Source organism: Rhinatrema bivittatum, chromosome 3, assembly GCF_901001135.1.
Source record: "Rhinatrema bivittatum chromosome 3, aRhiBiv1.1, whole genome shotgun sequence".
Lineage (NCBI taxonomy): Eukaryota > Metazoa > Chordata > Amphibia > Gymnophiona > Rhinatrematidae > Rhinatrema > Rhinatrema bivittatum.
Window position 1 is genome coordinate 120,319,355 of NC_042617.1, and position 1,095,533 is coordinate 121,414,887.

The 1,095,533-nt window shown below is 44.1% G+C and overlaps 4 protein-coding genes across 11 annotated transcripts in view; 1 reads left to right on the plus strand and 3 right to left on the minus strand.

The window, feature by feature from the left end:
- Positions 1–128,328: 128,328 nt before the first annotated feature.
- MDH1 (malate dehydrogenase 1) lies at positions 128,329–169,979 on the minus strand. The gene is made up of 9 exons (XM_029593665.1): positions 169,823–169,979; positions 162,985–163,083; positions 156,389–156,485; positions 149,906–150,081; positions 141,474–141,596; positions 133,956–134,132; positions 132,015–132,128; positions 131,565–131,654; positions 128,329–128,663 (listed from the first exon to the last, which is right to left on the minus strand). The coding sequence occupies exons 1-9, from the start codon at positions 169,823–169,825 to the stop codon at positions 128,538–128,540; spliced, it is 1,005 nt and encodes a 334-aa protein (XP_029449525.1). The 5' UTR covers positions 169,826–169,979; the 3' UTR covers positions 128,329–128,537.
- A 565-nt stretch (positions 169,980–170,544) lies between these two features.
- Positions 170,545–885,358, plus strand: WDPCP (WD repeat containing planar cell polarity effector). 2 transcript variants are annotated; one of them, XM_029593664.1, is made up of 18 exons: positions 170,545–170,869; positions 270,785–270,869; positions 341,552–341,596; positions 342,608–342,658; positions 344,228–344,298; positions 344,556–344,615; positions 419,389–419,503; positions 471,334–471,464; positions 520,270–520,461; positions 542,661–543,270; positions 592,560–592,748; positions 632,156–632,279; positions 722,558–722,621; positions 746,633–746,735; positions 794,951–795,113; positions 812,117–812,217; positions 827,855–827,883; positions 882,041–885,358. In XM_029593664.1, the coding sequence occupies exons 2-15, from the start codon at positions 270,809–270,811 to the stop codon at positions 795,019–795,021; spliced, it is 1,887 nt and encodes a 628-aa protein (XP_029449524.1). In that variant the 5' UTR covers positions 170,545–170,869; positions 270,785–270,808; the 3' UTR covers positions 795,022–795,113; positions 812,117–812,217; positions 827,855–827,883; positions 882,041–885,358. The 2 variants fall into 2 exon arrangements, with proteins under 2 accessions (XP_029449524.1, XP_029449523.1); XM_029593663.1 differs by lacking the exons at positions 794,951–795,113; positions 812,117–812,217; positions 827,855–827,883; positions 882,041–885,358 and adding an exon at positions 786,048–786,302.
- Positions 885,359–962,306: 76,948 nt separating this feature from the next.
- OTX1 (orthodenticle homeobox 1) lies at positions 962,307–970,818 on the minus strand. Of its 3 annotated transcripts, none has more exons than XM_029593669.1 (5): positions 970,752–970,818; positions 968,529–968,608; positions 967,816–968,043; positions 966,609–966,760; positions 962,307–964,048 (listed from the first exon to the last, which is right to left on the minus strand). In XM_029593669.1, the coding sequence occupies exons 3-5, from the start codon at positions 967,910–967,912 to the stop codon at positions 963,281–963,283; spliced, it is 1,017 nt and encodes a 338-aa protein (XP_029449529.1). In that variant the 5' UTR covers positions 967,913–968,043; positions 968,529–968,608; positions 970,752–970,818; the 3' UTR covers positions 962,307–963,280. The 3 variants fall into 3 exon arrangements, with proteins under 3 accessions (XP_029449529.1, XP_029449526.1, XP_029449527.1); XM_029593666.1 differs by having other exon boundaries at positions 967,816–968,048; XM_029593667.1 differs by lacking the exon at positions 970,752–970,818 and adding an exon at positions 969,352–969,829 and having other exon boundaries at positions 967,816–968,048.
- Positions 970,819–976,788: 5,970 nt separating this feature from the next.
- The window catches only part of EHBP1 (EH domain binding protein 1), an 807,334-nt gene continuing 688,589 nt past the window's right edge, over positions 976,789–1,095,533 (minus strand). For all 5 annotated transcript variants that reach the window (XM_029593675.1, XM_029593673.1, XM_029593671.1 and 2 more), the window contains 4 exons: positions 1,021,381–1,021,480; positions 1,020,012–1,020,085; positions 978,261–978,375; positions 976,789–977,876 (listed from right to left, as the gene is read on the minus strand). In XM_029593675.1, coding sequence (XP_029449535.1) covers positions 977,786–977,876; positions 978,261–978,375; positions 1,020,012–1,020,085; positions 1,021,381–1,021,480 — 380 coding nt within the window. In that variant the 3' untranslated portion in view covers positions 976,789–977,785. The remainder of the gene's footprint in view (positions 977,877–978,260; positions 978,376–1,020,011; positions 1,020,086–1,021,380; positions 1,021,481–1,095,533) is intronic.

Sequence of the window (1,095,533 nt, forward strand, 5' to 3'; positions counted from 1 at the left end):
AAAGTATAGATTTTTTTTAAAAGCAAGTAACATAAATATTTAAAATACAAATAAAAGCCAGGTACATCCATTACATTAATCTAAAACTACCAGATTTTAGTTCTGCCGAATGTTTTTAGTTTTATAACTGCTGTACTGTTCTTGCAAAATTGAATGTTGTAACGCACTTGGCAAAATATGGAAGAGCGTTATCCAGGGCTTAGTGTTCAACATTTTTAAAATTGTATTTACCGAGTAAAGCAAAAAAGAGTGTAACAATCGTAACAAATATGACAACAATCAAAATAAGATATCTTTAGATAAAATGTAACAGCATTAGTTAGATGACCTACTCCTAGTTGCAATGCTGGGTCTCACTCTTCCAAGAAAAATGATACAATATGACATTATCTAAGTCAGAAAAAGGTTTCCTATATATGTTATACTTAAAGTCAACCCAATAATTAACAGAAATGTTTTTTCTTAAGGAAAAAAATACTGAGAAGTCTGAGTTAAATTAAAGAAAATACATGGACTTGTATAAAATAGTGACACATTTCTTTAGGAATAACTAGGATACTAAACTTTTTTGTTTTGTTATTTTTTGTAACCTGGCAGTTTCCTCTTCCTTTTGAGCTTCCAGCTCTATCAGAACCAGCCTCTACTGGGCTATGACACCATTAGCTTTCACAAAAAGAAAAGGGTGTGTGCAAACACTCAAGTTCATCTACAGACAAAATGTGTCTTAAATGCATAAAGTAAATTGTATTAATATGTAATTCAGAATAGTCAGGCAGTCTTAACCATGAAGCTTATTATTCACAATTAAAGTAGTAGCACTGTCGGTCCCTCTTTATGACATGGGCCGTGTTTCGCAGTGGCTGCATCGGGAGAGACAGAAAATGAGATCAAAAAGTTCTTCAAAGCAACAATATACTGAATCTGAAAATAACCAGAACAAATGTGGATGAAATGTACATGGGAAAACCCCCATAAGAAAATTAACTATAAACTTAATTTAAATATTTAAATAGAAATACAACAAAATATAGGGAGAAAATATAAAATTAATATATAGAGAATATAAAATGAAATGTCAACCATCGGGCAGGAAACCCCATGAACAGCCTAAAGTAAATATTATTATGAAAAAAACGCAGCAAAGCAACAAACCTATGGGGAACAGAACATATGTATCTATATGTAACAAATAAACCCTAAAAAACATAAATGAAAAATATGATGCAGTGGTGAAAATTTAACACAGTAAGCACCCCTAAAATGCTATATATATATTGAACCCCATAAACAAATGGAGCACGAAAATTGGAAAAATAGTAGTGACAAATAGTGTGTGTGTGTGTATATGTGTATATATATATATATATATATATATATATATATGTAAATATGGGTGATAACCATAAAAACAATTTTTTATGTAGTCTAAAATTCTATAGAATCTTTAAGGAGTTCATCGTGAGTGCAAAAAAGTTAGTTTAAGAAAGAGTCAAATGCCATTAGCTTCCATTCATAACTACCTGGAGTTTATTTCTCCGACGCAACTTAGCTATCGCCGCTGTGGTCCTCAGCCAGAGGCCACAATCTGCAGATCTCTCTGGAATCCAGCTAACTAAGTCTGACCATTAAGTGTCATTGTTGACCAATGGCTGAGGGCCCTCCTCCCAGGGGCTGTGAATACTGTTTCTGCAGCATCCCTAGCCCCAGGAAGCAGAAGGTGGGCTCAGGAATTTAGCCCAGGTCCACTGCATAGCCATACCCAGCATTTGCCACTGGCCCAGGATACTAAACTTTTGAAGAAACTGTACACAGCTTAATTCAGTAAAGAACGCAATCTGAAAAACTTGGAGCTGCATAAACAGACAAACATCTTGAGACAATTGCCTGTCTTGTTTTTTCATATGCTGCATAAAGCATATTTGCCATTGCTTTCAGACTATTCATTGGCTCTCATATCAATGTATTTGACCTGCTTATTGGGAAAAGCCCCAAAAGACACTCCACATAAAACCCTAACTCTATCCTGATTATAACTAAAGGGTATATTAAGAACAGGCAGCAGATTTCTCAAGATTCTGCAGAAAGCATAGCAAATTCTGTTTCAGATTTTTCACAATTTTGCAGCAATTATATTGTCAATTTGCAGAATTTTGGACTAAGATTCACACCTCTGACTATGGGGAAAAAATCAATAATTTGTTTTTAAACAATATTTAAACTATATACAAATTTAAAAAAATGTACCAAATACAAAAATCAACAATTTATTTATTACTAGCAATGGTAACATGGAATAGACTTAGTTTTTGGGTACTTGCCAGGTTCTTATGCCCTGGATTGGCCACTGTTGGAAACAGGATGCTGGGCTTGATGGTCTGACCCAGTATGGCATATTCTTATGTTCTTAAGACATGTTACAAACTTTTAAGTATAAATGTCATTTTTGTTTTCAATTGAAATAGTGCCATCATCCTTTTTATATTTTCCTGATAAAAAGTACTTGTCATCTTTCTGAGTATATAAGCTTATGTATGCTAAAAATGCCTTCAGTGTCAGCAGTTTGTCATGCTGTTAATTAACAAAAATGTGCTTGCATATATTAGGCACATGGTAGCAGACACAAAAGGGGTTGACACTTTTGAAACTTGTCAGCAGTGGTGTCAGTCATCAGTGAGTGCATCTATAACTTGAAATTAATGCCCTCTCTGCTACCTCTGAAACACCAGCTGTGGCAGACTTCCAGAAGCACTTTTAGGTGTTTCTAAATAGTGTATGATTGGCCACATATGCAGGTGCAAGAACTTTTCTATTAAAATTAAATTCTTCTAAAAGAGTATCACTCCATCCAGGAATTGTGTCAACATTATTTTGCATTGATTTAAGAGATCTTTGAAGGATCAGACATTCTGACTACAGTATTTTGTTTGTCCTCTCCAACTTCTCCCCTCCCCTCTCTTCCCTTCAAGACAAAGGAAGGGGGAACAACAAAAGGAAAGAGGCTGGATTAGAGAGCAGCCAGCTTCATTTTTTCATCTGCTACAGTCTCAGCCTCAGGCACATTCCCCTACTGTTCCCTGCAGGCTGTTTGGCAGGGGAGGGGCTGGAGCAAGAGCAGAGAGAACTGATATGGAAGGCAGGTACCCTATAGCTTTCATCCAAAGATTCACAGTAATTAAGAGGTGGGAAATCTTCCAGTATTTTGATTCTGTAGTAGGTTGTCAATTATGTGGCAACAAGCTAATTATGAAGTTTCTCCCATGGCTGTACAATCATGGGAGGCTAGGGGCACTGGGTATATTCACGCAAATGCAATAATACACTACGACAAATAGTTAGTTAGTAAATAGGCCCTATGGATAAAAATGGAATCTGTGGATATACAATGTGTGTTGGCACATGTCACATTTTAGTAAATATGGCCCTAGAAATCTATTTTATAAAACTTTTGTGAGCTTCCTATGCGCTAAGGAAACACCTTCAACTTGACTAAATGAACTCAATCCACATGCAGGATACTGAACCGCTCCTTAGGGAAGTCCATTTTACACACACTCAAAATTATGCCTCTACATTGTTTTCACTCCTCTTCTCTTCCTCTGTTTCATTACTCTCCCTACCTTCTTTTTTTCTCTATTTTTCTCCACTTTTTTTTATCATACTCTCTCTAAGCTGCCTCATCTACAATTCCCCCTTCCATCACTTTATTCTCCTCCTGTTTCTTTTCCATTCCCTTCTTTTCAAATGTTCTCTCCCAAAACACACTCCCTGATGTTTCTCCCCCCCCCCCCCCCCCCCCCCACATATCTTCACCCACAGTTTTCCTTCATATATCCTCTTCTTCCACTGCTGACCCACAGTTCTCCTCCTATTTTCTCAGCCTCTTGAGTTGCCTCTCACCTTCGGCTGTTGGTGTGATACAAGTGTTCCTGGACTAATTTGTCTGTCTAGGGATCAAAATTAATCTTTTATTTATTTATTTATTTTTATTTGTTTAACCAGATAAAATAAGTAGGAACCAAAGCCCTGAATCCATATGCAAAGAATGGGCAGAATTCTGTTTTGAATACAATCCTGGGTCTTTTCCAAGTTGGCAGCATGTTCCCCTGTAAGGTATGTAACCATTCTCCAGCAAACTTCCTGAAAATCTCCACTTTCACTTTAACATTGCAGCCTGGCTGGTATTTTACTGATGGGGGATGTTGGCATATATTGTAGTTCATTTATATTTCCTAGCATGAACCTAATTTCATGATCATCTGTCATGCTTACCTCTGACAGGACCTATATGCTCACCTCTGAGGACCTATATATATGTAATTAATAAATGTAAAGTAGCCAAAAGGAATTTTGGGACTGATTTGCTAAGGCTTTTCTGCCATTCTATGTCTATGGGGAAAAAATGCTTAGTAAATGAGGCCCTTTGTGTGGTATGGGGGTAGAAATAAAAGCTGGAAAATCTGCTTCCTAAACTGCTGTCTTTGTTTGACCTCTTGCTGCTGTTCTCCGTGGCCTTCCCTGCTAAAATAAAAAAAAGAAAAAGAAAGAATGGAGAAAACCATTTTTCATTCTGAGTTGCAATTCTTTTACAGATCCCATTGTTTTTACAAACTGAGTAACACTTTATGGTAATGTTGTAACTTCTCAGGTTCTGCAGCAGCCATGGCTGTGGTTAGGGAACACGACACTTTGTTTCGAGGCCTCTGTTTAAAGCAGGCTAGCAGTACATTTTTAGGTTATATAAGGCTTGGGGATAACTGCACAGAGTAGCAGTTGCTACGCTTAAGAGAAACATGGAGGTAACCTGCCCAGCGCTGGGCAGACTGTATGGGCCATTTTGGTCCTTTGCTGCTGTCATTTCCATGTTACTATGTTAGGCCTCCAGCAATACCTACTCTGCTCATAAAATGAGATTGTTCTGCTGTGTTCATAATACTTTTTTTTTTTTACATATGGGTCACAGTTCAACTTACTGGTTAAAATCCAGTTTTCTACACCATCAGTTACCGCACATGTAAAAACAAGTTAGGATGATTGTCTGGAGAACCATCCTATACATACATGCCACACTAGTGCAATCATTTCTTTTCACCAAAGTGACACTTTCCCTCTCCTTGTCTTCTCCTATTGTTCCCCCTTTGGAATGTGACCTACACATAAACATTTCATACAGTTTAGAATAATGTCAGGGAATTTCTCAAAATGAATATTACATTCTTCTTTAACATTTCTATATATAAAAAAAGGCTTGTGTTTGGTTGGTTGGTCACATTATCGTATATGTGGCTAGCAAGTTGCACCTGGAACAGTGGAAGGTGCACTATGCAAAGACAACTATGATCAGACTGCAAAGCATTGTGGCACCTACGGTACATATGCAGGCAGACACATATGTACGCATAGGCATATACATGCCCTCCCTCCTCCCATATGCACAGGCACACACACACACACACACACACACACACACATGGGCTGTTATTGACCAGACAATTCAAGCAATACCAGTAAAACCCTGTCTCCCGCTTGTACACGCATTCAGGCAGGCATGGGAACACGTACATAAGCACACACAAGCTTGCACATAGACTCACACACAAATACACGCAGCCAGGCACAGCCCTCCCCCCCCCCCCCCCCACACACACAGGCACAAAGAGGCAGACAGAGACACAGGCAGGCACCCACCCACTTACACACATAGGCTCCCTCAAATGCACAGGCACCCAGACACATGCACATACATATACAGTTGCACATATGCAGGCTGTTATAGACCAGACTACCTGAGCAACGTCAGGAACTTTTCCCTAGTTGTTTATCTATTTCAGAACTCAGCACCTACAAACCATGCATAGAGGGCCACATGGGCTCCTCAAGAGATAAACCACATATCCTGTGTTACAGCCCCAAATTCTTCGTATTAGTATTTTCAACAGAGCACCTAACTGCAAAGTTACACACTTAAGCCCACATACCAACTCGATTTCCAATGACCAAGTATCCTGCTAGGCCTGAATTTGTGACTAACTGTATGTGCATACAATCAGAGAAAGCAAAATGGTTGGGGGAAGTTAAGTGTGTTAATGTCATGCCATCTACAAGTAGGCCTTTGCAAATTGTAAGATATGTGTGTGTATCTCTTCTAATACAAGGCTCCAAAATGCACCCCTCCCCTCCCCACCGAATGCCTCATTTCTTTTCTCTAGCCATTTCTGCACATTGTAAAAGTGTGCACCTATTATCAGGTTACTGAAAATTCACTTACCCACACATGGTTGACTTATGGGTGTTAATTCTATGTAGCAGATTTTTAAGAAAAGAGAGAAAAAAAATCTTGACATTTGTTGAATGAGTCTGTTGGAGTTTTTCTTGCTTAAATCTGAGTTAATTTCCTTTTAAGTTTGTTACAGAACTAATCTGTAGTCTGGCATCACTTTGTGAAGCTTGCTGGATTCTTCCACCAGGAGAATTGTAGGGGGAGTTGGGCTTAATGCAACTGTTGGTCGTCACAGAATCAAAAGTTCTGACTCTGCGAGCAGCTTGTCTGATGAGTAACTTCAGTGTTTGCACTTTCCTCCCTGGGGAAAAGGGTGGTGCCAATAAAGGGGCTAAGCTCCCATTCCTACTTTGCCCCACAGCACCAGCTCACCACCAAGTTTGTCCTTTTGGAACACCACTTTTTATCTTTCTTCTTTGAGAACACTGACCATTTAGATCGATCTTTTCTTATCTTTCAGACAGGACTTTCACTGTCCCTTGGCATCTTATGATCCCTTTCTTTAGGGCTGTCTTTAGGCAGATGTGCACAGTATAACCACACCAGACCTTACAGCTGGAAGGGGCCCCCATGGCTGTTACAATGGACAGGACAAGCCTAAATACATTATTGCAGCATGGGCCAGGTGCAGGAGGAGGGAGCTTGGGTCAGGTGTGTGTGTTGGTCCCACCTCCTCCCTACATCAACATTTTCCCTAAGCAGGGGAAGCTGTTGGGGACCATTCATGGACCCAAATCCTGTTGCAACCATCCCTTTCCGACGGCTTCACTCTGCCTTCCTCTCTCTTTGTTTGCTCCTCCTCATGCTGCCGATGGACGCCTGGCTACCGCGGCGTCTGCGTGCCGTCCTCTCCAGCATCCCCGGACCGGCTTGGGCGCTGCCTCCCACCATGCTCTGCTTGTACCATAGGGTGCGCTCGCCGCGCAGCTCTTCTTCTTATTTCCTACTTGGCGCGAACCTCCAGGGCGTCCCCCCATGATGACATCATGATGTCCAGATATTTAAGGCCTACAATGTTTGCTAGTGTTATTATTTGTGGGTGGATCCTTGGGCCAGTGGCAGATGACCACACCCATGGGGGAAGATCCCGAGAGGGGCCACCGGTCAGGCTCAGAGTTGGGAGACAGACACACACTAGTTCTTTTATTAAACTGTAAGTGAACCACCAGAGGTGGCAGTAGTGAGCTGGAAGCGCCTGGCTGGGCTGTAGTCCCTCAGGCACTGGAACAGTGATCGCAGGATGGCTGAGCTGTAGAGAAACTGAAATATAGTGAGTAGGCAGAGTATGCAGAGTTCAGGAACAGAACCTGGATGGTAACACTCACACAATAGTCTCTTGAGGCAGCCCAGAGGCTGGAATGAAGTAGGCCCTCGAGGAGCGAATACTTGGTTCCAGGGAAAGCTCTGAGAGAGAGATGGTGTTGTAGGCAGTGGTGACTTCCTGGCAGAAGTAGTATTCGGTAGCAGGTCCGGGAACGTGGGCCCTCAAGGAGCGAGTACTGGTTCCAGAGTGCGACCTGAAAGTAAGAGAGAGAGCGAGGCCCCCGAAGAGCGGGTACCCCTGGTAAAGTCCGAGGAGGTAGAGTAGCAAGGTATGCGGAGAGCGAATCCCATCTGCAGCAATACCTGATGGAGGAAGCTAGGTAAACCGTTGCTAACTTGAATAGCTAGCAAAAACGAAGACCTTAAGTATCCAGTGAGGATAACGTCATCTCAGGAGGAAGTCCCTGAGGTTCGCACCACAGCTGGTACTTGAGATGGGGCCGCGCCATGTTCTCCTGAGGCCTTAGGCCTCAGGAGAACATGGCGGAAGGCAGCGTCTACCTGGTCCGGGGACGCCGGAGGAGGTCGGCAAGATGACGCCGCGGCAGCCAAACTTCCATCAACCAAAGAGGGAGTTGCCAAAGAGGTAAGGAGGGCGGAGTGGAGACGTCGGGCAGCGATGGTCGCAACAGCTAGCCTTTGAGTTAGCAAGGGTAATCCTACGGGAATCCTATAGATGGGATTTGCTCTCCTTACCCAGCTACTCTGCCTCTCCAATCTCTATTGGACTCTCTAACGTTCACTGGGTACTCGCTCCTCGGGGGCTTCACTTGTTTTCCAGGTCGCTATCAGGAAACCGGTACTTGCTCCTTGTGGGCCCATGTTCCCTGACTCACAGCCTACTCCTACCTTCTCTTCTGCTTGGCAGGATTTGCTAATCTTCAACATCAGTGAGTACTTCCATCTTCACCTCAGAGCTGTTCCCTGGAACCAGGCACTCGCTCCTTGAGGGCCTGCCTCCGTTCCACCCCCAGTGCCATCTTCGTGGAACCGCTGCGTGAGTACATCATCTGCAAGTCTCCCAGCTCTCAGGATTCAGATTCTTGCTCCTTGAGGGTCTGCTCTCCCTACCCTGGGGATCTCCATACTGGGGTCTTGTATATTCTCCACTGTACTCATTCAGTTCTTTCCACTACAGCACTGCTACCGGAGGAGTCGCTGTTCCAGCGCCTGAGGGATACCAGCCCTGCCGGGCTATTCCAGCTGCTCACTACTGCCACCTCTAGTGGCTTCCTTACACAGTCTAATAAAAGATCAAACTCTGTGTTTGTGTGTCCTGAGCTAAGCCTGACCTGTGTCCCCTCACGGGACTTCCCCCTTGAGCATGGCCAGCTGCCACAGTGTCCAAGGGTCCACCCAAACCTCACAGTTTACAACAAATCCTAAGAGACAGGTGTCATGAGGTGCTTGGCTGGGGTTAGGATATACCCCCACAGGTGTGATACAGGACTGCAGGGCTGGACTTCTGCCTAGCCAACCCTCTATCCCATAGGTTGAGCCCTTGGGTGCTGGAGGCCAGCAGGGCTTGGCTTCGATAGCAAATATTATGGAAGATCAAAGATGGAAGCTAGGCTGGTCTTCTGCCTAGCCAGCCCTGTCACCTGCATGTTGGGTCCTTAGATTCTGGGGACTGGTAGGGCTTAGCTGGATAAGGCGGGATGGGCAGGTCAAGGTAGGGCAGGCAAAAGCTAGACCTGAGGTCTGGCAGTGGCTGGATGTTGTGGGCAGAGACCCACTGGAAGCAAAAGTCTGGGCATGGAACAGGCAGGGAGCTAAGGACTGGATATTAGAACAGGCTCGACAAGACTGGACAGGATACTAAGCAGGGGTGAGAACTGGATACAGACACAGGCTTGGACAGGACACTGAGCAGGGTCTGGGACTGGATCCAAGCTGGGGCAAGGCAAGAGCAAGGTAGAGAATAGATATTAGGAACTGGACTGGGCAGGGCAGGACAAGACCAGACAAGACAACAAAGAACACGGAGGCCCAAAGGCAGCAATACAGAAGGCCCATAGACTGCTAAATATAAGGCCCATAGGCCTCCAGGTGAGGTAAGGCCTGAGTAGACTGCAGAGCAAGGTACAAAGAGACTGGAGGCCCAGAGGTCACAAGGCAAAGTGAGGCTTATATAGGTCGCAAGACAAGGATCAAGATAAAAGAAGGCTCAGAGGTCAAAAGGCATGGAGCAAGGTAAGAGCAGTCAGGTCAGAGAGTCAAGAGTGACTCCATGAAGAGGAATCTCTGTTCTGGCAAGGCAGGGTTAAATGGGGGTGGAGCTTGGGTGTAGTGCGAGGCTCCGCTAAGTGGAGGGGAGGCTGTACAATAGGCTGAAACAAGGTACAGAGAGCCTGTGAAACAGGCAAAACCATAACAACAGGTTGTCAGTGAAAATGGTATCTAAAGAAAGTCCTGCATTTCATTACTGCACATCCTAAAAAAACCCCCAAAAAACAATCTTTCCTTGGTGAGAAATCTTTTCGTAAGCTATGCTTTTCTTTTGATTCATTAGTTTTTTTCCTACACCTTCATGTTACCAGCTCAGTCAGAAAGAGGGAAAGGATCTGATGCCGTAAGCCTTCATTCATAATGAACAAAGTTGGTTGATTTATTTATATTTTTACCCTGTATTTATAATCCCCTTCCTAACTCAACCAAGCTTTCACAGTCACAGTCTTTGGCTGTTAAATGATGGTGAAGACTCCCCCTCCCCAGATGAACTCTGTCTCCACAGCAGCCCCAGCGCTGGTCGGCCTGGAAAGCAGAAGCCTAGCTTTTCCACATGGCAGCTTGCCACTAAATCACCGGAAGGGGTTAGAAAAATAGGGGGGAACCTCCACAAGAAGTATTGAAGGCTCATAGCACCGTAGACCAATAAAAGCCATTTCTCATTATGCTGGAATGCCAAAGGAGCAAGAAAAAACTGCCAAGCCAAGAAAGTTGTATGTATTGTGGAATATCAACTCCCAAATAAACGAAGACGTAAAAATCCAAAGAACTAGGAAACATTAAATTTACTCCAGACCAGACTTATTCTTGTTACAAAAAAAAATGGCAGAAATATATCTTGACCTGAGTAGAAATTAGTCCATTTGAAATGTCAAATCATGCCTTAGTTCAGTGTTGTTCAATCAATGTACGGCCTGTGAGCCAGTGGCAGCTCCTGCGGACCCTTGGTGTGGCTCCCATGGCCATTGCTTTGACGGCTCCCAGATCACAATCTTCTTTTTTTATTTATTTATTTTTTTTTTTTGCAGCCTTAGCACAGAATCGCCAGCAAACTGTATGAACCAAAGAAGAGGAGGCTTCCGGTGCTGGCCAGTGATGTTAAAGAGGCATGTCAGGGAGGAGTGTCAGCTGGCACTGGTCAAAATGGAGGCATGTCCGCCAGCGCAGGCTGAAATGGTCCCACACTGACTGAAGAAGAGTAGCAGCAGGCCAGCAGGAGGGAGGGAAGGAAAGAATGAGGAGACTGCGATGTCATCTTGCACTGTGGAGGGGGAGATTGTATCCGTGGCTATTTGGGCCGCCATAGAACAGCTGTACTTTGTGGAGATCCAGCCTAAAGTAAGAAGCTGCTACTGTAGGGTTAGGGATGGGCAAGTTGAGAGGTTACTGCTGTGGGATGGGGGAGGGGGGGTGGGGGGTGAGAGGCTGCTGCTTTAAGGTGGAGTGGGGAACAGTTGAGAGGTTGCTGCTATGGGGTGGTGAAGTGGAGAGGCTGCTGCTGCCATAAGGTGGAGTGGGGAGAAGTTGATAGGCCGCTGCAGTGGTGTGGGATGTTGAGAAGCTGGCTATGGTGGAGTAGGTGGTTTGAGAGCGGTTACTGTTGTGAGTTGGAGGGTGGGACTGAAAGACTGTTGCTGTGAGTGGGGGGGGGGGGGGCGTTTAGGAAAAAGAGAGAGAGAGACAGAATAGGCTGCTGCTGCTGTGGACTGACTCACCCTGGCCCGCCACACTGCAGGTATAGTACAGGCAGCAGCAGTGCCAGTTACATAAACACATACACACACTATTCTACCACAGAACAGATATAACACAAGCAACTGCAATGCCAACTACATACACAAAATGGTGGCACAAGATAAGGGGTTGAATAGAGACTGCTGAGGACATATCATTGCACCAGTCAGCAGTGTTGACCTACAGTCCTGCATGAAACTATCTTTCAGGCCGATACAGTAAAAGTCGCGCGATTCAGTAAAATAAAATATTCAAATTAGGGCCCGCGGTAAAAAGAGGCGCTAGGGACACTAGCACGTCCCTAGCGCCTCTTTTTTGGCAGGAGCGGCGGCTGTGAGAGAGTTTGACAGCCAATGCTCAATTTTGCTGGCGTCGGTTCTCAAACCCACTGGCAGCCACGGGTTCGGAAACCGGACGCCGGTAAAATTGAGCGTCCGGTTTTCAACCCATGAGCCATGGGCTGATTTAAATTTTTTTTTTTTTATTTTTAGTTATTTTTTACTTTTGGGACCTCTGACTTAATATTGCCATGATATTAAGTTTGAGGGTGTACAGAAAAGCAGTTTTTACTGCTTTTCTGTACACTTCCTGGTGCCGGCAGAAATTAGCGCCTACCTTTGGGTAGACGCTAATTTCTGAAAGTAAAATGTGCGGCTTGGCTGCACATTTTACTTAGTGAATCGGGCGGGAATAACTAATAGGGCCATCAATGTGCATTTGCATGTTGCGGGTGCTATTAGTTTTGGGGGGGGGGGGTGGTTTGCAAAGCATTTTCAACGCGCTATTACCCTTACTGAATAAGTGGTAAGGCTAGCGCATCGAAAACGCACGGCCAAACGCGGTCCGATGGAGCGCACTCCACTGTATCGGCCTGTTTGTTGGTTCTCCACCAGCTTCTTTAGATCCAAAGTGACCCCTATTTAAAAATTATTGAAAACCACTGCTCCTAGTTAAAAGGTAGATGAATGTATCATTAACTCAGAAGCCAGACATTTTCCTTCAAATGATTGACACTTGGGAATAATTTATAACCATTAAGGGGTTAGAAGACATCTCCCCAGCAGTACTCTTGGAAATGATGAAAGTAGCTAAGAGATGCCATCTGATAGAGACAGCTGCCAGGAAAAGGAAAATTAATAAATCAGGAGCTAAGTAACCTTTATGGTGACCTTAAAAAATTGAAAAGCAAACATAAGCAAAATGGGGGAAAAATGTTTATGCTGACTGCCAAAAGCAGAACACATTTCCTATACGTAGGAAGAATTTAGCACAGAAAAAGTAATGTTCAAATAGACTTCTGTGAGTAAAGTAGAGCTTTACCTGCAGACATGGCCTTTGGAAAATTGTGCGACTGATACATGTGTAAAATTATGGGAGATACCCACACTGTGTCTGCATCTATAGACACATAGTGGAGAGGCATTCCAGGGATTGGAGTCTGGGTGGGATCAAGACTTACACACGTACTTTTTGATTTAAAAAAGCATGCATTTAAATTCCCTCAGCAAAACTACATGCCTCAAATAGCAGCTGCAATTGTGTGCCCATAGTTCTGCCGAGATAATTTTCAAAGTGGACTTATGTATTTAAGTCCACTTTGAAAATTGGTGTCTCTCCTGCCCATATTTACCAGATAACTTATGCACAATGTTGCATAATTATGCATCCCCAGGGCCTAATTTTACACATGTAAATGCATTTTACCCATGTAAGTGGGCTTTTGAAAATTGGTACAATTTATGCTATTGAATTGTCCATAGATTATGTAAAGTTTAAGTGCACTTTAAGGGGTAGATTTTAAAAGAAGTGCGCGCAGCCTATGTGCCGCACGCTACCCGGCGCACACACATGTACACCTGATTTTATAACATGCGCGTGCAGGTACGCGCATGTTATAAAATCAGGGGTCTGCACGCGCAAGGGGGTGCACAATTATGCACCTTGCGCGCGCCGAGCCACGCTGCCTTCCCCCTAACCTGACCTACCCCCCTCCCCAGCATTATTATCTGACCTTTTGTGCCTGCCGGCAGCTTGCCAGCACGCAATCCTCCGACACAGCGGTAATGTGCTCTGTTGGAGGCCTCTGGCCCCACCCGGCCCCTTTAGTAAAGCCCCGGGACTTATGCGTGAACCGGGGCTTTATGCGTGTCGCCGGGCCTTTAATAGGCCCGGCGCACGTAAGGCTGGTTATGCTCGTAAATTCTCTGGATATACACGTGTAACCCTTTTACAATCCGGCCCTAAGCGCATAAATGACTTTTAAAAATTGCTACGATAGCATGTTACATTTACACATGGAACTCATTTTAAAATTACTTCCTTAATGAGCATGATTAAAGAAATTACCTAGCATCATCTGCAGGTAAAGCAAGTAATCTATTGGAACGGCCAAGAGTTAGCAAATTTCCTGGCAGATATTTAAAAAACTCTTTAGTGAGTCTGCATTAATTTGCATAATTTTGCATAAAGTTTCACATCTCTATGCAAAACAAGTTCTTTTCTTTTTTTTACTGAAAACCTTTCACATTGTTTTTCAAAAATATTTAAGCTAGATACAAATACAAAATTTACCACGTATAAAAGTCAACTATTTATCAAGTAAAGACGATGAGAGGTCAATATTCAAAAGGGTTTGTCTGGGTAACTTTTGGAGTCACTTGGACAAAACCTGAGATATTAATATTTTACATACCACCCCCTCCCCCCACTCCCTTTTTACAATTTTCCTGGACAGTACAAAGAGGCATCGTTGTGGGTTTTTTTCAAGACACAGTTTTGATTTGTCTGGGCAGTGCTGGTATTCGGCACTTCTCGTCCAATGCTAGATAAATCTGATTGGACAAATGCCTGTCCTAAAGTTATCCAGATAAATGTAGCTAGGCATAGGTGGAACACTTATGCTGCTATCCAGTTCACTTTCTTGCATGTCACGTTGCATCATATGGGCCTCATAAATTATGATCTTTCAATTATGACATTTATTTATTTAGCCATTTTATATACCGTCATTTCAAATGAAGATCGCAACAGTTTACAACATGGCATACATATTGTAGATCAACATGTATATTGAATTAATGAGATCATATGTAATTTAAAGATTGACACATACATAGACTAATGTAAAAAGGGGTGAAATAGAACGGCGGGATTGAACGTGCACTTTAACCCCATGAACCAGAGGGATATAAGGTAGGTGGTATATAAAATAAGTTTCAATTTTATTTATTTGGACATGGTTGGGATGTGATAAGGTGTTTAGTTCAATAGTTAGGTTCTTAGTGTCCTTGTAGGTGCCTGCTCTGTGTTCAGATAATTTTAAGTTAGGTTATAGGCATTTTGAAATAAGCATGTTTTTAGGTCATGTTTGAATTTCTTGGTTTCTGGAGTCAGTCACAGAATCTCAGGTAGAGAGTTCTATCTTATTGGGCCTCCTATGGAGAAAACACGACCTCTTATTTTTGTTAGTTGAGTAGTCTGTAATGATGGCACAGCTAGTAATCCTTTGTTTTGAGATCTTAATGATCTATGGTGCTACACCTACCAGTCCAGAGTTGTTAGAATGGATGGTGGAATGCATTAATGTTAAGACTTTGTAGTTGATTCGGGATTGTACAGGCAGCCAATGAAGAGCTATCAGTGAGTATGAGATGTGATCGAATTTCCTTGATCCTGTTAAGAGTCTAGCTACGGCATTATGCATTAGTTGCACTTAGAGACTGCATTGTACAAATCAACTCCTCTTGGTGTACCTTTCAGAGATTCAAATGATAGAAATTCTTCAGTGATTGCAAATTTGCAGTTAATTCCTCTGACCGTGTGTAATATCACCCCCCAAACCCACCCTGAGTTGAATGTGCCCATCTACAATACTAGATATGTAGAGTCCTATTCTCCCTATTAACAGTTTTCTCTCTCTCTCTTCCCTCTCTCCCTTCCTCCAAATGTCACTTCAGAGAAAACAGTCATGACACCAAGTGTATTCCAAAGCAAGAATGAACTTTACCAATGTTAAATATAAAATGCAGAAATACAAGTTCTTATACAATCCATAACAAAGCACAGAAAGTAAAACAGTGACTGCTGCAGCGTCAAGATTGCTGGAGTTCATGCATATGCTAAGCTTACCAGTCAGATCACATAGTTTTGTGGAGGACTCGCAACTACGTGCAAGGTGCCTCAGGCCACAGACACATTCTCAGTCAAAATGTAATTCCTCATGCACTGCAAGCTGGTAAGTGGGTCCTTCCTTTACTCCTAAGGGTTCCTGCTCCCCAGATATCCTTTTAACAGTGGCTTGCAGTCGGGGCCTTCAAGGGATTCAGTTCACTGACTTACCTGCTCTTAATTACTTCTGGGGTTTTTCTGGTTTTGTTTTGTTTTTTTTGCATTTTTTTTGTCAGAAGGGGCCAATGAGTAGGGGGCCCATAGGCCTTTGGGGGCCTTCAAGCATGCTTTGGTGGGCCAGTCAGGCCAAACTCTTGCTTGTTGGTCGCAGTGACTCCATGTCTGCAGAGCCCACTGTGATCAACACCAGGCACCGCAGCAGCTCTTATCCTAAAAATGGATCCTCCCCCGAGGTTCTCCCCTCACTCTGCCTGTTCATTTTTCCCCACAATAGCGGCAGCAGTGGCAGATTCCTGGGCCTGCTCCCCTCAAATACCCCCCCCCCCCACACCACCATCACTGTGGTGGTGGGCAAACAGCTGCCTCCTCTCACACCTACCCTGCTTCTCCCAGCAGGAGACAGCCAGCAAACTTATCATCGCTGTCTCGGTGCTGGCTTGATGCCTCCCACTGTCTGATTTAATGCCTCCCACTACTCTGCTGTAGCCTCGGCCTCCTTATCCTTTGGATGTGGCAAAAAATAATTTAAAAAAAAAAAAAAAAAACAGAATTGTGGCCTTCCAGCCCACCCCTTCCCACATCAAAAGGGCACCTCCTCTCTCAACAGCCCACCCAGGCCCTGACTCCTGGGGTTCTGCCTAGGTCCCTCTGACCACCAATGTAAGTAAAAAAATATATATATATTTTAATTATTCACAGGTAGAGAAGAAGAACACTGTGTGTGTGTGTGTGTGTGTGTGTGTGAGAGCATGAAAGAGAATGTGTGAGCACATGTGGGAGCCTGAGAAAGAATGTATGAGTCAGTGAGTATGAGCGTGAGGGTCAATTTATTTATTTATTTATTATTTATTTATTTAGAGTCTCTTCTATACCAATAGCCGTTTGCACATCGTATCGGTTTTCATAAAACAAATAACTTTTGGGCATGGCCCTTACAAATAACAATCGAAAGACAAGTAACAAAAAAAAAAGGGAGATAAGTGTGTTAAGATATATATGTTTTAAGACCCAGAACTATATATGGGGGTATCATAGGCATTTACAGTAACAGGAACTATAAATAATGCTGAGGAGCATAACAATGTATACGACAACTATAATACAATACAATGTACCAGGAGACAGCGTTCTTAAGGCGTTCTTAATCAGTTTCCAAGGGCGGGGGTAAAAGCCGGGGGTGGGGGGCAAACTTAAGAGATGGTAGTATGTAGGGTCGAGGAGCACAAAGAAGGGGGAGCAAAGATAAAATGAAGGGAGGGCCTTCATTTTATTTTGGAAGTTACGCCTGCCTCTGGCAGGCGTAACTTCCAAAATAAAGGTACGGGGGGGTTCTTTAGGGCTGGAGGGGCAGGCAGGGAGGGGAAGGTGGGGGAGGGAACGGGAAAAGCCAGCAGGGCTCCCCGAGGGCTTGGCGTGTGCAATTTGCACTAGTGTGCACCCCCTTGCACGCACCGACCCCTGATTTTATAACATGCGCGCGACTGTGCACACATGTTATAAAATTGGGCGTACATTTGTGCGTGCCGGGTTGCACGCACATATGTACGCCTACACGTATGTTTTAAAATCTGCCCCTTAATATATATGAGAGAGAGAGACAGAAAAGAGAAAGTTTGTACACATCCTGAACCACTGACTAATCTATGACAGTCTCAGGGTGAGTGGAATCAAAACTTCCCAGAAATGGAGAGGGAGATCTCTTTTATTCTTATTAGTTTTAATTATAGGATAATGTATGATATATCAGCAGTTCTGAAATATTTTATTGGTGTTTGGGAATTTTTTTTTACAGTTTTTATATGCTTTAATTATTGGATGCTCTATTTGTCAGCTGTTTTGAAATACTCTTTTTATTAATATGTTTTTATCATTATGATTGATATTTCTATTTCTTGATTTTATTATTTAATGGGGAATGGTGATGTTTGTTTTTCCATTGTTGCTCTGCATACAAAGTCTGGCTTCTTGTAGTTTCCAGTTCAATTTTTTTCTGCATGTTTGTATTTATATTTTATGGTATCTTTATTCTGTATTTGATGAGGGGCTGTGTTTTGCATGTGTGACCGAGGTAAAGCATTCTGCGTGTAGTTTCTGTGTAAATATCAATATCAGCCTAGTTTGTTCTGGTTTCCTAATAGGAGGTATGTTGGTGTTTTAGGGCTTGGTGTTATATTTGCAATGTTGCCTTTTCTTAGGTAGGTGTTAGGGTTTGGACTTGTACCTCCGTTCTGCCGCCTGCTTCCTGGCGTGATGTGAATCATCTCCGTGGCTGTGCACTGCGGCATGGTGCGCAAGTTAGCGCGGCCACGCTCCTCCCCTCACATTGGCATTCCTCCCAGTAGTCCCCACGCTAGCGCAGGGAAATTGACTATTTAGTTTGGCAGCTTAGCACAAGCCCTTGCCTTGGCTACAAGCTTGCTTGTTGCTGGTGTTGCTTTCTGCAATTTCCCCTTACTTTGCCTTGGACTAAGATTGCCGCTGAACTCTGCCATGCCTGCTGCCTGCCTTGGACTCGGACTGCCCCTGGATTCTGCCTTGCCTGCTGCGTGCCTTTGGACTCAGACTGTCTCTGGATTCTGCCTTGCCTGCTGTCTGCCTTTGGACTCGGACTGTCTCTCTGGATTCTGCCTTGCCTGCTGTCTGCCACACACTCGGATTGGACTTTTGAGCTCAGGTAAGGCTGTTACACTGCCATTGGGTCCACAGCACCTAACAGCTAGCCGAGACCATGGATCCGGTAGATCTAACAGTCTTGCAGGCAATTCCAGGACTGTAGAGTATGGAGGCAAAGAACACACTTGAGGCAGCTCTCATGGCAGGCAGGTCAAAAGGACTTGAGCACAGTGTAGCACTCTCTTTTATTGTACATTCATACAAAGGCAGATGATGTGTCATTACATGATTGGCTACTTTCCCATAGCAACAGAAGAGTCATTACACCATTGGCTTTGGCTCAGGGGGTGTGCACGGATCATATCATTGGCTGCTGAAATCTATACCTCCTGACTTTGTCCTGCCTCTGACTAGGGAACACCCAGCCCCTCCCCCAGGAATTCAGGGCCAACAGGTATCCTTTCCCAGGCAGAGACTTAAGCACAAGTGATGCTTTTATTCAGGCAAATGTCAGGGAGAAGGGAAGTTAATGTTTAAACCCTGAAATGGCTTGCTGGCAAGCGCATATTTCCCACACAGGACTCGTCACATGAGTATAACAGGGCGTTCTGGACCAGGTAACAGGAGTACTGGAAAGATTGGCATCTCCTTTGGATGCCTTGGCGGTAACACCTCTTCCATTACCTCTGACGCCCCCTCTTCCCAGTGCTGATCTGCACCTGCTTCCTCCTCCCCTTTTCAATGGAGATCTGAAGCTCTGTCGTGATTTTATAAACCAATGCAAGATGCATTTTTCACTGCAAGCTCTGTTATTTCCTACCGATAAAACCAAGGTCACATTTATCCTTTCCCTCTTAGAAGGGTCGGCCTTGGCATGGGCTTCTCCACTTTGGGAACGTGATGATTTATTACTAAATAATCTGGATCAATTCCTTAAGGACTTCCAGATGGTTTTCGATGAACCAGGGAGATCTGTGTTGCGGTCCCGGGCTGTGCCCCGGTCCCTCCACCTACCTCGGGGGCGGCCCGGGCCGTTTTGCAGCTTCCCCGGGCCCGCAGGCCCTCCAGCATGTCTCTCCCTCCTCGGCAAGGCTAGTCCCGCCCCCTGACGCGTGTGCGCGCGGGGAGGAGTCGTCCTTAAAGGGGCCAGCGCGGGGAAATCATCGGTACAGCTGGGGATGACGTCAGACGCTGTCAGCTATAATTGTCTTGCTTCTAGGATCCTCCAGTGCCTTGCAACAAGGTTCCTGGAATTGGTGCGTTCGTGCTGTGGTCTTGGTTATCTTCGTCCTGCTTCTGCCTTCCCTCCACTGTGGATTTTTCTGGCTCTGACCCCTGGACTGGCTTTGGATCGCTCTCTGGCTCTGACCCCCGGACTGGCTTTGGATTGCTCTCTGGCTCTGACCCCTGGACTGGCTTTGGATCGCTCTCTGGCTCCGACCCTGGACTGGCTGCGGACCGCTCTCTGGATACCGACCCCTGGACTGGCTGCGGACCATCCTTGGACTCTGACTCCTGGACTGACTTCTGGATTTCCTACGACCTGCTGGAGGCGCCAGCCGTCCAGAACCATGACCTGCAGGAGGCGCCTGCATCCGGACCACCCACATCGTCAGGAAGTCGCCTAAGTCCCAGCGGCCGTGTCCCTACGGGCTCCTCCTGGGGAGACTTCGGCTTCCAGGGTGAATCTCCTAAAGTCCCAGCGGCTGGACTCCTAAGGGCTCCTCCCGGGGGAGTACCGGTCTCCAGGGCGAAGAGTCTTCTTCCTCTCCGGTCCAACACCGCCCATCCGTCCAGTGAGGGTCCTTTCCTTGGTCGTAAAAGACTTCACCGTAGACCAGAGCGTCAGCCAGCACCGAGCTTCCAAACCGCCTCCTGGTTGGGACATTCGCTGTGGACCTCCACAGCACTCCATCTTCTGTTCCAACCAGCCCAAGGGTCCACGAACATAACAATCTGTTTCTGCAGCTTCAGAATTGCTTCAGATTTGACAAGACTTGAGATCTTCGGGAGAATACGCAGTCTAATTTCGGACTCTTACCGCGGAACTTCATTAGAGAGAGGAGAGCCTTACCACTATCTTTTGTCAGGACCTCTTGGCCTCAATAAAGGATTAATTGGCTGGACGAGACCCACCAGAATCCCTTGAAGATTTGATCCGGTTAGCTATTCATCTGGATCTCCAATTTCAGGAATGTTCCCGAGAAAGGGCAGCTCTTCATCATCCGATGCGCTTTGCACCTTCATTTCAGCGACCGCTCATCTCTCCCAAGCCTCAGGAGGTACCTATCACCACCAAGGAACCCATGCAGATCGACCGATTCTGGAGTTCATCTGAGGAACAACAGTGGTGACAACAACAGAATCTGTGTCTCTACTGTGGTGGCACTGGCCATTATGTTAAAACTTGACCCCCTGAAGCTGGGAAACTCTTGGACCTAGGAAGTGTGGGAGAGGCCTCCCTGGGTCATGTGACTTCCTCTCCTCAGATTTTGATTCCTGTAGCACTCTTCATTGCCAAGAAACCTATTCATTTGCAGGCTTCTTGGATACTGGTGCAGCCGGGAATTTCTTTGAAGAAAATCTAGTTCAACACTATCACATTCCCATAGAACAATTAAAAGTGCCCCTCATCATTTCATCAGTCTCCAGACAACCCCTGGTGGACAGGATTTCATGCATCACTAGGCCCATCACCATGACTATTGGTGATCTGCATCAAGAGACTATCCGCCTTTGTTTTACCTTCCTCAGTAAATCAGATCATTCTGGGCCTGCCTTGGTTGAGACTGCATCAACCTAGAATAGACTGGGAGACACTACAATTGGCCAGTTGGAGTTCTAAATGTCACAACAACTGTCTGCTTCCTATAAAACCTCCTCCTTGTAATCTCTTCTGTGTAAAATCCACTCTTGGATTTCCTAACCAATACGCGGACTTCACTAATGTTTTCAACAAACAGAAAGCATAGAGACTGCCTCCTCACCTTGATTACGATTGTTGTATCGACTTGCTCCCCGGGAAAGTTCCTACCCGAGGAAGAGTCTATGCACTTTCAGGACCAGAGATGGAGGCCATGAGCCAATATATCCAAGAGAATCTGGCCCATGGATTTATCAGGCCATCTTCATCTCCGGCAGGGATCGGCTTCTTCTTTGTTAAGAAAAAGGACGGATCTCTATCACCATGCATTGACTATCGAGGGCCAAATGCCATCACTTGGAAAAATTGATATACAATTCCTCTCATTACAGAGTTATTTGATCGACTTAAAGGTGCACAAATTTTTATTAAGTTGGATCTTCGGGAAGCTTATAATCTTGTACAAATCCGAGAAAGTGATGAGTGAAAAATGGCCTTTAACACCCGTGATGGACATTATGAATACTTGGTAATGTCTTTTGGATTATGTAATGCACCACCAGTTTTTCAGCTGTGGTCAATAATATATTTCGGGATCTTCTGTACTCACACGTCTTTGTTTATTTGAATGACATTCTTATTTTTTCCAAGTCCATGGATCATCATCTTCTTCATGTTTGACAGGTTCTCCAATGCCTTTGTGAAAATAAACTATTCGCAAAAATAGAGAAGTGTATGTTTCACAAGGAAGAACTCCCCTTCTTAGGCTACATTATTTCTCAGGCCAATCTACAAATGGATCCAGAGAAGCTTAATGCAATCCTAGACTGGCCCCAACCAGTAGGATTAAAAGCCTTACAACGATTCCTGGGCTTCTCTAACTACTACCGACAATTCATTCCTGGTTACTCAACATTAGTGGCACCTCTCACGGTGATGACAAAAAAAGCAGCCGATGTCTATAATTGGGGTCCAGAGGCCATTCAAACCTTCCAACAATTAAAGGAAGAATTTATAAAGGACCCATGGCTGCAATGCCCAGATCCTACAAGACTATTCTTTATTGAAGTGGATGCCTCTGCCCTGGGCATCAGAGCCATCCTTTTATAACAATCAGAGGAAAGGAATTTTGTCACCTGTGCTTATTTTTCTAAAAAATTCTCTTCAGCAGAAAAGAACGATGCCATCAGGGATCGGGAACTCCTGGCTATTAAGTTAGCACTAGAGGAGTGGCGACACCTGTTGGAGGGCGCAAAATACACTATCACTATCTATATGGATCATAAAAATTTGGCATACCTTTCACATGTGCAACGCCTGAATCCACGACAGGCCCGATGGGCCCTGTTCTTTAATTATTTTAACTTTAGACTTCTCTTCCATCCACTGAAAAGAATCAGAGAGCGGATGCCCTGTCGAAGTTTTCTTCCTGATGACACTCCAGATCCACCTCAACATATAATTGACCCTGCCCAGATTATGATCACCGCTATATTTACTGTCCCAGTTGGGAAGATGGTGGTACCCAGGCACTTGAAGGAAAGAGTTTTATGTTGTGCCCATGAGTCTCGTGTGGCAGGTCACCCGGGACATCAACGAAACAGAGAACTCCTTGTCCATCACTACTGGTGGCCACAATGGAAACAAGATACTGAGAAATTCGTTAAGACCTGCCTTATTTGAGCTGCTCATAAAACTTCTCAGACTAGACCTTGGGGTTTATTCCCCACCATCAGGAGGCAAGGCCAAAAGGGAAGTGAAGGCCGACTGGAGCTTCGCCAATACCAGCCCTTGTTCCCTGCAGGTTGAGCCCTTGGGTACCGGGGCCAGCTGAAATTAGGTGGGCCTCCGCATGGTTGATTCCGGAGAGAATGTCCAAGGCAGGATACCAGGAAGTGGTGGAGATGCAGGGTTCAAAGGGAGAGGCTGGATCCAAAGTCCGGACCAACTAGAACAGAGGCAATAGGGATGAAGACAAGATCAAGTCCGGACTGCAAGTCAGGTAGAGCTGAAGACAAGGTCAGGTTCAAGCAGGAGTTGGGGCAGGCAGCTGGAGACAGGGTCAGGTTCAAAAAGAAGTTAGGACAGGTGGCTGAAGACAAGGACAGGATCAAGTAGAAGTCAGTACAGGTGGCTGAAGACAAGGTCAGGTCCGACAAGGGTCAAAGCCAAGGAGATCCGTTCAAAGGGTAGAAGGAACAGAAGTGGAACAGGAAATGGAACAAGAACAGGAAATGAACAAACAGCAATGAAGCGTGGAGACCTGTTGCCAATGCAAGCTCTGAACATCAGAGCTTGCCTTAAATAATTCCAGACCACTGACGCCATCGGAAGGGCCAGCAGCCCTTATCTGCTGCAGGACCTTTAAATCAGCTAGAAAGGCTCGTGCCTAAAGGACCACGGAGCGAGAAGCAGATGGTGGCAGCATCTCCGCCATGCCCCAAGGTACGCCAGACCATGAAGAGGGGAGCTGCACCGAAGACACCCCCTCCCCACTGCCAGAGAGCCGGGGCCCGCCCCCCACCACGGCGGCGAGGCACCAGGTGAGGAAGGCCGGTTGCGAACTCCATGGCCGGCCGACACAACACTTGCCAGGTATTGCAAGGAGAATTTTACACCCTTAGCAAGCAAGGCCGAACAATAAGGCATCATTTCCTGTCTGGGCCCAAAAAACAAAGAGGAAGGTGGTCTAAAAAAGCCATGAGGAATGAAATGAAGAATAGCCAAAAGTCCTTCAAAAATCCTTTATTAAATGCCCGACTCTAGGCCTGAGTTTCACCCACCAAAGGGCTGCTTCAGGGGCTTAATGGAATTTAAATTGGCATGTGCATAGGTGAGCTCGATCCGTTGGAATACATCACAAGCTCGCTTAAATCTCATCAATGGGCTTACAGGTTTACCCTATCCATTGATCCACACAGATGTTATATATTCATCCAACAATCAAGAATTTCTCGATTGTGTTTGCAGCAGCTTCAAAATTTGAATTGCGTTTAACGTCCACAGAAATTTCGTTGAATTTCTGTGGACGTTGAATTCAACGAAACCTGTAGGGCTTACGAATTTCGTTGAGAAAATTCGTAAGCCCTACAGTTAGTTAGTAGTAGTTAGAGAAGCCCAGGAATCGTTGAATTTCTGTGGACGTTGAATTTCTGTGGACGTTAAACGCAATTCAAATTTTGAAGCTGCTACAAACACAATCGAGAAATTCTTGATTGTTGGATGAATATATAACATCTGTGTGGATCAATGGATAGGGTAAACCTGTAAGCCCATTGATGAGATTTAAGCGAGCTTGTGATGTATTCCAATGGATCGAGCTCACCTATGCACATGCCAATTTAAATTCCATTAAGCCCCTGAAGCAGCCCTTTGGTGGGCGAAACTCAGGCCTAGAGTTGGGCATTTAATAAAGGATTTTTGAAGGACTTTCGGCTATTCTTCATTTCATTCATCATTTCCTGTCTGGCCACCAGAACTTTAGCAGAAAAATCAGGGGAAAGGAGAATTTTGTTATTTTCCATCAGAAGCTCCTATTTTTGTGGTAAGAATCCAATATTTTCATCTTATCTGTAAAAGTTTAAATATTTGGTGATCACTTGCCTGGCCTTTTGCGAGTCAGTCTTCACAGGTCCCAAACAATGAGCTCTTTCTACAAAATTCCAATGATCTGTGCCTGCCATGCCAGAGAGCCTCTGGTATCAGTGTTTCACACCTTTTAATAAGGGCCTCTCCCTGCAGCAATGTTGGCACTCCCAAGATGGGGACATTATCTCGACTGCTACGATTTTCTAAATCATCAATTTTAAGTTCCAGATCAAGACAAGTCTTTGTCAAGCGGTTCAGATCCCCCTCTGTAGGCTCAAGGCGATCTGCACGCTGAGAAATGGTAGCACTGAGGGAGGCAAGGGCCTTTTGATTAGTTTCAAGTTTTTCATGCAACTCATCCAGCGACGATTGCAGCTTCTGGAGCTGATCATTTAACACCGCTGACACCGCCTAGGTTAGCTCACGCAGGCGAGGCCGGCTCAGACGCCATTGTTTCCCTCCTGCAGGCCGAGTTTCTCCGACATCCCTCTCTTTTGTCTGCTCATATTCCACGGAATCACCAACTTCAAAAAGTCAATGTAAGTGTAAAAAGCCCTCTAGATCAAATTTTTTGCATTGGGTGTAAAAATTAGGTGATGGATGGATATAGATGCACAAAAAAACCCCATGAAGCTCAGAGCTGCGACGTCTGCTCAGCAGAGCTTCATCGTCGGAAGACCCATATGTGGTTCTGTTTTTCTTAATTAACTTCTTTCATTAAAATGTTGATTCTTTGTGTTTACTTGTATCTTCTAGGTTCCAAAAAATTCAGGATGTGAGCCTTCAAGGTAAATATTCTCTGAATTACTTTCACTGTTTACTGTTTGAAATCTTAGTGTGTGTTTTCTTTAAACTCTGTGTGTTCCAACTCTAAGAACCTTCCTGTTATTTCTGTAAATATTGAGGGTAATAGTCAGCCATTGGCTAGCTTGCAAAATTAGCCAGATATCCAGATAACTTTGACAGGATATTCAGTGGTGCAGCTGTATCGCTGAATATACTTGACTATCTTAAATTAGCCAATATGTTTATCCAGCTAACTAGGACTATTCTACGGCATGACCAGAGTTTAATAACTGTGTAACTGGCTAAATTGTAAATGGATAATAAGTTATCTTGCTAAACTTTAGCTGGGTAAGTGGGGGAAATATTCAAAAGTTGGTATTTGAAAGCATAATGCACCTGAATGGTGTTGTCTGACAGCCAGCAGTGGCTTGCTAAATCCCTCCTGAAACAGGGTACCTTGCCTGTTCTGGGATTGTCCCTGCTGTGGTTTAATTTCTGGGCATATGGCAGCTATATGGACACCGCATATGGTTGCCCACAGGGAGATTCAAGAGCCATCAAGCAGACTGAAGGTTTTAATTGAAAAAATGGCAACATATCTTTTGTAAGGTCACTTATTCAGCTACATTGAACTGCTTTATATTACTGTTTCTCTGTATAGTAGTCCTAGGGGAATTCTGCGCTACTGCGGAGTGCAGAATTTGCACAGAATTCCGCCCCTGCAAAGAACTGCCATTTTCTGCACAGAATTGCCAAATTCTGCACAGAAAATTGCAGAGGAGACTCCGGCGTGCTGCAAACAGAGCGCACGAAGATGAAGGCCCTGGTGCGCTGTTCGCGGCGAAGATGAAGGCCCCCGCATGCCACAAATGGAGTTTGCTCCGCTTGCGGCGAAGATGAAGGCCCCGGTGAGAGTGAATGTGTGTGAGAGGAGAGGGAAAGGGGTGTGAGAGAGGGGAAGGGGGGTGTGAGATAGGGGAGGGGGGGTGTGAGAGAGGGAAGAGGGGTGTGAGAGGGAGGGTGAGAGAGCAGGGAGAGAGGTTTGAGAGAGCAGGGGAGTGAGCAGGAGGATGTGAGAGAGAGCATGGGAGGTGAGAGAACGGGGGGAGGGGAAGATGCTTGAGTGTGGGTGCCAGAGAGAGGGAGCCTATATGAGGAGATTGTGTGAGAGCAGTGGCGTAGCTACGGGTGGGCCTGGGTGGGCAGTGGCCCACCCACTTTCCATTCAGGCCCACCCAAATTTCTTTGCAAGACACTGCAGCCAATAAAAGCAGGCAGCATCAGCAGGCACCCAAGGGAGAAAAAAAAATAAAATCAGCTGATGTGTTGCGGCTCCCGGTGTCCCACAGCCCCAGTAATACTTCCCTTTACATTCTTCCTGCCCCCGCGGGCCAATGGGAAACCTCCTATCTTCTTCCTGCCCCCGTGGGCCAATGGGAAACCTCCTCCATTCTTCCTGCCCCCGTGGGCCAATGGGAAACCTCCTCCCTTCTACCTGCCCCCGCGGGCCAATCGGAAGCCTTCTTCCTGCCAGTGGAAGGAGGAAGCCTCTGATTGGCTGGTGGGGCAGGAAGAAGGGGGTCATCAGGGTGGGAGGAGTGGCAGTGTTCAAGCCACGGGCTGGAAATGCAGGGCAGGGAGGTGACTGGGGTGTGTGAGAGACAGAGACTGGGCAGGGAGGGTGACTGGGGTGTGTGAGAGACAGAGACTGGGCAGGGAGGGTGACTGGGGTGTGTGAGAGACAGAGACTGGGCAGGGAGGGTGACTGGGGTGTGTGTGAGACAGAGCCTGGGCAGGGAGGTGACTGGGGTGTGTGTGGGGTGTGACTGGGGTGTGTGTGAGACAGAGACTGGGCAGGGAGGGTGACTGGGGTGTGTGTGAGACAGAGACTGGGCAGGGAGGGTGACTGGGGTGTGTGAGAGACAGAGACTGGGCAGGGAGGGTGACTGGGGTGTGTGAGAGACAGAGACTGGGCAGGGAGGGTGACTGGGGTGTGTGAGAGACAGAGACTGGGCAGGGAGGGTGACTGGGGTGTGTGTGAGACAGAGACTGGGCAGGGAGGGTGACTGGGGTGTGTGTGAGACAGAGACTGGGGCAGGGAGGTGACTGGGGTGTGTGTGAGACAGAGACTGGGCAGGGAGGGTGACTGGGGGTGTGTGTGAGACAGAGACTGGGCAGGGAGGGTGACTGGGGTGTGTGTGAGACAGAGACTGGGCAGGGAGGGTGACTGGGGTGTGTGAGAGACAGAGACTGGGCAGGGAGGGTGACTGGGGTGTGTGAGAGACAGAGACTGGGCAGGGGAGGGTGACTGGGGTGTGTGTGAGACAGAGACTGGGCAGGGAGGGTGACTGGGGTGTGTGTGAGACAGAGACTGGGCAGGGAGGTGACTGGGGTGTGTGTGAGACAGAGACTGGGCAGGGAGGTGACTGGGGTGTGTGTGAGACAGAGACTGGGCAGGGAGGGTGACTGGGGTGTGTGTGAGACAGAGACTGGGCAGGGAGGTGACTGGGGTGTGTGTGAGACAGAGACTGGGCAGGGAGGGTGACTGGGGTGTGTGTGGGGTGTGACTGGGGTGTGTGTGTGAGAGACAGAGCTGCTGCTCCTGGTATATGCTTTCAAGGGAAAGGAGTAGGAGAGTTGCTGGAGATGGTAAGTAAAAGTGGCATTTTAAGTTTATTTTTCTTGATTGACTGCCATTTTAATTATTGAGTATTATGTGATGTGTCTGCTGTTTTGAAATATTTTATTGATATTTGGACAATGTTTAATAATTTTTATGAGTTTTGTTGGATGTTATTCTGTTCATCAGCTGTTTTGAAACATTTATTAATATAGTTTTACAGTTATTTCTGTGTGGGGCTCTATAGCAGCTTGGCTTGTTCTGTTTTCCTAATAGGAGGTGTATTAGTGTTTAGGACCTGATTTAATATTTGTAGTGTTGCCTTTTCATAGATAGGGTTGTTATATGTTCCATAATGCAGGTGTAACTTTGTGCGGGTTAGTTTGTGTGCATTATTGCAGATCCTGGGACTGTTAGGTGCTATATTTCTCTTTCCATTTCTCCAGGTTTGCACTGCATGCAGAGTGGCTTTTTTTGGTTTTCCATTCCAGTTTCTATCTCCATATTTATAATGTGTGGTCTTTCTGTACTTTGGTGAAGGTCGGTTCTGTGTGTGTGCCCGAGGTGAGGTATTTTACTAGCATGGAGGCATTTGTATCAATCTTATTTGTGGATGCAGAGTGTATGTTTACATGATGATAGCTTAGTAAATGACGGGGCTGCATAGCCTTTTTCTCCTGTCTACCCAGTTATCCTCTCCACACTGCTAAGGATACATCCCAGCTGTCAGCCAAAGGGTGTGACCACCTTCAAGACATCTCTTTATCCAGAACAGTCTTTTTTTTTCTGTTCTTCCTTTGTAAAGAAATGGGGATGAATGTCAGGAGCCCCTGGACTCGATTCAGCAAATGTCAGCATCAGAGGAAGACTAAAACTAAATAGTTGAGCCATAGGAAAGGAAAATAAATCTTCAAAGATATTTATCTGTTTTATTGATACAGATTAATAAGGCATTTGCTCAATTATGGTAAATATTTTGGTACAAATTCAATGATGAAGGAACCCTCTTTCCTATTTTCTTAAACTTATCAAACGCAGTAATTCATGACCATCTTAATAGGCATCATTGTGTGGTAAAGTATACCTTTGTCACTCTGCCTTATGCTTAATCATAGGTCAGTCCATATTTTTAAGTGTTTTTGTTGCTTAATTCACCCCAGTGATATACTCCAAATTTCTAGCAATAATCTTGTGTTACATCAATTCAAGGTTACTTTTGTTGAAAATTATGAACCAAACTTATCTGGATAATACAATGTTATTACTTCTTCTTAACCACCATCGACTTTGAGCTTGATGCCCTCAAATTGTCAGCAATATGAGAATTCACTATATTGCTGTTCTATGCCCGACATTGCACAATGTTTCGGACTAGCATCGAGTCCTTCTTCAAGGGCGTAATATATTCCACAGCATGGCGTATCTTGGCGTGGCATCAAGCTCAAAGTCGATGGTGGTTAAGAAGAAGTAATGAACAATGAAACCCTAATGTCGTCCTCTAACTTTTAATTTGAGAAGGGAACCAGTGTAACTTATGTAAATAACTCTCAATCCCCACACCTCTTGATGTAAACAATTAACTGCGCATTCCTAATAGACCTTCATAATAGGCGTCATTGTGTGGCAATCCATGCCTATCAATCACTCTGCCTTATATTTAATCATAGGTCAGTCCATAGTACATTTTTTTTAAAGATTTTATAGTGCTGTAGTGCTCCGTGTGTTTAAAAGTACTAAAAATATCCACTGTGCTGTTAACACCTCTAACCAAGCTTTATATCTTCTTAGTACTTAATACTCAGTTCTTTGGTACTTAGCTTTTAGTTGCGAAATCACAACTCCTGCCCAATTTTTCCAATCGGATAATCCAGCAATGCGACCGATACCACATTGCTAAGTCTGTGCCCAACGCTGTACAGGTTTCGGACGATGTCGTCCTTCCTCAAGGGCAAAAATTCGTTACTGCATCATAATGGCCATTATGATGCAGTAACGAATTTTTGCCCTTGAGGAAGGACGACATCGTCTGAAACCTGTACAGCGTTGGGCACAGACTTAGCAATGTGGTATCGGTCGCATTGCTGGATTATCCGATTGGAAAAATTGGGCAGGAGTTGTGATTTCGCAACTAAAAGCTAAGTACCAAAGAACTGAGTATTAAGTACTAAGAAGATATAAAGCTTGGTTAGAGGTGTTAACAGCACAGTGGATATTTTTAGTATTTTAAACACACGGAGCACTACAGCACTATAAAATCCTTAAAAAAAATGTACTATGGACTGACCTATGATTAAATATAAGGCAGAGTGATTGATAGGCATGGATTGCCACACAATGACGCCTATTATGAAGGTCTATTAGGAATGCGCAGTTAATTGTTTACATCAAGAGGTGTGGGGATTGAGAGTTATTTACATAAGAAGAAGTAATAACATCGTATTATCCAGATAAGTTTGGTTAATAATTTTCAACATAAGTAACCTTGAATTGATGTAACAAGATTATTGCTAGAAATTTGGGGTGAATTAAGCAACAAAAACACTTAAAAATATGGACTGACCTATGATTAAGCATAAGGCAGAGTGACAAAGGTATACTTTACCACACAATGATGCCTATTATGATGGTCATGAATTACTGCGTTTGATAAGTTTAAGGAAAGAGGGTTCCTTCATCATTGAATTTGTAATTAGTTTGAACCTAGTTCCATCTTAAAAGTACATTGCCTTTCTGAGCTTTTTTCAAGTAGAAATATTTTGGTACAACATTCCAGAGGGTTTTAAAACATCTCACAGAATACTGTGATGCATGATGAGATATTTGTCTTTATAGTAGACTAGTATATGGTTCTTTGTAAGTTATGAGATACTGCCACTTGAGATCTCTTTAAGTATAATTGAAATGCTTTCATAACTATATATTAGGTTTAGCATTGGTAGCTGCTTGAAGTAATTGAGTTTAAAATATTAAAAGTATAACAGCTGTAGCAGATTATTTAGAAATCTATTGTCAGGTGTGTGTGTGTGTGAAAGTATTTATCAATAAGAATTTGAATTCCATGGCTCAGACCTTTAGTGCCCACCCATGTTAACCTTGGGCCCAGCCAAAAATTCATTTCTGGCTACGCCACTGTGTGAGAGATTGGGAGCTTGTGTATGTGAGGGTGCTAGCCTGTGTGAAGGGATTGTGAAAGTGTGAGACAGAGCCTGTGTGAAGGGGTGCATGAGAGAGAGACATAGGAGCCTGTGTGAGGATGTTTGTGTGAGAGAGAAGGGGAGCTTGGGTGGGTGTGTATGCAAGAGAGAAGAACCCTATATGAGGGGATGTGTGTGTGCGAGAGAGTGAGGGAGCCTGTATGAGGGTGTGTGTATGTGTATTAGAGAGAGGGAGCATGTGTGTGAGAGAGGGAGGGACCAGAGGGAGCCTGTGTGAGGGGCAGTACTGAGAACGGGGTCAAACTCTGAGACTGGCGATAGAATGGAAGGGGTTGAGCCTAGAGATGGAGGGGAGAGATACTGGTAGGTGGAGGAGTTGGGGCTTGAGAGGGCAACGTGGCCAGGGGAGTAGGGAGAGCAAGTGGAAGGGACACTCTTACAGTGAATTTCTAAGGAAATTCTGCTCAAAATATTTAAAATTCTGCAATCTCTAAGTAATAACTTTTTTCTGTATTAATTTAAAATGTAATTACTTAGACTGTCATGTAAATTGTGTTATTTTGACCAATATAAAGTTTGCAGAATTTTAAGTTTTTGTGCGCGGAATTTTACATATTTTTGCGCAGAATTCTCCCAGGAGTAGTATAGATTGAGGACCTCAAGAAGAAGGCTGGAAGCTGAGTTGAAAAGAAGGGGAGTGGCTGGACCAGCTGCGTGCCTGGTAGGAGGGACACTGAGGTAAGTTCATAAAATAGACCTTCAGGGAGATAACAAGGTTTGTCATTTTCCTGCTTACACCACTGGTCCCACTATTGCCTTACCATTCTACAAGATCTTTTCTTTGCTTACAGTTTCAAGAAACCCTCATTCACTGTTACTTCATCTTTGCCTATTCTCAGGGTCACAGGTAGCACTATCATGAAGCAGTACTGTTATGATAATGCTTAGGGTGGAGAAATATAATTAGATTTAGAGGTAGCTAGAGTAGATCCAGGATGATAGGATTCACTGCATGAGGTATTACGTACAAGGAGATGGTCTCCTCATGGGAAAACTCTGGTTCAGAAGGTGAGCGGTATGGTCCTTTTGGTGAGGCGGCCTGGGAGCGGGTCCCCATAGATCAAGGCAATAGTCACTGGCTATTCCAGAAGGGTGGTTGGGATTCCATACTCTTGGACCAGAACCTCATTGATTAAGTTCCCGCTCACCCCTGAATCGAGGAAGGCTTCTGTGGGAACCAGGCAATACTCCTGGGAAATGGAGACTGGAACGAGTGGTTGTGGAGAGGACAAAGTGCAACCCTAGGCATGAGAGTTTCCTGATTTCTCAGAGCACTGCGAAGCCCTGTGCCCTTACCTGGCATAGTAAAGGCATAGACCCTGTTGTTTCCAATGTAGTTTCTCCCCCGGGAAAGCCTGACCCAGCCCAGTTGCAAGGGCTTATCCATGATTTTCAGGTCAGGGGCAGGCAGTGGCACAGGAGGATTCTGGAAGCAGGATGCCAGCATAACCGGGTGCCAGACCACCTTGGTCTCTTAAACCTGTTCTGGAAACTGCCGGTCAGTTTGGTTGGCCAATGAGATAAGAGCATCCAGGGTAGTGGGAACCTCCTGGCCGGCCAGCTCATCCTTGATCCTGCTGGAAAGACTCTGCCAGAATGTGGCAGTAAGGTTGTCCTCACCCCATTGCAGTTCCGAAGCGAGGGTGTGAAATTGGATCGCATTCTCCCAACAGGTTGCAACACCTGACGAATTCTTAGAAGTTCTGTTGCCATGGAAGAGACCCGATTTGGTTCTTGAAACACAAGCTGGAAATTACAAAGGAAATCTGAGAGATTCTGGAGCAGAGGGTCATCCCGTACCCACAAGGATTAGGCCCAGGCGAGAGCTGTGCCACCAAGCAAGAAGAGCATATAGGTGACATTGGTCCAGTCTGTCAGCAGCTCAAAATGCATGTGGCACTGATTTATAAAGCTGCAACACTCCTTAAGATCCCCATGATAACGTGGGAGAGGTGGGAGCTGCAGACCTGGCCTGGGCAGAGAAGCTGATCTGGGAGAAGGTGGACCATCGCAGATGGGGCCTGTGCCGCCGCCAGAGGGTCTGTGCCGATGGCCAGTCTCTCAAGGAGCCCCGAAACCTGACTGAGGATTCCCTGCTGTTGTTGGATCCATTCAACCAAGCCAGGGATGGCTTGGAGAGAGCTGAGATCTGCCAGGTCCATGGCCTCAGCAATCTGTAAGGCTCATTGAGAAGTGGACTCTTAGTGCTGAGGTGGGGTTGGCACTGCCTAGTGAACAAGCCTACTAGGCCTACACCATCAGCTGACAGAGAAACCCTGTGGCAAGACTGCCTGGAGCTTCGCCTATACCAGCCGCCTCCCCCCCCCCCCGCTTGTTGAGCCTTTGTGTGTTGGCGGCTGGCAGGTCTTAGGTGGGTCCCGAGGGCTGTCTAGAGGCGAAGGTCCAAGATGAAGTGTAAGTCAGGGCAGGTGGCAGGCAATGGAAATGATAAACAAGCCAGGGGTCAAGGCAGGTAGCAGAAGGTAGTAACGGAGGGCAGGCAGAGCATTGTCAGGTCCAGGCAGCAGTCAAGGGAGATCCCATCCAAGCTAAGGTTAACACCAGGAAGTCAAGTCAAGGAAACAAGGAAAAGACAAATCAAACAAACAGGACAAGGCATGGAAAAGACAAAGGCAGGGTATGGACAAGGCAAGGACAAGATATGGAAAAAAGGAAGGAAGAAGGCAGGGTATGAGAGGAAAAAGCAAAACAAGGCAAAAGCAGGAACAAGGAATGCACAGGAAGCAATATGCACTGCGAACAAGTACAAGGGGACTTGTTGCTAAGGCAAGATGCTGAGGTCTGAAGAGTCTTTATAGGGCTAAGACCATTGACGTCATCCATGGGTGCCGCAGTCATTCCTGCCACAGGCCCTGTAAGAATGTAGATAGTGTATGCGCATGCTTAGAGAGGTTGGCCGAGAGTGACGGCCATGACTGTGTCCTGCCACGGGAAGAGACTGATTGCTTGCAGCGTTGGCTGCGAGAAGGAACCGGCTGCTGGCACTGCTGGGGTTTTCCCATGAGCCACCTATCAAATCAGTGGGGAAGCCAAGGCCAAGGCCTGTCCAGTGAGGAGTGATATAATATAAAGTACAAAGAAATATACAAGAGAAATGCAAAATACAATATAGCAAAAATGTACTACATTTCAAAAAACTTATTTAAAAGTAAGTGTTAACATATATCCAGTACATGGAGTTGAGGGTCCAAAAAGACTTTAACTTAGTTTGATCTCCAGACGCATACATACAGACATGAAATTAAAAGCTCAACAAGCACACTATTGCATGCATACCATTCACACAACTACTTCCATCCAAAAATCCACTAAAGCAATGCAGGAAGGAATATTTGTCCACTCGAAAACAATTGATAGTATAATATATCCAAAATGTTTTTGTTAATTTATACAAGTGATACCCCAATAGAGGCCACTCTTTTGCTGGAAAACAGCTTCTTCAGGTTGTTGTTTGTTTGTTTTTTATCATTAGCCTTCATGTATCAATTTCTCAAAGAGTGGTCAAAATTCACAGTCAACTGAGGTCAAGAATATTGGCTCCCAAAAACATGGAATCTCATCAGGTAGAGAAGATCTTCATGTGAATGCGGTCATGGGATGTACCCTTAAAGTTAAAAAAAAAAAAAGACTGAAACGAAAAAATGAATGAAAAATTACTAGAAAAGTATTGAAAACCAATAAGAACGGTCTTTCAAAATAAGCTACTTACAAAGAAGGAAAAGCAAGAAATAAAGGATTTTAAAACTTTCTACTGCCTCATTGCTAAACACACAAGGATTCTTGAGCTGGATTGTCCTTTACCATAGTATCTGAAAAAACAAATTAAACTGTGAGTCAAAAAAATGCTAACAGAAAGAATAAATAAAAACGTAAAACAGTGACATTTAAATAACTCACCCCATAATTTTCGAGCGATTTCAAATTTAACAGTTTTTAGACCAAATAACTGCATTTTTTTTTGGTGTGATATAATATAAGCCACTTTTGCCCGGTCTGAAAGGAAATTGGCAGCTTGTAATTCAGAAGCTATCTGGCACTGATTCAAAAACTCTTTGTAGGTCTTGGAACTCCCGTCTTAGCAGGGCAGAGGCGCAAAGCAAATAGCAAGTGCCCCAGAGGGAAGCTGTGGCACCAGAGAAGCCGGAACTGGAGGTTGAACAATGGAAGGGTGTTCATGCGCTGAGATAGGATATGCACGGAAGCAGTGAGCTATTGGTCTTGCCAAGCCAAACCTCGCAAAAACTGAAGTACCAGTGAGCCAGCGAAGCTCATGATCTTTGCAGTTTGTCATGCGAGGGGATAGCGAGCCCTTGTGCTGCTGTTAAGTTTGTACTGCCTATCTTGTGCAAGTCCTTTTTCTAAGGGAAAGAATCCACTTTCTCAGGACATAGAAGCTGTATTTGCTGGTGATAAGTTGGACTTACTGGGAAAGAGTGCTTAAATTTTGTAAAAAAAAAAAATAATAATAATAATGTGTTGAAGGGTTAAATTATTACTGTCTGTGTATATTAAGTGCTAGTTTATAGTTAGCATTTAATTGTAAGCTTATGCTTTTGTGTGTGTTTTCTGGGAAAATAGAGCTTGAATTAATTCCATGTGCCAGTTTAAAGTAAGTATTTAATTCTAAGTTTACAATTGGGTGTTTTGGGGAAATAACGCTGTCCCTGATTCAACTCTCTGGTCACCCAAATAAAAGGTTCAGACACACAAAACGTGCTCTCTGGAGGAAAGAAGGGAAAATGGGAATAAGATAGAAATTTTCAAATATTTGACAGATTTTAATAAATTACAGGAGGTTGAAATTTTCTATAGAAAAGGGATTTAAAGGACAAAGGGTCATGTTATGAAGTTATAATGAGGAAAATTCAGAGGAAACACAAACAAATTATTTTTTACTGAGAGGATGGTAGGTGCCTAAAATAACCTACCAGCAGAGGTGGTAAAAACCAGAACGGTGACATAATTCAATCATTGTTGGCAGAGATATAGAGGCCAGTGATAGTAACAGGTTTGGGAGATTTCAGTATTCACCCTCTATAGCACTGAGGCAAGGGGAAAGATGATAAGAAAACCAGGCACGAATTAAGGAATAGACAAACATAAGCAACTGTCTATGGTGCTAAATTTTGAAGGTGCCAAATATCCACTTGCTTTTAGAGCAGTGTGCAGGCACAGCTTCAAAGAGATACTACCCTGACACTCTGCCTATGGGCATCACATTTATGGAATAAATTACCTATTGAGGCGAGAGTGACTTTAGATTACTCACACTGTAGAAAGTTGGTAATGAGCCTATTTAGAGCTGTCTGCAGTGAGTTTAAAGCAGATATAATGTTCTTTAATCCAATGATTAGTATCAGGGCAATACTGCATACCAGCAGTGTTTTGTGAATGGGGAATTGAGTATTGGGGTAAGAATAGGTGACAGTGGTTTGAGAATTAATAACAGTAAAGCAAGTCCAGAAAAAGGAGATACCACCAAAAACAGACACTGTTCAAAGATCAATCCACAAGAATATATCACAAAACTCTTTTGTACATCACCACAGACCTCATACCCCGAAGCGAAAATCAGCACCTGTTCAATGACTTTTATTATTATTTATTTATTTATAAAACTTATTTATCGCTTTCCAGTTTTTACAATAAAATGTTTCAAAGCAATGTACATAATCATAAAATAAAATTAAAATCAACAATAAAATCCAAACATAACATAAAATGACAAAATATAAAAAATACAATATGGCCATCCCATCAGGGATGTTTTTACTTTTATGCCAAAATCACATTGAAACAGTTTCCTCTCTGATAAACAGAGGGAGATTGTTCCATAATTTAGATGCTGTCATTGAAAAAGATTGATTTTGCAATTTGACATGTCAAACATTTTTGACTGAAGGAAGTTGAAGTTGAAAGCCATATTGTGAATGTGTACTTCTTGTTGGAGATTTCCATGAAATCTTATCAATCATTTGAGATGGACCCAAACCCTGCAAAATCTTAAAAGTAAGCACTAAAACTTTGAATTTACATCGTAGCCTCACCTTGACAGATGGTGCCAATAATTTTCTTTATAATCATGAATCTAACTGTGATTTTTAAATATTAAGGGCCGGATTTTAAAAGGGTTACGCACGTAAATCCTATGGATTTACGCGTGCCAGGCCTATTTTAAAAAGGCCCAGTGATGCATGTAAGACCCAGGGCTTTACAAAAGGGGCGGGGTGGGGCGGGCGGGGGCGGGGCCAGAGGCCTCCAACACAATTGTGCACCCCTTGCGCGCACCGACCCCGGATTTTATAATATGCGAGCTTCTTTTAAAATCTACCCTTAAGTTTTCATTGTCCTCAAGTGATAGTCCCGATAGAATACAAAAAATGCCACAGTATAAATGACTTTGCAGCCAAAGTGATGGCTATCGATTTAACATATACCAGTTCCCTATACAAGTTTTGTTAACACATCTATTTAGATTGTAGAAGGTAAAAGATCAATATTTTCACAAGTTCTTTGAGTTGTGAGATTTATTGTTGGAACTTTGTTTTTTGCTTCTCGATGTGGAATCTGGATGTACCAAATGGCCCGCGGGATCCCAGATCCAACCCATGAAGGCACAGTCCAGATCAGGCATGGGATCAGAACCAAGATCAAGCTCAGCTGGCCCACAGTCAGGCATAGGATCAAGCACAGGATCAGGTGGTTGGGAGTTAGGCACAGGGCCTGTGGCTAACTGTCCCAGAGTCAGGGGCAAGATCAAGATTGGACCCAGCCTTGACTGGCCTGGAATTAAGGACATCTGAAATTAAAGTCTCTAGAACAACTGTCTTTAGAGTAAAGGTGCTTTGAGGGGTTTTCTATGGAGACAGTTGGTGGTGGTGCAGAAGAAAAAAGATAACAGCATAAGATTGAACTTATCAGACTTGTGGAACTAACCAAGGCTGTTGAAATGCTAAAAGTATGCCAGAGATTAACTAAAATTTAAAAGTATGTCTAAAGTCAGCATTAAGTTTCACTTCTGCCTTGTGGGCTCAACTTACAATAAATCATATGACTTACAAGAATGCAGTCTTTAGCATATATTAGATAAAATAATAATACCAACCAGTTGGAAAATGTTATGCAAACAAACTGACCCATTGGTGTATAGGTTTGGGGGAGGTGACATTTTTAACTATAATGGCTCAGGAACGCTGAGCTGAGTGTTTACTCTACATTTTTTGCTAAGCAGTGCTGCTCCTAAGATGGGGTGGGCAAACTTTTTTGTCCTGGTGCCACATGACAAGTTATTAAATGCAATGAGGGCTGGAGGATAGGGTGTGATGGAGTGGGGCATGGCACAGCATGTTCTCGACATAGTAATCAAATCTGCTCCACTTGCTGCAGGCATTTACGTATACAGCAGGCTTAAGCATCATCATTTTTAGCACCCAAGAAACCCTTTCAAATTCAATCATGGATCCCCAGCTGCTACCAAAATCATAAAAACTTTCAACCCAACAGGTATAAGTCATTTCCCAGCTAGGAGATCACCTCACCTCAATCACAAATGCAGGCCAAAAAGTATAAATTCCTAGCATGTAGACAGGTGGACTCAAAACCAGTGGGTTTATGCTCCTCTATCAGCAGATGAAGATGGAGTAAGCTGATATCACAGTATATATAACTGTTCAGTGACCCCAGCCTGCCAGTATTCTTTGTCTTCAGCAGATGGTGGACGTGTTTCTCCCTATAGGCATTTCTTTGAGCTTTTTGAAAGGAGAAAATTGAAATTCTAAAGTCAGGAGAAGAAAACCCCGCTCTTCTGTGGTGATTCCTAAAGGTCCCTTCCCCATTTGAGAATTCCTGAGGCGATTTCCGTGGTACCTGAGAGGTGTGCCTTGGCCTGATAGCTGGGCTTCCCGGTGTGGAGTTAGCTGCTAGTTCAGCTGAAAGGCAGTGGGTGCAGGAGGCCAAGCGCGGTGGTGACGGCAGATGCCCTCTCCTGCCACAGCTGGAGACCATCTCTGTACTCAGTCGGTAAGCACTGAGCTCAAGTAAGGTTTAAAAAAAAAAAGAGAAAATTTTACCTGAATCAGAGACAGAGGGATTTCAGGACTTCGTCTGGTCTCTGTGCTCAGCACGCTGTGCCGACGTTTGATCCTGCTCCCTTTGGGGTTGGGGAACTGGGCAGCCTGGTGGGTTGAGTGGCCCCGGTGGGCTAGGCCCCGCACTTAGGATTTTTCTTGCATGCCGCAGTGGCCATTTTCAAGTGCTTTTGTGTGTTTTCTGCTGCCCTCTATAGGCTGTCGGTGTGCACAGTGTGTCGGCTCTGTGCATGCATTGTATGCTTGGTTTTTGGGTGTGCTTTTTACGTGCACAAACTTTTTTATCCACTTAACTTGGCACACAGGTTGTGTGTGCACCTAGCCATGCTTTCTTCTACGTGCTTATTTTTGGGCGCATTTCATTTTTGAGCGCAAGCCGTTCCAAAGCACGTTTAATGCAGTGATGGTGCAGGTAAACAAGAAGCCTGTTGTGTTTGAGGCATTGTGGACCCTTGGTCACAATGGAGATGACTCTGCCCACGAGGAGGAACCACTGTGATAGGCTGACACAGTTAGCAGACACAGAATGGATAGAGTCTTTATTGTACTGCTGTAAATGGATGGTAAAGCAGGAAGGTAAGACACTGATCCACGAGGTGCCAATACGCTCAACAGGCTCAGAAGTATAGTCTCACCCAGATGTTCACGATAGGCAGGAGCCCGCAGTGCGGGTAACACCGCGGCTGGTGGGTGGAGTTGGAGCGCCGGTTCGTAGAGGTACTCACAGAGTGAAGGCGTCTTCCTGATGGTAGAATGGTGGGACCGGAGGCCCATGGTGCAGGATATGAAGTAGATAGACCCTCGAGGAGTGTGTATCCAATGGCCCAATATCCTGGAAATGAATAAGATAAAAGACCCCCGAGGAGCAGTTGTCTAGGTTAGTGAGGACCCCGAAGGGAAGTCTGAAGCGAGAGACCCCCGAGGAGCGGGTGTCTAGGTTAGTGAGGACCCCGAAGGGAAGTCTGAAGCGAGAGACCCCCGAGGAGCAGTTGTCTAGGTTAGTGAGGACCCCGAAGGGAAGTCTGAAGCGAGAGACCCCCGAGGAGCGGGTGTCTAGAGCTTCTGCTGGAGCGACGCCCTTAGCGTGAAAAGAGGCGTCTAAGCTACAGCTTAGAGCAAGCAGAGTAGCGAAATGAAGTCTTTGCTAACTCAAATTGGTAGCGGAAGCAGAGGCTAGTTATACCAGGAGGTACTGACGTCATGTGGTGGGGCCACACCCGAGGTTCCCGCCATGTTGTGTATTTGAGCATCAGAGGCCACGGGAGTGAGCATGGCGGATGGGGATGCCCATGCTGGTCTGGAAATGCCGAGGCCCTCTACACTCGGCACCAGAGACAGCCATCTTGCCAAAAGAGAGAGAAAGGGGAGAAAAAGAGGTAAGGCAGAGCAGTCGCAGCCGTCTGCGACCGACGGACGCAGCAAAGCCTAAGCATCTCCCTTTTTGTGTTGCCTGTCATATTAGAGCTTCTCAGCCTGACCTGGCTTCTAACTTGTGTCAGCGCTGCTCAGATGCTCAGGGAGAGTTGTCTTCCTCGGATTTTGTTAAGTCTGGCTCTTCCCATTCTGATGATGGGTTGGTCACAGCCTTGACTGGGGAGATGCCAGGTCTTGACTGGGGAGATGCCAGGTCTTGACTGGCTCCTCCACTGGCGAGGGAAGTTCTGTGGGACCAGCTCCAGTTCCTTCTGGGCTTGGTCTAGACCCAGCTGCTTTTCCTTGGGTGGAATTGTTTCAAGGCTTACAAGCCTTTCATCAGGCACAGTCCTCCGCTTTCCCCATTTCTGTCTGATCAGACCCTCAGCCGGTGGCTCCTCCCTCTTCCAGTCCTATGCTTAAGTGCCAGGGCTTGCCTCAGCTCCCTGCGGATGTTCCCGACAGGAAGCCAGATGGCACTGATGATTAGGTTCATCCTGATTCCCTGGAAGATGGGGAAATTCCTCCAGGGCTGGAATTGTATCGAACCATGTTGTGGTTCTTTCATAGAGATGAACTGCCTGCCCTGATTACCCAAACCTTGAAACAGCTGGGTGTTCCTGGTAGAGATGTGAATCGTGTCCTCGATCATCTTAACGATCGATTTCGGCTGGGAGGGGGAGGGAATCGTATCGTCGCCGTTTGGGTGTTTAGAGTATCGTGAAAATCGTTGAAATCGTGAACTGGCACACTAAACCCCCCTAAAACCCACCCCGACCCTTTAAATTAAATCCCCCACCCTCCCGAACCCCCCCCCCCCAAATGCCTTAAATTACCTGGGGGTCCAGCGGAGGTCCGTAGCTAAATCGGGGGAAGGGGGAGGGCAGGAAAACCGGCACACTAAAACACCCTAAAACCCACCCTGACCCTTTAAATTAAATCCCCCACCCTCCCGAACCCCCCCCAAATGCCTTAAATTACCTGGGGGTCCAGCGGCGGTCCGGAACGGCCTCCTGCAATTGAATTGTGTTGTCTTCAGCCGGCGCCATTTTGCAAAATGGCGGCGCAAAATGGCGGCGGCCATAGACCAACACGATTCGACTGCAGGAGGTCGTTCCGGACCCCCGCTGGACTTTTGGCAAGTCTTGTGGGGGTCAGGAGGCCCCCCCAAGCTGGCCAAAAGTCCCTGGGGGTCCAGCGGGGGTCCGGGAACGATCTCCTGCCACGAATCGTTTTCCGTACGGAAAATGGCGCCGGCAGGAGATCGACTGCAGGAGGTCGTTCAGCGGGGGTGCCGTACGGAAAACGATTCGTGGCAGGAGATCGTTCCCGGACCCCCGCTGGACCCCCAGGGACTTTTGGCCAGCTTGGGGGGGCCTCCTGACCCCCACAAGACTTGCCAAAAGTCCAGCGGGGGTCCGGAACGACCTCCTGCAGTCGAATCGTGTTGGTCTATGGCCGCTGCCATTTTGCGCCGCCATTTTGCAAAATGGCGGCGCAAAATGGCGCCGGCTGAAGACAACACGATTCAATTGCAGGAGGCCGTTCCGGACCGCCGCTGGACCCCCAGGTAATTTAAGGCATTTGGGGGGGGTTCGGGAGGGTGGGGGATTTAATTTAAAGGGTCGGGGGTGGGTTTTAGGGTGTTTTAGTGTGCCGGTTTTCCTGCCCTCCCCCTTCCCCCGATTTACGATTTTTTGACGATAAATCGGGGGAATTGGTATTGTATCATGGCCCTAATGATTTTTGACGATTTAAAATATATCGGACGATATTTTAAATCGTCAAAAAATGATTCACATCCCTAGTTCCTGGTTCAGATGCTGTGTCAGAACCGAGGAAGAATTCCATTTTGGTTTCCTTATGTAAAGGCTCTTGTTTTTTCCCAGTGATGGATGCTATCCAGGAATTGATTGATCTGGAATGGGATGCACCAGAGGCAAATTTTAAAGGGGGTCGGACATGGGAAGGCCTGTACCCCCTGGATCCAGCTGTGAGAGAGCATTTGTGTTTTTCCAACGTGGATGCTCTGATATGTGCCATGTCTAAGCAGATGACTATTCCCATAGAGGGAGGAGCGGCCTTGAGGGATATACATGATAGAAGGATTGAGGCTATTCTTAAGCAAGCCTTTGAGGCGGTGCCGATGAATATACAGATTGCCTCCTGTTGTGCCCTAGTGGTGAGATCTTGTCTGCTTCTCTCTCAGGAGGTTGATGAATCTGGAGGGAATTCCAGAGTGGTTATGGAGCCTGCTGTCATTTGGTTCAGACCTCAGCCAGAGGAGTGGCTTCCGTGATAGCAGCAGCCAGGCATAAACTCTGGTTGTGAAATTGGTCAGCTGACTCAGCTTCCAAGGCAGTCTTACCAAGATGTCCTTTAAAGGCTCACTTTTGTTTGGGAGCGAGTTGGAGAAACTGGCCAGTAAGTGGGGTGAGTCTCCGGTGCCTCAGTTGCTGGAGGATAAGAAACAATTACAGCGCCCTTTTGGTATGAGGGGTTGTTTCCGGGTTTCCAGGTGTTTTCATCCCTACAGAGGAACGAGCTTTCAGCGGACTCAGCATTTTTTTATGTTTCAGTCCTTTTGTTCCTGGCAGCCCAAGAGAGGAGTGGGCTTGGGTGGTGGACCTTCCTGAGCTTCCCAATGAAGGTTTGCCGATGCACCTTCCAGAACTAGGGGGGATGTCTCTCTCTCTCTTTTGTCGGAGGTGGGTCGAAATCACATCAGACCAGTGGGTCCTGGAGGTGGTTTGCAAAGGGTATGCACTGGAAATTCACAGTATTGCTTGGGATGTGTTCATGGTGTCCCCTTGCTTCTCCCCGCAGAAGAAGCAGGCAGTGGAGTTCATACTTCAAAGGCTCCTCAGACTGAGGGCTGTGGTTCCAGTGCCTTGTCTCAATATCATATGGTGCAATATTCCATTTATTTTGTTGTGCCCAAGAAGGGGGGGCTCCTTACGTCCCATCTTAGATCTCAAGAGGGTCAACTGTCACTTGAAGGTGACTCATTTTCGAATGGAAACCTTATGCTCTGTAATAATGGCAGTGTAGTTGGGGGAATTTCTGACCTCCTTGGATCTATCAGAGGCTTACCTTCATATTCCCATCCGATTGGAACACCAACGCTTTCTACCCTTTGCGATGTTGGGATGCCATTATCAATTTCTGGCATTGCCTTTTGGTATAGCCATCGCTCCCAGAACATTTTCCAAGATTATGGTGGTGGTAGCAGCAGCCTTGCGAAAAGAAGGAATCCTGGTGCACCAGTATTTGGACAACTGGCTGATTCGAGCCAAATCTGAGGAAGAGAGCCGCCTGGTGACACACAAAGTGAACTCCTTATTGCAGGAGCTCGGTTGGGTGGTGAACCTGACCAAGAGCAATCTTCAACCATCCCAGTCGTTGGAGTATCTGGGGGTCCAATTAGACACAGGACAGAGTTTTCCTACCAGAAGTTTGGATCCAGAGATTGATGTCTCAAGTGTGTCACTTGATGCACACCATATGCCTGATGGTGTGGTCTTACCTACAGGTACTCGGCTTGATGGCAACTAACCTGGAAGTGGTGAAGGGGGAAAGGCCGCATATGTGTCCTCTTCAGCGCTCTCTGCTATCTCGTTGGAACCCGCAGTCTCAGGATTATGTGGTTCGGCTCCACTTGCCAATGGAAATCTGCGTCCGCCTCCATTGGTGGTTGCAGGAGGATCATTTGAGAAAGGGAGTTCCCTTGTCCTCTCCGGCCTGGTTGGAACTCACAACAGATGTAAGTCTCCAAGGCTGGGGGCTCGTTGTCTGGAGTTAACGGCCTAAGGGTGCTGGATTGCCAAAGAATCTCACTGGAACATCAATCTCTGGAGGCCTGGGCAGTACGACTGGCATGTTTGCAGTTTAGCCACAGGCTGCGGAATCAAGTGGTTCGCGTGATGTCAGATAACGTGATGACGGTGGCCTATATGAATTGCCAGGGAGGAATCAAAAGCCAGCAATTGTTGCAGGTGAAATGGGTGGAAGGTTATCTGCAGATGATCTCGGCTTCTCACATTGCAGGAAAAGACAACCTAAGAGTGGACTTTCCCAGGAGAGTGGGTTATCCCACTGCAAGGGCCACTCATGATAGAAGGCTGCATATGAAGCCCATTTTGTCCTTGGTGGGATGCTCACGAAGGTACCTCAGGTACCAGTGGTAGCAACGACTAATGAAGCCTTGGACCTGCCCCTAAGTGCCATAAAACTTTTCAGTAAAAACAAGGAGGAGATCCCTGGATGTCAGCAGAGAGGTTGCAGGGTAGCACCTGATTACAGCATTGGGTTGCCCTCTGAACTTCCTGCAGGCTGTCTCTCAAATTTGGCCAGGGTCAGTGCATCCATAGCTGCAGGTTGAGAAACCTCTCAAGGCAGATGGAATCAGGATGTGCTCAGGTGTGGCACTAGAACATTGAATGTCTCTGACAACAATAGCCACAGTGGTTTCAAAAGTCTATGGTTGAACAGAGAGTTCAGGAGCAAACAGAAACACTGGGTGTGGCACACTGCTTGAGCAAGAATTGCTAGACAGTCCCTCTAGCTGGGAGTACCCTTATCTGAAGCAATTTCCCAGACACAGATTCACATTAACACATACTTTAAAAAATTAAAACAAAAGTTGATCTTTCCTCAAGCTCTGACTCAGCTTGAGTGTCCCTATTGAAACACCAGAGCAAGGATTTACAGGTTGATTTTAAAAGCACCAGTTCAAGATTGGCCTGTGCCTGACAAAGTGTTACTGTTATCCCTTGTATCGGGATTTCTTCCTACCTCTGCTCTTTCCCCCTGTCTGTTCAGGACATGTAATAACCTCTCCAAAAGGTCAGGGTCCTGAAATTCAGGCATGCTACTAATGAATACCTGCTTGCGTTTCCTGGAGCTTGCTTTGAGGTGAACAGATCTTCCCTATTCGAGGTCTTGTCCTACATGCTGCCTTCTTTCCTGCTTTCAGTGTTGTTTATGGGGCATCCTATCACACTGTTTTTCTTTCAGCCTTACCGCGACATGCTCCTGCTCTGACTCCGAAAGCAGTGGGAGGAGGAAGAGGCCTGCTGTAGGTGGAAAGAAGACGCACAAACTTCCCCAGCCCATCAGGTACCAGGATCCCACCACCTGTGGAAGGCGACGAGAAAAAAATTAAGAAAAAAAAAAAATACTGTTTATTTTAGTTACTATCTGTTGCTTGTATGTGTTAATGAATAAGGGTAGTGATGTTTGAGTATGAATGATAGGTCTGCGTGCTGGATTGTGAGTGTGAGTGTGTGTGTGTGTGCGCAGTGTAGGGCCCAGTATTTTAGGTGTGTGTGAGAGTGAATGCAAGGATGAGGCATAGATGCAAGGAATAGGAGAGGAGGTCATATGGGGGTTCAATAAATGTGTTGGGTTGCTTCCATGCTAGATAGGGGCTATCAAAGCTACTTGTCAAAAGACAAGTGCTGCAAAATAATACAAATAAAAAAAACAATGTATTGAAGTACTGTCTCTTTCAAAGCATCAAGAAACAGATCCAAAATGGGATATTTGATCAGCACTTTCCGGATCCTCTAATGGAATTGGATAAAGTAAAATGAAAGAGGTTGGTCTAGTCTGGCTGTCCTGATTCTCCCCTGGAGGAAAAATAAAGAAAAAATAACATTGTTTTCCCATAGAAAAACTTAGGAGCTACATAGGCAAAGGGAGGCTACTAGGATGCACTCCTGCGCTGGGCAGGAGTAAATATATTCAGGGTAGAGATCTTGGGGAGTAGACTAAAAGCTGCATATCCAGGTGGGTGAATAAACCACTGTGGGCAGGGCCAAAGGCACAGCAGAGTGCCCGATAATGGACCGTGTAGGTTGGCTTTACTTCCTGCATGCTCTGAATAGCAGCAGATAATGGAGCCTGTAGGTTGGCTTTACTTCCTGCATGCTATGAATAGCAGCAGATAATGGAGCCTGTAGGTTGGCTTTACTTCCTGCATGCTCTGAATAGCAGCAGATAATGGAGCCTGTAGGTTGGCTTTACTTCCTGCATGCTCTGAATAGCAGCAGATAATGGAGCCTGTAGGTTGGGCTTTACTTCCTGCATGCTCTGAATAGCAGCAGATAATGAAGCGTGTAGGTTGGCTTTACTTCCTGCATGCTCTGAATAGCAGCAGATAATGGAGCCGGTAGGTTGGCTTTACTTCCTGCATGCTCTGAATAGCAGCAGATAATGGAGCCTGTAGGTTGGCTTTACTTCCTGCATGCTCTGAATAGCAGCAGATAATGGAGCCTGTAGGTTGGCTTTACTTCCTGCATGCTCTGAATAGCAGCAGATAATGGAGCCTGTAGGTTGGCTTTACTTCCTGCATGCTCTGAATAGCAGCAGATAATGGAGCGTGTAGGTTGGCTTTACTTCCTGCATGCCCTGAATAGCAGCAGATAATGGAGCGTGTAGGTTGGCTTTACTTCCTGCATGCCCTGAATAGCAGCAGATAATGGAGCCTGTAGGTTGGCTTTACTTCCTGCATGCCCTGAATAGCAGCAGATAATGGAGCCTGTAGGTTGGCTTTACTTCCTGCATGCTCTGAATAGCAGCAGATAATGGAGCAGGTTGGCTTTACTTCCTGCATGCTCTGAATAGCAGCAGATAATGGAGTGTGTAGATTGGCTTTACTTCCTGCATGCTCTGAATAGCAGCAGACTTGCTGCTGCTGTTCCAGTGGCTTCTACTACATAACATGACCCCCACAGACTGCAGGACTTGAGGGGGGGGGTCATCTGTTGCCACCCCACCATCAGAGAAAGACACCAGCAATCTATAGCTCTCACCCAGCAGAGTTTATTGCAGGACCCTGGTCGTGCTCAGCATTTGCCAGCAGAAGGGAAGGAAAGCAATCATCCATGTACAGTAAACTCACAAAGCTAGCACTACAAGTAAAAATAATACAACCTGTAAGATGAATCACAAAAGAATTGCTCCGTCTGGCTAAAATTATGCATAGAGATTGATATTGGGCAAAGTTCTAGCCGGATTGAGGGAAGGCATTTCCTTGGGCATGTTTGGGGGTGGGGAAGGGGTTGGTAAATAAAGCGTGTAGATTGCATTTTCAAATCTTCAGGCATAGATTTTCCTTAGAATTGTTACCCATGGAAAAAGGTAGAAAGTCTGTGAGTCCTTCATGCCCATAGGCAATCTTTAAAGAGCTAGTACGCATGCATTCTCCCGTTGAAGATTAGGTGAAGGTCTGCAGGTATGAAGTGCCCATGGGCATTGCATCTAAGCGGACAGGTGGAAAGATTCATAGCTCCTGTTTCCCAAAAATGAATTCTCTGAGATCATGTTTCAGCAGTTTGCACTGGATTTGTACTTTGAATGCACAAATAATTGAAATCTCTAAAAATATATCTGTTTCAAATAGCCTTCAATATTTCATCAAATATACAGTAACAATTAACACCCAACTCCTCCCCAGTATACTTTTTCCTTCCCCCCTCTGCTTTTTAATTTTTTTCTCATTATACCAAATTATCAATTTATCCCTCTTACTTCCCTATTTTTAGGGTAATTGAATGGCACATGTCTTTTTTGTTTCCTTTCCCTTTCTCTTTTCAAGAGTAGTTTAATTTTGGTAAATTTGTTTACTTTGATTATTATACTGGTTTTGTGTAATTTTATTCTTTTTAATTTGATTTTATTTTTATATTATCCTTGTGAACCGTTTTGATAACATTTTTATTTGTAAAAACAGTATAGAAATGCTTTTAAATAAAATAAATAAATAAATGGCAGCTCTTGGGACCTTGGTCAGGGGCAATACGTTCAAACTTGGGCAAGAGTCAGTGTCACATACGGGGCTGCCCTATGAGCATCGAAATACCCAGTGTTTTCTAGCTGAAAAAAAATAAGGTGCTGGTACTCACATGCAAGATGCATTGTTTCTTTTGAGGGATCACAGGGCAAATGAAGTAGGTGAGAAAGAGAAGGTGCCGGTGCTCGGTATCCTCTGAAGTAAAGCCCTGAAAATAACTGACGATCGATCCAACAGCACGGAACAGAAATCTGACCATAGTGCCAACAGTAGGGAGAGCCAATTCCAAGAATGTCAGGTTCCTCACTCTCCACTTACCCATATTTAAAACCAAGTAATAAGAGCAGCAAGAAAAAAAGAACTACTTATCCTTCACCTAAACTATGGCCAATATCTTGCCTCCAATAAGTTAACTTTTAATACTGCATTCTTCTGAAACTTTTTTAAATGAAAATAAAATGTTATAGTAAAAGAGGGAGGCTGTATCACTGGCTTACTTATAGTATCCGGCTGAAGGGAAACCATGTGTTTACTTTTATAGAGGGTAATTTTGAAAGTCACTCTCCTGGGTAAACAGGTTGCCTGAAAATCGTTAATCTGAAAACTCATCATACCTGGCCCATACACGTTGCCCAAAGCGTTGTACAGTAAAATCACAAAGCTAGCACTACAAGTAAAAATAATACAACCTGTAAGATGAATCACAAAGGAATAGCTCCGTCTGGCTAAAATTATGCATAGAGATTGATACGGGGCAAAGTTCTAGCCGGATTGAGGGAAGGCATTTCCTTGGGCATGTTTGGGGGTGGGGGAGGGATTGGTAAATAAAGCGTGTAGATTGCATTTTCAAATCTTCAGGCATAAATTTTCCTTAGAATTGTTACCCATGGAAAAAGGTAGAAAGTCTGTGAGTCCTTCATGCCCATAGGCAATCTTTAAAGAGCTAGTACGCATGCATTCTCCCATTGAAGATTAGGTGTAGGTCTGCAGGTATGAAGTGCCCATGGGCATTGCATCTAAGCGGACAGGTGGAAAGATTCATAGCTCCTGTTTCCCAAAAATGAATTCTCTGAGATCATGTTTCAGCAGTTTGCACTGGATTTGTACTTTGAGTGCACAAATAATTGAAATGGAAATGGCTCTTTTGTGACTGATGGATGTGAATGTGGAAGAGGTTCAGTCATTCCATTTTCCAGACATAAGAACATAAGAAAATGCCATACTGGGTCAGACCAAGGGTCCATCAAGCCTAGCATCCTGTTTCCAACAGTGGCCAATCCAGGCCATAAGAACCTGGCAAGTACCCAAAACCTAAGTCTATTCCATGTTACCATTGCTAATGGCAGTGGCTATTCTCTAAGTGAACTTAATAGCAGGTAATGGACTTCTCCTCCAAGAACTTATACAATCCTTTTTTAAACATAGCTATACTAACTGCACTAACCACATTCTCTGGCAACAAATTCCAGAGTTTAATTGTGCGTTGAGTAAAAAAGAACTTTCTCCGATTAGTTTTAAATGTGCCCCATACTAACTTCATGGAGTGCCCCCTAGTCTTTCTACTATCCGAAAGAGTAAATAATTGATTCACATCTACCCGTTCTAAACCTCTCATGATTTTAAACATCTCTATCATATCCCCCCTCAGTCGTCTGTTCTCCAAGCTGAAAAGTCCTAACCTCTTTAGTCTTTCCTCATAGGGGAGTTGTTCCATTCCCCTTATCATTTTGGTAGCCCTTCTCTGTACCTTCTCCATCGCAATTATTGGGTTGTAGCACCTAATATGGAACCCATACAGTTCTCAGCAAGACCTGTGCAATATTACCCAAGGCAGTTCCTACCTGATTATACATATTGGAGATGTTAGCATTTGCCTAGGAGCAGAATAGGCTATAGCTGCTGACAGAAGGGGTTGCTAAATATTGCCTTCTGGGGGGGGGGGGGGGGAGAGGGAGAGGGAGAGAGAGAGAGAGAGAGAGAGAGAGAGAGAGAGAGAGAGAGAGAGAGAGAACCTGACCATAATGTCATCTCCCTAGATAGGTATTTGTATCCCTATGGTAGGCCCTCCTAGTAACTCGAGGTGAGATTTAGGTATTAGTGTAGGGGTTAGGGGCCACTTTGACATTCAAAGTGAGACGTACGAACAGAACAGTGGTCTCTTGTGAAGATTTGATGACCTTCGGAGTGAGGAAACTCACTCCAAGATTAGATCTGGGCAATGTTCTCTCCACCTAGCTTGATGGACTCTCTACCTGGGTAACATCAAGCTAGGTGGAGAGAACATTGTACAAATCTCATTTTTGGGTGAGTTTCCTCACTCCGAAGGACATCAAATCATTACAAGAGACCACTGTTCTATTCGTACGTCTCACTTTGAATGTCAAAGTGGCCTCTAACCCCCTACACTAATACCTAAACCTCACCTCGAGTTACTAGGTGGGCCTACCATAGGGATACAAATACCTATCTAGGGAGATGACATTATGGCCTGGTGTGCTCGCTCTCTCCCTTCCCCCCCCCCCCCTGTGGTTGTATGCAGGAAATACAACAGGTCTGGCACCTATTGCAAAGTCTGATAATATTATTGCAATTTGCATTAACTTAGCTCTTCACATAGGTAATTAGCACAAATTGTAATAAACTGACTATTTGCATAAACCACACCCCTTTTGCTATCACATGTAATACTTACCACATTTTGATAAATGGAGGCCTTAGTTTGTACCTGAGACAATGTAGGGTAAAGTGACTTGCCCAAGGTCACAAGGAACAACAGCAGGACTTGAACCCTGGTCTCCTAGTTTATAGCCCACTGCTCTAACCACTAGGCTACACATAGAAACAGCTCACCTGTGTCACAGAAACCCTCACCAAACACAGAATAAAGGCCCTCTCCAAATACAGAAAAGGAAATCCTACAGAAGACCTGCAATGTGATGCAGAACCGAAATTCATTTCCTTCCATACTTGTTAAAACCAAAGAGGTCAATAATCAAAGCACGTTCAGCGCTATTTAGCCAGATAAGTGGGACTTAGGAGGCTAAGTAGCAGCCACTGAATCATGCATGCATGATCGGTGGCTGCCGCTTAGCTGTATAATTCCCTTTTATGATTAAAACATTAGCTGCATAAAAAGTAGGCATGTAGTGGACAGATCAGGGCGGAGCAAGTTAAGCATACAACTTATGCGGCTAACTGCCGATATTCGGACTTAGCCACATAAGTTGTACAGCTAAGCTAGACATGCCATAGAGCAGATCTAACTTTAGCCAGTTAGACTTATCCGGCTAAGCGCTCAGTTATACACATATAGGGGTAGATTTTCAAAGGGTTACGCGCGTAACCCCTGAAAACCTACCCCTGCGCACGCCGAGCCTATTTTGCATAGGCTCGGTGGCGCACGCATGTCCCAGCGCTTTCAAAAATGGGCATCTGGGGGCGTGGTGGCAGTTCGGGGGCAGTCCCGAATCCTCCGGCACAGCGGCCTGTGCCGGGGATGGCGCACCAGCAGCTGGCCGGCGTACGCAAGTTACGCCTGCCTTGGGCAGGTGTAACTTCTGAAACAAAGGTAGGGAGAGATTTAGTTAGGGCTGGGGGTGGACTAGATAGGAGAATGGAGGGGAAGGTGGGGGGTTGAAAAAAAAGTTCCCTCCGATTTCGGAGCAGCCTTGGAGGGAACGGGGAAAGCCATTGGGGCTACCCTTGGGCTCGGCGCGCGCAAGGTGCACAAGTGGGCACCCCCTTGTGCGTGCCGACCCCGGATTTTCTAACATGCATGCGGCAGCGCACGCATGTTATAAACTCGGGTGTACATTTGTGCATGCCGGGTAGCGGGCACAAATGTACCCCGTGCGCGTAACATTTAAAATCGGCCCCATATTGAGTGGCATAGCCATGCCCCTGAACATACATTGTAACTTAGCCAGATAGGTTCTAAGTTACTTAACCGGCCAGTTTTGAATATTGACCCCAAAGATATCAGAGATGCCAATCCCAAAGTTGATATATTCCAATCATTAAACTGAAAACAAAATTCTTCTTTTTTTTTTTTACCATTGCTGTCTGAACATTTTATTTTTCTAATAAGCTTGGTTGCAATCTCTCTTTTCCTCTTCCTCTGTCTATCCTCTAACTGTTTTCCAAGATCTACTGTTCATTTTTCATTTGCTCTCTTCTTTGCTTCTTCCCCTACATCTGCATCCAACACTGATCTTTCCCTTTCAGTTTCTCATTTCCCTTTTTTGTCTCTCTGTCCGCTCATACAGGCCAATGCCATATTGAGTGCTGTGACCAGCGGCCCCTATTTGCGCATTGAACGCGAGTTTTGGATGCGCTAAACATGCACCCAATGCAGTACCATGATTAGCGCATCCATAACGAGTATGCAAACCAGCACGTAGCAAATAGCGCCCATCGCACTTAAATTGCATATAAATGAGCCAATTAACTATTATTCCCCATGTAGTAACGCGTGCCCAAAACAAGTGCATCCATAATGAATTTTTTACAAATAAAATTTAGCACCATTCCTAGTCCAGGCATTATAGTGGTGGTGCTATCTGTTGTAGATGTTTCTGAAAGTTTTTTTTGTGTGTGATTTCTAGCATTTAAACAATGAATTATATTCATTTTTTTGTCCTCATCACTTTTCTCTTACAAATGTAAGTGAGAATAAGGCAAAGGAGAGCGATTATTCAAGCAAACAATCCAGAGAACATAAGACACAGGATGGTGTGGTAGCACAGGTGCAGGTAAGCAAATAACTCCAGTAAACTTGGGATAGCTGTAGATTGATGAACGGTTACCCAAGTCCTGTATATCCAATGGAAGAATGGACCGTAAGAAGCATGTACTGGGGCGCCCAAGTCCTGAACGTCCAGGCCTGGAGCGGGACCCAGGCGACTGTTACATGCGTGTTCTCGGGCGCCCATGTCCTGGACATCCAAGCCAGGAGTGCCAGCGCCCATGGTTTGCACTTGGACACACATTAATGCACATCTTTCAATTCAATGTTGGTTTTCCTGTTTATACTATTTACATGTGCCTATTACTTTGTCCTTCCATTCCCTCCATGTGTTAAGGTTTGTAGGAGTCAGTTGAGGAAAGTTATATTTACATCAATTAGTGGACAGTTGCTATTCCTACCTGTTATCTTTAATTGTGAAGTAATGGTAACTTGGATTGACCACTGTTGAACACTGGATACTGGGCTTGATGGGCCCTTGGTCTGATCAAGTATGGCATGTCTTATGTTCTTATGTTCCTTTTTGTTTGTTTGTTCATAGGTACAGTTCAGAGCCATCTGTAGATCCTGCCGGCATCGTATCATTCAACCAGGATTTGCCAAGACAGATGTTGTGCGAAGATACCAGCTCAGCTCTCAGTCAATGTTAACCCTTTATGAAGACCTGCGCAATGACCTTGACCCCATCGCCAATCGCAACCATGCCGTGCCTAGGTTGGTAAAACTTCTGTCCGCTTTGCAGTTTTTTGGCACTGGAAGTTTACAAAATATTGTTGGTATCACTTCCAGGGTGGATCAGTCCTCTGTCTCTTGTCACTTAGGCCATGTCTTGAGGTCAATGATAAAGCAGATGAAACAGTTCATCTACTATCCTGAGGACCCAATCCAACTTCAGGAGATCTGATGTAGTTTCTTTAAAATAGCCAGGATGCCTAATGTGTTGGGTGCAATAGACTGCACTCATATCGTATTGACCCTGAAGTGGGAACAGGAGAATGCATTCTTTTTTTTTTTTTTCAATTCTTTATTTTACATTTCTTAATTATAACAGGCAAATGGATACAATACATAAAATATACTTATACATCTCCTGTGGGGACTAAATCTCAATCTTTACCCATATAATCAGATAACAGTAATATTTAAAGAAAAAGTGGACCGTTGGAAAATTAAACAGAGCGAAAAATATAAGGTAAATATGGTATCACCCATAATACTAGGCAACAAGAGATAACAACAATTTAAATAATTTTTTCGCTCTCAACCATTTTCTGCACTTTGGGGGTGTGAGTCCAGGAAAGCCTGTAATGCTGCGACTTCAAAATAAACATACTTTTGATCTTTAAACCAAATTTCGCACTTGCAAGGGTATCTTAGAAGGAATCTGGCACCCCTGGCCAGGGTGGCAGACTTCAATTTAAGAAACTCTTGCCTCCTTACCTGAGTTGGTCTAGATAGATCTGGATAAATCCAGATCTGTTGACCATGGAAATTTAATAATCTATTACGTAAAAATAAACGTAATATTGTATCTCTTTCTTGTGGAAATGTAAAGGAGACAAAAAGAGTTTCCCTAGAAGTTATAACTTCTAGGAGAATGCATTCTGCAACTACAAGCAATTCCATTCCATGAATGTGCAGGTTGTATGTGATGCACACCTTTGAATAATGAATGTAGTGTCAAGGTTTCCTGGGAGCTGCCAGGATTCCTTAATCCTTGCTCATTCATTGCTTGGAATCCATTTCCCACGGGGAAGATATGATGATGGCTGGCTGCTTGGTAAGTAACATTTGCTTTGGGCTGGAGTTATAGACAGTCAGATGGGATGGAATCATGCGGGGCCCAGGTACATTGTCCCATTCTGAAAAAAGATGTATGTTAAAACCTGGCTATTTAAAAAAGCCTACTATCAATGATCTGAATCCTCAACTACTCTTCCTAACTGCCACAATCTCTCATATATTGCTTATATTCTATTAATACAAAGTTATATACTGTATTGTTTTCGTTTAGTTACCTTGTTATATTGTAAAGCGCAATGCTGAATTACTGTTTGAATGTAAACCGAGGTGATGTTATTTACATACCTCGGTATAGAAAAATCTATAAATAAATAAATAAATAAATAATGTTGTTGTTATGATTCCTGCCCACGGAGCTTCTCTCCACGAGCAGGCCTTGCCACCTTACCTGGTCCCCTGACGCGGCTGGACACCACCAGCTCCGTTTGCCATGGCCCAGAGGCCGTGGCCGTAATCCTCCCTCCGCGGCAGGACGCCGTTGATGCAATCCTTTGTGGCCTGGAGGCCGCAGCAGCTTCTGCCCTGCTTGGCAGGGCAGCCCCCGCCGAGCAATCGTGGACGCCGACGCCCACGTCGGGTCCCGCGCAGCAGGGCCGCCGCCTGCAACATCTTCTCATGGCCTGACCCGCAGCCTGGAGGCCCTGCTTCCCTGCCTCCTCTTCGTGGCCTGGAGGCCACCCTGAAGCCTGCCTCCATGGCAGGGAGCCACCGCCGGCCTGTCTTCGTGGCTCGGGCCACTGACACGATCCTCGGGGTCCTTCCCAGATGGCAGGAGGCCGTCCTGTGACCTGCCTGCTCTTTCACTCTCCAGCACGGCCGGGTGCCACTGTCCATGGTCCTGCTTCTTCTCTTCAGCCTTCCTTAGGCGCCGGAGCGCGCCCCTTCACAGCTTTTAAAGGGCCAGCCACAGGAAGTGTTGCTGGCTCCACCTCATGATGACTTCCTGCTTCAGCCCTATAAAAGGGATTCTTCGTCAGTCTCTCAGGGCCTTCGGATCAGGTTCCACAGTTGCCTGTGTCTTCAGACCGGTCCAGGTCCTCCGTGGTCTTCTCTTGCTTTGATGGCTTCGTGTTCAGTGTCTTCGTGTTCCTTGTTCCCAGTCCTGGTGTTGCTCGAGTTCGGATGTCCGTGCCTTTAGCTGTTTCCATGTTCCAGATGTTCATCATCTTGGTCTTCAGCGTCTTCAGGTTCCTGACGTCTCCTGTCCTTGTCTTCAGATGTCTTCAAGTTCCCGGTACCTGATGTTCCATGTCTCCATGTTCCAGAGGTCCCTCGTCCAGGCTTCCTCACGTCTCAGCTTTCCTGGTGTTCCAGCCCTCCTTGGTGTTCGTTCTTGCTCCGGAGCCTTCTGTTCTGCCAGCCGTGGATCTCCGGGTGACGCAGCTTCGTCATGGAACATGCCGACAGTGGACTGGTGTCCTGTGCTCCTGTGCCGTCTTGTCTTGCCAGCCTTTGTGGTGCTTCGGATGACATCTGGCTCCGTCGTCAAAGTTCTGCCTCGGCTGGATTCTTCCATGCGCTTGTCCCACTCTCCGTGTGGCCCGTGACCAGCCTCCTCGGGCTGTGTAGGGTGCGCAGTGGGACAGGGTGGTCCACGACCAGCCCATTGGGTCCGCCCGTGAAGGTGGGTTGTGTAGGGCGCCCTGAGAGGCAGTGCCAATGTCTACCCTCCCAGCTTCTTGTCTTGTCAGTACTTCGTCAAGTTCCTCGTCTTGTCTTTGATGTCGTTGCATCGACCCTGGTCCGTGATGTCTTCGCATCGACCCTGGTGTCATGTCTTCAACAGCCTTGGTGTCATATCTTCAACAGCCCTGGTGTCATGTCAACAGCCTTGGTGTCATGTCTTTGTTTCAACCCTCGTATGTGATGCCGTCGCATCAACCTTGGTGTCATGTCTTCGTGTCAAGGACTCAGTCTGCCCTCATCCTCGTTCCGGCCTCCCGCCCATTGCCATACCCAGCGGCAGGTCCGAAAGCACTTGGAAAGGTTGGAGGACTGTTCATTAATCAACATTGCATTGTTGGTTGTCCGGGGTGTGCAGGTCCGGTTGAGGGTCAGACCTTGTATCCTAGTCCTTACATCTGCCATGTCTTGCCATGTACCCATGCTCGCACCAGCTCACCTCTCACAGTTTGGCTTGGGACTCCTCCCTGGGTCATGCCATGGCCCAAGGGCTCACAACTCTTTAGAGATGACCGCACCTCCGTGCCTTGGAGCATGACGGCCGACGGAGGTCGCGCTCGTAACAGTTGTATACTGTTTATTTAATGAAAGTATTTCTGGACCACTGAGTATATGTTATATGGATTCATGTCTATGTTTGTTCATGCAATATTTATTTCCCCTTTTATAGGTGATGGCGGCTATGGCTATAAACCATGGTTGCTAACTCTGCTCCTGTCCCTGCACACAGTAGGCAAAAGGCATTATAATGAGGCACATACTAGCACACAAAATGTTATCGAGCATACATTCAGCATGCTGAAAAGCTGATTCAGATGTTTGGACTGGACTGGTGGTGCCCTGCAATACAGTGCGAAAAAGGTTGCAAGCATTGTTATGGTCTGCCATATGCTCCATAAAATTGCTTTGCGCATTGGGATAGAAGTGGAGATTGCAGAACATTTGCCACCAGATCCACTTGTAGACCTGGCAGCTGAGGTGGACAACACCGTGGGAGCCTCCAAGGTTCACCGAAGGATCATCAATGATTATTTCTAATGTAAGTTGCTAGCTATGATACCAATATCCCCTTTCCACTTTTGAATATATTGATCCTGTAATAGCTGTCAAAAAATTGATTTAGTGAATTAATTGATCAGACAGTTGTAGCGGTTAATTATTTAAATATATTTAATGGAGTCAGTTGTGTGGATTTATGTTTCTGTGATGCCTTATGTCCTTAACATCCTTGCAAGCGTGGGCATCCCTCGCACATGCTAACAGCAACTCCCATCGCTGGCATATGTCCCTCCCCTCGCCCTATTGCTAACTCCCATTGCTGGCCAGCGAAAATCTAAATACTGTTTTGTGTTTTATTTCTGGAGCTGTAATTGGAGGCCAATGGATGGACCAGGAACCCAACATTTCATTGATGTGTCTGTTATGGTTTTGAGGTGTTTGAGTGGATTCTTGGGTACTGTGGAGGTGACCACGCCCATGGGGAGGAGCCCCGTGAGGAACCACAGTACTAGGCTAGACTCAGGACGCACAAACACAGAGATTTGTCTTTTATTATACAGCTGATGTATACCACCAGAGGTGGCAGTAGTGAGGTAATCCAGAGGTAGCAGTCCAGGGACCCTCGGCAGAGGGGACTCGTCGCACAGAGATTGTATAGGGATATCCAGATACAGGTTCCCAGCGCAGCAGAGCTGTAGATGAGACAGACTGAGAAAGTTAGATTACTCACTAAGTTGGTAGCTGTATAGGTGGTGATCCCAGCAGGCAGAAGTAGTTGCACACAGGCACCGAGCCCGGGAGAGCAGGCCCTCGAGGAGCGAGAACCTGATCCCAGAAAGGCACCTGAAAGAAAGCAAAGGGCCCCCGAGGAGCGGGTACCCAGGTTAGAGAAATACCCCGAAGGGCAGAGAGAGCTTCCAGCGGCAGCAAGGAAGCAGCAGAGTAGCTCAGACCAGAGTCTTTCCATCCATTCACGATCTTTGCTAACTCAATGAGCTAGCAAACAAGGGCAGGCTAAATACCCAGATGGCGTGACGTCACTCGAGAGGGACGCCCCCGAGGTTCCCGCCATGACGTGGACAAAGACGTGGGTGGCGTGCGCGTGCGCTCCCTAGGAGGCCCTTAGGAGAAACATGGCATGAGGCCTTGCCATAGCCGCTCCGGGGATGCTGGAGAGAGCGGCATATAGACGTGGTGGTAGCCATCTTCCCAAGGCTAGCGGGGAGAGCAGAGAGAAAGGTGAGGCACAAAGGTCGAAGCCATCTGAGACCGACGGACGCAACAGTGTCTTTGTCCATTTTTTTCTAATTGTACAAATAAATTCACTTGAATTTCTATAATGGTCTATGATCTCAGGATTAATGAACGTATGATCCATATGTCCATTCTCATACCCTCTCATAAGCCCCCAGCATTGGCATCCCTCTCCTTGCAGCCTCTCACCATGCATGAGAACCAGTAGTGTGGTGGGACACTTGATGAAACATGTCACCCAAGTTGTAGTACCAAATAACAAAAATAAATTTAAAATAATTAGCTTTGTTACCCAAAAAACAACTTGGGATATAAACAATGCAATGTTAATTAAAATTGATTGTATTATGTGAAGCTTTTTTTGATAGCTGGATATGTGATTTATGATTTTTGATGGTCTAAAGTAGTATTTATGTCTGTCAAAAGAACATAAGAACATGCCAAAATGGGTCAGACCAAGGGTCAATCAAGCCCAGCATCCTGTTTCCAACAGTGGCCAATCCAAGTCACAAGTACCTGGCAAGTACTCAAAAACTAAGTCTATCCCATGTTACTGTTGCTAGTAATAACAGTGGCTATTTTCTAAGTCAACTTAATTAATAGCAGGTAATGGACTTCTCCTCCAAGAACTTATCCAATCCTTTTTTAAACCCAGCTACACTAACTACACTAACCACATGCCCTGGCAACAAATTCCAGAGTTTAATTGTGCATTGAGTGAAAAAGAACTTTCTCCGATTAGTTTTAAATGTGCCACATGCTAACTTCAAGGAGTGCCCCCTAGTTTTTCTATTATCTGAAAGAGTAAATAACTGATTCACATTAACTCATTCTAGACCTCTCATGATCTTAAAGACCTCTATCATATCCCCCCTCAGCTGTCTCTTCTCCAAGCTGAAAAGTCCTAACCTCTTTAGTCTTTCCTCATAGGGGAGCAGTACCATTCCCTTTATCATTTTGTACCTTCTCCATCGCAACTATATCTTTTTTTTTAGATGCGGCGACCAGAATTGTACACAGTCTCACCATGGAGCGATACAGAGGCCTTATGACATTTTCCGTTTTATTCACCATTCCCTTTCTAATAATTCCCAACATTCTGTTTGCTTTGACTGCCGCAGCACACTGAATCGACGATTTCAATATGTTATCCACTATGACGCCTAGATCTTTCTTGGGTGGTAGCTCCTAATATGGAACCTAACATTGTGTAACTATAGCATAAGTTATTTTTCCCTATATGCATCACCTTGCACTTATCCACATTAAATTTCATCTGCCATTTGGATGCCCAATTTTCCAGTCTCGGAAGGTCTTCCTGCAATTTACCACAATTGGCTTGTGATTTAACTACTCTGAACAATTTTGTATCATCTGCAAATTTGATTACCTCACTCGTCGTATTCCTTTCCAGATCATTTATAAATGTATTGAAAAGCATGGGTCCCAATACAGATCCCTGAGGCACTCTACTGACCACTCCCCTCCACTGAGAAAATTGTCCATTTAATCCTACTGTTTCATGTCTGTTAGCCAGTTTGTAATCCACGAAAGGACATCGCCACCTATGCAATGACTTTTTACTTTTCCTAGAAGCCTCTCATGAGGAACTTTGTCAAATGCCTTCTGAAAATCCAAATACACTACATCTACCGGTTCACCTTTATCTACATGTTTATTAACTCCTTAAAAAAAGAGAAGCAGATTTGTGAGGCAAGACTTGCCTTGGGTAAAGCCATGCTGACTTTGTTCCATTAAACCATGTCTTTCTAATTGTTCTGTGATTTGGATATTTAGAACACTTTCCACTATTTTTCCTGGCACTGAAGTCAGGCTCACTGGTCTGTAGTTTCCCGGATCACCCCTGGAGTCTTTTTAAATATTGGGGTTACATTAGCCACCCTCCAGTCTTCAGGTAAAATGGATAATTTTAATGATAGTTTACAGATTTTTACTAATAGATCTGAAATTCATTTTTTAGTTCCTTCAGAACCCTGGAGTGTATAGCATTCGGTCTAGGTGATTTACTACTCTTCAATTTGTCAATCAGGCCTACCACCTCTTCTAGGTTCACCGTGATTTAGTTCAGTCCAACTGAATCATTACCCATGAAAACTTTCTCCGGAACGGGTATCTCCCCAAATTCCTCTTCAGTAAACACTGAAGCAAAGAAATCATTTAATCTTTCTGCGATGGCCTTATCTTCTCTAAGTGCCCCTTTAGCACCTCAATCATCTAACAGTCCAACTGACTCCTTCAAAGGCTTTCTGCTTCGGAAATATTTTTAAAAGTTTTTACTGTGAGTTTTTGCCTCTACGGCCAACTTCTTTTCAAATTCTGTCTCTTATCCTGTCTCATCAATGTCTTACATTTAACTTGCCAACGCTTATGCTTTATCCTATTTTCTTCTGCTGGATCCTTCTTCCAATTTTTGAATGAAGATCTTTTGGCTAAAATAGCCTCTTTCACCTCACCTTTTAACCATGCCGGTAATCGTTTTGCCTTCCTTCCACCTTTCTTAATGTGTGGAATATATGTGGACTGTGCTTCTAGGATGGTATCTTTTAACAATGTCCACGCCTCTTGCACACTTTTTACCTTTGTAGCTGCTCCTTTCAGTTTTTCTAACTATTTTTCTCATTTTATCAAAGTTTCCCTTTTGAAAGTTTAGCACAAGAGCCGTGGATTTGCTTACTGTCCCCCTTCCAGTCATTAATTCAAATTTGATCATATTATGATCACTATTGCCAAGTGGCCCCACCACCGTTACCTCTCTCACCAAATCCTGTGCTCCACTGAGAATTAGATCTAAAATTGCTCCCTTTCTCGTCAGTTCCTGAACCATTTATTCCATCCAGGAACTTTATCTCTCTAACATGTCCGATGATACATTTACTCAGTAAATATTGGGGAAATTGAAATCTCCCATTATTACTGCACTACCAACTGGGTTAGCTTCCTTAATTTCTCTTAGCATTTCACTATCTGTCACACCAGTCATTTCACTATCTGTCACCTTGGCCAGGTGGATGGTAGTATACTCCTATCACTATACTCTTCCCCAACACACAAGGGATTTCTACCCATAAAGATTTGATTGTGCATTTAGTCTCATGCAGGATGTTTATCCTGTTGGACTCTATGCCATCCTGGACATAAAGCACCACACCACCTCCCGGATGCTCCTCTCTATCATTGTGATATAATTTATACCCCAGTATAGCACTGATGCCAGTGGGGGGGGGGGGGGGTGAAGATGTCAAAGGGAAGAAGAGGATGATACCAGGGGAGAGACATGATTATGATGCTGGGTTTAGAGGTGAGGGAAACGATAATGATGCCACATGGTGATGGGGAGAGTGAAGACACGCGAAAGTGCTGATGGGGAAGTCGGTATTGTGCCATTATGTAGTGGGCCCTGTTGCAGTGGGCCCTGATGGGGAAGTCGGTATTGTGCCATTATGTAGTGGGCCCTGTTGCTTAGGTGAAGCATTGCTGTAGAGTATTTATTTTTGCTTTTGGTCAAGGCGATCCCCCGGACCCCACTTAACTGGTTCAATGTGTATGCCCCATTGAGGCTTTGATCCAAGTCTTAGCCGTAGAACTCCACCATGACCTCGCCCTCATACAGAGCAAGGCCAATGTCTGGGCTTTGTCCAAACCATAGCCCATAACAAAAATAAAAACTTTTATTAAGCAAACATAAGAAAAATCATTCTTTGAGAGACCGTACCACACTGGCAACATCCTTTACAGCGCTGATTAGTTCGTCCAGCAGGCAGGACACTTTTGCCTCTGCCTCAGCATTTTCAGTACAAATATTATCAAGTACCTTGTGCACAGACTCCCAACTCTGGGTGACAGACTTGTCATGATGCTTAACGCTTGACATCAGGCCGGTACAGAAATCAGTGCCCATCCCCTCCATAGAAAAAACTGCCTCTCCCAGGGCATCCGGAACCATTGTTGCCTCATCTCCTGGCTTTTCAGGGATAATCTGCGACAAATCAAGTATGATCGGTACTATGGGCTGGGTCTCCTCAACAAGCAGGCTTGGTTGGTGGGGAGACACTTCTGTTGAAGTAGGAAAGGTGAAGTCCGGTGTTGGGGAAGACTGTGTATCTCCTTCAACACCATCAGCCACACTGTGATTCCTTGATTTGTGGATAAAGACAGATTAAAACAAGTTGACGTTCTTTATATAATACTCAACTCTTAACCACACAAGTGCCCAAAAGAAAAACATCATATGAAAACATGGAAGCACACTCAAAAATCATACCTTCACTCGGCCAATGTTGCACACCTCCGGGTGAAGAGTGCTCAGGACTAGCTCCTCAATGGGGGTCAAAACGATATTGCATGGTTGCCTAACACCAGTCCTGCGTGCCGATGCCTTGATTTTGGCTGCATTTTCTTTCACGTCCCTTCATGTGTTGTGCCAGCGGTGCTGGATTTGTTTGACATCTCTGGTTTTTACTGACAAGGAGCTCAGATCCACAACTATCCTCTCCCAAATCCTTTTCTTGGTAGAAGAGGAAGCCTTCGATCAGAAGAGCACTTTATAATTATCACACACGGCTTGGCAAAGCAGTTCCTTCTTGGCGTCCGAGAAGCATGCATCATGTGATCGCTTCTTGGGTGCTTAGCAACCACTGGGGCCTGCCTGTTCTTCCTGACCTTCAGCATCCCTCTCCACCTGCACAAAGGGTAGCTTTTCAGCTGGACATCCATGTGAGCAGCAGGATCTGGACGCTCGTAAAGGGCCTGTACTGGGCACCCAAGTCTTGGAGATTCTCGCCTGTACGTCCAGGAATTGGGTGTCTATGCTGTTCGCCTAAGGAAAAAAGAAATGAATTACCTCTTGAAATTGAAGCTGAGTAGATCTGCCAGCAATAGCGAATCGAATATGAATCCCACGCACCAGTTCACAGTAGAGATCCGATCGAAGAACTGAGCAAAAAAGATTGTCCGACTCCTTGTAGCGATTTATATATCCCCCAAGAAGGATTTTGGCATGAAGCATGACTCACATCGTGACGTCACTTTGGGGGAAAAATGAAAAATTTTGAAATATAATAATAAAAATTTTCAATTAACATCTTTTTCATATTCCATAAACAGCATGCCCCTTTGACAGACTTTTGGCGCACAAGTGATACCATACGGACATCCTATGCTATAAAATAGGTAGTGCTATGAATGCTCTTTTTTGACCACTTGCGTGCATTTTGGGCACCCTTTTCATTTGTTTTTCATTTAAATACAGAATCGAGCACCCAGGAGAGGAGTCTGTGAGTATGTTGAAACTGTGGGTGCCAAGTTTGGACGCACTCTTTTAGTGCGTCTGTATTGCATCAGCCTGATAACTAGATGTCATCCTATCTTCTCCCCCTTCTCATTTGGCCTGTTTTCACATCTCACCTTCTTACCAGCTTTTCATCTCCCCACTCACTCCCTCCTTCCCAGCCCTCCTATTCCCCTTTTGCTCCTTTCCTTGTCTATTTCCCCCTTTGTCTTTCAACCACTCCCTAATACCCCATTTCCACACTCTGTCCTCGCTTCATCCCCAGCCCTCAACTACTTTCTTTGCCTCTCATCTGCCTGCCTCCAGCCCCTTTCTTCTGTCTCTTTACCCAGCCACCTCCTTCCCAGCACCATTCCCATTCCACTGCTTCCTACTCCTTCTCCAAGGTCTCTAGGTCCTTTACCTCCACCTATCCCCACAGATTAGCTTTTTTCTTCTAGCCCACATTTTACATCGACAGTCCCATCGCATACATCTCAGCCCATCCAAGTCATCCCCACTCTTTCCCTGCCACCCAGTTGCTGAGTCCCTGTTCTCCCCGTCCATCCATGAGGCACATAAACCATAAGAAATGCCATACTGGGTCAGATCAAAGATCCATCAAAACCAACATCCTGTCTCTGACAGGGCAATCCAAGTCGCAAGTACCTGCTCTCCCCAATTCCAAAATCTCCACTCTCCCCACCCATTTTCTGAGTATTCACTCTGCACAAATATCCCTGAGGCTCAACTCTCTCCTCATACACGATCTCCATTCCTCCTTCCCCCAATCGGGAAGTACCTACTACTTCCCCCCATCCCCACAATCTGGAAATTCCCACTCTCTTTTTCACTCTCCCCATCCAGCCACACAATCTAGGAGACCTCACCCGCCTTTACCCACCCCCTGAGTCTCCAAATTCCCCCCTCCACCCAGTTCTCCTTCTCTCCCCAAAACCCAGCTATCCCCCCAAATTCCCACTCTCCCTTCCACAAGGAGAGCTGGGCAAGGGGGAGAGAGTGGGAAGATGAAAAGCTGGTAAGTAGATGAGATGTGAAAACAGGCAAATTGAGAGAGGGGGGAAGATAGAAAGAAATTTAGCTATGAGCGGCTGGAGAGACTAAAAAAGGGAAATGAAAGACTGCAATCAACCTGAATAGAAAAATGAAATGCTCAGACAGCAATGGTTAAAAATATGCATTTTATTTTCATTTTAATGATTGGAATATGTCAGCTTTGGGATATGCATCTCTGATATCTTTGTGTTTTACCAAGTATGAGAGGAAATGCATTTAGCTCCTTGTTTATTTCTAATATGTGACACATGATATGTGGGCCCTTATTTTATGGTTGGCGAGGGTCTGTGTACATAGGTGTGTTGAGCCTGTGCAGGAATCTTTAGCAGAGCAATTTGTTTTGCTTTTCCAGTATGAGGTATATTGCTGTTCTAGGGCCTGCTGAAGGAGGTGCAGAGCTGCCTTTTCATGTTCTATGGTAGGGTAGATTTGCTCTATTGTTATTTTACAGGATTCTTTCTCTGAGTGGGGAGTGGGAGCTGCTGATTGTGATTGTTGATAACAATCTCAGAGGGAGGGGGAGGGCAGAGGTTTATGGGCCCATGCTCCAGAGCTTTTAAATGTCTATCAATGCCTCTGATCCCCTCCAGTTCTCCCTTGGAGCTTTAAACTTATTCTTTTGGCTGCTTTGCCCCGTCTCTCTCTCTCTCTCTCTCTCCCCACACGTCCCTTCTTCATACTGCATCTAGCACTTCTAACTTGCTCATGTGGCTCTTCCTTCTGCAGCACTAACATTTCATGCCTATACTCATGCTGTATGTACGGAGGCCTGTGTGGTTCAAAAAGCTGATAGATGAACCACACAGGTGTAGAAAGGAAATGTTGGCGCTGTTAAAGGAAGAAATCCTGGACTAGATAGCAAATGGCGGACATGGTATGAAGGAGGGACATGCTGGCTAAAAGAGGCAAGGGTAGAGCAGTCAAAAAATAAGTTTAAAGCTCCAACAAGGAGCCAGAGGGGATGCGGGGACCCGGGGCACCAAAGAAGAGACTCGGGGCGTGGGCTGCAAGTGCCCATGCCTAATGTCATTCCTGGTTGCTGCTGAAGTTGGGTGAAAGTTGTGGCTGGCCTGCTGGACAAACTGTAATGCTGCGTATGCTGCCTTGCAGGGCATTCAGGTTTGATTCCCAGACTTGGCTTCTGTGCCTCCCTCACGCTATTAGGGGCTGAGGAGGAGACTGCGAAGGCAACATTCACGGCCTTAGAAAATTATCATTCAACAGTGACACCTACATACTACCTCAAGGGCATTTATACTGGGGTCCGAAGGAAATGTGTCCCTCAGCCTTCTGCAGCCAGTGGGCTATACTGGGGGAGGATCATGATGGAGAAACCCTGGGAGCAAAAGAAAGTTTTTAAAAGAATGAAAGTTAAATTAATGTTAATGAAAAAAAACCACCGGTTTGTAATTCGTTTTCCGAATGAGGCACCAAGTGAATCATTCTTGGCACTTTGTCAATAGTGACTTCATGTTCAAGCTGTTTTTTGATGGGCGTATTCCACTAATATTTTGAAATTTTGATTTTGATGGTAAAAGTTCTGGGAAAGACATCCCATAGAGACAGCAGCTTTTTTTCTCAAAATCCAAAGGATGGTTGCTTAATTTCTAACTCTACTGAAACTATATATTTTTTTTGTTCCAGAACTTTCCTCCTACTTCTTTGGGTTTCCAGCTCAATTGAAACCAACTTGCCATGAACTTTCATTCACAACTATTCGGTGGGAAGGGGGCGAGTACCCTGTGTTTTTTATATCCGCTTCCAACTCAGTTCAGCCATCACAACAACAATCCTTAATTGGGGGCTACAAACCGCAACTCCTTCTGGGAATCAGCTGATATGGACCCTAGGTCTGGCCACTGCTATCACTGCTGACTGATGGCTAAGACTCCCTCCCTCCAGAAGATGTGACTACTTCCTCTGCAATATCCCCAGCCCTGACCAACCCAGGGAGCGGAGGCCCAGCCTAGGAATCAAACCCACTTGTTCCTCATGCATGTGCTACTGAGCCACCAGGTGAGCCTACTGAATTTATTTTAAACAAACAAACAAAAAAGGTCCATTTAACAGTAAAACAATGAGGCTATATCATTGGCATACCTGGGAACTTTTGACTTCCAGTCACCCTGAGATTACCATGGATTAGCGGGGAGGAGGGGGAACGGGGGAGGGAAACTGCACAGTGGGACCGGATGCTCACAAATTTGCTCTCATAAACACTCTTACATGTTCACACTTACTTTCACTGCTCATTCTCTCACATTCTCACATGTCCTTTTACACCTTTTCTCCTGCCATTCTCCCCCCATGACACACACACTCACTCACTCTTGTATCTCCCTCTTCCATACACACATGTCCACTCACTTTCACACCCATGCTCACTTGCATTCTGCTCTCTCCTACTCACCTACATACACTCTCAGATGTCTTCTTCCTACACAAATACACACTCACTCTCACAGACATGCTCATTCAGTCTCTCCTCCTTTCAAAACACACTAGCAACAGCAAACTCTAACTTGGGCTGCTGGAGCAGCAGCAGCCTCTTCCTTCTCCTCCTGTGCTGCAGAAGTAGACGCTGCCAGTTTCTTATTCCTCATTTGATGCACAGGCAGGAAATTGCAATGTTGATTGGCCAAGGCAAACAGGATGGGGCGGGCAAGAGCTGGATACAGGAAACAGGCTGTGCAGGAGCAGGTGGTGTCACAAGGAAGAGAAGTTAAGAGTTAAAAAGGTCCGAAGATGGTAGAAATCATTGTCGAGTTCCTCCTTTTTCAGCCGCACATGACCAATGATTTTCCTTTCTTCTTTCCGGGTCCAAGCAGATTGGTTTTGCTGCATCACCGGAGATTTCCAGTATTGGCCCGGAGACCCGGTAATTCTTTTAGAATTCCGGAGTCTCCGGGCCAAATCCAGAGAGTTCCCAGGTACGATCATTGGGTTACTTACTTGAAAGAAAGTCATGTGTTTAAATTTTAAATACTGTAGTTACGTTTTTTGGACAAAAATGCAGGTTACGTGTAATTACAATCAGCTTGCTTGTTTGTCTGAAACACTCTTTTGAACAAATAGTACTTAGAGCTTATATCCATGTGTTGGCATGACTGCAGAACAGATGTATTCTGTGCTGAGTCAAGCCCAAAGAGAACATTTCATTCAATGAAAGAGTTTTGCATTCCTTGTTACGTTACAGGATATTACACACTTCATTTCAGTTTAAAAGGTGTGGTTCAAAGGCAGTTTGGAGTATAGAAAGCTAAATTCAGTTTTTCAAAGTTTTCTTCCTTTGAATCAGAGTACATAAAATATACAGGAAACACTCTTAATAAGTCTTTGCTGAAGCACTAATACCATACAAAGCTACTTCTTCTCCTGTTTATGTAGGTAAACTCCTTTTTGCCGGTGGACAAACCAATCAAAGAAGCAAGCTGGCAGCCAGAGCAGTGGGGCTGGCTGGGTTCCCCAGGCTCACCAGCCTGGAGAACCCAGCCAGCCCCCCAAAGTAACCACAGACTTTGCCCAAAAGCAAACAGACTGAAAATTACCCCCAGAGTGTTTAGTATCCAGTGACTGGTCACTGCTCTAGATGTTTAGTGGCCCTACTAAAGCAAAGATATGCAAGCTGTTGAGATTAGTTGCTTTATGTCAGCCTGTGATAATTCAGTAATTGTCATTGAGTGCCAGGTCGATTATTGTTTCATGGGCAGAGTGTTCTCATACTGGAAAAGTGTGCTCAGCACTTGATGGTCGTGTGCTTGTGACCCTTCCATTGCCACTGTGACATACTGCACACTGCCCCCTCCAGCGCCTCTCCTCTGGCTCCTGACTGTGGTGTCTGCTATGCCAGCCTGATGGGGGGGGGGGGGGGGAGGGGAGTGAAGGGAAGAGTAGGGAGTGAATGCAAGGGGAAAGAGTGCGAGAGGTTGTTGGGGGTGCAGCCTTGGGGGAGTGGAGAGAGTGTCAGGGGAGTGAATTTGGAAGGAGGGGGAAGAGAGCATGGGAAAGTAGAGAGGGTGTGAAAGAGTGTATGGGGAGGGCGAGAAGGGAAAAGAATCTCAGGTCTGGAAGAGTATTCCCATTTTGCCATGTTGGCTTCTGACCTACCAGCTTGGGTAGAGAGGTGATTTAGGACCTTCCAAGTGGTCCATTCCTCTACATCCGCTCGGTATTCTTTGGTACCCATGCTAATCCTAGCATCAAGATCATCATGCCTTCTACATCCTTTCACAGGCAGTCATGGGTTTGGTGTTAACTACTTCTATTGCAGGGATTTGTTTCTGTAGTATTATTGTACAGATGGAGGACAACTTTCAAAGCCATTTATGTGGGTAAATAGTGATTTTCCAAGGTAAATTGGCTGTCTGAATAGTGCCAACATGTGTTGTTCCAGAATGTGTGCATTTTCAACCACATGAATGGGAGGTATTCCCAGTGGCATGTTCTTTACTGGACTGGAAAATAACATGCATTGATTGTATTTTCAAGTTTATGCACTTAATTTTCCTTGCAGAACTTACCTGCACAAAAAGCAGGTGCCAGAATCTGTGGGTACAAAATACCCAAGACAAGTTTCAAAGGGAAAATATGTGAGTACGTTCTCTTTGAAACTTGATGCAAAATCTGTGGGTTACAAAGTAACCACAGACTTTGCCCAAAAGCAAACAGACTGAAAATTACCCCCAGAGTGTTTAGTATCCAGTGACTGGTCACTGCTCTAGATGTTTAGTGGCCCTACTACAGCAAAGATATGCAAGCTGTTGAGATTAGTTGCTTTATGTCAGCCTGTGATAATTCAGTAATTGTCATTGAGTGCCAGGTCGATTATTGTTTTATGGGCAGAGTGTTCTCATACTGGAAAAGTGTGCTCAGCACTAGAATGACATAGGGCAAGCACAATGGTTCTGATTGTACCTGGATACATTCCCCATTTTGAGTTTGCAGGCTTACAGCTGATGTTGTTTCAGGCACTGACTATACTACTTGGTTTTTTTCTGTGTGGATCTTGAAGGAAAGTGTGCAATCCAGGATCTCTCTGAGGTATCTTAAATTTACACAGTGAATCAGATGTACCTCATTCCAGTTCATGTACACCAGTCGACGTTGCAGCCCTGTGAGATTTGTTTTGACTGTTAATCTTGCTCATTTCGTTCACCAAGTAAACTAATGTAGTGGACTCTATGGGTTCCTACTAAGAGAATTGTCCTATTGTAGGAAGGGGAATAAAAGTTAGTATTATGTTATTTTTAGCTCCCCCCATGTGGGAGACTGAAATGGTGGAGTCCTAGATATAAAATCCAGTGCCACCATTTCAGGGTGTAGACTCTTTGGTTATCGCTTGTAGGGGGCAGCATATCCTTACGCTGACTCCTATATTTATTTGTTTTTATGGGAAGAATCCGTGGACCCTAAGAATGAGGCTTGGGTACAGAAAAGTAGAAAAGGTGCCTTTGCCCATCTTATTTAGTAAGTAAGTAAATAAATAAATCTTTAGCAAATCTTTTTGGAACACTTTTGGTTTTAAAGAAGGAAGTTGCTCCACTCTTCCTCTCTCTATATTAGTTACATTTTTCAGGTTTAGTTTTACAGCATGCCTGAATATCCTAAGGCCCAGGGATTCAGTGTATCCTGTCTAAAAGGAGTGCTGGACTATTGGGAGTCCTGGGGAGAAGGAGATGGTGAGGAAGATCTGCGACGCCTAACTGATGATAACCATGTTCACATCATCAGGGTGTTGGAAAAAGGTGTATGGAGGTACCAACAGGTACCAACAGAGAAGTAAGGAGAAAGGAGAAGAAGTTAAAACTATGTTCTGAACAACTGGACTAAAGGTATGAGATTATGGGACTTTACTGTAGAGCATCTAAATTGGAAGTAATCATCCTAGCCATCAAACTCTGGGAGGAAGCTCCAAAACTACCCCATTAATTGGAAAAGATTAGAAATGAGATAAATTAATAGATTTCAGTCACAAGATAAATTGGAAGGTGTAAAGTCACAGATTTATTAGAAGATCTGAAGCTGTAAAATGGATTATAAATTCTAAGAGCTTGTAACTTAATTTCATCAAATTTCTATCTTTAATCAGTAAAAGTTAAGTTGGAAACCATCAGTTGCTTCCAGTGTGATTATTACTGTTGTACACAAGTGACCACTGCTTAGGGCCTAGGAGATAATCTTCCCCCTGTCATGGGCTTGGGATGTGGACCCTGAGGACACTTACTGACAGGCCAAGGAACCATGTAAATTTGTGAGGCAGAGATGTGGTTGGGCAGGTAAGGTTGAGACAGGTGGAGTCCGTGAAGAGGCAGAGGTCAGGCAAATCAGGGCAGGCAGCAAATAGGAGGAGTGTCGAGATCCAGCAAGACTCAGGACAGGCAGAAAGCAGAAGCAGAGCCGAGGTCAGGCAAAACCAGGAAACAGCAACTGGAAAACACTACTAGTGCAGGAACAAGGGCAGAGAACCTGTTGCTCATGCACCAGCCTAGCAGATTGAGCTTCCCTTTATGTAGCAGCTGTTATGTTTACTGCTTGCGGGATAGTTGTGTGAGCGGCTGCACTCACCCAAATGCCACCAGCCGAATACTACTGCTCCATGTGGCAGGGAAACAGCGCTACTCCTGCCCTGCTCCTAGGGGGCGTGCGCATGGCACACACCAAGCTATGAGGGCCCCGTGGAGGGAATCCACTAGGGATGTGCAGAGCAAAATTTTATGTTCATATTTTTTATGTCCGAAAGGGGGTCCCACTTGCGGCCAATATGGACATAAAAAAAATCCAATGAGTTGGGTATATGTACATATGTGCAAAAAAAAAAATTTAAACCCCCTCACCCTCCTTAATCCCCCCCCCAGACTTACCACAACTCCCTGGTGATCGAGCGAGGAGTGAGGACGTCATTTCTGCAATCCTTGGCGAGAAGCATGTGACGTCGGCGGCACGTCGAGTGACGCCGGCGTCACGTGATTCCCGGCTCGTTCGCGCCGGACGGCTCGTTCGGCCCAAAAAGAACTTTTGGCCAGCTTGGGGGGGCCTCCTGACCCCCCCAAGCTGGCCAAAAGTTCTTTTTGGGCCGAACGAGCCGTCCGGCGCGAACGAGCCGGGAATCACGTGACGCCGATGTCACGTGATTCCCGGCAAGTTCGCGCCGGACGGCTCGTTCGGCCCAAAAAGAACTTTTGGCCAGCTTGGGGGGGCCTCCTGACCCCCTCAAGCTGGCCAAAAGTTCTTTTTGGGCCGAACGAGCCGTCCGGCGCGAACGAGCCGGGAATCACGTGGCGCCGCGTCACTCAGACGCGACGTCACGTGATTCCCGGCAAGTTCGCGCCGGACGGCTCGTTCGGCCCAAAAAGAACTTTTGGCCAGCTTGAGGGGGTCAGGAGGCCCCCCCAAGCTGGCCAAAAGTTCTTTTTGGGCCGAACGAGCCGTCCGGCGCGAACTTGCCGGGAATCACGTGACATCGGCGTCACTCGACGTGCCGCCGACGTCACATGCTTCTCGCCAAGGATTGCAGAAATGGCGTCCTCACTCCTCGCTCCATCACCAGGGAGTTGTGGTAAGTCGGGGGGGGGGATTAAGGAGGGTGAGGGGGTTTATATTTTTATTTTGGCTCAACAATCGCGATTTCCCACATATCGAACATATCTATGTTCGATATGTGGGAAATCCGATCGTTTATGTCGAATCAATTTTTTAAGTAAAAAAAAAATATGAGTTGCGTTTTACTAATGCGGTCAATCCGAATGCACACCCCTAGAATCCACGTTCTTGATGCCTCCGATGACATCACACAACTGGGTATTTAAACCCCGGCCATGCAACTCAGATCTGATTTATCAAACAGGTCCTTTTTCTTGCCTTTGTCCAATCCTACCTTCATCCAAGCCTGTGTTGCCTTTGACCAAGCCTTCATCCAAGCCTGCCTTGCCTTTGTCTTCAGCTGCAGCCTTCAGCCTCAGTTTTGCTTATCTATAGCCACAGTCTCCAGCTTTAGCTTTAGTTTGGTCTTCAGCTGTAGCCTGCTTTGCGGATCTGACCGTATTTACAGACTCCTGGCGTTTACCCCAGTCTGTCCCTTACAAAGACTCATTCGCCTGCCAGTGGCACAAATCTTGGGGTTCTGCTCAGGAGGTTGCATCAATTGTGCCTCAGCAAAAGGGCCTCATGCTTATGCTGTTCTCAGCTGGTTGCTGAGGCCATGAGCTCGGTAAACCAGCTCATGGTTTGGATAAGTTCCTAGAGGTTAAATCCATAAACTGCTATTACGGTAATTAATAAGCAATAGTAGCTTGTGATCTATCTAATGTTTGGGTACTTGCCAGGTTCTTGTGACTTGGATTGGCCACTGTTGGAAACTGGATACTGGGCTTGATGGACCCTTGGTCTGACCTGGTATGGCATTTCTTATGTTCTTATGTAAACGTGTCTTCATGACTGGCCACTGCTGCTTTGGCCACCCAGATGCAGGAGCAAAAACTGAACTGAATGATCTTCTGCACAGGTTTATGCAGCAGGCCTAGCAGCAACTTGATCAAGTAAATGGTTTACTACAGACCTTGTCTCAGCGTTTAGATATGGTACAAACCCAATTTCTGGATCCAGTCCCAGTACAAGCTCTGGTGAACCCTGCACCAGCACCCATCCAGACCATGGAATCCATGATACCGCTCCCACCTTTTCTGAGGTATAGTGGTGACCCTAAAGGGTGCAGAGGATTCCTTAACGTTTGAAAAATGCACTTCGAGCTACAGCTGGCTCCAGTTTTTTTCTGATTGTGTCAAGATAATGTACATTCTTTCCCTGTTGGACGGTTCCACTTTCTCTTGGGCTTCTCCTCTGTGGGAACACGATGACTTGCTTCTCAGAAACCAGGATAACGTCACACAACAGTTTTGCCTGATTTTTGACCAATCCAGGTGGGCCTTGTCTGCCACCACCAAACTCCTTCACATTCATCAAGGCACTCGCACTGTTGGCGAGTGTGCAGTAGAATTCTATATCTTGGCTTCTGATAATCCTTGCCATTTTTTTGCAAGGATTATCTGTGAGAATAAAGGACAAATTGCCAGCCTGGGATCCTCCTCCATCCCTAGAAGCACTTATTGCCTTAGCAATTCATATTGACCTGCGATTCCAGGAATAACCTCGAGAGAGGAAGGCCTCTCATCAAACCATTCCAGTGTCTCCCAAGCTTTCGAACCCTCTGGAGTCCACCTCAGAGCCAATGAGAGTTGTCACCATCGAAGAACCCATGTAGTTGGGCAGCATACAATTCTTGATAGATGAGAAACAGAGATGAAGACTGCATAACCTCTGCCTCTACTGTGCAGCACAGGACATTTTGTTAGCTGCTGTCCTGAGAAACTGGAAACCCTTGAAAAAAGAAGCCTAGTTGGGAGGGCAGTTTTCCACCATCTTGTTTCATCTCCATAGCTAATGATATCAGTGTCCCTCACCTTTAGAAAACACTCAATTCAAACTGAAGCTTTGTTGATTCTGGAACCAGGGGCAACTTTATTCAGGAATCACTATTACACCAGTGTGTGTACCCTACTACCGGCTTGACCACTCCTTATGTTATTTCATCTGTTTACAGAGAATCCTTATCTGGTCATATGACTGCAGCCACACTGCCTTTCACTCTACAGATTGGATCTCATTGAGAAAATCTTCAGTTCTGTGCTCCCTAAGGCATCCAGCCCTCTTGTACTTGAACTACCTTGGCTTAGACTCCATCAACCATCCATTGACTAGAGCACTTTAAAGATTAACTAATGCTGAGGCTCATCCTGCCAGAAGCATTGTGTTGCCTCTTCCTTATCTCCGAGCACTTCGCTCTGGACCACATTGCCTGAAGTACTGCATCTTCCGCTCCAGTATACATCCTGTTCCAGCATATGCTAAGAGCCACGAGCAGGAGCCCCAGCATCTTGCTTATCAACTGACTGTTCTAAACCTTTGAAGTCCGTTGTTGTGGAGATAGAAGCCACTGCTAAGACAGCAGGGGTTGTCCTCATTCAACATAATGATCTCGGAACATATGTCTTGTCTTTTCCCAGCTAAAGGGTCCTTATTTGTATGACAGTACCAGTCAGCAGATGATTCTTCAGTTCAACCTCAAAGCCAAAGAATACCTGGGCATCATGTTAAAGACCATGAGTTCCCTGATGGTAAAGAGGAACCTTCGACATCTCCCCAGAAGCCGAATATACGAGGCCTGGAGAGGGAGAGGTACTGTTATGTTTACCATTCATGGGACAGTCCTCACCCTGCTCCTAGGCACATACATGCAGTGTGTGCCAAGCTATGAAGGCATCACAGTGGGAAACCACGCTCTTGGCACCTCCAGATGACATCACATGGCTGGGTATTTAAAACACAGCCATGCAACACAGAACTGCCTCAGCAAACAGGTCCTTTGCCTTGCCTTTGTCCAAGTCTGCCTTCATCCAAGTCTGGCTTGCCTTTGTCCAAGCCAGACTCCATCCTGTCCTGCCTTCTTCCTAGCCGGCCTTGCCTTTATCCAAGACTGCCTTGCCTTCATCTTCAGCTGCAGTCTTCTGCCTCAGCTTTGTTTGTTTACAGACACAGTCTCCAGCTTCAGCTTTAGTCTGGTCTTCAGCCTTAGCCTGCTCTTTAGATCTGACCATAGTTTCAGACTCCTGGACTTTATCCTAGCCTGGCCCATACAAAGACTCATTCACCTGCCAGCAGTCCAAACCTTGTGCCTCGGCAAGAAGGGCTCACTCTTACACCGTTCCCAACAGCAGCAGTGATGACACATCAGCCTGTGCCACCTGGAAGAGGGGTTGCTGGGTCTATAAAACTGGTGAGTTAGAGGTCTACTCGTCAGATATCATAGAGGGGTAAGACACCAGGAGCAATGTCGGGTGACCCCAGCAAATTGCAGGACATTGCACCAGGCCCAGGACCAAAAGGTAAAGGACACCGACTGCAGAGCAGCAGCCTTATGGTTGGCAGCATGTTACACCATCTGATAGGGAATCTTGGACTTCAAAGAGGCTTAACATCAGGAAAGGAAATATCTTAAGCCCATAAGTTGAGGTATGGTCTTTGGGATCTTATGTTGGGTGACTAGCCCAGGGGTTACTCTAACAACTAAAGATGCTTGAAAACTGATACAAATCATCACAGGGCCCAAAAGTGGATCCTCTTTAAGAGTGGCACAGACTGTTATATCTGCCAATATTGAGGGCCTCTCATCCATCTCATCCAGACGTGTGATCACTAACCACAGTGAGCTACACCATGTCACAAGTTTGGGCAACCTTTGGCACTCATGCCAACAGTAGCACATGAGGTGATTTTTAGTGGCATGATAACATCCACTCAGGACTGAATAGGATAAGGACTAGCAGATCCAATCCCACTATGGTTGATCAAGAGGAAACCCAACAGGGTTGCTGCAGATCTCTTCCCTTGGAGGATGATGATGAGGCCCAGCTGGGTCACTGAAGATCTCATTCTGTGATGGCTGAGAAGGTGGCTCAGCAGGGCTACCATGGAATCCATCTTGTGGCCATGGAGGAAACCCAGTAGGGCCACCATATATCCTATCCTGCGGTGGCTATAGAGGAAGCCCAGCAGGGCCGCAGCGGATCCTATCCTTTGATAGCTGTGGAGAAAGCTCAGCAGAGCAACCATGGATCCCATCCTACAGCAGCTGTGGAGGAAGCCTGGCAGGGCCACTGTGGATCCTATCCTATGGCAACCAAAGAAGAGGCTCAGAAGAAAGGGGAAGGCCCAGAATGAGAACTTGAGTGTGAGAAAGCTTGTGTGAGAGAGAGGGGGAGTGTGTTTGAGAACATATGTATATATGTGTGTGTGTGAGTGTGTAAAAGCATGTGTGTGTGTGTATATGAGAGAGAGAAGGTGAGAGTGTGTAACAGCATATGGGTATATGTGTGACCGTGTATGTATATGAGAGAGAAGGAAAGTGTGTAAAAGCATGTGTGTGAGAGGGGGTAGTGTGTGAGAACATGTGTGTGTGTGTATTTAAGAACATATGTGTGTGAGAGAGGGAAATAGAATTTGTGAGAGCATGTGTATATGTGTGTGAGAGAGTATGTATGACAGCAACTGTGTATGAGAGCATGTACGTGTGAGAAACAGAGAGTCTGTGTTAAGAGTGACTATATGTGAGAGAGCATTTCTGTGTATGTATGACAGAGAGTGGATAAAATCTATTGTCCCATTCCCCCTTACTAATCCATGACAATATTGCGGTGACTGGAAATCAAATGTTCCCAGGTATGGAGAGCAGGGGATTTAATTAATATTTATTAGTTATAATTATTGAGTGTTATTTGATGTGCCTGCTGTTTCGAAATATTTTATTGGTATTTGGTACATTTTTATATGAGTTTTTAATTTTTGGATGTTATTCTATTCATCAGCCATTTTGAAATATTCCTTTTATTAGTATGATTTTACTATTATGATTGATATTTTATATTTTTTTATTTTATTGTTTGATGTTTTATTACGAGTGGTGATGTTTCTGTTTTTCCATTGTTACATTACATGCAAAGTCTGGCTTGTTGCAGTTTCCAATTCAATTGTTGTTGTGTTCGTCGGTCACAGATGGCTGTGACCGCGCTGCCTTACCTCTTTTCTTCCTCCTTCTCTCTCCTTGGGTAAGATGGCTGCCTCTGGTGCCGAGTGTCTCGGCGTCTCCAATCTAGCATGGGCGTTCCAGTCCACCATGCTCACTCCCGTGGCCTCCTAGGGCGTGAGCGCGCACATCTCCTAAGCTCAAATACACATCATGGCGGGAACCTTGGGGGCGGCCCCACCGCATGACATCAATACCTCTGGGTATATCTAGCCTCCGTTTCGCTACCACCTTTGAGTTAGCAAGGACTTCGGTTTAGCTACTTTGACCGCTCTTAGCTGCACGCTTAGACGCTGCTTCACTCCAAGGGCCTCGCTCCTCTAGAAGATCTAGATACCCGCTCCTCGGGGGTCTCTCGCTTCCAACTCCCTTATGAAAGAATCCTTTTGTTTTTCTGTATAATTTGAAAGAAAAACAAAAGGATTCTTTCATAAAGGAATTTTTGTTGAACTGATGATCTATGGACCTATGATTAAAATAATGTGTGACTCTATACAATGTAAGTGTTTATACATAGTTATGAAGCCTTCATACTTATGTGCCCTGGATTGAAATTATTGTTTTTGCTTGACCACAGATATATCAAAAAATTTAGCACAAGTGTTTTAAAACATTTTTTGTTTATACAATCTCCAATGCCATCGATCTTCTGGGTGCTCAGCAGAACTAACACTTCAACTGCACAACCACTTGGTCTTATACAAGGCTCAACAGAAGTTTCCATGGGAAGTAATGCTCCATAAATTTTATTTCTTTTCAAGCCACTCGCTAACAACTCTCCACTCACAGCTCATTGCGCTCCACACTCCTCTGTGCAACAGGCAACGCCCTGATCCAGGTATATGTGATGATGTGACATTCATAAATTGGTGCTATACGATGATTCACATACATAGGGCACTGCAATTCTAGAAGGTTCCTTCTGCTCATGCAGGCTCTATTAGACATTCTTCTTCACTAATTTTAATGATAATAGACCTCTTGACCATCTTAGATTTTCTTGCGCCACACTTGCATCATTAGTCAGTAATGTACTAACAGTTCTGAATTCAATTTTGCATCCCAAAAGCCCTACATTGGGCACCATTTTGTTACCTGCCACTGCGTTATCTGTCCAAGTAATCAGGATTTTATCCAAGGAGGTAAGCTTTGGGTATACACTCTTTCCAGTCGCTCCACTCTCCATGCACTCGCGTGAATCCAAATAAAACTACGGAATCCACTCTGAGTCCAACTATTTCATTTATTTCCCAACACATTTAAGACACAGAAGATGTAGATTCCAAATATGAGGAAGTTTAGTACATGCAATAAAATCCAAAACTGCTAGAGCAACAGTAGATGACCTTACTGTCCAATGCAATTTATTTTCCTAGCTTCAGACAACACTGCTCATAACTTGAGAATTCACTGCTAGTAGAACTGTTGTAACCCCATGGTACTCACGCACAGAAGATATGCCCATGTCTCTGCAAGAGGAGTCCCAGAAAAATAGCTGTCATCCTCCCTGGAGCCTCCAAATTGCTCCATAGGACCTGTGTTTCCCTATGGTAGCATGCTGGAAGAGCTGATGTTGCTTGCTTTCATGCCTTCATGAAGTGACCTCACACCAAAATAGAGCATGCTTTTATACAGCAGCAAAAATGCTAAGATTTGCCATTAGGTGCAATTGGAATACCATGCCATGGGTTACAGATTGTAATATTAATGTAAGACTTAAATAATGCTTAGGGCCGAGAAGAAAATCTCCCTGACAGGGAATTCTGGACTTTTAGATTGGTTTAACATGAGAAGAAACAGCAGCTTAAACTGTTTTTGGAGGTGTGTTCTTTGGGGTCTTGTGATGAGACACAAGCCCAAGGTTTATATTGACATATAATGCCATACCTCCACCAATTTGATCTGCCCTGTTACATAATTTATACATTGGTATTTACAGTGTCCCATTAGTTATCCTCCTTCTGTCATGTTTCTGAAATCCTATGATATCTATATCCTAAAATAATGAACCCCTCACTACTGATAGAGAGGATCATCACAGGATTTCCAGAAACTCCCTGGAGTCCTGTAGTAGCCTGCTCTGAATCAAGAAGAGAAAGGAGAGAGAGAGTGGACCACTTAGATCAGTGGTTCTCAACGCAGTCCTCAAGATATACCCAACCAGTGGAGATTTCAGAATATCCACATTGAATAATGTAATCCCTCTTCCAAACCTTCATTGAACCACAGGCCACATCTGGGAGCTGCTGGGTCACCATGCAACCCATGGAGCATCTTGGGGTTCTTCTGGCAGGGAGGAAGTCGTGTTTTAATGCACATTCTTATGCTCTTGAATTAATGAGAACACACCAGATAGTGTTGCTCCAAAGTGAAAAGAGTTTACTGAGGTATAACTGGTATCATAGTAATTAGTTGATAAATAGTACATTTTCTTCTGGCGATATTCATAAAATAAGTTTAAACAAGGTGACTTTTGGCACCTCTTCAGACTTCCCCTTCGACTCCCCTTTGTACTTGATTTTCCTTGACTCCTCTCTGTGTGACTTGACTCCTCTCCTGACTTACTGAGGAAGAACAGGGTAGGACATCCTGGACAAGATGATTCCTTTATTATTTAGGCTCTCCTCTCTTTTTTGCTTCCAGTAATAAACACTACCACAGCTGCAGACCACTGGAACTTACACTGCCCCCTTATGTCTCTCCAACTTCTTCAAAATGCTGGCAAGGATAAATCCTTGCAGAGTGAGGAAACTCATATACTTTCTTTCCCAGGAATCCCTGCAGATTCCTTCCTGAAGTTCCTCATGAGCTGCTCCAGGCACGCTCTCCGTGAGAACTGTCGATCCACATCAGAGATCCTCCACAACGTTTTGGGCCCATGCTTTTATTACTCTTCCAAAACCTCAGGCAACACCCATTGGGATATGTCTGTAAAACACTTCACTCTTCCTCTAACCATAGTCATATGTGCCTCCAGTGGAGAAATATGTTAAACTGGTAAGCGACCTGTGGATATCCTTACAAATATGCATGAGACAGATTTGTGTGAACTGACTTCATTGTATGCGAATCTAGCTCAGCCATATTCATTGTGGATATCCTGAAAACCTGGCTGGCTGGTTGTATCCTGAGAACCCATGGAGCATCTTGGGGTTCTTCTGGCAGGGATGAAGAACCAGTGCCTTAGGTTATGCTTTCCTAGGATTCCCATCCTATGCCAAAAATGAACACGAAAGAAGAGCACTGCCTGTCGCTAGCATCATGAGAAACGTACTGGAACCAGGATCTCCAGATTTTAGGGTCTGGTAGGTGAAGAGTGGCAGATTATGTGCTTAAGAGATTAATCCATGCAGAGAGAATAGTTTTGGGGAGAGAATCACTAAGAGTTTCTCTAGTGGCTTCTACCCCTGGATTTAAAGAAGTCTAAAAGAAAAATTATCTTTTTGAGAGTCAAATCCTAATTAGAGTTTCTTAAGAGCTATAGGTTGTTGCTGCAGTGAATGCTTTAAATTTCAGGATTGAAAGGTACTGACTCATCGACTGCTAAATGCACTCTCTGTGAAATTGTCACCCTGAAAGAGGCAGAGTTGCATTAGTAGTACTGCAGCCGTGAGTTTGGTGGCAGAGTTCCGTAGGCAGGGGATTTTGGTTTGCAATTCCAGGTTAGGGTGCTGAAGGTTAATGCAAGGGACCACAACTTCAGCAGCGAGGCACTGAGCCAAGCCCAGCTGGCAGTGGTGATGGGCGTCGAGAGTCGGACAGACAGAAATAGGGGGGGGAGCTGCAATGGTGAGTGTTAGCAGCAGACGTTCTGTGGGCAGGAGCCATGTCAGGCTATGATGGTGCCAGTTCCAGGCTTTGTTGTCCACTGGAGGTAGGATGGGGGGGGGGGGGCCCTCCTGGGTCTTCTGATACAGCTCAGTTCAGCTGCAGTTTTCTTTCACTGGGATTCAGATTGATGAAAGTGACTAAACGGGAGGAACTTTCAAAATCTTTAAACCCTAAGCTCTTCACAAGTGAGACAAAACTGAGAATATAAAAGAGGGACATTAATGTTTTTTATTTGTCATAGTTGCTGTGGGATGGCCAAGTAACCTTCTTAGGCTTGGAAGCAGAAAGCTTGCTGACACTAGCCTCTTCTTAATAGACTAAAGCTTTATTTACACTTCTCAACATACAATCACAGCAGAGTGCTTACCTTCAGCAGTAATTACTCCTGGGGGAATTCTGTGCAAAAAAATGTAAAATACTACACACAAAAATTAAAATTCTGTGCACAAAAATGCAAACTTCTGCAAAATTCTGCATACTTTATATTGGCCAAAATAACACAATATACATGAAGTCTTTAAGTAATTAATTTAAAATATAATACAGAAAAAAGTTATTACTTATAGATGCAGAATTTTAAATATTTTGAGCAGAAATTCCCTAGAAGTTCACTATAAGAGTGTCCCTTCCACTCTCTCTCCCTAATCCCCTGGCCACTTTGTCCTCTCAGGGCCTCAACCTGCCAGTATGTCTCCCCTCCCCCTCTAGCTTCTACCCCCTTCCACTCCATCAATAGCGCTGTCCTGGCCCGCCCCTTCCAAGAATCCCGGCACTTGTGCATGTACTGGCCTTTACGCACGTGGCCGGGCCTCTTGGAAAATTCGTCCGGCACGCACAAGGCCCGGCCATGCGCATAAAGGCCAGATTTTATGCCTGCGGGCAGTTTAAAATCCACCCTATAGGCTCCCTCTCTCTGTCACCCATACTTATGCATCCTCACACATGCTCTCTCTCACCTCCCACCCCCAGGCTTGCAGTCTTACACACACACACACACACACACACACAGATCTCTATACACACTCACTCTCATCGGAGCCTTCATCTTCAACACAAGTGGGATGGACTCTGGTCGTGGCACGCCAGGGCCATCACCTTCGCCATGAGCAGGACGGGCTCTACTCGCAGCACACCGGGGTCTTCATCTTCGCCGTGAGTGGGCCGAACTCCACTCGCAGCATGCTGGGGCTTTCACCTTCGCCAAATTCTGCACAGAAAATAGAAATTCTGCACAGAGTGGCCTTTGCACAGTCTGCCTTCCTCCAGCAGTCTACTTCCAGCTTTGGTTAGGTCAGCAATATTTGCAGGAGCTGCCTTCTCCTGGAGACCTGGGCCAGGCCTCCTGATTCCAGCTGGGCTCTGCCTCTTAACATCCCCGGCTGGGTCCCGCCCACAGGACTCTTCCTGCCCAGCAGGAACCCGCCCATAGAGCTCTCTCCCTCGATGGGATTTAAGGTGGACCAGCCATCTGTTCTGGTCTCACACAGGCTAAGGGGGGAAATTAGGGTCACGCTCCTTCACAGCTGCTAATTATCCAAAAATGTGTTTGTGGGGTCAGCCCATTCACAATAGGCCCAGCAAAGAATGATTCTGATGAAATGAGCAGGAACAAATTGCTCAGCCCCCAAAAGATTTAGTTAATACTGTTATTTTTACATATGTGAAAAAAAAATACTAAAAAAACCCCAGAGAGAATGCTGCTGTAAACTAATATTTAGCCATACCCAGCATGCTTACTGAGGCATGGTGATTTTTCTGTAAATGGGAACATTCTTTAAAAGGCAAAACAGGGCTGTGAGCAGGATGTGGGAGCCACCATGAAGAGCTAATTTATCATAATATTACAGAACATTTCTTTTGTGCTGTGGAATTATTGATCGTCTGGGCAGCATTTACTCCCATTTACTCCTTAACATCACGGACGGTTGATGTGCTCATTGTAGGCAGCAGCTGTGGAGAGCATTGTTTATCACACATTGTTCTTACCCAGCAGACCTACTCGGGAATCTTTCCAAATGCTGAGTAAACTTTGACAATACAGGTGTACACACAGCACAGCTCAGGCAAAGGAGGTCGAGAGAGAGTTTGGGGAGGGGGGCGTCACCATCCGGGGCAGGATTTACAGCTTTCCCAGTTTTAGGCGGGGGAGAGGGTTCCCACTTCAGAAATCCCAAGAAAGTCCAAAGGAGCGAAGAAAGGAGGTGGAGAGAGTGGAAAATGCGGCTGCTGTGACATTGCCCCTAGGTACACATCTTCTGTGCCCAGTAGGAAATCTGGCCCTGGCTGTCCTCAAGGCTGAATGGCAGTAGTGTGCACTGGAAACCCGACTTCAGAGGGGTTGCTAGACATGGGCACACGGGGTCCGTGCTCTGATTATATTTGCCAGTGTCTAAAGTTAGCAAGCCTCGGAGTCAGACACAGGACTCCAAAAAATGCAATCAAAAGCCTGTAGAGAGTGACAGTGGGATGGTGCTGACAAGTGGGAGCTGTAGGGCTGTTGAAACAGCATTTGCACGCATGTGTACTGGCCCCGTAGCAGTCTTTCAGCCACATCTATAAGCAGCACCAGCTTCCAAAAGTCAGCACTAGTACTGCAAGTAGAGGAGGAGGAGGAAGAGACAGTGGCAGCAGCAAGACTGCCATGGAGAAAGGGAGTGCACACACATGCGTGACCCCCATGGCACAAGCTTTTGGCCACATCCCAGTGGATTAAGTGAGGAGCATTGGAGGAGGATGAGTGAAGCTTAGGGGATCTTTGAGGGTAGGAGATAAAGAGAAGACACTGAGAAGAACGTAGCCCCTACTTTCAAAGTGTCACCTTCTCAGGCTTGGAGGGCATGGAGTAACTCAGCCAAGGTGAGGGAACGGTCTCTTTTGGCTGGGGGCAGGCTTACCTGCAGGGCCAAACTAAGCCAAGGACACACTCTCACAATCAATCAAAAGAAATCCAATGTTCATTGCAAACAGTGGGCTCCAAACCAAATAAACCACAGTTTATTAAAAAAAAAAAAAAAAAAAAAAAAAAAATATATATATATATATATATATATATATATATATATCAGTTCCAGAACAAAATACAGCAGCAAAAAAAAAGAGAAAAATATCTCAAGTTCCAACATTGTCCATAATCAGGTCAGGAAAATCCAAATCATAGTTTACTTAGCATTTCCCTCTTCAGCCTGCACTAGGCCCCAAACTTCACTCTCGGCTCATAACACTTGTCTGGATAGCTGCAAGACAACTCACTCCCTCTTCTGTAGTTGGAAGGCAGTCCCCAGCCCTGTTCAGAAATCCCATATAGGCACAGGTGGCTTTCTGGACCTGCTGGCCCTTCTCATAGTTCCTTACACTTTATAAGCTCTACAAATAGGCTTTTCAGTTGTCACTTTACCTTCCTCAGGCTTCCTGAGATATTTTAGGAGCACCTCTGCCTAATTCCTTCTTCACCCCTGTAACCCCTGCTTGCTTGGTGGTTCTGGAGAAACCCCAGACCAAGTGTAGTCAGGGTTTTTTATAAACTTCCCCTAACCCATGCCCCATAGGGGCGTACCAGACTGCCTGTCCAAGAGTTATTTGTAACACCCTCTGATGAAAAGATGAACCTTGATTACTGGAACCTTCTAAATTCACATTAACACAACCCTTGTAGGATTTCCCTTAGGAGGAAACCACAACCTTAACACAACACACCCTCTGTATTTTACACCCTGCACACTCTGGGCCGGATTTTAAGAGGTACGTGCGGGCGTACATTTCTGCGCGCGCATGTTATAAAATCCGGGGTCGGCGCGCGCAAGGTCGTGCACACTTGTGCACCTTGCACGCGCCGAGCCCTAGGGGAGCCCCAATGGCTTTCCTTGTTCCCTCCGAGGCCGCTCCGAAATCGGAGCGGCCTCGGAGGGAACTTTCCTTCCTTCTGTCCCCCCCCCCCCAACCTTTATTCCATAAGTTGCGCCTGATTCCGGGCAGGTATAGGTTGCGCGCATTGGCCGAGTGCCAGCTTGCGATCCCCTGGCATGGCCGCTGTGCTGGAGGCCTCGGTCCCGCCCCCGATTCGGCCCGCCTTGCCCCTGTCACAAAGCCCCGGGGCATACGCGTGTCGCCGAGCCTATGCAAAATAGGCTCGGCGCTCGGAACCCCCTTACGCACATAAATCCAGATGGATTTATGCGTAGGGCTTTTAAAATTTGCCCTTCTCTGTGGAACACTGGTGCCACAAGTAAAAACAAAGAAAGATGGAGAGGGAATGGAAAGGGAAGATGGAGGGCTGTGGTTAACTAAGAAGAGGAGTGTGTATAGGGTTTAAGGAGTTAGTGAGAGCCAGAGAGAGGGAGTGGGGGAGAGAGGGGACAAAGGAAAGAAATTGAAGACAGGGAGATGGAGGTTAGTAATTGAGGGGGCAATTTGCAAAGTCTGTGGGTGTTTTAACCTCTTAACCTTGCATTAATGCTCAAAGGCAAAATATGAGTATACTTTCACTTTGAAAATTGCCTAGAGAAAAAGAATCACCAGAAACTTGTTTCTCATCTTTGTACTTTTTCTAAGCTAAAGGACGCACTTTCTCAGGACGCACATTTGCTGGTGTTAAGTTGGACTTGCTGGGAAAGAGTTCTTACATCTTGGAAAAAAATGTGTTGGACGGTTACTGTCTGTGTATATTATGTACTAGTTTATAGATAGCATTTAATTTTAAGTTTATACTTGTGTGTGTGTGTGTGTGTTTTCTGGGAAAATAGAGCTTCTATTAATTCCATGCGCTAGTTTAAGGTTAATATTTAATTTTACGTTTAATCTTTTGTACATCACCGGTAGCAAGAATCAGCACCTGTTCAATGACTTGACAGATGGTGCCAACATTTTCTTTATAATCATGAGTCTAAACATGGTTTTTAATTTTTAAATATTTGCGACCTCATCTTGAATATTGTATGAAATTCTATTCACCACATCTCAAACAAGATATAGCAGAATTAGAAAAGGTAGAAAAGAAGGGCGACCAAAATGAAAAAGGGGATGGAACAATTCTCCTATGAAGAAAGGCTAAAGAGGTTAGGACTCTTCAACTTGGAGAAAGGATGGCTTGAGAGTGTTGCGCTTCCCGGCCGCATCCGCTCCGCGGCCGGGCCTGCTCACCCTTCTCGTCCATCCATGAGCTCCGGGCTCTCCCACTCTGCAGCCGCAGCCAGTTCGCAGCATCCCTGTATACCAGCATCCCACAAGAAGAAGCACTTACTACCATCGCTGAAGCACTGGCGGCAGAACAAATCAGACATCGAATACCCAACGCCTTTGTTGTGGATATAGCAAGGGTAGCATTACAACAGAACTATTTCATGTTTCATGGACAGTACTTTTTACAAACCAAAGGTACAGCCATGGGAGCCACTATGGCCCCGGATTTGGCTAATTTATATGTAGCATCATTTGAAAAGAAATGGATTGAAAACAACCAATACAGTGACAACATAAAGTTATGGAAGAGGTACATTGACGATATTTTTATGATCTGGCAAGGGGAAGAACACCAACTACAAGAGTTCTTCCTATGGCTGAACACTCGCAACTCTCATTTGCAATTTACATATCATTTTCACAAACAGACGGTGGCCTACTTGGACATTCAAATTCAGATTGTAGAGGGTAAATTCCTTTTTTCTATTTTTCGCAAGCCTATGGACAGGAACATGTTGCTCCATTACACCTATACGCAAAGCTTGAAAAGTGCGAATTCCACAAGGAGTCTGTAGCCTTCCTGGGATACATTGTTTCTAAGAACAGGTTTTCAGATGGACCCCAGGAAATTAGAAAGTATCCAGGACTGGCCCCAACCTACAGGCCTGAAAGCACTGCGCCGCTTCTTGGGCTTCACCAATTACTATAGTTCCTTTATTAAAAACTACTCATCATTGACCATTCCTCTAACTGCTATGACCAAGAAGGGAGCCAATCCCGCCAATTGGGTTCCTGAAGCCATATCAGTGTTTCTGATGCTCAAAGAGGCTTTTCAAAAGAAGCTGTAGCTCCACTATCCTGACCCACATCATCCGTTCATCATTGAGGTCGACGCATCAAACGTTGGTATGGGAGCAGTTTTAAGCCAGTATAGCGAATCAATGTGCTCCATCCTTGCTCTTTCTTCTCAAGGCGGTTTTCTCCTGCCGAAAGAAATTATGGAATCAGAGACAAAGAGTTACTTGCAATCAAGCTGGCCTTTGAAGAGTGGCGTCCTTGGCTGGAAGGCACACAACACCAAATAGTAGTGTACACCGATCACAAAAATGTGGAGTACCTCAGACATGCTCAACAACTCAATCACCGTCAAGCAAGATGGTCCCTGTTCTTTAACAGATTTGACTTCCTTCTGAAGTATTGTCCGGGAGAGAAGAACACGCTGGTGTTTGCCTTGTCATGATCCTTCTCCCCACAGGATATGCCAGACGAACCCCGTCACTTCATTGACCCCAGAAGAGTGGTTCTTGCAGCCACTCATGCGGTACCCACTGGGAAGATGGTGGTGGCCAGAAATCTAAGGCAGAAGTTGTTGAAGTGGGCGCATGATTCCCATCTGGCCGGCTATCCGGGACTGAGTCACATCCTAGCTATGCTACAGCAGTACTACTGGTGGCCAACCATGAAAAAGGACGTACAAGCTTATGTGGGTTCCTGCGCTGTCTGTGCCAAGCAAAAACCACCAGCCGGACATCCTTGGGGTTTGTTACAAACTCTACCATCGCCGGATGAACCCTGGACACATATATCAACCGATTTCGTGGTAGACGTGCCATCATCCAATGGAAACAACACCATTTGGATCACAGTTGACCGCTTCTCCAAAATGGCACATTTTGTAGCGTTACCAGGATTACCCTCTGCTACGGAGTTAGCAAAACTCTTTATTAAACACATCTTCCATCTTCTTGGGATGCCTAAGCATATCCTATCCAACAGAGGAGAACAATTTACTGCGAAGTTTTGGAGAGCTTTATGTCAAAAATTTGACATCGCCTTGGACTTAACCTCCGCCTACCATCTTCAGTCTAACAGTCAGACTGAGAGAATGAATAGAACTCTGAAACAATTTCTGCGATCCTATGTCAATGCAAGGCAGAACAATTGGGCTGAATTACTGCCTTGGGCAGAATTTTCTATCAACTCGCATCCTGCTACTTCAACGGGGTCTTCTCCCTTCCAGCTCGTCTACGGACAACAACCGCTGCCTATCTGCCTAGTCCATTATCAGTGGCCTCTCCTGTCACACAGACTACTGCAGCAGAGCTATCTCAACTTTGGAAGCAAATGAAGGAGCTACTCCTCAAAGCAGGACCGAAAGCAAAAAGAACCTACAATGCTCATCATCGAAAGGCACCACAGTTTCAGCCTGGAGATAAAGTCTGGTTAAGTACCAAGTATCTTCACCTTAAACTTCCTTCAGCATGTTTTGCACCTCTCTATGGGGTCCCTTTGCTATCCTTCGGCAACTAGGAAATCTGACATACAGTTTGAAACTACCTCCATCAATGAAGATACACAATGCATTCCATGTCTCTCTGTTAAAACCCTTGATGCTCTCCGAATTCTCCAAAAAGACCCCAGAACCAACTATTCTGGACACTGAGGATGACATCGAATATGCCGTGGATGACATCTTGGATGTCCGTAAGAGAGGCAAAACATGGGAGTATCAAATCTCCTGGGAGAACAATGGATGGGAAGAGAACTCATGGGAACCGCTGGCCAACATCACAGATAAAGAGATGGTACGTCAATTCCACCTGGCACACCCATTAAACCCAGACCACCTGGAAGAGGTCTTGGAGGGGGCCCTTTGAAGGGGGGTACTGTTGCATCTGTCGGTCACAGACGGCTGCGACCGCTCTGCCTTACCTCTTTTCTACCCTTTTCCTCCTCCTTGGGCAAGATGGCTGCCTCTGGTGCCGAATGCCGAAACCCTTGGCGTCTCCAACTCAGCATGGGCATCCCAGTCTGCCATGCTCCTGCCCGAGGTCTCCTAGGGCATGCGAGCACACGTTGCCTACGCCTATGTACACATCATGGCGGGAACCTTGGGGATGTCCCCACCGCATGACGTCAATACCTCCGGGTATTTAAGCCTCCGCTACGCTACCTACTTTGAGTTAGCAAGGACTTCGATTTAGCTACTCTGACCGCTCTAAGCTGCTCGCTTAGACGCCTCGCTACCCTCCGGGGAATCTCGCTCCTCGGGGGCCTCTCACTTCCAACTACCCTTCGGGGTTTCTACTAACTTTACAACTGCTCCTTGGGGGTCTCTCTCTTTATTTCAGGATCTTATGTACTATCAGGCACTCACTCCTCAAGGGCCTACCAGTCCAGTGTATTCTGCACCACGGACCTTTGGTCCCACCATCTTCATTGCCAGGAAGATGCTTGCACTACGCTCCAGTAAGTACCTCTATGATTCGGTTCTCCAACTCCATCCACCAGGCTTGGCTTATCCCGCACCGTGGGTTCCTATCTACCTTGAACATCTGGGTGAGACTTCTACATCTGAGACTGTCAGAACGTATTGGCACCTTGCCGGACTCCAGTGCCTTTCCTTCCTGCCTCATACCATCTATCTACAGCAATACAATAAAGCTTTCCACCTACAAGTGTCCGCTTTCTGCATTTAGCCTATTGCTGTGGTTCCCCACAGGGCCCCTCCCCGTGGGAGGAGTCATCTCCACTGCGACTAAGGGTCCACATAATGCCACAAACACAACAACAAGAGATTGTGCAACTAAGAAGTTCATTATGCTTGCCTAACTTTATTTTACTGATGTTGACTGTTATATATAAATAATCAGAACTTCTCATTATCAGTAAACTGTTGGGTTATGGTGTGTTACCTGTTGATTTGTCGGATGGCTTTTTTAAGCACCTGAAAATAACTTGATGATTGCTTTTCAATTGGCCATATCCCTAATGAAGACTTGACCAGTTGTTATTGCATTGTCTTCTGGAATAAGTTATTTTAAAGCAGAAGATTGCAACCACCAGAGACTTTACCTTGAATTTGATACTACACTTCAAATTGGACAATCCATTGGATGATTGATGCAAACGTTGGAGACAGATATTACTGTGAATTTAATGGCTTGAGTAGAGAGAGGGAGACATAGAGAATTGGCCCATTCTAGCTTTTTCCATCAAGTATGGGTATTTTGTTCGTGGTTATATGGGTTAGGAAAGATGGGAATTTGGGGGAGGGGAAGAGAGGGGAGGTTCAGTAGAAAAGATGCATGTGGTCTGTGCAGGATGTGTTTAGTGTGACAGTTTGGTGTGTTTGTACTATATGGATGTTGCTTTATAACATATTATTGAATATGTTTCTAATCATTGCAAAGTTACAGTAGGATATTACCAAACAATTTATTGTGATATATACTGGTGCCTTGCCCAGGCTGGGGGATGTGGGCACATTGGACTCAGATTTTGAATTTATTATTGAATAATGCCTTCTAAAATAACTTTATATAGTGGAATATAAATGGAATACATTCCCCCATGAAGAGAAAGAAGATTCTATTATATTTAAGAAAACTGAACGCATATATAGCCTTCCTTCAGGAAACACATCTAGAAAATGTGGAGCATATTAAACATCAAACTGATTGGTGGAGATGTGTGAGTTTGCTTCCTGCTCTAGAAAAAAACAAGGAGTTGCCATGCTTCCTCTCAAATCTTTACTCTTTCATTGTGAAAGAGCAAAGGGAAGAAAATATTTATGGGGAAAATATATGGCCCAAATGAATATAAACATGATTTCTTCCATGATATATTGACACAAGCTATGTAATTTGAAGTTTAGTCTATTATTCTGGGAGGATATTTTAATATCCCACCCACATATTGCATGTTTCACCTCTGAACAAGAAGGTGGATCATAATTTTGGAAAAGGGGGTACTTATTTAATGCGTGAGTTGTATTTAGCAGATGTATGGTGACAACTGCATCCAGATGATATGGACTATATTTTTTTTTACATGTGTATAGCTCACATTCTAGGATTGATTATTTCTTGATCTCCTAAACATTGCATGCGGAAGGGCAAGCTGCAGAAATTGGAATTAAACTGACATCTGATCATTCCCCTATAGATGCTACTATACAAGTAACCGATTCTATTAGACAGCCCTTTTTGTGGAAATCTTATCTGGTGTGGTTCCAAGATCCTAAATTCAAAGAATATTCGAAAACTAGATGGTGCATCTATAAATCCCAATTATGGGATTTATAGATGCAAAAAATAGATGCAAAAAGTTCTATAAATCCCAATTATGGGATTTATAGAACTTTTTGGAAAATGGCCAAGGTAGTACTTAGGGGAGATATAATATTGTACATGGCTAGGAAGAAAAAGTTGTTTGAAAACTTAATGGCAAACTGTCAGCCGAGCCTTAATTGTGGTGGAGGCAAATCATGTTGGAACTAGAACTGCTAAGATGGGAAAAGCACTGTAAACATGCCAATTGAATATGAATCTTTTACCTCTCTCTTATATTAAAAAGTCACCGAGAGCACCATTTAGCCCCTGTTTGGTCACGCATTTTAGATGAACTATTATTATTACCCCTTTTACTGTAAGGGGTAGTAATAGCACATGGAAAACGCGCATCCAATCCCCCCCCTCCCCCGAAACGAATATCTCTCATCACATGCAAATGCATGTTGATGAGCCTATTAGTTATTCCCCTGGAATACTGAAAGTAAAATGTGCAGTCAAGGGCAGACATTAACTTGAAAGCACCGAGAAAAGTGTACAGAAAAGCAGAAAAAAATGCATCCATTTTCCAAACCCGTGACTGTCAGTGGGTTCGAAAACTGACGCCTGTAAAATTAAGCACCGGTTGTCGGACCCACTGACAGCCACTGCTTCCGCTAATAAGGAGGCGCTAGGGACTCGCTAGTGTCCCTAGTGCCTCCTTATTAGCGCACGGCCTAATTTGAATACAAAATTGCTCGCCCAGGAGAGGTACCTGGGCACACATCAGGAGAGCAGGCACTCAACTCGGAGCGCCGGCTCTCCCGCACCTCTTATTGCATCAGCCTGAATGTTAGAAAAGTTCTAGCAGCTGTGCATAATGAGATGTTCCAGTCAACAAGCTTACTTAGTCAGTATAGATGCTGAAAAAGTATTTGGCAAGGTTGGCTGGGATTATCTATTTGGGGTATTGTAAAGGTTTGGAATACTGGGCTCTTTTTTACATTATATTCATAGATTATATGAAAAGCCATTAGCAAGAATTCTGGTTACTGGAGAGCAACATCACATTTTGAATTACAACATGGTACCAGGCAGGGGTGTCCCTTATCCCCGCTCCTGTCCTGATACTTGAACCGCTGGCAATTAAGCTGAGACAATGTGCCCAATTTCAGGGTATTACAGTTGAAAACTCAGAATCTAAGTTACATTTATTTGCAGATGACATGTTAATAATATTAGTCAAAGAGCCTACAGAATCTATATCAGCAATCTTAAATATCTTTTAACAATTTGGGAAATGTGCTGGCGTGGCCATAAATTACCAGACGTCAGAAATACTGGTTGTGAATTCAAAGAGGCCTGCGTATATACCATGGGCTAATTTTAAATGGCTGGTGCACGTAAAAACAGGGAGATACGCGCATGGCAGGGCCAAAGACCGGCGTGCTGAAAAAGGGGCGGGCAGGGGTCAGTTTGGGGCGGAGTCTTGGAGGGGCGTGGGCAGGCCAGGACAGCGCCACTAGGCACTGTTCCGCTGAAGTGCGCGCCAGTAGCCGGCCAGTCTGCGCAACGTACTACTGCTCCAGAGAGCAGGTAAGTGTAAAAAAAAAAAAGAAAGAGAGAGGGTTTTAGGGATTGGGGAGGATAGGGGAAAAGGGAGGCAGATTAGCTAGGGGGTTAAGGAAGTTCCCTTCCAGTCTGCTCCTTTATTAGAGCAGACTGGGAGGGAACTAGGGAAAGGCCTAGTCTGTCGCCATGCGCATGTACTAAAATTCCCTCCCCTTTCGTATGTTGATATAAAATTGGGTGCACATGTGTGCGCAGGTAGCAGATTTTATAACATATGCGCGTCAATGCACGCATATTATAAAATCAGCACTTCCATGTGCACGAGCTGGGAACCGCGCACACATGGACACCAGTGCACGAGTTTAAAAATCCAACTTGTAGTGCTTGATGTTCCATTTATATGAGCAACTAGAGATATAAAATACTTGGAGATTTATATTTCAGTGGATGAAAACCATTTATATGAAAGAAATTTTAGCACTGTACTGGAGAAAATATATGTCCAAATGGATACTTGGCAACATCTTTGTTTAATGTTGATGGGCAGATGTACACTGTATAAAATGATAATGTTCCCAAAACATTTGTATGTTTTACAAATGCTGCCATGTTGGCTTTGAAGGAAGGATGTGCTTCTCTTAAATAAAAATCTTATGATTTTCCTTTGGAAGAAAAAGAAAACTAGAATACAACTGAATACATTATTTAGAGGGAAAGAATTGGGAGGTACAATGCCGCTTGTCAGTTATGAATAATGGGTGAATGGGTCTTGGGGTAGGAAAATATACAAATCTCAATTTAGAGTTGGCATTGATGGCTCCTTATTACCCTATGTTGAGGTTCAGGTTCAGGAGGAGTGTAGTGGACACCACATTCAGAGTGGCGTGGGACAGCATGATGACTGGAGGTGGCTTGGGCAGTCCAGTGAGGCTGGAGCAAGTGCAGGCAATGCTGGAACTCAGGAACAATATGCAGTCAAGGATGAAGCTCAGGAACAGAGTGTTGGTAAGAGTGGAACTGGAACACTGGAACAGACTGGAGCTGTGTGCAGGTAAGAATGGAACTCAGGAACAGATTGAAACACAGGACTAAGACTGGACAGGACAGAACTGGACAAGAACAACACAGAACATGAAACATAAAGCCCGAAGGCAACAATGAAGGAAGGCCCCAAGGGGCCAGACAGGGAGAGGCCACAGGATCAGGCAAGGTCTGGGTAGGCCAGAGGTCAGGGATGGCCTAGGTAGGCCGCAAGCAAGGAAGGATCAGGAGACCCAAAGGCCACAAGGTAAAGCTACAAGATGAAGGCTGGATAGCTACAAAGCAGACAGAAGCTGAAGGCCAGATGGCCACAAGACAAGGACAGATGTGGAAAGCCGGGTGGCCACAAGGTAAGAAAAGAAAGGGCTGAGGTCAAAGCTACAAGACAAGACAAGGCAAGGCTGAGGTCAGAAGGCCCAAAGGCCATGAGGCAAAACAGAGAAAGGCCTGAGATGGTCGCAAGGCAGAAGTGGTTAGAGCACGGAGCAAGTGCTGAAACACTGAGGCAAGGGACAGACAAGGTTAAGTAGTGCTGGAGTCTGGGTGTGGTGCAAGCAGCCAAGAATAGCTTGGCCAGCCAGGGGAGTGTGCTCATGGAGGTCCCCTGGTGGAGCAGAGGCTGCAAGACCAATTGAGGCATGAAACCAGGGCTGACTGGAGTTCTCTGGTAGAGGGGAGGCTGCACAGCAGCCAGAACCGTAATACCCTATTAATATTGCACAAATATCTGGAGATTTACTGCCATGGCATATAAAAAAACACCTACTGATTGACTCCAGTATATAAGGCATGGAATTATCATAGAAACAAATGGTCATTACCCACTAAATTTTCTTTATTAGTTACACTTAATCACAATCCTGCATTTCATGAGGAGGAGAAGGAATTTTTTGAAAGTGGTCAGTATTGATGATCTTATGACTGAAGATTTGATAGTTGAATCCTTTGATAATCTAAAAAGCCTCATGGTGTCGAGGAAGGCTAAAAAGATAACAAAAACCTCTCTTAGTCCCTGACGAAGATGGGATAGTCGAAACACTGCCAGTGTCGGGCTGACGGCTCCAGTTTCGCTAATATGAATGATCTACATAAGAGAAGACTGCTTCTAACTAAACAGAGCTAAGTACAAAACAATACTAAAAGTTGGCGAAACAAGGAGACCGTACAAGAGAGTGCTATTTGAAAGAGACCATTATTACTTTTTTAAAAAACCACCCTTCAGGTGGAGGGATATTATTGAAGGATAAAAGAATCATGTAGCTGTATGTGAAATAAAATACAAGAAAAACATAATAAAAACGGTATTTGTACCAATAAGGCTATCACCTATTTGTGGTGGAGCCTATTCAGTAATACCGGACATCCGTGTACATAAGAGAATACATTTTCCTCTGTTTGTTGGTATTTTATATATATTAAGAGTGGACTACTTTTGGGTTTTGTCAAGTTTTGATATTCTTATTCACAGCTGTATAAAGTTAGCATAGATGTACATCTCAGAGAAATGCAGTTTAAAATCTTACAATCTGCATTTATTGACAAGGTTAGACTTTTTCATAAAGGTTATAACAGTCTCGGATATTTGTGTTAAATATAAATTGGAGAAGGGTACATTTTTACATTATTTATACACTTACTGTTCTGAATGTTACGGTGGACCCTTGGGCCGGCCTGACGGAGAGAATGGAAGGGTGTCTCCGTGAGTGAGATACAGGCCGAGAGGCGGATAATGGGCGAAGCGAAGTGCAGGCTCTTCACCCTGGAAGCCCACACTCCCCCAGGAGAAGCCTGTAGGAGTCGGACCGCTGGGACTTAGGAATTTGGAGGAGACGACTTCACCCTGGAAGCCCGAGACTCCCCCGGGAGGAGCCCGGGCCGCTGGGACTTAGGCAAATGGCGATGCCAGTAGAGGTGATCCGGGGTTGAGGTAGGCGGCAAGCAAGAGACGTCAATAGCAGGCAAAGGTCAGGGCCGGAGAGGCAATACCTGGACAGGCAGGAAGGTTCTGAACTGGAACAAGGATGGAATCGGGCTACGGGGTTCAGGAACCTGGGCTGGAACTGAAGCAGGAGCTGAAGACAGGTATCCAAGAACCAGGACTGGAATTGAAGCAGGAACTGAAGACAGGAATCCAGGAACCAGGACTGAAACTGAAGCAGGAACTGAAGACAGTGACCAAGAGTCAAGCGGACACCAGGACACACAGCAACTAAGCACCCTGAGGTAACCTCGTTGCAAGGCATCTATCAGGGGCAGACGCAGGCCCTAAATATCTGCCGGCGTCTGACGTCAGGAAGAGGGCCGGGCCGCCGAAAGGCGACAAAGGCCCTTTAAATTCAGCCCCTTCGCGCGCGCGCCTAGGAGGGGAGGGGCTACTTCAGCGACCCGGCGGCGTCTCCCTCTTGGAGACGCCGCCGCCAAACAGGCCACGCCGGCCTGCCCGACCACCGCGACTGCCACCATAGACCCGGCTGAGGACCCGGCGGACCACCGCGGAGCTCCCGGCCCCGAACCCCAGAAGAACGAGGTAAGGTCCCAGTCGCGAGTGCCGCGATCGGGGCCGCAACACTTGCCCTAATAAATGCTTTCTGGATGGATGTCATACAGAAGATTAATCAAATCATTCAAGTCAATTTAGTGTGAAGTGACATGCTGGCAATTTTGGTATTAAGGAAATGGATGTTGAAATTCCTACTGTGCAATGTAATATGGTAGATTTGTCATTGTTAGTCACTAGGAAATGTATAATGTTATAGTGGATTAGTGAAGAGGAACAATTAATGAGAGAGCTCTTTCAAATGGAAAAACAAGCACTATAGAAAGTGACTCAGGTGGAATTTAAAAGGTTTAAGAATAAATGGAAAACATTTCTTCACATTGATCCACCTAAGATAAAGGAGATTCTGGAATGGCTTTGCAAGAAACATAGTTGGAAACATAATTAGGAAAGCTAGAAGGTATATATTTGATGTGTGTGTATGAGAGTGAGTGGAATGTGGAAAATACAAAAATGAAAACAATGGGAAGAGTACAACACCTAAAGGTTTTTAAACAAGTTCTGTATCCAGTGGTAATATTTGTGATGGCAAAACCGAACGACAGTATATAAAACCCACTCACTAAATAAATAAATAAATAAATAAATAAATGTGTTTGTTCTTTTCATTCTGATTTATTTTATATGTACGGGAAAACTGCTGAAATGGACATGTTATTTCTTTGTTATATGAATGTAATTTCTTCCATGTTAATAAACAGTTTGAAAAACAAACAAACTTGTGGCCCTGCTCAATGCAGCAAACTAGTGGCATGCAAATCAAACGGGCGCCAAAAATCCCCCATAATGTTGCGGTCCTGGCCGCGAGCACCGCGGCCAGGCCCTTCCCTCTTGATTCCCGGATCTGCTCCCGCCTCCGGAGTCCTGGCTTGCGGCCTGGTTGGCGGCGTCCCCGCTGGGGCAGCACCGCCGTGAAGCTGCCGGAGGACGCCCTGCTCCTAGGCGCGCGCGCCACTTGGGCGCCTTTGTAGCCTGTTTCCCGCCAGTGCCAACTCCGCCCAATACCTGACGTCAGATGCCACGGCCTTGATAAGCCGGCCGCGGCCATCCAGCCTTTGCCTTGCAATGGGTTAGCATTCTGGTTTCCTGTTGCGTTGCGCCCTGGAGTGACCCGCTTGGCTATATCACTCCGTTCCTGCTACAGTACCTGCTTGGTTCCTGCCTGTTACGGCTATGGCTGCTGTGCAACCGCCTCACCACCAGGGGTCCTTCTAGAGCTGGCTCTCCTGACGGGCCCAGTCCATCTCCCTTGTTCACTCTATGTTCTGGACTTCCCTTTATATCCCTGCCTGGCAGTTCCCTCGGTGCTTCGGCATCGAGCTCGCCTGGGCTCCCTGCTCTAGCCTTCCTTGCTTTGCTGTGCTTGTGGTCTTTGGGCCCTGCTTTGCCTTGCCTTGCGCTGTGTGTGGCCTTCGGGCCTTCTACCCTGCTTCTGCCCTGCCGTATGTGTGTGGCCTTTGGGCCCTCTGCCCTGCTGTGAGTGTGTGGCCTTCGGGCTCCCAGTCCTGCCGTATGTGTGTGGCCTTCGGGCCCTCTGCCCTGCCGTGTGTGTTGCCTTCGGGCTCTTTGCCTTACTACTAGGTACCTTGACCCAGCCTGGACTCTGACACTGTTGCCTGCCACCTGCCCTGACCCAGCCTGGACTCTGACACTGTTGCCTGCTGCCTGCCCTGACCCAGCTTGGACTCTGATACTGTTGCCTGCCACCTGCCCTGACCCAGCTTGGACTCTGACACTGTTGCCTGCTGCCTGCCCTGACCCAGCTTGGACTCTGATACTGTTGCCTGCCACCTGCCCTGACCCAGCCTGGACTCTGACACTGTTGCCTGCCACCTGCCCTGACCCAGCCTGGACTCTGACACTGTTGCCTGCTGCCTGCCCTGACCCAGCTTGGACTCTGATACTGTTGCCTGCCATCTGCCCTGACCCAGCCTGGACTCTGATACTGTTGCCTGCCGTCTGCCCTGACCCAGCCTGGAATTTGACACTGCTTCCAGCCTTACTCTGCTCCACTGTCACCATCATCAGAGACTTTCCAGCCATCCCTATCTCTCTCTACCTGGAGTCACTCCAGAAGGTGGTGTTCACAACACCAGAACACAGCCCGAGCGTAACACTGCCTGCTTGCTACAGTACCTGCTTGGTTCCTGCCTGGTTCCAGTACCTGAGTCTTGCTGCAGTTCCTGCCTGGTTCCAGAACCCGTACCCAGTTACAGTATCACTACTGTCCTAGTCTGGTTCCAGTTACCTGCCCTGATCCACAACCCGCCTAAGTCCCAGCGGCCGGGCCCCTACGGGCTCCTCCCGGGGGGGCTTCGGCTTCCAAGGGTGAAGCCACCTAAGTCCCAGCGGTTGGGCTCCTACGGGCTCCTCCCGGGGGAGCACCAGCTTCCAGGGTGAAGAGCATCTACGTCCTGCCTGAACATCTGCCTCCCGGCCTGCTGTTCATTAGAGACATTGACCACCTTTCCCAGTCTCCAGCAGGTCGGCCCAAGGGTCCACTAAACTGAGACTCCCACAACACATAATCCCAAAAAGTGCATCAAAACCGGCATTAAAGCTGACATGCTGAAAACTGATAAAAAGTGCAGTAAAAGTTGGAATTAGTTTGAAAAATGCTGCAGTGTTCCCTATTGGTTGAAAGAAAGTGACCTAGGCTGACCTGTGGTGTGACTGATGGTGCACAGATGTCCATCTGTTTCCTTGGACACTCCTCCTTGCATGAAAATAAAAGGCAGCTTCTCCCAGGGCCATTTTCTCAGTTGGAGTTGGAGTTGGTAGAAGGATGTGATAATTGTTCAATTATAATTACTGAGTGGTGTCTTTTGTACTGCTGGGTTTTCTCTTGTTGTTTCCCCATCCATTTGTCTTTTGTATATGTTGCCCCAGTACCACAAGAAGTGTATAGGAGTTAACAGTGCTAGCAAGATTTATGGTGAAGTAAAGGTTTCCCCTAAAAGGAAGTCCTGAATGATCTTAAACACTGTGTAACATCTGCTGGAAGTGCACAGGATGTTGAGAGGGCAAGAGGTTATCCTGGAGCCAATGTAGGAATATTCCAGAGCTATGGGGTCTTCTGTGTGTCTTGGTTACTGATGAGAAGTTATAAAAGCTCTGGCTCTACTGAGCTTGAGACTGCTCCAGATTGCAAGGGAAAGAGACTAGTTGGAGCTGTGATCCTCTCTCAGGCTTACAGAAGGGAGTAGCAGGAGTGGGGTAGGGATTTTCCTCTAAATATCCCCAGAGGCCAGAGGAGAAAAAGCAGAGGTTGCCATACAGCCTGGAAGTTAAAAAAAATGAAGCCTGTGCTTAACTGAGGAAAGAACATATCTGGACCAGGAAGCTAAACTGTGCCAGAGGGGCTTATTTTGGAGCTCTGAGGATCCTGATGTTGCATCATAAGGATTTTCCTTGAGCAGATCAGGACTTTCTTGTGAGTAAATATTTTTCTAACTAGAGAAATTAAAGAGAGGACCAGGCTAAGTTGTGCAAAAGATTAAGAAGAGAAAAGAAACAAAGTAACCAGAGATCCTGTGTTGCTGAAAGAAGAAACTGTTATTTAAGAAGTGGAGCTATAAGAAGAGCTAAAGGTTTTCTTGAACTGTAATTCTCTTTAATTTCTTCATCTACCTGAACTGTCATTATGTTTCATTCAGAACATTTTGCAGTAAACTATTTTTTTTTTTTTTAGCACAGCTTGAGTCTGGAGAGTGGTTTGTGTGTGTGGAGTATTCTCAGCCTGGTACTGGTCCTGCAGGTTATCCTGGCCATGGCTCACAGCCCTGGAGATTTAATTCCCCACCTTGGGATAGTGACTACAATGCTCCCCAAACCTGGGAAGATAACCCCAGGTGCACAAGGGGGTTACAAAATGATGCCCAGTGTGGGGCAAGAGTGGCTGGCTGAGGACACTTGGGTTCCAACAGAGTTGACACTTTTTGTCACAAACCACAGCAAAATTGATGCAGAAACAACTTTAAAAAGACCTTTTACAATTTTTCCGTGAAAATGCAAAATGGCCACACTGCCTGTCAGCGCACAGGAGAAAGCATGAGGGAGAAGAGCATGTGCAACCACACCAGGACTGGGAAGCATGAGAGAGAGATGATGTCACCAACTGGGTGACTCAAAGCAACCAATCCCAGCAGAGGTGGCCATGAGTTGCATGAGCAAGGAGTGATTCTGTGCATCCCGCTGGAGCCATTTCTACAAGATTGCCTCTGGGGATAGAGAAATACCTACAGTGCCTGAATGTAAACCGATATGATATCTCAGATCGAATGTCGGTATATAAAAATAATAAATAAAATAAATAAATGGCACGTGGCTGTTGAAAGATACAAAGTGGCTGCACGTTCTTGTCTGTGATTCAGCCAAAGGTTCCATGCAACACACTGCAACATGGCTTACTGACTAAGTGGCCAAATCTGCCTCAACATTGAGAAGGGGGATATGGTGGGACCTGTTAAGTGCCAAACCTGCCACCAATTTCAGGAAACACTCCTATTCAAGTTATGTGCACTTTCTGCCAGGATGCACTCTAAGAACAACAGCCCAGATTGGCTAGGACAGCTGGACTCCGGGTTGGCTGTGAAGCCGCTGCCCAGGATGAAACTGGAGTAGCCCGGGACAGTGAGGGAAGTGACGACCAGGCTAAATCTCCATCATTCTCTGATTGGAGCAGCAGTGTGACTTGATGCAACTCAGTATGGCTAGCCAGAACCAGCTCAAGTAGCACTGAGATCCTGGCACTAACTGTAAGTACCCAGGCTTTTATCCTACCTATCCTTGGAGCCTAAGGCAGAAAAACTGAGAGATGGGAGTGAACCAGAGGAGGAATAGGGAGAGATGGCAGAACAAGAGGTACTCCTGGAAGGGACAGAACTTATGCCAGAGAAGGGTGCATGGGGAGAAGAGGAAGCTGTGGTCACTGTACCTTTGCTGCTGATACCTGCACAAAGACAGAGCAGTGGTCAAATCCAACATCTTCACAATGAAGCTTTGGGACCTAAACCTGCACCTGTAGGGTAAATGCCAGTGACCAAAACATGATGTGCATCATGAACCTGAGGCCTACTGCTATGCACACAGCCTGAGAGGTGCAGACCTAAATCAATGCAGACAAGGAGTTTTCAGCCATGTGATGTTTTTGACAACTTTATATAAGACTGTTTTTACACAGAGGAGAAAAGACTGTGTTTCTGCATATCAGAGAGATGTCATTACCTCCCAAATGAAAGGAGGACCTTGGACCAGAATGGAGAACATGTCCTTGGACCAAAAGTGAGAACATGTCCTTGGCCTAACTTTGTATCCTGACTGATACTAGCTATGAAACGTGTATTGTTCTAATACTTGTTTTGCTGATGGACTCCAATGAGCGTAAAATAATATTCCTATGCATTGGGACCCAGATAACATCATGTGCATCCCACCAATCCTGGGTCTATAGAAGGTAGCAATATCCAATCTGGATCAATATTTGACCCTTATGGAACTAAATATTCAATGAGGTTTGACTGTTACCCAGGTGGCAGCTTTCCTTCACGAACTCCTGAAAGTTCAGTTTGAGAGCCATGCTGCTAGAACTGACTGTGCAGGTCACTATAACTATAACTTGTAAGCTAAAACTGAGTTTGACTCAGCATAGTTGCTCCATAACTTGAATGCAACTGTTGCCAATTATTCCCATTGAAGGACTTTTGGCCAATTAACCTTGTTTTATACAATGAAAAAATGTGCGGCAAACAATATATATTGAATTATTGATCAATATTTCTTAACAACAATTTTTAATATTACAGTCACCTAAAAGGTACATTTTTATAACTAGACAATCAAAAAGTCGGAAAATGAGGAAGATAAAAAGTGAAGCCTGTGTTTAGCTGAGGAAAGAACTTATCTGAACCAGGAAGCTAAACTGCCAAAGGGGCCTGTTTTGGGGCTTCTAGGATCCTGATGCTGCACCAGAAGGATTTTCCTTGAGCTGAGCAGGAAATTCTTGTAACTATTTTGCTAACTAGGGCAATTAAAGAGAGGACCAGGCTAAGTTGTGCAAAAGACAGAGGAGAGAAAAGAAACAAAGTAACCAGAGATCCTATGTTGCTGAAAAAAGAAACTGTTATTTAAGAAGAGGAGAAGAGTTAAAGATTTTCTTGAACTGCAATTCTGTTTAATTTCTGCATCTACCTGAACTGTCATTGTGTTTGATTCAGAAGATTCTGCAGTAAACTATCTAATTTTTGGAGCACAACTTGAGTCTGGAGAGTGGTTTGTGTATGTGGCGTGTTCTCAGCCTGGTAATGGTCCTGCAGTTTATCCTGCTCTCAGCTCATGGCTCTGGAGATTTAATTCTCTACCTCGGGATAGTGATTACAATCTCTCCAAGGCTGGGAAGGTGACCTCAGGTGAACAATGGGCTATATATAGTTCTTGAGTGAATCTTTAGAGTGCATTTGATTGCTGGTCTGTTATTAACAGTTTTCTTGTCCACTTTTGTGTTTAGGCTCCTGAAAGAGTAGAGTGGGTATTCATGCTGTGGAAAGAATGGAGTGTGACAGAGGAGGTGAAAGAGGGGGAGCTGATGAGTGTGACAGGCGGCCGAGTGGTGACAGAGAGAATTAAAGGAACGTAGCCAGGGATGGGATATGGGGCTGGAGGACAGTGGTGGTACATGAGGTAGAGGATGCAGCTAGAGGGGGAAGAAAAGAAGGCAGATAGAGGAGTCAGTGCAAGTGGAGGGAGAGAGGAGAGGGAAACAGGTAGTTGGAGTAGTGCTCAGGGCGGTAGGACCCACATCAGTCATCATTTGGGAACGATGAGCAGGCAGGAACTAGAAGCCAGCAATTGGAGGAGATGCAGCATTAATGTGATGTGTGCTTCACAAAAAAAAAAAAGGTCTGCAAGAAGCACAGTGCGCTATTCAGTCAGAAGACAATATCAAAGAACAAGAGGAAGATCTGGGAAAGCATCACCAAGGGTATCATCAGCCTGCCAGTGATGATCAGCTGAAGTATCCCTGGTGGGACATTGGGAAGTCTGTCAATGCCAAGCTGGCACTCACTGAGAGGTCCAAGCACAGACAAGAGGAGACCCACCATATGAAGTGCAGCTGACACTGGTGGAGAATCTGGTCAGGGATGCACATCAGCAGGACTATTTTACTGGTATCCAAACTGGTGGCACTGATATGGATGCTGCAGAAGGAGCAGGTGAGTATGGTGAGGAATGTAACTCCAGGGTGAAGAGGGCTGGCTGGGGGGGGGGGGGGGGGGGGGGGGTGTCAGAAGGATGCAATAGTACTTGCTCTGATATGTCTTATATTTTCCCAGGTGATCATCAGCTAATAGACACAAATGAGCCTGCCACAGAGGGTGAGCCAAAGACAACCAGCCAGCATCTCTGGATCCACCTCTGATTGGAACAGCAGAGAAACCCATTGACAGTCTGTAGCTGCCAAGTGAGACACTGGCATCTGATATACTAGAAGTCAGACAATTGAGCTCTACTTCATATGGTTAGACACATCCATGATAGACATCTAGGATGTACCACGTGATTCCAGTGTGGGTGGCATTTCTACAGATGCCACTGTGGTTGGGTGGTGTTACAGATCATGGCATTGTCCCAACAACAGGAACAGCACTCTCTGACATTGATGTGATGGCAAACCAGCTTGCAGCATAACTGACTGCGAAACAGGAACTCATCAAAACCTGTGTGACAGTGGGATGGATGGCTATACAAGCCGAGATTGAATGTATGAGGAAGAAAATGCATTGGCTGTGGAGAGAGTCCAAACTTTGAGGGAGAGCACCATTGCAATCAATGTGTTGGTGAATCAAGTTAATGTGTTGTCTGATGACATTGTCAGTGTCCGATAAAGCCTTGACTCATCTAAAGAGTAAATGAACAGGATCCTATCAGCTCATGTGCCCTCAGAAGGCAAGTTCATCATTTAACTTTGAAACCATGGAATGTAGTAGCCCCCCCCCCCCCCCCATGCAGAGCCAGAGTGGTCAAGGCAACAGAACCAGCTTTTCAAACACCAGTATATAAAAATAAATAAATAAATAAAAGGTGCTGCCATTTATACGGGAGAAATCCCGCCAACCTTCAAGATTGACAAGCGGATGTCATGCCTGTGGGCAGACCATATATCCAAAAAAGGTAATATACGTCATAGAGAAACCATCTTAGAATGTTTCAAAATTGACAGATGTAACTGACGTCTGTGCAGGAAGTGTCCAAAGAAGGTGTTATACGTCATCAGGGAGCCATTTTAGAATGCTGAGGATACATGTACGTACATCATATAGAGGCCATTTTGTTATCAAAACATCGCTATGTTATTAAACAAGGGAATACCATTCAACTTTTTCATTCAATCCACGCGGTTCAATGCACTGTAGGTGGTGGATCCATTGATTTTCCTTAAAATTAAGTATTGAGTGTCTGTTTCCACCATGCCATGAGGGGGGGGGGGGGGACATGTTTGATGATAAACCATTTGAAATCTTCAAAAGAATGATTCGCAGTGACGCAATGCTGCACAATGGGAGCTTTTAAATCTTTGTTTTTGACTCTACTTTTATGTTCAGTGAGACGTGTCTGTATCTTCCACTTAGTGTGGCCCACGTATGTCTTAAGACAGGGACATTGTAAACCGTAGATCACAAAATTGGTATTGCAGTCAATATCTTGTTTTCTATACACTTTAATCCCATTTTGGGAATCTACCCATTCTATATCGGTGCACGCTTGCGCACAAAAGGTGCATTTACCACATTGGGTTTGTCCAACCAAACTATCAGCTGATTTAGTCTGAAAGGCAGCTCTAACTACTTGTTGCTTAATGTTAGTGCCTCTTGAATACGCAAACATGGGGGGAGACTGAAAATGGAGTGTGGGCTTAACACATGCCACTTGCCTAATTTGTTGAGTTAATACAGTGTGTTGTAACACACATATAAGATATGGGGTTTGTGTCCTATGTCGATATTCTAACAGCTGCTCACGGTCAGAAAACATGGCTCTTTTGAAAGCACAGCTAATTGTGTAATTGTGTAATTAGGATATTCTCAGACTGAAGAATCATTGACTTATATAGTAGCCAATGATTATAAAAAAAAAGCCCTAGCGTTCTCTAGAGCTTTACTCAAAAAAAGCTTGTAGCCCTTAGAGGCACCATATGAGGTCACTATAAAGTTAAAAAATTTTCATTCACCCTTGTATAATTTTGTAGCTGGATTTAAGATATATTTGCTAGGGATGTGAATCGTTTTTGAACAATTAGAATTATCGTCAGATAATTTTAAAATCGTCCTAAATCGTTAGAGTGCATGATACAATACAAATGCCCCCGATTTATCGTCAGGGGCATTTGTATTGTATCTTTAAATAGGGCATGGGAATTATTTGGGGGAGGGCGGGAAAACCGGCACACCAAAACAACCCCTAAACCCACCCTGACCCTTTAAAACCAATTCCTTACCCTCCCCCACCCTCCCGAATCCCCCCAAAATGTTATATTACCTGGTAGTCCAGTGGGGGGGGGGGGGGTCCTGATGCGTTCTCCCGCTCTCAGGCCATCAGCGCCATTTTGGCTGCCACTAATTAAAATGGCGCTGATGGCCCGATAAAAAAAAAACCCCACCCACCCCTTTAAATCGACCCCCCTTAGCCTCCCCCACCCTCCCAACCCTTTTTTTTTAGGGAGGCCCACGCCGCTAAAAAAAACAACCCACCCGACCCTTTAAATCGACCCCACCCTCCCGACCCCCCCAAAACCTTTTTAAATTACCTGGTGGTCCAGGGGGGCCTCGGGGGGCCTCAGGGAGAGGAGAGATCCAGGGGGGCCTCGGGGACAGATTTCCCGTTCCCAGGCATCAGCTGTTCTAAAAAAAAATGGCGCCGATGCCCCTTTGCCCTTACCATGTGACAGGGTATCCGTGCCATTGGCCGGCCCCTGTCACATTGTAGGAGCACTGGATGGCCGGCGCCATCTTTAAAGATGGCGCCGGCCATCTTTACTCATCAGTCCCTATTATACTATAATACATCAGCCCCTATTATATTATACAGGGCCCCCAGCAAAAAAGAAAAAAACAGAATATAACTGATTGTGAGTGTGACTGACCAGCCTGTATTTAAATATCTAAAGAGGAGCAGGTAATGTGAACATGGGAAAGACTCATGTTGACAAAACAAAAGCCAAGGAAGCACTCAAAGTCCCACAATTCATTCTTCTTTCCAATCCCAGCAAATCTCGTCTCCTCCCTCCTGCTCCATTCCTCACCCCCTCACAACCCATTCCCATCACAGTCTCTACCCTCTTCTCTCTCCTGCCACCACCAAACTTTCTCAAGCTCCCTTTTCTCTCATTTTCCTAATCTCCTCTTTCCCCTCCCTTTCTTACTCCCACCACTCTCTTAATTCTTACCTCCCTGCATGAGCATACTCTGAATTTTATATTTGGGGGGAGAGGGCTTAAATCCCATCTTTTAGTTCCTTTCCCTACATCCCCTTAGAATGCTCTGCTCCCCATTTCCCCCTTCCATTTCTTCTTCCCACCCCTGGACTCCCCAGCAAGTTCCTCCTTAGTCATCTGTCCTCCTCTGCTGGCTTGCTTCACCCATCCCTTCACTGATTCCCACTTCGCACTAGCACGATAGACTTTCCTTCATTGGTAGGCTCCATTCACCTTTCAATTTGTGATTCCTCTCCTCTGCAAGCTTGGATCACTTCTCTGCTCTGCATTCCCTGAGCCCAAGCACTAATGTTTTCTGTAATTATCCCTGCCTCCTCCCGGTATTCATAGATTCCAGTCCAGAGCCAGTCCCATGCCTGCAGAATGCACATAAGATGCTCCACTACTTGCATATCCTAAGCAATAGCAGCTCAGCGGGCAGCACCACAGATACACGTTGTGCTTCCTGCCCTCGATTTGGAATCCCCAAAGATAACAGGGGAATAGCAAGGGGAGAAATCTCATCTCAATTCAAGCCCTGACCACAGCCCCTTTCAATAGTAGAGCTGCCAATTTTTAAGCGAGATTTTGAGCCTATGATATCACATATCTATAACCTCCTCCTCCTTCCCCATGCTTCCAGTCCTGGTGACTGCCCAGCTGGCACAGAAATCTTCACCAAACTTTGAATAAACAATTTCCAACCTTTGTCTGTAGTTTGAATCTATCCTCTGTCGCTGCTGGCTCTTGGCTTCTTCTCAGTTTCCTCTCTGTCTTAGACTTTCCTTTTCCTTTTAAAGTTTATTTTCTAGTCTTCCTCTCATTTCTTTATCATTTATTATTTTTACTCCATGTGTATATCTCTTTCTGTCTCTCCACAGCTGATTATCTTCTCTCATCCACTCCTGCCACTTCCATTTCTCTCCTCAATTCTTTCTTCTGCTCTGCACCATGATCCCTTCTCTTCTCACAACCCTTCTCTTGGTTTATCTCCCCTACCAGTCCCCCATCTCATCCAGTTAGCTCATTTTCCAGTCCTCTTCACCTCTCTCTTCCTTTTAAAGGTCCCTTCATCTAACCACTCTCCCCCACTCCTCTTCTTATCACAGCCCAAGTCCTCTCCCCAGCTTGATTCCCCTTTCCCTTTTTCTCAGCTACTGTCCCCGTCTCACAGCCTTTCTGTTCACATTCTGCTATTCTCCCAGCCCCTCTCATCCTCACAGCTTGTGTCTATTCCTCTCCCACAACTCTTCTCCCAGTCCCTCTTCCCCTCACAGGTCCTCCCATCCTCCTTTCCCAGCCAAACTTCCTTCTCTCAGCTCCTCTCCCAGCCAGTATCTCCTTTTACAATGAACTCCCTGTTCTCTCAGGCCCTCTCTCACCCCGCTTATAGCTCTTCAGGCCCTCTTTTCCCATCTAGCCTTTCTATTAGCAGCCCAAGCCCATCTCCACTGCTTCTCAGACAACCTGTCTGTCCTAGCCTGCTGCTCTCTGGTTGACCATTGGTCAGATATTCAAGCATCAGCCAATAGACTGCAGGGGAAGGTGGGAACTGTAGCTGGGAGACAGAAGTGCGGTGCCTGCCTCCCCCTCACAAAGCCCATTGATATGACATTCCACAGCCAATGGGCTGCTCTATTTCAAAACACGTGCTCCAGGGTGGGGCGGCCAAAGGCTCCCCTGCCCCTTTTAGTGTTTCAGCTTTCCTCTGATGCCCCCTAGGGAAGCACCGGAGACTGAGAGGGGGAGATGGGAGCAGTAGCGAGGAGACAGAAGCACTTCCTTACTGTCTTCCCCCACATCCTTGCAGCATGGAGCTCTCAGTTCCCGATCCACATGAGTACAGAAGACAACACTGGGAATGCTCAAGTATCCACAGAACTGGTGGGTCTGTGTATATTACCCAGTTAGCTTGAATCGTTTCATGATCTCTTGGACTTTTTTCAAACTTCTTTTCAAATTCTTTTCTCTTACAGTTCTTGTCTGGTATTTAGCATTTGATGGTTTATACAACCTATTTTTGCCTATATTTCCAAGCAAATCAGGTAAGAGAAGGCCTTTTTCCAGCGAGCCACAGGCCACTAAACACCATCCAAAGTTTGAGCTTCAGTCTAAAGGACTTAGGCACACAAGTTGCATTGAGGATGCAGTCTTCTGTATGACACATTTACTCTACCCTTCAGATAGCAGGAAAAGCAAAAGGAAAGTCAATCTCCAAACCTGACGCCCCAGTCACTTCCCCAAGTGATGCTATACAGAAACTACAAGACGTCCATTACAGACCTTCTGCAGAGATTTCCTTATGCCTTCTCCCTGACCATGGATAGCAAGTTCACCACCTTCCAGCTTCTAGATGGCTTGATTAATCATTTTCTTTATACATAAATGAGTCTGAGATCCTAATTATTCACCCTGACCACTACAGACTTTTTCCAGAGTTTTCTTTGGCTTCAGGTCAATGCTTGTGTTGATTTTCCCCTCATGATGATTTAGAGGTTCTAGGAAGGAAGCTGTAATGTCTCGACTGGCTGCTGGAAGGCTCACATCAAGCCACAACTACTCCAAGATGCCACAAGTTTTAACTGCGGCAAGGACACTGCAATGCCTTCCTCTCCTGCTTCCACACTTCCCCACAGGTGAGCACATACACAAGCATACTACTAAAGGCAGCCCTGCATCGGGAAAATCCTTCAGGGTGCTCCCTGATGACATCACTTACACCAGGGTATTTAAGGGACAGTCCAGGCCTGACTCCTCACCTCAGCAACAAATCCTCCTGCTTTGCAGTGCTTGTTGCTATTTCCTGTGCCTTGTCTTGCGTTTCCTGTGCTTGCCTCATTTTTCTGTCTGTCTTGCCCTATCTTGTTCCTTAATGTTTTGTTTCTGTCTGTCTTGGCCTGATTCTCTCGTTCTAACCTCTGCCTTGGATTCTGACTTTGCTCATTGTCTGCCCTGACCCTTGGCCTGGACCCAGATATCATCTGCTCACTGCCTGCCTTGACCACTGCCAGTCCCTGGACTGTCACTGACCACTCCTTAAGGGACACTTGCCAAAGCTTGCTGGCTCCTGGAACCCAAAAGCTTAACCTGTGGGGAATGGGGCTGGTACAGGTGAAGCTCCAGCTCCAGTCCCTGTAAGGGCATCTCCACAAGCTGTTTTTCATGGATCAGGTAGGTTCACCTAGTAGGCTGCATCACACATGCCACAGCCCAAAGGCTCACATCCATGACAGTAGCACAGCTATTCATATAACCTTGACAGAAGAAAGGTACTTAGAATAGAAAAATAGAAACATAATAGCAGAAAAAGACCAAAATAGCCCATCTAATCTGCCCATCCATCCAATTTATCTAGCCCTTACTGTTCCCATCACTCCTTCAGAGATCCTCTGTATTTATCCCATGCTTTCTTGAATTCAGTTATCATTTTTGTCTCCACCATCTTCACTGGAAAGGCTGTTCCATGCATCTACTACTCTCTTTTGTAAATATATATTTCCTAAGATTACTCCTGAGTCTACCCTCTTTCACCCTCATCCCATGACCCCTTGTTCTAAAAACTCCTTTGCCTTGAAAGAGGATAGTCTGCTGTGCATGGAGACCTTTGAGATATTTAAATGTCTCTATTATATCTTCCCTATCTCACCTTTCATCTAGGGTATATATGCTTAGATCTTTAATACTATCCCCATATGCTTTAGAATGAAGACCAATTATCACTTTAGTAGCCACCTTCTGGACCAACTCCAATTTATTTATAACCTTTTGAAAGTGCAGTCTCCAGAATTGTATACAGCATTCCAAATGAGGTCTCACCAAAGACCAATGCAGGGCCATGCTCTTTGAGCAAGTGCAAAGCTTCTGGAGGGATAAGCATGGAGCAGTAAGGGAGGAAGGAGACACCTACCCAACTAGATCACCTGAATCAATATTAGAGATCAATGAAGGGACAGGTGTCACAAACAGATTGCCCTCACATGTATGTCACACTGGCTTGGGGTCTTCATCCCACTGTTGTTGGTGCTCTTTGCCCCTCTTTTGGAGCCTAAGGATATTCTTGCCACTCCTGCTATTGCTTTGAAGTGTTTGATGGTGCCCTTTAATCCTTTCACTGTGCCTTGAAGTGTTGATGCCACTGTTTCCTGCCATAGTCTTGAGTATAGGACTTGGTGTTTGATGCTACTCTACTTGCTGCCATACTCTTCACTTTATCTCTTAGAGGTTTTGAAGCCACATTTTATACCATGGTATTTTGACCACTGTGTTTCCTGCCTTACCCCCCTTTCAATTCCTAGGGTTACTGGTGTCATTGTGTCCTTTTTCCTATTAAGAAAACTTGCTATCTGCTATATGTGTGTATATGAGTCTAGTTTATTTGAGGTATTGTAAGGTTAAAAACGCCTAACTTGCTGCTATACCCTTCACTGTAAGCCTTCGGGCATTGATGCCACTCTTCTTTCTATGTTGCTTAAACAATAGTAATCCTGCTGCTCTGAGACTTTATAATGTAATTGAACCAACTAGCAATGATTCCTTTCTTTGGGATCAGGAAGCGATTCTAGCTTTTCAGGACATTGTAGATGGTGCTTCAGCAAATTGTGCAGCCCCAAGGTGCACAGCGTTTGCTAAAACAGCTGTAAATATGCTTTGATAAATGTGATAAACCTGCTTATACCTTTGAAAGCATCTTCCTTACTTTGATCAAATAAAAAAAGGATTAATCAGAAATGTACAACTTGAAAAGCCTCATGTACCATTTCTACAACTTTCTTCATATTATTATTTCGTGCATGACATCAACTTTGGAAGTGAAGTAGAGATGTATGACATATGATAATCATACTGTATATTCATATTTTTTTGCCAACATGTAAATACTGTTTACACCAGCACTTAATCTCTACCCCTACCAGCCAGACCTTAGCACATTTCACTCAAGTCCAACCCCAGCATTCTCCTTTATAGAATCTGCTGGACTACTTAGTACTTGTATCTCAGACTGGCCATTGTCAGAGACATGATGCTAGCCTCAATGGACCTTGGCCTGACCCAGCATGGCATATTTCTTATCTTATCTTTTTATGATTGCTTATTTATATGTATTGGTTGTCTAATCAAAAAAAAAAAAAAAAAAAGGAACAAGCAAGATAATAAACATGCCATTGAAGTCCTGCATGAGTACAGGGACGGAGAAATAAACCTGAGCAAAATTCACTCTCACATTGAACATAACAAATCCCATGGGTTTGCAGGCACCAAGATAACTAGAATTGCCTGTCAAAAAAAAGGCAGGTAAAAAAAGTCCTCCCTCAGTCCAACCCCAGCACTCTCTTCATCCCACCATTGATGCCGTAGGAAATCTGTCGATGACAGTATCACAATGCACCTCCTCCATAATTTCCTCTGACTTCTGCTCACTGTTCAGGATGCTTTGGGGTCTTCATGCTATTGCTTGTGCTGTTTGACCCTCTATCACTGCCTTGTTATATTTCCTGCAATGGTTGGTACTTTGTTCTCCCAATCATGGTGCCTTCGGCTTTTCATGACATTGCTGGTGCTGCTTTGTTCCTCTCAGGGTGCCTTTGGGCATGGCTGCCTCTGTTTGTGTTACTTTGCCCTGGCATGATGCCTTAGGGTATTTATGCCAATTTGACAGTATCTTGGCATGATCTTCCTTTTTGATGATGATGTTGACCCAGAAATTGCATTAGAACAGATTAGAAAACCTCATTTTTGGAGCCCAAAATAAGGTGTATTACTTCCTCCATTGATCTGAGTAAGAAACAAATAACACTAATAAACATAAATGTTATTTTTATTTGAAACAAATTAAATTATGGAGACATACAAACTAAATTAACAAATTGAAACACAAATTTTTTTCTGCCCACATTCCTAATCTGTTGCTGTTTAAAGAACAAAGTCATGATGTTCTAGCTCCAGGCCTATTTGTTCATTTCTTGAAGACAGAATCTTTGCTATTAACTTGGTCTCACAATTTAGTAGAGAGCTGACTTATAACTTGCACATCTGTTTCACGGTTTATTACTTTTGTAGGTTACTGAGATTTTGGCTTTCAGTATTCAGCTATGTATCAGGCATTCATAAAGACATCAGAAGGTAGCATTTTCCATAGCATGATAAGCTCCAGGACAAGGGACGGTGAAGAGAGGAAGAATTAAAAAAGAATGCAAGAAAACACTTTTGAATTGAGAGGCTGCTGGCCACATAAACAGAAGCCTTCCAGTGGAGTTGGTAGACATCAAAAGAATAGACAGAACCATCTTTAGGTTGGAGTAGGACCCAATGCAGTAATGTAAGGTGGGATGATATCTCTCTCCCCCATTCACTCCTTTCTTTTATCCCAATTTCTCCGACCCATCTCCTCCTTGCTCTCCCTCACAGTAGCAGCTCTGCAGCAGCCACAGGAGCAATTGCTTCTGAGCACATTGCTCATTCTCATACCTCCCTACCCCATTGCTTCTTCAGAGTTAATTTAAAAAAAAAAAATCAGGAAAGAGCAACTGCCTCAAAGGTGTTGCCTTCTGGTTTCCAGCAATTGTAGTCCTGCAGTCTTCCCAGCACCAGCTTTTCTGAAACCCCAGGCCAATGGCAGGTGGGCTAAAATATATATTTACCCTGCCTGGAGCCAGCTCTGTCCCTCCTTCTGCTCCCACCAGTGGCTCCATCTTTAGGTCGGTGCAGATATGAATACTTTGGAGGCTCCTCCAGCCATGGAGTCTGGTGAGTTATCGTACAGTTTGCTTGGTATAAAGACAGCCATGGCAGAAGAATTCAAGCGTACATGGGACAGAAGGAAAGGGACTTTTGTAATTGCTAGGGACAGGAGGAGGGAAGAGAAGATGGCCAAAGATCCAATAAAACCACTGACAGAACCATAGTCTGCCCATTTGTGCCTGCCTAATTGAAGAAGGCAATGCTTATCTGACACCCTATTCTTCAATCACTAGTCTTAATCGCTCCAAGCAAAGCATTAGATCGAGTTACTGTGCCTTGGTTAGTGAATGAGCCATGTGAAAACACTCACCTCAGCATAGTTTCAACCTGCAAGGACATTTATGAACAAAAATATTACTCTGCACATTCTGCAACAGCAACCAGTGAATTAATATACGGTTTTTCATCAGAAAAGAGCTTTCTGCAATGGCAATTGCAAAGATGTGGAATGAGTTACTGCTGGTGATTAGGGAGGTAAATGATTTATTGAAATTTGGAAAGAAATTGAAGTCATGGCTTATGCTTAATGATGGAAATTGAGAGTCTCTGTAATAGGAGTTTTGAGCCACATTGTATTTTATTGTCTGTGCATTGAAGAGATTGGTTTTTCTTTGTTTTTATGATGTTATATTTTAGTGTTGTCCATCACCTTGGATGATTTATCTAAGGCAGTTTATACTGTAAATTTGTATTAAATAAATATTTAGACATTTTGTCTGAAAGGTTGAACTGTATCATCTTTGGATAAGTCTTATCTTGGTTTGATAGAAGGAATCAGCCAATAAAGAATTTAAAATTTGATAAATTTAAGAACAAGGTTCTTGCATCTTGAATCTGTTCTTAAATTCTTCTATGGGCTACTCATTTACATTGTGCAAGTGCTGTGTGTGTATACGCAAATGTATATATTCTGGTAACTGTATATTAAAATTTTAGACACAGCCTCTCCAGTTTTTTTCAAGGCAACAATTAAATTCTTCATTAAAGAATTATTACCTCACTACAAAATGAAACAAGTGTAGGCCCCAGCCAAAACGTCATTAATTCTGTTTCTTAGCCTTCCATGTGCTTTAAGAGTTTCAAGAGCTTCAATTCTAACTTTAAAATTGTAAAGCTTTTTTTTTAAAAAGAAATCTTTTTCTGGATTTCTTGGCATTCCTATTATCTTAATGGAACCATACATCTCGCCCTTGTAGTGCTTATTTGGCATTGTTTCTTATCAAGCAGTGTGAATCAAGTTCTAAGAGAGGAACAGAGAGATTAGTAAATAGAGGTTGGGATCTGAGCTCCCCCCAGTGACAGAAAGAGACAGTGCGTACTTGCACCTTTATATACCCCTGCCACCATCTTAGGGTGTGGATTCCCCCCCCCCGGGTTGTCCTGCTGAGGAACAGCCCTGTTTGTGTAGTCCTGCTTTGATTAATGTTTTGGGAATTTTGTTTCCACCCTTCCTTCCTCTTTTTGGTTACCCTGCTTGAATAAGTTTTTTTTTTCCCCTGATTTTTATTCTATTGGGACTGATTGTGCATTGGTACCAGGTGCTCAGTTTCCAAAACAGTGGAGGAGGAGGAGGTGTCTTTCTCCTGGAAAGAACCTGAGGAAAAGCTCTTTCTTCCAGAGGAATGGATTTCTATCTGTTACAAGAAAGAAGGTAATTTTTTTTCAAGAGATTTTTTACTGAGACATGTGCTACACTTGAGAGGAGAGGGCCCACTTGGTACTTCCAGAAGGAGATCTATGGGAATAGAGAAGACCTCGGAAGATGTATGAGAACTGAGACTTTGCATTTCATTAAATAATTGGTACTATTATTCTGATCATTCCACAGTGGGAAGAACCTGTTATAAATTTGGGAAAAAGTTTACACTTTCTTCGATTGGAGTTATTGGAAAGGAGAAGTTAAATTATCAAGGAACTGGCTATTACAAATTCTAAAGACTTTTATTGCAAGCATAAAGTCACAAATGTATTAATTTTAACTTGTACATCAATTTAATTTAACATCAGAGAGCTGTAAGTAACACTTTTTATCCATTTAATCAACTATCAGTAAAGGAAGTCGGAAATGACTCAGCTTCCTGTGTGTTTATTGCTATCATAGACTGACTGTAGAGATTATCAGTGCTGTGTGCCAAGGGACTTAAGAGACTGTGAACACGCAAAAGGACCTGGAAGCTGCACTTCCTCCCACAAGGAGCCCTACACATCTACAAGCAATCCTGGAGAATTGTTGAAAATAAGGTCAAATCTCCGCTTGTGTGACTTCAGGTCCAGCATCCAGGATTTATTCCATCCAGGGGTTACAGTAATAACGACTGTGGTTTGGTAATGAGTTAAAAGATAAGAAAATGAGGAGGGCTAAAGGATCAGTTTTCCAAATGGAGAAAGGTCAATAGTGGCCTGCCCCAGGACTGGTACTGTTTTTTGTTTTGGTTTTATTTTAACAATATTAATTAATGATGTGGAAAAAAGGCTGACAAGCGAGGTGATCAAACTTGCAGATGAGACAAAATAATTCAAAACTGTTAAATCAGCAGGACTTTGTGAGACTAGGAGACTGGGCAGTTGAAATTTAATGTAGATAAGTTTAAAGTGATGTATATAGGGAAAAATAATCCCAACTATAGATACACAATGCTGGGTGACATATTTGAAATCAGCACCTAGGAAAAAGACCTTAGAATCCTTATGGATGACATTTTGAAATTCTCAGCTCAGTATGGGGTGGTGGTCTAAAAAGCAGGTAGAATGTTAGGAATGATATGAAAAGGAATTGAGAATGAAACAGAAAATATCATAATGCCTCTGTATTGATCTAACACGTGACCACACCTTGACTACTGCATGCATTTCGGTTGCCATTTGTCAAAAAAAAACAAACTTAAATAGAAAAAGTACATAGACAAGCCACAAAAATGATAAAGAGGTTGGAACAGCCCCCTTATGAAGAAAGGTCAGGGCTCTTCAGATTGGAAAAGTAATGAGAGGGGATATGATAGAAGTTTATAAAATAATGAGTGGGATGGAACAATTAAATAGGGAACAGTTATTTACCCTTTCAAATTACACTAAAACAAGGGGCTATTAAATTAACAGAGCAAGTCTGCTTACCTGTAAACAGGGTTTTCCATAGACAGCAGGATGACAACATGTAATGGTGCCAACACAGACCCAGTGCTCAGAACTCAGTAAAAGTCTTACTGAGGATGTATGGATTTCCCATGCACGCATGCTGATTTGTGAGCCCCTCCATCTCATCCAAACCTTCAGCTTTAGCAAGGTAGTTGACTCCAGGGAGGTGGGAGGGTTTGTTTGGCAGATTCATCCTGCTGTCTACAGAGAACCCTGTATACAGTTAAGCAAACTTGCTTTCTCAGTCAACAAGCAGGCATGAATCAGCTAGAACATATGGGGAGTCCATCATTAAGGGTTGCATTGTAGAACTACTGTTCAGACAACTGGACCCCCACTGTGCACTACCAGGTGAACTGGCTGCATAGAACGGCCTATTCAAAGTGGCTGTCTCTTTAAGACATGTTTTCTAAATAATAGTGGGATATAAATTTGTAAATTGATGACTGTCAGCTTTGCATGGTCTTCAATGGAAGTGGCCCTGAGATGAGCCACTGAAGTCACTATGGCTCTCACTTGATGAGCTTTGATAGAGTCTGTAATCTTTAAAACAGCTAGCTCATTTAAAACAAATCGAAGAAAATTCTTTTTCACTCAGTACATAGTTAAGCTCTGGAATTCATTGCCAGAGGATGTGGTTAGAGCAATTAGTGTAACTGGGTTTAAAAAAGGTTCAGATAAGTTCCTAGAGGATAAATCCATAAACTGCTATGATGGTAATTAATAAGCAATAGTAGCTTGTGATCTATCTAATGTTTGAGTACTTGCCAGGTACTTGTGACTTGGATTGGCCACTGTTGGAAACAGGATGCTGGGCTTGATGGACCCTTGGTCTGACCCAGTATGTGCCCTTCCCAATTTATTGGGATTGAAGGACACAAACAGCTGGAAAGTTTGACAGAGAAGTTAAGTCCTCAAGTAATATGCTAGGACTCTCTTGCAGTCCAAAGAGTGTAAAGCCCATTCTCTTTTGCGCGCATGTTGTATCAGAAAAATAAGGAAGCACTCTCCAGCAGCAGCTGCCTGTTAGAGGTCGGCAGAGGGAAAGGCAAGATGTGCTCGATGAGATTGGAAAAAAGTGGAAAAGAAATCTTTGTAAAAACAGATGCTTCCAGAAAAAATTACTGTCAGGCCAGGGTAAGCTGGTCCCCTGCTGCTGCAGACAGTGTGCATTGTTGTTCCTTAAATCAGAGTAACTGTCTCCTGCACTTTATCCTTGAACAAGTTCTCTCCTATATAGGGCACATCCTCAAGATCCTCATGCACATTTTTATGAAAGCCACTGATTTGCAACCAAGCAAGCCTTCTGGCTCCTATAGAAGCAATCAAGATTCTGGCCACATAGTACTGAATTTGAAAGTTTCCTTACACAGCAGAAAAGATGCTTCTTACATTTCTCCACATATCCCATTGCTTGACAGGACTCTGCATACTCAGGGACTGACAGTTCTGTCAAAGACCTCAGCCTTTGCACACATTCATATTGAACTATGTACAAGTGCTGAACTGCACTCTGAGCACAAATCATGGATCCCTGAAGGCTTTCTTCCCAAACACATCTTACGCCTTTGGACCCTTCTCAGGAGTGATCCTGGATGCACTTTGCATACTTCAACGCTGCCTCTACCACCATGGAATGGTGTGTTGCTAGACTACTCCAAAGCCTGGGGAGGCCTGGACTTTATATTGCAGATCAAGCTTTCAGGCTACTGCAAGCCAGAGTGGAGCTTGCCACATCCTCAGTTCCATGTTCGGGATGAGACTATGACTGGAATAGATGTAGAGTCTGCTAGAGCCTGGAGAAATGACGAGCACCTGAAGACATCCATTCTCAGGTCCTGCTCTTTCCTAACACTGATGGACTAGCTTATCCCCAAAGAACAAGCAGCTGAGATTGATGCTGAGGTAAGGGAATCCGAAATCAAATCCTCCTCCCCTGAACTCAGGAGTATGCTGTGCCAGGAACCTGATGAGAATGAGGGAGCAGAAGACCACCAGAAGGCTCATCTGCATACATCACCCAGCAGCCCACAGGAGAGGTCTCCAGAGGTCAGTGTGAGCAAGCCAGACTGCAGGCTTTATAGGCCCAGTCCCGGAGCCAGGAGATGAAAAAGGCTCCAGCAAGGCTCCTATACTCAAAAAGTCCAAAAAATGTACGTGGAGGCATCACCACCCTTGCAGAAGAGGACCGGAAGCATGTGCCTAATGGTGCACCATACCTTGAAGGTCTTTACTATAAATTTAATACAGATTTTATACAGAATGAATTTACTTTAGAACAAGAGTCAATAAGGTGGTAACTAGGTAGGAGCTTAGTTTTTGACTTACAGGCCAGGCCAGCGTTAGCCATGCATGCCCTGTTTGGTGGTCCTGGCCAGGGTCAGCCATTACACAACCTGTCTGGTGAGTGATGCCTCAGAGTACATGTTTTGGACTTTTTGAGTATACGAGTCTTGCTGGAATCTGTTTCAGCTCCTGGCTCAGGGAATGGGGAACCCTAGGACCTGACAGGTTAGGGAAGACCTTCCCCCCCCCCCCCCCATGTTGCCTTGGTGAGGAGGGTGTGCCAGAGACCTGTTGTGAGTCACCCTGGGGCACTCTTCTGTTCTGTAAAGCCTTATTTCAAGATGCAAGTTCTGACTGCCCTTCCTTCCTGCTGGGAGCACTGAGAATCCTGCTTCACGGGATCCTTCCCATCAGGGATTCAAAAGAAAGAACAAGGTCTACACAAGAATAAAGAAGGTTTAAATCATCTAAAAGTGAGTAAAGGCAATGCCTACCATCCAAAAAACACCCATCTGTTGATTCTCCAAGAGTCTGGGGAGAGAACAAAAGTACACGTGTGTGCAGATTTATAAAATCTGCCCCATTATGAAGTAAAAAATTAAGGCCCAAAGAGTTGATCGAAGGCATAAACGAGTCCATCAACTTTTTGGGCCTTAAGGATCCTAAAAGGTCTTTACTTCCATTCAAGTTGCAAGAAATTTAAAGCTAAGAAAGAGAAAGATGTATAAACAAGGGGATAAGTATAAGAAAAATCTTGTGCTAATAAGTGTGGGCTATACTGTATCCTTTATATTGTGATGAGAAAATATTGTTGCGTGAGCTTCGATGACCATACCATGTCTTGTCCTGTATGCAGGAAAGTCTGCCCTAATTGGCACCAGCTAAACAGCTGCCTAGCAATGCCTCCCACAGTTTAGCCACAACACCCTTATTGGCCAAGAGGTTTCGCCAATAGCATCACCTCGACAGCAGTATCTTCCTACCAAGGATGTAGAGTGCATCACCACCCCATGAGTCATAACTGATAAGTTACTTAACTGCATTGAAGTCTATGCAAGAGAGGAATGCTCACTGCTGTAACAAGTTTAAATAAAAAAAAAAAAAAAAAAAAGACTAGCATGCATTTGTCCTTATCCAGTGCCATATACATACCTCATGATGTCTTAAGTCTACTAAAAATGAAACAACTTGCTTATAATTCCTACAGCCTTGTTAGAATTCTGATATTTCCCCTCATATGAGCTCTTAACCTGTGACCTTGTAAAATAGGATGGGATTATGACAACTTGTAAAAGAAAACTGTGCCATCTGGTGTTCATCTATGTGATTTCATTGGGAAAATTACATGGAAATAAAGTTGAAACAAAGAAAAAATAAAAAGTATTTGCTTTTTTTTTTTTTAATTCAATAAGAAAACTACATTTCTGGACTAGCTTTTGGGAGTTGACACTCCCTTCCTCAGATTCAAAACATGAGCAAAATATGATATAACCAAAATACACAAGTGAATCATAAAATACATTCCAATGTTAGTATGACGAAAAGGGGATGGGTTTCATGTGATAAGAAGTGACAGACACGGGAGTTTTGTGTGTCATAGTGAGTTAAGAAACCCAGGTCTCTGTCCTGTGTCAGTTCCAAAGCATCTAATCATTTTAATTTCAAACGGGTTATGTTCCTGGATTGTTTTGAAGGTTTGATTGCGACATCCTTGATGCAGTGGTCTGGTGCTGAAGAGGGCTCCTCCACAGAGGTCACCCTGATCTTCTGGTGTGAGACTCACCTTGTTTGTGGCACTGAATTTATCTAAACTTCTGGCATGTTTCACCACTGTAGTATCCTTGTACGACATTAGAAGAAAAGAATTGCAAAGAATGTACATGTGATCAGACTTGTGTTACCCTAATTCTGTAGGTACCATCGCCCCCACATGAAGCTGTGTAAGAGAGCAGGATAAGTGACCTGGGAACAAAGGCCCACCCAAGAGCATAATTACTGCCCTGGATGCGTGAAAATGCACCCTTAGTAAAACACTGGGTTGAGAGTAATCATACTGTGGCAGAAATTAGGTTTTTTGTGATTAAACAAGTTATGCTTCAACATGGGGGAGATTTGTCCCTAATGTTAAGAAAAATTGAACAGCAATTTATCTATAGTTGGCGCACGATTGCCCCGTCGGGGTTGAATGGACCAATAGAGTGGAGTGCATTTTATTAGCATATGAGTATAATAGCTTTTAGAATGACATTTCATTCAGGGTTGATTGAGTAAGGTCTGTGTTAAACTATAAGAATTAATTGAGTAAAGTATTCTTTGAAATACATTGGTATTGGAATGATGCTGGTTAGAGTATAATTGAATTGATTATTTAAACGCTTATTGTTTTGCTTATATAAGTTTTGTGGGGAGGTTAGCAGTTCACATTTCAGCGGGTGACGGCGTGTTACGTCACTTCCGATCAGACGTGAGTGTTGAAAGTTTTTGCATTTGTAAAACTAGGAGCTTGGGTGGGGGTAATGCCGTTTTATTCCCTATGATAATTCTTTGGTTATATTGTTGCAGAATATGTTTGGCTTGAGATCGCAGGTCGGCGTATTTCATCAATAAATATGTAAAAAAGGAAGGATGTATAGAAATTCATAAGGGCTAAAGGAAACGCCGCGGAACACAGATGGTCGAAAGACGTGACTAATGAATGAAAGGGAACGCTGTGTTGAAGGAACTTTGTAAGAAGTTAGAAGCGTTATAGGTTGAATAAATTGTTGTACTTCAGGTAGGTACGGCCATTATCAAACACATTTGGGGTTTGGTATAGGAAAAGAAGATAGATTTTTGTCGTGATTATAAGCGCATTAGATTTTAGGATCTAAATAAAAGAAAAACAAAGTGAGATAAAATATTTAGAAAAGCGTTGGGTTTTTATATGTGGTGGGTAATAGCCATGTGGTGATTAATGAAGGGGGTAGTGGAGGTGTGAATAGGTGTTTATTAGTTGTTATAGGTTTCAGCAAAATAGGGTTGATATACATCTTTGAAGTGTAATAGTTATAAGATAATGTATGTTTCTTTCAGTTGTGTGATTGTTTACATGTGCTTTTCAGTGTGGCAATACACTTGTAAGTGTACATTTACATCAGTCCCTGAGGAAGCCCCAAATGACAGGGGTGAAACGAAGAGATCTTGCATCTGCTTTTGTCGGACACAAATAGCACATAATTCCAATTTAAAGTTTGTAGTAATTTATTAATTCTCAATTGAAATTTTATAAGTATTTGTAAACTCAATTGGTAACATAAAAAGAGTTATATACTGTATCTCAATACAACATATTTTTTAACTTGTGGGTATGAATGTGTGTGTGTGCTAGCTTAGTTTTATTGTCTATATAGGTATATCTGTGTGATATCTTTAAATAAATTTGGTATATTTCATATATTATTGTTGGGCTCTCTATATTGTGTGTAATTCCCTGGATGGATTTAGGGCAGATAATATCCCTAGGCACTATTAATGCCAGTGCCATGCTACCACTGCCCTCCCTTCCCTGGCAAGCCTCTGTTCTGCTCCCCCACCCTGGACCTGTGCTCTAGTGATGAGATTCTGTGGTGAGTGTGGGGACCATGTCTGGAGGGGCAGGGGCTGGAGTACAGGCTTTGTCACTGCAACAGAGGGGGATGAGGCTATGGTGACTTTTGGACGTCTGGCTATCTTGCAGGGGAAGAAGTTTGCCACCCCGTCCCACCAAACGTTTGCTGCTTTAGGTACAGGTCTATTAGGCCTTATGTAAACCTAGGACTGATTACTGTATTATGATAAAAAGAAAGTTATATTCAGTCAATTTCTCCTTCCCAGAATAAAATGGCCATGGTCTAACAGAATTTATGGAAACACCACACAGCCTGAGTTTTGTATTCTAATTCCCACCGTACAGTAACACTGTTCAAAAACAACAAAAAAAAAAAAAAAGATTTTAGTAAGAAAAATGGATTATATGTGAATTGGAATTCATGGGCTTCTCACAGCTCAGTTTCACGTAATGGCTTATTGCTCAATAACACTTTAATTGTAATAGTGAAGGAAGCAACTAGGCACAAAAGGGGTATGAGAACAGCCTACACCATTCAGGTAGGGACGAGAGGGCACACCTTGCTGTGACATTCAGAGCATGTGCTGATTCATCCACACACCCCCTAATGTCTAATGGTAACTAACAAACATTTACAGTTTCAATAAATCATTCTGTAACAGAATTGCTGCCATGTAGATCAGTGTGGGAAAAGTGTGCTTTCCAAAAAATGCCACCACTTCACCTTACCTACCAGACATAGTCCCACATATCCAATGATGCTAGCTAAGCTATTTTGAAATGGTATACAAAGCATACATTGACTTTATGTATTGCTTGACTTGAACTCTAGAGATTCACAAATGTACAACTCAAAGCTTTAATAATGAATGTTTGTCAAATTCCCAAACCTTTTTCCCCCCACAGTCAGGCTGAAGGTAAAGATTCTCATCTAACAATGAAACTGACCAAAATCTTTGATGCATCAATGCTACATAAAATTGAAAAAGGGTCATTCAAACATAGGGGGATAGAAGTATATTTCACCATCCGCACATTGTAATCATTGGATCCCACTAGTTATTTTACACACACTTCATATGCAATTAGAACAGTCCAAAATTCAAACAAAGCAATACTTCCAAATGTACCTGATGTGGTCCATTTTCAAGGAGTCTCTGCATCGGGGTAAATGGTCAAGAATCTTACATCCTGAAATCCACATCCAAACTTGCAGGGTCATTTATCATTTCACATTAGGACCATAATGTGAGTGTTGTGCCCGCATTACTGACCGAAAATGGATTTATCGCAAATAGTTTGAGAGAGCGCGAGATCCGTCACTCTACTATTTATACCACTTAAGGGAGGGCCCTATTAACTCGGGGTGAGGTAGGTTTGGGGGTCAGTTTTAGATACACAGTCAGAGATATGAACAGCAAAGCTGACATTAGTGAAGATTGTGTGTCATCTGGAGTAATAAAAGGAGTTGATTTGTACAAGGTACTCTGCAGCTAGATAGAAAGTTTATCAAGCTAGGCAATCAAGCTAGATAGAGAGTACCTTGTACAAATCAACTCCTGCAGTGGGAAAAATTAAATCAGCAGAATCAACAGCATTCACTGGCAGAGCTTAAGCAGTGCCCTTTATATCCAAACAGCACACCTCAAAGTGTAAAAAGGTTCCATCAATTCACATCAAAACAAAACACATCCAAAAATGTATGTTTATCAGCCATCTGTAATCAAAGTTCAACTATACTAACTGACATACACAAAAGGCAACAAACATAAGTAAACAGAGGATTTCCTTAGACTGCTCAAAGTAGTCCAACACTATTGATATGTCCATACCTTAAAATCAAATTCATAAACACATCAATATTCATAGATAGTAGGGCAACTGACAAAATTAAAAATTCCAATGTTTTAGGTGGCCAAGACATTTTAATCACTAATGTGCAGTCAGTGGTAACCTGATCAATAACATAAGGTTTTAAAATTGAAGAATCATGTCAGCTGATATACAGTATTCTCCCATAGCAGCACCTAGCTGCTGCAACTGCAGGTAACTATGTTGAATTATAGTCTAGTCTGTCGCTCCTTTCATTCTCCTTACTCGTAGCAGGAAACAAGGGAATATCATCAGACAGATAATGTGAACCACAATCTGTGGTAGATTATGAAGTTTCAGAGACTGGATATGGGACATCAAAAACCAAGCAGCCACCAGAGAAAGTCCATGAGGCTTGCAGTCCAAACACCATCAGTTGATCAAACAACCCTTACCATGCAAGTAAGCCATATAGAGTTCTTATGAAACTGCCCTTTGGTGTTTAGTGATCTTACATACTTAACCTTACTCTGTATGACAACCAAGACCCAGAGAACAAAGCACTTTTAAAAAAGGTACAGTGAATACAGCTTTAGAAGCCTAAGGCTCATTAAATGTAACTTGAACCTTAACCTTATTTCCGTAAATAACCAGACAAATCTGACAGCAATGTTGACCCATGACATTCCATAGTGGGGCTGCAGCGGGGAAAAGAGTGTGTTAAATCTATACCAAACGTTTTGAAAGATTTACTTTTGGGAGGGGCAGCACTGTGTGTGTCAGCAAAACAGTGGGCCGATATGGCACTGCTGAATAAGCACCCATTACATACAGGATGGCATGTTGCTGTGATGGCAGATTATAACCACCAAAGATAAGTGGAGAATGGTGCTTTCCTTATACACTGGAATACCATCTTCAACATATGCTCCAGATCCAATAGCGCTGGTGACCTCAGTAACAATACATAACATACACTGCTTGAAGAGGCTAATTGCACGGTTGAAATAAAAATCTAACACAGTCCTCTAAATAAAGGAAAAGATGGACCAAGCTCTACCCATACAGAAGGAACTGGTGTGTTTACACAAATCTCTAGTATAGTCACTTGCTTACTAAATTAAAAGACTCTTGGCACAACTAGTTCAGTTTTACATTTTCTCTATTTTTTTTTTTTTTAATTCAGACACTTTAATAGAAAGGTGATCTGATTTAATATTAGCTGCGCTTTTTCTACCAGAGAAGCGGGTTTACATTTCTAGTCATGTATTCTCAAATGTTATTCAAAAAACAGATATCAACTATTTGTAGTCTCACAGCCCGCACATATTAGCTCATCAGGAACAGTCACGAAAAGATTTAATTGCAGAAGCATCTACCAGATGTTACCAGTGCTGGTAGCAGTTTTACTGGGTCAGGCACATTGCCATTTTCCTGTATTTTACATCTCTGTTATGAAGTGGCATCCTAGCCCAAATCAGCAAGACTACCAGGAGCATTTTCATCTATGGCATGGGGCCAGCCAGTATTGCAGATCTTAGACATTTCAGCTAAAGAATGACCTGCCGAGATGCTGTTTTCTTTGAAAGCTTCCCAAACCCAAGGATTTAAGTTTGGGCAGGGAAAAGCTAGCTCAGGGGAGTCCAACAGAAGCATGGAGTGGCACTGAACAATTTGTGGAGAACTTGTAACATCTGGGACAAGGCTCCTGCTGCCCTACTTTATTTATAAATAAAGTTATAAACCTGTTAGGTACAGGGAGTAGCAGTGAAATTTAGTTTGTCTCTTCTTCCACTCCCTTGCAAATGATGGTTGATTATTTTATTTGTCCTTCTTTATGGTTTATAAATGCTAGCATCTTATCTACTTTGAAAATATATAGCAGATAGAAATGCTCCCAGTAGGAGGGCAGGCTAGGAGACATTTATATGATTTTGAAAACTGCCCCTAAACAGCCTGCAGAGGTGCAAGTTTGGGCCCTTTGACAACATGTAATGAAGAGAAAACAACCTGTTGTATTTGAAAGTTAGCAAGTGCAAAGCATCTGCACACCTTGCATTTGATATCGTGCCAAGGGAGGGCAAAAGTAACAGATGTTTGAAAACCTGATGCTTGCATGCTGTTTCCCTCCCCCCACGGCTAGAAGTACAGACTGTGGAAGCTGTGAGGGTGGCACTTTCCAGCCAAGCCATTTTGCTGAGCTTAAAAAAAAAAATAAAAAAAAAAATCACTATTTGTCCACTGAATTGTTCCAGGCCAGTAATTAAAAAGAGCCTAGGTGGGATGAGCTGGTGGTGTAGCATCCATTTCAGCTTTTTCCATGGCCCATGGTGTTTTGAGAATGAACGGATGTGGGAAAATGATTTCTGAACTCTTCCAGAGGTGGTTCAAGACCACTAATGTACGGTAGTGAGGTAAGCGTACACCACTACTGTGCTACAGGTGCCTGCACTGTAGGAAATCAATGGAAAGTGAAGATCTGAACCTAACAGCTTTAAAAAAGTATAAAAACCAGCACTGCAAAACTGAAGAGATTTGAGAAATTAAACCTTTTAGCCTTGGACACTTCCAATTCTCTTTGCTCCATGAATGACCTGTTATTTGTGAGACTCCATGCTATCTGTACTGTCCAAATATTTATTTTGGTAAATAAAAAAAACAAAACAAAAAACCACAACAAAACACACTCCCAATTCATGTTTCAGTTTATTTTATTATTGTCTACAAGAACTAACAACATTGCATAACATTACAGCCACACACAATATGTGACCTTTACAAGGTGCATCTTTGCTGGATTTTCTCCTAGAGTGCGCTGCGTTTGGTACTAGACTTAAAGAGAACATTTAACCTTTTTGGGGTTTAAATGCATTTTTATATCTGGACATTCTTCTAGTCAAGCAGCAGAAAGAAACTCAAGTGCAGTCTCCTTTTCCTCTGACAGTTCCTTGGCTGTTAAATCCATCTTCTCACGAGAGAAGTTGTTAATTACGAGACCATCTACAATCTTCCAGGTTTTATTCTGTTTGAAAAAAAAAGGTCACACCCCCAAAAAAAAAAAAACAACACACATTAGTAATGCCTGTGGAATTGTAGGAAACCAAATTGCTAAAACTCATGATCAGGATCACCATTCATGTATGAAAGCAGGAGAAAACCCTTTCCACGTCTCTTATGAAGCGTAAAGAAAAACCTCAACAACCTGCAGGAGCATTAAACACGCAGCAGCGCACGCATGTTATAAAATCAGGCGTAGATTTGTTCATGCCGGGTTGCGCAAACAAATCTTCGCCCGCGCATATGTTTTAAAATCTGCCCCTTTGTGTTTTAATAAATTTACTATGTTATTTTTCAAGGATAAATCAAGTTGGTTTACAATTAAAGGCACTAATGAAAGATCAATAAATTAAACGACAGCATACTATCCATGAAGGGGGGGGCCTTGATCTCAGGACCCATCTCATTTATCCTGGGTAGACACTATACTCCTCCCAAGAACCCACTAGTGACCTACTCAGGGCACAGAGCTGAAGTGCATTAGGGAAAAAAAGTGGAAGAACTCAAGAGGAAAAGGTGGGAAAACGTCAGGAGGTATATAAATCAAACAGTGACTAAATATAATCTGTCAGAAACACAGATATATTATATAAAAAGGGCAGTTTATAGACCGAATAAAGACTAAAGTTAAATTAAGTCAAATGTATTCTCATGCCCTACCACAAAAGCACTCAAGGGATAGAACAAGGTATCAAATCATAACACAAGATAGTTTATCGCACTAACCACTCACAAGCGAATCACATTTTTTTTTTTTTAAAGTGTACTCTGGACAGGATAAAACTGAAGCCCCAGACTTGGCCATGCCTGCTTCAGGAGAGCATTAAATAAGTGTTCTAGTGAAGAATCGTCATATGATCTGGAGGACCACACTAAAGACAGCTGGTAAATGTCACACCTTAAAGGTTGGTGTTAAATTTTGTGTGTTCCAAACAAGCATTTGACCAGGTAAAAAAGGTTCACTCACAGTGACAGTTTCACATAGGAGGCTCAATGGCTGGGAAGGACAACATTCCTGCATCCCTTAGGCAGACTGAGAAATGATCTGCTGACCAACTTGCTGCCTCAGGGCCTTTTTTTTTTTTTTTTGGTGCTGCTCCCGTACCACATTCATGGCATTTAAAACCAGCAACCACGCCCACCACTCAAGAGGCTCTGCACCAAAAATAAACAGATTTGATATTTTCAGATGACTGCCGTACACCAATATCTTCAGCGCGGTCCATATGAACCACACAAAAGGATTCTTCACTATAAAAAATGATATTCACTGGAAGCGGGCAAGTCTTATCACCTCTACCGCTTGCATTCCACCACTTTTTCCATTATGTTTGCTTTTTTTGTGGTAGCGCTTCATTTTAGTACATGAATGTTTAAGCTGCCAGGCCTTCCTCGCCTCAGATGCAATAGGTGGAAGGGGAAGGTACAAATCACTTTAAGGGACTTGTTTGCACAAAATGTGCAAGCTACAAGGACTCCAGTCACCAAGTGACCTTTTCCAAGATAGGTATACTTTTTAAATTCCTCCCTAAGCTTTAGTAAGAAAAAAAATAAAAAAAAAAGAGATGTTCTGTATATTATAGCTTTGGACATGGTTCAAGATCTTGGAGGTGACAAGCTAAAAAAGTGCCAAAACTGGTCTGTTTCAAAAGCTATTGGGATTTCCCCCCATGGCTCCTCTCTCCTTTCTTGGAAACTGACATCCGACAGTGTTGGATTTAGTGCAACCTGGAATGTTGTACGGATGCAGTAAATAGAGATTTCCCCTTCGGCAGGCACCAGTATTCACGGCCGTCACATGGTGCAGCATTGGCAGTAATGGGCCTTTTCAGTTATTCCTGAAACTGAGAAAACTGACCAGATCACCCCGTTCTGTTTAAAATTTCACTGAATAGTGATTTTGTGGAAGATTCAATACAAAAATCTTGCTTGCTGTCAATGTATATATTGCACACATGCATATAGATTCAAATTAATGATTTTCCTCCAGAAGACTAAAACCATTCACAGCAATTACAGCTACTAGTGGACTTCTGCTGTTTTCTGAGATAAGTGTAAGAGACAATTTAATTATTTGAAGCATTGTTATATTTGCATATTTAAAAAAACAGGGATAACTGGTCACATGAGCCATTGTCCAGTTGAATGACCGATGATTACATTTGCCCATATCATTATTGGGCATTAGTCATTTAAACAACTCATGCAGTCCTTTGACATTATTATGATGGTCATTCAAGTCCAGATTAATGCTCTTTTGACGTAATCAATCGCATTGCAGAGTTTGGAGTGAAATTCCTTTTTTAAATATTGATACATGAAATTTTACTCTGGGTTCATTTTTGTTCTCTTCAGTCTTCCCAGGTCTCTTCTTGCCGTTTCTCCTTTGCCCGTCTGATATGGGCAGTTCTCAATGTATTTTTTTTTTCTTACCATCTACCATTAGTGTGGAATCATTTTCTGACAGAGACCATGTTAACGAAGGATATTAGTCAGTTTAAAAAACGTTGTCACGACTTGGGTTTTCAGACAAGCCTTTGGTATTTAGCATAATTCACAATAAACATTTTTCTTTCAGGAAGGAAGGGACTCTCTATGGTGACTAGCTTAGTTGATATTAGTCCTTGCTTTGAATTGCTGTAACACTCAAAGTGTCCTATATTAATTTTCAAGATATTGTACATGATGAAAGTTTGCTTTACTTCATTGACTTTGTACTATGCTTAGAGATTTATTTATAAAACATAACTCAAAATTCACACAACTGAATGTTTGTTGTGGCAGAATACTAGCGAGTAGTAATCGTTTGGGGGAACTGCTTTTGGAGCAAGGTGTAAGCGACAAATAAAAAAAACAAAACAGTTACCTTGATGCAGACAGGGAAGGAGTAAAGCAAGTCTTCAGCGATCTCATACGAATTGCCATTCGAGATCACACCCATGGATACAAACTCCCCCTGAAATGGAAGAAAAAAAAATTGCTTACTGAAGGAGTAGCTGCTCTGTGTACTACAGAAGACAAAGTCTTACCTGCACCGCCCATGTTATGTAAACAGAAAAAAACCAAAAAACCTCTTGTAGTGTCTTTTGGCAGATTTCTCCAAGTCCTTTGAAGTTTCTGACTCGGATGCCGCCAGGTGGAGCCCCATTCCCCCCACTGCAGTGACTTCTCTGGAATCGGGTACATGAGGGCTGCATAGTGCACGTGTACATGCACACATACTTTTAAACCAAGGCCTGCATCTATGAAGTCCCCTCTATTTAACGGACTTCACATTAAACAACTGAAAGTGGCAGAACCGAAACATTACACTTACCTCTGGCGTGCCAAACCAGATGTCTCTCACATGATCACAGATGGCTTTGGCAGCAGACATGGCACTAGACAGCTTCCTGGCCTTTATGACCGCAGCCCCGCGCTGCTGCACAGTCTGCAGGAAAAAAAAAAAAAAAAAAAGTTAAGAAATTGCTGATTGTCCATTCCAACTGCTTGGCGATGCTTCCAAAAATAGGCTCAAACGTACTGTAAAAAAAAAAAAAGATTACTACAAGAATGCAACACTCTTTGCTAAAACATGGGCATAAAACTAAGCTGAGTACAAATATAAACCAATCAGCATCTTTACATTAGTAGTACAGGGAGCTTTACTAAAAGCTTTAACACCTATTTTTGTTCGTGTTGAAATGAATAAACTCCCCACAATGAAGCAGCTAAAAAAATAAAATAAATAATTTAAACGTGTGGATGGGGGGTGGGAACATCTACAACCAGGAAAGAAAGAAAACTAGTAAGATCTCCCACCTTTCCTAATTTTTTAATGAGCCTTAAAGCAGAGAACGATAACTGTTCTAGTGTCCTGGGAAACAAACAAGATACAGATCTGCAGTCCTTACACATACACTGCTAGGCTACTGTGCTGCTGGAAACACAGTAGGCAAGCAGCAAACAGAACAGGTTGATAAAGTATGCCATTTTCTTAAGTATTAGTGAAACTACCCCATCTAACATTTTAACTTAATAGATCAGGTACTTCAACAGAAGCAAACAGAATTCCCATATCTTAGGCACCTTACAACAGAAGTCTCTAGTTTAGAAAGAGATAGTTTCCATTGTATACACTTGCCAAAGTAATCAAAACCAAGAGGAAATTGAAGGAACAGATGATAGCTAGCCCTTGAAGACTTATTTAGCAGCCACCAATATTTGTATACTTTATTCCCTTCCCTATAATGGGAAGAGAGATCCCCTAGCTGGTAGCCCTAGAAAGGCAAGAAAGAGGGTCTAGTGGCAGATGTATCCCAGTGAAATGGTAAATCTAAGAAAATTTCAGACCAGTATGCTTGTATCTTGCAACGTGCCCAACATCCCTATCCCACCCAACATCTTTCACGGCCAAGAAGATTCATCTTCTTTGGTAAGGTATAGATGAAAACAGTGGCACAACAACTTGCAACCATTTCCTTAGCTGGTAACAAACAGTTACCTTTGTTACTTTTATGGATAGTTTCCCCCCACCTCCCCCACACTGACTTATTTCCCACCTTTTGAACTCAAGATCAAAGGATCTTTTCTGCCTGAACTAGAACTGCCTAGCACCATTTTGAATGTCTAACATGCTAATACAGCCTTACTGTTAGGAAGAACTTTGTACAGTTTAGTCACGGCTCTTGATTTAATTCAAGTTTAGCCCTTATTGTACACCTCCTTCAGCTACTGATGCGAATCTACACTGCTATTCTAATGTTGTGCCCTGCCTTGGGTGAATTTCTTATGCAAAAGGCAGGTAATAAAGCCAAACAAAGCTCAAGTAGAAGTGCGTATTCTTTTATACCAGGGGCTGGTAACTTGCTCAGACTACATACAGTTGCTTTAACCTCTTACCCTTCTCCCTTTAAGGGGGGGGGGGGGGGGCGAGTCTTGGGCTGCAGATCACAGTTCCACGAGATTGCCTATAGTTCAACAGGGCAACATGGGGCTCTCATCTGTAAATCAAGTTACAGCTGCTAGCCTGTCTGCTAAAATATTATGACATCTGTTGCCAGTAAGAACCTCCGTCCACTAGGGCAGAGCATACAGCATGTATCCAATTACAAAAACATTTTTAGTCAAAGAAAAACTTAAAAAAAGGCTAATGGTGTAGACCCTCCCCCTCTACACCATATCCTATTTTTACATGGCTTGCTAGAGTTGCATTTATACTGCTTCATCAATTCACATCGTTACCAGTCACTCCTAAACACAGAGACTTGCTTCTTACTGTGATAAAATCGCCCTTAAGCCAGGTGTCGTTCTTCACCGCTTCATAAACTCCAATCTCTTTCCCGTGCAGCTTGACAGTGGCATGGTTTGCATCCGGATACTGGGTGGAGGAATGGTTTCCCCAGATGATGACATTCTTCACGTCATCAGAAGCCACATTAAGCCTGAGAGCAATCTGGATGGACGTTTAGATACAAGAAAAACCAGACCAAGAACAAACTGTTAGTGAAAATCTAATTTAAATCAAAACCAGCACACAAATTCAAATTTCTGATAGAGAGCAAAAACAGGCAGGCAGTCAAAAAAAAAAATTCTGTAACAAGTCATTTTTAGGCTGGGTGAGACCAAAGATCCACTGAACCCAGTATTCTGTTTCCAAAAGTAGCCAGTCTGGATCACTAGAAGCACCTGGCAAATACCAAAAAGTAGATCCATCTATTGTTGCTCAGTCCGAGTGATAAACAGAGAATCTCCAAGTCTACCTTACAATTGTTTATGACTCTTCCAACAGGAACATTTCCAAAGCCCCTTTAAAAACGGAGCTATGTTACATGCCTTGACCAAATCCTCCGGAACAAAAATTCCACAGCTTGATTTTGTCAATTGGGAAAAAAAAATCCTCTATTTAAATTTGCCACCTGCTAGTTTCATAGCATGCCCCCAGTCCTAGTACCGCCCGAAAGAATAAAATAACTGTTCCTCCCCGCTTTTATAAACCTCTATATTCCATCTGTCTTCAATATGAAGCATCCTACCGCTCAGTCCTTGCCTGCTGTCATGTTTCTATGTTTCATAAGGAAGGGGTTCCAGTCCCTTAATCTGTGTTGCCCTTCTCTGTATCTTTTCTAGATCTGCTGAACCCTTCTTCATATGGTGAGACCAGACCTGTACACAATACTCAAGATGCAGTTCTACTACAGGTCTATACAGAGGCATTATCATAATCTTGTTTTATTCTCTATTCCTTTTCAAATACTTCCCAACATCTAATTTTTTTTTCTCTTTCAGAACAATGATCTGAGGATTTCAACACTGTCCATAGTGACGCCCGTGATCCTCTCCCTGGGTGATTGATTACTAATATGGAATCCAGCATGCTGTGCCTATAGTTAGGATTATTCTGCTCCCCCAGTCCCATAAGTGCATCACTTTGCACTTATCCACATTGAAATTTTATCTACCATTTAGATATCCAGTTCCCTAGTCGCTTGTGTTTTAATTACATTGAATATTCGTGTCTCATTTGCAAATTTTCACTCATTGCTCCCTTTTCCAGATTATTAATGAAGTTAAACAGTGGTCTTGGTACAGATTCCTGGGACACTCCACTATTTACCTTTCTTTTTTGAAAAAGGAGACCATTTAGTCTGCTTTGTTTCCTTTTTTTTTTTAATTTATGGTAAGTTAACAAGTAAAACAGTATATTAAGTAAGGAAATATCACATCAAGGTACGAAACACGTCATATTCCAAGTAATACATAATGTTCAAAAACAAGGAAATGTTAGCTGGATGGACTGAGCTAAATACAAATTAGAATCTCAGATCAAAAAAAATTACATACACAGGCACTTACCCTAGAATCCTCAGGAAAAATCAATTATACAAACAATTACTAAAATCTTTAACTGATCTGTCTCAAAAGAAAAAAACCACATTCCCCTTATAAAAAAAATACATTTGCAAGGAAATTTTAAGGAATAAAGATGCTCCCATACCAAATACAAAAAAAACCCAACCCATTTTCTTGGAGGTAACTGAAAATTTTATTGATTCCAAAAGCAACATAAATAGAAACATAAAATATGTATACATTACAATAGTTAAGAAATCAATACAATTTTTCCTCCCCAGAAATTCCCCCAACCCCCTAGACACAACCATTTTACAGGACTGAAAAAAACAAAAAAAACCCAAAAAAACCCACACTAATTTCTTCTCTAGCAAGCAGATTAAGTATGTGCAGATTCATTTAACTGAAGCCACGTAACATAAGGATGTCAAATTTTGAAAACTTTGTCCAGAGTACCCGAACGAGCTGCAGTCAGTTTGTTAAGGTAATATATTGAAAATAACGTTCGCTCCACCATGGAAACAGATGGGCAATCCCTTGCTTCCAGGAAGCAGTGATAATATTACTTGCAAAAATACTTGCTTATATTTATCCAGTTCCGAAGGGGGAAAAGACAGCCAGCAATATCGCAAATCTTTAGGCACATGACATTGTAATATTACATATAATAAATGCAAAACTGTATCCCAAAAGATATTTTGTAAACCATTGTGATCTTATTCTGGAACGACTGTTTATAAAAAATCCTAAATAAATAAATAAATAAAACATTTTTGTGCAGCCCTACCAAATATGTAACATGGTGCTCTCCTGTCCACATTCCCTCCAACATTTACCCGATATATTTGGGAAAAATCTTATTTAGCCTTGTTGGTGACAGGTACTAGCAACAAAGCAATTTTCAACCAAAAGAGCTGAAATGGAGCTATAATGTCCCATTCCCCCTCTTCGAAAGACCTACCCAGATCAGCCTCCCATGCCTGAATATGTGTAGGTTTAGACTTCAAGTCTCCCAAGAATTGGAATATATTTTAGATATCAATTTAGTACCAGGTTGAGAAGAAAAACACAAACCTTCAAAGAAAGATTTCTGCCCTTTTAGATGCTGCTTAATAGGAGTTGAAGTCACATAATGGATTAATTGCAAGTATGCATAGTAATCCTTCCTAGTCAGGGAAAATGTTTCGCAAAGTTTATTGAAACTCACGATCCCACTTGCATCCCAAACTTGACCAATTGTCTGTAATCCTGGGCGCCTCCATCTTTGAAATATACTAGATGTTAAACCCGGTGGAAATTCACTATTAAACAGATCAGTGTTCCTGCAGAAAGGGCATGAGAGCCTATAAAAAGCCCTTTCCACCGATCCCATAGTTGTACAGTGTGCAAGGTGAAAGTTGAGCAGGCAATGTTCTGCTATGTCTAGGTAGCCAAAATTGGCCCCAGATAGGCACATTATAAGCCTGAGCTTGCTCAATAAGAGCCCACAGTTTATTATTGTCCAACCTGTGCCGATCCACAACCGCCCTTAATTGTGCTGCAATATAACATTTCTTAATGTTAGGGATTCCCAGACCACCCAGTCCCTTGGTTGATATAAAACCTGGCGCGCTACTCGAGGTGGTCTCCTTCTCCAGATAAAACTAAATATCTAGGACTGAACAGTTTTCAAAAAGGCCTCAGATATCGCTATGAGTAAGGTCTGAAATAGGTATAAAAACCTAGGCAAAACATTCATCTTTAGAGAAGCTATCCTCCTAAACCATGAAAGATTGTGTCTTTCCCCACATACTTAAATCACAAAATACCCTATCTGCCAGCAGCTTATAATTTAAAGAGAATAAATCTGTATGTTCACCACTCATTTTGACTCCCAGATATTTGATAGATGTGGGAGCCCATTTAAATGGAAAAGTAAGATGTAATTGTTGGACTTCTGGCAACAAATAAGACATAAGTTCCCATTTATCAACACTGATTTTAAATCCAGAGACCTGGCCATATTTTTTCAGTTCTAACAATAATGCTTGCAAAGAAGACATAGGGTTGCTTATGGTAAAAAGAACGTCATTAGTGAACATGGATATCTTATCGATGTGTCCTGTACCATGAAGCCTGTAATATTTGTGTGGCCCGAATCCTAGGCAAAGAGCAGTGGTGTTGGCTCCATCACCAAGGCAAAGAGCAGTGGTGACAGCGGACACACCTGTCTTGTGCTCCGCTGAACCAGAAAGGGTGAATAACCAATCTTAATACATGCTGCCAGATGCAAAAATAGTTTCTCAATCCACTGGATGAAATTAGCGCCCTAATCAAGTTTGGATAGTACTCTAAACAAAAATGCCTAATGGACCCTATCAAAAGCTCTCTCAGCATTGGCAGACATCAAAACTGAAGGAATTGACTGATGTGCCCACCAGATCAAACCCACTACCCTCCAGAGATTATCAGATGCCATGTGGCCTGGGATAAACCCTGATTGGTCCTTATGAACTATGGCAGGCAGCAGTTTCCACAACCGATTAGCGAGAGTTTTTGCTAATAATTTAAGGTCTATATTAATCAAAGAGATAGGATGAAATGAGCCATATAAGGTAGCATCCTTCCCTGGCTTAGGCAATACAGTAATAGCTCCTCATACAAATGCTGCAGGTAAGTGTGTGTCACCCAGTAGAGAATTAAAGGTCTTGGTTATTAGCGGTACCACTTGATCTGCAAAATCTTTATAGAATTTACCGTGTATCTGTCTAAACCAAGTGATTTTCCTAGTTTCAAATCTTTTATGGCCTGTAAAACTTCTATTTTAGCAATATTTCTATTCAGCAGGTCCCTTTGTTTCATGTCAATACAAGGAAGCTCCACTGAAGATAAAATATTCATCTACTGCTGCTAGATGAATCTTCTTTGTATAATTCTGCATAAAACTGGGAAAATCTATCCCTAATATGGGACATTTTAAAAAGATAATTACCCCCAATATCTTTGATTTTCAAAATTTGGTTCTCCATCCTTCGATTCTTTAGGGACTGAGCTAGAAGCTTCCTTGCTTTATTGCCACCCTCGAAGTAGCGTTGGTTGACATGGTCCAATTGATAAGTTATTTCTGATACATTCAATTCCTTCAACTCCCGTCATACTTTATACAGTTTTAGTAAGTCCTCAACTTTTTTTTATACTGTTTATGGTGGGACTCCAATAATTTTAATTTGTGCCTCCACTTTACATCTAATTCTATTATTTTCTTTGTTCTTATAGCTGGCTCTAGGAAATCTAATGGCCTCGCAATACTCCTTTGAGGCCTTCCCATAAAGACACTGCTGAAATAACCTCAGCATCATTAAGGGCTACATAATCCTGGATCAGCCCCTGCATGTGCGTACAAAAATCTGTATCCTGTAATAAAGTATCATTACATCGCCAAAAACATCTCCCTGAGTAATCTTCTCGAAAGAATATCGCACAGAATAGGGGCATGGTCTGACCAGGTTATTAATCCTATGGATGTACAGGCAACCCTTGACACCAATAATTTATCAACCAAAAACTAAACTATTGATCCTGGAATACAAATCATGTGGTTTAGAATAAAACGAATAGTCTCTCACATTAGTATTTAGAAATCTCCAAATATCTATTATCCCAAGTTTGTGCAAGAATGCTTTCAAACTGGCCCTCTGTTTGAAAGAGACAGCACTTTTCCCAGTCGATGCATCGAAATATGGATTTGAACAAAATTAACGAGTGTAAATATGCCACCAAATATTCATGTAGGTCTCCACAATGTTTATTTTTATTATAACTTCATTATTGATGATTATTTTTCAAAAAGAGGGAAAGACCTCAGCACTGGTAAAGAATATGATGTTTCAAATTCTGAGTGGCCAGTTGTTATAATCACAGGTCTAAAAACCTTTTCTTTTTTTTTTTTTTTTAATGCAAAAAAAATTTACAAAGCAAGTTTAAGATAAGTGCATAATTCATTGGTTTTAAGAAACATAATTGCAAGTCACACAAAGATGAGATTTCTGCAATGTTCTCTCGCCCTAGCTTGGACGACTCTCTACCAGGCTACTATCAAGCTAGGGTGAGAGAACACTGCAGAAATCTCATCTTTTTGTACCTTTCCTCACTCAAAGTCACATCAAATCTTCACTGATGTGTACTGTGCTGTTCGTACATCTCGCTGTGCATGTAAAATAGGCCCCAAAACCCTAGACCACCACCAAAACCTCACCTGGAGTTACTAGCTGGCCCTCTATGGTAGTATAAAGGAGTTGACTACTATGAGAGCTTTATAAAGAGTCTGTCTGTCTCTCTCGGCCAAAAGTGAGAAATGCCTGTCTGGGTACTTCGCAACTTGTGTGTTTCATATATTTTGGGGTGTGATTACTTTTACGTAATACACGATAAAGTACCTATGCGAAGCATTAATATAGCACACAGTGTGGTAACTCTTAAATCATCATAGCTACACCTCTTTTTCTCATCGCAGGCATTATTCATGCGAAAATTATCGCATTTTGATGAATCTAGGCCTTAGTGTGGTCAATATGGGAAACTTGAAATACCTGGCAGATCTCAGCGTAAAGATTCCCTCCCTACCATCTACTCCCAGATAGCTAATAACGTTAATGGATTTGCACTTCAGAAACTTGCTCAAACATTTTTTTAAAACCTTGACCACATCCTCTGGCAACAAATTCCATAGATTAATTGTGCATAGATTGGAAAAGAACCTTAGTTTTAAAATTTGCTACTAGTTTCATGAAGTGTCCCCTAGTCCTAGTACCTGAGAGTAAATAACTGTTCAATACCACTCATTTTACAAACCTCTCATATCCACTGTCTTCTTCAAGATGAAGAGCCCTAACCTATTTAGTTTCTTTTCATCTGGGGTCATTCCATCATCATCCATTTTTGTTGAACCTTTTCTGTACGTTTTCTAGTTTTGCTTGATCTTTGATATGGACAACCAGAACTGCAGATACCACCCCGAGGCATTATACGATCCACCGTCCTCTATTCCCTTTTGACTAATTCCTTATACCCTACTAGCTTGACTCCTGCTGCACACTCATGCATTGTTCATTGTCTCAAAATCCTTTTCCTTAGTGGTAACACCAGATATGGAACTTAACAGAAAAATATCTTCACTATATGTACGCAGTGCTATCTGCCTCACTTTGCACTTGCCCCAGATTAAGATTTATCTGCCATTTGATGCCTACTTCCCCAGTCTGGCAAGGTCCACTTGAGGCCCTAATCACACAAAGAATTTAAGCATTTCAAGGGCATTTTAACTGGGCCTGAAAACCCACATGATTTAAAATCTGCTTCCTGGGGTTTTTTTGTATGCGCAAGGTCAACTGACCACGACTTGGATTTATTGGCCAGATAGACACAAGGCCTAACCTGGTCATGAATGAAATGCTAGCATAAAATCAGAAGCTGTTGCCTTCTCTTGGACACAGGTAGAACTCAGCGTGATGGTCCGTTAAGGCTATCCAGATGCACCTGGGGCACCTCTAAGCAGCTGGCCTACTTCTGACATCTGAATAGAAAAACAAAACATGTCAAAAGAGGGACTTCAAGAATGGAATTCAAGCAAGCCACAAGTGTTGCACATGGTTTAGTAGAGCTAAAACTCCTCCCCCTGCTGTCTTAGCTTCATGAAAAAAAATTGCCAAAATACCTAGGGTACCAACCAGAAAGAAAAGCCCAGAAAGGCAAAAAAAGGAACCATAAAATAATAGTCAGCACAGCAATCTGGCAACTTTCCTCGGGCAAGCAGGTCCAACAGAGGCAGGAACCTGCCCATGCAAGCTCTGGAAGATTTTGCACAGTACACACTCAAGTGACCCAAAGTGTCATAGTTACTGCTCAAAGAAATATATATTTAAGAGAATACCATGAAAAGATACAAACCAGAATTCTCGCCTCTTACCTGGGCTTTAGCTCTGTTGTGATCCAAGCGAGTTAGACAGCTGAAGTTCTCCTTCGGTATAGATGGAGCAGACTTTAAAGCAGTTAGGCAATTAGTGTTTGCTGGATTTCCCACAACCACCACCTCAAAAAACAAACACAAAAAGCTTTAGTTTCTACAGTCAGAAAGAGCAAATATTCTCTTTGCTGGTTTAAACAGGGCTTTATTTATTTTGTTTTCTGGACCCCATACAGTCACCATGTCGATACCATTTATAAATCGAGTCAGAGAAAGATTTGGGGTTTTTTTTTTTTTAGAAAGGTGATGTGACTAAAAATCAACAAACTGGTACAGAGATGAGCCTCTTTGGCATACCCAAAGTTCAAAATGTGAGCAAAACGTGCACTTACTGCTCTGTTCATCACCCATGTCCACAGTTCCTGTACTCTGCTGGCAGACTTGTGCACACACTGCGATTTTCATGGTCTGCCAGCTTGGGTGCAGCTATCGACATGCACATACCAGATGAGCACATTGTTCCCTTAATGTGCTTTTTTTTTAAAATTGAAAATACAATTCACTACTTCTGAAGTATGACCTTGGAACGAAAGCCAATGCAATAGTGTGTCCATTTAAGATTTTAAATAATCTAGCCAGTGTTTAAACTTTATATTTCCAGAAAACAAGTATATGGCTGCATTCTGGAAGGTTTTCCCACATCTTAAAAAGCATGCTCCCCCACTGGCCGGGGAAGTCTTCCAAAATTCACCCTCACCACTTCCTTCATTGTGTTCCTTAACATTCCTGGCCCCAGACAAGAGACCAAGTGTTAGATTATTAATCTGTCCCTCACTACCCCCACCCTAGATGGAAAAAAAGTGTAAAATCCTTTAGTACACAGTGGGTTCCAAACTTGTCCTGAAGACCCCAGCCCATCAGGTTTTCAGGATACCTGCAACGAATATGCATGAGGGAAATTTGCATGCACTGCCTCCACTGCATGCAAATTTATTTCATGCATATTCATTGTGGATATCCTGAAAACCTGACTGGCTAGGGGTCCTCCATGACAGGTTTGAGAACCTCTGCTTTAGTACATCTGGCCACAAAATGTTAACACACATTCTGAAAAATGTACTATTAAAATTCTAAGGCAATAAATAATTTAAAAAAGATGGAAATATAGGTTGTGTCACCTTACAGGGCTAGCACCCATTTTCCTGATAATAAGAAACAGTTCTACTGTTGTTTTGCCCTGTCTACCCTTCATTGGCATCTCTAGCTCTCTGAACACTGCTTTTAATTGCTATGATCATTTTCAGTGGTATTCTTTTCCTTCATGTTAGAAAAAGCAGAGCTCTAGGAAATGAGCAGTAATGCACTGCAGCTACCAAGTAACTAATGATGCCTGGTAGTGCGCTGCAGCATGGGTCAGCCTGGTGATTCAGCAACCGTGCTATGCACTGCAATTCAGAGGCATAGCCTAGTGGTTACAGCAGGGCTGTGCCCCAGGCTTCAAATCCCAATGCCATTCCTTGTGACCTTGGGAAGTCACTTTGCCCTCCCCATTGCCTCTTGTACAAACTTAAAAATTGTAAGCCCTTTGGGGACAGGGAAAATGTACACAGTACCTGAAATGAACCTACTCTGCAGTACCTACAAGGCAGAATATACATTGAAAGACCTGGGTTTGATTCCTTGGCCAGGCATGCCAGAGGATTCAGGGGAGGGAGTCCTACTCATTGTACAACTGAGGTCCCTACTGGCTGAACTCAGGATACAGTCTGCACAGTTTCATAAGGCGCACTGGTGCACGGACCTCCCAGCTGAGAACTGCTACTGCAAAGGATTGGGCTAAGTGAGTCGGGAGCCCCTTCGTCTAGCTGGTTACTTCTGAAGGCTTGTGGTGCAATAGCTCCCCAAAAAAGGGAGGCTGGTTCCCCAAAGGCACAGGCAGTAACTGAGCCAAAAAACTGAAAAAGCAGAACTTGTAGGGACAGAGGTCTAAAGATGTTCATGTGATTTAAGAGGAAGGTAAAACTTACAAGATATCCTTTTATCACTCTAAAAGCCAAGGATACATGTTCCCATCAGGGAAAGCAGAGAAAATGTTATCATAAATACAGGACTGCTGACAGAACCTAATTCCTCTGCTTTGCATTGCACTGCAAGGCTATGCTTCATAGCCCACAACATATATCTATTTAAGCCTAGTTCTTGCACCAGTGACAGAAGTCTTTAACGTCAAGGTTGAAATTTCCACAACACGCCTCTAACTCAGTGTTCAAAGTAAGGCCTGGGGGCCCACCGTAGGCTCCTGAAGACACCTAGCGTGTCTATTGGTTCACATTTCTCCCCAGTTATCATGGAAAAACCAAAGACTTCTGGCACAGGCCAGTGGATGCAGAGGAGGCATCTCAGCGAGCCCGCAGAGGCTGAGGGGCAGACAAGGCAGTCATGGCCAATGAAGGACAAAGGAGCGATGGCGGCAAGGATTTAAAATTTTCTAGCCCACCAAGACAAGGAGGCCCTGACGATCCTGTGCCACGGTCAGCCTCTACACACTCTCCATGCAGACCACATTAAGAGAGGCCGCCACAAGGATGGTGGGGCATGGTTTGGAGGAGGATTCAGATGCGGCTGCTATATGGGAGGAGGCCGATAGGTTTCTGCTGTGGGGAGGTTAGGGGAGAATTGAGACAGCTCTGTACAGAGTGGGGAGCGAGAGCATTAATGTTATTGGTGCGCACTGGTCAGCAGCATTAGCCTACAGGCCTACATGGGAAAACTTGCCAGCCCTCCTCTAGCCTCAGTGGATTCAAAGTGGCCCCTGCTTCAAAAATAAAAAAAAAAAGGATTAGTGAAGGCCATGGCTCTAAGTCTTGGGGATTTTAAATCTCCCTTTTTGCTGAGAACAGCTTTAGTGAATTGAGACGGTCATTCTAAAACCCAATCAATACTCACTGCAGCGGCCAAATCCTGCAGGAAAAATAAACCTCTCCTGCATCTCTGCAGTTTGCTCTTCAGACCAGAAAAAAATAAAAGAGGAAAATATCCAGAGAACTGCAGACTCTGCAACTATTAGCCACAAGTTTCCAGGGGCCCATCCAGCTCAAGACATTAAAAGCTCCCACCCCTCTCCTATTTCTGAATATGGGGAAAGATGCTTAGGACATCTGCCCATACTCTGATTCCCAACTCTTCAGTTTCAGACCCTGCAGAACAGTTCACCCATGAATCACAGAGCAAATTACCTAATGCTAAAGGTGTCAAGAGGCAGAGCACTGCTTACCCAAGTCCTGGTACTGACCCTTTTATAAATCACTGGTACCATTTAAGAATAGTTACAAGGAGAACATGGTTTCTATTTTTGCTTAGTTCCCTGTCATTTTGTTAAAGAATACATTTTGTGACATCAACTCTTAAAGCATCAAAATTCACTTTATGAATAAGTATTTGCATAGGACAGGTCAGGAAAAGAACCAAAACAAAGACTGCAACATAACTGCCCTTACTGACAGACAGACAATCAGTACAGAGGTAAGTTAGAGAAGTGGTGAGAAAGAAAACCTCAATAGCGAAGTTGACAACTCAGCATCTCCTCCACAGATGTATTCAGTCACGCGGCCTGCCCGATGCCCTGTCTCTGCTGGGATATATATAGATATAGAGATATATAGATATATATAGATATCTATATCTATATAACACCCTTTGCAAAGTAGGTGCTAGAATGAGAAAGTGCCCGCCTCTTAGCCAGCAAGAAACCGTGCACACCAGATGCCGACACACATTCAGTACTATTACTTTGCTATGTTGCTGTAGTAACCTTTAACCAGAGTGATGTTTTGGGGCAAACAAAATCCAGATGACAATTCTACTTAAACTAACATTTTAATTTTTTTTTTTTTAGGTAGTCTGCATTTACCTGGCACATTAGAGCAGCTTATGTCAATGTACATAAAGCATATAATAAAATGGCAATGAAGCCATCAGTTAACAATATCACACAAAGCTTCCCATCAAGTCTAAGCATGCTTTCAAATGAAGCCTTTCAGGCCGCCATGTATTAGTTAGTAATATGAGGCACTTTCGTCAAGGTCATGAAGAGAATGGGACGTCACCATGCTTAGTAAAACCTCAATAAGCTGTTTGTCCTATTGAGTCCCTTTTTTTCAAAAGTGAAAATCAGGCTCTTAAAACTGCCTTGTAATATCCGACTGAATTTGAAGAGGAGGTAGCAGTAAAATTTTCAAATGTAATTGTTGTAGAAGATGTTTCAGATGTGCTAGCCCAGCCATTTGTAGCCAACTATGTTGGCCTTTGAGTTCTCAGATAATTAGGTTCCCAACCCATATTAAAAGGCATGTGCTGAATCTTATTTTTGGTGCTGCAAGAATTTTAGGGGGGGGAGTTAAAGGTGGAAGTAGAGAGATTACATGGTCAGATCACAGGTTGATTTTTTTTTTTTGTTTATTGCAGGGGAGAAAGATTGGAGGAGGGAATATTGACAGAGACATAAGGATAAAACTGAACAAGAGAAGCTTTTTTTTTTTTTTTTTAAATGGAGAGAGAGTTGCAATTTGATTCTGGGTTGAATGTTCTAGAGTTAAGTGGATTGTGGGATGATAATATCCAGCTAATTTTAAGATATAATTAGGGGTCCTTCGTTTTCAGTTTAAACTGATTTTCACCCAGAAATTCCCAGATTTTTCCAAAATGACAAATGGTTTTAACAAATATTCATCCTAACTTTAGGCCGATTGAAAAGCGGCTCCAGAGCTGCAGATGCAGTGTTTCAAGGCCTCTAGCCTCTGATGGAAGCCAGTGTGGGCCAAAGTGCATGCTGTGTTTCAAGTTCTGCACCCTACCAGTGAAAGTGCTCACCTTCCACCGCCGCCCATTTTGTGTTTCAAGTCACACGTCCTCATCCCCTAAGCAGCCAAAGTACCTGCTGTCCCTGGTTCAGCAGGCTCTGGCCACCAGAAGCCCTTCCCAGCAGGGTCCCTGGCCCTGCACATAAGCAGAATTGCAATGCTGCAGACGCGGGAGCATCAGTAAGCATCATGCCACATGAGAAAGGGGAAACCTAGAGCCACCAGTGGTTAGGATAAATTTAGCTGCAGTGTGGGGAGGTGAGAAATAGAGATGGAAATGCTGCTGAGTGGGTGGGTAGGTGAACCTGCTTAATAATGTTTTATTGTCCTAGCTTCTGACAACCAAAATAAACTCAGATATTTACCTGATTTTCTCCTTTTTTTTGTTCTTTCCATAATAAACCCTGATAAATTCCCAAGAAAATAAAGAACAATAAAAACTGATAATGAAAGTCCCTAGATATAGCTGCTACAATAAAGCTTGGGAACAGAGGAATAGTCCTACTGCACCTTGGTTTTCGGTGGAGCTGTGCGACCAGAGAAGGGAGGTGTGGAGGCTGGAGAAAAGATGGATGAAGTCTCGTAGTATGGCAGATAGCCCCCTTATGCTACAACATCCTAACAGATATTATGGGAGGGTGATGGGTGCAAAGAAGCTGTTTTTAGAAGAAAAAAAAATTTTAGCTGCTGAAAATAAACCCAAAGAGATTTTTAGGTTAGTATGCTCATCCTTGAGAGGGGACTGTACTCCCGAGCTGAAGTAAGCTGTGCACGCCAGGAGGCGTGCGCGGCTCCGGGTCAGTGAACAATGACGTTGCCCCAGCCTACCCCGCCCAAAACACACCCTCCGGCCCAACCCGTCCAAGAGGCCCGGCACTTGAGCATGTATCGGCCTTTATGAGCGTGACCAGGCCACTTGGAAGATTCGCCCGGTGCGCGTAAGGCCTGGCCACGCGCGTAAAGGCCGGAATTTATGCGTGCCGGGCATTTAAAATCTGCCCTTTAGTTTCTGGAGGAGATTGGTGGGTTAGATGTAGGCCAGCTGGGATTCAGGAGAGGTTACAGCTCAGAGACGATCTTGCTGGCAGTTGAAGAGAAGGTCTTACATTTTAGATATTGCACTGAATCAGTATTTTTATTTTTTTCATTTGTCCAGTGTTTTTGATTTGGTGAGTCATGAACGTTTGTTAAATAAGTGTGAGGAGTTAGGGATGAAAGGGCAGGTTTTGATGTTGTTAAAATCCTTTGAGGCTGGCAACAGTACAGGTGCGGGGCAGTCTCTTAAGCATTTTGGTTTTCCATGTGGGGGCTACCACAGGGCTCTCCACTTTACTCCTTTGCTATTTAATTTGTTTGGTTTCTTTTGTTAGAGCACTGGGGTTCCCAGGATTTCTTTATGCTGACAACATGCAATTAATTTTCCCAGCAGGATAAATTCCAGGATGATGCAATGGATAGGACCAATCAGAATTTGGGATTGCTTTCACAATTGTTTCCCAGAAATCAGTTAATTTTGAACATAGGGAAGGCAGAGTGTCACACATTGGGCAGATATTATGCGTAACTCTCTGAAGCTGGAGAGTGAAGGGATGGAACTGAGTACCAGTGTAAAAGTGCAGAGCCTAGGTGTGAATTGGGAAGATCGGTGGGGGCCCATCTCTCTATCAGGCCAATACAGAATGGTGCACCTGGCCAAGCGCACCGTTTAGCCGCAAATGCATGTCGATGTGCCTATTAGTTAGTCACCCGCAATACAAGCCACACATTTTACTCTCAGAAATTAACTCCTGCCAAAGGAGTTAATTTCAGATGGCACCATGCAAGTGTACAGAAAAGCAGAAAAAACTGCTTTTCTGTACACCCTCCGACTTAATATCATAGTGATATTAAGTCTGAGGCCCCAAAAGTAAAAAAAAAAAAAAAAAAGGAGTGCCCTGCGGCCCCGAAAAAATACGCTCAACTTTGGTGTCTGTTTACCGAACCCGTGGCTGTCAGCGGGTCTGACAACCGAAGCCGGTAAAATTAAGCATCAGCTGTCAAACCCGCTGATAGCCACCGCTTCCACCAATAAGGAGGCACTAGGGACGCGCTAGTATCCCTAGCACCTCCTTATTAGCGCGGGCCCGAGTTTAAATAATCGCGCACCCAGGAGCGGTGCCTGGGCGTGTGTAGGGAGAGCGGGCGCTCGCCTCGGAGCACTTGCTCTCCCGCGGACTTTATTGAATGGGCCTGTATGGTGGTACAGAAAGTTTTTTTCAAGTTGAGGTTGAAGAGATTAAAGAGGTTGCTTGTACAATCCTATGCTTTGCCTCAGATTGACTACTCTAACGGGCCGTTGGTAGGATTGACGGTTAAAGTATCTGTAGGTGATGCCAAGCATGGCAGCAAGGTTATTAAAACAATTGCACTGGCTTCCTGTTGAAGAATACAGTTTAAAATCACAAGTTTAATGTACAAAGTGTTACAAGAGCAGGGGACAAAATATTTGCAACAGCAAATATTTAATAAGCAGAGAAGAAATCTCCACTCAGTATCTGAGATTCAATTTGTTGATCCATCGGTTAAAAAAGTAGCCAAAAGTTCAATCAGGAAAAGGATCTTTTCAGTTATAGGCCCTGAACTTTGGAATTTGGCACCAAGGGAGTTGAGGGTGGAGCAGACTTACTTGACCTTTCAGAGAAAAGGTGAAATCCCAGTTATTTCCATTCTAAGGCTGAAGGCAGTGAGTAACGGCAGTCTTCATCTATCTCTGAGGTTTTATTTTTGTGATTTAATTTGCTGTTTTTTATTTATATATAATTTAAAACTGATTTAGTTGATTATTGCACTATGTATTATTTTAATTTTTGTGGACTGCACCAGCCAGGTTCTTTCCCGAGTTGTTAAGAATGAATAAATAAAACAAACATTTCATGCTATTAATTTATGAAAAACATGGCTCTCTCCCCCCCCCCCCCACCTCGAGTGGGAGAAAAAAAAAGCTGAGATTAGCAAGCTGCCAGCCTTCAACATTTACATAAATTACAGAGATCAGGTTTCATTTGATACACTGGAAGAATGCAAAGTAAATTAAGAAATTTTGTCACGCATCTAAAAAAAAAAAAAAAAACCCAACAAAAAAAAAACCATAAGTCTTTAGAAAGTGTTTGTTGGGGGCAGCCTTGTGGTTCACTGACCTGGATTTGATTCAAAGTCTAGGTCTCCAGTCCCCAAGAGCACCAGAAGAGTGTGTGTGTGTGTGTGTGTGTGTGTGTCTGTTGAATGAAGATTCCTTTGGCCATCAAAAAAGCAAAAACCTAGGGGTTGCAAGGCTCTTGAGAAGCCCTGCTGCACGACACTACAAGAACATGCCACTACAATGACTAGAGTAGGTAAGCCGATTCGTGTCAGAGGAGGGTTGGATGAACAAAGCAGGAAAGAAATTTCAGCAAAGCGAACGAAGGATCATGGCACCGTAGCCTAATGACAGCTGGTTCCAAATGAGCTAGAAACACAAAGCAGGCGGGGAGAGACACCTGGGCCAAAAACAAAATTGATGCTATTTTTAAAATGTTAGGAAATATTTGCGACAGTCACCTTAACGGACTTCTTGGAATACTTGTCCAAGGCGGCACCTTGTGACTTAAAAATTTTCACATTTGCCCTCAGCAAGTCCTTCCTCTCCATGCCTTCTCTCCTTGGCATGGAGCCAACCAGAATGGCCACATCCAGATCCTTGAAAGCAACGTCTTCTTTGTCCGTGGCAATGATCTCTGCAAACACAAAAAGGACAGTACAACAACTTCAAATCTGTTCAGAGGCAAGACTTTCTTGCCAGTAACATTCAAAGGCTGCTGCAGGATAGAGCAACAGCAAGCTATTAACATCCTTTACCAGATCTTTAAAATAAATGTTAAAATGCATCTTGACAGGTTACGTCAACAGGAGTTAAGTAGTCATGCGAATTTATCTGTCATTTGAGCGTAACTTGCCTGGGAGAAGCTATTCAACAATATGGGAGGTAGTTATCTCTATATCATTTTTAAATATCAGCAACCATCACACCAAACCTTGTGATGCCTCCAGCTGAATGCTCCTAGAGCTATTGAGCTGTAATGTTACTCTAGAACACTTATGAGTTAATCAGAAGATCTGTAAAAATCTGCTTTCTTCCCCTTGGAAAGACCATACATCTTCCCGAAAGGTCTAAAAACAGCAAACAGTCCTTTAAACTAATTACCACCTACTTCTCTGTGTCATTTACTTTCCAGTCTCACCATCTTACTTATTCCAGACCTATATATCTGCATTTCCCTTCTCGTCCCTGAACACATTAAGTTAAGAACATAAGAACATGCCATACTGGGTCAGACCAAGGGTCCATCAAGCCCAGCATCCTGTTTCCAACAGTGGCCAATCCAGGCCAGAAGAACCTGGCAAGTACCCAAAAACTAAGTCTATTCCATGTTACCGTTGCTAGTAATAGCAGTGGCTATTCTCTAAGTGAACTTAATAGCAGGTAATGGACTTCTCCTCCAAGAACTTGTCCAATCCTTTTTTAAACACAGCTATACTAACTGCACTAACCACATCCTCTGGCAACAAATTCCAGAGTTTAATTGTGCGTCAAGTAAAAAAGAACTTTCTCCGATTAGTTTTAAATGTGCCCCATGCTAACTTCATGGAGTGCCCCCTAGTCTACTATCCTGTAGTTCATACATCCTCAGGGGTTTGATACATCCTTATGAGGCTGCAGTGGTGCTTGGAAGATGGCAGGCAGACTCCTCCATTTCCCCAAATGCAGCCTGTGAGGCATGACTCCACTGACTTCCCCGGTATGCTTCATCCCCTTTCACTTAAGTTTGCTTGCATACACGAACCATTTCCCATCACCACATTCCTACCAATCTCAGTAATCAATCTGCTTACAGGTCTGAAGTTAGTCTACCTATACAAGCTTTACCTAAACGCCCTCACAATAATTCTTCCTAAACCTCAGATACTCTGATTTTCCAGTTAAAGAATCTTACTTAAACCTGAACCCCTACTCTCGTTTGCAATTATAAGTACAAATCAAATGTCACCATGTACTTAGCCAGGTTCGTAGTATGTAAACCCACTGTCACTATTCTCATCTTGTCTATTCCTTCTGCGCATATGAAAACATAGAAAGATGCAGTGACAGTACATGAAAGCATAATAAAATTGAATATTTTAAGTCAGTCCTACTCAGCAAATGAATTCTAAACTGTACACACCAAAACTGGGTACCTGGCTGCTGTCAGGCTGCATGCCCCAAGTGCCTCAGTAAGATTAATAGACTTAGAAAAATCTGACAAACAGAGCGAAAAAAATAGCATCCATTCTTTGCCCTCAGCAGTTCATGGCCAAGTTGATGGTTAACAAGTTCTCAGTGACTTCAATTTGGGTAGTCTTTGCTGTGCTCTCCCGAGATACTGAAGGTTGCTTAATCACTGACAGAGCAAGGAAGATATTGTTCAGAGCATAAAGAACCATCCATTCTCACTATGAACAAAAATGTGAGAAGTCTTACAATACCACAATATCTGGGTTTCAAGATTTCATTTTTCAGCAGGAACGCATGATCACTGCTTTCTCCATCACTTACTACAGCTAATCTCTTACCAATTCTCTTTGCATACCCAACATAACAGCACTTTTTACATGACCTGAACGTCTGAGGCTGCCCTGCTGACTCCATTTCATACCTTTGACTGTAGAAACTAAAATCTGTCAAAGTGTAATAAGCAAATAGTAAGGAAAGTTATGTTTATGCTTTTCAAGTCAAGATACTGTTTTGGACTGAAAGAAAATATTCAGAGAGGCCCACAACATTGTAGGCTAATTACAAAACAGAGTACTGACTATAACAAGACTTAATAGTGAACATAAAAAAAACCAAAACCAAAAACACTTTACTGACAAACAGTGACCTTGAAAAAATACCAGCATGTGAGGTATACAATGCACCTCACTGCATAAGTGGGATAAAATTGGTGCACCCACGATTTAAAGATCCCATGACCAAGCCATGCACTACGGAATAGATAAGATATTTGAAAGCCAATTAAAAAAAAAACAAAAAAACGAAACTGCACCTACTCCGGCCCTACATCTTTCCTAAAGCATCCCTCTTCTGTAATTTGTTGAATTTTGAAAAGCTTCTGTGTTCTTCTCCAGGTGAATTCCAGACATCTCATTACCTTACCTCCAAACACACACACAGGATATAAGCATACAAGCCGTTAAGCCCGTTAAAACGGGCTACATCCCTCTGTCTCTCACCTCCCCCCTCATTCTCTCTCCCCTCCACCCCCTACCTCCCTCCCTCTCACCTCCCACTCCTCCCTCTCCTCCCACTCACTCTCCCTCAGTCCCACTCCCTCCACCCCCTACCTCCCTCCCTCTCACCCACTCCTCCCACTCAGTCCCTCCCTCCCACTCAGTCTCCCTCCCTCCCCCCTCTCTCCCTCCCTCTCACTCTCCCTCAGTCCCACTCCCTCCCTCCCTCAGTCCCACTCACTCTCCCTCAGTCCCACTCCTTCAGTCCCACTCCCTCCCTCCCACTCCCTCTCTCCCTCTCACTCAGTCCCACTCCCTCTCTCTCCTCCCCTCTCACTCAGTCCCTCACTCTCTCTCCTCCCTCGCTGCCACCGCCGTTAAGCCATTAAAAAGGGCTACATCCCTCTGTCTCTCACCTCCCCCTCATTCTCTCTCCCCTCCACCCCCTACCTCCCACCCACTCCTCCCTCTCCTCTCACTCAGTCCCACTCCCTCCCCCCCTCTCTCTCACTCTCCCTCAGTCCCACTCCCTCCCCCCTCTCCCACTCCTACTCTCCCTCAGTCCCACTCCCTCCCCCTCTCCCACTCCCACTCTCCCTCAGTCCCACTCCCTCCCCCTCCCTCTATGTCCCACTCTTCCTCAGTCCCACTCCCTCTCTATCTCCCTCCCCCCTCACTCAGTCCCCCCCTCTCCCTCCGTCCCACTCACTCTCTCCCACTCACTCAGTCCCACTCCCTCTCTCTCCTCCCCTCTCACTCAGTCCCTCCCTCTCTGTCAGTCCCTCCTTCTCTCTCTCCTCCCTCGCTGCCGCCGCCGCCGCTGCCACCGGACGCCACCGCCACCCGCCGCCGCCGCCGCTGGACGCCGCCACCCGCCGCCGCCGCTACCACCCAACGCCGCCGCCGCTGGACGCCGCCGCCGCCACCACCCAACGCCGCCGCCGCTGGACGCCGCCGCCGCCACCACCCAACGCCGCCGCCGCTGGATGCCGCCATGCCGCTGCCACCCGCCGCCGGATGCCGCCATGCCGCTGCCACCCGCCGCCGCTGCCACCGGACGCCGCCACCCAACGCCGCCGCCGCTGCCACCGGACGCCGCCACCCAACGCCGCCGCCGCTGCCACCGGACGCCGCCACCCAACGCCGCTGCCACTGCCACTGGACGCCGCCATTGTTTTTTCTTTTTTTCTGACGCTGGCTCAGAGCGACGTGCTCGCCCGCACATGCGCGGTAGAGCTGGTCTCTACTGCGCATTTGCGGGCCGTCGGTCACAGGCCATTTATAAGGTAGATTCTCCATATGCATCAGTGTAGTGCTTTCATGGGTCCTGTGGATGATCAGCTCGGGGGAGCTCCACTTCAGATTTACAACTCTGGGTTAATCTAAGCAGGAGCAGCTTTCCAAGCCTAAAACCATTGTTGCCAGGAACTGGGGTTTTTTTGTTTTTGAGTAACATTACTGCTTTAAAGTAGAAATAGGTTTTGCCCATTGTATCATGACAACTTACACTCATAAAAGTATGAAGATGGCATGAGTACAGGAGTGGGCCCATAAAAAAAAAAAAAGGTTTAAATTGGAAGGAGGTGGATGGGCAGGGGAGAGAGAGAAGAGTATACAGATTTACTTGATATTAAAGACAAAAAAAAAAAAAAAATTACACACACCCAGGCCACAGAAGTAATTATCATTGCACTATTTAAATAGGAGATGGCAAAGGAAAAAAAAAATCTTTACGCCATTTTAACCCAAAATAAATGAAAATTGTTCATGTAGCCCACTATCATGAAATTGCTGTGCTGATCTTGACTAAACCACCAGATAAGAACCAATGTAATTTTTCCATCAGGAGTTTTATATTCAATTTTTGCTTGCAAATGACATACTATAAATAAAATATTCAACTATGGCCCATGCAAATAAAGAGTTCACCCTTGACTTGGACACACAATTGTGAATTGCTCTGTTGAAAAATGAAATAAAAGGTACTCTATTAGATCCAGGATGTAAATATATTAGACAACTGCAAAATACATGCTTTAGTACAAAAACATCAATGAAAAACAGTAAGATGCAAGAAGAGACCCCCCTGACAAAGTCTGGTCAAGAGGAAAATAAGATTTGCTGGAGGGCAAAGAATGTATGTGATGTTAACTGCCCCAAGTGTTATACAGAGGTTACATTTTTTTTTTAATTTAAATAATTTATATCATGCTGATCCACAAATCTCAGCAGATTACATAAAAACACTGAAATATCATCATCACAGCAATATAACTGATGCGAAATAAACAAGAACCCTGGGGTGAAAGTCAAAGTTTGAAAACCTGGATGAAACAGATGAAGGCTCGGCACAGAGAACTGGCACGCCCACAAATGCCAACTTTTATATCAAAAACAGCACTTGCTGAAAACCCAAGATTTTCTGCAATATACTTTTTACACTGCCTTACTATACAGAACTATTACAGGAGAGCTTTAAGGTTCTTTGGCATGCTGTAATTAAGTACTTTCATGAAATGTGTTGTGGATAAAGGAACTTTTCAGTCTCATGGCCTTTCCAGTTATTCCAATTCTTGCCATTCTAGTTTTTCCTGTAGCTTATGCTCAGTAAAGGTAGTCAGGATCAGAGGGGGAATTCAGTCATGTATTGTAGACATAAGGAGATCCATAGCTTTTTACCACAGACATGCCGAGAGAGAGGCAGACATGTTAAAATCCCTGTGTCTATCCCACCCTTAAGAGAGCATTCAAAGTTGATGCAGTAGTAGGAAAGCTACAGTCCCCCCTCAGACACTGCACTATAACAAAACACATGGGAGCAAATGTGAGCAACCACCGCTGAAGGCTTCTGGATGCTGTCTCCAGAGGTGACCCAAGGAATGCAAAACTCAAAAATCAGATCTTTGGCAAAACCAGCCATCAGATCATCTCATGTGTTGATTCTTCACTTCCTCCCTTTAATTCATGGTCACTTACCTATTCTGTAATATTGCCTGGAGTCTACAACATGAACCAATGCAAAATGCCACAATAATAGGAAAGAGCTTGAGCGTGGACTTGGGACTGGGATGGGTACAGCGGCTACAAGCAAAGGGAACTCAATTTTGTCCTCATCCTCAACGTGCGACACTGGCTGCAGCAATGTGGGGGAAGCCTGCCTGCCTGTGGCTGTTCCTTCATATAAACCCCTGTTGGAAAAGGATCAGAGGGAAGGAGTGCAACAGCCATAATGAACAGCAAGCACTCACTGAGGCCCTGTACTGCTGACCAGCAGCCACAGTGTGAAGGGAGGACACAGGGTAAAAGGCGTACGAAGAGAGACGTTGAGGGAAGAGAAGGGAAGTGAGCAAGGAACAATGTTAAGGTATTTGATGTAGATTTTATGACATGTATTTGATTGTGTATTTCTATGATGACCAGCTGTAATTTGCCTTGGGGACATCAGGCCAGAAGATGAAGAATCAAGTATGATAAACAGGAGAGGGCATTAAGAAACATGAAAGATGGATCAAGATACAGGTAATAGATTGGAAAAAAACAAAAACAGGAGGGAAATACTCCCATGTTGATCACTAAATAAAGACCTTTTATACCTTATGCAGTTTAGATATGGATGTGCATAGTTGGTGTTTAAATACAGATATATACACACATACCTGTACAGCTTGTTCAATTAGATTAGTTTTACAGAAAGATAAACAAGAAAGCAAAATTATATACACAATATGCCACCTCCCCCCCCAACTTTATAATCAAATTCTGTTCATGACAAATCACCTTTCAGCAGTGGAAGTGCACAGTCCTGAAGTTCCATCACTACCCCCTCCAACACAGTCATCATGGGAGTGATGTCCAGCAGCAGAAGAATGAGGCACTGTGGAGAGTAGATTTTAACTTAGTATGTTAATAAAACATATTCATAACCAGAACCTGAGGCTAAACACAGTCAGTCGCAAAGGTCAAACATCTGCTGTTCCTGTGGGAGGAGGTATAGCGAACATCAGCAAAAACTTCTTAAAAGCAGAAGTCCTAGCAAAATGACTTCTAATTAACTCAGCAGCACAAAGGGGGTGAAGACATATGCAATCAAGACTCCCATTACTTCTGGAAAATTTCTAGAATTTTTTTTCCCCATGACGAAAGCATAGAGCATGTTGTGTAGCTCAGTGGTTGGGATATATGAATGCTTCCTTGTTATGAGTAATAGTAGAGGGTGTGCTGTTTTTGAATCATTTCTTTAAAAAAAAAAAAAAAAAAATCTTAAGGAAAATGTCTTTGGGACCCATATAAACATTTATTTTTAAATGAAAGTAAAGACATAATACAGAGGAAGCCAGCAAGATGTCTTTACATTTGATTTAAGATGTTTGGATACAATTTTAGAGATAACCTGAACCGGTTAATGTTCAGATCAAGACTAAATGTAGTGCAAGAATGATGTTCCTTATCTCTTTATAAGTGCCATAGGAAATGTTTGTATTAGATGAATTAAATTGTGGTTTCTTCCTATGTTTTAATATCAGGAATGTCACTAGAGTTGGGTGTGTGTATGTGGGGAGGGGCTAGAATTAACTCTCTCCTCAGCCCTGCTCCTATTTTTCTCCCCCGATATTCAACTCTGCTAGTTTTTTGCTGGGGTAAGGAAGACCCATGATATGCTGAAGACGCAGTCTCCTCCACAATGAAATTCGGCTCTGAAATAATCTATATGCTGCTAACAATGCCCAAGATGCTTTGTGCTGCATGTTCTTTCCTACGAAACTGAAAGAGGGAATGCAGACTGTGAACAAGACATGGAAATATGGGCAAGACTTCCCATAAAAGCTACTCAGCACAGAGTTCATTCCCTTTAAGGATTTTGGACATTGCTTGTGCACTTTACAATTAGATCACAGGAAGAATGGCCTAACAGAGAGCAATGGTCAGAGAACCAGGGTTCAAATCCTGCTTCTCCCACGGACATTCCTTGTGACCTTGGGCAAGTCGTGATGACCAGCATGTCAGATAGCCACTTAAATTGCCTGGAGTTACTGTACCTGAATACTTGTCACCATTGTGCAGTGCTGTGCAAGTCTAGTAGTGCTATAAAAGTAAGTATTCTGAATCTAGAAGCATGCTAAAGGTAGGGATGGGGTGGGAAGTGGAAACTGAGGCCTTTCAGAACGTGATGCAAGTTGAGGCTAGAAAGTAGAAATCTAGTGTAAATTGCTTATAACTTTATTTTATTTAACAGTTTTATAAATCGACATTCATTAGGGATATCACATCGGTTTACAATAAACGAGAAACTATACTTAAATGGCGCTTGACAGTTAACATGAAAACAAATACATACAATGCCATGAACTATATATATATATATATATATATATATATATATATATATATATATATATATTTTGAAGGCAAGTAAAGTTATCTAAACCTACCAGAAACGAATACCTTGCTACCATACATACACCTTCCCCCAAAATCACCAACCTGGCATCCACAAGAGTACGTGCGCTCTCCATAGCTGTGTGTGTGTAAGCTCTACTTTGTACCATTCCACCCTCTTTTCTGTACCTCTTAACTTCAATACAGATCTTCTTCTGTAACTAATAGGTAACTTTCCCCTTAGTATTTTGTAAACAACCTTGTAAGTAATTTTAGTCCTGTGCATATAAGTCCCTGTATGTTTACTCTCCTCGTTTATATATCTAAATGTATATCTCTCTCTCTCTCTCCAGAGAGACATATATATATATAGATATATATAAATAAAACGAGGAGAGTAAATATACAGGGACCTATATACACAGGACTAAAATTACTTACAAGGTTGTTTACAAAATACTAAGGGGAAAGTTACCTATTAGTTACAGAAGAAGATCTGTATTGAAGTTAAGAGGTACAGAAAAGAGGGTGGAATGGTACAAAGTAGAGCTTAGAGATTAGGTAAGAGCAGTTAGGAAATAGAGATTATTGCACATGTATCAAGAGTATAGACAAATGTCTCAAAAATATAAACATCAAAATGAGGGTGGAACAGAGGAGGCGGCTGGGTGATTGGGATGGGTAGGATTAGGTGTAAGCTTGTGCGAACAGCCACGTGTCTAGTTTTTGCTTGAATGTTTTTTGGCAGTCCTCCTGACATTGTGTTCCATAAGGCGAGGCCGGCTATGGAGAGCGCACGTGCTCTTGTGGATGCCAGGTTGGTGATTTTGGGAGAAGGTGTATGTATGGTAGCAAGGTATTGGTTTCTGGTAGGTTTAGATGACTTTTAGATAACTTTACTTTCTCATGATACAGAAGGCACAGCGATTCAACACTATTGGTTGGGCCATGCTGTCGCAGCATCACTAGGCCTCTGGGAGCAGTGCAAGAAGTGCTCAGATGGCAAGTGGGTCGGGACACTGATGCATATCAGATGCATGATGGTGGGTGAACTGCAAAACCACCATGAAAACAGCAATAGGCCATCTAAGCTCAAGATCTATGCAACATGTTGGATATTAAGAGATGTGGTGATTTTTTTGGCTTGCATATTTCTCCTCTCTAAACAAAGGTCATGTTTTGCTTTCTATTAATCCTAGGAAACCAGATTTACCTTTTCATGTTCCACAAGTACTTCTAAATTACTTAGCAATTGTGCTGTGATATGTCTTCCAGTACATACTGCGCTATTTTCAGACACCCCCCTCATAGAAAAAAAAAGACTGGGAATATTAGAAGAAAAACAAAACACTTTCTGAAAGAGTTCACGGATCTTGAAGTACTCTGTACTGTTTGGCAGAGATGCTTTTATTCTGAGGAAATTAGTTTCTTTAAGAATGAAAAATGTCCTCTAATTCTTAAATGCAATAGGAGGGAGGGAATCCCAATTATTGGGCAAGGGTGACATCTACTGGCTGCAATTAGAAAGCACAAGTTTCAGGTTCTGGAGGGATCATGGTCTGTGGCTCCCAGTCAAGGATAGTCATTTCAATGGCAGGACTAGGGAAGCCCGATTAAAACCACTACTCATCCACCCACAGAAGGCACATGCTGCTGCTGCACAAGAAGCTGGAAGCCCAAAGGAGGAAACAGAAGAGTAAAAAATACAATTCAAAATTGGAAAAGGAGAATCCAAGTTAAACCACATGAGGTTTTTCAAAAAAGGCCACAGACATCTTTCACAATACCACTACTCACAGAGTGGTAGTGGATGGGGGACGTGCATGGCATCCCATCTACTACTACACAACAGCAACTCCTAGAAGTGGAATTCATAGTGCATGCATACTCGCTCCCTCAAAAAGGGGAGAGTTATGGAGGGAGAAGTGCACATTTTCTTCCATCATTTTCCACTTAAATTGCTGTAAAACTGGATGCCTTCAGGGAAGGGAGGACATGTATTTAACAAACGTAAACTTTCAAAGTCAGCTCTGCAGCTTGTCAGCATGTGTTGTGCCACAGAGGGACAAGCTTATACTCAGCAATGCACTGCAGGATACCTTCCAGCAACATAAAAGGGAGAGAATTACTGAAAGTCTTGTTTCGACTAGTTTACTCTCGTCACATGAATATGGATTTTCATTACGAAAAACGCTTCAAGTGCTGTTCTCTTTTCACTTTGTTTAAACAATGCTGACCCTGCAGGGATCTGACCACCGCTGGATTACATATGAAACAGGATGGGCTGCAACCATCATGGCTTACAGGACAGAAAGCATTAGAGAGATAATTTAATGGAACAGGTTAGGCTAACTTTCACAAAAAAAAAAAAAAAAAAAAAAAAAATTTCCAGGAGGAATCTGACGATAGAGACTAAAATAAAATGCAAGCTATGAATGCATTTACAAAGCTGATCACCGTAGCACTGAGCAGCTCCAGACTGCAGTTTCACAGGAGGGAACAGTGAATGACACGACGTGGAAGATAAACAGATTTCTAGGACTAGTAAAATGCAGCTCCTCAAAGAAAGGAAATATTTGGGTACAAACCTGCTGATTTTCTTTCCTTGAGTCCTGCCAGACTAGTCCAGACATATGGGTTTTACTCCCCTACAGAGAGAGACTGCTTAAGTCTCAATTTATACACCATCTGAATTCAAAACCCATGCGCCCTTTCATAAGCAGATTATGGGAACAGGAAAGGAAAAAAAAGGGGGAGGGGGCCAGGAAATAAAAGGAATAGAAATGGTGTAAGCAGCGGATATCTGGAATGGTCAATGTTTGTGATCCGCACCCTGCTCTCTGCTGCCAGCCTCTTGCTACTTGGGGAAATTCCGACAAGCTGAACTTCCACTTCGGAAGAGATACTACTGAATTTCGTTTCTGCCTTGCACTGCTAAGACAGCTGCTCTACACTTACACCACCTCCAGATCTCTTATTCTAGGAGAGCTAGAGACCAGGTTTTAAGAAACCACAGCGTCACTTCCTTTCAGACAGGCCGATACAGCCATTGGACGCGGGTTTTCCCTTACCCCTTATTCAGTAAGGGGCGGAAAACGCGCGTCCAACCCGCCGAACCTAATAGCGCCCGCAACATGCAAATGCATGTTGATGGTCCTATTATGTATTCCCGCGCGATTCAGTAAGTAAAATGTGCAGCCAAGCCGCACATTTTACTTTCATAAATTAGCGCCTACCCAAAGGTAGGCGCTAATTTCTTCCGGCACCTGGAAAGTGAACAGAAAAGCAGTAAAAACTGCTTTTCTGTGCACCCTCCGACTTAAAATCATGGCGATATTAAGTCGGAGGTCGCTAATAATAACATTAATAGCCACCTCTTACAATGTTATTTATACAATGCTATTTATACATATATATAATCATCTGATCTTCATTTTCCTTCTCACTCCAAGTTATTGATTTCCTTGTTATATGTAACTGCTTTTCTGCACTTTTGTTCAAATTGTAAAGTCTTATTATTATTGCACCCCTGTTTCTTGTGAACCAGCATGATGGGACTATCGTCCTGAATGTTGGTATATAAAAAAACTTAAATAAATAAATAAAGTTGGCCGGCGGCTCGATAACCGGACGCTCAATTTTGCCGGCGTCCGGTTTCCAAGCCCGTGGCTGTCAGCGGGCTCGAGAACAGACACCAGCAAAATTGAGCGTTGGCTGTCAAACCTGCTGACAGCCGCCGCTCCTGTCAAAAAGGAGGCGTTAGTGTCCCTAGCGCCTCCTTTTGCCCGTTTCTACCGCTGGACCTCAATTAAATACTGTATCACGTGCACAGGCGAGTGGCCTGTGCGCGTGCCGGGAGAGCGAGCGTTCGCCCGCTCTCCCGCGGACTTTACTGAATCGGCCTGTTAGTGAAAAAGCTGCGTTAGCTTTAGCCTTTTAATTTCTTGCACTGTTTGCTTTTCCATCCCATTCGTTTTCCCTCTTCTTTTGTGTGCTTGTTCTTAGAGGTACTAGCCCATTTGCACAGATCACAAAGATTGTGATTTTCATAGAATAAAAAAAAAGGGATGCCCTTTAGGTATAGGAGCCACACTTGCCCGGTCATTGCTCTTCCACGTCACCCCCTTCGCTGCTCCACAATGCTCCTCCTGTTTCAGGGTACTCCATGACAGGCCATTGCTACGTAGAGATCATTGTTCAAAATTTTACCTGCACCCTGGGATGATCATCTTCGTCACAGCAAATGGATGAGGATTTGGTTTAGGGAAATCCGAGATGCATTCCTTTTTGCAAAATTTTAACCCTGCTTCTTAATGAGCGCAATCTGTGCTACTTAATGTATCAGAAGCAACAAAAAAACAAACAAACAGATGCTGAAGCCACAGCATTCTATTTATTCAAGTCAAAATGTAGCAGTCCCTAAAATATTCTACTTGCTTAGAATACTTAAATGCAAAATGTCAATCGGTATTCACATTAAGCTGGAAAACTGCATAAAATAGATTTTCATTTGAGAAAAAAAACCCAACTGCACTTTAAAAGTAAAAGTAACTGACCCCTGCGTCATTGCAGCAGATCTTAACCCAAGTTAATATTATAATTGCCAGGGTGGAAAAAATCCTGGGTGCCAATAGTACCTGCTGCCACCCACGGAGGCCTGGGCTCAAGAGGAGTCCAAGTGAGGGAAGAGAGCCAGAAGAGGCTAGCAGGAATGCAAAACAGCAAACTGGGCGGCAGGGAAAGGGAATCCCCCCAACCAATTTCAAGCAAAAAATTAAAGAAAGAATTGTGACCTGACCCACAAAATGTCACTGGTGACTTAAGTTTTCAAAACCATTTCCACCTCTGATAATCATGAATTTCATTTACATTAAAAAAAAAAAGTACCATAAATATTGGTTCATTTCAACAAGGCAAGAAGTTGCAGCATGGTACAGATTTACCAGCCCGAGCTAGCACTGGATGTTTTACACAGCAAGTTCACACTCACACATTACCTGATCTTTTCCAAATACATCGCCCTTGGCAATGCTGTAGAGCAAAGAGTAAGCAATCTGACCGGCAGCTCCGGTTACCAGGACTCGGATTGGTTCAGCCTGTAAAACAAAAAGTCAGGCCATAACAAATCCACGAGTGCAGTACGTCACAGGGGAAGGTAATTCACTCTCTGCTGCACACTTTATGCACAACACCACTAATGATTATATTTTGCAGCCACAGAAAAATTAGTTGTTGGCATTTGTCTCCTAGCAAAACAGATACTAGCCTGGTGACCACAAACTTCTAACGTACCAAACGTTTGAGATCATAACAAATGGAACTTACAGAGATCATCACCAAGCAATATAGTAGTTGACATTCAGGTCAGAGAATTCCTCCTAGGTCCTTATCAATTACAACAAGAAATGACAAGTAGTCAATAGGTTTTTGGGCCCCAAAAGCAGGATTTTACACTATTTTTTTTGCAAGGACAACTTCAAAACCCAGGTCCTTCAAATCATTCATTTCTGCTGGTATATTTGTCCTGCAAGACCTGCCATATAGTCACAAAATATTAAAGGGTACTGGCTCTAGCACCAAGGGATGCCATTGCCCTGCATCAAAGTGGATGCTACCCCAGCTCCTTCCCCAGTCAATTGTTTTTCCTACTCCCGTTTAACAGTTTAACTGGAATTATGTCAAAAGAATTACTGAAGTCTAAATATGCAACATCCACAGTTTCTCCCTGATCCACTACTCTGGTCTCCTCAGATTGCCAAAATGAATCAAACTCTTCTTTCTCCCTGTGGAAGCATGCAGTTAATTCATTTGTTCTGCTACACTCTGCAGTTTTGTAAAGTTGGACATAACAATAAGTTAAAGCGACAGGCCTCTATTTTCTGCCTCCTCGCAGTCCTGCTCCACAAACGGGGAATATCTGCTCTCTTCCAGTCCCTTTTCAGTGTACCAATTTATCAGTCCAGATTCAAAAAAGGAGAGCAATTTACCCTGGGATAAAGAATTATTCAGTATACACCAAGCCTCCTACTATGGCTTCTTTAACCACTTTAGAAGAAATACAGAGTTCTCCACATAGTTCCCTCTACAGATGGGTACTTTTTGGAATGTCACCATCACAGCTTCCACCTCCCAGTTGATGTTCACGGTTCTGTTAACCCACCTTTTTGCCCTAGATCAGTGATAGCAAACTCCAGTCCTCGAGTGCCACAAACAGGCCAGATTTTCAGAATGTCCACAATGAACATGCTTGAGAGAGTTGCATACAATGGAGGCAGTGCATGCAAAATCCCTCGTGTATATTTATTGTGGGTATCCTGAAAACCTGGCCTGTTTGTGGCACTCGAGGACTGGAGTTCACCATCACTTCCCAAACCTGTCTTGGGAGGACCCAGCCAGTCAGGTTTTCAGGATACCCACAATGAATATGCACGAGGGAGATTTGCATGCGCCGCCTCCATTGCATGAAAACTTATCTCATGCATATTCATTGTGGGTATCCTGAAAACCTTTCTGGCTGGGGAGTCCCCCAGGACAGGTTTGGGAACCACTGCCCTAGATTATGCTTGTTTTGATTCCAAATGGTTCTCCCTACGCTACCAGCACAGCATTCATGACCTGGCTTGCTCCTGAAGCTCTGCACCCCTGCAGGTACAGTGCTCCACCACAAAAATGATTTATCTCCTGGTCCTTTTCCACTGCCACAGGCTCTTGTCATTAAGCCCATGAGCTAAAGGAGGACTCTGGTAGCAAACTCTTCATTAGAAGGCACTCCAGGGAGCGAGCACATCTTTCATCACCCGCACAAACAGGGATGACGACGCCATGTTTTAAAGTTTATGGGCAAGCGCTTCTTAAGAACATAAGAAAATGCCATACTGGGTCAGACCAAGGGTCCATCAAGCCCAGCATCCTGTTTCCAACAGTGGCCAATCCAGGCCATAAGAACCTGGCAAGTACACAAAAACTAAGTCTATTCCATGTTACCATTGCTAATGGCAGTGGCTATTCTCTAAGTGAACTTAATAATGTAATGTAATGTTAGTTAAACTCTGTCTGGAAAAGACAGATGACAAGGGCCCCACTATTCTTAATCACACGGAAGCTTCAACTTTATAGAAGCAACCTTATCAATTTTAAGAGCCACAAGATTGGGAATTATGAGTGTGTTTGGGGGGGGGGGGGGGGGGGTTAGGGGGGTTGGTGGTGTGTGAAAGAACAAAAAAAAAAAAAAAAGGAAGGTTGAAAGAAGATTTCAGTCAGTGCAATGCAGATATATGACACAGACAAGCCAGCCTGCAACAGAACTGCACCTTTTTCTGAGGGACCTTCAGGCAAATGAACGGTGTTGAAACAAACACTTAATTGAAGTTCTCCATAGAACACACGCAATGGAAAAGCTCCTACAATTCCCTAAAGTGCTCCGACAGCTCCTCTAGCATGAGAGAGTAGTTCTGGTTGCAGGTACATTCTATCCTTCGGTCTCCCTTGAGACGATCAACTATGATAGTGGATTTTACTGGCTTGATACTTGCACACTGAAAACAGAAAGAGAAGGGGGCCACCCACTCATTTTAGATATGAAACTGAAAAGGTTTTTGATAATGGTGAGAAATGACTACAATCACCTAAACTAGACAAGAAGATATGACCCAAAGATGGAGGTCTCCTCATCACCTTGCCAATCTGAGTCATTGGTCTCATTATTCATTAAACTTTTTAAAGATGAGAAAAGCCTTCCTAGAATTCAGAAACATGATCTTTATTGGATAATTAACAGCTTTATAAGGTATAGGCACCTAAAGTGTATTTATAAACATTTGATATTCTGCTTTTTCCAAGCTAACCTCAAGGCAGATTACAATCAAATTTATAGTAGAAATTGTTACATTTGTATCAGTTTACATTAGCATAGGGACAAACAAGAAGGCATAGTAACCGTCCTGGGTCTACTAGGCAGATTAGGGAACCAGGATAATGGAAGTGTATTGAAGGCAAGTATGTAATAGACATTAGGTGTGAAAGATATAAGAACACTGGGCCAATGAAGACCTCAGCCTCAACTTGGATCAAAACACAGCATTATTTGCCTGAATGGAGGAGACTGCAGAAAAATAAAGCACACACATTTCTAAAACTGCTGATACTTCACTCGGCACTGGAAAAGGTCAGGAGAGAGAACATAACGCCCTTTCCTTCATGAAGTTCCTGAACTTAAATGAGATACAACATAAGGGAAGCTATTTAGTTGCAATCTCATTTCCCTGGGAGAAAAGAAAAAAAAAAAAAAGAGCACGTTTGTTACCTTAGTCCACTTGAATGCACAGACATAAAGACAAATATATAAAGGGATACATTTTTATTGGACTAATTTAATACATTGCTTGACTAGCACTCAGGAGCTAGCAGTTCCTTCCTCGGGTCAGAGCAAAAGTGTGTGTGTGTGTCTGTGTGTGTTGATGGATGTATGGAAGGTGACCCCTAATAGAATTTCATGGCTCATGAGATAAGAACCCTGGGTGTTTGCCAAGTCCTTTGTCAGTTTCAAAGTTTGATCAACATCTTAACACATGAAAGCAAGTACAGTCATCTGAAGAACCGGATACCATCCCATCCTTCTGTTGGCACCTTCTACATGCTACCCAAAACCTGAGATCCCTGGCAGAACAATCATACCCATTTTTAACTCACTCACAGGCCTATCCTGTAAAGTGCGGCCGCGTTTACCCTGCTCCTAAGCCGCTTTTAACTCACGTTCCGGCCGCGTTAGCCCTTCCTGCGATCCCGAATCCCCTTTAACCTACTCCTACCGCGTCCTAAATTCCCCGGGTAACCCCTTCCGCCCGCGGCATGTATATTGCATGCAAACGAGCGAATTAGCTCGATATTGCATGCAAACGAGCCAATTAGCTATTCCCCTAGCATCCCGTAACCCGCGCCCCGACTAACGCTACCTTTCCCTGCCGTTTTGTCGCGCATTTAACCTGCAAACTTACCGCCTACCCTGACCCAGGCGGTAGAGGCATGGGTAAGGGTAGGTGGCAAGCTTTCCCCCAGCCCCCGCTCACCTGCCCCGGCCGCGATCATGGGTGCCGGTCTCCGTGGCAGCCCCAGTCCTCTCCCCTCCTCCCGAAGCCAAAAAAAAAAAAGCTTTTTTTTTTTTGGCTTTGGGAGGAGGGGAGAGGACTGGGGCTGCCACGGAGACCGCTTTCCCCCGTGCAAGTAAGTTATTTCGCCGCTTGTCTCTTCTCCCCCCTCCCGGAGCAGGGCGCGAAAAGCTGCCTTGCTCCGGGGGGAGAGATGACAGCGGCGAATCCAAAAAATAAGCGAAAAAAAAACTTAAAAGCTAAAAGTAAGTTGCTTCGCCACTGTCATCTCTTCTCCCCCCCTCCCGGAGCAGGGCGCGAAAAGCAGCCTTGCTCCGGGAGGGGGGGAGAGAGATGACAGCGGCGAAGCTTTCCCCCAGCCCGGACGCCGGCAAAAAACTTACTTTTTTGCAGCCAGCCATGAGCAGGAACACGATCTGGCCTGCCTTAGCTCCTCCCGACAAGATGGCCGCCTGCACGGGGAAAGCATGCAATTGGCCGCTCAAGACGTGATGTCGTGACGTCACGTCTTCAGCGGCCAACTGCACGCTTTCCCCGTGCAGGCGGCCATCTTGTCGGGAGGAGCTAAGGCAGGCCAGATCATGTTCCTGCTCATGGCTGGCTGCAAAAAAGTAGGTTTTTTGCCGGCGTCCGGGCTGGGGGAAAGCTTCACCGTTGCTAGTGTTCCCCCTCCTCCCGGAGCAAGGCGGCTTTTCCGCCCTGCTCCGAGAGGAGGGGGGACACTGAAAAGTCGTTTCGCCGCTGTCTTCGCCGTTGCTTCGCCGCTGTCAGTGTCCCTCCTCCTCCCGGAGCAAGGCGGCTTTTCGCGCCCTGCTCCGAGAGGAGGGGGGACACTGACAAGTCGTTTCGCCGTTGTTTCTGTGCTGTCGCCGCCGTTGCTTCCTGTTATCTGTCATTTCAAATGACATTTGAAATGACAGATACCAGCGTGGCGTGAAGCCTTAGGCCCGCGCACCCAGGATCCTGTATAGGCGCTCTATCCAGTATCCTGGGTTGCGCGGGCCTAAGGCTTTTCGGACGCGGCTTACATTTACATATAATTAGGCTTCAGGATCGAGCGGTAGGTGAGTTGCACTGTGCGGGCGGTAACCGCGGGTGCCGTAGGCACTAACGCAGCTCTTCCTAAGGCTCGGTACTGGATAGGCCTGTCGGAGAGGAAATTTCTGGACTTCTAGAGGGGATTCTCAATCCCTTAGTAAACAGCTTCGTACAAGTCACCACAGATAGTCTGAAAAAAAAGTTAAACTGAGGAGCTACTACTCAGCACTTGGTCACAATAGCACAGCAACACTCTCCATGCAGATAGAATAACTACGTGTGAAAAATTTCACAAGCCAGCCAACTTGAACTATCCATTCACACCGGACACTATTACAAAAATTTAAGAAGTTCATTCTGACATAACTATGTCACTTTCAACAATTACATTTGCGATCATGGGCAGCAGGATAGCACCCTGGTATGCAATCTTGTCATGGCAGAACAGGAAGAGATTTTTAAAAAGGCAGGCCAGATTCTTCAAATATCACTAGCATACTGATGATTTCTAAGGGATTGAAGAGACCTACACAAAAATATAATAATTTAATGTACCCCATTGGAAAGACCAATATTGATAGCTTTTAACCGGATTTTATCCTTCGTACCTACACCAGTGGCTTGGACAGAGCCAGGTACTGGGTGGAGTTCAGCAATTAATATACCAAGTAACCAGGGACAAATAAAAAAAAGTTGCTTTGTAAAAACTCCGTTTAATTAGCGGCAGAGAAAAAGATTTCACAAGTACTGTCTTATGCTACATGGAAAGTTTATTTTTGAACTGCACTGCATAATACTAAAACCTTAAAAAAAAACACTGACAATGCCCATTCTTTGTCGGCTCCCACAACACGAGGAAACAGGACTCAAAGGAGACGTCAGAATTTTCATCATTAGAACCAGTTTAATCTGGAGTGCCCTGGAGATGTTGGACTCCATCTTTCACAAGGGTAACCATTAAATTTCCCTTTGAAACCCTCACAACCCTATCAACATTTGCGTTTCTGCTACAGTAAGCACCCCAGCAACTACAAGAGCATTTTAGAAGGAATAGGACTAAACGCCACAAGAGGTATAAAAAAAAAAAAAAAGGGGAGTCTAAGTACTTTCACAAATGATTATCTACAGATACCTTCCAGCTGTATGGCAGAGCACCTAAAGCTCTCTCCCGTGTACCACGCCATTTATCTCCACCAATCATAGGAGTGCATGCATACCTCGCTAATAATGCACAGCTAATCAGAGGCTATACACCCGAAAGGCAACTTAGAAGAGAATCCATATAAAACAATCCGTTCCTAAATTAGAGCCCTAGCATGCTAAGACAAAGGGACAAGGTACATTCATCATTGTTCATTAGAACGAACCTATGATACCGGCATGACCCATAACTGGAAAAAAAAAAAAGCTCAGAAGGAACTCTGACACACTTGAATAAATTCATCCCAAAATTAAATGCATAGTTTCCACGATGCATTTAATTTTGATAAGTTGCATAAATGTATTAGTAATGGCGTCATTAGATTTAGCAAACGTATTCTAAAATGGAACAGGCAGCAAATATATTCCGGGATGAATTCAATAATTGCCTTCCAAACAGTGAAAGAAGAAAGAACCACATTCAAAATAAACGGAACTCGACCAATCCACGCATTCCTTTATTGTTCACGGCGCACACCCCAAAATTACTAACCATTCTGCAGCAAGCTCTTGCAATTCGTCTATGATAGCACCACCGCTCTCACACCGTACAGCAGGTCACCTCTACAAGGAGCACAAGAACCACGAACGCAGGCACATCCGCTCCTGTTTCCGCCGCGTCGAAAGGATCTTGTAGTTTCTCTTAACCCTGGAGCGAATGTAATTCAAGGGAAACCGAGATCATATTAAACTACAACTTCCGAGATGCAGCAGCTGTAGGATCGTTTCACTTCTCGGATCCCTGCGCTATCAGTTATAAAAAATAGTTCTCCGTGGTGCCTGGTCTAATGTACCAGAGTCCACTCTGACGTTCTTAGGTTTGTTTTTTTTTCCGCCACAGGCGGTCGTTCCCTTCCTCTGATTGTTTTTCAAATGTGGTCAATGGAGATATCTGCACTACGGGGCCAGTTATAGTTTAGCAAATGTTATATATTGTATAATAGAAAGGGTAAATCGACATTGCCCCGGGATAGACTCTGAACTCCAGTACTAAATATACCATAAAGTAGAGGATTCACAAAACTTCTTTCTCGGTATCATGACATGGCAATACACGAAGTGAGTAAAGCTCAGACGCCGAGAGGAATGAATGAGAGTTCAGCAGTGAATAGCCAGGCGTAACTGTCAAAGAAGGACGGGGCCAGATAAACTCGGAAGAGAATTCTTTGTCACGCCTACGTCAGGAGCGCCAGAAACTCCGGTGCGTGCGGAAGGAGTATGCGCAGTGGTCATGCAAGGGTGGTAGTAAGACGGAGCAAGCGCAATGGAGCCAGAGGTGTAGAAGCGCGAAGGAAAGGGGGAGGGGCAGGCGGCGGCTTCTCTGGTTGTCAAGTGACGTCGTGAAGTTCGCGGCCGCCCGCCCGCCCGTTGCTAGGCCTGAGGGAAGCGAGGGAGGAACCTTCAGCCTTGCCAGTGATTGAAAACTCCAGTGAAGAGAAAGAAATAGGGCGCCGGCGCCGGTTTCCGCTATCTTCTCTCTGGATCTAGCGATCGATTTGGAGGTGCTGGAGGAAAACCGAGAAGCGGCGGTGATCGGCAGGTAGCGCGGGGTGGCAATACGTCTTTTGGCGAGGGGAGGCGATAGCTGCAGGAAGGCAGTGCATTGACCGCCGGGAGCTGCTGCTTCTGTGCAGGCAGAAGGGTCGAGCCCGGTGCTGGCTGCCGTGTTCATAAGCAGACTTTTGCTCCGGTGGCGATTTTCTATTACGCGTCATAGTTGTCAACTTTTCAAAAAGATTGGTGGTGCTAAAGTTAACAAAAATTACCCCTCCCTGAACACAGTAAAGGAGTTTGCTCAATATTGGGGGGTGCTCAAGCACCCACTGGACCCTCAGAGCTGGTAGCTATGCTACACTTGATAGCCTCAGAAATAGTCCTGGAGGCTGTAATACTTATTTCCTGTAGAAAAGAGACGTTAGCACTTGCATGCCAGTTTTTGGCACAACACAATCACGAAGGTCCAGCTTCTCTGCTCCACTTTTCTTGCTTCTCGCCATCATCTGTTCGCTCATTTTTCTCTGTAATTTTTCCTCTCTCTCTCTCAGGTCTGTGTGCTCCTCTTTCTTCAAGCTCTGACTAGAGTCTCATGTTTCAGGCAGGAACAGATGAATTAATGCAGGGCTTTATCCGAATACTGCAGACATTATGATTCCTCATTAATTTCTCCAAATCCAACTTGAGTCTGACACTTCAACTGAAATTCATAGAACTCTGTTAAACACATCTCAGGCCCTGGTCTATCTCTTCAGTGTTAGGGCCAGTGATATTGTGGCCATGGTGCAAGAGATAATTCTGAGAAAGCAGAGAGCACTTGGTCCAATGCTTGCCTAATGGCAACTGTGGTTCATGTAATTCTCATGGTACTTCTCCATATGAGTTAAGCCCAAGAGACCCTAATGTTCCAGTGGAATCATATTACACAGGGATTTCAAGAGATCATCTGTATTGTGGAAGAGCTCAGCAGCTACTGTCTTGACAACTTTCCTGTTTCAGTTTAACCTGGGGTTTACCATTTCAGATTCCCTCTCACCAAATTATCCTTATTACAGATGCCTCTAGTCTGGGTCGGGGAGCTCACCAGAAAGGCCTTCATACTCATAGCTCTTGTACTCCTGAGGATTAGAGATTACACACCCTTCTGGAGTTAAGGGCAGTATTGGATGCCATAAAGGCTTTTTGGTTAATAAAACTGGCCTCCTATAACTGACAATAAGAAGTTCATGTTCTACCTGAACAGGGAAGAACTGTATCACACCTTCTGAATCCAGAGACTATGGAACTAAGTCATCTCTTGCAGCCTGACCCTAAGCCATGCACATGACAGGATAGGACAACAATCTTGGCAGACAGACTCAATTGTCATCAGAAACTTCACAAGTGGTCCCTGAGCCAGGATGTAACAAACAAGATTTTCCTTCATTTGGACTAGCCAAGGTAGATCTATTTGTAACAGCCCTCAACAGAAAGGCATTACTCTCCTCCTCTAGGTGGATATCAGAAGATAGGATAGTGGCAGACCCTTTTGCCCTTCGTTGGGCTTCTGTATGTGTATTCTCCAATACTTTTAGTGTCCAAACCCTTAAGAAGTCTCAGAAGGTTCCAGGGAACTGTGGTCCTGAATGCTTTCTTTTGGCCAAGACATAATTGGTTTATATTTCTTTGGGAATTATCATCCAGGAAATGAATCAAGTCGGAAGCACCCCCAGCTTTGAACATACAGAATTGGGGATCATTGATGAAAGAATATGTGACTCAATAAGCATAATCTAAGAATTATAAAATAAATAAACCCACAACATCCAGTCTCTGGCTCTCAGAACATGGATGTTGAGGGGTTATAATATGGTCTCTTTGGTTTCTTCAATGAAGTGTTTCAGAACTTTTGAGTTTCTAGAAGGAATCCACTAGTATATCTTATAGCTTTAAAAGGAGAAGGTTTGCTATGTGATACGAGGGCAAGGCATTCAGTTCCTTCTCTTGCCCCTCACAAATCCTGCTTTAATACCTTTTATGCCTTTCATAGTCTAGTCTGGCCTTAAAATCAGCTCTGTTAGGGTTCAACAAAATATAAAAGGGAACCACATTTCTTTATAGTTTCTCATTGTCAGATTTATGTGGGATTGACTCTTGTGAACCTGACCTGGAAAGTCTAGATTTTGGGGGTCTAACAGTTTCCTCATCTGGGCTTCCAACTCAGCTGGAACCAGAGCTGGAAACCTGGTGACATGAGTATTCATTTGCAACTATCTATGGATTTTTCCTCTATTTTATATCCTTTTCCAACTTTAGTCCAGTCATTGCAGCAGTAGTTCTTGACCAGGTACCATGTACCAAGCCTCTCTCTGGAAATCTGCAATCATAGGCCCCACATCCAGCCAATAGGTATTGCTGTTACACACTGCCCATGCCTCCCTCTCCTCCATATTCCCTGCCAGGCACTGTAAACACTGTCTCAGCAACATTCAAAGCCCTGCAATATGGAAGACCTGAGTTGGGAATCAAACTGATCCCTCCACCACAAAGCAACTGGAAGGTCACTTTTTTGGAGGCTGTCATTTCTGTCAGCAGTCAGTGAATTCCAATGACTTATCCAGAATAAACTAAATTCCATCAGAATAGGGTGATGCACTATACACACCCTAAGTTCCTGACTTTTACCTTAATCAGTCACTCATCTTGCCAACATATTTCCCTAGGCCACATGTCTATAAAGACCAAAGGGTTGGTTTATTTTATTTATTTATTTATTTTATTTATTTGTCGCCTGTTGATGAGCCCTAGGTGACTTATAGCAAGTGCATTCATAATTACAAAGTTTTTCAAACTTTGTATTGCAAGAGAGCTGTTGCCTTCTTTCTGGAGAGGACTCGAGCCCATAGAAAGTTTACCCAACTTTTTGTTTCCTTTGACCCCAGAATGCCTGGAAATGCTGTGACAAAGTGCATCCTTTATAATTGGGTAGAGGATTTCATTTCCTTCTGTTAGGGCCAGGCAGGTCTGATCTTAGAGGGGCATATCATGGCCTATAATGTTAGGGCCATGGCAATGGCTGTTGCCTACCTAAGGTCTACCTCACAGAGAAGATTTGCAAAGCTGAGACATGGAGTTCAGTCCACACATTCACATCTCATTACTGTCTAGACATGGGCTCCCAGCAGAATAGTAGGTTTGGACTTTCCATCCTCCATAGTCTCTTTGAGTAGAGTCCATCTCCAGCCCCTAAGGCTCATTTTTATAAGTTCGGGTTGTCTGCCTTGTTTAAAAAAAAAAAAAAAAAGACAACATAAAAAGGGTTTCCAACAAAAAGATTTGTTGTTCACTGGCAGCATAAGCTTTTCTTTCTCCTATTTTGTGAAGACAATTCTTAGCTAAGAAGTCCCCTGTGTGCGACTTTGAACTGCTTGTCTTTAGAGAAAGTGAAGTTGCTTACCTGTAACAGGTGTTCTCTAAAGCCAGCATTCACCTGTCACAGGAACACTATTTCCCCCCCCCCCCCCCACCATAGCAGTATTCTTTCTCCAGGCAAAGCCACATGAGTAAACTGAGAAGAGCTGTGGGGCTACTCCAAATCTGTGAGTACTACTGGACATCTTATTTATTACTTTCTAGCAACCAATTACTTCATTATCTGTTCTGTTTAATAAATACAATATCTGGACCTGCAAACCCAAATTGTCTTATACAGTGCATATACATGCCTCTTCTTTTATCTGTGCAGCATTCTGAATTGTGTCGCCCAGACTTTTTATTTTAAAAACTCTAAACTGTATAGTTGCACTGACTACATTTAACACCCTTCAGTTATCTAGCAACAATATTTAATGTATCTGTTTACCTTCTTACACAATTTCACTTTTTTCACAGTCATTTACTTTATCCCTGAATAATTAACTACTGGATCCCAGTTTGCTATCCCATAAGTACTGGCAGCAGCTTTCCTAGACCCAGTTTCTTACCTGTCCATAAGCATTAGACACAATAGAAAAGAGAGAAGGGTGACCAAAATGATAAAGGGGATGGAATAACTCCCCTGTGAGGAAAGTCTAAAGATGTTAGGTTTAGCTTGGAGAAGAGATGGCTGAAGGGGGATATGATGGAGGTCTATAAAATCATGAGAGGTCTAGAACGGGTTACTGTTAATCAGTTGTTTACTGTTTCAGATAACACAAGGCCTTGGAGGCACGCCGAGAAGTTAGCAAGTAGCACATTTAAAACATATCAAAGAAAATTATTTTTCACTCCGTGCATAATTAAGCTCTGGAATTCATTACCAGAGGATATGGTTAAGGCAATTAGCTTATCTGGGTTTAAAAAAGGTTTGGACAAGTACCTGGAGAAGTCCATAAACTGCTATTAGTTAAGTTGACTTAGTAAATAGCCACTTCTTATTACTGGCATTAGTACCATGGGATCTGTTTAATACTTGGGTACTTGCCCAGGAGACTGGGTTTGATGGACTCTTGATCTGACCCAGTATGGAAACTTCTTATGTTCTTATTTAACAGTAACGTCACAGTTCTTTGGCTCTACTACTGTATTGCAGCTTCAGCAAACAACTGAATTGAACTGCCTTGCTCAGGTGAACAAGCACTCCCCAGTATTCTCAGCGTTGCAGCTTAAATATCCATGTCTGAAGTGACAATGTCTATTATTGGCTAAAGCACATCATGATAATATACACAGAGGATAACTGTTAAATGTGTGCGGCAGAATATATGGCTGCGAGAAGATCTACGCTAGTATTTTCAAACCCAGTGGTGATTCTATCATGAGGTAGGGTAAGGTGGCTTCCTCGGGTGGCAAAACTTTGAGGCAGCAAAAAGTGCCCCCAAAATACTCCTGCTAAGGCTGCCTCACCCTGCATTCAGGCCAATGCCAGTGGTGTGGCTTCAGTGAGCTGCCCACGTGGTTCCTATCCCTCACAGGCAGAAGAAAGAATCCTCGCTGGAATGGTTGCAGTTTCTCTAAGGCACCCATGGGGTTCCTAATCCTGTGGACAGAAGAAAGATTCTGTAGCTGCGCAGCTTCAGGGCATCTTTAGTGACTCGAGCCCCTCATGGTGCATCTTCAGTGATGCGGCACATCTTCAGTAATGGGGCCCCCCATGGTACATCTTCAGTGCTGTGGACCTAGTAAAAGAAACTTGATGGGGCTGCTGCAGAAAAAGCCTGGCAGGCCTCCTGAAAAGGCCCATAAGAGAGCGGGATGCCTTGAGTGTACGTGTGTGAGATTGAGAATGCCTGTATATGTCAGGAAGAGAGAAAGAGAGAGACTGTGTGTGTTTGAGTGTGTAAGAAAGAGGCTGTTTTATGTAAGAGAGGGAGAGAGTTACTGAGTTTGAGAGAGTTCCTCAGTGTATATGTGTGTGAGGGATAGAAATCTATTGAATGTAAGAGAGTACCTGTATGTGTGAAGGACAGAGAGCAACTGAGTGTGAGGAAGTGCCTGTGTTTGTGGGAGAGAGTGCCACTGAACGTGAGAGAATGCCTCTGTGTGTGTGTGAGGGAGAGAGAGCCACTGAGTGTGAGAGAATGCCTCTGTGTGTGTGTGTGAGGGAGAGAGAGCCACTGAGTGTGAGAGAGTGCCTGTGTATGTGTGTTTGAGGGAGAGAGAACCACTGTGTATGTAAGCGAGAGGTTGTGTGTGTATGAGATGGAGAGAGATAGTGAATGAGCATGTGTGTGTGTGAGGGAATGTGCGTGAGAATGAATATTTGTGTTAGAGTATGTGTATGAGAAAGAGAGGATAACGTTTGTGCACCCTCCTTCTTCCCCTCCAGCTCTTCAACTTATCCCGGACAATCTCATGGGAGCTAGAAATCAAAGTTCCCAAGTATGGAGAATGGAATAGTTTGGGTTTTTTTAATCCCTTAGTTTTAAAAAATTGAATGTTATTTGATGTATCTGCTGTTTTAGAAATATTTTATCAGTGTTTGGTAAATTTTTTAAATTTTTTGTATGCATTTTTAATTATTTCGATATTCTATCTATCAGCTGATTTGACATAGTCTTACCTTGATACTCGACTGCTTTGAAACTCGTCGAATTTGGTACTCGACACATTTTGTTGTTGAGCAAAAAAAAAAGTATTAATAAGCAAATATGAGAGCAGTATTCGCATTACTGATCTTGCTAGAGAATATGGTATGCCTAGAACAACGGTCTCCACCATCATTAAGAATAAAGAAGCGATAAAAAAGGCTGATGTTGCAAAAAGATTTAAAGCAGTAACAAAGCAGCGTTCCCAAACACTCAAGGAAGTTAAAAAACTGTTACTAATTTGGGTAAATGAGAAGCAGGTAGCGGGTGACAGTGTATTGGAAGCCATGATATGTGAAAAAGCAAAAGTGTTGCATGCCGGTCTTTTGAAAGTGTTGAAGTTTTTAAGGCCAGCCACGGTTGGTTTGATAATTTTAAAAGAGGACCGGCATCCATAGTGTCATGAGGCATGGCAAGGCTGCTTCAGAAGGTCATACTGTTATTTGGGTAGTGGTCGATCGGTTCTCCAAAATGGCTCATTTTACACCCCTGCCCGCCCTCCCTTCTGCTCCCCGTTTGACTCAATTATTTATGTCACACGTGTTCCGGCTTCATGGTCTACCCCAACACATCATATCTGACCTAGGATCGCAATTCACAGCTCGATACTGGCGGAACCTCTGTGCCAAGTTTCACATTGCTTTAGACTTCACCACCACCTTTCACCCTCAAGCCAATGGGCAGGTAGAACGGACTAATCGTACTCTTAAACAGTTCCTGCGCTCCTATGTTAATGCTCGACAGGATGACTGGGCAGCCTTGTTGCCCTGGGCGGAATTCTCTCACAACTTCCACACCTGTACCTCGACTGGATCTTCTCCTTTTCAAACTGTCTTTGGTTGGCAACCTACACCACCGGTGCCTCTACCCCTATCTGTCCCCTCTCCTGCGGCTCAGCTTACTGCCACACAGTTAAAGCAACTTTGGATCCACACCCGACAAATGCTTCAAAGGGCCGCATATACTGCAAAACGATTCGCTGACCGACATCGGAGACCTGCACCACAATTCCGCCCAGGAGAGAAGGTGTGGCTTAGCACCAGAAATATCCATCTGAGGGTCCCATCAATGAGACTGGCTTCTCGCTATATTGGCCCTTTTCCTGTGACTAAACAAATAGGTCCTGTGACCTATCAATTACGTCTACCCGCCTCACTACGTATCCACAATGCCTTTCACGTATCTTTGTTGAAACCATTGCTCCTCAAGTGGCCCTCTCGGAAGGTTCCCGTTTCTCCTCAATTACAGCTGGAGGACGACACGACTAATCAAGTTCAGGAAGTTCTCGATGTCCGGAGACGAGGTCGTAGATGGGAGTATCTTCTTGCTTGGGAGGTCTTTGGGCCAGAAGAGAATTCCTGGGAACCTGCTACTAATATCCTTGATAAAGAACGTCTCAAGAATTTCCACGCTACTCATCCGGGGAAACCCAAGCTTTCTAGGGGGAGGCCTAAAGGAGGGGGTACTGTTATGGTCACCGGTGGCCGCGACCGGGGCCAAGCACTCACTGGCGCGGCAGACCGCTTCGCTCTTGGTGACTTCTTCAGCATCGATGGGCTCGTCCCGCGGCGGTTCCTGCTGCTCAACATGGCCGCGGCATCGGCCAGTCTCCTGCTCTCTATTGGCTCCGTCCCCGCCGAGCTTCCTAGGGCCGCACACGCGGCAGTAGCCGATTCTTAAAGGGGCCTTGACAGGAAATGGTTGAACACCTTCCTGTGGGCTCCAATGGGGGTTAGATTATTTAAGGCAAGGCCTGGAGCCTCAGACCTTGCCTTGGCTTCTTGGCTCTCGTGCTTGTTCCTGTTCGTGGTTCCTGTTTTGATTCTCCATGTTCGATCCCTGGACTGGCTGTGGTACTTTCTGGCTCTCGACCCCTGGACTGGCTGCGGAGTATTCTGGCTCTTGATCCCTGGATTGGCTGTGGTACTTTCTGGCTCTCGACCCCTGGACTGGCTGCGGAGTATTCTGGCTCTTGATCCCTGGACTGGCTGTGGTACTTTCTGGCTCTCGACCCCGGGACTGGCTGAGGAGTATTCTTCTGACTTTGATCACTGAACTGTGCTTATCTCTTACGACCTGCTGGAGGTGCCAGCTTCTGATCTCCCGACCTGCTGGAGGTGCCAGCTCCTGTTCTCACGACCTGCTGGAGGCACCAGCTTTTGTTCTTACGACCTGCTGGGGGCGCCAGCTATCTGATTACACGACCTGCAGGAGGCGCCTGCATCCAGAAAGGTGGAAAGAAGGCAAAACAATTATCGGCATGGTTAAAAGGTGAGGTGAAAGAGGCTATTTTAGCCAAAAAAACATCCTTCAAAAATTGGAAGGAAGGATCCATCTGAAGAAAATAGGATAAAGCATAAGCATTGTCAAATTAAGTGTAAGTACAAAATATAAAAAATGGTTTGCTGGTAACTCTTTATATCAATACAATTGGCCACATCAATATTAATTAAATGTAATACATTTTGTAGTTTTGTAGGACCAATACGCAAAGGGGCGGATTTTCAGAGCCCTGCTCGCGTAAATCCGCCCAAAACCGGGCGGATTTACGCGAGCAGGGCCCTGCGCGCCGGGAAGCCTATTTTACATAGGCCTCCCGGCGCGCGCAGAGCCCCGGGACTCGCGTAAGTCCCGGGGTTCTCGGAGGGGGGCGTGTCGGGGGCGTGTCGGGGGGCAGGCCCGGTCGTCGCGGCGTTCCGGGGGCGTGTCGGCAGTGTTTTGGGGGCGGGTACGGGGGCGTGGCTACGGCCCGGGGGCGTGGCCGCGCCCTCCGTACCCGCCCCCAGGTCGCGGCCCGGCGCGCAGCAGGCCCGCTGGCACGCGGGGATTTACGTCTCCCTCCGGGAGGCGTAAATCCCCCGACAAAGGTAAGGGGGGGGGTGTAGACAGGGCCGGGTGGGTGGGTTAGGTAGGGGAAGGGAGGGTAAGGTGAGGGGAGGGCAAAGGAAAGTTCCCTCCGAGGCCGCTCCGATTTCGGAGCGGCCTTGGAGGGAACGGGGGGGAGGCAGCGCGGCTCGGCGCGCGCAGGCTATACAAATCGATAGCCTTGCGCGCGCCGATCCAGGATTTTAGTGGATACGCGCGGCTCCGCGCGTATCTACTAAAATCCAGCGTACTTTTGCTTGAGTCTGATGCGCAAGCAAAAGTAGGCTGATCGCGCTTCTTTTAAAATCTACCCCAAAGAGTCTGTATGTCAATCAGACCCACCATGGAATGGTCACATTACTTTATTTTATATTTAAACTATTTGTAGAATTTTTTGTATATTATATCTTAAAATGTTCCATACTGCCACAGGAGACTCAGTGCAAAACAGACTAATAAGCCAGTTTGGTCAAATAATCCAGTAGTCAAAACAACCCTAATAAAAAATCCATTCAAAAGAACACAGTCACAGTACTTAACTCAAGGTAAGGTCCTGACGCGATCGCGTTTCGAACCAACGTTCTGCTTCAGGGGAAACCCCAAATGTACGTCTTCTTCAAAGAAATCATCACATCTTGCAGAAACAATCTTCTCTTAGTGGCATAGACAGTGGCTTTGGCTGCTTAAGTCCTTCCTCAGCGGTCTGCTTTCAGACCTGCAAACTTAGAAAACATGGCAAACTAACAGGGCTTTTATACCTCCTCCGGATGTGACATCAAGCTGACCGTCCAATTAGATCGTCTTATCTCCCAGCTCTTAGTAAGTTTTCAATCAGGTAGTCTTGAGTCTTATGCATGTGATGAGTTCTCAATGAGGTCATCTGTGCACCCATCAGATAATATGAGAGAAAGAGACCTACTAACACTTGTAGTCTTCAACCAGGTCCGTATAGAGGGCCCATTAGGTAGTCTCGTCTCCCAACTCTTAGTAAGTCTTCAATCAGATCGTCTAAAGTCCTATGCATATAGTAAGTGCTCAATCAGATCGTCTGAATGCCCATAAGATGATATATGCAATGAGAACCTTCTAACACTTATAGTCTTCAACCAGGTCCATATCGAGGGCTTCTGATAGTAAAGAGAAATTCAAAGAAAATAAACAAAAAAAAGAAAAGAACTCTTTTGTAAAAATAATCCAAAAAACAAAAATCAAATCAAAAGGAAAATCTCATGAACATTTTTTTTATCCAAAAATCAAAGATCAAATAAAAAGAACATCTCGTGAAAAAATTAATTAAAGAAACCAAAGGTTATCTGAATAACTGAAGAACAAAAATATTTTGAAAAACACAATATCAAAAAAATCAATCCATCTCAATTTGCAAACCAAAAATGAAAAATCAAATTAATGTGTACCAATTGATTTTCTCATTGAGACCTTGAGGACAAACTGACTGCAATGTGAAAATCCAATAATGTTCTTGAGGAACCTTCCATAACTATATCTTGAATAATATCAACCAGTTCCTCAGTTGGATCAATGGACAACTTGCAATAGTATTTAGGGTCCTCCAATTGTCTATATATCTCTGTTACATAATCCGTGGTGTTCTGTATGACAATCGCTCCACCTTTTTCCACAGGTTTGACCACCACCTCTCGATTTTCACTCAATTGTTTTAAAGCTTGATACTGACTATAAGTTGTTTGACGTCTGGATTATTTGACCAAAATGGCTTATTAGTCTGTTTTGCACTGAGTCTCCTGTAGCAGTATGGAACATTTTAAGACATAATATACAAAAAATTCTAAAAATTGTTTAAATATAAAATAAAGTAATGTGACCATTCCATGGTGGGTCTGATTGACATACAGACTCTTTGCGTATTGGTCCTACAAAACTACAAAATGTATTACATTTAATTAATATTGGTGTGGCCAATTGTATTGATATAAAGAGTTACCAGCAAACCATTTTTGATATTTTGTACTTGTACTTAAGGTTTCTGGCGTACACTGTGTGTTTGGGCCAATTTGTTGCAAGTTAAGTGTAAAACATTGATAAGACAGGTGAAGAGAGAATTTGAAATGAAGTTGGCAGTAGAGGCAAAAACTCATAATAAAACATTTTTAAATATATCCGAAGCAAGAAACCTGTGAGGGAGTCGGTTGGACCATTATATGACCGAGGGGTTAGGGAAGATAAGGCCATTGCAGAAAGACTAAATGAATTCTTTGCTTCTGTGTTTACTAATGAGGATGTTGGGAGATACCAGTTTCGGAGATGGTTTTCAAGGGTGATGAGTCAGACGAACTGAACCAAATTACTGTAAACCTGGAAGATGTAGTAGGCCAGATTGACAAACTAAAGAATAGTAAATCACCTGGACCGGATGGTATGCATGCTAGCGTACTGAACTAAAAAATGAAATTTCAGATCTATTAGTTAAAATTTGTAATCTATCATTAAAATCATCCATTGTACCTGAAGACTGGAGAGTGGCCAATGTAACCCCAATATTTAAAAACGGCTCCAGGAGCGATCTGGGAAACCATAGACCAGTGAGCCTGAATTCAGTGCTGGGAAAAATAGTGGAAACTATTTTAAAGATCAAAATCGTAGAGCATATAGAAAGACATGGTTTAATGGAACACAGTCAACATGGATTTACCCAAGGGAAGTCTTGCCTAACAAATCTGCTTCATTTTTTTGAAGGGGTTAATAAACATGTGGATGAAGGTGACCATATATCCATGTATATGCCGCTGCACACATTTGATAGTTTTTCTCCCTGTATGTATCTATATATGTGTGTGTAAGTAAGTATATATACACATATATATATATATACACTCAAACACACACATATATAAATACAAACTGATTTTAAAAAGCAGTTACATGCTTAAAATTGGGTTTTACCAATGCAAGTGGGCTTTTGAAAATTGCTACAATATATGCCATTAAATTGTCCATGGTATATTCATGTGTAAGTGCACTTTACACATGTAAATGACTCTTTAAAATTGCTACAATAGTGTGTTACATTTATATGTGTAACTCCTTTTAAAATTACCTCCTTTATGTATATATATGAGACGAATATTCAGTGCTACATAGCCAGATAAGTAGTAACTTCTCTGGCTAATTGATAACTGCTGAATATCCAGCTACGTTCAGCAGTTACCACTTAGCAGAATAAGTACTTATCCAGCTTACAGGCCGATACAGTAAAAATCGCTTTCCTGGCGCGCGCACAGGCCACTCTCCTGTGCCGAGAGAAATTAATGCGTTGAAAACGTGCATCCAAACACGGGTTAACAGTGCGCTCCGCCGGAGCGCACTGTACTGTATCAGCCTGTTAGTAAATAACTGGTCAATGGGTAGATCAGGGAGGAGCTACTTATCCATCTATCATAGCTGATAAGTGCCGATATTCAGACTTATCTGCCTACGGTAGGCAAACAAGTTAGACCTGCTCAATAACAAGCCTAAACTTAGCCCTAGCTGGGTATGAGTTATCCAGCTAAATGGAGATTTCTACAGGAAGTAGCCATGCTGCTGAATGTCCCATGTAAGTTAGGTAGAAAGTCTTATATAGCTAACTTACAAAGCCAGAAAAATCTGAATATGGGGGCCTATAAATTTATCTTTCTTTCTCTCTGTAATTATAGAGTACAATAATATGGATTTGAACCTTGTTAAAATGCATTAAGTCCATTGTTGGAGATTAGATCCCAACTGTAAGCGTAAAAGGATTTGCCACTGTCATTTATGGGGAGAAGCACCCTTTTTAGGTGGTAATCTTTCCAAAACTTTTATACAGAATGCAAATGGATGCATGATGACTACATAATAAAGATATAGCATCTCTTAAATCTATGTTGGTACAATTTATTTGGCAAAGAAAAAGAGCTCATATTAGCCTCGTAAAATTGATGAGGCCTCGATGTTTTGGAGGTCTTAATCTTCCTGATTTTTGTTTTTACATTATCTGTCAATTGCGATCTTTTTGGGAATGACATTCTTCTTATGCTTTTTGTACTCCTGATTTGATTGCTTATAGAATTTTTCCACTTTCTGACATTGGAGCACTTCATTCTATAGTTGTTAAGTTTTATAAAGCATTGTCAAAATGTTTGATTCGCCCATTGTTGTTGTCTTTAAATGGTGGAATTATACTAATTTGTCTACCTTTTTGCCTTTACATGGGAATTTGTTTTTTGCCCCAGGTATTTCAGGTGGAATATTTAAAAACTAGTACACTAAAGGTATCTTAGATATTTCATACGTTTTTTGTACAGAAATCACAACTGTATTTTCTTTTTAACAATTGCAGGAACAATATGATTTGTCAAAATCACATTTCTTCACTTATCTTCAAGCTAGACATTATATAGTAAGTTTATTAAAGGATATTGGTGATTTGTATCATTCTGAATTCCTTGATCCTATTCTTCTTTCTGTGGGTAGAAAGAAAAATAAATTATCATCCTGGTATAAACTATGTTCATTGAAATTCACCGAAGAGTGTCTTGTTGACCTGGCACATTATCGGACTTGTTCCTTAGGGACTGAAATTTCTACGATGACTATGTGACATTGTTTTGATTCAGTGCATAAATTATCTCTAGATGTTAAGTATCAAAGGAGATTTTAATTTAAATTTTACATCATAGCTATGATAATGTGAAAGCATTCAAATTTGGCTTGGTTGAGACTGAACTATGTAAATGTTGCTGTTGTGAGCGACTCCACTCACTACCCTCGACGCTGCGCTGTGGAGTCCCAATGTCGCTAGTGGGGCCGCAGCCCAGGTGGCGACATTTGCAGCTGCCATGCAGCAGGAGGCCGCTGCCTGTTTTCTGTGGCAGGACCACTGCTGTCACTGTCTGTTCTTTGTGGTAGGAGCACCGCCGATTCTGCTTCCAGTGGCAAGACTGTCACCAACGCTGCACATCTTCACGGCCGGGAGTGCCGCCGACTCTGCCATCCTCATGGCCTGGGAGCCACCGATGTCTTCCAGCTCCAGCTCTCCCCGGTATCCTCTAGGCATGCATGCTTCTGCTGTGAATTTAAAGTACCCACTGTGGGAAAATCCCTGTGACCCTTTCCAATGACATCATTGCCTCGTCAGTCCAGCAGCCCTATAAAAGGGCTTTCTGCCAGTTCATTGGGGCCTTCATAAGGGTCCTCATGTTCGTCCATGGTCTCTTTGTCCTGAAAGGTCTTCCGTGGTCATACTCCTGTCTTGATGGTCTCCTTGTTCTTTATGGGAGCTCCTCCATGTGCCACATTCCATGTTCTTGGTCTCTTGTCTGTTCTTTGTCCAAATCTGTCAAGTTCCAGATGTTCCAGTCTTTGTTCCCAAGTTCTGACCGTTAGCTCCTCTTGTAACCGTCTTAATTTAGTCAGGAAGAAGGTCCAGACAACTGATCCGTAAAGAATAGACTTTTATTGCCAGCAAGATGCAGCTAAGACAAAGGCGTAGAACTAAATTAAGACGGTTACACTCTCTCGTTATTCCTTCAGGCATGCCAATGTCGTGGTCTGTGATCAGCCCACGGCAGGTTGTGTAGAGCTCCTCCTGGCACAATCCTGTCTCCAAGTCCGTCTTCGCTGGGTCAAGTCCTCAGAGTCCATTCTTGTTTTAGAGTTCCAAGTCAAGTTCCAAGTTTCTAGTCATGTTCCTAGTTCTGGTCTAATGGAGCTTGCCCAGCCAGCAGAACTCTTTGTTTCTCATTCCAAGGGATGTCTTGTCTCCTGTCCTCGTCCGAGTCTCAGTCCAGAGCCTGTCTCACTCCCGGTGTGGTCTGCGACCAACCTGTGGCCGGTTGTGTAGGGCGCACAGTGGGACAGCATGGTCTGTGATCAACCCTAGGGCTGTGTAGGGCACGCTGTAGTGCAGTGCCCATTGAAGCTGAACTCTAACCTGAACCTTTGCCTTCGTCCATGTTCTTTGTCTCCAGAGCCTTCGTCCAAGTTCTAGGCCTTCAGCGTCTTCGTCTGCGTTCCTCATCATGCCTTGTCCTGTCCTTGGCCTTCGTCTGTCCTGACGCACTCGCCTTCCAAGCGGCAGGGTCGAAAGGGCTATTGAGTGGCCGGAGGTCTACCCCACAGATCAGCATTGCATTGTTGGATCTCACTCTGTGCGTGCAGGTTCAGCGGAGGCTTGAGAGCTATGTTCCAAGTCCAAGCTACGATCCAAGTCCATCCCCTGCCAGGATACGCTTACCTTCCACAGTGTGTACCTTGGATTTCCACCCTGAGATCTTACCGTGATCTAAGGGCTCATTTTCTCTTGAGCAAGCGACTGCACTCTCCTGCGCGCGCAACAGTTGCACAATGGAAAAAGGGTCCTTGCTTTATAAATTTCTTTTATGTCACTTTATATTCCCTTTTTGGGATGAAATGCTTTCTGTTATTGCAAAAATAACAAATTGGTACCCTTTTTCTTAACTCTTTTTTTTTAACCATTTTCAGGCATACATAGAGGTAAAAAAAAAATGCATATCACAGCAGGCTGACATTGCTTGGCTCTTTTCAATTTAATCCTCTCTCAGAGCTATAAAAAATTTGTGTATGTGGCGCCACTGATTCAAACTGGAAAACCAAGCAAACATTGCTTACAGACAGATCTGCGATCTTTCTCATATGGCAGAATATTATGGCAGAATGGATGCATATTGAAAGATTGGACACTAATTTTATGCAACGCCTGCTGCCTAAAGGCTTGGGTGAATTTTTATGATTCTTTTCTGATTTCTTTCCAAGAGCAATATAGAGTTCTATGTTTTTCTAATCAAAGGACTTCTCATTAGAGTTCCCAATTCTAATTTATTTTAATTTAATCTAGTTTTAATTGTTTTAATTTAGTTTCATTTTACTTATTTTGGAATTAATGTGGTGGTGTTTGTGGTTGTCCTGTATCTATGTTATGTGATGTATGTATCACTTTGTGTAGTTCTCGTTAAAATGGTGGTGAGATTGGTCTAGATTTTGTACAGTGTTATATGGTACAGTGTTTTCATTGAGGACAAGCAGGATGGTGGCCCTCGCACATGGGTGACATCATCAGATGGAGCCCCAATGCGGAAAACTTATGTCAAAGTTTCTAGAATTTTGACTAGGCATATACTGAGCATGCCCTATGCCACGTGTCCACGCGGGTCCCTCTCCAGTGTCTCTTTTTCTGCAGTGTGAGTGAGCTCACTTTGGCTGTTTTTTGGCCCTGTGTAAAACCTTTCATTCTCATGGTTTTTGTGGTTTTTTTCTGTGTTATTCTGTCACCAGGTTCTTCTCTGTGCCTTCCCGCAGGACTCCTAGTCAGGGTTTTAGGTGATTCTGGTAAATTTCCTTTCTCTGTTGATTCCCCGTGGCAGCGGGCATCGATGCCTGCTGGCCATCATTGCCCTGCTGCCATCATTTTCAGTTCATGCTCCTTTTGTTTCATTCAACATGGCCACGTCCGATTTTCGGCGAAGTGCCCGAGCACTATGTCCATTATTGATCCACATGAGATATGTGTCCTCTGCCTGAGGGCATCACATGACATTCAGGGTTACCGTTTATGCGCCCAGATGACCCCAAAAGAGACATCGGCTTTGACTTGACAAGGTGGAGTAGCTCTTTGGATCGAAGAAGTCCGAGGCATCGGCATGGAAGGACCAAAATGCTGCTCTGATGGACACGAGCCATTGACATTGGCAGAACCGCTGATGCCATTTGCGGAGAGGGGCGCCAGCGACCGACCACTGATCTCCAGGCCGAGGATGTCAAGTTCCTCGTCATTGGCCTCGGCACCAGGGAAGGACCCAGCCGAGTATTGAGGGAAACCAAAGAAGCATCGGCACCAGTCCCCATCGATGCATGGTGCCGGGCACAGGGATGCACCAACTCATGCTGCGATGCTCCTGAAGTGATTCTGTGGCGAGGAGTGCCAGTCCTCCATTGTTGCTGGGGGTCTGCGATGGTCTCCACTGATCCTGATACCAGTCACCGATCCACCTCGAGGGTCTGAAGAAGATATAGCCATCCCTCCTTCCTCCCAGTAGGTGTTGGCATTGGCAATGTTTGAGGAGGAGCTGGAGTGCCGAGTCCAGCTAGTGGTGGACTGGTGCTGCCCATCCTAGTTCTGCTTCTGGAGAAGCTCAACGTGCTCATTGGTGCGTTACCGACTCAGCTGGTGGAGGTCACAGGTCTGCAGCAGCTCAAAAAGAATAATTTTCAAAGTGATTTATGCAGATAAAAAAGGTGTTTTGCCCACATGAATTGGCTTTCTGAAAAATGCCTTCCATCAATGTGGCTAAAGGTCTGTACTCTAGCACAGATCTACATGCAGAAAAGGCAGGTGCAAGTGTCTCTGTGTACTTTGTACCTGCAGCAAGTTTCCAAGTAAAAGCCAGCGCATATTTTCCCTTTTTAAAAATTGGTGCAAAGACTGTGGGGAAAATGAATGCACAGACTTTGCACCAAAGCATGCAGTTTGCAAATTGCCCCCTGCAGGTACAGTGACTTTCAGTGCAGCTTTAATCTAAAGGAATTCCTTTCCTTCAGACTCCTTGGAGCAATGTAGAAGAAAATCACCTCTTCTTTATTTTTAAATTCCCCAACTTGCAAAGCGTGCCTGGGCAATGCCGACAGAAGAGACGCCTTCTCTATAATGACCCCTCTCAATGTCACTCTGCTATTAGAGATCAATCGTGTCGCCTCGGTGGTGTTCCCAACCCCAGCTGGCCCCGAAAGACCGAAGACTGAAATCTGAGTCTGTAAACAAACCTGCTACTGGGACTCGTAAGGTGCTATTCAATGAAGACAAAAATAGCCTCTGGGTGTTTAATATACTCACAACCTTGTCATATGCTAGCAGTATGTTTAGGTCTAGATTAAGTTTTGGACAAATGTAGGCCAAAAATTGTACAAAGAAAAGTTTCTGGAGTCTATTTTCTGGTACATGCGTAAATGTGCCCCCCCCCAAAAAAAAAATGATGCCCCTGTCAGGAATCTCTTGGATCCCTGACTTGTCCTGAAAATTTGATGAGGATAGGACACAGAACACTCAAGTTATTAGGGAGAGACATATACATTCACACAGATATATGGCGATCTCATAAATCTTCTTCCCTTAACATTGTGCAGATCACTTTGCTTACATAATTCAGAAGTACAAACTTCATGAAGGTAAAAACAGATGTATGAAAAAACATTGTGCAAGTAAAACCTTCTGCAAACAGTGCTGTGGGCTAAAATTTTAAGAACCAGAAAAAAAAGTAACACAAAGCTGTTTACAGAAGGTTTTACTTGCCAGACTATTTTTTTTTGTCAAATGTTTCCTTCTAGACATTGCAGGAGATTTAATCTTTGGGGAAAAGATATTTTATTTCAAAATTGTACAAGCAAATGAATGTTTTGCACTTTTTTTGCACTATTGTTACTTGAAACTTAGATATGGTCCATAAACTTTATAGGTCTAATTTACCAAGAGTTTTGTTTTTTTTTGTCCTATTCTGAGTCTATAGGAAAAGACCTTGATAAATTAGGCTCTCTGTATCCAAAGATTTGGACTGATTGATAAGTCAAAGTTGCAGAATATTTTAGACATTTATCAGTGATAATGCGCACTGCCCCTGAGCCATTAGGCTGGCCCTTAAAATAAAATGAATATACATAGTAAATGAAGGTAACAAAGAATATGTTCTCCCTCATGGTGAATCTGAGAAGAGCAGTCAGGAGGAATAAATAAAAGGTTCATTTAATAGTATTTTCTGAAAGGTGCTCAATAGGCAGAGGATTAACATGTCCTCCTAACACTAAGCCACAAGAGGCAGTGGGGATTGAACCCACAGCTCTGGGTGTTCAAGGCTAGGGGATCTTGCAGTGGAGTCATAGGAACCTCTGATTTGCCAAGAATCCTGCAGAAAATGCTAAGTGAAGCAAAGTTAGGGAGACCTGCCTCCAGAGGCATCCTATTGGATCAGCATTGGGTGTGTCCCAAATTGAGGGCTGTGTACAAGGAGTTCTAGCATGACACACCTTTGCTGGTCAAACAGCCCACACAGAGTTTGCTCTGTGATTTCCTGGTGAATGGTCATCTTCCTGCTCTAGTCCTTTTCCTCAGCTACTCTCCTGGTTGGAAACTCCTTGTACTCTGTATATTTTATCTACCTTGAAAATGCCATATTATAGTCTATGACCATGTAATACTATAAAAGACCTGGCTCATTGGTGCTGTATAGTATTCGGCAGTGCTCTGTGAACTGTAACACTCTCAAAGCAGTTAGTTCTGGCAGAGTGGTGATTTCTTTTCTTCAGCTAAGCCTGGGGTGGATCCCACGCCAATAAATTCTCCCTCTCTCCCCTTGCTTCCGGGGCAAAAGGCTGCCACTGTGGCTTGTGGTGTGCCTAGCCTCATCCAAAATAAATGAACACATGCAGTTCTGGGCCTGTGTGTGATTTCCAGCAGTCAAGTAAGGTCTCATACAAAACCTGTGCCTGTTTCAGTGCCCACGGTAACAACACAGTATTTAGGCTTACAAAAGAGTTCTTGTAGGCTGGCAGTGCCTTACTCATACCACTGCTAAACCTATTCCATCAAACGTTAAACCACAACCTCAGGGTCACTCACTTGCCCTAGGCTAAGTGATTGCTAGAATCCCAGGAAAAGAGAATCCTTCTTTAGGCTTACTTGGTGTCAAGGGAGACTCCTGCTCAGTTGCCCCCAGTGTTCATGTCCATGGCATCTTCAGCAGTGAAGGCTCAGTCCATTATTACCTTCCATGGCTTTCTCCTCTGGCATGAGTAGTACTGTTTTTCCCTTGGCTCTGGGATCTCTGCGCTAATCAGCACCCTGTCCCTGATGCTTGAACCTTTGTCAAAAGGCCTGTGGAGACTTCCGCCCTCCCATCTCTGAGGCCCCTCCCCCAGACTCCCATTGGTTTTGGCTACCCCCCCTCCCCCTGGCCAATAAGAATTGTAGTTCTCAACTCTTTTCCCTTATTCTGGGGGCTGTGTCTACTTTTATGCCCTGTACTTCTACTGCTCCAACCCAGGGGGTTCAAAGCCCTTGGCTGGGTAGTCCTATTACAAACATTAAATGATATAAAAGTGATAACTAGTACTTGGCACATTAGTGCTGACTGTACATTATTTTATACACACTGTTCATTGTTTTTAACTCAACGGATTATTTTTCTGTTGCTATGCTAAGGGACATACACAGGCCTAAGAAGACCATACATGTGCATTAGCTTTGATACTTTGAGACCAGGCAAAGCTTTCATGCTTTGAGAGGAGTTTTAAGCCTTGCAATTTTAGTATTCTTCCCTCTTGCTACCATCCACTTTCCATTACTGTACCAGAAAACGGTATAGTTCAGTGTTGTGCTATGTAACACAGAGGTCAACATTGATAGGGTTTGACCAGCCAAGTTTGGGACTTAGTTGGACAAACCCTGAGTTTTAGCCAGCAAGTCATTACCCAGCTAAAACTTATCTGGATAAAAAAAAAAGAGGCAGAGTAGAGGTGTTGCGAGAGTGGGGCTTAAACTTAACTAGGTAAGTCTGGTCATGATAGAGAGCAGGATTAAAGTTAAATCTATCTGAGTTTATTCATCAGGACCTAACTGATTACATTTCTCACTGAATGTCCTGGCCAAAGTTATCCAGAGTTATCTGCCTAACTTCCCATTGCCCACACCATGCAATATTGACATCATAGTAAGTGATGACAGATGAAGACGAATAATGCTCATCCAGTCTGCCCAGCAGTAAATTTGTCAATTTTAGGTAGATCCATGTACAGATTCCCATATGAAACCCAACATCTATGCCCCCTTTCTCCGTGATCCTCACCTAGCCTTTCAAATCACTGCCACTGCCTTATAGGGTTATAACTGACACTCTGTGCTGGTTACCCCAATACTTTCTCAAAGATTTGATGGAATCGTACTACTGCTGTTTTGTGCCGTAAGTGCTGCTTCTTGCATCGTACACTAGTGCTTCATTTCCATCCCCTTGCCTCTAAGGAAATCAAGCTACTAGTGATCTGTTTTTTAGAAATGCAATAAAAACTTAGCGCTTGATATTCAAAATAGTGCTTAGCCCGATAAGTGCTACTTATCTGGCTAAGTAGAGCTGCTGAATATCTAGTTAGGGATTGCCGCAGCCACTTGGCCGGATAAGTCAAAAGTATTTAGTCAGATACGTCATGGGTGGGGGAACAAGTGTTACAGGGAGGAGTTGAGTTAACTAGATAGGTTATCTGGCTAACTCTGATATTCGGAGTTAATCATATAACTTATCCAGCTAACTCTAGATAAGTGTATCTGGTTAATTTGTTAAACCACACAGTGGCTGAATCTGAACCCCCTTGTTATTTCACTCTGCCTTCCCCTAGGAATGTCATCTTATTTATGCTGCTCATACTTCTTTACTAGCGGTGGTCCTGCTCTAGATATTCCAACAATGTGAATCTGTCTTTGACAGTTTATTGCAGGGGTTCTCAACCCAGGCTCCGGACACATCTAGCCAGTTAGCTTTTCAGGAGATCCACAATGAATATGCATGAGATGGATTTGTATACAATGGATGAAATACATGCAAATCTACCTCATGCATATTCATTGTGGATCTCTTGAAAATCTGACTGGTTAGGTGCATCCTGAGGACTGGGTTGAGAACCACTGTTTTTTTGTATGGGAGGGGTTGAAGCTCCCAAAGGGATTTTTGTCCTGTGGGTCCTGGAGGATTTAGGGCGGATTGATGGATTCTTTGGGCCCTATTTACTAAGCAATATTCCCATAGAAAAAGAATGAGAGAAAACTTTTGATAAATAGGCTCCTTTGTTAGTTGGGCATTATTATAACGTGATTGATAGGATGCTTAGGATTGTACACATGTTTTGTGTAGATATGATTTGATATATTTTGTGCATTTTTTAAATTTGACTTGCTTCAATAAATATTTTTTGAATGACGTGAGACATAAAATTAAAAATATAAGTTAATAAATGTGGATCCTTTGTGTCTATCCCACTCTTTTTGGAAGTTTTACTGTTTTTGTCTTTACTACCTTCTCCAAGAGGTTATTCCAAGCATCCACAACCATTTTCTAAAAAAATAAAAAAAATTCTGATGACATTCGTAGAGCTTTATGTCGTGACCCCTAGTTCTAGAACTTTCTTTCCCTTGAAAAATATTTGCTTCTTGTCCAGTATTAATAGTTTTCAGATATTTAAATATCTCTATCATATCCCTCTTTCTCTCCTCTCCTCTAGGCTATATGTATTTAGGTCAGAACTCATATCATGTGACTTCTGATGCAGACCCACACCATTTTGATAGCCTTTCTCTGGACCACCTCTAATCTCTGTTTCTGAGGTATAGCTTCCAGGACTGAAGAGAGTACTTGTAAAGTGGAATTATCACCTCTGTTTTTCTACTGATTATGCCTCTTCATATGCATCCCAGCATCCGTCTGACTCAGTGTTTTATCACACTGTTTCGTTGCCTTGAGATAATCCATAACTGTTGCCTTAAGATTTTTCTACAAGTCCCTGTACATGCGCTCTAATGGATTTATGCACCCCAAGTGCATGACTATACATTTTTTGACATTGAATCTTCATTGCCAAGCAGTTGAGCACTCCTCAAGCTTTTTTAGATCATGTCTCATTCTGTCTGCTCCCTCAGGGGTGTCCACTTTGTTGCAGATTTTTGTGTCATCCACAAAAAGGCAAACTTTTCCTTCTAATTCCTTTGCTATATCATTCACAAAGATGTTGAACTGAATCAGCCCCAGAAGTGATGGCATTTATTGCTACCCTTTGCTGTCTAGCATTCAACCAGTTTTTAATCCATCCCACCATCTTGGAACCCATCCCCATATTTCTCAGTTTATTAGTGAGCTTCTTATGTGGAACAGTATCAAAAGCTATGCTGAAATCCAAGTAAACCACAATCCAACACATGTCCTTAATCTAATTTTCTGCTTACCCAATTGAAGAAATCAGTCAGATTCATTAGAAGTGATCTGCCTCGGGTAAAAACCATGCTGCCTTAGATCCTGCAGTCCACTGGATTGAAGATAATTCACTGTTCTTTCCTCCAATTTTCCCCATCATTGAGGTAATGCTAACTTACTTCTAGTTTCCCCTCTCACCTTTTACCACTTTTAGAAAGAGGAACCACATCTACCTTTCTCCAGTTCTGCTGAGGCAAAGATGTATTGAGCCAAACCATCAGTGAACCTGCTAGAACCCCTCTGATCTTCCTTAGTGTTATGTATCTCATTCGATCCCATGGCTTTGTCCACTTCCAGTTCTGCTGGTTGCAGATGAATGCTCGCTTCTATAAATTATGTCATATCTATCCCTCTCTGATGTGTACCCTTGGCAACCATCAGCGGTCCATCTCCACATCTTTAGTAGTCTGGTGCTCTAAAAAACCCTAACCATTTATGATAATTCATCCTCTGGGTAATGTGGGAGGTAAGTGAGAGCACTCCTTGCAGAGCATTTACATATTATTACTCTGTCAGCATGAATTTAAAACCACAGGATGCATGGCAGGAGCCTGAAATGCAAGAACATGTGAGAATACTTACTTTTCCATTGTTTCAGCTTTGTGATCAGTTATTGCAGATGGAACATAAGATATGCCATACCGGGTCAGACCAAAGGTCCATCAAGCCCAGCATCCTGTTTCCAGCAGTGGCCACTGTAAGTCACAAGTATTCGGGAAGTACCCAAACATTAAATAGATCCCATGCTACTAAATCCAGCAACAAGTAGTGGCTATTCCCTAGCAGTTTAGGAACTTCTCCTCCAAGAACTTTTTAAAATCCAGCTACACTAACTGCACTAATCACATCCTCTGGCAATGAATTCCAGAGCTTAATTGTGCATTGCGTGAAAAGGAATTTTCTCAGACATTTGCTAACCTCATGGAGTGCCCCCAGTTCTTGTATTATTCGAAAGAGTAACTACTGATTCACATTTACCCTTTCAAGCTTTTCATAATTTGGTAGACCTCTATCATATCCCCTCTCAGTCATCTCTTCTTCAAGCTGAACAGCCCTAACCTCTTTAGCCTTTCCTCATAGGGGAGCCATTCCATGCTCTTTCTCATTTTGCTTGCCCTGCTCTGTACTTTCTCCAGTACAACTATATCTTTTTTGAGATGCGGCGACCAGAATTGCACACAGTATTCAAGGCGCGGTCTGACCTTGGAGTGATACAGAGGTATTATGATATCCTCTGTTTTATTTGCCATTCCCTTTCTAATAATTCCTAACATTCTGTTTGCTCTTTTGACTGCCACAACTATGACACCTAGTTCTTTTTCCTGGGTGGTAACTCCTAATATGGAACCTAATATTGTGTAACTACAGCATGGGTTATTTTTCCCTATATGCATCACCTTGCACTTGTCACATTATATTTCATCTGCTATTTGGACACCCAATCTTCCAGTCTCCACTATCTGCTTGTGATTTAACTACTGTGAATAATTTTGTATCATCTGCAAATATGATCACCACACTTGTTGTTCCCCTTTCCAGATCATTTATAAATATGTTAAAAAGCACCAGTCCAAGTACAGATCCCTGAGGCACTCTACTGTTTGCTTTTTCCACTGAGAAAACAGACCATTTAATTCTACTCTTGTTTCCTGACTTTTTTTTTTTTTTTTGAAAATATGTTTATTAGCATTTTAAACACAACAAAACATTCATAGAACCATAATCATGTAACAACTTTCGCCCATGGAAGGTTTATAGTGTTCACTGTCCATACCTTCAAAAGAACCTTTGTTTCCTGACTTTTAACCAGAAATGCAAGAAGGACATCATTTCCTAGCCCATGACTTTTTAGTTATCTTAGAAGCCTCTCATGAGGGCATCTTATGAGGGACCTAGTCAAAACGCCTTCTGAAAATCCAAACATACCACATCTACCGGTTCATCTTTATCCACATGCTTATTCACCCCTTCAAAAAATGTAGCAGATTTGTGAGGCAAGACTTTTCTTGGGTAAATCCATGTTGGCTGTGTCCTATTAAACCATGTCTATCTGAATGTTCTATGATTTTATTCTTTATAATAGTTTCCATGATTTTTCCCAGCATTGAAGACAGGCTCACCAGTCTATAGTTTCCTGGATCACCTCTGGAGTCCTTTTTAAATATTGGGGTTATATTGGCCACTTTCTAGTCTTCAGATACAACGGAGACAGCTAAGTCTTTTCTTGATGGAGTTAAGGTAGGACTGAAGAGAAGAGCAAAGAGGACAAAATGAAAAAGGATAGAGAGAGTGAAACAGAGTTCCGAGGAGGGAATCTAGTGGGTCTAGAATGAGTAATAGAGGAGTTTTGCTGGAGCTGGATGTACTGAGTGGGGGTTTGAAGGCAGATAGTGAAAAGGGATGGAGAAACTTCTGAGAGAAGAGACATGCACTCCTATCCCCCGTTCCTTGTTCACTGACTAATCTCAGAGTGATCAAAATGCAAAAGCCAAAGAAAGAGGAGAGGTGGAGAGAGGTGCAACCCAGGCTAATGGCAGCAAGAAAGGAAATAAATGAAATTTAAAATAAAAATAATTCAAACCCTACTTATTCATCCTAGTTTTATTCTAGTTTCTGTCTGGGAATTGTCCTTTCTCCATCTTGTCATGTAGTAATTCTGTAAAAACTAGAGCTTTTGGGATGAGGCTTGAGGTTGGGGTTGGAAAACATAGAAGTAGCACTTTAGAAAACTGTGCGACTGATACGCTCATAAAATTACATGCATACACAATGTGAGGTAGATCTGAAATAAGTACGCGCAACTGGCGCGATCAAAAGTAAGCTGGATTTTATAAGATACGCGCGTAGCTTATAAAATCCAGGGTCGGCGCACGCAAGGCTGCGCAAAATCGGCAGCCTGTGCGCGCCGAGCCGCGCAGCCTGCCTCCGTTCCCTCCGAGGACGCTCCGAAATCGGAGCGTCCTCGGAGGGAACTTTCCTTCCGCGTCCCCCCACCTTCCCCTATCTACCCCACCCCCAGCCCTACCTAAATCCCCCCCTACCTTTGTTGTGCAAGTTACGCCTGCTTGAAGCAGGTGTAACTTGCGCGCGCCGCCTCGGCATCCCCCGGCACAGACCGCAGGGGGATGCCGGGGGACTCGGGACCGCCTTCCCGGCCCGCCCCTGAACCGTCGCCATGCCCCCGGTCCCACCCCAGACCGCCCCCTGACCCGCCCCCCAGACACGCCCCCTCCCACTCCTTTTACGAAGCCCCGGGACTTATGTGCGTCCCGGGGCTTTGCTCGTGTCGGCGGCCTATGCAAAATAGGCACGCCAGCGCGCGAGTGCCCTGCGCGCGTAAATCCGGGAGGATTTACGCGCGCAGGGCTTTTAAAATCTAGCCCTGTGTGTTCGTAATTTTTATGCATCTGGGCCGGAGTCTGGGCAGGGTTGAGACATATGTGCATAGTGTTTGATTTTAAAAAGTGTGTGCATAAATTCTCTTGGCAAAATTATGAACATCACATGGCAGGTGTAATTGCTCATAGATTTGCTGAGATAATTTTCCAAGAAAAATGGAATGTGTGAGTTCACTTTGAAAATTGGGGTAAAGTGTGCATATAACAGCCTGCAAATTTGTGCGGCCTATTATAAAATTACCCCTTAATTGTACCTGAGCCTTAAAGTGGTGTTAGAGCACTACTTTACCGACAGAATTATCTTTGAAAATTGACCTCCTATATGCTTTGAAATATATTTTTTTCTTATGCCCATTGTCTACAATGCACTTTGCATATCAAAAGAGTAGTAAAAGCCTTACCAATTGTAGTTTTTGAGCCAGGTGATCTAGTCATGCATTTTTTATTGGATAATTACAGGGTCATTACATCAGTTGGACAAAACCACTCCAGGTACTGTTACATCCCATAAAATTTAATGAATATCAAGCAGAGTAAAATTGACTTTTACCATTTTAGAATTAGAGCGAAGAATAATGTCACCAAATAATAAAGTGACAAAGCTGTTAATGCATTCTTGAGATCTTGTAATACATTTTCAGAATATATTCTTACTTGAATGTTTGAATGGGTATAGATTCATTAACATTTCATGATGAAAAGCTGCTTAGGAAACAGGTAGTGGCTGAGAGGATGAGAAAGGTACTTTAATGAGAAAACATTTCTATGGACAAATTTTTATCTGTCACAACTTTAAGTGCTTCTCAAAAAATAAATGTTCTTGCTTTAAAAAAATGCATGAAAGCTGCCACAGCATAATAATTTTTTTTTTACTTTTTATTTATGCAATTTTAAATTAACAAAGCAAAGCAACACTTTGTTTCGGCAAAATGAGGATAACAGAAACAAAAAAAAAATTATATCCAATAATATGCATAAGAATCGTTTCATAAAATGATTATCCCAGGTATTAAAGAAACACGAGATCACTCAAAGGGGAAGAGTATATAGGGAGAAATGAAATAAGTTAAAGGCCTATAGGAAGTAGGGACCCCCCATATATTAATACAGGTCTCAATATAACATTAAGAATCAGTCAGAACTGGAGAAGAAGTAATAACTCTTCTAGCATTGAGAGAGGATTGTAGCTGCTCAGGTGCAAAAAATATGAAGGTATCTGACGTAACTTTCCAAAACATTTAAAGGGGTAATGTAGAACAAAAGAGGCCCCCAAAGCAAGAGGATGTTTCCGAGAGCTAAAACGCCTTTTCTCCTTTGCTGGGTGAGCCTAGAAATATCAGAAAAAATCCTCAAATTTTGACCATAAAAAGGAGAATTTAAATTTCAGAAATACAGGGACATCACTATATATTTCAGAATCACCAACAAATGATACTAATAAGGTGGCCCTGTCTATGATTTCCAGACACAATGATTCTAGAAGTTCTGAAAGATTCAATGGAGGAAATTGATTTGCAGTGGAAACCCCTGCAGATGCTTGAGGAGATGATAGCAAAAAAGTTATCTTATTTATTGAAGGACATTCTTCGGGTGAAATACCCAAAACTTAAAGGACATTTTTTAAGGTAACCATTGGAAGTTCACCTAAAATCTTAGGAAAATTCAAAATCCTAAGATTGAGTTGAGAAAAATTCTCCAACAATTCAAGCCTGCAAGAAATAGTTCTAGTGTTGTGAATATCCATAGACTTGGACCCCTTGAATTTTAACAATGTCTTGGTTAACAGCTACCAGTTGCCTTGAATGCTCTTGAATGTAATTCTCATGTTGACAACCATAGGATCTAGTTTGGTGACAACAGAGTCCACTTTAAGTATGGAGAGAGAGAGATTCTCCATAGGTTCCCACAGTGATTTTAAATTATAGCTGCCGGCTTAGGAGGAATTTGAAAGGACTCCTGCAGCATTGGTACTGCCAAAGAGGGAGTCAGTGTGGAAAGAAAGTTAATCTGAGCTCCTACAATCCATCGGGAACCTGTGAAGTTGGAGTGAGTGGCGCAGTAATCTCCTCAACTCCCACATGCTCAGACACCGGCACCGGTTTGCCCTCCATCGTCTCAGCAGTGTCATCAGAGGAAGCATGTCCAGCCGGTAGGAAGACCTGTTAAGAACATAAGAACATGCCATACTGGGTCAGACCAAGGGTCCATCAAGCCCAGCATCCTGTTTCCATCAGTGGCCAATCCAGGCTACAAGTACCTGGCAAGTACCCAAAAACTAAGTATATCCCATGCTACTGATGCTAGTAATAGCAGTGGCTATTTTCTAAGTCAACTTGATTAAAAGCAGGTAATGGACTTCTTCTCCAAGAACTTATCCAAACCTTTTTTAAACTCAGCTACACTATCAGCACTAACCACATCCCCTGGCAACAAATTCCAGAGTTTAATTGTGCGTTGAGTGAAAAAGAATTTTCTCTGATTAGTTTTAAATGTGCTACATGCTAACTTCATGGAGTGCCCCCTAGTCCTTCTATTATCCGAAAGAGTAAATAACCGATTCATATTTACCCGTTCTAGACTGCTCATTATTTTAAACACCTCTATCATATCCCCCCTCAGCCGTCTCTACTCCAAGCTGAAAAGTCCTAACCTCTTTAGTCTTTCCTCATAGGGGAGCTGTTCCATCCCCTTTATCATTTTGGTAGCCCTTCTCTGTACCTTCTCCATCGCAACTATATCTTTTTTGAGATGCAGCGACCAGAATTGTACACAGTATTCAAGGTGCGGTCTCACCATGGAGCGATATAGAGGCATTATAACATTTTCCGTTCTATTAACCATTCCCTTCCTAATAATTCCTAACATTCTGTTTGCTTTTTTGACTGCCGCAGCACACTGTACCGACGATTTCAATGTGTTATCCACTATGACGCCTAGATCTTTTTCCTGGGTGGTAGCTCCTAATATGGAACCTAACATCATGTAACAACAGCATGGGTTATTTTTCCCTATATGCATCACCTTGCACTTATCCACATTAAATTTCATCTGCCATTTGGATGCCTAATTTTCCAGTCTCTTGAGGTCGTCCTGCAATTTATCACAATCTGCTTGTGATTTAACTACTCTGAATAATTTTGTATCTTCTACAAATTTTATTACCTCACTCGTATTCCTTTCCAGATCATTTATAAATATATTGAAAGGCATGGGTCCTAGTACAGATCCTTGAGGCACTCCACTGTTTTACACTTTTCCACTGAGAAAATTGTCCATTTAATCCTACTGTTTCCTGTCTTTTAACCAGTTTGTAATCCATGAAAGGAAATCACCATCTATCCCATGACTTTTTACGCTGGATTTTATAAGATACGCGCGTATCTTATAAAAGCCGAGCCCAGCGCGCGCTGCCTGGTCCCTCCGAGGCCACTCCGATTTCGGAGCGGCCTCGGAGGGAACTTTCCTTCGCCCTCCCCCCGGCCCTATCTAACCCCCCCTAACTTTGCGCGCGCCGGCCGGCAGCCCCGCTACGTGTTCCGGTCCCGGGGGATGGTCCGGAGGCCTCGATCACGCCCCCGGGCCGGCGCCACGCCCACCCCGGAAACGCCGCGTCGTTTCGGGAACGCCCCCGACACGCCCCCTCCCCACCACTTTTCCAAAGCCCCGGGACTTGCGCGCGCCGGTGGCCTATGCAAAATAAGTGCGCCGACGTGCAAGTGCCCTGCGCGCGTAAGTCCGGAAGGATTTACGCACGCAGGCCTTTTAAAATCCGCCCCATAGTGATTATTATCCCCAATAATAAAGAAACACGAGATCACTCAAAGGGGAAGAGTATACAGGGAGAAATAAAATAACCAGTTAAAGGCCTATAGCAATTAGGGACCTCCCATATATTAATACAGGTCTCAATATAACATCAAGAATCAGTCGTAACTGGAAAAGAAGTAATAACTCTCCTAGCAAATCACTTAGACCAGATGGCATACACTCCAGAGTTCTGAAAGAACTAAAAACTGGAATTACATACCTATTACTAGCAATCTATTATTAAAATAGTCTATTATACCTGAAAATTGGAAGGTGGCCAGTATAATACCAATCTTTGAAAAGGGCTCCGGGGGCAATCTAGGAATCTATAGACTGGTAAACCTAACATTAATGCCAGGAAAATATTTTTATCATTTAAACTATGAGCTAGCTTACACAAGAACATGAAAATAGATGAACTGGTACACACATTCAGGGTTAAATATCAGTTTTACTATTCTTGATACATGGTAAATAGCAAGCTACTTGGCTAAAGATTTTGTGTATTCATAAAAGGGACTGTTGCATAATAATCTGAAAATAAGTCAAAATGTGAACTCTTAGCACGATCCTTGGTTTCCTGTAATGCTGCAGCACCTGCCAAATGATCTTTCTCCTACTGTAGAATTTACTGGGCTGTGGAATCATGGGAAACCAGTGATATTGTTGCTACTTCTCACTAGCTCTGCTGCAACCAACTCTAACATCCCCCACACACCACTGGGCAGCTTCATTCTTTATCTCCTTGGTCACCCCACCATGCTGCTATCTTCCTTTCCTCTTACTCCCCACCAGAATGCCACAGTCTTAGCCCACCCTCCAGTCATCTGTTCCATCCCTTTACTGGCCTTGTAAGGCTGGGCCACTGAACTGTTCACCTTGAAATGCTGCCTCCTGCCCTTTTGCAGCCATGTGCTGCTGAAAGCATTGTGCCTTTCAGCATTTCAATGTTTAGAGTAATCTGATGACTCTGTGCAGGAGGCAGCATATGTGGAAAAGGGGAACAGGGAAAGAGGAATAAGGAGGGAGGGAAGGAGCACTGCAAAATGGATAAACGTGCTTGAAAGAGGAAATCTGGAAGGTGCTGTGAATCTCACCTTATAAAGTATATAGCTAAGCTACCTATCAGTTTCTGACTGAGGGCGTTTAATAGAATAGATATTTTTCTTACTGTTTCTTCCTGCTCTATTAACACCTACAGTAATCGGGACTGACACTCCCATGAATGTTTTGTTGGGACCCAGATCCATTTAAACCCCATTTTTTCCCCTCCTCCACAAATATTCAAATACACACTTGCTTTTAAAAGAGAAACACTCTTTACATTGGATGACATGGTTGCAGCACACATTAACAATTCAAACGAAATTACACATACATAAGAATTTTGTATAAAACAGTGGACAAACTGTTTTGGCTTAAAACGTTTCTATGGGAGCCCTTTCTCTAATCTGGGCATACGCTGACGCTTGTCAATTTCCAGCACTTCATCTCATAGGAAAATTGTAATGTTATATTGTAGGAAGTAGCCATAAAAGCCAACCTTTTCCATTGTTCCCAGAGGGGCCTGGCCATCCAAACCAAAGCCCCCAACCAATGTCCTGCAATGCCATCCTTTTGGCATTTTAAGAGGAGCACAGTTGTCCAAGCTGCGCTTCCACAAACAAAAAACGGAGATCAAGTTCTGCACTTTTTGAACCAACAATATATAGAATTAGTGCAGAATAAGGTAAGAGGCCACACAATAGTTTTGATATACACTTCTAAGAGTTTTCCTTGGTACGGCAACTCCGCTATTTCTGAAATACGCATCATAATGTTACAGCAGGTCCCCTGCCTGCGCTTTCGCCTTTGTTCTACAATGCAGCCTTCTTGTTCAGTCCCTTTTAGGTGCTGGTCACCATTTCTCTTCAGTGAGGCTCCATCCTGCCCTCACCTGTATATATTTTGGGGTTGTGTTGAACCATTCTGCCCATAAAAGCTAAAGAATAGCCAGCCCCTCCCACCATACTTACATACCTCAAATTGAATAAAAGAGGCAGGAAGACCTGTTGCCACCTCTACCAAAGTCTCCAGTAATCACACCTCATTTACTGGAGACTTTTCTACACCTCTGTGGCCATGTCTAATCATTAAACATTCAATTAACTTTTGAAGACAGGAAAAATGTTAAGGCCCATGTCAGACAGAAAATTCCTATCCTGCTTATTCATACTAGAGCAGCCATAAGATCATGTAAAATTACTAAACCATTGATAATGGATATGAACTTATGCATTCATTTGTTGAGGTTTTTTACCCTGCTTCATTCAGTTGCTGGATAGAAAACTGCCCTATGCCATACTCTTCTGGGGATGATGTAGTACCAGACAATACAAGTAGAAAGAAAAGCCTGGTGATTGTGATGTAATTGCTTTGCATCTTTTTGATGAGCTCCACATTGTGTGTCAGACACCAAATCATTGCCTTCCAAATGAAAGATCACTGCAGGGATATCTTTTTCTTCTGCAGAAGTAACATTAAATACATTAAAAAATAGATAAATTAGTCCTACCACATCAACCACTGACTCATCCAGACTAAAGAGATCCAACAGTTTGCCAGGTCAAGGTGCATACCTATGGGTTATCTAATGTTTTTTTTGTAGGCCCAAAAAACAAAGGAATTCCAACATATTGATAAATGGAAGAATATCTTTTAAAGTACCTGAAGCAGATAAAACTAACAATTTTATGAACTACCAAATGTATGTGTTTTGACACACTCAAGCCATATGTATAGGTGGTAGCACTGTGAGCATCATCTGCCTATGACCATGAACCTTTTTGCAGATAGGACTACAGATGTAGGTGTAGTTGCTGCACCTATACAAAAGGAATTCATGATATATAAACCTTCATCCAGACCTATGGCTGGCAGAAGGAAGGCCAAACGACTGCCGGCATGCTTAAAAGGTGAGATGAATGGTTATTATAGCCAAAAGAATGTCTATCAAAAAATGGAAAAAGGATCCAAATAAAGAAAATAGGTAAAAGCGTAAACACTGGCAAGTTAGATGCACAAACACTGATAAGGCAAACAAAAAAAAATTTGAGAAGTTGGCCGTAGAGGCAAAACCTCATATTAAAAACTTTTTCAAATACATCCGAAGCAGGAACTTGCAGGGGAGTTGGTTGGACTGTTAGATGATCGACGGGCTAAAGGGGCATTTCAAAAAGACAAGGACACAGCAAGAAGACTAAATACATTATTTTCTTTAGTGTTTATTTAGGAAAATGTTGGGGAGATACCCGTGCCAGAAAAAGTGTTTAATTGTGATGATTCCCAAATCAGAGTGAGCCTGGAAGATGGGCAAAAAGAAAAATTAAAGAGAAGCAAATCACTTGGAGCAGATGGGATACACCCCAGAGTTCTGAAAGAACTAAAAAATGGAATTGCATACCTATTACTAGTAACCTATTATTAAAATAGTCTATTATACCTGAAAATTGGAAGGTGGCCAGTATAATGCCAATCTTTGAAAAGGGCTCCAGGGGCAATCTAGGATTCTATTGACTGGTAAGCCTGACATTAGTGCCAAGAAAAATATGTATAAACTATTCTAAAGAACAAAATTGCATAACACATAAACAGACATGGTTTAATGGGACACAGCCAGCATGTATTTATCCAAGGGAAAAACCTCCTCAGTTTGCTACATTTTTTTGAAGGGGTTAATAAATATGTGGAAAATAGTGAGCCAATGGATATAATATATTTGGATTTTCAGAAGGCCTTTGATAAAGTCTTTCATGAGCGTCTCCTGAAAAAATTGAAATGTCATGGGATAGGAGGCAATGTCCTGTTTTGGACTGCAAACTGGTTAAAAGATGGGAAACAGAGTAGGACAAAGTGGTTGGTTTTCTCAATGGAGGAAACAGTGGAATGCTGCAGGGATCTGTACTGGGACTAGTGCTTTTAATCTACAATATAAATGGGCTCTGACCGATGGCCCACAAATGCGCAGTAGAGAGCAGCTCTACTGCGCATGCGCGGAACAGAGAGCTCTGAGCCACGTGCTGACGTTATGCGCAAGGAAGAGAGATCGGACCAGAGTGTCACAGAGGGGAGGAGGAAAGGACAGACGAGCCGCCACTCCGAGAAACAGCCTGAGCCCATCCCTCTGCTGCTGGGGAAGGGAGTAGGGACGGCTGGACAGTCACGCACAGGGACAGAAGGAGGAAAGGGCAGAAAAGTTGCCTAGCCCGTCCGTCCGCCGGCGAAGGGGGGAGGGAGTTGGGACGGCCGGAGCAGAGCTAAATCTCGCCCATTTTAACCGTCACGCAAAGGGACAACAGCCGGCCCTGTAGAAGAGAAAAAGAGAGAGTGGAGGAGGGCTGAGGGAGAGGGAAGGGGTTATGGATGAGGTGAGGGGAAGGAAAGGGAAGATGAGAGGGGATGAAAGGAAAAGGGAAGAGGATATGAGTGAGTAAGTGGGAAGGGTAAGAAGTTGTGCAGAAGAGATGGGAGTGGAGGAGGGGTGAGGGGAGGGAAGGGGTAACATCTGAACTCAAGTTCTGAAACAGGCTGGGGCTAGGCCTCTTGAGTTTACCCAGTAGTACAAGCCTGTTTTTGTCCTTTCCCAGTCCCAGAGGACTAGGTAGAACATGGAGGGAGACTTCTTTTAAGAGAAGAGATTTGTCTTGACCTGTGGAGTTCTCCTTGAGGTGAAATTCCTCCTTTCCCTCCCTCCTTGTCTTCTACTCAGAGGCTTATAATTCTAATCCGAAAAATTTAACATCCCCCCCCCCCCCAAAAAAAAAAACCAAAACCCAGACGTGAGCAGGAGAGGCCTGTTGGGATTTCTTTTTCTGGCCAGGGTATGCACAAGAGCTGCTTTTTGAGTTCAGATTGAGCAATGGGGAGACAGCACTTGTAGTTCCGCAGATTGTAAGTATAACTTGACAGAAAGGGATTATCTGGTGTGGCTCCCTCATGTTAGACCTGATGGACAAATCGGACTGCAACCACTGTTGCACTGCTTGTGGAGGCTGGTGTGTGGCTACGGCTAGTGGGCAGTTGTGCTTGGCCTGGGCACAAGCAGGTGAAATTGCCGGGGAATCATTATGGGCTGAGGTTGTAGGCACTGTGGGTCTTTTGTCAATGAGAGCTGGGGAGCAGTTGGCTGTAGGGGCTGAGACAGAGGTCCATGCAGGAGGGGAAGGTAGTTTGGACGTGCAGGCCTCGATGGGGAAACTCAGGTGCGGCGACCATTTTGTCATCACTTCCTGTGGGTGGTGACAATTTCCTGCTTGAGTCAGCACGCTTCTGGAATGTGTGTGTGTGTGTGTGTGTGTGTGTGGGGGGGGGTGTACCGAGATGGCTCTAGCCTGGAATCTGCCCATTCATTTCACTTCTGTCCCATCTGCAGCAGTCTCTTATTAAAGATGTGGGGGATTTTTCTCCTGAGCTTTTTCAGTTCCTCCACCAGGCTTTCTGTGCCATAAAGAAGCCTAAGGGTCTCTCAAACCCCCCTGCATTGGACAATCAGTTGACTCTTGCATCCCAGGTGCTGCCTAAGTGGTTTAGTGAAGCATTTTGTCCACCTGTCCTTGTTTAGGACAAGGAGAAAGAGGGGTTTGAGAAGCCCTTAGATTCCGCTTCTTCTCTGGAAGAAGGGGAGATACAGCCTGATAGGGAGGATGACTCTGTCATATGCCTTTTCCATAAACAAGAGGTGTCCGACTTGATTGACCAGGTGGTTTCTTGCCTTCAGCTAGAGCATTCTAAGATGGAGAAGTATCCTGTCTTGAATCGTGTTATCAGGGGGGTCTGTAAGACCACTGAGACCTTTCCCCTTCACTCCTGAAGGGGAAGAAATGGCCTTTATGAGTGTGAAGCTCCGGAGTCAGCTCCTAGGGGAGTGAAGAGCTTGCAGAGGCTAAACCCTTTTCCCCAGGTGGCGTTTCAGCATCTTTTCCAGATTCCTAGGGTGGACACCTTGGTCACAGCTGTTACTAGACATACCACAATACCAATGTACGAGAGAGTACATCTCTTAAAGACCCTCAGGATAGGAAGATCGAATTGCCCTTGAAACATTTGTTCACTTCTTTGACACTAGCGGTCCAAATGTCCATTTTTTGGCCTTGGCAGTTATGGCTCTTTTATGATGGATTCAACAGCTTCCAGAGAGTGACAAGGCAGCTTACGTGGCATTAGCTGTGGCGTTTTTGGCAGATGCTCTTTATGATGATCTCAGGAGTTCTGATTGATGGCCTTATGTGTCTGTCGGGCACCTGCTGTGGCTTTGTAACTGGGTGGCAGATTCATGGTCCAAGTAGCTATCTGGGTATAATTTAACCAGACAAAAAAAAGAGCATTTCAGCGGCGTTCCAGGGAGGGGCTGAGATATCTGGTTAACCTAACCGAATATCGGGTATATGCGGCTAAGGGCCAGATTCATTGAGGCTTTTCTCCCATTTTGTGTCTATGGGAAAACCCCTTAGTGAATCAGGTACTCAGCCAGATAACTTTAGACCTGTTTCTGAGCAGATCTAATGTTATCCAGCTTTGTGTGGCTGGATAATGTGCTACTTAACCGGATATCTTAAAAAAATATCCAGCTAAGTAGCGCTGTCATCATCAACCAAAATAAAGAAAAATTGGCCAGCTCCCTCCCTCTCCCCTCAAAGCTTAACACAAGACTGTGCCAGACTGGGTTTCCTAATCTCCCCCCAAACCTTTTTAAAAACCTAGTGAATCTGGGCCCCGTCCTGATTTTAAGTTAACAGGATTGGCCTGCTTTTTCCCCTCCCCCCACCTTTCCACAAGGCTTCATTAGTTTTTAAAAAGGTTTGGGGGAGGGATTAGGATACATGGCCTGACAGGGCCTTTGTGTTATTTTTGAGGGGATTGGCCTGCTTATCTTCTTTATTTTGGTTGATGATGACAGTGCTACTTAGTCGAATATCTTTTAAGGACATAAGAACATATCCGGTTAAGTAGCACGTTATCCTGCAATGTGTGGCTGGATAACTTAAAAAAACCAAAAAAACAACCTATCCAGGCATATTCAAACATAGCTGGTTAGGTTTTTAAGTTATCCAGCTAAATGTAGCTGGATAACTTGAATATATGGGACAAGTAACTTGTCCACTAACCGGTCTACTGAAATGAACCTCTGGAAGTTTTGGTGAAGGAGGAAAACAGCCTTCAGAGCGGCCCTTACTTCTTCCCTCCCAGTTTAGTAAAGCTTTAATATTTCACACCTGTATTGACTGGATTGGTGTAGCAGGATGAAGTTGAAGGAGAAATTTTCTTTCCATTAGTCCTGCTACACCAGTCCAGGACTCTTCCGGGAAGTAGGGCCTTCTTTACATCTGCTATACAGTTTGTTTTCTGTCGAGTTTTTTCAGTCTCATGGTTGTTGCCGGTTGTCATAAGAACATAAGAAATTGCCATGTTGGGTCAGACCAAGGGTCCATCAAGCCCAGCATCCTGTTTCCACTTATCCAAACCTTTTTTGAACCCAGCTACACTAACTGCACTAACCACATCCTCTGGCAACAAATTCCAGAGCTTTATTGTGCATTGAGTGAAAAAGAATTTTCTCCGATTAGTCTTAAATGTGCTACTTGCTAACTTCATGGAGTGCCCCCTAGTCCTTCTATTATCTGAAAGTGTAAATAACTGATTCACATCTACTCGTTCAAGACCTCTCATGATCTTAAAGACCTCTATCATATCCCCCCTCAGCCGTCTCTTCTCCAAGCTGAACAGCCCTAACCTCTTCAGTCTTTCCTCATAGGGGAGCTGTTCCATCCCCTTTATCATTTTGGATGCCATTCTCTGTACCTTCTCCATCGCAACTATATCTTTTTTGAGATGCGGCGACCAGAATTGTTCACAGTATTCAAGGTGCGGTCTCACCATGGAGCGATACAGAGGCATTATGACATTTTCCGTTCTATTAACCATTCCCTTACTAATAATTCCTAACATTCTATTTGCTTTTTTGACTGCTGCAGCACACTGAGCCGACGATTTTAAAATATTATCCACTATGATGCCTAGATCTTTTTCCTCGGTGGTAGCTCCTAATATGGAACCTAACATCGTGTATCTACAGCAAGGGTTTATTTTTCCCTATATGCAACACCTTGCACTTGTCTACATTAAATTTCATCTGCCATTTGGATGCCCAATCTTCGAGTCTTGCAAGGTCCTCCTGTAATGTATCACAGTCTGCTTGTGATTTAACTACTCTGAATAATTTTGTATCATCCGCAAATTTGATAACCTCACTCATCGTATTCCTTTCCATATCATTTATACATATATATTGAAAAGCACTGGTCCAAGTACAGATCCCTGAGGCACTCCACTGTTTACCCTTTTCCACTGAGAAAATTGACCATTTAATCCTAGTCTTTGTTTCCTGTCTTTTAACCAGTTTGTAATCCACGAAAGGACATCGCCTCCTATCCCATGATTTTTTAGTTTTCGTAGAAGCCTCTCATGAGGGACTTTGTCAAACGCCTTCTGAAAATCCAAATACATTACATCTACCGCTTCACCTTTATCCACATGTTTATTAACCCCTTCAAAAAATGAAGCAGATTTGTTAGGCATGACTTCCCTTGGATAAATCCATGTTGATTGTGTTCCATTAAATCATGTCTTTCTATATCTCTACGATTTTGATCTTGAGAATAGTTTCCACTATTTTTCCCGGTTCTTCTCTTGAGTGTTTATTTGTTCCTGTGTAGTTCCAGGGCAGGGGTTGGAGACTTATGAGGATTTTCTCCTCAGTTTGTTTTCTTAGTTGGTTTTTTTTTTTCCAAATTCTAGTTTGCATTATTCCTTTTCAAGGCTATTTCAGATGGATACTGGATTTCTACCAAGCTGCACCACCTTTATGTACTGGTGATGATGTCATGTTGGGGAAAAACAATGCTCTCTGCCTCACATCTGCCAGTAGGGGGGCATAACCCACCTATATTCACTGGACTGGTGTAGCAGGACTAATGGAAAGAAAATTAATAGGTAAGAATATTTCTCCTTCCCTTTTTACCTGTTCCATTCCACTCTTGATTTTATAACTCTCAATCGTATCCCCTTTCATTCATCTCTTCTCAAAGATAAAGATCCCTAATCTATTTAGCCTAATTGCATCAGTAGCATGAGATCTTCTTGGTGTTTGGGTAATTGCCAGGTTCTTGTGGCCTGGTTTGGCCTCTGTTGGAAACAGGATGCTGGGCTTGATGGACCCTTGTTCTGACCCAGCATGGCAATTTCTTGTGTTCTTATGTTTCCCCATCAGGAAATGTTTTCATCCCTTTTTATCATTTTTGTTGCCCTTCTTTGTACCTTTTCTATGTCTGTTATGTCTTTTTTGAGATGGGGTGACCAGAATTGCACACAGTACTCAAGGTGCGGTAAAACCATGGATCTATACAGAGGCATTATGATATTCTCAGTTTTGTTCTCTATTTCTTTCTAAATAATTCCTAGCATTCTATTTGCCTTTTAGAGTGCCGCTGCACATTGAGCTGAAAATTTCAAGATATTATCCGCAAAGACTCTGAGGCCCTTTTCCTGGGTGGTGAATCCTAGCACAGAACCAAGAATTGTGTACTCTAGTTGGGATTCTTTTTTCCTGTGTGCATTACTTTGCAATTGTCCACATTAAATTGCATCTACCATTTAGATACCCAGTCGTCTAGTCTTTCAGGGTCTTCTGCAGTTCCTCACTGTCTGCTCCTCTTTTAATGATGAGAAACAATTTTGTGTCCTCTGCAAATTTGGTTGCCTCACTCTTCCTTTCTTCAGATCATTTATGAAGATGCTAAATAGCACAGGTCTCAGTACAGACTCTGGAGCACTCGCCTATTGACCTTTCTCCATTTGATCATTTAATCCTACCCTCTGTTTCCCATTTTATATCCAGTTATTAATCCATGTTTCTGATCCTGTAACTTTCTAATTTCTCGAGGAGTCTCTTACGAGGGACTTTTTCAAATGCTTTTTTCTGGCCACGCGAGGCGATGGGACTCTTCCCCCTTCTTCCTTCCTTCCTGGCCGACGCTCCTTCTCCTTTCTGCCTGTGCAGGCCCAGATGATTTACTCTTCTGGGGCCCGGGCAAGCACGTCTTTGCTGTACCTGGAGATTTCCGGTGTTGGAATGGAAACCTGGCAGTTCCTTCAGAATTCCAGTCTCTGGGCCAAATCTGGAGAGTTCCCGGGTATGCGTATGGTGGGAATAAAGCTTGCACTTCTAGGTACCGGCACATAACGGCAAAAAAGCCCTGGTTTAAACAGTGCACATTGCTTCATAAATTTCTGTAAAAATAATCTTTTCACATTTTCATAATAAAGTTTAGAACTTATCATTGCTTGAATTCAAAAAGGGGTAATGCGGTATCTTTATTGTGTCATGAACGTTAATAGGAACACCATTTTGTTAAAGGGAGTACAGAGACTTTTTGATCACTAGATGGTGCTGTTGTGTTAAGATAGATTTTGGTAAAAATTTATAAATCTGTGCTTTGTATATGCGAGTAAGAATTGTAAGAAACTTGTATGTTCGAGAAATAGTACTGGATATTTGGCCTACTTAGCAAAACGATGAAAGTGTAAGAATTGTATTTTACTAATGTAAAGTGCGTTGTGCCTGTTGGTCTTGTAGTCAGTGAAAAGGTTGTGACATTTTCTGTAGTACGTGAGAATGTTGTAATTTCCCAAATTGTAAGATATGTTATGATTTTTTTTAGATCCTGAAAAGTCCTAATCCTTGTCATTTTCAAAATAGAAAAAGGCAAAGGAAAACTAAGTCTCATTCTCAGAACCTGGAGTTACAAGCTTTATGCATTGTGATTATGTACTGTAACGAAACAGGCTTCCCTTGTATTACTTCAAATACACCCTAAAATGCCGTAGGATTAAAGCAATTATCTGTAATACTATATTTCTTATGCTCAAGGTTCGTTGTTGATGAGGTCAAAACATGAATTGCAACTTTGTTTCTTGGCACAGACAATGTGTTTTCTTTTTTTCTTGTCTATTTTACCAAAATCTGCATTCCTTATCCTCAGGAGGTACTCATTGCTGCTGTAATGAAATTTAATTGTTTGGTATCCTAAGCAAGGGAATGGTCATGAATATCGGGATGTTTTATGATGAGGACATGGATATATTGTCTTGGCTAAAAAGTATATTTTTGTGTGTGTTCTGTTTTGAATAGGAAGCTTTCTTATATGTTAGAAACCATTTCTGAAAATAATCTGGGATATTTTTAGGGACCTTCGTTTTCAGTTTTTATTTTATTTTCTCTGGGAATTTATCAGCATTTATTATAACGAACAAAAAAAAGGAGAAAGATCAGTGAAAAGAGTAGTTTTTTTCCCCACTGATTTTTCTCCTGTTTTATTTCTTTATGATAAACACTGAAATTCGCAGGGGAAATAAAAACTGAAAACAAAGGTCCCTAGATATTTTTGAAAATGCCTTCCTGCCATGTGATGGGACCTGACTTTGATTTCTGGCTTGGGTCTTCTGCTCCCTGTACCTGCTGGGGTTGTGCATGCCCCCACAGCAATGTCGACAACTGCTTGGTGGTAGGGAATAATCGGTCATCGTGCTTTGGTGACACGTAGTAGCTGGATTTTGGGTCCATGATTGCAGGGTTCTGGAAGATGTCCTGATGCATGACCCCTGGCTTAGGATGGTCACTGCTATGACAGGACTAAAGTTAAGTTGGGAGTGGATATAAATTAATGGGAAAAAAAAACCCTGGGTAGTTGCGAATGAAGGCTCATTGTGCTAGATCTTGATTAAGATGAAAACCCAAAGTAGATAGAGGGAAGTTTCTGGGTAAAAAAAATGTCAATATTTCTTTTTTTTTTTTTTAGGGATGAAGTTTTGTCAGCCAAGTAGAGTACCACAGGTGGAGAAGTGCTAGGAATTGGAAGTGCTTTAATGATCAGATGTTGTGAGAGAAGAAGAAAACACTTGTGCATGACAGAGGATTGATGATGCCTTTTTTTGGCTACTAGAATGATGTCAGATGTCCTGGGGGAAAGGAGAGGAAAGTTAGAGGAGGAGAAAGAGTAGGTAAAAGATGAAAGAAAAGCAGGTCAGAGAGGAGACAGTGGCAGTTATCACAGTTAAGAGTAATTTTTCATTCAAAAACCTTCCCTGTAATTTGTGTAGAACTCTTCTTGACAGTCATTTCTTAAACTGAAATCTGTCCTTACAAATATAGGGTGCTGTTTTTAAAATAGCTTATAACCATTTAAAAAAATTTTGTGGAAGTCATTTCCCTTTCATTTGACATAACTTAATTTGCATATAATCAATACGGTGAGTTATTTGAGAAGGAATGGAATTTAGAATGAGAATGTGGTAACAAGTTGTAAGTAGTAGTTGGAGAATTAAGAAGGTGACTTGACGCACCAGGCAAGCCTTTGAAAGAGATTAAACCAAGTAACTAGCAATAAAGCATTAGATGAATACAAGGGAACTTTATTGACAAATTGCATCAAAAAAGTGAAAAAGCCCATAGACATAATGGCTTATATACACGTTAAAAAGGAATTATGCTTTTTTTTTCTTACAGTGACTCAAAAATAATTTTCAAGCAGTAGGTTTTTTATACTATTGTGGGGCAGGGGCACAATCTAGTGATAGCTTTCTTTCGCCTCACTTGTCCTAACTTTTGATATTTTAATAATCTTCCATTCTTGTAGACACTTCTATGGGTGTCAGAACAATAGTGTATCCTTTAGTAATATAATTCATTTTGCCTTTTAACACCTCTTCTCACTTCAGGCTTCTTTTCCCACTGTCCTTCCTGTTGTCCATCTGGAGTCCAAAATGGGGTTGTGGATGGGAGGAGAGGTTGAAAGATGGGCAAAATAGGGAGCAAGAGAAGAGACATTCTCAGGGAATAAGAAAGGGGAAAGAAAAGAAGGACAAGTTGAGATATAAAGAAATGAGGCTGAGGGGGCAGATGAAGTCAGAAATAGGAGAGAGAGGTTGCTGGATCTTTATTTATTTATTTTTTTACTTACATGGAAATAAGTGAGATGAAACCTTTCCAAAATGGAAAAGAATCGGAAGGTATGTGATGGAGCGGATGAGGGAGAAAGGAAATAATTTAAAGACAACTGAACAAAAAGAGAAATTAGCCACACATTGAAAACCAGCGCTGGAAAACATTTTTAAAAGAAAATATTTTGAAAAATTACGATTTTCAATAAAATGTATTCTTTGTATAACTGTGGGATTAAAACAATGTGCTGGAGTTGCCAGAGACTCAAAAAAAAAAAAAAAAACAACAACAAAAAAACAAAAAAAAATCTGTTACAGATGTTTCTAGCCCTCACCACAAAATCTACCCTCAAGCTACTACAAAAAAAACCTCTGGGCCCTTGAAAATATTGTTCCAAAAATCTTTTAAATGCAAAAAGTAAAATAACAAATTTATATAACAGTGTTCTTCTCTTTTCAGCTTTACAAATTCCTTTTTGTGTTTTGAACACATATTGTTTTCTCAGTATTAATTTGGCAGATTTTTCACTATGACAGTAACTTTGAAACAGTCGCATGGGCGCACATGTATGCGTGTATGCCGGCTCGTGCTAAAGTATGCGGTCATTTTGTAACATATGTGTGTATATGTGTGCATGGTATAAAATATGCAGTACGTGTGTATGTGTGAACACAATTTATATGGATGTGTGCATGTGTGTGCAAATGCTGCCCCTACTTGTATGTGGGGGGATTTTAGTAGACATGTGTGCCGACGCAAATACCAGTTTCCCTAGTTCGTTCCCTAGTTAGTTTGCCCAGGTAAAGGATAGGATTTCCTAACCTCCCCTAGCTAATTAGCCTCCCTTTTAACCTTTTAACCCCTACTCTTAAAACCCCATTGACTAGCTTAGTTTTATTTGTTTTAGGACTTACATGCTATCCATAACAGAAGTAAAGTTACCGGCGCGGGCTTGTGCGTGTAAGTATTTACGCACTGGTTTCATTCATAAATCCTGGAACACCCATGCCCCACTCCTGTTTGTGTGCGCTGCGTGAATTACGTGTGTATGCAGCCACCTTTTAAAATCCACACAGAGCGCACTGACCCAAATTATGCGCGTATCACCCTGCTTTTGGCACACGCCAGGCTTTTAAAATTCATCCCTTAGTATTATTGCAGCTAATGCATAGGAGAGAAAATAACACCTTAGTCCCTACTTTCTAATGTACTTTTCTACTGGCATTGGGAGGACAATGCTCAAAGCCATTTACCTGATTTTACCTGGGTAAATCAGTCTTTCTGAAAATTGCCCCCTGTGGCTGGCTAAGGGTAAGCATGTACTTTTATGGGGGTTAAAAAAGAGGTGTACCAGGGGTGTGTTTCGGTCGGGGGAGCAAGACAGAGCGTGCACGTTCACAATTCCCATGTCTGCTTGCTATGTTGTGTCAGGGCTATCAGGGTTCTGCAATCAGAGGCCATCTTGGAGGGAAGATGCATACCTAGAGAGGCAAGGCCAAAGCATGGAGGGGGCTGGACAGAAGCCAGGAAGTAGATAAAAGAGCAGGGGCACTGGAAACAAGATCAGGTTTAGAGGTCAGCCAGATAGCACTTCCACAGAGTGGATGCCGAGTAGGTTGATTGGACCAAGACTGCCTTGTATGTTGGTATTAATTTGGGCCACACCCCTGACTACTGTAGAGGCATCTAGCTCTCCATAATATAGAGCAGAGCTTTCCAAACATTTCATGTTGGTGACACATTTTCTAGACAGAAACAAATAGAACTGTATATTGCTTTGAGGGATTTTACTACAATGCACTTAAACAAATAACAGTATCACCTCTTAATAAAATAATTCTTTTTTTAAACATTTGAAAAAACTTTACCAAAAGAAATTTCAATCCCACCAGGGATAAATTCAATATTTATATGTTTCAAAAAGATTTTCCAACAAATCTTTTTCACAGAAGAAAACATTTTTTAAGGATGGCAGGAATATATTTAATTTCCTTGCTTTTCGCCCAAGTTATACAAACCCTATTCTCTATACTTGCTTCACCCATTTTATGTTTTCCAGGTTATTTCTTCCCTGTTCTTTGTTTTATCCAGGTTATTATTCCCTGTTCATTGTAAAACAAGACTTTGTCTATGTTATTTTGCTGGTTGTAATGTAAACCGAAGTGATAATTAATCTTGTTAATTGAACCTCGGTATATAAAAGTTATAAATAAATAAATAAAATAAATAACAATAAAATTAATCTTAGAATATTATATATTTTTAATATAAATGAAAGGTTTTCACAAGATAGGTTGTGTTGTGAAACATTTTATTTATGTATATATTTAAGGAAACATACATGCACTTCTCACACCAAAAAATATTGTGGATGGAAGGGGGGACGTTAATGATTACATACATTGAATAACACCTGGGTGGTATTGTATAATACAATATATGAAACGTTCCTGCCATCCTTAAAAAATGTTTTCTTCTGTGAAAAAAATTTATTGGAAAATCTTTTTGAAACATATAAATATTGAATTTATCCCTGGTGGGATTGAAATTTCTTTTGGTAAAGTTTATTCAAATATTTAAAAAAAGAATTATTTTATTAAGAGGTGATACACTTTTTAGACAAACATAATTTCGTGACACAGTAATTCAGTCTACTAGCAAACCAGAGGTTAAAGGTTAAATGAACGAAATGTATTTCGACAATTTAGGTATGTTTCCTTAAATCTTTCTATATAAATAAAAATGTAAATGTTCGTTTGTTCAAAATCTTATATCTCCGAAAGTTCTTCACCAATTGCTTTCAAATTTTGACACAACGTTGCATTCGATTTCGCGTGTGTTTTTATATACCTATATGATATAGATGTCACACCTGTGACAGGTAAAAACATGCTTTTTGGGAAAAACAGCGCTATCTGTTGGACGTAAAAGCAACACACGCTATCTCTGACCGACGGACCGCAAATGCACAGTAGAGAGTAGCTCTACCGCGCATATTCGGACCATAGAGCTCTGCGCTACGTGCTGGGTGTCACAGAGGGGAGGAGAAAAGGGCAGACGAGTCGCCGCTCCGAGAAACTGCTCAGCCCGTTCCCCCGCCACTGGGGAAGGTGGGAGGGAGTAGGGACTGCCGGACAGTTACACACAGGAGGAGGAAAGGGTAAAAGAGTCGCCGAGCCGGTCCGTCCACCGCCGGGGAAGGGGGGGGGGGGAGGGAGTTGGGACGGCCGGAGCAGAGCTAATGCGCATTGTGAAATTAAACCTGACTGAGCCACGGCAACGTGTGGCCGGGTACAGCTAGTATATACATAAATAAAATGTTTCACGACACAACCTATCTTGTGAAAACCTTTCATTTATATTAAAAATATATAATATTCCAAGATTAATGTTATTGTAATAATTTATGAGTAACAATAATAAAACAAAGTTATTGTGTTATTCAATTTACCCCTTTAATGAGATATATGAGCTTGATGGGATGAACACAGCTTTTAAATATTTGGTGTTAATAAAAAAGTCCAAAGGGTCTTCTGCGTAATTTAAAAAAGCTGGCCAGTTTCAAACTATAAAATTATTCGATAGCCTCATTGAACTAATTCTATATGGCTATGAAAATGAAGTCTGAAATATATAGGAAGTGACAGAATGTCAATATAAATCCTGCACCTCCAGTTCTCTAACTCTGTGCATCCACTGAAATTCCCCCAAACAATGGAGCTTGGATGTTTCCCTTACAGCTCATCATACTAAAAGATATTTTCAAATTCTGGTGTCACCTCACAGTAACAGCAGCACAAACACCTTCCACTGCCAGGCACATTGCGAACTAACACAAAACCTCGCAAAAAAGACACTCAAAATCTATACTGCAATCCCATTGTAACATAACAGTAATAACACCAAGGACTCAAACAACAATAACCCTACCTGTGAATAAGCAAGGGTAAATATTACACTGGGTCCTAGAATACCAATACACCACCTACTGAGGAAACAAAACAAACCAGATTGCTATAGATCCCTATGCTAGCAGAATCTCTCATCATGGTCACACACACAGAGCAGAGACAGACCCTCACCAAATACAGAATACAAAATAAAGGAGCACAAATTAGACAAAAACTGAAATGGAAACCCCAAGAAGCCAGACTCTGTGTATTAACAATGGAAAAACAGAACCACCATTCCTCATAAAACAATAAAATCAAGAAACATAAAGCATCAGTTATAATAGTAAAACCATACTAATAAAAGAATATTTTAAAACTACTGATAAATAGAATTTCTATTAATTAAAATCATATACATTTTTTACAATTTCCCAAACACCAATAAAATATTTCAAAACAGCACATATATCAAATAACACCCAATAATTAAAACTAATAAGGATTTAAAAAAGCCCCTGCTATCCATACGTGGGAGCTCTTGATTTCCAGTCACCCTGATATTGTCGAGGATTAGGAAGTTATCTCTCTCTCTCTTACACATACTCACATGTCCATTCTCTCTCACACATACACTGTCACATACATACACATTCATGCTCTTATACCCACCATAACCTCTCGCTCTCACAGACACTGACACACTCTCAGGCTCTAAGACACACTCTCCCCCTCCACACACACCCCCCCCCCACACACAAACTCTTACTCCCTTGGATTTTCTCATACACACTCATGCTCTCACTCTCTCTGGCTACCTCACATACACACAAACACACACACCCAGGCAAGCTCCCAGTCATTCTCACACCACTCCCTCACCATCCCCCAGGCATTCACACATTCATTCTAACACACACAGACCCCAGGCAGGGACCAATTCATTCTCACACACATATACACCACACACAGGCAGGCACCTATTCTCACACATTCATCCCCAGGAAGACACCCATTCATTCTCATACACAGACACACCCTCAGGCAGGCACCCATGCATTCACACACATACACCCCCAGGCAAACTCCGATTCAAACACATGCACACACTAAAGGCAGACCCCCTCTCTTTCTTTTGCCAGCAACCTCAGAGCCTCTCTCATTCCTCTGCTGCCACTGTTACTGCTACTGCATGGCTACTGGCACTGAAGCCCATTCTGCTGCCTCCTCTGTACAGGCCCCATGGGTTTCTACTTCCTTCATGCTGATCTCGTACATTGTGAGATCCACATAGAGAAAGTGCTACTGTTGCACATTACCAAAGATTACATGTACCAATCAGTAAAAAGTAATTTATTTTTTTTACCTTTGCTGTCTGATCTTAGTTTTCTAATCAGTTGGTCACAGGCTTTTTTGTTCCACCTTCCCTTTCTTATTTTTTTGCCAATTCCTTTTATATTGCCTTTTTTTCTATTTCTTTTCTCTCCATCTATCTTCTTCCCTCAAACACACAGTCAGGTTCTCATTCTCACATGCTTTCTCTCTCTCACACACACACACACACACACACACACACACACACACAGAGGCTCTCACTGTCACATGCTGTCTGACTCACACACACACAGGCTCTCTCTTACTCCCACATGCTGTCTTGCTCAAGCACAGGCTCTCACTGTCACATGCTGTCTGTCACACACACAGAGGCTCTGACATGCTGTCTCTGCAAACATTCAGGTCCTCACTCCCACACAGTCTCTCAACTCATCTCATACATACACACACACACTCTACAGGCCCTTAGCCTCTCTCTCACCTCTGGGCCTCCTCTTCAAGGGTCGCTGCAGGATGGGCTCTGCCTCGGCCCTGATCTTCTTAGGCCTCCTCCTCAGGCTGCTGCAACGAGATTCGCGGTGGCCCGTAAGCGCTGCTCCTCTGCACGTGGCTGATGCTCCTCCTCCTTCCTGCCCGCTCGGCTCCGGCAACGTTTTCTTCCGGGGCCATTCAGGCAGGAAGGAGGAGGAGGAGCACCTGCATTGGACGTGACCTTTTTCTTCGGGCTGCCGATCTTCCTGCTGTGCGTGTCCGGTACACAGCACAGCGGTAGCTCTCAGCCGCCAGTGGGATGAGGTCCACCAGCAGCCACATTGGCTCCCCCTGACCTCCCCTCTGTATACCATTTGCTCCGCCCCCTCATATGCACCGGGCTTGCACAACACACTGGCACACTGCAGGCGACACACTAAAGTGTGGCGACACATACTTTAGAAAGCTCTGATATAGAGAATAAGAATACTAGGACTTATGTAGTTCTGCAGCAGGTTCACTGCCTGAAACTCCCAGGGCTGTGGGTTCAAACCAGTCTCCATCAACCCTCCAAGCCTGACAGAATGCTCCCCCCTCCCATGGGTGGCCTCCGGCCATCCCAAAAGACCTTCGGAGTCTCAGACCCAACCCAGAGAGGTATAGTTTAGAGTAGAATGGGGCCAGATGTTTCCAGGCTGAAATCAGGACCTGGCCTGGGATCTGAAGCTGAAGCAAGGTCAGGACCAGTTGCAGTCTTAGTGGCAACTGGAGCATAATTAGGAGCAATTGCAGTCTTGTGGGCAACTGGAGTACAGTCAGGAGCAGTTGCAGCTCAGGTAACTGAAGTAAGGGCCAGAACTATATAGAGAGTTGATGCAGAATTTACTGGTACAGAAGCAGACACTGGAGCAGTACTGACAACTGGCGCTGGCCTTACCGGTTCAAGGACAAGAACTGGAACTAGAGCTGGATCTGGAGCTGAAGAGACAATCGGAATTGAATTTATGGACACTGGAGGTGGAGCTGAAGCTGTAGAGACAGCCAAAGCTGAATTTATAGACGCAGGAACCGGAGCTGAAGTTGTAGATACATCTGATACTGACTTCAGTAAAAGAGCTGGACTTGCTGGGATAGCTTTATGTGGAATCTTAGAATTTGCTGGCGCAGTCTGGAGTGGAATTGTCACAGGAGTGGCAGGCGTGGCCTAGGGCAGAGTCGTTCAAGGAACTGACTTGTCCTGGAGTGGAATTATTGAAGGAACTGGAGCAGCGGGAACCTATTTCACTTTTGCAAAAGTCGGAGCTATGAAGATGATTGGCATTGGATTAGCTGGTGCTAGAGTGACCTGGTCACCCAGTGCTGGCCTTAGCTGCAGGAACACTAAAACTAGATAGGGAGCCAGAGCTGCATAGACAGCAGGTGCTAGACATGCGGCAGTTGGAGCTGTATAGACAGCAGGAGCTGTATTTGCCAGAGCTGCACAGATAGCAGGCTCTGAACTTGAAGGAGATAGGGCTACATGTGCAGCAAGCACTGGATTTGCGGGAGCCGCAGCTGCACAGACAGGCTCTGGATTTGTAGGAGCCGTAGCTGCATGGACTGCAGGAGCTGTATTTTCTAGAGCTGCACAGATAGGCTCTGGACTTGAAGGAGATGGAGCTGCACAGACAGCAGGCTCTGTACTTGAAGGAGATGGAGCTGCACAGATAGCGGATGTTGGACTTGCAGGAGCTGCAGCTGCATGGATAGAGCTGTATTTTCTAGAGCTGCATAGGTAGGCTCTGGACTTAGGAGAGCTGGAGCTGCATAGACAGCAGGCATTGCAGGCAAGGCCTGGAGTATAGTCTTTGGCACACAGACTGAGGCTGCTGGGGCAGCTGGAATCTCCCGGTCATAGACTGAGACTGCAGCTACTGGGACAGCTGGAATCATTGGTGCACAGGCTGAGGCTATCTGAAATAGTCTTTATATTTGCTGGTTAAGCCTGGAGTAGAGCCACAGAAGTCTGTTGCTGTAGGCTGAGAGCCCACTTTGTAAAGCTGATTGCCAGATAGAGTTGTGCATGACCATGGTCATGTGTTCCCATCCCTCCATAGGCATGACAATCATAAGCTAAAAGCCTAGTCAAGCAGCCACTTCATTGCTTGGTTCCACACAGATCTTGCTGACGTATAGAGCCACAGACACCAAAAAGGAACCCACAATACTTTTTTCTCACAATTTATCTTTTCCAGAAATGGCATCTATGGTTCTAAAAAAAAAAAAAATTAACTGGGTGAGACCACCTTTCGTTGAAAAGTAGGGGACTGGACCAGAAATTCTTAAAATACTTTTTGTAAAGTCTCATGCATTTTTAGGACTGCTCCATCCAAATCTTGCCTCTAGTTTGGGCTGGTCCAAACTGTCAGCTCTATTAGGGGTTGGTAATCGGAGGCCACCATGGAGGGAAGGTGCGAACCTGGAGAGGCAAGGCCAAGGCACAATGGTGCAGCCCAGGGGCTGGACTGATGCCAAGAACACAGGAACTAGATAGAAGAGCGGGAATACTGGAAGCAAGGTCAGGATCAGAGGTCAGGCGGATAGCACAGGACAGATGCTGAGAGAATTAGCTAGACCTTCACTGTGTGTCTTATGAGCGTGCCTTATATGTTAGTGTCAGTTTGGGACACACCCAATGCTGGACCTTTGGAGAGGCATGTCTAGCTCTTCATGGAATAAAGACTAAAAATACTAGGACTCCCTTGAGAGCCAGCAGCCTCTGTAGCTCTGCGGCAGGCTCCTTGCTTGAAACTCCCAGGGCTGTAGGGGGTTCAAACCCCATTGACCCTGACATTCTGTCTCTGCTCAGCTGCTCACACAATTAGCAGGTGCAAAGTACGTCGGCATTTTTAATGGGTGGGTTCTCTCTGAAAACTGCCTGCAGTGTGCACATGCTAAAAGTGTCTGTGTGCATTACAAACAACCTGAGCTCTTGAAAATTGCCTCCAGTGTGGTTAGTAAACTGAGCTCCAGATGTGAAAAGTCAGATAACATGTTTTACAGCTACCTGTGAATGACAGAGGAAACCAGCATAGGGAGAGTGTTAGAGTCTTGAGAAAAAAAACAGATGATTGTTAACTTCAGTCTGTTGGCTGCAGAACTCTTTTTTGTAAATCTGTTTGTTGGACATGTCGTATCAAGATTCATATTTTTAGAGCCGAATTGAAGATGACTGACTATACTGAGCGAATAATATAGTTTACTATGCCATGTTTTATGGAACTTCTTCAAAAGTATAAATATTATATATATATATATATCATTGGCAGCTGCACTTTCCATCCCCTCTCCATGCCAAATTCTGAACACTGACAATGAACACTGCTGAGAGGGTTAGGTAGATCAAACTATGGCGGCAGCTTTTATTAACATAACAATTCCAAGCCTCATGGCAAATGACTGTAGCAACAGTGGATATCACTGTTATATTTTATATATAATAACTGACTGTATTAAAACAACTATGAGGACAATTGTCAAAGCCATTTATGCTCATAAATTGGCTGCCTGATAATTATCCTTCCTACATATAGCTGAATTTATATGCATTGTTCCACAACACTCACACTTTTAGCCACATTAAGGGGAGAGATGTTACTGGGGAGGAGGAGGGATTTGGATGGGATCAGAAAATAACGCACATAGACTGCATTTTCAAGTCTTCATGCATTAATTTCTATAGAAAATTTGCCTGCACAAAAAAGTGGGTACAAAGCAAAAGTACGCACAGTTTTTCTTTGAAAATTGTTGCCCAAAGTATCCACAGAATTTGTCACTATATGGGCATTTTGAAAGTTGCTGCCTATGAACAGAGAAAGCAGGTGAATGCTTTGTAAATTGACCATAAAAAGCTCCGTCTCTTTACATAAGATCATAAAACTAGCCATACTGGGTTAGACCGAGGGTCAACCAAGCCCAGATTCCTGTTTTCAACAGTGGTCAATCCAGGTCACAAGTACCTGGCAGGATCCCAAACAATAAATAGATTCCATGCTGCTATTGTGCAGTGATAGGTGGTGGTTATGTCCTTGCAAAGGAGTTATGCATGCAAATGTAACTTATATCGAAGCAATGTTCAAAAGTCATTTACCCATGCTAAGTGCACTTAATGCAGTTAAAATCTATTGACAATTCAATGGATTATATTGTAGCAATTTTTAAAAGTCCACTTACATGGGTAAAGTACATTTACACTTGCAAAACCCAGTTCTAAGTGTGTAAATCTTTTTGAAAATTTCCCCTATAATCTACTTGGTTAATAACAATTTATGGACTTCTCTAAGCTTTTTTTAAACCCAACTGCATTAGCTGCTGAATGTGCTACTTACTTAATGCAGTGTCCCCTAGTCTTTGTATTTTTTTAAAGAGTAAATAACCTATTTATATTTACCCATGCTATCATATTCCCCCCTCAGCCATCTCTTATCCAAGTTGAACAACCCTAACCTCTTTAGCTTTTCCTCATAGGGGAGCCATTCCATCCCCTTTATCTTTTGGTTTCCCTTCTCTGTACCTTTTCCAATGCAACTATATCCTTTTTGAGATGCGCTGATCAGAACTGCACACAGTACTCCAGGTATAGCTTTATCATGGAGTGATACAGAGGCATTATGATTTCTTCATTTTATTTTCCATTCCTTTCCTAATAATTCTTAACATTGTGTTTGCTTTTTTGACCGCCACTGAACTCTGAACTGATGTTGTGTGAAGGGGTATGCAGGAAAAAAAAACCGCAGAATACCTTAAAGAACCAGCTCCAGAGATCAGGCCCGGTCAACCTTAAGCCTGATTGTGGAGGGAATCCTGGTCCTGGGCAAAGGTCCGTGGGTAAGGAGTATAATTAGCCAGGCCCCAGGAGTGAGGAAAGGCCCAGATGAGAGAAGGAAGCCTAAAGAAAGAGAATACTGCTGAATTGTATTATTGCTTTTGTTTTGTTGAACTGTGAAGAATAGCGGAGCTGTTTTGTTTGTTCTGCTCACAAATAAAGGAGTTTATGAAAGATTTCAGAGTCCAGCCTGAAATCTGTTCTCTGGCTAATGTTGCTCATGGTGCCACACTTTTCACCCAGGCTTCCCTTGTCTAAGTTGAATGAGGGACTATTAAGTGATTTATTGTTTTATTATTGTATTTTAAGATTGGATTTTAGTTTGTTGAGTTATTATGTTTTATTTATTTGTGAAATATATTGTAAGTTGCCTTTGGGATGTAGATGGGAAAGCATCTAATATATAAAGATGATGCTGGTGTGATCCTGCCTATTGACAGTCAAGGTGCCACCTTTCATGTGGTTCTCCTAGCTCCCTAATTATTTGAATGCTTCTGGTTTCGCCATCACTGTTTGTTCCAGTATTCTCAACACTGTAATACTGATATTTACATATTTAGCATTGGAAGGTACCATTTTCTAGAGAATGAAAAGTTCAAGGGCAAGGGATTGTAGGGTACTTTGAAAATGTTTTCCTAAAGCTATCATTACTGCACTGTGAAATAGCACTAATCAGATGTGTAAAAAATATCCAAGGTTGCTGACATGCTAGAATATGTCAGCTTTTGATTGCTGAGGGCAGAAACTTAGGTTCATATTGCTCAAACTCACTGCTTTGTTTCTAATGACTGGCCTTGATTCTAATTTTGAGTATATTAATACTATAAACTGCCTATAACTCTTTATAGGCAGCATATACATTTCTGTAAATAAATAAAATAATGGTGAAATGCTAGAAAGTATGCTAAAAGTCAAAAAGTATGTTAGAGTTCAACATGAAATTTTGTGCCTACCTTCTGGGCTCAATTTACAAAAAATCACATGACTTACAAGAATTCAATCCTATTAACATATATGAGATAAAAATATAATACCAACCAATTAGGAAAATTTTATGCAAATAAATTAGCTCACTGGTGTGTAAATTGGAACTGTGATCTATTTGTTATTTTTATTAAAATTTATGAATCACTCAGTGCACAAGTCTCTGAGTGATTAACAAAGATACAGAAAGCAAAGCGGAAGCCGAGCCAGTTGACTGTGTAGCAGTGAAGAGAACAAGAGTCGGATGATGGAAAAAGCCCTTTATTGAAATTTTGCCTGAAACTAGACTAGAAACAAATATATAAAACGTTAAAAAATGAATGAACACACTTAAAATTTAAAATCAATCAACAACATATATAGGTGTACAACTCCAGAGATTGAATAAATCATAGCATATATGTGTATTTGACATCATAATGGTTTACAGAAATGATGCAGAAAAGGAACACAAGGCACAATATGTGTACAGATGTAAATAGATGAGACACTGATTGTAAACACAGACAAGATAGTACTGGAGAGGATAACTTTGTGTTAGAATGGACCGTGATGCAATGATCATGCTTAAAATGTGAATAGATGTCAGGGAGTCAGTGATCATGTGGAGGGGATTATAAAAATCAAAACAAAAACTAAAACTAAAAAAAATAAAAAATAAAAAGTGATGATGTGGAATAAAATGGTTACTCAATTTGGGCAGGACTTATTGTGTGCCTGCAGGGCCGATGCCACAGTGTCGTACATAAACTAGAAACTTATAACCTATATAAGATGAATGAAAATGAAAATTGAGAAACCTGTAAAAGATAATATAGGAATGGGTAAATTAAAAATGGGTAAATTAAAAATGAACTTTGCTGATAAAACAAGATAAAATAAATGATAAAAGATAAAATTAGGTATAAATAACAACAAATAAAAAGATAATAATATGAATAAAAATAAACATTAAATAACTTATAAGAACCCGAGTGAAAAAACAAGAAGAACAAGAAAAATTAAAAAACAAACTGTGCTGAAAAAAATAAAACTAATTAAAGAATGTAAAGTATGAATCTTACATACTTAAATCTGGAACACAGTGTGTAATACATCATTGGAGGTTAGGCTACCTACAAATCTGCCAGTTTACCTGTTGTGTCATGAATCTCTACTTTGATTGTGTGGTAATGCCATGTAGCACCATTAGTGAAGATGACTTCATTCAGTTTGCATCGTGAAACACAGTTAGAAATTGTGTGACTAAAATACACAAAACAAATGAATACCTCAATTATGACATGTTGCTGCAGACTGTGTTATTGAAAAGCTAATTACAAACGGCAATAAAAACTGACATGACGGTTTGTAGATGTGGATGAGAATTGACAAAATAGATAATCTTGACTGACATGCTGTATAACTATTAAAAGAGAAAGTACGAGAGTGCTATGTGTATATACCAAACTGGTCGCAGTAGTATGGCTGCGGGAATGTGATGACAACATACCGAATCCTGATGGTCAAATTATGCAAAACTTAATTCAAGATAAAATATAGGAAACTAAAAACTATCTGCCAAACACTGAAACCGGATGATAGTCGCATGCCTACGATGTTTAATATTCTAAATATGTGCATGTGACTTAGGGGGTCATTTTCCAAGGAGTTACCACGGGAGATTTTTAATTTTGTATTCAGGGGGCGGAGTTGGGGCGGAGCATATGTAAAGTAGGAAAGAGTTATCGTGTGCCGCGAAACAGCCGCAGTGTTAGCGCGGCTCCTAACGCGGCCAATAGCTACACCTCTATCATTTGCGGTACGTTGTGCGCTAGAGGCCGGTAAAGGTTTATCGCGGTTCACGATGTTTCCGGACAGCCTGTTGCAGTATGAGAGAGAGAGAGAGAGAGAGAGAGAGAGAGAGAGAGAGAGAGAGAGAGAGAGAGAGAGAGAGAGAGACTTGCTATAGTGTCTCTTCCCTAGACAGGTATTTGTATCCCTATGAGAGGCCCACCTAGTAACTCGAGGTGGGGATTAGGTATTAGTGTAGGGGGCCACTTTCACATTCAACATGAGACGTACGAACAGAACAGTGGTCTCTTGTGAAGATTTGATGGCCTTCGGAGTGAGGAAACTCACTCCAAGATGAGATGTGGACAATGTTCTCTCCACCTAGCTTGTTGTTGCCCAGGTAGAGTGTCCATCAAGCTAGGTGGAGAGAACATTGCCCAAATCTCATCTTGGAGTGAGTTTCCTCACTCCGAAGGCCATCAAATCTTCACAAGAGACCACTGTTCTGTTTGTACGTCTCATGTTGAATGTGAAAGTGGCCCCCAACCCCCTACACTAATACCTAATCCCCACCTCCATCATATCTCAAGGTTACAAACTCAATTTCCTATCAATTCCTACAGAACTTCAAGCACCTCAGATTTCTCTCAACAGAAATCACATTCCTCAACTTCAAATAGAATTATCCACCCTTCTGAAAGCCAGGGCCCTAGAACCAGTGCCCCAGTCTCAGCAGGGCAGAGGATTCTACTCCCGATATTTCCTCATTCCAAAGAAAACGGGAGGTCTACGTCCCATCCTAGATCTCAGAAATCTCAACAAATTTCTGAGGAAGGAAAAGTTCAGAATGGTCTCTCTAGGCACCATGCTTCCACTTCTTCAAAAAGGGGATTGGCTTTGTTCTCTGGATCTGCAAGACGCTTACGCTCACATTCCAATATACCCTCCTCATCGCAAATACCTGCACTTCATGGTAGGTCACCAACATTTCCAGTACAAGGTACTACCATTCGGACCTGCCTCTTCTCCCAGAGTTTTCACAAAATGTCTGGCAGTAATAGCAGCTAACTTACACAAGCAAGGTGTACATGTCTTCCCATATCTAGACGACTGGCTCATCAGGAGTCAATCTCAATAAGGAGCAATAACTTCTCTCAACCAAACTATTGCTCTACTGCACTCTACGGGTTTTCTCATCAACTATCAAAAATCCCATCTCATACCGTCTCACATGCTCCAATTCATAGGAGCAAGCCTAGACACCATCCTTGCAAAAGCCTTTCTGCCAGAGGATCGAGCAGAAACACTGTCCTTGGCAAAATCGATTCACTCAAGGGCACGAGCAACAGCTCATCAGTTTCTCATGTTACTAGGCCACATGGCTTCCACAGTTCATGTCACTCCTATGGCAAGGCTCGCCATGAGGATAACTCAATGGACTTTAAGATCTCAATGCATCCAAGCCATTCAGCCTCTACATGCTACAATTCAAGTAACCCACCAGCTACGTTCTTCTCTACTTTGGTGGGTGAACAAGGACAATTTGCACAAGGGCCTACCCTTCCAACAACCAGTCCCTCAGATAACATTAACTACAGATGCATCCACCTTGGGTTGGGGAGCTCACATAGACACTCTCCAAACTCAAGGGACTTGGACAGAACTCGAAGCAACATTTCAAATCAATTTTCTGGAGCTTCGAGCTATACGTTATGCGCTACATGTGTTCAAGGACTGCCTTTCACACAAGACTGTTCTCATCCAAACGGACAACACAGTAGCCATGTGGTACATCAACAAACAGGGAGGTACGGGCTCGTATCTCCTTTGTCAAGAAGCTGCACAGATTTGGGACTGGGCCCTAAACCACTCAATGTTCCTCCGGGCCACTTATCTGGCAGGCATACACAATGTAGTGGCAGATTGACTCAGTCGTCAGTTCCAACCACACGAGTGGTCCCTGGACCCCTCAGTAGCGACCAGGATATTTCAACGTTGGGGACAACCGACAATAGACCTCTTTGGTCACATCTCAATCACAAAGTGGACAAGCTCTGTTCTCTACACAAACAGAAGAATCAGCCAGCCAGGGACGCCTTTGCTCGCCCTTGGAACTCAGGCCTACTATATGCGTATCCTCCAATACCGCTCATAACCAAAACTCTAGTGAAACTACAACAGGACAAGGGGTCCATGATACTCATAGCCCCATATTGGCCTCGTCAAGTATGGTTTCCCACACTTCTAGATCTCTCGATCATGGATCCCATTCGCCTGGGAATAGCTCCCACTCTCATAACTCAGGATCAAGGTTGGCTGCGCCATACCAACCTTCAATCCCTATCCCTGACAGCATGGATGTTGAAAGCTTAATCTTGCAACCACTCAATCTTTCAACCCATATCTCCCAAGTGCTTATAGCTTCACGTAAACCTTCCACTCGAAAGAATTACGCTTCCAAATGGAAAAGATTCACCTTGTGGTGCAAGCAAAACAACATTGATCCCTTCACTTGCACTATTACTTCGCTACTAGGCTACTTATTTATTTACTTATTTATTTAGAATTTTTATATACCGACATTCTTGAAAAAAATATCAAATCATATCGGTTTCCATTGTAAAAGAACAATCGCGGCTAAGGCGTTACATAAAACAAGTCGTCAAATAATAAATAAAAGTAGAACAGCAAAACAGTGGTAATAGGTAGTAAGTCATCAAGTAACAAATATAAATAGAACAGCAAAACAGTGGTAATGGGCGAGACATAAAATAAGGCGTCTAAAAGGGTATCGCTATAAATCTGAGAAGTAGCAAAGGTGTAAGTGGGGCCCTAAAGGATAGCGGGTGGCAATGAGGAGAGGGAGGGGTAGGAGGAGCAGGCTGAAGGACGGAGGGAGGGAGGAGGAAGAAGAGAGGAGGGATGGGTGGCACTAGATCGTGCTAGGGGGGAACATGCTAAGGTGGTTGAGGATGGTCATGGGTCCCCATAATGTCCTGTTATGACCTTTGACCAGTGTCCGAGTGTTCTTGAGACTCTGGGAAGGCTTGTCTGAAGAGCCAAGTTTTGAGGTGTTTCTTAAATGTTTGAAGACAAGGTTCTTGGCGAAGCTCCGCAGGCAGCGAGTTCCAAAGGGTGGGCCCGGTTGTAGAAATTGCGCGTTTTCTTAAAGTGGTTTTGACCGGTGGTGCGTATAAAGATCTGGTCTTCAGACTTCATCTGTAAGAGTCCATCTAAATGCAATCTCTGCTTACCATAACAAAGTGGGAGATGCGCCAATTTCCACACAACCTCTCATCAGCAGATTTATGAGAGGCTTAACACATCTTAAACCACCAATTCGACCTCCAGTCACAGAATGGGACTTGAATCTGGTATTAACAAGACTTATGCGTTCTCCTTTTGAACCCATAAGATTCCTGTGATCTCAAATTTCTCACATGGAAGACTACCTTCCTCATAGCCATTACTTCAGCTAGAAGAGTTAGTGAATTACAAGCACTTGTCATGTACGCACCCTACACAAAGTTCCTACATGACAGAGTCGTCCTTCGTACGCATCCAAAATTCCTTCCCAAAGTAGTCACAGAATTCCACTTGAACCAATCCATAGTTTTACCCGCATTCTTTCCAAGACCTCACGCCCATCAAGGAGAATCAGCCTTACATACCTTGGACTGTAAACGTGCGCTATCCTTTTACTTAAACCGCACTGCAACACACAGAAAATCAAATCAGCTTTTTGTTTCTTATGATCCAAACAAACCGGTAAAGCAGTGGGTAAACATACACTATCCAATTGGCTAGCAGATTGCATACAGTTTTGCTATGAAAAAGCGGGCCTTCCTCTCCAAGGACGAATAAAGGCACACTCCGTAAGAGCAACGTCAACCTCAGTAGCGCACTTCCGTTCAGTGCCAATCCTTGACATATGTAAAGCAGCAACATGGACTTCTCTTCACACTTTTGCAGCTCATTACTGCTTGGATAAGCAGGGAAGACAAGATTCTGCCTACGGACAATCTGTCTTAAAGAACTTGTTTCCAGTATAATCCCAACTCCTTCTACAACCAATCTGCTGTGATCTTCGGCTGACTCATTTCCACAACAGCACATCACTGTTGCCTTCATATAAAATGACTCAGCCTCTAGCTTGCTAATCACCCATATGTGAGGACTAGCATCCTGCTTGTCCTGGGATAAAGCAAAAATTGCTTACCTTGTAATAGGTGTTATCCCAGGACAGCAGGATGTAGTCCTCACGAAACCCACCCGCCACCCCGCGGAGTTGGGCCTCTTATATTTTTCTAAATTTATTTTTGCTAACGCTTATTGCTACATACGAGACTGAAGTGAGACCCCTGTGGCAGAGAATATCATGGTATGCTGGGCATGCTCAGTAGCCTCAGGCTGCCAGTCAAAAGTTTTTAGAAACTTGGACAGAAGTTTTTCCCGCACTAGGGCTCCGTTACTGACGTCACCCATATGTGAGGACTACATCCTACTGTCCTGGGATAACACCTATTACAAGGTAAGCAATTTTGCTTTTTCCATCATCCGATTCTCGTTCTCTTCACTGCTTAACAAAGATACATACATATTTGCATAAAAATATATATTGCAAACAGAGACAAAGATAACAGGACAAATAACACCTGCCCTATTAAGAGTCCTTCTATAAAGTAAAAAAGCAGCATAATTATAAAAATGTTAGTCCATGTAAGTAAGTTTTTAGCTCAGCCTTGAATTCTTTGTGTCAGTCTCTAGCTGTAGATGGATGGAGAGGGAATGTGTCAATAGTGCACTCTGAGACTGCTTCTAAATTGCCTTGCTGGTAATCTCACGCTTTCCTGGATATCCCATACTTTATCTAAATAAAGATCTTTCTTTAAGCTTCCGGTATTAAGTGTTTATTTTACAGCCAACAACAGAGTTATCCTATGAGACTGACGGAATGAAACCACAATAGAAATATGAAAAATTTCATATTCCTTGAGAGTGTGGTGGACACTTGGAACATACTTCCAACAAAGTTTATAGGAGCCAAAACAGTGGCAGAATTCAAGCATGAATAGGATATACATGTAAAATTTTACTTTATTGTGACTGAGAATAAAAAACCCAGCAATTTACACTTAACTCAATTTGAAAGCCAAAGATTTCCGTATTACAATTCCTTAGGATAACTCTGATTGGTTATGTAAAATAGCACAAACCAGGATTCCCAAAAACTCCACAAATTGCTACAATAATAAAGCATATGGGATGAAAGTATGCACATCCTAGCTATGTTTTTAAGGAGTCATGAATATTTTTTAAATATTTTTGTTTCCATTGATTTTGGTATTGATTTTTTTAATAATGTGACTGCTTAGAACAAGGGCAGCTTTAAGGTAATGTGCTGCCTGAGGCGAGGGATGAGATGGAGCTCCTCCCACCCAAGGCAAGGCACAGGTCAAATCATTCAGAGGATCAAAGTGAGGAGAGGGGCTCCCTTTGAAATCTGGCTCTTTCAGTGATTTGAAATGCTGCAGAAGGGGGAAAGTAGACATTTCCAGAGGAGTGACAGAGTGTCAGTGATAATTTTCTAGGAAGCTGGCAACCTTAAGAACATAAGAACATGCCATGCTGGGTCAGACCAAGGGTCCATCAATCCCAGCATCCTGTTTCCAACAGTGGCCAATCCAGGCCATAAGAACCTGGCAAGTACCCAAAAACTAAGGGCCTCATTTTCCAATATCGCATTGGTAACGCAGTAGGGGGCGTTACCAATGCAAATGAGGCTTCTTTCGTGCAGTGGGGAAACATCGCCGCACGCGATGTTGTCGCCATTTGCGAAAACATTAGCGCAGAGAGAGAGAGAGAGAGAGAGAAAGAAAGAGAGCGCCTTACTATAGTGCCTATGCCCTAGACAGGTATTTTAACCCCTATGGGAGGGCCACCTACTAACTCGGGGTGGGGATTAGGTATGAGCGTCGGGGGTTGGGGGCCACTTTCGCATTCCACATGAGACCTACAGAAAGAACAGTGGTCTCTAGTGAAGATTTGCTGGCCGTCGGAGTGAGGAAACTCACACCAAGAAGAGATTTGGGCAATGCTGTCTGGAACTATCGTGGACCGCGATAACCCTTTACTTGCCGGTAGCGCAGTCCGTAACGCAAATTTGAGGGTTGTAGTTATTAGCCGCGCTAACACTGCGGCTGTTTCGTCGCACACGATAAACTGGTTCCCGCTTTACATATGCTCCGCCCCAACTCCGCCCCCTGAATACCAAATTACTAATTTGCATTCGCAAATCGCGTTAACAGCTGTTAACGCGATTTGCGAATTTATCGCACGCGGTAAACTGCTTGGAAAATGAGGCCCTAAGTCTATTCCATGTTACCGTTGCTAGCAATAGCGGTGGTTATTATCTAAGTCAACTTAGTTAATAGCAGGTAATGGACTTCTCCTCCAAGAACTTATCCAATCCTTTTTTGAACCCAGCTATACTAACTGCACTAACCACATCTTCTGGCAACAAATTCCAGAGTTTAATTGTGTGTTGAGTGAAAAAGAACTTTCTCCGATTAGTTTTAAATGTGCCACATGTTAACTTCATGGAGTGCCCCCTAGTCTTTCTATTATCCGAAAGAGTAAAAAACCGATTCACATCTACCTGTTCTAGACCTCTCATGATTTTAAACACCTATATCATATCCCCCCCTCAGCCGTCTCTTCTCCAAGCTGAAAAGTCCTAACCTCTTTAGTCTTTCCTCATAGGGGAGCTGTTCCATCCCCTTTATCATTTTGGCCACCCTTCTCTGTACCTTCTCCATCGCAATTATATCTTTTTTGAGATGCGGCGACCAGAATTGTACACAGTATTCAAGGTGCAGTCTCACCATGGAACGATACAGAGGCATTATGACATTTTCCGTTTTATTCACCATTCCCTTTCTAATAATTCCCAACATTCTGTTTGCTTTTTTGACTGCCGCAGCACACTGAACCAACGATTTCAATGTGTTATCCACTATGACGCCTAGATCTCTTTCTTGGGTAGTAGCACCTAATATGGAACCTAACATTGCGTAACTATAGCATGGGTTATTTTTCCCTATATGCATCACCTTGCACTTGTCCACATTAAATTTCATCTGCCATTTTGATGCCCAATTTTCCAGCCTCACAAGGTCTTCCTGCAATTTTTCACAATCTGCTTGTGATTTAACTACTCTGAACAATTTTGTATCATCTGCAAATTTGATTACCTCACTTGTCGTATTTCTTTCCAGATCATTTATAAATATTTTGAAAAGTAAGGGTCCCAATACAGATCCCTGAGGCACTCCACTGCCCACACCCTTCCACTGAGAAAATTGTCTATTTAATCCTACTCTTTGTTTCCTGTCTTTTAGCCAGTTTGTAATCCACGAAAGGACATCGCCGCCTACCCCATGACTTTTTATTTTTCCTAGAAGCCTCTCAAGAGGAACTTTGTCAAATGCCTTCTGAAAATCCAAGTACACTAAGAGGTAGATCTTAAATAAGTACGCACGCGCGTACTTTTGTTCGCACAACTGGCGCGAACAAAAGTACGCCGGATTTTATAAGATAAGCGCGTAGCCATGCGTATCTTATAAAATCCGGGGCCGGCGCTCGTAAGGCTGTGCAAAATCAGCAGCCTGCGCGCGCCGAGCCACGTAGCCTGCCTCCGTTCCCTTCCGCGTCCCCCCACCTTCCCCTCCCTTCCCCTATCTAACCCACCCCCCCAGCCCTACCTAAATCCCCCCACCCCAACTTTGTTGTGCAAGTTACACCTGCTTGAAGCAGGTGTAACTTGCGCGCGCCACCTCGGCCCTCCTGGACATGCCCCCTCCCGCCCCTTTTACAAAGCCCCGGGACTTACGCGCTTCCCGGGGCTTTGCATGTGCCGGCGGCCTATGTAAAACAGGTGCGCCGGCGTGCGAGTGCCCTGCGTGCGTAAATCCAGCAGGATTTACGCACGCAGGGCTTTTAAAATTTACCCCATATCTACAGGTTCACCTTTATCCACATGTTTATTAACTCCTTCAAGAAAGTGAAGCAAATTTGTGAGGCAAGACTTGCCTTGGGTAAAGCCATGCTGACTTTGTTCCATTAAACCATGTCTTTCTATATGTTCTGTGATTTTGATGTTTAGAATACTTTCCACTATTTTTCTTGGCAGTAAAGTCAGGCTAACCGGTCTGTAGTTTCCCGGATCGCCCCTGGAGCCGTTTTTAAATATGGGGGTTACATTAGCTATCCTCCAGTCTTCAGGTGCAATGGATGATTTTAATGACAGGTTACAAATTTTTCTAATAATTCTGAAATTTCATTTTTTAGTTCCTTCAGAATTCTGGGTTGTATACCATCTGGTCCAGGTGATTTACTACTCTTAAGTTTGTCAATCAGGTCTACCACATCTTCTAGGTTCACCGTGATTTGGTTCAGTCCATCTGAATCATTACCCATGAAAACCTTCTCCAATACGGGTACCTCCCCAACATCCTCTTCAGTAAACACTGAAGAAAAGAAATCATTTAATCAGTTGGACCGTTAGATGACCGAGGGGTTAAAGGGACTCTTAGGGAAGATAAGGCCATTGCAGAAAGAGTAAATTAATTCTTTGTTTCTGTGTTTACTAATGAGGATTTTATTTATTTATTTATTTGGTGCTTTTATATACCGTCATTCATGACAGTGTCATATCATGTCGGTTTACAGGAAACTGGGGTACAATAACCTTAAAAAAACATTATCTTAGTAGAGAAGTAAGAAAGTTACAATAAAACAAGGATGAAAAAACTGGGGGAGGAATAAGAGAGCATAGGTAACTCAAATAGAGTGCCAGTTATTTGAAGTGTGCTGAGAGTTCTAAAAAAATCAGTGAATTTATGTAAAGGCTTGTTTAAATAATAATAAGAATGTTGGGGAGATACCAGTTCTGGAGATGGTTTTCAAGGGTGATGAGTCAAATGAACTAAACCAAATCACTGAGAACCTGGAAGATGTAGTAGGCCAGATTGACAAACTAAAGAATAGTAAATCACCTTGCCAGATGTTAGGCATCCTAGGATTCTGAAGGAACTAAAAAATGAAATTTTTGATCTATTAGTTAAAATTTATAATCTATCATTAAAATCATCCGTTCTACCTAAAGACTGGAGGGTGGCCAATGTAACCCCAATATGTAAAAAGGGCTCCAGGGGAGATCCAGGAAACTATAGATCAGTGAGCCTGACTTCAGTGCTGGGAAAAATTGTGGAAATTATTCTAAAGATCAAAATCACAGAGTATATAGAAAGACATGGTTTAATGGAACACAGTCAACATGGATTTACCCAAGGGAAGCCTTCTTCACAAAGCTGCATCATTTTTTTGAAGGGGTTAATAAACGTGGATAAAGTTGAACCGGTAGATGTAGTGTATTTGGATTTTCAGATGGCATTTGACAAAGTCTAGCATGAGAGGCTTCTAAGAAAACTAAAAAGTCTTAGGATAGGACAGGAAACAGAGAGTAGGATTAAATGGTCAATTTTTTCAGTGGAAAAGGGTAAACAGTGGAGTACCTCAGGGATCTCTACTTGGACCAGTGCTTTTCAATTTATTTATAAATGATCTGGAAAGGAATATGACGAGTGAGGTTATCACATTTGCAAATGATACAAAATTATTCAGAGTAGTTAAATCCCAAGCGGATTGTGATACATTGCAGGAGGACCTTGTGAGACTGGAAGATTAGGCATCCAAATGGCAGGTGAAATATAATGTGGACAAGTGCAAGTTGTTGCATATAGGTAAAAATAACCCATGCAGTAGTTACACAATGTTAGATTCCATATTAGGAGCTACCACCCAGGAAAAAGATCTAGGCATCATAGTGGATAACACATTGAAATCGTCAGCTCAGAGAGCTGCAGCAGTCAAAAAAGCAAACAGAATGTTAGGAATTATTAGAAAGGGAATGGTGAATAAAACGGAAAATGTCATAGTGCCTCTGTATCACTCTATGGTGAGTCCGCATCTTGAGTACTGTGTACAGTTCTGGTCACAGCATCTCAAAAAAGATATAGTTGCACTGGAGAAGATACAGAGAAGGGCGACCAAAATGATAAAGGGGAAAGGCTAAAGAGGTTAGGGGCTGTTCAGCTTGGAGAAGAGACGGCTGATTGGGGATATGATAGAGGTCTTTAAAATCATGAGAGGTTTTGAACGAGTAGATGTGAATCGGTTATTTACACTTTCGGAAAATAGAAAGACTAGGGGGCACTCCATGATGTTAGCATGTGGCACATTTAAGACTAATTGGAGAAAATTCTTTTTCACTCAATGCACAATTAAGCTCTGGAATTTGTTGCCAGAGGATGTGGTTAGTGCATTTAGTGTAGCTGGGTTTAAAAAAGATTTGGATAATTTCTTGGAGGAGAAGACCATTAACTGCTATTAATCAAGTTGACTTAGGGAATGGCCTCTGGTATTACTGGCATCTGTAGCATGGGATCTTCTTAGTATTTGCTATTACTGGCATCAGTAGCAAGGGATCTTCTTACTGTTTGGCTACTTGCCAGGTTCTTGTAGCCTGGTTTGGCCTTTGTTGGAAACAGGATGCTGGGCTTGATAGACCCTTGGTCTGACCCAGCATGGCAATTTTTTATGTTCTTATAAAAACCCTGACTACACTTGGTCTGGGGTTTCTCCAGAACCACCAAGCAAGCAGGGGTTACAGGGGTGAAGAAGGAATTAGGCAGAGGTACTCCTAAAATATCTCAGGAAGCCTGAGGAAGGTAAAGTGACAACTGAAAAGCCTAATTGTAGAGCTTATAAAGTGTAAGGAACTATGAGAAGGGCCAGCAGGTCCAGAAAGCCACCTGTGCCTATATGGGATTTCTGAGCAGGGCTGGGAACTGCCTTCCAACTACAGAAGAGGGAGTGAGTTGTCTTGCAGCTATTCAGACAAGTGTTATGAGCCGAGAGTGAAGTTTGGGGCCTAGTACAGGCTGAAGAGGGAAATACTAAGTAAACTATGATTTGGATTTTCCTGAACTTCTGATATTTTTCTCTATTTTTGCTGTTGTCTTTTGTTCTGGAATCGATTGAAGAAGTTTTTTTTTTTTATAAACTGGACATTCATAGTCTTCGGATGTAAAAATATCCCAATATATATATATTATTTCTATATGCACTGCTGAGGTGCCAGGCACCCATTCTGCCACACACACACACAAAGCTGCAACTCACGCACCCAGGCACACATTCTACCACACACACACACAAGCTGCCACTCACATACATACACATACAAGTTTCCGCTCTCATGTGGAGCCTCTTCTCATTGTTCAACCCAATAAGCCTGGCCTCCGGCAGTGGCACACAACATCACTGCACTCTTTGGCTAGCCTGTCTTCTGGCAGCGGCATGCAGCATCCCTCCGCAACCAACTGAATCGGCCCACTGGGGGATGACTGATCCACAGATAGGCTAATCCACCCCTGGGGAGAAGGAAAGCACAACCGGGGCAGTGGAACACCGGGAGCCACGACACCTGCCGGTGCTTGGCAACACACTGGTGTGCCGCAACACACCGGTTGAGAATTGCTGTCCTAGAGAATAGCATGGGTAGGAGAAGAAAACTAAGAAATCAGAGGAGTGGAAATGTAGAAAAGGGGAAAATGGAAAATAAGGAAAAGACATAAAAATGAAAAAAAAAATCAAACTAAAAGAATAAAGTAAATACATGAGAGCAACTGAGGATCTGATTTATTTATTTGGAGATTTATATGCCACAAAATACACAACTCTTAAGTGGCTTACAGAGCAAACATACATAATTAAAACAAACAGATCAAACTTTCTTATAAAACAAAACACTCCTTCTGCTAACTCTGGAAACTACTAATAAAACTGCAAGGCACAACGAATCCCTTTTTAAAACTTGTTAAGCACTGCAAATCACAATAAAATCAGTCAATAAAAGCTTGCTGGAATAAAAAAGTATTTAAAAGCTTCTTAAATGTCTTTGAGAATTCCACAAGTCACAATTATACTGGCAGAGAATTCCAGAAAAGAGGGCCAACAACCGAAAAGGTCCTCTTGTACTTCCACCAAACAGACAGAGCGGATAGAGGATACATAAAGGAGACTTTTCTCTATTATGATCGCAGATCACGTGAGGGATTATAGATATGCAATATTCGGTTAATCCATGGGAGAGCGTCAATTCTTAACATCTTGTGTACTAGCAAAATGATTTTAAATTGTATTCTTTGCTCTATCGGAGGCCAGCGAAGCTCCTTTGGAACTGGGGAAATGTGCTGTATCCTTCTTAACCCAGATATTAAACAGGCAGCTGAATTCTCTAGGACTTGAAGGGCACACAAAGCATTTTTGGAAGCCCATTGTAAAAGCACATTACAATAATCAAGGGTTGATAATATTAAAGCCTTCACAACTGACCTAAATTCATAGGCATTCAAAAATGATTTGAAAGACTTCAACAAGTGTAATTTGTAATAATCAGCCTTAGGTTGGTTGTAATAACCAGCCTTAAGTTGAATCTGAAAATTCATAGCTAACATTATATCATTATTATTCGCTGTTTAAGTTGATAACTTCTTATTTATGCCTATTTGCTTTGCTTTTACGTATATTACTTCCTCAACTCCTAGTTTTTCTGCTCCTTGTTTATTGTAACTGCTTTCACCTCTCAGCCTCTCCCTTGTTTGATGTAAACCGGCATGATGTCCCTGACGAATGTCGGTAAAGAAAAGCCTTAAATAAATAAATAAATATATATCAAGGGTTTTTTGCACATGACACAATCGGGATTGCCTGGTTTTCAAAACAAACGATGAAGGAATACTTAATTTATCAGTCCTCTGTAAAATCATAATTTCAATTTTCTTTAGGTTTAGAGCCAACCTGTTATGTGTTAGCCATAGCTTCACTGTGGACAGGCAAATTGAAACTAGACCATACATCTCAGTTCATGTAGATGGCACTGGTAAAAAGAACTGGTCTGGATGTCATCAGCATAGAGATGATTTCCCGCACAAAGCCTGGCTAAAAGCTTACAAAGCAGGGCCATATAGATGTTAAACACAGAAGCAGATAACACTTAGTCCTGTGGGACACCAGTATCCAGAGGCAGCCAAGGCAAAAGACTAGTAGACAATGTTACTCGATGTAAACTGTCAGGTAAATAAGACAAGCCAATCCAATACTGTGCCAGCAATACCAGATTGCCTTAAGCAATGTAATAAAATGGCATCAAAAGCTGATGTAATGTCAAGAAAAACCATGACAAAGCCTTGACCATTGTCAAATCCACATCACAGCACATTTAGACATGACAGAAGCAACAGCTCAGTGTTTAGAGACTTTCTAAAACCAAATTGAAATTCATCTAAAACCTGGTGTTCCAAAATAAAGCCAAGAAGTTCTCACAAAACAGCGGACTCAATTTTAGGTAAAAAAGATAGTGATGAAATAGGCCTAAAATTCATCATTTCATTGGAATCCAACTTTGTCTTCTTTAACATTGGGCAAATGGTTGCATGCTTCAAAGAAGTGGGCAAGTGATCGTCTGTTAATGAAAGATTCACAATTTTTGTGATAACAGGTCCAATCATATCTTTCACACTCTTCAGTAAACTAGTGTGGCATGGGTTCAACGAATAATTAGATTTATAGAGCTAATAATATTTGCAACTTCTATCTTAGCCACTGGTTAAAAAGTTGCCATATTGTTTGTACAGATTCAGATGGGCTCTGGGATAAGACAGATCTAGATGGAAAAGAGACACAAATATCTGAAACCTTAGTCATGAAATGCTTCATAAAAAGCTCACAGCGTATTGAATGTGGCATATCACACTGGGTGTGGTCACCCACCTTGCAGGTTGCCACCAGAGAATGAATAATACAAAAAAGCTCATGTAGATTATGATTCGTAAGCTGCAGTTGTTTTGAAAATTTTATTTAGCATCATCATATGCGTTACAATATAGATCTAATTGGTTTTTATACTGTTATAATGCTTCTATGATTTGCACTTGATGCCAGCACCTTTCCAACTGGTGTAACTTATGGAGCTGGGAGATAAGTTGTGACAAATATCAACTTCCCCTTTTACTCCGCTTAACCAAGCAGGTGTTCTTGACTGTCTTGCAACTGCTTTGCTCCTCTGATGGTGCCTTGAAGAATTCCTGCCATTGCTGGAATTCCTTTCACTCCTTTACGGTTGTAAAGATCCATTGCCAAGTGCTCCTCTGGGTCTGCATGTGGTGCAGTGGGCTGCTTGGATTATCCAGTCTATCTTCCCAGCTCTGTACTCCTTGCTTCTTTCTGGCGGCCATCATGTTTCCTTTATAAGGCTTGTATTCATACTGAGGCATTTTCATTAGTCAGTTGCCAGAGCTTGATCCTACCTTATGGTCTTTGTACTCTGGCTTCGTTCCTGCATACAGAAGACTTCTTCGACTTCCGATTCTACATTCAGCACTCTTGTTCTCCTTCCTGGATTCATAGTTTGTTCCCGCTCTAAGTCTCTCGCTCCTTGTTCTTGGCGGGCAACTCCCTCTTCTCATGCCTCACCAGCCACCAATACCAGACAGCTCAACCAGAAGGGAAGGTGCCTGGCCTAGCAGAAGTCCCTCTACTGTCAGTGGTCTGTATTCAATGCTTCTGGCACTAGGCCACTCGTTTCTGGGGCAACTCACAGATGACAACTGTCACAACGGTGCCTTTGGCTATTAATACCACTTATGGTGCTCCTTTGCCCAAGGCTTGATGCCTTGGAGTTCTCTTCCCCCTTCTTATATTGTCTACCTACAAGTTTCATTATAATTGATTAGAAAACCCCAATTTTGAAGCTCAAAATATGCTGTATTGCTTCCCCATTGACCTTAATGGGAAGCAAATGAAACAAAATGTTTTTCCATTTGAAACTAAAATTAGTATTATTTATTAATTTCTTTGGTTTCTTTTTTTTTTTTCCTGAGAATATGGCCGCTACTAGTCAACAAAATCCAATTTCAGCTGTCACCTGTCATTGCCGATATGGATCTGACTGTCTGTTGCCTCAGAAGAGACTTTCCCATGCATGATCAGCTCTCTCATTAATGTTCCATTGCTTTGCTCTCGCTCTATTGTGTTCTCTGCTTCTCTTGTTATTCTTCTAATAAATGCTCAATCAGTTTCCAAAAAAGCTACTGTTATATTCGATTCCCTTTCTATAATTAAACCAGACTGCTTTGCCACGTCTTGAATGTGGCTTTTTATAAACTAAAAATGGTTAGACCGCTGAGGTTTGTATTATCTCTCAATCTTTTTGTTGCAGTTGGGTGCTGCAGGCAGGATAGTGGACCCTTGGGCCGGTCTACCCAGGGTGACAGGGTAGGCCGGGAGGCAGAGCCACAGGCTGGCGGTGTTTACCCGGGAACCAGTAGCCCCCCAGGAGGAGCCCGTAGGGTCCTGGAACCTTGGGACTTGGGATATCAGCTGAGAGTCAAATAGCAGATAAAGCCTGGGCAGGGAGAGTAGTAAGAAAAGTCCAAAGAGTGAAAGATAGTCCGTAGGCCGGCAGTGCAGGTCGAGGGCCAGCTGATGACAGGACAGTGGGCGACAGCGATACCTGTAGCAAGCCGGACCGTGAGGCAGGGTTTGTAGAATACTGGACCGGGAACAGGCTGAAGGCTGAGGTAGAATCGATAGCAGACTGTGGACTGGAACAGGCTGTAGACTGGAAGGGAGTCTGCAGCTGGCTGTGAACTGGAGCAGGCTGTAGCCTGGAATGGAGTCTGTAGCTGGCTGTTGAACCGGAGCAGGCTGTAGACTGGAACGGAGTCTGTAGCTGGCTGTGAACTGAAGCAGGCTGTAGCGGAGTCGGGAACGGACCAAGGTCAGAGGCAGGCGGCAGGCTGAAGCGAAGTCAGGAACGGACCAAGGTCGGAGGCAGGCTGAAGCGAAGTCAGGAACGGACCAAGGTCGGAGGCAGGCGGCAGGCTGAAGCGAAGTCAGGAACGGACCAAGGTCGGAGGCAGGCGGCAGGCTGAAGCGAAGTCAGGAACGGACCAAGGTCGGAGGCAGGCGGCAGGCTGAAGCGAAGTCAAAGGCAATCCAAAGGTCAAGTCAGGAATGAGGAGCAGACGAAGCGCAACTCAGAACTACTAGGCAGTAGTGAACCTCGTTGCAAGGCAAAGAGAAGGCGTCCGGACGCCAGTTATATCAGGCTTAGGGCGTGGCGTCATTAGCACAGGCGGGGCCAGACTTCCGGGAACTGTGCGCACATAGTGTGCGTCTCACGCGCGCGCGAGGCAGCGGGGAGACGGGCAAGCAATGGCGGCCGCCACGTGGAACCGGCAGAGCCGCAGGAGTCCCGGGCATGCGGAACGCGGCGTTTTCAGCAGCGGAGGTGAGCACTGTTCAGAGCTAAAGAAGGGGAAGCGGTGGAGACCGCAACACTTTTTCATTCAGTGATACAGGCCCCAGTTGTCTGTTATCTAGATTATTGTGGTGTTCTGTATATCGGCCTTCCCGAGATCTTAACACATATCCTACAACTGGTCCAGAATGCTGCTGCTCAAGTTTTGCCTGGTCTGTCGAGGAGGGATCATATCACCCCAATTCTGCGGAACCTCCACTGGATTCTGGTTAAGTGGAGGATAAGATTCAGGTTGTTGAACATATTGTTTAAACTGTTGTTAAACTCTCACTCATGTGCCTTAAGAAATTTCATTGATTGGTATACTCCAAAACGGTTCTTAAGATCAGAAAGTATCCACTTGCTGGCTATCCCTCCTGCCAACAAGTATAAATTGGTTCAGAAAAGAGCACAAGTTTTTTTTTCTTCTGTTGCTGTTGCTGAGTGGAATAGGTTGCCAGTAGAGCTCTGTGAGCAGCAGGAAATAAACTGCTGGCTTTTGCTACTATGAATTTTGGATGACTTAGCTAGAAAATCTCTATCTAAAATTTTATAGTAGGAAGAATATCTTAATATTTTGGGGCTTAAATCACGAAACATTTTTCCCATAGACACAGAATGGGAGAAAAGCCATTGTAAATCAGGACTTTGATTTGTAATTTTATGTTTGGCCATGGGTTCCATTGAGTTGGGAGGCTTTATTATGACTTTTTTTCTTGAATTAATTGTTTTAGTCTTTATGTCTAGTTTATGAATTATATATGGATTCTGGCAATTTTATATAAGGAAGGAAATTTTAATATTATGAGTTTGTCTTGTGATTTATTTTGATTTATTTATATTGAAATAATTTTTAGTGTGTATGTCTATTTTATTAATTTATGTCATCATCCAGCTGAAAAGTGTTTATACTTAATGGTGCTATCCTTCCTGATGCAGCCTTTGGGTGAAACACGGGGGTCTGTGTCAGGGGACCTTGGCGAGAGATTGTATACTTGGATTCTTTGTACATAAGGAGCTGCCTATCTAATTGAACAGAAATATCTTAAAAATGTAGAAGAACCCTTACTTTCTCCACACTCTTCCTGACTTTATGATATTTTATTATAAACTGCCCATATCTAAACATAACATTATTATTATTATTATTATTATTATAATCCAATCCTGGTTTTACCCTATTGCATATATGAACTAGCAGTCCTGCTTTTTGGAGTACAATTCTATACATGCAGTAGGGTAAAACTACGAATGGATCAGACTGTTCCCTATGACATAGAGCCAGATGGCAACCCTATGTATACCTCCAGTTTATAGAGAAAATAACTTTGCACAATTTACTGTTTTTTTATATTAAAAAAAAGGCTAGTTATTTTGATTTGTAACTTATTTATTAAAGCATTTTAGAATCACAAGACAAAAGCACAGTACAGATCAATAGATACAAGAATTGTCAAAGACAACAGGCAATATCTTTTCATTTTTCCTTATAACATCTCATCTCTAATCCACCCTATTAAATCTGAACATTTATTTCCATATAATGAACTAAGCAGAAATACCGATGGCTTCACTGAGGTACAACCACACTCTGGCTAAAAACAAAAAAAGTCCCCAAATATATATAATATATAAGATGAGTATATATTCAATTTCAATTTATTAATTAATTTCCTTAAATTATTAATTGACATTTTTTATTTACATCTTCCTACACATAGGGGTAGATTTTCACAAAGCGCGCCTTAGCGTACTTTTGTTGGCGCATCAGGCGCAAACAAAAGTACGCTGGATTTTAGTAGATACGCGCGTAGCCGCGCAAATCCTGGATCGGCGCGCGCAAGGCTGCCGATTTCGTGTAGCCGGCGGTGGAGCCGCGCAGCCTGCCGCCATTCCCTCCAAGGCCGCTCCGAGGGAACTTGCTTTCACCCTCCCCTCACCTTCCCCTCCCTTCCTCTATCTAACCCACCCCCTCGGCCCTATCTAGACCCCCCCCTTACCTTTGTCGGGGGATTTACGCCTCCTGGAGGGAGAAGTAAATCCCCGCGCGCCAGCGGGCCTCTAGCGCGCCGAGACGGGACCTGGGGGGCGGTTCCGGAGGGCGCGGCCACGCCCCCGGACCGCCCCGGCCCGAAACCACGCCCCCAGGCCCGCCCCCGAAACGCCGCGTCCTGCCCCGAAAACGCCACGCCAATCGGCCCCGCCCCCGACACGCCCCCTCGAAAAACCCGGGGCCTACCGGCGCGCGTCCCGGGGCTCTGCGCGCGCCGGTAGGCCTATGTAAAATAGGCGCACCGGCGCGCAAGGCCCTGCTCGCATAAATCCGGGCGGATTTACACGAGCAGGGCTCTTAAAATCCTCCCCATATCAAATATCTTATCATGTAAACAAATTTAATTAAAGCTTAACAAACATGTTCTTTAATTTCTCAAAATGTTATTTCTCAAATAATACAAACTTCACATTTCATTAATAAATCCCACTGATAAAATACATACATACACACACATTTATATGAAGTACTTCCTCACACATCAAACTAACATTTAAAAACATGAAAAAAAAGGACCATATTACAAAACAAAAAATGCCTTAATATAAAATATACTCCATCATAGGAGCTTCTACAGATGTTACTCTCGGCATAAAGAGACTAATAGTTTGAAGTAATCTTAACAAACCCTAATGTCAACTACAAGTATCGCTATTTCAAGCCCAAAGACTACCATTGATAACAATCCCGTCACTCAGCGAAGTCTGATGAAAGATTAAATTTCAATCTCGATTTCAGCAACTGTCGAAAGAGTAGATTTCATTCCCAGTAGATTTTATTCCTGTTTCCAATAGATTTTATTCCCGAACTATGGCCCAAGTTTCGCTTTATACCAGGCTGCTTCAGGGAACTAAAAAACAGATACAAAAACAAAACAGAACAAAAAAATAATTCAACATGCCACAGTATTACAAAATTTTAACTCCCATACATATCCATGCACTTACCAATGATTCAAACGAGTTCTATGAGTTAGAATCCAATATACATATAAGCATGAACTATTGCCACTGAACGTGAGTCTGACAGAATGTGGGAAACTCCTATAGTAACATGCTAGATGATGGCAGAAATAGTTTCCCATTTAGTCTGCTCAGGAAATATCCCAGCTGCTAGCCATAGAACTTGACTTCCTGAAGGATATTCTTTTTCCAAGACAATTTTTCATCTGCTTGGTAATCCATCTTCCTGAATTACATTCAGCTTTTTGGCACATAAAGCCAATTACATTCAGGTACTGTAGGTATTTCTGTGTTCCCAGAGGGCTTACAATCTAACAGGGTCATTCATCAACATGCGTTATTGCATTAACGCCATAACACATGCGATAATAGTACTATCGCACAGCGCAAATGCAAATTTTTGGAAGGGGCAGGATTTGGGCGGGATTAATTAAAATGAGGGATAATATCACATGGTTTTAACGCCGGAAATAACTACACCTTTTTTCCTGGTGTTAAGCTGTACGATATGCCCGAAACGGCCGTAGTGAAGTAGGGAAGTGGAGTGGAGTAGAGAGAGAGAGAGCACCTCTGGGGAGGCCTTCACAATATTCAACTATTTATATGACTATAGGAGGGCCTGCTAATAGCTCAAGATGAGGTGTTGGTGGTGGTGTAGGGGCCAGTTTTTCATGCAGAGTGAGACGTATGAACTGCACAGTACATCTCTGTGAATATTTGATGTCATTTGGAGTGAGGAAAGTCTCATAAAGATGAAATTTCTACTATGTTATCTCACCCTAGCTTGATGGTACCCTGTTATAGAGTCCATCAAGCTAGGGTGAGAGAACATTACTGCACCACATGATACTACCTATGCCAAGCACTATGTTACCACGCAGTGTGGTAATTCTGTAAATTACCCTAAATGTGCCCCTTTCTCTTACTGTGGGCATTATGCATACGATGATACAGCATTTCGATTAATCTAAGGGAAAGTACCTAATTCACTAAGGGTTTTTCCCATAGAGACAAAATGGGAAAAAAGCCTTAATGAATCTGGCCCTAAGACAGTGGAGGGTGATAGGACTTGCCCAAGGCCACAAGGAGCAGCAATGGGATTTGAACCCTGGTTCCCTGGTTCATAGCCCACAGCTCTAACAACTAGGCTACTTCTCCACTCCAGCACCACTGTTGCCTCTAAATTTTGTGGGCCATGTGCGCACAAAGGGGTAGATTTTAAAAATTTGCGCGATCGTGTACTTTTGTTCGCGCTGGATTTTATAAGATACGCGCGTATCTTATAAAATCCGTGGTCGGCGAGCGCAAGAGGGTGCACATTTGTGCAACCTGCGCGCGCCGAGCCCAGCGCACGCTGCCTGTTCCCTCCGAGGCTGCTCCGATTTCGGAGCGGCCTCAGAGGGAACTTTCCTTCGCCCTCCCCCCACCTTTCCTTCCCTTCCCCTACCTAACCCACCCCCCCGGCCCTATCTAAACCCCCCCCCTACCTTTGTCGGCAAAGTTACGCCTGCTGAAAGCAGACGTAACTTTGCGCGCACCGGCCGGCAGCCCCGCTCCATGTTCCGGTCCCGGGGGCTGGTCTGGAGGCCGCGGCCACGCCCCCAGAACACAACCACGCTCGAGTCACTGCCCCCGAAACGCTGCGTCACGCGCGACACGCCCCCAAAACGCTGCATCGCTCCGGGCACGCCCCGACACGCCCCTTTTAGAAAGCCCTGGGACTTACGCGCGTCCCGGGTCTCTGTGCGCGCCGGCGGCCTATGCAAAATAGGCCACCGGCACGCGCAGGGCATTTAAAATCCGCCCCAAAAGTTCTAATATACAATGTGTGTAGAGTTCTTTGAAACACCATTCTAGTTTCCTTTTCTTGTGCATACTGTGTTTTCCTGTGTGCATTTGTTTTATGACCTATGTGTGCGCACACAGCTAGCAGGGAACATTTGGCCAGCGCTCTTCTCCTCCCACGCACAGTGTTCCACGTGCTCAGAAAATTTCCCACAAAGCTCTGGAAGATGTCCTCTCTGCCAGTATGAGATCATCTGTTACACCATTGTGATAGAAACTTATCCCAAATTTTAAAAGGCCCACATGCGTAAAAATCGAGGGTTGCGCGCGTGGCCAGGCCTTGTGCACGCATTTTAGAATGGGCCCGGCCACGCGTGTAACCCCTGATACGTGCATAAGTGTCAGGCCTGCGGAAAGGGGTGGGGTCTGCATGGGGCGGGGCCAGGATAGCACGCGCCGGCAGTTGGCCGGCGCACAGAGTTTACTTCTGCTCCAGAGGAGCAGTAGCACAAAAAAAAATGGGGATAGAGAGGGTTAGTTTAGGGGGTCAGGGAGGAGAGGGGAAGAGGGAGGAAGGATAAGCAAGTTCCCTTCCAGTCCACTCCTTTATTGAGGAAGCCCTACTTGCGTTGCCGCACGTATTATTCTAACATCTCCCCAGCGCATGGAGCAGGCCAGCCACCCACACATGCACGCGCGGACATGAAAATCCGGTGTGCATGTGTGTGGAAAACGTATTTTATAACATGTGCGCGCCGATGTATGCATGTTTATAAAATAAGTGCGTCCATGTGCGCGCACTGGGAACTGTAAGCACATGGATGCATGCGCGCACCTTTTAAAATTGACCCCTTAGTATATTCCAGATCTAAGATCACAAGTTCCATTCAGTCTGCCCATTTTCCTTCCTGTTTCAGGAGCACAGACTTTTCCTAACCTTTGGTTTTATTATTATTATTACTACTACTACTACTACTACTACTACTACTACTACTACTACTACTACTTTGACTGTAAGACATTTATGTATTACTTTCTCACAACTAAAGTGCTATGCCTGTCCCATGCCGTTTTAATTCTGGAACTGTTTTTACCTCACCACTTCTATTGGGAGGTTGTTCCAAGCATCCACTACCCTTCAGTGAAGATATATTTCTTTGTTACTCCTCAGCCTTTCAACATTATTCTTGACTTTTGCACATTTTTTATACCCTTTAGGAAACTGAAATGTCAACATCATTATCTTCTGTTCCCTCTCATCTAGGGTTCACATATTTAGGTCTTTAATTCAGCTCATATCGCTTATTGTGCAGACTGCACTATTTTGGTGGCCCACCTCTAGACTGCCTCCACTCTATCAGTGTCCTGATGGAAATGTGACTCTCAGAATCGAACACAATACTTTGGATGAGGTCTCGTCAATTATTTGTACAGAGGCACTACTATCTCTTTTTTTCTGCTGGTAATACTTCTCCCTGTGCACCTTAGTGTCACTGAGGCTCTTGCTACTGCTTTTAGCCATCGGGAGAGTATTACATACGATCACCCCAAGATCTGCCTCCTGTTTAGTGTACATCAGTACCTCACATCTACCTCCCTATCATATACTGCTCTCTTGAAATTTTGTGGCCCAAGTGCAAGATTACATTTTTTTGCTTTGAATCTTAGTAGCCAAACTTTTGACCACTCCTCATACTGTCATCAGGGACATTTCTTACCCATTATGGGTAAGAAATTTTGCTCTCTTGTGTGGTATGTCATTGCTGATTTTATGCATTCACTTTCATGTTGCTGCTATCAGATTTTCATCAGCCCTGGGGAGATCTTTACTAAACTGTGTATGAACTTTTCAACTTTTAACCCACTATGCACCCACAGCCCTGGCTAATGAGACCTGAATCTTCTTTGACCTCTTTAACTTTTCACACCCGACCCTGTTGACTGCTTTTGCTGACTGTATTCGTGACCTGCAGTATCAGATGAGCAATTGAATGCTGGACTTCAATAATGTTGTCAGAGGTGTGACTGATATCTAAAGAGAACAGGTTTTCATAATGAATAGTATTTCCTTAAATTCATTCTGTTCAGTTGTCTGTAATCCTCTTACCCTTTTGGTTAGTCAGTAGGTGCTTCTCAACAGAGTATATCAACAGTTCAGTAATAAATGTATGCAGCATGGTATTTTTCCCTAGGTAAGTTTAACATAGACATATGTGTTTTTCTTTTAACCTGGAAACTGGTGCCACAATATCATCTATATTTGGACTATAAATGAAAGTAGCTTTATAATTTTTGTAATTGTATTCCTCCATAGAAATTAGTTTATGCATGCATAAGTCAAGAATAGACAAAAGGTTTTTCAAAGCTAAAAGTATGTTTTTTTAAGTTTTTATTTCAAACTACAAGGTATTCTATTTATTGGCAAAGGGTTGACTGGAAAAGTGTCACAGAAATGCTAGTAACAGAAATGTCACAAACATCAAAGTGAAAGCATTGCCAGTGACTTAAATGTGGCCAAGGATAAAAATAGTATGGAGTCACCAAGCTCTGTCGTAATGCTATATAAAATACTTTGTAGGTTATGTAAAAGAAGTAAAATACACATGAAGTCTCAATCATAAGGGGTGTTTAAGAAAGATGTTCCATTAGGGCAGTATCCTATTAAAAATAAAATGTGAAAACCATAAAATTATCAAATTCATAAAATTTATTGAGGTAATTTTCAAAGGAGTTATGTATAAATGTAACAGAAAATCATAGCAATTTTCAAAACTCATTTATTCGAATAAAGTACACTTTCACGAGTAAATCCTATGGACAATTCAATGGCATATATTGTAGCAATTTTCAAAAGCCCATTTGCACGGGTAAAGTGCATTTACATGTGTAAAACCCAATTTTAAATTCCTTTTTAAAATCAGGCCTTAAGAGTCCTTTTTTTGTTTTTTTGTCCTGCTTCCTCTTCTTCCAGCACAGCTAGCACATCCCATCACTGTCATTTATGATTTGACAGAGGAGATGTCCAAAACTGTTATATCATGAGGTTTCATTCACAGTTGTTGGAAACATTTTCCTGGTTTAGCTACACTGCCTGCCTTTATGACATTTCAAACTCCCTTTGGAACCTGGCACATGTATCCCCAGAATACAACTTGCGTTGTCACTATTGAGAGCTGCAAAGATTTTCTTCTCTTTTGCACTGTACCCAAGCCCGACTGGTCCTGTAAGCAGAAGCTGAATCTTTAAATCAAACTCAGGTCTCTTGCTTTTCTGTGCACCCTCCGACTTAATATCATGGCGATATTAAGTCGGAGGTCCTGAAAGTTACCAAAAGTAAAAAAAAAATAAATAAATTTGAAGTCGGCCGGCGGCTGTCGGGTCGAAAACCGGATGCTCAATTTTGCCGGCGTCTGGTTTCCAAACCCGTGGCTGTCAGCGGGCTCAAGAACCGGCGTCGGCTGTCAAACCTGCTGACAGCTGCTGCCCCGGTCCAAAAGGAGGCGCTAGGGATGCGCTAGTGTCCCTGGCGCCTCCTTTTGCCTGTTTTTACCGCCGGGCCTAATTTGCATAGTGAATCGTGCGCACAAGAGAGTGGCCTGTGCGCGCGGACTTTACTGTATCGGCCCGAATGTCAGCAGCTTGTTTCTTTAGGGCCGAGAATATTTTCTTCCTCTTAATGGGGGTATCCCATTAAGAGGATCCCACATGTATCCCACATACATTCCATGAAACGAATTTCAGTTTTTTTTACCCATGATTATCTACCAAATGGTTATGCCACAGAGAAGAATAAGAAAATTACCACTCAAGTAGAAAGTGTCCCATATAAAATTTTCAATGATACCTTTAAGAATATTAAACAGGGACTGAAAAATCCTCTTGTGTCTTCAAATAACTTTTTTTAGTTGAACATTCATTGCAAAGGAAAATTGTTGAAGAGGGAAGTGGATATTTTCATAGAACTTCAATGCATTACTAATTTGTAATGCTTTGTATCGGTTTTAATCATGAACATTCCACCTCCTACCTTCTTTGTTTTTTGAAATATTTTTTGTGAATTGCAAGGTGCTTTAAAAACATATCATAAATAATCTTTAATGGCAGTGATCAGTTAGAGTCCCACTTGTTTGTTTGTAACACCAACTGTGTGTCTAAAAATTCACTAACCACACTGATAATACCGACTGTCTCTAAAAGTCTATAATCCACCCGACAAGGCCTTGTTTCTGACCCGATAGGGTCTTTCTTCAGGGGAAATCAACAGATATTATCTGTTGATTAATGTTCATGATTAAAACCGATACAAAGCATTACAAATTAGTAATGCATTGAAGTTCTATGAAACTATCCACTTCCCTCTTCAACAATTTTCCTTTGCAATAAATGTTCAACTAAAAAAAGTTATTTGAAGACACAAGAGGATTTTTCAGTCCCTGTTTAATATTCTTAAAGGTATCATTGAAAATTTTATATGGGACACTTTCTACTTGAGTGGTAATTTTCTAGTTCATACATTAAGTGCACCCTTAAATCTTTGATGCATAGTATCTTGGTTTGTTACAGAGAAGAATAAAGCATCAATACAAGGCGATTGCTCCCCCAGCTAGGGTAAGCGCCCATCGTACCCCCAATCCTTCAGAACCATTCCCAAATTCAACCTCTCCACTCAGGTAAATCATATGTAAACAATCTGGTACCCCTCTGTCCATCCCCCCATTACCCCCATACCTAAATATGCTCAACCAAATAATAGGAAGTCACCTTGATTACCTAATCTAAACCACATGCCGCCATCCATCCCTAGTTTCCTCAGTAAAAAATTAAAAGTCAACAAAACGTTTCCTACAACCCATAGAAAAAATTCTCTCAAACATGAATAAAACAGATTAATAGGAGTAAACCCTTAAAAACATATAGTTCATATTCAGTTTCAGTGTTTGCAGTCGCACCATGATGAGAAGGGAGAAAAAAAACAAAAAACTCTGTGTTCCAGGTACAGAACTCAAACACTCTTGCAGTTCCTAGCGCTTGAAATAATTATAATGAATACTGTCTGGGAGTCAGTAGTCCAACATGAAGGGGCTCCAAGTAGAGAAGAGGTAATTCCTCTCTCAAGCAGGCTCAGTCTTGTTAAACCAAAGGCCTCTCAAGAATTACATACGATAATCAGAGAAGAAAAAAAGATATAACACAATCTATTAACCGGTTTGAGAACATGCTTGGCCTTCTCCACATGATCAGCCAAGGTGGCTGCATCTGTGATGGAGGAACACCAATGGACTCTCTCAGTGAGGTGTACTCGGAGCTTCGCTGGGTTTAACAAGGCAAATCGCAGGCCCATTTTGTGGCAACAGGTACAGACCGGTTTGAAATCCCTCCGCAAAGCAGATAGATTGGAAGAGAAATCTTGAAATACCAATATTGTCTTATTTTCATACGTTAACTTCCTTCCCGATCTTAAGGCTTGAAAAATGTCAACCTTGTGGTGAAATCGAGCAACTTACCAATGAGCACCTGCGGTCTTTCTGCTTGTCATGGTGTACTCCTAATCAGTGGGCCCTTTCAGCTCGTACTAGGCCTCGGGTCCCCTCCAGATGTAACTCACTCAGCCAGGTTTCCAGAAATGAGACCAGATCAGCATCAGGACTCAGAAAGGCTGACAAACCACAGGTTATTTTGCCTGGAGCGATTCTCCAGCTTCTCGAGGTGTTCCTCCTGTTTAGTGAGCAAAGCTTTCAGGTCATTTGCTTCCGTTCGACAAGCTGTGATCGCATCTTCCTTATCAGAGACTCATTGTTTAATCTCCCTGAATCGGGTTTCAAAAGTAACCATCCTATCAGTTACCTCATCCAGTTTATCAGACAGTTTCTGAAATTCAGGTTCCAAAGCACCAACGACTGCTGCTTTTAATTCAGCTATCGCTGTACCCGTTAGAAGGGGAGATACCTGCAGTTGTTGCAGCTCCGCCATCTTGGCAGTGCACGGCTGAGATTTTCCTTTCTCTTTCTTTTGTTCCCTCTTGTTAAATGAGCTGACATTCCAAAGGTACCAATGGCCTGGTGTAGTGTAGGCAGATAGCCCTTACTCCAGATGAGAAAATTGTGAGAAAATAAGTTGATGGGGATGGATGTAGCAGGAAGTGATTCGGAGCAAGAAATTTCACAACCTACTCTGTGCACGGTATTGAGAGTATACTTATAATTGCATGGTGAGCAATTGATTTTGGCTTCTTCCTCTTAGTTCACACTGATATCTTGGTCTGAACATGCTCCATGCACTTCCTCTACCTTTTTCTATAGAGGATTAACATTATTAGAACAACTTTGTATGTCCAAAGAGGCTTAATGGAGCTTATGCATATTGTAATGAGACTAAAAATGCATTTTGCAACTTGGAGTCCAGCTCACCCTAAATGCCTCATTATATGCTCAGTATCAGTGTATTAATCATATTAATCCTGAAGCCAATCTGTTGAAACCCAAAATTGAATTTTTACAGTTTGGCAGATCCTTCCATTTGGCTATTCATTACAACTTCCTTTCTGACCTCAAATAGGGTGAATTAAGCCATAAGTTGTCTGTATTTTCCTTACTGTGATGTTCTCTGTCTCGTCTCCTTGTCCCTATTTTTCTTTCCGTTTTACCTTTCCATGTGTGTCTGTCATTTGTACTCCTTTTCTGTGACTCCCTGACTCTCATCCCCAGGAAACACTCTGCCCCCTACCTTCTCTGGAGGCTTGCTGCCGATGCCACTTCTGAAATAGTTCCATTTTCTTCTAGCACCACTCAAATTCCCCTTGAGCAGGGCAGCACTGGAAGAAAACAACTGCTGTTCTGGAAGTGGCTGCCGCAGCGAGCCTCCAGAGAAAGTGAGAGGGGATTAACAAATTGGGCTGGGGTTGGGTTGACACTGACTGGGATGGGCTTAGCGGAAGACAAGTAGGGTTATGGAAGAGGGAACTTGAGGGAGAGAGAATGAATGTGGAGATTTTATATTAGTTACACAAGTGTGATCTGGGTGTACCTGAGAAGCTGAGCTGGCCATATCAAAGGCAAACACCCTTCCTCCCACTCCCCATTCTCAGGTCAGCTTTGTGATTGGAGGGGAACACACTCCCTCCCCCCCCCCCCCCCCACACACACATACACACCACTTGCTCAGGGCAGTAGTCACTTTGGCCAGCTATGGTTCTGGCTCTTACACTGAAGATTTATTTATTTTTTATCAATGTAATCTCTGCTTGAAAAATAGCAAAGATAATTGCTGTATCCTATAACTTTTCTTGCTTCTTCTTCTTATTCATTTCTATCTCTGTTCCTGCCATCACCCCTTTTTAACCTCTCCTTCCTTTCCATGTCTCTCACGCTCCATTTCCCTTAAATCTTTTTCTCCATCTCTTCTTTTCCAACTTCTTATCTTCCCCACCTCTTATCCACATTGCTTGCTTCTAACTCCATTTCCCTTAGTCCTTTTGTAGCCCTCCTCTCACTCCCTTCCAGTTCTCTCTGCCTCCCTAACTCATCCTTATTTCAGCCCTTTATCTTCATCTCTTGTCCCCTGCCCCAGCCCTATATCTCCATCCTCACTTCCCCTGTAGAGCCCTTTTCATTTGTTTCCCTCTTGTGCTCCTTTTATCTTCTCTCTCTCCTTCCCCCAGTACTGATTTTCTTCCATGTCACCAACCTAGAACCTTTTTAACTTTAGCCATTTGCTTCCTTTTCCCTTCTGCAACCAGTATGGGCCACCACTGATCTTGACCTGGCAATTTTTTTTTCCTAGGGAATCACCACTGGCTTCTTCTGTTCCAACCCCCTGACCTCCACCAAGGCAGCATCAAATTTTCCATAGGTGGGAGCCACTTCCCCTTCCCACCAGTTCTATCTCTATGCAGAAATAATTAGGGGGGGGGGGGGGGGGGGGGGGGGGAAGATGTAGGTAAGCCAAACCAATATGTCCATACACCTTGTGCACCTCCACTGTACAACCTGCTGTCTGTTTTGCAGGCAGTTAAGGCCCTTGCCATGCTGCACTATTGCCTTGGACAAGATATTAATTTCGTTTTTTTCATCATCCTCTTTTTGTATTCCTCCTTGCCTCTTACAGCTTTTTGCATCCCTCCTTGTAATCCTGTATATCTCTCTCCTAGAAGCATGTGCACTGGTTTTTTTTTTTTTGAAAAGGGGCCAATATGTGAAAAAATGCACAAAACTGCTGGAAACACATCCTTTGCATTCTACACGTTGTTTTCCATTTAGCTTCATTTCATTTGCTAAAAAATTTGTGAAATATCCCTTTCACAAGTAGTAAACTTATGTTCATAGTCTGTTACGTGCAAACGTTTTATTAACATGTTTTAATTACTGCGCTGCTGTGATGCAGTATTGTGCAAAGTAGCTCATTAATTCAGAATTCAGTGAACATTAGCATATGAAAATGCCTTCACAAAAAATAACTGCACTACAAAAAAATAGCTTTCAGTGCATTGGTTTTTGCTTCCTTTTCTTTCCATTTGGGTGCTCTTCCTGGTCTTATCCCTCCCTCTTTTCCCATCTCACCCATTTACCCGTTTGGTTGAGATTGAGAACCTGTACAATATAGGGAGTTCACTTCCTGCCACTTGACTCCATTGGAGCTATGATGATATAATGACCATTGCCAAAAAAAAAAAATTAATAGTAATTTAAAACTTTCAAAAGTCACAATCTTTAATTTAAAAATAGAAACATAAAAACATGACAGCAGAAAAAGACTGCCCCTTCGTCCAATTATTTTAGCTTTATAATTCCCATCACTTCCTTAGAGATCCCCTCTATTTATCCCATGCTTTCTTGAATTCAGATACTGTTTTTGATTCTACCACTTCCACGGCCTTCCACCACCCTCTCTGTAAAGAAATATTTCCTAAGATTACTCCTGAGTCTACCTCCTTTCACTCTCATCCCATGACCCCTTATTTTAGAGCCTCCTTTCTGTTGAAAGAGGCTCTTTAGTGTGCATGGAAATCTTTGAGATATTTAAATGTCTCTGTCATATCTCCCTTATCTCGCCTTTTCTCTAAGGCAGAGCTTCTCAACCTTTTTTATATCAGGGCACATTTTCAAGTTTGCTTGACCCTCGAGATACTGAATTCAATTTTACATATTTTCATACCCGCTGATCATTGGTCATGTGACTGTGAAAATGTCAGGAAATGTATTTTTAAAGAAATTGAACAGTCTAAAATGCCTAAAATATAATTAGACAAGTTTAGAAATATAGGATGGGGATCATGGCAGAATCAGTGGCAATGTATGCTCTTCTAATATTTTTGTGATATTAGCTTTTTTTCTCCAAGCGAGCTTTGCATTTTTAAAAATTTTTTAAAATGTTTCTTCCACATTCCCCTGCAGGCTTCCACTCTCCATTGATATTTAAATTTCTTAACAGTGGTCTTTAGACCGTTCCAACAACACTGGTCTCATCCCAATCCCCTCTCCAAAAATAATCCACCAGACTACAATAAGAGAACGCGTTCTGTCTGTGGCCGGACCCTCTCTCTAGAATAACTTACCATTACATCTAAGGCTAGAAACAACAATGCAAACCTTCAAAACAAAACTTAAAACATGGCTTTTCCAAAAAGCTTTCACAATAACCACCTAATACCCCTGCAGATGCTACCGTGCGAAAAGACACTAGATAAGGACATATAAGTTACATCTCAATATTCACGTTATTATACGACAAGGCACTCAACAAGACGTATTGTCGTAAATGACCCATACAACAATCTTTCCAAAGACTCTACGTAGGACGTACTGCCGCCACTGTTTCAGGTTTCATCTCCTAGTGAGAATTTAATGAAGTGAAAAGTTACAATGTTAAATAAAAATTAATTACAATGTTAAAAATTATTTGCAATGTTAAATAAGACTATATTGATGTTATAATGTAAAACAGGAAGCCCCTACTTCTTGAATACAGTTACAACGTAAACCGATGTGATATTCCAAATTGAATACTGGTATATAAAAACTAATAAATAAATACATAGAAAATCCAAGCCACTGCCTTCTTCCCTCCTTACCACTAACCCCAGCTCTCTCCTCCTCCTCCCCTCACATTCAGGCTGAACCTCAGTACTACCTACAATCTCCCTTCACCCATTAAGTTAGATCCCAGCACCCCATTCAACCCCAGCACTCTCCTCCTCCTCCCCTCACATTCAGGCTGAACCTCATAAGAACATGCCCTCAGACCAAGAGTCCATCAAGCCTAACATCCTGTTTCCAACAGATGCCAAACCAGGCTACAAGAACCTGGCAAGTACCCAAAAACTAAGATCACATGCTGTTGATGCCAGTAATAGCAGAGACCATTCCCAAAGTCAACTTGATTAATAACAGTTAATGGACTTCTCCTCCAAGAACTTATCCAAACCTTTTTTAACCCAGCTACACTAATTGCACTAACCACACCCTCTGACAACAAATTCCAGAGCTTTATTGTAAGAACAGAAGAACATAAGAAAATGCCATACTGGGTCAGACCAAGGGTCCATCAAGCCCAGCATCCTGTTTCCAAACAGTGGCCAATCCAGGCCATAAGAACCTGGCAAGTACCCAAAAACTAAGTCTATTCCATGTAACCATTGCTAATGGCAGTGGCTATTCTCTAAGTGAACTTAATAGCAGGTAATGGACTTCTCCTCCAAGAACTTATCCAATCCAACACAGCTATACTAACTGCACTAACCACATTCTCTGGCAACAAATTCCAGAGTTTAATTGTGCGTTGAGTAAAAAAGAACTTTCTCCGATTAGTTTTAAATGTGCCCCATGCTAACTTCATAGAGTGCCCCCTAGTCTTTCTACTATCCGAAAGAGTAAATAACCGATTCACATCTACCCGTTCTAGACCTCTCATGATTTTAAACACCTCTATCATATCCCCCTCAGTTGTCTCTTCTCCAAGCTGAAAAGTCCTAACCTCTTTAGTCTTTCCTCATAGGGGAGTTGTTCCATTCCCCCTTATCATTTTGGTAGCCCTTCTCTGAACCTTCTCCATCGCAATTATATCTTTTTTGAGATGCGGCGACCAGAATTGTACACAGTATTCAAGGTGCGGTCTCACCATGGAGCGATACAGAGGCATTATGACATTTTCTGTTTTATTCACCATTCAAGGTATTTTTTTATTCACCATTCACAGTATTCAAGGTGCGGTCTCACCATGGAGCGATACAGAGGCATTATGACATTTTCCGTTTTATTCACCATTCCCTTTCTAATAATTCCCATTGTACATTGAGTGAAAAATAATTTTCTCCGACTAGTCTTAAATGTGCTACTTGCTAACTTCAGGGAGTGTCCCCTAGTCCTTCTATTATCTGAAGGAGTAAATAACCGATTCACATCTACTCGTTCAAGACCTCTCATGATTTTAAATACCTCTATCATATCCAAATCCTTGGTGGTCTGTGGGTCCTTGCCATACCAAGACCTCCCAGCCTTTGAATATTTGCCTTGAAAGCTTGTGACAGGCGTGAGTTTTTCTCCTGCTCCTGCTGAGTCAGATTCAGTGGTGCTGGCTGTCCTGACTGCAGTATTCCCCACAAGCATTCATGGGCCTCGACCATGCTGAGAGTGTGTGCCAAACTGGAGGGGGGAGGGAGGTTATGGTGTATATTGCATGATCTTGAAAAGGAAGGCATTTTCCAGATCAGGACACCAGGGGTTGGAGGGGAGTGAGTATTGTCTCCTGGGAGGGATGCTATTTTGTAGGTGAGGCTTCCAAGACACATAGGGTAAATTTTCTATAAGCTGATCATCAGCTAAATTGCAGGCTAAATTATCTTAGGGGCATGTTCATCCACAATCTATCTAGTCACTTCCTGAAAATTTATTCCAAGGTGTGCTTCAGAATTCACAAGTTTGTAGGATTCTGACAGTGACCACAATATTAGAAATATGTCTGCTCTGACCACCAAAACCAAATTATGACCTCCAACAGATTTTACATAGGCCATCTATTTTTCTTTTTTGTTTTGGTCTAATCAGTTTCCTCCTTTTCCTTTGGGCTTCCAGCTCAGCCAGAATTAGGGCTGGGATCCTGGCACCATAAGCCGCATTAACTTTCCCCTATTTTATAGCCCTCCCATTCCCAACTTAGCCAGTCCAGTCTTTTGCTGGTGGCCGTGCACCAGAACCCTACAGTCATGGCCTTGAATCCAGCCACTAGGTGTCACCCTTGAGCAATGGCCACAACACCCTTCATCTAAGGAACAGTGAATGCTGCCTATGTACCATTCTCAGCCTCAGCCGACCAGGGAATTCAAAGAACCGACTTGAGGACTGAACCGTGGAACTTCCAGCAGTGTCTCTGAGCCACCGGTTTAGCCCAGACTATCTTTTTAAGTCCTTACTTACTTGAACTGGATTTGGTGACCTAGAAGTGAAAGGCTCTGTAAAACACTATGATAATTCTCTTGATCCATGCTGTTCCCATTGACCACTCTGAAAGCAACTATTGCTGACATCTGTCACAACTGATTGGTTAAAGATGGCTGCATTCAGTTGCAGAGCACAAAGTTTATGTAAAGATCCCTGGAAACTTATTTAATATTTGCTCAAAAAATGTTTTGTTTTTTTTAATGAAGATAATTGAACCACAGAGCCTGATTTTCAAAAGCATTTACATACTTAATAATTGGGTTTACACATGTAAATGCACTTTACCTAAATAAGTGGGCTTGTGAAAATTTCTACAATATATGCCATAAGATTCACCCACATAAATGCACTTTACACAAGTAAATGGCTTTTGAAAATTGTTACAATAGTAGTTACATTTACACATGTAAATCTTTTTGAAAATGACCTCCCCAATGTATATATGCATAACAACATAAGAAGTTGCCAAACTGGGTTAGACCATCCCTTGTTCATTAATTTTGGATGATCATAGTTTTCCCATTCTCTCGCATACCAAGAGCCTTGAGGTATGTCTAGATACTAAACTATCTTTCCATCATGAGATTAGAATGGTCATAAGAAATCTTGTTTTCAAGCTCTGGGTCCTTTGTGGCCTAATGAATTTATTGGAACTGATGACTTTAAACTGGTGGTACAGGCATCCATGTTAACTATGCTAGACTGTATGCAGGATTGCCAACCTTATCACTGAGACCACGATAGCTGCTTTTGAACTCTACAGCTAATCTAATAAGTAGAAAAATACATATTGACCAATTACATCAATCCTATTTCAGCTTCGTTGGCTGCCTGTCCAGTTTTGGGTACGGTTTAAAGTACTAATAACTCACAAACTGCTCGGTGCAAATTCTTTCCCATGGATACATTTTTTGTTAAGAATTTACCAACCAACACGAACCCTTTGATCTCAGCAAAGAGGACTCCTTGAGGTACCCTCAGCGAACGCAGCATGATTGTCTGTGACAAGAAACTCTGCCTTCTCTGTGACAGCGCCCTCTTATCTGGATTACAATACCTGAAGCTTTTAAGACTTATGGAATGCACAAAACCTTTAAAGCACTGCTGAAATCTTTTTTGCTGGGACTAGCTTTTGCTTGATTTTGTGTGTTTAGAACACTTTTGAGTTTACAGATCATTGGATTATGATCTTAGCAATGGTTGCTTTTGCCTTAAATTTTAATTTGTCTTATTTTTGTTTGTCTGTCTCAAGTTTGAATCTTTTGTACTAATCATGTATGTTATTATGTATATTGCTTAGGGCCCAGGCACAAGCGATTAATAAATTTTAATCAAGCTCAGCATTCTGTTTGTAACAGTGGCCAATCCAGGATACAAGTACCTGGCAAGTACCCAAACAGTAAATAAATCCACTGCTACTAATGCCAGTAATAAGCAGTGGCTATTCCCTAAGTCAGATTGATTACTAGCAGTTTATGGATTTCTCCAGGAACTTATCCAAAACCTTTTTTAAATCCAGCTATGATAACTGCCTTAACCACATCTTCTGGCAATGAATTCCAGAGCTTAATTGTATGTTGAGTGAAAAAGAAAATTCTCTGATTTATTTTAAATGTGCTACTTGCTAACTTCATGGAGTGCCCCCTAAACCTTGTGCTATCTGAAAGAATAAATAACTGATTCACATTTATCCATTCTAGTTCTTTCATGGTTTTATAGGCCTCTGTTATATCCTTCCTCACTCATCTTTTCTCCAAACTGAACAGTCCTAATCTCTTTAGCGTTTCCTCATTGGTGAGCTGTTCCATCCCCTTTATCATTTTGGTCACCCTTCTCTGAACGTTTTCAAGTGCAACTATATCATTTTTGAGGTGCAGCAACCAGAATAAGAACATAAGAACATGCCATACTGGGTCAGACCAAGGGTCCATCAAGCCCAGCATCCTGTTTCCAACAGTGGCCAATCCAGGCCATAAGAACCTGGCAAGTACCCAAAAACTAAGTCTATTCCATGTTACCGTTGCTAGTAATAGCAGTGGCTATTTTCTAAGTCAACTTAATTAATAGTGGGTAATGGACTTCTCCTCCAAGAACTTAACCAATCCTTTTTTAAACATACCTGTACTAACTGCATTAACCACATCCTCTGGCAACAAATTCCAGAATTTAATTGTGCGTTGAGTGAAAAAGAACTTTCTCCAATTGGTTGTAAATGTGCCACATGCTAACTTCATGGAGTGCCCCCTAGTCTTTCTATTATCCGAAAGAGTAAATAACCGATTCACATCTTCCCGTTCTAGACCTCTCATGATTTTAAACACCTCTATCATATCCCCCCTCAGCCGTCTCCAAGCTGAAAAGTCCTAACCTCTTTAGTCTTTCCTCACAGGGGAGCTGTTCCATTCCCCTTATCATTTTGGTAGCCCTTCTCTGTACCTTCTCCATCGCAATTATATCTTTTTTGAGATGCAGCAAACAGAATTGTACACAGTATTCAAGGTGCGGTCTCACCATGGAGCGATACAGAGGCATTATGACGTTTTCCGTTTTATTCACCATTCCCTTTCTAATAATTCCCAACATTCTGTTTGCCTTTTTGACTGCCACAGCACACTGAACCGACGACGACATTTGGTTACCTCACTCGTCGTATTTCTTTCCAGATCATTTATAAATATATTGAAAAGTAAGGGTCCCAATACAGATCCCTGAGGCACTCCACTGCCCACTCCCTTCCACTGAGAAAATTGTCCATTTAATCCTACTCTCTGTTTCCTGTCTTTTTAGCCAGTTTGCAATCCATGAAAGGACATCGCCACCAATCCCATGACTTTTTACTTTTCCTAGAAGCCTCTCATGAGGAACTTTGTCAAATGCCTTCTGAAAATCCAAGTATACTACATCTACCGGTTCACCTTTATCCACATGTTTATTAACTCCTTCAAAAAAGTGAAGCAGATTTGTGAGGCAAGACTTGCCTTGGGTAAAGCTATGCTAACTTTGTTCCATTAAACCATGTCTTTCTATATGTTCTGTGATTTTGATGGCACTGAAGTCAGGCTAACCGGTCTGTAGTTTCCCGGATTGCCCCTGGGGCCCTTTTTAAATATTGGGGTTACATTAGCTATCCTCCAGTCTTCAGGTACAATGGATGATTTTAATGATAGGTTACAAATTTTTACTAATAAGTCTGAAATTTCAATTTTTAGTTCCTTCAGAACTCTGGGGTGTGTACCATCTGGTCCAGGTGATTTACTGCTCTTCAGTTTGTCAATCAGGTCCACCATATCTTCTAGGTTCACCGTGATTTGATTCAGTCCATCTGAATCATTGCTCATGAAAACCTTCTCCAGTACGGGTACCTCCCCGACATCCTCTTCAGTAAACACTGAAGCAAAGAAATCATTTAATCTTTCTGCGATGGCCTTATCTTCTCTAAGTGCCCCTTTAACCCCTCGATCATCTAATGGTCCAACTGACTCCCTCACAGGCTTTCTGCTTCGGATATATTTAAAAAAGTTTTTACTGTGAGTTTTTGCCTCTACGGCCAACTTCTTTTCAAATTCTCTCTTAGCCTGTCTTATCAATGTCTTACATTTAACTTGCCAATGTTTATGCATTTTCCTATTTTCTTCATTATCTTATTTTCTTCTGTTGGATCCTTCTTCCAATTTTGAATGAAGATTTTTTGGCTAAAATTGCACACAATATTCAAGCTGCAGTCTCATTAAATAGAGAGGTACTATGACAAACTCTCTTTTATTTACCATTCCATTTCTAATAATAAGACCCACCCTCGATTATACTACTATTTACACTATTAGTTTACTGCGTTCCTAAGCCTTTGTTTCCAGCTGTCTATGCTCCCAAGTTTAGCTACCTTGTTAGATGTAACTTTGTTCTTCCGGTTCAATTCACTATTTTTTTACTGTTTTTTACTGTTTATGTCACAGTTCCCCCTGTTCGATGTAAACCGATCTGATATGGTCATCTAACCATGAAGGTCGGTATAGAAAAGTGTTAAATAAATACATAAATAAATTTCTAACATTCTCTACTTGCTTTTATGACCGTTGCAGCAGACTGAGCTGATTTCAATGTATTGTTCACTATGATGCCCAGATGTTATTCTTCGGTGGTAACTCCTAATATGGAATCTAACTATGTGCATCACTTTGCACTTGTCCACATTAAATTTCATCTGACGTTTGGATGCCCAGTATTCCAGTCTTGAACGGTCCTCCTGCAATTTATTGCAATCTGCTTGCAATTTAACAACTCTAAATAATTGTGTCATCTGCAAATGTAATCATCTCTCTCGTTGACCCTCTTTCCAGATCATTTATAAATATATTAAAAAGCTCCAGTCCCAGTACAGATCCCTGAGACACTCCACTGTTAACCTTCCTCATAATTTCTGTTTCTGATCTTTTAGCCAGTTTGCAATTCACAAAAGAACATTGCCTCCTATCTCACGACTTTTTAATTTTCTTAGTCACATGAGGGACATTTTCAAACGCCTTCTGAAAATCCAAATATTCTAAATCCATTGACTCACCTTTATCCACCTTTTTATTAACCCCTTTTAAAAAATGTAGCAGATTTGGGAGGCAAGATTTCTCTCAGGTAAAACCATGCTGGCTGTGATCCATTAAACCATGATTATCTGTATATTATGTGATTTTGAGCTTTAGAATAGTTTCCACGATTTTTCCAGGCACTGAAGTCAACCTCACCGGTCTATAGTTTCCAGATCACCCATGGAGCCCTTTTTAATTATCAGGGTTACATTGGCCACCCTCCAGTTTTCATGTACAATGGATAATTTTAATGAGAGGTTATAAGATCTGAAATTTCATGTTTTAGTTCTTTAAGAACTCTGGGGGGCAAACCATCTGGTCCAGGTGATTTGCTGGTCTTTAGTTTGTCAGTCTGGCCTACCTCATCGTCAAGGTTCATCGTAATTTGGTTCAGTTCATCTGAATCATCGCTCTTCATGATTCATTTAGAGGGGCATATTCAGTAAGTCGGTGAGTAGACAAGGTATTCGGCCAAAGTTAGCAGGATAACTGAGTTCCATAGGGTTATTGTCTATCAGCAATATTATTTAATATCTTCTTGTTACTATTATGTAAGCTGCAAGAGCAAATGATTATGAATTTTCAACTATATCCTGATGATTTGCAAGTGCTTTATTCAGTAAATAATGATATGCAAGATACTATGTCACGTGTGAATAAGATATTGAAGAAATAGGATTATGGATGAAGGCTAGTGGTTTACAGATGATTGTGAAGAAAACTGAGATTTTACCAGTTAATTTCGATGGAGATGCCCATCTCTCCTATTTCCTGTCAGTTAGAAGGTGATACTATTTCAGTATTGGAGACGGTTCGTGATCTTGGTGTTCTGTTAGATTCTAGATTCTCTTTACAACCTCAATTGTGAACTATGGTAAGAAAGGGCTTTTTAAACTATGGAAGCTACACAGGTTAAAGTTTATTCTAGATTGCGATGATTTTGGGATGGTTATGCAAACTTTTGTTCTAACATGTTTGGGCTATTGTAATGCACTTTATATTGGGTTACCCAAATGTTATGTTGAAGCTTTACAAATTTTGCTGAACTCTGCAGCTCGAGTGATCTCAGGTCGTCCTCTATCTGCTTATATTTCCCCTGTTTTGCGTGAGTTGCATTGGGTCCCCACTGAGTAACGGGTCCGTGAGTGCCCAGCCTATCTAAAACAATTAATTAGTTTATATCAGCCTTCTAGATCTTTGCGCTCTGAATCTCAGTGATTACTAACTGTTCCGAATGTTAGTCAAGAATGCAGGAACCAGACCTTGAAACGGGCATTCTCCTGTATAGTACCCAGATTATGAAATACAATCCCATTAGATTTGTGCTTTTTAAGTGATTACAAAAAATTTAGGAAGATGTTGAAATCTTACATTTTAGTGAAGCTTTTATGTGATATTTTAGTTTTATGTTTTAATGTTTGGTTATTTGTAAATTGTATGAATTATTGTAATCTGCCTCGAACAATTTGTTTGGTAATGAGTGCAGAAAATTAAGATTTAATAAATAAATAAATGGCCTGTCCCAGATATACAGCAGGATAAATGTTTCTTTGACTATATTTGCCTTAGGTTATCAGGCTACATGTAGCCTGATAATTAAAAAAATCTAACCGACTGTGTATGAATATAACTGGTTGGAATTTTTTAGTTATCTGTCCTTATGTGGCCAGATAACTTGCTACTTAACCGGATATCTTCAAAAGATCCCCAGCCAATAGAAAATAAAAAGATATAAACGGGATCCTCTCTCTATAGTTAGTTTACACTTCCAGTGCTGCTTCTGTTAGAGCAGCACTGGAGTTCCAGGAGCAGGTAAGTTCCTTGATCCCAGTAAGGGTTATGTATCGGAGGGGGGGGGGGATGGAGAGGTCTGGAGGGGGTGAGGGACAGCCTGAGACTGGCATTGTGGGTGGGTGGGAGTGTCTGGGATGAGGGCATCATGATTTAAAATATTACAGACTAGGTAAAGGGTTGGGAGGGAAGCCTTGACCTACAGACCTGGGATAGGATTATTAAATTTTGTACAGGTTTGGGTGATGGGGGTTGCATGGCCTGATATGGCCTTATGTAACATTTTGAGTAGGAGAGGGGATCAGGCCAGAGGCCTGTTTACATCTTTTTTTGGGGCTGCAAACAAAAACTATTTAACCAGATATTTTTTGAAGATATTTGGTTAAGTAGCAAGATAAATTGGCCTCATAAGGCCAGATAACTTTAAACCTGCTCTGAAGCAGATGCAAAGTTATCCAACTAACTTAGCCTCTTTTAGTTAAAAATCTCCTAAATTAGTTAGATAACTTAACTTGTCCCCAAAATGCTCCAGGAATGCCTCTTTACTATCTGGTTAGATTTTAACTGGATAATGATTCACCAGCTAAAATCTAGCCAGATAAGTGGTTCAGTATTCTAAAACTTTGTTGCGGATGTGGATCCTTGAGCCAAGATGGAGTTGGCACAACCTGCAGAGCCTTGCAGGTCCCCACTGTCAGTAGGTGGAGCTGGCTGGAGCAAAGGTCCTACTGGAGCTTCACCAATGCCAGGCTACGACCCCTTAGGTTGAGCCTTTGGGTGTCAGGGCAAACTGGTCTTAGGTATGGGCCTCTGTGAAGGTGATGATCCATCGCGATGAAGACTTTGCAGGCCAGCACAGATAAAGAACCGATGTTAGGGCAAGCAGCGATCAGACATGGTCAAGTTCAGGCTGTGGTTGGAGGCAGGTAGAGTTCAGAAAGTGTCATCCAGGCAGTGATCGAGGCAGGCAGAGTTCAGTCAGAGACAGTGAGAAGGCAGTGGTCAGTGGCAGGTGGTGGTCAAGCAGTGTCGAGGTCCAGTCTGAGTGTCAAGCCAGAAATCCAGTCCAAGTCAGAGCCAGTCTGAAGTCAAGGATAGAAGTCCAATCCAAGGGGGACAGAAAACAAAGAGGAGGACGGAGCACCACAGGAGCAGGAGACGCTGAAGCAGACAAGGGAAGACTGACCACAAGGACAAGAACTTAAGACAAACTGGACTGCCAAACAGGATCAGGAACAAGACACAGGAACTGATGAACACACAGCAGGAACAAGGATCAGGAACAGGAATGCAGTGGCGAAGCACTTCTCGAAGCGAGACGACCTGTTGCCAAGGCACTGGAAAGAAGTCAGACTCAGCCTTTTATAGAGCTCCGGAGGTTTCCCGCCACTGGCCCTTTAAGGTTAGGGCAATTGGCATGCGTGCACCCTAGGGATGGGCTTGTTCCAGGGATCCGGCGGCATCCTGCTGTGCCGAGGAAGAGTGACTGTGGCGCGGTACCTCGCCGGACTCAGGAGAGAACCCAGCGCTGGGGAGCCAACAAGAAAGTGGTGGACGGTCATTTATTTATTTGTTTTTATATACTGGTGTTCGATTTGCATATCACAGTGGTTTACAAACAATTTGAGAGGTGCGGGAAGGGAGTCCCTTCCTTTAGAAAGGTGCAGTGAATGATTAGAGAAATGTCATAATAATATAGTAGCATTGTGGGTAAAAACAGTGCTAACATAGATAGCATAAATGATAATAGTGTAATACAAGGGAATAGATGGTATAAATAGTGGTATAGTAGCAGTAATTAGCATTAGAGTAACAGGGTAACAGAAATTATCATTAGGTATATATACATATGGCATACTTACCCACCCACACACACATATACATACACACAGCATATATATATACATATATATATATATATATATATATATCATGGCTCACAGGGCGTCGGGAGGTGGTGTGAACGGGTCTGGGCTTGGAGGTAAAAGTGGTGGGCCGCGGAACGGGCCTGTGGTCCGCCGAATGCAACAAACTTGCCATTTAGATAGATAACGTCTGAATTATTCGTCTAAATGGCTTTGAATATTGACCTCTTAGTATAGATGTATTTGTTCAGAAGTCATATGCCTGAATTCAGTGTGTCTAAAGTTACTGCAGTATTTTATAAGCTGAGTGGCAGAAGCTGCACAGTTTATAAAATGCTGCATATCTCAGACGTGAAAGTACATGTTTATATGTTAGTATACATATATTTGTGTTATGCAGGAATAATATACTATTTCTTTTTTATAACCCAGACCTCCTACCCTAAGCTACAGTCAAAACTGTTCCTGCCAGTGAACAATACACCTTTGAATGTCAGCCACAGCTGCATTACAAGTGGTTACTCTCCTTGGGGAAGGAGAAATTAGTTACAAGGAATCCGCAAAACTGGATGATCATTTCTACACTCGCTATTACATTGTAGATACATTGACTGAATTGTTGAGATCCTTGTTGGCTGAAAAGAAGAGCACCCTGTACTGTGTCTGATTAGTTATTTCCCTGACAATGTCAATGAGTTCTAGTGATTCTAAAGATAAGATTCTAGCATCTTCAAAAATAGCATCCTGACGTGGAAATATATTCCTCCATTTGTGAGGCGAGGAATAGATTTCTTATTCCCTGTGATGCTAAGGTAGACCAGAATTTAAAGCAATAGAAAGCTAATGTTGAAATGCCTCATTTTTCGTATTTCTGATATAACTGGATTTTTATTTTTTATTCTATTATATTATCTATCAGTGTAGTTCATTTGAAAATACCATGATCCTTGTTTTTTTTATATTGTCTTATAAGTGATTGAAAACATTTTTTTATTTACAATATAATCTTTGTTTGATAGCTATTTATTTTTATGTATTCATATTGTTCCTGCTTTTACCCGGTAGACTTTTTCAGTTGCTTCTCTCCCTGTTGATACTGTTTGACAATGAATTAATTTAGTTGTTCTGATCTCTGCTGCAATTGGTCTTCTTTTCTGTTTTGGAACTAAACAGACAGCAGCAAACAAAAAGTCTAAATAATATGGCATTTTGCATTTTCATCTATAATTGATTTGTGTGATTGTGTTAAAGTTTTAGTTTATCTGAAAATTTAGCACTGTGTTGCTCTTTACAGATTTACTCATTTACTTTTTTGTGCATACATGATATTTGAAACTAAGAAGTCTCACTCGCCAGCAGTGGATATGGCACCATCATTGTAATATTCAGCAAGGATCTTTTCAGCTATCGTTGTAACCTTGTTAATAGCAGAACACAGATCACGCTTGCTGGTCCTGAGTTTATGGCAGTATTGTGCTCCTAAATGATCAATGACGGCCTCTTTTACCATTATTTCTAAGAAACTTTCAGTTTTACTGGTAGGGGGAAGGTAATTAATTTGCACGTTTCTTTCCTTCTTTTGACAGAACTGTGTTTCCTTCTGCCATCAGATGTCTTTCTGCCTGACAGAGTTGCACCTGTGGTCTTTGAAGAATACCTTACATGTTGGGGGTAAATCAGCTGCTGCCAACTTCCATTCTTTTCCTGCCACAAATAAGAATGCTATTCACTGCACTTTCAGCTAATGCACAAGTCAGAATCCTCATGTGAAGATTGTCTCTTTGATTTGCACTGCAGGGAGAGCAAGTTTTAGAACATTGTTGTGTTGACTGGAGAGATGGCCTTTTAGTTCTGTCTTCTTAATTAACTCGAGACAGACTCAAAAGATCCTTTTCAGTTCTGAAAACAAATATTTTGGTATAAAACAGTTTTTGTCTTCCTTTCAAAAACTAGTGCCCTGCAATTGATTTCCAGTTATGACTACAATGACTGTTTCTGATTTACAGGTAGTTACTATGCTCTTCAGTAGAACACATTGGGTTCTTGTTGTCTTTTTATAAGAACAATCAAAAATCCCAAAATTTCATGTACTTCCCTATAGTATTGTCAAAATAAATTGTGATCACAGGAACAGTTTCATCTTATTTCAAAGTTGCTCTGATGAGAGGAAGCCACTGTAAATACCATTGAACTGTAATAACAGAATGGGTAAATTACTGTAAATTATAATCTGACCCAGTATAGCAAATCGTATGCTCTTATGTAAGCTAAATAGAATGCATATTTTCATTCCAGTAAAGCTGATTGGTTGAAATGTGGGGGTTAGGCAATAATTGTACTTGCTTTGGTTTAATTTTTTTAATTTAAAAAGGTGGATAATAAATCCAAATAATAAAAATACATGTAGTATTAAGCTTTATTGTTAAGCAACTGCCCATATTGAAACTTAGGTGCCCTCTGCTGAATGAGGGCCTCTAATAAAGAGATAAGGGCAGTTATTTAATAAAGCTGGGTGCTATATCAATATCAGAAACTGGAATTATGAAAACATTTCAAATATTAACTTTAATCTTAATGATATGTTTTAAAAATGATATATGAATGGCAAGATTCAGTTGACTTCTGTCATTTAATGCCCACATAATCTGGCCATTTATTGATTGATGGCAAAGCTCCATTCTCTAGTGTCCTTTACATTATCAGCTTCACAAACTTAACTGATTAGAATGTAATGAAATGAATCTAGAAAATTTGTGTGATACAAATTTTAGTTTAAGGGAGGTCAATATTCAAAGCTCTTTCAGCGCTATGTAGCTGGATAAGTGTAACTTATGCAGCTAAGTAGGAGCTGCTAAATTTGCACCTACGTTCAGCAGCTGCCACTGCTGGGACGCACCCTCACACCTGGCCTGATCGGCACCATTTTCGAAAATGGCACCGACCTGACCTTGCTCCAGCCATGTGACTGGGGCAAGGTCTGAGGATCGGACCATGGTCACTTGATTTTAAGGTTTGGTGGTGGGGGAGGTTGTCTGAAGGGGTGGGGTCAGGGCTTGGAGGCCTGTTTTTTTTTGTATTTGAGCTTTTATGGGTATATGGCAGTGGTCCCCAAACCTGTCCTGGAGGGCCACAAGCCAGTCGGGTTTTTGGGATATCCACAATGAATATGCATGAGAGAAAATTTGCATGTTATGGAGGCAGTGCATGCAAATTTTCTCTCATGCATATTTATTGAGGATATCCCAAAACCCGACTGGCTGGTGGCCCTCCAGGACAGGTTTGGGGACCCCTGGTGTATGGCGTCAGGGGCTCAGGAGCCTATTTGATTTTTTGCCACCTTTGGGGAGGGAGGGGTTTGGACTACCTTCATGTTGGATTTGAAGGGGACTGGGCCATCACTATGCGACTATGTGTCTGTTATTACAATGATCTTCTTTGCAAGCCATTTGCATGCATGAATAATGCAAATGCTTACAAAGAAGGTCATTACTAGGCATGCTGATAAAAATATTTTATCGCAGCTGGCCAAGAAGGTGGTCAGACGCAATAAAATACCTACACCTATTTGAAATGCAGTAAATGTGAGGCGGAGGTCTGGGACCCTAATGTGGGTCCCGAGGCTCCTGCCACACATTTAAAGTACCGGCCCAAAAATAAAAACCTGCAGCTCGAGAAAAGATTGAGTTGCGGGTTGAGACAGGGGTCAACCCTGACCCCCCTGCTCAATCTTTTTCTCCAGCTGCAGGTTTTTGGGTTTTTTTGGGCTGGTACTTTAAATGTGTGGCAGGAGCCTCGGGACCCACATTAGGGTCCCAGACCTCCGCCTCACATTTACTGCATTTCAAATAGGTGTAGGTATTTTATTTCATCTGACCACCTTCTCAACAGGCTGCGATAAAATATTTATATCAGAGTGCCTAGTAATGACATTCTTTGCATGCATTTGCATTATTCATGCATGCAAATGGCAGGCAAAGAAGATCATTGTAATAGGGGAGGGTAGAAGGGTGGCGAGATATGCTGTTTAACATGCATTAGAGCACTACCACGGCTTGATGCATTTTGCAGTAAGATAAGAACGTAGCTGGCTAAACAGTAATTTTTCAATTTGCCACTACAGTCAATGGCTCATTTATCCAGATAAAGTTTTAGCTAGATAAAACTTACCCATATAAATTATGGGCATTATGCGGGTATTTCAGGGCAAGCCAAAATTAGCTCAATAACTAGGATTCTTTGTTTTCAGCTTCTACTGATTTTCACCAATAAGTTCCCAGGTTTTTGCAAAGCTGAAATTCGTTTAATCTGATTTTCACCCTAATTTCAAAAACATCGCTGCAGGCCAGTGATACTTTCTAGCATCTCCTCTCCTAGAAGACTAACAGTGGGGCATGTACAGGATCTGGGCCCAGACCAGACATGCAGGAAAAATATGCTAAAGCAGCATGCATACTCATACTGCAGCCATGATGGAATGTCCATACTACACGAGGAGGAAGACCCAATCTACCGCCAAAACTGGAGTCACCACTGGAGATGTACCAGAGGGGGAAGGACAGAGCTGCTGGAGAGGGAGGCTGGAATGACCACCAGAACTGCCCTGGCAGGAGACCCAGAGTTGCTTTTGGAAAGTAAAGTCAAAGCTACCACTGGAGCTGCTGCTGAGTGGAGAGGCACAGGGAACTGTGCTTTTTTGGACAGAGAGGGAGAAAAGAGGAGACACTGGGAGGGGTGATGAAAAAAGGGAGTAAAGGGAAGGAAGAGGTGAGATACTGGTTAAGGGGAAGGGGAAAGGTGGAGAGATGCTGGAAGATGGGAAGGTTTGAGAGGAGATGCTAGAAAAAAGGGAGAGAAAAGGGAAGATGCTGGGAGAAGAGATCATTAACATTTCCATCCATCCCTGTCAATAATTTTGAAATCTATGTGGCCCTCATATAAAGTTTGGGAATTCCTGCTCTAGGATGTTAATCTGCTTGGCTTTTTTTTATTGTCCTGGCTTCTGACCACCAAAATAGACTCTGGGCCCAATATTCAGACACCGGATAAGTGGGACATTTGACTATCTAGCAGCCACTGAATATCCGGTTAGGTTCAGCGATTGCTAGATAGCTGGCTAACTTGGGGGCGAGAAGTAGGTGGATCAGGGCGGCGCTACTTAGCCGGATAACTTATCACAAAGGTAAGCATTTGGTAGGTTTCCCCTTCCTCAATCTGTCCTTAAATCCACATCACTGTGACAGTAAGGAAGCATGCATGGAGTCTTTGGTTGCATTTCCCCTTCAGCTGGTCTCTGTTTTCAATTTATCTGCCATGCCTCCAATGCTTTCCTAACCCTAAGCCCACCAGGAAACAGAACTGAATGTAAGTCTTCATGACCAAGCCCCTTCATGTAATCCCATCCCCACCAAACAGATGGCACAAATCATTAGGCAGGGTGTATATATTTTCTCACAGGACAAGCAGGATGGTAGTCCTCACATATGGGTGACATCACAGGATGGAGCCCAATCACGGTACACTTCTGTCAAAGTTTCCAGAACTTTGGTTAGCCCCTACTGGGCATGCCCAGCATGGCACTAACCCTGCAGCCAGCAGGGGTCCCCCTTCAGTCTTCTTTTTTCCGCGCAGCAGTAGCCACGCGGTTAAGGAGCTCTGCAGAGATTCCTGACAGGAATTTTCCTCACAGAATTACTAAAATTTAATTTACCCCACAGGGGTCCCTCCTTCAACGTTTTCCGTCAATTACCGTCGAGTTTGGCCCTCACGGCTACTAGCCATCGACCGTACCGCGGCTCAATTTTTTCATAGCCATGGTGTCGGGGTTCCGCCGGTGCCCGGACTGTAATCGCACCATGTCCATCACAGACCCTCATAAAGTCTGTGTAATGTGTCTCAGATGTGAGCACGATGTCCTAACCTTCATCAAATTTGCCCTTATGACACCAAAAGGTTGCAAGGCTAGAATGGAAAAGACGGAACTTCTCTTCCATGCTCAAACCCCGACGGCGTCTATTGCATCGATGTCGTCAGAACCGGCATCGTCAATTTCGCGCCAGCATCGACCTCCGGCCTGTGACCGTCCGGGATCGACGACCTCTCGGCCTTTGACATCCTCTACTCCCCCTCAGGACCGAGGGGATCGTAGAGATAAACATCGCCACTGGTAACGAAAGTCTCGGACCATCAAGGGAGCGAAATCATCGACCTTGCCATCGTCCGAGCTGCTGTCGAAGAGGCCCCGTCCAGAAAAGGCACCGACCTTTTCGGCGACTGGGTCACTGAGGCAACCCTCACCCGACAGGGTATCGGGAGCCGCGACTCCGCCTTTAACGGTGGTCCCTCCAGCTATGCCTCTGCCTCCTTCTTCTGTTCCGGAGCTGGGGCTGCTTGCTCCAGGTCTCCGAGAAGAACTGGACTGGATGGTTCAGGAGGCCATCGACAAGGCGACGCATCGACTCCAGGTTCCTCCAGCACCGACACCGGTACTGATTGCGGAACTGACCACTGACCCGATTCCAGCAGAGATGGCACCGCTGCTCTCGAGGATGGAAGTGCTTATGACCGCTTTTCCACCGATGGACCCCGGGTCACTGATGGCTCTGGTGCCCTCCCCGCTTGCTTTGTCATTGGGAGGAGAAACACCGTTCCGCATCCCTCTATTGGGAGTTCTGCCTCAGCCATCGATGCCGATACGTCCGGTGCCACCGATCCACCCATCGGTGCCAACGCATCCATCGGCACCACCGAGCCATCCATCGATACCCTCGATGCATGCACCGGTGCCTTCGATGCCCTCATCGGTGCCTCCAGTTATTCTTTCGAGCCCTTCGGAGCCTCGACCAGGACCTTCAGGGATACCACCGCCCTGTCCTCCTCTAATTCCTAGAGGAGCAGGTGCTGATCCCTACGACACCTGGACTGATGATTCTTCACCAGACACCGATGATTTGCCTGAAAGCAATGTCTGAAAGCAGAAAGCGTTCTCCTCCAGAGGCCCTTTCCTTTATAAATTTTGTGAAGGAGATGTCTGAATTGGTTCCCTTCCAATTGCAGACTGAACAAGATGACAGGCATCAAATGATGGAGCTGTTACAATTCTTGGATGCTCCCAAGGAAATAACCTCCATCCCTATCCACCAGGTTCTTCTGGATCTCTTCAAAAAGAACTGGGAACATCCTGGCTCTGTTGCTCCAGTCCACAGGAAAGCTGACACCACCTATCTCGTTCAGTCAGCTCCAGGCTTTTGCAAACCTCAATTTGATCACCAATCTGTGGTTGTTGAATCTGCCCAGAAAAGAGCAAGGAGATCAAAACCTCACACTTCCTTTCCCCCAGGCAAGGAACAGAAATTTCTAGATGCCATTGGTCACCGTGTTTTCCAGGGATCAATGGTCATCTCCAGAATTGCTTCTTATCAGCTCTATATGACCCAATATAAGAGGGTCTTATTTAAGCAGATACAAGATTTAACAGACTCCCTGCCTCAGCAATTTCAAGAGCAACTCCAAATCCTAGTAAATAAGGGTTTTGAGGCAGGCAAGATTGAGATAAGATCATCTTATGATATATTTGACACTGCTACCAGGGTTTCTGCAACTGCTATCTTGGCAAGACGATGGGCCTGGCTCAAGTCTTCCAACCTTCACCCTGAAGTACAAGACAGATTATCCGACCTGCTTTGTGTAGGAGATAATCTGTTTGGCGAGCAGATTCAATGAACAGTGGCGGAACTCAAGGACCATCATGAGACCCTAAGACAGTTCTCTCTGATGCCTTCTGAGTACTCTTCAAAACAGCCCTTTCGGAAGGACTCTTAAGAAGTCATTCTTCCGCCTGAAAAAGTCCTTCCTGCCACCAACTGGAACCCGTTCTACGAGATCGTTTCAAAAAGCCCAGTCTCGTCAGACACAAAAACAAAAACCGCAAACGGCTCCTCAGCTGGGCCCTGCTTCCAGATTTTGACTCCTGCATACAGAGCAGCAGCCAGCTTCCATTGCCCCACATACCAGTGGGAGGTCGATTGCCATTTCAACAACAGGTGGCACTCAATCACCTCAGACCAGTGGGTCCTAGCGATAATTGCTCAAGGTTATCATCTGAACTTTCTCTCCATTCCACCGGACTCCCCACCTCTACCGACGAGGAAAACATCCGATCACTCCATCCTTCTGGAACAGGAGGTCTCCCTCCTCCAGTCCAAAGCAATAGAACCAATGCCCTATTCCCAACAAGGCCTAGGGTTCTATTCCCGGTACTTTCTAATCCCCAAAAAATCAGGAGGCGTTCGTCCAATTCTGGATCTACGTGCCCTCAACAAGTACCTCCAGCGAGAGAAGTTCAAAATGGTAACCTTGGCTCTCTTCTTCCTCTTCCACAAAGAGGAGACTGGCTCAGCTCTCTAGACCTACAGGAAGCATACATTCATGTCGCGATAATTCCATCTCATCGCAAATACCTGAGGTTTCTAGTAGGCCCCAAGCACTATCAATACCGAGTGCTTCCATTCGGCCTTGCGTCTGCACCACGAGTCTTCAAAAAAATGCCTCGTCGTAGTTGCAGCCTTCCTCAGGACTCAAGGTGTTCACGTCTACCCCTACATAGACAATTGGTTAATCAGGGCTCCCACTCAGCAAGCTGCTCTGTCGTCCCTACATCTTACTTTACACACTCTAATTTCACTCGGATTTCTCATCAACTACTATCATTCATTGGGGCAGACTTGGACACCTTGCAGGCAAAGGCTTTTCTGCCTCGACAGCGAGCTCTCACTCTCGTGTCTCTTGCACACCAGCTGCAGTCTCAGCACTCCACACTGCACACCACTTTCTCATCCTCCTGGAACACATGGTGTCCTCAGTTTAGGGCACCCCAATGGCCCGCTTGGCCATGAGAGTCACAAGGTCACAATGGACTCAATCCAGTCAGCCCCTGTCGACCACTGTTCACGTAACAGACTCACTCCGTCAGTCTCTTGCCTGGTGGAGAAATCAGGTCAATCTCCTCCAGGGCTTGCCCTTCCAGGCTCCAGACCCTCAAATAACTCTCGCCACCGATGCTTCCAACCTCAGCTGGGGAGCCCACTTGGCCGATCTGCAGACACAAGGATCTTGGTCTCCAGAGGAAGCCAAACACCAAATAAATTTCCTGGAGCTGCGAGCAATCAGATATGCTTTCAGGGTATTTCAGGATCGCCTCTCCAACCAAGTCATCCTGATCCAGACGGACAACCAGGTGGCCATGTGGTACATCAACAAACCGGGAGGGATGGGCTCCTACCTTCTGTGTCAGGAAGCTGCGCAGATATGGGCGGAGGCCCTCTCCCACTCGATGTACCTCAGGGCCACCTACTTGCCGGGAGTGGACAATGTGTTGGCAAACAAGCTGAGTTGCACCTTTCAACCGCACGAATGGTCTCTCAACCCCTCAGTAGCGAACTCGATCTTCCAACAATGGGATTATCCTCAAATAGACCTCTTTGCGTCACCTCAAAATCGCAAAGTAGACAACTTCTGCTCTCTCACTTGCAGCCAACACTATCAGCCAAGAGACGTGTTCTCCCTATCATGGGCAACCGGTCTCCTATATGCATTCCCTCCACTTCCACTTCTCTCGAAGACACTCGTGAAGTTACGTCAGGACAAGGGAACCATGATCCTGATAGCACCCCACTGGCCACGCCAAGTGTGGTTTCCAATACTTCAGGATCTCTCCATTCGCAGGCACATTCCCTTGCGAAAGGACCCGCTTCTAATCACTCAAAACGACGGGTGCCTTCGCCACCCCAATCTTCAAGCCTTGTTCCTGACGGCATGGATGTTGAAAGGTTAATCCTTCAGCCACTTAACCTTTCTGAACCAGTTTCCCGTGACCTGATTGCTTCACGGAAGCCTTCCACGAGGAAATTGTATTCTTACAAATGGACCAGGTTCACGACATGGTGCTCTTCTCAATCCCTTGACCCCTTTACCTGTCCAATCATGAAGTTTCTGGACTATCTCTGGCACTTGTCACAGTCAGGTCTAAAAACTTCCTCCATTAGGATGCATGTCACTGCGGTAGCCGCCTTCCATAAAGGTGTCGGGGATGTTCCCATATCAGTACAACCCCTTGTAACACGTTTTTTGAAAGTCTTGCTTCACCTCAAGCCTCCTCTGTGTCCTCCGGCCCCTTCTTGGGACCTCAACCTAGTTTTGGGTCGGCTCGTGAAACCACCATTTGAGCCTCTTCAATCCTGTGACCTTCGATATCTCACATGGAAAGTGATTTTCCTTTTGGCAATCACTTCCGCTAGCAGAGTTAGTGAATTACAGGCTCTAGTTACCTATCCGCCTTACACTAAACTTCTGCAGGATTGGGCAGTACTCCGCACTCACCCTAAATTCTTACCTAAGGTAGTTTCGGAGTTTCATCTTAATCAATCCATTATTCTAGCTGCCTTTTTTCCCAGGCCCCATTCCAGTCCAGGAGAGCAGGCTCTGCATACACTTGACTGCAAACGGGCTCTAGCGTTCTACCTAGACCGTACAGCTGCCCACAGGAAAAGCACTCAATTGTTTGTCTCTTTCCATCCTATCAAATTGGGGCAGCCTGTGGGTAAGCAGACTCTCTCTTCCTGGTTGGCGGACTGCATATCCTTTTGCTATCAGCAAGCGGGCATTCCATTTCAAGACCATGTTAAAGCACACTCTGAGAGGGCCATGGCAACTTCAGTAGCACACCTACGCTTGGTGCTGCTTCCTGACATTTGCAGGGCTGCCACCTGGACTTCTCTCCATACCTTTACAGCCCATTATTGCTTAGACAAAGCCGGAAGACAAGATTCCATCTTTGGCCAGTCTGTCTTGTGCAACCTATTTACAACGTGACATACCAACACCCTTCCGCCTGCCCGGTGGGGTTCAGGATGTCCTCGGCCAAATTTCATCCCAGGCCTAGTGCCTTGCATGCCTGAGTACATTTGATACATACTCGGACATCCTCAGCTCGGTACTCACCCATATGTGAAGACTACCATCCTACTTGTCCTGTGAGATAGCAAATGTTGCTTACCTGTAACAGGTGTTCTCACAGGACAGCAGGATGTTAGTCCTCACGAAACCCGCCCGCCACCCGCGGTGTTGGGTTCGTAACGTTTTCGTATTCTATTTTCGGCACTACCTGTAGCTTTTTAACAAGACTGAAAGGGGACCCCTGCTGGCTGCAGGGTTAGTGCCATGCTGGGCATACCCAGTAGGGGCCAGTCAAAGTTCTGGAAACTTTGACAGAAGTGTTCCGTGATTGGGCTCCATCCTGTGATGTCACCCATATGTTAGGACTAACATCCTGCTGTCCTGTGAGAACACCTGTTACAGGTAAGCAACATTTGCTTTACCTCCTTTATTATGCACATACAGATAGAACACAGTGTTCTTAAAAGCTCATAAGGTGCAGAGTCCTCTAACCCTTACATGCAACAAGGGTGTCCCACATAAAAACTACTTGATTAACTTCCACATTTGTCAGAGTATGGCCTGAAGACCAGCTCTGCCAGGGTTTACCTTGGTGCAAATGGTTCTCATCATCATGTTAAAGGTAATCCCAATGCTAACCCCTAGTTGTCAGATTAGTGCAAGATTTAACTTCAAGTGAAGCCTCTTATTAAGCAACCTGCTATTTCTTGTGCTTAAAATGTGATACTTGCTCAGCTGATGAAAGCTTCTTTCAAGCCTTTAAGATCTTGCAGGATCAAGTACCTGACCTGGAAGTTCATATTTGTGGTAGTGATCATTTCAACACCCAGAGTTAGTGAACTCCAGGTCCTAGTGACTTATCCACTTTATACAAGATTTTATCATTGCAGCATGTTGTTGTGCAACTATCCTAAGTTCCTATCTAAGATGATTTTGGACTTTCAGCTTAATTAGCCAGTTTGTCTGTGAGCATTTATTTGCTAGGCTCTGTGCTTATACCAGAGGTGTTAAACTCATTTCAGTGATTGGCCAGGTTTGTTAACAATATACTTAAAGTGGATCTGGGCTGGATTGGGCCCCCTCCGATGCTGCAGCCAACTGAGAAAGGGTAGAATTAGCTAACACATATGAAAGTTGTAGGACTGCCATTGGTTACACACACACGTGCATGTGGACTCTGGCCACTACTGCTCTGAAGATGAAGTCTTAGAGCCATTACTACAGCAGCACTGGGATACCAATGGCCACCGGCTCAGGCACTGGGCAGCTAAGGTCAGAAGAGTGGGGGTAGCCCAAGAGCAACAGCACTGAAAGGACACAGGAAGCTGATGACCCCTGCCAGCCTGTCTTTGTCGGGCTGCCTCCCCCTCCCCCATTGCTACAGCCCCCACACCTTCAGGAGATTGTTGCTGCTGTCCCTCTTTCTGGTGACTCCTCCTTGCTTTTCCCACAGTTTTTTTTTTAATTTATTCAATAAAGAAGGAACCATCTTTGATCTATCTTTCCAGGCTCCCACCCCATAGGAATCACTTTCCCCCTCCTGTGGGAACACTTGAAGCAGTGGCGAGAGCCGCCTCAACCCTCCCGCTACTCACTGTATTTCTCTGCTGCCTTGGTAGCCTCTCTCTCTCTCCCTCCTCCTTAACTGCCTCAGCACTGCCACTCAACTGGCACTTCCATGTTTGTGTCCATTTACTTTAGGCCTCATCCCTGGCCAGAGCAGCTGATTGTGGCAGGAATGGCAACTATGCTCCCACTGGCATTTGCCACCACTGTCAGCTTCTGATTCCAGCAAGATCCCCCACTTATGGGTTCACCCTCTGAAACTATTCCCACTCCCCCTGAATGCTTTTGAGGGGCACCACCCTCAATGAAGAGGTAAATAAAAAAAAGTTTTATCGAGGGGTAGAGTGCTGGCGAGGAAGATTCCTTCTGTCATCCAGTAGGGGTATGGCTCTTTTCATTGCAGCAGGTCGACAATGTACTGTACCAGAAGGAAATCTGTGAGTGCATCAGCAGAACTACAGAGGCAGGGTGAGATTCTACAGGCTGAATATATGGCTATAATGGGCTGGAAATCGCCTCTTGCCACATGTTTGAAATGCTTGATTTGCACAGTTTGGATTGCAAGAGAACCCTTGCCTGCTATCTACAGTGAACTCAGGCCCTAAAAAGGGTACCTAGCTTTTTATTTCTTTTGACTGAAAAGGCCTGAGACTGCTGTAGCAAAACATACCTTTACTAATTGGATAGCAGATAGTAGATTGTATCTCCTTTTGTTATGCAGGTCTAATACTGGATGGGTATGTCAAGGCTCATAAAGTCAGAACAATGTCTGCTGTTGCCCATCTAAGATCGGCTTCTATTGAGGAAATTTTCAAGTCTGTGAAGCGGACTTCTGTCTACACATTTACATTCTATTATTATATATAGTAACATAGTAAATGACTACAAATAAAAGACCAAATTGCCTGATCCAGTCTGCCAAGTTGATCATCCACTTGAGATAGATGCAGTTGCTGGGTAAATTTTCATATGCAACTCAACACCAATTTCCCCCTCCCCCATGTCTTTTACCTAACCTCTGAACTCTTTTCCTACTACTACCATCCTAGTCTGTTCTAAGGATACCTAAAATTTGTGGGCTCGACCACCATTCTGCCATCCCTAACTTTGTTTCTTACAAGACTGATACTTATACTGCTGCTGTTTAGGGTTGTAACTGCTGCTACATGTAGGTTATCCCAGTGTTTCATTACCATCCTCTTGATATTCAGGATACTTTTATTGAATTCTGATATCATTTTTGTCTCCATTACCAACTCTGGATTGGCATTCCAAATATCCACCACCCTGTCAGTGAAAAAAATATTTCCTGACATTGTACCTAAATCTGCCCCTGTGGGTATTCAGATGATCAGGACTGACTGAGACGAGGCTTAATCCTACCTAATAAACGACGCTTGACCGACGTGCCGCAAATGCGCAGTAGAGAGCAGCTCTACTGCGCATGTGCGGGCGAGCACGTCGGTCTTTAGGCAGCGTAAAAAAAAAACAAAAACATGGCGGCGGCGGTACCGGCAGCGGGCGGCGGTAGTGGCAGCGGGCGGCGGCAGCGGCCAGTAGCGAGGGAGGGAGGGATGGACTGAGTGGAAGGGACGGAGAGAGAGAGTGGGAGGGAGGGACTGAGTGGGAGGGACTGAGTGGGAGGGAGGGATTGAGTGAGGAGGAGGGACTGGGGGGGAGGGACTGGGGGGGAGGGAGGGAGGAGTGGGTGAGTGTGTGGGAGAGAGGTAGGGGGTGTGGGAGAGAGGTAGGGGGTGGGGAAGAGTGAGGGGAGAGTGAGAATGAGGGAGAGGTGAGAGTCAGGGATGTGAGTAAGTGGAAGGGGGAGAGGGAGAATGAGGGAGAGGTGAGAGACAGGGCTGCAGCGGCGGCGGCGGCGAAGATGGGCAGCAGCAGTGAGGGAGGAGAGAGAGAGGGAGGGACTGACAGAGAGAGGGAGGGACTGAGTGAGAGGGGAGGAGAGAGAGGGAGTGGGACTGAGTGAGTGAGAGGGAGGGAGGGAGTGGGACTGAGTGAGGGAGGGTGGGAGTGGGACTGAGTGAGAGGGGGGAGGGAGGGAGTGGGACTGAGGGAGGGAGTGGGACTGAGAGAGAGGGAGGGAGGGAGTGGGACTGAGGGAGAGGAGGGAGGGAGTGGGACTGAGTGAGAGTGAGTGGGACTGAGTGTGAGTGAGAGGGAGGGAGAGAGGGGGGAGGGAGTGAGTGAGACTGAGTGGGAGGGAGGGACTGAGTGAGAGGAGAGGGAGGGTGGGGAGGAGTGGGTGAGTGTGAGGGAGGGAGGTAGGGGGTGGTGAAGAGTGAGGGGAGAGAGAATGAGGGGGAGGTGAGAGACAGAGGGATGTAGCCCGTTTTAACGGGCTTAATGGCTTGTTATTCCATATTTGAACCCATTGTCTGTTAGGAATTTAGCTTTTTTGAGTTTCATTCTAGTCTGTATATTCTGTTAAATATTTAGCAGACCTAAAGTTAGACAGATAAACTTATCCAGCTAACTTTGGATGTATATTCAATAGTGTAGCCTAACTATAGCCAGCTAACTTTAGGATAGCTCTTTGACCCGACCAGACTTAGCTGGCTAGTCAACTGGCTAACTCTGAATATAGGCGATAGCCAGTTAACTCCTCCCAGTTATGCCCCTGGAACACCCCTAACTTATCCAACTAAATTCTAGCCAGAATGTAACTGGATATGTGACTAGATCACCATTGTGATCTAGTGATTCTCACGTGAAATGATGGTATGCAAAAATCTAAATAAATAAATAAATAAATATTCATTTAGCCAGCTATCTTTTAAGTTAGCTGGCTAAATGCTTTTGAATATGGACCTCAAGGAAATTAAGAAATGTGTAAATTGCATGTATAGAAGGAACGGAATAGAGATAGCTCCAAAACTATTCTGGAGATCTCATCTGAGTAAGAAGGAACTTCCTTCTATAATATCACTCGCCCTACAGACTCTGCTTTCAGTTAGCTATTGAAACCTTTGAGGAGACTCAATACTGGAACTGAATAAAATATTGTAAAGCAGAGGTAATATTAGAGAGAGTTTTGGCAGTAGCTTGAGTGATTAAGTTACAATATCCCCATTCTAAAAGATAGATTAACAATTAGCGAATGCATGCAGCAACATGGCTTTGGGAATGCTTTTCAACCTAAAGTGTAGAAGGGCATACTGGCAGTTAGTGCTCTTGGAATGTTGGTGATCTCTCCATTCCAGAACAACCCCTCTGTGCCCCACTGCTCACAGCCTGCTGTCCTACCTCAGCATATAGGGACAGGGAGGGGAAAATTAAAACACCCTCTAATTTTTCTAACCCTCCAGCCTCTGCTGAATGTGGGAAGGGGTTATCCTGCCATCCCTTTCCTTCTCTCATAGAACTTACTAGTACTCTGAGGAATTGATTAACTTGGAAAACATTTCTAAGATCAAGCCTCTACATGTTCTTCCTGCCTTTTTTCATTCTAGGGGCCTTTCTTCACAAGAAACAATTGAATACTGCTGGGATATTGCATTGGGAAATAGAAAATCATATATATAAATCAATTATATCATGCAATTTTTATGGCTGTTCACAACTGTGACAGGTGCAATTCGCCTCCTTCCCCCAGCCTATTTTACTGCCCCAATCCCTTCCCGCACTCAAGCCTCCCATTTTAAACTTGACCTGTGAAAGAAATCTAATCACACTGCTATTCAAAAAAGAAGATCTTTATTTGATGCATGCTTGGATTTAGGAATAGGCATCATAGGCAATTTCCTCAGGTGCCAAATTTTGATAGGTTCTGGAGTGTTGCTGCTGTTGCTATGCTTCCATTGGAGCCTACCTCCTCCCAGTCACTTAACCTGAAGTGGCACCGTTCATATCCTATGGCATCGGCAACCTAGAAGAAATTCAGCATGGGGCTTACAGCCTGAGGCCACATGCACAAGGCCCTGCCTTTTGCAAGGGTTCCATAGTAACAGGAAGTCTGTGTGGGAGGAGGGGCAGAGCTTTGAGGGTGTGACCATGGGCTACAGATCCCATGCTGAATTTCTTCTAGATTGCTGCTGCCACAGCTGTGGGATCAGAACAAGGTTGCTTTAGATAAGGGAGTTGACACCCTCCCCCCCTCCCCCCCGCATCTCAGTAGAGAGGAGGGGAAGAGGACACCTTTCACCCCTCCCCCGCGATGCCTTATGGGTGTTGGCAATGGAAATCCGGCCCTGATTGGATGTATATGGCCACAGCATTGGTCAATTGCATAAAACAAATCAGTACCTAAATATAAATAAGCAATGCCATTTAAAAACTCAAATGCCCATAGGGTGACCATATCCTCACCTGCCGATTTTTAATTCACAAACACTCAATAAGCAACATGCTGCCGCAGGGTTGCCCGTAAAAGTCAACCCCCTTTACACATTCTGCTGTCCAGGACACCTAACCCCTCAAGATGTCCTCAGACCTTGATTACTGAGCAAAAGTTCTTTGGTCCATACAAGAGTAGGAGTCACTTATGAATAAGCAACATAATTCTTGGATGGTGAGTGAACCAGTCCCAGCCGTCAAAGTCAAAGACTTAACAGGCAAATCGTCTCAGCTCTCACTCACCCATGCAATCTAGGGACAGGAAGATGGGTTACTTGGCATTCCCTGCCCAACCAGCTTTAAATACAATACTTGCTGTGTGCCCTTGGATTTGGTCAATCTTGCCACAGTCTACAGCAGTAAAACCTTGCTTGCTGAGGGCTCTGCACCAACTTAGCTGCGGCCATATCACAAACTCAGTAATGCTGCATATAGCTGTAAACACCACATGGCCCATGTTCAGAACTTGGTAAAGCAATATATTACAGTAAAAATTATACTGAGTATTGCTGTATGCAAATTAGGGCCTGTATCTGAAAATCATGCATATTGGATTTTGCAACAAACATATCCAGGTCCCATCCAGTAACTGCTACCGCCACTTCTTCAGTGTATTCGATGGGGGGAGAAGGGCTGATGTGCACGGAGCAGGAGAGAGACCTTGGGGTGATAGTGTCTAAAGATCTGAAGTCGGCGAAACAATGTGACAAGGCGATAGCTAAAGCCAGAAGAATGCTGGGCTGCATAGAGAGAGGAATATCGAGTAAGAAAAGGGAAGTGATTATCCCCTTGTACAGGTCCTTGGTGAGGCCTCACCTGGAATACTGTGTTCAGTTCTGGAGACCGTATCTCCGAAGAGACAGAGACAAGATGGAGGCGGTCCAGAAAAGGGTGACCAAAAAGGTGGAAGGTCTTCATCGAATGACTTATGAGGAGAGATTGAAGAATCTAAATATGTACACCCTGGAGGAAAGAAGGAGCAAAGGTGATATGATACAGACTTTCAGATACTTGAAAGGTTTTAATGATCCAAAGACAACGACAAACCTTTTCAGTCGGAAAAAAATCAGCAGAACCAGGGGTCACGATTTGAAGCTCCAGGGAGAAAGACTCAGAACCAACGTCAGGAAGTATTTCTTCACGGAGAGGGTGGTGGATACCTGGAATGCCCTTCCGGAGGAAGTGGTGAAGCCAGAAGTGTGAAAGACTTCAAAGGGGCGTGAGATAAACACTGTGGATCCATAAAATCTAGAGGACGTGATTGAATGTGATTGAATGTTGTCAATACTATGATGAGTTAAGAAATTCTGCAACAATGAATACAATGGGAAATGTCATGCTACATCAACTTTGAATTCTTTTCACTTTGGACTCACTAAGGATATAAAATTATTTTCTGACCCATGATTATACTACTGGTGTAAAATGTTATGCAGAATAGCATTCACATCTACGCCTATGTATGAGGTCTACTTAATGATACAAACAAACATAATTCACGGTGATTTGTGGTACTTTAGCCTTCTTATTATTACGATTTTATACATGGCTACTACTTGTCCATAAATTTTGAGAGAGCGGTTGTGTAGCATATATTTAAATTGCTAACATCTCAAAATAATTTTTTTTTTTACCTTTGTTGTCTGATCTTTGTATTTTTCTAATCAGTTGGTCCTGGTCTCTTTTTCCCATTTTTTCCCTTGTCGCTCATTTCCTAATTCCTTTTCAGTGTCTTTCTTCTATTACTGTCTTCTTCCCCTCCACACACACACACACATACGCTTTCTCTCACAGACTCCCCCCCACACACACAAGCTCAAATTCTCTGTAGACACACATACAAGCTCTCACTTTCTCACCCCTCCCCAGGCTTATATTCTTATGCACACACAGACGCACATCCAGGCACCCATTCTCACCCACACACATAAACCCAGACTCCCATTCTCACCCACAAACCCATGCTCCCAGTCTCATCCACACATACACATATTCAAGCTCCCATTCTCACCCATACATACACACATTTAAGGTCCCAATCTTACCCATATATACACACATTTAAGGTCCCATTCTCACCCACACATTCAAGCACCCATTCTTACCCACATATTCAAGCTTCCATTCTCACCCACCCACACAAACCCAGACTCCCATTCTCATCTATACACAAACCCAGGTTTCCATTCTCACCCACACATACATACATTCAAGCTCCCATTCACCCACATATTCAAGTTTCCATTCTCACCCACCCACACACACACACTCAGACTCCCATTCTCATCCACACATACACATTCAAGCACGTGAACAGCTTCCACTTCCTCCCCCCAAAGCAGGAAGATCAGCTGGCCTCTTGCTGCCACCGGGCCTCCTGCTATCTTCAGGCATCGGGCCATACGGCCCGCCAATCTTCCTGCTGGGGGGGGAGGAAGCAGAAGTTGTGCGCTGCTCTTCCGCCTCCCCCCCAACAGGAAGTTCGGCGGGCCGTATGGCCCGATGCCTGAAGATAGCAGGAGGCCCGGTGGCAGCAGGAGAGGCCAGCTGATCTTCCTGCTTTGGGGGGAGGAAGTGGAAGCTGTGCACGTGCTTGAATGTGTATGTGTGGATGAGAATGGGAGTCTGAGTGTGTGTGTGTGGGTGAAAATTGGAGCCTGGGTGTGTGTGTGGGTTACTGCTTTCGGGGGAGGAAGCGGAAGCTGTGCGCGGCGCTTCCGCTCCCCCCCCAACAGGAAGATCGGTTGGCCATATGGCCGCAGCAGCGCTTCCCCATGTGTGCAGTGATTGCGTGCGAGGCGTGGGTTCTCTTGTTCGCTGTTGCGGGGATGGGATCCCGCGACAGCCTTGCAGTTCCGGTGCCAGATGGGTGGGCCTGGGTCTAAGTTGGGTGGGCAGCTGCCCACCCATGGCTATGCCACTGCTAGGTAGCCTATCTGTATTAGAGACTGCATCAGGAATGTGACTAACCATACCTAACTTAACTTGTAAGAATGAAGTAACTAACCAGCACATAGCACCACTGTCACCTGATCTAGCATGTCAATAGAGCAAGTTGGTGCACTTAAAGATGAATTATGCCCTGAGAGAATAACTGGTCAGTAGCTGAGGCAATCACTTGTGGTAGGTAACGTGAACCTGGCAATGACAAGTAATGACAAGCTTGTAATAACTACAACCGCTGGAGAACGTCACAGGATATTCCTAAAAGAAATGCTGAGAGTACCAGTTCTTAGCAGGGAATATGTTGTCTGTGAAAAGGATGACTATCCAAAGCTTCGATGATCTCTGACATGAGAATGCCTGTACTGCTTCAACTGGGACAGGTACTACAATCTCTTCCAAAAATGAGAGAGAGAAAATATCTAACCAACTCACTCAGAGCAGCAACACATATAGAATAGGTGCCTGAAGAGCAGATGCCACAGGTGTCCATATGAATAAATAACTTACTGACCACAGGACAGCCTAGAATTTCTAACCGCCATGAGTAAGATCACTGAAGTGTATACCAGTGAAGACAAAGTGAAACATACACTACTGCCAGGGAGACAAGTCACAGCAGGTAAACAATGTCCCAGTGCCATAAATGACCTGTTGAAGAAAAGAAAGATGACATATAAAAGAATGCTGACATATGTGCACTGAAGAGAGGGCTTCACCATCCTTATCTATAGGAAAACATGCGAGATCAGGCAGAGGACTGGAGATGGGGGAAGAGCGAATGCCCTTTACAGAACAAAGATAATAGAACTATGGCCATTACCCCCAGTCACAAGAAGTGCAAGCTCATATGTCAAGGACCCAGATGGAATAAGTGACTTGCTGACAAAACCTAATACACTGGATTTCACTTATTCCTATGCCCAGAGACTGACATCTATCTATCCATCTATTGACAATTTCAGTTTATAAAGCACCTGTCCATTCAGAGCTTATTCAGTCTCAGGAAGAGTTACTGTGGCATCAAGCTTGATCTTATCAGAATCATTCAGTCTAAGTAGGTATATTTTATTCAAAATATGTTCCATTCTGGATTGAAATTAAATAAATTAGGAAGGTTTTTGTTTTTTTTAATAAATTAACAATGCAAGACATTTTCTTCTGATAAATACAAATCTCCCTATTATCACAGGACAAGCAGGATGGTAGTCCTCACATATGGGTGACATCATCAGGATGGAGCCCAGTCATGGAACACTTTTGTCAAAGTTTCTAGAACTTTGGCACCTACTGGGCATGCCCAGCATGGCACTAACCCTGCATCCAGCAGGGGTTTTCTTTCAGGCTCTTTTTTTCCGCGCAGCAGTAGCCACGCGGGTTAAGGAGCTCTCTAGAGATTCCTGACAGGAATTTTCCTCATGGAACTTCTTTCAAAATGTTCAAAAAAATTCTACCCCATAGGGGTCCCCTATCGATTCCATACTCCGCGGTCGAAAGGTAAGGCTTTACCTTCGTTTGCGGTTGATTCCCATCAAGTTTTCTCTTCGGGGCCTACCGGCCATTGACCACACCGCGACTACATTTTTGTCGAAGCCATGGTGTCGGGTTTTCATCAGTGCCCCGACTGCCCTCGGACAATGTCCATCACAGACTCGCATAGGGTTTGTGTATTGTTTGGGGTCCGACCATGACGTCCTAACTTGCACCAAATGTGTCCAAATGACACGAAGGGCCGTAAGGCCCGCTCAGAGAAGATGGAGTTTCCTTTTCAGTCAAAACCTCCGACTCCATCGACTGCTTCGACATTGTCTGAGCCAGTGCCATCGACCTCTCACCAGCAGTGGGACACCGGTGCTGCCCTACCGGCATCGACTACTCTGAAGGTGTTGACTTCTTCCTCATCGCCTCAGAAGAAGGACCGAGGAGAACATCGTGAAAAGCGTCGACACCGTCATCGGAAGGCTCAGTCTGCTGATCCAGGTAAGCCCTCGGCATTGGCGTCGACAGAGCCACCGACAAAGAAATCCTGTCCAGAGAAGGCCCCATCTTCCTCTGTGACTAGATCACCGAGGCGTTCCCCACCTTCATTGGTGTAGGGAGCCGCGACTCCACTTTCACCGGTGGATCCTCCGGCTACTCCAGTATTGCCTCCCACTCAGGACCTGGGGTTACATGCCCCAGGCTTCATCGAGGAATTGGATCGGATGATCCAAGAGGCCATCGGTAAAGCACTGCAGGACTTCCAACCTCCATCGGCGCCAACACCGATGCCAGCCCCAATCGCCAACCCGATACCCATGGTGCTCGCACCGCTACTAGGCAGACTCGATGTGCTGATCGGTGCACTTCCACCGGTGGAACCGAAGATACCGGTTTGTCTACCGCCTTCCACGTTGATACCTTTATCATCGGAAGACGAAGAAATACCAATACCGCCGTCTGGGATCTTGCCATCGACTCACCCGTCGATGTCACCGGTTCCATTGGTGCCTATTCTGCCATCAAAACCGCATCATCCTCAATCGGTGCCACCATCAATGCCATCGGTGCCACCATCGATGCCGTCTGTGCCACCTCTGATGCCGTCGTTGCCTAGGCCTGATCCTTCAGGAATAGCACCATTACTCCCCTCTGGAGATCCTATGGGAGCCGGTGATCAACCTTATGATCCATGGACCGATGATTCTTCCCAGGATTCTGATGATCTATCTTCAGAGCTGTCTCCCCTTGAGGAGAGAAGACGTTCTCCTCCAGAGGACCTGTCCTTTATTATTTTTATAAAGGAAATGTCTGAAGCCATACCATTCCAACTTCAAACGGAAGAGGATTCCAGACATAAAATGCTGGAAATACTGCAGTTCGTAGATGCACCCAAGGAGATCATGTCCATACCTGTTGATGAAGTTCTCCAGGACTTGTGAAGAGAAATTGGGAGCATCCAGGGTCTGTACCACTGGTAAATCAGAAAATGGATGCCACCTACCTGGTATAGACAGACCCTGGCTTCCAAAAACCACAGCTGGATCACCATTCTGTGGTTGTGGAGTCAGCACAGAAAAAAGCAAGACGTTCTAAACCTCATTCTTCCAGGAAAAGAACAGAGGTCCCTATACGCATTTGGCCGTCGTGTTTTCCATGAATCTATGCTTATTTCTTGCATTACTTCCTACCAGTTATACATGACCCAGAATAACAGAGACCTGTTCAAGAAGATTCAGGATTTCTCTGAATCTTTACCCGACCAGCTTCAGGATCAACTGAATGCCCTGGCTCAGAAGGGTCTAGATGCTGGCAAGCACGAGGTCCGCGCTGCCTATGATATTTTTTACACTGCCTCTAGGGTGCCTGCAGTGGGAATTAGTGCACGACGGTGGGCCTGGCTAAAGTCCTCTGACTTGAGACCAGAGGTTCACGACCGATGGACTTGACCTACCCTGTGCTGGTGATAATCTCTTCGGGGACAAAATTCAAGAGACTGTAGCACAGCTCAAAGACCACCACGAGACGTTACGCCAGCTTTCGTCCATGCCTACTGATTTCCCATCCACATCTAAGAGGACATTCCGAAGAGACTCTAAGTGGTCGCCCTTCAAGCCACGGAGATATTATCCTCCTGCTACTCGAGGTCGCCCCTCCAGACCTTACCAATAAGGTCAAGCCAGACTATCCCGGCCTCAGAAGACTCAGCCAGCCCCTCCACCGGGCCCAACTGCTGGATTTTGACTCCTCGCTGGAGAGCATAAGCCAACCTCCTCTACCGTCCGTACCCGTCGGCGGTCGGTTGTGCCACTTCACCAACATATGGCACACGATCACTTCAGATCAGTGGGTACTTGCTGTACTGACCCAAGGCTACCACCTCAACTTCCTGTCTGTACCAGCAGACTTCCCACCTCGGCCGGCGTGGGGATCATCCGACTGCTCCTCTCTTCTGGAAGAGGAGGTTTCAACCCTCCTGAAATCCCAGGCAATAGTACCAGTGCCCCTCTCCCAGCAAGGGCAGGGGTTCTATTCCAGGTATTTCCTCATCCCAAAAAGTCAGGGGGCATTCGCCAATACTGGACCTGTGTGCCTTAAACAAATATCTACAGGATGGTGACCTTGGATTCTCTACTGCCTCTTCTACGAAGAGGAGATTGGCTTTGCTCTCTAGATCTGCAGGACGCGTATACACACATCTCAATCACTCCGTCTCATCGCATATTCCTTCGATTCCTGGTCGGCCCCTGGCACTTTCAGTACCAGGTACTGCCGTTCGGCCTATCATCTGCTCCTTGAGTCTTTACCAAGTGCCTCATAGTGGTCGCAGCCTACCTGAGATGTCAAGGCGTCCATGTCTACCCTTATCTCGACGATTGGCTGATAAGGGCTCCGACTCAAAGGGATGCACTAGCCTCCTTACGTCTAACTATCCATATGTTGCTGTCTCTCGGGTTTCTGATCAACTACCCAAGTCCAGCCTAGTTCCGTCTCAAACCCTATCCTTCAAAGGAGCCGACCTGAACACTATGCAGGCAAAAGCATTCCTCCCTCAGGATCTAGCTCCTACTCTCATATCCCTCGCACAATGCCTCCAGAATCGGCGTTATTCGACAGCTCGTCATTTCCTCATTTTGCTTGGTCACATGGCATCCTCTGTATTTGTCACTCCAATGACACGCCTCGCCATGAGAGTCATGCAGTGGGCTCTGAAGTCCCAGTGGACTCAGGCTTACCATCCAGTGTCCAGCATTGTCTAAGTTACCAAGCAGCTCCGCCTGTCGCTAGCCTGGTGGATGCAGCTCTCCAACCTCCTTCAAGGTCTTCCTTTTCAGGTTCCAGAGCCTCAAGTTATCCTAATGACAGATGCTGCCAATCTAGGTTTGGGTGCTCATGTCAACGGCCTACAGACTCAGGGTCCCTGGTCTCCAGAGGAAGCCAAACATCAGATAAATTTCCTAGAACTTCGAGCAATCAGATATGCCCTCAGAGTCTTTCAGGATTGCCTCTCAAACAAGACCATCCTGATTCAAACCGACAACCGGGTAGCGATGTGGTACATCAACAAGCAAGGGGGAACAGGCTCCTACCTTCTGTGTCAGGACGCTGCACATATATGGGCATGGGCTCTTTCCCACTCGATGTACCTCAGAACAACCTACTTTGCAGGCGTGGACAATGTTCTAGCGGACCAGTTGAGTCGAACCTTCCATCCACACGAATGGTCTCTCAACCCTACGGTAGCAGACACAATCTTCTAACGTTGGGGGTATCCACACATAGACCTCTTTGCGTCCATCCACAACTGCAAAGTAGAGAACTGCTCCCTCACTCGCAGCCTCCACTCACAGCTGAGGGATGCTTTCGCTCTCTCATAGTCCAGCAGTCTCCTCTACGCGTACCCTCCACTTCCACTCATATCAAAGACTCTCGTGAAGTTACGAAGGGACAAGGGCTTAATGATTCTGATGGCCCCTCACTGGCCATGCCAAGTCTGGTTCCCAATCCTCAGGGACCTATCAGTTCGCCGGCGCATCCCTCTAGGGAAGGATCCGCTTCTGATAACTCAGAACAACGGGTACCTGTGCCACCCCAATCTCCAGGCCCTGTCGCTGATGGCCTGGATGTTGAAAGGTTAATACTTCAACCCCTTAACCTTTCAGAGTCAGTATCCTGAGTCCTGGTAGCTTCACAAAAGCCCTCCATGAGACGGTCTTATCATTCTAAGTGGAAAAGGTTTACGGTCTGGTGCACGTCCATATCCATAGACCTCCTTCGCTAGTTCCACCGTGAGGTTTCTGGACTATCTCTGGCATCTGTCTGAATCAGGCCTGTAAACTTCCTCTATAAGAGTGCATGTCAGTGTGGAAGCCGCTTTCCACAATGGCGTGGGAGATGTCTCTATTTCGACACAACCCCTAGTCACACGCTTCATGAGAGGTTTGCTCCACCTGAAACCTCCATTGCGTCCTCCGGCCCCTGCTTAGGACCTTAACGTGGTCTTAGCACGGCTCATGAAACCTCCGTTTGAGCCTCTTCACTCCTGCGATCTCTGCTATCTTACTTGGAAAGTGATTTTCTTTCTCACTATCACATCCGCTCGCAGAGTTAGTGAATTACAGGCATTAGTTACCTACCTGCCTTACACTAAAATTCTGCAAGACAGAGGAGTCCTCCATTCACACCCTAAGTTTTTACCAAAGGTAGTGTCGGAATTTCATCTTAATCAATCCAAAATCTTACCTACTTTCTTTCCAAGGCCCCATTCAAACCCAGGAGAAAAGGCTCTACATTCCCTTGACTGCAAATGTGCCCTAGCCTTTTATCTAGAGCGCACGTCAGCCCACAGGAAGTCCACTCAATTATTTGTTTCTTTCGATACCATCAAATTGGGAAATCCAGTGGGAAAACAGACCCTTTCCTCCTGATTGGTGGACTGAATCTCTTTTTGCTACCAGCAAGCAGGCATTCTGCTAAAATGCCGTGTGAAAGCACACTCTGTTAGGGCCGTAGCAACCTCAGTGGCACACCTTCGTTCGGTGCCACTTAGAGATATTTGTAAGGCTGCAACCTGGAGCTCACCCTGTACCTTCGCAGCCCATTATTGCTTAGATGAGGCTGGCAGGCAAGATTCTATTTTTGGCCAGTCTGTTCTACGCAACTTATTCTCAGCTTAACTACCCAACATCCTACCAGTGACCCGTTCTGGGTTCTCAGGATGCCCTCCTACCCAAATCCACCCCTGTTGTTGTGCCTGTTGCACGTCTTTGGGTGCATTTGGTGCATTGCTCGGGCATCCTCAACTCGCTACTCACTCATATGTGAGGACTACCATCCTGCTTGTCATGTGAGAAAGCAGAGTTGCCTACCTGTAACAGGTGTTCTCACAGGACAGCAGGATGTTAGTTCTCACGAAACGCGCCCGCCACCCCTTGCAGGTGGGTTCGCTTGCGATTTGTTATTTTATTTTTCGCACGTACTTCTTGCTATAGACGAGACTGAAGGGGGACCCCTGCTGGATTCAGGGTTAGTGCCATGCTGGGCATGCCCAGTAGATGCCAGTCAAAGTTCTAGAAACTTTGACAATAGTGTTCCGTGATTGGGCTCCATCCTGATGATTTTATTTATTTATTTATTTTGAACTTTTCTATACCGACATTCATGTGGCAAGATACATATCATATCGGTTTACAGTGTAACACAAAATTGCAACAGGCATTACATGGAACCGGGTTACATAGAACTGGGAAAACAGAAGATACAACTAGGGGAAGAATTAGCAACTGTTAACAAGTGAGGCATTTGGAGAACGAATGATGTCACCCATATGTGAGGACTAACATCCTGCTGTCCTGTGAGAACACCTGTTACAGGTATGCAATTCTGCGTACTAATTTTTAATTGACAGTCATGTTTTGTGTGCACCTATGATGCAATTGCATCATGAGAAACTTATCAGTCTGTGAGGTAGCACCTATCTCAGTAAGTTCTTTGGGTGGGGATTTCTTTCCCCTTCCCAGAGATAAAGTGAAAAATGCAGGCATGATTTATCGCTTTATTTTCACTCAGGTTACAAATCAGTTTTACAGCCTAGGTCATCAAGGCATTTCAGGTATGCATATAGGGAGTTAAATATGAGGCAATATAACACCATGCAGTGAAAAATAACCCTTGCTTCTGTATATTGGCAAACTGCCCAAACCCCTAACAGTTGTCTGCACAGGCTTTTTCAATGGAAATTATCTACCTGTTTGTTGGCTCTCAGGTTAGCCGGTCCAGAGTCTGAAGTCTACCTTCTGGATTGCATCCCAACCCCTTTTTTTTGCCCTCTGTCTGCTTCCCTTCCAGTTTTCCACCTTTTTCTGTTCTTCTGTCAGTTTCTTAATTACTTCTACTTGCCTCCCCCTGCCTCTAAAGGTGATTCCCTTGAAATTACAATTCCACAAGCTTTATTCAAGAAAGATATCTCCTTTCTGTTGCACTTCCCGGTACGTTCCGTGGCTGGGCCTGCTCACCTCGCTACGCCTTCTACCAGCTCCGGGCACGTTCCCTCCGCAGCCACTCCCAGCTTGCGGCGTCTCCGGTCCCCCTGCGCTCCCGCTCCGGACCAGGTTTCACGGCGGGGCTCAGCATCCTCCGTGGCGTTGGCCCTGCCCCTAGGCGCGGGTGGACCGCCCGGCCTCTTAAAGGCCAGGGGCGGGACCCAACTCTGCGGCGTGCCCTGATTGAGTGCTGCTTATAAGGAAGTGGTCTGACCCCACTTCCTTGCCTTGGCAATTGGGTCGCAACTTGATAGCAAGTTTGCCTTCCTGATCCAGTGTCTTGTTCCAGTCTCCTGTTCCAGCATCTTGTTCCAGTCTCCTGTTCCAGCGTCGTCCTGTTCCAACGTCTACCCAGGTAGTACCATTCAGACTGTCCTCTCAGTACTGACCTCTGCCTGTTACTTGACTATGTTTGAGCGCCGCCTGGATTTGACCTTTGCCTCTTTCCTTGACCAGTCTGAACGCTGCCTGGAACTGACCTCTGCTTTGTCCATTGACCACATCTGCACGCTGCCTGGAACCAATCTCTGCCTGATCACTGACCATGTCTGACCGCCGCCTGGAACCTGACCTTCACCTGACTGACTATCCTTGGACTGACCACTGGTATTGACCCCTGCTTTGGCTGACCACGCTATCCTTGACTCTGGCCTTGATCTTCGCTCTTCATTCAGAGACTCTGTTCTGGCCTTCTATGGCTCCTGAACATCGCCCGCACACCCTTGTTCGTGGTAGGCACACCCTTGAACTTTATCTCTCGGAGATCCTGCGAGGCCCACCTAAGACCAGGTGGCCTGGGTAACCAAGGGCTCAACCTGAGGGAACCCCGGGTTGCTATTGGTGAAACTCCAGCTGGCCTCTGTTGCCTCCTGTGCTCCGCCTCCTGGTGGCAGGCGCTGTCTGTTCTGACCAGGGAGTGCACCAGGCCAAGGGTCCACCTCCCGGTGGAACAGGTTGCCAAGACCATGGACTCGGCAGAGTCTCCCGCCATATGGACCATCCCGAGTCTGGATGCAACTATCCAAGAGCAAAGACAAGCCCTAGAGACTCTAGCATCTTCAGTAGAAGAGCTCCGCTCTCAATTGCAGGATGCAATAATGGCCAATTCCATGGGCCTACCTTCCACCCTGCTACCGAGGGCATCACTGGCTCTGTCAGCTCCTCCTTGTTTCAATGGGGATCCACGCCTCTGCCGAGGCTTCCTCAACCAGTGCTTCATGCAGTTCTCCCTTCAGCCTTCATTGTTCCTGAAGGAATCCACCAAGATCACCTTCATCTCTCACGCCTTGAGGGGAAGGCCCTGGCATGGGCTTCTCCACTGTGGGAGCGTTCTGATCCTATCCTCACCCAACTGTCTCAGTTCATCACCGCCTTTAAACGAACCTTCAAATACACTGGTCGTCAGGCGGTTGAGGGCCATCATCTTCTCCACCTCTGTCAAGGCTCAAGATCCCTCTCTGAGTTTATGGTGGAATTCCGCATGTTGGCCACAGAACTGGGATGGCAAGAGGACTGTCTACGGGCACTGCATCTAGAAGGCCTGTCTCCCTCTCTCAAAGACGAGCTCGATGTCCGTGATATTCCCATATCTCTAGAGGACCTGATTTCCCTCACTGGGAGAATCGACTTCCAATCTCCCTCTGCATGGAATCCCGTTCCTTCGCCACCACTGGCCTTATTGGCACTGGAGCAAGTGGCAGCTTCATCATGGACGACATTGTGAACTTCCTGAAGATTCCACTGCAACCCCTAGAGGTGCCTCTCTGCATCGCATCAATCCAAGGGGAACATCTCCCCGGACAAATCACTCATCGCATGGTGGCCTTCCGCCTCACCGTGGGAACCCTCCATGAGGAGGAAATATCCTTGTATGTCTTGAAGCATTCAACACATCCAGTCATCCTAGGGCTTTCCTGGCTCCAGGTACATGGACCACAATTTGATTGCTAGTCCCTCCAACTGGTTCAGTGGGGTCCTCAATGCCAGAAACACTGCTTGAAACAATGTCCCCAGCAGTTACCGTCTTGAAGATTATGATTTTCTCCAGTCTACCTTCCCAGTACTCTGACTTTGAGGATGTCTTCTCGAAGCAAAAGGCTGATATGCTGCCTCCACTTTGAAAGTTCAATTGCCCTATTGAACTTCTGCCGGGCACCCTTGCTGGTACATACATCGGAGCACGCGCGAGTGCGCCCGCCCACCCTACGTCATCAGGAACATGGCAGATCCGCAGCGTCGAGCCGGTCTGGGGATGCCGGAGAGAGACGGCATGGAGACGTCGTGGCAGCAACCGTCCATCAGACCCTGAGGGAGTCGCCACAAAGGTAGAGAAGGCGGGGTGAGGGCGTCGAACAGCGACGGACGCAAGAGGCGTCCATGGTTGGAAGGAGCACAACACAGATTTACCATATTCACAGTGTTGTGTGCCACGACCGCTCATGGCTGTAACCCCCTACCTGAGCTGCGGCGTCGGGTCGCTGCGACAGCGCAGAGGAATCCAGCCCCATTCGTCCCCACACCTCACCGCACCTTCCCACGGTGATTACGGAAGGGGGAGATGCCCCAGGCCTCCCCTCGTGGCGTCGGGCTGCTCTGCAAGGGCTTCCAGGATCCAAGATGGCTGCCTCCTCCTTAGGCACGAGGCCGCACCTCCTGTGCTGATTTAAAGGGGCCTTGTCCTCCTTATTGCTTGCAGCTGTTCCTAATGGACTAGACCAGGGGAAGTATAAAAGGAGACTTCCTCCGCTCACTCTTCGACTTGGCAACTTGTTTGCTACAAGTCTGCTTGCTTCGATGAGTCTTCTGGTGCCTCGGGTTCCTGATTCCTGGTTCCTGCTTCTTCTCAGTGATTCCTTGGTGTGTGACTTCGGACTGGCAAGCAGTGATTCCTCGGTGTGTGACTTCGGACTGGCAAGTGGTGATTCCTCGGTGTGTGATCTCGGACTTGCAAGCGGCAATCCCCTGGCACTCGACCTCGGACGTCTTCTGGACCACCCGTCTTCAAGGGCCCACCTAAGTCCCAGCGGCCTGGGTCTCTACCGGCTCCTCCCGGGGGGGGGGGGGCCATGGGCTTCCAGTGGTGAAGATCCAGTTGGCCCTTGCACCGACCTCATGCCTCCTTGACCTCTCAAAGGACCACCTAAGTCCCAGCGGCCTGGGTCCCTACGGGCTCCTCCCGGGGGGGCCGCGGGCTTCCAGTGACGAAGATCCAGTGGGCTCAGCTCCAACGTCACGTCTCTTCGTCCCCTCGATGGTCGCCTCAGTCTTCAACGCCGAGGGACCGCCAGTCCCATCTTCTGTTCCGCCTCACCACCCGACGGGGGAACCTAAGGAGCCATCTCCTAAGGTCATTCAACCTCCCGTCGGTCCAAGGGTTCACAAACCTCCTGATCATAAGAGATTGCCAAGACCATGAACCCGGCGGAGGCATCTGCCCAGCAGGCCATCCCTGGAATGGCCCAACTTATGATGGACCAGCAAAAAACCCTGGATGCCCTGGTCTCCGTGGTAGAGGGCCTGAATCAACGCTTCGAGGCGTTAGGGCCCGTGAACCCCACCTTGCCATCCCCATCCATGGTTGCCAGGGGCCGCTCAGTGATCCATCTGCCTACACCGCCATGCTTTTCTGGGGAACCCTGGGCCTGCAGAGGTTTCATTAACCAGTGCAATATGCACCTCTGCCTGCAGCCGACCCTTTTTCCCGACGATGCTACCAAGACCACCTTCATTCTCTCTCTCCTCGAAGGGAAGGCCCTAGAATGGGCTTCCCCCCTGTGGGAACGGGATGACTCCATCCTGAGTAATTTGAGAGAGTTCTGGGAGCTCTTCCGGATGAGTTTCGGTGATCCCACTCAGGAGGTTTCCGCCGGGCCCAAACTTCTTCAACTGCGGCAGGGTTCAAGGATGCTGGCCGAGTTTGCCATTGAATTCCAGACCCTCTCTTCAGAGCTTGGGTGGGGCCCGGACTGCCTACGAAACATCTTTCTACAGGGACTCAGCCCCAGAATCAAGGACGAGCTCGTGGGCCGGGAGCTACCTAGGTCTTTGAACGCCCTCATTGACCTGGCAGGGCGTATTGATAGGCGCCATCAAGAACGCCGCCAAGAGGCCCAGACGACCATGAGAATCTCAAACCCGTCTAGATGCCCACGACGCTCTCCTTCTCCCAAAGGTGAATCAGGAGCCTCCCGGATACCGGCCGAAGAACCCATGCAATTGGGCTGAGGGAAACTCTCCACGCAAGAGCATCGATGGTGAATTAGAGAAGGACTCTGCCTTTACTGCGGCACTGCGGGCCATCAAGTAGCCGCATGCCTGGTGCGGCCGGGATACTCCTGGGCCTAGGACCTGAAGAAGGTCTCTTCCTGGGCCTAACATCACCTGCACCTCCTCTAACCCTACCAGTTGCACTGACATCCACGGACGGCGAGTTCCATACGTTACCCTGGTAGATTCAGTAGCCGCGGGCAACTTTATCATAAGAGTCTAGTGGAGCACTTAAAAATCCCACAGGTTCGCACCCAGGCCCCATTGGTCATCTTGTCTATCCAAGGCAAGCCCCTCCCGGGGCGAGTGACACACCTCACGGAACCCGTCCAACTGCGGATTGGTCGTCTTCACCTCGAATGGATGTCCTTCCACATCCTGGAACACTCCATACACCCCTTCGTCCTAGGACTTCTCTGGCTCCAAAAACATTGCCCCCAGTTTGACTGGAGAACCTTACAGTTAACCCAATGGGGGCCGACTTGTCATGACAATTGCCTCCAACCGGTAGTTCCAGTACAATGCTCGACCGCTCTTTCCAGTCTTCATGGCTTGCTGACCTCCTATGCCGTTTACTCGGACGTCTTTTCCAAGCAGAAGGCCGAGACACTCCCAAGACCTGCTATATCGTTGTGTGGTTGTGTACCTCGATGACATCTTAATCTTCTCCGATTCCCTCGCCGCTCACCGCCAGCACGTCGTCCAGGTAATTCAACGACTAAGAGAAAACCAACTCTACGCTAAGCTTGAAAAATGCCTCTTCGAGCGAGAGTCTCTTCCTTTCTTGGGGTATATCATCTCCAGCGAAGGATTCCGCATGGAATCTCAGAAACTAAAAGCCATTCAGGAATGGTCCCAACCATCCGGGCTGAAACCACTTCAACAGTTTTTGGGTTTCGCCAATTACTACCGCTCATTTATTTCCCATTACGTGTCCATTGTTGCACCCCTGACGGCCTTAACTCGAAAAGGCGCTGACCCCAAGAATTGGCCTCCCGGAGCCATAGCCGCCTTTCTTCGTCTTAAAGAAGCGTTCCTTTGCCAGCTGTGCCTCCACCATCCTGACCCTCAACGACCATTTACCATAGAGGTGGATGCATCCTCTGAAGGCGTAGGAGCCGTTCTTAGCCAGACTTCGGACTAACACAAGCTACACCCATGCACCTTCCTATCTCGTCAGTTCTCCCCTGCAGAACAAAACTACGCCATTGGCGATAAAGAACTCCTAGCCTTCAAAATGGCCTTGGTGGAATGGCACCCTTGGCTGGAGGGAGCTCAACATCCGTTCACGGTCTACACGGACCACAAAAATCTTGAGTATCTGCATCGGGCACAGCGACTCAACCCCCAGCAGGCATGATGGGCATTATTCTTCACCCGATTCAATTTCGTCCTACGTTATAGGCCGGCCGTCAAGAACCTTAAGGCCGACGCCCTGTCCCGGGTCTTCAAGGCTACAGATACCCCAGACCCTCCTCAATTTATCATTGAGCCGTCATGAGTCTTGCTATCCGCCACCACAGCTATCCCTCCCGGGAAGACTTTTGTTCCACCGCATTTATGGAAACAAGTTCTGGTGTGGGCCCATGACTTCCGTTGCTCTGGCCATCCAGGACAACATCGGACCTTGCAGGCCCTTCGCTGCTACTATTGGTGGCCCAAGGTCAATAAGGATGTCCCATCCTATGTGGAATCCTGCCATTCGTGTGCCCGACATAAAAGAATTCCAGGTTCGTCTCCAGGCTTGCTCCAGCCCTTGCCAGTACCCACCGAACCTTGGACCCATCTCTCAATGGACTTCATGGTCGATCTACCTTCGTCTGGTGGCAACACTGTCATTTGGGTAGTCTTTGACCGATTCAGCAAAATGGCACTCTTCGTACCACTCCCCAGTCTACCTTCCACGCCACAGTTGACCCAGCTGTTTGCCCAGCACATCTTGAGGCTACATGGACTACCCAAAAGTATCCTTTCAGACTGAGGCCCCAATTTACCGCAAGATTCTGGAGGGCCCTCTGCCAGAAATTTGACGTCACCTTAGACTATACTTCCGCATACCACCCACAAACCAATGGTCTAGCTGAGAGGACGAATCAAACCCTCAAACAGTTCCTTCGCATCTATGTGAATAATAAGCAAGATGACTGGGCAAGTCTACTTCCATGGGCCGAGTTCGCCCTCAACTTGCATTCCTCCACTGCCACCGGATCTTCTCCCTTCCAGTTGGTCTATGGAAAGCAACCTCGTCTGCCGCTGCCGGTTCCCATCATCATCACGTCTCCGGTGGCCCAACTCTTGGCAGACGAGCTCCATCGTCTTTGGATCTCTACACGGCACGCACTGCTCAAGGCCAGCCAGATGGCAAAAAAGTATGCGGACTGCCGACTGAGACCGAGTCCGCCGCTGAGACCCGGTCAGAAGATATGGCTGAGTACCCAATTTATCTGACTGAAATTACCTTCCGCACGACTTGCCACGCGGTTCATTGGACCATTTCCCATCCTCCAGATCTGTGCGGTGTCCTATCAGCTTCAGTTACCACCGTCACTTAAGATCCATAACACCTTCCATGCCTCGCTTCTGAAGCCCTTGGTGCTATCTTGGCCTTCCAGCACACCTCCAGCACCCCAACCCGACACCTCCGACGACGACCTCACTATCAGGTCCGAGAAGTGCTGGATGTTCGGAAACATAGGAAGAGATGGGAATACCTAATAGCCTGGGAGGGGTTCGGTCCCGAAGAAAATACATGGGAACCACTAGCCAAAATCCTAGATCGGAACCTTCTTGCTCAGTTCCATCGGGACCATCCGTCCAAACCCAGACCTCTTGGGAGGCGCCCTAAAGGGAGGGGCACTGATGTGTGCTGCAGCCGCAAGCGGCCGCAACCCCCTACCTGACCCACAGTGTCAGGTTGCTGCGGCAGTGCCGAGGAATCCAGCCCCATTCGTCCCCGCACCTCACCGCACCTTCCCGCGGTGATTACAGATGGGTGAGACGCCCCAGGCCTCCCCTCGCGGTGTCGGGCCGCTCTGCAAGGGCTTCCGGGATCCAAGATGGCCGCCTCCTCCTTAGGCGCGAGGCCGCGCCTCCTGTGCTGATTTAAAGGGGCCTTGTCCTCCTTATTGCTTGCAGCTGTTCCTAATGGACTAGACCAGGGGAAGTATAAAAGGAGACTTCCTCCGCTCACTCTTTGACTTGGCAACTTGTTTGCTACAAGTCTGCTTGCTTCGGTGAGTCTTCTGGTGCCTCAGGTTCCTGATTCCTGGTTCCTGCTTCTACTCAGTGATTCCTCGGTGTGTGACTTTGGACTGGCAAGCGGTGATTCTTTGGTGTGTGACTTTGGACTGGCAAGCGGTGATTCTTTGGTGTGTGACTTCGGACTGGCAAGTGGGGATCCCTCGGTGTGTGACCTCGGACTGGCAAGCGGCGATCCCCTGGCACTCGACCTTGGACTTCTTCCGGACCCGGTTCTTGTGGCCTGGTTTGGCCTCTGTTGGAAACAGGATGCTGGGCTTTATGGACCCTTGGTCTGACCCAGCATGGCAATTTCTTATGTTCTTAAGGGCCCACCTAAGTCCCAGCGGCCCAGGTCCCTATGGGCTTTTTCAGTGGCGAAGATCCAGTTGGCACTTGCACCGATCTCACGCCTCCTCGACCTCTCAAAGGTCCACCTAAGTCCCAGTGGCCTGGGTCCCTACGGGCTCCTCCCGGGGGGGGCCGCGGGCTTCCAGTGGCGAAGATCCAGTGGGCTCAGCTCCGATGTCACGGCTCTTCATCCCCTCAACGGTCGCCTCAGTCTTCAACGCTGAGGGACCAGCCAGTCCCATCTTCTGTTCCACCTCGCCACCCGACGGGGAACCCTAAGGAGCCATCTCCTAAGGTCATTCAACCTCCCGTCGGTCCAAGGGTTCACAAACCACCTGATCATAACACACAGATCATAAAATCTTGAACATCTAAAAGAAGCACAATTGTTGAACCCAAGACAAGCCCGATGGGCGCTGTTCTTTGAACGATTCACTTTCAAGCTGCACTACCGGCCAGCATCGAAGAACCTTCGCTCAGATGCACTTTCGCGTACCCTCGAACCAGAAGATACACCAGACTCCCCAAGACACATAATTGATCCAGCCTGTGTGTCCCTCGCAGTTACCACCATGGTACCCGCCAGAAAAACAGTCGACCCACGCCGACTACGTGAGCGTGTACTCCACTTGGCCCACGACTCAAAGATGGCTGGACATCCTGGCCGAGCTAGAACCCTCGAGATGCTGAGGAGGTTCTACTGGTGGCCCAGTTTGGTAAAAGATTCACGCAACTATGTTGATTCTTGTCCTATATGTGCTCAACTGAAGCTCCCAACTGTTTGACCATGGGGACTTCTCCAACCGCTTCCAGCACCCACCAAACCCTGGTCTAGTATATCACCTGATTTCATTACTGACCTACCTCTGTCTCAAGATAACACTGTCATCTGGGTCATCATTGACCGCTTGTCTAAGATGGGTCATTTTATTCCTCTGCAAAGCCTTCCATCAGCTCTACAACTCGCCAAATTGTTCCTGAAGCACATCTTTCGCTTGCATGGCCTGCCCAAGGAAATAATTTCAGGCCGAGGGCCGCAATTTGCCACTAAGTATTGGCGATCACTATGCCAAAAGTTTAACATCACCCAAAACTTCACATCGGTCTACCACCCTCAGGCAAACGGCCAAGCGGAGAGAACCAACCGTACACTGAAAACCTTCCTACGGTCATATGCGAATGACCATCAGGATAACTGGGCAGACCTATTACCCTGGGCCGAATTGTCACACAACACACACATTGCCGCTGCCACCGATGTCTCTCTGTTCTCCGTGGTGTTTGGCCGCCAACCACGCTTGCCTCTGCCTGTGCCTCTCTCCATGCCTTCGCCAGTGGCTCAGTTCACGGCGCAAACCATCCGACGCGTATGAAACCAAGTCAAAGAGCGTCTCTCTCAGGCTGCCGAATGGTCCAAGAGAGTAGCAGATACTCACAGATGGTCGGCCCCACTCTTCCGACCAGGACAGAAGGTATGGTTGAGCACCAAACATATCAGGTTGCGATTAACCTCTCAGCGCCTGGCACCTAAATTCATTGGGCCATTCCCCATTCTCCGCTGTGTCAGAGCAGTAACATACCAACTCCAGCTACCAAGATCCATGGATATCCACAATGCCTTCCATATTTCTTTATTGAAACCTCTCGTACTGACGTGGCCATCTCACAGGACTCCTCTTTCTCCTCTTCAAGTCTCTGCAGAACCAGAAGAAACCTTACAGGTACAAGAGGTCTTAGATGTCTGCAAGAGACATGGTCATTGGGAATATCTCCTGTCGTGGGAGGGCTTATGGCCTGAGGAGAACTCGTGGGAGCCCTCCCACCACATCTATGACAAACAACTCCTCCAGGACTTCCACAGAGACCACCCTGACAAACCAAGGCCGGTAAGGGGGAGGCCTAGAAGGGGGGGGTACTATTGCGCTTCCTGGCCTTGTACGCTCCGCAGCTGGGCCTGCTCACCTTGCTACGCCTTCTACCAGCTCCGGGCATGTTCCCTCCACAGCCGCTTCCAGCTTGCTGCGTCTCCGGTCCCCCTGTGCTCCCGCTCCGGACCAGGCCTCACGGCGGGGCTCGGCGTCCTCCGTGGTGTCAGCCCTGCTCCTAGGCGCACGCGCGGACTGCCCAGCCTCTTAAAGGGCCAGGGGCGTGACCCAGCTCCGCTGCATGCCCTGATTGAGTGCTGCTTATAAGAAAGTGGTCTGACCCCACTTCCTTGCCTTGGCAATTGGGTCGATCACATTGTGATAGCTAGTTTGCCTTCCTGATACAGTATCTTGTTCCAGTCTTTTGTTCCAGTCTCCTATTCCAGCGTCCTCCTGTTCCAGCATCCGTCTGTTCCAGCATCCTCCTGTTCCAACATCTACCCAGGTAGTACCATTCGGACTGTCCTCTCGGTACTGACTTCTGCCTGTTACTTGACTATGTTTGATTGCCACCTGGATTTGACCTTTACCTGTTTCCTTGACCATGTCTGAACGCTGCCCGTAACTGACCTCTGCTTTGTCCATTGACCACATCTGCAAGCTGCCTGGAACTGACCTCTGCCTGCCTACTGACCATGTTTGCACGCTGCCTGGAACCGACCTCTGCCTGATCACTGACCATGTCTGACCACCGCCTGGAACCTGACCTTCGCCTGACTGACCATCCTTGGACTGACCACTGGTATTGACCCCTGCTTTGGCTGACCACGCTATCCTTGACTCTGGCCTTGATCTTCGCTCTTCATTCAGAGACTCTGTTCTGGCCTTCGCTGGCTCCTGGACTCCCTGACCTGAACATTGACCGCGCACCCTTGTTCGTGGTGGGCACACCCTTGAACTTTATCTCTCGGAGATCCTGCGAGGCCCACCTAAGACCAGGTGGCCCGGGTAATCAAGAGCTCAACCTGAGGGAACCCCAGGTTGCTATTGGTGAAGCTCCAGCTAGCCTTTGTCTCCTCCTGTGCTCCGCCTCCTGGTGGCAGGCGCTCTCTGGGTCCGACCAGGGAGCCTACCAATCCTGCACCAGGCCAAGGGTCTTCCTCCCGGCGCAACACTCTCTAGCTTACAGTTACTCAAAACCTGGCTATTTGAACAGGCTTACACGACACGCGTTGATTAAATTTTAGTTTCCACTTAAAATTTTATTTACCACAGTTTTTACAGACTACTGTTATTTTATAATTTTATATTTTTATTGATTTATTAATTGTATTTATGACTATGAATTTTGTATTCTTTTTTATGTTTTTGTATTATCTTGTTTTACTATTACATTTCATTTTATGTTTAGATATATTTTATTGGAATTTGTATATTTTTTAAATGTTTGTAAACCGTTGTGATGGCTAGACTAAACAATGGTATATAAAAGCCTAATAAATAAAATAAAAAATAAAATAATAAAGTTCCCCCTAGTGGCCAGCTGTCTATAATTCAGGAAAGACATGTATGCTTTCTTACATGGTCTTGTTGCCCTTATCATAATAAACCTAATCGGCTTATCTCATTTGGAGTTCAGCTTCACTAAACAGTAGTAAGTTAATTTTACTCCTCAATGTTGCAATCCTGAGAGTAGGATTAGGTTAAGGATCCTTTTTACGATGCTTCTCAAGAACCCTCTATTTCTTCACCCAAATTATTTTCTTATTGGATTTCTTTTTAGCTCTCAAGCACAATGCAAGCATTTTATCACACATTACTGCTTTCATGGCATCCCACAGAATTTGAAGAGAGGTGCCTAGTTGATCTCATTCTACAAGAGCCAATTCAGAGCAAAAGGAATCTTCTTTAAATAAAGCGTTATTACAGAACCAGGGTTTACACAAATAAGTATTAATGGGAGAGTTAGTTGATGCTAAATTAACTGATCAGACCATGTGCCTTGTGGTCTATAGTACATTTTGAGATTCCATCATGGAGGTTAAGGCAAAAAAAAAAAAGTCTGTGTGAAAATATGAATGATATACTTAAAAATAGCCGGTGGAGTCTTGCTTGCATGACCTGGCTTTGCGTGTCACTATTTATGATTTCTATTTACTGTACACATTCGATTGATTGCATATCTCACATTTAGTAATCTAAGTGATGTACAATAAGAAAAGCAAAGAAGAAAACCAAGCTAATTCATTTAAACAATAACAGGTAAAACATTAATTATATGTAAACATAACAATAAAGGATAAAAGAAACAAACAGTATTAAATTTAAACAATACAAAATAAAATCACCAATCGTAACTAAATATTATAGACCAGTGGTCCCCAACCCTGTCCTGGGGGCCCACCAGCCAGTCGGGTTTTCAGAATATTTGCATGGTATGTACATGCAAATTTTCTCTCATGCATATTCATTGTGGATATCCTGAAAACCTGACTGGATGGTGGGCTCCCAGGACAGGGTTGGGGACCACTGTTATAGACCACCAGCAATTAACAAATGAATGAAATATAATATTAAAAATAAAAGACAAAACAAAATCACAAAAGCCATGGGAGTATGAACTAAGAAAATAAGAAAGCCCATTATCAACTAAATTAAACATTAAAATATAAAAAAAACCCCCTATAATTAATTAGATGAAAACGCTTGCAAAAAAAGAAAGTCTTTATAAGCTTTCCTGAACTTAAAGTTATCTTTTTCTAGACACAAGTCTAAAGGAAAAGAATTCCAAAGACTTGGAACAAAATACAAAAAACTAACTTCCCTGGTAGTTTCTAATCTCTTTCGGAGAAGGTAAAATTAATAATTCCTGTTGCAATGAGTGCAACAAGCGATCAGGCAGATGAAGAACAATTAGGCTAGAGAGGTATAAAGGTGTTCCCCAACATAAGGCTTTAAAAGTCAAACCTATTTAAATTGAATGCTGGGAGATATTGGGAGGATTTAAGATTCTCCTAAATTTTTCTAGCATAAGAGTAGGAGGGTTTTTTGCATTTTTGGAATCCTCCCCTTGCTTTATCTTCACCTTTTTGTGGGAGGCTGTTGAGGATTATAAAAATATCCCAGAGCATGTAATTTGGGTCTTTGCTATCCCCCAACGACTGACCAGGAGGAGAGAGAGTTTCTCTGCTTTGCAGTAGAGGATACCTAAGGAGCAGATTTTGGAGATTTGAAGATTTTTCCAGTTTTTAATATTTTGTATTTGAACTATTTATTTATTTATTTATTTTAAAATTTTTCTATACCGTCGTTTAGTAATGTACCATCACAATGTTTTACATTTCGGTACGAAATAGGTTTGGTTAGGTTTCTAATTTATCCACAGAAGGGAAGCTGCTAGTATCTGAAAATGATTGGTTAAGTTTTCTTTTTGACCTTGTTCTGAGTCAACAGCAAGGGTGAAGAGAGTATAGGATTTTTGGACGTTCCAATAGGAATTGCTGGATTTGTTTTGTTTCTGAGGACTAGTTTTTGGAACAAGGATTTTTTTTTTTGTTTTATCTTTACCTTTTCTCAGCCGGTGTATGCTGGAACTGGAACAGGACTACCCTATCCTTCAGGGGGAAGGATTATTGGAGATAGATGCTGGTGTAGTGGAAAGAAGAACACCAAGGAGGAGTGCTATAGACAAGGAGACCATGTTGTTATGCCCGTCAGTCGCAGACGGCTGCGACCGCTGCTGCTCACCTCTTTCTTCACTTTCCTGACTCCGTGGTGTAGGCTGGCAGCCTCCGCCAGCTGCCGACAGCCTACCTACCGCTCCCAGGCCTCCCGGGGCGGCACTAATGCAGCCGACTACCATCTTGCCATCGGAATCCCTTAGGCGCGCACGGGCCAGTCTTAAACACGTCATGGCGGGAACCTCGGGGGCGTCCCCTCCGGATGACAACATCCCTTCAGGACATTTAAACCATCTAGCCCTGCCTACCGATGACTTGGCAAAGAGATCCGTCCTTGCTAAATCTGCCTCGCTCTCAGAGGACCCTGCATTCCAGTTCCTGCTTCCTGGCATAAGACATCTCAGGTACCCGCTCCTCAGGGGCCCTCCTCATGTCTTGGCTATCCACTCATCGGAGGGCCTATTGCTTGGGACTTCTGCCTGCCCCATTCCCCGGTGCTTCCCTGGAACCATCGTTACTCTCTTCGTGAGTACCCCGCTCTGCGGACTACTTACTGTTCTACTGAGGACCTTTCTGGTGTACTTCGCTTCGCAGACCATTACCATCTCTACTAAGGACATTACCAGCGTACCCCACTCTGCGGACCACTACCGCCTCTGCTGTGGACCTTCTTCGGTGTACCCCACTCCGCAGGCCACTACCATCTCTACTTAGGACCCTCACTGGTGTACCCCACTCCGCGGACCATTACCATCTCTACAAAGGACCTCACTGGCGAACCCCCTTCTGCGGACCACTACCGTTCCTACTGAGGACCTTCTTCGGTGTACCCCGCTCCGCGGGCCACTACTATCTCTACTGAAGACCTCATCGGAATACCCCGCTTTGCGGACCATTACCAACTCTGGAGGTATCCTCTCTGGTTATCCCCCATTGTACCAACCCTGTGTCTCTGGGTCTGTGAGACCTCCTCTCTGGCACCCCCCCGCTCCAAGGGAGGTGCCACTCTATTTCTTTAATAAAGACTCTAGACTGATATTGTGTCTGATGTCAGCTGAGACCTCGCCTCCCGACGGTGAGGCTCACGGGGCTCCTCCCTGTGGGCAGTACCATCTCTCACCTCGGCCCAGGGCCCACACACTACTAACCCTAACACATGTGTTGTGAGTGGCGTAAGCATGAGCCTCTTTTGCTCTGGTGTAGTTGACGCAACATCGTGGGCAGAACCGCAAGTTCTTTGCATGGGTCAGGCCAAGGTAAGGGCTAGGTGTCTATAGCTAAGGTCAGATCCGAAGAGCAGGCTAAGGTAGAAGACCATACTGAAGCTGAAGACAAGACAAGGCAAGGCTGAGGCTGAAGACAAGGCAAGGTTGAGGCAGAAGGCAAAACAAGGCTGGAACTGAAGATGAAGCGAGGTTGAGGCAGAAGGCGAAGCAAGGCTGGAGCTGAAGATGAAGCAAAGTTGGAACTGAAGATGAGGCAAGGCTGAGGCTGAAGACAAGGCAAGGTTGAGGCTGAAGACGAAGCAAGACTGAGGCCGAAGACTATGGCTGAAGACAAGGCAAGGTTGAGGCTGAAAATGAAGCAAGGCTAGAGCTGAAGACGAAGTAAGGCTGAGCCTAAAGACAAAGCAAAGTGACTTGTTTGCTGAGGTGACGGGAAGGAGTCGCAGCTGGGTTTAAATACCCAGCTGCCTGATGTCATAAAGAAGTGCCCACTAGGAAGGTTCCCGCAGCAGTGCCTTTAAAAGGTGATCCATGGCGTGTGCATGCGCCTTTAGGGAACCAGGCAGGATGACTGTGTCCATGCAGCATGAGTGTGGCATTGTCGTTGGCAGTGTCCTAGCTACAGGCCGCTGCTGCGGCCATTGGGGTGAGCATAGGATTTGGTGAGAGAGATAACAGTGGTGGGGCCACTTGCCAATAGGGATCATAACATGATCAAATTTGAATTAATGACTGAAAGGGGAACAATAAGTAAATCTACTGCTCTAGCACAAAACTTTCAAAAGGTAAACTTTGATAAATTGAAAAAAAAAATAGAAAAAAACTGAAACATGCAACTGCAAAGGTTACGAGTGAACAACAGGTATGGACATTATTAAAAAATACTGTCTTAGAAGTGCAGTCCAGATGTATTCCACGTATTAAGAAAGGTGGAAGGAAGGCAAAATTGTTGCCAGTATGGTTAAAAGGTGAGATGGAAGAGGCTATTTTAGCAAAATATCCTCCTTCAAAAATTGGAAGAAGGATCCATCTGAAGAAAACAGGAAAAAGCATAAGCATTGGCAAGTTAAATGTAAAACAATGATAAGACAGGCTAAAAGAGAATTTGAAAATAAGTTGACTGAAGGGACAAAAATTCCTAATAAAATCTTTTTACAATATATCCAAAGCAGGAAGCCTGTGAGGGAGTCAGTGATCAAGGGGTTAAAGGGGCACGTAGGGAAGTTAAGGCCATCACGTAGAAACTAAGAAGTAGATTTTCAGAACCCTACATACGGCCAAGCCGGGAGATACGCTCGTGACTCGGAAGCACGCGGGCTACATGGATTTTAAAAGGCCCGCGACCACATGTGTATCTCCTGATACGCGCATTGGAAAGATTTTTGCAAAAAGGGGCATGCCGGGGTGGGGTCTGGGAGAGGCGTGGGTGGGGCATGGGTGGGCCAGGTCAGCACCATTAAGTCAGGTGTCACCCACAAGCACGCGAGTGGAGTTTTAGGGGTCAGGGTTAGTAGGGTAAAAGTGTCACCGTGCACATCTACTAAAATCCCCTTATTTATGAGCTTGAGATGCCATTCGTGCGCACATGCGCTTGTCAATATAAAATATGGGGCGGATTTTCAGAGCCCTGCTCGCGTAAATCCGCCCAAAACCGGGCGGATTTACGCGAGCAGGGCCCTGCGCGCCGGGAAGCCTATTTTACATAGGCCTCCCGGCGCGCGCAGAGCCCCGGGACTCGCGTAAGTCCCGGGGTTCTCGGAGGGGGGCGTGTCGGGGGGCGGGCCCGGTCGTCGCGGCGTTCCGGGGGCGTGTCGGCAGCGTTTTGGGGGCGGGTACGGGGGCGTGGCTACGGCCCGGGGGCGTGGCCGCGCCCTCCGTACCCGCCCCCAGGTTGCGGCCCGGCGCGCAGCAGGCCCGCTGGTGCGCGGGGATTTACGTCTCCCTCCGGGAGGCGTAAATCCCCCGACAAAGGTAAGGGGGGGGGTGTAGACAGGGCCGGGTGGGTGGGTTAGGTAGGGGAAGGGAGGGTAAGGTGAGGGGAGGGCAAAGGAAAGTTCCCTCCGAGGCCGCTCCGATTTCGGAGCGGCCTTGGAGGGAACGGGGGGAGGCAGCGCGGCTCGGCGCGCGCAGGCTATACAAAATCGATAGCCTTGCGCGCGCCGATCCAGGATTTTAGTGGATACGCGCGGCTCCGCGCGTATCTACTAAAATCCAGCGTACTTTTGCTTGAGTCTGATGCGCAAGCAAAAGTAGGCTGATCGCGCTTCTTTTAAAATCTACCCCTATGTGTGCGGGTAGCAGATTTTATAACATGCACACATAGATAGCGATGTGCGCACGCTGGCAAATGTGCGCCCATGCACAGCTCTTAAAATCTACCTTTAAATGAGTTCTTTGCTTCAGTGTTTACTGAGAAGAATGTTGGGGAAATACCTGTTCTAGAGAAGGTTTTTAAGGTGAAGATTCAGATGAACTGACCCATATCACAGTGAACCTGGAATATAGTAGGCCAGATTGACAAACTAAAGAGTAGCAAATCACCTGGACCGAATGGTATACATCCCAGGATTCTGAAAGAACTAAAAAATGAAATTTCAGATCTAATACAAGTCAATTGTAACCTATCTTTAAAATCATCCATTGTATCTGAAGCCTGGAAGGTGGCCAATGTAACCCCGATATATAGAAAGGGCTCCAGAGGTGGTCCAGGAAAGTATAGACCGGAGCCAGACTTCAGTGTCAGGAAAAATTGTGGAAACTATTATAAAGAATAAAATCACAGAACATATAGATAGACATGATTTAATGGGACACAGCCAGCATGGATTTACCCAAGGGAAGTCTTGCCTCACAAATCTGCTACATTTTTTTGAAGGGGTGAATAAGCATGTGGATAAAAGTGAACAGGTAGATGTAGTGTATTTGTATTTTCAGAAGGCGTTTGACAAAGTCCCTCATGAGAGGCTTCTAAGAAAACTAAAAAGTCATGGGATAGGAGGCGATGTCCTTTCGTGGATTACAAGCTGGTTAAAAAACAGGAAACAGAGAGTAGGATTAAATGGTCTGTTTTCACAATGGAAAAAGGTAAACAGTGGAGTGCCTCAGGGATCTGTACTTGGACCGTTGCTTTTTAATCTTTTATAAATGATCTGGAAAGGAGTACGACAAGTGAAATGATCAAATTTGCAGATGACACAAAATTATTCAGGGTAATTAAATCACAAGCAGATTGTGATAAATTGCAGGAGGAACTTTGTGAGGCTGGAAAATTGGGTGTCCATATGACAGATGAAATGTAATGTGAAGTAGTGCAAGGTGATTCATATAGGAAAAATTAACCCATGCTGTAGCTACAAGATGTTAGATTCCATTTTAGGAGTCAGCACCCTGGAATAAGATCTGGGTGTCATAGCTTCTATTACATTGAAATCATTGACTCGGTGTGCTGCAGTGGTCAAAAAAGCAAACAGAATGTTAGGGATTATTAGAAAGGGAATGGCAAATAAAACCACACTTTGAATACTATGTGCAATTCTGGTCACTGCATTTCAAAAAAGATATAGTTGCACTGGAGAAAGTACAGCATTGGATGACCAAAATGATAAAGGACATGGAATGGCTTCCCTATGAGGAAAGGCTAAAGAGGTTAGGCTGTTGAGCTTGGAGAAGAGATGGCTGAGGGGGGATATGATAGAGGTCTACAAAATCATGAAAGGGCTTGAATGGGTAAATGTGAAACAGTTATGTACTCTTTCGGATAATACAAGGACTAGGGGGCACTCTGTAAAGTTAGCAAGTAGCACATTTAAAACAAATTGGAGAAAATTCTTTTTCACTCAATGCACAATTAAGCTCTGGAATTCATTGCCAGCGGATGTGGTTAAGGCAGCTTGTGTAGCTGGGTTTAGAAATAGGTTTGGATATGTTCCTGGAGAAGAAATCCATAAACTCCTATTAATCAATAGGGTATAGCTTCTGATTGTTGCCAGCATTAGTAGCATGGAATTTATTTAATGTTTGGGTACTTGCCAGGTACTTGTGACTTGGATTGACCACTGTTGGAAACAGGATACTGGGCTTGGTGCACCCTTGGTCTGACCTAGTATGGCACATCTTTTGTTCTTATGACTTTCACATAGTTACATATTCCTCACAATAATATTTGCACTTGGAAAGTTTGGATGCAAAGATCTCTAAGTACATAAGCTCAGACATTTGGAGTTGCCAGATATTTAGAGTGAGTGGCATATCTTCTCTCCATTTAGCCAAGAAACACTTGCATATAACCTGAAGAGCTAAAAATATTAACTGTTTCTTACCCCTGTCAATACCTAGAATACTAGACAGATCCTCCCAATAATAAAATTTCACCTCTTTCAGGCAGCAACACCCATTATAATTTTGCAGCACTGAAAGTATGATTTTCCCAAAAAGGAATTATGACAAGGCAAAGTAAAAACCTATGTATTATGTTGACACAATCAACCTTACATTTATTACAATTAGAAGACATCCTACTTAATATGATACCTTTTTACATTATCAATAAAAGCATGATGAATCAATTTAAACTTAATTTCTTTCATTGTGGTATCTATATTTGCCTTGTATAGAATTTGGAACTGTCATATATCTCCCATGGCAATCTATATTAAGCTCCTTGCTCCAGTATTTGCTAAGGTCTACCAATACACAATCATTAGCCTTTTGTTTACATAAGAAAGGCCATTGGGAAATGGAATTCTTTTTGCTACCTACCAAACTTGGTATGTCCTCAACCCTCTTCTCTCCCATGAGAGTGCCTTCATTCCACTGCAATGTAGATGAATGTGTGAGTTTGGGAGACAATATTTTTCCTTCCGCTGTGAAAATGTTGGCAAGATAAACTTACCCTCTTTGTACCAGTGAATTGTACAATGCACATATTTAGCCTTCCATGATAAAAAAATACCATGGTCCATGCCTGGATGAAAATCCTTAGTGCCCACAATGGCAAGAACATAGAAGCATCACATTTCATACTACCCCCCCCCCCCCCCGTTCTAATCCAGTTCCATGCCATAATATTCCATAAAATATGTTCTTTTGATAAATTTAACATATTGACATTCTTTGTATGTAAAAAAAAAAAAAAAGTGGAGAATTTGGCTTAACCCTGGGGCTGATGTATTAAAACCCACACTAAAATTGGAGTAAAATTGTATTGCAGGTTTTACTTAGAGCTGGCGGTAAAAAATGAAGTCCCCGCAGAATGCAGTAAGCTAATGGAATACAAATACCCCACGAGTAAAAAAAAAAAAAAAGTACACTTTTTTTTACTCTGAGGCTATTTGCATGTCCATAGAACTGCAAATTCGCGCTAAAAATAATAGAGGAATAACAACCAAGCAGAAGAGCAGACAGTTGAGCAGTGAGCGACCCTCCTTCCAGCCCACCTGTATTGGTCAGAGCACAAGTTCCCTCAGAGAGGCGGAACGATCATCTTATTTCTTTTGGCCAGGAACACTATTTTAAGAGTTATCCTATGAGGCGGGAAGGGACTCCGGGGATGTGATCGCTATGCCACTCTCGGACATTTTGGGCAAACATGTGCCTCGGTGTAAGTGAGAGAATCAGGGCTTCGTTGTAGCAATACACCCAAACTCCAGCCTAAGGAGGAGAAGAGTTACCTTGACATTAGCAGTCATGGCACAAGCCCCTCTGACACCCAAACTCCAGCACAAAAGGAAGAGCTTACCTCTTCCAAAAGCAGTGGCCACAGCACCAGTTCCCTCCTGACACCCAAACCCATTTTGAAGATGAGGAGTAGAGCTTACCTTTTCCCTCCCTGCAGCCCACTACAGCAGAATTATTATTAATTTATTCATGTCACTGCTGGCCACCCATTGGTTCATTCCATGAACTGAATAGGGATTGGTCCTTTCACTGTCAGCTATCAGTGAAAGACCCAATCGTGACCAGCAGTGAAGTGAATTTAATAGTAATTCTGGTAGAGCTGAGAGCTGCAGCAGGCTAACTGGCAGGAGGAAGTAAGCTCTTCTTCTCGTGCAGGCCCAATTAATTTTTTTAAGGTGAAAGAGGGGGAGGGAAGATAGACCTGATCCAACCCTTTTTTATGGTGAGAGGGGGTGGCATTCTTGGAAGGGGAGGAGAACTCCTTGGGCTGACCCACCCAACCTGACCTGCCAGCTCAAGTGGGGTTGGTTTGGTGCCTCAGACCAGGAGTTAAATTTCCCACAGTAGAAAGAGGTATGCAAGACAGTTTCCCCACTAGCTTTCCTCCTTGCTTTGCAGGGTAATAGCTAATAAGGATTAATACCCTGCAGTTAGCATGAGATGTGCTAACCTTGCCATGGGTTTTATAGACTGGATTTTCCTCTGCTAAAACCTCTATTACATACTGGGGTTAGGTTATTGCCAAAAAACCCGTACTAAAACAGGAGTTAAAACCCGTGATAGGGTCAATGTGGCTTATTATATCGGTGTAAAAAAATCATAGCAGAGTGAAACAAAATCTACAGTCTTGCACCGGAGTTGGACTCTTGGGCCGAGGTGGGATTGACGCTACCCGGAGGGATCCTACAGACCCCACCGTCAGCAGACAGAGAGGGCTGATGGACGGAGGCCGGCTGGCGCTTCACCAATATCAGCCCTCTTTCACCACGGGTTGAGACTTTGGGTGCCAGGGCCGGCTGGACTTAGGTGGCCTCCGTCAGTGGTTGTCGATGGATGGATCGAGGTCAGCCCAGAGGCAGCAACAGGTGAAGGTATCAGTCCGTACTGGACGAGGTAAAGTCCCGGAAACCCGGGCGCCAATAGGGACACAGTCAGATAGGGGGCGCCAGAGCAAGAGCAGGCCGAAGGCTGACTAAGGCATGTCCAGGACAAGGGCTGAAGAGGTGTCGTTGAGCAAGCTGGGTTCAAGGCTGGTGGCAATCTGGAAGTGGTGGCAAGCAAGGCTGAGGTCTGGACAAGGAGAGAAGCAAGTGGATGGTCAGACGAAGCAGAAGTCCAGGGCTGGAGAGAGGCAACGGAGTAGTCAGGCAATGCAGATGTCCGGGGCTGGAGAAAGGCAACGGAGTAGTCAGTCAATGCAGAGGTCAAACCAGGTCAGCAGTCCGAAGGGGAGACGAAGGAACAGGAAAACAGGAACGAGGAAACAGGAATGAGGATACTCAAGATCAGTAGAAGCAACGAGCACTCGATAAGCGAGGGGACCTGTTGCAAAGGCAATCTGAGGTAGCGGGGCCGTGCCTTATATACCGGAGCTCCGTTGACGTCATCATTCGGGGCCTGTGGCTAGGCTCCCGCCACAGGCCCTACTTAAGGTCTGGTTGTGCATGCGCACGCCTAGGGAGGGGTGCTGGTTGAAGCGGTGTCTCTCCGCAGACCACGCAGAGAGGCCTGGTGCGGAGCGCCGGGAGCAGTAGCAGAGCTGGAGGCACCAGAGGCGGCCCGAGGACGGAGCCAGTGGCCCACAGCCGCCAGAGACGAGGGACCAGGCACTGGATTACTCTGATAGAAGTGAGGGGGACCAAGCCGCGGGTCTGCCACGGCTGGCTCCCGTAACACACTGCAATGCATAACCTTTTACATTCCACAGGCAAATTAGACATTTGAACCAGAAAAAAATAGCCATTTATGCTGGCCAAAGTAAGATCCCAACTTCAGCCAAAGTACAAAAACATGAATATCCATAAATATCAGTATCAAAAGGTTAGTGGCAAATCAAAAAATGTATAGCCACGATGACAAGTTGTCCATACAAGTTTAGAATATATTCAAACTCAGCATAGAACTCTGGTGCACAGCAGATGAGTCTAAGTTGTATAAAAAAAGACTTAGATGGCAAAATCGTCAGTCCTCAATTACAGGGACATTTGTCAGCGCAGCCAGAAAGGAAGCTGCTTCCTTTTTAGAAGAAAAAAGAGCACATTACCATTATATGGAACCCGAAGTTTGACTGGGAAAAGGAGAGCACACCAAACTCCCTTATGATATAGATCAGAGCACACAGGTACCATTTCCTATCTTAGCACTATAACCCACGTAGAGTAATCATTAAATATTACTATCTTACTATCTTGATAATCCACAGATTTAGCTTTCTGATAAGGTCATATCAGTTTATCTTTGCTGGACCAATTCAGAATTCAGACTGTTTCCGGCCGGGGCCTGTCCTGTCGACACTGAGCCCCAAATTTGTGCACTCTTTCACATCATGGCCTGTCTATGTGTGAGTGATGCCTAGCTCATCAGGAGGCATTTCTCTATAAAATCAAGAAAGTTCCTTTTCATTTACTGACTCTGGGAGCCTAACAATCCTGACGTTGTTCCTGTGACTGTGATTTTCCTGGTTTTTGGACCGTTTCAGTGACTTTGCGGTAAGGCTTTGCAGTTCTGTAATGTGACATTCTGCTTGCTTCATTTTATCTTTCTGAACAGATTTATTTTACTGGGTTGTGGCAATACATTTAGCATGGCTCTGTAGTCCTTCTTTAATTTAGTCTATTAGAGACTGAAGCTTAATAAAGTGATCTTCCAAAACAAGCAAGATGCTCCTCAAGATATGTTGTACGACATCTTCTGTCATTATCATTGCAGCTTTCTCTTTCTCTTCCAGTGCTGCCATTTTAGACTTGCCTACTTTTATTTTGTCATGCGTGTTCTTTGGAGTCTTAGAAGACATACTCATTCTTTGCAAATCAGAAGCCAGTCACTCAGAGTCTTTAGGATATAGAGGAGATTTTCCACTATACAAAAAATATTTTGGGTTAGAGACTTGCTTTATGAAGAATGTGTTAGAGAGTCTGAGAGAGCTCCAGCCCACTGCATCTGTTCAATTTTATTTGTAATTAGCGGTACCCGGCCACGCGTTGCAGTGGCAGAGTCAGGTTCTTTACCCTTCCTCCCCCTTCCCCTTGCTCATTTACCTCAGTCACTCATCCTCCTCCCCCTTGGTCACTCACCCCCCTTCCCTCCCCTGTCCCCACTCCAACTCTCTCCCCTCACACTCACCTCTCCCCTCATTCTCCATCCCCTGACACTCACCTCCCCCCTCATTCTCCCTCCCCTCACTGTCACCTCCCCCCGCCTACTGCCTACCCTTCAGATCAGAAAACCTTTGTCTTTCTATTTCTGTGGGAACCCCAGACCCCCAAACCCCCCCCAATCCCAACCCTTTAAATCAAATAATAACTCCCCACCCTCCTGCCCCCTCCCAAGACCTGGGAAATTTAAATTGTTGGTGCTACATGTGGTCTGTCCCTGGGCGTCTGTGCGTGTTATGTAGCCAAATAGGGGAGTGCCTAACCAAATTTGCACTTCCAAATTTGTTTTGTGGTCTGGGGAGGGCTCTTTTGGTGCGTTCCCGAGATCGTGCAAGTTTAGTGTATGTATTTGTGTGTGAACGTCCCCCAAAAAACAACCCTATGAGAAAAGTTCTCTTAAACTAACCACCCCACACTCTCCTGCCCCCCTCCCCCAGCCCTGCGAAAAACAGAAGCCCACCTCCCTGCCCCCCCAGAGTTGCTGAATGAATGAAACCTGCCCCCCCTCGTGACCCCTCCCCAAGATGTTCGCAATAAATTCATTACCACCCCCCACCCTCCAGACTCCCAGAGACCTGATAAAAATGTCAGTCGGTGGATCAGGCGTTCAGGAGCGGTCCGGGAGCGATGTATTGGCGTTGGTCCGTCGGCTGCGAGCACTGAAACGGGTTCCGAAGGCCCTTACTATGTCAGTGGGGTGGAGCAATGGCAGCGGTAGGTCCTCTGACATAGTAAGGGCAAAGGTCCGCTGGCTGCCAGTCCTGAAAATGGCGCCGAGGGGCCCTCGCCCTTACTATGTCACATGGGCTACTGCCGCCATTGGTGTTCCTGAGTGGCATAGTAAGGGAAAGGGCCGTCGGCGCCATGTTGATTGCTGGCAGCCGACAGCCGTAGTGCAGGAGATGTGTCCCGGACCGGTCCTGGACCCCTGCTGGAGCCTCCCAGACTTCTGTCAGGTTTTGTGTGTGTTAGGAGGCTGTGGCAAGTAAATCAATTTGGCATGTGTGTGGGGGGTCTGAGGAGGGTGGTTTTGTGTGTGTTAGGAGGCTGTGGGAAGTAAATCAATTTGGCATGTGTGTGGGGGGTGTGAGGAGGGTGGTGGGTGTATTTTATCTGTAAAGGAAATAGTTATCTTCCGGTGAAAAATGTGCGCGAATGTGTTAAAATGGAAGTGAAACGTGGACCTGGACTGGCGAAATGATTAGTGTAGCGTGTGTTAGTGTAAGGTGTAACAGATGGCGCTTACGTCCAGCAGATGTCGCTGTTTTCTCGAAAATTTTTTAAAACCTATTTTACCTATCACAGGTGTGACATATCTGTAATGTAAGTACAGAATAACCTTCCTGTATGCGAAATGAAGGTTGTGTCCAAATTTGAAAGCAATCGGTTCAGTGGTTTCTGAGATTAGCGATTTTGTCCAAACTATTTAACATTTTTATTTATATAGATCTGGTGCCTGAGACCAGTATGCTTCCCATACTTCATACCCAAAACTCTCGTGAACCTACAACGGGACAGAGGAACAATAGTCCTCTTAGCCCTATACTGGCCTCGACAAGTATGGTTTCCCATATTCTTCGACCTCTAGATCACAGACCAGTTCACCTGGGCAGAGCACCCACTCTCGAAACTCGGAATCAGGACAAGTTGCATCATCCCAACCTAACAACTCTTGCCCTGACAGCTTGAATGTTGCAATTCTACAGCCACTTAATCTTTCAACACAAGTCTCTAAAGTTCTCGTAGTTTCATGAAAGCCTTCCGCACGTAAACCTTACCACTTTTAGTGGTCTAGATTTACCAAGTGGTGCACACAAACAGGTTTTCACCTTTTTTCTTGCCCCACTCCTTCTGTACTAGATTATCTATATCACCTTTCGGATTCTGGTCTCCAGTCATCCTCTGTAAGGGTACACCTAAATGCCATAGCGGCATACCACATGGAAAAAGGGTATACGCCAATAACAGCGTAACATAAGAACATAAGAAATTGCCATGCTGGGACAGGCCAAGGGTCCATCAAGCCCAGCATCCTGTTTCCAACAGAGGCCAAAAACCAGGCCACAAGAACCTGGCAATTACCCAAACACTAAGAAGAACCCATGCTACTGATGCAATTAATAGCAGTGGCTATTCCCTAAGTATAATTGATTAATAGCCATTAATGGACTTCTCCTCCAAGAACTTATCCAAACCTTTTTTGAACCCAGCTACACTAACTGCACTAACTACCTTCTCTGGCAACAAATTCCAGAGCTTCATTGTGCGTTGAGTGAAAAAGCATTTTCTCCGATTAGTCTTAAATGTGTTACTTGCTAACTTCATGGAATGCCCCCTAGTCCTTCTATTATTCGAAAGTGTAAATAACCGAGTCACATCTACCCCAGGTATGTCGGGTTATGAGAGGCTTACTTCACCTTAAGCCTCCCATTCGACCACTGGTCATTAAATGGGACCTAAGTGTAATATATTCCTGCGACAAGAAATTTCTTACATAAAAAGTATTGTTCTTAGTAGCCATTACATCGACTAGGAGGGTCACTGAGTTGCAACCTCTCGTCACATACTCATCCTACATAAGGTTCCTTCATGACACAGTAGTCCTTTGCACTCACCCCAAATTCCTACCAAAAGTAGTCACAGATTTTCACTTAATCAGTCAATATTCTTGCCTACTTTCTTTTCAAGATCTCTCTCTAGCCAAGGAGAGAGAGTCTTATACACCTTAGACTGATAGCGTGTACTAGCTTTTTACCTGAACCGCACGGTGGTCCATAGGACATCCAACCAACTCTTTGTTTCTTTTAAATAAATAAATAAATAAATAAATAAATAAATAAATAAATAAATAACCAAGAGGCGCGGTAGTAAAACGGACTCTCTCCTACTGACTAACAGACTATCGAAATCTGTTATGAAAAAGCAAAGTTCCTCTCCAAGGGCGAGTAAAATCAGACGTAGTAACGGCTATGTCTACATCAGTAGTACACTATCGTCCAGTGCCCATTATTAATATATGTAAAGCTGCAACATGGAGTTCCCTTCACACCTTTGCAGCTCATTATTGCTTGGGCAAAGAAGAACGACAAGATTCGGCCTTTAGACAATCTGTCTTACAGAACTTGTTTCCAATATATTCCCAACTCCTTCTACATCCAACCTGCTGTGATTTTGGCTTCCTCATTTTTACCAACAATACTGCAATGTTGATTCACTACAAAATGACTCAGCTTCTAGCTGTTGCGGCCCGGACCGCCTTCCCCACGATCGGGGTCGTGGCCACTTACCCCCGCTCCGGACCGCAGAAGAAAACGCCAGGTTCCCGGCCTGGTAGGCTGCATGGCTGCGGCGTCTCCACGTGGGAGACGCCGCCGAGCCCATCTCTGACTCCGCCCCCCCGCGTTGCTACGCGCGCGAGAACGGGGCATTTAAAGGTCCAGCACCTGGAAGTGCTGGACACCCCCCTGGATGACGTCAGACGCCGGCAGAGTATATAGGCCGGTGTCTGACTCAGGAACTTTGCCTTGCAACGAGGTCCCTCTTCTGAGAGTCTAGTTGCCGTCCTGTTCCTGTTTCCCGCTGGTCCTGTCGTCCTGGTTCCTGGTGTTCCTGTGCCTGTTCCAGTCCCTGCTCCAGCTGTTCCTTCATCTGCTGATCTCCTGGTTCCTGACTCCGGTTCGCTCCTGACGTTCCCTGTTCGCCGCCTGCCTTGACCTTTGGATTTGCTTCACATCTCGTCTGCTCCAGCCTCGTAAATCCCAGTCATCCGGATCCCTCGGGCCCCTCCTGGGAGGATCCATGATTCTCTGGGTGAAGTTCTCTCCGATTCCCCTGCCTGAGATTGCCTAAGTCCCAGCGGTCCAGATCCCTACGGGCTTATTGAATCGATACTATTGGTGGCCCAACCTGCGACGAGACATCCGAACCTATGTAAGTTCCTGCCCCACATGCGCCAAACAGAAACCTAAGGTCGGATCTCCCTGAGGTCTATTGCAGCCACTTCCCGTGCCCACAGAGCCCTGGACCCACATAGCCACGGACTTTGTAGTGGATCTACCAATGTCTATGGGGAAGACCGTGATCTGGGTCACAGTAGACCGCTTCTCCAAGATGGCCCACCTTGTGCCATTGCCCAAGCTACCATCTGCCCCAGAACTAGCACTACTATTCGCCCAACACATCTTCCGTATCCACGGACTTCCTCAGGACATAGTGTCCGATCGGGGGCCGCAGTTAACTCCCGATATTGGAAGGCCCTATGTAAGTGTTTTAGGGTCCAACTCAGTTTCTCCACAGCATTCCATCCCCAGAGCCACGGCCAATCGGAGCGAATGAATCGCTCTCTGAAGACATTCCTCCGAGCATTCGTGAACGAGAGACAAGACAATTGGACGGAGCTTCTTCCCTGGGCCGAATTTTCTTATAATAATCAAATCCATGCTGCCACGGGAAGCTCCCCATTTCAAATCGTCTATGGGAAACAACTTAAATCCCCTTTGCCCCTATCTACACCAGTTTCTTCACCGGCAGCACAGTTATCCACACAACAACTTCGGGGTCTTTGGAGATCTATTCAGAGCAAACTCACTTCTGCTGCCAAAACTGCAAAGGGATATGCTTACCAGCACCGTCGACCGGCACCAGCATTCCGTCCGGGAGACCGCGTCTGGCTCAGCACTAAGAACATCCATCTAAAGCTGTCCTCTAACATATTAGCACCCAAGTATTGTGGACCCTTTCGTATAGCAGAAAGAATTGGAATGGTGTCCTATCGACTACGACTGCCATCCACCTTGCAAATTCACAATGTTTTCCATGTCTCCCTCCTTAAACCAGTGATCCTCTCCCGCTTTCACCGCAAACCACCAGAAGATGCAGCAGCACCTACGGCTGAGGATCCTACATACCAAGTGCGGGAGGTTGTTGACGTGCGCTTTTTTAACCGTCGATGGGAGTACCTGTTAGCCTGGGAGGGTTGCGGAGATGAAGACAACACCTGGGAACCTGCCCGCAACATCCTAGATAAATCACTCCTCCGACAATTCCATCTAGATCATCCTGGAAAACCTGGTCCTTTAAAGAGGGGGCGTAAAGAGGGGGTACTGTTGCGGCCCCGACTGCCTCCCCAACGATCGGGGTCGTGGCCACTTACCCCCGCTCCGGACCGCAGAAGAAAACGCCAGGTTCCTGGCCTGGTAGGCCGCATGGCTGAGGCGTCTCCACGTGGGAGATGCCGCCGAGCCCATCTCTGACTCCACCCCCCTGCGTTGCTAAGCGCGCGCGAGAACGGGGCAGTTAAAGGTCCAGCACCCGGAAGTGCTGGACAGCCCCCTGGATGACGTCAGACACCGGCAGAGTATATAGGCCGGTGTCTGACTCAGGAACTTCGCCTTGCAACGAGGTCCCTCTTCTGAGAGTCTAGTTGCCGTCCTGTTCCTGTTTCCTGCTGGTCCTGTCGTCCTGGTTCCTGGTTCCTGGTGTTCCTGTGCCTGTTCCAGTCCCTGCTCCAGCTGTTCCTTCGTCTGCTGATCTCCTGGTTCCTGACTCCAGTTCGCTCCTGACGTTCCCTGTTCACCGCCTACCTTGACCTTTGGATTTGCTTCACATCTTGTCTGCTCCAGCCTTGTAAGTCCCAGTCGTCCGGATCCCTACGGGCCCCTCCTGGGGGGATCCAGGATTCTCTGGGTGAAGTTCTCTCCGATTTCCCTGCCTGAGAATCGCCTAAGTCCCAGTGGTCCAGATCCCTACGGGCTTCTCCTGGGGGGATCTAGGATCTCCAGGGTGAAGCCGCCGCCAGCTCTTCAGCTTGGTTCCGCCTCCCGGCCTGTCCAAAGGAACTCCCCTTTTCACTAGGCCGGCCCAAGGGTCCACCTCATCCCGCAGCCGCAACACTAGCTTGCTAATCACCCATATGTGAGGACTAGTATCCTGCTTGTCCTGGGATAAAGCAAAATTGCTTACCTTGTAATTAGTTATTGTTATTAGTAAACACGGAAGTAAAGAATTCATTTTGTCTTTCTGCAATGGCCTTATCTTCCCTAAGAGCCCCTTTAACCCCTTGGTCATCTAACGGTCCAACCGACTCCCTCATAGGTTTCTTGCTTCGGATATATTTTTAAAAGTTTTTATTATGAGTTTTTGCCTCTACGGCCAATTTCATTTCAAATTCTCGCTTTGTCTGTCTTATCAGTGTTTTACACGTAACTTGACAATACTTATGCTTTATCCTATTTTCTTCAGATGGTTCCTTCTTCCAATTTTTGAAGCATTTTTTTAAATTAAAATAGTCTCTTTCACCTCTCATTTTAACCATGCTGGTAATCGTTTTGCCTTCCTTCCACCTTTCTTAATGCATGGAATACATCTGGACTGCGTGTCTAGGATTGTATTTGTAAACAATGTCTCTGCATGCTGAACACATTTAACCTTTGCAGCTGCACCTTTCAGTTTTTTTCTTACTATTTTCCTAATTTTTTCAAAGTTTCCCTTTTGAAAATTTAGTGTTAGAGCTGTAGATTTACTTATTGTCCCCCTTCCAGTTATTAGTTTAAATTTGATCATGTTATGGTCACTATTGCCAAGTGGCCCCACCACCATTAGCTCTCTCACCAAATCCTGCGTTCCACTAAGAATTAAATCTAAAATAGCTCCCTCTCTCATTGGTTCCTGAACCTCTTGCTCCATGAAGCAGTCATTTATTACATCCAGGAACTTTATGTCTCTATCAAGTCCTGTTGTTACATTTACCCAGTCAATATTGGGGTAATTGAAATCTAATAAAAAAAGGGGACCAAAAATATACATGTAAAGAAAGCCTAAATGACGGTGTCAGCAAGCCTGTCGTTGTAGTTTATAGCAAAGAAACCCAACCGGTCTTTTCAATCATTCACCATCATTGTCAAAATTTTATTTACTTCAAAACGTTTTTTTGTATATTTTTCTCTTTTCATTAAAATTATAATAAACCATCAACTCTCATCTGTAAGAGACATATAGCCAGCAGTCTCTTTGTCAAAATGATAAACACATCCCTATACGGCTGGTGTTTCGTGGTAAATGTGTCTTCAGGGGCATATGAAGACGTTATCACAAGAGTTATCAGCAAAGACTCTTGTGATCACATCTTTATATGCCCCTGAGGAAGCAGTTACTGCGAAACACCGGCCGTGTAGGGCTGTGTTTATCATTTTGACAAAGAGACTGCTGGCTATATCTCTCTTACGGACGAGAGTTGATGGTTTATTATAATTATAATGAAAAGATAAAAATATACAAAAAAACGTTTTGAAGTAAATAAAATTTTTACAATGATGGTGAATGATTGAAAAGACCGGTTGGGTTTCTTTGCTATAAACTACAATGACAGGCTTGCTGACACCGTCATTTAGGCTTTCTTTACATGTATATTTTTGGTCCCCTTTTTTGATTAGTTTACTATTTGGGTTACCATATTGACTCTCCTTGATATCAATTTTGCGGTAATTGAAATCTCCCATTATTGCACTGCCAAATTGGTTAGCTTCCCTGATTTCTCTTAGCATTTCATCATCTATCTGACCATTTTGTCCAGGTGGACGGTAGTATACTCCTAATACTATACTCTTACCCAACACACATGGGATTTCTACCCATATAGATTTTACTGAGCATTGAGTCTCTTGTATGATCTTTATCTTGTTAGGCTCTATACCCTCCTGAACATAAAGTGCCACACCCTCACCAAGTTGATCCTTCCTATCATTGCGATATAATTTGTACCCTGATATAGCCTGTCCCATTGGTTATCCTCGTTCCATCAGGTCTCAGTGATGCCAATTATGTCAATCTCATCATTTACTGCTATACACTCTAACTCTCCAATCTTACTTCTTAGACGTCTAGCATTGGCATACAGACATTTCAAAGTGTGTTTTTTGTTTGTATTAACAACCTGTTTTTCAGTTGTTAGGGATAATTTGGAAATCTTTAGCTCAGGTGATTTTTTACTTAAAGGCACATGGACTATGTTTGCTTTTATTGGAACCTCTCTTTTGGGATGCCTTAACTCTTCTGTTTCATTAGTAACCTTCAAGGATACATTCCTCCAAACCATGCACTGCTGAGTGACTGTTGGCTTTCCCCTTGTTCTAGTTTAAAAGCTGCTCTATCTCCTTTTTAAAAGTTAGTGCCAGCAGCTTGGTTCCAATCTGGTTAAGGTGGAGCCCATCCTTTCAGAAAAGTCTCCCCTTTCCCTAAAAGTTTCCCCAGTTCCTTACAAAACTGAATCCCTCTTCCCTACACCATCGTCTCATCCACGCATTGAAACTCTGGAGCTCTGCCTGCCTCTGGGGACCTGCACGTGGAACAGGAAACATTTCAGAGAATACCACCCTGTAGGTTCTGGATTTCAGCTTTCTACCTAAAATCCTAAATTTGGCTTCCCGAACCTCCCACATTTTCCTATGTTGTTGGTGCCCACATGTACCATGACAGCCGGCTCCTCCCCAGCACTGTCTATAATCCTATCTAGGTGACATGTGAGGTCTGCCACCTTCGCACCAGGCAAAGACCACAAGCTGCTAGACGACTTCAGCAAGAAAGTCTTCCAAGGCTCTATGTTAGTGGATAGGATAGAACAATATCAGTTCTTTATAATTCAGTACTTATATGAATGCATACAAAATCTGATACCAGAGTCGGACAACAGAGTGCACCTCTTCTCCTTCATGACCTGGAGGAGGGTCTACATAATCTCCTCCACTCAGTCTATGAGGTATTCAACACCATGGCCAGAACTTCATTGGACTCCATAGGTACTAGGAGAATGGTTTGGCTGTGTGCAAGTGGCATAAGGGAGGATGTGCAAGAAAAGCTCTCGGACTTCCCATGCCTTGGAGAAAACCTATTTGGAGAGAAATTAAGAGAAACAGGTGCTCAAATCAAAGAACAGAGCAAAGCCATACAGTCAATATCAGGTGAGCAGTCAAGGAGTAATAAAAATTACTTCCCTCAGCATAAGCGTCCATACTACCCACGCAGACAATACCAGTCATACCAATCCTACCATCTGCCAACTTTTCAACAAACATGTTAACTGCCACAGTCTACCAAGCAAAGAGGGAGTCAGATAAACTGACTCACGCCAAAATCACAGCCACAATCACCTACGAAACCACAATAGAGATTTTAATCAACCCATTGCCACAGCCACAGGTCCAGGTCAAAGGCAGAATACCACAATTCCTGCAGGCCTGGACAGAAATTCAACAGACAAAAGGGTCCTAAAGATAATCCAAGCAGGATACCATCTCAACTTCTCCAACCAACTGAAGTTACCTCATATGGCACTTCCACCTCCAAATCCAGACCATCTTGCCCTCCTGACACAGGAGGCACACAAATTACTTCATCAGAATGCAATACAGGACATACTAAAGATTACAACAAGGGATACTATTCCCATTACTTCCTTGTTCCCAAGAAAATGGCCAGTTCTGGATCTCAGATCAATGAACAATCATCTGTGCTGAGAGAAGTTCAAAATGATGTCACTCAGCACAATTTTGGCATTCATCCAGCTCAACAACTGGATGTGCTCTCTCGATCTTAAGGATGCATATTCATTCCTCATGCTGGCGCTTCCTCTACTTCAGGCTGGGATATTATACACTACCAATGCAAAGTTCTCCCATTTGGATTCTCATCTGCCCTGAGAATCTTCACGAAATGCCTAATGGTGTCTGTGGCAAACTCGCACCATTCAGGAATATGGCTCTACTCTTATCTGGATAATTGCTTGATAGTGGCACTGGACAACAGGATGCTGCATTCTGACACTGGGATGACCATTCACTGCCTGGAATCCTTAGGTTTTCTCATAAACTACTAGAAGTCGCTGCTCCACCCAATGCAATGATTCCAATTCATAGGAGCACAAATAATCTCCATCTAATCCAGAGTCTTTCTTCCCTGCGAGAGAGCAATCAGACTTTGCTCCTTGGCTACGATGCTTCTATGGCAGAAAAGAACAGTGGTTCATCACGTGCTAGAATTGAATGGCCACATAGCAGCTGCCATTCATGTAGTTCCCCTAACTCGATTGCATATGCCTCTTCCTCAATGGGGGCTCAAAAGCTAATGGTTCCAATTTCTTCAGCCATTGTCGACGATGAGACAAATAACGCGATCAATGTCACAGTGCATAAGATTATGGCTAAGCCAAGAAGTATTAGACGAGGGCACCCCATTACATCCCAGTCAATACCAGCTGATCCCAATCATGGACACCTCCACTTTAGGGTGGGGCGTGCATCTACTCCAATACAAAACACAAGGCTTTTGAAATCACATGAAATAATCAATGTCAATAGATTTTCTGGAACTCAAGATCATGCTGTACTCTCTCACAGCATTCTTATACCTCCTCAGGGGACCTGCACTAATGATCCACACAAACAACCAGGTAGCCTTGTTGTATGTAAACAAATGGGAATGTTAGGAGTTATTAGGAAGGGAATGGTGAATAAAATGGAAAAATGTCATAATGCCTCTGTATCACTCCATGGTGAGACCACACCTTGAGTACTGTGTACAGTTCTGGTCATCTCATCTCAAAAAAGATATAGTTGCAATGGAGAAGGTACAGAAAAAGGCGACCAAAATCAGAAAGGGGATGGAAGACATCCCCTATGAGGAAAAGGCTAAAGAGGCTAGGGCTGTTCAGCTTGGAGAAGAGTCAGCTGAGGGGGGATATGATAGAGGTCTTTAAAATTATGAGAGGCCTAGAACAGGTCAATGTGAATTCAGATAATAGAAGGACTAGGGGGTACTCCATGAAGTTAGCAAGTAGCACATTTAAAACTAATCGGAGAAAATTCTTTTTCACTCAATGTTCAATTAAGCTCTGGAATTTGTTGCCAGAGGATGTGGTTAGTGCAGTTAGTGTAGCTGGGTTTAAAAAAGATTTGGATAAGTTCATGGAGGAGAAATCCATTAACTGCTATTAATCAAGTTGTCTTAGAGAATAGCCACTTCTATTACTGGCGTCAGTAGCATGGGATCTACTTAGTGTTTGGGTACTTGCCGGGTACTTATAGCCTGGATTGGCCACTGTTGGAAATAGGATGCTGGGCTTGATGGACCCTTGGTCTGACCCAGTATGACAATTTCTTATGTTCTTTATGGGGCAGGGGATTGTGGAAACTTGCAAAGAAGCCTTGAGAATATGGAACTGGATAGACCAAGCTAAGGTAACTCTGCAAGCCTTGTACATACTGAGCATTGCAAATATGGGGGCAAACCGACGCAGCAGAATATTTCACTCACATTAATGGTCCCTGTCGCAAATGGTAGCTAACAACTTATTCCGGCATTGGGGTCAACCCTGGATAGACCTTTTCACCACAGAGCGAATCAGGAAGGTTCAAAATTTCTGTTCAATCCGCCCTAGCCCTTATTGAGAGGCACCAGACCTTTCCTGCTGCCATGGGACACAGTCTGCTTTATGCGTTTCCCTCCGCTACCACTCTTTCCCCCATCAGTACAGAAATGCATACAGGATTGCGCCGAGGCAGCCATGGTATGCGTATTTCATAGAGCACTTCTTCTGTGGCCCCTTGGAAGCAGTCCAGATCTATTGACACAGGAAGAAGGGTGCCTTCTCCATCCATTACACTCACCTCTGAATCTAACAACATGGATGTGGAACATGCGGCCATAGCACACTGGAACCTACCGGACCCAATTCAGGATATCCTACTGTTGGCAAGAAAACCATCCACCCAGCGTAACTATGCATTTAAATGTCAAAGCTACTTTAGATGGTGCGCACATCAATCTCTTGTCCCGTTCTCTTATGGGCCAAAACAATTGCTTTTCTATCTACACCACCTCTTGCAAACCGAGTTGGTAACCAATTCGGTGTATGTACACTTAAGCGCTATAGCGGCATTCCATCAGGAAAATGGAGCACCAATCTCCATGCATCTGTTATTCTCATGCTTCATGAAGAGCCTTCTTCACCTATGCCCTCCAGTGAAACAGCCTCCTGTCCCATGGGATATCAACATCTTCCTGACCACTTTGATGGAGCCTCCCATTCAAGCCCTTAGAGTCAGTCACTTTGAAATTCCTCATTTGGAAGGTACTTTTCTTAGTAGCAGTAACTTCTAGAGATGTGAATCGGAACCGGTTCGGATTCCGGTTCTGATTCACATGTGGTTTTTTTTTTCATTGGGCCTGATCGCGGTTTTGTTTATCAGCTGCGCCCGAGCCGATAAACAAAAAACCCACCCTGACCCTTTAAAACTAATACCTTAGCTTCCCCCACCCTCCCGACCCCCCCAAAAACTTTTTACAGGTACCTGGTGGTCCAATGGGGGTCCCTGGAGCGATCTCCCGCTCCCGGGCCGTCGGCTGCCACTAGTCAAAATGGCGCCGATGGCCCTTTGCCCTTACCATGTGACAGGGTATCCGTGCCATTGGCCGGACCCTGTCACATGGTAGGAGCACTGGATGGCCCGCGCCATCTTGTGCTCCTACCATGTGAAAGGGGCTGACCAATGGCACCGGTAGCCCCTGTGACATAGTAAGGGCAAAGGCTATCGGCGCCATTTTGATTACTGGCAGCCAATGGCCCGAGTGCAGGAGATCGCTCCTGGACCCCCGCTGGACCACCAGGGGCTTTTGGCAAGTCTTGGGGGACCCTCCTGACCCCCACAAGACTTGCCAAAATGTCCAGCGGGGGTCCGGGAGCGACCTCCTGCACTCGGACCGTCGGCTGCCAGTATTCAAAATGGCGCCGATAGCCTTTGCCCTTACTATGTCACAGGGGCTACCAGTGCCATTGGTCAGGCCCTGTCACATGGTAGGAGCACAAGATGGCGCCAGCCATCCAGTGCTCCTACCATGTGACAGGGTCCGGCCAATGGCATGGATACCCTGTCACATGGTAAGGGCAAAGGGCCATCGGCGCCATTTTGATTAGTGGCAGTCGACGGCCCGGGAGCGGGAGATCGCTCCAGGGACCCGCACTGGACCACCAGGTACCTGTAAAAAGTTTTTTGGGGGGTCAGGAGGGTGAGGGAAGCTAAGGGATTAGTTTTAAAGGGTCGGGGTGGGTTAGGGGTTATTTTTGTGTGCCGTTTTTCCTGCCCTCCCCCAAAACGATAAGAGAACCCCCACGATCAATATCGTGGGGTTTTCCTATAGTTTTGGGGGAGCCCCCGATTTCTGACGATTTTGAAAATATCGTCCGATATTTTCAATTGTCCGAAGCCCGATTCACATCCCTAGTAACTTCCGCATGAAGAATAAGTGAAATCCAAGACTTAGTCCATTTTCTACTTTATCTCCAGTTCTACTATGTCAAAGTCGTCCTGTGACCCCACCCAAAATTCTTACTGAAAGCGGTGTTGACTTTTCACTTGAACCAGAGCGTCTTGCTTTTGTTTTTTCAAAACCACACAGGCATGAGAGAGAAAAACTACTCCATACACTAGATTGCAAAAGAGCCCTAGCATACTATAAAATAACTCAGGCTCATAGAAAAGTATCATAACTATTAATTTCCTACGATCTAAACAAACTAGTTGCTCAAATGATGAAATGTACACTTTCAAACTGGATCACAACCTGCATTAGACACTGCTACTCCAAACACTCACGCCACCTCCCAGACCCTATGAGAGTGCATCAAGTATGTGCAATAGCTGTTTCAATTGCACACCTAGAAAATGTGACCATCGAACATATTTGAAAGGCCGCCACCTGGTCATCTATTCACACTTTTACATCACACTATTGTCTCAATAGTACAGCAGCTACTGATAGCTCAGAAGGAAAAGCGGTTCTCAATTATGCCACCATATCTTAATCTTGCTGACCACGAAGGAGTCTGGGTTGCAAAAGAAAAAAAAAAGAAGAGAAAATAACACTATTCAGCAGCCCTTAGCTTAGAATTCCCCATTGAGCATGGCTAGTTTCCTGCTTATCAACATACAAAGCAAGTTTGCTTACTGTGAATGGTGTTTTCCATAGATATCAGGATGAATTAGCCATGTGAAACCTGCTCCTCCTCCCTTGGACAGCAACTACAGTGAAGAAATCAACTAGCTTTGTTATCAACTAAAGAGAGTTCTGGAGTGATCATTCGCACAGGAAATCCTGCGCATGCTCGATAGACTAAAACTTTAATACTTTGAGAGACAGCTCTGCCTCGTGCTGCCTGATGACGTCACCCCTATTGAGCATGCCTAATTCATTCTGCTATCTGCAGAAAGCACCATTCACAGTAAGCAAACTTGCTTTATTAATGGCACCTGACTCCAACACTGTCTTGGCTCTTAAGGGGGTGTGGTAAAAGAATTTGGGCTTTAGCTAGGATGATGAGGAACGGGAGGAGATTTTCCTCAGGCATTGTAAGGGGAACTCAATCAGCGCTTCCATTTAGGAGTCTGACTATAAAATTTTCCACCATTGGTATTTTATCTCTGTGAAGTTACATAAAATGAATTTTAAAAGGATTCCTCTTGTTGGAAAGAGTGTGGGGTTAGAGCCACTTTTTTTCATGTCTGGTGGGAGTATCCTGTCAGCATACCTTTTTGGTCAGAAGTAATTTTGTGGATTGATAAAATTACCAATGTGAGGCTCCCTCAGGATCCTGCATCTCCTTTGACATAATTTGAAAACTCATTGCTCTGACTCTCCTAGGTCACCTGTTCACATGTTAGTGGCAGCAAGGTGTCATTACTTTATACTGGAATTCCTCCTCCAAACCTACTATCTCTCTGTGGTTTCAAAACCTCTGGCATATTTACTCTAGAGAACTATTGACTCATCAGATAAGATATTCTTAGCCTGATGTCTCAAAGATTTGGTAACTATTTTTAGATTTGCAGAGGAAGGAGGTTTGGATACTTACAGGGGTTCAATATCTCCTCTTTTTTACTGCTGATCTGCTCATCTTTTGCTGGCATATATTTAGTCCCTTTGCTCATTTGCTCATTTTTTTCACTCTTCTTACTACTTTTGGACCAAATGGTAAGTTTTATGGGTGGATTTAGTTTACTATGGGGGTTGGTCTGATGTTTTCTTTATCTTTTGTTTATTTTTTCTTCTGTATATCCTAATGTTATATTAAGGGGTTGTGGTTTATTTGTACTATTGCTGATCTTGAAAATCTTCTATTTGCTATTTGTTTGACTTAGTTTATTTTAGTATGCCTTTTTATGCTTTTTACAGTTTGTTCAGCAATTGAGTTCTCTTCTTTATATGTTACATATTGATTCTGAATTAGTTACTACAAAATGTTCAATAAAAATTATTAAACAAATAGAACTGCTCATTATTCACCCTTGATATTGCATGTATGGCAATGAGCTGCTTTGCAAATGCATGCAAAGCAACTCATTACTAGGCAATTTCATGTCAATAAGATAATGCGGTTGCATGAAAAATTGTAAGCTATGCATTTTTCATGGAAGTTAATTACAACTCCTGAGTTGTAACTAGTTTTCCCTAGGAGCATCAGGACCCTAACTTGGGTTCTGTTGCATTAAAGGGGTCAGTCAGCCTAGAATAAACCCCTCCAACTGAGGAAAATACCTGTGGGTCTCTCGACTCTCTGTCCCACCTCACACTGCCCCTTGAGGCAGCCAGACTCCCCAAAATAAATTTTAAAGGCCATTAAATTGTAGCGCAAGCCCCAATCCCAAATTTTTCAAAACCCTCCCCCTGGAGGCCTCTCCCTTGGGCTTATCAAAGTTGCCCTGGTAGTCTAGTAGAGGCCTGGAAGGCCTCATAGGCTCTGGACCTGGAAGCAGTCATTTTCCAAAATGACACCAGCTGGCCAATAGCTTGTCTTTGCCCCGTCTTATAATAGAAGTAGCTGGAAGTTTCAGAGCCTAGGGGGCGCGCCAGGCTTCCACTAGACTACCAGGGCAAGTTTGGTAAGTCCAAAAAGGGTCAGGGAGGTGGGTGGCCCTGTTTTAAGGGAGGGGGAATTTTTTTAAAAAAAGGAGGGGGTATGAGGGCAAGGTCTATGCCTTTAAGGTTTATTTTGGGGTCTGTGGCTCCCTCCAAGGGTGGGGGAAGGAACTTGGGCAGAGAACTTCAACAGTCTTTGTCACATTAGAGGGTGGATATACTTGGGGGCAGATCAGCCTCTTTAATTCATAGTGGCCCCACAGCCAGGACCAACATAACACAGAATTTGCAGAAACAGCTAAGCTGTGGTATTCTACCAGTGGCATTTAAACATTGGGGAAAATACCACAGGGCATACAGCCCCCTTTTGGGAAAATACCACAGCTTAATAAATGAGCCCATTAGATTGGAAGCCTTTTGGGGACAGGAAAATATCTACAGTACCTGAATGTAATCTTCTTTGAAGTGGCTGACCAGTTGCAAAAGGTGGAATATAAATCAAAAACTATTTTTCTTACTGGGACATGGATGCCCTATGGCAAAAAAATATCTTGTAATCATAAACTGTGGCAAGACTTTCACAGATGTTACCCTCAGATGCAGAGCAACCCACAGAAAAGCCTTATTAGATTAAGAAGGCAGGAAATCAAGACTCTCAACTTCTGAAACTGTTGAAAGAAATTGATGTGGTTCATGTCTTTGCCAATAACATTAGGCTAATAAAACGATGTCCTGATCTAACAATACAGCAGGCCATGACATAGCTGGGATGGTACCAAATGATTCAATGCCAGTATGTTGGTGGATGAGTATTGGCCTGAGGGGTTCCAGAGGGCCGGGTGTTTAAGTAAGAACCTTACTAGCTTTTATAGCTCTTTAGATTATTACAAAGCTTGGAGATAAGACATGGGATGCTGGATATTGGATTAATGCTCATCTACCCTGGATGGCAGAAAACTGATTAGGAAGACAACAAAAACTGACCTGGATATGGAATGATATCGTACAAGTGGTCAAGCTTCTACATTTATCAGCTGGTATATATTCTTGCAGTATGGTACAAATGGGCAGAAAGAATGGGCTGATTGGTCTTTTTCTGCTGTCTTCTACTATATTACTAATATAAGAAGTGACCCTATGCTCTTACATTGTTATCTGTCTGGATTGGCAGACCTGTAGGCAGTCTATATACATATTTTGCCCTCAGCAGAGGCTGGTGATAGATGAACTGGATCCAAGGCTGGTGAACTAGATCCAAGAACAAACTGTGAAATTGTGGTTCCCTTGGAGATTTGGGGCTTTTGGCTGGTGACTCTGGGATTCTGTCCAGACTTTGCCATGATTCTATCTGCTCTCACAGTCTTATCATTTAGTTTTCAATTGCCTAGACCAATTCATTCACTCTGTCGGAGTAGTCTCGCACTTACATTAGAGTGTCTATGATCACTTTTTGAACTGGCATAAGCTGTCAGGATTTGACAGTGCTGTAGGTAGTCTACTCACTTGAAGTTCATGTAACTTGATTGGAGGGGAAGACCAGAGGCACTTGGAGCTGGAGAACCAGAACCAGGGGCATCCTATAACAAGGCTAAATAGTAGTCCAAAGTATAGTTCAGTGAAGTGTCACAAAGCGGACAAGGAAGTCTACTTGTGAACAGTCAGCAATCAAAGCAGAGGATCCAGCAGTAAAGAGTCAGCAGTGACAAATCACGAATCAGGAAGTCAGACTAAGAGCAGGAAATTGTCCCAGGATTCTGATGTGCTAGCAAAGTTCATCTGTAATGGCTGGCTTTGTATGCTGCTTATTAGTGCTCTATCTTTCCTTGATCCCATCCCCTGTCATGTCAGGCTATGTGCTAATCTTTCCCTTAGAAGATGTTTATACCAGGGAATCCACCTTACTTGTGCCTTGGTGGCTTTCTCCCTGCTTTGGTGCCTTCCCACCACCACCCTGTCTTTCCAGGCCACCAATTCAAATCCAGATGTTTCCAATATAATCACACAGGATTGTACATGAAGTCTGTTATGCAGTTCCACAGATACTGTGATAAAACTAGTTTCAGCTCCTCAAATGTAATGGATCAGATTCCAATAATTTTGACCAACTATTGTTTGTTGCTAGGAACTCCTCAGGAAAAATATTCAAAGTTCCAATGGGGCAATTTTCAAGCAGCCCATATAGTTGCAAACTGTATGGGAACTATTAATACATGTACTGCATGCAAAGTTTTCAAAGAAAAACTACCTGTGGTATTGCTCTCTGACAATATACAAGTGCAAAGTATGCATGATAAAAGTATCCGCAGACTTTGCACCTGCTATTTGTGCAGGCAGCAGAGAAAACAAAATAACACGTACATTTGGGGATAATTTTCAAATGCATTTCCTTGCGCACAACACTGTTTGCACTTACATGCATACTTTTCAGTTGTAAAAAGTATGGGCGGATTTTCAAAGGGTTACATGCGTATATTACGCATGTAACCCCGAAAACCCGCTCCTACGCGCGCCGAACCTATTTTGCATAGGCCCGGCGACGCGCGCAAGCCCCGGGACGCATGTATGTCCCAGGGCTTGAAAAAATGGGCGGGGAGTGGGGGCGAGACCGAGGCCTCCGGCACAGCGGTCGTGCCGGGGGCTCGCTCAACCTACGCCTGTCCGGAGGCAGACGCAACTTTGTCAACAAAGGTCAGGAGGGTTTAGATAGGGCTGGGGGGGGCGGGTTAGGTAGGGGAAGGGAGGGGAAGTGGGGGCGGCGGAAGGAAAGTTCCCTCCGAGGCTGCTCTGATTTCGGAGCGGCCTCGGAGGGAACAGGGAAAGCCACTGGGGCTCCCCTAGGGCTCAGCGCGCGCAAGGTGCACAAGTGTGCACCTTGCGCGCGCTGACCCCCGATTTTATAACATGCGCGCATGTTATAAAATCGGGCGTAGATTTGTGCGCGCCGAGTTGCCTGCACAAATCTACGCCCGCGCATAGGTTTAAAGATCTGGCCCTATGCGTATTAGTATATTTGGGAAATTTATGTGCTCTATATAGCAGGTGAAATTTATGTGGGTACTTTCAATGGGATGAATTTCAAAGCGAATCAGTTCTTATGTTCTCTTTGAAAACTGGTGTAATTTATGCATGTATTTGTTTCATAGATTACCTATGATGTTAGAAAATTATCTTCTTGAAAATCAAAACTATATGCACTGTATTAGTTCCTTGATCCAAACATGCCGACAGGGATGCCTTTTTTTTTCAGTAGCTAAAGATAAACACACTGGGGTAGATTTTCAAAGGGTTACGCGCGTACCCCTCCGAAAACCTACCCCTGCGTGCGCCGAGCCTATTTTGCATAGGCTCGGCAGCTTGCGCAAGCCCTGGGACACGCGTATGTCCCAGGGCTTTCAAAAATGGGCGGTTCGGGGGCGGGTCCGGGGGCATTCCTGAGTCCTCTGGCACAGCAGCCGTGTTGGAGGTTTGCGCGCCGGCAGCTGGTCGGTGCGCACAAGTTATACCTGCCTCAGGCAGGCGTAACTTATGAAACAAAGGTAGGGGGGGATTTAGTTAGGGTTGGGGGGGGGGCCCGAAAAAAAAGTTCCCTCCAAGGCCGCTCCGATTTCGGAGCGGCCTTGGAGGGAACGGGGAAAGCCATCAGGGCTCCCCTCAGGCTCGGCGCGCGCAAGGTGCACATGTGTGCACCCCCTTGCGCGTGCTGACCCTGGATTTTATAACATGCGCGCGGCAGCGGGCGCATGTTATAAAATCGGGTGTACATTTGTGCACGCCGGGTAGTGCGCACAAATGTACCCCGCGCACGTAATATTTAAAATCGACCCCACTGTGGAACTTGCCTTTTACTATTCCATACATGGCCCCAGCTCCCAATATATCAGAAACCTTCTTCCTTACACCAGGTTTGAGCCATATATTGAAGTTGTATATTAGAAGACCCAGAGCTGAATGAGCTCTTTTTCGTACTTCTAGACCTGCGTGTCTTTTTAGACCTTTTGTCCCCCACCTTTTTGCCACCAGAACTCACCACTATACCACATCCAGCTACAACCCTTGTCTAACCCCTGTTCTACCTCCTCTGAGGCCCCTAGTTTTGCCCTAGTGCTTGTCTTGCCAGCTGTCATACAAGCTGCCTCAACAGTGTGTTCATATGCCACCACAGCATGCTCTGTATGGACCTCCATACTGTAGGCTGCGGCTGCTATCCTGCACAATACAGTGTGACCTGGTGCCACCTTTGTGGACCATTGGGGCAATTAAGTAGCCTTAGGTGCTCCAAGATCCTAAACCTTAAAACAGAATGGCGCATTGCTCTCTCAGAAATGTTGGGACTCACCCTCCTCTTACTAGCAGGCTGGCAGCCACAGAAAGGATCAAGAGAGGAAAACTGTGAGGGATACTTGATGCATACGGTTTCGTAAGAGGGGGAGACCAAATTTACCCAAGAACAACTCCATCTAGCAGAGAGCACTAGTATTGTGAACAGTGCAGCCAGACTACGCGGCACTGGCCCTTTAAGGGCTGATGTTTTTTTCTTTCCTCCTATGTCTAAAAATTGCCCACTCTTTCCTGGGTAAAAGTACATGCGAGTTCGATAATGTGCGCATTTCTGTCTGCAGGAAAGAGTAGACGGGCTCAGAGGTGGAGTTAGGTCAGGGGAGGGCAAGAACACCTGTGGTTTTTGCATTTTCAAAATGCAAATCTCCACGGGTGCTTTTTCGAAAAGGGGAAATGCATGGATATTTTCCTTTTAAGAACTGATGCAGAGCCTGCAGGTTAAAGTGCCTGCGTTATTTTTAAAATTTCTCTCATAATTGTAACCCACCTCATTCCTTGACAGGACAAGCAGGAAATTTAAAATTGAAGATAAATAAATAAGTACAATTCTTCAGAATCAAATAACCTTAATGAATGTTTTGGTTTTTTTTCTCATTCTGTCATGTAGATGAAGATCTTGGAACTTACCAGTATTACGACAAGAAAGATCTAGGTAATATATCCATTGTAATAAACTTAAACATTAAAATATTAAACATTTGAAAATGTTTATGATATTATAGAAAATATATTGTTTATCTAATAGAAAACTTAGATGTTTGATTCATTTTCCTCAGCTTTACTGTGTCAGGAATTTTTCATTTGTAAAAATGAAAGTGCCTCCTGCTTCATTTCAGTTTGTTAGCTCCTTTTATTGAGATTTAAATGCACAAATCCAGTCAATAAATCAGCAGTACAAGTGTGTTAGTAGTGTGACACATTTAAGCTGTCTGACTTTTTATTGTTTCTTGCCTGTGTACATCTGCACTTGTTTTGAATTAGCAGAACATATTTCAGGAGACAATGTAAGAAAACAGTAATACTTCCAACATAATGGGCTGATTATGCTCCTTCTAACCCAGTAGATGGCATCATAAATGCATGTGAAGGCTCCACTGTTGGGCCTCCTGAATCTTTACCTGATATCTGAAATGGGCATTTCGGAGTGAATGATCAGTTTTCTTTATCTGATTAATTCTGTTAATCCTAGAAGTTTCTCGATGGGCCAAAACTTATTTCCAGCTAGAGTTACTTCCTGTTTCAGGTCAGGTTAAAGTTGGGAAGCTTGTATGGGTATCCCTTGTACTTTGGTGGGTGATTAATATTCTGACTTCATAGTTATGATGACAGACCGACTCAGCTTCTGTTCTGGATTCAGTTTCAGATCACCTCGATATTTGATGAGATTGGAGACTGAGTATTACTGGCCCACCTGTTGGGCTGCATAAGCTTTTCTTTCAATGCAAATTTAAAACATCTGACAAAGAGGTGAAAGCACCAATAGCATCTTAATTCTGTAGACATTTTTGCAAGTATATTTCCTGTCAACATTTTTAAGAATCTTTTCTTTAGAAGGGATATTAATATGCATGAATTGCATTAATATAAGATACTAATAATTGGTGACAGCAGTTTTAGTCATTGCTGTATTTATAAAAATCGGTATAAATGTATTTTTTTCTAGCATCTCAAACAAACTATGGATACATTGAAGAGAAACAACAACTGGCAGAATGTAAGAACCAGTTGCATGCTTCTTGTTATTATATGCTTCTAATATTTTATTATTTGTTTTCACTATTGTATTTGTAAATTATAATTTATCCAATATAAAACTGTTTCTGCTTATATATTTTCTTTAGACAAATAAATAAAAACACATTTGTGGAAAGCCTAGAATAAGAGAAACATTTTGAAAATTGAGCCCTTTATTTGCTGAATTTGAAAGGAAATTGCTATAGACAAAATCTAATTTCGATAAACTATAATAGTAGATGCTCGATGTGTGAAGTATTTTAATCCCTGCCAAGTGTCACTTTCCCTTCCAAGGCATCTGATATACATTTGACAAAGTAAAATAACATTTCGTATAACAATTACATTTTTATTGTGATGCTTGTATCAAAATGGCATTTAATTAGCTACGGTGAAATAAACATCAGTGTGTATATAGCACTATATATTCTGATAGGGAGAAAATAACTTTTAGAAAATGCATATATATTCCCTTTGTAATATGTGGCTGAGTTTTGGTCCTTTAATTCCAAATGATTCCTGACCCTTCTTTGGTTTGGGAGTTTGGGTTTTCCTGGCAAGGTCCAGAAGCAGATTATATCGCCATCAAGGAAGAAATAAATAACTTCACATGTATGTGGTTTACAATTGTAATACATGAGTAATACTAGAAACCTTTCCTGTGTCAAAAAAACCTCTGAGGCAGAAGCTGGATGGGAAAATGGTCAGTGATAATATATTTTTTATGGCAGAAATATTAGGAATAGCTTTCCAGAATGCATTCTGAAAGATGGAAATCGTACCTACTTGTGATTTATATATTTTTTTGAGAGCACATATTTTTCGTCAGCATTAAAGAGGCACATCATACTCTACCAAATTGGTGTTTGTGAATCCTCTGAATTGTATGTATTTTTAGGTAGGTGATGGTCCAGCCAATCAAAATAATATTTTAAAGGCTAATTAAAAAAAAGATTTACTGTACTATTTCAGAAGCCCCATAGGTCTCAGGCCACTGCCGATCAGCTTTGGAAACCTGCCTGGCTTGTGATGTCATGGCACAATATCTTGTTTTCTTTGGCAATCGGCTTAGCCAGCATTTTTCAAAATGACCTTTAAAACTATGTATATTTAACTGGAAACATACGTGTGCATATATTGGACACTTGGTAATAGACACCTAAAGAAGCTGAATTAGCACAGGATTATAACTTGAAAGCAGTACCACCAGTTGTCCAGGGTTGAAGTCTGCTCACAAGCTTCAAACTTGTGGTAATTCAGCCCCATTATGTGTATTTCACTGGACAAAAGCTCAGCTGAAAATAATGAAATTTTAAAAAGCATTCACAATTACTCTATATATGTGAAGGAAAAAAAAATCTCAGTGCAATATGAAGTACCCTTTTATTTTACTATTCCTAGTCGCTTGTTGTTAATGTTAAAAGTTTTGCTTGCCTTCTCACTTTTCATGTTGCATCTGCTCCAGTACTTGTTGTCTTTATTATTACCCAAACTGCCCAAATGAAAATATTTTCATGGTAGTCATTTTTTTTTTTATTTTGTTGGCCAGCTCGAGATTATCCCTGGATCCTCAAGAACAGACGTCCAGAAAAGCTTCGAGACACGCTCAAGGAGCTGGAGGTACCTTTCAGAAAATTACAAGAATGGCAACAAACAATCCCGTTTTTTAAATCCTCTTTCAACAGCTTTAATTTTCATAAAGGATCAGCCCTCACGGTGATGATAACTGTGCTTTTGTCCAGCGGACCTTTCTTAAACAGTTGCATCTTTGTTTATGTGGCATGCTAATCTCTCCCTTCTTGAAAACCAGAAGCACTTTAACCAGCGGTGACAACATGTACAGCCCACTCCACTCTCTATTTTCTGTTGTTCTTCAGGAGCTGATGCAAAACAGCGAGTGTGTACTGAGCAAATGGAAGAACAAATATGTCTGTCAGGTAAAATGTTTTGACATGCTGTTGCTATCTTGAGTCGGTGAAGCTGAACAACTCTTCTGCGATTGATCCCGCTGTGCTGGAAATGGTTAACTGCTAGAGAAACAGCATTAGGTGGAAGATTTTGGTATCACTTGGATTCAAATTTTAGATTATTTGCAAATAATAAGCAGACATGATTAGACAATCTAACTCTGGTAATTTTTAGCAACTAGATTCTTTTTGTGAACATTAGTAAACCAACAGTCAAAATAGTATTTTTTTTTTTTAATGATATTAACCCGTGCTAGACATTGATTTAAGGTTTCAGGGTGCCCCAATAACTTTAAGAGGTTTTATTTTTCTGAGGGGAAATATTTTCCTTGTTTAGAACAGATTCTAATGTCATTTTCATGTTTTGGAGGCATTTTTTTCAAATAGCCTGCATAGTTGTGAAGTACCCAGGTACTTTTACTATGCACATTTGTGGCTAAGTTTTAAAGAGATACTACCCAGGTAGGATATAGTATGTGAACTAAAAGTATCTGTGTTGTTGTGCACATCCTATTTGTTCAGTTGGCCAAGATTGTTCAAAATAGTGCACATGTATTTAAAAATCAAAGGTATTTATATTTGCATATATTTAAATTTATATTAGATTTTATATTTCACTTTTTAGACACATCAAATCTGTTTTACTCCTCTGACCTAAATACCGGTACCTCTTCTTAAACTGGCTAAAAGCATGTGCAGTATGGAAGCCTTTGGCTACTTTCAACTGAGTAAAGGAGAGTAATTTTCCCGGGTAAAATGGCTTTGAAAATGACCCTCCTCCGAGTTCAGATGTACATTGTATATACAGTTTAATATGCCTAAAAATAATGACCATGGATTTTGTTTTAGTTTAATGGACCCAACCTACTGAACACGGATGATGGGTGCTATTAATACTATTCAGTCGCTGACTTAATAGCAAGATAATTTTAGGGAGGGTTTATTGTACTAAATCCAGCCTCACATCCAACCGTTCCTATCTATTTTATAGACATATGTGTGTATATTTTACTTGTGAATAAAAATTCAACTTGCTTGCATAAAACCCCGCTTTATGCGCATAGGTTTGGCACATTTTAAAACATGTGTGCATAATGGAAATCACCAGTTTTCTGATTCCACTATTCAGCCAGTACTTCCCCAGGTCATTGAGACCCTCCTGATTCTTCAGCCTGAAAATCGTCCTAGTTCACCCAGGCCTCCCACCCAACCAATATTTGACAACAGACCTGTCTGATATCAACTATGCGAGATAATTAGCAGATGTAAAATTGCACAAATAAGCACGTGTACTCATGTAAGTCTTATAGCAATTTACACATGTACCTTAGCCGCACCTCGAATGCCGCTAAACTGCCCCTTTTTGCGGAGGTAAAGTGTGCACAAAAGTGAAAATATGCATGTATTTCTGATGTTTATAAAATAGGATGTCAATAGAATAATGTACTGGTCTCTTTTCTACATACAGCACTCTATCGCCAAACTGCTTATGTAAGACCCTCTGTTCACGAGTAAGCATATATTATATCATCTCGATTACCATAGGGGTCTAGATTACTTTTAATAAATCCTGCAAACCTTTTGCTTAATTTTTCAAATTATCTTAAAATGTCTATACGAGAATTATAGGGAAACTCCCAATTGATACCGCACGACTGAAGAGGAATACTTATCCACGATGAACAAGTCCCATAAGTTTGGGACTGATGAGCCACGGCCAGAAAAGGGACGAAGGGGGCGATAGTGTGCAGCCAGCCACATCGTGGCAGTGTGTTTTCGCCCACCGTGGTTGCGGCCACACCACACCCTATCGCCCCCATAGCGCCCCTGCAAAAGGTGGTTTTATTTCCAGCGCTACTGCCAGCAATAATGTGTAAAACATTATCACCAGCAGCGGTACCGGCATAAACATTTTTTTTGCCACGTCCCTTTCCTGAATTTAAATGTTAAAGTTTCGACAACGGCCCATCATGATTTGAAAAATGGCCCCCTTTGAAAGTTAGCCGGTCAAACTGAGCAGTTAGACTTTTTGTCCTGGCAAACCATTGCCTGCACAGAATTTACCTACATAGGAAGAGGCAGGAATGGAGGCACTCCCAGGGCACTGTTACACTTTAGCCAAACAGCACTGAATATCAGCGGTCTGTCAGAGCTAGCTAAGTAAGTCTGATCCTGGTAGATGTCTGTCCCAAAGTTAACTTGATAACTAGACTACTGAATATCCTGGTAAAGGTACCTGGGTAACATTCCCGATCACCGGCCCAGTGAATGCTTATCCCTCCTTTATTGGAGCGGACTGGGAGGGAACTGGGAAAAAGGCAAATCGCATCACCACACATAATTTTAAAAATCCCCCCCCCCATGCAGAAGAGCCCTCCCACCCGCACATGCGGACAAGAATTTTAAAGTCCAGTGCGCATGTGCACGTGGGAATCCTATTTTATAACATGCGCACGCCGAAAAGCGTGAACTCTGAATGTACTGCAGAAAAAAAGAGGTTTAAACTCTGAGTGCTACACTTTTAATTTGCCTACTTAAAAAAAAAAACCAAAAAAAAAAAAAAACCAAGCCTGGAATGTAGCTTAACAACCAGAGAACCTGCAACAAGGGCTTCAATCAGGAAAGAGACAGGCATGCAGGGACATAGACAGATTTGAGAAAAAAAAAGCCAGAGCCTAGAAGTTTATACCTGGAAAAGAGAGAAACCATAAGAACTTCCCTACATCCCTACCTGGTCTTCCTACCTTTTCCGCTCTCCTCCCCAACCCCTAAACCTCTCTAACTTTTCTAAATTTTTGTTGTTGCTTTACTTACGTGCTTTAAAGATCAGACGTAAGATCTGCGTGCCGCCCTGCTGCCGGAATGCACTTCCCCAGGACAGCGTCTAATGGCGCTGTCCTGGCCAGTCCCTCCCAGCCCCCCCCCCCCCTGGCCCGGCACTTGTGCACGTATTGAGGATTACGCGCGTGGCTGGGCCCTTTCAAAAATGCGCACAGCGAGCACAGGACCCGTCCACGCGTGTAACCCTCAAATTTTACGCGTGTGGGTCTTTTAAAATTTGGGCATATATGTTTACTTTTGGATCTTTCACAAAAAGGAGTTTTGCATACAGCATACTACACAATGTAAATCTGGATACTGAACATTGTATGACTAGGTTTAAGAAATTTCTTTTAAAATAAATGTGAAAAAGGCACCTATGCTATCTCTAAATATCATTTCATCTGGATAAGTCTTGTGTCAGTCTAGTAAAAATGATCAAAATCTGCAAAAAATCATTCCATTTCTAAAAATAGTATTGATTTTAAGATGATTAACACATTATACAGCATACAAATAAATTTCAAATCCTGATGGCATCTCTTCCTGAAGAGTACAGGTATTACTACAAGTGCAGTACATGAACTAAGTTACTGTATGTGCAATAGTTGATTACTGTACTAGAATTAGATAAAATATATGGAGATTATGTTGTGCTGACATTTTTAAATTCTGGAGTTGACTTTTGCTTTTAACTCTTTTCCCCCTAATGTATATAATTTATGGTGGTAAATGCAACTCAGTACAGTTATACAACAAGGTTAGACTATTCTAGTCCTTGAGTGCCACATGCCAATCAGGTTTTCAGGATATCCACACTGAATAAGCATGAGATACATTTGCATGCAATGGAGGCAGTGCATGCAAATGCATCCCATGGATATTCAGTGTCCATCTCTTGAAAACCCAACTGGCTTGTGGCATTCGAGGACCAGAGCTGCCTACCCCAATTTTATTTATTTATTTATTTATTTATTTATTTATTTATTTATTTATTTATTTATTTAAAGGCTTTTATATACCGGAGTTCATGCACTAGTGCATACCACTTCGGTTTACACAGAACAAGGAACAGAAAATTACATCAAACAGATTGAACAATTAACAAATATACAATTACATCCAACGATTGGGTATAAATAACAGAAAATTACATCAAACAGATTGAACAATTAACAAATATACAATTATATATACAAATATACAATTATACAATTATCAAATTATACAATATATACAATTATATATACATAAATAAATTATACAATATATACAATAAATTATAAATTATAAATAAATTATAAATTATTAACAATACATAAATAAATTATACAATATATACAATTTTATATACAAATATACAATTATACAATTAACAATTATACAATTAACAAATATACAATTATACAGTATAGAGTATAACTACACGTTCAGAATATATTTTTTTCCTACAGAGATTTAAAATATGAAGAGAGCCTTTTCATCTTTGTTGTAATCTACTGAGTCCTTTTGTAATGAGCAGTTTCTAATGATGGGAGGAAGAACAAGAGTGCTTCTACTGCTGGGCCAGTAGGAGGCTGTCCTATCTGCTGATTGATGGAGCCGTTCTCTTTGAACCAGAAAGCTGATGGTTCTAAACCTGAATGCAACACATATCACAGTGATGCCTGAATGTGGATATTGTTTTGTCCATTTTAAATACTAATAAAAGCCTGAGTAAGTGGAAAAAAATAATGACAATGCCAACATGGCTGAATTTGTGTGCTATTGATTCCATAATTGTTAAAGCAGGTGTCATGGTACATATGGGTACCAGCAACATATGAAGGTGCAGGAGGTAGGTTCTAGAGACTAAATTTAGGTTTTTAGGTAGACAATTGAAATCCAGAATTTCCAGGGTTGCATTCTCAAGAATGCTTCCCATTCTGCCCACAGGACCCAGAGGAATGGTTCCAATCAAAGTATCCTAATTCAGACTGACAAATCTGGAACTTTTGAGCAGAGCTGCATTCTTAGAAATTTTCTCCATTACACGCATAGCATCCAGAGGCAAGCTGAGCTCCAGAGTCTTAATGCCTGGAGGAGTCGGTAGCACAGGGAAGAGGGCTTTAGATGTCTTAGGAACTGGGGAACATTCTGGGGAAGGGAGAACTTATGCTGTTGGAATGGTCTCCACCTTAACCAGGGCGGAACCCAGCTGCTGATGCTAACATTTAAAAAGGAGATAGAGCAGCTTTTTAACTGGACTATTGGGGAAAGCTGATAATCACTCAGAAGCACATGGTTCAGAAGGAACTATTTTTCAAGGATACTTGCAAAATACAGAAATTATAATATCCCAGTAGAGAGGCTGTGATATAGGCCGAGGTAGCCCTGATTGATTTAAATAAAGGCCACACAGATATGAATGACTCCAAGCTGCCTGTATCATCCACTGATAAGCAGGTCATGAATACAAATAAAATAAGAAACACAAATAAAATAGATACTTTAAAATGTGGGTATGCTAATGCCAGAAGTTTGAAAAGTAAAATTGGTGAGTTAGAATGTATGGCATTATATGAGGATATGGACATTATAAGCATTTCAGAAATATAGTGGAAGGAAGATAACCAGTGTATACATTATATCAACACTACAGGGCAGATCAACTTGTTGGAGGGTTGGAACTATAAAGGATGGCATAGAATCAAGCAGGATAAAAGTCATGCAAGAAACAAAATGCATCATGAAATACTTGGAAATTCAATGTGTGATGGGGAAAAGAAAAGTACCTGGCCAAGATGAAGAAATGGACTTTAAAATACTAGCAGAAATTAAGCAAATAAAAATGATAATAATGGGAGACTTCAGTTACCCCAGTATTGATTGGGTTAATGTCTCATGTGGACATGCTGGAGAAGTTAAATTTCTAAATACCATAAATGACTACTTCATGAAGCAGCTGGTCATAGTATAGATGAGAGGGTAGGCTGCTTTAGATTTAGTTCTCTGTGAAATGTAAGACCTGGTGCAAGGCTTTATTGTAGCGGGGCCACTTAGCAATAGCAATCATAAAACAACTAAATTTAACATAATCCTTGAAGGAAGGACATTAAATAAAGATACTACAGTAACATATAACTTTAAAAAGGGAGACTGACAGACTGAGGAAATCAGAACGAAACGAAAAGGAGTAGTTGGCAAAAGATTAATGGTTTGTGTGAGGCACAGATATTGTTTAAAAATACTTTCTCCTAGGACAAGCAGGATGGTTGTCCTAACACATGGGTGATGTCATCAGATGGAACCCGGGGTCTCTCTCCAGTCTCTGCTTTTCTGCGGTGCTGTCATCTCGCGGTTGTGCAGCTCATGCTCTGTTTTTGGTATTGGAAAGCTTTTTCCCGATCGCTTCATTGACTTTTCCTGCGCCGGGTCCCTTTCCATCCCCCGGCTTAGTTGGTGGGCGGTGCCGTAAGTTTTTCTCCTTCTGTGTGGTCGATTCCTGGTGGTTAACCTCTTCAGTGGCCACTGGTCATTTTTTGTAATGGCCTCAGGGTTTCATCAGTGCCCCCAGTACCCCTGGACCATGTCTCTCATGGATCCGCATGAGATATGTATCCTTTGCCTGGGAGCATTACACGACATTCAGGGGTGTCGTTTTTATGACCAGATGACTCCCAAGGGTCGGCATGCCTGCCTGGATAAAATAAAGAAGTTCTTCGGCTCGAAGAAGTCGGAATCCTCAACTCCAGCGTCAGGGGCTTTGAGGCCGAGAGGAACCAATGGACACCGAGCCTTCACTGTCCGCCCCTCCACCAGGGCCCTCTATGAAGAGAGGCGCAGGAGATTGGCCGTTGGTGTCTTCGCTCTCCAGGACATCATGATTGTCTCCTTCCTCCTCGGCGCCGAGGAAAGACCAGGCCGAGCACCGTGGGAAGTCCAGGAAACACCGCCATCAGTCTCCATCTGCACACGGTATCGAGCTCATGTCGGCACCGGTGCCTGCTGTGATGCCCCCAAAGCGACCCCGTGGAGAGGAGACACCACCCTCCATTGAACCCAGGAGTCCCAGGTGTTCCCCACCAATACCAGTGCTGAGCACTGATCCCCCTCAGGGCTCCGAGGGAGATCTGGTGATGCCTCCCCTTCCTCTGTCCGTCCTGTCTTCGGCAGATTTCCAGGAGGAGTTGGAATGCAGGGTGCAATTGGTGGTCATTCATGCCCTGCAGGGCATCATGCCTCTGGCCCCAACACTGTTTCAACAGGTGCCAAAGCCTGCACCCTCAAAGTTGGCACTGCTCCTAGAGCACCTCGATGTCCTTCTTGGCGTCCTCCCTGTGCAGTCATTGCCAGTGCCTGGGGGTCCATTAATACCCCGGCAGCTACCATTGCCTCCTCCATCTGGGGTGATCCCCATTGTAGGTTCCTTCAAGGAAGAAGGTCCATCGCAGCCTGCAGCACCATTGAAGCCCTTGGTACCGTGACCGGCATTACCCAGACCAGTCCTGGGTCCTTCGGGGACCTCGATGCTCTCTGTTCTCTCTGTGCCCAAGCCAAGAGGCCTGGGCAGGGGAGCCCCACTGGTGTCTCCAGGTGATCTTAGTGAAGAAGACGCCCCTGGGATGATACCATAGAGTCTTCATCTGATGACTAGGGGGATCTCCCCTCGGACCCGTCTCCTCCAGAGGAGCGGCGTCGGACACTGCCCAAGGACCTGACCTTTGCGGGGTTTGTCCAGGCATTGGAAGAAACCATTTTGTTTCAGCTTCTGACGGAAGAGGATGCCAGGCACAAGATGCTGGAGGTTCTCCAATTGTCGATGCCCCAAAGGAGGTGGTGGCTGTTCCTGTCCATGACATTTTCAAGGAATTACTCCTTAGGATTTGTGAGCATCCCTGCTCTTTGCCACTGGTAAATTGGAAGGCTGTTGCAGTTTATTTAGTGCAGCATGCCTTGGGGTTTGAGAGGTGTCAACTCCCTCATCAGTCAGTGGTAGTGGAGTCTGCCCTCAAAAAAGTCAAGCGTTCCCGCACCCATGCCTCCACCCCTCTGGGACTGGAGCTTAGGGCGCTGGATGTGCTGGGAAGGAAGGTATTTCAGGGCGCCATGTTGATCGCCCGTGTTGCTTCCTAACAGCTGTACATGACGCAATACTCGAGAAATCTCTGGAAACAGGTCCAGAAGTTCTCCAAGCACCTGCCCCAACAGCAGCAGGATGCCTTGCAGACAATCATCCAGCAGGGCCTGGAATGTGGCAAACATGAGGCGCGCTCCACCTACTATGTGTCTGAAATGTCAGCTTGGCAGCAGCAGGCAACAGTGCCTGCAGGATGGCCTGGCTCTGAGCCTCTGACCTTCAGCTGGAGGTCCTGGAGAAGCTCGCAGACCTACTGTGTTCTGGTGAAAACTTCTTTGGTGACAAGATGAGGGATGCTGTGGCTCAGTTGAAGGATCACCATGAGACCCTTCAGCATACTCTGCATTGGATCCACCGTGCTTCGCCAGGAAATCCTCGCAGCAGAATCCTAGTAGGTCTTTTTATTGCCAGAGGAAGTATTATCCTCCTGCCTCTTGCGCCCATTCTCAGCATGTGGTCTCTAGGGACCACTCCTGGCAGTAGCGGACCCCCAGGCCTCAGCCGGCACCCCAGCCGAGTGTCGCTATGGGGTTTTGACTGGCTGCAGGGGAGCATAAGCCAATCGACCATATCCTTCATGCTGGGCCCTTCGGTTGGAGGCTGGCTGCGGTTCTTCATGGACTGCTGGCCCAGTGTCACCTCAGACTGGTGGGTCCTCTCCATAGTTCATCGATGGTAATGGTTGAACTTCCTGGGTGTTCCCTCGAACTCTCCTCAGTGCGCTTTTCGGGGTCTATCCTCACTTCAGAAAATACTCTTGATGGAACTCTCCACCCTAATAAGGCCAGAGCAGTCAAATTTGTTCTGCTGCACCAGCAAGGGCAGGGGTTCTACTCTCTATTTACTGATTCCAAAGAGAACTGGGGGACTCCATCCTATTTTGGACCTGAGAGCCTTGAACATGTTTCTAAGAAGAGAAAAGTTCAAAATAGTCTCTCTGGGCACCCTGATTCCCCTCCTACAAAGAGGGGACCAGCTTTGCTCTCTGAATCTGAAAGATGCATATGCCCACATTGAGATCTTCTCAGGCCACAAGAAGTATCTTCAATTCATTGTAGGCAAGAAGCATTTCCTTTACTGGGTGTTGCCGTTCAGCCTCACCTCAGCCTCACATGTCTTCACCAAGTGTCTGGCAGAAGTGGGTGCACACCTCCACCGTCTGGGGGTGTATGTGTTCCCCTACTTGGACGATTGGCTGGTCAAGAGTGCCACCAAGTAGGGAGCACTTCGGTCGCTGCACTTGACCATTTGGATGTTGGAGTCCCTAGGGTTTGTCATCAACTATCTGAAGTCCTATCTTACTCCGTCACATCAGTTGAGCTTTATTGGTGCCCATCTGGATACAGCTCAGGCCAGGGCCTATCTTCCTCGTGATTGGGTGCTTGCTCTGGCCTCCCTGGCGGGAGTGGTTCACCAGAGCTAGCAGGTCTCAGCACGCTACTTTCTCTGACTCCTGGCTCACATAGCTGCATCTGTCCACGTTACTCCCCTGGCTCGCTTACATATGTGCAGAGCTCAATGAACATTGCGGTCCCAATGGCAGAAGGCCATCCAAGACCTCTACATCCACATCCATGTTACTCTGGCTCTCTGGATCTCCTTGTCTTGGTGGGAAAGCCTGCTCAATTTGGAAAAGGGAATGCCATTTCAGTGTCCTCCTACCCAAGTTGTGCTTACCATGGACACTTTTACCCTGGGTGGAGCGCCTATGTGGAGGGGCTCCGCACTCAGGGTCTGTGGTCTGCTTAGGAAATCTAGTGCCAGATCAACTTCAAGCAATCTGTTACGTGCTTTGGGCGTTCAGGGATCGCCTACTCAACAGAGCAGTCCTGATCCAGACCGACAACCAAGTAGTTATGTGGCATATCAACAAGCAAGAAGGCACAAGTTCATTCCTCCTGTGCCAGGAGGCAGTTCACATTTGTTCATGGGCTTGGTCCCAGGGAATACTGCTCCGAGCTATGTCTCTTGCCGGGATGGAGAATGTGGTGGCGGACTGGCTGAGTCGAGTCTTCTGGCCCGAGTGGTCCCTGAATCAAGAAGTAGCAGATCGTACCTTCTGCTTCTGGGGAACCCCAGATGTGTATCTCTTCACCTTCACCTGCAACAGCATGGCAAAACAATTCTGCTACCTGTACAGAGGGGATGGCAAGTCAGCCTTGGATGCCTTCGCCCACCATTGGGGCGAGGGCCTTCTGTATGTGTATCCTCCGCTTCCCCTGGGGATGAAGACTCTCCTGAAGCTCCGACAGGACAGGGGGACCATGAGCCTCATAGCCCCTCATTGGCCGAGGCAGATCTGGGTCCCAGTCCTGCAGGATCTCCCCTGACCTTGTCTTACAGAATCAGGGCAGGCTGCACCATCCCAACCTCAGGGCATTGTTTCTGACAGCTTGGATGTTGAGAGGCTAATTCTGCAGCCCCTCGACCTGTCGGACAATGTGTCTCAGGCCCGGTGGCTTCCAGAAAGCCTTCCATGAGGAAGTCTTCTGACCTGAATTAGAGGAGGCTTTCCATGTGGCGGGAGCATCACGACTTAGATCCGTTCTTCTAATCCATACCAAAGCTGCTTGAATACTTACTATATCTGTCAAAAGCTGGCTTGAAAACCAACTCCGTCTGAGTACACCTGAGAGCTATCTGTGCCTACCACCAGGGTTTAGATGGTTTATTTACCCATCTTTTTGCAACCTGTAGTAGGACATTTTATGAGAGGTCTGCTTTAGTCCCCTGCAGCCTCCGGCTGTGTCCTGGGACCTCAATGTGATGTTGGCTTGGCTCATGACAGATTCTTGCGCTCATTGTGCTCCTGTGAACTGAAGTTCCTGATCTGGAAGACAATGTTTTTGGTCGCGGTCACTTCAGCATGCAGGATCAGTGAGCTTCAAAGGGTGGTGACGTACCCACCATATACAAAGTTCTTTCATGACAGGGTGGTTCTGCTCATGCATCCAAAATTCCTGCCTAAGGTGGTGACGGATTTTCATCTTAACCAGTCCATTGTCCTATGTACCTTTTTTTCCTAGGCCTCATTCGCACCAGGGCAAATGTGCTCTGCACAGCTTGGATTGCAAGACAGACTTGGCCTTCTACCTGGAGTGAACAGTAGGCCACAGGCAGTCTATGCAGCTCTTCTTTTCTTTTGACAAGAACAGATTAGGAGTTGCGGTCACCAAGCAGACCCTGTCTAACTGGCTAGGGGATTCATTTCCTTTTGCTAAGAGCAAGCAGGACTGTAGCTTGAGGGCCATGTGAAGGCTCATTCTGTCAGAGCCATGATGGCTTCAGTAGCTCACTTGAGTGCGGTCCCTATAACTGAGATCTGCAAAGCTGTAACGTGGAGTTCCACACTTTTGCAGCACATTACTGTCTGGACAGGGATGGCCGACAAGATAGCAGCTTTGGCCAGTCTGTCTTCTGGAATCTATTTCAGCTATAGAACCCAACTCTTCCTACCTATGGCCCATTGTTCAGGTTCAGGATATCTCCCTCTGTTACCAACTGCATCAGTGTTGTTGTGGCCATTAACACCTGGTTAAATGCTGGTTGGTCCTGCTATTTGGGAACAGCCTGTAGCTAGGGATTCACCCATGTATGAGGACTACCATCCTGCTTGTCCTAGGAGAAAGCAGAGTTGCTAACCTGTAACAGGTGTTCTCCTAGAACAGCAGGATGTTAGTCCTCAGAAAATCTGACTGCCACCCCGCAGAGTTGGGTTTCTTCTGTGTATGTTGTTTTATTTTTTTATAATTCTATGTTACGAGACTGGAGCGGGACGCCACATGGACACGTGGATAGTGGCATGCTGTGCATGCTTAGTGTGCCAGTCAAAGTTTCTAGAAACGTTGACATGTTTTCCTTGCCAGGCTCCATCTGATGATGTCACCCATATGTGAGGACTAACATCCTGCTGTCCTAGAACAACACAAGTAAGCAACTCTGCTATCTTGGAAGCCCAGATAAAATGATTCTCCAAGCATAATGGCAGTCCTCACACTTAGATGACATCATCCGATTGAGCCTGGTACAGAAAACTTATGTCAAAGTATCTAGAACTTAGATTGAACCTCTCTGAGCATGCTTGAGCATGCGTTATATCACACATCTACGAGGGGTCCTCTTAGTATCTTCTTTTCCGTGGAATATCACGTGTCATGGCAAATTTAATCTCTCTGAACTTTAGGAAGTTAAACTTTTTCATTGCTGGTATTTTGGTACTTCTTTTGCACATTTTTTGTGGGATCATGTGGTCGATGCAGGATGCCTCTCTGGTTCACCTCTAGCCAGGTTTCTCAACGTTTTTGGATAAGTTTTATTTTGCAGTTGATCCCCGAGTTGGCGATGCGCTTGGTGCCTTCCTGCTGTTGTGTGCCGCCGCCATCAATTTTGACATTGCATCCCTTTTATTTTGAGACATGTCCATGTTTGGGTTTAAATGGTGCCTTCAGTGCAAGAGGACCATATCTATCACGGATCCTCATGAAAGATGTGTCCTCTGCTTGGGTGCATCACATAACGTCCAGGATTGCAGCAAGTGTGCCTGGATGACCCCCAAAAGGACTTAAAATCTGGCTCGACAAGATGGAATGACTCTTTGGATCAGCTAAGACCGATCCATTGACATCAGCATTTGAGGCATCGGCATCGATGGACACCGAGCCATCTACGATTTGTGGTGGGGAAACAGCACTTCTAGTACTGCATTCTGCCATTTGGTCTAGGGTCAGCCTCACGTGTCTTCATTAATTGCTTAGCCGTGGTGGCAGTGCACATTCACAGGCTGGAAGTCCTTTTTTTCTCCCTATCTGGATAATTGGCTGATCAAGAGCACCTCTCAGGCAAGGGCCGTAGAATCTGTGCACTCGACCATCTGATTGCTGGAGTCACTAGGATTGTCATCAACTACCCCAAATCCCATCTCATCCCATCATCGCAACTGGAATTCATTGGAGCCCTGCTAGATTCGGCTCAGGTTAAGGTCTTCCTGTCCCAGCAATGGGCCATCAATTTGATGACCATTGTGGCAGAGATTCAAGCGAGTCAGCAGGTTTCAGCATGGCACATATTGAGGCTGTTGGGCCACATAGCCACAACACTTCATGTCACTCCCTTGGCACGTTTGCACATGCGTAGAGCCCAATCAATCCTGAGATCCCTTTGACAACATCAAAGAGAAAAGACTAAAGAGGTTAGGACTTTTCAGCTTGGAGAAGAGACGGCTGAGGGAGGGATATGATAGAGGTGTTTAAAATCATGCGAGGTCTAGAACGGGTAGATGTGAATCAGTTATTTTCTCTTTCAGATAATAGAAAGACTGGGGGGCACTCCATGAAGTTAGCATTTAAAACTAATCGGAGAAAGTTCTTTTTCACTCAACTCACAATTAAACTCTGGAATTTGTTGCCAGAGGATGTGGTTAGTGCAGTTAGTATAGCTGTGTTTAAAAAAGGATTGGATAAGTTCTTGGAGGAGAAGTCCATTACCTGCTATTAATTAAGTTAACTTAGAAAATAGCCACTTCTATTAAAAGCAACAGTAACATGGAATAGATTTAGTTTTGGGGTACTTGCCAGGTTCTTATGGCCTGGATTGGCCACTGTTGGAAACAGGATGCTGGTCTTGATGGACCCTTGGTCTGACCCAGTATGGCATGTTCTTATGTTCTTATTGTGAGGAAGTTCAGAAGGATCTTGCAAGACTAAGAGACTGGGCATCTGAATGTAAGATGAAATTTAATGTGAATAAATGCAAAATGATGCACATAGGTAAAAATAATCCCAACTACAGGTCCACAATCCTGGGTTCCATATTAAGCATCCCCTCCATAGAAAAGAATCCTGGAGTCTTTGTGGTTAATATATTGAAATCCTCAGTTCAGAGTGAAGCAGTAATCAAAAAAGCAACTAGAATGTTAGAAATGATCTGAAAAAGGAATAGAGAATAAAATGTGGAATGTTATATTGTCTCTGTATCGAGCCATGTTGAGACTGTACAGTTACTATATGCAGTTCTGGTTGCCTCATCTCAAAAAAGCCGTAGTGGAGCTAGAAAAGGTGCAGAGAAGGAAGACAAAAATCATTAAGGGGATGGTATGGCTCCCTTAGGATAAGTTACACAGGTTAAGGCTTTTCAGCTTGGAAAAGAGATGAATGAAAGGGTACATGAAAAAGTTTATAAAATCATGAGTGGGTTGAAATGGGTAAATAAAGTACAGTTGTTAACCCTTTCAAATAATACGAAAACAGGGGATGCTTCATGAAACTAACAACCAGCAGATTTAAAATAGAAAGTACTTTTTCACTCAATGCACAATCAAATTGTAGACAAAGATGTAGTCAAGGCAACTAGTATAGAGCGGTTTAAAATAGATTTTGACAAATTTCTGGAGGAAAAGTCCATAGAACATTATTAGCTAGGTAGATGGGAAAGTCATCACTATCTCTGGAAGTGAACAACAAGAAATAAATCTGTTGCATCTGTGAACCCTTGGACTGAGGCGGGATTGGCTGTACCTACAGGGAGGAGCACTGCAGGTTCCCAAGTCAGCAGATTGACCCAGGTGAAGCAGAGACCAATCAGGGCCTTCGCCTATACCAGCCCTCGTTCCCCTCAGGTTGAGCATTTGAGTACCGGGGCCAGCAGGACTTAGGTAGGGTCTCTTCTATTAAAAGAAAGGTGGTCCATGGATAATTAGGGTCATAGGAGGCAGCGGTCAGTCATCTCAGAGGTGCAGGCGATGGTCAGAGACAGGTGGCGGTCAGGTGTATCTGAGGTACAGGCAGTAGTCAGGCGTATCTGAAGTATAGGCAATTGTCAGAAGCAGATATCTGTCTGAGAGAGGCGAGAGGGCGGATAGGAAGTGTGGACAGGCCAGGAGAAGAACAGGCTGGAACGAAGACAAGAGAACAAGCTGGAGAGAAGCTGGAGAATGAACTGAAGATAAGGCTGGAACGAAGAAGCAACACACACTACACAGACCTAGCTGTTGATGAAGCATTGGGCAGACACCCGGGCTAGCCTTTTATAGGGCAGGCTAGATGGTGTCATCTAAGATGCCGCAAGGAATTTCCCGCTTTGGGAATTCTTGCAGCATCGGCGCATGTGCACCTTAAGGAAGTCATCAACAGCTACGTTTGCTGGTGGCATCCTGCTGCATGCATGACTGGTGGTATTCTCTTCACCGGAGGCAGCATAACAGGCTGCAGAAGTGCTCTACATCAGGACAGGGACTGGAGAAGCTTCCCCACATCAGGATGTAGCTTGGTGGGCCTGGAGCTAGAGATGACAGCTGTGGTCCATGGGGTTAGCCCGTGGACCGCCAATCCTAACAAGATCTGTTTTTTGGGATCGTCCAGGTAATTGTGAAACAGATTGGCCACTGTCAGAGACAGGATGCTGGGCTCAATGGACCTTGGTGCTACCCAGCATGGAATATCTTATGTTCTTATTTTCTCTTACCCGCAGTACTTATATGTAATCAGCTTTGAAAAGCAGAATATAAATCAAAATAAATAAATTTTCTAAAATTTTGTATTTGGTATGGATCAAGTATTTTCCATGTTATTTTGCTTCTTTTCTATCTAAATATAATTTTAAGAAATTTGGCAAGGCCTCAACAAGCTTTCAGCAGTTGCCAGTCTTTACTGTTATCCACCTAACTTGTTTCCTTGGAGGGCCCCCTATCTCCTGTCATCTTTTATGATCAGCTGCTCATTGTGTAGGTGATAAGAGGAAAACTTCTGCTGCTTGGTTAAAGAGGACTTACATTTTTTGATTGTTAGAGATATTAGGGTAGATTTTAAAGGAGCGCGCGCGGCGTACACGTGCGTGCGCTACCCGGCATGCGCACCTGTACGCCCAATTTTACAACATGCGCACGCAAGGGGGTGCACCAAGCCCGCACTGCCTTCCCCCGGATTTACGCGCGTAACCTTTTGAAAATCCGGCCCATTGCCTTTAAACGAGAAGGTCACTGGTTCTAGTTCCCATTTCCTCATACTCAGGGAGCCAATTTTATAACATCATTTAGGAGTGAAACATGCAGACTTCAGTCATAATTTTCAGTACAGATGTATGCCCATAGTTCTGTTTTGAAAATTAGTTGGTATGCACAAACCCTTGTGCAGCATACATGTGCACATTTACGCCAGCATCAGAACAGGATGGATCACTCCCTCTGCATCACCGAGGGAGTTTTGCCTTGCTTGTCTGCTTGCTGCTGGGATTTTAGCTGCTCATACCATCAGCAGTCTCCTTGCCGCCTAGAATTGTTCCCACTCCTCTGACGTCATCAGTGAGGCGCTAGTTAAAGGGCCCAGCGCATCACTGGAGCAACATTGAACATTCACTGATTCTGCCTGTTTGGATTGCTCCCTCTGCATCACCGTGCGAGCTTTGCCTTGCCTGCCTGCTTGCTGCTGGGATTTTAGGTGCTCTTACCATTGGCAGTCCCCTTGCCACCCGGGATTGTTCCTGCCCTGCCTTTAACATCGTCAGTGAGGCGCTGGTTAAAGGGCCCAGCGCGTCGCCCCTTTGTGCGACCTCCTACGACCTCCTCCCTCTTATCCTTGGAAACCTTGATCCCAACTATATCTACATCCAGGTTGTACTTTTTATATGCTCCATTTTACTTCTGTTTGTATAAGTCTGTTTACTGGAATACCATGGAAATTTGTCCCATCATTGGTAATGGACGTTATGGTTATTTGAACACATACCATTGCAAACCTCCTCACCGCCCTAAGTCTTCTTTAATTTCCATTCTACCGTCCTTTAAATCAACTGCTTTAATACTGCCAGCTCTTTTAATCTTAGTTTTTAAACCTCAATCTATCAAGAAACAAATGCCGATTATCCATGACCTTATATTCACTCACTCCCCTGACATTGTCATCATCACAGAAACTTGGCTCTTTGATTATGACAGCATAATTTTAAATAAAATCTACCCAAATGGTTATATTCCTTTTTCAGAACCTCGGCCGGATTGGCGTGGAGGAGGTTTGCTTACAATTGTCAAGGCCGCCCTGCACCCTAGCAAGAAGGCCCTGACATTTAACAGCCCCTTTGAACTATTGCTTATCTCTACTACTATTTCAAACTTTTGTTCTGTTTACTGTCCTCCCAGTTTACTCAATCATGATTTATCCCCTCTGTTGGAGTCCTTAGCCACTCTATCAATTGGCTTAATTAATACCATTATTGCTGGTGACTATAACTTACACTTCAACAATAACCCACGTTCTCCAGCAGCATTACATCTGCTTGAACTCTAACTTGGTTAGATTGGACACAATTGATTAATGAACTTACCCACAGATTAGGTCAAACTCTTGAACTTTTATTTTACAACTTGGACAACGCTAATTTGACAGTGACTACTCAGAGTATAGCCTGGTCAGACTATTTTATTATCCAAATAACTGGTAATCTTAAACACGAATATTCCAGAACATTTAACGAATCCAAAAGAATATATAAAAGAAAAAAAGGTGGATCCTGAAGCTTTAATGTTGTGTTTGTGGCATTGTGGACCCTTGGTCGCTGTGGAGATAGCAGAAGTGTAGGCATCTTCCTGGTAGTGAGATGGTCCTCGAGGAACAAGTACCTGATAGTCCGGAAATCCTGAAAAGAATAAGAGAGAGAGACCCCTAAGGAGCGGTTGTCTCAGTTAGTAGAGGCCCCAAAGGGTGATGGAAGTGAGAGACCCCCGAGGAGTGGGTGTCTTGAGCTTCTAAGGAGCAAGGCCCTTGCAGAGTAGAGCGGCGTCTAAGCGTGCAGCTTAGAGTGGTCAGAGTAGCTTAAACCGAAGTCCTTGCTAACTCAAAGGTGGTAGCAAAGCAGAGGCTTTAAATACCCAGAGGTATTGACGTCATGCAGTGGGCACGCCCCCGAGGTTCCCGCCATGACGTGTATTTGAGCGTAGGAGATGTGCACGCGTGTGCCCTAGGAGGCCACGGGAGTGAGCGTGGCGGACTGGAACGCCCATACTAAGCTGGAGATGCCGAGGCCCTTGGCACCAGAGGCAGTCATCTTGCCCAAGGAGGAGGAAAATGGAAGAAAAAAGGTAAGGAGAGCGGTTGCAGCCATCTGTGACCAATGGACGCAACATTTAGCTACTCTTCTTCCTCATATTTCAGCTGTTACTAATACCGATACTCATACTGACCTAGATCTTCTAGTTGAGGAATTGAATTATTCCATTTCTAGCTCTTTAGACTCTATAGCCCCTAAAAAGCTCTGTAAGTCCTCTCCAGGCCTAGTGCCCCATGGTTCTCTCCACATCTGCGCAGCCTAAAACTCAAATTACAATGCCTGAAAAGACGATGGTGGAAAAACCATCTTCCTGGAAAAATGATTATTTCTGTCATTTACACAGATACAAAAAAGAAATTGACCATGCTAAAAAACTGTTCTATGCAAGCAAAATAAACGCAGCCAACGGTAATTCTAATACCTTATTTAATATTGTAAAATCATTAACCACAATTAAAAATGAACCTCTTGATCATATCTCTGATGCTTTTTGCAATAATATTGCTCTATTCTTTAGAGATAAAATTAACTCAGTTTCCTCTGAATTTACATATCTGCCTATCCCTTTAGTTAATTTTCCTCCATCTACTTGTGGCTGATCTGAGTTTTCTACCATAACTCATATTTTTACAAAAATGAAGGTATCCAATAGCCCATATAACCCCTGTCCAGGATTATTAATAAAGAAGGTCTGAGAATATATTTCACTTGCTTTAGCCCAAATTGTTGACCTATCACTTACCATCAGTACCTTTATGAATACCCTAAAACAAACCTCTATCTTACCTATTCCCAAAAAGAAATCAACAGATCCCACAGATTTTTCAAGCTATCGTCTGATAGCCTCTTTACCTACCCTAGCCAAAGAGATTGAATCCGTAGTTCTCTATTAGTTCTCCATTAGCTAAGTGAATTCATAAATGGTAACAACATTCTTCACCCAAATCAACATGGATTCCGTAAAGGACACGGTACTGAATCTCTCCTTCTTTCCTCTTTTGACTCTATTATCCATGGCTTTGACTCCAACATAGACTATCATAATTTTTCTGTACATGTCTGCAGCATTTGATACTCTAAATCATGAAATTCTTTACGCTAACCTTCAGCATATTGGTATCAATGGTACCTTTCTTCAATGGTTTAAGTCATTTGTATCTTGCTGTCCTTGACAAATCAGTCTCGGGCAATTTCATTCAAACTGGCACTATACTAATTCAGGTGTTCCACAAGGTTCTGCTCTGTCAGCCATCTTTTTCAATATTTACCTGTTGCCTCTTTGTCATCTACTGTCTGGCCTAGGTATAAATTTCAAAATATGTGCAGATGATATTCAATTCATTCTACTTTATACTTCTTGCTGGTCTGATACACTGTTGCTAATGAACTTATATCTCAAAACAATAAAAACATGGTTATCTCACAATCTTCTTAAAGTGAACACTGCAAATACTGAGATAATACAGTTATCCACCATTCCAAATTCATCATTTGCTCCTCCCTCAAAATTTACTTTTGAAAATTTTACCATTCCCATTCTGAGTCATGGGCATTATCTAGGGATTGTCCTAGGCTCTAACTTATCAATGTCTGCCAATATCTCATCAGTAGTTAAAGGTTCATTTTACAAAATCCACCTGCTAAAAAAAACTGAAACCCCTTCTATATCCAAAAGATTTCCACTCTGTATTACAAGTTTTAATTCTGACAAGCTTAGATTATTGCAACTCACTTTACCTAGGCTTTCCAGATTCTGCTCTACATCCCCTTCAATTAGTTCAGAATACTGCTGCTTGACTCCTCACCAATACCAATCTTAGAGGTCACATTACCCTAGTTCTTCAATCATTTCATTGGCTTCCAATATGTCAGTGCATCCAATATAAAGCTTTATTGATTATACACAATCTAATACACAACCCCCTCAACAGTTTGGCTATGTTCCTCACTGCGATTATATCAGCCTCCACGACATCCATGCTCCATTGACAAAAACAAGTTCCAAACATTAAGGGGGTCATTTTCTAAAGGGATCGCACGCGATAGATAAGTCGGGGTGGAGTCCACACCGGAAGGCGAGGAGTCGGGGGCGGCATAGGGGCAGACTCTGCGACCTTAGAAAATCCAGGCCTAAGACTGCTAGTTTAGATCTAACTAGGAAACAGGCTTTTTCTGTGGCAGGTCCAATATTATGGAACTCATTACCAGACACACTCTGACTTCTACCGAATACAAAAGAGTTCAAAAAAGCTGTAAAATCTTACTTATGCTCTGCTGTATTTAACAAATCCAAGGCATGATGGTTTTTGCTTTTATATTTTATATTATTTTAAAGTTTGTCTCTTTTTAATTTATTATGTAATCTTTTTTATTTTATGTTATTTTTTTGTCCTGTTTATGATTATGACCATTATTTTCAAGTAAACCACTTAGACCTACCATAAATTGTATTGGCGTATAAAAAAGATTTTAAATAAATAAACAAACAGGTCTAAAGTTTTACATGACATTTACGGGCATACTTTTTTTTTTTTAAATAATTCAGGATTTGTTGTAGAAAACAACATCGTATGACAATATGGAAACATATGAATAAAACAATTCCATATTTCAATATACTGATGAACAGAATTACTTGTCTGATGTCAAATACCACTAGAGACTTAAGGCTCAAACTACTCCATTGCATATGAAATACAACGGAACCAGGAACACTTAAATTCCATTCCTCATAAAAGCACAGTATACACATTACAATATTAGGTATAATGAATGAATATAGAACAGACCATAATAATCAGGAAAACAATATAATAAGTCAATTTCCACAGTAGAAATTTCCCCCCTTTTTTTCGAACACATGTCCCCCATCCCATCCCAACCCTGCCCTCCCATCCCCCAAAAGCTATGCATTATCCCTCACTCCTTCCAAACGTGCTTTCGGGTGCTATACCTTCTCTTTCCAAATAATATAGTGATGCCATATTTTGTCGAATTTCCCCATATGCTTCCATTTCACTGCAGTTATTTTATTCATATAATACACTCTATCGGGACAGGACGAGGCGTATTCGTATTCTTCTAATAAAAGGCTATTTCTCCTCTGGCCACCATTATGACATGTTGGAAAGAAGAGATAACATCCAAATCCATGCCAGATTTTGGATCTTTAGGTATTCTTACCCCCTATAATATCAAATATAAGTTGCACTATAGAATCCCAAAGCAAAACAATCTTAGGGCAACCCCACCAGATATGCAGAAAAGTGCCTTTCATCCCACACCCCCTCCAGTGGAGATCATTTAAATTGGGATATATCTTATGTAGCTTAGCAAAAGTAAGATACCAAGGAAATAGCATCTTATATCTCTGTTCTACTATCAATGCAGAGATGGAGCTCTTTTTTATATGAGAAAACAGGTCTCGCTGTAAATCCTTCTCCTAATCTTTAATATGAGTTGTTACCAATCCTAGGTCTTTATTTAAAAAACTGTAAATTCTGGCTATCCCCTGTGACACCATAGATGCTTTAGGGCAATAGCCTTCAAACAAGGATTTCTCTTTAATCAGTGCTGCTCTGATGTTCTTTTGGGAGAAGAAGTAATGTAATTGTAAATAGAAATAATAATCGGTAGATTCCAAGTCGTATGTAAGCATCATCTCATTGAAAAATTTAAATTGTTTACCATTCCAGATATGTTCAAAATTGCTACAACCCTTCTGTTCCCAACATCTAGCCAAGATTTTAGAACAACCCGGTACAAAGTCATTATTAAAGAAAATAGGAGAGCTATAAAAATAATTCCTATTTCCTACCAAACTACTCTTCCTCTTATCCCAAATCCTCAGAGTGAGAGCTACAGTGGGGGGAACATCAGGAGGTAACCCTCATGCCTTCTCGGATAACCACACCAATCTGTCAGGAAAAATGCCCCCAGCATTGCCCCCTCTAATTCAATCCATCTTCCCCCCGCTCGTGCCAGTCTAATACATTTCTAAGTTGGGACGCCACGTAATACCAAAGTAAACAAGGTACCCCCAACCCTGCTCCCCATCACGCGAAAAAACATAACTTTACTACTACCTCATGGGGGCCTTCGTTTCCAGATAAAGTGAAAAGGTTTACGCTGCCAGCGCGTGATATAGACATCCAGGAAACAGATGGGCAAAGTCTGGAACAGATAGCTAATTCTCGGCAGGGCATTCATTTTTACAGCTGAAATTCTACCTAGCCATGATAAATCACCTTTACCCCATCTCTGTAAATCCTCCATAACTTTCTCCCAAACTTCATCATAGTTAAGGGAAAAAAGATTATCTAAATTGGCTGCCAGTTACACCCCAAGGTTCTTCACTGCTGATGCTACAATTTTGAAGGGAAATCACTCCCTAATACCCTCATCCTGGGCCAAAGATAGTGAAATATTCAGTATTTCAGACTTTTCTGCATTAAGTTTATACCCTGATACACTGCTGAATTGCTTCAAATTCTCTACTTGAGCACCCATAGTGGTCTCAGGGAAAGCTACTGTAAAGAGAACATCATCCACAAATAATGATAGCTTGTATTCTTGGTCCCCTATGCATACCCCTTAAATATCCCTGCGTTTCCTAATTATGGCCGCCATTGACTCTAAGTAAAGCGCAAAGAGTAGCGGGATGAGGGGGCACCCCATCTTGTTCCTCTTTCAATAAGGAAGACCCTTGAATAACCCCCATTTACCTTTATGCAAGAGCTGGGACAACTATACAACTTCCTGACCCATAAGGAGAAATTACCCCCCCAAGCCCATTTTATCCAAAACTGAAAATAAATAATCCCAATGAACTAGACCAAATGCCTTTTTGGCATCAATTGTGAGCAAAGCTACTGGGATCTGATATGTCCAGGCCCACCATATTAAAGTGATCACCCTCCTGATGTTGTCTGCAGCGAGACGGCCTGGCACAAAGCCTGTTTGATCAGGATGAATCAATACACTTGCCACCCCACCCTAGCGCCTCCTTTTACCGCGGGCCCTCATTTGCATACTCGATCGCGTGCATGGTAATTTGATGTGAGCGCCTTCAAGCTAAGGCCGCTATTCCTCGAATGCCAACTTAATAGCCAGGAGCTCTTTGTCACCGATCCCATAATTCTTCTCTGCCGGAGAGAAACGTCATGAGAAGAAAGAGCAGGGACATAAGGGCTTGGAATCTCCAGTCTGGCTCAGAACAGCCCCCACACCTATGTCAGAGGCATCAACCTCTACGATGAATGGCTTGTTGGGGTCCAGATGAAGTAAGCATGGTTCCGTGGAAAAGGCAGTCTTTAAATCTTCGAACGCGGAAATGGCCTCCGCAGACCATTTAGAAGCATTGGCCCCTTTCCGGGTCATAGCAGTCAAGGGCACCATTAAAGAGGAATAGTTTTTTTTATAAAGCTTCTATAGTAATTGGTGAACCCCAAAAATCATCTCAGGGCCTTTAGACTGGTAGGTTGGGACCAATTCTTGATACTTTCTAATTTTTGGGGATCCATCTGGAAGCCATCTTTCGACACAATGTAGCCAAGAAAAGGCACGGTGTCTTTATGGAATTCGCACTTGGATAGCTTGGCGTAGAGTCGGTGTTCTCGGAGTCTTAGTAGAACTTGCTTGAAGTCTTCTAGATGAGTAGACAGATTCTGAGAAAATATCAGGATGTCATCTAGGTACACTATGACACTCTTGTACAAAAAATCCTGCAGAATGTCATTCATTATGTTCTGGAACACAGTGGGTGCATTGCACAGGCCGAAGGGCATTACTAAGTACTCAAAATGACTGTCTCAAGTGTTGAAAGCCATTTTCCACTCGTCACCACTGCGAATCTGAGCTAAGTTATAGGCCCCTTTCAGGTCAAGTTTCAAAAATATCTTGGCCCCTGAAGCTGGTCAAACATCTCTGAGATTAAAGGCAGGGGGTAACGGTCTTTAATCGTAATCTCGTTCAGACCTCGATAGTCGATACAAGGACGTGAGGTTCCATCCTTCTTCCCCACAAAGAAGAATCCTGCGCCGGCTGGCAACTTTGAAGGTCTAATGAAACCTTTCTGTAAATTCTTCTTGATGTACTCGGACATAGCCTTATTCTCTATTGCAGAGAGTGGATAGATACGTCCTTTAGGAGGTTCAGTGTTTGGTTTCAGCCGAATGGCACAGTCATAAGATCTGTATGGAGAAAGGATGTTGGCAGCTTCTTTGGAAAACACATCACTGAATGATCCCTATTGAGGCGGAAGTCCTGCCATCACTGGAGTTGTAGGCGATCTAAGAAAGCTATTAGGAGAACACAAAAGGATTAGATGCCCAAGTCTTTTTCAATCTTTATTGCGGTGGAGACGGGAGTAGCCTGTGGACTGCCAAGTGTAATAACTACCACATACACTGAATACTAGAAGTGTACCAAAAGTATGGAAAGCAAAAAGGAAAAGAACAAGAGACAGCACTGAACAATCACAATATATCTACCTCTGAACCGATAAATCCTTCAATGCATAGGTGTAGAGCAATTGCCCTTACTGCATTGACAATTTTCACTTCCTCAGACACCTGCCTTTTTATATAAAGAGGCATATATCAAATGATGGTATTGGTTGGTACTGGACATGTACAAATAAAGATACAATATTTATTGCTCCTGAATATCACGCTTGTGCTAGCTACCACATCTTCCTGGACCCATGTGATATTTACCGTGCCTTCTCTTTTTTTAACACACTACTTCAGCCAATAAATCTATTTATTTAAAAACTGTTTTTATTCCACCTATAACAGTTTCCTTTGCTAGGCAGATTACATTAATTAAAATACAAACCAGTATATCACTGTTATGTGACACAGGTATTTTGTGTGCCCTTGGGCCTCGGCCCGACCCCAGACGGATCCAGGACTGAACCGAGGGTTGGCGACGTGTCGCAGCATGGCAGAACACGGACTTACCCTCTGCCGGGCCTGCAAGCTCCCAGAGCCAACAACAGGATGATGTTGGTAGGGGAACAGTCTTCCGACCATTCCAAGCCCTTTCGGACCTGCTGCTTGGATCGGCATGGAGCAGCAGGCCGGCCTGAGGATGAGGGCAGATGGAGGCCTTGACACGAAGACATGACACCAAGGTTGATGCGACGGCATCACAGACGAGGGTTGATGCGAAGACATGACACCAAGGCTGATGCGACGGCATCAGAGACAAGACGAGGGACTTGACAAAATCCTGACGAGACGAGAAGCTGGGAAGGTAGACATTGGCACAGTCTCTCAGGGTGCCCTACTCAGCCCACCTTCACAGGAGGACCCAATGGGCTGGTCGCGGACCATCCTGTCCCACTGCATGCCCTACACAGCCCGAGGAGGCTGGTCACAGACCACGCGGAGAGCGGGACAAGCGCAAGAAGGAATCCAGCCAAGGCGGAACTTTGACGACGGAGCCGATGTCATCTGGAGCACCACAAAGGCTGGCAAGTCAGGATGGCTGAGGAGCACAGGACACCAGTCCACTGCCGGCATCTCCCAAGACGGAGAAGCGTCACCTAGAGATCCATGGCCGGCAGAACAGAAGGCTCCAGAGCACAAGAACAAACACCAAGGAGGGCTGGAACATTAGGAAGCGAGACATCAGGAGACCTGGACGAGGACCTCAGGCAATGAAGACATGGCAAGACGAGACGAGGAGCTCCACGAAGATCACCAAGGACCTGTCGGAGCGCTGGCAGGCAGGATCCTCCAGGACTGAAGTAACTCCGATGCAAGGCCAACAGGAATTGCAAGAACAGCCCTTTTATAGGGCTAGCACAGGAAATAGTCTCAAGGTGGGGCCCAGGGCATATCCGGCCATGGGCCCTTTAAATCTTGACGAGAGGCGCGGCCGCGCGCCTAGGAGCAGGAAGGAAGATGTGCAGGACCGTGGACAGTGGTCCTGCACTGGCGTCAGCGATGCAGCAGCAGGGCTGGGCCTGGAGACAGGCCCCGATGACGGCAGCGGCTCTAGCCGCTGCAGGAGGCCCTGAGGGCGGCTCCAGCCACCAATCCAGCTTGGGGCTTGTGGCCTCCAGCCGCGAAGATGGCAGAGACGGTGGCAGCAGCTCCAGCCGCGTAGAAGGCAGGGAAGTCCACGGCTCCGGCCGCAACAAGGGAGGAACGTGATGGGCGGCCTCCGGGCCATGTGAGATAAGTGAGTCCGCGGCTCCAGTCGCGATAAAGGCCCGACTTCGGCGGCGTCCAGCCACATCGGGCAGCAGCAAGTCAGCAACGGTAAGAAGCCTGCTCGCGGGGGGACTCGCGGGCAGCGTTTATAACAATCACCAATAATATACAAAATAAAACAATCCATAAAATAAAATCAAAAGTATACAACACCGAATCTTCATTGTTTGCAAAATAAAAATGCCTTCAGCTGCTTGAGAAATTTAGAAACATCATCAGTATTTCTCAGTACTTCTGGTAAAGTATTCCAAAAATATGTTCTGGTAGCACAAAAAGCTCGTTTACTAGTTTCTGCTAACCGTGCCTGTTTAGTAGAAGGTTATTGCAATAGAAATTTTCCTCAAGAGTGTAAATTCCTAGGAGGTATATACCTTTTAATCAATGATGTCAGATAAGATGGACTTTGAGTATTTAAAGTTTTAAAAACAAGCATTAAAACTTTAAATTCAACACTTTTACTAACTGGTAGCCAATGAAAATCAGTTAGCAATGGGGACACATGATCCCATCTATAGCTCCCAAAAATTAAGCGAACAGCTGAATTTTGTAGCACTTATAGAGGATAAATAGAGGACGCAGAAAGACCAATATACAGAGAATTACAAGTCAATCACACTAAGCACAAAAGATTGAACAATTGTACGAAAGTCATTCTTCTCCAATATGTATTGCAAATATCTCAAATATCGCAGTTTATAATAACCCACTCTGAATATTTGAAGAATATGAAAAGTTAACTGGGAGTCGAATAAAAAAACCAAATTACAAACTGTAGCTTTAATAGATATATCCTTTCCCAGTATAGTGAGAGAGTTAACAATATGTTTTTGCAGATAATTTGAATCCTTTGAAAAGCATATAATCTCAGGGTTTTTTTTTAAACATTCAGCATCAAATGATTTTTGTGCATCCAACATTAATGATTTTAAGAGTTTCATAGATCAGAATCGAAGTTGCTTGAAATGATATATCCACTGGAGAATACACTGCATACATTCTAAACATAATGGAATGTTCTTCTAATATAGTACACAAATAACACATAAATACATTAAACAGTTCTGTAGACAACACCGATCCCTGTGGAACCCCGGATGGAATAAAAAAACCAATTAGAATATGACTCACCAATCTTGACTTGTTGTTTTCTATTATGAAGATAGGATACGAACCACTTATGTACTATTCCCCCTACGCTAAAACCTTTTAGACAATCTAATAGGATATCATGGGAAACCATGTCAAAAAATACATCCAGAAATATGCTAATGACTATTTTACTTTGATCAAATACTCGAAGCAAATAGTTCTTTACAGAGACAAGCAAGTTCTCAGTGTTATGTTTCTGTCTGAACCCACATTGAAATTGATGTAATACATGACTTTCTTTCAGAAAATCTAAGAATTGACACTGTATCAGTTTCCCTAATATCTTTCCTAGCATACTTAAGATTCAAAATTGTCCGAAAATAAGAAGTGGAATCATTTCCCAAACAACACGTTTAGACACTGGGCAAATGATAGCTCTTTTTAGTGTAATAGGAATATATCCTTCGGATAGCAAAGAATTATATAAAGAAATGAAAGTCTCTAAAAAATCATCCTTAAGTGAATATAATACAACTGAAGGACAAGGATCCAAAATGCAAAATGTATTGTTAAGATGAAACATATTTTTGAACTTGCAATTTACCTACTTCTTGGAATGTTTCCCATAATACAGGGGCTTGGCCCAATAAAGAAATGCTAGCTCCTAACCCGGTGCTTGCTGCCTCAGAATTAAATTCAGAAGGGATTGAAGATTTGCCGTTAGAAACTCAGTCTTCCTACACAAAAAAGAAGCAAAATCTTCTGGTGAAAACTTTATGGAAGAATGAATTCTCTTTAGTCACTTGGGTGATTTTCTTAACTGTGTGACTTATTTAAGTCATGTGGCTGAGAGAAAGTTTTTGAAGCTGAGAGGAATAATATTTTTCCTTGCTGTTTCAAACATTCTTTTATAATTCTTCCTAGCTTGTAAATATTGATCTTGTGTAACATGGGAATGATATTTCCGCCACTTCCTTTCACACTTTCTCATCAATCTTTTACTGGTGAACTAGAGCTTGATCAAACCAGGAAACTCTAAGGTGCTCTCAATGGATCACTTTGCATGTAACTGGAGCAACCTTTTCAGTAATAAAATGCAAAGCAGAATCTAAGGAATCAGCAAAATTATCAATTGAACTACTGTCCAAGCAGTCTTTAGCTATTAATCATTCAGACTGGAATAAACAATAATCAATTGGAGCCCAAGCTTTGTTAACACTAGCTTCAATAGTAGTGAGTATTCCATAAATGCTGAAATGTATTAGGTCCTATTTTTGTGCTCATTAACTTAGTATATGCCATGTTAAAATAATGATTTTAAGGCTCAGCGAGTGTTATTATTTCACCTTCTATACAGCTTCATTGTACCCTGACTATGACACCTCCCCACTAACAGAGATCTCCTCGGTTCTCCATTCCATGCTATCCCCATGAGCTCCTCACAATTCATCAAACTCAGCCTGTAGTGCAGCTTCCTAGCCACCAAGAGTCCTCAGTGAACCATGCTCTTCCTCTTTGCCTGCACCACACCCATCCCTCAGTCCTACATAATCCATCCTTGCCAAACACTCCTAGCTTTTGCATCGAGTCACCCTTGGCTTCTTGCCCTAGCCACTGTTGCTTTGCAGTCTACCCAGGCCTATCCTTGTGGCCTCTGGGCCTTCTTGCTCCTTGTTTTGCCTTTTGGCCTAAGGGCATTCTTGCTCCTTGACTTGTCTAATGGCCTATGGACCTTCTTGCTCCTTTTCCTGCCTTATGGAATTTCTAGGCGTTCCCCTGACCTCTGGCCTATCTAAGCCTTGCCTTGCTCTGTGGTCTATTTAGGCCTCTCATTGCCTTGCTCCTCAGGGCCTTATCTTGTCTAGCCCCTACTGACTTCCTGTATTGCTGCCTTTGGGCTTTTATGTTCCTTGTTCCATGCTGTATTTGTCTCACCCTGTCCTGTCTTATCTTCATCCAGTCTTTGCCTGCACTCAAACCCCAGTACCAGTCCTTTCCTACACTCAAGCCCCAGTTCCAGTCCTTTCCTGTACTCAAGCCTCAGTTCCAGTCCTTGCCTGCACTTAAGATCCAGTTCCATTCCTCGCCTGTTCTCAAGATTCAGTTCCAGCCCTTACCTGCACTCTGTTCCTATCCAAGTCTTGCTCCAGACTCACCATGATTTACTGCTGTTGCAGAGACCTGCTGGCTCCTAGAACCCAAGGGCTCAACCTGTGGGGAAGGGGGCTGGTTAGGAAGAAGACCAGCCATAAACTTGCCCTGTTGTCCTGTGCCACTCCAAGGGTGATGTTCCCTACATCCAGCCATGACTCTACATCTAGCGAGTATGACCCACTCTATGTGATACTTTGCTACTTATAATGCACTTTACTATCTCTTAACCAATGAGTTGCTAGACAGGTAGTGCATCACATAGCAGCGCAAATATATTCTAGTTTTGCACTGATCAATGACTATTTTTTTTCTTTGCATACAATTCCTCTACACAGTGATGCAAACACTACTGATATATTTAATCCTTTACTTTAAATATTATTATTCAAATTAGTCCCATGATGTGGTTCAGTGAAATAAGAATGCTTAAAGCTAGCACCTGTGAAGAAAACAAACTTCTTTTATTAAAATGCTACAAAATAATATAAGGTATACCTTGGAGAGAGAGGCAGCCTGCTATGCAAAGCACCAATATAACACTTTCTTTCTCTCAAATGATTTTGTTAGCAAGACTATATATAGGATTTATACACTTGCTTCATTTACCCCTAAACTAGGTTACATAATTGCCAAAATTTCTATGCTTGGTTTTCTACTATAAACAAATAATCTGAATGGACATATGGTAATTTGCTCTTGGCTTCCATGCTAATTATCCTCGTTTCATATGTAAATGAGATTATCTATTAAATGGAATGTAAACTGGCCTTATTACTGTTCAAAAATGTCTAATCTTAGATAGAATGCCAACTGACCTCCTATCTGTTCAAAATGTTCTATAACTTTTTAGTTCAGCATTTTTTATCTAATTTATAGCATCTTTTTGCCTAGGAAAACAAGTACAAAGCTGAAGCTATAATGTTAGTACTTACAAAACTGCCTATGATCAAAAAAATTAAAAACTTAGTAGAACAAGAATAATGACTTCATGTGTGACATGTCAAAAAGTGTTTCATTGCTTCTTCACTGCCTTCATATCTGTGATGGGGGCTGTAAGCACCACAATAATTCCCCCTTTTCATTATTTTCATGATGACATAGCATAATAAGCTCCCTTCATTGGTCTCTCCTTCATGTCAAATCTTGTTTATTTATTTATTAATTTAATTGTTTTTGTATAGCGACATTCGATCGAGATATCACATCGGTTCACATACAACTGAACAGTAAATAAGACATGGGCTGCTTATTTTTACAGTATAACTTAGAACAGATTAGCAAGTAACTAATTATAAAACATGCGCTGCTTAATATAATACATGGGCTGCTTATTTTTACATTATAATTTAGAGGAGTGGTTAACAAGAACTAATTATAGTACATATAATACATGTGCAAAGGGATTGGGGGCTTGCATCATAAGAACATAAGAACATGCCATACTGGGTCAGACCAAGGGTCCATCAAGCCCAGCATCCTGTTTCCAACAGTGGCCAATCCAGGCCATAAGAACCTGGCAAGTACCCAAAAACTAAGTCTATTCCATGATACCGTTGCTAGTAATAGCAGTGGCTATTTTCTAAGTCAACTTAATTAATAGCAGGTAATGGACTTCTCCTCCAAGAACTTATCCAATCCTTTTTTAAACACAGCTATACTAACTGCACTAACCACATCCTCTGGCAACAAATTCCAGAATTTAATTGTGCGTTGAGTAAAAATGAACTTTCTTTGATTAGTTTTAAATGTGCTACATGCTAACTTCATGGAGTGCCCCCTAGTCTTTCTATTATCTGAAAGAGTAAATAACTGATTCACATCTACCCATTCTAAACCTCTAATAGATAGATAGATTAGGAACGGGTTGCATAGATAGATTAGGAATGGGTTGCATTTCCAGGCTAGGAGGGGTTTACAAGGGGCTGATTTGCCAGAGAGGTGTGGGTAGCTATGGGGAAGGAGGGGAAGTGGTGGTGGAGATGGGGGTGAGGGAGGTAGGGGGGATAGCGAGGGGGGCTTTGGGAAAGGATTTCACTTGCAGGATTGTCTAGGGCCGAGGAGTGTGTTATTGGTTATGTGAGGTGGGGGTGGGGGTGGGGGGCTAGGTCTCTGGCGGGAAGGCTTTCGGGAAAAGCCATGTTTTGAGGTGTTTTTTAAAGGTTTGCATTGAGGGTTCTATTCTGAGCCGGGGAGGGAGGGAGCTCCATAGTGTGGGGCTGGCTACTGATATGGCGCGTTTTCTGACTGAGGAGAGGTGTGCTGCTTTGGGAGGGGGGATGGCGAGGATTCCGGATTCGGTGGATCGGAGGCTTCTTTGTGAGGTGTGGGGGCGGAGGGCAGTGGTTAGCCAGTCTATCTTGTTGATCATTTTTTTGTGGATGAGGGTAAGGGTTTTGTATTGGATTCTGTAGTTGATGGGTAACCAGTGAAGATCTTTGAGGATGGGGGTGATGTGGTCGCATTTTCTGTTGTTTGTGATGGATCTAGCAGCAGCGTTTTGTAGTACTTGTAGAGGTTTGATGGTAGAGGCAGGGAGGCCAAGGAGGAGAGAGTTGCAGTAGTCGAGCTTGAAGAAGAGAATCATTTGGAGGATGGTTCGATAGTCTTGGGCATGGAGGAGCGGTTTGAGCTTTTTCAGGGTTTGCAGTTTGAAGAATCCATCTTTGATCATTGTGGAGACGTGTTGTTTGAAGTTTAGTTCGTTGTCGATTGTTATTCCAAGGTTTTTTATGGTGTGTTTGAGTTGGGTCCTTGTGCAATTAGGTGTGGGGTCCATGGGGAGGAATGTGGAGTGGTCGTTTGCAATGTATATGATTTTGGTCTTGTTTTGGTTGAGGGAGAGGGATAGTTGTGAGAGTAGCTCGGTTATTTTAGGCAGGAGTTGGTCCCAGGTTTTTAGTGTGTTTTCAATGGTTTATTTAGGGGGAGTAAGATTTGTAGGTCATCTGCGTAGACATAGTATGTGAGGTTCGATTCTGAGAGGAATTTGCAGAGGGGGAGGAGGTATAGGTTGAATAGTGTGGATGAGAGGGATGAGCCTTGAGGGACGCCGTGAGGCAGTGGAATTTTGGGGGGATTCTGTTGTGTTTATTTTTATCTTGAAAGATCTGTCTGTGAGGTATGATTTGAACCATTTGATAATGGTGTCGCATAGTCCAATTTCTATGAGTCTGTTGATAGTGTCAAAGGCAGAGGAGATATCCAGGAGTATCAATAGGTATGATTTTCCATGGTCGAGTCCTCGTAGGATGGTATCGGTGAGGGTGAGGAGGAGTCTTTCTGTGCTGAATAGTTTCCTGAAGCCATGTTGTGCTGGAAGTAGGATGTTGTGGTCTTCTAGGTAGTCTGAATCTTGTATTAACTTGTTACTGTTGAAGTATCTGTTAACAGTTTATTACTTCTAAGTTCTAAGTTTACTTCTAAGTTTATTACTTCTAAGTTCTAAGGACATTTTTATATGTGGTCTTGTTTCTTGTACACTTTGGTTGATAATACAATCAGAGGGTTGCAGCAAGAAATAATTCACTGAGTCTTATGTTTATGTATAAACGGTTTTTATTGAAATCAACTCATAACCTCAGAACAAACAAAGAGACATAGCATTTTTCCCTTTTTCCTACATCTCCAAACATAGCCAGTGCAGTGAGTGAGAAGATAACAGCTACGATGTACAATCCCCCCCCCTCCCCGCTCCCGCCCCCTGGGACCCTTGCAGAAAATATCTATAGTTCACGAGTAAGTGTGAAGCCCAATTGATGTCCAATTCAGCAATTGATGATCAAGCTACGTGTCCTGTGAGGTAAGTGTTGGAGGTATCCATCCCAGACCTGTAGAAACGTCTTCCGCCTCTGAGGATTCTCCCGAGAAGCCACATTGTCCATCTGCATCATCCGGTGCAAGTGGATGCGCCATAACCAATATGAGGGACCTTCCGCTGATTGCCATGTTATTAATATGACTTTTTGAGTTCTATTTGCAATATATCATTTTCTTCTTCAGGGAAAGCAGGAGGGCAGTCAAATTCCAAATGGCAAATGTCCACAGAGAAAAGTTCAGGAATCTCAGTGTAGTTATAACTACAGGAGCAGTCAGCTTGGAAGTGGATTAATGGCAGAGGTTCAACATGCATTGGCAAATGAGACATAATACAATACAAGGATTAATATAAGAACATAAGATATGCCATACTGGGTCAGACCAAGGGTCCGTAAAAACCAATATCCTGTCTGCAACAGTGGCCAATCCAAGTCACAAGAAACTGGCAAGTACCCAAACATTAAATAAATCCTAAGCTACTAATGCTGGCAAAAAGAGGTGGCTATTCCCTATTGATTAATAGCAGTTTATAAACTTCTCCAGGAATTTATCCAACTCTTTTTCAAACCCAACTATACTAGCTCCTTAACCACGTCCTCTGGCAAAGAATTCCAGAACTTAATTGAGCATTGAGTGAAAAAGAATTTTCTACGATTTGTTATGGAGTGCCTCCTAGTCCTTGTATTATCCGAAAGAGTAAATAAACATTTCACATTTACCTGTTCAAGTTCTTTCATGATTTTGTAGACCTCTATCATATCCCTCCTCAGCCATCTCCTCTCTAAGCTGAACAGCCCTAACCTCTTTAGCCTTTTCTCATAGGGGAGTCATTCCATGCCTTTTATCATTTTAGTCGCCCTTCTCTGTATTATCTCCTGTGCAACTATATATCTTTTTTGAGATGCAGCAACCAGAATTGCACACAGTATTCAAGGTGCGGTCTCACCATGGAGCGTTACAGAGGCATTATGACATCATCTGTTTTATTTGCCATTCCCTTCCTAATAATTGCTAACATTCTGTTTGCTTTTTTGATCACCACAGCATGCTGAGGAGACAATTTCAATATAATATCAACAATGACGCCCAAATCTTTCTCCTGGGTGATAACTCCTAAAATGGAACCTAACATCGTGTAGCTGCAACATGGGTTATTTTTCCCTATATGCATCACCTTGCACATGGCCATATTAAAATTCATCTGCCATATGGATGTCCAATCTTCCAACCTTGCAAGGTCCTGCTGCAATTTATCACAATCTACTTAATTACTCTGAATAATTTTGTGTCACCTGCAAATTTGAGTACCTCACTTCTTGTAACTCTTTCCAGATCATTTATAAATATATTAAAAATCACTGGCCCAAGTACAGATCCATGAGGCATTTCATTGTTTGCCTTTTTCCATGATGAAAATGACCATTTAATCCTACTCTCTGTTTCCTGTCTTTTAACCAGTTTGCAATCCACAAAAGGATATCACATCTTATCCCATGATTTTTTAGTTTTCTTAAAAGCCTCTCATGAGAGACTTTGTCAAATGCCTTCTGAAAATCCAAATACACCATATCTACCAGTTCACATTTATCCACATGCTTATTCATTTGTTGTTTTAATGTTATTTTTAATGTTTCAAATTTTACTTTGGTTTTTTATTTAGTTAATTATGTCTTCACAATTTTGTATATCTTTTTTGTTGGGTTTTTTTAATGATTATGTATGTTTTCTGTTCATCTCATAGGCATTTTTGTGTTAGGTGATTCATAAATTTTAATAAATGTAAATGTAAATTAATCCCATCAAAAAAGTGTAGCAGATTTGTGAGCCAAGACTTCCTTTTGGTAAATTCATGCTGGCTGTGTCCCATTAAATCATATCTATCTATATGTTCTGTGATTTTATTCTTTATAATAGTTTCCACAATAAAAAGTATTAGATATATTAAATTCTTTCCCAGATTTCCAAACTAGACCCCTATACCTAGAAAATTCCAATCCCAAGAATTAAGTGGGGTATGTGAGCTTGGTGGGCAAGGTTTCGAAGAATAGTGGAGGCTTTTTGTATTTTCCCAGATTTATCAATAAAGCTATAGCAAGAAGTATTAATGAATTGGCAAACTCTTCCTTTCTCAGCTAACAACATATCAAGGGCCTATCGGTTTTTCAAGACTACTCCAGCTAAAGATTTGCACATTTTCAATTCCATGAATAGCTAGTGTTTGTTAGCTAGTGATTCTACTATTGCTAAAATTTTGCAGATGGCAGGTTCTAATTCTGCCATTCCTAACTGAGGAAATAGCTCTAACAAAACTGTGAAAGCCAGAGGCTCTTACAACTAAGGGGTTGGTTTGATGACGTGGATGTGTGGAATGATAATGATAGGTTAGGTTAAAATTAGACCAATTATATGCAGTAAAATGGAAAAATTGAGTTGTTATGAAACCTACAGTGACTGTGTTATTAGTACATTTTCTTCCTCATACATGTCCCAGAAAGTAAACTCCTGGGGAAATAATTAATACATTTGCTGCAGAATTTTTATCAATAGTTTATAACCATTCCCTCATTGTAAATGATAGAGGTCAGATCTCTTTTTTACCAGACGTATCATAACTTTGAATAGGAGAGATATTTAAAAAAATGGAAAAAATGTGTTTGATTAATAAAACATATATGTGTAGGTTTAGTACCATTATGAAAACAGTCTGAGCAATTCCAGGCCTTTGACATGGTCCTGGTACCTTAATGGTTTTATTTACATTTAAGTTCAGTGAAAAATACTTCTGCATTGACTTGATCCATTGAACACATATTTTTGCAGGAGAGTCAGGAAACTGTAGTGGGAAATATCAGCACTGGGTAGCATTAGTATAAAGAAGGTAATCTTATTCAGTGAATCAATAAATTGGATGAAATGACTCACAGCTTTTTGTATAGCTTGCAAAAAAATCCATCAGTTAAGTTAAAGGAATTGGTCCAATTCATAGTTAAAGTAGTATAAGTGTTTGTAAGGTATGCTAGTGAACAGAAGACAGATATATAGAAATGCCATGGTGTGATCTTGAAAAGCAAAAGGCAAAGGAGGAGGGATTATTATGACCACCCTCCTTGTTTTAAGAATTTGTCTGCCTCTGTTCCTGGTCTGTAGTTTGGTCTGTGCAGTCATCTGCTTCCCATCCTGGTCTATTACCATTTGCTTCTGTTCCTTGCATTGGCTTGCAAGCTTTGATATGGGAGGCATATATCCAATCTTTTTTCCCTTTGATCTTTACAGCTGTGAATTTTCTGAGAAGAACTTGATAGGGCCCTTCCCAGTGAGATTCAAGTGTTGTTCCTCGAAGGAAATTTTGAATGAGAATGATATCATCAGGTTGTATTCCATGTGCAATATCCACTCCGGGTTTTGGCAGGGCCTCTTTGACCTGGTGAGTTGTTCTAGAAATAGCTTCAGTTAGTATCTTGCAATGTGAGATCATTGAATCAGTTAATTGAGATAAATCACATACAATTAGATTCATCCCTGGAGCAGGCATCCAGTAACTATTTCAAATGGAATTAGATGTGTGGTTTAAGCTATTGTACCCTTAATGCTAAGTAAAACTGCTGGTAATACCTCTGGACAAGGTAACCCAGTTTGATCTACAGCTTTAGCCAGTCTAGTGTTAATAGTCTGGTTCATCCATTCCACCTGTCCGGATGACTGTGGATGGTACAGACGTTGTAGTCTGTTTTATACCAATTGCAGCAGTTACTTGTTCAATTACCTTATGAAATTCTGTCAATATAGTCAGGTACTCCCCACCTAGAGATATATTCTTTTAGTAAAATCTTGGCCACCATGGCAACTGCATTGTTGCATGTGGGATAGGCTTCAACCCATTTGCTAAAGCAATCTAAGATTACCAAACAATGTTGATAATCTGGAGCTTTTGGCATATGTATAAAATCCATTTGTAACTGCACAAATGGGCCCCAGGGTGGCGGTGCAGCTTGTTGAGGAAGATAAGTTCCAGAAGCAACATTGTTTAGCACAAGCTAAGCAGTTCTGTACAAACTTTGTAGCTATTTGTCCAAACTCAGGGCCATACCACACTGTATGAAAGGATGAAAGCATTGCATTTTTTCCTACGAATGCCAAAGTGTGATTCATAGGAGTAAGAAGAGGTAACAAAGAGTGGGATGCAACCGGGTGACTATTATAATGGTGCCATACTCCATCTGCATACAAGTTACAATTATTATAAATCTAGTACCATTTTTCTTCATTAGGAGCAGCTTTCTGTAGCTCAATAACATCTTGTGCCATGAAAGAAGCAACGGCTGCCAAAATGAGAGGGGGGCTTGCATTCAGAGCAGCATTTTTTATAGTGGCATTTCCTCTTGACACTGCTTCTTGTGTATTTGTATGAGCAGCACATTTAGCAATTGCAACAGAATCAGGAAGTAAGACTGCATCCTGAACTGCAGGAATGAGTAGGCCATGATGAATGGGGGTGCCTGCCGAGATAAGAAATCCTTTCTTCTTCCACAAGCTCCAAAAGTCATATACCATTCCTCATACATACCTGGAGTTGGTAAAAATATTAACACACTTATGTGCCTTCTAGAGTGTACTGGTCAATGCTTGTAATTCTGCAACTTGAGCCAAAGTCCCAGGGCGTAAAGGGGCTGAATCAACGATATCATGCACTGTGACTATGGCTTACCCTGCATGTTTAACTCCATCTTTAACAAAGGCAGAACCATCCACAAACAGTTCCAGATCAGGCTTAGGTATTGGCTCGTCATGAAGATCTGGTAGGGGAAAAACTGAGATGCAAAGTTGAGTAAGACATGGGCAGAAACAGAATCATTGTCTTCTGGTTCTGGTAAAAGTGCAGCTGGTTTTAAAGTGTGGCTAAATTTATAGAGCCTTCTAATAGGTCAAGTTCCCATTGATAAATGATTTTGTATGACAAATTGAGTGCGGTCTTGTGTGATAATGGCATACAGAGCATTAGGGCTATATGCGTTTAAAGGATGTAATAACAATATTAGCTACTGCTCTGATAACTGTAACAGTAGCAGGCACTGCACACAAGCAGGAAGACATGGCATATGCCATAGAATTCTATTTAGAATAGAAATATTCTACAGGATACTGTTGAAGTCTGTGAGTCTGGGTGAGAAATGACAGAGAACAACCATTGCATTCAGTCACGTATAGATTAAATGGTTTACTTTAATCTGGCAGGCCTAAGGCTGGAGCCTGGGCCAGAGCAGATTTTAAGGTATCAAAAGCTTTCTGAAGCTCTTCATTCCATTCAAGAGTATCAGATGGTGCTGGAGATTCCTGAAGTAGAGCCTACAGAGGAGCTGTCATGAGGGCATACTCACTAATCCATTGACAACAATATCCAGTAAACTCTAAGAAGGCTCTGAGCTGTCTGATTGTTTTGGGGGATGGGATCTATAAAATAGCAGCAATTTGATTAGGGTAACAGCATGAGCTCCAGGGGACAAGAGATGTCCTAGGTATCATACCGTTTCTTGGACATGTTCCAATTTTTTAAGGTCCACCTTATGGCCTTTGTGAGCTAAGGCAGTGAGTAATGTTGCTAAATTTTATAAATGGCTCTGTCGATCTGTAGAACAGAGCAAAAGATCATCTACACATTGTACCAATGTACACTGGAGGGTCACATCAGCCAAATCTTGATGTAGAAGTTTATTGAAGATAGAGGGGCTTTCACTGTAACCCAAGGGTAAACAGGTCCATGTATATAGTAATCCCCTCAACATAAATGAAAAGAGAAAGTAAGAATAGGGGTGTAGGGGCACCATAAAAAAGGTGTCAGTATGATCTATGACTGAATATCATTGTTGTAGATGGCATGGCAGACAGGACTTTGGCTGGATTAGGAACAATAGGACAACAAAGAATCACACACTCATTAATTTTCTGTAAATCTTTAGTGAGGTGCCACATGCCATTGCCACATGCCATTGGGCTTAGGCACAGGCCAAATGGGGGTGTTACTGCATATATGAATTAGAATTCCTTGTTTAAGCAAGGAATGTATGATGGTTTCTATTCTTTCTTATGCCTCTGGATGGAGGGGATATTGACATATATGTGAGAGCTCTTTGGTTGGGTCCAATTTGATAAATACAGGAGCAGCAGATTTCATGAATCCTACTTTTCTGTTTTCTTTTACTCACAGGCAAGGTGGAATATGCAAGGATTGAATTAAGGCATCTCTTTCTTTCTGAGTGTTGTGATTGACTCCTATAGAGGTGGTAGGACCCAGCTAGGCTGGGAAATTCCCATGGGGACAGTCTAGGGCTACAGGACAAGACAGAACTAAGTTCTGAGGGGAGAGGATCACCTTGCTGGTGGCTGAAAGGAATCAGTAAGTTTTTGCTTGGGACATTGTCTTTTTTAAAAGTATTGGGGCAAAGCTAACTATTTGGTAATATTATTTAGTGTGTTGGTGTGTTTGTGCTTTTAATAGTCAGTAAGGCAGCAAATAAACAGAAGTTAGACTGTATTTTTAAATAGTCAGTCAGTAAGGCCGCTAGTAAGCAGTAGTTAGTGTGTTCATTTTTAAAAGTCTGTAAAGCAGCTAGTAAGCAGAAGTTAGAGTGTTTGTACACTAAAAAAAAAAAAAAAAAAAAAGTAGCCAGAAGCTAGAAATAAGCTAGGAGCAGTGTATACCTAGTAAAAAGGTTGAAAAGCTCAGTTCAGTTACTCACCTTGGAAAGGTGTTGAGGTAGTGTGATTTGGTTTGATTAGGTACCAACATTTGTTAATCAAGAGAGCAGTGAGTCACTCTGGATGACTAACTGAAGTTAGACTCTTTGTAACTAAAAACTCAGCTGAGCTAAAAAATTCTAACTTATCCCTATCAATTAAAAAGCAGAATGAAAATACAAACAAAAAACAAACTTTGAAATGTTTGTATGCTAATGCCAGAAGTCTAAGAAGTAAGATGGGAGAATTAGAATGTATAGCAGTGAATGATGACATAGACTTAATTGGCATCTCAGAGACATTGTGGAAGGAGGACAACCAATGGGACAGTGTTATACTGGGGTACAAATTATATCGCAATGACAGAGAGGAGCACCTGGGAGGCGGTGTGGCGCTTTATGTCCAGGATGGCATAGAGTCCAACAGGATAAACATCCTGCATGAGACTAAATGTACAATTGAATCTTTATGGGTAGAAATCCCTTGTGTGTCGGGGAAGACTATAGTGATAGGAGTATACTACTATCCACCTGGTCAAGATGGTGAGATTGATAGTGAAATGCTAAGAGAAATTAGGGAAGCTAACCAAATTGGTAGTGTGATAATAATGGGAGACTTCAATTACCCCAATATTGTCTGGGTAAATGTATGATCGGTACATGCTAGAGCAATTGATCCAGGAACCGACAAGAGAGAGAGAAATTTTAGATCTAATTCTCAGTGGAGCACAGGATTTGGTGAGAGAGGTAAAGGTGGTGGGGCCGCTTGGCAATAGTGATCATAATATGATCAAATTTGAATTAATGACTGGACCGGGGACAGTAAGCAAATCCAAGGCTCTCGTGCTAAACTTTCAAAAGGGAAACTTTGATAAAATGTGAAAAATTGTAAGAAAAAAATTGAAAGGAGCAGCTACAAAGGTAAAAAGTGTGCAAGAGGCATGGTCATTGTTAAAAAAAATACCATCCTAGAAGCACAGTCCAGATGTATTCCACACATTAAAAAAGGTGGAAAGAAGGCAAAACGATTACCGGCATGGTTAAAAGGGGAGGTGAAAGAAGCTATTTTAGCCAAATGATCTTCATTCAAAAATTGGAAGAAGGATCCAACAGAAGAAAATAGGATAATGCATAAGCGTTGGAAAGTTAAATGTAAGATATTGATAAGACAGGCTAAGAGAGAATTTGAAAAGAAGTTGGCCATAGAGGCAAAAACTCACAGTAAAAACTTTTTTAAATATATCCGAAGCAGAAAGCCTGTGAGGGAGTCAGTTGGATCGTTAGATGGTCGAGGGGTTAAAGGGGCACTTAGAGAAGATAAGGCCATCGCGGAAAAATTAAATGGTTTCTTTGCTTCAGTGTTTACTAAAGAGTATGTTGAGGAGATACCCGTTCCAGAGAAGGTTTTCATGGGTAATGATTCAGATGGACTGAACCAAATCACGGTGAACCTAGAAGATGTGGTAGGCCTGATTGATAAACTGAAGAGTAGTAAATCACCTGGACCGGATGGTATACACCCCAGGGTACTGAAGGAACTAAAAAATGAAATTTCAGACCTATTAATAAAAATGTGTAACCTATCATTAAAATCATCCATTGTACCTGAATACTGGAGGATAGCTAATATAACCACAATATTTAAAAAGGGCTCCAGGGGCGATCCGGGAAACTACAGACCGGTTAGCCTGACTTCAGTGCCAGGAAAAATAGTGGAAAGTGTTCTGAGCATCAAAATCACAAAATATATAGAAAGACATGGTTTAATGGAACAAAGTCAGCATGGCTTTACCCAAGGCAAGTCTTGCCTCATAAATCTGCTTCACTTTTTTGAAGGAGTTAATAAACATGTGGATAAAGGTGAACCAATAGATGTAGTGTACTTGGATTTTCAGAAGGCATTTGATAAAGTTCCTCATGAGAGGCTTCTAGGAAGTCATGGTATAGGTGGCAATGTCCTTTCGTGGATTACAAACTGGCTAAAAGACAGGAAACAGAGAGTGGAATTAAATGGACAATTTTCTCAGTGGAAGGGAGTGGGCAGTGGAGTGCCTCAGGGATCTGTATTGTGACCCTTACTTTTCAATATACTTATAAATGATCTGGAAAGAAATATGATGAGTGAGGTAATCAAATTTGCAGATGATACAAAATTGTTCAGAGTAGTTAAATCACAAGCAGATTGTGATAAATTGCAGGAAGACCTTGTGAGACTGGAAAATTGGGCATCCAAATGGCAGATGAAATTTAATGTGGATAAGTGCAAGGTGATGCATATAGGGAAAAATAGCTCATGGTATAGTTACACAATGTTAGGTTCCATATTAGGTGCTACCACCCAAGAAAGAGATCTAGGCGTCATAGTGGATAACACATTGAATCGTCGATTCAGTGTGCTACAGCAGTCAAAAAAGCAAACAGAATGTTGGGAATTATTAGGAAGAGAATGGTGAATAAAACGCAAAATGTCATAATGCTTCTGTATCACTCCATGGTGAGACCCCATCTTGAATACTGTGTACAATTCTGGTTGCTGCATCTCAAAAAAGATATAATTGCGATGGAGAAGGTACAGAGAAGGGCGACCAAAATGATAAGGGGAATGGAACAGCTCCCCTCTGAGGAAAGACTAAAGAGGTTTGGACTTTTCAGCTTGGAGGAGAGACGGTTGAGGGGGGATATAATAGAGGTGTTTAAAATCATGAGAGGTCTAGAATGGGTAGATGTGAATCGGTTATTTAGTCTTTCAGATAATAAAAAGACTAGGGGGTACTCCATGAAGTTAGCATGTGGCACATTTAAAACTAATTGGAGAAAGTTCTTCTTCACTCAATTAAACTCTGGAATTTGTTGCCAGAGGACGTGGTTAGTTCAGTTAGTATAGCTATGTTTAAAAAAGGTTTGGATACGTTCTTGGAGGAGAAGTCCATTACCTGCTATTAAGTTGACTTAGAAAATAGCCACTGCTATTACTAGCAATGGTAACATGAAATAGACTTAGTTTTTGGATACTTGCCAGGTTTCTTATGGCCTGGATTGGCCACTGTTGGAAAAAGGATGCTGGGCTTGATGGACCCTTGGTCTGACCCAGTATGGCATGTTCTTATGTTTTTAGGGAATCTTCGGCCTATACCAGACACCTCCCACGTAGATTGAACCCTTGGGTTCTTGTGGCTGGCAGGACTTAAACAGGGGCTTAGACTGAGGCTAATACTGGACTGGAGCTAAGGCAAGGCTGGAACCAAAGGCAAGCTTGGAGCTGGAGTCTGAAACCAGATGCTGGGAAACGTGGCACATCGAAGCAGGCTGGGATATTGGAACAGGCTGGAACACAGGAGTAGGCTGGGACTCTGGAGTAGGACTGTAACTGAGACAAGACTGGGACAGGAACAATGGCTGGATACTGGGGCAGGACAAGATAGATAAGACAGAAACCAGCCCAGACAGATAACACAAAAGGCTAGGAAAGCCACAAAGCAATATTAGAACAGATGGCTTAGAAAAGCCACAGAGAGGTACTGGAATGAGAAGGCTTAGGGAAGCCACAGAGTAATACTAGAATAGAAGGCATAGGAAGCCATAGAGCAAACTAGGAACAAGAAGGCCTAGAGCAATCTAGGAATAATAAGGCTTAGGGAAGCCTCAGAGGAAGCCAAAAGCAAAAGGCCCAAGAAGGCCTTAGCACATACACAAATGTGGGGTGAAGTAGGGAGCCAAGCGGACTCTATGACAAGACCTCGAACATACGCAGGGGTAGGGTTAAATAGGCTGGGACCTGCTGAGTCATGATGCCACAGAAACTATAGTTGGAGAGTGGGTAGGAACAGCTCCCCGAGGACCTCTGGTGGTTGGGTGTCTGCACAAACAGCAGAATCACAACAGTACCCCCCCTTAAGCGCCCCTCCTCCCGTGTCCCACAGGGAAGGAGGACTAGAGTCTTTGAGGCACATGACTAGGCTGTTCCACTCCTGGGGCAGCAGAACCTGGCTGCTCCTGCTCCAATCCCGGGGGACCTGGACGGAACTGGGCTGGGATGCTCCTTTCTTGAGGCACCTGGACGGAACTGGGCTGGGGATGCTCCTTTCTTGGGCCAACTGGACAGAACTGGGCTGAAGCTGCCCCCCCTCTTGGGGCACCTGGATGGAACTGGGGCCCACTAGGGGTTGCTGGGAACTGGTCTAGACAGAATCTGAAATTAGAATAGAAACTGGGAGAGGATTAAGCTTTTCCTTAGAGTGTAAGGGCAAAATCGGAGTGCAGAATACCAAATTCTTTTCAGACAGAGAGTTTTTTTTCCAGAAGAGGAAAGCAGGAAGTCTAAATTAGATCCTAGGAAGGACAGTGTGCCGGTTGCCTACTGTGGAGCTTGAGCACTGATTATCTTAAGATTGGGCACAGCTAGAGAGTCAGACTTCAGAGCACGCCTTTCAACATTTGTCAATGGAGTAGAAACCATAGAGGCTGTAGCATGAAATCTTACCACCTCTTGTTCAGGCACTGATTCTGCAGATAAGTCAGCCAATGTTAGGGAAGGAATACAGGCAGGTATGCCCATTAACCTGGTAGAATCAAAGGTTAAATTGGTGATAGGTGAAGCTGGAACACAAGGAACAATTAATAGAACAGGTACCTTAGAAACTGAGTGCTTTTCAGAGTCATGTTTCTTTTCCTCAACTTTTAGCACAGGGTTATTTTCAGGAAAATTCAGAGCAGATATTTTAGGAGTAGAGTGAACCTGCATTTCCTTTATTAATACTTGATACTGAGGATCAATTCTTGTGCAAATCAGAGGGTCCTACAGAAGTGTTTTAATTAAAAGCAAGAGGGAATCAGATCTCAGCTGCGTGGCTTCCTTCTTGTTGCTACTGACAAGAATACTAGAGTCCTCTAATAAAGAATTTACCTTTTTTTTTTTTAATTTATCTCTTTATTACATTTTTTATTATGTTTACAAAGTAAACAAACTTTGCAACTGAAATACAATAACTGTTTGACATATTGCTTAATATTTTACATTTCAACAATAAGCTTGATGTATATACTGTTTGATGTATATACTGCACCCCTGTTTTATGTATATACTGCACCCCTGTGTATATACTGCACCCCTGTTTTATGTAAACCAGCAAGATATGTTGTCATGATTGCCGGTATATAAAAACCTTAAATAAATAAAATAAAAATAAATAAATAAGATATTACATAAAAGAGACTTCAGATCATATTTAAGCATATATCATTCAGCTAAATCATCATAGAGGTAATATTTGCAAGAGAGTTTTTGTAAAATTATAATTTGGGGGATTAATAAAGAAATTAATAAATCTTAATGGCAACAAATTTGGACAATATGAGGGACTGGCATATATTATTTAATTACCTCTATTCACATTTTCAATTGTCAGAGCTTGTCTCTTAGCACTCAAGAATTCTGTTAACTGATTCATTTCAAAGAAAATGTATATTGCCCCTTGAAGTTTTAACACACACTTACAGGGATATTTTATTATCATTAAAGCACCTAATGCAGTAGCTTCGGGCTTCAATGATAGAAGCCTTTCTGCATATCTGAGTGTTTCTAGCAAGATCAGGAAAAATCCTGACCTTGCTACCAAGAAAAACATTTTCTATATTTTTGAAGTAAACTTTCATCACTAAATTCTTATCCTGATCGGATTGAAATGTTATCAATAATCAATAATGTAATCAATAATCAAATCAGTTATCAATAATGTAATATGTGCAACAATTTCCACCTGGGATTCCTCTAAAAATCTTGTTAGGTTTTGAAAATCTATAGGGTTCCCCGTCATATTTTCATTACTAGAGCTTTGCTTGCCCGAAAACTGAACTATCCTCTTAACCTCCGGTAAATTATCCGGTGAGAATTTAAAACTTTCCACCAGATATTTCTTAAAAGTAACAAGCAATTGTTCTTCTTTTATTTTTGGAAAATCAAGCACCCGAATATTTAAAAATGTTATGGAATTTTCAAAAAATTCCATTTTTCTAGATGTTGCCAATTTATCTAGGGTAAATGTTACAGATAAATCTTTCAAACCCTTTACTTCCTCACCCATAGATTGTATTTGTGCACATTGCTCTGTAAGTATTTTCTGATGATCTTGTGATACGAAATCTAACTTCTTAGAGACATTATTAAGGATTAAAGAATGAATGCTAACTGCTAGCTTTCTGATCAAGTCCGCAAGAGACTCTAAAGACACAGCTGATAGTTCTTTAATCCCAGTTAGCATCTTATCCTCTACTGCTCTTTCCTGTTTTTGCCCTTCCATACCTATATTTAATAGGTCCCCTCCAAGAAGAGTTCCAGCTCCCTTAGGGGTCTTACTACCACTTTCTGTTGTAGAGGTCCTAACTATATCCAAAACCTCTACTAAGTTTCCAGTCGGCTGGTGTAGTGTGGTAGTAGTACTTCCATTTCCACCAGCAACTAATAAGAGGTTTGGAGGGGAAGTTGTGAGCAGCTGGCGAGGTACAGGGCGGCTTAAAGATATTTCTCCCGGTGATAGCGGAACCCCACCCACCGCTACACCAATGGGACTAGCATCTCCCTGAGTGACTGCTGGAATTGTAAATTCAGGAATGAGACGTTGATGAGATAAGGTAGAGGGTTCGGCTGGAAATACCCTTACCTTGGCTTTCCTTTTATGCGGCATATTCAATTTAGGAAAAAAATTTAACAATACCTCAATTTCCTGAATTACCCTCATAGGCCAAATTACATAAAAACACAAAAATTCTCTCTATGAGGTAGTTCAGAATAATTCAAAATTCCTAAGCCTCCAAATCCGTACAAACCCAGACTAAGCCAGACAAAGCTGCGTGCCCCTTAGGCGCGCGTGGCTTTGGCGGTGCGCCGGCGGCAGCGGTGCACCGCTATGGCACGGGTCTTATGCGCGCCTCTGGCTCCTCCCACTGGCGTCCAAATTGGAGACAGCAATTACTTGTGCAGGCAAAAACTCACATTGCGACGCAATGTCCCAGTCAGTAACCGATGAGACTTCACAAAGAAAAGATTCCAAACTGCCCAGTGAGCATTTCTTGGGCGCGGGTCTTATGTGCGCCTCTGGCTCCTCCCACTGGCATCCGAATTGGAGACAGCAATTACTTGTGCAGGCAAAAACTCACACTGCGACGCAATGTCCCAGCCGGTAACTGATGAGACTTCACAAAGAAAAGATTCCAAACTGCCCGGTGAGCACTTCTTGGGCGCGGGTTTTATGCGCGCCTCTGGCTCCTCCCACTGGCGTCCGAATTGGAGACAGCAATTACTTGTGCAGGCAAAAACTCACACTGCGACGCAATGTCCCAGCCAGTGACCGATGAGACTTCACAAAGAAAAGATTCCAAACTGCCCGGTGAGCACTTCTTGGGCGCGGGTTTTATGCGCGCCTCTGGCTCCTCCCACTGGCGTCCGAATTGGAGACAGCAATTACTTGTGCAGGCAAAAACTCACACTGCGACGCAATGTCCCAGCCAGTGACCAATGAGACTTCACAAAGAAAAGATTCCAAACTGCCCGGTGAGCACTTCTTGGGCAAGAATTTACCTTTTTAACCTGATTGCAGAATTCCTCTCTCTGTGTGCTCTGAAATATATTTTCTTCAGAAGGATTTAACACAGGTAACCTTTAACACTGGTCAAGTTTTTCAGTCTGGTGCTGCATATTAACTACAGGTTGATCTTGGGCTTGCTGTGAATGCATGTTATATGAAACCAGGGCAGAAACAGGCTTTCTTTGGAAGGCTTTTGAAAGATCAGGTATTTTGTCAGAGATATATTTAGGCACCTTACATTTAAGGTAATACTCTAGAGATATGTAATTCACATATAGACATGTCTTTCACTCCCAGTAACAGGGGACAGAAGACTGTGCTCTAGGAACTGGAGTTTTTGGGAGAGCAGGTATCCCTGATACAACAGGTACCTTAATACCTGGGTTGTAGCATTTCCCATCTACTGCCTTCTGAGGAGAGGGATTATCTCTGCAAGTAACATTAAATGGTTGTAAATCAGATTTACCAGAGTTCAGTCTAGGCACAGGCTTTACTGGTTTGGGTTTCTCCTTAGTGTAGAGAAAGGAAATATCAGTAGTGTTTAATACAGAAGGTATTTTAAGGAACAACTTCCTTAGGGGCTAATGACACTATGGCTGAATCCTGGTTTGGTGAGGCTCCACAGTGGAAACAGACTACTTCATACCAAGAATTTTCTACAGAACATTCCTCACACTTCCAAAAGGCATTTGCAGAGTTGGGAAAGCTGTGAGCATAAATTGGTTTAATTGGCGATGTCATCTATGGGAAGATGGAACTCTCCCCATAACCCGGGGTTGAAAACAAGGTTCTAGGAACTGGGGTTTGTGGAAGAGCAGATCTTTTAACAAAAGCAGGGTTAGACATTGGAGATCTATAACAAACTCTCTATACATGGGATTTATAAAAGCACACTGCTCACACTCCCATATGCCAGTAGGGATAGCATAACTCATGTGGGAGTTGAGAACTCCTGTGGGTTCTAACAAGTCCGAAAAATTTTCTGTGGACTTACCAGATGGACGGGAAGTCCTGGAATCGTTGCCGCAGGGATAGTTTGGCCTTGTCATCCTGTTGCGGTTCACTCCTGTAGAGGTTGAGGACCTACCTAGGCTGGAGAATCCCCATGGGGACAGTCTAGGGCTACAGGGCAAGACAGAACTAAGCTAGGGAATCTTCAACCTATACCAGCCACTTCCCCCACAGGTTGAGCCCTTGGGTTCTGGTGGCCAGCAGGACTTAGGGGCTTGGACTGAGGCTGGTACTGGACTGGAGACTGGAGTAGAGGCAAGACTGGAACCAAAGGCAGGAGTGGAGCTGGAGTTTGGAACTGGATGCAGGGAGACGTGGCACACTGAAGCAGGCTGGGACTCTGGAGTAGGACCGTAAGTGAAACAAACTGGGTCAGGAACAATGGCTGGATACTGGGACAGGACAAGATAGAAACTAGACCAGACAGATAACACAAAAGGCTAGAAAGCCACAGAGTAATAATGGAAAAGTAGTTTTAGGAAAGGCACAGAGCAGAACAGGAACTAGAAGGCTTAGGAAAGCCACAAGCAATAATGGAACAGGAGGCTTAGAAAACCACAAAGCAAACTAGGAACAAGAAGGCTTAGGGAAGCCACAGAGCAAGGCAAAAGCAGAAGGCCTATGGAGGCCATAGCACATACACAAAAATGGGGCCAAGCAGGGAGCCGAACATACGCAGTGGCAGGGTTAAATAGGCTGGGCCCTGCTGAGTCTTGAAGTCTCAGAAACTATGTTTGAAGAGAGGGTAGGAGCAGCTACCCGAATGGTTGGGAGGCTGCTCAACAGGCAGAATCACAACACTGAGTCTGCTCAAGGTGTACCAGACCAAGTTAAATGCAGCTCTGGTCCCTAGGGAGAGAAAGCTGCAGGGCATTTGATGGAGTGTGGGATATGTTTTCCTTACAGCAATCAATCTGACACTCCAGGGTTTGGAGAACATCTAGGCCCGGAAGTGAAATGTGAAAGGAGGGGTGACTAAAAAGGGAATAACTATTTGAGAGGGAGCAATTGTAAGTGTCAATGGAGGTGTAAGAGAGCAAACAGTGCTTTTATTCCCCACTTCCTTCACAGTGAAGCCCCTATCTTATGATGATCACATACCGTGAGGAGAGACTGCTGAACTCAAGTGTCAGTCATCATACTGAGAGGAATACCTTCCCAATAGACTTCTGTAGTTAAACCATTAGAAGTAAAAGAACCAGACGATACAAAAACAGCACCAACAAAAGAAATGCCAGTGCATGCCCCCCTTTCTAGTCAACTGTAATTATTAAAATTTTGGGTCTGTGTAGGTGGAGCAACCCAGGACTGTCCTTGGCCCACTGCAGGAGATTGCTGTCTGGCACCTTGCGAGGGCATTTGTGGCTGAGCGCCTGGTTGTAGCCAATTTGGTTGTGGCCAGGGTGCAGTGTTCCAGTATCCTGGCCCCCTAACATTTCTGTCAGCTTCCCTCATTTTACATTCATGTTTCCAGTGACCTTGCTTCCCACAATGATGGCAATAGCCACTTCAGTGGTTTGGGTCTCCCCTACCTCTACCTTGGTTATTTCGTCCCCTTTCATCATTACTTAGGGGAGGAGGTGGGAGTGATGGAGCTAACACTTTGTCTGCTACATCTATGGTGTTGACAGTTCTTTCAGCTTAGACAGCAGTTTTAACAAAGTCCTTCCAATTTGTGGGAATATAAGTAATCAAGGCTTGATCCACACTAGCCTTGATGTGTGGTGTGAATCCACATACATATTGGGTATTTAAAGAGTCAACAGGAATTATATCTGTGCCAGTATTAATTTTCCATACTTAAAGAAATTGTGCACAAAAATCACTAACTGATTCATCTTTTCCCTGAATAGCTCTAATCACATTCCAGTTTGGTTTGAGGGGTAACAAATTACAAGAACCCCTAAAATTTGTAAAATAACAGCCACTTCAATAAATCAATTCCATCATTTGGAGTTATCCAAACTTTACCAGTAAGTACATTATTCATATGTATCAATTTTTTGCAAAAGCTGCTTCTGTAGCCCAATTTTCAAATTGCTTATCAGTTAAATGTGATCTTAAAATATGTACCACATCATCAAATGTAAGACCTTCAACTCGTACCTCTTTTCAGAGGGCATCTAATTGTTTACCACCTTGTATTTTCAGTTTAGGTAATCTTTTATGGATAGAGCAAATTTCTGTAGCTGTCAAAGACTCTCTCACCTCATAATTCATAACCTTTGGGGACAGAGCTATTTTTAATCTCAAAGGTGATAATGTAACCAGACTCTTATGTAGTGTATCCAAAATGTTCACTAAGGGGCGATAAAAGTCTGTAGATGGATCTAAAGGTGGGGGAGAAGAAGGAGGAAACAACTCTGGTTCTGGAGCAGTAGGAATGGATTCAACAGAATCTTTCTTAACAGATAGCTTTTGCAATTCATTCCGAAATAACCTCAATTGACTTTGATATTTCCTTTGTTTACTTTCTTCAAGAAAAATGGTTAATAGCATCTTAGCTATTTTCATTTTAATTTCAAAACCTTTCAGCCCCATTAACGCATGAGAGAGAGAGAGAGCGAGAGAGACTAGCCATAATGTCTTCTCCGTAGATAGCTATTTGTATCCCTATGGTAGGCCCAGGTTTAGGTATTGGTGTAGGGGGTTAGGGGCCACTTTGACATTCAACGTGAGACGTACAAACAGAACAGTGGTCTCTTGTGAAGATTTGATGGCCTTCGGAGTGAGGAAACTCACCCAAAGTGGCCCCTAACCTCCTACACTAATGCCTAAACCTCACCTCGAGTTACTAGGTGGGCCTACCATAGGGATACAAATACCTATCTAGGGAGAAGACATTATGACTAGTCTGTCTGTCTGTCTCTCTTTTTTTTTTGTCTCTTTCTCTCTCGGTTCCCCAGTGGCTGAATGCAATGTCTGAAAATGTTATTGTAATTTGCGCTAACTTAGCTCTTCGCATAGGTAATTAGTGCAAATTGCGATAAACTGTATATTAGCATAAAACACACCCCTTTTGCTATCGCATGCATAGCATTTTGATAAATCCAGGCCTTAGTCATAAAGAGATAAGTTTTGCAAAACCTTTGCAATCTTATCAGCATCAAAAGTCACCCCAGTTGGCCTCTGAGGGTCCTACTTCTTATTAATCCATTTTGTAATTTTTTCTATATCAAAAGCTTTCTCATATTTCAACTGTATTATGTCATTAGGGGTTCTAGTATTTCTTTTCTGTGTCATTCTTTCTAATTTTTTTTAAACAGGTTTTCTTCCTTTCATACACACACAGAATCTGTAGCAAGTTCGGTTCTGCTGGATACATACACATATAAATCAGCATGCTCTTAGAGCTAGAATGTACAGAGATTTTCACATCAACTGAGAAAAAATTCAGTGCAATGAATACAGTTGTAAATATTGCATGGCATGACACAAACAATTGCAGCTTTTTTTCTTAAGTGTCAGCACAAGTGAGGTTACTGCTTCTTGGCTCTCATATCTTTCTCTTCCCCCCCTTTTTTTCTTCCAACATGTGAAGGTTGGCAGAAAGCAAGAGAGAGATAACATTCTAAACTGAAAGTTAAGCTTGTTTACTCATATGCTGAGAACAGCTTTATCAAGGGAAAGCAGAGGGTTAAATGGAAGCTTAGAAAATTCTTTGCAACACACACACACACACACACACACACACACACACAAGCACTGCCAAGCATGTAAGCACAGACAGTCATGCAATATGTCTTTTCAATGAAACAATTTTACTCTGCAGTAAATTGTATTCATATTTCATGATATCCATCCATTAGTTAACCTTATCTGGATAAACAGCTTATTATTTATCACTGCATTTTGTCTCATATTGTGTTAATGTCAACACAATAGACCTTTTGCGTGATTTATCTAGTTAACGATTATCAAAGATGTATTCACATTAGAAGATTTTTATAATGTCCAAAATCTTGCTATTGAAATTTTTAGCTATCAAACAGAATTAGTCTGCTTACTGAGGCAGCATTTTAGTCTTCTACTATGAAGTGGAGAATCCTTATACATGCTTTTCAGTAAAGAAAACCTCCCTAATCTTAATTATTATTTTTTTCTCTTATTTCAAGTCATGAGTGCCAAACATAGAAACAGATAGACAGGACAACCTCACACAGGACATAAAACACCTTCAAATATTAATCATTACCTTGAATTTATAAAAACTTATTAAAACTGTTAATTACCTTAAGTTTATAAAAACTATTAAACTGTATTCATACATTACTCAGTAACACGCATTACCCGGAGAAAGTTACATCATTTAAAATACATTACATTAACAAGTACTACAGTTTTTCATACTCTTGCACACTCAACACACATCTAGACATCCTATTATGCCTTATCTTAAACTTGAGTGCTGTACCTTTAAAATTTTAAACCTGTTAGTTCTGTGATCTTCTTATCTTATCTTAATCTTATCTTAACACTACCAAGTTAGTAATCACAAAATAACCTTTATTTCGACCCCAGTAAACTGCTACATCCTAGTCTGATGGCTCAAGTAAACTGTATGCATTCTAGTCTGATAAGGATCCTAACATCCCTAGCTATTCTCTGTGCCTGTCTTAAACTATAAATCATAAATCTTATCCTAATGAAGTTTTCTCCAGCTGTGGCTGTGCAAGACAAATCCTCAAATCAAGGAGAGAGAGAAAAAAAAAACAGCCAGCAGGGGAGAAGGCATACCTCCCTTAAATAGAGCAGCCAAGCAGGCAGTTCCACTCACCATCTCTACGGGTCTCCAGTCCCATCTAGGTCACCAATTGATGTAGTTCACTGAAATAAGAATGCTTAAAGCCAACAGCTATGGAGAAAATAAACTTCTTTTATTAAAATGCTTTAAAATAATATAATATAAGGTATACCTTAGAGAGAGAAGTAGTGTGATATGTAAAGCAATGATATAACTCTCTCTCAAGTGATTTTACTGATAGCAAGATTATGTGTAGGATTTTTATACTTGTTTCATCTACTCCTAAACTAGATTACATAATTGCCAACATTTCTATGATTGGTTTTCTATTATAAACAAATAATCTGATTTGACATATGATAATTTGCTCTCGGCTTCCATGCTAATTATCCTTGTCTCATATGTAAATGAGGATATCTATGGCTCACTTTTAGATGGATTATAAACTGGTTTTGTCTCTGTTCAAAAATGTTCTAATTTTAGATGGGATGTCAACTGGCCTCATGGCTGCTCAAACATTTTCTATAATCTTTTAGTTCAGCATCTTTTACCTAACTTACAGCATTTTTTTGTCTAGGAAAACAAATACAAGGCTGAAACTATAATGTTAATACTTTCAAATCTGCCTAAAATCAAAAACTTAGGAGAACAAGAATAATGACTTCAAGTGTGATATGTCACACTGCTTTTCACCGCTTTCATGTCTGTGATGGGGGCTCTATGCACCACAACACCTGCTCTACGCAATATTGAGGGTTTTCTTTATAGCTGAGCACAAAAAATATATATTACTAAAACATAAAAACATGAAGCAAAGCTATAACCTGAAAATATACAGAGCAATATTAAATTTCCTATCAGATTAATCACAGAGTAATTACTAGAAAGAATGTGAGAGTTGCAGGAGATGAGGTTTTTAAAAAAGGTCATTAAAGCCCTTCTTTTAATGAATCATATGGGTACGATAAAATGATTTACTCAGTTAGGTTTCATACAGATGTATCATTTTAGCATTTAATTCTTTTATTTGTCATATGGAGTTTTGTAAAGAAAATGTTTTATGAATACATTCTTGTAATCTACTCTGGACTGATACGTGGAAGCAGTGAAATATAAGAGATTTCAAATTTTATTTATTTTATTTGTGTTTTTCTATACCGGCATTCACGGAAATTCGTATCATGTCAGTTTACATAAAACAAGGGGTGAGCAATACATTATAACGTACATAACTAAAACATAAGAGTATACATTACAAAAGTATAACAAGTGCATGGAAGAAAAAGTTACAATAAAACAGGGGTTATTCTAACTGGGATTAGAGTTAGAGGAAAGATAAAAAGTTTAACAAGAAGTAAAACATTGTAGTGATTGGTTGGTAGTGTCTGTTTCAGTTTAATAGAAAATGTTCTATTAGATAAATGTTCTATTAAATAAATTTTCTATTTGATAGAAAATGTTCAGTATTGCTGCATTTGATGGAAGTGAATCATTAAGGGTCTGGAAATGCTCATATATAATAATATATAATAATATATAATAAGTAAAATAAAATAAATAAATAATGACCTAGCAAAGAGAATGAAAGTTATTATATTGTGTTGCAGTGTGTTCAGGCAACTAAACCATCAGAGTAGTATTGCAGGCAAATGAACTGTATGGTAAAAACAGTAAAAGTTAGGGGAATAACTAGGGAAGTGCAAGTAGGCAGCCATTCAGAGTGCAAAACCTTGGGAGAGAGTGTGGGACCTTAGGCTGGTGTGACTGCACCATAATGAGTGGTCAGGAGAGTTGGGGCAGACAAGGTTTCTCTTCCTCAGTTCCCACCAACCTGCCTCACACCCCCCCGCCCCCAATAGTGTTGTCCCCATTCTCCCCACCCTGACTTATTACAAATCTGATCTGCTTTGTTCTGATTGCACAAGTAAAATGCAGAATATAAATATGTAAATTAAATTAAATTTAACTTTACTCCCCCCGAGACTTGGTAGGCAGGAAAGCAATGGCAGCAGGGCTTCATATCTGCTCCAACTGCTGTACCCTTTCTTCCCCCTTCCCAGCCCACATGGACCTCCACTCTGTTCCCCGGCCAGCCCACCTCCAGGTCACTTCCTGAAGTGCCTAGAGGAAGCTGCAGGAGTGGTTCTGGATCTGATAGAGGCAGCAGATCTGATTGCAAGAAATCATAGGCCAGGGAATAAGCTAGTGCAAGCTTACAGGCTCTGCCTTCATAGAAAAGCCAAGAGAGGAGTGGACCATTATGGACCAGTGCAATCATCGGGCCCATGCTCTCTTGCATGGAGAGATGATCTTGGGGTGTTCCAGTTTAGGAACAAAGTGGAAGCTTATGTAGTGGAGTATGATGGGGTGGGTCAGAGAAAGGACTGAATGATGGTCATGGGAAGAAGTGGAGAAGAAAGGACTAAATAGGATTTCATGGTAAGGAGGGTAGGGGATTTTGTGGTGTTCAGGGTGAAAGAAGAATGGGGGTCCATAGAGGGAGGATGAAGAAGAATTGGAGTCCTTGGGGGTAGGAGGGAAGAGAAAATGATGGTCCATGGGGTGAAAGAACATGCACAGGGGAAGGGGAGAGAAGAAAAAATAAATGTTTGTTGTCGGGGGGGGGGGGGGGGGAGTGAATGGGGGTCCATGGAGGGAGCGAGTAGGAATTTGGAGTAGAAGGAATTAATGGAAGTCTGAGGAGGAGGCTTACAGCAGCAAGGGTGGTGGAGGGAGGAATTGAAGGAAAGAGGCTTACAGATGTAAGTATTGGAAAGAGATAACAGAAAGACTGCAGAGGAAAGATAGAAAGAGAAAATTAGAAGAGGGGAGGTGAGTTTGTGGAAGGAAAAGAGAGAACAGTTAATAGCTAAACAATGAGAAAAAACAATTTTTTAAAAATTGACTACAATATGCTGCCAATGACTGGGTGCTGCACAGCGTGGTCCTGAGTTCAACATGGTTCCTGGCATCTTGATCATCTGATGCATCCTGCAGCTCTGTCTAAAGGGTCTCACCAATTCAGCAGTTTTATAGGCCCAGTGCGCGGGATTTCATGTGGGCATACTATGATGAATCTTCACTGCTTTCCTATAAAAGAAGCTCAATCCTATGAGCCAATGCCTGAGCAACAGGTTTTGGTTCTGTGTATTTCTGTTGCTACTTTCACCTGTGAGCTGGCCCGACACTTGACTCTGCCTTGTCTACTACCTATCCTGACTTTTTGCTTGCCTCTTGATTGCGATTAAACTCTGCCTGCCCTAACCTTAGCCTGCCACTGACATTACTGGCCTGCCTTGACCCTGCCTGTGCAGTTATGCCTCTGCATCCTGATTCTGTTCTGGTGTCTTGGTCCTGACTATCATCTAGTGTGTGTCCACCTTTAGTTCTGGACAGTTTGCTCAGGCCATGGGCGTGGCTGATGTTCCCCTGCCAGATTTTCTGCAGGGTCTCTCACAGATTGTTCTGCAGCAATAGAAGAACCAAGACCACATTCTTGGTGTCATGCAGGACCTGTCTGTGATTGAACAAGCTGTAGTTACCACTAGTAGTGGCTATGCCACTCCTACTCGATCCATGACTGGTCACTGCTCCCACCTCCTCACAGACCACAGCTGCACTACATCTGCCCTTACTGCCCTGGTATGAGGGCAGCCTTAAGACCTGGAGGAGTTTAATTAACCAATGCATGATCCATTTTGAGCTTCTGCCAGCCAGATTCACATCACAATGAGTGAAAGTGGCTTTTATAATCTCCCTACTCTCAGGCCAGGCCTGAAATGGGCCTTCCCTCTATGGGAAAGAAACGACCCCAATCTTGCTGATCTGCAAACATTTCTGACACAATTCAGGATGCTCTTTGATGAGCACGCCCAAGCCTTTTCCTCAGCATCTGAGCTGTTCTGCTTGAGACACGGGTCTGACAGTGGGACAGTACACAGTAATATTCTGGCACCTTGTCCTCTGAGCTCTCCTGGAATTATGAAGCATGAGTTGCTGTTTTGGCAAGGTCTGTTGGACTGAATCAAACATGAACTGGCAGGCTGTGATGTCTCTGCCAAGTTGGACCACCTTATATCCTTGTTTGTGAAGGTTGACATCTCGTTCCAGGAATGATCCTGAGAATGGGATCTGTCGTCACTGTGGCCATCTGGTTCCCAGGTTTCAGAGACCAATGTTGTCCCCTGTCTGGTCTCTGCCACAGCCACCCTCAGAGGAGGAATCCTTGCAGCTGGTAAATGCCAAGCTCTCGGAAGAGGAGAAACACCAGCGACAATTGCTCAACCTGTGCATATACTGTGCAGGCAAGAGCCATTACGCTGCCTTGTGCCCCGAGAAGTTGGGAAACGCTAATGGCTAGGGTTAATGGAGAAAGCTACCCTAGGCAATACCCACGTCACTCCGCCACAAAAACTATTTTGATTGGACAGTTGAGCTCCAGACAGGAGATTCTTCTCGGAGGCCTTCTTGGATTCTGGCATGGCTGGCAACTTCATTGATAACATTGTAGTCAAGGAACTCCAGATACCATTAGTACCATTGAACAACTCTATGTGCATAACATCTATCTACGCAGAGCTACTACTTGGTGCTATTCACCTGTGATTCTAAAGGTGTAACTTTTAAATGAGGAACACATCTCATTCTTTGTGCTCCGGAAGTCCATCTATCCTGTATTACTCGGCATGCCACTAATCTTAGAATTGTATGACTGCCTGCAAGGAGCAACCATCTTCACAGACCTTAAAAAGCTACAATATCTATGAACTGCTAGAAGAATCAATAGGCCAGATGGTCTCTGTCCTTTGCCAGATTTGACTTCCTTAACTTATCGCTTGGTGGAAAGAACCATCAATGTGGACACCCTGTCTAGATCGTTCGACCTCCATAGACCTCTTCAACATCCCTCAGCATCTCTGACCCAGCCTAGATTGTTGCTATCACCCCCATGTTACCATCTAGAATTCCTCCTGGTAAGATATTTGTGCCTGATTGCCTCCAGTAGAGAGTCCTGAAATGGGCCCATGTATCCAAATTGGCCAGCCACCAGGCATCCATAAAACTGTAGACCTCATCTCTCACAACTACTGGTGTACCAGTTTGGCCAAAGAGGTGCAGACTTACATTTCTGCCTGCAATAACTGTGTGCAAAATAAAACGACCCATCAACAACTACCAGGCTTACTTCAGCCGCTGCTGGTGCCCCAGAAACCCTAGACTCATGTCTATTGTATTTATTACAGACTTACTTCCCTCAGCAGGGCATACTGTTATCTGGGTGGTCATGGAATAGTTTTCCAAGAAGGCCCATTTTGTCCCTCTAGAAACCTTATCCATAGCCATGGGCCTCTCCGACCACTTTAAGCATCATATATTTCGCCTACATGGGCTCTCGGAACACATCAATTATGGAATTCAGTTCACTTCAGGGTTTTGGTGGGAGTTTTATAAAATGTTGGAAGTGATACTAAACCTTTCCTCTATCTATCACCCTCAGACTAATGGTCAGATGGAGAGGATTAATCAGATCCTAGAGAGATTCTTCAGAACCTTTGTGTTGACTAGGCAGGATGATTAGGCATAACTATTTCCATGGGCTGAATTCTGTTACAATGACCGTGTCAGTGAATCGTTGGGATCTTCTCCATTTTATATCATATATGGACAACACTCTAGAGGGCCTCTACCTCTCCATGTGTCTATAGATATCATGGTGACGGACCATCTTTCTACAATCTACAGGAGATATGGAAGAAGTTTCAGATCTTCTTGGGAAGCAGTTAATCACTTCAAGAAGAATGCTGACAGAAAGCATAATCCCGCTCCACAATTCATTCCTAGGAACAAGGTCTGCCCAGCATAAGCAACATCTGGATGAAGGTGCCTTCTCATAAATTTGCCCACTTTGACTCATTGTTTACCGGACCTTATGAGGTAAAAAAAACAAATAAACCCAGTTACGTTAACAACTCAAGATCCCCCCCCCCCTCTCTGTATCCATAATTCATGCCATGTATCTCTGCTCAAACCTCTGACCCACAACAGATACTCTTAAAAGAAAACCTCTCTCCACCCTCTACTGATTCAGAAACAGTTTGAAATTAACAAAATCATTGACTCCAAAACAGTGAGAAACAAACTTTATTATTTAGTGGATTGGAAGTGCTATGGTCCCAAGGAAAGATCCTGGGAACCAGCTGAGAACCTCAGTGCCCCAGTTCTCTTTCCATACAAGCCTAAGAAGAGATGGCCTAGAGGGGCCCTTGGGGAAATATACTGCTGACTGCTGACTGCGGAGTCCAGAACATCAATCAGCATTCTGTACCTCAAGGTCCTAAGTCTAGCATGGTTCCTGGCATACTGATCAACTGATGCATTCTGCAGCTCTGTCTAAAGTTTTATAGGCCCAGCTCCCAGGATTTCCTGTGAATGCACCATCATTGCTTTCCTATAAAAAGCTTAGTCCTTTGAGCCAATGCCTGAGCAACAGAGTTTGGTTCCATGTGTTCCCGTACGTTGCTGTTCTTTGCTGCTTTCACCTGTGACACGGTTTGACTCTTGACTCTGCCTTGTTTGCTACCTGTCCTTGCTTGCCTCTTGACTGTGATTAAACTCTGCCTGCTCTGATCTTGGCCTGCCTCCTGACCTTGCTTGAACTCTGCCTGCCTTGACTCTGCCTGTCTGATTATGCCTCTGCCTCCTGATTCTATTCTGATGCCTTGGTCCTGGCTGTCAACTGGTGTGTATCCACCTCTAGCCTGTGACAGGTTAAACTGAGAAGTATGATTAATATATGTAATCACTGATACTTGTCAGCAGTACTCTTTTTACTGTCTTCATTGCTGAATATAACTGCAACATTTCATAAATATGCCACTCTGGTGACAAACACTGTTATGCAAAATGAACTTGAGATTGCCATAGGTAAACTTCCAACTCACATCTGCTCCATTTACTGGTTAAATCATTCTTTACAAATTAATTTACTATACAAAGAAAGTAGAAGTGGAGCTCTAGCAGGACCATGTCAAGGCATAGGCAAACCAGGTAACCTAAGGTAGCATGTTATTGGGATTCGAGAGGTGGTGCTGGCAATAATCACTGAAACCAAGCTCTAGCACTGTTGTAAACCGGCTGCATTGAAAGAGGGTTAAAGAGAAGAGGACTGGTTGTGCCAAGAGAGGCATAATTGAGAAGCTAAGAAATGCTCAGGTTAAGTGAATTAGTGCCAGCCCCAACAGCAGAGCAGTTCTGGACCTGCCCTTCGGTCCTGGCAGAGTCTGAATGTAAAATGAGTAGCTGCCTAGCAAGTCAGTGAGCCAAAGTTGCCCTTATACTTCCTGCCTTTTCTTATTTCCATGACAGAGTGAAGCTGATCCTGCTGGGTGAGTTTGGTTTATTTGCTATGGCAGTTGCTGCAATTACCACGGATGCCATCATACACGTTTAGTGGAGGAGTGGCCAAGATGATAGGGAAGCAGATGAAGCTGTAGCCAGGCTTTGAAAGAAATTTAAAAAAAAAGGGACTGATGAGAAAGATTCAGTTGTGGAGGGGTGGGAGGCGGCAGTAGAAGAAACATATGGACCGGCATTGGGAGAAAGAGGAGGAGGGAACTGACAGTCACCAAACTGATGTTTGTGTAACCAAAAGAAGCTTAAGTTGACTCTAAGCTCAGGATATTTTTTATTTGTATGTAATGTCATCAAACAATAGGATAGTCATTGTTTATTGACTTCAGCTGAAGACAACAGCTATAGAAAAAACTCATTATCAACTTTTTATGTTTTCTCTGCACAGAAACTGAATGTGCAAAAAGGATTTTTAACCAGTAATGATGAACCTATGATGTAAATGCCCACAGTAGTACTCCTGGCCAATAATACTAGCATTCAAATGGCACAGTTCTGAATTGAATGGATTCCCATTCATCACTCATTAACCTGATAATTCTAAATGTCTGATCAAAAATAATGCTACCTGTGCTGTTCACATCACAAATGTAAAAATACAGATGCAGCTAAAGTTAACTGTTACTTTTGAGCAAGCACTATTTTGCTTGAAACACTGTTGGGGGAGGTTTAGTATTTATTTCTGGCTCTGGTAAACTTTTTTCAGACTCTTCACAAAATAATTGACATCATTTCCCAGGATGTCCGCAGTTGCCACTTATCTAACATGGAAAGAAAACATTATGGCAGACTGGCTATCAGTACCTACTGGACCTTTACAAGTGGTCCCTGATCAGGAGGTATCAAATAAGATTTTCCTCAAGCAGGGAAAATTAAGGTAGATTTGTAATGCTGATAGTCTAAATGAAGTGCTAGAGGGTCTACTTGAACTAGAGGAAGACTGAGTGAACTGGTGGAAGTATTGGCAAACTGGTGATTCCAAATATATGTGCAAGTATTTTCAAAACGGTATACACACATACTTTTTAAAATAGTTGCCTCCGCATTTAATTCTGGGTGCTTTTTCATGCAGTGCCACAATTACTTTGTGCATAAAATATATACACTTATGTTTATAAAATGGTTAGAAAAATTATACATTTTCTTGCATTGAAAATATACACACATACTTTCACAGCAGAAATACACAGTATTTTATAAACTGTGCAGCTTCTGCACACAGTTTATAAAATATTACCATTATTATCCCAGGACAAGCAGGATGCTAGTCCTCACATGTGGGTGACATCATTGATGGAGCCCTGATACGGAAAACTTTCTGTCAAAGTTTCTAGAAACATTTGACTGGCCCTGTGAGGCCACTGAGCATGCCCAACATGCCATGATATTCTCTGCCACAGGGATCTCTCTTTAGTCTTCGTTTTTCCATGCTGCTGTAAGCATCGCGGAGCAAGGAGCCTTGTGAGTTAATCTCACAGTATTACTGACTAAAAAAGTCATATAGTTCTCATTTTTTTCTCTCCCATAAGGGATCTCTCCCAGATTGCCACCGACTGGTGAGTAATCTTAGCCTCATTTTTACTTTGAGTAAAAACTTTCTCTCATATTTTCTTCCCTCTTTTCATTGATGGCTGTCGACAGAAAATGACTTCCGGATTTAAAAAATGTCCGGTTTGTAATCGGACAATGTCCATAACAGATCCACACCTCGAGTGTGTTCTCTATTTAGGAGATAAACATGATGTCTCAAACTGCCCTCAATGTGCAGAAATGACTCCCAAACGAAGAAAACTTCGACAAGAGAAGATGCAACATCTTTTTCACCTTCAGCTTCTTCCTTCTCCTTCAACATCAACAAAATCGTCCCCGGTGGGGGTTTCAAAGCGAATTTTGTTGAAAAATCATCGTCTGGAGGGGTCTGGAGATCATCCATCGCTATCAACATCGACGGCATCATCCAGAACAGCGATCGCACATCGACCAAAACATCGGCACTGACATCGGCACACACCGACACCTCTCTCGCCGGAGGAACCGACCGCTAAATGGCTTAAACCTCAGGAAACTCCGCTACCTTCGGCGCCGAGGCCTAACTCCTTCGGTCGAACCTCCACAGGGCGCTATGGAGAAAGTATCGACGCCTACACCGCCACCGCGTTCAGCTGCTGTGCCTGCACCAGCTGTTTCACAGGAATTGTCAGACTTTATCAGACAAGCGGTACTCCAGGCCCTTAAAGAACAGACGCCTATTCCGGCGACTTCGCCGATGCTGGTGCCGTCACCGATGCCGGTTCTTGAACCGATGCCGGTACCCTTACCGATGCCGGTGATTGCACTGAACCCAGTGACTACACCAATGCTGACGACCCTGTAAATGCCGGTACCGATACCGATGCCGACGATTCCGTCGATGTTGTTACCTCCACTGATTCCAATTACGGTGATGCCGGCATGACCACCGAAGATACTGACGCCATTGTCAATTCCGGCGCCGACACCATCGATGCCAATCTCACCTGGGGACCCAGGACATCCAGAACTGGCACTCACCAAATTCTAATGAAGAGATTTGATGAGGTGGTGGGTGCTCTTCCTTCCAAACCTGGGAAAGAACACCCTGAGGAGTCACCCTTTGTTGACCCACAACCAGGTCCTTCAGGGCTTCCTCGGCTGTCTAGAACCTCTCCAATTTCTTCACCTAGACAAGATCCATATGATACTTGGAGCGATACACACTCAGATACCTCATTTGAAGCTTTCATGTCGGATCCCTCACCACCGGATCCAAGGAAAAAAATCTCCACCAGAAGATTTATCATTCACAACTTTTATACAGGAAATGGCTGACACCATACCTTTCACTTTGGTCACAGAGCAGGATGTAAGGCAACAAACATTGGAGGTTCTCCAATTTGTAGACCCTCCAAAGCAAGTGGTATCCATACCTGTCCATGATGTCCCTCTGAACTTACAACATCAGATTTGGGAAAATCCATGCTCAGTGCCTGCTGTTAACAAAAGAATGGACATTACATATTTGGTGCAGTCTACTCCTGGCTACCAAAAATCACAGCTTCCCCACCAGTCAGTAGAGATAGAGTCTGCACAAAAGAAATCCAAGAGGATAAGGCCACATTCCTCAAATTCCCCAGCTAAAGATCACAGGTTCTTGGATTCCCTGGGGCAAAAGGTCTATCAAGGAGCCATGTTAAATTCTAGGATATCTTCGTATCAATTATACATGACTCAGTACCAAAGAAACCTGTGGAATCAGATGCAGGATTTATACCATCGCTTCCATCACAACATTAGGAAGCAGCCCAGGCAATTATCCACAAAGGACTGGAGGCTGGTAAGCATGAGGTCCGTGCTGCCTATGACGGCTTCGAGACAGCATGTAGGGTGGCTGCATCAGGTATAAGTGCAAGACGTTGGGCTTGGCTTAAAGCCTCGGACCTCAGGCCTGAAGTCCAGGACAAATTAGTCAACCTCCCATGTCTTGGAGATAACCTCTTCGGATCCAAAGTACAGGATGCAGTTGCTCTATTAAAGGAGCACACGGAGACTCTGCGACAGCTTTCATCAATTCCGGAGGATCCACCTTCACAGCCATCTCGAAGGCCTCAAAGGAAAGACCCTAGAAGACCCTTCTACCGGCAGAGGCGGTATTACCCTCCAACAGCTAGGAGCAGATCTTCTAGGCCACAACAGAGAACTCAACCTAGACAACCTAAGGCGACTAGACCTCAACCTCCGCCACAGACATGACCAGCAGCAGGCTTTTGAGGCCTTCCCCAGAGACCGAAGCCATCTCTCCAATCCTTATCCAGAGCTTCCGGTAGGAGGTCGAGTATCCTCCTTTTACAACCATTGGATTCAAATACAACAGACCAATGGGTACTCGCAATAATATCTTGAGGTTACCAACTCAACCTCCTCTCAATTCCAACAGATTCTCCTCCAAGACCTATGTCTCTAACCAAAAATCACAAAACCCAATTACAAGTAGAATTATCCACCCTTCTGAGAGCCAGAGCAGTAGAGTGGGTGCCCCGGACTCAGCAGGGCAGAGGATTCTATTCCCGTTATTTCCTCATTCCAAAGAAAACCGGAGGCCTACGTCCCATCCTAGACCTCAGAAATCTCAACAAATTTCTGAAGAAAGAAAAATTCAGGATGGTTTCTCTAGGCACCATGCTTCCACTTCTTCAAACAGGAGATTGGCTTTGTTCTCTGGATCTTGAAGACGCTTACGCTCACATTCCAATATTCCCTCCTCATAGCAAGTATCTGCACTTCTTGGTGGGTCATCAACATTTTCAATACAGAGTACTACCATTCAGTCTTGCCTCTGCTCCCAGAGTATTCACCAAATGTCTAGCAGTAATAGCAGCACATTTGCACAAGGAAAGTGTCCATGTCTTCCCATATCTAGATGACTGGCTCATCAGCAGTCAATCTCAACAAGGAGCTCTGGCTTCTCTCAGTCGAACAATTACTCTACTTCACTCCATGGGTTTTCTCATCAATTATCAAAAGTCCCATCTCATTCTATCTCACCTGCTTCAATTCATCGGAGCAGAATTGAACACCATCCTCTCAAAGGCCTTTCTACCCGAGGATCGGGTACAGACACTTTCCCTATTGGCAAACTCGCTACATTCAAAGAAACAAGCAACAGCTCATCAGTTTCCAACTTTACTAGGCCACATGGCCTCCACAGTGCATGTTACTCCTATGGCACGGTTAGCCATGAGGATAACTCAATGGACATTAAGATCACAATGGATCCAAGCCATTCAACCACTGTATTCTCCAATTCAAGTAACCCACCAGCTACGTTCCTCTCTACTTTGGTGGGCGAACATGGCCAATTTGCGCAAGGGCCTACCCTTTCAACAACCAGCCCCACAGATAACTTTAACTACAGATGCATCCACCTTGGGTTGGGGAGCTCACAAACAATCTCCAAACCCAGGGTACTTGGACAAAACTTGAAGCAACATTTGAAATCAATTTCCTGGAACTTCGAGCTATACGTTATGCGCTGCATGCGTTCAAGGACTGCCTTTCACACAAGACTGTTCTGATCCAAACGGACAACACAGTAGCCATGTGGTACATCAACAAACATGGAGGTACGGGCTTGTACCTCCTTTGTCAAGAAGCTGCACAGATTTGGGACTGGGTCCTGACACACTCAATGTTTCTCCGTGCCACTTATTTGGCAGGCATTCACAGTTCCAACCACACGAGTGGTCCCTGGATCCCTCAATAGCGACCAGGATATTTCAAAATTGGGGACAACCAACAACAGACCTCTTTGCGTCACACCTGAATAACAAAGTGGACAGATTCTATTCTCTACACAAACAGAAAAACCAGCCAGCCAAGGACGCCTTTGCTCGCCCTTGGAACTCAGGCCATCTATACGTATATCCTCCGATATCGCTCATAACCGAAACTCTAGTGAAGTTGCAACAGGACAAAGGGTCCATGATACTCATAGCCCCATATTGGCCTTGACAAGTATGGTTTCCCAAACTTCTAGACCTCTCGATCAGGGATCCCATTCGCCTGGGTGTAGCTCCCACTCTCATAACTCAGGATCAGGGTCGGTTGCGCCATCCCAACCTTCAATCCCTATCCCTGACAGCATGGATGTTGAAAGCTTGATTTTACAACCACTCAATCTTTCAACCAATGTATCTCAAGTGCTTATAGCTTCATGTAAACCTTCAACTCGAAAGAACTATTCTTCGAAATGGAAAAGGTTTACTTTGTGGTGCAACCAAAAGAGTATAGATCCTTTCACCTGCCCCACAACTTCTCTACTAGACTACTTATGCCATTTTTCAGACTCTGGTCTCCAAACTTCATCTGTAAGAGTCCATTTAAGTGCAATCTCAGCTTACCATAACAGGATTGGAGATGCACCAATATCCATACAACCTCTTGTCAGCAGGTTTATGAGATGTTTAACTCAACTTAAACCAACAATTCGGCCACCAATCACAGAATGGGACCTGAATCTGGTCTTAACAAGACTCATGCGTTCTCCTTTCGAACCCATGAATTCCTGTGATGTTAAATTTCTCACATGGAATACTATCTTCCTCATAGCCATTACATCAGCTAGAAGGGTTAGTGAGTTACAAGCACTTGTCACGTACTCACCCTATACAAAATTCCTCCATGACCGAGTGGTTCTCCGTACACATCCAAAATTCCTCCCCAAGGTAGTTACGGAATTCCACTTGAACCAATCCATAGTTTTACCCACATTCTTTCTAAGGCCTCATTCACACCAAGGAGAACGAGCCTTGCATACCTTGGACTGTAAGCGTGCGCTAGCATTTTACTTAGACCGCACTGAAGTCCACAGGAAATCCACTCCACTCTTTGTATCTTATGATCTAAACAAACTGGGTAAAGCAGTGGGTAAACATACTCTATCCACTTGGCTAGCAGATTGCATACAGTTTTGCTATGAAAAAGCAGGCCTTCCTCTCCAAGGACGAGTAAAGACGCATTCAGTGAGAGCAATGTTAACCTCAGTAGCACACTATCATTCAGTGCCAATTCTTGACATATGTAAAGCAGCAACATGGAGTTCTCTTCACACCTTTGCAGCTCATTACTGTTTGGACAAACATGGATGACAAGATTCAGCATATGGACAATCTGTCTTAAAGAACTTGTTTCCAGTTTAATCCCAACTCCTTCTACATCCAATCTGCTGTGATCTTCGGCTGCCTCATTTTCAACAACAATACTTCACTGTTGCTTCACTACAAAATGACTCAGCCTCTAGCTTGCTAATCACCCACATGTGAGGACTAGCATCCTGCTTGTCCTGGGATAAAGCAAAATTGCTTACCTTGTAATAGGTGTTATACCAGGACAGCAGGATGTAGTCCTCACGGAACCCACCTGCCACCCCGCAGAGTTGGGTCTAATACGTTTTATTATTTTATTTTTGCTAAAGCTTATTGCTACATACGAGACTGAAGAGAGACCCCTGTGGCAGAGAATATCATGGCATGCTAGGCATGCTCAGTGGCCTCCAGGGCCAGTCAAAAGTTTCTAGAAACTTTGACAGAAAGTTTTCCGTACCAGGGCTCCATCAATGATGTCACTCACATGTGAGGACTACATCCTGCTGTCCTGGGATAATACCTATTACAAGGTAAGCAATTTTGCTATCTCTGCAGTTTGAAAGTTAGGCTCATACTTTTTAAAATTATGCACATAAGTACCATCTCTGCCCTCTGGAATACCTCTGCTCAGTTTCAGGTGCATTTTCAAAAAGGTTGCGCATAAAAATCATATAAGCATGTAAGTAGCAAATACTCGCATATATGCTATTTTATAAACCTCAAAATACATGCATAGGTAAGAGCCATGAGTAAATTTGTATGTGTAAAAAAAAAAAAAAAGGAGCAGGGCAAGGCCAACATATACATATGTAAGATGCTATTTTATAAGCAATTAACACATGTACATTTAGCAGCTTAATTGTGTATATTTACACCTGGTTTGTTTCTGGAGCAAGTGATTGTAAATGTCTTAAAAGTGAAATAGGGACTGGGTGGGGAGTCTGGGTGAAATGGTGGGAGTTGAGGCTGAAGAGGGTCTTGCTGATCTGCAGATGAACTGGGAGAACTAGTAGACTAATTGGTAAAACTGGTAATTTCATTGCCACACACATGTAAATTGCGCAGGTAAAATCTCCACGTATATATTTTTAAAGCTAGATGTAAAAATACATGAGTACAGCAGTTGTGTACTACTTATCTTTATAAATTTTGATTTATCTGGCTAAGTAGGGGCATTACTGCTATTTAGCTGGATAAATCTTAAAAGCAGCACTTATCCAGACAAATTCCAGTTTATCCATCTAAGTAGCAGCAGTAGCCAAATAAATCTTAAAAATGCTACTTATCCGGACAGGTAAGACTATAAGAAATTGCCATACTGGGTCAATGTGAGGGTCCATCAAGCCCAGCATCCTGTTTCCAACAGTGGCCAATCTAGGATACAAGTACCTGGCAAGTTCCCAAACATGAAATAGATCCCATGGAACTAATGCCGGTAATAAGCAGTGGCTATTCCCTAAGTCAACTTGACTAATAGCAGTTTATGGACTTCTCCTTCAGGAATTTGTCCAAACCTTTTTTAAACCTAGCTAAGCTAACTGCCTTAGCCATATCCTTGGGCAACATATTCCAGAGCTTAATGGTATATTGGGTGAAAAATAATGTTCTCAGATTTGTTTTAAATGTGCTACTTGCTAATTTCATGGAGTACCCCCTAGTCCTTCTATTATCTGAAAGAGTAAATGTTATGACTGTCTGCCGCGACCGACCCAACTCACGTCATGTCCTGCCCTGCTCTCCTCTCCGGGCGAACTTGCGGTTGTGGCTAGCCGCTGCTGCCGCATGCCGTCTGCCTCCCACGACTTCTCATGGCAGCTGGGACGTCGTCGGCCTCCATGCCTCCTCTGGGCCTTCCTAGGTGCGTGCGTGCCACCGAATCTCTCTTTAAAGACGCTATGGCAGGAACCTCAAGGGTGTCCCCGATTGATGACATCACAGCTGGGATTTATAAGCACCTCCCTTGCCCTACACTAATAGACTTGGCAATGAGTTCCTTCGCCTACTGATGCTTGTTCCTGTCTGCTCGGACATTGGTGCCTCTCTCGGATCTCTCCTTGCAGTTCTGGACTCTGGCTCGAGTACCTGCTCCTTGAGGGCCTTCATGTGCTTCCTTGGGAGACTTGTCTCCAGACTTCCCCACTCCTCTGGGTAGTCCCTGCGCCTCTCCAGAGGTCCTGCCTGCTGGCCTTCCTGCTCCTCGGGGTTGCCTTAAGAACTGCCTTACAGAGACTCCTTCTCTACGCTCCCCGCTCCTCGGGGTAGTATCTGCCTTGCCTGGAGACTTGACTCTGCTCTTCCCTGCTCCTCGGGGTAGTGCCTTCATATTTACACCAGAGACCTGCTTCCCTGCTCCTCGGGGCAGAGCCTACGTCTCTTCACCAGCGACTTGCTCTGCACTTCCCCGCTCCTCGGGGCAGTGCCTACATCTATACACCAGAGAATTGCTCCACACTTCCCCACTCCTCGGGGCAGTGCCTTCGTCTCTACACCAGAGAATTGCTCCGCACTTCCCCGCTCCTCGGGGCAGTGTCTACATCTTTACACCAGAGAATTGCTCCGCACTTCCCTGCTCCTCGGGGCAGTGCCTTCGTCTCTACACCAGCGACTTGCTCCACACTTCCCCGCTGCGCGGGGCAGTGCCTACATCTCTACACGAGTGACTTGTTCCCGCTTCCCCACTCCTCGGGCACATCACTACTGCTAAGATTGACACTGTGCTTCCCCGCTCCTCAGGGCAGCCCCTACGTCATCATACCAGAGACTCTGTTACCACGCTGTCCCGCCCCTCGGGACAGTCTCTGCATCTCGCCTACAGTAGACCCTGTCCTTTTGCTCCCCGCTCCTCGGGGTCTGCCTCACGGCACAGCTCTGGGCTACTCTGCGATCAGGTGTAGTGACGCAGGATGTTATCTCTCCAATGAACTACAGTTTTGTTCCCTGCAGCAGCTGACCTCACCTCCCGACGGTGTAGACCTGTGGGGCTCCATCCCTCAGACTTAACATCATTCACCTCGGGCCAAGGGTCCACATAACACACGACTCCTAACAGTAAACAGCCAATTCACATTTACCCGTTCTAGTCCCCTCATCATTTTATAGACCTCTATCATATCTCCCCTCATCTGTCTCTTCTCCAAGCTGAACAGCCCTAACCTCTTCAGCCTTTCCTCATAGGGAAGCTGTTCCATCCCCTTTATCATTTTGGTTGCCCTTCTCTGTACTTTCTCCAGTGCAACTATGTCTTTTTTGAGATGCAGCGACCAGAATTGTACACAGTATTCAAGGTGCGGTCTCACCATAGAGCGATACAGAGGCATTATGAAATTCCCCATTTTATTTACTAGTCCTTTCCTAATAATTCCTAGCATTCTATTTGCATTGTTTGACTACTGCAGCACCCTGAGCCGGCAATTTCAATGTATTGTCCACTATGACGCTTAGATGGTTTTCCTGAGTGGTAACTCCTAATTTGAAACCTAACACTGTGTAACTACAATGGTGGGTTATTTTTCCTTACAAGCATCACCTTACATATGTCCACAATAAATTTAATATGCCATTTAGATGCCCAATCTTCCAGTCTTGCAATTTATCACTGTCCACTTGTGATTTAACTATTCTGAATAATTTTGTGTCATCTGCAAATTTGACCACCTCACTTGTCGTTCCCCTTTCCAGATCATTTATAAATATTTTAGAAAGTACCAGTCCAAGTACAGATCCCAGAGGCACTCTACCATTTACCTCTCTTCACTGAGAAAACTGACCATTTAATTCTACTCTCTGTTTCTTGTCTTTTAGCTAGTTTTCAACCCACAAAAATACATTGCCTTCTATCTCATTAATTTTTAATTTTCTTAGAAGCCTTTCATGGGGCTATGTCCAACACTTGAAAATCCAAATACACTACACCTACTGGCTCACCTTCATCCACATGTTTGTTAACCCCTTCAAAAAATGTAGATTTGTGAGGCAAGACTACCTTTTGGTAAATCCATGCTGGCTGTGTCCCATTAAACTATGTCTATCTTTATATTCTGTAATTTTGTTCTTTAAAATAGTTTCCACAATTTTCCCTGGCACCTAAATCAGGCTCACCGGTCTACAGTTTCCCAGATCACCCCGAGAGCTCTTTTTAAATATCAGAGTTACATTGGTCTCCTTCCAGTCTTCAGGTACAATGGACGATTTTAATGATAGGCTACAAATTACTAATAATATATCTGAAATTTCATTTTTTAGTTCTTTCAGAACTCTTTGTTGTATACCATTTAGTCCAGGCAATTTGCTACTCTTCAATTTGTCAGTCTGGCCTACTACATCTTCCAGGTTCACGTAAGTGGGCCGCAAGGGAGCTACGCAAATTTTAAATAGCTGGGAAGGACGCATGTAAATCTATGTACACGTGGTCAGAAAAAGTAGGCAGAAAAAGGGCACAGGGGTTCCAACATTGACACACATAACCCCTAATTTTCCTTAGCCAGCATGTGTATATTACATGTGCTAATTTGCTACAGCTCCTTAGTGTGAGAGAGAGAGAGAAACTATTTATAAGGCTCAGCCTGACACTCAATATATGGACCATTGTAAGGAGGCACTGTGATTCAGGGTGAGTTTTCGGGAGTTGGTTTGGGGGATGGTGTTACAGAAACATTCAGAGGTATTCCTTGTAAAATTGACCTCATTAAAGAATTTTAGATAGAATTTTCATCGCTTATAATAACGAGGAGTTGATTTGTACACTGCAGTCTCTGCTAGCTGCATTGGACAAATCAACTCTTTTTCATTACTTATAAGGTCTAGATTTCTTTAATGATGTCATTTTTACAATGAATACCTCTGAATATGACTGTAACAACACCCCCCCAACCCACCTCCCAGAAACTCACCCCAAATGAAAGTGCCCTCTTACCATGGTCTATATATTGAATGTCAGGCTGAGCCTTATAAAGAGTGTCTCTTTCTCTCTCTCTCTCTTTCTCTCTCTCATGCGCAGAGCTGCAGACATGCACATGAAGAGTATTTGATAACCTGCTTATATACTTTATAAAATAACGCGTATCTTTACACGCAGCCTTTTTAAAATCTACCCAACAGGTTATAAAATACAGGAGCAGAATTTCATGCGCCAATATACATGCACCTATGGGTGTGAGCACAGCTGTTTGAAAGTTAGCCTTCCTGTGTAAAAGGATGCACATAGCTTGGTTATGTACCTACCTTTGCACACACTCAGCCCCAGCTTATTTTAAAATGGCCATTTACACATGGAAAACTGGGTAGATTGTAGGCCTGAGTATAGGTTTATACCTACAGTATCTGAATGTGGTCCGCTTTGAAGTGTCACAAAAGCCAGAATATAAAATTAAAAATGTATTATTATTGTTATTAGCAGTAGTAGTAGTAGTAATAGTAGTAGTATATCCAATGGTGGATAATCTGGGTTTCTTGGAAGTACCCAACAGATCTCAAACCTGGCTAATAATTATTTATGCACATTTCCTCCCATAACTTGTCCAAACTCTCTTTAAACAAAGCTATGCTAGATACCTTGACTACATCCTATGGCAACAATTTCTCAAATGTATGTATACATTTGATTTTGAAGCATTAGATTATGTATTATATAGGATGTTTTATGTATTATATAGGATGTTTCTGATTATGTAGTTTTATAATGTATTTGATTATTTACTTAGTTTTTATTTGTTATAAACCATATTGGGTGGACCCTGGTGGACCAGAAAGACAGTATATAAACTCTAAATTAGATTAGATTAGATTAGATTAAAACTGCTAACATTTAGGGTAAACAAACATTCCCTATTACCTATTCCACGCCACTCATGATTTTATAAACTTTCAGATTTCTCTTTCACTTGTTTCTTCTCCAAACTGGAGTATTAGACTGTTAAACCTTTCTTCATGTAGATACCATTTATTCCATCATCGTTGTTCCCTTTTCAGTACTTTTTCAAGTTTAGCTGTAAAAAAAACAACCTAGAAAGCTTTTATTGACATAGGCAGAACTTCCTGTCTTGCTACTGCCTCCTGAGGGCCCCCTTAGTCTTCTCAGATGCCTTCTGCCTGACTCCAGTCCTTTGGAACCACTCCCGATTCTAAAAAAGCATTGAAAAAGTCAGACAGCGGAGCTGCCAGAACTTCCGTAGGTTGTCTTAGAACCCTCGCATGTATCCTGTCTGGCCCATTGCTTTATTTTCTTTTAACTTTGCTAGCTCCTCATGAACAGTCTTCTGAAAATTGTTCGAAATCTACCTCTTTCCCATTCCTAGTTGCAACGGTTTTCTGTGGTCATACTCCAAGTCCTTCCTTGGTGATCACTGAACAGAAATATGTGTTACATGTCTGCTTTCTCTTCATCAGCCTCTTCATATTATTCCTCTTGACCTTTGAGTCTTAAAATCCCACTTTTGCACTTCGTTCCTACTGTCTGTAATATATCTAAAAGATCTTGTCACTTTATTTTACTATATTAGCTGTTTTTCTTCCATTTGTGCCTGTGCTCTCTTGACTACTTTCCCAATCTACAATATGTGGAGAAGCCAAGAGAAGCTGGCTGCTCAGCATGCAGGAGGTGCCGAGCTCTTTAAAAAAGCCAGTCTTCAGCTGCTGCCGGAAGGACTGAACGTGCAGCATGATTAAAGCAGTTAGTGGGTAATAGCTATACTAAAATAGCCTGGGGCTTAGTGGATGTAGAACTGACCACATAACCCAGTTACATTTGTACTTTTTCACAAACTGAGCAGATATTCTCCAAGGGATGGCATTGTGACAGAAACAGCACTTATATGCATACATTTTGATGTTAAAAAATATGCACGTATGTCTACATGCATCAGTGTGTGCACGCACTCTGCTAATTACCCAAGTATTTTCAGAGCAAAATTTGTGTGTGTAAGTTGGCTTTGAAAATATTTGGTAAAGTCTGCATATGCAATACACACGCAAACTTTACCACTAAGCAGGCTGCTTGGACATTACCTTCTTTCTCTGCACACCAGTTATTTCAGTTTATATTTGCAGTCACTGAATAACATTTTTTTAGTTAAGGTTATTATATTTTTTTAGTTTTTTCCTGTTAAAGGGGAAACAAAGTTTGTTTCAGGAGAGATCTCTCCCTGCCTCTCCCCCCAAGTGGAAATCAGTTGTCATGGATCTGAAATAGGCCTTCTTTTCCATGCATTGTCACCTATTTCTTTGCTAAACAAAGCTTCACAGTTAATTTTGTTTCAGGGATTTCTTTCTGGGGTGAAAATACTATCTGCCTTAGAAATTTTCAGCTTGCTGACTGTTGATGCCTTGTTGTTTTTGTTTTTGATTATTTTATTTTAGCTCCTCTTCGGTTCAGGTATACTGGTGTCTTTAAGCCTTTCTGGACCACAGCTGGAAAGAGTGGTGATTGACAGGACTCTGGTGGGGAAGCTCATCTCCAACACTATCAGTGATGGTAATTACACCCATGTGCAAATCGATTGCCTACATTAACAGTAGCACAGGAGAAATAGTGTGTCCACGGGTAGACTAATTATTCCCACTAGGGACTTGCAAACACAAGTAATTGCGTGTAATGCTATAGTTATAACCCTTGAGACCAAGAACAATTTTAGACTAATATTTAATATCAAAGTTTTTAGTCCTTTCAGATTCTGAGTGCTTAATGTGAACATTTTTACAGGTTTTCTTTTCTTTTTGTATGTTATTTCAAGGATCGTAAATGTATGGCTGTATCATGTATAGTATTACTCAATTTAGAACAGCATGCAGGGAAATATATTAGAAGAAAATAGAGACATTGTTTTTCAAGTGTTCCTACTAAACGTTTCTCAGAACTCTATTCATCAATAAACATCTTTATTTATTTATTTAATATATATTTCTATACCGGACTTCACGAATAGAATTCACATCAGGCCGATTTACATGGAACTTAGGGGATAAACAAGTGTAACCAAGAACAAGAAGGCTGAATCAAGCAAAGTTACATAAAACAGGGGCATTGAACTTGGGGGCTAGAGTAGCCAGGAAGAAAGGTAGAGCGGAAATAAGCAACAAATAAATAATATATAACTGGTTATGAGATTGGTAATTATCTCATTCCTTGAGGCTCAACAATGTGAATTTTACTATGAAACAGGTATGTAATGAAATATCCCTTATACCTAGGGAAACCCATTGAAAAATAACACAGAACTTAAAGTCAGCCTATAAGAATCAGGTCTTGGAAAAAAACCCACCCATATTTAGAGTCTGAACAACTGCAGAGTGTATATGCAGGAGAAAAAAAAAGTGCATTCTGTTGTGCAAGTACCTACATATAGTCCTTCTCTATGAGCAAGTTTTCAAAATATAAATGTTAAGTATAACTTGACACATAAAATAGAGGCAAATGCAGTGTTTTACCTGCAGAATATTTTTTTTAACTGGTCCCCCGATATGATGTAAACTTTTAATCTGGCGCACATGTGGTCATCAGCCCATGTCCAGGGACGCAGCCATTTGATAACATACACGCAAATATGTGCTCATGTTATAAAACAGACTGACCACATGCACAAGTGTGCACAATTTTAAGTGGGCGCATGCCTATGCATGCAAATGCTGCTTCTAAGTAGGGGGATTTTAGTAGACACGTGCACCAACGCCATTTCCAGTTTGCCCAGTTCGTCCCCAGTTTGCCCTGGTAAGGGATATGACTTTGAAATCCCTCTAGTTTAATAGCCTCCTCCTGTTAGCCCCTAACTTTAAAACCTCGCCAATCTATCTGTTTTTCTTTATTTTCTTATTTATACATCCTTCATAGCAGAAGTAAAGTTATGCAGCAGGGGACTTCAGCGCGTGCTTTTGAATTTGAAATCCAGGAACGCCCATTCCCCGCCTCTTTTCAGAACTTTTCATTGGTGCTCTCTGTCCTACAGTTTAATTTTAAAATATTTCTGTGATAATTAGTTTGTAAATAAAATGATACTGTGTTTTGCCAACTAAAGCTGTGTCAGTCTGCAACTTTCAGACTTTTATCTGCTTGGATTATTAGTTTAAATTCCTGTTCTGCAAAGAGTTACAGCAGAGCTCAGATTGCCTCTAATTTTGGTGCCAATATACAAAAGGACAATAACAGTAGTGCAAGTCTTAATGTGCATTAAATGCCTGCATTATCTATTGCAAGTGGTTAACGCACGTTAGCAAGGTTGCATTAGTTTTAATGCAAAATCTTTGCAAATAAGCAAAAGTATGCAAAATCGCTTGTTATCTATTAGTGTTTAAAAAAAAACACCAAAATGTAACACAGATGTATTACGGTTGTAGTATCCTATTAATTTTTTTGTAAACCGCTTTGATGTTTTGTCAGAATTGTAGTCAATCAAGTCAATAAACTAAATGTAAATGCACCAGCCTGACATATTTGCATATCTCCCGATTTTGGCGTGTGCTGGGCTTTTTAAATGTACCTTTCTGTGGGTAAACTTACACGCATATGTCCTGTTTGTGCATACGTTTTCATGGACTGAAGGGAAGAATTCTTGCGGGTGGAGTTCAGGAGAGGTTTCTACTTGCATGCATACTTTTGAATTATAAAAAGTATTGAGTAAATTTTTAAAGGGGTTCCACGTGTAAAATTAGCATATAATTGTGTAAGTAGCCTATATTCACACACATGCTACTTTATAAACATCGATAGTACGCACATATTTTCAGTTTTGCATGCACATTTTACCTGTGCAAAAAAGGGGTGGTTTAGGTGAAGAAGTACATGTGAAAGTTGCTATTTTATAAGAGATTTCTGCATATACATTAGTTAATGTGTTTGTACAGTTTTAACGTATTAATGGACTACTACAAGTGAAATCTGGTATCTGTTGTCTACAATTTATGGGTAGGAGGACTAGGTGGACTGGGGGCGATTGAAGGTGAAGTGCTAAAATGTCTAGGTAACTGGAGATGGACTAGGTGGACTGGTGGCAGTATTAGTAAACTGATTATTTCAAGAATGTGTGGAAGTAAGTATTTTCAAAACAGAGGGACGGTAACTTTTAAACAGGCGAGTGGGAGCACATGTGCGTGTGTTTGGCGGCCTGCACCTAGCAGTGCGACCATTTTATAACATCAATGCATATATGCGCATATGTTTTTAAAATAGCCTGAACGCATGCACATTGCGCACAATTTTAAGTAGACACGTGCCTGTGCATGCAAATGCCGCTTCTACCATGTAAGAAGTGGGATTTTGAAACACATGCATGCTGATGCCATTCCCAGTTCTCCCAGGTAAGAAATAGGGCTACCAAACTTCCCTAGTTTATTGTTCAGATTGTTTATTAAACTTGAATGCAACATATGTATCAAGCAGGCGCTGTGAAGCTTGCCACATATAATAGAAAATACAATGAATTTTTTGATTACAGTCATTATTTAAATCAACTCTCTGAACTCTGAAAGAACTCCCCCTCCCACCCTTCAAATCACCAAAAATCAGGTTCCATTACTTACCAAATCAACCATATATGTTATGTCCAAAATCCCATATGACTTCAAAGTGTACAAAAATATGGCAAGATTCACAATAACATATCTTTAAGCACAAACCTATGGATCTTAGCTGGGAAATTTGAAGATACACATTCTAAGTTTATAAGAAAAACTTTTGTTGTTTACTTAGGTGTCCCGCCCCCATTTTTTCCAGTAACATCAACTCATGGAAGGCATTTCTCCAGGCCCAATGTGATGGAGCTTTCTCTGTTGTCCACATCAAGAGAATACTCTTTATTACCCCACTAAACAGGCCGTATTCATTAAAAGCCTATTACCTTTACCCTGTATTTGGAAAGAAGCAGAATCATCGAAAAGGACTCCCTCAAGTGAAAAAGAAATGTTTTGCCCAAGCATGATTTCAAAAAAATCTTGAATCCCTTTCCAAAATTTTTTAAGGGGCTCACAAAACCAAAAGACATGTCCCAAAGTCCCCCGATCTTGTACATTTCTGATAGATATCAGTTGTAACAATACCAGATCTATACGCCCTTATGGGAGAAATGTAAGCACGCATTTGTTCAATGCTGCTCCTCCAAGGGGAGGAGCTAGTAGTTTATAATACTGTGTAGGCGGAGCTAATGGTCTGTAGTGGTTGAATCCCACAGTGGCAGTAATGTAAGGAATGGCCACTTAGGAATTGGTGAATCCCTGGGCCGATGGTAGATGACAGCGCCCCCAGGAGGAGATCCTGAGAGGAACCACCGGCTAGGCTAGAATATGAGATAAGCACAATAGTTCTTTATTTAGACTGGAAGCTGGACCACCCGGGGTGGCAGTAGTAAGTCGCTGTGTTCGGCAAAGCTGAAGTCCTTCTGATACTGGAATATAATCTCTGGGTCGCTGAGCTGTAGAGAGAGACTAGAAGTAGTGAGTAAACAGGGTATACTGGATACAAGATGGTACACTCACAATAGTAGATGTCTGCAATGGTCTCTAGGCCACAGAGAGTCTTCAGTACATTCAGGAACAGGAGCCGTAGGCGAGCACTGGTTCCCACAAACAGTCTATAAAGTGAACTCACAATTGCCGTATGTGAAATGGCTTCTAGAGTAGAAGAGAGTCTGTAAAAGATTCTAGGAACATGGGCCCTTGTGGAGCAAGTACCGGTTCCTATCTGCAATCTTGAAATGTAACTCGTGATCTGTGTACCTGCGATAACGTTTTGGACGGAAGGAAATCTTCAGAGCAATAGGAATGTAGGCTCTCATGGAACGAGTACCGATTCCTATGTAATAGAACTCACCGAGTTCACATCCGCGACCGCTTCCAGGCAATGAGGAGTCTTCTGAGTGTTCTGGCAATCTGAAATCAAGAAGAGAGAGCGGAGCCCTCGTGGAACGGGTACTCCTGGTAAGAAAGAAAGCAGAGTAGCTAGGCGAATCGTAACCCATGTAGATACGAGTCCTTGCTAACTCGTTAGTGGGTAGCAAACAAAGACCTTTTAAAATGCAAATGGATGACGCCACTACGGGGGGATGCCCCCGAGGTTTGTGCCCTTGCTGGTACAAAGTCTGGAGCGTGCACGAGTGCGCCCTTACGTCATCAGGAACATGGCGGATCCATAGCGTCAAGCCAGCCCGGGGATGCCGGAGAAGTGCAGCAGGGAGCTGCCGTGGCCGCAAGCCATCCCTCAAACCCGGAGGGAGTCGCCACCAAGGCAGAGAGGGTGGAGCGAGGGGCGAGAAGAGGCACGAATGCAACAGTACCCCCCTTCAAAGGGTGATCTCCTCTTCAGGTACCAGGCTTAGGCTTCAAAGAATGTGCGAGATGGAACTGATGAAACATTTCTTTATCTAGAATATTGGTCTGAAGTTCCCAAGTGATCAGATCGGGACCACAGCCTTCCCAAGCTGCAAGGTATTCAAAATTCTTGCCTCTGTTACGAACATCCAAAATCTCTTTAATCCTGAGTTCAACCTCCATAAAGGTTTGAGATTCGGAAGAGTCCTGCCAAATTTCGTTATAACTATCAGTAGTATGAGGTGGAACTATTGTAGCTGTCTCTGAGGGATTCAGTGGAAGTGGTGATGTAGACATGGGTCCAATATCCACTTCTGATGTAGCTGTTCCGTAGGATGCTGGAAGAGAGTGCTCCGAATTCACCTCTAAAGATGACTCTCCGATAGATGTAACGGGGGATGAGTGTTGACAGCATCACTGGTGGAAACGGACTGGCTGATAGCTAGAAGTATCCTCTTTGGATCTATTATGTGTTGAGGTTCCTCAAGTACGTCTTCTGAAAGAAAGGAGCGAGATAATGCATCTGCTCTGGTATTCTTGTCCCCAGGGCGGTACTTGAGCACAAAATCAAAACGATTGAAAAAGAGGGACCATCTGGCCTGTCTGTAATTCAGATGTTGTGCGTGGTGGAGATACTCAAGATTCTTATGATCCGTAAATACGGTTATTTGATTTTGAGCGCCTTCAAGCCAAGGCTGCCACTCCTCGAATGCGAGCTTTATAACTAAAAGCTCCTTATCGCCGACTCCATAGTTCTTCTCGGCTGGAGAAAATCTTCGTGAGAAGAATGAACAGGGGTGTAAGGCTTTCGAGTCTCCTACTTGGCTTAATACGACCCCTACACCCATATCTGAAGCGACAACTTCAATGACAAAGGGCTTATCGGGGTTTGGGTGCCGCAAGCACGGTTCAGTAGAGAAGGCCGTCTTCAATTTCTCGAATGCTGAAACGGCCTCTGCTGACCATTTTGAAGCGTAGCACCCTTACGAGTCATTGCAGTCAAAGGTATAGTCAAGGATGAATAGTTCCTAATGAAACTGCGATAATAATTAGTAAATCCCAGAAATCTTCTCAAGGCCTTCAAACTAGTGGGTTGAGACCAGTTCAGGATACTTTCAAGTTTGTGAGGGTCCATTCGAAACCCTTCCTTGGACACGATGTAGCCTAAAAAAGGCACTGAGGCTTTGTGAAATTCACACTTCGAGATTTTAGCATACAACCGATGTTTGCGAAGACGGGAAAGTACTTGTCTAACATCAGCAATGTGGGTCTGTAAATCCTTAGAGAAGATTAGTATATCATCCAGATAAACCACCACATTCTTTTATAACAAGTCCTGCAAGATATCATTCATCATATTTTGGAATGTTGCAGATGCATTGCACAACCCAAACGGCATTACAAGATACTCAAAATGGCCGTCTCGCATGTTGGAGGCCGTTTTCCATTCATCACCACTACGAATGCGGATGAGGTTGTAAGCCCCTTTCAGATCAAGCTTAGAAAATATCTTGGCCCCTTGCAGCCGGGCAATCAACTCCGAGATTAATGGCAAGGGGTAACGGTCCTTGATGGTTATCTCAGTTAGACCTCGATAATCGATACATGGACGTAGGGTACCGTCCTTCTTCCCCACGAAGAAAATGCCTGCGCCGGCTGGTGACTTAGATGGTTGAATAAATCCTTTCTGGAGGTTTTCTCTAATGTACTCAGACATAGCTTTGTTCTCCAGGACTGAAAGAGGGTATACTCTTCCTTTAGGTGGTTCTGAATTAGGTTTTAGTCTAATTACACAGTCATAGGATCTATGTGGTGGAAGAATATCAGCCGCCTCTTTAGAAAATACATCCCCAAAGGAGGCGTATTCACGTGGTAGTCCTGGCACCGCTGGAGTCGTAGTCATGCAGTTTGTAGATTAAACCTCCTTAAGGCATTTCTCATGACATTCAGAGCCCCAGTGTGAAAGGTCCATGGAACCCCAATCAAATTGAGGTTGGTGTAACTGCAGCCAAGGCAATTCTAATACAACTGGGTGCATCGCCCTTTCCAATACAAAGAAAGAAATGATCTCCGTATGAAATGCTCCAGTGCGAAGCGTAACTGGCACGGTCTCACAGGTCACGTCCCCTGGCAAGGGCTCCCCATGGATAGAAGACAACAGTAGCGGGTACTTTAATGTATGGTTTCTCTGCCTTTATTTAATCTAGTCTATTAATTGCCTTATTTATTTACTTAAAGTTGAGCTTAGTTTTTGGTTTTTACCTATTTATTTAGATCTAGTGTTTTTTTACTTGTTTCAAGTCTTGTTCAATGTAAACTGTTCCATGTAAACTGTTCTATGTAAACTGCCCCCCGGCAGTAGTTCTTCTGTTAACTGTGAACCGGAGTGATATGTATTGTATACAGGAACTCCCGGTATATAAAAACTATAAATAAATAAATAAATAAATAAATAAATAAGTTGATGAGAGGAATTCGTAAACATTCCACTAGCCGTCTAGTAATGAAATTGCCTCCTGCCCCTGAATCCACCAAGGCAGGAGTTTGAACCATGACTGGTCCGTAGGTTAGGGAGACTGGAAGAGAAAGTGGAGGAGAAGATGCAGTAAGTCCCACAAACAGTCTTTCCGCCGAGCTAGAAATTCTACCTTCTCCAAGTGACGTAGAGACATAACGGCTGAGCTGACCACAGTATAAGCACAGACTGCCTTTCTCCCTGATTCTTCTCTCTTTAGAACTCAAATGACCATGGCCAAGTTGCATAGGTTCTTCTTTATCTACAGCAGGAATTGTTGGATCCGTCTGAAACACAGGGGTTTTGACCTGTCTTAACACAGGGACCACCTTAGGCTGGAGTTCCTTCACCTTATCCCGGAGCCGCCAGTCAATCCGAGTGGCTAAGGATATCAATTCTTCCAGCGAATCAGGTGTCTGACGAGCAGCCAGCTCGTCCTTTATGCGGGTGTCCAGGCCTCTGCAAAAGAGTGTCTTCAAACATCTGGAGTCCCTACACAGCTCTGCTGCTAGAGTTTTAAATTCAATGGCAAATTCCGCCAGGGATCTGTTGCCTTGCTTTAAGTCCACCAGAGCAAATCCAGCAACAGACATACAAGCAGGATCATCAAAAACGGATTTAAACAAGTCCATAAATCCTTCTATGTCCTGCAAGATAGGGTCCTTGCTTTCCCACAAGGTAGAAGCCCACGACAAGGCTCTCCCATCCAAATAAGACAGAATGTAGCTGGTCTTGGAGAGACTTGTGGGAAACATTGAAGGTTGTAGAGTGAAGTGTAAGCTGCACAGGTTCAGGAAGCCTCGAGTCTTCTGGAGTTCTCCGGAGAATCGAACAGGCGCTGCCAGTGGAACAGCTGACTTTAAAGTTATCTCTGGTAACTGGTGTTCTTGTATAGAAGCTGTGCTTTGTACCTTCTGTGTACGAAGCTGGTGAAAGGCTGCAGTAAGTTTCTCCAGGGTTTCCTGCTGTTCTGAAAGGCGTTGAGCTAGGCCCGGAATAGCCTGTAAGGCAGAAAGATGAACTGGGTCTATGGCTAGTGACCTCTAACAGTCTGTAAAATGAACTCACAATTGCCATTTGTGAAATGGCTTCTAGAGTAGAAGAGAGTCTGTAAAAGATTCTAGGAACATGGGCCCTTGTGGAATGAGTACCAGTTCCTATCTGTAATTTTGCCAATGTAATTCGTGATCTCTGTACCTGCGATAACGTCTTGGACGGAAGGAAATCTTCAGAGCAATAGGAATGTAGGCTCTCGTGGAGCGAGTATTGATTCCTATGTAATAGAACTTACTGAGTTCACGTCCGCGACCGCTTCCAGGCAATGAGGAGTCTTCCAAGTGTTCTGGCAATCTGAAATCAAGAAGAGAGAGTGGAGCCCCCATGGAGTGGGTACTCCTGGTAAGAAAGAAAGCAGAGTAGCTAGGCGAATCGTAACCCATGTAGATACGAGTCCTTGCTAACTTGTTAGTGGGTAGCAAACAAAGACCTTTTAAAGTGCAAATGGATGACGTCACTATGGGGGGATGCCCCCGAGGTTCGCGCCCTTGCTGGTACAAAGCTTGGAGCGCACGTGTGTGCCCTTACATCATCAGAAACATGGCGGATCCGTAGCGTCAAGCCAGCCCGGGGATGCTGGAGAAGTGCGGCAGGGAGCTGCCACGGCCGCAAGCCATCCCTCAAACCCGGAGGGAGTCGCCACCGAGGCTTGAGAGGGTGGAGCGAGGGGCGAGAAGAGGCATGAACACAACAGCATTAAAAACTTAAACTGTGTCTCTCTCACTTTCACAAACGACACTAAAGTCTTGATACAACGAAATCCCTCCCTCAACTGAGTGTCCAAAAGTACTATGTGTTGAGCTGGAAGTGGACCCTTGGCCTGGTGCAGGATTGGGACGGCCCTCCGGTCGGACCCGGAGAGCGCCTGCCACCAGGAGGCGGAGCACAGGAGAAGACAGAGGCTAGCTGTAGCTTCGCCAATAGCAATCCAGGGTTCCTTCAAGTTGAGCCCTTGGTTACCCGGGTCGCCTGGTCTTAGGTGGGCCTCACAGGATCTCATTGAGAGAAAGTTCAAGGGTGTGCCCACCACGAACAAGGGTGCGCGGTTGGTGTCCAGACAGGGAAGGCCAGAGGTCACAGGAGGCCAGAAGAGAGTGTCGGAGTGAATGGCGAGAATCAAGGCCAGAGTATCAGTCCAGAGTGGTCAGCCAAAGCAGCGTCGGTAACAGAGGTCAATCCGGGCATAGTCAGGTCAAGCGGCAATCGAGAGTAGTCTGAGTTCAGGCAGAGATCAGGTCAGGTGGCAAACAGCGTAGTCGGAGAACAGGCAAGGGTCAAGGTCCGGGCACTAGTCAGAAGAGGTCAGCGGACAGACGAGCCAGAGGAACAACTAACTCCAAAAGGAAGGGAGAAGTTGCTAAGGCGAGCCCTGAGTGTCAGGAGCCGCCTTAAGTAGGTCTTCAGGGGTGACATCATCTGAAGGCACCGGCAGTTCTGGCACGCTGCGGGCCCTTTGAAAAAGGGAGAGGAGTGCACGCGCGCAGCTAAGGGACTGCACAGAGGAAGTTGACGGCAGCGTCTCCGCCACGAAGCAAAGGCCTGCAGCAGGGAGGAAGGCCTGGAATGTGCCTGCAATTGCCAGAACGCTTCCCCTGCCCTGCTCAGGAGCAGGGCTAGCTCTGGAATGGCGGGGGAGGACAGGTATGAGGGGCCGGTCGTGAATCCTGTGATGGCTGTCGAAACACTATGGAGAGTTCACTATTCCAATTATCAAGCAAAGAAGCTAGAGACCTTAATGACTGAATCTTCAGTAAGGATTTATAGAGCTGAGAAATTCTCATCCTCCTAAAATCCTCAATTTGAAAGAAATCTTCCAATTGCTTACAAAATACTTCTTGAAGTTGTACAGTTGGCAAACTACCCACATAGTGCCTCAGTTGTACGTAAGATCAAACATTTGTTTAGTTCCGAAAAGGAAAGTATCTGCCCTTCAACCCCAACAACTTGATGTAAATAGGTGACCCCCTTAGTTCTCCAAGAATTAAATACCCTATATTGGGACCCTGGCAAGAACTATGTCGGCTGACACGGAGAAATTAGGGAAGAGTGAATTTTAGAGATGACTGTAAATCCTTGTTTTCAACATGCAAAACAGGGTGTAAGTGTGTTGCGATGTGGACCCTTGGGCCAAGACGGGATTGATGCTACCTACAGGTTGATGCCCCACTGTAGGTCCCCGCCATTGGCAGGTGGCCCGGGATGGTGCGTAGACCCTACTGAACTTTCACCACTACCAGCCCTCATTCCCTGCAGGTTGAGCCCTTGTGTGCCAGCTGGACAGGTGTGGGTCTTCGTACGAAGGTTCCAGGTGGACTTCAGGCGAAAGCAGAGTCAGACAGGCCAGAGTCAGTGCTGGCAGCGAACAGACGAATCCAGAAGACAAGCCAAGGTCAGGGCAGGCAGCAAGCAGACGAATCCAGGGAACAGGCCAAGGTCGGGGCAAGCAGCGAGCAGAGGAATCCAAGAGATATACCGGGGTCGAAGCCAGAAGAGCAGTCCGGGGAGCTGGAACTGGAGCAGGAGCTGCATCAGGAAATGGCACAGGAGGTGGATCAGGAACTGGAGCTGGATCAACACACTACCCACACGGAGCTGAGCCAATGTTGAGGTGATTCTGGGAGGGCAGAGCTGCCCTTATATAGGTCTTCCTGCTGATGTCATCAGATGGGGCCGCAAGTGAGTTTCCTGCCGTGGCCCTTTAAAGGTTGGGGCGAGCCATGTACACGCACCTAAGGAGCCCCATGGGGGAAGGTGCGTCAGTGTCGGTGTCGGGTTACTGTGGAGGAGGGTGGCGATGGTGGCTTCCTCAGGCCGTGTCCACAGGACGAGGTAAAGAGCCTCGGCGGGGGGTGAGTAGAGCTGGCCGCGGAACATGGCAGTCAGCCACCACAACAGTATCCCCCTTTAACCCCCCTCCTGGAGGTCTGGGTTTCCTTGGATGCTGGGCACGGAACCTCTGGAAGAGCCTTTTATCCAGGATTTTATTTTATTTTATTTATTTATTTAGTGCTTTTTTATACCGACATTCATGATACAGATCATATCGTATCGGTTTACAAAGAACAAGGGGGAAAATAACGATAACATAAACACAAGGATAACGAAAAGTTACAATAAAACAGGGGTACTCAAACTGGGAGGATGAGGAGCCAGTGGCAGAGGTAACTCAGAACTAAACAGAAATTATTCATAGTCATGGTAATGGGGATGTTGGCTGCAGGCTCCTCTGGGCCGTACTCCTCCCAAAAGTGTAGGTACTCCCACCTCCTGTTCCAACGGCGGACATCTAGCACTTATTTTACATGGTAGAGTTGATTCTCAACAGAGGAATGGGAGATCTTCTGGCTGGCTATGAGAGGAGCAGTGGTTTGAGGAGTGATATGTGAAACATGTTGTGGATCCTGAGAGTTGGGGGAAGCTGGAGCTGGTACGAGACCGGGCCAATTTGATGCAGAACAGGGAATGGGCCGATGTAGCATGGGGCCAACCTCATGGACGGGACCCTGAGACATATATTACGAGTGCTTAACCAGACCTTGTCGCCAGGGTGGAACGGGGGGGCCAGACATCGATGCTTATCCATAAAGCCTTTCGTTCTCAGGGCGGCTCTTTGGATCATCTCCTCGGTTCTCACCCACAGGTCCCAGAGTTCTTGAGCTGTTAATTGGGCTGCTGGAGGGTGAACAGTAAGGGGTAGCGGAAGCTGTGGCAGCAGCTGCCTTCCATATATGTGAGAATTCCACCCATGGCAAGAGAGTGGCCCAATTGTCCTGTTGCTTGTTCACGAAGGTTTGAAGGAACGTTTTAAGTGTCCGGTTTGTCTGCTCCACTTGCCCATTAGCCTGAGGATGATAGGCCGAGGTGAAGTCCAAATTGACGTTGAATTTGTGATAGAGGCAGTGCCAGTACTTGGAGGTGAACTGTACCCTGTGATTCGAGGTGATATGACGTGGTAGACTGTGGAAGCGAAAGATGTGGGTGGTAAACAGCTTGGCCAACTCAAGAGCGGATGGAAGACTGGGCAGTGTGACGAATTGAGCCATCTTGGAGAAGCAGTCTATGACGAACCAAATAATCCGATTTACCACTAGAGAAAGGAAGATCTATGATGAAATCCATAGATAGGTGGGTCCAGGGTTCCTTGGGGGCCGGTAGTGGCTGTAACAGCTCCCAAGGTCGCCCCACCATGGGTTTTTGATGAGCACATGTGGGGCAAGAGTCCACATAGACCTTTACATCTTGGTCCATTTGGAACCACCGGTAGTATTGTTTGAGCAGGGAGAGTGTGCAGGCCCGGCCCGGATGACCCGCTACTCAAGAGTCATGGGACCACTCAAGCACTTGCTGGGTACCATAGTCTTCCCTCCGGGAAAGGAGTGCGAGGCGGCTAGCAGGATTCAAATGGGGTTGATCATGTATTCAGGAGGATCTGGTTCCCTATCCTCTTCGAAGGCCCTCAAGAGGGCATCGGCTCTGAGATTCTTTGCCGCTGGTCGATATTTCACCACGAAATTGAATCAATTGAAGAATAGGGACCAGCATGCCTGGCAGAAGTTCAGTTGCTGGGCTCATCAAAGATGCTCTAAATTCTTGTGGTCAGTATAGACTGTGATGGGGTGCTGGGCTCCAACCACTGGTGCCATTGCTCAAAGGCCAACTTGATGGCAAGGAGTTCCTTGACCCCTATGCCATAGTTTCTCTCTGCGGGGGAGAAGTATGAACAGGGAAGGAAAGTTCCTTTCAGTGAAGCCTGGCCTAGGACAGCCCCAACCAGAATGGCAGAGGCATCGACCTCCAGAACAAAGGTGGGTTGGATCCGGGTGGCGCAGACACGACCCTTGCAGAAAGGCTTGCTTTAGTTGGATGAATATGGTGACCGTGTTGGGATGCCTGTCTCTGGGGTTGGTGCCTTTCTTGGTCAGGGCCATCAGGGTGCGACCAGCTGGGAGAAGTTAGGAATAAAATGCCTGTAAAAGTTGGTGAAGCCCAGGAACCATTGTAATGCTCGGAGTCCAGAAGACTGAGGCCAATCTCGGAATCAAGCCACCTTCTCAGGATCCATGAGAAACCCAGAACTGGAGATGATGTAGCTGAGGAAGGGGAGTGATTCCTTCTCGAATACACACTTTTCGAGCTTTGCGTAGAGCTTGTTGGTGTGTAGCCATTGGAGAACTTGTCACATGTCCTGTCGGTGGAACTAGAGGTCCTTGGAGAAAATCAGGACATCGTCCAAGTACACCACCATGGTACAATAGAGAAGATCCCGAAAGATATCGTTCATTAAGTGTTGAAAAACAGCAGGTACGTTGCACAGCCCAAAGGGCATGACAAGGTACTCATAGTGGCCATCATGCGAATTAAATGTGGTCTTCCACTCATCTCCGGGTTTAATGCGTACCAGGTTAAAGGCTTCACGAATGTCAAGTTTAAAAAAGATCCTCGCTCTCTGTAGACGATTCAAGAGCTCGGTAATAAGGGGTAGCGGGTACAGGTCCTTCTTGTGATAGCATTAAGGCCACAGTAGTCAATATAGGGACGAAGTGAGCCATCCATTTTAGCGACAAAAAAGAACCCTGCAGGCGCGGGGTTTGAGGAGGGCCAAATAAATCCTCGATCTAGATTCTCTCGGATGTACTGGGCCATGGCTTTCATCTTTGGGAGGGAAAGCAGGTATACTCTTCCCTACAGAGGAGTGGCCCCGAAAAGGAGGTTGATAGCACAGTCATAAGGGCGGTTTTGGGTAGGACCTCCACCATCTCCTTGGAGAACACATCCGAGACATACGCGTATTGCAACGGCAGTCCTGGAATGGTGGTGGCCAGGAGCGCCCCGGGAGGGCGTCAAATGGAGGATAGGCAAACTGGAGGGTTCCCCAATCAATAACCGGAGAGTGCTGTTGCAGCCATGGAAGTCCGAGCATGATGGGATGTATCGCCCTCCCCATTACATGGAAGGTGATCTCCTGGTGTAAAAGTCCCGTCTTTAGGCATATGGGAAGCATCATTGTGGTGATTTGTCCAGGGAGGGGATCCCTTGAGATGGAGGAGATTACCAGAGGGGTCCACTGGGCCACAGTAGGTAACTTAAGATGTTCAACGAGGCTTTCCATAATGAAATTTCCTCCAGCACCTGAGTCCATGAGAGGCAATGTCTAGAACTCTTGATCGCCAGCTAGGAGATTCAAAGGAAGTACAAGTTGTGGAGTAGAATGAGTAAAACCTAGGGCCACCTCCCTGATAGACCCTAGGCTCGGGAGTTTCCCAGCATCTTGAGGCATTTGGCCAAAAAGTGCCCCTTACCAGCGTAATAGAGGCACAGACCCAATGTCTGCCACCGTTGTCTCTCTTTGGTGGTCAAGGGGCTTCGTCCTAGCTGCATAGACTCGTCAGAGCAGGTAGAAGCTGCGGCTGTGGTGGAGAGAGGACGAGAGAAGGAAGGCGCCAGGGTGACAGGCCGGCACAGTGGCCGGAGCTCCCGAGACCTCTGCTGAAGACGGTGATCCACTCTTCTTGCTAGGTCAATCAAATCATTGATGGACTCTGGGAGATCCCTGGCTGCCAACTCATCCTTAATGTAAGGTGAAAGTCCCTCCAAGAAGATGCTCTTGAGGCAGTCTTCCCGCCAGTTGAGTTTGGTGGCCATGGATCGAAACTCTATTGCATAGTCTGAGTGGCCTTGCCCCTTGATGGAGATGTAGGATATCAGAGCCGATGGCGGCCAGCCAACCGGGATCATCGAAGGCCTTCTTAAAGGCCCAGATAAAGAGTTGCAGATCCTGTAGGAATGGGTCCCCACACTCCCATAGCTGGGAGGCCCAAGCCCCAGGGCCTTACCATCGAGGAGAGACAAAATGAATGTAGTCTTAACCATGTCCATGGGGAATTGTGAAGGTTGTATGAAGAAGTGCATAAAGCACTGATTAAGGAATTCTCGGCAGAGCTTGGGGTCCCCAGAGTATCGAGGAGGAACCGGGAGGTGAAGTGAGGAAGGAGAAGAAACCACTGGGGTAGGTGACGGTGCCGCAGGAGTGGCAGCGGCGTAAAAGGCAGGTGTTGATCTGGTCTAGAGATGAGGCCAGCATCTTGAGAAACTATTGCTGCTGCTGGAGCTTCTGCGCCAGTCTGGGATGGTCTGGAGTCCCGAGAGGTCTGCCGGGCCATGGCCTCAGCAAGCTGTTGCGATGTGGACCTTTAGGCTAGGGTGGGGTTGATGCTACCTAAAGGGGGCGAGCCCCCCTGTAGGTCCCCGCCATTGGCAGGTGGCTTGGGGTAGTGCAGAGACCCTACTGGACCTTCACCACTACCAGCTCTCGTTCCCCGCAGGTTAAGCCCTTGAGTGCTGGGGCCAGCTGGACTTAGGTCTGGGTCTCCGTATGAAGGCTCCAGGTGGATGTCGGGCGAAGGCAGACAGGCCAGAATCAGGGCAGGCAGCGAGCAGACGAATCCAGAAGACAAGCCGAGGTTGGGGCATGTAGCGAGCAGAGGAATCCAAGAGACATACCAGGGTCAAAGCCAGAAGAGCAGTCCGGGGAGCTGTAATGGGAGCTGGAGCAGGATCAGGAGCTGGAGCAAAACACTACCCATGCGGAGCTGAACCGTTACTGAGGCGATTCTGGGAGGGCAGAGCTGCCTTTATATAGGCCTTCCTGCTGATGTCGTCAGATGGGGCCATGGGTGAGTTTCCTGCCATGGCTTCTTTAAAGGTTGGGGCGAGCTGCGCATGCCTAAGGAGCCCTGTGGTGGAAGGCGCACCAGAGTTGGCGTCGGGTTGCTGCGGAGGAGGGCGTTGACGGAGGCTTCCTTGGGCCACATCCGCAGGACATGGTAAAGGGCCTTGGCAGGGAGTGAATAGAGTTGGCCATGGAACATGGCGGCCAGCCGCTGCAACAAAATGTAAGGGAGTAGCCAGAACGTTTTCGATCTCTAAAGGAGTGTAGTGAGCCGTACCCCATAGTCAATCTCTTAGATGCCATAGTTGACATGCCCTATATCTGGAAGCCCAATCGTCCTATTTTCCCCATGTACCCATCAGCCAGGGCAGTTTTAAACTAGATCTCCGACCCTGCCACAGAAAGTGAGGCAATGCCCTATATAGCACCCGAACATCCCTTTTTAAAATTCACAGTGACAAAGCTGCATCATGTACAATCACTTGGGAAAGAGAACCATCTTGAACAAATTTACCTTACCAACTAAGGAAATTTTTCCAGTGCTTGAACTTAGCCTTCATCTGAACTAACATAGATGGGACATTTAATTTATAAAGCTTAGTAACATCTGAAGGAAGACTGATCCCCAAATTCTTACATGAATCTTTTACCCATTTTAAGAGAAAATCTTGAACCTAGTTGTTACACCTGTAGTGTAGTGTTATAACCTCAGACTTGTCCAAAGTAATCTCCAATCCTGAAATAGTGCCACACTCAAGAAACTCCCACATTAATGCCTGCAATGAATCAACAGGATTAGTCAAGTGCACTAGCATACCATCAGTGAATGCAGCTGTTTTACATAGAAACATAGAAATGATGGCAGAAGTAGACCAATAGGCCCACCCAGTCTGCCCAGCAAGCTCTCTCACTTATTTTCCCATACCTTTCTGTTACCCCGACCGCTGAATTCAGGGCCCTTATTGGTAACTTTTTGATTCCAATTTCCTTCAGGGCCCTTATTGGTAACTTTTTGATTCCAAATTCCTTCCACCCCCGCCATTGATGCAGAGAGCAGTGTTGGAGCTGCATCAAGTGAAGTATAAGGCTTACTGTTTGAGGGTTGAAACCTTCGTATCGATAAGTTACCCTGATGTTTATATACTCATACTGCTCAGATCAATGCCTTGTTAGGTGTTATCTGGATGTAAATCCTCTTTTCCTCATTCCCCTCCAGCCGCTGAAGCATAGAGCCCCGCTGGATATGCATTCAAGGTGAAGTATCAGGTGATTGCTTTAGGGTAGTAACCGCCTCAACAAGCAAGCTACGCCCACGTTTATTTGTTTAACCAAACTGTGCAAATCACTACATGTTGGTTGTTGTCTGAATGTAAATCCTATTTCTTCATTCGCCCTTGCCATTGAAACAGTGAGCTGCTCTGGATATGCATTCAAGGTGAAGTATCAGGCTTAATTGATTAGGGGTAGTAACCGCCGCAATAAGCAAGCTACTTCCACGCTTTTTTGTTTACCCAGACTGTGCAATTCAGTCCTTGTTGGTTGTTGTCTGAATATAAATCCTCTTTTCTTCATTTTCCCTGCCATTGAAGCAGTGAGCTGCACTGGATTTGCATTTCAAGTGAAGTATCAGGCTTAATTGGTTCGGTGTAGTAACCTCCTCAACAAGCAAGCTACTCCCATACTTATTTGTTTATCCAGACTGTGCAATTCAGTCCTTGTTGGTTGTAAATTCAGCGGTTCTAATAGGAATCCCACGAATTTCAACTGAATGATGAATCTGCCTCAACAAAGGCTCTAGGGAAAGAAGAAACAATAGAGGAGGGCGTGGACACCCTTGTCGAATTCCTCTCTGAAGTTCAAACTCCTCAGTCTGCCCCCCATTAATCAAAATGGATGCTCAGGGTGCAGAATATAGAAGTTGAACCTTCTTCAAAAATGTACCTGTTATCCCCACTTTTTCTAAAACAGCTAAAAGAAAGCTTCAATCCACATGATTGAAAACTTTTTCCACATCAAAACTGATGAGAAGGGAATCTAATTTGGAAAATCCTAGTTTAATAGCCTCCCTTCTCCCCTGTTAGCCCTGACCCTTAAAACCCTGCCGATATGAGTGTTTGTCTTTATGTTATAACTTGCATGTCATCCATGGCAGAAGTAAAGTTACAGGGCAGGGGACCCGGCGAGCACCCGTGTGCATAAATATTTACGCACTAATATGAAGTTGAAATCCAGGTGACGTGTCTAGCACCCAGATCACAGGAGAATGCCACAATCTGGGCCATATCGAAAAGGCAATTTAAGGTAAGGGGTGGAGTGCACTCACAGAAACAAATAGCCATTTTTTTAAAAAAGCCAGAAACCTACTGTGGGGGCAGAGGGGGGAGGATGGGATGCGCTCGCAACTGACTCCATCAAGATGCGGCTAGTATGAGGAGGGGATACCAGGATATTTAAACCTATCATGGAAGGGAGGAAAGGGTTCTAGTTCGGGCATGTAGGCTTGTCTGCGATTATAATCTTTTTTTTTTTTTTTTTTTTTAAGTGAAGTGCCACTTAACGGGCTACATTCTTTTCAACATAGCTGGTGTCCCCGGGCTGGCTTGACGCTACGGATCCACCATGTTCCTGATGAAGTAAGGGCGGGCGCGTGCGCTCCACACTTTGTACCAGCAAGGGCGCGAAACTCGGGGGCGTCCCCCCGTAGTGACGTCATCCATTTCCACTTTAAAAGGTCTTTCTTTGCTAACCTCTAACTAGTTAGCAAGGAACTCCAACAGGACTTGCTTTGGCAATCCACGATACTTGCAACAACGATCCAAGTCAGCCAGGGGAATCCTTCTCCACTGCTCGGCCTTTTCAAACTTACCAGGAGTACCCGCTCCACGGGGGCTCCGCTCTCTCTTCTAGATTTCAGATTGCCGGAATACTCAGAAGACTCCTCATTGCCTGGAAGCGATCGCGGGCGTGAACACAGTGAGTTCTATTGTAGATAGGAATCGGTACTCACTCCACGAGGGCCTACATTCCTATAGCTCTGAAGACTCCCTTCCGTCCAAGACGTTATCGCAGGTACAGAGATCGAGAGTTATATTGGCAAGATTGCAGATCGGAACCGGTACTCGCTCCACGAGGGCCCATGTTCCTAGAATTCTTTACAGACTCTCTTCTACTCTAGAAGCCATTTCATATACAGCTATTGTGAGTTCTTATTACAGACTGTTTAGAGGAACCAGTGCTCGCCAACGGCTCCTGTTCCTGATTATACTGAAGACTCTCTGTGGCATAGAGACCACTGCAGACATCTACCATTGTGAGTGTACCATCTTGTATCCAGTATACCCTGTCTACTCACTACCTCTAGTCTCTCTCTACAGCTCAGCGACCCAGAGATATATTCCAGGATCAGAAGGACTTCAGCCCTACCGGACACCTCGACTCACTACTGCCCACCTCTGTTGGTCCAGCTTCCAGCTTAATAAAGAACTATTTGTGTTTACTTCATATTCTAGCCTAGCCGGTGGTTCCTCTCAGGATCTCCTCCTGAGGGCGCTGTCATCTGCCATCGGTCCAGGGATTCACCATTTCCTCCTAGTGGTCATTCCTTACACTACTATCACTCTGTGGGAGCCAACCACTACCGACCACTAACACCGCTTACAGAAGTATTATATAGATAGCTACCTTCTCTTCTATGGGACTTGCCAGCAGCCTATATATAACAGATTGCTACTCCGTAGTGGAGGCATGATAGATTGCTATCTCAGTAGCAAAGTACAATATACCTATTGTTAACTCCTCTCCTCAGAAGAGTGTCATAGAACAGATTGTCAACTCCTCTTCCCTGGGGAGTTGATCCATAAAATTGCTACCTCCTTCCCTTACAGGAGCATCTAACAGCAGTTCGCTAACAGATTACTAACTCTGCCCTCCTGGCGGGGTCAGCACTACAGATAGCTAACTCCTCCCGTCTGGAGGAGCAGATCATGACAGATTGCTACTCCTCCCCCTTTCAGGAGAAAAGCAGAACAGTTTGCTTACTCCACCCTCCTGGTGGGGTGAGCGAAAGCAGATTGCTAACTCCTCCCCTCTGGAGGAGTAGAGCGTAACAATTGTATGTTGACTGAAAAAAATAATTTGTTAAATTTGTTTTAACATCTGCTACTCATTAGTTTTATGGAGTATTCCCTAGAATTTGAAAGGGTAAATAACCATTCCTTATTAAACTGTTTGACTCCACTTACAATTTATAAATCTCATATTCCTTCTTATTCTTTCTTCTTCAAGCTGAAGTATTATAACCTGTTGGATTTCAATGTATTGTCCACAAAGGGGGGGGGGGGGGGGGGAGGGAGGGAGAGAGAGAGCGCACTGTAGGAGAGACTATATGACACTATATATTACCACCGTAAGAGAGGTACTTTCAGTTCAGGGTGGGTTTGAATCATAAGAACCTTATCCAAACCATTTTTAAACCCAGTTACACTAACTGCCATAACCACATCCTCTGGTAATGAATTCCAGAGCTTAATTATGCGTTGAGTGAAAAAGAATTTTATCCCAGGACAAGCAGGATGACAGTCCTCACATATGGGTGACGTCACTGGATGGAGCCCTAGCGCGGAAAACCTTCTGTCAAAGTTTCTAGAAACTTTTAACTGGCATACTGAGTCCACTTAGCATGCCCAGCATGCCATGATTCCTCGTGCCACAGGGGTCTCCCTTCAGTCTTCTTTTTTCCGCACTGCTATTAGCCTCGCGGTGAAGGAGCCCTGTGTGATAGTTTTCACACACTATTTTTCTCAGCGGAAAAAGTTTAAAGTTTTTCAAATGTATCCCCTTCATATGGGTCTCCCTTTCTCCACCATTCGGTGAGTAATCACATTTTCTCTGGTCGATACTGTTTTTCTTCTAGTCAGAAGGCCATTGACGGCTGTCCGGCCTTCAAAATGGCAACCGGGTTTAAAAAATGCCCAAATTATCCTCGCACCATGTCCATTACGGACCCGCACGTTGAATGTGTTATGTGCTTGGGCGAGGGACACAACTTAGCGACATGCCCACAGTCTCTTCCATCTTCAGTTACTTCCATCGACGTCAACATCAACACAGTCGTCTCCGGCTGGAGCGGCAAAAAAGTTAGTGCTTAAAACAAGACGTCGTCCCGATGGAAGTGGTGACCGATCATCTCCGACTCCATCTCAGTCATCCATAAAATCCACTTTGGTGCTCGAGAAAAAAGGCACCGAGCATCATGAGAAACATCGGCACTGTCATCGAAGAGCTTCGAACCCCGATCTCAGATCGATGCCCAGAGAGCCATCGATGCACATCGAGCCACCTCCGAAAAGACCTCAAGTAGAAGAGTCATTGATACCCTCGATGCCCATCACTCCCAGGCGATCGACACCGGTGCCGGATACCGTGCCACCACAGAGATCTGTGGAAGAGCCGGTTCTGCCTTCTTTGCCACCCCCTATAGCTGCTCTCATCTCACCAGCTATAAGGGAGGAACTGAATGGTTTCATCCACCAGGCAGTTAAAGAAGCTCTGCGAGATATTCAACCATCGATCCCGATGCTGGCACCGACACCGATTCCATCACCGATACCGATACCATCACTGGCACCGATGCTGCGCTGACGCCGGACCTATCACTATTTGCACCGATACTCGCCAAGCTCGATGCCCTTATCGGTGCCATTCCAGTGCAACCATTGCCATCGGGATCGAAGACTCCGATTCCCAAACCCAGGGAAGATGATGCCTCGAAGGGTTTGTCGATGCCTGAGACAATACCAGGACTGTCGGGGATTTCACATCCGACACTCCCTTTTTCTCCATCAATTCCTCCATTGAATCCGCCGATGAAACCGTCGATGTCTTCGATGCCACCTTCCATCCTCACTCCACTCCTCCACGACATCCTTTCTCGGACACCTGGGATGAGGGAGACACCAGTACTTCATCGGACGATATCTTATCGGATCCATCTCTCCAGAAGAGAGGAGAAAATCACCTCCAGAGGACCTCTCTTTTTCAAATTTTGTAAAAGAGATGGCAGATACCATCCCTTTCCAGCTGGTGGCAGAAGAGAAACACGAGACAAAAAATCCTAAAGGTTTTTACAATTTGTAGATCCTCCTAAGGAAGTTCTTGCAATACCTGTGCATGAAGTACTCGTGGATCTCCAGCACCGACTATGGGAACACCATTGTACCATACCACCAGTAAACCAAGCGGACTGACGCCACTTACCTGGTTCAACATATACAGGATTCCAGAAACCTCAGCTTCCACACCAGTCTGTAGTGATGGAGTCGGCCCAAAAGAAGTAAAAAAGAATCCACCCACACTCGTCTACGCCTCCTGGAAAGGAGCAAAAATTCTTAGATACTCTTCGCTGGAAAATGTTCCAAGGATCCATGCTGGTTTCCAGAATTGCATCATATCAGTTATAATATGACTCAATACCAACACAATTTATGGAAGAAAATACAGGAATTGTCTGAGTCACTTCCTCAACAATATCAGGATTCCTTTAATAATATCATTTATAAGGGCCTAGAGGCAGGAAAACATGAGGTCCATGCAGCCTATGACAGCTTTGAAACATCGTCCAGAACTGCTGCAATAGGAATTAGTGCTCGTAGATGGGCCTGGCTGAAGGCTTCTGACCTCAGGTCAGAAATTCAAGAGAAATTGGCAGATCTCCCTTGTACTGGAGACAACCTCTTTGGAGATAAAGTACAGGATGCTGTGACACAGCTGAAAGAACATTCTGAAGCTCTACGCCAACGCTCCTTTGTTCCAGCAGAGACACCATCTTCTGCACGATGAACAGCCAGGAAAGACACCAGAAAACCCTATTGCAGAACACGGAGATGCTATCCCCCAGCACCCTGTGGTAGGGCATCAAGACCAGCCCAGAGAGGTCAATCTAGACAACCAAGGGCATCTAGGCCTCAACCTCCTCCTCAGACAGGCCCTGCATCGTGATTATGAAAACCTGCCAGAGGACAGCAGCCAATCCACCAACCCGACCCCAAATCTACCAGTGGGAGGTCGGATCTCCTTTTTTCGTCCCAATTGGTTGTACATCACCACAGATCAATGGGTAATATCCATTATATCTCAAGGTTCCCATCTAGATTTTCTCACAGATACCAAAAGACTCTCCACCAAGCTCGCTTTGGGTACACCAGCATCATTCCACACTTCTGCAAACAGAATTGTCCACCCTCCTGAGAACCAGGGCCGTAGAACCAGTTCCCCAACCTCAGCAGGGCAGAGGATTCTACTCCCGCTATTTTCTCATTCCAAAGAAAACAGGAGGCCTATGTCCCATCTTAGACCTATGAAATCTCAACAAATTTCTACGAAAAGAAAAGTTCAGGATGGTATTCTTAGGCACCATGCTTCCACTTCTTCAAACAGGAGATTGGCTCTGTTCTCTGGATCTTCAAGACGCTTACGTTCACATTCCAATTTTTCCCCCTCATCGCAAGTTTGTGCGTTTCCTGGTGGGTCATCAACACTTTCAATGCCGAGTACTGCCATTCGGACTTGCCTCAGCACCCCAAGTATTCACAAAGTGCCTAGCAGTGGCAGCGGCCCATCTACACAAGGAAAGCGTACACGTATTCCCTTATCTCGACAACTGGTTCATCAAAAGTCAATCAAGACAAGGAGCTCTCAACTCACTCAAACGCACATTCAATCTGCTTCACTCGTTGGGATTTCTAATCAACTACCAAAAATCTCATCTTCTACCATCTTGCCTTCTGCAATTCATCAGAGCAGAATTGAACACCACCATATCCAAAGCCTTCCTTCGAAAAGACTGCGCAGAGACTTTGTCCACTTTAGCGAACTGTTGTGCACGAAGCGAACAGCAACAGCCCATCAGTTCCTCACTCTGCTCGGCCACATGGCTTCTACAGTTTATGCCACTCCTATGGCCAGATTAGCCATGAGAATAATACAATGGACATTGAAATCTCAGTGGCTCCAAGCTATTCAACCACTGTCATCTCCAATTCAAATATCCCACCAGTTACGTTCATCTCTCCTCTGGTGGGCGAACATGAACAATTTGCTCGAAGGCCTACCTTTCCAGCAACCAGTTCCACAAGTAACCTTGTCTACAGATGCATCCACCTTGGGTTGGGGAGCACATACAGAAGGTCTTCAAACTCAAGGTACTTGGACAAAACTCGAAACAACTTTCCAAATCAACTTCTTGGAGCTTCGAGCTAGAGGTTATGCTCTCTATGCGTTCAAGGAATGCCTTTCACACAAGACTGTGTTAATACAGACAACACAGTTGCCATGTGGTATCTGAACAAACAAGGAGGCACGGGCTTTTATCTCCTTTGCCAAGAAGCCGCACAAATTTGGGACTGGGCCCTGACACATTCCATGTTTCTCTGGGCCATTTATCTGGTGGGCATTCACAGCGTAGTTGCAGACTGCCTCAGTCATCAGTTCCAACCTCACGAGTGGTCCCTGGATCCTTTAGTAGCGACCAGGATATTTCAACGTTGGGGGTCAACCAACAGTGGACCTCTTTGCATCCGAGTGAAATCACAAAGTGGACAGATTCTGCTCCCTGCACAATCAGAGAAACCAGTTAGCCAAGGACGCCTTTGCTCGCCCCTGGAATTCAGGTTTTCTATACGCGTATCCCCCGATACCGCTAATAGCCAAAACTCTAGTGAAGCTACAACAGGACAAAGGGTCAATGATACTCATAGCCCCGTATTGGCCTCCCATACTCCTCGACCTCTCAATCAGGGATCCAATTCACCTGGGCACAGCTCCCACTCTCATAACTCAGGATCAGGGCAGGTTGCGCCATCCCAATCTTCAAACCCTATCCCTCACAGCCTGGATGTTGAAAGCTTGATCCTGCAACCACTCAATCTTTCAACTAATGACTCTCAAGTGCTTGTAGCTTCAGGAAAACCTTCCACACGAAAATCCTATCATTGTAAGCGGAAAAGATTCACCACATGGTGCACGCAGAAAAGTACGGATCCCTTTTCCTGCCCCACATCATCTTTATTAGACTATCTCTGGCACCTTTCAAACTCTGGTCTCCAGACTTCTTCAATAAGGGTGCACTTGAGTGCTATTTCAGCTTACCATAAAGGAGTAGGGGATGCACTGATATCAGCGCAACCCCTAGTCAGTAGATTTATGAGAGTTTTAATTCAGCTTAAACCCCCATTATGGCCACCAGTCACAGAATGGGACCTTAATGTAGTCCTAACAAGGCTCATGCGTTCTCCCTTTGAGCCCATGGATTCCTGTGATGTTAAATTTCTCACATAGAAAGTTCTCTTCCTAGTGGCTATTACATCTGCTAGAAGAGTTAGTGCATTACAAGCACTTGTAACTTAATCACCCTATACCAGCTTCCTACATGACTGAGTGGTACTCCGTACTCACCCTAAATTCCTTCCCAAGGTGGTTATGGATTTCCACTTGAATCAGTCTATAAATTTGCCCACATTCTTTCCAAGACCTCACTCTCACCAAGGCAAAAGAGTTTTCTCACAGGACAAGCAGAATGGTAGTTCCCAAAAAGCAAAGAGGTAGGCGATCTATAATGGCCATCAGGTAAACAAAGAAAGATAGATGCCTTAATCTTTTTCAATTGTTTATTAAAGTAGAGATGTATTCATAAAATTGCCCAAATTGCCCGACGCAGGCCGAGTTTCGCAGCTCAACAGCCGCTGTCTCAGGGGCTTTGGTAATCAAGAATCTCAGATGAATTACTATGGTATGAAATCATCGAGGGACAGGTAACTGTGGACTAAGAGTAGAGACTGAACTACTGACGGCGTTTCATAAGTTGTCTCAATTCACTGGTTCACAGTTACCTGTCCCTCGATGATTTCAGACCATTGTAATTCATCTGAGATTCTTGATTACCAAAGCCCCTGAGGCAGCGGCTGTTGAGCTGCGAAACTCGGCCTGAGTCGGGCAATTTGGGTAATTTTATGAATATGTCTCTACTTTAATAAACAATTGAAAAAGATTAAGGCATCTATCTTTCTTTGTTTACCAAGCAGAATGGTAGTCCTCATATATGGGTGACATCACAGGATGGAGCCCAATCACGGAACACTTTTGTCAAAGTTTCTAGAACTTTGATTGGCACCTACTGGGCATACCCAGCATAGCACCAACCCTGCATCCAGCAGGGGTCCCCCTTCAGTCTCTTTTTTTCCGCGCAGCAGTAGCCACGCGGGTTAAGGAGATCTCTGAGATTACGAACAGGAATTTTCCTCATGGAACTTCTTTAAAATTTTCAAAACATTCTACCCCATAGGGGTCCCCCTATCAATATCCATACTCTGCGGTCGAAAGGGCAAGGCTTTACCCTTGTTTGCAGTTGATTCCCGTCAAATTTACCCTTCGGGGCTTACAGGCCATCGACCGCACCACGGCTAAATTTTTGTCGAAGCCATGGCGTCGGGTTTTCGTCAGTGCCCCGAATGTCCTCGGACAATGTCCATCACAGACCCATATAGAGTTTGTGTATTGTGCTTGCGGTCCGGCCATGATACCCTAATTTGCACCAAATGTGCCCAAATGACGCTGAAGGGGAGGTAAAGCCCGCTTAGAAAAGATGGAGTTTCTTTTTCATTCGAAACCCCCGACTCCATCGACTGCTTCGACTTCGTCTGAGCCGGTGTCATCGACCTCTTGCCAGCAGAGGGACACTGGTGCTACCTGACAGGCATCGACTACTCAGAAAGTGTCGACTTCTTCCTCATCGCCTCAGGAGAAGGACCGAGGAGAACATCGTGAAAAGCGTTGACACCGGCATCGGAAGGCTCAGTCCGCTGATCCAGGCAAGCCTTCGGCATCGGCGTCGACAGAGCCACCGACAAAGAAATCCCGTCCAGAAAAGGCCCCATCCTCCTCTATGACTGGGTCTCCGAGGCATTCCCCACCTTCATCGGTGCAGGGAGCCACAACTCCACTTTTACTGGTGGACCCTCCGGCTATGCCTCTATTGCCTTCTACTCTGGAGCTGGGGTTACATGCTCCAGGCTTCTGTGAGGAATTGGATCGGATGATCCAAGAGACCATCGGAAAAGCACTGCAGGGATTCCAGCCTCCATCGATGCTAGTACCAGTGCCCGAGCCGATCACCGATCCGATTCCCATGGCGCTCGCACTGCTACTGGGTAGACTGGATGCGTTGATCAGTGCCCTTCCACTGCTGGAACCAAGGAACCAGTATGCCCTCTTTCTTCGACGCCGATACCTTTGTCATAGGACGGCAAAGAAACACCGATACCCATACCGCCGTCTGGAATTCTGCCACCGTCTCATCCATCGATGTCGCCGGTTCCATCAGTGCCACCATTGATGCCGGCGGTGCCTCCATGGATGCTTTCAGTGCCTCCATGGATGCCGTCAGTGTCTCTTCCGATGCTGTCGATGCCCAGGCCTGGCCCTTCGGGAATAATGCCATTTCTTCCCTCTGAAGATCCTCAGGGAGCTGGTGATCAATCTTATGATCCTTGGACTGATGATTCTTCCCAGGATACAGATGATCTGCCTTCAGAGCCCTCTCCTCCTGAAGAGAGAAGGTATTCTCCTCCAGAGGATCTGTCCTTTATTAACTTCATTAAAGAAATGTCTGAGACAATTCCATTTCAGCTTCAGACAGAAGAGGATTCAAGGCACAAGATGCTGGAAATACTCCAGTTCCTTGATGCCCCTAAGGAAATCATGTCTATTCCTATTCATGAAATCCTAATTGATCTTCTAAAGAGGAATTGGGAACACCCAGGTTCGGTTCCACCTGTCAACCGTAAGACAGATGCCACCTATCTTGTACAGTCAGCTCCTGGGTTTCAAAGATCACAACTGGATCACCACTCTGTGGTTGTGGAATCAGCCCAGAAAAAGGCACGGCGTTCCAAACCTCATTCTTCCATACCTCCAGGAAAGGAGCAAAAATCCCTAGATGCTTTTGGCAGATGGGTCTTTCATGGCTCGATGCTTATATCTCGCATTGCTTCTTACCAGTTATACATGACCCAGTATAACAGAAACCTTTTTAAGAAGATCCATGATTTCTCTGAATCTCTTCCTGACCAGTTCCAGGATGACCTTAATGATCTGGCTCAAAAAGGCCTGGATGTGGGCAAGAATGAGGTCCATGCTGCGTACGACATATTTGACACTGCCTCTAGGGTGTCTGCAGCGGGGATTAGTGCAAGAAGGTGAGCCTGGTTGAAATCCTCCGACCTAAGACCAGAGGTACAGGACAGGTTGGCTGACCTGCCCTGTGCTGGTGATAATCTCTTTGGAGACAAGATCCAGGAGACTGTGGCGCAGCTAAAGGACCACCATGAAATGCTGCATCAACTTTCTTCAGTGCCTGCTGATTTCTCATCCACCTCCAAGAAGATATTCAGGCGAGATTCTAAGAGGCCGGCCTACAAACCAAGAAGGTATTATCCTCCGGCTTCCCGAGGTCGCCTTTCCAAGCCTTATCAAAAAGGTCAGTCCAGACAATCCCGACCTCAGAAGACCCAGCCAGCTCCTCAGCCGGGACCAGTGACAGGGTTTTGACTCCTCCCTGGAGACCATATGCCAACCTCCTTTTCCATCTGTACTGGTCGGCGGCCGATTGTGCCACTTCACCAATATTTGGCACACGGTCACCACCTTGCTTGCGGTAGTCACTCAGGGTTACCACCTCAACTTCCTGACTGTACCGGCGGACTTCCCACCTCAGCTGACGTGGGGGGATCCTCCGACCACTTTCCCCTTCTAGAACAGGAGGTTTTAAACCTTCCTCCAGTCCCGGGAAATTGAACCAGTACCCCTCTCCCCACAGGGGCAGGGGTTCTATTCCCTGTATTTCCTCATCCCAAAAAAGTCAGGTGGCGTTTGTCCAATCCTGGACCTTCGTGCCCTAAACAAGTATCTACAAAGGGAGAAGTTCAGGATGGTGACCTTGGGCACTCTACTTTCTCTTCTACAAAGAGGGGATTGGCTGTGCTCTCTGGATCTCCAAGACGCATACACACACAGCTCCATTATTGACCTCATCTCAAATTCCTGCGATTCCTAGTCGGCCCTCGCCACTTCCAGTACCGTGTACTACCATTCGGCCCAATGTCCACTCCACGAGTCTTCACCAAGTGCCCCGTGGTAGTTGCAGCCTTCCTCAGGAGTCAGAGTGTCCATGTCTACCCTTATCTCGACGACTGGCTGATAATGGCTCTGACTCAACAAGCTGCATTGACGTCCTTGCGTCTCACTCTCCATACCCTGATCTCCCTAGGGTTTCTAATCAACTATCCCAAATCCAAGATAGTTCCATCCCAAATCCTATCCTTTATAGGGGCCGCCCTAAACACTATACAGGCGAAAGCCTTCCTCCCTCAGAATCGAGCTTTCACCCTGGCTTCCCTGGCGCATCAATTACAGACTCGAATATCCTCAACTGCTCGTCACTTCCTCATACTGCTGGGTCACATGGTGTCCGTGCTGCATGTCACTCTGTTGGCCCACCTAGCCATGAGAGTAATGCAGTGGACCTTAAAATCCCAGTGGGTTCAGGCTTGTCAGCCAATGTTCAGCATTGTTTATGTTACCACACAGCTCCACCTGTCGCTCGCCTGGTGGATACAACACTCCAATCTAGTTCAAGGCCTTCCATTTCAGGCTCCAGAACCTCAAATTACCTTGACGACAGATGCCTCCAACCTAGGGTGGGGTGCTCATGTTGGCGATCTACAGTCCCAGGGAACCTGGTCTCCAGAGGAAGCCAAACACCAGATAATTTCCTGGAGCTTCAGGCAATCAGATATGCCCTCAAGGTTTTTCAGGATTGCCTTTCGAACAAAGCCATCCTGATTCAAACCAACAATCAGGTGGTGATGTGGTACATCAACAAACAAGGGGGAATGGGCTCGTACCTCCTGTGTCAGGAAGCTGCACAAATATGGGCGTGGGCCTTTTCCCACTCGATGTGCCTCACAGCCACCTACTTGCTGGGCGTAGACAATGTGTTGGCAGACACGTTGAGTCGCACGTTTCATCCGCACGAGTGGTCTCTCAACCCCACGGTAGCAGACACAATATTCTACCGTTGGGGTTACCTTCACATAGACCTCTTTGTGTCAGTCCACAACCGCAAAGTAGAAAACTTCTGCTTTCTGACTCGCAGCCACCACTCGCAACCGAGGGACCTTTTGCCCTCTCGTGGGCCAGCGGTCTCCTCTACGAGTACCCTCCACTTCCACTCATATTGAAGACTCTCATGAAGTTACGGAGGGACAAGGGTGTAATGATTCTAATAGCCCCTCACTGGCCATGCCAGATGTGATTCCCAATCCTCCAGGACCTCTCAGTGCGCCGGTACATTCCTCTGGGGAAGGATCCGTTTCTGATAACTCAGAACGACGGGTGCCTTCGCCACCCCAACCTCCAGGCCCTATCCCTGACGGCCTGGATGTTGAAAGGTTAATACTCCAACCTCTTAACCTTTCAGAGTTGGTGTCCCTAGTCCTGGTAGCTTCACGAAAGCCTTCCACGAGAAGGTCTTATCGTTCTAAATGGAAGAGGTTTACGTTCTAGTGCACTTCCATGTCCATAGAACCCTTCACCTGTTCCACGGCGAAGTTTCTGGACTATCTCTGGCACCTGTCAGAGTCAGGCCTGAAAACGTCCTCCATCAGGGTGCATGTCAGCACGGTAGCCGCGTTTCATAAGGGCGTGGGGGATGTCGCTGTTTCAGCACAACCCTTAGTAACACGTTTCATGAGAGGCTTGCTCCACTTGAAACCTCCACTGCGCCCTCCGGCCCCTGCTTGGGACCTTAATGTAGTTTTGGGGCGGCTCATGAAACCTCCGTTTGAGCCTCTCCACTTGTGATCTCCGTTATCTCACCTGGAAAGTAGTTTTTCTTCTCGCTATTACCTCCGCTCGCAGAGTTAGTGAGTTACAGGCTTTAGTCACCTACCCGCCTTACACTAAAATTCTGCATGACAGGGTCGTGCTCCGCACGCACCCTAAGTTTTTACCGAAGGTAGTAACGGAATTTCATATTAATCAATCCATCATCCTACCTACCTTTTTTCCCAGGCCTCATTCAAACCCAGGAGAACAGACTGCATTCCTTGAACTGCAATCTTGCCCTAGCCTTCTATCTAGACCGCACGTCGGCCCACAGGAAATCCACTCAATTGTTTCTTTCGACACCATCAAATTGGGAAAGCCTGTGGGAAAGCAGACCCTCTCCTCCTGGTTAGCGGACTGCAAGCAGGCATTCCGCTGCAAGACCATGTGAAAGCACACTCTATCAGGGCCATGGCGACATCAGTAGCTCACCTCCGTTTGGTGCTGCTTGCTGATATTTGTAAGGCTGCTATCTGGAGTTCTCTCCATACCTTCGCAGCCCATTATTGCTTAGATAAGGCTGGCAGACAAGATTTCATCTTCGGTCAATCTGTTCTACGCAACTTGTTTTCAGTTTAACTACCCAACATCCTTCTACCAACCCATCCAGGGTTTCAGGATGCCCTCCTTACCAAATCCCACCCCTGTTGTTGTGCCTGTTGCATGTCATTTGGGTGCATTTGGTGTATTGCTCGGGTATCCTCAGCTTGCTACTCACCTATATGTGAGGACTACCATCCTGCTTGTCCTGTGAGAAAACAGAGTTGCTTACCTGTAGCAGGTGTTCTCACAGGGCAGCAGGATGTTAGTCCTCACGAAACCCACCCACCACCCCGCGGAGTTGGGTTCACTTACGTTTTCTTATTTTATTTTTCGCACATACTTTTACTAAAAGACGAGACTGAAGGAGGACCCCTGCTGGATGCAGGGTTAGTGCAATGCTGGGCATGCCCAGTAGGTGCCAGTCAAAGTTATAGAAACTGTGACAAAAGTGTTCCGTGTTTGGGCTCCATCCTGTGATGTCACCCATATGTGAGGACTAACATCCTGCTGTCCTGTGAGAACACCTGTTACAGGTAAGCAATTCTGCTTTACACACCTTGGACTGTAAATGCACGCTAGCATATTATCTAGACCGCACTAGAGTCCAAAGGAAATCCAGCCAGCTCTTTGTTTCTTTTGACAAAAACAAACCGGGTATGGCAGTGGGCAAACAAACTCTCTCCAACTGGCTAGCAGATTGTATAGACTTCTGCTTATGAAAAAGCAGGCCTTTCTCTCCAGGGACGAGTAAAGGCGCACTCAAGTTAGAGCAATGGCAACCTCAGTAGCACACTATCATTCAATACCGATTGCTGACATATGCAAGGCTGCAACATGGAGCTCTCTTCACACATTTGCAGCCCATTACTGCTTGGACAAGGAAGGACGACAAGATTCAGCCTTTGGACAATCTGTCTTAAAGAACTTGTTTCCAGTATAATCCCAACTCTTTCCACATCCAACGTGCTGTGATTTCAGGCTTCCTCATTTTTCCAACAGTACATCAGTTGTTGTGCCCATTGCACAAATTGTACGCTGTTGGTCCAACACAAAGATGACTCAGCCTGTAGCTTGCTAATCTCCCATATGTGAGGACTATCATCCTTCTTGTCCTGGGATAAAGCAAAATTGCTTACCTGTAATAGGTGTTATCCCAGGACAGCAGGATGTAGTCCTCACGAAACCCACCCGCCACCCCGTGGAACTGGGTCTGAAATGTTTTATTATTTTATTTTTTGGCTAAAGCTTATTGCTACAAATGAGACTGAAGGGAGACCCCTGTGGCTCGAGGAATCATTTATTTATTTATTTAGATTTTTTTATATACCGGCATTCGAGACAGCAGTCACATCATGCTGGTTCACATAAAACAGGGGTGCAAAGTAAACATAACAATAACAATGGTGCTGAAAAGGCAGTTACATATAACAAGGTGATAAGAACTTGGCTTAGAGGAAGAGAAAGGACAGATTATTAATTTACACAAGTAAACGATAGGAGATAAGGTCATCATGGCATGCTGGGCATGCTCAGTGGACTCATGCCAGTCAAAAGTTTCTAGAAACTTTGACAGAAAGTTTTCTGCAATAGGGCTCCGTCCAGTGACGTCACCCATATGTGAGGACTACATCCTGCTGTCCTGGGATAACACCTATTACAGGTAAGCAATTTTGCTTTCTCCAGTTTGTTTTAAATGAGCTACTTACTAACTTCATAGAGTGCCTCCTAGTACTTCTATTGTCTGAGAGAGTAAATAACTGATTTACATTTACCTGTTCAAGTCCTTCATTCCCTCCCCCATGGTCAGGGTGCAAGGGTCAGTGCACCCCACTCCCCCCAACCCACTCTGAGTTAAAAGTGCCCCTCTTACAGTGGTAGATATATATAGTGTCATATTGTCTATCTCTCTCCTTCCCCTCCAAATAAGGACATGAAAAACTGGTTTTCCCCTTGTGCAAGCATATGTGTGTAAAAGCCACTATAATTCTGGTAGCAATATGTGTGGGACATTTATTTGAGCCACCTTTTATGATCACATGCACACATGCTTGCGGAAGGGGTATTTTAAACGATACATGCGTATGTGCGCACGATATAAAATTGCAGCATATCTCTGCTTGCGTGCTGATACATGTATTTATGGGTACATGCGCATTCTTTTTGAAATTAACTAGATAATAATTAGTATTATTTTTCCCTGTGTGCATCATTTTGCACTTACCATATTAAATTTCCTCTGCCATTTAGATGCCAAGGTCCTTACATTCTGCTTTCAATAATTTTGTGCCATGTGCAGATTTGATAACCTTACTCATTGTCCTCTTTTCCTGATTATTAATGAATAAGTTAAAAAAAACCCAACCTTTTTTCTCAGCACAGAAGCCTTATGTATTCTATTTACATCTCTGCATTAGGAAAACTGACCTTTTACATAGTAGCTTAGTAATAGAATAAATTACATCAGAAAAGACCACTTGGCCTATCTAGGCTGCCTAGTTATCCTGTCCAAATTGCTAAGGTTATATCAAAGCTGCCAATCACAGAGAATGATCATCTGAAAGATTTCTTCCTTCCATACTACTCTTGGTTAGAATCCAAAATCTCCACTTAATTTCCTCTAGGACCCATCTTTTCCATTCCTACCACAATGCTCTATAACAATGCAGCCTCTTATGTCCCTTGCAAAGCCTGCCAGACAGAACGAGTTATGTGAGTGCCTGTGCTAGTCCTAGTTCTTTACTTCCTATCCTTTAGCCATTTAACAGTCCATAATATGACAATACCTCCTATCCCATGACTTTTAATTTCCCGAGAAGTCTATCATGAGGAATATTAGCAAATGCCTTCTTAAAATGCCTTCTGGCTCACCCTTATCTACATACTTATTTACAACTTCAAAGATTTCCTGCAGATTAAGGCATGACTTATGTTTGTTTAATCTATGCTGGCTCTTCTTCATTAAGTCAAGTTTATCCATATGCCCAATCATTTTGTTCTGAACAATACTTTCCACCATTTTAGCTTGCATCAATATCAGGCTCACTTCTCTATAGTTTCCTTGATCACCTCAGGAGCCCTTTTTAAAAATTGGCATTATATTGGCTACCTTCCAGTCTTCAGGCTCAGTGGAAGTTTTGAATGATAGATTATAGATTACTAGTAGCAGGTCTGCAGTTTCATTTTTTAGTTCCTTTAGATCTCTGGTGTGAATGCAGTCAGTTATCCAAAAAATGAACTAACTGTGTAAAGTAGCAAATCGTACAGACATTAATGTTTAAAAACCAATCTTTATTTTACTATGGTCATGAATTTAGAAAACGATTTTTAATATAGAGACAGAAACCTCAGAACTGGTAAACCTTGTTGTTTTTTACAATGGTTTTTTGGAACCAGTAAACTCAATCATGGGTTTCTATGTGTCTCTCTTTTTTATATTTTTTTCTTAAAAATGGTTTCACTTGTAATTTTCATTAATCTTAATTAGCGTTGTTTTCTCAATATTTGGTGAAACTTGGCATATTATGTTTGAGGTGAACTTCCCGTATAGTTGAACTAATTGTTCTGCAGTTGTTAACACGGCAAATTTTTTTCTTTTGCTTGCTGATTTCTAGCATAATCGGCTTGTATGCCACTGGTTAACTTCAATGTATATTTTTTTATAACCAGAGTTTCTCAACTGGGAAGTTTCTCTACTTGCTCTTGTCATGAATTCTTAAAAGCAATGTCCGTATCGGCTTGAGTATAAAGCCCGAAATTGGAAAGGCAAAATGACCCTTGTAATTCTTTGCCTTAAACAATGTAACACTGAATTTAAAGACTTGTTACTTTGCCTTGTACAATGTAGCACTGGATTTAAAGACTTGTTACAATCTTGTATATTTTAGACAAGTCTGTGCTTCTAATCCCCGCCACAGTATTGCACTTATCTTTCAAACTTGTTGCGGTTTCTTTAAACGCTTGAAACAAGTGTGTGCTTAGAATCGCCGCCAACGTCAATGTTTCGCATGTTGCTTCTTCAGGGCGGATTCTAGGAAACAGCGGGATAACAAGAAAACATTAATGTTTTTAAAGCAGCAACAATTTCATCATCTTGAAATACAATTGTACTCACGATACTGTCTGTGGCTTATAACACGCGGGCTTCTAACTGCCGACCATCTCGGCTAAACTCATTTTATAATACTCCACCGTTTTGAAGGGTGACCAATCAAATCGTTCCATATAAACGTGCTGCACGTAGCAACTTAACTTTATTAGGTTTTTTTGAAACAATGGACATCTTTAAATCTCCATCAGAACTGAATAGGAAATGTCATTGTCATGATTTTTTGATTTTTTTTAAACGGCTATAAATATTAGCATGAAGTTGTTTTAGTGAAATTCTTATGATAATGTTTTTAAAAAAATATACAGTAGCTACAATAATTTTATTTGACCCCAATGTCCTTCTATCTGATTAAACTAGTCCATTCAATTTTGCTGTTCAGCCCTGAAGGTTCCTCCGCACCTAACTTGAAAATCCATTCCTGTTCCCTACTGTATAGTATTTTCTCTCTATTTCCACCTCTAGCATCAGCTGTTATGTGATCTATTGCAAACCAGCGAAGCTCGTGAACTTGATGATTTTCTGATAAACAATGCTCTACGATCGGTGCCGTTAGTCTTTTGTTTTTTAAACAGCTCTTATGTTCGCTGATACGGGACTCATCACCTACAAAGAATGCTTACAGTGGGGTTATCTCCTCAACATTCTTTGCAGTGAAGACTGAAGCAAAGAATTTTTTTTTTTTCTGCTATGGCCTTCTCCTTCCTAAGTGTCCCTTTACCTCCTAGCCTTCTAATGTCATGACTGTTTTGTATTGTGAGTTTTGTTGGTTTTAATTTTTTTATGTATGTACCAATTGGTTTGTAAACTACATTGACTTTTTGTGATACTGCGGCATAGACACGATTTTTAAATATATAAATAAATAACTGATTTCCTTGTAGGTTTCTTGTTTTTATGTACGTGTTGCGTCCGTCGCTGCTCGATGCCCTCACTCCGCCCTCTTTACCTCTGTGGCGACTCCCTCCGGGTCTGATGGACAGTTAGCTGCCGTAGCGTCTTCTTGCCATCTCCCTCTGGCGTCCCCGGACCGGCACGACGCTGCGGATCCGCCATGTTGCCTGATGATGTAGGGTGCGCGCTCCGATTGATGTTCCAGCAAGGGCGCGAACCTCAGGGGCGTCCCCCTGAGATGTCGTCATCCGCTTCCAATATAAAAGGTCTCAGTATTCGCTAACGAATCGAGTTAGCAAGGGGATTGCTTCGGCTTTTCTCCCAAGCTACTCTGCCTCCTCGGACTTACCAGGGGTACCCGCTTCTCGGGGGCCTCGCTCTCTTTTCTTTATTTCAGATTGCAGATAGGAATCGGTACTCGCTCCTCGAGGGCCCATGTTCCTGAACACTCTGAAGATTCTCTACTGCCTGGAAGCTATCGCAGATACAGACATTTGTAAGTTACCATCGCTCTCTCAGAGCTTTCCCTGGAACCAGGTACTCGCTCCTCGAGGGCCTAACCCTTTCCAGCTACTGAGCTTCCTTAAGACCTTATGTGAGTTTTGTCATCCAGTTCTGACTATAAACACAGTATACCCTGTCTACTCACTATCTATAGTTTCTCTACAGCTCAGCAACCCTGGGATCACTGTTCCAGTACCTGAGGGACTTCAGCCCTGCCGGGCATATCAGCTCACTACTGCCACCTCTGGTGGTTCTACTAATCTGTCTAATAAAAGAATTATCTGTGTCTGTCTCCATACCCAAGCCTAGCCGGTGGTCCCTCTCAGGATATCCTCCTGGGGGTACAGTCATCTGCCATCGGCCCAAGAATCCACCTATCTATATTCCTCTACAGCTGAGTGCCCTCTCCAAGCAATCTGCTGGTAACAGATTGCTACTCCTTATCCATCAGGAACCTTCAGCAACATATTCATAACAGATTGCAACTCCACAGTCTATACCTTAACGGATTGTTAACTACTCCCTCTACAGAAGCAGAGCATATCAGATTGCTAACGCCTCCCTTCTTGAGGAGTAGAGCATAACAGATTGCTAACTCCTCCTTCGGCAGGAGCCAGTTTCATAACAGATTGCTAACTCCTCCTTCCACAGGAGCCGATTCATAACAGTACGTAAAGTTTTATTAGTAGTTTTTGCCTCTTTGGCAAGTCTCTTCTCAAATTGTTTCTTGATCGGCCTTATAAGTGATTAACATGTAATTTTCCATTGCTTATGCTCTTTTTTTGCTTTCCTCATTAGACCCTTCTTTCCATTTTTGAAAGGATGCCTTTTTCACAGTACCAAATAGTCATGCTGGCAGACATGACTATATGGTGACCTTTTTAACTTGTGGAATACATTTTACCTGGGCTTTCAAAATGGTATTTTTACTGCAGTCTATGATCCTATCCAAACTCGACTACTGCAACGCTATTCTACTAGGCCTCCCAAAAAATACCCTTCAACCGTTACAGCTCCTACAGAATGCTGCCGCCCGCATTCTCACAAATACTCACCGTCACGACCACATCACCCCAGTCCTTAAATCCCTACACTGGCTCCCAGTAACCTCCAGGATAATCTATAAATCCCTCACACTCATACACAGGAAAATCTATAAATCCCTCACACTCATACACAAAGCCATTCACAACCAAAACATGCACTGGTTCCCTGAACATCTCCACTTCCACAGCACAACCAGACCAACTAGAAAACAGCACCAAGCCAAACTCCTGACACCCTCCCCCAAAGTCATCAAACATGCCACGATCAGAGAAAGATCATTCATTATAGCAGGCACGTCCCACTGGAACAAAATGCCACCCCACCTACGCCAGGAACCTTGCCATAAAAAATTCAAACAGAATCTCAAAACCTGGCTCTTCAAACTAGCATACCCCGACTAACCATTCACGCCCTAAGTTACATACCTGACCCTCATGCCCCCCCCTACGGACAGTCCTCTAATAAACCTTACAACCATGACCCCCCATCAACCCCAACCCCCTCAACCCCACCCCCTCCCACTTCCCTATTCCCCATTCCTCCCACCATCCCCTCCTCCTCCTCCCAACCCAACAACCCCATCCTCCCCCTACCCCCCCTTATCTGCCTTCTTACCTGCCACCTTGTGAATAATTAAAGAACCTATTTTCCTTCAACCTCCTTAAGAGTCACCTCTCCTTACCCGCCCTCATCCCTATCACCTTGTGAATAGTTAAAGAACCTTTTCTCCTCTACTCTCCTCAAGAGTTTTCATCTGAATAATGAACAGAAATTCAACTTGTGAATAGTTAAAGAACCTTTTTACTAATGTTTATCTATCCTTATCTATTCTAAATTTTTGTAAAGCCTGTTGCTACGTTACGTTACACTGTGAACCGAGGTGATGTTTTTTAACGTGCCCCGGTATATAAGAAATTCTTAAATAAACAATCCCCATGCTTCAGACAGACTTTTAACCCTCAGCATTCAACCTTAAGCTTTATTTAGCACAGTGCCTTACCACCTTGGAGCGCAAAGAAAATTACAACAGTTATAAAAACAAAATTGCATATTTGTATTCGTATATAAAACAAATACATAATATAAAATTAAAACAGTACCAAAATACTTAAAAAATTACACAGTAAATTGAGCTGCCCTTAATAGCTATAGAGGGTATAACTTATAGAAACATAGAAATGACGGCAGAAGAAGACCAAACGGCCCATCCAGTCTGCCCAGCAAGCTTCGCACTTTTTTTTCTTTTCTCTCATGCTTATCTGTTACTCTTGGCTCTTAGTAACCTTTTGGTTCTATTTCCCTTCCACCCCCACAATTAATGTAGAGAACAGTGTTGGAGCTGCATCTAAGTGAAATATCTAGCTTAATTAGTTAGGGGTAGTAACCGCCGCAATAAGCAAGCTACCCCCATGCTTATTTGTTTACCCAGACTATGTAATTCAGTCCTTGTTGGTTGTTTTCTGTATATAGATCCACTTTTCTTCATTCCCCCTGCCGTTGAAGCAGAGAGTTATGCTGGATATACATTGAAAGTGAAGTATCAGACTTTCTCCCCTGCCGTTGAAGCAGAGAGCTATGCTGGATATACAAATGGTCCATTTAATATTCCAGCATATAATAACACAGTAATTACATAAAAATTATATAACATAAGATTGATATATAACAAATAACATTGGAACATAAAAAATCACAATGGCTAGTCTAGGTCATAAGTACCTAGCAGATCCCCAATAGTTGATGTATTTCATATAATCTGACTCCCAGGGATGAGCCGCGCTAAACAAAGGGGTGGGGGAGCAAAATTGTGCAGCTGGCTGCCTCGTGGCAGTATGTTTTCACCCACCACGGTTGCGATCGGGCCATACACTTTCGCACCCATAGCACCATGGGAAAAGGTGTAGTTATTTCCTGCAGTGTTGCTGGCAATAATGTGTAAAACACTATCGCCCATAGCACTGCTGGGACATAACTCCACCTAAACCCCACCCATACTTCTCCCCTTCCCCTGATTTGAATTGTACTGCCACAGTGTGGCTGGTATCGCATGCAGTAGGGCATTATTGCACGCGATAAGACCCTAACGCACGCGATAAGGCCACATTGCGGTTTGATGAATGAACCTGTATGTTAGTTGCCTTGATCTTATCCTCTGGTGACAGCTTCCATATTTTGATGGCGTGCCAAGTGAAAAAAATTCCTATGATTTGTTTTAAATTTGCCAGTTGCTAGTTTCATGGAGTGTCTCCTAGTAGTCATAGTGTTATTTCAAAGAGTAAATAACCATTCCCTATTTATTTGTTTACCTTACTTATGATTTTATAAATCTCAATTGTATCACTTTTGACTCTTCTCTTTTCCAAGCTGAAGAGCCCTAGTTTGTTTAGCTTTACTCCATCCTCTTTATCATTTTGCTTGGCCTTCTCTGAATCTTTCCTATATCTGCTTTGACTTTTGAGATGACAAGAACTGCATACAATATCCAAGGTGCGTTGTGCCATGGATCTATACAAAACATTATCGGCCAATTTTAAAAAGTGTATGGCTGGGCCCTGTGCGTGCTGCGCACATTTTCCAAGGGGCCAAAGTGCCAGGCCTCTAGAAAGGGGCGAACTGAGAGGTGGGGCCAGAGGGTGGGCTGGGACAGCACCATTAGGCCCTGTCCCAGGGAAACACGTGCCCACAGCCTGCCAGCGAGTAACTTACTTCTGCTCCAAAGGAACAGGTAAGTTAACAAACAAACAAAAAAAAAAAAATAGGGTTATGGGTTGGGGAGGAGAGAGGAAAAGGTAGGAAGGGTAGGGTTAGGATTAGGGAAGTTCCTTAATTGGAGTGGACTGGGAGTGCTATGATCCTGCCCGCGGCTGGATCCGCAGGCAGTCCCCTACCTTTTTGCAGCTAGGCCGTCCTCCACAGCCCGGAGGCTGTGGCTGTCTTCTGTCCCTCACGGCAGGCTGTGCCGCCCAATGCCTCTTTCCTTTTTTGTGGCTGGAGCCGCTGCTGGGGTCCTTGAGCGGCAGGGAAGCCGTCTCAGCCGGTGCCTGCCTGTCTTCATCCTCTTCATGGCAGAGAGCTGCTGTCTGTCGATCCTTCCACGTGGCAGGGACGCCGCTGATGTCTTCAGCTTCTCAGCCTTTTCATAGGTGCGGACACGCGCCTCTTCAGCACATTTCAAGGGCCAGCGACGGGAAAAGCCCCATGGCTCTCAGCAATGACATCATCAGCCTTTGACAGGATCTGCCCTATAAAAGGGCTCTGCTTCTTTCCCTCAGGGCCTTCGGATCCGGTCTACACAGCGTCTGTGGCCTTCTTCCTGATCCAGGTCCTCTATGGTCTTCCTGTGCCTTGATGGATTTTTGTTCCATGTTCTTCGTGTTCCTGAACTTCATCATCCTGATGTTCCTGGTCTCATCCCTTGTCAGAGCTCCCTTGTTGCCTGTTCCATGTTCCTGATGTTCCAGATATCCAGTTCTCTTGATGTCCAGATGTTCCGTGTCCAGAAGTCCTGATGTCCCGTGTCCTGAGGTGCTATATTCCATGTTCCTGATGTCCAATGTTCCTGTCCTGACTCCATCCATCTCATCTTCAGCTCTTTGTCCAGTTCCCAAGTCCCTCGTCTGTTCACCCTTCCTGGTGTGCCACCGTCGTGGTCCATGACCAGCCCATGGGGGGCTGTGTAGGGCGCCTCGTGGTACAAGGCCTTCTTCTCATCTGCAGCGCAAGCCTCCGGAAGACTTCTGGTTTTAATGCCTTGCTTCTGAGAATCTTGAGTCTTGAATCCTGAGTCTTGAACCCAGTCCCGGTCTTCGGAGTTCCTTGTGCCTGCTTCCGTCCATGTCCAAGACTCTGCCAGAACCTGCTCTACTCCAGCATGGTCCACAGCCAGCCACAGGCGGCTGTGTAGGGCGCGCCCCATTGCAGGTCTCTACTGAATCTTCGTCATGTTCCAGTCTCAAGTTCCACTTCTTCCCCTGGAGTCTGCTTTGCGTTCAGCGTGGTCCGCATCCAGCCATGAGCGGCTGTGTAGGGCGCGCTGCGATGCAGTTCTCACCCAGTACTTTTGCCTGACTCCTGAATCCTTGCCTGAAACTTCCGAGCAACCTGAATCCTTGTCTGAGTCTTCCGAGCAACCTGAATCCTTCTCTGAGTCTTCTGAGTAACCGGAATCCTTCTCTGAGTCCTCTGAGTCTTCTGAGTATCCAAGTCTTCGTCTGACTCTCCTGAGTATCCAAGTCTACGTCTGAATCCTCCAAGCATCCTGAGTCTTCGTCTGTCTTCTTGTTCCAGCCCTCAGCCTTCATCTGGCCTCACGCACTCATCATTCCCAAGCGGCAGGTCTATCGAGTGGCTGGAGGGCTGCTCTCGAGACCAGCATTGCGTTGCTGGGTCTCATTGGTGCATGTAGGTCCAGTGGAGGGCTCAGTCTGCCTTGTTCCTGTTCTGGATATTCCTTGCCTTGTCTTCAGTCCAGCCTTGCTCCTGCTCCAACTGTGCTCGTACCTGCTTACCTCTCGCGGTGTGTCTTGGGGCTCCTCCCTGATCCGTGCCGTGACCCAAGTGCTCACATCCTCCCTTGAGATGGGACTGCGCCTCTGCACTCCCTAACAGGGAGGGAACTGGGAAAAATGAAATCATGTCACCGCGCGTAAAGTAAAAAATACCCCCACCTGTGCACGTGAGCCAAAGGCCGACCACACATGTGCCCGCAGATTTTAAAATCCTGCAACACGCACATGCTATAAAATCCACACACACATGGACACACGCTTGTTCGTTTTAAAATCTACCTTTATATTCTCAATTTTGTTCTCTATTCCATTCCAAATAATTACTAACATACTATGCCTTTTTGACTGTCACTGCACATCTGGTCGAAGATTTTAAGTTATTGTCCACAAGGAATACAAAGTCCATTTCCTAGGTGATGATTCTTAACATGAAATCCAGCATCACGTATCTGTAATTGGGATTATTTTTCCCTATACACATTATTTTGCATTTGTCCTCATAAATTGTATCTTCCATTTAGATGCCCAGTCTCCTAGTTTCATAGGGTCCTTCTGCAGTTCTTCACAGTCTATTGCTGTTTTAGTGACTCAAAACAATTTTGTGTCATCTGCAAATTTAATTGCCTTACTCATTCTCTTTTCCAGATCATTTATGAATATGTTAAACAGCACAGGTCCCAGTACCAATCCCTGTGGTACTCCACTAACGACCTTTCTCCATTTGGAAAATGACCATTTAGTTCTACCTTCTGGTTCCGGCCTTTTAGTCTGTCACCAATCCACAATAGAACACTGCATCATGACTTTTTAGTTTCCTGAGGAGTCTCTTATGAGGGACTTTGTCAGATGACTTCTGAAAGTCCAATACACTATGTCAACCAGCTCACCTTTATCTACATGTTTGTTTATACCTTAACAAACTTCTAAAATATTGATAAGACAAGACTTCCCCTTGCTAAAATCATATTGACTCTTCCCCATTAAGCCGTGTCTATCTGTATGGCCAGTGATTTTGTTTCTAAGAACAGATTCAACCATTTTACCCACCTGTCTATAGTCTCCTGGATTACCCCTAGAACCCTTTTTAAAAATTGGCGTCACATTGGCCACCTTTTAATCTTCAGGAATCATGGCTGTTTCAATTGAAAGGTTATAGATTTTTAGTAACAGATTAGCAATTTCATGTTTTAGTGCTTTTAGAACTCTAGGGTGGATGTCATCTGGTCCCAGTGATTTGTTATTCTTTAGTTTGTCAGTCTGATCTATTACATCCTCTGTTGTCACAGATATTTCTTTTAGTTGCTTAGAATTTCTACCATTAAGGAATGTTTCTGGTGTGGGTATGTTCCCAATGAGCAAAAGGGAAAACCAATTAATGAATTAGAGTAAATGCTCACTTTGTATTTTTTATCGTTTATAGTTTTAAATTTTTAAATTTTTAATTTATTTAACAATTTTATTCATAAACATTTTTTTAGGAAAAAAGTGCACTGCATCAGCAAACCAGTCAGCGTCTCTCCTACAACCTGGAGAGCGCTCGGTCTTCTCAATCACTTGTAGTCACTTAGATGTACAGTTATTGTTGTCAACGCATTTAAATCATACAACTCAAAATGAGATCCTCGTTGAACGCCAGCAAAGGTGACTGAATTGCCTCAATGTGATATAGACAGCTTCCATCCGATATAGGCGGTATTGAAAACTTTACAACCAACGTGGGTATGTTCCCAATATCCTCCTCCACAGAGAGTGAGACAAAGGATTAATTTGGTTTTTCAACTATTTCTTTGTGTTTTCTGAGCACCCCTTGTACCCCTCGGTCATCTAGTGGCCCAACTGACTCCCTCACAGTTTTTTTTGTTTCAAATGTAAAAAAAATGTTTTTATTATTAGTTTTTGCCTCACTGGCAAGCATTTCTCAAATTGTTTCTTTGCCTATCTATCTACTGTTTTACATCTAACATGCCAATGCTTAGGCTCTTGCCTATTTTCATCATTTGGGTCTGCTTTCCATTTTTTAAATTATACTTTTTTAGCTTTAACTGCCTCCTTTACCTCACCATTAAACCTTACTAGCTGTTGTTTTATTTTCCATTAACCTTTTTTTAATTTGTGGAATACATATTATCTGGTTTTCCAAAATGGTATATGCACAACTGATGGATACTTTTAAGCCTTGCACCTTCACCTTCCTTATTCTATCATAGTCTCCCTTTTAAATACCACTGTGGTAGTTTTACTTAATGTTGCGGAAGTGGACCCTTAGGCCGAGGTGGAATTGTCCCAACCCACAGGGAGGAGCCCTGCAGGTCCCCACCATCAGTAGGTGGAGCTGGCTGGAACAGAGGCTCAACTGGAGTTTCACCAGTACCAGCCCTCGTTCCTCTTAGGTTGAGCCCTTGAGTGCTGGAGCTGGCTGGACTTAAGTACAGCCTCAGTGGAGGTGAAGTTCTGTCACATAGAATAAGTTGAGGGCCAGCACAGTGAAGAAAGAGGAGTCAGGACAAGCAGCGGTCAGGACAGGCAGCAGGCAAACAGAGTCAGGTTCAGGCTGTGGACAGAGGCAGAGTACAATCAGTAATAGTGAGCAGGCTGTGGTCAGAGGCAGGCGAAGGTCGAGTAGTGTCATGGTCCAGTCTGAGGTCAAGCCAGAAGACTGATCCAAGGTCAAAGCCAGAAGTCCAATCCGATGAGACAAGGTACAAAAAGGAGGAAGGAGGATGAGAGACCACAGGAGCAAGATGAGATGCTGAAGACAGACAGAGGGAAGACTGACCATGAAGACAAGAACTCAGAAGACAAACCAGATTGCCAAGGAACCAGGAAAGGACACAGAAACTCAGGAACACACAGCAGGAATCAGGAACCAGGAACAGACATCAGGAAGCAGGAACGCAGAGGCAATGCACTTCTCCAAGGAGATGACCTATTGCCAAGGCCCGGAACATCAGCAGAAGTGGCCTTTTAAAGGTCCAAGGCAGAGACCTCATCAAAAGGGGCCACAGGGCTTTTTCTACCATGGTCCTATTAAATTTAGAGCAGGGGTACACACGCCTAAGTAGGACACACCGCCTCAAACCTAGTCAGTGGAATCTTGGACATGAGTCCAGGCAGCCTGAAGCTGAATCAACTGGCAGCATTTCCACCGTGGGTGGTGGCGTGGTGCTCAGAGAGCAGCTCCTCATGCTGAAACACGGTGCACCTATTCAGGCCGGGCCAGAGTTGAGAGCGGCAGTCCACGAAAATAGCCCACGGACCGCTGTGCGTAAGAGTACCCCCCTCTTAAGCTCCCCTCCAGAGGCCTTGAGTTTGCGGGGGTACAAAGCATGAAGAGTCCTTCAGACTCTTATGGGTCTCTTGGTTTGGGAGGTAGGTTCTACAGCCAAATGATTGGTTTTGTCTCCTAGTTCATGCAGTTCTAGGGACTGAACCTCAGCCACAAACAAAGGGATGGTCACTTCTGGGTTACTTTGACAGAGAACAGGCCCCAATATTGGGGTGAAGATAACTTTTTCCTTCTCAAGGTCCAGGTAGGCAGAATCAAATAGAAAGGAAGATTTCTTTTCCATCTCTTGTTGCAGAAGGGCATTCAGGTTTTGTATTTCTTCATCTTTCTCGGTAACTAATGACTCAAATCTTTTCATAGCCTGGTTGTATTCCTTTGCCAGGTTTTTGTGTTCTGATCAATCTTGGTCTTTCAATTGTGAAAAAATTACCTTAAGATTATTCTCCCGGAGGCACTGTGGGACAGTTTGTGTTTCTCTAGACTCCCTGCTAGGGGTGAGAAGGTTAGGAAAGGTGGAAGCCACAATCAGCGAGACAGAAGGCTCTTCAGACCTCAAACACGATCCTATGCACCCTGGTCCCCAACGGGTGATTTCCGTTGTGGACCAGTCAAATTGTGGTTGGTGTCTCTGCAGTCATGGCAGGCCCAGGATGAATGGACTCACAGCTCCTGGAAGAACATGGAAGGTGATGAGTTCCGTGTGTGCGGGTCCTACTCTTAACGTGAGTAGCACAGTGGTATGAGTCACCAAACCAGGAAGGGGGGTCTCCATGGATGGAGGACAGTGCCATTGGTGGTGTGAAAGGAATCGTGGTGATTCAGTATCAGTCAACAAACTCCTATTGCACAAAATTCCCTCCAGCGCTGGAATCCACAAAAGCTTGGGTGGTGAAGCACATGGGGGTTTATTCTAGGGAAAAGGACAAGAGTAACTGGGGAGACAGAGTAGCCAGACCGAGGGTCACTTGCTCCAGTGCCCCTGGACGTAAGATGGTTCCCCTTCTCTCTGGGTACTGAGCTAATAGGTGACCAGGAGCTCCACAATAAAGGCAAAGGTCTGATTGACGGTGTCGAGCCCTCTCTTCGGATGTGAGGTCGGACCGACCTAATTGCATGGGTTCATCTGGCAAAGGCCCCAATGGCATGATGGGATCAAGCATAGATGGAGATGGTGTCCTGGTAACACCTTTTTCTGCTGAGTGTACTTCGCGGGCTTGCTCCTGGAGGCGTCTATCAATCTTCCCTGTGAGATCGATGAGCCTTTAGAAAGAGGTGGATAGTTCCCATGCAGTGAGCTCATCCTTTATTTTGAGAGCCAAACTTTCCAAGAATATAGTGTGTAAGCTATCTCCCTACCAATTCAGTTCTGCGGTCAGGATTTGAAACGTGGCATAATCCATCAACAATCAATTTCCTTGGTGCAAATGCAAGAGGTCAGAGCCCATCATGGGCAGCCGTCCAGGCTTGTCAAAGACTTGCTTGAAGGCCGAGACAAATTGTTGGAGATTCACGAGAAGAAAATCTGAGTGTTCCCATGGGGGGAGACCCAGGCCAGGGCTTTACCATCGAGAAGGGAGAGAATGAATATCATCTTAACAGAGTCATCTGGGAGAGTGCCAACTGGAGGGAGAAATGCATGTGGCATTGATTAAGAAATCCCCAGCACTGCATAGGATCCCCTGCATACGGGGGTGAAGCTTGTAATGGAATTGTTGGCCAACAGGTTCCTGAAACTAGTGCTGGAACTGCAGCGGGCGGTAATGGGACAGTGGGTAGGGTGACTGAGTCCAGGTGTGCAACGAGGTGGTTCATATCTACGGCCAGAAGTTCTAAAGCTGTCTGGAGGGCCTGTAATTTCTGGGCTAAGCCAGGAATGGCCTTAAATGTGGCTAAATCTGCCAGGTCCATGGTCTCGGCAATCGCTTGCGGAAGTGGACCCTTAAGCCGAGGTGGAGTTGTTGCAACTTGCAGGGAGGAGCCCTCCAGGTTCTCACCATCAGCAGGCTGGAGCAGAGGCCCAACTGGAGCTTCACCAATACCAGCCCTCCTTCCCCTTGGGTTGAGCCTTTGGGAGTGGGGGCCAGCTGGACTTAGGTGCAGCCTCAGTGGAGGTGAAGATCCTTCACTTAGAAGAGGTTGCAGATCAGCACAGTGAAGAAAGCGAAGTCAGGTCAAGCAGCAGTCAGGACAGGCAGCTGGCAAATGGAGTCAGAGGCAGGTGGAGTTCACTCAGTGTCGTGATTCAGGCAGTGGTCAAGGCAGGCAGAGTACAATCAATAACTGTGAGCAGGCTGTGGTCAGAGGCAGGCGAATGTCAAGTAGCATCAAGGTCAAAGCCAGATGTCCAATCAATGAGATGAGGTATGAAGCAAGATGAGGCACAAGCAACATGAGATGCTGAAGACAGATGGAGGGAAGACTGAACATGAATGCAAGAACTCAGAAGACAAGCAGACTGCCAAGGAATGAGGAATGGATGCAGGAACTCAGGAACACACAGCAGGAATTAGGAACCAGGAAAAAATGTCAGGAAGCAGGAACGCAGAGGCAATGCACTTCTTCAAGGAAACAACCTATTGCTGAGGCCCAGAGCATCAGCACTAGTGGCCTTTTAAAGACCCAGGGCAGTGACCTCATCAAAAGGGGTCGTGGGACTTTTCTTGTCGCAGTCTCTTTAAATTTAGAGCAGGGGCGCTCGCCCACCTAAGGACAACACGCCACCTTTAGCCCCATTTGGCGGTGTCTTCTCAACCACAGTAGCACTTCCGCCACGGGTGGCAACATGATGTTCAGGGAGTCAATCCTCGCACCGGGACGTGGCGCATCTGTTCAGGCCAGACCAGAGGTGAGAGCAGCAGTCCATGGAAATAGCCTGCGGACCGCTGAGCCTAACACTTAAAGTCCTCCCTCCATTGATTATGTCATATTTGATTGCATTATAATTTCTATTGCTAAATGCCCCCAGCACAGTAACCCCTTGTACCAGGTCATACATTCCACTGAGGATTAGATATAAAGTATCTGTTCCTTTCATCAATTCTAGGACTAACTGCTTCATGAAGCAGTCATTTATGGCATCTGGAAGCCTAAGGGGTAGATTTTAAAAGAAGCTTGCACCCACATGGATGCGCCAATGTTATAAAATCCATGGGCCACATGCACATATGCACCGGATTTTATAATCCGCGCACGCATATGCGGGCAGCACGTGCAGGGAGGCCTAATTTTAGAAAACTATGTGCGGTGACGAGTTTGGGCCTCTCCCAGTTCCCTCCCAGTCCGCTCCAATTAAGGAGCGGACTACCTTTCTTTTGTTTTGTTCTGTTGCTTACTGCTCCACTGTAGGCCGGCACGCACTTCCCCAGCACAGCAGCAAATGGCCACTATACTGGCTGCCTCCAGCCCCACTCCTTCCCATCCCCCAGGCCACCCCTTTCCTTTGACCCGGCACTTCTTTGTGTAACAGGAGTTACGTGTGTGACCATGCCCCTTTGAAAATGCATGCAGTGTGCGCAAGGCCCGGCCAACCGTATAACCCCAGTTTTTTATGCGCTTGGCCATTTAAAAATGTACCCTTAACCTTTTAGCATGTCCCAATGAGACTTTGACCCAGTCAATACCAGGATAATTGAAATCTCCCATTATTATTGTTTTGCAAAATTTATTAGCTTTTTTAATTTCAGCCAGCACTTAATAGTCTGTTTATTCATTTTGACCAGGTTGCTGGTAGTTTACACCTGCTGCTATATTCTGTTGCGTGGACCCTTAGCTTGAGGTGGGGTTGGCGCCACCTGTGGGGGAAACCCCCACAGGTCCCCACCGTTGGGTGGTGAGACTGGATGGGAAGCAGAGGCCAGCTGGAGCTTCACCACTACCAGCCCACATTCCCCGCAGGTTGAGCCCTTGGGTACCAGGGCCAGCAGGTGGGCCTCTGCAGGATGATCCCAGGGAGTTGACAAGGGAGCACAATGGCAACCAAGATAGTGAGGTATAAGGCCGAAGCCAAGAGCAGTATCAGATCCAGTCCAGTGGGCCAGGCGAGAGGCAGAGAGTGAGGCCAGACCTGATCCAGGAGGACAGAGGCACGAGGTGTAGTTGGATCCAGTCCAGAGGTCAGAGGCAGGCAGAAGAAGGCGTAGTCAAGTCCGGTCCAGAAGTCAGAGGCAGGCAGCAGAAATGCATGATCAAGTCCGGTTCAAAGGTCAGAGGCAGGTAGCAGAGACAGGAGCGCAGGAACTGGAACAGCAGCTCAGGAACTCGAGCAAACTAGAGCGAGGAGACCCATTGCCAAGGCAAGCTCTGGCTGACAATGTCATCACTAGGAGCTGCGGGAACCTTTCCCGCCGCAGCCCCTTTAAATTCTGACTGGCGGCATGCGCGTGCGCCTAGGAGCAGGGACCAAGCAAGGCAGCATGGCATCATTCCTTCATCGCAGCTGGGAGGCGGTCCGTGTGGAGATCAAGGCGGTGGCACCCCTCCGCTGCGGAAGGGGATGTGAGGCGCAGTCCTGGGCCGAGCCGGGAAGCAACAGGACCGTGGCAGCGGCTGACAGGCATGGCCAGAGAGAGAAGGGCCGCGGCCCGGGCCCGGTGCTGAGAGGTACGAACAGGCTTCTTGAGACCGGGAATTGTAACATATTCTTATCTGTCACACATGGAATTTCTACCCATAAGGATTCTATACTGCATTTAGGAAAGTAAATATTGAAGCATTGACTGTATATTTAAAGGTTAAGATTGGCACCTCAAGATCCTGTGATATCATTATAATTGTTCTCTCCATTTATTCCATTCTTGGTTCCTTATGATGATTTCTGGACATTTCAGATTCTCTCCATTCTTATTGTGGTAATTGTTTTATTATAAATTTTGTATATGTACTTATATTTTGCCATGCTGATAAAAGTATAGGTGGCAGTGAATATGATTTCATAGGACAGAAAAGTTAATTTCACTGGTGAGTTTCATAGTACTTACAAATATCTTGACAAATATTTAGCTGCTCAAGTCACATGTAAGTCTAAATACCTGCAGCTTATAAGCTAGGACCTAGAAGCTTGCTGCTACACGTACACTGATAACTCAATGCGACTAGTCAAGCATTAATAATAAACACAAATAGGCTATTTACTTTGGCTAGGTCTGGATACAAGCAACACTAGGGTGGAACTATAACCTCAAGACAGTATTCAATGGCAGGCCTGGTGATTCAGAGGTGGTGCTCTGGGGAAAATTTGGTTCACTTCCCAGGCCTATTTATTCTGCTTGGGTTAACCGGTGCTGGGGATACTTAGAAGGCAGTATTCAGAGCCCCTGGAAGAATGAGAGTCTGAACCATTGCACAAAGGTGACACCTCTTGGCCAGACTCATGGTGCAAGGGATATTGGGTTCTGGAGGAAACCATGATTTATGGCCCCTGGCCAAGGACCATCATGGTAATGGTTAGGCTAGGTTAGAAGTGGAGGGTGGGTGGGTGGGGGGTGAGGATATAAATAGGGGAAAAACCCTGTGTAGTTGTGAATGAAGGCTGATAGTACCATAGACCAACTGAGGCAGATAATGATTGAGCTGGAACTGCAAAGGAACAGGAGGCAACTGTCAACAAATATATCATTTGATACTTCCTTTAGGGAAAGAAACAAAGAAGGGATGCAAGTGAGGGCAAATGAGAGAGGAAAACTATGTCTGAATGATTTGATGTCTTTTCATAACATCATTCATCTTTATTAATATGAGTACTCTGTAAGCTTTAGTTTTCATTTCCTAGAGGATCTTAGCAAGATGAGACATTGATGTCTTTTAGGAGATTACTAAGGATTCAGTGAAATGTTTAAAACCTAGGTATGAAAAATTGCTTTTTTGCAGTATCTCAGGAGAGGATTCTGTAATTTGGTTTAGTATTGGTAGGTGTCACATTGACTAGATTTATCTTTTTTTGTTTTTCAGCTGTATTAACGGACAGTTTCATCATCTTGTCATTTTTGGAGAAAAACAAACTTTGCTATATCCAGTTTACAAAGACTGGTTCTCCCAATGTCAACAAAAGACTGGAAAAACTCTCAGCCTTGGATTTTAAGGTACAGCCTATGGATGTCTGTGGAACAAACCACTCTTCTATGCCATGCAGCATGCACACTTGTTAGCAAAAGATGTCACAACATGTTGATCACTGATACATTTTAATTCTTTATTTCCTACCTTGAACAAAACTATATTTAGAATTCTCAATAAAGAAGAGGTGAGCCTTACTTGGGACAAGCAGATATATAAATATAAATAAATATATATATTCTGGGTTGGAGATTTGTGGGGGTTGCTGTACAGTAAATAAATGCTCTAAATGCACACATTAGGATAATGTTGATAAACAGTACATAATCTGCTGCATGAAAAAGCTGATCAAAAAAGTATCCAAACTAAATGAAAAGCAATACCACCTCTTCAAAAGAACTGTTTCCTGATAGACATGTGAATAAAATATCTAAAATTCTTCCCTCTAAAAAGAGAGCCTTATATTCCACAGAGTGTAGTTCTGGTTTTCCGTCTTGGATGTCTTCACCTTCAGTTTCCAGAATCTCAGCCACAATAGTAATTGCATTGTGATGAGACACAGTGACCCTTCTATGAAATTGTTGACAGTATAATCCTTTGCCTTGTATCTCTCTGCCTGTTCTTAAATGACCTGTATATTAAATGAACTGCTTTGTAATATCTCATCCTCTTGTCTATAAAACGTTTTATGTTCAAATCCCAAATATACTATCAAAGTACACTTAGGGCCATATAGGAAAAAAGGGACGTTTTGCTGACCATGTTCGTTGCACAGGTTTGAGCAGTGCATTTTTTGTCTAAGAATTGAGTTTCATGAAAAAATGAGCGAGCAGTGCAAAAAGTTCTGAGAACTTAAATTTAGCACTTTGGGGTAAAAGTCTCAAAGCAATTTTTGTCGAAGATTTTGTTGCACAATTTGGAGGCAATTTTCAAAAATGTTTCACGTGTAAATGTAACATACTATTGTAGGAATTTTCAAAAGCCCATTTACTCACATTAAGTGAAACTAATGAGAGTAAAACCTATCGACAATTCAATAGTGTTGTGCTTCCCGGCCATGTACGCTCTGCGGCCGGGCCTGCTCACTTCTCTCAGCCGTCCACGAGTTCAGGCCTCACTGCCGCTGTCAGTCCCGGCCATCCCCATTGCCCTCCTCGGCACGCTTTGACTCCGGCATCATCGCAGGCCTCACAGCGCAGCTCCCACTGGGACTCCGCGTCCAGCGTCTCCTCGGCTCTGCCCCTAGACGCGCGTGCGGCCGACCTCCTGCCATTTAAAGGTCCAAGCGTGGGAAACCCAGCCGAGTCGCTCCCTGATGACATCACGACTCCATAGTATATAAGGCAAGGCCCATTCCCCGGAACGATGCCTTGACAATCGGGTCGATCACGTTGTGAAAGCAAGTATGCCTTCCTGTTCCTATGCCTTGTTCCAGTCCTCTGTTCCAGTTTCCTGTTCCAGTGTCTTGTTCCAGTCTTCTGTTCCAGGGTCCTCCTGTTCCAGCGTCCTCCTGTTCCTTTGTCTCCCCAGGTAGTACCATTCAGACTGTCTTCTTGGTACTGACCTCTGTCTGTTCCTTTGACTACGTTTGACCGCTGCCTGGATTTGACCTTTGCAAACAAAAACTGTATAGTTATGATGTATTATTCAAATAGTAAACTCATACGAACATCATAAATGGTAGCTGATTTTTTTCTTTTTTACATTCTATATTATGAAGACAGATCACTTATCATTATGCGTAGCGTGAAAAGGTGACAGCTTTTCCCAAAAATCGGTGTAGACCTGACACGATCCGTGTTTCGTGGACTTCTTCAGGGGTATGAAATTGTTGCGGTGTCTGCGATGAAAATCAAACAGAATTAGTTTCAATCTGTGTTCACCAATATAATGCTGACAATGAGTCACCGACCACTATAGGCATACACTTTTGAAGTCTGTCCCGTAACGTAACGCTATAGCATGATCACAGCTTTGGGTAGAGCAGGATCTGCCATTAGCTAACCACGCTTTATTTAAAGGGGTAATTAGGTTTTCAGCAGACCAATCAGAAATGGGCAGGAATCTACGTAGGCCAATGAGGGACTAGAGTAATGATGACCATTCAGTGCTGTCATTGAGTCCTGCTGGAGCTTCTGTTGCGAGGGTGAAAATCCACCATTGCTCGCGATAGTTGAGGTGACTACTGATGTCACCACCTCTTGCGCTTGCTTGCACTTGTTCCAATATTGTCCATTGTAGTTGGTCAAATGTGTGCGATAATTGGAAATAGTGCTTGACAATAGGGGCTTCAATATTGGCGATGTTGATGCGACTCCTGTACTCCCGTAACCTAACTTTGATCTGTCTTTTAGTACGGCCCACATAAAGAAGCGGGCACGGGCACTGAATGAGATATATCACTTGTGTTGATTCACAGGTGGTATGGGCATTTTTTATGTATTTTTTCTGTGTAGTAGGATGTTGCCATTCATGCCCTTCTATTGTGAAATTACACATCTCACATTTGCCACATTTAAGGTGTGCCCCGTTAGTGACTTGGGATCCAATGACTGATAATGAAGCATGTACCACAAGGTCTTTAATGTTTTTGCTGCATTGATATGAAATGAGAGGTGGTTCTGAGAATGAGGGATGAAGTTGTAAGATGTGCCAATGTTTTTTGATGCTTTGTACAATCAGATAGGATTTCTCGGTATGTGGTAAAACACAGATGTTGGCTGTGACGGGTGGATTTGACCTTTGCCTGGTTCCTCGACCACGTCTGAACGCTGCCTGGAACCTGACCTTTGCCTGATTGACTATCCACGGACTGACCACTGGTATTGACCCCTGCTTTGATTGACTACGCTATCCTTGACTCTGGCCTTGATCCTCCCACTCCATTCAGAGACTCTGTTCTGGCCTTCTCTGGCTTCTGAGCTCCCTGACCTGAACATCGACCGCGCACCCTTGTTCGTGGTGGGCACACCCCTGAACTTTATCTCTTGGAGATCCTGCGAGGCCCACCAAGTCCTGGCGGCCTGGGTAACCAAGGGCTCAACCTGAGGGAACCCCGGGTTGCTATTGGTGAAGCTCCAGCTAGCCTCTGTCTCCTCCTGTGCTCCACCTCCTGGTGGCAGGCACTCTCTGGGTCTGACCAGGGAGCCTACTAATCCTGCACCAGGCCAAGGGTCCACCTCCTGGCGCAACAAATAGCATATATTGTAGCAATTTTCAAAAGCCCATTTACTCATATTAAGTGCATCTAATGAGAGTAAAACCTATCGACAATTCATTAGCATATATTGTAGCAATTTTCAAACGCTTTTGAAAATTTTTACAATATATGCTATTGAATCAATACATTTTACCCACGTTAAGTGGGCTTTTGAAAATTGCTACGATAGCATGTTGCATTTACATTTTCCTTTGAAAACTACCCTATTAAAGTGCACTTACATATGTAAAATCTATTGATAATTCAATTGTATATATTGTAGCAATTTTCAAAGCTCTCTTCCATGCACAAATTGTATTGTATAAAACTTTTTGAAAATTACCCCCTTTTTGTCTGATAGATTTTTTTCCATTCCAGAAGCTGCAGGCAATTAAACCCTTGCTCAAGCAATGAGCTATTTCCAAGTTATTCAGGAAAATAGACTTGTAGGCTTTTTGTACTTTTTTGCCCAAAATGTATAATGAATATGGTTTGGAAATGAAGGCACACATGAAATAGCCAGAACTGTGTTTTAAATATTCAGTTTCTATAGTATTTTATTTTTCAGTTTTATATAGAAGATCTCTTTATATGTAAATACGCTTGCAGTGTAACAACATTGACATTGCAGAATTGTGTAGCTCCTTTTTAAGTAAGAAAAAGCAGGGCAAATTATTCCTATAGCAGAAAATGCTAATAGGTACTCCCCACAAACACCAAACACATTTCATCAAATAATAAAAATTGCAAATTGGAAACACCCTTTTTTTTTTTTTTTACTGTAGGACCATTCTTGAACTCTTCCCCTCCACAAGTCTCCAGGTAATTTGTTTCCTCATATCAGGGACTTTGCATCTGTAGACCATATTTTTGGAGGATGTGTTTAATTTAAGTTCTCCCACATTACATTTTTTTTTTTTTGCCTAGAAGGAACTCATCTGTTACGATGAGATGACAGTATCTAATGTATTTTCCAGGCTGTTTCAGTTCAAGGCCTCTTTTCAGCTGTGGCTTGTGTTGACGAGATTGGTCCAACTACTATAACGTGGATTTGAGACAGTTCACTGTCCATCAGGAACTGAGCTGACACCACAAAACTTATTTCATAATAATTGATGATGCATGCTTACAACTTGCTTATATTTTTCCACAGTTATTTGCTCCAGTGTTACAGTTGCCACTAAAAGGATCTCTGTTTTTAGGGTACCATGCCCAAGACAGTTGTACTTCCAATTAGCAATCAATCTAACATGCAAAGTAAAACATAATGGGGGTAATTTTCAAATTGATTTACATGCGTAAAAGTAGCATATATCATAGCAATTTTCAAAAGCCAATGTATGCGCTTAAAGGTGAATTTTCAAAGGCTTACACGTGGAAAAAAGGACATATAAATGTGTATGTGGCCTTTTCCAAGTAAAGGTACATGTGTAAAAAAGGGGTGTGTTTAGAAGCATGTCAGGGTGGGGTTTGCATGCACATACATAATGAGCTATTTTAAAAGCGTGAACATCATCAAACTTATGCGAGTACATTTACTGCTGCTCATTTATGCACATATTTACAAAACTCAATTACAAAACTTTCATTTTAAATTTTGACTTGGCATTTGGCAGGCTGGCTTCTCTAGATGAATAGACACAGGAGCAGGCTAGAAAGTGGGAGAGAATGTATCAGAGACAGACTAGGATCTATGGGTGCTAACTGGGACACACTTGAATCATGCAGGGGAGGTCACTGGGACAGACTGAATCATATGGCGGGTGGGAGTGAATGTACATGGGATAGACAAGGTTAAAAGGGGGGATGGGAGTGCACCAGAGATAAGCTGGACCATACTGGTTGGTAACGGGAATATACTGGGACCTACTGGGGGGACATACAGGGTTATACCATGGTGGTGGGAGCGTGTATTACTGGGGCATACTGGGAACTACTGAGGAGTGGGAGTCAGTGGTAGAGATAACCTTTTCAAAATGGCTCTGCCTTCTCCTTCTCCATCCTTATGACTAAGGATGGAGAAGGAGAAGGAAGAGGTAACCCTTACAGAAGTATACAGAACTAGGGCAGAGTTTTTTGATCTCTCAGATGAGCAAGTCATGCACAGGTTTAAATTCAAAAAGGAAACCATATTGTTCCTTTGCCAGCAGTAAGAGCAGGTCCTGCAACCTACCACTTGCAGGGCCATGCCTTGCCAGTACGTGTCAAGGTTACTACTGCCTTGGAATTATTGGCTACTGGCACTTTCCAGGCATCTCTAGAAGGTCACAGCTGGAATCAGCCAGTCTACTACCTCTTTGTTTATAGAGCAGTTCCTGGCTGCATTGATCAGAAAAACACAACAGTATATATTCTTCCCTTGCAGAAGACATCAACAGCATAAAATAATGACTGATTTCTATCAAATAGCATGTTTCCCTTCTATCTTGGGAGCTATTGATAGCACTCATGTCCTTATAAAGGCATCTGGGAGTGATGAGGCCACCTATTGTAACTGCAAAGATCCACTCACAATGCCTATATCATCTTGCTGTCAGGAATTAATGAGCGCTTCCAGGAAGGGCACATCACCGGGGTGACTTCTAGGTAGGAATGCATTTATCAATTCCACCATGCAGCAATTAACCTCTTCTTTTTTGCCTTCCTCATATCCAGGTGGACTTAAGGCATAGGCCCAGGAGGACCACTCCAACTTAGTCCTGTGAACTACTCCACTGCCCAGCCCTAAAGGATCTCTAACTTTGCCTTCTCTGCTACAGGTGATAGAAGATAACCACTCAAAACCTGATTCATGATCCTGCTAGCTAACCCATATATAGCTACAGAGGCTTGCTACAACAGGACCCACCAACCCAGGGCAGTCATCAAAACATATTTCCATTGTCTGGACAAATCTGGGGAATGCCTTCTCTACAGCCCAGCTAAAGCCTGCTGTATGTTACATAACATGGTCAAAAGCAGAGGCCTGCCTCCTCCAAAGGACTGGAAGATAATCTGGATGAAGAGGAAGAAGAAGACAAACTTAGGAGGAATTGCGGAAGATACATTGCCTGAATCAATGGTAGGTTATAGAGGAAAGAAACTGTTACGGTCCCGGGCCGTGCCCCGGGACCTCCACTCACCTCGCGGCCCAGTCTGGCCACGGGAACCCCTCTTCAGCTATCCAGGCACAAAACGCAGCCTGCTGCAGCGTTCTCCCTGTGAGGGAGATGCCGTCGACAATCCGCTGCTGGCCCCGCCCCCTAGGCGCACGTGCGCCGAGGCTCTGGATTTAAAGGGGCCAGCACGGGAAACGGAAGACAGCCTCCCTGCTGACGTCAGACGCTGCCGGGTTATTTAAACCCGTCAGCCACAGCTGAGCCTCGCCTTGCAACGAGGTTCACTCTTCGGAGTAGCTAGTTGTGCTTCCTGCTTCCCGGTTCCTGTTTGTTCCCGACGTCTGACTTCTGGCTCCTGACCTTGCTTCGTTCTTTGACTCCGGCTTCAGCTTCCATCCCTGGTTTTGGCTTCCGACATCTGCTTCTGACCTAGTTTCGTTCATCGACTCTGGCTTCAGCTTCTGTTCCTGGTTTTGTCTTAGACTTCTGGCTCCCGACCTTGGCTTGTTCCTGGACTCCGGTTTCATCTCTCTCCACCTCCGCAGGTATCCAGTTCTTCTTCTGCCCGGAGGTTTCTCCTAAGTCCCAGCGGCACGGGTCCTCACAGGCTCCTCCCGGGGGGACCGTGGGCTTCCAAGGGTGAAGTCTCTTCTGACCTTCTGGGCGCCATCTCACCGTCAGACTACCTTGGCAGGCTGCTCTTCTGATCCTTGGTCGCAGAGGATCTACCTAAGACCAAGAGGCCCAGGTCCCTACGGGCTCCTCCTGGGGGGACCTCGGGCTTCCAGTGGTGAAGCCTTCTTCGGAGTACCTCTTCAGTGCTGCCTCCCAGCTGCGACCTCCACTGTGGGTCTCCACGGTGCAACACCATCAGTCTCAGCCGGCCCAAGGGTCCACCTCCCTAACAGAAACACTCTGATACAAAGACATTTTAGATGGTGATGGTGAATTTATTTACAAAGCGTGCTCAATGTGCCACAAACTGTATAGAAAGCATTCCAGTGGTACAAATCTATACCAGACAATCCAGTGGGAGCACTGAGAGGAGAGGATCACCTTGCTGGTGGCTGAAAGGAATCAGTAAGTTTTGCTTGGGAATTTTATTTTTTAAAAGTATTGGGGCAAATTTAAATATTGGGGAATATTATTTAGTGTGTTTGTGCTTTTAATAGTCAGTAAGGCAGCGAATAAACAGAAGTTAGACTTATATCACAATGACAGAGAGGAGCACGCGGGAGGCAGTGTGGCGCTTAGATGGCATAGAGTCCAACAGGATAAACATTCTGCATAAGACTAAATGTGCAATCAAATCTTTATGGGTAGAAATACCTTGTGTGTTGAGGAAGAATATAGTGATAGAAGTATACTACCGTCCATCTGGCCAAGATGGTGAGACAGACAGTGAAATGCTAAGAGAAATTAGGGAAGCTAACCAAATTGGTAGTGCGGTAATAATGGGAGATTTCAATTATGCCAATATTGACTGGGTAAATGTATCATCCGGGACATGCTAGAGAGATAAAGTTCCTGGATGGAATAAATGACAGGAACTGACAAGAGAGGGAGCAATTTTAGATCTAATTCTCAGTGGAGCACAGGATTTGATGAGAGTAGTAATGGTGGTAGGGCCGCTTGGCAATAGGGATCATAATATGATCAAATTTGAATTAATGACTGGAAGGGGGACAGTAAGCAAATCCACGGCTCTCTTGCTAAACTTTCAAAAGGGAAACTTTGACAAAATGAGAAAAATAGAAAAAACAGAAAGGAGCAGCTACAAAGGTAAAAAGTGTGTAAGAGGCAGGGACAGTGTTAAAAAATACCATCCTAGAAACACAGCCCAGATGTATTCCACACATTAAGAAAGGTGGAAGGAAGGCAAAATGATAACCGGCATGGTTAAAAGGTGAGGTGAAAGAGGCTTTTTTAGCCAAAAGATCTTCATTCAAAAATTGGAAGAAGGATCCAACAGAAGAAAATAAGATAAAGCATAAGCATTGGCAAGTTAAATGTAAGACATTGATAAGACAGGCTAATAGAGAATTTGAAAAGAAGTTGGCCATAGAGGCAAAAACTCACAGTAAAAACTTTTAAAAATATATCTGAAGCAGAAAGCCTGTGAGGGAGTCAGTTGGACTTTTAGATGATTGAAGGGTTAAAGGGGCACTTAGAGAAGATAAGGCTATAGCGGAAAGCTTAAACAATTTATTTGCTTCAGTGTTTTTCATGGGTAATGATTCAGATGGAGTGAACCAAATCACGGTGAACCTAGAAGATGTGGTAGGCCTGATTGACAAACTGAAGAGAAGTAAATCACCTGGACTGGATGGTATACATCCCAGGGTTCTGAAGGAACTAAAAAATGAAATTTCAGACCTATTAGTAAAAATTTGTAACCTATCATTAAAATCATCCATTGTACCTGTAGACTGGAGGGTGGCTAATGTAACCCCAATATTTAAAAAGGGCTCCAGGGGCGATCTGGGAAACTACAGACCAGTTAGCCTGACTTCAGTGCAAAGACATGGTTTAATGGAATAAAGTCAGCCTGGCTTTACCCAAGCAAGTCTTGCCTCACAAATCTGCTTCACTTTTTTGAAGGAGTTAATAAACATGTAGATAAAGATGAACCGGAAGATGTAATGTATTTGGATATTCAGAAGGCGTTTGACAAAGTTCCTCATGAGAGGCTTCTAGGAAAAGTAAAAAGTCATGGGATAGGTGTGATGTCTTTTCGTGGATGACAAACTGGCTAAAAGACAGGAAACAGAGAGTAGGATTAAATGGACAATTTTCTCAGTGGAAGGGAGTGAGCAGTGGAGTGCCTCAGGGATCTGTATTGGGACCTGTACTTTTCAATATATTTATAAATGATCTGGAATGATCTGGAAAGGTAATCAAATTTGCAGATGATACAAAATTATTCAGAGTAGTTAAATCACAAACGGATTGTGATAAATTGCAGGAAGACCTTGAAAGACTGGAAAATTAGGCATCCAAATGGCAGATGAAATTTAATGTGGATAAGTGCAAGGTGATGCTTATAGGGAAAAAGTATCTGAACTTAAACCGATGTGATATCTCAGATCGAATGTCGGTATATAAAACATAATAATAATAATGTTAGGTTCCATATTAGGAGCTACCACCCAAGAAAGAGATGAAAGCCTTTCCGGACCCTGACTGATGCTCGACCGCCAAATACAGCAAGACTGATTATCACCCAATAAACTGATACAGACTTACCAACCACTGCACGTTCTACTTCTTGTTAAACTTCTTGTTAAACTTCTATCATCCTCTTCTTCTACTCCCAGTTAGAACCATCCTTGTTTTATTGTAACTGCTTTTTCTGCGCACTTGTTATAATTTGTTATATTTTGTAAATGTATACTCATGTTATAGTTAAGTACGTTTATAATTTATTGATCACCCCTTGTTTTATGTAAACCGACATGATACGAACTCCGTGAATGCCGGTATAGAAAAAACTCAAATAAATAAATAAATAAAAGAGATCTAGGCGTCATAGTGGATAACACATTTAAATCGTCGGTTCAGTGTGCTGCGGCAGTCAAAAAAGCAAACAGAATGTTGGGAATTATTAGAAAGGGAATGGTGAATAAAACGGAAAATATCATAATGCCTCTGTATCGCTCCATGGTGAGATTGCACCTTGAATACTGTGAACAGTTCTGGTCACTGCATCTCAAAAAAGATATAGTTGTGATGGAGAAGGTACAGAGAAGGGCAACCAAAATGATAAAGGGGATGGAACAGCTCCCCTCTGAGGAAAGACTAAAGAGGTTAGGAATTTTCAGCTTGGAGAAGAGACGGCTGATGGGGGATATGATAGAGGTGTTTAAAATCATGAGAGGTCTAAACGGATAAATGTCAATCCGTTATTTACTCTTTCGGATAATAGAAGGACTAGTTGGCACTCCATGAAGTTAGCATGTGGCACATTTAAAACTAATTGGAGAAAGTTCTTTTTCACTCAACGCACAATTAAATTCTGCAATTTGTTGCCAGGGTGTTATGCCCGTCAGTCGCAGACAGCTGCGACCACTTATGCTCACCTCTTTCTTTGCTGCCTTGTCTTCTCTGGGAAGAATGGCAGTTTCTGCCAACCACCGCCATCCAGCCTGGCATTCCCAGGACGGCGTGGGCGCTGCCGACCACGATCTTGTTTCAGGAATTGCCTAGTCGCATGCGCGCACAGGCCACCTTTGTACACATCATGGTGGGAACCTCGGGGGCGTCCCCTCCGGATGACATCATCCATCTGTTGTACTTAAGCTGGCTGGCCCTTCGGTTTGATGAGTTAGCAAGGAGTTTCCTCGTTGCTGAATTCCACTCTATCAGTGGACTTCTGGTTCCTGACTTTACACTTGGTGTGAGACCCTCTGGGTACCCGCCTCTCAGGGGCCCTTCCTCGTCTCTGGCTATCCGCTCCTCAGAGGGCCTTCTTTCCTTGGACTTCTATCTGTCCCACACTCCGAGATCTCTCCTGGAACTACCTCCTGTGAGCACCTTCCTTCTACGGACTTCAACTATACCAAGTCTCATTGTGGGATCCTCTTCGGGGTATCCTGTGCCTCGAGCCAGTACCACATCATTCCAGTAGGAACCACTTCGGTATACCCTGCGCTGCAGGTCATTACCGCACCACCGCTTCAGGATCCTCATCAGGGTTCCTGCACCTCGGACTACCATCTTATTACCACTACTGAGACACCTCTCTGGTGTATCCCACTCCGCGGGCCACTACCAGATCTTCACATCGGAGGTATCACCCTTGGGTATACCCTCTGCTCAGAACTGTACTTTTATTGCACATCCCGCTTCACGGGCTGTGCCTTTCTCCTCTCTTAATAAAGACTCTATTCCACAGCTGTGTCTGACACCACTGAGACCGCGCCTACCAACGGTGAGGCTCACAGGGCTCCTCCCTGTGGGCGGAGACACCTCGCACCTCGGCCCAGGGTTCACACTCTTACAAGTTAATAATATAGGGGATGTGGTTAGTGCAGTTAGTGCAGCTGTGTTTAAAAAGGGATTGGATAAGTTCTTGGAGGAGAAGTCCATTACTTGCTATTAATTAAGTTGACTTAGAAAATAGCCACTGCTATTACTAGCAACAGTAACATTGGATAGATTTATTTTTGGGGAACTTGCCAGGTTCTTATGGCCTGGATTGGCCACTGTTGGAGACAGGATGCTAGGCTTGATGGACCCTTGGTCTGATCCAGTATGGCATGTTCTTATGTTCTTACTCTGGACATACTGGTTATGCACCTGCAGGCAAGGCCAGAGAAAAGCTCTTGAAAAAGGTTGTTTACTGGCTCCAGATGTTGAGAATAGGACGATTCAATCCTGGAATTTAGTCATAGCATTCTGGGACTAGTAGGTGTATCTCCTGGAGGGTCTTGAGAAATATGGGATAACTGCTGGAAATATCTTCTCTTGGACTTTAGGATCCAATCTAGTGTTTTTCCCTATAGTTTACAATGTGGGTAAGACTTGAATTGGACCTGCCAGTCTCTGATGCCATGGAGCTTGCTGCTATTCCACCTCTATGAGGAATATCTTGGATACTAGGATAGCATGAAATGTGTAGATGATTACATCATCATCAGAAGTCCGGATGATTAATATTTTAGGCTTGGTCTTATTCTCTGTGAACCAGTATTTCTCTCTGTCTGGAAATTGACCATAATTTTGGCTGTATGTATGTGTCCTGTATATTAAAATATATCAGGCCCAGATTTTCTTTTGAGACTCTGTTGTTTCTTCTATCCTACCAACCCTTTGTCCTGTTAAATTAGTATGAATGGGAAATATCTGATGACAATTTCACTTCTGATCCTAATCCAGCTGATAGACCAGCGCTGATGATTGCCTGGATTCAGTTTAGTATTATAATCCATACTGTTTACCTGAGATGGAAGTGGGTGAGGGGGCCAGGCTATTTAAATGCCAAGGAGTGAGTGATTGCTCTCCAGCTATGAGCTTTATTTATTTATTTATATGGAGATTTATATGCTGCAAAATACACAGCTCTAAGCCGCTTACAGAGCAAACATAGATAATTAAAAAACAAACAGATCAAATATTCTTATAAAACAAAACACACCTTCTGCTAACTCTGGAAATTGCTAATAAAACTTCAAGACACAACGAATCCCTTATTAAAAATTGCTAAGCAGTGTGAAGCACAATAAAATCAGTCAATAAAAGCTTACTGGAATAAAAAAGTCTTCAAAAGCTTCTTAAAAGTATTTTTCCATTCCACAAGTCACAATTCCACAGGCAGAGAGTTCCATAAAAGGGGGCCAGCAACTGAAAAGGTCTTCCCTTTTACTACCACCAAACGGATAGAGCGGATAGATGTACGTCATGGAGACCTGTCTGCTGTGATTGCAGAGTGTGTATGGGATTATAGATATATAGCATTCGGTTAATCTGTGAGAAACCGAATTCTTAACATCTTGTGATTTTAAATTGTATTCTATGCTCTGTCGGAAGCTAGTGAAGCTCCTTCAGAACTGAAGAAATATATTCCCTCCTGCCTAACTCCTATATTAAATGGGCAGCTAAAGTTTGTAGGACTTGAAGGATTCGCAAAGCATTTTTGGAAGCCCACATAAAAGCGCATTACAATAAGTAAGTATTGGTAATATTAAAGCCTACATAACCAAGCGTTGCTTGTGTTAAAAGGTCCAAATATGCAAGTAAATGGGCTGTGCATGAGCAACACGTATTTTAAAAGCTGCAAATTACATTCCTATATAGGCATGCATGAGTAAAAACAAAAGCGGGAGAGTTGGAGCATGTCGAGGGTGCTCTGGGGCAGGGCCAAAATTTATGTGCATTAATCCATAATTTAAATCTGGCGGCCACATTGCACAGTTGGCTGTTGGCTCTGAATGTTTACTTCTGCTCTTGATGAGGTATAAATCTCTATTTAGACCTAAAATGACTGGGTGAGGGGTCTGGGTCAACTTGGGAGATTGCTGGCTGAAGAATCAGAGGGATCTGGATGATCTTGAGACAGATTGGGCAAACTGGTGTACTAATTCGTAAAACTGGGAATGTCCTTCATACGAGTGTATTTTAAAATCCTCTTACTTGAGTGCATTGAAGTTGACAAAGTCCTAAGGAAGATATTCCAAATTCATTTGCTTGAATATTTGCTTAAAAGTAGGAGGACATATACGCATGGTAGGCATATGTTAAATCTTCCACATGAAACTGCATGCATGATTTAAAATTTCAGCATTTGGGCACTCACACACCCATACACACATACATGGACATCTGTGCACTCATTTTAAAGTTACTGCAGACATTCAATAATGGTTTTAAATGCTTCAACAAGCGTAATTTGTAATGACCAGGTCTTACTACTACTACTACTACTACTACTACAACTACTATTACTACTTAAGATTTCTATAGTGCTACACGACATACACAGCGCTGTACAAACATACAATATCTTTAATATACAATATCCTTAAGTTGAGTAGACATCTGTAAATTTATATCTAACATTATGCCAAGGCTTTTTGCACATGACTCAATCGGGATAACCTGGTTTTAAAAAACAAATGAAGGAACACTTAATTTATCATTCCTCTTTAAAATCATAATTTCAGTTTTCTTTAGATTTAGACCAGCCTGTTATGTTTTAGCCATTGCTTTGCTGTGGACAGGCAAATTGAAACTAGATCAAATATCTAGGTCTTTATAGATGCCACTGGTAGAAAGAATTGGTAATCATCAGCGTAGAGATAGTATCCCTCACAGAGCCCGACTAAGAGCTTACAAAGCAGGGCCATATAGATGTTAAGCATAGTAGCAAATAATGTCTAGCCCTGCGGCACACCAGAGGCTGCCAAGACAAATGGCTAGTAGTCAATGCTACTCAATGTGACCTCTCAGATAAATAAGACGAGAACCAGTCCAATACTGTGCCGCCAATATCACATTCCTTTAAGTGATGCAATAAAATATCATGATTAATGGTATCAAAAGCTGCTGTTATGTCTAGAAACATCAAGGCAAAGCTTTGACCATTGTCAAATCCACGTTGCAGCACATCTAGACATGACAGTAGAAGCAGCTCAGTGTTTAGAGATATTCTAAACCCAAATTGAAATTCATCAAACCCTGGTGATCCTGAATAAAATCAACAAGTTGTTGTAAAAGAACATGATTCTGTATGTCTTGTATAACATAAGGCTAAGCAGTCTTCTAGCAGGCAGATGTCAACTGTAAGGTAGATCTTTGAGAGATGTTAGTGTGGTTGAGTCTTTGAAGGGATTGGCAGATGGGAGCTGGGAGCCTTCAAAATAGAAGCAGGGTCCTACATGCAAGGAATGCCAGTGTGAGCTTGGAGAGGGGTAGGTTTGGTGCTGTACATTTATCCAATACCTGTATTAAGGTTGATAGGCATTTAGTCTTTCTAGTATGCAAAATATTATATTTCTTTTCTGTGACTTCTGAAGCCTATGAGACATCAAGGTTACTTAGTAGACTATTCAGCTGCAGCCTGTTTCAGGTGAATGCAGCTCCCACTAGAACATGTATCTGACACTTCTTCTCTGGTGTAAAGTGTACCGATTCAGAAAGGGCCACCTCATGTGTACTCCTTATCTTCCTATGCTATGATTTTATTAAAGGCAATACATAACAAAATTGTAACTTTATACATGGCTGCATTCACATCTGGTACTTTTTGGGGGTAAGTGGTATGTGTAGATTTATGGCTCTGATTTGTAGTCTCCCTCACTGTTTTAGGGGTGCAAGATTAAAACAAACAAATCAAAATGCTGATGTAAAGGTAAATATGAGAATGATAATAATGAGTAGACAAATTTGCATGGCAAGCAACATGGGAGACTTTACTATTGTAGAAAATAAACCATACTGCACAACAGAAAGACACACACCCAAAATGAATATAAGCAAAACATTTATGAAAATATTAAGATTTTTAAAAATTATGTTAAACTTGGTATAAATAAAATAAAATAAAATTGGACATGGGTGAGACAAATTAGGGATCAAACTATATACATTTAAAAAAAAGGCCTAGGGACTTAGGGAGGTCAGGTCCTAAAGACCTAGAAGTCTGTTCTCCATGGTGGTGGCCTCATACTGAAGCTCAAGAGCTGCCATGTGGTGCTTTGAGTCTCGGCAAATCACCCCACCACTGTGACCATACTCCTGAAGTCACTCTGATCCCTCTTGACTCCTCCACCATCATCTGCATGCCTTGGCCAAAAGCATCCAGAGACACTGACTCATGACCTGGAGCTGGTGTACCAGCTACTGGGCAAGGTTCAGAAGCTGCTGACAGGTCAGTAGATGATGGTGGGAGGGGTTGAGGGAAGTCTGGGTTTCCCCGAGCCAGCAATGTCTGGCCATCCAGAGTACTTGCATCTTTAGATCCTGAGGCAGAAGGGGGAGGAGGCCCTACCAGGAGGGCTGGCGGCTGTAGCTGACCAGGGGCCTCTTGAGGGGGCAGGATTAGCTAGACTGCCACCACTTGACTGGGTGGCAGTCAAGTGGTGCCACCATTTGGTAGTGGAAGGGATGCCATTGGTTCTGGTTGCTGCCCCCCAGGTGGAAGCCTTGGCTATAGCAGCATCAGAAGGGGCTGGTCCTGCCGCATCATCATCATGGTCTTCTTCCTTCTTGTCTGAATATAAGATGTCATCTGTGAAGAGAACACAAAATATGTATCGTTTCACGTGCTCATATAATCCAGGGTGTGATATGCATGAATATATAGGCAGTTAGAGGGCATTCCTTTTCTGGGAGATGTGTAGGTAAGGGGAAGTGCTCCTAACTGCAGGACAGCCAAGTCATGTAGGTGGTGGCAAGACCATATAATGGTTCCTTGAGATATGGAAGCTTCAGTTCAGCAGTATTTGACCAGTTGGTGCTTTGCTAGTAATGTGGGCTCAGAGGTAGACTCTGTGTCAGGTTAGTTAGTGTTGGGTTGTAGTCTCCAGAGCAAGATATCAAGGGCCATGATGCAGTATATAGTGCATGGGTGTTTCTAGGATAGGGGGTAAATACTTTCAGTGGTAATAAATTTAGAGTGTTTGAATATCCTGAAGAGTTTCCAGCTAGGCCTGAGAATGGCTTCCAGATACCACTTCATGATCCAGAGAAATACCAAGGTCAAATTATGTTTTAATGAGGGTTTGTTTAAGTCCAAGGCAGAGTCTTGCTGAATGGTAGGCAAGTAGTGTGGCTGGTGAAGGAAGCAGGACATAGACCAGGGCTTCCCAAACATGTTTTGGGGACCCCACAGCCAGTTGTGTTTTCAGGATATCCACAATGAATATGCATAAAACACCATGGAGACTCAGTATAATTAAATATGCTCCACAGGACAAGAGCCGCACTTCTAACAAATGACTAGCTGTAAAGTTTTGAGGAAAGCTTTGAGGAAATGTGTAGACTTTGATAGCCAGGAGGCATTCATATCCTCCTCGTAATTTCTCTTAAGCTTATCGCTGAAGAAGATTAGACTTTTCGAAATTTGCAGCATCAGGTTTGGTTTTAGTAGTTATACAGCATGTCAGCCAGCTGCGCTTTAGAAACTCTAACATTCCTGTGGAACACTTTCACTAGAATTGTGCAATTTAAAGATTGTTTCTCCTTTGGACCTGAGATAAGTACCATTTCTCTTTAAACATTTGGGGGCGGATTTTCAGAGCCCTGCTCGCCTAAATCCGCCCAAAACCGGGCGGATTTAGGCGAGCAGGGCCCTGCGCGCCGGTGAGCCTATTTTACATAGGCTCACCAGCACGCGCAGAGCCCCGGGACTCGCGTAAGTCCCGGGGTTCTCCGAGGGGGGTGTGTCGGGGGCGGGCCCGAACCGCGCGGCGTTTAGGGGGCGTGCCGGGAGCGTTTTGGGGGCGTGCCGGGAGCGTTTTGGGGCGGACCCGGAGGCGTGGTTACGGCCCGGGGGCGTGGCCGCGCCCTCCGGACCCGCCCCCAGGACGCGTCCCGGCGCGCAGGAGGCCCGCTGACGCACGGGGATTTACGCCTCCCTCCGGGAGGCGTAAATCCTCCGACAAAGGTAAGGGGCGGGCTTAGACAGGGCCAGGTGGGTGGGTTAGGTAGGGGAAGGTGAGGGGAGGGCAAAAGGAAGTTCCCTCCGAGGCCGCTCCGATTTCGGAGCGGCCTTGGAGGGAATGGGGGTAGGCTGCGCGGCTCGGCGCGCGCCGGCTATACAAAATCGATAGCCTTGCGCGCGCCAATCCAGGTTTTTAGCAGATACGCGCGGCTCCGCGCGTATCTACTAAAATCCAGCGTACTTTTGTTTGCGCCTGGAGCGCAAACAAAAGTAGGCCTATTCGTGGAGTCTGAAAATCCGCCCCTTGATTTTTAATTGCATACTAAAATTCTTAAAAAACATATCTAAGCTGTGTGAGATATATCTCCAAAGGCCGATGATTAAAATCACCTAAGCATGCAATACAGGACGTAAGACATAAAACAAATTTGTGCAGTCCTTGTGCTGTATGTATGAAGTCTTGCAAATAGAACATGGTGTTTTCTTAAAATACACTGTGCTCAATTTTGTGAATAAGAATGGATCGTTGTAGTGGTACTAAAGGTATGGCAGCTAGACATAAAACAGCAAGTTCCCTATGGCTATGGTTTGGTTTATGGTGATAAAAGAGGTATGGCAGCTAGACATGAGGTAGCAAGTCCTTATGCTGGTACTAGGATATGGCAGCTGAACATGAGGCAGCAAGATCCCCATGCTGGTTCTAGGGGTATGGCTACCCTGACTTTATACTGTTGTGGATGTGCCCCACAGTTTTCCTGTACTTCTCTAAAAGCTCTGCCAAGTATTCATGCTTATAGGTCTGGGACTGCAGCCCCAGGGCATCCTTCCCTGCCAGGTGCAGAGTGTGTGCAAAACATTGGATACCCTCTATGTTCCCATTGTCTGTGATAAAGAACAATGTTTGTGCCATTAAATGTTTGTGCCATTAACAATGTTTGTGCCATTGTCTGTGATAAAGAAACCTGCATTTAAACTCTTAGTTCTCCTGTCTAGCTGCCAACCCTCCAGCACCTCTTATAGCTGATAGAATATTGGCTGAGGTACAGGACTTATCCATTGACTGGGTGTGCAACAAAGCTGAACTACACCATGATGCTCCATCCTCGCTAGAGCTGCTGCCCGCCCCTGCCTCTGCCAGATCCCACCAGTGTGCCATCAGGGAGAGAGAAGAGTGCGTAGCATGAATGGAGGTCCAGATATCACTGGTGAAATGCACACTACTTCCCTCTGCCTTAGCCAGCAATACCTGGATGTGACTACAGCACTGGTTGTACAAGCTGGAAATGACATTCCTACTAAAGATGGTCCTAGAGGGGACTTTGTAATGTGGAAATTGCAGCTACACAAAACACTTAAAGCCCACATTCTCCACTAACTGCAGGGGCTGGCCATCAAGGGCAATCATTTCAGCAATATTCCTTGCTATAACCTTTGATGCTGCCAGTCTCCTATCCTGGGACAGTGCTATTGAAAACCACCATATTTCCTCCATTGTAAATTGTCACATCTGACATTTGACAGGGAGCTCCAGGCCTGCCACCTGACTGCTGGAAGGGGTTGAGGGTATGGGATCAGCTTGAGGAACACTCTTCCTGTTTTCCATCACTTTCCCTGACTGGAAGTAGGGGTCCTCGGGCTACTACTAGTATTTCTACCCTCCCCAGATGCCCGTGCTAGTGAATGCTGCTTCTGCATGTGCACACCAGTGATTATCAGGTGCCCCATTTATTTCCCTTGACTGATATCCTTTGCACAGTGATAACACTTCGCAAAACGTGGGTCCTCCCTAATTTTGAAGTGCCTCCAGATCATGGATTTCTTCCATGATCCCTTCTCTACTTCCTTGGTGGAGGCTGCTGGCACTAGAGCTGAGGTAGAGGGCGGACTCTGAGGAACAATGCCTGGGGCATCAGTCATGCTGTGTACTTGTGCTAGCTTCTCTTCATCACTATTGTTATTTTACTCTGTCTTCCCCATCAATGAACTGGATAATGCTAAGACACTACTATATATGACTCCCAAATTTTTCTCTTCTAGTATCCCTTAAGTTTCTTCTGATTCAGATAACTAAGAAAAGGCTCTTCACCTGAATCAGTGGATGAAAATATTGGCTTCACTGCATCATCTGTAATGAGGAAAGAAGAGTGTGCTTCTGTTTTGGGGAATTTATATTCTCCGAGGACAAGCAGGATGGCAGTCCTCACATATGGGTGACATCATCTGATGGAGCCTGACATGGAACTGTGATCTCAAAGATTTTAGAGCTTTTGCAGCTGTAGCCCCCTCTCTGTCTCTCAGGCAGAGTCCCTCAGTCCTTTTTTTTTTCCGAAGAGCCATGTTGTCATGGATTCAGTTTTGCTCTCCTCACAGCTAAAGCTGTGACAGTTCTGGACCAGCAGAGGGTTGGTGGGATTTTTTTATTTTCCCTTGCAGTAGTTTAGATCTAATTTAATTTTCTCTCTTTCTAATACCTCTCTGTCAGTTGAATAATGGGCCTAGTGCACTATTCGGCCGACAAATAAATAATGCTGCACCTGCAGCATATTCCTGTATCCTCTCCTTAACTTCTCTGTTTTTGCCTTTATCAGGTGCCTGTTCAGATGGTCAGTGTGCAGTCCAGGTAGGCCTCTGGCATGGGGGACTTGCCTGAGTTCCAGGAAATTCTGTACAACTGCTGGGCATCGACTGCAGCTCAGACCGTGGAGGAATTCAGGACCGGATGTTCCCAAGGAGAGGAGAGCTCATCCTCTCCACACTCCAGGGAACTAGACTCCTTGGCTGGTGCTCTGAATGATGTGGCCTCTCCTCCAGCATGTCATATTGATCTGGAAATGCATCTCATTCAGAGAGAGGGTGAGCATGAGTCTGGGCAATTAGCTTCGTTGATGCACTATTGGTGCCATGTCTAGAACTGGTTGCCTACAGAAATGCGTGCCAGAGTATTGATGGCCCCAGGAGCGCGTCGAGCACCAGGGGTGCTGTGGTTGTCATTGAGCGTTGGGAGTGCCATTGAGGATTACATATGCCCTCAAGCACCGAGGATGCCGTCAAGACCGAGGATGCCATCAAGCGCCATGGACACCACATTGCTGTCAGGCACCATGGACACCAGTCAGTGTCCTTGATCAAGGATCATGGATGCCATTGTGTGCTGGTAATGTCATGGAGGCCATCGTGTGCCGGGAGCACCATTGACGCCATCAAGTGTCATGGAGGTAACCCTGAGCCATGGGCGCCTTTGAGGCTAGTAAGCACCAAAGGCTCTATTGGACACTGGGCACCATCGATACCGTCGAGCACCATGGCATGGCAACTGTCGAGCACCATGGTTGCCATCAATGCCATTGAGTGGCATGAGTCCATTGAGCATTGTAGCATGGTAGCTGTCGAGCGCCATGGGTGTCACAGGTGCTATCGATGTCGGTGCATGCTTTAGGCACTATTAATCCATGGACGCCATCAGGTACCATGGATGTCATGAAGTGGAGTAGGCAGCTTGGATGCATTAGGGTGCCATTGCCAGTGGCACCATTGGCCGCCTATTCTGAGCATAGAGTTCCATGTTCATGTACGTACCTGGGTGCCATAGAGCACCATGTTGCTGCCACTCATCATGGTCACCATCGAGCACCATGGTTGCTAACACATGTTGTGCCATTGAGCATCATGGACGCTATTGCCTGCCAGATGTGTTGATGGGTGCCAGGGGCATCTTCCATGTTATTGAGTACCACAGGTATCTTCACCATTGGGCATGCAGGCATTGTGGGATGCTGTCTATGCCAGCAAGCACCAGCGACACCATGGAGGCACTGCCATCAAATGCACCTCCAAGCAATATAGGGCAATACAGTTGGCACCGTTGCCCTTGTTTGAGCATGGTGAGCGCTGCTGCTGCTATAGTGTTTCTGCAAAACAGTGGAGCTCTGATATTAGGGTTGCCATTGGTGAGGGTTGTTTATGCCTCAATTTGCCAGGCACACTGCTGGAGCGCTACCATCACTGTAGACACTGTGGAGAGCCGTGATTGATGGCACTACCGCATAGTTGCAGGTATGGTCACTGGCATTCCTGTTCTGGGTGATGCCCATTGTCTGTGGTATGTACCACTGAGGGCATCCACAGTATCACACACCATCACCACATGTGCTAAGATATACTTCCATGCTGGACTGCCTGTGCCAGGTGTATCATGGCAGTGGCTCTTAATTGCTATCTTGAGCCATCAGCAAGTGGTGCCAGGGGCACTATTTAGTGCCTTCATGTGTCTGGCCTCTGGGGGTGCTATAGGGTACCAATGGTGACACCTCACCTGTGGTCTAGCGTCACTGTTTTTGTGCTTGTAACGACCATGGCATGGAATGCTAGGCCCAAGGGTGCTGTGTCTTTCCATGCATGCGCATCACTGTTGTCTTGACAGAGTACCGCAGCAAGGGTGAACACTGCTGCTTCAGGATGCAAATTCAGTGAAGGGGCACCCCATTACTAGGTGCCCACTGGCATATGTGCGGTATTCTTCTTGTACCAGCAGACATCCCATATCAGTGTGCTGCAATCACCAGTGCATTGGGAAGTTTTAGCTGAGAATATGATCATATTCACTCCATTTTGGCTTGGCTACTAGGGTATTTTCCCCTTTCAGAAGAGGGCAGGACCCTTATGCGCTTGCTTCCTCATTGGCTTTTGCTCTGGATCTCCTTTGGGGGGATCCTCCTGGGTGCATTCTCTCTCCAATGCATGGCGCCGACCGGGTCGATGATATAGTCCTTGATTCGCATGACTAAGTGCCCAGCGTGGGCTAGCTGAGTCACACTTGCTGGTTTTTCCTGCGCCTGGTTGCCATGTTGGCCTAGTGTCTGCCTAGGCGGCCATCAGCGACCATTATAGTCACTATGATGACTTCATAGGTCAACAGTTGTGCCCCACTCTTGTTTGGAGAGTGAAAAGATTTCCAGAATTGAACTGATCCGGTTGAACAGTGCACCCGCTCCCTGCCTCAGGGATGAGAGGTCTAACTTTAGGCTTTCGAGAAGTGCCTTTAGTTGGTTCCCTTTTGGTGCCTTGTTTTCTGCTCAAAGAATGGGTTGTTCTTCATATCCCATCCTCCAGGTTGGCTTAGCCTCTGAGTGGCAGCTGCCCTCTGTTTTTGCATGGGAAGCGAAACCTCCCATTGGGATCTCTTGCTTCTCCATTGCACTATTGTGCAGCGGAGGTGCCTTGTGGCTGGTGATGAGCTACCCAGGTTGGGAATCCTCGAATGTTGGGGATTTCCTCTCCTGGAAGTTTGCTGTCCAGTAGCAGATGAGAATTCCTCTTGCATGGGTGGAGTGCCTCTTTGGATACCCACTGAGCACAATGTGCATAGTTTCACTTTGTATCCATCCTACTCATTGGTGTCAAATTGGGTGGCACTCTGTCTCTGAGAAGAGGTTTCTCCTCTCTCTGTTTCTTCACTGGCATGTTTGCTTTCTGACACTTTGCCCTATCTAGGTTGTCTTGGGTTGAGGGCAGAATATCACATGAAAGTGGCTCCCCACACAGTCACTTATGGTTTCTTTTCTCCTTTTTTAGAGGTGACCCTGTTGATAGGCGTGTTGGTTGGCAGACATGGCAGTCCCTATCCATGTGGACATTTCAGCTGGTGTGCCACAACAGTATCAGGTGGAAAAATGGGTTATTGTGAGCCATAGATTTGATACCTAGGCACGGTTGGTGGGCAGTCTGCTCTGCGGATCAGACTGTTCCTTCTCTGGTACCCTCAGGGTTCCCATATCAGTGAGGACGTCCTCTTCCATAGAGGCTGCCTCTTGCAGCATTCCTATTTTTGCTTTCAGGAGGGAGGTTTATGGACTTCTTCCTCAGGTTTTTCCTCATAGTCTAGAGCTATCTCAGTATCTTTACTGAGGGGAGATGGGCCCTGTGAGCTGTACCTGCCTCAGCAGCACCTCCCTGCTTAGTTTGTCATGGGGTTCATATGGTTGGGAATCTCCCCATCTATTTTTTCTACATCCTAGAGGCTGTCTCCTTTGTCCAGCAGGCCAGAGGTCTACCTCCTTGTGTTGTTCACCTCTTCTGATTTTCAGTCAGATAGTTCAGGAGGAAGCCAGGGGACACATAGGAGTGGTCACTGCATATACCTTCACGGAAGGGTATGCAATGTTTTCCCTGCTATAGGCAGTTTACTGGCCGAGGTGCTTCCCTTTCACCTGGCTTCCCCTAATGGTGAAGTACATCGTTCAGCTAAGTTTCAGCAGTGGCTCAGTGCCCTGCCCGGCATCTTGACATAGGGCTCCTTGGGGAGGAGTAGTCCTTCATGCCTCGGCACTTGTGGTTTTTATCCCATCTGACCATGGAGGTCAGATCTTGTACTTGTGGTAGCTTGGTGGGTGAGGTTTTCTGCAGACTCAGATACTTCTTGCTGCTACTTCTCTGGGCAGATATGTGGATTCCATACTCGCTATTCCTTTGGACATACTTTGGGCATCATTCTGTGCCCAGTCCATCTTGTTACTCAGTTGATAATAAACTGCAGTTTTCTTTCTGCTGCCTCTCAAGTCCCAGCCGATTTTCAGTTATCTAGTGAAAAAAACCCAAAAAACACTTTGCAGTCTTGATCCAAGTACTTTTTTCTCTTGCAATTGGAAATTTGTTCCTTTGCCTGTACTTTAGGCCTACTTGTGCTAGTCAGAGTTCAATGTTAGGAAGCTCTTAACTGTGTTCGTTTTTGTGCAACTTAGTGGGCTTCTCACCCCATGCTTGCCTTACGCCCCTGCATTCAGACGCCTTGCTGCGTATCGGGGTTTCTGTCTCTGTCCGTCATTCACTCTCTTTGAGGTATAAAACCCAACTCTTTTCCCCACTAGACCCCTTATGGGTCGGCTACCTCACTGATAAAGAGAGGGAAATGGTGGTGCTTACAAATAAACTAGCTTTGAATTTATCAAAGACCGAGATCACGCCTCTACAGCATCATTCATCTGTTTCTTCTCCATTATCAATGTTGATCGATAGCAACAAGATAAAAACTTTTGACCAAGCAAGGAGCCGAGGACTCAAAATTATCATTCATTTCTCGTATTAGAGTGGTAGTTAAATCTGGATTTTATAAGCTATGATTAGTGCAACCAGTGAAAGTCCTTTTGCCATCTAATAACTTTTGCTCAGCAGTCCATGCTTTACTGATTGATTACTGCAACAGTTTGTTTTTAGGCCTCCCTGCCTGTGTTATCAAGTCTCTGCAGCTTCTTATGGAATGCTGCTGCCCGCCTCATATCTAGCTGCCCAATTAGAGATCATATAACTCCAGTCTTGATTAACTTGCATTGATTACTTATTGCTTCCAGAATTAAATTTGATGGCCTCCTTAATCTACAAGCTAAGACCTTGTGTAGCAACACCATGGATTTCGATGATGCTGAAGCGATATTGCTCATCAAGAGCCTTACTTTCTTCACAGAGAGCTTTGCTAGAGGTGCCTTCCATTAAGCAGATTCATCTATCTGAAATTCAAAAATCTACATTTTCAGTTGCAGGCCCATAATTTTGGAATAGTCTACTAGATGGGGTGAGATTAGTAACCTGCCTGAAAGCTTTTAAGAAACTTTTGAAAAACTTTCTATTGTGAACGTGGACCCTTGGACCCGCTAGAGTGCTAGATGGATCCGCTGAAGGAAAGCCTACAGCGGGACTCGTAGCTGGAAGGCGGAACTGGACTAGGAGACCAGACAGGACTTCACCTATACCAACCCTCATTCCCCGCAGGTTGAGTCCTTGGGTACTGGGGCCGGCAGGACTTAGGCGAGGGTCTCCTAGCAATGAAGAATCCGGTGAACAGTCCGGGTCGAGACAGGCAGAAGCGCTGGGAAGACGGAGACGGTCTAGAGTTCGTGGGAGGCAGCAGCAGTGCAAGACGGAAAACCAGGCTGGAGGTCAGGGCAGGCTGAAGACTGGCGAAGCCAGAGGACGAGCCAGGGGTCAGGACAGGCAGCAGACAGAGAGTACCAAAAGCCAAGCCAAAGTCAAAACCAGAGAATGAAGCCGAAGCAGGAGCTGGACCAGGAACTCGGGAGCAGGAGCGGAGCAGGAACAGGATCACAGAAGCAGGAGCAGAGCAGGAACTGGATCACGGAGTCAGAAACAGGACTGGAACACGCAGGGACAGCAACTAGTTACACGGAGAGTCGACCTGTTGCCAAGGCAGAGATCATTGATCCAATCTGGGCTTAAATAGCCTGGGCGTCTGACGTCATCTTCGGGGGCTGGGCCGAGGTTTCCCACCACGGCCCCTTTAAATTCCGACCTGGTGCGTGCACGCCTAAGGGGCGGAACCTGGACCAGGAAGTCAGCGGCGTCAAACACCATGCTTCGAAGACCTTCCAAACTCGAACGTAAGTGACGGAGGTCGAAGGCTTGCGGGAACGAAGCATCGTTGAGATCACTGTCTCCGGGTAGCCTCTGTGGTGGAGACGGCGCCGTTCAAAAGCCAGGCCGCAAGACAGAAGAGTTCTGCCTGCTCGAAAAATACCGGACCCTGGCGCAGAAGATGAGGAAGATGGGACAGGCAAAGTGGGCCGTCCACCGTCATCTGAAGTAGATCTGCGAACCATGGCCGACGGGGCCATTCCGGGGCGACGAGAATTACAGTCCCTCGATGATGTTCTAACCTGCGGAGAACCTTGTCGACCAGAGGCCAAGGAGGAAACACATAGAGCAGTTGATCCGACGGCCACGGAAGGGCGAGGGCATCCACCCCCTCCGCGCCGCGCTCTCTTCTGCGGCTGAAGAAGCGTGGAGCCTTGGCGTTGAGAAAGGTCGCCATTAGATCGAGGCGTGGAGTCCCCCAACGACGGATGATGAGATGCATTGCCTCGTCGGAGAGAGCCCAGTCGCCGGGGTCTAGCTGTTGACGACTCAGAAAGTCTGCCTGAACGTTGTCCACCCTGGCGATGTGAGAGGCCGCTATCCGGATGAGATTGCTCTCCGCCCACTCCATCAGGGGAGTAGACTCGAGGGAGACATGCTTGCTTCTTGTCCCCCCTTGCCGATTGATGTAGGCCACGGTGGTGGCGTTGTCCGAGAGGATCTTCACCTCCCTGTGTCGCACCAGGGGAAGAAAACGCTGGAGAGCGAAACGCACTGCTCTCGTTTCTAGGCGATTGATCTCGTGGAGAGAATGCCGTGGGAAGGCCCTTTGCGGCTTGGAGCCGCATGAAGCAGGCAGTGGCAAGAAGCGGAGAGGAGCAGCAGGTGAGGGGGGACCCGGCCGTGGCTGTCCGCGGCCGGGGTTCCCAACACTTTCTCTTTGAGCAGACATTTTATTAAAGATATCTTATCTTCCTTTTGAACTTAATTGTTTTTTTTTCCATTCCTCTCTGTATTTCGGTTGTTGTACTTTTGCCAGACTGCTTTTTGATTTGATGTGATTTTATCATATTGATTTTATAGTTGTGAGGCTTGTTATGCCTTTTATATGGTTTTAGCTTGCTGTATTTATTCATGTGTTTTTAGTATGCTGTATTTTTAATATGTTATTTTGTATGTAAAGTTGTGAGCCACTCCAGATAGAGGCGGCATATAAATAAAGTTAACCATAACCATAACTAAAGGGTTTCCCCCCTTTTTTCAGTTTTTCAGCAGCCTCTAGCTTAGGAATCACAAATGTGTGAGAATTGCCATCCTGCTTGTCCTCAGAGAAGGCAGAGTTGCTTACCTGTAACAGGTGTTCCCCCAAGGACAGCAGGATATCAGTCCCTTCGAAACCTGCTCTCCTCCCCTAGGAGTTGGTTTTTCCATGTATTTGCTATATCATGGACTGAGGAACTCTGCCTGAGAGACAGGGAAGGGGCTACAGCTGCACATGCTCAGTAGAGCATGCTGAAAGCTCTAGAATCTGTAAAGTTCCATGTCAGGCTCCATTGGATGATTATTGCAGAAGTGGACCCTTAGGCCGAGGCAGAGTTGGCGCAACCTGTAGGAAGGAGCCCTGCAGGTCCCTACTATTGGCAGGTGGAGCTGGCAGGAGTAGAGGCCAAACTGGAGCTTCACAAATACCAGCCCTTGTTCCCCTTAGGTTGAGCGCTTGGGTGCCGGGGCCAGCTGGACTTAGGCATGGACCTCTGTGGAGGTGAAAATCCAAAGCTTGGTAGACAAGGCAGGCCAGCACAGTGGGGAAGCGCAGTTGGGACAGCCCACAATTGGGACAGGTGACAGGCAGCAGAGTCTGGACAAGGCTGGGGTCGGAGGCAGGTGGAGTTCAATTGAAGATGAGGTACAGGCTGTGGTCAGTGGCAGGCAGAGGTAAAGCAGGTTCTGGGTCAAGTCCAAAGTCAAAGCCAGAAGATCAATCCAAGGAAGATGATGAAGAGGAGGAAGATGAGGGGAACACAGAACACAAGGAGATGCTGAAGACAGACGAGGGGAAGACTGACTACAGACGAGGAGCTTCGGAGACAAACCAGACTGTCAGGGAACCAAGGACAGAAGGCATGGACTTGGAAACACCACAGAGAAGACAAGAACTAGGAGCAGGATACAGGCAAAGCACTACTCCAAACAGGAGTTTACTTATTGCATCTGTGGAGCACTGGAGGGAGCCTTATATACATAGCAGTCCCAACCGTCATCAGGAGGCACTGTGGGAGAATTCCCGCTGCAGGCCCTTTAAGAGACTACAGGTCCAGTGATCATGTGCATGGGGAAGCTTGGAGCTGCTGGCGGCGGCATCCCTCCAAACTGTGTGTTGGGCCTGTTCAGGCGCAGCAGCTTGCCACACTTCTGCCTAGGAGGTCTGTCCAGGTGTCGTGGAATCCCATTTGCGGCTCGGGGCTGGAGGTAAGAGTGGCAGTGCGTGGCATGAGCTTGCAGACCACCAGGAGCATCAGTATCCTCCCCTAAACCCGCCTCCTGAAGGTTTAGGTTTCCTGAAGTGTGTGGCCTGGAATTCCCTCAGGAGATTCTTATCTAGGATATTGGAAACAGGCTCCCAAGTGTTCTCTTCTGGGCTATAACCCTCCCAAGAGATAAGATACTCCCATTTCCTTCCTTGTTGATGGACATTGAGAATCTCCTTTACCTGATAGCATAGTCCTCGGAAGAAATTTCTTGCAGTTTGGGTGTCTTCCTTGAGGGCCATGAGAGAATTAGTGGTTTCAGGAGAGAGACATGGAAGATACTGTGAACTCCTAAAAAAGTAGGCAGCAGGTAGGTCATGGGACCAATTTCCTAAGGATGGGAAAAGGCCCAGTGTATCTGGGAGCAAGATGCATAAAGGGTAACTGGAGCCGAATATGATGGGTGCTAATTTACGCCTTGTCCCCTGGCTTAAATTCTGATGTGGGTTTCCAGTGAGTATCAGACGTTCTCTTGGATCTGATGGCTGCTTTCTGTATCATCCCCGTGGTGCATACCCAAGTTCCTGGAGTTCTAGAACTGACAATTGGGCTGCAGGTTATGGAACATTGATAGGGATAAGCAATTGAGGTAGCGGTTGTCTTCCATACACAGTTTGGAAGGGCGAAGATCCTGTGCTGACATGGGAGTTGTGGGAGAACTCTGCCCAGGGCAGAAGAAAGGCCCAATTATCCTTTTGCAAATTGGCAAATTGGTATAGGCTCTGAGGAAGCTTTTCAAAGTGTGATTAGTGCGCTTGGCCTGACCATTGGTTTGCGGGTGGTACGCCATCGTGAAGTCCAGAGATATATTACATTTTTTGCGTAGGGATCCCCAGTCAGAGATGACGTGCCAGGGTAAGCCATGCAGGCAAAAGATGTACTGAATAAAGAGCCGGGCCAGCTATGGAGCCTTGGAAAGACCAGGGAGTGGAATGAAATGGGCCATTTTTGAAAAACGGTTGATCACGACCCAAATGACAAAGCAGCCATTTGAGAGAGGGAGATCCACTGCAAAATTAGTGGACAAGTGGGTCCATGATTTCCTGGGTGCTGGCAATGACTATAACAGCCCCCAGGGTTGTCCCTACAAGGATTTCTGCTATGCGCAGTTGGGAGAAGAGTCCACGTAGGCTCAGGCATCACATTGCATCTGCCACCAGTAGTATTGTTGGAGAAGAGCGAGTGCCCAAGCCTAATCAAGGTGTCCTGCTACACGGGAGTCGTAGGACCACTTTAATTACTTTTTGCTGAGTCTGCATGGACGACTGTCTTCCCTGGTGGAACAGTTAGCGTAGTGGAAAGGAGGACTCTAGCTGGATTAATGATGTGTTTGAGAGGCTCTGGGATGTCCTCCGTCTGGAATGAATGGTAAAGGGCATCTGCCCAAGCATTTTTGAGTGCCAGACAATACCTCAGCTCAAAATCAAAATGGGTAGTAAATAGAGACCAGCGAGCTTGTCAAGTGTTCAAATGTTGGGCATGCTGGAGGTGCTCCAGATTTTTATGATCGGTGCCCTTTAGCCAGTGGCACCATTTCTCTAAGGCTAACTTAATTGCGATGAGTTCCCTATTAAGAATATAAGAACATAAGAAATTGCCATACTGAGAAAAGCCAAGGTCCATCAAGCCCAGCATCCTGTTTCCTACAGTGGTCAATCAGGCTACAAGTACCTGGCAAGAACCTAAACACTAAGTAGATCCCAAGCTACTGATGCCAGTAATAGTGGCTATTTTCTAAAACAACTTGATTAATAGCAGTTAATGGACTTCTCCTCCAAGAACTTATCCAAACTTTTTTTTAAATCCAGCTACACTAACTGCACTAACCACATCATCTGGCAACAAATTCCAGAGCTTAATTGTGCATTGAGTGAAAAATAATTTTCTCCAATTAGTTTTAAATGTGCTACTTGGTAACTTCATGGAGTGCTCCCTAGTCCTTCTTTTATCCAAAAGAGCCAATTCCATAATTGCATTCGGCAGGGGAGAATTTTTTGGAGAAGACGGAATATGGGTACACAGGCTGCCCTTGGTGGAGTGCTGACTTAAGATGGCCCCCTACCTCCACTGAGGAGGCATCCACTTCGGCAATGAAGGGGCGAGTAAGATGCAAATGATGGAGACATGGCTCTCGCAGAAAGGTGTCATTTAGGTCTCAGAATGCCATCATAGCCTCAGGTGGCCAGATCTTAGCATTAGCCCCTTTTCACATGGGGGCAGTGAGAGGAGTGGCTATCTTGGAGTAGTAAGCAATGAAATGTCTGCAATAGTTGGCAAAGTCCAGGAGCCTTTGTAGGGCCCACAACCCATTTGGCTGGGGCCAATCATGGATACTTTTGAGTTTGTTTGGGTCCATGGTGAAGCCTTTACTGGAGATGATGTATCCTAGGAAGGGAAGCTTCTCTTTCTCAAACTGACACTTCTCCAGCGTGGCATATAACAGGTTATCACGGAGGCATTGAAGTACTCAGCAGACATCACAACGATGAGATATGAGATCCTTAGAAAAAATGAGGATGTCATCGAGGTACACCATGACACAGGTGTAAAGGATGTTTCTGAATATATTGTTCATCATCTTTTGAAATACTGCCGGGGCATTGCACAATCTAAATGGCATCACGAGGTACTCGTAATGCCCATCCCTCGTGTTGAAGGCCGTCTTCCATTCGTCATTGGCATAGATGCGGTCCAGATTGTAAGCTCCTGAGAGGTCCAATTTGGTATAAATTCTTGCCCCTTGCAGGCAATCGAACAATTCTGAGATTAAGGGCAGTGAGTATTGGTCCTTTTTGGTAATTGCATGGAGGCCCAGATAATCGATGCAGGGGCGGAGTGTCCCATCTTTTTTGGAGATGAAGAAGAATCTTGCACTGGCTGAAAATGTGAAAGGACATATGAACTCTTTGTCGAGGTTTTCACGGATGTACTCCATCATCGCCTTTGTTTCTGGGAGCGACAATGAGTATACCCTGCCATGAGGTGGTTTGACATCGGGTAACATCTCGATTGTGCAGTCAAACTCTCTATGAGGGGGTAGAGACTCTGCCTTCTTCTTAGAGAAGACATCCAAGAAATAAGCATATGGTGGCGGAATGCCGACCACCATAACTGCCATGGAAGGGAAGGCAAGGCGGAACATCCACTTTTTCTAAGCAAGAGGGTGGCAGTTGGGACCCCATTTGAAGAGCTGCAGGAGGTCCAATCGAACTGTGGGGAATGGAGTTGAAGCCAAGGTAACCCCAGAACCATATGGTGAATCACTTTGTCAATGACATGGAATGTGATAAGCTCAACTTGTAGTGCACCTATACACAGGGTCACCAGTACTGTATTAAGTGTAATTCTACTAGGTAACAGATATCCATGAATGGAGGAAATTACTAGTCAAATTTTCTTGGGAATGATCGGAATGTGCAGGTGGCCCACCAAGGTCTTCATAAGGAAGTTCCCACTGGTGCCGGTATCTTCAAGGACCAGGATGGAGAACCTCAGATCAGCTGTGGAGATGGTTACGGAGAGCGGCAATTGGGGACCCGGAGTCATGAAACCTAGGGTCAGCCCCCCTGCTGGATACTAGGCTCAGAGTTTTCCTGGTCTGATCAGGCACTGTGCTATACGTTGCCCTGGGTTGCCACAGCAGAGGCAATTGATGACTTCATAGGCATTTCTCTGGGGATAGGTGTCTGTGTCCAAGCTGCATAGGTTCCTCAATGTGCATCACTAGAGGTGGGTTTGAAGTGGGTGACAACAGTAGCGGTGGCAAGTCGGACGGGCTTCTGAGGCAGATGGAGCTTCCAAATGCACTCCTGGAGGTGGTGATCTATCCTGCTGGCCAGGTCAGTGAGGCTCTCCAAGGATTCCAGGAGGTCCCGAGCTGCCATTTCATCCTTGATTTGAGACAAGAGCTCCTTGAGGAAGATGGGGTGCAAGCAGTCCTCCCGCCAATTGAGTTCCATTGCTATGGTCCGGAACTCTATTGCATAATCTGTTAGGGTCCAGTTTCCCTGACATAGGTGGAGGAAATCAGCGCTGGATACAACCTGGCGGCTAGGGTCATCAAAGACCTTTTTGAAGGTGGAAACGAATTGGCAGAGATCTCGGAGAATTGGGTCAGAATGCTCCCAGAGTGGTGATGCCTATGCTAGGGCCTTGCCATTGAGATGGAAGAGAATGAATGTGGGAATAGAGTTGGCTGGAGCGAGAAGTGCATGTAGCACTGATTAATAAAGCCCTGACATTGCTTTCGATCCCCGGCATAATGGGGAGGTGCTGGCAGAGGAATAGAGGGGCAACTTGGAGCCGCTAGAGTGGTTGAAAATGCCGTTGGTGGCGGCAGTGTGGTGGGAATCGCCATAGATTCCAGCTGAGTGTTGAGGAGTTCCATGGAATCTGCTAGAAACTCGAGGAAGCGCTGTTGTTCCTGGATCTTGTGGGCCAAGCCCAGAATGACCTGAATGGCAGTGGCCTCTGCTGAGTCCTTGGCCTCGGCATTCTGTTGCAGAAGTGGACCCTTAGGCCAAAAAGGAGTTGGCGCAACCTGCAGGGAGGAGCCCTGCAGGTCCCCACCATCGGCAGACTGAGCTGGAAGGAGCAGAAGCCCAACTGGAGCTTCACCAATATCAGCCTTCGTTTCCCTTAGGTTGAGCCCTCAGATGCCGGAGCCAGTTGGATTTAGGCACGGGCCTCTGTGGAGGTAAAGATCCAAAGCTTGGTAGATGAGGCAGGCCAGCACAGTGGGAAGCATAGTTGGGACAGACCACAATCAGGACAAGCAACAGGCAGCAGAGTCTGGACAATGCTGTGGTCGGAGGCAGGTAGAGTTCAATCGATATCGAGGTACAGGCTGTGGTCAGTGGCAGGCAGAGGTCAAGCAGCATCGGGATCCAGTCCAAAGTTAAAGCTAAAAGATAAATCCAAGGAAGATGAGAGACCACAGAATACGAGGAGATGCTGAAGACAGATGAGGGGAAAACTGACCACAGATGAGGAGCTTTGGAGACAAACCAGACTGCCAGGGAACCAAGGACAGAAGACATAAATTCAGGAACACCACAGTGGAGACAGGAACCAGAAAGCAGGATACAGGCAAAGCACTACTCCAAATGGAAGTTGAACTATTGCCGAGGCATCTAAGAAGCCTTGGAAGGAGCCATATATACAGAGTGGTCCTGATGTCATTAAGAGGCACCGTGGCGGAATTCCCGCCACGGGCCCTATAAGAGATGGTAAGTCTGGCATGTGCACACCTAAAGGAAGCCCGGAACAGCTAGCGGCGGCATCCCTCCAAACTGTGTGTCAGGGCCTGTTCAGGCACGATGGCTTGCCACGCTTCTACCCGGGGTGTCTGCCCCAACGTCAGGGAATCCCAGTTGCAGCTCAGGGCTGGAGGTAAGACCGGCGGTCCATTGTATGAGCCTGCGACCGCCGAGCACAACAATGATGTCACCCATGTGTGAGGACTGACATCCTGCTGTCCTCTGAGAACACCTGTTACAGGTAAGCAACTCTGCTTTTCCTATCCCTATCACCTTGCTACTGTTCTCTGCCTTTGAAAAGTCTGCCACCTTTTCCCTCTTTTCAAAAACAGAATGGAGTGAAACATGCTCAGTGTCATCTGCATTCTGCAGTTGCAGATGTTCATCTCCATATGTTAGTTTTTTCTGAATAGAGCTGGCTTCTGCCTTATTAGTCTTGAAGAAATCCAGCTTCAGTTTATGTGCAGGACTGTTGCTGCCACTGCCAACCTTGCCAATTTTGGAAACATTTACTTTACTTGATCTGCCTTTCCCTATCCCTGACATGATTGATTTTGTTACTGGGGGTTTGGAGATTAAAATGATTATATTTTCTCAGTGGTACCATAACTGACTGCATGCCCACTGACTGTGTTATGCTAATGTGTGTGTGCAGGGAACACAGAGACAATGTGGCACTGCATTTCACACTGTGTGAACTAGTTCTGACACTGCAGAGCTTAGTAACAACCTCCATAACACAGCCTGGTATGCTGCAGTCTCTGCACTGTGCTTAGTGCTCACCTGGTGCCAACTGCACACTGTCCAGGCAGACAGAGACAAAATCAGTAGCACCTCTGCAAGCAACTCTCCACACTCTGCTTCCATCCTCTACAAAGGGAGAGAAAAAACAGCAACACAAGTCTGACACAGAGCTCCTGCAACAGTACCTGGTTGACTTTCTCTACTGACTGGCATAGTGACAGTCTAAAATAGGCAGCAACTGAAAAGTTGTTTGAGAAAAGTTAACTAGGAACTCAGAATTCAAACAGCATCCTTCACAAACAATGTCTTCAGAAGGAGTGCACAGCAAATCCTAGACATGCTCAAACTTCAAGATCAGCATCATTGGATTCAGTGCACAGCAATAGGTTGGATTGGAAAAATGCTTCACTATGATACATCGCCTCTGTTGTCTCCTTGACAACATGTCCATCCTACTCATGTTGGCTGGTTGACCTCAGTATACTTTGTTTCAATTCCTAACTGTAGACCTGTTGCTCTCCCATTGATTTCTGTGAAGCCATTGACTTTAATGGCTCATAGAAATCATTTATTTCAAAACAAAAGAAATAAATAGGTTTTGTTTAATTCAGGAGTCCCTCTCTGTTTGTTTTGGGGACCCCCAAAAGAAATGATCTGGACACAAGTGTTATGAAAGTGGACCCCTGTTTCGAGGTAGATAGCTACCGTCGAAGGGCGAGGCCACTCGGACTGGAGAGGCTTGATAGAAGACTTCACCCTGGAAGCACGCAACCCCCCCAGGAGGAGCCTGTAGGGGTCCGGCCGCTGGGACTTAGGCGACTCCTCTGAAGAATGTTGAAAGGTCTGGATGCAGGCGCCTCCTGCAGGTCGTGGGTTCCAGACGGCTGGCGCCTCCAGCAGGTCGTAGCAGTCTGAGGATGGAGTTGTAGAAGAGTCCAAAGCCGGTCCGAGGTTCGATAAACAGGCGGGGTCCGAGTCCAGTCCAGGGTCTAAGCAGGAGAAGGGTCCAAAGCCGTACCAGGATCAAGCCAGGAGAAGACACGTCCACCAGTCCAGAAGTCAGCAGCCAAGAATCAGTCCACGGAGCAGAACGGGACGAAGAACGAAGAACCAGGAACACAGGAACACACTCAGGCAGGAACCTCAATACCAAGGCAAGGACTGAATGCTCAGCCCTTGCCTTAAGTACAGGAAGCCAGGGGAGGAGTCTCAGGGGGAGCCATGACACTTCCTGTCATGGCTCCTTTAAGAATACCCATCAGCCGCGCGCGCGGGGCTCCTAGGAGCAGGGGAGGAGGAGCCGGATCGCCGCGGAGCCACGCTGCCGATCCCAGCAGTGGCGGTGGCTGTCAGAAAGAAGGACAGTTATGGAGTGAGATCAGTGAGAAAGAAGGACAGTTATGGAGTGAGATCAGTGAACTATGTATTAGATTATTTGGGGTTATATGATCTAGATCAACCTTTTGAATGGATTGGTGTGTACGCCGCGGAGCCACGCTGCCGATCCCAGCAGTGGCGGTGGCCGTCAGAAAGAAGGACAGTTATGGAGTGAGATCAGTGAGAAAGAAGGACAGTTATGGAGTGAGATCAGTGAACCCTCGCCACTACCCGGCATCCCGGGTAAGCTATTTCCTGCGCACCCGCCAGCCCGGCCTCAGTCGCAGTCCGCCGCGGCCGGCGGCCATGATACCCGGTCCCGGTCGCGGCGTGCTGCGGCCGGCGGTGCTAACACAAGTCATTTCAGGATAGCCCTTTTGTTTTAAACAAACACACATCCCTATAAGTTTTAAGGATTAGGACTGTCTACTATGTGTCTCTGTACAGTGCTGTGTAGTTGTGGTATGTGCTGTACAAATCATGATAATGGTATAATTTTTTTTCATAACAGCTTCAGCAACCTGTGGCAAGCGGAAATGTAACAAGGTACAAAATAAAAAAATCTGTCAAAAAATTATAAGTACCAAATGCCATCAATGCTACATAGACAACATGAATAAAATTTTAAATTTTATTTATGTAGGAAAGTGAGATATAAACCCACATTAATCCTAACATAGTGAATTACTTCTAAATATTTCACCACAAAAGAACCAGATGGGATAATTTACTTTCTTCAGCAAAGCATACTCAAACCAACATATACTGTGGGTCCTCAGCAAATATCTCATCGTACACACCAATCCATTCAAAAGCCCAGGGTCATGGGATTTTATAACATACACGTGCATATGTGTGCATGTTATAAAATAGCTTGGCTGCGTGCACATGTGCGCCAGATTTTAATTGAGCATGTGTGTGCAATTCCCGCTTCTACCACGTAAATCAGAGGATTTTAAAAGGGGTGCGCAACCAAGCCATTCCCAGTTTACCAGTTTATCCACCAGTTCAACCAGTTCAACCCCCCCCCCCCCACCGATAGTTTGATAGACCACACTCCCCACACTCCCCATAGTTACCCCAGACCCTTTAAACCCCTCAGAAATGGCTTGATCCTTTTATTTTTTCACATACACACCATCCAGAGCAGAAGTAAAGTTATGCAGCAGGGGACCTCAGCATGTGTGTAAACATTTACGCACACATCTCTGGTTCATGCCCTGTCCAGACTATGCCCATATCCCACCCTTTTTTGAAAACTTTGAAGATACATGCATATTTCCCACAGCATGAGGGAAAATCTGCTCGGCAAACGTGAGCCTAAAACATTTGCACATCCTCTACTTAATGTGCACACTGGGTTTTTAAAATTCACTTTAAGAGCGTAAATTTAGCCTCCAGAACCTCCCTCCTGCACCTTCATATGTCATTGATACCCACATGTACCATGACAGTCTGCTCTTCAATAGCACTTTCTGAAATCTTATCTAGGTAGCACGAGAGATCCATTACTTTTGCACCAGGCAGGCAAATTACCAAGCGATCCTCACACCCATCAACCACTCAGCTATCTACATTTCTAGTGATCAAATCACCCACTGTAACAGCTATCTTAACCTTTCCCTCCTGGCACACAGCCCTGAAGACTCATCCTTGGTGTAAGAGGGTAAGACATCACCTGCAGGATCACTTTCTGTCAAACCACAGTGATAGTCTCCTGCCAGGTGATCATGCTTCTCCAATGCACACAAGGGCTTCTAGACTGGAGTTGAGACCACTCTACTATGTCTTGAAGGTCTTCTCTATATACCTCTCTGCCTCCAGAGAACGGACTTGTTCTCTACGAGCCAGGACCTCTTTGCATCAAGTGCAGATGTATAGCACCTCTCCAACAGGTAGGTAATCATACATGTGGTACTCAGTGCAAAAGACTGGATAGCCCCCAACTCGCTGCTGGACTTCTGTCTGCATCTTAATTTAGTACATTGCTAAAGTTTTAAAGTTGATATGGAGTAGGTATGTCTCTCAATTTAAAGGGTTTTAAATGATTTAGTAATTTTAGGGAGTAATTTTTTTAAAGTATTTACATGCTTAAAACTGCACTTTAATAGAATGTATATTTCTCAGCATCAAGCATACAGAGTGGGCTTCTCCACTTCCGACCTGTGTCTCAAATGTAACATGGGGGAAGCGCACTTGGGCCATTCTCTCTGGGGTTGTAAATAATCTCTGGTGTTATAAATAATAATCCAAGTATTTTGGAAGAGGGTCTTCCGTTCTGCTAACAGCATTGTTGGCTTTAAAATCCCTTTCTCGCCGTTGGTGGCACTTTTTGGGATCTTTCCCCGATCCTTCAAGGGAGAAAAGGTTCGGTCCTCTGGATTACAAAAGTCTACATGTTGGCCTGCAAGGCTATATTGGCAGCTTGGAGGAAATCGGAGGGACCCTCTTTAATGTACTGGCGCTCGTCCATAATGAATCTACTCACTTTGGAAACTTTGGCTAACAGTCACCTGCCAATCCGGACTAGGAGAGCTATAAACACAGTTTGGCTCCCATTCATTCAAACCTTGCCTCATGACTCGAAAAGTCTTTTTCTTAACCGCATAGATGTCTGACATTTGGACCTCACGGTGTTTCAGTAAGACTCTACATTTTTGATGGACTGGGCGATCTGCATGGGTCCACTTCGGTGCTTGGGGGGCGGGTGGGGGAGGTAGGGGAATGCCCTCAGGGGGCTGTGGGGGAGGAAATTATGACTGTAGATGTTTACAACTGTATGGTATGTAACAGAACACATTATGTACCATATGTTATGCTTTGTTGATGTTCACTGTTCTACGTAAAATAATAAAAACAGATTTACCATAAAACTGCACTTTAAGCATTAAAGTGGGCTTTTGAAAATTGTTGCAATATGGCCATTGAATTGTCAATAGGTTTTACCTGCGTAAAATCATTTTCGAGTGTAAAGTGCACTTACACATGAATATTCTATAGACAATTCAATGGCCTATATTGTAGCAGTTTTCAAAAGCCCACTTACATGGATAAAGTGCATTTACATATGTAAAACCCAATTTTAAGCATGTAAATGCTTTTAAAATCAGATCCTTAGGTTTTTTAATTGATAACTAAATATCTTATGTTACTTATATAGCCAATCACTGAAATCAGGGTCATTTGTATATTATAAATTACTAATTGACTCCTTTGTCTACTCATTAAGAGCCTGATTTTTAAAAGCATTTACATGCTTAAAATTGGGTTTTACATGTGTAAATGCACCTTACCGATGAAGGTGGACTTTTGAAAAGTGTTACAATGTATGCTCTCCGCTTTGATGGTGGGTGGGGGGGGGGGAGAGGAATTGGATTCAGGCAATAACCAATACAGGTCCTGACTTTTATGGTTTGGGGAACTGATACGCAGACATAAGGGGAAAAGCATAAGAACATAAGAAATTGCCATGCTGGGACAGACCAAGGGTCCATCAAGCCCAGCATCCTGTTTCCAACAGAGGCCAAAAACCAGGCCACAAGAACCTGGCAATTACCCAAACACTAAGAAGAACCCATGCTACTGATGCAATTAATAGCAGTGGCTATTCCCTAAGTATAATTGATTAATAGCCATTAATGGACTTCTCCTCCAAGAACTTATCCAAACCTTTTTTGAACCCAGCTACACTAACTGCACTAACTACCTTCTCTGGCAACAAATTCCAGAGCTTTATTGTGCGTTGAGTGAAAAAGTATTTTCTCCGATTAGTCTTAAATGTGTTACTTGCTAACTTCATGGAATGCCCCCTAGTCCTTCTATTATTCGAAAGTGTAAATAACCGAGTCACATCTACTCGTTCAAGACCTCTCATGATCTTAAAGACCTCTATCATATCCCCCCTCAGCCGTCTCTTCTCCAAGCTGAACAGCCCTAACCTCTTCAGCCTTTCCTCATAGGGGAGCTGTTCCATCCTCTTTATCATTTTGGTTGCCCTTCTCTGTACCTTCTCCATCGCAACTATATCTTTTTTGAGATGCGGCGACCAGAATTGTACGCAGTATTCAAGGTGTGGTCTCACCATGGAGCACAGGACTGCTTCTACAGCAAAGTCCATAATCATAGCACATCAAGCAGCATTCTCTGAATTTTCAAGAGAGCTCATTAACAGTAAAATGTTGCTAGTAGTAAATTTTATTTGGGATATCATAAGGCTTGGGGATAACTGTGCGGAGTGGCAGTTGCTACCCTTAAAAGAAACGTGGGGATAACCTACAAAGCGCAGCAGTTACTACCATAAGAAGCTTGCTGGGCAGACTGGATGGACCATTTAGTGCTTTTCTGCCATCATTACTATGTTACTATGAGTTGTCCTGAGGCTATTCATGTGTAAGTGCACTTTATGCACGTAAATGGCTTTTTAAAATTGCTGTGATAGTATGTTACATTTACACGTGTATTTCCTTTTAAAATGACCTCCATAACTTGCAAGCAAACAAAGACCATCCACGCCCAAATCTACATACCCGACCCTCACGCCCCTCCCGACTGACACGCCTCTACTGAACTTAACAACCATGACCCCCCCCATCCCCGCCCCCTCCCACATCCCTGTTCCCCTTCCTCCCACCCCCCCTCCTCCTCTTCCCATTTCAACAGCCCCATCCTCCTCCTCCCATTTCAACAGCCCCATCCTCCTCCTACTCCTCCATATCCGCCCTCTTACCTGTCACTTTGTGAATAGTTAAAGAACCTATTTTTCTTCTACCCTCCTAAGAATTACCTCTCCTTACCCGCCCATATTCCAATCACCTTTTCTCTTCTACTCTCCTCATGAGTTTATCACGTAACACCTGATAAACCACCTATCCCAAGTTGAACAGTTGTCATAATGTTTATCTATTCTAATTTATAGTAAAGCTAAATAATGTTTATCTATGCTTATCTATTCTAAATTATTGTAAAGCCTGTTGCTACGTTACGTTACATTGTGAACCGGGGTGATGTTTTTATCGTGCCCCGGTATATAAAAAAATTCTTAAATAAATAAATAAATAAATAAATAAGACATGGGAAAAGTTTGTTCCTCCCACTGATCATATTCCCTTCCCCAGAGTGGATACCACTGACTATCATTCTGTATCCTTTTGCTCAACCAACTTCTAACCTGGTTGATAACTTTCCTTCCAGCTTCGAGACTAGCTAGCTTGTTTAAAAATATTCTGTGTAGAACAGTGTCAAAGACTTTACTGAAACCTAGATGGGCCTCAACTACTGAACTCCCAATCTGCTACTCTGGTCCCTTCATCAAAGAAATTAATCAAGTTTGTTTGACAAGATTTTTTCCCTTGTGAAACTGTTGTCTATGATCATATAACTCACTGGCTTCAAAGTATTGCACTGTTGTATTGGCATTTCCATTACCTTATATACCTTACCTACCATAGATGTTAAACTAACAAGTCTTTAGTTTTCCACTCCTTCCTTGTTTCCACCCTTGTGGAACTTCTATAGAATCAGTCCCTACCCTATGGAATTCCTTAAGACTTCAGATCAGACTTGCCCAGGATCTTCTTTCTTTCAGAAATTTAGTGAAAAACCTGGCTGTTTGAGGCAGCTTTTGGAACAAACCAGTAAATTAAACTCCTCTGAACATTGCCCTATATCTTTTGTCTCTTTAGTGATCAGAAGCCCATTCTGGATCTGCTCTCCCCTCTGTCAAACAAAATTGACTCTGTGCCCCTTGTAATCATTTGGTACTTGAACCTGATGCCCTTTGAATTACTTTTTCCTGATGTCAACTGGCCTTTTGTGCTGTACTTAGCTCTGTAAGTATATTTGCCATAAGCTGACACCCTGGCCTATGTCTAACGAAGCAACTATCTACCAGCTTTGTTCTATTCTTAGCTCTGTAATATATTGCATTTGCATACATCTGTTGTTATGTGCTATATATAATCTCTACATAAGTGTCCACAAGTCTGCAAGTTTATGCCACTCCACTATTATATGGTAATATTTTATACTGTAAAACAGCTCTGGCTATAGCATGAAATTGAATCTTGCAGCTGGAAAAGTGTATATTAAATAAATGCTGATGGAGCAGTACTATATCTGTTCTTCTCCAGCCTCTTGGAATATCTCCTGTTTCAAGTAATAATCTTTGACTGCTATGAAGACTGCTTACATGGGTGCCACTTGGTTTAGTTACAAGGACACTAATCCATTCTAAACTTTAGCTTCTTCTCGTAGGACACCAAACTGATCTAGTCCATATTGGCGCTAATACAACAACGGTGAAAGTTTCTGTATTCCTTGGCAAATCCATTACTGAACCATCCAGCCAAATGCATTTTTTAAATATTGGGTCCATAACATTTTACTAAAGAGGACTATTGAACTGATGCTTGAGATACTAGTTCTAAAATGGTATTCAAAGTACGCTTGTGGATTGCAACTTACAGCAACCTTTGTTTTTAGATGGAAAGGGGGAACGCCACAAGAATCTCCACCAAGCTGTAAATATTCAGAAATAACTATGGAAACTTATATACTGTAATTACTGTTTAAGCTTACCTGTTTCCTTTTGCAAATCAGCTTTCTGAAGATTTATTTGCATTACATGCCATTTGCCATCTGTAAAATTGTATCACTAATGTCTGTAGGGATCTTGGGGGGGGGGGGAGGTATTTTCAAATAGCCCCCATTGTTGCAAACTATAACATGTACTTTAGAGAAAAAATGTTCAAAGAGCAGCAGCCTGCCTTGATTCTCTTTGAAAATCAGCAGGTTCTGTAAGCATCTGCCTAATTTGCATCGGCTATTTGTGTGGACGGTAAATGGGGGCAGAAGAGTTCGTGTACATTTGTAAATCGAATACATGTGCGCTGTTTTCCCCTCCCCTCCCCTCCCTAAGCCTGCCCACTGGACTGCCTGTTTTTTTCCTGCGGCTAAAAGTACCCCTGTTTGGAACCCAAGCACACGTTTTTTTGCTGCATTTGAGAAGGGCCAAGTATCAGACCATTTTACCCAGGCTGGATATCCAAACTTGTCTTCACTATGCATTTTATGTCAGGCAGTCAGCAAAAAGGCATTACTGCCATTTTATTGGTCCACGTAGGTAAAAATAAAAATGACTGTGGTTTTTTTTCAACTGTGCTGCAGTAACATAAAATCAGGTGCAGCTCCTCAGGCTCTGGCTCAGCAGGAAGTCCTCAGTCTATTTGCTTAAATTTGCATATTTTGCTGCTGCACCACGAAAAGAAATACGAGTAAACCCAGAGATTCATGCAGAGGCATAAAATAAGAAATTCCATTTTTCAAACATAACATGCACGTAAATTAAGCCTGATTTAATTTGCACAGTGTATGAAATGTAATTAGCAGTTCAAAGCTCTTACAATGATTGGCTCACTTTTTTTTTCAAGCTTACTTTCATATTCCGCTGTGGTATAGCAGCAAAGATAGGCAAACTGAATCAGCAGGACTGACTGATCCTACTGAGCCCCTTAAACATGCCAGCCACCTGACTGCTATTGCCATTGCTGGCACCCATTTGTGTTTGCTTTTCTAGTTCTATATATGTGGCATGGTTACATAGATATACTATCTTATACCCTTTTTACTATTAACACATTAACATTAGAAAGCTGTTATGCTGTAATGTACTTTTTGATATATAGTTGTGCTCATAAGTTTACATATCCCTGGCAAAATTTGTAAGATGTTTAGCATTTTAAGAAAATATGAGTGATGAGACAAAACACGTCTGTTATTTTTAATGAGTTTCAGATTAAGCCATTATGCATCACAGAATAGCACAATCATTAAACTTTAGCAATAAGGGAAATAATAAAATGGTCCTGTTCAAAAGTTTGCATACCATTGAATGTTTAGGCTGGTAATATACACTCAAGTTGACACACAAAGGTTGAGATGGCAGTGAAGAGATGGCACCTGTGCTTTGTTTGATTGTAATTAGTGTCTGTGTATAAATAGTCAATGAGTTTGTTAGCTCTTGAGAAACCCTTGTGCATTTCAACCAGGGCTGCACTGACTTTGGTGGTTACTGAAGTATAGGGAAAGCAAAATAATTGTCAAAGGATCTGTGAGCAAAAGTAGTTCAACTTTATAAATCAGTATCCAAAAAGGTATCCAAAGATTTGAAAATGCTAATCAGTACTGTTCAAACTATGATTAAGAAGTGAAAAATTATGGGTTCTGTTAATACCAAGGTAGACCAAGAAAAATTTCAGACACAACTGCCAAGAAAATTTGTTGGGATGCAAAGATAAATCCTCAAGCAACCTCCACTGAAATACAGGCTTCTCTGAAACAAAGCAGTGTGAGGGTTTCAGCATGCATGATAAGGAGATACTTGAAGAAAAATAGGTAGCATGGTAGAGTTGCCAGAAAAAAGCCATTGCTGCACCAACGCCACAAAACAGCCTGCTTACAATACACCAAACAGCACCCAGAGAAGCCTCAAAAGTTCTGGAATAAAATAATTTGGAGTGATGAGACCAAAATTGAACTTTATGATCATAACCATAAACGCTATGAAGAGAAGTACACCATCCCTACCGTGAAGCATGGAGGTGGATCTTTGCTATTTTGGAGGTGGTGTGAGCTACAGCGGCACAGAGAATTTAGTCAAAATTGATGGCAGGATGAATGCAACATCTTATCTGAAAATATTGGAAGAGAATTTACATTCATTAGCCAGGAAGCTGCTCATGGGATGGACTTTCCAGCATAACAATGATCTGAAACATGAGGTCAAGTCGACTCTTCAATGGCTGCAGCAAAAGAAAGTGAAGGTTCTGGAGTGGACATCACAGTCTCCTGACCTCAACATCATTGAGCTGCTTTGGGGAGAACTCAAACATGCAATTCATGCTAGACAACCAAAGAATTTGTGGTAAAGCTGCCTATTCCTCTTAGATTTTTGCCAAGAGGAATAGCAGCTTTACCACATGAGAAAATAAAGGGCCTCATTCACAACTAGAGATGTGAATCGTGTCCTCGATCGTCTTAACGATCGATTTCGGCTGGGAGGGGGAGGGAATCGTATTGTTGCCGTTTGGGTGTGTAAACTATCGTGAAAAATCGTTAAAATCGTGAGCCGGCACACTAAACCCCCCTAAAACCCACCCCGACCCTTTAAATTAAATCCCCCACCCTCCCGAACCTCCCCCCCCCCAAATGCTTTAAATTACCTGGGGATCCGGCGGTGGTCCAGAACGGCGGCGGTCCGGAACGGCCCCCTCAATAGAATCGTGTTGTCTTCAGCCGGCGCCATTTTTCAAAATGGCCGCCGCAAAATGGCGGCGGCCATAGACAAAAACGATTCGACGGAGGAGGTCGTTCCGGACCCCCGCTAGACTTTTGGCAAGTCTTGTGGGGGTCAGGAGGCCCCCCCAAGCTGGCCAAAAGTTTCCTGGGAGTCCAGCGGGGTTCCGGGAGCGATTTCTTGCTGCGAATCGTTTTCGTACGGAAAATGGCGCCGGCAGGAGATCGACTGCAGGAGGTCGTTCAGCGGGGGTTCCGGACCGCCGCTGAACGACCTCCTGCACTCGATCTCCTGCCGGCGCCATTTTCCGTACGAAAACGATTCGCGGCAAGAAATCGCTCCCGGAACCCCGCTGGACTCCCAGGAAACTTTTGGCCAGCTTGGGGGGGGGCCTCCTGACCCCCACAAGACTTGCCAAAAGTCCAGCGGGGGTCCGGAACGACCTCCTCCGTCGAATTGTTTTTGTCTATGGCCGCGCCATTTTGCGGCGGCCATTTTGAAAAATGGCGCCGGCTGAAGACAACACGATTCTATTGAGGGGGCCGTTCCGGACCGCCGCCGTTCTGGACCACCGCCGGATCCCCAGGTAATTTAAAGCATTGGGGGGGGGGTTCGGGAGGGTGGGGGATTTAATTTAAAGGGTCGGGGGTGGGTTTTAGGGGTTTTTAGTGTGCCGGTTTTCCTGCCCTCCCCCTTCCCCCGATTTACGATTTTTTAACGATAAATCGGGGGAATTGGTATTGTATCGTGGCCCTAACGATTTTTTGACGATTTAAAATATATCGGACGATATTTTAAATCGTCAAAAAACGATTCACATCCCTATTCACAACTATCACCAAAGACTGCAAGCCGTCATTGATGCAAAAGGGGGCAATACATGATATTAAGAACTAAGGGTATGGAAATTTTTGAATAGGACCATTTTATTATTTTCCTTATTGTTATGATTTGCTTAACGACTGAGTTATTCTGTGATGCATAATAGTTTAATTTGAAGCACATTAAAAAATAACAGACGTGTTTTGTCTGATCACTCATGTTTTTTTAAAATGCTACACATCTTACAAATTCTGCCAAGGGTATGTTACCTTATGAGCGCAACTGTGTCTGTCAAAATGAATAAAGAAAAAAGAAATCCTGTCTTCCACTGCAATGTGGCACACTGAAGTTCTAACTCTTGCATTTTTATCCAAAACAAATTTTTAAAAAACAGTATAAAGCTAGAAGAAAAAAATAATAGGTAAGATGTTAAATAATCTAACATTAAAAATAATAATATAATTTAAAGATTTCTCTTTAAAATTATTCTCTTTCCCTGATGGTGAGTTGGACATGGATCCAGCACAATGGCATGCCCCACATTGAGTACTCTTTTGGCTTCTCTTTCTATGTAGTCGTGGATTAAAATGTATGGTCATCTGATTATGGGGGCTCCTTTCTTTGAATGGTCAAATACATAATGCAATTTAGTATTTTTAGTCTTCACTTTATCCACTGGGAAATTAGGTCAATAAGACCCCAAATGGATTTAAATGTGTTAAACAATAAATAGTGAAACTAGGGCCAGGAAGATCCTCAGACACTAGAGGTACAGAATCGCTGTTCCAGGAGCTCAATTTAAAAGCCTGGCATGTTTACAGGAATGAACAGACTGAAAATCTAAGTGTAACATTACCCAGGTCAAACTAACTTTAAAAAGACTGAATATTTTGGTGAAAGGTGTCAGTGTCCCTCAGTGGGAGAGGAATGCTAGCAAAATCACATTCTGGCTTGTTTTTCTCCACACCTGAGCTTCCAGACCAGTTGGAACCAGCCCCAACCCTGCTTACTGTCATTTACCACTGAAGAAATCTGAAACTCAGGTGCCATGTGTTTTCACTTGCCTCCGTTAGGGAATTTCCACTAATTAGGTCATAAACTCCTTCAATCCACCCAGCACAGTCCTTAGTAGAGGACCATGAACTATTGTTCTCAGTGTCCTGAATCCCATCTGTAGGGTTCACTGCTGTGCAATGGCTGAGACTCCCTCCCTTTACCCTTGGGGTTATGAATACTATCTCCATAGCAAATCCCGCCCCTTCTAACCTGATGAGCAAACATCGGATCTAGGAATTGAAACAGTCTTTTGCATGACAGTGCACAGCACTGCCACTAGGCCACTGAGCTAATCCAGTTTCTCTCTCTCTTTTTTTTTTTTAATAATTTTCTTATAATGAGGTCTTTATGTCCTAAGAAGCAAAACGTAATGTTGACTTCACTTGGTATTACCTAGATTTCTCAACAGGAATCACTGTTTGAAAGACACATTAAACAGGAATAATTAAAAAAGATGTTAAGAAGACTCACAAATGCTATTCATGATTTAAACTGGAACATGACTGGGTGAAATTATTGTGCAAATGCATGTTTCTACTTGTACTTGTTAGCCAAAATGCATATCTGTGGTTTTATCCTCTCTCAACATACTGACATGGTTTAGAAAAATAAGTGGTTGAACTATACTAGCTCTGTCAGCTTCAAAAATCAGCTGTATTCTTAAATTGATATCATTTTAGCAAATGAGACAACAATAGAAATATGCTGAAACTACCAGTCTTTTTGGAAACTATTTTTTTTTTTTTTTTGCAGTATTTTAATCCATTTGAGCAGTGGAAGGAGAATAAAATAAGATAAATATCTGCCATGAGAGGACAGCAAGGGTAATTTTGCTGATTTCACATCCTTTTGATATGCATTCAGGATATAAAGACGAGGTCAATAATATTATGGCCATGCAAAAAGAACAAGGGATCTTTTTGACCATATGAAAAAAACAGCCAAGGATTATTAAAGCGTTAACCTTGATTTTAATGGCCTTGGTTGAGTGGTAAGATCACAATTTGTATGAGCCTGATTATTTACTAAATACAATACATAAATGCAACGGGTTTTTAACATCCAGTGCACTCTGGCATTATCGCATTACTGCCATCCTTTGTTGCCTCGCAGACAGGAATATGAAAGCAATCTGTCCTGTAGTGAGACTGGCTCCAGAAGCATTTCTCTGATAAGAGGACCCCCTGCCCTTTGCTAGTGTCTGGTCCAGTAGGCTTAGCCATGCGCTTAATCCCCAGAAAGTGGTTCGATTATTGCTGACCAGCAATGGCAAGATAGTTGTTTTTTTTTTCCCCTAGCTATCAACCTTCCTTTAATTCCTTGAGCAGAAATGCCGTGCAATCTATATTTCCTTGGCATGTGTCACCCAGATGGTGCACTGCTCATGTTTTCAAATAACCATACTCCAAAAAAAAATATAGTTTGAATAATAAATTCTGCAAATCCTTTTGGAGGAATAGAAGCTCAATTCTCAAGAGCTGCATAAACTTTTACGCATGATGCTGTAGCTCATTCATATTATGCAGTAAAAAACATTCTCCTACAAAACAAATATTTGTGGTAAAGCCTTTAATTTAAGTGATATATGGTTGGTCTTAAATGCTATAAATTCTCTAAAATGTTTGATGCTGTATCTGAAACAGTAATTTCACTGGTACACATGATATTTGACATTTATTATTATTTGAAAAAATTATTACTCTTACAGGCCATTGTTTGTGGCAAGTTACATATAAACATTCATAGACCAGAAATCCTATGGACAGGTCAAAGCTATCAAGCAACCATGACTGAATGCTTTGATATTGATTGGAATCATGGAAATAAATTCATTTTTAACTTGGATATAAGAGGGACACACTTAGTATTTCTTGTAGATCTGTATTCTTACACTGGTGTTCATATGCACAGCACACATATGTACTATCAATCAATTTAAACACGTCACGTTTATGATTTTGAATAAATATTTATTACATGGTTTTTCTTCCACAGATCTCCTATGTTGATCTACCTGGACCTGTAGGTCGACAGATGGGGCGACACCTGGTTGTGAATTGTATGCAGGACATGGCAATATGCTGGTGGTTCCGAGCAAATGATGATGCCTGGCCTTGGTCTCCCATTTCTAGTGAAAGAGAAAAAGCCAATCTAGTACTACTAGGTTGTGATCAAAGCAGACTGGAGGTAAAGTCCTGAATGGAATCATGTTCATTTATTTCATTACAAGTTTTTTGTTTTTTTTGGTCTGGCAGCTTCTTTCCTGGGGATAACCTGCACGGTGTGGGAGTTACTAGCATAAGAAACTTGCTGGGCAGACTGGATGGACCATTTGGTATTTTTCCTCCAACAATACTATGTTCCCACTCTTTTGGGCTTCCAGCTCAGACAGAACAAATCTCTGCTGAGCTACAACTCCATGAGCCTTCATTTGCAATAGTCCAGGGATTTTGTTCTGCTATATTATATCTCTTCCCAACTCACTTAGCCCAGTTACAGTCCTCAACCAGGGGCCACACACCAAGTCTCCTTTTGGAGCCCTGCAGTCATGGACTCTAAATTTGAGCACGAGATATTGTTATGCAATAACTGGGACTTCCTCTCCCCAGGGGCAGTGAACACTGCTTCCTCAGCATCCCAGACAATCTAACAAGCATAAGACCTGGCACAGGAATCACACCCAGGTCCTCTGCATGCATAGTGCCAGTGAGCCACTGGGTCAGCCTCATTCATTAGCAGTTCTGAAATAATGTACAGATTAAAAATATACCCTGGGTTAATTAATGAGTATGTAAATAGACTGTAGTAATGTTGTTAAATTCCTTCTTCATAGTGAAATAAATGAATTGGGTTTTTATTTTGTAAGAAATGGCAAAAACCTTTAGACCTCATTGTATAAAGAAGTTGTGCAGACACAAAGCCCCCACATCAAAAAAAAAAAGGATGTAAATATAAACTGATGGCTCAAAGGTGGAGTTTGCTTGTGTTAGCACTGCACTAACTGTCCTATCTTAAAAACAAAGGTGGCAACCGAATGTGTGTCTCATTTACATTATGACATAAATTTTTAAAGGGGTTTCACATGTAGAAACAGCATATATGCTTGTAAGTAGCATGTATTCGAGGATATGCTAGTTTATAAACGTCGCGAGTAGCACGTATTTTCCATTTCCCAAGTACATTTTACTATTGGAAAAAACAGGGTGCTCTGGGGTGGGGTTCAGAAGTGCATGCAGTAGTTCCTGTTTTCTCAGGAAAATATATGTGTGTACATTACCAAACACATTGATACACTTTTACACCTGTTAATTGATCAGTGCAAATGAAATTGGACTCTTTTTTTCACCTGTCAGGGGCACCCAGGTACTCACAAAGGGGTTGATTTTCAAAACTGTGTATGTGCATCTATTTGCGTGCGGTTCCTGCCGTGCACACATGGATGCGCCAATTTTATAGCATCCACGTGCGCATGTGCGAGCGGACTGCGACATGCGCGCACAGGGGATGAATTTTCAAATTATGTGCACCGACGCGATTGGCCTAACATTCCTTCCCTTTCCCCTCTCCACCCCGACCTCTAACCCCTACCAGCTACCCCAAATTTTTTATTTCACTACTTACTGCTCCTCCGGAGCAGACGTATTTTCCGCACACTGGCTGGCTGTCGGCACATGCTTCCCTGAGACAACGGCTAATGGCTGCTGTCCTGGCTGGCCTCCATCCCGCCCTGCTTTTCCACGCACAGACCACACAACCCATCCCGCCCCTTTTTCAGGGCCCAGCACTTCTGCGCGTAACCCCTGTTTTTTACACGCGCAGCCCTTTGAAAATTTACTTGAAAGTGCCTTGCTGCAGTCATTGCTCATTTAAGGAGGAGCAATGTATGTGTTTCCCTACTTAGACAATTAGCTCTTATCCTTCCGGAAAGCGCATGCATCTACTCTTTCCACTATGAGTATTCTGTAGTCCATAGGATTAACCATCAATTTCTCTCTATACAGAAAATGCACAATTTAATCTAGATAATAGATTAAATTGTGATTAAAATTAAATCCCTCCAAATACTACACCTCTCAAGTCAGGAGAGATATCCAATGCCCTCAGTAGACCTAAGTTCGACAGTTTCAAACCTATTTCCACCAAAGAGATTGAATCCCTCTTAAAAAAACAGAAACCTTCTAGCCATCCGGCGGATAACATCCCATCGAAACTCCTGCTTCTCATCCCGAACACGATCTCTGGACCTCTGACAAGTATCATAAACGGCCTGCTAACTCAAGGAAATTACCCAGACAGTCTAAAAAATGCATCACTCAAGCCCCTCCTCAAGAAACACAATTTAGATCCCAATGTTCTGGCGAATTTCAGACCCATTGCTAATCTCCCATTCGTTGCCAAACTTACAGAGAAACTAGTAAACACCCAGCTTTCTGAATATCTAGAGGACCACAATATCCTATACCCTTCGCAATATGGTTTCCGCAAATCACGCAACACGGAAACCCTCCTCATCTCACTTACAGACCATATCATAATGGGGTTAGACAAAGGACATTCCTTTCTATTAGTCTTGTTAGACATCTCGGCGGCATTTGATACCGTCAACCACTCCATCCTACTGGATCGCCTTGCAGATATCGGTATCTCTGGATCAGCCCACAACTGGTTCAAGTCCTTCCTCAGCAATAGAACTTTCAAAGTCAAAATCAATAATAAAGAGTCAGCCCTAACAAATTCAACCCTGGGTGTACCACAAGGATCCTCCTTATCTCCTACCCTCTTTAACATTTACCTCCTCCCCCTCTGCCAACTGTTAACCGATCTCAACCTAATTCATTATCTGTACACAGACGACGTGCAGATTCTAATCCCTATAACAGAATCTAACTCAAAAGCTCTCACTTATTGGAATAACTGCCTTCTTTCCATCACCAATCTACTTAACAGCTTAAACCTGGTTCTCAATGCCTCAAAGACGGAGCTACTCCTCATCTCCTCAAATGAAAACAATTTTCCGCCACCATCACCACACAACTCCCACATTACATGTAAGCATGTTAGAGACCTTGGGGCAATACTAGACAATCGACTAAACTTAAAGAAAATGGTCAACACAACCTCCAAAGACTGCTTCTACAGACTACAGGTTCTAAAACGACTTAAACCACTACTATTTTTCCATGATTTCAGGACAGTCCTCCAAGCGCTACTGTTCGCCAAAATAGACTACTGCAGTGCCCTCTTCCTAGGCCTCCCCAAATCTACTACCAAACCTCTGCAGATGATACAAAATGCGGCAGCGAGACTGCTGACCAGCACCAGCCGCGATGAACACATCTCACCCATCCTCAGAAACCTACATTGGTTACCGGTAAATTTTAGAATCCTATACAAATCAATCACCCTAATACACAAAACTATCCATCATCAACTTCAACTTGACCTGGAAATCCCATTCAAACTCCACTCCTCTATCAGACCAACAAGAGATGTTCACAAAGGCACTCTACAATTTCCTCCTACTAAAGCCACACGCCTCTCTACGACCAAAGACAGAGCTTTTTCAATAGCAGGCCCATCTATTTGGAACAACATCCCTTCAAACCTCAGATTGGAACCCTGCCTCTTAACTTTCAGAAAAAGACTCAAGACGTGGCTCTTCCACCAAGCCTTCTCCGATCCACCAGACAATCACTAACGGCCCTCCACTCTCACCCGGCCTTAGGCATTTTATCTTAATGAACTATGGACTCTGGCACTTCCAGGTTAAAGCACCTTCAAGCTTTAACCCTGTCTCACTATCGTATATTTATAATTATTACCTGCCTTTATCTTCTTTCCAGCTTATGTTAAGCTTCCAAGTTCTCGATTCCCGTTGATTGTAACTTTGACTTATTCCTATCTATTGTTATCTTTTGTTTACCTGAATTGGTCCTTCAGTTATACCCTCTGTTAAATGTAAACCGATCCGATATGGTTATTTACTATGAAGGTCGGTATAAATAAATAAATAAATAAATAAATAATAGAAACTATCCAAGCACAGGAAAGTTTCATCCTGCCTCTTCATGAAAATGCTATGCCATATAGTAGCAGTTCATGTTACACCATCTGCACATCTACACATGAGACAAGCTCAATGGCACTTAAAGTTCTACTGGAACTAACAACTCCAGCCACTATCTCACAAAATCTATATCTCCACCTCCCTCATCCAGTCAATAATCTGGTAATTGAACCCTTTTAAATCTATTGAGAGGTCAGTCTTTTCACCAGACTCAATTTCAAATAGCAATAACCACAGATGCCTTCAATCAAGGATAGGGAGCCCATCTTAAAAACAAAAAACAAAAAACTTTGTTCTCACAGAACCTGGACTCTACAGAAAATGTTGCTCCACATAAACCAGTTGGAACTGAGAGCAATGCTTTAAAAGTATTCAGTCCCTGATTAAAAGGGAAAGTGGTCTTGATTCAGACAACCAGGTAGTAATGTACTGCATCAAAAGGAAAGGAGGAACAGGCTCTTCCAACCTGTGTCAAGAGATCTGTAAAATATGGACATGGACAATTTCTCAGAGCATACAGATAGCTGTCTAACTCCCTGGAGACCAAAATCAAATAGCTGACAAGTTAAGTTGCTGCCTACAACCATACAAATGGTTCTTGGACCAAAGGATAGCCAAAGAACTATTTCAACTTTGGGGAATTCTGCAACTAAATCTCTTTGCAGTACCATTCACCAACAACGTTTCCATCTACTGTCCAAAAAGACTAGCAAGGACATCTAGCAGCCAATGCCTTTTCAATCCTGTGGAATGAAGGGTTTCTTCATATTGCAAAGATGATTGAAAAACTAAGAAGAGAAAAGGACCTAATGATTTTGATAGCCTCTTTTAGATCATATCAAATTCGTTTTCCATGGCTTCAACACCTTCCTGTTTAACAACTAATAAAGTTGAAAATATTCCCACCCCGATCACTCAGTACAATGGGAGTCTTCTTCATCTGAATCTTCAGTCATTGGCTTTGACAGCCTGGATGTTGAGAAGTACCTAACATCTTCCATGCTGTTACCTGTTGATGGAAGTAAGCTTCTTCTAGCATCCAGAAAACACTCCATGAAAAGGTTGTACAACTTTAAATGAAAAAGATTGTCTATCTGGTGCATATATTTCTAAATCAGGACCCCTCTAAGTGTCCTATTCTCTTGCTGCTTCAGCACCAGGTTTTTCTGAATCAGGATTCAAAACTAGTTCAGTCAGAGTTCACCTGTGCTATAGGAGCATATTCCTAGAATTATGGAGAAATTCATATTTCTCATCAGTGTTCAGTTGCCAGATTCATGTAAGGCCAAAATCATTTTCAGCCACCTGTTAGACCCTCCTACTCCAAGGGATCGAAATATATTTCTTGTTAAATTCATGAAACTACCTTTTGAGCTGCTAGCTCTAGCAGAACTGAATTTCTTTCTTGGAAAGTTTTATTTTTGATAGCCTGATTTGCTAAGCTTTCTTCCCATAGACACAGAATAGGAAAAGAGCCTTAGTAAGTAGATCCTTAATCTCTTGCTTTATCTTCACTTCCTTGCATCTAAGAATCCTCTGTACTTATTCCATGCATGACTTTTGCTGGATCAGTGTAAGAATTATCAAAAAATGTTATACATGAGCTTTTGAAACCACATGGGTTCCTCCTTCTGGTGTTTGTGTCTGGTGGTATCAAATGCTCAGGTACAACATTATCTATAAATAGATCTATTGTTGATCGAATGAAAGGCTTAACAGCCTGCACAAAATCCAGTTTTCTCCAGAACCAGTATGACTACTAGAGCTGAGCACCAAAATGTGAGCTGGTGTTCAAATTATGGGAGTTTTTATGCAACTTTATTTTACTGTTTTTCTTTGAGTGTTCCATTTTGAAATAGGCCACACATCATGTGTTACATGTGTTATTCTGCACTTGGGGAGCATTCTGTTGAATCAATATCCTTAGTCATGCGTCATTATACCAATGTGTGGCAGAAGAGATATAAAAAAACATGATGGCTAATTATACTTTTAGTGCCTATTTCGATGTATTTATCAACATCCATACCCCCTAATTTAGTAATTTATATGATCAATGCCAGATCTATTTGTGACAAAATTGCTGTCTGTCATGATCTTCTATTAGAGGATCAGATGGATATATTTTGTATCACAGAAACGTGGTTAATGGATACTGATACTGACAATGTACTATTATCTCAATTATGTTCCCCTAAGTCAGGGCTTCCCAAACCTGTCCTGGGGACTCCACAGCCAGTCGGGTTTTCAGGATATCTGCAATGAATATGCATTGCATGAGATATGTTTGCACACAATGGAGACTTAGAATATGCATATTCACGGCAGATATCCTGAAAACCCGACTGGCTGTTGGGTCCCCAGGACAGGTTTGGGAAGCCCTGCCCTAAGTATTCATTTCTTTCTAAAGCACAATCATATAAGCATGGATGTGGATTTCTGGTATTAGTACAGAATTCTATTTCATTGTTGCAAATGAGATTTTTGCTCTTTATGAGGCATTACTGACAAGCAAAAATATCTTGGGGGGGATTTGACTGTTTTACTGTCCCCTGGGGCATTTTGTTAACAATTTCTCTATTGTTGTAGGAGCTCTGAAGGCTGTTAGAGTTAAACAATATAATTGTTTTGGGGGATTTTAACTTCTGTGTAGATGAAAATCCTCTTTCATTATCTTGTGAGGGTTTATCATCTATGGGCCTCATTTTCCAATATCGCATTGGTAACGCATTAAGGGGCATTTCCCATGAGAGAGAGAGAGAGAGAGAGAGAGAGAGAGAGAGAGAGAGAGAGAGAGAGAGAGAGAGACTTGCTATAATGTCTACTCCCTAGACAGGTATTTGTATCCCTATGGGAGGCCCAGCTAGTAACTCGAGGTGGGGATTAGGTATGAGTGTAGGGGGTTGGGGCCACTCTCACATTCAACATGAGATGTACGAACAGAACAGTAGTCTTGATGGACACTCTACCTGGGCAACAACAAGCTAGTTTGAGAGAACATTGCCCAAATCTCATCTTGGAGTGAGTTTCCTTACTCCGAAGGCCATCAAATCTTCACAAGAGACCACTGTTCTGTTCTCTCTCTCTCTCTCTCTCTCCCCTCTAGCCTGCAGGATACTGAAACAGGCTATCGTGAACCGCGATAAACCTTTACCGGCCTCTAGCGCACAACGTACCGCGAATGAAAGGGTTGTAGCTATTGGCCGCGATAGGAGCCGCGCTAACACTGCGGCTGTTTCGCCACACACAACTTTACATATGCTCCGCCCCAACTCCGCCCCCTGAATACAACATTAAAAATTTGCATTCGCAAATCGCGTTAACGGCTGTTAGCGCGATTTGCGGAATTATCTTCTGCGGTAACTCCTTGGAAAATGACCCCCTATGTTTGCTATTGGATAGATTAAATAGGAGCAACTAGTTTGGGAACCAACCCACTGTCATGGTCACAATTTGGATCTAATTATTTTGAGCAATAGATTTCCTTCTCTTTACTTACCTGTCATCACCTGCACAGAGGTACCTTGGAGTGATTATCATCTAATTGTGCTAAAAGCTCTTTGTCCCTCAATGCAGCAGGGTGCAAATGGTGACAACTCTTAACATATGAAGTGTGGTCATATTGATACTGATCACCTTTGCTCTCAATGGTTACTGCAGCTTGCCTCTCTTACCACAAATTATGTTGATGATGCAATTACAATTTGGCATGATTCCTTGTATCAAGTGGTGGATGAGCTGGCCTCATTAAAGCCTTCATTATCAAGAAGGAATTATTTATAAGACAATTCAAGCAACAGAAAATAAATATTGTGAAATGTTCTTTGTGGTCTCTGGTTTAACCAATTGTGTCCACAATTCTCTGGCAGGCCAGGCGGGTTCACCGAACCAGTTTCATCCGAATATATTTGTAAGGTTTTTTCCCAAAATGACTGCAGATTTGGGGGATCAATTTTCATCAGTTTCCAGTAATCTTAATGAACAGTTTCTCAACTGAGCAGGAAGATGGGATCAATTCAAATTTATCTCAAGAGAGGAATCTATCTGTATTGTAAAATCTATGAATTCTTCAAACCGTCCTCTGAATCTATTTGATAGAGTGATGTTAAAGGCCGTAAATGAAGTCATCAAAATTCCTTTGACCTTTTTGGTCAATGCCTCATTAATGGAAGTGCACTTATCACCTTTTCTAGAGCAAGCGTAAATTCAACCACTGCTGAAAAAGCTGCAGCTTGATCAAACAGGTCCTGCTAACTTTTGCCCAATCTCATCTATTCCTTATGTGGCAAAAATAATTGAACCAGCAGTAGAAAAACAACTTTATGAGTGTCTGGATGCGCATGATATCCTGGATCACGAGTTTGGCTTCCGACTCAGAGATAGTACTGAGGCTTTAATGGTAGCTTCAACCCTATTCGCTGTGACTTTGATTCCAGCATTAATTATCTCTAGTGCTACTTGATGTTTCAGTGGCCTTTGACACCCTGAATCACAGCATACTAACTTAACTTCAGAGTTAATCCAACTAGGAATTTCAGGTTCAGTTCTTGCTTAGTTTGCTCTTATCGATCAGATTGAACACAACAAGTTATGGTTCCAAGACTTCTTCCTGGTACCCATTAATAACTGGAGTACCTCAAGAATTATCACTTTCTGCCACTCTAATTAATAAATATCTCAGTCCCATTTGCACCTACAGATTTAGGCCTTCATTATAGATTAAATGCAGATGATATCCAGTTCTTTTTTCCTATTACATCTAATGTTGCAACAGCTTTTGGACCATTGCCATTTATTTGAGTTCTATTAAAAGCTGGTATACAAGTAATAAAATGTCATTCAACCTGGCCAAAACTGAGATTATAATATTCTCAATAGATTTTCATTGTCCAATTTTCCTTCAAATTTCAGTTTAATAATTATATGATTCTCATTGTAAAAGAAATTAGAAATCTGGGAATCATATTGGATCCAGAGCTGTCTTTTAATGCTCAAGTTATATGAAGTTCCTTTTTTAAGCTTCGGATGCTTTATAAACTCAGGCCTCATTTGGATCATACTGATTTTTGTACAATGTTGCAATCTCTGGTTTTTATCAGCCCTTGATTATTGCTGTTCTGTATATCTTCACCTTCCTGCTTCTACCATCCGAGCCTTGCAGAGAATCCAGAACTCCACTGCATACTTTCTGAACAGATCTCCAAAGTGCTGTTTTCTCTTTATGGGTTGCTGTTTGGATGGAGGATGAAGTACAAGATTTTAACTTTGATCCACAAAGATTGAATTAATGAAGCTCCGCGATGTATTAGTTACCTCTTAAAAATGGCTAGACCTGAAAGGAATCTAAGATCTGCTGGACAATGTTTTCTAGATGTGCCTACGGTGCACTCAGATCACTTGGCTGAGTCACATGATAGAATGTTTACAGCTGCGGGCCCAATGTTATGGAAGAGATAACCTGATTTAGTTGGAAAGGAAGAATGTTTTAGTGTTGCTCTGTAAGCCACTTAGAACCTTGGATTATGCAGCGCAAAAATCTTTTAAATAAATAAATTGTAGGATACTTTCCCCCCTAGGGGTTTGCACCAGTAATCAAAGCAAAACTACACTTATGGTTTTGTCTTGATTATTGCACCAAAAGTATCTGCAAAGATTTGCATCTGCTTTTTCTGCGGGAACTTCTTCCCATGGAAATAGTGTGCGAAGATCTTAAAATGTCATCTACACGTGTTATTTCCCTCCACCAACCTCAACACGCCCTCAGGAACCACTGCATGTGTTATAGACCAACACATGTGATTTTCCCTTCATTTGGAGTGGGCAATTTTTCAACTGCCCATTTATGCAGCTAAAACACTATTTTACCTGCAGAAATGGCTTTGATTTTTGCCTTCTTGCTTTAAGTGATTGAATGATTGGCATGGTAAGTACTTTTAAATTAAATTAATTAACTTAAAGCTTGCAGAGCTAGATACTGATGACATAATTCTCTTCCACAGAGCTCTCATTTCCCTTTGGAAGGAAAGAAAGAGGGGACTTGAGTCTCTTCCCACACATACACTATCTGCAAACCATCCCACAAAGGCTTATTCATTCATGCCCTTATGCAGCTTTTTTGCTTTCTGGAGCTCTCAGATCAGAGAATATCTGGGCTAGAGCACCTCTGTCATTGCTGCTCAGCTACGATTATTGGAACAATTTTGGCATTATTCTGTTTTTTTTATTTATACTTCTCATGTCAAAAATGGGAAACCTATTAAAAAAAAAAAAAAAGAACAGAGAAGATGTGAAAAGAAAACCAGTAGCTACACCCCTACAGGGCAATTTTCAAAAGCCATTTACCCAGTATAAAGGCTTTTTGAAAACTCTCCACCCCATATGCAGGCAGAAATACATGAATTGCGCCACAATATGTGCACTTTTACTTGCTTTCCCAGTGGTGGGGCTAGGGCAGGAAATGCAATAATGCATGTGGTTTTTCATTTTCATTTTCAAAACTAGGTGCATTGATTTTGAGGGAACATTCCCTTGAACATTTCCCAAGGAAATGTTCAAGGGAAAAAGCGCATTTATTTTCCCTTTTAGAATTGGGGGAACACCCATGGGGAATGTAACCATGGACTTTGCACCTGCTTGCACATTTTTGAAAATGGTCTCCCCTACTCTCTCGCTCAAATAGTGACCCACACATCAACTCAAACACATCTACACCTAGAGGAACTGACACTGTACAATATGTTCATACAAAATTAAGACTTTTACTACACTAACTAAAAGAGAGGAAATTGTTGCCTCCTCTGTGCTAGCAAGGGCCTCCTTTTCCTTCTCCGGTTCTGGACCCTTCTCCAATAATAGGAAAGCTTGATAAATAATCTAGAATAAATGCTTTGAGCCAGCAAGCAGAGCAGTTATCCAGACGTTATGCAGATAATTTTAGCCAAATATTCAGCCAAACCTATCTGGATAAGTATTTTGTTGAATATGCTCAACTAAAGTGACCCAGATAAAGTTACCATTCAGTGGCTTACTGAATATTGAAAAAAAAACCCAACTAGCTGCCGAACAGTGGCCAGTCCCAAAGAGGCTGGCTTGTACTCAACCAGCTCCCTTTAAACCCATTGCTGGCTGTGCCCTGAATTGCCTCTCACTCAGAGCATTCTGGTTGGCCTCTGTCAGTAAATAGACTAATCCCGGTTCACAAGTTACTGACAGGGAAGCAGCCAATCCCCATTCAGTAATGGGTTCTGAGCAAAGATTGGTCCTTACACCTAGAGAGAAGTGAAAAAAATAATCTTAAGTGCTAATACCTGCCAGCTGTACTGACACTTACTATTCAGAGCCCTTCCTCCTCCCACTCTGCTTTGGGGACACTTTTTGGAGTTTGGGGACAGGGGTGAAGATTGTTGACCCATTAATTTAGGGTAGAGGAAGCGGGAGGAGATCAGAGCTGCTTGGTCCATGCTACAATTTTAACATATTGCATGTTGGGAGGGATATTGGCCAGTAGTTTTTGTTTTCTTATTTTAGTTATCCAGCTAAGTTTAGGACAGCAAATTTTCTGACCATAGTTAGCTAGATACCTATTAGGGATATACATTCATTTTAAACGAATGTGCAAAATGCAACTATTAAGGACAATTTATTTTATTCTAGAGACCCGAAATGAATTGAGGCCCCCCCCATATGAAACAAATCTTAGTCATTGCTGTTGCGGTTCTGACCGCGAGCACCGCGAACAGACCCATCCCTCCGTGTTTCTGGACCTGTTCCCGCTTTCACCGGCCTAGTTCCTGTCTTGTTCGGCGGTGTCCTGGCGAGGGCTGCGCCGCCAGGAAGCCATCCATGGATGCCCTGTCTCTAGGTGCGCGTGCGCGCCACTTGGGCGCTTTTCTAGGCCGTTTCCCGCCAGTGGTGACTCCGCCCAAAATCCTGACGTCAGATGCCGCGGCCTTGATAAGCCAGCCGCGGTCACCCAGTCTTGGCCTTGCACCGGCTTACCTACCGGATCCCTGTTGCGCTGTGCCCCGGAGCGTCCTGCTTTGCTAATCGCTCCGTTCCTGCTTGCCTGCTACAGTACCTGCTTGGTTCCTGCTTACCTGCTACAGTACCTGCTTGGTTCCTGCTTGCCTGCTACAGTACCTGCCTGGTTCCTGTTTACCTGCTACTGTTCCTGCCTGGTTCCAGTACCCGAGTCTTGCTACAGTTCCTGCCTAGTTCCAGAACCCGAGCCCCGTTACAGTACTGACCTACTGTCCTAGTCTGGTTCCAGTTTCCAGTCCTGATCCACTACCGCCTAAGTCCCAGCAGCCGGGCCCCTACGGGCTCCTCCCGGGGGGGCTTCGGCTTCCAAGGGTGAAGCCACCTAAGTCTCAGCAGTTGGGCTCCTACAGGCTCCTCCCGGGGGAGTACCAGCTTCCAGGGTGAAGAGCACCTCTACGTCCAGCCTGAACATCTGCCTCCCGGCCTGTGGTATACTTGAGACTTTTGAATACCTTTCCCAGTCTCCTGCAGGTTGGCCCAAGGGTCCACTAAACTGACATTCCCTAACAGATTGCAAGGACATAGACTCGGCGGATGTGTCCGCTCCCTCGGACCTGCCCGGGATGGCCCGGCAGATGCTACAGCACCAGAGCTGCATTGATACACTGGCAGCCATGGTGGAACGGCTATCCTCGCACCTGGAGTCCCTGCCTCCTCCTGGCAGGGTCCCCGAGGGACACAGCTCTTCAGTGACTCAGCTACCCGCTCCCTCCCGCTACACTGGAGACTTAAGGACCTGCCGCGGCTTTCTGAACCAATGTTTTGTACGGTTCTCTCTGCTGCCTCGGCAGTTCCCCTCGGATGTGGTAAAAGTGGTGTACATCCTGTCCCTGCTTGATGTTAAAGCCTTAATATGGGCTTCTCCCCTTTGGGAAAACAATGATCCTTCGCTAACAAACTTACAACAGTTCATCTCGAACTTTCGTCAGGCCTTTGATGAGCCCGCCCGAGTAGCCACGGCTACATCTGATCTGCTGCAACTCCGACAGGGGGCGCGCTCCTTGGCAGACTATGCTATGGAGTTTCGGACTTTAGCCCAAGAAGTAGGTTGGCAGGATGGTAGTCTTAAGGCCATCTTCTTGGAAGGTCTGTCCGGATGCAAAAAGGTTGAGATTGCCGCTCGAGATCTGCCGGAGGACCTCAACGCCTTGATTGAGATGGCTGCTCGCATTGACCGCCGCCTACAACAACGGACCAAGGAGCAGCGCTCCTCTCACCATAGTCCTGCCCGTGGGCCATCAAGACCTGTATCCTCTCCCAAGATTTCTCGTCCAGATGTTCCCACCTGCGAACCTATGCAGCTGGGACGGGCCTCGCTTTCTGCTGAAGAAAGGCAACATCGCCGTTCGTTGAAGTTGTGTTTATATTGTGGTCAGAAGGGCCACTTCTTGGCACGCTGCCAGGAGCGTGCGGAAAACACCAATGCCTAGGAGGTCCGGAGGAGCTCCTCCTAGGCTGTGCTACAGCTCCTCAAGGTACCGTCCCTGTTACCCTGGAATATCCTGGAGGATCATTTGAGACAATGGAGTTCCTAGACTTGGGAGCCAGAGGTAATTTCATCCTGCAGGACCTAGTCTCTCAGTTGCGCATCCCTACGCAAAGACGGGAGGTCCCGTTATGAATTACCTCTATCCAGGGGACCCTCCTTCCAGGACCTGTCCTGATGTCAACGGCACCCGTTACTGTCCGCACCGGGGCAATCCATTCGGAGGAGATAGCGTTCCTAGTCTTGGATAAGGCTGTCCACCCTGTGGTGCTAGGGTTGCCGTGGTTACAGAAGCACTCCCCCACGATTCAGTGGGATACGTTACAGATTGTCAAGTGGAGTCCTTTCTGCTTAGCTAATTGTATGAAAGTGCCTAAGATGTCCGCATTTCCGTTGATGCACTCTGCCTTAGGTCCTCCTGCATCTTATGAAGACTTTACGGACGTATTTTCCAAGACCAAGCAGAGATCCTTCCACAGCACCGTCCGTATGACTGCGCTATAGACTTGTTACCTGGTACTATGCCTCCCCGAGGAAGGGTGTATCCCTTATCCTTACCTCAGACCCGGGCCATGTCCGAGTACATTTCAGAGAACTTGGCCAAGGGGTTTATTTGCCCGTCCAAGTCGCCTGCAGGGGCAGGCTTCTTTTTTGTCAGCAAGAAGGATGGCTCGCTGAGACCGTGCATAGACTATCAAGGCCTAAATTCCATTACTAAGCGAGACCGTTACCCGCTCCCGTTAATCCCGGAGCTCCTCGATCGACTCCAGGGAGCGAAGATTTTCACAAAGTTGGACTTACGAGGAGCGTACAACTTAGTCAGAATCCGTCCCGGAGATGAGTGGAAAACCGCGTTTAATACCAGAGATGGGAATTATGAGTATCTTGTGATGCCTTTTGGCTTATGTAATGCACCGGCGGTGTTCCAGCACTTTATGAATGAGGTGTTGTGGGACCTTCTGAACACCTGCGTAATCGTTTACCTCGATGATGTGTTAATCTACTCCCAGGATCTGCCTTCACATCGTCAGCAGGTCTGCCAAGTGCTCCAAATACTCAGGGAGCATGGTCTGTACGCGAAACTGGAAAAATGCAGCTTTGAAAAGACGTCCCTGCCGTTCCTGGGCTACATAGTCTCTGCAACAGGTTTTCAAATGGATCCTGAGAAAGTGGCGGCAATTAAGAATTGGCCCCGGCCTAAGGGCCTTAAAGAGTTGCAACGCTTCCTCATTTTTTCCAATTTCTACCGTCACTTTATTCCTCACTACTCTCGTATTGTGGCCCCATTGACTGCCCTCACCCGAAAGGGGGCCAATGCGGTGGATTGGCCTGTTCCCGCCTGCCAAGCTTTCGAGGCCCTTAAGGAAGCCTTCCTGTTAGACACCTGCCTTCGTCATCCGGATCCCAGCTGGCCCTTTGTGGTGGAAGTGGATGCCTCCAACGTGGCCATGGGGGCCGTGCTGAGCCAGTACTCAGATTCTGGACAATTGCTACCTGTTCTTATTTCTCGAAGAAATTCTCTCCGGCGGAGAGCAACTACTGTGTTGGAGATAAAGAGTTGTTAGCTGTGAAACTTGCTCTGGAGGAATGGAGACAGTGGTTGGAAGGGGCCAACCATCCGGTTACGATTTACACCGATCACAAAAACCTAGCATTCTTGAAGCAAGCCCAACACCTGAACCCAAGACAAGCCCGGTGGTCACTGTGTTTTGACCGGTTCGACTTTACCTTACGCTATCGACCTGGCTCTAAGAATGTTCGAGCCAATGCGCTTTCGTGCTCTTCTGAGGTCAAAGAGACCCCTGACACGTCTCAGTTTATTTGGGATCCTGTGAAAGTCAGTCTAGCAACAACCTTGGTGTCCTCTCACGTCGCTCCCGGAGAGCAGTTCTCTCTTGGGCCCATGACTCCCTCACGGGGGACCATGCTGGCTGCAAAGGGACCTTAGACTTGTTGAACAGATTCTACTGGTGGCCGACGGTGAGACAGGACTTCCAAGCTTTTGTGAGCTCGTGCCCGACCTGCGCTGTGCAGAAGCCGCTCATCGGGAAGCCCAGAGGTCTGTTGTAACCATTGCCCATCCCGGTGGAGCCTTGGACACACATCTCCACCGACTTCGTCGTGGATCTTCTCGTCTCAGCAGGTAATTCGGTCATTTGGGTAACCGTAGACCGATTCTCCAAGATGGCGCACTTTGTCCCCCTGCCAAAGTTGTCTTCTGCACCTTACCTAGCTAACCTTTTCGCCCAGCATATCTTCAGACTTCACGGTCTCCCACAGGATATAGTCTCCGACCGAGGACCACAGTTTACTGCTTGGTATTGGAAGGCACTTTGCAAATGCTTCAATGTGCAACTTAGTCTTTCGTCTGCATTCCATCCTCAAAGTAATGGGCAAACAGAACGAACTAACCGAACCCTGAAGACTTTTCTCCGTTCGTTCGTGAACGAACGCCAAGATAATTGGGCCCAGCTACTCCCATGGGCAGAGTTCTCATACAATAATCACACGCATGCTGCTACTGGAAGTTCGCCTTTCCTGGTCGTCTATGGGAAGCAACTTTGACCACCCTTGTCTTCACCTGAACCTAGTGCATTCCCGGCAGTGCAACTTTCAGCCCGCCAGCTTCTTTCCTTGTGGACGTCTATCCAGGGAAAGATCCGTAAAGCCGCCCAGTCCGCCAAGAAATGGGCGGATAGGCATCGTCAGCCAGCACCTATCTTCCTCCCAGGAGATCGTGTCTGGCTAAGTACCAAAAATCTTCAGCTACGTATTCCGTCTCGAAGACTAGCTCCAAGATTCTGTGGGCCTTTTTGAGTCGCCGAACGAGTGGGAGCAGTCTCGTACCGACTACGCCTACCCTCCTCCATGCGCATACACAACGTGTTCCATGTGTCATTGCTGAAGCCTCTTGTTTTATCCAGGTATCACTCCCGGGCTCCTGAACCCTCGGACCCTTCAGTACCGAACGAGGTTACGTATCAAGTACATGAGGCCTTGGATATCCGGTTTCACCAATGTCGATGGGAGTACCTGCTTGCCTGGGAGGGTTGTGGACCCGAGGATAATTCTTTGGAACCGGCCCGTAACATCCTTGACAAGGACTTATTACGGCAGTTCCATCTGGACCACCCGAGTAAACCCAGACCGGCTAAGAGGGGGCATAAGAGGGGAGGTACTGTTGCGGTTCTGGCTGCGAGTGCCGCAACCAGACCCTTACCTCCGTGTTTCTGGACCTGTTCCCGCTTTCACCAGCCTAGTTCCTGTCTTGTTCGGCGGCGTCCCGGCGAGGTCTGCGCCGCCGGGAAGCCGTCCATGGATGCCCTGTCTCTAGGCGTGCGCTTGCCACTTGGGTGCTTTTCCAGGCCGTTTCCCGCCAGTGGTGACTCCGCCCAAATCCTGACATCAGACACCGCGGCCTTGATAAGCCGGCCGCGGTCACCCAGTCTTGGCCTTGCAACGGGCTTACCTACCGGATCCCTGTTGCGCTGTGCCCCGGAGCGTCCTGCTTTGCTAATCGCTCCATTCCTGCTTGCCTGCTACAGTACCTGCTTGGTTCCTGCTTACCTGCTACAGTACCTGCTTGGTTCCGGCTTGCCTGCTACAGTGCCTGCTTGGTTCCTGCTTGCCTGCTACAGTACCTGCTTGGTTCTTGCCTGCCTGCTACAGTACCTGCCTGGTTCCTGTTTACCTGCTACTGTTCCTGCCTGGCTCCAGTACCTGAGTCTTGCTACAGTTCCTGCCTGATTCCAGAACCCGAGCCCTGTTACAGTACTGACCTACTGTCCTAGTCTGGTTCCAGTTTCCAGTCCTGATCCACTACTGCCTAAGTCCTAGCGGCCGGGCCCCTACGGGTTCCTCCCGGGGGGGCTTTGGCTTCCAAGGGTGAAGCCACCTAAGTCCCAGTGGTTGGGCTCCTACGGGCTCCTCCCGGAGGAGTACCAGCTTCCAGGGTGAAGAGCACCTCTACGTCCAGCCTGAACATCTGCCTCCCGGCCTGTGGTATACTTGAGACTTTTGAATACTTTTCCCAGTCTCCTGCAGGTCGGCCCAAGGGTCCACTAAACTGACATTCCCTAACAATTGCATTTGTTTAAAAAGGTTGCACTGGGCCTAGGCCCGTGGCCAGGGCATAGGCCAAGGCCCAAACCAAGGGAAGATCTGAGCACCCAAAAACATCATTTACCTGATCCGTCGAGTATCCATTGAAGTGGCATGGCCATGTCCCAACAGCTGGGCTTCAGCCTATGCCGGAGCCCAGACACAGGCCAGACTCTGCGGCCTGGCCCAGAGACTGGGTCCTGACATCAGGGCCTAGGCCCAGATCAAGGCCCAATGGCCCAGCCCGGAGGCCAGGTCCTGATGCCTGAGACCATGCCAGGTCCTGATGCCTGAGTCCATGCCAGCTCGGTCAGGTCCTGATGCCTGAGTCCATGCATGGCGCCACAGTCCAGCTAGAGGATGGGTCCTGATGCCAGGGCCTCAGCTCAGAAGCAGGCCCGACGCCATGGTCCGGCTCAGAAGCTGGGTCCTGACACTGAAGCCTCAAGCAGGACCATGGCAGAACAATTTGACCTGGCCTGGAGGCCAGGTCCTGAAGCCTGGGCTTCAGCCTGGGATCAGGTCTCGGGCCAAGACCCGACGCCATGGCCCAGCCCGAAGGCCATGTCCTGAGACCAGGGTCTTGACCTAGACCGGGGCCTAATGCCTCGGCCTGGCTTGAAGGCTGGGTCCCGATGCCTGGACCTTCGCCTAGGCCACAGCCCGGGCCCAGGCCTGATGCTGCAGCCTGGCCCGGAAGTTGGATCCCGATGCCAGGGCCCGCACTGGAGGCTGGGTCCTGAAGCTTGGTGATTACACTGTCTTCTTCTTTCTTCTGAAACTGACACCAGGTGCTTGGGTCATGCCAAAGTTAATTAACTCCAGCGCATCTTCCCCACTAGATGGTGCCATTTTGCTGCACAGCTCGGCCTAGGCTGGAGCTCATGCCCAGGCCCAATGCTGCTGCCCAGCCCGTAGGCCAGGTCCTGATGCCGGGCCTTGCCTAGATGCTGAGTCCTTATGCCTGAGCTTTGGCCTAGGGTCAGGTCCGGAGCCCAGGTCTCGCAGCTGCAATGATGCCATCCTCTTCTTTCAACTGAAACTGACACTGAGCGCTGTGGTCATTCCGGAGTTAACTTGTTCCTGGGTCTGGGCAGAGGTCCCGGCGTCTGGACCTGATCTCCAGGCTGGGCCACGGTATTGGGCCTAGGCTCAAGCCCTGGCTTAGGCCCCAGCATCTGGCTCTGCCTCTGTGCTTGGCCGCGGGGACTTACGTAGGCCGAGGCCAAGGTAGTTGCGACCTACTTCAGCCTCGGCCTACACATGGCCAAAGCTTCAGTTTGGGCCTAGGCCTCACCAGTGGATCGCCACTGGACAGGGTAAGTGAGGGCCAGGGGGGGATCCTGGCCCTGGCATTTTTCTGGGTGGGAGAGATGGATGGTGGAGACAGGAGTCCTTGGGAAGCCGTTTTCTTTTTTTCATTTGTTTTTGGGTTGGATTTTTTTTTTTTAATGTATGATTTGATTTTTTTACATGAATGAAATGAATCAAACCTTCCACAAACTGAAATTCAGTGGAAAAACCTCCCAAAAATGAATCGAAAACCAAAAAGAATTTTTTATTCTTGCATACCCCTAAAAATTATATCTGGCAAATGCTGAATATCAGTGCTAGTTAGATACATTTTAATCATGCCTATGAACCACCCCCTATATGCCTTTATTAATCTGGTTAAATTTTGTGCAGATAATGACTTACCTGGACAAAATTTAAATGGTAATAGTCTGGAAATATTCAAACATCCGGTTCTGTCCGGGTAACTCCAAAGCCTTTTAACATCAACTTCTATGATGATAAATTTTCCAATACTTCAGAGTAAATGGTGGAAGGAAAAAAAACCAAAAACTATCTCAGCACAGAGTTATACATGCATTGCATGCATTGCGATATCCGCAGCAAAAAAAGCTTTCATCCTGATTTGGATTAAAAGTTAGATTGGAAATTCCCTTTTTTTTCTATTAACTGTTATATGAAGAGAATTACATTTCCTGCTCAGCATTTCTCATTAAAGTGTTTGTTGTTATTTTGAGCGTCATAGTGTGAAATTAAACTAACAGTGTTTTAGCATGCATAAAGTAAATCAAACCTTTTTTTCTCATCTCAAAGACTCAGAATTCAATCACAGAAGGTTTTTTCTGTTTCTTTTGTTTTCTTTTTTATCTGCTTGGTAAGCCAATTTTCTGCTTAGCATATACTGTTTTATTTCGTTCAGCATGTAGTCTTTATCCCTCCCCCATACTGTTATACAAAAGCTGCAATTATTTTTGTATTTAAAAGTTTGCAGTGAGGAGTTTGCTACTCTTTAGATGAAAGCTGGATTTTTTTTTCTGATGGTGAGAGAGAGATTGCGAAGCTCTTAAACTACATAACAGAGGAAAATTAAACATGGGACTAGTCAGATGGAAATCCTTAGCCTCAAATGTTGTGGTGTCTCAATTTTATGAGCTGGGGGAGTGACCTTTTCTCATACCATTTAGTAACTTAGTAGCCTTCCAAGATGTAGTAAAAACAAAAAAAAGTAGCAGTGTAAAATGGTAGTACCTGGTTGTTAATTTCATAGGGTGACTTAAACACAAAGCTATTTTATAAAACTAATTATTCAATTGATTATATTAGGGCAGACATGATGGATTAAATTATGTGGTACATATTGGGGCAGTTTAATCTGGTGATGGAACTCAGGACTGCATAAACTGCAAGTATGGTTCAGATTCCACTCTTTGAGAAAGGCACTTTGTATCTCTGTTTTTAAATTTGCATTGCAAACTTTTTTGGGGTGGGGGGCAAGACCTTGTAATCATGTGAATTATTGTGTACAAGGCTAACAGCACTGTCAATGCATGTGATAAATATTAGAAAATATGAGATAGAATATTCTACAGATAACATTTGCCCTGCAGGATATGTTTAGCATTGTGACATAGTCTAACAATTCCTGTAGTATCACATGTTTGACTAGTGTAGTGATGTCACCCATCAAAAATGGAGTAATCTTTCAGGACATTACTTTTTAAAATGAAGAATATTTATAACTGATTAGAGAAGGCAAAGCTTGTTCACTGCTCATTTGTGTGTCTTTGATTCAGCCATACTGATTTTCCATTTTTAGTCTACTTTCCAAAGGAAGAAAGATAGGCTTATGAGATTGCCACGCCTGCGTGTGTATCTTTGTGTGCGTATATGTACCCCCTAATAAATTCTGAGGTCAGTATTCAAAGGGGTTTATCTGTATAACTTTTGAGTTATTTGGATAAACTCTGAGGATTGAATATCATTTGAATGTAGCCGGTTAAGGTTAAAGTTATCTGAGAACATTTAGTTAAATAATTTTTTTCAAACCTAACTGGCGATATTGAGACATAGCCAGTTATATTTCAAAATTATCCAGCTATGTATACCCAGATATCTTTATTCGAGGATATTCAGGTGGACATTTATCCCACTGAATATCCCTGATAACTTAACCAGCTAACTTTAGCCGGACAAGTTATCTGTATTTTGATTTTCTCAATATTAACCTCTTGTTGTTTAGTGTCCTATCTATACCAAAATGTTCAGAACATATCAGGGTGTCTAAGGGTCTCCCGATAGGGACATATATATATATATTTATTTTTTTAAATCTACTTATATGTGCATGTTCCAGAAAGTAGGCTCCATTAATTCAGTGTGCAACTCCTTTTTAATAATTAAAAAAACTATATATCCGGGGGGCTTGCTCGACAGCCCAGCAGCAGGACTGTTCTCTGCCACATGAGAAACCTTGGTTCGGTTCCAGACCCTAGTTTCTGATCCTTGGACTTGCGATGCTGTATAGGCAGTATCTATAGGTTTTGAATAGTGAGGGAGCTGTGGCTGTTCTTCTGCTTAAAAATCTGCTGGCCAGTACAGAGCACAAATGTACATTGTTTCAAGAGGGAGCTGCAGATTGTCTTTTGGTTGAGGATTATCACTGCAATCACCGGGCCAAAAGGGGATGGATAGAAGGGACAGAACTGCAAGTTAAAGTTCATGATGCCCAAGAAGGTTAAGATCACTGGATGCCCAACAATGAGCAGCAGGAAGCTGCTGGGAAATAAATAGAAAAAGCAAATAAAAGCTATATTCTTAACATGTAATAAGATTTTCCCGTCTGCAGACTGCCAGTGCATAAGTTAAGTCGGCTAGTCAGCTGTAGAATATATCATTGAAAAGTTTCTTTCAGTATTTGCAAAGTGATCAGATTTTTCCCGTCCTCCCAAACATAAAAAGAAAGCTGTCATTCTTGTATCCTAAAGCTCATTGCAAGTTTTGCACTAATATGTTAATGTTATTCTTAAATGGTAATCATGTATCTTCTCTAACTCAACATTCTATCTAAAGTACTTTTTATGGAGTATGTCCAAATAGAGAACAGTTTTTTAGAACACAGCTGAAACTTAAAATTTCAAAACATTTAAGCTTTTGTTAAAGTATGTTTAAGGATTGTGTCCATTTGCACTGCACATTATTTTTTTAATAAAAATATACTGCAATGAAGTGTAATGAATGGTAGCTGTCTGAATGAAGAAGAATGTTATTTTTCTATATTGTTAACTTGTTTTTGTTTTGTTTTTTTAAAGAAACATGTTTGCACTTTCTAAGCTATTAGAAGTGCATTGATTTAATTTTCTGGTCATGATATTTCTCAGAATAATCTGGGTTTTCTTTTAGGTTTTGAGTTACACCCGAACAGAATGGGATCCACTTGATGCTAGCTTTAGCATCAACCAGCCTTATCAGGTTCACACAGTGGAGCAGTCCATCAGTGCAGACAAAGAACCCATGGCTGACAGCTGCATCTACGAGTGTGCTCGGAACAAGATTCAATGTGTGGCAGTCACCAGAATCCCACTCAGGTCAAAGGTCATTAGCTGCTGCAGGAACAATAAAGAAGACAAACTGGTTCTGGGATGTGAGGATTCTTCAGTCATTCTATATGAAGCACACCATAGAGTGACAATGTTAGTCCAGGCAGAATTATTGCCTACATTAATAAAATGGCACCCTAGTGGATCTATATTTCTGGTTGGCAGTAGTCAAGGTGAGCTGCAGATTTTTGACATGGCACTGACACCAATTAAAGTGCAACTTTTGGCAGAAGATTGTTTACCAATGACATCTCTACAGTTCCAGAAACATTTTAATGTGTCTAGCAGTATGGTTGAGATACAATGGACTGTTCCTCAAGCAGTACCTCAAAACACAGACAGTGCAGATATTCACAACCTCCTGTTTCTTAGGTTTGATAAAGGTCCTTTAGGAGTACTTCTCTTTAAATTTGGTAAGTTAAACAGGTACAGTATTTTAAAATACATTATTTTTAATATATGCTATGCATAGTTGCCTTGTTTGAAGTTGTAAGTTGCTGAAATTTATTATATTTAAGAAAAAAAACTGTTTAGGAGTTGGGTTTTGTTTAAGCTTTTTATTTCTTGGATATAAAAGGAAATCATGGAAGAGTGATGAGGTTTATCCTTTGATTTAAGTGAATCGCAATTTAAGGGACTACTAACCTCAAACTCTGAAGAAAAAAAGGAAAAGAACCTATAGCAAGAAATTGTAATATAGCCATATGTACTCTTTGTTCTAATGCGTCTCCTTTTTACAGTTCTTTCACTTATTGTGCATTTTTTAAATAGACTTTTCTAAATAAGAGACAGTAATTTTTTCTCACAATCTAGCATTCAAACAACTATATTTCTAAAAAGATGTCAAAAGCCAGTTAGCTAGAAAAAGTTCTTAAAAGCCTTATAAATTAACCAATCTAAACAGAAATAACAGGGTAAATATTATGGGAGTTGTGCAGTATAATAACTTGTGTTTTAGTTTTTGAGAATCCTGGAGGTTTCATTCTTGCCATATCTGTATCTAGTTCTCTGGACTTAGGATGCATTTAGTTCAGCTCAGGGTAGAATTGATCACAATTAAAGAGGCCTCCCCTGTGTCTAGACTCTAGCAAATCTGCCACCATTTCTGCATAAATTTCATAGATTAGGAATGGATGGATGTTGGTGGTGGGTTCTAATAAGACCTGTGAGTCAGAAACATGTCCTTATATGATACCACTACAGAATGCCTTCACAGTATTAGCAGTAGAGTTGGACACAGATTAGAAGAAGGAGTCCCTTCATAAAAGTAACACAGAGCATAGTTACAAAAGATCCCAAAACAGGACCAGAGTCCTTCTGGTGGAGGATTTAATCATGAGAGGAATTGACTTGGGAGCAGGATAGAAGAAAGACGAGAAGATCAAATGCCTTCCAGGATTCTTGGCTAACCAGGGATACAAATGGTGTTGAAATTGCTGCTGAAAAAGGAAGGGAAAGGGATTTTGTAACGGCTTCCTGAGTGGACGTGCCATGCTGCTCGGCTGCTGCTGCTCTTCCTGTACTTTATTGCAGCATGGGCCCGAGCCAGTACTGCTTCTTCTTGTGGTTAGGACGCATTCTTCTTCTTCCTGCCTACATTGGCATTGGCATGGTCTCTCTTTCTTCCCACCCACCTGGGACCGTGCCATGGTGCTTTCTTTTCCAGCTGCGTGGGTTGGGAAGAAGGAAAGACCATGCCGATGCTACCCTCGAATGGTGGCGCTCTAGGCGGTTGCCTAGTCCGCCTAGTGCTTCCATCGGCCTTGCTGTTGATATTTATCACCATATGCAGCTAAATTCTAGCCCCATAACTCGTTACAAGCATGAATTTAGCCGCACAAGTTGTGAGCATTCTGGGGGTGCTGGGAGGTGTTTCCAGGTGGAGTAGAGTTGACCACATAAGTTATGCAGCTAACTCTGGTTGGGCTGTAGGGCTGTTCTAAGTTTAGCCAGTTAAACATAACTGGCTAATTTTAAGATAGCTGGGTATATTCAGTGGCACAACTGCACTGCTGAATGTACCCTGCTAGTTAGCTGGATATGTTTATGTGGATAACTAGCTGAGCCGCACAGCAGCTGAAAAAGGAACCCCTGTCTCTACCCCACTCACTGTTTTGGAACTATTATTGATTTGATTTTTGTTCCCAATTGGGTGTTTGAAAATAAGGTTTTGAACACGTCTCCAGAATTCATGGATTATTTCATAGTCCCACCATATGTGTACATAAGACGCGGGTCTGCCACAACTTCTCCAACAAAGAGGAGTCGATGAATTAAATTTAGAGAAAAATAATGGGTATCTATATGTTTGATGAAATAATCGGAACATTAACTCCCGAAATTTAATATACCTGGATAGTTTGAGTTCTTGTCCAAATCTCCTTCCAATCATCTTCATCAAGGGCCAAGAATAAATCAGTATTCCATTTTTGTTTAAGAGAGGTTTGGGTTTCAGGAGCCCTAGCCTCTTCCAGTAAATATATATATATAAATGGTAGATCATCTTTTGCTGAGCATGTGCCAAGAGAGATTCTAAAACTGTGAGAGATCGCAACAACTCCATGCTGCTATGATATCCCCCTTAATTGTAGAAAAAATAATGAATGTGTTCAGCTACACCAAACTCTTGTTGGAGATCATGAAAAGTTTTGAAATAATTCCCTTTCCAGATTTGATCTAGATAACACAAACCTTTTTTGTATCGGTCCATAATATCCAGTGACACTGTTACATTTGGATGAATTCCCTTTCAACAATGAGACAGTTGATACAGTTTCAATCTTAAAGTCTATCAACCTATGCACAAATCACCAAATACATAATGTATGTGAAAGAATCAGGCCAGTTCTACGCTACCTGGCATAAATGGTTGAAGTTTGAAGTATAGTGAGTAAAGACGTGATCTCAGTCTCTCCTACCTATGGCTGCTCAAACTGTACCCAGTTTAGTGGATTAGCGTTAGCAAACCAACCCATTATTCTAAGTAATCTAGCTGCAAGTAACATAGAAATAGGTCAGGGATATCCAGTCCCCCACAACATTTTGGAAATTGCAGTACAGATAGCTTTGTACAGGAGGTTTTCCTTCGCCACAAAAATTATGAGATTGCCACATTAATATCTTTAAATACCTTCTAAGGAATATGAGAAGGTAAGTATTGGAAAAAATAAGACATGGCAGGACGATCATCTTTACTAAACATGCACGCCCCCAAAGCGATAAAGGAAAATCAGTCCATCTTGCTAGGTCTTGCTGTATTTTTTTTTTTACCACTTTGGGATAATTTAATTTGTACAGATCTTTTAGGTGATTGGGCACCCAAATGCCCAGGTATTATATTTCAGATTCCATCCACCACTCTTTCTGTGAAAAAATATTTCCTGACATTTTTCCTGAGTCTACTCTCTTGAAGCTTCATATTATGACCTCTAGTTCTACAGCTTTCTTTGCATCAGAAAATACTCTTCGGGTATTTAAACGTATGTATCATATCTCCAGTGTCCCTCCTCTCCTCCAAGGCATACAAATTTAAGAACATCAAGTCTTAGAAACTTGTGATAGATATTGTAAATTTTGAAATCTGCAATCCACTTGCAGACTGTATTGCAAACAGTGCAAAAAATGAGATGGTCAGAATAGAATGTTATCTCTTGCTCTTTCTTTTTTTTTTTTTTAATCAACATTTTCAATAATCACAAGCAAAAATCTTGTAGAGAAATTACAGTGCCAAAGAATACAAAAGAAGAAATAATATTTCCAGATTCAAATACATCTGTAAATACATATAGCTCTGTTTAAATAAAAGAAATATGGAGGTTCTGAAATTTGAGTGTGACAAATACAAAGGAATAAGAAGATCCAAGATGGCGTCGACATAAGTGCACGCAGAAACCTCAGCTCCGTCGATAAAACCTTTCAGAATTCTTTCAACTTTTCTTATATTTAATTTCCTGCTGCGATGCCACACACTAAAAGAAAGGCGCGCATTCGAGAAAACCTTACCTCAACGCCGACTTCCAACGACCGGCAGCCACGGATTGAGGAGGTTTTTGCTAGACCCGTTTCTCAGAGACCGGAGGGAGGAGCCGCTGGCGGCAATGACGAGAAGCAGACGTCGACCGCTATGGCAGAGGAAATATCCCTCAGCCCGGGTGCACCAAGCACTCCTACCCCGCCGCAAGGACCTCCTAAAAGATCGGAGGGAATGCTTGGGAGTCCAGCTGCCCCAGTCACTCCGCAGACTCTGCCGACCCAGAGAGTCGGTGTTAAACTGCACGCCGTCTCGGAGAGCCCAGAGCAGGGCTCCAGGGGTATAGGAGCAGAGGATCAGACGGAGATGAGAGCAGAAACGGGTGAAGGAAACTCCCTGGAGGTAGGAGTGGTAATACCAGATATGAGTGAGATGATGAATGTGTCTGGAAAAATAACTTTAGCGGAGGTGTGGAAGTTGTTGTTAGGAATGGATAAAACTATCAAATCCATTTCTACAATGTTAAAAGAACAGACAAAGTACAAATTATTGAAAATAAGACAAGTCATATGGAACAAGAAATTGTGAAGATTAAAGAGATTCAAATAAATCTGATAAAGTCTGAAAGTATACAATCAAACAAAATGGAGGCTCTAGAGAATATAATCAGAAGACCAAACTTAAGATTTGTGAACTTACCAAAATCTCGAATTATACCACCTAAAGAAATGTTGAAAAACTACTTCTTAAAGATCTTGAAGTTTCAAGAGACTGATATACCACCAGTTTCAAGAGTATTTTATCTACCAGCCTCTAAAGACCTGGAGGGAAAGGAAAATAATGGATTACAAGTAACAAGGGAAACTTCGTCTTTGAATTTAACGGAGTTGCTGGAAAAATCCACTGAAACCCCTATTTCATCTAGAGCAACTCTAGTAGTGATGTTCCTACATATTGCAGATAGAGATTCTGTATTGAGACTATTTTTTCGTAATTTGGATCAAGTATTTCATGGTCAGCAAGTCCGAGTTTTCCTGGACATTGTGAGAATAACTCAGGAGAAGAGAAAAAAATTTCTTTCTATGAGAAATGAAGTGGTTAATAGAGGGGCGAAGTTTAATTTACGTTTTCCTTGTAAATGCATACTTCTTTTTCAGAATAGTAAATATATTTTCACAGATCCATCACATCTACGGGAATATCTGGATACCCACTCTTAAGTTTTGTCTCCAGGAGAGGTTAGGTGAAAAAGTAATAGAAACGGGGGTATTATGTCATGACTTATGATATTGTTTATTTCTTGTTATCTGCTTTTTAAACATCTTGGATCTCCCCTTGTTGCCTATGATAGTAGAAAGGGTAAAGGTATAGGGGCGGATTTTAAAAGGCGCGCAAATAGCCTACTTTTGTTTGCGCTCCAGGCGCAAACAAAAGTACGCTGGATTTTAGTAGATACGCGCGGAGCCGCGCGTATCTGCTAAAAACCTGGATCGGCGCGCGCAAGGCCATCGATTTTGTATAGCCGGCGCGCACCGAGCCGCGCAGCCTACCCCCGTTCCCTCCAAGGCCGCTCCGAAATCGGAGCGGCCTTGGAGGGAATCCTCTAACGCCCTCCCCTCACCTTCCCCTCCCTTCCTCTACCTAACCCACCCCCCCGGCCCTGTCTACACCCCCCCCTTACCTTTCTCCGGGGATTTACGCCTCCCGGAGGGAGAAGTAAATCCCCGCGCGCGAGCGGGCCTTCTGCGCGCCGGGCCGCGACCTGGGGGCGGGTACGGAGGGCGTGGCCACGCCCCCGGACCGCCCCAGGCCGTAGCCACGCCCCCGTACCCGCCCCCAAAACGCTGCCGACACGCCCCCGAAACGCCACGACGACCGGGCCCGCCCCCCGACACGCCCCCGACACGCCCCCCTCGGAGAACCCCGGACTTACGCGAGTCCCGGGCTCTGCGCGCGCCGGGAGGCCTATGTAAAATAGGCTTCCCGGCGCGCAGGGCCCTGCTCGCGTAAATCCGCCCGGTTTTGGGCGGATTTACGCGAGCAGGGCTCTGAAAATCCGCCCCATATTTAATTTCTTTTGTGTGTAGAAACACCAATAGTTAAGTTACAATATTTTCTTTTCCTCTTTTTCCTTTCTGTATTTCTGGAGACATTGAATAAATGTAATCATTTGTTGAAAATTCAATAAAAATAAAAAAAAAAACCAAAAAAAAAAAACAAAGGAATAAGAAAAAATTAAAGAAATAGGTTACTTAGGGCCTCATTTTCTAAAGTATCGCAGGCCTGTGATACTTTATGGAATGGGGGCGGGCCTGCGCTAGCCAGCAGCGATCGCACCGTTGCGGTGCGATCGCTGCCGGTTTCGCACCCAATAGCACCACCATAGAAGGTGTAGCTATTGGGCGCGAACTCGGACGCGAAAAGGGCCTTACCTTTTCGTCGTCCGCAGCATCTTCGCAGAGTCGGCCCCGGTGACGCCCCGACACCTCCTCTTCCGGGGCTGACTTCGCCCCCATTTTGGTATGGCACGCGATCCCTCTGGAAATTGAGGCCCTTAGTGAGGTTAACAAACCATTACTTTTACCAAGACAGCTTAGGTATGTGAATCCAAGAATCCACTTAATTGGGAGGGATCAAAAAAATATGTAATTCTAATCTTGATATTTAACAGAACATCTACAAGGGTAGCACAGTAAAAACTGTGCCCCCATCTGTATCACTTCAGGATGCATAGTTAGAAATTTTTTTCTTCTACTCTGAGTAACTTTAGTCAGGTCTGGATAACACCAGACCTTTAGGCCATAGAATGAAACAAGCCTATTACGAAAAAATTGCCTTAGAATATTATTTCGATCGAATACAAATGCAAAAGATACTAGAAGAGGCCTTCTTCCAGCAACTAATGTCTCTTGAGACATCTCGAGAACCTCAGAGATATCCATATTCGGCAGCTGATCTTCCATTTCTTCACTAGTACTTCTTACCAAAGATAAATAATAGGCTTTGGTAACCACTGGTCTAGCAGGTTCTGGTATCTTCAAAATTTGAGAAATATATATCTTGAACAGTTCCATAGGAGAAATCAAATTAATGACTGGAAGTTAAAAAACCTAAAGTAATGGAAACACAAAGAGTTCTCTGTGTTTTCCAGCTTTCTGTTACTTATCAATTCAGTTTGTACTAAGTTAAGAACATAAGAAAATGCCATACTGGGTCAGACCAAGGGTCCATCAAGCCCAGCATCCTGTTTCCAATAGTGGCCAATCCAGGCCATAAGAACCTGGCAACTACCCAAAAACTAAGTCTATTCCATGTTACCATTGCTAATGGCAGTGGCTATTCTCTAAGGGGCGGATTTTCAGCGCCCTGCTCGCCTAAATCCGCCCAAAACCGGGCGGATTTAGGCGAGCAGGGCCCTGCGCGCCGGTAAGCCTATTTTACATAGGCCTACCGGCGCGCGCAGACCCCGGGACTCGCGTACGTCCCGGGGTTTTCGGAGGGGGGGCGTGTCGGGGGCGTGTCGGGGGGCGGGCCCGGTCGACGCGGCGTTTCGGGGGCGTGTCGGCCGCGTTTTGGGGGCGGGTACGGGGCGTGGCTACGGCCCGGGGGCGTGGCCGCGCCCTCCGTACCCGCCCCCAGGTCGCGGCCCGGCGCGCAGCAGGCCCGCTGGCGCGCGGGGATTTACGTCTCCCTCCGGGAGGCGTAAATCCCCCGACAACGGTAAGGGGGGGGTGTAGACAGGGCCGGGTGGGTGGGTTAGGTAGGGGAAGGGAGGGTAAGGTGAGGGGAGGGCAAAGGAAAGTTCCCTCCGAGGCCGCTCCGATTTCGGAGCGGCCTCGGAGGGAACGGGGGGAGGCAGCGCGGCTCGGCGCGCGCAGGCTATACAAAATCGATAGCCTTGCGCGCGCCGATCCAGGATTTTAGTGGATACGCGCGGCTCCGCGCGTATCTACTAAAATCCAGCGTACTTTTGCTTGAGTCTGATGCGCAAGCAAAAGTAGGCTGTTCGCGCGCCTCTTAAAATCTACCCCTAAGTGAACTTAATAGCAGGTAATGGACTTCTCCTCCAAGAACTTATCCAATCCTTTTTTAAACACAGCTATACTAACTGCACTAACCACATCCTCTGGCAACAAATTCCAGAGTTTAATTGTGCATTGAGTAAAAAAAGAACTTTCTCCGATTTAGTTTTAAATGTGCCCCATGCTAACTTCATGGAGTGCCCCCTAGTCTTTCTATTATCCGAAAGAGTAAATAACCGATTCACATCTACCCGTTCTAGACCTCTCATAATTTTAAACATCTCTATCATATCCCCCCTCAGCCGTCTCTTCTCCAAGCTGAAAAGTCCTAACCTCTTTAGTCTTTCCTCATAGGGAAGCTGTTCCATTCCCCTTATCATTTTGGTAGCCCTTCTCTATACCTTCTCCATCGCAATAATATCTTTTTTGAGATGCGGCGACCAGAATTGAACACAGTATTCAAGGTGCAGTTGTGCTGCACTTTTTCAACCCCCTCAATTCTTTGCTCCAAGACTTCTATCTTCTTATTTTGTTGAGATAACATATTAACATTAGTTATCTCTTGATTTTTAATTTCCAAGGTAATCTTAGATAGGGAAATGATAGAAGCTTCCAAGGATTTTGTAGCTGCCCAAATAGTTCTTAAATTCATCTCTGAAAGTGGTTGATGATTTCCTTCCAATTCAGGGATTCTAGGAGTAGCCTCACCTAACCCCATAACAGTGCCTATCCCATTTTCCATGACTGGGAGCGTTGGACAAATCGCTGTAATTTCTGCCGATGCTACCAATTCCTGCATTCCAGATCCCCCTCCGTTCTCCATACCTGGAACAGGAAGTGCATGACCTTCTTTCCCATGGATCTCATGCGGGATTTCTTTAATCTGAACAGCATTTGATATCCCACTGAAAATATCCAAGGTGTCCTCTGCCCCTGCCAGCTCTCCTCTCACTCCTCTGCATGGCGGTTGTGGCCGTCTTGGAGTGACAGGGCTTAACGTGGTGTCAAGGGTCAGAAGGGATGTTGCACACCCTTCAGCCGTCTCCCAGCGATCTGCTCCACCGGCGTGTTCGTAACCGTCGGAAAGAAGAAGCTTGCAATCCGCGGCTGTAAGCTCTCAGCCGGAGAGGAGATCAAAGCAGCTCCCCTCACTTTCACCTTCCTCTTTGTGTGAGGCATCTGGATATGAAGAAATCAAGATTCAGGTAACGGATCACAGAGCTTCTGCCGACGCGTCTCACCCGGCAGCCATCTTCAGCTTCCATACCTTGCTCATTCTATTCTGACCTGAAGAAGAGAATACTAGTTCTGGAAAGCTAGCCAAAACATTGTATTATGTTAGTCTAATAAAAATATATCACTATATATATGTAAGGATGAAAAAGTGAATTCATAACCTTATGACAACATTAGACTGCAATTATGCCTTATGGGTAAGATTTAATCATAATTGTCAAAAACAAAATTCAAAGAATTTCATAAAAGACATTAATAAGTATTTATTTATTTATTTATTTATTTATTTATTTATTGTTTTTGTTATACCGAGTTTCATGATAGGCATCACATCAACCCGGTTTACAAATAACAAGGAGTGTAAAGCATAACGTAACGTAAAAAACAATATTTTCAATAAGAACCTTGAACTTTAAATACAGTGAATCAGAAAAAGGGAGAGGGAAAGTTACAAAAAACAAGGAAAATAAACTTGGGATGGAAGGGGAGAAATTGAACAGCACAATATTTACATTTCAGCCTATTACATTTCAGCCTATTTCACAATAGGCATTAATACATCCAATGTACTTAATCTATATAATGTGCTTGCTGAAAAAAAAAACTATAAACATGCTTATTAATACCACACACTACTACTTGAAAGCCTATATCAGGCTTCGTCAAGGGAATATATGATTACAAATGATGAATAATAATGACTTATCTTTGTCATGTGCATGTTGGAAATGTATGTGCACATTTTAACTGACTAGAAATTCACATATCCAAATAAGTCACAACTGAATCTGCCACTAACTCATATCCCAAATTGACTCCATATTAGGAATTACCACCCAGGAAAAAGATCTGGGCGCCATAGTTGATGTTACATTGAAATCATCAGCTCAGTGTGCTGTGGTGGTCAAAAAAGCAAACAATGTTAGGAACTATTAGGAAGGGAATGGCAAATAAAAGAGAGGATGTCATAATGCCTCTATATCGCTCCATGGTGAGACCATACCTCGAATACTGTATGCAATTCTGGTTGCCACATCTCAAAAAAGATATAGTAGCACTGGATAATGTAAAGAGAAGGGTGACCGAAATGATAAAGGGCATGGAACAGCTCCCCTATGAGGAAAGGCTAGGGTTGTTCAGCTTGGAGAAGAGGTGGCTGAAGAGAGATATGATAGAGGTCTACAAGATCATGATAGGACTTGAACCGGTAAATGTGGATTGGTTATTTACTCTTTTGGATTAATACAAGGACTAGGGAGCACGCCATGAAGTTAGCAAGTAACACATTTAAAACAAATCAGAGAAATACTTTTTTCACTCAGTGCCAGAGGATGTAGTTAAGGCAGTTAGTGTAGCTGGATTTAAAAACGTTTTGGATAAGTTCCTGGAGGAGAAGTCCATAAACTGCTATTAATCAATAGGGAATAGTCACTGCTTGTTCCTGGCTTTAGTAGCATGGGATCTATTTAATGTATGTGTACTTGCCAGGTACTTGTGACTTGGATTGGCCACTGTTGGAAAGAGGATACTGGGCTTGATGGACCCTTGGTCTGACCCAGTATGGCATAACTTATGTTTTAGTTCCCTTGAGTATGACTGTCTGGCTAGGAGGAACCAAGAAGTGTAGTAAAGGAGGACTTTAAAAAATTAGGCAGCAGGCAAAGGCAGTAGCAATTTCTGAGGTATTATCTGTATTCGGTAAGGAAAAGGATGGGCTATGTTGTGCCAGAATTTTTAATACATAGCAGAAGAACTGGTGTAAACAGGTTTTGTGTATCTTGGGAGCTAAGGCGATATGTGGAAGGGTATAAAATTGTACTGGAGGAATGTCCTGTATCTTTGTGAGGAACTAGGATCCTAACTAAACAGTTTACATTAGGAGTTCCCAAACTGCTGCCCTCAGAGGAATTTCATCCAACCCATCATGCCTTTCAGTGTGGGATAGAGTGTAGGAGCTTCAGCCTAATGTGGTCCCAAAGGTTGGAGGCAGAACAGGAACAGTGGCCAGAGTTTCCATGCACATGGAATAAAAGGTGAAGATGACTGTTTCATTAGTTCACATGAGCAGAAGGAGGAAACAGCAGCTGCAATATTGGCAATGCCACTGACCCCTTGCCTGGACACTGACTACTCTTGATTGCCATCTGCCTCTGACCCCTTGCCTGGACATTGACCTTGTTTGCTTGCTGCCTGCCTCTAACCCTTGCCTGTCCCTGGACCACCATCTACCCTGTTCTCTGAGAGCCTCTTGCCTAAGTCCTACTGGCCCCCAAAACTCAAGGGTTCAATCTGAAGGGAAAGGGGCTGGTAAAGGCAAAGCCCTAGACCACTCTTCAACCAGAGAACCACCACTAGCTGTTGGTGACGGCCTACGGGGCTCGCCCCTTAGGCTGCGTCAACCTCACCACAGCAGCAAGGATCCACATCACTTACAGCAGGGAAGTGGGAAGAGTGTATGAGGGAAGTGTTCTTTGTGGCCCTTCTCATAAAAAGTTTGGGAATATCTGATTTAGATCATCCATTGATAAGATTTTAAATTAGATGAGGAGGTTGGCGGTCAAAAGTTGATTAAATCAGGCTTTCATCCCTAATTAAGTTAGTGGTGAAAAACAAAAAAGTGTGTGTTTCACAAGGCTGAATGTAAAGCACTGGGATGACAAGGGAGGCAGGTAGAAGGTTATATAGAGTTCATGCAAGATAAAGTAGAATACTGGAAGGCTATCAGCATAAATGCAATTCCAGACTTGCAAATCCTAAAGACAGAGGCAGGTCTAGATACTGTGGCTATCACAGAAACATGGTTCTCTGAGGACAAGCAGATTTGCAGTCCTCACACATGTGTGACATCATCTGATGGACCTAGTACGGAAAAGCTATATCAAAGTTTCTAGAAGGGATTAATAAACATGTGGATAAACGTGAACCGGTAGATGTAGTATATTTAGATTTTCAGAAGGCCTTTGACAACGTCCCTCATGAGAGGCTTCTAAGAAAACTAAAAAGTCATGGGATAAAAAGTCACGCGGCGACCGAAGACCTGCGCGACCGGCGCCGGAGCCCCACCGGGGGAAGGTCAGGTCAGTGCTCGGCCTCCCCACCCGGGGGACCCCAACGCCAGCCGCGCGCGCCGAGGCCCAATCCGGCGGACACCACGAGGTAAAGCGCTAAGGCCCGCCCAAATCAGAAACTTACCAGCCAACCAGAGAAAGCCCGACAGGGCTTTAAATCCCGACTGCAGGCGCCATTACCTCCTTTTCCTCCTGCTACACGCGGCGACCGAAGACCTGCGCGACCGGCGCCGGAGCCCCACCGGGGGAAGGTCAGGTCAGTGCTCGGCCTCCCCACCCGGGGGCCCCCAACGCCAGCCGCGCGCGCCGAGGCCCAATCCGGCGGACACCACGAGGTAAAGCGCTAAGGCCCGCCCAAATCAGAAACTTACCAGCCAACCAGAGAAAGCCCGACAGGGCTTTAAATCCCGACTGCAGGCGCCATTACCTCCTTTTCCTCCTGCTACACGCGGCGACCGAAGACCTGCGCGACCGGCGCCGGAGCCCCACCGGGGGAAGGTCAGGTCAGTGCTCGGCCTCCCCACCCGGGGGCCCCCAACGCCAGCCGCGCGCGCCGAGGCCCAATCCGGCGGACACCACGAGGTAAAGCGCTAAGGCCCGCCCAAATCAGAAACTTACCAGCCAACCAGAGAAAGCCCGACAGGGCTTTAAATCCCGACTGCAGGCGCCATTACCTCCTTTTCCTCCTGCTACACGCGGCGACCGAAGACCTGCGCGACCGGCGCCGGAGCCCCACCGGGGGAAGGTCAGGTCAGTGCTCGGCCTCCCCACCCGGGGGACCCCAACGCCAGCCGCGCGCGCCGAGGCCCAATCCGGCGGACACAACTCGACGAAAAGATATAAAAAGACAAACTAAAAGATTAAAAAAGCAGGGACACACGCTAAGACCCGCCCATAAATAATATAGCTAGCCAACCAGTTAAAGCTCAGCAGAGCTTTAAATCCCACCCAGCTAGGCGTCGCGCGCCGTGCGTCGCACGCCGAAGGAGCACGACAAAGGGGCTTGCCCCTTTGTGTGCCCCTTCGTGTGAACCTGAGCACAACAAGAAACCACCTATGCTAAACGACTCTGCCACACAACCCAGCCTACACTACAGAAGCACGCTACATCAACGTTATCCAATCCATTTGTCCAGCGACCTCATTCTCCAGGGCCCATACACATAACAGCCTCTCCAACACTCACAAGCTGCTCCAGCATGTAATCAGACTCTCCAGCATTCATCCAGCATTCTCCAGCACTCATCCAGCCCCCAGCCTCTCCAGCATTCATCCAGCCCCCAGCCTCTCCAGCATTCATCCAGCATTCTCCAGCACTCATCCAGCCTCCAGCCTCTCCAGCATTCATCCAGCACTCATCCAGCCTCCAGCCTCTCCAGCATTCATCCAGCATTCTCCAGCACTCATCCAGCCCCCAGCCTCTCCAGCATTCATCCAGCCCCCAGCCTCTCCAGCATTCATCCAGCATTCTCCAGCACTCATCCAGCCTCCAGCCTCTCCAGCATTCATCCAGCACTCATCCAGCCTCCAGCCTCTCCAGCATTCATCCAGCATTCTCCAGCACTCATCCAGCCTCCAGCCTCTCCAGCATTCATCCAGCATTCTCCAGCACTCATCCAGCCTCCAGCCTCTCCAGCATTCTCCAGCACTCATCCAGCCTCCAGCCTCTCCAGCATTCATCCAGCATTCTCCAGCACTCATCCAGCCTCCAGCCTTTCCAGCATTCATCCAGCATTCTCCAGCACTCATCCAGCCTCCAGCCTCTCCAGCATTCACCCAGCCTCCAGCCTCTCCAGCATTCACCCAGCCTCTCCAGCATTCATCCGGCCTCTCCAGCCTCTCCAGCATTCATCCAGCCTCTCCAGCATTCATCCAGCCTCTCCGGCATTCATCCAGCCTCTCCAGCATTCAGTCAGCCTCTCCAGCTTTCTCTCACCATTTTCCAGCATTCAGTCCAGCATTCAGTCAACCTCACCAATACTTAGCCCAGCATCTTCAATATCGAAACATTGCTCCCAACCAACTGAACCACAACAATGCACCTCTGCACCATACCCAAAATCTGGCATAACCTCAGAAAGCACACAAAACCTGCAATTCATCACATCGCACGACAACAAAGGCTTTTACCAATAATGATATCACCTATAACACAAATCTTAGGACTCTCTTTATTTACATTAACTCTATTCAATGCTCAGTCTCTTTCCAAAAAAATGGACATCCTCAGTGACTATCTCATAGAAGTCAACCCAGATATCTGTGCAATTACAGAGACATGGCTAAAACACACAGATACTGTACTTACAACTGCAACTGGACAACAATCTTTGAGTTCTAAAAATTAATCTTATTTATATTTTCCTCTGCAACTGGACTACAATTTCTAAGTTCAAAATTCATTTTATCTTATTATTTATATTTGGCATGGTTAATATGTCACTATATCCAAGTTAAATATTTAAATTATACAGTTTATATTACATAATTTTATTAATTACAAGTAAAACTATTCTATATTATTTATTATCATTATGTTAAATTGTCATCCAGTTATAATGTTCCATATGTACCACTGTTCTATGTAAAGCCCCCTTATCTCTGTTGGGCAGTTTATCGTTATATGTAAACCGGAGTGATTTATAGTCTCTATAAGAACCTCGGTATATAAAAATTAAAAATAAATAAATAAATGGGATAGGAGGCAATGGCCTTTCATGGATTACAACTGGTTAAAAGACAGGAAACAGAAAGTAGGATTAAATGATCAATTTTCTCAGTGGAAAAGGGTTAACAGTGGAGTGCCTCAGGGATCTGGACTTGGACTGGTGCTTTTCAATATATTTATAAATGATATGGAAAGGAATACGACGAGTAAGGTTATCAGATTTGCAGATGGTACAAAATTATTCAGAATAGTTAAATCACAAGCAGATTGTGATACATTGCAGGAGGACCTTGCGAGACTGGAAGATTGGGCTTCCAAATGGCAGATGAAATTTAATGTGGACAAGTGCAAGGTATTGCATATAGGGAAAAATAACCCTTGCTGGAGTTACATGATGTTAGGTTCCATATTAGGAGCTACCACCCAGGAAAAAGATCTAGGCATCATAGTGGATAATACTTTGAAATAATCATTTCAGTGTGCTTCAGCAGTCAATAAAGCAAACAGAATGTTAGGAATTATTAAGAAGGGAATGGTTAACAAAACGGGAAATGTCATAATGCCTCTGAATTGCTCTGAATTGCACCTTGAATACTGTGTACAATTCTGGTTGCCGCACCTTGAATACTGTGTACAATTCTGGTTGCCGCATCTCAAAAAAGATATAGTTGCGATGGAGAAGGTACACTGCAGGGCGACCAAAATGATAAAGGGGATGTAACAGCTCCCCTATGAGGAAAGGCTGAAGAGGTTAGGGCTGTTCAGCTTGGAGAAGAGACAGCTGAGGGGGGATATGATAATGAGAGATCTTGAATGAGTAGATGTGAATCGGTTATTTACACTTTCGGATAATAGAAGGACTAGGGGGCACTCCATGAAGTTATCAATTAGCACATTTAAGACTAATCGGAGAACATTTTTTTTTTACTCAACACACAATTAAGCTCTGGAATGTGTTGCCAGAGGATGTGGTTAGTGTAGCTGGGTTTAAAAAAGGTTTGGATAAGTTCTTGGAGAAGTCCATTAACTGCTATTAATCAAGTTGACTTAGGCAATGGCCTCTGCTATTACTGGCAACAGTAGCATGGGATCTTCTTAGGGTACTTGCCAGGTTCTTGTGGCCAGGTTTGGCCTTTTTTGGAAACAGGATATTGGGCTTGATGGATCCTTGGTCTGACCCAGCATGGCAATTTCTTATGTTTTTACCGAACCTCACTGGGCATGCTCATGGCATGCTATTATTCCACACCGCAATGCAGGGTCCCTTCCATGGAAGCCTGTAGTTAGCCATAAAAGCCTCTTCAGGTTTTTCTCTTTATTTTTTCTGTAATTTTTCAGCGTGTGTTTGCTGTCATTGGTGGTTTGTCGCCAAGTTCTCTTTACCCTTAAGAAGAACATAAGAACATGCCATACTGGGTCAGGCCAAGGGTCCATCAAACCCAGCATCCTGTTTCCAACAGTGACCAATCCAGGCCATATGAACCTGGCAAGTATACAAAAACTAAGTCTATTCCATGCTACTGTTACTAGTAATAGCAGTGGCTATTTTCTTTGTCAGCTTAATTAATAGCAGGTAATGGACTTCTCCTCCAGGAACTTATCCAATCCTTTTTTAAACACAGCTACACTAACTGCTCTAACCACATCCTCTGGCAACAAATTCCAGAGTTTAATTGTGCGTTGAGTAAAAAAGAACTTTCTCCAAGTAGTTTTAAATGTGCCACATGCTATCTTCTTGGAGTGCCCCCTAGTCTTTCTATTATCTGAAAGAGTAAATAACTGATTCACATTAACCCGTTCTAGACCTCTCATGATTTTAAACACCTCTATCATATCCCCCCTCAGCCGTCTCTTCTCCAAGCTGAAAAGTCCTAACCTCTTTAGTCTTTCCTCATAGGGGAGCTGTTCCATTCCCTTGATCATTTTGGTCGCCCTTCTCTGTACCTTCTCCATCGCAACTATATCTTTTTGAGATGCGGCGACCAGAATTGTACACAGTATTCAAGGTGCGGTGTCACCATGGAACGATACAGAGGCATTATGACATTTTCCGTTTTATTCACCATTCCCTTTCTAATAATTCCCAACATACTGTTTGCTTTTTTGACTGCCGCAGCATACTGAACCGACGATTTCAATGTGTTATCCACTATGACGATTAGATCTCTTTCTTGGGTGGTAGCTCCTAATATGGAACCTAACATTTTGTAACTATAGTATGGGTTATTTTTCCCTATATGCATCACTTTGCACTGATCAACATTAAATTTTATCTGCCATTTGGCTGCCCAATTTTCCAGTCTCAGAAGATCTTCCTGCAATTTATCACAATCAGCTTGTGATTTAACTACTCTGAACAATTTTGTATCATCTGCAAATTTGATTACCTCACCTGTCGTATTTCTTTCCAGATCATTTATAAATATATTGAAAAGTACGGGTCTCAATACAGATCCCTGAGGCATTCCACTGCCCACTCCCTTCCACTGAGAAAATTGTCCATTTAATCCTACTCTCTGTTTCCTGTCTTTTAGCCAGTTTGTAATCCACAAAAGGACATCGCCTCCTATCCCATGACTTTTTAGTTTTCTTAGAAGCCTCTCATGAGGGACTTTGTCAAACACTTTCTGAAAATCCAAATACACTACTACTGGTTCACCTTTATCCATATGCTTATTAACCTCTTCAAAAAAATGAAGCAGATTTGTTAGGTAAGACTTCCCATGAGTAAATTCATGTTGACTGTGTTCCATTAAACCATGTCTTTCTATATGCTCTACGATTTTGATCTTTAGAATAGCTTCCACTATTTTTCCTGGCACTGAATTCAGTCTTACTGGTCTATAGTTTCCAGGATCACCCCTGGAGCTCTTTTTAAATATTGGGGTTACATTGGCAACTCTCCAGTCTTCAGTACAATAGATGATTTTAATGATAGGTTACACATTTTAACTAATAGATCAGAAATTTCAGTTTTGAGTTCCTTCATTACCGTAGGATGCATACCATCCGGTCCAGGTGATTTGCTACACTTTAGTTTGTTAATCTGGCCTACTACATCTTCTAGGTTCACAGTGATTTGGTTCAGTTCATCTGACTCATCACCCTTGAAAACCATGTCCGGAACTGGTATCTCCCCAACATCCTCATTAGTAAACACAGAAGCAAAGAATTCATTTAGTCTTTCTGCAATGGCCTTATCTTCCCTAAGAGCCCCTTTAACCCCTCCGTCATCTAATGGTTTCTTGCTTCAGATATATTTAAAAAGTTTTTATTATGAATTTTTGCCTCTACAGCCAACTTCAGTTCAAATTCTCTCTTCACCTGTCTTATCAATGTTTTGCACTTAACTTGACAATGCTTATGCTTTATCCTTGTAGTCCGGGAATGCCGCAGGTGTGGCAAGTTGAGATGACCCCAGAAGGATGACAGTCCCGACTGAAACTCGTGGATTGACTCTTTGGGCACTGGAAGTCTGATCTATTGGCATCAGCATTAAAGGACCTTGGAACTGCACTGGTGTCATCGGTGCCCCTCAATGTTGTCTGTGGGTAGGGTCCACGACAGACCATCATCTGATTCCTCCTGGTCGAAGAAAAAATTGGGTTCATCTTTTTCGACTTTGGCATCAAGGAAGGATAATACTGAGCATTGAGTGAAGCCAAAGAAGCATCAGCATTGGTCCCTATCGATGCTTGATGCCAGGAGTGGGTATGGTTTGGCTCCAGCCAGGAACCCCCCCTGATCAGTGTTGTGTCTGTCGCTGTCCGATGTCTCTGCTCTGCCCATCTTACCTCGTTGGCGACTCCCTTCAGGGTTGATGGAAGGCTAGCTGCTGCGGCGTCTCCTGGCCGTCCTCCTCCGGTGTTCCCGGACCAGCTCGACACTGCAAGCCGCCATGTTGACCAGATGCCTAAGGGCGCACGCGCGTATGCGGCCTGACTGATGTACCAGCATTGGCGTGAACCTCAGGAGCGTCCCCCTGAGATGACGTCACCAGCTCCAGATATTTAAGGTCTCAGTTTTCGCTACCAAGATGAGTTAACAAGGGGATTCGTTACCTAGCTTCCTCCTGGTTGCTGCGGATGGGATTCGCTCTCCGCAACCCTAGCTACTCTGCCTCCTCATACTTCACTAGAGGTACCCGCTTCTCGGGGGCCTCGCTGTCTCTTTGTCTTTTCAGGTCACAGTCCGGAACCAGTACTCGCTCCTCGAGGGCCCACGTCGCGGATCTGCCCCGGATACTACTTCTGCTAAGAAGTCATCGCTGCTTACAACATCAGTGAGTTTTCCATCTATCTCTCAGAGCGTTCCCTGGAACCAGGTACTCGCTTCTCGAGGGCCTAATGTATACCAGCTCCTGGGCTGCCTTAAGAGACTATTCTGGGAGTGTTGCCATCAAGGACTTGATCCTGAACGCTGCAGGCTTTGCCTACTCACTCTCTTAGTTTCTCTACAGCTCCGCCACACTGGGATTGCTGTTCCAATACCTGAGGGATTACAGCCCAGCCGGACGCTTCCAGCTCACTACTCCCACCTCTGGTGGTTTACTATATTGTCTAATAAAAGAACTAGTGTGTGTCTGTCTCTACACTAAGCCTGACCAGTGGTCCCTCTCGGGATTTCCCCCGAGGGCGTGGTCATCTGCCACTGATCCAAGGATCCACCTACAACTATTCATAACAACAGCTTTAACACCAGAGCTTAATGACAGATTGCTAACTTCCAGCTTTTACCACAGAGCTTTCTAACAATCAGTTCCATGGCAAGGATTATTCCTCCTCTAAGAATGTTAGGGGTGCGTGACAGTCTCCACTTGTCCTGATGCCTGCAACTGATAAACCTTTTGGCATTGAGAATGATGTGGCCACCCTCCTGCCTCCCAGTTTGTGTTGGCATCGGCAATTTTTGAGGAGGAACTGTACTGGCGATTCCAGTAGGTCATGGAAAAGGCAATGAAGGTCATTGCATCTGGGGCATTAACAGACCTAAAGCTGGGATAGACTATCTTTGAGCTGCTGCTTGGTTCTCATCATTTGTTCATTGATGCTGCATTGTGTCCCACGCCGGAGTTGATGACCACTGTGTCACTGATGTGGGGCATCTGGGTCAGTAGCTTCCAGACTGCTGTTGATCTCTGGTTCCTCAGGGAGGAGGCTTCCCCGAGACATCACAGTTCCTTGGGGTCCAGGCCCACATAGCCAATTACTCTGGTCTATGCCCTACTAGCTAGAGACAGAGCACAGAGGGAGCCCTCACTGGAAGTTTTCAGTGAAGCAGGCTTCCATTACTTCTGGGGGTATGGTGATGATGTTGAGGTCTTTGATGAAGAGGAATTGACGGGTCTCCCCTCAGACCCCTTTCCTCCACCAGAGAGAAGGAAATCTCCACTGAAGGACCTCCCCGTTGCAGGATTTGTGAGGGCAATGGCCGAGTCCATTCCTTTTACATTGCAGATGGAAGAAGAGTCAAGAAATAAGATACTGGAAATCCTCTAGTTCATGAAATCCCCCAAGGAAATCGTGGCAGTCCCAATGTATGAGATACTTTTTGTAGTTCTGATGAAGATGTAGGAGACCCCCTCTCAGTGATTCCCATCAATAGAAAGATGACGTGGTCTATCTCATCCAGAAGACCCCTGGATTTGACAAGCATAAGCTTCTCCACCAGTCAATAGTGGTCTAATCCACTCTCAAAAAGGCCAAGTGTCTAGGACCCATTCTTCGGTATCCCTGGGGAGAGATCCTAGAGTATTGGATTCTATTAGGAGGAAAGTGTTTCAGGATGCTAGGCTTATTGCTTGCATAGCGAACTACCAGTTCTTCATGGGTAAATGCATGCGGAACATACTGAAGCAGATGCAGGGGGTAGCTGAGCAGCTGCCTCAGCAGCAGTGAGACACCCTTCAGTCACTGGTGAATCATGGAATGGAGTGTGGAAAACATGAGATCCACTTGACCTATGATATTTTCGAGGCGGCATTGAGAGTCTCTGCCATGGGGATTGCTGCTTGTAGATTCACCTGGCTGTGAGCCTCATATCTCTGGTTTGTGGTATGAGAGAGACTTGCTGACGTGCTGTGCATGGGGGAGATTCTCTTTGGAAATAGAGTTGAGAATATGGTGGCACAAATCTGTGATCATTGCAAAATGCTCCAGCAACTCTGCATTGCCACTCCAGACCTGGCCTCCTTATCTAGGAGGTATCCAAGACCAGAGCAGAGGAAACACTTCTTCTCCTCTACCCCCTCAGCATTATCCTGCACTCCCTCAGTCCAGACTACAGCAGAGCCCTTGTCCTCACCCTCAGCAACTCACTCAACACCTGGGATAGGGTTTTGACTGGATCACTGAGAGCATGGCTCAGATCCCTGTACCTGTGCTAGAGGTCCTCCCAGTCAGGGGCAAACTGGAGCTTTACGTAAACAGTGGGCCTAGTATAACCTCAGATAAGTTGGTCCTCAGCCTCATTATGAAAGGATTTAAATTGAATCTGTTGAGTTGTCCAAAAAATTGCTCACCAGACACTTTTTGGGGTTGATCGCCAAATCAGGAGCTGCTTCAAAAGGTGCTCTACTCCCCCTTAACCGCAAAGGCAGACAAGCCTGTTCCACCAGGGCAAAGAGGGCAGGGATTCTACTCAGTATTTCCTGATTCCAAAGAAAACATGGGGCCTCCATCCTATTCTAGACCTAAGGGCCTTAAACAAGTTTGTCAAAAGAGAAAAGTTCAAGATGGTTTCCCTGTGTGCCTTGATTCTCCTTATTCAAACAGGGGACTGGCTATGCTCTCTCAACCTAAAAAATGCCTACACTCACATAGAGAGATTTCCCAGCCACTGGAAGTATCTCAGATTTGTTGTAAGAAACTTGCATCTCCAGTATCGTATTCTTCCATTTGGACTAGCGTCTGTGCAACGTGTCTTCATAAAATGACTTGCCATGATGACAGTACATCTCCGTAAGTTGGGGTGCATATATTTCCTTATCTGGATGATTCGCTGGTCAAGAGCATTTCCTGGGCTGGAGCCTAGGAATCACTACGCAAAACCAACCAAGTACTGGAGTTACCTAGAGTATGTTATCAACTACCCCAAGTCTCATCTCAGCCCATCATCTCAATTGGAATTTATTGGAGCTCTGCTAGACACAACTCAGGTCAAGGCTTTCTTTCCACAATCAATGACTGCTGCTTTGATAGCAAATGAATCAACAGACATCAGCTTGGCACATGCTGAGGTGGTTGGCTTCATGGCCTCAATAGTGCATATGATTCCCATGGCACGTCTTTTCACAAGAAAAGCCCTTACGGTCTTAGTGGTGGCAAGCTACTTAGGATCTGAGGAACAGCATCTGCATTATCCACCCACTCAGGGACTCCCTGTCCTGATGGTGGGATAATTCCAATATGGTCCAAGGCATCCCTTTCCAAATTGCATATTGTTCACTTCTGCTGGTTGCAAGGACTTTGTTGAAGCTCAAAGAGGACTGGGAGACCATGATTCTCATAGCCCCATCTTGGTCAAGACAAAATTGGCTTCCTCTCCTTTGGGAGATGTCCATCAGGGATCTAATCAGTCTTGGGTCTTCCCCGGATCTCATCACTTAGATTCAGGGTCAATTGTGCCTTCCCAACCTCAAGTCCTTCGTGCTTTCCGCTTGGATATTGAGAAAGTGATTCTGCAACCTCTTGATCTGATTGAGGATATGTCTCAAGTACTTTTAGCTTCAAGGAAAGACTCCACTATATGGTCCTATGGGCTGAAATGGAGGAGGTTTACTGCTTGGTGTAAGCAAAGGCCTTAGATCCTTTCTTCTGCTCCACACAAAAACTTCCTACTTTCTACATCTACCTGTTGCTGGTCTCAATACTAGCTCTGTTAGGGTCCACCTCAGTGAAATTGGCGCTTATCTTCACTATGTAGAAGATAAATCCATCTCTGTGCAGCCTTTAGTTATTTGTTCCACGTAGGACCTGCTTTATTTGAAGCTTCCGTCATGGGACCTCAACGTGGTTCTCTCCCAGCTAATGAAAGCTCCCTTTAAGCCTCTGCACTCCTATGACCTTAGGTGCCTGACCTGGAAAGTCGTTTTTTTGGTGGCAGTCACCTCAGCATGCAGACTCAGTGAGTGCCAAGCTCTAATGACTTATCCACCTTATACCAAGTTTTATCATGATAGGGTTATTCTGCATACTCCTCATAAGTTCTTGCCTAAGGTGGTGTTGGAATTCTATCTGAACCAGTCAATTTTCCTTCCAACATTTTTACCTAGACCTCATGCTCACCAAGGTGAACAAGCACTGCACAGTTTTAGACTGCAAGCTGGCCTTGGCCTTCTATCTGGAGTGGACCAAAGCCCATAGAAAGTCCACCCAAATTTGTATTTCTTTCGATCAAAAAAAGTTGCCAAACAGACTATCTCCAATTGGATAGCAGATTGCGTCTCCTTCTGTTAAGCCTAAGTGGGACTGACTCTGGTGGGCCATGTCAAGACTCATTCTGTCCGAGCCATGGCAGTGTTGGTGGCTCACCTGCGGTCAGTTCTCATGGAGGACATCTGTAAGGCTGCGATGTGGAGTTCTCTCTACTGATTGACCTCTTATTACTGGCTGGATTGGGTTGGCCAGTACAACAGTGGGTTTAGCCAATCTGTCCTTCAGAATTTTTTTGAGACGTAGAACCCAACTCCTTCCCACATAGGGTCCATTGTTTTTATTCAGGCCACTTCTCTATAAGTTAGATAAGATAATAAAGGTTTGTTGCCAACAAAAACATTGCTGTTATGCTGATTGGCACAGGTTTTCTTGTTTTCCCATTTTTTTGTTGGCGATCAGCCCTTACCTAGGGATTATCCATGTGTGAGGACTGCCATCCTTCTTGTCTTCAGAAAAAGAGAGATATTATGGTGGGCAAGACGGAATTCAGTCTCATGGCCAATATTTGTGCATAAAGCTTTAAGTCACAGTTTAATAGGGATATAGGACGGTAGGAGGAGGCCTGGAGTGGATCCTTCCCTGGTTTTGGTAAAACTGTGATGAGTGCCTTATTAAAATTCGGAGGAAAGTGATTGACTTCGCAAGCATGGTTGAAAAAGGACACCAGGGGGTCTGCAATGGAAGAACACAAGATCTTATAATACTCCGTTGTAAGACCATCAGGGTTTGGTGACTTGTGGTTCTTACCAGCACAAATTATGCCTCAATCTCCCCTTCCATAATGGGCCTACTCAGAAACTCCCGCTTTTCCTCTGGGATCTGAGGTAACTGTAAATCTTGAAAAAAGGACTCTTCCTCGGCTTGTCCCCAATCTGTCCTCGCTATAGAGCCCCTCGTAAAATAGCCTAAAAACGTCACAAATTTCTTTACTGGTTGTAACATGGGTTCCAGTATGATTTTTAAGGCCACCAATAAATGTTTTCCTTCGCTTAATGGCCACCAGCCTTGCTAACAGTTTACTGGATTTATTCCCATGGCGAAAAAAGAAGTGCTCCAAGGCTTTAAGAGATTTTTGTGCACGGATATGGAGATGTGCGTTTAAAGCATTAAGACAAGCCTTATAAGCGTCTCTGTGAGACGGCATCGGGGAGGTTGCTAACAATTGTTTTGCAGTTTGAAGCTGGGAGTCCAAATTCAGAATAGTAGCATTCAGTTTTTTCCGCTGTGTAATAGAGTAGGCTATAATGTCCCCTCAGAGCACCACCTTACTCGCCTCCCAGAACAAGGAGGGGTCATCACTATATTGCCCATTATTCGTAGCATAGTCATCCTACTTCTGTCGTATAAATTGATGAAACTCCTTATCATTTAAATGCCCAGGGAAGCGCCAAACCTTCTGAACCTTCTGAGGCGCAGACAGCCATAAGTCTACCCACACTGGGGCATGGTCAGCAATCACAATGGATCTCGTCACATATATCTGCCCCATCCACGCATGCAAATAAAGTGTCAGCTATCAAAATATAATCAATCCTAGACAATGTATAATGTGCCCTAGAGAAATGCGTATATTCCTTGATATCTGGATGCAGAAAACGCCAGATATCCAAAAGACCTAAGCGTTTACAGAATTGTCTGACACCTGACACTAAGGATGGTTTATAGCTTTTGGGCGTTTGAGATTTATCCAGACTGGCATGGAAGACACTGTTAAAATCACCAGCCAGAAGGAGCCACCCTGAGAGTTAGCTAGTAGGAGACTGATCAAGTGTGTGACAAAGGCTGGATCTGGCAAGTTTGGAGCATATATATTACAAATAGTCACATTTTTCTCTGCTAAAGTTCCCTTCACTATTATGAAGTGACCCTCAGGGTCTTTAATTTCCTGAGTGAGTGTAAAGGGAGTGTGTTCTTGTGTATTAAGATCGCTACTCCTCCCTTCTTCCCCCTAGCTGCAGAGAAATAACATGCAGCAGCCCATTCTCTGCATAATTTTTTGTTTTCTAAGAGGCCGATACAGTACAGTACGCTCCGGTAGAGCGCACTGTTAGCCTGGGTTTAGACGCGCATTTTTGACGCGCTAGCTTTACCCCTTATACAGTAAGGGGTAATAGCGCATCGAAACGCGCGGCTAACCCCCCCGAAACTAATAGCGCCCGCAACATGCAAATGCATGTTGATGGCCCTATTAGTTATTCCCGCGTGATATACAGAAAGTAAAATGTACAGCCAAGCCGCACATTTTATTTTCGAAATTAACGCCTGCCCAAAGGCTGGCGTTAATTTCGGCCGGCACCAGGGAAGTGTACAGAAAAGCAGAAAAAACTGCTTTTCTGTACACCCTCCGACTTAATATCATAGCGATATTAAGTCGGAGGCCCCAAAAGGAAAAAAAAGGAAAAATCGGCCCGCAGCTCACGGGTCGGAAGACGGACGCTCAATTATGCCGGCGTCCGTTTTCCGAACCCGTGGCTGTCAGCGGGTTTGAGAACCAACGCCAGAAAAATTGAGCATCGGCTGTCAAACCCGCTGACAGCCACCGCTCCTGTCAAGAAGGAGGCGCCAGGGTCTCGTTAGTGTCCCTAGCGCCTCCTTTTACCGCGGCCCTAATTTGCATAGGCCACCCTCCTGAATTGCGCGCCCAGGAGAATGGCCTGTGCGCGCGCCGGGAGAGCAGGCGCTCGCTGGCTCTCCCGCACGATTTTCCATATCGGCCTGTATGTCTATTAAGTTAGTTTCCTGAAGGCAGGCGATGCCAACCTGTAAACGCTGTAGATGTTGAAAGACTTTCTTCCTTTTGACAGGTATGCTCAGCCCTTCAATATTCCAAGAGATCAGCCTACATTTACTCCCCATAGTTCCATAATAGGGGCGTGAGCCTAAAGATATAAGAGAAATCCATGAGGGCAAGCTCCCAGCCTAGCTGAACCCTCGGGCTGTGTATCTGTACCCTGTAATTAAGAAGGGCATCCTCATAGTCAGTATACAAAGATAACAAATAAGCAAACAGGAAAATCCCAAACAATCCACGGTACCAGTGTCTTGTCCCCCTTTTCCCTCCCCCTCTCCAATCCAAATAACCCTTCCGAACTCATGGAGCCTGGCATGGAGATCATTCCTGAGTGATCGACCGGCTCAGAGCCCCCCCCCCCCCCCCCCCCCTTCCTCCAATATACAAAGAACCTATTGGCAGGTATTTTTTTAAATGTCACTGATTCAAGGTATCCAAAAACTGAGTTGCCTCAGTGACGCTCTCACATGTTTTCCACTTCCCTGCATGGTTGATGCGAAGTTTAGCTGGGAATTGCACTGTAAAATGAATGTTTTTGTTGATTAATTTACCGCATATGGGGGCATACGCTCGGCGCAGTGCAGCCACTTTTGCCGAGTAGTCAGGTGCCAGGCGAATAGTGGTGCCTTGGAATTGTAAATTGCCACATTTTTGTGCAGCCTGCATAAGGAGCTGTTTATGATGAAAATTGAGCATTTTCGCAATTACTACATGGGGTCGCATCTTGTCTGATCCCCGAGCTCCTATACGATGGACCCGCTCAATTTCTAAGGTTCCACATAATAGCTGAAGGCTCAGTGTGTCCGGCAGCCATTTTAGTAAAGAGGGCCTTAGCAGATTATCTTCCAGCGTTTCTGGGATCCCCAGAAACAGAATTTTCGATCTACATGCCCGGTTTTCAAGGTCATCGGCTTTATCAGCCTGCTCTTGAAGCTGTTTTTCAAGTGTGGTCACTTTTCTGTTGAGCCCAGACACTTCGTCCTCCAAAGAGGACATCCAGTCTTCGATTTGATTAAGGCATGGGGCATAGTCGGTGAACGTTTCCCAGAGTGCCGCAATCTGATCGGAAATCCCTGTTAGTTTGCAGTCCAAGGCTGCAATTACCGCGTCTTTAATTTCGTTGGCGATGGGGGTAGCAGGGGGGCCAACCTGTGGATGTTCACCGCTCGTTGAATCAGCCGTCCCCAGCACCATTTTAGGATCAGGCCCCTTGGATTTCTCCTTGTCCCGTTTCGCCAACTTGGGAGGCATTTTCGATGGCGATTTTGACATAAAAGAGGTGATCGACATACGCAGGGTCCGATTTTGTCAAAATGAAGCGTCTCAGCTTAGTTTTGCAGGTGGATGGAGGCGGGATGGGGTTGAGCCAGCCGGAGCGGGATCAGAGGCATCCGACCGTGCTCACCACATCACGTAACCTCCAGACCCTTGTTTTTAATGTTCTGAGTTCAAAGTTCCGAGTCCTCGTCTGAGTCCTTCCAAGTTCCAAGTCTTTGTCTTGTTCCTGCCCTCAGCCTCCGCCTGGCCTCACGCACTCGTTGTTCCCAAGCGACGAGTCCGAAAAGGCTTTCGAGTGACTGGAGGACTACTCCTGAGACCAACATTGCATTGCTGGATCTCCTTGGTGCGTGAGGGTCCAGCGGAGGGCTGATCCTGCTTGTTGCCTGTTCCGAGTTCCTGCTTTAATTCCAGTCCTGCTTTGTTCCTGCTCCACCCATGCTTGCATGCGCTTACCTCCCACGGTGTGGCTCCAGGCTCCTCTCTGAGTCGTGCCATGGTTCAGGGGCTCACGCTTTCCCATGAGCTAGCGGCTGCTCCCGTATCAGGACCTGCAGGTCACGGTCGCAACAGGATCCGAAGGCCATGAACCCAGTGAGCTGTGCTTGCGATGGGCTCAAGTTCCTGGATATTTTTTGAACCTTGTTCCTTGCATAGAAAACTTTGTGCTCCAAGTTCCTGGACCCTTTTGCCTGGTCAAAAGATTTTTTTGTTATTGGTCTCCGTTCTGAGTATGTCCGGATTTTTCACAACCCGTAGGAGGCACCTGCATCCAGATTTGTTTTAAGCCAGTCCAGTCCTGGAACTCCCTTTGACCAGCAGGAGGCACCTGCACTTGTTCCAGAGACCATCTCTGTTCGATCCCACAGAGATGTGGTGTTTCATCCTGGGTTCCATACGACCTGCAGGAGGCACCTGCACCCAGGTTTCCACATCACTATTATCAAGTTCTGCTTCTTCACTGAGCATCTTCAAGCTTCAAGGAAAGTATGCCTACTTGAATTGAATTACTGCAACTCCGGGCCCTTGGGTTTGACTGACCGGCAGGAGGCGCCTGCACCCTAGGCCTGGCTTTGTTCCATCAGTTCTAATTCAGCCCATGCCTTTTCCAGCTTGGTACTTGTATTGGAACTAATTACAGCTTCAATCCTGACTCTGCTTGCACAAGTGGGAGTCCCAGCTTCTAATTCCACTCCAGTTTCAGAGGTGTCATCTTGTATCTCTCTCTCCTTAATTCCAGCATGGTGAGTTGCCTTGAATCCACAGCTTGTAAACCGTCATCCTTCTGGCATCCTTTGCACAGCTTCTGAGCTGCTAGAGTCTGGATTGGGAAATCCAACTTGTTCTCCATCCATCCATCTGATGATGTCTTCGCTACCAGAAAAAGTCCGTGACTGCCATCTTCAGGTTTGTCTGGAAAACTTGTGTTGTCCTTCAGTTCATTTTCCATCAGGAAGGACCTCTTCCTCCATCTAAGGACTGCTCTTAAAGGATGTTCAAATCTTGCCAGCCTTTAGTTGTTTTCCATCTATGATGGAATTGACCGTCTTAATAGTCTCTGCTGGAATCTCCACTTGTCAACTGCAACTCTGTACCATCAATCATCAAATGTATAGAATTACCTCAAGACCAGCTTTCCATCTTTTGAGCAATGTTTGTTTGACTCTCTAGCTCCACCTGGTGCTCCTCGTACCAATGTTCATCTAACAAGTGGTATCTGCAAGTTTGCATTCCTCCTGATACACCATCTTGCATCCAAGATTCCAACAGTGATGCCTTGACCCCACTATGTGGTTATTGCTCTCAAGAAGAAGATGCTGTAGAAGATGATGCTGTTGCTACTCCTGCGCCTCCAGTTCAACCTGGGTCATGTCGTTTTTTGAGTTTCATCGAGTGTTTGTCATGTCTTCAATATGCTTCACCTCATCGCTTCAGCTCCTTCCAAGCCTTGAAGATCCTTGTGTTTGGACCCCCAAGTTCCCCAGCAGGTACAGAAGATATGCCTTCAGCCATTGAGAAGAGGCTGAAGGAGGGGCTTTGAGGAGGGGTTGCTGTTACAATCCTGCTTGTGGACCCCATCCCGCGAGCAGGTCTCCACTCACCACCATCGGCTCAAAGCCTCAGGACTCCATTATTGCAGTCTATGCTGCTCCAGACTGTCGCTGCTTCGCGGCCAATGCCACTCTCAGAGCAGGACAGGCCCTTACCGTTCTCCTGTTCGGCAGGGAAGCCGCTGCCAAGATCATCTTGTTGCGGCTGGGCTGCTGCCGCTCGCTGCTCCCTGGGGCCCTGTTTGTGCAGCTGGATGCCGCTAACACTATCTTCATGGCCTAGTGATGCTGTTGCTGACACCGCCGGGACCTTCCATGGCAGGCTGCCGCCAACGCCATCTTTGGGCAACCAGAGACTGCGCCTGTCACCTGTTCTTGTGGCATGGAGTGCCGCCGTTGCTGCCTCCTTCATTGCGGCCCGGAGCCACCGCCGGGACCTCTTCATCATGCGGCAGGAAGCCGCCTCCAGGTCTGCCTCTCTTCGTGGCCTAGTGCCACCGTCAGGGCCTGCTCCTCTGTCTGTGCAGTGAGGCTGCCGCTGTCCATGGTCCTGCTTCATCCTTGGGCCCTCCTCTAGGCGCCAGTGTGCGCCTCTTCAATCTATTTAAAGGGCCAGCGGTGGGAAAAGTCCACAGCCCCACCAGAAGTCCTATTCATTCCACTTCCTGCTTCAGCCCTATAAAAGGGCTCAGTTCCTGTTCCTCGGGGCCTTCGAATCCAGAATCCACAGTTGTCTGTGTTCCTCTTTGGGTCAAGGTCCTCCGTGGTCTTCATTTGTCTAGATGGCTTTTCGTTCCGTGTTCCTGGTCTCCTTGTCCTTATGTTCCTGGTCTCGTCCTTCGTCGGAGCTCCTTCGTCGCCTGTTCCATGTCCTGATGTTCCAGATGTTCCGTGTTCCTGATGTCTTGGTCCTGATACCTTTGTCTTTGCCTCTGCAACCAGTTCCCAGGTTCCTGCGTCCAACTTTCCTTATGTGCCACCATCGTGGTCTGTGACCAGCCCATGGGGGGCTGTGTAGAGCGCTTCGTGGTACAAGCCCTTTTTGTCGTCTGCAGCGCAAGTCTCCGGAAGACCCTTGTTTTTAATGTTCCGAGTTCCAAGTTCCGAGTCCTCGTCTGAGTCCTTCCAAGTTCTGAGTCCTCGTCTTGAGTCCTTCCAAGTTCCGAGTCCTTGTCTTGAGTTCTTCCAAGTTCCGAGTCTTCATCTGAGTCCTTCCAAGTTCCGAGTCTTTGTCTGAGTCTTTTCAAGTTCCAAGTCTTCGTCTTGTTCCTGCCCTCAGCCTCCGTCTGGCCTCACGCACTCGTTGTTCCCAAGCGGAGGGTCTGAAAGGGCTTTTCAGTGGCCGGAGGACTCTCCTGAGACCAGCATTGCATTGCTGGGTCTCCTTGGTGCGTGTGGGTCCAGCAGAGGGCTGATTCTGCTTGGTGCCTGTTCCGAGTTCCTTGCTTTAGTTCCAGTCCTGCTTTGTTCCTGCTCTACCCGTGCTTGCATGTGCTCACCTCCCACAGTGTGGCTCGGAGCTCCTATCTGAGTTGAGCCTTGGTTCAGGGACTCATGCTCTCCCATGAGCTAGTGGCTGCGCCTGTATCAGGACCTGCAGGTCGTGGTGGCAACACTCCAATAATTCAAATATATGCGATATATAATGTTCAATTGCTTTTCTAATCCTATCACAGCATCCAGGAGTAAAAGCATTACAGTAGTAATGGTCTGTGCGCAGATGGAGAATGGACTGCCCCTTTCTCTCCCCCAGGGTCCAAAGGAGCTATAACTCTTGTCCAATTCCTTTCTCCACCCGAGCGGCAGAACAAAGAGGAGAATAAGCCTCACTCAGTCTCCCTTTAACCTGACTCCGAAATAGTGCCTGTTTTACAATTTCCCGTGCCCTCAAAAGTGCATTTCTGTTCTCCCTCCTTTCCTTCATTTGAGTAGTATGATCACTAGGGGGCAGATTTTCAAAGGGGTACGCACGTAAGATATGCGTGTACCCCCGAAAACCTGCCCCAAGCTCCCCCTTGCACGCGCCGAGCCTATGTTGAATAGGCTCAGCGGCGCACGCAAGCCCCGGGTCGTGCATAAGTCCCGGGGCTTTCCTGGGGGGGCGTGTCGGGGGCGTGTCGCGGCGGCGCTTCATCCGGGGGCGGGGCCGCAGGCGTGGTTCCGGCCCGGGGGCATTTCGGGGGCATGGCCGAGGCCTCCGAAACCGCTCCCGGGCCGGGGAATCGCGAGTAACTTTTCGAACAAAGGTAGGGGGGGTTTAGATAGAGCTGGGGGGGGGTTAGGTAGGGGAAGGGAAAGGAAGGTGCGGGGGGTGGAAGGAAAGTTCCCTCCGAGGCCGCTCCGATTTCGGAGCGGCCTCGGAGGGAACGGAGGCAGGCTGCCGATTTTGCACAGCCTTGCACGAGCCGACCCCAGATTTTAAAAGATACGTGCGGCTACACGCGTATCTATTAAAATCCGGCGTACGTTTGTTTGCGCCGGTCGCACGAACAAAAGTACATGCGGGCGTAGTTCTTTAAAATCTACCCCTAGGTGGTTTGACTTTCCATCATATGATAATGACTATGTATAGAGTTTCCTGGTGTCAGATTGGTAGTCATACCACCAGATGAGCCCAGCTGACTATCGTAGGAATCTGAGCACTAAAAGGTACCAGAGAGGGTAATAAACTACATACCCAGACTGATCTGTCTGCATATGGCTGCTGTTGCTTGTAGGGGATCCCAAGTGTACAAGACTGAGTCACAGGAAATGATGGTGCTGGGCTATATGCAAAGATGGTCTATCAGCACCTAAGCTGCAGGTTTTGGGACTCTGCTTAGGACTTTCCTCTTATTCTCATTCCTCTAAATTATACAAAGACTCGAGAGACTCTATGGTAACATTCTGTGTTACCAGCTTTTTAGTATTACTGTAGGAAACAGTTAAGGTTCTAAACACTCCTGGCACCCCTCCAACTTTTGTTACAGTGGGCTGTTTATGCAGACCAGCCACTTCTTTGAGGCTAGAATTCTGCTTCACTAGATAAGAATTCTTTGCTGTGACTTCCCTCAATTCATCTTTAAGGGTCTGTGTCTGAGGCATTTTGCTCACAGCAGCAGTCAGTCTCTGTCTTAAATTCTGTATTTCTTCAGTCAAATAATTATTTTGACCCTTAAGATGTGTTACTAACAAAACCAATAACAGCTTCTTCAGTGGCCACCTCTATCTCCTCTATAATCTGCTGAGTCCCAGTAAAAAAAACTCAATACGGGCCGATTCAGTAAAATTCGCGGGAGAGTCAGCGCTCCGAGGCGAGCGCCCGCTCTCCTGACGCGCACCCAGGCCACTCTCCTGTATTACATTAAAACTATTGTGAGTCTGGCAAAATTCCAGTTAACTACCCTTAACAGAAATATGAGGGTAATCTGCACGGAAAGGCAGTTCCTACCATAAGAAAATTGCTGGGCGGACTGGATGGACCATTTGGTCTTTTTCTGCTGTCATTACTATGTTACTATATATATTGTAGACATGTATTTCAACAGCAGATAGTATATTGTAAGTGCAAACATAGATTTGCACTTACAGTTATAGGAATATCAGTAAAAGTATTCCTTAAAATGTATGACTAAAAGTCTAAATTCATATGATAGTTAGGTACATGGAATTATTAAAAATACACCAAAAGTAATACAGATGGCACAATCGGCCCCAAAATCAGAATTGTGAGATGATAAACTGGTACACTGTGGCTATAGCAACAAGAACTGAATATCAGCTTTAGAAGTGTATTATTTGGAAAGAGCTAACCAGATTTCCACTGCACCATTGTCCAAGAAAAATAGCAAAAAACTCTTTTGCCAATTGCACATCATTGTGAGATAACGCAACTCCTCCTTGCCCTGCAGCAAGTTTGACAGTTGCACTGTTTTCCCCATAGAACACTAATTAAAGCAGCTGTTTGATGTTTCTTTAAAAGCAGTCCATTAAAAAGCCTCTAAATTACCTGCTTACCTGTCAAACAGAGGGCACTTTATCTACATATATGGAGGTTTTTCAGCTCTCCCTTGGGTTCTTCTACTCAAGACAGCTTTCCTGAAAGACCAGCTTTTTCCTTCCTATCTCTTAACACATTTGTGCACTTGCAAAGGCCAACAGGCTCTCAGTGCAGGGATTTAGAGGCCTTCTAGCTAATTGCCAGCTTGTAAATTTAATTGGACTGCTTCTCTTGGCACTGTTCTTAAATCAATTAAGCAATGAGTTGGCTGTCACCTTTTTCCCAAGCAGGTTGCTTGGAAGTGCACCACCCAAGAGAGGTCAAACATCCAAATGGGAAGATGTTGACCTCAACAATTGAAATTTGTCACTTCTTAAAATTCAGCGTGCATATTAAGATAAAGTATCTGTCACATGGAAAGACTGTGCTTTTTTTTTATATAATTCACTATGTCAGTCAGAATATGTTTTAGAGGATCATCATTGTTTTTGGTTATGGTTCTTTTTGTATTACACTAACAAGATTAAATATCATTCTGATGTGGTATTTCTTGTTAATGAGATCTTTTAACTTGTGGGGCTCCAGGACCTGATAAATAATAAATTTTCTCCTTATTAATTTGTCAGGTTTTTGCATATAGTCCTTATCAATAAAATCAAGCACCATGAAAAAATGTTGGATAAGATCTTACAAAACATTAATAGTAAAATATTCAGCAGTATAATACAGTCAGAATTGATTAAAGCGTTTCTGATATAAAATATATAAACTTGCAAAATTCTGAACTAATTTATTAAGACTGCAGCAAAAAACAATCTCAGCTTTCATATGAGAAAGTGTATATTTGTTTTATCAATAGTCAACAAGGGGAAGACATTGTCAGACATAAACTACAATGTATGTAAAAATATTGATCAACTTACAAAATAAGTGGCAGGACAATTCCACAATCACTAAAAGGAAAGTGAAAATATATTTTTTAAATATGTTTAGGGGAATCTCACATATTTAGGCATCAGTAGAAAAATGTTACAAATAAAAAATGTAAAAATCAAAGTCAATTAGTAAAGGCATTTACTAATACATAAGTACATAAGAACATTTACTAATACATAAGTACATAAGAACATAAGAAATTGCCATGCTGGGTCAGACCAGGGGTCCATCAAGCCCAGCATCCTGTTTCCAAAAGAGACAAAAACCAGGCCACAAGAACCTGGCAATTACCCAAACACTAAGAAGATCCCATGCTACTGATGCAATTAATTCTATAACATATACCAATACAAGGGATGCTTGTGTCCTGGTATTACTTATGTACGGTGGCTATTGTTCAAGGACAGCCAATTTTATGGGTGTCCTTCTTTTTAGCCCCGTCTATTAATCTTTATTATCCAAAATTCAATGTAGATTTTCTATTTTGTCTTTTACTTTTTTATCTAAAAAGATCCCCTTATCTCCCCGTTTTATGAGGCGACCCGCTACTTGTTTGTCAATACTTATCAGGACATCCGTCTCAATTGCTTCTCGCGGGGATCGCGTCTGCCTGCCCGACATGGGCCATGTTTCGGCACTCTTGTGCCTGCTTCAGGGGCTACGGGGGGGGGGGTTGTGCTGTGTCCTAAACAGGTACTCGATATCTGTTAGTTCTCCAGTGTCATGTTGATAATGTTCCTACTCGTGGACGGCGCCTACCTTCTGCGCCGTCCACGAGTAGGAACATTATCAACATGACACTGGAGAACTAACAGATATCGAGTACCTGTTTAGGACACAGCACAACTCCCCCCCCGTAGCCCCTGAAGCAGGCACAAGAGTGCCGAAACATGGCCCATGTCGGGCAGGCAGACGCGATCCCCGCGAGAAGCAATTGAGACGGATGTCCTGATAAGAATTGACAAACAAGTTGCGGGTCGCCTCATAAAACGGGGAGATAAGGGGATCTTTTTAGATAAAAAAGTAAAAGACAAAATAGAAAATCTACATTGAATTTTGGATAATAAAGATTAATAGACGGGGCTAAAAAGAAGGACACCCATAAAATTGGCTGTCCTTGAACAATAGCCACCGTACATAAGTAATACCAGGACACAAGCATCCCTTGTATTGGTATATGTTATAGAATTATTATTGAAGGGAAGAGGTTGGTTGATGAACTGATGCAATTAATAGCAGTGGCTATTCCCTAAGTAAAATTGATTAATAGCCATTAATGGACTTCTCCTCCAAGAACTTATCCAAACCTTTTTTGAACCCAGCTACACTAACCACATCCTCTGGCAACAAATTCCAGAGCTTTATTGTGCGTTGAGTGAAAAAGAATTTTCTCCGATTAGTCTTAAATGTGCTACTTGCTAACTTCATGAAATGCCCCCTAGTCCTTCTATTATTCGAAAGTGAAATTAACCAAGTCACATCTACTCGTTCAAGACCTCTCATGATCTTAAAGACCTCTATCATATCCCCCCTCAGCCGTCTCTTTTGCAAGCTGAACAGCCCTAACCTCTTCAGCTTTTCCTAATAGGGAAGCTGTTCCACCCCCTTTATCATTTTGGTTGCCCTTCTCTGTACCTTCTCCATCGCAACTATAGCTTTTTTGAGATAGTCTTAGAAATCTTCTGCTCTGTTAAAGAATGCCTCCAGTATTTCATCATGGCCATCAATTCCTAAAGCAGACACCCACTGAAACACAGCCCATTGGACTCCAAGTTTTGTATTCCTTTGGGAAGTATTTAGTTATTGCCTTTCAGCTATTTTCTTGGCTTATTTATTAAATAAATAAATAAATAAACAGATAAATAAATAAAGTCTGCATTTTTATTTGATTTTTGCATTGTGACCACTAAAAATTAGAAATTATTCTGAAGGTCTATGATTATAAACTATGTGGTGTTTTTCTACTGAAGCCTATTTATATGAGATTTCCCTAAAATTATTTAAAAACTTCACTTGTCTTTGAATGATTATGCAATTTTCACACCACTTGTTTTGTATGGTGTTGCACACTATGATATGATTTGTCTAGATTTGGTCTGTGATATAAGCATATTGACAAATTCATTGGGGGAGACAACTTTCCAACAAATGTGGTGGCATATAAGCATGAACATGGCCACAAGCAGATCCATGCAAGTATTTTATATCAATCACCTATGATATATGTTTTATAAAGTACAGGCATCTCCACCCCACACATACATGCATACATAGGCTTACACACAAATACTTGCAATACATTGAAACCACCTATATTAATGCATTAAACATACATACTTTTCCTCCCTATTTTAAAAATATACATATATTTTACGCACGAAAGTAAAGTAGGACTTATGTGTTAGGGTTATTGGTGTTTGGGTGGATCCTTGGATACTGTGGCAGCTGACCACGCCCACGGGGGGCAGTCCCGTGAGGGACCACAGTGTCAGGCTAAACTCTGGACAGACAAACACAAATTTGAATCTTTTATTAAACAGTTTATGGAACCACTAGAGATAGTAGTAGTGAGTAGTGGTTGTAGAGCCCGGCTGGGTACGTCTCTCACAAAACGCTGGAACAGCGGATCCTCTGTAGAGCAGTGTTGTAGTGGAAAGAGACTGAGAGTTATGAGCACACAATAAGATTAGCATTCAGAGTCCCAAATAGAATTAGGAGAGCTCCGAGACAGGGAGAGCAGGCCCTCGAGGAGCGAGTACCTGATCCCTTAGAGCAGAGAGACTCAGTGGTGTTGTACTCACTAGCAGTAGCAGAGATTCCACTAGACAAAGAGGTGTGGCACTGGAGCAGAGAGCAGGCCCTCGAGGAGCGAGTACCTGATCCCTTAGAGCAGAGAGACTCAGTGGTGTTGTACTCACTAGCAGTAGCAGAGATTCCACTAGACAAAGAGGTTTGGCACCGGAGCAGAGAGCAGACCCTCGAGGAGCGAGTACCTGATTCCAGCGAAGCAGTACTGTAGAGAGAGATGTTTTCTGTACTCACTGATGGTGACTGTAAGTTAGTTCTTCCAAGTAGAAGGGTAGAGGTTGCAGGCAGCGACACAGGGAACATGGGCCCTCGAGGAGCGAGTACTGGTTTTCTGATAGCACCTGAAAGAAGCAGAGAGGCCCCTGAGGAGCGGGTACCTCGTTAGCAACCCCGAAGGGTAGTAAGAGTTCCAGATAGAGCTGGAGTGGCAGAGTAGCTTAGGAACGGAGAGCGAATCCCATCTGTACGAATCCTGTTGCTAACTCGACGAGCTAGCAAATACTGTAGGTAGATATACCCTGGAGTCGTGACGTCAGAACAGGGGGATGCCCCTGAGGTTTGCGCCAACGTGAAGTTAAAGATGAGGGCGGCGTGCACGCACCCTAAAGGTACCTTGAAGGAGAATGATGGGGGGCAGCACCAAAGCCGGTCCAGGGACGCCAGAGAGAACGGCAAGCAGACGCCGCAGCGGCAATCAGTCCAAGGTGAGCGGGAGGAGCCGCAAGTAGAGAGAGGTAGGCGGGGCGAAGCCGTTGAAGACCGACGGACGCAACATTATATAAATAGGCCAATTTTAAAACATTCGCACATAGGTGAAATTAACCTGTTTACTAAGTAGTTGACCAGTTTGCCCAGTCCTTCTCCAGGTCATCGAGAACTTCCTGGTTCTTCAGCCTGAACTCCCCATATTTAACTTAAACCTGAACTCCCATCCAGTCAGTATTACACAATAAACACATTTAATATCACTTACACCAGATAATTAGCAGGTTAAAAATGCGCAAATAAAACTGGTAAACAAATTTCTGGGAACATTTTGTTTCCTCCACAACCTTTGGTGAAAAAAGTAGATTTTAACAAGCTGAACACAAATATGCATTTATTATGTCTGTATCACGTACCGTTTGCCAGAAAAGTGCGATATACATTAAGCATTGTTACATGTCTGTAGCGGCATAAGCTATAATGGCAATGTTGGCACCAGAAAACAAAACTAAAAATGTTTTGCCGCAGATTTTCGTTTGTAATCACCGTCTGACGCTTCACGGATGAGAGTCCAACAATAGTCACTCAGCATGGAGGGGTTCCACTTGCCTTGATACCATTTTGACAGTGTCTTGATGAAACCTTTCACCATGTTCGTCACTCACAGCGCCAAGGTTGTCTGTCTCTTGCCTTATAGTTGCCTAGAAAGTATATGAAATTAAATCCACAAGCTTTAAACTCAACAGTTTTAGCGATACGATTTGCTCATTCACACAGACGTTGCATAGGCACTACTCATTGCTGTTGTCTTATATAAGGCTGCAACGTCATGGAAACAAGTTGGAATCTTGCAGCCGAGCTGGGGCTTGCCCGAGCAAGTTCTGGCATGATCAGGCAGAGTAAGTTAGTCTCTGTTACATGTTACATTGCCTATGGCTGTCAAAAATACGACACGAATTTTAAAAATCATAAAAATCATAAATTTTAAAAATCATAAAAACTACTGACCAGCAAGAAAATATATGTACACGAGATTATGCAAATTATTGTAACACAGAATTGGCCGTTTCTCAAAAACCTTACGTGATGTACAAATTTCAAAGTTATATCTGTCATCAGCATCAAAAAATCTATTTGGAACACCAAAAAGCCTGAAGGAAACAAAAACTTTGTTTACCAGTCTAAGTTGACAAATGTACATGCATATCTTTTAAAATAGCAGTGTATGTGTGTGTAAATGTTGACCCCTCCCGGGAATGCCTCTAGACCCCCCTTTTTTATGTATATACATGTGTGCGTGAAAATGAAAATACATGTGTATTTTCGACATTTATAAAATACAGAATACAACTGTAGATGCTATTTACATGTGTAATGTTTTGAAGATTCACCCCTATAAGTGTCTTTGATCCTAGTATTCCTATATGTTTTGAACAACATGCTAAAATGCTTGCCACTAGAGATGTGAATCGGAACCGGAATCGGTTCGGTTCCGGTTCTGATTCAAATCTTATAATTTTTATAGTCCGGCACGATTGGTTTTTTGTTTATCGGCTGCGCCCGAGCCGAGCCGATAAACAAAAAACCCACCCCGACCCTTTAAAAATGACCCCTTTGCTTCCCAAACCCCCCCAAAACCGTTTTAAAATTACCTGGTGGTCCAGTGTGGGCACGGGGAGCGATCTCCCGCTCTCAGGCCATCGGCTGCGCTAATAAAAATGGCACCGATGGCCCTTTGCCCTTACCATGTGACAGGGTATCCGTGCCATTGGCCGGCCCCTGTCACATGGTAGGAGCACTGGATGGCCGGCGCCATCTTTAAAGATGTGCCGACCATCGGCGCCATTTTTATTAGTGGCAGCCGATGGTCCAACAGCGGGAGATCGCTCCCCTTGCCCCCACTGGACCACCAGGTAATTTTAAAACGGTTTTGGGGGGGTTCGGAGAGTGGGGGAAGCAAAGGGGTCATTTTTAAAGGGTCGTGGGTTTTTTTTTATCGGGCCATTGGTGCCATTTTTATTAGTGGCAGCCAAAATGGCGCCGTTGGCCCGAGAACAGGAGATCGGTCCCGGGGCTTCCACTGGACCACCAGGTACTCGTAAAAAGTTTTGGGGGGTTCGAGAGGGTGGGGGAAGGTAAGGGTTTAGTTTTAAAGGGTCGGGGTGGGTTTAGGGGTTGTTTTGGTGTGCCGGTTTTCCCGCCCTCCCCCCAAATAACTCCCGTTAGTGGACACTAACCCATTAACGATTTTTCACGATAAATCGGGGGAATTTCTATTGTATCGCTCACTCTAACGATTTAAAAAATATCGGACGATTTTTTTAAATCGTCAAAAAACGATTCACATCCCTACTTGCCACTTTTCCATCCTACAAAATAGTGTGTTTGCTCAGTTATTCCTCTTGGATACATTGATATAAATAGTAGATGATAGCATTTTATTGGACTAACTTAATACATTTGTGAAAGTTAATCACAAATTTATAGTTAGTCCAATAAGTACATATTAGCTACAACCTTTTTGGCCTTTATTTCTACTAACCTATTAAGAACTCAACCGGCCCAGTTAGTAAAGTGCATTAACATGCACGTTAATTTTGCATATTTAGAATCTGATTTACTAAGTTTTTTGTTCCTATAGATACAGAATTGGAGGAGAGTGTGAGATAGGGAGAGAGAGAGACTAGCTATGATGCCTTCACACTAGATAGGTATTTATATCTCTATAGGAGACCCACCTAGTAACTCAAGGTGAGGTTTAGGTATTAGTGTAGGGGTTAGGGGCCACTTTGACATTCAAAGTGAGACGCACAACAGAACAGTGCTCTCTTGTGAAGATTTGATGACCTTCGGAGTGAGGAAACTCACCCAAAGATGAGATTTGTGCAATGTTATTATATGTAATTATCTGATCTGCATTTTCCTTCTTACTCCAAGTTCTATATTTCCCTGTTACATGTAACTGCTTTTTCTGCACTATTGTTCAACTTGTTAAGTTTATTTTAATTTGCACTCCTGTTTCTTGTGAACCAGCATGATGGGACAATCGTCTTGAATGTTGGTATATAAAAAACTTAAATAAATAAATAAAATAAATGTTCTCTCAACCCAGCTTGATTGACTCTCTACCTGGGTAACATCAAGTTAGGTTGAGAGAACATTGCACAAATGTATATATACAGAGGGGCTGATGCAATACAGTGCGCTCAGCTGAGCACACTGTTTAACCCGTGGTTGAACACGGGTTTTGGACATGCTATAAAGGGATTAGCGCGTCCAAATCACGCTTCCAACCCCCCTGCAAAACTAATAGCGCTCATCACATGCAAATGCATGTTAACGAGGCTATTAGTTATTCTCTTCAGATCCAAAAAAAATGTGCACCCGACCCACAAATTTTTACACTCAGAAAAGTGTACAGAAAAGCAGAAAATACTGCTTTTCTGTACTTCCTCCGACTTAATATCGCAGTAATATTAATCAGAGGAACAAAGAGGACCAAAAGGTTTAAAAAAAAAAAAGAAAGTGTGCCGGCGGTCAGGTTAGGAAAAGGGACGCTTAATTAACGAGCGTCCATTTTCTTAACACATGGCTGTGCACAGGTTAGGAAAATGGACGCTTGTAAAATAGAGCGTCCATTTTCCTAACCCGCTGATAGCCACCTCTCCTGTGCGCCCGCTGCCAAGTAAACACTAGGGGCACACGTTTGTACTTAGCACCTCCTTGGCAGTGCAACCACTCATTTAAATATTCAATCGCACGCCCAGGAGAGGTGGCTGGGTGCGCATTAGGAAAGTGGAAGCTCAACACTGAGCATCTTTTTTCCGCATAGATTTATTGCATTGGCCCCAGAGAGAGAGAGAGAGAGAGCTGTTTCTTATACACACAGAGACTCATTTTCAAAGGGATTATGCTCCTAACATTTGAAGTTAGGCTTCTAAATTAGCTCTTTTTTGTGTAAATATCTTTGTTAAAGTTTGTACACATCAAATATCAAACAGAATCACAAACAAAACCATTTATCCCCATATAATGTCCTCAACCTCTAAGCAGAAATTATCTATTTCATGTCAGAAGCAGAACATAATAGACAGCAATTTTTAAATGCACAGAAGGAAAAGAAAATTCAAGGAATTACAGCAATTTTAGGTCTGGTACTCCACCAAACACATCAAAACAAATAAAAATAGTTGTCCAAGGATAAACCCTCAACCAGACCTTATCAAATTGGAACCTTTTATCTGCCAAACTGGTTAAAAGACAAGAAGGATTAAATGCTCTGTTTTCACAGTGGAAAAAGGTAAGCTGTAGAGTCCCTCAGGGATCTGTACTTGGAAAAGGGTATGATGAGTGAAGTGATCACATTTGCAAATGATACAAAATTATTCAGAGTAGTTAAATCACAAGTGGATTGTGATAAATTGCAGGACCTTGCGAGACTGGAAGATTGGGCGTCCATATGGCAGATGAAATATAATGTCGACAAGTGCAAGGTGATGCATATAGGGAACAATAACCCATGCTGTAGTTGCACAATAGTTAGGTTCTATATTAGGAGCTACCACCCAGGAAAAGATCTGGGCATCATGGTTGATATTACATTGAAATCATCGGCTCAATGTGCTGTGGCGATCAAAAAAGCAAAGAGAATGTTAATAATTATTAGGAAGGAATGGGAAAGAGACTGCATCTTGAATATTGTGTGCAATTCTGGTTGCCGCATCTCAAAAAAGATATAGTTGTACTGAAGAAAGTACAGAGAAGGATGACCAAAATAATAAAGGTCTTGGAACTGCTCGCCTATTAGGAAAGGCTAAAGAGGTTAGGGCTGTTCAGCTTGGAGAAGAGATGGCTGAGGGAGGATATGAGAGAGGTCTATAAAGTCATGAAAGGGCTTGAATGGGTAAATGTGAATTAATTATTTACTCTTTCGGATAATACAAGGACTAGAGGCACTCCATGAAGTTAGCAAGTAGCACATTTAAAACAAATCAGAGAAAATTGTTTTTCAATAAATGCACAATTATTCTCTGGAATTCATTGCCAGAAGATGTGGTTAATGCAGCTGGTGTAGCTGGGTTTAAAAAAGGATTAGATAAGTTCCTAGAGGAGAAGTCCATAAACTGCTATTAATCAATAGAGAAAAGTCACTGCTTATTGCTGGCATTTCTAGCATAGGATCTATTTAATGTCTGGATACTTGCCAGGTACTTGTGACTTGGATTGGCTACTATTGGATACAGGATACTGTGCTTCCTGGACCTTTGGTCTGACCCAGTATATCTTATGTTACGCTATGGATGAGATTTGAGGCACTGATGTTCGGACTTGGGGCATTGACCTCATTTGCCCAGTGGTAACGACACCACTGTCAGTATTCACTTTTGGAGAGGAAGCAAACATTCTAGAACCTATTTCTTATGGAAGAAAGTAGAATTTAAATAAAGAATTTAAATAAATAGAGAATCTATGTAGTCTAATATTCAAATCTTTATACGTCTTTTGGCAACAAATAGGGGTAGATTTTTAAAAACGGCGCGTTCGCGTACTTTTGTTCGCACTCCAGGCGCAAACAAAAGTACGCTGGATTTTAGTAGATACGCGCGTAGCCGCGCGTATCTGCTAAAATCCAGGATCGGCGCGTGCAAGACTGCCGATTTTGGGCAGCCGGCGTGCGCCGAGCCGCGCAGCCTGCCTCCATTCCCTCCGAGGCCGCTCCGAAATTGGAGCGGCCTCGGAGGGAACTCTCTTTCGCCCTCCACTCACCTTCCTCTCCCTTCCTCTACCTAACCCACCCCCCCGGCCCTATCTAAAACCCCCCCCCCTACCTTTGTCCGGGGATTTACGCCTCCCGGAGGGAGAAGTAAATCCCCGCGGGCCGCTGGCGCGCCGAGACGCAACCCAGGGGCAGTTCCGGAGGGCGCGGCCACACCCCCGGACCGCCCCGGGCCGAAACCACGCCCCTGGGCCCGCCCCCGAAACACCGCATCCCGCCCCCAAAACGCTGCGTCGATCGGCCCAGCCCCCGACAAAAAACCCCGGGACTTACGCGAGTCCCGGGGCTCTGCGCGCGCCGGCAGGCCTATGGAAAATAGGCGCGCCGGCGCACAAGGCCCTGCTCGCGTAAATCCGGGCGGATTTACGCGAGCAGGGCTTTTAAAATCCGCCCCATAATGAATAATGGGATTTGTCTTTTGTCAAAGAGAAATTACATATTACCCCATTTTAATATATTTTGTAAGCAGTTGATATTTAGTGTTTGTGCACTGAAACTGTTTTCTCATATTTGTAAGCTTTTAAGTGAAAATTTTTTCTTAGCAGTTTTAGAACCAAACTCTCTTGCTGTGTTGAACTTCCAATTTAAAAAATGAGCATATTGAGGTCCATATTAAGCGCCATTTAGCCAAATAGGTTTTGACTGAATATGTGCCCAGGATCAGCGGCCACCACTAACATAGGGAAGAAAGACATTGCGCTTGATCCCTGTCCCATGCAACCCCCCCCCAATGAAAACACAACCTGATGGCTTTAAAATAGGCCGCAGTTTAATAACCAACTAACTAACCTGAGCCCGTACAACAAATTTGACCATAACCTAACCCCTCCCCCAATGCTCCCTTCCCCTACCCGTTACCTTGGTCCTCCACCACCTTAATCCCCAATGGTGGAGCTGCCCCTCCCCTCTTCCATCTGCTCCGCCTCGAACCAGCGAGAGCAAGCTCTACCGTGAACCTTAGCCTAATGGTTCTCCGGTCTTCCTGTGTAGCAGCCCCCCCCCCCCAACTACATGAGGCACTCCCCCCCTCCACCAACCAAATCGCCCCCACCCCCAAAATTCCAACATAACATGGGCTCGGGTTTTCCGCCACTAACAAACAGACCCAGTCGGCTTGTTCCCCCACTGTGGCCTGTTACCATTTGCTAATCTCCTTCTCCAAACCTTCTTGTAGTGCATTGTTAAATAGGTCCATCCCTACTTCCGATAAATGGAACCCGTCACCACTAAACAAGCCTGCTTCTACCTCCCAAGACCAAGATTGTCTTACCCAAAATCCCCCTTCCCATCCCATCCACTTCCCCATCTGCCTATTTAATTTTTTGACCCCTGAGTTCCAAATTGCTTCTTCCTTATTCTTCAACCGGACTATAATGTCCGACCAACCCACGCACACCTGTGGCCACCTAATCATAACCTGTGCTAGATCCTTCTTCATACAGGTGTGTAGGGCACGGCACGTTTTAGAACCGATGTCATTGCCGCCGAGATGGTTAAGCAGTATGTTTGGTGTACTCCACATTTCAATTCTCTCCTGTATAAATGTCAGCAGATCGTCCCAGTGCATGCCCCTCCGACTGAACCATGCCAGCTGCCATCCCATACATTCCAGATCCAAGTTCTCTCCATAAGGGCATTTCAAGGCTCATCTCTGGGCTCTATGAATAAACGAATGGCCCACAATCCAGGCACATCCGGTCCCATGCTTTCTCCCCAAAAGCTCTGAAACAGAAGACACACGCGTTAGTGCAAAACATTCCTCCCTCTCTCTTTTTTTTTGCCACCCTTTTGCTTACCCTCCGGCTTGCTCTTCCTAATCCTTCTTTCCCATCCTAATATATCCCCTAAAAACATTGGACTTCTATCTTCCTATGCGTTGTATCCCTGCCTCTGGCAACCCGGCTTCAGCCGTTGACGTCGCTGCTCCGATCCGAAAGGAATGTGAACTGTACCTCCTAGCATCCCTGCCATCCTTACTGCCATCCGACATAAGACCTGCGCAAACTGATATCTTGTCAACGCTGGCGCATCTTCGTGTACCAGGAAGGAACCCTCCACAAGAGGACACATCCGAAGATATTCTAATGCCGTCTGCACTGGGCATGCTAATTCATTCTTTGCTGGTAACAGCTTGATGTAAACTCCTCTCCCTGTTTGATCGGTCTTAGACTTTGGGAGGAACAGTGTTACCGACGTTGACAACACATGAACACACTGTACCATAAGTCCTTTCTCTTCCATACTATTACGTGAGTGAGCCACTAATTCGCTGATGCGCATGGCACCGAAAAATGCCCATGAGAACGCCACTCGAAATAATGCCACCTCAAATCCGGACAAGCATACCTGTGCTAACTGCCCCGATACCCTAATCAGATCTTCATATCGAATTGGTAACCTTTTGTCCCTACGGTTACCTGAAGCCCTTTGCCATCCCCCAATTACCCTCCGCAATCTGAAACTCTGCATGGGGTTACCCCCACCCTTCAGCTTTTGGAAAAAGGAGAAACCGGCCAATTGTGATCGAACTGTGGCCACTGAATAACCTGATTGTTTTGCCCACAACAAAAAACCCTCCAAAAAGTTCTCTGACACCTGACCCCCGGTCCACCCCCATTGCTGTAAATAACTCATCACTGCTGCACTTCCTTTTAAATATGCCCTCCATGTATTAGGGGCAACAGAGCTTTGAATAAACGCCCATTCGTTGTCCTCCTGTCTGTCCAGAAAATCACTGCTGTCCTTCCATCTCCTGGAACATCTTAAACCTTACATGAAGAAAGAAATGATCAACTTCCATTATTCCTATTCTATCCTGTGACACCCTGTGACGCTCCCCCTTTTCTTTCTTTTTTTTTTTTTTATGCCCTGTTTGCTACTATTGTAAAACAGTGACCTCCCAACTCCACTCGAAACCCTTATCATTCCCCTGCTCCCCTAACCCTATCCCTCTCCCCAATATCTGCTTGCTGGGCATTTGATTTACCTCAATTCACCCCCATACCTATCCTGATCTAAGGACGTACTCCTGTCCCCTATCTCCCCATGACTTATCCCACCCTAAACCCCCCCCCCCCCCCCCCCCCCCCATGCCCAGCACCCGCTCGTCTATGCCCTTCCCTCTGTCACTCAAACTGCGATCGGCCTTACATTTTTTGCCCTTTCATGGTCACCTTGGCATTTGCCTGGGTGCACTTGGCGCTGGGGTGTGCACCATTGCATACCGTGCCAGCATGTCTGAACTTGCACTCTGGAAATAAACCGGTAGCTCTATTGTATCTCCAACACACGTCATTAATTGCCTGTAACCCTTTTTTCTCTGTGCTCCCTTGACTGCTGCTTCCCGGCTTTTTGTCCACCCATATATTGCCACCTGCCCCCCACCCCCAATTCCTCCCCCTGAACCTTCCGCTCCCTCCGTCCCTGTATTTCCTTGCCTCGCACTTTTATTGGTCATCTGAGTGAGCCATAAGTTAATGTCCTGCGTACCCCAAGATATAAATCTATTGCCCGTCATCTTTTCCCTGAACTTTTCATCATAGTTGAGCCAAGCCCAACCTTCGTAATCCTTAAATGCCCCAAGGATACTGTCACCATAAGCTAGGAGTGCACCGTGTTGCTCCGGGTTGTAATGCCCTACAACGCTGGCTAGGCGTAGGAAACCCCTCATCCAGTTAAGGATATTCTTGGGCACCTTGCTCCTCGTCTCTCCGTCGCTCTTCTTCTTACTGCCCTTCCTACATCGTCTCTTACTTCCACTCCGCTCTTCCAATAACTGAAAAATGTTCACGTATCTTCACCTCTTGATTCTACTCCGTAATTTGCCTGGTACCCCCTCCCATAACTCAGTCAGAGATGCCAGCGCTGGGAGTCCCATATCTTGGCTCGGCCCTAGTCCGCTGGTATGCACCTCTCTTCGCCTAGCTCTGGAGTCCGAGGAAGACTCTGTCGAAGAACTGCTATCAGTAGAATAACTTGAAGAGGAAGAACCCATTCCACTTTTGTATCCTTTTTTCCCCGCCTCCTGTTGCCATGACCCTCCCTCTCTTTACCTCCTTCAGCACTGGATATCATGCTCCTTGCTGCTGCTCTGCCTCCTCCTTCCTGCGAACCACCACGCGGCATGTCCTGTCCGGCATCCTCCGGCTGTCTCTCCCTCCAGGCTTCTCTCCTCGACGGCCCAGGATACTCCTGCTCCCTTGTTCCTGCAGAGACAAAAAGACCGGCCAAAGTATCCGTCCCAGACTCCCTATGTTGTGCCCCCTCCCTTCCGACCCTGATCTTGGTTATCCTCCTGGCATTGCTACCTGAGAAATCACAGACCGCTCTGCCTTCAGTTGCCTCGTACTTTTGTCTGGCAATGGACGTGCCTCCTCCCCAGCTCTGCGCACCGTCTGGCCAACCCCCGAAACCTTGCGCACCTGCAAAAGGCACGTAAGGGAACCCATATCCCCCACCTTGGCTCCAACCCTGCCGCCTTCCTACGTCTGCCTCTGGTCTAACACCACACTCACCGTATGCCTTGTCCGCTGCCCCTTCCTCGGGATCTTGTTCTCTGCTCCATCGCCTTCCGAAGCCTGGTGGGCCCCCACTTCTTCTCAGATCAGCTTCTCCGTGGTCTGGGCGCATTTCCTCACCACTTGGCCTCCCCTTTCGCACTCCACTTCCGCTGAGCCTTCGCGGCCCTGCCTGCCTTGTCCCCCTTCGATCTGTCTGCCCGCGTACTTCGCTGCTAAACCTTGCTGCATCACTGCCTGCTGAACTCTCACCTCCAGTACCTTGGGTGTCTGGGCGCTGACTCGAGGGGTCCCTGCAGTCTCCGCCTCCGATCTACTGCCTCTCCAAACGTTCTCCCGCCTTTCTGGGGCATCCAACTCTGACCCTGGCAAGTGAAGGGACAGGTCAAGCAGGAAATCCGTTGCTCCACCCCCCACCTATTCTGAGTCCCAACCGGCACCATCCCCCGCTTCTGGGACACTTTCGCCCTAACTGGCTGCATATCGGCTGGCTGGCAATGCCTCAGTAGCAGGGGGAGTCCCTACCCTTGCGGTCACTGGTCTCGTGAACCTCCCTGCGACCACGCCATGATGCCCTCATTTTTTCGCCGCTCCGCTGGTAGGCGCCGGCCTGCCACCTCTCTCCCCACTTCTCCTCATCCCTGGTACTAACTTCTTTATTATCTTTTTTCCCTCACAGAAATCAGCATGTTCCCTTCCAACGTGCTGCTCTCTTACACTGCCGACTGCCTATGACTGCGTCACCGATCTCTTGACCAATCAAGATAGGCGGTTTCAAAATTTCCTGTAACTGCCCGCTCTTTTTCCCCCCTCCCCTCCTTTATTACTATCCTCCTTTCCCGCCTTGCCCTCTCACCTCTCGCGCACTTTCCCCATGTTATTCTCATGGCGCTGGATAAACCAGCGCCACTCGTCTTTTAGCCAGATAACAACTTAACTAGCTAAATAGTTAACTGGCTAATTGGCAGGAGGGTTGAGGGCATAACTGGGAGGAGCTGAATTAGCTGGATAAGTTATCCAGCTAACTCTAATATTCAGAGTTAACTAGATAACGTATCCGGTTAAGTCTCGTCAACTTGTAGACCTGTCCTAAAGTTAGCCAGATACTTATTTGGCTATCTGTAGGATAGCTGGGTATATTCAGCGGTATGCCAGGCTAAGTTAGCTGGATAGGTTTATCCAGGTAACTAGCCGAGTCACACAGTGGCTGAATATGGACCTCATTGTTTCACTTAATATTGTATATTTTATTCTTTGTTGTTTTCCCCATTGCAGTATACATTTTTCAGAAACAGACATTTTGAATATTGGTGTTTTTTTATTAGAAATAATTGCAACTTGTTTGTATGTATGGTATGAATACTATTTTGCTCTCTCTGTATAAAAAATTACACACCAGCAATTCTATTTTTACCATTTCAATTTCTGAAAACACCTTTGGTTTCAATATTTCTTGAAACAGGTGCCATCACAAGAGGACAACTGGGCCCTGTGGAGATCATCCACCAGTACATTCGTTATGATGAGATCTATGAGGCGATTAGTGTCTTGAGTGGCATGAACTGGAATACAATGGGTCAACAGTGTTTCATAGGCATGAGTGCCATTGTAAATCACCTTCTTAAACAAAAGCTGACAACAGAGAGAGAAGGTATGAATTTGGCTATATTTTTTGATACCTTGTATTTATTTGTTTCGCACCAGATATTCCAAGGCAGGGGTAGGCAATGGTGTCAGTGTAGGCAAATACACTCACGTATATTCATTTCATATATCTGAAAATTAGACTTGTTTGTGGCACACCAGGACCAGAGTTACCTATGCCTGTACTAAGGATTTTCCTTTCTAATCTGTCTTTTGGGAAAATGCTAAAGAAGTACTTTCTTAGCATTCAGACAGGTTAATCCACACCAGTGGGATTATGCACTCCTACCAGCAAATGAAGACGGAGCAAATCTGACGTCACGGTATATATACCCCTGCATTGACATCAGCCCACCAGTATTTTCCACCTCCAGCAGATGGTGGATATGCATCTCCCTAATGGGGATTGCTTAAAAAAAATAGAAAATGGAAGGAGAAATGAAGAAGATTAATTCGCCCCACTCTCCTGTGGTAATACCTTTTGGTTCCTCCCTCAGTCCAGTTTTACTGAGGTAATATCTGCAGATCCCTCCCTCAGTAGAGTGCCTTGGTCCAGTAGCTGGTTTTACAGCGTGGACTTAGCTCTAGAGAGAGAGAGAAACAGCTGAGAGACTAGGTGGTGCAGGAAGCCTAGCGCAGCGGTGAATGCCTTTGCCCTCTCCCCCCACAGCCGGAGACCGTCTCTGTACTCAGCTGAGACGGGCTAAACTCAGGTAAAGAATGAATAAAAAGAAAAGGAGTGAGGGTTTCCATTCCCCTTCTGGTCTCGAGCCTCGGCACGCTGATCTGACGTCCATTTCCGACTCCAAGGGAGCTTGGGGAGTTGTGGCAGCTTGGCAGGTTGAACAGCATTTTGGCTAGGCCCCGCTCTCAGGCTTTGCTTACACGCCATGTGGTAGGTCGCAGCAGCATTCACACGCTTTTCTGCACACAAGTCTGCCGCAAAATAGTGTCTGACATCAGTTCGCGCTTGCGCACCCGGATGCATGCTCAGGTGGGCGCCTACCTGGACCATGTATTGTGCATCTATATTTTGGATGCTTATTGGTCAGACCTTGTTTTTGGGTGCCCTGTCCACACTTACTTGTATGGGCATGCAGCTGGGCGCTCAATTGTCAGATAACTTGGGAGCGTGCTGCTAGTGGGTGTTTACCTTTGTGCTGCTTGCCATATTCAGGCATCTCAGCTTGGCGTTCCCCCTAACTTGTGTCAGCACTGCTTGCAGGCTCAAGTAGAGTTATCGCTGGCTGCTTTAACTGAGCCCACCCTTCCCAGCATGATGCGGGAATGGGGCTGGAGAGGGGATCCTTCCAGAGGTTTCGCTTGGTTTTTGGGCACCTTGCTCCTCGTCTCTCCGTTCCACTACTAACTGGTTTGTCAGTAGTGGAAAGCTACTCAGTGGGCGCAGGACCAATGGCCCCTAGTTTTGGCATGGACCGCGGCAGTGTTAATACACTTTTCTACATGCAAGTTGGCCACGAAACAGCTTGGCAGATTGAGCAGCCTTTTGGCTAGGCCCCTCTCGCAGTTTTTGCTCAGTCGCCAACATGGCAGGCCTAAGAGTTCAGGATCACAAACTGTGAATCCCCACATACCTGGTGCTGCAGGTAAGCTTCGGTGCACATCTACACCTGCTGCGGGTCACACTGATAGCATGGATGGCATGGATGATGAAGACGACTCTTACTCCCTGAAGGATGGGAAATTCCTCCTGGGTTGGAGCCAAACAAGAATCCCATTTAGATTCCTTACATAAAGCATTATGGTTGAATTAAAAAATTGATTGATCTTGAATGGGGTGCCCCGGAAGCTAATTTTAAAGAGGGACTAGCCTTGGTAGCACTGTACACCCTGGATCCGGCAGAGAGAGAATAGTTGCCGTCACCAAGCAGATGATTATCCCTGTGGAAGGGGGAGTGGTTTGAAGGAGGCACAGGATAGGAGAATTGAGGCTAAGCAGGCCTTGAGGCGGTAGCAATGAATTGCAGATGGCCTCATGCTGCTCACTGGTGGATCGCTCTTGCTTGCTCTCTCTCAGGAAGTCAATGAATTTGGTTTGAATTTCAAGGCAGTGCCCTATGGCCTCACCACCCTGGATGCGCCCAATTTTGTCTGATCTCGGAAGCTAAGCAGGATTGAACATCAGCTAAGGCTGATGAATTAGTGCCAAGACAATTTCAAAGTCTAATCTTATGAAATGGCCTTTTATGTTTAAATATTTTTATTAAGGAATTTCAAAGAAATAGGTACATAAGACGCAGCTATAACATAAAAACAGGATCTGAAACATTGGTGTACACTTTCAATGTCTGTGCACTATACATGTACCATAACCCCTCCCAATCAAACAGGTCCCCAGAGTACCAAACCCCCTCCCCCCAACAGTGATCAGTAAAGGTGTTGTCCAGATAAAGACAAAGAAAAGAGCTAATAATCATTAAGTATTACACCCCAAGCTCTTGGAGACAAAGATTGCAAGTAAAGTTCCTAAACGAGGAGAAATAACTTACGTTTCCTTGTCAGGTCAACTTGATCAAAATACTTTTCATTCTTTCATAGAGCATGTATTTGATTCCTCCAATCTAATATAATGTTTACCCAACACCACTCTCCATATATTATCAAAAAGCATCACATCAGCCTGGAAAGGAAGGAGCATACTGGTAATCTGGAAAATATAGTTCTGCACCATCTTCCAGAAGCCATGTATCTGAGGACAACTCCAAAATTGATGTCCCAAGGTACCAATGGAACAGGAACATTTATGATATATTTCTGAACTTGTGACTGACATGCAAGATGCTTTCTTCTGGGACCAAAAATAGCGCATCAAAAACTTATACTGCAGTTCTCACAAATCCATGTTACAAGAAAGGGACTTTATTCTTTTAAAACAGAGTGTGAATTGTTAGGTAGTGAGCTCTATCATCAATTCTGCCTTCCACTTGACAAGTGTGGACTCCAAACAATTGATCTGACAATTGGTGATAAAATTGTGAGATGGAGTGGTATGCAGGGTCCTCTATTTCAAACATATCTGACAAGAGGGCCTGATTATGAGCCCCTCAATCTGAGACCTTCAGAGAGTAAACATAACTTCTAGCCTGTTAATAAGCAAAGTAATACTTGTTCTCCAAATCATATTCCAACTTCATGTCCAAAAAAGATTTTAGGCCATCCTCCTCAGACAAGAATTGTGAAATCCCTTTCAACCCTTTAGCTATCCAACTAGAAAAAGCCTCGTAGGAAGTACCAGGAATAAATGCTGCATTAGCAATCAAGGGTAAAAATTGAGAAAGTTTACTCTTTAACTTCAAAGAGGAACAAAGATACCTCCAAGGGAATAATAAAGGAACAACTAAGGGATTACCTCAACAGTCTATAAAGTTAGTGACCTCCATGAAGAATGCAACACGTAGCCTAAGCTGGCATGAGAAAGCCCTCTTCTCCCATTCAATAGGAGTATAGAAATCCATGTCTAATAACTAATCTGCCACATGATGTAAATTATACACCACATTGTATAGTTTTATATCTGCAAGCCCCAAGCCTCCTTGGTCCTATTTCCATGACAACTTGACCCACGCCATTCTTGGCTTCCTAATCTTCCACAGATATAAATGTACAGAACGTTCTAACCGTTTAAGATTATGATGAGTCAGATAACAGGGGATGGTTTGAAGCATGTATAACCATTTTGACAGGACAATCATTTGAAAGAGATTCACCCTACCCACCAATGATACAGGAAAATCCTTCCAACTTTTCAGCAAACTATCCATAGAAGAAAAAACTCTCTGAAAGTTCACGGATTGTATTCGCACCAGGTCTCTAGGCAATATAATACTCAAATAGGAGAAAAGGTCCTGCACCCAGCACATAGGAAAGGTCCCTGACCAGGAGGTATGAATCTCATCAGTGGTAGATAATGCCTCACACTTTTCTAAATTCAGTTTAAATCCCACTAGTCTCCCGTAGTTACTTATCTCTGCCAAAACAGAGCAATCTCCCTTGGCAGCCCAAAAATTTGGAAGTCACTACCAACTGAGCTTAGAACTCAAGAAAACCTAAAAAGCTTCAAAAAAGAGTTAAAAACTTGGTTGTTCAACAAAGCATACCAATTCACCCAATGAACAACAAAATTACTTCACATTCCAATCCTCCTTCAAGAAATGAAATTCATCACATCTATGTTTCTATAAATTTTCTGTATCATTATACATGTTATAACCTTTGCTTAAGAACAGTTTGTATCTTGAAACCCTGTTTACCCACTCATTTCTGTAACCTTATATTTTGTACAGCGTTATGATGGCGTTATTTTTGATGATTCCGAATGACTGTATATAAAACTCGTTAAATAAAAAAAAAATTTAAAAAAGAGCAGAAATCAACTGGTGTGGATTAGCGATATGCAGAAAACTATTGTCAGCAAAAATCGAAAGCTTGGACATTTCCGACCCTTGGTTACCGATAAATATCCCCTGAATATCCCCATTATCTTAAATCTTCTGAATTAGGGGTTCTAAGGAAAGAATAAATAAACAAGGAAGAGAGTGGGCAACCTTGTCGAGTTCCTTGCCCCAAAGATAATTCCTGGGAAATATAACCATTAACCACTACAGAGGCGGGTGAGGCCAGATATAGTGCTCTCACCACGTGCACAAAATAGCCTGAGAACCCAAAGGCTTCCAGCAGCCACCACACAAAGTCCCACTCCAACGTATCAAATGCCTTCTCTGCATCTAAACTAAGTAGCAAAGAAGGGATCCGATGTTGTTTACTACTCATCAATGACACAATAATCTTGCGAATATTCAATACTGTAGAACAACCCTTCACAAAACCCACCTGGTCTTTCGATATTAAATGTAGCATGATAATAGCAAGACTGCCATAATTTTAGCCAACAATTTAACATCAAAATGTAACAAGGAAATGGGATGATATGACGATGGAAGCAAAGGATCTCTTCCCATTTTGGGGATGACCGTGATAAGAGCACTATTGGGCATAAGTGAGGAACCATGTGGATCAATAAGCTCTGTAAACATTTGTCCCAATGGGATCAACAATTTGGAAACCAACAATTTATAATATTCTGCAGGAAGACCATCAGGCCCTGGAGTCTTTAATAACTTAGCTCACTGTATTTATTTATTTTATTTATTTATTTATTTAACAACTTTTAATATACCGACGTTCGTGAGGCACATCACGCCGGTTTACAAGTAACTCAGTTAAAGGAGGAAATTACAATAAAACAGGGGGCCGGGGGATGGGAGCAGGCCAGAAAGGGGGGGGGGGGGGGGGGGGGGGTAAGGGAGACAGGAAGGAGAGAGGGAAAGATAGGTAGCATGAGTGAGAGTATAAAAAACAACCGTTAACATAAGAAAATAAAAGGAACTTATTTACAGAAAAAGGAATATTTACATTAGTGACAATTAGCATAGGATTGATTATATCGGACTAAATTGAACAATTTTGTAAAATTATAGGAGGATAAAAGGGGAAGGGCGGGCAAGGAGAGGCGAGAGGGAAAGCCTTGGGAGGGGGGAAAAGCCTAGGGAGGGGGGAAAAAAAAGGCCTAAGGAGGGGGAAAAAAGGGAAAGCCTTAGGAAGGGGGGGGGGGGGAAAGGGCGGGTGGGGGTGGGGGGGATGGAGGCTGGGAATCTGAGAGGGGGGGGGGATTATGTGGGAATGTATAGGTTTGGTAGGTTTCGGGGTAGATTATGTGGAAATGTTTAGGTTTGGTTGGTTTCCGGGTAGGCCTTTCTGAAAAGCCACGTTTTTATGCCTTTTTTGAAGGTGGCCAGGCAGGGTTCAAGGCGGAGAAAGGTAGGGAGAGTATTCCAGAGTGAAGGGCCCGCTATGGTAAAGGCCCTTTCTCTCGTGGAGGTGAGATGGGCGATTTTGAGGGAGGGGGTATGTAGGGTACCTGCGTGGGAGGATCTGGTAGGACGGTTGGTTATGCGGAAGTGGGGTGAGTCCTTGAGCCAGGGGTTGGGTTTGTAGAGGAGGTTGTGTAGTATGGTGAGGGTTTTATACTGTATACGGAAAGAAATGGGTAACCAGTGAAGGTCCTTCAGTATAGGGGTAATGTGGTCTCTTTTTCGTGTGTTCGTTAGGATTCTTGCCATGGCGTTCTGCAGGATTTGTAGGGGTTTGATGGTCGACTCTGGAAGGCCAAGGAGGAGGGAATTGCAGTAATCCACTTTGGAAAGGATAGTGGTCTGCAATACTAGACGGAAATCTTGTGTGTGGAGTAGTGGTTTTAGCTTTTTCATGATGTGAAGCTTGTAAAAGCCTCCCTTAAGAAGGGATTTAATGTGGGCTTTGAAATCGAGGCGCTGGTCAAGTTCAATGCCAAGGTCTCTGACAGTTGGAGATGAGACGTGGGGGGAGGATGTAATATTGGGGAGGGTAAGTTCAGGTTGATTAGATATTATGAGTATCTCAGTTTTAGAAGCATTGAGGGCAAGGTGGAGGTTGGAGAGGAGAGAATTGATGGATGTGAGATAGGAGTCCCATAGTTGAAGGGTTTCATTTAGAGTATTTTGGATAGGAATGAGGATTTGAACGTCGTCGGCATATAAGAAAAAGTTCAATCCTAGGTCAGAGAGCAGGTGGCAGAGGGGCAGTATATAAATATTGAATCTCCTGGACTTGAAACGGTCTATTAAGTCGATTAAATTGGTCTTCCGTAACTCAAGGCAGACGCAATGAATTGAGATAGGAAATAATATCACTCAAAGACCTCGGTTTCGCTGTGTAAAGCTTCAGATAATAGTCCCGAAGAACCTTGGCAATGTCCTCATTAGCATTTACCAACTTGCTTTTGACATGCCTCATTAAGATTATATATTTAGCTCTCATCCATCTTCTGTTGATATTTGCTAAAAGTCTACCCACCTTATTACCATGTTGGAAAAACATGGTAATAAGGTGATATGCCTTGCATGCCCTGTGATGGAGCAAGGTATCCCTTGCATGCCCTGTGATGGAGCAAGGTATTGAAAGATACCTGCATTTCAAAAAATGTTCTCTGAATCTTGGGTTCAGACATTGATAATAGTGCACCTTAGCTCGGTTCAATTGTTTTTCCAGAGCCAATATCTCATATGTTAAAGCCCTATGCTGGGCTATCCCATAAGAAATAATATGGCCTCTCATCACCGCTTTGGCAGCTTTCCAAAATAATATTGGGTCATCCTGATGTGCATGATTATGCAATTCATATTCCTCCCATTTCCTATAGATCCCTATATAAATATTTCGGAAAGTGCCAAGGAGACCCCAAAACAGATGGACGAAAGCCCTCCAAATCGAATCAAACAGGCACGTGATCTCAAATGATCAAGGGACCATTATGTGAATCTAAAATCTTAGAAAATGTGCCCTTATGGTGAGAAAGTAATCAATTTCAGATTACGTACCATGGGCTCGAGAGATATGGGTATATTCCCTATTTAAGAGATGAAGGGATCTCTAAGTATCCACTAAATCCAAAGCCCCACACAGGTACGCAACCTCCTTAGCCATTCTACCAATCGAAATAACAGATGGTGTAGAATGGTCTAAGAGTCCAACTAGTACAGAATGAAGATCCCCACCAACCACCATCGGGATAAGACCACAAGGAGATAGAAGCTGCACTAGCTTCACAAGGAACGCATGGTTACAATTATTAGGGGTGTATATATTACACAGCAGAATTGGTTTCCCATATAGGTGACCACTATAAGATATCTCCCTGCCTCATCAGATATTACCTTGGCATCCTGGAAAGGGATATGCTTCCCAATGAGTATTTCCGCCCCCCTCCTTTTTGCCCTTCACTGGAGATGAATAGACAGTGCCAACCCATTATTGATGCAACTTTGCATGTTCTACAGCATCTAAATGTGTTTCCTGAAACATAGCCACATGGGTTCCCCAACGCTTCAGTGCCTGCAATACTTTATACCGCTTCATCACTGAGCTAATGCCTCCCACGTTCCAAGTACTACAAAGGACCTTAGAAGTCATCCTAAGGATGAATGTAGTTCCTAATGAAAGAAATGTGACCAAACGTTTTAGAAACTGGTCTGGATCCCCCTGCCTAGGCCCAAACCAGCAAATTGTCTCATCTTCGTACCATAAAGAGATCCCTTTATCTGTCATAAGAAGAACAACACCCTGAAAACTTTGATATGTCCAGCATCCCTTCCCCTCCCCCACCCCACAACAAAAGAACAAAGGATATCAGCTCAATTATGAGTAAATGGGGGCTCATGTGAACTTGTGAAGGGGCCCCACTCCCCGTTATTAATAGAGAACTCTCCCCCAACCTTCCATATACCTTAAGATACAAAGCCCACTGATCACATTATCAGCAAAATTCTGAGACAAACAAGAGAGGATATCAAGCTATATGATATTAGCGAAAGCAGCAGAACTGTGTAATGAACAAGGCCCAAGCAGATTTATCACACTGCTCCCTTATCAGGAGACTCCGGCGTGCGAACAGCTAGCTCCAGACGGGGCTCCATAGATCCCAGCCGTGAATGGAGGAAATCCTGCGCTGCAGTGGCCAATTCAAAAGTATGTGTGGTATTTTGATATGTCACTCGAAGCTTGGCTGGGTACTGGAGAAGAGAACAAACGATGCTGCACCAATGTTGAGTATATTTTTGAAAAACATTTTCGTTTCGCCAACACAGCCACTGAGGCAATGACCCTCATATTCTAAAGTCTTATCCCAATAGTATTGCTGCAAAATCTCTTCTTTATGAGAAAAATTTAGAAATTTCATGGTGACAGGTCGGGGTCACGTGCGATTCTCGGGCCTCATACCCAGGGGGTGTGCTCTCTCAATGCAAACAGCACCCAGCACTGCAGAAAGACTAAAACCTTTTGGGAGCCATGGCTCTAACACCCCTCCCCCCCCCCCCCCCCAGATCTCTATCAGCTATTTCTTCTGGGAGGCTGATGCATCAAAGTATGCTCCTCCAAGAGCGATTTTCAAGATCTTCTAATTTCACCTTGCTTTTCTCCGTGCCTGCCTTGACTGCCGCCATTTCTTTCTCTAGCTCATGCACGTGGTCCTCCATGCCTGCCACCCGATCCTCTGCTGCAGCAATCTGTTGAGTGTGATCCTCCAAAATATCATGAAGTTTGTCGAATCTGGAATGGATTTTATTTAACTTCTCATCCATTGCCGTCAAAATCACAGATGCAAGGTTTCCTGCATCACTGACCGAGGCTGGCAGGGAGGGGGAAGCAAGAACACCATCCGCCATCTGCTCACCCTCGACTTCTATGCTCTGGAGTTTCTCAGCATTCCTTGGGACATTTTTGTGGTGTCTCCCTGAAGCTCTCCACAGAAGAGACAAGACAGTGGAATGTACGTTGTCAGGATTCCTCAGCATGTGGGCTGTGGTCCCAGTGCCCATGATCAGTGGACTTTGCGGAGCACTTTTGTCGACATAAAGCAGTACTAGCTCTCGGGCATAAAAATCCACAGCTGCCAGATGCCAAACGCAGCAAAACAAGTCAAAAGATGAAACAAAAACGGGGGTTCAGAATACGATATAGGGAGTGGAGCCCCGGAGTGGCAGGCAAGCACATCTACCACTCACATCACATCACATCACATGACCCTGAAATGGCCTTTTAAAGGATCACTCTGGTTTGGGAGTGAGTTTTTAAAAAATGGCCAATAAGTGGAGTGAGTCCCAGATTCCTCAGTTACAAGAAGATTAAAAGCAGGCGCCGCACTCGTTCGGCATGAGAGATCGTGCTAGGGATTTTTGAAAAGTTTTTGACCGTTGAGAGGAGCGGCTTCGATGGCGGCAGCATAGAAGTCGGCATCGGGCGCTTATTTGATTTCCTCTGAAAAATTTCCTTTTCTACTAACTATGCCCCCAAAGAGAAAGGGGAAAGTCAGGGTATACCCCTCGACACCCCCACCATCTTCGGCGGTTTTACAAGAAATTACCCGATACCTTACCTCCTCAGCTACAGCACCTCCAGGAGTCGAGGAGCCCTTGGCGCGGCTCCAGCAGAGAGAGGAAGCCCAGCCGGAGGAGACGAGCCTGAGTCCCGAACTGAGGACTGCACCCTCACAAGGAACGGTCTCTGAGTTTCAGCCCGGACCATTGATTGAGGTTACTGCTTCTGGGCTTCAAGGTGAGGCAGCAGCGCTGAGTACAGCGATTACAACGTGGAATATCGTACTTGCAGCTTCGGATGAAGTAACTATCAATGAGGGACCTTCTATCGGTCTGGGGCAAAGGAATCTTGGGGTAAGTCCTGTGGATATATTTCTGCCACTACCACAGTCGACTCCCCAAATAGATATACCTTTGAAAATCCCAGAGAGACCTGAAAATGTGACTAATGCAGCACTATGGGACCTGATGGTGGGGGTCGCAGCAATGGTGAACCGAGTGAGTGAGAAAGTTGAAACATTGGCTTTGCAAGGTTCGCAAAACTCTTTAGAATATCACCAAAAATATGATACAATACTAAAGAGGGTAGAGAAATTGGAAGGAAAAGAAACTGAAAACCATAATTTTATAGCTGCAGTAGTGAAGGACAATTTATTCATGGCACGAAGAATTGAAACATTGGAAAATGCCTCCAGGCATTTGAATATAAGATTTCTGAATTTCCCCCGAATTTTGGGGGAAAGCCCTTATGTTTCTTTGAAAAGATATTTGAGAGAGACACTTGGCTTACAGGAAGAACAACTGCCAGCGATAAATAAGTGCTTCTTGGGGGAGAGGAGAGTGCGGTCGGCGTGCCAAGAAGCACTCAATTCCAGTTTTGCTTTCAGCAAATTAAGAGGCAAGAACTATTTACTTACTCCTGATCGAGGGAAGGGAGGCCAGACCGAGTGGGCGGGTCCCTCGTGACGTCATCGGCAGGAGCCCCGGGACAGCTTAAATTGAAGGGCCCTGCGGCGCGCCGACTGGGGAGAGGAGAGTGCGGTCGGCGTGCCAGGAAGCACTCGATTCCAGTTTTGCTTTCAGCAAATTAAGAGGCAAGAACTATTTACTTACTCCTGATCGAGGGAAGGGAGGCCGGACCGAGTGGGTGGGTCCCTCGTGACGTCATCGGCAGGAGCCCCGGGACAGCTTAAATTGAAGGGCCCTGCGGCGCGCAGCCACCGGCGCGCGCCCCTGGATAAAAATTTATTATGGGACGTAAACGGAAATCCAAAAATTATACCTCCTCTCCAACAACACCAGCTCCAAGAAGAAAAGGACTAATGGACTCCCACATAGTGTATGTTGGTGAGTCCTATGTGAGGGACGTTTTAGAAGGTAATTCCCAGTTAGGAGTTACCTTGAGTCCCAGATCCACACAACCCCCCTTACAACCTGTAAGAGAGAATACACAGATGGATAATGAAGATATAGCTCCTTCTGTAAATGGAACCCCAATCCTTAGTGAACAGGGGGACAAAGAGGAAGGAAGTATACATTCGAGTACCCATATGGTGGGCAGTGTTGCTATTGCTAGTAATACCAGAGTCCCATGCCCTGTACCTATCCCTGATGTGGGTAGTGAAGGGGAGGAAAATAGTGGGGAACCGGAAAATGTTACGTTATTAGATGTGTGGAGACTAATGGCAAAAATGGATAAGAAATTATCTAATTCCATATCTAAGGTACATACTTTTACGGTGGAAGCAATGGCGAAACTTGAGGAATTAGATTTAAGAACTAATAAGGTAGAACAGGCAGTGGCTAACTTGGAACCACTAGTAAATAATTTACATGCCACCAGTATATCTTCCATTAAGGATAACCTTTTACTGCATAATAGGATAGAATTGTTAGAAAATGAAGCAAGATCAAATAATCTTAGATTATTAAATTTTCCTATTTCAAGATTAATGTCATCTATGGAATTGTTTAAAAAATATGCAGTAGAGATTTTATCTTTTGAAATGGAGAAAATCCCTACTATATCGAAAATGTATTATTTACTCCTAAAAGAACAACGTTGCAAGTACAAGAGGGTGGAATTGATATATTGGAAAGTGCAGGGGTCTCTACTTTTTTAGAAGACTCCATGGACAATATATCTTCCAGAGCAACATTATTAGTTTCTTTTTCATTAAAATTGGAAAAAGACTTGTTCTTTTCAAAATATTTTCAAAACAAAGATTTTAATTTCTGTGGGCAAAAGATACAAGTTTTTCCAGATGTGTCTCGGGTAACCCAGGCACGCAGGAAACATTTTTTGTCCTTTAAGCAAACTGCTCTAGATATTGGAGCGAGTTTTTTCCTGAAATTTCCCTGCAAGTGCCAGGTAATATATCAAAATAATAAATATATATTTCTTGACCCCTCACACTTGGAACTTTTTTTGAGGGATAAGTCTCAGAACAATTAATATAATGTTTAAGGAGTAAGGGTTGTATAAGAATTAAAAAGCACGCTTGATTTAGCCTCTCCCCTCCTCCTAGACGTGGGCTAGTAACCTATTGTTAATACATCGTGTAATGATTGTATGGTATACTTTTTTTCTGGATTGCCTTTTTATATCATTTATGCTGTAAATGTTATAATTAATAAATAATAAATTTAAAAAAAATAAATAAATAAGTGCTTCTTTTTACCAAAATCTAAGTCTGCAGCCAATAAAATAAATATCCAAGAAAATTTGACTGAATTTCTGGAAGATTCTACTGCAGAAGTGGTGGATAGGGCCACATTATTGGTGTCAGTAATATCAACGATAGATCTTCAACTTATCATGAAAAACTATTTCAACAAATTTCCTACTAATTTTTATGGTGAAAATGTAAAAGTTTTTCCGGATATCTCTCCCATTACTCAAGGCAGGCGAAGAGAGTTTTTAACTCTTCGTCAGCAAGTGATTACTTTGGGTTTTGGGTTCAAATTAAAATTTCCATGCAAATGTATAATAAAAAAGGGAGCCGAGATTAACATCTTTTTTACTCCTCAACAATTAAATGATTTCCTTAAATTGAAAATGCCCCTAACATCAACACCCAGTAATTAATGAAATATACTGTAGCATGCCGTGATGTTAATTATTCTTAATGATTTCCTATGTTCTCTCTGATATTTCGGATCACTGAATTCGGATGCATAAATTTATACTGATTTATAATAATTAGGATGGACAGAGAATGTGTAAAACTTAATTTACTTAATGCATTAGAAAATGACTTTTTCTTACTCCTGTTCATCTGATTTTTCTAATATGCAAAATTGTTTTGATTTTGTAATGTGAAATATATAAATAAAGAATTTAAAAAAAAAAAAAGAGAGGAGTGGCTTCTCAGAGGACTCGACATATGGGTCGGTCTCAGTCCTTCATCCCAGGCAGCCCAGATGGGGCCCGGGCTCAAGTAGTGGTGCCCCCCAACCCCCTCAATGAGAGTGTGCTGACACACTCCCAGGAACAGGAGATAGGGGATCGCCTGTCTCTCCTTTTTATCAGAGGTGGATCAAGATCACATCAGACCAGTGGATTCTGAAGGTGATAAGAGATGACTATGCTCTGGAGTTTCTCAGCATTCCTTGGGACATTTTTGTAGTGTCTCCCTGCAGCTCTCCACAGAAGAGACAAGACAGTGGAATATAGTTGTCAAGACTCCTCAGCCTGTGGGCTGTGATCCCAGTGCCCATGTCACAAGAAAATACAGGCAGATATTCCAATTATTTCATTGTACCTCAGAAGGAGGATTCCTTTCGCCTTATCCTGAATCTCAAGGGAATCACCCACTTTTGCAAGTGACTCGTTCCCACATGAAAACCTTATGCTTGCTGATAATGGCAAGACAGTCGTGAGTTCCTAAGTCTCTGGATTGTCAGAGGAGTATCTGCCTATTCCCAACCAGCTGGAGCATCAACGGTTTTCTGTATTTCGCTGTTTTGGGGTGACATTATCAGTTTTTGAGTGCTACCATTCAGTTTGGCCACTGCGCCCAGGACCTTCTCTAAGGTGATGGTGGTAATAGTGGCAGTGTTGAGAAAGGATGGTATTCTGATCCACCCGTACTTAAATGATTGGCTAATTCAGGCCAAGAGCCTTGAAAGAGAGTTTTCAGGCCTCACGTAAGGTGATGCCCTTACTACAGGAACTAGGTTGGGTGGTAAACTTGGCCAAGAGCAATCTGCAGCCATCTCAGACACTGGAGTAACTTGGTGTTCATTTTCTACACGAAGCAAGACAGGGTGTTCCTGCCGGAGGTCCGCATTCAGAAACTGATGGCACAGGTGCGACTACTGACAGAAACAATACACTCAGCGGTGTGATCTTATCTACAGGTGCGTAGTTCAATGGCAGCCACCCTAAAGGTGGTTCCGTGGGCAAGAGGGTATATGCTTCTTCTTCAGTGCACACTGCTTGCACGTTGGAGTCCACAGTCTCAGAACTAATTGATATGACTTCAGTTACTGATAGAGATCAGCATCCATCTGCAATAGTGGTTGCAAGAGGATCATCTAAGGAAGGACATTCCCCTACGAACACTGGACTGGCTACTATGCTTGACAGATGCAATCCTCTAGGGTTGGAGGGCTCAGCGTCAGGAGTTGATAGTCAGGGGCACTGGAGTACAGAGCAGTACAGTCCGACGGAGCGCACTGTTAACCCTTGATTGGACACGCGTTTTCCCTTACCCCTTATTCAGTAAGGGGCGGAAAATGCGCGTCCAACCCGCCGAACCTAATAGGGCCCTCAACATGCAAATGCATGTTGAGGGCCCTATTAGGTATTCACACGCGATTCAGTAAGTAAAATGTACAGCCAAGCCGCACATTTTACTTTCAGAAATTAGCGCCTTCCCAAAGGTAGGCGCTAATTTCTTCAGGCACCGGGAAAGTGCACAGAAAAGCAGTAAAAACTGCTTTTCTGTGCACCCTCCGACCTAATATCATGGCGATATTAAGTCGGAGGTCCCGAAGGCTAAAAAAAGTAAAAAAATAAAAATAAACAAAAAAATTTTGAAGTTGGCCGGCGGCTATCGGTTCGAAAACCGGACGCTCAATTTTGCCGGCGTCCGGTTTCCGAGCCCGTGGCTGTCAGCTGGCTCGAGAACCAACGCCGACAAAATTGAGCATCGGCTGTCAGACCCGCTGACAGCTGCCGCTCCTTTTGCCCGTTTCTACCGGCGGGCCTAATTTAAATACTGCATCGCGCGCACAGGTGAGTGGCCTGTGCGAGCGCCGGGAGAGCAGGCGTTCGCCCGCTCTCCCGCGGACTTTACTGAATCAGCCTGTATGTTAGACAATGCGATGACGGAGGCTTATATCAATCATTAGGGAGGAGCCAAGAGCCAGCATGTTTTGCGGGAAATAGCCCAACTCATGGAATGGGCGGAAGTACATTTTCAGGAGACCTCAGCCTAACTCATTGCAGGAAAAAACAATGTAAAACCCGACTTTCTCAGCAGACGGAGTCTGGATCCCAGAGAATGGAAATTGTACAATGAAGCTTTTCAGTTCAGAGTGGGCTGCTGGAACCTCCCTTTTCTTGTCTGGCTGGCGACATCACACAATGCAAAGGTTCCTCGCTTCTTTAGTAGCAGAAGAAATCTGAAGTTTATATAATTAATGTATTTATTGCTTTTATATACCATCTGTTACACTCCTGCCCACAAGAGCGTGGGCAGGCTCTTACCTTGTTACAGCCACAGCCAGTCGGGCTGCTTCTTTCTCCCTGAATCAGCTGGGGCCGTTCCCACAGCTGTTGCCATGCGGTCTGCTCCTCGGCTGCTGTCTCTGCCTTTCCCCGACGTGCTGCTGCGATCCCGGGAACTTCAGCGAGCAGGCCGTCTCTCCCAGTGCCTGTTTCAGTCCAGGTCCTTGCCTGGCTGGGAAGCCGTCCCTGCCAGTGCCTGCAGCCTGCTTCAGCTCTCTGCTCTGCCTGCTGTCTTCACGGCATGGAGCCGTTCCTGCAGTCAGCCCTTCCCCCGCTTCCTCTGCAGCCAGCCTTACCTCTCTCTGCTTCCTCCTGCTTCTGTCCTTGCAGCTGGGAGCTGCTCCAGTGACCTGCCTTCACCCAGCTCCAGTCCAGGGCTGATCTGCGGCTTCCTTGGGCCCTCCACGTGGCTGAGGACGCCACCAGCTTCCAGCTCTTCTCTCCAGCTTCCTAGGGCGCGGGCGCGCGCCTCTCTGCTCCTTTTAAAGGGCCAGCCAGGTGTGGCCCCCTGCTGACCCCTCCCTGGGCGTTGTCCACCTCAGCCCTACTAAAGGGCTCAGCTTTCAGTGTGTCTTTGCCTTCGCAAGGAGTTGGTCACTCCTGAGATCCTTCGCTCCAGGAAGTCGTCCGTGTTCCAGCACTTCTGCAAGGTCCTGTGTTTCGTGTTACCTGTCGGAGCTCCTCGTCCAGTCCTGATGTCTGCCTGCCGTTCCAGTCCCAAGGTCTGTCTCTTGATCCAGTCCTGATGTTCCTGATGTCTATGTTCCAGCCCTGAGGTGTGTCTCCTGTTCCAGTATCTGTGTTCCAGTCCTGCTGTTCCTGCTGTTCCTGATGTCCATGTTCCAGCCCTGAGGTGTGTCTCCTGTTCCAGTATCTGTGTTCCAGTCCTGATGTTCCTGCTGTTCCAGATATCCTTGTTCCTGATCCTGATGCTTTAACCTGCCTTGTGCTGCCAGGAGAGCAGCGTATCCTTGCCTTGTGCTGCCAGGAGAGCAGCGTATCCTTGCCTAGTGCTGCCAGGAGTGCAGCGAACCTGCTTCCTCTTTCCTGTGCTCTCCCGCTCTCTGCGTGGTCCGCGACCAGCCTTCCAGGGCTGAGTAGGGCGCGCATGAGGCAGGGTGGTCCACGACTCAGTCCCGCGGGTGGTCTGAGTAGGGCGCCCTGAGGGACGGTGCCCATGTCTTCCTTCAGCCCTCGTTCCTGACTCCACCTCTGTGCATCCAGTACCTCGACCTGAGTCCACGTCTGTGCCTGTCCACGTCTATGCATCCTGCACCTCGTTCCTGAGTCCACGTCTTGCCTGAGTCCATGTCTATGCATCCTGCACCTCGTTTCTGAGTCCACGTCTTGCCTGAGTCCATGTCTATGCATCCTGCACCTCGTTCCTGAAGTCCACGTCTATGCCTGAGTCCACGTCTAAGGATCCTGCATCTATGCCTGAGTCCACGTCTATGGATCCTGCACCTCGTCCTGAGTCCACGTCTATGCCTGAGTCTACGTCGTTCCTGAGTCTCGTCTGAATCCATGTTCCAGTCTTCACTGACCTGGCCTCCATCTGGCCTGCCGCTTTGTGCCGTACCCTGCGGCAGGTCCGAAAGGGCTGGGAACGGTCGGAGGACTGTTCACAAGACCAACATTGCGTTGTTGGGTCTTCCGAAGCGTGCAGGTCCGGAGGAGGGCCTGTCTTCCATGTCACTCCAGCCCTGCTCCCGTCCAGCCCATGCTTGGGCATGCCACGCCTCCCGCGGCACCTCTTCAGAGCCTCTGGGGTCGAGCCGTGGCCCAAGGACACACATCATCCAGGAGTGGGATCGCTCTCCCAGCGCTCCACAACAGATTGCGAAGGCCATGTGTCCGGCGTTCATGTCCTTGTGATGGGCCTGTGCCAAGTTCCGGAGTTTCTTTGCCAAAGGAGGTTTTGTTTTGTTTTTTTTTTAAAAAGAAAAAAACTTCAGTCCCAGTTTTTTCCGCTGTGCTTTACCGACCTGCTGGAGGCGCCAGCTTATTTGAACTTTTGTTTTCCCACACCGCTAGAGGCCTAGCACCTGTTTTCACCAAGTGCCTTCTTGAGACTTTTGCTTAGCCTGGGTACACTTGCTGTACGACCTGCAGGAGGCGCCTGCACCCAGGTTCTCCACCATATTCCACGCTGCAGCACCTGGTTCCTGTGTTGCATGACCATCTTGTCCAGAATTTTTTATTTTTCCCTCCGAGAATGCTTGTTCACCAGCAAGAGGTACCTGCGCAGAAGAGCTTACTCTGCTGAAATTCCTAAGCATCTCGCTCACTGGGTTCACCATGCTTACAAGTGATGCCTACTCCATGCCAGCTTGTGGTACACCTCTCCAGACGACCTGCAGGAGGCGCCTGCACCCCATCTGTGGTCATCTGTCCAATGGGGCCTGGAGTGTCTGCCATCTCTTCCAGCTGAACCAGCGGATGTCTTCGTTCCTCCCGCTCAGCCTCTACAGTACTTCTGTTACCACATGCTTGTCGTGCTCACCACCCCGAGCACCAGTCCAGTTCCATGTTACAGCCTCTTCGGGGATCCGCTGCAAGCTTCACCATCCAAGCAAAGGTACTGGTCCAAGTGTGCCTTTCCAAGTAACCTACTGCCAGCTTGCTCTAAAGCCATCCTGAAGATGTCCATCTCTACCATCAGCCTAGGGCCACTCGAGTGTGATTTCACCAAGCCACATCAAGATTCTGCCCAGTCTTAGGGCTCACTCCTAGGTAGGAGTTACTGAACTTTTGTTTCTTTGATCCTCTGCACTGCTCTAACTCTGACTCTCACCACCAGTTACTTGAGCTGCCAGTTCTAACCACCTGAGCATCAGCGAGGTTTTCACTAAGGAATCTTATTACCAACTGAAGAACTCTAGCTTATGTGCTTGCCAAGCTTGAATCCAGCTGTGACCACCAGCATTGACTAGCAGTCCACCTGCCTTCTTGTACCAACACCTAGCAGGAGCTCACACTTGCACTTACTGCCCATCTTCCAGAGACTGCAACATTATTTGGTCACTAACCAAAGGACTTTATCCAAAGTTCTTTGTCTAGTACAATTCTGTCCGTGACCACCAGTAGTGCATGTCTTCAACCTGCCATCGTAAACTATTGGTTGGCATCCAACATCGAGTGCTCCACCATACGTCAAAGTCAACTTAAACCTACTGTGAGTCACCTTCCAGTCTCCAGTGCTACCAGAGTCTACTCCTCGATGCATTCAAGCGGCTAGCAGGTCTGCCAAGTCGTCCAGTCATCAAGTCCCTACGCATATATTCTTGACCAACTTGGGGACGTCTGCCTTCATGTTGAGACTTCTACACCTCTACTCGCCACAGCTCTAACAGCTACTTTGACTCCTTGCACCCATCGTGAGTCACTGAACTGCCAAGTTCTTGGAATCATCTACGCAACGACTAAATCTCCACCTAGTACTCCAGCCTGCACCACAGCTTCAGTCTTAAGTTCTATGGACCTCCATTTAAGCCAAGTCTTGGATGGAGCCTTGCCTCTGCCTTGATCCTAGAACCAAGATGCCATCTTGTGGTTCTGTACCCTTCATCCTGCCTGATCTACGCCTTCAACATTCCATGTGCTGTGTTTGTCTTGCCTGGACCTTGACCACTTCTGCCTTGTCTTCTGCTTCTGTATCCTTCTCGCTACAGTTACTCGCCAAGAAGTACCAGCTCATCCTTGGATCCTCGCTTGCCCTCGACGGTACGGACTACCGCCTTCTTCTCAAGCTGTTGACAAGAGGCTTGAGGGGGGGCTTTGAGGAGGGGGTACTTACGCTCCTGCCCGCAAGAGCGTGGGCAGGCTCTTACCTTGTTACAGCCACAGCCAGTCGGGCTGCTTCTTTCTCCCTGAATCAACTGGGGCCGTTCCCACAGCTGTTGCCATGCGGTCTGCTCCTCGGCTGCTGTCTCTGCCTTTCCCCGACGTGCTGCTGCGATCCCAGGACCTTCAGCGAGCAGGCCGTCTCTCCCAGTGCCTGTTTCAGTCCGGGTCCTTGCCTGGCTGGGAAGCCGTCCCTGCCAGTGCCTGCGGCCTGCTTCAGCTCTCTGCTCTGCCTGCTGTCTTCACGGCATGGAGCCGTTCCTGCAGTCAGCCCTTCCCCCGCTTCCTCTGCAGCCAGCCTTACCTCTCTCTGCTTCCTCCTGCTTCTGTCCTTGCAGCTGGGAGCTGCTCCAGTGACCTGCCTTCACCCAGCTCCAGTCCAGGGCTGCTCCGCGGCTTCCTTGGGCCCTCCACGTGGCTGAGGATGCCAACAGCTTCCAGCTCTTCTCTCCAGCTTCCTAGGGCGCGGGCGCGCGCCTCTCTGCTCCTCTTAAAGGGCCAGTCAGGTATGGCCCCCTGCTGACCCCTCCCTGGGCGTTGTCCACCTCAGCCCTACTAAAGGGCTCAGCTTTCAGTGTGTCTTTGCCTTCGCAAGGAGTTGGTCACTCCTGAGATCCTTCGCTCCAGGAAGTCGTCCGTGTTCCAGCACTTCTGAAAGGTCCTGTGTTTCGTGTTACCTGTCGGAGCTCCTCGTCCAGTCCTGATGTCTGCCTGCCGTTCCAGTCCCAAGGTCTGTCTCTTGATCCAGTCCTGATGTTCCTGCTGTTCCTGATGTCTATGTTCCAGCCCTGAGGTGTGTCTCCTGTTCCAGTATCTGTGTTCCAGTCCTGATGTTCCTGCTGTTCCTGATGTCCATGTTCCAGCCCTGAGGTGTGTCTCCTGTTCCAGTATCTGTGTTCCAGTCCTGATGTTCCTGCTGTTCCAGATATCCTTGTTCCTGATCCTGATGCTTTAACCTGCCTTGTGCTGCCAGGAGAGCAGCGTATCCTTGCCTTGTGCTGCCAGGAGAGCAGCGTATCCTTGCCTTGTGCTGCCAGGAGTGCAGCGAACCTGCTTCCTCTTTCCTGTGCTCTCCTGCTCTCTGCGTGGTCCACGACCAGCCTTGCAGGGCTGAGTAGGGCGCGCATGAGGCAGGGTGGTCCGCGACTCAGTCCCGCGGGTGGTCTGAGTAGGGCGCCCTGAGGGACGGTGCCCTTGTCTTCCTTCAGCCCTCGTTCCTGACTCCACCTCTGTGCATCCAGTACCTCAACCTGAGTCCACGTCTGTGCCTGTCCACGTCTATGCATCCTGCACCTCGTTCCTGAGTCCACGTCTTGCCTGAGTCCATGTCTATGCATCCTGCACCTCGTTCCTGAGTCCACGTCTTGCCTGAGTCCATGTCTATGCATCCTGCACCTCGTTCCTGAAGTCCACGTCCTATGCCTGAGTCCACGTCTAAGGATCCTGCATCTATGCCTGAGTCCACGTCTATGGATCCTGCACCTCGTCCTGAGTCTCGTCTGAATCCATGTTCCAGTCTTCACTGACCTGGCCTCCATCTGGCCTGCCGCTTCGTGCCGTACCCTGCGGCAGGTCCGAAAGGGCTGGGAACGGTCGGAGGACTGTTCACAAGACCAACATTGCGTTGTTGGGTCTTCCGAAGCGTGCAGGTCCGGAGGAGGGCCTGTCTTCCATGTCACTCCAGCCCTGCTCCCGTCCAGCCCATGCTTGGGCATGCCACGCCTCCCGCGGCACCTCTTCAGAGCCTCTGGGGTCGAGCCGTGGCCCAAGGACACACATCACCCAGGAGTGGGATCGCTCTCCCAGCGCTCCACAACACCATCAATCTGTAAACAATCTTAACAGTGTACAATAAAAGTTTTCTGGCATTTATACACTTGTGCAGGAGTGCCTGGAAGGCAAACTTCTATATACTTTTTCCCTGTGGTCCATGTTGGGCAGAATGAATCAGAGGTTCGAGAGACACATGGGATTGGTACTTCTGCTGGCACCAGATTGGCCCAGGAGCCTCTGATATGCAGATCTGTGGAGGCTTCTGGTGGAATATCCTCTCCGATTACTAGTCCACAGGGATCTGCTATGGCAGGGGCCTATTCTTCTCAAAGATCCAACTTGATTTTTTTCTTACAGTGTGGCTCTTGAGAGGGCTCAGTTCCCGAAGCATGGGTAGTCCACAGCTATGATTTCCACCTTGCTTTGAACATGAAACGTATTCACTTCCTTAGCCTATGTTTGTGTTTGGCAAGTGTTTGAATCTTGCTGTGAGGAACAAGGGGTTCATCCTTATTCGGTTAAAATCCTGCTCAGTTTGGATTTTTACAGGATGAGTTGTTTAAGGACTTGGCCCTTAGTTCTTTGAAGGTACAGGTGGTGGCTCTTGCCTATTTCCGAAGTCACGTGAATAGTGAACCCTTGTCGGCCCATATGGTTGTGGCCTGGTTCTTGAAAGAGATGAAGCAGGTGCCGGTGCCCTTGTAAAGTCTTTTTTTTTTTTTTTTAATTTATACTTTATTAAATTTTTCTCATTAATACAATCATGAAGTCTTAATCTGGTTCTGGATTTCTGGCGGGTCCCATCTTTTGAACGCTGCGTAGCCTCTCCTTGAGGTTCCTTACTAGAGGATGGTGTTCTGCGCGTAGAGTTTCTGAACTGCAGGCTCTGTCTTGCCGGGAACTATTTCTGCAAGTGATTCTGGGGGTGGCCCAGCTTCGGTTCCGTCTTTTTTGCCGAGGGTGGTCTCAGATTTTCACTTGAATCAATCAATTCCCTGCTGACTCTGGACAGGGAGAGAAATGTGGATGAATTCTACCTGTTATGGACCTTGGGTATCAAGCGGCAATTCATCAGGTATTGGAGGTTTCTAAACCTCTCAGGAAGATGGACTGGCTGTTTATACTCCACAGTGGGAGTAAACAGAGTGCTGGCATCATGGGCTATGTTAGCCCGCTGGATTAAAAAGGCTTTCACGGCCTGTATGTGGATGCTGAGCAGCCATTGCCTTCTCGGGATAGGGCTCATTCCACTAGGGCTCAGGCAGTGTCATGGGCGGAGATTAGATGTTTGTCTCCCATTGAGATTTGCCAAGCTCTGACGTGGTTTTTCTTATGTAATTTCCAGGCATATTTGCTTGGATGTGCAAGCCCGAGAGAACGCAGTTTTCGCACTTATGGTGTTGATTGGACCGTGGGCAGCCTCCCACCCTATTCAGGAGTAGTTTTGGTACATCCCACTGGTATGGATTAGCCTGAATGCTAAGAAAGGAGAAATTACTACTTACCTGATAATTTCCTTTTCTTTAATGAAGACAGGTTAATCCTCCTTCCTGCCCTTGGCTGCTAGATGGTGGTGTTATTGTCGTCCTGAATGGCTGTGCTTCCGGGGATTACTGGTAAGTGTCAGATCCAGTCCTTAGATTAGTAATATTACACTCCTTGTCTGACCTCAATGTTTTTTTTTCTGTTAACTGTTTGAATGGTTGTCTTTAATAGTTATGATCATGTATTGTTTAATTGTCCTCAGTTGGCGTTTGCAGAGAATATTGGTGGGTTGATGTCAATGCAGGTGTATATATATACTGTGACCTCAGCTTTGCTCCATTTCCATCTGCTGTAGAGGTGCATAACCCCAATGGTGTGGATTAACCTGCCTTCATTAAAGAAAAGGAAATTATCTGGTAAGAAGTAATTTCTCCTTATTGCCAGTATGAACTGATGTAAAATTAGACTTGTTTCAGAAAGTCAAGAGCTGTTATTCTCTGATATTTCCACTAAAATCATGGAATGCCACTTACTGGAGGTAATTTTCAAAGCTACTTAAGTGCATTAAACCTATTTTTTTCCACATAACTGGCTCTTTGAAAATAGCCCCCATTGGAATGCATGCAAAAGTATATGCATAACCCCATTGCATGTGTACTTTTACATGTATTCGCAGTAAGCATTCCAGGAGGGCACAGTGTTGAGACAAGGATGAGATTTTCAAAATTCTTCATGTAGGTTTCTTCATTAACAAGCAGGGTGGAATTAGTCATGAGACAAGAGGTGACATCATCCAATGGCGCCAAACGACCCCATCTCTCTAGCTCAGTAAAGTTTAATTACTGAGCCTGCATGGGAGTTCTTGCACACACACATTGCCTCATAAGCCCCTCTGTCTTTTATTGTCTGAGCTTCGGCATGCATGTGTACCCTTTCTCTCTCTACTTTGTTCTTCTTATCATCTGCTATCTGCAGTTTTTTTTAAAACACTGACTCATTTTTTGTTATTTCATTGACTTGACAGGCTCCTCAACAGTACTTTTTAATGCTACCGAAAAAAAAGAAAAAGAAAAGAAAAAATGTGACTAATTTGAAATATCTAGCTCCAAAAAAGCACTTCAAGGAATTTGTTTGTGACCACAAGGTGTCCATGGTTAATGGCCACAATATTTGTTACATGTGCCTGGACCCAATCACGACTTAACTAATTGCTGTGATTATTGTCGCTGAAATCCCAGAGGAGCAGGGCTTGGAAGACAGAGAAACTTTTCAGGTTGTTAAAAAGTCCAAGCCATTCCTCCACTCGGAGCGGGATCCTCCTTGGACCCCTCTATACTGAGTCAAGCAAGAGCTATTCAGGCAAATCTCTCTCAACTATGGTGCCAAACTCAGGATCCACCGCAGTTCAGTGGTCAAGAAAGATATGAAAGTATTGAGCGCTGGAGCCTGTGAGCTCCTTGGCACATTCACAAACCACTTCCCTCTTTACGCTGGACTCGTTGGCACAGAAGCAGCGCCATTCATTGGAGCTGGTGGTGTGGTCAGCTGTTGTGTCCGTCGGTCGCAGATGGCTGCGACCGCTCTGCCTTACCTCTTTTTCTCCCCTTTCTCTCTCTTTGGGCAAAATGGCTGTCTCCGGTGCCAAGTGCCGAGAGCCTCTGCGTTTCCAAACCAGCATGGGCGTCCCCATCTGCCATGCTCACTCCCGTGGCCTCCTAGGGCTCGAGCACGCACATCTCCGATGCTCAAATACACGTCATGGCGGGAACCTCGGGGGCGGCCCCACCGCATGATGTCAGTACCTCCGGGTATATCTAGCCTCCGCTTCCGCTACCAATTTGAGTTAGCAAAGACTTTGCTTCGCTACTGTGCCTGCTCTAAGTTGTATGCTTAGACCCACTTTCACGCTAAGGGCCTCGCTCCAGCAGAAGCTCTAGACACCCGCTCCTCGGGGGTCTCTTGCTTCCAACTTCCTTTCAGGGTCCTCTCTAACCAAGACAACCACTCCTTGGGGGTCTTTTTTCTCTATTCATTTCCAGGATATTGGACCATTGTGTACTCGCTCCTCAAGGGCCTATTTACTTCATATCCTGCACCATGGACCTTCGGTCCCACCATTCTACCATCAGGAATACGCCTTCACTCTGTGAGTACCTCTACGATCTGGCGCTCTAACTCCACCCACCAGCCAAGGCGTTACCCGTACTGCAGGCTCCTGCCTATCGTGAACATCTGGGTGAGACAAAACTTCTGAGCCTGTTGAGTGTATTGGCACTTCGTGGATCAGTGCCTTACCTTCCTGCTTCACCATCTATTTACAGCAGTACAATAAAGACTCTATCCATTCTGTGTCTGCTATCTGTGTCAGCCTATCGCAGTGGTTCCCCTCGGGGCTCCTCCCCATGGGCGGAGTCATCTCCACTGCGACCAAGGGTCCACAATGCCTCAAACGCAACAGATTGCTAACTCCATGGACTTGGCTCAGCTCGCAGCCCTGCAGGCCATTCCTGGCCTAGTCCAGCGGATTACAGGACAACAAAAATCTTTGGAGAACCTAGCTACTGCCTTCAATCAGTTACTCGCTTAACTGAACTCTTCAGCTCCTCCTGTGAAGGATTTGCTGTCGCCGGTGTTGTAAATCTGTCATGATCTCCATGAGGAGTTAGCAATCTGATGTGAATCTGTTAACAAAGCTCTGTAGAGAAAACTGGGAGTTAGCAATCTGTCAGAAAGCTCTGTTGATAAAGCTGGTATTAACAATCTGTAGTTATTTAGAATAGTTGTGGGTAGATCCTTGGACCAGTGGCAGGTGACCACGCCCTCGGGGGAAATCCCAAGAGGGACCACTGGTCAGGCTCAGTGTAGAAGACAGACAAACACTAATTCTTTTATTAGACAATATAGTAAACCACCAGAGGTGGCAGTAGTGAGCTGAAAGCGCCCGGCTGGGCTGTAGTCCCTCAGGTATTGGAACAGCGATCCCAGGGTGGCTGAGCTGTAGAGAAACTAAGAAAGTGAGTAGATAGGATATGCAGAGTTCTGGAACAAGTCCTTGATGGTAACACTCACACAGTAGTCTCTTAAGGCAGCCCTGGAGATGGTATACATTAGGACCTAGAGGAGAGAATACCTGGACCCAGGGAAAGCTCCGAGAGATAGATGGAAACTCACAATGTTGTAAGCAGCGATGACTTCTTAGCAGAAGTGGTATTCAGGAGCAAGTCCAGGATGTGGGCCCTCGAGCGAGTACCAGTTCCGGACTGAGACCTGCAAAGAAAAAGAGAAAGCGAGGCCCCTGAGGAGCGGTTACCTCTAGTGAAGTCTGAGGAGGCAGAGTAGCTAGGGTTACGGAGAGCGAATCCCATCCGCAGCGACCAGGAGGAAGCTAGGTAACCAATCCCTTGCTAACTCATCTTGTTAGCGAAAACTGAGACCTTAAATATCTGGAACTGGTGATGTCATCTCAGGGGGACGCCCCTGAGGTTCGCGCCAACGCTGGTACATCAGTTGGGCTGCTCGCGCGCGCGCCCTTAGGCATCTGGTCAACATGGAGGCTTGCAGCATCGAGCCAGTCCAGGAACGCCGGAGGAGGACAGCCTGGAGATGCCGCAGCAGCTAGCCTTCCATCAACCCCGAAGGTAGTCGCCAACGAGGTAAGGTGTGCGGAGCAGTGACGTCTGACAGTGACGGACACAACAGCCAGTGGTAACCCTTAAGATCATTATGCCTTTATCTACACCTACCTGCTTCATGGGTGAAGCCAAGATGTGCAGAGGGTTCATCAATCAATGCAGCATGCATTTTTCATTACAGTCTACCCTCTTTCCCACTGAGGCTTCAAAGACCACCTACATCCAAGGATGAAGCCCATGCCAAGGACAAGCCCTGGCATGGGCTTCACCGCTATGGGAATGTGAAGATCCTATCCTGAATGCTACCAGAATTTCTATAACTTTTTAAGTCTGTGTTTGATGACCTGGCTCATCAGACTATCGCTGGATCCACCTTGCTGAACCTTCAGCAAGCTAATAAGCCACTTACAGACTTTGCTATTGAATTTAGGACTCTAGCATCCGAACTGCATTGGGACACTGGATGCTTACGTGCCATATTCATGGAGGGTCTCAACTCTCACATAAAGGACGAATTAGTGGCTCGTGATTTACCTGATTCCCTTGAGTCCCTGATGGAACAAGCAGGGAGAATTGACCACCGTATCTGCGATCGTTCTCAAGAGGCTAAGAGTCCATGAAAGTCTATGGTGGGGGCTAACCATCCTAAACCTGTGCCTATTACTTCCAGCTTACCGTCTGCACCCCTAGAGGAGGAAGAGCCTATGCAACTAGGCCGAAGCCACTTGACCACTAAGGAGAGACGATATCACAATCGCATGGGGTTGTGCATGTACTGTGACCAATCGGGTCATGCAGTCCAAACCTGTCCCATTTGTCCGGGAAACTGATGGGCCTAGGATCTGAGGGAGGATTTCTCCTGGGCCTCACCTCTCCTACTCCTCCATTATCTTTACCTGTATCTCTGCTTTGTGGAGGTCTCGAATTTCAGACTCTCACTCTCATTGACTCCAGTGCCGAAGGTAATTTTATTCTGAAGCACTTGGTCGAACATCTGAGGATTCCTACCACACCAATAGCTAAGCCTCTGCTATTGTCATCCATCCATGGAGAACCACTTCCTGGAGAAGTTTCATTGACCACCCAGGCCATTGGCCTGCGCATTGGAACCCTACACTCAGAATCAATTTCCTTTCTAGTGTTGGAAAAAGCCATGCAACCGGTGGTGTTGGGCCTGCTGTGGCTTCAAGACCATATGCCACAATTTAATTGGGCTGCCTTAGAACTGTCCCGGTGGGGACCAGACTGTCATGGTCGGTGTCTTGCTAAGGTTTCACCGCTCAACTGCATGCCTACCACTCTATCATTACCTGGCTTACCTCCACAATACACTTCCTTTCAGGATGTTTTCTCTAAGCAAGCAACTGATGTGCTTCCGCCACATAGAGAGTTCGATTGTGCCATAAATCTGAAGCCAAATTCTGAACCTCCCAAAGGAAGAGTCTACCCTCTTTCTGTAGCTGAGACCAAATCTATGTCTACCTACATACAGGAAAATCTAAAAAAGGGATTTATCAGACCTTCCAAATCCCCTGCTGGTGCAGGCTTCTTTTTTGTAGGGGAAAAAAGATGGCACCTTAAGCCCCTGCATCGACTACAGGGGTCTGAATGAGATTACCATCAAGGACAGGTACCCCCTGCCCTTAATATCTGAACTGTTTGATAGAGATGTGAATCGTGTGATCGATCGTCTTAACGATCGATTTCGGCTGGGAGGGGGAGGGAATCGGATCGTCGCAGTTTGGGTTTTTTAAATATCGTGTAAATCGTGTAAATCGAAAACCGGCACACTAAAACATCCCTAAAACCCACCCCGACCCTTTAAAATAAATCCCCCACCCTCCCGAACCCCCCCAAAATGCCTTAAATTACCTGGGGTCCAGTGGGGGGGGAGGGGAAGGGGGAGGGCGGGAAAAGCGGCACACTAAAACAACCCTAAAACCCACCCCGACCCTTTAAAATAAATCCCCCACCCTCCCGAACCCCCCCAAAATGCCTTAAATTACCTGGGGTCCAGAGGAAGGGTCCCGGTGTGATCTTTTACTCTCGGACCTCCGTGCGTTGTAGAAATGGCGCCGGCGCTACCTTTGACCTGTCATATGACAGGTCAAAGGTAGCGCCTGCGCCATTTTGTTTTTTTGTCCCCCGACGTCAGGAGCGTACGAGATCGCTCCCGGACTCCCGCTGGACCCCCAGGGACTTTTGGCCAGCTTGGGGGGGCCTCCTGACCCCCACAAGACTTGCCAAAAGTCCAGCGGGGGTCCGGAACGACCTCCTGCAGTCGAATCGTGTTGCCGTACGGCCGGCGCCATTTTGCGCAAAATGGCGCCAGCCGTACGGCAACACGATTCGACTGCAGGAGGTCGTTCCGGACCCACGCTGGACGCCATTTTGCGCAAAATGGCGCCAGCCGTACGGCAACACGATTCGACTGCAGGAGGTCGTTCCGGACCCCCGCTGGACTTTTGGCAAGTCTTGTGGGGGTCAGGAGGCCCCCCCAAGCTGGCCAAAAGTCCCTGGGGGTCCAGCGGGGGTCCGGGAGCGATCTCCTACGCTCCTGACGTCGGGGGACAAAAAAACAAAATGGCGCCGGCGCTACCTTTGACCTGTCATATGACAGGTCAAAGGTAGTGCCGGCGCCATTTCTACAACGCACGGAGGTCCAAGAGTAAAAGATCACACCGGGACCCTTCCTCTGGACCCCAGGTAATTTAAGGCATTTTGGGGGGGTTCGGGAGGGTGGGGGATTTATTTTAAAGGGTCGGGGTGGGTTTTAGTGTTGTTTTAATGTGCCGGTTTTCCCGCCCTCCCCCTTCCCCTCCCCCTTCCCCCGATTTACGATTTTTTGACGATAAATCGGGGGAATTGTTATTGTATCGCGGCTCTAACGATTTTTGACGATTTAAAATATATCAGACGATATTTTAAATCGTCAAAAAACGATTCACATCCCTACTGTTTGATAGACTCCAAGGGGCCAAAATATTCTCCAAATTGGACCTAAAAGGAGCTTACAACTTGGTGTGTATTCGAGAAGGAGACGAATGGAAGACTGCTTTTAACACCCGTGATGGCCACTTTGAATACCTCGTCATGCTCTTCGGTTTAAATAACGCACAGCAGTCTTTCAAAATATGATGAACGACATCTTACAGGACTTACTGTATCAATGCATAGTAGTATATCTTGATGATATACTGATCTTTTCTCAGGATCTGCAAAGTCATCAGGAGGATGTTAAGAAAATCCTAAGCGCCTGCGTGAGTACCACCTTTACGCAAAGCTTGAGAAGTGTGAATTTCACAAAGAATCTGTACCCTTCCCGAGATATATCGTTTCTAAGAACGGTTTTCAAATGGACCCCAAGAAACTTGAGAGTATCCGGGACTGGCCTCAACCCACAGGCCTGAAGGCATTGCGTCGCTTCTTGGGATTCACCAATTACTACCGATCCTTCATTAAAAACTACTCATCATAGACAGTCCCTCTATCTGCTATGACCAAGAAGGGAGCCAACCCTACCAATTGGTCTCCTGAAGCCATCTCAGCCTTCATGACGCTCAAGGAGGCTTTTCAAAAGAAGCCATGTCTCCACCACCCTGACTTACACCGTCCTTTCATCGTGGAGGATGATGCATCCGACGTTGGTGTGGGGGTGGTTCTAAGTCAGTACAGCGAATCCAATGTGCTCCATCCTTGCTCCTTCTTTTCTAGGTGATTCTCGCCTGCCGAGAGAAACTATGGGATAGGAGACAAGGAGCTTCTCGTGATCAAACTGGCTTTTGAAGAGTGGCGTCCCTGGCTAGAAGGCACACAACATCAAATAGTAGTATACACCGATCACAAGAATCTAGAGTACCTTCGACATGCTCAACGACTCAACCACCATCAAGCAAGATGGTCTCTGTTTTTCAACAGGTTCGATTTCCTTCTGAAATACCATCCAGGAGAGAAGAACACTCGGGCTGATGCCCTATCGCGCTCCTTCTCATCACAGGATATGCCAGATGAACCCCGTCATATCATCGATCCCGCAAGAGTGGTCCTCGCAGCCACCCACACGGTACCTGATGGAAAGACGGTGGTGGCCAGAGGTTTAAGAAAAAGAATGTTGAAATGGGCATACGATTCCCGTCTGGCAGGCCATCCTGGACAGAGTCGTACCTTAGCAATGTTGCAAAGATACTATTGGTGGCCAACCATGAAGAAGGACATGCAAGCATACGTGGGTTCCTGCGCTATCTGTGCCAAGCAAAAGCCACCACCCAGGCGACCTTGGGGTTTACTACAACCTCTACCATCACCGGATGAACCATGGACCCATATCACTACCGATTTCATAGTGGACCTGCCATCATCCAGCAGCAATAACACCATATGGTTTACGGTTGACCGTTTCTCTAAAATGGCACACTTTGTAGCATTACCAGGATTACCCTCTGCTACTGAGTTAGCAAAACTCTTCATTAAACACATCTTCCGTCTTCATGGGATGCCCAAACATATCCTATCCGACAGAGGAGTGCAATTTTTGATTCTGACATATGGCACATATGTCAGAGGAGTGCAATTTTTTATTCCCCTTAAAGAATCACTAGGCAAAACACTTGAATACTGGGAATCTTGCCAATCAAAAATCAATGACCTCCTCACCAGCTTAAATCTCATCCTAAACTCAGCCAAAACCGAGCTAATTCTCATTACTCCTGAAAACAATAATCATCACTCTCACACTTCAAACATCCCCCTATCTTCTCAAGTCAGAGATCTAGGAGCCATTATTGACAACAATTTGAACCTGAAAGCTTTTATAAACCGCACCACCAAGGAGTGCTTTTATAAACTACAGTATTAAAAAGAATTAAGCCTCTATTCCACTTTCAAGATTTCAGAACCATACTTCAAGCAATAATCTTCGCAAAATTAGATTATTGCAATGCCATACTCCTGGGACTTCCATCCTCATACACCAAACCGCTGCAGATGGTACAAAACACAGCGGCCAGAATCCTTACAAATTCCAAAAGAAGAGACCACATCTCACCCATCTTAAAAAATCTTCACTGGCTCCCCATCCAAGCCAGAATCCTCTACAAAACTATCACCATCATCTACAAGTCAATCCATCACTACACCTCCCTGGACCTTCAATATCCACTCAGCCTTCATATCTCTCAAAGACCAATCAGAGAAGTACTCCGAGGATCCCTTCAGATACCGAACACAAAATCCACACGACACACAACAGCAAGAGACCGGGCTTTCTCAACAGCCAGACCCTCACTTTGGAACTCCATCCCCACTGATCTGCGACTAGAACCCTGTCTACCAACTTTCCGCAAAAGATTGAAGTCCTGGCTTTTTAAACAAGCCTTCCCAGACAACTCATAACCATCACCTGCTACTGTAACAATGTTACTGTAAATATTCATTAAGTTATTATTATTAAGTTATTAAGTAATTATCCCTTTACAAATCTCTACGCCCCACCGTTCCTCTTTTTTCTCTCTCCCAGTTATTTTACCCCTGTTTTTTGTAACTGCTTCCCCTTGCACAAGTTTAGTTCTACTGTTTCTATGTAAACCAGCATGATGTGACTTGTTCATGAATGCCGGTATATAAAAAACCTAAATAAATACATAAAAAATAAATAAATTTACTGCAAAGCTTAGGAGAACATTATGTAAAAAAATTGACATCGCCTTGGATTTAACCTCTGCCTACCATCCTCAGTCTAACGGTCAGACTGAGAGGATGACTAGGATGCTGAAACAATTTCTGCGATCCTATGTCAACTCTAGAAAGAACGACTGGGCTGAATTACTGTCTTGGGCAGAATTTCCCATCAATTCACATCCTGCTTCTTCAACGGGGTCGTCCCCTTTCCAACTTGTCTACGGGAGACAACCTTTACCTCCGCTGCCTATTCCATTGACAGTAGCCTCTCCTGCTGCCCAGGCTACCGCAGCAGAATTATCCCAGCTTTGGAGACAGACGAAGGAGCTCCTTCTTAAAGCAGGACAAAAGGCAAAGAGGACCTATGATGCTCATCATCAAAAGGCACCCCAATTCCAGCCTGGTGACAAGGTTTGGTTAAGCACAAAATACCTCCAACTCAAGCTCCCTTCTGCAAGATTTGCTCCTCGCTTTGTGGGACCTTTCGCCATCCTTCGGCGATTAGGAAATTTAACATACAGTCTCAAACTACCTCCATCAATGAAGATACACAATGCATTTCATGTATCTCTACTAAAGCCAGTGATACTCTCTGAGTTCTCCAGAAAAGAACCAGAGCCTACCAGCCTGGACACAGAAGATGCCATTGAATATGCCGTAGACAACATCCTTGATGTACGTAAAAGAAGCAAGACATGGGAGTACCTCATCTCTTGGGAGAACTATGGCCCAGAGGAAAACTCCTGGGAACCACTGGCCAATATTACAGACAAGGAGATGCTACTCCAATTCCATCTGGCACACCCTGCAAGCCCAGCCCACCTGGAAGAGGTCTTGGAGGGGGCCCTTTGAAGGGGGTACTGTTGCGTCTGTCAGTCTTAGACGGCTGCGACTGTTCTGCCTTACCTCTTTTTCTCCCCTTTCTCTCTCTTTGGGCAAGATGACTGTCTCCAGTGCCGAGGTCCTCGGCATTTCCAGATCAGCATGGGCATCCCCATCTGCCATGCTCACTCCCATGGCCTCCTAGGGCATGAGCGCGCACATCTCCAATGCTCAAATACACGACATGGTGGGAACCTCGGGGGCGACACCACCACATGACGTCAGTAACTCTGGGTATATCTAGCCTCCGCTTCTGCTACCAATTTGAGTTAGCAAAGACTTCGCTTCGCTACTCTGCCTGCTCTAAGCTGTACGCTTAGATGCCACTTTCACGCTAAGGGCCTCGCTCTAGCAGAAGCTCTAGACACCCGCTCCTCGGGGGTCTCTCGCTTCCAACTTCCCTTCGGGGGTCCTCACTAACCAAGATAACCGCTCCTCGGGGGTCTTTTCTCTCTATTCATTTCCAGGATATTGGACCATTGGGTACTCGCTCCTCGAGGGCCTATTTACTTCATATCCTGCACCACAGACCATTGGTCCCACCATTCTACCATCAGGAAGATGCCTTCACTCTGTGAGTACCTCTACAATCCGGTGCTTCAACTTCACCTACCAGCTGAGGTGTTACCCGCACTGCGGGCTCCTGCCTATCGTGAACATCTGGGTGAGACAATCCTTCTGAGCCTGTTGAGCATATTGGCACTTCGTGGATCAGTACCTTACCTTCCTGCTTCACCATCTATTTACAGCAGTACAATAAAGACTTTATTCATTCTGTGTCTGCTATCTGTGTCAGCCTATCGCAGTGGTTCCCCTCAGGGCTCCTCCCCATGGGCGGAGTCATCTCTACTGCGACCAAGGTCCACAGTGCCTCAAACACAACATCAGCATAACCAAAGCAGAAGTTGATGCTGAAGCTTGCACTGTGGACACATTGGTTCTCAACGCCATTGACGCACTGGCCATTAATGCGCCGGCCCTCAGTGCTATCAGTGCATCAGCCCTCGGCATGATTGACACACCAGCCCTCAGTACCATCTACACTTCAGGCCTCAAAACATTCAATGTATCAGGCCTTGACACAAGTTAGAGTACCAGACCTTGGTGCCATCAATGCACCAGTCTCTGGCACAATCAGTGCACTCATCACATTCAAAGCAGGAACAAGCATCAGGGAACCCAGGGGAGACCCCTTGCAGTTACCTTCTTCCATGCTGTGCCCTTATCTTCTTTCCAGATTCCAGAACTTTCAGGGTCCCTTCTCTGTCATCTATATATGGACTTCATTTAGAAACAGAGGGTCTCATAGGCTCCATTGTGCCTCTGGTTTCTATACAACCATCAGCACAGCTAGCTCAGGAAGGAGCCTCTTTATGGAGTTCAGTATGTGCTTCTCAAAAAGATGATTATTCTGGTTTCAGAGGAAGATGTCTCTTTTCCTTCTCCGGGTCAAAGGACACATCAGTCTATAGACAAGATGACTGAACTGGTGAAGACATTCTTCAGACATCATTGGTGGCCAGTGACCAGGAGGGCACCCTTTAGCCTCTCCTGTTCAGGATGTCAGATTTGCTCCCTCAAGGGTGAGTCCCTCTTGCATCCACATCTCAGGAAACTAGCCTGCATTAGTTGGGTGAACCATTTTTCTCTGCGGAGGAATCTAGCCAGCAGTTTGAGAATGGAGTGTAGGACACCACCATCTGGAGTATGCCCCGGGAGTATTCCCCTCCAAGGCAACCAAGGAATAAGATCGCCATTATCTTCATCTGGGTCATGGGTTAGTGTCCCTCCACCTCTCAGGTGAGGAATGGTTGATATGGATCCCCTCAGACCCGTTATTTGACCTACCAGAGCTTTTCTTCCCACCAGAAAAACTGTGATACTTTAAATTCCTGGACAGGATGGATAAGGTTACCGGGGTCAATGTTCATAGGGAAAAGGATTCCCATGCTGAAGTCCTCAGAAATGCCTTCCAAACTAGCAGTGATCTGGATCCATCAAATCCTATGGTATTTACAAATGAGAATGTGGGAGAATTAGGCCTCCTGCCCCTAGTAGCCAGGAACCTTAAATACAGAGTTCAACAATCTCCTGGGTTTGGGATAGTTCATCTACTGCAGAGTTAGTGGTAATGGAGTCAGTTTTAAAATGAGCTAAAATAACAGATTTTTTTCCAACAACTACCCCCTCCCCCCACTGGTAAGGACCCCAGGTTGCTGGACATTTTTGAGAAGAAAGACTTCCAGAGATTTCTGCTCATTGACCGTATTGTGACTCATGAAATCTATATGGTAAAATACTTACACGATTGCATCAACAAGCTGAAATCTTTCATAGAGCCTCTGGGCAAGAGCGCAAGATGGTTATCAGGATGTACTGGATGTGGAGGAGTGCATGCACTATTGTATCCAGTCAGTACATGAATGATTCAACACTGTGGCAAGGCTCTCTCCAGCTACTATTGGGACACGCCATCATGCAGCTTGCACAAGGATGTTCATGACAAGTTGGTAGATGTCCCTTGTCCCGAGGACGATCTCTTCAGGGACGAAGTCAGAGAAATCGTGATCCAGATTAAGGAGCAGCATGTGGCCATTCAGTCCTTGTCAGCAGGAGCCAAACAGTCTTCTTCCTCTAGACATCCTTGCTTTTAAGTACTGCTTTTTCCAGATGCTTCTTCTGCTAATTTCAGTGGTATGGCACTCCACCTGCGCTGCTGAAGCAGGAACTCCTAACCCATGGATGATCATATGAGAGACATCAGCCTAAGACACCACAACAGATTCAGTCCAAGCCTGGGCCTAGTTTTTTATGAGACCCAACCCTCAGACTTCAACCTCTCTGGAAGCAGGGAGGATTCACTGAAGAGTGTGGACTCTGGTTACCGTTTGCACATATCCCATCCCCCAGCATTGCATTGATATTTAGCCTTCAACCCAGCTCCATCTTGAGGTAGAGTCACTTCTCAGCCAGTAGGTGATAGAATCTGTCCCTCCCAAAGACCATGGCAAGGAGTTCTATTCCTACTATTTCATTATCCCTAAGACATCAGGGGGATAGAGCCAGTTCTGGATTTAAGATGACTGATCAAGAGTCTGCTGTTGCAGAAGTTCAAAATGAACACACTGTCCTACCCTTTAACCAAGTGGGTTACTGGATGTACATCCTGGATCTGAAAGATGCATATGCTCACAAGGACTAGTGTAAGGGGATTAGGCGTCCTAGGCACCGAGCGCACCCCCCCCCCCCCCCCCGGTCGCGCCGACAACTCCCCCGCTCCCAGTTGCGCCCCTCCCCAAGGTCACACTGACCCTCCGGTCACGCTGACACACACCCCCCCCCCGCCCACCGGTTGTGGCCCTCACTCCTTCTTCTCGGTTTTTTGGGCTGTGAGTGACGGCGGCAAAGAGGAGTGGAGAGAATCTTTGCCCCTCTTTGCCGCCGCTGCTCACAGCCCCACATGGCTTGCATCCCCTAATGGTCGGCCCCCTAGGCCCAGGCCTAGTTCACCCAGTGCTTCTGTTGGCACTGATGCTCACATAGCCATCCATTTATCTCATTGGAAATACCTTAAATTCTCGGTGGATTCTTTTCATTACCAACACTAGACTCTCCTCTTTGGTCTCTCAGTGTTCTCAAGAGTTTTCATGAAATGCCTAGCATTAGTGGTGGCACACCTTTGTTCTTGGGAGATTTATGTTTTTCCTTAGCTGGACAACTGGCTGGGATCTTCTCAAGCAGGAGCGTTGGACTCCCTGCAGAAGAAATCCAGTTTCTTTAGTCACCAGCATTAATAATCAACTTTTCCAAATCTAACCTCATCTCTTCCCAGAGAATTAAGGTCACAGGGGCTTGGATAGGCGTCAAATTAAGCCTTTTGTCTTTGAGCTCTGGTCCAGAACTTGCTGAAGCAAGATCAAGTACTGGCCTGAGCAATCCTGGTTGTCCTCAGACACATGGCAGCAGCAGTGTATGTGGTCCTCATAACACACCTCAGCATGGGAGTTCTTTGGTGGGACCTCTACTCTCAGTGAGATCAGCTTCATCATTCTTTGTCCCAACCGTTGGGTAACCATGGTGGCTAGATCCAAACATCCTGGAGGTAGGTGTCCCTTTTCAACTTCTTTCTCATCAGGTAGTGTTGGCAACTGGGGCATGCACACAAGCTTCTTCCAAAATCAAGGGTTGAGGTTGGCAGCAGAATGCCTGTTCAGATAAATCTTTTGGAGCTGTGATCCATTCAACATGTGTTAAGATATTTCACATATCTCCTTCAGTAAAAGAGAATTCTGATCCAAACCAACAACCAAGTGGCAATGTTCTCCATCAAGAAACAAGGGGGCAGAGTCCTGGCCCCTCTGTCAGGAATCTATAAAACTTTGGCAGTGGGCGTTCAGTCACATAGCTTTTCTCCAAGCAACTTTCCTTCCCAGAATCTCCAACATGCTGGCAAATTGCCTAAGCAAGGTTTTTTTCCCCCACGAGTTGTCCCTGGCAAGGGTGTGACAGACAGGCTTTTTGACCTTTGTGGTTGCCATTTTCACATCAGAAAACAATAGAAAAGTTGACAAATTTTGCTCCAAAATATGATCAGAATCACTCTAGATGCTTTTCTGCTCAAATCGGATACAGATCTGCTGAATGCCTTTCCTCTGATTCCATTGGTGGTGAGAATGGTGCAGAAGGTACTCAAGGACTGGGCACATCTTATCCTCATTGTTCCAGCTTGGCCCAGGCATCTAAGGTTTTCTTACCTCATCAGGTTACCTTGCCAGGCTATCAGTTTATTCATCGATCTTCCAAGGTTCTGATCTGACTCTACTAACTCTGTTATATGAGCCTTCCTTCTTCATGGATGTTGAATGCTCAGTAGTTTTTTCATTGTCACTATCTATGGAGGTTGAGCACAGTGTGATTTCAGAGAGCGTACAGTTTAAATGGAAGCATTTTTTTATCCATGAATCTGTTTGCCTGTGCTCCAAAAGATTTGCTTCAGTATTTGTTCTTCCTTTCCTTTTCCTGCTAATCTGGCTATCTAGCGCTAAACACACTTTGAATATGCCAGCCAAGATGTATTCAAATCTAAATAGTTCACCTGTGCTGCACTGTATTACAGGCAATTCACTTTACAATATTTCTTCCTATGGCATTGAAAAGAATTCATCTTATTCTATCCCAAAACCTTAAAAATGCACATTTAAATAGAGGCCCATAAATAAAGTGCAACTGGTATATAAATGCTGCTTCATTCTTGAAAAGGTTATCACAGTATATATTCTTGTAAAGCAGGTAGCTGCATGTTTTCCCCATGTTGCGTGCAAGTGGAATTTTGTACTTTATGTCAAGGATTATTATAGATGAGTCGAACAAATATGAAATTCATGGTAATTTGTTTTCTTTTTATTAGTGGAACCCAGTGAGGTCTTTTATTTGTAGGGATGTGCAGTTATCCTTGAGATCTTTCTTTCTGCCTTCAGCATCAAGCTGAGCTATCTAATGAATCCATAACTGTGCTAGTAGTGACTCTTATTCCATGTAGGTTGGAGCATTTCAGCAGTACCAAACATGCTGTCAAGAAAAACAGCAATGGCAAGGGAGCAAGGCTTGTTTTCACAATAGCCTTTTTGTATTCAATTTTAATCTAAATTAACTGCTGTTTTGAAAGAGTATAAGTTCTGAGTTTTGCTTATCTTACTATTTACATGTAAGATCGTAAAAAACCTAATTTCCTAACACATTTGGTTTTAAGTGTTAAACATTTTTATAGTACTTCTAAATCTGATAAAATATAATTTATTAACTAGGATTAAAATTAAAGTATTTTTGCTAAATTTAAATGGCCAAGCCATTTAAAACTAGCTTACTATATTTTTCTAGTCAAAACATTTAAAATGAATGCTAATTGAAAAAACTCTGAAATGTTATTTTATGAAGTCAATAGACTGTTTAGTAGTGTAATGACATAAATATTGTTAATTAGAAACTAAGAAAGTCTCTGCTGTTTATGTGGCTGTGATGGGTTTTAATCAAGTGCTGGTTCCAAGCAGGAGCAGAATGATTATTTTTTTCTTGTTTGGCAGTGAACGGCAATTGTGAAGTTAATTAACTAGTGCATTATACTGGAAATCTTGTTCAAACTGATGAATCACTTTTTAAATAATTCAGTTGTTGTGGGAGCTTGGTTTATCACCAGGTTTGTTTGTTTTTTTCACCCTTGTTGTCTTTTTTGTTGCTCTTACTTATTGTTGGCTTTCCCTCAAGTGAATATTTATACATAGGGGTTTTTTGTTTTTTTTTTGTACCAGCTGTCATATTTTTAATTTCGCCTTTCCTGCAAGAAGCTCACATTTTGTCTATGTTGGCAAAAAACGGACTGACTGAAAGCATGAGCAACCTGTTGGAACTGAAGCAGTTTCCCCTTTGTCTCATTACTGTTGTATTTGAACTTCCCCAGCCCAGCTGGAGACAAGCCTAGGAACCTTTTATGTGCCAACAAGACATCTCTCTGACTCTACTGTGCTGGAATATAGAGACCCAATCAGCAGATATGCAAGACGGTTCTTCCACCACCTGCTCAGGTGAATGACACATTCAACTTCTATTAAGTTCACGGCACGCTTCAAGGACTGCTTGCCTTATTAAAAAAGTCCTTTCATGTGGTAAATGTTTTCAGAAAAGGGCCACCCCTAAACTGGAAAAAAAAACAGTGCTCATTGTTTGTTTAACTAGCAGTTCATTTCTTCTGCATGTGAGTCAATGCTCTTCCATCAGCACTGCTCTTCAATATATAGCTGCTTCTATGTTTTAAAATCATGGCATATTGTTATAGAGATGAGCAAGCCTTTCTTAAATCAACAATTTATACTGTTAAAAAAAAAAAAAAAAGGCTGTATTTGCTTTAACTGGACCAGTGCTCTTCCTGCTGTAATCTCTCTAAACTTTTTCCTTAGCTCTTTTGTTCAGAAAGATCTCTAGACATACAGCTTAGAGAACTTTACTGCTAATGCCATGCCATGCATGCTGATTATAAGTGCATGGCAAATTGTTAACATACAGACAGAATATTTCTCCGATCTGGAATGCAATGTAACATTTGGATTATTTACAAGAGCCTTATACAGTAAAATGTGTGCATTGCATTTAAACAAGCCATAATTAAGGATGGCAGTTGGTCAGTGAGCTGGTAATGAACTTTTCAAATAATTAAAGAATAAAAATATGGAATTCCTGTCTAGGACACAACTAAGCCCTTTTGGGAAAAATGATGATTATAGTTGGAGAAGACATTTATTTGGCTAGTTTTGGGGATTAAATGAAGATGTGAAACTTGGCAATTAGCATTACATTTCTTTTTCACTTCTTTCCCAGATACATTTTTTGATGATTAGTATATGAATTTTATATTTCCTAAATTTTCATATAATTTTCTAAAAGTCGTATATAACATAACGGTAATGACAGTTACTTTTTTTTACTCTAATCTATCACATTGTGTTGCGGAGGCGGACCCTTGGCCCCAGGTGCAGTTGACGCTACCGTAGGGAAACCCTCATGGGTTCCCACCGTTGGGAGGCGGACCAGATAGGGAAGCGAAGACCAACTGGAGCTTCGCCAATACCAGCCCTCGCTCCCCGCAGGCTGAGCTCTTGGGTACCAGGGCCAGCTGGTCTTAGGCGGGCCCCTGTGTGGTTGATCCCGATGTTGATGTTCAGGACAGGGAGCCAGAAGCAGCAGAGACACAGGGTCCAAAGGAGCTGAGTTCAAGACAGGGCCTGGATCCAGAAGCCCAGACAGGCTGAGGCAGGCTAGAGCAGTGGTTCTCAACCTTTTTTTGGCCGGGACACACCTGACAGATGGCTCTCACATGCGTGACACTGAACATGTGACCACCACGGGGCTAAATGTAAACATGCACTCTGCATCCACAGGAATCCCCTCAACCCCCAGCAATGAGTACAGAGCAGATCTAGGGCATTATCCGTACAACTCACCATACAAAAAAGATATTCTGGTTCTGATGACATCCCAGTAAAAGCAAAACAAACTCCCTTTACTTCAGGCACAATAGCCTTCCTTATGAAAAGACAGTAATTTACCACTAATGCATATCCTATTGAGAAAACACAACAAATAAGATTGATACAAATGCCTACATGCTAGTAAAATACCTCACCTCGGTCACACACACAGAACTGACCTTCACCAAGTACAGAAAACCCCCAAATTATAAATATGGAGACAGAAATGAATGGAAAACCAAAAAAGCCACTCTGCATGCAGTGCGAACCTGGAGAAATGAAAAGAGAAACATAGCACCTAACAGACTCTCAGGATTTGCAATATTGCACACAAACTAACCCGCACAAAGTTACACCTTTATTATGGAACACACTCAACAGTAACAACCCTATCTAAGAAATACAACTATTAAACCAGGCCCTAAACACTAATATATTTCCTATTGGGAAAACAGAATAAGCCAAGCTGCTATAGAGCCCCACACAGAAATAATTGTAACACTATACTAAAAATGTTACAAGACAGCTGCTGAACAGAATAATATCCAGCAATTAAAAACTCATAAAAATTATTAAACGTGTCCAAATATCAATAAAATATTTCAAAACAGCAGACATCGCATAATACCCAATAATTAAAATGGCAGTCAATCAAGAAAAATACATTTAAAAAGCCACCTTTACTTACCCTCTCCATCAACACTCCTACTCCTTTCCCTTCCAGGCCAATAGCACTTACCAGAAGCAGCAAGGGCTGCTGAAGCTCTGGTCCTCACAGTCCTCTTCCTTAGCACCCACAACCAGTCACTCACCCACACACACACACACACACACACACACACACAGTTAGACCCCATGACCAGACTCGGTCTCTCTCATCTTCCTGACCAGTCTCTCTCTCTCACACAGAAACACATCACCTCCCTGACCAGTCTCTTTTTCAATCACACTCATGCTCTCTTATATACAAGCTCTCAATCACACATAAATGCTCTCGCACCCATTCACACCAGCTCTCACCCAGGTACTGATTCACACCCAGAAGCTCTCACCCAGGCTTCCATTCACACCCACACACACAAGCTCTCATCCAAGCACCCATTCACACCAGCTCTCACCCTGGCACCCATTCACACCCATACACACAAGCTCTCACCCATTCACACCCACAGACACTAGCTCTCACCCATTCATCCATTCACACCCACAGAAACAAGCTCTCGCCCATGCATCCATTCACACCTTCAGACACAAGCTGTCACCCAGGCACCCATTCACAAAAACACACAAGCTCTCACCCAGGCACTCATTCATACTCACACACACAAACTCTCACCAAAAACTTCTTCCTTCACTGCAGGGATGGGCTCCAGTTCCGCCATGGCTTTATTCCGGCAGGACTTCTTTTTTCACAACTACGGGGATGGGCTCCTGTGGTAGCCTTGGTAGGGGTCAGGTTTCCCTTTCGCCGCCATGGGGATGGGCTCCTGTGGCGGCCTTGCTTGGTCGGGGTCGGGTTTCCTCTTCACCGCCATGGGGATGGGCTCCCAAGGCTGCCTTGCTTCGTCGGGGTCGGGTGTTCCTCTTCATCATCACGGGGATGAGCTCCCGTGGTGGCTTTGCTTCGTCAGAGTTCAATACTGCCATTCCTCCCACCCCACCCCCGGGCTATGCCATGCCTGCCTCACCGGCCAATCAAAGGCTTCCTCCCTTCTTCCACTGGCAGGTAGAAGGGAGGAGGCTTCTGATTGGCCTGCTTGGGGGCAGGCAGAATGAAGGAGGATTCCCATTGGGCAGTGGGAGTAGGAAGAAAGGAGGCTTCCAATTGGCTGCGGGGGCTGGAAAAAGGGAGAAGGAAAGTACAATGGGGCAGTGGGACACCAGAAGACGCAACACACTGGTAGGTCGCGACATACCAGTTGAGAAGCGCTGAGCTAGAAAACAGGAACAAGTTAAGCGCGGGCTTGTAAGTAGGCAGAAGCCTAAAAGAAGCTAAGTCCAAGTAATCAGCTGGAGGCAGAGTCAGGTGCAAGCTGGAGTCAGGACAGGCAGCTGGAGACGAAGTCAAGTACAGGCTGAAGTCAGGGCAGGTGGCTGGAGACGAGGTCAAGGTACGAGCACAGGTCAGAGCTGGGAATCTGTCCAAAGCATGGTCAAGAGAAGCAAGGGTCAAAGCCAGGGATCCTTCCAAAGCGTAGTCAGGAGAAGCAAGGGTCAAAGCCAGGAATCCATCCAAGGTAATCAGGAATAGGTAACAGGTACAGGAACTAGAAACAGGAACACAGACTGGAATAAATGAGCACAGGAGCAGGAACAGGAATGAAGGAGTAGCAACTAAGCACACGACAAACATAGAGCCCTGTTGCCAAGGCAAAGACCAAATGGCGGGGCCTGCCTTAAATAGCAGGGCCTGGTGACATCATCACCCGGAGCTACGGGAAGGTTTCCCTTTAAAGTTGGTAAAGGCGCATGTGCGCACTTCTAAGGCAAATGACTGGGATTTTGTGGTGGTGGTGTCTCCCCTACGTGCATGTGGGGAGGCCCGGCTGGGACCGGAGGAGGCTACGGAGCACCCGGAGGAACTTGGGGAAGTGGTAGGAGCGCGGGCACGTAGACGGATGCCTACCGCTGCTAGAGAGGAAGGGCCAGGTCTGGGACCCAGGCGCCAGATGTGAGTAGTGTCGGTCGCAGGCTTGCCGTGGCCGGGACACGCAACATATTGGTTAATCTTATGAGGCCAATAAACTCTATGGTGATTAGAAATGGTACCTGTAAAACTGAATAACTGGTAAATGATCTACCTGTAGTTCCAGATGCCCTAGATGATTGTATCATGTAGAGTAGAAAGTTTGCATGTAGTACAGTATATTTTAATCAGTTTTCAATGTAGTTTTTAATGTAGTTTTGAAAAATATATTTTAAAAATATGACATGGTTAAAATGTGATATTGGTTTCAAAATCACAATATTGCATACTTTATAGTAAGTAGAGAACACATGTATTTATTATTTGTTTTCATATTGTATTCTTTAAAAATAATATCAAGATAGGCCAATAAGTTTCATGTCCTAAGATGGCAGTGTTGTGTTTCGGGACCACTAGGAGAGCAATCCCAACTTGAGGGGATTGTGTGCCCTTGGACCTCGGCACAACCCCAGAACACTCCAAGACAGCGCCGAGGGTTGGCGAGACGAGTCCCAGCATGGGTGAAGAGCGAGTCTGACCCTCTGCCGGACCTGCATGCTTCTGGAAGGCCAACAATGCAATGTTGGTTATTGAACAGTCCTTTGACCATTCCCAGCCACTGAGTATCGGCAAGAAGCAGCAGGCCGGACTGAGGATGAGGGCAGACGGAGGCCTTGTGACACAGAAGACTCAAGACATGGACGAGAAGACTCTGGACGAGGCGAGGAACTTGGAAGTCTCTGGACGAGACGAGGAACTTGGCAGGTTCAGACATTGGCACTGTCTCTCAGGGCGCCCTACACAGCCCACCAACACGGGCGGACCCAATGGGCTGGTCACGGACCATCCTGTCCCACTGCGCGCCCTACACAACCTGAAGAGGCTGGTCACAGACCACGCAGAGAGCGGAACAAGTGCAAGAAGGGAATCCAGCTGAGACGAAACTCTAATGACGAAAACAGGAACCGACGAGACGGATTTACCCCAACTATGTGTCATCTGGAGAACCAAAGTAGCTGGAGGGTCAAGAGGACTCGAAACAAGCGAAGGAGGAATGGCTGGAGACCGTATCTACAAAGAGACAGAGACAAGATTGAAGTGGTGCAGAGAAGGGCGACCAGAAATGTGGAGGGTCTTCATCGGATGTCATACGAGGAGAGATTGAAGGATCTAAATATGTACACCCTGGAGGAAAGGAGGAGCAGGGGTGATATGATTCAGACTTTAAGATATTTGAAAAACTTTAACGATCCAAAGACAACGACAACCTTTTCCGTCAGAAAAAAATCAGCAGAACCAGAGGTCACGAGCTGAGGCTCCAAGGAGGAAGACTAAGAACCAATGTCAGGAAGTATTTCTTCACGGAGAGAATGGTGGATGCCTGGAATGCCCTTCCGGAGGAAGTGGTGAAGTCCAAAACTGCGAAGGACTTCAAAGGGGCATGGGATAAACACTGTGGATCCATCAGGTCTAGAGGAAGCGTATAAAGAGGAGGCAGCAAAACACTGCACGGAGCAGCAGTAGCCACAGAGGCATTCACGGAGCGGGATGCCAGTGGCCAGACAGGGATGGGTTCATGGGCTATAGGTATTACCAATTATGGGGCGGATTTTCAGAGCCCTGCTCGCGTAAATCCGCCCAAAACCGGGCGGATTTACGCGAGCAGGGCCCTGCGCGCCGGGAAGCCTATTTTACATAGGCCTCCCGGCGCGCGCAGAGCCCCGGGACTCGCGTAAGTCCCGGGGTTCTCGGAAGGGGGCGTGTCGGGGGCGTGTCGGGGGCGGGCCCGGTCGTCGCGGCGTTCCGGGGGCGTGTCGGCAGCGTTTTGGGGGCGGGTACGGGGGCGTGGCTACGGCCCGGGGGCGTGGCCGCGCCCTCCGTACCCGCCCCCAGGTCGCGGCCCGGCGCGCAGCAGGCCCGCTGGCGCGCGGGGATTTACGTCTCCCTCCGGGAGGCGTAAATCCCCCGACAAAGGTAAGGGGGGGTGTAGACAGGGCCGGGTGGGTGGGTTAGGTAGGGGAAGGGAGGGTAAGGTGAGGGGAGGGCAAAGGAAAGTTCCCTCCGAGGCCGCTCCGATTTCGGAGCGGCCTTTGAGGGAACGGGGGGAGGCAGCGCGGCTCGGCGCGCGCAGGCTATACAAAATCGATAGCCTTGCGCGCGCCGATCCAGGATTTTAGTGGATACGCGCGGCTCCGCGCGTATCTACTAAAATCCAGCGTACTTTTGCTTGAGTCTGATGCGCAAGCAAAAGTAGGCTGATCGCGCTTCTTTTAAAATCTACCCCTATAGGTATTACCAATTATTAGGCTTATTCAATTACCAATTATTAGGCATTTCAATATTAGATGATAGTTAATGTGACCTTCAAGGCATACTTCACTTTCAATGCATATCCAGCATAGCTCTCTGCTACAACGGCAGGGGAGAAGTAAAACTAATTCTTCACGCATATCTCTGCTTCAACGGCAGAGAGCTATGCTGCCACTTAACCAACTAATCAAACTTAATATTTCACTTGGAAGCAGCTCCATCACTGCTCTCTACATTAATGGTGGGGGTGAAAGGGAAATAGAACCTAAGGTTACTAAGAGCCAAGAGAAACAGATAAGTATGAGAAAAAAGAAGTGTGAAGCTTGCTGGGCAGACTGGATGGGACGGTTGGTCTTCTTCTGCCGTCATTTTCTATGTTTCTATGTTTCTATGGAACCTCGGAACATCAGGAAGCCTGGACTAGGAACCACAGAACATGAAGACATGGAACATCAGGCAGCCACAGGAAGCAACGAAGACTCAGGAAGTAACGAAGACTCAGGCGAGACAGGACATGGAGCACCAACGAAGAACGAAGACCTGACGGAGCGCTGGAAGATGAGACTTCCAGGAGCGAAGAAATCCAATGCAAGACCAAGCAAGACTGAAGGTGAAGCCCTCTTATAGGGCTGAACCAGGAAACCGGGTGGAGCTGACTTCCGGTGGGGCCAGGAGGACCCCACCTATGCTGCCCCTTTAAGAAGGGGAAGAAGACGCGGGCCTGCTCTTTAGGAAGGGGGCAAGACTGTGGAGAGCAGCCATGCTGCCGCAGAGACGCAGGCAGGAGCAGGGAGAGCCTGATGGCAGCGACCCTGTCGCAAGGAATCATTTAGGGGCGGCCACAGGACAAGCCCCAGCGGTGGCGGCTCCATGCCGCTGAAGACAAGGCTAAAGACTCGCGGCTCCCTGCCACAAGGAACAAGAGGCGGGCTCCAGCTGCCACAGAACGCGGCTTTGATGTCGGCGGCTCCAGCCGCATGGGTGGTCGGCAGCGCGGCTTCAGGCCGCACGGGCAAGGCCCCAAGGGGTGGCTCCATGCCGCGGAAGATGGCGGCCTCAGCCACGTGGAAGAAGGCAGTGCAAAGTAGGAGGCCTGCTCGCGGGGAATAGCTCCACGGGCAGGAATCATAACAGGCAGCAAGCATTTTTTGTCAGCTAGGGCCAAGGGCACTATGGAGCATATGCTTCTGTCCTGAGAGTTGCTCTTGTAGTGACAGCAGTTAGCTTGCATGAGCTTTGAAAGGAGGCAAGGAGCTATATTTTTCTTTCCTCGCTACAGCAGATTGCTGGTACTGTTGACCTTTTAAGGAAGGTGAGGAGGATATGTTTATGTCAGGTTCCCTTCTCCTTGAAAAGACACATAAATGGCAACTATTGATGACCCATTTATACAGCAAAGCACAAATGGTTTGAGCCAGATGGGCTGTAAATTAGGCTGGGACAATGTGACTTGGATATCTGGAAGACAAAAGATAGACTTAGAAAGTCTAAAAATTCTATTATTATTTTTGTAATAAAAATAGTAAAAAAGTATCATTGTGTCAGTTACAGGCAGGGCCTTGAGCGACCAACAAAGGAAAGAAAGTCTAGGTACATTTGTGTATTGTGGATTATTGGAGGAGCAGTGTAGTGGTTAAGGCAGGAGGCTAAGAACCAGCGAAAGCAGGGTTCAAATCCTGCTTCTCAGAGTTGCTTCTTGTAAACTTGGGAAAATCACTTGACCTTTTATTGCCTCAGGTACAGCTTAGAATGTAAGCCTATTTGGGCAAGGAAATAACTATAGTACTTGAATAGTAACTCTCCTTGAGCTCTAAATAGGAAAAGGCAAATAATTACATTTTAAATCCAAATCCAAAATCTGTGATCTTGACAGATGAGACCATATTACATTTCCAGACAGGCAGGAGTCCAGGCATGCTGGGCCCAGAAGGGATACAGGCAAGAAAGGCATCAGATCGAAGTTCAGGCAGGCCAGGTCCTGTAAAGAATCCAGGCTCCCATGTTCAATCCTCTGGACTGCATTTCTGCCAATCCACTAGATAATGGTGTTACCCCTGGATTATTCCAGAGTCCAGAATCTATTTGACAACCAATTCTGGTTGACTTTTGACCATCACTAGTGATGGTGATGATGGTTGTGTTTGGCGATCTTGGAATGGTCCTGACATATGGTTTAGTAATAATACATAAAAGACTAAATGGATTTGGACTGATGGTGGGATTTACAACCTGGAAGCATCTGGATTTATTTGCTTCTCTATTCTGAATGGTCCCTTGAATTTCTTGTCTAATTTTACTGATGGTCTCTAGATTTTCATGTACCTGGTTAAGACCCAGACTTGGCTCCTACCTTACATTTGTGTTCTTTTCTCCTCCAGAAGACTGCCTCAACTTTATATGTTCTTTGCCCTTTTTAAATGTCATCTTAATTGCCCTTGAGTTTCTTGCAAACATTGCATGCAATTGAATCCAGTTTCATGTTGCCAGAACTCTGGACTCTGGCAACTCTATTGCATGCACCAATGAGTATTTATTTATTTGATTTATATTCCGCTTTTCAGCCACTTCATAGGGAATTATATAGAAGTACTGTAGGTATTTCCCTGTCCTCAAAGGGTTTACAATCTAAGGGCCAGATTCATTAAGTCTTTTCTCCCATTTTGTGTCTATGGGAAAATCCTTTAGTGAATCAGGTACTAAGAGTCCTATTTAATAAGCATTTTTCCCATAGACACAAAATGGGAGAACATTTTTAGTAAATAATCCTCTAAGGAGTGAATTTTCAAAGGCGTTACGAGCATAAAAGCATATACCATAGCAATTTTCAAAAGCCTATTTACACATGTAAAGTCTTTTGAACTGAATTTTCAAAGGAGTTATTTGTGTAAAAGTAGTAATTTTCAAAAGCCCATTTATGTATATAAAACCCAGTTTTACTCACATAAATCCTTTTGAAAATGACCTCCTATGTTTGTACCTGAGGCAGTGGAGAAGAAATAGCTTGCCCAAGTTCACAGGGAGTGGCAGCAGGATTTGAACCTTGGTGAATAGCTTGTTCTTCTAACCACTAGGCTATTCGTCCTTAATTTGCAAAGGAAGGAGTCTGAGTCACTAAAGACCGGATTTTAAAAGACCCGTGCATGCAAATACCGGGGGTTACACGTGTGCACACTCAGAGCGCATTTGCAAAAGGGCCCGGCCACGCGTGTAACCTCGGGTACGTGCTGAAGTGCCGGGCCTGAAGAATGGGGCGAGGTTTGGGCAGGGAGGAGCGGGGAAGGGGCTGGCTGGGACAGTGACCATTAGGCCCTGTCCTGGGGAAGCGCACGTTGGCCAGCTGCCAGCGCGCGGAACTTATGTCTGCTTCTTAGAGCATGTATGTAAAAAAACAAAAAAGATTTAGAAAAGTTAGGGAGGGTTTAGGAGTCAGAGACGAGAGGGGAAAAGGTAGGAAGACCAGGTAGGGGTGTAGGGAATTTCCCTCCCAGTCCACTCCTTTATTGGAGTGGACTGGGAGGGAACTGGGCAAAAGGCAAATCGCATCGCCGTGCATAATTTCCCCCCTGCGTGCAGAAGAGCCCATCTGCTCGCACATGTGTGTGCGGGAACCGGATTTTAGGCACGCATGTTATAAAATAGCCGTGTCCATGTGCGCAAACCGGGAAGCTCGCGCACATGGATGCCTGCTCGCACGTTTTAAAATCTACCTTTAAGTATATATGTAAACCCCGCAATCATCTTGTTGAAAACTACAGTAGTATCTAAGGTACTGTCGCAGAGAATGGCTTACTTGTTTCATTGGTTACTGATCTCTGAATGATATGCTGATGATAAATGTAATGGTATCCCCAAGAATCTTGTAAATTCTTGCCAAAAGTAGGATGTAAACTGTACTCCTTAATCTGACACAATGTGAGAGGGCAAGCAGTGTAACCTGAATATCTCCTTAACAACAAGCTGTGCCGTTGTTGATGCTGACGGAGTCCTCTGGCTACCATGAAATGTCCTATTGGAGTTAAGGATCCAGTACCCTTAGAGCATTGGTTTGGCCCTGTATGGGGAGGTGCTCTTGCTGGCATTAGTAATAGTATTGTGGTCTTGTCTGAGGTATCTTGTTCTTGATATATACTTCACACGACTTTACATAGTTCTTTATGTTGCTGCGTTTTCTTGGCCATCAGACATCCTGATTTATTTGTGACCTGCTAGCTGGGAGACATGGCATAATTGCAAAATCTCCGGGCACAGTTTCCCTTCTGGCATCCATGTATCGGCATTCTTCCTACCAGGCCAGATCCTGATTCTCCTCTGCCTTTGGTATCTTCTCTAATATTTGTTGCATAAACAGGTCATTCTTTGATCTTTTCTTGATACTTTTCAAAAAATTAACTTTTAAAGCTGCATGACAAAATTCTCAGAATTGTCACAGGATTACCTCTGTCCAGTGAATCCTCTTTGCCTTTTCTGGATGAAGATAATAGACTGGACCTGCATTCTGTAGCATGGGTCGATAAGTAACTATAAAATTAAAATGTGAAAAGAACGGAACCCAGCAAGTGAATCTCAAGTTCAGGTGTTGGACTGTTTTAAAGTACAGTATATTGGAGGGACACAATTCCCAGTGTGGGTCTATGAATAATCTACTCCTGGAACCGAGTCCAGATTAGTAGGTATTCTTATTTTTCAAATAAGTAAAAAACAAATATTAGTACACTGGTGAAAAATATGATAGAAAAACTGTATGCTGATCGCTTTGCAGAAACCCATAGAAATACTCCAACTAATAAGGCAAAACAACAGAGCAAACTTTAGAAAAAACATTTTTTATTTAAAAGAAAAATCTCAGGTCACACCAAAATATGCTAATAATCTGGCATTCACATATGGGCTTAGCATGCCATCATAGGTTAAAAAAAAAAACCTTTCTAAATTTTACAACAAAGCCTAGTGGCTAATAATAAAAGTCAAATATAATGAAAAAAAAAAGTAAAAAAAATTAAACATCTAAAATTGCATTTATTCATAAGCCAACCGACATGGTCCATGTTTCACCAAAGCTATTTCACAGTAAACTGATCCAGAAACAACTCCAAAAAGTTAGAAGATGAACACAGTCTAACAAAGTTTGAACCCATGATTGGCAGCCCCACTCTTGAACGACCATGATTTATTGTAAATGACCAGAGCATGCGACTTAACAGCCAATCAGCACAGTCTACTCAGCTCCCCCATTAAGCAGCCAGTTTCCAGTGAAAAGAGACATATCGCATCCATTAAATGTCACTTCAGGTAAACAAATGCAGTTTATCTATAGTTCCAAAAATCATAGTCCATTTAGGGAAGGAATCACAAGCATCACCTAGATGCTCAAGGGAACGCATTGCATCAGCTTCTGCATATAGTCACTTATACTCCATGCAATCAAAAAATTCAGTCCTTGTGGTTGAAGGGTCTGTAGACGATATTTTCATTGTTGTTCCTTTGACGCAACAAGCAGTCTCAATCACTGCCCCTCGCATTTCAAGCTTTTCAAATGCTATTTTGATGGCTACCAGCTCAATCCCATATATGATCATTTCTTTCTACTGGGGTTAATTTCCTTGAGTAAAAGGCATATAGAGGTAAGAGGTTCCCTGGTGGCCTTCTGTGTGAAAAAAAATTGCTCCTACCACTTTATTGGATGCATCTGTTTTTACTGTAGGTCATTTGAAGATTACGACTGTCTTGAGCCAATTAAAAGTCTCTGGTTGCTCTTGTCATATTGAATAAGGCTCCTTTTTTCAGTAGAGCGGTGATTGGGGCTGCAGCTCTGAAAGTTTTACAATAAATGTATTTTCAGAATTGTAATTTGTGCTAAATATTCAGACAGTGCTAAATATTCAGTGTAAAGTTTGTACAATGGTGATTTTCACTGTTCCTAACAATGGAACAGTGAAACTCATGATACTGTAGATCACTGTGTTGTTTTATTATTTTATTTTACAAAGTACTGGCAATAAATAGAGCAGTCAATATTCTAAAGCTTTTCTCCGAGTAACTTTTTGGGTTCCTCGAACCAATCCTGAGATTTGAATATTCCGCCTCCCCCCCAACGCATCCACTGTCCAGCTAAATTTTATCCAGATTACTCATCTCCTGCTCATTTATCGATATTTAAATTTCCCAAAGCAACTCCTTAAGAGTTTCCATCTTCATGCTGCCAAGTCATTGCTGATCTAGGCATGAGGTAAGTAAATGAGAGTGTACTGTTATACTCTCCACTTTAGACAGATTTCAAAAGTCTGATTAAATTATGAAAGTGTATGAAAGATGCACAAATGGATAAATAGAGATGGTGATGGAGGCATTCTGGGGATATGGTTACATTTTAGATGGTGAGCCCTGATAAGCCCGGACAACTTTATTCAACAGAACACTTTATCTGGGTAAGTTTCCTGGTCAGCAGACCACTGAATATTGACCTCCTAGCATTGTATAAGGTAATATAAGCAAACTAATTCAGGGATACAAATACATTATTAAAAGAAACCGTACACACCAATGCACAAAAACCTCTGTAATTCACAATAAACATGGCCGACTCTGATTTGTTATTAAATCAGGCAAGATATTAGTTCATTTGATAAAAACTTGGAAATGAGCCAGATTATTCCTTTTCTTAAAGATAAAGAAGGTGGTAAATTTAACTCAAGTAAAGATGTAACAGAAATGTTTCATAATTACTGTGATTCATTACATTCAGTAGAAGAGGATCATGCTTCTAATAATGTCCTGTGTTCAGATAAATGTTCAGATAAATGTGAAATGCCAAAATTAAGAAAGATAGCCATGTAAGTAAAAGAAAAGTGCTACCTAGCAGGATAAATAAGATAGATAGTTAGCTGGATAAGTCTTCAAACATTAGTTATCTTAGCACTTTTTAAGACTTATCCAGATAAGTCGGGACATCTACTATGCGTATGTAATTGTATATTTGTGCTCCTAATTTTAATCATTTACAAGAGGAAATGTAACACACATATTTTTCTTAATACTTGGCTTTTACACATGTAAATTATCAAATTTTATGACATTTATTTATTTATTTTTAGATTTTTATATACCGGTGTTCCTATATGAAATAAAGATCACATCGGTTTACATTGAAACAGAACATGAAAATTGCCAAAAGGCATTACATAGAACAAGGTTATGAAACTTGGAACAGTGTACATAAGTTCAAAATTTAACAATAACGTTGTAACATTGATGACCAAAAGATAAAGGAGAAAAAAAAAAAAAAGACTTAAACAATTAAGTTGACAGGTCTTATTGAGCATAAAAATTATAACGTATAAGTGAGAAAGTCTCAAGTGTCCTGCAGCAAGAGATTAGATACCGAAGTAGGTAGTGGTATGGAAAATGGGGGTTTGTGAAGAAGATATGTTCTTGCTGGTTGGAGGGGAAAAAATGATGATCATGGTCCTGGAAAAGCTTGGCTAAAGAGCCAGGTTTTAAGGTTTTTTTTGAATGAAGAGTGGCAGAACTCAAGCCGAATGTCTGGTGGGAGCGCATTCCATTGACATGCGCACGTGAAGGAAATTACAGTTAAACCAATTAGTCTACCAATTTGCCCTGTCTACCTCTAAGTCATCAAGACCTCCTGGTTCTTCAGCCTGCACCTCCCAGTTTACTCAGACCCCTCACCCAGTCAGTATATGCGTCCAAAGAATTATATTCTTAGCAGGTGTAAACAAGCGCAGGTAACAGCCATACGAGTGTCACCTTCTCAGGTTTTAAAATAACTAATTGTATGTGTAAATACTGGCCCTGCTCTAGAAAGTCCCTAACTCAACCCTTTTTTATATGCGCACCATTACTTTTGCATGTATGTTTGAGGTTTATAAAATAGAAGTTACGGGAATATGCACTATGGGCCGGATTTTAAAAGGGTTACGCGCTTAAGTTAAGCGCGTAACCCTTAAAAAAAAACCTGCGCACACCGAGCCTATTTTTCAGGCGTAACTTGTGTGATAAAGGTAGGGGGGGTTTAGATAGGGCCAGGGGGGTGGGTTAGGTAGGGGAAGGGAGGGGAAGGGAGGGGGGAGTGGAAGGAAATTTCCCTCCGAGGCCGCTCGGATTTCAGAGTGGCCACGGAGGGAACGGGCAGCGCGCACAGGGCTTGGTTAAACACTGCATTAAGACTACATGTTCCCCAAAGAAATCTCAGATCAGCAAATAAAGCCTTACTAACCATACCCTCTGTAAAGACAGCTAAACTGAGACAAGTAAGGGAGAGAGCACTGTCATTAGCCGGCCCTATATGGAACTCAATGTCACCTGAAATAAGACTAACGAGGGATCAAAAACTTTTCCAAAAAAGCTTAAAAACATGGCTTTTCAAAAAGGCCTTTCAAAGTGAGAATGGGAAATAGGTAGTACTAAGAAACAAGAAAAGGACTTATACGAACAAGCAAAAGTCACCTGAGAACATATGTGTGTTTTTATTTTTATTTTATCACACTTAAGTATTAAGTTAAATAATTACAGTATACCACATCTACGGTTAGCCCATAAAGGGAATTTTAATACACTTTACATATAGCTTATAATATTGAATCATGTATCTGAACAACTGCGGCACCCCCTGGTTAAAGTACAATCCATCTCGAATTTATTTGTGTGCCTATTTGTAAACCGTTGTGATGGTATAACACTAAATGACGGTATAGAAAAATTTTAAATAAATAAATGTTGCACAAATGTGCACCCCCCCTTGTGCGTGCCGACCTCGGATTTTATAAGATACGCGTGGCTACGCGCGTATCTTATAAAATCCAGCGTACTTTTGTTTGCGCCTGGTGCACGACAAAAGTACGTGCGCGTGCTCTTTTTTAAAATGTACCCATATTTGTGTGCACATGTGCTCATTTTTTTTATGCACACAACTCTTTTAAAATTCACGTTTTATTGTGCAGGAAATCCAAACAAGTATTTAGCTTGCCAAAAAATGTAGCATCTTTGGCCCAGATGCGGACTATAACCAGATTAGTGTCCCTATGAGTGAGCTGTTTGTAGCATCCTCAGGAGAAGGAGTCTGTCTTATTTATTTATTTTATTTATTTTATTTTTTACTTTTATATACCGATCTTCTTGCATTAGATACAAATCAAACCGGTTTACAGTGAAACAAATAAAGCTTGCCCTTGAGCAATTACATAGAACACAAAACATCTAAAAAACAACTAAAAAATAACTTTGAGTAACATTTCTAAAAAGAACTTTGAGTTACATGGAATATGTGTTAACTAATATCAAGAACAAAAATTAGAGTAATATAGCAATAAGGATAGAAACTAGGCGTTAGATCGTATAAAACAGTTTGGGTAGTTACCGAGGGTGAAAAGGAATGAATGGAGGAGAGCAAGGAGCTTGAAAAGGAAGAGGAGACGTGAAACGGCCTGGGATCAGTGGCCCTAGATGAGGGATAAAGGGTGAAAAACGACTAAGAGAGTGGGACTGAGAGCAAATTACTACAGGATATACTTAAGAGGGGAAATTGGTAGGTACTGTTGGAGGCTAGGATGAGAAAGTAATTGGTTGATAGGAGGGCTCTGGAAATGCTAGGCTGAATAACCATGTTTTGAGTTTTTTCTTGAAAGAGATTGGACAGGGGTCTTGTCGGAGATCTGGTGGGAGAGAGTTCCATTGAGTAGGTCCTGCTGTGGAAAGGGCCCTATTCCTTAGAGAAGTTCTGGATTGTGGGACGAAAAGGGTGCCTTGGTATGCTCTTCTTATCGGTCTGGAGGAGTTGTTGGTGTGGAACTGGTAGGTGAGGTCCAGTGGAGCTAAGTTGTTTAAGTTTTTGTGCATGATGGTTAGGACTTTGTAAAGGACTCTATATTTAATTGGGAGCCAATGGAGGTTGTAGAGGATGGGCGTGATGTGGTCCCTTTTTTTGAGTTCATCAAGATCCTGGCGGCTGAGTTCTGTAACATCTGTAGTGGCTTGGTTGTGACAGCAGGGAGCCCGAGCAACAAAGAGTTGCAGTAGTCAACTTTGGTGAGTATGATTGATTGAAGGACCAGGCGGAAATCATAGAAGTGGAGAAGGGGTTTTAGCTTTTTGTGAACTTGTAGTTTGAAAAAACCCTCCTTAGTTGTGTTGTTTACAAATCTTTTGAGGCTAAGTTGATTATCTAGGAGTACACCTAGATCTCTAACATAAGAAGTGTTTTTGAGGTTGTCTGGAATTGATGAAGTGAAGTTGGTGCTCGAGTGGTTGTCTTTCTGTGGTTGACCCGCTGGGGGAGTGGTTGTCTTTCTAGAAGAGAGGTTGTCTTCATGGGAGATGAAGAGGAATTCGGTCTTGTCTTTGTTGATGACTAGGTTTAGTTTCGAAAGGAGTGCGCTGATTTCTTGGAAGCAACTGTCCCAGAACTTTAGGGAATTTTGTAGTGATTCCTTGATCGGGATGATAATTTGAACATCATCCACGTATATGTAATGCTTGATTTTCAGCTTGGACAGGAGGAGGCAAAGCGGGAGAAGATAAATGTTGAAAAGGGTCGGTGAGAGGGAAGAACATTGGGGGACTCCCAGGTTGGAGCTGATTGGGTGTGATTCTTTGTTATTGATTTTTACCTTGAATGATCTGTTGCTAAGAAATGAACGGAACCAGGCGAGAGCGGTGCCAGAGATACAATGTCTGCGAGACGGTCTAGGAGGATTGCATGGTTGACTGTGTTGAAGGCTGCAGAAAGGTCAAGGAGAATGAGAAGGTGGGGAAGTCTTTTGTCCATGTTCAAGATGATGGAGTCTGTGAGAGAGATCAGAAGTGATTCCGTGTTTAAGGATTTGCGAAATCCATATTGTGAAGGTGCCGGGATCTTGTGTTCTTCCAGGTATTCTGTGAGTTGTTTATTAACTATTTTCTCCCTAATCTTGGCAATGATGGGTAGGTTGGCTATGGGTCGGAAGTTAGCCGGGTCTGAGGTTGATAGGTTGGGTTTTATTAGGAGAGGTTTCAAGATGGCCTGCTTAAGCGAGTCCGATACTAGTCCTTCGGTTAACGAACAGTTGATAATTTTAGCGATAGGTTTCGCAATGGTCTGTGGGATAGAGATGAGGAGGTTCGATGGGATGGTGTCTAGTGGATGGGATGAGGGTTTGAGTTTCTTTAGGATATTTTCAACTTCGAGTGAAGGAATCTAACCCTGAACCCTGATGAGGTGGTGAGGCCATCGAAGGTGGGATGGGGGGGTTGGGAGTGGCAAACGGTCTGGTGAGATTAATAATTTTGTTCTCGAATAAGGTGGCCAGTTCTGTAGCTTTGGTGAGAGCCTGATCATCCGGAATGGACGGTGGAGCGGGTTTGGTGAGAGCGGAGATGTATGTAAAAAGGGCTTTGGAGTCGAAGCTGAAATGATGAATTTTTTTGGTGAAGAAGTCTTTCTTTGTTTTGAAGATGGCGTTCCTGTAGTTGTTGAGGGTGGATTTGTAGCTTGCTAGAGTTGTGGGTGAAGGATTTCTGCGCCAAATATGTTCTTTGTTTCTGAGGTTTAGCTTGATGGCCTTCAGTTCGGGTGTGAACCAAGGTTTTCTGTTGTGCTTTGTGAAGCACCTTGGTGGTTAGAGGGCAGGTGTGGTCTGCGACTTTATTGGTGATGGAGTTCCATGAGGTGATGTTGTGCTTTGTGAAGCACCTTGGTGGTTAGAGGGCAGGTGTGGTCTGCGACTTTATTGGTGATGGAGTTCCATGAGGTGATGACTGTGTTAGCATCTGAGAGATCGAGCTGTGGGAGTTCCTTGGCAAGCTGTTTAATTAGAGTGTCTGAAGAACAGGGTTTCCTAAAGTGAACCATGGTTTTGGGGAAGGAAGGGGGGAGAGTGTCTACTATCTTGAGGACCGTAGTGATGATTTGATGGTCCGACCAGGGAACTGGTGTGCAGGTTGGGGAGGATGAGAGAGATATGCCTTCGTTCATGAAGATCAGGTCCAGAGTGTGGCCTGCCTTGTGAGTTGGGTTGTTTATGATCTGTTTGAAGCCCATATGCTGAAGTGAAGATAGGAGAGTCTCACAGTTAGTGGAACGAATGGCAGCGTCAACATGTAGGTTGAAGTCTCCCATTATTAATGCAGGGGAGTCATAGTTGATGTGTTTGGCAATGTATTCTATGAGGGGTGATGGGTCGGTTTCGAGCTTTCCGGGAGGAGCGTAGATAAGGCATATTTGGAGTTGTTTTGATTTGAAAAACGCACATTCAAGGTTAGCAATTTGAACAGAATGTTGAAGGGTGATCTTTAGGCCTTTCTTCACTGCAAGAAGAAGTCCCCCTCCTCTTTTTTTAGGTCTGGGGATTGAGAATATGTCGTATATTTGTGTGGGAAGTTGATTTAAAAGAACCGAGTCCGTGGGTTTTAGCCAGGTTTCTGTGATGGCACAGATATCCGGGGTGGCCTCTGAGAGATAGTCGTTGAGGATGTGGGATTTTTTAGATAGGGATTGGGCATTGAAGAGGGTCAAGGTGAAGAGAGAGAGGCCTAGAAATTGTGTGATCGGTGAGAGAATGATGGGGGATTAGCCTCTTCTGCTGGATATTGTGAAGAGGAGGAGGATTCTCTTTATTACTTTCTTTCTTTCTTAGGTGCTTGTTGATGATGGGGATGGTCAGGGAGATCATTTTGGAGTGTGGTCGAGAGCTTGGAAGATAGAAAGACTGGCAAGAACAGTTCCTGGAGTGGTCCGAGTAGGATTATAAAGCCCCTCTAGTGCAGCTGTTGATTAGGAGGTAGAAGGATCCGCCTAGAGTTGGCTGTGACCGGAGGGCCGGATCAAAGGGGCTTGAGCGTCTTGGTGTGATCGGATGGATCGAGGTTGAGGACTCATGGTTGGTGGCAGCCCTGCTGTGAGAGTGCTTGTATTGGAAGATAGTGGAATGGATTGAGACGAGGGGTGGAGTGGCTGGATGAAAGTTTGAGGAGGAGTGAAGTAGGTGCAATTAGGCTAGTGAGTAGGTATAAGCGTAGGGGCTTAATCTTTTATGCTCAGGTGTGCACAAAGGGGCGCACAAAGGGGCACAGCCCCTTTGTTGCGCTCCTTAGGCGCGCGACGCCTGGGGCCGTCTCTGCCCTTTAAAGGGCTTTGGATCGCTGGGAGTGACGTCGATGTTTCGGGGGCGGGCTTACCGCGTCGTCGTCGGCTCTCCGCTGTTTTTCTTTTTAAATTTCGGCAGCCTACGGGGTTTTTTCGCCGCCTTGGGGCCTCGCGGGAGGCCTGTCCCGGGTCCACCCTCCCTGGGTCCACCTCCCCTGGCCCCGATGGGCCTACGCCTATTTCTAATGAAGCAATTATTAGTTATCCTAAAAAAGTCAGATTTGGAAAATCCTTCTTTATACCATCCTGTATTACTTCTAAATTTTGATATTAAAGTTAAAAAATTATTGCAGATAAGATTAGTAAAATATTTCTCAGTCTGATGTCTCGGGACCCGAGTTGCTTGGTGAAAGGTAGGAGCAAGGAATTGCCTTGGCGTCACAGGATAGGTATCCCAGGACTGTGTCCTAGCTTCTTTAAAAAAAAAAAATCCTTCTCTCCCATCCTCTCTCCCCAATCACATCCACCTACAAATTGCTCACTTATCAATATTTAAATTTCCCAAGGCAACTCCTTAAGAGTTTCCATCTTCATGCTGCCAAGTCATTGCTGATCTAGGCATGAGGTAAGTAAATGAGAGTGTTCTGTTATATTCTCCACTTTAGACACATTTCTAAAATATGATTAAATTATGAAAGATGCACAAATGGATAGTAGCTAGGATTGAAGCCTAGATGACTGATGCTACTGCTCGCAAATTTCAAACCTGTACTAATTCAGTTCCTTCTGTTGGCATGTGTCCAAAATATGTGCAGGTACTTTTCTGTCTAATCACAGCAAACAATACACCCTTTGGACCTAAAATACATGTTGCATGCAGAGACTTCTAAATTGCCTCAAGTTATGAAAGATAGCTTGATTATAACATCCCTGAGTTGAGCCTGGGGGGTTCTGTGTTTATGCTCAGGCAAAAATGTCAATATAGTTTCATTTCTAACCATTGGAGGGAACCTTGATTTTATTCTGAGAATGCAAACAGTGATCTTTAGGCTATGGAGATAGAAAGGTTCAAATATCACACTTGTTAGAGGAGGGAACTTGAGATTATTTCTTTTGAGGAGCTAAAATGGAGATATCTATAAAATAAAGAAGTTTTAGAGTATTCACATCTGAGACATTGCATAGAAACTTTATTACATAAAGACACCAATGGTTTTTCATTGGGAGCTTTAGCTAATATTCTACATTGAACTGTAAGAAGAATATCTCAATATCAGTCCTATAGCCTGATCTAAGATGCAGGCAGATACTAGCTTAAAAGCTTTATTAAATATATGGAAAAAAAAAAACACAGGCACAGAGATGAATTTAGGTCATTTTTATTTAGCTGTTTTTAAAGAATCACACATCACAAAGTATTACATTATGAGAAGCAATTGAAATTTTTGAGATATATAAATATACATACATGAGAGTATACATGGAAAAAATAATCAGGACAGAGGTTTATATAAAATGTAAATCAAATAGTGGGACAGATAGGCATAGGTTTTGTAATAAGATTTTTCCTTATTGGTAGGTATATCAGGGTTTGAACCCTTGGTGTGCTGTGATGGAGATTATGGTTCTACTGCTAAGCCAATGGTTGTTTCTGATGAGAGGATTCAGGCAAGGTGTGGAAACCTTGTTCCTAGCCCCTGTAACCCTGCTTCCAAGAAATCTGAGTGGTCCTCAGGACTAGCAGAGAGGTTACTGGGTATGAGGAAATTGCTGTTGCCTGCTTAAGAATTGCCTAGCCATATAGCAGGACTAGCAAACTATCAGATCCCAGATCCCATGCTTCAAAGATTTTGAACTATGTTCCCCTGTCTGTATTCAGCAGAGGAGGAGCAGCCTAGTGGCTAGAGCAATGGACTCAGCAAGGGAAACCAGGGTTCAAATCCCACTTCCCCCAGTGACACTCCTTCTGACCTTGGATAAATCACCAGTTCACCCAGTTACCAGCTAGGTCCTGCCAACCCCTCCTAGTTTGATAGCCTGATTCCCTCCTCCCCCACGTGGCCCATACTCCTTAAACCCCTCAGATTTCTCTATTTTTTAAACTTACACTTCGTCCCTAGCAGAAATAAAGTTACGTGGCAGGGGACCTCAATGTGTGCTGGGTCACATAAGTATTTACGCACACATCTCTTGGTCATGCCCCCTTTTGGAAACAAGTGAGATGTGCACACCGCAGGAGATTTGCGTGCATCTCGGAAGCTTTTCAAATTCCCTCGGTGTGCGCCAGTCCAACATGTAAACACATCTCCCTTATTTGGCATGTGCCAGGCTTTTAAAATTCACCTTATAGATTAGATTCTAAGCTCTTTGGAGAAAGGGCTTACTGTACCTGAATTTGAATAATGCTGAAAGCTGTCTTGAGCATCTTTTGGAAAGGCAGGCTAAAAACATCCAGAAATAATTATTCTGTAAGTGTGCATTGTGAGTACTATCCCTGCTGGGGAATAGATCAGTGGAATTATACATGTGTTGAATAAAGTATTGTAGAAGCACTGACTGAGCATCATTCCATTCTGGTTAGCACCCTGACACAACCATACAATTAGGGGCAGATTTTATAAATCTGCGCACACTCGTACTTTTGTTCGCGCACCAGGCGCGAACAAAAGTACGATTTTAATAGATACGCGGGATTTTAATAGATACGCGCGTAGCCGCGAAAATCCGGGGTTGGCGCGCGCAAGGCTGCCCAAAATCGGTAGCCTGCGCGCGCCGAGCCGCGCAGCCTGCCTCCGTTCCCTCCGAGGCCGCTCCGAAATCGGAGCGGCCTCGGAGGGAACTTTCCTTCCACCCCCCCGCACCTTCCCTTCCCCTACCTAACCCACCCCCCCCGGCCCTATCTAAACCCCCCCCTACCTTTGTCGGCAAAGTTACGCCTGCTGGAAGCAGGCGTAACTTTGCGCGCGCCAGGCCGGCTGCCGCGCTCCATGTTCCAGTCCGGGGGCTGGTCTGGAGGCCGTGGCCACGCCCCCGGAACGCCCCCGGGCCAAAACCACAACCGCGGTGCCGCCCCCGAAACGCCGCGTCACTCGCGACACGCCTCCGAAACGCTGCGTCACTCCCGGCACACCCCGACACGCCCCTCCATGCAAGCCCCGGGACTTACACGCATCCTGGGGCCTGCGCGCACCGCCGAGCCTATGCAAAATAGGCTTGGTGCGCGCAGGGGGGGTTTGGGGTAGGTTTTCGGGGGGTACGCACGTATCCCTTTGAAAATCTACCCCTTAGGGTATATCTGTCTATTTGAAAACTTTGAGTATCCTAAAGCCAGGTCATGTTGGATTAAAGCTATTTATTTGTAAGGTTTTTTTTGATAAGTGAAAAAAAAAAGTGATTTTGAAACTATAATTGTCAAGAGGAAATGTTAAATTTGACGTTATAGAAGCGCCATATGCACAAACTCTTGGTCATGGAACACCAAAGCATCTTCATACTCTGGATATGAGAAAGTTTTGAAAATATAAGACAAATACATATTAAACTAACCCACTGGAGTTCACAGCACTTCCTGAATTATTGAAAGCAGATGCTGTATATTGAATCTAGTAAGGGAAAGTCATGAACATAATAAAAAAGGGACATAAACTGAGCCTAATGACCTTTAAGAGTAAGTTTGTAACCTTATTTCTGACAAGCATGGATATATTATTTCAGGGGTGGCAACTCCAGTCTTTGAGAGCCACCAACAGGCCTGGTTTTCAGGAAATCCACATTAAATATACATGAAATAGATTTGCATGCACTGCCTCCATTGTATGCAAATCTATCTCATGCATATTCATTGTGGATATCCTGAAAACCAGGCCTGTTGGTGGCTCATGGGGACTGCAGTTGACCACACCTGCTTTGTTTGATAAAATTGCCAGCTATGGATATACTGTAAGTTGGAATGGTTTGCATATCAGAACTGCATATACAAATTCAACCTTTTAGATGCAGAATTGTGATCATAGCTTTTTGCCTCGATGGCTTTGATGTTTTTTAGAAGAGGGAACATACCGAATAGACTGATTTATTAAATGCAAACAATGGATTTTATACCTCACTATTAGAGAAAATAATACTTATTTTAAGTAGTGACAATTAAAGAGTGATTTTTTTTTGTACTTTGCACCATTAAGTGGTCAAATTATAGTTTAAAAAATCTTTTTATTTTTTGAACTGCTCTCTCCACTGACTCCTGCGCCTGAGGAGATTGGTGAAGAGACATTTTGGACAATTTCCCAGAAGAAAACTACAGAGCATGGTTCCGTAATGGCAAAAGAAGGAGCTGCTTTCAAATTTGTGGATGAAGGAATTGGAAAGGGGGAGTCCCAAACATTTCAGAATTATTGTTCAAAGAATATTTCTTTCTTTTTTTTTTCCTGGATGCTCACTACACCACGTTTGTGGCTTTTAAGCTAAACTTACAGGGTCATTCATCAAAACACGATGTGGCCTTATCGCGTGCATTAGGGCACGTGATAACGCCCTACCGCACATGATAACGACCGCATCGCGGCTGTAAGATTTAAATTAGGGAAAGGGGCGGAGTTAGGTCTGGGAAAAAAAACTTTTTTTTTCCGGTAGTGCTGTGGGCGATAGTGTTTTAGACATTAGCACCAGAAATAACACCACTTTTTTCAGTGGCGCTATGGGGGCGATATGCATGGCTATCTCTCCCCAGCCCCTTTTTTTCACAATTCATCATTCCGCTCCAATCATCGCGGAATGATGAATCCCCCAGGTAGTCCTAAAAAATGGAGAGAAATGACTTGTTTAAGACTACCATTTGTTACATGTCTTAAAATGATTCTTAGACTCTTTGCCTTTGCTAATTGAAAAGCTGGTTTGTATTGAAAATAGTAAAAACATTTTCTCGACCTAAGAAAAACTAATACAATCTGATCTTCCTAAAGTTGAAATGTAAAAATACATGCGAAAAAAGGAAAAGAAAACTGAGCAAAAAGGCTGTTTTAAATACAGTACAAGGAAGTTTGACCAGCTCACACTGGATTAGTATACTTCAAAGGATAAAACTTTCAGCAGATTGTGATTAGTAGCATGATCAGAGCTATGCACTCTACTGGAATTCTTCCTTCTATTAGCCATTTGTGGGGGCAAATGGATGCCTTTTCCTTTCTTGTCAATGAGATTTTGTATTCAGATGAATTAAAGCGATATGCTCATATAATTGCTGTAGAGCAGGAGGTAACATTGAAAGCTTATCTGAAAAGATAGAATATGAGTACAATATGAAACATTCAAAACCAGGAACTTTGGGTGTTAGAAAGCAAGAAAATTCTCTCAGGGGCTGATTTTCATTTAATTAATGTAATCTGTCATAACTGATGTGTACTGCTTATCTCTCTTTAGATGTTTTACTTCCTAGCAAGAACAGACTTTATTGTAAGTTAAACCTAAGTATGGTCAGGATTTAAGAGCTTATAATTGCGAAGTCTTGGTTGATATATCCCATGTATGTGTCATACAGAGAGCATAATATGTAAATATGTGGAGTATATATACACACATATGTATGTACTGGATAACTTTCTTCAGTACACTGTCATTTTTGTACAGTTTAGATCAGTTACAGGTATAAAACCAAATGGTGAATATATTTCTATTTGCTACAGACTCCCTCCCATCTTCCACATGCTATATATTGGCATTTCAGCATTAATCATTTAAAATAATCTGTGGACGAAAACATTTCCTCTTTAAACAGAATTTACAATGGTATCTCCGAGCTAATTATAGGTGTCGTCTTGAGCATGCAGAGGAGCTTAAACTGCTCCATTTCCCACATCTCCTTCCATAAGAACATAATTTGCAAAGAGCTGTACAGAAGGCCCCCTGTCTGCCACAATTCTGTGGCCATGGCAACTGCAGTGGAATCACAGCAAAGCGACCTCTACACTTCCTGCCTGCTACAGCATCTTATACTATTGCATCCACTCTTATACAGCTGCTTCTAGAGTGCCCACCACTTTCTCTGCACCCTCCCGCCTGATTCCTTCTGGACCTCTGCATCTTGCAACTCTCTTCCTGCGCTTTCCCACTGCTGTTGGCTGCCTCTTGCTGTGTTGGCCCCGTAGTTGGTCCCTAGGTGGTGAATGCTGACAGAAACTGTGCTCATGTGACTTACTGTAAAAGCATGGAGTTATGGAGGGCACCATGTGGCTCTCAGTAAATAGAACCACCTTAGCAACCCAGGAAGCTGCATCTGGGAGGCAAGGAGGAAGATAGGAGCACCATGAGCCATGGCAGGGGAGGGTACAGTGGAATGAGCCATATCAGGGGGAAGGTAGGGTGACTGAAGGGTAGGAAAACCAAAAAGGGAATGACAGGCCAGACAGCATGAGGGAGAAAGGGGAAGAATGGAGAGGAGTCCATTTCAAAGAGGAAGAGTGAGTTGGAGGGAAGAGAGAGAAGAGTGCAGGAGGGAGGAGAAGAGACTGGAAGGGAGGCAGGAGAAAGACTTGGGGGGAGTAAAGGGAGACTGCTTGAGGGACTGGAAACCAAAAAAGAGAAGAGAGACTGCATGAGGGGAGGGGAGAAAGGAAAACTGGAGGAGGGGGACAAGATACTAGTGTGAAGGGAGAAGGAAGATACAGAGTATAGGAGAAAAAGGAATGAAAGAGGAATTGTTTTTCTCTGTGTTCAATGGATATTTGGTATTGGATTTGATTTGGAATCGAGTTGAACGTATTAAGAAAAAGTCACAAAATAAAAAGGAATGAAATGTTAAAACTCAAAACAGAAGGAGAAACAATTGAAACAGAAATAGGTAAGAACTGGAAAATAGAAACTAACCAGACAAACAATAAATGTTAGAAACTGATCTGTTTTTCAAACAAGAATATTTAAAATATGAAAGATTTTCAATTAATCTGACATTTTTCTTATTAAGTAATAAAGAACAATATGCATAGTTTATGTAGTTGTAGCACAGATTCCTGAAAACTCTACTATAGAATTTTCTACTACTGCCAAGTCTACCTTGGAGCTTGGGCAAGAGATCGGAGGTTTTGTGTTTATATAGCTCGTAACCTTGCACAGAGTACAATAACAAACAGGACAAACTCCTCATTCCCCTCAGGTAACACAGTTCTTATTGCCATCTCTCCAATCCCAGAGGTTTCGACTTTCAGAAAAGGGGCCACAGTTTACAAGTACATTTTAAAAGGTGCGTGCCCATAAATAGGCTCAATTTTATATTGTGTGTGCAAAATACACATGTACCATTTAAAATATCCCTACTACATGTATGTGTTGGAGCCTTTATGCACAACTGACTGGGTGAGAGAGAGTAGGGGAGAGAGAGAGAGAAAGAGAGAGAGAGAAACTCTTTTAAAGGGCCAGTCTGAAACTCTATATATATATCCAACTGTAAGAGGGGCACTTTCAACTCAGGGTGGGCAGTGATATAAGAGTCTACAGACCCTTGAGCTTTAGACCCTCCAATCTAACACTGCCCTCCTCCCCAAACCCACCCTGAGTTGATGTGCCCCTCTTACAGTGGAATATAGAGAGAGTGTCAGATTGGCCCTTTAAAATAGTCTCTCTCTCTCTCTCTTTCCCTCTCCCTCCCCAGGGTTCAGGATCCCTCTGGCCCAGACTTGTGCCTCATCAGGACCAGCAGTAAAGTTACCTGCGTAACTTGGTGTGTGTGGCCATGGTCAGCCTTGCAAAATTCAGGGGTTATGTGTGTATGTCTTGGCTGCACTCTGGAATGCCCCTTTTCTGCCTACTTATTCTTGATGTGTGCACAGGTATGTAACTTTCCGGCTTCTTAAAATTTGCATTGCTCGCACATGGTCCACAGACACATGTATGGGGCTGCTTTTGCACAAGCAACTCCTTTAAAATCTACCTGTAAGGTATTTTTTTTTCAAAATTTGCTAAAATTTAGACAGGTACAAAAATACTCACGTATCTTGCACCTACTATATCTGTGAATGGACTATGAACAGGAAAATGCATGCATATATTTTCTGGAGCTGCATGTGGTTCTATCATATGCAAAATGTGGTTCTGATCTTCCTGTCCCCTTGGCAACTGGGCAGCCTGGTGGAGAACAGGAAAGGATGGGCTGGAGCAGAGATCACACACAGCAGAACAGAGAAGAGTGGTTCTCCTCCCTACTTAAGAACATGAGAACATAAGAAATTGCCATGCTGGGTCAGACCAAGGGTCCATCAAGCCCAGCATCCTGTTTCCAACAGAGGCCAAACCAGGCCACAAGAACTTGGCAATTACCCAAACACCATGAAGATCCCATACTACTGATGCAATTAATAGCAGTGGCTATTCCCAGGTAAACTTGATTAATAGCAGTTAATGGACTTCTCCTCCAAGAACGTATCCAAACATATTTTGAACCCAGCTACACTAACTGCACTAACCACATCCTCTGGCAACAAATTACAGAGCTTAATTGTGCATTGAATGAAAAAGAATTTTCTCCGATTAGTCTTAAATGTGCTACTTGCTAATTTCATGGAATGCCCTCTTGTCCTATTATCCGAAAATGTAAATAACCGATTCACATCTACTCGTTCAAGACCTCTCATGATCTTAAAGACCTCTATCATATCCCCCCTCAGCCATCTCTTCTCCAAGCTGAACAGCCCTAACCTCTTCAGCCTTTCCTCATAGGGGAGCTGTTCCATCCCCTTTATCATTTTGGTTGCCCTTCTCTGTACCTTCTCCATTGCAACTATATCTTTTTTGAGATGCAGCGACCAGAATTGTACACAGTATTCAAGGTGCGGTCTCACCATGGAGCGATACAGAGGCATTATGACATTTTCCATTTTATTAACCATTCCCTTCCTAATAATTCCTAACATTCTGTTTGCTTTTTTGACTGCTGCAGCACACTTCAGCCTTCCTGTTCTTGCAATGCTGCTGGTTGCCATGAAAACAGGAGGGAGAAACTGGAGCAGGGAGCAGAGATTTTTCTGTGTTCTGTGTTCTGCCCCTCCCCTCCTGTCTGCAGCCAACAGCTTTGGAGGACAGGAGGGGAGGGGTAAGGATGTAGCTGACAGGCAGCAGAGAAAAGCCAGTCAACTCCCTACTAAGCCCTCCCATCCTGTTCTCTCTCCATCCCATCAGTTGCCTGGAGTATTGAACTCTTCTTTGTTTTGCTGCCTGGAAGATAGGAGTTAGTATGTACACTGTCCCAGGTCCAGCAGATCACTGTGCTTCCAAGACTTAGGATTCAGCTGACAGAAAAGGCCAGGAAGGAGTCATCTGGAGCTCCAGTCAGGCCAGAATGATTAGTTGCAAGGGGATGAGCAGAAAAGGGTGATTACAGATGGTAAATGCTTGGAGATAGTGCGAGAATTGGTGAATGTTTGGGGAAGTGAAGAATGTGAATGTTTGGGAGAGGAGTTGTATAAGAAGGGGTGAATGACTGGGGGAAGGGGACAGTGCAGGATTAGGATAATGATTCTGGGGGGAATGACATGAAAAGGGGAGAGATGAGGAGGATGAATGCTGGGAGGAGATAAGTAAGGGGTGAATGTTATCTCCCTTCCCAACTTCCTGAAGCTAGCAATGCAATTTGGGCTCTCTGGCATCTTATTCCTCTCCAAGATCTATACTGCCTTATCCCAGGACAAGCAGGATGCTAGTCCTCACATATGGGTGACATCATTGATGGAACCCTATTGCGGAAAATTTTCTGTCAAAGTTTCTAGAAACTTTTGACTGGCACTCTGAGCCCACTGAGCTTGCCCAGCATGCCATGATATTCTCAGCCACAGGGGGTCTCCCTTCAGTCTTCGTTTTTCCGCGCTGCTGTTGGCATCGCGGAGCAGGAGCCCTTGTGAGTTTTTCTCACAGTTTGATTAAAAATCAGATTTAAAAAAGCATTATTCTCTCCCATATCGGGGTCTCTCGTATTATCACCGGCTGGTGAGTAAATGTGGTCTCTTTTATACCCTTTGAGTAAACTTTTTTCCTGTCACGTTTTCTCTCATTTTCATCGACGGCTGTCGGCAAAAAAATATGGCCATGGGATTTTAAAAAATGTCCCAACTGTAATCGGACAATGAAGGGAAGAAAGGCCTGCCAAGAAAAGATGGAGCATTTATTCCATCTACAGCATCTGCCTTCCCCTTCTACATCGACTCAATCGTTTCCGGCCGGAGTCTCTAAACGTATAATACTGAAAAAGCGTCGTCCGGAAGGCTCGGGGGATCATTCATCGCCGACACCATCGATAGCATCAACGAAGTCAATGTCGGAACACCGTCTGAAGCATCGCCATCGGCACCGACACCCATCGATACCAGAGGCGCTTCTCTCCCCAGAGGAATCGACTGCGAAACGGCCTAGACTCCAGGAAACATCGGTGCCTTCGACACCGAGGCCTTCACCCCATATCGAAGCACTGATCGTCGAACCTCCACAGGGCCCTGTGGAAGGACCATCGACACCTCCACGTGTAGCTGCTCTGCCTGCACTAGCTATCACGGAGGAATTTGACGGATTTCATCCGTCAAGCGGTGCTTCAAGCATTGAAGAATCAGCAGACGTCAATACCGGTGCCCGCACCGATGCCAGTGCCTGCACTGATGCTGGCGGTCCCACCAATGCCGGTGCCTGCACCGATGCCGGTACCACAACCGAAGTCTATACCGAGGCGATCATCGATGCCGATGCCGATTCCATCGCCGATGCCCGACCCGATACCATTATGTCCATTCTTTATTTTACCAGATTTTAAAATTCCAGCAACCAGTCCCACAGATAACTTTGACTACAGATGCATCCACCTTAGGTTGGGGAGCTCACTTAAACAATCTCCAAACCCAGGGTACTTGGACAAAACTCGAAGCAACATTTCACATCAATTTCCTGGAACTTCGAGCTATACTTTATGCTCTGCATGCGATCAAGTTCTGCCTTTCACACAAGACTGTTCTGATCCAAATGGACAACACAGTAGCCATGTGGTACATCAACAAACAGGGAGGTACGGGCTCGTATCTCCTTTGTCAAGAAGCCGCACAAATTTGGAACTGGGCCCTGATACACTCAATGTTTCTCCGGGTCACTAATCTGGCAGGCATTCACAACATAGTGGCAGATCGACTCAGTCGTCAGTTCCAACCACACGAATGGTCCCTGGATCCCTTAGTAGCGACCAGGATATTTCAACGTTGGAGGCAACCAACAATAGACCTCTTTGCATCACACCTGAATCACAAAGTGGACAAGTTCTGTGCTCTGCACAAAGGGGTAGATTTTCAGACGAGCGCGAACAGCCTACTTTTGTTTGCGCTCCAGGCGCAAACAAAAGTACGCTGGATTTTAGTAGATACGCGCGTAGTCGCGCGTATCGGCTAAAATCCTGGATCGGCGCGCGCAAGGCTATCGATTTCGTATAGCCTGCGCGCGCCGAGCCGCGCAGCCTACCCCCGTTCCCTCCTAGGCCGCTCCGAAATCGGAGCGGCCTAGAAGGGAACTTTCCTTTGCCCTCCCCTCACCTTCCCCTCCCTTCCCCTACCTAACCCACCCGCCCGGCCCTGTCTAAACCCCCATCCTACCTTTGTTGGGGGATTTACGCCTCCCGGAGGGAGGCATAAATCCCCGCGCGCCAGCGGGCCTCCTGCGCGCCGGGCCGCGACCTGGGGGCGGGTACGGAGGGCGCGGCCACGCCCCCGGGCCGTAGCCACGCCCCCGTACCCGCCCCAAAACGCTGCCGACACGCCCCCGCAACGCCGCGCGCTCCGGCCCCGCCCCTGACACGCCTCCCGACACGCCCACTCCGAAAACCCCGGGACTTACGCGAGTCCCGGGGTTCTGCGCGCGCCGGTGAGCCTATGTAAAATAGGCTCACCGGCACGCAGGGCCCTGCTCGCGTAAATCCGCCCAAAACCGGGCGGATTTACGCGAGCAGGGCTCTGAAAATCCGCCCCAAACAGAAACACCAGCCAGCCAAGGACACCTTTGCTCACACTTGGAACTCAGGCCTTCTATACGCGTATCCTCCAATACCGCTCATAACCAAAACTCTAGTGAAGCTACAAAAGGACAAGGGGTCCATGATACTCATAGCCCCGTATTGGCCTTGACAAGTATGGTTTCCACACTTCTAGACCTCTCGATCAGAGAACCAATTCGCCTGGGTGTAGCTCCCATTCTCATAACTCAGGATCAGGGTCGGTTGCGCCATCCCAACCTTCAATCCCTATCCCTGACAGCATGGATGTTGAAAGCTTGATTTTACAACCACTCAATCTTTCAACCAATGTCTCTCAAGTGCTTATAGCTTCACGTAAACCTTCAACACGAAAGAATTATTCTTCAAAATGGAAAAGGTTTGCCTTGTGATGCATGCAAGAGTATTGACCCTTTCTCCTACCCCACAACTTCTCTACTAGGCTATTTATACCATCTTTCAGATTCTGGTCTCCAGACATCATCTGTAAGAGTACATTTAAGTTTAATCTCAGCATACCATAACAAGATGGGAGATGCATCAATATCTCTACATCCTCTTGTCAGTAGATTTATGAGAGGTTTAATTCACCTTAAACCACCAATTCGACCACCTGTCACAGAATGGGACCTGAATTTGGTCTTAACAAGACTCAAGCGTTCTCCTAGTTTCCTGTTACCAAGCTGACCCTGCACGTCAGCATGTTAGTAGGCAACTGTGAGGGTAGGAGGTAGTGAACTTGGCTCCTTCCCCAATCCCAAATTTCAGCTCCTCCACTCCCCAGTCAAGGCACAACACTCATCCCTTCCCCATCTCTATTTTGAATTTAATGCCAGTTAACTGTAGAATATACTATGACCCACATGTGGTTCATAATGCTGATAATTGGCACCATTTGACAGTTAGCACTGGAGCTGGCAAGATCTTCCTGCTAGCAGAGGAGCTATAGAAAGGGATTGGGGACCCTGGATAATTTGGGGAGGAGGCTCAAGGGGGATGTCATTGAATCAGGGCTAGGGGATATTGGATTGGAGGGGGAACGATTTGGGACATAAGGCCGGGGCAGAGGGAATTTGAATTCTGAGTGCTGGGGAGGAGCCGGTTGTCATGGTGCATGTGGGCACCAACGACATTGGAAAATGTGGAAGAGAGGTTCTGGAAGCCAAATTTAGGATTTTAGGTAGAAAGCTGAAATCCAGAACCCCCAGGGTGGCTTTCTCTGAAATGCTTCCTGTTCCACGTGCAGGTCCCCAGAGGCAGGCAGAGCTCCAGAGTTTCAATGCGTGGATGAGACGATGGTGCAGGGAAGAGGGATTCAGTTTTGTAAGGAACTGGGGAAACTTTTGGGGAAAGGGGAGACTTTTCCGAAAGGATGGGCTCCACCTTAACCAGAGTGGAACCAAGCTGCTGGCACTAACGATAGAGCAGCTTTTAAACTAGAACAAGGGGGAAAGCCGACAGTCACTCAGCAGTGCATGGTTCGGAGAAATGTATCCTTGAAGGATACTAATGAAACAGGAGAGTTAGGGCATCCCAACAGAGAGGTTCCATTAAATGCAAACATAGTTCATATACCTATATGTAAAAAAACACCAAAGCTAATGATTTCCGAATTATCCCAAAAAACTGAAAAGCAGGTTGTTAAAACAAGCAAAAATCACACTTTGAAATGTCTGTATGCCAATGCCAGAAGTCTAAGTAATAAGATGGAAGAGCTAGAGTGTATAGCAGCAAATCATGAGATTGACATAATTGGCATCACAGAGACTTGGTGGAAGGAGGATAACCAATGGGACAGTGCTATATCAGGGTACAAATTATATCGCAATGATAGGGAGGATCAACTTGGTGGGGGTGTGGTACTTTATGTCCGGGAGGGTATAGAGTCCAACAGGATAAAGATCATACAAGAGACTAAATGCTCAGTAAAATCTATATGGGTAGAAATCCCATGTGTGTTGGGTAAGAGTATAGTGATAGGAGTATACTACCGTCCACCTGGACAAAATGGTCAGACAGATGATGAAATGCTAAGAGAAATCAGGGAAGCAAACCAATTTGGCAGTGCAATAATAATGGGAGATTTCAATTACCCCAATATAGACTGGGTAAATGTAACATCAGGACTTGCTAGAGACATAACGTTCCTGGATGTAATAAATGATTGCTTCATGGAGCAATTGGTTCAGGAACCAACAAGAGAGGGAGCTATTTTAGATTTAATTCTTAGTGGAACGCAAGATTTGGTGAGCCTGACTTCAGTGCCGGGAAAAATAGTGGAAACTATTCTCAAGAACAAAATTGTAAAGCATATAGAAAAACATGATTTAATGGAACATAGTCAACATGGATTTACCCAAGGGAAGTCTTGCCTAACAAATCTGCTTCATTGTTTTGAAGGGCTTAATAAACATGTGGATAAAGGTGAACCGGTAGATGTAGTGTATTTGGATTTTCAGAAGACGTTTGACAAAGTCCCTCATGAGAGGCTTCTACGTAAACTGGAATTTGTTGCCAGAGGATGTGGTTAGTGCAGTTAGTGTAGCTGGGTTCAAAAAAGGTTTGGATAAGTTCTTGGAGGAGAAGACTATTAATGGCTATTAATCAATTTTACTTAGGGAATAGCCACTGCTATTAATTGCATCAGTAGCATGGGATCTTCTTAGTGTTTGGATAATTGCCGGGTTCTTGTGGCCTGGTTTTGGCCTCTGTGGAAACAGGATGCTGGGCTTGATGGACCCTTGGTCTGACCCAGCATGGCAATGTCTTATGTTCTACCTGATATCCTGATAAATGTATATGCATATGTCATGTTCGTGCATAAGTTTACCTGAACTGAGTGAAGGCATTCCTGGGACAGAATTAGGGAGAGGTTTGCTCTTCTATGCAGACTTTTGTATTTTCAAAAGTGTGCACATAAAATTTCTTAACCAATATCTGCACACAACAGGGAAGGGCCTATAAAAGGCCACTGGTGCATCTCCTCTTTGCCTCAGCAATAGGTTTTCCTACTGCCTGAGTAGTGTGAGTTGCCTCAGCATCCCTGCTCTTGTGTTCTTCAGTTCCAGGGTCTTCAGTTTCAGTGTCTTCCTTCTTCAGTTCTTGTGCTCCTTATCCTGTTCATCAGTCCACATGGTTAGTTCTTTAGTTCTTCTGTGTGCCTCGCCTCCTATGTTGCTTCTCGTCTTCCTGCCCTGCCTCTCCATCCTGCCTTTCCCATGGACAGACACCAGGTATTGACCTAGGTCTGACTTCTGGATTTCCTTGAATGCCACCAGCCTCTGACCACTGCCTTATGTCTAGATCTCCTTGAACGCTGCCTGCCTCTGACCACTGCCTGACTTCTGGATCTCCTTAAATGCCACCTACCATTCACCCTGGCCTATTTCTGGACTCCCCCTGCAAGCTCAAAAGATCTTCTGACCATCAACAGGAGGTCCAATCTAAGATCTGCCAGTAACGGCACCCTAAAGCTCAACCTGCGGGGAACGTGACTGGTATAGGCGAAGCTCTAGTTGGACCTCGGCCTTCTCTGACTCCACCTGCCGACAGTGGGAACCTACAGGGCTCCTCCCTGCTGGATGTGCTAACTCCATCTTGGTCCAAGGGTCCACACTTCCAACAGTGTGTAAGTGTATGTGGGTGCACATATGTTTTATTTGAACACTAGTGTATCTGATGCATGGATTTGCCATCTAATTTATGCAGGCTGTTACAGAATAACCCCTCTCCCCCCCCCCCCCCCCCAGGTATGCTAAAATCATAAGTCCTTACAACCCTATGGTGCTAGCTTATCATTTTCTAAAGAGAAAAATCTGTTTTTAGCTATGGTGAATGCACAATACTTTACTGTATTTCAACAGCCACAAAATCTATTGTTAGTTGTGGAATCCAGAGAACCAGTACTTATTATACTGATAGCATGTCTTCTAATAACTGTCTGAGAACTTTTCAACCAACTATTCCCAAACAGTCTTATCATGGCCAGCACAAGTAGGAGAAGAGGATTGATTGTAAAGATCCAAAAATATGAAAGAAATAGCTATAGTAGCAACAAAAGTGTTTTTCTTAATAATCCGGTTGTTAGTTAATTGATCTTCTATTCCTTCTATACAGCCACTTTCCCTGTCTTAAAAAATACCATTCTAGAAGCACAGTCCAGATGTATTCCACACATTAAGAAAGGTGGAAAGAAGGCAAAACGATTACCGGCATGGTTAAAAGGGGAGGTGAAAGAAGCTATTTTAGCCAAAAGATCTTCATTCAAAAATTGGAAGAAGGATCCAACAGAAGAAAATAGGATAAAGCATAAACATTGGCAAGTTAAATGTAAGACATTGATAAGACAGGCTAAGAGAGAATTTGAAAAGAAGTTGGCTGTAGAGGCAAAAACTCACAGTAAAACTTTTTTAAATATATCCGAAGCAGAAAGCCTGTGAGGGAGTCAGTTGGACCTTTAGATGATCGAGGGGTTAAAGGGGCACTTAGAGAAGATAAGGCCATCGCGGAAAGATTAAATGATTTCTTTGCTTCGGTGTTTACTGAAGAGGATGTTGGGGAGGTACCCGTAATGGAGAAGGTTTTCATGGGTAATGATTCAGATGGACTGAATCAAATCACGGTGAACCTAGAAGATGTGGTAGGCCTGATTGACAAACTGAAGAGTAGTAAATCACCTGGACCGGATGGTATACACCCCAGAGTTCTGAAGGAACTAAAAAATGAAATTTCAGACCTATTAGTAAAAATTTGTAACTTATCATTAAAATCATCCATTGTACCTGAAGACTGGAGGATAGCAAATGTAACCCCAATATTTAAAAAGGGCTCCAGGGGCGATCCGGGAAACTACAGACCGGTTAGCCTGACTTCAGTGCCAGGAAAAATAGTGGAAAGTGTTCTAAACATCAAAATCACAGAACATATAGAAAGACATGGTTTAATGGAACAAAGTCAGCATGGCTTTACCCAGGGCAAGTCTTGCCTCACAAATCTGCTTCACTTTTTTGAAGGAGTTAATAAACATGTGGATAAAGGTGAACCGGTAGATATAGTATACTTGGATTTTCAGAAGGCGTTTGACAAAGTTCCTCATGAGAGGCTTCTAGGAAAAGTAAAAAGTCATGGGATAGGTGGCGATGTCCTTTCGTGGATTGCAAACTGGCTAAAAGACAGGAAACAGAGAGTAGGATTAAATGGGCAATTTTCTCAGTGGAAGGGAGTGGACAGTGGAGTGCCTCAGGGATCTGTATTGGGACCCTTACTGTTCAATATATTTATAAATGATCTGGAAAGAAATACGACGAGTGAGATAATCAAATTTGCAGATGACACAAAATTGTGCAGAGTAGTTAAATCACAAGCAGATTGTGATAAATTGCAGGAAGACCTTGTGAGACTGGAAAATTGGGCATCCAAATGGCAGATGAAATTTAATGTGGAAAAGTGCAAGGTGATGCATATAGGGAAAAATAACCCATGCTATAATTACACGATGTTGGGTTCCATATTAGGTGCTACAACCCAAGAAAGAGATCTAGGTGTCATAGTGGATAACACATTGAAATCGTCGGTTCAGTGTGCTGCGGCAGTCAAAAAAGCAAACAGAATGTTGGGAATTATTAGAAAAGGAATGATGAATAAAACGGAAAATGTCATAATGCCTCTGTATCGCTCCATGGTGAGACCGCACCTTGAATACTGTGTACAATTCTGGTCGCCGCATCTCAAAAAAGATATAATTGCGATGGAGAAGGTACAGAGAAGGGCTACCAAAATGATAAGGGGAATGGAACAACTCCCCTATGAGGAAAGACTAAAGAGATTAGGACTTTTCAGCTTGGAGAAGAGACGACTGAGGGGGGATATGATAGAGGTGTTTAAAATCATGAGAGGTCTAGAATGGGTAGATGTGAATCGGTTATTTACTCTTTCAGATAGTAGAAGGACTAGGGGACACTCCATGAAGTTAGCATGGGGCACATTTAAAACTAATCGGAGAAAGTTCTTTTTTACTCAACGCACAATTAAACTCTGGAATTTGTTGCCAGAGAATGTGGTTCGTGCAGGTAGTATAGCTGTGTTTAAAAAAGGATTGGATAAGTTCTTGGAGGAGAAGTCCATTACCTGCTATTAGGTTCACTTAGAGAATAGCCACTGCCATTAGCAATGGTTACATGGAATAGACTTAGTTTTTGGGTACTTGCCAGGTTCTTATGGCCTGGATTGGCCACTGTTGGAAACAGGATGCTGGGCTTGATGGACCCTTGGTCTGACCCAGTATGGCATTTTCTTATGTTCTTATGTTCTTATGTTCTTATGCTTTCTTTTTTATATCTCACACTATTGAAAAGTATGTGCATAAGTGAAAACTCCATCACAACCCAAGCTTTGGGTAAACTTATATGCCTAAAGGACATGCTTGCATAAGTTCACCCATACATTGGCTGGACAATTTTTTAAAAAAACATAAGAACATAAGATTGCCATAATGGATCAGACCAAGAGTCGTCAAGCCCAGCATTCTGTTTCCAACAATGGTCAATCCAGGCTACAAGTACCTAGCAAGTACACAAAAATTAAGTAGATCCCATGCTACTGATGTCAGTAATAGCAGTGGTTATTCCCTAAGTCAACTTGATTAATAACAGTCGATGGACTTCTCTTCCCAAAACTTATCCAAACCTTTTTTGAACCCAGCTAAAATAACTGCACTAACCACATCCTCTGGCAACAAATTCCAGAGCTTAATTGTGCGTTGAGTAAAAAAGAATTTTCATGGAATGCCCCATACTCCTTCTATTATCCGAAAGTGTAAATAACCGATTCACATCTACTCGTTCAAGACCTCTCATATTCTTAAAGACCTCTATCATATCCCCCTCAGCAGTCTCTTTTCTAAGCTGAACAGCCCTAACCCTTCAGCCTTTCCTCATAGGGGAGCTGTTCCATCCCCTTTATCATTTTGGTTGCCCTTCTCTGTACCTTCTCCATCGCAAGTATACCTTTTTTGAGATGCGGCGACCAGAATTGTACACATGTGTTTGTCGCTTTCTGACGTCTCTGCTCCGCCCACCTTACCTCATTGGCGACTCCCTCTGGGGTTGATGGAAGGCTAGCTGCTGTGGCACCTCCAGGCCGTCCTCCTCCGGCATCCCCAGACCGGCTCGACACTGCAGGCTGCCATGTTGACCAGATGCCTAAGGGTGCGTGCACGGCCCGACTGATGTACCGGCGTTGACGCGAACCTCAGGGGCGTCCCCCTGAGATGATGTCATCAGCTTCAGATATTTAAGGTCTCAGTTTTCGCTAACAAGACGAGTTAGCAAGGGTTCGCTTCCTCCTGGTCGCTGCAGATGAGATTCGCTTTCCGCAAACCTAGCTACTCTGCCTCCTCGGACTTCACTAGAGGTACCCGCTCCTCGGAGGCCTCACTCTCTCTTTTTCTTTTCAGGTCGCAGTCCGGAACCGGTACTCGCTCCTCGAGGACCCACGTCCCGGACCAGCTCCTGAATACCACTTCTGCTAAGAAGTCATCGCAGCTTACAACATTAGTGAGTTTCCATCTATCTCTCAGAGCTTTCCCTGGAACCAGGTACTCGCTCCTCGAGGGCCTACTGCATCCCAACTCCTAAACTGCTTCAAGAGATTATTTTGTGAGTGTTACCATCAAGGACTTGTTCCAGAACTCTGCAAATACTGCCTACTCACTTTCTTAGTTTCTCTACAGCTCAGCCACCCTGGGATCGCTGTTCCAGTACCTGAGGGACTACAGCCCAGTCGGGCGCTTCCAGCTCACTACTGCCACCTCTGGTGGTTTAATATATTGTCTAACAAAAGAACTAGTGTGTGTCTGTCTCCTACACTAGCCTGACCAGTGGTCCCTCTCGGGATCTCCCCCGAGGGCGGAGTCACCTGCCACTGGTCCAAGGATCCACCCACAACTATTCTAAATAATAACAGATTGCTATCTCCAGCAACTCCGTTAATAACAGATTGCTAATTCCCAGCTTTAACAACAGAGCTTTAATAACAGATTGCTAACTCCATGGATCCGGCTTGACTCCAGGGTTCCAGCTTGACTCCAGGGTTTTAGCTTGACTCCAGGGTTTCGGTTAACTACATCGATCCAGCACAACTCAATGCTTTACAGGCTATACCGGGCCTGGCCCAGCGCATTGCGGAACAACAGGACGCCTTGGAAAAACTTACTTCAGCTTTTCATCAGCTACACACACAGAAGGTTCAAAGTTACAGGAGGTAACTTTAAAGACTACTGTACCACTGGTGGCTCCGATCCGCTTCTCCTGAGAAATACAGAAGACCCGGGGCTTTTTAAACCAGTGCTGCATACACTTTTCCTTACAACCACCTTTATTCACTACTGCTTTCTCCAAGACTACCTACATCCTTTCCTACTTGGATGGTAGGGTCTTGTCTTGGGCATCTACCTTGTGGGAACATAAGGACCCTATTTTGCAGGACATAGAAGGATTTATGGACTTGTTTAAATCCATTTTCGATGACCCTGCTCGAACTTCTGTAGCCGGTTCTGCTTTGGTGGAATTGAAGCAAGGCAACAGATCATTAGCTGAATTTGCCATAGAGTTTAAAACTCTTGCGGCAGAACTCTGCTGGGACCCCAAATGTCTCAAGACTCTCTTTTGCAGAGGCCTGGATACCCATTTAAAAGACGAGCTGGTTGCTCGCGAAACACCTGACTCGCTGGACGAATTAGTAGCCTTGGCCACTCGGATTGATCACCGGCTCCGGGACAAGGTGAAGGAACTCCGGCCTTAGATGTTATCTGGGTTGAATCAGGCTAGCTTTATACCTGCAACTCGAAAGGTTCCAGTAATTTCTGCTGCTGATAAAGACGAACCAATGCAACTTGGTCATGGACATTTGACTTCTAAAGAGAGATTTCGGAAAAAGCACGGCCTTTGCATGTACTGTGATAAGCCTGGCCATGACGTTTCTACATGCTCTATTCATCCAGAAAACAGACGGGCCTAAGTCCTGCAGGAGGACCATTCTTAGGCCTTACCGCGTCCTCTCCTCCGCTTTCTCTCCCAGTCTCCTTGACCTATGGACCGATATCATTTCAGACTCCTGCCCTGGTGGACTCAGGAGCAGGAGGCAACTTTATTATCAGAAGTCTAGTGGAATACTTGAAGATTCCCCTCATCAAATTGAAAGATCCACTACTATTATCTTCCATTCATGGAGAACCCTTACCGGGTAACGTGACTTGCAAAACCGGACCAGTTACTCTTCGCACCGGAGTGCTCCATACAGAATCAATCTCCTTCTTTGTACTGGAAAAGGCTATATATCCCATCGTCCTGGGGTTACCCTGGCTGCAAGTGCATCAACCCCAATTTGACTGGACCTCCCTGTATCTTTCCCGCTGGGGCCCAGAATGCCATGGGAGATGCCTTAAGGATATATCACCTGTTGTTTGCATGCCTACTACTCCAATGATGCCAGGACTGCCGCCCCAATACGCATCCTTTGGGGATGTATTCTCCAAAGAGGCGGTTGATCTTCTTCCTTCACATAGGTCTTATGCTTGTGCCATAAGACTGAAGCCCAATACTGAGCCACCGAAAGGATGGGTGTATCCTCTCTCAGCTCTTGAGAATAAAGCTATGTCGGAATACATTGAAGAAAATCTCCAGAAGGGCTTTATTGAACCATCTAAGTCACCAGCCGGCGCAGGCTTTTTCTTCGTGGAGAAGGCTGGTACCTTACGACCATGTATCAATTACCGAGGTCTAAATGAGATCACAATCAAAGACCGTTACCCCTTGCCGTTAATCTCGGAGCTGTTTGACCGGCTGCAGGGGGCCAAGATATTTTCAAAGCTTGACCTGAAGGGGGCCTACAACCTCATTCGCATTCGGAGTGGCGATGAATGGAAAATGGCCTTCAATAAGCGAGACGGCTACTTTGAGTATCTTGTGATGCCGTTCGGGTTGTGCAATGCACCCGCCATTTTCCAAAATATGATGAACGACATCTTGCGGGATTTGCTGTACAAGAACGTTGTGGTATACCTGGACGACATTTTAATCTTCTCCCAGGATTTGGACACCCACATTGCAGATGTCAAGCAAGTACTCCACCGTCTTCACGAACACCGGCTTTATGCCAAACTCTCTAAGTGTGTATTTCACAAAGACTCAGTGCCTTTTCTAGGCTACATCGTGTCAAAGAAGGGCTTCTAAATGGACCCTCACAAACTTGAAAGTATCAAGAATCGGTCCCAACCTACCAACCTGAAGGCTTTAAGGAGATTCCTGGGGTTCACCAACTACTATCGGCTTCATAAAGAACTATTCTTCTTTAACTGTACCCTTGACTGCGATGACCCGCAAGGGTGCCAACGTCTCAAATTGGTCAGCGGAGGCCATTTCCTCGTTCGAGAAATTAAAGACTGCCTTCTCCACAGAACCGTGCTTACGGCATCCAGACCCCAACAAGCCCTTTATTGTAGAAGTCGATGCTTCAGATGAGGGTGTAGGGGCTGTGTTGAGTCAAACAGGAGACTCGAAAGCCTTACGTCCCTGTACGTTCTTCTCTAGAAGATTTTCCCCAGCCGAGAAAAACTACGGGATTGGCGACAAAGAACTCCTGGCAATAAAGCTCGCATTCAAGGAATCGCGGCCTTGGCTTGAAGTTGCTCAACATCAAATAACTGTATTCGCAGATCATAAAAACCTAGAGTATCTCCGCCACGCACAACATCTAAATTACAGACAGGCCAGATGCTCTTTATTTTTTAATCATTTCGATTTTGTGCTTAAGTTCCATCCTGGAGATCGAAACACCAGAGCAGATGCTCTGTCATGCTCCTTCCATTCGGAGGATGTGCCTGATAAGCCACAGCACATAATAGACCCGAAGAAGATACTCTTGGCAACTACCCATTCCATATCCGCTGGCAATGCCATCAATTGTCATCCAGCAATATGTACTGGATTGTCGCCATCCATACTCAGCGAATTGTCTCCCATATCTCAAGATCCACCTGTCATCAATGCAGAAGACGACTTAGAGATCAAAATCAAAGAGATACTGGACGTTCATAAAAGAGACAAGATATTTGAATACCTTCTAAGATGGGAAAGTTTCAGCCCCGAAGTACACTCTTGGGAGCCTCAGACCAATATCTTGGATAAAGAGATGCTTCGTCGATTCCATCTCGCGCATCCTTCAAAACCCAAGCCTAGTACCCGCAGAGGAGATTGCCCTTTGAAGGGGGGTACTGTTGTATCCGTCGCTGTCCGACGTCTCTGCTCCACCCACCTTACCTCATTGGCGACTCCCTCTGGGGTTGATGGAAGGCTAGCTGCTGAGGCGCCTCCAGGCCATCCACATCCGGCATCCCCGGACCGGCTCGACGCTGCAGGCCACCATGTTGACCAGATGCCTAAGGGCGCGCGCACGGCCCGAATGATATACCGGCGTTGGCGCGAACCTCAGGGGCGTCCTCCTGAGATGACGTCATCAGCTCCAGATATTTAAGGTCTCAGTTTTCTCTAACAAGACGCGTTAGCAAGGGTTCGCTTCCTCCTGGTCGCTGCGGATGAGATTCACTTTCCGCAAACCTAGCTACTCTGCCTCCTCGGACTTCACTAGAGGTACTCGCTCCTCGGGGGCCTCGCTCTCTCTTTTTCTTTTCAGGTCGCAGTCCGGAACCGGTACTCGCTCCTCAAGCCCATGTCCCGGACCAGCTCCTGAATACCACTTCTGCTAAGAAGTCATCGCTGCTTACAACATTAGTGAGTTTCCATCTATCTCTCAGAGCTTTCCCTGGGACCAGGTACTTGCTCCTCAAGGGCCTACTGCATCCCAACTCCTGAGCTGCTTCAAGAGATTATTTTGTGAGTGTTACCATCAAGGACTTGTTCCAGAACTCTGCATATACTGCCTACTCACTTTCTTAGTTTCTCTACAGCTCAGCGACCTTGGGATCGCTGTTCCAGTACCTGAGGGGCTACAGCCCAGTCGGGCGCTTCCAGCTCACTACTGCCACCTCTGGTGGTTTATTAAATTGTCTAATAAAAGAACTAGTGTGTGTCTGTCTCCTACACTAGCCTGACCAGTGGTCCCTCTCGGGATCTCCCCCGAGGGCGGGGTCACCTGTCACTGGTCCAAGGATCCACCCACAACTATTCTAAATAATAACAGATTGCTATTTCCAGCAACTCCGTTAATAACAGATTGCTAATTCCCAGCTTTATCAACAGAACTTTAATAACAACACAGTATTCAAGATGTGGTCTCACCATGAAGCGATACAGAGGCATTATGACATTTTCCGTTTTATTAACCATTCCCTTCCTAATTATTCCTAACATTCTGTTTGCTTTTTTGACTGCCGCAGCACACTGAGACGACAATTTCAATGTATTATCCTAGATCTTTTTCCTGGGTGGTAGTTCCTAATATAGAACCTAACATCATGTAACTACAGTATGGGTTATTTTTCCCTATATGCATCACCTTGCACTTGTCCACATAAAATTTCATCTGCCATTTGGATGCCCAATCTTCCAGTTTCGCAAGGTCCTCCTGCAATTTATCACCATCTGCTTGTGATTTAACTACTCTGAATAATTTTGTATCTTCTGCAAATTTGATTTCCTCACTTGTCGCATTCCTTTCCAGATTATTTATAAATATATTGAAAAGCACTGGTCCAATTACAGATCCCTGAGGCTCTCCACTGTTTACCCTTTTCCACTGAGAAAATTGATCATTTAATCCTACTCTTTGTTTGTAATCCACGAAAGGACATCTCCTCCTTTTCCATGACTTTTTAGTTTCCTTAGAAGCCTCTTATGAGGGACTCTGTCAAACGCCTTCTGAAAATCCAAATACACTACTTCTACTGGTTCACATTTATCCACATGTTTATTAACCCCTTCAAAAAAATGAAGCAGATTTTTGAGGCAAGACTTCCCTTAACATAGAAACAGAAATGACGATAGAAAAGGACCAAATGGTCCATCCACTCTGCCCAGCAAGCTTATGGTAGTAACTACTGGCCATACAAGCCACCTGTATAATTATCAGTTTCTCAGACTGTCAAAGTCAGGGCCCTTGTTGGTTGCTGTTTGAGTCCAATTCCCCGTTACCACTTGCCAGTGAAGCAGAGAGCAATGTTGGAGTTGCATCAACAGCAGGTTAAGGGTAGTAACTGCTATATCATCAAGTTACTCCCATGCTTATTTGTTTTCCCAGACTACAATTTAATGTCCTTGTTGGTTGCTGTCTGAATCTAATTCCCCTTTTCCTCTTTTCCCCTTGCCATTGAAGCAGAGAACAATGATGGAGTTGCATCAATAGCATAAAGGCTTATTGGTTAAGGGTAAGAACCGCGACACCACAAGTTGCCCCAATGCACTCTTTTCTTCATTCCCATCCTCTAGCCTTAAGAGATCCCCAGTGTTTATCCCATGCTCCTTTGAAATCTTTTACTGTTTTTGTCTTCACCTCCTCCGGTGACATTGGTTCTGAGTCGTCCTCCCTGGAGTTTAATTTTACGACCCCTAGTTCTATTGATTTCTTTGTTGTTGATTGTGCATCATTAAAACCTTTCAGGTATCTGAAGGTTTGTATCATAACTCCCCTGCACCTTCTCTCCTCCAGAGTATACATATTTAGGACCTTCAACCACTCCTCATAAGTCATTTGATAGAGACCCACCGCCATTTTGATTGCCCTTCTCTGGACCACCTCTATCCTGTCTCTGTCCCTTTTAAGATACTATCTCCAGAACTCAACACAGTACTCCGGTGAGGCCTCACCAAGGACCTGTACAAGGGGATTATCACCCTCTTATCTTACTGGTTATTACTCTCTCAATGCAGCCCAGCATTCTTATGGCTTTTGCTACCACTTTGTCACATTGCTTTGCTGTCTTCAGATCGTTAGACACTAACACCCCAAGGTCTTTCTTTTGTTCTGTGCACAACAGCTCTTCACCCCCATCACATACAGCTCTTTTGGATTACCACACCCCAGATGCATGATTCTGCACTTCTTGACATTGAATGCCAGTTGCCATATCTTCGTCCACCATTCAAGCTTCCTTAAATTACATCTCATTCTCTCTAATCCTTCCGGCATGTCCACTTTGTTGCAGATCTTAGTGTCATCCGCAAATAGACAAATTTTACCTTCTATCCCTTCCACAATGTCGCTCACAAAGATATTGAACAGAACTGGTCCCAACATTGATCCCTGTGGCACTCCACTTAATACCGTTTTCTCTTCAGAGTAGGTTCCATTTACCATCACACGCTGTCTTCCATCCATCAACCAGTTTGTAATCCATGCCACCACCTTAGCGCACACTCCCAAGCATCTCATTTTATTCATGAGTCTTCTATGTGGGACTGTATCAAAAGATTTACTAAAATCCAAGTAAATCACATCGAGCACTCTTCCCTGATCCAATTCTCTAGTCACCCAATCAAAAAAATCAATTAGATTCGTCTGACAGGTCCTTCCCCTGATGAATCCATGCTGTCTTAGATCGAGCAACCCACTGGATTCTAGCTAGTTCACTATTCTTTCCTTCAGCAGAGTCTCCATTAATTTTCCCACCACTGAGGTGAGGCTAACCAGCCTGTAGTTTCCAGTCTCCTCTCTGTTCCCACTTTTGTGAAGCAGGACCACCATCGCTCCTCTCCAATCACTCAGCACCACTCCCGTTTCCAAGGATCTATTGAAAAGGTCACACAGCAGACCCGCCAGCACATCTCTGAGTTCCCTCAGTATCCTGGGATGAACCTCATCAGGCTCCATGGCTTTGTCCATTTTCAGTTTTCCTAGCTCTTCCCATACATTCTCTTCTGTAAACTGAGTTTCGTCTGCTCCACTGCCTTCCACAGTCTTGTTAACTAGCAATGGGTCTTCTTTAGTGAACACCGATCGGAAGTATTTGTTTAATATTACCGCCATTTCTTCGAGTCTCTCCACACATCGATCCTGGTCCTCTTTCAGTTTCACTATAGCTCTTTGAACCTTTCTCCTTTCTCTGATGTGTCTGAAGAATGTTTTGTCACCTCGCTTTACCTCTTTGGCAATCCTTTCTCTGCCAGACCTTTTGCTTTATTGATTACTTTCTTTGCTTCAGGCTAACTGGTCTATAGTTTCCTGGATCACCCCTGGAGCCCTTTTTAAATATTGGGGTCTTTCTGCAATGGCCTTATCTTCCCTAAGAGCCCTTTAACCCCTCGCTCATCTAATGGTCTAACCCACTCCCTCACAGGTTTCCTGCTTTGGATATATTTTTAAATTTTTTATTATCAGTTTTTGCCTCTACGGCCAACTTTATTTCAAATTCTCTCTTAGCCTGTCTTATCAATGTTTTATACTTGACAATTACTCCTGGGGGAATTCTGCGCTACTGCGGAATGCAGAATTTGTGCTGAATTCCTCCTTCGCGCAGAATTCCTCCCTCACTTCGCAGATTTCTTCACTCGTCGCAGTTCCCACAGATTTCATTGCTGCTGCACAGATTTCAATTCCACCGTGCAGATTTCCTCCCTCGCTGCTCTCGTGATTTCCTCCCGCACCAGAAAAGGATTAAAAAAACCCTGGAAGCATTCCACGCACGGACAGCGGCCAATCCGGGACAGCGACGTCAGGTGGCACACGGAGAGTGGAGGCATCGCATCGCAGCACGGCACTGGCGGCTCGAGGAGCAAGCAGCAAGGAGGAGAAGAGGGAGAGAGAGAAGGGAGGGGAACAGAGGGGAGGGGGAAATAGAAAGAGAGAAGGGGAAGAGAAAAAGAGAAGGGGAAAAGAGATGAAGGCAGAAAAAGAGAGGAGAAGAGGGAGATAAGGGAGGGGAACAGAGGGGAGGGGGAGGGAGAAAGAGAAGGGGGAAAGAAACAGAAGGGGAAAAGAGAAGAGGGGAAAAAAGAGAGGAGGAGAAGAGAGAGGGGGAGAGAGAGAAGGGAGGGGAAGTCAGGTGGCGCACGGAGAGTGGGGGCATTGCAGCACGGCACCGGCGGCTTGAGGTAAGCAAGCAAGGAGGAGAAGAGGGGGAGAGAGAGAAGGGAGAGGAACAGAGGAGAAGGGGAAGGGGGACAGAGAAAGAGAGAAGAGAGAAAGAAGGGGGAGGGGGAAAGAGCGGGGCTAAAGAAGAGGCCCTGGTCCTGAGAGTGTATGTTTGAGCCCTTGTGTTTGTTGTGAGCCAGTGGGTAGGTGTCTACCTGGGAGTCTGTATCGGGGGGGAGTGTGTGTATGTGTGAGAGAGAGTTGTATGTGAGGAGACAGAACATGTGTGTGACAGATGGCATGTGAGAGAAAGCATATGTCTGATATCATGTAAGAGAGACAGTGAGCAGCGATACTCAGGTGGAGAGGTTAGCAACATTTCCACCTTACTTTCCTGCAGTGCACAGCTCCTTCCCTCTGGTAGCTCTTTTTCTTGTGGCTAAGATCAGCTCCCTTGTGTGCTGCCCTACTTTTGGCCTGCTGCTCCCACAGCCACAGGCCTCCTGCTTGGCTGCTTCTCTCATCAAGGAGGTGCGAGGGTTGCCACTGTTGGGGTAGTATCCCGCCACCACTTCTTTCTCCAGGGGGCTAGAAGGGGAAAAAGTGTCTTTACTTGGCCGTTCTGTCCACGTTTCTGGAATCCACATGTTGCTGCATGCTCTTATCACTCACTGCCATTGCTCACTCCTTCTTTCCCTCTGAGACAGTAGCAGCATGTTATCTCAGTCCCCAAGCATGTTCAAAACCTGCAGGCTAGTCAGGCACTAATCTCATGCATTGCAAGATTAGGAAAGCCAACTTTAGCCAGCCTGTAAGTTTTACAAATGCTTCCTGAGCCTAAAGCAGGGTTCCTTCCAGATTAATTTTCTTCAGCAGTGGGATATGGTAAATGGCACCACCACCGCCTCCAAGACCAGGGCAGGCAGTGGTGCTGTAATGAGTTCTGCAATGCTGCCTTCTTTTACCTCAGGCAGTCTCCAGTGGTGGAAACAGGATGGGCGCTGCAGTGTTGCTATTTTCCAACCAAGACAATCTCCAGCATTGGTGGCAACAGGATGGACTTCAAGGTGCTGCCTTCTTCTGGCCAGGGCAGTCATCAGCAGTAGTGGGATGGGCTCCATGGTGCTGCATTCTTCCAACTGGGTCAGTGATAGCAGTGAGAGGACTTCATGGCATTATTTTCTTCTGGCCGGGGCAGTGGTAGTGATGGGATGGGCTCCATGGCATTGCCTTCTTCTGATCAAGCAGTCTCTCCAGCATCAGAGGTGAGACAGGCTATGTGGCACTGCCTTCTTCCAGCTGGGGCAGTGTCCAGTAGTGGTAGCAGTGGGATGAGTTTTGTGACACTATCTTCTTCTGGCCAGGGCAATGTCCAGCAGTGGTGGTAATGGAATTGGCTCCACCGCAGTCTCCTGCAGTGGTGATGGTACTGGGGTGAGTTTTTCAGTGCGGCCTTCTTCTGGCAGAGGCAGTTTTCCACTTTGGCAATGGCGGGGTGGGCTCCATTGTATAAATAATAAAGTACTCTTTACAATTTTGACGATTACAGAACTATATATTCAATATGACGTCAATATGGTATTTGCCTTTAGATTAACTGTATTAGAATCCCAACATTCATAAATACCTAATGTATCTCACAGATGACCTTCATAACGCCCTGCAGTATTTAGGGCATTACTGCTCCATTATTAAACTGCTAAAGGGCCATCTTTAAACATTGGTCGTGTACTGTCCAGCACTCAAAGATATATTTTTTTTCTTTTTTGAATTATATTAAAACTCAGTATTATATTATATTGTGCAGTAATTTAAAGTGTTTGCCATTCACCAATATCACAACTTTAGGTACTTCTCTTAAATGGCAGAGTTCATTTCAGCTCTATTCAGTATTTATGAATGTTGGGATTCTAATACAGTTAATCTAAGGGGTGGGCTCCATGACATTGCTTTCTTCTGACTAGGGCAGTCACCAACAGCAACAGTGGAGGGATTAGCTTTATGGTGCTGCCTTCCAACCAGGGTAGGCTCTAGCAGTGCAGCGGGACTGGTTCCACAAGGCTGTCTTCTTCCAACTGGAGTATTCTCCAGCAGCAGCAACAGTGGAATGGATTCTGCAGTGCTGCTTTTTCTGACCGGTGCAGTGTCCAGTGGCATGGCAAGATAGATTTATTTATTTACAAAGGGGTAGATTTTAAAAGGTGCGCGAGTGCGTCCATGTGTGCACGCTTCCTGGCACGCACACATGGACGCGCTGATTTTATAACATGTGCGAGCCGGCGCACGCATGTTATAAAATCTGGGGGCCGCGAGCACATGCGCACCAGATTTTATAATCCATGCACACATTTGCAGGCGGCACGCATAGGGGGGGCCTAATTTTATAAAGGTACGAGCAGCGACGAGATTGGGCCTCTCCCAGTTCCCTAAGCCCCTGCCTAACCTTTCTTCCCCTTCCGCTCTCCTCCCCACCCCTAAATCTAACCTACCTTACCTTTTTTTTTTTATTTTGTAAGTTGCTGCTCCTCCGGAGCAGAAGCAATTTGCACTCGCCGGCTGACCGCCGACATGCGCTTCCCCGGCACAGCAGCAAATGGCCACTGAACCGGCCGCCTCCAACCCCACCCCTCCCTGCCCCCCGGACCACCCCTTTCTCTGGGCCCGGCACTTATTCGCGTACTGGGGTTTATGTGCGTAGCCGGGCCTGTCTGAAAATTCGCCTGGCGCGATTAAGACCCGAACACGTGCGTAAACCCGGGATTTACGTTGCCAGGCATTTAAAATCTGCCCGAAAATATATAGCCCGCATCTGCTTCCAAAGTACAGAGCGTCAAATGGATCAAATTCATAATAAAACATAAATATGCTTGCGGCATAGCTGTATATGCATGGTGGTGTGCCATAGCACACCATTTGGGAAACAACATTAGGGCACAGGTTCTGGTTTCTGCAAACAGCAAAATAGCATCCATGTTGAAGCAGAGCTAGAAAATTGAGAGTAGCTAAGCAGGAACCATTTTAGATAACGTCAAGTACTTTAACGAATCAACTAAAAATTGGAAAATAAATGGCTATCAGGTTTTTTTGTAATTGTAGGGTTATTTATTTAAGAACAGTGTGGATGTCTTGCTGCTTTAAGGCAGTGCAAATGATACTGTGTTGTGTTGTAATCTAATGTCATAAAAACTGAATGATCTTATAGTCAATGTTTTTAATATTGTTATATAATGTACTGGTAGAACAGGTAAATCCTTTAATTCAAAGGTGTTGAAAGAAGCATTAAAGGCTGTAAAGAAAACAATCTAAATGCAATAAGTCAGAAGAGCTAGCAGTGTAGCAAGGCAGCTTATAGACAGTTGAGAACCTGAGTGTTGGTTCATTTCCACTATTCACTGCTCCCTATAAGACCTTGAGCAAAACATTTTCATCTCCTTGTACTTAGACATAAGATTTGGGAAAGGGACATTAGAACCATATACAATTTCTTGTACATTGATGATACTGTCGCCTTCATTTTTCAAAAATCCTGAGCTACATAAATGACGAAATATTTGGAGCTATTTGTCCTGCAGCATTTTTTTTTTTTTCGTTTGCTGCAAGAAAAATGTCTATGCTGACTGGTTTTTTATATATATGCATCAGCAGTCTGTTTTTATTGTTTTTAATATATAAGTACACAGTCAGGGTAATTTTCAAAGGAAAATGTATATGTAAAATACTATCATAGCAATTTTCAAAAACCCATTTACCCGTACTACGTGAAGTTTACATGGATAAAACATTTTGACAATTCCCTAGCATATATTGTGGCTATTTTCTCTACCTAGTCCGCAGGACGCACCCAGCCCGTTGGGTTTTCAGGATATCTATAATGAATTTGCATGACATAAAATTGTATGCACTATCTCCATTGTATGCAAGTCTGTCTCATGCATATTCATTGTGAAGATCTTGAAAATTCTATGGACTGGGTGTGTCCTGCAGAATGGGTTGAGAACCACTGCTCTAGAGTAATGTTACAACAGAACAGACGATGAGTTTGTAGGTTACCAGTTAACTTTCATGTTTTATATTTACTGTTGAAATACAGCTTAGTAGTATTGTTGCCAAGTTTATAATATATTAATGACGCTTTGTTTTGCAGTCTTGCCTTTTTTGACCCAGCAGTTTCCTCCTGCTTCTTTGTGTTCCATTTCACTTGGAACCAGGTCTGGGATCTGATGCCATGAGTTTTCATTCATCAACACCTGAGGATTTTTCCGTTTTATGTACTCTCCCAATTTATGTTATTCCATTCATTGTGGCGACAATCCTTAGCCAGTAATCCTGCAATAAAGAACCCTAAATCTGGCCACTAGGTGTCATCATTGCATGATAACTATGACTCTCCCTCCTCCCACTCCAGGAGCTGTGAACACTGCCTCCCAACTGACCCTGAGAGCAGAATGAAATCCCTCTGTGTGGCAGGCACAGCCCTGCCACTTAGCCTCCAGGCTGGCCTTTATTTTATATTCTTAAATAAAAACATGATTTAATGCACTGACCTTGAGTAAAAAATGACGGACCAACTCAATAAATCTTTGAAGACACATGTAGTTCCTCAGGACTGGAGAAGGGGAGACATTGTCTCTCTTTATAAATGCAGTATTAAGGAGGAAGTTGGAAATTATAGGTTGGTTAGTCTTTGCTGGTGGGAAAATTAATGGAGACTTTTTTGAAGGAAAAGATCATGAGCCATCTTGAATCCAACCAGCTGTAAAATCCAAGGCAGCATAGGTGTATTAAACAGAGATCTTGTCAGATAAATCTGATTAGTTTAATTTGCTTTCTTATTAGACTGCCTTTCTAGAATAAAATCAAAGTGTTTATATTTTGAAACATCATGAAAGCAATATATTAAGTACACTATCCACAATTAAAACAAATACAATTTCAGTATATTACAAACCTAATTATCATAAATTATAAAATGTTTAAAATTCTAGAAACAAGAAGCTAGTCTAAAATCACAATAATCTTTGCCATCCCTTCATCCATACATAAAATAAAGTTTTACTTACTAAAGCAAAGGTTTTTCTATCTAATGTAGCTATGGTAACATTTAGAATTAAAGAATGTATTCATTTAGTGCATTAAAACAGTGAGATAAAAATAAGGGCTCCACTGTGGTGTGAGAGGGGAACAATGGTACAACTGCTTGGAGATAATTTAACATAATCACTGAAGAGAGAACATAAAGGAAAACTACTGCAGTTGCATTAACTTTAAAAAGGGAGATTATGATAAAATGAGGAAATTAGAAATAAAACTAAAGGGAGCAGTTGCAAAGGTTAAAATTTGGCATGTGGTATGGATGCTGTTTAAAACCACCATTTTGGAAGCCCAGACTAGATGTATTACAAATGACCAAATGTTGCGCCCGTCGGGCGCAGATGGCTGCGCCCTCTCTGACTCACCTCTTTTCTTTCTCTTTCCTCTCCTCTGGGAAAGATGGCTGCCTCCGCCTCTCTCCGCCGACCTCTCTGGTGTCCCCGGACCGGCATGGGTGATTGCATTCACCATTCTTACACTGAGGTCACTTAGGGCATGCGCGCGTGCCGCCCTCTCTTTTGAATACATCATTGCGGTGTTGCGTCCGGTCTTCGATGGCTTTCCCCGCTTGTTGCACCCATATCTCGGCTCCTCCCGCTTACCTGGGCAAGATGGCTACCGCAGCGTCGTCAAGCCGACTTCTCTGGTGTCCCCGGAACGGCTATGGTGCAGTTGTATGCCATTGCTCCTCCCAGGTACCTGCTAGGGTGCGCACGTGCGCAACCCACGTCTAAGTACGCCCAATGGTGCGAACCTTAAGGGCGTTCCCTCATCTGACGTCACGCCACTCTGGGTGTATCTACTTCTCAAGATTGCTAGCTCATTGAGTTGGCAAAGACTCGAATGGCTCGACTGTTCCTGTCTGCGCTACTCTGCCGTTTCTCTGCTGCCTGCGGGAAGCTTTCCTTCTGCCCTTCGGGGTTTACTACTAACTTGAGTACCCGCTCCTCGGGGGCCCTCTGTTCTATTTCAGGTGGCATTCAGGGAACAGGCACTCGCTCCTCGAGGTCCTGCTATCCCTGCCTCAGTGCCTGTACCTACTGCTACTATCTGGTGGAATCGCATCCATAACAGCTAACACCGAGTGAGTACTTTAATCTCTCATCTGTCTCATCCACAGTATCTGCTGCGGAACCTCCTGACGTCATCCTGGAGAGAAGGGCTCCCTCTTCTGAGGTCCCTGAGACTATAACTCACCACTGCCACCTGGTGGCTACTTCAAGCTGTATAAATAAAGAATTATTCCGGTGTTTTGTGTATAGAGTCTAGCCCAGTGCTGTGGCTCCTCACGGGGCTCCTCCCCGTGGGCATGGTCATCTCCACACAACACCCAAGGATTCACTAAAACACATGTAATAACAACAGGCGGGAACCTCGGGGGCATCCCCACCATATGACGTAACTACCTCCGGGTACTTAGCCTCCAATCTCCAATCCAGCTACGAGTTAGCAATGATTCCACTACATCTAATTTCGACTTCCTTCAGAGACACCCGCTCTGAGTGTTATGTCCGTCGGTGCCCGACGCCCTCTCTCCACCCTCCTTACCTCTCTGGCGCCTCCCTCTCCGTCCGCGGGAAGACTGGCTACTGCAGCATTCTCCTGCCACTTGTCCTCGGACATTCCCGGACCAGCTCGACGCTGTAATCGCCATGTTTCCTGGAGGCCTAGGAGCGCGCGCACGGCGCGGCCCCGATTGAAGTACCGGCATTGGCGTGAACCTCGGGGGCATCCCCCGAAGATGACATCACTCGCGACGGATATTTAAGGTCTTGGATTTTGCTAACACATCGAGTTAGCAAGGGTTTCGCTACCTGAGCAACTCTGCCTCCTCGGACTTACCAGAGGTACCCGCTCTTCAGGGGCCTCACTTTCTCTTTGTTTTTTCAGGTGACAGTCTGGAACCGGTACTCACTCCTCGAGGGCCCTGATCCCAGACTTGCTTCGTTTACTCTTCTGCCTAGAAGTTTTCACTACCAACTATATCAGCTACATCAGTGAGTTACCATCGTTCTCTCTGAGCTTTCCCTGGAACCAAGTACTCGTTCCTCGAGGGCTTATACTTTCCAGCTCCTGGGCTTCATTGGGACATTGTGTGAGTGTTACCATCTGCATACCCTGCCTACTCACTATATCTCAGTCTCTCTTCAGCTCAGCCTCCAGGGATCACTGTTCCAGTATCTGAGGGACTACAGCCCGCTGGGCTTACCAGCTCACTACTGCCATCTCTGGTGGTTCAGTATATTGTCTAATAAAAGAACTAGTGTGTGTTTGTCTCCTAACTCTGAGCCTGACAGGTAGTCCGTCTCGGGATCATTCCCTGGGGGCGTGGTCATCTGCCACTGGTCCAAGGATCCACCCGCAACTCTCATATATAACAACAGATTGCTAACTACTATCTGATTGCTCCTCCCATCAGGCACAAGATCAATAACAGATTGCTAACTCCATGGATCCGGCACAACTCAGTGCTTTGCAGGCCATACTGGGCCTGGCCCAGCGCATTGTGGAGCAGCAAGACGCTTTGGAGAAGCTTACTTCAGCGTTTCATCAACTACACATACAGAAGGTTCAAGGCACAGCCTTCAACCAAGAAGGTCAGACACCGGAGGTAACTTTGAAGACTGCTGTACCACTGGTGGCCCCAATCCGCTTTTCCAGAGAAATCCAGAAGACCCGGGGCTTTTTGAACCAGTGCTGCATGCACTTTGCCTTACAGCCATCTCTATTTCCTACAACTCTCTCCAAGACTACCTACATCTGTTACTGGGGAGCGCTGGGAGAGGGGTCCCCCTTAGAGGGAGTGTGCCCTTGGGCCCCTGGCACAATCCCGCACCAAGGGTAGGTGTAGCGTGGGCACAACCCCCAGCTGGACCTTCATGCCTCTGGAACCAACATGTGGAGTGTTGGTAATAAACAGTCCTCCGACCATTCCCGGCCCTTTCGGACCTGCTGCTGGGATGACAAGAGGCAGCAGGCCGGACTCAGGGCGTGGGCAGACGAAGGTTCACAAACAGATGATGAAGACTCGGGAACCACAGACTGTAGACGTAGACTCTAAAGCAAGGTACTGTAGATGTAGACTCTGAAGCAGGATACTGTAGACATAGACTCTGAAACAAGCAGGGAGGTTCAGAAGTTGGCACTGTCCCTCAGGGCGCCCTACACAGCCAGTTCGACTGGTCTGGGCACGGACCAACCTGTCCCACATCCGCGGGAGCGGAACCAACGCAGGAAAGGAAATATGCTGCACAAAGCAGTCCAGGGTAATGTACTGCACACCGGCAGTCAAAAGCGAAGTACTGCACACCGGCAGTCTGAAATAGGTTACTGCACACCGGCAGTCAAAAGCAAGTTAAAACATCAGGGTCAGGAACAAACACCAAGGAACACCAAGAAACATTAGGATGTGCAAGACACAGATACCAAGCTGAAGCAAACACGGAGGCCTGACGGAACGCTGGAAGAGGAGACATCCAGAGAGGTGTAACTCCAATGCAAGGCAAAGCATGACTGCTGGAGCAAGGTTTTTATAGCCCAGAAGCTGGCAGCTCCCTGGGAGGAGTCCAGATGGTCCGCCCCTCGCTGGCTCTATAAGAGTGGAGAGGAGCCGCGGGCCCGCCCCTTAGCAGAAGGGCATGGTCCACCCCAGAGCAACCAGGCTACAGTGGAGCAGGTCTCGAGTAGGCCCCGAACAAGACCGAAGGCCTCCCAGACCGTGGAGCAGGATCCGGACAATTGCTCAGGCGAGGCCCTGGCTTCGGAGCAGCCTCCAGAAAAAGGTGAGATGCCTCCTGAGGCGCAGCTACAGGAGGAATCGTAACAACATCCTTTCATACTTGGATGGTAGGGCTTTGTCGTGGGCATCTACCTTGTGGAAAGCAAAGACTCTATTTTGCAGGACATAGAAGGATTTATGGACTTATTTAAATCCGTTTTCGATGACCCTGCTCGAATGTCTGTAGCCGGTTCTGCTTTAGTGTATTTGAAGCAAGGCAGCAGATCATTGGCTGAATTTGCCATAGAGTTCAAAACTCTTGCGGCAGAACTTTGCTGGGACCCCAAATGTCTCAAGACTCTCTTCTGCAGAGGCCTAGATAACTGTTTGAAGGATGAGCTGGCCGCTCGCCAAACACCTGACTCACTGGATGAATTAATAGCCCTAGCTACTCGGATTGATCTACAACTCCGGAACAAGGTGAAGGAACTCCGGCCTAGGGTGGTACACGAGTTGAAACAGGCCAGTGCTGTCTCTACACCTCGGATGGTTCCAGTAATCCCTGCTGCTGATACAGATGAACCTATGCTACTGGGTCACGGTCGCTTGACCTCCAAAGAGAGAAGATTTCGGAATAAGTGCAGCCTTTGCATGTACTGTGGTCAGCCCGGCCACAATGTCTCCACATGTTCCATTCGTCCGGAAAATGGACGGACCTAAGTCCTGCAGGAGGACTGTTCTTAGGCCATACCGCGCATCTCCTCCGCTCTCTCTCCCAGTCTCTTTGACTTACGGACCAATCACAGTTCACACTCCTGTCCTGGTGGACTCAGGGTCAGGAGGCAACTTCATTCTCAAACGTCTAGTGGAAGACGTGAGGAGTCCTCTCAACAAGCTGAAAGATCCACTACAGTGTCATCTTTTGAAGTGGGCTTTGGACGTTCCCCAGCTTCGCCACATTCACTGAAGATCCCAGTGACGTCCCCAGCAGCTTATCCATCGCTGCTGATATCAACTACATACTCAGTGAATTTTCTTCCAAGACTCAAGATCCACCTGTCATCAATGCAGAAGACAACTTGGAATACAAAGTCGAAGAAGTCCTGGATGTCCGTAAGAAAGGCAAGGCTTTTGAATACCTTCTAAAAAGGGAAGGTTTCGGCCTCGAAGAAAACTCTTGGGAGCCTCAGACCAATATCCTGGTCAAAGAGATGCCTCGTCAGTTCCATCTCGCGCATCCTTCAAATCCTAAGCCTGGTACCCAAAGAGGAAGTCGCCCTTTGAAGGGTGTACTGTTGTGTCCGTCGGTGCCCGACGCCTTCTCTCCACCCTCCTTACCTCTCTGGCGCCTCCTTCTCCATCCGCGGGAAGTCTGGCTACCGCGGCATTCTCCTGCCACTTGTCCTTGGGCATTCTCGGACCGGCTCGACACTGTAATCGCCCTGTTTCCTGGAGGCCTAGGGGCGCGCATGTGGCGCGGCCCCGATTGAAGTACCGGCATTGGCGCGAACCTCGGGGGCGTCCCCCAAAGATGATGTCACCCGCGACGGATATTTAAGGTCTTGGATTTTGCTAACACATCGAGTTAGCAAGGGCTTCGCTACCTGAGCAACTCTGCCTCCTCGGACTTACCAGAGGTACCCGCTCCTCGGGGGCCCTCGCTGTCTCTTTGTTTTTTCAGGTGACAGTCTGGAATCGGTACTTGCTCCTTGAGGGCCCTGATCCCAGACTTACTTGGTTTACTCTTCTGCCTGGAAGTTTTCACTACCAACTATATCAGCTACATCAGTGAGTTACCATCGTTCTCGCTGAGCTTTCCCTGGAACCAGGTACTCGCTCCTCGAGGGCCTATACTTTCCAGCTCCTGTGCTTCATTGGGACATTGTGTGAGTGTTACCATCTGCATACCCTGCCTACTCACTATATCTCAGTCTCTCTTCAGCTCAGTCTCCGGGGATCGCTGTTCCAGTATCTGAGGGACTACAGCCCAGCCGGGCTTACTAGCTCACTACTGCCATCTCTGGTGGTTCAGTATATTGTCTAATAAAAGAACTAGTGTGTGTTTGTCTCCTAACTCTGAGCCTGACCGGTGGTCCGTCTCGGGATCATTACCCGGGGCGTGGTCATCTGCCACTGGTCCAAGGATCCACCCTCAACTCTCATATATAACAACAGATTGCTAAATACTATCTAATTGTTCCTCTCATCAGGCACCAGATCAATAACACTGAGTTCTCGCTACTACAAACCCTCCGGGGTTACGCTGGCTACACCAGGACGTTCTAGGTACCCGCTCCTCGGGGGCCTTATTTGCTTCTACCTACCCTCTGGGGATATGCTGTTCCAGCAAGGACACTCAAGGCACCTGCTTCTCGGGGGTCTTGCTTCGCTCCTATCTACTCTCCAGGTTTCCCAGCTCATCAGGATCCTAGGTACCCGCTCCCCGGGGCCTTGCACTCGCCTGCCTTCCTTCTGGGTTAACCTGCACCTACAGAGGATATCTTGGCTCCGGCGCTCCGGGCCTTGCATCATCTCTACCTCCGATCTGCGGAGGTCACCTCTCCTACAGCTACTAGCCTATGTGAGTACCTTCTCTCTTCAGTCTCTCTGCCTTGTCTCACCACACAATAGATTCTCGGCATACTCCGCTCCGTGGACCACTACCGGATCTACCATCGCTGACTACGTCATCTGTGACTGGGTTCTCGGCCTACCCCACTCCGCGGACCACTACCGGACCCTTCACTTCCAGCTTCTGGTGAGACCTTCTCTGCACTTGATACAACTCAGTGCCTGAACTGAACTTAATCATCAGAGACCTACTCCACTGGCTGAGGAACGCAGCCCGCTCCTCGGGCATTGCCTACTGCTGTATAATAAAGCTTCCATTCTCTCTGTGGTCTTTACTGTAGAGGCAGCCTATTGCTGTATTTTCCCCACGGGGCTCCTCCCCATAGGAGGAGCCATCAATACAGCAACCAAGGGTCCACAAACATGTCAAACTTACAACAGATTTCTAAATCCATGGACCCGGTTCAGCTCTCAGCCTTACAGGCCATTCCTGGCCTGGCCCAGCGGATCACCGAGCAACAAAAGACTCTGGAATCATTAACCGTTGCCTTCAACCAGTTGAACGCCCAACTGAATACCCCGACGGTTCCAGCTGAATGCTCCTCATCTCAGGTAGTTACTGTCAAGACTGCCGTAACTCTATCAACTCCTACACGGTTTTCTGGGGATACACTGATGTATAGGGACTTCATTAACCAATGTAGTATGCATTTTTCTTTGCAACCCAACTACTTCCCCACTGCTATAGCCAAGACCACCTACATCCTTTCGTTACTCAAAGGAAGAGCCCTGGCCTGGGCTTTACCGCTCTGGGAATACGGTGATCCTATTTTGAATGATTTGACCAGCTTTCTAACCCTTTTCAAGTCAGTATTTGATGATCCCGTTCGTCAGTCCATTGCAGGATCTAATCTGCTGCATCTTCAGCAAGGGAACAAGCCTCTACTGGACTATGTGATTGAACTTAAGACTTTAGCATCCGAACTTCATTGGGACCTGGGGTGCTTGCGTGCCATTTTCTTAGAGGGTCTCAACTCTCGACTGAAGGACGAATTAGTGACTCGTGAATTGCCTGATAACCTGGAATCTTTCATCGATTTAGCCTGGAGGATTCATCGTCACATTTGAGATCGTACCCAGGAGGCTAAGAGTCCCAAGAAGCACGTCTCGGGAGGTACCCATCCTAAGCCTTTGCACACAGCTCCTAACCCACAATTGCCTCCTAGCGAGGAGGACGAGCCAATGCAGTTAGGCCGCAGCCATTTAGGGGTAGATTTTATAAAAGTACGCCTGCGCGTACTTTTGTTTGTGCACCAGGCGCAAACAAAAGTACGCCGGATTTTAATATATACGCGCGTATCCTTTAAAATCCGGGGTCGGCGCGCACAAGGCTGCCCAAAATTGGCAGCCTGCGCGCGCCAAGCCACGCAGCCTACCTCCGTTCCCTCCACCCCCCCCCCCCCCCGCACCTTCCCCTCCCTTCCCCTACCTAACCCACCCCCCCAGCCCCATCTAAACCCCCACTACCTTTGTTTTAAAAGTTATGCCTGCCAGAGGCAGGCGTAACTTGCGCGTGCCAGCCAGCTGCCCGGCATGCGATTCCCCGGCCCAGGAGCTGTTTTGAAGGCCTCGGCCACACCCCTGGAACGCCCCCGGGCTGGAACCACGCCCAGAGTCCTGCCCCGAATGACACACCGCCATGACACGCCCCCCCCCCCCCCGACTCGCCCCGACACGCCCCCCCCCCCCCCCCCGGAAAGCCCCGGGACTTACACGCTTCCTGGGGCTTGCGCACGCCGCCGAGCCTATGCAAAATAGGCTCAGCACGTGCAGGGGGGATTTGGGGTAGGTTTTCGGGGGTTACGCACATAACCCTTTGAAAATCTACCCCTTAACCTCTAAGGAGAGACGCTACCGTAAACGCATGGGTCTATGCATGTACTGCGGTCACTCCAGCCATGCTGTCCAGACTTCTCCTATCTGTCCGGGAAACATGCAGACCTCTGGAGGACTCTTCCTAGGTCTAACTACACCTACTCCTCCATTATCACTTCCTGTCTCGCTTATCTGCAGAAGCCTGGAGTTTCAGACACTTGCCCTCATAGACTCTGGGGCAGGAGGGAATTTTATTTTAAAACAGCTGGTGGAACATCTACGAATTCCTACGATACCCACGGCTACACCTTTGCTGCTATCTTCTATACACGGAGAACCACTTCCGGGAGAAGTCTCTCTCACCACTCAGCCCATTTGCCTTCGCTCCGGGGCTTTACACTCAGAGACCACCAGTGGTGCTCGGCCTACCCTGGTTACAGGATCACATGCCTCAATTTAACTGGGCTACTTTGGAATTGTCACGATGGGGTCCTGACTGCCATGGTCAATTTCTGTCTAAAATAACCCCTGTGCCATGTATGCCCACCATACCATCATTACCTGGTCTACCACCACAATACTCATCTTTCCAGGATGTTTTCTCCAAACAAGCAGCAGACGAATTACCTCCGCATCGGATTTTTGATTGTGCTATCAATCTGAAGCCCAATACAGAGCCTCCCAAGGGAAGGGTGTACCCGCTCTCAGTAGCAGAGACTAAGGCTATGTCAGCCTACATCCAAGAGAACTTGCAAAAAGGGTTCATCAGACCCTCTAAATCCCCGGCTAGCGTGGGATTTTTCTTCGTGGGAAAAAAGGATGGCTTCCTTCGTCCTTGTATTGATTACAGAGGCCTCAACAAGATCACCATCAAGGATCGTTATCCTCTGCCACTAAGTATTTGACAGACTTCAGAGGGCTAAAATCTTCTCCAAATTTGACCTCAAAGGGGCCTACAACTTGGTTCGAATCCGTCACGGGGACGAGTAGAAAACAGCCTTTAACACCCGTGATGGACACTTCGAATACCTAGTCATGCCCTTCGGCTTGTGCAATTCATCAACGGTGTTTCAGAATATGATGAATGACATTCTGCGAGATCCTCCGTACCATTGTGTAGTGGTGTGTTTAGATGACAGCCTGATCTTCTCACAGGACCTACAGACACACCAGGAGGACATGAAGAAAGTACTGCGGAGGTTGCGAGAGAATCATTTGTACGCTAAGCTTGAGAAATGCGCTTTTCATCAAGAATCCGTACCCTTCCTGGGCCAGATCGTCTCTAAGAGGGGTTTTCAAATGGATCCCCAAAAGATGAAAAGCATCCAAGAGTGGCCTCAACCCACGGGGTTGAAGGCATTACGCTGCTTCCTTGGCTTCACGAACTACTACCGTTCATTTATCAAGAATTATTCCACCTTGATGGTTACACTCACGTCCATGACTAAAAAGGGGGCTAATCCTTCCAAATGGTCTCCAGAGCCCGTGGGGCTTTTCAAACCCTAAAAGAAGCCTTCCAAAAAAATCCCTTGCCTTCGCCTTCCCGACCTCCATTGCCCATTCATCGTCAAGGTCATTGTCTTGGATGTCGGCATAGGGGCGATATTAAGCCAATGCAGCGACTCCAATATTCTCTATCCTTGCTCATTCTTCTCAAGATGCTTTTCGCCTGCTGAGAAAAACTATGGAATTGGAGACAAAGAATTACTCGCTATTAAATTGGCCTTTGAAGAGTGGCACCCATGGCTAGAGGGTGCTCAACATTCTAGTATACACGGATCATAAAAACTTGGAGTATCTTCGACATGCACAACGACTTAACCATCGACAGGCCCGATGGTCACTGTTCTTCAACAGATTTGATTTCCTGCTCAAATACCATCCAGCAGAAAAAAATGTCCGGGCAGATGCCCTTTCATGCTCATTTTCTCCAGATGATGTAACCGATGAACCTCGCCACATTATCACCCCCTAGAAACTGGCTTTGACAACCATGCACACAGTTCCTGCCAGTAAAACAGTTGTGGCTCAGAATATGAGGAAAAAACTATTAAAATAGGCACATGATTCCCGTCTGACTGGCCATCCTGGGCAAAGCCGAACACTAGCCATGCTCCAACACTTCTATTGGTGGCCTACAATGAAGGAAGATGTACAAGCCTACGTATCTTCCTGTGCGATCTGTGTATTTTCCCCACGGGGCTCCTCCCCATGGGAGGAGTCAACAATACAGCAACCAAGGGTCCACAAACATGTCAAACTTACAACACGAAATGACTGCCAGCATATTAAATAGTGAGGTGAAAGAGGCTATTAAAGGCAAAAGTGTTGTGCGTCCCGGCTGCATGGGTGCCACAATTGGGCCTGCTTACCTCGCGCTGCCCTCCACTAGCTCCAATCTTTCTGTGGCTGCCAGCTCCCAGCATCCCCAAAGCTCACCGCAGTCCTCTCCTGCTTCCTCCACGCTGCAGGCCTCACAGTGGAGCTCCCGTCGGGGCTCCGCGTCTTTGGCCGCCTCTAGGCGTGAGCGCGGCCGACGTCAGTCCCTTTAAAGGGACCAGCGCAGGAAACCCGGCTCGGCCGCAGCCTGGTGATGTCATATGAACTTCCTATAAATAGCGAGGCCCTGTCCCCAGGACCTCACCTTGGCAATTGGGTCGACACCGTGGTGTTCTAGTTTGCCTATTCTGTGTTCCAGCGTTTCCTTGTTCCAGTGTCTCTTTGTTCCAGTGTCTCCTCGTTCCAGCGTCTCCTTGTTTCAGCCTCTCCATGTGTTCCACTGTTCCTGCACCCTGTGTTCCTTCCTGTGTCCTTACTCAGGTAGTACCTTCTCGGACTGATCTCTGGTACTGACCCCTGTCTGCTGTTAAGATATCGAGGTGTTTGGTGGATTTTCAGGGGTAATAGTGATGGTATCTCCTACGGGGAGGAGCCCCGTAGGGAACTGAAGCACCGGGCTAGACGCAGAAGGCTCTACTAACTGTTCCCTCTGTCAAAACAGCACGCCTCACACAAGTTAGGGAGAGAGCACTATCACTGGCTGGCCCCGTGCTATGGAACACCATGCCACTCGAAATAAGACTGCAGAGAAACTTCAAAATATTCAAATCCAATCTGAAAACCTGGCTATTTAAACAAGCTTTTTATAAAGATAAAGAGAAGGAAAAAAACAGTTGATTGATTAGGATGCACCAAACTAGAAATTGTTATTTGTAACCTACAAATGCACATTAAAGTTAAATTCTTTCCGTCTACTATGCTCCCTACAGACAAACTTAATGTACACACATATTTTATTGAAGTGAATTGTTACCGCACTATGATGGCACATGATTAATTGTAATCTATACCACTTACTTTATTCATTATCGTGCCTTGCTGTAAACCATTGTGATGGTTATCTAACTTAACGACGGTATAGAAGAGCTTTTAAATAAAATAAACAAATAAATACAGAGAATATATATTTTATTATACAGCTAGTATGGTCCACCAGAGGTGGCAGTAGAGAGTAGATTAAGTAGCAACAGTCTGTGATCCTTGGCGTAGGAGACCCATCCCACAATGGTGGTGTAAGGCCCCCGATGCAGATGTCCAGTAAGGCACTGTAGGAAAGACAGATTGGCAGATGTTATAACACACTCTCTGGTAGCTGAATAGATAAAGTTCCCAGTGAGCAGTAGAGAGAGAATAGGTATTAACAGTCTGTAATCCTCGGCAGAGGAGGCCCGTTCCACAATGGTGGTGTGGGGCCCAATGCAGATAAGCAGCGAAGAGCTGTAGATGTTGGACAGACTGGGAGAAGTTCTACTCACTCTCTGTAGCTGATAGGTAGTGTTCCAGGAGATTGAAGAATTGGTAGCAGGCACCAGGCCCTCGAGGAGTGAGTACCTGTATATAGGATAGGCACCTGGAAATAAGCAAAGGGCCCCCGAGGAGCAGGTACCCAGCTTAGTAGAACCCCAGAGGGTGAAGGTGGCTTCCAGCAGTGTAGAAGCGGCAGAGCAGCTTCAGACCGAAACGAATCCAATCTGTTGCTAACTCGGCGAGAGTCAGCAAATGGACAACCTTTTGTATGGGGAAGCAGTGACGTCAATCGAGGGGGACTCCCCCGAGGTTCACGCCAACACTGCTACAAGATGTGAGGCGTGCGCGCACGCGCCATAGGAGGCCTCAAGTCAACATGGCGGGACGCCGCACCAGAGCCGTACTGGGGAAGCCGGAGGGTGCGGCAAGAAAATGCTACGGACGCCATTCTCTCGAGGCTGGTGGAGAAGGCTGAAATAGAGGTGAGGTATGTCGGGCGAAGCCGTCTGTGACCGATGGACGCAACACCTGCCTGAGTACTCTCTTCGTCTGCTGCCTGGAACTGACCACTGCCTGCCTGACTACTCTCTCCGATTGCTGCTTGGGACTGACCCTCGCTTGCCTTGACTATGCTCGGACTAATCCTGGTATTGACCCCTGTTTTGGCTGACCACTTCTGGACTGATACTCTGGCTTTGACCCTTCTGCTTCACTCGGACACTCTCTTCTGGCCTTCCGTGACTACCAGACCTGCCTGCTTGGATTCAATCCGTGGCCTTCATCTGACCAGACCCGCAGGCACTGCCTGTCTCGCCTGGAGGGCCTTCCTGAACTGTTACCTCCCTGAGGTCTCCGGAGCTTCCAGTTCGGGTCTGGTCTATCCTTTCTGCATCAGCCACACATCCTTGCTCATGGTGGGCACACCCCTCTGCTACCTCTCCAGGAGACCAGCTGAGGCCCACCTAATTACACGGTCTGGGTAAATAATAGCATGGGTGTAGCTACCCTCAATCAATTAAGCCTGATACTTCAGTTTCAATACATATCCAGAGTAGCTCTCTGTTTCACCGGCAGGGGGGAATGAAGAAAGGTGGATTTATATTCAGATAACAACCAACAAGGACTAAATTGCACAGGCTGGGTAAACAAATAAGCGTGGGAGTAGCTTGTTTATTGTGGCAGTTACTACCTCTAACCAATAAAGGCCTGGACTTATCAAAATGCGATACGTATCGCATGCAATACCAAAAGGGGCATGTTAATAGACAGTTTATCACTAATTATGTATGCAAAGAACTAAGTTAGCACAAATTGTGATAACATTTTCTTACTTTGTGATAAGTGCCAGACCTGTTGTATTTCCTGCATACAACCACTGGGGGACCATTTTTAAGGGTCCCAGGGAGCTCAGACATGAGAGAGAGAGAGAGAGAGAACCATAATGTCCTCTCCCTAGATAGGTATTTGTATCTCTATGGGAGGCCCACCTAGTAACTCGAGGTGAGGTTTAGGTATTAGTGTAGGGGGTTAGGGGCCACTTTGACATTCAAAGTGAGACGTATGAACAGAACAGTGGTCTCTTGTGCAGATTTGATGACCTTCGGAGTAAGGAAACTCACTCAAAGATGAGATTTGTGCAAAGTTCTTTCAACCTAGCTTGATGGACACTCTACCTGCAATAAGCAACCTAGCTTGATCAACCTAGCTTGATGGACTCTCTACCTGCAATAAGCATGCGAAAACGCCTTAGCACATTTTGATAAATGACCCCCTAAGCTAGATACTTCACTTAGAAGCAGTTCCTGCACTGCTCTCTACATTAATGGCAGGGATGGAAGGAAAATAGAACCAAAAGGTTACATTAATGGCGGGGGTGGATGGGAAATAGAACCAAAAGGTTACTAAATGCCAAGAATAACAGATTATGAGAGAAGAGGAAAAAAAAGTGTGTAAGCTTGCGGGGCAGACCGGATGGGCCATTTGGTCTTCTTCTGCCATCATTTCTATGTTTCTAAGTCCAGGCAGTCCGGGTACCCAAGGGCTCAACCTGTGGAAACCCCGGACTGTTATTGGCGAAGCTCTAGCTAGCCTCTGTCTCCTTGTGTGCTCCACCTCCTGGTGGCAGGCGCTCTCTGGGTCCGACCAGAGGACTTTACCAATCCTGCACCAGGCCAAGGGTCCACCTCCAGCGCAACAGGTTGTCAAGGCCATGGACTCGGCGGAGTCTCCTGCCTTGCAGGCCATCCCTGGTCTGGTCACTCATGTCCGAGATCAACAATGGATCATGGAAGCGTTGGCCTCCTCCGTGGAAAAGATGTGTTCTCAATTGGAGGAATCTGCTATGGCCAACCCAGGGGCTCTTGGCCATACCTTGCCCTCACGAGCATCGCTGGCCCTCCCAGCTCCATCCCGTTTGAATGGGGATCTGCGCCTCTGTCGAGGCTTCATAAATCAATGTTATATGCAGTTTTCACTGCAACCCTTGCTTTTTCCCGACGAGACAACAAAGATCACCTTCATCCTTCCCGCCTTGAGGTGAAGGCCCTGGCATGGGCTTCCCCGCTCTAGGAGCATTCTGACGCAAGTCTGCAACAGCTCCTCAGTTCGTCTCTGTCTTCTGACGCACCTTCGAGGACCCAGGTCGACAGGCGATCACTGGCCACCACCTACTCCACCTTCGTCAAGGTTTGCACTTGCTTGATGAATACATAGTAGATTTCAGAACTCTAGCAACTGAGTTGGGTTGGCAAGAGGACTGCCTGCAGGCACTCTACCTCGAGGGACTGTCTCCTGCCCTTAAAGATTAGCTAGCCTCTCGCGAGATCCCTGTATCTCTGGAGGACCTGATCTTCCTGGTTGGTAGAATCGACTACCGTCTTCAGCAACGGCATCAGGAGATAAGAGCTCTCCGACCTTCTGCTCCATGGCAATCCCAATCGATGAGTCTCCAGTTGAAGGCCTTACCAGTGGCCCCTCAACCTCCTGAGGAACCAATGCAGATCAACCATGGCCGTCTGACTCCAGAGGAACATGTCCGACGAAGAAAATCAGATCTTGCTTATATTGTGGTGGTTCCGGACATCTCCTCCAGACCTGTCCTATGCATCCGGGAAACTCCAAAGCCTGAGCCCAGCGAGGGTCCCGAGCTTGGGCACTACAGTTTCTGGCCCTCAACTGTTGCTGCCTGTCTCCCTCCTTAGGGAGTCACGTTCAATCGCCACCACCGCCCTCGTGGACACTGGGGCGAGTGGAAATTTCATTTTAGAGGAGATTGTCACACTCCTTCAGATACCAGTCCAACCATTGGATGTCTCACTATGCATCACTTCAATTCAAGGAGAACCTCTCTCTGATCGTATCACTTATCATATTGTGGCCTTTCGCCTCACTGTTGGGACCCACCATGATGAGGAGATCTCCCTCCTGATCTTGAAACGATCAATACACCCTGTGGTCCTTGGACTTCCTTGGCTCCAGTTACATGTGCCCCAATTCGACTGGCAATCCTTGCAACTCACCCAGTGGGGTCCTCGATGTCAAACCCACTGTTTATGACAAGGGTCTCCATCCGTGACAGTCCTAAGCTCTACAACCCTCCCGGGGTTACCTTCTCCATACTTGGAATTCAAAGACGTGTTTTCCAAACAAAACGCCGATATCCTGCCTCCACTTCGAAAGTTCAACTCTCCCATAGAACTCCTACCTGGAACCACGCCTCCCAAGGGCAGAACCTATCCTCTTTCACTCCCAGAATCCCAAACGATGTCAGCATACATCAAGGAAAATTTGGCTAAAGGGTTCATAAGACCCTCTACTTCCACAGTAGGCACCGGGTTCTTCTTTGTAAAGGAAAAGGATGGCAGTCTAAGACCATGTATAGACTATAGAGGTTTGAACGCAGTAACCCACAAGGACCGGTATCCACTGCCACTTATCAGTGAACTGTTCAACTGCCTACAAGGCGCTCAAGTCTTTACCAAACTAGATCTACGTGGGGCATATAATCTAGTACAGATCCAACCAGAGGATGAATGGAAAACCGCCTTCAACACAAGAGACGGACACTACGAGTATGTAGTAATGCCCTTTGGGCTTTGCAATGCCCCTGCAGGCTTCCAGTGGCTAATTAACGAGATTTTCTGGGACCTTTTGTACTCATTCGTCGTAGTGTATCTAGATGATATAGTAATCTTCTCCAAAGATCTGAAGTCTCATTGTTCCCACGTTCAAACAGTCCTCCAGCATCTCAGAGACCACCATCTCTATGCTAAGCTAGAGAAGTGTATTTTTGAGCAACCCAGTCTCCCATTTCTGGGTTATATCATCTCCAACCGCGGTTTCACCATGGACCTCGACAAACTCCAGGGTATTCGAGATTGGCCTCAACCAGTGGGTCTCCGAGCCCTACAAAGATTCCTTAGATTTACAAATTAGTATCGAAACTTCATCGCTAATTACTCCACGCTGGCTGCCCCACTCACTGCTATGACCAGGAAAGGATGTGATCCTCTAGTGTGGAGCCCCAAGGCTCAATCAACATTCCATGCCTTGAAAGAGGCCTTCTGTACCGGCCCGTGTTTATGTCACCCAGATCCTAACCGCCCCTTCATAGCTGAAGTCGACGCATCCGCTATTGGAGCAGGAGTGGTCTTGAGCCAATACTCCACCAAAGGAACCCTACTTCCATGTTCCTTTTACTCACATAAATTCTCCTCCACAAAACAAAAGTATACCATAGGAGACTGCAAACTCCTAGCAGTGAAACTTGCCCTCCAAGAATGGCGTCCCTGGCTTGAAGGGGAGCAATACAGATTCACGATATTCACCGACCATAAAAATCTGTAACACATAAAGGAGGCCCAGCTCCTTAACCCACGACAAGCCCGCTGGATCCTATTCTTTGCACTCTTCAACTTCAAGCTCCGCTGTCGCCCAGCGGCAAAAAATCTCCATGCAGACACGCTCTCTCGCTCCGTCGAGCCAGAAGACACACCCGAGACTCCCAGGCACATTATTGACCCAGCCTGCATATCCATTGCCACCACTACCATGGTACCAGCTGATAAGACGGTGATTCCCCGCTGTCTCCGCAAACGTGTGGTTTGTTGGGCTCATGACTCCAAGCTGGCCGGTCACCCCGGCTGAGCCCGAACTCTTGAGATGCTCCAAAGGCACTATTGGTGGCTGGGAATAACAAAGGACTCCCGAGAATACATGGACTCCTGTCCAGTTTGCGCACAGCAAAAAACCCCGATTGGCCGCCCATGGGGGCTTCTTAACCACTTCCTGTGCCCACCGAGCCCTGGTCTAGTCTATCCACAGACTTCATCGTAGATCTGCCTCCTTCAAAAGGAAATACTGTGAGATGGGTCATAATAGACCGTTTCTCAAAAATGGCCCACTTTGTCCCCTTACCTGGACTCCCATCAGCTCCAGAGTTAGCTCAACTCTTCCTAACCCACGTATTTCGTGTACATGGATTACCTCAAGAAATCATCTCTGATCATGGTCCTCAATTTGCCACTAAATATTGGAGGTCTCTCTGTAAAAAATTAAATATCTCGTTAAACTTCACGGCAGCATATCACCCACAAGCAAATGGCCAGGCCGAGAGGACTAATCGGTCTTTGAAAACCTTTCTGCGATCGTATGTCAACAACCAACAAGATGACTGGGCTGACCTCCTGCCATGGGCAGAACTATCCCATAACACCCATATCGCCTCTGCCACTTAAGTGTCCCCCTTCGCTGTAGTCTTTGGTCATCAACCTTGTATACCCCTACCAGTTCCACTCAGTGTACCCTCGCCTGCAGCCCAATCTACAGCACAAACATACGCCGGCTCTGAAACCAAGTAAAGGAACGACTCTGCCAAGCAGCTGACTGGGCCAAGCGTGATTCACAGACGCCCATTGTCAGACCGCACCTCTGTTCCTGCCTGGGCAAAAGGTCCGATTACAGTTGCCTTCCCAACAGCTAGCTCCTAAGTTCATTGGTCCATTCCCCATCCTTCGACGCATAGGAGCAGTCACCTACCAGTTGAAACTCCCAGCCTCCATGGGGATTCACAACATGTTCCATGTGCCTCTACTCAAGCCCTTGGTCCTGTCCTGTCCTTCCCGAGGGCCGCCTCCACCAACGCAACACTAAACAGAACCTGAAAACACTTTACAAGTCAGAGAGGTCTTAGACGTCCGATGCCGTCGGGGCCACTGGGAATACCTCCTGTTGTGGGAGAGCTTCGGCCCAGAAGAGAATTCTTGATAAAAATCTCCTTCAAGACTTCCATCAGCGACACCCAGGAAAACCCAAACCAGTAATGGGGAGGCCTAGAAGGGGGGGTACTGTTGTGCATCCCAGCTGCGTGGGTGCCACGACCGGGCCTGCTCACCTCGCACTGCCCTCCACTAGCTCCAGTCTTGCTGCGGCTGCCAGCTCCCAGCGTCCCCAATGCTCACCGTGGTCCTCTCTGGCTTCCTCCACACTGCAGGCCTCACAGAGGAGCTCCGATCGGGGCTCTGCATCTTCGGCCACCTCGGCCCTGCCCCTAGGCGCTCGCGCGGCCGACGTCACTCCCTTTAAAGGGACCAGTGCGGGAAATCCGACTCAGCCGCCACCCGGTGATGTCACATGAACTTCCTATAAATAGCGAGGCCCTGTCCCCAGGACCTTGCCTTGGCAATCGGGTCGACACCATGGTGGTCTAGTTTTCCTATTCTGTGTTCCAGTGTTTCCTTGTTCCAGCGTCTCCTTGTTCCAGCCTCTACGTGTGTTCCACTGTTCCTGTGCCCTGTGTTCCTTCCTGTGTCCTTACTCAGGTAGTACCTTCTCGGACTGATCTCTAGTACTGACCCCTGCCTGCCTGACTACTCTCTTCATCTGCTGTCTGGAACTGACCACTGCCTGCTTGACTACTCTCTCCATCTGCTGCCTGGAACTGACCCTCACTTGCCTTGACTACACTCGGACTGATCCTGGTATTGACCCCTGCTTTGACCGACCACTTCTGGACTGATACTCTGGCTTTGACCCTTATGCTTCACTCGGACACGCTCTTCTGGCCTTCCGTGACTACCAGACCAGCCTGCTTGGATTCCATCTGCGGCCTTCATCCGACCAGACCCTGTCTCTCCCGGAGGGCCTTCCTGAACTGTTACCTCCCTGAGGTCTCTGGAGCTTCCAGTTCAGGTCTGGCCTATCCTTTCTGCATCAGCTATGCACCCTTGCTCGTGGTGGGCACACCCCTCCGCTACCTCTCCGGGAGACCACCTGAGGCCCACCTAAGACCAGGCAGTCTAGGTACCCAAGGGCTCAACCTGCGGAAACCTCGGACTGTTATTGGCGAAGCTCCAGCTAGCCTCTGTCTCCTCTTTTGCTCCACCTTCTGGTGATAGGCGCTCTCTGTGTCCGACCAGAGGGCCGTACCAATCCTGCACCAGGCCAAGGGTCCACCTCCAGCGCAACAAAAAGGACATCTTTCAAAAAATGGAAGGTGGATCCAAATGTAGAAAATAGGAAAGAGCATAAGTACTGGCAAATTAGATGTAAAGCATTAATAATAGGCAGGCCAAAAGAGAAATGAAAAGTAACTTGCCATAGCCAAAAACTCAAAATAAAAAACATTTTAAGTATATTTGAAGTAAGAAGCCTGTGAGTGCGTCAGTTGGACTACTAGATGACTGAAGGGTAAAAGGAGCACTAAGGGAAGACAAGACCATAGCAGAAAAAATAAATTAATTCTATGCTTTGGAGGATACTGGGGGAAGAGGGGTGACAGGTTGGCTGCTAAGGAGGCAAGCAGGTAGGTTGGGAGATGGGAAGAGGAACAGTTAGGGAGTACAGCTGTGTGATGGACCTGCTGGATAGGAGGAAGAGAGTATTTTGGGGGGAAAAACTGTTGGGATGAGTTGAGCATGCAGAGAGACAGAAAATGTAGGTGAAAGTGGGCTATGTGCAGGGCCAGCATGAACATTAGGTGGGACTAGGCAACTACCTAGGACAGCGTCAGTAAACACAGTGCCGCCAGGGTATGCAAGGGCACCATTTTTAAAATGTGAAAGAAGGGGCGACAGCAGTCATGGAGCACTCGCTGAGGGAGAAAGAGTTGTTAAAGGTGACCATAACCCTATATATCTACCACTGTCAGAGGGCACATTCAACTCAGGGTGGGTTAGGGGGGGCCAGTCTTAGATTACTCTGCCTAGGGCACTAGAGACCCTTGCACCGGCCCTGGCTATGTGGAGTGTCAAATTAAAATTCCCTAAAAACAGAAGCCCTATTTATGGTGCACTATTACAGTACTCTTGTGGGAATTTGGCACCAAAAACAAAAATACTGTAACTTTGAGAAATAATATTTTCTGTAGTTTAAATTTATTATTCCTCAAACACTGTGCTTATAATTTATTTTCACAAAGAGATTCTACAGAATTTTGTAGGCTTGTAAAATATTTTGCATAGAAGTTTAACATTTTTTGTATTTATAATATTTTATTAATTACAATGCCATAAACATGACAAGAAAAGGCAGGAGAATAAACATACAAAACAAAAAAAAACAAATTACAAGAAAACATATCATCTCTTAAATAGCCATGGACCACAAATAAGAGGGGTGGATTTTAAAGGCAAGGGAGAGCTACAAGAGACAATTTAAAGAAAAAGAAAAAGCAATAACTTGTTATAAATTGGAGAATAATATAGAGTTTAACTAAAAGAGCTGTCGGGTGCTGGCAAAGGAGAGTTCTTCTGATCTAAGAAGAAACGAATCTGGTCGGGAAGGAAAACATAATTTCTCACAGGACAAGCAGGATGGTAGTCCTCACATATGGGTGACATCATCAGGATGGAGCTCAATCACGGAAAACTTCTATCAAAGTTTCCAGAACTTTGGCTGGCTCCTACTGGGCATGCCCAGCATGGCACTAACCCTGCAGCCAGCAGGGGTCCCCCTTCAGTCTTCTTTTTTCCGCGCTGCAGTAGCCTCGTGGTTTAGGAGCTCTGTGGAGATTCCTGACAGGAATTTTCCTCACGGAAATAACTAACGTTAAATTGCCCCACAGGGGTCCCTCCTCTAACTTCTCTCTAGCCGTGGTACTCCGGTACATTTTTTGACAGTTTCTGTCGATTACTGTCGAGTTTGGCCCTTGCAGCCTACTGGCCGTCGTCTGTCCCGCGGCTCGATTTTTTCTATGGCCATGGCGTCGGGGTTCCGCCGGTGCCTGGACTGTACTCGCACCATGTCTATCACAGACCCTCATGGCGTCTGTGTAATGTGTTTAGGCTGGGAGCATGATGTCCTGACTTGCACCAAATGTGCCCTCATGACACCCAAAGGTCGCAGGGCAAGGATGGAGAAGATGGGACTCCTCTTCCGTGCTCACACCCTGACGCCGTCCATCGCATCAACGTCATCGGAACCAGCACCGTCGACGTCGCACCAGCATCGACCACCATCCGGTGACCGTCCGCCATCGACGTCTTCACGGCCATCGGCGCTCGTTACTTCCCCTCAGCATCGCCATCAGCATCGTAAGATTCAGACCATCGAGGGAGCGAAATCATCGACCTCGCCACCGTCCAAGCCACCATCGAAGAAACCCCATCCAGGAACGGCACCAACCATTCCTGCGACTGGGGCATCGAGGCCATCCTCAACCGATCGGGGTTTGGGAGTTGCGATTCCGCCTGTAAAGGTGGTCCCTTCAACTGTGCCTCTGCCTCCCTCTTCTGTCACGGAGCCGGGGCTGCTTGCTCCAGGTTTCTGGGAAGAACTGGACCGGCTGGTCCAGGAGGCCATCGACAAGGCAATGCAACGACTCCAGGTCCCTTCGGTACCGACACTGGCACCGATTGTGGAACCGGTCATCGACCCGATTCCAGCAGCGCGGGCACCGCTGCTATCCCGGATGGAGGCGCTCATAACCGCCCTTCCACCGGTGATTCCCGGGTCTCCGATGGCTCTGGTGCGCTCCCTGTTGACAGCTTTATCGGGAGGAGAAACACCGTTCCGCATCCCTCCTTCGGGAGTTTTGCCTCAGCCATCGATGCCAATTCTTCCCTCGCCACCGATTCATTCATTGGGGGCGATACGTACATCAGCGCCATCAATGCCTTCGATAATGGCACCGATGCCCTCCAGGCCGTCCATGGTGCCCCCGGCGATTCCTTCGATTTTCTTGGAGCCTCGGCTGGGGCCTTCGGGTATCCAACCCCCTTCTCGTCCTACAGGTCAGTCTGCTGATCCTTATGACACCTGGAGTGATGATACTTCTTCAGACACCAATGACTTACCTTCACCTCCCTCTCCTACTGAAAGTAGAAAGCGTTCTCCTCCAGAGGAACTTTCTTTCATTAATTTTGAGAAGGAAATGTCTGAGTTGGTCCCTTTTCAGCTGCAGATGGAGCAGGATGATAGGCATCAGATGATGGAGTTGCTCCAGTTCCTGGATGCCCCTAAAGTGATCACTTCTATTCCCATTCATCAAGTTCTTCTTGACCTCCTCAAAAAGAACTGGGAAAACCCTGGATCCATTGCCCCAGTCCATAGAAAAGCTGACACTACCTATTTAGTGCAGTCAGCCCCCGGCTTTCAAAAATCTCAGCTCCACCACCACTCAGTTGTGGTAGAATCGGCTCAAAAGAAAGCAAAAAGGGCCAAGCCTCACTCATCTACCCCTCCTGTTAAGGAACACAAGTTCCTAGACAATATTGGTCGACGAGTGTTCCAAGGGGCCATGCTCATCTCCAGAATTGCTGCTTACCAGCTATATATGACCCAATACAATAGGGTCATCTTCAAACAGATACAGGACTTCTCTCAAACCCTGCCTGAACAATTCCAAGACCAGCTTCAAATCCTTGTCAACAAGGGGTTTGAGGCAGGAAAGCATGAGATAAGAACAGCTTATGATATCTTCGACACTTCTACTAGAGTGTCTGCAGCCGCCATTTCGGCAAGACGATGGACCTGGCTCAAATCTTCTGACCTTCGCCCAGAAGTACAAGACAGGCTATCTAACCTAACATGTGTAGGAGACAATCTGTTCGGTGAGCAGATCCAGCAAATGGTGGCTGAATTAAAGGACCATCATGAGACCCTTAAACAGTTCTCATCGATACCTTCCGACTTCCCCTTAAGACAGCCCTTCAGGAAGGACTCTAAGAAGTCATTCTTCCGTCCAAGGAAGTACTATCTTCCACCAGCAAGGTCCTGAACTATGAGACCTCATCAAAAGCCTCAGCCTCGCCAGGCCCGAAAGCAAAAGCCACAAGCAGCTCCCCAGCCGGGGCCTGCTTCAGGTTTTTGACTTTCATTTGGAGAGCAGCAGCCTGATTCCTCTGCCAAACATTCCAGTGGGAGGTCGATTGTGCCACTTTCACAACATGTGGCAATCAATCACAACCGACCAATGGGTGCTAGCAATCATTGCTCAGGGTTACCACCTAAACTTTCTTGCTCTTTCACCGGACTCACCACCTCTGCAGGCGTGGAGAGTATCCGACCACTCTGTCCTTCTGGAGCAGGAAGTTTCCCTTCTTCTCCAGTTAAGAGCAATAGAACCCATCCCACTCTCGCAGCAAGGCCTAGAGTTCTATTCCCGGTACTTTTTGATCCCCAAAAAATCTGGGGGGCTTCGTCCAACTCTGGACCTACGTGCTCTCAACAAGTACCTCCAATGGGAAAAGTTCAAGATGCTAACCTTGGGCTCGCTTCTACCTCTTCTACAAAGAGGAGACTGGCTCTGCTCTCTGGTCCTCCAGGACGCATACACACACATTGCGATCACTCCAACTCATCGCAAGTACCTCAGGTTTTTAGTAGGCCCAAAGCACTATCAATATCGAGTGCTTCCCTTCGGCCTAGCGTCTGCACCACGAGTCTTCACCAAATGCCTCGTAGTGGTAGCAGCTTTCCTCAGGAAAGAAGGTGTGCACGTCTACCCCTATCTGGACAACTGGTTAATCAGGGCTCCAACCCAGCAAGCTGCTCGATCGTCCCTCGATTTCACCCTACACACTCTAATTTCTCTAGGATTTCTTGTCAATTACGGGAAATCCTATTTAATCCCATCTCAAAACTTGTTGTTCATTGGGGCAGACTTGAACACTTTACAGGCAAAAGCCTTTCTACCTCGACAATGAGCGCTAACACTTGTGGCCCTCGCTCACCAGTTGCAGTCTCAGCATACAGCAACAGCTCGCCAATTCCTCGTCCTGCTAGGACACATGGCGTCCTCTGTCCATGTTACACCAATGGCCCGCCTGGCCATGAGACTCATGCATTGGACTCTGAGATCACAATGGATTCAAGCTGTTCAGCCTCTGTCGACCATTGTCCACATCACCAACTCACTCCGTCTGTCTTTCGCCTGGTGGAAAGATCAGACCAATCTCCTCCAGGGACTGCCTTTTCAAGTGCCAGATCCTCAACTCATTCTCACCACCGACGCTTCCAACCTCGGGTGGGGAGCCCACGTGGACAATCTACAGTCACAAGGATCTTGGTCTCCAGAGGAAGCCAAACATCAAATAAACTTCCTAGAACTTCGAACAATGTGATATGCTCTCAGGGCTTTTCAGGAATGCCTATCAAATCACGTCATCCTGATTCAGACGGACAACCAGGTAGCCATGTGGTACATCAACAAGCAGGGAGGCACAGGCTCCTTCCTCCTGTGTCAGGAAGCTGCGCAGATTTGGGCGGAAGCGCTCTCCCACTCGATGTACCTCAGGGCCACCTACTTGCCGGGAGTGGACAATGTCTTGGCAGACAAACTGAGTCGTGTCTTCCAGCCACACGAGTGGTCTCTCAACCCCTCAGTAGCGACCTCAATCTTTCGCCAATGGGGATACTCCCAAACAGACCTCTTTGCGACACCCTCAGAACCACAAAGTAGACAATTACTGCTCCCTCATTCGGAGCGAGCGCTCTCAGCCCAGAGATGCATTCTCCCTCTCGTGGGCAACCGGTCTGCTCTATGCATTCCCTCCACTTCCTCTTTTTTCGAAGACTCTCGTGAAGCTACGTCAGGACAAAGGAACCATGATCCTGATAGCACCTCACTGGCCACGCCAAGTGTGGTTTCCCATACTCCAGGATCTCTCCATCTGCAAGCACATTCCCTTGGGAACGGACCCGCATCTGAGCATTCAAAACGACGGATGCCTACGCCATCCCAATCTTCAGGCCTTGTCCCTGATGGCATGGATGTTGAAAGGTTAATCCTTCAACCACTTAACCTTTCAGATTCGGTTTCTCATGTCCTGATTGCTTTACGGAAGCCTTCCACAAGAAAAGCTTATTCCTATAAATGGAAAAGGTACACATCATGGTGCACTTCGCAGTCCCTTGATCCCTTTTCCTGTCCAATCCCAAGGTTTTTGGACTATCTCTGGCATTTGTCAGAGTCAGGTCTAAAAACCTCTTCCATCAGAATGCATGTCAGTTCGGTAGCCGCCTTCCATAAAGGTGTCGGGGATGTCCCTATATTTATTTAATTTATTTATTTATTTAAACATTTTTATATACCGGCATTAGTTGTGGACATCATGCCGGTTTACATCAAAACTGGTAAAGTATGGAAGTTACATTTTAACAGGGAATTAGAAACTGGGAGGAGGGTAAATAATTAAATAGGATAGACGAGAAATAACAGTAACATTAACATGGTTCCTCGGTGTGAACGAGGAGAGAGGATAACAACATATGGTTCCTCAGTATGAGGAAGATGGAACAGACGCAATGTGGTCTATTTTTTATTGGAGGAGGTGTGAGTTTTTATTCTGGGTAGGCATGTTTGAACAGTACAACCCCTCGTAACACGATTTTTAAAGGGCTTGCTCCATATCAAGCCACCTTTATGTCCTCCGGCCCCTTCTTGGGACCTTAATCTGGTTCTCGGTCGGCTCATGAAAACATTCGAGCCTCTTCACTCCTGTGACCTAAAATATCTCACATGGAAAGTGATTTTCCTTTTAGCTATCACTTCAGCTCGCAGGGTTAGTGAGTTACAGGCCCTAGTTACCTATCCGCCTTAAACTCCTGCAGGACCGGGCGGTACTCCGCACTCACCCTAAGTTTTTACCCAAGGCAGTTTCGGAGTTTCACATTAATCAATCCATCATGCTACCTACCTTTTTTCCCAGGCCCCATTCCAATCCAGGGGAACAGGCTCTGCATACCCTTGACTGTAAACAGGCTCTAGCTTTCTATCTAGACCGTACACTTGCCCACAGGAAAAGCACTCAGTTATTCGTCTCTTTCCATCCCAAAAAATTAGGGCAACCTGTGGGTAAGCAGACTCTCTCCTCCTGGTTGGCGGACTGCATATCCTTTTGCTACCAGCAAGCAGGCATTCCTTTTCAAGACCGTGTTAAAGCATACTCTGTGAGGGCCATGGCGACTTCAGTAGCACACCTAAGATTGGTGCCGCTTCCTGACATTTGCAGGGCTGTCACCTGGACCTCTCTCCATACCTTCGCAGCCCACTATTGCTTGGACAAAGCCATTATTGCTTGGACAAAGCCAGAAGACAAGATTCCATCTTTGGCCAGTCTGTCCTGCGTAACCTATTTCCAACGTGACGTACCAACATCCTTCCGCCTGCCCGGTGGGGTTCAGGATGCCCTCTACCAAATTCCACCCCAGTTGTTGTGCCTGTTGCACGCCGTTGGGTACATTTGGTGCATGTTCGGACATCCTCAGCTCAGTACTCACCCATATGTGAGGACTACCATCCTGCTTGTCCTGTGAGAAAGCAAGTGATGCTTACCTGTAACAGGTGTTCTCACAGGACAGCAGGATGTTAGTCCTCACTGAAACCTGCCCGCAGCCCCGCAGTGTTGGGTTCATAACGTTTTGTTGTTTTATTTTTTCGGCACTGCCTGTAGCTATCAAATAAGACTGAAGGGGGACCCCTGCTGGCTGCAGGGTTAGTGCCATGCTAGGCATGCCCAGTAGGGGCCAGTCAAAGTTCTGGAAACTTTGATAGACGTTTTCCGTGATTGGGCTCCATCCTGATGATGTCACCCATATGTGAGGACTAACATCCTGCTGTCCTGTGAGAACACCTGTTACAGGTAAGCAACACTTGCTATCTATTTCCAACATATGAAACCATACATTTACACGGATATCTGAGAAGAAAGGTGGCACTTAAAGAAACTACTTCCTGATGCATTGCAAGAAAAAATGTTCTCCTCTCTTGGGTAGTTTTAACAACATTCGGATACATCCAGATTCAGTTCCCATAGAAATAGGTTTGAGCTTTGTGAAAATATAATTTCAAAATCAAACACAAAAGATACCAAAAGAGTCTGTCTTTCTACAACCTCTTCTGCTGAACTTTCTAGTACTGCAGACACCTAATGGTAGTTCTGGTGGGATAGGCTGGCATAAGAACATAAGACATTGCCATGCTGGGTCAGACCAAGGGTCCATCAAGCCCAGCATCCTGTTTCCAACAGAGGCCAAACCAGGCCACAAGAACCTGGCAATTACTCAAACACTAAGAAGATCCCATGCTACTGATGCAATTAATAGCAGTGGCTATTCCCTAAGTAAACTTGATTAATAGCAGTCAATGGACTTCTCCTCCAAGAACTCATCCAAACCTTTTTTGAACCCAGCTACACTAAGTGCACTAACCACATCCTCTGGCAACAAATTCCAGAGCTTAATTGTGCGTTTATTATTGCACTGCCAAATTGGTTAGCTTCCCTGATTTCTCTTAGCACTTCATCATCTGTCTGACCATTTTGTCCAGGTGGACGGTAGTATACTCCTATCACTATACTCTTACCCAACACACATGGGATTTCTACCCATATAGATTCTACTGAGCATTTAGTCTCTTGTATGATCTTTATTCTGTTGGACTCTATACCTTCCTGGACATAAAGTGCCACACCCCCACCAAGTTGATCCTCCCTATCATTGCGATATAATTTGTACCCTGATATAGCACTGTCCCATTGGTTATCCTCCTTCCACCAAGTCTCTGTGATGCCAATTATGTCAATCTCATCATTTGCTGCTATACACTCTAACTCTCCCATCTTCTTTCTTAGACTTCTGGCATTGGCATACAGACATTTCAAAGTGTGTTTTTTGTTTGTTTTAACAACCTGCTTTTCAGTTGTTAGGGATAATTTGGAAATCATGTTTTTACATACAGCCACATGGACTACGTTTGCTTTTATTGGAACCTCTCTGTTGGGATGCCCTAACTCTCCTGTTTCATTAATATCCTTCAAGGATACATTTCTCCGAACCATGCACTGCTGAGTGACTGTCGGCTTTCCCCCTTGTTCTAGTTTAAAAGCTGCTCTATCTCCTTTTTGAAAGTTAGTGCCAGCAGCTTGGTTCCACTCTGGTTAAGGTGGAGCCCATCCTTTTGGAAAAGTCTCCCCCCTTACAAAACTGAATCCCTCTTCCTTGCACCATCATCTCAACCACATATTGAAACTCTGGAGCTCTGCCTGCCTCTGGGGACCTGCACGTGGAACAGGAAGCATTTCAGAGAATACCACCTTGGAGGTTCTGGATTTCAGCTTCCTACCTAAAATCCTAAATTTGGCTTCCAGAACCTTTCTCCCACATTTTCCTATGTCGTTGGTGCCCACATGTACCACGACAGCCAGCTCCTCCCCAGCACTGTCTATAATCCTTTCTAGGTGATGCGTGAGGTCTGCCACCTTCGCACCAGGCAGGCAAGTTACCAGGCAGTCCTCACGTCCACCAGCCACCCTGCTATCTACATTTCTAATAATTGAATCACCAACTATGATGGCCAGCCTAACCCTTCCCTCCTGGGCAGTAGCCCTGGGAGACTTGTCCTCCATGCAATTTCGTACATTCTTAAGGTCTGTCCCGCTATGTGCGCTGCTGCTCAGTCTCAGCTTTAACTAAAATAGGATCCACCGTTGGTTAAACTAGGCTTTTTCAAGTAATCAGTTGATTCTAAACAGACCAATGGAAGAAGGGGGGGTGGCCCTGAACACCAATGAAAAGTTAGAGCAGTGAAGACCATTCGACGCTGTCATTTAGACCATCTGGGGCTTCTGATGCGAGAGTGAAGATCCACCACTGCTCGCGATAATTGAGATGACTGCTAATATCTCCGCAACGGTCACTCTTAGATATTTTTTCCAAGATAGTCCATTTGAGTTGTTCAAATGTGTGATGAACATGAAGGCAGTGCTTAACTATTGGAGCCTCTATGTTGCCAGTATTTAAATGGCTTCTGTGTTCCCATAGCCGAATTTTAATTTGTCTGCTGGTTCGGCCCACATAAAGAAATGGACAGGGGCATTGAATCAAGTACACTACTTGTGTAGATTCACACGTGATGTTATGATTCTTTTTGTAATTTTTCTTCGTAATGGGATGGTGCCATTCATTGCCTTCAATAGTAGCAGTACACATATTGCATTTACCGCATAGCGGGACAGACCTTAAGAACGTACGAAACTGCGAACAGCGACATACGTTGATGTTTTACCATTCAAGAGGTTAAGTATAACTCTCTTTTCTTATATTGTAGACACCGCAGAATTTTACAAACCCTGATGAAGCCCACGAAACACGTACCGTGTTGGGTCGGGCCAGTGTTGTTATATGCTGTCCAACCAACACAATGCAATGATAAGTGTCTCATCTTCTTAAAATATTTTATCAAAAAAAAGAAAAAAATGTGAAATAATGAGTGTGGTCACCAATGATTAAAAGAAGGTTATCCAGTCTCAGAGCAACATAATAGGCTGGCAAGTAGCATCCAAAATGCTACAATACCTGTTTGTGAGCATTCTTCTTAAAATATAAAGAAGCTCATTTGATATATGAGGTGTCCACATTCGCCCTCTATTAATCGGTGGGCAAGAATCAGCTGATAAACCAAGAACTTCAATGAAATATTTTTTCAGAATATCTCGAACAGAAGTCCCAAGAAGCTTAGGAAAGCTTAAAAACCGCAGGTTTAGATGCCTTGAAATGTTTTCCTACTGTTCTGTCTTCCGATGAATAGAATTCTTATCTTGAATTAAAGCTCAATTTACTTTTTGGATCTCTTGTACACACTTTTCCATATCACCCACTCTAGATTCTATTCCTTGAAGCTTCTGCGAATGGACTTCCTGAAGTTCAGAAACTGATTTTACTAATAAGCCAATGTCAGAAGCACAGCTGGTAATTGCAGAATCTACTCTTACCAGGACAGACCTTAGAGAGTCTAAAGAAATTTGAGCTGTTTTTACCAAAGGTTGTAGAAAGCGACTCTCAAGAGAGGAAGAAGAAGAGAAATCGCCATATACAGCAACCCATGCAGAAGCGCCCAAACTCGGAGTTTCTGAATTCCTTCCAACAGAATGTTCTTCCAAGCCAAGCGAAGCTATTCCAGCTGCAGCTTCCCCCACTCCAGAGTGAACTGCGTCATTTCTTTGCACCGACTCCGGCGTGGCAGCAAAGGAAATGCTCAGCTGTAGTGGAATGGAATGCTCCAAGGGACCTTTCTCATCTGGAGGTGCCTGCCTCCCTCGCATGGCTCCTCAATGGATCCAGAATCCTTATGTTCTTCCGATAGTTGGCACAAGATGGAGTCTAGTATTTGCTGGCCAGGGATAACCTCAGGTAAGGAGAGATATTGCCTGGGTCTCACCTTTCTCATGGGAGCCATTGTAAGGAAATTTGAATGAAGAAAGCAAGGAACTCTTAGCAAGCTGCCATCTTGAATCCACCCCCTGAAGTTTTAATTTTTTTTACACAGAATTTGCCCAGAAGTATTGTACTCCACTATAATTAGAGAACAAAAGAGGGAAAAATCAGGAAAAGAAATGACTCCTCATTTTTCCTCTAGCTGTAATAAGGGGGAGTTTTTTTCCAAAGGGATGAGCTCCACCTTAACCAGGATAGAACCAGTAAGGTTGTCAGCTGGCTTCATATTTTCAGAACAGGTTGATCCAGTCCTGGTTCTACTCCCCTACATGCAGGTACTTATAGTCTTGCTTTTCTTAGGGATTGCAATAGGGAAATCAGAATAAGTCCCAGAATGCAGTGGGGTAAAACCAGGACTGTGTCAACCTGTCTTGAAAATATGAAGTCAGTTGGCAAGCCTAGAAACCAGGCTGCTGGCGCTAACCTTTTAAAAGGAAATAGAGCAGCTTTTAAACTAGAAGAAAGGGGAAGCCAACAGTCATTCAGCAACGCATGGTTCGGAGGCAGATATCTTCAAAAGATACTAATGAAGCAGGAGAATTAGGGCATCCCAACAGAGAAGTTCCAATAAAAGCAAAAGTAATCCATGTGCCTTTAAATAAAAAATCACCTGAGCTAAAGATTCCAAATTATCCTTGTCAAACAAAAATAAGAACATAAGAACATGCCATACTGGGTCAGACCAAGGGTCCATCAAGCCCAGCATCCTGTTTCCAACAGTGGCCAATCCAGGCCATAAGAACCTGGCAAGTATCCAAAAACTAAGTCTATTCCATGTTACCATTGCTAATGGCAGTGGCTATTCTTTAAATGAACTTAATAGCAGGTAATGGACTTCTCCTCCAAGAACTTATCCAATCCTTTTTTAAACACAGCTATACTAACTGCACTAACCACATCCTCTGGCAACAAATTCCAGAATTTAATTGTGCATTGAATAAAAAAGAACTTTCTCCGATTAGTTTTAAATGTGCCCCATGCTAACTTCATGGAGTGCCCCCTAGTCTTTCTACTATCTGAAAGAGTAAATAACCGATTCACATCTAATCGTTCTAAACCTCTCATGATTTTAAACATCTCTATCATATCTCCCCTCAGCCTTCTCTTCTCCAAGCTGAAAAGTCCTAACCTCTTAAGTCTTTCCTCATAGGGGAGCTGTTCCATTCCACTTATCATTTTGGTAGCCCTTCTCTGTACCTTCTCCATCGCAATTATATCTTTTTTGAGATGCGGCGACCAGAATTGTACACAGTATTCAAGGTGCAGTCTCACCATGGAGCGATACAGAGGCATTATGACAGTTTTCCGTTTTATTCACCATTTTCTTTCTAATAATTCCCAACATTCTGTTTGCTTTTTTGACTGCCGCAACACACTGAACCGACAATTTCAATGTGTTATCCACTATGACACCTAGATCTCTTTCTTGGGTTGTAGCACCTAATATGGAACCCAACATTGTGTAATTATAGCATGGGTTATTTTTCCCTATATGCATCACCTTGCACTTATCCACATTAAATTTCATCTGCCATTTGGATGCCCAATTTTCCAGTCTCATAAGGTCTTCCTGCAATTTATCACAATCTGCTTGTGATTTAACTACTCTGAACAATTTTGTGTCATCTGCAAATTTGATTATCTCACTCATCGTATTTCTTTCCAGATCATTTATAAATATATTGAAAAGTAAGGGTCCCAATACAGATCCCTGAGGCACTCCACTGTCCACTCCCTTCCACTGAGAAAACTGCCCATTTAATCCTACTCTCTGTTTCCTGTCTTTTAGCCAGTTTGCAATCCACGAAAGGACAACGCCTTCTGAAAATCCAAGTATACTACATCTACCGGTTCACCTTTATCCACATGTTTATTAACTCCTTCAAAAAAGTGAAGCAGATTTGTGAGGCAAGACTTGCCCTGGGTAAAGCCATGCTGACTTTGTTCCATTAAACCATGTCTTTCTATATGTTCTGTGATTTTGATGTTTAGAACACTTTCCACTATTTTTCCTGGCACCGAAGTCAGGCTAACCGGTCTGTAGGTTCCCGGATCGCCCCTGGAGCCCTTTTTAAATATTGGGGTTACATTTGCTATCCTCCAGTCTTCAGGTACAATGGATGACTTTAATGATAGATTACAAATTTTTACTAATAGGTCTGAAATTTCATTTTTTAGTTCCTTCAGAACTCTGAGGTGTATACCATCCGGTTCAGGTGATTTACTACTCTTCAGTTTGTCAATCAGGCCTAGCACATCTTCTACCACACTTTGAAATGTCTGTATGCCAATGCCAGAAGTTTAAGAAGATGGTAAGAGTATATAGCAATGAAAAATGAAATAGAATTAACTGGCATTTCAGAGATATGGTGGAAAGATGAGAACCAATGGGATAGTGCCATACCAAAGTACAAATTATATTGCAGTGATAGGGAGGAGCAACTTGGTGGGGGGATTGCACATTATGTCTGGAATGGCATAGAGTCAAACAGGTTAAGGATCCTACAAGAGACTAAATGCACAATAGAATCTTTGTTGGGGAAGAATATAATGATAGGAGTATACTACTGTCCACCTGGCCAAAATGATGAGACGAATGATGAAATGCTAAGAGAAATTAGGAAAGCTAACCAAATTGTTGCGTTGGAGGTGGATCCTTGGGCCAAGGTGGGGTTGACACAACCCATAGGTAAGGACCTACAGGTCCCCACCATCAGGAGCTGGAATGGGCTGAAGCTAGAGGCCACTGGAGCTTCACCTATACCAGCCCTCGTTCCCCTCGGGTTTAGCCTTTGGGTGCCGGGGCTGGCAGGACTTAGGTGGGCCTCAGGGTTAGTGAATAGTGAGAAGTGGTTCAGCCCAGAGACAGCAGCTGGTAGATGGCCTAGTCCTACCCTGGACTGGATTCAGTACAGAAACTCAGGCGCCAAAGGAACAACAGGTAATTGGAGGCGCTCAAGCAAAGGAAGGCCTAAGCCTTGTAAGTCCACGTTCAGAGGATAGGCGAGAGGTGGCGTCACTAACAGGCTAGGATCAGAGCCGGCAGCAAGTGGAAGTTGTAGCAAGCAGCGTATAACTCTGGACACAGAAAGGTCTGTAGCGTAGTCGATCAAGGCAGTGGTCAGGGTACAGAGAAGGCAGGCGAGGTCAATCAAAGCAATGGTCAGGGCACGGAGAAGACAGGCATAGTCAATCATAGCTGAGTCCGGGGTTGGAGATAGGCTGAAGAGTAGTGAGGCGTAGCGGAGGTCCTAGGTTGGAGAAAGGCTGTACAGTAGTCAGGCGTAGCGGAGGTCCGGGGCTGGAGACGAGCAAAAGAGTAGTCATGTAAAGCCGAGTCGAAATACAAAGAGTAGGGATGTGAATCGTTTTTCAACGATTAAAATTATCGTCCAATAATTTTAAAATCGTCTTAAATCATTAAAGAACACGATACAATAGGAATTCTAACGATTTATCGTTAAAAAATCGTTAATCGGGTTAGTGTGCACTAACCATTGTTAGTGCGCACTAACAGAAAATGATACAAATTGACACTTTTCAGGTCAGTTAAGGTCAGTTTAGGAATGAATATGTATTCCTATTGGCTGGCTGCCCTCTTATTTATTGATGTTACCAAGGTTCCCACTGAGGTGATGGTTGGGGGGATGGGAAATGGAAACGGTTGGTAGCTTGACAAAAAAAGTAATGTGATCAGTCAATGTGACTAGAACTTGTGCCCTATCCCTGATACCGGGAGTGTTGTGATCTTCCTGCATGCAGTGCCGTATCCCTGATACTGGTAGTGTTGTGATCTTCCTGCACGCAGTGCCCTATCCCTGATACCAGGGGTGTTGTGATCTTCCTGCATGCAGTGCCCTATCCCTAATACCAGGAGTGTTGTGATCTTCCTGCACACAGTGCCCTAACCCTGATACCGGGAGTGTTGTGATCTTCCTGCACACTGTGCCCTAACCCTGATACCAGGAGTGTTGTGATCTTCCTGCACACAGTGCCCTAACCCTGATACCGGGGGTGTTGTGATCTTCCTGCACACAGTGCCCTAACCCTGATACCGGGGGTGTTGTGATCTTCCTGCACACAGTGCCCTAACCCTGATACCGGGGGTGTTGTGATCTTCCTGCACACAGTGCCCTAACCCTGATACCGGGGGTGTTGTGATCTTCCTGCACGCAGTGCCCTGTCCCTAATACCAGGGGTGTTGTGATCTTCCTGCACACAGTGCCATATCCCTGATACTGGGAGTGTTGTGATCTTCCTGCACACAGTGCCCTAACCCTGATACCGGGACTGTTGTGATCTTCCTGCATGCAGTGCCCTAACCCTGATACCGGGGGTGTTGTGATCTTCCTGCACACAGTGCCCTAACCGTGATACCAGGGGTGTTGTGATCTTCCTGCACGCAGTGCCCTGTCCCTAATACCAGGGGTGTTGTGTTCTTCCTGCACACAGTGCCATATCCCTGATACTGGGAGTGTTGTGATCTTCCTGCACACAGTGCCCTAACCCTGATACCGGGAGTGTTGTGATCTTCCTGCATGCAGTGCCTAACCCTGATACCGGGGGTGTTGTGATCTTCCTGCACACAGTGCCATATCCCTGATACTGGGAGTGTTGTGATCTTCCTGCACACAGTGCCCTAACCCTGATACCAGGAGTGTTGTGATCTTCCTGCATGCAGTGCCCTAACCCTGATACCGGGGGTGTTGTGATCTTCCTGCACACAGTGCCTTAACCCTGATACCGGAGGTGTTGTGATCTTCCTGCACGCAGTGCCCTAACCCTGATACCGGGAGTGTTGTGATCTTCCTGCACTGAGCAGGGATACGGCACTGCGTGCAGGAAGATCACAACACTCCCGGTATCAGGGTTAGGGCACTGTGTAAGCTAACACTTTCAGTGCTGATTCTCTTAGAGCAGCATAGAGGTGCCAGGAGCAGGGCAGAGGGTCCTTTGCTCCCAGTAATCAAATATAAGGTATTGGGGGGGGATCGGAAGGGGAGGGGGAGGGGAAGGGGAGGTGCCGCAATGTTGTAAAACCTTGTGGATGGGAGGGAAGGGAGGGGACAGCCTGATTTTGGAATTTTGAAAACACTGGGATGGCGAGTTTTGGATACATTTTAAGGATTCAGGGGGTGAGGAGGGCATGGCCCGATAGGACCTTTATATGATATTTCGGGGGGAGGGGAAGGGAGGGGATGGCCTGCTGGCCCTTTTATTTATTTCTTGTTTTTCTTTATCGACAGTCTTAGTCAGATATCTTTAAATATATCCGGTTAAGTAGCATGTTATCCGGCCACACAAGGCTGGATAACTAAAAATCTACCCGGCTATTTTCAAATATAGCCAGTTAGTTTTTTTGTTATCCAGCTACGTATGATGGCTTTACCGAATGACAGTATATAAAACTCATTAAATAAATAAATAAATAAATAAATAAATAAATAAATAAAGCCAGATAACTTTAAGCTTGTATATTTAATGGGATGTTTATCCCGCTGAATAAATGGGATAAGTTATCCAGCTAACTTTAGCTGGATAACTTGTCTACTAAATGGCCTATTGCATATTGGCCTCAAAGTTTTTTTTACCAGTTAACTAGGTAATAGACTGAAGGGGCTTGTCAGCAGCAGTAATGTTGGAACTCCCACACATGCTGAGAAAGGCTTTTCAATCTTTCTGAGCTATGACAATCATCCAACTCAGCGCTAAGCAGTGACATCACTCTATTTGTGTGGCTGGTTTGTCCTACAGTCCACAGACAACATTCGTTAAAGGCAAGCAACTTTGCTTTCGTTCTCCTTACAACCACCTGCACTCCCAGCTATCAGCTGTACCAGCTTGGCCATCTGTAGAAGGCTGCATCATATTCTTCTTGCTGTTAGCTGGAGAGTGTAGTCAAGACATCCTGCTCCCCGTGCTATGTGACCTACCATCTTTTTATACTGAAGAATGTACCAGAGTCCTGGCACTGTTCTGTGCTGGTCAACCTTGCCCCTTCTTTTTGAGAGCTTGATGCAACAATACAACCACTCAATGCAGGTGACAATTCCCTCTTTCGGCCCTCTCTCATTCATGAGCATATGTGTTTCCATACCTAAATCAAACTCTGGATCCCCCTCCACTGCCCTTAGCACCGTCTTCTATATTTGTCCCAAATACATATTAGAAGTCTCAGTTTTGGTTGCTACCATCTCTGCTGGGAAGCTAGTCCAGGCATCCACCATCTTCTCCATAAAGTAGTATTTCCTCATGTTTGCTCTGAGTCTTCCTCTTGCCAACTTTAAATCATGGCCCCTGTTCCCTAAGTTTTTTTTCTATGAAAAATACTACCTTCATGCACTTGATAGAAACCTGCTACATACTTGAATGTTTCTATCCTAACCACCTTTTCCCTTCTTTCCTCCAGAAGGTACAATTTGAGCATCTTAGCTCAGTTTGTCTCCTGGAGAACAAACTGAACCAATCATGGAGATGTAATTCTGGTTTTCCAATTGAGTTCTATAAGGAAAGCAAGGCTACATATCAATACATACAGTGGGATAAAACCAGAACCAGTTCATCTTGTCCCCCCTGGACATGGACCTGTAGTGTCACCCTCCATAAGCCTCTCTGTGAAGGGCTTGAATTGAAGACTGTGTACCATTTGGTATCCCTCCTCAAAACTGCTTCTTCCTAAATAGGAAGGGTTTTCACAAACTTTAAATGCAAGTATCTCCTTGCAAATGAAATAAAAATCTAAACAAAAAAAAGTGATCTTAATGATTTTGTTTGTTTTAACATACAGTTGAATTCTCTAAAAATGGTTCTAGTGCTGCAGCTTTAAATATACAACAGTGAAATGATGACCTAATACAGTGTAATTATTAATACTTGACATTTGTGCATTTGAACCCGTCCAAATTGCCAGAAAGAACATTTTTCTTTCAAAGTGAAAGTTGTCATGCCCCTTGACACATTTCCCCTTCTCTTACAGATATCAGAGATTTGAAAAGGCCTTTCTGCTGGCTGTGGACATAGGTGCCCGTGACCTCTTTATGGTGAGTCATTTCCTATGGATGATTTTTGTCACTGCTGTTTTCAGGTTGGCTTAATTCTCAGCTTTTCTGCACATTAAAAAGGATCAGTGTCATTTGCAGCCTGAGACACGCGGTGGGGAAGAATTATTCTTTTTTGCTTCTACCTTGCCATCATCAAACTGGTCAATAGCTATCTAGTGTTCTTTGACTTGTTGACATTTTCCTTCCCATGGCCTAAAGGCCATCATATATTTTCAAGGCATTAATTTATACACTCTTGAACTTTTCTCCTTGTGTTTTGATGGGGTACATGACATCTTACACTCTAATAAGCTTAAATGCTTCTAATCCATTCCTTTAAGAAATACAGCTGCAGAGGCCAGCATACAAGGGCAGATCATGTCATGTGGATCTTGAATGCTCTCAGTTTGTCTCTTAGGTTTCTCTGAAAAGTGACAAATTATGAACGCTTCTACAGGTACTTTTACAACTACAAAGCAGTAACATGGACCTGAGGGATCTTACTTTTCATCCAGTTTCTGGCCCTCCCATTTAATTAGCTACAGAAGTAAAATTAACCAGCTCTTTAAAAGTCCTCTGTGCAAGCCCGGCGTGAGGCTCTTGTTTTTTAAGATCTTGCACCACAATGTCACAGCGAGGTCGGGTGGACAAAGCCAGCAGTGCTTTCCTAGTCTCTCAGCATGTTGCTGCTCTGCAGCTGATTTCATTGTTTGCAGTGAAACAATGGGAAAATGACTTGTTCAAAAACACTTTGCAAGTCTCCTTTGACAGTCTTTTCTGAATAATGAAGATATTCTTTGTTTAAATTAAGCTTTGTCACTAAATATTATCATCACTTATTCTATAATGTCACTTGCCCTGCTAGTTTTATCTTAATATTTCAATTAAAAATGAAATCACACAATTAAATCCATCCTTTATTAGTTATGAAAATTCCATTCTAATTATATAAAAAAATTCTCGGAGGCTTTTTATACTTTTTCTGGAGCTCTAATCATCCAGGCTGTTTCATGTAATTAGAAGGAATATTGTGATAAAATATTCCAAAAATGCATCAGAAGTATACAATCCAAATTGTAGTTGTGATAAATTCTTTACATACTTTTTGGGTAAGTCTTCAAAGAGTTTAGCAGATGTGTGCATAAAATCGGGATATCTGCACATATGTAACATAGTAGGTGTCGGCAGAAAAAGACCAAAATAGTCCATCCAGTCTGCTCTTCAATCTTCTTTTATTATTTATTTTATTCTTAGAATAATTATTGCTCTGTGCAGGTTACCCTTTTTCTTCATCTCCATCCTTTAGCCACTGGGGATCCTCTGTGTTTATCCCATTCCCTTTTGAATTTCATTACTGTCTTTGTCCTCACTACCTCATCTGGGAGGACATTCTGTGCATCCACCACCCTTTCTCTGAATAAATACTTCCTGACATTGATCTTGACTCCACCCCCTTGGAGCTTCAAATTATGACTCCGTGTTCTATAGTTTTCTTTCCTTCAAAAATGGTTTGATTCCTGTACATTATTAATACCTTTCAGAAAGCATATATCATATCCCCTCTGTCTCCTTCAGGGTATAAATATCTGGGTCCTTGTGACATTGGGGTCCCACTTTGAGCCCATAATATAGCAATACACACAGAGACATAGGGCCAGACCCAAGAAAAAGTAATCCAGGGTAGGACTTCAACACAAGAGACCAGTGGAGTCTAAGGCACTGAGGCTGTATCTAGGACAGGAGCAATCTGAGGGTGAAGGCCCTGATCACCTAGGCAACCCACCTGCAGAAGCAGACAGGGAATTAGGGCTCAACCAATCCCAAGATGAGCCCTTCCCTGAGATCGGGGCTTATAAACCCCTCCAGCAGCAGGCTGCGCTCTCTATTGAGGTGGTAGAGGTGGACCTGACACCATCACAGTCCTACACAGAGGAAAGCTGTGAGATGAACATTGACTAAGATCAGTCTTTTGATGAGCTCGGGAATTAAAGCAATCCCAAGCAAGTTGTTATATAATCCCAAGCATAAGAGTTTACACATTTATGCTTGAGTTTCTTGTTTTCTTTTTCTTTCCTGTTAAGCTGGGGTTGAGAAAATGTTGTTGAATAGCCTTATGAGAACAACTCATGGGGGGGGCGGGGGAGGGGAGAGAGTTATTCCGGGCACCTTCCCAGTAACAGTGGTTGGGAGTTCATAAGGTAACCCTGTATCAGGACTTTTTCCCTGTTCTGTATTTTATTGGTGTGTGTTTTGGACTGGACATATTCTCCCCTGGAAGTAGGAGGGGAACAAGACTGGCCCTTCTTATGCACGTGACCATGTGATACTGTGACTGTACCAAAGACAGTTTAGCCTTTTTGTGTTTTGTTTCCTTTTCTTATTCTTCCTGTTTTTTGCTTTTTGGAGCGTGACTAGAGTCCACCACACTTTACACAAGCGACCGCTGTGCTTCCAAACCAGGGTACTCAGTTGAGATGAACCTGAGAAGTTAATGGACCTAGAAAGCAATCGTATCTGCCGACACATACCACTACTCTCTGAAGGACCTTTTGACAGTCTTTCAGTCTTATCTCATAACTCTCTTGATGCAAATCCAACTCCATTTTGGTCATCCTTCTCTGAACTGCTTCCATCTTTTCTCCATCCTTTTTGAGATACTTTCTTCAGAACTGAACACAGTACTCCAAATAAGGCCTTACCAATGACCTATAAAAGGGCATTATCACTTCCTTTTTCCCGCTGGTTATGTCTGTCTCTATGCAGCCTAGCATCACTCTGGCCTTAACCATTGCCTTGTCAGATTGATTGTCAGACACCATCACCCTTAAGTCTCTCTCCCAGTCTGTGCATATCAGTCTTTTGCCCACAATAACATACAGCTCCTATGGATTTCTGGAATCCAAATGCATTTTTTGGCATTGAATCCCAGTTGCCAAACCTTTGACCACATCTCATGCTCTCTCAGATCATTCTTCATTTTCTCTACTCCTTCAGCTGTGTTCATGCTCTTCCAGATCTTAGTGTCATGCACAAAAAGACAAACTTTTCTTTCTAAACCTTGTGTAATATCACTCACAAATATATTGATCACAGCTGGTCCCAGAACCTGTCTTTGAAGCACTCCACAGATCACACATCCCTCCTCCAAGTAGGTTCCATTTACAATTACTCACTGTTGTCTGTCCATCAACCAGTTTCTGATCCATTCCACCATCTTGGGACGAATTCACAGGCTTTTCAATTTGTTCAGGAGCCCCCTAAGCAGGACAGTATTGAAAGCTTTGCTGAAATCCAGATAAATCACATCAAGTGCTCATCCTTTATCTAATTCTCTAGATAATTAATCCAATTAAAAAGTCAATCAGGTTTCTCTGATGATTTTTCTCTGGTAAAATCATGTCTAGGATCATGCAATCCAATGCATTGCAGATAGTTCACTATCCTTTCATTCAGAAGTGTTTCCATTGGTTTTCCCACCAAGAAGGTAAAGCTAACTGGTCTATAGTTTCCAGGCTCCTCCCTGCTACCACTTTTGTGAAGCAGGACTACAACTGCTCTTCTCCAATCTGGTGACACCACTCACATTTCCAAGGATCTATTGAACAGATCTTTGAGTGGACTTGTCAGCACCACTCTGAGCTCCCTCAGTATCATGGGATATATGTCATCCTCTTCCATAATCTTGTGCACTTTCAGTTTTGCTAGTTCCACCCAAACACACTCTTCTGCAAATGGAATGGTATCGACCTCACTCCCATCTGTATTCTTACAACCAGCAACGGTCTTTAGTGAACGCCAGATGGAAGTGTTTTGTTTAATGTTTCTCCCTTTTCATCATCTTTCTCCACATAATGACCCTTGTCTCCTTTCAGTCTTATAATACCACCTTTGGCCTTTCTCTTTTCTATGATATATCGGGAAAATGTTTTGTCACCTTGCTTTACCTTTTTAGTGATCCTTTTGCTACTTTAGCTTTTGCCAGAATGATTTCTTTTCTTGTTTCTTTCAGCTTCATCAAATATTCTTCCCTATTGTTCCTCTTTTCTAATTCCTTTGTACTTTTTTTACTTTATTATGAGTTTTTGCCTCTTTGGCCAACTTCAATTCAAATTCTCTCTTCGCCTGTCTTATTAATGTTTTACACTTAACCTGACAATGCTTATGTTTTATCCTATTTTCTTCAGATGGATCCTTCTTCCAATTTTTGAAGGATTTTTTTTGGCTAACATAGCCTCTTTCACCTCACCTTTTAACCATGACGGTAATCATTTTGCCTTCCTTCCACCTTTCTTAATGTGTGGAATATATATGGACTGCACCTCTAGGATTGTATTTTTAAACAATGTCCATGCCTGTTGAACCCTTTTAACCTTTGCAGCTGCACCTTTCAATTTTTTTCTATTTTCCTCATTTTATCAAAGTTTCCCTTTTGAAAGTTTAGTGTTAGAGCTGCAGATTTACTTATTGTCCGCCTTCCAGTTATTAGTTTAAATTTGATCATGTTATGATCACTGTTGCCAAATGGCCCCATCACCGTTACCTCTCTCATCAAATCCTGCGTTACACTAAGAATTAAATCTAAAATAGCTCCCTCTCTTGTTGGTTCCTGAACCAATTGCTCCATGAAGCAGTCATTTATTACATCCAGGAACTTTATGTCTCTAGCAAGTCCTGATGTTACATTTACCCAGTCAATATTGGGGTAATTGAAATCTCCCTTTATTATCGCACTGCCAATTTGGTTAGCTTCCCTGATTTCTCTAAGCATTTCATCATCTGTCTGACCATTTTATCCAGGTGGACGGTAGTATACTCCTATCATTATACTCTTACCCAACACACATGGGATTTCTACCCATATAGATTCTACTGAGCATTTAGTCTCTTGTATGATCTTTATCCTGTTGGACTCTATACCCTCCCGGACATAAAGTGCCACACCCCCACCAAATTGATCCTCCCTATCATTGCGATATAATTTGTACCCTGATATAGCACTGTCCCACTGGTTATCCTCCTTCTACCCCTTGCCTTTAATAACTGAGCTCTTTTATTGTCTATACAGCACCAAGATATTCACAAAATTGGACTTCCAGGTGCATACAACCTTGTTTGCATCAAGACTGGAGATGAATGGAAGACTGCTTTCAACACCCGCAACAGTCACTATGAGTATTTAATAATGCTCTTTGGGCTTTGCAATGCCCCTGCAGTCTTTCAGAAAATGTTCAACGAGATTTTCGTGACCTGCTGTACACTTGCATGGTCATACACCTGGATGACATACTGATTTTTTCCCAGACCATGGGCTTCCATCATAGAGATGTCTGAACCATTCTTCAGTGCCTTCAGGAAAATAACCTCTATGCCAAACTGGAGAAATGTCTCTTCGAGCAAGAGGAACTCTCCTTCCATGGGTATATAGTCTCACAAGACAGATTCCAGATGGATCTGGCCAAGGTAAAAGCTGTCCTGTAGTGGCTTCGCCGAGTGGGACTTTGAGCCTTACAAAGGTTCCTCTTATGTCAATGAGCGCAGGACGACTGGGCCACTCACCTGCCCTGGACTGAATTCTCCCACAACAATCACATTAATGCCGCCTCCAGTTCTTCACTTTTCCAACTTGTTTATAGGAAGCACCCCCTGCTTCCATTGCCACTATCCCTGGCAGTTCCTTCACCTGCGGCTCAACTCTCAGCACAAGAATTACATGATTGGTGGGAACAAACCAATCACTTAATTGAAAAGGCTGAGACATGAGCCAAGAACACTGCAGTTGCCTAAAGAAAGTCAGTCCCCCAGTTAAAGACGGGTGAGAAAGTTTGGCTAAGTACATGACACTTAGGCCTGCGGCTTCCTTACTGTACTTAGCACTGCACTTCATTGGGCCATTCCCAGTGTTTTGTCAAATAGGCCCTGTCACCAGCTGAAGCTGCCACCTACTTTAAAAATTCACATTGAGTTTCACGTTTCTCTGCTCAAGCTATTAGTGTTATGTTATGAGTAAAGTCAATAGTGGACCCTTGGGCCGGCTGAGGTGGACAGCGTCCACAGGAGTTAATAAGCCGGGAGGCGGCACTCAGCTGGAGCGGACTGGTGGCGTCTTCACCCTGGAAACCCGAGACCCCCCCAGGAGGAGCCCGTAGGGGTCCGAGTCGCTGGGACTTAGGAGAATCGTGAAGAAGACCAAGGTTCGTGGCTGGCTGAAGACAAAGGAGAATCGTGAAGAAGACCAAGGTTCGTGGCTGGCTGAAGACAAAGGAGAATCGTGAAGAAGACCAAGGTTCGTGGCTGGCTGAAGACAAAGGAGAATCGTGAAGAAGACCAAGGTTCGTGGCTGGCTGAAGACAAAGGAGAATCGTGAAGAAGACCAAGGTTCGTGGCTGGCTGAAGACAAAGGAGAATCGTGAAGAAGACCAAGGTTCGTGGCTGGCTGAAGACAAAGGAGAATCGTGAAGAAGACCAAGGTTCGTGGCTGGCTGAAGACAAAGGAGAATCAGGAACCGGAGCTGGAGTCAGGATATGTAGACAGCAAGTGGAGCCCAGAGCTGGAGCCAAGGCACAGCAGGACCAAACCGAACCTGACCTGGAAGCAAGGCACGGCTGGAACAAGCTGGAACCGGAGCTGGAAGCAAGGCACGGCTGGAACAAGCTGGAACCGGAGCTGGAAGCAAGGCACGGCTGGAACAAGCAGGAACCAGAGCTGGAAGCAAGGCACGGCTGGAACAAGCAGGAACCAGAACTGGAAGCAAGGCACGGCTGGAACAAGCAGGAACCAAGGCTGAAAGCAACGCTGGGAAGCAACTAAGCACTCAGGAGAGCGACCTCGTTGCAAAGGCAAAGCAAGGAAGTCAGACGATGGTTTAAATAGCCAGCCAGCGTCTGACGTCAGGAACAGGGCAGTTCAGCACTTCCGGGTGCTGGACCTTTAAGAGCCCCCTGCTCACGCGCGCGCGTTGCCTGGCAGTGGGAGGAGTCAGAATCGTCCTTCGGCAGCGTCTCCACGTGGAGAGAGGCTCTGCCATGCGGCCCTGCAGGCCCCAGGAGCAACGGATTGCAGCGAGACCGGGGGAGGCAGGAGAAAGGTAAGGACCCGGTCGCTAGCCTAGCGACCGGGACTGCAACAATTAGTGCTTTTTGGTCTTCCAGAGTGCCACCAAACACCAGGAGAATGGTTCAGATGGGGAGACAATATACAAAGTCCAAGAAGTCCTGAACTCCCGCCGGAGGGGCAAGAAAATAGAGTACCTGATATCCTGGAAGAACTACGGTCCAGAGGAAAATTCATGGGTGCCATCATCCAACATATTGGATTCCAACCTTCTAAAAGACTTTCATCAGCCTTGGGGGTGGGGGGAGGTGAAGGGTACAGTTGCTTTTAGTAGTCTGCAGGCTATTCCCGCAAACCGCCACTCTTACCTTTATGCCCAGCAACTCTTCCTCACAGCGTGGCAGGATGCCACGACTCTTCCTGCTTCAGAAGGCCACCAGGCGCCATGCAGAAGATCGCCGCCAACCTCAGCTCCCCGCACCTCCCCTTAGGTGCATGTGCACCTGACCTCGGTCCATTTAAAGAGACTATGGTGGGACATTCCCCATGGCCCCTACTGTTGACATCACTAGCGCTCAGCAACAGGTCCAGCTATGTTGTAGTGTGTGTTGCTACTTGCCTTCGTCTGCCCAGTCTGTTCCTGCCTTTGTCTGCCCAGCCTTCACCTGTTCAGCCTTGCCTGCCTCAGCCCTATCTGCCCCTCTTCCTCTTCTTCAGATGGATACCTGGTTCTGATCCTTGCCGAGTCTCTCACTATGCCTGATCACTGCCTGCCTATGATCCTAGCCTGGCATTGGACCACATCCCTAGTCTTCAGCAGAGATTTCACCTAATACCTGCCAGCCCCGGCACCCAAAGGCTCAACCTGAGGGGAACATGGGCTGGTAATGGTGAAGCTCCCAACCAGGCTTTGCTTCTCCTGGGTCCGCCTGCTGGTGGTGAGAATCTGCAGGGTTCTTTCCTGCAAATAGAGCCAAACTCACCCCAGCCTAAGGGTCCACAGATACATTACCTTTCACTAAGGATGAAGGATATATTGTTATTTTATTAAATTTTATTTCATTTGATTATGTTTTTTAATATTTTATTTTATTTTAAGGTGTGCTGCAATTTATGTTAATTTTATTGATCTTAATTCCATGATTTATTTTTATTTATTATATTTTGTCATACCATTTTGATTTCTATTAGGATGATTTGTATTTGTTTAATTGCAATTCATATACTGTTATGTAATGATGTAAATCTCCATGACCTTTGGAATGGCAGTCAATAAATTTTCAATAAATAAATAAAGTGGTTTTAACTGCTTCTAGTAACACATTTGTGTTACCACTGATAGTAACACATTAGTGTTGCTAGCTGCAGCAATACCAACAACCCCCAAGTTGAACAGGGCCACTTGCGGCATGAAGACCTATCCCCTCCCTTACACACCCAGAAAGGGATATTCAAATGGAAGATAGCCGGATAAGTAATACTTATCCAGCTATCTGGCGTCCACGGAATATCCAGTTATACTCAGTAGCCGCTAGATAGCTGGAGAAGTCACTTATCCAGCTATACTAGATAGCCAGCTAAGATGTGGGCAGGCAATGGATGGATCAAGTAGGGCACTATGTAGTCTGATAACTTAGCTGGCTAAGTAGCAAGATTCAGCCTTAGCTGGATAACATATCCAGCTAAGTTAGACCTGCTCAACAACAGGTTTTAAACTTAGACGGATAAGACTTATCCGTCTAAGTAGCTCCAAATATGGGTATATTCAGCAGTATAGTCGTGCTGCTGAATATCCCATCTGAGTTAGTTGCATATGTCTATCCAGCTAAATTAGATAAACAGGATCTAAATATTAACACCACACTGAATAGTGATGCTGCTGCAACAAAACGATCCCCTCCTGCCCCCTTCCTACCCATCCTAACTGCTTAGAATGGGTCTGCAGCTGTCTAGTTCTTTACATATATTGGTAAAAAGGAGAACATCAGGTCTGTGGAAACAGTTTGAGAATTGAGCTGGTGGGGCAGGAGGAAGCGGGGATTATCCCTGCCTCAAAGATCTTCTGCACACTTCAGATGGTTAAGTATTGATGGGGAGGCATGGATCTGAGGGCTGCAGACCCTATACTACGGTCTGGGAGGTGGAGGGAACCTGCTGGGGTTGGGGATAATGGAACCTAGGTGGCTACAGACCCATATTAAGAACTCGGATGTGGGAAGGAGGAGACCTGCTGGTATGGATGGGATGAGAGGAATGCTCTTAGCCATGCAGGCCTCATTATTCATTGGGGTGAAGTGATTTCAGGCCTTGAGTGACCTTTGTTGAACTTGGGTGGGAGGGGTTTGTGGACAAGACATTCACAGGCACGTTAAACTGCTGATGCTATCCAAAAATGTTAAGTACACCATGATTTGCAGCAAGCAATTTTAATATTAATGAGCTCTTTTGTATGCATCATTAAAATTTTGATCGCATTAAGCCAATATTTTTTTCATTATTGATAACATTTTCAGACGTTATAGCCTTATTGCGGGCCGCGATAACACCGTAATGCATGCGATAAATAACTCATTGTGAGATGCGTATCCAAATTTTAAAAATGTAGTCAAATGGGAGGAGTTTGGGTGGAGTTTATGAAAATGAGGGGCACTTAACATTGTGTGCGATAGCATAACGCACGCTATCGAGGGATCTATTGCCGGAAATAACTGCACCTTTTTTCCTGGCCTTATGCTGTGCATTATGCTCTAAATAGGATTTGCAATAAATATGGCAAATCCTGTTTTGTGCAGAGAGAGGGGAGGGGGGAGAGAGAGAGAGAGAGCCTCTGAAGAGGCACATATATTAGACAACATTTTGTACCACTGTAAGAGGGGCCATTCTGAACTCGGGGTGAGGGTTTGGTAGTGGGCTGTGTATTCTCGACCTAGCTTGATGCATTCTCTACCTAGCTGCTATCAAGTTAGGTTGAGAGTACAATGTACAAATCTCATCTTTGTGTACCTTTCATCACTTCAAATCATATAAAATCTTCACTGATGTCTACAGTGCTGTTCGTACCTCTGACTGTGCTTGTAAAACTGTCCCCTAAAACCTAGACCACCACCAAAACCTCACCCTGGGTTACTAGTAGCCCCTCTTTACAATGGTATAAATAGTTTACTTATATGAGAGGTTTATAAAGAGTCTCTCTCTCTCTCTCTCTCCTAACCATGCCCCTTTTTTTTCACAGGCGCTATTTTTCGCTATTTTATAACAAAATGATATATCTAGGCCTAAGTTTGGCATTTAACTTGCAACTATTTTATTCTCATTTTGTAATCTGCATTGAATGGAAACACCCCAGAGTTACAGAATATAAATCCATTATTAAATTCAATTAAATTAATGCACCTTAAAAAATGTGCCCACATGTTTTTTTTGTTATGTTTATTCATTTTCAAAATAGACAATATAAGATACACAGGTATAACATAAACAGCATTATACAAACAGTCTCATGTATTATAACAAAGTAATGGGAAATGGTGGATTAGACACCAAATATAGTCCAAAATTTCTTTATTTTGATGGAGACACAGATTTTATACTTTGCCCGACTCAGGCCGAGTTTCGCCCCAACGGGGCTGCCTCAGGGGCTAAAAACAATTATAACATATCAATCAGCATACAAATCAAACATGACCACAGATCTATTGTTTTTAAGAAATCATATTCGTGTAAAAAATAATTATTACCTGTATGTAGATATTTATGAATTCAATATTCAATATATTTATATATCGGAATTCAAGTGTCTGAAACTTAAAATGTAAATAATGTAAACATATGAATCATAACACTTTTACATTCATGCAATATTTTTACAGTCCACATAGAAGTGAAATTAAAATAAAAGCAAACTTTAATGATGTTATACTAATCCTAAACTCTTAGCACTCATGAAGACATATTTTCATGAGTGCTAAGAGTTTAGGATTAGTATAACATCATTAAAGTTTGCTTTTATTTTAATTTCACTTCTATGTGGACTGTAAAAATATTGCATGAATGTAAAAGTGTTATGATTCATATGTTTACATTATTTACATTTTAAGTTTCAGACACTTGAATTCCGATATATAAATATATTGAATATTGAATTCATAAATATCTACATACAGGTAATAATTATTTTTTACACGAATATGATTTCTTAAAAACAATAGATCTGTGGTCATGTTTGATTTGTATGCTGATTGATATGTTATAATTGTTTTTAGCCCCTGAGGCAGCCCCGTTGGGGCGAAACTCGGCCTGAGTCGGGCAAAGTATAAAATCTGTGTCTCCATCAAAATAAAGAAATTTTGGACTATATTTGGTGTCTAATCCACCATTTGCCTACACGGCGTTCTTAGATCACCTACCCTCCTGCTTCATCAGTTATAACAAAGTAATGACATAGATATCACTAAAGGAGACCCTTTGCTGAACAGTAGAACAGCATGATATGTAATCGTGGAGTCTTAACTATTAAAGGGACAATTTGGAGTAAAAGGTAAATATCCAGGGAATTCTATGTAGCTAAATCAGGGAACCACCATTCGATATGCTGTTGATGAATGCCAAACAACTTTTAATAAATGTGTATCTACTAAGATCAATAACAATGATTAAGATAACATTTTTCCCCCACCCTTGAGTCCCCACCCACTCCCCCCTATCCTACCATACTCTTAAACTAATTATCAAAGAAATTATTCTGATAATTTTTCTTTGAAAATTAGAAGCGGAAATTGCGTAGATATAAAGAGTGCATATTTTCCATCTGCTATTTGTGCATGTGCCCGACGCCGGAAGCACGCCAGAAGGGGATTTAAAGTGGGCCCGGGACCTGAGGCACCGTGCGCCAGCGTCGCACTCCAAAGGGGCACGTCAAAGGGGCAGGCCCCTTTGTACGCCCCTTCGTACGCATAAGGTAAAACCAAAGGAAAAAGAACATTGAAACACGCACCAAAATAAAGACATGATGGAATCGTTAAAAGAATGGGATGGATCGACAGCACAACCCATAGAAACATGTACCAACAAAGGTAAGTACAGCAACAAACACAACTATTTGCAAAAATTAAAAGAAAGTTACAAATCACTTAATAACAAAAAACCAACCGAAATAATCTCATCAAAGTAAAGAAAACCAAAAATCCAACCACACTAAGTCTAAATAAACTGTTAATCTTAACTTTCATTCTAGTAAATGCCCAATCGATAACAAAGAAATTCCCAATAATTACGAACCTACTATATGACATCAAACCAAATTTCATCACTATCACCGAAACATGGTTAAAAAAATCTGACATTGTCATTAAAAATCAAATAGCACACAGAAACTATGACATATTCTTAATTCCCAGGATAAATAAACGCGGAGGCGGCATAGCTCTAATTATTGAAAAAAAATTTAAATGTAAAGTGATTCCAACAACACCCCCTCTAAATCATGAAATTGCACTATTTGATACTGAACACACCCAAAAATGCATTATCTATTGCCAACCCAGCTTACTTGACCTAAACGTATCCCCATTAATAGAATATTTAACAATAAACTTAAACACATCAAAACCAACCATCATAATGGGAGATTTTAACCTTCATATGGACGTGTTTCCATTATCAAATACATGCCAGACACTAAACGATATGATGGAAGCAATGGGATTCACTTTAATTACAGATAAACCCACACACAAAGCTGGCCACTCACTTGACCTAACATACATCAATCACAGCTTCCTTGAACACATGAATACTAGCTATAGTCAAATTCCATGGTCAGATCACTTCATAATCCAATCTGCCATTAAATTCATAAAACCAAAGGAAATACAGAAAAATGAGCCCTTAGAATTTAAATATCGTCCCCCCTTTAACCATGACATACTAAAAAACAAATTAGAAGAAACTCTAATAAACCTTAACCACAAAAATTGTATAGACACAAAAACAGAATGGATAACGAACACAAATAAATTGGCAGACGACATTAACCCCACAAGAACAATGCTAATCCATGAATCCAAACAAAAAAACCCTTGGTTTAATGAAAAAAATAAAGGAAATCAAACAAAATCTGAGAAAAAAAGAAAAAAGGTGGAAAAAAGACAAATCAGCAGAAAATTTAACCAAATTTAGGAAACTAGCCTATTATAAAAAAATAATTCTTGACGCAAAAAAACAATTCTTTAGTTCAAAAATTGAAAATTTTTCAGGCAACCCAAGAACACTATTCAACATAGTCAAAAATCTGACTAATGATAAGGCAGAGATGCCCCAAACCCACAAGAGAACAAATGCAATGACTTAGCACACTATTTCTCAGACAAAATAACAAACCTTAAAGCAAAGATTCCTATCCTAACAAAACAGGAGATCAAGATGCAAAAAAGAGATGTGACACAATTCTCCACATTCGACGAAGTATCCCAGACTGAAGTAGAATCCATGATAAAAAATTTGAATCCTGCACCACATAAAAGTGACACCATTCCCACCACAGACATAAAAAAAACTAGCTCATATAACCTCCTACACATTAGCCAAAATAATTAACCTATCACTCAGTGAAGGAGTAATGCCAGATTCACTTAAGAATGCAATAATAAAACCAATCTTGAAAAAGAAAAACAGTGACCCAAACGTCTTAAGTAACTACAGACCTGTTTCAAACTTGCCTATGATCGCGAAATTATTAGAAAAAGTAGTACAAAAGCAACTAGCATAACATCTAGACAACAATAACATACTCTACCCATCACAACATGGCTTCAGAAAACACTATAGCACCGAAACATTACTAATCTCCCTAACAGATAACGTACTTCGCGGATTTGATAGCGGAAAACACTACATCATGATACTACTAGATCTGTCTGCAGCATTTGATACAGTAAACCATAACATACTATTGAAAAGACTGGAAGAAATTGGATTACAAAACAAAACAATCGAATGGTTCATATCCTATCTTAACAATAGATCTTATCAGGTACAGATAAAAAACACAATATCAGACAAGATCGAACTAAAGACAGGAGTCCCCCAGGGTTCAGCACTCTCAGTGACACTATTTAACATTTACATGCTCCCCCTCTGCCACCTACTGGCAGGGCTAGGTATCATACACTACATATATGCTGACGACATTCAACTAATTCTACCGGTTGAAGAATCAATTGAAAAAACACTGAACTTCGCAATGTTGTACCTAGACATAATAAAACAGCTATTAAACCAAATGGAACTAGTAATTAACATAGAAAAAAACAGAATTTATACATCTTGAACGAAAAGCATTGAAAAAATTCAAAATCCCATCAAACTTAAAAATGATAAATCAGTGGAGTTAACTGATAAAACAAGAAACCTAGGAGTAATTATAGACACGGAACTCAGCCTTAAGCAACACATATCTATAAAAGCAAGAGAAGGCTACGCCAAACTAATGGTCCTTAGAAGGCTAAAACCCTTATTAACTCAAGAACACTTTCGCACAGTACTACAAGCACTAATATTTGCTAGCAAGGACTACTGCAACACACTTTTTCTAGGATTACCATATACCACAATCAGACCACTGTAAATACTACAGAACTCAGCTTCCAGAATACTTACTGGAAAAGGCACAAGAGATCACATCACCCAAACACTTGTGGACTTACACTGGCTACCAATAGAACAAAGAGTGCAATTTAAGACACTATGCACAGTTCATAAACGAATAAATGACGAAAATGCCAACTGGCTAAACACTGCACTACGATTACATGTCCCTCAAAGAAATCTCAGGTCAGCCAATAAAGCTCTGCTAACCATTCCCTCAGTTAAAACAGCAAAGTTGACCCAAGTGAGAGAGAGAGCACTATCTTTGGCAGGTCCATTATTATGGAACACATTACCTCTGGAATTAAGACTAATGAAAGAATGAAAACTCTTCAAAAAAAGCTTTAAAACATGGCTCTTCAAAAAAGCCTTTCACAGTGAGGTCATTGATTAATAGGGATGTGAATCGTATTTTGACGATTTAAAATATCGTCCGATATATTTTAAATCGTCAAAAATCGTTAGAGGCGATATACAATAGGCATTCCCCCAATTTATCGTCAAAAATCGTAAATCGGGGGAAGGAGGAGGGGAAGGGGGAGGGCGGGAAAACCGGCACACTAAAACAACCCTAAAACCCACCCGACCCTTTAAAATAAATCCCCCACCCTCCCGAACCCCCCCCCCCAAATGTCTTAAATTACCTGGGGTCCAGTGGGGGGGTCCCGCTGTGATCTTCCACTCTCGGGCCACGGGTGCGTTAATAGAAATGGCGCCGGCGCCATTTTGGTTCCTGTCCCCCGACGTCACGAGCGCAGGAGATCGCTCCCGGACCCCCGCTGGACCCCCAGGGACTTTTGGCCAGCTTGGGGGGGGCCTCCTGACCCCCACAAGACTTGCTAAAAGTCCGGCGGGGGTCCGGAAGCGACTTCCTGCACTCGAATCGTATTTGCCGTATTGCAAAATGGCGCTGGCCATACGGCCAGCGCCATTTTGCAGTACGACAATATGGCCGTATGGCCGTATGGCCGGCGCCATTTTGTAAAATATGGCCGGCCATATGGCGCCGGCCATATGGCCATATTGCGGTACTGCAAAATGGCGCTGGCCGTATGGCCGGCGCCATTTTGCAATATGGCAAATACGATTCGAGTGCAGGAGGTCGCTTCCGGACCCCTGCTGGACTTTTGGCAAGTCTTGTGGGGGTCAGGAGGCCCCCCCCAAGCTGGCCAAAAGTCCCTGGGGGTCCAGCGGGGGTCCGGGAGCGATCTCCTGCGCTCGTGACGTCGGGGGACAGGAACCAAAATGGCGCCGGCGCCATTTCTATTAACGCACCTGTGGCCCGAGAGTGGAAGATCACAGCGGGACCCCCCCACTGGACCCCAGGTAATTTAAGACATTTGGGGGGGGTTCGGGAGGGTGGTGGATTTATTTTAAAGGGTCGGGTGGGTTTTAGGGTTGTTTTAGTGTGCCGGTTTTCCCGCCCTCCCCCGATTTACGATTTACACGATTTTAAACAAAACAAAACCGCGACGATCCGATTCCCTCCCCCCCTTAGCCAAAATCGATCGTTAAGACGATCGATCACACGATTCACATCTCTATTGATTAACAACACATACACACAGCTGATAGTCACCTATAATAAAAGCAGAACTACTAATTTTATTATTTTACTCACAATTAAGTATTAAAGTAGAAAGACAGTATAAACATATTATTATCCTAACAATCATATAAATAATAACACCAACCCATTTCCCATTTAGAGTATATTATTGAACTATGTAACCGTAAAATATTGGCACCCTATGGATAATTTTGAAACCAATTCAAACCTATTTTGTGCCTAACTGTAAACCATTGTGATGGTGCATTACTAAACGATGGTATAGAAACGTTTTTAAATAAATAAATGCTCATGCATTTGAATATCAAATGTACATGTTCTGTTTTCCTCTCCTGACCTAATCACCTGCCTCCTGAGAATGCCTTTGTTTAACCTGGCTAAAGGTATGTGCTCTATTGTCTACTTTTATCTGGGCAGAGGAGAGCAATTTTCAGCCAGGTCAATTAACCCTGGTAAATTGGTATGCGCGCAGGCAAATGACTTTGGAAAATGCACTCATATCCTTCAGCATTGACCTTTATAGCAGATTTGTGAGAGGAATTTATTTATTTATTTATGAGCTTTTCTTTACTGACATTCGTAAGGCACATCATACCGGTTTACAATGAACTGAAAGGAGGAAAATTACAAAAAACAAGGGGAGGGGAGATGAAGCAGGCAAGAAAGGGGGAGAGGGGTGGGAAGGAGATAAGGTGGAAGAAAGGAGGGAGATAGAAATCAATAGTAAAACTGATTACAATGAACTGCGTAACAGATAGGGATGTGAATCGTTTTTTGACGATTTAAAACAATCGTCAGATATATTTTAAATCGTCAAAAATCGTTAGAGCCGCGATACAATAACAATTCTCCCGACCTCCTGCACACGGGCCGTATTGCCAATATTCAAAATGGCGCCGGCGCTACTTTTGCCCTCACTATGTCAGTGAGGGCAAAAGTAGCGCCGGCGCCATTTTGACTTTTGCCCTCACTATGTCGACATAGTGAGGGCAAAAGTAGCGCCGGCGCTATTTTGAATATTGGCAATACGGCCCGCGTGCAGGAGGTCGCTCCCGGACCTCCGCTGGACTTTTGGCAAGTCTTGTGGGGGTCAGGAGGCCCCCCTAAGCTGGCCAAAAGTCCCTGGGGGTCCAGCGGGGGTCCGGGAGCGATCTCCTGCACTCGTGACGTCGGGTGACAGGAACCAAAATGGCGCCGGCGCTACCTTTGCCCTGTCATATGGTAAGGGCAAAGGGCCACCGGCGCCATTTCTTTTAACGCAGCTGTGACCCGAGAGCGGGAGATCGCGCCGGGACCCCCCCACTGGACCCCAGGTAATTTAAAACATTTTGGGGGGCTTCGGGAGGGTGGGGGATTTATTTTAAAGGGTCAGGGTGGGTTTTAGGGTGCCGGTTTTCCCGCCCTCCCCCAATTTACGATTTTTTACGATTTAAAAAAAACCAAAACCATGACGATCAGATTTCCCTCCCCCCCAGCCAAAATCGATCGTTAAGACGATCGATCACCCGATTCACATCCCTAGTAACAGATATAAAGTGAAAGCAGTAGGAACTATATACAACTAGTATATCACTATATACATCTAGAATGTCTTATCCGTCAAAGGTTGCTATCGATTGCATAAATATGTAGGAAGAACATGGCGGGAAATAGGGAGGTGGCTGAGGAGGAGCTAAGTGAGAGCGCTGGGTAAAGGGCGAGGCGAGGGAATGGTAGAGGAAGCCATCATGGAAGTACTGTTCAAGGAGACGGTCTATGGTTGGTTTGTATCAGGGTAGACCTGCCTGAACAGCCAGGCCTTGATTCCTTTCTTAAATTTGTGTAGGGATGGCTCTAGACGGAGGAAAGTGGGGAGGGAATTCCAGAGGGAGGAGCCGGAGATGGAGAAGGCCCTTTCCCTGGTATGCCATGCATAGGCTTCTATGGTTTTTGGTATTTTTCTATATAACTTATTTTCATAAAAACCATAGAAGCCTATGCCTGGTATGCCAGGCATAGGCTTCTATGGTTTTTGGTATTTTTCTATATAACTTATTTTCATACACTTCCATGTATGTGGGCATATCAAGAGCATCTTGCCACCCTGTATGCCCTATACAGTTAAATGTTCCAGGCATATTCTGTAATCCTTTCATTTAAACAGACACATGGTAGAATCCCTTTGTCTATACTGAAATACATTACAAAAAGTATATTGGCATCCCTTCCAACTCTCTGTAACTTACCACTGTACTGTCTATCATTTTATTTCTTTATCCAGATCCTTTGTCCCTGAATATTTAAGTAAATCCTTATGCAAATATTAAGTATGTGCTGGAGGAATGCCTGTGCGGGAGATCCCCACAGGCCCCCACCGTTGGTAGGCGAGGCCAGACAGGAAGCAGAGGCCAGCTGGAACTTCACCAATACCAGCCCATGTACCCCTCAGGTTGAGCCCTTGGGTACTGGGGCCAGCTTGTCTTAGGTGGGCCTCTGCGTGGATGATCCCGTGGGGAGATGGCCAGGTGCAGGGCGGATTGGCCTATCCGGTGGGCCGGTCGCTCTAGTCACATGGTCTGCCGAGCATGGCCGTGACAGAGCCGCGCTCGGCAGACCAAGTGGTATCTCCTGAGCCGGCCTGGGCGGCGAATCCCCAGGCCGGTCATCATCGGAAATCTGCCCCTGGCCAGGTGATAATGCTCGAGGTCAAGTCCAGGCTGAAGGTCAGAAGCCAAAGGTCCGTCTGAGGTAGGAACGCAGGAATTCAGGAACTCTGGAGCACAGCTCAAGGAGAGTAAAGGGACTTGTTGCCAAGGCAAGCTCTGACTGTCAGAGTTTTCCTTAAATAGGGATAGGCTGGTGATGTCATCAGCAAAGGCTGCAGGCGATTTCCCGCCATAGGCCTCTTAAATCTTCGGAAGAGGCGCGCCCAGCCCAGAAGAAAGGCGGTGGTGCCTGAGGTGTGGCCACGGGAAGCATGGCAGTGTTAGCGAGGTAGCTCGGTCTGAGGAGGGCTGCCGCATCGGCGGGAGAGCTCGGAAGCAGCAGGGCAGTATGGCATCGGTGACGGCTTGCGTCAGGGGGTGAGTGTAGCCGACCACGGGGCCCTATGGTTGGCAAATGTAACAGTGCCCCTCCCCTAAGCCCGTCTCCTGGAGGTCTCAGTTTCTTCGGTGAGAAGCATGAAATTGCTTGATCAATTTCTTGTCAAGAATGTTGGAGGCTGGCTTCCAAGAATTCTCCTTGGGCCCGTATCCTTCCCAGGAAAGGAGGTACTCCCATCTACGTCCTCATCTTTGGATATCTAGGACATCATATACTTGATAGATGGTGTCACTCTCTGTGGTGAGTTGCAATGGTACAAGGGTCTTCCAGGATGGCCAGGAAAGGATCAAAGGCTTGAGGAGGGACAAGTGAAAGACATTATGGATTCCCAGCAAAGGAGGAAGGCATAGCTGATACTTCACCAGTCCAATCTGCTTGAAGATGGGAAATGGGCCGATGTATCGAGGTGCCAGGCGCTGGGACGGAAGCCTGAGCCGGTTGTGGCTGGTGCTGAGCCACACTATCGCTGTGCTTAAACTGGGGTGCTGGCCTACGGTGGGCATCTGTGGATCTTTTAGCCCGACTTGCCTCCTATAACATATAGTGGTGTGGGTCCAGAGCTGGTGTAGTTCATCTGTAGTGGTTTGGGCCGCTGGAGACAGAACTGACAGAGGTATTGGCAACAGAAGTAGTGGTTCTCTCCCATAGACGATGAGGAAGGGAGATGATCCAGGGAGACGCTAACATGGAGGTTGTGGGAGAATTCTGCCCATAGCAGGAGATGGGACCAATTGTTTTGCTGATCGTTAGCATAGGCTCGTAGGAAGGTCTTTAGCAACCTGTTAGTTCACTCTGCCAGTCCGTTGGCTTGTGGGTGGTAGGTGGTGGTCAGGTCTGACATTATGTTAAACTTCTTACAAAGCAATTGCCAATACTGAGCGGTGAACTGTGGTCCTCTGTCGGAAATTACATGTTTGGGAAGCCCATGATGGCAGAACACATGTAAAGCAAATAATCAGGCCAATTCTGGGGTCGAGGGGAGACCAGGTAACGGAATGTAGTGAGTCATCTTGGAAAATCTGTCAACTATCACCCAAATTACGATGTTGCCATTGGAGTAAGAGAGGTCCACCACTAAATCGGTGGACAGGTAGGTCTAGGGCTCCCTGGGAACTGGCAATGGCTGCAACAGCCTCAGGGCGTCCCACCATTGGTTTTGGTTGCACGCAGGTGAGACAGGAATCCATGTAGGCCCGAACAACCTGTTGCATGTTGGGCCACCAATAGTATCGTTAGAGGAGTGCCAGTGTCTAGCGCGACTGGGATGGCCACTATCCGGGAATCACGTGACCATTTTAGTACTTTTTCTCATAACCTACGAAGAATCACCATCTTCCCAGTGGGAAAGGTCATAGCTGCTGTTAGGTGGATACGTGCTGGATCAATGATGTGTTGGGGTTTCTTGATGGTATCCTCTGGTACAAACAAGCATGATAAGCCATCAGCTTTCATGTTCTTATCTGCTGGGCGGTACCTTAGATCAAAGTTAAAACAAGCGAAGAAGAGGAACCATCGGGCTTGCCGGGCATTCAGGCATTGGGCGTGTCTGAGGTGTTCCAAATTTTTGTGGTCTGTGTATATCGTGAATTGGTTCTGGGCCCCCTCCAGCCAGGGGTGCCATTCCTCCAGGGCTAGTTTGATGGCAAGGATTTTATGGTCACCAATGCTGAAATTGCACTCTGCTGGGGAGAATTTGTGAGAGAAAAAAGAGCTGGGATGTAAGGTGCCTTTGGTGGAGTGCTGGCTCAGGACAGCTCTGACACCTATAGACTATGCATCCACCTCCAGAATGAAAAGGCGGCTAAGGTCGGGATGTTGGAGGCAAGGTGCTTGCAGGAAGGCTTACTTTAACATTTGGAATGCCGAGATTGCTACGGGGGTCCAATTCCGAGTGTCGGCCTCGTTGCGCGTGAGCACCTTGAAAGGAGACGCAAGGGAAGAGTAGTTTGCAATGAAGTGACGATAGTAGTTTGCAAACCCTAGAAATCTCTGGAGGGCTTGAAGGCTAGTCAGCCAGAGCTTCTGGAGAAGCCTTGCTATCCCAAAAAGGGAAGACTATCTCACTTGAACAAACATTTGTCCAATTTAGTGTACAGCTGATTCTCTCGTAGATGCTGGAGCACCTGACAGACATCCTGATGATGGGTTGGAAGATCTTTTGAGAATATGAGGATGTCGTTCATGTAGACAATGACCTTGGAGTACAAGAGGTCTCGGAAAATCTCATTCATCATCTGCTGGAAAACTGCCGGGGCATTACATAAGCTGAAAGGTATGACGAGGTACTTGTAATGCTCGTCCCTGGTGTTCAAAGCCATTTTCCATATGTCATCTGGGCATTAAGGACCAAATTATTAATCCCATGGAGGTCTGACTTGGTGATGACTGCAGCCCACTGAAGGCGGTCGAACAGTTCGTTAATCAGCAGTAATGGGTATTTGTCCTTATGGGTAATGGCGCTGAGCCCTTGGTGGTCGATATAGAGGTGTAGACTGCCATCATTTTTCGTAACGAAGAAGAATCCTGCACCTGTGGGTGAAGAGGATGGATAAATGAATCCTTTGCCTAAGTTCTCCTGGATGTACTCTGTCATGGCCTTTGTCTCAGGAATGGGGAGAAGTACACTCTACCCCTCAGAGGAGTGGTGCCGGGGAGTAGGTCTATGGAGCAATCAAATTTCTGATGAGGTGGAAGGATGTCCGCATTCTTCTTAGAGAAGACATCGGCGAAGTCTGCATAGAGCACCGGGATTCCAAGTGTCATGGCTGCCAGTGGTAACTGCGGGAGCAGCTCTACCCACTTCATGCAAGAGCGAAGACAGTGCGGGTTCTACTCAGAGAGTTGTAGGGTTGCCCAGTCAAATTGTGGAGAATAGCACTGTAGCCAGGGTAGGTCCAAGATCATGGGATGCATGGATTTGTTAAGGATGCAGAACTCTATCTTTTCCTCTTGGAGTGCGTCAGGACTGGATTAGTGATCTGGTTGATTCTACCTGGCAAGGGAGCTCCCTGGATGGAAGTGATGACCAGGGGTGTCTCTATGGTTTTGATAGCAATATGCAAGTGGGCCGCGAGATCCTTGACTAGGAAATTCCCTCCCACTCCAGAGTCCACCAGTGCCAGCACTATGAAGGAGCGAGAGTCCAAGGTTATTGTTGCCGAGTCAGCTGAGGGGCCAGAGATTGTTACCCTCGACCCAACTGCATGGGTTCTTCTGCCTTACAGGCGAAGGCGATTCCAGGGGCTGAAGCCATGGTGGTAGGGGGAGAGCAGGGATGCTCGGAGATAGAGCAGTGTGGAGTCCGAAATTCCCGGGTGCGTTCCTGGAGGTGATGGTCGATTCAATCAGTGAGGTCAATAAGGCCTTCTAGAGTCTCTGGAAGCTCCCAGATGGCAAGTTCATCCTTAATCTGGGATGAGAGGCCATCCAAGAAGATTGGGCGAAGGAAAACCTCTTGCCATCGAAGTTCAGCGGCAAGTGTACGGAATTCGATAGTATAGTCACTAAGCGAGCATTGACCCTGCCTGAGTTACAGGAGATCTGAGCTGGCAGTGGCCAGTCTCACTGGGTCGTCGAAGATCCTTTTGATGGTGAAGACAAAGCACATGCAATCCTGCAGGAGAGAGTCTGCACCCTCCCAGAGTGGGGAGGCCCATGCCAGAGCTTTGCCTTCCAGATGTGAGAGGATGAAGGTAACCTTTGTAGCATCGTCTGGGAATGCCGTGGGTTGTAAGGGGAAATGCATGTAGCATTGGTTGATAAACCCCAACATTGTTTTGGGTCTCTGTTGTAGCTTGGTGGTGTGGGCAGTAGAACAGATGGACATGCTGGTGTGGCCTGAGGGAAAGGATCAGAAGTGATTGATGTCACCGCTGGCGGAGAGGAGGCATCCAACCTAGCATTTAGGTACTCGATGGAGGGCACCAGGACCTCGAGAAACCACTGTTCTTCTTGTATCTTGTGAGCCAGTCCCAGTATGGCCTGGAGAGCGGAGGCCTCTGCCGGGTCCATGGCCTTGACAGCCTGTTGTAGGAGTAGACCCTTGAGCTGAGGGGGAGTTGGCACTGCCTGTGGGGGAAACTAGTCTGATATCAATTGCATGAGATAATTAACAGGGTAAAATTGTGCAAATAAGTTACCATATGTTCTTGGACAAGTCTCTTATAAATTGGCAACTTGCGCATGTTTTTCTTGGCCCCACCCCAGAACACTTCTAGATCACCCCTTTATTATGTGTGTAGATATGCATGCGAAAGTGAAAAAATGCACATATTTTATTTTATTTATTTATTTTGAACTTTTTTATACATATGTTTGATGTTTATAAAATAGCATGTATGCAAGCACAGATGACTTACATATGAATATGCTAACTTTTACGCATGTAACTCTTTGAAAATTTATCCTTAAGCTTGCAAGTAATATATACACAGGCACACTTCACTTTGGAAATGCTTTAGTTGAGATAACATGCACATACAAGATGATTAATTTGCATTGAGAGAGAGTAAAGTTGAGAAAATTAAAATGTAACCGTGAATTCATCAGTTCTGCTCTGTTCTGTGATCTCAGCAATAAAAGAGTCTCTTTCTTTCAGATTCCCCTTTGTTATTGTCCAAGATTCATTTTAGATTAATCTTTTATTTTGCTTTATTTCCAAAGGACATCCATTACCTTGCACTAGATAAGGGCGAATTGGCACTGGCTGAAGTGGCAAAGAGAAAAGCTAACGAAATAGATGCAGAATCAATAACTACTGGAGTTGGTAAGAATTAATACTGTTAAAAAAGCCTTGTTTAATCAATATGTGCTATGTATAACTGCCATTTCATAGTTTTAGGGTTTTTTTACTTGAATTAACTTCATGCAGAAGGAAAAATAAATATTTTGAAGATTAAATAATACTTCATTAGTAAATCTTTGACTTGGGTAATAACTTTTGTTTTATCAATGTATAACTTCAAAAATCTAATAGAAAGATATAATTTAAAATGTAGTTCATAAAATTCCTATATGTATTAATCATGCCAGTGTAAGACAAAAATGATACTTTATAGAGGTAATTTTCAAAGAATTACAAACATAAAAATTAGTATATATGCATGTAAGTAGCCTGTACCTATATAACCGTTATTTTCTAAACATTAAAAGTATGCATGCACCTTACGTTTTGCACATTAAAAATGGGCAGTCTAGGAAGGCAGGACCAATAGTTGCTATTTTAAAAGACATGTGCGTACATTTGGCAATTTACTCATGTAATTTTACACCTAATTATCTTGCATGATTGATATCAGACTTGTTTATTGTGTAGTATTTATTGGGACTGGATGAACTGGAGGAAGTTCAGACTGAAGAACTAGGCAGGTCTTCATGAGCTGGGGAAGGACTGGGTGAACTGGTGGAGGAATCGGAAAGCTGGTAATTTCAATTATGCGTGCAGGTTTTAAAATATAACAGTTTTGGTACCAAATGTGTAAGAATGCTGTCCCTAACGGAAAATAGCATTAATACCTTTCAGAGAAGAATTATTTGAATAGTCATTATCGATAAAGAACTTATATCTCATTATGCTTGAGTGGAGAAAACAGTGACTCCCCTGATGAGATCCTTGTCAAAACACAGACCCCTATTGGGGCATTTCATTATGACTATAATGGGAATTAGAGCATAAAGAGTGAAACATGACAAGATAATTACTTGATTTTAATTGCAAAAAAAACCCAACTACTTAAAACAATCTAAGAACACTGATATCTGACCTATAATTATAAATAAGTCTATGAAGGCTTTTTTGAAGCTGGCAAAGCCTATTATGATGGTCTTTGGAGATGATGTTTAAATGTGAAAGAAAGTTTAAATAGTTGAAGGTTGGGGGAAACCTATAGGGCTATGAAAATGACCCTCTTCAATTGTTCTGCCCCTCTGTGGACTTATGTTACTCTTCCCCAATGAGAACCTCCTTTAAAGTCCTCTTCACTCAGTTAGCAAGCAGGAAGAGTGGGATCTGGGGGTAATTGGATCTGATGATCTTAAAATAGCCAAACAGGTGGATAAAGCAGTGGTAAAAGCCAGAAAGATGCTTGGCTACAAAGAGAGAGGAATGGTCAGCAGAAAAAGGAAGGTGATATTGCCCCTATATAGGTCCCTGGTGAGACCTTGCTTGGAATACTGTGTACAGTTCTGGAGACCACACCTTCAAAAGGATATAAACAAGATGGAGTCAGTCCAGAGGGTGGCTACTAGAATGGTCAGTGGTCTTTGTTCTAAAGCATATGCGGATAGTCTTAAAGATCTAAATATGTATATCTTAGAGGAAAGGTGAGATAGGAGAGATATAATAGAGACATTCAAATATCTCAAAGGGTTCCATGCGTAGGAGGTGAGCCTTTTTCAATGGAAAGGAGCCTCTAGAACAAGGGGTCATGCGATAACGTTGAAAGGGGGTAGACTCAGGAGTATTCTTAGGAAACATTTCTGTACCAGTGGAAGTGGTGGAAACAAAAACAATATCTGAATTTGAGAAAGCATGGGATAAATACAGGGAATCTCTAAGGAAGTGATGAAAATTATATTGCTAAATTAATTGAATGGATGGGCAGACTGGATGAGCCATACAGACTTTTCCTGTCATGTTTCTATGTTTCCTGCACTGTTAACAAGAGGGGTTAACCCTGTACCAATAGCACCAAACCAGAGGGCCCAGTAATAGGCTTGATTTAAGCATTATCAAAATTGGAAGAAGCGCTTAGTATTTCAGACATTCAAAGTTAATATAAATTAAAAGGTTTAATATTTTAAATCCATCAATAACTGTTTATTGAAAATGTAAATTTCTACCCTTCTCTTCTTTCTCCTTTCTTAATTTTTTCCTCTCTGCTTCTGGCACATATGTACTTTGAATTGAAATTCTGTATCTATATATTTCACACTATATCGTTAATCTTAAACCTGCAGCAAATTTTAGCAGCATTTCCAGAGTCTATGCTTGGTCTCAGAGATTTAAATATAGTAATACTGAAGTTGATTCACCCCTGCAGTTTTCAGCCTTCCTTGGGCAAACAGCAAATGTTTGTTTTCCTAAAAGCAATTGTTGTGAAAGAGTCTATTCAGGAGATATTCAGGGCTGATGAAAAGATGTTCACCATGGCTTGAATAAAGATAATCAGGAGGCAGAGCCACATAGACACTTCATTACCACTCTCTACTTTGTCCCGGACCAAGCACAAAAGAAGTTATTCACTTACACACTTGTGCAGGCTTTATTTGCCTCCCAGAAATTTCCAGCCCAAAAATATTGACTTCTGCCTAGGCTAGGAGTAATTTTGACTCTACCTACATTTTGCTGTACTGCTTCCATTATATTCATAGAAACAAAGTAAATGGTAACAGCTAAGAACTCCAAAGCCCATCTAGTCTGCCTATTCCTTATCCAGTACCAAAGAGCCTATCCAGTCTCAGGCTTTGCCCTCGCACCCTTGCATCTAAGTATCCTCTGTGCTTATTTCATGCTTTCTTGAATTCTGTTACTGTTTGGCCTCCACTACTTCTGGTAGGAAGCTGTTCAATGTTCCACCATCTTTTCTGTAAAGAAATATTTGTCTCTGAAAAAATAGGATAAATCAACCACACATGTGGATAACGTCATTCAACAGTGGAGAGAACAGAATGTTTTACTAGTTTGCACTAGAGAAGACTAGAAGGCCTTCTTCTCATGTGCAGCCAGCACTGCAGCAGCGTGTACCATGAGGCCCTGTCAGTCAGTCCTTTTCTGTGGAATGAGATGAACGTTTTTTCTGCATTGGAAAACTTCTTTTATGTGCAAAGTTTAAAACTTTAGCCAGAACTACTCATGATCTGGATTTGTTCATTGATATAGGCCCCACTCAGTGCTTGCATTCTATTCTCAAAAGATTGACAAGGTCCACAATACCCAACTCCTCTGGCAGCCATTTTTCCATGATTTCTTGAAGTTTGTCATAAATAATGGAATCGAGGAACCCCATGAACCGCAAATTAGATCGACAGGAGCGGTTCTCAAGATTGTAGATTTTATATTCATGCGCTTTAACTAATTTTTCAAGTTTTTCCATCTTCACGGTCAGTGCCAATGTATTATCTTCTGCTAGGCCAACCCAGTCCTCCACAGTCTCCAATCACATGTGGGACTCCAAAAAAGAGTTTTTAATATCTGTAATCTGTGAGGAGAGTTCATCAAATAGGGAAGCTAGAGCCACGACAACTGCAGAGGTAAAGTCTGCTACAGCGGCTGCCATAAGACCTCCAGTTAAAACAGGGTCCGACGCAGTGGCCATATTCCCCTCTGGCATACTTGGCTTCTCCTTCTCCTTTTTTATCAAGCGAGTAGTCATAATCTTCTGAATACTCTTCACCGCGCTCTGAAAATGAAGGATTATCGCCTCCACTTAGTTAAATTGGTTGGTAGGAGAGAGATGGATACAGATGGTAAAAGATCCCGAGGGAAGGCACCCGGAGCCTCAGGAAACAGGTCTTCCCCCAATCACTGCATCATGTGACCTCTCTAAGATATTCACTTTTAATTTGGCAGACTTCATTTTTCCCTTGATGGCTGATAAAAAGGCCATAGGGTGCAAAAGGAAAATGGTCTATAACTGACCACTATAATGAATATATGTGCAGTCTAGGACTTGAACATGATGTTTCAAATTGCTTCATTTTTTTGAAAATTTCTCCTGTGGCTGTAAAACATAGATATCGAAATCAAAACCTTTGACATTGAAAGCTTTAACTTCAACTCATTCAATGAATGAACCTTTGAGATCAGAGACTACCCTCTCATCCTCTTTGAACTTGAGTGCGTGGCAGGATAAGGATACCTCTAAGGTTACCCACTCCTATGGGCAAAGCTTCAGGATCGAGTAAAGGAATGTGAGCTATTGAAGCTGAGCAATAGACTCCAGTATCAATGCTTCTGTAGTAGTCTAATTCTTGGCACAATCTACTGGAAATGATGATGATGTTGAAGTTTGTCCTTGTAAGAGGTCTAAACAGGAAGTGACCCCCCCTCAATACCAATTGCATCGATGTTGACCTTTTTACCTCCAAATTTACCAGTATCAGCCTTTGTAAATACAATAGCTATCGCTCCATTTATTTCACAGGAAGATATGCTATCTCCAACAACCACTCCTGAGTCATTGTCTAGGGTAGTGTATGAAAAAGATTTGGATAAATAGATAAGGATCTTCTGGCTCGACATCTAATCAGGCTTCATACACCTTCCATGCTGACTGCTCCAATACCTTCCACTTCAATACCTATTTCTTCTCTACATGTAGAAGCTGTACTTAAATCCTTTCATTTAATGTCAGCAGCATCCTTTTGTGCCAAAAGTTTAGCATTGGTCCATCTCCACATTATCGACAATTCAACATAGTAGTTATTCCACCTCTGAAAGAGAAATATCTCCAGATTCTCAGCAGTTTGATTCTAGAAGTAAGCCTCAAAAGAGGCAGACATGTTGCCATTCTCTGATGCCTTATATTTCTCCTCCCTTACTTTTAGACTTTATTTTTCTAACCTATTGGGTGTATGAGTCATTTATGTATCATTTTTTACTTTATTTTTATCTGCCATCAATGCCAGTAAAGATCTTTATTTTTGAAAAGCTGCTTTGGAGTCAGTAAAGTGATGCTTTTAAGTGATTAGCAGAAGAGCCTCTGTGAGAGAAACCCAAAGGGTCAAATAGTTTAAATTCGCCCCTCCCCCATGGGGAACCCCGGGAAGTCAAAGGGCCAGAAACAAAACAAAGCCAGCCATATAAGTGGGTGATGTCATCATACAGCACCATATTGGAGCATACTCTCTCTCAAAACTCTGAAAGCTAAAGTCTTTTTGGGCATGCGCAAGAATTCCTGATTTTCAGTCACTGCTCAAGCCCCACAGTTTTTTCATGTTTACTTCATGAATATTTTATTTCCTCAGTTTAGTTATTTATGTTTCTTGCCTTCTTTTTTGAGTAAAAAAAAAAACCTTTCTTTCTCAAGAAGACCTTGTCATTTTCTCATCATATCTGAAAAGTTGTCTAAGCCAGATAAAAGTTGCTTCAAATTGTATTCAAAATGTCATTACAAAATGGCGACACAGGACCTCCACAACGTTTGCTTAAGGGTTCTTGATCCAGACCACAATGCATCCATTTGCAGCCCATGTGGAAAAATGTCCCCCAGAGCCTGCAGTTTAAGGAGATAAAGCTCAACTACAAGCTCTTTTCTCCATCTGGGAAGAAAAAACTAGTCAAAAAGCACCAGCACAGGAGCGGTCTGCGTCCAGGAAGGGTAAAGAGAGAATCTTCTCTTCCCACAGCTCCACAAAAATGAAGAAAATATCTCCTGAGCCATCAGAGCTAAGTTCAAAAAAGAACCATGCCAAACCTAAGCTGGAGCACACCATGGCGCCATTAAATGGTATTGGTGTCTACAAAACATCTGTGCAGTCTAAATCTTTTTCGTCTTTGGCACTGAGGGCCATGGCACCAAAGGCGGATGATACTGACTACTCCCATTGGCGCCTTCATTGTTATGGAGCAGATCTTTTTCCTCGACGCAGACCTTCTACTGGCACCAAACATTCCTCTCGGTGTAGATGGTCCCCTAAACTATTGGAATCCACTTCAATTTTAGTACCAGAGTCAGATTTTTCATCCAAAATTGTAACTTACTCTATTTGCCTCTATCTCCTATTGAAGAGTGTCATTCGTTTATACAGACACTATGGTTGGACCATGTAAGTTCATATACAAACAAAATTTTACTTGTTTCATCAAAAACACAGTTTTTAGAGCCCATTTTGAAAACCTTTTTAAAGGAGCTTCAATCTTGGTCAGGAATTACATCTTATCAAGAAGTAAACACAGATCTGAAATCTCTACAATAAGTTTGTTTGTATATTTGCATTCAGTGGAGGCAGTGAATGCAGATCTTTCTCATGCATATTCATTGTGGATATCCTGAAAACCTGACCTGTTTGCAGCCCTCGAGGGCTGGAGTTCGCCATCCCTGCCCTAGACCTATATAAAAACTCAAAGTGACCACCACTGGGGACAGCGAACCACTGAAATCCAAATTGAATCAAAAGCAGAGAGACTGCTCTATCGCTGTATGAGAAGTGTTTTTAAAAAATAAATTATTAAGGAAATTTTCTTTATGATAACTTCAATTATTACTTCGTATACCTACACCCTGTGGATCTGTTGATTTTCAAAATTATTGAAAAAACCTGAAAGAAAATTTTTTTGGGGAAGAGTAGAAGGTTTCATATACAGTGTAGGTGTCCCCGCACCAATATGTTATTGGTTATAATCATCAACTTCCTACCACCTCCGACAACGATTTTTTAAAAAAATTTTTGTTGCAATGTATTAGCAATAAAGTCCCGATAGTTTCAATGACATCCGTGGTATCAAAGATGTTAACCTATTTGCAGAAATGTACAAATGTAATCTTCAAAGATAATGTTCAATTTAAAGCGGGTGCCTTACGACTTCCTAATCTGTTGGTTTCTTTGGATGGTTGGTTTCTTTGGATGCCAATTAAATCTATGTCATCATTCATTGCTATACATTCTAATTCTCCCATCTTACTTCTTAGACTTCTGGCATTAGCATACAGACATTTCAAAGTTTGTTTTTTGTTTGTATTTTCATTCTGCTTTTTAATTGACAGAGATAAATTGGAATCTTTTAGCTCAGGTGAGTTTTTAATTTTAGGCCCTTGGACCTCTTTTCTTATTATTGGAACCTATCTGTTGGGATGCTCTAACTCTAATGCTTCATTAGTATCCTTTGAAGATACCTCACTCCGAACCATGTGCTGCTGAGCGACTGTCAGCTTTCCCCTTTGTTCTAGTTTAAAAGTGGCTCTATCTCCTTTTTAAAGGTTAGCGCCAGCAGTCTGGTTCCACCCTGGTTAAGGTGGAGCCCATCCCTTCGGAAAAGACTCCCCCTTCCCCAAAAGGCTTCCCAGTTCCTTACAAAACTGAATCCCTCTTCCTTGCACCATCATCTCATCCACGCATTGAGACTCCGGAGCTCTGCCTGCCTCTGGGGACCTGCGCGTGGAACAGGGAGCATTTCAGAGAATGCTATCCTGGAGGTTCTGGATTTAAGCTTTCTACCTAAGAGCCTAAATTTGGCTTCCAGAACCTCCCTCCCACATTTTCCTATGTCGTTGGTGCCCACATGTACCACGACAGCCGGCTCCTCCCCAGCACTATCTAAAATCTTATCCAGGTGACGCATGAGATCCGCCACCTTCGCACCAGGTAGGCATGTTACCAGGCGATCCTCACGTCCACCAGCCACCCAGTTGTCCTCATTCCTAATAATCGAATCACCAACTATGATGGCTGACCTAACCCTTCCCTCCTGGGCAGTAGGCCTTGGAAACACATCCTTGGTGCGAAAGGACAATGCACCACCTGTACCTTATCTGTACCTTATCCATCGCAACTATATCTTTTTTGAGATGCGGCGACCAGAATTGCACACAGTATTCCAGGTGCGGTCTCACCATGGAGCATATAATGGGCATATTACACAAATTTTCTTTAATATCTGGTCTTAAAATAAATATGGGGAAGTCTCTAGCGTTAGATATCTCTGGGAAGCTGAGAAGCTGATAGGTGGGTGAATTCCCACTAAGATAGGCAGGTGAAGATATTATTTATTTGGGCCTCAAAATTTCTAGAGAAATTTCCCACATGTACCAGGCCAATATATCCCCTTTATTAACGTCTACTAAAAGATTAGTGGATAGCTGGCAGCACTTTCCCTTATCTTGCTTCGGCCAAATTCAGTTGGTGAAGATGGTGATACTATCTAAGTGGTTATATGTCCTCCAAACCATGCTTTTGTGGCTCTTGAAAAAATATGTCCTAGCTTGGAATAAATTGATATCTCATTTTATTTGGAATGGGAAGAAACCTTGTATGTGACTTGGAGGGCTTCAGTATCATACCTATAAGGGAGCCTGGACCGATGGGCCGCAAATGCGCAGTAAAGCGCAGCTCTACCATGCATGTGCGGGCGGGAAAGCACGTCGGTCACAGTGGAGCGTAAAGATGGCGCTGGGAGGTAGTGTCGGGAAGGAAGGAGCAGCGGTGGTGGCGAGCTGCGGGAAGGCCAGCAACGAGCCCAGTGGTGAGATGCGCGTAAGGGAGAGACCCCCGGAGACCTCGGACCAAAAAAAAGATTCTAATGTGGGAGGAGCAGCGGCAGCGGCAAGCATCGGCTGGGCCAGCAACTAGCCCGAATGTGAGGCATGCGCAAGGGAGGGACCCCCGGAGACCTCCTGTCTCCATGTCTGTGCCGTCCAGGAGAGCTGGGCCACACTTAACGGGACCCTGGGTGGCAGGCGAGTTGATGAGAACAAGAGGGAGAGGGAAAGGGTTGTGGATGAGGTGAGAGGGGAAGAAAAGGTAAGATGAGAGGGGATGGAAGGAAAAGGGATGTGAGTGAGTAAGTGGGAAGGGTAAGAAGTGGAGAAGAGAAAAAGGGGGAGTGGAGGAGGGAGAGGGAAGGGGATGAGAGTGAGGGATGGGAGGGATGGGATTGAGAGAGGGTGGGGAGTGACTGAGGGAAGGGGAGGGAATGGGAGGGAGAATGAGGGGGGAGGTGAGAGTGAGGGAAGGGGGTTTCAGTAAGAGGGGAGGGAGGCAGTGGGAGAAAGAGGGTGAGTAAGACTGAGGGAAGGGAGTTTGAGTGGGGGCAGGGGAGGGAAGGGGGGTGAGTAAGCAAGGGGGAGGAGGATGAGTGACCGAGGTGAATGAGCGAGGGGAAGGGGGAGTGAGGGAGAAGAAGTGTAGAAGGTTGCAATGTCCGAAAACAGAATGAAAAATAAAAATGATAATGTAGCCCATTGTTACGGGCTTAACGGCTAGTAGTATTAGAAATGGCAGATTAAGATTGTCCAATTTGCAAACTTATAATGCCCTCTGCTTATTTTGAGTGGCCAGGGTCTGGCTTCAGGATCTGGGGACTGTGACAGATCTTGAAATAGATAAGAGTCTGGTATCCCCACTAGCCTTGTCTTATATTCTACATGGCACAATTGCAGATATACCTATTGGAGTCCATGGTAGCATTCTATATTTGCCAGTACTTCATGCATTGTGATGGGTGCGGATTAAACATAGTTTATCCCCTAGAACAGCGATTCTCAACCGATGTGTCGTGATACGCTAGTGTGTCGGCAAGCACTGGCAAGTGTGTCATGTGCTGGCCGAAGATCTAAGCCGCAGGCTGCTGCCAGAGACTAGGCCGGTGGAGCCGAAGACTGAAAACGCAGGCCACTACCAGAGAACAGGCTGGCAAGGCCGAAGACCGAAGCCACTGCTGCCAGAGACCAGGCTGATGGGGCTGAAGACTAGAGCTGATCAGCTGGAGGCCTGTGTGTATGTGTATATGTATTTGAGATCGGGTGGGTGCTTGTGTGTGTGTGTGTGTGTGTGTGTGTGTGGATGTGAGAGAAAGAGGGTGCTTCTGTGTGTGTGTGTGTTTGTGTGTGTGGTGTGTATATGAGAGCGGGAGGGTGCTTGTGTGCTTGTTGTGTATGTGAGAGGGGGAGGGTGCTTGTGTGCGTGGTGTGTATATGGGAGGGGGAGGGTACTTGTGTGCATAGTGTGTATGTGGGAGGGAAAGGGTGCTTGTGTGTGGTGTGTATGTGGGGGGAGGGTGCTTGTATGTGTAGTATGTATGTGAAAGGGGAGGGTGCTTGTGTGTGTGGTCTGTATGTGAGAGGGGAGGGTGCTTGTGTGTATGTGAGAGGGGAAGGTGCTTGTATGTGATGTGTATGTGAGAGGGGAGGGAGCTTCTGTGTGTGTGGTGTGCATGTAAGAGAGGGAGGCTGCCTTTGTGTGTATATGTGAGAGAGGGAGGGTTTTTCTGTATGCATGTGTGAGAGAGAGAGAGATGGAGCATATTTCTGGCTGGCTGTGGCTGTGAGAGAGGGGGGCATGTATGTGATTGAGAGCCTGTGTGTAAGTGAGATAGAGAGAACAAGTGTGTAACTGAAAGCCTCTGTGTAAAATAGAGAGCACTGTGTGATTGAGACCGGTCAGAGAGGTGACGTGTGTATGTGTGAGAAAAACTGATCAGGACGGGGTGTGTGTGTGTGTGTATGTGTGTGTGTGTATGTGTGTGTGTGTGTGTGTGTGTGTGTGAGTGAGAGAGAGAGAGACTAGTCGAGGAGACAATTAGTGTGAGAGAGACAGAAACTGGTCCTGAGGGAGTGACTGGTGAGTGTGTGTGTGAGAGATAGATTGGTCGGGGAGATGATTGGTGTGTGAGAGACAGAAACTTCTAGGGTGTGACTGGTGTGTGTGTGTGTGTGTGTGTGTGTGTGTGTGTTTGTGAATGAGAAAGAGAGCGAGAGACAGAGACTGGTTCTGGTCCCTAAGGAAGAGGACCATGAGGACTGCTTCAGCATCTACTGCTGCTTCTGGTATGGCCTGCAAGGGAAAGGAGTAGGAGAACTGCTGGAAAGGGTAAGTAGAGGTGGCTTTTTAAGTTTATTTTTCTTGATTGGGTATTAAGTGATGTGTCTACTGTTTTGAAATATTTTATTGGTGTTTAGAGAATTTTTAATAATTTTTAATTGTTTTTAATTGTTAGACATTATCAGCTATTTTGAAACATTTTCTGGTATAATTTTAGAATTATTTCTGTTTAGGGATATATCAGCTTGGCTTTTTCTGTTTTCTAATAAGAGGTGTATTGATGTTTAGAACCGGGTTTAATATTTGTAATGTTGCCTTTTTATAGGTATGGTTATTATTATTTGAGTGCGGTCCACAATGCAGGTGTAACTTAGTGCAGATTAGTTTGTGTGCATTATTGCAGGTCCTGGGACTATGTTAGGTATTATATTTCTGTTTCCATTTCTCCTGTTTTATACTGCATGCAGAGTGGCTTTTTGAGTTTCCATTCCAGGTTCTGTCTCCATATTTGTAATTTGTGGTCTTTTTGTACCTGGAGAAGGTCAATTTTGTGTGTATGACTGAGATAAGCTATTTAACTAGCATGTAGGCTAGTAAAATACCTCACCTTCGGGCCGATACAGTAAGGACACATAAGAAACAGTGCGACAGTGCTGGGCGCACCCTCGTTTGCCGAGCACATCTTGGTTCACAAGCCACTCGATTCAGTATTCAAATTTGACGCAAATCCAAGCAGCGGCCAAAGCGCTTCAATGAAGCGGTAGGCATTCTCAATCCATTTTACTGTATAGAGCGGTATGCAGCACCTATACAGTATCCAGGGTGCGCTGGTACCTGTCATTTCAAATGTCATTCCACCAGGTAAGTGGATGGTTCTTTTCTACAGACCCTGCTGCCTTGAGTGCCCGGCCGGACATCCAAGCCGTGACCTTGGACGTCTGGCCGGGCGCCCGATCGGACGTCCAGTTGGATGTCCAGCCGGACGTCTGATCATGGACGCCCGGATACAGGCGCGAAGGTCCATGAATGGATGCTGCCTTGAGTGCCCGGCCGGACATCCAAGCCACGACCTTGGACGTCTGGCCGGGCGCCCGATCGGAAGTCCAGTTGGATGTCCAGCCAGACGTCCGATCATGGACGCCCGGATACAGACGCGAAGGTCCATGAATGGATGCTGCCTTGAGCGCCTGGCCAGACGTCCAAGCCGTGACCTTGGACGTCCGGCTGGGCGCACAAGGCAGCACGGCCTCCTATCATGGATGCCCGGATACAGGCGGGAAGGTCCATGAACGGACACTGCGACCTTGGACGTCCGAGGCTCCATATAGGCGTCCATAGAGACTCCGTATAGGCGTCCGTAGAGGCGTCCATGTCTCCGCTGGACCCGGAGCCTCAGGACGCCTAGCGGACGCCCATCTCTCCGGCGTCCGTAAAGGCGTTCATGTCCGGAGCCTCAGAGACGCTCAGAGATGGATGGATGGTACAGTTCAACCAAAACATATCACATACCTCCTCCGGTCTTACTCCTGGGTTCTCCGGTCGGATGGGTTCTCCTTGTTGCTGGGCTCCCCTGTTCGCCTCTCCAATCTGCCGAGCATTTTGAGCGTTTCTCATTTGAGCATTTCTCATTCTGCTTCTCAACTGAATGAAAAATAGCGCCAGAGCAATAATATACATGTTGTCCATGGCGCTGTCCGGTACAAAGCTGACCGAACACCACGCTAACGCCAGGGTCAGGGTAGGCAGTAAATATGCAGGTTAAAGACGCGGCAAATAAGCTGGTTAAAAAGGCGATAATCTGGGCGCACGTTACTGTATCGGAGGGAATAGCTAAATCGATCTTTAACATATCATACACATGCAGCGGGCGGAGACGGATACGCGTCCATTTCGGCAAGCTGTAAGGACGCGTAAAGCCGGATACTGAATCGCGGGTTAGCCTTACACATCCAAAATGTGCGTCCAAAGCGGGTTAAAAACAGGGTAACCGCGGCCGCGCTTTACTGTATCGGCCTGCTTATTTGTTGCGTTTTCTCAGTTGGTGGTGAACTGCTGTCTTTTTATAAGTAGGGCTATTGTGTCTGGTAGTAGAGGGAATCTGTGTTGCTACTATTGAGATAACATCAGAATATCTTTTTGTATGGTGAGTTGTACGGGGAATGTTCTAGTTCTGCTTTATACCCATTAGCGGGGGTGGGGGGGTTCCTGTGGATGCAAAATGCACATTTACATTTAGCCTTTGGTTGTCGTGTTCAGTGTGACACACATGTGAGAATTATCTAACAGGTGTGTCCCAACAGAAAAAAGGCTGAGAACCACTGCTCCAGCTTAATGCCTGGTCCTTTTTCTCCCTTCCATCCACTATCTCAGATAAATTTCAGGCCCTCTCTTACTCACCCAATTCAGTTCAACTTTGCTCTCTCTACCCCCCCCCCCCCCCCCATCCCCTCTATCCATTCCTCCCCAAGTCAAATTCTCCCTCCCTATCCCTCTGTTTATCTTCTCTTTTTTAATCCTGTCATCCCTGACCAAAAGGAAAAGAAGTGGACTTCATGACTCCCTCATCAAACTAAGTCATCCTGTGGACCTCATGACTCCCACTTCCCACTCACCCACCCTCTATGGGCCTCATATCTCCCTCCCCCCTCTCACCCACCCTCTGTTCACCTCATCTCTCCCTTTTCTTGTCCCCCTCCCCATGGATCTCGTGGCTCTCTCTCTCTTCCCCTTTCCCCAAATGGGTCTTATGGCTCTTTCTTTCCCTCCCCCCCCATGGACCTTACTGCTCCTTCCTCCTGCAGACCTCAGATTATCCATCCAGTTCCTGTGGACATCACAAATCCCTGCCTGGTTCTACAGCCCTCAAAACTCTCTCTCCTACTTTTCTATATATGACTTCATGACTCTCTCTCCATGTTCTCAGTGTATAATATGAATGTCTCCTAGCCTAGGGAAGGTATCGCTTGGCTCTGCATACACTGTGTTTCTCCTCCTATGGCCTGGGTTGGGGAGCCCCAGCTCTACGCTCACTCACTATCGGTTTCCAGAGCCAGGGAGAAGGTTATCCACACTCTCTCTCTCTCTGCTTCTGGGATTCAAGGAGGGTCTCTTAAATCTAATGTTAACCACATGACAGAGCAATATGCATCACGCATTGGCTATTTTTACGTAGCCAATTTAACAGCTGCCATACAGACCTTTCTTTTTGGGTGTCTATCTTTTGTTTTTCTTTACAGTGTGTGACCTTTTATTTAGCAAAACTATGACTTTTACTTTTTCCAAGACAGCTCAACCATGTACTGAATCTAGGGCAACAGGAAGTGCCTTAACAAAGTACTGACACGAACAGAAGGAGCTGGTTGTTAGTGTATAGATCAGAGACCGGTAATGTCTCCTTGCCTTGCTGTCCCTTCACTGAATCCTGTCTCTTTAGGGCGCTTTCCGGGGTCCCGTGCTCAAATCCTGCTCTGTTTGCTAACCTGCTGAGCACATTGCTGAAACCTACAGTGCTGGCCCTGTGAACTTTGAAAATGCTCCCAGTGCTGGCATTGTAGGTCGGAGCTGCTAACTGGGAGGGATGTGATCATGTGTCACCCCATGGCACACATGCTGGGGGCTACCAAGCCCTTATATAGATTTTGAGAAATAAGTAGATATACAGAAAGAGAGCGAGACAGAGGTAGACTCGGAGAAGAAGAGAAGTGAGTAGTAGAATAAGAGCGAGAATGATATGCTTTCCTGCCAAGAAAACCTTTTTCGGCTCCACTTTTCAGACCTCATCTACTCCACCCTTCAGGAAACCTGCCAAAATGTGAGGTCAGAACTTTCAGAAAGGTGGAGCTTGAGGTGAGTTCCTCATTCTTTTTTGTATGTTGCTCCGTTTCCCCTGTGTGACGGTTATTATCAAGTGTTGTCTTTCTCCGTGTCATGAGCACAGTTTCAACAGACTGAGCTCTTGAGCAGGTGTTTCCTTTTAAAAATTAAAGGGGCTTGCTGTATGTATCAGTATTCTAAAATTATGCGGAGGAGACAGAGCCTTGCCACAGAAATATCCCAGTTGCTTGAGCCCCCCAGGGGCCCCTGCAGTTTATGCTTATGTACCTCAAGGCAGCTACCTGCTCTGCCAGCGCCTAAGGCTGCTACTCCTGGTGAACTAAATGGGAAAGTTTATTACTGAATGTGAATTTACTTGGTCTGTAGCAAACCTGGGATTTATTTTTCATTAGCATATGACATTACATTTTTCACAACACAAAACACAATATTCAAGGACAGCACATTTTATTATCTTTTACTTTTCAGTGAATTAACTAATCACAAAACAGAATACAAAATAGTAACACAGCCTATGTTGGCTACAGAAGCCTGAGGTTAAGCAAAAGCATGTGATTTATGTCATGCACAAACTTACGTTAGATGGCTTCAGGTGCAAAATACCTTAAATTGTATCCGCCCTTACATTTGGAAGGAGAGTGTTTAATCTACAAGATCAAGAATTGTGTGAGAAAAAAAGATATACTGCAGAGAGATGAGTTATTGTGTATTGTGAGACTCAGTGGCATAACTAGGGCAGGGCAAGAATGGGCTACAGTTTGTTGTAGAAACATTGGCATTGGTGAGTAAATTGTGAACCTTCTCTGAGTGCAAAATAATCTAGTTACCCCACTGCTGATACTGAAGAGCATGTTCAAGGTTTCCAAGTTGGTGACTCTATGGGTGACTCAGGCATTCCATGGCTAAACGAATTTCAGTTTTAGCAAGTATAATATATGCTAACATTCAGGGAGATGCATTACGACGAGGTGGGGAGTTGGGGGCTCTCAAATGCCATTTTTGGCAACGTCACACTCAGTTCTGACAATGCTGTTTTTTTATTGAGATCCTGTTTCCTAGATAGAACATTAGCACATAGGGAGGGCAATTTTCAGAGGCATTTCTGAGGGTACAATAGTGTTTTACCTGCAGCAATAGTCCTGACATGCAGGTAAACTTATGTACATATGTCCTGTTCACACACAAGTTTATCCAGACCGAGAAGAGGCATACCTAGGGGTAGAGTTGGAGAGGGGGGTTGAACTTTCACGCATACGTTTGAATTTTCATGTGTATGTGCATAAATTCTCTCCGTCAGTTTGTGCAGACATTTTAGCAGGTGTCCTTGTGCATAGGTAGTTTTGGTGGTAGAAATTTCAAAGGGAAAGTATGCACATTCTTTCCTTTTGTAAATTTGTATAAACTGATGAGTGATGTTACAAAATTACCTCCTAAATCCCCATTACCAAAAACATAATTTTTCCTATTGTCTGCTGTAAAATACAAAACTCAATAATAGGCAGCAAAGCTTTTTTTTTTTTTTTGCTAGATAACATATTAGAATATACCCACAGCATCAAGAAAAAACTAAGAATTTCCATCTCAGTGTTTCACTAGATATATATGAATTTAATTGTACTTGGCAGGATATGATATACATCGTAACCTGCTTCCTGGGTGGTTGTGTCTTTAACGACACACAGTCAAGAGATATTGCTATTTACATTACAGATCCTGCACATAACAAGAATGTTCTGAAATAGTTTTCTTTGACATGCATTCAATTTTTAAATGATTTCCAATGGCTATATATTATCCTGCAGTATAAATATTAAATATCTGGGAAAAAAAATTACATGAATTATCTTCTTTCCATATAAAGCAGTGCAACATTGGTCTGTGCTCTGCAGAATTTTTGAGGCCTGTGAATGTTTGGACATATTCAGCCCGTGGCATTTTTTCTCATGCTGCAGAACAGATAGACAACCTTGGAAAATATTCATTTCTTTCCTATAGAGATTTAGGACCTTATTTATAAAGGACTTTTCTTGCATTCTGTGGCAACAGAAAAAAATCTTTATTGAATAAGGTCTTCAATGCTATGCATACTTTTTTGCATTCATCTGAATTCTAAAGAATAATATGCAATGTTTTGCTTAGCTTTGAGGGAGTTTGTTATATCTATGTTTAACCTATTATGAAACTTATTGCTGTTTCTCATCAGCAAACTTTGGAGGCCTTGTCAACTCTTAATATTTTTAAACACTGGATTGCTTTACCTTTTGCATCCTGTTTGGTCGACCTTTCTTCATGTTCTAGGTAAATTATAGTTATGCCAAACTACTTTTGCTTTAGTTTCACCCATCTCCATTTACAGTGTCATAATGTCAGTTTTGATCTATACCTTCCTACTGCTAGGCAGCTTTGCCTGAAGACGTAATCCTAACCCCTAATAATTATAAGTACATCAAAGGCTAACTGGTTTAGTTAGCTGCAGAGGTCTACACAAGTCTACATGTACTGTCACTTAAAAAAGATTTGTAATTTTCTGTGAAGTTTTAGAAAAAACATAACATTCCTTAAGTTTTTATCTACTTTAGAGGCAATCTAATTTTATTCTCTGTAGAGCATTACTTGGCAAATATACTTAATAATGATGTTCTAGAAGTAGAGATGGAGGCATATTTTCTGGATAGGTGATAGATAGGGTGTTATTTACTAAGTTGCTTGAGGGCTTTATCATGCAGCAAACAGTATTTATTTAGTTGATTTATATTCCACCTTTCAGGCACTTCAAAGTGGATTATATTCAGGTACTGTAGTTATTTCTCTGTCCCCACAGGGCTCACAATCTAAGGCCTGGATTTATCAAAATGCACTAAATAAAGGGGTGTGTTTTATGGTAATACCTATGTGAAGCACTATCTTAGTGCAAATTGTGATAACTTTTTTGTGATAAGTGCCAGAATTGTTGTATTTCCTACATACAACCACTGGGGGGAGGGGGAGGCCCACCAAGTAACTCGAGGTGAGGTTTAGGTATTAGTGTAGGGGTTGGGGGCCACTTTGACATTGTTACCCATCAAGCTAGGTTGAGAGAACATTGTACAAATCTCATCTTTGGGTGAGTTTCTTCACTCTGAAGGTCATCAAATCTTCACAAGAAAGCACTGTTCTGTTCGTACATCTCACTTTGAATGTCAAAGTGGCCCCTAACCCCTAAACTAATACCTAAACCTCACCTCCAGTTACTAGGTGGGCCTCCCATAGAGATATAAATACCTATCTAGTATGAGGGCATTATGGCTTGTCTCTCCCCCCCCCCCTCCCCTCCCCTCCCTCCCTCTCTCTCTCAACCCAGCCCACTTGGCCAAAACATTCCCAACCCAATATCCTCTCATTTGCATCACACCAAACAAATTTGTATCTGAAGCAATGAAGGGTGAATTGACTTGTCACAAAGAGCAGCAGTGGGAATTGAACCCTGGATCACAGCCTGCTACTCCACTTGATAAATGCCTTAATCCAGAAATAATATGCTAAATTTCAAATGTCACTTATCTCCCTCCCTGAAAAATCCAACACAACATGGGTATTAAAATGAGCTGAATTGCATGCAAATCATCTCATTATTAGTAGATCTGATGCAAATCAAATAACATGGCTTGCCTTAAAATTCACAAGCCATGTTATTTGATGCAATGTTAGCTATACTTCAAGAGGTGGAGCTAACTTCCCCTAGAAGCATCAGGGCGTTTAACACACATTCCAGTGTTCTTAGGCTGTGACCTCAAAGGGGACATTCAGTCCCAGAGCTCCCTCCTTCACCAGTGGAGTATAAAAATTAGCAAGAGACTCATGAAATCCCCTCTCCCACCCTCCTATGCCACAGAATGAAAGTGATTAAAGTGTTAAAAATATTTAGTCATTAATTGGTAGCTCCTCCCCCTCCAAGCCACTCCTCCTGTAAAAAAAAATCATACCCCCCTGAGCTCCTTCAGACCTCCTGAAACATCCCCCCCCCCTCCCCCAATTCTTTAATCCATTTATTATTTGCCCTGCTGGTCTAGTGGTGAAGGCTGCAGCACTTTCTGAGGCTGGGGACATCACATCCAAAATGGTGCCAGCCGACCTTGGATGTCCCTTTGCCCTTGTCACATCCCTGGCCCCAGATGAGTAGAGGGCACTGTGGCCTTCATCTCTGGACCACCATTATAAATAGTAAATGGATAAGGGTATGGGGATAAGGGGTGGGGAGTGGAGAGTGGAGAGTGGAAAGCCGGGAGGGGTGAATAATTTTTTAACCTTAAGAGGAGGTCAATCAATGTATCTATTTTTAACACTTTGGCCACAGTTCTGTGAGGTTGGGAGGGGTTCTCATGAGACCCCTCCACTGATTTCTACACTCTGCCCAGGGGGGAGGGGCACGCCAGGCCAAACAGCCCCTTTAAAAGATGACAGGCCCAGGATGTGGAGTCGCCATTGTTGGATGTGGTGTTTCTGGGGGTCAGCTAAGATGCGGTATTTTTCCTGTGGTATTTTACTGCTGAGAAAAATATTGCAACATTCACAAACCTGTGGTACAGCGGCTTAGTAAATAGACCCCTAAGTTAGCACAAGATTTCCATCATGAAAGCTCTGCAGTTCTTAGTGCTCCACAATTGCATATGTGATAGATTTGTACTTTTCTCTCGTTTTGCACTGGTATTTTAAATAGAAATGGAAGGTCCAATACAATAAAAAAAATATATATATCTAAACCAAACATTTAAAAAAAAAAAAAGCAAACCCTTCTTCTGTGTTTCCTTTTGTCATTTATATTTGACAATTAGGTTGGGTTCTCTTTGCTGCAAAACTTCACGTTTAAAAAAAATCTAAAAAAATGGAAGTGAGACCACCTTAAAAATGTAGTAGGTGCTCAAGGCGAGGGATGTGTGATAGGTTTGCGGAGGTGTATTATCCCACCTTCTAGTAAATTGGGATGGATCCTCCCAAGACTCTCTTTTTCCTTCTTTTGAGTGCTGTTGTCTCTCTACTTCATCTCAAGCCTGTGCTGCTCCTGTAGCTGGGAGGATTTGCTAGGACATGATTCATCTAGTCACAGGATCCTCTGACGGCAGGGGTCTTACTGATTATTATAATCAAAAGTGAGAGATGGCAAAAACGAAAGAGAAGGGCACTAACAGGCATATCCCTTGTAACCACGGAGGGAAAAAATAAGGACGTTCCCTGCCATTGGGGACTGTACCTTCTACAGTGTAGATGGTATTGAAGTAGAGTTTTTGTTTGCTCATATGGTTCATCAAACTGCAAGATGTAACTGTGTGTATATTGCGGGATGACATTTTCAAAAGAATTTACATGCATGAAACTCTGTTTTAAACACGTATTTGGTCTTTTGAAGATTGCCCAGCAATTGTGCATGTAAAAGTGTGTGATTTCACATTCCAGGGAGCAGAGTTGGAGGTGGGAAAACCATTTACATACATACTTTTGATTTTTGAATGTATGTGGTAAATCTACAGACACACACACACACACAAACATATTTACAGCTGTTAAGTTGCAAGCTTGAGTATATGCCACCAGGGTTCCCCGCATACCTGCTGATTTTCAAAGCAGACTTGTGTGAATAAGCTCACTTTGAAAATTCCAACTAAAATCGATGTATACTTTCTACAATCAGACTTTAGTCCGACACAGGCTGTTATAAAATTACCCTCCCTAAGACCTAGATTCATCATTCTGCTATAAATTTTGCTGGAATAGCACCCATGATAAAAAAAAAAAAAGGGGGGCGTGATTAGGGTAATTTTCAAGATACCGTAACATGTGCTGTTTGCTTCTGGTGATAGAGAAAGAGAGAGAGATATTCTTTATAAGGCTCATCTTTGTGTACCTTTCATCACTCCAAATCACATGTAATCTTCACTGATATGTATTGTGCTGTTCGTACTTCTGACTGTGCATATAAAACTGCCCCCAAAACCTAGGCCACCACCAAAACCTCAAACCGAGTTACTAGTTGCCCCTCTTACAGTGGTATAAAAAGTTGACTAATATGTGTGCCTTCCCAGAAACTCCCTCTCTCTCTCCTTCTAGTTATTTCCAGTGTTAAATCGCACACAGCGGTAAACAACCCTCATTTTCACAAACTCCTCCCTTTTAACTAAATTTTTAGAATGTGCACACACATCTCGCGGTGCGTTATTTATCGCATGCATTATGGCCCTAACACCTGCGATAAGGCCCTAACGTGATTTGATTAATGACCCTGCGAGTTTTAAAATGTCTTTTCAACAAATGTGTAATTGCTAAATGTTTAAATGCAGAGCTATGTGAAGAGAGTTTACAGGTCATTTTGGTAGTGCTATAGTTTCTGGAGGGCGATATTGGACCAGCCTTGGCTTTAGTAACGACTGTAGTTTAACTGAAATGCCAACAGAAAATTTGAACATACAGTGAAAATGATTTAAAAATTAACTTTTACTTTAAAAACAAATTCTCTAACTTTTTTGATTCCCAGAACATTTTTTGAATGCTTAATTTTTTTTTTTTTTTATAACAATGGGAACATAAATAGCATTTTAATTTAACAAGTTGTTTTTAAGTGTAATAACATATTTCCAGTTTGCAATGTGAAGCCAGAGCCCCTTTCTTCCTACACGCACCCACATCCTCATTAACAGCGCCCCTGGAAAAAGTGTGGACGCAGGAGGGTTGCAAATTTTCCTCGATGGTTATTTTTTTTTTTTTTTTTTGCTTTTCTAGAAAATGTTTGCCCCTGGAATGTATTTTCTGCTTTGTTGCAATTTTCTTTCTGCGGAAGCTTCATTCTGTGTCTGAGCCAAGGTCCTCTCCCATTCTGCTTTTCATGGTGCTGGACAGAGCATTAAAGAGAGCCCAGCTGGGAAGAGACTTGAGTGATTTTAGTTCCAGAGCAAGGAAAGTCTAGAGAAATTCTGCAAGAATTCATGATCATATTTGCAAAATGTTCACAGTGGGATTGCTTATAAACCTATTTTTGGAGGGAGTTTTGACGAGATAGTATCGATCAAGGATATAATTATATGATTTTTTGAACCTGTAGTTGATAAAACATACTCAAGTCTTCAAAAGCAATTATTAGAAAAGTTATATTTTTCATAAACTTAGACCTTCATCTGCAGGAAATAGTGTATAATATGGGTTTGGATTGTTACTGAAGACATTTCAGTTTTAGAGGAAATGAGCTGCAAGGTGTTAAAAGAAAGGAAGTGTACCTTAACAGTGTGACCCTTTTTACAGTTTTCCATATTAGCACTTGTTCTAAATTCATTTGGCTTTTCTCAAAATTAAGTATCAGAACTAAAACTAAGTTAATCTTCAATTTTGATTCATCATACTGAGCACCAGAAGGATGTCCTCCCATTTGGTTGGGATGTAGTAGCTCAGCTCTCTTTCCTCAGCTGTAATTATCTCTTGTCAATAGAGGGGGGGTTCATTACATATTCCTCCATCTTTTTTTTTAAACTTTTTATTTCTACAATTTTTACAAATAACTCACTAGTACATATTTGCATGAAATTAGAGTGACAAATTTAGAAACTGCACATTGCAATTCAAGCAAAAGGAAAAAAAATACAGTTCAAGAAACACGCAAATTCTTGCCCTCTATGAAGCCTCCAAAAGTGAAAGTTCCAATTATATAATAAAGGAAGAAGATGTAACATAGTAATATAAGTAACTCAACAAGCAAACAAAAACAGGCAAAGTTTGCTATGAACTCACCCCAAAAAATTATACTGGTCCAGCATAGCTAAATCACCAGCAGCAGACTGTACTGTAATCTTGGCATCAAGATATTTTCTAAGCTGTTTAGAGTCAAAATAGACATGATTGCATATTAGCTGGCTTAATCAAACATTTACAAGGGTATTGCAAAAATTCACGCCTAAAGAAATTACTTCCTGATGCATCTGTAAAAATGCTTTCCACTTGCTCTGCATCGACCTAATACCATCAGGAAAACTCAACACTTTTTGTCCCTTAAACAAACTATTCCTGACTCAGAAGCAAAGCCTCATTACAGAACTCTTGCCTGTTTCAAAAACAAAAGAAACCAAGAGAGTGGCATGGCTGGCTCCCTCCTCAGGCTCCCTCAAGGAATGCTATTGAATCCAGGCTGTCCGTAGCTACTTGGTCTTGCTCATTGAAGCCGCCAGTTCTCCCACTTGCTTCTTGCTGTGTTCAGTGGTGGTACAAAAAACATTCCCAGATATCTTCTGAACAGCTCAGTTAGACTGGTCATTGGAAGCTGAGGGAAATTAAGTATGCTCATCTCATCCTATTTTCCAGCATTTCTATTTTGCATTGAGTCATATTGGCTCATACAATGCTGACATTCACATTCTGAGCAGACATGAGATGCACCTCCAGTTTACCAATATGCTAGACTGCAATGATTTCCAGTCTGATGAACTGTTCATTAAGGGCTCCTAGGGATAATTCCACGTTCTCCGTTCCCTTATTCACAGTTTGTTCCAGTGTGATGATAGTCTCCCATGCGACAGACCCAGATGGTACTCGGGATAACTGCTGCACCCCTACTCCTCGTGGATTCAGATCTCCGCCATCTCCCCCTTTCGCCAACAAGGCCTGTTCCATTCTGGTCTCTCCTTAATGCTCCTGTGTCGTTCCAGCTTTTCTGCCTATAACCAACGGTCTTCCCGGGTGGCCCTCCCAGAACAAAGCCTATCAGCATTGAGGTTCCATCTATGGACGCACTCCCTCATTGCTGCGTTCGGGAATCAGAGGGAGGGGAGTTTCACAGCCATCAGAGCTGGGGGAAACCTCTGCTTCAGGCCAGACGTTCCCTTCTCTCAACTGGCATCAACAAGCTCTGGCTCCAACATTATAGCTGCCCCACTCTGGACTGCCAACTGCCAAATGCTCCTGTGTCGTTCCGGCTTTTCTGCCTATAACCAACGGTCTTCAGCTGAGAGAGTGATGGAGGAACCCAATCTTGAGCCAAAAGAAACAGCTCTACATGGCAGTAAAGAATCTTGGGAGGCAGCATCCTAATCCTCATCTTTGGACCTCAGTATTCCTCCTTGCCTAGTGCTGAGCACATAAATAAATTTAATCTATCATTGTATTTGTTATTCATGTTTGTATATTGATTTACACCACACATATATAGAATAATCTAAGTTAAAGTAATTCAAATCCATAGTCATGTGACTCTGTTGGAATTAAAACCAACAACCAGGTCTGGAGGCAGCAGTTTACGGATCAGCCAAGCACAGACCCTTCATGTGGGTTAAATTGCAGTAGCTCCTATCTTTTATCAGCTATAGTTGTGTCTCTCACCATTAGAGGGGGATTTGTTATAACCCTGCTATGTAAGTTTGCACAGGACATTTCAAGACAATTTTTAAATAGCCCATGTAGTTGCAAAATTTACCGTGTACCCTGGCAGCTAAAAAGTGCCCATATGCTTTCCAGCTGCTATTTACGTGGGCAGCCAAAGTAGAGTGAAATAGTACATGTACTTTTGAAAATGCCAAATGCAATTGCTGTTTTTCTCCCCCAACCTAATCATCCCTAGGAATGTTTCATTTTGTCTGGCTGAAAGTACACACATTATGGAAGCCCATATATACTTTTAGTCTCTCAGAGGTGGGAAATTTTCAGATAGGTCAATTGCTTTGAAAATTGCTCTCTAAGGGGGTTATTTTCTAAGCACTTATCACATTCATTAGGGCCTAACACACCCGATAAGGCGCTTATCGCATGCGAAAAGGGCCTTTTTGCAGCGGAAATATTAAAATTAGGAGGAGTGGAGGAGGAGGGGCAGAGTTAGGGAGGAGTTGGTGGCAGAATAGCACCACCTGTTATGGAGTTGGCCAGCAAATCGCACCACCATGGTGCAATCGGCTGCAGGCTATCGCCCGCCCGCCCCCTTCTTCACCCCCGCCCCCTTTAGCGCAGGCTTCATCATTCCACACGGAATGATGAATCCTGGCTAAGGGGGTAATTTTCAAAAGGTCTCCATACCTAAAATTACAAGCTACACATGTAAGTAGCATGAGGGTGCACAAGTTAATATTTTGTAAGCAGTGTACGTGCATACATTACAAACTTGTGCAGATGCTTTTACAGCTGCCAATTGAGTCATGGAGCAGAAATCTCACTTTTCTTTTGTTTGCAGTTTTTGAGTGGGAGGACTGGGTTAAGCAGGGGGGAGGGGGGTCAGGGTGAAGTTTCTGGAGAGTTTTGGTGACCTGGTGGAGGAGTTGGTGAACTAGTGATTGCAAGTGCATGCACAAGTAAGTATTTTGATAAGCAGGGTGCACACATTCATTATAAAATACCTGCCTCTGTGCATAAACTACAATAATTGCATACACAAGTTACGATTAATTTAGATGGAAAATAGGTGCAGAAAGCACGCAGCTCTCTGTATTACAAAACTATGTGTGCACTGAAACATAACAGTGTTCTTCCAAGGCGCAGATATGCAATATTTTGTATACTCTGTGGTGACTGCACAATTTATAAAATGCAGGTATAACTTTCCCCATGCCCACTTCTGCAAGTATATGATGACTCATGAACATTGTTGAAAGTTACCCTCTAAATATCTTAAGGTATTATAGAACAGAGATTGTCAACCCAAAGCAATCACGCCATCACTGACCTCCCTCCCGGTAAGTCACTCCCTCTGTAATGTCAGCACTGGGCTCATTTTCTAAATTTACAGCATGGCTCTGCTAATGTTGGCACATGTGAGATCATCAGAGCCTGCACACAAGTTTTGAAAATGAGGCGATGGGTGAGTGGAATGCCAGGTTTTTGGAAGACCCAGCATTTTGTGAGCCAGGCGGGCAGCTAGAAGTGCCAAGAATGTTGACCTTACCAGGCGATTCATGCCTCATAGGCCCCTCCATCCCCTTTTCCCTCCTTCTCCGTGTCGCCACAGAAGATGCATAACTTTGTTGGAGAATGTATCCCTAATACACACACACACACACACACACACACACCTTGAATAGGTAAGGTTTTGCAAACCAACATTTTGAGAAATGTTACAGGTTTTTTTACATTTTGCTAAAAAAAAAAAAAAATCATTGCAAACCCAGGGAAGATAATTTTCGAAACTGCTCGCGTGAGCCCATATACGTGTGTATTTGGGTGCACGCACATTTTCTACTGTATTTTATAACCTGCGTGGACACGATGGGGCAGGTTTTATAACCTGCGCGCATGGCCTACATTTGTGCGCGCTATCCGGCGCGCACAAATGTACGCCCGATTTTATAACATGCGCACGCAGCCGCGCGCATGTTATAAAATCCGGGGTCGGCGCGCGGAAGGGGGTGCACACTTGTGCACCTTGCGAGCGCCGAGCCCTAGGGGAGCCCCGATGGCCTTCCCCATTCCCTCCGAGGCCGCTCCGAAATCAGAGCGGCCTTGGAGGGAACTTTCCTTCCACTTCCCCCACCTTCCCCTCCCTTCCCCCATCTAACCCACCCCCCAGCCCTACCTAAATCCCCCCCTACCTTTATTTCAGGAGTTACGCCTGCCTCTGATAGGCGTATCTTGCGCGCGCCGGCCAACTGCTGGTGCGCCATCCCCTGGCACAGCCGCTGTGCCGGAGGACTCGGGACCGCCCCCTTCCCGCCCCTTTTTCAAAGCCCCGGGGCTTGCGCGCATCACCGAGCTTATGCAAAATAGGCTTGGCGCGCGTTTTCGGGGTTACGCATGTAACCCTTTGAAAATCTGCCCCGATATGCGCAGGTTATAAAATACGAGTACATCTGTACGCTAACCTAATTGCTTAGTAAAAACCATGAGCTGCACAATTTCAGACCTTTCCAGAAAAGTAGCATCACTTATCTGGAAAAGTTATGATTTATGCGCTAAGTAGCGGCAGAGTCGGATAACTCTGAAAAGCGCTACTTCTCTGTCTAACAGACTTATCTGAGTATGTAAGATAGCTGGAAAGGTCTAACAAATGTGCTATTTATCCAGATAACTTCACATTTGTCCATCTAAATAGCGGAGAAGATGCTACTTAGCCAGATAAGTGTTTGCAAATTTTATACCTGCATATTTGTACTTTGAATTTTAAAGGGATATGTAAATGGATTTTGCTCTCATTATTTAGAAGAATTTACCCCCTGTAAGTCTGCTTTTACACTCATAAGTCAGAGGATTTTATAACATATGCGAGGCAATGAAATAACCAGTTTTATCAAGGTCTACCAGTTCACCCAATCCATCTTAAGCTCGTGAACAGCTTCCTGGCTCTTTAGCTGAAGGCCACCATTTCATCCAGACCTCCCACCCTGTCATTTTTTCACTTTTAAGATGTTTCTGATCACTTACACCAGGTATTCAGCAGGAGTAAATATACACAAGTAAAAGATTTACACACATCACTTTGGCAGGCTGTAAAATAGCAGCGTACATATGTAAATGTTAGTCCCTCACCGAAATGTCACTGACCTGCCCCTTTTTTGCACACACAAATTGACTTACAGTCCCTGTTATATGCGCATATGTGGCAGTTTTTAAAATAGCGTACACTCGCATGTGTGCTATTTTGCGTGCGCACATGCTATTTTTTGAAAATTCATCTCTAAGAGTATGACTTTTCATAAATCAGAGCTTCAGTAAATATAGTGTCTGCTTTCAGCTTTTTTTAAAGTACACTATTTTTCTCCTTGAAGCAATTACAAAGATTTATGGAAATATTCAGGAACAGGTGGCTGACAGGTAACTTGTACAGTAATTGAAGGCAGAAAGGAAACCTGAACTCACTCCAGTCTTCTTGTTCTACCTCACACAAATGTATATACACACTGCAAATCATATGGCTGTCATACCACAGAGCTGGGATTTATACACATGCTTACTTAGTGCAGTAAAAGATGGCAGCTAGAGATAGGAGGAGAAGATTATCCTGGCTTCAGACTAGCAAAACGTTCTTGCTCTAAATTCAGACAGTAAATAACTAAAACATATGAGCCCAACTTTCAAAACTACACAGTGCACCATTTGCAGGAGTTAAGGGGCCTGCAGAGATTTACGGTAGTATTTTTATAACCTGTGTGGCAGGAGCTGCACAGTTTATAAAATACTGTATAGTTTTGTCCCCCTAAATATGTGCACATATTTCAGTACATGCGTATATTTTTAATGCAGGGAATGCGTGCTTTTTCTACACATTTTATAAAATTATATACATATATTTTACTTGCGTAATAATTATAACAATGCGTGCGTAATAACCCAGCATGAAATGTAGAAGTGGGCATTTTATAGAATATGCACACGCTGTCTCTGAAAATACTTGTGACTTCTTTCAATCAACAGGGTGCTGATACCTCCAGCACTTCCATGTAACCCATGTAACCCAGACCTCCCACCCAAAAACTACAAAGAAAGATACGTGATTTAAATTGCATGAGTCAATAGGCAGGTAGAAAAGCATACAGACAAGTTTGGTAATGTATGTGTGTGTACTGCTTACAAAATAGCAGTTTGTGTGTGCACTTACGAACCCCATCCTGGAGCACCCCTAACCAGCCTTTTTTCCCCTGTTAACATTTACACATAGCACTGCAAGTGTTCACATACTCTCAAGGTTTATGAAATAGGATATACTCGCATACATGCTACTTGTGTGCGTTCATACTTATTTTATGCATGCATCCCCTGTGTAACTCTTTGAAAATGACCTCCTCTATGCTCAGGTGGAAAGAGGACATATGGATAGGGATTTCTCAAGAATTAACTTTAGTTTTGCTGCAGTGCAAAAATTACCCATTTTTTTTCACCTGCAGTAGGATATTTTAGTTGAGAATTAGGGAGCAAAATTTTGATAACATTTCCCATGAATGATTATTGACTTGGCATACGTGGCACCTACAAAAGTTAAGATTTAATGAAATTGCAGATTCTAAAATTGTTCTTCCCATTGTCAGTTTTTCCCATGTTTTCTTGCTATTTTCTGTAATTAGTAGTTTAATTTTTTTGCAGCAGTTTTAATATCTAGAGCAGTATATTTGATACAGTTACTAACTAGTTCCATTTTTCCAGGAAACACCAATCCAGTCCCTGAATTTGCTCACTTATATGCGTGGACTTCTTTATTATTTATTTAATTATTTATTTAGGGTTTTTGGGGGTTTTTTTTTAGTATTTCTGGACTGCCAATGCCACAGGCCTAAGGGGTGAGCAGAAAAACATACACCATAAAACCACATAAAACTGAGCCATCATTAACAACATCAAATCATAAAATAAACAGATCACAGTTTTGTAAGCAATAGTCTAAGATGGTAACTTTTAAACAGGTACGCTGGCGCACATGTTCATTGGCCCGCACCCAGGAACGTGACCATTTTATAATAATCACACATATATGCGCATATGTTATAAAATAGCCTGACCGCATGCACATGTGCGCGTAATTTTAAGTGGACAAGCACTTATGCATATAAATGCTGCTTCTACTGCATAAGAGAGGGGATTTTAATAGACACGTGCGCCGATGCCATTACCAGTTTTCCCAGTTAGTTCCCAGTTCGCCCAGGTAAGGGACAGGATTTCCAACCCCCCCCCTAGTTTAATAACCTCCCTTCTCCCCTGCTAGCCTCTACCTTTAAAACACCGCAGATCTGCCTTTATCTTATTGTTTTACTACTTACACACCATCCATAGCAGAAGTTACTTGACAGGGAACCCAGGCGCGTGCCTATGCGCGTAAATATTTACGTGCAAATTTCAAAGTGAAATCCAGGAACGCCCACACTCCACCCCTTTCATTTGTGCGCATAGCAGCAAGTTTGCGCGTACGCACACGACTTTTAAAATCCGCTTGGCGTGCCGTGGCCCAACTTGTGTGCGCATCTCCCCGGCTTTTAAAATTCACCTTATAATGTGCAAGCCAAGACGAAACAAGTAGGTTTTTAACAACCCTTTAAAAGTTTTTGTACAGCCTTCCATATGTAGCTCAAAAGGAAGAGAATTTCAGATCTCTGGAGTAGCCACCGAAAAAGCTTGCTCTCTCATTTTGGCAGGCCGAACATGTCATACACCAGGGACTTCTAATCAGTCCCTCTAAGAAGAGTGCAGAGCTCCTGTTGGATTATGTATGCTTAACAATGCGTTCACCCATGGCCACGAATCAAATGCTGACATTTTATGCACAAGAGTAGTTTGTAGTCCAGCTTTGCTTTTGGAAATCAAAACTACAGCTCCATGCGTGCAATGCTAAAAAAGCTGGACTGGATCAGTCTGTCGTGAAATAATGGAACCAGTTGGCAACCCTAGTATTTGATTAGGCTCCAGATTGTCTGACCTCAGTGAAGCTGAATAGACATATGAGGAGCCTAAGCCGTCAGCAGTGAAGAAGCAGGGAGGTGCAGCTCTTGCCGTGAGCAAAGACATTCCTGACAAGTTATGCAAGAATTGGGCCTATCAAAACCCTCGCAATTTCCTTCCCGTTTTTTTTTATGAAGATTGTCTCCAATTTCTAATGCTACTTTGGTGAGAGGGGACCCTGTGCTTGTCATTATGTTTCACCACTGAGGCATCAATAAATTGCAGTCAGCAGTCCACTTCTCTGTGCAGTATCTATTATATAGTATGTATTCATTATGGATGCACTCTGGTCAGATGTAAAATTTCATATGGCATTTGATCTTTTTTGCTGTCTGGCCAAAATTTGTAGCCATGAGCCATTCTTCTTTCTTTTAAAATTTGATACATAATTTATTAAAATTAGGATTCAAAATATTTAAAAGTGACAATACTTTCAGCTGCTGTCAAACATTTTTTCAGTTTATAGGTTCCGTTTAGCAGAAAAAAAATCTTTGTGCCAGTAATGAGAGGCTAGTGTTCATGTGGTATCCCGAAAGCTTATTTCAAACTTTGGTAACCAAATTGTAAGTGGTTAGTACATCTACACCCTCTACCTGGAGGTGCAAAAGAAGAAAACTACTAAAAGCAGTTTTACAGCAGACTTCCTAATCCAAGCCATCAGGTTACTGTTGAGGAAGTCTTGTTTTATTAATTCATCTGCAAGTATAGTGGTAGCACAGAGCTCTAATCCCAGAATGTTAACAGGTGAGAGTTAAAAAATAAAAACTTCAAGACAGGCTGATATTATTCCTGATAACATGGAGTGAGCTGGCATATCTGTTTTAATCACCTATATTTTATTTCCTTTTAAAATGTATATTCTGTGTTTTCTTCCTTGCTTCTAAAAACTCAGTTATATATGTGTACCTGCTTGTACAGAGCTTGTTTTCGGATTTCATTTGTCCTTTTACATGTACATCCGACTAATTAATCTATGTTTTTGAAGTGTTGATATGGCTGGCCAGTCTTTGAAAGGCTTCTGGGCATAAACACCATAAAATGTGATGTTAGCTCTTGCTATGCCTATGCAACAAAGCACTTGAGAGCCTGAATGACAGGTTGTAAATGTGTATCAGAGAGAACCTGTGCTTATTCCTGCTCCACTGACTTTAATAGCCACACCCTTCTTGTAAATTGTAAATTGTCAGTCAAGGTTGTATAGTGATGTTTCTAACTAGTCAGCTCCTTTTATGTCTCAGTTGCCTAAAGGTAAACTTGAAAAATGCATCTGTGCTTTGTCTCTTAATATATAGTTCATCTAAGCTAAACTGAACTATACAAGTCCTAGAAGTAGAGCGTGATGAGAACATGATTCATTGCAGGCATCTCTTCTTTATTAAACTACAGAAAACAGCAAACATCGTTGTCTTCTATTATTAATAAAAGCAACAAAACAATTTAAAGAAATCTTTACTTGATGCCCAACAGATATAGTTTAGCTCTTTTACTAAAAACATTGAGAGCAGTCTAACCTTTAAGTATTTAATACCCTGTACCTTGTATGACTGCTGTACATTTTTTGTGCAGTTTTTGCTAGAATATATTAAACTTTTATGAGTACATTTTCAAAGGGGTTCCATGTAGAAAAATAGCATATTTGTGTGTAAGTACCATGCATTCACATATGTTAATTTATAAACACTGACCGTACAAGAATATTTTTGGTTTCGCGTGCACATGTTACTAGTGCAAATAAGGGGCAAGCTAGGGGTAGTCTAAGGGCATTTTGGGGCAGGACCAAGAAGCATGCATGGAAGTTGCTATTTTATAAGAGAAATCTGAGTATAAATTATCAAACTTATTTGTACACTTTTACAACTGCTAATTGAATCATGCCAGTAAAATCGAATATGTCTGTCTGCAGTTTTGGATGGAAGGCCTTGTTGAACTGGTGGGGGTTCAGAGTGAAGTGCTAGAGGGTCTAGATGAACTGGAGGTGGACTGGGTGAGCTGGCGGAGATATCGGTGATTTCAAGTACACGTGCAAGTATTTTCAAAATGGTATGCACGTATACTTTACAAAACACCAGCCTCCACATATAAATTGGAGTTATTATGCATTCATGTTAAGTTTTATTTAGCATTTAAAATTTCCACGCAAATGTTTATCACATACGGGCTGATGCAGTAAAGTGCGCTCAGGCTGAGCGCACTGTTAGCCCCCCGTTTGGCTGCGCGTTTTCCACGTGCTATTTTTACCCCTTATACAGTAAGGGGTAATAGCGCGTGGAAAACCCGCAGCCAACCCCCCTGAAACTAATAGCGCCCGCAACATGCAAATGCATGTTAATGAGCCTATTAGTCATTCCCACGCGATACAGAAAGTAAAATATGCAGCCAAGCCACACATTTTAATTTCGGCCGGCACCAGGAAAGTGTACAGAAAAGCAGAAAAAACTGTGCTGTCAGCGGGTTCGAGAACCGATGCCGATGCCGGTAAAATTGAGCGTCGGCTGTCAAACCCGCTGACAGCCGCCGCTTCTGTCAAAAAGGAGGCACTAGGGATGTGCTAGTGTCCCTAGCGCCTCCTTTTACCGCGGGCCCTAATTTGCATACAGGCCGATACTGAATCACGCGCCCAGGACACTGGCCTGTGCACGCGTCAGGAGAGCGGGCGCTTGCTGGCTCTCCCACGACTTTTACTGTATCGGCCCGATAGGTGAGAAAATAAACTCTTTCATTGCTATGGAAATATTTGTGCAGACTGAAACATACGCGCATGCTCTCAGAGCAGAATTATGTGGCATTTCATAAATTGCACAGCTCCCACTGCACAGATTATAAAATACTAGGATTAATCTCTGCACGTCCATTTACACACGCAAATGCAGTAGAGCAAACAGGTTTGAAAGTCACGCTCACAGACATGATGAGGGTTTTCACTAAGTTTTTTTTCTGGTACAAAATTATTTTATATTTTGTTTAATTGTATTTATAGTCTTAAACTATATTTATCATTTCTAACAGAAACAGCAATCTTAAACCATCCTTTGTTTGATGGCACTCAGATTCCAATGACTTGTCATTTCTCCCTTTATCAGTACAAGCTGATTTAATTTGCTAGAAGGTTAAATGTTAAAAGGTTTCAATTTTGTGACCATAAATTATCAAATCAAATCCACAGTTTTGCTTACATTGCTAGCTGTGTAGTGCATTCAGTGTAATTGCTTTGTAGCAGATTTTCTGATATTTTTTTTTTCATTTCTGGAAGACAGATCCTTAAAGAAAGCCTTGAGGGTTTTCAGGTGGTTGTGATTCCAATTTTGGGTCTCACTTGTTAGAGCATAGGGTTTCTCATACAATCTAATCACATCCTAAAATGTGATTAGATTGTATGAGGAAACCCTAATAATATAATCTTAATTATAGTATCTGAGTTAGTTTGCCCTACTGACATGCAAGAAAATTTCAACTTTTATAGGCTTTAAGTATCGAAGCACAAAGCAGTTCTGAAGTAGAAGAAGCAGTGAGCAGACAGCCCATCAATCAATTGTCAACTGAATACTTAAATGTGTGCATTGGTCCATTAATTATTTGAATATTTCCTGCCTCACTTACATAGTGGCAGGGAGCCCGGAGCACTCTGCAAAGTTAAAGGAAGTGACGTAATGCCTAAGGCTAACGGTACTAAAGTGTCATTTTAAAATATAAACATCAGACACTCCATTTATTTTAAGGGAATAAAAAAACCAAAAGAAATTTAAAAAATGTTACAGGAAGGTTAGAAACCCAATTCAAAACAAGGGGATGTTAACAGTGTTTCCTTTATAAATACATTATGCTAATTATTCTACAGATACTCATAAGTGATGACTTGTTGAATCTTGCATGATAATTTCATAATAATATAATTCTTCTCTTTGTCACACAGACTTAGGGTCTTATGTACTTAAGACTTTCTCCCATTTTCTGCCCATATGAAAAATGCTTAGTAGATAGGGCACTTTGTGCAGTTTTATATGGCTGTTTTTTTATTAACTGTATGCACAGCTGAAAAACAAATAAGCAATAGATTCAAGAAAACCACCCTTAGCCAGTTTTATCCTGCTTCTTACACAGAACCTAGAAATTCTAAATATTGTAAATTAAAAGTGGTCATTGTTTTGCTGCATTATTGGAGCAGCAAAACAGTGATAATGGTGATAAAAGAGCCAATAAATCACAATGTACTTCCCACAGGTTTTTTACAGGTAGTGAAAAATTGATTGAAGCAATAGATTCAAGAAAACCAAGTTCTTAAAACCCAGTCATGAGCCTGAAAATCTGAGTCTCAGTCCTACTTGTGAGTAGGTATGGTAATAAAATATACCATAGCTCTATCAACAGATTGGTCTCTCTTGCATAGAATTTTAGGAAAAAGATCCTGTTGCACGGTCATACACAGGACAAAAATTGCCTCTGAAGTTATCTGTAAATCAGCTCTATTTAACAAGGGCCATTATAATATTTACAAAATAACAGCTGTGGCTTGTAAAAAATATTTATTTTGCCTTGAATAAATAAACCAGTTAGTAAGTAACAGATACATCAATTGCCTTTCCCTTGTGTACTCTGCATGGTATGCAGTCAAATTTCATACAGTCTGATGTTTACACAGGCAAAAAGTAAACAAAAATACTTTAAAACTCCAAAGCCATTACTGAGTTAGAATTCCACTTGCTGATCTTTGAAAAATGTAATACATTGAAAAACGGATTCCTTGTTAAAGAAAAAAAAAGTATACATTTTTCTTTTAGTTAAAGATTTGTAAATGTAAGGTGCATGGAATGAGAACACTATATGCTATGCATCCCATAAAGGGTATGTTACAGTGGTACATGCCAGGGTAATACTCCCCAAAGAGAATTCGAGATAGCAGTAGTTTGTTCTTTTTAGAAAGTGAGTAGAGAGCCCACAGGCAGCAAAGTTTTGCTGTGTATTAGGCAAGAGCTATAGACTCAAGGTCTATGAGTTTTATAATCTCTGTCCTCAGATTTGGAAAGTAAGGAGTTAGGAAGTAGGTTAAGGCTTCTAATTCCCTTTTTCATCTTCATTTTTGTATTTTTGGCTGGTATGTTTGTCAGAACAGAGTCTGGAAACCACAATGAATCTGTGCCAGCGCTTATTTTTGGGGAGTTGGAAGGAGACCGTACCAGGAAGAGTATAGCAGTGGGTGTATATAGCATCTGCATGGCCAGGATGAAGAATCAGTGGCATGCTAACAGAAATTAGATAGACATATAAAGTGACAATACTATAATAAAGGGAGATTTCAGTTACCTCATTGATTGAGTAAATGTCTCATCAGCACATGCTACGGAGATAAAGTTTCTGGACTGCTTCGTGGAGTACCAGGTCCTAAAACCAATAAGATGATGAACTATTTTAGATTTAGTCCTCCGTGGAATGGGCAAGGGGTAACAATGGTGGGGCTGCTTAACAATAGTGATCATAATACAGTCAAATTTGACATAATCACTGCAGGATGGACATTAAGTAAAACTACTGAAAAAGCATTTAACTTTAAAAAGAGAGACTATGATAAAATGAGGAAATTAGCAAAAAACTAAAAGGGGTTCTTACGAAGGTTAAAAGTTTGCATGAAACGTGGACATTGTTTAACAATAGCATATTGGATGCCAAGATAAAATGTATTCTACACATTAAAAATTAGCAAAGGAAGACCAAACAAATGCCAGCATAGTTAAATTGTGAGGTGAAAGACTGTTATCTTTCAGGAAATAGAAAGTAGATCCAAATGAGGAAAATAGGAAAGAACTTAAGCATTGGCAATTTTGATGTAAATGATTAATAAAACAGGCCAAGAGACGATTTGAAAAGAAAATTGCCATAGAGGCAAAACTAATAATGCAAACTTGTTCAAGTTCTTCTTTCAAATGTAATCTGTGAGGGAGTCAGTTGGAGTGCTGGGTAGCCATGGGGTAAGAAGGTTACTCAGGTTGCCCTGTTTAAAAAAAAGTGTTGGATAATGGAAAAAGCCCTTTATTAAAATTTGCCCGACTCTGGTCGAGTTTCGCTCTTTAGTCGAGAGCTACCTCAGGGGCAATCAATGTTAGCAGGACTTATTGTGCGCCTGCAGGGCCGAAGCCACAGTATTTGTGCATCCACTATAACATACAACCTGTTTAATCATAAATCTCTACTTTGAAATGTATGGTAATGCCATGTAGCACCAATTGTGAAGATCACTTCATTCAGTTTGTATCATCAAAACACGGATAGGAAATATGTGACTGTGGAGTGTGTCATCAAAGATTCAGCCGCAATCGATAGTAAAAACCGTCAGGCAGGGTTTTTATATAAAATCTCGCCGCAGGGTGACTGCAGACTATTTATCAAAAGCAAATTGTGAGCCACAGCATTGGGAAAAAATTTCGTTGAACATTAAGATGGTCGAAATATTCAATGATTAGGCATGGTGGTCTATAGCCACTATTTCAATCTTTGGAGCATGGAAAATTGTCCTCATTGATGTTTATGGCACAAGTCTGAGTTTAGTGGATAGTTCTCCTGGTTTTGGAAATTTATTTATTTTATTTATTTAACACTTTTATATACTGACCTTCATGAAAAGATTTCATATCAGATCGGTTTACATGTAAACAAGGGGTAGAACTTAAACATCTATTAACCAGAGGCGAAAGTTATATATAACAAGGAATTAATAACTTGGGGGCTAGGTTAGCCAGAGGTAAAGGACAGAATAACTGAAACTAGATGAGGCAATGAGACCAAGAAACAGAGGCATAAATATGACGTTTAACGTGGCGGGGAAAATTAGTCCGGTAAGCGGAGTCCTGTCCAGTTGACAATTAATGGTTTTGAAAGTTAAGGGAAGGCCTGGAGGAAAAGCCAGGTCTTAAGTTTTTTTCGGAAGGTTCGAGGGCAGGGTTTAGTCTGAGGTCTGTAGGCATATTGTTCCAAATGGCTGGACCCACTGTAGAGAATACTCGTTCTTTGGTGGTTGATAGATGAGTGGATTTCGTTGGGGGGACTTGCAGGGTACCTTTATACGCTTCTCTGATAGGTCTTGAGGATGAGTAGAATTTGAGTGGAATCTGGAGGTCAAGTTGTTGCTGATCGTGAATGGTTTTGTGAATTGTGGTAAGAACCTTTTGCAATATTCTGATTTTATTGGCAGCCAGTGAAGGTTCCGTAGTATGTAGGAAGTAAGTAGGAAATCTGTAGTAATTCCGTAGTAATTCTGTAGTAAGTAGGCAATCTGATTATCCTACTTTATAAGTTAAGTATCAGCCAGTTTGGAACTATTTAATAATGCCAACATTTTTTTTTAATGATAATAATACTAAGGATCTCCTGTAACCATTGCCCACCTGCTGGTAATAGCAACACATAGGAATATTATTGCTGTGTTCAATTATTAGAAGTATAATCTTCTGCCTCCATGGTCTGAAAATTGATTCCAAGGGCTACAACACAGCAATGCTGAGTCAACAAAATCATCACAGAGCCAACATACATTGACAAAATCTGCTTGCCTTGCTCTTACCAACATCACAGGGACCAACATGCACTGACACTCTCCGTCTGCATGAAGACGTGTTCCCGTTCACTAAACTGAGACCTGTCACTCTCTGCTGCCTCCTGACTTGTCGCCATCCACAAATTGGGTCTAACTCAGCTTTCTTCCTCCTGACACATTCCCAAGAAAAACACTGGGACCTAACACTATAGGGGTCTGACAGGACATCCAGTAGCAGCCTTTTACTTCTGTACCCCAACATGAGCAACACAGGGGTCTAGCAGCCGATCCTACAGCAGCCTTACACTGAAGTACTCCTACACCAACAGCATGGAAGTCACATCTATCAAAAGACTTACCCTGCCATACTCCTCACACCATCCTTGGTATGCCTGCCTTCTTCCAAGCACAACTGCACTGAGTTTGTCTGCATGCTCAACTGCACTGAGTTTGTCTGCATGCTCAAGCCACCTCCGAGGCAGAACTCTGCTGAGTTGCTAAGACTCCTGTTAAGAACGTTACTTCTGAGGCATGACTGTGCTGAGTTCTTCTGCCTCCTGTTAACAAACTCTATCTCAGAGGCATGACTCTGCTGAGTTCTTCTGTCTCCAGTTAGCAAACACTACCAACGAGGCATGAGTCCATTGAGTTCCTCTGCCTCCTTTAAAAAAACATATCTCCAAGGCATGACCGTGTTGAGTTCCTCTGCCTCCTTTTAACAAACTCTGCCTCCGAGACATGACTCCTCTGAAATCCTCTGTCTCCTTTCCCCAGATGCCACCACTGAAGCATGACTCCACTGAATTCCCCTGCCTGCTTCACCCCAAACAGCTGTTGAGGCGAAGCAGGCAGGGGAGGTCATTTGAATCAGGCTTCAGAGGTGGTGTTTACACCCCCACTAAGGTATGACTCCCCTGTCATTCCTTGCCTGCTTCTCCTCAAGAGCTGTTTGGGGCGAAGCAGTCAGGGGAGGTCAGTGATGATATTTGCCAAACACCACCCCTGAAGCCTGATTCCACTGCCCCCCCCCCCCCCCCCCAGCCTGCTTCACCTGAACAACTGTTTGGAGACAAAGCAGGCAGGTGAAGTTAGTGGAAATAGGACTTAGGGGTGGTGTTCACATCCCTACTGACATATGACTCCTCTGTCTTCCCTTGCCTGCTTCTCCTCAACAACTGTTGGTGGTGAAGCAGGCAGAGGAAGTCAGTGGAGTCATGCCTTAGTGGTGGTATTTAGCAAACACCAATCCTGAGGCCTGATTTTACCAACCTCCCCTGCCTGCTTTGTCTCCAATCAGTTATTGATGCGAAGCGGGTAGGAGAGGTCAGTAGAATCATGCGTCAAGGGTGGTGTTTACACCCCCACTGAGGTATGACTTCCCTGTCTTCCCTTTTGCCGACCGTGACTTGATGGGATACATCAGATGAAGTGTTGTCCATTGTGGCCTTCAGGAAGAAAGAAGTTTCATTGTTTTTGAGGCCCGTTGCTCCCGACAAAGATTCGATACATGCGGTGTGTTGAGTGCTTCTGCGGGCTAGAATAAAATAATTTATTCGCTGTTCCCATCAGTTTTTTTTAATTTGAGCATTTCAGCCATTGAACTTGAAGATAAGTTCACTCCCTTACCCTTTTATGGTTGTTTTAAATTTTTCAAGCAAAGCTTAAAAGAAAAAAATACTTTCAAAAAATTGTTGTGAGACCAATGATTATACAATTAAGGGACACTTTTGTATAAACGCTAAGCATTCCTGATGTATATAGGAACAACAATTTAGTGAACGCTGATGTCTCTATAATATGATGGTCTTTGTTTTTAAGTTGTATCCTGCCTTTTCTTTTTCTCTTGGTACCTTGATACTGTTTGTTTTTTCTTTTTTTTTTTTTTTTTAGCATCGCGAGGACCTGTCCTATTGCATTTGAGAGGTTGTGAAATAGAAGGCAAAATACACATCGGTTTTATTTTTGCCCTATTCTTAAACAACATAATTTTGAGCGAGATACGCTGTCAGTTCGCGAAGCGGAGAGAGTTGTATGCATGATCAAGACTGAAATTTGACTTGACAGTATTACTACATAAGAATATACCTATGTAGTTTCTTTGCCATCAGAAGTCTTCCCCTGATGCAGCCTTAATTGGCAAAACTCGGCCGGAGTCGGGCTCTGTATTAGAATAAATTAATAAAATCTTTCCATGGCATAAGGTTGTCTCTTTGTTTTTTTGCCTTGGCTACGTGGGACCGCCTTCCGATTTGCTTTATTGGACCTTCACTTACAGCAGCTAAGGCATGCCAAATTCCAACCCTTGCCAATGAGGTCTGTCACTTACAAATATGGCATGTCATGTTCCAACCATTACCAAGGAGACCTCTCACTTACAAATATGGCCTGTCACTTAGAACTACTACATGCCATGTCACTTGCAGCTGCGGCATGCCATTTTCTAACCCTGACCACTGAGGCCTGTCACTTACAACTACTCATGCCATGTTCCAGTCATTACCACTGAGGCCCTAGCCATAGATTGCATTACAGGATTTTAAGACCAATCTTTGTCTATGGTATTCACCTTCTTGCCATTTCTTGCTCTTGCTATGGCTATCCATTCTTTTGCACCACTTCATGAGCCATAACTGATTTCATGGACCACTAGAAGTTCCTCTGTACTGTGCATTTAGGTACCTACCTACTACCCAGCTATGAGTGTGGGGTTTACTCCGTGATACAAACATATCCTACTAAGACTGGTGGATCATCTAGGTGCAGCCATATTTTGACAGGAAGAGTTGTCCGCCCTCTGTATTGACTGCATGCTTCAACGGAATGACTGGTATCTCCCATGCCACTCTGTCTTAATGCTATGCCCCTCATCCTACACCTTCAGATCTTTATGCCACTCAGCCTTCCTGCCATGTGCAGATTTTACACCTTTGTATTCTTAACTTATTTCTGCCTGTATCTTCCTGGCATACTCCAGCTCTTACACTTTGAGGACTTCTTGCCAATCTGGGGTGCTGCTGTGCACCTCTCCCATGCTTTTGAATTCTTTATTTTGACACCACTCTTTCTGATTCTTGGTCCCTTTGTCTGTACCTTGGGATTTTTCTGCCATATTTTCTGCTTCATTCCCCCTTCATGTTGCCTTAGTTTCCTGATTCCACTTTTGGTGCCACTTTGCCTCTCGTGTTGCCATCAACTGTTCATGATACTATTGTTCGGCAGCCATTCTCTTTCTAAACCTTGAGGTGTTTTTCCTCTTACTGCTTCTTTGCTTCACTTACATTGCAAAAAGGGAACTCCTGCCAATCCTGTAAGCCTCTTACCCCTTTGCGAAGCCTTAGGCTACTTTATGCCACTTTTTTTATGCCACTTTGCCATTTTCTAAAGTACCAGTCAACCCTTTCCCCCTTTTGATGATTTCTTCTCCCAAGTTTCATTACAATTGATATAAAATTCACTATTCACTATGGGCCGGATTTTAAATGCCCTGCACGCGTAAATCCAGCCGGATTTATGTGCGCAGGGCCCTCGCGCGCCGGCGCACCTATTTTGCATAGGCCACCGGCGCGCGCAGAACCCCGGGACATGCGTAAGTCCCGGGGCTTCGTAAAAGGGGCGTGTCGGGGTGTTCCGGGTATGACGCGGCGTTTTGGGGGCGTGACGTGGCATTTTGGGGGCGGGCCTGGGGCCTTGCCTCCGGACCAGCCCCCGGGTCGGGTGATGGTGCGCCAGCAGCCCGCTGGCGCATGCAGATTTACGTCTGCTTTCAGCAGGCGTAAATCTGCCAACAAAGGTAAGGGGGGGGTTTAGATAGGGCCGGGGGGGTGGGTTAGGTAGGGGAAGGGAGGGCGAAGGAAAGTTCCCTCCGAGGCCGCTCCGAAATCGGAGCGGCCTCGGAGGGAACAGGCAGTGCGCGCTGGGCTCGGCGCGCGCAGGTTGCACAAATGTGCACCCCCTTGCATGCGCCGACCCCGGATTTTATAAGATACGCGCGTATCTTATAAAATCCAGCGTACCTTTGTTCACGCCTGGTGCGCAAACAAAGGTACGCGCTTGCGCAAAATTATAAAATCCACCTCCTAGTTCTTATGTAGTACTAATATTAGGGGACAATCCATTTAAAACAAAATTGGGAAAAAAAACATTTTCAGTCAAAGCACGATCAAGCTGTGGAATTTGTTGCCAAAAGACATGGTCAAGGCACCTAATATAGCTGGGTTTAAAAAGGATTTAGACAAGTTCCTGGATGAAAATCCATAAACCATCATTTGCCAGGTAGATTTAGGAAAGCTATCGCTTATCTCTGGAAGTGAGCAACAAGAATTGGATCTACTCTTTCTGGGATCTACCAGATAAGTGTGTCCCAGATTAGCTACTAGGGATGTGAATCGTTTTTCAACGATTAAAATTATCGTCCGATACTTTTAATATCGTCTTAAATCGTTAAAGAACACAATACAATAGAAATTCTAACGATTTATCGTTAAAAATCGTTAAATTGTGTTAGTGCGCACTAACGGGAGTTAGCGCACTAACAGAAAATGATACAAATTGACACTTTCCAGGTCAGTAAAGGTCAGTTAGGAATGAATATGTATTCCTATTGGCTGGCTGCCCTCTTTTCTATTGATGTTACCAAGGTTCCCACTGAGGTGATGGTTGGGGGGGATGGGAAATGGAAATGCACTAAATGGAAATGGAAACTCACTAAGAGTAACAGAAAATGATACAAATTGACACTTTTCAGGTCAGTTAGGAATGAATATGTATTCCTATTGGCTGGCTGCCCTCTTATTTATTGATGTTACCAAGGTTCCCACTGAGGTGATGGTTGGGGGGATGGGAAATGGAAACTGTTGGTAGCTTCACAAAAAAAGTAATGTGATCAGTCAATGTGACTAGAACTTGTGCCCTATTCCTGATACCGGGAGTGTTGTGATCTTCCTGCATGCAGTGCCATATCCCTGATACCGGGAGTGTTGTGATCTTCCTGCAGGCAGTGCCCTATCCCTGATACCAGGGGTGTTGTGATCTTCCTGCACACAGTGCCCTATCCCTGATACCTGGAGTGTTGTGATCTTCCTGCACACAGTGCCCTATCCCTGATACCAGAGGTGTTGTGATCTTCCTGCACTCAGTACCCTATCCCTGATACCTGGAGTGTTCTGATCTTCCTGCACACAGTGCCCTATCCCTGATACTGGGATATGTGCAAGAAGATCACAACACCCCTGCTATCAGGGATAGGGCACTGCGTGCAGGAAGATCACAACACTCCTGGTATCAGGGTTAGGGCACTGTGTGCCGGAAGATCACAACACTGCCAGTATCAGGATATGGCACTGAGTGCAGGAAGATCACAACACCCCTGCTATCAGGGATAGGGCACTGCGTGCAGGAAGATCACAACACTCCTGGTATTAGGGATAGGGCACTGTGTGCCGGAAGATCACAACACTCCCAGTATCAGGGATAAGGCACTCCCAGTATCAGGGATAGGGCACTGTGTGCAGGAAGATCACAACACTCTCGGCATCAGGGATACGGCACTGCATGCAGGAAGATCACAACACCCCTGGTATCAGGGATAGGGCATTGTGTGCAGGAAGATCACAACACTCCCGGTATCAGGGTTAGGGCACTGTGTGCCAGAAGATCACAACACTCCCAGTATCAGGGGTAGGGCACTCCCAGTATCAGGGATAGAGCACTGAGTGCAGGAAGATCACAACACCCCTGCTATCAGGGAATAGGGCACTGCGTGCAGGAAGATCACAACACTCCCGGTATCAGGGTTAGGGCACTGTGTGCAGGAAGATCACAACACTCCTGGTATTAGGGATAGGGCACTGCATGCAGGAAGATCACAACACCCCTGGTATCAGGGTTAGGGCACTGTGTGCAGGAAGATCACAACACTCCCATTATCAGGGATATGGCACTGAGTGCAGGAAGATCACAACACCCCTGGTATCAGGGATAGGGCACTGTGTGCAGGAAGATCACAACACCCCTGGTATCAGGGTTAGGGCACTGTGTGCAGGAAGATCACAACACTCCTGGTATTAGGGATAGGGCACTGCATGCAGGAAGATCACAACACCCCTGGTATCAGGGTAAGGGCACTGTGTGCAGGAAGATCACAACACTCCCATTATCAGGGATATGGCACTGCATGCCGGAAGATCACAACACCCCTGGTATCAGGGTTAGGGCACTGTGTGCAGGAAGATCACAACACTCCTGGTATTAGGGATAGGGCACTGCATGCAGGAAGATCACAACACCCCTGGTATCAGGGTTAGGGCACTGTGTGCAGGAAGATCACAACACTCCCATTATCAGGGATATGGCACTGCATGCAGGAAGATCACAACACCCCTGGTATCAGGGTTAGGGCACTGTGTGCAGGAAGATCACAACACTCCTGGTATTAGGGATAGGGCACTGCATGCAGGAAGATCACAACACTCCTGGTATCAGGGTTAAGGCACTGTGTGCAGGAAGATCACAACACTCCTGGTATTAGGGATAGGGCACTGCATGCAGGAAGATCACAACACCCCTGGTATCAGGGTTAGGGCACTGTGTGCAGGAAGATCACAACACTCCTGGTATTAGGGATAGGGCACTGCATGCAGGAAGATCACAACACCCCTGGTATCCGGATTAGGGCACTGTGTGCAGGAAGATCACAACACTCCTGGTATTAGGGATAGGGCACTGAGTGCAGGAAGATCACAACACCCCTGGTATCAGGGATAGGGCACTGTGTGCAGGAAGATCACAACCAGGGTTAGGGCACTAGAACTTGTGCCCTAACCCTGGTATCAGGGTTAGGGCACAAGTTCTAGTCACATTGACTGATCACATTACTTTTTTTGTCAAGCTACCAACTGTTTCCATTTCCCATCCCCCATATATTGTCAGTGGGAACCTTGGTAACATGAATAAATAAGAGGGCAGCCAATAGGAATACATATTCATTCCTAAACTGACCTGAAAAGTGTCAAATTGTATCATTTTCTGTTAGTGCGCACTAACTCCCGTTAGTGCGCACTAATCGGAAAAAAAGATTTTTTAACTAAAAAATCGTGCCAAACACGATTTTCTTCTCCTGCCAGACGATTTCGATCGTTAAGACGATCGGGCACACGATTCACACCTCTATTAGCTACTGTTGGAAGATACTGGGCTCAATAATCTTTGGTCTCACTCAGCATGGCATATTTTATATTCTACCACACCTTTTTGGATTTATCTTCCAGGAGGTGTGCTTCTATCAGCATTGGAAAGGTTCATTTTCAGTAAATGTATTTCTTTTTTGGAATACCAGTATGAGAGTGATTTTTTTTTTTAATTGTTAACTATGTCCCAAGCCTAGGGACCTTGAAGAAAGTTCTTCCTCCATGATCTTAACAAACCTAAGAGTTGGATTGGAACTTTGTAGTGACTATCTTAACAGTGTAGGGACATAGAAGAGGACTACATAAAAATATCCTCAGTAAGACCCAGAGAAAGAAGCACATTGTAACCATGTTTATATAAAAGTAAGCCATGAAAACCTTCCAAGATAGTCACATTATCTTCCAGCAAGCCAAATTCAGTGACTTTCTGTTCCTCCCATGGAAAATGTTTTTTCCTGATGGACAGAGGGTCAGACAGCATGGATACCTTCTACATAATTCTTTACAACATTTCATATGTTGGAAAGCATAAAAAAAAAAGAGAAACAATGCCAAGTGAACAATTTTCCAAGCTGTTTACCACAGTGTGTATACTTTTAATTGCACTGAATCGAAGCATCCCGGGGGGGGAGAGGGTGGTGTTCAGATCCGGGGAGTAAAACATGGGATCTTCAAAAGTACACATGATATTTTACCCTGCCTCCCTTAGCTACCTACACAAATAATAGGTGCAAAGTACACAGGTATTTTTAGCTGATTGTCAAAGAGAAACTAGCTAGGTAGATTCTAGTTGAAAATTAACCTCAAAGAGACCGATGCAATAAAGTGCGCCCAGCCCTAGCGCACAGGTTAAAGAGCAGTTGGAAACGCGTTTCGGCCATGCATCCAGAACCCCTGATGCAATAAGGGGATCGGTGCTTCCAAAACACATTTCCAAACCAAGGCATAGTTAATAGCACTCATCAGTTGGAAATGCCATGTAGATGAGGCTATTAGCTATTATCCTGCAATGCAAAAAATCACTGTGCTCCCAAGGCACCATTATTAACCCGCCAAATTTTACACCTGCCCCGGAGCCAGGTGTAAAGTCTTGCTGCACGTCAAGGGGTCTACTTAAAAAGAAAAAAATACTGCTTTTCCGTGTTTTATCCTACCTAGTATAGTCGCGATACAAGTAGGAGGAACCACAGACAACAGCATCCTGAAAAAAAAAAAAGGCAAGGGAAAAAAACAATTTCTGGGCGCACAATATACACGCTCTAGGCCGTGTGTTTTGTGCATGTATATTGTGCTGGTAAATTCGCTACCATGGGATAAAACGCATGCTCATAAATTTAGCATCCATTTTGGTAACCCACGCACAGCTACGTCTCCTGGGCGCCTGATGCCAAGGATGCGCTAGAGACGTACATTTCATCCCTGTTTTAGCGTGGCAGCTCATTTACATATTGCATCGGGCGCCCAGGAGAGGTGGATGTGCGTGCGTTAAAAAAACACGCCCAGTTTGGACGCCCGTTTTTACGCACACTTTATTGCATTGGCCCCAACGTGCATGTGGTAGAACTACAGTACCCATATATACATGCAGGCTACTTAAAATGAAATCCCCCCACCCCCCAAATGTGCATGAACTGTTGGTTCCAAAAGGGTGCAAAAAACATCCCTGGTCACTTGCATACTTTCGACAGACCCTTTCTGCATGATTTTTCTTTATGTTGAGAAGTATAATTTAAAAAAAAATATATCTTATTTAAGCACTATATACCTTTAAAAGATAATTTGAATATGGTGAAATAATTTAAGTACTTTATACAATTGGGGTAATTTTCAAACTTCCCACATTGGTACAACATCTGTGGGTACTTTATATGCCCAGACAGTGTCCCAATTTTCAAAGTGAAAGTACACGCACACTTTCACTTTGGAAATAATGTCAGGAAAACTACCTGTGTGCATTTACAGCTGCCATTTTGTACTCCCCCCCCCCCCCCCCAAAAAAAGTCCATGGATGTGTTTGAAAATTCAAACGTCTGTGCGTAAGTGCAAGCTTCTCCTTGACCCCGCCCCTGGGGATGCCTCTTCTCACTGCAGGTAAAGATACGCATGTACTGGCACCATGCGTGGTAGCGTATTCACATACAGAGAGAGCAATTTTCAAAACAACATAGTTTGTCCGAAGATATGGCTTTCAAAATCCCCTATTAGGAGGACTATTTTCAAAGCAATCTCGCCATGGATTCATGTGCCTAGATCACCCTATCTGAAAATAACCCTTTTTTCTAGCTGACTTCCATACATTTATGTATGCCATAAATGTATGCCATACATACATTTAGCGGGATTGTGAAGGAGGCATTCCCAGGGATCTGTTAGGCTGGGGGAGGAAAACAGCCCACCCCGGGCTTAAGTTGCTGGGGGGGACACTGGAGTTCCACCACTTCTTTTCAGACTTAAAAAAGCAGAGCAGCAAGGGTATTCTGCTCCAGCCCCTCCCCTCCAGGCAGCCTGCAGGAAAAGAGAGGAGAGGGGGTGAGCACTGGTGGGTGAAAGATGGTTGGGGGTTGCACACTGGTACAGTTGGGAAGTAGAGGATCACGGCAATAAGGAGGAGGGTGTTTGGGTGTATGTGTAAAAGAGTGTGTATTTTCGAGAGAGCGATCACACTGGGCTCTGGTCCCCCACAATTCCACTCCCTTCCTACCTCCATCCCTGCTCCACAGTTCCACTTCTTTTTTTGTCTACAAATGAAACCCTGAGCAAAACTATATAAGATTTTAAAAAGTATGCACGCTATTGTATCCTCATTGGCTGCCCACACAGAATAACAGATGTACGAAATAACACAAAACAGCGGATGCTTTAAATGTGCATACTTTATAGACAAGTGGCTTTCACTTTCAAAATTAGGATAAAGTACTGTATGGGTGTTAAAAGCTCGCTCATAATCAACAACTATGCAAGCCATTTGAACATTGCTTCTTTAAAGTTTCTCGATAAGAATTTTGTAGATTTTGTATATTTTTTAAATTATATTTGATAGTAAAATAATGTTTTCCTCTTTAAGCTCTTTTTAGCTTCATAGCTTTCATTTTAGTGATGCATGCGCTTAGACTTTGTAGTAGCTTTTTTTTTTCTCTTTTTTAGCAGTGGTAGAAGAAGCACAATTACCATTAACCACAGTATTTACAGAATTTTGTTCCCAAGTCACGTGGTTCAATTTGCGAAACAAGTCAAGAATGGTACAATAATTGTGTAAAAATACTTTCAAACTCCCCATTTTTTTCTTCCCGCTGCAAATGTATTTTGGGTTAGTTCATGGTCATTACAAGAATGTACATTTTTTTGCAGAAAAGCTTGTGCAAATTGTCCATAAGGTGAGAGTATACTTCAATTAAACCTGAATGCATTATTGTTCGGAGTTATTTTTTTCAGTGCATAAAAAATGCACAGCTTGACCAATTGCACAGGCTTTCCAAAACAGGGTCTTTGTACGGTAATGTTTACAGCAGTTGTACTGAACATTCCTAAATATATGAATTCAGGTAGCGATCTGTCCTGTTTGTGTTGTTGTGAGGAAATTGGCCTTACACAGGTTAATCATCTTAACAGAGCTCTTGGGGTCCTCGGATGGAGTGGATGCTGTAAATGAAGCTTTTGTTGATCTGTCTGTGACACCTTGAGGGGACGAATCATTTATGGACAATCACCCTCCCTCCGGCTCAAACAGCAGGCGCTTCTCACAATGCACAACTCAGAACAATGCATTTAACAGGTGAGACATGCTGAATATAGTATGGATTTAAGTACTGCATGGCAAGGATAGGAACCAAGCTGCCTTATTTTATTTTCCTCTTTGAATTTATAGTATACCATAAGCTTTTGGCAAGAAATGTCAAAATCCGGAGCAAAGAAAGCATCCAACTTATATTTGAGAGAGTAATGAAGTGCAGGACAGGGTGCTGAAGTAATTGAATGCTTAACTTATTTCATACAGGTCATCTTCCAGCCCTGTATTTTAAGGATTTTTAGATTGCATGTCTGCTTCTCTTGGTTTTCTAAAGCTAGTATGAAATTCTTTTCTTGATGCTACTTTCCACTTAAGTATAAATGGTCATGGCATGAAATGGCCTCTGTTCTCTTCAATAGTGAATGTTCAAGAGGCATTGTTAGCAAGTAAATATTAAACATTTAGATTAAACAAACATTAACATGCATTAATAGGAATAAATATTTTGAGATCAATAGTAAAAGGAATTTACCCAGATAACTCAAAAGTTAGCTGAGCAAATGGCACATTTTAAAAATCAGGGCTATTTATTTGGATATATTTTATCTGGTTAAGTCATTAGCCGGATAAAATGTATATGAATATATGGTAGTCATTTCAAGAGCATTCCGGGACAGAGTTCAGATAGCCAATTAACTACAATATTTGGAGTTAGCCAATAAGTTATTCAGCTATATAAGCGGTGTCATGCGGGTGTGCAGACATCGAGGGAGTGATGGTCGGCAATGAGCAGATACCAAGGAGCTGGAGAGAGCGACCACGCAATTGGATGACGTCAGAGCACCTTGTGGTCTGATTACATCATCATGTGTGCCACGTCACCGCGCAACCCCTGGCGCCGCCTCTGATGTTGGGCCTGCCCCCTTCCCATGAAGTTTAAGACCCAATGGGCACTGGAGAGAAAGGAGTGGAACACCCTAATCAAGAATTGCCCATTCAGCAATTTTATACTTAGAAGCTGGAAAAGGGCAGGGGCTGGCACTGGGGAGAGAGAAGAGCAAGGCTCTACCCCTGATTTAGCCCTTTTGCTTCACGCTTTCTTCGCTGCCAATGCACCATGGTGAGTGCTCTGATTCCCCTCTCTGCCCTCATGGTGGCTGTTTGATACAAAAAAAAGAGAAAGGAAACTAATTGAGCAACAAAAAGTAATTGGGCACCAAAAAAAGAATTAACATGATCTCAATAGGCCACTTAAAAAAATAAATCCAGCAGGACAGCTCTTCAGCCTGTTGTGGGATAGTCACTGATTTTAAGCCTTTGCCCACAATCTCCACAACAGGGGATGAGAGACAAGGCAACCATGCCCCCATAGATCCAAGTCGGTGGCCCCAATCTGAGGCAGATGTAACTTGCGCGCGCCGGCCAGCTGCCAGCATGCCATGTTCTAGTCCGGGGGCTGGTCCGGAGGCCGTGGCCACGCCCCCAGAACGTCCCTGGGCCGGAACCGCGGCCCCGCCCCGGAACGCCACCGATGACGAGCCAGCCACGACACGTCGCCCAGGAAAGCCCCTGGGCTTGCGTGCGCAGGGGGTGGAAGGGGCAGCTTTTCGGGGGTTACACGCGTAACCCTTTCAAAATCTGCCCCTTAATGAATTCGTCACATTTATACCAGATCTGCGTCCCCTCACAAATCCCACCTGTCCCTTAGAAATTAGGAAAAGCAGAATATTTACAAGCCTATTTGCCAGCAGTTTCACATAAATCTTAATCTCCGTGTTCAAAAGTGAGATAGGACAGTAAGAGGATGCCAACTGGGGGTCACGTCCTGGTTTAGGGAAGAGAATAGCATGGGCCATTTTAAGTGAATCTGGCATCTCACTCAAAGCACCATGGCTTCAGATAGCTGCTTCATGCTTGGCAACACTTGGGGGGTTTAATGCTTTGTAAAAATGGGCAGTCCACCAATCAGGCCTGGGAGCCTTCAAGTTCTTCTCTAGTCCTTTATACAGATGCAATTTCTAAACCTTGAATAGGCCTATTTAAATTTTACAACTGGCATGGTGTTAAGGAAGGATGGATGACACCCCTCATAAACTGTTCCCTGATTTCTACATCTTCTTTCTCTGCCAAGTACAGCATTGTATTATAGGCCTAGAATATTTTACTTATCCCTTGTGTTGAGCTAACCATCCCTCCTGTTTGTGATTTCAACCCAGACACAAATATAGATTTCCACTTCCCTCTAATCAGATTGGCCAAAGGTTTATCAGGCTTGTTTCCAAAAAGAAAAAGTTTGTTTTAGGGAAAGCAGAAATGAAGTCGCTTTGTTAGGTAAACTATCATTTAGCACTTTTCTTAAAGAGAAAAATTGATGGTAAAGCTCATTAGAAGGATGATCAGTCAACCACTGCTTTAACTGATTTAATTGTTTTGTCTAAAATTTCCTTGTCTAATTTTTTTTTCCTACAAATAATATACTTAATAATATCCCCCTCATGTTGCGCATCCCGTCCGCATCCGGCCTGCGCACGGGCCTGCTCACCACAATTCCCGGGACAGCCTCCCCAGCGGCAGCCTCAAGCTCCTCCGGACCTTGGCGTCCCGCGGCGGCAGTCGCCGGGCCTTCCACTGCGCTCCAGCCCTCACGCCAGAGTTTGGCATCTCCCGTGGCGTTGTCCACGCCCCTACGCGCGCACGGACTGCCCGGCCTCTTGTAGGGCCTCTTGTAGGAATCTGTGGCATGCCCTGATTGAAGGAACTACATAAGGAAGTTCCTGCCTGCAATTCCTTGCCTTGGCAATCGGGTCGGGATTGTGCTAAGATTGTATCTGCGTTCTAAGCCTTGTTCCAGTCTTGTTCCAGGATCCTACTGTTCCAGCCTTGTTCCAGCGTCCTTCTGTTCCTGCGTCTGTCTGTTCATTTCCCAGGTAGTACCCCCGGACTGTCTCTCTGGTACTGATCTCGGCCTGTTCCTTGACCTTCCTGTCTGCTGCCTGCATCCTGACCTCTGCCTGCCTTGTGACCTCGTCTGACCTCCGGAATCTGTCCTCTGCCTGATTGACCACATCTCTTGATTCTGGCTCTGTCCCTTGCCTTGTCATCATCTACACTGTTTGGATCTTCCTTGCTTCTCCAGACCAACGGTGTGAAGCCCGACTGCGCTCCCTTGTTGATCGTGGGCACGCTTCTCTACTACCTCTCCGGGAGACCCTGCGAGGCCCACCTAAGTCCAAGCGGCCCGGGTCCCTATGGGCTCCACCCAGGGGGACCTCGGGCTTCCAGTGGTGAAGCTTATCCTAGCCTCTGTCTCCTCCTGTGCTCTGCCCCCTGGGGGCAGGTGATTCCTGGTCCCTACCAGGGAGCCGTTCTCCGCTGCCCCAAGACAAGGGTCCTCCTCCAAGCACAGCAGGTTGCCAAGGCCATGGATTCGGCGGAGTCTCCCGCCTCCAGGGCCCTACTGGGTTTGGCTGCCAGAATCCAAGAACATCACAGGGCTTTGGAATCGCTGGCCTCTTCGATGGAAGAACTCCATTCCCAGCTGCAAGATACAGCCCTGGCCAATCCCATGGGCCTATCGGCCTCCATGCTACCCAAAGCATCGTTGGCGTTCCCTGCGCCTCCTCGATACAATGGGGACCCACGGTCCTGTCATGGCTTCCTGAACCAGTGCTTCATGCTATTTGCACTGCAACCATCCTTGTTCCCGAAGGAAATAATCAAAGTGACCTTCATTCTTTCCCACCTGGAAGGGAAGGCTCTGGCATGGGCCTCTCCCTTATGGGAACGATCTGATCCTATGCTTTCCAAGTTGTCCGAGTTTATTGCACTCTTCAAGCAGACCTTCAGAGACCCAGGCCCTCAAGCTGTAGCCAGCCATGATCTACTCCACCTCCACCAAGGGTCGCGGACCCTCTCCGAGTATACGGTGGAGTGCAGGACCCTGGCTACTGAGCTCGGGTGGCAAGAAGATTGTCTGCAAGCCATCTTCCTAGATGGACTCTCCAGCGCACTCAAAGATGAACTGTCCATCTGTGAGACTCCCACGTCTCTAAAGGACCTGATTTCCCTCACTGGGAAGATCGATCATCGTCTCCGGCAAAAGGATCAAAATGAGGACCAACATCACTTAGCATTAGATGTAAAGGCTTCCTGCTCTCCTAAGCCACGTCCCACGCAGATCCCGAGTCCTCCTGCCAAGATTCCAGCATCACCACCGTCTTCCGTGGTGGAACCTATGGAGGTGAACCATGGGCAACTGACTCTGACTGAATGTCTTCGTCAGAGGAAGGAGGGTCTTTGCTTTTACTGTGGCACTTCCGGACATCTTCGGCAGTTTTGTCCGGCTCGGCAGGAAACTGCAACGCCTGAGCCCTGCAGGGGTCCCGAGCTTAGGCGCGACTGTCACCGGCCCTCAACTCTTGCTTCCAGTCTCTCTGGGCATCGAGGCCCATGCCTTCACCCCCACTGCTCTTGTCGATACAGGAGCAAGTGGCAGCTTCATCATGAATGACATCGTCAAGCTCTTGAACATTCCTCTTCAGCCATTGGATGTGAGTCTCCGCATCACCTCTATTCAAGGGGAACACCTTCCAGGACTCATCACCCATCGAACAGTGGCTGTCCATCTTAACGTGGGCACTCTCCACGAGGAGGAGATGCCCTTCTATGTGTTAAAACGTTCTACTCATCCAGTCATCCTGGGGCTGCCTTGGCTCCAGGTCTATGAACCCCAGTTCGATTGGCATTCCCTGCAGTTGGTGCAGTGGAGTTCCCAATGCCAGAAGACATGTCTACGTCAGGTCTCCCCCGCAGTCTCCGTCATGAAGTCTACCACTCTATCTGGTTTGCCTACTCAGTAGGCTGAGTTCGAAGACGTCTTCTCGAAGCAGAAGGTGGATACCTTGCCTCCGCTATGCAAGTTCAATTGTTCCATAGAGCTTCTGCCGGGCACAACACCTCACAAGGGCAGAACTTACCCATTGTCTCACCCCGAGACATTAGCTATGTCTGAGTATATCAAGGAGAACCTAGAGAAAGGGTTCATTCGTCCTTCTGATTCTCCCACCGGAGCGGGCTTCTTCTTTGTTAAGAAGAAGGACAGCAGTCTACGCCCTTGTATTGATTACAAAGGGCTCAATGCCATAACCCGCAAAGACTGTTATCCCCTGCTTCTGATCAGCAAGCTATTTGACCGCCTACAAGGGGCACAAATCTTCACCAAGTTGAATCTCAGGAGTACGTACGATCTGGTACGCATCCAACCTGAAGATATCTGGAAATCTGCATTCAATATGAGGGATGGTCACTACGAGTATACAGTGATGCCCTTTGGGCTATGCAATGCCCCAGTGGTCTTTCAACATCTCATGAAGGAAATCCTCCGAGACCTCTTGTATACGTTTGTAGTTGTATATCTTGACGGCATCTTGATCTTTTCCAAAGACCTTGACTCCCATAGAGATCTTGTTCGGATCTTCCTCCAACATCTAAGAGAGAATCTTCTCTATGCCAAGTTAGAAAAATGTCTCTTTAAGCAACCGCTTACCCTTCCTAAGGTACATCATATCGGATCGAGGGTTCTCCATAGACCCAGAAAAGGTCCAAGGGATCCGAGACTGGCCCCAGCCAGTAGGCCTACAGGCCCTACAATGTTTCCTTGGTTTTACTATGACCAGAGCTTCATTGCCAATTACTCTACCCTAGCTGCTCCGCTCACTGCTATGACCAAGAAAGGGGCTAACACTCGTGTGTGGACACCCAAAGCACAAGCCGCCTTTCAGACGTTAAAAGAAGTCTTCTGTTCCGGACCTTGCCTTCAGCATCCAGATCCAAGACGTCCATTCATCGTCAAAGTCGACACCTCCACAATTGGAGCCGGAGCCGTCCTAAGTCAGTTTTCTCCAAAGGGTAAATAGATACCTTGCTCGTTCTACTCCCATAAGTTCTCTCCCACAGAACAGCATTACACCGTCGGTGACCGAGACCTCCTCGCCGTCAAGTTGGCACTCCAAAAGTGGTGCCCCTGGTTGGAAGGAGCGCAACACAAATTTACCATTTTCACAGACCATAAGAATCTTGAGCACTTGAAGGAGGCTCAATTCTTGAATCCTAGACAAGCCCGGTGGGCACTCTTCTTCGAACGTTTCAATTTCATCCTGTGCTATCGCCCAGGTCCCAAAAACCTCTGTGCTGATGCATTGTCTAGATCCTTTGAGCCAGAAGATGTCCCTGATGTTCCCAGACACATCATAGATCCTGCCTGCATATCCCTTGCCGTGACTACCACAGTACCTGTGGGGAAAACCGTCGTTCCCCGAAGATTATGTGAATGAGTTCTGAGATGAGCCCATGATTCCAAGTTGGCAGGAGACTCGGGTCGTACCAGAACCCTGGAGATGCTGTGGAGATACTACTGGTGGCCCAACATGGTGCATGGTGCAGGACTCCCGTAATTATGTGGATTCATGTTCTGTCTGCGCCCAAAAGAAGCCACCTACCGGATAGCCTTGGGGCTTACTCCAGCCGTTTCCAGCACCTACCGAGCCATGGTCCAGCATCTCAACGGACTTCATCACAGACCTGCCTCCTTCCCAGAACACCGTAATTTGGGTCATCATTGACTGTTTTTCAAAAATGGATCATTTTATTCCCTTGCCGGGCCTCCCATCGGCCCCAGAACTAGTGAAACTGTTCTTAAAGAACATTTTTCGCCTCCACGGACTCCCAAAAAAAATAATCTCAGATCGAGGACCACAGTTTGCCACCAGGTACTGGCGCTCCCTATGTAAGAAGTTTAATATTACATTGAATTTCACATCGGCCTATCATCCACAGGCCAATGGTCAAGCTGAAAGGACCAACCAGACCTTGAAAACATTCCTTCGTTCCTACATGAATGACCAGCAGGACAACTGGTCTGATTTGTTACCCTGGGCTGAGTTGTCACATAATACCCACATCGTTGCTGCCACCGATGTATCTCCATTCTCCGTGGTATTCGAACGACAACCTCGGCTACCACTTCCAGTTCCTTTGACAGTTCTCCAGCTGCCCAATTCATGGCCCACAACATTCGACAGGTGTGGAATCGAGTTCAATAATGCCTCACCCAGGCTGCTGTATTGGGCACTTTTAATTAATCACATACATCTCCACCAATTAAAGATTTGGAAAAAGACCCTTGGGCATCTATTCTTTGTTGTTATCTTCACGGCGTTGTTTGATTGCCTACCTTGCTGTTTTCTGGGCCTGTCCCAAGTACATTGGCCCGTTTCCGGTGATTCAAAGAGTGGGAGCAGTTTTGTATCAGCTCCAGCTGCCACGTGCCATGGGCATCCATAACACATTCCATGTTTCGCTGTTGAAGCCTTTAGTCCTCTCCTGTCCCTCCCCTCCACGGGTCTCTACAGAACCAGACGCATGTCTGGTCTACAATGACTAGACTAAAGTAAGTTTGAGACATTATTTGCAGCCACCTGGGGGAAAAATCCCCAGGTAGCTGCAAATGCAGGCGCAGAGCACCAGGTCCCACACCTGGTTTGAGTTGAAATTCCAGCACTATAAGAGAGGAGAAAATTGCCAGATCAAAAATTGAATAAAACTAAACAAAAACTGGATGAAACTAACTAATGAGTTGAAGCAAGCCTTTGAAAAGTAAATCATTTCACATTCACAAGGAGGCACAAAATTGAAATTCTCAGAGAGTATCCTAGTAGGACTATAGAGATGCAATGTCCAGTTTTATGATTGTTTAGGTCAAGGTGTTCATTCCATGGTCCCTCATGGCAAACAATGTGGTCTTCCATGGCGTAGCCGCGCATATCTTATAAAATCCGGGGTCGGCACGTGCAAGGGGGTGCACATTTTTGCAACCTGCGCCCGCCAAGCCCGGCGCGCGTTGCCTGTTCCCTCTGAGCGGCCTCGAAGGGAACTTTCCTTCGCCCTCCCCTCACCTTCCCCTCCCTTCCCCTACCTAACCCACCCTCCCCGGCCCTATCTAACCCCCCCCCCACCTTTGTCGGCAAAGTTACGCCTGCTGGAAGCAGGCATAACTTTGCGCGCACTGGGCCGGCTGCCCCACTCCGTGTTCCGGTCTGGGGGCTGGTCCGCAGGCTGCGGCCATGCCCCAGAACGCCCCCGGGCCGAAACCACGCCTGCGGCGCTGCCCCCGAAACGCCACGTCACTCGAGACACGCCCCCGAAACACCGCGTCATTCCCGGCACGCCCCTCCATGCAAGCCCCGGGACTTACGCGCGTCCCGGGGCTTGCGCGCGCTGCCGAGCCTATGCAAAATAGGCTTGGCGCGCGCAGGGCGGGTTTGGGGTAAGTTTTCGGGGGGTACGCGCGTATCCTACGCGCGTACCCCTTTGAAAATCTACCCAATTATGTTTTACTGTCTTACTCTTCACCATCCCTTTGCTGAGCTATCATGGCTTATGCAGACAGCCTAAAACCTGGATGACTCTATACTGTTTAAATCCAGTGTAACTGTGTTGTTTTTTCACTGACCTGATGAGAGAATAACTCTCCAAAGTTTGTCACAGATGTATTGTTAGTCCACAAAAAGGTATCATCTTCAAATTAAATGTTTGTTGACCTTTAATTCTGCATTTCCAAGTGGAATAATATGGCAAACAGAATTCTATGTACTTATCATACTCATCAGTTTTATGTTATAGATCCTCACCCACTTCTGCGCTGCATCCTAATAGCATTCAAACGTGATATCAGTGGCCACCATTAAAATTAAAATAATACTCCTCTAGAGCTCCCAGTGTATGTTGTCATACTCACTGATTTCCAGAGAAGAAAAACGAGCCCTGTTCTAATGTGTGTTTTGTGAATTTGGTCATGATTACCAGAAATGGCATAATGTTTAAAACCATAAAAAAAAACATACAAAGAATATATATATAAATTGGGGTAGATTTTAAAAGGTGCGTGAACACGTCCATGTGCACGCACTTCCCAGTGCGCACATATGGATGCGCCGATTTTATAACATGCGCGTGCATGTTATAAAATCCCATGGCTGCGCGCACATACAAGCAGGATTTTATAATCCGTGTGCGCATGTGCAGATGGCACACGCAGGGGCACCAATTTTCTATGATTACGCACGGTGACACAATCAGGTCTCCTAGAGTTCCCTCCCAGTCCGTTCCAGTTAAGGACTGTACTGACCGCTTCCAGCCCCGCCCCTCACTGACCCCCGGACTGCCCCCTTTTCAGGCCCCAGAACTTATTCGCGTACCGGGGTTTACGCACGTGGCCGGGCCTGTTTGAAAATTCGCCTGGCACGTGTAAGGCCTGGCCACGAGCATAAACCTCAGGATTTACGCGTGCAGGGGTTTAAAAAATATACCTGGTTGTGAACAGATTAATTATATATCTTAAACAGAAGCCAGGTTCATCTGTCTGAGGTTTAGATCAAATCATATAGAATGATATTCTGTTAGACAAATAGAGTCAAATGCTAAAAGAGAGAACCTGACTAAATTTTAAGGGTAACTGATGGAATTTTCCGTATTTGCAAACCAATAAAAGTAAACAATAAGGGGTTGATTTTAAAAGGAGCACGCAGCCATCCATGTGTGCGCGTTTCCCGGTGTATGCACATGGACGCACCGATTTTATCATATGTGCACACAGGCGCTCGCACGTTATAAAATCTGATGGCTGCGTGCATGTGCGGGCGGCGCGGGCGGGGGGGGTGTGAATTTTCGTTAAATATGTGCGGCGACGCAATCGGGCCTTCCCCAGTTCCCTATCAGTCTGCCCCCTACCTAAACTTCCTCCCTCTTCTCCCCACCCCCTAAACCTAACCTACCTTTCCCAAAATTTTTTATTTTAATACTTACTGCTCCTTTGCAGCAGCAGTATTCTCTGCACGCTGGCCAGCTGCCAGAGCACGCTTTCCCAAAACAGCAGCTAATGGCCACTGTCCCGGCCAGCTTCCGTCCCGCCCCTCCCAGCCCATACCATGCCCCCCAGCCCCACCCCTGGCTGGGGGGGCATGGTATGGCATTTGTGTGTGTATCGGTGGTTACACGCATGGCCGGGCCCTTTAGAAAATGCGCGCAGCGTGTGCAGGCCCCAGCCACACACGTAACTGCCGGTATTTGAGCATGTGGCTCTTTGAAAATTAGGGCGTATCTTTGGAGTTTATTCTATTGAAAATATTTTATAATGCACCTGTTTGAGAATGCTGCACCAATACAAACTGTGTCTGCTGACACCAAAGCTTGATAATTATTTTACATTGATCCAATTTGGCCTTGCCAATAGTGATCTCTCATCTGTTTGTCTTTTAAGAGGCCAATTTTCAAATCTGCCTGCATAAAACCATGCGTACTCTTGTCTGTGGACTTTGCACTTGTTTTCATAGGACAAGTATGAGTATGCTTTACCTTTGAAAACTGCCCTGGGTAAAGGACCTGTGGAGATTTACACCTGCTACAGAAAGGTATCTTCAAAGGATACTGGCAATCCAAGTAAGTTACAATGTCCCAGTAGATGGTTGTAAAAGATGAAAAAGCCCAGGTATATTTAAATACAGAGCACACAGATAAAATGGACTGCAAACAGCCTGAATCATCTGATAATAGCAGGTTGTGGGTACATATAAAAATACAAATAAGCCAACTTTAAAATGTCTAAATGCAAATACCAGAAATCTGAAAATAAGTCTAGAGAGTTATAATGTATGGTGCTAGAGGAAGATATAGACATCTTGGAGACCTGGTGAAAGGAGGATAACCAGTGGGACACTGTGATACCATGGTACAAATTATATCGACATGACAGGGCAGATAAAATTGGTGGAGGGGGGTGGAACTGTATGTTAAGGATAGTATAGAGTCAAACAGGATAAAAGTTTTGCAGGAAACAAACTGCACTCTGAAATCCTTATGTATAAAAACTCGAATGGTAAAAGGGAAGAATATACTAGTGTCTGATCAGGTTGAGGAAGCAGACTGTAAAATGCTATCAGATTAGACGGCTAGTAAAATGGGCAACACAATAATACACAATAATAATGGGTGAATTCAGTTATCTGAGTATTGATTGGGTAACTGTCACATCAGAACATGTAAGGGAGGTAAAGTTCTTAGATGCCATCGATAAATGCTTCATGGGGCAGTTGGTTATGGAATCAATGAGAGGGGAATCTATCTTAGATGTAGTTCTCAGTGGAATGCAGGACTTGGTGCAAGAGATGAAGGTAGTGGATCTACTTGGCAACAGTGATCATAATTTAATTAAATATGACATAATCACTGTAGAGTGAATACTAAGACAAATTAGTGCAGTATCATGTTGCTATATAAAAAGGGAGATTACGATAACAATTATTTATTTAAAAGACATTAATTTACCACTTATAGCAGAACAATCTGAGCTAAGTAGTGTACAATAACAAATCAAAACATAACATTCATAAACAAAATGTACTACATGGTTAAAAACATAAAAGATTGCCTAGATATCAAACAACAACATGGACAAAAGCTTCTTGGAACAGGTTAGCTTTTAGTTGTTTACAAAATACTCCCAGATCATCCAAAGATCGCAATGCTTCAAGCAGTGAGTTCCACAGGATTGAATCTATAATTGAAAAGGCTTATGATCTAGTGTCTTTCAATCAGCTCACTTTAAAAGAAGCAACTGTCAAAAAAGACTTTCCTTAAGAATGGAGGGAATGAAAAGGTAAATAACATTTTTCAACAGACCAGAGATACATTTTAGGCCATCCATTATTATACATTTAATAATCAAAATTAAAACTCTGAATTGTATCCCTTGAAGTATAAGTAACCGGTGAGGAAATGTATTCGAAAAAACTAAAAGTATCAATTCACAAGGTTAAAAACTTGTAGGAGGCAAGGATATTGTTTACCATCCTTGAGGGTCAGACAAAATGTATCCCATTTTTAACAAAGGTGAAAGGAAAACCAAAAGGCTGATGGGATGGTTTAACAGTGACATGAAAGAGGCAATTAAACCAAAAGGACATCATTCAAAAAATGGAAAGCAAACCCAAATGAGGAAAATAGAAAAAAAGTGTGAAGAATATAGTAGTGAATTTTCAATACCACGAAGCCTGCAGAGAGGAGGATCGTTAGAAGGGGCTTTGAAGATGGATCGGCTCCTCCTCGGCACACAGCGGCAACGGAGAAGCAAGAGATGTTTGGTCCACCCCTGACCTGCCCCAGATACACCCCTTTTTCCACAAGTAAATTTATTAGCACACCGATACTTCCGCACATATGTGCGAGGTTTACAAAATATCAGTAGCGCGAATAAGCGCTACTTGTGCATGCATCTTAGAAAGAGAATTTTTGACCTATATGCTGAAGGTCTTTTTCCACATCTTATATAAATATAGTATATTTAGTATTTGTGATGCACTTAGGAAGATTTATAAGTATTAGATAGAGCTGATTAAGTTCCTTTTATTCCTATGGGCTATTTAATGTTTGCTGGATAGAAAATGAGAAGCTTATGGATATATCTGAAATTCTTCCAGCACTGGTCAATTTTAAAGGCACGTCAAAAGAGGATGAACAATTTTAAGTTTTTTTTAAAGCGCAGAAAAGGTAGTGTTGCAGCAATTTGACAGCCAAAAGGAAGTTTTCAGATTTCCTCAGACTCAGTAGCAATATGTAAGAAAGCTGATCAGGATACCATGGCAAAGATAATGGGGTCTGAGAGGAAAAGAATCTCCATTTTGTAACCAGCCTAATCTGGTCTCCAGTGAAGTTTTATTGTTTCTTCTGCTGAGCCAATAAGGCTTAGTATGGTAGAGCAGGAGCATTATTGTGTCTTTAATATGGCTCAGAGAAAACTGATGAAGGGCACAGTTGTTTTAGGTTGCTTTATGGCTTCACAGCTGCTTGCATATCTCTCACTGTACAGGGACAATAAAGACAAAGACCTGGGAAAGGTCTGAACTATAGCTTGAATTCTTTCATTCCTTTCAGTAGCAAATCTTAAAATCTATTCATCTCTGGAATGTACTAATACTATTAATGGGACACTCTACCCCTGGGGGAGAGTTGGGCATTCCCCTGGTAGGCATTTTGAAGCCAATTTCTAGTGATTTCAAGGTAGCAAAACTGCATGACAAGTTGGTGACCAGAGTTGAAGAGATGCTAGCATGCATGGGGGAGAAGAGTAATTAGTAGAAGAAAGATATGATTATGCCATTGTACAAATGGTTAGTGAGATTTTACCTGGAGTAGTGTGTACAGTTCTGGAGGATATAGACAGATTGGAAGCAATCCAGAAAAGGTTAACCAAAATGATGCAGGGTCTGCACCAAAAGTCCTATGAGTCAAGACTAAAGAACCTAAATATGTATAGAGGAGAGGAAAATGGAGAGATGATAGATAGTCAAATACCTGAAAGATGTTAATGCATAAGAAATGTTTTTCAGTGAAAAGGAAGTTCTAAAGATAGAGTCATCATGTGAGACTTCAAGGAGGTAGACTCAGGAGCAACATCCGGAAATATTTTTTCCTGGAACGTGTAGTGGATGGATGGAATACCCTCCCATAGCAATTGGTGGAGGCTAAAACAGTAATAGAGTTCTAGCAGGATGGAATAAGCACAGAGGATCCTTAGTGCAAAAAAATGAATGAGGTAGAAGAAGTATAACCTAGTGACACTGCAGGCCATAGGGGTATCCAGGCTGGTAGCAGCAGGCAACAGTTTGAAAGTAAGGATGAACAGAAAAAGGATGGTAATTGGGTTGCTCTAACAGGCTACAAATAGCAAATTGGCTGGGTCTATTTGGCAGGCTGCATAGAACTAGTAATAATGTACAAATTATGGGGTTGTCTGAGTCAAGTCAACCACAGCCTGATCTGTCTGGCAGGCTGCACAAAACTAGTAGTAATCATAATGCTATGGATTCTGTCTGTTATGCTCAGGCTTGTGAACCCTTGGGCCGACGGGAGGATTGAATACCTTAGGAGGAGATCCGTAGGTTCTCCCGTCGGGTGACGAGGCAGGAACAGAAGACGTGACCAGTTGACCCTCGGCACTGGAGACATAGGCAACTGTGGAGGCAGATGAAGAGTCGTGACGTTGAGAAAAGAAGTGTGTCTTCGCCACTGGAAGCCCGCGGTCCCCCCAGGAGGAGCCCGTAGGGACCCGGACCGCTGGGACTTAGGTGGACCTTTGAGAGGTCAAGAAGTCGAGGATACGGTGCAAGGGCTGGCTGGAGCTTCACCCCTGGAAGCCCGCAGTTCCCCCGGGAAGAGCCCGTAGGGACCCGGGCCACTGGGACTTAGATGGGCCCTTGGAGACGATGGTCAAGAAGAAGTCCAAGGTCAAGTGCCAGAGGGTAGTCGCTTACCAATCCGAGGTCACACACCGAGGGATCGCCACTTGCCAGTCCGAAGTCACACACCAGGAATCACCGCTTGCCAGTCCGAAGTCAAACACCAGGAATCACCGCTAGCCGATCCGAAGTCAAACACCAGGAATCACTGCTAGCCGATCCAAAGTCAGGAACCAGGATCACCAAGACAAGACAGGAACAAAGATCCGACGTGGAAGAACTAACCGAAGCAAGCAGACCTGACTACATTGGAGGACATTGCCAAGTCGAGGAATGAGCAGTGGAAGCTTCCTTATATACTTCCTGTGCTCTGACTCATAGGGAACAGCTGAACCTGGTTAAAGGGATCAGGGCCCTTTAAATCTAATGAGGAGGCGCGGCTTCATGCCTAAAGATGGCTGCGGCCATCTTGGATTTCCTCCGTGGAGGAAATGCAGGACGCCGCAAGGGAGGATCAGACGGCTCCCCACCCGGCGGCCAGAGCGGGGGTCCGCGCCGAAGTGACGGGCATCGGGTCAGGGATTTCCCCCGGAGTTCCCGCGGTGGGTCGCCATCGCGGGCAAGGTAGGGGGCCGCATTCATGGCCTTCCACGACCGCGGAACACAACACTGTCTTATTTCTGGTGAGATTTAGTGCAAAAAGGGGCCCTTTGGATCTATAGAAGAACGGTAGAAAATTAATTTCTACATTGATTTAAATAAGATAGTGTATACCACTAAAGTTTAATCATTATGATGTTGTAGTAGATGTTTCCAAACTGAAGGATGCCTGAAACAGGTAAAATTACATTTGTATACCATAGCTGTTAGTAGTCAGAAGAACTTGAACATCTTTCTGGAACATTCCAGTGCTGTCATTGCCTGGGTATGCTTTTTCAGGATTCTCAACTTGGAAATCCCACCAGTACAGCCTGAAGTGAATCTAAGATCTTTCTAATAATTTGTGTAAACTAGATAGGAAAATAGTATCTTATACACATAAATGTTGGCCCTGCCATGGAACTTCCCTGGGCTGTCCCACATTTATACAAACAAATTTATTTGCACACCATTACTTGCACATGTATGTGAGAGGTTTATAAAATTGCATTTGTGTGAAAATGTGCTATTTGTGCGTGCATCTGATAATGTGTACAGCACACCTCTTTGAAAATGCACCTTTTATTGAGTATGCTGATATAGTCCCTGGCAACATGGTATGGCTCAGAGAGAGGGGAACCCCTGGGTTTTAGGGCCCTGGTGTAATGTCCCACAGAAAAGATGTTGCGAGCATGCTCTAGGAGAAGTATGTGCTGAGGCAGTACGCTGCAAGACCTGAGATGTTAGTGTTTGCAGGAGGTCTAGTAGAGAGAACATTGCCTGGCTCCTAGTGGACCATGTATCAAAACAATAGAGTGACCCCAATGAAATACAATCCAAGAGTAGGACTGTGAGTATAATTCAAAACCCTTTCATTGTGTAACCTTGGGGACACAAAAGATCCAGTAAGGATAAACTATGGAAGCACAGAGATTGGTGAGATCTGGAAACCTTGTGAACGCTAGGAGAAGCAAAATGCTAAAACAGCCTTAAACGTGGTTATGAGAATATGATTTGGAATTGAGATTTAAGTAAAATCTGAACTGTACATTTGGAAGTGTGAATCTGAACCCAAAAGCTCAGCAACAACTTTTGTGAACTGTGTTCACTTAATTGTTCCTGTGAATTGTTCCTGTGAATATCAGACCAGTTTTGGAACCACACTTTTGCGAGTATCTGTAGTTTTTCCATGGTCTGGATTACCATCATTCAGTGCAGCCACAGAGAGAATCTGGTCACCCTTGCTACTGAGTGCTTTTACCTACAGTTTACTACATCGATCAACCACTTAGTAAAAAACCTTTACACCATCAGGGCATCTTACCCCTGAGTACCAGTTACACTGATAGCAATTACGAATGAAATACCTGACATTGCCTGATATCGTTTTTTTTTACCCAGAGTAAAAGACGTTTTGCAAGTACTCAGCAAGCTTTCAGACTGTTTTGCGTCTAGAGTGTGTAAGACCTGTAAGCCAAACAGTAAAAACTGATAAATTAAACTTGTCATGTAAGATGAGAATTTCCCATTTAAATACGGACCTCTATGTGCTTACAGAAATTAATATCACAAGCTACATACGTGTTACTTGTTGAATGTAAAATTCTGATAATCCAGCCAGGACAGAATGGAAAGAGAGCTCAGAGCATGACACTATGAAAAATAATTGCATGCATAATTTATTTTTCATTTTTGAATGGAGTTCTTTTTGTTCTTTGAATCACTTTTCAAGCACAGGAACTAGTTTGAGACACATTTCAGGGCACCACATCATGCTCTATTTGTGCTCTGATATCTGATTGCTATTTGTCACAACTGTGTCAAAGTGAAACCACCTGCTTTTGTACCAGCTTACACGTAGCAGATCGCCTTAACAAAAAAATGCTTAATTCCTTGAAAGACAAGAATTTTCCACTGCATTTTTGACTGACTATAAAGCAATGGCAAAGTCCTGAGACTTTTCATTATGACACTCTAACAACAAACAAAAAGCATCCAATAAACAGACCTTGAACGCAGTAAATTGCTTGATCAGCTAGACACTTGATAAGATATAAGCAAACAAACTAACTCTTCTGCCTATTGTATGTCTTCTTTCCCTCCCTCCCTTTGTTGTTTAAGATCCACGGACCACAGACAAGCATTTAACATGGAGAGTGAGCTTGGAATTAGCATCTGTGCCTCACATCTGATGGACAAGACATTGCCCTGGAATGAGGAAGGTAAGAGCTGAACAAAAAAGAAAAAAAATATCTGAACTGATGAAAGTGCAGGCAGGATAGGAAATAAAATCAGAAGGTTGAAAGTTGATTTCTTGATATATCAGCTGATAATTTAATTTTTTTTTTAGTATAGCAAATAACACAAAAGTTAGAGTGTGCCTGTGAAAATATTTAGCTTCTGAACAGCAAAGGGCCTAATTCATCAGTCTCTTTTCCTAAGCACAGAGGGGTACATTTTCTATAGGCTTAACTGCAAAGTTATTTGCATAATTTGAAAGCTGCACAAAACAAGTGGATTTTCAAACACAAGGTACCTATCTTCCCAATCTGACAGTCAGATTGTGATGTGGAAAATATATGCACATACATTTAGGCGATGCAAAAGAGTTGTGTAAAGTTAGGATTCTTAGCAGCTTGCTATCTAGGCATGCCCTTTTTGAAAGTGTAAGACACATGCATACATCTAATACACATCTCCTAGGACATCTCTTTTTTAAGCAGCCAAGTCTGTGGGCATTTTGAAAGTACACTCATAGTTTTAGGCAGCTGAAAATCTACTTAAATGACAGGAGCAAAGGAGCTCTTGAGGCCAACCATTAAAGTTACTTCTAATGGTGATAGTCAGTACCGAATTCCGACTTCATATAAGTGATTTAATGACTCTCATAACATCCCGCAGGCTCTTTTGGCATCTCTGCTCTTTATCAAGCCGCAATTGGGATCATCTTTAATCATTGGTCACAAATTCACTTATGTGCATTTTTTTGTTAATTTTTTCTTTTAAATAAAATATTCTTAAATAGATTAGTTCAAGAATACTTCCCTTTCGGGGATCACAGTCCATGGAGGGTACAACCCTTCCAGGAACCTGGAAGGGTTGTACCCTCCATGGAAGGGTTGTACCCTCCATGAACTGTGATCCCCGAAAGGGAAGTATTCTTGAACTAATCTATTTAAGAAATATTTTATTTAAAAGAAAAAATTAACAAAAAAATGCACATAAGTGAATTTGTGACCAATGATTAAAGATGATCCCAATTGCGGCTTGATAAAGAGCAGAGATGCCAAAAGAGCCTGCGGGATGTTATGAGAGTCATTAAATCACTTATATGAAGTCGGAATTCGGTACTGACTATCACCATTAGAAGTAACTTTAATGGAAGCTAACATACATTTTATTATTCACTGTTATTCTCGTTGGCTCAGAAATAAGGTTGGAGTCTTGTTAATATTTTATTGTTTTGACTATGGCATCAGCTCCAGAGCATAGGGGGCAGTCCTGGCTTCCCTGCTTCATAGGCCACTGCTCATAGGCTACAAGTCTCATCAATATTCATCCTGAATATCCTGAAGAACAGGTCTGTTTGTGGCACACAGGAACTAGGCAATTACTTTCCTGTTCTATAGGTTTAACCAAAAGGTTAGACATTTGAGTACTGAATAGAAAATACTAAATTATTACAGGCTTAGGAAACAATGTATTTTTCTTGCTTAACTAACAAGGAAAGTTAACCTAAGCTTACTTGAAAAAGCAATGGAGCCATAGGGGATAACTTTCAAACAACTGCATGTGGCAACATATACCTATGTATATGACCCTGCATAGTTTTGCCATAGTATTTTAGAACATGCGTATATCACATACGCGCATATTATAAAATACTCATGTGTTTTATCTCATAACATGCATGTGTATATAGGCCAACATGAAAATACTTACAATGGATTGAAACACGTATGTCAGTGCAATGAACGCACATAACAGTGAATGATGACATAGACTTAATTGGCATCTCAGAGACATGGTGGAAGGAGGACAACCAATGGGACAGTGCTATACCGGGGTACAAATTATATCGCAATGACAGAGAGGAGCACCCGAGAGGCGGTGTGGCGCTTAATGTCCGGGATGGCATAGAGTCCAACAGGATAAACATCCTGCATGAGACTAAATGCAAAATTGAATCTTTATGGGTAGAAATCCCTTGTGTGTCAGGGAAGACTATAGTGATAGGAGTATACTACCGTCCACCTGGTCAAGATGGTGAGACGAACAGTGAAATGCTAAGAGAGATTAGGGAAGCTAACCGTCAGATCGATACTCTAAGGCCACGGTAGAAACAGTGCGGCAGTGCCGGGCGCACCCTCGTTCCCCGCACGCACAGTTCTCTTCACCTACCGCTTGATACTCTCTTCAAATTGCATGCAAATGCATGCCGCGGCTGCGAAGCGTTAGGCAAGCGTTAGGCCCACGCAACCCATTTTACTGTATAGGCGCTAATACAGCGCCTATACAGTATCCTGGGTGCGCTGGTACCTGTCATTTCAAATGTCATTTTAAATGACATTTGAAATGACAGGCACCAGGAAGTGGATGGTTCCCCCCCCTCCCGAAGCAAGGCGCAGGGCGAAAATTAAAACGGGAATAAAGTGTAAAAAATGGGGGTAAAACCAAAGGGAGTAAAGTGTAAAAAACCATGGACGACCTCCATATTAACATTGCAGCGTAAGTTGTTTATATATATGTATAAATACCTGTCACTTTCCTGTCACTTTCCGAATCCCCCAGGTGTGCGGTCATCGAGGCGGCGGCAGGAGCTGGCGGGTGGATGGGCACCCGTTCATCCAGGCGGCGGCAGTGGTGGGAGCCGGCGGGCGGGTGGGCGCGCATTGGATCCAGGCGGCGGCGGGAGCCGGCGGGTGGGTGGGCGCCCGTTCATCCAGGCGGCGGCGGGAGCCGGCGAGCGGGTGGGCGCGCGTTGGATCCAGGCGGCAGTGGGAGCCGGCGGCGAAAGCGGCCTCCGGAGGCCGCTTTCGCCGCCGGCTCCCTCTGCCTGGATGAATGCACGCCCACCCGGCCGCGGCCTGGATCGAACACGCGCCCACCCGCCCACTGGCTCCCACTGCCGCCTGGATCCAACGCGCGCCCACCCGCCCGCCGGCTCCTGCCGCCGCCGCCGCCTGGATGAACAGGCACCCACCCGCCCGCCGTGTCCCGCCGCCGCCTGGATCCAACGTGCACCCAACCGCCGCAATTGGTTCAGGAATCAACGAGAGAGGGAGCAATTTTAGATCTAATTCTCAGTGGAGCACAGGATTTGGTGAGAGAGGTAATGGTGGTGGGGCCACTTGGCAATAGTGATCATAATATGATCAAATTTGAATTAATGGCTGGAAGAGGAACAGTATGCAAATCCACGGCTCTCGTGCTAAACTTTCAAAAGGGAAACTTTGATAAAATGAGAAAAGTTGTTAGAAAAAAACTGAAAGGAGCAGCTACAAAAGTAAAAAGTGTGCAAGAGGCGTGGTCATTGTTGAAAAATACCATTCTGGAAGAACAGTCCAGATGTATTCCACACATTAAGAAAGGTGGAAAGAAGGCAAAACAATTGCTGGCATGGTTAAGGGGGGAGGTGAAAGAGGCTATTTTAGCTAAAAGATCTTCATTCAAAAATTGGAAGAAGGATCCAACAGAAGAAAATAGGATAATGCATAAACGTTGGCAAGTTAAATGTAAGACATTGATAAGACAGGCTAAGAAAGAAGTTGAAAAAAAAGTTGGCCATAGAGACAAAAACTCACAGTAAAAACTTTTTAAAATATATCCGAAGCAGAAAGCCTGTGAGGGAGTCAGTTGGACCGTTAGATGATTGAAGGGTTAAAGGAGCACTTAGAGAAGATAAGGCCATCGCGGAAAGATTAAATGATTTCTTTGCTTCAGTGTTTACTGAGGAGGATGTTGGGGAGGTACCCATAATGGAGAAGGTTTTCATAGGTAATGATTCAGATGGACTGAATCAAATCACAGTGAACCTAGAAGATGTAGTAGACCTGATTGACAAACTGAAGAGTAGTAAATCACCTGGACCGGATGGTATACACCCCAGAGTTCTGAAGGAACTAAAAAATGAAATTTCAGACCTATTAGTAAAAATTTGTAACCTATCATTAAAATCATCCATTGTACCTGAAGACTGGAGGATAGCAAATGTAACCCCAATATTTAAAAAGGGCTCCAGGGGTGATCCGGGAAACTACAGACCGGTTAGCCTGACTTCAGTACCAGGAAAAATAGTGGAAAGTGTTCTAAACATCAAAATCACAGAACATATAGAAAGACATGGTTTAATGGAACAAAGTCAGCATGGCTTTACCCAAGGCAAGTCTTGCCTCACAAATCTGCTTCACTTTTTTGAAGGAGTTAATAAACATGTGGATAAAGGTGAACCGGTAGATGTAGTATACTTGGATTTTCAGAAGGCGTTTGACAAAGTTCCTCATGAGAGGCTTCTAGGAAAAGTAAAAATTCATGGGATAGGTGGCGATGTCCTTTCATGGATTGCAAACTGGCTAAAAGACAGGAAACAGAGAGTAGGATTAAATGGACAATATTCTCAGTGGAAGGGAGTGGGCAGTGGAGTGCCTCAGGGATCTGTATTGGGACCCTTACTTTTCAATATATTTATAAATGATCTGGAAAGAAATACGACGAGTGAGATAATCAAATTTGCAGATGATACAAAATTGTTCAGAGTAGTTAAATCACAAGCAGATTGTGATAAATTGCAGGAAGACCTTGTGAGACTGGAAAATTGGGCATCAAAATGAAATTTAATGTGGATAAGTGCAAAGTGATGCATATAGGGAAAAATAACTCATGCTGTAGTTACACAATGTTAGGTTCCATATTAGGTGCTACAACCCAAGAAAGAGATCTAGGCATCATAGTGGATAACAAATTGAAATCGTCGGTTCAGTGTGCTGCAGCAGACAAAAAAGCAAACAGAATGTTGGGAATTATTAGAAAGGGAATGGTGAATAAAACGGAAAATGTCATAATGCCTCTGTATCGCTCCATGGTGAGACCGCACCTTGAATACTGTGTACAATTCTGGTCGCCGCATCTCAAAAAAGATATAATTGCAATGGAGAAGGTACAGAGAAGGGCTACCAAAATGATAAGGGGAATGGAACAGCTCCCCTATGAGGAAAGACTAAAGAGGTTAGGACTTTTCAGCTTGGAGAAGAGATGGCTGAGGGAGGATATGATAGAGGTGTTTAAAATCATGAGAGGTCTAGATTGAGTAGATGTGAATCGGTTACTCTTTCAGATAATAGAAAGACTAAGGGGCACTCCATGACGTTAGCATGTAGCACATTTAAAACTAATCGGAGAAAGTTCTTTTTTACTCAACGCACAATTAAACTCTGGAATTTGTTGCCAGAGGTTGTGGTTAGTGCAGTTAGTATAGCTGTGTTTAAAAAAGGATTGGATAAGTTCTTGGAGAAGAAGTCCATTACCTGCTATTAATTAAGTTGACTTAGAAAATAGCCACTGCTATTACTAGCAACGGTAACATGGAATAGACTTAGTTTTTGGGTACTTGCCAGGTTCTTATGGCCTGGATTGGCCACTGTTGGAAACAGGATGCTGGGCTTGATGGACCCTTGGTCTGACCCAGTATGGCATGTTCTTATGTTCTTACCTATTTTAGAAAATATATGAGGATACATTTTATGCATGTATGTAAATTAGAACTTACTCGCATAAGTCACAATTTATATGCGTAGACCACTTTTAAAACATGCGTGCATCGAGGAAATTAACCAGTTTGCCAATTAGTCCACCAATTCACCCAGTCCTTTTCCAGATCATTGAGATCCTCTTGCTTCTTCAGCCTGAAATCTCCCCAGATCACCCCAGTCAGTACTACAAAATAAACACATTTAGTATCACACAGGTGTAAAAATATGCTAATAAATTGAAAATGTTCTTGCGTAAGTGAATTATAAGAAGAAATTACTACTTACCTGATAATTTCCTTTCCTTTACTGAAGGGTAGGTCAATCTCAATGAGTGGGTTATGCACCTCTGCCAGCAGATGAAGACGGAGAAAAACCTGACATCACAGCTATATGGTCCCGCCCCTACATCAGCCCACCAGTATTCTCTGGAAAAGCCAAACTGTAGACAAACCTGATTAAACTTGAACATTATTTGCAACAACACCCAAGCGGTAATGGTTGGAGAAGGTTTGCAAATATGACCATATCGCTGCTTGGCAAATTTCAGTAGGTGACAACAAACAAAATTCTGCCCACGATACCACCTGAGCCCTCGTGGAATGCGGTCTAATCTGCTTCGGTAAGGCAACCTCAGCAGTCAAATAGGCTACCGTAATGACCTCCAACCCAGCGGGCAATCATTGCCCGCATTGCTGGTGCTCCCTGCTTACCTCCACCACGGAGCATAAACAGGCGATCAGACTTCCATACAATCTTAGTCACCTCCAAGCAGCGCAGTAAATGATGCTTGACGTCCAAGGAACGTAAAAGGCGGTACTCAGTTTCATCTCTGTCCTGCAGAGAAATGGACTGATTCAAATGAAAGTCCAAGACCACCTTGGGCAAAAAGGTAGGCATAGTCTGAAACTGAACCACACCTGGAATCATACGGAGAAAAGGATCACGGCAGGAAAGAGCCTGCGACTCAGAGACCCTATGAGCCGAACAGATTGCTACCAGACAAACTGTCTTCAAAGTAAGCAGCCGCAAGGAAAGAGTACACAGCAGTCAAAAAGTCGGACCTGCCAAGAACTTCAGGGCCAAGTTAAGATCCAACAAAGGCACCAGAAGACACAACAGGGGGCGAAGATGTTTAACTCCCTGCAAGACATGTCCACAACTTGAACCTTCAAGGTATTAAGGGCCAAACCCTTAAGCAAGCCATCCTGTAAAAATTCCAAAATCAAAGGAATATCCACCTTGAGCAGTTGAGAACCTCTCTCAGAACATGAGGCCTCATAAACCCGCCAAACTTTAACATAAGGGAGAGAAGTAGAAAATTTCCGGGCCTGAAGAAGAGTGGAAATTACAGAAGGTGAATAATTGTGCTTCAACAGCCGAGCCCTTTCAATGACCAAACTGTAAGACAGAACTGACCTGGATCCTCGTGCAAAATGGGTCCCTGACGTAACAGATCCATCCAAGACAGTAGCCGGAGGGGACTGCCCACCAGAAATCTCTGGAGATCAGCATACCATGGCCTTTGAGCCCAATCTAGAGCCACTAAAAGGATGGTGTTGGTTTGACTTGCAATTTTCTGTACCACCCTGCCTATCAAAGACCAAGGCAGGAATGCATTCAGCAGGGCACCATGTGGCCACTCCTGAATGAGAGTGTCTACGCCCTTATTCTTTGGGTCCTGCCTGCGACTGAAGAAGCATGGAACTTTCGCATTGTTGACGTTCGTCAACAGATCTAGATCCAGTAGGTTCCAGCGGTCCACCAGGAGCTAAAAGGCCTCGTCTGCCAGATCCCATTCTTCTGGATCTAAGCTTCTCCTGCTAGGGAAATCAGCTCTGATATTATCCTTTCTAGCAATATGATAGGCAGATATGCTTAGAAGATGCTGCTCTGCCCATACCATGAGCACATCTATCTCCTGTCAACTTTTGGTTCCACCCTCATGATTGATGCAAGCCATTGTTGTCACATTTTTGGACATTATCCGGACCACCCGAGCCTCTAGCCATTTGGTGAGCTTCAGGCATGCCAACAGAACTCCTCATGCCTCCAGTCTGTTGATCTTCCACTGCCACTCCACTGAGTTCCAGCGCCCTTGCACCAGCAACACCTGATAGTGAGCACCCCAGCCCCAGAGGTTTGCATCTGTCATGAGTACCAACCATTCCGGCATCATCAGGGAAATTCCCTTCCTGAGATGGTCCACTTTGTAACCACCAGCTGAACTAGGATTTCACCTCTAACGGATGAAGTAGCCTCACCGCATAGTTCTGCGACTGCAGACTCCATTGGGAGAGCAAGGCGTGCTGAAGAGGGCCCTTGCACAGGGAACTTTATCTAATGTGACAGCCATCAACCCCAGGACCTGTAGATAAAACCTCATGGTCGGACGAACAGAGTTCCCCAGGGATCGGAATCGCAGCATAAACGAGTGGAACCGAGACGCTGGCAGAAACATTTTGCCATGCCTTGTATCGAATCAAACCCCGGGATACTCCAGGATCTGTGATGGCTGCAAATTGCATTTGGCCAGATTCACCACCCAGCCTAATTCCTGTAGCAAGGAATTGTGGGAAACTGTGATATGTAAAATCGAATATCGGTATATAAAAACAAACAAATAAATAAATAAATGTCTTGGCTCGAATCAACCAGTCATCCAGATGGGGTGAACTAGAATACCCTCCTTGTGAAGGTCCACTGCTACCACTACCATAACTTTGGAAAAGGTCCTGGGCGCTGTGGCTAGTCCAAAAGGCAAGGCCTGAAACTGGTAACGATCCAGGATGGAAAATCAGAGGAAATGCTGATGTTCCTGCCAGCTAGGAATATGCAGATATACCTCCATCAGATCCAGAGATGCATAAACCGCCATTATGACAGAGCACACAGTTTCCACCCTGAAATGTGTGACTCATAGATGTCGGTTGACACCCTTGAGATCCAGTGTGGGCTGAAATGACCTTTCCTTCTTTGGCACGACAAAATTAATGGAATATCGGCCCATATTTGACTGCGATTTGGGAATTGGGATCACCGCTTTCAGAATTAACAGCCATTGTAATGTCACGTCCACTTCTACCCACTTCTGAGGGGAGTTGCATGGAGAGACCATGAAGGCATCTGGAGGAATGCGAAGAAATTCTAGAGCATAGCAGTTCCAAACCACTTCAAGAACCCATTGATCCAAAGTAATCTGGACTCACCTGTGATAAAACCGGGATAGACAACCACCTATCTCCTGCACCACCAAATGAGCCTTCATTGAGAAGACCAAGGGGCTCCACCTCCAGAGCCCATATCCTTTTGAGGACTTCAGGGGGTGAAAGAACTGAGATCTGCAGAAGGGATGGGATCTCTGGGAAGAAAATGCTGGTAGTCTCGAGAGTGGTCACTTGCCCGAGAAGTCCAGGAAACTGGCTTCTTATCCTCCGGCAAACGCGGAACCTGGTTCTCTCTCCATTTACTTGTCATTTTTTCCAGTTCACTGTCAAACAAAAGCGAGCCTTTGAAAGGCACCTTAGTCAGATTGGACTTTGATATACTATCTGCGGACCAGTTGCACAGCCACAGCTGTCACCTGGCCTTAATAACTGAAGCAGCTCCTCTGGCGGCTGTGCATACCAAGTCACAGCTCGCATCAGCCAAGAAGACGGCCCCCGGTTCTACCATAGGTTCTAAATTGGACCCACCTCCACCAGATTCTTGACAAAGCCACAAGGTAGCCCGAGCTACTAAGGCGCAACAAGAAGCAATTTGCAAGTTCATTGTCACTGCCTCAAAGGCTTACTTCAGGATAGCCTCAATCCTCCTATCCTGAGCATTCTTCAGAGCTGCATCTCCCTCTACCAGGATGGTAGTACTTTTCGTGACAGAACACACCAAGGCATCCACCTTAGAGAAATGCAACTGCTCTCTGGCCTGCAGATCCAAGGGATATAAACCCGTTAAGATGTGTCCTCCATTAAAGGACTCTTCTGGCGCATTCCATTCCAGATCAATCAACTCCTGGATTGCATCCAAGAGGTGGAAGAGACAAGAAGACTTGCACAGGATGACCAAAATAGGATCCTTCTTCTGTGTCCCCAAGGAGTCAGGCCCAGCCACTCTGAGGGTATTCAGGGTCTGAGATATCAGACCTGGCAACTCATCTCTCTGAAAGAAACATAGAAGAGTTCTATATGGCTCCAAATCTGGGGGAATATCTCCTTCCTCACCAGGAGAGCCCCCACCATCATCATCGGTATCATCCTGATCCACCTGCATTCGAGCTCTGTCAGACCGCACTGCGCTATGACACTTGACCATGGAGACAGGCAGAGGAGCACTCAGAGCGCCTGGTCTCCAAAAACTTCCACTTCAGCAGATCGGCCCTGTATAAATGTCTGCAATCCCTGGAATAATTCCATCCAAGAAAAAGAGACCAGGTCCATTCCAGGCCCCATAGGCTCAAACCTGATGTCCTGCGAGTCAGTGTCCCCTGAAGACTCAACCCACAGAACAGTCAGGGGAAGAGACACCCCTGCAAGGTCTCCTTTGGGCCCACTCCTCTCAGACCAAGGAGATGGGCCATCGTGAGCAAAATCAGAAGGAGACAAATCTCCTTGAGCATCCAGGCATCGCTGACACAGGCTTAAAGAAAGCTCCAGCTGAATGGCTCTGATGTGACAGGCAGCACAGATAAATAGGCACTTAGGTTTCTTCTCGGCAACTGCCATGCTATAAACACACAGACCAATGAAGGCTCGCGCCTAGCTTTTCCACACATACATTTGCACCAAATACAGATGCACAAAAAATGTGCGTACAATCCCACGTGCCAAGACTGCTCATCCCACTTGACATCCAAACTGGACGCACAGGACCGACACTTAAACTGTGTGTAAAAGATGTGCATCCAGAAGGAAGAACGCCCAATTGCACACACAAACAAGAATGGGCACACACCCAGACATGCCAGCGCCCGGCAACAGTCTGCAGCAAAAAAGCACACGAAGTAACCCGCAGCCAACAGCATGCCAAAATGGAAGAAGCCTGGAAGTGGGGCCTAGCCAAACAGCTGCTCAACCCACCATGCCTGTACTCTCTCCTCACCTCACAGAACTCCCCAGAGACATGAGTGGGACAGCTGAACGCCGAGATGCATAACCCACTCGTTGGGATTGACCTACCCGAACGCTAAGAAAAATAACAACTATGATGTGTAATGGTTTGCCTTGCCCCTAGAATGCCCCTTTTTTACACATGTAAATGTATGTATGAAGGTGAAAATACACATCTATTTATGACATTTATAAAATACAAAGTACGTGAGTAGAGACTATTTACACACATATGTTCTAATTTTTTACATGTGGAACAGTTTGAAAATTCATTTTATAGTGTCCATGGGCAGTTTTTGGTTTCTAAGTACAATGGACCCTCTGTTGTAGATCACTTTTTTGATTCATTTTGGTTAAATTCAATGAACGATCTCATCCATATGCTGAGGATGGTCTGTTCTTGACCTTTTTCTGAAATTCAGAGTCTGTAAGACATGGGGAGAGTTAACCCCACTAGGGACATGAAAACATAACCAAGATCAAACTTCCTGTTAAAAAAAAATATCATTTCCTAATATAATTGATATAATTTTCTATGCCTGAAATCTCATTACTTTGCAGTAGATCTCAGTGTATACAAATTTTGTTTTAATATACAATTTTATGGATCTTTATAAAAATTACTAGTTTGCCAATTAGGATTACAATGACCATTGCAAACATTGCATAAATGATAAACTACAAAGTTAAAATATAAACTAACTTACTCCCCGTAACTTACAGTATTCAGAAATTATCCTGCCTTTCAGGCCTAGACATCTTCAACTTTGCTTCTTAAAAGACCAATATTTAAGCTAATATCCCGGCCCCCTTCTATGTCTTATTACCAAGTTTTGAAATCCCTACAGCCACCATGGTTAGTGAGGCTGTTGTAAAAACAAAAAAAAAAAAAGATCTGGCCTCTCCATGCTCTTTGAACTCTAGGTTTTAACCTTATTCCCTTCATAAGAACATACATAAGAACATAAGAAATTGCCATGCTGGGTCAGACCAAGGGTCCATCAAGCCCAGCATCCTGTTTCCAACAGAGGCCAAACCAGGCCACAAGAACCTGGCAATTACCCAAACACCTAGAAGATCCCATGCTACTGATGCAATTAATAGCAGTGACTATTCCCTAAGTAAACTTGATTAATAGCAGTTAATGGACTTCTCTTCCAAGAACTTATCCAAACCTTTTTTGAACCCAGCTACACTAACTGCACTACCACATCCTCTGGCAACAAATTCCAGAGATTTATTGTGCGTTGAGTGAAAAAGAATTTTCTCTGATTAGTCTTAAATGTGCTACTTGCTAACTTCATGGAATGCCCCCTAGTCCTTCTATTATTCGAAAGTGTAAATAACCGAGTCACATCTACTCGTTCAAGACCTCTCATGATCTTAAAGACCTCTATGATATCCCCCCTCAGCCGTCTCTTCTCCAAGCTGAACAGCCCTAACCTCTTCAGCCTTTCCTCATAGGGGAGCTGTTCCATCCCCTTTATCATTTTGGTTGCCCTTCTCTGTACCTTCTCCATTGCAACTATATCTTTTTTGAGATACGGCGACCAGAATTGTACACAGTATTCAAGGTGTGGTCTCACCATGGAGCGATATAGAGGCATTATGACATTTTCCGTTTTATTAACCATTCCCTTCCTAATAATTCCTAACATTTTATTTGCTTTTTTGACTGCTGCAGCACACTGAGCTGACGATTTCAATGTATTATCTACTATGACGCCTAGATCTCTTTCTTGGGAGGTAGCTCCTAATATGGAACCTAACATCGTGTAACTACAGCTAGGGTTATTTTTCCCTATATGCAACACCTTGCACTTGTCCACATTAAATTTCATCTGCCATTTGGATGCCCAATCTTCCAGTCTTGCAAGGTCCTCCTGTAATGTATCACAGTCTGCTTGTGATTTAACTACTCTGAATAATTTTGTATCATCCGCAAATTTGATAACGTCACTCATCGTATTCCTTTCCAGATCATTGATATATATATTGAAAAGCACCGGTCCAAGTACAGATCCCTGAGGCACTCCACTGTTTACCCTTTTCCACCAGCCTTCTTAGAAGCACAATGCTGTTATGCCATCACCCTGCATATTACATAGCAACATTTTTATTTAACTGCCTTTGTATTGAAAAGTTATGGATGTGTTACAATCGCGCTGGCCGGTTTGAAGGTTCCTCCTAGGCAGGGATATACCGGGGACAGGAGCAGGCAGGACAAGTGTAGGTCTTCTGCAGGGGACAGACACAGGCAGGACAGATGTAGGTCTTCTGCTTGACCAACCACCTTCCCTTTGGGTTGGACCCTCTGGTGCTGGTGGCTGGCAGAGCTTATGGGGTCACTGCGCAAGGTCAGGGACCGGTGACCCACTGGAACCGGCAAGAAGCAAGGGACAAGAAGGTGCCCTAGTCACACTGAACGCATACAGGGCTGAGCACTGGGAAGACAGGGACAGACAAGTAAGCACAAGACAGAGTAGGTCCAGTGACCAAACAAGGAACCAGAGAAAGAATGGAGGAAAAACAGATAGCACAAGGGGCCACTAGAAGGCCTAACACAGGTCAGAAGCAAAGCTAGGAACTCGCAGGCAAGGAAGGCAAAACACAAGGCAGGAGCAATTTTGCAGCTCTTTTGTTTCCTGTCTCATTTTCTTAAGATACCATGACATGATCTGTCCTCTGATAGGAGGAGAGTTTAATACATAAAATATATAAAAATATTAAACTGTGCAAATATTCTGATGATTATTACTCTTCTTTTGGCAGGTGATAGAAAAGTGGTGGGGTCTTAGAGGGGTGGCAGTGGGAATTGGTAGTTTGTACATGTAATGCTGTATTGTAGGTAATTAGTTAACAGTTAACTAGAACAGTGGTTCTCAACAGGTGCGTTAGGACACACTGGTGTATCCCGAGGTCCTGGGAGGTGGCTGCCTCCTTATCAGCCTGGGTGGGAGTTGGTTGACTTCTCTTACATTGGGCCTGATGGGAGGCTACTCTCACTTCCTTCTCGTCTTTCTGGCCCAGTGGGAGGCTGTTTCCTCCTTCACCCAGATCAGAGCGAGACATTGCCAGCTCCTGCTGTTCTGGGCCTGATGGGTTGCAAATTTTAGCTTCCCCTGCTGAGTCTGGGAGTGATGCTGCTGCTGATCTCTTCATCCTGTGGAGGGTGGGGGAAAGGAGGTTGGGGATGCTGCACAGATAGAGGTGGAAGGGAGAGGGAGTGTGGGTGCTGCTGAGCAGGAAAGGATGAGAAATAAGGGGTCGGGGTAGCTGGGCAGGGAGGGAGATGGGATGAAGGGGTAGAGAGAGAGTCAAGCAGGGGGGACATGGAGCACAGGGAAGAGGATGTGAGAGTCAGGAATGCTGGGCAGGGATGTGAGTGTGAGTGGATGATTGAAAGGGAGTAACTGGGAAACGTGAAGGACGATGGAGGCATGGAAGGGGAGTGACAGGGTGCCAGAGCCATAATATGTCAATTTGGGGAATGTGCATTTCTTCTACCTTTGAACTTTGCTTAGTGTAAGAGGATATGTATTTCTGTTTCTAAATCTGCAGTTTTGCACTGCATGCAGAGTGGCTTTTTGAGGTTTCCACTCCAGTTTTTGTCTCCACATTTGTAATTTGTGGTCTTTTCTTCTGTATTTGGTGAAGGCTGGATCTGTATGTGTGACTGAATGAGGTATTTTACTAGTAGGTAGGGATCTGTATCAATCTTCTTTGTTATGTTTTCTCATTCTCAATAGGACATGCATTGGTGCTGCACTGCGGCCTTTTCATAGGAACGGCTATTGCTGTTTGAGTTCTTGGAATTAGTGTTGCAGTGGTATGGAAGGTTTCCTACACAGGTGCTGAGTGGTTTTTTTTCTGGTTTTGTAGTTTACAATGTGCCTGGTAGTAAGGGAATTTACTGAGCTGGCACCAGAATCAGAATATCTTTCTAGTATAGCGAGTTGTATTTGAAATATCCTAGTTCTGCTCTGCATCCATTGTTTGGGGACATGTGTGTGTGGGGGTGGGTGGGGGTGAAGGGTACGGGTTCCTGTGGATGCAGAGTTTATGGTTACATTTAGCCCTGTGAAGGTCACGCCTGTAAGCATTATCTGCCAGGTGTTCCCCAAGAGAAAAAAGGTTTAGAACCACTGATCTAGAAGCTTATACATAGAGGGGTAGATTTACAAACAGCGCGATTTGGCGTACTTTTGTTAGCGCATCAGGCGCCAACAAATGTACGCTGGATTTTAGTAGATACGCGTGTAGCCGCTAAAATCCTAGATCGGCGCGCAAGGCTACCGATTCTGTATAGCCGGCGCGCGCCGAGCCGCGCAGCCTACCTCCGTTCCCTCCGAGGCCGCTCCGAAATCGGAGCGGCCTCGGAGGGAATTCTCTAACGCCCTCCCCTCACCTTCCCCTCCCTTCCTCTACCTAACCCACCCGCCCGGCCCTGTCTAAACCCCCCCCCCCTTACCTTTGTCGGGGGATTTACACCTCCCGGAGGGAGACGTAAATCCCCGCGCGCCAGCGGGCCACTAGCGTGCTGGGACGCGACCTGGGGGCGGGTCCAGAGGGCGCGGCCACGCCCCCGGACCGCCCCGGGCCGCCCCGGGCCGTAACCACGCCCCCGGACCCGCCCCCGAAACGCTCCCGACACGCCCCGAAAACGCCGTGTGGATCGGGCCCGCCCCTGACACGCCCCCCTCTGAAAACCCCGGGACTTATACGAGTCCCGGGGCTCTGCGCGCGCCAGTAGGCCTATGTAAAATAGGCGCACCGACGCGCAGGGCCCTGCTCGCCTAAATCCGCCCAGATTTAGGCGGATTTAGGCGAGCAGGGCTCTTAAAATCTGCCCCAGAGAAAATAAGACATTAAACAATTAATGAAAGCACTTTAAGCTGTATGAATATTCCAAAAGTTGTAAATAAGTTCTGTTTGCTTTCTCAAGAATATTCATTAGCAAATCAAAATGTATTTTTCTAACATTTTTAATTATTTGTGTTTTTTCCAAGGGAGCCTTGAAGAAGATACAGAAGAACAGGTAGCGTCATTCTCTTTGATTTTCATATTGTCTTCTCACAGGAGATTTCTTCTGTGCTTGATTATTCTTTACAAGCTCATTTACTTTTTTTCCTGATTTTGCCTACATAGAGAACTTGAAGTTGTGTTCTTTGTAAGGAATGCGATCTTTCTATTTATGCCAGTGTACTAAGACTGAGTGTTATATCTGTTTCTGTATAATCTGTAAAACCAATAAACATGCAAAGATTAGTATGCATTAAGATTTATAATTGCAGATTAGTCTGTGCTAAAGAAGGATGTATAATAGCGAAGTAATAGCTTAATATTATAATAAAAGAACCAGCAGCGATGTAACATCTCTGGTATGTTACATTTTTTCTGTTACTTGTTTTGCTATCCACGCATGGCTACATATTTTTAGCTTTTTTCTCAAAACAAGCATTTTGAATCATTATCCAGTTTCAAGAATTTTCACCTTGGGTGTTGTGCATGAACAAATCTAGCATGCACTAACTTAAAGGGCCCTGAAGGACTGCAGCCACTGTCAGTTATCACCATGCACCTGCCTACCCTCCAGCCTCAGACACCTCTTGCCTGTTCTTTACCCTGCAGCTGGGACACCAAGAAGCTAATTTTCAGCCGCCCATGTAGGGCTAAATTCTGCAGGTACAAATTACCCCTAGACTTTGGCCAGAATTTTCAAGTGAGCATGGGCACACAAGTTTGCTTGAAAATTCTCAGGTTGTGCCTGTACATGTGTGGATATATGCACAGGAAGTTCCACCTGCATCCACTTTTGAAAATCTAAACTATGCATACAAAGGCGTTCCCTGCCCCAACTTCACCTCCACGAGTGCAGGGAAAAGTATGTACATAATTGTATTTTGCGCTTACTTTTCCCACACACCCCCAGGTTGATTTTCAGAAGTGATTTATGTGCATTAATCAGGGTTTACCTGCCTGGCTACTGCCATTCATACACAAATGATTAGAAATGTAATTTTCACATTTATATAAAAATGAGACTGGAGAACCAGAGTTGTCTGAAACTGGCATAGAGAAAGCACATTGGTCTCCAGTGCCATGTGCCAAGCGTGTCACTTTTTATTTGCTAGGTATAGGCTGATGCAAAAGACTTACAGCATTACCAGAAAATGTTGCTTGTCTCACTGCCCTGATAAAGCATACCATGTATTATCATTCAGCAATTACTGTGGAATTTTCTGAGGAATTGTCATGCAATAGCTGTAGCATATAATTGTCATCCTTCTTGACCTACTGTCAGTTCTCTGGAACACACAGCTCAAAGCCAGCCGCTTGCAGTAAAAACCTACTTTATTCCATGCATCACTGAGTTTCAATACCTGTCCTGACACACCAAAACAGCCCCAGTAAGACACATTGGTAGTCACCTGCAGGCTGGCCCAGTTCCCCATAACCATAGAGCCTGCTCCCCAGTTGTAGTTTAGCCAATTCAAAATCCCTAACTGAAGGCTGTGGGCCATTCTGTATCTAGGTCTGGATCTCTCTCCTGGCTCTGCAGTTCTCTGTAGGGGGCCAACTGTTCCATGGACCATAATTGGACACCCCACTAAACGTCATGCTTTGGGAGGGGAGGCATGAGGGGGGAAGGTTACAAACTACTGTCAGTTGTCGATCTACTCATTACTTGGCTTTCAAGCACTGCCCCTCATTATACTTTGTTTTATAAAATGTTATTTCATATTTCCTCATAAAGATATCAACTGCAGCCTCTGTCATGCAGTTTTGCTCTCTATCACAACTAAACACTTTCTAGTGCATACCCACCCACCTCCATATTTCCCCATAAACACACAGCCTCCTGTCTTATACACACACACACACACACACTCAGCCTCCTCTCTCATACACACACACTCAGCATCCTCTCTCATACACACACACTCAGCCTCCTCTCTCATACACACACACACCCCAAACACACAGCCTACTCTCTCATACACACATGCACACTCCCAAACTCACAACTTCCTATCTCATACACACATGCACACTCTCAAACGCACAACCTCCTCTCTCATACACACAGCTTCCTCTCTCAGACAGAGGTGGTTCACTCTCCCTTTCCTTAAAAACTTACCAGCCTTTCATCTGTCTTCCTTGTGCCACATGTCTCTCAATATGCCCTTGCCCTCCTCTGTGCACTCCTCTGCTGCCCTCCTGTTTCTAGTCCCCTCCCTCCCCATGCTCTTGTCTTTCTCTTCCTCCTTCTTCCTTCCTGTGTCCCTCTCCTTCCCAGTGCCTTCCTCTTTCTCTATCTCCTTTCCTCCTGTATCTTCCTGTCTCCTTTGTGCCTTTTCTGTCTGTTCCTTCCCTTCCCCCATCTATGTCTCCCGCCTTCCCTCAGGCTTCTGTTGTCCCTCTCCCCGTCCCTGTGACCTTCCTTCCTTCCATACTCCCTCTCTTTCCTCTTTTGCTCCCCATGTGCTATCTTCCTTTCCCTCCCCTTTTCTCTGTGTTTCTCCCCTTTCCTCACCTTGTGATTCTGTCTGTCTCTTCCCTTCCTCTGTTCCTGTATCCCTCGGCTGGCTCACTGCCGTCCCCTTTCTTGGGTCTTAGCCCAGCACTCAGTAAGGGAGGGGGAGGGACCCAAAGGGCATTGCTGCAGAGATCTGTGGAGCCACTGGGAACTGAGGTCTGTGTGGTGCCCTGCCTCCTCTCCCCATCCCATCCAATCACAACACAAGAAAGGAGACAAGCAGGCAGGAACACAGCTCAGCTCTCTGCTCTGTTTTTCCCTATAACCAGGAAGCTGTGAGACAGAGAAGGAGCCTTTTGCAAAAACTGATTTTTCAGTGTCTGGTTAGTACTTCTGACTGGACACTGTACAGCACAGCTGAAAACCTGCCTGTCCGGTCCAAAACCAGGCAGTTGGCAACCCTAGCTCTGTCTTGAAAGGCAGTGCTCTCTCCTTTAAGAGACATGCTGACTCCACACAGTAGCTCTGTAATTAGAATTAACTGTGTCTCCCAGTTCTTACCACACCCTTCTACCTAATTCATTCTCTGCCAAGGTTCTCCAAACTACATTTCCCAGGAACTCTGTGCTTCCATTTTCTTGTGTCTTTACAATCCCCTAGCCAACTCTTGTTCAATATTTTTTCCCATCTTAAGGCAGTTGTTGGGTTACCCCCGTGAACTACCACACTCATCTTTCCTGGCCAGACCGGCATTGTCTCCCCTCAGCGCGGCGAATGCTGCCGGTCAGCCACACAGAGGACACCGCTAGCAGGATGCCGCCAACAGCACACACCACGCTTCCTCCTAGGAACACACGCGCACCAATCTCGGGTATTTAAAGGGACAATGGCGGGAAAATCCCCACAGCCTCTAAAGATGACATCATTGGCACAGCCCTAATAAAAGGGCAGCTCCCCAGAAGCAACTTGTCTCAGCAACAGATCCAACTACTGCCTGTATTGCTTCCCAGAATTCATCCAGATATCTTCGGTTTGTATTCTGTCTTCGTCCCCATCTGCTCCATCCATGTTGCCCGCCTTTTCTTGTCCTTACCTGACCACCATGTCTATCCGTCCCATTGCTTCTCCGTTGGACAGATATGTAGTTTGATCTCGGCCTGGACCTCAGACACGACTGACCTCTGCCTGCATCTGATCATTACCTGGATCTCGGATATGACTGACTGCTGCCTGCCTCTGACTATTGCCTGGACCTCAGATATGATTGACCACTTCCTGCCTCTGACCATTGCTGGACTGCCTACGACTCAGCTTACTACGGACCTTCTCTCCTGCCATCAGCGGAGACCCAGCCTAAGTCCTGCCAGCTCTGGCACCCAAAGGCTCAACCCAAGGGGAACATGGGCTGCTATAGGTGAAGGTCTTGACCGGTCTCTGCTTTTACTGGGTCCACCTGCCAATGGTGGGAACCTGCAGTGCTCCCCCCTGCAGGCAGAGCCAGTCCCAAGAGTCTACAGATACAACCGCAGAACCAGCCCAAGAGTCTACGGATACAACCGCAGTGCTCCCCCCTGAAACTCTGTTTAGGGCTCCTTCTGTCTTCTGAACAATCTAACTGTCCTGCCTCTTCAAGCTGCTTCTGCACGTGTGAAACACCCATTTCATCGTAATATATTCTAAAAATGAAACTAGAAGCAGTAACAACGGTATGCAATCGTGTATGTCCTATGTAATATCCAGTGCGGGCTACATGTACATATTCTGGCCTTTTTATTCTTTCTGGAAAAAATCACTATCCTAAGGAAAATTTGCCCTTCCCTAAACCTACATAAGCAGGAAATCAAAGCATCCCTGAAAGTGGGTCATCTGTGAGTCAATCCTGTTTAAATATCTTCTGATAAATAAACAATAAATAATGTCTAAATTTGATAGTTGTTTCTGGTTAGCCATAAAATACCGTAAGTGATATCAAGTATACTCAGTTTACCCAGAAAATTAAAGTGATTGCATTGAATTTTACATGCAGGCATGTTCAAGAAAATACATTTTACATAGTTTCCATTCTGATTGTAAAACACTGCCAATTAGTAAAACTTTCTCACCAAAGAAACTGCCTAGCTGTCCCTTGTGTCCTCCAAACTTTACTTCCTTCCATGCAATTTTATTAACAAATACAGAACACACAAGCATTGAAAAAACACCATCAAAATGTTACGCTCGCCGCCCGCAGCAGCCCCGCGGTGCGGCCCTCACACCTTTCCAAGCAACTTCCAGGCGCCAGCTCCCAGTCGCCTGCGGCAGTGGGCCGCCGGTTCCGACCTCGGCCTCCTGCCAGCACCTCTGGCCCTGTCCACGTCCCGGGACTTCCAGCCAGGATGCCTCCATCCGTCGGACTTCTCCGCGGGGTTCATGGAGAGACACCACCAGTAGCACCCCTCCCCTCCCTAGGCACGCGCGCGCACATCAGTAAAACTTTTAAAGGGCCTGCGAAGGGAACCTGGCCGTGGACCCGGATGCTGACGTCAGATCCTTCAGCATATAAAAGCTCAAGCCTAGCACTAAAGCTTTGCCTTTGCAACAGGTCTCCTCGGTTCCCTGTTTGGTTCTGAGTACTCGTTGCCTCCTTGCTTCCTCATTCCGTGTTCCTGAGTGTCTTCCAGCTTCCTGTGTCTACGTTCGTCTCGTCTGTATTTGACTGATCTCCTGGTGCCGACCTCTGCTACGTCCGACTTCGCCTGCCTTCTCCAAGCCTGACCTCTGCTATGTCCGACCTCGCCTGCCTTCTCCAAGCCTGACCTCAGCTATGTCTGACTTCTCCTGCCTTCTCCAAGCCTGACCTCTGCTACGTCCAACCTGACCTGCCTTCTCCAAACCTGACCTCTGCTACATTCGACCTCGCCTGCCTTCTCCAAGCCTGACCTCTGCTATGTCTGACCACGCCTGCCTTCTCCAAGCCTGACCTCTGCTTCGCCTAACCTCACCTGCCTTCTCCATGCCTTGACCATTGCTACGTCTGACCACGCCTGCCTTCTCCAAGCCTGACCTCTGCTACGTCCGACCTCACCTGCCTTCTCCAAGCCTGACCTCTGCTACGTCCGACCCCGCCTGCCTTCTCCAAGCCTGACCTCTGCTACGTCTGACCTCGCCTGCCTTCTCAAAGCCTGACCTCTGCTATGTCTGACCTTGCCTGCCTTCTCCAAGCCTGACCTCTGCTACGTCCGACCTCACCTGCCTTCTCCAAGCCTGCCCTCTGCTACGTCCGACCACGCCTGCCTTCTCCACATCTTGACCACTGCTACGCCTGACTACAATTACCTTCTCCACGCCTTGACCACTGCTACGCCTGACCACGCCAGCCTTCTCTGCGCCCTGACCATTGCTACGAACGACTATGCTATAGACTCTTTATGTCCAGAGTTCTACAATTACTAGCTATACCTTTCCATTGCCGCCAGCTCTCTTTCGAGTTTGATAGTGACGCCTCAGTCCCTATCCTCTGGACTTGGACTCTCAAGGCTCCGGCCTTTCTCTGCTCAAGCACCTTCAGTCAAACCTCGTTCCTTGGTGCTTGAGTTCCTGTACCAGGACCAATCCAGGATAATACTACGCCACCTGCTGGCTGCTGTCTCTGAGCTGAACTATTCGCCTTTGTTGTCCTACCTCGAGGCCCGCCTAAGTCCTGCCGGCCCCGGCACCCAAAGGCTCAACCCGAGGGGAACGTGGGTTGGTATAGGTGAAGCTCCAGTGGCCTCTAGCTTCAGCTCACTCCACCTGCTTACAGTGGGGACCCATAGGCCCTTGCCCTCGGGTTGCGTCAACCTCACCTCAGCCCAAGAATCCACCTCCAGCGCAATACAAAAATGTCTGCTTCTTGTAAGTCTTTGTTTATTTTAAACTATTTGGGACAGATAGTAGAGTGCTCTGTATATATTGGGTGCATTCATTTTGGTAGATGTAAGTCTAAAGCAGCAATGGTAGATCATTCTGCCAGTAAATAAATAGGGACACATTTCTGCTTTCCCAAAATGAATAATGTGTTTCACGTTTTTGAAAACTCCTGTTCCACCAAACTAAATGTATGCAAATCGTGATGCTGCTTCATATACCACTCCTTGTTATCAGATATGTATGCTAGAAGCTCCCAGTACTGTAAATGCAAAATATGTCATTAGCATGAACAGCTAAAGAACGATCTCAGGGGAGGAGGCTGTGTAAACCAATAGGGATGTCATAGTTCTAATTCCAAAAGCAATCATTAAGTAATAAAACCTGTTTCGCAAGTGAGTGAATTAATTAAAATCCACTCCACAGAGCAAGATAATTTTAGGTACATATCATTCTCAAATAGCAAGCAATTTTGATGGATTCATACAGATGGGTCATGTTATTCTGTCTCATACTTAAAGTAGCTTGCCAAGTTGACGGTTTGGAAACTTGACTTTTTAAATTGGTTGTGAAATACCCAGGCAGCCACATTTCCAGCAGGCTGCTCAAACCCCCAGTTTCCCTCTGTAATTGATATGGACTCTGTAATTGAACCGATGCGATGTGCGAACGGTTGTCGGTATATAAAAAAATTTTTAAATAAATAATTGTACCTTTCATGCTGCGTTGCAGTGACTGTGGCCCTTGTGTCACATCTTTTGTGCCATCACACCATGTCATTACAGTTATGTTCTTGAGATTAAACAGGCATATGTTATTCTAAATGGTCAGCTTTCCAAACGGAGAAAGCTCATTGGTGGAGTACCACAGAGATCTGTACTGGGACCTGTGCTGTTTAACATATTCATAAATGATCTGAAATGGGAGCAACTAGGGAGGTGATCAGATTTGCAGATGATACAAAATCATTCAAAGTTGTTAAAACAGCAGAAGATTGTAAGGTACAGAAAAGGACCTTGTGAAACTAGGAGACTGGGCAACTGAATGGCACATGAAATAAAATGTAGAAGATTGAAAAGTGATGCAAATAGGGAAAAATAATCCCAACTACAGGTACACAATGCTGGGATCCATATTAGGAGTCACCACCTAGGAAAAGGACCTTGTGGGCAAAAACATTAAAATCCTCAGGTTAGTTTGTGGCGGGGATCAGAAAAGCAAATAGAATGTTGGGAATGAGCCAAAAAAGAAATGGAGCATAAAATGGAAAATATCATATTACCTCCTCATTGATCCATGGTGCCACTGCACCTTGACTGCTGTGTGCAGTTCTGCTCGCCCCATCTCAAAAAAGACATAGTGGATGGCAGAATAAGAGAAGCACGTACCAGAAGCTCCTCCTGCCTTTTTCTATCATACCTGCGAAATGATTAAGAAAGGGAATGTCCGGGATGTCCGCTCAGCCTCTCCCGGAACAATCCCCTCTTGGCAGATGAGTATTACTGGCTTCCTGGCTTCAGACACTCGTGTTTTGTCTGGCGTGGAGGCCTTGGTTGGAGTGGGACGAGCTTCCTTCCAGCTGTCTCTCCTTTCTCCGGTGATTCTGGAGGGGGAAGTACCTTCGCCTGAAGTGACGCAAATAGAAGCCTCGGGAGGGGCAACGACTGAAGGGGTGCATCTTATCTCTACTCCAGATATTTGCAGCACTGGCAGTGTGTGCGAGGAGAGCAGTAGGGAACCATAATGACAGATCGGGAAGCATCTGAGAGGCATGTGGGGGTGAGTTCCCCTTCTGTGCTTACTGGCTTGCTAAGCAGACCTTCGCCTGACAAGCTTGCTGTTATCACTGTGGAATCCTGCTTAGAAAAAGCTATTTCATCAATCAGTATTCCTACTGTTGAAATACACAAAAACTTATATTCTAACAAAGTTTCCTTGAATACGCAAGTGGAGAAAGTTGGGAGCTTGGAACACATGTGGACCGTGTTTCCATTTTAAGGTTTTAAGGAGGATTGAGAACTTGGAAAATTTCTCCAGATATTTAAATATAAGGGCTTAGATTTTTCCGGTCACCCTTAAATACCGTTTGAAGATTTTAAGATACCTTCCAAAGCTCTTCCCGCTATTAGTGAAGCCTTTTTTTCTAGGGATAATCAGTTAATGCTCAAGATGAAGGTCAGGTTGCTGCTTTGAATCTTATGGATATCCTGGAGAGATCTGTGGATGCAGAAGAGATACTCCTTCGTTTTTTCTCAAGACAGAGATTCTATTCCGACGCTCTTTTTTTAGGAATAGAGCTGCTTTATTTTGTGGTCAGAAGGTCTGGCTTTCCCCTGATCAAGGGCCATGCAGGCCTGTAGGAAAAAATATTCTTGCTATGCGTGCAGAAGGCTGGGCTCTTGGGGCCTCTGTTATAATTCAGTTTCCTTGTAAATGAATTCTGCAGTTGAATAATGTTAAGTCTATTTTCTTTGAGCCTTCTCAATTGCATTATTTCCTGGACTCCAAAAAGTCTCCTCGGGGTTCCTAGTTAATATTGTCAAGTAATGATGTTTGGTAATATAAAGCTGACTTCCCCATCATGAGTTTTCTTTTTACCTTTTTCTTTGCTCTGTTCTAGCTTGGAGCATTTGGATCTCCCTCTTATTTTTGTGCACTTTATCCTGGGGTTCATGTTCTTTAGTATTTGTTATCTATTGAATATGTTTCAGAATAATGTCCTTTTTCTGCAGAGATATAATATCTCTATATTTTTATATCTAATATATATCTTGAGAGATAATTTGTAAAATTTAATAAAGATAAAAAAAAGACATAAAGGCAACAATGTTCTCTGAACCTACCTTGATGGACTCTCCACCTGGGTAACATTAAGCTAGGTTGAGAGAACATTGCACAAATCTCATCTTTGGGTGAGTTTCCTCACTCCGAAGGTCATCAAATCTTCACAAGAGAGCACTGTTCTGTTCATACATCTTACTTTGAATGTCAAAGTGGCCCCTAACCCCTACACTAATATCTTAACCTCACCTCGAGTTACTAGGTGGGCCTCTCTCTGGTTCCCCCCACAGTGGTTGTGTGCAGTCATCATAAAACATGCCCCTTTTTCTGTCACATGTGATATGTAGTGCATTTTGATAAATCCAGGCCTTAGAGAGATGCAGTTCAAATTTATTCATAGGGCTTACAACTCTTAAGTAGTGATCTTTAAGGCACAAATCTCTCAATTTGACCTTTGTTTGAAATGTACAACAGAGAGAGGTACCTTGACCTATGCATTTTGGACATGTCTAGTGATTAAAGAATTTTGGGGAAAAATTCTAGACTATGTTGGAACCCTTTTGGTTTGTTCAATTCTCCGTTGCCCAAAATTGGTTCTTTTTGGGCTGGGAATTTCCAAATTTGTGGGGAAAGAAGTGGAAAGGCTCTTGTTATGGAAAATGTTGACGCAGAATAAGAAATAGATTCTTTTAGTACGGCATGAAGAAGACCCACCCACCTTAGTAAAATGCAAGAAATTAATATATAATTAGTCTTTCTTAGAAGCATAGTGCATCTAACAGCGAAGTACCACCTAGCCTGTTCTCACTCTCTCTCAGCTTAAAAACAGCATTTGCAAACACATCACAGCATGATAAAGCCCTATCACAAAACTTTACACAAATTTAAAAGGTGTAGTTAAAATATGCATTAAAGCCATGTGACAGTCACAAATCACACCCCAAACTTCTCCCTTTTTTCTGATTTGCATCGCACCATGCATTATGGTAATATTGCAGGCGATAAATGCGTTTTCACATGCATTAAAGGGACTTAACGCATGCAAAAACACCTTATAGCAATTTGATAAATGATCCTGTAAGTTTGTAGCTGAAATAATGGAGGGTAAAGCAACTTGCCCAAGGTCACAAGGAGTGACAGCAGGACTTGAACCCTGGTCTCCTGGTTTATAACCCACTGCTCTAACCACTAGGCTTGATGGGATCTGCCAGGCACTTGTGACTTGGATAGGCCACTGTCTGAGACAGGTTGTTTGGCTCCATGGAGCTTGATCTGGCCCAGCATAGCAATTCTTCTGTTCTCATGTTCTCCACTCTGCTGTGTCTTAAAGGACCAATATTAGAATCCTCATAGCAGCCAAGTCTTTTAGACTCATATTTCAGTATGTTACCTTTAGGCAAACATTATAGTGACTGTTCTTCTTCAGAAGGTACATCATGGGGACAGAGAGCTTCATAATCTTTCTCCCTTTTGAATTAAGCAGTATAAATTACATCTCTGGCAAATATCTTGGGATAAAATCATGGTTCCCTTGTTGTTTGGGACATGTCATGGAAGCTGCAGTCTTTCAATTCTAGGCAGTATCAGAGAGATCATATGATCCTAAATTCAGAAGTAGTGAATTGTTTGGAGGTAGGAATATCAGTACCACTTGCATGCATACCTCAGAAGAAAAGGTTCTCTTCACAGATTCTAAATTTCGAGTCAGGACAATGGAATCTCAGAACACAGCCGCCAGAATTCTAACAGGAACAAAAAAACATGAGCACATTACCCCAACCCTCATCTCACTACACTGGCTCCCAATAAAATACCGAATAGACTACAAAGTACAACAATCCTGCATAAACTAATCATAGGACATCAAAACAACTGGCTAAGCAAATCCATCGAAATCCACGCTCCAAAACGGAACCTACGCTCAACGAATAAAGGCCTCCTCAAAATCCCTCACTCCAGAGCCACAGAACTGAACACAACCTGTGAGAGACCTATATCCATCGCCAGCCCTACACTATGGAACTCAATACCAATCGAAATAAGAACTCAAACAAACATTTAAATCTTCAAAAAAGAGCTGAAAACCTGGCTGTTCACCAGAGCCTACTCTAAACTCACTCAATCAACCACACTACCAGACACACACGCAACCCAACACCAAGAAGAAATCTCCATCTCTCGATCAACAAAATAACTTCCACCATTCGAATCGTTTATCTAACAACCTCTTAAGTATACCTTGAACCTTGAAATCCAGTTGTTATTGACCCAACTGTATAACTCATCCAAGCTATATACCTTCCTTGCTACCTTACTCATTAACCCCATTCTACGCCTTAGTAGAACTTGTTGTATGTAATAACTAACACACAATTCCCGAAACTGTAATCCGACTTCAAGACAATCTGCTGTGATGATGTTTATCTAACCTTTTTTCATGATTACTGTAAACCGTTCTGATGGCGAAACCGAATGACGGTATACAAAGCACGTTAAATAAATAAAATAAAATAAATAAATACATTGAATTTTCAAAGTGATACGCAGACCAAAACCAGGAGATGCATGTGCATCTAGCACATGTGCATGTCCACCCGATTTGATGAACCTGCTACATACATGCCCAAGTACCAATGTGTGCATATCTCACATCAGGGAAAAAAAGGGGCAGAATGTGGGCAGGGCATGGAAGTTCCAGGGCGGGGCCAAGAAATATGCGCGCAAGGGTGTGCGTCCATGTCCATTTCAGCACAAAGTTACTTCTGCTATAGATGAGGTATAAGTCTGAATAAAACTTTTTCTAACCATATATGAACTGCTTGAGGGGTCTGGATTAACTGGGGGTGGGGGGGCGTGCAGGCTAAAGCAGGGCTTCTTAACCTTTATTATTTCATGGCACACTTTCAAGTTTGCTAATTCTTGTGGCACAGCAATCCAAATGTTACATAATTCTCACTCCTTCCACCTTCTCACCAACAAGAGAGTAGCACTGTTTACCTGTGTGTGTCTCACTCTGCCAGCTTCGTTCTGACATCTAAACATACAGAATCAGCCAATCCTGTGAGATTAGAGGGAATCACACATTCTGACATCAAACTGAAGCTGGCATAGGAGGTGCACAGAGGTAAGAAGCACTGCCCTTCTCCTTCCAGTGGGAAGGAGGGGGAATAGGCTAAGATCACAAGAGTTCTGGTGGGTGAATCTTGGACACTTGTTCCCTGCAGTGCAAGTTGTGAGGGAACTATTCATTTGGTGGGAGGGAGAAAATCTAGTGGCCTGTCCCCATGGAAAATTGCAGTAATCTATTCTCAAAATATTTCTAAAAGTTTAAGTTTTGTAAACACAAAATATTTTTGGGTGCAATACAAAGACTCCATGCCAGGAAGTCAACATTAGCCAACAAAATTCAATTCTTCCCAACATGTAAATTCTATATGGGAGACACATCCAGGTCAGAAACTGATTTGTGTCCCAGTATATTAATAGTGGTAAGTTATTAATATTCTCTATCAGGCAATAAAAGTATCCAATCTTTGATGTCTCTGGCTTGCTTTTCTGGCTGATTGTGTGGGGGTTTTTTTTCTCATTTTCAGGTCTTCTCTCTGTTCTATTTTGTTGTTGTTTTCCTCTCTCTCTCTCTCTCTCTCTCTCTCTCTCTCTCTCTGGTGCCTTTTCTTGTCTCTTTCCTTGAACATATATTTTAATGCTTTCTCTTCCCTTGATGCTCTCTTCTTTCACCTACTCTTTCTCTCCTCCATTTATCATTTATCATTCCTTTTCTCTTCCATTTTCCCCTGAATTCCCCACCCTCAAATCCAGGGTTCTCTCTCTCTCTCATCCCTTTTCTCTCCCTATTCCTGAGTCATTTCTCCATCTCTTTCTTCCCAGTACCTGTCCTCTCTCTCTTTTTTTTTATCTTGGGTCATTTTTCCCCTCTCCATCACCCTGGCCCTTATCCAATCTCCTTTCTTCCTCTCTCTCCCTGGTCTTTTTTCTCTTCTCCTGTCCCTTCCTGATTCCTGCCCCCCCCCCCACCTTCATACCTAATCCTCTCCCTCTCTATCTGGCTCTCCCTTCCTCCCCCTTTCCCACCTTCCCCCTCCCCTAGTATGGCCCAGCTTGTCCTTTCAATCCTGTCCCTGTCCTGCCTCCCACACTGCCAGCAGGAGCAGCAGTGCATAATACTGTGTCAGCATCCTGTGCTTCCCACCAAGCATTCACATACTCCTAACAGCCCTTAACATTTACCATCTTTTGCACTGCCCCCCACTCCCACCCCAAGCATTCACATTTTCTCCCCTCTTCCCCTATCAGCATTCATCCCCCTTCCTTTCCCACAAATCATGCTCACCCGGCTGCACCCCTGTCTTGCTCCTTACTCTGCTGTCATCTGAGTCCCAAGTCCCTGCAACACAGACATCTAAGGCCTGGAATAGTGACTCTCCACATAAACAGAGCACAACAGAGAAGAGCCCTATACTCCAGGCAGCAGCTGGAGGGTGGGGAGTAGACAGGAGGGGAGGGGTTGGAGCAGGGATCAAAGGCCCTTCTCCGCCATTCACTACTACTGTGTTGACTCTCTGCTTCTGCCCCTCCCTTCTAGTCTTCCTCAGCTGGTTATCGTGGGTGCAGGAAGGTGGAGCTGAAGGAGCAAGAAAATCCAAAAGAATCCAGCTTGAGCCCAGGGAGGAGGATCATGCTGAGGCTTCCAGCACTGAGGCACAGGAAGAACTTTCTCAAGGCACACCAGTGTGCCCTGATGCACTGATTGAGAAGCACTGGGCTAAAGAAACAGGGGGTCTTGAGGACTTAGCTATAGACTGGGCAAACTGGTCATTTCCTGGGCATGTGCGCATACATGCTTAAAATTAGAAGCACATACATGTGCCAGGCCTGTTTTATAATATGCACGTATACGTGCGCGCAGGTTATAAAATTTCAGCACACCTTGCTGCATGTCCATATGCACATAAATATAAGCATCCGCTCACTTGTTTTAAAATTAACATCACTGTGTTTCCATATGCTCATAGTCATTTCTTATTTCCTATAAATGGGCTATATGTACTAAGCATTTTTACCCTAAACATGAGGAGAGTAATTTTATAACTCTGCATAATGGTGTAAAGTCTGCACATACCTTTTGCGTGCAGTCTTTACCCAAATTTTCAAAGCGAATTTATGCGCATAAGTTGGCTTTGAATATTTGCACATAAGTTTCCTGCAATGTGCACAAACTCACCTTTAGAAAGAAGTGTGTAACTTGTGCAGATGAACCCACGGCAAACTTTTGAAAATCAAAAAGTATGCATTTAAGATCCAACTCTGCCCCTGGAATTCCCCACGTGTACTTTTGGGTTTTACAGAGGTCCATTTATTTTAGAACAGTCATTTATGGACATTAAACCCTGTTTTATGCATATAAATGGCTCTTAAAATATTATATCAAGTCCAATGTATTTTGTTTTAACATTCACATTGGTAGGGTTTTATTTTGATTTCAGTCACAGAAATCGCATTTAGAGTGGTCTATTGGAAATAATACACTATATCCAAAATAGACCTAGTTGCTCGATGAGTTTTAATACTGTAGCACCTAATGAAAATGCTGCTTGCCTATTCTTGTGCCCTCTTCTCTTCATTTCATAATTGCAGGAAAGTCTTTGCCCTTTCACTCCAAGGAAAATAGCATTTTCAGCCTGTCAGTAGATTCCGTCCTACCATGGATTCCATGCCTAATACATTTATATTTAAAAAAGACTCTGCTGATGATCACTGAGCACCTCCAGCAGATACATTTCATTCCTTGCGTTCTCTGTTTATCTTTATGCTGAGATTTTTTTTCTGGAGTATTTGCTTAGATTGCAAAGGCTTCTGTGCTCTGCATCAAGGGTGTCCATACTCTGAGCCCAGCGAAGAATATATTTGCAACCCACTTGATCTACATAGGTTCCAGCTCTTATTCTATGCCAAAACTTTCCATAACAAGGACTATGCAGATACTTTAATGGATCATGATCCATACTTCAAAATATATTTTCAGATCTCGGATCACTTCCTGCTTCAAAGTTTATTTGCAAAGATGTACACACAGGGCCAAATTTTAAAAGCCCAGCATGCGCAAATACTGGCAGATAAGTGTGTGGTTGGGCCATGTGCATTTTAGAAACGACCCGGCCACACGCGTATCTCGCAATACGAGCGGAAGTGCTAGGCTCAGTAAAAGCAGCGTGGCAGGTGGCGGGCTGGGGGCCAGCCGGGTCAGCGCCACTGACGCTATCCCGGAAAAGCCAGTGTGTGGAATTTACTTCTGCTCCAAAGGAGCAGTAAGGTATTTAACAAAAAAAATCAGGCTAGATAGGTAGGGGTTAGAGGGGCGGGAAGGAGAGGAGAAAATGTAGGATGGTTAGTCAAGGGGATAGGGAAGTTCCCTCCCAGTCCACTCCTGAATTGGAGTGGACTGGGAGTGAACTGGGGAAGGCCTTATTGCGTCACTGTGCACTTTTTTTTAGAAAATCCCCCCATTGCATGAGCGAGTCTGAACCCAACTGCACATGCGCACGCTGATTATAAAATCGGGCACACATGTGCGCGCAGGTATGGTATTCTATAACATGTGCACGGCAATACGAGCATGTTATAAACTCGGCATGTCCATGTACACGCGCTGGGAACCATGCGCACATGGACGCATGTGTGCGCCTTTTAAAATATAGCTTACAGAACTTTGCTATTCATATGAACAAACATTAGGACATGGAATGGGGCTGTAAGTGGAAATACAGAGCCTATCCAAATTGTTCATAAAGGCATGGGTAAAGGGGCCATGCCTGAAAACCTCTTCCAGCCTTGTGTTTCATTACTTTCTCTCAGGTGTCATGCTCAAAGGTCCAGATGGGCTAATCCACCACTTACTCGGTTTGTCTTGGCCCACCAATTCAAACTTTGCTATCAGGGTTCAAGGGTAAAATTCCTTAAATAGATTCCTAGTTCTTACTTTCATCCTTAAATTGCTCATGTTTCTTCATTGCCTCGTTTTTGTCTTACACATGGGTCCTATCACAGTCCTTTATCAGTATCCCAGTGTTGTAATATCCTACTACCACGATTTATTATTTATTTATTTTAAACTTATTTGTTACTCGCCCTTCCAATGTTAAGGCGGGGTACATCAGAACATAAGTGATATATAAAAACACATAAAACCACGAAAAAATAAAAATACATAATAAAACATAAGTAGCATGAAAGACTCACAAGTGGAACACCAGCATGGACAACTCACTTGAAACTCTAGGTCAAATCGAGTTATTATTCAGATTCTGGAAAAGCTAGCTGAAAAACATGTATTTTAAGGGCTTCATTAAAGATGTTCTTTTCACGGAGGGTTCTTAGTTCATGTGGAAGGGTATTCCAGAGAAGGGGTCTGGCGGAAAAGAATGCATGCTCTCTTGTCTCATCAAAGTGTTTTAACTTTGGGGAGGGAACATCCAACAGGCCTCTATTAGAAGATCTCAGGAACCTTAGAGGGGCATGGATTTTTAGTACTGCTGCAATCCATAGTGACTGAATATTCTAGATGATGTTATGTATGATTATTGCAAGTTTATATTGAATGCAATATGTCACTGGAAACCAGTGGAGGGATTTAATAACAGGAGTAATATGGCTATAAGATGGGATACCAGTCAGTAGTCTCACAGAGGTATTCTGGATGATTTGTAGGGGGCGAATGTAGTAAGCTGGGAGTCCAATTAGAAGGGAATTACAATAATCTATTCCTGAAAAAATAAGGGATTGCAAGACAGAACAGACATCAGTTGGGTCTAGCAAGGCTTTAAATAATAGAGAAGACATAGTTTATGAAAAGAAGATTGAGTAACTGTCTTGATGTGATCCTTCATGGACAAAGATGGATCAATGATTACTCCAAGGTTATGAATGTTCCATGAGAGAGGGCTGGTCTGAATATTATAAGAGATATTTTCAGGAATATTGGGAACTGGAAAATGAGACAGTACAGTGATTTTGGTTTTTGAGATGTTAAGCACTAATTTATTGAGATTAAGCCATGACTGAATAGTGGACAGGCAAGAAAAGAGAAAAGCTCCTGTCTGAGTCCAAGAATCTTTTAGAGGAAAGAAACTGGATATCATTAGCATAACGTCTTTAATGCACCCCAAGGCCAGCCAAAATGCAGCATAAAGGTATAAGATAGATATTAAACAAGGCTGCGGAGAGCGCCAAGCTTTGGGATACCCTAGAGCTGAGAGAAATCCAGGAGAAAATGTGAGGCCCAATTACAACCTGCTGAACCCAATTTGAGAGATATGAAGTGAACCAGGAAAGTACAGAACCTGAAAGCCCAAGAGAATGTAATCTAGAAAGAAGTATGTGATGGTCCACAGTGTCAAACACAGCAGAAATGTCCAGTAACACCAAAATAAAAGATGTTCCTCGATCAAAATCCTGTCTTATTTTGTCAAAACTGGAAAGAAGTAGTAGTTTACTGCTGTGATGTTTCCTGAAACCAAATTCGTATTGGTCGAGTACATTATGGGTGTCAATGAAATTGCTAAATTGTCAAAGTACAACTGTTCTAGTATTTTGGCAAGGTAAGATATAGAAGAGGTAGGATGATAGTTAGATGGCTTTCTTAATAAGCAGGTGAACAGAAGCTTGTTTCAGGGAATCCGGAAGGAAACCATGTTTGAGAGAGGAATTGATCAAATTAGTGATAAAAGGAGCAGTTTCAGATTTGATTATTTTAAGTAAGACTGTAGAACAAGGGTTAAGAGAGCAGAATGAAGAGTTCATATTATTAATAGTTTGAATAATGTCTAATTCTGAAAGGGAGTCAAAACTTTCTCAGATCAAACCAACAGCAATGAACTCATCAGACAAGGCACAGGAGAAGTTAAGTAAAGTCCTTTTCACATTCAAAGCTTTTTCATTGAAGTATAATGCGAATGTATCTGCAATGTTTTTTACAGGAAGTGCTTGGGGTATAATCAGTGAGCTTGAATGAGGATGTATTATCTCTTTGATAGAGGAGTAGAATCCTCTGGGTTTATTGAATGAAGTGGCAAGCTTGGCATAAATCTTTAATGGCAGCCTGATATTAGGACAAATGGACTTTAAATAAGCATTTGTAACTTTCAGTCAGATTATGGAACCACTTCCTCTCAAACTGTCTCAGTTCACATTTCTGTTTTTGAAGGGAGTTGGTAAACCAAGGAGCAACTTGGGTACGTTTCTTAGAGAAAGTCTTCATGGGTGCAAGTCTGCCAAGAGTTGTAGTTAGAGAATTATTCCAGTGCTCTAAATATTCCTCAGGGGAGTTACAGGAGTTGTCTAATGCTGCTTATGAAGCTAGTTTTTGGGGGTCAACATGTCCTCGTTTCCTGACAGTAGACTGAGCATGATTGAAAGTTATTACAAAAGGGCGAGAGTGAGAAGGTTATGAGGAAATGATCACTCCATGGAATTTTGTGAACAGAGACATTCGCACTATCTAGTATAAACCTGGTGTTATTGACAAAAGCCAGGTCAAGACAATATTTATTATTGTATTTGTTAGCATTATGAGTGTGTCTTAATGTTGTTTGTAGTACTTTGCCCTGAGCTGTATGAATGGGTGGATGGCAAATTTAAATAAATAAATCATATTTGCTTACCGCTCCTTAAGGGCAAAACACCTTGTTCCAGAAATATAAAGGCAACTTTTGTCTCAGTATATCCAGAATCCTTTGCTTCTGTCTCTTATTAGTGTATTCAGTATTAAAGTACAGTCGTGGCTGCATCTTAATGTTCTAAAATGTTTGTTTTTCTTACATATGTCAACTTTGAGAGTGAGTTCTTCATTTCTCTTAGCGTTAAGCAATGAGCCCTTTTTCACTTAAAAGATCTAGTGGTTCATTATATTGGGATCTATTGACTGATAGGGTGGATAGATTGACTTCCAAAGTGTCAGGAGTCATGCAGATTCAGCAGACATTAGTGTGGAACATGTTGAGAATGTTGGATCATGTGGTATCACCAAATAACAAGTCTTAATTAATTGAATGCAAACTCTCAAAAAAAGCCAACAAATGGCATTCAAAAAGTACCTTATTCATTCACACTAAAGCAAATTCTTAGCAGCGCTGCAAATGGTCATAGATTTAAATGAGGACTGTTATACCACACATGCATTCATGGGATCATACCCCAGCTTTTAAATGCTAAGTTAATACTGAATCATTGGTCCAGGGTTTACTTTTTTAACATTTTTTTGCTGCATTTAAAATGTAAATGATTTCACAACTTCCCTTCAACTTAGCACTAGCCCAACATGATATGTTTCATTGTGTTGTACTGCATCAAGGGTTCGCTTCTTATAATCTTGAAAGAGAAATGCTGCTGTATGTTTCTCTCTCTCTTCAATCAAAGCATCTGAAAAGCAAAGCAGCGGGAGATTACACAGACCATATGTTCATCCAAATATATATTATATCACCAACCTTGTTAAGCATTATATAAACTCATGTTGCTCACTGTTGTCAGCATTCAAAGATCACATCGTATTTATTTATTTATTTATATATTTAAATTCATTTAATATACCGATGCTCAAGACCAAGTCTTATCGTACCGGTTTACAGCAAAACCAGGGGAAACCATAATTAGAAGAAAGAAAATTACAATGAACAGGGAATACAATTCAGGACAATGGAAAGAAAAGGAAAAGAAAAAGAATTAGTTTAACATAACGCTTCTAACAGAGATGCAAACAGGCAACTAAAAAAATTGATTAGCATGGAAGCTAATTTAGCAGCTAAATTAACTAAGTGATTCGATCCTTTAGATAGGAAGTGGAGGGGGCATCATACTGGGGAGACTACAAGGGCTAGAGTAGGGGCAGTGGCAGGCAGAGGTTATAGGCTCGAGGCGAGGAGGGAAGGTGATAGGCGGGGAGGGAAGTTAATGGGGGGGGGTGTAAGAGTCATTGCTAGTTGGGGAGTGTCTCATCAGGGGAAGGCTTGAGAAAACAGCCAAGTTTTCAGTTTCTTTCTAAAGGAGAGAAGACATTGTTCCTGGTGAAGATCTGGGGGTAGTGTGTTCCATAGATGTGGTCCGGCAGATGACAGTGTTTGTTTTTGAAAGGAATTGTGGATGAAGGATTTGTGTGGAGGCGCCTGGAGAGTTCCTTTGTATGCTGATCTTATCGGCCTAGTGGAAGTATGGTATTCGAGTGGGATTGAGCGTTGGAGTGAGGAATGATGGTAGATGGTTTTGTGGATGATGGTCAAGGTCTTGAACAGTATTCTATAATGGATGGGAAGCCAGTGTAGGTTTTTAAGTATCAGTGTGATGTGGTCCTTACGACGAGAATTTGAGGATCCTGGCTGCGGCGTTTTGTAGCATCTGTAGAGGTTTAGTTGTGGAGGAGGGGAGGCCGAGCAGTAGCGCATTACAGTAGTCAATCTTTGAAAACAGTATGGCTTGGAGGACTGAACGGTAATCATGAAAGTGAAGGAGAAGTCTTAACTGTTTTAAAACATGTAGCTTATAAAAGCATTCCTTAGTGGTGTTGTTGATGAACTTTTTGAAGTTCATTCTGTTGTCCAGAATAGCACCGAGGTCTCTCACCTGGCTTGCTGAAGGTAAGATTGGGTTGCACATGAGGGGGTTATTGTCATTAAGAGAGATGATGAGGAGTTCAGTTTTGGACGTATTAAGAATCAGATTGAGACTAGAGAGTAGGAGGTTAATGGAGTGAAGGCAGCTGTTCCAGAAGTTTAGGGTGCTGGAGAGGGGGTCCGTGATGGGGATTAAGATCTGCACATCGTCAGCGTAAATAAAGTGGGTGAGGTTGAGACTTTCTAGTAGTTGGCATAGGGGTTGCAGATAAATATTAAACAGAGTTGGGGATAAAGAGGAACCTTGGGGAACTCCTTGATTGGAGTGGACGGGGTGGGATTCTTTATCATTTATTCTAACTTTGTAGTGCCTGTTGTTGAGGAAGGATTTGAACCAGATGAGTGCAGATCCTGTGATGCTGATTTCCGCTAGACGGTTGATGAGGATTGAATGATTTACTGTGTCGAACGTTGCTGAAATGTCGAGAAGAGCCAGAAGGTAGGATTGGCCTTTGTCAAGACCCATCAGAATTTTGTCTGTTAATGAGAGTGCCATCTTAAAAATAGTGAGACGAGATGGTGTTCTTTATTTCTAGACAAAATAGATCACTGCTTCATGGGGCAGCTGATACAAGAACTGACAAGGAGGAGAGCTATTTTAGACCTAATCCTTAGTGGAACACATGATTTGGTGAAAGAGGTAGTAGTGTTAGAGTCACTTGGCAATATTGACCATAGCATGATCGATAACTGGAGGGAAGACACTAATTAAATCTACTGCAAAAGCATTTATCTTTCAAAAGGGAGATTGTAAGAAAAATGGTTAGGAAAACACTTAAAGGAGCAGCTGCAAAGGTCAAAAATTTACATCAGGCATGGACATTGTTTAAAAATATCATCTAAGAAGAATTTGAAAAGAAGCTTGCTTTGGAATAAAAAACTCATAATAAAAACTTTTTCAGGTAAATTTAAAACAAAAAGCCTGCAAAGGAGTCAGTTGGACCATTAAACGATCGAGGGATAAAAGGGACACTAAGGGAGGACAAGGCCATAGTGGAAAGATTAAATGACTTCTTTGCTTTGGTCTTTACTGAGGAAGATGTAAGGTAGATACCCATGCCAGAAAGTGATATTTAAAACAAAATCTGAAACAAATCCCTTTGAACCTGGAAGATGTGCTAGGGCAAACTGACAAATAAAAGAGTAGCAAATCACCCGGACCAAATGATATACATCTCAGAGTGCTGAAAGAACTAAAAAATGAAATTTCAGACCTACTATTAGTAATCTGTAAACTGTCATTGAAATCAGCTAGAGTACCTGAAGATTGAAGCGTGGCCAATGTAACGCCGGTTTTTAAAAAGGATTCCAGTGGTGAACTGAGAAACTAAAGACCGGTGAGCCAATATACAGGCCGATATATTAACCTGCCCTTGGACACGCGTTTTCCCTTACCCCTTATTCAGTAAGGGGAGGAAAACGCGCGTCCAACCCGCGGCACCTAATAGCGCCCTCAACATGCAAATGCATGTTGATGGCCCTATTAGGTATGCCCGCGCGATACAATAAGTAAAATGTGCAGCCAAGCCGCACATTTTACTTTAAGAAATTAGCGCCTACCCAAAGGTAGATGCTAGTTTCTGCCGGCACCAGGAAAGTGCACAGAAAAGCAGTAAAAACTGCTTTTCTGTGCACCCTTCGACTTAATATCATGGCGATATTAAGTCGGAGGTCCCGAAGTGTAAAAAAAGTTAAAAAAAAAAAAAAGAAAAAAAAATTTTAAATGGGCCAGCGGCTGTCGGGACGAAAACCGGACACTCAATTTTGCCGGCGTCCAGTTTCCAAGCCCGTGGTTGTCAGCGGGCTCGAGAACCGATGCCGGCAAAATTGAGCATCGGCTGTCAAACCCGCTGACAGCAACCGCTCCGGGCTAAAAGGAGGCGCTATGGATGCGCTAGTGTCCCTAGCGCCTCCTTTTGCCTGTTTCTACCGCACCACCTAATTTGCATACTGAATCGCACGCGCCGGGAGAGCAGGCGTTCATCCTCTCTTCCGCGGACTTTACTGAATCGGCCTGATAGATAGAAATAGTTTAATGGGGCAAAGTCAACATGGATTTAGCCAAGGAAAGTCTTGCCTCACCAATGTACTACATTTATTTGAAGATGTGAATAAACATGTGGATAAAGGTGAGCCAGTTGATATAGTGTATCTGGATTTCCAGAAAGCATTTAACAAAGTACTTCATGAGAGACTTTTGAGGAAATTAACAAATTATGGGATAGGAGGCAGTGTTCTATTGTGATTTGAGAACTGGTTAAATTGGTTCTCAACAGGTGTGTCGGGACACAGTAGTGTGTCGCAAAGTCCCATGAGGTGTGTCACAGAACCAGCAGAAGACTGATCTTCCCTCATCAGTCTGGGGAAAAGTTGGCTGACTTCTATTTTATTGGGTAAGACAGGAAGCTGCTCTTACTTCCTTCTCCTCTTTGCCAGAGGGAAGTTGTTCCTTCCTCCTTCTTCCAGATCAAAACACGATATCACAAACTCCTGTTCATATGGGCCCAGCAGGACACCAACTTTATCTTTCTCTGCTTGGCCTGGCAGTGAGGCTGCTGATGCTCTCATCACCCCATGGGCTTGGTTGTGAAAGCAGGATCATCTGGGAGAAAGGTGTGTGCTCTGAAGATCCACTGCTGCTGCCTACCCATCTTCCTCTCCTCAATGCTTCTTGCCCTCATCTGCTGCTGATAAAGAGGCAGGGAGACTCTGGATTGGTCAAGTCTTTTCTGCTGGCTGGAAGCCAGGAGGAGGGGGAAATGTATTGGGCAGAAAGATGTGGGAAGACAGGAGTTCAAGAGTCTTCTGGGCAGGAAGGCATGGGGAGATGGGGAGTCAGGTGTAGGGGAAAGGAGGTTGGGGTTGCTGGGTAGGGAGAGGGAAAGGAAGAGGAGGGAGGGGTTGGTGGATGCTGGGCAGGGAAGAGAGATGAAAGTGGAGAGATAGAGATGTGGGGTGGCTTTTTGGGAAGAATAGAGCAGGGAGTGGGGGATGTTGAGCAAGAAGGGGTAGGAAAGAGGTGGTCAGAGGTATTCTGGGAAGAGGAGAGGGAAGGGCCGAAAGAATTGAACAGGGGAGAGAGGGAGCACATGGAAGAGGATGTTGGGTGGGGGTGTCGAGAATGTTGGACAGGGATATGAGCATGTGAAAGGATGATTGAGTATTGGGAGAAGTGAAGGGTGATGGGGGCATGGTGGGGAGTGACTGGGTACAAGGGCCATACTATGACTGTTTTGAGAATATGCATTTCTTCTCTTTGAAGTTTGCTTAGTGAGGAGGAAATATATTTTTGTTTCTAGTCTCCAGTTTTGCACTGCATGCAAAAGGTGGTCTTGGGGTTTCCATTCCAGTTTTAGTTTCCACATTTGTAATTTGTGGTCTTTTATCCTATATTTGGTGAAGGCAGGCCTGTCTGTGTTCTGTGTGTATGTGACTGAGATGAGGTACTTTACTAGAGGTTTGTATCAGCCTTGTTTGTTGTATTTTCTCAAAATTATATTGCATTGGTGGTGAACTGCTGCCTTTTCATGCGTAAGGCTATCACTGTTTCATTTCTTGGAGTTAGTGCTACTGAGGTATGGTAGGTTTGATAGACATGTACAGAGTGGGGTTTTTGTATTATTTTACAATGCACCTGGTAGCAGAGGGAGTTTGTGATGCTGTTATTAAGATGACACCAGAATCAGAATATCTTTTTTGTATGGTGAGTTGTCCAGGGAAATGTCTTGGTTCTGCTCTGCACAGAGCATAAATTTATATTTACTCCTATGATGGTTATGTGTTCAGTGTGTCACGCATGTAAGCATCATCATTCAGGTGTGTCCTGATAGAAAAAAGGTTGAGAACCATTGGGTTAAAAGATAGAAAGCAGAGAGTAGGGCTAAATGGTTAATTTTAATTTTTTTTAATGGAGAAAGGTGAATAGTGGAATGCTCCAGGGATCTGTGCTAGGCCCATTGTTTTTTAACATATTCATAAATGTCCTAGAGATGGGAACAACGAGAGTGGTGATACAATTTGCTGATGATACAACATTATTTAAAGTTCTTAAATCACAAGAGGATTGTGAGAAATTGCAAGAGGACCTTGCAAGACCGGGAGATTGGGCATCCAAATGGCAGATGACATTTAATGTGGACAGATGTTGCGACCCCACTCGCCTGCGCAGCGACCGGGTCCTTACCTGGCCTCCGGGCTCCCCGATCGCACCCCGAGCCGCGTGGCGAGAGGCCTCCCTGGCCGCATGGCAGCGGCGTCTCCCTCGTGGAGACGCCGTCGCGTCCTGAACTTGGCTCCTCCCCCTGCTGGGGAACGCGCGCGCGAAGAGCCAGCCTTTGTAGGTCCAGCACCCGGAAGTGCTGAACCGCCCCTCTCTTGACGTCAGACGCCGGCAGACTATTTAAACCGGCACCTGCTTCCTCAGCTTTGCCTTGCAACGTGGTCACTCCTCGGAGAGAGTTAGTTGCTGTTCCTGAGTTCCTGATCTATGTACCGGTTCCAGCGCTCATCCTGCTTTGCCTGATTGCTGCCTGTCCTGATCCTGGTTCGTCTCACGTTTTGCCTGATTGCTGCCTGTCCTGATCCTGGTTCGTCTCACGTTTTGCCTGATTGCTGCCTGTCCTGATCCTGGTCTGTCTCCTGTTTTGCCTGATTGCCGCCTGTCCTGATCCTGGTCCTCTACGACTCCGCTCTAGGGTTTCGTCCATTCCTGCAGTCCGCCTAAGTCCCAGCGGTCCGGGTCCCTACGGGCTCCTCCCGGGGGGACCTCGGGCTTCCAGGGCGAAGCCACCTAAGTCCTAGCGACCCGGGCCTTAACAGCTTCTCTGGTGGGGCCACGGGTTTCCAGGTGAAGATCCATCCCTCGCTGTGTGTGTCTGCCTACCGACCGTCTCTGGTTGCCGGTCGGCCTAAGGATCCACATCCAGACGACAACAGACAGATGCATAGTGATGCACTTAGGGAAGAGCAACCTAAATTATAGCCACATGATGCAAGGTTCCACATTGGGAGTCACCACCCAGGAAAAGGATTTAGATGTCATCATGGATAATAAGTTGAAATCCTCTGCTCAATGGACGATGGTGGCCCAGAAAGCAAATAGAATGCTAGGAATTATTAGGAAAGGAATGGAAAATAAAGCAGAGAATGTAATGCCTCTGTATCTACCCATGGTGCGACTGCTCCTTGAGCATTGTGTGCAGTTCTGGTCACCACATTTCAAAAAAGATGTAGCAGAATTAGAAAAGGATAAGCAGCATGAAATCTAAAAATTGTTTGATATCCTGCCAGGTACTTGTGATCTGGATTGACCACTGTTGGATACTGGGCTTAATTGAATTTTGGTCTGACCCAATATTCCAAAACATATGTACTTATGTACTCATAATGGTAATTGGTATTGAAAATGTGCCTAATTAATTAAAAAAAAAAAAAAACGAGCCCCTGATGCAGTGCCACATAACAAAGCGTTATATCTTGTCAGGCTAGTGCTAAATTGAAGGGAAGTTTCAAAATCATTTGAGCAGGGATTTAGCCAGGCTATTGACAGTATTACAATATGCATGCTTAACAACCTATCCAAAAGCTTCAGGATTCCAATCTGTCAGCTTGGTAAACTACTTTGATTCAGCTAAAGACAGTCATGTGACCCATTAGTGTGCCTCCATTGAGCTTAGACAACTCTAATTACAGGTAAGCAATTTCACTCTATACAAAGAAAAAATGATTTTATTTTCCTAGCTAACAAAGTGGAAGAGTAGCCTAGTGGTTAGAGCAGCAGGCAATGAACCATGAAAACCAGGGTTCAAATCCTACTGTTGCTCCTTGTGACCTTGGTAAGTCATTTTACCCTCCGTTGTCTCAGATACAAAATTAGATTGTAAGCTCTCTGGGGATAGGGAAATACTTACATTACCTGAATGTAATCCACTTTAGAGTGCCAAAAAGCAGAATATAAAAATCTAAATAGATATACAGTGCTGTTTGCAGTATTTCCTGCAGCAAATTTAGTTATTTATTTCAAATATTTATATTCCACATATAATGGAAAAACCCATGCCATGCAGATTACACTAATATATAAATCATAATTGGTCTGATAATAGAAACGCTAGTCAGTCAACAGCAAGATCCAGCAGCACATCTGTTTTAAGAAAATGTATTGTAAAAATGATTAATTGTGCATTTTATTAATAGGAACAGTAGCTTTCAAACCGACACACAGGCGCACATTTACGCACATACATCAGCCTGTGCCCAGGGATGTGGCTATTTTGTAACTTGTGTGCATGTTATAAAAGGGCCTGGCTGCGCGCACATATGCGCCGAATTTTAAGTGGGAAAGAGCATGGCCACACAAATCCCGCTTCTACCACCTGAATAGCACCATAGCCTTGCCTCACCCATTTCCTTTCCCCTACCCGATATTGACCCCTCCTGTGGTAGTTTAAAGAACCCTGGCAGCTTAATGGGGCCTGTTGCACACCCTAGCTCTGGGCCAGCTGGTCGCTAAATTCAAAATGGTGCTGGCTGGCCCCCCATACTAGGCCACCAGAAATCTTAGGTACCATGGGAGGGATGGATCTGGTGCTATTTAGGGAGTAGGGAAGGCCAGGAGAGTAATTTAATGTTTTAAGGGGGTGGGGTGGGAACGGGGGATGGGACGATCACCGTGTGACTTGGGAACCTGTTATTTTTTATTTAAGGCCTGAGAGTTGCCTCTACAGGTGGCAGTGAGGTGGTGTGGGGGTCTCACAAGATCTGGGGTGGGGGGATTAACATTGGAGAAGAGGTTCTTTTTTGGGCTGTTGTGGCCCTTTAATTAGAGGATAGCGCTGAGCAAAAGGGGCCGCCATCACGCAATATTTTTTCTCACTGAATTTTTCACGAGAAAAAAAATACCACCACAGTCTTTTTTCTGGTGGGGAAAAATACCACAGGGTGTGAGAAAATACCATGGGAACACCTGACGTCAAATATTTAATTACCCCCTTAGGGCCTGATTTACTAAGACTTTTCTCCCATTATGTATCTATGAAAAAATGCATAGTAAATAAGGCCCTTTGATTGTAAGCCCTCTGAGTTCAGGGAAATACCAACTGTACCTGTTTTTAACTTGCTTTGAGCTCGGATTTGGAAAGGAGAGTATTCAAATTTAAAATTTAGATACAAAGTAATGGACAGCCTATGTAAATTTATATACAGATGCTGCAGCAAAACTTCAATAATGGTACTACAGATTTTTTTAACCCTTGCTGCAGACTCTTACCTCTCAGCTGCCACAGGAAACCCTAGGGCCTTGGGTATAAGTAATGTAAGTTATTTGAGCCCCCTCATATGCACGCCCCTGTCAGTGATATATAAATAGTACTAGCCGTTAAGCCCGTAACAACGGGCAACATTTTAAAAAAAAATTTCGGTCCATTTCCTTCCCACACGCTCCCCCTCATTCTCCCCCCCCCCCCCTCCCTCTCACCTCCCCCTCTAGTCTCCCTCCCCTCACCTCACTCTCTCCTCCTCTATTCCTCCCTCCCTCTATTTCTTCCCTCCATCTCACCTTCCCCCTCCGCTCACCCTCCCCTCCCCTCCCTCCCCTCCTCCCCTCCCTCTCTCTCCCCTCCCTCCTCCTCCCCCTCCCCCTCACTCTCTCCTCCCTCCTCCCCTCCGCTCACTCTCTCCTCCCCCTCCCCTCTCCTCCGCTCACCCTCACTCTCTCCTCCCTCCCCTCACTCTCTCCTCCCTCCTCCCCTCAGCTCCGCTCACTCTCCTCCCTCCCCTCACTCACTCCCCCTCTTTCAATCCCCTCCCCCTTTCAGCTCATCCAATAAATGGCAGACATCTGGGGGTGTCCCTCCCCGCGCGAGGCGTTGTCGTCGCCGCCGTCCCTGCTTGTTCGTTCGCCGCCGCCCACTTGTACCTGCGTCCTCCCGCTTCCTGCTCCTCGCTGCCGCCGCTCCTGCTCATTGTCCATCGCCACCACTCCTGTTCGTCATCGTCGCCGGCCGCTGCCTGCTACGGCTCTGGACCCAGCGCCATTTTTTTTTTCTGGGCACGCTGCGCTCTGACCGACGTGATCGCCCGCGCATGCGCGGTAGAGTTGCTCTCTACTGCGCATTTGCGGCACGTCGGTCAGGGCTCCCTTATCTAGTAGATAGCTTCCCATACCCAGCAATGCTATTGTGATATAGATCTAATAGTAAGTGAGGCAAACTTATTGAAGATCTGCAGATATCAGAAGCAATCTAGATCTAGGACATTAGATCAGTGATGATGGCAGAGAAGATAAGTGATGATATAAGCAAGGAGCAGAATACCTGCTTTTATAACATCACTGTTCTGACAATAGAAACTCTAGTCAGTCACCAGCAAGATCCAGCAGGCGCAGCAGCATCTGATAGTAGAAGCCAGCAAGTTCTTTCAACTGATGTGCTGATTTTAAAAATTATTTTGAAATCGTCTTGGTTAAATTCAATTTTCTTTTCTAAATGTGATTGTTCTCTTTCTAGTTCAGTAAACTGCACTTGGCTGTTAAATTTGCAATGTGCAGATCTAGAAGCGGATATTTAGGGCAGTGAATGGTCATTAGTTTCCTGTATGCTAGTATCTGATTAAGAGATTAGTATCTATGCAAATACTTAGAACATTCAAGCTTGCTGGAATTTGAAAACTGAGAACCAAGCATGTGAGATGATGCCAAACTGGAGTGGAAATGTCAGCATTTAAACAATGTCAATCATTCTTTAGATCCCCTTTTTAGACCATACCCATTTGCACACTGGTTGCTCCAGAATGAACATGTGGAATAACTTTACACATGTCTTGTACCTTGTGAGTAGAATATATAACATGTAGTCTGGCAGGCAATGGGATAAATACTATTATGGCCAGGCCAATTTGTTTCCACCTTAAAATAAAACATAAATTCTTATTTACAGGAATGCGTTTTGGTCACTTGAAATGGGCATACATGGTTTCTCTGTGAATTGACCATTCCCTTTTACATGAATGCTTTGTATACTACAGAGCAGATACCCCTAGACATAATAGGCTCTAACAAATAGTCCAGGAACTGTGCAGTCCTGCTTTGTAGAATGGCTTTGACTGGAGTCTTACCTTGGCTAACACATAAATGCACACTCACACATAGGATCATTGTTACAAATTAATGCTGAAGTTTATCGGTAGGTAAAATTTATAATGTGTAGGTTACAGAAAATAAAAATGTTTGTAAGTCATAACTTGCAGGTATGATCTCATGCAAAATGATTGTCATTTAGTGAGCTTATTATGGTCCATACAAAATAGAACCAAGCAAAATGTATCTATCAGAGCCCTCCCAAATACGGTGAGCGGGACAATGTCTCCATAGACTTGGAAACCTGCAGCAGGCAGTGGAGAACAGTCTGCAAGTGCCAGCAGGATGGAGGGCAATTAATAGAGTCCAAGAGAAGGCTCACTTCATGTTTCCATCCAAAACGAAAGTCAAAATCTCTCTTACAGTCTATAAAGATCCTCAAGGTGTTAACATTTTGTTCTTCCTAACAAGTTGTGATCTTTAATATTTATTTACTTAAGAATACTTATAATCGCTGATTTTACAGTAATTTTCTCCACAATTTATGGATGTTATGCAATTTGACCAAACAAAAAAAATTCCTTTGCCACCTGTCCCTTTTCAAAGATTTCAGTGCAGGCACTACCCTGTCAACTCAAGGCATTAGTTCATATTGATAATGGCATTTCATGGTCTCTAGGAGAATGTGAAAATGTGAAACAATTGCTAAGGTTCCTCTTCATACCAGACACTGTCCTCAGTGGATATGTTAAACATGACAGAAATGCAGTCCGGCAAAAGCCATGCCCCGCCATGCCTTGCCAAAACTCCATCTCATGCTCTGATTGCTTGACCTGGCTTACTTGTTCCTATGAAATTATGTTACAGGAAATGGTTATGACTGTCTGATTTTGATAATGTACATGGCTTATAAATTTATAGGCCACATGGCAGTCAATTTTCAAAGCAATTTGCATGGATAAAAAGCATTGCTCTCTCTCTCTCTCTCTCTCAATGTGGTGGGAAATCTGCACAAAGCTGCACTGAGAGGAAGCATTTCTAGGGGGTTGTGTGGGTCCAAGGAGGAAAAGTACATGCAGGGATGGCATTTTGAACTCTCCGTGGGTTACCATTCCAGCAGAAAGAGCAAGCGCGGCTGATCACGTGCACTTTCTAACCATGGCAAGGCTCCAAGTGGAAGTAGGCACCTGCTTTCACTTTAAGAATTGCTGCAGATCCCATAAGTAAAAAGTACACGGACTGTTTGCCCTAATGCGGACAGTTTGAAAACTGCACCAATATTCCTAAGAAAAGGAGACTAATAAATCAGTTAAAGGTGAATTTTAAAAGCCCGACGCACGCATCAATTAGGGGATGTGTGAATATGTTGGGCCAGTGCACACAGTGGATTTTAAAAGCTGCCCGTATACGGCCGTACATGCTGCTGTACGCACAAATGAAAAGTTTCCAAAAGAAGGGCAGGGAATGGGTGGGCCATGAGCATTCCGTGATTTTAACATAAAATATCGGCGAATTTTCAAAGGCCTACAAGCGTAAAAACCAGGGTTTATGTGCGTGATTGGGCCTTGCGCGCATTTTATAATGGGCCCTGCCACACATGTAAACCCCGATACGCGCACAAGTGCCGGGCCTCTCTAAAGGGGCTAGCCGGAGGATGGGGTCTGGGTGGGGTGGGGCAGAGGCTGACCGGAACAGTGGCCATTAGCCACTGTTCTGGGGAAGCGCGCACCGGCATCTGGCCAGCACCCAGAGATTACTGCTGCTCCAGAGGAGCAGTAAGTAAAAAAATAGAAAATTTGGGGAAAGTTAGGTTAGGTTTAGGAGGTGGGGAGGAGAGGGGAGAGGGAAGGAAGGTTAGGCAAAGGGGGTAGTCGAAGTTCCCTCCCAGTCCGCTCCTTAATTGGAGCAGACTGGGAGGGAACTAGGGGAGGCCTGATTGCATCGCCATGCGTATTTAGCAAAAATTTGCCCTCACTGTGCACGCCACCCACACATGCATGCGTGGATTTTAAAATCCGATGTGCATGTGCGCACAGCCATCACATTTTATAACATGCATGTGGATATTATAAAATCGGCGTGTCCATGTGCGTGCGCCAAGAACTGTGCGCACACGAATGCACGCGCACTCCTTTTAAAGGTCTGGACTAAAAGAGGGGTAAGGAGGCTACTAAACTGGGGGGGAGGGGTTGGAAGTCCTATCCCTTAACTGGATAATCTGGGGAAACTGGCAATGGCATCAGCACATGTGCCTTTTAAAATCCACGGGATGCCATTTATATTAAATGAAAAGAAAGTTACTTCTACCATTTTTACATCACGGTAGGCTTTATATGTTTAATATCGGGCTTTAATCAATTTTTCAAAAAGACAGATTTTATTTTAGTTTTCTCCAGCAATAACTATTTGAGAGCTGGAAATATTAAGATAGATATCCTTAGCCCTGCTCTCATCCCATGTTGATGATTTAGTTAAATGTTAGTTGGTACTAATTTTAAAGGCTAGTGCTAACTTTTCCTCTCAAATTCATTTGAGTCTCATTATTATCATATAGCCTTCTCCTCCTCCTTTTACCCTTTGATAGGGTGGTGGGGGTATGAGAAATGTGGCACCCGTTGCACATTGGATCATAGTTGCCGCAATTCACGTAATAATAAAATGGCTGAGGCCCCAGTTGGAGAGAAAGTTCTCACATCCTTTACAGAAGATGCATTACAACAGCTTTCACAAAGAGTCACAGAGGCTCTGGAAGCTCGTTTAGATGGTCGTCTTAATAAACTGCAAACTTCTATGGAAGACATTAAGTCAGGATTAGAAGGTCACTCCAAAAAATTAGAATTGGTAGATACTACTTTGTCAGATCATAGTGACCGATTAATTGTAGCGGAGCAACGGGTGATGGAGTTGAAAGTTCAGCAACGTGAACTTCTCATCAAAATTGAAGAGCAAGAAGACCGTGATCGACGTAACAACATTAAGATTGTTGGTTTACCTGAGACGGTAAAAGATGGAGGGGAACTAAGAGAATTTGTAGAAAATTGGCTTCCAACTAAAGTAGGCTCAACTTTTAAAAATGAAAAAATACAATGCGAGTGAGTATATCGAATAGGATCTTTAAGAGAGGGAAATGTCAAGCCACGCCATGTAATGGCTCGTATTTTAAATTTGGAACATAAATCTCAAATACTAAGGGCTTATAGAAAACAAGCTATTTTGGAATACCAGAGCTGCAAAATTTTGTTGTTCAATGATTTCTCTGCTAATACTGCATCACAGCGAAAAGTGTTAGTGCCAGCATGTACGGAACTTCATAAAAGAGGAATAAAGTTTGCTTTATTATATCCAGCAAAACTGAGAATACAACATGAAAGCAAAGTCCTATTTATTACTTCCAAGGAAGAGGCAGATCGTTTTATTTTGAATCTACCAAGATGTGAAGAACAGAGTATTTGAACTATTTATTCTAAAGCCATTTAACTTAATGAAACAGTTTTGGATCTAACTTTCATTGTTATAATAACTTTTGTTGTTGTTTATTTCAGGGAGGGAGTGGGGTTGGAAAGTAGTTGTTTTAATCCCATTTTTCCTTCAAGGGGATGAGGGAGGATTATATGTTACTAGGATTAATGTTTAATTTAGATAGAAATATAATTGGAATGGATGATTGGAGTGCTTGTTTGTTTGAATGGTATTATGGGTATGTATGTATTTGGAGAAATGAGTGGATTATAGGAATGCATGAGGAACCTCCATGGTGTATGTTAGCTTTACATTGTTGGATTACTACTGAGTTATGGTACATAAATTCAGGGGCCCAGGCTGGGAGGCCTTTGAGAGGGGCAGATTATTGTTTCTTAGTTAAAAGTTCTATAAATAAATATTATGAATGACAATGGTTAAAATTGTTTCATTAAATGTAAATAACCTTCACTCGCCAATAAAGAGGAAAAAAATACTAAGTATGTTTAAGCGTATGCGTACGCAAGTAGCCTTTTTGCAAGAAACACATTTGAATGATACAGAACATACTAAATTGCAGCGAGAATGGGTAGATCAGTGTTTTTATTCCTCTTTTACTACTAGGAAGCGAGGAGTGGCCATTCTCATTCATAAAAATTTGCTATTTCAATGCGAACAAACTTTATAAGATCCTGATGGGAAATTTGTTATAGTAGTGGGTAAATTACATCAACAGAAATTGGTATTTTGCAATGTTTATGCACCAAATGTATATTCTCAAGTTTTTTTTCTATCCTTGATGAGGCTGCTTACTGATTTTTCCGATTGCCGTCTTGTTATGGGTGGTGATTTTAATCTTGTAGCTAACAAACAACTTGATAATCATCCTTCTAAACCTATGTTGCTACGGGATCAACATACAGGTATTAATTTGTTGTGCCATGAATTGCAGCTTTTGGATGTCTGGCGTGTATTACATCCTGATGATTTAGAATTTACATTTTTCTCTAATCCTCATCAGACATATTCTCGCCTTGACTATTTATTAGTATCAGATCAGTGTTTTCCAACAGTGGTTGATACTTCTATAGGTACTATTTCTATTTCAGATCATGTTCCAGTAACAGTAACATTGCAGTGTGGCATCCCTTATCGTCCTCCATACTCATGGCGATTGCGTCCTGATTTATATTTAGACAAAATATTTCATAAATATTTACAAGATTGCTGGAAAGAATTTTTAGAATTTAATGATAAACAGGATGTTTCTCCCGCAACGCTATGGGATGCGGGAAAAACAGTTATGAGGGGAGCTATTATTGCATATGTGGCAAAGCAAAACAAAAGGTGTAATGCAGAAATATTGAGGTTAACAACGGTTCTGAAAACAGCACAGATGCAACATATGTTGGATATGACTAATGATACCAAAGCACAAGTAGATAGAATTAGAGAGGCCCTTAATACTTTATTACACCAGAGAGCTTCTAAATCGCTACGGTACTATCGTTATCAGTTATATAAGCATGGTAATCGTACTAGTCGTCTAATGTCACATCTTATCCGCCCTCGAAGAAATCGTACAACTGTAGTTGGTATTCGAGATAGCCAGGGTTTATATCAGACTACACCTGAAAAAATTGCTACCTGGTTCCTTGAATACTATACTGCCTTGTATGGTCTTAAACCTATGAATTTGGAAGTAGCAGAAAGCCTTTTTCAAAATATTACTTGGCCTCAAGTCTCCAGAGAACAGGTATTGGCACTGAATACTCCCATAACTGAACAGGAAATCTACTCTGTAATTCAATCAATTAAATTGGGTTTGGGATCAGAGTTTTATAAAATCCTGAAATTTATTGTTTTAAAGCCTTTACAAAAATATTATACTGGAATGTTGATTGACAAACATATTTCTATATCATCTAATCGGTCAACTATTGTTGTTCTCCCTAAACCAGGTAAAGATCCCCTGGAAGTAGGTTCATATCGTCCAATATCTTTAATTAATGTGGATATAAAAATTTTGTCCGCAATTTTGGCATCTCGATTAAATCAAATTTTACCTTCTGTCATTCATGAAGATCAAACTGGCTTTGTAAAAGGTCGTCAGGGAGTGCGTAATGTTCGGCGTCTTATTGCTGCATTAAGTTATCAACCAAAAGCAGAATCATTAATTCTTAGCCTGGATGCCGAAAAGGCTTTTGATTCTCTATCTTGGGAATATATGTTTTGGGCACTGCAGAAATATAATTTTTCTGGAAATTTCTTTACTTGGCTTCAAACTCTGTATAGTAATCCCAGTGCCATTATTTTGCTTAATGGAAATTCTACGGATTCTTTTAAATTACACTGCGGGGTCAGGCAGGGCTGTCCATTATCTCCATTGTTGTTCATTTTGGCATTAGAACCATTGGCTAATGTCTTGCGAAAGACACCACAATTTGTTGGAATTAGTTTATATGGTCATCCATTAAAATCAGCTCTGTTTGCTGATGACATCTTACTTTTTGTAGGAAATCCACGTAAAAGTGTTCCTGTTATTATTAACTTATTTGAACAATTTCATTTAGTAGCGGGTTTAAAAATAAATTTTGCTAAATCTAAAGCTTTGGCTCTCAATGATAATTTATCTGCTACTTGGCATGGTACTTTTCCATTTAAGTGGGCCCCTGAAAAATTGAGGTATTTAGGAGCTTTTATTCCTAGACAACTAGATAAATTATATGATTTAAATATTCCTCCCTGCATAACACGCTTGGAGGAGCAGTTGAAGGTTTGGATATCTCTCCCACTCTCTTTATTTGGTCGTTGTGCATTGATTAAGATGGTGATTGTTCCTAAGCTTTTATATCTTCTTCATATATTACCTTGTTGGTTGAGAGTTAAAGATCTTCAACGATTGCGATCTATTATTCACAATTTTCTTTGGAAAGGTGGTCGAGCCCGTATGGCTTATAATATTTTGGTAAGCCCTAAAGAACGGGGCGGATTAAATATGCCAGATTTTTTATTATATAATGTAGCCTGCCAATTGCGTTTTATTAGTGAATGGATTACGGGAATTTATCGTTATTGTGAGCAAGGAATGTTGGATTGTATGTCTCGCCCAAGTTCTCCTCTTAGTATTATTCAATTACGTCCAGGCCTTAGATGCACTGTTTCATTTCCCAGAATTTTATTGGCTCCATGTGTACATGCTTGGAGATGGGAACAACGTCGTGCACATCTATCAGGTGAAGCTTCTCTTTTAAATCCCTTTCTTGGTAATGTTAATTTTCTTCCTGGGATTGAGAATAAAGGTATTTATTCATCATGGGCAAATCGTGGATTAATGTTTTCAATTCATCTATTTGATGCTGATTCTCATATTTTATTAGACTATGATACCTTGGCACGTACGTATCAGCTTCCAACAAAACAATTTTTTGCTTACCTACAGGTTCGTCATTATTTACAGTCTTTCTCATGGGGCTCTGAGAAGTTAGCTGCTGAATCAAATTTCGCTATAAATATAATTGATACAGCATGTACGACAAATTCATTCACAGGTTGGGGTAAACTACTGAAGAAATTCATTAATGTTACCTGTTTGGTTTCCTTGGCATCTCGTTGGTCTAATATGATAGGAATACAAATTACACCATCTTATTTGAAATATTGCTTTAAGACATTGTACATGTCTCTACCTGATTTAGGGTTACAGGAAGTCCAATTTAAAATACTTCACTGTTTTTATTACGATGATATACGCAGAAATAAAATGAAGTTGACTTCTACTTCTTTGTGTAGTAAGTGTGGAACAATGGTTGGTACATTATATCATCGATTGTTTACTTGTCCAAAATTAACTACCTTTTGGGATTCTGTGTTTCATATGATTGCCAAATGTACAGATGTGCTTATACCTGTTACTGGGCAAATATTGTTAGATAGCTCTCACTTATTAGACTCACCAGGCAACATTTCAAAACGTAAATTTGAGCGTATGGCTATTATGCTAGCATGTAGGACCATATTGGCGGGTTGGACTGATCCAATGGCTATACCTACCTTAGCAGCGTGGACAAATAGAATGATATTACTTCTACAAATGGAATTTATGGACTTCCTTAGTGGTACATGTAAACCTGATAAATTGTATTGTGCTTGTTGGCAAGCCTATTATGCGTTACTACCAAAAGATTTACAAGCTGGTTTGATTGATACTGGTTATAAACATGACTGGTCTTAAATGGCGGTTTATGTAATGGGTGGAAAGAAATGTATGAATGTTGTGTTGAATGTTGTGTGAGGTCTTAAATGGAGGTTCCTGTAATGGGTGAAAGATAATGTATGAAAGTTGTGTGATTGGGGGTATTTGATTGATACTATGGTTTATATATTAGGATATTTGTTTGATATTATGGTTTTTATATTGTGTTTTTGATTTTTGTAAGTTGTCTTTTATTTTTGTATTTATTTAAAATGGCAATAGAAATTATTTTGAAAAAAAAAAAAAATCCACCCACTTATGCGATAGAAGCAGCATTTGCACGCATAGGCGACATCCACTTAAAATTGAGCATGCATGTATGTGCGGTCAGGTTATTTTTTTTATATTTAATCTTTATTAGGTTTTAATCATTAACATAAAGCATAATTACACGCCTTAAAAATTCAGACATGATATTAACAAAAATTTATCTCGTATAGAGATTTCCAATAAATCTTTAACAAAACATTTTAATTATCAGAAATTTTCATTATTATAAGATTTATACGAATTCAATACTTTTCTTCTCTTACTATACCATTGCCTGATTTTTACTATGTAATAAGAGAGAACAAAACAAAACAAGGAGCAAAACTTTCCAAACTTATATAATCAAGAAAAAAGAGAGTGGCAGAATCATCTATATATTGCCAGCTTCACTTAACGAATCAGCCCTTACTTCACTTTTAGAATCCAAGAATATTTTTAACTGATTCGGTTCCATAAACACATATCTATTATTTTCAAAGGTTAAAACACATTTGCATGGATACTTGATCATCACTTTTGCACCAATCAGGCGAGCTCTAGGGCAGAGATTTAAAAAAAAATGTCTATGCAATTGCTTCACTCTGACAATATCTGGAAATATCCAAATCTTTTCTCCAAGGTACAACTTATCTCTGTTACGAAAGAAATTTTTTAGAACCAAGTCCCTTTCAGCAGAGATCTGAAATTTCACTAGGAGGACTCCTCTTTTTTCAATTTGTTCCTCTTGCGTTGTTTCAAGAAAACCCGTCAGGTTTTCCAGAGGGGATAATGATTCTGGGCATTCCCCACATTCTCCAATACCCTCTATCTCACCACCACCTCTCTGTGAGGGTCCAGACAAGTAATACGCCTTCAGTATATTAGGCATTTCTCCACTTGAGAAGGACAAAGCTTCTCGGAAATATATTTTTAATTGTTCCTTGGGAGAAATTAATTTACATTTGGGGAAATGCGGTCAGGCTATTTTATAATATGCCTGCATATACGGACATCATTTATGAAATATCCACGTCTCAGGGTGTTGCTATGAAAGTTACTGTCCCTGGGTACTAAAAGAATGAATGTATATAATGTAGCAAATATTGCCTGTATAACTGCATGACTTAAATGGACATTTTTTAGACAATAGACTCAATTGAATGCTGAGCTGCTAGATTAGCCTTTGGTCTGACCCAGTTTGTCAGTTACAATGTAATTTAAATATTTGTCACAACCCTGAAAAAAAAGATGTTTAGTGTTCACAAGAGGAGGATCCACCATAGATGATTCATTAATGCATGCACACATACTCCCACACAATTTAACCAAATAATACATGCCTTTTATTCATCTCCTTCAGCTTTTCATTCCAAGTATATTTACTTGGAAGCCCAGACTGCTGTAGCCATTCAACTCCCAATACTACTCATGGGAGCAAATCTGACCTTTTAAAACATTTTTATACTTGTGAAAAAAAAATGAGATCATAAGAATATAAGAAATCCTATACTGGGTAGACCAAAGATCCATCAAGCCAGCATCCTGTCTCTGACAATGGCTAATCCAGGTCAAAAGTTCTCAATAGCAGTGGCTTTCTAAGGCTACACGGCTAATACCAGTTTATGGACTTTTCCTCCAGGAGCTTCTCTAAATTGTTAGATTCGTGGACACTTGGGCCGGCTGAGACGGATGGTGATGCACTGTGGAGAGCCCACAGTGGACGTCGCAGCCGGGAGGCAGCGCTGAAGAGGTGGTCCTAGGAAGGCTTCACCACTGGAAACCCGAGGTCCTCCCAGGAGGAGCCTGTAGGGATCCGGGCCTCTTGGACTTAGGCGAGATCCTCTGCGACCGAGGACCTGACGAGAGATCCTGAAGAGGTAGTCCAGTGAAACGGCTGAGCCTGGAAGTCAGAAGAGACTTCACCCTCGGAGGCCGATGGTCCCCCCGGGAGGAGCCCGTGAAGACCCGAGCCACTGGGACTTAGGCGAGACCTCCTGGCAGGTGAAGAATCGGATACCTGTGGAAGGCGAGAGGTCAAGAGCCGGAGTCCAGCCAGAGATGGAAACTGAAACCGGAGTCAGTGGACGAGCCAAGGTCGGAAGCCAGAAGTCAGAAGCCGGAGTCAAAGCCAGGGACGAAAGCTGAAGCCGGAATCAGGGGACGAGCCAAGGTCGGAAGCCAGAAGTCAGAAGCAGGAGTCAAAGCCAGGGGCGGAAGCTGAAACCGGAGTCAGTGGACGAGCCAAGGTTGGAAGCCAGAAGTCAGAAGCCAGAGAAGTCAGAAGAACCGTAACTCAACTCAGGAGAAGGAACCTCGTTGCAAAGCAGGGCATTGAGGCAGCTGCAGGGTTTAAATATCCCTGCAGCATCTGACGTCATCTCTAGGGCTCTCCTTCGTTTCTCGCGCTGGCCCCTTTAAATCTGGAGCCCCCTTGCACGCGCGCGCTAAGGGGGCGGGGCCAGACACTGAGGATCGGCGGTGTCTCCCTTGCAGAGGAAACGCCATGGCAGAAGCCGGGTCAGGCCTAGATGGGCAAAGAAGCCTTCCAGCGGCCCGGGCCAGCCCCGAGGTAGGTGGAAGGACTGGGGCACGGCCTGGGACCGTAACAAAACTCTATTTAGTTAAAGTCATTTTTATTAACACAACAGTACAACAAGCTTCTGAACATTCCTCTCCAGCCATTAGAGGTGAGCCTTCATATTGCCTCCATCCAAGGAGAACATCTTCCAGGGCTCATCACCCATTGAACAGTGGCCGTTTGTCTTACCGTGGGCACTCTCCACAAGGAGAAGTCCTTCTATGTGTTAAAATGCTCCACACATCCAGTCATCCTGGGGCTGCCCTGGCTCCAGTCCCACGAACCCCAGTTCGATTGGCATTCCCTGCAATTGGTGCAGTGGGGTTCCAAATGCCAGAAGACATGTCTACGTCAAGTATCTCCAGCCGTCTCTGTCTTGAAGTCTACCACCCTGTATGGTTTGCCTACCCAGTATGCCGAGTTTGAAGACATCTTCTCAAAGTAGAAGGCTGACACTCTACCTCCGCTATGTAAGCTGAATTGCCCTATAGAACTTCTGCCGGGCATGACACCTCCCAAGGGCAGAACTTATCTATTGTCTGTCCCAGAAACCCTAGCCATGTCTGAGTATATTAAAGATAATTTTAAAAAAGGGTTCATCAAACCCTCCAATTCTCCCGTCGGAGCGGGCTTTTTCTTCGTCAAGAAAAAGGACAGAGGTTTACGCCCTTGTATTGACTACAGAGGGCTCAACGCCATAACCCGAAAAGACCGGTACCCATTGCCCTTTATCAGTGAGCTGTTTGACCACCTTCAAGGGGCTTGAATCTTTACCAAGTTGGATCTGAGGGGTGCATACAATCTGGTACGCATCCAACCTGAAGATATCTGGAAGACCGCATTCAACACGAGGAATGGTCACTATGAATATACCATGATGCCCTTTGGGTTAGGCAATTCCCCAGCGGTTTTCAACGCCTTATGAATGAAATCCTCCGAGACCTCTTGTACTCATTCGTAGTCGTATACCTTGACGACATCCTGATCTTTCTAAAGACCTTTAATCCCACCGAGATCATGTTAGGATCGTCCTCCAACGCCTAAGAGAAAATCATCTTTATGCCAAGTTAGAATAGTGCCTCTTTGAGCAAAATCGTTTACCCTTCCTAAGGTACATCATATCCAATCGAGGGTTCTCTATGGATCCGGATAAAGTCCAGGGCATCCGGGACTGGCCCCAGCCAGTAGGTCTATGGGCCTTACAACGTTTCCTTGGCTTTACTATTACAGGAGCTTCATTGCCAATTATTCTACTCTAGCTGTTCTGCTTACCGCCATGACCAAGAAAGGGGCTAATACTCGTGTGTGGACTCCCAAAGCACAAGCCGCCTTTCAGACGCTAAAAGAAGCATTCTGTACTGGTTCCTGTCTACAGCACCCAGACCCAAGATGCCCATTCGTCATAGAAGTTGATGCCTTTGCAATCAGAGCGGGGGCCGTCCTAAGTCAGTTTTTCTCCAAAGGGTAAATTGATACCTTGTTCATTCTATTCACACAAGTTCTCTCCTATAGAGCAGCACTACACCATTGGTGACCGAGAACTTCTAGTTGTCAAGCTGGCGCTCCAAGAGTGGTGCCCCTGGTTGGAAGGAGCGCAATCTAAATTTACCATTTTCACCGACCATAAGAATCTTGAGCACCTTAAAGAAGCTCAACTCTTGAATCCTAGACAAGCCTGATGGGCACTCTTCTTTGAACGGTTCAATTTCGAACTACAATATTGCCCAGCTTCCAAGATCCTTCGAACCAGAGGATGTTCCTGATGTTCCCAGACACATCATAGATCCTGCCTGCGTATCCCTTGCCATGACCACTACAGTCCCAGTTGGGAAAACTGTCGTTCCATGTAGATTACGTGAACGAATTCTGAAATGGGCTCATGATTCCAAGTTGGCAGGACACCCAAGTCGTACCAGGACCCTAGAGATGTTGCGGAGATATTACTGGTGGCCCAACATGGTGCAAGACTCTCATACCTATGTAGATTCATGTCCCGTCTGTGCCCAACAAAAACCACCTACCGGACAGCCTTGGGGCATACTCCAACCGCTTCCAGCACCTACCGAGCCATGGTCCAGCATCTCAACGGACTTCATCACAGATCTGCTGCCGTCCCAAAACAACACCGTAATCTGAGTCATCATCGACCATTTTTCGAAAATGAGTCAATTTATTCCCCTGCCGGGCCTCCCATTGGCCCCACAGTTAGTTAGCCAAGTTGTTTCTAAAACATATCTTCTGTCTCCATGGACTTCCAAAGGAAATCATATCCGACTGAGGACCGCAGTTTGCCGCCAGGTACTGATGCTCTCTATGCAAAAAGTTCAACATTGCCTTGAATTTCACGTTGTCCTATCACCCACAGGCCAACGGTCAAGCTGAAAGGACCAACCAGACCTGGAAAACATTTCTTCGTTCCTACGTGAATGACCAGCAGGACAACTGGTCCGATCTGTTACCCTGGGCTGAGTTGTCGCATAATACCCACGTCACTGCTGCCACCGATGTATCACTGTTCTCCGTGGTATTCGGACGACAACCTCGAATGCCACTTCCAGTTCCTCTCACCGTTCCTTCTCCAGCCACGCAATTCATGGCCCACACCATTCGCCAGGTGTGGAATCAAGTCAAAGAACGCCTTACTCAGGCCGCTAAGTGCTCCAAGCGCACTTCTGATGCCCACAGATGTCCCGCTCCACTCTTCCATCCTTGTCAGAAGGTTGAGACTCCCTTCTCATCGCCTGGCTCCCACGTTCATCGGCCCGTTTCCAGTTCTCCGGAGAGTGGGAGCAGTGTCTTACCAACTTCAACTACCTCGTGCCATGGGCATCCACAACACATTCCATGTCTCTCTTTTGAAACCATTGGTCCTCTCCTGGCCCTCTCACAGAGATCCTTCACCTCTGTGGATCTCTACCAAACCAGATTCTACACTCCAGATAAGAGAGGTCCTCGATGTCCGTCGGTGTCAAGGCAGATGGGAATACCTCTTATCCTGGGAGGGTTATGGGGCCAAGAACTCATGGGAACCTTCCCATAACATTCTTGATAAAGAACTCCTCAGGACATGCCAAAGGACCCATCCTGAAAAGCCACGGCCGCGTAGAGGGAGGCCAAGAAGGGGGGCGGTACTGTTGCGTGCCCCGTCTGCTCTTGGCCCGCGTACGGGCCTGCTCACCTCACTAGCTCCTCCCCAGCTCCCCAGCGGCAGCCGCGAGCTCCTCTAGGCCTTGGCGTCCCGTGGCGGCGGTCGCCGGGCCTTCCACTATGCACCAAGCCTCAAGCCGGAATTCGGCATCCTCCGTGGTGTCAGCCACGCCCCTATGTGCATGTGCGCGGACCGCCTGGTCTCTTATAGGGCATGAGGCGGGTCCTAACTTTGCGGCGCGTCCTGATTGAATGTACTACTTAAGGAAGTTCCTGCCTTAAGTAGTACTAGTTTGCCTCCGTGTTCACAGTCTTGTTCCAGTCTTGTTCCAGCGTCCTACTGTTCCAGCCTTGTTCCAGGGTCCTTCTGTTCCAGCGTCTGTCTGTCCTGTCTCCCCAGGTAATACCTTCGGACTGATTCTCTGGTACTGACCTCTGCCTGCTCCATTGACCATTCTGCTCGCTGCCTGGATCTTGACCTCTGCCTGCCTTCGTGACATCGTCTGACCTCTGGAACCTGACCCCTGCTTCGTTGACTACTCTCAGACTGATTCCTGGTATCTGACCCCTGCTTTGACTGACACTCCTCGGACCAATCCTCGGAACCTGACCCCAGCTGCCATTGACCACGTCTCTTGATTCTGGCTTTGTCCCTTACCTTGTCATCGCCTATGCTGTACTGGCCTTCCCTGATTCCCCAGGCCTACAGCCTAGTGACCAACTGCGCTCCCTTGCTGCTCATGGGCACGCCTCTCTACTACCTCTCCAGGAGACCCTGCGAGGCCCACCTAAGTCCATGCGGCCCGGGACTCTAGGGACTGCACCCAGGGGGACCGCGGGCTGCCAGTGGTGAAGCTCTTCCTAGCTTCTGTCTCCTCCTGTGCTCCGCCCCCTGGGGCAGGTGTTTCCTGGTCCCTACCAGGGAGCCGTTCTACATGGCTCCAGGACAAGTGTCCACCTCCAAGCGTAACATTTTTGATCAAAATTTAACAAAGAAATAGGTGATATGATGACCTTTTTTATTTTTTTATTTCTGATATTAACTACTGTTCATAAGAACATGCCATACTGAGTCAGACCAAGGGTCCATCAAGCCCAGCATCCTGTTTCCAACAGTGGCCAATACAGGCCATAAGAACCTGGCATTTAATCATTATTATATTTGGAACACATTTTTATTTGCAATTAATTTTACATATATCTTATTCCTTTTTCTTTTTTTGTATGAATGAAGGAAATGAAACTGCATTAGAAATTTTATGCAAATGTTGTAAACCGTTATGATGGAACCTACCGAATAACGGTATATAAAATGTTGTAAATAAATAAATAAATACAGAAGTGGGATCGTTCCCAGATTTAGGGATTACGGTATTCACCGCTTTGTTTACCTCCTGAGGAAAAAAATCCCCTATCAAGTAATGTGGCAAATGTTCTACAAAGCAATGGTGCAATTTGTTCTGCTAAAATTTTATAAAATGCACTGGAATATCCATAAGGTCCTGGTGCCTTCAAGGCTTTGGCCCTGCAAATACCTAATAATACCTCTTCCAGACTGATAGGCTTATTTAATTTTTGCAAATGTCGAGGTTCAAAAGAACGCAGACCCAAATTTTGCAAAAATTCCTTGAACTTGCAGTCATTACAGTTCTCTGAGGCATATAGCCTCGTATAAAAATCTACAAAGGCTTGCAATATTTCCTGATTAGATTTCAAGATTTTGTCCTTCAATGATTTTAAATGAGAAATGAAACAAGAACCGGATGCTGACTTAATCAAATTCACCATCAACTTACCTGCCTTGTTACTATTTTGATAGAGTCTAAACCTTTGCTATTTTTATATTCTTTTTAGCCCTTTAAGAACATAAGAAATTGACATACTGGGTCAGACCAAGGGTCCATCAAGCCCAGCATCCTGTTTCCAACAGAGGCCAAACCAGGCCACAAGAACCTGGCAATTACCCAAACACTAAGAAGATCCCATGCTACTGATGCAATTAATAGCAGTGGCTATTCCCTAAGTAAACTTGATTAATAGCAGTTAATGGACTTCTCCTCCAAGAACTTATCCAGCTACACTAACTGCACTAACCACATCCTCTGGCAACAAATTCCAGAGTTTCATTGTGCATTGAGTGAAAAATAATTTTCTCCGATTAGTCTTAAATGTGCTACTTGTTAACTTCATGGAATTCCCCCTAGTCCTTCTATTATTCGAAAGTGTAAATAACCGATTCACATCTACTCATTCAAGATCTACTCATTATCATATCCCCCCTCAGCCGTCTCTTCTCCAAGCTGTACAGCCCTAACCTCTTCAGCCTTTCCTCATAGGGGAGCTGTTCCATCCCCTTTATCATTTTGGTTGCCCTTCTCTGTACCTTCTCCATCGCAACTATATCTTTTTTGAGATGTGGCGACCAGAATTGTACACAGAATTCAAGGTGCAGTCTCACCATGGAGCAATATAGAGGCATTATGACATTTTCCGTTTTATTAACCATTCCCTTCCTAATAATTCCTAACATTCTGTTTGCTTTTTTGACTGCTGCAGCACACTGAGCCGACGATTTTAAAGTAATATCCACTATGATGCCTAGATCTTTTTCCTGGGTGGTAGCTCCTAATATGGAACTTAACATCGTGTTAACTACAGCAAGGGTTATTTTTCCCTATATGCAACACCTTGCATTTGTCCACATTAAATTTCATCTGCCATTTGGATGCCCAATCTTCCAGTCTTGCAAAGTCTTCCTGTAATGTATCACAATCCACTTGTGATTTAACTACTCTGAATAATTTTGTATCATCCGCAAATTTGATAATCTCACTCGTCGTATTCCTTTCCAGATCATTTCATGACCAGATGGAACATGGGATTCCCAGCTGTACTCATTACATTTATTTACAGTTAAAAAAGGATGTAATGAAATTTCCACGAATGGAGGTCGAGCTGTGATCACGTACAGGGTTAGAAAGCCTTCTAACACAGCCCAAGTATCAAACAAAAATGATCTCCAGACTGTATATCTATTTAATGGAAAAGAGTCATGATCCAGACACTCTGGAGTGTTTGATCCAACATTGAAATCATGATCTGTCTCTAAATTTAAATATGGATGATTGCCATGAAATATGGCTGGATAATCTGAAGTTATCTAGATGTAATAGAGTGAGGGAGCTAATGTACAAACTTCTACATCGTACTTATAGATATCTAATGTTTTTCTCCAGTTTTAGTACTTCATTTCCTTTATGTTGGTGAGGATGTATATCAGCTTCGTATATTCATGTGGTAGGATTGTCCAATTATTCTGACCATTTAGGGAGAGTTCAGGGATTAACTCAGGAAATAATGGATATTACCATTCACTTCACCACCACTTTATGTCTCTTGGGAAGATGGGAGGATTTGGATATTAGTTTGAATAAGAAGAAATTGTTAATACAAATTTTACTCTAGCACATATAACAATTGCTTATTATTGGAAAACTATACTTAATTGTTGGAAAACTACATTAGTTGAAATTGTGGTGATGGAGAGAATTTCCTTTGCGTTACAAAACAAAATGACAGTATATGATAATATTTGGCAACTATACTGGCAATAGAGAAGTCTTGTATATCACGATTGATAAATATGAATGCTATCCTGTTTTGCAAAATTTGGCCGACTGTTACATTGGTTCTCACAGGACAAGCAGGATGGTTGTCCTCACAAATGGGTGACATCGAGGATGGAGCCCAACCACGGAAAACTTCTGTCAAAGTTTCAGGAACTTTGACTGGCCCCTACTGGGCATGCCCAGCATGGCACTAACCCTGCAGCCAGCAGGGGTCTCCCTTCAGTCTTCTTTTTTCCGCGTAGCAGTTGCCACGCGGTTAAGGAGCTCTTACCACATTCCTGACAGGAATCTCTTCAACTTTATTCTTGAAGAAAAAATTGCCCCTCAGGGGTCTCCCTTCTTCAATTTTTACTCCGCGGTACTTTGGTAAGTTTTTTGCCGTCGTTTTTGTCGACTACCGTCGAATTTGGCCCTCGAGGCCTGTTGGCAGTCGACCGTCCCGCGGCTAAATTTTTGGCCTATGGCCATGGCATCGGGGTTCCGTCGGTGCCCAGACTGCACACGTACTATGTCCATCACAGACCCCCATAGAGTCTGTGTTTTGTGTTTAGGGAGTGAGCATGATGTCCTGACTTGCACCAAATGTGCCTTAATGACACCAAAAGGTCGCAAAGCTAGAATGGAGAAGATGGGACTCCTTTTCCATGCTCATACTCCGATGCCATCGATTGCATCGACGTCATCGTAACCGGCACCGTCGAAATCCCATCGTCATCGGCAGCCTCCCGGTGACCGTCCGCCATCGACGTCTTCACGGCCATCGACGCCTGTCCCTTCCCCCGAAGATCGAGGGGATCGGAAAGACAAACATCGCCATCGACGTCATAAGTCTCGGACCGTCGAGGAATCGAAGTCATCGACCTCCGTGCTGTCCGAGCCTCCATCGAAGAAGTCTTGACCAGAAGTGGCACCGTCCACTCCTGTCTCGCAGACACCGAGGCAACCCTCACCCCTCCGGGGTTTGGGAGCCGCGATTCCACCGGTGACGGTGGTCCCTCCGGCTCAGCCTCAGCCTCCCTCTCCCGTAGAGCCGGGTCTTGTTACCCCAGGTCTCCGGGTAGAACTGGACCGCCTGGTCCAGGAGGCCATCGATAAGGCGATGCTACGGTTCCAGACTCCTTCGGCACCGACCCCGGCACCGAGAGTGGAACCGGTCACCGACCCGATTCCAGCAGCACTGGCACCGCTGCTTGCTCGGATGGAAGCGCTTATGAATGCCCTTCCACCGGCAACACCCGGGTCACCGACAGCCTTCTCGTCAGGTGGAGAAACACCGTACCGAATTCCTCCTTCGGGGGTAGTTCCATCGGTGCCTTGTCGTCCCTCGCCACGATACATTCCTTGGGGGCGATACGCACATCAGTTCCACCGAGATTTTCGATGACAGCACCAATTCCTTCGATGCCGACACCGATTCCTTCGATGCCGGTGCCGGCACCGATTCCATCGAGGAAATTCTCGATGCCCCCGGTAATTCCTTCGAATCTCTCGGAGCCTCAACCGGGGCCTTCAGGTATACAGCCCCCTCATGGTCCTATAGGTCAGCAGCCTGATCCTTATGACACCTGGAGTGATGATACCTCTACTGACACCGATGATTTGCCTTCACCACCCTCTCCTGCGGAGAGTAGAAAGCGTTCTCCCCCTGAGGACCTCTCTTTCATAAATTTTGTGAAGGACATGTCGGAGTTGGTCCCTTTTCAGCTTCAATCTGAACAAGATTACAGGCACCAGATGATGGAGTTGCTCCAATTCTTGGATGCCCCCAAAGTCATCACCTCTATTCCAATTCATCAGGTTTTTCTGGACCTTCTAAAAAAGAATTGGGAATCTCCTGGTTCTGTTGCTCCAGTGAACAAAAAAGCTGACTCTACTTATCTTGTACAGTCAGCACCTGGCTTTCAGAAACCACAATTAGATCATCACTCTGTTGTGGTAGAATCAGCTCAAAAGAAAGCTAAAAGATTAAAGCCACATTCTTCCATACCTCCTACTAAGGAAAATAAATTCCTAGATAGTATAGGTAGGAAAGTATACCAAGGAGCTATGCTAATTTCCAGAATAGCTTCTTATCAATTGTATATGACCCAATACAATAGGGTCATCCTGAAACAGATGCAGGAGTATTCAGATGCCTTACCAGAGCAGTTCCAGCCACAGCTTCAGTCCCTACTAAATAAAGGGTTTGAAGCTGGGAAGCATGAAATAAGAACAGCTTATGACATCTTTGATGCTTCCACTAGACTTTCTGCTATGGCCATCTCTGGCAGACGCTGGGCTTGGCTTAAGTCGTCTGACCTTCGCCCGGAAGTTCAGGACAGGCTCTCTGATTTGCCCTGCCTAGAGGATAATTTATTTGGTGAGCAAATTCAGCAAATTGTTGCAGAACTGAAGGATCATCATGAGACACTTAAACAGCTCTCATCTATTCCTTCTGACTTGCCTTCTAAACAACCATTTAAGAAGGACTCCAGAAAGTCATTCTTCCGTCCACGGAAGTATTATCCCCCACTAGCCAAGTCTAGGCCTGTGAGGCCTTACCATAAAACTCAGCCTTGTCAGTCTCGAAAACAAAAACCCGCAGCAGCTCCACAACCTGGCCCTGCATCGGGTTTTTGACTTTCAATTAGAGAACAGATGCCAAATCCCTCTTCCAACTATACCAGTAGGAGGTCGGTTAAGCCACTTTCTAGAAAACTGGCAGCATATCACCACAGATCAATGGGTGATAGCGATCATTGCACAGGGTTACCACCTCAACTTCCTGACTCTCCCTTCGGACTCCCCACCCCTGCAGGCGTGGAGACTCACCGATCAATCTATTATTCTAGAGCAGGAGGTTTCCCTTCTCCTCCAGTCAAACGCTATAGAACCCGTTCCTCCCTCACAACAAGGACTAGGGTTCTACTCCAGGTACTTTCTGATCCCAAAAAAGTCAGGAGGACTTCGGCCAATCCTGGACCTACGGGCTCTCAACAAGTACCTTCACAGAGAGAAGTTCAAGATGGTAACCCTGGGCTCGCTTCTCCCTCTGCTGCAAAGAGGGGACTGGCTATGCTCTCTAGACCTAAAAGATGCCTATACTCACATTGCGATAGCTCAGTCTCATCACAAATACCTCCGTTTTTTAGTAGGCCGAAATTACTACCAATACCGAGTGCTCCCTTTCGGCCTGGCATCCGCACCACGAGTTTTCACCAAATGCCTTGTGGTGGTTGCAGCTTTTCTCAGGAAGGAAGGTGTCCACGTCTACCCCTACCTGGACGATTGGTTAATCAGGGCCCCAACCCAGCAAATTGCTCGGTCCTCCCTGACCCTAACAATTCAAACTCTGCTTTCTCTAGGGTTTCTTGTCAATTACGAGAAATCCTACTTAGTCCCATCTCAGACCTTATCCTTCATTGGGGCAGACTTGGACACCTTACAGGCAAAAGCCTTCCTTCCTCATCCACGGGTTCAAACCCTTGTGTCCCTAGCTTGCCAGCTGCAGTCTCAACCTACAGCTACAGCTCGCCACTTCCTCATTCTACTGGGACACATGGCCTCCTCAGTTTATGTGACTCCCATGGCCCGTCTGGCCATGAGAGTCACACAATGGACTCTGAGATTACAATGGACCCAAGCTGTTCAGCCTCTGTCCTCCATTGTTCGCATCACCGATGCACTCCGTCTGTCTCTTGCCTGGTGGACAAATCAATTCAACCTCCTACAGGGCTTGCCTTTTCTTCCACCAGACCCTCAGGTAATCCTCACCACCGACGCTTCCAACATCGGTTGGGGAGCCCATGTAAACAATCTACAAACTCAAGGATTCTGGTCACTAGAGGAAGCCAAACACCAGATAAATTTCCTGGAGCTGCGAGCAATTCGCTATGCTCTCAGGACCTTTCAGGATTGCCTATCGAACCACGCAATCTTAATTCAGACGGACAACCAGGTGGCCATGTGGTACATAAACAAGCAGGGAGGCACAGGCTCCTTCCTTCTGTGTCAGGAAGCTGCGCAGATTTGGGCAGAAGCCCTCTCCCACTCCATGTACCTCAGGGCCACCTACCTGCCGGGAGTAGACAATGTATTGGCAGACCAGCTCAGCCATGTCTTCCAACCACACGAGTGGTCACTCAATCCCTTGGTAGCGACCTCTCTGTTTCACAAATGGGGTTATCCCCACATAGACCTCTTTGCATCCCCTCAGAACCACAAAGTAGACAATTACTGCTCTCTCATTTGGAGCCAGCACTCTCGGCCGAGGGATGCATTCTCCCTCACGTGGACAACCGGTCTGCTTTATGCATTCCCTCCACTTCCTCTTCTGTCGAAGACTCTCGTGAAGCTGCGTCAGGACAGGGGAACTATGATCCTGATAGCACCGCACTGGCCACGCCAAGTGTGGTTTCCCATACTCCAGGATCTCTCCATCCGCAGGCACATTCCTCTAGGAAAGGACCCGCATCTGATCACTCAAAACGACGGATGTCTCCTCCATCCCAACCTCCAAGCCTTGTCCCTGACGGCATGGATGTTGAAAGGTTAGTCCTTCAGCCATTTAACCTTTCAGATTCAGTTTCTCGTGTCCTGATCGCTTCACGAAAGCCTTCCACAAGGAAATCTTATTCCTACAAATGGAAAAGGTATACATCATGGTGCACTTCTCAGTCCCTTGATCCCCTTTCCTGTCCAATCTCTAAATTCTTGGACTATCTCTGGCATCTATCAGAATCAGGTCTAAAGACCTCTTCCATTAGAATGCATGTCAGTGCGGTAGCCGCCTTCCATAAAGGTATCGGGGGTGTCCCTATTTCAGTACAACCCCTTTTTACACGTTTTCTTAAAGGATTGCTCCATTTGAAGCCACCTTTACGTCCTCCGGCCCCATCTTGGGACCTTAACCTGGTTCTTGGTCGCCTTATGAAACCACCTTTCGAACCTCTTTCCTCCTGTGACTTAAAATATCTCACATGGAAAGTATTATTCCTTTTGGCTATCAATTCAGCTCGCAGGGTTAGTGAATTACAGGCCCTAGTTACCTATCCGCCTTACACTAAACTCCTGCAGGACCGGGCGGTACTCCGCACTCACCCTAAATTCTTACCTAAGGTAGTTTCGGAGTTTCATATAAATCAATCCATCATACTACCTATCTTCTTTCCCAGGCCCCACTCCAACTCCGGGGAACAGACTCTGCATACCCTTGACTGTAAACGTGCTCTAGCTTTCTATCTAGACCGTACAGTAGCCCACAGGAAGAGCACTCAATTATTCAAGTTAGGCCAACCTGTGGGTAAGCAGGCTCTTTCCTCCTGGTTGGCGGATTGCATCTCCTTATGCCATCAGCAAGCTGGCATTCCTTTTCAAGACCGTGTTAAAGCACACTCTGTGAGGGCCATGGCGACTTCAGTAGCACACCTTCGATCGGTGCCGCTTCCTGACATCTGCAAGGCTGCAACCTGGAGTTCTCTCCATACATTTGCAGCCCACTATTGTCTGGACAAAGCTGGAAGACAGGATTCCATCTTCGGCCAATCTGTCTTGCGTAACCTTTTTCCAACGTGATGTACCAACACCCTTCCACCTTCCCGGTAGGGTGCGGATGCCCTCTCCCAAATTCCATCCCAGTTGTTATGCCTGTTGCACGCCGTTGGGTACATTTGGTGCATGTTAGGACATCCTCAGCTCGGTACTCATCCATTTGTGAGGACAACCATCCTGCTTGTCCTGTGAGAAAGCAAATGTTGCTTACCTGATGTAACAGGTGTTCTCACAGGACAGCAGGATGTTAGTCCTCACGAAACCCGCCCGCCACCCCGCCCGCCACCCCGCGGTGTTGGGTTTGTTTTTATTTTATTTTTCGGCACTGCCTGTAGCTTTGAAACAAGACTGAAGGGAGACCCCTGCTGGCTGCAGGGTTAGTGCCGTGTTGGGCATGCCTGGTAGGGGCCAGTCAAAGTTCCTGAAACTTTGACAGAAGTTTTCCGTGGTTGGGCTCCATCCTCGATGTCACCCATTTGTGAGGACTAACATCCTGCTGTCCTGTGAGAACACCTGTTACATCAGGTAAGCAACATTTGCTTTCTTTTATTTTTAAAATACTGTTGTAATTATTTTCATATAGATGATTTATTTGTACTTCCATGACCTTCCTAATGCTTTGTAATCTTTGATGTTGTATATGTGTCTTTAAATTAAGAGTTATAAAAAAATTACTTTAGCTTACATCAGCATAGACAAGATTGACTCTATCCTAAGCCACTTTTCTTTCTTTCCTTTGACAAATTTATTCTTGTATACCCCTGCTGTTGCATAATCATTTAGGCACACGCCACACATGCACTCTGTATACTTTCTATGTACATGCATACAGACCCTTTTTTATATACACATCTCCCAGTTACTAAGACATATCTCACTCATTCATGGGACTATAGATCCTAAGCAATGTTCCCTGTAAACTGTGCGCATGTGCGAATGCACACAGGTCGTGAAACAAGTGCACGCAGGAAACAGCATGCACAAGCAAAGGAAAGACCACTGCCTCCAAATTTGTATCCTACATTGCACACACAGCCCTCAAAATATTAAGAGGGAACATTGTGGTGAAATTAAGATATAATCCACTACTACTATGGTACACTGCTAACAAGCAGAACTCGGTCCCATTGACAGCTCATATCACCATGAAGTACTATAACTTATTGTCATATCTGTATAGCACAAACTACTTCACACCTTTCTCTTAAATCTCTCCTTCTCATCATATACACAAAACTATCATTCATAGGCATACTTAACACAACACAAACTATTCTTGCAGGAACCGAGATCCTATAGTGGAATGGTATGTGGCTGGGTCCCTCTCCAACCTCTATGCTGCTTCTGGTTCGGCTTGGGTAGGGGGCCCTTGCCTTTCTCCTGTTAGGGATGTGGCCACTTTTAGCTGTTTTTTGCATTATCTGATTTGTCTTTTTCATTATTTTCCAGGACCCTGGAGGAAATGGATCTCTTAAGGTGATTCACTTCGGTTTAGTATAACAAAATTAAGGAATAGCTTTGTGTTCAAGCAAAACTGTTAATACAAAGAAAGTGGGAAAAGAAGTGAAAATGTATTGGAACAAAGTAAAGTCTATCTGTTTGATAAGCATATGGACATTTTCATTTGTGCCTACAGTCATGGGAATTTTTTCTACACTGCTTGTTTGTGAAATTATTTTTTAATGCACTTATATATTTTTATGTAACTAGAAGTGAAATCTATAACTTTAAGCTATAATTTTCCCCAAAGAGTAATTTTTTAGACTGCTCGCATTATTTTATGTGTATAATTACGCTGCTGGACTCCAGTGTCCACAGATCTTGGCACACACCAGAATTGACTGAAAACCTGCCATGCTTCAGACTTTATGTGACACAAACAATGCATACAACTGTGAATGTGGGCTAAGATTGTGCTGCAACCAGTTTTAAGTTTTGTGTTATGTGAAAATTTGACCTGTTTAATTGAAACATCTTGGAGCCTGATATTCAGCACAACTTAGCTGGACAAGTAGCAACTTCGCAGCCGATCAGCAGTTGCCACTTAGCCTGATAAGGCACTTATCCGACTAAGTATTTATCTAGAAATCTAATTGGCAGATCGGAGTGGCACTACTTATCCAGCTAACTTAGGCCTACAGCCACTAAGCTGCAATCTTTTTTCGTGGGAGGGGTCCCACTATTGTAGGGAGGGGGGGTGTTGCTGCATAAGTGGGACCCTTCCTCTCGAAAAAAATGTTGCATCACAGCCAAACATCTCAGGACAAAAGAACATGGCAAGCACCCCTTTAGGTGCAATGGTGGCCTCAATCTCAAGAGACTGTCATCATCTTAAAGGGCCGCAACCTAAAAAAAAATACAAAAGCCACAGCTGAAAGATAATTTGAGTGGGGGTCAGGAGTGATGCCCTGATTCCTCAAAGAGAAAGAAAAAAGTTTAAGATTCACACATTTGGCGATGCCACCCCCCCAAAGCTGAACATTAAAGTCAATTGGGGGTTCACCCCAATAGTTATCTAAAGTCATTAGAGTATAGTGTACCCTTCCAGCACCCTCAGCTACCTTCTGTCACGCCCCCTGAAACTTTTTAAAAAGCCAACAGTCCCTTGTTGGGACCGGGTCCCTTCTAGCACCCCACGTGGTCGACGCAATTTTTCAAAATGGCACTGACCTGACTGTGCCCCTGTCACACTTAACAGTTTCCCAGGAGGTGCTGTTATTTTATTGTAGCTGACCACTTTCTCAGTCAGCCACGATAAATTATTAGCATTAAATTGCAAATTAATGACCACCTTTGCATGCATTTGCATCATTCATGCAAGCAAATCGATTGCAAAGATGGTCATTGTAATAAGAAGGCAATTTGGGTGGGGCCATGCATATTATTGTGTATATCATGCAATATCATCACAGTAGTGCCGCATTATGCAATATATGCTGTTTATTGCATGTTAGAGCACTACCGCAGCTTGATGCATCACCTAGGCCTGGATTTTCTAAGGTCACAGACCTTAGAAAATCTGGGGGGCGAAGTGGGGGCGGGCCTGCGAAAGCCGGCAGCGATCGCACCTCCTCAGTGCTATTGCTGCCTGCTTTCGCACCCAATAGCGCCACCATGAAAGATGGTGCTAGTAGCGCGCTACTGGCAGCAATAAGGTGTCCTACCTTTTCGCCATCAGCAAAGTTGTTGCGGAGTCCGCCCCGATGCCACCCTGACTCCTCCCCTTCCGGTGCGGACTCCACCCCGACTCCGCCCCGATTTAGCCATCGCACACAAAAAGGGACTTTAGAAAATGACCTCCCCTCCCTAGTTAGCCGGATAAGTAATGATATTCATATTTGCCAGTTAAGTTAATCAGATAAGTTAGACCTTCCATAGAGCAAGTCTAACAACCAGATTTAATTTATCCGGCTAAGTAGCAGCAAATGCAGGGATATTCAGCGGCAGAGCCATGCTGCTGAATATCCCATGTAAGTTAGCCAGATAAATCTTATCAGGCTAATTTACATAGACGTTTTTGTTTAAATATTCACAAATTGGTGTTTAAATCTGTGCGATTGTAATATTCTTTTTGTCTTTAATTTACAAGGCCATACATGATGCTATATAAACCAGGGATCCATACGCTTTCTCACCCAAGGAGCCACAATAGCAATAAGACCCACATTCTGCTGTTATTGTTTTCAGGCTCAACATTTCATTTTAATTCCATTTTGTTCTGTGCTTTAAACAATTAAACTTTGTGAAAGAGGCATATTTATGACCCTAAAGAACCATACCTGATCCTGTTCTATAACCCCCATCTACTTCTGGTCTGCAGCAGCTGAGACCATTTTTTTAATTGAGTTGCTATACTGCCTGTAGTGGCAGGGTTTTTTTTTATGTAGCTAGTTTTGAGAAATTGTGGCCTCAGAAGCATAGCCTAGCCATAAACAACCAAGAAAGTGCAAAGCCAAGTGCCCTGAGGCAGAGCTAGAGATATTGGTCAAGGGGATAACAAACAATGAAGTTAAACCCTGCACTGGAATTATCTATCTGAAAAACGAATTGAATGTATGTTGACGTTTTATGTATATTTTTCTCTGGAAATACAGTATGCCTTGAAAATTTAGTAGCCAAGTTCATTTGTAAATAAAAGACGTCATTTAATCCATATAAAATAAGTCTCTGCTTTTTTGTTTCTGCTTTCAATTGTTTTTCTAAATCTGTACCTTCCTTGAAAAAGTACAAAATTAGCAGTCATGTAACAAAAAATGTTTAGCACTAACTTTAACTTGTATTTTGATAGGTTGCTGCATCTATATCTCCATCCCCAAATTGTGCAATCTACCAACATAGAATTCCTTATTGTGCATTAAAGCAGGAAGCATAATGCTGCCCAATTCAAAATATGCCATCAAAATCTCACAAAAATTAGACTTTTCCTATAGCCATAGATTATGCATTGGAACATGTGTTGGGGGGAAAAGACACTGCTTGGTTTACATCTAAGTATAACTATTATGTAAAGCTTTAAATTAGCCCTCTGCAGTTATGTGTGTCTCAGGAGGATTTATACACCCAAGCTCATTTTGAAGAGGAAAAAAATATTCAGGTTTTGCTAAATATCAGCTATCATGAAAGAAAATGTAACGCCTATTACCACTGTTTTGCTGCTCTGTTTATATTTGTTATTTGTTTTTTTGACGACTTGTCCTACTTATAGTGTTATTTGTTATCTGACGACTTGTTTCAATGTAACGCCATAGCAGCGATTGTTCTGTTACAATGGAAACCGATATGATTTGATATTTTTTTTCAAGAATGTCTGTATATAAAAATTCTAAATAAATAAATAAATAAATAAATAAAATATTTGATAGATATTTGTCAAAAACATTTATTATCGCCTGAAATTAAGAGATTTGGAACACACAGTAGGAAAAGCAAATTAGATGTGCTATTAATGCCCTCCATTCCACCCACATATATGCTTTCAAATACCTATTTGGCCAAATACATAGGTGCCTTCTTCACTCCTTAGACCCGAATAATGAATATATGGTCCTGTTCAAGACTAGTATAATTCTAGACAACTACTCCTTTAATTTCTCTATTGTGCTGCTAGGTATACACAGTACTGTACAGCTACATAAAAGAGAGAGCCCCTGCTCAATGGAGCTTACATATGGACAAAACAATTTTCTTGACTGAAGTTCTGTCGCATTCTGTCAATTCTCATAACTTTCTATGAGAGTGCATTTGACATTTCTAATACTGTTTTAGCCTTTGGAGAAAATAGAGTGAAAAACGAAGGTTCTTTCCTATTTGTTTTCCTATCATTTAACACCAAAAACTTTTAACAGGCTGACAGATGCTCCCCATGCAATAGCTACTTTTAAATGGCCAGTAACACATTTCTGCCAAAGATTACAGTATTTATCTTTTAATAAACACTTACATAGGCTTAGACAGCAATCTTGGTCGCGTAGGTCCTCTCAAAGCGGCCTTCTTGATGTGCCATCAGTGCACCTGAGCTATGGAATTCACTTTCAGACTCTACGATTGACCATTTGTGTCAAGACTTTTAAGAAAATGTTGAAACCTTCTTATTTAATTTTGGATTTTCTGACATTTAAGTACAGAGAGCTTTGTGCCAAGGCTATTTTATATTGTTTTTGTTTTATTCCTTTGTATTTATGTTTTTAGTCTGTCATTTTATGTTACAGATTTTTATGTATGTTTTACTTTGTGAGCCATTCAGAGCTGTAGTAATGTGGTAGCATTTAAGAATGTTAAATAAATAAATAAACTATCATTTCTCATATCCCAATCTAAGCTTCATTTTCTTTCTAACTCAACTCAATATCATCTCTCATTCTGTCACACCTCACACACTCATATTTGCGCTCCATCCACTTTCTGCACACATGCAAATCCTTCTACATATATTCAACTCTCATTTTCTGCAATACACAGCACTGTTCCATTTGCCTATATATATCCAGAACTATAGAAATATTGTAACATACATACAATACTTTCATGCTACTCAGTCATAATAGCAAACATGACTCACCCATACTGACTACTCATAATATTCATCTCTAGTACACAATCTACTGTATCCATATTCCATACACACCTCTCTTTCACACCACATAACATCTCTATTTACAAATTCACATGCAGACTTTCCAGTACATATGCATAACAGCACATAACAGTTCATACATCAACTGACACCATACTAGAAATGTAACAAGAATACTAGTTTTATATATAGAACATAAAGGGGGTAATTTTCAAAAGGAGTTATGCGCATAAATGTAACTATTAACGTAGCAAATTTCAAACGCTATTTACTCACATAAAGTGCATTTATGTGAGTAAATCCTATGGACAATTCAATGGCATATATTGTAGCAATTTTCAAAAACCCACTTACTCGTGTAAAGTGCATTTACTCGAATAAAGCCCAGTTTTACTCAAGTAAATGCTTTTAAAAATCAGGCCCAAAATATACAGAAATAAAACCATATCCGCTGGCACTTTCTGGTAGGCTGAGGGGATAGCAAGAGGACTGGGGTAAGGCTAATGCTACTGTTGCTACTTATCCTATCTCAGAAGTATCATGTTTTTGTGTAGTTGAAAAAAAGAGAAACAACATAAGATAGCAAGTTCTTAAATCCTCAATCCTGTCTCTCCAAAAACAAGAGATAAGTTAACAACTATTTTGAAGGTGCAGGCTCCAGAATTGTAAACAGTATTCCAAATAAGGTCTCACCAGGGACCTATACAGGGCAATATCACATCCCTTTTTCTGCAGATCATTCCTTTCCCTATGCAATTAAGCATCTTTCTGGCATTTGCCATTGCATTATCCACCTGTTTGGCCACCTAAAGACCATCAGATACAATCACCTCTAGATACCACTCTTCTTTGGTGCTTAGAAGAATTTCACTTCCAATATTGTACCTCTTCCTTGTTTTTTACATCCTAAATGCATTATTTTGCATTTTTTAGCATTAAATCTTAGCTGACAGAACCTAGACCATTCAGTGAGGTTTGTTAGATCTCTCCTTATGTTTTCCACATCTTCCTGGATGTCTGCCTTGTTGCAAATTTTGGTACTATCGGCAAAAAGGCAAACCTTTCCAAACAATCCTTCCATTATGTCGCTCATGAAAATGCCGGCAGAAGCATGTGAGGGGAGAAGCCAGGAAGGCGGTAATGTTGGGAAAGAGATACCTAAGCAGAGCAGTGGTGACAGGTGCATGAAGCCACTGCTGCTGTTAATGCTGCCACTGCTGCCAGTAAAAAAAAAAAGAGAGAGAGAGAGAAGGCAGAGTGAGCAGAGAGCCTTGATGAAGGCTCCCACTGTGATAGAAGATGCTGTGGAGCCTGATGTTGGTCAAAGCTGCTCCACGGGTATAGGGCCACAACAACAAACACAAACCAGGCGATCCTCCTGACTGGCCTACCAATCCCTGCACTACCGTTCTTTCAGATCGATGCATACAGTGCGCTCAGCCGAGTGCACTGGTTAACCAATGGTTGGACGCATGTTTCGGATGTGCATTCACACCCCCTTATGCTATAAGAGGATTAGCGCATCCGAAACGTACGTCCAACCCCCCACAAAATTAATAGCGCTGATCACATGTAAATTCAAGTTGATGAGGCTATTAGCTATTCTCCCCCGATGCAAAAAAAAAATCTGCACCTGACACACACATTTTTATTCTCCAAAATTAACTCCTGCCTCGGCGGCCCAATACTGCTTTTCTGTTCTGCCTCCAACTTAATATCATGGCGATATTAAGTCGGAGGAAGAAAAAGGAGGAGAACATTAAAAAAAAAAAAAGTATGTTGGAAGTCAGTTTAGGAAAAGGGGATGCTCATTTAACGAGCATCCATTTTCCTAACCTGTGGCTATGCGCAGGTTAAGAAAACAGATGCTTGTAAAATTGAGCATCCATTTTCCTAAACCGCTGACAGCCACCTGGTTGCCCGCTGCCGAGGAGGCACTAGGGGCGCACAATTTCCTCTACTGCCTCCTTTTTACTGCGGCAGCCAATTTAAATATTAAATTGGGTGCCCTGGAGAGGTCAATCAGTGCGTGTTAGGAGATCGGGTGCTCAGTCATTTTCTGCACGTCGATATTGCATCCGCCTGATTCTTTCTTCCTTCCCTCAGGGGTGGGGAAAGGACCCGCAGCTTTGTCAGCAGCACTGCACCATTGATGCGCCTGAAGGCAGAGTGAGAGGACTGCGGATGGAGAGTTTTGAAAGGCACTTTTTGCCACCTCCAAATGTTTCTATCTGAGGCCGCCACCTCTCTCTGCTTCATAATAGAATTGCCCCTGACCTCCTGTTCACCTCTGAATCTCACATTGCCACTTTTGCATTGCCTTCTATCTCTAACATTTTTTAAAAGTCTTGTTTTCCTGTTTTACCATATTCAATATTTTTTCTTCTATTTTAATTTTTGCATTCCTGACCACTTTCCTAGCTTCTATTAGCTTTTCTAGATATTTTCATCTATCTTCCTCTTTATTTATTTAACTACTCCTTTAGAAAACTATAGTGACATCTATTTCCTCTTTTTTTAAATTTACTTTCCTAACAAAAGGATTAGTTGCTCTTATATTATCTCCTTTTAGTTTTGCTCACTTCCCCTTGTAAAGATCCATTGCTGGATTTGTAGGATTTCTGGTCTAAAAAGACCCCAGCAGCTTAATAGCAGCTGTCAAAGGACCCTGAATTTACTTTTTATCTCCACCGAGCAACTGTTTTTGTTAACTTATTTAGTAATAAAAGTTATTCTAATCAGAAACCACCACTTTCTCTTTTGTCTTCTTCAGAGAAAAAAATAGATCAAGTTACAATGCAATGGCAAGTTGCTCTGCCTTTACATTCAGACAGGACCTAATATATTTCTCATTTCTCATTAAAAGATTATATGACCAATCAATGCATTATTCCTTGATTACAAGTTTCCTTTCATTAATCCTTTAATTTATTACCATACAGTTGGTCCAATCACGGATCTGATTTAAAATCTGCCCCAATCACTTATTACCCCATATACCTATGTCCTAATGCTAAAGCAACACCCTTTTCCCTCCATCATATATTTTGTCAGACATTTCATGCTTTAAGGCAATGTGCCCTTAGGTCCTCCTTTTTGAGAGCCATCTCATGCTGGGATGTCTGTTGCAATAGTAATGCAATACCTCATGATGTTTTTCATTATAGAAAACTGCCAAGCACTACAATATTCATTGTAACTAAGAGTCCAGGTACAGATCCAAAATAACCACATCTTCCACATCTTATCATAAGACTTTAGCAACTTATAGTAAATAACAGACTTGCTAAGCTTTGCAAAATATTTGTTCCACAGTATAACTCTCTGTATAACTGACCTACAAAATGGAGACCACAAAATAAGGGTTTTCCTACTCTAATGCCACAGATTCTCCTCCAGTCTGCATGTGGCGCTGTGAGATGCTTTGGGCTATCTAGCCAATATTTGTACACACCATCCCCCACTTCCCCCTGGCAGCCATCTTGTTTTCTTTACAGACCTGTACTTATACTGAGGCAGGGTCCACTGTCAGTTGCCAGAGCTTGGTCTCACCTTTCGGCCCTTGTACTCTAGCTCCATTCCCACATCTGAAAAACTAGTTCACATTTAGATTCTGCATTCAGCACTCCTGCTTATTCTCCCTCCTTTCTTCCTGGTTTGTTAATGTTCATAGCCCTGCTTCAAGCCTCTCACTCCCTGCTCATGCCAGGGTCCAACCCCGCATTTCATTCCTCATCAGCCACCAGTACCAGAGGGTTCAACCCAAAGGGAAGGTGGCTGGCCTAGGTGAAAGCTCCTCTATTATCAGTGGCCTAGATTTGACTCCCCTGGCACTAGGCTACTCATTTCACAGTTGACAGCCTTCTAGTGGTGTGATACCACTAGATTTTTCCCATCCAGCTAACAACTCCTTGAGGTACTCCTCCATTTTAGCAAAGTTTGTTTTCCTGAAGTCTGGGATCCTTGCCTTTGAATGAAACTTTATTTTATGTGCTCTAATACTGAACTACACCATCCAGTGATAACCGGATCATAGATGTTCATTTACTACAGATGTGACTACTGCAACAAAAGATATTATGGGAGATGGAGTAGAGGCCAGGGTAGAGAAAGAAGAGAGGGAAAGAGCAACAAAGAGAGGAGAAGATAACAGAAGAGAAATCCTAACACACACATAAGAAATTCAGAAATATATCCACATTTATTTACACAACACAATAGAATCTTTATAGGTAGAGATAGGAGTTGGCCAAAATGATAAGTTTATAGTGATAGGAGTTGGCCAAAATGATAAGATGGACAATTAAATGCTAGGAGAAATAAGGGAAGCTAACCAATTTGGCAATGCAATAATAATGGGAGATTTCAATTACCCCAATATTGACTGGGTAAATGTAACCATCAGGACATGCCACAAAGGTAAAGTTCCTGGATGGAATAAATGACTGCTTCATGGAGAAATTGGTTCAGAAACTGATGAAAGAGGGAGCTTTTTTAGATCTAATTCTTAGTGGAATGCGTGAGTTTGTGAAAAAGTTAACAGTGGTGGGGCCATTTGGCAATAATGATCATAGTATGATCCAATTTGAATTAATGACTGGAAGGGGTGCAATAAGTAAATCTACAGCTCTAGCACTAAATTTTCAAAAGGGAGACTTTGATAAAATGAGGAAGATTCTTAGAAAAAAACTGAAAGGTGCAGCTACAAAAAGAGGGGACAACAGGCATGGACATTGTTTAAAAATACCATCTTTGAAGTGCAGTCCAAATATATTCCATGCATTAAAAAAGGTAGAAGGAAGGCCAAACAACTGCCAGCTTGGTTAAAAGGTGAAGTATTTTAACCAAATGATCTTCTTCAAAAATAGAAGGATCCATCTGTAGAAAATAGGAAAAAACATTTAAAAAAAGCATAAGCATTGGCAAGTTAAATGTAAATATTGAAAGACAGGCTAAGAGAGAATTTGAAAAGAAGCTGGCCATAGAGAAACTCATAACAAAAACTGTTTTAAATATATCCGAAGCAGAAAGCCTGTGAAGGAGTCTGTTGGACTGTTAGATGATCAAGGGATTAAAGGGGTACTTAGGGAAGATAAGGTCATTGTGGAAAGGCTAAACAAATTCTTTGCTTCAGTGTTTACTGAAGAAAATGTTGGGAAGATACCGGTTCCAAGATGATTTTCAAGGGTGATAAGTCAGATGAACCATACCAAATCACGGTGAACCTGGAAGATGTTGTAGGCCAAATTAACAAACTTAAGAATATCAAATCACCTGGATCAGATGATATACACTCCAGAGTTTGAAAAGAACTCAAAAATGAATTTTCAGAGTTCTATTACTAGTAATTTTAACCTATCATGAAAATCGTCCATTGTACCTGAACACTGGAAGGTGACCAATGTAACCCCGATAATTAAAAAGGGCTCCAGGGATGATCCAGGAAACTATAGACCGGTGAGCTTGTTTTCAGTGCTGGAAAAAATCATGGAAACTATTCTGAAGATCAAAATCACAGAACATATAGATAGATATGGTTTAATGGGACACAGCCAGCATGGATGTCATAATGCCTCTGTATCATTCCATGATGAGACTACATCTTGAATACTGTGTACAATTCTGGTCGCCACATCTCAAAAAAGATATAGTTGCACTGGAGAAAATGCAGAGAAGAGTGACCAAAATGATAAGTGGCATGGAACAGCTACCCTATGAGTTAAGACTAAGGAAGTTAGTGCTGTTCAGTTTGGAGAAGAGACGACTGAGGGGGGATATGATAGAGGTCTACAAAATCATGAAAGGACTTGAAAAATTAATGTAAATCAGTTATTTACTCTCTCAGATAACAGAAGGACTAGGGGGCATGCCATGAAGTTAGCAAGTAGCTCATTTAAAACTAATCAAAGAAAATTCTTTTTCACTCAGTGCATAGTTAAGCTCTAGAATTCATTGCCAGAGGATGTGGTTATAGTAGTTAGTGTAACTGGGTTTAAAAAAGATTTGGATAAGTTCCTAGAGGAAAAATCATAAACTGCTTTTAATTAATAAGCAATCTTAGCTTGAGATTTATTTAATGTTTGGGTACTTGCTAGGTACTTGTGACTTGGATTGGCTACTGCTGGAAACAGGGTGCTGGGCTTGATGGACCCTCAGTCTGATCTAGTAATGCAAATTTTTATGTTCTTATGTAAAATCTGGACACAGTAGCCATGTTGTCACTACACATACAAACATAGAAACACGATGGCAGAAGAAGACCATATGGCCTATCCAGTCTGCCCATCCGTCCAATTAATTTAGCATTATAATTCTCATCATTTCCTTAGACATCCCCTTTATTTATCCCAGGCTTTCTTGAATTCAGATATAGTTTTTGTCTCCACCACCTCCACTGGGAGGTTGTTCCATGCATCCATCACTCTCTCTGCAAAGAAATATTTCCTAAGATTACTCCTGAATCTATCCCCTTTCATTCTCATCTCATAACCCCTTATTCTAGATCCTGCTTTCCTGTGCATGGAAACCTTTGAGATATTTTGAATGTCTCTATCATATCTCCTGAAAGGTAAATAACAAATGGGCAGAATTACACATGACTGTCAAACACAACAAGGAACATATATACCGTATATATATATATATATATATATATATATATATATATATATATATATATATATATATATATACACCATACTACAGCTTCATCAGGGGAAATCAGCTAGAAAAAATCACAATGTCACATCATTATATGTCACATGCACTTGGATTTGAGAGTAGGTCGGGGAGTCGAGGGGTTATTTTGGGTTTCAGAGGTAAAATATTTTTTTTGTAATTGAGTATGGGCTTTCTTGTGTCATTTCCATGTTATTGGTTGCATGCGTGTTACGCACGCCATGATGTCGGTAGCACATGGGTTTGGTTCATTGATGTGTTTGTGTTTTATGGGGTGTGATTGAATATTTTTTTATTTCCATTTCTGTTCTTTATTTTTTGTTTTTATGTTGTGTATATATTTTTTTTTATCATTTTAGCGGTAAACATGTTTTCTGTAATAGAGTCTAGTTTTTTATGATGGTCTTTTGGTGTTGGTTCAATGTGATTGGCTGTGTGTGCGTTTTGAGCATGCTGTGACGTTGGTGGCATGGGGATTTGGTTTATCGGTGCGCTATGTTTTAAGGAGTGGCACGCCACTATTGAAAGCATGCGAGAAGTGGAAGCGGTTTCCATCAGAGAATGATTGATATAGAGGATGATGGAAGGATTTCGGGTCATTGCATATTGATGAGTTACTTTGTGTTTGGGGCATAATGGTGTTCTGTGGTTATCTTAGATGTTAGGAGGAGGGGTATGAACCCAGTGTGTGAGACTTGTTTTGGGTTTCTTTTATTACAGATGGAGTTTCATTTGCCAGTAATTGTTGGTGTGTACTTTTATTTATTTATTTATTTATAGGTTCTTCTATACCGCGGTACGTATAGCAATACATCACCTCGGTTTACAGTGAAACATTAATTTAGCAACAGGCTTTACATGTAACAGTATAAAATAAACAGTAAAACAATTAATAGCAACAGGCTTTACAGAAAAACATGGGTTTCAAATAATATGCATAAATATCGAACAATAGAATATTAATAACCATGTATTTGCAGGAGCAAATAATCTATCTGAGGCAAACCAACGTTTGCCTCAGATAGATTATTTGCCTTTTCCAGCTAGATGAGGTTTATGGAGGGGCACCAAGTCAGTTGTTGGTCATGTTCATTTTATCTCATTATTAAAACTTATTTTTGATTTATTTTTAATGTAGTCATTTTTGAAGTTTTTTTATAATGGTCTGTATAGTGATGTGACATTGTCATTTTTTCTAGCTGATTTCCCCTGATGAAGCCATAGTACGCCGAAACAAGGGTCCCTTGTAGAGATAGAAAAGCCAAAAGGTAGTGGCAGAGTAATCTAAAAGAGGGGGGAAAAGAGTGATATAATACCCATGATTACACCAACAAGAGTGGCTGAAAAACTCTGAAGAAAGACAGAAAAGAAAACAAGATATAGTAGCAGTGATGGTATAACCGAGAGAGGAAGGATCAAGTCAGAGTTGGTGGCAATGCAATAGTAACGATTACATTGATGCAAGCACTTGAATGCTATGAAAAAAGTAAAAAAAAAAAAGAATATCACACTTTGGGCCAGATTTTTAAACCTACGCGCGGGCGTAGATTTGTGCGCACAACCCAGCGTGCACAAATCTACGCCCTATTTTATAACATGCGCGCATAGCCACGCGCATGTTATAAATGCACACTTGTGCACGCCAAGCCCTAGGGGAGCCCCGATGGCTTTCCCCATTCCCTCCATGGCCACTCTGAAAACGGAGCAGCCTCGGAGGGAACTTTCCTTCCGCCCCCCACCCCCCATCTTCCCCTCCCTTCCCCTATCTAATCCGCCCCCCAGCCAAGTGCCGGCACGTGATCCCTGGGCCCAGTGGCAGTGGCGAGGCCTCTGGCCACACCCCGTCCTTTCCCACCCACGTCCTGCCCATTTTTTCAAGCCCTGGGACATACGCGCATCCTGGGGCTTATGCACGTCACCGAGCCTATGCAAGATAAGCTTGGCGCGTGCAGGAGGGGTTTTAAAGAGTTACGCGTGTAACCCTTTTAAAATCCGCCCCATTGTGTTTTTTGAGTTTGCCTAAGAACTTTGCTGCCTTTATCGAGTAGCTGTATATTCCATCTATATTGCTGCCTTGTTTTCCTGTTTTTGAGATTCTACAAGCTCTTTTCTGCCTTCATTTTGGTGTTTATATGTAACCGGATATATAAATATTGCGTAAAAGCGTCATTTTATGAGGGTGTGTGTGTGTGTGTGTGTGTGTGTGTGTGTGTGGTGTGTGAATGGGGGATATGTGTGCAATGTTGGGTATTTAAATAATATTGATGGTTTGTATTGTTGTACAGTAAAGAAACATTGGCTCTCATTCATATTGTTTAATGTTTCTATCAAACCTCCCCCATCTTACCTTTCCTCTAAAGTATACAAGTTTAAATATTTAAGTCTATCCCCATATGCTTTAAGACCACTGACCATTTTAGTAGCCATCCTCTAGACTGACTCCATCCTGTTTATATCCTTTTGAAGGTGTGGTCTCCAAAATTGTACACAGTATTCCAAGTGAGATCTCACCAAGAACCTATATAGGGGCAATATTACCTCCCTTGTTCTGCTGACCATTCCTCTCCCTTTGCAGTCAATCATCTTTCTGGCTTTTACCATTGCTTAATGCACCTGTTTGGCCACCTTAAGATCATCAGATACAATTACCCCCAGATGCCACTCATCCATTGTGCTTAGAAAAATCTCACCTCCAATACTGTACCTTTCCCTTGGGGTTTTGCATTCTAAATGTATTACTCTGCATTTTTTAGCATTAGATTTTAGCTGTCAGACTTTAGGCCATTCTTCTAGCTTTGCTAGATCCCTCCTCATGTTTTCCACTCCTTCCTGGCTGTCCACCCTGTTACAGAGTTTGGTATCATCGGCAAAAAGACAAACCTTTCCTAACAACCCTTCCGTTATGTTGCTCACAAAAATGTTGAAAGAACCATTCCAAGGACAAATTCCTGAAGCACACCTCTAGTAAAAAAAAAAAAACCCTCCTCAGAGAAAACTCCATTTACCACTACCCTTTGTCACCTCACACTCAGCCAGTTTCTAACCCAGTCAGTCACTCTAGGAGCTTTATCAAGGTCGCACAATTTATTTATAAGTCTTCTGTATGGAACTGTGCCAAAGGCCTTGCTGAAATCCAAGTACACTATGTCTAGCTCTCCCTTCATCCAATTCTCTGCTCACCCAATGAAAAAAATTGATCAGATTTGTCTAACAAGATTTATCTCTGGTAAAACCATACTGCCTCAGATCTTACAATCCATTGGATTCCAAAAATTGCACTATCCTGTTTTAGCAGTGATTCCATTACTTTGCTCACCACAGAAGTAAGACTAATTGGCCTGTTGTTCCCAGCTTCCTCCTTAATTCCATGTTTATGAATAGGAACCACAACTGCCCCTTTCCAGTCCTCCAGAACTACTCCAGACTCTAAACAAGCATTGAGAAGTTAAACCAGTGAAGATGCCAGGACATCTCTAAGTTCCTTAGTATCCTCGGATGTATCCCATCGGGCCCCATCGCCTTATCTACTTTAAGTTTAGTTAGCTCCTCACGAACACACTATTCTGAAAATTGATTGAGGTTTACCTCATTTCCAATCTATTTGTGTTTGTTTTATGTGGTCCTGCTCCAGGTTTTTCCACAGTGAACACCGAACAGAAATATTTGTTAAGCAATATTGCTTTTTTCCTCATCAGCTTCTACATATTCCTCCTTTTCACCTTTGAGTCTCACAATGCCACTTTTGTACTTCTGAAAAAAGTCTTGTCTCCCTGTTTTACTGTATTTGCTATTTTTTTATTCTATTTTGCATTCCTGGCTACTTTCCTAGCTTCTCTTAATTTTTCCAGATATAGTTGTCTGTCTTCCTCTTTCTGCAATCTCTTTTCTCCCTTTCCTTTTCAGCTACTTCTTTAGAAAACCATGACTTTTTCCTCTTCCTTTTATTTACATTCCTAACAAAAAAAGTAGTTGACCTTATGATATCTCCTTTTAGTTTTGACCACTGCCCTTCTACTTTCTCTAGATTTTCCCATCCAACTAATGACCCCCCATTTTAAGAAAGTTAGTTTTCCTGAAGTCTAGGACCCTCATCTTAGAATGAACCTTCATATCTTGCATCCGGTGATCACTGGTTCTCAGATAATCATCCACTACAACATCAGATATATTCCCCATGGGTAAGCACCCAGGTCCAGTATCACCCCTCCCATATGAGTTCCATTACCACTTGACTGAACAGTTCTTCTTGCAGAGAATCCAGAAACTCCTTGCTTCTAGAAGATACTGCAGTTGGGATGTCCCAATCAAAATCTAGAAGATTAAAATCCCCTAGCTGCAGCACCTTCCCTTTCACAGTAATCCGGTGAATAGCCTCTATTAAATCTTTATCCAGCTCCTCTGTATGTGATGGAGGTCTGTATGTTACACCAATATAAGTAGATGTTCCATTCCCGCGTTCCAGATTAACCCACAGTGCCTCCTCCTTACCTCGTAAGCCCAGCAATGCTCTTGCTTTAATAATGTTCTTTATATATAATGCTATGCCTCCTCTTTTCCTTCCTACCCGGTCCTTCCTGAATAGATTGTAGTTGGTTATAACTATATCCCAGTCATGGTTTTCCATGTACCAGGTCTCTGTGATAGCTACTATATCTAAATCAGCTTCTTCCATGACTGCCTTTCAATCTGAGACATTGTTCCACATACTGGGGCAGATTTTCAAAGGGGTACGCACATAAGATACGCGCGTACCCCCCGAAAATCTGCCCCAAGCTCCCCCTGCGCACACCGAGTCTATGTTGCATAGGCTGCCGGCGTGCGCAAAGCCCCGGGACGCATGTAAGTTCCGGGGCTTTCCTGGGGGGGGGGGGCGTGTCGGGGGCGTGTCGCGTCATTGGGGGCGTTCCGGGGGCGGGGCCCTGGGCGCCTCAGGCAGGCATAACTTTTGAAATAAAGGTAGGGGGGGGAATTAGTTAGGACCAGGGGGCGAGTTAGTTAGGGGAAGGAAAGGGAAGGTGGGGGGCGCCAGAAAGAAAGTTCCCTCTGAGGCCGCTCCGATTTCGGAGCGGCCTCGGAAGGAACGGAGGCAGGCTGCGCGGCTCAGTGCGCGCAGGCTGCCGATTTTGCACAGCCTTGCGCACGCCGACCCCGAATTTTAAAAGATACGCGCGGCTACGCACATATCTATTAAAATCTGGCGTACTCTTGTTTGTGCCGGGTGCACAAACAAAAGTACGCGCACGCGTACTTTTTTTAAAATCTGCCCCACTATGAGCATTAGTGTACATAGCTTTTCCAGATATTGCCTTTTTTCCCATATTACTTACCTTATGGTTTTGTTCACTTATCCCCAATGATTCTTGTTTAAAACCCTTCTCAGTAGGTTTGCTATTCTGTGTTGAAAGTCGCTGCACTCCTTCTTTGACAAGTGGATCCCATCTCTGCTCGGCAATCCTTGAAATATCATCCCATGATCTAGGAAGCCAAAATACTCACATCAACACCATCTACACATAGCATATGATATGACAGCCAGATGCACTCACATGTTTTAAATTTGTACTCACTATCCTAATCAATATGATGATCCTCCTGGGCCATTTGCAGCCAACAGGGCAACCTGATATCCCTTTGTTTGGATGCTTCAATTTTCTGGAGCTATAATGTCTCTACCACTCCCTCAGATCAGCTAGAGTCCTTACTTCTCTGGCAGTGTTCTGATAACAAAAGCCAAGGAAAACCATGCCAGGCCATTTATGGTAACCTATGTAACATAGGCATTTCTTATAAACTTTAAGCTGTAATGCTAGATTATCAATAGAATCATACACTGAAAGGATACATCAGCAATATATACAGTAGACATCCAACATTCAATTTCCAAGACCCAATATGAAAATATTTCAAATCTGGTCAGGAGGAGCTTCTGGGATAGATCCTGTGGGTGCCAACAATGGTCTAGCCACATGACCTGCAGAAATAGGAACAGGCTTCACTCCCTATGGATTAGCCATGCTGATCCTTTAGCTTTCATCTCTGGAATCAGTCAGGCAGTGATGAAAATTATGAAGGTGCATGTCACTAGACAACAGCCCCATATGTGAACAGAAGAGTGGTACTGTAGTGGAATGTAAAATCCCCTTGTCTCTTTCAAACAGATAATGGCATAAAGAGCTGCTACTATAAAAAGACCAGAGGGTGTGATGCGATTTTCTTCCTGATTTCTAGTTCTAGGATTGTTTTGTATTTGATATATATGTATATGGTTTGTAATCCTCCTGTTTTATCATCATCAAAAAGGATAAAGAGCCTCAGGATGCAGTTTGCTTGATCAAACACAAGATCTGGAAGAGGTTATTTTGATAGCGTGACATGATTAATGTCTCGTTCAAGAGATTGAGAAGAGACACAGCCGGCACCAGTCAGTTCTCTGTGTCCAGATGTGTCCACTCTAATTTGAATGGCATAGTTGTTTACATTTCCCCAGTACTTCCATTATGCCTGTACAGTACATGAGACAAAAGGCATCAGTGGGTAACTATGGGATGTGAAACTGATGATGACTGCAGGGTCCTAGCCAGATGGCCACCCTGTCCACAAACTTCCAACCATAACCTCCGTTGTGTACTTTGTTATATATTGTTCAGTTTACAGCTTTTAAAACCATGGTATCCTAGGTGTGGTAGAGCACAGAACAAAGCTGCCTAGTTTTCCAAAGTTCTGAGTCTTGCTTATGAAGGAAATGATCCTTTTTTTATGTATCCTGCTGGTCATAAAGGTATGAGGGTAAAGCGAAATGAGCATTGTGGGTGAGATAGGGATTTTTTAAAAAAATTTTTGTTTTCTTTTATTTTGATAAATGAGACTTCCCTAACCTGTGTCAGACAGCGTCTGGCACACCATTATAAATGTGCATGTGTGTTTACGACTATAGTCACAGAGCTCAATTTTTATTTTTGAATGTATCTTTTCCCCATTGCTTCATCTGTTGTTGGCCTGCATAAGTATTTCTCAACACATTTCAATAAGGCAGTATGATGATTCAAGTATAGCAAATGTCTTTGGCTTTCTGCCCTTAGTTTGAGCTGCCATCACAGAGGAAGCATGCTCGGCGTGATGACGGTGACATCACAAGAGTGACTCCACATACCTGAGAGGGGATAATGAGGTTCATGCATATCAGAATGAAGCTGGTAATATATTAAGCGATTTACAGGGTTTATTTGGTTATCCTGAGATGCACAGAGCCTCTGAGCCTTTTTTTTTAATGTAGAATTTGAATATTTTTAATTCACCGCGATCAATAAATATCTTTCAGCCAGAAATGCTCCTATTTTCTGGATATTAGTTGACTTGAGCCCATGATGTCTAAGATTTTCTTATTCATGTTCATTGATTATAAGAATCATGAAACAAAACGTATCGCTTTTCTCGTTCAAAAATCCTTTGTCTGACAACATCTCATTAATAGAAACCATCAATAGGCAAAAAAGTCAATAATTTAACTCTGTGCCTGGTTTTCCTCTGAAAGTCATGTTTTTATGTTACTTGTATAGGATACCTTCAAATACATAGGGGAGAAAATTGTCCCACCCACTGTAGTTGTGTAACTCAAGTTATTCCTTTGTTGCTCTCTAGTTATTAATTTACCTATGCATATCTTATCCAATCTTGTATAATAGATCAGTGCTATATTAAAATAAAGTAATATGATAGCAAGAATGTTTTTGCAAAACATTAATGGTGATGAATAACTAATGATATCATTATCTGTGAGATGACCGTTTGCAAAATTGTGCGCCTTCATGTCACAAAGATAAAATGTCCCATTCATGATGCTTTATTAATCTTTTAAATGTTTTTTTGCTGAGGGGTATATCTTTTTAAGTAAAACAGATACAATAAAGAGCTCTTTCAATGTTGTATGTATGAAAAGAATCCTTAAAGGTGAATTTTTGAAAACCCGGCTTGAGCCAAAACCGGGAAGTACGCGAATATGTCGGGCCAGCGCGTGGCGAGTGGATTTTAAAAGGCCCCCGTGTAAGCGCATATCTCCCACTGAGGGCACCAATGAAAAGTTCTGAAAAAGGGGCGGGGTGTGGCTGTGGTCTGGGTGAGGCATTCCTGGATTTCTACTTCAAATTTGCACGAAAATACTTGCTCACACAGGCACGCGCCAGGCTCCCTTGCCGTGTAGCTTTACTTCTGCTATGGAGATTGTGTAAGTAATACAATTAAGAAAAATAGATTGGCAGGGTTTTCAAAGTAGGAGCTAACAGGGGAAATGGGAGTCCAATCCCTTACCTGGGTGAAGTGGGAACGAACTGGGGAAACTGGAAATAGCATTGGTGCATGTATCTACTGAAATCCTGCCACTTATATGGTGGAAACGGCATTTGTGTACATAGGCACATGCCCACTTAAAATTGTGCGCCAATATGCGTGCGGTCAGTCTATTTTATGTTATAAAATGACCGCGTTCCTGGACACGAGCCGACAAACGCATGCACGTGTGCCCACACGCCTATTTAAAAGTTACTGCCCCTATACTTACGGTCCCATAAGCCAAACTTGAGAAGTATTCAGTATTCCCTTTGCACAATGTTTTAGCAATCCTGTCGTGGGTGCTAATTTGGCTTTCCACTTAAGAAGGTAAAAGGCATTCTATTGAGACAGTATGAGATAAAATCCTCACTCAGATACTTCTATGACAGAACTGCCTTTGACAATCAGTAGCGGTTTTCTAAGAATGCTTTCAATTTTCATATCTCAAAATATAATCTTACTTGAATAACCATTTTCTTTAAAAAAAAAAAAAAAAAAAAAAAAAAAGCATGTAGAGCCTTTTAGACATCCAGTGCTTTCAGATTTTAATCGTACTCGTTAACCCCCATAGTTAAAAATTGTACATGCTGGATGACAACTGTCCCCTCAGGACACTTTGCCCTGAAGATTCTACAATGAAAAAAGCAAAGGATATTTTCTGGTTCTTATTCACATTTATGTTATTTTGGAGAGAAAGGTATTCTTGTTATTGTCATTTTAAAATTCCAAAAGTCATGATGTATTTTATAATATTTTGACATTCTTGTACTGGTATAAAATTGTTGGAAATAGACTTTTTTTCTGGGGGGAGAGGGGTGTTCTACCTATTGGATAATAATTTTGTTCCATAAAGAAATATTATTTAAAGACAGAATATAAATCAAATAAATAAATAAAAATAAGTGCAAAATATATCAGAATGATTACTTGGTATTTGACTAACAAGAAGAGGATTTACCTAAGCTATTCAAGTACACTTTACGGCATTTTTGTCTGTTTCAGTTTAAGTGTGATGAATTTATGTAAATAAGTTTCCTACTCGGTAAAAAAAAAACACCTAAATTTGAAAACTGTAAAACAACTAGTACAACTCTCTTTAAAACATTGACACATCAGGCATGTGCATCTATTAGATGAGGCTGCACTCTAAATGCCTGCAGTAGCTTGAGGAAAGCATGTTTTACACATCACATACAGTAGTTTGCATTTGGATTTCAGTAGATGATCAAAACAAACAAGCTGTCACTCATTTGCCCTGTACCGTTCTGCGATGGATTCCTTTGCTATGCTGTTACTTTGCTGAATAGCAGCCATATTCCTGTCAGTGTAAGTGATGGTCTGTATGAGGGATTAATCTGACACCAGACAGCGATCCATAATCCTTCAGTATATCATAATCTATTTACTTTGCATGCTAAGAGGATTTGGGTCTAAAAAATACACAGGAAGTGATGCTGGAAAATGCACATTTGATCAGGAAAGCTATGTTTCCTGAATCTCAGTTTTTAATACAATGCTTTTATAGCATTCTTGGAGATGGAGCCTGAAAAAGTGTCAAATAAGGATTTGGCTGGCGTTAGGCATATGTTTCTCTTTTATACTCTGACCCTGTAGCTGTATACATTATTCTTCTTTTCAGTAGAGTTATTCTGCAATTTTTTTGTGCTGGATATAAGTCTTGGAGGAAAAGATAACACACATGGCAGGCAATTTTATGGGGGCTACCATTTAACACTGAGCTTAGGATGAAAACATATTTTGAATGATCTATAAGTTCTTCCAGTTACGGCCTTCTTTCTCTACCGATTTTATAAACGTACTGACCTATATTTTAGACCCATAAAATATATAAATAACTCTGATTTAATGCAGAGGCAAGTATTTAGTTAGTTCTTTAAAAGATTTGTATTCATTGTTCAAGGCAAGTTGCAACCAAAACAAGCATGATTATGCATGAATGAACAAACATAAATGGACAACACAAATAACATAGTTCCATAAACGGATAGAAAAGAGGGCAGATGGCAGGGCCAAACAAGATATTATTCATCTAATTGGAAATCCCTGTCTAAATAAGAAAGCCTTCAGTTGTTTACGAAAAGACTATGTCAGGTTCTCTAGCGAGATATTCCAGAGGATGGGGCCTCTCAGATGGGCCAACTGTGAAGAAGGGACTTTGAAAAGTCCTCAATGTGCTGATCTTAGAGCACGAGAAGGGTTGTAGTTCTGCAAAATGGTTGGAGGGAGCCCAGCAAATCAACCAAGCTCTTCCCCCAACTCCATCCTCAGGTTCACTGCTAATTTCTTGCTTTACATTTATAGTTGATCGTTCTTTCTTGCATATATATTATTTGGGTAAATCACAGAGTATAATTATTCATTACCAGACCAACCAATAAAAAGCTGGATACTAGAAAACTAGACATGGTGGTAAAGGACAAAATGACAAAAACAGCATTACTAATAAGCCTTGCAGAACAAATGTCTGGTAATTAGGCGGGTTAGAAATTACTGTAAGTAAATAAATAAATAAATAAATATGTTTGAAGAGAGAGCGAAGATCATCAAAGTACCAAGCAGTGTAATCAGAGACTAAGAAAATGAGGCCTAAAGATACACCACGCACCTGATTAAAAAGAACTTGCAAGCTCCCTTTGAAATATTGCCTGCACATATATTACACCATACAAGAAAGAAACTGTTTGGCACCATGCAAGTATTAAGAAAAGCACTAGCAGAGATTGTGATCATACCCAACAGAGTGTACTCTGGGTTAAGAGAAGTTCATTCTGGTCATTGTACATGCAAGACAAGCCAATATAAATCCTGTGCCTCCAGTTCTGTAAATTTATACTCTGTATCCCCAGAACCAGCCCCCCACTCCCACCCCCCAACACATACACACAGACCGACACTTCCAGAGCAGGATATTTCCTCATCAAACCAAAATTCAATGTCATCTAAGTAACTGTATCACAAAGTCCCTCCAATACCAGGCACATGGTGAAATAATACAAAATCTTACACAAAAAAAAAAAAAAGCAAATATATAGCAAAGCTGCCATAACACAACAGCGCTCTCAGGACTCCAACAGCAACCAATCCTGCCTATAAAAAGGCAGCACTGCAAATATTGCACCAAGCCTAGAAAACCAATACACTCCTCAAAATGATCAAGACTGCTACAGATACCTACACGCTAGCAGAATACTTCAGCTCAGTAATACTTGCAGAACACAAACAGATCTTCATCAAATATAGAATAGTTGACCACAAATTACAAATATGCAGACAAAAACTGAAATAGAAACCTCAAGAAGCCAGACTCTGCATGCAGAACAAAATTAGAACACTAAAAACAAAAATACATTTCCTCCCAAGCTTCAATCATCATTTTTGTGGAGCGTGAAGAGGTGTTGGAGCCACCAAACTCCCGTCAGTGTTCTGGAGAACGGGAAGTGTTTTGTTACATAACACCCACTCCCACCATCCACAAGAACAATAAGGACTTTGTGGTCCCAAATAACACCTCACATTACCCTTCTTCCTTGTGGTATTTTACTCCCCCCAGCCCAGCACCAATGCCCAGTACCATCATTCTGTCTAGCATTTGGGCCCAGCACCAGTATCCCCGACTCCCTCTTTTTGTTATGTAACCCCTGGGCAGGATGGATCCTTTACATGGCACCCAAGGGCACATAGAAAGAACTAGAGATGGACCCTTTTTGCATAACCACTCAAATGTCTCTATAAAACTCCTTTCCTCCCACCAGATAGCTTTACTTTCTAAGGCCAGGATCCCAGCAGTGGGGATGAACAATAGTTTTTATACCCTGCTTCTTTGCAATTAAGCCCTGTTTCTGTCCTTTGGTTCACAGCACTGCCAATTTACAGTCTTTCCATCCATAAACACACAGGAGAAGGATGATGGTTTCCAACTTCTTTACTGATAGTTTGATAATATTTACACTTCTCTTATTAAATTGATTAGAAGCAATAAATAATAAGACAGCAGATAGATAAACTTGTGACTTCATGTCTTCTAGCAAAGTCTCTTAAACACTTTGGAAGCACTCCTTATTTACAATGGTTACAATGGGGCCAATGCAATACAGTGCGCTCAGCTGAGCACACTGTATAACCCATAGTCGGATCGCGGGTTAAATAGGCGCTAATCCACCCCTAATGCAATAGGAGGATTAGCGCCTATTTAACGCACGTCCGACGTGGAGTGAATGAGATAGCGCTCATCACATGCAAATACATGTGAATCAGGCTATTAGTTATTCACTCCAAATGCAAAATTCTTCTTAAACCCACATACTTCAATCTACATAATGGGGCAGATCTTAAAACCTGCGCGCGGACGTAGATTTGTTCGCGCAACCAAATCTATGCCCGATTTTATAACATGCGCGCATGTTATAAAATCCAGGGTCGGCGCACACAAGGGGGTGCACAATTGTGCAACTTGCGTGCGCCAAGCCGCGCAGCCTTCATCCTTTCCCTCTGAGGCCGCTCCGAAATTGGAGCGGCTTCAGAAGGAACTTTCCTTCTGCCTCCCCCCACCTTCCTCTCCCTTCCCCTCCCTAACCCGTCCCCCAGCCCTACCTAAAAAAAAACCCATTACCTTTGTCGGAGAAGTTGCGCCTGCCTCCCGGCAGGCATAGCTTACACACACCGGCCAACGGCCGGCCCGCGATCCCGGTCACAGCGGCAAATGGCCACTGTGCCTGGAGGCTCCAGCCACGCCCCACCCCACCCCCGGACCGCCCAGGACTGCCCATGCCCCGCCCCTTTTTGCAAGCCCCGGAACATACTCGCATCCCGGGGCTTGCGCGCGCTGCTAAGCCTATGCAAGATAGGCTCGGCGCGCGCAGGGGCAGGTTTTCGGGGTTACGCGTGTATGTTACGAGCGTAACCCTTTGAAAATCTGCCCCAATCTGATGAATTTAAATTAGTTCAGTTCCCCTTCACCTCCCAATTTGATTCTTAAATCTTCTCACAGAAAGTGGTCAGAAAGTATGCAGTCCCAATATGTAATCAGAACTTAGTCCCAGATTTAATATCTTCTAAGAATTCCTTTAGACATCCTTTAACATTCTCAGTCAGCACCAGAAGGGTACTTCACTCTCTTTATTGATTCCAGTAATTCCTTAGGCAGCGTCTGGGGGCCACTTCTCACCCCTTTATGTAAAACTTCTCTCAATAACAACTAAGTTCTTGTTACCTTTATGTTGCATCTTCTTTGTTTCTCCCGATAGTGCACTTTACTGGGAATCCTTGCTTTAAATGGAATTTGCAACACCTCTGTATCTTTCTGAATGAAAGACTTCCCTCATCCAAAGGTTGTTATGCTGACTCCCAGGTACCATGGGTTATCAGTTCCAAGTGGAAAAATTTTTAGAATGAACTCAAAAAGGGAGGAAAGAATCTAGCAAAAAGCAGGAAGCATTGAGTAAAACTTCCTTGCCTCCAAACAGAGGAGAAAGTGCAAAAAGACAGTTAATGCAAAAATATAATTCCTCTGCATCGGGTCACCAGACAACTTTTATCTTCTGGAGGAGAGATAAGAGTCTGCCAGAATCTTCCCTTACACATGATCTAACCTTGCACAGCATTCACCCCAATCCACTGCGAAGGGGTACCAAGGCGTCACAGGGAATGCTCAAAAACTGGCTTAAACGAGTTCAAAATAATCTTAAAGGCTGGACAGACAAGTCAGCACAGGCTGGCTCCTAAATGGGAAAACTTTCTTACTCCTTTCCCATACATGAGTAAAATATACAAAGCAGGAAGCAGCAAGCTCCTGGCTGCTTGAAAATCCTACTAAAATCCACGAGGATATCAGGTGCGTTGGGATGCTATACAGCTAGGACATGTTCCCATATGGGGGAGCAAAGCCCAAACCTCTCTCAATTGTCTCTGCGCAGAACCTCCCCAGATTAATGGTACACTCCTTTAGTAAAGGGAAACCAACACCTATGCACAGCAGCCAGCCAGCATCTAACCCTGACCACCTGCCACAGCCAGCCAGCCTCAACCCTTCCCCATAGCCAGCTTTAAACCCCAATCCCACAACCAGCAGCCAGCCAGCCTCTAACCCTGACCTCCTGCCACAGCCAGCCAGCCTCTAACCCTGACCACCTGCCACAGCCAGCCAGCCTCAACCCTTCCCCATAGCCAGCTTTAAACCCCAATCCCACAACCAGCAGCCAGCCAGCCTCTAACCCTGACCTCCTGCCACAGCCAGCCAGCCTCTAACCCTGACCACCTGCCACAGCCAGCCAGCCTCAACCCTTCCCCATAGCCAGCTTTAAACCCCAATCCCACAACCAGCAGCCAGCCAGCTTCCAGCCTCTGATGCCCACAACAGCCTTAGATGCCCCCTCTAGCCTTGGACAGCCCCCAGCTTCAGACCCCAACATTCTCTCCAGTCAACCTCAGATGTCCCCTCCAGCCAGGCTTGGACCTCACCCTCACTCCAGACAGCCTTCTGCCTCAGACACCCCTCCAACTTTAGACACTCCTCTAACCGGTCAGCCTCCAGCCTCAGGCATTCTTCCAACTTCAGACTCAACCAGCCAGTCACCATCCCTCCCCCATGTAACGCAAACTAAATCTTTACCCTGCAGTAATATAGTTTCTCTGGCACTACTCCAGAAGAGGTGTCCCTGCTCCTGCTACCACCGCCGGCACCATGTTGTGACTGTGATTCTTCCACTGATCTTGCGAGACATGCTTATGAATGCAAAAATGCAGGAACAATGCACTTACCTGCAAGTTTAAGCCATGCGACTGCCAGTATTCTTGCGCTGTGATAATGCAGAGAGCTATGCATGCTGGCACCACAGCTTCTATGATGGCCATGCTCAAATGCTGATTGGGCTAGGGCTCTGGCGATCCACCCCATTCTAATGCTGTAGCAGACTGGCACAAATCCAGGGTGAGACATTATTTAATAACTTATGAATCATCATTGCGGTTTTATATTTGACTCTCCATAGGACTGGAAGCCAGTGAAGAGTCTATAACATGGATGTAATAGGTTCCCTGAAGTTAATATTTGTCAAAATGCAGGCAGCAGAATTCTGAACAATTTGAAGTGCTCTAAGAGTGTTTGCCAGAACCCCAATGTACACAGATTTACAGAAGTCCAAGCTTGGCAACACAACCACTTGGAACACTTTCAAAAGTCACCAGGGTTCAACAGTGGTCTCAACCAACTTAGCAGTCGTAGTCTAAAGAAGATCCCTTTACTACGGATTTTACTTGATTTTATAAAGTATGCGCATAAACATTTCTGAAAATACTTGCCCACGTATTTGGACTCACCAGTTTGCCCATACCTCCACCAGGTCATACATTTCTTCTACAGTTCACTTTAGCGTTTCATTCTGAACCCCTACCAGTTCACCCAGACCTCCCACCCAAAAACTGCAGATAACAGATAAGTCCGATTTTTCTGAGGACAAGTTGGATGGAAGTTCTCACACATGGGTGACATCATCAGAACTTTGATCTCAAACATTCTATCTAGAGTTTTCAAACATGCCTACTGAGCATGTGCAGCTGTAGTTACCACCCTGCCCCCTAAGCAGAGTCCCTCAGTCTCTTTTTTTCAGCAGAGCCATGTGGTTGCAGTAGCCATGTGGTCACGGTATTCAGCTTTGCTCTCTCCTCATAGTTTTTGTTGTCATTTTTTCTGGAGCAGCCCTGGAATTCCCCTAGACTGCCATTTCTATTCCCTGGAAAATATGTGCACAAAACTGAAAATACATGCATACCCTCAATGTTATAAAATAGCATATGCTATTTTTACATGTGAAACTTTTTTGAAAATTTACTCCTAAAAGGGCATTTTTCAAATAGTCCATGTCCAAGGCCAGCGGAAGCACTAGGCAGACTAGGTAGCTGTCTAGAACACCACAGGTTTGGGGGCAGCCGCCTATTACTGCCACTGGCCATGCTCAGGCATGACCTTTAGGCAGCAGATCAACACTCCCGAATATTGCTTGTGGCAAAACTATGGCAATTAGGCCTCCTTCTTCCTGCCCCCATAGCGAAAAGCAGAAAAAAATCATGCATGGGTCATGGGAGCAGGAAGGAGGGCCAAATTATCATGACCTTAGGAGCAGGAGGGTCATTGGCCCCACAAGGCTGGAAGAGAGGTGCAGAATTAGCTGGCCCCATGGTGGCAGCGGAAAAAAGGGCCAGCATTGGCTGGGTCTATGTGGTGGAAGCAGAAAAGAGGAGCAGCGTTGGCTTGGCTGGCAATGACGGTAGAAGAGAAGAGCAGTGCCAGCTAAGTCGGCACGCCAGGAAGAGAGGAGACCTGAGCAGTGTCAGCTGGTCTGCAGGCTCACCGACAGGAGAGAGAGGAGGCCTCCCTACATTGGGTCTGCCCAAGGACAAGGTTGCTACTACTGCTACTTGCTTATTTGAGGAGAGAGATGTGAGAGAGAGAGAACACATGAGAGTATGTGTGTATGTGTGTGTGTGTATGTGTGTGTGTGTGTGTGTGTGTGTGTGTGTGTGTGAGCATGTGTGCATGAGAGAAAAAAAGAGTGTGTCTGGTGCCCATTTCCCCACTAAAACATGACAATCTCAGGTTGACTGAAAATCAAAAGTTTCCAGGTATGGAGAGCAGGAGATTTTTTTTATTTTTATTATATATAATTATTGGGTGTCTGTTATGAAATATTTGATTTTTGTTTGTAAAAATTTTAATAATTTGTATATAACTTTAATTATTGGATGATATTCTATTTGTTAGCTGTTTTGAAATATTTCTTTATTACTGTGGTTTTACTATCATGATTGATGTTTTATATTTCTTGATTTTATTTTGTGATATTTTTAGGAATGGTGATGGTTTTTCCATAGTTGCTCTGCATACAGAGTCTGGTTTGTTGCGGTTTCCAGTTCAGTTTTTGTTAGCACATTTCTGTTTATACTTTATGGTCTCTTTATTTTATATTTGGTAAGGATCTGTCTGCATTCTGCATGTTTGACTGAGATGAGGTATTCTGCTAGCTTGTAGTTTCTGTATAGGGATCTATAGCAGCTTGGCTTGTTCTGTTTTACTAATAGGAGATGTATTGGAGTTTTAGGGCTCAGTATCGTATTTGAAGTTTTGTCTTTTCATAGGTATGGTTGTTACTGTTTGAGTGCTGGCAGTTAGTGCTGTTTTGGTATGGGAGGTTTATTATGTCATCACTATAATTCAGTTTACCTGTATGATGGGTGGGGTGACTATGAGCCCTTGGTGCTGTGGCATAGTTGACGCAGCCCTCACCAATAGTCTGGAGCAGGACACACTAGAGCTTTGCCTATACCATCCACCTTCCCCACAGGTTGAGCCCTTGGGTTCTGGCAACCGACAGGAATTAGGTGGGTCCATAGGGCGATTCAGCAAGCGGGAGGGCAGGAACAAACCGAGGTCAGGGCAAGCAGCAGATAATAGATACCAGGAATAGGCCAAGAGTCGGGGCAGGTGGAAAACAAGTGTGGTTAGGTACAAGACAAAGGTCAAGTCCAGGCATCAGGCAAGTGTAATCAGGTCCAAGTGCAAAGCAAGAGATCAGTACCAGAGGTCAGGACAAGGATGGACAAAGAAAGCTGAACAAGGCAAGGACAATACAAGGCAGAAAACAGGAATGCAGAGCAACACATATTGCCAAATCAGGAGACCCATTGCAAAGGCAGGAAGCAGGACACATGGTAACCCAGCTGCATGATGTCATCATGCTGTGCTGGCTAAGGATTTTTTGCCATGGAGCCTTTAAGATGCATATGGATTTGCACACACATGCCTAAGGCAAGTGATGAGGAGGGAGGAGCAGCATCATGGTGCCACATAGCGCTCCTGGAAAGTGCCTGAGGCCTCAGCGGTGAGTGCGGCCAGTCACGTGCTGTTATGGTTTTGAGGTGTTGGAGTGGATTCTTGGGTACTGCGGTGATGGTCACACCCACGGGGAGGAGCCTCTTGAGGAGCCGCAGTACTAGGCTAGACTCTATACACGCAAACACAGAAAATTTGATTTATTATACAGCTTAGTGGTACTGCCCAGGGGGAACAGCAGTTAGGTAATTTAGTAGAAGAAGTCCAGGGATCCTCAGCAGAGGAGACTAGTCCCACACTCGCGTAGATGGTAGGCAGCGCAAGGTAGTAGAGGAAAGTCCCAAATGCAGACTCTGAGCACTGAAGCTGAAGGTGAGACAGACTGATAAGGTTAGTTACTCACTGAAGTAGATAGCTGTATTGATGAAGATCCTGGCAGGTAGAAGTAGATCAGTAAGGCACCAGAGTAGGAAGAGCAGGCCCTCGAGGAGTGAGTACCTGATATCCCAGATAGGCACCTGTAAGAGAGCAAAAGGGCCCCCGAGGAGCGGGTACCCAGGTTAACGATGAATTACCCCGAAGGGCAGAGAGACTTCCTGCGGCAGCGAGGAAGCGGCAGAGCAGCTTAAACCATGTTGTGTCTGTTGCTGCCTGACGTCTCTGCTCCGACCACCTTACCTCATTGGCGACTCCCTTCGGGGTTGATGGAAGGCTAGGTGGTGCAGCGTCTCCATGCCATCCTCCTCCGGTGTCCCCAGACTGGCTCGACGCTGCAAGCCGCCATGTTGACTAGATGCCTAAGGGTGCGCGGGCGCGCATGGCCCAACCAGACATGTACCAGAGTTGGCCCGAACCCCAGGGGCGTTCCCCTGAGATGACATCACCAGCTCCAGATATGTAAGGTCTCAGTTTTCGCTAACAAGATGAGTTAGCAAGGGATTGGTTACCTAGCTTCCTCCTGGTCGCTGCGGATGGGATTCGCTCTCTGCAACCCTAGCTATTCTGCCTCCTCGGACTTCACTAGAGGTACCCGCTCCTCGGGGGCCTCACTCTCTCTTTTTCTTTGCAGGTCGCAGTCTGGAACCGGTACTTCCTCCTCGAGGGCCCACGTCCCAGATTTGCTCCTGAATACTACTTCTGCTAAGAAGTCATCGCTGCTTATAAAATTGTGAGTTTCCATCTATCTCTCAGAGCTTTCCCTGGGTCCAGGTACTCGCTCCTTGAGGACCTAATGTATACCATCTCCTGGGCTGCCTTAAGAGACTATTGTGTGAGTGTTACCATCAAGGACTTGTTCCGGAACTCTGCATATACTGCCCACTCACTGTTTTAGTTTCTCTACAGCTCAGCCACCCTGGTATCACTGTTCCAATACCTGAGGGACTACATAAGAACATAAGAATATGCCATACTGGGTCAGACCAAGGGTCCATCAAGCCCAGCATCCTGTTTCCAACAGTGGCCAATCCAGACCATAAGAACCTGGCAGGTACTCAAAAACGAAGTCTATTCTATATTACCGTTGCTAGTAATAGCGGTGGTTATTATCTAAGTCAACTTAATTGCTAGCAGGTAATGGACTTCTCCTCCAGGAACTTATCCAATCCTTTTTTAAACACAGCTATACTAACTGCACTAACCACATCCTCTGGCAATAAATTCCAGAGTTTAATTGTGCGTTGAGTGAAAAAGAACTTTCTCCGATTAGTTTTAAATGTGCCACATGCTAACTTCATGGAGTGCCCCCTAGTCTTTCTATTATCCGAAAGAGTAAAAAACCGATTCACATATACCCGTTCTAGACCTCTCATGATTTTAAACACCTCTATCATATCCCCCCTCATCCGTCTCTTCTCCAAGCTGAAAAGTCCTAACCTCTTTAGTCTTTCCTCATAGGGGAGCTGTTCCATTCCCTTTATCATTTTGGTCACCCTTCTCTGTACCTTGTCCATCGCAATTATATCTTTTTTGAGATGCGGCGACCAGAATTGTACACAGTATTCAAGGTGCGGTCTCACCATGGAGCGATACAGAGGCATTATGACATTTTCCGTTTTATTCACCATTCTCTTTCTAATAATTCCCAACATTCTGTTTGCTTTTTTGACTGCCGCAGCCGGGCGCTTCCAGCTCACTACTGCCACCTCTGGTGGTTTACCATATTGTTTAATAAAAGAACTAGTGTGTGTCTGACTCCTACACTAAGCCTGACCAGTGGTCCCTCTCAGGATTCCCCCGAGGGGGTGGTCACCTGCCACTGGTCCAAGGATTCACCAACAACTATTCTAAATAACTACAGATTGCTAATACCAGCTTTAACAACAGAGCTTTCTGACAGACCAGAGGCATTCCAATCCTTGCTAACTCATGGGTAGATTTTAAAAAGCATTTACTCGAGCAAAACTGGTTTTTGCTCGAGTAAATACACTTTACTCAAGTAAGTGGGCTTTTCAAAATTGCTACAATATATGCCATTGAATTGTCCATAGGATTTACTCAAGTAAGTGCACTTTACTCGAGTAAATAGCTTTTGAAAATTGCTACGATAGTATGTCACATTTACATGCGTAACTCCTTTGAAAATGACCCCCTCAGTTTGTAAGCAAACGAAGGGCAGGCTAAATACCCGGATGTCGTGATGTCACTCAGAGGGGACGCCTCCGAGGATCCCGCCATGACGTGGATAAAGACATGGGTTGCATTCGTGCGCGCACCCTAGGAGGCCCTCAGGAAATCCATGGCGAACACTGTCGCCATTGCCGTTCTGGGGACGCCGGAGAGAGCGGCATGAAGACGTGACAGCAGCCATCTTCCCAAGGCTTGAGGAGAGAGAAGGAAGAAAGGTGAGGCACAGAGGTCGAAGCCATCTGAAACCGACGGACGCAACAGTACCCCCCTTCAAAGTGCCCCCTCCAGACCCCCTACCTGGTCTTGGTTTTTGAGGATGCGATCGATGAAATTGATGAAGCATCTCTTTGTCAATGATATTAGCCAATGGTTCTCAAGAGTTTTCTTCTGGTCCGTAACCCTCCCATGAAAGGAGGTATTCGCAAACTCTGCCTCTCTTTCTTACATCAAGGATGGCATCAACATTGTACTCAATGTCTTCTTTTGCATCAACAGGAGTAGGTTCAGGTGGTTTGGTGGAAAACTCACTAAGAACAAGCGGTTTCAGCAGCGAAACATGGAATGCATTATGAATCTTCATAGCTGGTGAAAGCTTCAGACTATAGGTGAGCCCAGTCGTCGGAGAATAGGAAAGGGTCCAACAAAGCATGGAGCAAATTGAGTAGATGGAAGCTTGAGCCTTAGATGTTTGGTAGACAGCCAGACTTTATCACCAGGCTGAAATTCAGGAGCCTTGCTTCGGTGAGCGTCATAGCCTTTCTTTGCTCTTTGTCCTGATTTTTGGAGCATCTCTTTAGTCTCTTTCCAAAGCTGCTGTATATCTTTGGCAGTAGATTGAACTGCCGGGGACGACACAGAAAGTGGAAGTGGTAGAGGTGGTAATGGTTGTTGTCTGTAGACCACTTCAAAAGGTGTAGATCCAGTAGATGATGCTGGATGCACATTGATGGCGAATTCAGCCCAGGGCAACAGTTCAGCCCAATCATTCTGTCATGAACCGACATAGGCGAGGAGGAACTGTTTGAGAGTTCTATTCATTCTCTCAGTTTGGCCATTCAACTGAGGATGGTACGCAGAGATGAAGTCAAGTGTGATGTTGAATTTCTTACACAAGGCTTTCCAGAACTTAGCTGTAAATTGAGCTCCTCTGTCAGAAACAATGTGTTTGGACATGCCATGTAGGCGAAAGATGTGACTGATGAATAGTTTAGCAAGTTCCATGGCTGAAAGCAAGCCAGGGAGAGCCACAAAGTGAGCCATCTTTGAAAATCGATCCACTGTAACTCAGATGGTATTGTTACCTCCAGAAAGTGGCAAGTCCACCACAAAATCTGTTGCGATGTGGGTCCAGGGCTCATCCGATGCTGGCAAGGGTTGAAGCAGGCCCCCAAGGACATCCGGGCGGAGGTTTCTGTCTGGCACAATTGGCACAAGAAGCTACATACGCAAGAGTGTCTTGCTTCATGGTATGCCACCAATAGTATTTCTGTACCTTATCCAATGTTCTCCATTGACCAGGGTGTCCGGCCAGTTTCAAATCGTGAGCCCATGTTAGCAATTTCTTTCTTAGATTGCAGGGTACAATGGTCTTGCCCAGGGGTACCGGATGTGTAGCTGTAAGAATAACTCTCTTCTGGTCAATGATGTGTTGGGGTTCATCAGGTATGTTCTCTGAGAGAAAAAAGTGAGATAATGCGTCTGCTCTGACATTCTTATCACCAGAGCGATATTTCAGCACAAAGTCAAATCTGTTGAAGAACAGGGACCGCCTCATCTGTCTATGGTTGAGGCATTGAGCATGATGGATGTACTCCAGATTTTTGTGATCAGTGTAAACAGTGATCTGATGTTGTGCACCTTCAAGCCAGGGGCGCCATTCTTCAAATGCCATTTTTATTGCCAACAGTTCTTTATCCCCAATGCCAAAGTTCTTCTCCGCTGGTGAGAAGTGTCAGGAAAAGAAAGAACAGGGGTGCAAGATCTTAGCATCTTGCTTAGCACGGCCCCCACGCCTACGTCAGAGGCATCGACTTCCACAATGAAGGGTCGTGTAGGGTCCGGATGGCGAAGACATGGTTTGCTTGAGAAGGCATCTTTTAACTTCTGAAATGCTGTCACAGCCTCTGTAGACAAAATGGAAATGTTGGCTCCCTTCATAGTCATCACTGTTCATGGATCAGTCAATTCAGAGTAATTTTTGCTGAAGGTCCTGTAGTAGTTGGTAAATCGCAAAAATCAACTTAAAGCTTTTAGGGCAGTGGGTTGAGTCCATTTTTTAATACTCTCAAGCTTCTGAGGATCCATTTGGAAACCTTTGTTTGAGACAATGTACCCTAAGAAGGGCACGGATTCCTTGTAGAATTCGCATTTAGTCAACTTGGTGTACAAGCGGTTCTCGCAAAGTCTCTGCAGAACTCTTTTGACATCTTCCTGATGGGATTGCAGGTCCTGGGAAAATATCAAGATGTCGTCTAAGTAGACAATGACACAATGTCTTCCAAAACATGATGAATATCATTCATCATGTTTTGGAAGACAGCCGGGGCATTGCACAAGATGAAGGGCATCACCAGGTATTCAAAGTGTCCATCCCAGGTATTAAAAGCCGTCTTCCATTCATCGCCAGAATGGATGTGAACTAAATTATACGCTCCCTTGAGGTCATGCTTGAAGAATATCTTGGCTCCCTGTAACCTGTCGAATAGCTCCAAGATGAATGGTAAGGGATAGCGGTCCTTTATAGTGATCTCATTCAGACCTCTGTAGTCAATGCATGGACGTAATGTTCCGTCCTTCTTCCCCATGAAGAAAAAGCCTGCGCCGGCAGGAGACTTGGACGGTCTTATGAAGCCTTTCTGGAGATTCTCCTGGATGTACTCTGACATCGCTTTATTCTCTACCACGGAGAGGGGGTAGACCCTTCCTTTGGGTGGTTCCGTATTCGGCTTCAAATTAATTGCAAAGTCATATGATCTGTGTGAAGAAAAGACATCAGCAGCTTCTTTTGAGAATACATCTTGGTAAGATGCATATTGAGGTGGCAACCCAGGCAACAACAGGGTAGTCGGCATATACGGTATTGGAGAGACTTCCATTAAGCATTTGCCATGACAATCTGGACCCCAACGTGAAAGCTCCAAAGTGGCCCAGTTGAATTGTGGCATATGTTTCTGCAGCCACGGTAGCCCAAGTACCAAAGGGTGCATAGCCTTCTCTAGCTCAAAGAAGGAAATAGTCTCTGTATGAAAAGCACCGGTGTCACGAGAGCTTCCTCCGGCAGTTGTTATAGACCGAGGACTGGGAGGCCTTCGGATTCTGTTATGCTCCGAGGCACGGGACCTTTGGATTCTGTTACGAGCACGGAGCTGCGGTCATTTCTATAGCGGGTGTTGTGAGCCCTTGGGCCACAACATGACCCAGGGAGGAGCCCCAAGACACACCGCAGGAGGTGAGCTGGTGCGAGCATATGTAACAAGAGCAGGTCAAGGCTGAAGCAAGAACAGGGGTCCTAGGTCTGACCCTCTACCGGACCTGCACGCCCCAGGATGACCAACAATGCAATGTTGATCGATGAACAGTCCTCCAACCGTTCCAAGCCCTTTCGGACCTGCCGCTGGGTAAGGCAATAGGCAGCAGGCCGGACAGAAGACTTCCTGCGGCAGCGAGTAAGCGGCAGAGCAGCTTAGACCGGAGGCATTCCAATCCTTGCTAACTCAGTTTGTTAGCAAACAAAGGGCAGGCTAAATACCCGGATGTTGTGATGTCACTCAGAGGGGACGCCACGAGGTTCCCGCCATGTCGTAGATAAAGAATTGGGTGGCATGCGTGCACGCACTCAAGGAGGCCCTCAGGAAATCCAGGGCAAACACCGTCGCCGTTGCTGTTCCGGTGACGCCGGAGAGAGCGGCATGAAGACGCGGCAGCAGCCATCTTCCCAAGGCTTGAGGAGAGAGAAGGAAGAAAGGTGAGACACAGAGGTCGAAGCCATCTGAAACCGACGGATGCAACATGCGCCTACCCCCTCAAGCAGACAAACTTGACAATCTATGGCTTTTTGAGGGCCAGACCCATACCCAACATGCATTATAACAGACCTAATACCATATGAGTTCCAAGTTTCTCTTTTACAGGGTTATCTGGCATGTACCACAATAGTGTGTTAGTATAAAATACATGTTGTAAATGAAATTTTTACCGCAATGTCCTTTTATATAAAAATCTGTTATTATAAATGCATAATTTTTAATTGTGTGTAGAAAAGTCCAGAGGGGGGGGGGGGGGGGTATAAAACTGTAAGGTTCACCTAGGGCACCTAATACCCTTGCACCAGCCCTATCCGCATTATTGCAAAATACACGGGGTGTTTTTAACAATCATTAATCTGTTTAGCATACCTCGATTGCCTTGGAAATTAGCCTCCCCAAGTATACATGGCCTGATTTAAAAATATCCAATACTTTTTTAAAAATCTGACATGACTGTAGAAATTGCTGGCATTTGAAAAGCCCTGCTCTGTTCTAGGAAAATGAGAATTAGATATTAATTAGATTATGTCAAGTTAATTAAATTAATCCATGTGTTTGTTTGTACAACCTTAATTTGGAAATATTTCACTGATGACAAGTAGTCATAATAAAGCTCTTCCACAGGCTGCCAAAGCTGACTGCTGTTCTTTGATTCACCAGAAGAGGGCGCTGTGCTGGAATTCCACCACCACTGCCACCATTAAAGGCCTTCAGCTATTTCTTTTCCTTTTTTGTTTTGGCACTTAATTCTAACTCATTTTCAGTCCAGATTTTCATGTTTCCCTTTTAGTATCACTAGCATTTGTTGCATCCATGGGTCGCAGACAGCTGCGACCGCTCTGCCTCACCTCTCTTCTACCCTTTTCCTCCTCCCTTGGAAGGATGGCTGCCTCCGCTGCTGTTTGCCGAAACCCTCGGCGTCTCCAAGCCAGCATGGGCGTCCCCGTCCGCCATGCTTCTTCCTGAGGCCTCCTAGGGCACGCGCGCGCATGCTGCCTACGTTTATGAATACATCATGACGAGAAGCTCGGGGGCGGCCCCACCGCATGACGTCAGTACCTCTGGGTATTTAAACCACTGCTCCGCTCCAATAGGAGTTAGCAAAGACTTGGGATTTGCTTCTCTGACCACTTCTAAGCTGCTCGCTTGGATTCCTTTCTACCCTCCGAGGTATCTCGCTCCTACGGAAGCTATGGGTACCCGCTCCTCAGGGGCCTCTCGCTTCTACTCACCCTCCGAGGCTAAGCTGCTTGACCTTAAGGACACCCACCCCTCGGGGGTCCTGTCTGCTTTCTTTCAGGATACCCTCGGCGCTCCTAGGTTCTTGCTCCTCGAGGGCCTATCCTGCTCAGGGGATCCTGCACCGCAGACCACAGGTCCCTCTCTTTATTCAACCACCTAAGGAAGTTATCAGCACTGCTGCTCTGTGAGTATCACTTCGCTCCAGCTCTCCTCATTCCACCCTTCAGGTTCACGGCCTATCCCTTGCTGCGGAACACAACCAGACCTTTGCTACATCTGCGTGAGACCATCTACTACAGAGACTGTCTGAGCTATTGTGATATCGCTGGACTGTAGCACTGTCCGTTCCTTGGGCAAGATTCAACTCATCAACAGCACTATAATAAAGCTTTCTTTCCTCAGTGACTGCTTACTAGAGTCTAGCCAATCGTTGTGGTTCCCCACGGGGCCCCTCCCGTGGGAGGAGTCATTGCCACTTCGACCAAGAGTCAAACAATATGCCACAAATCCAACAGCTTGCTAATTCCATGGACTTGGCTCAGCTCGCAGCCTTGCAGGACATTCCTGGCCTAGCCCAGCGGATCACTGAGCAACAAACGTCTCTGGAAAGCCTGGCTGCGGCCTTCAATCAGTTTCATGCACAACTGAATACTTCAGCAACTCCAGTGAAAGAATTGCTGTCTCCAGTGGTAACTGTCAAGACCACTGTACCGTTATCCACCCCTCCCGCTTCACAGGTGAAGCAAGGATGTGTAGAGGGTTTGTTAACCAATGCAATATGCTTTTTTCTTTGCAACCTACCCTCTTTCCCACAGAAGCTTCCAAGACCACCTATATCCTATCTCTACTTGAAGGAAGAGTCTTGGCTTGGGCTTCACCGTTATGGGAACATGAAGATCCTATCCTGAATGACTTATCAGGATTTCTGAAACTTTTCAAATCTGTCTTTGATGACCCGCCTCCCCACATCATCTCTGGATCCGCTCTGCTCAATCTCCAGCAAGGTAATAAGCAGCTAGCTGATTACGCCATTGAATTTAAGACTTTAGCATCTGAACTATACTGGGACATAGGATGTTTACGTGCTATCTTCATGGAGGGTCTCGACTCGCGTTTAAAGGACGAACTGGTGGCTCGCGACCTGCCTGATACCCTTGAATCTCTCATGGAACTGGCTAAGAGAATAGACCGCCAGATTCGAGACCGGACTTAAGAGGCTAAGAGTCCTCGGAAGCTCGTTCCGGGAGCTAACCATCCTAAACCTGTGCCAATTGCCTCAAGTCTACCGCTGCATCCTTAGAAGAAGATGAGCCTATGCAACTAGGAAGAAGTCATTTAACTTCTAAAGAAAGGCGATTCCGCAAACGCATGGGGTTATGCATGTACTGTGGCCAATCCGGCCACGCCGTCCAGACTTGTCCCCTCTGTCCTGGAAACTTTCAGGCCTAGGATCTGCAGGAGGATTCCTCCTAGGCCTCACCGCTCCATCTCCTCCATTGTCTCTACCAGTCTCTCTTATCTGCGGAAGCCTTGAGTTTCAGACTCTAGCCTAGAAACCTTGTAGACTCCGGGGCCAGAGGAAATTTAATCTTAAAACGCTTAGTGGAACACCTACGGATTCCTACCACACCAATAGCTAAGCCATTGCTATTATCTTCAATCCATGGAGAGCCACTTCCTGGAGAGGTTTCATTGATTACCCAGGCCATTGGCCTGCGTACCGGAGCTTTGCACTCTGAAACCATCTCCTTCCTTGTATTGGAAAAGGCCATGCATCCGGTGGTGCTCAGACTACCCAGGCTACAAGATCATATTCCACAGTTTAACTGGGCAACGCTGGAATTATCCCAGTGGGGAACTTGCTGACAGGGCCAGTGTCTCACGGAAGTTTCTCCATTGATATGCATGCTCACTACACCATCTTTACCAGGCCTACCTCCGCAATATGCCTCCTTCCAGGATGTCTTCTCTAAACAAGCAGCAGATGTACTTCCACCTCACAGAGTTTGACTGTGCTATAAACCTGAAACCCAATTCTGGGCCTCCAAAAGGAAGAGTCTACCCTCTTTCTGCAGCAGAGACTAAGGCCATGTCCGTCTATATACAAGAGGACCTTCAAAAAGGTTTTATCAGACCCTCCATAACTCCGGCTGGTGGAGGATTCTTTTTTGTGGGAAAAAAAGATAGCACCTTACATCCCTGCATCGACTATAGGGTTCTGAATGAAATTACCATCAAGGACCGGTATCCCCTGCCCTTAATTTCCGAACTATTTGACAGACTCTAGGGAGCCAAGATATTTTCTAAACTGGATCTCAAAGGAGCTTACAACTTGGTGCGCATTCGTGAAGGTGACGAATGGAAGACTGCTCTTCCACAGGCTGCCAAAGCTGACTGGTGTTCTTTGATTTACCAGAAGAGGGCGCTGCGCTGGAATTTTACCACCACCACCATTAAAGGCCTTCAGCTATTTCTTTTCCTTTTTTTTTTTTTGGCACTTAATTCTAACTCATTTTCAGTCCAGATTTTCATTTTTCCCTTTTAGTATCACTAGCATTATCACTCTTTTCAAACGGGCCGATACATTAAAAAACGCGGGAGAGCGGGGGGGCGCCCGCTCTCCTGTGCATGCGATACAGTAAATAAATGTATTTAAATTAGGCCCGGTGGTAAAAAGAGGTGCTAGGGACACTAGCGCGTCCCTAGCGCCTCTTTTCGGGCAGGAGCGGCGGCTGTCAGCGGGTTTGACAGTGCACAGTTTTTACTGCTTTTCTGTGCACTTTCCCGGTGCCCAGAGAAATTAGCTCCTACCTTTGGGTAGGCGCTAATTTCTGAAAGTAAAATGTGCGGCTTGACTGCACATTTTACTTACTGAATCGCGCGGGAATACCTAATACGGCCATCAACATGCGTTTGCATGTTGCGGGCACTATTAGGTTGGGGGGGGGTTGGACGCTCGTTTTGGACGCGCAATTACCCCTTACTGAATAAGGGGTAAAGCTAGCGCGTCGAAAACACGCGTCCAAATGCCGGCTAACGGTGCGCTCCGTCGGCCTGAAAGTTTGTACCTTTTCCTTTCTTACAGTTTCAGCTGCAGTGAACCACATTTTGTACTTGGTTGCATTTTTGTTTTCCTCTTGGCAGTTCTATTCTCTTGGAAAATGTCTTGATTGGAAAGGCCATTTTTAGTGGCCTGCAACAGCTTGCAGCCTGTGGCTGCTGTGGAGTAATATGGAGAAATTCATTTAGGAGACTTTGCAGCTGAAGTCTCATGTAACAGAATCAAAACAGAACAGTCTGCTCTAGGATACTGGTGACAACTGGAAACTAACTGCACAAACCTGTGAGAGAGTGAAAGTCTCAAGATAACACACAAACAAGAGAGATGCAACAGAAGGTTTAGAAGGGGAAATTAGAACAAGAGAAACAAAATTCAGGGTTGCAGGGATAGAGATGTCAGTTTCCCAAAAATTTTGAATTGAGGGGGATAGAAAACAGAAAAAATGGGAAACTTGGGAAATGAATCAAGGGTTCATCAACAATTTTCTAGGACACATCTGAGCCTATCATCTCAACTGGAGTTTAGAGGGGATCTGCTAAACATGACCCAGGACAGATCTATCACCTAGAGCCTAGGACATCTTGGCCTTTGAATGGTAGATAATTCAGTCTATTAGACAGACAAAGTAGTCACCTACTGGAACCCACAAATAGTCCCTGTATCAGATCATAGCAGATAGATTTTTCCATAAGTAAGAACTAGCCTACATGGATCTGTTGTAACAATTATGAACATGAAGGTATCAATCTTCTGCTATGGAGATCAGAAGGAACGCTGTCATATTTTGTCTTCCAGTACCTCTGATCACAAATACTTTTCTCAAACTCAGACAAAACAGAGCATCCATGATCCTCAATGCCATGTTTGCCAAGACAGATATGGTTCCCTCTCCTACTGAAGATGTCCATCAAGAAACCCTGCAAGCTAGGTGTTGCGTCCCTCGGTCGCAGACAGCTGCAACCGCTCTGCCTTACCTCTTTTCTACACTTTTCTTCCTCCTTGGGCAAGATGGCTGCCTGCGGTGCCGAGTGCCGAAACCCTTGGCATCTCCAGCTCAGCATGGGCGTCCCAGTCCGCCATGCTCCTTCCCGTGGCCTCCTAGGGCGTGTGTGCGCACGTTGCCTACGCTCAAATATACGTCATTGCGGGAACCTCGGGGGCATCCCCACCACATGACATCGATACCTCCAGGTATTTAAAGCCTCCACTATGCTACCATCTTTGAGTTAGCAAGGACTTTGGTTCAAGCTTCTCTGACCGCTCTAAGCTGCTCGCTTAGACGCCTCGCTACCCTCCAGGGATCTCGCCGGATGAACCCTGGACACCTATAGCAACCGATTTCATGGTAGACCTGCCACTGTCCAATGGAAACAACACCATTTCGGTCTATCTATAGCAGTACAATACTACAAGTGTCTGCTCTCTGAGGTTAGCCTTTCGCTGTGGTTCCCCACGGGGCCCCTCCCCGTGGGAGGAGTCAACTCCACAGCAACCAAGGGTCCACACAATGCCACAAACACAACACTAGGATATTCTCCAAGACTTATGACTCAGTCCGGATACTGAGAGGAAAATAATACAAGATCATAAATTGTCTGAAGAAGTATCTTGAGTCCTTCTGGCATCTTAAATGGAGGAGGTTTGCCATGTCGAATGAGGACAAATTTGTAGATCTTTTCTATTGATTCATGCAAAAGTCTGCTTGAGTGCTTTCTATGTCTTTTTGATCTAAAAACCAGCTCAAAGTTCATCTTACTACAACTGGTACACATCACACGCTTGTAAAAGGGTACCTCATTTCTGCTCAGCCTTTAGTTATCAGTTTCATGTGGGCCTTGCTTCATTTAAAGACTCCTGCATTGTAATGGAATATCCTTTTGATCCTCTCAACCCTGTCAGCAAAAGTACTTGACCCTGGGATATCACTTTTTTTTGCTGGCAGTCACTTCAGCAGTCAGGGTCAATGAGCTTCAGGCCTTATCCACCTTATGCTAAGTTCCATCAGAACAGGGGGGTATCCCATTCAGTATTTTTATGAATGATATTGTGGAGGCGTTAATAGAAAAAGTTTGTGTTTTTGCAGATGACACTAGATTCTATAACAGAGTGTTCATCTGTGATGGAGTAGATTGAATAAAAAGAAATCTAAGAAAGCTCAAGGAGTGGTGTAGTGCTTGTAAGCTAAGTTTCAAGTCAAAAGAAAACTCAGTCAGGCATTAGGCTGCATAAATCCAAGGGGGCAGTACATGATGGGAGGTGGTAGTGGTGGGGAAGAAAAGATATGCAGTATTCCATTACAAAGGAGAATTTAGGTATAAAATACAAAATGGAGTCAATGGAAAATCAGGCTTGGGCAAAAAATATGCGATTTATTAATTTTCCAAAAGACCCTTTAACTACACCGAAAGATATGAGGAGGAGATATCTTCTAGAAATCCTTAAAATTCCAGAGCAGACCTTTCTGCTTATATCAAGAATTTACTATATATGGTGGTGGTCAGATCTTCACAACTTTGGAATCACAATTGGATGTCACAAATATTATTGAAACAACGCAGAAGGAACTGGTCACTCCAGCCACACTCATTGTTTCTTTTCTTTTAGAATCCGATAAAGAATGGATATTTAAAATATTTTTTCGTTATCTTGCCAAAAGTTTCCTGGGGATGAATGTGCGAGCCTTCCCTGACCTTGCAAGAGAAACTCAGAAAAAGAGGAAACAATTTCTTATTTTAAAACTTAGGGTGTTAGAAATGGGGGCTGCTTTTTTCCTTAAATTCCCATGTAAATGTATTATAAAATATCAAAGTGCCTCATATACTTTCTTTACCCCTTCACAGCTTTCCTCTTTTATAAGTGAAAAATGTTCTCCTGTGGTTAGCTCCTCTCCTATCGTTTGAAAAAGTGTAAGTCCTTGGATACCGTTCATACTAAGAGTTCCTCGTTATTACCAGCCTATTTCCTTGTATTTTAGAAACATTTTCCTGAGATAGTGGAAATGGATCCCTATTGAGGACTAATACATAATTGGTTTTGTCTTTATTTTCCTTATATATTTTTTTTATTATTAAAAAGTTAATTGCTGTAGCCATTATGTTTTCCATTCAAGTGTGTAATTTCTTGAATTTGTTATGGAAACTTATAAATAAAGAATTAAAAAAAAAAAAAAAAGAAAAGGTTTGGTGAGATACCAAGGAATAGAGACCTTAGTGTGATCATATTCATTGATCTCAAGGAAGTGAGACAGTGTGAGAAGTCATTAGTCAGTCCCAGAGAATGCTAAAGTACATAGAGAGACACATAAACAGGATGAAAAAGATAATTGTCCTACAATCTTGAAAACTATCACTCAGGATCTGAGCAAGTGGAAGGGCTGAAAATATGGCAAAAAATGATTTTTTATTATATCTGGCATTGCAGACCCCCTTGTGTTTCAAAAGCAGTAATGTTTCAACCTAAAATACATGGGAGGTTGAGGGTCTCTATCCTTTGATGGTACTATGCAGCTTCGTAGCTATAGGCAGTGGTGAAATTGCACAGAACAATTGAGATTAAGCAATGGGTTTTGTTGGAGCAACACTTTTATGGCCCTCCACTGCTGAGGGATTTGATAAGGCTTCCTAAGTGTCTTTGGGGTCCGGTTGTTGTACTTCTGCCCTCTGCTTTAACTATTCTTAAGGTATGGTTTCAATGGAAAGAATATTTGGTGGGGAAAAAGGAATATTTTTACCATACTCCCATTTTCCATAATAAGGAATTCCAGACAGGCCTTACCTAAGTCACATTTAGGAGCTGGAAGTCATTGGGAATTTTGAGACTGAACCAGGTATAGGAGGGACACTCTGTAAGCTCCTTTGCAACCCTACAAGTAAAGTTTTGTTTATGACTTAGGGGGGGTCATTTATCAAATAGCATTATGGTGTTTTCGCATGTGTTAAGCACCTTTAATGCATGTCATAGCACCAAAATGCATGGTGTGATGCAAATCTGAAAAATAGGAGGAGTTAAGGGTGGGTTTACTGCTTTGCAAAGCCCTCTTGCATGGCTTTAACTACACCTTTTTCAGTAGTGTTAAGGCTTTGTTGTATGTTGTGATCTCAAATGCCAGTTTTAGGAGGGGGAGGGAGAGAGAGAGAACCTAGCCATGATACCATCACACTAGATAGGTATTTATATCTCTATGGGAGGCCCACCTAGTTACTCGAGGTGAGGTTTAGGTATTAGTGTCGGGGTTAGGGGCCACTTTGACATTCAAAGTGAGACGTACAAATAGAACAGTGCTCTCTTGTGAAGATTTGATTACCTTCGGAGTGAGGAAACTCACTCAAAGATGAGCTTTGTGCAATGTTCTCTCAACCTAGCTTGATGGATTCTCTACCTGGGTAACATCAAGCTAGGTTGAGAGAACATTGCACGCCAACACAATTACCAGTTTCACCAGTTCCCAGTTTGTCCACTTAAAGGCTAGGACTTCCTAGCACCCCCCTAGTTAACTAGCCTACCTTTTACCCTGTTAGCCCCAATCCTTAAAAACTTGCTAACCTCTTTAGGTTTTTTTTTTATTCAGGATGGCATCCATAGCAGAAGCAACGTTACATGGCAGGGGACCCAGGCACACGCTTGTATGTGTAAATACTTACATGTAGATTTCATTGAGAAATCTAGGAATGCCCACACCTCGACCAGACCATACACACACATACACACACACACCCCTCCCCTCCCTTTTTTGCAAAATATTTTTTGTGCACATACTGGGAGATATGCGTGTATCGCAAGCTTTTTAAAATCCACGCGGCGCACGCTGGCCTGACTTCTGTGCACATCACCCGGCTTTAGCACACATAGGACTTTTAAAATTCACCTTTTATGCTCAGACCTTTCAGAGGGAGTTAGTTAATTAGTTTATTACACTTGATAAAACTGCCTTTCTTCCCATTAAGAACCAAGGCGAAATATAATAAAAATTTAGAATAAAAGAAAAACTACATAGCCATATAATTTAAAACAAAAGCAAATAAATAAAATAACTACACAAGATACTGTTAATACAAAGATAACAATAAAATAAACAGGAATATAAATCCAAAGTGAACAAATCTAAAAAAAACCCCAAATACTATACTTTAAAGACCTTACTAAAGAGTAATGTTTTTAAACCTTTTCTGAATTTGCCATAATTTTTTCAAGGCGCAACATAAAAGGGAGGGAATTCCAGAAGGTTTAAACTAAAGAACAAAAGACCATTTCCCTGGGTTTTTCTAGTCTAATTTCCATGGGACTTTTAAAAGCTCCTGTTGCGATGAGCAGAGCCAGTGAATAAGGGATTAATAGTTTAGCTAAATATGAATAGCTTTCTGCTTTGGCTATTCATATTTAGCTAAACTATTAATCCCTTATTCACCGGCTCTGCTCATCGCAACAGGAGCTTTTAAAAGTCCTATGGAAATTAGACTAGAAAATTGGATTTGCAAAGTGACAGGAAGCCAGTGCAGACTTTGCAGGAATAGTGTCACATGATCATATTTTTGCGTTCTAAAAATAAGTCTGAGTGCTATGTTCTGAATTTGTTCAAAGATGGTACCTAGCACTCGAGGAAATGCAGTGATATAGAGCATTGCAATAGTCTAGTCATCACAACGGAATAAGTTAATAACTATAGATCTCCAATGCTCAAGAAAGGTCTTAGTCATCAAATAAGTTGCAAGAAAAAGTAAGAGGACTGGGCTGATTGGACACTTGCACTTCAAAAGAAAGTTGGGAATTAAATGTAACACCTAAACAAGTAACACTTTTTAGTTGAATAGAAGTGCCTGGAACAGAAGGAGCCGAGAGATCAGATAGCTTCAGATGTTTCAGGATTCGCTTTAAGTTTGGCAGCCTAGAGCCAGTTAGCAACTTCAGAGATACGACGATTAAATTTAGACAAGCTTGCATCAGAAGTAGCATCTATGGAAGAAATTATCTGTATGTCATCAGCATACAGTGAACCTGTATGGGATCACGGGGCAAAGAATGGAACCCCACAGGGCGTACTATAGGACTGGGAAGATGATGAGTTCCAGTCTACATAATATAATCTATTGGAGAGAAATTAAGCAAACCACTTTGATGGCAAACTTCTAAGTCCTGTCTCAAACAGATGCATCAGTAGCAACCCAAGAGGGGATGGAAGCGTGATGCAGGGGAGGGGCTGTAGCTTTCTTCCTCCTTATCCTCCCCACCCCCTCTTTTTCCTCCACCCATCCCTAGTCCTCACTTTTTCCTCATCCCAGTCTTCTCTCCTCCTCTTTCATCCTCATCCCCAATACCCCATTGCTTCCCTCCTTCCCAAGCCTGATCCTTCCTCTTCCATCCCACTTCTGACTCTCCTCTCCTCCCATTTCCTTTCATTATCCTCCCTGAATTCCCTCTCCTCTCCTCCCTCTCCCTCTGTCCTCCTCATCCCTTCTCTACCCCTCCTGCCTAAGATTCCTTTTTCATTTCCTTCCTTTGCAATCTCCTCTCTTCCTATTCCCAGATCCCTTACCCTCCTTTCTCCTCAGCCCCAATCACTAAAATTCTGCACACTTTGTTAATTTGATTTTGAAATTAGCATTAGATGGGTTACATGAAGACTGTATGTGAGAGAATGACAGTTGGGGGCAATTTTCATGCCCCTTCCCAACCAAAAAGGTGTTCTGCTGCCCCTGGGTCCTTTGTCCTGTCTACTTGCCTACTTCTCTTGCCTCGGCTCCAGCTTGGCTGCTATCTCACATAGGCATTGATTGGTTGCTACAGTTACCAATCCCACAGCAGCACTTTTCAATACGCCATAGACTTGAATGGGAAACATAAACAAATGAGATTAACATTTTTGTTTACATTCGTGGACACCCTCCATTCATTCTGGAAGGCCCCAAATGAAACAACAATGGTCTCATTCATGGCATTTTACCTATTTGTTTCAAATGAATGCACATCCCTAGTACACATATTCTTAGTTGCTTGGGCAGGGACAATGTTCAGATAGCCGGTCTACCCATTTAAATCTTTATTGACCAACATAAATGACTTTGAAGATCATCCTCACTAAGCAAAACTGTACCTGGGTTATTTCTCTTTGACAAAACTACCACTGGGTGGCTCCCAAATTTACACCTTAATTCTTCCAGCTGTCGCTCTAGCATATATAAAATGTAAGATAAGGTAAATACTGCAGAAAAAATCTGGACATTTTTGTGATACCACACCATGGGTTTTGTTTCATTGCACTTGATGTGCTGATGTCTTTTGCCAACCAAATTATCTAAACGTAGCTACAGAACTGCAAAACGTATAGGCAGTCATGGGAAATGGTAAAAATAACGATATCTCTCTGGCAAAGGTGTACTGTTTTATAGTAGTTCTTGGCAGATAAGAATCAGTGGGCACATCTGCTGGGTCACCAAGAACCAAATCTTCGGCCCTCACCCTTCCTTGCCCTTATGTTCACCCCCCTAATACCACCCATCATCCTCTCAATGCTTCCTCTCACTCTTGAGCACTTTGAAGAAAACAAAGCATTTCTTACTGATTGCCACTGCTTCCTGTCTTCACAATGTGTTATGACAATTTGGTTTTCAATTAGTGCTTCACAGCAATACTTTTATACTGTTAATTGTTTTTGAATGGTGTCTGTCTTTCTTGAAATAAGATGTCAAGTAATAACTAACTCGGTGTGTCAGACTATTTTACCTGTTTACTAATAGCTATTGGTGGTTTGTCCACTGAAATTTTACTTCAGTGGTTGGTAAAAGTCCTACTTATGTGACTGGGTTTGCCATCATGTACATGCGAGAAAGATTTCAAGTTCACTGTATTGGTCCATACAGCTTTCTAAATGTTATTGCTCATGATTTGTAATACACTTTAAACAAAGTACCATAAACCAAAATAATTTCCTTTTTTTAAATGTTTACTTTTTCTGGGCCAGTCCAATCGCCCAGATCTGAATTTTATTCCAAATCTGACTTGCACATCTTGGGTCCACTGGAACCTGGGACAGTCCAGAGGAAGCGTTCACCGAGAGGGAGGATGTCCTGGTTGCCTCTTTGTAGTGACATCTTGTGGCTGAATGCACTTGTTCTAAGCCCCCATAGGGAGCCACAGTCTAGCCAAATGTCATCACAGCAGTAGCCATGCTGTGAGGAGGGAAATTACCTGGAAAAATCCCAGCAGATATGAATGAAGGCTTATGGCACCTGAAAGGAATGTTGAATCCAGATACTCACGAATGAGCAGCAATAAAATAATACAAGAAAACCCAATAGCATCTTCTGTAGGTGTTTTCATTGTTTTTCATCATTATGCAAGTATGGGTCATTTGTCTGCTGAAGTGATCTCTTTGCTTTCACCCTTTAGTTAATTTTTGTTATTTGTTTGTGATGTTGCTGTTTTATTTATTTTATTTATGTATGTAAAATATTATTAATTGCTTAACTCGAATAAATCGTACTGGGGGATTCAAAATGGCGGCTGCTTGTTGGTAGCGTGTTGAGCTCCACACCCACAGCATTTATTTCTTTAAACTAATATCTTGTAATGGGTCCAAGAGGAAGGCTAAGCTTGGGGATTTTCCTGCAACTCCACTAGCCAAGTTACAGCGGGGTCCAATGGATGCTTACATCATGCAGGGAGCTTTTTTGCTTGTGGGGGGGGGGGGGGGGGGGGGGGAATTTGTTGGAGAGGGAAGGTTGCTCTCGTCTCCTCCAGGACTCTCAGTCTCTCTGAGCCCAGTAAGCCGAATGCCCGCTTTGGATCCAGCCATATGCAGAGGCTCTACTCCGCGGCAAGGAGAGTCACCATTTGATGACATCTTGACAGTATTCCTCACAGCAAGAAGCACGGAGGGAGGCAGAGGAGCAGTGGCATCTGAAATATTCTTTGGTATGTCAGCGGAGAAATCCAAGGAGCATTAACATCTCCAAATGAGTAAGCAGGAGCTGGCATGGTGAGTTCTGTTTCAGCACCACAAGCTTCTGAGCCCCCACAACCATTGGCCCAGGAGGTGTTTAAGCTGGTTAAACCCACAGCCCTTTCTCTTGAAACCATTTGGGAGGCTATCGAAAGTCTAGGAAATGTCCTTGTGAAGCAAATGTCTCTCACTTTTAAAAAGAATTATTTATTGGAAAATCATGTTGTTTCTTTAGAAACCGCAGTTGCTGAACTTGGGCCTCAAGTTTCAGCTATTAATGAAAGTCTTGACCATCTTAAATCTTCACAAGATGTGTTAGATAAGGACATTACCCTTGAGTTTAATAAATTGGAGACAGTCAAAAACTATTTGAGGAGGAAGAACTAACGGTTTATTCATTTTCCTCAACTGCCTTTGTTCTCTGCTAAGGACAAAAGATATCTGACCAATACTCGATGCTATCAGTCTCAAGGATTTATTATTCTCCCCCATTTAAGAGGAAAGAAGGAGATGGGGAATGTGACCAAGAGCTCTCTTCGATTTCTGATCACCCTCTAGATGTTACTACTTTGTTAGAAACTTCAGATTCAGTTGTGGCTAAGCCAGCTACTCTCATAATCTCATTGGTATTAGAACCTGACAGAGACTGGTTATTGAAGCTTTATTTTAGACATCGGGGAGTACTGATTTTGCAACAGATTATGATTTTTTCTAGATGTTTCCAAACAAATGCAGAAAAATTGTAAGCAGTTCTTGCTGTTTAAACCCAAGGTTCTCTAATAAGGGCCTTGTATTCTAAAATTTCCATGCAAATGCTGTACCAATGTATTTTATTAACCTAATCATCTTTCTTTCTTCTTGAGCCACAAAATTGTGCAGTCTGATTCTTCATCACTTCTGCTTTCTGCTTCCACCTAGTTCGGGCATTCGTCATTATAATTTTGGATGTGGCTACCTTGGAATTTTCGTATTTAATTAATTTTTTCTTTGGTTTGAATATTGAATCCTCTGGTCATTTTGTGGACATGATCTGAGTTTGATTATATTATTTTCTTTGTATGCTATTTTTCTTTAGATGTTATATCATCTTAGATTTTCTGTTTTCAAGTTAATCTTGATTGTAGGTATTATTAAAATTATAGATAGTTTTAAAAACCTTGAATAAATCATACTAAGCTATTAACAAAATTACATAAACATCTCAAATCAGAGTAGACAAAAATTAAAACAGTAAATTCACTAGTTTTTTTGTTACTTTGAAACATAGAAACATAGAAATGACGGCAGAAGAAGACCATTAGGCCCATCCAGTCTGCCCAGCAAGCTTTTACACTTATTTTCTCATACTTATCTGTTACTCCAACCGCTGAGTTCAGGGCCCTTATTGGTAGCTTTTTTATTCTAATTTCCTTCCACCCCTGACACTGATGCAGAGAGCAGTGTTGGAGCTGTATCAAAGTGAAGTATAAGGCTTAATGCTTGAGGGTAGTGGTAACCATCGTATCGAGCAATTCACTCCGATGTTTGTATACTCATACTGCTCAGATCAATGCCTTGTTAGATGTTGTCTGAATATAAATCCTCTTTTCTTCATTCACCTGCCATTGAAGCAGTGAGCTGCGCTGGATATGCTTTCCAAATGAAGTAACAGGCTTAAATTGGTTCGGGATAGTAACCGCCACAACAAGCAAGCTACTTCCATGCCTATTTGTTTACCCAGACTGTGCAATTCAGTCCTTGTTGGTTGTTGTCTGAATGTAAATCCTCTTATCTTCATTCCCCCTTCTGTTGAAGCAGAGATTTACACTGGATATGCATTGAAAGTGAAGTATCAGGCTTAATTGGTTTGGGATAATAACCGCCGCAACAAGCAAGCTACTCCCACGCTTATTTGTTTACTCAGACTGTGCTACTTTGTTGGTTGTTGCCTGAATGAAATCCTCTTTTCCACATTTCCTCTTTCCATTGAAGCATAGAGCAATGTTGGTTGTTGAAGCATAGAGCAATGTTGGTTGTTGACTGAATGCAAATCCTCTTTTCCACATTTCCTCTTGCCGTTGAAGCACAGGGCAATGTTGGAGTCTCATTAACCGTATGAATGTTTAGGGACAGATTTTTAAAATTACGCGCGGGGGGTACATTTGTTCATGCTACCCAGCGTGCACAAATGTACACCCGATTTTATAACATGCGCACGCTGCTGCGGGCATGTTATAAAATCCGGGGTCGGCGCGCGCAAGGGGGTGCACACATGTGCACCTTGCGCGTGCCGAGCCCTAGGGGAGGCCCGATGGCTTTCCCCATTCCCTCCAAGGCTGCTCCGAAATCGGCCACGCCCCCGGACCGCCACCACGCCCCCAGCCATGCCCCAGACTGCCGTCACGCCCGTGGCCCCACCCACACCCCGGCCATTTTTGCAAGCCCCGGGACATACGCACGTCCCGGGGCTTGCACACAGTGCCGAACCTATGCAAAATAGGCTCAGCGCACACAGGGGTTTTTTTTAAGGGTTATGCGCGTAACTCTTTTAAAATCCGCCCCTTATTGAACAAGAGTATTAATCAACAGATTACTTTGGTGTAATATAGAATGTTGGTATGCCAAAATTGTAACATTCTGCCAGTATGTCGTAGCCTTGCAGAGGTGAACACCAGCAGATCAGTAGTTTATTACTGTGCTGGCAAGCGAAGGAGAAAGACTTCAAGAAGTCATTCATACTCGAAGATGTTTTCTTCTTAAGAATGGTGGAAAAGTCAACATAAAACCTGAATAAAGCATATCATTATTTTTATATCATTTATCCAACAATTTAACATTAAAAAGTGAATTATTGGGGGGGAGGGGGGGGGTGTCAAGAATGTGTCCTGATTGGCTGCACGAATTGAGGCTCCTGCCTACTTTCCCTCTAAGTTTTTTTTCCTAGTGACTTTTCATCGTTTGACCTGGGGAAAAGGAAAGGCACTGTTAGATCAGGAGCAACCCGGCAAACCACCTACCTAACCTGCCTTCACTGCTGTCAGACGCCGACTTAGTCAGTATTGGGTTTCCGGTTTGGCAGCTGCTGAGCTTTCACTTAGTCCAGTGGAGGGGTCCACACCGAGGCCTCCTGGAGTTCTCACTCGTGCAGGGGCTTGTATGCCGGGACTCAAAATGGATGCCAGCGATGCCCCTGCTTTGCCGAGCAGAGTTGGGGTTCCTGCCGAAGGTGGAGAGTCACGGCGGGATCCCGTGGAAGTTCATCAATCTCTCCAGGAATTGGGGAGGTCTTTAGGAGTTGACGCTCTTGGTGTGCGGTCTGTCGGTGAGATTTCCTCAGTGTTGGTGGCTCCGGGTGCCGATTTGCAGGAGGTACAGGTGGTTATTAACACTCTCCAGGTCAGACCATTTATTACTAATCCTTACTTAGTGACCCTTAATAGCCTATTGGGTATTATGGCTTCCACTGAAAAATCAGTCTCACCTTTGGTCTCAGTTACTCTTGATATTCACTCTAACATTCTGCATCAGGATTTACATTTACAGCACTGTGAAACCAAGATATCTAATCTGAAGGATTCTGTTTCTAAGGTTCAAGAAGCGCAATCCAAGCAGATTGTAGAATCTGCATTGGTTTCTCGCAGAGTTGAAAATTTGAAGAATTTGTCAAAAAATTTGAATTTGCAGATTATAAATTTCCATCAGATATCTTTGATTTCTCCTTTGGAAATGTTTAAAGTTTATGTGAAAAATGTTCTGCAAGTACCAGAGACAGCTTTTCCTCCAATTCAGAAAATTTTCTATCATCAGCTAAGAAGACTTCAGCTAGTAACCGTCAGGACAGAGCTCTGCAGGATACATTGTTTAATTTAATTGATTTTCTTGAGAACTCTGGTGCTCAGTCTCAGTCTTTTTCTTGTGCTACTTTGTTAATATCATTTGTTTTCTTACAAGGTAGAAATAATATTCTTTGCCTGTTTTTTTCCCATCATAATATTTTATTCAAAGGAGAGAAAGTTTGGATTTTTCCAGACTTAAAAACTTCCTTCTTCTATCAAGAGTAGATATAGCTATCTACTCTTGATATAGCTGGATTTTCCATTGTTGCAGAGAATGGTGAATCCAGTGGTAATGGGGGGCAGGGGGGTGAAGGGGGGGCAGGCCTGCGAAAGCCGGCAGCGATTGCACGACCGCAGTGTTATCGCTGCCGGCTTTTGCACCCAATAGCGCCACCGCGAAAGGTAGCTTATGTAACTTACCTTATCGCCGCCAACGAAGATACCACCACGTCTGCCTCCTTGCCACCCCGACTCTGTCCCCGGCAAGCTATCCCTTTTCGCGTGCGATAGGCTTAGAAAATGACGCCCTAAGTGACCTGAAGTCATTTCCCTGGGGGCCTCCTGTATTATTAGACTCCCATGCAAATGTTGTGTTGTATTGAATTCTGTGCAAAATATTTTCTTTGGTCCTTTACAGCTGAGGAATTTTATTGATTCCTGACTCCATGTGCCCCCCTCTTCCTCTTAATGGTTGGTCTATATAGAGCTGGCAGTTTCAATCAGAGCGTCTCGCTCTATGATTATTATGTTTACATTTTTGTATTACCCTTAGACTGTTTTCTAAACCCCCCTGTAAAAGGTGATATATAATGAGGATACTGCTTAATTTGTCATTTCTATTTTCTGTTACTGTATTTTTGCAGTATCTTTTGTTTTTCTAATTAAATGTTTGTATTCAAATTATTTTAAACCTTAATAACAATAAAGTAAAAAAAAAAAAATTGAATTAATTGATAGAAGAGTCCGTAAAATTTATAATCAATTCTTTTTTGTTAGCGTATAATATAAAATCTGTCTCGTTCCCATATTACTTTCCAGCTGGCTGTAAAATTGAATGTTAGAAACAGAAAAGGTATGTTATTTTCAGATCTATTTATTTATTTATTTTAAATTCTTTTACTATACCGATACTCAAGACGCAGTCTTATCGTACCGGTTTACAATAGAACAGGGGAAACCAATTAACAACTATATAGAAGGTAAAAAGTTACATCAAACAGGGAGCGAAAAACATGGGAGCTGGAGGACAGGAAAGATATTTTAAAATGATAACAACTGAAGAGTGATAAAATAGTCATTGAAAACAATGAAAACAAAAGACAGCGATACAAAATCAGCTAGATTAAGCTCGGCTGTGGGTTAATCTTAGGTAATTATTTAGCAACTTAAAAAATACAATTTAGCAACTTAAAAAATACAACAGTGGAAATAAAGGAGATATAGAAAAGAGAACAGGCACCAGGGAGCAGTTAATTATGAGACTTAACTAATTCTCATCACAAAAGATCAATCGCGAACTTAATGTCTACATTCCATGAAAAAATCTTCACTATATTTATTTATAATTAGGGCTCCTATTTTAGAGCTTTAATCAATAAACTCCTCCCCCTCTTCCAACCAATGGCAAAAAAATGTAATTGGTGTTTTTCAGTTAAACATTATCCTCTCTACTCGTCCTCCATCGTCCAGAACCTCACCAATGCCACGGTGTAGCTCCTCCATCCACTGGCCCACCAGTACTGCATCTTCTATGTCAGGGGTGGGCAACTCCAATCCTTGAAGGGCCCTAACTGGTTGGGTTTTTAGGATATCGCTAATGAATGTACATAAGATAGATTTACAAGCACACTGCTGCCATTGTATGCAAATCTATTTCTATCATATCCATTGGGGTTATTCTGAAAACCCAAATGGCTAGGGGCCGTCAAGGAGCAGAGTTGCCTAGCCCTCTTTTACCTGGCTCCATGTGGTTTTGTGAGCATGAGACAAGCTTGTAGGCCTTTGCTGTTCTCACAAGAAGAAAATCTCACAGGAATGTGGACTCCCACATGGCTCAAACACACAGATCTAAGTGGAGCCACATGAAAGATACAGCAGTGGGGCCAGCAGATGGGGAAGACAACCAGCTGCAGAGGGAGGTGGAAGGAATCAAATAGGAAAGGTGTTCTGGGACAGCAGAAACTGGTGAGTTGGGTAGGTCTTCAGAATGAGCAGGAGGAAGAGTGGGGGAATTTTGAGATTTTAATTTTAAATTTTAACTTAAAAAATGAAAACCCTGAAAAACACTGCTTGCAACATATCTCATAAAATGAAAATATTTGCTAAAAATAAAGAGAAAATTTCTAATTGTTTAAACCCTGAAAACTAGACTCCAATTAGACTCCAACATTGCTCTAAGCTTCAACGGCAAGAGGAAATGTGGAAAAAAGAATTTGCATTCACAAAAAAGCAGGGAGTAGCTTGCTTGTTACTGCAGTTACTACCCCAAACCAAATAAGCCTGATACTTCACTTTCAATACATATCCAGCATAGCTCTCTGCTTCAACGGCAGGGGACAAAGACCGATACTTCATGCATATCCAGCATACCTCTCTACTTCAATGGCAGGGGAGAAAGACTGATACTTCACGCATATCCAGCATAACTCTCTGCTTCAACGGCAGGGGGACTGAAGAAAAGTGGATCTATATACAGACAACAACCAACAAGGACTGAATTACATAGTCTAGGTAAGTGGATAGGCATGGGTGTAGCTTGCTTATTGCGGTGGTTACTACCCCTGACTAATTAAGCTAGATATTCACTTAGATGCAGTTCCAACACTGCTCTCTGCGTTAATGGTGTGGGTGGAAGGGAAATAGAACCAAAAGGTTACTAAGAGCCAAGACTAACAGAAGTATGAGAAAAAAAAAGTGCAAAGCTTGCTGGGCAGACTGGATGGGCCATTTGGTCTTCTTCTGCAATCATTTCTATGTTTCTATGTCTATGTTCTTAAGTAATGAGATCATTAGAAAATATCAGAAATTGTTTATTCTAGAATTTTAGGTTTACACTAAAATTCAAGGGCTATAAAATATTGCAGGGGAACCTTTTCATTGAATAACTTACTATGTCTGTGACTAGAGCAAGAGTTATGCTCCCTTCATCAGATTAGTACTAAATGTCCTAGGGCTGAAGTTACCTGAATATCAAAGTACATTGTCGGTAAGATTATCACTATAATATTTGCATTAAAAGTGGTAAATAGATTTAGTGAAAGATGGGTTTCGGTTGGAGATAATTGAAGGCCTTTATGTTTATCTGTTTTCTCTAATTTGTGAGGCGTTGTTAGAGGAGAGGAAGAAACAGAATTTGCTTGAAATGTTTTCCCTCCCGCCCCTGCAATCTATCTCTCCTCTCCTCTTCAGCCCTCCCCTCCTCTCCCTGCCCTGCAGCTTATTTTCCCTCTTCTCCACTCCATTGGTTGCAGGTTGGAATTCAAGGTTAATCCTGGGGTATGATACAGTTGCACCTTTGAAGGAAATTATTAATAGAAATTAGTTAAAAAGGGCTCTTTGGTTTATCCAAGAGTTAATACAAGTGAGGGAGGCTTTAAGGTGAGCTGAGCAAAAATGGAGAAAGGATGGATCTGAGATAGAGAAATCATTTAGAAAGATTACAGGATTATAAAATTAGTTGTAAGGATGAAAAAAAGAGAATATTATGCACAGAGGCTAAGGATATATTTGAATCGTACTTTAAAATTGTTCCAAGTAGTGAAAACATTGACAATGAAGTCAAAGGTGAATTATGACTGCTTTCCACCTTGTGAAGCATTAGCTAATTATTTTAAAGAGAAAATATTGAATATTTATTTACAGCTTGCATTAACAGTTGCTGTATCAGAGCAAAGAACTAATAGCTATGTGGCAGGAGTTAGATGGAATGAGTTTAGGAAGATAGCATTCAGAGAAATGGAAGATATTGTGGATAAATTGTGATCCACTAGTTCAAAACTTTATCCGTGTCTGTTTGGATTTGTGAGATCACTAAAGGAATCGGTTTCCTATCATTAAAACTATTGTAAATCAGTCACTATTAGAGGGTGATGACCCAGATAGTCTAACTACTGTTAGGCCATTTCAGAAGGATAGGAGTGTTTCTATGGATGACCTTTCCAACTTCTGTGTGTTATACCAACTAGATGAGTACTTGGAACAGGTCCAAGTTTTGGATGAAATCAGTTTGGTTTTAGAAAGGGGCACAACATTGAGTTGTTATTATAACCCTTATGGACACACTTCATAGTCACATTTGGGGAGGGGTGTGGTACTGGGCTACTAGTGCAACTAGATGCCTCTGTGTCCTTTGATACCACCATGGATTACAGAAAATTGTTGGTAAGGTTGCAGGAAGTTGGTGCTTAAGTGATTTAAGTCCTTTTTGGTGGGCAGAAACCAGAGGCTTCAATTAGGACAAAGTTGTTCCTCATGGAAAACCTTGACTTCTGAGGTATCTCGGGGCTCAATCCTTTTCTCAGTCCTATTTAATATTTATTTAGCACAGATTGGGAATTTCTTGAGAGGCTTAGAAGTTGTGTATTATATTTATATAGACGACTTGTTCCTAATGATTCTGATGGTACTATCCAGATGCCTTTCTTGTCACATTGTCTAAGCAGTATTAATAACTAGCTGGGGTTATGAGGTCTATCTTTGAACAAAGGAAAAACTAAATTGCTGTGAATTGGAATAACTTTGCCGCAGATTGGTATGCAAGTCATTTATGAGGGTTGAAACCTAATGGTTCTCTTGGAAGCAAGAAGTTTGGGACTGTTATTAGATTCGAAATTCACTCTCCAATCACATGCAAGACTGGTTGTAAAATCAGCATTTTTTAAATTAAAAACCCTTAGACCATTAAAGGCCATATGTAGCTTGGGTCTCGGAATGTAGCTTGGGTCTCGGAACGTAGCACAGTCGGACCTCCACTGAGCCTGAGCGCACAGAGTGAGACCCAATAACGCAATGCTGGTCTCTCGGGTAGCCTTCCAGCCACTTGATAGCCCTATCGGACCTACTGCTTGGAAATGACTTATGATCAGGACGGATGAAGGCCGAGGACAGGATAGGCATGACATGGAACTCGGACGAAGACTTGGAAGACTTGGAACATGAGACGAGACTCAGAAGACTTGGAACTTAAGACGGAGACTCAAGAGACTTGTAACTTGAGACGAAAACTAGGGAGACTGGGAACTGAGATGGAGAGTCGGGTACAGGAGGAGGCCAGCTTCCCAGGGTACTCACCTCAGTGTGCCCTACACAGCCCCCCTTGGGCTGGTCACGAACCACGCTGTCCCACTGAGCACCCTACTCAACCTGCCACAGGTTGGTTGCGGACCACGCAGGAAGCGGACAGGCTCAGAACTGAGACTCAGAAGAGAACAGGAGACAAGACATCACTTGGAGCAAGGAACAAGGCTTGGAATAAGGAACAAGGCAATCCTCTGGCTGGACAAGCTCCACAAGCCCAGAACTAGGAACATGAACAGGAACTTGAGACTTAACTTGGAATGTGGAACTCTAAAACAAGGGTGGACTCCAAGAACTTGATCCAGCGAGGACAGACTTGGAAATAGGCCCTGTGCTGGGAAGCGCCCTACACAGCTGCCCATGGCTGGTCACAGATCACAACGCTGGGGCGCCTGGAGGAAAAACAAGGGAGAATCCAGAAGGCTGACCTTAAAACAAGAACTGGAATCAGAAGCTTGATTGAAGAGTTGGATGAGATGAAGATTCAGAAGACTGGATGAGGAACCAGCAGGAGACCAGGAACACAGAACATGTAACATGACGGAGCTCCGAAGGGACAAGGAAGCCAGGAACCAGAACTGTAACAGGAACAAGAAGATCAGGAACATCCAACGAGGAACATGAAGACCATCCAAACAGAGTGAAGACCATGGAAGACCTTGAAGGGAAACACACCATGGACGACCATGAACTCCCTTGCGAAGGCCCTAAGGAAGTGGAAGGAGAGCCCTTTTAAAGGGCTGCAGGAGCAATGAGGGATGACATAATTTGGGGCAGCAGGGCTTTTCCTTCTGCTGGCCCTTTAAATCTGGAAAGGAGGTGAGCGCGCGCCTATGTGGAGCCAATGACAGAGCAGGAGCGACGGCATCCCTGCCACGAAGGAGATGGAATACAGTGGCGGCAAGATGTGAAATACAGCGGCAGCACTCCACGCCGGGGAGATCAGCAATGGCAGTGGCTCCCCAGCCATGCAGGAGACAAAATCAGCAGCGGTATTCCATGCCACGGAGAGCGGCAGCGGTGGCATCTCCCCAGCCGTAGGGAAAGCAGGGCTGGTGTCCAGTCAGTAGGCAGCAGCAGCGGTAGCTCCCAGCCACGAAGACAACAGAAGGCCTGCCATGGCGACAGCAGCGGCAACAGCAGACAGCATCGGGCCGGAGATGAAAGGCTGCTTGCCGGATGGGCCCCGTGAGCGGCATCGCAACACTTTGGTTGCCAGTGAAAAGTTGATCCCATTTTAAATTAATGGTTTTAATGCACAAGCAACTATATTCTGCTAATTCTTGTATAGTAGCAGTTAAAAACATAATCGAGATATGACTCAGCATGCATGTTGCGATTGCAAGGAACTGGATTGTTAAAAATTCCCTCACTTCGTGATTACAGATCAAAGATTATTCAGAGACGGTCCTTTATTTAAGCAGTGCCTACATTATAGAGTGGCTTTCCAAGTGAGTTTGAGACAGGAGACACGTAAAAAAGTTTTAGAAAAGTTTGAAATCATTTTTATTTAAAAATGCTTTTTAGGCATTGATTTGGTTTTTATAGTTTTAATATCTGATTCTTGTTTATGTTTAAATAATATACACCATGGGGTAGATTTTAAAAAAAAGCGCGTTTGCGTACTTTTGTTGGTGCACCAGGCGCAAACAAAAGTACGCCGGATTTTATAAGATACGCGCGTATCTTATAAAATCCTGGATTGGCGCGCGCAAGGCTGCCGATTTTGGGCAGCAGGCGCGCGCTGAGCCGCGCAGCCTGCCTCCGTTCCCTCCGAGGCCGCTCTGAAATCGGAGCGGCCTCGGAGGGAACTTTCTTTCGCCCTCCCCTCACCTTCCCCTCCCTTCCCCTATCTAACCCACCTCCCCGGCCCTATCTAAACCCCCCCCCCCTACCTTTATCCATGGATTTACGCCTCCCGGAGGGAGACGTAAATCCACGCACGCCAGCGGGCTGCTGGCGCGCCGAGACCCGACCCGGGGGCGGTTCCGAAGGGCGAGGCCACGCCCCTGGAATGCCCCAGGCCGAAACCACGCCCCCGGGCCCGCCCCCGAAATGCCACGTCCCGCCCCCAAAATGCCGCGTCGTTCGGCCCCGCCCCCGACACGCCCCAACACGCCCCCTTCAGAAAACCCCGGGACCTACGCGCGTCCCAGGGCTCTGCGCGCGCCGGCGGCCTATGCAAAATAGGCGCGCCGGCGCGCAAGGCCCTGCTCACATAAATGCGGGCGGATTTACGCGAGCAGGGCTTTTAAAATCCGCCCACATATGTGTTAATATTGTGATTGCTGTATTTTGTAACCCATGCCAAACAATGTAAAGGAGGTAGTGTAATATATGATTTTAAACTAAATAAATAAATAATTTCCCTTCCCTCAACTCTCCTGCATCCTGTCACCCTTCTTTGTCTCTCTTGTCCCTTCATTTTCTTTTCCTACCTCTACTCTCCTGTCCTGTCTCCTTTGCAGTCTATTTTCCCTACACTTCCTACCCGCAGTCTTTCCTCCTTGTCCCACCATCTCTGCCCTGCAGTCTCTCATGTCTTGGCTATGTGTCTGCGCTGTGAGAAGTGATAGAGATGGCCTAGGTATTCCAAGTGTTAAAAAAAAAAGTCACTCAGGACCTTGACAACAGCACAGATCTTGCTGTCACAGCAACTCAGACTTCCTTTGCGGAGCTGCATTGTTTAAAGGAGAGTCACATATCCCTACAAGAAGCCAAAACACAAGTATCCTGAGAACATTTATTCCTACAAGATGCCTTGTGTGAGATCATGAGCTAAATTTTTGAAAGGTATGCAGCTGTGCATCTGCGTCCAAAGTTGTGTCTAATGTTAGATGCATAAAAAGTGGAATGATTTTTCAAAGATCGCTGACCAAATTTAATTCTAAAAACCCCCATTTAGATGCATGAGATTTTTAAATGTCTAGAACAAACAGGTAATTTTCATGTTAGGCACTTATATATTAGGTATCCAGTACAGTGAAATATAGCCATGTCTTTCATTTGCACATATGCATCTATAACAGTGGTTCTCAACCTTTCTAATGCCGTGACCCTGAAATACAGTTCCTCATGTTGCGGTGACCGCCTCGCCCCGCCCTCGCCCCGCAAGGGCGGGGCGAGGGCGGGGTGAGGGTGGGGCTTTGGTCATATGGGGGCGGGGTTATGGATGGGGTTGGATTTTAGTGCATACTTATTTATTATGACATTTATAAACAGAACCACCATTCCTCATAAAACAATATAATTAAGAAACATAAAGCATCAGTTATAATAGTAAAACCATACTAATAAAAGAATATTTTAAAATTACTGATAAATAGAATTTCTATTAATTAAAATCATATACATTTTTATAATTTCCCAAACACCAATAATATTTCAAAACAGTACATATATCAAATAACACACAATAATTAAAACTAATAAGGATTTTAAAAAGCCCCTGCTGTCCATACATGGGAGCTCTTGATTTCCAGTCACCCTGATATTGTCGAGGATTAGGAGGTTATCCTCTCTCTCTCACACATACACTCACATGTCCATTCTCTCTCACACATACACTGTCACATTACACATTCATGCTCTTATACCCACCATAACCTCTCACTCTCACAGACACTGATACACTCTCAGGGTGTAAGACACTCTCTCCCCCCCCCCCTCACACACACACACACACACACACACACTCTTACTCCCCTGGATTTTCTCATACACACTCATGCTCTCACTCTCACTCCCTCACAACCTCAGAGCCTCTCAGATAAAACTCTATGCAGCAGAAATAATGCTGAATGTTGAGAATTGTGTTATGCAGACTAATCTGGAAAATGCACTAATTTCTACATGAGTCATAATGAATCAGTCCTCAGCTGCAGGCATCAATTGATTATCCTGGCTCCCTTTATGTTTGCCAAATACAGTTCATGTGTAACAGCAATCCTAATTCTCCACCAGATCAAGCTGATTTCACATCCCACTTCATACTTTGTCACCTCCAGCTGAGTCAAACAATTAATCTAATTACTGCCACTGCTGCCACGTGGCTATTGGGGAGGCACTGATTGCTGCTATTGGCACTGAAGCCCATTCTGCTGCCTCCTCTGTGCAGGCCCCGTGGGTTTCCACTTCCTCCATGTTGATCTCGTACATTGTGAGATCCGCCATAGAGAAAGTGCTACGCTTGCACATTCCCAAAGATTACATGTGCCAATCAGTAAAAAGTAATTTATTTATTTTTTACATCTGCTTCCCTTTCTAATTTTTTGCCATTTCCTTTTATATTGCCTTTTTTTCTATTTCTTTTCTCTCCACCTGTCTTCTTCCCTCAAACACACAGTCAGGTTCTCATTCTCACATGCATTTCTCTCTCACACACACATACACAGGCTCTCACTGGCACAGGCTGTCTGAGTCTCACACACAGGCTCTCTCACACCCCCACATGCTGCCTTGCTCAAGCACAGGCTCTCACTCTTACATGCTGTCTCTTTCACACACACAGAGGCTCTCACATGCTGTCTCTGCAAACACACACAGTCTCTCAACTCATCTCATACTCGCACACACCTCTCTCTCACCTCTGGGCCTCTTCTTTACGGGTTGCCACAGGATGGGCTCTGCAGTGGTCCTAGTCTTCCCGGCCCCGCTGCTCCTCTTCTGCACGCGGCTGAAGCGCCTCTGCTACCCACGCGGCTGACGCGCCTCCTCCTTCCTCCCCGTGCGGCTCCGGCAACATTTGTCTTCCGGGGCAGGGCGGGCAGGAAGGAAGTAGGAGGAGCACCTGCAGTGGCTGATACACCTCCTTCCTGCCTGCGCGGCTCCAGCAACATACGTCACTGCGACGCGCTAGCTTTTTGGGCCATGTCTCTTCCCTTTTGGGGTTGGAGGAGGCAGGTCGCCAGCTTCGCCCCGCCTCCCCGCAGCAGCCGCAGCGCCGCGGACCGGCAAAAAACCCCAACGGCCCGGTACTGGTCCGCGGACCGGTGGTTGGGGACCTGCTTTAGGCGACCCCTGCATTTTGGTCGTTCGACCCCCGTCGGGGTCGCGACCCACAGGTTGAGAACCGCTGTTATACTGCCTCTGGGGCTCAGGAGCTGCTGCCAAGCCATGGCTGAGAAAGAATGCTTCCTTCTTTTGCTTACCCTCACTCCCCACCCCAAGATGGCCCCGCAAGATGAAAAAGTTGCTACTACTCTGCTTCATTAGGGCCTGCAGGACTGAAAAACAATTGGCTGCTCCTTTCTTCCTCCTGAGGTGATCGACGGAGCGAAAGATCAGCCGTAGCACTCCTACCCTTCCCACCCAGCCACGGACCGGCATAGTGAGGAGAGGAGGAAAAGGATGGAAAGTGAAGGAGACTGAAAGGAGAGGGAAGATGGGAGATGAGGGGGTTGAAAAAATGAAAAGGAGGGGAAGGATGAATGAGGGAGTTGAAAGGTAAGAAAGAGGAGGAAAATTATGGAAGATGGGATTAAAAATGAGAGAAAAGAGGGGCAGATGGAAGGTGAGGGAGTTGAGATATTAGGGAAAGAAGGGGAAGGATGGAAAGGGAGGGACAGGAGGGGAGGATGGAAGATGAGGGAGAAGAGAAGGTGGAAGGAGGAGGGAAGGATGGAGTGTGAGGGGGTTGTAAGTTGATATCAGGAAGAGTGGAGGGGAAAGGGGAGGATGAAAGATAGGAGTTCAAAGGGAAGGAAAGAGGAGAATGTGGAAGGTGAGAGAGAGAGGAAAAAGGAGGAGAGAGGGGCAGAGAATGATTTGGGAGAAGACAGGGATTTCAGGAAGCAAGAATGGAGGTAGTTGTTAAGGGAAAGGAGAAGGGAACCAGATAGCTGGAGAAGGTAAAGGGAGCAAATCAACAAGGGGATGTTGGAGGGCTGAGAAGGGGAAAGAGCTGAAGAGATGGGTTGGGACACAGAGAACTGGAGAAGCAGAGATGAAAGAAATGGAGAAAAAAGAGGTAACAGGGAAAATCAATGACAGAGAGAAATGTATGGGGAAACTGAGGAAGAGAGATACTAAGTGGAAAATGGACAGAAGACCCTTAAAAAAAGAATTAGGAGATCAACAAGAGGAAAGCAGAAAAAGAGATGAGGATCAAAGGGATTAGAAAAATAAAATGTCCAGGCAACAAAGGTAGAAAAAATCATTTTTTTTTCCAGCTTGGCGAATGAAATATGTCAACTTTGAGAAAGTGCATCTCGTGATACCTGTGTATTTGGCATAGCAGAAGAGGAAATGACTTTCTGACTCCATTTACAGTGTTACAATCCATACAGAGTCTGGCTTTTTGAAGTTTCCATTTCTAATTTTTCGTCACTAATTCGGTATTTGTTGAGAATGTCTATGGATGACATCAACATGGCTTAAAGGTAGAGATGACTACACAATTGGGTAGAAGTTAAGGGTCAGTTCTGGTACAAGTTAAGGATCACAAGTTTGGTCACACACTAGGACTAAAGTCACACTTGAGTTTATTTATAGATTATAAAGAATAATAGTATTGTTTTGAATTACAAAACCCAAACAAATATTTAACCATGTGTTGTGTACAGGGTGAGGGCACACTTCTTGGCCATAGGAGCCAAATTGCCTGGCTATGGCTCTGTCAGTATTTATTTGTTTACCCGCCCACATCACTTCATCCTTCATAGGGTTCAATTTTACTTTACTACTGTCCCAAATCCAGTCAACTACCCTATTAAGAAATACCTTTAGATTTGCAACTGCTGAAATGGGATTGCAGCCTAAGATCCAGTTACTAAAGATCAACCCAGTGATAACATATAAATATTAAATAATATCAGAGATAAGGTCGATCTTCATGGATTGCTTCAGATACAGATTTAGAGGATAAACTTTCAAATAACTCCACACAGCCCCAAATATGCCTGTATATAGACAGGTGGAAATCTACTACAGTATTTTATAAGCTGGATGTATCTGTTCCATGCAGATTATAAAATGCATGTTTGTCCATCTCCCAACATACATACATAGGTTTCAGTATGTGTGAATATTTACAATGCTTGAATGTGCGCAATTTCACTATTTTAGAAACAATGGACCCAAAAAACAAAACGGAAGCCGATCCAAAATACTGGTAAGCGACGAGACAAAGGATGATCGGTGTAAAAGAAGCCTTTATTGAAACTAGCCCGACTCTGGCCGAGTTTCGCTCTCGCAGGAGCTGCCTCAGGGGCTGTTAAGGGTAAAATACAGAAATTATAATAAAAGTACACATATACATGACACATGAATGCATGACATACATAAATAATAAGAAGAACTTAAATTGTATATCAAGGACCATTGCAGGAAAAGCTGAGCCCGCTACTGAACTCACCTTATCGCATTGGTTTCTATGTCTGTGTCTTGGTCAATCTGTGTCTCATACACCAAAAGCCAATATTTGCCCTGCCTTTCCAGGAGATTTAATGATCGGTTTCATTTCCTTAGGGTTGACTCTGGGTATCCCATCAAAACTTGTCCCTTCACAACCTTAACTGTAAACAAAATGCAATTAATATTAATTTCTCCTGGGACATGTAAAGATGGCAATTTTCTACAGATTTCACACAGAGGAGCATGTGTGTACATGTGTAAAAAGGGCTTCTGAATATTGCCCAGCCTCTGTGTAAACCCCGCTGAGAAACATAAACGTGCTGACTTTCCGTAACCAAGAAAAAGGGAACTACAGGATGTGGGGGAGAGGGGAAAGTTGGGGCGGGGGGTGATTATGGGTCATTTCTAGCTGACCCTTCCAGATATATATATATATATATATATATATATATATATATATATATATATCAGGTACATAGAAAACACATCCTGAGCTTTGCCATTCCATTACACTTCTTATGCAGATAAGATAGATGGACAGATAAATCTCAAATAGTAGCTGTATATGAGACTTATTCATCTATCTTACTTACCAGGATAAATAGCACTTTTTAGACTTATCTTCCTAACTGACTTGGCCAGATAATTAGCACTTTTATGACTTATTCAGATAAGAAGCAGCTTTGCTGTTATCTAGCTGGCTAAATCAGAACTTGTCTGAATAAGTGCCACTTTGAAGATTTATCTGACTAAATAACGGCAAAGCCACGTGGACACTCTGACGGTAAATTTTAAACTGGTGCACATGTATGCGTGCCTATCGGCCCACGCCCAGGGACGTGGCTATTTTATGACATACGTGCATATATGTGCACATGTTATAAAATGAAAAAAAGAATTGCCCAGTAGATGCCCGACTCTGACCTGAGTTTCGCCCATACACAAGGGGCTGTTCGCGCAAAAGGTGTAGATTGCACATCAGTGTTCATTTTTAGTATTCTAAACTAATTTTACAGCGCTTGTGAGTCTAAAATGATATAAGAGGGTGACAAGAAATGAACCGGCTTGTTGCACACTCAAGAGCTGACAAAAAAAAAATAGAAAAAGACCGCCGCCTAACTGATCTGGAATTCTGCGAATTTTACAAGCAATGAAGGAATCAAATACTAAAATGAACACTGGTATGCAATCTACACCTTTTGCGTGGACAGCCCCTTGTGTATGGGCGAAACTCAGGCCAGAGTCAGGCATCTACTGGGCAATTCTTTTTTTCAATAACTATTTCCCAAGGACTTCTGGATCTCTCTCTCTCTTTTTTTTTATTTTTTGTTAGCCTCACGGCTTTGATAGACCGTCTTCCTCTTTGTTTTCTGGGTCCATGTTATAAAATGGCCTGGCTGTGTGCACTGGATTTTAACTGGGTGCACGCCTGCGCATGCAAATCCCAATTCTATTGCGTAAGTGGGGGGGGATTTTAAAAGGACAGGCACCGATGCATTTGCCAGTTTTACCAGTTTGTTCCCAGTTCACAGATATGTCCCCTAACCCCCTCCTCCCTGTACACCACCCAGTTACCCCAGACCCTGTAAACCCCTCCGAAATGGCTTGTTATTTTTCCTTTTTTTAACTTACCCGCCATCCATAGCAGGTAAAGTTATTTGGCAGGGGGGCCTCAGCGCAAGCCAGATCACATAAGTATTTACACGCAAATTTCTAATGAAAGCCCGGAAATGCCCATGCCCTGCCCAGACTGCGCCCAAAATGTCTGCACAGCGGCATTTACGCGTGTATACGGGCAGCTTTTAAAATCCACTTGGTGCGTGTGAGCCCGACAGATCCACGTATCCCCTAATTAATGTGCGCATCGGGCTTTTCAAATTTAACTTTTCATCTACGGAATTTATACACTTGCACCCCCATAAATTGGGTTTTACGCATGTAAGTCAGGAGGTTTTCTATCATGCGTGCAGCAATGAAATTACCAGTTTTACCAATTTGGTCTGCCAGTTCGCCCAGTCCAGCGAGACTCTCCTGGCTCTTCAGCCTCAATTCTCCCCATTTCCATCCAGTCAGCATTTCACTTTTAAGATGTTTACGATCATTTACTCCAGATATAAAGCAGATTTAAATATATGTGAATAAGCTGCCAAATCTAGATGCATAAACTGCTTATAAATAGCAACTTTCATGTATAAGTGTTGTCTCTACCCCAGAACACTCCTGGCCCGCACAAATGTACTCCTGGACCCTTGCTTGCCCGTGCATTTTGAGTTTTATAAAATAGCTCATTCTATTTACATACATTTATGCTTATGTTTATGCACGCAAGTTTTGAAAATTCACCTTGAAAGTTTCATTTTAATATTGTGAATCTGAGTGGTTGATGGATTCTTTCAAGTTAAAATGTTTACTTGGAGGATCCTAACAGTTGAATAAACAGACAGGAAGAGGAGCTGCACTCTTGGACATACTATGGCTGTAATGGAAGAAAAGAAGATATGCAGGAAGTTAGGGTACATACTTATACATTAATATCTGACATCAGAAGCCATATATTTGTAGTGCATTTCCAAATCTAAATTAAATTAGGACCACTGAAATCTGTAGCCCTACATATATATATATATCAATTTTTTCACATGGAAAAAAACATTACCATAATTATGGTAAGTCTCTGCATACACTGTATGCAAATATCTGCAGCTTTCCCTGTCTGGGAAGTGATATTTGCTTTTGATTCTTTCGGGACCAGTTGGATTGCTTTTCCAGATAAGAGTTGTAAAGACTGAAAATACTGTGCAAGTTATTTGTTTTAAATATTTAATTTGTTCATTTTCATAGACCAACAAACGGGTGGGGCTGGGAGGCAAAGAGAGAAGAAAACAGGAGAAGCATGTACATCTATCTGGGAATAGCCTTCATATACATCTGTGCTTGGTTTTACTGTTCACTTTTCCAGACTTTTTATTTTGGACCAGTAGTTTCTTCCTACTCCTTCAGGCTTCTGGTTCATTTGGAACCAACCTCTATTGAACTGAAGAGGTAGACCACCAGGAGGATTTTTCTCCTATTTTTATAATCCTCTCCCAATTCAGCCCAGCCATGACAGTGATGGCTCTCAAGGAGGTGTCACAAACCATGACGCCCTCTAGAAATCTGATTAATATGGACCCTAACTCTGGCCACTAGGTGTCACTGTTGAAGAATGGCTGAGACTTCCGCACCCCAGGGGCTGTGAGCATTTCCACCACAACATTCCCATCCCTGGCTGGTCCGGGAAGCAGAGCTCGAACCCAGAAATAGCTTCCAGGTCTTCTGCGTGGCAGTCCTGCCTTTGTAATTACCCACAGGTCTTACTAAGCTCTGAGATTCAATCTGCATGCATATCCTGTTTGCTCTAATTGAAATGACTAGAATGACTAAGCAAAATGCAAGACAGCTTGCTATCAAAATCTGTATGTTGCTTCAACATAAATTAAGGCAAAACTTAATTTTTTTTGTTTGCCTTCAGTGATCTCAGCAAAATGCCTAAGGATATTCAATAACAACCTGCCCAGCACGGAATATGACATTGACCTGAGAGAAGGAATGTATTTGTATTTAATGCCTGATTCAATACAGATTTTTCTAATTTTGTGCATATGGAGAAGAATCTGTGGAAAGCAAGATCCTGGTGCTACTTGTTCTTTCTTTGAACTCTACTAGAATGTGATTTCACATATGTAAAGTCATACCTGCAGGTCTATTTTTAAAAGATCATTTTTTTCCTAAGGTTGCAGTACTGATGTTGTAATTGCATAAGAACAGAGGAACATATGGCATGCTATGTGGGGACAGACCAAGGACCATCAAGGCCAGCATCCTGTCTCTAACAGTGGCCAGTCCAGGCCACAAAACGCCGGCAGATACCCCCCAAAAAACCCATTTCTTATTATTTACTCCTAGGGTTAGCAATGGCTTTCCCTAATCTATCTGGCTAATAATATCTTATGGACTTTTCCTTCAGGAACTTATACAATCCTCTTTTAAAACCCCGCTATGCCAGTCACCTTGACCTCATCCTCTGGCAACAGATTCCACAGCTTGATTGTGTGCTGAGTGAATAAGAACTTTCTATGATTTGTTTGAAATCTGTTGCTTGTTAGTTTCATGGAGCATTCCCATGTTTTAGTATTATTCAAAAGGATAAATAATTCTCCTTTATTTACCTTTTCGAACTTCTATTTGGTCCCCTCTCAGCCATCTCTTTTCTAAACTGAAGGGCTCTAGCCTGCGTAGTCTGCCATCATAGGGGAGCCATTCCATTCCCTTTATCGTTTTTGTTGCCCATCTCTGCACCTTTTTTAGTTCCACTATGTCTTTTTTGAGTTGAGATGACCAGAACTACACATAATACTCAACTTGCCGTTATTTATTTATTTAAAGTGTATTGTCCATCTATCAATATTTGTAGGTGATTCCCCCCCCCCCCAAAAAAAATAAAAATAAATCCATAATTCATCACAAGCTTCATAGTATAAAAAACATTAACAGCATAGTATAAATAAAACATAAAAGACTGTTAAGAACACTGTGGCTCAATAAAGAAGCAATATGATATTTTCCATTTTAATCTCCAGTCCTTTTTGGATCGTTCCTAACATTCTATTTGCTTTTCTGACTGCCCTTGCACACTCAGCAAAGGATTTCAACATATTGTCCATAAGAAGTCCAAGGTCCTTTTTTTGGATGGTGAGTCCCAATACAGAATCCAGCACTGTGTCCCTATAGTTGGAATTATTTTTCTCTATATGCATTAATTTGCATTTTTTCACATTAAATTGATTCTGTCTTTCAGATGCCCAGTCTCCTAGTCTCACAAGATCCTTCTACAGTCCTCTCAATCTGTTGCTGTTTTAACAACTTTGAAAATGTTGTCATCTGCAAATTTGATCACCTCACTTGTTCCCTTTTCCAAATCAATGTATGATTTTGTTAAACAGCACAAGTCCCAGTACCAATCCCTGTGGTAATCCACTAATGACTTTTCTCCATTTGAAAAACTGAAAATAAGTCCTACCCTCTGTTTCCTGTCTTTTGACCACTTACAAAGTCATAACAGGACAGAACTTCCTATTCCATGACTTTTTAATTCCCTGAAGAGGCTATAATGGGGGACTTTGTCAAATGCCTTCTGAAAATCTGCATTCACCATATTAACTGGTTCACCTTTGTTTATTTACAAAAAAAAAATCTAAAAGATTGGTCAGAAAAGACTTCCCCATTAAAGCCATGTCTAAGTATATGGCCAGTGATTTTTTTGAAGAATAGCTTCTACTATTTTGCCCAGTATTGATTTCAGGCTTACCAATCTATTAGTTTCATGGGTCACCCCTGGAGCTGTTTCTAAAAATTGGCATTACGTTACCACTCTCCAGTCTTTAGGTACTGTGACTGTTTAAATGATAGATTACAAATTGCTATTAACATGTTTGCAATTTAATGTTTGAGTTCTTTTAGGACTCAGATGGATGCCTTCTGGTTCTAATGATTTGTTACTCTTTAGTTTGTCAATTTGATTTATTACGTCCTCCATTATCACAGAGATTTGTTTTAGTTGCTCGGAATCATCACCATCAAATAATTTTTACAGTGTGGTTGTATTCCCAAAATCCTCCTTAGTAAAGACCGAGACAAATAAATCATTCAGTTTTTCTACTATTCCCTTCTCCTCCCTGAGCACCCCTTTTGCCCCATGATCACTTAGCAGCCCAACTAACTTCCTCACAGGTGTTTTGCTTCTAATGTACTTGGAAAAGTTTGTATTATTAGGTTTTGCCTCTCTGGCAAACTTCTTCTCAAATTCTGTCTTGGCCGGTCTTACTATTGTTTTACATTTAACTTGCTAGTGCTTATGCACTTGCCTATTTTCATCATTTGGTTCTGCTTTCAATTGTTTGAATGTTGCCCTTTTGCTTTAACTGCCTCTTTCAGCTCACCATTGAACCAAGTCATTTTATCTTCCTTCAACCTTTTATAATGCACAGAATATATTTTATCTGGGCTTCCAAAATGCTCACTTAAAACCATGACCATGCCTCATGCAAACTTTTAACCTTGGCATCTGCTCCTTTTAGGTTTTTTTCCTAATTTCCTCATTCTATCACAGACTTCCATTTTAAAGATAAATGTGTCTGCAATAGTTTTACTTAATGTCATCCCTCCAGTGATTATTTCAAATTTGATTGCATTATGATTGCTATTGCTTAGCAACCCTACCATAGTAATCCCTTGTACCTTGCCATGCATTCCACTGAGGACTAGATCTAAAGTAGCTGGCCCTCTTGTCAGTTTTAGGACCAGCTGCTCCATGAAGCAGTCATTTACAGAATCTAAAAATTTAACCTCTCTAGAATGTCTTGATGAGACATTTACTCAATGCTTAGGTAATTGAAATCTCCCAATATGCTGTTAAATTAATTTGCCTTTCTAATTTCAGCTAGTATTTCACAGTCTGTTTCTTTATCTTGACTAGGTGGAGGGTGGTATACACCCACTGCTCTAATGTTAACATGTAATTTTTATCCATAAAGATTCCTACTTTGTTTCCTGCAAGATGTTATGATACTTGACTGTATGTTATCTTTTTCATATAATGCCACCTCTCCACCAGTTCGCTCTGCCCTATCACATTGATATAGAGGTTGTTATTCAGAGGCACTTAGCTAGTTAAGTTCTGATTTAGCAGCTAAGTGGTGCTGCCTGAATATTCGGCCATGCTCAGTGGCCACCAGCTAACTATTTATCTGCCTAAACATTCAACCTTAAAACTACACACAGTATTCGATCAAGCTCCCATTATAATTTTCCAATACTCAAATATGCAACCAGAATGAAATGTATTCTTTAACCTACACACGGGATTAGTTCAAGCTCTCACAGTACTTTCCCAACAATTTAATGTATACTCAGACTACACCCAGTATGAATTCAAGCTCTCCAGCACATAGATTTATAAGCACGCTAATAGTTCAACCCTCAATCAAATTCCTTTGCTTGATTTAAGCATATTTTTCCCACCAAACCAAAGCTTAAGTCCTTGTTACCCATTGGCAGATGCAGCTTCTGCTAACAACACTCCCTCGGGAGTTAAACTTTCAAATAATTTGGTCCCAGACCCCGCAGTTATCTTACCGATTGTCTTTTAACCTTTTCCTCCCTTGTAGCCTGCCCGCTTTTCTGTGACCCCTGAAAGGTCTTTCAGCAGCATCGCCCCGTGAATCTGGAGTTTACTGACTTCGGACGCCAGGGAGTGCTTAGACTGTCTAACATGTCACAAACTTGTAAAAACCTATCTTTTTAATTCTCTGTGCTTATATCAAGCCAAGATTGTTTTAACCTTAATAAAAGGAAAAGAATAGCCTACTTGTGATTTTATATCTAGTTGTATTCGGTAAATATTAAGGGCAGGATTGGTTGTACCTTTTTTAGAATTATTTGTTTTGATTTCTGGGTTTTAAATATTACAGTGGACTGATTGATATTTTAATTTTGCAACTGCAATGTTTATATAGCATTATATTTATATTATCCGTGTGACTTGTGTATTGTAAGTATGGGGAATTTGGCCTCATTATATGATGTTTCTAATTGCTGTATCCCACTGGAAGCATATTCTAAATGTTTAGAGGGTAAGAAGTTAAAATAAATAAAGTTAGAGAGAGCGAGAGAGCGATCTTTGTGTATACACATACATACGCATGATCTCATGACCCAATATAAAGTCATGACTCAATATAACCGCCTAAAACGCCTCTTTTCTTGGCATTTTTAATACAATGCAAGTTCCCACATTTACTCAATAAAAGAAAATATTGACTTCTCTAAGGCAATAGTGACTTCCAAAAGCAATATTGCTCTCAGAAAATAATTTACTGTTCCCTCCTTTCACCATTTGACTTAGTGGCAGTCTGTCTTTCTCTCTTCTTGACTATGTATGCACATAAAATATAGAACCTGACCATATTGGTGAAGCATCACATTGTAAAAGGCATGCAATATCCTTAGCAATTCACACTAAGGAAGAACCTGCTTTGCTCATAGAAAGTTAAGTTTCTATGACAGTGTCTTTTGATTTCAAAATAATAACCCTTCCGTTTCGAAATTATGCATCCAGTCCTTTATTGAAACCATGCCTTGGAAGTCCAGTTTGCAATTATATGCATACCAGGTTATTAACAATTAAGCTTTAATAAGTCTGATTTCGTTGCCATCGACAATGTACCAAAAAAACCCCCAAAACTTCTAAATCGATAAATTACAATCACCTGTCCATCATAAGAAAAAGTTATGCAATGAGAGACGTCGAATGCTGGAAATGTCGTTTAAGTTGTCACTTTCCCTGCTCGTTGATGTCTGATGTCACCGCCGAAAGGGGAATCTTGCTCCGTCCGTGAGTCAGAAATAAACAAGTAGAGGGCGGCAGACGGTCAGTGTGTCCGTCCGTCTCTGTGTCCACCCACAAGAGAAGCATCGTCCTGACCAGGGAACCCAGCGGTTTCCAGACTCCTTCTTTGCAAGTCGATGCTGCTTTTTGCGTTATTTAAATTAAAAAATATATATATCCCACGTTGCCCTTCCCCTGGTTAGAGAGCAGATCTCGCACGGATGGAATTTCCCCCTAGATTGTACGATAGGATTTTATTTGATTTTCTTCAATTCCCTTGTCATATTTGCAACCATACTCCTGCTACCTTTTTAAGCGGCCTCGTGAGGTCAGAACTGAGGCTATAACGTGTTTAAGTGGTTAATTCATGTACTGCTGCTATTTTAGATGCATCGTTCACTTCTCCGACTTTTCTACTACTTTGCTCTTTATCGGTCATCTCTGTGTCTTTTGGATTTTCAGATCTCCAGCTGTTGTCTTAGTTCCCTTCCTGACAGATGTGACGCTGTGTCCGTCCCTCATTTCAGATGCAGGATCTGCTCGGATTCATACCTAGATGCTCTGTGGAAGGGAGCGAGGACTGGGAGAAAGTTACTTGAACATATATCGTCTTCTTTTGCACACTGTCACTTTCCAAGGGACTATAACCCTGCTTTAAATCCTTTCTAATATTCTGGAAAGTTTTAATTAATTTTTGATATCTTAATAAAATGACAGTTTTTTTTAAGTGTAAAGGAAGCAATTATCTCCCTGAGAATCCAAATTTAAGAAGATATGGTAAGCTGAAATGGATGCCGCTGCACCTTTAATTATACAGGTCCCGCCTATGGTTTCTTTCATCCATCCATTTCCAGACCTCTTAATCCATCCAGTTTATTCATTTTCTCCTTTTCTCGCCATGCGTTCAATCTTACCAGTCCTCCTGCCTAGCCTTTCATCTAAAATATGTCCATCCAGCCATCCTTCTCCATTTCTGCCCGTCTCATCCTTCTGGCAGGTCATTCATCCTCCCACCCATCCTGTTCCAAATTTCGTTTTGAAAAAAACGCTATCGGGTGATCTGTTGCACTGCCCTAGTTCTGTTGGAAAATAATGCAAACTAAATATCCGTAAAAATATTTTTGCAAACGAATCCAATTTCTCCCGAAAATTTTGCGCACAAATAGAAACTGCCTCCTGCTGAAGGTGAAGTTCGAGGCAGCCCACCTGTTCCCAGCTGAAAGGGGCCGAGCTGGGACCCTAAAGGCAACCTAAAGAATGTCCGATTCGGATTCCGAGTCTGAGAGTCAAATTGCAGCATTTCATATGAAACAAACAAACAAAAAAACTGATTGCTGCAAGGAAAACAGAAGTGTAAAGCTACGGTCACCCACTGAAGAGATGGTGGGAAATACATTAAAGGGGCATTTAGTGGATGAATGAACAGAAGCGTAAATCCGCGCAATAGCTTCAATTGAGCGCTGGAAATATTCTAAGGAATCCCCTTCTACTTTTCCGACAATTTAGCACTCAAAAAAACAAACAAAAAAAAGCTGGAGAGAAGCTTAACTTCTCTTACCATTTCTTGCTCTTATTCTTGATCAGCTCAGTCTCAATAGTTTCATGGCTTCATTTAAATAAAAGTAAAAATATTAAAAAAAACAAAAAAACAACTTCCAAATAAATGGACTCAAATATGCCCGGAAAGTTTAATAAATCCCCATCCCCACCCGTCTTTCTTGCAGCGTTTATCCCAATTGCGCCATTACACTTTCCCCCCCTTGAGGAATAATACAAGATCTGTTGTAGCTGTTAGTACTATTCCAAGAAATCTTCAGGATCGCAGGTTTCCAAGAGGCTGCATCTTTACTTTAATTCCCGAAAACAAATACTGCCTTGGGTTTAGGACCAGCTCAGAGCCCTTGCCACATCTCTACTCCTGCGCAGTTTGATTCCTATCCGCAGTGATCTGTGCTGGTTTATTTCAAAAGTAGTTCTGTAGGCGTTTAATCACGGGCCAGAAAGAGTTTCATGTGTGGGTTTATTATTATTATTCTTATTCAGGGATGATGCAGAGGATTCAAAGCTGCAGTTTGTTTGTACCCAGTGCTGCTGGCCCTTTAAGTCTGAAATCTGATATTGCTGCAGATTCAGATCAAGGAAATAAAGAAGAATTCAACGCTACTCCCTGTGCACGAAAGGCCCTGAACTCATTTGATCGGGGGGGGGGGGGGGGGGGGTTTCTTAATGCTCCACATTGACCACCAGTTTGCCCTTTAATTTCTTTTCAGCAATTTGCTAGGTTTTGGGAAAATAAATGCTACGGAACCCTTCCCCTCCCCCCCCCTCAAATATACAGATATTTAATAGGTGTTAGATTTAATCAAATAACTTATAATCTTTGGATTGACTGTTTCACTTGCATTATTAAAACAAATTGAACTATCTTTCATTTCATGAATTAAAGTGCTTAGTTTTATGCATTAAAACGTGATTTCTTTTTTTTTTCTCCATTTGATTTATAGGTTTTAAAACAATGCTTTGCTTCAGGTTAGTAATTTATGGGCAGACGTACTTTCCGTGGTGCTGGGATTAATGCATTGTTCTGAATTACAAAAGCTAAACTGATCATAACGTGATTGAGCGCATCCCTTTAAACAATTTATTACCACTATCCCGCTGTCTGCAACTCCAGTTCTAATTTAATTTCTAATTTTAAGTAAATCGTTCAATACTGGATCAGCATTTCTCACTTAAAATTTAGAAAAATATATATCAATGAACTTTTTTTCTTATATTAAATTTTGGAATAGATCCCTACAATGTTTTCTTTCTGATTGAAGACACGTTAAATAATCGAAAACATGTAGAAATGTGTGCTAGTTTTGTTTGATTTTCTGGCGGAAAAAAAAAACACAACACAACACAACACAGGGTGAACAAATGACTCTCCTTGACAAAAGAGCATGAACCGAGAAGGTCATTTATTAAAGGCGGGTGCGTGTGTTCTGGGGAGGGGGAGGGTGTTATTACTTTCTTGGCATGTGTAGTTGCTTTGCAGCGATTTCAATAAGGCTGCTAGTCAGAAATGAAGACGTAGCCACAACCGCTTTTGATATGTCTAGATTGTCCGAACGATATCTGCTATAAACCCTTCCGTGTTGATGTGGAGCACGGGCGGGCGGAGCTGCACTGACAGGTGGTGGTGCAGTGCCTGGAAGCTAAAAGTTTACTTAAAAGAGTCCCTCCACGAAAAGCCTGAAAATCCCACCCACAACACCTCTCCCCCCTCCCTTCTTCTCTAGGTTTCCTCCGGTGGAGGCAGCAGTTGTCGTGCCATACGCCAGGGCCCCGATCTGCCCTCTGCTCTGTGACTGCTTGCTGTCATGTGATTGGCCTGGGTAGACGCCTCCTTAGCCACAAGAATTTTAATTAAGTTACTGTATTTCAAACGGTGGTCACGCTTCACTTTTGCTCAAAGACTTATTTACTTGACGTATCCGTACCGGAATAAAATAATAATAATAATAATACTAAATGCAGAAGCTCAAATGGGCGGATGACGTCTTTCCCTTCCTTTTAGAGACATCCAACCTTGAGGTGGCAGTTAACCAACTAGCTTCCTTGTTTATCTAGCTAGTTTGCTATTTATGTCTAACTGATGTAGAAAAACATCATGGATTCACATCGTATACAGATTGGAGTTACATATCACACAATGCTGATGGTGATGTACTTACACCGGTTTTTCTTGCTCTTCTTAGTTACTGGTGGTTATATGGTTCTCCTAAGCTAGTTGAGGTGCACTGATCCAAAAAATGTTGTAACACAATTCTAGGGTAATCGCAGCTTTTTAAATCAGAAATCTGGTGATTCGTCAAGTTTTAGTAAATAGGGGGCTAGTATTTTTTTTGTGTGTTTTTGGTATCCACCTGTCTTGCATTCGGAATCTCAGAATGATTTACCGAATAAGGATTTACTAACGTGTGCCGAGAAAAGGTCCGGATAAAAATCAGAACATTAAAGCTGGTTACAGATGAGAAAGTTGGGGGTTGGAAGATGTAGGGATTATACAGTAACGAAATAAACGAAAACAACAACAATAAACAGAACAATTTTTCAGATGACTCAGGTCTCACACTAAGCAAAGCTGATGTAAGGACGCATTCACCTTGAGGGAAAATTTCGCAGTGCCTTAACTTGCAGATTTCTCACAGAACCCTGTTATCCTGGCCCAAAAGGATTAACCTAGTAGGAAATAAAATACACTGTTTTCCAAGATTTCTCTCAATGGATATTGGTCATCCCAGCTTCAGAAACGTGTTCTACCGCAGGCCGATGGGGCATGTGTGTGTCCTGGGCACCATCTTCCTTGAAGACGCTCAAGCCTTTGAATTGAATAAATATTTTAGAAAAACAATCAACTAATCTCAGAGGAAATTACTAAATCAATCTTAGGTCAAGAAAACATAGTGAGGAAATCTGTAATTCAACCATTTTGAGAAAGTTTTTGGGGGACTAGCAAAATGTTAACTTTATTCAGCCACTTTTTTTAACTTTGTATCTTATTTAGTTTTGTTATATAACAAATAATTTATTTGTAGTGCAAAAGAAAGTTCTAGGTCGATTTAGACTGTAAAATTTATGCTAAAAATTTAGCTAATTTACTGGATAATCAATGGTGCCAGTTTTATTGGCTGGTTTATTTACTAATAAATTTAATGCATATACTGGCGATATATAGAGAGATGGGCTAAAACTGGTTAGCTATCATATTATTATTTTTTTAAATTAGTCATTAATTCGCACATGATTGGTCACTAGTGGTATCTCCTTCATCTGTACACCGTTGGTCTTTTAGTACATGTATCTAGTCTTCAGCACGTATATGTTTTGTATTTTTTTTAGCCTTTAGACGCTTATAGTCTGGTCTATAATCTGACTCAGTGAAGTTGGTAAATTCATTGTTTTATTCATCAGATCTCTGCACTCAGTTACACTAGTTTGTCGGCAACTCTTCACAGAACACTTTAGTTTTAAAGCCTCATAACACACCCCATTTAAAAAAAAAAAAAGAAAGTAATTTATTGGTTGTGGGATTAAGCCTCAACCGACAGATTCCTTTCCCGACACATTGTGGGCACTTCCAGGTTTCAAAGATATTATCTAGACCTTGACGAAAAATAAAGCTTCTTTACAAGCTTGAAAAACGTAAACAATCAAGTGAAATAGTAGTAAACGTAGATAAACCGTCACTCTAGAAATCGTTCTTGGTTTTCAAGATTAATGACTTGATGTGAAAATATTTTGCAAAAATAGGAAACAGGCAAACAGGAAACGTTCTGTTCATCAAATTTCTTTCTTCTGCTTTGTTTTGCTTGCTTTCACTTCATATCCCCGTGAGCGAGTTATGTAGGGGAAGGGAAGGCTAGAGCCCAACAATAAAATATATATTCTGGAAACCATGAATGTCACAAGCTTAAAAGGAAACCGTGTTGAAGTGCGGCAACAGGTAGTGAAGAGGAGGGGGGAAGGGGAGTATTTAACACTAAATCATTTGACTGTTCAGCTCATAAAGAAAAGTTTTGACTGAATCCAAGCCATGTACAATTATTAAAAGGCAGTTAAGTGAAAAAATTGCAGAGGGCCTTGGATTTTCTTTGCAAATAAAATCAGTGTATGTGCAATACAGCGACCCACGACTTAAGTGAAGCTTGAGCCAGAGTTCCTAACAAGGACGAGACAGACGAGGCATTTATCAGTTGGACTTTTATTATAGTGGGAAGGGATGTAGATAAGGGGACAGGAGGGGAGGGGATTGCCTTACATCGGAACAGGTAATTGTAGATTACGGTGTATCATTAAATTTACAAACTTTCCTTTCCCACCTACAGAGGGACGAAGCAGTCCAAACCAACAGTGACACAGATGCAAGTGCTCTTGGGCCGTACGGCTGGAGAATGATGCACTAATCACTAGACAAAAAGGAGATTTATAAAATACACAGGAGAGTCGCTTTTGGTTTTTTCCCCGTCTGTTTTTTTTTTTTTTTCTATTTTTTTTTTTTTTTACCACTTTGGCGCCCTGCTAGGAGTCTGCCTTATGTTTATTGAAAAGAAAGCACCACCCTTTCCAGCAGAAAGCTGTTCTGTCGTCGAGGAGAAGATTCAGCCCACACCCGTTAAATGCACTAAACTTTGACCAGCGCTAGCTCGAGGACATCCCATTGCTCTGAAGCCAGTGGTCGGGGGTCGACACTAGACTGACTTTCTTTAATAAATAAACGAAGGGACATAGAAAAAGATGGTTTTGGCTGCTTTTCTTTTTTTTTCTAAAGGTGCAAATTCGAACCTCATGGGGATTTTACGTTGCTCTAAAGCAGGGGCTCAGTTGAATATCTGCATTTTAGGATTTAAAGGGCCTTAATTTGAGCCCAATAACAACCCTTAAAAATAAATGGTCACTGGAACGGACCTAGTATTTATTTACACAATTCCTGCTGCTTCTGGCAGCAAGAAACTGCACAGTTCTACATTAGAGGTCCTAAATAGTAGGAATCTGTACACAGTGGAAAACCTGTATCGGAGGGCCACTTCCTCCACTACCAGAATGAGAAAGCACCGCTGGGCTTTGGAAAGAACACGGGGGGGCGGGGAGGCTACAATATATATTTTCTTTAAAATGGAAAAATGCAGCTCCTTTCCTTATGTAAGAACACCACAGTCTATAATCCCACTCTGAAAACTGCGCATAGTGCATAAATAAAAGAATCGGTGAAGTTCAGTCCTATCCAATCACCAGCCTTAAACCAAAGATTCAGGTTTTAGGAACCGACTGTCCGTATGGGATAAAGGTCCTGCCCCAAAAAATAAAAAGGTGATTTATGTCCACATCACAAGAGTTTGAGATTCCTCTAAGTAAAATTATTTTATTTATTTTTATATATTTATTTTATTTTATTTTATTTTTTTATAATTAAGGGAGCTGATGATGCTTGAGTGGGAGGCAGCTTCACAAGACTTGGAATCTCCAGGAAGCCTGATCTTTGTAATCCAGGCAGTCGCTGGAGTTGAAGTTGAGTTTCCAGGAGGAGGCGGCCGTCTGCTCCTTGTAATCCAGGCAATCGGAGGAGTTGAAGGGCAGTCCCGTGCTCCCGTAGCCCTGGTGGTGGTGGTGATGGTGGTGGTGGTGGTGGCTGGAGGACTGGCTGAGGTGGTGGTGGTGGTGGCTGGACATGGAGGAGGGGGTCATGGGGCTGAGCTGGTGGGGGTGATGGTGGGAGTGCATGGGAGCCAGGTAAGAGCTACAGTCCATTCCCCCGAAGTAAGAGGACGACGGTGGCGGGTAGGCCTGGCTGTAGGCCGGCGCTTGGCCATAGGACATGGGGTAGGAGGCGGCGGCGGCGGCCGAGGAGGAGGAGGAGGAGCCGCCGGAGCGCTGCATGCAGGAGGCGCTGCCCGAGGCCAGAGCCTCCGGGGCCGGGGCCGAGCCCGGGGAGATGGAGGCCGGGCTCCAGATGGACGAGGCGGCCGGGGTGCTGGAGCTGAGGGGGGCCACGGCGGCGCCGATGGCCGGGTTGCCCGAGGCGTTGGAGCCGGAGGAGGAGGACGACGACGAGGCGGAGCTGGAGACGGCAGGCGGGGTGAACTGACCGCTGCTCTCCGAGCCCGAGCTCTCCCGGGCCGGCGAGGCCTTCTTCTTGGGCGGGCGGCTCTTGGCCCCGTTGCCGCTCTGCTGCTGCTGCTGCCGGCACTTGGCGCGGCGGTTCTTGAACCAGACCTGCAGGGAGGGGAGGGAGGGGAGGGAGCAGAAAGCACAGGCGTCAGGCAAGCAGGGCTGCGCCCCTCCCAACCCGAGGTCGCCCCCCACCCCCACCCTCCTGGCCGATGGCACGGGCCGAAGGTGGCAGCAGCTGATCTGCCCGGGCCCGCAGCCCTGCCAGGCCCACAATTACGGGGCTAAAGAGACAGAAAGGCAGAAACTCCTGCAACCGGTTCAAACCCAACCACTTCCCACGGACTCACGCGCTGCGTTTAGCAGACGTGGATGGTTGTAGGATAAGATGCAGAGAAATAGGAAATAAATATTATTCTGCAGGTGGGGAGGGAGCGCTCGGTTAAGTAGACAGCTTCATTTCCCCACTAATAAATATATAGAAAAGTTTAATAAATCTACCCGATTAGAGTCAATTAACAGGCTGGACCTTCAGCGAGCTCGGACACGTTCCCGGCTCTCGGGCCCCTAGGAGCCGAGATTGTTTTAATGTCGGCTCTCATTTTTTTTTTTTTTTAACACTAATGAGAACGTTCTCAATTTATTTTACCATTTAGCTTGGAGAGCTAATTAAAACGAAATGTTTTGAGCCTCTTTAGTAAAGGCGTCATGCCTCGGTTAAAAGAGTTAAAAAAATGAACCTTACTTTAAAAACAAAATAAAAAGAAATAGGCTGCATTTTAATGGGAAGAGTCAAGAACAACAACAAAAAAAAGTATATATATATATATTAAATAATCCCAAACTAATAACCCTCGATCTTTCCTATAAAGCGTTCGGGAGTTGCTAGAATAATTTGTTTCTTTCCTGCACATTCCTTACTTTATTATGCTTCTTTACTTAGTTTTGCTTAGCTCCATTCATTTTTGTTTTCCTTCCAAAACGAAACTGGAGGATATCTTGCCGAACCCTTCCCCTCCCTTGCTTACGAAATAAAATCTACAAAAGCTTTCCCTTCTTAACAGGAGTGCTCCAGCACCTGGCAAAAAAGTAACTTCTACCAGACATAACCAAAGCAGAAGAAAGTGAAGTTTGCCTTCATATCTATTCCGTTTGAAAATGTACAGAATGGGTTATTAATAATAATAATGAAAGTCCTGGATTCATCGACAAGAAACGAGACTGGCTCAAGCTTTTCTATTTTTCCTCTTTAAAAACTGCCCGAACTTACATTTTACTCACGGTTCCTATTTCCAAAACTCCAATTGAAGCGATAGGAAATAATTCAGCTTAAAAAAACTGGTCACTTTATTCCCCCTCTCCATATTTTCACTAGAAAGTTATCACTTCGACATTTGTTTTTACATAATTGTACTCAAAACTCTGCAGGAAATAGGTAAATTAATTTAATCTGTTATAAAAGCCTTTTGCCCTCCAAAAGATCCTAAAACATATTTTCCAAATTGCTTTTTCCAAAAAAACAAACAAACGCCCCACTATAATTCAAATGATCTCAAATTATTTCCAACTTTGACAGTTCAGTACCAGCCTCGTCGCGCAGCTCTGCGTATAGAAAAACTTACACGGGGTTTGTACATTTCTTTTTGATAGGAGGCAAGTAAATTTGATTGCACATGAAACGAAATTAGCAGGACTGACCTAAACATAAAAATTAAAAATCTATCAATCGAGGAAGCTCAAATTCAACGTGAAAGCATTCATTTCAAACTTGCTACCTGATTTCTCAAAGGTTTTCCAAGCGTTGCCCTTCTGCTACAAAACAAAGTGCGCCCAAAGGCTAAAATAGCCCCTCTCTCAAAACAAAACGTGCCCACCGGCAGAACAAAAGTGGAAATCAAGCGCAGTTCAAAAGGAGGAGAATCGCACAGAGGGAATGAGAGCTGGAAAGGGGGGGTCGGGCTGAGGCTGTCAGGGCCCTGCTAGGAAGGGTCCGAGCCTGAATTCTTTTCCTCCCTGGACACTAGGGGGCGGAAGCGAGTCACCAGCAGGACCGCCGGGCCCCGCAGTTCCCAGTCATTTACAACCCGAGCAGGGGCATTAGCCTTAACATCTGAGGCTGTCAGTGCGATCTTTAGCCACCCTCCATGTGGGAACAGATAAACCTTGGCTGGGGAGCAGACAGTACTTGGGGAGGGGGAAAATCAAGCAAATCCAAAACCATTTCCAAGGCTCTCAGCCTACGGTGCAAAAATGTACCCGGCCATCCCTGGCCTGTAATTGAAATAAGCCTGTCTCTTTAAAAGTGCCATCATTTCAGGAAGAGAAGATGGCAGGCAGCCTGCGTGTCCTGATGCTACCCCATGCACTTGAACGGATTGGTCCCCAAATGAAGGTTATTGTTATTATTATTGCACTCGGTGTTTACGGCCAAACAGGATTGATTCTTCGGGCGCCAAGGGGCCCGAGCATTAAGCCTTCCAGCCCCCGGGTACTTGCCTGTGTATATACACAAACCAGAGGATGAACACACAGAAATAGCAATCAGACACGCCAGGGCGAGTGCGCGCGCTCCCCCCCCCCCCCCCCCCCAAGCCGGGCAGGATGACTGGACACGGCTTCCTCCCTCTGCTCGAGATTGGGAAGAAGAAAGCGCAGCTGCACGGACCTGCACGCGGGACTCGGGCAGGTTGATCTTGAGCGCCACCTCCTCGCGCATGAAGATGTCCGGGTAGCGGGTCTTGGCGAAGAGCGCCTCCAGCACGTCCAGCTGAGAGCGGGTGAAGGTGGTGCGCTCCCTCCGCTGCTTCCGCGGGGTGGCTGGGGGGAGAGAAAGAGAGAGAGAGAAAAGGAGAGAGAGAGAAGGAGACATGAAAAGCGGCACAGAGCATCCCTTCTTCCCCCCCAGCAGGAGGCGGGAGATAACCTCGAGGGACACGCGCGAGCTTCTCTCCAGATAGTCCTCCCGCCAAAAAAAAAAAAGTCTCCCTCACAGACTAGGCCCGGGCAGCGCTTCCCCGTCACTCTGCTCTCATAAAAGAAACTCATTCAGAGTAAAAATAAACATGAAATACTGAGGCAACTTAGGGTCAGCAGTAAGTTTAGTTGCCAATAATTTTTTTTTAACTTGGAAACGATTCAGAAAAAAAACCCCAAACAAAACAAACACTGCACACAGGCACCACTACCAGCACCTTTGAAAAAATGGGCGGTCCCAGGAGATAGGACGGGGATTCCCAGATTTTAGGGGAGAAAAGTAGAGGTCTCTGGTACAAGGGCGCGGGACTGAAAGAGAGAGCCATATTTGGGAGGGAAGGCGCTAGGTACAAAAAGTGCGCGCGACTGCTGGTGCTGGGGGGGGGGGGGAGGGCTTTGAAAGTTCTCGGCGAAGTGCAAAGAATAAAAACAAACAAGTCATAAAAAAAATGAGATCGTTCAACTCCAGGCCGACAGGATTTTATGGGACTAAATCAGTTGACAGAGTGTTTGTACACACACAGAAATCCCAGCTTACAATATATCCCCGGCATCCATTTATCAAAGAAAAATACCATCAAAAACCAACATCAGAATAAAAGTGTGTTAACTCGGCTCAAAACAGTATAAAAGAATGATGAATCAACTATCCGAGTAATATCAATATTGCTTATGAAAAAAAAAAATGTATTTCCACTGAGAGGAAATTGTGGTTTAAAAAAAAAAGCCAACATTTCTGAAGAGTTACAAAAACACCCAATTTTCTCTCCAAACTTCTAAATAGGAAAGGGCCAAATTTTACAAGGCGCTGATGGAAAACATGGAAAAGCAGTTTTAATTAAAATTCTCTCCGGGACGATCTGTTTCTGGGCGCCCACAAAGCGCGGCTGCCTTCTTACCGGGATATCCCACGGAAGGATGCAGCAGGTCCATGGCCGGGCCGGTCAGCCCCAACCCATTCATGGCATAGGGGGGCTGTTTGAGGTATGACATCATGCTAAAAGCTTCAACGGTTCCCACAGTGATCCCCCAAAATGTAGCTCCCTACCGGAGGAAGTGCCCCCGCCCCAACCCCCAAAAATCTTCTTCCAGGCGGCCACCGAATGTCCTTCGGGAAAATCTCGAAACTGCACTAAAAACAAAAACAAATAAACAAAAAAAAAAGAGAGAGAGAAAATCTTTCAGGTGCGAAATTCCATTATATATCAATTTAAAACTCTCATTATACAAAATAATTCTATGAATTAGCATGAATGCCAACACACGTCCATGCTTTGAAAGTACTAATCGCACTACTCGACATTTGTATTACAGATTTCACTGTCTCGAATTCGTCTTTTCGCATAAAATAAGGAACTGCTCTTTGAAACACAAGCGAAACCGATCTAATTGACAAATTAATGCGATGAATATTTGCGTTCAAGGCCAGGTTTTGCCAAGCGTAGATTAAACATTACGCGACCATTTTTAAACGTGCATATTTATTAAGCGGACCTTTGTCAAATATTGTTCCATTTTTTTAAATTATTTCCTTATTTTACCACAGTACCTCCCCAAATTGAATTCATTTCTTGTAAATGAATGAACTAAACTAAGTATACATTTAACTCACCTAAAGTTTGTATCTGGGTCATTAACGTACAATTTCCAAGATGGCTTCAATTATCTACAAGAACTTTAATCCAGGGGCCTCTGCAGATATAAAAGATAAAGCAATAATTTAAAAAAGATTAGAAACCAAAAAAGGATGAAACTAATTGAAGAGCCACAACAACAGCAACAACAACAACAAAAGCATGTTTAATTGTAAAATAGCTAACCTTAAAAATAAATAGATTTAGTTGTTTAGTATTGGCGAACTACGGGTGACTAAACATAACATACAATGTAAAGGACACAATTTTAACCGAAACTCCTTTAACATTCACAGCAAAGTTTCTGCTGTAGGAGACACAGCGGCCTGCTTTAAACTTGCATTTTAAATGAATGCGGTTTCCACTAGTTCCTCAATAGTTTTAGCCGTAGTGAAGGCAGTAGGTTTTGATTTTGTGTTGTTTTTTTTTTTAGGTTTCTTTCCCAGTTTCGTAAATGATACAAAAAGTTACGTTCTGGTATAGAACCTCACCAAAGGAAGAAACAAAACAAAACAAAATAAAACCAAAACACTGCCACGCAAAAACGAGGAACGAAGAGTGGTGCAAGGCTGAAACAATAAGGAGCAAAAGTAATTTTGGTTCGGGTGAGCGGTATCCAGTTCTTCAATTGCATTTCTAGTTACAGTGAAAAAAAATAATTTAAAAAATGGGGATTTTCTTGAGTCTGCACAACCGAGTTATAATTAGACCTGTTGCTCTGAGCCCTAGAGAGTCACCTTCATGGTTTTTTTTTTAAACACTTTTTTTTTTTGTAAACTAAATAGTGTTGAACACAAATACCTATCCCGCAGAGAGCAAGGAGATCCTCCACAACTTCTGCTTCCTGCGCACAGTCTCCGGCTTGGAGCCGGGGAGAAGCAGCAGTACCTACTAGGCCTCGTCTCCTTTCCGTAAATCCGAAACGTGTGATGCGAACACGAAGCACCAGGGGGGCTGCGCCGGGATGGGGTCGCGGGGACCCAGGACGGCACCGATCGGACGCGGGGGGAGAGGCGCTGGGCAAGGGATCGAACGAGGAACCGGATCGCCCGGGCCAGTAACTTCATTCCCATTGAGCAAGGAACAAAAAGAAGCCTCCAGGAAGCGAGTCCATTCCAGAGAAAGAGCCGACGAAATTAACTAAAATAATAATAATCATAATAATCATAATAAAATCCCGCCCTCCAATTATCTGTTTAATGGAGCCCGCTTTTAATAGGCCATCGGCTTCTCGAAATCATTCACGCCAATGCAAACTCCCTAAAATGAGGCGATGTGGCTTGTCTTCTTCTTTTTTTTTTTTTTGACATGAACAGACATTTTGCTCAGACACAGCAGCCCAGGCCTTCCAGGCGATTCCGCCCGGATCTGTCGGGCTGGGAACTCTGTTGAAAGTCCTTCTGATAGCGAGATTAGTCCGACGCCTGCCTAACAAGATCGGCGGGGCATAAATGGATCGGGCCAGGGGAAAACAAAACAGGATCCTCGGCCAAAAGCAGAGAGAGAGAGAGCTCTCTGCCTGCTTTCAGCTTTTGGAGAGGCCGAGCACAGGCATTCACTAGTTTCTGGCAGTGACTGACAAACTCCTGCTTCCATATTTCTGCAGCGCAGAGTGAGATTAAAATATTGAAGGAACTCGACAGTAACTTTTTGCCAAGTTCTTAATTTCTTTTTTGGCGTGATTAAAGGGAATAGAAAAAGAGCAATAGCCAAAGCAGGAAAAGTTACAAAACCCTGCAAAGAAATCCCAAGCTGCAGCGAGTGCCTGCAGGAAGGGAGGCTTTAATATTTCCGGGGGGTAGGGGGGGGGGGGATTTATTTAGGAAAAGAAGCAGAAGACGTCCGAGCTCTGCAGGAAACGCCGGAGCTCTTTCTGCCCTACCTGGGAGGGGAAAAAGTACAAGAAATTGCCCCCCCCCTCCCCCACGGACAGAATGAGCTCCTCCTGCGCCCCCCGTCCCACGTGCGGAGCTCGGTCGCCTCCCGGGTCCCGCGGGCTCAGAGCGCGGCAGATCCCGACGGCTGCACATCCAGACACCGCGAGTCACCGGTGCTTTTTCCCCCCCCTTCGCCGCCGCCTCCTCCTCCTCCTCCTCCACCCCCTCCCGCGAAGTTCGTATCCCGGAGCCGGGCAATAAATCAGCAGCGCGGACTTTCTGATTTGTTTTGCTTTGTTTTGGTTTTTTTTTTTTTTTTTTTACCTTGTCGGAGTGGCTGCCTCGCGCCCAGGTCCTTTAGGTGATTGGAAATGTAGACTGATGAAGATTGATCACCTTCTTACAGCCCTGCCCCGCCAAGCCAGCGCGAGGCCCCTGCGTGACCGCGGCTCGCAGCCAATCGCCCGCCGCCGCTCTCCTGACTGACAGCGCGGCCGACCAGTGGTGGTGTCGGCTGAGGGGTGGGAGGTGGGCCTCCTCTGGGATACGCCTTCCACCCCCCCCCACCCCCACCCCCTCCCCTTCCCATCCCCCGCCTTCTCCCTTTCTTGCTGCAGCTGCTCGAGCTCCGGGAGCCTGAGTTGAGCCGCCGGCGGCTAGAGCTGAGCTCCGGGCGTACGAGAGGCAGGAGCGGGGCACCCCAGATAGCAAAACACACGCAGGCAACAAAGAGAGAGAGAGAGGCCATCCGGAGGTGCAAGAGCCCCTTGCACGCTAATGTTTAGTGTATCGGCTACATTCGTTTGCTTATACTGTAATATTATAAACGAAAAAAAAAAACAAAACACGAGACGGCCTTGGTTCGAAAGGGGTTTCTGATCTGCATCTTAAACTTTTGCTACTTTTACTTGGGTTGAGAGTTTTCCTGTCACTCGTGCTGGCAGGTCTTGCGTTATATCCACGGCATTAAAGAATCTGGAATAATTCAAGGAAAGGCTCCCTTGTGCATTCCCGTAAACTTTTGTTCCCCGTGAATTCCGGAGAGAAAATGAACCATTTACCTTCTCACCAATTTATTCATAAGAAAAGATAAAATATCATTAAACTAAACTTTAAAAATGGATCGGCTGGAATACATCCTTCTGGCTTTTAAATGAGGAGATGTTTTAAAAACGTCGTCCCCCCCCAAACTTTTTATCTTTTTTTTTTGTCACAACACAGTCTTCCTGTACACTTCGTTTCCATTCTAATACTCATTTAAACAAAAAGTGGACATTGTCTCCTAAATGTTTATGTAGGAGCATTATAAAGCAAAGTAAAAGTGACTTTTCAAAAACACCAACTGCGTCTTTTCTCTCCGAACTCGGTGCAATACAATTATTTTGTTTCCCTATTTTTTTTAAGTTGCACCTTCTCATAAATATTAATGAAGGCCTAATCCTTCTTTTTAGAATTACTTTTTTTCCCCTCAAGTTAGGCAGAGTAAAGTTAATAAGAAATACAAGAAAATAAATCCGAAAATGCAATAATGATAATAATAAAATGATGAAAGCAAAAAATCAACTAAGAAAATAGATGAAATGAACCCAAGACGAAGGGGATTAAAAAGAAAAATGTTTCTCCTCTGACTGTGCCAAGAACATAGCTGAAGATTTTACAGCAAAAGCTCAAATTATCTGTCTTGCCAGGAACTGAGGTTCTCCCTAACAGAAGTTCCCCGTTGCAGCACTGCTATTTTTTAAGCCCCTTTTAAGCATAACGTTTCTCGGACCTCTCTTGCCGATTTTGGCCCTTTGTGTTGGATGTTTATGTTTGATGATTATGCTCCCAATGGCGGTGTTCAAGCATTGATTCGCCTGTTTTGGTTATTAACCATTTTCCCGAATCTTTCTCTCTCTCTCAGGCTGATGGTTCTGTCCTCCATTCCCGTGTTTTTGATTATGGGTGTCCCTAATTCTGTTTCGTTATCACAGTCCGTGGCTTGAACATTTCGGTTCTCGCTTCTGTCCCTGATTCGCCTGTTTTGTTTATCTGTTGCTGGTCTTACTCTCAGATTCTGATAACTGTTGCTGTCTCTGATTCGCATCTGGTATTATACTCCGTTTATCATGTTTTGATTATTCTGGCTTGCCCTGATTCTCTGATTTTCGTTTCTTTTGCTGTCTCTGACTCTCATCTTAATTTGTGTATTTTTTTTTCTGCCTCTGATTATCTTTTGTTATCCTTATCTCCGATTTCTAATTTGGTTCTTCTTTCTGTCTCTAATTCCCCTGTTTTGTCTCTGGCCCCCATGGTTTGCTGTCTGGTGCTTGTTGCCCCAGAGAGGATTCAGGGGGGCTCTGTAGCCTGGATGCCGGGTACCAGGAGAGCACACTGCTTCCATAAAGTGCTTCTCAAAGGATCCGCCAGATCTTCTTAGGACTTTTAATAAGGCTTTGCCCGTTTCTTTTGTTGATCTCTCGAAATCAACTGCTCCTAATTGAAGCTGGAGCTGAAAGCGAGCTAATGTTCAAAGAAAGTGACCGCCAGACGAACAAAATTACTTTTTTTTTTTTGTGGACCGTGAGTGGGACATCTAATGAAAGGAGGGAGGTTGGGGAGGGGGAGAGGGGGGCGGGGTGGTTTACAAGATTCTTCTGTAGTCCACAAAAGTCATCGACACCGGCACTTTTTGTAAGAACAAAGAGGCCGCAGCCCATTCACAAAAAAAAAAAGTTAAGAATTGGACCCCCTCCCCCCACCCAAAAAAAATAAATCCTGAATTACTACTTTGAAAAAAAAAAAAGTCCCTCTTTATTGCTGGAACTTGTGCGGTCTGCATCCAATGTACAAGTTTATTCTTTTAGGAATCCCAATGTTTTCTATCCGGCAGAGAGAGAGAGAGAGAGAACATGTTCTGTTTTTCATTCCCACGTAGATAGATAACTACAGGAATCGGAATTTCTGTGGTTTTATTTCTCTTTCTCCCTCTTTATTCGTTTGAATGGTTTTAAAGGCAGATTTCTAGGTACACATCCTATCCGTTTGTGTTTGAAGCCTCCGAAGGAATGTGTATCCCTGGAACAATCAGGCAGATTTGCTGCTGTTTGTGGTCAGGCTCTCAGTTCGAGCCCGATGTGATCAGCTCTCTGTAAATCTGGAAGTATCAAGTCGCACCACTAACCCTTTTTTTGTAATAAGAGTATTTTGTCTCATCCCAAATTGCAGGCGAATTTTCTTAATACCTCAGCCCATAAAACCCTGGATTAAGGAGAGGAATAAGGGGGGAGACTAGAGAGAGAGAGAGAGCAGAAGGAGACAGAGGGAGAGAGAGAATGATTAAAAAAAAAACAAAAACCCCCACCAAAACAAAAGTTTTGTGTGTGTGGGTGAAGAAGTGAGAATTATAGCAGGGTTTGCTGCTGCTGCTGCTGCCTGGTTGCTGGGCTCCGGGAACTCAAAGAGCTGCATAAAACAGCCGAGGGAAGGGAAAGAGCCAGGATTGGCATTGGTGGCTTCCAGGTGCTGTTGGAACCAGGGACTTTCTACCGGTTGTATCCCGGTACCTGACACCAGCGATCAGCCTGAGCGGAGCCTGGGCCCGCCTTGCACATCAGCACCGCCTTAAAGATCCCACCTGGAGCTCCCCCAACCCGGACGCTGAAGACCTGACCCAGGCACCAACCTGCTCTTACACGCGGGCTCCTTCCTTCCTTGGATCCTAATGAAAGTCCAAGAAGTTTATATATTGCAAGGGGCAGACAAATTAGACTCAATGTTTGTTTTCTTTTTTTTTTTTTTCAGGGCAATGGGTAAGAAAATAAAGTAGGCTCCTTATCCCATCTGAAAAATTCAGGTAAGCTTCAGAGAAAATCTGTCTTCCAAGCGCAAACAAGTCTCCTTTGTGTTTTGCTGCCTTGTTGGGGGATACATGCATCACAGCGTAAAAAGGGGGGGGGGGGGGGGGGGGCAATGAATGCAGTATCCGACAGGCGAGGAGGACTTGCTTTTTCTTCGCTTGCGGCAGGGACAGGCGCTGGGAGCTTTTAGGTCTTCGCATGGGGACGGCTCGCACAGGTGGCGTCGTGCTCTGTGCGCTCTCACTCAACTTGAACGACGAATTCGTTCACTTTTCATCCTGTCCTTCCAAAGGAAAGTCACCCATTAACATTAGCTTCGTTTTCACACCGTTTTCCGATAACACACGAGAGTTATTCTGCTTTGCAGATACACCCGCCCTGCTCCAGTGTTCAATGCATTTTTACATTCGGGAAAGTAATTATTCTCTTTGATAGAAGAAAAGTTAAGTGCTTTTTTTTTTTTTCCTTTGAAATATCAATGTTATGTTGTAAAGCATTCCTTTGAGTTTAGAAAGCATGCTGTTTAGTCCCTCTCTAATTTTGTTATTTCCTTATTTTGGACAGAGCGGGAAGGCCTTACTGTGCAAGGGAAGTAGGAATCAGCATCATTTTCTTACTCTATATGTTAGTCTTTACTTGGCACTGCAAGTACTGGTTCCAGTTGTTGTTTTTTTCCCCCTTCCTCCTTTAGTTGCAGTTCCTTCAAATAAAGCGTTTGAATGGGTATCAGTTTTTCATCTTAACTCCTTCTGTCATTTTAATGGAATGAGAAACGACCCATGTTTTTTAAAAAAAAAAACTTTAATTTTTTTTTGTACAGCGTATACCCCGGATATACAGCAGGTAGCACTTTCTGTTCACTTATACCAAAGCTTTTCTGTTGCAAGGTCTCATGCAAGCCTCAAAGTCAAAGCTCCCCATCCCCCACTCCTTTACAGATGAATCTTCCATTGCTGGGGTTGGACGGAGGCCGCGGAAACCTGCTTGTACTATATACAGCGCAGAAGCTTGGGAGGCAAGCCGAGAAGAGATCAGCAAATTAATCTGAAAGTACTAAAAGGGCCAAAGAGGACGTCAGCTGTCAAAACTTATTTTTTTCACCATTTAATCATACGGGAGGCAGCAGTGATGAGCCCTGCCATGGCTCTGTCACTAGAAAGAGAACCCTGATCAAAACCCAATAGCAAAAGAGACTGGGAGGGTAAACAGATGTTCTGTACAAATTAACAAATTCAGATCTCACGCCCAGGAACCAATAAACCGCATTCACCCACATTTAATTCAATACGGCTAAAACTGCAGCCTTCTCTTTTCAAACTAGCCTGGCACTCTTAAAGGCAAAAGGCAGAGTTTATCATCAAAGTCCCGGGGAGCTGGATCTTGAAAAAGTGAGACATGCAGAAAATAAAAAAAACCCAACAAACTACTGTTCCTCCATTTTCGGTAGTAATGAAGGGTTTAATCTACTTACTATATCATTATGAACGACTTCATAAGCCGATCACCATGCTGAAGAAAAATGAAAAGGCATGGCAGAGCAGGACATACATTTTAACCGGGTTATTAATCAGCCCGATTTGCTAACATTTTTGACGACATTTATTGAGTTTTTATTTCCCATGGACACAGATTGGAGAAAATCCTTAGTAAATCTGGCCCCAATGTGTTCTTAACATTCATCAGTAAAGTGCGGTTGAGCCTCATCCTTCCACCCTGTGTCAGCGGCTCTGCATTAGTTTAATGCGGTTTCTGTGCCCCTAGTACCATAAAACAAGACGGATGTAACTATCTATACAGGATCTGAACACATGCAGTAGAGTTTTTTCGCAGTTCAGGTGCTTGGATATACTTTCTGCAGTTTTTATCCGTTCTTACTAAATGTACATTTTCAATTGTCTCTGGGGATCATTGTAACCTATTGCTGAAGCCTGCTTCATTAACCTTCTTGTAAACCGTTTTCAATTTTCAGAATTTAGTCCAAAGCACCGGTCTGCCGTATTCCTGCAAGGTCTAATGATTCAGACTTTTTGAAAAAAACAAATCTTTCTCTTGAAGGCACTTGCAGAGAAATATATTTTTTTAGTGTGATAACCTGAAACAATTCACTGTATATTTATGGTGATTTTAAGTACAACTTTTTAGCTTCTGGTTTCTCTCCAGTCTGAAATTTGGCAAATGTAGAGATACCCAAGGTATACAAAATTACTTTATTTTCCTAATAAACTAAGAATAAATAAACTTCTAACAATTAAGAGGAAATTATGCATTATTTCTTAGCATCAAAATGAGACTGTATTTGCCATTATTCTACATGTATCTTCTCCCTATTACATTTAGAAAGTTGAAGTGACCTTACTAATAAATTCCCTTTCCTTTTGATTTCCCAAAATTCGCATTTCTGTGTCCAACATTTAATTACAGATTTAGATGTTTATGGAAGCTTCAGCTTTGCAGCCCTAGACCATGCACATTTCTTTTTTAGTAGTTTGGTGGAGTGAAGAAAGACAGCTGCTGCATTTACAGTAAGAAAGATTCAGCTTTTATTGAAAATTTGTATATGACTCAGTATTGCAATAAATAAACAGATAACCATTTCCACAAAATGACAGCTTGTGCAGTAGGCTAGAAAGAGAAAAAAAAACAATCTGGAAATATTTGCACACAATGGAAAAAAAAACAGACTTTTGGGTATACAGAAATAAATATTAACAGCATTCTTTAGCATATGTGTAGATGCAACAAAAGGAAGCGATATGTAATAAATAATTATCCCAGGGAAGCTGGTGTACAGAGGCCTGGATGAAGAAATATTTCTGTAAACTGATGCTAGTACACAGCCCCGCACGCACACATCTTCAAATGAAAGGGCGATTGCAAACTTTGTTAAAGAACAGTTCTCCAAGTAGAACATACAGTCTTTAATTTATATTATAATTACAATAATAAAACGTAAAACAAACGTTCAACGAAACACCTGTAAATATAGCACATTTTTAATATTGTGATTGTATATGATCTAACTAAAATCTAGACAGCTTAATAAGTATTACACATGGCAAGGCTAGATGAAACAATTCACGATGATTTATGGTCTATTTTTCCTCCTCTATAGTGCTATTTAAACAACAAAAGTAGCCGTCTCAGATTCCCCCCCCCCCCCCCCCCCCCCACCTTGATCTAAACAAATCTTGATAGGCAGTTTTCTTTAGAAGGCGCTTGCGTATATTTCACGCCGGTACAGAAGACAGAGAGCAATGTCTGCACGTTAAAACAGAATTTTGTTTCACCGTTTTCAACAAGGTGAAAGCAACTGACTTCTCTAATCAGAATTAAAGCTATAGTTGAGTATATATACATAATTTAATGCAGCCAGGTACATTGGACCGAACAAAATTAAAAAGCTTTAAGGAATTCTCAACAAATTGCGTTTTTGCACTGTTGGGGGCAGGGCTGCCAATATTAAAAAGAAATATATTGAAACAAGGCTGAATGCAAAGTTCTGTTGTCCATGAAGTCCAGTTACTGGATGACACATTTCTCCTCCTTCTTGGCCATCTTGCCTTTGCTCTGCTCAAGAGTTCTTTCTAAATGTTCGTCTTCTTCCTCAGCTCTAAAAGCAAATACAAGAGAAAATGACTTTTACCATCTTAAAGTACAATGCTTGCTTTCTACCAAACACAGTACACTATAATTTACTAAAGGAATTCTCTGAAGCAATGCTGCATTTGAACTTTCTAGCTGGCATACCAAAATAAATGTAATTTTACTGAGTTGAAAAATAAAAAGCAGCACGATTTCAAGAATTCTCTGGAGCATTATAAACACATGTACACTGCTGACATACCTGTATCCTCACTGTATCTGAACTGAGAATCATCAGGGCCCTATGCTTTGGCTTCCTTTAAAGACGTCCTGCCATAGTTTGGCAGGAAAATTAGGGAAAATGTGCATAAAATATAACATCTTCACCGAGACTGCCCAGGAGGTCACTTACTGTTTCTCCTGAGCATCCAAATCTCTGACCAGAGCATCACGTTTATTAACCAGAATAACAAGTTCATCCAGCAAAAGCTGCTCTCTTCTTTTTTGAGCTTCGGTTTTCTGCCAATCTAAGAAAAAATATATAGCAGAGAGATATTCTTACCGATATGTATCTTTATACACACAAATCTATGCCATATCTTCCAGACTAAAGCCACAGACATAGGATTCATTTGCAGGTCCTCAATAAAAAGTTTTCAAATGCTACATTAGAAGCAACAATTAGGGGTCCCTTTAAGAATGTGCAATACAGAAGCTTCAGGTCCTCCTATCCGCCTCTAATTGCTGTTTTTGTAACCTTTAAAACGTGCGCCTTCAGTTGAAATAAAGTTTTAAATTTCAGGATATTTACACTGCTTTTGCTCGACAAGAACATTTGCAAGTGACCTTGTATAGTTAAAACATTTGCAAACATATCTGAAATTGCAGTGATTTTATCTGAACACAATTTATAAACAAATATAGTATTCATCACAGACCTCATTCTCAAAGAACGTTATGCAGACACAGTGGTTAGAAAACCATTGCTGAAAATGGCCCAGCGTGTATGTTTCTTCCTGCATATTTTTCCTGGTTTTCTTTTCTCTTTCTTTCTTTTCTTTTTTTTTTTTAAGGAAAGAGCAGTAACTATTTTCCTGGCCAGTACTGGATGATTTCTGACAATTCATTTCTTTTGAAACTAGTAAAAGTTCTGTAACAAAAAGAATCCCAAGCACACCTTAGGAGTCATAATCTATAATGTAAACCCACAACACCAGTCAATTATTCTCTAATTTCTTCCTTGCTATATTTTAGCAGTTGGACGTATCGCATACTGTGCACCATATGCCTCGCAATATCTTTAAAAAGTACTGCATTAGCCAATTAGCATGCCTGTGAAGGAAAACATTTGCGGTGCGGTATGACACAGCATCCTTCTCCATTGTGTGAGGGCGCATGCTTTAGTAGCCTGAATTTAAAGTACTTATCTATTTCGTAGCTACTAGGACACTTTTTTTGGCCCTTAAATGGTGGAAATTCCGCATGTATTAAGCACTCTTGAGAGAAGGCAGATCGTCCTCTTTTTTTTTTTTAAGTAGAAAGCTCCGCGTTGACCACATATTTAAGACTTGCAAGGGCGCAAGGCTTATAAGCGAGATATCGGGGGCAGCACAGCGCTGTATCTCTTCCGTCTTTCATTAACCACCTTCAGCCAATACAGAATATGGCAGGTTGCCTATCTATGCTTTGATGTTTATTGCACTGCTTGGCATAAAACGTCACCCCCCAGCCACACACCACACACACTCTAGGAGTCTTAAGCTGTAGTCCTTCATCGCTGCGGCAAGCAGAAAGGCACATTTTTTTGTAAAGGTGATTTGCTCCTAAAGAACAACCCAACTCCCAAACAAAAGCAGGCGCTCATTTTCAATCTGGTGGTCACTTGCCCGTGTCTGCTGGAGGTGAAACGGGGAAGTTTCAGGGGTTACAAATCTCGCTCATGAGCTATGGGCACTCTGTGTGAGCTGCAAGAGCTCCTCTTCCCTCCTTTCCGAATGAAAGTTTCTTCAGAGGAACCGAAAAGAGAAACAAGAGTAGAACCGACCTGCCTTTTTATGCGAGCACGCTATTAATTCTGTGAAATTGCATTAAATGTGAAAAGAAGCAGGACTTGAAATAAATGCACCTACAAGCAGAATGCTCCATGATAAGTGCTCTTCTGAGTACAATCCACTGGACATTTTTCTCATGAGCGATTTTTTTTTTTTTTTTTTTTTTGGTTACTCGTTTCCATATCATTATAAAACATTTTTTTTTCGATTTTTAAATGTTGTTTTTGACCCAACCCTATGATCCGTTTCCAAATTAATAAAAAAAAAAAAAACCCAACCCATCCTATACATTACATGTTTTAAATCAACATCTACAATGAGGCTGGCTGAATATATAAACACTTTATTACCCCCCTAGCCAACTGCCCTCTCGCTTAGCCAGGCTGCAGGAGCTTGTAGCTGTCAATCAACCAGCAGTCTACCCCGCCTCCCTCATTAGGAAGGTAAACAATGAAGCGAAGAAGTCGAAGTAGATGATGAGGGAGATAGCAGAACAAATGAGGGCCAGGAGGGAAACAGGACACCGGCTTAAAAAAAAATAAATCCATAGCCACCGACTCACGCAGGGTCCTTCCCGATCAGCACTTTCCGCCCTCCCAAAACAACCCCCTCCCCCGATCCCCCCCCCCAAAAAAAAAAGCGAGGAAAGAGTGTGTGTGCGCGCAATCCTTTTGGATTTCTCTCTTCGCTCTCCATTGCCCTGGGCAATCATGTTAAAACTCACATGGCTGGTGCTTATTCAGATAAACCTAACAATGCACACCAATGGTTACCATGTGGATCTTCACAAACCACACAAGAATGTGCTGGTTCAAATCCCCCTGACCCCCCTCCAAAGCAAAATTTATTCAAGACAGCAAACTGCTCAGCAGCTTTATGAAAGCAAGTGCTGCTAGAGGGAATTTTGCCTTGTATTTACAAATTAAAAATTAGATGCAGCATCATGCAATAAAGGTTAGAACGGCATTCCCTCTCAGAAAGGTTTAACTACCTTTATGGTTTCTCTCTTATCCCTATGCACAAATGAAGTGTATTCGTCATAGCCAAACATATTCAAATATTTATCTATCAATACCTATGCAAACAAGTCAACCAATTTATAACTAGTAAACCATAAACAGCCATAGAAAATACGGTGGAAAATATAGAGTAGCACCCCCCATTCATTAATACATACATGTGACAGTAGTAAAGAAAGTTAACTTGTATACTTTTTGCAGACAGATTCCTTCTACGGGATACTATAACACACACTGAAATCTTCACATGACTATTATACTAAATCTACCTGACTCATTACCAGCATAATTAAAGTTACCATGTGTGAAAAAATCAGAAAAGAACCATACCTACTTGAAATTCAGTTTTAGATCAAATATGGCTCTCCAAATTACACAGGTACACATTATTAAAAATAATTTTACTTACAAATTGGCCTAGTCAGTACTAATGAAGAAGAAAATGTATTCCTTCTTAAGTGATTGCTCTCCACTTAATCCTGGCTGTGAAGTTTTAAATACTGTCCACACTACACTGACATGAAGCAGTATCTACATAATATAACGATGAGACATTCTTGTATGTGAGCATTGCATCGTATGATCTGTATTGGAACACCTTTAGAAGGCTTAATCAGTTTCACCAACCCACCTTTTCCAGTACCTTAACAACAACTTATCAAGTATTTCTACAGGTATAGAGGTAATTGCATTTGCTTTTTCGTTCAAGGTAAGGTTCCCATGCTGTTGGAAACATTAGAAGACAAGCTTTCAACATCCACTCATGCCCTCCTTTCCACTTCCTTTTTGCTGCAGGATAAAGTATGAGAAGATGGTCTACCTCATGTTATTCAGCTTGGGAATTATTCCAGCAATAAAACAAACTGCACTTTAAACTCTTGCTTGAAAACCTGCCTCTGTTGTACCAATTGTGTATTAATCAATACTGCCAACACAGTGTAGGGAGAAAATAAGTAAATACACAATCATATGAAGAGTGTATTCAAATATCTGTTCTTGGAATACCTATTATAGATTCTGCTTTCATAGGTAATGGATATAAGTTTATTCTACCTCTACATATATCTGGTGTTTAATAAAGAAATGCTTTGTCTGTGCACGTGCAAGAAATTACAGAAGTACTCTCACATGAAAGTGCATGTGTAGTGTTGATATAGTGCAAGGGTGACCAACTCTGGCCCTCAAGAGCCACAAACAGGCTTGGGCTTCAGGATATCCATAATGAATACACATGGGATATATTTGCATGCCCTGCCTCACTGTATGCAAATCTATCTCATCCTGAAAACCAGGCCTGTTTGTGGCTCTTGAGGATTAGAATTGGCTACCCGTGATGCAGCGCTACATTTTATGGAAGGATCCCTTAAAAATCTTCTGATTATGATGTCCTCTTCCATCTAAAGGCTTGATTCATCAACATCTTTTCCCATAGACAAAGAATAGGGAGCCTTGCTGAATCAGGTCCCAATGCTTCAGAGTTATTCTTTTTCTTGAGAACAACCAACAGCCAGCTTATTTCCTCTGAAGTCACCATATTTCCACCAGAGACGCCCAACTCTGTGCTGAAATATGTCACAGTTCACAAATGCCTAGAAATCTTTTAAATAAATAAAAAGCCTATAAAAACTAGTAGAATAAATATTTAGTTTCCATATATTTCCAACATATGTCAAACAGAATCAAGTTCTATATTAATATTGTCCTATGCTTCTGTCTGTAGATACTGATTATGTCTTTATATTACTGAACTGATTTTATGTATGTTTTATTGTTCCTCACTTTGTACATAGGATATATGCGGGTATATATATTTTTAAATAAATAAGTTAACTAAGATCGGATATTCTAAATACTGGCAAACCACAGTATTCTGCAGCTCATATTTTCAACAGTGTGTTTATAAAGCTGTAAAAAGTACCGTATTTAGAATGTCAGCTATTTGGAACATTAAAAGTTTGCCTCTGTATGTAAATGTATATAATTATGGCAAAATGTTTCAGAATTCTTAATACTAAACAATAACTAAAGGAGAACAACCGGCAGCCAAATACATCAACACCCTAAATTACTTTTCTTTGTCATCTGAAGAGCTTTGATGTAACAAGCACAAAATCCCAACAATTTACATGACAAAAATATTAGAGCACTTGCTAATGGAAAGTGAAAATCACATGACAATATATTTAATTTTGTCACTTTGTCTACATTTTTCAGATGCCAGTATGATATCCATTTTCTAGACATTTGCTGTCTGTAGTTTAACACTAAAGAGCTGACATTTTATAAATAAAATATATTTCAGTCTGTTGGAGCATATCTCTCAACCTGCTAAGATCCAAATGTAAGACAAGGAAGAAAATGACAAAAATAGTAGAGGAAGATCCTTGAAATTATGAAGGACCACTATAGATAACTTTAATACACATTCCTATACCAAAGCTGCTTTGTTGCATGAAAATGCATGAAGCTAAACTGAAGTTTAAAATGAGAGTTGCAACCCTGGCGAGGGACAGTTGCATTGGATACCTAGACTAACAATATGGTATGTCGCAATAAAAAAAAATGTCCTTAAGTTCAACCACTGCTTTGACTCTAACAGACTAAAATGTGAATGTATTTGAGACAGAGACACATAGTTCAGCAAAGGTACATCTGTAACATATTAGGAATTTTTAATTATATTTTGTTAGTATGATTGATTTGTCTTTAAAATATTAATTGTAATCAAGCTAAAATATTAGTTCAAATAGCAAGCAAATCCAGTGAATGTGTATATTTTACAGTCAGTTATTAAATATATCACAGTATCCGAATTCATTAGCATTGCTACAAGAATAATTTTTATTCTCTATTAAACTCACTAAATCAATGGGTCACTATTTCCTAAAACAGTTTTTACTCACTGCAAGCAAACCCTACATACCTGTATATTAAAATGGATTTTCTGTCAATAGGTTTGCATTTTTAGATATTAAGCTAGGATACATATACTATTATTATATGGTAAGTATATTATAGCACATTAATTAAAATGTTTTATTTGGTTGCAGAAAAAGAAATGGTGATTTATTCTGTGAAAGTATGCTAAGCAAGCCTACCTTTAACCTGGCTCAGGAAGTCTGTATTCCAGGTCTCAAATATTAACAGCTTGTTAATGTTTTTACAGAATTAAACTGTCAAAAAACATTGCAGGTGAGGCATTTTTTTGCAGAATATTTTGACAACCCTCTGGAGGGGAAATATTTAATTGCATCTCAGCAAAGAATGCACTTCTGTTCTTTTAAACAATGAACTACAGACAAGAAAGCTTTTAGAGGTAGCTTTAGGGAGGGGAATACAAGTTTAAAAAGTGAACCACTGTGTGTACTTTTGTGTTTTATCTGCTGTGTCCATTTCACCAAAAGATTTCCTGTTATCTGCTGTGCTTACTTATTAAATAGAGACTTCAAGTTTAGAAAGTTACATGCCTGCTCTAAAGGCTGCCAAACAATATTTTGCAGAAGATACAAGCCACTGAGGTAGAATGAAAAAAATCCCTTTGAAAAGAGGACCCTATGGTCATTAAAGTTATACAATGGGCAAAAAAGGCTTAAGTTATGTATCTGACCACGACTGAAGGTCGTAACTGGGAGCAAAGAATCTGTACCCAGACGTGCAGAAACATTTCAGTACAAACATTACCCACAAAAAGGATGAATTAGCATATGCTTAAAACTTGTGAGCAGTCACAGCAATCTCCCAGGTAGATCTGTGCATTTGAGCACCAAGCTTCTTACTGCTTATTTACACTGAGTCTAGTCAACTTCATTTCCTTGCTTTACCCAGATAATTACTCTGAGTAAAAAAAAAGAGCAGAATTCACACAGTTTCACAAACATGCTCTACAGTTCTTCTCATAAATCTTCAGCCTTAGCACTATAAATAAGCTCTGCCCTTTGATGAAAATTAACACTAGTTTTGTAAAGAGCACATAGGGGGATTGCAGTCGAGCCTTATCTTTAGTTCCAGTCAACTAGCAATCCTGAAAGAGTTTGCATCATCATCAGAGTAGGCCATTTGATAGGATTCTACTGCTGAACCTAATCAATCTATGGAATACTGTGGCTGTACTGTGTAACAAAGCTAAAATAGATTTACAAATGGGGTTTTAGGGGATAAGCTCCTCCACAGGATTACATATTGATTTTAAATATAAAACGCTTATCATATAAACCATAACTACAAAAATAGTGAACCTATGCATAAATCCTTTTAGAAGAATACCCACTTCAAGCAATAAGCCAGGAATGAATCAAGACATTCAAAATTCTGAAGATGATTCATTCCTTGGCAGAAAATGAACATAGCGTATTGATAAAAGCCCATCCCAAGGTGTGCAAAAATGAACATTTTTTTTCTGAAGAGACATTAAATAATCTGCGACTAAAGTCTGCCAGTGAAGCAGGTTTGTAAGTGTGAGACCTGCAGCTTACACTGGAGCAGCAATCCTTGGAAAAATACAGTGCGAAGCAGTAACTTTGCTGAATTTGTTCTGAATATTTAGTTATTTCATACACATCTTTGTATGTACGATTTCAAGCATTTATACTTTCTTGATTAATGTGCTATTTATTCTGTGAAAATTCTCAACTCTTCCTTCTGAGACATAACAGCAAATCAACTATAACAGAAAGGGATAGTTTACAATGATAAGCGGCTTGCACTTTATTCTCCTGTTTACCATTGCTACTAGATGGGAAACATTTTCCCTTCTTTACCCACTGTTGGCTGTTCACGTGTTCTGTGTTAAGTGCTTTAACACTCCAAAGGGCTATTCAACTGCATATGCATCCATTTTAACGGTTGGCTAAGAGAAAACTGTCTTCACATCACTGAACATTACAGCGGTCAGCACCTCTACACTACAGTACTGCCCACACACTGCTCAGACTGACATGGCAGGCCAGTATCCAATAAAGTGCCTTTATCTGTAATCAGCAGGCCCTTACCTTTTGCAAGTCTATTTTTTCTTGTCATCGGCCAGCAGAGTCAATTGGCTGTTGGAGTTTTCAACATCACAGTAACACATGAGACAGGCATATCAATTAAGCAGTGAGTCCCCTGACTACTACACATACTCTTATCTGCATATTAGTGGTATAACGACTACACGTGTTTAAAGAAAGATCAGAAAATATTTTTATTAGAAGCTTTTTTTTTATTAGAATTTGTATGTGATTGTAATTGTGACACACAAAAAGGAAAAAGACAGAAACCTTTAAGGTTCAAAATCTCAATTTGGTTTCACTGACCAACTTCTTAAAGCAGTAGGACTATGAGAAAGGTTTTAGATCATTACATTTTCAGTTAAAACAAACTTAACACAATTTCCTCTTTCTTTATATTCTGATTTTTATTTTATTCCTTAGACAATATTAGTGTAGAAAGTTTCTGAAGGTTTCCAGCTTAGCCCCATTATTAGCATGTAACTAAATCAGGGCACCAGAAATGCAGACATCACACCATATGAAGTATGAATAAAATGCAAACTGCTGGACTCAGAGAAGAGATTTACAAAAACAGGGTGTATGGTTAGCATAGAAGGTACACATCTTTATTACAGAAAAAAATACATTACAGTATAAAACAAAATCTGTCTGGTTGATATTTTGAGTATTCACACTCCTATTGATTTATGGTTTGTATGAACCTGACCTGCTTAAGGCCTGGATATAAATAGCCTTTTATGTGTAATGGCCTGAACCGGAAATTATACCAGGCTAATTCAGTGTTTAAGTCTGTGGAAGGCACCTTGTACAACTTGCCTGAAACATCCTTCAGGAACAGATCCTCTTCACCTAAGGTCAGTTCCTAATTCTGTGATCTTCTATTGCACATTCTCCAAAATATTCAAGCAAAATTACAAAACCCAATACAAAAAAATAATGCCAAGTACACTTTCCCAGCAGCAGATATCTGTTGCTGCTTTTACATGTCATATTTATGCTGTACCTTGGGCATGTTAATATGGTGCACTGTACTGAAACGTGGAAGATGGAACACCATGTGTATTTCAATAAGACTGCACTATATACTAAAACCTATATTTAAGCTCACTTGTCAATTAAGGCACTCATTACTGAAGGTGATCTATGGGAGATACCAAATAATTCTTAACACATATAAAGCTCTCCACCTGTATATTACAACCACCTGTTCAAAAAGAAGAGTGTTGGCCACCTGTGGTCTTGACAAGCTGCATAATATTGACTGTAATTGCACAATCCACTGTTAAACACTTCCAAATCAAAACTATACACTGCAGGTGGGCTCATTTATCCCTCAAATATGGTGATGAATGGAGTCAACAAGCTTCTTGGTATTAAAAAAAGTCACATAGCTCCTTCTGCTTTTCTCCTACAAACTTATGCTTCAGTGGAAGTCTCCAAACTAATTACAATTGATTTATTATGGATCAGGTACCTTATCAGGTGAAAAAAGAAATTGCCATGGATAGTCAAAGGGTTAGGAGGTCAATGCAGAATACCAAAATCAATTTGCATCGATTAGACAATAGGTCCAATTTACAGGCCACAACAGATTAAATTTTAAGATGATATCTTTGATCTGTAAGATGGCATTTGTGGGAGAAATATAAATAGTACAGAATTATTAGCATTTATAAGATTTTTTTTTAAAATGAGGTAAGCAAAGATTAAGGCCATTTGAATGTTTACTCATATTATGAATCACTCTTGGGATTACTGCACAATTCATTTAAAAGTAAGATAAAAGGGATAAAATTGTTTCATTTATCTCCCCATGTCAACAGTTTTATGGATGCCTCAAATGATTGTTGTATGAGTATTCATTGAAGCAAGGGTGGCCATCTCCCACAGAACTCACGTACATAAAATGATAGAAATTATGGGAAAGAAATCGAGCTTAGTACTACTATAAAAATGATAAAATATGCATTTCCAGATACCATCCTGTACTTTTGCATGAAAGTTGAAATTGTGAGACTACTAATACAGCCACTGGACAGAACATAAACTGTAAAGCTTTAGGTAATGATACAAGTGAGTGGGTACCAAGATGATTATAGGCAAGGCCATAAAGAGTTATATGTACTACAAATTGTACATGCTGTCTTCAAGTTAACTAGGTTAATATTCATTATAATTCATAAGATAGAAAGCAAGTACAGTGTCAGCCTGCCACAAAGTAAAGAAAACCAACAAAGCAGGTAGTGATAAGGCTATCAAATGTTTACAGAAGAAAAAAAGGTAAACCAGAGGAAGGATCCTTAGAAGTTCTGCAAACTTGTATAATCATTGGATACTAGGGGTGTGAATCGTGTGATCGATCGTCTTAACGATCGATTTTGGCTGGGGGGGAGGGAAATCTTATCGTCGTGTTTTTTTTAAAAAAAAAAAAATCGTTAAAAATTGTAAATCGGGGGAGGGCAGGAAAACCGGCACACCAAAAAACCCTAAAACCCACCCCGAACCTTTAAAACAAATCCACCATCCCTCCCAAACCCCCCCAAAATGTTTTAAATTACCTGGGGTCCAGTGGGGGGGGGGTCCCGACGCGATCTCCAGCTCTCTGGCCACGACTGCGTTGAGAGAAATGGCGCCGGTGGCCCTTTGCCCTTATCATGTGACAGGGCAAAGGTAGCGCCGGCGCCATTTTGGTTCCTGGTTCCCGACGTCATGCGTCCAGGAGATCGCCCCTGGACCCCCGCTGGACCCCCAGGGACTTTTGGCCAGCTTGGGGGGGCCTCCTGACCCCCACAAGACTTGCCAAAAGTCCAGCGGGGGTCCAGGAGCGACCTCCTGCACGCGGGCCGTATTGCCAATCTTCAAAATGGCGCCGGCGCTACCTTTGCCCTCACTATGTCATACGGGCGACCGTAAATTCCTTTCCACGAGTTCCAGCTGTTGCCTCTCGCTCCGCCCTTGTTCCTGCTGGGCCTCCTGACGTACCCGCATCATTGATGTCCTCATTGCTTGGCTCTCCTACTCACATTTCCATTTCCTGCGACGCATGCACGCTCCACCTCTCCTCTGCATCATCTTGTCTCCTGGGTTGCGGAACATTTGGTATTTCCCTCTCTTCCTCCTGCGCCGGCTCCTTTTGATCCTCCGCGCCTGTCACCTTTCCGCCTCCTGTAGCTGTGCTCCCTGCCACTGATGTATATCACAGCAGCGGTACCTGCCACCATGGGGGGTACATTTGCTGATATGGCTGCAACATTGCTGTTTGCCATGGAGCAGCACTGTAAAGATTTCCTTCGTGTCCTCTGTGCATGGTCGAGTTCGCGGCTTGACCTGGTGTTCCTGTTCCGGTCGGTCCCATCATGGGTCACATGGGCCAACTCCACTGTGGCGCACCGTACCGCCCGGCTCTGGCTGTATTCCTGCTTGCCCACGGTCGCTGCCGTGCTCCGACGCGCTTCCTTTGCATGCTGCCAGTTTCTGCCTGCTCCTGCTCCTTCCCCTTCCGTGCCTTCTGTCCCCTTGTGGTCGGTCCTTCCTTTCTTCGTCCCTTTGCACTCATTTTCTCTGGTCTGCGTCCCCTTCAAGATCCTCCTCCTCTCTCCCCCCTACTTGGGGATCATTCCACCTGTGCTTCTCGGGGTTTGGCCTGCTTCGACTTCTGGTTCCGTCCCCTGTCTGCCTTGCTCTCCCCCATGCATCTCCTCTTCCCCCAGCCATGTCCTCACATCTATGTCCGATTGCGGGGGAAAACCCGCACTTTTTTTTTTTTATTACTCACAGTTCGCAAATTGGGAATTATTAAAGAGGTTAGGGCTGTTCAGCTTGGAGAAGAGACGGCTGAGGGGGGATATAATTGAGGTGATGAAAATCATGAGAGGTCTAGACAAGTAGATGTGAATCGATTATTTACTATTTCAGATAATAGAAAGACTAGGGTGCACTCCATGAAGTTAGCATGTGGCACATTTAAAACTAATCGGAGAAAATTCTTTTTCACTCAGCACACAATTAAACTCTGGAATTTGTTGCCAGAGGATGTGGTTAGTGCAGTTAGTATAGCTGTGTTTAAAAAAGGATAGGATAAGTTCTTGGAGGAGAAGTCCATTACCTGCTATTAATTAAGTTGACTTATAAAATAGCCACTGCTATTACTAGCAACAGTAACATGGAATAGACTTAGTTTTTGGGTACTTGCCAGGTTCTTATGGCCTGGATTGGCCACTGTTGGAAACAGGATGCTGGGCTTGATGGACCCTTGGTCTGACCCAGTATGGCATGTTCTTATGTTCTTCTCATGTGGGGAGGGAGTGCTGGAAGATCCCTTCAATGGTCCGTGTCCTTTCTGACTTCTCCTGGCCTGCCTTATGTTGGGCACCACGTGGGCCCTGACTCGGGTCTGCCTGCCTGCAACCCCTCGCGGCAAAAACAGCAGTCCCCTGCCGCTTTAAATTTTCTTTTTGCCCTCGGGCCTGCTGTCCTGGCTTCTCCCTTTTCTCCTTGTCATCCGATGAGCCTTCATGCGGTTCGAAATCGAGGGTCTCTCCCGAGAGCTCCGGTCCCAACTCTGAATGCGAGTGCCGGATGTGCAAAGAGGCCTGGCCCGGCGCTCACCGTGGTTTTGATGACCTCAGCCTCGCGATAAACACGAGGCCGACGTCATCGCACACTGACACACCGATGTCACCACGTTGCGCGCGTTTCTCTTCCCCGGGTCCTCCCCCAGGGAAAACAGCCCGATGCCGCTAGGGTAAGGCGGGGGGGGGGGGGGGGGGGCTCCCTTCTGGCAAGCATCATGTTAACGGGGGCCCTCCTTGCAGGGCGCTCGTTGGTCCTTTCTTATTCAATGTTCATCTGATTCCTTTGTGTGAGGTATTAAAATCAGTAGGCCTTCATTATCAAATGTTTGCTGATGATGTAGAGATTTTCTGTCCTATAGACAGAGGATCATCACATGATGAGTCAGTTATAATTTCCAGAAGGCTTGAGGCAGTGGCTGATTGGTAGAAGAATCCAAAGTCAAGTTTGAATATAAAGAAAACAGTATAGACTGAGAAATAAGCTTGTTCAGAAGATCTGAAGATTCAAACAGGTCAGTCTGTCCCATTTCGATCCAATGTGCAAAATCTTGGGATTTAGGTTGATAGTAAATTAGGGGAGCCTAGTGTGAGAGAGGCGGTGTCCTGCTGTGCCGAGGTGTGGTGTCCTGCCACGTTAGAGGGCAGCGCAGACCAGTGGCATCGGGGGACATGAGGCGAGGCCCAGTCCGAGAGGTAAATGCAGTGGTCCTCCAAATGCAACAGGAGGAACCGTGGCAAAGTGTGTGTGTGTGTGTGTGTGAGCTCAACAGTGGCAGTGTATGCGTTTATGAGGGGTCAGCGGCAGTGTGTGTGAATGTGTGTGATGAGGAGATTGGAAGAGCATGTATGTGTGTGTGTGATGAGGAGATTAGAAGAGCGTGTATGTGTGTATGTGGGGGACAGTGGCAGAGTGCGTGTTTGTGAGGGGAAGTGTGTGTGTATTAGTGAGGGGAACACTGGGAGAGTGTGTATGTATCAGGGAACATTGGTAGAGTATATGTGTGTGAGGGGGACAGTGGCAGAGTGTGTGTGTTGTGAAGGGAAAAGCAGCAGTGTGTCTATGTATGTGGAGAACAGTGGCAGAGTGTGTGTGTGTGTGTGTGTATGCTTGTGTGTGTGTGTGAGAGAGAGGTGTAGTGGCTTTTCTAGACAGAAGTGTTTGTTGGGGCAACTGGTGGGCAAGCTAAGAGGTTCATTTATCAAGCAGTGATATATTACCATGGGAGGATCGAAATATTGTGGGGGAGGGGCATTCCTGCAATATTTTGTCCCTCTCTGGTTGAATAATCATGGCTGTTTCACAGCGATATTCTATCGAGGAAAAACCCCATGGTAAAAATCTTCACTTTGGAACTTCAAAAAGCACATGTTGGCGGCCCAATTCGCTTGAGGTTCCCATCGTGTTCTAGGGGCCATGCATCCTGGGGTCATCGGGATGCGCATTAATGTCCCGATGCCCCTTGGATCTTTTATCTACAACTCCTGAGATTGCATTACAATATCGTGGCTTACTTTTATTGAGGCAAGCTGTTATTGTATTTCCATAGGATTACCTATGCATTAGCTTCTTTGCATGCATTAGTACATTTTATACATGCAAAGAAGCTAATTTCAATAGTGGGTGGAAACTTTTGGGAAAAAACTGTGATGTCGTGATATGAATATATAGCATGATAAACCAAAAAACAAAAAGGCAGGTGAAGTAATTCAACCAAAAAATACAAAAAAACTCACATTAATAACCAGTACATAGAAAGTAGCTTCTTAACCCTTTGTGTATTACTTTTCAGTGGTATTTTAATATTTTCTGAAAAGGCTTCAGAAACACAAGAGAACAAACCAGTGTTTATCTGACAAGACTTCAATTACAGGTCTTAAAAACCTCCTCCCTTTATAAAAATTGATAATAGTGAAAATCTGTGAATTTTGCAGAGAAAATATAAAAAATCTTTAGTGATATCTAATCTTCATGAAGTATAGGTATGGTCCCATCAACTGGAGGTTTAATTTAGTGATAACTATCAGTCTCACTTATCTTAAATGTTATGCTTTTCTTTTGCCTGTCTTGTATCAGTGTCATCGACGTTCATACATTTAGCAAAATTGTTGCATCAGGACAGTTCTTATATTAGCTGAAAGATTTGTAAATTTTGCCAAAAAAACTAGAAAAGTGCCTTTTTTTTTTTTTATTATATGTTTATTAGATTTTAACAATATTTATAAACAAATAAACTTTGCATGGAAATTGTGCATAAGATTACATATAAGAAATATATTTTCTCCTTACATCATCAAACAGGAAATGTATATATATATTTTCTTTCCGCTATTCCAAAGAAATATTTGGAGAGGAGATAGAAACAACACACGGGAGAAAATTTAGGAAATAATTAACAAGTAAAGCACTCCTGCACCTACCTATCTTTAAATGCACGGGTAACTTACGGCACGACCCTTTTGGCATCTAAGAATTCTCTCAAATGATCAGGATTATAAAATACATATACGTTCCCAGAGTATTTAATTACACATCTTGCTGGATATCTTAAAATAAATTCTGCCCCCAGAGTACGAACTTCTGGGCGCATTTTCAGGAAATCTTTCCTGCGTAACTGGGTTACTCTGGATAAGTCAGGAAATATACGGATGAGAGCTCCTATATAGGGAACATTCATTTCTTTAAAGTAATGCTTCATTATTAAGGTTTTATCATATTCAGAGTACAATGAAACAAACAAGACCGCTCTTTCTAATACTTCTAAGCCAGTACTCTCTAAATACTCAGACAGATTTTCAAAATTTCCCTTATCCCCTATTGGAGATATCTGGATTGGACTTTGTCTTTGTTTCAAAAACAGAATTTTTTAACTGATGGTATCTGTTCTTCCGGAATCTTTAAAATTTCCTTCAAATATCGTTTGAATGTTATTAATGGTAGCTCTCCCACTACCTTTGGGAAATTTAAGACTCTTATATTGAGGTGCCTTAAATAGTTCTCCATAGTCTCCAGTCTCTGCATAGAAACTGCTTGTTCTTTCCTTGACACCACATTTAATTCTGTTAAATGTTTTAGATCATTTTGAACTTGTATTATGTCTTTAGTTTGCTCTTCATTTTTTAACTTAACTTGATTTTCCAAAGCAGAAATTTTTTGTGAGTTCTCATCCGTTTCACGAGTGAATTCGTTTACCACTCTGTTCATGCCGACTATTAAATCCCAGAGGGACTCAATGGTAATCACAGCCGGTCTTATTACCTGTAAGGAGCTTCTCTGACCTATTACCGCTCCCCTTTCTCCTTCTTCTCCTGATGTATTTCGAGGGGAATCCTCAACAAGCCCTCCGGCTTGTATCGACTCCCTTAGCGTCGCGGGAGGAGGAAAGAGAGGTCCTTGCTCCATTACCTCGGCAATGCTCCCACCGGTCTGAGACGTTCCAGCGACGTCATCCGCGGGCGACTCAGACTGCACGTCGGGGCTTGGAGGGGTAGCTCTCGGCTGGTCCTGTGGCGCCGGCGGAGTCAGTGATACATCCCCAGGCGGGGACGTTACTCCCGCTCCGATCCCACCAGCGGGGCTCAATGCTCCTACTTGAGGTAGGGTGGTCGTCGCGTATTGTAAGATGACACGCTGTCCGCTTGGTAGTGCGGGTTCAGGTGGGTAGACCCGCACTTTACCTTTCCTCTTATGTGGCATCTTGATGAGGAAAAATCTTTTAGTTTAGGTTAAATCAGGAAAATCCGGGAGCGTCTGAAAGCGCGACCGTTCAGGAGGCCATCTTGGATCTCCTCCCCAGAAAAGTGCCTTTAGTTATACACAGAACAGGTTTCCTCTTTATTACAACAACCATCAATTTTTAAGATAAATCCAATACTAATGATCCCAATAAATGGTTAGTTCTGGTTTCTCTATACCAAAGGTTATTTATTTATTTATTTATTTAACACTTTTTTATACTGACCTTCATAGTAATAACCATATCGGATCGGTTTACATTTAGCAAGGGTATAACTGAAGCGCCAACTAAAGTAATTAAACAATAGAGGTGAATAAGGCAAAGGCAAAGTTACATTCAACAAGGAGTAAGAACTTGGAAGCTTAAATAGCTGGAAAGAAGGTAAAGGCAGGTAATAATTATAAAATACAATAGAGAATACGGGTTAAAGCTTAATGTGCTTTAACCTGGAAGTGCCAGAGTCCGTCATTCATGAAGATAACCAGGTTATCTTCATGAATGTTAGTTGAACAGAAATGAATGGCAGTACATTAAGGGCCGGATTTTAAATCACCTATGCACGTAAAACCTGGGGGTTTAAATGTGTGGCCGGGTCTTATGTGTGCTGGGCCAATTTTCAAAGGCCCAGCCACTCGTGTAAACCCCCAGGATGCGTCTAAGTCCCGGGGTTAGTGAAAGGGATGGTCCGAGGTGGGGGTCGGGGGGTGCTAGAGCGGACTGGGAGGGAACTGGGGAAGGCCCCGAAGTGTCGCCGCACATGTTATAAAATGGCGCATCCATGTGCGTGTACCAGGTAGTGCGCGCACATGGACGCGCATGCGCAATGTTTTAAAATCCACCCCTAAGAGAATACTAGATTAAATCACCAACTGATGGGACCATACCTATATTTCATGAAGATTAGATATCACTTATGATTTTTACATTTCCTCTGCACAATTCATGAATTACCACTACTTTAAAATTAAAAGAAGGAGGAGATTTTTAAGACCTGTGATTGAAGTCTTGTTAGGTGAATGCCATTTTGTTCACCTGCATTTCTGAGATCTTTTTCTCCTTTTCAGAAAATATTAAAAAATATTAAAATACCACTGATGGGTAATATACATAGAGTTAAGAAGGTACTTTCTATGTACTAATTATTAAGGTGAGTTGTTTTGTATTTTTGATTGAATTACCTTTCCTGCCTTTTAATTTATTTATTGAGATTTATATTCCGCTTTTCACACTTTTTTTTTCAGTGCTTCAAAGTGGATTAAATTCAGGTACTGTAGGTATTTCCCTATCCCCAGAGGGCTTACAATCTAAGGGGGTCACTTTCTAAACCTATCCCTTTTCACGTGCGATAGCAAAATCGGGGCGGCACCGGGGTGGACGCGGCTGAAGCATCGCTGGCTGTGAAAAGGTAAGAACCCTTATCGCTGCCAGTAGCGTGCCCAATTGCACCACCTTTTACGATGGCGCTATTGGGTGCGAAAGCCGGCAGCGATAACATCGCGGTGGTGCGATCACTGCCAGCTTTCGCAGGCCCGCCCCCCCCACTTCACCCCCCCCCCCCGTTATTGCCAAATTCAGGGAGCTGCACGAAGTTAGAAAATCCAGCCCTAAGTTTGTACCTGAGGCAATGGAGGGTAAAGTATTTTTTTTGTTTACCATATGAGTAGCTATGTCACAATTTATGAGGAAAAATGCCTGTAGTTTTACATAAGAACAGGTTTTCTTTCTATTACAAGAGCCATCACTTTTTGAAAATAAATCTAATACTAATGATTCCAATAAATGATCAGATCTGGTTTCTCTATACCGAAGATTAGTTCGAACAGAAATACATGACAGTACATTAATAGAATACTATAAACAAGAAAAGATTCCACATGGCTACGGATTTTGAAAGAGCCTAAATTGTTCCTTGAAGATAAGACCTTTGTAGAAAAATAGAAATCAATTTTTAACAAATATTCATTAGATTTCATGATCTTGATAATCGAGACAACTAAAAATTTAGCTAATTCATTAAGGGGCGGATTTTCAGAGCCCTGCTCGCGTAAATCCGCCCAAAACCGGGCGGATTTACGCGAGCAGGGCCCTGCGCGCCGGTGAGCCTATTTTACATAGGCTCACCGGCGCGCGCAGAACCCCGGGACTCGCGTAAGTCCCGGGGTTTTCGGAGTGGGCGTGTCGGGAGGCGTGTCGGGGGGCGGGGCCGGAGCGCGCGGCGTTGCGGGGGCGTGTCGGCAGCGTTTTGGGGGCGGGTACGGGGCGTGGCTACGGCCCGGGGGCGTGGCTACGGCCCGGGGGCGTGGCCGCGCCCTCCGTACCCGCCCCCAGGTCGCGGCCCGGCGCGCAGGAGGCCCGCTGGCGCGCGGGGATTTACGCCTCCCTCTGGGAGGCGTAAATCCCCCGACAAAGGTAGGATGGGGGTTTAGACAGGGCCGGGCGGGTGGGTTAGGTAGGGGAAGGGAGGGGAAGGTGAGGGGAGGGCAAAGGAAAGTTCCCTTCTAGGCCGCTGCGATTTCGGAGCGGCCTAGGAGGGAATGGGGGTAGGCTGCGCGGCTCGGCGCGCGCAGGCTATACGAAATCGATAGCCTTGCGCGCGCCGATCCAGGATTTTAGCCGATACGCGCGACTACGCGCGTATCTACTAAAATCCAGCGTACTTTTGTTTGCGCCTGGAGCGCAAACAAAAGTAGGCTGTTCGCGCTCGTCTGAAAATCTACCCCTAATAGAACAATTAGACCTAAGCCATGTAGAATTAAAAACATTGTCACCTACAGATTTGTTTGATAATCAATATCAAGATTTACAGAAACCAACTGATCATTTTCAAAGTGAACTTAAATAATTTAAAGTTAATACATTCCTAAGAGATGACAATGATTATAGTAAAGGATTGATCTATCCATGGATGTACAAAAAACAGTTCACAGAGTTACATTTGAATCAGAAGACTCTTTGGGCACTGAAGATAGTGATAATCCCTCTATTCCTCATTTTTTAGAACACAAAGGAGACATCAAAGGAAAAAAAAATGGAAAGAGTGGAAGAGTCAAGGTTCATTTCAAATTTGGATGAGAATCAGTGATCATCAATTTGTCTAAAAAAATTATTAAGTGATGTGGAAGAAAAGGTCTTGTCTAGAGGTTTATCTTTTGTGCTAGGAAATAACTATGATCCCTTTCAATTCAGAGTAAATTTTAACCAATTTATTTGATAATTAGCTCTCAAGATATTTTTTCAAATTGTATGGAACCCCATCCCCGGGTGCGGACTGGATTCCGCTGAGGCCATAAAAGATTTTGTTACTCTTCGGGGCTGGAATCACTCACCGGCTAACCCTGTCCCTCTTTCCCCCAGGACTGGATCCTTTGTAGGTGGGGGGAATGTTTTACTTTCAGGGCTCAGTTTGACAGGGGTGACTCTTATTTGTGTACCTGGGAAAGGGATGAGTGTCTAAAATCAAAGCTTTTACTGATGGGTAATCAAATTAAATAATGGCACAGTTCAACTTAATCCCTTTGGTTTCCAAAGGTGGCTGTTATAGCTCTCTCTCTTTCTATATGTACAAGGGTCTCTCTTTCTTGGTCCGGGGCATGAGAAACACTCACCATCCAGAGCTTGAATTAATGAGGTTCCCAAATGGGCAGGGATATTCTTGTTGGGACAGAAAACCCCCTTCCAGCTGGCAAACAATCTATTACAGTCTCTGTACAGTATTCCCAATTATCTCTCTTCCCAATGGTGAAGATTCCAAATGGAGGTTTTCAGATGTAACTCAATTTTGACTTTACTCACAGTTCTCCTCAGTCCTCAATCTCAAAATAGTCAAATCCCAAGTTGGAAAGGGATACCCTGGAACATGCAGCTCTCGGTGTTCCCTTTCAGGGTAGGAAGCAGGGGTAGCAAAACTCTTCCTCTCAGATCTTCTAACCAAAATGTCTCTTTATCCCAAAACTGATCTTAACAGCAGAGTTGTTCCTTGTATCAGGTCACCACCTCAGAAAGGCAGGTCTTCCCTTATCCTTGGGTGATCAAACATTCGGTTCCTCTTGTCCCAGAGAGACCCAGGTGTCTCACAAGGCTCTTACTACAAAAAGTCAAAAATCCCCCCAAAAATCTGAACAACCCCCCAGACTGAAAGGATGCTCCTTCGATCTTGCCCAGGAACTGCAAGCAGATAGTACTTAAGGTCCAAGGGTAGGCTCAAAACCAAATGAAGGCAAAAGCTCCTACACCACCTCCTAACTTCAGCTCAAAACTGCATCACCCCTAGGGCTCACTGTTACAAGATGCTTTGTCAACTCACAGGAGGCCGGCCATTCCAGGATCCTCAAAAGGAGGGGCTGTGTCTGAATGGAACCTCCCATAATTTTTTACTTAACCTAAACTGCTTTCTGAATACAGGAATACACAGGGCTTAAAGGTAATGGAACTGGAGTGCCGTTATATGTACAAGTGAGGTATTTTTTGATTCGGTGAGACCATGTTTTACTTGGATACCATCAAGTCCTTTGGATCCTGTTCTAAAGCAGAGTTGCTTACCTGTAACAGGTGAGAGCGCTGAGAGGACAGGATCACCTTGTTGGTAGCTGGAAAGAATTGGTAAGTACTGCTTGGAGAAATTTTAAAACTTAAATGCAGTGGGGGGAAATAAACTATTGGGGTATATTATTTAGTGTGTTCATGTGTTTTGTTTTAAATAGGTAGTCAGAAAGTCAGGCAACAAACAGAAGATTGTGTATTCTGTTTTAAACAGGTAGTCAGAAAAGTGGGCAACAAACAGAAGTTTGCGTGTTTGTATTTTCTAACCCTCCCACCCCTCTGCAACCCACCCCTAACTCATCCTGTAATTTATAGGCAGGTGTCACTTTCAGACAAAAAAAAAAATCAGCCTTTTAACTTAAACTCAGAAATTCCCCACACCTTATCAAGAGTTTGATCATTCCCTTTTAGGTCATTACCAGATATATATAGTGAATACACTAATACATTTATAGGACCCTAATTGTACACATTCCTACTCCCACAGCAACCTAAAACTTAACTAAGAACTGAACAAATTTAAGATGAAGGCAACAGTCCAGCAGCAAGAGGGGGTCTCCCAGTCTTTTGCATCGAGTGTCACAAGTATGATTTTTTTTACCTGCTGGTGAGAAATTGTACGTGTGCATTCGATGCAAAGAGCTCCTGTCTCTCAGAGAATGAGTCCGATCTCTGGAGGCTAGAGTGGCAGACCTGAGGCAGATAAAGAAGTATATAGATGATACCCTCAGGACATAGTAGCCAAGTCCCAACTCTGGTCTGGCAGCCCTGGTGCTGCCTTGGAGGAGGAAGGTCTCATGAGTGGAGAGCATCAACCTGGTGCAGCAGGATGTGTATCCCAGGGCTACTGCCCAGGAAGGAAGGGTTAGGTCGGCCGTCATAGTTGGTGATTAGATTATTAGGAATGTAGACAGCTGGGAGAATCGCCTGGTTACATGCCTACCTGGTGCGAAGGTGGAGGACCTTACGCATCACCTAAATAGGATTTTAGACAGTGCTGGGGAGTAATCGGCTGTCGGGGTACATGTGGGCATCAACAACATTGGAAAATGCGGGAGGGAGGTTCTGGAAACCAAATTTAGGCTCATAGGTAGAAAGGTGAAATTCAGAACCTCCAGGGTAGCATTCTCTGAAATGCTCCTACGCGCAGGTCCCCAGAGGCAGGCAGAGCTCCAGAGTCTCGATGCATGGATGAGCCGATGGTGCAAGGAAGAGGGATTCAGTTTTGTAAGGAACTGGGGAACCTTTTGCGGAAGTGTGTGTGTGTGTGTGTGTGTGGGGGGGGGGGGGGGGGGGGTGTCTCTTCCGAAGGGATGGGCTCCAACTTAAACAGGGTGGAACCAGGCTGCTGGCGCTAATCTTTAAAAAGGAGATGGAGCAGCTTTTAAACTAGAACAAAGGGGAAAGCAGACAGTCGCTTAGCAGCGCATGGTCTGGAGGGAGGTATCTTCAAAGAATACTAATGAAGCATTAGAGTTAGGGCATCCCAACAGAGAGGTTCCAATAATAAGAAAAGTAGTCCAAGTGCCTATAATTAAAAACTCACCTGAGCTGAAAGATTCCAATTTATCCCTGTCAACTGAAAAGCAGAATGTACAAACAAATAAAAAACACACTTTGAAATGTTTATATGCTAATGCCAGAAATCTAAGAAGTAAGATGGGAGAATTAAAGTGTACAGCAGAGAATGATGACATAGACTTCACTGGCACTTCAGAGACATGGTGGAAAGAGGCTAACCAATGAGATAGTGCTATACCAGGGTACGAATTATATCACAATGACAGAGAGGCGCTTTATGTCCAGGATGGCATAGAGTAACAGGATAGATATCCTGCATGAGATTAAATGCACAATCAAATCTTTATGGATAGAAATCCTTTGTGTGTTGGGGAAGAGTATAGTGATAGGAGTATACTACCGTCCACCTGGACAAAATGGTGAGATGGACAGTGAAATGCTAAGAGAAATTAGGGAAGCTAAACAAACTAATAGTGCAGTAATATTGGGAGATTTCAATTACCCCAAAATCATGAAGTAATATATCAGGGCATGCTAGAGAGAGAGTTTCTAGATGGAATAAATGACAGTTTTATGGAGCAATTGGTTCAGGAACCGACAAGAGAGGGAGCAATTTTAGATCTAATTCTCAATGGAGCGCAGGATTTGGTGAGAGAGGTAATGTGGTGGGGCAATAGTGATCATAATATGATCAAATTTGAATTAATGACTGGAAGGAGGACAGTAAGTAAATCCATGGCTCTAGTGCTAAACTTTCAAAAGGGAAAGTTTGATAACATAAGAAAAATAGTTAGAAAAAAACTGAAAGGTGCAGCTACAAAGGTAAAAGGTGTGCAACAGGTGTGGACATTGTTAAAAAATACCATCCTAGATGCACAGACCAGAAGTATTCCCCGCATTAAGAAAGGTAGAAGGAAAGCAAAACTATTACCAGCATGGTTAAAAGGTGAGATGAAAGAGGCTATTTTAGTCAAAAGATCTTCATTCAAAAATTGGAAAAGGATCCATCAGAAGAAAACAGGATAAAGCATAAGCATTGGCAAGTTAAATGTAAGACATTGATAAGACAGGCTAAGAGAGAATTTGAAAAGAAGTTGGCCATAGAGGCAAAAACTCTCAATAAAAACATTTTTAAATATATCAGAAGCAGAAAGCCTGCGAGGGAGTCGATTGGACTGTTGGATGATCAAGGGGTTGAAGGGGCACTTAGAAAAGATATGGCCATCGTGGAAAGATTAATCAATTTCTTTGATTTGGTGTTTACTGAAGAGGATGTTGGAGAGATACCCATTCCGGAGAAGGTTTTCATGGGTGATAATTCAGATCAACTGAACCAAATCATGGTGAACCTGGAAGATGTGGTAGGCCTGATTGACAAACTAAAGCGTATTAAATCACATGGACCGGATGGTATATACCCCAGGGTTCTGAAAGAACTAAAAAAAATGAAATTTCAGACCTTTTTCAATTAATTTGTAGCCTGTCATTAAAATTATCTGATGTACCTGAAGACTGGAAGATGGCCAACGTAACCCCTATATTTAAAAAGGGATCCAGGGGTGATCCGGGAAACTATAGACCGGTGAGCCTGACTTCAGTGCCAGGAAAAATAGTGGAAACTGTTAAAAAGAATAAAATCATAGAACATTTAGATAGACATGGTTTGATGGGACACAGCCAACATGTATTTATCCAAGGGAAGTTTTGCCTCATAAGTCTCCTATATTTTTTTGAAGGGGTGAATAAACGTGGGCAAAAGTGAACTGGTAGATGTGGTATATTTGGATTTTCAGAAGGCGTTCGACAAAGTCCCGTATGAGAGGCTTCTAAGAAAATTAAAAAGTAATGGGATAGGAGGCGATATCCTTTTGTGGATTGTAAGCTGGTTAAAAGTCAGAAAACAGTCAGAAAGTCAGTTTTCACAGTGGAAAAAGGTAAACAGTGGAGTGCCTCAGGGATCTGTAATTGGACTGGTGCTTTTTAATATATTTATAAATGATCTGGAAAGGGGTACGACGAGTGAGGTGATCAAATTTCCCAATGACACAAAATTATGAAGAGTAGTTATATCTCAAGCAGATTGTGATGAATTGCAGGAGACCTTGCGAGACTGAAAGATTGGGCTTCCAAATGGCAGATGAAATTTAACATGGACAAGTGCAAAGTGATGCATATATGGAAAAATAACCCTTGCTGTAGTTATACAATGTTAGGTTCTATCTTAGGAGTTACCACCCAGGAAAGAGATCTAGGCGTCATAGTGGATAATACATTGAAATAGTCATCTCAATATGCTGTGGCGATCAAAAAAGCAAACAGAATGTTAATAATTATTAGGAAGAGAATGGCAAATAAAATGGAGGATGTCATAGTGCCTCTGTATCGCTCCATGGTGAGACTGCATCTTGAATACTGTGTGCAATTCTGGTCATCGCATCTCAAAAAAGATATAGCTGCACTGAAGAAAGTACAGTGAAGGGCAACAAAAATGTTAAGGGGCATGGAACGGCTACCCTATGAGGAAAGGCTAAAGAAGTTAGGACTGTTCAGTTTGGAGAAGAGACAACTGAGGGGGGATGTGACAGAAGTCTACAAAATCATGAAAGGACTTGAACAAGTTCATGTAAATCAGTTATTTATTCTCTCAGATAATAGAAGGACCAGGAGGCACTCCATGAAGTTAGTAAATAGCTCATTTAAAATAAATTGAAGAAAATTATTTTTTCCTTAATGCATAGTTAAGCTCTGGAATTCATTGCCAGAGAATGTGGTTACAATAGTTAGTGTAAATGGGTTTAAAAAAGGTTTGGATAAGTTCCTAGAGGAAAAATCCATAAACTGCTAGTACGGTAATTAATAAACAACAGTAGCTTGTGATTTATCTAATGTTTGGTTATTTGCCAGGTACTTGTGACTTGGACTGGCCACTGTAGGAAACAGGATACTGGGCTTGATGGACTCTTGGTCTGACCCAATATGGCATATCTTATGTTCTCCGAGGACAGGAAGATTATAGTCCTCACACATGGGTGACAGCATCAGATGGAGCCTTGATGCGGAAAACTTATGTCAAAGTTTCTAGAACTGTGACTAGGCACACAAAGCATGCTCAGCATGCCCTATACCATGCATCCATGTGGGGATGCATGGTATAGGTCCCTCTTCAGGACTAGGAGAAACCCAACTCTGCGGGGTGGCGGGCAGGTTTCGTGAGGACTAACATCCTGCTGTCCTCGGAGAACACCTGTTACAGGTAAGCAATTCTTTCTCAGAGGACAAGCAGGCTGATAGCCCTCACACATGGGTGAATCCCTAGCTACAGGCTGCTCCCCAACACAAAAAGGGGACCAACAGACACCTATCTAGGTGCTAATGGGCACAACAACACTGGTGCTGTTGGTAACAGAGGGGAGAGAGACTGAATCCAAACAATGGGCCGTAGGTTGGGAGAGTTGGATTCTACTCCTCAAACAGGTTTCGCAGGACAGACTTGCCTAACTTACTGTTGTTTTGGCCATCCCTATCCAGACAGTAATGTGATGTGAATGTGTGGAGAGAACTCCACGTCTAAACCCTGCAGATCTCCTCCATGGGAACTGCTTGCAGGTGGGCCACCGATACTGCCTTGGCTCTCACAGAATGAGCCTTGACATGGTCCCCAAGATGCATTCCCGCCTAGGTATAACAGAAGGAGATGCAATCTGCTAGTCAATTGGATATTGTCTGTTTGGCAATGGCAATGCCCAACCTATTCATATCAAAAGAAACAAAAAGTTGGGTGGACTGTCTATGGACTTCTTTCCGCTCCAGATAGAAGGCTAAGCCTCGCTTGCAGTCCAAACTGTGCAGTGCTTGTTCGCCTTGGTACGAATGGGGCCTGGGAAAGAATACTGGCAGGATGACTGACTGGTTAAGATGGAAATCCATCACACCTTAGGCAGGAACTTAGGGTGCATACGCAAGACCACCCTGTCATGATAAACTTTAATATAAGGTGGATGTCACTAAGGCCTGGAACTTGATGACCCTGCGCGCTGAAGTGACTGCCACCAAAAATATGACCTTCCATGTCAGGTACTTCAGGTCACAGATGAGCAGCAGCTCAAAAGGAGCTTTCATCAGCCAAGCTAACACCACTTTGAGGTCCCACGATACAGCGAGATGCCTTAGGGGAGGCTTCAACTGAAGTAGGCCCCACTTGAAATGTACAACTATAGGCTGTACAGAGATGGGAGTACCATCACACCATGATGGTATGCGTCAATTGCAATCAGATGAACTCTAACTGAGTTGGTTTTCAAGCCAGCCTCCATTAGGTGTAGAAGGTAATCAAGCAGTTTTTGTGTGGGGCAGGAGAACAGATCTAGGGCCTTCTGCTCAAACCTCATGGAAAACCTCCTCCACGTTAGTTCACAGGACTTTCTAGTGGAAGGCTTTCTAGAAGCTACCAGGACCTGACACACATCTTCTGAAAGATCACACGGCTGCAGCATTAACCTCTCAATATCTAGGTAGTGAACGACAGGGCCTGAAGGTTGGGATGCCACAGCCTGTCCTGATCTTGCGTGATGAGATCTGGGGAAGTCCTCAGAATGATCGGTTTCTGGATGGACAACTCCCGCAGGAGAAGAAAACAGACCTGTCTCGGCCAATGAGGGGCTTTGAGGATCATAGTCCCTCTGTCCTCGCAAAACTTCAGAAGAGTCTTCGCCACTAAGGGAATCGGAGGATACACGTTAAGAAGACCCTTACCCCAATGACGGGCAAGGCATCCAAGGCTGGTTTGCTGTCTTGACCTGTACAGAGAGCAGAACTGAGGCACCTTCCTTTTGCAGGGGGGCAGGAACAGATCTGTGTCCGGGCTCCCCAGAGGCAAAATATCTGATTCTCTACCCCCTGGTCCAGGGACCATTCATGGGGTCTGAAGGCTCGACTCAGCCTGACTGCTACTACGTTCTCCATCCTGGACAGGTACATGGTCCTGAGCACCATCCTGTGGGACAGGGCCTATGACCAGATCTGGACCGCTTCCTGACACAGAAGTACGATCCCTTGCCTCCTTGCTTGTTGGCATACCATATGCCATAAGGCTAAAAACAGCCAAAGTGTGCTCAATCACACCATGAGGCTTACAGCTCCATGGTCTATGGCATGCTGGGTATGCTCAGTGTGCCTAGTCAAAGTTCAGGAAACTTTGACAAAAGTGTTCCTCCATTGGGGCTCCATCTGATTATGTCACCCATGTGTGAGGGCTACCATCCTGCTTGTCCTCAGAGAACTATGTTTATGTTTAAATATTCTTTTATTAAATTTTCAAACAAGACAAACACCAAACAGCATAACATACGAATAAATAGGTGGTGGTTTCTTCCCAGTGCCCCCAACCACTAAAGATTAGTACCCAGCCCAATCAGCTCACCTTCCCCTTCCCCCTACTCTCCCCTGCAAGGCCTTCACCCTCTATATTTAAGGAAGACCAAACATAGGACAGGCTCATATAGTTCCCTCAAAAGTCATTCAAAATTTCACTACGAGCTTTGTGTGGCAATGACTATATATAAAGGTTCCAGGTTCGCAAAAATGTTTTTCTTCTCTTCAATAGGTCAGATTGTTCGGCATATTTCTCAAACACACACATATTATGTATTAAGTTTCTCCACTAGGTTAAAGTAGGCAGATCTTTTCTCATCCAGAGTTGCAAAATAACTTTCTTGGCTAGCAACAAAATTTTTCACAACCACAGTGTCACATATCTCTGGCCAATAGCAAAACCTGCCAGATTGTTAAAGAGCAGCACTTTAGAGCACAAACATAACCTTATTTTTGTCACCCTATGAACATACCCAATAAATTTTTCTTAGAATATAACAATACAAGAACATTCCCAAAAATGATGCCCCAATGTTCCTGAGAGTGATGAACACTTAATACTTAAATCGGAATTAGTAAGATGCATCCTGCAAGCTAACTTCTGTGATATGTAATACATTAGCAAAAATTTGTACTGTGTTTCCCTGAGTGCAACATCGCATGTAATCAAGCGCTCTCTCCTAAAGCATTGCGCATATTATTCTTAAGTGAAAATGAATTCAAATTCCTGTGCCCATCCCTGAACCAATTTCCCATAACCCACTTGGGTCTTATTCCCAAATAACTTATGGTACAAGAAGGAGATTGTGTGGTGGACTGGGTCTTCCACATCGAGTAGGTCAGACAAAAACTCTGTTTTCTTGATTCCAATCCGTAATTCCCAATGAACATATATAGTGTCGTGCTTGAAGATAAGAAAAATAATGCTTTCGATCCAACTCAAAATCTATAAGTAACTCTTGAAAGGATTTTATATGCCCTCCCCCTCATCCACCAATTGCGCTATCACCCGCAAACCGCTCTCTGCCCATTTAGTAAATACCTGGTTTTGAGAACCTGGCAAGAATCGTTACTTTCCTGTAAAAGGCAGGAACTGAGAATTAGAGAATTTCAATTTAAGAGTGGAACACAAATACCTCCAGGTATGAACCAGAGGTGTGACTAAAATGCTATCTCGGGTATCATCCGATAGATGTTGCAAGCAGGCTTGAGGCCTGATCGTCAGGAGACCGTGAGCCTTTGGATCACGGCACAACCCCAGGGTGAGGCTCCAAGGTATGTGATGCAGGAGACAAGCGTATCCAAGCACGGGCTGGACAGAAGCTTGGAAGCACTTGGAGACTTGGAACCCTCGGAGATTTGGAAAACTCTGACTCCGCTGAACCTGCATGCAAAAGAGTGAGACCCAGCAATGCAATGCTGGTCTCTGGGGTAGCCTTCCGGCCACTCAAAAGCCAGTGCATCAGGACAGATGGAGGTCAAGGACAGAAGATGACAACACATGGAATTGACTTGGAACTTAGACAAAGGCAATGAAGACTAGGAACTAGACGAAGACTCAGATACTGGTTCGGGTTCAGGATTCCGACTCAGGTTCAAGTTCAAGATTCAGACTCAGGTTCAAGTTCAGGTTCAGAGTTTAGGATTCAGACTCAGGTTCAGGATTCAGACTCAGGTTCAGGTTCAAGATTCAGATGCAGGTTCAAGATTCAGACTCAGGTTCAGGATTCAGGTAGAGCCCTGCACTGCAGTGCGCCCTACACAGCCCGTGGGCTGGTCACGGACCACGCCGAGTGCGGAGCAGACTCTAGGCATAAGACTTGGATGTGGATGGAAGCTGGCAAGTTGCTCTGAAGACCAGGATCAGGATTCAGGGACTCAGGAACTCAAAACCAGGGATGGGACCCCAGCATTTAAAAACAAGGGACTTCCAGACATTTGACTAGCAAAGCAGGGAGGGCTTGTACCACGAGGCGCCCTATGCAACTTGTGGGCTGGTCGCGGACCACAACGCTGGCATGTCTAGAAGAGTGGACAAAAGAGAAGACCAGGAAGGCAGAACTTGGAGACAAGAACTGGAACATCAGGAACTTGACATCAGGAATGGAAGACACAGGGACCGTCGAGAGACAAGGAACATGGAACAAAGAACATAAAGGAGCTTCAACGAAGAACATGAAGGCCTTGAAGAAATGAAGATTGGAACACCAAAGACAACAGAAGGGAGAACTGGAACAGGATGACTCCTTTTGAAGGCAATGAGGGACAAACTGTCGAGCCCTTTTATAGGGTAAGCAGGCTGATATCTTCAGGAAGGAGTGCAGGGCTTTTTCCATTGCACGCCCTTTAAATTGTAAGGAGAGGCATGCGTTCCTAGGAGATCCTAGGGCAGAAGTGATGGTAAGGCGGGAGTTGGCAGCCCTCAGGCCATGAAGGCAGAGGCGGCATCTTTCCTGCCGCAGCATGACAATCAAGTCTGCGATGATAGCAGCAGCATACAAGATGGGCTACACAGGAACAGCGCCGGCAGGGGCTTGGGGAGCGGCCGCATGGCTTGGCAGCATCATGAGATATGTGAGCCACTCACAGGCCTAACCCGTGGCTGTGTTTCCAACAACAGAGTTACCCAAGAAGAATGCAGTACACATCCCGGGCTCATTGGATAAAGAAATTGCTTCTCTAAAATTATAGGAGTGTAAAAATCAGTTTCCAAATGCCAATCAGCCACAATCCTCATACTACAGGCAAGATTATATAGTCTTAAATCTTCCAACCCTAGTCCATTTGCCCATCAATCTATTTAGTGCAATCCTCGGCTTTCCATTTTTCTGTAAGTATCCTCTCAATAATTTTCTCACTTGTCTTACATCATTCCTAGTGAGATAGCATGGTAAAGTTTGGAAAAAAATATCACCACTTGGGTAATATAATTATTTGGAAAAGAGTAACCCTACCTCTTAAAGATAATGGAAAATAATTCCAATTATTCATTAAAGTGGTATGAAAATGTAGTTTATACATTAACCTTGGGTCTTTATGTAATATAATTTCCAAATACACAAAGGATTCTGCTGCCCACCTCATTGGAAAATCTCCATCCCATAAATGGGTCAATTGCTGTGAAATCAGCAAAGCTTCTGATTTTCCATAGTTTAATTTCAGGCCTGATAACTATCCATACTGAGTCAATTTGTCCATTAGGATTCTCAAAGAGACTCTGGGATTTGCCACATGGAGAAGCATATCATCTGCAAAAAGCGTTAATTTAAATTCCACAATGGACTTAGCCCCTACCTGTATACCCTGGATATCCTTATTCCCCTGAATAAGACAAAGCAGGGGTTCCAGGGCTAAAATGAAAGTGGGGATAAGGGGTACCCCCCTGTCTAGTACCCCTACTTAAGTGAAAACTATCTGAGATATAGACATTAACAAGAGTAACAGCCTGTGGGTCACTGTATAAAGCTCAGATAGCTTGGACAAACATTACCTCTATTCCAAACGTCTGCAGGGACTGAAACATTAAATTCTAGTCCAGCCTATCAAAGGCTTTTTCTGCGTCCAGGTTCAGCAGCATAGACATTATCTGCTGTCTGTGGCTCCACTCTATTGATGCAATGATCTTGCAGACATTAGTTACACTATGAATCCCAGGCACAAAACCAACCTGATCTTCTCCAATCAATAAAGGCACCACCCTAGCTAAGTCATTTTCCATGATTTTAGCTAGAAGATTGATATCAAAATTTAGCAATGAGATCGGGCGATACAAAGCTGGGGACGTTAGGTGTCTGCCCCCTTTAGGAAAAACCATGATCACATCTTTATTGGTGCTAATGGGAAGTGTCCTAACTCAATTAATTTCTCAAAAATAGCCCAGAATGGCCACTAATTTATAAAATTCAGAGGAGAAACCACTGGGCCCTGGGGCCTTCAATAATTTAACTTCCTTAATATTATCCAAAATTGCCTGTAACTGCACAGGCCAATTTAATGTGGCCAATTGCTCCACTGATACCTTGGGTAAAACACTGGATTGTAAATAATCCTTGGTATTCTGCATATTCCCAGGATTAGCTGTGTAAAGCGTCTGATAATATTCTTTGCCTTAATGTACCAAAGCATCTGTCGCATCTCTTACCATTGATATAAATTTAGTACCCGCCCATTTCTTTGCTAGATTAGCCAGAGGCCTACCCACCTTGTTTCCAAATTGATGGAGCTGAAATTTATAATATAGTGTCCCCTTTTTTGCCTGTTGAAGCAAGGTATTTAAAGTCGTCTGCATGGTTAAGAACTCCGCCTTAGTTGCCATATTAGGGTCTTGTTCAAATTTATGTTTAACCAAGTGCAATTGCTTCTTGTTAAGGTTTGTGGGTATGTGGACCCTTGGCCCGAGGTGTGAGTTGTCACACCTCGGGCCACACCATCGGGAGGCAAGGTTAGGCACAGCAGGGAGCTCTGGGTGAGGCTGTGGAGAGGTCCCGAGGAGTCAGGATGAATTCCCCAGTAGACAAGCAGGCTGAAGATAATAACTAGACTAAGACCCCCGAGGGGGAAGGTGCTAGGCAGGCCGTAGAGCAGGAAGGCTTGAGATTGACGTGCAGGAGGTATAGCGGAGAGACACTCCCAAGGAGCGGAGCGAGGGAGGTGCAGCTGTAGTGACGTAGGCCAACCCGCGGAGCAGGGAAGCCCGAGTCAGGTCTCCGAAGATGACGTATGTTGAAACCTGAGGAGCGGGGAGCACAGACAGTCTCTGTATGATAGAGAAGCACAGCCCCGAGAGGAGGGGCTGACAGTTGCAGTGTAGCAGGAGAGCACTGCTCCGAGGAGGTGCTAAGAATCTCTTGTATAGTCCGAGGACGCAGCCCCAAGGAGCGGGGAAGCGCTGACAGTCCAACACAGCACGTAGGCACAACCCCGAGGAGTGGGGAAGCACTAGAATAAACTCCTGAGTGGTAAGGTGTTCCAGGGGGCAGCCCCGAGGAGCGGGGGGCCTTGCAGAATAGGACTTTAGGGAGCACAGTGCCAGCCCAAGGAGCGGGGGAGGCCAGGAGACAAAGTCCCTGAGAGAGCACCCACTGGCCCCTGAGGAGCGGGTACCAGACAGAGTCCAAAGTCCAACAGAGTTCAATAGCGTAGCCACAGGAACATGGAGCAGGAGGTAGTAGAGACGTACAGAACTTGTTACCAAGTCGGCTAGCTGACTGCGAAGGTGGAGCTTATGTACCTTGATCCGATGACATCATCAAACAGGGATGCCCCTGAGGGTCTCGCCAAAGAGGCTTCAAAGGAGGGCCCGGTGTGCCTAGGAAGGCCCAGAGACAATGGGGGTGGCAGCAGCGTCTCGGCCGCCACGAGGAGCCATGGAGAACATAGCGGCGGAGATTGGCCTGTGCCGCGAGCAGACCCGGAGAGGGCTGTAGAACGTTGTAGGATGTAGGTAAGCGCGGTCACAGCTGTCTGTGACAGATGGGCACAACACTTCTCCAGATTTATGATGGCCACCCTAAAAACCCTTTTCTTCACTATACTATGAGATGACATCTCCCTTCAACACTGTTTGGCTGTTTCCCAAAATAAAATGGGGGAGTCGTGGTGAGCTGCATTATTAGATGTAAAATTATACCATTTCTTTGATAAGTATTCCCTGAACCCTGCATCATTTTATAAATACATGGGGAAACGTCAACACTGGTCAGCATCTGCAAGCCTATATTATTCTAACACTTTCCACACTGGGGTATGGTTGGAAATGATGAGGGGGCAATTTGAGCCTCCTGCACATGTGAGAACGCCTCCCTACTAATCAGATCGTAATCAATACTCGAGTGTGTATCTTGTGCCCCTGAGACATGGTATTCCTTTTCTAATGGGTATAAAACTCTCCAAATGCCGATCAAGTCCAAATTTTTCCACAGAAAGCCTATATCTCATCCTGTTTTCAAAGCTGGATCCCCAACCACCAAAGATCAATCTAAATGCTTATGGTGCACATAATTTAAATCTCCCCCAACACAATTGGGATGTTAGTGTAAGGCAACAGTAAGATAAAAATTTGAGAGAAGAAAGAATGATTATATGTATTTGAGGCATAAACAGTACAAAATACTATAGGTTTACCAAACAAGATGCCCTCTACCAGTAAATATCTTCCCCCTTCGTCTCCTGAAATGCTACCTGTTTCCCCAGGAGGAGAGCTACTCCTGCTCTGTTTGAGCCTGAATGAGCAGAAAACACTCTACCCACCCTCTGTCACTTCAATTTACGATGTTCATTCATATCCAAATGTGATTCTTGTAACATAGTAACGTGCACTCCCCACCTCCACAAAGCTTGCAGACATTTATATCATTTGGTTACTGAACCCCCCTCCCCCCAATTCCATGTAATGCATCGAATACCCACATTGGTTATTGCAATAACCTGTAATACAAAGCTTTAGTACCCAGCTGATCCCTCGTAAAGCCAGTCAGGACCCCCCAGCCTATGTCAAAACCCCTCCATTCACCATTAACATACCACTTGTTCAGAATCAGTCCACTTTGCCCATCCACTGCCTCTTTGCATTGCCTCCCCATCCCCCCCTTCCCACCTCCTACCATCCCCCTCCCCTCCAATCACCCCCCCCTTTTTTCCACAAACCCAACCAACTCTTCACAAACATTATATGGAAATTTAATTATTAAGCTTTAGGATCCATGTGCTATGTGTTGGAGCCCTACTTCCCAGCTTAGTCAAACCTCCTAACGAGGAAAGAAGAAGAAGAAAAAAACAAAACCCTTTGCAAACCACAGTATTTCATGTCGTCGGTTCGGAAAATATATCAAAGTACAATTACTCTTTAACTTAGAGACATCCTCTCCCCTTTCCGAATCAAATCCTACAAAATCTCATAGAGAACAGATCAGTAATATTAATAAGGAATAACCAGCGATTTCTCCAGATTGATTATTCACTGCCATTTCCCATGGCTGCACAGCGCAGACCTCCATTTGTCACGTGCTTTTCAGTTCAGCCAGATCTACCTACTCTCTGACTTCATACAGGAGTCTCCAACCGAGTGTTAAAGAAAACCTGTGCTTCACTAGGAGACTCAAAAGTATGCAAGGTATTTTGGTATGCCACTTTAAATTTTGTCGTAGGTGATGATCCACAAACTTAGAGCAGATGGGAGTTAACATCTTACGGTGAGCTGAGACTGCCACTGAGTAATCCGCGAACAGCAATATTGGGACAACTTCATATTCTAACCGGCCCTCACTCCAGTAGTGCTGCAGAACTTCATCTTTGTGAAAAAAGTAAAAAAAATTTGGCAATCACCGGTCTGGAACTATTTTGTCTGACTTGCTTCACTCCTAAACAGTGACCAAGTTAGATTTGAAGCATTGCCATCATATCCAGCAGGCCCGAGGCCTTAGGCAACCATGCTTTCAGAGTTGGCCAGATTTTGCGTCAGAAACACTTTCAAGCAATCCTATTATCCATAGGTTGCTCCTCTGTGAGCGATTTTCTAAGTTCTCTATCTTCAAATCCAGTTTGGCTGCAGTAGCCTTTTCCGCCCTGATTTTCTGTTCCACTGCTTGCACGTTCTCATCTATTACTGTAAGGTGTGACTCTACTTTAGCAATCCTTTTTATTATTGTTGGCGAACAAGGCCTGCAATGTATCGAATCATTCATGGATTTTCCTGAGTTTATCATCCATTGCCATAAGAATGGTAGTGGCTACGTCACCAGGATCCCCATTACTTGTTAGTAGCGACAGAAGATCTCTCACGCCATCTGCCATCTTGGGCGCCAGTCTGCCTTTTTCTTTCTGAATGGTTTTGCTGCCATCCAACTCTCAAATTTCCAATAAAACACGCTCACCCGATAACATATACTTCACCCACTTTAGCTCGATATTTTTCCAACTTTGATCAAGTCGTTTAAAGCCACACTGATTCTCAATGTGGAGCGTAGGGATCCAGAACTAAAGAAAGACATCCGTCCACTCACATCATATCACATGACCTCTATGTTTACATTTTCAGTTCTGTGGGAAGTTCAAGAATTGGAATCACAGAAACATTTTCACTATAACAATTTACATCTGAATGAGATAAAAGCATTAGAAGAACTATCTAGGGATTGGTCCATCATTATAAAGCCGGCAGACAAAGGTGGAGCTATTGTTTACACAGGATCAAGAAGATTATGTTCAAGAAGTACAGAGACAACTGGCTGGCCAAACAAGATATAAATTATTAACATCAGATCTCACAAGATGCTTGAAGATTAAAATGAAAAATATCACCAATTTTGCATTTCAACAAGGTTTTATTAAATCATCTGAATATACATTTTTGAATAAGTAACATCCCAGAATTCCTATTATATAAGCTTTACCAAAAGTTCATAAAACATTACTGAACCCACTGGGGAGACCGATTCTCTCTGGTAATGAATCTATATTGTAATCTCTATCCATTTTTGTCAACCAGTTTTTAAGACCTTTTGTACCTCAGAATCTTTCATGTATAAGATTCTCCTCATTTTATCAATTTGTTAGAGGAGATTCATAAAGATGTAATGGAATGGTATCTGATTACAATGGATATCAATTCCTTATATACCAGCATACCACAAAATGAAACGTTGTTTGTAATTCAGGAAGTATTAAAGTCTTGAGCCAGACCCTGCCTGGAACCTACCAAGTTTATTAAGCAATTGGCAATCATTGCCCTTAAAGACATTTTTTTTTATTTTCTTAAGGGTGTACATACCAACAAATATCTGGCATGGCTATGGGTGCGAGTATAGCTCCATTATTAGCCAATCTCTATATTGCTTCTTTTGAAACAATATGACTTGAACACTCTCCATTTTTAGAATATATTACATTTTGGAGAAGATTTATTAAGTTTTCATGTTGTGGAGTGGTACATTGAGAGATATGAAATATTTTCATAAGTGGATTAATTCCTGTAATGAAAATATTCAGTTTACTATGTAATATCATCATCACAATATTTATTTTTCAGATCTTAAATATATAAAACAGAAGAAAGAAATTTACCTACTACTTTATTCAGAAAAAAGACAGACCGAAATTCCCTTCTGCATTATTATAGTGCTCATTCTCACCTTTTGAGAGACAACCTTCCAGTATCACAGGATTAGGAGGAACTGTATTGATATGAAGGAATTTAAGAAGGAATCTAAGATCTTATGTAAGAAATTAATTGGAAGAGGATATCTGTTCAACTGTGTCCATAAAGCGTATAAATATGCTTTATATAGCAATCGTGAACTACTGCTTACTAACCCTTAGGTTTCTACAAAAGTTGAAGATAAGATGACATGTGTTCTACATCATTCTGGATTGTCATATAGAATAGCCAGGATTATTAGGAGGCATTGGCCCCTAATGTCCCTTGTACCGTGTCTTAATGGGATAGAACTTAGATTTGCATTTTCCTATGACAAGAACCTGAAAGAAAAACTGTGCCCATCCATGTTAATGACTAGTGAAGGACTACAGAACACAATTGAGGGAAATAAAATAATTGGAAATTATAAATGCGGACATTGTTCTTGCTGTGAAAATATGATTGTGACCAAAGTGTGAATCCAGGAGACAGAAGACAGTATGATTTGAAATATTTTTCTGATTGTGCAAGTACTCTTGTTGTCTATAGTTTGATATGTTTATGCCAAAAAGTATATGTTTGGAAGACTACAAGAGCCTTGCGCACGTGCTTAGAACACTGGAGCTGTATGCATCTTAAGAAGTTCATGGCTCCTATTGTTTCCCATTGCCGACAATACCAGCATGATTTTACAACAGTAAAGTGTCTAGTTATAGATCGAATTCTGCCACATCCTCGAGGAGGAGACAGAGGTTGGCTACTGAGCCAGAAAGAACAAAGATGGATTTTTAAGCTCCAAACTGTGGAGCCAATGGGTTTAAATACAAATATAGATTGGAACTTATTCCTTTGAAACCTTGTTTTCCTCAAATCTAATTAATGCTGAATAAGAACACTGGAATACACTTAAAATCAGAGGATAGGTATGTGCAACGTCAGCACACGTATGTTGATTGTATTTAAAAACACTTGGGCACTTCTCCGGCGTTCACTGTGCCATGTTTTGAAATACAGGAGTAGACATTGAGTCACTATTTAAGCTTAAAAATAGCTATATGATTAAAAGTAAGTTATTTGGGTATCTTCTATTTTTAAATATTGAGAATAGTTGCTATGCCAAATTCCAAGTTCTTTTGAATTGTAGAAATACACTTTGTGCTACCATTTGGAGAAATGCTAGCTGTTTGTCATTTTTAATTTTCCAGAGTGTTGGCGAAATTTACAAATCTTTCAGCTAAAAATAAGAACTGTCCTGATGCAGCAATTTTGTGGAACATGTGCATGTCAGCAACACTGACACAAGACAGGAGAAAGAAAAGCATAACATAAAAAGTGATTGATAAATTATCACTAAATTAAATCTCCAACTGATGGGACCATACCATGACATTTAGATATCACTAAAGATTTTACATTTTCTCTGATTAATTCATGGATTAACATTATAACATTTTTAAAAAAGGGAGGAGTCTTGTCAGGTGAACCCCATTTTGTTCACCACAGTTTCTGAGGTCTTTTTCTCCTTTTTAGAAAATATTAAAATACCACTGATAGTTTATATATAGTGTGATAAAGTGTGTTTTATATGCATTATACTCTTATTGCAGCTTAATAAATATAGGCCTTCGTATGGAGGGTGGCAAGTCAAAATGACATTTCCACACATCATGGTCCTATCTTTTAAAAGACACAATAAGAAAAAGTCCCAAGGGCCTTCTGCACAAGTTTAAATAAGCTGGCCAGTTTCAAACTTCTAGTAAAATTATTATTAAAATTATTTGATAGCCTCATTCAACCAATGCTATATGAATATGACAGTGAAGTTTGGAATCTATACATGACGGTAATAGAATTTCAATACAAATCTTACACCTCCAGTTCTGTAATACAATGTAAATCCACAGAAATTCCCCCAACAATGGAGTTTGGATGTTTCCCCTTACAACTTACAATACAAAAAAAAATATTCTCAAATTCTGGTGTCAACCCAGTAACAGCAGAAAAAACAGTGAGAATATGTGCGTTAGTGGAACAATGGTAGAGTGTGTGTGTGTATGTCAGGGGTGCAATGGTAGAAAGCTTAAGTGTGTATGAGGTGAATAGTTGCAATGTGTGTGTTCATGCATGTGGGGAACAATGGCACAGTATGTGTGTGTGTGTTGTGAGGGGAATAGTGGAAGAATATGCATGTGTGTTTAAGGAGATAGTGGCAGAGTTTGTGTGCGCGAGAGAGTGAAACTATGGCAGTTTGTCTGTATGTGTGTTAGCGGAACAGTGGTAGAGTGTATGTGTGTGTGTGAGGATAACAATAGCGGTGAGTATGTGTATGTGCGAGGGGAACAGTAGTATTGTATGTATGCAAGGGTAATAGTGGTAGAATGTGCAGGTGTGCACGCGAGGGGAACAGTGGAAGAATATGTGTGTGATGGGTAACTGTAGCAGAGAGTGTGTGTTTGTGTAGGGGAATAATGGCAGTGTGTGCATGCCTGAGGGGAACAGTGACAGAGGGTGCATATGTGACAGGAACAGTTGCAGTATGTGTGACTGAAGGGAACACTGGCAGTGTGTGTGTATGCGTGTGTGTGTGTGAGGGAAACAGTGGCAGAGTGTGTGTTTGTGAGGGGAAAAGAGGCAGTATGTGTTTGTGCATGTGTGAAGGGAGCAGTGACAGAATGTGTGTGACGGGAAGAGTGGTAGAATGTATGTGAGGAGAACAGTGGCAGAGTGTGTGAGTGTATGAGGGAAATGGTGGCTGTGTGTGTGTGTTTGAGGGGAATAGTGGCACAGTATGTGTGTGTGTGTAAAAGTGACAGTGTGTGTTAGTGAAATAGTGGAAGAGTGTGTGTGCATTTGTCAGGGGTACAATGGTAGATAGCTTAAGTGTGTGTGAGGGAAACAGTGGAAGAGTGCGTGTGTGTATGAGGTGAACAGTTGCAATGTGTGTGTGTGCGTGCATGTGGGGAACAATAGCACAGTATGTATGTATGTTGTGAGGGGAATAGTAGGAGAATATGCATGAGTGTGTGGGGGAATAGTGGTAGAGTTCATGTGTACATGTGAGACAAACTATGGCAGTTTGCCTATAAGTGTGTGAGCAGAACAGTGGCAGAGTGTGTGAGGATAACAATAGTGATGCGAATGTGTGTGTGTATGTATCAGGGGAACAATAGTAGTGTTTGTGTGTAAGGATAATAGTGGTAGAATATGCGGGTATGTGTGTGTGAGGGGAACAGTGGAAGAATGTGTGTGTGTTTATGGGTAACTGTGGCAAAGAGACTGTGTTTGTGTAGGGAAATAGTGGCAGTGCGTGTGTGTGTGTGTTTGTGTGTGCATGCCTGAAGGGAACAGTAGCAGAGTGTGTGTGTGTGTGTGAGAGGAACAGTTGCAGTGTGTGTGACTGAAGGGAATACTGGCAGTGTGTGTGTTTTTTGAGGGAAGAGAGGCAGAGTGTGTTTGTGTGTGTGTGTGACTGAGGGAAGCAGTGACTGAATCTGTATGACAGGAAGAATGGTAGAGTGTGTGATGAGAACAGTGGCAGTTGTGTGTGTGCGCGCGCGTGTGAGGGAAACATTGGCAGAGTATTTGCATGTGTATGGTGTGTGTATGAAGGAAACAGTGACTGTGTGTGAGATGAAGAATAGTAGCATAGTGTGTGTGTTTGTGCGAGGGGAACACGGGCAGAGTGTGTGTTTGTATGAGGGGAATAATGGCAGAGTGTGTGTGTGTGTGTGCACACAAGCAGATGAGGGGAATAGAGGCAGTGCGTGTGTGTGTGTGTGCGAGGGGCACAGTAGCAGCGTGTGTATGTGCATGCATGTGTGAGGGGAACAGTGGCAGTGTGTGTGTTGGAGGAAAATAGTGGGAGAGTGTGCGTTTGTGTGGTTGTGACTGGAACAGAGGCAGTGTGTTAGTGTTTGGGACAGTGGTAAAGAGTGCGTGTGTATATGTGTAGAACAGTGGGTTTGTGTGTGTGTCTGTGTGTGTGGGGCAACATTGGCAGATTGTGTGTATGGGGACCAGTGGCAGATTGTGTGAGAGGGAAACAGTGGCAGTGTGTGTGAGGGGAATAGTGGGAGAATGTGTGTGTGAGGGGAACAACGGCAGTGTGAGCGTGTGTGAGGGGAACAGTAACATTGTGTGTGTGAAAGTGCGACACCAGTTAGGAAGGGGGAATGGGAGAGGGGACTGGTACCAGGTGAGGGGGATGAATAAGAGAGGGAATCTTCCCTACCTCCATCCCAACTCCTCTCTCTTCATTGCTGATCCTTCCCTCACTTTTCCAATCATCCTTCTCACCACTTGTCCCTGTCTCCAATTCTTCCTTCCTCTTTCGCTTTCCTCGTTTATCTCCAGTCTTTCCTCTCGCCCTCTCTTTCCTCATCTCTGATTCCTCCGTGCAGATCCTCCCCTCCCCTATCCCCATGTTCATCTCCCTTCTTTCCTGGCACAGATCATTAAGATCTCTTGTTAGACAATTTTGGATGAGAAAAAAAGAACAAAATAATTTATCCAGAGACTAAAGAAAGGTTGCAAAAGACACATTTTATAAATGACAATTTACATTATTTACTCAACTGCAGAAATGTTGTCACAAGAAACTGGGGGCTGTGCTTCTAATTCATGTGAGGTTTAGTGAAATGTGTGTTTGACTTATGTGGTTAGCCACACTGGCCCACATTTTTAATTTTCTAAAAAGGAGACCATTAACCATTTGTATTTTATACTGCATGAAATTAAATATTTCGATACTCATGATAAAATTATTTCACTGTAATGGGACACATATTGGAACCCTTCCCCCTCAAACAATGTGCAATGTTTCAAAAGAAAACCTTAGCAAGATGAATCAGAGGCCTTATGTTTCATATTTAAAAATGTGTCTGTAATTGCTGGCTGGGACATGTCGGAAGGTTTGTGGGGGGTGGCCAACTTAGATGGGGTAGAATTGTCATGGTGCATGTACCCACACTTGGGGCCACTGGGAAGAGCCAACCAGTGCTTCCCCGTTCTGTTTCTGTTCCTCTTTGAATATGTTTGTGTACTCTGTACCTGATTTAGTTGAAAATTAATAAACACATTTAAACCTAAAATATTTCTCTATCTGTAATGATGAATACAGAAGAGTGAATCAAAACCGGATAAAACCAAACGTATAAGCTTCCTGGCCTGATATTCAATTGTGAGCAGTACTCAATTCAGCTGTTAGAAAAAAAACAACTGGGAGCATTTCTTACCTTCAATTGCAAGCATTGCCCGTAACTCCCGGTTCAGCAGCTCGTACCGCCTTTCTAAGTCATGTTCTTTTTCCCTAGGCAAGCCACAAAAGTTCATCAATATGTTAATTACTAAATCATTAAACACTTAAAAGAACCTTTAGCATGCATTGATTTTGGAGACTCATAACCGACTTTCCTCCTCAACATTAAGCTACTCCAAAGAAACGATACACAAACACCCAACCTTTATCCAGTGTAAGATTCATCTACACCTTTTATGTGTATTTCCAACCAGTTCCTCCCAACACTTACAGCTCTGCTGTTCACTTCGTAAAATGTTCTTTGTCACATTGTAGCAGTATAAAATCTTTTCCAATGGTTATTACTAGACCGTCATGCCAAATATTTAATATTGAAAATGAAGGAAAGAATTTATGAGGCAATTCAGGAAGTATTGGGGTGCTGATAGTCATAAATGCTGTAAATATGAAACGATGGTGGGAGGGGAAAAGGTACTTCCCAACCCCCTGAACGTTTCACTCTGGAGACTTCAATCAAGGACTGTTACGGTAAGAAAATTACAGAAGCCCTTCCTAATTTATTCTATTAGCAGAAATGCCATGCACATATTTACACTAGGTGGCATACTAAAATAAAGCTACAATGACTTTCATTTGAATTGCTGAGCCAAACTCCAGGATGCAGATAAAATGTTCTTGCCTTTCTCTGTTCCCCATTCAGATTTATAATACGTTTTCCTAAACCACTGTTTCAATGTCCTCCTCATACTGTTCTTGTTTCATGTTGCCCATGCTGCTTTTACCTGTTTTTATATACTATAGCACTATTGAATTTTATAATCACTTACACTCTGACACAGGTTACTAAGTCTGCCCCTACAAAACAGATCTGATATGGAACCTTACAGTGACTGTGTTAAGAGTACATTCTGCTCGATAATAAAATATGAAGAATCCCACATAATCTTTTGTGATTACTCCTAATCTTGCATGGCTGCAAGTATTACTTGTAAAACTGTATATGCTCAAATTCCTACAGCTACAGTACTTGGGCGTGGGATAATATTGGCTTAACATACGACATGGATTCCTTGGAGGGAAGGAATCCCCCTTTCCCCAGAAGTCAAATACAGGCAACGGAAAGGCGACTGCGGAAAATGACAACTGATGAATTACTTTAAACAAACGAGCTCAGTATTAATGCCCGTAAAATCTCACTCTCCCCTATATTTTAGTTGTTAGTCCAATAAAAAAAAGTATCACCTTTATAAATATGTTGCCTGCTGACCTTTATTCCTGTGCATTCAGGTGGACTAACAGCTACAACACAACTTTATCCAATATATGAAAGAAATGTCAGTACTTACAGAAGCGAAAGCTGGTTCATTCTTCTGATTAAGGCATTTTTCTTGTTAACCAACATGAACCACTCCTGCATCATGGCTTCCTCCTCCTCAGTGTTTCGACCTGTAATGCAAGAGATCAGGGTCTTAAAATGGGGGAAAAAATTAATAAACAGTATATGGCATTTTTTTCCTACACATAAATTCAATAATTGAATTAGTGTTAAAAACCCAAGTTCTAAACTATTAGTAAAAGATTACAATTCAAGATCTAACCTTTTACATATATGCTTACATTTTGGACGCCTAGCCCTGTCAAACTGTTATAGATTGAATCAAGCACAATTTTAGTACCCCTTAGCATATCTACAGCTTGTACTAAGTACAGTAAACAGAGTGTTCCAATGCTTAAATCCTCCCCAGAGGCTTAATTCTTGTTATGTTTCAATGAGGAACTTGTGGTGCTGACAGACAATATGACCATGATTAAAAAATAAACCACACACATTAAGAAAATCATTATAAGAATTACAAGACTGTCAGGAAGATCACAGGAAGTCCAGGTGTGGTGCTACAGCTTCCACCTGTATTAACTTGCTGACACTAGTATCCTTCAAAACTGAATCTCAAAAATAGAAGATTTTAGTACACAAGACCTTACAGATTGTATGTATCTCTAAATACGCTGAGCATAAGCTTCAATAAGCTCAAAGCGATGGGTCTCTACTGGCAAAAGAAAACCATATTTTCTGTTTAGGATACCAATGGCAGATCAGATGACCCTTTGAGCTCTGGTACTGAAAGCATGAACTAACTAACTTCTGTATCGCCACATTTAAAACCCAAGTGATCTCTCTGTGGCATATGCTCACATGTATTTCCCCAATCACATTTAGAGATACTGCTATATTTCAGATGCTTTTTTTGTGTTTTAGCATTCCCAAGGAAAAGAGATTTAAGGCTGCACAGATAATGTTTGTCAATATCTAATAAGAGATAAGGAAAGAAAAGCTCTCTACACTAGACAAGCAGATGGTTGCCTAGGACAATATTTGATTTAGCAAGCAGTTTTCAAAATGCTGTGCTAATAGAAATTTATAATCCAAGATCATGAAAATGTTCCCCTTGTTAATTCCATTGTTTTTCCAGGATTCTCAATTTCTAACTACAGCAAGATTTCTGAAAAAAAAATTCAGTTTCTATTGTTCTTCATAAACAGCTTTTCAGCCTACAAAAAATAAAATTACATAAAAGAATATGGTTATTCAAATCAATCTAAATTAACCATTTGCCCAGCTATTACTATCCTGTTAAAAGGATCAGCCAGGCAGGTGCATCTCCTGAAAATTTTTGAAATTGAAATTTTAATGTATGTGGTTTACAGAGACTTGTATTTCTTTTTTTAAGGGACTGAACAAAGGCTTTATTGTTTTACAGTAGTTTAATCTGTCTTTTAGGGTTGCAGTATTTGTATTCACTTTCAGCCATGTGATGCCCTGACACTGGTCATGTGAGACGGGATGCGATAGGCACAAATCCCTAAGCACCAACAAAAGAAGAAAGAGCAAAAAGAAAAAGCTGAGAAAAAGCTTGCAATTTGGAAAAAGGCCAATTGTATCCTGGTGAAGGCCTTTTTTGATCAGTGAAATGACACATGGGTGCAATATTAATAGATGCAGATTTTTAGGATACACTTAATTCTAGATTTGAAAAAAGGGCTTAAAAAGGCAGTGCCTATTTTGTCAGTTGCTACAAACACATTAACACATTAAAATGCTGAACATTTAAATTAATTTAAAATGGATATTCTCCAGCAGAAGTGTAATGTTGATGCATAACTTCCATGAGAGACTGCAAACAGGTAACAGTATTAGGAAAAACAATATATTTTCATACAAACATGATTTGTTTATGATCAATCCTATGAAAATAAAATACACTTTTTATTAAATTCACGTGCTTACTTGAAGCTATTCTCAATATTCTGAAAGCTTATGATAGAACGACTCTTGTACTTAGTTTGGGTAATGTGCAAAATAACAAGTCTAAGAAGCATGTGCAAATTCAAAATGCTAAAACAATTCAGGTTGCCCTCCAGACAAACACTACCACACAGATTATTTAAATGAAGGCCACATCGATCCTGTGTATTTAAAACTCCTTATCTGCTATGGTTCAAGATGATGGCAATCTATAAACAGTACACTGTTCCTAGATTGCCATAATTTATTTATTTATTATTTATTTTATTAATAATGCACATTGCTTCATTGTTTTACATTTTTTAACAAGGAAAAAAAAAGAGAAAGCTTTTAAAGTCAGCATGTTGAACCATTACAAATTAATCCTGACTTTAATAACTGGTTAAAGACCCCTTCAGCTTTATAAGTAACAAAAAATATTAAAGCCTCTGATCACAGCTAGCGTTTCCCATTTCTCCTCTAACCATTTGTTATTTAATCCAATACTAGTAATCCAATTTGTCCATCAGACTTTTAAAGGGCAGAATGCAACTTCTGCAGCTTAGACACTTTTCAAAGTACAATATATTTTTCAAATGAATGCTGGATGTTTCATTTTTCCCCTACTGTTCGGTGTGCTAATGTATGAAGGGAAAAAAAGAACAAGATGAACATTGTTCGTAGTGATTAAGTAAGAGCTCATTAAAGAGCTGTCAGTGCCTTACTTTGAATATGCATGAAGCATATAATCAGATCTGGTACCGTCACTAGAGGAGAATACGGTAAGTACAAAGGACTGATTTAATTACTTAGAGTGGGCTGGGGTGGTAAAGCAGTCTTGTTAGTGCTGAAGAAAAGGAGGTTGTATTTGGGCACTAATTTAAAAAAAAAAAAAGAAAAAGAAAAAGAAAAAAATTCCAGTTTAGCTTTTGCCACCGTACTCAATCTCAGGACAAAGCACTTTTTGCAGTGTAATTTTAAATGAAGACTCTATTTCAAAATTGCCATAATTTACATTATCTTCTTTCACTTCATCCAGTTAAGCACACCTTGAGTAAAATGTACTTATTTTCTGCAAGTCACTGGAGCTACAAATCAGAATTTGTTGATGCCTATACTAAAGGTTTCAATGCTTCACAGCTTTATAATCCATTATCTGATATTTTAAAATCACAATATACAAAATTAATTCCACTCTCAACAAACAGTCATTTTAAGAACATAAGAAAATGCCATACTGGGTCAGACCAAGCGTCCATCAAGCCCAGCATCCTGTTTCCAACAGTGGCCAATCCAGGCCATAAGAACCTGGCAAGTACCCAAAAACTAAGTCTATTCCATTTTTGAAGCAGCTGTACAATAAACTGAAGTATAGCTAGAAGTCACGTCAACATGAGACTTGTTGGTTGCTTGTGTAACTTCCAGAATATACCTTGTTGGATATGGTATTTAAAGCTCACTTTTTTTTTTCTTACTGCCAGAGGAAGATTTTAAAATTGTTGCTTGCACAATAATAGCCACATATGTATGCAATCCAAATTTTAAGAAGCTGGGAAGGGCGCGTGCATATGCATGTACACACGCCCAGAATAAGGAGGCGGAAAAGGGGCTGGTTATAGGCATTTCAGGGGTGGGGGAAAGACTGATGCGCATAACCACAAATTTTGCAAAGGCAACGCGCATATGTGCTACTGATCCTCATGAGGTGCAGGAGGAGAGAGAGAGAGAGAGAGACTCTGTATAGGGTCAGTCTGATACTCTCTATATAGGTACCACTCTAGAGGGACTATAGGACTGATTCTTTACTGATGTCAATTTTACTACAAATACCTCTGAATGTGTCTGTAACAACATTCACCTGTCCCCAAAACCCACCCTGATTCAAAGTGCCCCTCTAGAGTAGTACCTATATAGAGAGTATCAGACGAACCCTTTACAGAGTCTCTCTCTCTCTCTCTCTCTCCAAGATACATGTGTAAAGGCTGTAGAATTACGTGCAGCATATTTTTGCTCATGCTGCAATATGTACGTTTTTGAGCGCATGCGCGTTCCTTTTCAAATTTACCTGACAGAGTTTAGATTACAGAAAAGCTAAAGGAATGCAACAGTGCCTCTGCTATCAGAAAAAGCAGAGAAATGAACTTAGGGCCTGATTTTGCAAAACATTTACTCAAGTAAAATTGGGTTTTACTCAAGTAAATGCATGTTACTCGAGTAAGTGGGCTTTTGAAAATTGCTACAATATATGCCACTGAATTGTCCATAAGATTTACTCGTGTAAGTACACTTTACTCGAGTAAATGGCTTTTAAAAATTGCTACAATAGTAGTTACATTTATGTGCGTAACTCATTTTGAAAATTTCCCCTTAATTCTTGGGCCAGCTGAAACCAAGAACCCTGCCTTTAGAGCATTCACAGCCCCCAGGGATCAAGGGTGTCTGGCTGTTCCTCTACTGTGACATCTACTGGCCAATATGAGAGTGTATTTGCACTGATCTACAAAGGGATCTGGGATCTGTGCCTCTTGGCCAGAGAGCAGTTACTGCAATGGCCATGCAAGAGGATTAGGAGGAAATAATTGGAGGTCCCACCCTTTCATATAAAGTCTCATGACTCACAAGAGGGCTATTGGAGAGGATGTCTACACTGAGCAGCAAAAAACACTGATGGGGAACAAATAACATGGTTTAAAAAATTCTGCACAGAAAGAGACTTCTTCCTCAAGAAAACATTCTGCACAATTCTAAAGAACAATACATAGGGGTCCAGTCATTAAATATGCCACAAATAATATTTGGGGATATTACGATCTTGAGCACCTTGAAGGTAAATGGCTGCTTTTGCACTGCTCCTGGACAGAAACACTTTACTGGAGTTGCTTCAGTTTGTTTTACTGCCATTTTTTTATATTCCCCCCCCCCCGAGAGTTACAGTTTTGTAAGTGAAACAGAGTTCTGTCCTTGCTAGTTTGAATTCTTTGGTTATAGTTAAAAAGACAACAGACTAAAATAAAAAAGGGCCAGCAGATTGCCTGAAGATACTATGATCATATAAGGTCAAGGCTGAGCTTCACAATACATTTTCAATGAATATTAAGCTAAAAAGTCTTTTAAAAAGGGTCTGTCCTCGTAATCATAAGTACATAATTAAATTCATCATCACAACTGGCATTTATTTTGGCACTCTGATCAGATAAATGAAGATTTGAATCAGCTTGGAAACTGATCTACTCCCATCACATACTTGAAGTGGTCCCTACAGCATAGGGTTGAGGCACATAGGCACCAAAACTATCTATGCCAACTGTCTTGTAGATCAATGGATGATTTCAGATTTCTGCATGTTTGTAAGCACAAACATTAATTGGGTTATAAAAATGCTTAAATAGGAGAGACATAGTTTTAAACTAGTTATTCATTAGGGGCACATATGCAACAGAAACGTCTCAATTTTAAAAAGATACTTTTATTGAAAATTCTTGTTTGCAAGAATGATGACTCTAGAATCATATTTTAACTGATGGCCTCCTTCTTAATTGGATGATATCTCTTTCTGCTCTCCTCGTACATTATGGGGCTCATTTACATCTCCTTAGCAAGTTGCTAACCTCTAATAGGTGACCTCTGAAGACAGCAGTTCACTGAACCGGATAGATTTTCCAGAGCTTTCTGGAAAGATCTAAAGAACTTTACTTCTAAAGCACAGGAGTTTGCATAATGCTGTGACTCACAACTTCCCTCAGTTCTTTGAAACTACTTTGAGAGAAAAAAACTCCAAGGGGAGGTGGGAAGGACTGTCAGGTCAATACAGTAAAGTGCGGCCGAGGTTACCCTGCTCCTAACCCGCTTTCTACCCACTTTTTGGCCGCGTTAGCCCTTCCTGCGATACACAATCCCCTTTAACCTACTCTTACCGCATCTTTAAATCACCGGGTAACCCCTTCCGCCCGCGGCATGTATATTACATGTAAACGATCGAATTAGCTATTCCCTCCCATACAGTAACGCGCGCCCTGACTATCGCTTTTTTACCCTGCCGTTTTGCCGCGTGTTTAACTTGCTAACTTACCGCCTACCCTTACCCCTGCGTTAGAGGCAGGGGTAAGGATAGGCGGCAAACTTTCCCCCAGCTCCCGCTCACCTGCCCTGGCCGCGTCCATGGGTGCTGGTCTCCGGGGCAGCCCCAGTCCTCTCCCCTCCTCCTGAAGCAACGAAAGCGGAAAAAATCGAAAAAGCGAAAAAAAAAAGTTGCAAGAGAGAGAGGGGAGAGAGGACGGGCAATCCTACGCTCGGGATTGCCAGTCCTCTCTCCCCTCCTCCCGAAGCAAGGCGCGAAAAGCAGCCTTGCTTTTCGGGAGGAGGGGAGAGAGGACTGGCAGTGAAAAGCAACGAAGCGACTTACTTTTTTTGCAGCCCCCCTCTGGAGACGGACATCGGCGAAGACGACCGCGGCTCCCCTGCCTCCAGCTGCCCGCGAAGATAGACGCATCGCACAGGTGATGTGCGTGCAATTGGGCTGCTCAAGATGTGACGTCACGACGTTTGGCGTCACGGCATGTGACGTCACGTCTTGAGTGGCCAATTGCATGCACAGGGGCCGCTTTCGCCCGTGCGATGCATCTATCTTCGCGGGCAGCTGGAGGCAGGGGAGGGAAGCCATGGTCCCTCGTTGCCGATGTCCGTCTCTGGAGGGGGGGCTGCAAAAAAAGTAAGGCGCTTCGTTGCTTTTCACTGCCAGTCCTCTCTCCCCTCCTCCCGAAAAGCAAGGCTGCTTTTCAGGGAGGAGGGGAGAGAGGACTGGCAATCCCGAGTGTAGGATTGCTCATCCTCTCTTCCCTCTCTCTTTTGCTACTTTTTTTTTTTCGCTTTTTTTTTTTTCGTTTTTTCCGCTTTCGTTGCTTGCTTCGGGAGGAGAGGAGAGAGGACTGGCAATCCCGAGCGTAGGAGAACCATCCACTTCCTGGTACCTGTCATTTCAAATGTCATTTGAAATGATATTTGAAATGACAGATACCAGCGTGTCCATGAAGCGTTAGGCCAGCGCACCCAGGATACTGTATAGAGCTCTATACAGTAAAATGGGTTGCGCGGGCCTAACGCTTCACGGACGCTTCTTAGACGCAGCTTGCATTTGTAAGCTATTTACATACAGTATCGAGCGGTAGGTGAGCTGGACTGTGCGTGCGGCAACTGCGGGTGCGCCCGGCACTATTTATTTTATTTTTTATTTAAAAGTATTTCTATACCGTCTTTACAAACAGCTCTCCCTACCGCTCCTTACTGTATCGGCCAATGTGTGACTAATGAACCACTGCTTTCAAAATATACTTGTTACAGGTAAGCAACTTCACTTTCTCTGAAGACAAGTAGAGTCATCTAGACATATATAAGGAATTCCCTGGCTCACAGCTGTAGTCAGCAAAAAAGAGGGAACAATCAGAACCACCAATGGATAGGGAATATTTTTGTTGGCAGAAAACCTCATTTTCATATTTATTTATTTTAAACAGGGAAGATAAACAAAAATTATAAAAATGGACCCAGGAGACATGGAGCTATTTATCATTGGGAAATCACATCTTTCGGCAACAAATTCCACAGCATAATTGTGGGTTGACTGAAAAGTTCTTAGGTTTGTTTTCAGTCTGCTCTGATTTCATGGATTGATTTCATGAAGTGTTCCCTAGTTCTAGAACTAACTAAATATAAATAACAGTTCCCTATCTACTTGTTCTACACCACTCATGATTTTATAAACCTCTGTCATATCTCCTCTCATTCTCCAAGCTGAAGAGCCCTAACCAGTCAAGCCTTTCTTCATGAGAGCCATTCCATACCTTTTATCAATTTTTTGCTCTTTTCTAGTTCTGCGATATCTTTTTTGAGATGGGACAATCAGAACTACACACTGTACTCAAGGTGTGGCTTAAAGTTGCAGTTTTATTTTCTATCCCTGTCAATATAATTCTTAATATTACATTTTCTCTTTTGATCAATGTTGCACTGAGCTGATGTTTTCTTTTCCCCCTATGGCAGCTTCTAATATAGAGCCTAGCCTTCTGTACATACAATTAGGATTATCTTTCCCTGTGTTGGGAAGGATGTTGGGTAGGAAAGATGGAGAGAGGTTTGTATATTAGGTAGGAAGGATGCTGAGGTGTTGGGAGTTTGGTGTAGGTGTTAGGCAAGAAATAGTATTGAGGGTGGTTATATGTTGAGTGACTATCCATTTATATGATTATATGATAATTTTAGGGGTTATTTTGGGTTGGATTCGGTTGGAGCTCAAATGAGATGGGGGTGGGGAATGCTGGTGCTGGTGTCATAAATGTTTGGAAAGAAAACAGATGGTGATCATGTGCTCTGCGGTTGTCTATTTGGTTGTTACTTAGATATTATCTTGGTATGGCTTATTTATGCTGATTTATGTGTGAGTTTTTTTGCAATCTCTTTATGTATTGTTATTTATTATCTACACCACCCTAGAAGACCCTTCAAGTTGAGAAAGCAGTTAATAAGAACTTTTAAATAAATAAATGTGTGTCACTTTGTACTTGTCCATATTACATTTTATCTGCCATTTAGATGCCCAGTTTCCCAGTCTTGCAAGGTCCTCCTGTAATTCCTCACAGTCTGCTCTTTTTATTTTTTTATTTTTTAAAACTTTGAGTAATTTTGAGCCATCTCCAAATTTGATCACCTCACTCTTTACTCCCTTTTCCACATCAGTAATGAATGCATTAAATACTGGTACTAGTACCAATCCCTGGGGCACTCTACTATTTTTCTCTCTCTACTGGGGAAACTGAAAATTTAGTCTTATTGTTTGTATCCTATCCTTTAAACAGTTACCAGTTTACAATAGGTCATTGTCTCTTTTCACATGACTAATTTCTTTAGAAGTCTCTCAATAGGGACTTTATCAAATGCCTTCTGAAAATCCAGATAAACAACACTAATTGGCTTGCCTATATCCATATTCTTATTATAGGCTCAAAGAATTCTAATAGATTATAAAGTCACGACTTCCTTTTGCTAATTCCATGCTGGCTTTTCCTCACTAAGTCATGTTTTATCCATATGCTCAGTAATTCTTTTCTTGACAATAGTTTCCACCATTTGCCCAGCACTGATGTCAGGCTCACTGGTCTGCAATTTCTAGGATCACTCCTGACGTTCTTTATAAAAATTGGATTCACATTGACTACTCTCCAGTGTTCAGGTACTGTGGCTGATTTTAACGATAGTTACATTTTACCAGAAGGAGGTCTGCAGTTCATATTTGAGATTACTCAGGAGTAAATACCATCTGGCCCCAGAGATTTGATACTATTTAGTTTTTCAATTTTCTATAGCACTTTTTCCAGTTTTACTCTGATGTGTGTCAAGTTTTCCAAGACATCATCTATAAAAAATGTTTCCTGTGTGGGTACACCCCAACATCCTCTGCAATAAGGACCATAGCAAATAATTTATTTAGGTTTTCTGTGATGGCTTTAATCTCTGAGTGCCCCTTTTACCTTGGCTGTCTAATGGTACGGCTAATTCTTTCACAGGCTTCTTCCTTTTGATATACTTAAAAATGTTTTTATCTTTATTTTTTGCCTGTATGATAAATCTTTCCTCAGATTTTCTCTTGGCCTGTCTTATTATTTTACATATAATTACCAGTGCTTAAGTCCTTTGCTATTTTCTTCATTAGGATTTACTTTTCATTGTTTGAAGGATGCCTTTTTGGCTCTAATAGCCTTTTTTCACAGATATATTTACTCCTGATGGAAGACATTTGTTCTTCCTTCTATCTGTAACTAGTGGAATACATTGTATCTGGGTTTCCAAGATTTCTAAGATGATTTCAAATAATCTCCATACAGACTTTTAGTCCTTGTGTTATTTTAGTTTTCTTCTAATTTAATTCCTCATTTTACCAGAATATTTGGAATAGACTATTTCTTTGAAATAGGTACTGGAATGCTGAATGTGTCTATGTTTGTCTATGTTGTTTCTCTTATTTACATGTGCAGAAACTTATACATGTAATTTTGTATTCACAAATAAAACGAAATAAATGGAGAACAGAAAGAAGAGCCAGGGTTTCAGAGCAGTGGGGATGGCTGGGCTCCCTAGGCTCCACCAGTGAAATAGGAAAGAGACCATGGTTGCAACAGTAGTGCTAGTGGGAGGTTCCCTGGGCCCCCTCAGTTGAATAACAATAAGAGGAGATAGCTGGACAACACTTCTGATGAGTTTGCTGAACATTTGCTACTGCCTGGGATGATTGCTTCCAGATGCAGCTGTGGTAGCCACAGAACACTACTGCTTGGATTGTCCTACTTCCTGTTTCACCTGCGGGGGTCAAAGACAGTCACTGCCTGGCAGGAGGAGGCCATGTTTTGGAATTCGAAAGGGCTGAGAGAAAATAAAGTGCTGCAGCAGGAGTTGAGGTGAGTGGAGGAGGAGCATGAAAGGGATAGGGTGGGAAAGAAAGTGAAGAGGGGAAGAGGTGAAGGGTGAATGGGCATACAGAGAAGAGTGAAGAGGGTGTGGGTGTGGAAAAGAGAGGAGAGAAGGGGGAGAGGACATTAAAGGGGATTTGGGTGGGAGAGAGGAGACTGAGGGAAAGGGGTTAAGTGAGGGAGGAAAGTGATGGGGAGAGTGGGTGAGGGAGAAGAAAATAGCAGCTGGGTGTCGGGTGGCCACGAGATTGCTTGGTAATGTATGCCTGTCAGGTGCTCAGGTAGTGCTGACCTCATGCAATGCCTAGTCATGATTTCAGAGTGTGCTGGAAAGGTGCAGGAGGAAGGTTCTGGAGGTTAAATTTAGGCTTCCTTTAGGTAGGAAAATGAAATCCAGAACCTACAGGGTGGCATTCATAGAAATGTTCCCAGTTTAACACATGGCACCCAGAGGCAGGCTGAGATCCAGATTCTCAATATGTGGATGAGATGATGGTGCAGAAAAGAGGGCTTTAGATTTGTTAGGAATTGGGGAACATTTTGGGGAAGAAGAAGCCTATTCTGATAGGATGAACTCCATCTCAATCAGAATGAACACAATTAAAAAAGGAGATAGAGCAGTTTTTAAACTAGATCATGAGGGAAAGCCAATAGTTACTCAGGAGCACATGGTTCAGTGTGAGGTACCTTCAAAGGATAATGTTAAAATAGGGAAATCAGAGAATCCCAATTGTGAGGATATGGAAAAAGCAGGGGTAGTTCAGGTGGATTTAAATAAAGAGCAGACAATTATGAATGTTTTCAAATTACCTGAATCAACTGCTAATAAGTGGTTTATGAAAACAGAATAAAAAGAACTCATTTAGGTGTCTATATGCAATTGCAAATCTAAAAGAATAAGACTGGAGTGTTAGAGGGTATGACAGTAAATTAAGATATAGACATAATAGGCATATCAGAGATCTGGTGGAAAAAGGACACCCAATTGTATATAGTGACACCAGGATACAAAATATATCAAAACTACTGAGCAGAGATAAGCCATTTTTTCCACTGATATTATCCTGTTTTTAGTTCGTTATAATAAACACTGATAAGTTCCTGGGAAAGGAAAATAAAATAAAAACTTAAAACAAAACTTAATGATGAGAAATAGTATAGCAGTGGATAGATAGCAGAATGGTAAACCTGACTAAAAATAAATACTAACAGGGATTAGACAAACTATTAAAAATGGAAACAATAATAATGGGAGATTTAAACTACCCAATATAAATAGGGTGAATTGGGAAGTTAAATTTAAACATGCCATTAATGACTGCTTCACAGAGTAGCTAGTCCTGAAACCAACAAAGGAGAACATGGGATGGGGGGGGGGGGGGGGGGTACGATGAACATGACTACTTTACATCTAGTTCTCAGTGGAACCCAAAATCTAGTGCAAGTCATGATGGTAGTGGAGCTGCTTGGCAATAGGGATCATAATGCATTTAAATTTGATAATCATTAGAGGGACAATAATGAATAAAACTATTATAATAGTATTTAACTTCAAAAAGAGAGACTATGATAAAATGAAGAAATTATGAGGGTTAAAAGGAGCATGATGTGTGGAGACCATTTAAAAATACCATTTTGCAAGCCAAGATAAAATGTATTTCACAAAAAAAAAAAAAAAAATAAGTCAAATGAAGGACAAACATCTGTCCACATGATTAAATGGTTTTGTAAAAGAGGCCAGTAAAGTAAAAAAAGCATCTTTTAGAAAATGGAAAGCAAGACCTAGTAAGTAAAAGATAAAAAAGAATATGCATTGGCAAACTAAATGTAAAACATTAATAAGACAGGCCAATAGAGAATTTGAGGAGATATGTGCCAAAAAGGCAAAACCAGATGATAAAAACAGTTTCATCAAAAACAAGAAATTTGAGGTGTAGTCAGTTGGGTCATTTGATAACCAGGAGGCAAAAGGAGTGTTCAAGAAAGATAAGTCATACAGAACAAATAAATTAATTATTTGACACAGTTTTCACTTCACTTCAGATGTTGGTGCAACACTTTCTGTACATTGGAACCTTTCCTTATAAGTGATGATTCAGAGAAACTGAAATAAATGAATGATTCTGGAAGAAGTGCTAAAATAAACAAACTAAATTTTAGCAAATAACAAGGATCCAATGGTATTTATCCCCGAGTTTCAAAGAAACCCAAAATACAGGCCTGCTACTGTACTCTGTAACCTATCATTCAAATTTGTTATTGTATCTGAGGACTAAAGAACAGCCAATATAAGACCAATTTTTAAAAAGGGTTCTACGGGTGATTCAGTCATGATTTTAAAGACCTCTATCATATCCCCCTCTCAGCCTTCTCTTCTCCAAGCTGAACCGCCCTAACCTCTTTAGCCTTTCCTCATAGGTGAACTGTTCCATCCCCTTTATCATTTTGGTCACCCTTTTCTGTACCTTATCCACTTTTTTGAGATGCGGCAACCAGAACTGTACCCAGTACTCAAGGTGTGGTCTCACTGTGGAGCAATACAGAGGCATTATGACTCTTCTATCATGCCAAGCTGAAGCATTTCTTTCGCCTCTGTGTCACCATATGGTATCTGGACTCCAGGATCTGGTATGGTCGCTGCAGAAACATCACTGCTGGAGGTGTAATGATATCATGGAAAGTGAGATGTGTTTGCCCTGGCACACTGGAGAAGACCCCTTTATTCCAGCTTATAAACTGGTCTAGATCCGCTTTCTCTGATGTGGAGATTTGGTCCCCAACTGCGATTTCTAATGGTCCTGGAGTTTGCAGGACTTCTGGGCAAAAGTCCTTTTCTTGGTCAAAGATGCAAGTTGGTGAGACTCACTTCTTTAGGAGATGCACATGGATGACTTGTGCCTTCTTCTGTTTGTCCGGCTGGGCCACTTTGTAATCCACAGATTTTCTCCAATAGTTCATAAGGACCTTGCCAACTGGACATTAGCTTACTTTCAGAAGATGGTAGAAGTACCAGGACCCAGTCTCTGGGTTAGAAGACTCGTTGAAGAGTGGACTGATTATATTCCCAGGCTTAGGTAGACTGCACTTTCTTAAGGCACAGGCGGGCAGTTTCTCTTGATCACGTAGTTGCCCAGGTCCTGTCCAGAGGTGGGTTCCTCTTCCCAGGTCTCACATATTATATCTAGAATTCCTCTTGGCTTTCTCCCATATAGTAATTTGAATGGGGAATAGCTAGTTAAACTCTGGGGAACTTCCTGTATTGTAAACACATGGCAATAAGAGATCCTAGTTTTTTTTCATCTTTCGCAATGAACTTCCTCAACATTTGCTTGAGGGTCTTGTTATAGCATTTCACCATTCCGTCAATTTGTAGAGGATTAAATGAGGTCTGCAGAGTTTTTACCTCAGTAAGATGCAAAACTGCTTTATCAGCTTCAACATGAACAGGGTCTTTTGGTCAGTTAATATTTCATTGGGTAGTCCCACACAGGAGAAGACCTGCATCAGTGCCATTGTTACCATGGGTTTCTTCATATTTCATAGGGATACAACTTCTGGAAATCTGGTAGTATAGTCCAGTATAACTAAAAGGCATTTATTACCTCGAGTGAACCTTTTCAAGGGACCTACCAGGTCCATAGCAATTCTCTCAAAGGGAGTCTCTAAGATGGGCATTGGTACAAGGGGTGCTGTTCTAATGCCAGCAGGCTTGGTTAGCTGACATATAGGACAGGACTGACAAAGGTCATGGACTTCCTGGAACAAGCCAGGTCAACAAAACTGGGCTAGGAATTTTTCTTGAGTTTTCTGCTCCTCCAAGTGGCCTCCTATGTGACCACTGTGGGCTATCTGCAGCACTTGCTGGTGATAAGGTTGGCATTGAGATTCTCCTTCATTACTCAGTATATTAAGTCTTTATTCAGTACGAAGAAGCAGGGAGTTAGGTTACATTCTTCAGTCCCAGAGACTAACTGTCCATCCATGACTTCTATATGTTCTTGGGCAAACTTAAGGGTTTCATCTTTTTTTTGGGCCTGCAGAAAGTTACTGGGATTCCCTTTCTCCACCCAGTCTGGGTGGATAACTATGGGCCCCTGAGTGGGTTGGGGATCTTTGTTTGATTCAGACCCACTGACCATGGTGGCCACTAAGTGCTGAGAAAAGTTACGTTTCTCTAGCTGATGTTGTCTACAGGGCTTAGGAATCTTAGGGACACGAACATATAAATCTGAGCCTTCTAATGGGAAGACTTCTGGAAAAGATGATTTGTCCTTGTCAGAGCCACCTGGGCTGATTGTAAGACAGTTTCAGAGAGTTCCAAAGTCTGGATAATCCTACCCCAGTACAATGGGATATGGAAGTCAAGGGAGTACTCTAACGTCTATTTTAACTTGTACAACTAGGATCTTCAACATGGCTTGGCTGGTTGGGTATTGGTGCTGGTCTCCATAAGATACAAGCAAGGGTTCTCATAGTTAATTTGTATCCTCTTGATTGAGTTCCTCCGAATGAGGGATTTTATGCTTCCCAAATCCATGAGGGCCTGGGTAGGGAAGCTATCCAGTTCCACTGGAACCATGAAAGTCAAAAACCCAGAGTAGGGAATGTTCACAAAGTTGCAGAAGTGGCGGATCACCAAGTTGACATCCATGGGTTCATCCCCCATGCATTGACAATCACGGGCAAAGTGACTCCTCTCTCCACAGTTGAAGCAAGGTGGCAGGCCAGGGTTCTGTGACTGGGGTAAAGAATCAGGCCTGACTTGCTCCAAAGGTCATTGCAGAGGTCTCACCTTCAAACTGCAGTGCCCAGGGCCCTGTGAGGCTTGCCTCTCTGGCAGTCACGGCTGCTCTGGCATCAACTAGGCCTGGAAAAAGGCATCAGCAACTTTTAAGGTGTCCATATACACATTTTTGCATAGGGCAATCCAGGCCATCTAGGAACTGCTCCAGCAGAATTAGCCTTGCTTCTTCAACACCCATCTTTCCCCTCAAGCTGTAGCCATTTCTAGTTGATGTCCTTAAGTCAATAGAACTCTTTGGATTTCCCCAGGCTGGAGTATTTCCCACTGTAACTGCTGCCTGTATACTTTGGGGGTACATCCAGCCTGTTCGAGGATAGCGACTTTAACCTCTGTGTAGCTGGCCCTGCCAATTGGGTTGGTGGCTTGGAATGCGGCCTGGTTGTTGCCTGCAAGCAGATTGTCTAGATAGGTGGTTCATGGGGCTTCTGGCCAGCTCACTAGTTGGGCAGTTCTCTCAAAGATTGTGAGAAAACAGTCAGGAATTACTCCTGGCACTATTTTAAGAATTACTGGAGATATAGACTTACATTGCTTGTGATAATTGAGTCAGTGACAACTAGTTAAATTGCTCTTGTAGCACCTTTGCTGGGTGTATTGATTCTTTATCACGGTCTGTAGCTGATGCCACTATTACTACTGCTGCTGCTACTACTACTGTCCCTCTGTGAAGGCCTAGAGTATGTGCTTCATTTTAGTTTACTAGGCTCTGGCCACCTAGAGGCTTTCTTGAAGACCCTATTCTGTTCAGGTGCTCACACAAATCAACATTTTTCCTTTCCTCAGTGAGAAGGAAGAAATCCCTGGCCTATCCGGCTGATTTACTTAATTTCTTGACCCACTGTATGAAACTCTAAGGTTGCTGCTGCAGCGAGACCTTAAAAAACAAAACAAAACAAAAAAAAAAGTTCTTCTTTTTTTTTCTGCTACTGGTGTGGGCCCCTGTCTGGCAGCCACTTAGAACAGGCGCATCCCACTGCTACCACCATGTGTAAAGCCATGGGAACTGCCCATAGCTTGGGAATTTGCTGGAGAACAGAAGCGTCTGAACTCTGGCTGTTTCTTTAGGCAAACTTTTATTATTTACATAAAAATAAACAGAGAAAAGGTTGCTTGCTTCAGCAGTAATTAAACAAAAATTAAAACAGTTACACATTCACAATTTTGGCATAGTCCTTGCTTTCCTCGTGGGCCTGGCCCTTTATCCCTCTCCTAAAGGAAACTCCCTGGGACCAGGATTCCCTGCTGGTGTATACTTTAAGATGGATTGGACCAGATACCTGGAGTTGGTCCCTTAAGGTGTTCTGAGCTTGCCTTCTGTACAATCCTTCACACCCTGTTTTGCCACACTGAGCATATGGATAAACATGACTTAATGGGAAGAGTAAGAATGGTTTTAACAACGATAAATTGTACTTTACTAATCTATTAGAATTCTTTTAAAGTGTAAATAAGTACGTGGATAAGGGCAAACCAGTCAAAATAATATATCTGGATTTTCAGAAGGCATTTGATAGTTTTTCATGAGAAACTCCTTGGTAAATTAAAGCTTTGGGTAGGAGGCAATGTCCCTATGGGGATTGGTTACTAGTTAAAAAAATAAGCAATAGACTAAATGGTCAGTTTTATGCCCAAGTGATCTGAACTGGGACCAGTGTTTAACTTATTCATTAATGATCTATAAAAAAGACCAATGAGAGAGGGGATCTAATCTGCAGATGACACATAATTATTCTAAATAGTTAAAATACCAGTAGATTGTTAGGAATTGCAGGACAATGCTGTGGTGGAAACGCTGGGGGCAGTTCCATTTATGAGGAATTGTGTGCTCCTGGGCCACAACGCAGCTGCAGAGGAGCTCCGGCAAGCACCGAGGCAGGTGAAGAGTGTCCAAGCATGGGCTGGTGTTGCTAGAAGTACTGGAAGTAGTGCCCTAACCTCTGCCGAACTTGTACACAGCAAGAGACCTAACAATGCAATGTTGGTCTCTGGAGTAGTCCTCCGACCACTCAATAGCCCTTTCGGACCTGCCGCACGAGAGCAGCAACTGCGACAAGACGGACAGTGGTTGAAGGACAAAGACATCAAACGAAGATACAGGATACGTGAGGGCTTCATGGAGACGGTGACAAAATGCAAGTTGATTGAAGAACTGAATAAATAGAGAAAGTTAATGAAGAAGGCTGAGACGAACTCAGAGTTGCTAGAAGAGAAGGACTCCAATAGAGTCACAAACCACCATACTGAATAGGTACTGCCACATCACGCGCCCTACTCAGCCGATGAGGGCTGGTTGCGGATCACGCCAGCAGGTGCGCCCTACACAGCCAGTCAGGGCTGGACGTGGACCATGCCGTGGTTCCCCACACAGGTTAACAAAAGAATCCAACGAAGACTCAGACGAGGCCTGCACAGAGGCGTGCCATGTACAGCCAATCAAGGCCAGGCATGGGGGTTGACAACGGAACAAGGATTAGTGAGAGCCCATCCGCATGGAAACAGATGAAAGGAGTTCTGAAGGTCCGGTAGAAGAAGAAATTCAGGATCCAAGGGCTCGGAGGACCTAACTCGGCGCGGGAGCTTGAGTGGACTCAGAGTAAGGACCTGAGGCTAAAAGCTCAATGAAGAACTTGGAGTGGGTACAATAAAAGCCGGAACCCTCTGGAGACTTAAGCTGTCGTAGTGGAAAGGATCCAGAGTTGAGAAGAACAGGATGAAAATATCTGAAGACGAGGACAATGGAAGATGAAGAGAAGTCCAGGAGGTCTGACGAACAACACTTCAGCAGATCCAATGAGACGGATGAAGGAGACATCAGGACAACTGGAACTGACAAGACGAGATGAGAGACCAAGATGAAGACATCTGGATGAAGAACATCTGGATGAAGACACAGGATCCCACGAAGAAGAGTGCCAAGGAGAAGCTGGAAATGAAGAGAAGTCCTAAGGAGGACTGGCTCCTTGCGAAGGCAAGGTGAAATTGAAGCCAGACCCTTTTTATGGGGCTGAAGAGGAGACATCAGAGGTGCACCACTCCCTGGCTGTACCTTTAAGAGAGGAGAGGAGGCGCGGCTTCACCCCTTAGCAAGAAGGGGCAGGACCTTGGAGAGCGGTGTCCCTGCCGCTGAAGACTGCAGGTGGAGGAGCAGGTCCCGAAGCAGGTCCAATGCTGAAGACAGCATCCCAGGCCACAGGAGGTGAACCGAGGGCAGCTCCAGCCGCCAGGAAAGACTGGGGATGATGGCCCTCTCCCACAGAGGGCACCAGGTATGTCGGCGGCCTCCTGGCCACAAGAGAAGTAGTAGTGCGGCTCCAGCCGCACTACGAGCGTGACGGCAGCCTCCTGGCCGCTTGGTGTACAACAACGCGGCTCCAGCCGAGAAGACCGGGTGGGGACGCCATCAGCGGCCCCCTTGACCACAGGGCAGCACCAGTGTGGCTCCAGCCACGGAAAAAGCAGGTCAGCGGCCTCGCAGCACGGCTCCAGCCATGCTGAAGAAACGGCAGAGAAGAGAAAAAAAAAAGATGAGAAGCTGCCTGAACAGGCAGAATCGCAACAAGTGCAAGACTGGGGAGTTGTGCATCTAAATGAAGATGAAATTTTATGTGGACAGGTGCAAAGTGACACATAGAGAAAAATAATCCTAAATATATGTATACAATGCTGGGTTCCATATTAGGAGTTACCACTCAGTAAATGTATCTTAGAGTTAAGGTGGGCAATGCATAAAGATCCTAAGCTCAGTATGCAGCAAATAGAAAGTTTGGAATTAAATGGAAAGGAATTGAAGATGAAACTAAGAATATACAGATCTAAGAAGTGATCATACCTTGCGATTTAAGTGCAGTTCTTGTTGCCCCATTTCAAAAAAAGAAACAGAGGCACTAGAAAAAGTACACAGAAAACAAAAATTATAAATGGGATGGAATGTGTCCCTTATAAGGCAGGCTTAAAAGAGAAGAGATGACAGAGGAAATATCAGAGTTTTATAAAATCATGAGTGGTGTGGAACATGTTAATAGGAAATGGTAATTTACCCTTTCAAATAGGCCTAAGACCAGGGAAAACTCTAAAAAACTAACCGGTAGCAGATTTAAAATGAATTTGAGGATTTTTTTCAGTCAACACATAATTAAGCTGTGGAATTTGTTGTCAGGGGTCAAGTTTCTGGAGGACAGACCAATTGTTAGGCAGGCATGTATGGGGGTCGCCACCTCTTGCATCACAGTGGGTGGCAGGGGGAAGATGTTTCTATTAGGCTATGTAGGGTGCTTCCAGATGACTTGGAGTGGCCACTATTGAAGATAGTATGCTGAACTCAACGGACCATTGGTTTGACGCAGCATGGAACTTCTTATATGAGAATGACAGCGAAATAATTGGGGGGATAGACAGTGCAAAGAAGGGCCAAAGGACAGTGAGAGTAAGGAAAAGAGGAGGGTACTGGGTGGGGAGAAGAGAAAAGAGTAGGAGAATGGGAAAGGACAGTGAGGAAGACATGAGACTATGGGAGAGGAGAGCACTATGGTGGGTAGAAAAGTGAGGGGAGGACAGCAAAATAGGAGTGGATGGAGGAAAGAGGGAGAAATGGGTGGGGGATAGAGAAGAATGAGTATGGAGGAGAGAGAATTCAAAGGGAAATGGGTTGAGTTGTGGGGAGCGAGAAGAACAAGGGGTATATGAATGGAAAGATCGATGCTGGAATGGAAACATGACTACAGTGAGAAGAGGGTGGGAGGAGGGGAGAGAGAACTGTGTGTGTGTGTGTGTGTGTGTGTGAGAGCGCACACATGCACACTTACCATGGAAGATATGTACTTACCATCTACTAGTGCAACCAACTCCCCACAATACAAATTATTGGGGAGGGGAGCGAGAAGGGCCATAGAAGTACATGATGATTGCATTTCATCCTTGTTTAGTGAGTGCTGGACATAAAGAATGCCTTTGGAAATTCTGTATACTCCATGAAGTATAAATTTCCAATCTGGTAAAAGTTAATGCTATTGTGGGTAGCTTTATTTATCATTTTCTTTCTAGCAATTATGTCAAATTTGATTGTGTTGGGATCACTGTTGCCAAATGGCTACACCATCATCACCTCTTGCACCAGTTCCTGAGCTCCACTGAGAACTAGATCTAAAACAGCTCCTCCTTTTGTCACATCCAAGAAGCAGTTGAAGCAGTGGAAACTTTACCACTATAGCATGCCCTGAGAATACAGTTACCAAGTCATTATTAAGGTAATTAAGATCTCCTATTTATATTGTGTTTCTGACTTTAATAACTGGTCTAATCTATTAGCATTTCACAGTCTGTCTCACCATCCTGGTCAAACACACAATAGTATACCCTCACAGCTAATCTCTTCCCTGTCAAACATGGAACTTCTACCCATACAAATTCTAAAGTAGGGATGGCGAACTCCAGTCCTTGAGGGCCGCAAACAGGCCAGGTTTTCAGGATAACCACAATGAGCACGCATGAGAAAGATTTGCATCCAGTGGAGGCAGTGCATGCAGATCTTTCTTATGCATAATCTTTGTGGATATCCTGAAAACCTGGCCTGTTTGTGGCCCTCGAGGACTGGAGTTCGCCATCCCTGTTCTAAAGTGTAGTTTGATTTCTGCACAACTTTAATACCACTTGACTTACTGCCATCCTTAACACACAGTGCCACTCTATCCCCAGCTTGATTTGCTCTATCCTTCAATATATTTTGTATCTTGATATCACAGTGTTATCCTCTTTCCACCATTTTCATGAGATACTTACTATATTTATGTCTTCATTTAGTGCCATCCATTTACTCTCCAATTTTATTTTTTAGACTTCTGGCATTTGTGTATTTTCAAATTATTTATATCTGTCAGCTCTGCAATATCATCCACTTGAGCTTCTTCCACGTCTTCTCTATCAGAATATGCTAACTTCCCTGCTTTAACTGTATCCTTTGGCGATACCTTGTTCCAAACCACATACTTCTTAGTGACTGTTGGCTTTCTTCCTGAATCTAGTTTAAAAATGTGCTCTTCTCTTTATTGAAACTCTTTATTTTAACATTTTCAGGCACACAACACAAAACACTTCAAAGGAAATCTCTTCCATATCATATAAATATAAATACAGTACACAAAAAATAAAACCCAGTACTTTGAATCAGAACAATTAACATGTCTGGAAATCCCACACTACATAGCGACCATTGTCATACTTGTATATCTTAGTACTGCACAACAGGTTAATGTTTAAGTGCTCGCTAGACAATCATGGTAGGGGCCCCAGATGGCAAGATATTTAGAGTGGTCAATCTTAAAGTCATATCATAACATTTCAATGTCCGCTATATCTTTAACTTGCGAGCACCAATAATCTATGTTCAGGCACACCTTTCAGAAGGTTGCTATAGTAAATCTTACTGCTAGAAGAAAATGTCCCACCAAAGCCCTGTACTTAACTGGAACTAGGGACCCATGCCATTTTCCCAGAAAACACAGTTCAAGTGTCACTCGAACAGGGAAACCAAGAATATCCACAATTTGTTCAGTAACTTTCTTCCAAAAAGAGCTAACTACTGGGCAGAACCACCACATGTGAATATACGTGCCTATCTGGCCATATCCCCTCCAACACTGAGCTCCAGCTTCCGGAAAACATTTGGAATAAAACATAGGGGTACGATATGTTCTGTTCAATAGCTTAACCATGAGCTCTGTTCTCTTGGCACAAATAGAGATGCGGTGTGCAGAAGTCCATATGCACTTCCAAGCTCTATGGTCTAACTCTATGCACAGGTCAGTATTCCAGGCATCTATTATATCTTGTGGTGTTTGTTTCCCAACAGAGTATATAAGAGTAATTAGGCTATGTATATGCATCAGGATCACTTACAAAAGTCTCCAGGCCATCCATATGAGGTAATGATTTAGTCAGGTCAAATCTGTCTCCTAAGCACTTTGTAGTTGTAGATAAAAAGCATGAGAATATGAAGATAACTCAAAGTCTTCAAGGAGTGACTGGAAAGGAAGGAACCAGTCATCATCCCATAATTGGGCCATAACCATTATCATTGTCTCTCCACTCTCTGAAGACTGGGGAGAACATGCAATCTGAAAGGGTTGGATTTTCATAAATAGGAGCAGCAGAGGAGATAAGCTCAGCATCCCTACCCAAAAGTTTTTGAAACTGTCACCAAATTACACTGTATGGCGAGCAGTGGGCTCTTTCTGTAAACCCATCTACTATTGGGAGAATCTCTGGGGAGAAAAGGGAGGACTGCTAAGTTAACCGCTTCAACTTGTAATTTTTCTAACTGGAGCCATGGTTCCCCATGGGCCCGCGACCAGGCTTTCATAAAAATAAGACGAGTCGCCCAATAATACATCCGTAGATTGGGCAGAGCCATCCCTCCCTATGCCTTAGGTAGCCAAAGGCGACAACCACTTCCGGGCCTGTTTACCCCGCCATATAAACTTAGTAATACATTTATTAAGATCAGTAAATACTTGAGCAGGGATCTGGCATGGTACGTGTTGGAATAAATATAATAATTTTGAAAGCAAGGACATTTTAAGCAAGTTGATTCTACCTGACCAGGAACATGTTAAATGATCCCACGCCTGCATTTTTTCTTTTATCTGTGATATTAATGGGGAATAATTCCTGTTATATAAGTCTTTAAATTTCCTTGGAACAAAAATTCCTAAGTATTGAAAGCCAGGACCCACCATCTTAAACTCCCTGAGGGGTTCTGTTGGATCCAGCAGAAACAGCTCAGATTTGTCATAATTAACTTTGTAGCCAGCCAAAACACTATACTTTGAGAGCAGAGCAAGGAGCGCTGGCCCAGATGTTTTTGGGGATGTCATATAAACCAGCACGTCGCCCACATGTAAAGATATTGTATGGACCTTACCCCACAAACCCATGGATCTCAGGATGCTGCCTAACAGCTTCAGCAAGGGGCTCAATGGCCAAGTCAAAAAGCAGGGGCAAAAGAGAGCACCCTGAGCTATATAAAAAAAAAAGGAGAAAGCACCTGTTGATGTTCAAAAGTGCCCTTGGCTTATCATACATGGCCCTGATCCAGGCTATAAATCGTTCAGGCAACCCTGCCCCTCCAGAACTGCAAATAAAAAGGGCCAGGTAAGACAGTCAAATGCCTTTTCTGCATCCAAAGAAATTACCAACCCTGATGTGCCCTTCAATTTCACTAGATGCAAAAGATTAAAAACCCTCCTGGTATTCGAAGTAGAGTTTCTGCCCTTACAAACCCTGATTGGTCAGGGTATACTAGCTGTGGGAGCAGTGTCTCCAACTGCAACTGTAGCACCTGGGCCAAGATTTTAATGTCTGAGTTGAGGAGGGATATAGGTTGATACGATCCTATTCCAGTTTGTCTTCCCCCTTTTTATGTATTAGTGTAATTGTGGCATCTGCCATGGTACCCAATGTCTGGCCCTCTACACCTGCAGCATTAAAAACCAAGAAAGGATACCGAAAAACCTGCAATAGATATTTTTTTAAGAAGTCAATAGAGAACCCATCTGGCCCTGGACATTCCCTCCTGGTAGGGCTTTCACGGCAGCCTGCATTTCTAGAAGGGAAATCAGTTCTGCCAACATATCCCTTTGAGGTTCAGGGAGAACAGAAAGGAAGCTGAGGAGCCCCTAAAGTTAACAGAAAAGCAGAAAATACTGCTTTTTTAAATTTAACTTTAGGAGAATGGGAAAAATAAAAATCAACTTTAGGAGAACAGGAAAAAAAAAATTAAAAAAAAGGTCGCCAGCAGTCAGGTTAGGAAAACAGATGATCAATTAACAAGCATCCATTTTCCTAACCTGTGGCTGTGCACAAGTTAGGAAAATGGACACTAGTAAAATTGAATGCCCGTTTTCCTAACCCGCACTGACAGCTACCTCTCCTGGGCCCCCGATGCTGAGGAGGTGCTAGGGATGCACAATTTCCCCTAGCACTTCCTTTTTACTGTGGCAGCTTATTTAAATATTAAATCGGGTGCCCAGGAGAGGTGGATCGGCGTGTGTTTGGAGAGTGGGCACTCAATCATGAGCGTCCATTCTACGCGTGCTGATATTGCATTGGCCTGACTATGAGAATTTACTTTCACTCCATTCTAATGACAATTCACAGCTCAAGAAAGGATTTGAACTACTAATTGTATTAGGAAGTTGACAAATTTGTAATGGGAAATAAAGCATCTCCAGGAAATGAATCTAGTATACATAATGTGTATGAGCAAAGGTGAGGTGTTGGATAATGTGATCATTAACTAAAAAATCCAATAACATATGCAATATGGGGTAGATTTTAAAAGGGTGTGCGCGGGCGTACATGTGCGCACGCTATGCGGTGTGCGCACATGTACACCCGTTTTTATAACTGGCGTTTTTATAACTTGCATGCGCAAGTTAATATTGGTTAATAGAGCGGAAAATGTCATAATGCCTCTGTATCGCTCCATGGTGAGACTGCATCGGGAATACTGTGTACAATTCTGGTCGCCGCATCTCAAAAAAGATGCGGTGACCAGAATGGACCAGATGGAACAGATGGACCAGATGGAACAGCTCCCCTATGGACCAGATGGAACAGCTCCCCTATGAGGAAAGGCTGAAGAGGTTAGGGCTGTTCAGCTTGGAGAAGAGACAGTTGAGGGGGGATATGATAGAGGTCTTTAAGATCATGAGAGGTCTTGAACGGGTAGATGTGAATCGGTTATTTACACTTTCGAATAATAGAAGGACTAGAAGGCATTCCATGAAGTTAGCAATTAGCACATTTAAGACTAATCGGAGAAAATTCTTTTTCACTCAACGCACAATAAAGCTCTGGAATTTGTTGCCAGAGGATGTGGTTAGTGCAGTTAATGTAGCTGGGTTCAAAAAAGGTTTGGATAAGTTCTTGGAGGAGAAGTCCATTAACGGCTATTAATCAAATTTACTTAGGGAATAGCCACTGCTATTAACTGCATCAGTGGCATGGGATCTTCTTAGTGTATGGGTAATTGCCAGGTTCTTGTGGCCTGGTTTGGCCTCTGTTGGAAACAGGATGCTGGGCTTGATGGACCCTTGGTCTGACCCAACATGGCAATTTCTTATGTTCTTATACCAGGCCTCACCAAACTATAGTGTGCCCAGCATTTTATGGCATCTGGATCATTCCAAACAATAGTCAGGATCATCATGGGAATGTCACAAACATCTTTTTCCCACTGTCTGGGCCAGGTCATAACAGTTATATGTGGCCACATTAATGGTTACATCAGATTCACTCATAAAAGGCAGGATTTGCTGGACTTGAAGAGAGGTTTTTATGCCACTGCAAACTTTCCAAATGTTCTGGAAGCTATTAACTGCACTGACATAGCCATCAACACCCTCCCCCACTCCACTCACTCAGGAAGGAGATCTACTGCAACAGAAATCTCTTCCACTCCATCAATGTGTAAATGGCCTGTGATGCTCAATTGGGCATTCTCGATGTGGTCGCCAGGTATCCTGGAGCTGCACAGGATTCCTTTATACTTAGGCAATCTGGCCAGTTTGAGCAATTTGAAGACTGCATCTATGGTGATGGTTGGCTAATAGGTAAGATCAGTGCTTCTTTCTATCATCCCTCTCGAGTTATGTGTTTACAGCAAATGGTACTGACTTGGGGGGGGGGGGGGGGGGAGGGGCTGTCAGGGATGTGACTGCATCAATTACATGACAAGTGGCTTGCACATTTAGGTCAAGAAGCCATAGTGCCAGGGCCCAGGTTTCTCTCTCCATGCTGTAGAGGCCCTCTAATGTTGCATGTCCATACAATGCAACTGCCACAAAGCTCTGTGTCTGACCAAGCACTATAGATTTTCAACTTATTAAATGTAAGCAAGCAGATGTTCAAATCCTCTCTCTTAGAGCTGTTGAAATGTCAGTTATCAACCAAAACATTTTTGTGCTCACAGTGTAGGGACTCCCAGGTCAAATGTGTCCTTGTAATGCTCTGTCAGCCAGGATGTCAGCCACAGTTTGTCTTGACCATCACAGGGGTACATGGGTTCAATTGAAGCTGGGGGCTGTGCATTTTGGCCCAATCCTAGTCACTGTGTTATGTCTGACAAATATATATCTCTGGAAGACATACAAAATAAACCTACTTACAAAGAAATGTGGCTGCACTAATGTATTCAAATTGATAGTCAGTCAAAAAGAGTCACATCTTGCCATAGCATTCATGTAGGACTACCAACACAGTGTGCATAACTTGGCATAGCTAGTGCCTTCTTGCTAGCCTCAGCTATGCCTTGGACCCTTTCCTAGCCCTCACATGTTGGCACAATAGTCACATTGGCTTACCCCGACTCAACCAATACGTAGACTTCTCCTAAATGGACCTTTCTAAGAATCTCCACTACCTGCCCTCCCCCCCTCCTCCCTCCCCTCCCGTGCCCTTCCCCCCCTTGCTCTGCTTCTTTTCCATCTGTGCCCCTACCCTCCCCCCCTGGAACTTTGCTGCACTTCATAACCCCTATACCACTTTCTCATTGTTAAAGATAAAGTTTTCTTAGTTTGTACAAAGTTTCTCTTTCTTTTTCTACCTTTTTCCTCCATAGCTATTTAGTTCTTTTATGTTATTATATATAATCTCAGAATGTTTTTACGATGCTTATATCTTACACCATTTGCGTTTAACTATGACATGTTATTCTGTTCATTGTATTTTCCTCCTTTCAGTTCAATGTAAGCCGGTATGATGTGCCTCATGAATGTCGGCAAAGAAAAGTCTATAAATAAATAAATAAATAAATAAAATAGGTATGATGGAACTCCAGCAGAGCCTATGACATGAGGTCCAAGTGCTCTATACGTGAAATAATTCACAAGTAGCTCAGTTGCTTAAAGGCACAGTCTGAAGCTACAAGTTGACAGCTACAGTCATCAATTACAGACTCTCTCTTTCTAAGGCAGTGCTGACATCTGAGTGCTCACATAGCATAGACCTCTTTGGAAGCACATGTCCAATATTGTGGCAATCCCAAACTTCTCACAGGTCATTGCAAGCTAGTATATCTCATAGGCGTTGCACATGACCATGCACAGTTGGCCTTGCTACACCTGGATAAGCAAACAATCAACTTTCATGAATAGATGGTGAGGGTCTTGACCCTTGGTTTTTCATGTTGGTTATGTAAACTGCACAGGGAAGCTATTGAAGGATGCTGGTCTATCTGAAGGTTGGATTGAGAATAGGATGGTGCTATGTCTTCACATGGTAGAAAGTCACCTCTGACTTGTCATCACTATTTTGTGAGGACAAGAACAGCACCCACGGGTGACATTATAAAAGGTTCACCTCACTCAACCCAAGGCAAAGCTGTTTTAGAAACGGAAAACCTATCCTGACATGTCACAGTTAGTCATTGGGAAATATAGAGATATCAGGGCGCAGCAAGGATCTTTGCTGTCCAACTCAGGGCTAGTCATATTGTCCTGCTTTATGTAGGTACATAGAAATCTTCAGATTTTTTTTTGTTTTGATTGCTGGTATCAGTTACAGTCCTTATCCTATAATATGGCCACCCTTAAAGTACATAGGCTGAGGACTGGAGAGATATGCTATCAGAACTGTCATCTTCCAAGCAGAGGTGCGACCTTTCAGGTATTTTTCAGGTTTGAGGCCATTGCTTGTCCACATGGCTGCCATGACTTGTGGCCAATATAGCTGAGTTACTGTCCTATAGGATATGTCTCCTGTGGTGTTTGCATATTTTAGAGTTTGTGGATACCAAGACCAAGGCAGATGTGCAGATAGACTCTCAATCATCAGCTCTGTGTATAGCAGTAAGGAAAGGGAAGGTGTTGTCAGCTGATGAGCTTATGAATCAACATCAAGCCTCTTTTTGAAGCCTGCCACTATGCAAAATGTATAGCCAAATTGCTCCCAGAGGTATCATGTAGGTATCATGTATCATGTCTTCTGCACTTTTAGGGTTGTTTTGTAGAAATAATGCATTTTTTTGGCACCTGAGGCCTAGAGGCCCATGTCTGTAACAAAGAAGCAGCAGTGAGCATATATGCTTCCACTGTCAGGCTGCCGGGTGTAGACAATCTTCTGTGAGTAGTCATGACTCTGACTACCTCATTAGCAGGTAGGAACAAGCTTGGCACATTCATTGATGATAAACAGGCCAGGAACAGCCATTTAGAGCCTCAGTAGATTACTAAAGTGCTGGAGATGATAGTCTTCAAACCACAATTTCCTAGCAGGTGTATGTTAGGAAATTGTGCAAGCCTCTGTCTATATCTGTCTGGGGGTGATGTAGGATTTGTAGTTTTCTTTCTTATCACACTAATGCATACAGCAGAGCATGCATCGTGTGGGCACCCAATTAGTACACACTGGCTTTAGCCACAAGCAATCCTGTGCTTCCGCTCTTTAGGATGGAAGTTACGGTAATGTGTAGGCGGGGAGAAAATGGCCTCACGCATTGTAACCTAACTTCCACCTTGGCCTGACACGGTTTATTCATTCAGCTGAGACAGGGTTGAAAACATTGGCGGTGTAAGAGCTCAGATATCCAGTACCACTTTGCCAGATGAGTTGATATCTGGCTGTAGTTGGCACTAAGTAGCTACATCTTGACAACTCCCACTATGTAGCTTGGCCACTGTGCCACAAAAGCAGAGACCTACATACTTATGAGGCAAAGTAGCAATTGAGTGGGTAATGTAGGGGTCTGGAAGGTTATCAGTGGCCTTACAGCTGTGCTGCCAAAGTGAACTACACCTTGATCCCAGTATCTGTCTTCTGACGCCAAATAGCCCTAGCTTCACCGGTGCAATACAAGCATACAGTGTGGGAGTAGCACAGCTGTAGCTACAGCTTTCAGTGTTTTGCAATGTAGCAGAACTGAACACATGTCACAGCTACTATTGTGTGTGGTATCCTAAGTTGTGGAACACATTGAAAGTATGTGAGTCTTGCCTCATCTGAGATAGCTGTGTACATGATATGTGGGTATACTAGACACCACCTTCTCTATCCTACTATATAATATATCCAGAGATCCATCCTCAAAAGCCATTTAGATGGCCAACTGTAAAGTTAGCACTCTAAACCACTCATATGCCATATGCAGTCACTTATCTGGCTACCTTCTAGCCACATAAGTTATCTGCCTATAGTTTACACCTCCCCCCCCCCCACCTGACACTCTCCCATGCAGTACTTTTAGTGGTCCTATTTGTTATGGTATTGGGGGGTGTAGGTAATTGGGACAGCATCAACTGCTGGGAAAGAAGGGGTGATTTTGGGGGGCATTAGATGATATCAACTTATTTTGGGGATGTAAGGATGGAGGGAAGGGGATAGGGCAAGTGCTGGCGTGGTGCCATCTACTTTCCTGTTCAGAGGATAAAGGAGTTGGGGGAAGAGTCTGGGCCAGCAGGATGATAATACCTGGGGAGGGGGGATGGCAAGCTTTCTGCCATCCCTGACTCCTATTTGATTTTTCTAGACAGAGCGCTACTTACCCACATATCTGTAGAAGATATCCTGGTAAGTAGACAGTGAGCCTGCCACACAAATCCAGATCACTTTAGGCTTACTCAGCCATATTTATCCACTGACCGGTTACGCCTACAGTCACCCTGCCTTATGTAGCTGCATAAGTTTAGGGTGAATAGATTAAGTGGCACTTTAATCCTGCTGATTATAGGGGACAGGCTCTGCTGCTAACAGTAGTTGCATCACTTGTCCATTACCCAGCCTAATGATTATGGACCTCAGTGTACTTGCAGCCTCCATGAACACAGTGTCATCCCGGAAAGTAGCCTCTATGTAAAGCTCATAGAGACTTCTGTATGCCAACTGATGAGTCATGGAGGTGTGGAGGATAGAGTGTCCTCATTGCCTAAGAGCAGAAATTGATGAAGCTTGCTGTTGCTTGGGACCAGGCAAAGTCTGATCTTTGTGTTGTTAATGTCCCTTATTGGCATAAATTATTAAGGTCATAGAAGCAAGTGCTTACATAATAAAAGCCAATAAGGGGCATTAATAACACAGGACCACCTCTTGCTCACACACTGATTCCACAGATAAGTCAGTCAAAGCTGGGGAAAGAATACAGGCAGGTGTGTATAGTGATAGGAGTATACTACAATCCACCTGGCCAAGATGGTGAGACAGACAGTGAAATGCTAAGAGAAATTAGAGAAGCTAATCAAATTGGTTGTGCAGTAATAATGGGAGATTTCAATTACCAAAAAATTATAATCAAGGAGCATCAATACAGTAACCCATATGGTAAACTGTAAATAATGAGGGAAACCAAATTTATTTTAAATATAGCCTAAGTGACGGTGTCAGCAAGCCTGACATTGTGATTTCTCAAAAAGAACCCAACCGGTCTTTTAATCATTCACCATCACTGTCAAAAATCATACATTTTTTATTAATTATCAAAAAAAAATTTTATCTTGAATTTTTATCATTTTCATTAAAAGTCTATATAGACATTACATTCCAATGCAAATCCTTGAAGAAGGTTTAGGCAGCAATCTCTTTATTGTAAACATTAACACAGCCATACATGGCCGGTGTTGCGCAATAATGCTTCCTCAGGGGCAGATAAGAAGTACTGTCACAAGAGTTTTTGCCGTTTCAAAATGGACTTGGCGTCTCTACTGTCCTATGAAGGTTTGAGACATTCGTATTCAAGGTCACCTAAGCAGCCGGTAGCTGGAAAGGAAGGCCTTTTTGCAAGTTGGTCTCGTGTGTCCACCAAGCGAGGGATAGTCAAAGCTGGTTGGTTATTTGAACAACCATTGAGAGCTCCTGAGTGGCTTGAGTCCACTGGGACTTTAGAGTCCATTGCGTGACCCTCATGGCAAGGCGGGCCATTGGGGTGATGTGGACTGTTGATGCCATATGTCCCAATAACTCGAGAAGCAGGCGAGCGAAGGCTGTCTGCTGTCGGCGGATGAAGGTGGCCAAGTTGGATAGTATGGTTGTGCGTTTGCTGGGGAGGAATGCTTTGGCCACGGAGGTGTCGAGATCTGCTCCAATGAAGGAAAGTTGGTGGGATGGGGTCAAGTGGGATTTTGGAAAATTTATCAGACACTCCAGTGACTGTATTGTCAGGTGGAGGGAGTGTAGGGCTCCTTCTCTGGACGGGCTTTTGAGAAGCCAATCGTCCAGATATGGGAAGACATAGACCCCCTTGCATCTCAAATGAGCTGCTACGACTGCCAAACACTTGGTGAACACTTGGGGTGCCAAGGCAAGGCCGAATGGTAGTACTCTATACTGGAAATGCCAGTGTCCCACTGCAAATCGCAGATATTTTCGATGGGGAGGAAAAATCACGATGTGAGCGTAAGCGTCTTGTAGATCCAGCGAGCAGAGCCAATCTCCTTGATAAAGAAGTGGGAGCACGGTGCCCAAGGATAGCATCCTGAGGCGCTCCTTGCAAAGGAATCTGTTTAAAGCCCGAAGATCGAGGATAGGGTGGAGGCCTCCGGTTCTCTTTGGGATAAGAAAATAACAAGAGTAGAACCCCTTTCCCCACTGAGGCTTAGGAACCAGTTCTACAGCTCTGGCTGTCAGTAGGGCTGAGAGTTCTGACTCGAGGAATGTTGTGTGATCGTTCAGCTCCACGCCACGGCAGGTGAGAAGTCTGAGGGCACAGTGAGGAAATTTAGGTGCTAACCGTGGGTGATGATGGACAACACCCAATGGTCGGTGGTGATCAGGTGTCAATTGACTACAAAGTGACACAGGCGGCCTCCCACTGGCGAATTGATGATCAAGGGGGTGTGGCTGCTGCTTGGTGGATTCGAGTCAAAAACCCGCTGCAGGTCCCGCTTGGGGAGCTGGCTGAGATCTAGGAGCCCTCTATTGATGAGGCTGAGCTCTCTGAGAGTGCCAGATCATGCGAGGGCAGGATGAAGGAGGGTAAAATTGTTTCCTGGTGTCCCTACGCGGGCCCTTACGGGTTGCAGAAGGAGCATCTGAGGTAGCAGTGGACAGCTGACGTAAGGTTTCGTGATCGTCCTTGAGCTTGTCCACTGCATCTTGCCTGGGCTAGGTGGTGCTTGGGGTCCCATTGCAGGAGCCTTTTCAATATTTTGAGGTTTGGAGGTGAGGGAGGGGGATGAAGCCACTTGACACGAATGGTAGATTTGGGGGATGGGAGGGTCCCATATCCCCAATGATTTAGTTTTACCATTGGGTTGAAAGATTGGGAGGAGGGGGGCCCATGATAGCTCTTATTTTTATGGAAATTGGGGGTGGAGGGACATTTTATTTAATGCAGCCAGGTTTGGAGGGTGGGGACAGGGGCTGTCAAGTGACTATATACATTTTGTTTTTAAACGTTTGGTAGAAGGTGCAGCTGCGAGTGGCGGCTCTGGGATGAGAACAGAGTGCCTCAGGTACAAACCTAGGTTTCCCTGCTTCATAGCCTGCTGCTCTAACCACTGGGCTACTCCTCCACATACCCACCCTCTTATCAAATTCTATCCAAGCAGAGACAGGACACCCCTGTTCATAAAGCAGAAAGCACTGCTACAAACATTTTGAACCATTGTCTCTAGGTGCTGGGTATGCATGTCAATGGTGTCTCTAGATAGAAAGACCTTCTAAACAACAAAGACACCTCTGTCAGTTTCAACCATCTAGTAAAACTATCACTAAATTATTCAAAAGCATCAATACATAATTCTATATAGGAGTGAAGTCTAGAGTCTATGCAAGATAGGACACAATCCCAATGTAAACCTTGCACCTCAAGCTGTACAATACCCTGAGTTCACAGATACTCCTCCAACAAAGGGTACAGAGCAGAACAAGGACATTTCCCCTTATCATGCACCATAGAAAACTAATATTCAAATTCATGTGCTATCTCAGTAACAGCAACAACTCAGTAACAAATTCCCAAACATTGTATAATAATTCAAAACCTTGCAACAAATGTATTCAGAACCTATAGTAAACCTGCCATACTATAGCTAACTAATTGCTAGACTCCAATAATAACACCTATGAAAAGGCAACTGCAAATATTACACCAGGCCCTAAAACACCAATACACCTCCTATTATGAAAACAGAACAAATCAGGCTGCTATAGATCCCTATACAGAAACTGCATGCTAGCAGAATACCTCACCTCAGTCACATCTGCAGAATAAGACCCACGCCAAATACAGAATAAAGAGACCAAGTATAAACAAATGTTCAGACAAAACTGAACTGGAAACCACAACCAACTAGACTTGGAATGCAGTGCAAAAATTGAAAAAAATGGATATATCACCTTTCCTCATAAAGCAGAGTTGCTTACCTGTAACAGGTGTTCTCACAAGGCAGCAGGATGTTAGTCCTCACATATGGGTGACATCAACAGGATGGAGCCCAATCATGGAACACTTTTGTCAAAGTTTCTAGAACTTTGACTGGCACCTACTGGGCATGCCCAGCATGGCACTAATCCTGCATCCAGTAGGGTTCTCCCTTCAGTCTATACATTTTTACTATACATGGGAGGTTCTCCCTCCCATGTATAGTAAAAAGAGCATGCGAAAACTAAAACAACAAATCACAAGCGTACCCAACTCCGTGGGGTGGCAGGTGGGTTTCGTGAGGACTAACATCCTGCAGTCCTGTGAGAACACCTGTTACAGGTAAGTAACTCTGCTTTCTCACAGGACAAGCAGGATGGTAGTCCTCACATATGGGTGAATAACGAGCTGAGGATGCTCGCGCATGTATCAAAAACACTCAAAGCGTGCAACAGGCACAACAACAGGGGCGATTTTTGGAGAATGGGCAGCCTGAAAATCCCAGCGGGCCGTTGTAGGAAGTTGGGTACTAAGCTGAGAACAGATTGCGCAGAACTGACTGGCCAAAAAGAGAATCTTGTGCGCCAGCTTTGTCCAGGCAATAATGGGCTGCTAAGGTATGGAGAGAACTCCAAGTAGCAGCCCTGCAGATGTCAGCAAGAGGTACAAACCAAAGATTTGCTACCGACGCTGCCATTGCTCTATTGGAGTGCGCTTTAACGCGTCCTTGTAGCGGAAGGCCTGCCTGTTGGTAGCAGAAAGAAATACAGTCTGCCAGCCAGGAGGACAGGGTCTGCTTTCCCACCGGGATTCCCAGCTTAATTTTATCAAAGGAGACAAATAGCTGGGTGGACTTCCTATGGCCTGCAGTGAGTTCCAAATAAAAGGCCAGCGCACGTTTGCAGTCCAAGGAATGCAGAGCCTGCTCACCTGGATGTGAGTGGGGTTTTGGAAAGAAAGTAGGCAAGACTATGGATTGATTTAAATGAAACTCAGACTACTTTCGATAGAAATTTAGGATGAGTGCGAAGGACCACCCGATCATGAAGAAATTTTGTGTAAGGGGGGTAAGTAACCAGCGCCTGTAGCTCACTGATCCTGCGAGCAGACGTCAAAGCAAAAAGGAAGAGCACCTTCCAAGTGAGATGTCGTAAGTCGCAGGAATGCAGGGGCTCAAACGGAGGTTTCATGAGACGCGCTAATACCACATTAAGGTCCCAAGCAGGGGCCAGGGGACAGAGAGGGGGCTTGAGGTGAAGCAAGCCTTTCATAAAGCGCACTACTAAGGGTTTTGTCGAAATAGAGACATCCCCTGTACCCCGATGGAAGGCAGCCACCGCACTGACATGCACTCTAATGGAGGAAGTTTGTAAACCCGACTCCGAGAGGTGCCAGAGGTAGTCCAAAAACTGAGTTGTGGGGCAGGTAAAAGGGTCTAACTCCTTTGCATCGCACCACACTGAGAATCTTTTCCATTTTGAATGGTAATATTTTCTAGTAGACAGCTTTCGTGAAGCTATCAGGACCTGGGATACAGAGTCCGAGAGATTGAGCGGCCGTAGAATTAGCCTTTCAACATCCAAGCTGTCAGTGACAAGGCCTGAAGGTTGGGATGACGCAACTGTCCGCTGTTCTGTGATATCAGGGACGGATCCGTGCCTAGCTAAATCTACGGACGCACTGAGAGGTGGCGAAGGATGGGAAACCATACCTGACACGTCCAGTAGGGGGCTATGAGAATCATGAGGCCCTTGTTCTGGCGTAGCTTCTTGAGAGTCCTGCTGATGAGAGGAAGTGGTGGGTAGGCATATAGGAGACCTGTTGCCCAGGAGCGGGCAAAGGCATCTCTCGGTGGAGGTTTTTGACTGCAATGTAGGGAGCAGTTCCCCACCTTGCGATTGTGAACCGATGCAAAGAGGTTGATGCTCGGATACCCCCACTTCTGAAATATCTGATCCACCAACATGGGGTTCAGGGACCACTTGTGGGGCTGAAATGTTTGACTGAGTTTGTCCGCTAGAACACTGTCCACACCCGCCAGGTAGGTCGCTCTCAATAACATGACATGAGAGAGAGCTAAGGCCCAAATTTACTTCCTGACATAGGAGGTAGGAACTGGTTCCACCCTGTGTGTTGATGTACCACATCGCTACCTGGTTGTCAGTTTGGATTAGGATTTTTTTGTTGGACAAGCAATCCCTGAATGCACAGAGAGCAAATCGGATCGCTCGCAGCTCCAGAAAATTTATTTGATGTTGTGACTCCTCTGCCAAACAGGTTCCCTGAGTCTGCAGGTGGTTGACATGTGCTCCCCAACCTAGCATCGGTTGTTAAGATTATCTGAAGTTCTGGAGCTTGAAACGGTAGCCCTTTGAGCAGGTGGGACTCCTGGATCCACCACGCCAGTGAGAGATGAAGCTGCCTGGTGACATGGACAACGTTGGACATTGAATGATGTGCCTGCGACCACTGGGATTTCAATGTCCACTGTGTTACTCTCATGGCAAGGCGAGCCATTGGGGTAACATGGAACGAGGATGCCATATGTCCCAGCAAGACGAGGACATGAAGAGCGTCATGGTTCGGCGAGACTGTATAATATGTGCCAGCACCGCCAGCGTATGAGCTCGGTCCCGGGGAAGAAAAGCCTTTGCCTGGATCGTGTCGAGATCCGCTCCGATAAAGGAGAAGATTTGAGACGCAATCAGATGGGACTTCTGATAATTGATTAGAAATCCCAAGGATAGTAGCAGCCGCACTGTAAGATGTAGGGAGTGAAGAACCTCCTCCGGTGATCGGGCACTCAGTAACCAGTCGTCTAGATAAGGATAGACGTGAGTGCCTACTTTTCTTAAATATGCGGCTACTAATGCCAGGTATTTCGTGAAGATACAAGGGGCTGATGCAAGGCCGAATGGAAGTACACGGTATTGGAAGTGTTGGCTTCCGACAAGAAACTGGAGGTACTTTCTGTGAGACGGGGTAATTGCTATGTGCATGTACGCGTCTTTTAGATCTAGAGAGCAAAGCCAATCCCCCTGTTGGAGAAGCGGTAATAAAGAGCCTAAGGTTACCATCCAAAACCTCTCTTTCTGAAGATGTTTGTTTAGGGTGTTACGGTGATACGTGGAACCAAGACTGGTGACCGCTTACCTTGGCTAGTAGAGACGCTGGAGAAGGAATCTTGAGGACAGGCGGCGGGTAGAGGAGTCCACCGGCAGTCCAGGTAGGGCAGGCAACAAGTGACAGGAACCACGGCAAGTTATCCAGAGGCAGGCAGCAGGCAGAGTAATCCAAAAACAGTCTGGGTCAGGGCAGGCAGCAAATAACAGGAACCAAGGCAATGTATCCAGAGGCAGGCAGCAGAGTAATCCAAAAACAGTCTGGGTCAGGGCAGGCAGCAAACAACAGGAACCAAGGCAACTTATCCAGAGGCAGGCAGCAGGCAGAGTAATCCAAAAACAGTCCAGGTCAGGGCAGGCAGCAAACAACAGGAACCAAGGCAACTTATCCAGAGGCAGGCAGCAGGCAGAGTAATCCAAAGACAGTCCAGGTCAAGCAGGCAGCAAGCAGCAGGAAAACAGCAGACAAACTCCCCGAAGCTACTCTTGGCCGAAGCAGTGCGGAAGTGAAGAAGCTCCCTTTAAATAGGGCAAGCTTTCCCACGCTACCCAGCACTTCCGCCGCCGGCTGATGACAAAAGGGGGCGTGGTCAAGCCCTGATTTGTGCGGTGCCACGCCGCGAGGGAAACCAGCGTTAGGGAGGAACGCCGGCGCCACGGGAGTGCTCCTGCAGGTAACAGGACCCCCCCTGCAAGATCCTCCTCTCTTCTCTCTAGGTCTGGGCTTGAGGGGAAAGCGCTGATGGAATTTTTTAAGCAAACGAGGTGCCTGTATATTATGAGCAGGCTCCCAAGTGTTCTCTTCGGGTCCAAAGTTCTTCCAAGAAATTAAATATTGTAGTTGTCCCCTACATCTTCTGGAATCCAGGATGTCCTCCACTTTGAATTGGGTATCATTCTGTATTATATGCGTATTAGGCTTCCTCCTTCTGGAGGGCCAAGCTAAAATTGCCGGTTTGAGTAAGGAAACGTGGAAGTTGTCGTGAATCCACAAAGAGGACGGCAAACGCAGTCTAAAAGTGACTGCATTAATCTGCTTCTCAATAGGGAAAGGCCCAATAAAGTGCGGTGCAAATTTTAATGACGGCATGAGTAGATGAAGATTGTGCTTGCTCAACCACACGAGATCTCCTGTCTGGAGTCGAGGAGCAGGACATCTCATCTTATCCGCTTGGACCTTCATTTTACCGGCGTTCTTTAATAATAAGGCTTGTGTCTCTTTTCATAATTTGGTCATAGAAGCGATGGTAGTGTTGACAGCCGGACATATTGAAGAAGTAGCAATAGGTAATGGGAGTCGTGGGTGTCTAATAAAGACTACAAAAAAGGGAGACCTCCCCGTAGCTTGTGCCAAATGATTATTATGACAAATTTCTGCCCAAACCAACAAGGGAGCCCAATTATCTTGTCGTTGATTAACATAAGATCGAAGGAAAGCCTTCAGGGATTGATTCGTCCGTTCCGTGAGTCCATTGGTTTGGGGATGATAGGCTGAAGAGAATTCAAGTTTAATTTTTAGAAGTTTGCACAGTTCTTTCCAAAATTGAGCTGTAAATTGCACCCCTCTATCTGAAACAATACTGAAAGGCAGGCCATGAAGGCGAAAAATGTGTTGAAGGAATAAGTGAGCTAATTCTGTCGCAGAGGGTAATCCCGGAAGTGGAATGAAATATGCCATTCTGGAAAAACGGTCCACCACCACCCATATGACGGTGTTCTTGTCAGATGCCGGGAGATCGGTGATAAAATCGGTGGCAATGTGAGTCCACGGTTTTGTGGGAACTGGTAACGGTTGTAAGAGGCCAAAGGGCTTCCGTCGAGGAGTCTTCTGAGCTGCGCATACAGAGCACGAATCTACATAGGCCTTAATATCTTTCTCCCACAGAGGCCACCAATAATGTCTTGATACCAGCTCCCTGGTACGTGAAATTCCTGCAAGCCCTGCCAATTGTGCATCATGCGCCCAACGAAGAACTTTTAATCTCAAACATTTGGGAACCACTGTTTTACCAATGGGAACCGTAAATGTCGCTGCCAGCTGTATCTGTGCAGGATCTATTATGTATCAAGAAGGGTCGGGCATATCATAAAGATCAAAGCTTCTCAAGAGGGCGTCCGCCCGCAGATTCTTCTGTGCATGTCGGAAATGCAGAACAAAATTAAACCTGCTAAAAAAAAGTGCCCACCGAGCTTGCTGGGGATTTAAGCGTTGTGCTTTCGCCGGGTATTCTAAATTTTTATGATCCATATAGACAGTCACAGTATGTCAGGAGCCTTCTAGGTGATGACGCCATTCCTCAAAGGCTAACTTTATCGCCAAAAGTTCCCAATCTCCGATGGTATAATTTCTCTCTGCTGATGAGAATTTTCTTGAAAAGAAAGCGCATGTCACCAATTTCCCATCGTCTGTCATTTGTAGCAAAACCGCACCAACCCCTACAGCAGAAGCGTCTACGTCTAGAATAAAGGGTTTATTGGAATCGGGGCGCTTGAGGCAAGGGTCCTTGGTGAATTCCTTCTTTAATTTAAGAAAGGCGTGGACAGCCTCCTCCAGCCATTTCTGGATGGGTGCTCCCTTTCTTGTGAGGGCAGTAAAAGGAGCCACTAAGGAGGAAAAATTCGGAATGAATTGTCTATAGTAAATGGAGAATCCCAAAAATCTTTGTAAGGCTTTCAATCCTATGGGTTGAGGCCAGTTCAAAATGGCTTTGAGTTTACCCGTGTCCATGGATAAGCCTTTGTTGGAGATAATATATCCCAGGAATGGTAACTGGTCTTTATGAAACACACATTTTTCTTATTTAGCATAAAGTTTATGTTCTCTGAGACGTTGCAGAACCTGTCGCACATGCTCCTGATGCTGTTCCATATTGTTGGAAAAAATTAATATATCATCCAAATAGACAATGACATGCGAGTAAAGAATATCGCGAAATATACCATTGATCATGGCTTGAAATACGGCAGGAGCATTACAAAGACCAAACGGCATTACCCTGTATTCGTAATGTCCATCGTGCGTGTTAAAAGCCGTCTTCCATTCATCTCCTTCTCGAATTCGAATCAAGTTGTAGGCCCCTCTTAAATCCAATTTAGTAAAGACTTGAGCTCCTTTAATCCGATCAAATAGTTCCGAAATGAGGGGAATAGGATACCTGTTTTTCTTGGTAATGTTGTTTAACCCTCAATAATCAATACAGGGTCTTAAAGACTCATCCTTCTTTTTAACAAAAAAGAATCCTGCTCCAGCTGGTGAGGTGGAAGGTCTGATGAATCCTCGTGCTAAGTTCTCCTCGATATATTGCTTCAAGGCTGCCGATTCGGGTTCTGATTGGGTTTAAATCCTGCCCCTAGGAGGGACTTTCCCTGGAAGAATATCAATTGCACAATCGTAATCTCGATGAGGTGGTAAAGATTCTGCTTGTTGTTGACTAAAAACGTCTGTGAACTCTTCATAAGGAGCGGGAATACCGGAAGAAAGCTGCGTATATTGGATTCGACAATTCTGAACTTGTTTTAGACAGTTTTGAAAACAGAATGGACTAATTAATTGTAGAGAGGCCCAATCCAGTCGGGGTTGGTGTCTACTTAACCAGGGTAGATCCAAAATTATTTGGTTGACTGAGGATGGAAGTACGTAAAGTTGAATGCTCTCTTGATGGAGAACTCCAGAATTCATTAAAATGGGTTTGGTAATGTGAGATATTCGAATTCCTAAGGGCTGTCCAGATACGGAGGTAACTGAAAGAGGGATGGGTAACGGTTCCACAGGAATATGATGACTTGTTACCAGACTCTTTTCTATGAAATTGCCGGCCGCCCCTGAATCTATGAAAGCCTGAAGTGGAATAGGTTCTTCCTTTAAGATGACAGTCACGGGAATCAGTAGTTGAGGAGAGGGAATGGTGGGACCCAGGGAGGCCTCTCCTACCCGACCTAGGTCCGAGAGTTTCCCGATTTGTTGGGACATTTGTTAACGAAATGACCTGACCCCGCAGAATACATGCAGAGATTTCTCAGTCTTCGCCGTTGACGCTCCTCAGGAGTTAGTCAAAATCTGTCAATCTGCATGGGTTCTTTGGCGTTCACGGGTACCTCAGTCGGTCGCGGGGCGACCACAGGTTGTTGAAAGGTAGGGGCTAGACGAAATGTCCTTCGAATGGTAATACGTTCTTGTGCTCTTTCCTGAAATCGTAAATCCAACCGAATGACTAGACGGATAAGTTCTTCCAAAGACTCTGGGGGATCCCTGCCGGCCAATTCATCCTTTATGTTTTCGGCCAACCCCTGTCGAAATATGGCGGTGAGACTATCCTCACCCCAGGCAAGTTCAGCTGCCAAGGTTCGAAATTGGATGGCGTATTCACCGACTGAGCGAGATCCTTGTTTGATATGTAATAAATCATTGGCTGCCGAAGTAGATCGTCCTGGTTCATCAAAGATGAGCCAAAATTATTTCAGAAATCGATCCAAATTGTTAAGAATGGGGTCGTCTCTCTCCCATAAAGGCGAAGCCCAGGCCAGGGCCGGACCCTCCAGGAGTGACAAAATGAAGGTAATTTTAGTCTTATCTGATGGGAAAGAAGATGACTGCAGTGAAAAGTGCATTCGACACTGATTAATGAAGCCCCAACACTGTGCTGAAGTTCCATTAAATCGTGGCGGAGGAGGTAGACATATACGGTTCAGTGAAGCGGTGAATTTTGCAACTGGGGCTGCAGGTGCATGGGCTAGTGCATCCATACGGGCGACTAAGCGGTCTAGTACCCCAGTTACTTGGTCGAGAACCCCTTGTTATTGCTGTAGCCAGGAGGCCAAACCTGGGATGGCCTGAAGTGCGGTCAAATCGACAGGTTCCATGGCTTCGGCCAACTGTTACAGTGATACGTGGAACCAAGACTGGTGACCGCTTACCTTGGCTAGTAGAGACGCTGGAGAAGGAATCTTGAGGACAGGCGGCGGGTAGAGGAGTCCACCGGTAGTCCAGGTAGGGCAGGCAACAAGTGACAGGAACCACGGCAAGTTATCCAGAGGCAGGCAGCAGGCAGAGTAATCCAAAAACAGTCTGGGTCAGGGCAGGCAGCAAACAGGAACCAAGGCAACGTATTCAGAGGCAGGCAGCAGACAGAGTAATCCAAAAACAGTCCAGGTCAGGGCAGGCAGCAAACAACAAGAACCAAGGCGACTTATCCAGAGGCAGGCAGCAGGCAGAGTAATCCAAAGACAGTCCGGGTTAAGCAGGCAGCAAGCAGCAGGAAAACAGCAGACAAACTCCCCGAAGCTACTCGTGGCCAAAGCAGCACGGAAGTGAAGAAGCTCCCTTTAAATAGGGCAAGCTTTCCTGCACTACCCAGCACTTCCGCCGGCGGCTGACGTCAAAAGGGGGTGTGGTCAAGCCCCGATTTGTGCGGTGCTGCGCCGCGAGGGAAGCCAGCGTTAGGGAGGAACGCCGGCGCCATCGGGAGTGCTCCTGCAGGTAACATAGGGCACGAAGGTCCAATATGGGGCAAATGCCTCCCGTCTTTTTTGCTATTAAGAAGTATCGGGAGTAGAAGCCCTATCCCCTTTGCGAAGGAGGAACTGGTTCTATGGCATTGGCTTGCAGGAGGGAAGCTATTTCCCCCTGCAGAAGATGAGAATGGTCGGAAGAGGTCCACTCCGGCCGAGGTGGAGAGTCCGACGGAATGGAGAGGAAGTTTAGATGGTAACCTTAAGCTACGACCGACTGGACCCACTGGTCCGTGGTGACCCTTAGCCACATGGTGGTGAAATGGCAGAGCTGGCCGCTGACAGGCAGGGATGGCAGAAGGGGATGAGAATCGCTCTCTAACGTGGAGTCAAAACCCCGAGGCAGGACTAGGTTGCACAGGAGGCTGTGGCTTCTGAGTCCTGGTTGTAGTGGTGGAGGCTTCTGGAACAACCTGGAAGGACAAGCCCGCGCAGGTGGAGAAGAGTATCTTCAGGCTTTGTAAGCTGGTCTCTTTGCCTCCCGTCTAAATGGTCGTTTGGAAGAGGTAGATGGAAGAGGCAGAAGTTTGCATGAGCAGTGGAGAGCTGTCGGAGCATTTCATTATGATCCTTCAGCTGTGCCACCATCTTCTGGATCTTCTCGCCAAAGAGATTATCCCCTGTGCAGGAAAGATCAGCCAAATGGTCTTGAACATCTGGGCGTAAATCCGAGGACTTTAGCCAAGCCTGTCTCACACTTATTCCAGCTGCTGATAATCGAGACGCTGTATCAAAAACGTCATAAGCCGACCGGACTTCATGCCTCTCTGCATCAAAGCCTTTTTTGATGATGGAATTCAGCTGATTTTGAAGCTGCTCCGGGAGGGATTCCCCAAACTCCTGCAACTGCTTGAAAAGATTCCGATTGTATTGGGTCATATACAACTGATATGCTGCAATACGTGAGATGAGCACAGACCCGTGGAAAACATTGCGCCTGAAAGCATCCAGGAACTTTTGCTCCTTCCCCGGAGGTGCTGAAGAATGAGGTTTTGGACGTTTGGCCCTCTTCTGGGCAGATTCCACCACCACTGACTGATGCGCCAACTGTGTCTTTTGGAAACCAGGTGATGGCTGCACCAAATAAATCGCATCCGTCTTGCGATTCACTGGAGGGACTGTTCCAGGATGTTACCAGTTACGCTGCATAAGATCCAGTAGAACCTCATGTACTGGGACAGACATTATTTCCTTTGGAGGATCCAGGAATTGAAGGACCTCCGGCAATTTGTGTCTGGAGTCCTCCTCAGTTTGCAGCATAAATGGAATAGTCTCCGCCATCTCCTTGATGAAGTTAATAAAGGAGAGGTCCTCCGGCGGAGACTTACGCCTCTCCTCAGGTGGCGAAGGCTCTGATGGGACATAGACAGAATCCTGGGAATCCGAGGAGTCATCTGTCCATGGATTATATGGCTGATCCCCAGCATCCAATGTTGGTCTAAGTGGTACAAAAGGACCTCCCCCGGCTGGAGGAGGCCTTGGCACTGAAGGTATCGGTGCCAGAAAATCGATGGTCTTGGGTCTGGCACTTGGGTCTGGCACTGACAAGTCCAGATCTGGCCCCAGTGCAGGACGAAACGGCATCGATGGCTTCAGTGACTTCGCCCGTTGCCTCGGTGCACTCGCTCCCGGAATGGGCTCCGGCCTCGATGAGTCCTCCTCATCCAAGGAGAGAGGGATGGGCATTGAAGGAGCCATGGGTATCGGTGATTTTCCCGGTGCCACCGGCAGGGCACCGATGAGGATGTCCAGCTTGTTGAGGAGAGGGAGCAGCATCGGTGGCACCGGTGCCGGCTCCGGCACGGGCACCGGTGGCCTCGGAAGGCTCTGGATGGCTTGAATCACCGCCTCTTGCACCATCTGTTGCAATTCCTCACGGAACACTGGTGCGGTGAACACCAGGTCCGGAGTAGGAGGCATGGCGGGCATCGCCAGAGGGTCCACCGGTCCCGGTGGAGTCTCGGCTGCTGCGCCCACTGAAGGCGGGGAACGCCTCGGTGCATCTGGCTTAGAGGAGGGTTTAGGCTCCTCAGCTTGGACCTTCTTCCTTGGTGGCTTGATTCCAGACGATGACGCCACCAGTGTCCCCGAAGCCGATGGCATAGACTTCCGATGCCTATGCCAGTGCTTCTCTCAGTGCTCAGCCTTACCTGTGTCTGGCACCAAGGATGGGGATGCCGAAGACCTAGACACCGACTGAGAATCCTCGGCATCGGATCGATGGCGTTGTTTTGCCAGTGATGGCGTCAATGAAGTCTGCGATGGTGGGCGCTGCTTTGTGTGAAATAAAAGCGCTATTTTCTCCAGACGTGCCAGATGGCCCTTCGGTGTCATTTGGGCACAATTGGTACACATCTCTACTTCGTGCGATGAGCCCAGACACAATACACAGACCGAATGAGGGTCTGTGATCGACATTGTCCGAGGACAGTCAGGGCACTGACGAAAACCCGTCGCCATCGTAGCCGTCAAAAATTTAGGCCGGTTGCGGTCGGTGCTGATAAGGCCTATACAGGTCCCCGACGGGAACCACTTGAAAAAACAGGGCAAAACCTACTGTACAGATGCGGCAATCGATGGCGGAGAAGGGAGACCCCTTTTGCAATTTCGCAAAACATTTTCTGAAAGGAAATTCCTGTCAGGAACTTGTGAAGAGCTCCAAAATCCGTGTGGCAAAAGCTGTATGGAAAAAAAGAGACTGAAGGGAGACCCCTACTGGATACAGGGTTAGTGCCATGCTGGGCATGTCCAGTAGGTGCCAGTCAAAGTTCTAGAAACTTTGACAAGAGTGTTCCGTGATTGGGCTCCATCCTGATGTCACCCATATGTGAGGACTACCATCCTGCTTGTCCTGTGAGAAAACGTCAAACAATAAAATCAAGAAATATCAAACAATCATAATAGTAAAACCATGCTAATAAAAAATACATATTTCAAAACAGTTGCTGAAAAGAATAACTTCCAATAATTAAAACCTCATATAAACATTTTTTAAAAGTTCCCAAAAAGCAATAAAATATTTCAAAAGAGCAGACACATCAAATAACATCCAATAATGAAAACTAATGAAGATAAACAAATCTCCTGCTCTCCAAACCTGGCAACATTTGATTTCCAGGCACCTGAGATTATTGTGGATTACTGAGAGGGCGAGAGGTGAGAAGGGAGCCCACATAACCTTTATACTGTCATATAAACACATATATATGCTCTCATACACTCCCTCTCACAGAAACCTACACACACTCTCTCTCTCACACACATACACAAATGTTCTCACACACACTGCCTCTCAGGCATTCATTTGAGGTCTTCCCTTCAGCCTCTTCTTGGGCTGTCATGAGATGAGATCTACTGTGTCAAGGATTCTCCTTTTCACTGCCAGACTGTTGTAGACTTGGGGCATGGTCCTGGGTGCCCAGAGCTAACAATGCCTCTGACTAACAATACTTCTGACTGATTTTAATCTGACAGTTCTTGAGGAGTAGTTAATGATCTCCTCCTGTGATGATTATAGATTTTATTCTCCTTTAGGGCTGCTCAACTTTGGCAAACCATCAAGTTGTTATGAACGGTACCCTAGCTCTTTCCTCTCTTGGCTGTGCTCTTACCTACCTGACTGCTGCATGGTTTCCTATAGATTTTTTTTTTACCCACTGAAATTTCAATTCTCAGCATGTCCAAAAAAGATGCACGTATTCTTTTTTTTTTTTTAAAGTCAGGACAATATCACTCAAGCTCCTAGAGAACTCCACTAATTCAGATTCCAATTCAAAACTGTACTGTTTTCAGAATCATTTATATTTTACTCCAATTAATTGTCATCCCCATTCACTTTGCACTCTTAAAACTCATCCTCTCTTTCCTAATATGGGATCTAATCACAGTTGATAACAGACCTTTCTCAATCGCTGCACCTTCTGATTGGAATGACTTACTAGCATCTTCTCAGGTCATGAAAACTATTTTGAAATCCTACTTGATTGGATTTCAGTGCCAGTTCTTATCCTGATCTCCTATAGCAGAATGATTTAAGATATATAAATATATATATATATATATACACACAAATATATATATTTACAGGTGAATCTAAAGCACTTTGGAATATTGTTGAATGGAAGATGGCATAAAAATAAAATTGCAATATATTGGATGTACACTGGAACTATCCCAATGCTAAATACAAAACCCAATACTGCCATATTATAAGTCTCAGGATATGGCTACCCAACATTTTTAGGTCAGCAAACCTTATATTTAGATTTCATAAGAAAAACATTGTACATATTTGTTTTAAGATTAAGGTTTAATTTAGTTATTTTTGTCTTGTTATACCATTACAGACTGTTGAAGAACAGCATTATTTTGTCATAAATAATTAAAAATATCATTGGTAAAAATCAAGGAGGAAAGAGAATCTGTTTATAGGATATAAAGCTCAGCTCACAAATCATCTATATAAACTCCATAAGAAAATCATTATCCATAGATGTATTCTGGTATAAACATGACAACAAACACATCCTCAAACATAGACCTTTTTTTTTTAAAAGATAGAAAAAAATCTTTTTAAGGTAGGAAAAAACTCCACTCAAAATGAAGAAAGGAACAAAAAATTCTGCATATCAAAATGCAAACCCACTGGTAAGCTGTACAAACCAAAAGTTTCATATCTCATAACTGATGTTAGGTTCCTAATATTTATTGATAAGGGATAAGAACATAAGAACATGCTATATTGGGTCAGACCAAGAGTCCATCAAGCCCAGCATCCTGTTTCCAACAGTGGCCAATCCAGTCCATAAGAACCTGACAAGTACCCAAAAACTAATTCTATTCCATATTACCGTTGCTAGTAATAGCAGTGGCTATTTTCTAAGTCAACTCAATTAATAGCAGGTAATGGACTTCTCCTCCAAGAACTTATCCAATCCTTTTTTAAACACAGCTACACTAACTGCACTAACCACATCCTCTGGCAACAAATTCCAGAGTTTAATTGTGCATTGAATGAAAAAGAACTTTCTCTGATTAGTTTTAAATGAATCACATGCTAACTTCATAGAGTGCCCCTTAGTTTTTCTATTATCTGAAAGAGTAAATAATACAAGGACATGCTATCCAATTATTGTTATGCCCTGTGGAATCCCTTAGTTCCCAAAGTAGTAGTAGTAAGTTCCTAAACCAGAACTGATATCTGCAAAGCCAATGTTCCATGAGAATTCAGTGACACATAGGCAGTGTTCCTGATGGGCTCCATTTCAGCTAACTACAGCCTGTATCAAGGGGATTAAGTCTTCAATTCAAAGCAGATCACTCCAGCCTCAAACATTTAGCATGGAGATTTAGTAAGAGACTGATGACTCAAATGGTGTGGCCAGCTTCAGTTTGGTATGAACTACATATGGTTAATTCTTTATGCTCTGGTTGGTAGTCTCATTGGAAAAGAGAAGCTAAACATAGTGTCTTAGTAGTAGCTGATTAGTTGTTTTAGAAGGTATGGAAGCCATGATTGTTCAAGTGAGGTGATTCTCTACTTATAGGCATATTGGACTACTTTTGCTTTTATAGTAACCTCTATGTGGGATGCCCTAACTCTCCTGTTTCATTAGTATCCTTCGAAGATACCTTCCTCCAAACCATGTACTGCTAAGTGACTGGTGGCTTTCCCCCTTGCTCTAGTTTAAAAGCTGCTCTAAAACTAGGCCTCTTTCAATGGAAATGAAGGATAATGGGATAGGGTGAAAGGGTGAAAGGGGTAGACTCAGAAATAATCTAAGGAAATATTTCTTTATAGAGAATTTGTTGGATGCATAGAACGGCCTTCCAGTGAAGGTGGTGGAAAAAAGGACAGTATATGAATTCAGCAAAGTTGCTTACCTGTAACGTGTTCTCCAAGGACAACAGGATGTTAGTCTTCACACATGGGTGACATCATCAGACGGAACCTGATATGGAAAACATGTCAAAGTTTCTAGAACTTTGACTAGGCACACAGAGCATGCCCAGCATACCCTATACCACGCGACCATTTGGGGTCCCTCTTCAGTCTTGTAAAACAGAATTACGATTAATATAAAAAATAGGAGAAACCTAACTCTGGGCGTGGTGCGTGGCTTTTGTGAGGACTAACATCTTGCTGTCCTCGGAGAACACCAGTTACAAACAAGCAACTTTGCTTTCTCCGAGGACAAGCAGGATGGTAATCCTCACACATGGGTGAATCCCTAGCTAAAGGCTGCTTCCCAACACAAAAAGGGGTGCAAACGGTCACACCACTGATGCTGTTGGTAACAAAGGGGGAGACAGCATGAACCCAAACAACAGGTCCTAGGTTGGGAGAGTTGGATTCTACACCGCAAACAGGTCCCGAAGGACAGACTGGCCGAACTTGTCGCGTCAGCCAACCCTATACAGACAGTAATGGGATGTGAATGTGTAGAGAGAACTCCAAGTCACAGCCTTACAGGTCTCCTCCATGGGAACTGCTCGCAAGTGGGCCAACAACGCAGCCATGACTCTCACAGAATGAACCTTGACATGGCCCCCAAGACGCAGTCTTGCATGGGTATAACAAAAGAAGCTGCAAACTAATAGCCAATTGGATAGTGTATGTTTGGTAACGACAACGCCCAACCTAATCTTATCAAAAGAAACAAAAAGTTGGGTGAACTGTCTATGGGCTTCTGTCCACTCCAGATAGAAGGCTCACTTGCAGTCCAAAATGTGCAGTGTTCGTTTGCCTTGGTGCAAATGAGGCCTGGGAAAGAATATTGGCAGGATGACTGACTGGTTAAGATGGAAATCCGTCAGCACCTTAGACAGGAACTTAGTGTGCATATGCAAGACCACCCTTTCATGAAAAACAAGATAAGGTGGATAAGTCACTAAGGCCTGAAACTCTCTGACCCTGCATGCTGAAGTGACCACTACCAAAAATATGACCTTCCAGGACAAGTACTTCAAGTCAAAGGAACGCAGTGGCTCAAAAGGAGCTTTCATCAGCTGAGCTATCACCACACTAAGGTCCCAAGACACAGCAGGAGGCATTAAGGAGGCTTCAATTGAAGCAGGCACTGCATGAAGAGTACAGAGATGAGTGTAACATCTACACTGTGGTGGTATGCGCCAACTGCACTAAGATGAACTCTAACGGAGTTGGTTTATAAGCCAGCCTCCAATAGGTATAGAAGATAATTGAGCAGTTTTTGTGTGGGGCAGGAGAATGGATCTAGTGAAGCTGGGTTCAAAAAAGGTTTGGATAAGCTCTTGGAGGAGAAGTCCATTAACTGCTATTAATCAAGTTTACTTAGGGAATAGCCACTGCTATTAATTACATCAGTAGCATGGAATCTTCTTGGTGTTTGGGTACTTGCCAGGTTCTTGTAGCCTGGTTTGGCCTCTGTTGGAAACAGGATGCTGGGCTTAATGGACCCTTGGTCTGACCCAGCATGGCAATTTCTTATGTTCTTAGGGCCTTCTGATCACACCACATGGAAAACCTCCTCCACTTAAGTCCCTAGGACTTTCTAGTGGAAAGCTTTCTAGATGACATCAGGACCCGAGACACATCTTCTGAAAGATCAAGTGGTTGCAGAATTAACCTCTCAATATCCAGGCTATGAGCGATAGGGTTTGAAGTTTGGGATGCCCCAGCCTGCCCTGATCTTGCATGATGAGATCTGGCGAAATCCCCAGACTGATCGATTTCTGGATGGACAACTACAGTAGAAGTAGAAACCAAACCTGTCTTGGCCAATGAGAGGCTATGAGACTCCTCGGTCCTCGCAAAGCTTCAAGAGAGTCTTTGCCACTAAGGGAATTGAAGGATATGCGTACAGAAGACCCTTGCCCAATGATGGGCTAGGGCGTCTGAAGCTGGTTTGCCGTCTGACCTATACAGGGAGCAGAACCGAGACATCTTTCTGTTGCAGGAGGACATGAACAGAACTACATTCGGGCTCCCACAGAGACAGAATATCCAATTTGCTACCCCCTGGTCCAGGGACCACTTGTGGGGACTGAAGGCTTGACTCTGCAACCACCTTCTCCATCCCGGCTAGGTACATGGCCCTGAGCACTATCCCGTGGGACAGGGCCCACGACCAGCCTGGGCCTCTTCCTGACACAGAAGGTATGATCCCATGCCTCCCTACTTGTTGACATATTACATGGTTACCTGGTTGTCGGTCTGGATCACACAACATTTTTGGGCAGCTGATCTCTGAAAGCCCATAGCGTATAACTAATCGCCATAAGGTCCAGGAAGTTGATTTGACAATAATGCTCCTGGGCGGACCACAGACCCTGGGTGCAGAGCCCATCTAGATGAGCTCTCCACCCCAGGGCAGATGCATCCATGATTAGCACAATTTGAGTAGGGAGACTCCGAAAAGAAATCCCCTTTTCCAGATTATAAAGTACTCGCCACCAGGTCAATGAGTCCCTGAGAGACGGGGTGACTCAGATGCAATCCTGGAGGCTCTGAGTATCCTGGTGCTACTGTGACCTCAGGGTCCACTGGGCTCTGTGCATGAGTAAATGTGCCAAGGGAGTGACATGGACAGTGTTGGCCATATGGCCCAACAGCCTAAATATGTGCCAGGCTGACACCTGCTGGCTCTGTTGAACCTCTGCCACAATGGTCACCAAGGCCATGGCCCTCTAGCGCAGCAGAAAGGCCTTGGCCTGAGCCGTGTCTAGCAAGGCTCCTATGAAGTCCAATTGAGGTGACGGGCTGAGATGGGAATGTGGGTAGTGAGAATTTATTTTATTTATTTAAATTCTTTTACTATACCGATACTCAAGACGAAGGTCTTATCGTACCGGTTTACTATGGAACAGGGGGGAAAACCAAATTAACAATTTAAGAAGAAGGAAAGTTACATTAAACAGGGAGCGAAACCTGGAAGATGGAAGACAGGAAAGATTTTAAAAGATAACAACTGGAGAGTGATAAAATAATCAACGAAGAACAGTAGAATGTAGAACAGTAGAATGAATCCTAGTGACTCCAACACCTGAATGCTCAAGCACATGGACCTGACAGTTCCTGCCTGAGACATGCTCTTGACCAGTCAATCGTATAGGTATGGGAAAACAATCGTATAGGTATGGGAAAACAATCACTCCCAGCTTGCATTTTGTGAAGACCTGTGCTGTGGATGCGAGCCTGAACGGCAACACCCGGTACTGGAAATGCTGTTTTCCAACCACGAATCGGAGCTATTTCCTGTGACTGGGAAAGATCTCAATATGGGTGTATGCATCCTCTAGGTTGAGTAAGCATAGCCAGTCCCCTTTTTGCAAAAGGGGAATCAAAGTGCCCAAGGAAACCATCATGAACTTTTCTTTTTTAGAAAATTGTTCAAGGCCCTTAGGTTTAGGATGGGATGGGATGGAGTCCTACTGTTTTCTTTGGAATCAGGAAGTACCTGGAGTAGATTCTCGCCCTCTTTGCCCTGATGGTATGGGCTTGACCGTTCTGGCCATTAAGAGGGAGGAAAACGCCGCTTGTAGTACTTCATGATGCGCTACCGGCCCCCAATATGGGCATGGAGGGCAATTTGGCAGGACACCCAATAGATTTGATTGGTACCCTTGAAGGACAAAGGAGAGAACCCACTGGTCCGAGGTCCACTGGACCACTGACTCGCAAAGAATTGCAGCCTGCCCCTGACCGGAGGGTTCATTGTCCTGGGTATGGACAACTGGCTTACGCTTCCTACGGCCCAGACAAAAGTCCGTTCCCGGAGTTGACTGAGGAACTGGCTGGGGCTTGGGAGCTCTTTGCTGCCTGGGACGGCCGCGGGAGCTCTGATGCTGTTGATGGGATCAAGGAGGCGGTGGATAGTACTTCCTTTGGTGAAAGACTTCCTAGGCCCTGGCCTCCTGGAGGAGGAGGAGGATGGGCCCAGAGTACTGGCAGAGTTTCATGATGGTCCCGGAGTTCGGCCACAGCATCCCTCACCCTATCTCTGAAGAGATTCTCTCCATTAAATGGCATGTCAGGAAGTCGTTCCTATACCTCTGTAGGCATCGATTCCCATTGCAGAAACTTTCGATGCTGTCTTGATATCATCGTAGGTCGCATAGACCTCGTGTTTCCTGTACTTGCAACCAACAACATGAGGGTATCTTGCTGCTGTTGAGGCAGCTGCTCAACCACCTCTGGCACTTGCTTCCAATGTCCTGTGAGTATTGGCTCAGGTAGAGCTGGTAGGCAGAAATGCGAGTAATAAGCATGGCACCTTGAAACACCTTCCGCCCAAGAGCATACACTGCTCTGTGGTCCTTCCCCAGGGGTGCTGAGGAATGGGTCCGAGAGCGCTTGGCCCTCGAGGATGGATTTGCCCACCGACTGGTGAGGCAGCTGACGCTTATCGAATCCGGCAGCCTTCTGGACGAGGTAAACCACGTCTACCTTCTTAACAACGGGAGGCACTGTGAGGGGGCATTCCCAAATCCTCAGCAGTAACTCTTTAAGGATCTTGTGCACCGGAACCACTATGATCTCCTTAGGAGGATCCATAAACTTAAGGATCTCAAGTATTTTATGCCTGGCATCCTCCTCTGTCAAAAGCTGGAATAGGATAGCCTCCGCCATCACTCTCACAAACCCTGTGAAGGTTAAGTCCTCAGGCGGAGACTTACTTCACTCATCTGGAGAAAGGTCTGACGGGAGACCATCCAAATCCTTGGAGAAGGACTCTATTTGATCATCCCCCCAGTGGTCATAGGGACCCTAATCCTCACTGCATGCCAGTGGATGGGGCCCTAGGTGCTTGGCCTTCGTCCAGAGGTGCAGGCACTGATGGAAGTGGACGGAAGATTACAGGCCTCAGCATCTCCGCCCTCCTCGGAGGAAGTGTCAACGACCACCGTATCAGTATGGGGAGGCCTCAGTGTCCTGCCAGGCACTGGTGCCATCCCAGGGACTGATGCCAGTTGAGTCGGTAAAACACCGATAAGCACATTGAGCTTCTCCATAAGTGGTACGAGGATGGGTTGCACCGGCTCCAGTACCATAGGACTGAAGCCCTGCAGCACCCTCTCCACAGCTAGCTTAACTCGACACTCGAGTTCCTGCTTGAACACTGCCGATGCCAACACTGACTGGGAGGAAGGAGCAGTGGCCAGATCTTCCTTGGACCTATGAGGGGGATCGACGACTGACTCCAGGACCAGTGGAGACCGTCATAGACCACGGGCATTGATGGAGGATGGGCATTCCTCACCATGGGGTCAGCTTCAGAGGCATCGTGGCAAAAGCCGGTGCATCCCTGTGCCCAGCCCATGCATTGAAGGGGGACCGGTGCCAATGCTTTTTATACTTCCTTTGATGCTCGGCCTAAGACCTTCCCCAGTGTCAAGGTAGGGATGATGAATCTGGTGTCCTCATACCGTAGAAGATCGAAAATGGTCATTCTCCGGCACCCCTATCCACTGGCATCCCTCGATGCAACTGACAGTTCCGTGATGTCAATAGTAAGGTGTCCATCGGTGTGGCTTTGAGGTACTTAGATGCTGATCCTGCCGACATCTTGGACTTCTTCGACCTGAAGAGCTAATCCATCTGGTCGAGTTGAAGCAGACATTCCTTGGACCTCATGCAATGCCCCCAGGCAGAGGTATACTTCATGAGGATCAGGGATCAACACGGCCCCCAGACAATGGGGGCATCAGCAAAAACCGGATGTGGCCATGATGGGGTGAAACAATAGTGTAGAAGGATGGAACAATGGCGGTAGGCATCGATGGCTGGCAGGCACCTCCATCACAGGGGGAACAGACTGCATAAAGAAACTTACCCGAAACGCCGAAAACCCTACCAGGGGACACTATGGGGAAGTACCAAGAGGGACCTGGCGATGGACCGAAGAAAAGGATTATGAAAAACCTTGAAAAAAAATGAAGTTTTCCACACAGCAAAAGCCAAGCTTGTAGAGCTCAATCAAACTGCAAGGTTCACAGCTCCGAGGAAAAAAAGAGACTGAAGAGGGATCCCATGTGGATGCATGGTATAGGGCATACTGAGCATGCTTAGTGTGCCTAATCAAACTTTGACATAAGTTTTCCGCATCAGGTTCCATCTGATGATGTCATCCTGCTTGTCCTTGGCGAAGGACCATTGCTGTTTGACAAGACCATGGACAAGAGTGACACAGATGCAAACTTGTTTACAGAGGAGAATGTATCAGAAGAGCTAGGAAACCTGAAAATGGACAAGGACATGGCACTGGATGAGGTACATCCTAGGATATTAAGGGAGCTCAGAGATGTGCTGGTGGGTCCACTGAAAGACCTGTTCAATAGATCCCTGGAAATGGGAGTGGTGCCATGTGATTGGAGAAAGCAGAGTTGCTTACCTGTAATAAGATGTTCTCCCAGGACAGCAGGATGTAGTCCTCACATGTGGGTGATGTCACTGGATGGAGCCCTATCACGGAAAACGTTTCTGTCAATGTTTCTAGAACTTTAGACTGGCCCACTGAGTATGCCCAGCATGCCATAATCCCTGTAGCACAGGGGTCTCCCTTCAGTCTCGTTTGTAGCAAAAGGTGCGAGCGAAAAAATAAAATAATAAAACAGTTCGGACCTAACTCTGCGGGGTGGCGGGTGGGTTTCGTGAGGACTACATCCTGCTGTACCGGGAGAACACCTGTTATAGGTAAGCAACTCTGCTTTTTCCCAGGACAAGCAGGATGGTAGTCCTCACATGTGGGTGATTAGCAATCTATAGGCTGACTCATATTTGTTTGGACCAACAGCGTACAACACGTGCAACAGGCACAACTGGTGTACTGTTGGGAAAAATGAGGGAGCCTGAAAATCACTGCAGATTGGATGAGGAAGGAGTTGGGATTATACTGGAAATAAGTTCTTCAAGACGGATTGGCGAATGGCAGAGTCTTGACGTCCTTCCTTGTCCAGGCAGTAATGTGCTGCAAATGTGAGAACAGTGCTCCATGTTGCAGCTTTACAGATCTCATGTAAATACAAGCTATCAATTGCTTAGGAAAAGAGTGTCCACTTTAGGACATTAAATGTTTACATTACCAGTCTATAGTTCACAATCTGGTCAAGCCGGGCTTCGTGCATAGAATATCTTATGCTGTCCGTGTACAGTCCAACATTGCAATGTTTCGGAAGATGGTCCTTCTTCAGGGAAACAAGATGTGCTGAATGCCGGCGATAAGACTGGTGAAGACCTAAGACAATATATAACAAACGAACCTTTAAGAGATATGTAACAACTTCAACAGACGGAATTAGATCTGTTAGGATACCTACTTGATATGATGTAGAACGGTCAATGCGTCGATGAGACTAAGACTTCAAACATACTGAAAAAATATATATAAAGGAGCCATCATATTATAGTAATTGCAGAATTCTAAACATCTTAAACAGCAGTCTTCAACAATTACATGCACGGTGTAAACCTCCTGCGTCCGATGAGTCTGTCATTGACAGTATGCTGCTAGAAGACGCTGACATTTAAAGCGGAAAAAATCCCACCGATTTCTGAGCTTGGCAGACGGATATGACATCAGCAAATCCAAATAGGAGCATGTACGTCATGCGGCGGCCATTTTGGAGCGGCCGGGAAAGCCTAACTGGCCTTAAATGGATATCTACGTCATGGGGCAGCCATTTTGGAATGGCTAAAAAAGCCTAGCTTACCTTAAATGGATTTCTATGTCATCCAGTGGCCATCTTGGGATGAGGGGAGGATGCTATACTATTGTTAAATCAAAGAAAACCATTTGATTTTCTCGTTTAAACCCGAGGGTTCAATGCATTGTAGACGGAAAATCCACTGATTTCCTTATAGTTAAGAATAGATAGTCTGTCCCCATCGTGCCACGGGTGGGGAACATGCTCAAAAATCAACCACTTAAAATCTTCAAAAACATGTTTGCTTATTCCCGTGGAACTAACATTAAGCAACATGTTGTCAGGGCAGCTCATCAGTGCAAACCAACAATCAGCACAGGAGGACAAATTCAATGTGGGAGATGTATCTTTTGCACACAAGCACTTACAGGCACAGAATGGATTGACCCGATAAGTGGTACCAAGGTACACAGAAAACAAGAGGTGGACTGTAATACAACTCATGTTGTATATGGCTTAGTAAGCCCTTTTCCGATGATATATGTTGGCCGTACCAAGCAACGGATCTGGACCCGGTTGAGTGAACATAAAAGCCACATCAACAATAAGGATACCAAAGCACCTACTGTACAACATTGTATCACTTTTAATCACTCTTTTGAAGATTTTAAGTGGTTGATTTTTGAGCATGTTCCCCACCCATGGCGCGATGGGGACAGACTATCTATTCTCAACTATAAGGAAAATCAGTGGATTTTCCGTCTACAATGCATTGAACCCTCGGGTTTTAAATGAGAAAATCGAATGGTTTTCTTTGATTTAACGATAGTATGGCATCCTCCCCTTGTCCCAACATGGCCACTGGATGATGTAGATATCCATTTAAGGTAAGCTAGGCTTTTTTAGCCGTTCCAAAATGGCCGCCCCATGACGTAGATATCCATTTAAGGCCAGTTAGACTTTTCTGGCCGCTCCAAAATGGCCGCCGCATGACGTACATGCCCCTATTTGGACTTGCTGATGTCATATCCGCCCGTCAAGCTCAGAAATCGGCAAGATTTTTCCGCTTTAAATGTCAGCGTCTTCTAGTGACACACTGTCAATGACAGACTCATCGGTTGCAGGAGGTTTACACCGCGCATGTAAGTGTTGGAGGCTGCTGTTTAAGATGTGTTTAGAATTCTGCAATTACTATAATATGATGGCTCCTTTATATATATTTTTTCAGCATGTTTGAAGTCTTAGTCTCACCGACACATTGACCGTTCTACATCATATCAAGTAGATGTCCTAACAGATCCAATTCCATCTATGTTGAATATGTTACATATCTCTTAAAGGTTCGTTTGTTATATATTGTCTTAGGTCTTCACCAGTCTTATCGCTGGCATTCAGCACATCTTGTTTCCCTGAAGAAGGATCATCTTCCGAAACATTGCAATGTTGGACTGTACATGGACAGCATAAGATATTCTATGCACGAAGCCCGGCTTGACCAGATTGTGAACTATAGACTGGTAATGTAAACATTTAATGTCCTAAAGTGGACACTCTTCTCCTAAGCAATTGATAGCTTCTTATGGAAGAATCATCCCTCTGGGTTACCAATGATTAAAAAGCCCTAGCGCCTTTCTAGAGATGATAAGCCATTAGCCCCTAGTGGCACTATATGAGGTTTCTCCAGAGTTTCAACAAACATTTTCATTTTCCTTTTGCTTTACAGATCTCAGCAATCGGTACTGAACGATAGTGTGCTACTGAGGTTGTCATGGCTCTCACTGAGTGTGCCTTCACTTGTCCCTGGAGAGGAAGGCCTGCTTTGTAATAGCAGAATTCAATACAGTCTGCTAGCCAATTGGAGAGAGTTTGTTTGCCCACAGCAACTCCTGGTTTGTTTTTATCGAAAGAAACAAAGAGTTGGGTGGATTTCCTATGGACTGCAGTGCGGTCTAGGTAAAATGCAAGTGCACGTTTACAGTCCAAAGTGTGTAAAATCCTCTCGCCCTGGTGAGAGTGGGGTCTTGGGAAAAATGTGGGCAAGACTATAGACTGATTCAAGTGGAAGTCAGTAACTACCTTGGGAAAGAATTTAGGGTGAATACGGAGGACCACGCAGTCATGTTGGAACCTTTTATAGGGTGAGTATTGACAAGTGCTTGTAACTCACTAACCCTTCTAGCAGATGTAATGGCTACTAGGAAGAGGACTTTCCATGTAAGAAATTTAACATCGCAGGAGTGCAAAGGCTGAAACGGGGAGTGCATGAGTCTTGCAAGTACTACGTTTAGGTCCCATTCGGTGACTGTTGGCCGTAGAAGGGGCTTAAGCTGTAGCAGGCCCCTCATAAACCGACTCACAAGGGGTTGCGCTGTTACCGGGACATCCCCAACTCCCTTGTGGTACACTGAGATGGCACTCAGGTGTACCCTCACCGAGGAAGTCTGGAGACCAGAGTGAAAGGTGCCAGATATAGTCTAAAGAGACGAAGAGGGGCAGGAAAAGGGGTCGATACCTTTTTGTGTGCACCATATGGTAAACCTATTCCACTTAGAATGATAAGATTTCCTTGTAGAAGGCTTTCGTGAGGCTACAAGGACTTGAGAGACATCAGTTGAAAGGTTGATCGATTGCAGGATTAAGCTATCAACATCCAGACTGTGAGGGATAGGTTCTGAAGGTTCAGACGGCGTAACATGCCTTGGTTTTGAGTTATGACAGTGAGCGCTGTGCCCAGGCGAATGGGTTCTCTGATCGAAAGGTCGAGAATTTTGGGAAACCATACTTGTCAAGGCCAATACGGGGCTATGAGTATCATTGACCCTTTGTCCTGTTGTAGCTTCACTAGAGTTTTGGCTATCAGCGGTATTGGGGGATAGTGTATAGGAGGCTTGTGTTCCAGGGGCGAGTGAAGGCGTCCATGGTTAACTTGTTTTGTTGCCTGTGCAGGGAGCAGAATCTGTCCACTTTGTGATTCAGTTCGGATGCAAAGAGGCCTATTGTTGGTTGACCCCAGCGTTGGAAGATTCTGGTTGTTACCACAGGATCCAGAGACCACTTGTGGGGATGGAACTGTCAGTTGAGGCGATCTGTTACTACGTTCTGTATGGCTGCCAGATAAGTGGCCCGGAGATACATGATGTGTGCAAGGGCCCAGGCCCAGATCTGTGCGGCTTCTTGGCAGAGGAGATAAGAGCCTATGCCGCCTTGCTTGTTCACGTACCACATTGCAACTGTGTTGTCTGTTTATATGAGAACAGTCTTGTGTGAAAGGCAGTCCTTGAACACACATAGGCCATAACATATAGCTCGAAGCTCTAGGAAGTTGATAAATGTTGCTTCCAGTTTCGTCCAAGTACCTTGAGTTTGAAGATTGTTCACATGAGCTCCCCAACCCAAGTTGGAGGCATCCGTGGTTAAGGTCTCTTGGTTAACTGGTTGCTGGAAGTGTAGACCTGTTAACAAGCTTGCTTTGTTTGTCCACCAGAGAAGTGATTGATGTAGCTGATGGGTTACATAATTCTGGGTTGACAGAGGTTGAGTGGCTTGGAGTCACTGAGACTTCAAAGTCCATTGAGTTATTCTCATGGCCAATCTGGCCATAGGAGTGAAGTGGACTGTGGAAGCCATGTGGCCCAACATTAGGAATTGATGTGCTGAAGCTGTGTGTTTTGTGCGCAGAGACGTAGCTAGCTTGGAAAGTGTGTCTGCACAGCCATTGGGCAGGAAGGCCTTTGCCACTGTTGTGTCCAAATCTGCTCTGATGAAAGTCAGGAGGTGAGATGGAGTCAGGTGGGACTTTTGGTAGATGATGAGAAATCCCAGTGAGTGTAGCAGACTGATAGTGAGCCTGAGGGCATCGAGAGCTCCTTGCTTGGATTGGCTCTTGATGAGCCAGTAATCCAGGTAAGGAAAGACATGTATGTTTTTCTTGCGTAGATGGGCCGCAGCCACTGCTAGGCACTTTGTAAATGGTGGTGAGTCCGGGGGTGCCATGAGCAAGTTTGGATGGTATCCCTGGGTTATTTACACTTTCGAATAATAGAAGGACTAGGGGGCATTCCATGAAGTTAGCAAGTAACACATTTAAGACTAATCGGAGAAAATTCTTTTTCACTCAATGCACAATAAAGCTCTGGAATTTGTTGCCAGAGGATGTGGTTAGTGCAGTTAGTTTAGCTGGGTTCAAAAAAGGTTTGGATAAGTTCTTGGAGGAGAAGTCCATTAACGGCTATTAATCAAGTTTATTTATTTATAACTTTTATATACCGATGTTCCTGTATAGGATACATATCGCACTGGTTTACATAAGAACTGAACTGTCGCCTTGGGGCGAGTACAAGGAACATGGAACATGTAATACAGATAAATTATAATATAAGAGTAAAGTCCAACAAAAACATAGGGTTAAACATGAAAATCACTTCAAAGACGTCTATGGTAAATGCAATAATTGTGGGAAGCTAGAGTGGCTGCGTGCCAGGCGGTTGGAACATGGTAGAACGTGATGTGACAGGACCAGAGTGTGTGGCAAGAGTTTTAGAGTAGTTCTTAGGAGGGGCCCGGTGAACCTCTGTGAAACGTTTATCTCTCTGAAAAGGCCTGACTGAAAAGCCATTTCTTGAGTTTCTTTTTGAAAACCGGCGGGCAGGGTTCTTGATGTAGGTCCGGAGGGAGCGAGTTCCAAAGGGGAGGACCAGCTGTGGACAGGGCACGCTTCCTTAGTGAGGTTTTGGCAGGTGGGGTATGCAAAGTGTCTTTGTATGCATTTCTGATAGGTCTGTTCGAGGTGTGTGGTAGTAGTTGGAGACTTAGCTTGAGGGGGGAGATGTTATGCAAGGCCTTGTGGATCAACATGAGAACTTTGAAGCGAATCCTGTATTTGATTGGTAGCCAGTGGAGGTTTTGAAGGATGGGGGTGATGTGTTCTCTTTTGTTGGCGTTGGTAAGGATCCTGGCCGCCGCGTTCTGGACCATCTGCAGAGGCTTGATAGTGGTAGCAGGGAGGGCCAGAAGGGGGGAGTTGCAGTAATCGATTTTGGACAGGATGATAGATTGGAGCACCAAGTGGAAATCTCTGAAGTGTAGGAGTGGTTTAAGTTTTCTTAGTGTTTGCAATTTGAAAAAGCATTCTTTGGTGGCGTTATTTACAAATTTTTTTAGGTTGAGCTGGTTGTCCAGTAGAACTCCTAGGTCTCTCACATGTGGTGAGTGAGTGATTGATTGATTGATGTCTTAGCTAGTTGGGAAAAACTTGGGGAGTTGAGCAGGACTTTGTTGTTGTCCTGAGCTATGAGAAGGATCTCAGTCTTGTTGGTGTTGAGGACGAGGTTGAGACTTGTAAGAAGTAGGTTGATTGATTGGAGGCAGCTGTTCCAATGAGACCAAGTTTTGTGCAGAGATTCTGTGATCGGGATGAGAATCTGGATGTCGTCCGCATAGAGGTAGTGAGTTAACTTTAGGTTAGAGAGTAACTGGCAGAGCGGGAGAAGGTAGATATTGAATAGCGTAGGTGAAAGGGATGATCCCTGCGGGACTCCCAGGTTGGATCTGACTGGGCGCGATACTTTATTGTTGATCTTCACCTTGAAAAACCTGTTTTCAAGGAAGGAACAGAACCAATTGAGTGCTGTTCCCTTGATGCCGATGTCTGCAAGCCGCTGTAGTAAGATAGAGTGGTTCACGGTGTCGAACGCCGCAGAGAGGTCCAGAAGGGCGAGTAAGTAGGGTTTTCCTTTTTCCAGATTTAGGAGGATGGTGTCCGAGAGCGAGGTAAGTAGTGATTCCATGTTTAGCGCTTTCCGGAAACCAAACTGTGATGGGGCAAGAATCTTGTTTTCTTCCAGGTATTCCGAGAGTTGTTTATTTACAATTTTTTCCATGAGTTTGGCGATCATCGGCAAATTCGCTATGGGGCGGAAGTTGGCTGGGTCTGAAGGAGATAGGTTGGGTTTTTTCAGTAGAGGTTTAAGGATTGCGAGCTTTAGTTGGTCTGGAACAAGCCCTTGGGCCAGGGAGCAGTTTATGACGTCTGCGATAGGCTTAGCAATGATATTCGGAATGGTGAATAGCAGGTTGGACGGTATGTGGTCTGACGGGTGTGAAGAGGGTTTAAGTTTCTTGAGAATGTTTTCAACTTCTAGTGAGGACGTAAATTCAAAAGAATCAAGTGAGGCGTTTCAGTGCGGCCCAGTGTTGAGAGTGGGAGGGGGTTGAAGGCTGAGCGCCGTGAGGGGCGCGATGAGGTTGGCAATTTTATTCTCGAAGTAGTCGGCCAATTCCATGGCTTTACTAGTGGCTTGGTCATCTGGAATGAGAGGTGCGGACGGTTTGGTGAGGGCTGAAACATGGGAGAACAGTGCTTTGGAGTTTAAGATGAAATGATGGATCTTTTTTGAAAAGAAATCCTTCTTTGTTCTGTGGATGGTGTTCGTGTATGCGTTTAGGAGGGATCTGTAGGCAACTAGGGTTGTGGTGGAGGGATTTTTTCGCCATCTATGTACTTTACTTCTTAGGTCTTGCTTGAGGGCTTTTAATTCTGGCGTGAACCATGGTTTCCTGTTGTCCTGGGCGGGCTGTAATGTTTTAGAAATCGTTGGGCAGTTCGTTCGGCTACTTTGCTGATGATGTTGTTCCAGGATGAAGTCGCTGTGTTGGCGTCTGCAAGGTCGAGTTGAACTAGATCCTTGACGAGCCGCGTGCTAAGGGTTTCTATGGAGCAGGGTTTCCTGAAAATGACCGTGGTTTTGGGGAAGGCGTGGGATGGGTGATCCTTAATCTCAAGGACCGAGGAGATGATCTGGTGGTCTGACCAGGGGACCGGAGAACATATTGGGTTGGTAGAATATGAGATGCCCTCGTTTATAAAAATGAGGTCTAAAATGTGGCCCGCTTTGTGGGTCGGACTGTTAACTATTTGTCTGAATCCCAAGTGAGTGAGAGCAGCAAGTAGCGTTTCGCAGTTCGAGGAATATGGCGGAGCGTCCACGTGCAGGTTAAAGTCTCCCATCAGGATGGCTGGTTTGTCCGCATTAATGTGTTTTGCTATGAATTCGATAGCAGGCGAGGGGTTGGATTCTAATTTTCCTGGCGTGCGTAAATTAAACCAATTTGAAGGAAATTTGATTTGAAGAAGGCTAATTCAAGATTGGTTGTGGCATATGCATGATGTAGAGCTAGGCCTAGCCCTTTTTTTGCAGCTAGGGAGCAGCCCTCCTCCTCCTTTTTTAAATCTAGGAATAGAATGGAGGTTGTAAGTTTGAGTAGGGAGCTGATTTATTAGCACTGTGTCCGGGGGTTTTAACCAGGTTTCTGTTTAGAGAATAGCCACTGCTATTAATTGCATCAGTAGCATGTGATCTTCTTGGTGTTTGGGTAATTGCCAGGTTCTTGTGGCCTGGTTTGGCCTCCATTAGAAACAGGAAGCTGGGCTTGATGGACCCTTGGTCTGACCCAGCATGGCAATTTCTTATGTTCTTATGATGGATATAACCCATTGGTCTGTGGTAATGTTGAGCCAGTTGGTTATGAAGTGGTGAATTCGACCTCCTACTGGCAAATCTGGATCTGGATTTGTGGAGTGGCTGCTGTTCTCTGGAAAGATCTCAAAATCCAGAGGCTTGGCCTGTTTGCGGTGGTGGCTGAGGCCTGGATGTTTCAGGCTGTCAAGGATGTGCTCCCTGAGACGGCACGGTTGGCCTCATGCAAGATTAAAGTAGGTAGTATCTGCGTGGGTGATAAAATGATTTTCTAGGGTCCCGTCTGGTGGATCTCCTTGCAGAGGAAGGGGCCTCATTGTGGTCTTTTAGTTGAGCCACTGAATCTTGTATCTTGTCTCCGAATAGTTTTTCACTGGTACATGGCAAATCAGCAAGTTTGTCTTGGACTTCAGGTCTCAAGTCAGATGCTTTCAGCCAGGCCCACCTTCTGGCGCTGATTCCCATTGCCAACGAGTGAGAAGCTGTTTCAAAGGAGTCGTAAGCCGCACGAACCTCTTGCTTCCCAGCCTCAAGGCCTTTCTGTAGTATGGCATTGAGACTATCTTGCTGTTGTCGGGGAAGAGAGTCGGCTATTCCCTGAACTTGCTTCCAGAGATTCCTTTGATACTGTTTCATGCAAAGTTGGTATGCAGCTATGTGTGACACTAGCATAGAGCCCTGAAACATCTTGCAACCCAAAATATCAAGGAAGTTTTGGTCTTTGCCAGGAGGTGTTTAAGAGTGAGGTCGCAGTCTTCTGGCCTTTTTCTGTGCAGACTCAATCATCACCGATTGATGGGGTAGTTGTGGCTTTTGGAATCCAGGAATATGTTGGACCAGATGTTGCATCTGTCCTCTTATTCACTGGTTGGACAATACAAGGATGCTCACAGAGACGATGCTGGAGATCCACTAGCACTTCGTGGATAGGGATAGCCATAACTTCTTTCGGAGCATCAACAAACTGGAGAACTTCCAATGTTTTGTGGCATGTGTCCTCCTCTGTAGTCAGGTGAAAGGGGATTGTCTCTGACATCTCCCTTACAAAATTAGCATAGGGGAGATCTTCTGGGGGAGATTTTCTCCTTTCTTCCAGAGGAGATGGTTCTGATAAGATGTCCTCCGTGGATGTGTCAGTGTCAACATCTTTCCATTTGTCAGAAAAGGTCTCTAGTCGAGATCCTGAGAGAGGGAAGAAGGTTGGTACTGTTGGACGTGTTGGCACCGATGGATCCTTCGATGGAAGATGCGGTGGCACCGGTGTGGGTTTTGGCGGCACCGAAGGCATCGAGGGGAAACGTGGGCCTCTCGGTCCAAGAGCCCTGATGAACCAGGCATCGGTTCCGGCATCAGTGGTATCGGTGTTGATAGGGTACTGGAGTCCGAGCCTTCGTCCTTTGAGGATCCCGGAATGGGAATCGGGACTTTCAGAGCCTTTCCGGGTTGGTTTGGCATCGGTGGCCCAGGCTGTGTCGAAAGGGTACCGATAAGTGCATCCAGTCTGGTTAGCAACGGTGTAAATATCGATGGCTCCGGTGTTGGTATGGGGGCCGGCATCGATGGCTGTAAGTCTCGGAGAGCATCGAGCACTGCCTGGTGGATGAAACCATCCAGTTCCTCCCTGAAAGCTGATGTAGATATCGCAGCTATAGGGGGAGGCAGGCTAGGCGCTACTGGCACCTCCACAGGGACTTATGGGGGCTCAGTACCAGGCACAGATATCGGTGGGTATCACCTTGGTTTTTCGGGTGGAGAGGGTGTTAAGGGCTCCTCTACCTGTGTCCTCTTTGCAAGCGGGTCGATAGCCATCGAGGCCAATGCGGTGTCTGTGCCGGCACCGGGAGTAGACTCACTTCGGTGCCAGTGTTTCCCTCGGTGCTCGGTCCATTCTTTCTCCAGCACCGAGGAAAATGATACCAATGCCTTAGATGGAGTCGGTGACGGATGGCCATCGCTGCCCTGGTGCTCCTGGCAAGGTTTGATGACTAATTTCTTCGATGCTCCTGCCGGTGACGATTGGGTGGACGTCAATGGAGTCAGCTTGATTTTAAACAGTCTGCATCTTGTCGAGGCGAGCCCGCCTACCCTTCTGAGTCATCTGGGCATAACTTGGGCAGTGAGAAACGTCGTGTGAGGAGCCGAGGCACAGCACACAGACATCATGGGGGTCGGTAATTGACATGGTACGGGGGCATGCTGGAAATTTTCGGAAACCTGTTGCCATGATGGCAGAGGTTGAGGCCCAAAAACGGTTGATGGTCTGTAGACACCGAAAAAGGTAGGGTTAGGAACCGACCGAGGACAGTGAACTTTACTCACCGAGCGATGAAAAACAATATTGCGATGGGAGACCCCTATGAGGGAACTTTTTAATGAAGTAATCTTCAAGTTTTTTCTGTGAGGAAAATTGTGTGAGAGAATTCTCATAGAGCTCCTAACCGCGAGGCAAACTGCAGTGCGAAAAAAAAAGAGACTAAAGGGAGACCCCTGTGGCTACAGGGATTATGGCATACTGGGCATGCTCAGTGTGCCAGTCAAAAGTTCTAGAAACTTTGACAGAAACGTTTTCCATGATAGGGCTCTGTCCAGTGACATCACCCACTTGTGAGGACTACCATCCTGCTTGCCCTGGGAGAACAGCAGTTGTGGTCCTGCTTTATAAAAGTGGTTGCAGAAAGAAGGCTGGAAATTACAGGCCAGTTAGTCTCACCTTGATGGTGGGAAAATTAATGGAGACTCTGGTGAAGGAAGGGATAATGAACTATTTATAATCCAGTGGGGTTGCTGGATACGAGGTACCATGAATTCACCAGAGGAGGGTCCTGTCAGACAAATCTGATTGACTTTTTTGATTTGGTGACTAGAGAACTGGATCAAGGAAGATCGCTCAATGTGATTTACCTGGATTTCAGCAAAGCTTTCGATACAGTCCCACATAGGAGGCTCATGAATAAAGTGAGAAGCGGGTGTGGGCGTTAAAGTGGTGGAGTGGATTACTGACTGGTTGACTGACAGGAAACAACATGTAATGGTAAATAGAACCCGCTCTAATGAAAGAACGGTGTTAAGTGGATTGCCTCAAGGATCAGTTTTGTTCAATATCTTCATGAACAACATTGTAGAGAGTTTACAAGGAAAAATTTTGCCTTTTTGTGGATGATACTAAGATCTGCAACAGAGTGGACATGTCTGAAGGAATAGAAAAGAATGAAAAGTGATTGAAGAAAACTTGAAGAGTGGTTGAAGAATTGGCAGTTGCGATTCAATGCCAAGAAGTGCAGAGTCAGGCACCTGGGGAGCAGTGTTGGGTTTGTGGCATAGTGTGGACCCTTAGTCACAGTGGTGTTGACTCCTCCCATGGGGAGGAGCCCCGTGGGGAACCACAGCGATAGGCTAGACTCAGAGAGCAGACACTGGAGATGAAAAGCTTTATTGTACTGCTGTAGATAGATGGTAGTTGTGCAGGAAGGAATGGCACTGAAGTCCAGCAAGGTGCCAATACACTCAGATAGCCTCAGATGTAGAAGTCTCACCCAGATGTCAAGGTTGGTAGTGCTCTGCAGAGCGGGATAAGCCGAACCTGGTGGGTGGAAATGGAGAGCTGGATCATAGAGGTACTCACTGAAGAGTAGTGCAGGAATCTTCCTGGTAGATGATGAAAGTGGGACCCGAGGTCCATGGTGCAGGATACTCTGAGCTGGTAGGCCCTCAAGGAGCGAGTACCTGGGAGCGCAGATGATCCTGAAAAGAGAAGAGAGACCCCCAAGGAGCGGTTGTCAGAGTTAGTAGAAAAACCCCGAAGGGTAGTTGGAAGCGAGAGGCCCCTGAGGAGTGGGTGCCCAGAATTTCTTCAGGAGCGAGATACCCTGGAGGGTAGCGAGGAGTCTAAGGGTGCAGCTTAGAAGCGGTCAGAGTAGCCAAGCCAAAGTCCTCGCTAACTCGTTCATTAGGAGCGGAGCGGAGGCTTAAATACCCGGAGGTACTGACGTCATGTGGTGGGGGCGCCCCCGAGGTTCCCGCCATGACGTGTAGATAAGTGTAGGCAGCGTGCGCACGCGCACCCTAGGAGACCACAGGAAAGAGCATGGTGGATGGGGACGCCCATACTGAGTTGGAGACACCCAGGGTTTCGGCACTTGGCACCGGAGGCAGCCATCTTACCCATGGAGGAGGAAAGGGCAAAAAAGAGGTGAGGCAGAGCGGTCACAGCCGTCTGCGACCGACGGACACAACAAGCAGTAATCCAAAAGAGCTGTATGTGATGAAGGGGAGAGTGAAAGACTATTGTGCACAGACCAGGAGAGGGACCTTGGGGTAATTGTGTCTGGTGATCTGAAGGCAGCGAAGCAATGTGACAAGGCAGTAAAGCCAGAAAGATGCTGGGCTGCATAGAGAGAAGTATAACCAGCAGGAAAAGGGAAGTGATAATGCCCTTGGTGAAGCCTCACTTGGAGTACTATGTTCATTTCTGGAGACCGTATCTCAAAAAGGAAAGAGTCAAGATGGAAATGGTCCAGAGGAAGGTGAGCAAAATGATGTGGAGTCTGTTTCAGAAGACCTATGAGGAGAGGCTGAAGGATCTACATATGTATACCCTGGAGGAGAGGAGGTGCAGGGAAGATATAATACAGACCTTCAGATACCTGACAGGTATTTTCGATTCACAAACTTCAAACCTTTTTTGGAAATGAAATAGTAGAACTAGAGATCACAATATGAAACTCCTGGGGGACGACTCAGAGCCAATATCAGGAAATATTTCTTCACGGAGAGGGTGGTGGATACCTGGATACCCTTCCAGGTGGTGAAGATGAGAACAGTAAATGAATTGAAAAGGGCATGGGACAAACACTGCAGATCCCTAAAGACTTGAAGAAAGGGATGGTGTAACATTTCTGCATGAGGGTAACCTGTACAGAGCGGCAGTTACTACCCTTAACTCAATGGGGGTAACCTGCATGGAAAGGCAGTTACTACCCTTAACAGAACATATTGGGGGTAATGTGCACGGAAAGGCAGTTACTACTCTTAACAGAATGCATGGAGGTAACCAACACAGAAGGGCAGATACTATCCTTTACTGAACGCATAAGGGTAACCTACACGGAGCAGCAGTTACTACCCTTTACAGAACAAATGGGGGTAACCTGGTTGGAAAGTCAGTTACTATCCTGAACAGAATGCATGGGGATAACCTGAACAGAAGGGTAGTTACTATCCTTTAAAGAACACATGGGGGTAACCTGCATGGAGCGGCAGTTACTACCATAAACAAATTGTTGGGCAGGCTAGATGGAACATTTCTTATTTATCTGCCATCATTACTATATTACTATGTTTTAACCCATGGAGTTTGCAATTATATGGGCTGGGCTGAAAATTGCCCCTATAGTGAATTTATTGTAAAGCCCCAGTTCAATACAATGTATTTCAATGGGACGCTTTTCCTATTGGTTATTATACAGAGTGGTACCATGGCCTAACCTACTCACTTTCAAATTCTTGCCCTGTTCTGAGGATCCCTTTTAAAACAGAAGCAAAAGCATGCTTCAACCATATTAATACAATGAAACCCTGGTTACAGCAAAAGCTACCAAATAGCACATTTTACTGCAATAATTTCTTCAAGTTTTTGTCTGTCATTGAAACTATATATATAGAAAAACAATTCACAGTTACATTATAACAAACATAAAAGGGATAAAAATGCCTTTGTCGACTTCATGCAGCATGCTTAAAATATTTAATTTATAAACATTTGATATTCTGCCTTTTCTAAGCTAAACTCAAAGCGGATTATAATGATGTTTAAAGTGAAAAGCCTATTACGATAATGTTCCATGTTACAATTAATGTATGAGAACACAATGGAGGGACATATAAGAAGACTGGAGGTACAGGGGAATGGACTGGTCATTTACATCGTAGAAGGAATAATAGTGGCATGAGTCTGTTAGATATAGGAAGTGTATGTTGAAGAAAGAAACCACAGTGGAGTTGATTTGGGAGAGCAGGAGCCTAGTGTAATGTGTGTGTGTGTAGGGATAGGGGGATGGTGGGCTATGCATCTTTGACATAATAAATGTTTGATTTAACAAAAAAACAGCCTAGAAATTCCACTGTACTTTTATAATCAACAGACAAGTCCTGAACTTTCTCTATAATCTATGTTAAATAAAGGGTAAACACTAGTTTATGGATTTATATTTTATATGTTAATGTTTCCCTATTTATTTCTTAACTCTATTATAGACCCAGATACTTTTTCAACAGATTAATTTCTTTGATAACAAACAATATGTATATTTATCAAACACACTTTCTGTGCCATTAGACCTCACCTTTTTTCTTGCACTTTCCCTATCTGTCTATCTATATATATACACCTACACACACACGCACGCACACACACAATAAAAGGAAACAATGGGCTAGCTCTGTGGTTCAAACCATAGTACAGGAGACCTGTGTTTAGATCTTCTGAATGAGAACACTGGCAGATTTTGGTCATGCCATGCAAGCAATGTGATGAAGCCCTGGATGACAGGGAGGGAGTGAAGATGACTACTACTTCTGCAGTAATTCCAGCAGCCATAGAGCAGTGCTGAGGATAAGTCCCAGAGGAGACTTCATTTCAAGCCCCTGAGTCAGAAACAGTATCCAAGCCTCTGCAAGAGCTGTCTGGGATGGGGAAGGAGGTGGAATATACGTATAAACAGGGAATAAAGATGATAAAAAATAATACAAAAGGAAAACAACACTTCAAGGAATTATATACATTTAGTTTTAGTTAATGATGACTGACATCAATGACTTATGGCTATATCACTTGTGCATGACAGTGAATGATAAGTCATTAAACCATTATGTACATAACTGCTTGATATATATTACATATGTTTATTATATAGAGATTGCTTATACACAGCACTGCACACTATGCCCTAATATTTTTTGTAGTGCATATGCAGCATTAGTACTTCAAATTTAAAATTATTTTAAATTCACTGCAGAGCTGAAAACAATATTTAAAGATCATGCTCGTTTCAAGAAATCTGTTTTATATAAATACAGATTGGAAGCTCTAATGTTAAATATTTAAGAAGCAATACATGCTAACTATGATTTTCTAATCAGTTGTGTGTGGATCCACAATTTATTTCCTTTTCTTTTTTGATAATGAGTCTATACCCACATGAGACATCAAGAACCAAATGATAAGCAAAACACTTCAAGTGATTAATACAGAAAGAGAGGGAGATATGAGATCAATGACAAAATCACCTGGTAAAAAACATAGAAGGTGCTACATTAAAAGGCTTTTCCTTTACATATGAAACAATACTGAGAAACCTGTATTTTAGCACTTGTGCTCAACAGGCACTCCAAACTATGCAATGATGAGAACAGAAACCTATCCTTTCTAATAATCTTGTGACAAAAGCTAAAAGACATCCCATTAACTAGTGATCTCAACTGCTAATGCAGAGTACTTCCTGATGCCTTTTATGTAGAATGCTTCTATTAAAACCCCCCACTAAACATTCACTGTGAACAACACAGAATCATTCATCTTTTATCAGCAACTCTCTTTATAAGAGTATGAGTGGGGCTGAAGGTGTTATTGATATTATGGAGTGGAAATTAATCAGAAATTTTTCTCATATTTTCCTCATCACACTAATTTACTTTTGTACAAATTTCCCCCAGCTAAAAAGTTCATACCCAACCCCCTGTTGTACTCTTTTAAGTTGAGAATATTCAACGAGTGCGTCAACTGAAAAGCACTAGGTCTGAACACAAAAAGCATTCGAAATTCTCATTTAGTTGTCTTTATTTTGCTAGCACCATGTGGTCCTTGAAGATGGAGAAAACATGGGAAGCCGAGTAAAGATCAGAGCAAGCTCATTAGCATTCTGACAAAATTGGAGTGGTAGAGATGTATAGTTTGCCTAGTTTGTCGTTTTGAAAGCTGCCGGTGGTAAGCTTTCTATTTCACTGTGCTTTTGTCTTTTTTGGGGGGGTTTTCAACGCAGCAGGGTGTTTGTTAGCCCTAGGTTGCACAGTGCATTGTGGGAACCTTTCCTGAATATTCAGCCTATAGTATCACTCTAGTTTAAGTCAAAAAGTTTTTTTTTCTCATTTGCATGATAAAATGTACACCAATTTAGCACCATCCAGTACTATGATCAATGCTTCTGCCTGGCACCTGACTAACAAAGCATTTTTAACTAAAAAAAAAAAAAAAATAGGCATGATCAGGAATGACATTCTTTTACAATTTTTTTTTCCTTAAAGAAAAAGTATATCAGTTTATTTTAAACATAGTGAGAGCAAAAGGAAATATATTAAAATTGTATTGTTTAAAATAAGCTAGATATTAATGAGAGAAATAATTGTTTACAATTCAAAAAACATATCAGCTAGAAAGATTCTATTATAGAGAAAGCTAAAGAAAAATGTCTATGCTCCAGAATTTTGTAAATAATAATGATTTATCTATTAGAAGACACAGAGGATTTATTAGTTTGGCCATTTTACCTTTTTTTTTTTTTTAAACATACATCTTACTTTGAAGAGCTAAAAAGGCTGTTAATGCAGCCATTCTATACGAATGATTCCAAGTTGCAGTGAAATAGATAAAGGTCTTTTTTGAATGATTTTATCTCCTAAATCCTTGTGGTTGCCCTCCTATCTAGGATGATGACCCAAAAGAATGTCAACAGCTCATTTCTCAGAAAGCTGGAAGAAGTCACTATGAAAACCATAATCTGTTCATTCGCAAAGAGCTATTTCAAACCTTACATTTCACAAGTACAAAGACATTATTCTTTCATCTCTACTATACCATTGGTGCTTTAGACACAACTGCTTCCAAAACAAAGCATTAAACCATTCTTAAATATAAATTCAGCACCAATGGCTGAGTAATTGTGGAAGGAGTCATTGTATGTTAGACAAGTAAATAGTGTCTGAATACATTCTAGGCCATAGCTCATTTATTATGATCATCTTGGTTAAAGAACCAGTATGAAATGAATCAAGAAGGCTTATGAGGTGTGTGTGTGTAGCAAGGTTGGTGAGTCCCCTTCATAGCTTTTGTCCTATTCATCCCAAATTTTCAGGACACATCGGGAGTGGAGAAAACATGAAGATTCTGATAGAGTTATTTTTCTTTTCTGGATGCATGCATATGTGCAGACCCTGGAAGTGTGCACGTCCCAGAAAGTATGCTCCATTAATTCTGGTTGAAACTGCTCCTTTTACGCCTCTCTCTCTCAACCTCAGCATGCTAAAACACGATGCCTTCTGAGGGCTTACTGGAATCTGTGCAAATACAGCAACCTTTTCCCAAATATGAAAAAGTATAGGAAGCTTTGAAAACTGTTGACAAACCCACAGTTCAAAAACATATCTCCTTACTTCTACAGCAAACAGACTGCACTGGAGTAACTTCAATTAGAAGGCTTCTAAAAACCCTACCAGCTTTCTCTAATTCAATCAATACTGTCTAAAACTTATAAAAACAAGTGTAATTGCTATAAAGAAAGATAACCATCAACCAATTTTGACATTATATTTTGTTGCTAAAAACTTAATAAAAATGTTTATGTAAGAAAGGATTATTTTTACATACAGCCTAACATATCCACACAAGTTACAGAGAGTGGGGTAGGGACACAGTAATTTGGCAAAGTAATTGTAGCTGTTTCACGCAGTCTGCCATCCTTAGAAAAGTAGAAAGTCTAATAAAAAAAGAAATAGAATATAGTATAACAAGTTAACATGCAAAAAGGCATAGAAATCTGGTGAATTTTTAGTACAGCAATTATTCAAACACTAATATCACAGGCTTAATCTCTAAAGTTAATATGCAATAAAATATCACAGAAATGAAAATATACCACAAAATTATCACTATAATACATCAGTGCTCTAAGATTTACCTTCAGTTTTTGAGATAGCTAAAACACAGGATGCTGTCCATCTAGGGCATTCATTAGTATATCTAACACACTTTGTTTCTCTATAATTTGCTGCAAGGCAAGAAAGAATAATTCTCAAGGAACCGGATAATGTTATACTTATGGTAGTAAAGAAGATCGAGTTATTTTCTACACTTTTTCAAAATGCTTATGGCTGCAGAAATATTTATCTACTTAACTGCATTCTCCTACCAAAGTTTCCTGAATGAGAATCATCTGGACCAGACATACCAAATTAGAGGGCAGTCAGGAGTATCTAAGTCCAGCTTTAAAACAAATATGTTGACAATTACTTAGTCACATGGAAAATAGGGTATGTCTTTCCAGAAAGCTTCTTATGCATTTTCCATATTGCATTTCAACTTCATTAGAAAGCACTTCTGATTTGCAAATAGCACAACTGCTATTAAACTGGTAACCCACCATGAAAAGACAGACGGACTGACTGAATGCAAGGAACTTTGCGAGAGCTGGGAAACGGCGACAAACTGAATCCAAATGTATATTAAATGAAGCTAAATTCTAATACATAAATTAAAAATTAAATATCTGAGAAATACACATGAACACACACACGCATATCTATCTATATACATGCATATATTTAAATACAAACCAATTGAAATAGATTCCCCCATGACAACAAATGTGCAACTTCAGAAGGATTGTTTGTACTTATATTGAGGTTCCTATGATTTAAAGGCCAGATGTTTCACAAATGACCAACAATTGAAGGTTAGAATAAATTAATGGCTGATTTCTGAGCTTTGATGGAATTAACCATACTTTTTTTTTCAGAGTGCCATGTGAATGTTCTCCAGTTAAACATTTTTTTTTGACAAGTGAGGCCACCCGGCAGAAAACAACTGATGCAAAACCCAGGAATAATCCCTCTG

Bases quoted from the DNA above. Each gene is read 5' to 3' on its own strand.
- MDH1 (XM_029593665.1), bottom strand. The intron at 141,597-149,905 runs GTGACTGTCGCA...TTGTTTTTTGAG, and splicing joins ATTCCAAGAAGTCCGTTAAG to GTGGTGGTTGTGGGAAATCC. The intron at 134,133-141,473 runs GTAAGAGGCGAG...ACGTCCATCCAG, and splicing joins ACAACAGAGCTAAAGCCCAG to ATTGCTCTCAGGCTTAATGT.
- WDPCP (XM_029593663.1), top strand. From the start codon at position 270,809: ATGTCTTTCTGCCTGACAGAGTTGCACCTGTGGTCTTTGAAGAATACC. The intron at 344,299-344,555 runs GTACCTTTCAGA...GTTGTTCTTCAG, and splicing joins ACACGCTCAAGGAGCTGGAG to GAGCTGATGCAAAACAGCGA. The intron at 520,462-542,660 runs GTAAAGTCCTGA...GTTTTCTTTTAG, and splicing joins GTGATCAAAGCAGACTGGAG to GTTTTGAGTTACACCCGAAC.
- OTX1 (XM_029593669.1), bottom strand. From the start codon at position 967,912: ATGATGTCATACCTCAAACAGCCCCCCTATGCCATGAATGGGTTGGGG. The intron at 966,761-967,815 runs GTAAGAAGGCAG...CTCTCCCCCCAG, and splicing joins TCCTTCCGTGGGATATCCCG to CCACCCCGCGGAAGCAGCGG. The intron at 964,049-966,608 runs GTCCGTGCAGCT...CCCTCCCTGCAG, and splicing joins TGCCCGAGTCCCGCGTGCAG to GTCTGGTTCAAGAACCGCCG.